This window comes from Pleurodeles waltl, chromosome 2_2 (genome assembly GCF_031143425.1).
Source record: "Pleurodeles waltl isolate 20211129_DDA chromosome 2_2, aPleWal1.hap1.20221129, whole genome shotgun sequence".
Taxonomy (NCBI): Eukaryota; Metazoa; Chordata; class Amphibia; order Caudata; family Salamandridae; genus Pleurodeles; species Pleurodeles waltl.
In genome coordinates this window covers 471,645,943-472,799,375 of record NC_090439.1, presented here as the reverse complement: position 1 = coordinate 472,799,375, position 1,153,433 = coordinate 471,645,943, and the positions used below count along the sequence as shown (strand labels likewise).

General features: G+C 46.0%; 2 protein-coding genes across 3 annotated transcripts; one reads left to right on the top strand and one right to left on the bottom strand.

The window, feature by feature from the left end:
- The first annotated feature begins 172,699 nt into the window (after positions 1 to 172,699).
- On the top strand, positions 172,700 to 401,859 carry EMILIN2 (elastin microfibril interfacer 2). The gene is made up of 8 exons (XM_069219966.1): positions 172,700 to 173,013; positions 175,022 to 175,147; positions 278,810 to 278,982; positions 305,124 to 307,031; positions 342,763 to 343,137; positions 346,048 to 346,113; positions 354,382 to 354,513; positions 398,723 to 401,859. The coding sequence occupies exons 1-8, from the start codon at positions 172,898 to 172,900 to the stop codon at positions 399,058 to 399,060; spliced, it is 3,234 nt and encodes a 1,077-aa protein (XP_069076067.1). The 5' UTR covers positions 172,700 to 172,897; the 3' UTR covers positions 399,061 to 401,859.
- A 103,374-nt stretch (positions 401,860 to 505,233) lies between these two features.
- LPIN2 (lipin 2) lies at positions 505,234 to 1,105,003 on the bottom strand. 2 transcript variants are annotated; one of them, XM_069219965.1, is made up of 20 exons: positions 1,104,789 to 1,105,003; positions 979,841 to 980,041; positions 978,597 to 978,692; positions 936,573 to 936,877; positions 909,841 to 909,948; positions 908,558 to 908,681; positions 859,552 to 859,900; positions 827,857 to 827,956; positions 805,895 to 806,082; positions 762,257 to 762,350; positions 761,867 to 761,936; positions 761,665 to 761,754; positions 757,939 to 758,018; positions 708,315 to 708,462; positions 676,209 to 676,357; positions 631,891 to 631,977; positions 613,627 to 613,779; positions 582,690 to 582,804; positions 552,464 to 552,567; positions 505,234 to 507,482 (listed from the first exon to the last, which is right to left on the bottom strand). In XM_069219965.1, the coding sequence occupies exons 2-20, from the start codon at positions 980,030 to 980,032 to the stop codon at positions 507,338 to 507,340; spliced, it is 2,697 nt and encodes an 898-aa protein (XP_069076066.1). In that variant the 5' UTR covers positions 980,033 to 980,041; positions 1,104,789 to 1,105,003; the 3' UTR covers positions 505,234 to 507,337. The 2 variants fall into 2 exon arrangements, with proteins under 2 accessions (XP_069076066.1, XP_069076065.1); XM_069219964.1 differs by lacking the exon at positions 1,104,789 to 1,105,003 and adding an exon at positions 1,060,595 to 1,060,815.
- Positions 1,105,004 to 1,153,433: the final 48,430 nt, after the last annotated feature.

The following is a 1,153,433-nucleotide window of genomic DNA, read 5'->3' as shown; positions in this document are numbered from 1 at the left end:
TGCGAGCTGCAGATCCACGGGGAAGACTCTTCTGCAACATTGTATCCGGAACTCCTGCCAGCTTTGCCACATTTCCCCAGCTGTGCATCCTAAGAAGACTACAGCTCTTCACCCTGCACGAGAAGAAGAAGGAATGTTCCTTGGGGTGAAGGCATCACTACCTTGTAACTACAGGTACCTGGCTGCATCAACGATTGGCTGCGTGGATCGCCCTTCATCCTGAGTGGCTTGGGTAATGCATCACGGGTGGTGGTCCTGAGAGTTGCCCTTGGCCCTTTCTACTAACTGTCGCACTTTGGTGGTGGTAAGTCCTTTCTACTTCACGCAAGACAGTACCCTAGTGCACTGCATCCTTTGCAGATGCCAAGGCTTGTTGCTTCACCTTCAAGGTGAACTTCAGGCCACGTGTAGCTCCAGCCCCCAGCACTCCCTCCTGCAACTTCTGGACCTCTGAGTAGTCCTCTGGCGATGTGGGAGCAACTTCTGTGGTGCTGCGTCGGCTGCTTCAGCAACTTCTCTGTCCCTTTCCTGTGGGACATCTGTGGGTGCTGCCTTTGCTCCTGTGGGCCTTCTGTGACATGGAGGGTCCCCTGTGGCTCCCTCTCCTGGATAGAGTCCTCCTGGACCTTGCTGGTCCCTGGCAGCACCCCTTCTCCTCCAGCCACAAGTTTGTCTTTACCAAGGCTTGTTGGTGGAATTCCTTCACCAACATCCATCTGCAATCCAGCCCCCAGCGTGGGACACCTTTGCATGCATCAGGAACTCTTCTCCAGCTTTTGTGCTGCAGTGCTGACCTGTCTTCCTTCTTCGTCTACCTCTGGGTGGGTAGTATCTCCTACTCGCCCTGGACTCCACATCCACTTCTGGACTTGGTCCCCTCTTTCCACAGGTGTCCTTCTTTGGTTTTCCACTGCTGGTTCATTTTAGGCTGTTCTGGGTGTCTTCATTTTCTTCTTTTCATCCTTTGGGGTGGTTTGGGGGAAATCCAGTGTTTTACTCCTGCATTCCTGGTCCCTGGGGTGTACTCCAACCTGTGTGGTTTCCTAGTACTCCCTGCTCCCCTCTACATGATTTACTTACCTAGGTGGGGGCCCTGTGTTCGCATTCCACCTTCTTAGTAAATGGTTTGGGCTCCCCCTAGGGCTACTATTGCATATTACTATTTTATACTGTTTTCTAACATTTTTATACCTCTTACTGTTTATTAGTATATATATATATATATATATATATATATATATATATATATATATATATATATATGTATATATGTATATATAGTGTATTTACTTACCTCCTATTGGAGGATTGCCTCTATAGTATTTTCTGATACTGTGTTCCAAAAATAAAGTACCTTTATTTTTGCACAACCATGTGTTTTCTTTCTTGTGTGTCAGTACTGTGTGACTGTAGTGGTATTGCATGAGCTTTGCATGTCTCCTAGATAAGCCTTGGCTACCTTTAGAGAGCCTGGCTTCTAGACACTGCCTAGACTTCATTGAGAGGGTTTACCTGGATGTGGTATAAGGTGTAAGTACCATAGGTACCCACCACACACCAGGCCAGCTTCCTACACTTTACTTAGGAACGAGCAGAATTTCTGCCCATATATGACCACCACTAGGACGTCCCCCTTTGTAAGGTTACATCTGGTGCAGTTAGGATGCTGAGTTCTTGTGAATGTTCCATACTTGTGTTGGAGTATATTAATATCTATACAGATATTTGAAATGGATGACATTCAGGTAGGCAGATATAGCAAGAGACTGCAGAGATGCTTGGGCCTCAACCCACTCGTCATCGTCCAGCTTATCCAAGTCTGAAAAAAATAGTGTTCAAGTGGGGAGTAGTACTTAATTTGTAAATGAATAAGTACTGATGTCCAGACCTCTGATCCGAATCCCTCGGCCAGTACAATTAAATTTCAGTGCTCGTGATACCAAAGCTGTGTAGTCTTCATTTCACCTCTGGCCTCTTTATTCCACTACAGAAGACACTTTCTCCCCTTAATCTCACTCTTGCAGGTCTCTCATTTCTCCCTGTGGTAGGCTAAGGGACAATAACAACACATAGTTCTGGGGTCCAATAGATAAGTGATGTTTATTGAAAAGTATTTTTAAATTGTCTTTGGATTTTCTCTTTGCTCTTCTTGTCTCTCTCTGATGGGCTGATGCTCAGTTCCCTTGCTCTTATGCTTCTTCGTGGTTCTTTCCTTCTCTTAGGTCTCCAGGGAAGCGCATGTGGACAGAAGAAGAAACATACCGGTAAGTGATTAGGTTCACTAGCTGGGTTTTTCTTTTTCTTCCTTATCTATCTGTCCCTTAGTTTCACTCTTCTTACGGCTTTTCTTTTATCTCTTTTGGTCTCTGATCTTTCTGACACTCTGTTTTTTCCTGGTCTCTGTTGTTCTCCTCTTTTCTTTCCCTTCCTGTGCGTGGTTTTCCTTCTTTTCCTCCTGTCTTTCTCTTTTCTCCTTCTACCGTACTTCTGTGGCCCTTTAGTAGGTTGTACTTCCTGCTTTTCTTTGTTTTATCATCTATGTATCTATCACGCTGGGACTGCTTCTATATGCTTTTCACTACAAATGCCCTTTTTCCCTTTCAGTGCTATCTTAAATCAACCAAAACCCAATCCAGTGCTCGCCTCTTGTGTCCCTTATCTTTACCACCCTCTGCCCGCAACCCTCTTGTTTCCCCGTATCACGCCTCCCCTCCTCCCTTCCCTCAATATGGTGGGTCCACGCACCTGGCTATGCCACGCTTCTCCAGAAGCGTGGCAGGATCCTGCATTCGGCCTCCCAGGTACACCGCAGCCTTCCGACCTCCGTCTACTGCTTTGCCTTCCTCTGTTCCCTGGCCGGGGAAAAAACACCCTCCTGGCTCCGTGTTCAGTCGGCCTCGTTTCTCCTCCTTGTTGTCCTCACATTCCGCTTTGCCTCCTTCTCCTTGTTCCTCGACACCGTCCCTCTCCTCGTTGTCTTCCTTCTCTTCCGGCTCTGCTGATGCTGACCCTTTTGTCCCTCCTCCTTCCCGCGTCGTCTCTAGATCTCGTTCCTCATTGGCGCTCATCCCGTGGTGTTCCCGAACACCATAGGCAGCGTCAGTACAAGTCGTCCTTGTGTGTGAGCTGGTTCCGGCCGGCCCCTCACATACACTCCCCCTAGGGAGCGGCTGATAGAGACGCTCGGCTGATGGATATTGGGAAACAAAATCAGCATTCGCCATTTGGGTACCCGGGGAGTGTTGGATCTGAAAGGAGAAAGGCTGAAGTGAGAGGAACCACCGCAGAATACGGGAATTAGTATCCTTGTTTTGAGCGAGCCATGTGAGGGGACCATGATCAGTGACCAGGGTAAAAGTCCTGCCTGCTAGATAGTATCTGAGGGACTCCACTGCCCATTTAATTGCCAAGCCTTCTTTCTCTATTGTTGGATAATGTTTTTCCCGCGGGAGGAGTATCCGACTGATGTAGGCAATGGGGTGCTGGGTCCCATCGCTTTGTGTCTGGGAAAGTACTGCCCCAAGACCCACATCTGAGGCGTCCGTTTGCAATATAAAGGGCTTCTGAAAATCTGGACAATGCAGCACCGGATCCGATGTCAGTGTTGCTTTCAGTTGTCCAGAGCTCTGACGTTCGGACATAGAGGGAGGTGGAAGGGTGTTGGGACATGATTTTGTTAGAAGGTTAGTAAGTGGTTCTGCTAATGTGGAAAATTGTGGAATGAAACGTCTATAATATCCCACCAGTCCTTGGAAGGCTTTTATGTCTTTTTTTGTACGTGGAAAGGATATTTTCATGATGGCCTCTGTTTTCTCTGCTTGTGGTCTGACCTGACCTTTCCCTAAGACATAGCCCAAATATTTGATTCTGTTGTGTCCCAGCCTGCATTTCTCTGGATTTGCCGTTGGATTAGCCGTTCAAAATGCTTGTAAAATATCACCTAAATGTTTCATGTGGTCCTCCCAGGTCATACTGTATATCACAATATCATCAAGGTATGCTGCTGCATATTGATGATATGGACGTAGGATCCTGTCTATGAGTCTCTGAAAAGTGGCTGGTGCCCCATGAACCCAAATGGGAGGACCGTGAATTGATAGAGTCCGGATGGCAGTCTTTTCTTTGTCCTTAATTCTCAACGGTATTTGCCAGTAACCTTTTGTCAGATCTAGGGTGGACATGTACTGGGCTTGGCCTAGTCTATCTAGGAGTTCATCAATACGGGGAATGCAGTACGCATCAAACTGTGTTAGGTCGTTGACCCGTCAGTAATCCACACAAAAACGGGTACTTCCATCGGGTTTGGGAACGAGTACAACAGGGGAACACCAAGGACTAGCTGATGGTTCAATTATGCCAGCCTCTAACATGGACTGGACTTCCTGTTCTATTATTTTCTTTTTGGCTTCCGGGATTCGGTATGGTCGCTGCCGGGATATTTAATCCAGTTTTAAATGAATGGGATGCTGCACTAAGTTTGTTCGACCTGGGATCTTGGAGAAGACGTCTCGGTTCTCCTCTATTAAGTTGGTGAGTTGCCTACGATAGGGTTCTGTGAGTGTGGGGTTTATCTAAGGGGGATGATTCCCATCAAGGGGCTTTGAGGGAAAGGAGGGGTAGGTGATCTCCTCCAATGTGCCCTGTGTGATATACCTGACGGGCTGCTCATACGAGGCTTCCTGCTATTTCTTAAGTAGATTTGTATGGTATATTTGCTCTCTCCCTGACCCTTGTGGTACGGCCAGTTTATAGGTGGTGGGGTTGAGTTGTTTAATAACCTCATACGGTCCCTGCCACCGGGCCAATAGTTTGTTTTCACAACTAGGAAGCAAGACTAACACCTTGTCTCCTACCTTTAAACTACAATGAACACTTTTAGCGTCATATAGTTGTTTTTGTTTCGTCTGGGCATCGCATAGCATGGTGTGGGCCTCTTCCCATACTGTATGGAGATTTTCTCTTAATTTGCGTGTATATGTCAGAAGGTCTTTTACTTCTTCCTCTGTTTCTTCCCATTGTTCAGCCAACATTTCTTGCAGGGTACGGGGTTGTCTGCCGAACAACAACTCGAAAGGGCTGTGCCCAGTGGAGGTCTGAACATGGGTGCGTATGGCGTACAATATTAGAGGTAATTTATTTTCCCAATCTTTTCCCGCATCGGAAATGCTCTTTCGGAGTAGGGATTTAATCATCCTATTGTATCTCTCCACTAAACCATCTGTTTGTGGATGATAAACAGGTGTCCTAATTTGTTTTACACGAAGTGTTCGGCTCACCTCTGTCATTAGTCTAGACATAAATGAAGTCCCTTGGTCGGTGAGTATTTCTTTAGGGAATCCCACCCTGGAAAAGAATTCTATCATTGCTTGTGCAATGGCTTTTGTGTGCATGCTGGGAATGGGGATTGCTTCCAGATAACGGGTGGCATAGTCAACCAATACCAAAATGTATTGTCGTCCTCTTATTGATGGTGTGAGGGGTCCGATAGTATCCATCCCTACTCTGGAAAACGGGGCGTCTATGATAGGGAGGGGTTGGAGAGGGGCTGGTCGGTGTGGAGAGGGGTTAAAGATTTGGCACTTTGGACATTCTGCGCAATGCTTACGTATCTCCCCAAACACTCCAGGCCAATAGAAGCACCGTAGTACTGCTTCCTCCGTTTTCTCCCGTCCTAGGTGACCTTCCCCATTATCTCCGTGAGCAAGGTGTAAGACCTGTTGTCTATGACTAATGGGAATGACTAACTGTAAGTTTTTCCCTCCTGCAGTGGTGGGTCTTCTATATAGTAGGTTATTTTGTAGTATGAACCTGGGACCTACCACATGATCCTCCGGATTCAAGGCTTGCTGCCGTGCATGTTTCAGGGTGGGGTCATCGTGTTGACTCTGCCGGAAGTCCCCCGAAATGGTACAAATGACACTGGCAGCTTCTGTGATGTCAGGTTTTTGGATGTTCTGAGGCTGTGTATATTTTTGCCGCTGTTCCCTTTTTTGCTTCCTACTTAGGATAACTTGGGGTTCTCTACTCTCCTCCTCACCTATTCCAATAGGTACCTCCTCCCACCATGTCTTAAGGATGTGCTCTTATCCTGCTTTTGTTAGGAGGGAGGGAAAATCCTCATAATCAGTCCGAGGATGATGTCCTCGCCCAGATGGGGAAGTACTCCCACCCTTATTGTCTCCTCTTTTCCTCTCCAATTCAGGCGTACGGTCGCCACTGGATAATAACGTTGATCCCCATGCACGCATGCAATTAATACTTGTGCCTGTGGGTCCCCTTGTCCTGGTGATAACAACTTCTGTCTGATTACGCTCTGACCACACCCTGAATCCACTAAAGCTATTCTTTCAATATCGTTGATGAGGACGGTTAGGGTATACGTTGGTCTTTCCCCTCCGGCCCAGAATACCCGCCCTCTTGTTAACCCGATCTCCATGGGTTCTGCCGTATCTTTTTTTAGTGGGCACTGTCTAGCGATATGGCCCCATTCAGAGCAGTGGTAGCACTGAAGTCCTGTGGCCGGATAGCTTGGAGACCCCGTTGCTGCAGGCAGGGAACGCTCAGGACCATGTATCAGCACTGGACGTTGGGTAGTACTTTTTGCTATGGTTGGGCAGACAGGGGAAGTGAGAGGGGGTCTGCTGGAAGTATCCCGGAAGTCTGGGGCCCGGTGATATGCACACGCTAAGTCTACTGCGGTCTGATTAGTCAGTCCTGGGTGTTGTCTGACCCAGTTGCAGGTGGTAGAGGGTAAGGCATCCAAATACTGTTCAAGAACGATTGTGTCAAACATCTCTTCTCTGTTCTTTTCTGTTGGATGTAACCATCTTCCTGCTGCATGCTGAACTCTATAAAATAAGGTGCGAGGGCTCTCTTGATGTTGCCATTTGATTTGGCGGAACCTTGTACAATAGCTTTCGCTATCCAGCCCGACGCGTTTTAAGATAGTTTTCTTTATTTCGCTGTATGGAAGAGTGGCACCGGGGTTGATAGCTTGGTAGGTGGCTTGCAAATGTCCTGTGAGTAAAGGCGCTATATACTGGCCCCACTTTTCCTCCAGACAATTTGCAGTGCTGACTACTCTTTCAAAGTTCGTAAAGAAGGAGTCCGGGTCCTCCTGGTCTTGATACCTCTGTAGAACACTACTCAGTACATTTGGATGGACCTTCGTATGGGCAATCGTATCAGTAAGTTTGCCCAATGCTGTCTTGTGTGCCAGCTGGTTGTTTGCTATTATTGTCGCCTGACTTTTGAGAGCCGTTTGCAAGGCCTCGCATTCTTCCTTGGCCTCCTTCATCTGTTGTTCCCATACGATTTGTAAGTGTTGTTGCCCCTCCGCCGACTGGGTGATCATGTCTGCCATTGTCGGTTTCTCTTCCATATTGGCGTGTTTCTCTAAATCCCACTTCTGACACCACCTATGGTAGGCTAAGGGACAATAACAACACTGAGTTCTGGCGTCCAATAGATAAGTGATGTTTATTGAAAAGTATTTTTAAATTGTCTTTGGATTTTCTCTTTGCTCTTCTTGTCTCTCTCTGATGGGCTGATGCTCAGTTCCCTTGTTCTTATGCTTCTTTGTGGTTCTTTCCTTCTCTTAGGTCTCCCGGGAAGCGCATGTGAACAGAAGAAGAAACATACCGGTAAGTGATTAGGTTCACTAGCTGGGTTTTTCTTCCTTATCTATCTGTCCCTTGGTTTCACTCTTCTTACGGCTTTTCTTTTATCTCTTTTGGTCTCTGATCTTTCTGACACTCTGTTTTTTCCTGGTCTCTGTTGGTCTCCTCTTTTCTTTCCCTTCCTGTCTGTGGTTTTCCTTCTTTTCCTCCTGTCTTTCTCTTTTCTCCTTCTACCGTACTTCTATGGCCCTTTGGTAGGTTGTACTTCCTGCTTTTCTTTGTTTTATTATCTATGTATCTATCACGCTGGAACTGCTTCTATGTGCTTTTCACTACAAATGCCCTTTTTCCCTTTCAGTGCTATCTTAAATCAACCAAAACCCAATCCAGTGCTCGCCTCTTGTGTCCCTTCTCTTTACCACCCTCCGCACGCAACCCTCTTGTTTCCCCGTATCACGCCTCCCCTCCTCCCTTCCCTCAATATGGTGGGTCCACGCACCTGGCTATGCCATTCTTCTCCAGAAGTGTGGCAGGATCCTTACATTCGGCCTCCCAGGGACACCGTGGTCTTCCGACCTCCGTCTGCCGCTTCGCCTTCCTCTGTTCCCTGGCCGGGGAAAAACCACCCTCCTGGCTCCGTGTTCCGTCGGCCTCGTTTCTCCTCCTCCTCGTCTTCACGTTCCTCTTTGTCTCCTTCTCCTCATTCCTCGACACCGTCCTTCTCCTTGTTGTTTTCCGGCTCCGCCAATGCTGACCCTTTTGTCCCTCCTCCTTCCCGCGTTGTCTCTAGATCTCGTTCCTCATTGGCGCTCGTCCAGTGGTGTTCTCGAACACCATAGACAGCGTCAGTACAAGTCGTCCTTGTGTGCGGGCTGGTTCCGGCCGGCCCGACACACTCTTTGTGATGTCTTTGTCTTTCTCTTACTCTGTCTTTCTGTATTGTATGTTTTTCCCTCTCTTGCTATAGGTAATTTTTTAATGCAGAAAAACAAGTACTGGCCCCAAAAATATGTGCTGTGCCCCCCACCGGCAACCACAGGCTCAAATAAAGCACTAGGGAAGATCAAGAATGCTTTTTTTTTATATGAAGCACTGGGGGAAGAGGACACGCAAGATGGTGAGCAGGACACGCTTCTGGTCAGCTCTGTGGCCTTCCCACATAATTCCAATGAATCATGAAAAGAAACGGTGGTTGACCTCCGGGAGACGGATGGGGGTGACTGTACTCACCCCCAGCTCTCTGTTGAACTGCCTCCAGGCTTCAGAGAGGTCCGGAAGGCGGTGATCCTTTGTGCCCTTGCCTCGACTGCGGTGGTGTGTTGGTCAGCCTGCCCGCGTGGTCTGGCCTGGAGGAGTGGTGACGGCAGCCTGTGGTGCCTCTGGCCGGTCAGAGAGGAAGAGTGAGGAGGCTTTCCCCGGCGGGGCCACCACCATCGGGAGCGGAGACAAGTGCTGGTGCAGCTGGGAGCCTTTGCTCACTCCTACAGGTGAGGGGGGCCAGGGCGCAGGTGCAGATGGACAGGGAGACGGCCTGAATGGGGATGCGTTCCCCCCTGCTCCTGCATTGATGAGGGCATTTAGGAAGCAGCGTGTGTGAAGGAGTGGTCAAGGGGTGACACGCCAAAGGACAGGAGCAGCCTGTACTCTGGGCACAACATTAGGCTGGGAGTGCACTGATGCCTGAGGAGAAGAGGCCACCAGGTGCGGAAAAGGTATCTGGTCCTGGGTAAGGCCCCATAGGATTGTACACTGGCTCGACTGGTGATGAGATGGGAGAGTGAGGTTTGGTTGTAGCTCCATCCAGATCCACACACAGAGAACCTTGCTCCCCACTACATGCAATGCTGGTTGATGAGTCCTGGTGGTGGGTGTAGTCAGGCAGTTGGCAGGAAGTGGGTGGGGCACCATCTGCAGTGGAGATTTCCCCCGATAAGAAATGAGGAAAAACAACCATGCCGTTCCCACCTGGTGAAATACATTGGATCTTCATACCCTGGCGACTCCAGTGGCACAGAGGCAAACAAGAAAGGGCAATAGACAGATAGACGGATCCACGGAAACGGACACAGAAGAGCCTTTCTGAGCAGACCTCGTGGAGGCGATTCAGGGCTCCTGCATGGCCTTAGAGGGCAAAATAGAGACTGTGGCCGTAGAGCTGAATCTCCTGCGTACAGACCTGAGAAAGGTATCCGACAAAGTACGTGTCATAGAGGAAACAATTGCAGAACTCCATTCAGAGGTCACCACGCTCAAACAACAGATGGCCACTGTAAACTCCAAGACAGCCAAATTGGAGCTCAGAGCAGAAGATGCGAAGAGGAGGTCATGCAGCACCAGCTTACGCCTGCTGGGCTTTTCTAAGTGCACAGAGGGGACAGTGATGGAACTTTTCATAGAACGCTGGATTAGGGACACGCTTTGACTGTCTGGGTTGTCCTCACTCTTTGGTCATTTGTGCTGCCTCCCCGGCCTAGTGCACCACCAGGGGCTATAGTATCCAGCATCTTCGATTACGGGGTTAGAGACAGCATCCTGCAGGCGGCACTAGAAAACAATACAGCCCAGTATGAGAATCATAAGATTTCCATTTTCCCTGATTATGCACAGAAAGTCCAAGAAAACAGAAAGAACTTCCAGGAGTTCAAGGCTAAATTGCGCACCATGGGGCTCTGGTACATGTTGCCATAATCGTCTAGATTACCGTTGATGTCTGGTGGAAAATCACACTTTTTTGACTCACCAGAAGATGTGTGGGACTGGTTAGAGATGTGGGACAACACCCCATAGGTATAAATGGAGCATGGGATGATCAAATGCACACCGAGGAGTTACAGTCCTTCCTTGTTTTCCCTGACATTTGCAGCAAGTGTATTGAATGTTATGGTGCATGGAGGAGTTTGGGAGAGAGCAGGCGCATTATGAATAGACACTGTAGATGGGCTACCAGGGTGGGCAGACCGAGACGCCTCCCAGGACGGTGTGCACATTTCCATGGCTGACACTGTACATACTCTCACATGAAACGTCAGATGGTTGAGGGACTACACTAAGCGTAACAGAGTATATTCATTCCTTCAACGCCATAAAATCCAAATTGCATGTCTTCAGGAGACACATCTCATGGGGTCAGAGATCCAAAAATTGGCCAAGAAATGAGAAGGTTGACTATACCCTGCATCCTATTCCTCCTATTCCAGGGGAGTGGCGATATGGGTGGTACCCAGAGTTCCATTTGCCTGTACATATAGCGAGGCAGATGTGTACGGTGACTACATGCTTTTACAGGGCACACTAGATGAGAGATGACCATCCTTAATACCTACGGCCCCAATGTGGATGATCGTCAATTTCATTATACAGTGCAGGGCCTGCTAGATGACAGCATAGGCACACCAGTAATAAGAACAGGAGATTTTAATTGTGTCCTTGATGGACATAATGATAGACATCCACCCAGGTTGGACACAAAGCTGTATATGACGGTATTGCTCCATTGGGTGATGCAGGATCTAGGGTTTATAAGTTGTTGGCGCACGCTCCACCCAGTGGTTATACCTCTCACTGGTTGACACATAACACTTTTAGCAGACTCAACAGAATTCTGATGGCAGGACTGGATCCTGAAACCATACAAAAAGTTACACACATGGGGTGATATCTATCTGATCAGGCTCTGGTATCCATGTCCCTGTGCCGGGGCAGAAAACAGACCACCATGGAGCGGGCATGGCGGATGCCACCCGACCTCTTTACAGACACAGTGAATAGGGAAACACTGGGCAGGGAACTTGAACAGTATCTCCAGAGCAATTGGGGCACAACAGGCTCCAGGGCCACAGAGTGAGAAGCACTTAAAACTGTCATGAGAAGGGTATGTATAGGGATGAATTGTGAGGCGCAGAGACAGCTCATGGCTGACATAAAAATGAGCAAACACTAACACGGCTACAAGAGACAGAACCCAGCTCTGCCAAGAGTAGGAACAAGATCATACACACACAATGAAATCTAATGGAGGCATAGGACACCCTAGATAGGCACACACTTCATTCATATTGGCAGCGCCTACATGCAGAAGGCGACAAATCAGGCTGCTTATTGGCATGGCGTTGAAGTGAGAGAGGGACAACTTTATACAAAGATTTGAGACGACAGGGGGAGGTTGGTGACTTGGAGGACCGATATATTATCGGTGTTGGCGGGATACTTTGAGAAACTGAATCAGGCAGACAGGGTGGCCATACGACCTGTGATTAAGAACTTACTGAGGGAACAGACCCTGGACAACAGCTTTGAGGTAGAAGCACACACATTAGATGAGCCCCTGACATTACAAGAACTCAGGTCAAAGTCCTGAAAGGGGGTGGAGAGGGGGGGTTCTTCCCCTCTGAGTGTTACCAGGCATATGCGGCAGTGCTGATGGAGCAATTGCTCGAGGTATTACTAGAGTTGTGCAGATCTGGGATACTGCCACCGACAATGTGTGAGGGAATACTGTGTTTAATGTTGAAACCAGGGAGGACCCCGATGACCCCGCGTCATATAGACCATTAACCATGATTAACACAGATGTCAAAATACTATGTAAAGTATTAGCGGAACTCTTGCAGGAAGTGATTCTAGGTATTGTACAGATCAGTGCAGATTTATGCCCACCCTCAGTACACCCCTAAATCTATGGTGGGTTGCTCATGTAGTTCATGAGACCTCAGAGTCCAAGTGAGAGTTGGCACTAGTGTCAATCGACATTGCGAGGGTGTTCGATACAGTTGGGTGGGACTACCTTCAATTAGGACTGCAGGAGGTGGGAATCGGACCGGGCTTCCTGGGTTGGGTCTGGCTACTTTATATGAAACCAATGGCCTGTGTCAGCGTCGGAGGGGAATGGTCTCGGGCATGGGCTGTCCCCTCTCGCAGCTTCTTTTTGCCTTGGCAATGGAGCCCCTAGCGGTCCTGTTGTGCAGGGAATTGGCACCCTGGGGAATTTGGGTGGGGGACGCTACTCATATAGTCTTCCTGTATGCAGATGATACCCTACTATACCTTTATATGTCTACACAGGTGATGCCCATACTACTGAGAAACTTGGAACAATTCAGGAGGTTGTCGGGGCTGAGGATGAACATTAAAAAAGCGCTAATATACCCACTGGGGAGAATGGCTGCAGTACCACAAAACCAACTGTCAGATCTGGGAGTATGCTGGATTTTAAGAAATCGCTATTACCGAATCGCAAATTTCATACATCCCATTTTGCATTTCTTAAATAGCGATTTCTTAAAATTCGCTATTTAAGAAATGCAAAACAGATCTTTGAGACATCTGGCCTAGTGTCCTGTAATAATCGATTTAAACTGCTCCATTTTAAATTTTTACACTGTACTTATTGTACACCTGCAGGGCTGATACATATAGAGCCCTCTAAATCATTAAATTGGGCCCGTTGTGGGGCAGCTGAGGCTACATTTCTGCATTTGGCGTGGAGCTGTGCCGAGGTGCAAAATTTCTGGGAACATGTAACACCCTGCATAACAGAGATGGTGAGGATTGAGGTACCACTCTTGCCGGATGCATGTCACCTGGGTATGATAAAAAAAAACCTAGAGGTCGAAAACTCTCTTACAAGCTAATGCACCTGGCGCTGCTGCCAGACAAGAGAAGAATCGCTATAGGTTGGATGAGGAGCAGAAATCCGGCTGAGGCACTGTGGGTCAGGGATGTGTTGGAATGGGGGTAGCAGAGGAACAGCACATGTGAATGTCACCTATTGACGAAGAGGTCACAGAGGGGCGATGCTTCACTCCTTTAATATATGGGAGGAGTCAGGATCGGAAACGGATTAGCTCAATCTCAGTGGTGGGCCCGGTAACTGAACATGTATAGCAGGGGGAGTTATCTCAACAAAAGGGTTGTCATGTGAACTGTATGTTGTTGGGGTGTTTTCTGTATGAAACTGACATGAGAGACAATCTCTGATCCACCATGGCATGGCTCAGCCTCGAAGTGGGCATGGGAGTAATTGAGATGCTCCCGCTCCGTGCAATGCACAGACAGTTACGTTTATCACTTTGTATTTGTGAAAATGCATAAATAAAGGTTTTTTTAAAAATAATAAGCGTTAATTAGTGAATGCTTCTCTGCTGCAGCAGTATGTTCCAGAAGATCCAGTTTGTATAATGGTGGATGCTAGGGACCATGGTTTAGGGGCTTTGTTGGCTCCTACGAGACAGCCAGGTGAGCAAACAGTGGCATTTACCTCACATATTCTTTGAGACACAGGAAACAATATTCTGCAATTGAAAATAAGTTTCTGGCTTGCATTTGAGTGGTACAAAAATGTAGGTCTTTTTTGGAGTACAAAGTTCACTCTCAGAATAGATTACAAAGTCATTGCTGTACATTGTAAGTACTACAGGTGGGGTAGCCGGGTTAGAGACAAAAGTTCAATATGTGTCAGGGAACAAATACGAGGGTGAATTGCTTCTCTAAGCTCCCTATGAAGATGATCATACAATTGAGGTTAGCTCAAAAGAGGTGGAATGCTAGGTGGCAGCTGTTGAGCTTGGAGAAGGACGATGCATGACAGAGAGTCAGTGGAGGCAGGAGATGTTGTCCGAGGTAATTATGTAAATGGCCCTAAAGTTTGTGTGGGAAGGAAAAGGCAAAAAAAGAGAATGGGAGATAATCAATAGTCTTTTGCTTATCTGGCGTCTGAATTGTCAAAAGAGGAAGGTATTATTCCAAAGAGTGGAAATTTAATATCTACTGCTGTTTTGAAGCCAAAATGACTTGACCTTGTTCATATTGGGCATCTAGGCGCAATCCTCAATAAAAAGAGACATCAGCAAATTTACAGTGGCCTAAAATGGAGAGAAATTGAGTTGAAAATACAGGGTTGCAATGTTTCCAAAAGGAAGGACAAGGGAATCGTTACCAGTTGCCTGCCAATTGTACTAGTCGTGATACCAGATGGAGTGTGGGAGAAAGTGGCAGTGGATTTTCTGGACATGCAGTCACATTGCAAACATCAAACTCAGATGTCATTAATTGGATTGTGACATTTTATTCTCTTTTTGTCTTAGACTAACACTGTAGTAGATGCAGCATAAGATGATGCATTTTGTTAGTGTGATTTTATTATATAAAGACGTGAAAATAAATTAATTTTTTAATATATTGACTTTGGAATTGTTTTGAAGCATTGGAGGGCTCGTTTGTATCACCCAAACTGAAACGGTCTAGTTGAGAGGGCAAACAGCTTAGCTGGTTGGTGTATAAGGTTGGCAGTTGAGTAGATTCCAGTAGAGGGAGTTATAAGATACATGTTGTGGGTCTCTGCCCTTATGGAGGAGCCGTCCCTGGTAGTTAGGAGGTTCATGCTGTCATACCTCAGAAATTCATGTGGTGTTCAGATAGAGCTGTTAAACTAAGTAGCTAAGCACTAGTCATTGTATTTTGTGCCTTTCGTGGGGCAGCTCCCAGTTAAATAGGTGGAAGGCCTAAGTGTGCCCTCTCAGCACCTGAAATCTAAGGTAGCTCTCCAGATTGTTGTGCACTCCCAGATTTCACGCCAAGGCGAAGGGTGGGCGTTCTTTCACCTATTTGGTGGCCAAAGCCTGGAATGAGTCTCTGCTGTTCCTGCGTCAGATCTCTAATGAATCACAGTTTAGGAAATATGTTAAGCCATAGCTGTGTAGCAAATAAAGATGATGGAAGGTCTGTTTTGGAAGCTGGCTCTGCATATACTATAGCAAAGTGAGATATAATGTGCACGGAGGCCAGGGGTTCCCCAGTGGATTAACAGAGGCTAAAGTAGATAATACTAATGCACTCTTTCGTAGTAGTATGGTCGAGCAGTTAGGCTTATCAGAGGGTAGTGCAAAGCATTTGTTGTGCACACACTGACAATAAAAGAAGCACACACTCAATGGCTTAACTCCAGACCAATGGTTTTTATATAGCAAAAATATATTTTCTTAATTTATTTTTAGAACCACAAGATTCAAGTGGAAGGTCAGTACTTCAATAGATTCATTTTTCACAAATGTATCAACAGTACTTTGTTTGAAATCGATAAATTATACAGTTTTTGAATTATTGGCAATAATCTGTTTTTAAAATGGACAGTGCAATTTTCAGAAACAGTTCCTGGGGGGAAGAAATGTTAGATAATTTTACAGGTAAGTACAACCTTTACAGTTTCAGTCTCTTGGCTTTAGGAAGTCCACCGGTTGGGGTTCAAGTTAACCCCAAACACCCACCACCAGCAACATGGGGCCGGCCGGGTGCAGAGGTCAAAGTTGAGCAATTTTAACGTGGGTTCCTACGGAGACAGGGGGTACTCAGAATCAGGTCGGCCAGCAGGTAAGTACCTGCGACTTGGAGGGCAGACCAGGGGGGATTAGAAGAGGACTGAAGAAGCCACAAGTTGGCACCAAACACACAACCTCAACAGCACTGGGGAGGCTGGCTGCAGGGTGCAAACAGGACGTCGGGATTTCAATGCTGGTCTATGAGGAGACCCCTGGGAGTTACTCAGAGGCTGCAGGGTGTCTCGGGCACACCACCGGTTGGACAGGGAGGCACTAGGGGCTGGGTTCTCCAAGGCCTGGGAGCTGCGGGTGCAGTGTGTCTTTAGGCATCGGATACATTTGTCTGGAGCATCGCGGTCAGGGGGGTCCTCGGGATTCCCTCTACAGGCGTCGTTGTGGTGGGGTGGAGAGGTCAACCCAGGGTGGGCACTTGCTTGTAATCGCCTGGGGACCCTCTCCTGCTGGGTGGACCACCTGGACACGGGCTGTGGGCGTAAGGTGCAGAGGGGTCAAGACTCACGCATCCGTAGTGAGGTGGGACTCTTTGGTTGTAGGCTTTCTTAGACAGAGGCGCTGTCCTTGGGAGTTCTTGGTCCTTTTGGGTGCAGGGCAGTCCTCTGGAGTTGGGCAGAGGTCGCTGGTCCCGCTGGATGTGTTCCTGGTTTTTTGAAGGTTATTTGAAGCCGACAACAGGCCAGAAGGGCTGGGGCCAAAACAGTTGTTGTTTTCCTTCTTCTCTGCTGGGGGTTTCAGCTTAGCAGTCCTTCTTCTTCTTGTTAGGTCACCAGGAATCTGGTGAGTTGGGTTTATGGAAGCACTTAAATACAAGATTTAGAGGCGTTAGATGGGTCAGAGGGCAGTAGTCAATGGCTACTGTCCCTGAGGGTGGCTACACCCTCCTTGTGTCCTCTCCCTATGGGGAGGGGAGCACATTCCTATCCCTACTGGTCCCTGTCATCCAAACCAAGATGGAGGATTCTGCAGCGAGGGGGTCACTTCAGCTCTGGACACCTTAGGGGTGGTCCCAGCTGAAGTTGTCACTCCTCCTTGTGTTTGCTAAGTTTCCTGCCGAACTTGCCACCAAAAGTAGGGCTTTGTCTGGGCGGTGGGCATCACCACTAGCTGGAGTGCCCTGGAGCACTGTAACATGAGGCCTGAGCCTATGAGGCTCACCGCCAGGTGTTACAGTTCCTGCAGGGGGAGGTGTGAAGCACCTCTACCCAGAGCAGGCTTTGTTTCTGGCCTCAAAGAGCACAAAGGCCCTCACACCATGGGGTCAGAAACTCATGTGATAGTGGCAGGCTGGCACAGACTAATCAGTCCTACACTAGAGGATTGGGTAAAATACAGGGGGCATCTCCAAGATGCCCTCTGTGTGCATTTTTTAATAAATTACACACTGGCATTAGTGGGGCTTTATTGTGCTGAGAATTTTGATATCAAACTTCTCAGTATTCAGTGAAGCCATTATGGAACTGTGGAGTTCGTAACGGCAGACTCCCAGACCAGATAATTAATATGGCCACACTGCACTTATAATGTCTAAGAATGGACTTAGACACTGTAGGGGCATATTGCTCATGTGGCTATGCCCTTACCTGTGGTGTAGTGCAACCTGCCTTAGGGCTGTAAGGCGTGTTAGAGGGGTGACTTACTTAAGCCACAGGCAGTGTTTTGTGTGCATGGCACCCTGAGGGGGATGCCCTGTCGACTTTGCCTTTTCTCCCCACCAACACTCAATCTGCAATGGCAATGTGTATGTGTTAGATGAGGGGTCCCTTAGGGTGGCACAACACATGCTGCAGCCCATAGGGACCCTCCCTGGTCACAGGGCCCTTGGTACCACTGGCACCTTTTACAGGGGACTTATCTGTGTGCCAGAGGTGTGCCAATTGTGAAAACAAAGGTACATTTTTAGGAAAAGAACACTGGTGCTGGGGCCTGGTTAGCAGGATCCTGGCACACTCTCAGTCAAGTCAGCATGAATATCAGGCAAAAAGTGGGGAGGTAACTGCAACAAGTGCCAGTTTCCTACAGTCTGTACTTGCCTCTAGCTCCGGAGTGCCTGGTTGAGCAGCTGTGCACTCTAGAAGTTTTATTTTATTATATTCTATTGTATAGTTATGTCTCATGCTCTTTAATGGGTCATAATAAACCTAACTTGATCCCTTACTGTAAATATAGACTCTGCATGGTGACACTGCCCTGTTGACATTTATATACAACATACAAAAGTGGACACAAAATGTCATTATGACACATATGAGTATGTTCATTTATATGTGTGTAATATATAATACAAAATCATATGCCATGAGCATGTGGCACAAATAACAAGTTAAGCTCACCTCCTATGTTTATGGAAGGTCTTTGCAAACACTGGAGTCATCGCCTGGCACAAGAGTACAGAGACACCTGGACAATCAAAGGGTTTATTTCCAACTAATCCTTTATTTTTTCATTAAGCAAATACATAAAACACGTATTGCATGTAGGCCTAATAAAGCAAGATTTTTTTTTTTTTTTAACAATGCAAAAAACTATGGGGGTTATTACAACTTTGGAGGAGGTGTTAATCTGTCCCAAAAGTGACGGATATACCACCAGCCGTATTACGAGTCCATTATATCCTATGGAACTCGGAATACGGCTGGTGGTATATCCGTCACTTTACCGTCACTTTTGGGACGGATTAACACCTCCTCCAAAGTTGTAATAACCCCCTATATCACAGATACCTTTTTATCACCCTCGGAAGGATGAAATACTGCAATGCCATGCTGGAGTTCAAATCAGTGCCCTCTAGGTGAAAGATAATCCCTGCAGAAGGCACATTTACCCATTCGCATAAACATCCGTATCATTTGCAATAAATAGGACTATCTATACACTCTTCTTTAATTAAACCAATTTTAAGGATTTAATATTGTTAGGTTCTTTTTGTTCGCTTTTCATTTATTTTATTTTCCTTCTAACACCTCAAGTTAGGTATTTTATCAAAGCAGGGAAAAAATAAAATTCTACTAAGACATATATTCTAAATGCACGTATTTATTTAGTTTTACTGGGAAGGCAAATTAATTTCCAGATTATTTTAATTATCCCACTGTTTTTCAGTATTAAATTAAATTAAATTACTCTGCAAAAGTCTCACACCTCATTTCATAGATCACACCTCTCCTGCTTTAAAAGCCTATCCCTGTAACTAACGTTACATAATTCCCCATCCTATCTATCTCACCAACCATTCACCTGAAACCATATAGCCCTCAGTAATGGTAACACCTACCTGGTATTAATATAATCTTTCACAAGGTAACTGGAGTAAATGCATGAAATGTTTTTTTCTTGAGAGCACCTGACTAATCCCAATAACCAACATTTAACTAATGGACTAATCTCTAACCTTAGGTTCTGGAGTACTACTAACCATAGAGGCCAGGGTTAGTAAGAGCTATTTAAATACAAACACAATTACCTTTGATAGGGCTCTGTCTTCTGTTCCGTCTGTCACCCTGCTGGCCGTGTGTGCACGAGAAGGTACATGATAGCATCACCTTCTCTCTCCCCTGACTGCACACCAATCTACACAGACAATTGATGTAGCCCCGTTATTCGCTGTTGTCATGCAAATTAGATAATTAGGCAGGGGCTATGGGTCTCCCTGGCACATCTGAAATATTTAAAAATAAAACAAACGCTGTTCCACTTGTGAACGGGCCCTGGGTGGGCAGGGGCATCACCAAGGGGCCTGGCGCACACAACCTCCCCTCTTCAACCGGACCTGGTTTATATCTGTACACGTGACCTTACTGTGGCAGCCATGAGTGTGTCGCTTCTCGCTTGAAGACTCATCTCATCAGCTTCTGCTCTGTGCCTCATGTAGACCCTTATCGCCTCTTAATTACGTTATGCCACATGGACAGTTATCTCAGCGATTAAGATCTCTTTGGTTTGCTCATGTAACCTTGCGGTCCGTGGGGAAAATGAGGCAACCGTGCTGTGTAAGGCGCCTAACCCTAAAAAATGGGCGGGGCGAATTCTTCAGCTTTGTAAAGACCGATATGTTTTAATAGGGGACTCTGAGTATGGGACTCTGAGGCTGTGATGCTGCTTTAAGACGTGACGCCGGGACCGCAGCATCCCTAAGTGACCCGGAAAGTTCAGACTGAGCATGAAAAATAATGAGCCCTTGTAGATTGTTTGTTCCTTGCAGCATTTGATGAATGTTTATTTGGGCCTGTAGTAATTAAGCACAATGCAGAAAGAAACGTCTTACAAACCAGTACGAATTCTTAATGCAGATGGAAGTTCACATTTGACTGGCTGTCGAGTGAGGATATTTTAATATCAATAATTTTTGGGTCTGACGTTAGCAAAGACGTTGTGATTCTTCTAAAATTATATGCGTCACATACTCAAAATGCATGGGTTTCTGTAATACCTGTATAAAAACGGGTCTCCAGTTTACTTATAATCGGCGACTTGTGACCCACCTAGTCACTAATTATAGCGAAATTATGTCAGAGAACTCAATGGTAATGACTTATTACAGTTGATTTTTGACATCATATTGACTGCTGTCAGAGCCAGCAGCCAAGGGGAAAGGCAGATCATGAGGCATAATTAAAGAAACTGTTTAAAGAAAGAAAAACAAAACATTGACTTTTTTATGCACTATTTTTCTAGCTGGGCATTGACAAGAAGAAATCTATTTATGGCAGCATCTTTAGTTTTTGCACTCCTAGGGTAGTTACAGAAAAGTTAGAATTTTTCTGCATGTTTCTACTGTACTTTTTCGACTGTGCTTTTTAAAAAGCAAAACTACTTGCATTACACTTCTAATATCTTTTTTACAGTAAATATCTAACAACCTTTTTGATGTGTTTAATTTTTCATTAGATATTTTATTTGTATTCTTCATATTTGCAAATATGTTCTCTCTTCATATAAAAAGATCTACACACCAAGGATTTAAGTGGTTTGTGGGAAAGGTGATGTTGTGACCATGTATTATACCATGTATTATAAGGAATAAAGTACCCCCTGTCCTTTCCATAACCCTATTTAGGAACTCGGCCTTCGGCCTCTTTCTTCTATATAGACATAGATTTCCTAAGAGACTCGCAATATCCTTATAATGACACAGGGCGTACTTTATCCCATATATAGGAGATTTCATGCAGCTCTTTTCAACTATTGGTTGGTCTTTGAGTCATTCACATTTTCCTTCTACCCAATACAACATACAGCCTAGGTCAGTGGGTCCACCCACTAAGCCATTGGCTGTTTTCACGGTGAGTGGTGGGATTCTGCCCTTTCACAAGCAACACATCTATCCACAAAGTAGTTTACTTCACAAAGTATTTCCCTGCAATGCCAGGGACTACTATGGGAATGTGTGCTTTTTTAGACCAATTTTTTTTTTAATTTAGGCAAAGTTTTTTATAAATTGACGAGGGCCCAGCATCTTCCCCAACAATAAGTTTTGCAAAAACCACGATAAAAACAAAAAAGGATTGACAAAGCCAAAAGGTCAGACCTGTGGCTTTGGCAGTGCTTGTTTTAGGTCTGGTGTTAGCCAAGACCTTTTGATTTTACTAAAGTTGTATAGTTAATATATTTATGGGAGCTATCAAACAGCTATCTTCTTCTGTTAGGCACCTAACTTCAGTCACTGGCTAGCTTCACTGTCAGTGGCCACATTTTGCTCTCTCACAAGGAACAGATTTCCATACAAAGTAGTTCCTTCCCTTCAGTGCCAGGGACTAAAAAGCTAATTTGTGCTTTTTGAGACAAACAAATATTTTTTATTTTAGCAAACATTTTTCTTTATATTTTCAAAGTCTCATTAACCCCTTCAACAATAAAGTTTTACAAAAAACATAACAAAACAAGCATTGACAATAGGATGGAAACCAGTCATGCTTGTTAAATGATGCTTTGTAACACACTAATGCTTCTTCCAAGCTCTTTAAATAGTACACATTATTATGCCTTCATTTGATAGTACGTGATTTTTTAAGGCTGGAAGGTCGAGTTGGCTTTGCTGGGATTCCACCTTGTGATGTTCAGGTCACCAGATTTGTCAGCAGTGTCTAATGTGCTGTTGTTTATGGTGATCTACAGTCAGCACAAACACATTCCTCCATTTGCCGGATTTTTGGAACCCCAGGCAAAATTATATTTTTGTACTCAACTGTTCGTTACTGCTAGCAACACCTTTCTAAGGCTATTTTCTGCAATGTATTGTTCCTTTGTTGATGTTGGTGAGGGCAACAAACAGATTAAAGCCAAAATGGTTATAAAAATATGTTTTTTTTTCTTTGTGCATAGCATTTGTAGACTATTGGCATTTTCAGAGCCTACTGTATGTTACTTAAGAAATCTTTACCTTCAACATCATTTTTTCATGAACGCCGTAGATTTCCCAGACATAGGGCCTTATTTAGAGTTTGGCGGACACTCACTAATATAGCAGATGTCCTATGATGATTTGTAATTTTGTGGAAAGAATATCCACCACATTTGGGAGAGTATTCTGTCAGCGGAGCCCTAAATGAGGCAGCTGCACCTGTTCTCTGCCAGCCTTTCCATGATGGTGAAACCGCCATGAAAAGGCTGGTGGAGAACCAGGTTGTAATCAGCAGGGCGGCACTGAGTTCAGCTGATTCCAACCTGCACCTGCCATCAACCCGTCGGGAACACTGTTCTCGGCAGAGACAGCAGTCGTTTGGCGGTCTGACCACCAAACTCTAAATTTGGCGGTCTGACCACCAAACTCTAAATTTGGCGGTCTGACCACCAAACTCTAAATTTGACAATCGGACCGTCAAACCAGCTGTGGTTATGACCGCCACCAGGAGTCTGGCTGTCTGTTGACCACCAGCCTCCTGATGAGGCCCTAAATCACTGACTGAAGAGGTAGCATTATTGAGTGAAGTTACTGTCTTGAGTTTCTAGTTTACACCATTTCCTTGAGTGAGCCTTTTACTGCCTTGTCTCGCTCTCCTGAGAATAAATCACAAAGGGGTGTACTTGGTAATCTAACACAATTTACATCACAAACATTTAAACAACAACAGTTTTCTAACTCAGCTGAATGACTTGTTCTAGCAATATATCACAAGAACAGTGGTATGTTAAATGAGAGTTCACTATACTAAGATGATTTACGACACTTACATTGCCACAAGAGAGCTGGCTATATTAGCAAACTGTTAGTACTATTTTTGAAAATGACTAAATTATATTGTTTAGACTTCGGTTTTGCGATGCAAATTGTGCTGTAGAGCAACAGTCATAGTATTCATATCTGATCTAGTTTTTTAGGTGTCAGCTACAAAAAAGAATAAATATTTCGAACGTTGTGATTTCAAATATGTGTGTGTGTTAATGTTTGTACTATATCTGATCACAATACGTGATTATTCACTGATTGGTTTTTTATCTCTTAAGTATGTTTAGGCAATAACAAATACTTTGCATCTGACTATTATGTGATTTTTCACTGATTGGTGTTTTTATTTGCATTTTTTAAGTCACTTACAGCTCAGACGAAGTGGTTAGCCCACGAAAAAACACATGCCGACTGTCTACTTTTTATTATGTAAAATGTATTTCATTTCAAGATTGTAATGAATGATATGTGGAATCTCTTCATTGATGAACAGATTTGAAAAATGTTAATACTCTTGGATTTTGGAAAGATTTAAATTACTTTTTGAATGAGAATATAAAGGATGGTGCAATTACATGGACTTTGTAAAAAAAAAAAGGGTAAAAGGTAAGGCACATAATTTTTCATGTGCACGAAATTAAAATACACATATTAAGCATATAAGGCTAGGATGATTATCTGCACCCAGAGATTTGTGGGGGAGAGTGTGCCTCGAGTATCATTCTAATACAAGACTGATTATTTGCCTCTGCACTGCAGCACAACATGAAATCGTATTAGCAATGCGATAAGGCTACATTTCTTGTATGTGGCCCGCTGATTAAATTATTAGCAATGCATAGTAAGTACAGAGCTTTTCCATTTTTGCCATTTACATAAGGCACTGCCGCAGATTTCCGCACAGTGTTGCATTGAACTAATGTTAGTGAATCCTGCTCAAAGAATTGCTGAGGGTAACTACCACTGGCCAAGCCAAGGTCAGTATGATATTGTGAGAGAGATGAACAGAAACCTCATTCCCAGAGGGAGCTGTCAGCTGCAGTAGATAAGTTCATTTGACTGCTCACTTTTCTGTATTGAGGCGTCACACAAGAAATTATTCTCTTCGAGAATTAGGGAAATGTCCTTATTATGACCCTTACATTGCTTTGTATTAGATGTGAACCATCAATATTTGAGAGCACTGATAACTAATCACAGAATGGGGGCATCATCTTCAGGACGTTGTGGCTGTGGCACCCTGAGGAGCAGAGGCTAAGAAAGTAATAATTGGTCAGATCTTGAGTAGGGTATCTGGCGTCATGACTTTACTTTCCTCTTATGATATTCAGTCCTGTCACGTCTATCCCTTTTGGGTTACTTGGTTTTTTAGGGCCTATGTCTTTTCATATATATGGATGCATTTATGCTTTAGGCAGCACAATGTGGGCACATGTGGCTGGGTTGACATTTGGGGGCATATTTATACTCCGTTTGCGCCGTTTGTGCAATGTCTTGGCTACTAATTTTAGAGATGATTAGCGATGTCTTGAATATTTTTGTCCGCTTTTCCCTTCATTTCTTTTTTGTTTGCAATGTGTATTATTTTTTCAAAAGGCATTCAGGTAAGAAGATAATATCACATCACAGTGCCCATGAGGGAGTAAAAGGTAATTGCCTATATGATAGGTTCAGTACATGCATGAAGACCAAGGAATTCCGGGAATCTCTTAAAGTACAAATGATAGGAAGCCTTAATGGTCCATGAAAGCAGCATGGTTGTGTCAGCAAAGCATGTGATGCATGTGATGGGAGTGGTGGTGTGCGTGAGCGGGCAGGCAGCGGTAACAGATAAAGGTTGCTAAAAGATTAGATAGGGAGATGGGGTTCTTCTTCAGGGTAAAGTGTCCCATGGTCATCTCTTAAAATGCGTAGTAACATGTTCTGCTTTACTGCGTAGGCTCGTCTTGTTTCTAGAAGTGCTGCAGCTGGGAACAAATCTATTAGGGTCAGCTTTCTGTGGTTGCTGTGTGACTGTTCTGCCTCTGTGAGTTATCATCCAAAACTCCATTGCTCAACCAATGATGTCTGGGCAATCTGTGGGTGGTTTTGGTAAGAACTTTGATGCAACATAAAGACATATGGTAAAAACACACGGTTGCCTGACAGAAAGACAGCAGACCAACTTTTCATCCATCACTTCAAAGAAGTATCAGTAGAGGGGTCTATTTAGTTTTTCTGGAATTTGGTTGCGACAGCTGGTTTGGTGCTGCAACTACTATCAAGTTCACTCGTGGCATTGAAGGTAGTCCATATATGAGGACCTGTTTGGGGTTGCCCCACAGAGATGCATGATGTATAATCCAAGACACCTGGCACATGTTAAAAAGTACACACTGGTCGGTGGTAGGGAACATGCAGTGTTTTCACTCAACCTTGAGATTCATTTCACTTGGTGTGGTGACAATTTTTATTTGACAGGCTAGAATTTTACGATTTTGCACTAATTGTGTGCCCCTATCAAGGAGAGAATTAGAACAGAAAAGTGATTGCATTGCAACGAGAATTCGAGAGAGACACTAGACATGCAGACCCACTTTTTAACCCCTGTTGCTTGTTTTAGCAATTGAGCCGCTGGCCGCTCCCCTTTGAAAGATGCTGCATCTTTGGTGCATACTTACTGGAGAAACTGTGCATGTAGTCTCACTTTATGTGGCTGACACAGGGTGGTTATAAGAAGCATACTGTATGTCACTCTTCACTTATTAATTCAGCAGAGGAAATTTGCCTCCTTAACTAGATTGGTAATAGAGGGCACTTAAGTATCTGGGGATTTAGATAACACACATTTATCACATTGCACTGGAACTAAATAGGAAGTGCCCTATGGCTTGCCTCTGTAGCTGTAGAACTTTTTGGGTGTCAATGCCATTTTTGCCACTTGGATGGGAAGCACTCATCAAAATGGTGACGGTACAACAATGTATTTATATGCTGAATGGCACGACTTATAGGGTACTGAGAGTTATCTTTTTTGATGCTCTTCTGTCCTTAATGTTATTGCCAGGGATGCTCCCAAGAATCAAGTTAAACACTTGAAAATACATTTTGAAGATGGTAGGCTAGAACTCCCTGTCTTGGAACTATGGGGCATATTTCTACTCCGTCTGCGCCGATTGTGCGTCAAAAATTTTGACGCACAATCAGCGCAAACGTTGCCCCGTATTTAAACTTGGACGCCCGAGCCTGCGGATGACAAAATTCCGCTGTGTGCGTCATTTTTTGGATGCAGCAACCCGCCTTGCGTTAATTATATGCAAGGTAGGCGTTCCTGTCCAAAAAATGGCTTAAACGGACGTGCGTCGTATTTATGCTTTCGGGCAAAAATTACGCACACCCGGGAGGCGGAGCCAGAAAATGACGCACAGCCCTTTGCGTCAAAAATTAACGCCTGGGTCAGGGCAGGCGTTAAAATGGGGCAAACACACCTGTATTTAATCAGATCACACAGAACAAACAGCAGAGCAGCAGAGCAGCAGAGCAGCAACAGGGAGCCATGGAGGTGATTCTAATCCATCGTGCACGCAGACGCAGAGCCCAGCAGCAACAACAGCAGCTACAACAACACCAGCAGGGACCCCAAAGGCAGCGCAGAAGGCAGGAGAGGATATTCCGCCCAAGAACAACCCTTCAGGGCCTCAGGGAACACGACATCATACAGAGGTACCGGTTGAACTGGCAGGCCATTCAGCAGCTGCTGCGAAACATTGAACAGCAGTTGGCCCCACTTTGGTGACACCCCGCACCATCCCAACAGAAACAAAGCTGCTTGCCGTACTTCACATGCTGGCAAGTGGCTCTTTCCAAACAACTGGTGCCCTGGTTGGCGGAAAATCACAACCATCATTCTCTGCCTTTTTTCCCAAAGTAATGGACGCCATCATTCGACTGACACCCGCCACATCTGCTTCCCTAACACACTGCAGAAGCAGCAGTAAACTAAACAGGGGTTCTACCTCATCAGTGGCTTCCCACACGTCCTTGGTGCAATCGACTGCACACATGTACGCCTTGTGCCACCTGCTGCAACTGAACACCTCTACCGCAACAGGAAGCACACACATTCCATCAACGTGCAGGCCATTGTCGATCACCAGGGATTGATCACCAACATCGTGGCTAAATATTCTGGGAGTGTACATGACTCCTTCATCTTCCGTCACTGCACCATCAATGAACACTTCCAGGATGGACGCTATGGCAATGGACTACTTGTTGGTAAGTACAAAAACCTACCTTTATATACACTGCACAGCAACCCTCTAGGACACACAACACATACACCACAACAGCAACATGTCAACAGGAACACACTGAGGTCGTGACTTCACTAACCATGTTTCTTAAGTCACCATTGAACCTGTCACACATCGGAATTTACTGTACAGCCTAATGCGAAGATGTCAATGAATGTGGTTGCCGAAATGTCACCTTGCAAATTGTAAGTGTCCCAATGACCTTTACATTAATACATTGCATAAGTCTAAAGGTATGGGATGTCCAGGGTACTTTGATATGTATGTGTTAACAACACTTTCAAATTTAATTGTGCATGGAACCATCATCTCACCCCCAGTGAAGACACACGGACACCTGTATCACAAGTCACAATGCTAGGGAGGGCACACTGTACTGCAAATCCCAAAACACACTGCTGACAAACGGTTAGCAGACAAACACTCGTTCAGCCAAGGAAACAACACAATGCAGATGGTATAGCCTACAAGCATAGGATGTCACATTAGTACACAAAAGAGTCACAGACAACACAAGACAACTACTGCCATGAAAGGTCTTTTCAATAGTGCCAGCTACATCAACATGATCCCATTCATTTTCTCTTGCAGCTGATCAGGGGTATGGCATCCAGCCATGGATTATGACACCATTTGGCAACCCGAGTACAGCTGCAGAGCGTGCATACAACGAGGCCCATAGGAGGACACGCAGCATTGTCAAGCGGACCTTCGGCATCCTCAAGTCAAGGTTCCGCTGCCTCGACATCACTGGTGGTAGCCTCCTATATTCCCCCGAGATGGTCTGTAGGATCATCCTCACATGTGCAATATTGCACAACATTTGCATCAGAAGAATCATTCCCCTCCTGGACCCAGAGCCACACATGCCTGAAGAGGAGGAAGAGGAGGATGCTGGCCTGCAACAGGAGGGGGAACTACAGAACACAGCTGCTGGTATACGCAGGCAGCAACAGATTATAAATAATTTCTTCTGAATATGATCACCTTCACCACTTTAGTTAACAAATTTAAATAAACACCTATTCTAATCACCATATCATGGTCTGGCTATTCCTTTTTACACACCTTCATCGCTACTTATCAGAATAAGAGTGTTGCCTCATGGAGCATTGCTGAGATACTGAGTAGGACACGGAACATCCCAGAGCTTATGTGATGCCTAACATACAATGGTCACATACACACACACTCTTAATGACATATATCATGTACATATCTCCTTTGAAGGCCAATAGCAGAGGACACCAACTATTTCACACATACATGTTGAAAGCAAGGTCCAACGCAGCATATGGCACACAACTATGACACCATCACTCAATAAGGGGAAAACAAGCCTCATACATGAGGCAGTCAATGTGCTTTGGCATCACTAACAGGAATGTCTGACAAGACCCTTGACAGCAGTTAGTCCAACTGCATCCAATATTTGCAAGGAATATCTGTGACTAGAGTTCCATAGAAGCAGAACATAGACAGCACAAGTGCCACACTTATGACATGCATTGCGCACATGACATTCCATGCACATGTCAGCCCATTTCCTAACTCCTGACACACCCATGCACCTGGTCACAACCCACCTGTCAGAAGAGGTCCCTGGAATACTAAGATGTCTACCCTGATAATACCTCCTCTACACACACAGACCAACATTAGCAATCCAGTGTGCTACACCCTTTCCTAAGGTATGCCATTGTCATATAACATCTGACTGCATGGACGTCAGGTCAATTTATACACTGTCTTCTAGTTTCAAAGCCCTGTTAGCACCTGTAGATTGCTTCCCCTTGTGAAAATGTTTGTTGGCCCTTAGAATGCAAGTCTCACCTACAGGACTGGTGAGAAACAGATGCAGCCCACACCTGTGATCACCTCCATGCACACCACCCATTTCAAAAAGCACTGCCCCTGATGATGCCTGGAACAGCATAGGAGTTGCCATTATGTCAAATACACCGTCAACCACTGATACTAATTAAGCCGTGTAACACAGCCCTTGGGTTCATTTGCCACCTTCAAAAACACAGGACGTACACAGATTGACATGTCAACTATCTAGTTTGTCCTCCAAACAGTCTCAGTCAGACAACTGATTATGTAACTTGTCCAGTAGCTGGCTCCTGAATCACCTTGCATTCTGTCAGCCTGACTGGCAACTGTCTGTGCGTCACACTAAAGTATCCCTGTGTCTACACACTTGCGTTAGCAAACTTGCCATTCATCAGGGGGCATTGGGCATGGGCTTCTTCCATGCATACACAAATACATTGTATAGCATCATCTGCCTTTTAACTGTACCATTTGAGTTACTTCCTCTTGGAAATGCAAAATTCATGGCCCATCCCTTGTCTGGGTTGCATATATGCATGAATGACAAAGTGTGACAGTGTCCCAGGGTCATAGGCAGGGATTGGGTACGGGACTTTCAGCACAACCCACAACCTCTGATAATGTACATGAATAATACACAAATGTCAGAACCATGACAGTTCACACACAGCATCACAGCGTGCACAACATAGTGATGGGCCGTGTGTGGTGAATAGCTGCGAGAATAAACAGCACAGAGGCTATGATGTTCCCAGATGCAGTGGGAATTGCAGAGGCCAACCTGTGTACAAATGTTGTAATGACACCTGCCGGAACATGACAATTGAGACATTATCTCACTCAGCACACCAAGGTTGACCTGTTGACTGTCTCATTACACGTCTTTAGTGACACGGTGGGATCATCCACATGTTGGTTCACATGTCCACATCTACTTTACTCACATTGATCAACAAAGGATACTCAGTAGTTAAAGGAATAGCTGCCACTGACTCATGATGAGTCCTGGTCCGAACTGTGACAAATTACACCCCAAACAATCTACAGGATCATCATTGGACCACACACATGAACAAGACACCTATGTGCAATTGATCACTGGAAATATGTGGACACATGGGGGGACTTCCCCCTCCGAAATACCGCTCCGCGGTCGAAAGACCGCGGAGGGTATTCTAAGTTTTTCCCTGGGCTGGCGGGCGGTCGCCAAAAGACCGCCCGCCAGCCCAGGGAAAAACTCCCTTCCCACGAGGATGCCGGCTCGTAATCGAGCCGGCGGAGTGGGAAGGTGCGACGGGTGCTGTTGCACCCGTCGCGTATTTCACTGTCTGCCAAGCAGACAGTGAAATACTTGTAGGGGCCCTCTTACGGGGGCCCCGCGACCCCCCCTACCGCCATCCGGTTCCCGGCGGGCGGACCGCCGGGAACTGGATGGCGGTAGGGGGGGTCGGAATCCCCTCGGCGGCGCAGCTAGCTGCGCCGCCTTGGAGGATTCAATAGGGCGGCGGGACACTGGCGGGAGACCGCCAGTGTTGCCGGTCTGACCGCGGCTTTACCGCCGCGGTCAGAATGCCCTGCGGGGCACCGCCGACCCTGGCCCCGGCGGTCTAAGACCGCCGGGGTCAGAATGACCCCCATGCTGTCTTGTATGCTGGTCCACCACAGCCACTTGATAGTTGGGCCTTACTTCTATGGCCTCAACTGTGGTGTCATCATACACATGAGATTGACCCTTGTCTGTCTGTGCTAACAACATGGTACCCACTTCCTCAATGCATGTGTATGACTCACTGTGGGATTCATCAACTAGTGCCTAGGAAGCTCTTACCAATACTCTAGGACATAGGATGTAGAAAATGTGGACCTTTGACATGAAGATGCATCTGCCATTCATCTGGTGCATGCTATGTCACATGTGGTGTCTACGTGACCCTAAAACTTAGAAGTATACTTTACGGGTGTTGTTACATGTATGACTAACACATGTCCTTGCTCATTCCAATTTTGACTTGCATCTTAGGGTTGGACACATGGACGTCACATTCATACAACCAAATGTACAATAATGCTTCATGTGATATACACACACACTTGGTCAACCAACAAAGTAGTTGTCAAAGCACACACTTTGAGCCTAAGGCAATTAGGTATTGTACATATGTGCGTCACACTGCTATCCTCTCCTTATGGCAAACATGCACAATTTGTGCCATACATATATGTAGGCCACACTTATGACCATCTATGACGTCAGCCAACTGTAAACATACTGTGAAGGGTGTAGTGGATGATGTTTCGCTGCAGTATGATGTCACACATGTGAACATACACCATCAACACCATACTGTCTTCAATTAGCCAATCTCTGATATGTCCCAAATGTAAAATAACCAAAAAAGAAGTAAAAATGCCAAAAACCAGTTAATGCACTGTAATTTTGACGTCCCTAGCGGTGTGCGTCATTTTTTGTTTACCAAAACTGTATTTGCGTCATTTTTTTTGACGCACAGGAGTGAAATTTAGCCCGCATCCAGATATTTGTACAGTCCATGTATCATTATGTGGATGCGGGTTAATATTCACGTCTGTGCGTAAAAAAAAATGACGCAAATACAGTTTTGGGAAACAAAAAATGACGCATAACGTGAAAAAGGCGGGACTTTTCATACAGGAAGTGATGTAATAGGATATCCTGTTTACAGATCATGTACAGTGGGTGTACTTTCACTTTGCAGTCTATGATCCTTCTAGACTGTGTGGCTGTGTAGAGAGTGTTGTCCAGAGATTTTGTGCTGTATTTGTCCTGTGTGCTATCTGTAAAGTCCTTTTGTGAAATAAATATTGTTTGTGTATACTGTAGTACTGTGTTTTGTCTACATTTATCCATTTATCTTGTGTATTTCTTGTTTGTGGGAGTCTGTTGTGGGTAGTGTTAGTTTGGGGATAGTTGGGCTCTTTTAGTGTTTAGGTTTACTTTTTTTCTGTCTTTTTACCCCTACTTTCACCCATTTCCCCTTTGTATTTCTTTTACCCCTATTCCTTCTCTTCAATTATAAGTATGTCTGGTAGGCCACGTCTTGGCAGGATGGGGGAAGAGGAGTTGGGGGGCTACATCTGGCTGGTGACACATTTCTTGCCACTCATGATCCAGGCAGGGGGTAGGGTCATACAGGGGTACCCGACAGATGCGCGCAGAATCCGGTGGGGAAAGGTGCTGCATCACCTGCAGCGTGTGTATGCCAGCCAGAGGAGTGGCCACCAGCTGAAGCACCGGTGGGCTGACCTCATCACCAGGGAGCAGGATCTCTTGGATCACCTGGGAATCATGATTGGTGGCACTCTTGGTGAGTACGACTATTGTTATTGTGCACGATTAAATGCTTTGTAGTGACATCAGGGGATTAGTGCATTGTCTGCCAGCTAACTTGCTGACTGTGTGTAATGCTGGGGAAATATAAGGGGATCATTGATGCTCTATGGCAAGGATCACAATTGCTAGCTGTCAGGTAGCACGTGCTCAGCAAACTTACAGGTAACTTTACCATGAAGGAAATTTGTGCGGCCTTTTTGTCAGCACAGCTAACAAAATAGGAGCCAATCATGTCTATATAGGGTATTATTGACATAGAAGTACAGATGTACCAACATTTAGGCCAACAATGTTGACGCAATTGCTAGACTGACTTTAGAATCACTACATGATGCTGAAAATGAGTGCTGCCTTCACGTCAAATGATAATAGCAAAGTGGCTCAAACATTGGTCTCCGGTTAGTCTGGTGAGTGTGGAAGGAAAGCGTTCACAGAAGTACTATGAATGTGTGGGATTATTGTGTTTCTTGATCTTTTTGGATACATGTCAGTTAATGATTTGAAAACATCGTGAAAAGGTGTAAGGTGCCCTCAGCTAAAATCTCAAGATGTTTGTTGGAATCGGTTGCGCTAAAATCCAAATATGGATGGCAGTCCAAGTGTATGCACATGGCTTCACATCTCCATGGTTGGTGCAAATCACCATAGCTGGGCCACATCAATTGACTATACTGTAACAACAGGATGGCTTACAGGAGTCTCTGCCCCTCCCTCTGTACATTGGGCCTATGTGCAATAAATGTGTCATGGCCACAAGGCATGTTTGACTGGTAATGCAGTCCTCAAGTAACCAGGCGTTGGATGTTTCTCTTGGATGCACATGATGAGACTATTACACTCCATATTTTTTAGTGCTCACCAATTATGGGCATGTTTGCAACCACATGATAGTTAGGGCCAACGTATGTGTGCAGATATGTGTGTAACTGTCACAGGAGACCCATGCTATGTACAAGTTGGCCGTGAAATATCAGATGCAGTACCATCATGTCTGAATGGCTGCCATGTCCTTATTCAGCCTACACATTGTGAATGATACTGAACTTTTTGCACTGTGCACAGATTTTGAGCACATTTCTTCCTTCCATACCTTACAGGTGGACCGGCACCCTACACTGTGGGAGAGGTGGCAACATTTGAGGACCCCGACCACTCCAGTAAGTGTTGATATGTCTGTTATGTGTTGTGTTTGCTGGTTATGGACTCGTGTGAGTTGGACGCATAGCAAGGTGTGATGCGTTGGGCAAAGTTTTCACTTGTTCCATGAGTGGGAATGCAGTTCTCACATGTTTTGAGTTAGCCAATGCATATCCAATGGTATCATGTAGGGATTGTACGACATCCCTGTAGGCCCCACTGTGAGTACAGGGGATAGTCATGTGTCTGACACTTGTATCACCAAGAGTCGCAATGGAAGTCAGGCCCTAGTTAGTCAGCCTGTCAGACCCACATTCTCTAAGATTGGTGGAGCTAATAGCTTCCCAATAGACATCTGCTCCACTATTTACCTACGTAAGTTTGAAACAGTAGGTAGAAACTCCTAGCAGCATGTACTTCCACCTGTAGTGCATCAAGTCTGTGGAACCTGAGTGTAATGGCCTAGGTGTGCATGCAATTCATGATCATGGGTGTTCTAGCAACTCTGTGTCTGATGTAAGTCAGGCCTCACTGGAAGTATATGTTGTGTACTAAGTTCTGCATTTCCTGACATGTCTGACCTTATGAGTGCTCTAGGGTTTGCTGACTCCAAATTGTAGATAGACCTTACCTGTGGTGTGTCTGTAGAGACAAACATGTGTGGAGTTGCCTATACACTCTTCGGTGTACATGTTGTTGGCAAATTATAGTTGTGTATCCACCGCCCCTCCCCAAACACGGCCAGGGGTTTGTGAATGGGGTACCTAGTATTGATGCTACCAGTATGTTACACATACCTGTTAATAAGTGATGGTTTGGTTGCATAGTAGTGTACACACCCAGGTTTGGCACTTGGTACAATACTGGAAAGTCCAGTTACAACTTGCAGACCATGTGGCTTTAGTTTTGCTTTCCGTGCACTGACATTTGTAGCCCAGCTCTTGGTGGAGGATATGCAGCATGATTCTTAGATGTAAACTGTCAGAACTCAGATAACAAGTCAAGGCCAGTTGTTACCCATCTTGTGGGTTATGGATGTGCTTTGTGTGATGTCACCTTTGTTGTCTGGCCTGCCATATACTTCCTCAGGGACATTCGATGCTCTGTATCGTGATATGAGCTGTTACAAGTACAGTAGATGTAATGTCTGATTAACTTGCTGTGCCGTTTCACACAATGCAGTTACTAATGTGGCATATCTGCATTTGTCTTCACAGCAGCTAACATGACTCCAGACCAGGTCCGTGAATTTCAGCGTCGGGCCATGCGATACCAGCACATCCTGCTGGTGGAGTCGGGGTTCCGGAGGATGGCCCAGCGATATCGCCAGGAACGTGCCTCCGGGGCATGGCGAACCTTCCCACAGGGTGGGCCTACTGTGCCCACCACAGCCACCATAGAAACAACCACCAATCAGAGCCAGGTGGCCCCACCCACAGCTGCCTCTGTTGATTCAACATCTGCTGGACTTCCTGGCTCCAGCATTGCCACTGGTGCAGGACAGCCCACACAGACCTCCTCCACCAGTACCCAGACTGCCACTGCTCCAGCTGTTGACCCTGCAGCCTTCAATAGACTTGAACACAAGATGGACAAAGTGCTGCGCAAGGTGAGCCACCTGAGCCGGGACGTGCTGCTTATTAAATGGCGGGTCAAGGATATAAAGAGGACCCTCCGGAGGGCCAACCTCTAGACAGTTGAATAGATGGACATGATACCCTCCCCTCCCTCCTCTTTCCTTGTTCTTATAGTTAGTGGGCTTAGGGGGCTTAGTGTTAGGTTAGTATAGGCTGTTAGTTTAGTCAGTGTTAGTGGGTGGGGGGAGGGGGTCCTGCTTGTTTCTTTTTTGACTTATTACATGTGTGGGCGGGTGGGTGGTTGGGGGGCTATGTTGGGGTTCTTGTGTGTAAAAAAAAAAAAAACAAAAAAAAAAAAGCTAAACAAATTATAAAAAAATAATTACCAAAAAAATATATATTTGTTTAGGATAGTATAGTATGTGTTTAGGTTAGTATGTGTTGTCCTCAATGTGTCCCGTCTCATAAGGGGAGTGGGGGGTAGATGTTTAGAACGTTTCGTTACATGTGATAAGTAAGTGTAGCTTAGGTTAGTTAGGGACAGTTGTGGGTAATGAGTAGTCAGGGAAGATTAGGGTAGGTAAGATTTTTCCTTCAGTTTCCTCATCTATGGTTAGCTTTTAATAAATAGTTGGTTACCCCTTAATAGTATGTGTGGAATGGTACTTGATCGTGGGTTTGGATTCAGTGTACATCTCTTTTGTACTATAACATCTGTGTCCAATGCTACAAACAAATCCCAACTGAGCTGTACGATTGGCAGCTAACCCAGAGCTACCTTGCAAAGTGTCTACCCTTTGTTGCAACCACCAATCACAGTTAATATGGATCCCAATGTGTTTCTGTTGATAAGTGTGTTTTTTCAAAGTCACTAACAGTGCTTCCAGACTTGATATTGGGGAAACAGTTTTAGGTCTGACTGCAGTGTGATGATCATGCACACCTTTATAAGATGAGTTCTCATTGGCAATCTTGTATTCTTGTCTACATGACCCTCATACATCATTTGTGACACAGTTCGGCCTGATTACCTATTTGTATGTTAACTCAGACACCTTCATTTGTGCATTTTTTTTTTGTATTTACTTAGATTAGTGTGGCATGTTTATTGTGTTATTTCTGCATGTTGACAACATTTTTGCGGGTACTATTTGATGACTTACTTATCCCCTGAGGAAGCATTCTTCTGTCGTACACAGCATAGTGGTGTATGGTTTTTCACTTCATCAGATAATTCCCTCAGGATGGGCAGAGTATGATGCAATCATGGTCACTGTGCAGATTTCTCTAACTACATAATATCTGGACAGTTGTATTGACAAGCTACGTTATTTGACAGTAGGCACATTTCAATTATCTACTGCACAGTTGATATGTCACCTTACCCAGAGACAGATTTGTTGTGTAAGTGCTATTTATTGAAAAGTGCTGTAGTGCTATATGTACATTGTCCATGATTGTGAGTCCATTATAGTGATATCTTCCATTGTGATCCAACACAAGGGTTTACCAAAATGCTTTTGTCATGCTGGGGTTGCTGTTTCAGACAGTGCAGAGGGACAGATTTAGCCAATGAGAAGGAGAGAGACAATCACTGGGCTGGGTGACAAGATATACAGTGGTTAGCAGAACAGTGCTTGAGTACAGTTGTTGTAAGACTGTCATGTTTCAAAACGCAGGACTTTGGTAATAGTTGGCCATGTGGCAGGGACTAGTGCTTCCGGGTACTTTTCCTTGTGAATGTGATCTGTTCCATGTCTTCTTCTTCTGATGTGTGTGTTGCCTGCTTTATCCTTGTTGTTGTTGGTTGTGAAGGGGCAACACACACCTCAGTATTAGAAGACGTGGAGTCAGACATCCCGGTCGCTGCTCCCTCTGAAGGTCTTAAGGGCAGTACTGCTGCAAGGAGGGCATGCTGGTTCTTGAGAATAGCAGCCACATCACGATGGTAGGCAGCCAGGTCGGCCCTGAGGGGTTCAATGTTGCATTCGTGCACGCGTTGACAGGATTGCTGTTGTAGGTGTTGGGTCAACTGTATTACAGCTGTGCTGATTTCCTTCTGGGTTTTCTGCAGTTCCTGCAAGATAGATGTTAGGGCTTGCATAGCTGCTGCCTGATCTGCAAATGACATCATGCACGAACGCACCCCTTCAAGGCTGGCTGCCATATTTTGCATCCCCACCCGCTCCTCCTTGGCCAGATCCTGCTGTACTCCAACTACAGTTCTCTCAAAGCTGGTGCCAGTGTTGTCTGAGTCCTCAGCTGTATTAGAGCTGGCAGGTCTTACAATTGGGGTGGTGGGTGGTTCCTCTGCGATGGCTGCTTGTTCTGTGCTCCTCCTTGTGACAGAAGGTGGGGTCTGGAGGGTTTCAAGGATCTTTTGGATAGTCTCCTGGGGAATGTTTATTGGCTCGTCATCCATGTCATCAGGGAAATCTGGGACAGGCATATCGGCAGGAGATCCATCTTCCTCTGCAATGAAACAGGGTGCAATTAGTGTGTCTGTGTTGTGACCATTTTGATGTGACGTGCCTGCCTTTTGATGAATTCACTTTGTGATCTTGTTTTGTATTAATATCTGCAGTCCTTCAGGTGTTGGTTTATGCCAAATAGAGAATTGCCACCTTCTTGTCCTACTCGACCCTCCGTGTATATCCATTCTCATGGTGAGACCTTTCACTGGCTGTGGGTGTACTGATGGCCCTGGCAGCACACTTAACAATCTGGACCTGCCCCAATCCCTGATCGTTCACATCGACTTAAATGTAATTGACATATCCTATGCATGGCAATGTTATGATCTGATATGGATGTTGACATTGTTAATGGGTCCTGCTGATGTTGGGTAATGTGTGTTACATTGGATTGCCCTGATAGTCGTATCAGTGTCCTTTTTCGTCCTCTGACTGTCCAGGTGTATTTCAGTGACCAGTTACATGTGTCCCCTCCTCAATGCTGTTGTCTGAGCAGTATGACATTTGGGATGTTGCCTTGTTACCAAGGCACAGGATGGACCCTGACATATGCAGCATGGGTGTGTCCTTAGTACTGTGTCGCTCCTATTGTTGTTTACTTTGGCTGATGTTTGTGACAACTATGGGCATTGACATTTGAGTGTACTGGGGCCCTTGTCTTGTTTCAGGGGATTGTTGCAGATGTCATTCTCATCCCCTAATTTAGCTGTGTATGATCCATAGGGAGGTTACTGCCATTGGCTACTTGAGCTGCACACAGATCAGAGGTGGTAGTGGCAACTGTTGTCGCAGTCACATTGCAGTTGTCGGTTTGGGTAGAGGATTGCTAATAGGGCCCTAGTTAATGTAGGAGATATGTTGGCTGACGAGTGCCAGGATGTAATTTTGACGTAGTGGCCTTCCCTCCTGTCGTGGCTTTCCCTTTGCTCCATCGTGTGCATGACAGCATGCCCCCATGGGACTGTTGTTGGTGTAGTGTAATGGTGTGCCCCAGCTTCTGTCTGTGCAGGCCATGCCCCAATGCCATGCCCCTTTACCTATGCCACTCCATGTATATGTTGACTTCCATGCATTTAGTGGTCGGTATCCCCCCGCTTGCAGTTAACATTAGTGCATTTTAAATCCCCATGCGACTTACCCTGCATGTGCGTTGTCTCCTGGTAGTCTGCGCTGTCCTGTCCTTGAATCCCTGTGACGATCTCCTCAGGGATGACGGCTGCGACCATCTCCTCCATGTGGTCCAGGGCCTCCTGGTGTGCTGGACTCCCACCTCCAGTCTGCAGTGCTGCCTTTTTGTTCCTGGCCATCTTTTCCTTGGTCCTGCGTTTGCAGTCATGCCAGCGTTTCTTGCACTCGATGACAGTTCTGCGTACTTCAGTCCCACTGTTAATCTTGTCGACAATTTGTTGCCATATAGCCTCTCTCCTACTGATTGGCAACTTTGATGTGACAAACAGTTGGTGCTGGTGTTCCGTCACCTCTTTAACCAGGATTTCCTGCTCCTCTGCACTGAAGCGACACTTTCTTTTCTTCTTAAAAGTGTCTTGGTTCTTGTGTGGGTCCTCTTGGCTGGTTCCTGGTCTGCTGTCATCTTCCTGGGGTCTGTAGTGGCATCCGGGATCCATTTTGGCTCTCCTCTGGTGAAATGGCTGTGTTTGTTCGCTGGGGTTTTTGACGCTATTACGTCAAAAAAAACGGCGCATATCTGGTTTGCGGTGTTGTAAATCGACCCACAGTCATTTCCGCCGCATTAACGTCGTTTTCCTTTACGACTTGACGCCGCGGTGTGCATCAAAAATAATTACTCCCACCTGTTGTTTCCGCGGCCGTGCGTCAAAGTATAAATATGTCGCCCGCACGGCGCACCAAAATGGCGTTAGCCGGCGGTAATATTTTGGACGCAAAACTGCGCCGGCGCAGTTTTGCATCAAAAAGTATAAATATGGCCCTATATTTTGGGGCGTTGCAATTGCAATGTGTGACAGACTGCATAAATGAGGCTGTGAGTGTAGAGAGGTGTTTGGTAATGGGCACTACAGGTAGAAATTATGTACAGTATTTATGTATGATGGGTAAAGGCCTACATGAAAGAAATTTCTATTTGTTAAGCTGATGTTGTATATGCGAATAAACACTGCTGTAGAGTAGGTGGAGGTGCAACATTCCACGTGGAAGTGCCGCTGGGTAACTTTTCACTGTTCCACGGAGGTAAGCAGGATGCTTTGGTCCCTAGATGGATACAAGGTGGATGTTTGTAAATGGGAAAGGTGTATGCTGAGGAATGGGCCAAACACTTAACTGAAGCCTGAGGAAGATTTGGAGTGTATGCAGACCAGTGTCTGCTTTCTGCTCAAGTGGTTAGGGCACCTACAATGACATGGAGAGCTTTTTCCATACGTACTCCAGAGACCATTGTCTTGGGACTCCTGACGTGTAAACCTCTGGATCGTATTGGGCGGTTGATGATTTTCAAAGCATGGTGTGGAGATTTTTCACGGCCCTTACAGGAAGTGTAAAGTAAGTAGGTCTGTGGTAAGTAGTTATTGTGCATTTTAATGGGAGTATGCCTGCCTAACATTTAGAAAGTTGTTGGTTAATAAACAATTGAAATAACCCAACATAAATCCCTACATTGCATGGACCTGACACCAGCGAACCTACATGGGATTTTCTCAGAGAGACAGGACTCCTGTCAGTTTTGTCAATCGATTCGATGTTATACTCCATGATATGAGTATGTCGAGTTATTGCTGCACACTGGGAAACAGTTGTACAGAATATTAGTCTAGTGGTAAGGACTACAGTTGCAGTGACAGATATGCAACTGTATATTGGGCTTACTTAGTATTGGGATACTAATGATTTGTAAGTGAAAGGTTCAGGACTGTAAGCACTTTCCGTAATGACACAGAGTGAGGTGGCCACCATAGTAATGATTATTCAACCAGCAGACACAACATCTCCGGAAGCAAGAACAGCTCTGACAGAGAGACAGCAATGGATCCAGAAAAGGGCAAATGATTTGAAACAGTTAGCAGTGGAGAGTAAGATTAGACCTCAACATTACCCAACAAGGTCCAGAGGATCCACCTCACTACCAAAATGTTTTTAGTTAGTTATAGTTAATGTTTAAGTTTCAGATGGGGAGGGAAGTGACATACTGCGTTGCTTATCGGCATAAATGCGTCCCTTGTTAAACTGCATGGATACGATTCAGAAAGGTAACTTACTCTTTTTGAGTAATTTACACTTTTTAGTTAGCTTTACCACTTTGCTTCAATACGTTTTTTAAATTTATACTTTTTTAACGCCGCATCTGCGTCATTTTTGTAACGCAAGAGCGGTACAAACTTACAAAATTCAATTATATTTTGTGGTAAAGTGTAGGGAAAATTAGAAAAATTATTTCACATGAAAATAAATAGGGAATATTAATTTATTTCACTCAAAAAAAATGTTTATATTAACTATTATCATAACTTCATTTTATATATTTATATGAAATATAGAACACCATTTTAAAAATGATACAGCACTGTTAACTTTAAAATACATATTTAATTAATGGAATTGTATTAAATGAAATTAATATTATGTTTCTGAAATCTAAATTAAGCAATAAATTCCCACCTAAAGAAAAAAAGGTGCCTTTACTATTCATTAATAATTATTAGGAGTGTTGTATAGATTTAATTAAAATTAAGCTAGTTACATTTTAACAACAATTTTTGTTACATTAATTTTTCAGTTCAAAATGGTGTACTAAAATGTTATTATTGAATAATAAATATGTGTTATTTTATGTATATATTTTATAACACTAAATCACATTTATTTATATTTTAAATATTTTAATTCAATTATATAATATAGGATTTGTTTTACACTTTCCTACCTCCCTTATATTTTATTGGAGGATCTTGCAGTACCACTGGTTGGCCATGTGTGCTGCTGAACTTTCTACTGTTTCTTTTCTTATAGGGAACATATACACAGATTTTGTGAATAGCCAAAAGTAGTAAACTTAAAAAAAATTGTAAATTACTCAAAGTGAAAGATACCTTTGTGAATCAGACCCAAAGTGCCCTCAATTTCAGGAAACTCGCTGAATTTAATTTAATTTCCGTGCAGGAAACAGCTCTTAGGTCCATGCTTTTTATGTCAGCATAGGTTAGAAGACACAACGCTCCCACGCTGCAGTTTGCAAGAACCCCTGTCATTTTTGCTTTAAGTCAACGACTAATATGACATTTTTATTACTCAACGAGTCAAGCACAAATCAGCATTTTGCCTTTCTCACATTAGTTTCTCGCATTTTGCCTTTCTCACATAAAACAACTGTGTGTTCCTGAATTTAGACAGATTGTCCACCCTCATTTGACCAATTTGTGCTCCCTGACAGTCAAAATGGGTTGTTTTTTTAGGCGGCTGTACACAGGGGCGTAGCTTGGTCAGTAAGATTGGGGGGGGGGTGAGTTTCAGATTTCCCAATAATCACGCTGGCGTATAGGGCCTGATTACAACTTTGGAGGAGGTGTTAATCCGTCCCAAATGTGACGGATATACCACCAGCCGTATTACGAGTTCCATAGGATATAATGGACTCGTAATACGGCTGGTGGTATATCCGTCACTTTACCGTCACTTTTGGCACGGATTAACACCTCCTCCAAAGTTGTAATCAGGCCCATAATGCCAAAACACATTATAGGACGGGCGGGTACAGATGAGGGCGATACAGGAGCAATGGAATGGGAGACAAATGCGGATTGGCAGGGCTACTGAGAGAAAACGTAATATTTTGCAAAATTGCCAACATTTTTGAAGACCTTCAAAGCGGAGAAGTTGTGTGTGTGTGTACGTTTTTGTTGCTGCTTATGTAAAGAAATTCTTGTGAAATCTGACATACAGCTCACCATGCCCAACTGAAAGCTCCTGTCCCCAATTTCTTTACAGAAAATACGTGTTTTTTGTTTAGGGGGGGGTTGTAACACCCCAAACCCCCGCAGCTACACTCCTGACTGTACATTGTATGGTCTTGCGACGCCTGTACATTGTATGGTCTAATAGCACCTTCTCACCAAAAGTGTTGTGCTTTCCTTTCCTCCCCACTTCTAAGCCCGGCTCTCTGCGCAGTTCGGACCTGTCAGCCATTTTGCTCTCAACTCACCGCGATATTGTATGTTTTAACCCTCTTTACAGAGCGCACGTGCTGCTCCTTCGATGCCACTTACTCATTACCTGATAAGATCTTAAGGCATAGAGAGAGTATCATTGTTTCTGAGTTGATGACATGACAGTCCCTCTTTCACGTTCAGTTCAAAGGGGAAAATAAAATGCACACCTGAGGAGGTGCCAGAGCGTTGATGTAATCTTCACAAGATCAACCAAGGGTGGTTACTACTTGAGCAGTGGCACTCCGTCCGCTCCCCCAGGCTGTTTTTGTTTTTCCTGGAAGTGAAATGTCAGCACAAGGTAATCTTGTGCCATTCTCTTTGAGGCGCTCTCCTTGCTGTCTCAAGGCCCACCTCGCTCCCTCTTCACGCCCCTACCACTCGTGCAGTATCTCTCTGTAGTGCCATAATTGCTCCTTAATCCCCCCAAGCCCTTCTATTTAGCAATTTCCTATATTTGTGCCTTTTTCTGCGTATCCCTCTTTATAGCCTCTTACGGGCTTCCTCTCGCCTCTATCTCCCTTTCACCAGTCTCCGTATCAGTCTCTTTCAATTTCAATCTCTGTTCTCCTATATCCCATCGCCTTTCTTTTACTTATGCTTAGATGTTTGCTCTCCCTGTTAGAAATGTGTCTTTTACACAGTTCCTCCGTTTGCCTTTCTCTCTCAGTTCATCTCATGTCAAATGAGGATGGATGCTCTTTCTAAGTATACAAATATATAGCTGCTTTAACAATGAAAGGAAACTTCAGTGAGAAATGCAGAATTTTAGTCTTTGAGGCCGATTCCCCAAAAAGCGCCAAAAAACTAGTATTGGCCGCAGTGACAGCTTTCCAGGCACACGCCTGGGAAACTTCTTGTTGTAAGAAAGTACCCTCTTTTTGGCATGTTACCCCCAATTTCTGCCTGATGTCAGTGTGTTTTTGACTGTGTCACTGGGATCCTGCTAGTCAGGACCCCAGTGCTTATGGTTTATGGTCTGCTTGTCAGTGTGTTTCACTGTTTTCTGAATGGTCACTGAAGTCCTGCTAATCAGAACTCCAGTGCCCATGCTCTCTCTGTTTCTAAATTTGTCACTACATACTAGTGATCCAGTATTTCACTCCAAATTGGCATACTGGTCCCCCCTTATAAGTCCCTAGTTTATGATACATAAGTACCCAGGGCATTGGGGTTCCAGGTGATCCTTATGGACTGCAGCATTTCTTTTGCCACCCATAGGGAGCCCAGACAAAGGTTTCTAAAGGACTGCCATTGCAGCTTGTGTGAAATAGTGCATGCACTATTTCACAGCCATTTTCACTGCACCAGGTCACTTATAAGTCACCTATATATCAGGTCTTCCAACCCTGAAGGCTGGGTCCAAAGTATCTGAGTGTGAGGGCACCACTGCACTGGCAGAGGTGTCCCCACATCATCCAGGCCCATTTTCCCAGACTTCGTGAGTGCAGGGACACCATTTTAAATGTGCACTGCACATAGGTCAATACCTATGTACAGCTTCACAATGATAACTCTGAATATGGCCAAGTAAGGTGTCTAACAACTGGGAATTGTACCTCAATACTGATTCCAGTATTGATTGCAAAATCCCATGCACTCTGGGGGTGCCACAGTGGACCCCCAGTACTGCCATACCAGCCTTCTGAGGTTTTCACTGCAGCCCCAGCTGCTGCCACCTCACAGACAGGCTTGTGCCCTCCTGGGGCTTGAGCAGCTCAATCCCAGGAAGGCAGAACAATGCATTTCCTTTAGGAGAGGGTTGTTACACCCTCTCCCTTTGGAAATAGGAGTTACAGGCATGGGAGGGGTATCCTCCCAGAGCCTCTGGAAATTCTTTGAAGGGCACCAGGGGTGGTGCCCAGCGCTCCTCCAGATTGTCCGTGGGTTTTGCCATCTTGGATCCCAAGGTGGTGGGGCACTCTAGGAGCATCTCAGTGGCCAGTGCCAGCAGGTGACGTCAGAGACCCCTCCTGATAGGTGCTTACCTGGTTAGGTGACCAATCCCCCTTTCAGGGCTATTTAGGGTCACTCCTCTAGGTGTTTCTTCAGATTCGAATTGCAAGAGTCCAGCAGGAATCCTCTGCATCCTTTACTTCATCTTCTACTGAGAGATTAACTGCTGACTGCTCCAGTAACTCTACAAAACTGCAACAAAGAAGCTAAGATGACTTCTGCAACATTGTATCTTCAGCTCCTGCCAGCAACTGCAACAGTTTCCAGGTCATGCATTCTCCGAGCAGTGCCTGTCTTCAGCCTGCACCAGAAGAACTGAAGGAATCTCCTGTGAAGTGATGGAGTCACTTCCCCGCTTCAGCAGGCACCTCTCTGCAGCAACAACAGGTGACCTGGGTCCTCTCTCCAGACGACTGGTGTGGATCCAGCAACACGGGTGGTAGGCTAAAGTGACTCCGACAGTCCCAACATCCAACTGTCCAACTTTAGTGGAGGTAAGAGCTTGCCTCCCCACTCAAGACAGTACTCCCGTGCACCGCATGACTTGCAGTTGCCAAGGCTCATGTGCGACCTTCCAAGAAGTTCTTCGTGCACATCACAGCTTAGGCCCCTAGCACTCCATCCTGCGACACACAGCTTCCTGAGTGGTTCTCCGGCGGTGTGGGAATCATTTGGGTTGTGCTGCATGGGCCTTCATTTGTACCTTCTTTGTCCCCGTGCTGTGGGACTCCTGTGTGTGCTGTCTGGTCTTCTGAGGGCTCTCTGAGTTGTTGAGAGCCCACTTTGTCTACCCCTCCTGGGTAGAGGTCACCAAGTCTCTCCTGGTCCCAGGCAGCGCCATTTTCCGTCAGCTGCATGTTTGCGTGAGCCAAGGCTTGTTGGCGGAATCCAGCGACGCAAACCAGACTGCATTCTTCCATCTGGCGTGGGACATCTTCTGCACCAACCAGGAACCCGCATCTATCTTTTTTGGTGCAATACTGACTTTGTCTTCTCACCGGTGGTTCTTCTTTTATACCTTCATCCGGGTTAGCAGGGGCTCCTGTTCTCCCTGGACTCTTCAGTGCTTCTTGGACTTGGTCCCCTTCTTCCACAGGTCATCAGGTCCAGGAATCAATTGTTGGTGTCTTGCAGTCTCTTCTGGTTCTTGCACTGTCTTCTATCACAATTTCTAGTGTGTTTTAGGAAACGTGCTGTGTTTTACTCCTGCTTTTCTGGGCTTTGGTGTGGGGTACTTTACTTAACTTTGGTGTTTTCTTACACTCCCAGCACCCCTCTACACTTACCTAGGTGGGAAACCGACTTTCACATTCCACTATTTTAGTATATGGTTTGTGTTACCCTTAGGCCCATTGCAATCTATTGTGGTTTTCACTGTTTGCACTATTTTCTGACTATTTACTTACCTGTTTTTGGTTGCTAGTGTATATATTGTGTAATTTACTTACTTCCTCGGGGAGGATAGTTGCCAAAGTATTTTTGGCATTGTGTCACTAAAATAAAGTACCCTTTATTTTTGGTAACACTGAGTATTGTCTTTCATGTGTGAGTACTGTGTGACTACAGTGGTATTGCAAGAGCTTTGCATGTCTCCTAGTTTAGCCTTGGCTACTCTGCCTACAGCTACCTCCAGACAGCCTGACTTCTAGACACCGACTACATTTCACTAATAAGGGAGAACTGGACCTGGTATAAGGTGTAAGTACCATAGGTACCCACTCCAAACCAGGCCAGCCTCCTACACTTGTGACATTTTTGAGCAACAAAATGTCCACATTGCGTAAGCAGTTTCCGGTATAATTACCCACTGAAGAATGGAGGTGCCATTGTGCAGATGCATATTTGTTTCCTCGTTCTCAAGTTGGAAAACATTTTTACACATGGAGAAACCATTTCTCCCACAATGTCTACAGATGATCCATTCCCTTTCCATTATTTGAAAGTTTCCTCCAGTCATTGAGCAGTGTAAATCTCAAACCATTTTCAGGGGGGAAAGGGCCTTAGATGAGTTTGTGAATTATTTTTAACAGACATGCTTATGGGTATTCAGAACTCACAAAGCAAACCACGACTTTGACAGTGGGGCCCACATGCACTTATTTATGGGGACCAGCACTAATATTTCCTTATAAGTTCTTATCAGACATTGACCATGAGCAAGAAAAGGAAAAACACATAAAGAGAAAGACAGTAAAACCAGCACAAAAGGAGAAAGCAAGGGCCAGCAAGAGTCAGATAAGGAGGCAGCAGACAATGCCCGGTAGTGGATTAAGAGGCCTGAGGTGATTTCGGTGGTCAGCTCGCCGATTTTTAAATAGCTCCAAGAGCAGAACTTTGGGCACCATCACTCATTCTGTTACAAATTATTTTTCAGAACATTTTTATTGTTTTGGTTCAAAGAAACCTGTAACTGTTACACATAATACACAGTACATACACAAAAAGCATATACTAGAACTATCGCATATCATCCAGCAGTGATATAGTGAATTATTCAGTACATGAAATTAACATATGTAATGTCCTCAATCCAATCCCGGCACTGACCCCCCCCCTCCCAATGAAACCAGAGCCCATGGTGGGGGATGGCGGTGGCTGGGCATGCAACCACATCCTCCAACAAAGTCCACACCCTATACATCCCCCATCCTCAATCCCCATATTTTATCATGTTTGGGTGGGCATACTGTAGCCATGTAAACAGACCTGCCAAGCGCACAGCAATGATCCATGCAAATGCCCCATTCTTTCAGCATGGAGAGATGTTGAGTACTCCAGTTTTTGAAAATATTGTGTTTGGCCAGCATGCATCCTAGACAAATATAAATAGGTTGAGGTACTGTGCTCCCCATCTCCTCCATGATCCCAAGCAGGGCAATTTTAGGTGACAGTGCAGCTAGAGAAGCTAGCACTGAGGCCAATGCTCATTGGATTCACTTCCAGTATGGCTGGATGGCAGAACTTTCCCAAACAACATGGAGAAGGGTTAGGGTGACCAGACGTCCTGGATTTGCCGGGACAGTCCCTGTTTTTCACCAGCTGTCCTGGCAGATTTGGGGAAATTTAGCTCATGTCCCAATTTTTAGAGAGGGTTGGCTGAAAACTGTGGGAGGCAGTGCTTAATTTGTGCTTGTTGTTTCCGGTGCTGAGCACCGGCACTTATTTGTGAGGGCCGGGGCTTATTCTTATGCCTCAAGCATTTGCTGCGAGCAAAAGACATATGGGAAAGACGGAAGAAGTAAAAACTAAAAAGAGTCATAAAGGGAGAAAGTTGAAAGTTGCAGGATGACCTCAAGGGGCAGGGGTGGCCATAAATGGACTGAAGAGACCCGAGATGGCTTCAGGATTACGCTGCCTCAGTATTCAGTGCTGGCAGATTTAATTACAGCAGCCTCGTGTTTAAGAGAACGGCTTTGAGCACCAGCACCTCTTTATTTACAAATTAAGCACTGGTGGGAGGTGTCTTTTTATGTTTTCCAAAGCAGGGATAGTTTAATTAAGCAATTCAATTAACAGGCAGGCTTAAAGAAATGAATTTTATTTATGTCCTTAATGCTTCTTCTGGAATTCAGTGTTGATGAGCGCTTGGTTAAAGCACAATTGCAGTCCTTCTTCCATGTTTGTGAAATGTCCCGGTTTTTGGCTTTAAAATTCTAGCCACACTGAGAAGGGTGCCCCATGAAGGTTGACATCAAGTACAGACAGAGGAAGGGAATTATTTTAATTTGGTAATGCTGGTCAGGGGTGTAACATGTCCTATGGAAATAATGAAGCTGATTAAGCCAAGGGCTGTTGGCTATGGCTCGTTAGCTGGGGGGCATCTTGGCTTCTTGCCACCCGTCAATATCGAGGGGCTGGCATCAATGGTCGTAGGGGAAGCAGTGGGTGCAGGGAGTTCCCCAGTAATGTACAATAAATTTGTTCAGTGTGTTTCTAGCCCAGGGGTTCCAGCATTAATTTGGCCTCTAGAGGACTATATTCTGGGAGGCATGTCAATTGATACTGCATGGGGTCAAGTCATTCTTTAAAAAAAAACATTTTTTATTAACATTTTAAAACAACCATAAGCATGGACATTAAGGCCCATATTTAAGAAAAGTTTGTGCCGCCTTTGCATCATTTTGTTTGTGCAAAAGCAGCGGTAACCTAGCGCCCTATTTATATTTTGGCGCTAGGCCCATCTAGTGACAAAATTTCAGAGTTAGAGTCATTTTTTCAGAGCACCACCCCACCTTGAGTCATTTTGCAACAATGATATGCAAGGTAGGCGTTCCATTCCAAAATGTTACATCAGCCCTCCAGCGCCATATTAACAGCCCAACGCTAAAACGCTAAACCTGTCCCAAAAAATGACACAAAGTCTGATTAGCATCACATTTTAACGCCTGGTCAGACCAGGCATTAAAATGAGGTCCACACACTACTACTTATGGAAACACACTGAACGAGCATTGGCAACCTCCTTGACAACATGGAACTGTTAATGCTCTAGCTTGGCACATGCCGCATACGACATTGACGACAGGTCCCTCCAGCACCACCGCAGCAACCCCAAACACCACCACAGCAGCCACAAAGGCAGTGCAGAAGGCAGGAGAGGATATTTCGCCAGCGCACAACCATCCTTGAACTCAGGTAACAAGATGTCATCAGAACCTACCATCTGGAGCAGGAGTCCATTGTACACCTGCTGCACCACATTGCGCCAGACTTCACTGCAAGGGTGGAAACTCCAACAACTATTCCACCCATGACCAAACTCCTGGCTGTCCTCCATATCCTAAAGTCTGAATCATTACATACAATGGGCGCACAAGTTGCGGGTATCTACCAGACAACCTTCTTGGCCTTCCTACCAAAGGTTCTGGATGCAATCATCCACCTCACACGCCTCCACATCTGCTTCCCCAGCACCCAGCAACTGCAGCAGGAGACCAAGCAAGGTTTCTACCAAATTGCTGGGTTCCCACATATGCTGGAGGCAATGGACTGCACCAATGTCCAACTTGTGCCACTGCTGCAACGGAAAACCTGTAAAGGAACCGCAAACACCCATTCGATAAATGTGCAGGCCATTGAGGACCAACGTGGGCTCTTCACAAACATCCTAGCCAAATATCCCGGTAGCGTCCATGATGCCTACATATTCCGGCATTACACCATCAACTAGCGGTTCCAGGATGGGCAATATGGCAATGGCCTACTGTAGGAAGTTGGCTCTGTATGCACTGTTTCAAAGTAAGGAATAGTATGCACAGAGTCCAAGGGTTCCCCTTAGAGGTAAGATAGTGGCAAAAAGAGATAATTCTAATGCTCTATTTTGTGGTAGTGTGGTCGAGCAGTAGGCTTATCAGAGGGTAGTGTTAAGTATTTTTTGTACACACACAGGCAATAAATGAGGAACACACACTCAGAGACAATTCCAGGCCAATAGGTTTTTGTATAGAAAAATATATTTTCTTAGTTTATTTTAAGAACCACAGGTTCAAGATTTACAAACAATACTTTCAATGAAAGGTACTTCACTTAGGAAGTTTAGGAACTTTGAATTAGCAAAATAGCATATACAGTTTTCACATAAATGACATATAGCTATTTTAAAACTATACACTGCAATTTTTAACAGTTCCTGGGGGAGGTAAGTGTTTCTTAGTTTTTGCAGGTAAGTAATCCACCTACGGGGTTCAAAGTTGGGTCCAAGGTAGCCCACCGTTGGGGGTTTAGGGCAACCCCAAAGTTACCACACCAGCAGCTCAGGGCCGGTCAGGTGCAGAGGTCAAAGTGGTGCCTAAAACGCATAGGCTTCAATGGAAAAGGGGGTGCCCCGGTTCCAGTCTGCCAGCAGGTAAGTACCCGCGTCTTCGGAGGGCAGACCAGGGGGGTTTTGTAGGGCACCGGGGGGGACACAAGTCAGCACAAAAAGTACACCCTCAGTGGCACGGGGCGGCCGGGTGCAGTGTGCAAACAAGCGTCGGGTTCGCAATAGGTTTCAATGGGAGACCAAGGGGTCTCTTCAGCGATGCAGGCAGGCAAGGGGGGGCTCCTCGAGGTAGCCACCACCTGGGCAAGGGAGAGGGCCATCTGGGGGTCGCTCCTGCACTGGAGGTCGGATCCTTCTGGTCCTGGGGGCTGCGGGTGCAGTGTCTTTACCAGGCGTCGGGTCTTTGAAGCAGGCAGTCGCGGTCAGGAGGAGCCTCTGGATTCCTTCTGCAGGCGTCGCTGTGGGGGATCAGGGGGGTCAACTCTGGCTACTCATGGTCTTGCAGTCGTCGGGGAGTCCTCCCTGTAGTGTTTGTGCTCCACAAGTCGAGCCGGGGGCGTCGGGTGCAGAGTGCAAAGTCTCACGCTTCCGGCGGGAAACATGTGTTGTTTCAAAGTTGATTCTTTGTTGCAAAGTTGCAGTCTTTGTGGAACAGAGCCGCTATCCTCTGGAGTTCTTGGTCCTTCTAGATGCAGGGTAGTCCTCTGAGGCTTCAGAGGTCGCTAGACCCTGGGGAACGCGTCGCTGGAGCAGTTTCTTTAGAAGTGGGGATACAGGCTGGTAGAGCTGGGGCCAAAGCAGTTGGTGTCTCCGTCTTCTCTGCAGGTTTTTCAGCTCAGCAGTCCTTCTTCGTCTTAGGTTGCAGGAATCTAGTTTCCTAGGTTCTGGGGAGCCCCTAAGTACTGAATTTAGGGGTGTGTTTAGGTCTGGGAGGGCAGTAGCCAATGGCTACTGTCCCTGAGGGAAGCTACACCCTCTTTGTGCCTCCTCCCTGAGGGGAGGGGGGCACATCCCTATTCCTATTGGGGGAATCCTCCAAAATCAAGATGGAGGATTTCTGAAGGCAGGGTTCACCTCAGCTCAGGACACCTTAGGGGCTGTCCTGACTGGTGGGTGACTCCTCCTTGTTTTTCTCATGATCTCCTCTGGACTTGCCGCCAAAGTGGGGGCTGTGTCCAGGGGGCGGGCATCTCCACTAGCTGGAGTGCCCTGGGGCATTGTAACACGAAGCCTGAGCCTTTGAGGCTCACTGCTAGGTGTTACAGTTCCTGCAGGGGGGAGGTGTGAAGCACCTCCACCCAGAGCAGGCTTTTGTTTCTGTCCTCAGAGAGCACAAAGGCCCTCACCACATGGGGTCAGAAACTCGTCTCTCAGCAGCAGGCTGGCACAGACCAGTCAGTCCTGCACTGAACAATTGGATAAAATACAGGGGGCATCTCTAAGATGCCCTCTGTGTGCATTTTTTAATAAATCCAACACTGGCATCAGTGTGGGTTTATTATTCTGAGAAGTTTGATACCAAACTTCCCAGTATTCAGTGTAGCCTTTATGGAGCTGTGGAGTTCGTTTTTGACCGACTCCCAGACCATATACTCTTATGGCTACCCTGCACTTACAATGTCTAAGGTTTTGCTTAGACACTGTAGGGGTATATTGCTCATGCACCTATGCCCTCACCTGTGGTATAGTGCACCCTGCCTTAGGGCTGTAAGGCCTGCTAGAGGGGTGACTTACCTATTCCACAGGCAGTGTGAGGTTGGCATGGCACCCTGAGGGGAGTGCCATGTCGACTTAGTCATTTTCTCCCCACCAGCACACACAAGCAGGCAAGCAGTGTGTCTGTGCTGAGTGAGGGGTCCCTAGGGTGGCATAAGACATGCTGCCGCACTTAGAGACCTTCCCTGGCATCAGGGCCCTTGGTACCAGGGGTACCAGTTACAAGGGACTTACCTGGGTGCCAGGGTTGTGCCAATAGTGGAGACAATGGTACATTTTAGGTGAAAGAACACTGGTGCTGGGGCCTGGTTAGCAGGGTCCCAGCACACTTCTCAGTCAAGTCAGCATCAGTATCAGGCAAAAAGTGGGGGGTAACTGCAACAGGGAGCCATTTCCTTACACCTACTCATAGGTAAGCCACCATACCAATCAGTACACATACAGCACACCAACCTAGTAGGACAAACAATACATACACCACACTAAACACACATCGACAGGGGAACACAGGTGTACAGACAACAACACATATACCACACTACACAGCATACATTGCACATCACACACACACACACCGATATGTACATAATACAGCCACAACCTGACTGGCACACTACATGAAGGACAGGTGGAGCATACAGAAGCTGGGTCCAAACCACTACACGTGTCCACTGGTTGACAACTAAATATAGACCCCACACACATAACAGCCAACAATAAATAGCTCAGCTATGTGAATGACTTTGGCCATGTCAATGTAAAGAAAGTCACATAAAGGCACAGCTCCACATTGGTCATGTGTCGAAGCCTCTGGCGGCACCAATATCAAATGCCATCCAAGTGTTGCCGTTATCAACTACATAGCACCTAAACATACCAGATGTAGCCGTTGTGTGCACCTTCACCTGTCTGGTGCATTGTGCTGCACACACAGGAATACAACATCACCAGCCATGAAGACCATGGGACAGATTATTGAAAAGTTGTGCAGCGTCTAGTTCAGCGCCACTTTACTTGCGCCCCTTAGCGTCCCCCTAATGCCAACCTGTGTGCACCAGATACAAGAAACAATGCACCATGGTACAGAGTAGGTGTAATACTGGCAAGATAATGGATGTCATAGTAGGACTCTGTAGGAGTATTGAGCACATACCTGACCTTTCACGCACCGTACATAGGGACCCATTCAAAATTATGGTGTGCTCCCTCCTAAAGCCTGCTCTGTGCAAGTATTGAAAATGTCTGTGATAAATCATGTCTAGAAGCCTTGGAGATTCCTCTGCACCAATTCTGCAACTCCTCCAATTGTGTGAATCTCACCCTTGTACACATGATGGCTGGCACAGGCATAATCTGACACAAAGGGTCGCTAAGTGTCGCACTGCATGCGTAGTGCCACATGGTAACATAGAGGCCTGAGTTTGGCATTGTAGGGCTACCATGGCGTCAATACAAAATCACACCATTGTAGTGCTAGGAGGTGGTAGGTTCCACTAACATTAGAACACATCCTCAAATATGGACCACAGAACACATATTTGACAAGGTTGAACTGTCAGTCCAGATTTAATTTGACAATCACCAGGTCCCTGAGCCACAACCTATGATAGTAATGTCCATCACCACACACCAATGCAATCATTCCACAAAACAAGAGCACACACAATACCTGAAGCAAGTCTGAGTCACCAACCAACCTAAAATTAACATCTGCCATGTCACATACGAAACCACAAATATTCATGACCAACACATGTTCTCTCATTCCTTTGCAGCCGACCAAGGTTACGGCATCCAGCCATGGATGATGACTCCTTTTGGCAGCCCGACAACGGTGGAAGAGTGGGCATACAATGAAGGGCACATAAGGACACGAAATGTGGGAGAGAGGATATTTGGGCTCCTGAAGTCAAGGTTCAGGTGCCTGGCCCTTGACAGGTGGAAGCCTTTTGTATGCTCCACCCCTGGTATGGAAGATGATCCTTGTATGTGCAATCTTGCTAATATAGGTAGATGTCCTCAATGAGGAGGAGAATGGTAATGGTGCAGGACAGGTGGAGGGGGGGGACAAAAAAACACTGCAGCTGGAGTGCGCAGGAGGCAACAAATTGTACAGAACTTCTACACCTAGACTCTGTACAACCTTGTAAATATCACCAATAAATCACTTTGCACCGAAATATCCATGGTGTACTCATTCTTCACTACATATACCATTGGAATGTTGCTCATACCTCAGAGCGCAGGAAAGAAACACAATAGTTACAAAGATGGTTGGAACATAGGTGATGTATGAAGGTCTAGCGCATCCATGCCACACATCAGAATCACATAACTCACGCTCATGTGGCTCTCGAAGGCCTAGATCCACACACCAGAAAAACTAAGTGGTGTTAAGTATACATAGAGCAAATTCCTACTCCTTTCCCCACATCATGCCCATGCCAGGCAAGATGTATGCAAGGGGGCATACATACGATAGGGCCTGTTTCCAAATGGTGTAAATGAAAATAAGGGACTAAACTGTATCACATCTCATGTGGTTAGCTGTAACGCCAGCACTGAGCACGTGTGACAAGGAGGAATACCATTGGTATCAATGGACCTTCATGGACTGTTCAGGGTTAGGAACGAAAATTTGAGCCTAACCCTGCACCGTATATCAATGGCATTACGTACCATCACCGCTAATGGCCCCAACCCTGCCACATGGTGTGCTGTGCCTCAAATATAGCACACACATGTTGGGTGTGGAGTGCGCTAAGGGTTGCTAGACAAGTAAAGCCGCAATGGGTGCTGATCCACTCTCCACACAGATGCCCCATAGCCAGGAATTAAAAATAAAATGGGAGAATGCACCACCACACGAATGTGTGGGTGGAATGTAGGCAGAGTCTGTAGCACTTCCTATGTACATTCTAACACACATGTCTCACAATTCTGATGGTTTGACACATGCCTGCAGCTAATCTGGGTTTACATGTGAGGACTGATTTACCGGTGTATGGCCTAGGTAGAAAAGGGTTTGCAATTACCTACAATAGTTGATATGTGTCAGCAAGGTAACCCAGAATAGTCTGTATGATACCATCACACACCACAAATGAAAACACACCTCCCATTGACACTTACATGCCTGACCAAGAGAAAGTCACCTACTGGGACTAAGGCCCTCATTACAACCCTGGCGGTCGGTGATAAAGCGGTGGTACTACCGCCAGCAGGCCGGCGGTAAAAAAAATTGAATTATGACCATGGCGGAAACTGCTAACTCAGACAGCTACTTTAACACCCCGTCTGCCACGGCGGTAGCAACAAACACTGCGGCGGTAACCGCTAACAGCCAGGCGGAAGACAAGGTTCTGCCCACTGCATTATGAGACACCAATCCGCCACTTTTTCCGGGGCGGTACCAACGCCATCAAAAGCACTGCGGAAACAGTACACAGAAGGGAAACAACTCACTTCTGGACACTCAAGGAAGAACCACGACACCATGGAGCCTGAACTGCAGGTGTTCTCCATGCTGGTCTACCTCCTCCTACACCAGGAATCCCAACGCTGGCAATGATGACCACAGTGAGTACTGCCACCTAGCACACATGAGAGGGGGAGGAAAAAGAGAGTGACACACACACGCAACACCCCCACCCCAACACCATACACACAAACTGATGCAACAACATTACATATTCACCCCGAACCCCTCAGGAATAATACGAGGACAAAAGAAAGTGATTAAAGTGATTGTAATAAGATAAAATACTAGAAAATCATGCTTCAAAATCAAAACAGTATTTACATATATACAAATGGAGGGACACTGCCCAGTCCATAATGTCCGTAGGCCACAGGGCCATACCACATAGGCCAAGGCCCCACTTGACTCCTGCCTCAATACAGAGAGAACACTGCTGGGGTATCAGGTCGAACATACACAGGCACCTCAGGGGGAAGGGAAGTGGAGGCACCTCAGCCAGAAGATGGTATAACACCACTGCTCCTGAAGGGGGCTACATGCCCACTGCTTGGTCCTGGGGAATGCAAGGCCACAGTCTCTCAAGTGAGTGTTGGCCCACTGCTTGGTCCTGGGTAGTGCAAAGCCACAGTCTCTCAAGTGGATGGTTTGCCCACTGCTTGTTCCTGGGGAGTGCGAGGCCACAGTCTCTCAAGTGGGTGGTTTGCCCACTGCTTGGTCCTGGGGAGTGCAAAGCCACAGTCTCTCAAGTAGGTGGTTTGCCCACTGCTTGGTCCTGGGGAGTGCAAAGCCACAGTCTCTCAAGTGGGTGGTTTTCCCACTGCTTGGTCCTGGGAGTGCAAGGCCACAGTCTCTCTAGTGGATGGCTTCTCCACTGGTTCTGGAGGGGGCTTTATGCCCAGTTTGCTTGATCCTGGCAAGGAGGGGGTGAGTGGATTCCTTCTTCCACTGGTTTTGGAGGGGGCTAGGGTGAACGGATGCCTTCTTCCCCTGGATCTGGAGGGGGCTTTGTGCCCAGTGTGCTTCATCCTGGCAAGGAGGGGGTGAGTGGATACCTTCTTCCACTGGTTATGGAGGGGGCTTCGTGCCCAGTGTGCTTCATCCTGGCAAGGAGGGGGTGAGCGGATGCCTTCTTCCACTGGTTCTGGAGGGGGCTTTTTGCCCTGTGATGCAGCACATGGGGAGTGCAAGGTCACAGACTCTCACCTGGGTGTCAGATCCACGAGATTTGGTGTGGGCAGGATGCATGACACTCCATGGAGGCAGGGCTACAGTCCATCTGCCGGAGGAGATGGCTGTACAGTGGTGGCAGTGCCAGTGCTGGTGTCGGTGCTGCCAGTGGTGGGGGGAGGCTCCAGCCTTTCCCCTGCAGCCTCGGACAGCTGCCCACTGGGGCTGCTGCTGCCAGTGGTGCTGCTGGCGGTGCCGGTGGCGGTGCTGCTGGCGGTGCTGGTGTTGGTGCTGCCAGTGGTGGGGTAAGGCTCCAGCACTTCCCCTGCTGCCGTGGACGGCTGAAGCGGCATGGTTGGTGGTGGGGGCTCAGACCCTGTCACAGCATCAGGCTTCCTGTCCCTCCTGCCTGCAGGGGCAGGCCCTTTGCCCTTGGCAGCTGGTGGTGCATCCTTGGCAGCTGGTGGTCCCTTCTTGCCCTTGGCAGCTGGTGGTGCATCCTTGGCCTTGGCAGCTGGTGGTCCCTTCTTGTCCTTGCAGCTGGTGGTTGTTCCTTGGCCTTGCCCTTGACAGCTGGTGCAGGCACACTGCCAGTGCTGATGGGTGTTTCCTTGGAGCCGCTCACCCCTGCAGTAGCTGCCAAAACTACAGTGGCCGGGGACTGGGTGCCTGAGGTGCTGGCCTGGGTTCTGACCACCCTGGCCCAAAGTGAAGGACAGGGGGCGAGGGGTAGGGAATAGGTCAGTGGTGGAGAGGAAAAGCTTCTTAGGGACACCGGGGGGAAAGAGGGTGAAGGTTTGGGAGTGGAGGAAGAGGAAGTGGTTGTAGGAGGTGTCTTTCTGCTGTGTTTGGGTGCAGGTGCATCGGCTGGATGCTGTTGTGAGGTGGATGGCTTTTGGGTGTCTGAGTGCTTGTGTACTTAGGAAGGAGGGGGAACAGACACAGTGGGAGAGGACACAGGGGACGTGTGCATGGATGTGGGGGTGGTGACTGCCAGTGAGGGGTGTGTAGTGATAGTCGTAATGGTGATGGAGGTATTGGATGAGGACGTAGTGCATGCAGGTGTGAGTGGAGACGCTACTGGGAGGGAGGTGGACGGCGAGGAGGAGGGGGACACAGTGGAGGCAGTGGGTGTTGGTGTGTCTGTATCTGGATGGTGTTTGTGTGAGTGCCTGTGGGATGATGTGTGGTGCTTGTGTATGCCTGAGCCACTCCTGTGTGTTGTCTTGGGTGCATGCTGGTCTGATTGTGTGCTTGGGATAGGTTGGGGTTCAGGGGAATGGGACTGTGTAGAGGAAGTTGGAGGGGTGAGGCTAGAGACAGAGACAATGGCTGCAATCAGGGAGAAGGCCAGAGCCTGGAATGATCTCTGTTGGGCCGCCACGCCAGAGTGAATGCCCTCCAGGAATGCATTTTTATGTTGCAAATGCCCTGCCAGGCCCTGGATGGCATTAACTATGGTTGACTGCCCAACAGAGATGGATCACAGGAGGTCAATAGCCTCCTCACTCAGGGCAGCAGGGCTAACTGGGGCAGCACCTGAAGTGCCTGGGGCGAAGGAGATGCCCACCCTCCTGGGTGAGCGAGCACGGGAAACTCGCTGAGGGGCTGGCGGGAGGGCAGTGCTGGTACAGGGGGTGGCAGCTGTACATGTACTTGGGCTGGCCACAGAGCTGTCCGCCACCAGCAGGGAGCTTCCATCGGAGGAGGTATCACTGTCAGAACTGTCCCCTCCTGTCTCCGCCGTGGTGCTCCCTTCCCCCTCCGTCCCACTGGTGCCTTCACAGTCGGTGGATTCGGCCTCCAGAGCCATGTGGGATGCAGCTCCCTCTGTCGCCGGTGCCTCTGCTCCCCCGCCAGATGATGGTAATGCACAGAAGGACAGGGTGACAAAACAAAAAGGGGTGGAAGAGACAGAGGATACACTTGATCAATACCAGCAACAACACCACCGTTGGCATACACAACACACAGGGGACAGCCCTACGCACTAGGCGATGCACTAACACTCACAATGCTAGTCACCAGGCCATGGACAGTAATACCTAACGCCAATAGCAGCATACCTGAGACCCACAGACCCCTGCCCAGTAGTAGATGCCCACTAGCATGTTTGAGGGTGGAGTGCATCAGCCCCTGCCCAACATGGAAGCTACCCTGCAATGTCCGACCTGGCCTAGGGGCATCCATAGGCCCACATCCCTGACCCAGAGACCACCCCACCACGCGCAAATTACAGATTTTTAAACTGTACTCACCCCCTTGTGGCTGCTGTGATGCTCTCAAGCGCCTATCCAGCTCCAGATAGGCCACCGCCAGTATGCGGAACATCAGGGGGGTCAGGGTTCAATGGGCACTCCTTCCTCATTGGGAGGCCATCCCCAAGTAGGCCTCCGCCGTCTTCCTTGCCCAGCGTCTCAGGTCCTCCCACCGTTTGCGACAGTGGGTGCTCCGCCTGCAGTAGATCCCCAGGGTCCGCACGTCCTTGGTGATGGCATGTCATATACCCTTTTTTGATGGGCGCTGACCTGCAGGAAAATGAAAATGGGAAAAGGGGTCAGTCATACCGTCTGTCCTGTTACACCCATGGCCCACCATATCCCTCCCATCCCCTTACGCACATACATTGACCACCACACATGCTGCATGCTACCCTGGGCCCCTCCCCCAACCCCCTCTAACACGAGGCCTTCACACACATCACACCATACATTCATGCCTCATGCATCATGCCTACAGTGTAGTCACCTGTTGGTCTGGAGGCCCATTAAGCAATCGGTACTGGGGTAGGACCCCATCCACCAGTTTCTCCAACTTCACAGCAGTGAAGGCAGGGGGCCTTTCCCCAGTGACATGAGCCATGGTCAGTTCCAGACACATGTCACAGCAGCACTTGCAGTGTAGGTCCTCTCCTGTTGATGGTCAGGTAGCAAGTGAGTGAACAGATAGAAATTGGCTGCCACGTCCGCGGCGGTGCGTACCGTCACTGCCGGTGTAAATCACCATTGACCACTGTAACCCATAGGGCCCAATGTTAACCAATGAGGAGTTGCGCGGCGGTACTAGACTGCCTCCTGCAACGGCACACAATGTCAGCGATATTACCTCATTTCCACCTGTCCCTCCACACAGGACAGGCGTCTGCCATTTCAGGGGGGGGTAGGTCATGGCACCTAACTGCGTCAGTGATGGTACACATATTGCCTTTGTCCCCCCGGAGAAATTAACAGGTGTTCCGAAATCGAAAGAGCTTTCACTCTATGAATGTGCAGATAGTGTGCCTTTTGGGCCAGTACATCTCCCATGTGAATGCAAAGTATCCTGGGTCCGTGCATGATGCCTATATCCTGAGGAATAGCAGCATCCCATATGTGATGGCTCAACTCCAAAGGCACCAGTTGTGATTAATAGGTGAGCCCATGGTCCCCACCCAGTTTATGTTGGTATATGGGTGTGGGGTTGGCCCTAAGGGTGAGTGTCTGGCTAAAAGGTATCCCTCGATATTTACAGGTGACTCTGGTTACCCAGACCTCTCAAGGCTACTGACCCCAGTGAGGAATCCCAGAACAAGGGCAGAGAAATGTTACAATGAGGCACATGGGTGGACAAGACGAATTATAGAGCGAACTTTTGGCCTCCTGAAGGCCAGGTTTCGGTGCCTCCATCTAACAGGTGGTTCCCTGTGCTACTCACCCAAGAAGGTGTGCCAGATCATCTTGGCATGTTGCATGTTGCATAACCTTGTCTTGAGACGCCAGGTGCCTTTTCTGCAGGAGGATGAGGCTGGAGATGGGCGTGTGGCAGCGGTGGAGCCTGTGAACAGTGACGAAGAGGAGGCAGAGGATGAGGATGTGGACAACAGGACATATGTCATTCGACAGTATTTCCAGTGACATACAGGTAAGACACTGTAACTTTATCTTCCACTGCAGTTTTGTGTTATAAATTGTCACTGGCAGGCTGCTGTTCCCATACTATGGGCACTTACTGTACCCTTTGACATGTCTATTCACAGATATTTGTGCCCTACTCTGGCTCCTGGTGTATTGACTGGAACACAATACAGGTCATACCTATGTATACATTACTGTACAGTCTACTTGCAATGTCTACAGATTGTAAAAAGAATACACACTTAAATCATTTGACATACTACATACTTGTATTTTTTTAAGTGGTGTTTATTTACTTGCTGAAAATATAATAGGGATGTGCAATGGGCTGAGGTGATGGTGCATTGTGCAAGGGGGCATAGGAAGTGAAGCAATGGCAGTTCAAGGTGGACAGGGTGACAGAGTGGGACACAAGGGTGACATTAAGAAGAGTCTTATTTCCTGGCAGGGGTCTTGGCAATGTTCTCTGGTTTCTGCCTGGATCACAGGGACCATTTGTGGTGTGGTTCTCCTTCTGCAGGGGGAGGGGTGCTAGTGGCCTGTTGTTCCTGTGGTGGGGCTTCCTGTCCACTAGTGTCAGCGGAGGTGGACGGCTTTTCATCGGTGTGGCTAGTGTCAGGGGCATGTTGGTGTGTCACTGCCTCCCTCATGGTGTTGGCCATGTCTGCCAGCACCCCTGCAATTTTGACCAGGGTGGTGTGGATGTCCCTCAGGTCCTCCCTAATCCCAGGTACTGACCCTCCTGCAGCTGCTGGGTCTCCTGCAGCTTGGCCATTATCTGGCCCATCGTCTCCGGGGAATATTGGTGAGTGCCTCGTGGAGGGTCGGTTTCCTGGGCCTGTCGCACAGCAGTCCTCCCAGCTTCCCTGTTGTCCTGTGCCTCTGTCCCCTGAACCGTGTGCCTACTGCCACTGACCCCAGGTCACTGATCGTCCTGTGTTTGTGGGGTTGCCTGGGGTCCCTGTAGTGGTGGACACACTGTTGATTGACGTGTCCTGGGGACAGAGGGATGGGCTCTGTGGAGGTATGGGACTGTGGCTGGGTAAGCGACTCTCCGGAGGTCTCTGATGGGCCAGGTTGGTCATCCAGATCCAGGCGTGCAGAGCTGCTGACATCACTGTGGGCCTCTTCTGTGGGGGGACTGGATGTTGCTGGCACCTCCTCTCCAGTGATGTTGGGTGTGGGACCTGTGGGGATGTAAATGCAGTGTTATTGTTTCTGCATGTGGCATCTTGTGCATGGGTGTGTTGCCCTGTATGGTTGTGAGTGCCCTGTGAGCTTTGCCTTGTGTGAGTAGTTATTTTGTGGGCTAGTTGACTCTCTCTAGTGTGCATGCTTTGGTGATGGGTGTCCATGCAGGTCTGTGAGTGGTGTCCATGTATTGGTGGTGCATGCAGTGCTGGGTACTGGGATGGGTGGGTTGAGATGGTGGGGTGTGTGGGAGGTGGTGGCGTGATGGGAGTGAGGGTGAGGGTGGGGGTATGTGATGGCATGCAGGGAGGGGGGTGAAAGTAGTAAAGATTTGACTTACCAGAGTCCAGTCTTTCTGCTACTCAAGCCATGCCCTCAGGATGCAGTATTGCCAAGACTTGCTCCTCCCATGTTGTTAGTTGTGGGGGAGGAGGTGGGGGTCCACCGCCAGTCCTCTGTCCAGCTATCTGGTGTCTTGCAACCACGGAACGCACCTTCCCCCGTAGGTCGTTCCACCTCTTCCTGATGTCATCCCTTGTTCTGGGGTGCTGTCCCACAGCATTGACCCTGCCCACAATCCTCCACCATAGCTCCATCTTCCTAGCAATTGATGTCTGCTGCACCTGTGATCCGAATAGCTGTGGCTCTACCTGGATGATTTCCTCCACCATGACCCTTAGCTCCTCCTCAGAGAACCTGGGGTGTTGTTGTGGTGCCATGGGTGTAGTGTGAGTGGTGTGTGTGAGGGTGTGTGGGGTGATGTGTTGGGGTGTGTGCTGTGAGGTGAGTGGATGGTGTATGGGTGATGGTGTTCTGTGGCTCTGGTTCTGTGGGGCTCTTGGTGAGTCTCTCTCTCTCTCAGTTGTCAATTTCTTTGAGTCGTAAAGGGATGTGGGTGGTGTGGGTGTGTGTTTTATAGTAGTGTGGGTGTTGTGTGTGTATGAGTGTCAGGTGTGTGTAGTTTGAATTGTCCAATGTGGTGGTGTTTTTTTAGGTTGTGTGTGTTTTGAGTGCTGTGGTATGTACCACCAATGGTTTACTGTGGTTGAATGTCCACCGCGGTGATTCGTGGGTCATAATGCTGTGGGCGTAGTTCTGTTGGCGTAATGGTGTGGGTTTTGGTACGCCAGATTATCCCTGACCTTTGGGATGGCGGACTTGTGTTTGTGTCCGTATAGTGACGGACTGCTACGTGTGGGTCATAATATGGGTAGCGGTATACCGCGGCGGTCGCGGTATGTTGACGGCAGTCGCATGGTAGTAAGCGGGACATACTGCCAATGTCATAACGAGGGCCTAAGGGCCATATGTATGAACACATTTTCCCATAGACATAGAATGGGTAAAAACATTTGATACATCTGGCCCTAAATCTCTAAAAATGTCTGGGTCTCCAACATGCCAATCCAGTTTGGGATGTGCATGTAAGTCTAGCAATGTTCAAACATGTCCTAGACCCATCCTAAATTGTATGGGTGAAGAAGGAGACAGAAGGTATGTTCCATGTGGCAAATCAAAAATTCAGAGCTGAGATGATTTCACACACTAACAAGATATACTCAAGGTGACAGTGACATAGGTTGTGGAATGCAGATGTGAGTGCATCCTCATATACACCAAAGCATGTGGATGAACAGCTGAGGGACTACCACAGATACTTGGAGATAAAACATGGGGAGGTCACTTGGAGACTATACAGGTGCTGTGGCTGGTGTACTATCATGTGTGTGTGTAAGTCATGTAATCTCGCAAAGCCTGGAAATGGAAGAGAATCTATCACGTAGCCAGTAGTAGAAGATGTGTACATCTTCAAATTACACAAGTCACATGTAGCATCCTGTCCATGTATGACCGGACAATGTTGCAGTAGAAGATGTGTACAAAGTGTAAGCAGCCTAAATAATGCCAGCAATGTATGACCAAATCTATTCCAAACAAGATATGCTGTTAATGTTGGAGAAGGTACACACATAGACCAACACTGACTGTGCAACACAACAATGTCACCTTGTGATCACCCAACATATGTTCACACAGGATGTATACGTCAGTACATCACCCATTCATTTTTGCTACCACAACAAAGTTGTAGTTACCCATCGCATATTATTCTGACAGAAGGCAGTGACATATGACATCATCTGTCCTCTGGGTCATAAAACATAAACAAGTTATACTAGAGATACATGCCCTAACCAAGCTGTATATGGAAAATACTAACAATGTATAACCATTTCTGTCAGACCATGCCAAATGATGAGACGTCCTATACGTACAAGCAGCCAGTCCCCTGTACATGATAGGGCAAGCCTGACGTCAAGTACCCCAAAGAAATATAAAATCCCAGGTCATGTGATCATATTTGTGCAGGTGTCTGTCTGCAGGGGACTACGCATTGCTCTGCTGAAGAGCTATCATGATGTGGGTAGATCCCCACCCAACAGCCTATAACTCCCATACAAAGGCTACATTGACTCTTGACACAGTCAGGGGCCTGATGCATGTGCACAGTGGACTGAGCTGAGAGGAGCCCCGTCAACCTGTTTCACAACATGCAACAATGGGTCTGATTGGGCACAAAAGTCCCACAGTAGCAATGATGACTATGGTGTCATAATTGCCTGACAGCAACCCTTCTACACAGTCATAAGCCATTGTATGTGACAGTCATAATAAACATGCTGTGGTCGATTGTATGTACCTAGTTTGTCCCTTGCACACATATGTCTAATTTCTCAGCACACATGTACCACTTAAATGGTACAGGCCTGGTATTGTGTATTGGAGGCTGCACAAAAGTCAACTTACTACTAATGAAAATGCGGACATTGAATAATAGTGGAGCACTCAGAAATTGTGTTTACAAAGCTTAAATATATTACCTTATAGGACCATTTTGGGAAATAAATTTCAAGAAACAGTGATAGATAAGCTAAAAAAATATATCATCAAGCATGTGAAAACACATGGGTATTCAACTTCAAATCAATCATTGATAGCTTCAATATTGTTAAATGTATATGAAAATTCTACAAATTGCATTATAAGATCCAAAAAATACAATAAGAATATGGGATACCGAAAGCAGTTTTTTTTTTCATTTCCAAAACACCCAAAATATAAAAAACTAATGTCCATTCATATGGAGTTCCATTCAAAGATGACACTCCTAACGTCCCCTAGCTGTAGGACATAAATCAATCAATGTAACTCCAGTTCATCTGGATGTATATCCAGTAGTCCAATCTTTGTTCATCTGTCCATAGAGGGTAGTAGACTTCGACCCAAATGATGCTTATAGCCGACACGTGTTTCGTCCCAAAACCGGGACTTTATCAAGGCAAGAAGGATACTGATTATACCTTCAATATTGTGCTTACTATTACTCCAAATTCTACTTTTTTAATATGTCATTCTTTTAGTCCCAAAGTGTCCAAAGCTTGATAAGAGGTCTCCCATATGTATATGACAGCAGATCCAGTTCTAGGTGGAAAGTATTTCCCAAAATGGTCCTATAAGGTACTATATTTAAGCTTTATAAACACAATTTCTGAGTGCTCCACTATTATTCAATGTCCATATTTACTGGTATTTCCAGGTTACACATGGTGGCAACGGATGTGTTATAGTGTTATTGAGCACCACTGAGTTTATATCTTGTTATTTGGATGTGCGGCTAGCCTACAGTCACTGTTGCCAGGTTCTTTTTCTTTGTACTAATGAAAATGCATTTGTATTACATGATCATTGATAGACTTAAATGACCTTCTGATGTGTTCCCACATGTGGAAATATAGATGGCACTGATATGACTACACAGCCACTTAACAATGTCCAGCATATGTCCATGCAGGAAGATAGATTTGTGAGGGTTTCATATCTCATTAACACACCACTGTGGCATTCTTTACACATATGACACAACACATGTCTTTCCACACACACATCACAAACCAACCTTCATTGACACATGTGAGTACACCATCTCCTGCATCATAGATGCATGGGGAACCATATGTTACACATGTAGAATAGCATCATGAACCATGAATGTGGACACACATGCACTCACATTGCCATGGGTTACGTGAAATCGACCCAGCCGTAGTCCATTGCATCCTCAGAGTATGATTTGCAAAGGCTATCACATGCATGACCATGCATTGCACATAACCCATCTTATCTATTCTGTTGTTGTCAAACGTACATTTGGAAATCAGACATGACAATGTGGTAGATCCACAAATATGTGTAATGTTACAAATGTACACTCCTAGTGCACATGTGGAAACATGTATGTGGACAAAGTCTACCAACGCATGCACATATGCAAACGGTATCAGTCATCACATGCATCACTTACACATACAAACATATGGTACCACATTCCGATGTTACTGTTACAATAAGAACACACATGCACACAAAGGTAGCAAACCATACTGACTACATACATGCATACCCCTGTGACAGGGTATATGAATCTGGGTGCACTGTCAGCTTTTCCAACAAAATCCACGCATTCCTGTTATGCATCAAAAATTTTGGCGCAAACGGCAATAGTCCATACAACGCTATTCCTAAAAATGACGTCTAGCCCCTGCATATCAATTGCAAGCCCACAGACCTTGTCAGCCTTCATGGGAAGGAATACCACGCATGACCATCTTCCATCAAATTATTTGACGCAAACGGCAATGCTTCATATTTAGCTAGTCAAAAAAATTATGCCTGGCCCCTACATGTCAATCGCAAGTCCACAGGCCTTGTCAGCCTCAATGGCAAAAAATCAACACATGACCATCATGCATAAAAAAAACGATGCATACCAGTAAACGTGACTCACATGCCCAGGAAGTGATGAAACAGGACTTCCTTGCTGCATACATGGCACAGTGCTTTCACTTTCACTTTACAGTCTTTTTGTCTGCGATAGTGAGCGGGTGTGTGGAGCTGGTGCTTGTCGAGGAGTGGTGGTTTTAGAGGGTTTTGTGTGTGGAGCTGGTGCTGGTCGAGGAGTGGTGGTTTTGGTTAGTTTTGTGCTGTCTTCTTGCTGTTCTGTGCTTTTTGTCTTTTTCCATATTCTTGTGTAGTGTTTTTGTTCCGTACTGTCTTGGGGTACCGTAGTCTGTTGGAGTATTTGGGGTAAGGTGTGGTAGTTATTTATAATTTTTGAGGCTCTTTCGTTTGCAGTTAAGTTAAACTGTAAAATGTCTGGGAAAGGAAGAGCAACTAGGATGAGTGCAGATGAACTGGAAGGGTTCATCTGGCTGGTGAGACATTACTCCCCATGATGTTAACTTTGGGTGGCCGGGTCATACAGGGCTACCCAACAGAGGTAAGAAATCTGCGGTGGGGCAAGGTGCTCCACCACCTACGCAGGATTTATGGAGTTGTGCGCACTGACCACCACATTAAACACCACTGGGCAGACCTCACTGCACGGCAGCAAGATCTACTCGATCAGCCTGGATTCATATTGGTGGACCATTTGGTAAGTACCCCATTTGTATTGCAACATCCTCATTTGCATGTGCATGACAGGCGGACATAAGGTTGACTGCAGCATGTTTAGTCAAGGGTCAGGACAGGATGCGAAGGCAGCGCTTAAGTGGCAATTTCCCCACGCCATATTTACAAAGTGGCACAATGCATGCATAGCACCACTTTCTTAACCCTTGTCAACATTATGCCTGTGCCAGACATAATGTATGCAAGGGGGGCATTCCCCCCTTGGGGGGGTCACAAAATTGGTGCAGGGAAATCTTAAAGATTTCCTTGCAACTTTTTTTGCAGCACTTTTCACGCCTGCTTAAAGCAGGCATTAAAAGGGGGCTTACCATTAAATATAATGGTCTCCTTTATATTCTGAAGGAGTTGCGCCAAGATTTTGGTGCCACTCCACAGAGTACATCAATGGTGTCAAAATAAAATCACGCCATTGCCCCCTACCCTGCTCCATGCTGGGCCGTATTTTGAATAAGCCGCACACATGTTGTATGTAGGGGGTCGCTAAGGGGCACATGGAAAGTGGCACTCCACTAGGTGCAGCACCACTTTTTTTTAGATCTGCCGCTTTGTGTCTTTAGGCAACTGCATTTAAGGGAGCTTAGCTATGCACCGGGTCCGGACTACTTGCACATTACCCTTTGTGTACATTGTGTATCACTTTCACCCATAAAGTGTCAAATAGCAGACACACATGTGCTGATTTTGTACCACAGGCCTGCCCCGTATTACCAAGAGTACGGGGCAGGCCTGCATTTGTGCCAGCACTGGCACATTACTCAGCAGCCTGCGCCAACGCAGGCATACCTGGACCACAGTGCAAGTGTGTCTGTGTTGAGGGGAGTGTCTATGTGCAGGTTGGTATCCCTTCCTGGACATAGATAGTCTACAGTGGCAACAATGGCTGCCCACGTAGTAGTGGCAAAGCATTTGTAATGGTGCAGGTGCAGTTAGGAGTTGTGTCCTATCACCTGCTGCCTTCCTCCAAGGCCAGCAAAGGCATGGTACTAGGAGATGCTCATCGCAGTCCCCGGACGTCTGAACCCACAGTAATTTACCTGGGATAAAAGAGGGGAGGGTTGGATTTGAGCATGAGCGTGGGTTGCCACTGATGTGGCCTGGTGGGGTGGCGGGTGATATCTTTTGGGGTAACTTCTTGTCGGGTGCCCTCAGTGGTTTTAAGGTATCACAATCAATGGGTTGGATTTCAGCAAACATGTACATCTCATCCATCCTTTATTTCCACTTTTTTAGGTGACCCGTGCTGAAGTTACCTCCAGTTAGCTGTCATGGTGTTTGTTAGCGCCGAAGAGCATGGCCAGTCAAGGTACATCCCCCTTCTTTTCCCAGGCAACATTGGTAGTGGAAGCACAAACTGGTACATCCCTAGCTGAAGCTTGGGCGTCCTTCATGGAGACGGCTCAGTCAAGGAGGCTGTGATGGGCAATGGGCATTATGAAAGCCGAAAGTGTGAGATGGTGGCAGTAGACAATAATGTGGGACCAAGAGGTCTTCATTTCCTTCAGTCAGAGCAAGAACCACCAAAAACCAAGAAGACACAGAAAGATGCAGGGCCTGGTGAAGGATGCAATACCAAATAGGCCTCCCAGGTGTCAACCAGGGTTTCGACTGGCACCTACAACAGAAGCCCAAATCCTTTCAGCTGGCATCCTCCCCCTGGAGACACAAGCTACCTACCCCACTCATAGAGGCCAAGAGCCTGAAGAGTCTTAGCAAGATGGGTAAGCTTATGGAAGTGATGATTGGCATCATGATGGAGTTTAAGCATGAAGTAGAGGCCACAAATTGGTATCAGCAGTCCTTCAGGACAGTTATGGTGGGTTTAATCAATACTCAAGTGGAACAGATATGGTATTGTGCAGGTGGCCAGCACAGGCCCCCAGCAACACCTGTCCTGTCAAGTATCCCCTGCCAAGAGGTTTGACCCTACAGGTCAACAAACAACATTACAGCATAGTCAACTCCCTAACCCCTCATCCACCACTACAGCTTTGACCAGCACTCTGTCAGACATACCCAAACAGGCTGAACCCAACCATGACCCCCACTACTTCCCTCCAGCCCTTCTAAGCTTCTAGCCCCAAGCTTCTGTAACGCACACTCTTTGCCTTAAAAGACATGTCTGGCCACAGGAGGGAGTAGTGTCATCTATATCCAGCACCATCATCATAAGGAGCCAGATACCAGTTCACAGTGCTATAATGGGCCAAGCCAGTGCTACACCCCTGATAATCATTACTCTGTTAGTATCAGGCCACTGTTTGTTACCTGGGCAAGTACACTTAGCAGCAAAGGATGGTATATGGAGGAGCAAATCCATTGATATACTCACCCTTCTGATGCATTGCAAAGGCTGCACTGACACAAGGCACATGGGGGAAAGGAGGAAGAGAAGAAGGGGATGCACCAGGCTAGGCCAGACAAAACTATGGAAAACTGGTGGTAAGCCTGTTCCATTTTGTCAGCTGTAATAATGGAAAAATTTCCAGAACGGGGGAAGGCCTTATTCCTATATTCCAGAACAATGCACAATGAGGTCATCAAGATTGTGGGTAGATGTTGGTTCTATTATGATAGGGAGTTCCGTAAAAATTGGCCTCGCATCTGGACATCGGGTGGGACCAGAAGGAGTCCAGTAGTGGATGGAGTACATGGAGAAATTCATTCACTCCCACACCAGAAGGATGTTTACAATAGGTCAGCCCACAGATAGGGTCCCTTCAAATCCCATCAAATCTTCAAACGGCCCTTTCAGGGGCTGCAGCGGGGCAAATAGATATGTTTAAAGTGTCAGTACCTCAACATGCAGACTCTTTATTGCGAGCTCCTGCTCATGGGGAAAAGCGTGCAAGTTTGGCCATAACTGCTCAAAATGTGGTGCCCCTCACCCAGCCTCAGCATGCAAGATAGCACAGAAAAGCCCACACAACTCAGTCAAAAACGTAAAAGGAAGCCGCCAGCCTGCCAGCACCTTGTCTCTACCCTCACATACTTACCCAACATCCTGACACCACTTCTCCCACATCCTTATTGGCAAAAGGCCCTTCACCCATTCAACTTCAGGCTTCAATGGCTAAGGAACTATCCCAAACACAAAAAGCAAGGCTTATTAGCGAAGGGCTTTTGGGAGGGCTTTGACAAATGCATGCTCGTGGATTCTTCTGTCTCGTGTGTCTACTTTGAAGTTTTCAGCACTTTCCTGGATTGGTCCATGTCAAGGGCACACCCAAGGAGTTGGACAACCACTACCTACATTACTTCCTGTCTATAGGCAGGGCAGACACACGGATTGTGAATCAGCACTTCATACATTTCACAAGATAGCTACATAGCTGGTGGTTCCACTTGCCCTGGAAATGACTGACGGCCCTTTCCAGAGGCTGACCTTTTTTTGGAATAGAATTGGGCATAGTTAGCGGTATCTCTAGACTGCCAGAAGAAAACGTGAAGGTGCTATTGACTGACATTTAGTTTGTTTTGGCCACGGAAAAAGCAATGCTATGGGTCATCCAAAGCCTGAAGGGGAATTAAACTTTGTGGCTAAAATCATTCCAGCTGAGAGGGTTTTCGCTAGAAGGCTGGCTTGTGCAACATCGAAGGTCGCCCAAAAACACCATGTAGAGAGGCTGAATAAAGGCTTAAAGGAAAACCTATGAATGTCTGCCTAGTTCAGGGAATAATTCAATGGAACCATAATGTAGATAGTGACATGGATGTCAAGGTAAGAATTGTGCTTATTTACTTATGTTTCTGATAGAAAAGGCTTCGTTGTTATATTAGGGAAGGAATTGCTTGCACAAAAATGGCCCGATCCTTGGTGTAAGAGGAAGGTCACAGCAAATATTAAAGTGTTAGAGCTGTTCCCCATAGTTGCCACATTCCATCTATGGCCCTCGGCAAGAGATGTGTGGGAGTGTTCTGTATGGAGGACAGATGTAAGAAGCCATGGATACTACACTACCACTACTAATTCAACTAGTTTGTATAGGTGTGGACATTGGGGAGGCCAGAGTGCTTTGACGTATGTTGGAATTTATATATAATAAAGTTGCAGGTTTTCTACTTTGGGTAGGTGCAAGTGATGATTTGTGTAAGGAAACTAAGTGGCTCTTAACAAGGCTGGTGGCTTAAGGTGTTGTTTGAATAATATAGAATACTTTCTTGTCTTTCTGTGGTCATGAGTATGCCAATATTGATTGGTGCCAAAACCCATTGACCTTTATGTGGAGGAGTCGATTCATGGAAAATTATAAATTAATAGATTATGAAAAAGATGTTTAAAAACTTATTTTGTGAGACTGTTCCTCACTGAATTTAATTGTTCACGCATGTACTACCTCCTGGTGGATCAGGCTTTGAGACACCATTTGTACCACGGTATCTTGGAAATTGCTTACTGAGAGAACAGAATCATGTATTGTGTGTCTTGTGAAATTAATGTTTGTTAAGTGATGTTTACCTTTTTGTCATAAACATATGTGTATATATTCTATTCCCATCTACAAATGTGTTTACAGTTGTATAAACTAAAATGAAGAAAATAAATTTAATTTAATTTTTGTACAACGCACTAGTTCTTGGTTAAAAAAAATTATATGTGTGGTTTGAATCTGAGCTGGGGAGGGTGGGTGAAGAAAATTGCTCAAAGGAAATAGAGTATTATCACCAGTCGATTAGCACATAGTAGTGGAGTTTTTCCATGGGCTAATGCTCCTTCTCCTACCCTTTATATTTTCCACCTGCTCTTCTTCCACCCCCTCAACCGCTCTAGCACCTAGGTAAGCCACACTCCTGGAGTGTGGAGAGATAATGTGGCTTGCCGGCCGACCCCGTGGTTCTCCTCACTCTGCTCAAGGGCGGTCCACGTCTCTCCTCCTGGTACCAGAAACGCCTTTGGCTGTCTTGGGCTATAGCATTTTTCACCAGTCTCATGGGTGTCCTCCTCCTTCTCTTGGACTGACATTGCATCTTCTGCACTCCTGTAGTCATCTAGGCTGGCGTCCTGTGGTTCTTCTTCACCGCTGGTGATCCAGCTGCTAAAGCTTCCCTCGATCTCCCTAATATCGTTGTACAGGCCTCCTTGAATGAAGATGTCTTGTCCCACTTCAAGCCTCTCAACACGAACAACTAGACTGCTCTTAATATCACGGTCATTAAAGAAAAACTTAATCCCCTGCATTCCTTCCTCGATTGACTTATCCTGAAAAAACAAAAGTGTTTTTTCTGTGGACGAAAGTGTATCAAAAGCGATCCAGCGGTGGTCATGTGGTAAATCATCCGTTGCATCTCCCTCATTCTGGTGACATCCCCATGTTGGGATGGTTTATATTTAATGGTTATTGCAGCCCAGGTCCCGCGGGGTGATGTGGGCAAACCCTTATCTTTGATTACTAGTTTGGTGTTAGAGAAAGATCACAGCAAATATCAGAGTTAGAGCTGTTCCTCATAGTTGAAACATTCCATCTGTGGCCCCACGCGGATAAGAGTGTTCTTTCTGGTCTGACAACATGGAACTGGAAGCAGCAGGTGGCAGAGCAAGTGGGTAAGTGTAATGACTCGGGGCTGGTGAGGAGGGTTTTAACACGTTTATTTTTTCCAGAAATTAGACCGGGAGGGAGACCCCGTAACCGCTGCAGCCTCCTCCTGACTTTGTTCTGTCACACGCGACTACATGGCAAAACGTTGTGTTGCACAGCGCGTGCGACAGAACCATCACGAAACATAACAGTAAGGCAACTTGGGGGAGGCCCCAGAGCTGACAAGGGCCACCTATGTGGCTTGAGGGAGTTATGAGGAGATCCAGAGATTTTTGGTGCAGAAAGCAACCATGGAGGGAGCACAAAGGGGGTACTCCATGCCTACTCTCTGGTAGTCTTTAGTGCTGCACCCCGGGATGAAAGTGGGCAGTTGTAAACTTGAGCAACTGGAGACTTGCTTTTTAATGCTCAACCCCTGCACATGAGTTCTGATTCCTGGGTACTATGGGGTCCAGAGTTTGGGGAAACCCCAAAAAGTATAGCGCCTGATGGTGTGTAGTCCAGGTGCTCGTTGGCTAATCAGATGAGTGGCCGGCATAGGCTGCATATTCGCTGGCTATCCTTGGATCGATGGTAAGTTAGCCCATTACCCTTCTTTGCGTACATATGAAAAAAGTAAACCTGCAGCAAAGTTCTCTCCAATACTAACTAGTGTGGTCTTGTCTTTTTTTCTTATGGTTCTCGCTCTATGGGTATATACATTTCAACTAGGGCAGTATGTGTGGTGGGCTATCTAATATCAGTGCTATATTGGTTTCACCACTTGCCATATCCAAATTTGAGATGAGATCTTTGTGACTAACTGTTGTCATTTTTGAAGACAGCAGCCTAACATGCACAGTGGAGGATGGAGCTGTTCCTTGGAAGCGGTCATAGTTACAAGATTGCAAATCCCCGCTCTGTGAATCATCAGGGAATCTTCAGCTGGGAGAGCGGCAAAGGCTTCCTGTGTTGTAGTGGAGAAGGGAAGTGTTTTGGCTTGAGTGGGGACTCCAGAGGAAGTTGGAGAGCGGTGTCTTATCTAGGGACACCAAGGAGCATAGACAGCGAGGGATAAATGTCTAACGAGAGCACTGATTCAGAAGAGACCTCTGGAGGAGGAGGAGGGAAACATCAGGTGCTTCTGAAGTCCTATCAACAGCAGAGTGGTACAGTGGGGTGCAGGTGATGGCGCATAAACATCTAGTAGGGAAATATAACTTTTTATTATCTTCCACAAAAGAGAAATGGAGTGTCTGAACAGGAGAGGGAAGAACATGGTGACCTGGTCAAGGACCAGAAAGACATTATGGCTCTTCTGAACACTATTTTAACAAAATTAAGTGACCACCAGAGGTGGTAGAGGCCCACCTGGGGACAATGGAGCCTAGGGTGATGAAGGCCAATATGGAGGTGATAACATAGGGTGGAAGCTGGGAGCAAAAAGACTTACAGAACTCTGTGTTCTGTAATGCATACAGCTAGAGAACACACAAAGGGCATCCAATATTCGATTTCTAGGCTTCCTTCAACCAGGAAAGGCTTCAGGTCAGTGCGACTGGTGCGGCAGCACTGGGCGCTGACCTGCGGAGGGAGCTCTGACCTCAGGTGGAGGCTCTGTGTTTAGCAATAATTTAGGATTTAAAAAACCCTGCTATTTAAGAACCCTGCTATAGTGTCCCTTGTGCATCCAGCTCTCTGTCAACAATAAAAATGTCAAGATAACTCTTGTGATAAATGTTCCTATTAGAGAGAGAGAGAGAGAGAGATTGGCGTTTTATCTAGTGGAAGTTTTGACGTGCCATAAAGTAGCATGGGGGGTTAATATGTCTGCTGCAAATAAAGTGTACCATGCAGATCAAGATCTGTAATTTATGTGGATAGCTGAGTGGATTTCTGACTTTGTCACAGAGATTCTTTCGTTACTGGAGTTCATAAGACACAACCATAATAAAGAACAGTGACTGGTGCGAACGGGCTACATGCAAACTGCATAAAATAGGTCAGGCCATTATGGGCCATATGTATGAAAACATTGGCTTGCAAATCGCAAATAGCGATTTTTAAGAAATCGTTATTCCAATTGCAATTGGCCATGTAACAATATTGCGATTCGGAATTAGCGATTTCTTAAAAATCGCTATTTTTGGTTTGTGAGGCCCATTTACCGAAACGCAATTTGCATTTTTTCGCAAATCGTGATTTTTTTGCGATTCGGTAAAAAATAGCAAATTGCGAGAAATTTCTAGAAAGCACACCTGGAGGAGCCTGATGACATCACTAGCAGGAAATGAGTTATCCCGGGCAGTTTCAGGTGCCACACCCAAACCAGCATCCTGAGAGAGAGCAGCCCAGCCACACAGAGCAGCACTCAGAAGGAGCCAGCACACCTGAGCAGGGATGGATGCCCCAGGCCAAGCACAGGAGAAGGGAGAAAGAAAGGGCAAGCTGAAATTCAGCGAGCAGGAGCTTGAGGTGCTAACTGAGGAGGTGGTCAGGAGCCATGACCGCCTTTTTGGAAAAAGCTCACTTCAGGTGCCTGAGAGTGAGAAAAGGAGACTATGGGCGGATATACAATCAAAAATCTGCGCAATTGGAGTGGCACAGCGCTCCATTGAAGAGATCAAGAAGAGGTGATATGACCTGCGGTCCTGTGCGAAGGAGAGGGTGGCAAGGAGACTTGCAGAGGCCAGGGGCACAGGAGGCGGTCCACCCACAGAGGCACCACCATTGGAGGACCTAGTCGAGTCCACACTCCTCCCTGAAGCTGTGCCAGGGGTCACAGAGATCGACACCTCCGGCACACCAAGTACCAGCCAAGGTAAGTGCAATTCTGATTTGTAGCCCCATATGTGTATGCACAAAAGCCCCTTAAGAATTAGCAAGTAATGTTAAACATTGTGAGAAGTAGTCCAGTCCACATCTTAGAAGCAGCACAACAATGCATTATGGGAGTGGCAGTCCACAACCCAGAGCTGAAAGTAGCACATACAATGTATTTAAGTATGGTGACACCAATAGGAACACAACACACACAACACAGTGTAGAGAAGTACCTGTACCTTTATTACCATTGTCTGACCGTAAATGTAACATACATAACTGACATGCTGCATATTGTTGTTGTAGGTGGGCCAGGCCCAGCAGCCATAGAATCAGCACGGGTAGGCGAGACAGACACTCATCTGGCCTCCGATTCCAACACCAGTGGGTCCCTCAACATTGCAACTGTCTGACGCAGGCCCAGGGCACTGCCACTGCCAGAGCTCAGCAACGACTCAGATGAGCAGCAGGCAGGGCCAATTACCCCATCAGCAGCAGGCAGGCGCAGCCAGATGCAGGAGGTCAGGTGTCATCAGACCACAGCACCATGCAGGATGGCGACAGATTCCAGGGCACAGCAGCATGAGGCAGGTGAGGGTCCCTCCTTCTTTGGTGGGCTGGAAGCTGCTACGTTGCAGCAGCAGCGCCTACAAAACAAGAGGATCCTCAAGTTAGAAAATAACTTGTGCAAACATAACCGCAACATGGAGGGCCTGCATCGCCAACTTGACTCCCTCAATAACAACATAGTACAACTGCGTGAGGGACAGGTGCAGGCATCACAGGACGCCAGGGACCTCACAAGTGCTGTCCGTGAACTCTGCCAGGAGCTGCACCATGAGAGGGTGAGCCAGCGCAGACAGTGGCGCAGATTTCGTAACATGTTTGGCAGCTTCTGTTGTTCGTCTAACAGGGTGGCAAATTCAACTGCACTGATTGCCTGTCATGCAGTGGCTGCGTAAGTGGAGGCAGCACACAGCAGCAGGGACATTGTGAATGGACTGGTGTAGATCACCAATGTGATCGAATACATTATGGGACCAAGGTCAGCCACTCCGAGTGAACTTGCACTGGGGGGCACTGAGGACAGTTCCAGCCTCAGCAGTGTAACTGTACCAGCAGTGGACACCAGACAGCGCAGTGCCAGGCACAGCACTGCCACTGAGGCGGACAATAGAGGTGGCATTGATGTAACTGGGCACCCAAGTGGTGTGCGTGGCTGCAAAAAATGACTCTAGCTTCCAGTGGACTTCTGTTTTCACTATGAAGTAATAGTGCATTACTCAGGTCCTTCATTGTTTTGAGTTTCTCACTTAATCTTTTTTTTGTTATTACTCACATGAACATTACCTGACTTAAGGTAATAAATGTATTTCACTACAGGTACAGTTGTCAGTGGATTTGTGTTAATTATACTCACGTCTGAAATGGTTGTGTGTGATGTCGGCACACCTTTGCCTTCCCTCTGCTGCACTGGTCCTGTCTGCGGGATGTAGGGGTGGTATGGGATCATCATCCTCATCAGATTCAGATTCACATATTTCTACAGGTATGCCCTTGGTGGTAGCTATATTGTGCAAGATTGCACAAGTAGCCACTATTCTACATGTTGTCTCCGGGCTGTACTGTAGTGCCCCTCCACTTTTGTGGAGGCACCGGAAGCGACTCTTCAGCAGTCCAAATGTGCGCTCCACCACATTGCGGGTTGCTCTGTGTGCTGCATTGTATCTCCGTTCAGCTGGTGTTGCAGGATTGAGATAGGGCATCATCATGTAGGTGCGCACTGCGTACGCACTGTCTCCTGGGAGGGACAGAGGATATGATGAGTAACTGAGCCATCTGACATCAGCACGCCATCAATGCGCCAGTGTACAGAGGGACAATACCTAGTAGATATCCTTCAACAAACTCCCCAGCTAGCAGTCGTGTGTGAATCCCGCTGTGGCGAAAGATGTACGAATCATGTGTGCTCCCTGGGTACCTGGCCACGAGATCAGTAATGATGTAGGAGGCATTGCATATCACCTGTATATTCATTGAATGTTGGTATTTCCTGTTGCGGTACACATACTCTGTGGCGGATGGCAGACAGATTGCCATATGTGTCCCATCTATGGCACCTAGGACGTGGGGGAACTGTGCTATCTGGTAAAAATCTGTTTTTGTCTGCTGTATTTCCTGTGGGGTGTGGGGGAATCGGATGTACTGGTGTAGTTTGCTCACCATGGCGTTGATAAATGCATTGAAAAAAACAGAGTGTACTCTGTGAGACCCCTCCAGCTGCTGCTATGACCCCTTGATAGCACCCTGAGGCGAGTAGGTGGAGGGAGCATAATACCTGCACATGGGTGGGTATGCTGTGAGTCCTTAGTGTTCTGCGCTGCAGTATGGGTTGTAGCTCAGCTATCAGATCAAGTATCATGGCTGAGTTCAACCTATACCTCTCATATATTTCCTCCTCTGTCAGGTTAAAAAGTGTAATGCGCACTCTGAAAATGCGCTCATGTCTCCTCCTCCCTCTCCTCAAACCTGCTAAGATCCTCATCCTCCTCGCCATGACGTAGAGTGCAGCCATTGTTGAAAAGCGTCTGAGGCATTCTGGGCCTCTTTATGTAGGTTGCACCTGGTTACCACCTGGCTTCAGTTCATGCTATTTTGCATGTGCAAAATGCCATTCTGCGAAAAATCGCAATTTGCGATTTTTTGATGCATCTCTTTGCGACTTGGATTTTGCGAGTCGCAATTTCCTACTGGAAATACTGAATCGCAAATTGCGACTCGCAAAACCAGGTCGCAACGCAAAAATCGCAATTTTTGCGATTTCTTATTTTCGGTCTGCGAATGCCTTTCATGCATTGCAGACCACTTTTTTGCACTTGCAAACAGCCGAATTTTGCGATTCGCACCATTTGCAAATGCAAAAAAGTTTCCTACATCTGGCCCTATGTTTTTTCTGCAGTCTTTCATTATCTATTCCTAATGTTTCTAAAAAGGGTTAGTTTGGGTAGACATATATTATTATTAGTGAAGCCAGCCTTTACCAGTGCTTTAAAACAAATGAAATGGATGTGAGAGTGGGGCTATGGAGAGATAAGGGGCACTTTTTCCCGGTGGTAGTGAGAGACTCTGAGGAGGAGGTCATGGGGTGGGGCACCAAAAATTATTGTAGCACTGTGCACCACCAGCGCTAAAGCCGACGCTGCCTTCAACTGTCCCAAAGAAGTCTGTCCACAGAGTGGATGCAAACATTTGCGGTGAAAAAGTTGTCTCTCACAGGGCCTAAGCTTCAGTAATATAGGGCGAGAGCAGAGGCAAAAAGGGATTCCCTGATTTGCATGGGGCCACAGCCCCATGCAGATGAGGGAACGCCCTCTGACGATAGTGCTGGTGATATATGTGCGCCAGCGCTATTGGTATTACAGAAAGGGCCGCACAAGTCTCTGCGGCCCCCTCTGTAACACCAAAGCGCCTCGGAGGTGCAAAAAGAGGGCACAAACACCTGTTGTGCCCCCAGGGCCTTGTGTAATGCACCCCCTGCTCCATATTTCTCTTAAATTCGCTGCCCCGCCGGCTGCACGAGTTTGCGGCTGCCCTGGGGGCAGCGCATTCAGGCCCATATTTATACTTTTTGACTCAAAACTGCGCTGGCGCAGTTTTGCGTCAAAAATATTACCGCCGGCTAACGCCATTTTGGTGCGCCGTGCGGGCGTCATATTTATACTTTGATGCACGGCGGCGCAAACAACAGGTGGGAGTCATTATTTTTGACGCACACCGCGGCGTCAAGTCGTAAAGGAAAACAACGTTAACGCAGCGGAAATGACTGTGGGTCGATTTACGACACCGCAAACCGGATATGCGCCGATTTTTTTAATGCGATTGCGTAAAAAAAAACAGCGAAAACAGCCATTTCACCAGAGGAGAGCCAAAATGGATCCCTGATGCCACTACAGACTCCAGGAAGATGACAGCAGACCAGGAACTAGCCAGGAGGACCCACACAAGAACCAGGACACTTTTAAGAAGAAAAGAAAGGGTCGCTTTAGTGCGGAGGAGCAGGAAATTCTGGTTAAAGAGGTGACGGAACACCAGCACCAACTGTTTGTCACATCAAAGTTGCCAATCAGTAGGAGAGAGGCCATATGACAACAAATTGTCGACAAGATTAACAGTGTGGCTGAATTCGCAGAACAGTCATCGAGTGCAAGAAACGCTGGCATGACTGCAAGCGAAGGACCAAGGAAAAGATGGCCAGGAACAGGAAGGCAGCACTGCAGACTGAAGGTGGGAGTCCAGCACACCAGGAGGCCCTGGACCACATGGAGGAGATGGTCACAGCCGTCATCCCTGAGGAGATCGTCACAGGGATTCAAGGACAGGACAGCGCAGACTACCAGGAGACAACACACATGCAGGGTAAGTCGCGTGGGGAATTAAAATGCAATAATGTCATCTACAACCGGGGGGGGATACCGACCACTAAATGCATGGAAGTCATCTAATACATGGAGTGGCTTGGGTAAAGGGGCACGGCAGGGGGGCATGGGCCGTTCTGAGAAGACCTGGGGCACACCATTACACAACACCAACAACAGTCCCATGGGGGCATGCTGTCATGCCAACGATGGAGCAAAGGGAAAGCCACGACAGGAGGGAAGGCCACTACGTCAAACTGACATCCTGGCACATGTCAGCCAACATACCCCCTACATCAACTAGGGCCCTATTAGCAATCCTCTAGCCATACCAACAACTGCAATGTAACTGCGACAAAAGTTGCCACTACTACCTCTGCTCTGTGTGCAGCTCAAGTCGCCAATGGCAGTAACCTCCCCATGGATCATACACACCTAAATTAGGGGGTGAGGATGACAACTGCAACAATCCCCAGAAACAAGACAAAGGCCCCAGTACTCTCAAATGTCAATGCCCATAGTTGTCGCAAACATCAGACAATGTAAACAACAATAGGAGCTACACAGAACTAAGGACACACCCATTCTGCATATGTCAGGGTCCATCCTGTGCCTGGGTAACAAGGCAACATCCCAAATGTCATACTGCTCAGACAACAGCATTGAGGAGGGGACACATGTAACTGGTCATTGAAATACACCTGCACAGTCAGAGGAGGAAATAGGACACTGATACGACTATCAGGGCAATCCTATGTAACACACATTCCCCAACATCAGCAGGACACATTAACAATGTCAACATCCATATCGGATCATAACATTGCCATGCATAGGATATGACACATGTCAATTACATTTAAGTGGATGTGAACGATCAGAGATTGGGGCAGGTCCAGATTGTTAAGTGTGCTGCCAGGGCCATCAGTACACCCACAGCCAGTGAAAGGTCTCACCATGAGAATGGATGTACACGGAGGGTTGAGTAGGAAAAGAAGGTGGCAATTCTCTATTTGGCATAAATCAACACCTAGAGGCGATGAGGCTGACAAGTCTGATAACTCAATAACATACATGTGACACACAGGTGGGCCATAGGCCTGGAATAATGCCCATCTGAAGGCCTGGAGAAATTAACACAAAACAAGATCACAAAGTGAATTCACCAAAAGGAAGGCACGTCACATCAAAATTGCCACAACACAGACACACTAATTGTACCCTGTTTCATTGCAGAGGAAGATGGATCTCCTGCTGATATGCCTGTCCCAGATTTCCCTGATGACATGGATGACGAGCCGATAAATATTCCCCAGGAGACCATCCAAAAGGTCCTTGAAACCCTCCAGACCCCACCTTCAGTCACAAGGAGGAGCACAGAACAAGCTCCCATCGCAGAGGAACCACCCACCACCCCAATTGTAAGACCTGCCAGCTCCAATACAGCTGAGGACTCAGACGACACTGGCACCAGCTTTGAGAGAACTGTAGTTGGAGTACAGCAGGAGCTGGCCAAGGAGGTGCGGTGGGGATGCAAAATATGGCAGCCAGCCTTCAGGGGATGCATTTGTGCATGATGTCATCTGCAGATCAGGCAGCAGCTATGCAAGCCCTAACATCTAACTTGCAGGAACTGCAGAAAACCCGGAAGGAAATCTTCACAGCCGTAATACAGTTGACCCAACACCTACAACAGCAATCCTGTCAATGCGTGCATGAATGCAACATTGAACCCCTCAGAGCCGACCTGGCTGTCTACCTTCGTGATGTGGCTGCTATTCTCAAGAATCAGCAGATCCTCCTTGCTGCAGTACTGCCCTTAAGACCTTCACAGGGAGCAGCGACCGGGATGTCTGACTCCACGTCTTCTAACCCTGAGGTGTGTGTTGCCCCTTCACAACCACCGCCACCAAGAACAGAGGAGGCAACACACACATCAGAAGAAGAAGACATGGAACAGGTCACATTCACAAGGAAAATGACCCGGAAGCACTAGTCCCTGCCACATGACCAACATTTACCAAGGTCCTGTGCTTTGTAACTTGCCAGTCTTGCAACAACTGTACTCAAGCACTGTTCTGCAAACCACTGTATATCTCGTCACCCAGCCCAGTGATTGTCTCTCTCCTACTCATTGGCTAAGTCTGTCCCTCTGCACTGTCTGAAACAGCAACCCCAGCATGTCAAAAGCATTTTGGTAAACCCTTGTGTTGGATCACAATGTAAGATGTCACTATAATGGACTCACAATCATGGACAATGTACAGATAGCACTACAGCACTTTTCAATAAATAGCACTTACACAACAAATCTGTCTCTGGGTAATGTGACATATCAACTGTGCAGTAGATAACTGAAGTGTGCCTACTGTCAAATTACGTAGCTTGTCAATACAACTGTCCTGATATGATGTAGTCAGAGAAATCTGCACAGTGCCCATGATTGCATCATACTCTGCCCATCCTGAGGGACAAATCTGATGAAGTGAGAAACCATACACCATCATGCTGTGTTGGACAGAAGAATGTTTCCTCAAGGGATATCTAAGTCATCAAATTGTGGCCGCAAAATGTTGTCACCATGCAATACTAACACATATAACAGTGCACACTAATCTTACCAAACACTACAAAAACTGCATAAATGAAGGTGTCTGAGTTAACATACAAAAAGGTAATCATGCCAAACTGTTTCACAAATGATGTATGAGGGTCATGAAGACAAGAATACAAGATTGCCAATGAGAACTCATCTTATAATGCTGTGCATGATCATCACACTGCAGTCAGACCTAAAACTGTTTCCCCAATATCAAGTCTGGAAGCACTGTTAGTGACTTTGAAAACACACTTATCAACAGAAACACATTGGGATCCATATTAACTGTGATTGGTGGTTGCAACAAAGGGTCAACACTTTGCAAGGTAGCTCTGAGCTAGCTGCCAATCGTACAGCTCAGTTGGGATTTGTTTGTAGCATAGGACACAGATGTTATAGTACCAAATTGATGTACACTGAATCCAAACCCACGATCAAGTACCATTTAACACATACTATTAAGGGTTAACCAAATATTTACTAAATGCTAACCATAGATGAGGAAAATGAAGGAAAATTTTACCTACCCTATTTTTACCCTGACTACTCATTACCCACAACTGTCCCTAACTAACCTAAGCTACACTTACTTATCACATGTAACGAAACGTTCTAAACATCTATCCCCCTCCCCCTTTTGAGACGGGACACCTGGAGGACAACACATACTAACCTAAACACAAACTATACTATCCTACACAAATATATATTTTTTGATATTTTTCTTTTACATTTTTTTTTTAATATATATATATTTTTTGTTTCAACACACAAGAACCCCAACATAGCTCCCCACCCACACACTTAATAAGTAAAAATATAAAGAATGAGGAACCTCCATCCCCCCCACCAACACTAACTAAACTAATAGCCTATACTAACCTAACACTACGCCCCCTATGCCCACTAACTATTAGAACAAGGAAAGAGGAGGGAGGGGAGGGAATCATGTCCATCAAAAAAAGTGTCTAGAGGTTGGCCCTCCGGAGGGTCCTCTTAATGTCCTTGACCCGCCGTTTAATGTGCCGCACGTCCCGGCTCAGGTGGCTCAACTTGCGCAGCACTTTGTCCATCTTATGTTCCATTCTGTTGAAGGCTGCAGGGTCTACAGCTGGAGCAGTGGCAGTCTGGGTACCGGTGGAGGAGGTCTGTGTTTGTGTGGTGCCAGGCCTAGTGGGCTGTCCTGCACCGGTGGCAATGCTGGGGCCAGGAAGTTCAGCAGATGTTGGACCAACAGTGGCAGCTGTGGGTGGGGCCACCTGGCTCTGATTGGTGGTTGTGCTGGTGGTGGCTGTGGTGGGCAAAGTAGGCCCACCCCATGAAAAGGCTCGCCATGCCCCGGAGGCCCGTTCATGGCGATATCGCCGGGCCATCCTCCGGAACCCCGACTCCACCAGCAGGATGTGCTGATACCGCATGGCCCGGCGCTGAAATTCACGGATCTGGTCTGGAGTCATGTTAGCAGCTGTGAAGACAAATGCAGATATTCTACATTAGTAACTGCATTGTGTGAAACGGCACAGCAAGTTAATCAGACATTACATCTACTGTACTTGTAACAGCTCATATCACAATACAGAGCATTGAATGTCCCTGAGGAAGTATATGGCAGGCCAGACTACAAAGGTCACATCACACAAAGCACATCCATAACCTACAAGATGGGTAATAACTGGCTTTGACTTGCAATCTGAGTTCTGCCAGTTATCATCTAAGAATCATGCTGCATATCCTCCGCCAAGACCTGGGCTACAAATATCAGTGTACGGAAAGCAAAACTAAAGCCACATGGTCTGCAAGTTGTAACTGGACTTGCCAGTATAGTACCAAGTGCCAAACCTGAGTGTGTATACTAGTATGCAACCAAACCGTCACTTATTCACATGTATGTGTAACATACTGGTAGCATCAGTACTAGATACCCCATTCACAAACCCATGGCCGTGTTTGAGGGGGGGCGGTGGATACACAACTATAATTTGCCAACAACATGTACACCGAGGAGTGTATAGGAAACTCCACATATGTTTGTCCCTACAGACACACCACAGGTAAGGTCTATCTACAATTAGGAGTCAGCAAACCCTACAGCACTCATAGGGTCAGACATGTCAGGAAATGCAGAACTTAGTACACAACATATACTTCCAGTGAGGCCTGACTTACATCAGACACAGAGTTGCTAGAACACCCATGATCATGAATTGCATGCACACCTAGGCCATTGCACTCAGGTTCCACGGACTTGATGCACTACATGTGGAAGTACATGCTGCTAGGAGGTTCTACCTACTGTTTCAAAATTACGTAGGTAAATAGGGAAGCAGATGTCTATTGGAAAGCTATTAGCTCTACCAATCTTAGAGAATGTGGGTCTGACAGGCTGACTAAATTGGGGCTGACTTCTATTGTGACTCTTGGTGATACAAGTGTCATACACATGAGTATCCCCTGTACTCACAGTGGGGCCTACAGGGATGTCCTACAATCCCTACATGATACCATTGGATACGCATTGGCAAACTCAAAACATGTGAGAACTGCATTCCCACTCATGGAACAAGTGAAAAGCGTGCCCAATGCATCACACCTTGCTATGCGTCCAACTCACACGAGTCCATAACCAGCAAACATAACACATAACAGACATATCAACACTTACTGGAGTGGTCGGGGTCCTCAAATGTCGCCACCTCTCCCACAGTGTAGGGTGCAGGTCCACCTGAAAGGTATGGAAGGAAGAAATGTGCTCAAAATCTGTGCACAGTGCAACAATTTCATAAACATTTACAATGTGTAGGCTTAATTATGAAATGGCAGCCATTCAGACACGATGGTACTGGATCTGATATATCACGGCCAACTTGTACATAGCATGGGTCTCCTGTGACAGTTACACCCATATCTGCACACATACATTGGCCCTAACTATCATGTGGTTGCAAACATGCCCCATAATTGGTGAGCACTAAGAAATATGGAGTGTAATCGTCTCATCATGTGCATCCAAGGGAGACATCCAAAGCCTGGTTACTTGAGGACTGCATTACCAGTCAAACATGTCTTGTGGCCATGACACATTTATTGCACATAGGCCCAATGTACAGAGGGAGGGGCAGGGACTTTTGTAAGCCATCCTGTTGTTACAGTATAGTCAATTGATGTGGCACAGCTATGGTGATTTGCACCAACCATGGAGATGTGAAGCCATGTGCATACACTTGGACTGCCATCCATATTTGGAATGTGGCTCAACTAATTCCAACAAACATCTTCAGATCTTAGCTGAGGGCACCTTACACCTTTTCTCGATGTTTTCAAATCAAGAACTGACATGTACCCAAAAAGATCAAGGAACACAATAATCCCACACATTCATAGTACTTCCGTGAACGCTTTCCTTCCACACTCACCAGACTCTCATGAGACATATGTCTGAGCCACTTTACTATTATCAATTGACGTGAAGGCAGCACTCATTTTCAGCATCATGTAGTGATTCTAAAGTCAGTCTAGCAATTGCGTCAACATAGTTGGCCTAAATGTTGGTACATCTGTACTTCTCTGTCAATAGTACCCTATATAGACATGATTGGCTCCTATTTTGTTAGCTGTTCTGACAAAAAGGCCGCACCAATTTCCTTCATGGAAAAGTAACCTGTAAGTTTGCTGAGCACATGCTACCTGACAGCTAGCAATTGTGATCCTTGCCATAGTGCATCAATGACCCCCTTATATTTCCCCAGCATTACACACAGTCAGCAAGTTAGCTGGCAGACATTGCACTTATCCCCTGATGTCACTACAGAGCATTTAATCATGAACATTAACATAAGTCGTACTCACCAACAGTGCCACCAATCATGATTCCCAGGTGGTCCAAGAGATCCTGCTCCCTGGTGATGAGGTCAGCCCACCGGTGCTTCAGCTGGTGGTCACTCCTCTGGCTGGCATACACACGCTGCAGGTGATGCAGCACCTTTCCCCACCGGATTGCTGCGGGCCTCTGTCGGATACTCCTGTATGACCCTGCCCCCTGCCTGGATCATGAGCAGCAAGAAATGTGTCACCAGCCAGATGAAGCCCCCCAACTCCTTTTCCCCCATCCTGCCAAGACGTGGCCTACCAGACATACTTATAAGTGACGATAAAGAATAGGGGTAAAAGAAATAGAAAGGGGAAAAAGGTGAAAGTAGGGGTACAAAGACAGAAAAAAAGTAAACCTAAATCTAAAATAGCCCAACTATCCCCAAACTAACACTACCCACAACAGACTCCCACAAACAAGAAAAACCCAAGATAAATGGACAAATGTAGACAAAACACAGTACTACAGTATACACAAACAATATTTATTTCACAAATGGACTTTACAGATAACACACAAGACAAAAACAGCACAAAATCTCAGGACAACACTCTCTACACAGCCACACAGTCTAGAAGGATCATGGACTGCAAAGTGAAAGTGAAAGTACACTCACTGTACATGATCTGTAAACGGGATATCCTATTACATCACTTCCTGTATGAAAAGTCCCACCTTTTTCGCGTTATGCATAATTTTTTGTTTATCAAAACTGTATTTGCGTCATTTTTTTTGATGCACAGACGTGAATATTAACCAGCATCCACATAATGATACATGGACTGTACAAATATATGGATGCGGGCTAAATTTCACTCCTGTGCGACAAAAAAAATGACGCAAAAACAGTTTCGGTTGTCAAAAAATGACGCACAACGCTAGGGACGTGCATTAACTGGTTTGGGGCATTTTTACTTGTTTTTTGGTTATTTTACATTTGGGACACATCAGAGATTGGCTAATTGAAGACATTATGGTGTTGATGGTGTATGTTTACATGTGTGACATCATACTGCAGCGGAACATCATCCACTACACCCTTCACAGTATTTTTACAGTTGGCTGACGCATTAGATGGTCATAAGTGTGGCCTACATATATGTGTTGCACAAATTGTGCATGTTTGGCATAAGGAGAGGATAGCAATGTGACGCACATATGTACAATACCTAAATGCCTTTGGCTCAAAGTGTGTGCTTTGACAACTAATGTGTTGGTTGACCAAGTGTGTGTGTATCACATGAAGCATAATTGTACATATGGTTGTATGAATGTGACGTCCATGTGTCCAATCCTTAGATGCAAGTCAAATTAAAAATGAGCAAGGGCATGTGTTAGTCATACATGTAACAACACCCGTAAAGTGTACTTCCAAGTTTTAGGGTCACGTAGACACCACATGTGACATAGCATGCACCAGATGGATGGCAGACGCTTGTTCATGTCAATGGTCCACATTTTCTACATCCTATGTCCTAGAGTATTAGTAAGAGCTTCCTAGGCACTACTTGGAGAATCCCACAGTGAGTCATACACATGCATTGAGGAAGTGGGTACCATGTTGTTTGCACAGACAGACAAGGGTGAATCTCATATGTATGATGACACCACAGTTGAGGCCATAGAAGTGAGCCCCAACTATCAAGTGGCTGTGGTGGACCAGCATAGAAGACAGCACGTGTCCACTTATTTCCAGTGATCAACTGCACATAGGTGTCTTGCATTGTGTGTGGTCCAATGATGATCCTGTTGATTTTTTGGGGTGTAATTTGTCACAGTTCGGTCCAGGACTCATCATGAGTCAGTGGCAGCTATTCCTGTATCTACTGAGTATCCTTGGTTGATCAATCTGAGTAAAGTAGATGTGGACATGTGAATCAACATGTGGATGGTCCCACCCTGTCACTAAAGACGTGTAATGAGACAGTCAACAGGGCAACCTTGGTGTGCTGAGTGAGATAATGTCTCCGGTGTCATGTTCCGGCAGGTGTCATTACAACATTTGTACACAGGTTGGCCTCTGCACTTCCCACTGCATCTGGGAACATCATAGCCTCTGTGCTGATTATTCTCGCAGCTATTCACCACACACGGCTCATCACTATGTTGTGCGCACTGTGATGCTGTGTGTGAACTGTCAGGGTCCTGACATTTGTGTATTATTCATGGACATTATCAGAGGTTGCTGGTTGTGCTGACAGCCCCGTACCCAATCCCTGCCTACGGCCCTGGGACACTATCACAATTTGTCATTCATGCATAAATGCAACCCAGACAAGGGATGGGCCATGAATTCTGCTTTTCCAAGAGGATGTAACTCAAATGTAACAGTTAAAAGGCAGATGATGCTATACAATGTATTTGGGCATGCATGGAAGAAGCCCATGCCCAATGCCCCATGATGAATGGGAGGTTTGCTAACGCAAGTGTGGTACATATGTAGACACAGGGATACTTTAGTGTGACGCACAGACAGTTGCCAGTCAGGCTGACAGAATGCAAGGTGATTCAGGATCCAGTTACTTGACAAGTTACGTAATCAGTTGTCTGACTGAGACTGTTTTGGGGACAAAGTAGACAGTTGACATGTCAAACTGTGTATGTCCTGTGTTTTTGAAGGTGACAAATGAACCCAAGGGCTGTGTTACACGGCTTAATTAGTATCAATGGTTGACGGTGTATTTGACATAATGGCAACTCCTATGCTGTTCCAGGCATCATCAGGGGCAGTGCTTTTTTTAAATGGGTGGTGTGCATGGAGGTGATCATAGGTGTGGGCTGCATCTGTTTCTCACCAGTCCTGTAGGTGAGACTTGCATTCTAAGGGCCAACAGGCATTTTCACAGGGGAATCAATCTACATGTGCTAACAGGGCTTTGAAACTAGAAGACAGTGTATAAATTGACCTGACGTCGTTGCAGTCAGATATTCTATGACAATGGCATACCATAGGAAAGGGTGTAGCACACTGGTTTGCTAATGTTGGTCTGTGTGTGTAGAGGAGGTATTATCAGGGTACACATCTTAGTATTCCAGGGACCTCTTCCGACAGGTGGGTTGTGACCAGGTGCATGGGTGTGTAATGAGTTAGGAAATGGGCAGACATGTACATGGAATGTCATGTGCGCAATGCATGTCATATGTGTGGCACTTGTGCTGTCTATGTTCTGCTTCTATGGAACTCTAGTCACAGATAGTCCTTGCAAATATTGGATGCGGTTGGACTAACTGCTGTCAAGGGTCTGGTCAGGCAGTCCTGTTACTGATGCCAAAGCACATTGACTGCCTCATGTATGAGGCTTGTTTTCCCCTTATTGAGTGATGGTGTCTTAGTTGTGTGCCATATGCTGCGTTGGACCTTGCTTTCAACATGTGTGTGTGAAATAGTTGTGGTCCTCTGCTATTGGCCTTCAAAGGAGATATGTACATGATATATGTCATTAAGAGTGTGTGTGTATGTGACCATTGTATGTTAGGCATCACATTAGCTCTGGGATGTTCCGTGTCCTACTCAGTATCTCAGCAATGCTCCATGAGGCAACACTCTTATTCTGATAAGTAGAGATGAAGGTGTGCAAAAAGGAATAGCCAGACCATGATATGGTGACTAGAATGGGTGTTTATTTGAATTCGTTAACTAAAGTGGTGAAGGTGATCATATTCAGAAGAAATTATTTACAATCTATTGCCGCCTGCGTATACCAGCAGCTGTGTTCTGTAGTTCCCCCTCCTGTTGCAGGCCAGCATCCTCCTCTTCCTCCTCTTCAGGCATGTGTGGCTCTGGTTCCAGGAGGGGAATGTTTCTTTTGATACAAATGTTGTGCAATATTGCACATGTGAGGATGATCCGACAGACCATCTCGGGGGAATATAGGAGGCTACCACCAGTGATGTCGAGGCAGCGGAACCTTGACTTGAGGATGCCGAAGGTCCGCTCGACAATGCTGCGTGTCCTCCTATGGGCGTCGTTGTATGCACGCTCTGCAGCAGTACTTGGGTTGCCAAATGGTGTCATAATCCATGGCTGGATGCCACACCCCTGATCAGCTGCAAGAGAAAATTAATGGGATCATGTTGATGTAGCTGGCACTATTGAAAAGACCTTTCATGGCAGTAGTTGTCTTGTGTTGTCTGTGACTCTTTTGTGTACTAATGTGGCATCCTATGGTTGTAGGCTGTACCATCTGCATTGTGTTGTTTCCTTGGCTGAACGAGTGTTTGTCTGCTAACCGTTTGTCAGCAGTATGTTTTGGGATTTGCAGTACAGTGTGCCCTCCCTAGCATTGTGACTTGTGATACAGGTGTCTGTGTGTCTTCACTGGGGGTGAGATGATAGCTCCATGCACAGTTAAAATTTAAAGTGTTGTTAACACGTTCATATCAAAGTACCCTGGACATCCCATACCTTTAAACTTATGCAATGGATTAATGTAAAGGTCATTGGGACACTTACAATTTGCAAGGTGACATTTAGGCAACCACACTCATTGACGTCTTAACATTAGGCTGTACAGTAATTTCCGATGTGTGACAGGTTCAATGGTGACTTAAGAAACATGGCTAGTGATGTCACGACCTCAGTGTGTTCCTGTTGACATGTTGCTGTTGTGGTGTATGTGTTGTGTGTCCTAGAGGGTTGCTGTGCAGTGTGTATATGAGTAGGCTTTTGTACTTACCAACAAGTAGTCCATTGCCATACCGTCCATCCTGGAAGTGTTCATTGATGGTGCAGTGACAGAAGATGTATGAGTCATGTACACTCCCAGGATATTTAGCCACGATGTTGGTGATCAATCCCTGGTGATCGACTATGGCCTGCACGTTGATGGAATGTGTGTGCTTCCTGTTGCGGTAGAGGTGTTCAGTTGCAGCAGGTGGCACAAGGCGTACATGTGTGTAGTCGATTGCACCAAGGACGTGTGGGAAGCCACTGATGAGGTAGAACCCCTGTTTTGTTTCCTGCTGCTTCTGCAGTGTGTTAGGGAAGCAGATGTGGCGGGGTGTCAGTCGAACGATGGCATCCAGTACTTTGGGCAAAAACGCAGAGAATGATGGTTGTGATATTCCGCCAACCAGGGCACCAGTTGTTTGAAAAGAGCCACTTGCCAGCATATGAAGTACGGCAAGCAGCTTTGTTTCTGTTGGGATGGTGCGGGGTGTCACCAAAGTGGGGGCCAACTGCTGTTCAATGTTGCGCAGCAGCTGCTGAATGGCCTGCCAGTTCAACCGGTACCTCTGTATGATGTCGTGTTCCCTGAGGCCCTGAAGGGTGGTTCTTGGGCGGAATATCCTCTCCTGCCTTCTGCGCTGCCTTTGGGGTCCCTGCTGGTGTTGTTGTAGCTGCTGTTGTTGCTGCTGGGCTCTGCGTCTGCGTTCACGCTGGATTAATATCACCTCCATGGCTCCCTGTTGCTGCTCTGCTGTTTGTTCTGTGTGTTCTGATTAAATACAGGTGTGTTTGCCCCATTTTAACACCTGCCCTGACCCAGGCGTTAATTTTTGCTGCAAATCGGGCTGTGCGTCATTTTCTGGCTCCGCCTCCCGGCCGTGCGCCATTTTTTCCCAAAAGCATAAATACGACACACGGCCGTTTAAGCCATTTTTTGGACTGGAATGCCTACCTTGCATATAATTAACGCAAGACGGGTTGCCGCTTTCCAAAAATGACGCACACGGCGGAATTTTGTCATCCGCGGGCGTCAAAGTTCAAATACGGGGCAACATTTCTGCTGATTGTGCGTCAACATTTTTGACGCAATCGGTGCAGACGGAGTATGAATATGCCCCTCAGTATAGTACAGCACACTCTCCTTGCCCCAGAAGGTAAATTGTTAGACTGATGTGCTCACCATCTGTTTGGATCCTGGTTAAAGTGTAGGTGTGGCATGTCAACAGGTTATTTATGTTTTCTCAGGTGGAGAAGCAACGAAATTTTTTTGAAAATCTTAAATCCCATGTCCAACTGGAATAAATGAACAGATAGCCGTGTGTCTTTTTTCTTTTGTGCCGGTTTGAGTACATGATTTGATCTGCTGAAACCTTATTAGTCACAAAATAGTAGCATTTGGGCTAGAGCGTTGGCTCACAGTGGCTGTCAAACACTGATTTTTTTCTTCTATTTTTCATCCTTATGATAGATTCTTCTCTTGGCTTTCGGTATCCTCCACCCGCCTTTGTCTTTTCACACTCCCTTCCTGTCCCATTGAAACAGGCTATTTATTATCTAACTTGGTTCCTATTACATCAGTTGCTGTCTGACATTCAGCAAACATTTGTTTTATATCCACTTCACTATCTCGTAATCTCCGGAGCGTGGCCCAGTTATCGAAATTCAGTTTTTATTGAACTGTATCTGATTTCCGTTGCATACCGCTATGGTGTCATCACATATATAACAGTTAATTTATTATGTGACTTCAAATCTTCTGAGACAAAAAGCAGCTCTGGCAATTGGTTGTAGTTTAAAAAAATGCTATCTGTTCACAACTTATTGTCGCCCTGCTGATAAGCAGAAACTGAACAATAATGACTTGACAGCTGATGCAAGGGGATAAAGCGATTTTCGAGTGCTGCCCTATAATAAAACTTTTAATTTACGGCATCTCAGCGAGTTGACGTTCAATTTGAGGGGTGAAGAACAGACATTCACCGTCTTTCCATCGATACACCAACTCCCTAAAAAGTTCATGCTGGCCGCAGATTTCATCCAGTGACCGCAGATATGAGAGCAACGTGCGGGCTCACAATGAGCAAGCACCGCATCCAGACCATGGGAACGACCCTGAGTACAGGAGATTCCACGTGTGCACAAATAAATGAGGCCTGTCTTAGGTCATCACCCCCACAGGACAGGTGGGAGAGGAAACAAGGCAGCAAGAGAGTCTGGGAACTCAGATACAGCACAATACCTCCACTCATCCCCTAAAACTATGCGTGGACAGTTCGGCCTCAGAGCAACTGCTGAATCCTCTCACTGGCAAAAGAGGCGGCCAGCAGCGGTCCTTGCGTAACCATCCCGTGCCCCAGTGACCCTTAGCACAGCAAATCTAGAGAATGAACGGGCACTGGACCAACCACACTCAGGCCAGCAACGAACGCGGTCCTAAGCAACTTCACCCTGGGGCCGTCCCTCCCAAGATTTGGAGGGCCTCACCGTCCTTCAAACCATGAGCTCTCTGGGGCTAAGGTCAAGAAAGAACGAGAGTGAAAAATGAATGATCTCACTAAGTCCAGAGTCCTAAATAGAGCACAAAGCGCTCTGTAAAAAAGCTTAACTAGGGGAGTGTTAGAAGCCGTAGAGCAAACCGAAAATAGACAGAGGTGATGGGCTTTAACGCACGTTCTTCCTTAAAAATGGCCTGTTGCAATGTTTAATGTGTCTAGCGCGTTTTCATTGAGTAAGACAATATTGGTAATGTAGCTGATAGGTGGATAGTTTACTGCAAAGTACCTCTCTTTGTGTGAGGAGGTGAATCCGATTCGGGTAGGAACATGAATTGCACCTTTATCGTGATTACAAGTAGCGTAAACATTTTACACATTTTGATCTTGTGTGTGTGTGTGAGTGTGGGGGGGGGGGGGGGGGAATATCCCAAGATTTTGAGTTTTAAATAAAGGAGAAGTGCCGTATTCAGAAGCGTGGAATAGGGAAGTATTAGCATAGCTGGTAACAACTATATCACGTGGTATCAATATTTATCAGATGCGGTAATCGTGGGTTACTTGAAAAGGAGTACGGAGTTGGACTCAATGTGTTATAGGGATCAAGTACTTTACAGCAAGGACCCATACTGTGACTCAGAGAAAGTATTTCACTTGAATGGAATGACCTTGGCTTTAATGTTTTGAGTACATAGAGGAGTATGTAGAGTGTCATCTGACCTAGGCCTTCGTTTAGACTATCGTGGTGAGTCTACAGACAATACGTAGTTGCATTACTTACATTACTGAAGTTGGTAGGTGTAATATTATAACCAGGGCCACTAGAATTATGCAGCAGGGGACCACCAAATTATGCACCAGTGTTGACTTAATTATGTGCAAGAAGAGGCAAATTGTGGATCATAATGTTGTGCATTTTGTAACAGTATTACTACCTTATCTTGTCATGTTTTCTCAAGTTAATACTGTCTAGGCAAAGATTTTGCCACAGTAGTACCAGTTTAACAAACAAATGCAACAACAAGCCACAGAAAGGGGACCAGTCCACACTCGGTGCCTTAGATGTGTCAAAATTGCCACTAGACAAAACACTCATCTCTCTCCAGCAGGTACATTAATCACCAGAGTTATCTTGACACTTTTATTTGTGCCTGAAAGCTACTGGATGTACAAGGAAATTTGCAGTACTTTTAAAATTGCTGCACAAATGAAGTAATAAATATAAAAACACGCAGCAAGAGGCCCTAACTGGAGAAGTGACTTCCTGCCAGCCCAGGCCTACAGACCCCCTGGGAAGTGTCACGGACCCCTGGGGCTCCCTGGACTACAAGTTGGGAATTGCTGCACTAGGTGGTGACATTTGCACACATTATGTGCAGTAAAACCGTATTTCTGTGAAAATGTAATGGACAAATTGAAAATATGTTGTCTGTCATGGCAGCGCACTACCACACTATGCATACTCTACACTACTCCACTCCACTCCGCTCCATCCAATCTACCCATCTACTGCACTACACTCCAATATGCCCCACTACACTCCAATCTACCCATCTACCCCACCCTAAATCTACCCACACCACTTCACCCCACCCAATCTACCCCACACCATTACAACCTACCCCACTTCAGTCTACCCCACTCTAATCAAACCTACCTGCCCATTCCAATTTTCCCAATCCACTTCATTATGAACCAATCTGCCCCATTCTAATATAATCTACCCACTCCACTCTACCCCAATCTACCCCACTCCACTCTACCACACTCCAACCTACTCCATCCACTCCAGTCTACCCCATTCTACTCAATCTAACCAAATCAACCCTACTCCAATCTACTCCATTCCACCTCAATCTACTCCACTCCATTCCACCTCACTCCACTCCATCCAATCTACCCATCTACCGCACTTCACTCTAATCTACCCCATGCCATTCTACCCCACCCCAATTTACCCACGCCACTCCACCCCAAACTACCTCACACCACTCCAATTTACCCTGCTTCAGTCTACCCCACCCTAACCAAACCTACCTGCTCCATTCCAATCTTCTCCAATCCACTTCACTATGAACCAATCTACCCCACTCTACAACAATCTACCCCAATGTAACCCACTCCAATCTACCACGTTCCAACATACTCCATCCACTCCAGTCTACCCCACTCCACTCAATCTAACCAAATCAACCACACTCCAATCTACTCCACCCCAATCTACCCCACACCACTCCAATCTACCCACTATAATCTTCCACATTCTAACACAATCTACCCCACTCCACGCCAATTTACCCCAGTCCACTTCACTATGAGCAAATCTACCCCACTACAATCTGCCCCACTACATTCTACCCCAATCGACCCCACTCCAACCTACTCCATCCACTCCAATCTACCTCACCCCACTCCACTCAACCCATTCAACTCCAGTCCCATATATTCCAGCCCAATCTACTTCAAACCACTCCAATATACCCACTTCAGTAACACAATGTACCCTACTCCACACCAATACCCCTATCCACTCCACTATGATCCAATCTACCTCAATACAATCTACCCAACCCCCACACTTTACCACACTCCACTCCAACCTACTCCACTCCAATCTACTCCACTCAATCTAACCCAATCAACCCCACCACAATCTACTCCATTCCACCCCAATCTACAGCACTCCACTCATATCTACCAATCCACCTAGTCTGCCCCACTCCACTTCAGTTCACTCCAATCTACCCAAAACCACCTCCCTCCAACATACCCCAATCCACCCAATTCCACTCCAATCTACCCAATTCCACTCCAATCTACCAGACTCCACTCTAATTTACCCACTCCACTCTACTCCACTCTACCCCAGTCCAATATACCCGACTCCATTCCAATTCACCCTACTCCACTTCAAACGTAACTGAAATCTATCCACCTCCACTCCACTCTAATCTATCCCACTCCACTTCAATCTACCCCACTCTCCCAAACTACCCCACTACACTCCAATTCACCCCAATCGATCCCACTCCAAACTACCCCATCTAACCCTACTCCATTCCAGTCTGCCCTTCTATAATCCACCCAATCTACCCCACTCCACTGCAATTACCGGACTCTACTCCAGTCTACCCCAGTCTATTCAAATCTACCCCGATTCACCCCACTCCACTCTTCCCCAATCTACCCCATTGCACTCCAGTCTATCCCAATATATCCCATTCCACTCTACCCCACTCTACCCGGATCTACCCTACTCCTATCTACCCCAGTCCAGTCTACCCCACTCTAATCTACTCTCACAAATCTACCCCACTGCATCCCAATCTATAGCACCCCACCCCAATCTACCTACTCCAATCTACCACACTCATCTACCCAACTTCCCCACTCTAATCTACCCCACTCCACCACACCCCACTCCATTATACCCCACTCTACCTCTACCCCACTCTACACCAATTGATCCCCCTCCATTCTACCCCCACTCTACACCAATCTCCCACTCCACTCTACTCCAATCGGTGTTCATGCAGAATATCGGAAACAAAAATATCATGGGACTAAATTTAATGTGAAGAATATCGATCACAAAAATATTGTGACGGTAAGTGTCTATAGATAAGTAAAAATTTACTCTATATAGCTCCACATATATGTACATTGACAGTATATAGCTTCAAAGTAGGTAGATGTGGAGTTAAGAATAGTAAATCTATACTTACCTATTTGCACTTACCTTATTGGTATTTTGTTCCTCAATATATATATATTTTTTAACAATTTTGATCAGCATTATTTGTTTAATACAGTTAATATAGTCTTGTCTCAGCATAATAACTCGGACAGCATTAGGTACTTTTTATCAGTTAAACTTGCAGAGACCACCAGATGACAGTGTGGGATCTCCATTCATGGTTGAGAACATAAAGTAATTAGTGATGGCAGTGATTATTCCAATTCCCTTGTCTCAACATTTGTTGCGTGGGTCACCAGGATAAAGCCAAATCGAGAGTTATCAAATGTTGTAGTAAATGATTTGCTGCTAGCAAATGTTGTCACAGTTGTATTGCATATCAGGCTCGCAGACTAGTTTATCAACCCCTATACAATGTAGAGTGGAGTATATGTAAGCCATATTCTCCTTGCCATCTAGGTGCACTCTAATCCCTGTCACAGGGCTTCTCACAGTGCCTGCAGCTGGCTGAGAACCAAGTAGTGAACCCCTATTTCCCCCCGGAACTAGCTTAACCTGCTCTCTGTTCCTCATAGGACTGCTTCAATATATGTGTGCTGCGTGGGAAGCAAAGGGGACCCCAGTAAACTAGTTCTACCCTCTAATATTGTCAATAGTCACAATGATGACGTGTTGGGACAGGGTTCGTGAGTTGAGTAAGCCAGGAAATCATAGTTCAGCTAGTCCCATTCGCATCTGCAACTGCAATTTCCTGTGTGACATTTGAACCAAGTTGTCGAAGATGCACTCCCCATTCTGTTAATATGGGACATTTCTGTAGTCCCCTATATTCCTCCCTACGCAGGGCCACCTCTTCTGTCTCCCCCCGCAAGTCAGTTTTCCATATTAGATCTGAAGGTGGAGTCGGTGACTTCCAACAGAGTGTTATTAGTCGCTTGGCTAGTTTAAGTGCTCGGTTTACAAATATGTGGGCTACACAGCCTTTGTGTGCCTGGGGTAAAGGTCTAATATGCAGTGAACTACTGAATCCTGATAGGGGGATCCGGTGATCTTGTGGAGTGTGTTACGGGTTCCTGTCCAATATTGTTGCAAGGATGGACAGGCCCACAGCATGTGGAAGAGGTCGGCTTCCTTAGCATGGCAATGGGGTTGGAAAAAAAGAGAGTGTACTCTTTGTGGAGTCAAGTAGGCCCTGTGGAATACTGCAAATTGGATACATTTGAACCGTGCATTGCATGATATATGTGAAGCATGTTCTTACAGAAATCTCCACTCATGCCGTGTAATGGGTGTACCAAGTCTGATTCCCATTTATCCCGGAGAGGTGTTAAAAATACTCGATAACGGGGTACGCTGTGCTTTATACAGCCATTTAAGCAGATGCCTTCCCGACCCCATATCGTAAAGTGCCTGTACTAGAGCATGTGTCTCAGGGTCCTCGCCAGTTGGAGTCCATGCCGGCGTATAACGTGCAGTATACTGGCATGCGTTATAAATCGGGTACCTGGGAGCTGTATCTGTGTTGTAATCTCTTTGTGGGGTGGTAGGTTCCCTACTCAAATACATCCCATAGGGTGGAATAACCATTCTCCTCCCAATGCCTCAGCCGTAGAAAGAATTCCAGATGAGGTGGGAAAACCACTTTAGGGGATATTGGGTGCGTATTGCACCACATTCTTGGTTAGTGTAAGCACCTTGTGCCAGTACCATATCACATTCTGCAACAGCAGTGGCAGTAGCCGACTGTGAGCGGGGTTCCCAGACAAGACCAGCAAATGTAAATCGCCTTTGCCCAATTGTACCAGTGTGTAATTTATTTCCTGCAGGTGAATGCCAACTATCCATTGTGCCAGCCATGGTAGCTGCGCTGCTATACAGTATGTTTGGAAATCGGGCGTGCTCATTCCCCCTTCGTCCGAAGGTAATTGTAGTTTTTGAAGACTTATGCGGCTGCGTCCAGTGGCCCATATTAGTTCTATCAATTATGTGTTTAGTGTTCTAAAGGTCACTTGGGGTATGCAAATTGGGAGGTTCACAAAGAAGTATAGTAACCTGGGGAGCATTACCATCTTGGCTAATGCCAAGCACCCAGCTATAGAGAGGGGCAACAAGGTCCAGAATTTGATCTGTGCTCATAGATACGTCATTACTTTATTCAAAATACCCTCTAGCAGATCAGTGGGAGAGCAATATATTTATATACCCAGGTATTTAAATGTTTGATGAGCCACTGGGATCTCAAGTGTACCCAAGGGAATTGTGTCAGTGGAGAGCACCCCCTCTTGGAATGAACATGCTAGGGATTTTGAATGGTTTACTTTCAGGCCTAAAACAAAGTATAAGCACACGTGATAATGTCAATTGAAATTAAGCATTTTATAAGTAATCAATTCAATATAAGTAATCAATTCAAATGTAATGCAATCCAAAAATTATCAATATTTAAAACAGAAAAATCAACAAGGTACATAGAATCTATATTACAGAAGTCCAATTGCAGGTTGATTGATCAATAGTCCATAATCCAAAATGAAAGTCCTAACATTTCCTCAATTCCAAATAAGGATCCAAAATAAATTCAAGGTTTCCAAACACGATTCAGTCCAATTCAAAACTGTCCACTATTGGTATGTCCGTCCTGTAGTCAACACGTGTTTCATCCGGGGGGTACCCCTGGATTTCATCAGGACCTCCTACAATAATATTATCATAAACACCATTGTAAAAAATGCCACATTTTGATCATACTTCAATTATATATAATGATACTTCAATTATATATAATGATACAAGATGTATGCAATGGAAACCAAATGTGATTACATATTTTGTGAAAATTAAGTACCAATTATCTACTAATAGATCTCAAACATCATCCTGATAAACAAGAAGAGTGTGTGTACAATTAATCAAATTAATAAACATGCAATATCCCGAACCTCAGCACCATATTAGTGATAACTCCACAACAACAACTAAATAGTCTCCTTATAAACCTCAGTGTAAAATAATATCCATTCAGCTAACCCTACCTCGAAGAATAGCTCCAATTGTTTAAGTTAAGGGTTCTTAACTATCGCAAATCTTTGACAAAAACTTCTGTTACTTTCAGGCCTAATATTGCACCAAACTGTTCGAAGGTGTGACTCACTCTCTCTAGCTCCTTCTTCATGTCGCGTACATACTGGAGCATTTCATCCGCATAAAGGGATACTATGTGCATCTGACCCCCTCCAGGTATTCCCCAGTCGCCTCCTTCCTGTCTCAACTTTTGAGCGAGTGGTTCCATTGCCAGTAAGAACTGTAATGGGGATAGCGGGCAGCCCTGCCGTGTTCCCCAGAATATGTGGTATGATGGAGAAATATGTTCACCTGTCTTCCCTCTGGCTGTGGGGTGGGAGTATAATACCTTAACCCATCTAATGTATTCTTCCGGTATATTGTATTTCCTTAGTACCATGTAGAGGTAGTCCCATTCTAAGGAGTCAAACGCCTGCTGCAAATGCAATGAGTAGCAACCCGCCTTAAGGAAGTCAGGCAGTGCCACTTCCATCACCTGATACAGGCAATGGATATTTAGGGAAGTGCTCCTACGTGGTATAAAACAGCATTGGTCAACTGCGATCAGTTGAGGGAGGAGCGATAATAGCCTCTGAGCAAGCACCCTTCTGAGTATTTTGTAATCTGTGGTCAGTATAGAAAGTGGTCCATAAAAGGAAAGCTTGATAGGTGTACGTCCTGGCTTTAATAATGAGGTGACCAGGGTCTGACTCAATGTTTCTGGGAGCCTTCCAAGTTCAAACGCAGTTTCATACATTTTCAGCTGTTTTGGAATGAGCTGTGGGGTGTATGTTGAATGGAATTCGACAGGCAATCCATCTATTCCTGGGGACTTACTGCGCGGCATCTCACTTATGGCCAACTATACCTCCTCCACTGTCTGAGGTCCCAGAGGAAGTCTTCGCAACGATCCCCGGGGAGCCTGGGGGAGGCGGTATATAAGTAACTGTAATACTCTTGAAATGTTCGATTGACCACGAGCTGTGTGGAGCAGTGATGACCTGAGATCAATATTACCCGTAGAACCGGAGTAGGTCCCCTGGGAGGTTGTATTAATTGTGCTAGTAAAGTACCAGCTTTATCCCCCTCTGCGCGTGTTCGATTTATGTATATCCTAGAATCATAGACCCGCACTCTTTCAATTAGCTCTTCATGTTGATTTTTTTGATGCAAGTAAATCAAGTACTCGGTTGGGGTTGTCTATGGCCTCCTGTTCCTGTACCCATCTGGTTCTCTATGTCAGTTAATTCCCGTAGTGTTTGGTTCCTAGTCCCCACTGAGGTCTTAATGGCTACTCCCCTAACAACCACCTTGAATGCCTCCCACTCAACAAGTCCTGTCAAGACTATACCCTCATTCCTTGTGAAATATTCTTCATTGGCAGTGTGTAGCGTGTTGCGAAAGGCCGTATCCTCTAAATGTGTTGGTTGCATGCGCCATGTAGGAACTGGCACAGGGATGCGCCCCCATTGGATTGTCACTTCTAGTGGGTTGTGATCTGAGAAAGTTTTAGCCAATTAAAAAGAGCCAGTGAATCGCTCAGCCATTTGGGTTGGACAAAGGATTCGATCTAATTGGGTAAGTAACCTGTGTGGTGGGGAAAAGAAGGAATATTTCCTCTTCCCCTCATGTTGTGTTCTCCACACATCCATAAGATCCCAATGAGTGGTCCAAGCCGCAAGGGCTTGCACTTGTTTAACTGAGTCAGTGTGAGGTAGGGGCGGTTGATCGGTCCAGTATGATATCTAACACTGAATTAAAGTACCCTCCTATGACCCAGGGAATATGCGACCATTCTGCTAATACTGTTGACAGACGTTGCAGAAACTCATTTTTTTCTGTGTTAGGGCAGTATATTCTCTCCACAACCACCTGATTGCCATCTAAATGCCCCATCGCTAGGGCATAACGACCCAGGGTGCCTATTTTAGTGTTCATTATCTGAAAGGGGACTCCTGCCCGAATCCAGATGGCAGCACCTCTAGCAAAGCCTGAATAAGAGGTAGCCACTACTTGGCTTCTCCACTTAGCCTTAAGCTGGGCAATCTCAGGTTTCTTGCAGGTAAACAATACAAGACTTACAGCAATGCAACTGAGCTAGCACCCTGTGACAATTTTGAGCAGAACCCAATCCCCTTATAATATTATAATGGTGTGGTGTTGATGCCATTGTTCTGATGTTTGTACGGCTGTCTCTGTGTCCCCCCCCCACCCGTCCAACCATCAGGCAGCAGGCTAAGTAACAAGCAATATACCCCAACTTTTAGGTCCAACATAAAACATCTGTTCGACCAAACTTCAACCTGAATTTCAATTAACTTTAGAATATAACCAGTTTTGCCACTGCACGTGGGGTGGCCCTACGGAGGCATGAGCCATATGGTCTCCAGTTGGTCCACAGTGGGTTGTACGGCGATCCTGGTGTCCACTCCGGTGAGTCCATGGCATATGGGAAGCTGGGGCCTTCCCATAACAGCGTGTGGAGATGTGAGCTGCAGAGCCCAGATGGACTGACTACAGCCCAGTGTGAGAGATGCCGGGGCAAGTTAACACGTTTGTTCCTGGGGACCACGCAGTGCAATACATGTTCAATTAGATGATGGTGTCTGCGGTCTGTGCAGTAATGGAGGGAACAAGGCCATAGTGGAGCTCGACTCAGCGTCCGAGAGAGAGGTGGTAGAGTGACAGGAGGGCGTTGGACTAAGTCTGGTCTCTATGCACCTCATCGACTGTAGTGCTGATGCCCTGCCCTCCAGTGTCGCCTGGGGCGAGGGGGCAGTTGTTGTCGCGTCTTTGGGTTGGTGCATGCGCTGTCCAGGTTTCCCGTGGATTCAGGTCCGGGTCGCTCCGTTTCCCGCCCACCGACAAGCCGCAGGATAGTCTCGCTCAAGCCAATCCCATGCTGCTTCTGGAGTCTCAAGAACCTAAGAGCGGCCATTATGTAGTATTTTCAATCTCGCTGGAAATAGGAGAGCATATTTCAAACCCTCTTCATGTAGTTGTTTCTACACAGCCTGGTATGATGCACGTCATCTTTGCACTTCCAGGGTGTAGTCCGGGAACAAGGACAACACTGCATTGTTTATCTTGATACATGATGCCATCCGCAGTAAGTGGTTGCGATCTCGGTAATTCAGGATCTGCGCCACCATGGGGCAGGGTGGAGCCCCCGGAAGTGGTAGACATGAAGGCACACGGTGGACGCTCTCAACAATGAAAATGGACGATAGTCCCTGTGGGGCCACTGCTCATTTAAACTACTCTGAACTGGGTGGAATTGGTGCCCTCCTCACCTTCAGGCATTCATACTATTCTCACATTATTTCACCGCTCACATCCTTCTGCATCTTCTGCACGATTATGTAGTTGTTGGATCTGACATTGTAAGTGAGTCGTAGTGTCGGTGTTCTGAGTGTGCCTGGGGGCGTACCTTATCAGCTAATTTCTTGTGATCATCTTTTAGGATGCCGAGGTCTGCGGCAGTGGTGTCCATGTGATGCTCGATAACAGCTCGCAATTCATGGATTTCTTGAAGGATCAGGTCCAGTGTGTCCGCAGTGGGAGGAAGATTGGTAGAGGGCATGCAGTCCCTTGATCCCATGTATTACACTCCTTTGCCTGTGTCGGGGTGCCCCGAAGTCCAACAGGTCGGGACGGAGCGTGGGCAATCTTAATGCGCCCCATCACATAGGCGAGCAAGACTTACTGGCTTTGCCAATGCTTGTTTATGGGTGCTGGCTGTCAGAGGGTAGCGTTTATAGGTCAGATATAAAGCCAGTCCAGGAATATTTCAAAAGGATTGAAACATTTTAGCATCATTGGTACTAATGTTCTTTAAAGTACAATGTGTATGACTGCTTGTATTGCATTCTGTTCAACGGAACAAATATAACATTCACTAAAAGAAATCTCCTCTTTAAAGCATTGCTCAGTAGTTGCATCTGCAGACTTTGTTAAAGGTGCACAACGCAGGATGATTCTGGGTGCTTATCCCACAATCCAAGCAGGAGTGCGATGTGTCCTGTGCAAGTGGGTGGCACAGCCCGACAAATTTCTCTGAAATCTTGAAAATCTGTAGTAATGTGCAGGAGATGCTTATAGTTTGAGTATGAAGACCACCACCATAATGAGGCGAACTCACTCTGTGATGTGATACAGGACTGCAGATTGAGAGAGTGGATTTCCGTTAGATCTGTGATACTAGTCATCTTGTAGGTTTGGCCATGTTTTTGTTGTCTACGTTTGTGAAACACAGATACTATTCATTCCATTGCTGGTGGCAAATGAAAAGCAAACTATATAAGGAGCTATAATGATTTAGAGAATGAGAACAAAGAGGTGATACAAATCTTAAAAGTAAGAACCTTCTGGGACTGTGTTCGACCTGACACAATGGATGGTAATCCCCCATGCCCTTTGCCTTCACCTCTTCTGTTTTGCTGCATATGTTTCTGTTGGCTTTAGGACTCTGTGAGCTTTACCTCTGTCAACCAGTGCTAAAGTGCTTGTGCTCTCTCCCTAAAATACGTTAAAAGTGACTTGCACCTAATTGGCACATTTAATTTACTTGTATGTCCCTAGTAAAAGATGCTCCAAGTGCACAGGGCTTGTAAATTACATTCTCCTAATGTGCCTGCAGCACTCATTATGCCACCCTTCAAAGTAGCATTTTAAAAATGTCTCCGGCCTGCCATTGGTGCCTGTAGTTCATTTCTAAAATAAACCTTGTGCCAGGACTAAACCTTCCATTTAAATATTTATAAGACACCCCTAGGTTAGACCCTAAAAGCAGCTAGGGCAGGGGTGCATGGTATTTAAAGAGTCGAACATTTGGGGTTAAGTTTTACATGTACTGGCAGTGAAAAACTCCTTAAGCTGTTTTTCACTGTTGTAAGGCCTACGTCTCCTATAGACTAACATGGGTTGCCTTATTTCATTAAATGAGAGTTAGCTTTAGAATGGGAGCAGGTAGAAAAATACTTCTTGGTGTCCTTTAAATTGTAATTAAAATCCTCTCAATTGGTAAAATTGGATTTTAAGTTACAATTATAAAAGTGCCACTTTTAGACAGTTGGTATTTCGGCAAGTAGCCTGGGTCACGTGACTTTGCTTGGTAGGCTGTGTATTGCTGCCAGTTAGTGAGACAAAGGAATCCTAGGTTTGGGCAGGAAGGGCTATCCTGTCATGAAGCCTGGAGGAGGGGGAGCTGTACCCAGCCCCACTTGCACTTTAGTTGGCTTTGCCTGCAGCACATACATAGGAATCTGACACCAGGCCTTCTCTTGCCATTGTCCCCCTAGACAGTTTGGAACCAGGCTCAGAAAGGAAGAAGAAGAAGAGACAAATGAGACATCCCCCACCCGTAGGCTGGTACAGGGGATAAAAGTTGTCCCTCTCAGACCCCAAATTAGATCATTCATGGAGCTGTGGAAAATTCAGAAGAATGACTGTCCTGCTGTCCTGCAGTTAGAAGGACCGTCTTGCTGCTCTGCTCTCTGAGGAAAGAAGACTGGACCTGTTACCAATAACTCAGAACTACCAAGAGGTGTTCCCCTAGTCCTGGACCCTTGGTTGACATTAGAGTGTACTCCTCCTAAAGAAAAGGTGAAAATCCTGAAGATTGGGCTCCTCATGACTGCAAACGGGCACATTCATACCTAGAATAAGTTAAGCAGCTGGTTTGTGCCAAGCTACTAGAGAGTTAAGCAAAGGTTAATTTAGTGACTTTTGTTGTACACCCTGACATGGATTGTGTTTATTATTTGAGTGGATTTCCATCCCTCTCAACTAGTAACCCAATTTCTCACAGACTACATTACGGTTGCACTGTCCCCTTCTGGGGAGTACTCTTAAGTGTCTCCACCAGTGCAGACTGGGACCAGTGATGCAGCCCAGATGCTTGGATTGCACAACACCTGGTGCAGGCGTATTCAAAACCTTTTAGAACAGATTGGTGCCTCTATATGTTTTTCTATAGCATAGTGACTTAGGCTGTGGCTTGAGTACTCCAACAATGATGGCATTGTAAGTAACAGCTTCTTCTCAATTGTGGAAAACCAAAGAATCAACACAAAAAACAGGTCTCTTAGTGACTGCAGTAGCACTTTCAGGACTCCGAGGTTGGAACATCACCTAAGTGAAAATGGTGTCACATAGTCACTCCCTCATCCATCTATACGTTCCTCTTGGTAATTTAGGAACTCTCTGCATAGGTCTGTCTGTTGCATACATGTCACTCTCACGTTAACCGTACATGGTCTGGAAGTAATGAAAGTTTATACTTGTCAGCTCTGATGGATTTGTTCTATGGGAATGGAAGATTGCACTTACCTGCCTCCTGTGAAAAAGTGAATATTTCTTCGCTACTGCAATGCTGTTCCCATTCTGTGAGAAAGCAAAGCTTGCACTTCTGCTGGTGATTCGTACCCATCCTGTGATGGGGAGAGCTAGTGCTGCTGCCCCAGCCGTACTTGTCCTTGAAAGGAGAGAGGTTTCCACTGTTTCTACCAGTTCCATGAAAATGGGCTGTTCCCACTGCTAGTGCCCCGCTCTGTGGAAAAAGACAAGGTATTTATAGAATGCATATACATATACCAGGGACTGCTTCATTGGATGCAATATACCTATAACCCTGGAGAAGGCCCCAGGCCACTTATGGGCAACATTTGAGTGGCAAAGCATGTTGATGAAAAAGAGCAACACGGTCTGTTGCTTGACCCGCTTGTTATTCATTATGTTGTAGGGAGGCATCAGTAAAAATATTTAGGTCACTCACACACAATATCTCATATCTAGAAAACTACACAACAAGTGAACAGTGGTACCGTTGGATGTTTCCTAGTGCTAGATGTATAACCCACTGATGACGCATACCGCTAGGTGGTCATCTATGAGTACATGACTATATGAAACTTGCACATGCGTTGAGGATGTCTCTTCCTGGAGTTATGCAATTCTTTTCTATTTATGGGGGTTATTCTAACTTTGGAGGAGTGTTAATCCGTCCCAAAAGTGACGGTAAAGTGACGGATATACCACCAGCCGTATTACGAGTTCCATAGGATATAATGGACTCGTAATACGGCTGGTGGTAAATCCGTCACTTTTCCGTCACTTTTGGGACGGATTAACACCTCCTCCAAAGTTAGAATAACCCCCTATGTCTGTTAACGGAGAGCGTGCAGCAGTCCTTTGTAGGTAGTTAGCCACCTGCGTTAAACCTGTCCGGTTTATGTGATAGAATACTGTGATGTTCCTCTGCTCCTACCTTCCCTCCTCTGCTTATTTTTTGCGTTAGGGAAGATTGCACTTCTTCTGCTGATCTTGTACCTTTTTTTGTGTTGATAAGCTCTGCATGAAGCTTTCCACTATATTAAGAACCACACACAATTCTGACAGTTCTTATTCAAATGAATGAAGTAAGTGAAAGAGTGAACCCTCACAAAATGTGACCAGAATGTATGTTCTTATGTGTGAAACACATGACATTAGACTAGATAACATTGTGTAATTTTAAAACATAGCTAACAAGTGGCTTCATGTCACATATAACACCCTTGGCCAGTTATACCTTTGTAGCCGACATCACTTCACATGCTCGGGATTTTAACCCATAATGAAGGAGTAAAAAGTAAAACTACAAGCCCCACCATACAAAATTCTGTTGACTAAAAAGCCAGGAATGGCTAATGGTGTTATATGTCGTAGAGCCAATGGCTGATTGGTGAAATGCAAAATAAAACTAAAGTTCCTGACTTTCTGCCTTTGTTTAGGTCTCACCCGCATGCACTTTCGTGAGTAATATTGTTTACTACAAAGGGCTTGTTTACCATTTGTTGTCTTCATTTTCACTCTTATATGCTGTAGGAAAGTACCATCTTGCCTGGCATGTTACCCCCATTTTTACATGTATGCCAGTTTGTTTTTGCCTGTCTCACTGGGATCCTGCTAGCCAGGACCCCAGTGCTCATAGTTTTTGGCCTGAATGTGTATATCTGTGTAGTGACTAACTGTGTCACTGAGGCTCTGCAAATCAGAACCTCAGTGCTTATGCTCTCTCTGCCTTTAAATTTGTCACTATAGGCTAGTGACCACTTTTACTAATTTCAATTGGCAAACTGGAACACCCTTATAATTCCTTTGTATATGGTACCCAGGGTATTGGGGTTCCAGGAGATCCCTATGGGCTGCAGCATTTCTTTTGCTATCCATAGGGAGCTCAGACAAACCTTTACAAAGGACTGCCACTGCAGCCTGAGTGAAATGACGTACATGTTATTTCACAGCCATTTTCACTGCACTTAAGTAACTTATAAGTCACCTATATGTCTAACCTTCACTTGCTGAAGGTTAGGTGCAAAGTTACTAAGGTTGAGGGCACCCTTACACTAGCAAAGGTGCCCCCACATAGTTCAGGGCCATTTCCCCGGACTTTGTGAGTGCGGGGACACCATTACAAGCGTGCACTACATAGAGGTCAATACCTGTATGTAGCTTCACAATGGTAACTCCGAATATGGCCATGTAGCATTTCTAAGATCATGGAATTGTCCCCCCATGCCAAATATGGTATTGGGGTGCCAATTCCATGCATCCCCGGAGCTCCACTGTGGATCCTGGGTACTGCCAAACCAGCTCTCTTGGGTTTTCTCTGCAGCTACCGCTGCTGCCACCCCACAGACAGGGTTCTGCCCTCCTGGGGTCTGGGCAGCCCAGTCCCAGGAAGGCAGAACAAAGAATTTCCTCTGAGAGAGGGTGTTACACCCTCTCCCTTTGGAAATGGGTGTTAAAGGCTGGGGAGGGGTAGCCTCTCCCATCCTCTGGAAATGCTTTGAAGGGCACAGATGGTGCCCTCCTTGCATAAGCCAGTCTACACCGGTTTAGGGAACCCCAAGTCTCTGCTCTGGCGCGAAACTGGACAAAAGAAACAGGAGTGACCACTCCCCTGTCCATCATCACCCCAGGGGTGGTACCCAGAGCTCCTCCAGTGTGTCCCAGACCTCTGCCATCTTGGATCCAGAGGTGTGAGGGCACTCTGGAGGCCTCTGAGTGGCCAGTGCCAGCAGGTGATGTCAGAGACCCCTCCTGATAGGTGCTTACCTGACTAGGTGGCCAATCCTCCTTTGTGGGCTATTTAGTGCCTTTCCAGTGGGCTTTTCCTCAGATAACGACTTACAAGAATTCACCAGAGTTCCTCTGCACCTCTCTCTTCGACTTCTGCCAAGGATCGACCGCTGACTGCTCCAGGACGCCTGCAAAACTGCAATAAAGTAGCAAGAAGACTACCAGCAACATTGTAGCGAATAATCCTGCGGGATTTCTCGACTGTTTCCTGGTGGTGCATGCTTTGGGGGATGCCTGCCTTCATCCTGCACTGGAAGCCACGAAGAAATCTCCTGTGGGTCGACTGAATCTTCTCCCTGCTTCAGCAGGCACCAAACTTCAGCATCACTGGTACTCTGGGACCCCTCTCATCCTGACGAGCGTGGCCCATGGAACACAGGTGGTGGACCCAAGTGACCCAGATGTCCAGTGGTCCAACTGTCCAAACTTGCAGGAGGTAAGTCCTTGCCTCCCCTCTCCAGACAGTAATCCTGTACACAGCATGAACTTCAGGTACAAGGGCTTCTGTGCACATTTCCACAAAATCATGCATGCACAGCCAAGCCTAGGTCCCCAGCACTCTGTCCTACGATGCTCAGCTCCCTGAGTTGATCTCCTGTGTCGTGGGACCCTCTTTTGCAGTGTTGAGATGACTGCCATGTTCAGACTACTTGAACCCATGTTCAAGGACTTCTGCGGGTGCTACCTTCTTGTGTGTGGGCTCTCAATGTTGCTGAGGGCCTCCTCTGTTTCCTCTCCCAAGTGGCGACATCCTGGTCCTTCCTGGGACCGGGCAGCACCCCTTTTCTTTAACAGCAAATCTTGCAGCTAGCAAGGCTTGTTTGCAGTATTTTACCAAGGAAACAACTCTGCATCCTCCAGCACTCTGTGGGATATCTTCTGCATGAAGGAGAAGTTCCTAGCACCTTTTGTTGTTGCAGAATCTTCAGCTTCTTCCATCCGGAGGCAGCCATTTTGCACCTTCATCCGGGGTTTAGTGGGCTCCTGCCCCCCCTCCGGACACTTTTGCGACTTTTGGACTTGGTCCCAATCCTTTGCAGGTCCTCAGGTCCAGGAATCCCTCTTCAGTGCTTTGCAGTCTGTTGTGGTCTCTTGCAAAATCCTCTATCACGATTCTAGTGTGGTTCTGGGGAAATAGTAGTACTTTACTCCTACTTTCCAGGGTCTTGGGGTGGGTTATCCTGGACACCCTTAGTGTTTTCTTACACTCCCCATGACCCTCTACACACTACACTAGCCTAGGGGTCCATTCGTGGTTCGCATTCCACTTTCTTAGTGTATGGTTTGTGTTGCCCCTAGGCCTATTGCATCCTATTGTATTCTACAGTGTTTGCACTACTTTCTGACTGTTTTACTTACCTGATTTTGGTTTGTGCGTATATTTTGTGTATTTTACTTACCTCCTAAGGGAGTATAGCCTCTGAGATATTTTTGGCACATTGTCACTAAAATAAAGTACCTTTATTTTTGGTAACTCTGAGTATTGTCATTCTTATTATATAGTACCTATATGATATAAGTGGTATGGTAGGAGCTTTGCATGTCTCCTAGTTCAACCTAAGCTGCTCTGCTATAGCTACCTCTATCAGCCTAAGCTGCTAGAACACTACTAATCTACTAATAAGGGATAACTGGACCTGGCACAAGGTGTAAGTACCCTTGGTACCCACTATAAACCAGGCCAGCCTCCTACATATGCTGTTTTGTAATTGGCCAGCCAATGACACCCTCGCTTCCACTTCTTTCGTCTGGAGCATGGACCAAATAGTGATTGCTTTATCTTGATTAATGCCCCTCCACTGCTCATGCTGATTGAGGTACTGCTTTCCATTCTTCTTCTCTGTTGTCTGTGTTGCTTCTTCCCTCCTACCCTAACCGACCCATTGTCCGAGATGCTTCTTCCCTCCAACCCCACCCTCCCCATGTCCGTTTTGCCTCTCTCTCACCATCCCATTGTCAGAGTTGCCGCCACATCCACCATAAGAAAAAAAAGATGGTATTGTCATAGGGCTTTTTTAACATCCCCAATACCCCTTCCTTAAGACCCTTCCTCCCGCTGTCCATGCTGCCCAGCAGATGTTGCTCAAGCTATGCAAAATGAGCAGTCCAGTAAAAAGGGCTGCCTTTCATCTTTAACCCACTGGCTTCTTTTTCACCCTAGTTTGAGAAGTGAAACATGTTCCCAAATGGATAAGTGCTGCAATGAATCTAGTGAAAATAGCACACCTTTGTTAGAACAGCAAGAATGCTGCCCGTCCAAACCTACAGGCCTCCTTCCGTCGCGAGCATGCTGCACTCACCCAGCATCCTTGGACCACTTGATGATCAAAGCCTGTTTTCATTCCAGCAACAATTTTCTTATTGACAGCGTTTTCTGTTTTGTGCTATTTTATTGCAATTATTAATCCTATCAAACTAGTACTCGTCTCCTTTGTGATGTTCAAGCATTACATCTACATGGAAAAGTAACTCAGTTTTTCGAGGGAGTTAGACTGTTGGCTGAAAATATTCGGAGGTGATGTTTAGGTGGTGCCATCAATTGACACTGGTGACCCACAGTAGCATTTGTTTTTTTCCTTAAAAGCTTCCGCTTCAGTCACAATTTCTTCTTCCTGTTCACTGGGTGGAATTGTATGTGAATGAATGAAGACTTTTCTATCATAATCAAGCATCATATCAGAAATAAGCATTGACAAAGCCAATAGGTCTCCAGTATACGAGAGCTACTGGCCTTGCCAATGTCTTTTAATCAGGCTTTGGAGCAACGTGTCTGCTGTGCAGCATGGCTAAAGTTATTTAAGAAGTGTTATGATGCTGCCAGCGCGCTGCATCATAGTGCTTTTTATGCAGCCAGGCTGCTGTACAACATGGCTAAAAGACATTGGCAAAGCCATATCTCTCGTAATGGCGAGAGCTATTGGCTTTGTCAATGTGTGTTCTTGTCATCAAGATCAATCAAATAGCTCCGCGGGGGAGGTGGGGAAGAGCAGAGATAGTCTTTCAAATGTCACACCTCACAGCTAATGAGCTAACATTTAAACACCTTCAAAAGCTGCATGCTAAAGAGAAGCTCTTTACCGGAACATTGCGAGCAGCAGCTGAACGTGGCTGAAGAAATCCCGAGAAATGAAAAACTGTGTGGTGGTATCCCTTTTCTGGAGCCCATCCTTTGCCTAAAGGTTGGTGGCCCGTATTTATACTTTTTTTGCGCCACATTTGCGTCGTTTTTTGATGCAAAAACGGCGCAAACTTGCAAAATGCCATTGTATTTTGTAGGTTTGCGCCGTTTTGCGCCAAAAAGCGGCGCAAATGCGGCGCTAAAAAAAGTATAAATACGGGCCGGTGTGTTTTAGGAGGAGTGCCATCCACACCACTGGGATGCTGCCTTGAACAGATACTGAGGGTACTGCACTGAGAGGGCCACCGTGACCAGGACAGTGTGCCCTATTACAGTGGATATGCTTTTCAGAATACAGGTGTGAATTGACACTTGCACTCTCAAGTGTGCAATAGTGAAAGGCAGACTGGCTTTAGGAAGCCATTGGTCCGCCTCTCACTGGAGGTGAGACACAGACTTGCATTTAAAAATGGCATGGTACTGGTACCTCTGCATGCAGGGAACAGCACTTATAGAAGGAAGTGCTTTGTAGAATGGTACACCATATACCCAGGGCCTGTAAATTAAATGCTACTAGTGGGCCTGCAGCACTTATTGTGCGACCCACTTAAGTAGCCCTTTAAAACTTGTCCCAGGACGTCCATTGCAGCCTAAATGCAGTTTTAAACTGCCAGTTCGACTTGGTAATGTAACTCCTTTGCCAAGCCTCAAATTCTCCTTTTATTGGATATATTAACTCTAAAATAGTCTCTAGGTAGCCAAAAGGACATGGTGCATTGTAAATAAAAGGTTGGACTTTTACATTTAAGTTTTACATATTCTGGTAATGAAATACTATTACATTTGTTTTTCACTTCTGTGAGGCCTACCTGCCTTCTTACATTTAATAAGTGCTAACTTTTGATTGGGACCAGGTAAGCATTTCATGTTTGAAATCTATAAAATTGTAATGAAAAATCCTCTTTAATGGTTAAGACAGATTATAAATTACAATTTCGAAAAAGTCACTTTTAGAATGTTGCCATTTTCCTACCCTTAACCTTTTAGTGCCTGAAGACTAAATCACATGACTGGGTGTAACCAGCAGTTAGCCTTTGTGAAATCCTCAGAAACAGACATTCAATAGAGGGATTAGGTGTGCCTGAGCTGGCCAACTGCTAGCAGGATGAGAAGGATGGAGCTAGGCGCAGCCCCACTTGCAATTGAATAGACTGTGGTCTGCTTTCACACAAAGGGCCTGTCACCAATGCATTGTTCCTGCAGCCAGCTTGGAGCCAGAGCAGGGAAGTCTTCAAGCCAGAGCAGGGAAGTTCCAAACACTTCAAAGAGAAACCTCCAGAAGCTTTTCCCTACTCCTCAGTTTAGTATCTAGACCTGCGGTAGGACTCTCAGAGGACTGCTTACTGCTGTAGCCTGCTGTGTACTCCACAAAACTGTTTTGCTGCACCTGGAAGGGCTGCTTTACTGCCTGGAGCCAGCCTTGACCCTTAGAGGCCAGCCATGCTGTTTGAGCCCTGTTTCTTCACTTGAACCTAGGACTACCAGAGTGACTCCAATGGCTAGTTTGCTGGCCTCCTGTTTAGAGCTACAGGGATGTAACAGGGTCCCACCATCGTGAACTCGCACCTAGGACCAGCCTGAGTGAGTCCTAACCCCATAAGTGGTGCCTCTCTAGTCCTGGACCAATTCAGAACCGAGGCAAGACAGGGACCACCCTTCTTGTCTATCTGCCCAAGGTGCATTGCTGGTCGGCCTGACTTCAGGCTGCTCCCGCTATGTTCTTCTCTGCAGCAGCAAGTTCTGTTCATCAGTCTTTCGTTGAAGAGGTATCCGGTCTCCTGGAACTGTCCTCGACTACAGCCTCCTTCCTTGTCCTGCTGAAGATTTTTGACTTCCAAAAAAGTGACAAGTTTGAACGTGGAAATCTTCACCAAAATTTCATCCAGTGGCTCCCTGACGACGACCCTTCCTCGGACTCTGCCTGCAGCCTTGCCCTGCTGAACTTTTACCTTCCCCAAACTTTTACTTCAACATATCTTCCAAGTCTAATGGCAAGTGCTGGCTGGGCCAAATTCACTTCTTGTAGCTGACCCGCACTCCATCGTATTCGGCCATATTTATTTACCTTGATCCATTCTTGTGTGACCAGATACCTGTGGTTGGCGCTTTTGTCTTTAAGGTGCTAGATTTGAATTAAAACGTTTAAAAAAAATCACAACTCCGGTTCTACTGATTGGATATTTTTGATTTTGGTGCCAAATAATGTATTAAACTTTTCTCTATATTTCTAAGTTGGTGTGGGATTTTTTGTGTGTTGTGTTTTCACTTTATTATTGTTTGTATGCTTCATAAATGTTTTACACATTGCCTCTAAGTTAAATGTGACTGCTTTTTGTGCAAGCTACCCAGGGCTAAGCACAGGTTAATTTAGTGCCTTTGTGTGGTTCATCCTGCCAGGTATTGTGGCTGTTGCATGACGTGGGCTCACACCCCAGTCAACCAACAATCCAATTTCTCACACACCTCTATCTGGTGTACAACCAGTGCACCTGCTGATGGCTTCTGTACCTCTGTGCCAGTGTCTGTAATATGGCAATGGCGCAAGGGCAAAGGCCACTTGGGTTTGCGCAGGTGCTACCCATATTTAAAGAAGGGGCAACATTAGCATTTGCAGCCCCTTGTGTAACGCCAAAGTGCCCTGGGGACAACATAATTTGAGGCATATACCAGTTACACCCCGGGACACTATGTATTATACTGCCCTGTTTGTATTTTGGGCCAGGTGAAGCAGAGACAGGTGAGAGTGATGGCCAAGAAAGCAGCTGTAGGAAAATGGCTCCTTGTTGCAGTTACACCCCACTTTTTTGCCTGATATTGATGCTGACTTGACTGAGAAGTGTGCTGGGACCCTGCTAACCAGGCTCCAGCACCAGTGTTCTTTCACTAAAAATGTGCCATTGTTTCCACAATTGCCACACCCCTGGCACACAGATAAGTCCTTTGAAAAAGGTACCAGTGGTACCAAAGGCCTTGTGACCAGGGAGGGTCCCTAAGGGCTGCAGCATGTGTTGTGCCACCCTAAGGGACCCCTCACCTAACACATGCACACTGCCATTGCAAATTGTGTGTGTTGTTGGGGAGAAAAAGACAAAGTCGACATGGCATCCCCCTCAGGATGCCCTGCGCACAAAATACTGCCTGTGGCATAGGTAAGTCACCCCTCTAGCAGGCCTTACAATCCAAAGGCAGGGTGCACTATACCAGGGGTGAGGGCATAGCTGCATGATCAATATGCCCCTGCAGTGTCTAAGTCCATTATTAGACATTGTAAGTACAGTGTGGCCATATTAGGTATATGGTCTGGGAGTTTGTCAAAACGAATTCCACAGCACCATTATGGCTACACTGAATACTGGGAAGTTTGGTATCAAACTTCTCAGAGTAATACACCCACACTGATGCCAGTGCTGGATTTATTAAAAACGTGCACACAGAGGGCATCTTACAGCAGTAATGCATCAATTTTCCATTCCCATCTTGTTGCTGTTTCGTCTATGCCATTTGCATTTGTATGCATATGTAATGCCAATGCTCCTTATTTGCCCAACGTCATTTGCAAATAATTTTCCCAAACATTTTACAATATTATGGGGAGATATTATTTGTAGCTATCAACTGCTTTCATGAGTTTTCAGCCACTTTCAGAGGCTCATTTAGAGGAAGACTGCTGCAGGTCATGCATGAAAAACTTTTTATATCATGTTTTCCCTCCTCTATGTTTCACCAACAGGTATCTTGGGGCCAGCAGAATGAGCTCTTTTTCATGCCACCTTTGTTTACAAACAGAACTCTCTCAGATTCATTCCTGGATTCAATCCATATGTTTCTAAAGTCACTCTGACACAAACTTGGTGCAGGATGCATTCATTCTGACTTTTACATAACAACTGGACTAACACAAATGTACTTGTTGTTGGACAGAAAAGGCCTCTACATGCTAATGGATATGCACTCCTGCCCTAAGTGTACTGATATCTGGATCTCTAATACTGATTTTTGTTGTTATAGGCAAACAGGGATCATATGTGTGCGCAATTACATAAACCTGTCTCACGGATTGCAGTCTTGTTGAACCTGAGGGATGCCTAAATTGCTACCCTCATGGTGGTGAAGGGCTGGTACCTTCACCAGGAGTTAAGCAGAACAATCATGGTGGTGGCAGCATAAGGTGTAGTGATCAGTAGGAGTAAGCAGGTTATTTTTAACTTGTGTCACCAGAGTGAGACCTACAGACTCACTCATTTTAAATTTCCACTGCTATGTGCTTAACTCATCCTTGGCCTACATCGGTTTGTTGTGAAGTGCTAGGTAGCACATGAGTGGTGTATCTGTACTGAGTGTATGTGTGTCTTTGAGTGGTACAATACAGGGATAATGCAGAACTGTGCAGTCTGTGCATGGTTGAAGCATGTATTGGACATATGTGTGGCTTTTGAATGGTGCAGAGAAAGAGGATGTAGTGCTGTGCAGTGAGTACATGGTCAATGTATGTGTTGGATGTATGTGTGCTAATGAGTGGTACAGTACATGAATGATACAGTGCTCTGCTATGCAGTGCATGTAGGCTGTATACATGCACTGGGAGGTTGTGTGCCTGTGGATGGTACAACACATGGAGGGCCTTGGGTTCCATTTTGGGAGACTCATGCCTGCATGGTGAAACATGAGGAGAGGAGGTAGAGAAAACCCCCCAGACATATTTGTGTATTGATGCATTCCTGTGAGCTGTGTATGATGTACACTGGAGAGGGGAGTGCCAGGTTTCCCCTGTAGGCTTCAGAGGGTGCTCTTTGACTCAGTGAAAGGTCATAAGGAAGGAGTCTGGGCACAACTCAGGAAGAAGATATGGCTGATAAGAGAATCATAAGGAGTATGGCTATGGCCCTAGGCTACCATTTTGATACACATATCATTGTGGCTGCCATCCAGGTGTGAACAACTGTGTTGAAGAGCTATCAGCCTTGCAGTCACTCCTGCTATGGCAGCCTGCTTTCAAGAGGAAGAAGAGGCCTGAGGAGTGGGCACTTCAAAAGAAGCAGGCCCCCAGTATAAATGTCGAAGACTCGGACTCTGAGTCAAATTTGATGTCTCAAAATAGACTATGAGAAGGGGAGTTTGAAACTCCAAGCATCCAGATCGGCTGTATGAGAAGGGGGAGATCTGAAAGACTTCTGCCGGTGCACAAGTTTGGAGGGCAAAGCCCGCAAGTCTCCCTGCTGAGTAAGGGGACACGACTCTAGGAATCCAAGACCACCTGCCCTGGAGCCAACATCACCTGCCTGCCATGACGACTGTACTTTTTTAGGTAGAGGAGATTGCTGGAGGGAGCAAAGTCCAGGGGACATCCATTGCTAGGTTTGAGGAAACATCTGCTGCACCGATTGGGTCATTGTCCATTTGCAGGCTGAAGTCATCTTCCCTTGTATGCCGCAGGAGGGCCATTGTGAACTTAGCTGTGTGCATCACTATACGGACTGGGTCAGAGCCTGCGCGTATTATGGATCCGCAACCCCCTATGCCAGGAGGGGATGCCTCATGAAGACTGCCATGCTGTGAGGGCCATAACCTTCCCTTAAGCCTCATTGAGCCATGACTCCATATGTTGGGTGGGCCGTTGCGGGAGACTTCACTGTGCTGGGTGGGCTGCAGCCTGAGCACAGGGAAAGTATTGTGACCCCGTATGCCAGAGGGGGTCACTGGGGGCAACAAGATGTGTGACCTGATCTACAACCCGTGCCGGAGAAGTGAGGCCACAATGGGAGCAGTGGCACCACTACTAAGGTAAGGGACTTCAGGAGCATCCCAAAACCTCCCCACACACACCATGGGAGGGATCAGACACTTATCCTGCAAGAAGGAGCCGCAAACAGCCTCCAGTCACTTCAGTGGCACGACCCACGTAAGGAACTTTGTGCCCACTGAGTGCAGCCTGCCTGGGCCACGTGCAGCTAACTCACCTGAAACAGCTGCTGCAGCTCTAGGCACCCACTGTTGGGGCACGCTCAGGAACTCTAGACACTCCAAGTCCGCAGGTGAGGGTAGGACTGATTTTGGGCCAGTTGGCTCCGGGGGAGCTTGCTCTTAGTTAGCGCTGCATAGCTGGAACATTGTTGACTTTAAAAGAGAGCTGTAGTCAGGGCCACTGAAATTATGCAATTGTGCAGCTGCAGCGATTTTTGCATAGTTAGAGATTTGCTGCATTTGCCACATAATCTATCTGCCACAAAATCTGCAGATTTTAATAAAAAAATCAGTTTCTAGCTAAAATGGTAAAAAAGTTATTAAAAACTGCAGCAACATGTGATGCCACAATGGAAGGCCCTTTGCAAAGCTGGATTGGTCACATTCCTGTTGCTTATTGTTATATTTGGGTGTTAAACTGGTACTAATGAGGTGCAACCAATGCCCAGAGAGTGTTACCAACTCTAAAAATGCTGAAATAATGAAGTAATACTATTACAATATGTTTCGCATTATGCTGCATAATTTGCCCTTTCTTGACAAAATTTACTCAACCCTGAGACATAATTTGGCTTCTCCTGCTGCATAATTTCAGGGGCACTGGTCATTGTGGTCTCTTGACATGTGGACTACTACTGGGGCTTAGCCTGGATGTTGTCTATAGCAAATGGTAATAACTACTACTGCTGGAAGCGAGGAGTCAGTGGGAGAAGGGGAACCACTAGAGCCCTGACCTTAGGGGGACTGTGTAGTTGTTTGTAAATGTTGCATTTTTCCATTGTTTTTGTAGCGTTAGAAATAAAATATCTGTCTTTCTCATAAAAGTGAATATTTTGCTGGACAGCGATTTTGAATTGTGTGCCTAGGTTTGTAGTAGGCTGGCCTGGCTTATAGTGGGTAACTTGTGGTACTTACACCTTGTGCCAGGTCCAGTTATCCCTTATTAGTAGGTTAGTAGTGTTCTAGCAGCTTAGGCTGAACTAGGAGACATGCAAAGCTCCTACTATACCACTTATATCATATAGCACTGTATCATAAGAAACACAATACTCAGAGTTACTAAAAATAAAGGTACTTTATTTAGTGACAATATGCCAAAAGTATCTCAGAGGATATAATCCCTTAGGAGGTAAGTAAAATACACAAAATAGACACACAAACCAAAATCAGGTAAGTAAAACCTGGCGCTTTGGAATGGCGTTAGCCGGCGTTAAAACTTTTGACGCACAACCGCGTTGGCGCAGTTGTGCGTCAAAAAGTATAAATATGGGCCTAAGTGTGTCCAAGATACCTCACCCCAAGACCCTGAAAAGTAGGAGTGAATGTACCCTACTACCCCAGAAAGACAGTAAAGTCGAGATAGGGGATTCTGCAAAGACAACAACTGACTGCAAAGCACTGAAGAGGGATTCCTGGACCTGAGGACCTGCAAAGGAAGGGGACCAAGTCCAAGAGTCACGCAAGTGTCCAGGGGGGGCAGGAGCCCACTAAACCCCGGATTAAGGTGCAAAAGGGCTGCCTCCGGGTGGAAGAAGCCAAAGATTCTGCAACAACGGAAGGTGCCAGAAACTTCTCCTTTGGTCAGAAGATGTCCCACGGTGTGCTTGAGGATGCAGATTTGTTTCCATGCAGAAGAACCGCAAACAACCCTTGCTAGCTGCAAGAGTCGGGGATAAATATAATGGGTGCTGCCAGGGCCCAGGAAGGACCAGGAGGTCGTCCCTTGGAGGAGGAGATAGAGGGGGGCACTCAGCAGCACAGAGAAACCACGCAGAAGCAGGCAGCACCCAGAGAAGCACTTGAACAGGCATTCAAGAAATCTGAGCACAGCTGTCGTCTCAGCACAACAAAAGAGGTCGGAGGTCAACTCAGTGAGTTGGGCAATGCAGGATGGAGTGCTGGGGACCTGGGCTGTGCTGTGCATGAAGGAAGTCTGGCAAAAGTGCACAGACGTCCTAGCAGCTGCAGATCACGCATCACACAGGATTACTGTCTGGCGTGGGGAGGCAAGGACTTACCTCCACCAAATTTGGACAGAAGGACCACTGGACTGTCAGGGTCACTGGGATCCAGCTCCTGTGTTCCAGGGACCACGCTCGTCAAGATGAGAGGGGACCCAGAGGACCAGTGATGCAGAAGTTTGGTGCCTGCGGTAGCAGGGGGGACATTCCGTCGACCCACAGGAGATTTCTTTTTGGCTTCCAGTGCAGGGTGAAGGCAGGCAGCCCTCAGAGCATGCACCACCAGGAAACAATCAAGAAAGTCAGCAGGATTAGGTGTTACAATGTTGCTGGTAGTCTTCTTGCAACTTTTTTGCGGTTTTGCAGGCGTCCTGGAGCAGTCAGTGATCGATCCTTGGCAGAAGTCGAAGAGAGAAGTGCAGAGAAACTCTGGTGAGCTCTTGCATTTGTTATCTGAAGAGAACCCCACAGGAGAGACCCTAAATAGCCCTCAGAGGAGGATTGGCTACCTAACCAGGTAAGAGCCTATCAGGAGGGGTCTCTGACATTACCTGCTGGCACTGGCCACTCAGAGGTCTCCATTGTGCACTCACACCTCTGCATTCAAGATGGCAGAGGTCTGGGACACACTGGAGGAGCTTCTGGGCACCACCCCTGGGGTGGTGATGGACAGGGGAGTGGTCACTCCCCTTTCCTTTGTCCAGTTTTGCACCAGAGCAGGGGCTGGGGATCCCTGAACAGGTGTAGACTGGTTTATGCAAGGAGGGCACCACCTGTGCCCTTCAAAGCATTTCCAGAGGCCAGGAGAGGCTACTCCTCTCAGGCCCTTAACACCTTTTTGCAAAGGGAGAGGGTGTAACACCCTCTCTCAGAGGAAATCCTTTGTTCTGCCTTCCTGGGACTGGGCTGCCCAGGCCCCAGGGGAGAAGAAACCTGTCTGAGGGTTGGCAGCAGTGGTAGCTTCAGAGAAAACCCCAGAGAGCTAGCTTGGCAGTACCCTGGGTCCATGCTGGAGCCCCGGGGATGCATGGGATTGGCACCCCAATACCAGATTTGGCTTGTGGGGACAATTCCATGATCTTAGACATGTTACATGGCCATGTTCACGCGTGTAATGGTGTCCTTGCACTCACAAAGTCTGGGGCAATTGCCCTGAACAATGTGGGGGCACCTTGGCTAGTGCCAGGGTGACCTCACACTAAGTAAATTTGCACCTAACCTTCACGAGATGAGGGTTAGACATATAGGTGACTTATAAGTTACTTAAGTGCAGTGAAAAATGGCTGTGAAATAACGTGGACGTTATTTCACTCAGGCTGCAGTGGCAGTCCTGTGTAAGAATTGGCTGAGCTCCCCATGGGTGGCAAAACAAAATGCTTGCAGCCCATAGGGATCTCCTGGAACCCCAATACCCTGGGTACCTAGGTACCATATACTAGGGAATTATAAAGGTGTTTCAGTGTGCCAATAAGAATTGAAGAAAATAGTCACTAGCCTGCAGTGACAATTTTAAAAGCAGATAGGGCATAAACACTGAGGTTCTGGTTAGCAGAGCCTCAGTGATACAGCTAGGCACCACAGAGGGAACACACATAGGCCACGAACTATGAGCACTGGGGTCCTGGTTAGCAGGGTCCCGGTGACACATATCAAACACACTGACAAATAGGGTTTCCACTATGAGCACTGGGGTACTGGCTAGCAGGATCCTAGTGAGACTGTAAAAATACACTAACATATACTCACAAACAGGCCAAAAGTGGGGGTAACAAGGGTAGAAAGCGGCTACCTTCCTACAAGGTTCACTCCCCTGTATCCGCACCTCCGATGGATCCTTGGAGCATTCAACCACATTACTAATGAGTGTCAAGTACAGAAGGGGTACTTGACTCAGTTGCTCAGACAGAATCCATAGTAGATCAGGCTCTGGAACATCAAAAGTAGATGTCCTCAACTGACAAGGCTGAGCCCAGTAACCCCTGCTTGCAATGTGGTCCACTGAAAGGGTTTCTGACACTTATCCTGATGAGACTTACGGATGTTATTCGCAAAAGAGGGTTGAAATGTGGACACTTGAAAAACAGAACTGATTCCATAAATTTGTTTCTTAGCAACTAGAATATTAGAGTGACTCAGTCTGGTTTCTCAGTTTTTTGAGCATTTTCTGATTGTATATATTTCCACTGTTACATTTGTTGTGCATTGTATTCTAAGCACTATACCCACCTATGTAATAAGTGATTTTCATATCTGGTTTTATGAAAGTATATGACATAGTGAAGGCAAATCTAATTGGAGCAAGACTAGCTTGTTCAAAATGTGGTATTTTTAAACCTTTAAAGGTATGTAATGATTAGGTGATTTGTCAGGATGTACATATTTGGGTTGATTTACTATGTACACACTGAACGTAAGCACTTAGGCCCTCATTGTGAGTTCAGGATTATATATTATGTGATGATTATCAAACCCTCAACGTTTTCCCCTGATAAATTCTGGCAAGTTAAAACTGCTGAAATTTATTGATGGAGAAAAAGCTCAGAAGAAAGTAAAACTTGCAGAAATCAGTGTGTTATTAAGTGATTCTGTATTGTAGCAAATTTACCTTTTATGTACGGTCACTCTAGATTTTTTCACATTTTCCAGACCCTATATTGGCTGGTGTTTCAACTCTGTGCACTTTACTCCTGCTAAACAAAAGTAAAATGCCAGTGCTCAATTTTAAACATGGTTAACGTGGTGTATTCCTGACTGACATATTTAACTTGCCTAGAAGTTCTTAGTATAGGCTATAGGAAATACACTCAGGGCCTGGAAGTTAATTGCTACTTGTCGACTGCAGAACCTATGGTGCAATTCACAGGGTTGGCCTGTAGAACATGGGGGCAGGGCTACCATGGGTAGCTAGGTTACAGAAGGCTAAACACCTGCTGGTAACACTCTCCAAATATCCCTTTTTGAGCTATGGGAAACCCTGTTTATCCTGCTTTTAAATATTAATAAGTCACTCCAAGTACAAGCTGTCATCTACAAGATAGGGCACCTGATATTTAAAAGTGGAACATGTATGAAATTCCAGTTGGCATCTTCCTCAAGTGACTAGCTCTCCCAAAAGCTATTTCTACTCTTCGATCTGTGGCTGGATCCTAGAAAATGTCAAAGCACAGACTATAAACTTTAATCTGTAACTTTTGACAGGGAATGGCTATAATAGTCATTCAAGGACTGATTTCCATATTTAATGAAAGCCCAAATCATTGGGGAAGTTACATTTTAAGTAAATATTTAGGGAAATCAACTTTTGGAAAATTACCTTTCCCTGCCTGAAGTGCCTGAATGCTAATTTACATTACTGTTCTAACAGCTGGACAGCCAGTGCTTGATTTAATGGGGTGTAAAAAGTGTTTCCAGAGCAGAACAATTGATTAGACCTGGTGACAGGATGGACTGGTTGTGAGGCATTTGATCCCTAACAGTTCAGGAAGGAACTTTGAGTGGATTCGGGAACTTCATTACCTTGAAAGGGACAGAGGTTAGGCCTTTTCATTCATAGTTTAGTGTAAGAAAAGTCCTAAAGAAGGAACACCCCTTTGTCCCCAACCCCCACACCAGCCAGGATGGCTCCAAACCCAGTGGAAGAGAAGCTACCCCCATAATTGGTTTGGAGTGGACAGAGGGGAGGAGACTTCTCATTTCACTGCAAACATACTCGATGGATACAAGAGCCCTGTGCAAGAATTTTAGGAGTGAAGGGCACTGTTGCATTGTTTGCAGTAGGGCAACAGTAACTGCTGAAAAAAGTGGGAAGGGTGTCCCCTGGTAACTTTTACCCCACTGTTTAGGAAGGAGTGAGGAGTCACACCCACCCACAGGCTTGTGCCAACCATTGGCACAAATGTGGCACCCCAAAGCACCCTCATCAGAACACTTCCTGGACCTACCGAAGATCAGAAGAGGACTGGACCTACTGTTTGTGACCTGAAAGGAGCCCTAGAGGACTGGACTTGCTGTCGCTTGTACTCAGGACAAAGAAGTGAACTTCAAGGGTCGGTTGGCTGCCACAGGGACACAGCAAACTGCAAGATGCCTTTTCTTCCTGAAGTGACCAGTTGACTAGTGCCAACTTGACCTGCACTGAGCCTTGCTGATGCCCTCTGATGGAGTGAGTCCTGGTCCCTGAGTGTTCTCCCAGATGGCTTGGGAGCCAAAGAACTGACCCAGAGGAACTGCTCCAAAAACCCTGAAATGTAGGGACATGTAAACTTTTTGAACTTCAAAGACTTCCGGAACCATTGGTGGGACCTTGCTACAATGGTTTATGATTGATACAGCTGCTGGCTTGCCCCACTGGAGGATCTTTGAGCTCCACAAAAAAGACTAAGGCCCAAATTTATACTTTTTGCTGCAAAACTGCGCTAACGCTAACCAAAGGGCACATAGGGAGCAAGCTTGACCACTACAATGAGGTTTTGGGCTGGTCCTCCTCCCCAAGAAAACCTGAAAAAAATGGCAGAAACTGTACATTCTACACCACATTTTTTATTATAAATTTAATTTTATTCATTTTTAAAGCATAGTAAATGTTGACCTTACAGAGCACCAGGATACAGCAATCTTTATTGGTGGTCTTCAATGATTCCCTCGCCATTCCCTCTGACAGTGCATCTCATCTCTCCATAGCCCCTCTGTTACATGTATTTCATTTGTTTTATGGCACCTCTCTTACCAACATAGGCTGTTGGAATACTTTAAATCACACACACATGCAGAGGCAATGAATCATACGTGTGTAAATCAGTGTATAGGAAATGTTATATAAGACGAAGGAGACTACAAGGTGTGGGATTCACATGTCATCCATACGGGCAGGCATTTTTTAAGAGTGCTTGGTCTGGGGAAGCACAAACTTAGGATTCAGAAGGTAGCAGAGCGGTTAGTGTTAACTTTACTAATAATTTATTTCTATCCAAACAACCCCTTTTTAACAACATCAGGATAATCAAAGACAGGAAAAAACATAACTTTCTAACCTCTACCAAACAGTTTGCATGCAGCTCTTTGATGGTAGTTCACAGCTCACTGTGCTAGATTATGATTGTAACTTATGAACTGCACAGCAACAAAAGGAGCTCTGTGACAAAAGCAGTATCCCACAGAGCTATGCACATAAAATATCATCTGTGATCTGCATATTACATGTTCATTGCAGCAGGCATAATAACACTCTGCACTACCTTAGATGAGTCAAAACTGTCACTAGACAAACCCCTGATCTCTCTCCAGCAGGTACATTAATCACCAGAGTTATCTTGCCACTTTTATTGTTGCCTGAACCTGTTGGTCATACAAGAACTCTGCAGTGGTTTTAAAACTGTTGCACTGCTACAAAACCGGTCCCCAGTAACAAAAGTAGCCCTCACCCTTCCAGCATCCTGGGGCAATGCACAATGCTCGCTACTGCCAGTCCAGCCTTGACAATATCAATTATGGTGGTCAAGAAGTCCATGGAGTAGGGAAACAAAGGTGGATTAGCACTTCAGAAAACACTCCCAAGATGCCCTCAAACAAATAGGACAGCAATATTGAATTGCAGCAGAATTTCACTTCATCCTGACTTTGTGGCTGAGTGCAATGTCTTTGCTAAACATTTAGTGTAGCAAAATTAAAACTTAAAATATTATCCCATGTGACCTACTAGTGTCTGTCAGACTGAGAATCATTGTTAAGCGCAAGATATTATTCTAACACAACCCAAAAACTACAGTGAATCAGTGCAGTAATGCTACTGTGAAGTGACAATTTACATATGGAGCTCAAATGATCTAAACTGTTTAATAGAATTTTTTAGAAAAATGGTAGAAACCAATTCATACTATGTCTTTTTGTCTTTTTTTTTTAAACGCAATAGTTGCAGGTTTTACTTACAGTTTTGTCAGAGATATGTATTTCAGTGGTCTACTTCAGGTGACATTATTTCATATTTATATATTTTACATTATTAAACTATCACTTTGGATGGTTTTAATTTGCTGACCAATTACAACCCATAAACACCATCCATCGCTGACCCCTCACAACCTCTAAACTCCATCAATCCCTGCCCCCTAAAGCCCCTCAATACATCTAAACTACACTCATCCCTGAAACTTAAAAGGCCTTTCTACACCAACATCTACATCCCTTAAACATTAAATCATTCACTACCCCCAACTCCACCCATTCCTGAACCCTAAAAATCCCCTTCTATGCCTAAACCCACGTATCCCATACCCTTGAAACACCCAAACTCCACCCATCCCTGAGCCCTAAAACAATATCACCGCCTTTCAACACCAGCAATCCATGACCCATAGGAGCTCTTCATCATCCAACACTGCCCATCCATGAACCCTAAAAAATGCTTCCTACATCTAAACTGAACCCAGCTTTGAATCTTGAAAACCCTTCACCATCCTGAACTCCACCTCATCCTGAACCCTAAAAACTCTTCATCACTGTATCTGCTACCCCACTAACCCTCACTAACCCTAAACTCATCCCAACAACGAACCTTAAACCCCTCCTCACCCTTACACTCCACTCATCCCTGAAACCTAAAAACATCTCACACACTTAAACACAACTCATTCGTCAACTCTCAAAACCTATCACAACCCCTACACTTTATCCATCTCTGAACCCTAAATGCCTCTTTCTATCCCCAAACTCCAATTACTGACCCCTAAAAAGCCATTGTCACTTTAAACATTACCTATCTTTGAACCACAAAATCACTAGTAGTTCTAAACTCCACTCAAATATAATTGTGGATTTTTTCTTAATATTATCTTTCCTTTAAAATGTTTCCTTTAATTTTTGATTTTTTTGTACTTCTTCAAAACTCTTTCCTCAAAATTGGTTTTCTATGATTTGGTTCCTCAACTGTGTTTTCACAATTTTCGATTTCCGTTAATTCACACGCACCAATTTGAAAGATGTTGATTAGGGCTGAATGAAGAATCATTGCATGGAATGTAGGAAAGCCAAAAAGATATAAAAAAAATTACCTGACAGAAAGGTATATGTAAAAACATGTTATGCAACATCTACTTAACTCAAAAGGGTATTTAAAGCTTTGCAGTTATGGGTAGCTGACTATTATTTTTACATCTGATGCTAAAAAGGTTTTAACCTGTCTACATAACAAATTCCATCAAAAACGTAAAAGTCCAAGGGGCATATTTATACTCCGTTTGCGCCGATTGTGTGTCAAAATTTTTAAGCTTTGATGCCCGAGCCCGCAGACGACAAAATTCCGCTGTGTGCGTCATTTTTTGGATGCGGCAACCCGCCCTGCGTTAATGATATGCAAGGTAGGCGTTCCCATCCAAAAAATGACTTCAACGGCCGTGCGTCGTATTTATGCTTTCGGGCAAAAATGACACACGGCCGGGAGGCGGAGCGTGAAAATGACGCACAGCCCGATTTGCGTCAAAAATTAACGCCTGGGTCAGGGCAGGCGTTAAAATGGGGCAAACACACCTGTATTTAATCAGAACACACAGAACAAACAGCAGAGCAGCAGAGCAGCAACAGGGAGCCATGGAGGTCATTCTAATCCACCGTGCACGCAGACGCAGAGCCCAGCAGCAGCAACAGCAGCTACAACAACACCAGCAGGGACCCCAAAGGCAGCGCAGAAGGCAGGAGAGGATATTCCGCCCAAGAACAACCCTTCAGGGCCTCAGGGAACACGACATCATACAGAGGTACCGGTTGAACTGGCAGGCCATTCAGCAGCTGCTGCGAAACATTGAACAGCAGTTGGCCCCCACTTTGGTGACACCCGCACCATACCAACAGAAACAAAGCTGCTTGCCGTACTCCACAAGTGGCTCTTTTCAAACAACTGGTGCCATGGTAGGCGGAATATCACAACCATCATTCTCTGCATTTCTGCCCAAAGTACTGGATGCCATCATTCGCCTGACACCCCGCCACATCTGCTTCCCTAACACACTGCAGAAGCAGCAGGAAACTAAACAGGGGTTCTACGCAATCAGTGGCTTCCCACACGTCCTTGGTGCAATCGACTGCACACATGTACGCCTTGTGCCACCTGCTGCAACTGAACACCTCTACCGCAACAGGAAGCACACACATTCCATCAACGTGCAGGCCATAGTCGATCACCAAGGAATGTTCACCAACATCGTGGCTAAATATCCTGGGAGTGTACATGACTCATTCATCTTCCGTCACTGCACCATCAACCAACACTTCCAGGATGGACGGTATGGCAATGGACTACTTGTTGGTAAGTACAAAAACCTACTTATATACACACTGCACAGCAACCCTCTAGAACACAACACTTACACCACAACAGCAACATCTAGACAGGAACACACTGAGGTCCTTACATCACTAGCCATGTTTCTTAAGTCACCATTGAACCTGTCACACATTGGATTTTACTGTACAGCCTAATGTGAAGACATTAATGAGTGTGGTTTCCAAAATGTCACCTTGCAAATTGTAAGTGTCCCAATGACCTTTACATTAATACATTGCATAAGCCTGAAGGTATGGGATGTCCAGGGTACTTTGACATGGACATGTTAACAACAGTTACAATTTAAACTCTATATGGAACTATCAACTCACCCCAAGTGAAGACACAAGGACACCTGTATCACAAGTCACAATGCTAGGGAGGGCACACTGCACTGAAAATCCCAAAACATACTGATGACAAACGGTTAGCAGACAAACACTTGCTCAGCCAAGGAAACAACACAATGCAGATGGTATAGCCGACAAGTATAGGATGTCACATCAGTACACAAAAGAGTCAAAGACAACACAAGACTACTACTGCCATGAAAGGTCTTTTCAATAGTGCCAGCTACATCAACATGATCCCATTCTTTTTCACTTTCAGCTGACCAGGGGTATGGCATCCAGCCATGGATTATGACACCATTTGGCAACCCGAGTACTGCTGCCGAGCGTGCATACAACGAGGCCCATAAGAGGACACGCAGCACTGTCGAGCTGACCTTCGGCATCCTCAAGTCAAGTTTCCGCTGCCTCGACATCACTGGTGGTAGCCTACTATATTCCCTCGAGATGGTCTGTAGGATCATCCTCACATGTGCAATATTGCACAACATTTGTGTCAAAAGGAACATTCCCCTCCTGGAACCAGACCCATACATGCCTGAAGACGAGGAAGAGGAGGATGCTGCCCTGCAACAGGAGGGGGGACAACCAAACACGGCTGCTGGAGTGCGTAGGCGCCAACACATTGTGAACAATATTTTTAAAATATTATCACCATCACCACTTAATGAACTATTGTAAACAAAGACTGATAACAAACACCACATCATGGTCTGGCTATTCATTTCTGCACACCTTTAGCTCTAAATATCAGAAGAAGAGTGTCGCCTCATGGAGCATTAATGAGATAACAATCTGGACACAGAAAAATACACTACAAATGTGATGCCTATCATACAACGGTCACATACACACACAATGTAAATAACTGACATCCTGTACAGTTCACCTTTGAATGGCAATAGCTGAGGACCACACCTATTACACACATACATGTTGGAAACATGGTTCATCGCAGCAGATGGCACACAACTAAAACATCATCACTCAACTAGGGGAAAACAGGCCTCATACATCAGGCAGTTGACATGCTTTTGCTTCAGGAACAGGAATGTATGACCAGACTCTTGGCAGCAGTAATTCCAACTACATACAATCTTTGCAATGACTATCTGTCACTAGAGTTACACATAAGCAGAACATACACAGCACAAGTGCCACACATATGACAAGCATCCAGCACATCACATCCCATCTAGATGTCAGCCCTTTTCTAAAAACCTTACACACCCATGCGCCTGGTCACACCCCACCTGTCTGAAGAGGTCCCTGGAATGCTGATATGTGTACCCTGAGATTCCCTTATCTACACACACACACTCACAAGAGTCATCCAGTGTGATACACCCTTTCCTATGCCTGTCATTGTCATAGTACCATCTCACTGCATGGAAGTCAGCTCAAATAATACACTGGCTTGGAGTTTTTAAGGCCTGGTATCACCTGTAGATTGATTCCCGTGTGAAAGGTACTGTAGGCCATTGTAAAGCAAATATCATCCGACATGACTTGTGAGACACTGATGGAGGCCACACCAGTGATCCCCTCCATGCACACCACCCAAATTTACATGCACCGTCCCTGCTGATGCCTCCTACAGCATAGATGTTGTCATTTGGGCAATTACACCATTAAGCATTGCTACTAATGTTGCCGTGTAACACTTTATCAGGGTTCATGTGTCACCTTCAAAACAACACAGGACATACACAGTGTGACATGTCAACTGTCTACTGCTCCCTCTGACCATTCCTAGTCAGACCACTGATCATGTCATTTGTCAAAGAGCTGGCTCCTGATTGACCCAGCATCCTGTCCTGATTAATTTGCAAGTCAGGAACAGCAAACCCCAGGGTGCTGGGGGCCTAAGTCCCCCTCTGCTGCACCCCAAATAGACATTTTTTACGCACATGTGAAGCACACACATGCATAAGGGGCATGTGTGCCCTACATGTCAATAGTGAAACATATTTTAGCTACATTAACTCGTAATTAGCACATGGTTACCCCGAAAAAAGGTTTAGGCGACAATTGCATTACCGAAATGCCCTTTTTGCTATTTGGAATAGCTTGATACATGTGCTCTGAAATTTGCTAATGAATACATCCTGTTATCTCTTTCATATTTTGAAAGTTGCAATCAGCAATTACCTACCTATGTGCCCAAATATGAGTAATATCCATTCTGGCCAATCATTACTATTGCACTGTGAATACCTTCTATACATCCTATAAGGGACATTTGCTATAGCTAACCCCAAGGTTTATCACTTAGCACCGTTTGGTCGTGCAAAATTCCATTACTCATTTGGACAAATGAAATACATATTTGTCATAATGCGTCATATTTTCACGCATACAGCTTGTGCGTCATAATTTTTGACACACAGAAGTACAAATAATGCAGAGTCAAAAACATTTTTAATAAATAGAAATAATATTTGGCTGCGGCTTAATTTTCACCTCTGGAACTGTAAATTATGCCGCAAACAAATATTATTTACCAATTATTAAAAATATTTTGACTCTGCATTATGTGCACTCCTGTGCGTCAAAAAATATGACGCACAACTGTATGCATGAAAATATGCCGCATGATGTAAAAAACGGCGGCCATGTTATGCAGGATGTGATGTAATAGGATATCCTGTTTACAGAATCTGTACAGTGGGTGTACTTTCACTTTCACTTTGCAGTCTCTGATTATTCTAGACTGTGTGGCTGTGTGCAAAGTGTTGTCCTGTGAATTTGTGCTTTTGTGTCCAGAGTGCCATCTTACTTGTTGTTTTGTCATCAATATTGTGTTGTAGAATACTGTCTGAGTGTGTGTTGTATACATTTGTCCAGTCCAGTGTTGTATTTATTGTCTGTGGGAGTCTGTTGTGGGTACTGTTATATAGGAGATAGTTGGGCTCTTCTATTTGTTAAGTTTTCTTTGTATTTCCTCACTCAAACTTTCCCCATTTCCCCCTTTATTATTATTTTTTTTACTACTACTTTTTCCCCTTTTTCTGTGCCTAAATGTCTGGTAGGCCACGTCTCTCCAGGATGGGTTAGGAGGAATTGGGGGGGGGGTTCATATGGCTGGTTTGCCATTTCCTCCCACTGATGCTGGAGGCTGGGGGCAGGGTGATACAGGGGTATCACACGGAGGCCCGAAAAGTCCGGCGGGGGAAGGTGCGCCATCACTTGGTGCGTCTGTATGGGAGCCAACGGAATGAGCATCAATTGAAGCACCGCTGGGCTGACCTGATGTCCAGGGAGCAAGATCTGCTGGACCACCTGGGAATCATGATTGGTGGCCATGTTGGTGAGTACAGATCATGTAAATGTGCACAATTAAAAGCTGTGTAGTGACATGAGATGATTGGTACCCAATCTGCCAGATAAGTAGCTGACTGTGTGTAATGCTAGGGAAACATACAGGGTAATTGATGCACTATGTGAAGGATGACAAATGCTAGCAGTCAGGCAGCTCATGTTTTCCACACTTACAGGTTGCTTGTAGCAGAATGTAATGTAGTGCCGCCTTTGTGTCAGACAAGCGACACATTAATGACGCAATCAGGACTCTACAGGTCACAATTGCCAGTGAAGTATGGATGTAGTAACATCATACCTACATATGTTGACGCTATAGCTAGACTGACATTGGAAACCCTACATGATGCTGAAAATGAGTGCTGCCGTCACGTCAATTGATGATAGCAATGTGGCCCAGACATATGTCTCATGTGTGTCTGGTTAGTGTGTAGGGAAAGTGTTCACAGAAGTGCCATGCCTGTTCGGGATAAATGTGCTCCTTCACATTTTAATGATACATGCCAGATCTGAACATGAACCATATTTGTAAAGGAGTCAGGTGCCCAGAGCTAACATCTTAGACAGGTATTTTTTGTTACTTGTGCCAAAATCCGATTAGGGATGGCAGTCCAAAGGTATGGACTAGGGTACAAACATCTATGTTTGGTGCCAATCACCGTTGTTTGGACACATCAATTTATGAAACTGTAACAACATTAGGTATTGCCAAAGTACCTGGCCCTCTGTACCATGTACCTAACTGTCATAAATGTGTCATGACCACATAGGCTGTTTGACAGGTCATGCAGTCCTCAAGTAACCAGCTTTTGGATGTCTCTCTTGGATGCACATGATGAGATGATTACACACCTATATTGTTGCTGCACACTAATGGAGGTGCATGTTTGCCACCACATGACAGTCAGGGCCACTGCATGTGTGTAGATGTGTGTGTAACTGTAGCAGGAGACCCATCCTATGTAAATGTTGCCCGGGAATTATTCCATGCAGTATAAGCATGTCTGAAAGTGTTTCATTACTCATGTCAGATTATCACATTGTATTTGTATTTGAAATTGTTTGTCAGTGCACGGATTCTGAGCATATTCTTCCTTCCATGCTTTACAGGTGGACCTGCACCGTACACAGTGGGAGAGGTGGCTCGTTTTGAGGACCCTGACACCTACAGTGAGTGTTGACATGTGTGGTATGTTTTGTGTTTGCTGGTGATGTGTGATGGACTACTGTGTGTTGAACACATTGCAAGGTGTGATGCGCTGCCCAATCATTAGTCTTGTTCCATTAGTGGGATTTCAGTTATCATATTATTTTGAGTTGACCAATGCTTATCCATTTGTCTGATCTTGGGTTTGTAGGCCATTCCTGTAGGGCCCGCTATGGGAACTGGGGTGAGTCATGTGGAATACACTACTTACAATAAGAGTTGCACTGTGACTCGTCTCGGACTGAGTCTGCATGTCAGACTGACATTCTCCCAGATAGCTTAAGCAAATGGCTTGTCTGAAGACTGCTGCTTCCCTATTAACCTATGTACTGAGTACACTGTAGGTAGGATCTTCCGGGAGCATGTACTACCACAAGTTGTACTAGAAGTGTGTTGGACTAGAGTGCAACGGCCTAGGTGTGCATGCTATTCATGATCATGGGTGTTCTTGCTCCTCTGTGTCTGTTGCAAATTATGCCTCACTGGAAGTATGTGATGTAGCCCTAGGTCAGTACATTTTGACATGTGTGGACCTTGGATAGGACAAGGTTTAGCTGACTCCAATTTGTTGATAGCTCTTACTGGTGGTGTGTGTGTGGAGCCAAAAACATGTTGAGCTTTCTATACACTCCTGGGTGTGCATCTATTTTGGGATTGTTTGTTGTTCTTCCCACCCCCCCTCAAACACAGGCATGGGTTTGTGAATAGGGTACCTAGGACTGAAGCAACCAGTATGTTACACATACTTGTGATTATATGAAATATGGTTTTGAACCTAGTGTACACACTCAGTTATGGCACATGAGTACTATACTAGCAAATCCCATTACAAATTGCAGACCTTGAAGTTTGTGATTGTTATCACATACACTGACATATGTAGTCCAGGCAATAGGCGGAGGAGGTGCAGCATGATTGTTAGCTGCAACTGTCAGTACTTTGATGACAAGTTATTGCCAGTTGTTACCCATCATGTAGGTTTTGGATGTGCTATGTGTGAGATGACCTTTGTAGGCAGGCTTTCCATGTACTTCCTCTGAGACTTTCAATGATCTGTATGGTGATATGAGCTGTTACAAGTACAGTAGATGTATTGTCAGATTGACCACTTGTGCTATTCCATACAATGCAGTTCCTATGGTAAATAGTTGCCCTTTGTCTTCACAGCTGCAAACATGACTGCCGCACAGAGGCATGAATTTGAGAGGTGGGCCATGAGGTACCGACACATCCTGCAGGTGCAGTCGGGGTTCCGAAGGATGGCCCGTAAATACCATTCGGATCGGGCCTTCGGAGCATGGTGGGCTTCACCACAGGGTGGCCCAAGGTTGCCCACTACAGCCACCACCACCACAACCAACGGTTTTCCCCAAGTGGCCCCAGCCTCAGCGGGGACAGTTGTCCCTGCCTCTGCAGCACACCCAGGCCCCAGCAGTGTGACAGCTGCAGGACAGTCCAGTGGGCTAGGCTCAACACGCCCACAGAGCACCTCTGCCGGGACCCAAACAGCAGCAGCACCACCAATCGACCCTGCGGCATTCCTGGCTTTGGAACGCAAAATGGACAAAGTTATAAGGAAGGACAGTTGTATTGAAAAGAAACATGATTGTCACACAGGCACATTTGTGTTATCTACTGCACAGTTGACGTGTCAAATTACACAGAGACATATTTGGTGTGCAAGTGCTATTTATTGATAGGTGCTGTAGTGCAATATGTACATTGTCCATGTTTGCTGAGTCCGTTCTAGTGCAATCTTACATGGTGATCCTACAGAAGGGGTGTAGATAATGCTACTGACATGCTGGGGTGATGTTACAGACAGTGCAGAGGGACAGGATTTGCCGATTAGTAGGAGAGAGACATTAACTGGGCATGCTGACAAGTTATACAGTGGTTTGCAGAACAGTCATTGAGTATAGTTGTTGTAAAACTGGCATTTGACAAAACGTAGGACCTTGGTCAAAGTAGGCCATGGTGCAGGAACTAGTGCTTCCGGGTACTCTTCCGTGTGAATGTGATCTGTTCCATGTTTTCTTCTTCTGATGTGTGTGTTGCCTGCTTTGTCCTTGTTGTTGTTGGTTGTGAAGGGGCAACACACACCTCAGTGTTAGAAGACGTGGAGTCAGACATCCCGGTCGCTGATCCCTGTGAAGGTCTTAAGGGCAGTACTGCAGCAAGGAGGGTCTGCTGGTTTTTGAGAATAGCAGCCACATCACAATGGTAGGCAGCCAGGTCGGCCCTGAGAGAGTCATGATTGCACTTGTGCATGCAGTGGAATGTTTGGGGTGCGAGGTGTTGTGGCAACTCCCTTACTGCAGTGGTGAATTCCTTGACAGTTTCTTGTAGTCCTTGCAGTATGGATGTTAGGGCTTGCATAGCTGCTGCCTGATCTGCAGATGACATCATGCACAAGCGCACCCCCTCAAGGCTGGCTGCCATAGTTTGCATCCCCACCCGCACCTCCTTAGCCAGCTCCTGCTGTACTCCAACTACAGTTCTTTCAAAGCTGGTGCCAGTGTCGTCAGAGTCCTCAGCTGTATTGGAGCTGGAAGGTCTTGCAATTGGGGTGGTGGGTGGTTCCTCTGCGCTGGCTGCTTGTTCTGTGCTCCTCCTTGTGACTGAAGGTGGGGTCTGGAGGGTTTCAAGGACCTTTTGGATGGTCTCCTGGGTAATGTTTATGGGCTCGTCATCCATGTCATCAGGGAAATCTGGGACAGGCATATCGGCAGGAGATCCATCTTCCTCTGCAATGAAACAGGGTACAATTAGTGTGTCTGTGTTGTGACAATTTTGACGTGATGTGCCTGCCTTTGGATGAATTCACTTTGTGATCTTGTTTTGTATTGATATCTGCTGTCCTTCAGATGGGCATTCTTCCAGGCCTATGGCCCACCTGTGTGTCACATGTATGTTACTGAGTTATCAGACTTGTCAGCCTCATCGCCTCTAGGTGTTGATTTATGCCAAATAGAGAATTGCCACCTTCTTTTCCTACTCGACCCTCCGTGTATATCCATTCTCATGGTGAGACCTTTCACTGGCTGTGGGTGTTCTGATGGTCCTGGCAGCACACTTGACTCTCAGGACCTGCCCCAATCCCTGAGCGTTCACATTGACTTAATTGTAATTGACATGTAGCATATTCTATGCATGGCAATGTTATGATGTGATATGGATGTTGATATTGTTAATGTGTCCTGCTGATGTTGGATAATGTGTGTTACATTGGATTGCCCTGATAGTCGTATCAGTGTCCTATTTCGTCCTCTGACTGTGCGGGTGTATTTCAGTGACCAGTTCCATGTGTCCCCTCCTCAATGCTGTTGTCTGAGCAGTATGACATTTGTGATGTTGCCTTGTTTGCCAGGCACGGGAAGGACCCTGACATATGCAGCATGGGTGTGTCCTTAGTGGTGTGTCACTCCTATTGTTGTTTACATTGGTTGATGTTTGTGACACCTATGGGCATTGACATTTGCGTGTACTGGGGCCTTTGTCTTGTTTCAGGAGATTGTTGCAGATGTCATCCTCACCCCCTAATTTAGGTATGTATGTTCCATGGGGAGGTTACTGCCATTGGCTACTATAGCTGCACACAGATCAGAGGTGGTAGTGGCAACTGTTGTTGCAGTTACATTGCAGTTGTCGTTTTGGCTAGAGGATTGCTAATAGGGCCCTACTTACTGTAGGAGATATGTTGGCTGACGAGTGAAAGGATGTAAGTTTGACGTAGTGGCCTTCCCTCCTGTCGAGGCTTTCCCTTTGCTCCATTGTTGGCATGACAGCATGCCCCCATGGGACTGTTGTTGGTGTAGTGTAATGTTGTGCCCCAGCTTATGTTTGTGCAGGCCATGCCCCCCTGCAGTACCCCTTTAACCATGCCACTCCATGTATATGATGACTTACATGCAATGTGTAGTAGGTATTTCCACCCCTGCTTACAGTCAACATTATTGTATTTTAATTCCCCATGCGACTTACCATGCATGTGTGTTGTCTCGTGGTAGTCTGCGCTGTCCTGTCCTTGAATCCCTGTGACGATCTCCTCAGGGATGACGGCTGCGACCATCTCCTCCATGTGGTCCAGGGCCTCCTGGTGTGCTGGACTCCCACCTCCAGTCTGCAGTGCTGCCTTCCTGTTCCGGGCCATCTTTTCCTTGGTCCTGCGTTTGCAGTCATGCCAGCGTTTCTTACACTCAGTGACTGTCCTGCATACTTCAGCCACACTGTTAATCTTGTGAACAATTTGTTGCCATATGGCCTCTCTCCTACTGATTGGCAACTTTGAGGTGATAAACAGTTGGTGCTGGTGTTCCGTCACCTCTTTAACCAGGATTTCCTGCTCCTCTGCACTGAAGCGACACTTTCTTTTCTTTCTATAAATGTCCTGGTTCTTGTGTGGGTCCTCCTGGCTGGTTCCTGGTCTGCTGTCATCTTCCTGTGGTCTGTAGTGGCATCTGGGATCCATTTTGGCTCTCCTCTGGTGCACTTGCAGTGTTCGCGGGTATTTTTGACGCTATTGCGTAAAAAAACGGCGCATATCCGGGTTGCGGTGTCGTAAATCGACCCACAGTCATTTCCGCTGTGTTAACGTCATTTTCCTTTACGACTTGACGCCGCGGTGTGCGTCAAAAATAATGACTCCCACCTGTTGATTGCGCCGCCGTGCGTCAAAGTATAAATTTGACGCCCGCATGGCGCTACGAAATGGCGTTAGCCGGCGGTAAATTTTTTGACGCAAAACTGCAGCGGCGCAGTTTTGCGTTAAAAAGTATAAATATGGCCCCTCGTATTTTGGGAATGTTGGCATCTTGTTAGGGAAGGGGCTGCTTTACATCAAAAAAATTGCAGAGCGACTCCTCCATTCAGCTTCCAGTAGGTGGGTTTTCTAGAAGCTAAATTAAGTCAAGAGCCTAAATAACTCAATTTGTGAATTGTATGTGTGTGGCATCTATTTGTCAATCCATTGACATTCCAGTCAAGAATGTGAGCCACAGAGTTTGGTTGTAAGTGGGCCTGTGGAAATATTTTCATTTAAGTCAACTAAAATTTCAGATGATGTGGGAGTGTGGAGGCCACTAAACCTTTCCAGGGAATGGAAGGTCCTCTTTGACAGGCCATATTCTGATGCATATTCTTGCTACTACAACTACGATTATGTTCCTACTAGACGAGGCTGCCAAAGGGCAGTGTTGGAACGGTTTCTTTGAATGCCTTGCGAGGACGGCAAGATTTCCGGGTCATACTCTTATCCTCCCCTTTTTCCTTACCAGTTTCTGTTCTGTGACTCTCGCTTGCCGCTACCAAGGCTCTGATGCAGGTATACTGCACACAATAGACCGACTGCTTTTACATTGCTGAAGATATTCCCTCGATCGTCTCTTAAGTCATATAGAGATATCATAAAGTCTATCTTTTGCATTGCAGCTAATGAACATTGTATCCTCTCCATAGGTTTGTAAAAAACGATAGAAGGCCTCATTTGCATTGCATTCACTCGACAAGATCAAAGTACTGTGCTCTTCAATGCTGAAGAGAAAATGTCAGTTTCGCGTGTCACCTCAAACCCAAACACCAACACAAAAAAAAACTTTTTTCTTTAGGTGCTAATTAAAGAACAAATTGAAATAGGAAATACTTTTGATTCCTAAAGAAGCAGATACATTTATACCTCAAAGATCCTCTGAATTGATATGGTTAAAAAATCAGGGGCTAAAACAAATGTTTTGGACCAGTATCATCATGAGACTTTAAAAAGTGTTTTTCTCCTGCAGGATCCTTTGGTTTTGTGTGCCAACGAGAAATGTTGATGAGGTCACATGTTTTATTGCCAATTAAATAAACTGCATTCCAGACATGGGTATTTGTAACGCTTTTTTTAGATGGCAATGATAGATTTTAATATAGTGGGATAACGTTACGATAAGAATGCTGAATAAAATATAACACGTGACATAAGTCAATAAGTATGTATGCAGTGTGTATTGAAAAATGCCAATAATAATAAATGAAACAGCAATGACAAAACATTATAGCTAATGCTAAAAGATAAATAGGTTGTTTCCATAACACTTGAGATTTCTAGGAAAGGTTTTCCCATTTGAAAGAGTGAATATACAACCACTAAAGAGTTTAGCTATATTCAATCAAAGAGAGAGTCCTAAAATTCTTAGTTTTGCAAATGTCTTTCTATTTTTATTATTCGTTTTTCTACTAAAATGACTCCCTTAATTTGTTAAATAAAGTGAAACACCCTGTACAGACAAGTGAAACAGCGTGATCATTTAGGCCTTCATTCTGCGTGGCCCATATTATTGTTCATTAATACCTAGGAATACCGGATGGCTCTATGTTACTGGACACCACGTTTCCATTCCTCGACTTTACTTTTACATCATTGTTATGAGGTGTTTTGGTCTACTTAGCTCACGTACAATGAACCAAGACTACAACTCCCAGAATGCACTGACATGATAAATCAAAAATCCAGTGCTATAAATGTTGTGTCTGTGATATGGAGTCATCTGGTCACCCTAAGTAATACCTCACCAGGTAGATACAAATACTCCAGGGTACAGAATTTTCTGGGTGTATTATTGATTCACATTCTGAATTCCTCACCTCAGGTTAGGGAAAAATGCAGTAACACTACACATCTTCCCCTGGTTGGGGCTAAAAACTCAGAATATTGTGAATTTAACCCTGCATCAATTTGGCCAGGTTTTACAAGGCTAGAGTTCTGTGATGAAAGAGCGCAACATTTTTGCATTCCTTTTAATCCCAATTTGGGCACAACTCCCATATTTGCATTCAACTCACAATTACCTAAAAGCAATGAGGTCTTTAGAAACGTCCAAGAGCTTAAGATCTAGCCTGAGACAGTGCATGCGATGTCGCATGCGACACATTTTGTTAGTTTGTAGAGGTCTTACAGCCTGCCCATTGCTTACCATCGGTTGGCTTCATTGTCAACCTGATTTTGCTTTTCTTTGGTCAGCGCTTGCTGGCTTCACTTCTCTTTGTGTTTTTGCCAGTTCCCTTGAGCATGATCCAAGTAATGCTTCCTTGCACAGTGTCTTTTCACTGCTCGTGCTTTCAAGGCTACTTGTTAGGGTCAGCCTGCGAGTTCATGCACTAGGACATGTGTCTCACTTGCGGGACTCTTTTGTTTACAACAAAGGGCTTTTAGCCCGCCTGTTGTTTACCATTCATTGGCATCAGTGCCCTTCTTCTTTGCAGCCTTCTAATTAACTTGTACACTGCAAACGTCACATCAGTTCCTTCCGGTGGAACAAGGACCAAACACAGTTTGATTCAACTTAGAGAATCTGTGAACGTCCGCTACTCTCTGCGTGACTGAGGTACTATTTTCTTCTTTTTATTAACTTTTAGTGCCATGCAAACAGAAGGTATGTAACTGGCAAAAACTTGCCCAGCAGGAAAAACAGAATTGTAAAAAATTAGGGCCATATTTTTGGGAAAATTACGGTGCGCGTCGCTGAACCAAATTTGGCAGCGTCGCGCACCGTCCTTTCCATAACGCAGGGATGCGCCGTATTAAATAGAATATGGCGCACCCCTGTGTTGCCTCCTGCGTCGGCGCTAATTTGCCACCGTGCACCAACGCAGCAACCCTTGCACCATTGTACAAGGATTGCTGCGTTGAGCGGGTTTTGTGCAGGAAGGAACACCTTCCTGCACAAAAACTATGTAAAATGGCGATTTGCTCTTTCTATGTGTGCTTCAAAATGCATGTTAAGGGGCAGTATTTTCAGGGAGGTGTTAAACCACAAATAGTGGCTTAACGCCACCTTGTAAATACAATGCAGTGCATAGCGCCACCGGAGCGTCACTAACAGTGCCCCTTATTTTCTATAGTTATCTTTCTTTTATTTTGCCAAGTCTTCTTTTCTCATTTTGCATTCATGTTTTCATTTGTTTTTGCTCATGGGCAGTGTTCTCAAAACATGACAACTATCTTGTTCTAAATATTGTGAAGCAACACTGTTTCTTTCATATGTGTAATTTCTGAAATTATAGTTTAACACATAATTGTGCACTACACCCCAATCTAACCCACTCCAGTCTGCCCCACTCCAATCCATCCCACCTCACCCCACACAAATCGACCCCACTCAATCCAGCCCACCCTATATCAATCCAGCCCATCCCCCTCCTAGCCAAACCACTAAACCCAATCCAATCCACTCCAATCGACCACACTCCAATCCTCCCAACCCACCTCACTTCTATCTGTGCCACTCAAATCTGCTCCACTCAATCCAAAACATTATGTGACACTATAATCTGCCCCACTCCAATCAAAAAGAATCTGCCCCACTTCAGTCCCAAACAATCTGCTGCACTCCAATCCAAAATGCTCTGCCCTACTCCAAACCACCCCACTCCAACCCGCCCACTTCAATCCACCCACTCCTGTCCACCCACTCCAATTCACCACAATCCACGCCACTCCAATCCAATCCACCGTACACCAATCCAGTCCACCCAACCCATCCCAATCTAATCTATCACACTGCAATCCAATACACCTCACCCCAATCCAAACCACCACACTCCACCCCATTCCACCACAGTCCACCCCACTACAATGCAAAACAATCTGCCCCACTCCAATCTGCCCCAGATCAATCAGCTGCAGTCTAATCCAAAACAACCCGCCCCAAACCAACCCAAATCAATCCACCCCACTCCAATCTGCCCAACTCCAATTTTCACCACTCCAATCCAAACCAATGTGTCTCACCCCAATCTGCCCCACTCCAAGCATCCCCACTCCAATCAGCCCCACTCTAATCTGTCCCACTCCAATCCAACATTGCCTACCTCTCTCCAAACCGAAACAGATAACCCACCCCACCCCACCCCAATACAAAACAATCTGTCCCACTCCAATCCAAAGCAATCTGCCCCAGTCCCATCCAAAACAATCTGCCCCCCTCCAATCCAAAACAATCCACCCCACTCAAATCTGTCCCTCTCCAATCTGCCCACCTCCAAACTGCCCTCATCAACCTGCCCTGCTCCAATCAGCCTCATTCCAATGTGCCCCACTCCAATCTTCCACACCCCAACAGGCCCCACTTCAATCCAAAAAATCCACTTTACTCCAATCCGCCCCACTCCAATCCACCCCAGTACAATACGCCCCAGTCCAATCCGCCCCAGTCCAATCTGCCACAATCCAATCCGCCCATGATCCAATTTACCTCACTCCAATCCACACACTCCAATTCACCACAACCCACTGCACTCCAATCCAAAACACACCACACCAATCCAATTCATCCCAATCCAGCCCAGTCCAATCTACCCCACTCCAATCAGCTTCTCTCCAATCCAAAACAATTTGCCCCAGTCCAATCTGCACCACTCCAATCCTGAACAATATGCCCCACTCCAATCTGACCCACTCCAATCCAAAACTATCTACCTCACTCCAAACTACCCCACTCCAATCCAATCAATCCACCCACTCTAATCTGCCCCCACTCCAATCCAAAACAATCAGCCCCACTCCAGTCCGCCCCACTCCAATCAGCCTCACTCCAATCCACCTCACCCTACTCCAATCCACTTCACCCCAATCTAATCCACCCCACACCACTTGAATCAAATCCATCCCCCAATCCAGCCAAATCCAATCTTCCCCACTGCAATCAACCCACCCCACTCCAATCCACCCAATCCAACTCCAATCCACCTCAGTCTAATCCAATCCACCCCAATTAGGTCCACCCACCCCAATCCAATCCACCACACCCCAATCCACCAAATACAATACAATCCACCCCCCTCAATTCAATCCACCTCACTCCAATACAATCCACCCCACTGTGATCCAATCTACTCCACTCCAATCCATCCCACCCCATGCCAATCCAATCCACCCCAGTCCAACCCACCTCACTCCATTCCAGCCCACTCCAGCCCACCCCATTCCAATCCAATCCACCCCACTCAGTCCATTTTACTCCCTCCAACCTACCCCTCCCAATGAAATCCACTCCATTCAAATCGACCCTACTCCAGCCTATCCCTATCCAACCCACCCCAATCCATTCCAAGTCACCTCACCTGCTCAAATCTACCCCATTACAGCCCAACCCACCCCACCCCAATCCAATCAACCCCACTTTAATCCACCCCACTCCAATCCATCCACCCCACTCAGTCCACCCCGCTCCAATCCAGCTCATGCAATCTAATCCAATCCAAACCAAACCAATCCATCTCACTCCAGTCCACCCCACTCCAGTACAATCCACCCCACTCCAATTCAACCCACTCTAATTTAACCCAGTCCCCCAGTCCAGTCCAGTTGACTGCCTCCAGCCCAGTCCAATCCACCCTACTCCACTAGAATTCACCCCAGTCCAATCCACCCCAACCCAGTGCTATCGCTTGAATCCACTCACCCCAAACCAATCCAATCCACCCCACTCCAACTCACCTCACCCCATTTCTATATACCCCACCCGACTCCAATCCAATCCACTCCATCCAGTCCACCCACTCCAATCCACCCTGCTCCACTTATTCCAACCCACTCTACCCAAACGCAATCCACCCCATTCTACTCCAATCCAATCCACCCCAAATACCTCAATCCACTTCACCCTATTCCACACCACTCTACTCTATGCTACTCCAATCTATGCCACTCCACCACATGACACTGCACTCTACAACACTCTTTGCCACTGAATTACCGCACATTACTTCCATCTACTCAACTCTGACACTTTACTCCCCCTACTTCACTCTACCGCACTCTACTCCAACAAATCCAGTCTACGATACTGTACTCCCCCACTTTACTTTAGATCACTCCACACCACCAACATTTAGCTGTGTAGAACAGCAGCCACAATGGTATATAGTATGGCAAAACACATTGCCAAAGCCAATAGCTCCTGTATAAGCAAGATCTAGTGGCTTTGACAATGCTTGTTCCTTCTAGTTAAAGCACTCCATATGAGTCATGTGTGTGTGTAGGCCGTCCTCCTTCGTGTTGTTCCTTGCCCCCTACCTTCTTCCCGTCTTTCTGCTTGTTTGATGCTTTTAACCCCACTCCCACCTTTTCCTGGGTTGTGGCTAGCCCTGTCCCAATCCCTCCTCCTGTGCTCTTGCTTGCACCTTCCCATCCAGACATCAGAAATGCAGGGGTGGCTCCTTCGCAATGGCAAAGGAGCATTGCCCCCTGTCTGAGCAAACAGCAGAAAAATAAAAAGATAGTTCACTATTGTTTTATTTTTCTGCTGCTGGCTCAGCCAGCAGCATGTGAAGAAAGGGGAGGAGCTGGGCCAAGGGAGGGGGAGAGTGCAGGGGGAGGAGGAGACAGTGCACCTTATTGCGCATGTGTGTTTGGCCAGCCGTCTTAGGCCAGTCAAACACACATGCACACTTAGGTTTATTGTATTGAACAGCCGGGCTGCAGAAACTGCACCGGCCCGAGGGTTGTATCTGAGCAGCAGCCCAAGCCGCTCAGACCAATACTGATGCTGCTTTCATGCTAGCTTTAGCATGAAATCAGGGCCAGGATTGCTGGGTAGCCTGTGCTGGTGTCCTAGTGAATGCTGGGACACCACATTGAGGGAAGAGGAGCGATGAGCGAGACTGCAGGAGACGGCAGCGTCCATGAAGGTAAGTTTATTATTATTATTTTTTTATTTATTTTTTACCATCCCTTCCCCTTGAGCTTTGCGTCGGCGCCGCTGCAGAAATGATACGTAGATAATATTTTCAGTTCAACACATTGTAGTTCTTTACAAATGTATGTTATTTCCAACCCCTGAAGGTCTTAGATTTTTGATTCCATATGGTCCTTTTTCTGGTCATTATCAGGTTTCGCAGCCTCTTCGCCTTGGTGCGTCTCCCTCATTGACTTTCATGATTTCTCAAGGGTGATGCTGCCTCTGCCAACAGCACTGAGCGCCTTGCCTGCTCTGTCTTTTCCTCAACAACAAGTACTTTAATTCAAAAGGCATTGAACATATCACGAGAAGAGCTTGGGATATGACACCGCAGTCCAATTAAAAAGTTTCACAATGCAGCCCCTTTTACTCACATCTGGCTTACATTCACTTCATTATCTCTCCATCTTTTCTCAGAAGCCCATTGTAAGCAAGTGTGCTTATTGACAGCCATTCTCAGAGCGAGCCTGTACTACTTGCTGAACTGCATCACGGTTCGCGCTGGATAAAAGAGTGGGTGTGAGATGAAAAAAGTGTGACAGACGTAGTTAAAGGTGTGGCTTAAACATGTAAACTACACTTCTGTGATTCCCATAGTGTGCCACCTCATCGTATTTTGGTTCCTCTCCGAGCTTTCTGTTATTTCATTCAGATATATAACATATACCAGAACATGCATTTAAAACCAGGCAGGATTCTTGGCTTTGTCAGTTGTTGTTAGTGGTTTAAGATAAAGGAGTAACAACAATGATTTTATTGTAAATAATATTAAAACTGTTTCAAATCTGAAATTGTGTGACTGTAAATTAAACATCAATGAGGTCTGTGAATTGCTGGTTTACAGCACGGCTAAAAGACGCTGCAAAACCAATAGCTGTCCTAGACGAGACCTTTTTGTTTTTCCAGTGATTGTTGTCTTTGTGCCTTTTTTGAAGCATCCTGCTTTAACTAATGCTTTTGTAATTGTAATAGGTGCTTCTAAAGCTGCTTTGTCAAAACAATCATTGGCAAAGCCAATAGATCTCCCCTGTGAGGCAGCTATTGGGTTTGGTAATGTGTTTTAGCCTTGTTGTACACCACAATGGCTGCTGTTCAGCATGTCTAAAAGTTAGTGGTGTGGAGTGGGGTACGTATGGTAGATCAGAGTGGGGTAGATTGGGGAAGAGTGGAATGGGGTAGATTGGAGAATAGTGGTGTATATTGGCATAGAGTGAAGTGGGGAAGAATAGAGTGGGGAAGATTGGGGTTGACTGGAGTGGAATAGATTGGAGTGGGGGAGTTGGGTAGATTAGTGTGGTAGATTGAAGTGGGGTAGATTGCATTGGGGTAGATTGGGGTGGAGTAGATTGGATTGGAGGAGGTTGTGGTAGATTGGAGTGGGGTAGTTTGGAGCAGGGTAGATAGGAGTAGGGTAGATCAGGGTAGATTGTGGTAAAGTGGAGTGGGGTGGATTGGGGTACATTGGAGTGGGGAAGACTAGAGTGGAGTTAGGTAGATTTGAGTGGAGTGGGCTAGATTAAGTGGATTATAGTAGGGTTGTAGGAAGCTGGCTCTGTATATACTATATCAAAATGAGGTATAGTGTACACAGACTCCAGGGGTTCCCTAAGGGGTTTGACAGAGTCAATATTAAATGATACTAATGCTCTATTTGTGGTAGTGTGGTCAAGCAGTTAGGCTTGTCAGAGGGTAGTGTTAAGCATTTGTACACACACAAGCAATAGGTGAGAACACACACTCAATCACCTAACTCCAGGCCAATAGGTTTTTATATAGAAAAATATTATTTTGTTAATTTATTTTTAGAACCACAAGATTCAGATTGCATGTAAGTACATTAAATGTAAAGTACTTTGCATAATAATACTTAGAACTTTTAACCAAAACAGTCATGTACACAATTTTTTATAAAATGGCAATAAGCTATTTTAAAAGTGGACACACTGCAATTTCAACAATTCCTGGGGGAGGTAAGTACAGTTTAGTTATCACGGTAAGTAAAGCACTTACAAGTTTAGTCTCCAGGGCATAGGTAGCCAACCATTCGGGGTTCAAGTCAACCTCAAACACCCAGCACCAGCAACACAGGGCCGGTCAGGTACAGAGGTCAAAGAGGAGCCAAAATACCATGGGTGCCTAAGGAGACAGGGGGTGCTCCGGTCCTGGTCTGCTGGCAGGTAAGTACCTGCGTCCTCGGGGGCAGACCAGGGTTGTTTAGTAGAGCACTGGGGCGGCCCCCAATAGGCACACAAAACACACCCTCAGCAGCAGAGGGGCGGCCGGGTGCAGTGGGCAAACAGGGTGTCAGTGTTCAATAGGTTTCAATGGAGGGACCAGGGGGTCACTCTGACTTTGCAGGTAGGGCACAGGGGGGCTTCTCAGGCCAGCCACCAACTGGGCAAGGGTGAGGGCCGCCTGCTGGTCACTGCTGCACCGGTGGTCGGTTTCTCACAGGCCTGGGGGCTGCGGGTGCAGTGCTTCTCGAGGCGTCGGATATCTTCGTCCTAGGCAGTTCCGGTCATGGGGATCCTCGGTATTCGCTTTGCAGGCGGCGTCGTGGGGGTGCAGGGAGGTCTGCCCAGGGTGGGCACATCGTCCGAGTCGCCTGGGGATCCTCTCTGAGTCATTAGTTTCTCTGGACATGGGCCAGGAGCATCAGGTGCAGAGTGGTGGGGACTTACGCTTCTAGAGTGAGGTGGGAGTCCATTTAAAGATGGTTTCTTCTTTCTTGGTTGGACAGGTCCACACGAGTTCTTGATCCTTCTTAGGTGCAGGGCAGTTCTCTGAGTCGGCAGAGGTTGTTGGGCCCGCAGGATGCATTGCTGGTGCAGGTTCTCTGAAGTAGGAGACAGGCCGGTAGGGCTAGGGCCAAAGCAGTTGTTGTCTTCCTTCTTCTTTGCGGGGTTTTTCAGCTAAACAGTCCTTCTTCTTTATAGGTCGTTAGGAATCTAAAGTCTTGGGTTCAGGGTCACCCCTAAATACAAAATTTAGGGGTGTGTTAGGGTTAGAGGGCAGTAGCCAATGGCTACTGTCCCTGAGGGTGGCTACACCCTCCTTGTGCCCACTCCCTCTGGGCAGGGGAGCACATCTCTATCCCTGTTGGTCCTAATCCTCCAAAGCAAGATGGAAGATTTCTCAAGCAGGGGGGGTCACTTCAGCTCTGGTCACCTTAGGGGTGGACCTGGCTGAGGGGGTGAATCCTCCTTGTTTTTCTCATTATCCCTCTGGACTTGCCACCAAAAGTCGGGGCTCGTCCAGGGGGCGGGCAACTCCACTAGCTGGAGTGCCCTGGAGGCATTGTAACACCAGGCCTGAGCCTTTGAGGCTCACCGCCCGGTGTTACAGTTCCTGCAGGGGGAGGTGTGAAGCCACCAACACACACAATCTGCAATGGCAGTGTGCATGTGTTAGGTGAGGGGTCACTTTGGGAGGCACAACACATGCTGCAGCCTTAGGGACCTCCCCTGGTCACAGGGCCCTTGGTATCACTGGTGCCTTTTACAAGGGACTTATATGTGTGCCAGGGGTGTGCCAATTGTGGAAACAATGGTGCATTTTTAGTGAAAGAACACTGGTGCTGGGGCCTGGTTAGCAGGGTCCCAGCACACTCTCAGTCAAGTCAGCATCAATATCAGGCAAAAAGTGGGGAGTAACTGCAACAAGGAGCCATTTTTCTACAAGGGTAGATTGGGATAGTTTGAAGTGGGGTAGATAGAGTGGATTGGGGTAGATTGGAGAAGTGTGGGATAGATTAGGGTAGATTGGGATGAGGTGGGATAGATTGGAGTAGGGTGGAATGGATTACATTGGAGTAGAGTGGGGTAGATTGGGGTATAGTGGGGAAGATTGGAATAGAGTAGATTGGGGTAGATTGGAGTGGGCTAGATTGGAGTAGATTGAATTGGGTAAATTAGAGTGGAGTGGAGTAGATTGGTGTGGAGTGGGGTAGACTCAAGTGGAGTAGTGTAGACTGAAGGGGGTGAGTCAGGGTAGATTGGAGAGGAATGCAGTGGATTGGGGAAGAGTGGAGTACAGTGAACTGTGGTAGACTGTAGTGAAGTGTGCTATATTGTAGTGGGTAAATTGGAGTGGGGTGGAATAGACTAGAGTGAGCGGAGTAGATTAGAGTAGAGTGGGGGAAATAAGGGTGGAGTGGAGTAGGGTAGATTGGAATGGGTGGGGCTAATTGGAGTGGGATAGATTGGAGTGGTGTAGATTGGAGTGGACTAGATTGAGATAGATTGGAATGGTTGGATTGGAAGGGGTAGACTGGAAAAGAGTTGTTTGGGGTGGAGTGAGGTAGAGTAGATTGTAATGGGCCAGATTGGGGTGGAGTGGGTTAGACTGGACTGGAGTGGGATAGATTTGAGTGGCATGTGGAACATTGGAGTGAATTGGAGTGGGATAGATTGGGTAGAGTGGAATGAAGTGTGGTAGATTGGATAGAGTGGAGTAGGGTAGATTGGGTGAATTGGAGTGGGTAGATTGGAGTGGGGTGGAGTGGAATTGGATAGATTGGAGTGGAGTCTAGATTGGGCTACAGTGGGATAGATTGGGGAAGAGTGTGGTGGGGTAGATTGGAGTGGAGTGTAGTTGGGTAGATTAGGTGGATTAGAGTAGGATAGATGGGAACGGAGTAGGGTAGATTGGAGTGAGGTAGTTTGGAGTGGGGTAGATTGGAGTGGAGTGGGTAGATTGCAGCGGGTGGGGTGGAGGGGGGTAGAGTGGAGTGGAATTGGTAGGGGTAGAGTGGAATGGGGAAGATTGGGGTGGGGAAGATTGGGGAGGGGTAGGTTAGAGATGGTAGATTGGAGTGAAGTAGATTGAGGTAGATTATAGTGAAGTGGAGTGGGGTGGGATAGATTGGGGTACATTGGAGTAGAGTGGAGTGGGATAGTTTTGAGTGGGGTAGAGTGAGGTAAGTAGTGTAAAATGAAGGGACAGGTAGTGGAGTGGCATGTTGTATTGTAGAGTGAGTGGCGTAGATTGGGGTGGCGTGGAGCTGAGTGACGTGTTGTAGAGTGCCTTAATGGATGGAGGGGCACAGAGTGGAGTGTGCAGAATGGAGTGGCTTGGCATAAAGTAAAGAGGAGTAGCAAAGAATTGAGTATACATTGTGTGGTAGCACACTGCTATTACAGACAACATATTCTCAATTAAAATGACCATTACATTTGCACCGAAATACGGTTCAACTGCACACAAACAATAATCAGTGCAAATGTCATCACCTAGTGTATTGATGTGTTTTGATCATATTCAAATATTTATTTCCACCACACTTCAGAATCGCAAAACAAATGTACTTTATTTGTACTTAACCCCTTGGGTGCATCGCACCCGAGGATTTATTTTTTTCTTTTTTTATTCCTCGGAAGCTTTTCCGTGTCTGCCCCCACCCACCCCTTTGTGACGTCAGCGCGCTACGAAGCGCGCTGACGTCACTTTGTGGATTTCCTTTCACTTTGGATTTCCTGCTCCGATGGGGAAAACGGCAACAAACGGCCTTCCCCACGTTCGGGAAGGCCTCGTAAGAAAGGGGAGACTCTCCCCTTTCTTACGAGGCCTTCCTGAAAGTGTTTCCTGGCCCCCGATCGCAGCACAGCTGCGATCGGGGGCCAGGAAACACCACTAGACACCAGGGATTTCACTTGGGGGGGTCGCCCCCTCGGAAAACGGGCCAGACCCCCACCCAGGGGCATATTTTTTTTTTTTTAAAAAGGTAGGTGCCCCCAGGGGCAAAATTTATTTATTTTTTTAAAGAAAAAAAAATGAGAAAAAGAAATGGACAGGGGGTCGCCCGTGGGCAGGGCGACCCCCTGTGGGGGCAATTTTTTTTTTTGTTGTTGTAGGGTTTCCCTGGGGGCCAACAACTAAAACAAATATAGATCTATATATATATATGTATATATATATATATAGATATATCTATGTAGGTATATCTATCTACATGGATATATGTATATATATATATATATATATATATATATATATATATGTATATATATATATATATAGATCTATCTATAGATATATCTATGTAGATATATATATATATAGAGAGAGATAGATCTATATATATATATATATATATATATATATATATATATATATATATATATATATATAGATATATATAAATCACTTTTGTCAATACATGTGTGGTTTCCCTGGGGGCTGCAATCGGCCCCCAGGAAAACCAGACCCACATATAAAAGTGATATATATATATACATATATATATTTGCCACCAGTTGTCTTGCAGTTGCAGTTTGCGTCTTCAAAGCAATGCACATACTTCAACTGACGCTTTTCAACTGTAGCTTTTAGGCAGCAATAAAAAAGTCAAGTAAGTATTGTGATTATGTTTCTCCTACAAAAGGGTCAGACTTGTCTAGTGGCAGTTTTAGTGCCATAAAGAAGCGCAGAAGGTTTATATGTCTACTGCAAAGAGCAAATCTGTATTTTATGTAAATAGCTGAGTACATTAGTAAAGTCAGCCATTACCTGCGCTATAATACAAATGAAATGTATGTGCGGGGTGGAGTGCGGCTATGGAGAGATGAAGGGCACTTTTTGCTGGGTGGTAATGAGGGAATCCGAGGAGGAGGGAGTGGGAGCACCAATAATGATTGTGGGACTGGGCGCAGGAGGTGCTAAAGACTGTGACGAATGGTATGTGACAAGGTGTTTTTTTAGTGTCTTGAAAGAACGTGCTGATTGAGAGAAGAAGCGCAGGTAAGGTGGCCTCTACTGTTGCACGTATCTCACACACACCATCGATTTTGTGACTGTCTACGTAGGCTAGTGTTTTAGAGCAACAGTTTAGCCAATAGTAGAGATGGCATCTTGATGGATGACTGCTGCCGTCACTCGGGTTATAGAGGACAGCTCTGACATAGGATCAGAGACTGAAACATCAGATACTGAGACATCATCTGAGGGATAGGACAATGGCGCAGACTCTGGGAGTGATTTTTCAGTCGGAGGAGTCCCATTCGATAACTCCTCTTCCAGTAAATTATGAGGGAGGTGATGAGGACAGTCCTGCTGTCCCTTAACAAGCACAGTCTGTGCAACGGGATAATAGTGGGTTAGCCCAACCCAGAGAGCAGGTGAATGCGGCGGCAAACAGAGAGAGAGAGTGCTCTCTTGGGAGCTCACCAATTTAGTTCAGCCCCAAATTCCACCGCCCAAATCGTATTGTGGAGACATCAAAATTATCTATTGCAAAACAAACTGGTTTTGTAAGGCAGGCGGGGGGGGGGGGTTGCCTACTAAGAAGAAACGGAAAATTTAATTTTTTTGTTCTGGCGAGTGATCCTTTTAAGCCCTATCCTGACATATGGGATGGGTGACCTTTCTTACGTTACTATATAGGACTAAGTAAGTTGACTTTGTTCCTTCGACACATTGTTGATTAGAAATTTTGGAGAAGGTTTTTTCTTTTGTCCTGATGAAGCGTCGCTGGATCCGGCTGGACCACCTAGACGCAAAACATGTAGACTTGTGTTAGCGAGGTACCCTAATTGGTTTTTCCTCCCTTCTTTAAGTGGGAGTAAGTGTACATAATTTATCACGTTACTCCTCATTTTTGTTTTTAATCTTGGTTGCCATCACATTCACTACTGATTAAAATTATGAATTATTTTTGTCGATGGTAAACCAATTTTAATGTTTCATTCTCTCCAACATTGACTCGGTTTCCTAAGATTGGGTAGCCCTGTGATAATTCTTCCACTTTTCATAGTTACTATTTGAGCAAAGTGGTTAAGAGCACCCCTTCGGGGGAGCCCGCCAGGCATTGCAGTACCAGCCTGACGAGGAGCTTTCCCAATGATGATGCCAGTCATCCATTGTGATGCATGAGGGCTTCACTCCTGATTAAATTGATTCACCTGTGTGAACCTTATGTGTGCTTGGAACAGTGTACCTATTTTTGTATTTGTAAGGCAGGCACCTGTGTTTTTGGTCCTGGGTTCGGCGGCCATATAGAGAAACACACTAAACCCAAACATTTCTGGAAACTAGACATTCGGGGGAGTCCACAGAGGTATGACTTGTGTGGATTCCCCAAAGTTTTCTTACCCAGAATACCCTGCAAAGCTGAAATGTTGAATAAAAACTCTATTTTTCTCGCATTTCTGTCACACAAACTACAGGAATATGCTGGGATCCACAAAATTCCTACCACCCAGTGATTCCTCACCTGTCCTGATAAAAACACTACCCCACTTGAGTGCCTACACCTAGTGCCTGCGTCAGGAATGTATCACCCCAGGGTCAACAGCTGCCTCATGTAAGGACCAACATTGACCGTTGTGTGATCTATTCCTGTCGCGGGCACCAGTCCTACCGACACAAGTGAGGTACCATTTTTATCGGGAGACTTGGGGGAACGCTGGGTGGAAGGAAATTTGTGGCTCCTCCTAGATTCCAGAACTTTCTGTCACTGAAATGTGAGGAAAATTTGTTTTTTTAGCCACATTTTGAGGTTTGCAAAGGATTCTGGGTAACAGAGCCTGGTCAGAGCCCCACATGTCACCCCATCTTGGATTCCCCTAGGTCTCTAGTTTTCAAAAATGCACAGGTTTGGTAGGTTTCCCTAGGTGCCGGCTGAGCTAGAGGCCAAAATCTACAGGTAGGCACTTTGCAAAAAACACCTCTGTTTTCTGTGAAAAAATGTGATGTGTCCACGTTGTGTTTTGGGCCACTTCCATTCGTGGGCGCTAGGCTTACCCACGCAAGTGAGGTACCATTTTTATCGGGAGACTTGGGGGAACGCTGGGTGGAAGGAAATTTGGGCTCCTCTCAGATTCCAGAACTTTGTCACCGAAATGTGAGGAAAATGTTTAGCCAAATTTTGAGGTTTGCAAAGGATTCTGGGTAACAGAACCTGGTCAGAACCCCACAACTCACTCCATCTTGGATTCCCCTAGGTCTCTAGTTTTCAAAAATGCACATGTTTGGTAGGTTTCCCTAGGTGCCGGCTGAGCTAGAGGCCAAAATCTACAGGTAGGCACTTTGCAAAAAACACCTCTGTTTTCTGTGAAAAAATGTGATGTGTACACGTTGTGTTTTGGGCCATTTCCATTCGTGGGCGCTAGGCCTACCCACGCACGTGAGGTACCATTTTTATCGGGAGACTTGGGGGAACGCTGGGTGGAAGGAAATTTGTGACTCCTGTCAGATTCCAGAACTTTCTGTCGCCGAAATGTGAGGAAAAGTGTTTTTTTGGCCAAATTTTGAGGTTTGCAAAGGATTCTGGGTAACAGAACCTGGTCAGAGCCCCACAAGTCACCCCATCTTGGATTCCCCTAGGTCTCTAGGTTTCAAAAATGCACATGTTTGGTAGGTTTCCCTAGGTGCCGGCTCAGCTAGAGGCCAAAATCTACAGGTAGGCACTCTGCAAAAAACACCTCTGTTTTCTGTCAAAAAATTGGATGTGTCCACGTTGTGTTTTGGGGCATTTTCTGTCGCGGGCGCTAGGCCTACCCACACAAGTGATGTATCAATTTTATTGGGAGACTTGGGGGAACGCTGGGTGGAAGGAAATTTGTGGCTCATCTCAGATTCCAGAACTTTCTGTCACCGAAATGTGAGGAAAATGTGTTTTTTTAGCCAAATATTGAGGTTTGCAAATTATTCTGGGTAACAGAACCTGGTCAGAGCACCACAAGTCACCTCATCTTGGATTCCCCTAGGTGTCTAGTTTTAAAAAATGCCAAGGTTTGCTAGGTTTCCCTAGGTGCCGGCTGAGCTAGAGGCCAAAATCTACAGCTAGGCACTTTGCAAAAAACACGTCAGATTTCAATGTAAAAATGTGATGTGTCCATGTTGCGTTTCCTGTCGCAAGCATTAGGCCTACCCACGCAAGTGAGGTACCATTTTTATCGGGAGACTTGGGGGAACACAGAATAGCAAAACAAGTGTTATTGCCCCTTGTCTTTCGATACATTTTTTCCTTCCAAATGTAAGACAGTGTGTAAAAAAGACATCTTTTTGAGAAATGTCCTGTAATTCACATGCTAGTATGGGCACCCCGGAATTCAGAGATGTGAAAATAACCACTGCTTCTCAACACCTTATCTTATGCCCATTTTGGAAATACAAAGGTTTGCTTGATACCTATTTTTCACTCTTTATATTTCAGCAAATGAATTGCTGTATACCCGGTATAGACTGAAAACCCATTGCAAGGTGCACCTCATTTATTGGCACTGGGTACCTAGGGATCTTGATGAACCTACAAGCCTGATATATCCTCGCAACCGGAGGAGTCCAGCACACGTAACGGTATATTGCTTTAAAAATTCTGACATTTCAGGAAAAAGTTACAGAGTAAAACGTGGAGAAAAATGGCTGTTTTTCTCAGCTCACTTTCAATATTTTTTTATTTCAGCTGTTATTTTCTGTAGGAAAACCTTGTAGGATCTACACAAATGACCCCTTGCTGAATTCAGAATTTTGTCTACTTTTCAGACATGTTTAGCTTTCCGGGATCCAGCATTGCTTTCACACCCATTTCTGTCACTAACTGGAAGGAGGCTGAAAGCACCAAAAATAGTAAAAATTGGGTATGTCCTAGTAAAATGCCCAAATTGTGTTGAAAAATGTGGTTTTCTGATTCAAGTCTGCCCGTTCCTGAAAGGTGGGAAGATGGTGATTTTAGCACCAGAAAGCCTTTGTTGATGCCATTTTCAGGGAAAAAACCACAAGCCTTCTTCGGCAGCCCTTTTTTCCCATTTTTTTTAAAAAAACGAAATGTTCACTGTATTTTGGCTAATTTCTTGGTCTCGTTCAGGGGAACCCACAAAGTCTGGGTACCTCTAGAATCCCTAGAATGTTGGAAAAAAAGGACGCAAATTTGGCGTGGATAGCTTATGTGGACAAAAAGTTATGAAGGCCTAAGCGCGAACTACCCCAAATAGCCAAAAAAGGGCTCAGCACTGGGGGGGGGGGGGGAGGCCCAGCAGCTAAGAGGTTAATCTGATATTTTCTGAAATATCAGCACAGTTCTTTTTTTACTGCGCTAAAAAAAAAAATCATCCACCTTTCCTCTTACAGGGTTACTCAGCGCATCGTCACATAAATTCTTTTATGTTGAAGACAGAGAAAGAAAAGTAAACGCATAGCCCCCTCAGAGCACAATGCTTGACATGTGACCTCTGTCTTTGAATGCATAGCAAATGTGACAAGATAAGAACAACATTTAAAGGCCTTTTTACAGAAAGTGAGCTCATGGAAGAATACAGTAAACAAGATTTGGGCAACGTGAGAGACGAACTCTAGCTACACAGCCAAATGCAAATAAATCCAGCAAATAGAATGCCAGAAAATGTGAGTTACAAACCACAAAGCCAATAATAAGCAACAGGCGGAATGCATTCCTAGGTCAGCTTTCTGAATGTACAAGGAAACATAGATTCACAGGCAGAAACTCCAATTATGGGGGAAGCTCTAATTTCAATCCTCCCGAAATCCAGGCATCTTCCCGGTGTCCTAATTCAGCCCAGTGTTCAAGGATTGCAAAAAGACCTAGGTAAGGAGCCCTGAGATTTTTCTGGGTAAATAGTATTATTTGTTCAAAAGTGGTTATTTCAGCTACCTGTGTCTGTTTTACTGTGGACTCTCTGTGTTTCAGGCAGCCTGGCCTCTTTTAAAGTGGTGTTTTCTTTTTTATTCGTTTTTGCCGTGACTGTGTGAATTGCCTTGCTAGTTTATGGCACATAAACCCCCCCCCCCCCCCCCTCTTTTTTCTTCTAAGTAAAAAGGCTACATACATCTTGCAGAGTGTATTTTTAGGAGACTGTTTTAATCTGTTTCTGTGATTTAAATTGTTTTTAAAAACTGTCTGCCCCCCTGTTTTTTGCCTTTAAAAAAGCCTGATTTCAGAGTGCGCACCCAGCAGTAGTCCAGTGTGTGTTTTTTAATCAATCTCTCCCTTACCTGGAAAGTAGACTCTGCTAGCTTGGAAGTGTGGATTCAGCCTGCCTGTATCCAAGGAGATTCTGAATAGAGCAGCAGCTGCCTTTCACCCTGCCCACAGGGACTGGACTTCAGGTAACTTGCTCCTTATATAAGTTCCTATTGGATGTTGCATATGTTGTTGTGATAGGTTGTTGGGAGATGGTCTTTCCATTGGTTGCTGGCTCCAGGGCTGGGGTTATGATTGGCGGATAGGGCTGAGAATCTGATTGGCTGTTGGTTCTAGGGCTGAGAATCTGATTGGCTGTTGGTTCTAGGGCTGTGATTGGTGGATAGGGCTGAGATCCTGATTGGCTGTTGGTTCTAGGGCTGTGATTGGTGGATAGGGCTGAGTTTCTGATTGGCTATTGGTTCTAGGGCTGTGATTGGTGGATAGGGCTGAGATTCTGATTGGATGTTGGTTCTAGGGCTGTGATTGGTGGATAGGGCTGAGATTCTGATTGGCTGTTGGTTCTAGGGCTGTGATTGGTGGATAGGGCTGGGATTCTGATTGGTTGCTGGTTTTAGGGCTGGGACTGTGATTGGTGGTCAGGAATAGGGCTATGATTGGTGATTAGGGCTGGGTCTCCCATTAGTTATTTGAATCAGGGCTTGAAATTGGATTGGCCAGGGTTAGGACCAGCTTCTTATTGGCCAGTAGGGCTATTAAAGCCTAGGACTCAGGACGTCTCAGCCCGGGCGTGGAGACAAAGGGCAGAGAGGACAAGGGCAGTTGCCTGTTTGGGCCTGTTCGGGACAGGGCCTAGGGCCAGAAATGCTGCCCAATTCTCAAATGACCAGGAATGGTTTCAGCCCCTACACATCCCTCAACATGCAAACACATATTCTACAAAGACATCCAACTCATTCATCACAAACTGACCACACACAGATTGCATTGTCCCATCAGCCAACACAATACCCTTTATACAACACATATACACATATCCTCCACAACTACAACAGTCAAGCACCTGCATTCTCACAGCAAACACTACTCTGTCCACTCCCACTAACACAACCTGCCATCACCCACACAACACAAAACTACAGTATACATTTCTCTCAGTTTCAGCCTTCCAGATACACACTCTCTGCTCATACTAACCAACAACACTATCCGCTGTTTGCTCCACACAAACCACCTGTCATCATAACAATGCCCAAACCCTGCCTTCAAACACACCATCTACAAACACTCTTCCCCTCTCTTCACCAATTACACACAACCATACAATCCCCACATTTCACTCCACCACACATTACCTCTTCCAGTCATCGCAACTAACACTAACTCCCCTGACAAACATCCATCACCTCTTACACACCTCGTACATTCATCTCCAAAACATATCAACACCCCATGTAACACTCAACTTCCACTCACCAGCACTAACTCACTTACAAATCCCTTACCAAAAACAACTACACCAATATCCCCTCTCACTATTCCACAAAAACAACACAGACCACAAACATCAGCACATCAAATCAACACAAACTTACATTACACTTATCGTCATACCCACTCCCACCCTCAGGACTACACAAAGAATACAAATTCCATCCTATCTCCACCCCTACTTTCTCACTCTTCACAAACACCTACCACAAGCACCCCAACCCAGCAACTTTCATTCACTCACCTCTCCTCCATTGCACAATTTAGAGCCTTACATCATGATCCACATGCTCCTCCACCACCCCTAACCCATACTCCATCCACACTAAACAGACGCAAACAAAATAAACAACATGCCACTCTGAACAACCTTGCATCCCCTTGTCTATTACATAATAAGACTACCCTACAAAAAACAGTACACTCTTCATGTCTCTCTCTGCCACCAAGTCTACCACCCACACACACACACACCCAACAAAATGCCTCCTTAACCTTCTGGAAGAGGAACACTATATTGAAAAGCAAGACTATGGTGAGCCTCACATAGTTATCACAACTAAAAACACTCCTGCTTCAAGCTCATATTATACTACTTACCTTTCTCCTAAACAAAACAACACTACCACTAACACACCTTTTCTAAACTGCCAGCTCATAAATGCTCGATCACTCTCAGAAAACAAGCACCACATCTACGACCTGCTCACAGACACACAACCTGACTTACTATTCATAACTGAATCCTTGTTGGGAGATGACATGGCCCCAGTGTTGCATGAAGCCGTTCCTCCAGGCTATCAAACCATCACCCAAAGCCGTATAGGCAAGAGAGGAGGTGGACTAGCTATTATATTCAAACAGGCATTGAACCTCAATAAAACTGACAACATCTCCATACAAGGATGTGAAGACCTCTTTACCAGATGCCACCCTACTCCAACTTCCTCCTCTAACTTTCTCCTCCTTTACAGACCTCCACCTAACAACTCCACATTCCCAGATGCTTTTCTAGACACAGTCTCAAACCTTATTACACTATACTCCAACCTATGCATTCTTGGGAATCTAAACATTTGGTTTGACAAACCCAATATGCCCCATCCAAAAGCTATCACCACTGGCCTAGTCGCATTGAACCTACATCAAATTGTACACAATCCCACACACATCGCTGGACACATCCTAGATGTCATTTTTGCTAAGCCTGAACTAGTTACTATTCATAGCATCACGCCAATCACTTGGTCAGACCACCATTTGATAACTTTCCGACATACAACTCCACAAATCAACACACCCCACAACTACTTACATACACCTATCGACCATGGAGCAAACTCAATTTGGATGACTTAGAAACACAACTAACAGACAACACAGATCTAGATACAATTAATTCTGTGCCTAAGCTTTATGAGTGGCTACAGGAAGCTTTTGATATCCTATTACCACTCAGAAAAACTAAACACGACAAAAGAAAACCAACCCCTTGGAGAAACACAGAACTTAAAAAGATAAAGCAACAAATGAGAAAGTTGCAACGGACCTGGCTCAGAACAAACAACAGTCAAGACAAACTGCAGCTACACAAACTTATCAGAATATACAAATCATCAATCAAAAAAGCTTTAAAAAAAAAGGTACTACTCAGACGGAATTCAAAATGCTCAATCTACAACCAAGGAATTTTATAAAATTCTCAATGAATTTCGAAAACCTACATGCATGGAAGGAAGTCATCCCACTACTCAAGATTTCACAAACAAATTGGCACTTCACTACACAACCAAGGCAGACACATTGGACTCCTATTTAAAACAGAAGAAAAACATCAGCACCAACCTCTTTCCTAAAATACCCTCTAAGAATAAACCAGCCAACCTCTACAGTCCTTCAAACAAATATCCCAAGGTGAATTTATGGATTTGGTCAAAGCAAGCAGACCTTCCGGTTGCCCTTCTGACCCTTGCCCACCACAAATCTTCAAGAACATTCTTCTATCTACTTCTGCTGCCACACCTGTAAGAAGAATCATCAACAACTCTTTAACTTCAGGAACTTTTCCTGTAGACCTGAAAAAGGCATACATACGACCGTTATTAAAGAAAACAAACCTAGACCCGCAAGACCCCAACAACTACAGACCAATCACAAATGGACCTTTCCTGGGAAAATTGATAGAAAGAGCAGCATTCGCCCAGATGTCACAATTCATTGAAGACAATTCTATACTTTCAGACTTCCAAACTGGATTCCACCCAGGAAGAAGCACTGAATTGGCACTCTTAGCAATCTGGGATGATCTTAAAAACACAGTCGACTGCAATGGAGTTGTTGCACTACTTTTCTTGGACCTCTCGGCTGCCTTTGATATGGTTGACCATGACACCCTAATTCAAAGACTCCACGAAGCCGGCATACAAGGGATTGCTCTCGACTGGATTACTTCCTATCTTCACAAAAGATCTAATATCATCCACTGGCCCCCCTTCTCGTCTGAACCCTACCTCACAAAAAGCAGGGGTCCCCCAAGGATCAATCATCTCACCTTTGCTTTTCAACTTCTACATGATATCTTTACCAGAACTGATCAATGATTTCCATCTCACATGCTACAACTATGCAAATGACACACAAATACTACTTAAATTAGAATGCCCCAAAAACATTGAAAACTTACAAATCTTCAGTTGCCTCAGAGCCGTTGATCAGTGGATGACCTGGAGCCATCTCAAACTAAATACCTCCAAAACAGAAATACTCATATGTGGTGACTGGAAAAATTATGACCCTCTGTGCGTCTAGCCTGACGATCTCGGACCACCTCCTCAATTATCCAAGGAAGTTAAAAACCTAGGAATCACCATGGATTCCAAGTTAACTATGAATGCCCAAGTGGACAAATTAGCACGAACAAGCTTCATCACCTTGAAGACTTTACGACGCATCTTCCCCCACCTCGGATTTCCACACAAGGTGCAAGCTACTATCTCGCTTGTATTATCCAAACTGGATTATGCCAATGGCCTCTACCATGGATCATCTCTATCTATTATGAAAGAACTACAACGTATCCAGAATTCCGCAGCCAGGCTACTATTATATGTAAAGCCGCAAGCCCACATCTCCCCTGCCTTGAGAGCACTACACTGGTTACCCGTTGCCAGAAGATGCACTTTCAAGCTGCTTTGGATCACCCACAAAGCTATACATGGAACAGGACCGCTTTTTATCAGAAACAAAATAACCAAATACATCCAACAAAGAAACCTCCGCTCAAGATTTGCACCCCGCCTTAGAACACCACCATACAGAAAAAGACTATAGGTGGTACATCCTTCTCCGTTTAAGCAGCCAAACTATGGAATTCATTACCCCCAACTATAAGAGCCACAGATAACTTTCTTGTCTTCAGAAAACTACTCAAGAGTTGGCTCTTTCCTTCATAACCACCATATTCAAACAACTATGGACTGCATAGGCCTATGCTGATAAATATTTTTATCTGATTATGTGTATATTTCTAGTTATGTATAGTTCTTTAGAAAATATGTATCGCTACTATGTCATAACAGTAAAATACACACACACTCTTTAAACCTGTTTGACTAAGTATATTTACCCATGGTTCTAATTATGTATTGTATGTGCATATGTGTGTGTATTCATGTGTGTTTGTATGTGTGTGTGTATGTGTGTATGTATATATATATATATATATGTATGTATGTGTATGTATGTATGTGTATATTTTGTTTCTGTGCTTGGCATGTTCGTGGGTCATTGCATGGCTCCTGGGTGGGTTGTTATACTAGATATCTAAGAATTCCTGCTCTCATCTTATCACACTTATCTACCCATCATCATATGTCATGTCTCTATCAAACTATCCTCCATTCCCACTCTGACTCATCCCAAATCCTTTCTACTACTTTCATCTCCTAAATAACTCTGCCTAAGCTCTTCCCTCCGCTTCCACATCTAACTCACCAAACCTCACTCTTCTACCATGACCTCCCACACGACCCTTCTAAATTCTCCCTCATTTATCTCACCCTGCTACTATGCTCTCCCTAACCCTTCCACATACTCTTCCCTCCTCCATCCCCCTTTTACTCATCCCAAGCCTTTGGGTTGAGTAAATGAAGGATATACTCCCAATTAACACTTCTGGATTTCTTTCCTCCTCCACCCCTCCATTACTCCAGTCAATCTAACTAACAAACTCTCATATCCGCGGCTCAAATTAACGCATAATAATACTAAAACTGTACTCATTATTTCCCGATACTAATCCATCACTAATTCTTGTTGGATTTCAGAGTAGCGTGCTACTCACCGAAAAGCACTTCGACGCCTCGTCAGGGGTAGTAAGCGCTATATAAATACTATTACAATACAATACAATGTCCCCAAGATGCCTTCAGCAAACCAGACAGCTCTGCTGACTGGTAGACTTCCACCTAAAAAGACATGGCTGACAGTGATGTCACGTAAAGATATACTGACTCAGCATTTGCATCCTGTGACTTATCAGCCAAGAATGGTGATGAGTGTTTCTTTAGGAATTATATTATAAATAGAAAAGAACTTGCAGCTATTAAAATGTATTTGCCACATACAGACACTAGCTAACAGTAGGAGCTTATCTTACTTGAGTGTGCAATAAACATTTTAAGGTTTTGAAGACAGGGAGAAGATTGAATCAGAAACAAAGTTGGTGGAGTGTATATTTATGAGGTTTTTTTGGTTGCAACTTGTAGGCTTACAGAATGGTAAATCTGATGCATTCTCAAGACCGTATGGCGTGGAAACTCACAGTAATGAAGTCATACCAATTTACTCTCCAGAGGAGATGTTGATGGCTTTGCATTGCTGCGTGTTTAAAAGTGTAAATGAGTGCTGCTTGCAAATTAATCATCAGAAATGTTTCTTAAAAATATTCTGGTCAAAGACAGTAGAAATGACAGTTATTTCATAGTCAGCAGTCATATTTACTGGCTAGGGACCAGCAACAAGGTCACTTAGCATGGTTCTGTGACAGTTACCTAGCAGGGAATGGAGCCATGACAGGGACGCCACAAATGATGAGGGCCGTGCTTGGTGGCCTACATTTACAATCTCACACAGGATTCTGCGTTATTACACACTTTGTATACTTCTTTCCACTGCACACTATTTCTCTTCCAATGTGCTCTGAAAATAGAGCACTACTTTTTCTACTCCTCATCTTATGGTGAATTGAATGGCTACTACAAAGAATGACACTATGACCAAACATACACACTCAAACTTGTATTCATATTTCAATATCCTCACTCTAATAAGTAATGCAGACACCAGAGAAAACATTCAACTGAGGCCCAGCCAAAGGCATACTGAAAGGTTTGAGAAAGGTAAATGCTGTAAATGGCCCTTTTCTGCAGGATCATCCCCAGACTTTTTGCCTTCCTCATCCTCTTTTTCTGACTCTGTTTTTGTAGGCTTTAGGACTCTGTGCAATTAGCCACTGTCATCCACTGCTAAGGTGCTTATGCTCTGTGTCTAAAACATAGTAACATTGGTTTCTCCATGATTGGCATATTTGATTTACTAGTAAGTCCCTAATAAAGTGCAGTATGTGTGCCCAGGGCCTGTAAGTCAAATGATACTAGTAGGCCTGCAGCACTGGTAGTGCAACCCAACATGCCTCAGGCCTGCCATTGCAGAGCCTGCGAGTGCAGTTTAAACTGCCATTTCAACCTGGCAAGTGTTTTTTATATGGCCAGCCCCAAACCTTCCTTTTTATTACATATAAGTCACCCCTAAGGTAGGCCGTAGTTAGCCCCGTAGGCAGGGTGCAATGTATTTAAAAAGTTGGGCATGTACTTTTACGTTTTACTCTTAAATTTGTCTTCCACTAGTGCAAGGGCTATCTCTCCCATGGCTAGTATGGGATTGCCTTAAAACATCTTTTAAGTGTAATTTCCAATTGGGAAAAAATGGGAAAATGGAGTTTGGTGTCTCAGGACTCACAATTTAAAAATACATTTTTTGGTAAAGGTGGTTTTTAAATTGCAGGTCTGAAAATATCACTTTTAGAAAGTTGCCACTTTCTTACTTTAACGATCCTGTGCCTTAGCCTGACTCCAATCCACATCTGGTCTGTGTAAGGTTAGGTGACAGCTACTTTTGTGCATTCCATCGAGACAGCCACAAATACAGGACACTTAACTGCCCTGCATTCTAGCTGCATACTGATGGGTCTTCCTGGGCAGGAAGGGTGGAGGGGCTCTCACTTACACTTCGAAGGGTAGTGGCCTGGCCCCATACAAAGGACTGATAACCCCCATAGACGACCTGGCAGACAGGACTTGGCTTAAAGGGAACTGGGGCACTTTAAAACCACTTTTGAGGTTACCCCTACATCAGGGCGTCCCATTTCCAGCCCTGCTGTTTTGAGTGTTCACAGCTAGGGCACAAGTACGGGGACTCTGTCTGTCCAAAGAAACAACCCACTGGTGGGAACTCTGCAGGAGTGGCCAATTTGGCCTTCGGGGTAAACTGTCCCCAGGGGCAGTTCATAGACCATGCTATGATATCCCTTTGTTGAGAGGTGGGCTCAGAGGGTAAGTTGGTGATCCCTGAGGGTGGGAGTCATTGCTTTCACCAGATGACAGTGAATGGGGTCCCAGTCACTGTTCTGAGGTACAGTGGGGCTAACAATACCATAATGGTTGAAAGGCTAGTTTCCCCAGAGCAGTACAACGGCCAGGTGTGTAAGGTGACACCAGCTCATGGACAGGATTTCTTCTGCCCTATGGTTGTGCTATCCTTAGAATGGGGTGAGGAGATGACCAAGAGGAGTCTCATAGTTAGTTCCCAGATGCTCATAGACAGCCTTTTGGGGAATGAGTTGCCCCCGGTGTCAGGAAAACTGGGCAGGGCGGCTGCCACAAGCACCCTAACAGTTCAGTTTTCTGGGGGAACCACTCCCAAGCGGAGAATACAGGATCCAAGATGGAGGTGCAGGATGAGGGAGAGCCCTCCCCTGTCTCCTGTTCAGTCTCAGGGTACAGACCCAAGGCTGGTTGACCTGTCTCAGGATACCACTCGTGAACTAGTGGGAGGTATAGTGAAAGATGGGTGCTACTGTCCCCACTCTGAAAAGCATCAGAGGTGAGAGAACCCTGGATGGCCTGGGGCTTGACTCTTCACACTGACAGCTGGCAGTGGCCTATGTTGGTTGTTGTCCTTGTGGACAGAGTTTTCCCTGGGTTGACTGTAGGGGTGATTTACAAATATCATATGCAGTGGACCTGGCACGCGGGGATGTATGACTGGTCTTGTTTTCACTTTTTTCTGCACCAAGACATGCAGCCTGCAATGGTAGCACTGTTTGCGTTTGGTGAGAGATCCCTGAGGGTGGCACAATTTGAGCTGCAGCTCTTAGGGACCTTCTTTAGTGCCCCAGGCCCTGGATACCAGGGGTACCATTTACTAGGGACTTACAGAGGGTGCTAAAGGTTGTGCCAATTGGGAGAGTCAACTGTACAATTTAGGGAAAGAGATCTGGCACTGGTGGCCTCGTTAGAAGGAACCCAGTGTACTTTTAGTCTAAATCACATCAGATATCAGGCAAAAAGTGGGTGCCAACCATGGCAAAAAGGGTGCTTTCCTGCAGACACCATATACTTGGAATGCTTCTGGCCTGAGGACATTCTACCAGGAAGAAGGAACGTAGGGCAGTCAGGTGGGACTGCCACTTTGGTGTTTGCTCTGCTGTTTTGGCCTGCTGCCTGCTACTTCATGCCTGGGTGTGAGAGGACTGAACCTAACTCTCTCATCCTTAAATATGAAGTTTCTCCAAGTGCCTGACTGGGCTGGCCTCCTGTTTCTGATGTCTCAGGGATATCAAAGACCTCACCTGCATCTTGCTACCAGCACTTGGTCTCCTCTGCTGTGAGTCCTGCTCTGCCAAGTGGTGCCAAATCCAGTCCTGGGCCCTTGGAGGTGAGTGAAGTGCTGCAACACAAGACCTGACACAACATCACCGGCACATCACTTGCTGCGGCAGAAACGCCTCTTTACCACTGCCTGATCGAAGCCGGAGGCACTGCTCTTGGACCTCGTGATGCAATGACCCCCACTTACAATGCAGCCCCCGCTAGGCTGACTCAGCACCGATGCATCGGAACCAGTATTCAGGGCTCCTGGACCTGGACGCATCACTGACGTTGGCCGATCAGGAAATGACACATCGCCTGCAAGCTCAACACATCCTTGGTTCAACACATCGTCACTGAGCATCAAGGTAACCAATGTACAGTCAACGGGTCTGTGTAACTCATGTGCCCGGCCCACTCTCCATCATGGTCAGACTGAACTTTTGGTTTTGCCTCTGTCTAGCACGACTGTGAGAGGAGGCCTCTTTTTGCATGGTTAGCCCCCACTTTTTGCCTGATGTTGATGTGTTCTAGAAGTTGGTAGTGCCCGGTGCCCCTGCTAAACTGGTTCCCTGGGCCAGAGCTCTTTCTCTAAATCTGTTGTGATGTTTGGCACAATTGGTTACACTCCTAAATACCCCTATATGTCCCTAGTAAATGGGTACCCCAATACCCAGGGCAAGAGATATTAAGAGTAGGCCCCTGGGGCAACGGCACTGATAGTGCCACCCCCAAGGACCCTGCACCCAAACACACCCAGCATTGCCATTGCAGGCTGAGTGTACTGGGGCACTAAAAGGACAAACTCGACATGACACCCTCTCTGTGTGCCCTGTCGACCCTACACTGCATATGTTATGGGTAAGACACCTCTCAGGCAGGCCTTCCAGCCGTAAGGCAGGGTGCAACATACTGTATGTGAGGGCATAGCTGCATGAGCAATATGCCCCCACTGTGTCCTTGCCAAACCTAGGACATGGTGAGTGAACAGAGCAGCCATTTTAAATACATGTACTGGACACTGGTCAAACACGAGTTTCCCAGCTACATGATGGCTACTCTGCACCCTGGATTGTTTGGTATCAAAAATAAATCCAAACTGGTGCCAGTATTGGATGTATCCCTAAATGTACCTAGAGGTCACCTTAGAGGTGCCCCCTGCAAAAGTTAACCCCAACTGGCATAGTTTCTAACTTGTTCCATCTGGTCTGCCACTCCAGACAGCCAATCTACAAACCTGGGGAGAGCCATTGCTCTCCAGTTTGTAAGACAATGCCCTTCCTGGGTAGAGGAGCTAACATCCCCTCCCTCAGGAATGTGCAACACCCTGACGGTGAGCTTCAAAGGGTTACATCTCCTGAAACTCGAGCCCCTAGGCCTGCTGCTAGCAGCAGAGGGCTTCCCCCCTCTTGCAACCCTCCACTTTGGGCGGGACCCAGGGCGGGAAACCAGACAAAGAGTAGGAGGAGTGGCCTCATTGAGCAGGCACCTCCTCTCAGGGCTTGCATGCAAAGTCGACCCTCTGATTCAGTTTTCTCTATCTTGGACTGGAGGAGAACAGCCAATGAGGTTTAGGGAAGTGACGATTTCCACAGGAAGTGGTCACTGTAGTGGGTGTAGCCACCCAAGGGTAAGTGTCCCATTGAACACTACACGGTTCCCCCTAAAACGCCCAATAAATTCAGTATTTAGTGGGCTCCCCTAGACCAAGATTTTTGATTTGTGAAGGATCACCAAGACAAAAGGAAGACCAGCACCTAAGAACCCGCCAGGACGAGAACAGAGAACCTGTTGCACCAGAAGAGGCACCAAGACCCCTGCTTGCTGCACCAGAGTCCCCACAATTGTGACTGCGGAGGAGCTGAACAATGAACCAACCCCATGAAATCCAGGGGTCCTTCAGGCTTCAAGGATCACCCCAGATCTCCCTCCTGAGTGGAGGCACCACTCAAGAAAAGCAAGAAACCTGCAAAGGACCAACAAACCAGTGAGGGTCACTTCACTGAATCGCCAATATCTCTGTGACCGGACGTCACAGCCAGACGCGATGACACACTAATGACCACCGGAAATTCTCCACAACTGTGCCAACTATGGTGGTGCTGCGCCCCCTAGTGGCTGAGATATAGCAATACCCTGGGTACTGGTCAGCTGACATTGGACCAGTGAAAAACCAGCTCCCCCGGAGCAGAAAAAGGATCAGGAGGAAGACCCAGTCAATGGACTTCATGAACATCCTAGACCTCCTTCCTGAGTGCCCCCGATGTCCTGTAAGATACCCTCAAAGAGACTCACCTCCAGCTCCAGTGGACTCTGTTGCGCACAGCATCCAAGACCTCCAAAACGCCCTGCACCTGGCCGCCCTGGGCCTTGCATCGTGGGATCTGCTGTGCGCCCCGGGTTCCCAACCCCTTGTGACCTCAACAGCCCAAGGGGACCCCAAGGCACCATCTTTAAATCTACAAACCAGCTCCTTCTCCAAGTGGCCCCTCCAGGTGGTCCTGTGCGTGTGCCGCCAGAACCGGGAGCTGCCCAAGACTCTCCAGCTGGCACAGTGTGCCCACCGACTGCTGCGACCACCCTGCAAAAGAAGAGACTGGTAACTCAACGTGCGATTTTTAATGCATTTTTTTATGTGACTGCCCATTGATTCCAATGGTGCGTAATTACGCACAGAAAGACTAATTTTATTAAAACTTCAAAAAGTCATAACTTAAAAAGTACTTAACGTATTCTAAAGATTTTGGTCTTAAAAATTATATAAAAGTCTGAAGTATTTTTTGTAAATTCTGGTCTCGAGTTATTCATTGAGTGTGCGTGGTGCATAATTGGATTTGTGAGTACAGTAAATACTTAACACATCTCTTGGATTAGCCTAACTGCTCGACCAGCTACCTCAAAAATTAGAGCATTAGGTGCTCTGATTTTTACCTCTGGAAACCAATGTGTGGTTGCCTGAACCCTCTGCATAGTGTGCTTGGTTTTTCACACTGCATAGAGGGTCAGCCTCCAACAACGACCAATAGCTCCGGGAAGTAGCTATTGTCTTCTAAGTACTGCATTTTGATTTATTTTTTCAAAATCCATAACTTGGCTTATGTACGTTGGCTTTTTTGTCATTTTGGTCTACTTTGACTCAGATAAATATTGGCTTTATTTCTAAACTGGTGTGGGGTTCTTTTGTGGTGTTTTCACTGCATTACTGTGTGTGTGTGTGCGCACGTATAGTTTACACATTGCCTCTTTAGTTTAGCCAGACTGCTCTGTGCCAAGCTACCAGAAGGTGAGCATGGGTAAACTTTTAGTGCGTATCTTCCTTGTCCTGGCTAGGATTGCGGTCCCCTCTTGGACAGGGTACAAACCTCTGCCAACTAGAGACCCAATTTCTAACAGTAATGACTAAAATGTATTCTCATACATAGACATTATTCATATGACTGAAGCAACCGTTTAGGGCAAGGACCTCAACAGCATTTCTACAAACAGCAATACATTTAAGTGGAATAGCCCAGCCCGGCGTGTAGAACAAAGGAACAGAATCCAATAATCCTCCTCTCTAACACTTTTAGAGTAGAAGTGATCTGATGTGAAATCTCACAGCTAAAATGTCCTGGGTAATCGAACGGATGGAATTCAGTGTCTGTGTTGGACACTGATTTCAGTCCAGTATCCTACATCTACCTCAACAAAACTACTTGGTGGATGGAGAGGAGCATCTAATGTTTTCTCCAGTAGACACTAGTTCATTTAGGTAACGTCTAGGATGCAGGGGTATCTAGCTTGAACTCAACTTGTTCGAAGTCGAAGTTGAAGTGACTGAAAGGTCGTCCTTGTCCTGGAAGATGTTAGTCTGCAAGAAAGTTTCAGACTCAACTCGCTTTGTTACCGTTGAACATGTGGACAGGACATTACTATCATTTATATGGCCTCATAGCACGTTGAAGCCTGGACATGCATTTCATAAAGTTCTCATATTTGTCATTGATCGAGCCATTGTAATATGGTTTTGTATTTGGTCATTGACGATTTTCTTTCCAACATTATGTTCAGTAACTGTTTATACCCGTTGTTGGGAACAGTGTGATGTAGCTGATCCTATCAGGGATCTTTGCATTATGGCTGCATCTGCCATATAAATCTGATTTATCTGTAGAGGTGAATGACTATGCGTTGCCAAGACAAGATAATTATTGTGCTGAGGGTCAATGTTTGTCAATTATATGGATTTGTTGCAATGTGTGCGTGCAATGGTTATACTACTGGTTTTTGAGTATGTATGTTGATAGAGGAGTGGGATGTCCTGTTGGGGTGTCAATACGTTTCCAGTTATATGGCATTGGTGCCATGTTGTGTGCAGGAGAGTTCATGTGGGTCTGCCTAACAAGTTCTTGTTGGAGAGGGTGAATTATAGATAAATCTGACCCGCCTCTAAGTGATGCATTTAATAAAATGATGCAGTATTTCTGCTATGCAAGTAGATTTAGTGTCTCTCAGGGAGTGGAAAACGGTGAGGCCAGTTTTTGGGGGCCAAATATCAGGTATTTTGGGGAGTCTTTGGTTATTGAAAAATCTTTCTTCTACTGTCTCCAGCAAACCTAGGTCCCTCCTAATGCATTTCAATGAGAATGTTTGTCCAGATTTCTTAAATCCCTCGTGTTCACAAAACATCCATCAAAAGGTGTTGGGAAGTTGTCCACCCTAGTCGTGCTCGACTCGAAAACACAGAAACCGAACTCCTTGGTCGATTTTTGACTCGCGCTAACTGAAAAAAACGCAAACGTTTTGATAAACGACCCACGCGTCGCGTCAAGTAGACAAAAGAATTACATTTCCCTGAAGGATGTACCTACATTTCCTAAATGAGAAACTTTTGGTTCAAATGTTCATACTGGAGTTAAATGAACGCGGGGGAGAGTTTGCATGGGGCAGAGAAAATATCCGGTTTCCATGAGTCCAATCAGCATGCCACGCTGCTAATCATCCTTTCCCCACCAGAGACCCCCCCAGAAGCCGTAAATCCTGAAACGTACACTGCCCGGGAGACCTGCCTGGAAATTACAACCATACCTCGGCGCGCTTTTTTTCATTACCCCGAATACGTCTTTTGTGCTTCCAAAAGTTTTATGGAGGCACGTTGCACGCCTCCTATGTTAAGCTCAAAAATGAAAAGTGGGAAAAGCAAGAGGAATGTTGAAAAAACGTTAAAAAGACGGAAACTTCCAGAAGTGGCTCTGTTATGTATTGTGCAAATATTGATCCCTGGGAAATAATGCGCCAGTGCGGGGTAGTGGTGTGGTGGGGCTTCGAGGGCTCCGTAGAGGAGAGGTGGTTGTGGGAACGCCTGTCACGGTCGAGGGACCTCCGGAGGCACAGAGGGTGGTACAACCAGAGGGAGGCAGAGCCAAGAGGAGGGACCGTGAGGAGGAGAGGCAGTGTGTAGTCTGGCTGCCTGGACAGGCTGTTCTTTTTCGCCCGCAGCCTTCCCCTCCGCTCAGCATCCTCCCCTCTCCCTGCGGGGTCTGCTTGTGAGGGCGCCGAGAGGGAGTGAGCCCTGAGCTGAGCGGGAGCCAAGATTCCCCAGCGGTGCAGCGCCCGTCCGTCCTGTGAGCGCCCTCCTCACTCATCTCTCCCGAGGCGGCGCCCCTCTGCAGCTGCAGCATGTGTCCCTGGACGCAGGGGGCGCTCTCTCCGCTGCTTCTGCTCGGCAGCTGCCTGCTGTTGCTCTGCGAGGCCACCCCGCACCTGCGCTACCAGCAGCCGGGCCATAAGAACAAGTAAGTGCCCGCTGAGACCCCGGCCGCTCCAGGGGCTTCTGACATAAAGTAATTCTTTACGTGTAACAGGGCCGATAGCCACGTGTATGACGAATGGGGCAAGTCACATTGCGGTCTTCAAACTTTTTAATGCCGCGCCCCCCCAGTTGATAAATAAAAATCATTGGCCCCCCCTCAGAATTTTTCACAATTATTTTATAAACATGGCAATGTTTAAATATGTCTAAACCTATTTAAACATTGCAGTTAAGTACTGTTACCTTCTTAAAACTGCAAGAACATGCTTCTGATTAAAACAAAGGCCTGTTATCTGTATAATATTTATTTTGGCCAGAGTCTGGGGCCCCCCTGGGATCACTTGAGGCCCCCCTAGGGGGGCCCGCCCCCCAGTTTGAAGACCTCTGGAGAGTGTGGCACCCGCACATAACACTTTTATCCATCAATAGTGCAGCAGGAGTAGTGGCCCCGGAGGCTAAGGGTGGGAGGGGCCAACTTGACCAGAATTAGAAACTGTAATGTTTCACTACAAAAGCAGGGGGTGGGGGCCCAACTTCCTTCCTTGTATTATGGATCACTGCACACCCATGGCGGCTACGGGATGCGGGAAACACACCTGAGGGGAGGGTACCCGAGTGTAAGAGAGTTGGTGTAATGTACGGTGTAACGGAACGGGCGCTCGTGTAAAGCGCTCCAGTACCTTGGGGTCGAGTTCGCGCTATATGCAAGTTCTAAAAACGAGAGCTAAAGAGTGTGGATAGATGAGGGTAGGGGCACTTTTTAAGGGAGCGTTGTGCAGGTGAGGCATTGAGGTCAGGGCATGTGTTAACTTGTAATGTACATGCTTTGGGGGGAAATAAAGTTCAATTTCTGGCAGTGCAAAGTAGGGAAACCCACACGCTGCCGTTGAAATAGTGCCATTTTGGGAAATCACCCTTCTCCGCGACAGACTAACGATCACTTGATCCCCCGCCCTCCAGGCACACACATGCCCGTGCCGAGGGCGAGAATAGAACTGGCTTCATTTAAAGACAGGTTTCCTGCTCACACACGTCCACGGCCCACACCTCTAGCGTAAATTGGAGGGGAGGCCTCGCCACCCCCCTTAGGGGTCATCTGTCGTCTTTAGGCAGCCTCGTGCCTCTGGGCAGCTGCGGGCTGATGTCCTGTGTAGGAGTACTTGCCATACCCCATAATACGTACATTATTGGCATGCCACAAGTGCTACAAAGTTAACACTTAAATAAATTAAGCGGTCCATCCTGTCCGACAATGGCCGTTTAAATCTCTATGCTGTATTGAAGCCACTGATTTGTGCAAATTGTCTATTTAGGTGACACGGATTGGGATACTCTTTTCAGATGAACCACACAAGGTGGGGTTTTGGGGGGTGGTTGGGGTGTTTCGGGGTGGTATTTTTTTCAGAAAAGCAGAATTCAGAAAAAAATACAATTGTCTGTGCAGGCGAAGACACTTTAGAAGAGGGGACAGGCTTGTTCAGGAGTATGAGCTGTCTGTGAGTAGGAATCCACCCCGTAGCAATAGGGGGTGCAGACATCCTCCCGATCAACTGCAAAGTGAAAGCAAGGCCTTAGAATGGCAAATGCGTAAATGACCCACTAGCCCGCTCAGATTGTTTCCTGTCCATTGATCAACAAAGACCCTCGCCTGAGGGGTTCCTTGCATCCAATAGCCCAACACCCTACTCTCTCCTCGAGCTTTCCAGGCCATCAGCCGAAATCTAATGTTTTTGAACAACTGCCATGTACATTTAACCACGTGTTCCTTTATCATACAGTCCATCGGCTCAAATAATACCCCTTCCCCCTCTCGTGACTAAATGGCAGCATCAAAGCTTCTGAAAGTTGCCCCGCTTACACTCTGGGATTAAACTACCTGGTGCTGCCCCCTGAAGGCTGCTATTGTCATGCTCCAGAGGGGCAGCTAATGAACTCCATTGTTAGCTGGCACTGACATGCTTTTCCCTCTGCGCCTCTTTTGTTGTGCCTAGGAACTGGTGCGCCCATATCGTGAACAAGAACGTGAGCTGCGTGGTGACGTCGGGGACGGAGAGCTATTTCGAGGCGGAGTACAGGTGTGCTTGGGGCGAGCCGCCCTCCTGCCCCATGATCCAGAGGTTAGTACACGAGCCACCGCCTCAGGACAGGAAAGTTTTCCCCAGCACTGCACAGTGTTTTTTTTTTCTTTTTAGAAAACCAGTATTCTAAAAAGTTATTAATATTATATGTACAACAATTTTATTTTCCTAAGTTACCTTATGCTTTGTGCAATATGCAATTAAGTCTGAAAAAAATGCATGCAATAGAGTCTTCTTTCCTCCAATCTAAAGATCTCTAGTCGCTTCTAGAATCCTTACATTTATATGTAGTTTGCAGTGCTTAATTTGTGCCGGTGGTTTCAGTTGGCGGGCACGGGCGCTGACGTTTGGAAACCCGAATTTGTGTTTCAAATCACTCTGACCCAGAGCACGCGTGAGAGGCAGAAAGGGGGGAGTAAGATACGAAAGCAGCGACTAAGGGAGAGAACGCATGAAAAAGAACCAGCAAAAGTGAGATGACACAGGAAGTGCAGCGCGAAGGTGGAAGAAAGAGGCGTGAGGTAGAAGGAAATTAGGCAGACTTGGTGGGCATCTCCGGTATCTGTTTTATGTATTTATTTATTTTATTTATTTCTGTGTTTGTTTATTTACTTAGTACGCGCTGGTAGTTTACGCATACTTTCAAGACCTCAGCACCTCGCAAAACATAGAGATATCAGTGCAGAATCCTGTCTTTACCGTGTAAGCGGGGAGATGCCCATCACATTTCTTCTTTTCTGTGCAAACAAATTATTACAAATAATCAGAATTACTAACGCAAACTGCAAAAAGGCTGTGTCAGTAAGTACTTCTGAATATTTCGAAACATGTTGTTTTGGATACTCGCACAGTGGCACAGCAACCGCATAGTCACAGTTTTGACAATCTGCAAAGCGCCTACCACAGGTGGAACTTTCTCGGCGCTTAAACTTTAGGGATTGTTATAACCCGACTGGATGGTGTTCACTTTATCAACCTTGCAAGGATGGAAGGTTAACTCGGGCCTCGTACCTGCAACCTACAAAGATCTTTCAGCAGGCGCTCAACCCTCCCAGTTATCCTACCAGCAAACCCCAGCGCCCGATTTACTGGTTCTGAGATAAATATATATATTACAATGCTCTTGTTCCGTATTTCGTGCACTAAGTGAAGACAGCTGAGACTTACTTGTACCACGTAGAGCCCCCCCCCCACCCACACTTTAAGGTCAAACATGTTACCCCCAGCTGTGCAAGGCCAGGAAGTTGGTTACGCAGGCAGTTGGAACAAAACGAGTGAATGGTTTTTGTGAAGCGGGGTGGCCCATTTTTACTTGAAACAGGCAATGCACCCATTAGAGAGCTGTTTTGCCACAATATGTGATACCACATTCGTGGCTCCTGTGCATCAACGAGCCTGATTTTGTTAACTGAGTGTACGATGATTGTGTGGAACTTTGTAAATACATATTTACCAGATGCAGGGCAATGGCCCTACCAATTTCTCGTTTCCTTAAAGTAACATTGTAAAGCCAAGACACGCCAAACATACTTATCTTCAATACGTTTTTTAGGGCTTGCCAGTAGCAGAGCAGAATGGTATAGCACACTTAGCCTACGAAATCTCTTCTAAGCGCTAGCACAGGCAGACCAGTCTACAGAAGACCACACATTAAAAGACTAGGGTAAGCAGGTTAAAACAGGGCAGTTTTTACCAGCATGCAGAACTTTAAGATGTCTTTGGTGTCTCAGAGGTCGACATGAGGGATTGCCATGAATGGGGTAGGGATGCAGGACCATCCGGTGGTATACAGCTACAGACAGCAGCGTCACTATGTACCTGCAGGGAGGCCTTCACCGTGTCTAAGGATTCGCTGTACGTACATCTAAACTCAACATGGCTTCCTTCCTTCATGAGAGTTAGCACAGGCACTCCTCACTAGAGAAAAGCCATTCAGAAGCCCTCTGCAGTCATTAGGCTGGCTGCTTTCTTCACATCTTCTGGTTGAGTTCACCAGCTTATCCTGCAGCGGCCCGAGGACCAATGAATTCCTGTGATCCACCCAGGCATTAACCACCTGCAGGAATCCGGATGGAGACTGTGGCGTAGTAGTTTCAGGTACAGGTAAAGCAAGGTGAGACTTTTGAGGGGTTAGATGGGAATCAAAGATAACCCCAAAATTCCTAACACTATCTGATAAAATTATCTTTTGGCCAAAACGTGGCTGAGTGATGTGGATTACTGTAGGAGTTATGTAGAGAACCGAATTAGCAAGTTAGTTTCCAACCCACTGACATTGGAACTGTGAGTAGTTTGCACTTGTACTTTTTACAAACAGCTTGGCACTTGACACAGTGGTTTGCCCATTTTCCTGTTATTGGGGTATTCACGAGACGTAGGCCCAGCAGTGAACTGAAATTGAGATTAGGACGGACATATTATTAAAGCAGGAGAGCAGTGAGGCCTGGGGGCTCCACATGGAGTGGGTGAGGCTGATCTGAAGAAAGATCCTAACTTTGCTCACAATGCCACGTACTTCAGAGCAGAATTGAACCACCTACCCCAAGGCTGAAGTTGTTCGAACGGAGTGCTGTGGCATTGGTAGTGAGCGCGTCACCCGTTTCATTTCTAGGTCTGGCTTGGTAGCACAGCTGTTAGTCACATCAATCGTAACAAACACTTTACAATATATGTATAGGGGACTTTTGCTCAGCCTAGAGCAATATTACTCTCTCTTCTCATACTATTGGCTATTTCAATATCATTTGACCTCCTATATAGCGCTTACATTGCGATGTATGAGGGACTATATTACATCTCAAAACCACCCTAAGTCATCACACTTTACATTCTCTATCTCATAGATGTAAATACAAACACTTTTTTCCCAATTTAGTAGGCTTTTAAAATGTTTTAGTCTGGACTAAAAATGCAAGTCGGAATTGTTGGCTTTTCCTGTGCTTGTTCCGAAGTTGTATCAGTGTCTTACACAGAGCAAAACATATATTTAATTAACCTGTGTTATGCTTAAGACAAACTAAATTATCTCCTGCTGTTTAATTAACAGTTGTTGTTAATGGCCAGCTCAATAGTACTTGTACGAGCTTATCAGCATCGAAAGGATGAAAATCCTACTTGTTCCAGATGACATTCTATCCAGGGACTTGCCGAATGCAACACTTTTGTTCCTAACAGGACTAGCACTTGATTTATGGTACAAAATCTTATATCAATATGGCTTTTTCACCGATTGTTCCTCGATATGCAGTTATGTGCCCTATCTCCTTATTACTTGCCCGAGCTGCAATTCTATTTTCATATGATTTTTATGGAATGAGATGCCTATTGCGTGGTGAGTGGAATAGCGCCATCACAGGCACCCTTGCACGATGATGCAAGGATGTCTCTGCTACAAGGAGGATTGGTTTTTTGCAGGAAGGGGCACCTTCTTGCACAAAAGCAATCCCCTGCGGCATAGTCCTCTTTCTATGTGTGCTGCAGAATACATCACACATAGAGAGAAGAAGTAACAAGGAGAAATGAAAATATTTCTCCTCGTTAGACCTCATCCGGTAAGGTGTAGCATTTTGGCGCATTCCCAGGCCTATCACGTTTGGGAAATCTGGAAATGCGTGAAAATCCATGGATGTTGGGTGGGAGCACCCACGCAACACACATTGGAACGCCTCCCTGGTTTATGAATCCAGTCAGGGCCACGAAAGGTGGCCTTGCGTGGCATAATAAATTGCATTTTGGGCTTGTGTCACTCTTGCACCGTATTGCATGGAGCAAGAGATAAGCAAAGCCCCTAGATATTACCTCAGTGATTAATATGGATTGCACGTTCATGTGGAGACAGTCAGGGAATGCATGGGGACATTTGTTTTGCAAGTGCTTGATGATTTGGACTATTTCAAAAAGCTTTGTGCTAAATTTAGGCCACCGATCTCCACATCTGTAGCTAAAGGTGTGATGAAGGTGGACTCTAAAGGCCCATGCAACGCCTGTAGAGTCCAGCTGGACTCATTCTAGTCTTTCTGCCAGCCACTCTGCTGAGGGCTGGTCTTACATATGTAACACACACCCACCCAACACAGGCGTCACCAGTCAGGTGACCCTGCCAATAAAAGGGGCCGGGCGCACGTGCCTGAGGCCAGTTCAGTACCACTGTGTCTGCGTCACCTCATTTTACGAGCATGAGGGCCTAGGGCCCCACATTACAACGCCCAGCTCACCCACGTGAGGGGCTGGCTTTAACAAATTCTTTAATTAAGCTGCCACCCTAGGGGTGTTTGCACACTGCTCGTACCTCGTTATACTGCCTCTGCATAGACTATCAGGGGTTTGGCACTATGCAATGCAATGCCATTTGTTGCAGTGTTCATGTCAACTGTCAGCACAAAAATTCCTTTGTGCAACTGTTTGGTCCACATTACGTAATGAAAATACCCAGTCTAAATTTTAGTAATCTGTGCCATTGTTCCTTCATCCAGTGATGACTTCACTACAGAGAGCCCATTTGCAAGCCAGGTTATGCGTAAAGGGATAGGCAAGCGCAGAATAAATTCATAGAGAAATTTTAAGGATTCTTAAGAAGAAAAGCATCTCAGTCCAGAGCCCTTGGTCCCACAGGTAGCTGCCAGAAAGAATGAAGGGGAGGGGATTGGTCTGCTGTTTCAGACACCTATTTGCAGAAAGGCCAAATTGCGACTTTGGCCACTTTCATGTTAAGTGATTTCAGGAAATTTCCTGGAAAGGACTGTGGTTAATTCGAGAGGTGCATGTTCTGGTGTTAGCAAGTCGGAGAGTTTTCTTTCCCTCATTTTTGCTCCCTCAATAATTTAATGTCCCTGTTCTATCCTAAAGGTGGTCCTTTGAGAAGTTCGACTAACACGGTAATACTGCAGGTGTATTGAACAGACGGTTTGAATGAATTGATAAAAAAAATGCTTAATTCTTTAAATGGGCAATAAACTGTGGCATAATATTGGAGAAATGTGTATACAGTTGTATGTTAGATTTTCGATCAACATACATATAGGGCCTCATTATGATTTCGGTAGACGGAAAAGCCAGTCTGCCGAAATCCCGAAGGGTAGGTTTCCACCAGTGTGGCAGCCTCCATACTGGGGCCATTACAAGTTTCCCGCTGGGTCAGTGGGTGGAACCTCAGTTTTTGCCCACTGGCCCAGCAGGAAACGGTCTACAACATTGTCTCCGGCTCGTAATAGAGCTGGCAGCAATGCTGTAGTGCGTAGGGTGCCCCAGCACCCATCACAGTGTTCACTGTCTGCAAAACCAATTGCATGGGCAGTGCAAGGGCCCCCTGTACCCTTTCTTCTCCAGCCTTTTCATGGCGGTGTTACTGCCATGAAATCGCTGGTGGAGAAGGGGGTCGTAATTACCAGGGCAGTGCTGCTTGCGAATTAGGACTGCCACGACCGCCAGACCGCTGGGACGACTAATCCTGGCAGTGCTGGCGCAACCCAGCACAACCGCCATAGTCATAATGTGGCACTTGGACCGCCGCATTGGCGGCGGTCTGACTGCCACCGCGAGTCTGGCAGTCAGTAGAGCGCCAGACTTGTAATGATGCCCATAGTTTGTTACATATTATCTGTTATTAGCACCAATGGGATGATATTTTTGCAAACGATACTGAGCACACAATATTTATGGGAAGGAACATGCAATGAAACACAGAGTAGTTCAGACGACCTGCCTCAGTTTATTTGTAGTCAGTGCAACACCTTAGCAGCCTTCTAGGGCCCAGTCACAGAGACGTAGGTGGGTGTTGGAGTGCATGGTGGTGTGCGCCTAAATATTCAAGTGATCTGCTGCGGCTCCTCCGATTCCCAACATACTTTATCTCAGAATGCCAGAACTTGCACGCACATAAACCTATGGCATTCACAAAGATTGAATCATAAAACCTGTTGTATCTTTCTGTATTGTTATATAATAGTTTTTTCACAAATATCAAAATAAATAAATTATATGTTTTGAAAAACTTTATTTAATCTTAGCTCCTTTTCGTGGAAAGTGATTTTCCACGCTGCCACTTTCCTTCCCTCGCTCCTCTTGTGGCTAATACTGGTACACGTTCCCACACTTTCTGCTTCTCTTAGACTTGAATGATTGTGGTGCATTGGGAATTTTGTGAATACCCCTAAAGCTACAGCTGTGTGGTTGTTCATCTCATTTGCTTTGTCTCGTTGTGGTCATCCTTGGCATTCTACTATATATGTTCAAAAGTACTCACTCAAATCTGCCCACGAATGCGGAAAATGAACAGAAGAAGCAGCAGTAAAATCTCTGCACGCAAAACCAGCTTTGTGAGTCAGCAGTGGTAGTTTTTCCGAGAGCTTCAGTCTTTTTCTATTTAGAGGTCTGACTAATGCATGGAGCATGCTTTGTGAACCCATAATTTCTCTTTATGTAGTTCTGGAACATGATTAGATGATCCAAGTAGTTAGCTCTGAACTGTACAAGCCAGAGGGGTATTAGGATTATACAAAATACACCCCCGCTGGAGAGGATGGGTGGTAAATAGACCAATAAATACATTGCTAGTGTTTGTGAATGCTGTGTGGTCATCATTGGGTTGCCTAGAGCTCGTATCCTCACACTGGCGAATACATGTCGCCGGCCTGAAGATAGATTCTATGTTGAGGAGGACCTCCTTGATCTCAGAAGAGTCTAGTACGTAATCATTGCAAATCAATATCCTGCTCATCTGAGTATCTGAGTGAAGTACATCACATTTGTCTTGGAGCATCATTTTGAGCATCTCAGTGCCTTGATTAGGTTGCACTAACGAAGCAAATGCCAGACACATACCTGTTGGTTGGTGCATTTGACTACTGCTCTGTAAGTTTGTTTCCTGCTGTGGCTTTTGGACTATGCTGTTCCGTTGACTGGTCACTTTACGCGCACAAAATGTTTCTGGACCAAAGAGACCCTCCCCCTTGTGAAGAATCAGAGAGGAATTGGATTGAAAATTAAGGCCGATTTCAGTTGTTGGTCATTTTGAACTTTCTCAACTGCACTCATCTAAAGCCGGGTTTACTTTCTTAGTACCAGAATGTCTGCCTTCTCGAATTCAGCCTTATTGAAAATCTTGACAGTTTAACAAGTAAAACACAAAATGAAATGACCCACGGATATTGGCACGAGCAAAGCCAACGAAAATAGCTGTCAAACAAACTAAAAAAAGATGATGAGAGGCCAGCATAAACAACACTCAATCCAGGCTTCCGAGTCAAACAAACATAAATAAAAGTCAAACAACATGTATTTCCTTTTTCTTCATTCTTTAAAAGTTTTGTTCACATGAGGCGCAGTTATGTAGTGCAACGGTGGTCTCAAAATGTAATTTCTCCATTCAACATCTAGGCCCATATTCATACTTTTTTAGCGCCGCGTTTGCGCCGTTTTTTGACGCAAAATCGGCGCAAACTTACAAAATACAATTGTATTTTGTAATTTTGCGCCGATTTTGCGTCAAAAAACGAGGCAAATGCGGCGCTAAAAAAGGATAAATATGGGCCCTAGTATGTCGTTTTCGGCAAGAGCTGCTGAGAAATGGTGGTGGATAGAATAACTTTTTTGTATTTGCACAAAATATTGACCCTTTGTGCCCTCTTCCAAATTTGGTGTGAATTGGTTCGGTGCTTTTTCTGTGGTTTTGAAAAAAATATAAAAGTACCTGAGTGGTAAAGCTACTGAAGCACGAGGACGCCACGTTTATAAAAGGACGTAAAGTCCGATTGGCTGGAAGCAGCTGAACATTTCGCTCCTCCAGCCATTACGTGATCTTCATTGATGTCTGCAGACAGCTTTGATGTACGCACATTTAATTCCGGAGAAATGTTCCTTAGGTTAAGAGGTGGGAGAGCAGGGTGGGCACGTTAGAAGGCACTCCAGGGTGGAGAGGACTATACCATTATCCAACATAAAAAAATATTCTAAATAGCCACTGAATTGTGCAAGCAATATTCAGATGTTTTCTTTCAAAGCGAATTCACTTTCAGAGGGAGGTAATGTAACTCTTTACTCGCCCACCTTATAACCCTAATGCTCTGCTACCAGTGTGTGCTGTAGACAGGGCCACGCCCTGTCCCGAGGATACATATTGAGGTCAACCATGGAAAAGGCATTCCTGACCTGCTTATAACTTTGTCCCTCTATGACAAATCTCTTTAATGCATTTCAAAACATGCTCATTTAAATTTCATTTTGGAATGGTGAACCCAGATTGGTTAAGAAGGTTGGAAGTTAAAGGGTTTGAAAGTTGCATTTTATGCTGCATTTGCTGAGAAGCTTGAGGGCAACAATTGTCTCTGTGCGGCGCAATGCATGCAGGGCCTGGTCAAAGCCCACGCCTTGTGGACACTGTCTGCTCCACAAAGCCAACACCCCCGTGAAGTGGGTATTAGAGGGCAGGTTGGCTGGTGCCGGGGCAGGGGTTAAGGTCACTCCCTGCACCCACAACCGAAAGGCCACAGACAAGGCAATGCTCTGCGCCCGTCATGAAGTGATTTGTGATGTCACAAGTGTTGTCATCAGTGCAAATTGTGATCCCATCTGTGACTTTATTTCTTGACCACTGTAACTGGCAAACTACAATGTTTTATGTGTGTTGAATCATAACCACGATGTTCCTTAAACTAGAGATATTTTGGTAGATTTGTAAAAAAATGTATAACATGAAATTTTCTGACCTGGTTGAAATTTGTATTTAAAATGTTGGCAGCTTTTCAATGGTTTCTGACCTGAATTGCTGTTTCAAACCATTGATTCGTTTGATACCAAACTGTAGTTTGAAAGGGACACATTAAAAACACTCCTTCCAAATTGCAGTTGGGTATCCATTTCTAATCCCATTTAGCAATTTGCAGTAACCCTTTAGTGAATCACAAAACAGGTTTAGTGAATACCAAAAGTCAATTTTGTGAACGTAAACCCTCTAATTTTTCCAATTGCAGAGTCTGAGACTGCAGAGTTGCCCAGTACATCTGGTCTTTTGTGACTTATTCTCCTATTCACTCCCTCCCTCATTGAGTGGTTGACTTAGTCATTCACTAATTCACATACTCATTCACTTGCTCAATTACTTACTCACAGGCATTCTGTCATGTACAGTGAAGCCGTGGTGGTATTTGTAGCACATTTGCACTTTGATACCCCCCAGATACTTTCCATACTCTAATCGTGCTGTGCAAACTTCCTGGCTCGATAAAGCCCCTGAGTGGTTTTAAGTGAATGGTGAAGCGTGTGTTTCCTTTGTGGCCCATTCCTTTCATGTTCCGGACTCATGATCTCATGTATGGGCCGACAGTGAACAGAGCCACCTGGCAGCACTGCTTCCTGTCCGCCATGGGCAACAGACACAAGATGGAAGGCACAGCTGGCGGTGGCAGAGGGGCTCTGACATGTGTAATCTGTGTCAGCGTGGCTCTGTGGGAAGAAAAGGAGTGTCTGGACAGGAAAAAGTCCGTATATAGCACCAAGAAGTCTGTTCTGTAACTTCCTTTGGTATCTGAAAGACTAAGATTGTGTGCTGCAATCTAGAATTTGATTAATGATACAAAAACGCTAGATCCCTTTTTGAAGTTCTTTACTGTGTCTTGTGGTGTCACCTGACTGCTGCCACAGTGTGGAACTGAATCACACTGAACATCACTTATGCCCTAATGCTGATACAATATACAACAGCGAAGTGCTGTTGCATTTGTGATGCGTTTGTGGGACATCGCAGTCAGTCTTTGTGCATTGTGAGCTGGGTTTGCACCAAAGCAGAGCCAGATGCTTTGCTGTAAAAATACTTTGCTCAGGCACACCCCCACGCATGGGAAAAAAATGGGATTTTTAGTGGATTGACTCTTCAAGCGATTAAAAAGGCTATAAGAATTTGCTAATCTGGGGTTTAGGCGCAGGTAAAGCACGCGCCAAATCTAGGAGTTGTGACCAGAACCTCCCACTGAGAAAAAACAAAAAGTGATGGGCGGATTGCTTGAAATAGTCTCAGTCACTGCTAATTATTCTGGTTCGCAAGCCAGTCCATTGTATTTTGGCCCACCGTGCCACCTCAGACAGGAACCAGCCATATGAAAATAAGCCTTTATCCTGCTGCAGTAGGTATAGTCCAGTCTGAACGGTCAGGTCAGGGCAGGTCCCATCTAAATGGGAACACAAGCCTCCCCAGACCGCTTACGGCCTACTTGTGCCTCTTCAGTAGGGTACACCTGGAGTCCTTTGGCACAGTCAGCACAGGACCCCGGTCTGGGCATACCGGCCGCACTTGCTGCGTCACACAGAGGAAATCTAAAATAATGGACTGGAATGCACCCCTGAGCGATCGCTAGTAGCTGAGATTAATTCAGTCAATCCCTCTATCTAACTTGTTGTTTGTTGCAGACGCTCCCATTGTCAAACAAATGTAAAGTGAAATTACATTCCAGTTTTTACAGCAAAACAAATACAACAGGTGAATATTTGGTGGCATCTTGCATGGTGAGAGCTGAACAATAAATCACAGCTGCTGTGAGAACCTTTCAGAACTATGCAAAAAACAGAGATGGTGGTAGGGGACTGTGCATTTTCAGACATTTAATTGTGCATTTTCAGATATTTCAGTAATTTACCATTCTCAGTATTGATGTTTTGATTACAGAATATTGATGTGTCACTCTTGTCTGTTACGCATGGCACCTACAGAGACCCAGACACAGATGTATAGTCTCCCTCACTGGCGGCCATATTTTTTGTTTCATACCTATGTAAGACTGCCAACACACTGCATCTGTATCCTATAGACCCAGGGTTATTGTCTATGTGGTGCCGTTCTTCTTGCTCCTTCCCCTGTGACCACTGGAATTTTTCATTACAAGTTTTCAGTGTCTCTGGGCCCGAAATTATGGGATTCTCAAACCCTAGACCGGATCATTTTGGCACAGAGTCACCAGATTCAGGGCCTAATGCGTTGCTGCGGGCAGCTGCTGTACCTGACCAGGCTTGCCCTCATGCTTCCCCCAGTTGAAGTAAAAGAAAATCTACTTTCTGGGCTTAATCCATCATTATTTTGCTCACCATGCCACCCCAGTTTGGACCCAGCCATATGCAAATTTGTCTTGACCCTGTTCCTCGTGGGAACAGTCCAGCCCGAACTGCCAAGCCAGGTCTTCCCTGGGTGGGGGTGTTCCTGGGGCTTGAGGAGGGCACCTGTGGATACATTCCATGGTGTTTAACCATGGAAATGGGTCCACAGGTCCCCTAACGCCTGGACCGACCCAGGTGTCAAATAATGGTGCAAAGCAAGCTTTGCACCATTATTTAGCCCCTCCTCCTGGGACCGGTTTCAGGGTATCACCCTTCATCAGCCAGGCTAGCTTGAATCCGGTGGCACAGCGAGCAAGGGACCCATGTCTGGGCATACTCTTCCCACTTAGGGCAACTTTAGCAACACAAAAGGATGACCGACCCAGGTGTCAAATAATGGTGCAAAGCAAGCTTTGCACCATTATTTAGCCCCTCCTCCCATCCGTGTGTCTATTTAGCACGGGAGAATAAATATAGGGCTATGGCATTAGCACCATTTTTTAGATGGGAACGCCTACCTTGCATCTCATTGACCCAAGGTAGGTTCACACATCAAAAAAATGGTGCAAACTCCAATATTTTTACTTACACGGGTCTAAATTCAAAATATAAATATGGAGTTAGTTTTGCACCAAATTTGCATCAAACCATGATGCAAATCCGGTGCAAATGGAATATAATAATGCCCCTAAATGGCTGCATCATTGCTCTTTTAAAAAAAAAAAAATGTTCTGCTCTGCTGCAGAGCATCTTGCAGATGCTAGAAAATATTGCCAAAAAGCATTGACAGAGCAAAGAGAACCCAAAAGCAAGACATATTGGTTTGAGAGTACTACCTCTACCTTTGATCACTCATTTTAATATTCACTCTCGTGTAGAAGTGATGGCCACCTTTTTAAGTAGGCTTTAAACAGACAGTTTTGTTTACTTGGAGACCCATTATTTCAACCCATTAAGTGTTCAAAGGTTGACTACTTTCCCCAACCCTTGCCGCCCTTGAAAGACATTTTCTATTACCTAGTACAGACTGCAGCAATTTTGCACTTATACTTTGTTTTTCACTCACTTTTCACTGTGCCCTGCACAATGTGCACATATTCAAAATATAGCATATGTCAAATTATTAACAATATAACTGTGGTAAAAATAAGCAGATTTGGTCTCAATTGTTACGGTTCTGGATCAAGATTGTTAAACCACTGAAATTCACCAACTATTGTTCGAGACACAAATCATAACTATCATCTCCTCCTTACTTTGCAGATGTCATTTCACACATCATTGATGACATCATATGTTACAGCATTGATTACATCATTTTATGACATCACCGTGAACTTGACTGCTTGAACCTGCTTGTCGCACTGAGTGCTTCCAACCAATCAAATTGTGCAAATAATCCAAAATGTAATCCAAAGTGTAATCCTTTAAATTCTGCCTGGCACCTTTTCTTAAATGCAATATCTCTTACCTACTAGGCAAATTTACACCAAAGCAAAAAGAAGCATGCTTTCTGAGTATGTTCATGATATGTTTGGTGCGAACCTGAATAACGGTCTTCGCTCCATCGCTGTGCAAAATTTCCGATGGGAGATAAAAATTAGAAAAGATACACTTTTTTACTACTCCCCTCTTACATTTTGTTCTCATGGATGGATTTCTGTGAAACATGCCACGGGGAAACGTTGCTGGCTGAGTTCATAGATCACCAAGTTTCATTGAAATCTGTAATCGGGGTCAAAAGCTATGATCAAACCCAAAATGCTTTTTCAATGGAAAATGAGGCTGGACCATAATTACACTGTGGTGATCAGTAAATCATTAAATGTGACACAAAGTCATAATTAAACATTTCAAACAAAACACATTGGATATGGTGACGACGTGTCTTAATTAAAATTACAGATGTCATACCTTTGTTAACTTTAGGGTATACGAAGACCTGTTCATGATAATCGCCTTGATGATTAGCAATCAATCATTTGCTTTCTGGGATTGTAATGGAGTTCCAAGAGAGGGAAACATTAAACATTTCCTGGGGTCATTGGTCGGGGAAGGTAATGCAGTGTCGGTAGTGCAAGCCTCCTATTTAACTGTCAGGGAGACCAGATCCTCGGGGCCTGCGCACGTTCCCAACATGTCCACCACTAGACAGCTCCAAAGCTCCAATGGAAATACCACAGAGCCTGAGAGAGTCCAAGTGGGGGAAAAGGGGATTAGGTAGGGAACAGCTGGGAAGGAGACCTGTAGGAAGCAAGAGGTTAAACAACACAATATCAAGATATAATCACATTGACTTTCAATACACTATGGTTATAAGAGTTCTTATACTGTAATCATGGATAACCTAAGAAATGACTATAACTAGACCTCAAGAAATCTAGGTACCTGGAAAAATCAAGAATGGGTTAATACAATGTTTCATATGAGCTTTTCATGAAATACCACATACTGTCTGGAAAACAAGAACCTTCTTGAATAATGTTTCAGAATAAACATTGCCTTTTTACATGAGGACAAAGCCTATCTGAACATTCCCTGAAAACAACAGGAACTGTACAAGGAACTTAATATGCACAAAGAATGTTGCACTTTGAATTAAGCATTTTCAAAGAAATCCAAAAGCTCGGGATAAATGTGTGCACCTCAACAAACACGGCCCACCGAAGTTTTCAATGTCATGAAATGATCGCGCACACTGCCAATCTAAGAGCCAAGCGTTTTATGCCAGGGTTGAATCGCACACTGTTGCCGATTCAAACAAGAATATGCAAATGCCATGAAATGATCGCGCACACTGTTGCCGATCTGAATGCCAAGGTATACATGAGAAAAATGAATCGCGCACTCTGCTGATTCGAACAAGAATATGCAAAGGCCATGCAATGATCGCGCACACTGTTGCCGATCTGAATGCCATGGTTTACATGAGAGAAATGAATCGCGCACTCTGCCGATTCGAACAAGAATATGCAAATGCCATGAAATGATCACGCACACTGTTGCTGATCTGAATGCCAAGGTTTACATGAGAGAACTGTAGGAGGCTGGACTGGCTTGTAGTGAGTACCAAGGGGTACTTGCACCTTGCACCAGGCCCAGTTATCCCTTATTAGTGTATAGGGTGTCTAGCAGCTTAGGCTGATAGATAATGGTAGCTTAGCAGAGCAGCTTAGGCTGAACTAGGAGACGTGTGAAGCTACTACAGTACCACAAGTGTCACTTGCACAATATCATAAGAAAACACAATACACAGATATACTAAAAATAAAGGTACTTTATTTTTATGACAATATGCCAAAGTATCTTAGAGTGTACCCTCAGTAAGAGGATAGCAAATATACACAAGTTATATGTACACAATACCAAAAATATGCAGTATAGTCTTAGAAAACAGTGCAAACAATGTATAGTTACAATAGGATGCAATGGGGAAACATAGGGATAGGGGCAACACAAACCATATACTCCAAAAGTGGAATGCGAACCACGAATGGACCCCAAACCTATGTGACCTTATAGAGGGCCGCTGGGACTATTAGAAAATAGTGAGAGTTAGAAAAATAACCCTCCCCAAGACCCTGAAAAGTGAGTGCAAAGTGCACTAAAGTTCCCCTAAGGACAAAGAAGTCGTGTTAGAGGAATAATGCAGGAAAGACACAAACCAGCAATGCAACAACTGTGGATTTCCAATCTAGGGTACCTGTGGAACAAGGGGACCAAGTCCAAAAGTCACAAGCAAGTCGGAGATGGGCAAATGCCCAGGAAATGCCAGCTGTGGGTGCAAAGAAGCTTCTACTGGACAGAAGAAGCTGAGGTTTCTGCAGGAACGAAAAGGGCTAGAGACTTCCCCTTTGGTGGACGGATCCCTCTCGCCGTGGAGAGTCGTGCAGAAGTGTTTTCCCGCCGAAAGAATGCCAACAAGCCTTGCTAGCTGCAAATCGTGCGGTTAGCGTTTTTGGATGCTGCTGAGGCCCAGGAGGGACCAGGAGGTCGCAAATTGGACCAGCAGAGAGAGGGGATGCCGAGCAAGACAAGGAGCCCTCTCTGAAGCAGGTAGCACCTGGAGAAGTGCCAGAAACAGGCACTACGAGGATGCGTGAAACGGTGCTCGCCGAAGTTGCACAAAGGAGTCCCACGTCGCCGGAGACCAACTTAGAAAGTCGTGCAATGCAGGTTAGAGTGCCGTGGACCCAGGCTTGGCTGTGCACAAAGGATTTCCGCCGGAAGTGCACAGGGGCCGGAGTAGCTGCAAAGTCGCGGTTCCCAGCAATGCAGCCCAGCGAGGTGAGGCAAGGACTTACCTCCACCAAACTTGGACTGAAGAGTCACTGGACTGTGGGGGTCACTTGGACAGAGTCGCTGGATTCGAGGGACCTCGCTCGTCGTGCTGAGAGGAGACCCAAGGGACCGGTAATGCAGCTTTTTGGTGCCTGCGGTTGCAGGGGGAAGATTCCGTCGACCCACAGGAGATTTCTTCGGAGCTTCTGGTGCAGAGAGGAGGCAGACTACCCCCACAGCATGCACAAGCAGGAAAAGAGTCGAGAAGGCGGCAGGATCAGCGTTACAGAGTTGCAGTAGTCGTCTTTGCTACTATGTTGCAGGTTTGCAGGCTTCCAGCGCGGTCAGCAGTCGATTCCTTATCAGAAGGTGAAGAGAGAGATGCAGAGGAACTCGGCTGAGCTCATGCATTCGTTATCTAAAGTTTCCCCAGAGACAGAGACCCTAAATAGCCAGAAAAGAGGGTTTGGCTACCTAGGAGAGAGGATAGGCTACTAACACCTGAAGGAGCCTATCAGCAGGAGTCTCTGACGTCACCTGGTGGCACTGGCCACTCAGAGCAGTCCAGTGTGCCAGCAGCACCTCTGTTTCCAAGATGGCAGATACCGGTGTAGACTGGCTTATGCAGAATTGGGCACATCTGTGCCCAACAAAGCATTTCCAGAGGCTGGGGGAGGCTACTCCTCCCCTGCCTTCACACCATTTTTCAAAGGGAGAGGGTGTCACACCCTCTCTCAGAGGAAGTTCTTTGTTCTGCCATCCTGGGCCAGGCCTGGCTGGACCCCAGGAGGGCAGATGCCTGTCTGAGGGGTTGGCAGCAGCAGCAGCTGCAGTGAAACCCCAGGAAGGGCAGTTTGGCAGTACCAGGGTCTGTGCTACAGACCACTGGGATCATGGGATTGTGCCAACTATGCCAGGATGGCATAGAGGGGGCAATTCCATGATCATAGACATGTTACATGGCCATATTCGGAGTTACCATTGTGAAGCTACATATAGGTAGTGACCTATATGTAGTGCACGCGTGTAATGGTGTCCCCGCACTCACAAAGTTCAGGGAATTGGCTCTGAACAATGTGGGGGTACCTTGGCTAGTGCCAGGGTGCCCTCACACTAAGTAACTTTGCACCTAACCTTTACCAGGTAAAGGTTAGACATATAGGTGACTTATAAGTTACTTAAGTGCAGTGTAAAATGGCTGTGAAATAACGTGGACGTTATTTCACTCAGGCTGCAGTGGCAGGCCTGTGTAAGAATTGTCAGAGCTCCCTATGGGTGGCAAAAGAAATGCTGCAGCCCATAGGGATCTCCTGGAACCCCAATACCCTGGGTACCTCAGTACCATATACTAGGGAATTATAAGGGTGTTCCAGTAAGCCAATGTAAATTGGTAAAATTGGTCACTAGCCTGTTAGTGACAATTTTAAATAAATGAGAGAGCATAACCACTGAGGTTCTGGTTAGCAGAGCCTCAGTGAGACAGTTAGGCACCACACAGGGAACACATACATATAGGCCACAAACTTATGAGCACTGGGGTCCTGACTAGCAGGGTCCCAGTGACACATAACAAACATACTGAAAACATGGGGTTTTCACTATGAGCACTGGGCCCTGGCTAGCAGGATCCCAGTGAGACAGTGAAAATACCCTGACATACACTCACAAACAGGCCAAAAGTGGGGGTAACAAGGCTAGAAAGAGGCTACTTTCTCACACAACCCCCCCCAAACGAAGGACAATAAGGCTAACCTTGGCCAGTTGAGACTTTATTGTCTAAGTGGTGATAAGTAGAGAGTAGCTCTGCAATAGACTGGTTACTCCCTTTATCATCCACTATATGGTTACTTCCCTGTGGGGATGTAAACCACCCTGTTTGAAGTTTTTTAGCTAAGCAACAATGTGAAGATGTATTTTCAGAGTTTCTATCAGTAAGTTTTAGTTTAAAGCAGTGGGAATTGTCCACTGAACCTATTTGTAGTGATGGAAATGCCAGACAGGGATGCTGTCTCAGAAAAGCCATAGCTGGGCAAAAACTTTGTCCATATGGCTGGAAGAGAGAACAGGGATGCTGTTTCTCTTGAGTTGGAGCAGGGCAGGGATGCTGTCCTATGAGCTCCACACTAGGGCAGGGATGCTGTCCTAAGTGTTGTGAGGCAGTGCAGAGTTTCTGCACTAAAGTTTCTCTGGGAGGGTTGGAGGGATGCTCCATGTTAACAAAAATGGTGCTCTTTTTCTCACCAATGTTAGTTATCCCACAGAGAGGTACTTCTACCTCAGGGAGTCCAGCTTTGCCAGCTGATGATTCCCTTGGAACAGGTGCCACCCCAGGAGAGGTTTCTCCCACCACAGGAATGGTATCCTGAATGGTAGGGTGGTTAGGGGATACTGTGATACCCTTATTACCTGTTGATGGAGAGGGATCCTGAGTTTTCAGGCCTTCTCTCCTTTGCTTTTTCATTTCAGTAGAAATGAGAGGGAACAATTCCTCAGGGATGCCCAGCATGGCTGCATGGGCATAAAACTCTACATCAGCCCAACCTGAGGCCTCTAGGTCATTACCTAAGAGACAGTCTACAGGTAAGCTAGGTGATACCACCACCTGCTTAGGGCCAGTAACTCCACCCCAACTAAACTGAATTATAGCTAAGGGAAGAAACTTAGTGGAGTTATGGACATCAATAATGTTATACTGTTGTCCAATGATGTGTTGATCAGGGTGCACTAGGTTTTCAGTCACCAAAGTGATACTGGCACCTGTGTCCCTGTAGGCCAAGGCCTCAACACCATTTATTGAAACTGTCTGCCTGTACTTATCCATTGTAAGGGGACAAGCAGCCAGTGTGGCAAGGCCAATGCCACTAGGTGTGACAGAAACTGTCTTGGGACTGACTACCCCAGTTTCTATGATGGACCCATAAGTGAACCCAACTACACCCTTTGCTTGACTGTTGCCAGCAGTCCCACCACTAGTACCACTACTGCTAGGGGCACTAGAGCTTGATGTATTAGTGGTGGTAGGCTCAGGGGGTTTACCTGGACAGGACTTATCCCCTGGCCTATGGCCTCTGTTTTTACACACAAAGCACCAAGGCTTTTTAATGTGTGCAGGTTGAGAAGAAGAGGACGAATTAGTTTTATCCCCACCCTCTGAAGAGTGTTTAAGATTTGAAGTGGGATCTTTGGTTTTACCCTTATCCCCATGCTTATCTTGAGATTTTTCACCATCTTTCTTCTTATTGCCATCTTTGTCACCCCCTGTATGAACTTTTCTGTTCACCCTTGTTCTGACCCATTTGTCTGCCTTCTTTCCCAATTCTTGGGGAGAGGTCAGATCAGAGTCTACCAGGTACTGGTGCAACAAATCAGACACACAATTATTAAGTATATGCTCTCTCAGGATTGTGTTATACAGGCTTTCATAATCAGTAACTTTTCTGCCATGTAACCACCCCTCCAAGGCCTTCACTGAATGGTCAATGAAATCAACCCAGTCTTGTGAAGACTCCTTTTTGGTCTCTCTGAACTTTATCCTGTATTGTTCAGTGGTTAAGCCATAACCATCCAGGAGTGCATTCTTAAGAACTGTAAAATTATTGGCATCACTTTCTTTCACAGTAAGGAGCCTATCCCTACCTTTTCCACTAAATGATAGCCATAGGATAGCAGCCCACCGCCTTTGAGGGACATCTTGTACAACACAGGCCCTCTCAAGTGCAGCAAACCACTTGTTAATGTCATCCCCCTCCTTGTAAGGGGGAACTATCTTGTGCAGATTCCTGGAATCATGCTATTTTGCAGGATGACTATGGGGAATACTGCTGCTGCCACCATGGGTTTCTAAACCCAACTTCTGTCTTTCCTTCTCTAATTCTAAAGACTGTCTATCCAAATCCAGCTGTTGCTTTTTGAGCTTCAGTCTGGTTTGTTCCACTCTCAATCTATTGAGTTCCCTTTCTAACAATCTGTCATCAGGGTGGGTGGGAGGGACATTTCTAGATACAGAGGTATGATGGGAATGAACAGAAGGAGACCTGTCCCTTACAGAGGCCACCCTAACAGCTTGGCTAACAGAAACATCACTACCAGTATGGTGAGAATAAATGCTTTTGCTATGATGTGAGACAACACTATTTATATGGTGTGGCTCATCATCATTACCAACTATGGTAGACTGTCTAGTAATGGGCAGGCTAGGATGTTTCTTTCCTGAATCTTTTCCTGGGGGAGTCCCTGGATCTGATTGAGAACCATTAGCTACTTTTTCTACAGATTGGGCACTTATGGCCTTATCCTGTACTCTAAGCATGTTAATTAACAGTTCTAAGGAAGGATTCTTCCCTACACTCAAACCTCTCTCTATGCAAAGATTCCTTGCTCCTTTCCAGCTAAGGTGATCATATGCAAGTTTGGACAGATCAACATTTTGGCCTGTGCCAGACATTTTTAGAGAGAGTTAAAGTGATAGTAAAAGATAAAAAGTTTGTCAGAGCTTTTAGAAAGACAGAGAAAAAAACTTTTAAAACTTTTTAGAACTTTTTAGAAAGTTAGAAGTACTTTTCAGCACTTAGAAAAGAGTGAAAAGAGGAAATGCAAAACTTTTTGGCTATGTGTATATACACTGACCTTGTTTTGTATATTTTTCTCTTATGAAAAGTACAATGACAAGAGTGGTAAGTAGTCTCAAAGCACTTATCCCACTGCTGCACAACCAATGTAGGAGGCTGGACTGGCTTGTAGTGAGTACCAAGGGGTACTTGCACCTTGCACCAGGCCCAGTTATCCCTTATTAGTGTATAGGGTGTCTAGCAGCTTAGGCTGATAGATAATGGTAGCTTAGCAGAGCAGCTTAGGCTGAACTAGGAGACGTGTGAAGCTACTACAGTACCACAAGTGTCACTTGCACAATATCATAAGAAAACACAATACACAGATATACTAAAAATAAAGGTACTTTATTTTTATGACAATATGCCAAAGTATCTTAGAGTGTACCCTCAGTAAGAGGATAGCAAATATACACAAGTTATATGTACACAATACCAAAAATATGCAGTATAGTCTTAGAAAACAGTGCAAACAATGTATAGTTACAATAGGATGCAATGGGGAAACATAGGGATAGGGGCAACACAAACCATATACTCCAAAAGTGGAATGCGAACCACGAATGGACCCCAAACCTATGTGACCTTGTAGAGGGTCGCTGGGACTATTAGAAAATAGTGAGAGTTAGAAAAATAACCCTCCCCAAGACCCTGAAAAGTGAGTGCAAAGTGCACTAAAGTTCCCCTAAGGACAAAGAAGTCGTGTTAGAGGAATAATGCAGGAAAGACACAAACCAGCAATGCAACAACTGTGGATTTCCAATCTAGGGTACCTGTGGAACAAGGGGACCAAGTCCAAAAGTCACAAGCAAGTCGGAGATGGGCAAATGCCCAGGAAATGCCAGCTGCGGGTGCAAAGAAGCTTCTACTGGACAGAAGAAGCTGAGGTTTCTGCAGGAACGAAAAGGGCTAGAGACTTCCCCTTTGGTGGACGGATACCTCTCGCCGTGGAGAGTCGTGCAGAAGTGTTTTCCCGCCGAAAGAATGCCAACAAGCCTTGCTAGCTGCAAATCGTGCGGTTAGCGTTTTTGGATGCTGCTGAGGCCCAGGAGGGACCAGGAGGTCGCAAATTGGACCAGCAGAGAGAGGGGACGCCGAGCAAGACAAGGAGCCCTCTCTGAAGCAGGTAGCACCTGGAGAAGTGCCAGAAACAGGCACTACGAGGATGCGTGAAACGGTGCTCGCCGAAGTTGCACAAAGGAGTCCCACGTCGCCGGAGACCAACTTAGAAAGTCGTGCAATGCAGGTTAGAGTGCCGTGGACCCAGGCTTGGCTGTGCACAAAGGATTTCCGCCGGAAGTGCACAGGGGCCGGAGTAGCTGCAAAGTCGCGGTTCCCAGCAATGCAGCCCAGCGAGGTGAGGCAAGGACTTACCTCCACCAAACTTGGACTGAAGAGTCACTGGACTGTGGGGGTCACTTGGACAGAGTCGCTGGATTCGAGGGACCTCGCTCGTCGTGCTGAGAGGAGACCCAAGGGACCGGTAATGCAGCTTTTTGGTGCCTGCGGTTGCAGGGGGAAGATTCCGTCGACCCACGGGAGATTTCTTCGGAGCTTCTGGTGCAGAGAGGAGGCAGACTACCCCCACAGCATGCACAAGCAGGAAAAGAGTCGAGAAGGCGGCAGGATCAGCGTTACAGAGTTGCAGTAGTCGTCTTTGCTACTATGTTGCAGGTTTGCAGGCTTCCAGCGCGGTCAGCAGTCGATTCCTTATCAGAAGGTGAAGAGAGAGATGCAGAGGAACTCGGCTGAGCTCATGCATTCGTTATCTAAAGTTTCCCCAGAGACAGAGACCCTAAATAGCCAGAAAAGAGGGTTTGGCTACCTAGGAGAGAGGATAGGCTACTAACACCTGAAGGAGCCTATCAGCAGGAGTCTCTGACGTCACCTGGTGGCACTGGCCACTCAGAGCAGTCCAGTGTGCCAGCAGCACCTCTGTTTCCAAGATGGCAGAGGTCTGGAGCACACTGGAGGAGCTCTGGACACCTCCCAGGGGAGGTGCAGGTCAGGGGAGTGGTCACTCCCCTTTCCTTTGTCCAGTTTCGCGCCAGAGCAGGGCTAAGGGGTCCCTGAACCGGTGTAGACTGGCTTATGCAGAATTGGGCACATCTGTGCCCAACAAAGCATTTCCAGAGGCTGGGGGAGGCTACTCCTCCCCTGCCTTCACACAATTTTTCAAAGGGAGAGGGTGTCACACCCTCTCTCAGAGGAAGTTCTTTGTTCTGCCATCCTGGGCCAGGCCTGGCTGGACCCCAGAAGGGCAGATGCCTGTCTGAGGGGTTGGCAGCAGCAGCAGCTGCAGTGAAACCCCAGGAAGGGCAGTTTGGCAGTACCAGGGTCTGTGCTACAGACCACTGGGATCATGGGATTGTGCCAACTATGCCAGGATGGCATAGAGGGGGCAATTCCATGATCATGGACATGTTACATGGCCATATTCGGAGTTACCATTGTGAAGCTACATATAGGTAGTGACCTATATGTAGTGCACGCGTGTAATGGTGTCCCCGCACTCACAAAGTTCAGGGAATTGGCTCTGAACAATGTGGGGGCACCTTGGCTAGTGCCAGGGTGCCCTCACACTAAGTAACTTTGCACCTAACCTTTACCAGGTAAAGGTTAGACATATAGGTGACTTATAAGTTACTTAAGTGCAGTGTAAAATGGCTGTGAAATAACGTGGACGTTATTTCACTCAGGCTGCAGTGGCAGGCCTGTGTAAGAATTGTCAGAGCTCCCTATGGGTGGCAAAAGAAATGCTGCAGCCCATAGGGATCTCCTGGAACCCCAATACCCTGGGTACCTCAGTACTATATACTAGGGAATTATAAGGGTGTTCCAGTAAGCCAATGTAAATTGGTAAAATTGGTCACTAGCCTGTTAGTGACAATTTTAAATAAATGAGAGAGCATAACCACTGAGGTTCTGGTTAGCAGAGCCTCAGTGAGACAGTTAGGCACCACACAGGGAACACATACATATAGGCCACAAACTTATGAGCACTGGGGTCCTGACTAGCAGGGTCCCAGTGACACATAACAAACATACTGAAAACATGGGGTTTTCACTATGAGCACTGGGCCCTGGCTAGCAGGATCCCAGTGAGACAGTGAAAATACCCTGACATACACTCACAAACAGGCCAAAAGTGGGGGTAACAAGGCTAGAAAGAGGCTACTTTCTCACACAACCCCCCCCAAACGAAGGACAATAAGGCTAACCTTGGCCAGTTGAGACTTTATTGTCTAAGTGGTGATAAGTAGAGAGTAGCTCTGCAATAGACTGGTTACTCCCTTTATCATCCACTATATGGTTACTTCCCTGTGGGGATGTAAACCACCCTGTTTGAAGTTTTTTAGCTAAGCAACAATGTGAAGATGTATTTTCAGAGTTTCTATCAGTAAGTTTTAGTTTAAAGCAGTGGGAATTGTCCACTGAACCTATTTGTAGTGATGGAAATGCCAGACAGGGATGCTGTCTCAGAAAAGCCATAGCTGGGCAAAAACTTTGTCCATATGGCTGGAAGAGAGAACAGGGATGCTGTTTCTCTTGAGTTGGAGCAGGGCAGGGATGCTGTCCTATGAGCTCCACACTAGGGCAGGGATGCTGTCCTAAGTGTTGTGAGGCAGTGCAGAGTTTCTGCACTAAAGTTTCTCTGGGAGGGTTGGAGGGATGCTCCATGTTAACTAAAATGGTGCTCTTTTTCTCACCAATGTTAGTTATCCCACAGAGAGGTACTTCTACCTCAGGGAGTCCAGCTTTGCCAGCTGATGATTCCCTTGGAACAGGTGCCACCCCAGGAGAGGTTTCTCCCACCACAGGAATGGTATCCTGAATGGTAGGGTGGTTAGGGGATACTGTGATACCCTTATTACCTGTTGATGGAGAGGGATCCTGAGTTTTCAGGCCTTCTCTCCTTTGCTTTTTCATTTCAGTAGAAATGAGAGGGAACAATTCCTCAGGGATGCCCAGCATGGCTGCATGGGCATAAAACTCTACATCAGCCCAACCTGAGGCCTCTAGGTCATTACCTAAGAGACAGTCTACAGGTAAGCTAGGTGATACCACCACCTGCTTAGGGCCAGTAACTCCACCCCAACTAAACTGAATTATAGCTAAGGGAAGAAACTTAGTGGAGTTATGGACATCAATAATTTTATACTGTTGTCCAATGATGTGTTGATCAGGGTGCACTAGGTTTTCAGTCACCAAAGTGATACTGGCACCTGTGTCCCTGTAGGCCAAGGCCTCAACACCATTTATTGAAACTGTCTGCCTGTACTTATCCATTGTAAGGGGACAAGCAGCCAGTGTGGCAAGGCCAATGCCACTAGGTGTGACAGAAACTGTCTTGGGACTGACTACCCCAGTTTCTATGATGGACCCATAAGTGAACCCAACTACACCCTTTGCTTGACTGTTGCCAGCAGTCCCACCACTAGTACCACTACTGCTAGGGGCACTAGAGCTTGATGTATTAGTGGTGGTAGGCTCAGGGGGTTTACCTGGACAGGACTTATCCCCTGGCCTATGGCCTCTGTTTTTACACACAAAGCACCAAGGCTTTTTAATGTGTGCAGGTTGAGAAGAAGAGGACGAATTAGTTTTATCCCCACCCTCTGAAGAGTGTTTAAGATTTGAAGTGGGATCTTTGGTTTTACCCTTATCCCCATGCTTATCTTGAGATTTTTCACCATCTTTCTTCTTATTGCCATCTTTGTCACCCCCTGTATGAACTTTTCTGTTCACCCTTGTTCTGACCCATTTGTCTGCCTTCTTTCCCAATTCTTGGGGAGAGGTCAGATCAGAGTCTACCAGGTACTGGTGCAACAAATCAGACACACAATTATTAAGTATATGCTCTCTCAGGATTGTGTTATACAGGCTTTCATAATCAGTAACTTTTCTGCCATGTAACCACCCCTCCAAGGCCTTCACTGAATGGTCAATGAAATCAACCCAGTCTTGTGAAGACTCCTTTTTGGTCTCTCTGAACTTTATCCTGTATTGTTCAGTGGTTAAGCCATAACCATCCAGGAGTGCATTCTTAAGAACTGTAAAATTATTGGCATCACTTTCTTTCACAGTAAGGAGCCTATCCCTACCTTTTCCACTAAATGATAGCCATAGGATAGCAGCCCACCGCCTTTGAGGGACATCTTGTACAACACAGGCCCTCTCAAGTGCAGCAAACCACTTGTTAATGTCATCCCCCTCCTTGTAAGGGGGAACTATCTTGTGCAGATTCCTGGAATCATGCTATTTTGCAGGATGACTATGGGGAATACTGCTGCTGCCACCATGGGTTTCTAAACCCAACTTCTGTCTTTCCTTCTCTAATTCTAAAGACTGTCTATCCAAATCCAGCTGTTGCTTTTTGAGCTTCAGTCTGGTTTGTTCCACTCTCAATCTATTGAGTTCCCTTTCTAACAATCTGTCATCAGGGTGGGTGGGAGGGACATTTCTAGATACAGAGGTATGATGGGAATGAACAGAAGGAGACCTGTCCCTTACAGAGGCCACCCTAACAGCTTGGCTAACAGAAACATCACTACCAGTATGGTGAGAATAAATGCTTTTGCTATGATGTGAGACAACACTATTTATATGGTGTGGCTCATCATCATTACCAACTATGGTAGACTGTCTAGTAATGGGCAGGCTAGGATGTTTCTTTCCTGAATCTTTTCCTGGGGGAGTCCCTGGATCTGATTGAGAACCATTAGCTACTTTTTCTACAGATTGGGCACTTATGGCCTTATCCTGTACTCTAAGCATGTTAATTAACAGTTCTAAGGAAGGATTCTTCCCTACACTCAAACCTCTCTCTATGCAAAGATTCCTTGCTCCTTTCCAGCTAAGGTGATCATATGCAAGTTTGGACAGATCAACATTTTGGCCTGTGCCAGACATTTTTAGAGAGAGTTAAAGTGATAGTAAAAGATAAAAAGTTTGTCAGAGCTTTTAGAAAGACAGAGAAAAAAACTTTTAAAACTTTTTAGAACTTTTTAGAAAGTTAGAAGTACTTTTCAGCACTTAGAAAAGAGTGAAAAGAGGAAATGCAAAACTTTTTGGCTATGTGTATATACACTGACCTTGTTTTGTATATTTTTCTCTTATGAAAAGTACAATGACAAGAGTGGTAAGTAGTCTCAAAGCACTTATCCCACTGCTGCACAACCAATGTAGGAGGCTGGACTGGCTTGTAGTGAGTACCAAGGGGTACTTGCACCTTGCACCAGGCCCAGTTATCCCTTATTAGTGTATAGGGTGTCTAGCAGCTTAGGCTGATAGATAATGGTAGCTTAGCAGAGCAGCTTAGGCTGAACTAGGAGACGTGTGAAGCTACTACAGTACCACAAGTGTCACTTGCACAATATCATAAGAAAACACAATACACAGATATACTAAAAATAAAGGTACTTTATTTTTATGACAATATGCCAAAGTATCTTAGAGTGTACCCTCAGTAAGAGGATAGCAAATATACACAAGTTATATGTACACAATACCAAAAATATGCAGTATAGTCTTAGAAAACAGTGCAAACAATGTATAGTTACAATAGGATGCAATGGGGAAACATAGGGATAGGGGCAACACAAACCATATACTCCAAAAGTGGAATGCGAACCACGAATGGACCCCAAACCTATGTGACCTTGTAGAGGGTCGCTGGGACTATTAGAAAATAGTGAGAGTTAGAAAAATAACCCTCCCCAAGACCCTGAAAAGTGAGTGCAAAGTGCACTAAAGTTCCCCTAAGGACAAAGAAGTCGTGTTAGAGGAATAATGCAGGAAAGACACAAACCAGCAATGCAACAACTGTGGATTTCCAATCTAGGGTACCTGTGGAACAAGGGGACCAAGTCCAAAAGTCACAAGCAAGTCGGAGATGGGCAAATGCCCAGGAAATGCCAGCTGCGGGTGCAAAGAAGCTTCTACTGGACAGAAGAAGCTGAGGTTTCTGCAGGAACGAAAAGGGCTAGAGACTTCCCCTTTGGTGGACGGATACCTCTCGCCGTGGAGAGTCGTGCAGAAGTGTTTTCCCGCCGAAAGAATGCCAACAAGCCTTGCTAGCTGCAAATCGTGCGGTTAGCGTTTTTGGATGCTGCTGAGGCCCAGGAGGGACCAGGAGGTCGCAAATTGGACCAGCAGAGAGAGGGGACGCCGAGCAAGACAAGGAGCCCTCTCTGAAGCAGGTAGCACCTGGAGAAGTGCCAGAAACAGGCACTACGAGGATGCGTGAAACTGTGCTCGCCGAAGTTGCACAAAGGAGTCCCACGTCGCCGGAGACCAACTTAGAAAGTCGTGCAATGCAGGTTAGAGTGCCGTGGACCCAGGCTTGGCTGTGCACAAAGGATTTCCGCCGGAAGTGCACAGGGGCCGGAGTAGCTGCAAAGTCGCGGTTCCCAGCAATGCAGCCCAGCGAGGTGAGGCAAGGACTTACCTCCACCAAACTTGGACTGAAGAGTCACTGGACTGTGGGGGTCACTTGGACAGAGTCGCTGGATTCGAGGGACCTCGCTCGTCGTGCTGAGAGGAGACCCAAGGGACCGGTAATGCAGCTTTTTGGTGCCTGCGGTTGCAGGGGGAAGATTCCGTCGACCCACGGGAGATTTCTTCGGAGCTTCTGGTGCAGAGAGGAGGCAGACTACCCCCACAGCATGCACAAGCAGGAAAACAGTTGAGAAGGCGGCAGGATCAGCGTTACAGAGTTGCAGTAGTCGTCTTTGCTACTATGTTGCAGGTTTGCAGGCTTCCAGCGCGGTCAGCAGTCGATTCCTTATCAGAAGGTGAAGAGAGAAATGCAGAGGAACTCGGCTGAGCTCATGCATTCGTTATCTAAAGTTTCCCCAGAGACAGAGACCCTAAATAGCCAGAAAAGAGGGTTTGGCTACCTAGGAGAGAGGATAGGCTACTAACACCTGAAGGAGCCTATCAGCAGGAGTCTCTGACGTCACCTGGTGGCACTGGCCACTCAGAGCAGTCCAGTGTGCCAGCAGCACCTCTGTTTCCAAGATGGCAGAGGTCTGGAGCACACTGGAGGAGCTCTGGACACCTCCCAGGGGAGGTGCAGGTCAGGGGAGTGGTCACTCCCCTTTCCTTTGTCCAGTTTCACGCCAGAGCAGGGCTAAGGGGTCCCTGAACCGGTGTAGACTGGCTTATGCAGAATTGGGCACATCTGTGCCCAACAAAGCATTTCCAGAGGCTGGGGGAGGCTACTCCTCCCCTGCCTTCACACAATTTTTCAAAGGGAGAGGGTGTCACACCCTCTCTCAGAGGAAGTTCTTTGTTCTGCCATCCTGGGCCAGGCCTGGCTGGACCCCAGAAGGGCAGATGCCTGTCTGAGGGGTTGGCAGCAGCAGCAGCTGCAGTGAAACCCCAGGAAGGGCAGTTTGGCAGTACCAGGGTCTGTGCTACAGACCACTGGGATCATGGGATTGTGCCAACTATGCCAGGATGGCATAGAGGGGGCAATTCCATGATCATGGACATGTTACATGGCCATATTCGGAGTTACCATTGTGAAGCTACATATAGGTAGTGACCTATATGTAGTGCACGCGTGTAATGGTGTCCCCGCACTCACAAAGTTCAGGGAATTGGCTCTGAACAATGTGGGGGCACCTTGGCTAGTGCCAGGGTGCCCTCACACTAAGTAACTTTGCACCTAACCTTTACCAGGTAAAGGTTAGACATATAGGTGACTTATAAGTTACTTAAGTGCAGTGTAAAATGGCTGTGAAATAACGTGGACGTTATTTCACTCAGGCTGCAGTGGCAGGCCTGTGTAAGAATTGTCAGAGCTCCCTATGGGTGGCAAAAGAAATGCTGCAGCCCATAGGGATCTCCTGGAACCCCAATACCCTGGGTACCTCAGTACCATATACTAGGGAATTATAAGGGTGTTCCAGTAAGCCAATGTAAATTGGTAAAATTGGTCACTAGCCTGTTAGTGACAATTTTAAATAAATGAGAGAGCATAACCACTGAGGTTCTGGTTAGCAGAGCCTCAGTGAGACAGTTAGGCACCACACAGGGAACACATACATATAGGCCACAAACTTATGAGCACTGGGGTCCTGACTAGCAGGGTCCCAGTGACACATAACAAACATACTGAAAACATGGGGTTTTCACTATGAGCACTGGGCCCTGGCTAGCAGGATCCCAGTGAGACAGTGAAAATACCCTGACATACACTCACAAACAGGCCAAAAGTGGGGGTAACAAGGCTAGAAAGAGGCTACTTTCTCACACAACCCCCCCCAAACGAAGGACAATAAGGCTAACCTTGGCCAGTTGAGACTTTATTGTCTAAGTGGTGATAAGTAGAGAGTAGCTCTGCAATAGACTGGTTACTCCCTTTATCATCCACTATATGGTTACTTCCCTGTGGGGATGTAAACCACCCTGTTTGAAGTTTTTTAGCTAAGCAACAATGTGAAGATGTATTTTCAGAGTTTCTATCAGTAAGTTTTAGTTTAAAGCAGTGGGAATTGTCCACTGAACCTATTTGTAGTGATGGAAATGCCAGACAGGGATGCTGTCTCAGAAAAGCCATAGCTGGGCAAAAACTTTGTCCATATGGCTGGAAGAGAGAACAGGGATGCTGTTTCTCTTGAGTTGGAGCAGGGCAGGGATGCTGTCCTATGAGCTCCACACTAGGGCAGGGATGCTGTCCTAAGTGTTGTGAGGCAGTGCAGAGTTTCTGCACTAAAGTTTCTCTGGGAGGGTTGGAGGGATGCTCCATGTTAACTAAAATGGTGCTCTTTTTCTCACCAATGTTAGTTATCCCACAGAGAGGTACTTCTACCTCAGGGAGTCCAGCTTTGCCAGCTGATGATTCCCTTGGAACAGGTGCCACCCCAGGAGAGGTTTCTCCCACCACAGGAATGGTATCCTGAATGGTAGGGTGGTTAGGGGATACTGTGATACCCTTATTACCTGTTGATGGAGAGGGATCCTGAGTTTTCAGGCCTTCTCTCCTTTGCTTTTTCATTTCAGTAGAAATGAGAGGGAACAATTCCTCAGGGATGCCCAGCATGGCTGCATGGGCATAAAACTCTACATCAGCCCAACCTGAGGCCTCTAGGTCATTACCTAAGAGACAGTCTACAGGTAAGCTAGGTGATACCACCACCTGCTTAGGGCCAGTAACTCCACCCCAACTAAACTGAATTATAGCTAAGGGAAGAAACTTAGTGGAGTTATGGACATCAATAATTTTATACTGTTGTCCAATGATGTGTTGATCAGGGTGCACTAGGTTTTCAGTCACCAAAGTGATACTGGCACCTGTGTCCCTGTAGGCCAAGGCTTCAACACCATTTATTGAAACTGTCTGCCTGTACTTATCCATTGTAAGGGGACAAGCAGCCAGTGTGGCAAGGCCAATGCCACTAGGTGTGACAGAAACTGTCTTGGGACTGACTACCCCAGTTTCTATGATGGACCCATAAGTGAACCCAACTACACCCTTTGCTTGACTGTTGCCAGCAGTCCCACCACTAGTACCACTACTGCTAGGGGCACTAGAGCTTGATGTATTAGTGGTGGTAGGCTCAGGGGGTTTACCTGGACAGGACTTATCCCCTGGCCTATGGCCTCTGTTTTTACACACAAAGCACCAAGGCTTTTTAATGTGTGCAGGTTGAGAAGAAGAGGACGAATTAGTTTTATCCCCACCCTCTGAAGAGTGTTTAAGATTTGAAGTGGGATCTTTGGTTTTACCCTTATCCCCATGCTTATCTTGAGATTTTTCACCATCTTTCTTCTTATTGCCATCTTTGTCACCCTCTGTATGAACTTTTCTGTTCACCCTTGTTCTGACCCATTTGTCTGCCTTCTTTCCCAATTCTTGGGGAGAGGTCAGATCAGAGTCTACCAGGTACTGGTGCAACAAATCAGACACACAATTATTAAGTATATGCTCTCTCAGGATTGTGTTATACAGGCTTTCATAATCAGTAACTTTTCTGCCATGTAACCACCCCTCCAAGGCCTTCACTGAATGGTCAATGAAATCAACCCAGTCTTGTGAAGACTCCTTTTTGGTCTCTCTGAACTTTATCCTGTATTGTTCAGTGGTTAAGCCATAACCATCCAGGAGTGCATTCTTAAGAACTGTAAAATTATTGGCATCACTTTCTTTCACAGTAAGGAGCCTATCCCTACCTTTTCCACTAAATGATAGCCATAGGATAGCAGCCCACCGCCTTTGAGGGACATCTTGTACAACACAGGCCCTCTCAAGTGCAGCAAACCACTTGTTAATGTCATCCCCCTCCTTGTAAGGGGGAACTATCTTGTGCAGATTCCTGGAATCATGCTATTTTGCAGGATGACTATGGGGAATACTGCTGCTGCCACCATGGGTTTCTAAACCCAACTTCTGTCTTTCCTTCTCTAATTCTAAAGACTGTCTATCCAAATCCAGCTGTTGCTTTTTGAGCTTCAGTCTGGTTTGTTCCACTCTCAATCTATTGAGTTCCCTTTCTAACAATCTGTCATCAGGGTGGGTGGGAGGGACATTTCTAGATACAGAGGTATGATGGGAATGAACAGAAGGAGACCTGTCCCTTACAGAGGCCACCCTAACAGCTTGGCTAACAGAAACATCACTACCAGTATGGTGAGAATAAATGCTTTTGCTATGATGTGAGACAACACTATTTATATGGTGTGGCTCATCATCATTACCAACTATGGTAGACTGTCTAGTAATGGGCAGGCTAGGATGTTTCTTTCCTGAATCTTTTCCTGGGGGAGTCCCTGGATCTGATTGAGAACCATTAGCTACTTTTTCTACAGATTGGGCACTTATGGCCTTATCCTGTACTCTAAGCATGTTAATTAACAGTTCTAAGGAAGGATTCTTCCCTACACTCAAACCTCTCTCTATGCAGAGATTCCTTGCTCCTTTCCAGCTAAGGTGATCATATGCAAGTTTGGACAGATCAACATTTTGGCCTGTGCCAGACATTTTTAGAGAGAGTTAAAGTGATAGTAAAAGATAAAAAGTTTGTCAGAGCTTTTAGAAAGACAGAGAAAAAAACTTTTTAAACTTTTTAGAACTTTTTAGAAAGTTAGAAGTACTTTTCAGCACTTAGAAAAGAGTGAAAAGAGGAAATGCAAAACTTTTTGGCTATGTGTATATACACTGACCTTGTTTTGTATATTTTTCTCTTATGAAAAGTACAATGACAAGAGTGGTAAGTAGTCTCAAAGCACTTATCCCACTGCTGCACAACCAATGTAGGAGGCTGGACTGGCTTGTAGTGAGTACCAAGGGGTACTTGCACCTTGCACCAGGCCCAGTTATCCCTTATTAGTGTATAGGGTGTCTAGCAGCTTAGGCTGATAGATAATGGTAGCTTAGCAGAGCAGCTTAGGCTGAACTAGGAGACGTGTGAAGCTACTACAGTACCACAAGTGTCACTTGCACAATATCATAAGAAAACACAATACACAGATATACTAAAAATAAAGGTACTTTATTTTTATGACAATATGCCAAAGTATCTTAGAGTGTACCCTCAGTAAGAGGATAGCAAATATACACAAGTTATATGTACACAATACCAAAAATATGCAGTATAGTCTTAGAAAACAGTGCAAACAATGTATAGTTACAATAGGATGCAATGGGGAAACATAGGGATAGGGGCAACACAAACCATATACTCCAAAAGTGGAATGCGAACCACGAATGGACCCCAAACCTATGTGACCTTGTAGAGGGTCGCTGGGACTATTAGAAAATAGTGAGAGTTAGAAAAATAACCCTCCCCAAGACCCTGAAAAGTGAGTGCAAAGTGCACTAAAGTTCCCCTAAGGACAAAGAAGTCGTGTTAGAGGAATAATGCAGGAAAGACACAAACCAGCAATGCAACAACTGTGGATTTCCAATCTAGGGTACCTGTGGAACAAGGGGACCAAGTCCAAAAGTCACAAGCAAGTCGGAGATGGGCAAATGCCCAGGAAATGCCAGCTGCGGGTGCAAAGAAGCTTCTACTGGACAGAAGAAGCTGAGGTTTCTGCAGGAACGAAAAGGGCTAGAGACTTCCCCTTTGGTGGACGGATCCCTCTCGCCGTGGAGAGTCGTGCAGAAGTGTTTTCCCGCCGAAAGAATGCCAACAAGCCTTGCTAGCTGCAAATCGTGCGGTTAGCGTTTTTGAACGCTGCTGAGGCCCAGGAGGGACCAGGAGGTCGCAAATTGGACCAGCAGAGAGAGGGGACATCGAGCAAGACAAGAAGCCCTCTCTGAAGCAGGTAGCACCCGGAGAAGTGCCAGAAACAGGCACTACGAGGATGCGTGAAACGGTGCTCGCCGAAGTTGCACAAAGGAGTCCCACGTCGCCGGAGACCAACTTAGAAAGTCGTGCAATACAGGTTAGAGTGCTGTGGACCCAGGCTTGGCTGTGTACAAAGGATTTCCGCCGGAAGTGCACAGGGGCCGGAGTAGCTGCAAAGTCGCGGTTCCCAGCAATGCAGCCCAGCGAGGTGACGCAAGGACTTACCTCCACCAAACTTGGACTGAAGAGTCACTGGACTGTGGGGGTCACTTGGACAGAGTCGCTGGATTCGAGGGACCTCGCTCGTCGTGCTGAGAGGAGACCCAAGGGACCGGTAAGGCAGCTTTTTGGTGCCTGCGGTTGCAGGGGGAAGATTCCGTCGACCCACGGGATATTTCTTCGGAGCTTCTGGTGCAGAGAGGAGGCAGATTACCCCCACAGCATGCACAAGCAGGAAAACAGTCGAGAAGGCGGCAGGATCAGCGTTACAGAGTTGCAGTAGTCGTCTTTGCTACTATGTTGCAGGTTTGCAGGCTTCCAGCGCGGTCAGCAGTCGATTCCTTATCAGAAGGTGAAGAGAGAGATGCAGAGGAACTCGGCTGAGCTCATGCATTCGTTATCTAAAGTTTCCCCAGAGACAGAGACCCTAAATAGCCAGAAAAGAGGGTTTGGCTACCTAGGAGAGAGGATAGGCTACTAACACCTGAAGGAGCCTATCAGCAGGAGTCTCTGACGTCACCTGGTGGCACTGGCCACTCAGAGCAGTCCAGTGTGCCAGCAGCACCTCTGTTTCCAAGATGGCAGAGGTCTGGAGCACACTGGAGGAGCTCTGGACACCTCCCAGGGGAGGTGCAGGTCAGGGGAGTGGTCACTCCCCTTTCCTTTGTCCAGTTTCGCGCCAGAGCAGGGCTAAGGGGTCCCTGAACCTGTGTAGACTGGCTTATGCAGAATTGGGCACATCTGTGCCCAACAAAGCATTTCCAGAGGCTGGGGGAGGCTACTCCTCCCCTGCCTTCACACCATTTTCCAAAGGGAGAGGGTGTCACACCCTCTCTCAGAGGAAGTTCTTTGTTCTGCCATCCTGGGCCAGGCCTGGCTGGACCCCAGGAGGGCAGATGCCTGTCTGAGGGGTTGGCAGCAGCAGCAGCTGCAGTGAAACCCCAGGAAGGGCAGTTTGGCAGTACCAGGGTCTGTGCTACAGACCACTGGGATCATGGGATTGTGCCAACTATGCCAGGATGGCATAGAGGGGGCAATTCCATGATCATAGACATGTTACATGGCCATATTCGGAGTTACCATTGTGAAGCTACATATAGGTAGTGACCTATATGTAGTGCACGCGTGTAATGGTGTCCCCGCACTCACAAAGTTCAGGGAATTGGCTCTGAACAATGTGGGGGCACCTTGGCTAGTGCCAGGGTGCCCTCACACTAAGTAACTTTGCACCTAACCTTTACCAGGTAAAGGTTAGACATATAGGTGACTTATAAGTTACTTAAGTGCAGTGTAAAATGGCTGTGAAATAACGTGGACGTTATTTCACTCAGGCTGCAGTGGCAGGCCTGTGTAAGAATTGTCAGAGCTCCCTATGGGTGGCAAAAGAAATGCTGCAGCCCATAGGGATCTCCTGGAACCCCAATACCCTGGGTACCTCAGTACCATATACTAGGGAATTATAAGGGTGTTCCAGTAAGCCAATGTAAATTGGTAAAATTGGTCACTAGCCTGTTAGTGACAATTTTAAATAAATGAGAGAGCATAACCACTGAGGTTCTGGTTAGCAGAGCCTCAGTGAGACAGTTAGGCACCACACAGGGAACACATACATATAGGCCACAAACTTATGAGCACTGGGGTCCTGACTATTCGAATATGAATATGCAAATATCATGAAATGACTCTCACGCACACAGAGAGTTTCACAACTAGGCCCAAAACTCGAATGTCCTTGAGAACAGGGATCGGGGGCCCAGCCCGACCTCCGCCTTATCACCCTGCTCAAGGATCACCAATATAATGAGGGCAGGCCTGGAATATCAAGGTAGGCCTCCGGGACAGGAGCTCAGGAAGTTGCTGCTGCTCTGCACCGGGACCTCTGAATAGTGAGCACGTGGAGCTGGGCTGGCTCCCTTATATAGAGTCAAGCCCAGCCCACAAACCACACCCAGTCATGCTGCAGGGAAAGCTTCTAATAAGTCCTAGAAAGGGACCCCACCCTGACACACTCAGTAAGCCTGCAGTAATATCTTGCAAATGAACAGTTTTTGCAAACATCATTAATAGTGTTCTTCAAGGTTAAACTCTGCAATGCAAAAGGTTAACATACTGCATATAAACACAATGTATGAACTATGCTCTTGCATAAAGACTGGGTGTTTGCATTTTTATCACCCGTAGAGCGCGCACTGTCCTGATGTTGACATTAACCAACAAAAGATTCAGGGTGCAAGAGACAGTACGGGAATAGTACTAGCAGAAAAGGCTGGCTCTGGGGAGTGGGAGTTGGTCACCAAGAGAGCTCCCAACAATAGTAACGTGTTGGTAAATGAGGCAGGATCCCCAGTTTTCCAGGGCTCAGCCTTGTGACCTGCAGATCTAGAAACTACAACCTCTTTCCTTCAAGAACACTGTTAGCACTAGTTCTCTTTAGGCCCCAATGGCGAACAAATGGCATCCCTGCCTTGTCCAGACTCTCCGCCAGCACCTTCCTCTTCCAGACATCACTGCTCTTTCTCAGCATCACCTCCTTCAGCATTCCCTTGTCTTTTTTGCAAAGTCAAATTCAAAGTTTAGGATTGCATTCATAAAGACATTGTTTTTTTAAACTTCTGAGGTTAAGTGCCATTGAGTTAGGTATAAGATCTGTCTTCCTATTGCTTATAAGCAAGATATATTCTAGCTAAATCATTAATTAACAAAGTATCAGTGGGATTTACATGTAACCATATTTAACCATCATTGTTTTCTTTTTACCGCGGTGGGGTACATGCTTTTTGCAATAAACTGAACAGGAGATCTTTCAGGAAAGAAATTGTTATTCTTGACCCAAAAATAACAGTCCGGCTGTTTACTTAGAATATACAACAATGCATACTTTTCTTGTGAAGTAGCCTGGACCTATTGTGAGTTGTTTTTTTTTTCCCCCCAAGGGATTGTATCTAAGGTGGTGTTACTCATTTGAGATCATCTTAGAAAGGGGTTAAAGGTTTCAGAAGGAGACCAATGTAACTGTTTTAAAGCCACTACTACACTACAGTTTTGTAAAATCGGTAGACATTTACTTCATTTCATGTACTTTACATTACTCACACCTGTACCAGTCTTTGCTTGACCCTCTTTCTTGTTGGATGCCTCACTACACCCTGCCATCCTGACTTTGGTTGTCTTCCCTAACCTCGCTCCCTGTTACTTTGTGTTCGGGTTATATCATCTCTTTACCAGATAAGGAACACTCACGAGTACAGGAGAACATTACTGAAAAGATCTTTGTAGAAAAAGCACACGAGATTACTACTAAAAGCAGTCAAATCACACAACGATTTCCCCACTGTGTGAGAACAAACACACGTGGCAACTAGAGCAAGCAGTACGGGAGGCGCCGAGATTTTTTTAGACTTGGGCAAAGTAGGCAGTTGCTCAGGGCCCCACCTTCCAAAGCGCCCCCTGGGAAAATGAACATTCTCTCTACTAGACCCATGTCTATTCTATTTCTCTACATAAATGTCTCTCCTTTTCTACCTACCTTTAACTCTGACCCTGCGTCTCTCTCTAGTGTCATCTTAAGGAATGCTGGCGTCTCGGGCAAGGCCAAGTATTTTTATGGGGCCCTATTAAAGCATAAGGTAATTTGTTTGGCATCATGCGAGCTTGACTTATCAGGGAATGGGTAATACAATTCAAATGTGTTCTGTCCCGGGTCCACCAAATATGTCTTGCCCGATGCCTTCAAAATTCTTAAGATGACAGTGTGTTAGAGGAGCCAAAATATACAAACGATAGGACTTCCTTTCAGATACCTTCCAATGTAATCGTTTCCTTTTGTCACATTTTTTCAGTTTTTTTTAGACGTGTTTCTGGTTGCCTTTTCTGTCACTTTTGGGGAGAGTATTTTTTCCTTCCATACCCCATGCTGAGTTATCTTCTCCTTCTTACTGGATTTTAGACCCAGCAAGAGAGTAACCTCTGTGAATTGAAACAGCCCTATGTTTCTCCAGCAGCAAACCCTGCTTTTGGAATGACTTGTTATTCATTTTATGAAGGAACAACGAAACTGATGGCAGATACAGATGGCCAAGTGTTCATAGGCGGTTTCCGTGTTCCCCTATTTACTATAAAACTGCGGATGTTACGCAGCCTCCCATTTTACCACCTTACCTGTGACTACGAGTCCCCTGTGTCTATACCATGCCTTTTTTCTCGATTCAACTACTGATCTCAAAAACTGAACGCCCACGCTGGCGATTGTTAACTCCTTATGGCATCTTTACTTGCCTTTTTCAAAATCAAACTAGGTGCTTCACACAGGACACACGTTTGTTTACCTTCGAATATTCGGGGCCTGTGATGCACCTCAAGAGATGGGGGAAAGTTCAAGCCTGCACGGGTTAGCTATCTGTTTTCTAAGAGGGAAGATTAAGTACAGAGAAACATATTTCTTTAAGGAGCAAGCTGATAGGTCCAGAGCAAGGCTAATTATATCAGCACATTTGTGTGTTTGTGTACGTGCACCTGCAAGCGATTGCAAGGTGTTTTATAGTGGCAAGGAATGTTTGGTTTGTGTCTTTCAGATGATTCTGTACCCTATTTAAACATTAAATGTGCCACTGTCACTGACGCTGCGTTGTCTCTTGGAAACAAAGTAGCCCTCTGACTTCTTTTTATCTCAACTTTGCATTATTGCTGACTTGCTCTCTACAAGGAGTTGAAAATGGTTTGTGTTACTTGTATGCATTGCTATTGTTTTAAGGCTTTATTTAAAGTTGAAGAAATGTATACTTCGATCGAAAGAGTGTAAGTACGTTATATTCACATTTGTGAGTTACAAGAACTGAAGGTTACAACGTGCTAGAACAGGGGTTTCTTTATAGAGTGCAACAACATTGCAATTCAAGGCAATACCCTTAGAGGGAACTACCATTCGAGGCTGCAAGAGCATGTGCCTTTGCATTCGTCTTGCTTGCGACACACTATTGTATACAAAAAGATCTTGGAGCCAACCCATTGCTCACCATTTGTTGGTTTCAGGTCACACTTATATATCATTGCTGTGGAGCAGGGACCAAGAACAGATTTATTCAAGTTAATCTGTGCCCGTCCGCTGCTTCCAACGCAACCAGCCTGCTGCTCTCTCTATAGCACTTGCACTTTTTTAGGCTGAGCGCACAAGCGCTCTGACGTGTTGTAATCTATCTGTGGGCTTTTAACCACAGCCACTGCATGCCCATCACTATCACTCGTTTGTGGACTTGCCTTTCAAAAATCCTTTATCATATGTAAATGCTTTCCGTTTGTACCTCCTTGGGGCAATTGTGTTACCGCCTTGGCCATCGACCCTGTTGTGTGGATAATTGCACATTTGCCAAAATGTTTGACTGCGAGCAAACTACTTTTTCCTTTTGTGTCTCTCCTTCGATCTCATGCTCATGACCACCGTGACGCTTTGAATTGGTTCGCTTATGTAAACTGTTTTACTTTTCATTTTCAATTTATGTGGCAAGAAAAGTCCAGATAGGAATTTACATCGCCAATAGCTCTAACTGGAGCAAATGCAAGAGCCACTGCATTGCAAATGCTTGTTTCTTGTTATTCTAGCAAATTATTCTTGTACTTCCCCCAGCCCTCCCGCATTGTATTGCTTCACCCTCCCCCCCTTTGTGTTACTTGGCCCTCCCTTCCTCCACCTGCTGTCTGCCTCGGCCTGCCTCAACCCGTCATGACAAAACAAGCATTGTCAAAGCCAGTAGGTCTTGCATATTCAAGGTCTATTGACTTTGTCGATTTGTTTTAGCCATGTTGATCAGCAACGTCACTGCTGTGCAGCATGGCTGAAAGTAGAAAATAAAATCACTATGATGCAGTTAACACCGGCAGCTCAGAGTGCACTTTTTATCTTCACTTTCAGCAATGTTGCAAAGAAGACGCACTGCAACATGACTAACAAAACAATGACAAAGCCAAAAGATCTCTCATAGGCAATACCTATTGGCTTTGCCAATGCTTGTGTTTTTAAAGGTATCCTGATCTGTCCACTTGATCCGTTACGTGTTGAGAGACACGCATGTTGTGGCACAGTTTGCAGCCTGACGATGCTATGCCCTGGTGCTGTGAAGTGCTGTTCAGGAAACTGAGGCCCAGTCTACCTTCAAGTTAAAGAGAAGTTTTGCAACTTTAAGTGTCAGTTCTCTGCATAATAGATGCAAAAATAGCAATTCGCAGGGAATTTAAAACTGTTTTTTATTCATACTACTTATGCGCTTTTTATTGCTGTTAAATTGTAAAACTCTTAAAATCTAGGGCAATGAAAGGCAGCTTGTCCCTCTAGATGCAACAGGCTAGCTCCCTGCGCACATGACTTGCTTTGACAGGCAAACAGTGAGGATAGCAGGAGGGGGTTCAGAATAATACTGCAGCTTCCCAGATAGACTGTGGTGGGATTTTGGACCATCTATGAAGAGTTTGTGGTGGGGGAGGGAGCGGGTCAGCGACATGTCATTTTACCAGCAAAGGTTTTTAGAACACACTTGTTTTACCCAGACATATTTCAATTGTGCATTTCCACTGCGCTTTCTGTGACTTGCAATATTGTAGTAATATATGTGAAGGGCCCAGTTCTGCCACAGCACTCCACAGGCCCTGTGCGTGGCACCTAAACGCGTTTCCTCACTGTGGAAAAGTTTACGTACATTTTATAATTACTTATGTCTAGCCTGTGTCCGCCTGCTCAGAAGTTGGCAGATGTAGAATTTGGGGAGGAAAAAATACTTATTAATGTTGTCTTTTACTTCACTTCTGTCATGGTCCTCTTTAGAGTAATCCCGTGCATCACTGAAAATGAATGACAAAACAGTATGGTTTCCTAAACACATTAATGCCTTCTTTTAATTGGACTTGAAGAGCGCTATATAATTTTAGTCTCGCAGCACTTCGAGGAGGGTGGCATATTGAAATGTCCTGCCTGTATAGTCATGCCTAACTTACACTGTCTCTTTCTGTTCTTATTTTCTTTGGAGTTTAGTTTGCCTCTTTCTTGGGCAATTTGGTGGTATAAGGACAATTGAACTTCACCCTTAATGTGCCTGTACCCAGTGCTTAATTTGTAAATAAAAACGTGCCCAAAGCCTTCCTTTTAAAAATGTGCCTTCTGCACTTCAACGTGTGAACACGAAATACTGAGGCAGCATAATTCTGAAGCCATCTCAGGCTTCTTCAGTCCATTTATAGCCACTCCCTGCCCCTTCAGCTCACTCTTTCAACTTTATGTTTTCGCCCTTTGTGACGTGTTTTCATTTTTCTCTTCCTCTGTCTTTTGGCCTCAGGCAATGCTTGAGGCAGAAAAATAAGTGCCGGACCTCAAAAATAAGTGCCAGTGCTCCGCACCAGAAACAACAAGCACAAATTAAGCACTGCCTGTACCTCTCTGTAAAGATTGTTTCCTTATAAGTCCACTTTCATTTTGTAAGTTTATTTTCTTCAATAAAAGATAAAGAATCACGACACCTTCAGCATAGACACAATCCAACCTCCCTTATCTCCGTCCTCCCAACCGTCTCCCACATTCCATCCTTCACCTCAACATTACCTCATCACATTCCATATTCCAAAGGAAACATGTCCCAAGGAATAATGGAAGTTGAGACCATTACACACCTCCCCCCTTTAATATAACAAAAATGTTGAACTTTGTTTTACATAACTAAACAATCCAACGTTATAAGCATACTAACAATTAACTTTACAAATGCGTCCCACACTCCACGTAGAGCCATTTTCTAGGATCACAACATTTTTCCTAACATCCTGCACAAGTTGCGGAGGAGAATATTTGCTTTCTCCTTTCACAATAATCCCACTCTTTCTTACTGCCACCCAATCTCCCTTCTGTATATGACAACGTTTAGTACACCTTCTTTTGTTATATTGTAAGGCACTTTTCTCCTGGAATTTCTCGACCCTAGATTTTATAGATTCCCTGTCAACCATCACTTTTTGATTGCCTTTTAACCATATTGGACATTCCAATACTCCAGGCTCCCTACCCTTTAATGATACAAAAGGTGACACTCCTGTTGTAGAATGGGGAGTGGTGCGATACGTCCACATCATTTTATTTAATTCTTTTTTCCAAGGAAGTTGGTTGGCCAAGGATAATTGGATGTTATCCATGATCAATCGATTTATTCTTTCCACTAAACCATTGGCTTGTGGATGGAAAAGAGCTACTTTCTCATGCCTGATTCCAACTCTTCGTAAGTAGTCAACCATTTCAGATGATGTAAACTGCACACCATTATCAGACACTATGGACTTAGGAATTCCTTCTTCCAAGAACACCTCTTCAAAGAACTCAATAACCTCCTTAGTTCTCACATGATCCACCAGTTTGGTGATAAACCACTTGGAGTGGTAATCAATTAGCACAAGTATGTACCTATACTTCACACCTAACTTAAACACTGGTCCAATGAAATCCACTGCCAATTTCTCCCAAGGTCCACTTGGAAACTTTATAGGTGCTAGGGGAGCCTGTCTTAGAACCTTGGTCTTATCACTATTGGCACATGCAAAACAATCCTTTACCACTTCTTCAACTTGTCTGTCCATCTCTGGCCACCAAAACGATTGTCTTACCTTTCTCTTCATCATTCCCCTTCTAAGATGTCCCTGATGCGTGATTTCTATAATGTGTTTCCTTATGCCAGCAGGAGGAACAAGCTGATTCCTCCTCTGTAACCTCCCATAACTATACTTAACTGATCTCTGACTTTAAGATATTCAACCAGGTCACCATAATTGTTCACACTGTCATCCCTCCATCCATTTACTACCTTTTCCTTCACAATCCTTAGCACAGGATCAGTTGTCACAGCATCTTCCCATTCCTGAGCCGTTATAGCCAATTCACCCAAAACAGTTCCTATCATATCTTCCATTCCATCCTCTACAAGCTCCCCATCATTCTCGGGTACTCTGGAAAGATAATCTGCCACAACATTCTTACTCCCTTTCACAAATTCCACCACAAAATTATAACTCAACACAGATAATAACCATTTAGAAATCCGTGGCGTAACGCTACCTTCAAGTCCACGTCCTCCCTTAAAAATATACGTTAATGGTTTGTGATCTGTCCTCAATTTAAAGGGTAAGCCCCATAAGTAAAATTTGAAATGGTTAATTCCCCAACAACATGCCAGGGCCTCCCTTTCAATTACAGAATATGAGATCTCAGCACCTTGTAACCTTCTAGATGCAAAACCAATTATACGTTCCTCACCCTCTTTAACCTGTGACAATACAGCTCCAATACCCACATTACTAGCATCAGTGGTTAAAAAAGTCTTGGCATTTACATCGAATATACCCAGAGTGGGAAACCCTCAAGATACAATCTTTCAATTCTTGGAAGGATTTTTTACAACTCTCATCCCACTTGTATGTTACACCTTTTTCATGAGCATTCTTAGTGGTTCAACAATCTCAGTAAATTTTTTCACAAATTTTGAACAATATTCAGCTTGTCCCAGGAATGACCTCAACTCATCTCTTGAACTGGGCTCTGGTGCATGTTCAATTGCCGATACTATGCTCTTTTTGGGCCTGATACCATCTTTACTTATGGTGTGACCCAAATACGTCACCTCCTGTTTCTGAATTTGGCATTTTTCTTTCTTGATTGTTAATCCATTCTCTTTTAACCTCTTCATCACTTCCAGAAACAAAAGATCATGATGAGATTCACTCTCACCCACAATCAGTATGTCATCCTGAAAACATAATATTTGAGTTATGTTACCAAAGATTCGCTCCATCATCCTTTGAAATACAGCGGAAGCAGAGGCAAGCCCAAATGGCATCCTCTTATACCGAAAGGCCCCCAATGGAGTTACAAAGGATGTTAAATGTCGTGAATCTGCATGTAGGTTTATCTGGCGGTACGCAGAAGACATATCTAAAACAGTGAATACACTCCCTTTTATTCTTACTGACAACATTTCAGCAATGTTAGACAATGGTTGCCGGTCGACCCATATGCATCTGTTGAGGTCCCTAAGGTCTATACATAAGCAGATTTTCCCACCCTCCTTCGGTGCTACAACCACCAGAGCTAACCACTCAGAAGATTCTATGGGTTCGATGATATCTTCCCTCAACAGTTTTTCCAATTCTTGCTTCAAAGGTTCCCTCATTAAATTCGGAATATTTCTCACTTTATGCACCACAGGTGTAACGTTCTTCTTCAATATGATTTTATGAGAAAATCCTTTTAGAAAACCTAATTTTCCGGAAAAAACCTCTGGAAACTTATCAATCAAGCTATGTTGCAATGACTCCGATACCACTTCAATGTCCACATCGCTGGTAAGTAATACCGGTTCCTTTGCGTTGGGATTTAAAATTATGCCAAGGTCTCTTTGATGACGCCAACCCATCAGATTTGTTCCATAGTCCGTGATATATACTTTTCCATTAACTGTCCTTCCTTTAAAAGAAATTGACATCCAGCGCATTCCAACAATATCTATTCTCTTTCCCGCATAACCCACAGCTTTTATGTCAGGAACTGATAGGTTTTTATCCGCTGATTCCATCCATTTGGAATCATACACCTCTTTAGATATGAGAGTAAACAAACTCCCGGAATCCACCAGAAGCTTGACCCATACATTGTCTAACAATACCTTTGCATGAGGCTTTTCCAGTACATCTGTACTCTCCTTTCTTACCACTTGAACTGATGTTCCATTACATTCGCCAGGCAACACTTTTTCATTTACAGTCAAAATGATATCTTCCAACGTCTCACACACATCTTGAACTTCCTGTATGGTTTTGTTTCCTGCATTGCTCTTTAACCTACAAACTTTGGCAAAATGTCCCCTCTTACCACATGTACGACAAATTGCATTCCTAGCCGCACATGTTCTACTTGATGCTATGTGCCCAGGTACATCACAACGGTAGCACTTTTTACTCTCCATTCCTGTGCTTTACGTTTCTCCTCAGTATTTGCTTTTATTGTTTCAGAATTCTTAGTCGGCTTGTTCCACTCCACTTTAACCCGTGGATCATCTTTCTTTCTGATCTCTGTTATGATTCCTGGTTCTGTTTCTTTAGGAACCTCCTCCATTTCTTTTAACCACACAGCTGCATGTTCCATCCCTTTAGCAATTCGTATAGCTTCCTCCAAATTCGGGTCTTTTACTAGTAATTTCTCCCTTATCCTTTTATCATATGCACACCTCACTATCTGGTCCCGTATCAGAGAATCTAATAATTGATGAAACTCACAAGACAATGCTAGACCTCTCAAACTTGCTACATACGATGCAATATCTTCATCCTTTTGTTGTACCCTTGAAAAGAATTTATGGCGTTGCAATACAAGATTGGTTTTTGGCGTGAATTTTTCATCGAGCATTTGTACAGACATGTCAAAGATATTAGTAGGTTGTCCATCTCCCATTCCCAGAGATACCTCTGGTAAATTTTCATATATTCTTCTGCCCTCAATGCCAAGATGATGTAACAAGATACCCTGTCGCCTTGGGGGAGCATATCGGTCACTACCTATGGCTAACATATAAGTATTAAAAATCTTCTTCCACTGCTTCCAGGGAATAGGTGGGTCTCCAGGAGTTGCCAGAAACGGTGGTGGTGCAGATATCCCTTGGTCTCCCATTTCTCTACTATTATATATATATTATATATATATATATATATTTTTTTTTTTTTAACTCAAATTTAATTTACACTGTAGTATATATTACTGTAATTACTTATTTACACGTCTTTACGTTTACTTCTTTTCCTTTTCTTTTGTTTCACCACAGCTTAAAATTGTTAACCTTCTTCATTATTCCTTATCATCCAGTCCTTTGTTAGTTTCTTATATTGCAAAATATAGTCCTTCTTCAGTGTCTACAATCTGCTTGCATCCGGTTTTAGAAGTATCGCTTTAATTGCGTTTGCATTGGGAGCTTCGGAAGGTTTCTTTGTAAGGTATTCTTTAAAATCGATATGTTTATTCGTTCATAACACGCGTTTAGTTTAACGCGCTGAATACACTCGACTTGAGCATGGACACGCAACACCTCACTATCTGTGTCTACAATCTGCTTTGTATCCGGTTTAAAAGGATCGCTTTAATTGCGTTCACATTTGGCAGCTTCGGAAGGTTTGTTTACAATCGATTTGTTTAACACGCGCTTAGTGGAACGCGCTGATTTCACTCGTAGACACGCGATGCCTCACTCACAGAAAACCTAGCAGGCAGCGCTCGAGAGATGCATGTGATGAAATACTGTTGATGAATTTAAAACGCTCAGGTTTCCACGCGCTTTAAAACGTTCAAGTTTTCACGCGCCGTAAATACTCCTTAACATTTTCAATTAGTAGTTTCTTAAAAGTCATAAATCATTACATAACTGTTACCTTCGGTTTTCCGTCTACTAAATAAATCCAGGAGTGAAGGTGTCCTCCATGACCTGTCTCCTGCACAGGTCGTCTGCACACTGCAGTCCCTCGTCGCCAATGTAAAGATTGTTTCCTTATAAGTCCACTTTCATTTTGTAAGTTTATTTTCTTCAATAAAAGATAAAGAATCACGACACCTTCAGCATAGATACAATCCAACCTCCCTTATCTCCGTCCTCCCAACCGTCTCCCACATTCCATCCTTGACCTCAACATTACCTCATCACATTCCATATTCCAAAGGAAACATGTCCCAAGGAATAATGGAAGTTGAGACCATTACACTCTCCCTTTTTTAGGTTGAAGAAGCTGGCAGCGCACATGCGCTGCTGTCACTTGACACCCTATTGCATCTAAAAAAAAAAACACCTCAGAAGGGGCTTTTAGCCCACCCATTACTTACCATTCATTGATATCATTATCACTTTTCTTAACTGCCTTCCAAATTGGTAGCGCATCCCCGGCGTAAGTTCCTGCGTCTCTTCTAACCTTTGTGGGTCCCATGGACAAAGTACAAATTCATTTTTCGTAATTAGTGTCTGTCCACTGCTCACGCTGTGATTGAGGTACTGTTGCTTTATTTCTTTTTTTCAATTTCTTGATGGCGCAAACTCGACCCGAAGGTATTGGATCACTTCACATGCGCACAGGTTACATTACACAAGGTTATGTTCAGCAATTGTGCAAGGAGAACTCCTTGTGCGTGCTTTTGTTTCGTCCTTTCCACACCACTCCATTCTACTCCACTCTAACCCACTCAAATCCACTCCACTCCTGCCCATTCCAATCCACTCCACTCTAATCATCTCTAATCTATTCCACTCCGATACACTCCACCCCACTTCAATTGACTCCAGTCCACTCCAATCCACTCTAATCCTACTCAACTCTAATCCACCCCACTCTAATGCACTCTTAGCCAGTCTTATCCATTCTTATCCACTCTAATCCACTCCAATCCACTCTAATCCAATCCACTCCAATCCACTCTACCCCAATCCAATCCACTCCTATCTAATCCACTCCGCTCTAATACACTCCACACCAAACCACCCTAATCCATTCTACACTAATGCACTCTTATCTACTCCAATCCACTTCACTCTAATACACTCTGATTCCACTCCCTCTAATCAACTTCACTCTAATCCACTCCCCTCTAATCCATTCTTATCTACTTCACTTTAATCCTCTCCACTCCAAACCACTCTAATCCAGCCAACCATAGTCCACTCCACTGTGATTCAATCCACTCCACTTTAATCCACTCCAATCCATTCTAATACACTAAATCCACTCTAATATACTCTAATCCACTCTACTTTAATACACTTCCCTTTGATCAATTCTAATACACTCTACTCAACGCCTCTCTAATCCACTCCATGCAAAACCACTTAATTCCTCTCTAATCAATTCCAGTTCTCTCCAAACCACTTTAATCCGCATCAATCCACTCCACTCCATCCAGTCCACTCTAATCCACCCCACTCCCTTCTAAACACTCCACTCCAGTCCTTCTACCAAACTGTAATCCACATCACTTCAATCCACTCCACTCTAATCTACTCTAATTCACTCCACTACAATTCACATACATTCCACTCTAATCCACTTCACTCCACTCCACTTCATTCATTGCTACTCCACTATACCCCACTCTATGGTACTCGACTATAAGCCACTCCACTCTATGACAGTCTATGCCACTTCACTCTCCAACTCAGTACCACTCCACTCTACGCCATTTCACTCTGCTGTGACACACTATACCATAAAACTGCACTCCACTCTACAACACTCCATGCCACTAACTTTTAGCTATGCTGAACAGCTGTCAAACTGGTGTACAGCATGGCTAAAATACGTTACTAAAGCCAACAGCTCTTGCATGGGCACGACCTATTGGCTTTGCCAATGCTCGTTTCTAAAGCTGGGACATTGCTATGTTGTATGCAAGTCTAAAGATGGTAAGATGTTCCTCTTTGAAGGCGCCTTGGCAAAGGCCTCATGCAGTAGGGGCCCTGAGCCGGTCTACGCTGTCCTGGGGGGACATACTTAGAATAAACGAAGCACATGTTGCTTGAGTTACCGCTTGTGTAATAACACATGTTCCTTTCCTCACACGGAGACGCGGTGGTATCGTTTCTGCACATTCCTCAGAATCTGCCCACTGAAGTTGCGCCATCGGCCCACCTCCTGTAAAGATTCCTGCGAATGGGTTTGTTTTGTTGGCTAGTTACACGGTTGCTTTCCAGCGCCCCGTGTCTGCTGATTGCTGCCTGCTGTACCTCTGCGAAACAGCGCTTTCTTGTAGACCCCAGAGTCTAAACGCTATCTGAAAATTGGAGCTTTATTTGAAATTCTGATGGAAAAAGCTCAACTAAGAAGCTCATTGTTAAGAAACATGTCAGGGGAATTGCGTGGGTGTTTGGAAAGGCAATGCGATTTCTTCGTAATGGATTGGGAGTGCCCATTCTCTTTCTACCGAAAAATGCTGAAAAAATGTAAACATGAGACCTACTACTGCCTGTGTATGCAGAAAAAGAGGCCTAAACTCAGTAAAAAAGCATTTTCGCCTTAATGCAAGGCTAACAAGACATCTTCTGTTTGGTGTGATATGTTGTGCCTTAGTAAATTGGAGAGTATTTAACATGCTTTAAAGCATTTTGAATCCTATTTTTGCCAATCATCTATAGGAATATCGTTCCACACTTTCATCCCGACAACCGAAAGCAGTTTATCTCCGTAGGTATTTCTAAAATTCTGTAGGACCATAGTAAGCCCATTGGTGCACATTTGAGACTTCCACTTGGAATATGCCATTCAAATCTAGCTCCTCCCCGTAGTACTGGATAGGTTCTGATATGGTAGACACATGATAGAGCGCTACACTTAATCATTGTGAGCTTCTCCTGTCTTCGCCCTGGCTGCACAATTCTGTTCTCTCTGACGGAATCCCGTTACCATATTGGACGCGCTGATGAACTGGTCACTCCAGTGGTCACGACGAGGACTGTTAATGGCAAATGCTATAGTAGACAACTCCTGCTAATCGAGAATTCCTTTTAACAAACGATATTGATTTTTTTTGGGATATCAAATAGACAGTTACAGTAAAAAATAATCTCACATCAAGCATTATATCATTTTGTTTTCCGTGACAAGGGAGGGCCAACGTGGACCTAACATACACAAGCTGTGTTGGCACACAAAGATGCTAGCATGAATGATATTGCTATGGTGCCCCAAGTCCAATGTAAACACAGTTAGTTTCCGAACCCTATCTGCCCTCGCACTAAATCCCTACAGAACATGCAATATAAAATTCTCCAGATACGGGTGTCTATAATCTATAGCGTAATGACCTGTGATCCGGGGATCTCCTACTCCCAACCACCACTCTTCAGAACACAGACAGTCTATTGTAGAGCCCCGGCTCCAGATGTCTCCAGCCCTTGAGTTTCCTTCAAGTCGTTCAACATAGCAGACCAAGAATGTATATCATCCTCAAGCTTATTGTCTCGGTGAACGAGTCTCATCCATACCTCCTCCACAACTGCCCACTCAGAGATATCTTTCAACCACGCTGTGTATGTGGGAGGCACTGGACTTAACTATGCTATCTCTATGTGTCTTTTCCCCAGTACCAGTCCAAGGAAAACAAATTTCCTACTCAGCATCTTTTTCGGGGTTGGGGAGTAAGCCCAGTAATACCTGGCTGGCCTCCTTGGGTACATCCCATCCCGGGGCTCTAATTAGGTTTAATAGCCCCTCATGACAGTAAGAGGACAGGGACTGGCACCACCACACCATATGAGGGACCGCACCTTGGGCCCACCACACCTTGGGCAACTTGCTGAGCTAGAGTCATATAGACCATGTAGGACCTGGAGTTGAGGTATGTCTGGTTTATAAAGTTGTAATGTATAAGCTTAAGCCTTGCGTTGGACCTAACTGTCTTTACCCGTCATGGATCTTCAACCAGCTCTTAGCTGACAAAGGCTCCCCTATCATGGTCTCCCATTTGGCCTGAACGGGGAGCTCTATCATCCCTAAGAGCCCTTTATAGGTGGGAAACCAATTGATACCCCTGGGCCATAGCAAGCAACGTGACCAACGTACCAGACTGAGGTGGATCATCGGAGAAGGATGGCCACACCTCCCGAGATGTGGTTGAGATTTGTATATATTGGAGGTATTGACCCAAACCCAAAGAGAAGGAATCTGCAGCTTCCTCCCGTGTAATAAATGACCCTCCAGGGTAAAGGTCTTCCATGACCTCACAGCCTCCGTCTCTCCACCTCCTCACCGACATGGAATCGGCAATTCTGGAGAACGGTTGTACCACCCACAAAGGCATATCAGGGCCATAAGGTGTCAAAAAACCCTGCAGACTTGCTCCTTCCCACACACTCACCACCTGCTGAATAATATAGGGAAGGAAGGAAGCTATTTGTGAACCTGACATGAAGAGAACTGGTATTGATTTCTCCCCATGAGTGCCTCATAGAAGGCATTTCTCCCTGTTATGATCTAGGTCAAGCCAGTGGACGGCATGCTGCATGCTGCAGCTGGGCTGCCATAAAATAAAGTTCCAGATGCAGAACCTCAAGTCCCCCCATCTCTACATCCCCCTAAAGTGTTGCAAGTCCAACATGGTGACACCCATTACCCCCAAAGGAGGTCCGCAGTCAAGCCAACGAGAGTGTGAAAATAATAATCATTTTTACAATGGCAATCCTGCCCATAGGGGACGGGGAAATTCCTTTCAAAATCTGATTGATGTCCAGAGGCACTCCACCACTCTGTCCACATTATGGGCCAGATATGTAGGTGGCTGTATGCTTTAGATGGACCCCCAGGGACCGTGTGCATCAGATGGACCCCAAGTAACACACATCAGTCAGCACCCACTGGATACCCAACCTCGGAAGCTCGTCTCCTGGGATCTTCACCAGTGCCTCTATTGGGAAGATTTAGATTTAGTTGGATTTACTTGCAGACCAGATAGTTCACCCAAAATCTGCAAAGCATTAAGTAGACCAGCTGCCTCAAATACACCAGACCACGTGATTGGTGTCTCACAGCGGTATCCCCCACAGGCCCAGCGTCCGGCACAAGGTATTAGCCAGGGGCTCCTTGGAGATGGCAAACAGGAGTGGTGAGAGAGGGCATCCCTGGCGGGTACCCCTACTTAATGGAGAGCGCTCGGAGACCACTCCACCTGAGCATACCCTACTGCACGGTTCTGAATAGAGGAGATGGACCCTCCAATAAATCTGGAGCCCAGGCTCATCTTTCGGAGTACGCTCCATGAATATGACCAGTGTAGAGAATCAAATGCTTGCTGTATATCTAGGAATGCCTAAGCATACTCATCAGTCAGGTGTTGTGAGGCATTATAAACAAGAGCTGAACGTCTCAGGTGGTGAAGGGTGTTGCATTTTGGGATAAAGCTCGATTGATCCTGGTGTATCAAGGTTAGCTAATGAGGAAGCAGAGGTGCTAACAGTACCCCAATGAGAATTTTCATGTCAATATTTAGGAGAAATATCGGCTTATATGCAGAAGCTAGCTCTGGGTTTCTGCCAGGTTTTGGAAGCATCAAACCCAAGGCCGCCACGCCAGTCTTCCAAAAGGTCTGTCCTAACTGTGCACCGGTCTGGCAACCGAGGAGGGCAAGCAGTGAGCACTACCTATTTTTTTTCAATTAGTTTTCCAGAAGAATGATTTTACTCTCCAATTCTCGGTAGACCCCAAAGGACTTCTCTGTTCAGACACCCCTAAGCACGACCTTCATTGCCTCCCAGTCCACAGCCCTGTCACTTGCTGAGCCCCAGTTGTCTGCAAAATAATTTGTCAGTGTATTGACAACCGTTGCCACAAAATGGGGACCCGTCAGCACCTCAGCTCGAAGGCGCCAGAGAGAGATCGCTGGTCACCCAGGCCCAGCCCTGAAGCAGACCAAGACCGGAGAGTGGTTCAAAAGCTATCGGGCCTGGTATGTAATGTCTGAAACTGAAGGTCTCAGCTCAGGAGAAAGGAAACAATACTCTAGGTGAGTAAACATGGCTGACGCGGGGGTAAAGCAGGAGAACAGTCAATGCATTGGATGTTTCTCCCACCAAACATCACCAGAGTGAGGCCACACAGTAAATCCCGAAGGGACTCAGTGAGCAGGGGTTTAGTGTGCTCCTCGGAAGCTTTTTGGGCCGGTTCCCCACTTAAAACATAACTACAATCCTCAGCAAGCTCCATGGCCTCACCCAAATAGGTTGACACCGCTCTAAGGACCTTGAGGAAGAACTATGGAGAATCGATATTGGGGTATACACATTAATAGAGTAAATCTCACGACCATCTAGGGTCCCTTGTAAAATAAGGTAGCATCCCTCAGGGTCAACTATGTGAATCTTATGGTCGAATGGTATTCCCGGGGCCAGTCAGATGCGTACCCCCAAGCATAACCAGAGTAGGAGGTAGCATAGACGTGCCCCCTCCAGCGCCTCCGCAGACTAGGAACGCCATCTCCTCACACATGAGTTTCGTGGAGGAATGCTATGGAGACCCTATATTATTTCAATTAGGCAAAGACTAGTCTATGTTTTTCAGACTGAGCCAACCCTCTTACATTCCGGGTCAGCAATTTTGTCACAGGATACCACAAAGAACACAGGCCCGTTCCCCTCCCAACACCACACATCCTCATACACGGGTCAGCCGGCTCATAAGACACCCTTGCACAGGGTCCAATTGCACAAGAGCAAATCAAACATCGCAAGTGAAACTCCAACCTGAACAACTCCCCCCTCCCCCTGGGCAGTGTCTCCAACCCCGCCCTGTCTAAACATAGGCAAGAGGAGAATCGGCATACACCTTCCCAAACCCCACCTTAGGTTATCATTAGAAAAACAAGATAAAAACAAATCTTCCTTCCTTCTCCTCCACCTAAAACTTGTACTTCGCAAGAGGGTAGATCAACAGAGAAGATGTGAGGCCAAAGCACTCAAATGTCCCCTCTGTGGCTACCGCCTCCTAAGTGGAGGTGCTCTCATCAAACTGTTGGAAAAAAAATTAAAGAAGAAGCAAAAACAATTAACATGTACATCTCTGACAGCCAAATGGCAGGCAGTGTAACATAATTTTAGTTTCTTGTCAAAAACACAAAGAGAGCCCATTAGACCCCCACCAGCGACCTCAATAACAGACTGCTGGCAAGTGGGTGTGGCAGGGTAAACTGCCCCCCCCACCCCACCATAGGAGTACTCCCATATGGTGGGGTGGGGGCAATAACGCCCAGATCCTAGATATGGGTTGAATCTGTTACCTCTGGGATGCCCGGCCCTCCTGGGAGGTATCTTCCAAGTGGGGGGATCACCGCCATGTACTGCAGGGTTTCATTGGAGCAGACTACTATCTTCCCCACTTTCTTACTGTCCTCCAGTCTCCTCCATCGTCCCCGGCGACGACGAGGGCATGCTGACTGGTCGTGCAACGGCAGCCTGGATGAGCCTGCCTGGGACACGTCCCTGGTGGAATTGCAGCCTAGCGAGTCAATTGGGCCAGCCACAGGGCACCCAGAATGAAGTCACCAGGTCTCGGGGGTGGGCCCCGGAAGCCACTCTGTCTTCCAGGCAGGGCCTTCAACCCTTTGATGGAGGCAGGCAGCAGTGTAAGCTAAGGGTCTCCTAGTTCACAAAGGGCACTCACACACAGCCCGGGACGTTAACAACAAGATCAAGGCACAGGCATACCCTAAGGCGGCAAGGAGCAGACCTCAGATCCCCCTGTCAGAGTTCCAGCCTCCCAGGAGCAGTGAAATATAAGAGGCAAGGAATCAGGAGCCCGCTCCAAAAGCATAGCACCAGTGGCCAACAGTAATAGGCGCACTGCAGAGTTAGGCTCCAAGACACCACTGCTCCTATATGTTCTGTTAAAGCACTATACATGTCCCCAGGTGCCATCCAGCAACCAGGGAGTCGTGGCGCGACAGTAGCACGCAGAGGCAGTGTCTCCACAGGGGCAGCACCTCTTCACTGTTCAGGGCGCTCTCATCAAGCCTCCAAGCCACTCACAAAAATTGCTGTATGGGGCCGAGTCTCCGGGACCTCGTCTCACCCTTTCCCCGCATGCACTAGTGCACCCATCAGCTAGGCCACAAACTGCTAAGAGCTGGCTCTGCCCCGCAGCCAGCCAAGCCTGCGGCACCTCCAGATGTCTGCTCTACTGTCTGCCACATGGTCAGTCCGGTGGCCCATTTGCGAGCTCGGCAACGCAGCAAGAACAGCCGCTTACCACCTCCAAGACAATGGTGTGGAGTCCTTCTCCCTCCAAGGCATATGCGGCCAGATGTCGCCAGCCAGTGGCTCCCAGGCCTTGTCCGCGTACTACCTCTAAATGGCCTCATCGCTCCGCAGCGGGCCCTGTGGATGTTTCGTTGCACCCTCACCATGCGATGAGCCGCCTCTGTAAGAGAGAAATTGATGGTTAGTGCACAATATTCACAGGATTAGGAAGACGCCAGCAGAGCACAGTGAGAAGAGTCATTTTGCTTGACCATGCCCCCCAAATAATCGAGAATTTGTATATGGAGTTCAGCGCTTATTTCAGGTGATTGACTCGACAATCTTATGAAACTTATGAAAAGAGGTGAATCATGCTGTCTCATGAACTAATATCGTTGTGGGTTGCCCCCAGCTTGGCCATGGCATTTTGAGACCAAAGAGAGAGTCAAGACGTGATAGTGATGGAAACAGGCAGTTTAGTTGCTGTGAATGTTCAGTACTCAAATGGAAGTGTATAAATATAAAAGTGTTCTTTTGGGAATGATGAGGCATAGGCCTCCAGTGAGTCAACAGTCATTGGGACTAAGCTTGGCCTCAACATAACACATCAATAGTGGGTGTAGCAGGAACATCATGGGCCATTGGGTCACACAAGCCCTTGTGCAGCAGCAGCGTTCCCTCCTCCTTAATGTGGAACTGAAACTAGCATCAGATCTTCTAAACACAGGCTTGCAATCCTTCCAGGATCAGCTCTTTGTCATTTCATCCTTTCACTGTGGAAACAAATGAGCACCATTCGCTGGCTTTGATGAATGTATCTAGGCTTGGCCATGCCATGTTGTGAGTGAAGTGGTGTGTCGACACTGTGCCCTTCAGCGATGTCTAAACGTGGAAATCATTGTGGTTGGTAAATATCTGCTTATGCTTTGGGATAGTGCCGGTAAGTAATCAGAGTATAAAGCTAAATAGGAAAAACTAAGTTTGCTTAAGTGAATTAATAAACTGTAACTTTAGCCATAAAATTCCTCCCTTTCTTCTGAAATTCATACTGCAATCAAATATCAAATTAAAGAAAGACGGCAGGAAAATGTCTAAGAAATAGGTCCACAAACTACACGAAAATGTTGCAAAAATCTGTGTACTTGATTCAGCATGGTGGAAGCCCCGCTGATAATGTTTGTGTTCCAGATGACTAAGTCATGGCACTGACCATAAGAAACTCATTAAGTGCAGGAAAGCTGCTGCTAACGACCCTTGACTGCATTTTTAAATGGAGCCCTTCATAACTCAAGTTTTGCCACGGAAGAGGTTTGAAGGAACTCTAAACAGAGCTAATGAAAAATGGCCCTTCATCAACAGACTAATTGCTGCCTTTACTGCAAATCCTCATTCCTATTATCTCAAATGATCACTCTCTTACCCTCACATCCACACTTCTTTACATTAAATAACGTACTTAGGCCCATATTTATGAACCGCGCTAACGCAGTTCAGCGTCAAAATGTTTACTGCCGGCTAACGCCATACCAAGACGCAGGACGGGCATCATATTTATGCTATGACGCTAGCCGGCGGTAAGGTCCGGCTAGCGTTGTAGAAAAGGATGCTAGCCGGGTGCAGGAGGCTTAGGGGGAACACAGGGTTTAGCGTCAGAGTTTAACTCTAGTACGGGCAGAGGCAAAAAAAATGCCTCTGCCCAGACTAGCGTCATTTTTTTACATTAAAACCCAGTGGACATGACTCGGCCATGCCCAGGGGACTTATGCCCCAGGGCATGGCCACTGGGCACAGTGCCATGTAGGGGGGCCCAAGTTAGGCACCCCATGGCACTTAAATTTTTTTTTTTAAATAATTACCTGGACTTACCTGGGATGGGCCCCCCCCTCCTTAGGTGTCCTCCAGGTGTGGGTGCAGGTGGGTGGGGGTGTCCCTGGGGGAAGGCAAGAGCACTTGTGGGCTGTTTCCATGGTCTCTGACCACGGAAAAAGGCTCACAGTCCCCCAATTCCTGGCCATACCCAGGCGTTAAATAAGGGCAATAAGCAGGCTTAGCGCAATTATTTAAGGCCCGCCTTCTCCCGTGCGTGATTTTTGCACAGGAGGATAAGTAAGGCGCTAGGGCCTTGGAGTCAGTTTTTGCCCGGGAACGCCTACCCTGCATCTCACTGATGCAAGGTCGTTTTTCCTCAGGCAAAAAATTACTTAAACTCCAATATTTTGGTGCTAGACATGTCTAGCGCCAAAATATAAATATGGAGTTATGTTTGCTCCGGATTTGCGTAAAAAAATTACGCAAATCCGGCGCAAACAGAGTATAAATATGCCTTATATTAAGTTAGTCTGTCATGCCGCTCACAGAACTCATGCGGATGTGCAGGGCTGTGCGGTATGTCTGTATTTTCCAATGAGAGCCAAATATGCTGGTTTGTTATTCTTCTGCAGCTGGAGGAGTGTGTGGGTCATTGAACAAGCGGTTGGACTGGTCATCCTTTTAGGGAGCAGTCCCAGAATTAATTGTGTGCCAGTCAAAAGCCTCTTTTTTAGAAAGTCATCTTTGTTGCTCAGGTAGGTGCAAAAGCCTGTACCTCTGCCTCCAGTTCTTACCCGTTGTAGTGGCACAGACTCTTCACATAGAAGGCTTGAATTGGGCTTTTACAGTTAGTTTGACATTGCCAGATCTGGGATTCTGTTCCTGAGTCTTAAGGGGGACCGGCTTCCAATAATATTCTGCCCTGTCCCGTAATTGGTTCTGTGAGTGGCACTTAGGACCCTAAACTTGATTCTTTGCGACACTGCGAGCCAACAGAGTTTGTTCAGTGCCAGATGTGGTTAATCTTTCTCTCTTCTTTTTAAGGCAGATCACAGCTGCCGGATTGTGTATTATCTGTAACTTTGTATCTTAGGGACAATGGTGTGATTTTTCGTTCCTTAATTGAAGCTGATAGAAGCACGGGGTTATTTCGAGTTTGGTTGAACGCCGCATCTGTCATAAAATGGCAGATGCATCTTTCAGCCAAACCTGTAGTTCTCCTGTACCGTTTAGGGATGGGAATACTGATTGGTTTCTGCAAGCGGAAGTCTGCTGGCGGAAACTCATGACCTGAAGTTCTATCCATGACAGGAGCGCCAGCTCATGGTGGCAGGTGGTCTGGTTGTCTTTTCCCAAAGTTTTTCATGAAAATACTAGAAACGGCTAGCATGGTGCACATCATACGTGTCATCAAAGATGTAAGTACAAAGTGATCAACAGGCGCTGCAGGGTGACAAAAGGGTATCTTATTAGACGATTGGCTGTAGCATAGTGTTTGCAATGTTATACAGCAATACTGAAAATAAGGACCTTTAGCATGAAGTAATCACCAAGTCAGAAAAAAGAAAATAACATAGTAACTAATTAAATAAGGCTCAAGAAGTGTAGCTGAGAACTGCATCAATTTCGAACACGTGGCAAAGTGGAGGGTAGCATGGCATATTGGGCAGCAATGTTGGGGGGGTACCAAAGCCGGGCTATCAGCAGGGCATCCAGGCGCACCATTGTCAAAGGCGACTTGCAGAGTGAGGGTCCACATGGTATGAGGGGAGGGAAAGAGGCGCAGATTGAAGTGTGAGTGAGCAACAGTCGGCAGAGTGTGAGACTGCAGCAGGGGAGACAGGGCATAGCCAGTAATTGCAGATGGCGAACGCATGAGTGCCAGGAGATCAAGGGGTCCTATTGTCATCTTCTGTGGCTCCACTGTTTACGCACCAGTCCATCCCGCAGCCCTCTATGGGATGGTTACATAGGAGCCTGGCCATACTCTCAGATGTAGTCCACCTCAGCATGGGATCCGGCCACTATTCGTAGTATGTTATTGTAGTCTTACCTTCATGTCTCTGTATGGAACACCTGTATGTATTCCGCGTCCATTGTTTGTGGTGATCTGGTTCTGGAGCTTTGGAGGCTGTTTTCAGTCTGTTGTTGTTCTTAGAGCCGGACGCTGCGACTTGGTTGTAGGTTTTATCCGAAGAGCCAAATAAATCTTTTCTTCGCATCAGACCAGTTTCCTCTGTTTTCCTCGCTTCCAGTACAGCGCTCCATACTACACTATTGCAGCATAGGAAGCTGGATACACTTCAGATTCAAGGGTATGGATCGCTTAGCAAGCAGGAGAGACAAATTCGAGAATTTGGGTCGAGCCCTGAGAGTCTTTGAGTTTTTGAAGAAACCCAGCATATTGTGTATGGTGAGCATGACGAGAGTTGGCTCAATGATATCAGGGAAGAGCTTCACCATCTTATACCAGAAGCTAGAGAGGTGCGGACAACTCCAAAACATATAGGGCCAGATTTAATGAAAAGTGGTGCTGCACCAAGTTGCAGATTGTGCCTCTCTTTGTGAGACAACGAAAGTAGAAAGCAGTTTCATTTGGTGTCAATAAGTGTTATTACTTCGCACTACTCCAGAAATCTGAGCAAGTCCGGAGTCATCTGCCCTTTCGTGGAATCGTAGCACTACAGGGCGTGTTGGTGAATGTAACTAGCTCAGTAAACCCATAAATATCTGAGTGATCATGGCAAAAACATTCTCTCAATGAGTACAGTCCCTCGTAGCCTGCAAATCCAAATCTCAGCAATGTCATGTCAGTATTCTATCCTTCCGGAATTGGTAAACTGGGGATCATTAAATTGGATAATAACATCTATTATTTGGATTACTAAGACCAAGGTAGAAAAACTTTAGTATGAAGCACATTTATAAAAAAATAATATTTTTTCTTATGCATATTCGCTGAGTAAGTGATTTATTTTTTACGTTATCATTGCATAGTATGAAGCAATATAGCAGTGAGCTTCCAACCTATCCACATTGCAGACTTTTCCAGTAGTAACCTGTTTTAATGGTCAGAAATGTTTATAGCATTTACCTTAAGTGCATGTTTTCTCCTTTTCAACGGAGAGTATTACTGATTTTTTTTCTGTTGCCGAATAGTCTCCATTAAACATCTCTATAGTGCATCACACCTTCTCTCAGCTTCCTTTATGTGAATCGAAACTAAACTCAATCTTTCAGCATGTGTTAAAGTTTGAACCCCATAAATTAGTATTTTTTCTTACCTTTAATTGTTTTTTCAGATTTCTAAAGATGGTTTTATGTTGCGCTGACAAAAGTAAAACTCGGGATTATCAATCTGGTCTAGTAATGTATGCCATAAGAAGTGATACTTTTTATTGAGCAAACTTCTATGGAACTATACGTGTCGTCTTGGTAATATAGATATTACAGGGGGTGAGAAGTCATAATCTCAATAAAAACAGTTGCTGTTTATTTTCTTATTACAAGTATGTTTTCATGCCCGAACGTGGGTGTAACAAGACAGTTGCATCACTAAACATTTGTAATATTCACTGCAAGTGAATAGTGATTCTACTGTGCCGCCTACCCTCCTTGTCACTTTGTTTCAGGCCGCCCTCCTTCACTATCTTAGCTGCACGAGGAGGGAGGCCTGTAAGACAGCACTGGCAGCACTGAAGGCAGTGGAGGCCGGCATTTGCCTGCACACCCCATCTTCCGCTGCTTTCCCTTCTTGTATCAGAAGATAGCCGAAGGAGGTGCTGTAGCCAATATCACACTGCACCCACTCTCACTGTACTATTCTCACATCCTTTTCAAGGTCACGTGCCCTCAATGTAGCTCCACAACACCTGCCAAGGCCACAAGTAAGCCCTTTAATAAAGTAAGGAGGAGAGATTCACTTCAGTGTCTACCAGTTCCTGTGCCACCTTGCACGCAGAGCAAACATATTTGGAAGTGTACTCATTGCTCTGAAGTTGCCCAGTTTCAGGTCCGAGCAACCTCTGCAAAACTGAAATGACAAGAGCCAGTATGCAAAGAAAAAAATCAGGAGTGGATAAATCACTGGCTGCTGACCTGGGACAGCCTTTGAGCTCTCTAGGAGACTTTCTAAAGATGGTTAAAGTCACAGTAAGCAGTTGAACTTGAATCCACTTTGAGAAGAAATAAAGCTCATTCATCTAGGCCTCACACTCCATACTATGATAGTTACCTGTGGTGGGTGACTCTGGGTGTATGCTAAAGGCGTTGCTTTTGAGGCTTTTCGAGGCATTCTTTGTGAGGCCTGTGGTTGAGATTTACAGAGATGTTGGTTCCGGAGTTATTCAGTTTGATGGGGTATTTGGATCTAGTTCTGGATTTGAGGGACATGGTGTTGAGCTAGAAGACTCTAGGATGGTCTAATGGTGTAAGGCAACACGCAGTCCTACAAGCATTGATTCAGATTTCACATGAGTATAGAGTCACCATTTTGAAATATTCGGGTGAAACAAGTTACATCATATTAGATTATACTACAGTGAAGCAACAATTTTTCATCACAGTTTATCAGTCTGACAAGTCAATTATGTGTGGTTTATCAGAGCGAAGCAGGGATTGCACCAAGGTTTACTGTGCAATCTTGACATTCTTACAGCAGTCCAACGTGAACTACTAGCCTATTACCATAACCTTGCTGTAAAGCACAGTCCTGCTTCTGCAGGGCACATAATGGTCCTCCACCCATACGGAGGCTGTTCATTCGGGCAACCATCTTTGTTTCTACTAAAAATAGAAAAGAGGCAAGTTCGCTAAAAAATGGCAAAAACTATTTAAAAAACTGTGCATCTTCCCCACACAAAAACACAGACAAAGTAAATTGCTGTTGAGTTCTTCTGCCTATATTCAATGCTTTGCTATTGTACTTTATTTAAAATATCATTGTAAACAGAATAACAGGAAAACAATTATTCAAAAAGTGAATGATACAGGGAACCTTACGTAGTATAAGAAGAAGAAAGAGAGAGACTTCTAAATTCAAGGGAATCTCTCAGAGGAGGAAGTGACCATTTTTAGGTTGGGCGTGCAAGCGCTTTCTGACCTGTTGTACGTTTTGTGGGCTTTTAACCACGCCCACCTCACGCCCATAACTTTCAGTCGTTTGTGGGCTTGCCTTTCAAAAATCACTTGATGTCCTTGGTAATTGCTTTACTTTTGACCCACCTTGGCCCGATTTATTTACTGCCTTGCAGACTGACCCTTTTACATGGATAATTGCATGACTGCTGATATACTTCAGTGTAGGTGAAGTATTTTTTACTTTTGTCTCACCCCTTAATGCTCCATAGCAGCCATAGCCCGCACAGCACTCACAGATGGAACAGCACCAAAAACACAATCTCCATCGGCAGAATTGGAGCGCTGGTCACATTGTTCACACTGTCACCTAATCAGAGTCATTTCTTTTGACTCTCCCCTTCATGCTCCATAGCTTTCCCCAAAACACTTATGATTGATAAATGCTTTACTAGAAATCCTCAAGTGGCTCTCCAGGCACAGCGGGAGAGCCGATACTACAATATTCACCGCACTTGGAAAAAGTCCCCCTATGATGATTTACAAGCATTATTTTACAAACCATTTTTGCCCATTACTCATCTTGTGATGGTCCTAGGACAATGGGGCCGCCACCAAAAATGTTCAGTTTGACACACTCTTTCTGTTTAGGTCATTTCTGGGTCCCCACACTAGGTTAGTGGGGATCCCAAAATAATAACCCGGCCCACCATTCAGTACCTTTTAATCTCTCATATGGCTGGAACTGATTTTTTTGTACAGCTGGGAATAGTTTGTGTTCTATGGGGCTTAGTATTGCAGTAGGCCTGCTAAGCCTGAAAGTGTGTAAGGCACAATGCTTCTAGGGGCTAAATATATGCACTATATTACTTTGTGCCATTCTATTTTTATGTGGTTATTACCTCTAGGGGATATATCTATGGTTACATGACAATGTTTCTTACAACTTATATATTTAATGTGGTGTCCTTTAGGGGCTGTTCTGAGTATTACAGTCAACATACTACAATATTTGCTGCACTCGGTCATCCCATAATACTTTGCAGGTCATTCTTTTACCATTTTTGCTCCTAACTCAGCCTGTGGTGGTCCAAGGACAATGGGACCACCTTCAAAATGTTCACCACAACCTGCTCTTTCTGTCTATATCACCTCTGGGTCCCCACACTAGGTTAGTGGGTACCGTAAAATAATAACCCCTCCCTCCATTCAGTGTCTTTTTAACCTCTCTCATGACTGGAATGTTTGTTTTACAGCTGAGAGTAGTCTGTGTTTTAAAGGTCTTGTTTGTCATATCTTAGCCCTGAAAATGTGTAATGTATCAGGCTCTATATGAGCTAAATATATGATTACAACTGCAATACTTTCAGTCATTTACTTTTCTTGTGGCTATGTCCTCTAGGGGCTAACTATATGGTAACATGACCATATTAATACAAATGCTATTTTCACTGTGGTGTTCTCTCTGGGCTGTCCTGAGCATTACAGTCTTGTGCCAAAGGTTTATTTCCAATAAGGGTTTTGATTGGGTTTATATGATAATTGTATATGTTTTATTAATCACTCCCTATTGCAATTTTGACCATTATTCAGGCCAACCTAACATCCTTATTACACTATTACTGTTTTAACACTCTTGATAAGTTTGGGTAACCCTTCTAGTTTATTTCTCTTGTTACTCCTCCGTGGATGTCTTATTTTGGGAACTGTGTTAGCCAGCCTGCAACTCTGATGGTGGTGTGGTGAAAGTGGTAGTCTATTGGAATTAGTATGAAAGATTTTAATTTGAATGCTAAATGGCAACATTTTCATTTTTGGCTGCAGACAGAAGAAGGTAAATGGAAGTGCTTTAGTTATATGCTGGGCCACTGGAATTATGTGGCAGGAAAAGACCATATTATGAGGCAGGGTTGACCAATTTATGTGCTAAGAAAAGTCCAGATATGAATTTACAATGCCAGTAGCTCTAACTCAAGCAAGTGTGAGACCCATCACATTGTAAATGTGTGTTTAGTTTACCATTTTTAAAGAGAAAAGCTTAGATAAGGTAGTAGTAAAAGTTATACATCAGCCAAATATGCACAGCAGAAAACCGTAGGCTGATGTTGATTGTTAGCAAGTACTGTTGTTTGTGGGACATAGATGAGTAATTTGCAGTGTGGAACTTATACAACATGCGCAGGACATGTTTCCTTTTTTTTATATTATCCTGTTTTATGGTGTGGACAATTGTAAAAGTTTTTAGTCTAAGCTGTTTTTCTGCAGCAATGTCTCCTTCATTTTCTTAAGAACATGGTCTGTGGTTCTGTGCTCCTTGCACTAGGTTCTATGGAAATCCCTAAGGCTTTAATTATGCAAGCAAAGTCTTGCCTAAATCCTGATTATTGGCCTACTGACAATTCGAATATTTTCTTGTGATTTACCCATGGTGCAGTTTTTACACTACTAATTGGTATTATTCCCGCACAAGAGTTAGTTAGCACTCAAAGGCCCATATTTATACATTTTTTAGCGCCGCATTTGCGTCATTTATTGACGCAAAAGCGGCGCAAACTTACAAAATACGATTGTATTTTGTAAGTTTGTGCCGCTTTTGCGTCAAAAGGCGGCGCAAAAGCGGCGCTAAAAAAGTATAAATATGGGCCAAAATGTCAATTTCCTTCAAGTTTAACTCAAAAACGTTGTCCTCTCAAATTTGATCCTGGATCAATGTTGCCATTTTGTTTCCAAAACAATTGAAAAGGGGTGTGAAAGATCCGCTATTAACATTAAAATACAAATGCTGAAAGCCTTGCCACCTGTATCTCGGGGTACATTCCATTGTTTTGTATTTGCCCTAATACTTTAACATAGTGTTGGCTGCCATCTTAAATTTAATAAATCTTGTTACAGCTTTTAGAAGCTCACATTTTAACAAAAATAATAGCTTGCCAGCAACTTTAAGTATTTAAATTATTAAATAATTTATGAAGCCACTTTTTAAATTCCTTTATGAGGGTGGACCAAGTGAATAAATAAAGCACCTTCAAGAGACGTGAAAGATCCACCATTTGCACATAAACCCACATGTTGACAATTTTATAAAACTACAAGTAGTAACTGTGGAATCCACTAGAATTATAGGAAATTCACAATAGAAACAAATTCTACTTCACAGGCTTCTGTTTTTGAAATGTAACTGGCGGATCTGCTAATGCCCCAAAACATGTTGAAAGGTACATTATGTGTGGTCTTGTCGTCTGTTTCATTTTTTTTTAATTGCAACGTATAAAATACTTCTGCATACAACAGATATTGCTCCACATTAATAAGTAGTCTCCTTGTCACACCTCACCCCTCGTCGCTGTGCAGCTGCCCCACATCAAGGCCCGTATTTATATTTTTGGTGCAAAACTGAGGGAATGCAGTTTTGCACCAAAAAGTATGGCGCCTGCTTGAGTCATTTCTGAGCGCCACCCGGGTGCCAAATTAATGGAATGGCGCAAGCTGGCGCTCAACTTGGGCTAGCATCAACTAAAATGACAATAGCCAGGGGAGGGTGGCGGTAGGGAAGGAGATGGTTGTGCCCCAAAAAATAACGCAAGCCTAGTTAGAGGCAAAAAAATGCCTCTAACCAGACTAGCACCATTTCCTGGTGCACAACCACCAAAAACTTGACTCCTGTCTTAGGAAAGACAGGAGTCATGGCTAGAACAGGGGACAATTGTCCCCTGGGCATGGCCATTGCACCTTGTGCCATGCAGGGGGGCCCAAGTTAGGGCTCGATGGCACTTAAAAAAAATAATACATACTTACCAATACTTACCTTACTTACCCTGGGATGGGGTCCCCAATCCTCTGGTGTCCCTTTGGTGTGGGTGGAGGTGTTCCTAGAGCTTGGGGTGGGCACCTATAGACCTATTCCATGGTGTCTAACCATGGACGTGGGTCCACAGGTCCCCTAACGCCTGGTCTGACCCAGGCGTTAAATAATGGTGCTAAGTAAGCTTAGCACCATTATTTAGCCCCTCATCCCACCGGGACGCCATTTTAGCATGGGGGATAAAGATGGGGTTATGGGGATAGCACAATTTTTTGTATGGGAACGCCTACTTTGCCTCTCATTGACACAAGATAGGTTAATTCATCCAAAAAATGGTGCAAGCTCCTATATTTTGAAGTTAGACATGTCTAACGTCAAAATATAAACATGAAGTTAAGTTTGCTTCGAAATTACGGAAAAAATGACGCAAATGTGGTGCAAAGATAGTTTAAATATTGGCCTAAATGTGTCAGAGTGTTGTTAAAGTCATGTCTAGGAAAGATATCACAGCAGTCAGGGTTTTACTAGAGTGAAGGTGCCACATCTCCGCCAGATTATAAATGTTAATTCAAATAAGACACTCTCTAATACCCAACCAGCCCTGCCATGATGCTCATGAGCTTGATGTTCATGGGGGAAGATCCAGAGCCTATCGTCTCTTGTAATGTGAAGGCTGTTTCTAGAAAAATCTGCCTCACCCAAAGGCAGAGGTTAAAAGTTTATCAAGTGGAAGTGGTTTCCCTTTTTCTTCATTTTGGGTTCATTAGATGAGTCTATGATAATGCCCACCCCATACCTTAGCAGACCTGTTCCAGACTGGTGTTAAGAATAACTCACTGTATCTTCTAATGCAGTACGCAGTTGTGGATGTCCAGCAGGAAGGCTATCTCCTCGTCCCTCCATTCTTTATGTAGACTTCAGGCGCACCCACTCATTCACCTGGTCAATGACACACTTTATCTGCATATTGGCAGCCTGTCTGTACCTATGGAGTAACGCCACCTGCCCTTCACCAAGGAAAGCATGTTTCTATGCTGCTTTCCCTGAGACCTGATAGCTACTGCCACCCAAGGGAATGGACAGGGGCACATGCACAGGACAGAATTCCCTTCATAATTCAATTCTCCTTCCTGACTTAGGCCCCCATTATGAGTCTGGCAGTCCTGGGACTGCCAGACTCACAGTGGTGGGCAGACCGCTGACGTCATGGCGGTCCATCCACCATATTATGAACATGGCAGAGCTGCCATGTTCCAAACCCCGCCATCGCCGGGCTGTCGCTAACCAGCAGCCTGGCGGTCTAGCCGTTTGTAATCCTCCAGTGTGGCGCTGCATGCAGCGCCACCCTGAGGATTATGAGCCCCCTTCCACTAGCCTTTTCTTGGTGGTTTACACCGCCAGGGAAAGGCTGATAGAATGAGTGACTCAGGCACCCCGGGGGTCCGTGCACTCCCTCATGCACAGCCCCATCATGCATTTCATTGCCCAAACTACCGGCAGTGAAACGCACGATGAGTGCTGCTCCACCCGCCGCACCGCCACATTGGCGCCAGCTCCATTAGGTGCCAGCGTCAATGTAAAGGCCAATGTAAAGACCCTGTTTCCCGCTGGGCTGGGGGGGCGGAAACACTGTTTCCGCACGCTGGCCCAGTGGGAAAATCTTAATAGGGCTGGCGGGGACTTCACTGCACTGGCAGTCAAGTGGCGGCAATGAGTTCGGCAGGTGGCAGCCTACCGCCGAACTCATAATGACCTCCTTAGTGCCTGATTTAAAACTTGACAGACAGGTTACTCCGTCACAACATTGACGGGTATCCTATCCACCGAAATCTAAATCCCATAGGCTATAATGGTATTCAGATTTCAGCGGACAGGATAACCACCACTGTTGTGACGGAGTAACCCGCCCGCTGAGTTCTAAATCAGGCCCTTAGTCACAGTGACACCTGTGCTCATATGTTGTGGAAAACATGTTCTTTTTCTCAATATGCCCTACATATTGGGAAATGGAGTGTGAGAATTGTTTTTTATTTTTATATCAATTATGAATGTACAGCCAGTGACGTGCACCTCACTGTCCAAGACGGATTTACTTTTTTCCCCACAGTGCAACAACCAAATTTGTTGCACTGCGTTGCAGAAGAGCGAGAACACAGCTCACAGCCCCAGCTACTAAGATTGGCCTGCTGCTGCTGTCATTCCTTCTGCTTGCAATCTAATTAGGTAGTCTTGCGCAATGCACAGCCTTGCACTATGGTCCAGGGGGGCATGAGCTCTGTCTAGCATTGGGTTTGTACTGGAGGCACACCTTTCCATTGCAAATTCCTATGCACAGACATTTTTAAGAAGGATCCTAGGCTTTGGATGTATGCTGTTCACTTAATCAAACATGCAATGTGTGGTTTGTTTTGAGAAATTAAACCATTTCCCCTTTGTCACGCCTGCTATAAGGACATTTTAGTTTTTGATGCACAGCTTGGTCTGGTTAGCTTAGTAGATTGGGCTTTGAATTAAAACATTTGTGTATGCAAACACATTTTTTATTTTTCGCAGGAATCAAATGCACAACAAGGTTGACTGACCTTTTGACCCAGAAAGATGTGTGGTGAACCATAGACAATTACTTAAGGCCCACACCATTCACTTGGCCACGGAAGAGAAAACTCCAATCAGGAATATAATTCAAAGCTTTATTACAAATGCAAGCTCAAAGTCATGTAGACTATGCGTACAAAAACAAGTTATAAAGATACATAATCACTAAAGATTGCCCAAGGCGATGGAATAAATTCAGGTGTACTAACATTAACAAAACTAAACATTCAAGAGGAATGATAGAGAAAGTTAACAGAAATATCTGAGACACAAAAATCACTTGGTTCTCAGATTGCACAATCATTTAGTCAATTCAAATTCAATCAAGTCAGTGATCATTAGCTGGGCATAGATCAACCCTGTGGCTAACCAAATTAGGGACATACAACTGCGGTGAGTAACACATGCGGACAAAATACAAAAATACAAAAAGGGACAAAAATAGTTTGGAAAAATAGAATAACTCGGGCTACTGGGCACTAACTAATAAAAATAAAAGAAGCATCAGCATTGCACACAATCTCTTACCTAAAAAGGGCATGTCAAAGGGCAAGGGCAAATGGCAGAGAGGAAGATACTTCTCCAAGAGATAGAGCATTCAGGGAATCTTCGCCAGCAAAGCATCTGGTCCGCAAGCATTAGGAGAGTGTTTGTCTCAAGACAGACTGTTTCAGCATCAGCTCTGAATCTGGTTCTAAACAAAGTTTGATCAGTAAACAATATATCAATCCACATGAAATGTTCCAACTGGCTAGCAGGATAAGTTCATATTACGAAAAAGGGGCATCATCCAGTCAAAATCATTAGCAACTTCGGGTTGCAACAGCCCAACATTCTTCCAGGTCTGTAATGAGAACATCTCTTTCCCGGTGACTTCAAACGGTTGTAACAATTTAGTACAAATCAGACCATGTTCCTGCATTACAATACTTTCAAAGACGACTGTACACAGTTCTACGGCTAAACAAGGACTTTGCTTCTTGTGGGAATGAAATCTGCAAGAAGATTTCACATTATGAAAAAACAAATTTAGCACATTTACATGAATGGAAAATGCAAGCTCTGAAAGCCACAGTTATGCTAACACATGAAAATATAAAATGCAAATGATTTAATGCCTGAAAATAAAACACACACAATAAGCAAACCTATAAATTCAGCATTAATAATATTTCATCAGAATAAGTAAAACATTTCATTATAAATTGCAAGAGCTTTGTTATTGCATTGCATTAGTATAACAGAGAAGTGCATGTTCTCATTTCTACCTATATCTTAAAGTTTATGAAACACTCGTTAATCATTAGAAATATAAAATTGTTTCAAATTGCACACTTAGGCCCTCATTATGACCCTCTCAGGCTTCTGACTACCAGGGCACTGTGGCGGTTTCACCGCCAGCCTGCCACATTATGAGTGTGGCGGGTCGCCTCTGCCAACTCACCACATGCCTGCGGTATTTGGAGCCAGCTTTCCACCAGGGTTTCCGCGGAGGTAGCACCGCCAAAAAAAAACCTTTTGGAAAGGTTACCAGTGACAGGAAATTTCTTTCCTGTCACCGGCAGACGACTCCCCCACCCCCTGCAAGCTCAATATCCTCCACCCCTCTCTATACCAGAACCCCTACCCCCCATCAGTACAGCACCCCCAGCCCCCCTTCTAGCACAGCGCCCCCACCCCTTGCATACACGCACACACACACAGACACCCACACGTACACCGCATACACTCATTCACCAACACTGACATACACGCAATCACTCACAAGCATCCATACATGCATACACTCACAAGCATCCATACACATACTCACTTCAACATTCATACATGCACTCACTTCAACATTCATACACACACTCACTTCAAACACACAGTCACACATACATTCACACATGTATAAACACACCAATACACACACATACATTCACACACATTTTTTTTGGGTTGTTATACTAGATATCTATGAATTTCTGCTCTCTTTTTATCACACTTATCTACTCATCACTCTTATGTCATGTCTCTATCAAACTATCCTCCATTCTCACTCGGACTCATCCCAAATCCCTTCGACCACTTTCATCTCCTAAATATCTCTGCCTAAGCTCTTCCCTCCACCTCCACATCTAACTCACCAAACCTCACTCTACCTCTGTGACCTCCCACACAACCTTACTAAATTCTCCTGTATTCATCTCACCCTGCTACTATGCTCTCCCTAACCCTTCCACATCCTCTTTCCCCTCCGCTCCCCTTTTATTCATCTCAAGCCTTTGGATTGAGTAAATGAAGGATAAACTCCCAATTAACACTTCTGGATTTCTTTCCTCCTCCACCCCTCCATTACTCCAGTCAATCTAACTAACAAACTCTCATATCCGCAACTCAAATTAACTCATAATAATACTAAAACTGTACTCCTTATTAAATTATACTAATCCATCACTAATTCTTGTTGGGTACCGGAGTAGCGTGCTACTCATCGAAAAGCGCTTCGACGCCTCGTCAGGGGTAGTAAGCGCTATATAAATACGATTACAATTACAATTACAATTACACAGACAACACCCACTCACACATGCACACACAACACCCCCCCCCCCCGCCATCCCACCTGCCTCCCCTGTCGGACGCCTGACTTACCTTGTCAGGTGAAGAGGTCGTCTGTCAGGGAACAGGAACAGGCGCTTCCACCGCCGGCAGCTCCCCGCCATCAGGACACCACCAGGCCATATTACTGCTTGTAATATGGCTGGTGGAGTCCTTTTGGCAAGGCCGGTGGTGGAACCATCTATGCGCCTCTGACCGCCAGCACGACTACTGAAGGATTTCCACTCAAAATGTGGTGGAAATCCTTCAGTACTCGTGATCTGGTGGGTGGAAGACCCGGTCTTCTGGCTCCTGCGGCTTTGGCGGTCTTGGAAGAAGCCCACCAAAGTCAAAATGAGGGCCTTAGTCTAGAGTCTAATATACATTTTCCGAACGTTTAACTTTCTAGCATGTGATTAAGTGAGAAAGACACCAATGTCAAGTTTGAAATACAGGCAAAGTGCACATTTAAAATGCGTGTCAGTGCAGCTTTCTACGTTCGTTTTTCTCTCTTCTACGTTTGTGACTAAAACTTGTCACAATCTGCTGATTTTAATAGCATGAGGAACAGAGCAAAAATGTATGCTGTATAAGGAGTTTGCAAAGATCCGCCCAAGTAATCCACTGTAACACCTCCTTGATGCATAGTAATGCAAAGCACTTTTTGCACTGAGAAACTGGCACCTATCCAGCTCAAAATACTTCAGCTCTGAAAACTAAATACTAATGCATCACTTGGTAGTAGCACAAAGCCTTAGTAAATCTGGGTCTTGGTGTGAAATCACACGTTGAAAGACCTGAGTGCTGAATTAAGTTTCTGTTGCAACTGACTTGACATTTGCATTTTCACAACCAAGTTATTTCTTGATTTATGGGCTGAGGGTGTTAATGTGGAGATTAGAAGGTCAGCATACGTTCTTTTTAACCCACTGGGAGGTACAACGGGTCATGCAATAGGAATTTCAAAATATGGGATCTGTGACTGAATGTGGTGGGGCTGAGTTGAATCTCAACAGGGAATATAGAAATAATGTGAAATCCTTACCAAGGTAGCCTCTGCAGGAAAAGGTTAGTCATGGAGCTCAGCCAGGAGCGCTGTGCATGAAGTGAGCTGGTCCTGGGAAAATGTTCCTGCGAATGACAGGTGGAAACCTTAAGAGTTAGCTGGCGGCCAATGGAAGCAGGGACAGCAGACTAATCATACGATAGAGTGGCTGCAACAGAATTTGAAATAGTCTACAGTTTTACTAAATTCACAAAGATATAATCATGACTGGTCAATAAAACCCTGTGCAACAGAAAACAGTTATTTTCCTCTTCACATTTCCAATTAACTTTCTAAAACAGTGTTACAGGTGCATACATTCTCCAAGATTTAAACTACATTAATAAAGTAATACAGTGCTATAGTCCCAAAATGGCTCCTGTTCAACTTTGACCTTATGAATGAGAAACTTTATATATGTAGACATTGCCACCGTACCATGGCAGTTGGGTCCATGTTACACGTAGACCTCTGGGGGCACAGTGGGTGCAAGCCCTCACGTGCTATACCCTTGGGACACCAGTGCATTACAGAAGGGGCTGCAGGCACTTGTGCAACCGCTTTGGTAACACTGATAGCACCAGCACACGTATAGCACCAGTGCTATGTAAAGAAGGGGTTCCCTAATTTGCATGGGGGTGTGGTCCCATGCAAATGAGGGAAACGCTTTGCCACTGTGCCATATTGTAGACACAAGCGCAAAGGCAAAGAGGCTCTCATATGGTGCACTGTGTGCCACAAAAAGTGCCACACAGTCAGTCTGCCCTCTGAAGGCAGCCCTCTCAAGGAACCGCCAGACATATCCCTACATACTGGTGCAGTCACTCACCCGCCTGCAGGGGGATCTAAAGCTGGTAGAATTTTGCCTGCACAGAGAAAGACAGAGCAGCTGCCTCAGATAGCCAGTCTGCCTTTCACTAATGCAAGTCCATAGCTGCCCTAGGGGAAGCGCTAATTTGTAAAAGGGCGCACTGTCCCAGTTTGCGCCCGGCGCATCTGCTAAAGGAGCACGCCAGCGCAAACAGGGACAGAGCGCCCTATCTATAAAACAGCTCAATGTATTTTGATTGTTGTTCTTTGAAAGCACTCAAAGACAGAGCACCATAAAACGAGAGTCAATAGTTTTTTTTTACAAAATGAACTATACTAAAATGCAATCTTTTTTTAAACTTAACCGTTTTGGGCATTGAACTAGAAATATCCTCCTCTAACGCTAGATACCTGATTTTGTAAGGTAATGGCTTAGAAGTCCTGCACTCTGATTATTAGCCAGGTTAGACCGTGGGTGTGCCCACGAGCCCTGGCCAAGTGATTAATGGCCACCTAATTGAAAGCTCACATTCGCAGTGCCATTCAGTGGTGTCTTGCATTTTGTTCAAGGAAGTTGACTTAAGATCACAATGCTTTCTACTGCAGCGCACATTTGGATCACAGATCAAATTGGTGTTCATTTTGTAGAAAGAGTAAATGGTCTTCTAAGGTGCCTCTCTTACAGCTAACAGAAAATCAAACGAAGGATGCCTCTATGAAGTCAGCAAACAAGATTCCATGCAGCCTCCGTAGTGCACTTATTAAAATGTCATCTAAGTTTTATGCCTGGTGCTCCGTAAATCCCTCCCAGACATTCCAAGTGAGAGATTGCCCACTGTGAGCCCCAAATCAAATTATGCCTTTATAAGGTCAGCAATAACTACCAGATGTGTCACTTTATCCACTGATTTTACGCAGTGGGATGGCCCCATCAAAACCATTCCTCTAAACATACCCTGGGCTACACACTGAGGCCAGAATTATAAGAACTGTGCTTCAAAAAATTCACTTACTCCGACTAACTCTCAACACAGAGTGCCAGATGCACTAGGACATTTTTGAACAGCTCAAAATGGTTTAATTTCCGCTTGTCAGGAACACAGGGGGATTTGTGACAAGAATCAGTGGTTTTACTGTGTGTAATTCTCTGCCACAAATGCATACAATTACACAGTAGTAAACCCCATTCGAGATTGGGAAGTGGGAGAAACAAAGCATGGCTTGCCGTTCAAGCTTGTGAATGGCCTCAAACGTATGGTGCTGTTGCCCTTCACAACCTTCTTTCTGACCACATCTCAAATTGGAAAAGGTCAGGGTTTTACTCCCGCAAAAATCTGGAGTAACTCTTCCATGAATGGAAGGGGAATTGATCACCTCCAACCTTAGATAGCATGATGGGGAGGAGTTTTCTCCACTGTGAAAATTGTTTTCTCTGTGGATGGATAAAAAGAAAATACAAAAAGTGAAGACTTGCACACTGGGATGTATGTCACCGGTGCTTAATTGTATGTACAATTACACATTGGGGAGTGGGAGTCCAGGGAATACACCACATGTATTACACCTGAAAACGTGTGCTTGCTGCTGGTTTCCATCCGTACTAATAGAGGCATTCGTAAATTGCTGAAAAATGATAGACATACGTTAAAACCGATGCAAATAACAGTATATACTTTTACATTTTGTTGCTAGTCGTGCTCAGCATGTTGTTTCTGAGCACTGCCCTCTTGAGGTTGTTGTGACTGCAGATGAGCGTGCCCAGAATTTACTCCTCCTTGCACCATAATCCGCCTTACAGTTGGAAGCAAAGTTTAGAATGGCACTTTTAGTGACTACAAAGGGTAAAAGGCTTTTGAAGAGGAAAGATTTTTCACTGAATATTGATATAGGCACTCTTACTCAGCTTGGCTATGACTGCAGTTAGAATAGTAAGTTAGCTACTTCATAGTTACAGATACCTTAACGATGGCCTAGGGGCATAACCCAGTCCCCTGTAGCTCCTGTGGTGCAGGGAGGGCTCACCCTTCAGGGAGCCCTGTTCAGTTCCAGTTCTATGAATATCTTTTAGATAGGAGAGTGTCAGGGACCCCTCACCATTCTGCAGTGGTCCCCCATCATTATGCGTTATGCTACTGTGATGGCCATGCTCCAAAGTCGAAGTAATGGTAGAAGAAGCACACCTGGGAAAAGCTGTAAGTTTCTATGCCAAGAATCTGCAAGAAAATTGCATTTTAATAAGTAAATTCTGCATTTCTATTAAGTTTCTTATGTTAAAAGTTGTAATTTTGGCCATCTCATATTTACAGTGTGATACATAGTAGCGGTTGCCGCCAAGCTAAAGTTGTGTGGATGGGGATGGGGGTGGGGGTGGGGGGACGTTAGGGGAATAATAATAATTTTAAAAACTGCTGCTGGCTGTCTCAGTGCTCATCTCCTCCCAGCTGACACTGGGGCACAAAGCCCAGGCTCCCAACCCAAATCCAGATGCTGCTAACATGCAATAGCAAGCATGAGAGAAGTGCCAGGATTAGCCCGAGCGGGCTGGTCTGACGCTCACTCAGGCACAGGGAGCCTGTGCCATTTCTCCACCTGGCTGTGCAACACAGCTGGATTGGAAAAATGTAAGTGCGCATGTCGGTTTGGCCGTCCTAGGATGGCAGGCCAAAACTGACATGCGACCTTACAAGTCCCATCACTCCTCCTCCCTGCTCCGGCTTAAATTCCATGACTCAGTCAGTGGAAAATAAAATTATAATAAAATTGTTTTATTATCATTTTATTTTCCACTGACTGACTCTGAGCGGGGGTGACAGTCGTCTGCTGTTACGGAGGAGCTGCCCCTGGTGAAACAGTGTATAGAAAATCAGCCCCTCACTCCTACTCTCCAGAAGGTTAAAAACCAGAAAGCAGGGGACCTAGGATGTTAACATAATGCAAATTAAAATCACAGTACTCCTCATTATTGGAGCAAGAAACCTTACTCTCAATTATTGTTCGACTGATGTATCATTTAGATAGGGTTCCGAACAATCTAGCCCACTTGGACTAACGCACCCATCTGGCTTCCCACTCGTGCATCATTAGGAGTGTATGGTGAGAAGTGTCAGTGATTTATAATCCTGTTCTTAACCCCTGTGACGCATGAAAGTGCTCGTAACTTGCAGTGTGATAGGTCAGTACCGTACATTGCACTCAACATCTATGCCTCTCCCATGTAAGCCATCCTGGCAGGTCTCTAATGCTTTAGTTTGCACGTTTTGTCATTAATATATTTTAAACTCGTATTGTCTTTTAACCTCTTCATCAGGAATGCATGGTGAGAAGAGACAGTGTCTTACAGCACAGTTTTTAACTCATGTGGCTCATGAAATGTTTGTAAATCGCACCTGAAAAGTTAAGGCAGTACTCCACATGCAGGTGCTTTTCTCATAGAATCCACCCTTGCCGGTCACTCATGTTCCGTTTAGCACATTTTGATATTAATCTTTTTAATTTCTATTTTTTATGTATATTCTTTTTATGTAAGTTAATATCCTAATGTTGTTAGCACCAAGACTAAGAGAATTGTTTTGTAACGGTTTTTAGTAATTATACAATTAAATAAGTTTAAATTTAAATTTAAATTTAAAATTGATATTTTACGACCATTTGCATTCAGTCAAAAGCATTGGACCAGTGTGCATTCCAGGCAAACACTTTGCATGTAGTCACCAAGATCCCAGCAATGGGCGAGTGTCTCATCATTTCTCAGCACTTGCAAAGGTTGTGGCGTGCCGGGCTACCTGAGTGTTGTGTGCAGACCTAGGCCCATATTTATACTTTTTTAGCGCCGCATTTGCGCCGCTTTTTGACGCAAAAGCGACGCAGACTTACAAAATACAATTGTATTTTGTAAGTCTGCGCAGCTTTTGCGTCATAAAATGACGCAAATGCAGGGCAAAAAAAATATAAATATGGGCCCTAGACTATTAGGACTGCGAATAAATATATTTCGGTAAATCACATGCTCACTATTGTCAACATTCAGAACCCTCCATATTGCAGTCTTTACTGTGGGACTTATGGCTCATATGATAATTATGAGATTACTGCAGAGCACAATTTTAATTATTTTAATTATAATTCTAAACATTGTATACTTACCTGCTAAAATATACATCCATGCTTTTACGTCTTTCAGACAAACCGGTTATTGGTTTGCATAAAAGAACATATTTCACAGTTTTAGTAGGTCTGGCATTACTGAAGTTCTCTGTATAATATTCTCACTTATAATACCTTCAGTCAGCCCTTTCCATCCATTGGTCTCTTATTGTATCATTCACATTTTTCTTCCACCTACTACACGAAACAGCAGGGGTCAGCACACATGGCTAACCACAGGTAGTGCCTTTGAAAATAATGGAGGTGGGGAATTGAAATGAAACTCCCTAAGGAAATAATGTTAAAATAAATTACATTCTTTAAAATTGTTTAAAATATAATTAAATATAATTTAATTAAAAAAATAAAATAGTATATATTTATTATTTGAATATAAAATATTTGTATTCCCTATTTTAAATTTAAAAATTAATGTAACACTAAATTATTCGAAAATGTAAGTTCAGATTGCATGCTGTATCAGATAATTGAAGAGAAAATAAAGAAAAACAATAAATGTCAGATGTTGACATGCATAAGGACAGGCTTCTGGAAAGAAACATTTCAATTTTACTAGAGTTTAAGTGTACGTTTTTAGCTGACATACAAGCTTTTGTAGACGATGGTAAGCTGGGGAGAGTGTCAGGGCGGATGACTGATAAAAGTGAAAAAGTTAAAGGGTTGAAAATCACCCAGATAGAAGTAACAAAATAGGAGCTATGATTGCAGTGTAGATAAAAGAGAGGACCCAATACCGGATAGGAATGTTTTCCAATGATTATGAGTTTGGTGGACGAAACCATCCGTCCCCGAAACTTCCCAGGGGAGGTCGCAAGCTTCTCTGAATTTAATCAGGCAAAAAGCGTGTAGATGGGACCGTCTTGCTCATTTTGATTTACAGAACATAGAGAAAACCAGGTGCCTTTGCACAAGAGCTGCACCTGAGTACACCTTTCTGGAGCGGTCAGCGAACTTCTAGGCCCTATTTGCAGATGAATCGATGTACTCCTGGCATTAGCATGCATCTAGACCAGGAAGTTCGAGAGCCAAGCAAACCTCCTTCTTCCAGGCGACAGTGATTCTTGTTAGGACCAGATATGCAGGATGGCACGGCTACCTGCCTCCAAGAGCTGCTACCTGTCATTAGGAGCCGTTAGATAGGCAGGGAAGGAGATCTGCTTTTAGAAGCAGGCGAGACCGGTTGTGAGAAGGTAGACAGGGCGATATGGCAGGCTCCATCGAAGAGCAGATAATTCTGATTGCTAAGAGTACAGGCAGGTACAGAGTCCTGCTGCTGATGACAACAGTCGTTTGAGTTTAGAAGAGGGGAAGCAGGTACTGAAGGCTGCTTCACCCAGCTGGCTATGTGGCCAGGCTAAATCTTGTTTTGCTCCTACACAGCAGAGGGTAAGTGGCCAAACTCAATTGCGGTCGCAGTCATGCGTGGTCCGGGCGTATCCAGTTTCCTGCTCTCAAGGTGTGACTTAAAGACTTTTCTGTGAAGGCAAACGAGTCAGTATCTGCTAGTGAACAGAGCACCAGTCCTGTTCTCATGGACTGAATATGGGCAAATGGTTGTGCTGATGACCTGGGCATTCACATTCATACATGAAAAAACAGCACTGACCACTGTGAATTTAGAGATCTGTAAAAGGTAGTCCACAGGCTGAGCATGTTACATTCCACCACTCATGGTACTCTCCAAGTGGGATCTCACCAGTCTATAGTACAGTATTTCTGCTTGAGGAGGGCTGGGGCCCAGGCCCTCCGGTGACAAGTTCCCACAGCCTTATAAAACGGCATTTTTTTACAAGAAGTTCTCCGTCTGGACCCCTGTGCTTCCCCTTTTATACATTCCACCACTCAGCTGCAAACCTTACATGGATGTCATATTTGTATCTTACTCAAAACTAAACCCAGTAACTTGTGCCATATACCTGAAACATGCAAGAGGAGTGCCTCCCAAAAGCAGCGGAAGCTTGATGCTGATCAGACAGAACTGCTTCTATCCCAAAAGATGCTGCAACTCGAGGGCCGGTCCCCTTCTGTACATAATAAAACCACTTCGCAAGCCAATGTTGTAAATGAGATATTGATGAATCCCAGGTACATAAGAGTCCTGATGGAGGTATAGACATAGGCCTGTGTTTTTTGTGGCCCTCATCCCTGTAGGAGACAAGGATCTATGTTGGTAATGTGGCAGTTTTACTACTCGTTGCTGTTGCTAAGAAACTGAAAGTAAATATCTAAAATCTAAGCGTGAAAAAGCCAGGAAGATCACACCCCCCACTAGTCTATTTTTGGAACCACAGATGATACATACAGTGAAGTAATGCAGAACAGTTGATGGGAAGGAATATATGAATCAGAGAATATGGGGGTTATTGAGACAATACTATCTAGTCCCTCCTAAGTATGTACTGGAAGCTCTAGGAGAGAGACTGAGCACACTGTACCCAGGAAACAGAAGAAACAGATAATGACAGCCTGCACACTGTCCCTTGGATTCGTACCAATAGTACAGCGTATGCGGTTCATCAGATTTAAGTTTAATCAGTAGTTTCTTCTCTTGGAGCAACAAAATAAACATTAAATTGATACCAGATGCGAGACGAACCATTTATGTAAGGCAGCGCCAAAACCACGTTTTTTACATGATGGAAGATGTTTTAGAAAACCTGGCTAATTATAAGACCAGACTCTTCAGATGTGGCTTCGACAACTAGTAGGGCAATGAAATTATGTGAGTGGGATCAAAATCACGTTAATTTCCCACATGATTAAATAATTCCATCTGGCTGCTGTTTGTTAAAATCATCACATGCTTTCTTTTTGATGAGAGAAGAAGTTTTATTCACAATGGGTGGCTCTTGTCTTCCGCTCGTCACAGGAAGTTCCAAGAGAGGCAGAAACATATTCTGCTCCACACAGTTTCCATGCAGTATGCTGAGGAAAAGGAGAGCAGTGTCCTACTTCTGTCCACTCGCTTACTGCATGCGACTTGTGGGCGGGACTAAGAGGTTCAGCCGTGGCTTTTCTAATTGGCAACTCTTACACCCAATGGGCGTTAAAGGCAGGGAATACGAATCTCCATTCCGCAGTCCAATCCCTCGATTTAACTGTCATACTCAAAGCATGGACGGGTGGATTACTTAAAGTAGGGCGGGGTCCAGAGAAGTTTTGGAGAATTGATGGATCGCAAAAGGTGTATGTTAACTTCTAACATCGAGGATAGGTGGCTGTGCAAATAATGCATAATGGGATTTTAGAGTTTGCATTTGACTGCACAGTGATGAAGTTGGTATTATTCTGGATCTTATTGGGATTTGTGGTTACTGGAACATATTAATGCAAAAAAAGATTACCATGGAATTCTGAACATTCAGATAAATAGAAGGGAGTATCACATTCTAGCGTTTGTGAAAGTTTGATGTGTAAATGGAGCTTTTTTCTTAGTCACTCAAGCCCATCATGAGTTAGCTGTTGTCCTTACGCTTTCTTATTGTCTGAAGGATTTATTTATTGCAATTTCGCAGAAGAAAGGGTAAAAAGAGTATGACAACAGTGCAAGGCAAGATAGTACAGTAGAACGTACAAAAACATGTCGTCATAGCAGTTACCAAGTGCAGAGATTCATGAAACTTGTCACAATCAAAGAAACACCAAATGAACAGACAAGCAACACAAGGAGGAACCTCAGCATCAAATCACGGTGCATCGGTTTGCATGATTATTGTATCCTGACAGACTTTTTTTTTAGTACTCACCGCATAATTAACTCTGCCTCACCCAACGACCCCAGGGATCCAGTGTGCGAAGAGCAAGCCTTGTGTATATCGCTTTCACTATAAGGTAGTGAACTGTACCAAATTAGACATTGCTGGACAGATATCTTCAAAATAAGACCACATTTCTTCTGTGGCCCTTAACCATCACGTGAAGCTAGTGTTTGGTTTACCAGTGCTGGGTGAGCCTAGTTAAGAAAAAGGGCCCATTTTTATGTTGCCGGTCAGGTCCACTGACATTTAGGGGGTCATTCCGACCCTGGCGGGCCATGACCGCCAGGGCCGGAGACCACGGAAGCACCGCCAACAGGCTGGCTGTCCTTCCAGGGCCATTCTGACCGCGGCGGTAAAGCCGCGGTCAGAAAAGGGGAACCGGCGGTTTCCCGCCGGTTTTCCCCTGGCCCAGGGAATCCTCCATTCCGACCCCCTTCCCGCAAGCCTGTTTCTGGCGGTTTTCACCGCCAGAAACAGGATGGCGGGAATGGGTGTCGTGGGGCCCCTGGGGGCCCCTGCACTGCCCATGCCACTGGCATGGGCAGTGCAGGGGCCCCCTAACAGGGCCCCATAAAGATTTTCACTGTCTGCTTTGCAGACAGTGAAAATCGCGACGGGTGCCACTGAACCCGTCGCACCCCTGCAACTCCGCCAGCTCCATTCGGAGCCGGCTTCCTCGTTGCAGGGTCTTTCCCGCTGGGCCGGCGGGCGCTCCTTTGGCGGGCGCCCACCGGCCCAGCGGGAAAGCCAGAATGGCCGCCGCAGTCTTTTGACCGCAGTGCGGTCATTCGGCAGTGACCGCATGGCGGGCGGCGACCGCCGCCCACCGCGGTCAGAATGACCGCCTTAATGCATTGACAGGAACCGCCAAAAAGGCAGTTCCTGACAATGCATTGTAACTTTGCCATCATAACTGTACGACAAAGTTATTTTTTATGTTTTTCAAAAACAAAACCACAAAATGGGATTTTATTTTTTTAAATAAAAAATAAGCAATGGCCCCCTCGCCATGAGAGTTATCTCTCTTGGCGAGGGAGGCATTCTCCTTTTTTACTGCCCCTTAACACCAGGGTTTTCCCAGGAGTTTCAGGCAGTGAAAACTAGCCTATATGTCTGCCCACCTAAATTAGATGGATGGACATATAGGTCAACCTCCAAAGGCCAACCCTTCAGGGTTGTAACCACGGTGGAGACTGAGTAGTTACACCATCATTACACCAAATGTCCACACACTTTAAAATGGGGCAGGCGGACAATTATGCTGGTGAAAAAGGTACTCAGTCGCTATTTTGACTGAGTAACCTTTCTGCCAACATATAAATCAGGCCCCAAGGCCGTTAATGAAAGTCTTTAAGATGTTGTTTTCAACCTCTGATGGAGATATCCCGAACTGATGAATGGACTGTAATCAGGCTTTACATTTTACTTCAGATCATCTTTTCAGGAGTTGAGTGCAACAGGATGAAAACTGGTGGATGGGAGTGCTGCATCACCGAGCCTGGAAGGCAGTACCTAAATACCATTATCAAGAATTTGGGGTATGCTTAGTTTTAACATTTTCTTTGAATCTGGGTGACCAAAACTCAGTTCAGATTGAAGTATTCTGGCAGAACTCTTAGGGCCTCGTTTAGTCTCTGGTGGTAATGGTACAATGTGCATGCGTTTTTGTACTAGTTTTAGCATTAGTATCAATTTAGTGCTGAGCACAAATAACGAGCGCTTGCACTTTATGCTTTCTTATACTATCAGCTTGTAGCTGCCGGTAAAAGTGAAAACAAAACAGGAATCCTTTCATAATGCACGTGCTAGTGCTCATTGTTTGACAGACTGCAAACCGGATAAAAAAAACTTGAATGGAGCACAACAGATCTACAGACTGTGGGACAGAATGGTCATAATTAATTTTAGCAGCAGGGCCTACATGATCCTGGTGGTAGTTTATGCTGTACACAGCATTGTCTGATCTTACATTTCCAAATACACTTACATTCTGACCTCATCAATCCATATATCTTCACCCATCTTCATCACAGTTAATGAAAGGCAGGAAACGGCTTAAGACTGGTGCGGGGAGGGGGGGGTTGGTGGATACTGGAAATGTGCCTCAGTTAAACATTTTGTAGGCGGACAGCACCGGGCAAACATCTAGTTCCACGCTGGTTTTAAAGCACATGCATCTCAGTGACCGATGTTCCTTCATGTTGGCGTTGTTGTTTACTCCTCTGGGCAGAGGCGGGTTTCTCCAAACTTTGAGTGTTGCAAATGTAAACTCCCTCAGCTCCCTTCCTTCATTCCTGATCAGTGAGACTAACAGCCATATTCCCCCGCCCTCCCCAACACGGTGCTAAAGTGTACCATAATGATTGCGTGGAAAGCTGTACCACACGGAGCTCAGTTTACTTAGCTGCGGCAAATTCTTTCCAGATACAAGACATGGGGCTGATGAGTCTATGGAGGGACATGCGGGGCCCACCACACCGGCTTTGTTGCTTCCTGACTGCAGAATGTGGGCGGGTAATTGAGCAGGAAAAGACAGTAGCAACAAAATGTATTTCCCAACAACCTTCAATGTGCCTCCGAAAACGTAGGCCTAGAAAGCAAGAGAAAAATTCTGCCATATCTACTAAGTTATGGTGCATTTTTTCTATTCCCACGCTGGTGCACATTTGGAAGCAATACGTCCACGCACCCTTGAGCCTTAGTGCAAGGATGTGTGTGTTCTCGGAAGCATAGATTTTGTGCTATAACGGGCAGCAGCATTGGAGAAAGGAGAAATAAAATTATTTCTTACCATTATGTCTCCCACAAGGAGGCGTGAGATTTGGGTGCAAATTCTTGTGTTGGCAATATTGGTAGAGAAAGATTTGCATTAAAACCCATGAGGGTTGCATGGCAACGCCCATGCAGCACTCATAGAATGCTCTCTTGGCACAAAGTAACACAAAGCAGCACATAGCATAACTTTGAGTTACTTTTAGATACTATCCAATGCAAATCCTGATTTGCATTGGACAGTAAATCCCACCTCTAACATTTTGTACAGGATTTTCATAAGAACACAAACATTGCGTAAAGCGTTTGTAGATCTGGGCCTCATTTTTTACCTTTGTTTTTTACTATGGACCTTTACACTGAAAATAATTTTAAAAATAAAATTCCACACTTTCTGATAGGGGTAGTGATGAACAAAAGTATTTCATTGTATTTGATTCTTGCATACATTGTAATGCTTTCCTTGTAATTCTGCAGTATAATTAAGTGTAAATGTGTGGGTCACTATTACAAAAAATACCACTCTGTCAAGAAAAATGACCAGATTTAGTATTAAGAAGATGACCTACCACTGACATCCAGTTGCTGACACAGATGTGATCCAGCCTATTTCGTTCCATAACATTTCACTGATTTGCAGTTGTGGCCGGCAGGGCTACCACTCGCTGGTAGGTCTCTATCGAACTCACTGCTGACCTAGAAAGCACCACCAAGAAAAAGGCTTGTTTCTGTTATTACTAATACAGACTCTGCTTCCTGTGTAGTTTGGTGGTCAATTACACTGCTGACAGATTCAGGGCAAAGACCCCATGTGAGCAGCCACTAGGGGAGTCTTGCCAACCAACATTCTCCCCGCACTACCATTTGATAATGGGCTGCAGTGGGTGACAGTATTTCACTACCACCATAGGTCCGTCACAGACAATAGAAGTGGTTACGTCACACATCTTATATCTGACTGTAAAATACAGTATTGGCCAAGAGTTTGCACAAAATTACTGGGGAAATTATTGGTGTGTGCAAGTGGTGTGTAGGAAACTGAGCATAGATAGATCTTTTGCTGTTTCCAGAACTCAAAGATATTTTCTGTAAGTTAGATTTGAGTTACGGGGACATGTAGGGGCTGATTTATGAAATGTTTGCACCTCATTTGTGTCAAATTTTAGACTCATAAGTTGTGCAAACTGACAAAATACAATTTTATTTTGTAATTTTGCACCATTTTTGCGTAAAAAAATTACGTAAATGTGACGCAAAACTTTCATAAATCAGGCCCGTAGTCTGGTAGCAGTTTACAATTCTATTGACCACACAATACTTCAGGAATGGCTTGCACCCTGAGCAGGAATCTTCAGACATGCTCTGAAATGGGCCCAAACATTTCTTGCTTACTATAACCAAAGAGTCAGAACTGAAGAAATCAAATCATCCACACATCCTGTCATGAGTAACATTCTTCATTGATCAAGCTTCTCATGTTGTTTTTAGACATTTACATGCGCCCTGTGGCAACCACCTTGAGCAGCATCATGTAAATGTTCAGATGTATATTAATGGTACTTACATTCACTTCTACTTAGAAAAGGATCTGAGAATCCAACTAGCATAACATTGTGTTTGGACTGTCAACTTGATGAAAGAGAGCTTCTGTTGTACGATCAGCACCAAGAAAGAGGTCCTGTGCCTCTCCACAAAATATACTGGGTAAAAGGTATGGCTTGGCTTTGGAAACAAAAAAAAACACATTACATCCCCAAACGAGAACTTTGTCATGATTTGCCCACTAGATCAACCAATGATCCTACAAGTGTTAACCAATGGGGCAAATCTCCGGGTGTGCGTGAACTAAGGCCCTCATTATGAGTCTGGCGGTCCTAGAACTGCCAGACTAGTGGTGGCGGTTGGAGTGCCACCAATGTGGCATTCCGGACTCCACATTATGACTGTGGCGAATGCATCACGGTTGGACTACTGGTACTGCCACTTTTTTGCCAGCCGACGGCCTGGCAGTGCTGATGGTCTTAATTCATCAGGGCAGTGCTACAAGCAGTGCTGCCCTTGGAATTACTAGTTCCCTCTCTGCTTTCAGCTGGTGGAGACAGGGTGCCGGGGGCCCCATGTGGGCCCCTGCACTGCCCAGGCACTTGGCATGGGCAGTGCAGGGGCCCCCATGGACAGCCCCGTCGTGCTTTTCAGTGTCTGCCTAGCAGACAGTGAAAAGTGCAACAAGTGCTGTTCCACCCGACGCACTGCAACATTACGAGCCGGCGTCATTGTTGTGGGCTGTTTCCCACTGGGCCAGCAGACGGTAACTCTGTTTCTGCCTGCTGGCCCAGAGGGGAACTCATAATAGGGGCTGCGTGAGGGCTGCCAATCTCATAATCAGGGCCTAAGACTCTTAACTCCTTAAAGCTAGGCCTAAGAGTGATCCCAACTACAAGTAGTTCAGGAAATCCCTGCACTTTATTGAGATTAACATGGAACAAGGGTAATGCTGAAGAATATCATACATGGTACCTGCTGCGCCTGCTTGCAGGCTAACTTCCCCTCCAAGAAACAACCTGTATCTCATACTTGTTGCTGCACTTATGTTGCTAATAGGGAATTCACAGCTCTATAGAAGACTCCTAATTAAATAAAGTATGGAAGTTTTGAGGAAGACTTAGGTGTTAGGTATCAGGGGATGGGTTTGCACTGGTTGATAGATTTTTTTCATAAAAATGGAGATCTTTACTTTAAAAACGAAGAGAGGAGTGAGGAGCGCATCTTATGTGCAAGGCATAGATATTTGAATGTAGAGAATATATTAATTGGTTGCCATAAGATTGTGGAAATGTGCTGTCACAACATGACAAGAGTGATTAATGTTGCTGTAATGTTTAGTCAACATTTCAGACACTGCTTGTATTCCTCCTAGATTCCATCATGGGAACATTGTAATATTTTGCATTAGTGAATAAGAGAACATTAGCCATCCCAGTGAGGCAAGAGAGGGATTAGAAAGTAGAGCAGTGAGGGGAGAAAGCCTTAGGACATTTTATTCACTAGCACATGTATGCTGGACTAGAATATGGCAGTGATGATGCACTTCAGTTCAGGATGAGACTTTCTTGACTGAACCTGTCTCTTCGGGTCCTCACAGGAGTTGGAAGGCTCCTTTGCCAGAGAGCTAGTGTAACCCTCACAATCACTTCTCCAGCTAACCCAACACACCCCATCCACGGTGAAAGGAAGTATCTATTCTTATATTTGTATACTAATAAATGTGAGAAGTCTGTTTCCATTCCTGACCTGGGAGCCCACATACGTAATACACAAATTAATGATGCGCATAAATCACGTCACCATGCCACAAATGCTACTTGCATCTCTGGTTCTGCCAAAACACAAAATCACTGGTAAGGTCCCATTTGGCGTAAAGTGACTAGTTCTGAAGGGCTGATGCTACTCAACATGGGCACACCAACCCCTTGGCATTATCTATCTTTACGCCATCCACAAGGTTAGTATTTCCAGGGCCACTGGATTTATGTGGTAGGGTTGACAAAATTATTCAACAGGAAAAAGTATGTTATGTGGAGTAATGAAGGACGCTTTATGATAGTATTACTTAATTGTTTTGTCATTTTTACACGTGAAACACTGTCTGGGAATAGGCTTCACCTTATTAGTGCTGGTTTAACACTCAAATATAGCAGAAAGCAACAGAAAGGTGAACAATCAACATTTGTGAAGGGCCTTTCAACTGAGCTGCAACACGTTGCTGCATGTTTAGTAACTTTTGAGCTTTTGGATCGAGAGGCTTTTTTTTTGTTAAAATTTGCAGATTCTGTGGCAGATGATGGATTATGTGACAAATGTGGCAAATCCACAACTGTGCACAAAAAAAGTGCAGCTGCAAAATCGCATAATTTTAGTTGCCGTAACTATATTACATAAATTTACATGTTTAAATAAATAAACTCAGAAATACTGCACAAAACTGGTGGAAAATAAAATTGGCAAGTAATAAAGAAGAATTTATGAGATTTTAAAACTACTACAGCCACACGGCAAAGTACATGTTCATTATTTCCAAAGTCAATGAGACCTAAATGTGGCTCTTAGAACACAAAAGAGAGTGGTGGGAGTCCTACCGCCCCACACATACTCCAAAAGCAAAAATACACATCCATATACCACTGGAAGTGTGGGGTGGTCAGAGATGAGGGTGCAACTGGATTAGTGCATCCTCAGCTAATGGTGCCGATTAAGCGTAGGTTAGTTCTAAGTGGAGGTGTGTGTAGAAAGTAACTATGGAGATGGCTGTGTCTTACAAGAGGGAGTTCCTTTTACAGACTAGGTGGTCTCACACACATAATAGTGTCATGCTTCATCATTTGACCACCTAGCCCCACCCAGTGGCACCCTCATCTCTGACCACCCCACACTTTCAGTGGTATATATACCTAAATGTGGCTCTCCAACAAGAATTGGCTTTTTGAAAAACCCAGTTCTTATTGGAGATGCTGTAGGGTGGCCACCTCACTCCAGGTTAATATTGACACAGACTCCAGTCTTAAACGTTTACCCTACAAATCATTAATTGCATGTGATTTAGTCTAATTGGTTCAAAGAAGCAATATACGACTAAAATACCCAAAATGCATTAAGCTATCATACAAAAGTCCAGAACTGGAAATATTGTCCTTAACCCCTTAGCTGCTGGGCCTTTCCCCCCCCCAGTGCTGAGCCCTTTTTTGGCTATTTGGGGTAGTTTGCGCTTAGGGCTTCATAACTTTTTGTCCACATAAGCTAACCACGCCAAATTTGCGTCCTTTTTTTCCAACATCCTAGGGATTCTAATGGTACCCAGAGTTGGTGGTTTCCCCTGGAGGAGACCAAGAAAAAAGCCAAAATACAGTGAAAATTTAGTTTTTTCCAAAAAAATGGGAAAAAAGGGCTGCCGAAGAAGGCTTGTGGTTTTTTCCCTGAAAATGCCATCAACAAAGGGTTTCTGGTGCTGAAATCACTATCTTCCCACCTTTCAGGAACGGGCAGACTTGAATCAGAAAACCAAATTTTTCAACACAAATTTGGCATTTTACTGGGACATACCCCATTTCTACTATATTTGGTGCTTTCAGCCTCCTTCCAGTTAGTGACAGGAATGGGTGTGAAACCAATGCTGGATCCCGGAATGCTAAACATTTCTGAAAACTAGACAAAATTCTGAATTCAACAAGGGGTCATTTGTGTAGATCCTACAAGGTTTTCCTACAGAAAATAACAGCTGAAATAAAAAAATTATTGAAATTGAGCTGAAACCAACAGCCATTTTTCTTTATGTTTTACTCTGTAACTTTTTCCTGCGATGTCAGATTTCTGAAAGCAATATACCGTTTTGTCTGCTGGACTCTTCTGGTTGCGGGGATATAAAGGGCTTGTAGGTTCATCAAGAACCCTAGGTACCCAGAGCCAATAAATGAGCTGCACCCTGCAGTTGGTTTTCATTCTATACTGGGTATACAGCAATTCATTTGCTCAAATATGAAGAGTGAAAAAGAGGTATCAAGAAAACCTTTGCATTTCCAAAATGGGATCAAGATAAGGTTTTGAGGAGCAGTGGTTATTTGCACATCGCTGAATTCCGAGGTGCCCATACTAGCATGTGAATTGCAGGGCATTTCTCAAATAGACGTCTTTTTTGCACACTCTCTTATATTTGGAAGGAAAAAATGTAGAGAAAGATAAGGGGCAATAACACTTGTTTTGCTATTCTGTGTTCCCCCAAGTCTCCCGATAAAAATGATACCTCACTTGTGTGGGTAGGCCTAGCGCCCGCGACAGGAAACGCCCCAAAGCGCAACGTGGACACATCCAAATTTTTGGAAGAAAACAGAGGTGTTTTTTGAGAAGTGCCTACCTGTAGATTTTGGCCTCTAGCTCAGCCGGCACATAGGGAAACCTACCAAACCTGTGCATTTCTGAAAACTAGAGACCTAGGGGAATCCAAGGAGGGGTGACTTGCGGGGCTCGGACCAGGTTCTGTTACCCAGAATCCTTTGCAAACCTCAAAAAGTGGCTAAAAAAACAAGTTTTCCTCACATTTCGGTGACAGAAAGTTCTGGAATCTGAGAGGAGCCACAAATTTCCTTCCACCTGGCGTTCCCCCAAGTCTCCCGATAAAAATGATACCTCACTTGTGTGGGTAGGCCTAGCGCCCGCGACAGGAAACGCCCCAAAGCGCAACGTGGACACATCCAAATTTTTGGAAGAAAACAGAGGTGTTTTTTGAGAAGTGCCTACCTGTAGATTTTGGCCTCTAGCTCAGCCGGCACCTAGGGAAACCTACCAAACCTGTGCATTTCTGAAAACTAGAGACCTAGGGGAATCCAAGGAGGGGTGACTCGCTGGGCTCGAACCAGGTTCTGTTACCCAGAATCCTTTGCAAACCTCAAAAACTGGCTAAAAAAACAAGTTTTCCTCACATTTCGGTGACAGAAAGTTCTGGAATCTGAGAGGAGCCACAAATTTCCTTCCACACGGCGTTCCCCCAAGTCTCCCGATAAAAATGATACCTCACTTGTGTGGGTAGGCCTAGCGCCCGCGACAGGAAACGCCCCAAAGCGCAACGTGGACACATCCAAATTTTTGGAAGAAAACAGAGGTGTTTTTTGAGAAGTGCCTACCTGTAGATTTTGGCCTCTAGCTCAGCCGGCACCTAGGGAAACCTACCAAACCTGTGCATTTCTGAAAACTAGAGACCTAGGGCAATCCAAGGAGGGGTGACTCGCGGGGCTCGGACCAGGTTCTGTTACCCAGAATCCTTTGCAAACCTCAAAAAGTGGCTAAAAAAACAAGTTTTCCTCACATTTCGGTGACAGAAAGTTCTGGAATCTGAGAGGAGCCACAAATTTCCTTCCACCCGGCGTTCCCCCAAGTCTCCCGATATAAATGATACCTCACTTGTGTGGGTAGGCCTAGCGCCCGCGACAGGAAACGCCCCAAAGCGCAACGTGGACACATCCAAATTTTGGGAAGAAAACAGAGGTGTTTTTTGAGAAGTGCCTACCTGTAGATTTTGGCCTCTAGCTCAGCCGGCACATAAGGAAACCTACCAAACCTGTGCATTTCTGAAAACTAGAGACATAGGGGAATCCAAGGAGGGGTGACTCGCGGGGCTCGGACCAGGTTCTGTTACCCAGAATCCTTTGCAAACCTCAAAAAGTGGCTAAAAAAACAAGTTTTCCTCACATTTCGGTGACAGAAAGTTCTGGAATCTGAGAGGAGCCACAAATTTTCTTCCACCCGGCGTTCCCCCAAGTCTCCCGATAAAAATGATACCTCACTTGTGTGGGTAGGCCTAGCGCCCGCGACAGGAAACGCCCCAAAGCACAACGTGGACACATCCAAATTTTTGGAAGAAAACAGAGGTGTTTTTTGAGAAGTGCCTACCTGTAGATTTTGGCCTCTAGCTCAGCCGGCACCTAGGGAAACCTACCAAACCTGTGCCTTTCTGAAAACTAGAGACCTAGGGGAATCCAAGGAGGGGTGACTCGCGGGGCTCGGACCAGGTTCTGTTACCCAGAATCCTTTGCAAACCTCAAAAAGTGGCTAAAAAAACAAGTTTTCCTCATTTCGGTGACAGAAAGTTCTGGAATCTGAGAGGAGCCACAAATTTCCTTCCACACGGCGTTCCCCCAAGTCTCCCGATAAAAATGATACCTCACTTGTGTGGGTAGGCCTAGCGCCCGCGACAGGAAACGCCCCAAAGCGCAACGTGGACACATCCAAATTTTTGGAAGAAAACAGAGGTGTTTTTTGAGAAGTGCCTACCTGTAGATTTTGGCCTCTAGCTCAGCCGGCACATAGGGAAACCTACCAAACCTGTGCCTTTCTGAAAACTAGAGACCTAGGGGAATCCAAGGAGGGGTGACTCGCGGGGCTCGGACCAGGTTCTGTTACCCAGAATCCTTTGCAAACCTCAAAAAGTGGCTAAAAAAACAAGTTTTCCTCACATTTCGGTGACAGAAAGTTCTGGAATCTGAGAGGAGCCACAAATTTCCTTCCACCCGGCGTTCCCCTAAGTCTCCCGATAAAAATGATACCTCACTTGTGTGGGTAGGCCTAGCGCCCGCGACAGGAAATGCCCCAAAACAGAACGTGGACACATCACATTTTTTCATAGGAAACAGTGCCTACCTGTGGATTTTGGCCTCTAGCTCAGCCGGCACCTGGGGAAACCTAGCAAACCAGCACATTTTTGAAAACTAGAAACCCAGGGGAATCCAAGATGAGGTGACTTGTGGGGCTCGGACCAGGTTCTGTTACCCAGAATCCTTTGCAAACCTCAAAATGTGGCTAAAATACCACGTTTTCCTCACATTTCGGTGACAGAAAGTTCTGGAATCTGAGAGGAGCCACAAATTTCCTTCCACCCAGCGTTCCCCCAAGTCTCCCGATAAATATGATACCTCACTTGTGTGGTTAGGCCTGGTGCCTGCGACAGGAATAGATCACACAACGGTCAATGTTGGTCCTTACGTGAGGCAGCTGTTGACCCTGGGGTGATCCATTCCTGACACAGGCACTAGGTGTAGGCACTCAAGTGGGGTAGTGTTTTTATCAGGACAGGTGAGGAGTCACTGGGTGGTAGGAATGTTGTGGATCCCAGCATATTCCTGTAGTTTGTGTGACAGAAATGCGAGAAAAATAGAGTTTTTTTTCAACATTTCAGCTTTGCAGGGTATTCTGGGTAAGAAAACTTTGGGGAATCCACACAAGTCACACCTCTGTGGACTCCCCCGAATGTCTAGTTTCCAGAAATGTTTGGGTTTAGTGTGTTTCTCTATATGGCTGCCGAATCCAGGACCAAAAACACAGGTGCCTGCCTTACAAAACCAGTTTGTTTTGCCATAGACAATTTTGATGTCTCCACAATATGATTTGGGTGGTGGAATTTGGGGCTGAACTAAATTGGTGAGCTCCCAAGAGAGCACTCTCTCTCTGCTTGCCGCCGCATTCACCTGCTCTCTGGGATGGCCTAACCCACTATTACCCAGTTGCACGAACAGCTTGCGAAGGGACAGCAGGACTGTCCTCATCACCTCCCTCATAATGTACTGGAAGAGGAGTTTTCGAATGGGACTCCTCTGACTGAAAAATCACTCCCAGAGTCTGCGCCATTGTCCTATCCCTCAGATGCTGTCTCAGTATCTGATGTCTGTCTCTGATCCTATGTCAGAGCGGTCCTCTATAACCCGAGTGCAGGCAGCAGTCATCCATCAAGATGCCATCTCTGCTATTGGCTAAACTGTTGCTCTAAAACACTAGCCTACGTAGACAGTCACAAAATCGATGGTGTGTGTGAGATACGTGCAACAGTAGAGGCCACCTTACCTGCGCTTCTTCCCTCAATCAGCACGTACTTTCAAGACACTCAAAAAACACCTTGTCACATACCATTCGTCACAGTCTTTAGCACCTCCTGCGCCCAGTCCAACAATCATTATTGGTGCTCCCACTCCCTCCTCCTCGGATTCCCTCATTACCACCCAGCAAAAGTGCCCTTCATCTCTCCATAGACTTTACTAATGTACTCAGCTATTTACATAAAATACAGATGTGCTCTTTGCAGTAGGCATATAAACCTTCTGCGCTTCTTTATGGCACTAAAACTGCCACTAGACAAGTCGGACCCTTTTCCCCCCAGGGAAACCACACACATATTGACAAAAGTGATGTATATATGACAGCCAACCACCTGAAACTCAACTCAAGCAAAACCGAAATAATCCTCTTTGGCCCTCACCAAAAAAACCTGGGACCCCCCATGGTGGCCCACCACGCTAGGCCCTGCACCCACCCCCGCCAACTACGCACGCAACCTCAGCATCATCCTAGACTCCTCCCTCTCTATGACCCAACAAATCAACGCTCTTACCTCCTCATGCTTCAACAAACTCCGTATACTGAAAAACATTCAAATGGATCCCCACAGAGACCAGAAAAACTGTCACTCACGCACTCATCAGCAGCAGGCTTGATTACAGAAACGCCCTCTACGCCGGCACCACTCTAAAACTCAAGTGCAAAGTACACGCATCCAGAACTCAGCAGCACGACTCATCCTCGACCTCCGCCGACACAAACACATCTCTCCACACCTCAAATCCCTCCACTGGCTCCCCATTGACAAAAGGATCACCTTCAAGATCCTCATCCTCGCACAGAAATCACTCAACAACACAGGCCCTGCCTACCTCAACGAGAGTCACCTTCCACACCCCCACACGAAACGTCCGTTCAGCTGACCTCTCTCTCGCCTCTGTCCCCCGCATCAAACACACCACCACCGGGGGCAGATCCTTCTCCTACATTGCACCCAAAACATGGAACGCACTCACAACCCACATTCGCAAGACCCAAAACCTACTTCTTTTCAGGAAGGGCCTCAAAACCTGGCTTTTTGAACAGTGAACCTCCTAGCCCCTTTCCCTCCCCCCGTCCCCCCCAGCGCCTTGAGACCCTCACAGGTGAGTAGCGCGCTTTATAAATCTCTTTGATACAGATCTACCTATATATATATATATATATATATAAATATATATATATATATATCTACATAGATATATCTATAGATATATCCATGTACCTAGATATATCTATCTACATAGATATATATATATAGATTTATACATATATTTTTTTTTAGTTGTTGTATGGTTTCCTTGGGGGCCAAAATGGCCCCCAGGGAAACCCTACAACATCTAAAAAAAAAATTGCCCCCACAGGGGGTCACCCTGCCCACGGGCGACCCCCTGTCATTTCATTTTTTTTTTTATTTGTTTTTTTTTTTTTTTTTTAAATCCCCTGGGGGGGGGGGCGCAATCGCGCCCCTCCCCCCACCCAGGGGGCACCTACCTTTTTTAAGAAAATTATGCCGGGGGGGGCGGCCCGTTTTCCGGGGGGGGGGGGCGCCCCCCAAAAGTTAAATCCCTGGTGTCTAGTGGGGTTTCCTGGCCCCCGATCGCAGCTGTGCTGCGATCGGGGGCCAGGAAACCGTTTCAGAGGCCTGTGCTGCGATCGGGGGAGCCAGGAAACCTGAAAGTGTTTCCTGGCCCCCGATCGCAGCACAGCTGCGACCGGGGGCCAGGAAACACTTTCAGGAAGGCCTCGTAAGAAAGGGGAGACTCTCCCCTTTCTTACGAGGCCTTCCCGAACGTGTAAAAGGCCGTTTTCCCCATGAAAGCAGGAAGCGGCCGCAAGGCTGCTTCCTGCTTTCATGGGGAAAACACCTTTGCAACGTCAGCGACGTCACAAAGGGGTGGGGGGCGGGGGGAGACACGGTAGCTTCCGTGTCTCCCGGGGGGAGTAAAAAAATTAAAAAAAAATCCTCGGGTGCGACGCACCCGAGGATTTATTAATGCCCTTCCTGGTGTCGGCCACTGGTCGTGACCCGCACCAGGGAGGGTGTGTGGGCGTCGGCCAGTGGCCGACGCCCGCACTTAAGAGGTTAAAGACACAGAGAGAGGTAGTCAATCTATGTGGCTGTCTGGTACATTTTTAGAACTTGTGAAGATTGAAATCAACTTTGAGAGTTTTTAGGTTGTGCCTGGGACTAAGCACATGTGCTGTCACTTGCGACAATCTATTTTTACTAAAACAAATCTCTAAAAAGGGGCTTTTAACCTACCCATTACTTGCCATTGGTTGGCTTTATTGTCAATCTTATTTTTTCCTTTTCAGTGGAGAGCTTTTTAGTGCCTGTCCACTTCACTTCGCTTTTGTGTGTGTTTTTTCTTCCCTGGAGTATGGACCAAGTGCTGACTGATTTCATGATTAGTGTTCTTCTGTGCTGAGAGCTGAATGCACACAACTAGCAGTAACAAAACTTTGTGCCATGTGACTAATTTCCGAAACATACATTTTGGCTGCCTGTTGCTTTACTTATGTGTGATATTGCTCCCCAGTCTCAATTGTCATTAGGAGCCACACTACCTCCCTCTCTCGGACTGTCATGGTGAACACAAAGCCCACTCTGAAACACTTCTCTTGGTGCAAGTTTGTGCACGGACAGCTTAAGTCAACTCCTGAAGTCCAGCTCATGTATGTTCTGTAGGGATCTAATATGAGAGCATTACTTGCCTGGATTCTACTCTACCTGATCTGGTAGGAAACACGGCAAACTGTTAAGCGGAGTTCCACTAATCCATGATCAAGGGTTTCGAAAGATAACCACATTGGGGGTTGGGGTGTGCAAAAGAAGTCATCTATCAGAGGAATTCATCGGACTTACAAATACCCACAGTCTCACCACCATACAAACTAAATTAATAAGTATTACTATACCACCTCATATACTTCCCCAGGTCTGCTCATCCCTATTGGCCTCACAGGCACCTCCTGTTTACATAGCTCATGCTTTAAAACCTCTGACCTCAAAGCACTCATTCAAAAAGATGTGGATCTCCCACTCCCCCAGGGTGTCACCGCTACCCTCCATTTGTTGAGCTCATGGTCTTGCCCTATTCAGCCAGAAATCCCATACCCACCCAAGGGGTGTTAGGCCACAGCCTCCCCCACTGCCGCTTAAACTGATCCCTCCCAACTAAAGTCTTCTCAACAATGTCTCTGTTACCAGAAAGTCTGCTCCAGAGATAATGTTAACGTTCTGCCCTCTTTGCCCTGAGCAGGACCAGCGGGCCTAAAGGGTCTGCCCACCTATCAGGCCCGTACACAGAATTTAGTGCACGAAAGCGCTCTGAAGTCTTAAGCTGTCCTTCATCCCAGCCACTCTGTTCAAAGGTAAGATCACCACAACTGCCAGCCCCATCTCGTCACTACTGGCTGCCTGTGTGTGAAGACTATCCTGTTCCATGGCTAAGAGTTAGCTAAGCTATTGGTGCACATCCCCACAACATTGCAGAGCTCCCAGGGAGTAGGTGGGAGGCCAGGTACATATCATACACCCCCCCACACATCCCAAGGGCGGAGGGTGAGAGAAAGCAGTCTCCCTGCGGCTGAGGAGCCTTTGTCCATGTGTTTATGAGAGAGAAGCAATAACCCAATCGGAGCCTATTCCCTTTGTCAGGCTATCAGGTCTATCAAGAAAAAGGTAATGGTGAGAATAGTGGAAGATAAAGACACACTAACGTGTACATACTTTAAAAAAACGTTGTACCCATTGCAATAAATGCGCAAGGGCATTGGAGCACTGATTTAGCTAAAGCATCTTCGGAAATGTGGCCTATACACACAGTGCTCGCGGTGTCTGTGTTTTAAATGTGCTGCTACTGTCAGCAACTGGGTACCTGCATTTCTCTAATTTGAAAGAGAGAAAACCTGCCCTTCTTAGCACTGCTGCAGTACTTTTCATGGGAAAGTACTAGCTCATTCCAGGCGTGAACAGGTACTCTAGGATAGTGAGTATCTGTACTTCTAGATTTCCACTGGAAGGGAAACACAAATGGTGCAAGTCAGGCTGAGGCAATTTTTGCGCCTCAACCCGATTTGCGCCATTTTTTTACGACGCCCAACCCCCATTGAAATTACTCCTGTCTTAGCAAAGACAGGAGTCATGCCCCCTTGCCCAATGGCCATGCCCAGGGGACTTCTGTCCCCTGGGCATGGTCATTGGGCATAGTGGCATGTAGGGGGGCACAAATCAGGCCCCCCTATGCCACAAAAAAAAAAAAATACTTACCTGAACTTACCTTAATGTCCCTGGGATGGGTCCCTCCAGCCTTGGGTGTCCTCCTGGGGTGGGCAAGGGTGACAGGGGGGGGTCCCTGGGGGCATGGGAGGGCACCTCTGGGCTCCTTCAGAGCCCACAGGTCCCTTAACGCCTGCCCTGACCCAGGGGTTAAAATCCGGCGCTAATGCGGGTTTTTTAGATCCGCCCACTCCCGGCCGTCATTTTTGCCCGGGAGTATAAATACGACGTATATGCGTCGGAGTCATTTTTTAAGACGGGAACGCCTACCTTGCATATCATTAATGCAAGGAAGGTGTTCACGCAAAAAAATGACGCTAACTCCATGAACTTTGGCGCTAGACGCGTCTAACGCCAAAGTATAAATATGGAGTTAGTTTTGCGTCGAATTTGCGTCGAAAAAAACGACGCAAATTCGGCGCAAACGGAGTGTAAATATGCCCCTCTGTCCCATAGCTAAGCGTTGATGACTTACCCTCTGTAGCAGAAGTCGCTTTCAGAACAGATATTAGTAGCCTCACAATTAGCCCTAATACCAATGTGTTCATATAGATGCCTCTTTGAGTGTTTCTGCTATAGCCACAATGCGCATTAGCGAATGGATGAGGCAAAGTTTAGTAATGGTATGGCCCTGATTAAGGGACCTTATTGACTCTGAAATCGGGAACACCGTGACACAAAGACACAGAATACACTTGGGTCACACGCTGGTGCACAGACCTATCGCCCTCACAGGGACCTGATCTAAAATATGACGAGGCAACCCCCCTGTGGAGCACTTACATGCCAATAAGTAACAACCACCAGACAAACTCCAAAGGCGCCAAAAGGCCATGGAACTGGCAAAAGCTGCGATGTGTGTACAGTATGTGAAAATACTAGATGAATGATTGGACTCTTTTGAGACAATCCAAACAGCAAAGTTGCTGGAAGACCTTAAAGGCGCAGTGTGCTTCCCAGGTGCATCCAATGGCGTGCAGGAGTACTGTCTAAATGAGCAGTTGCACACGTCTGAAATATGGAAAATGAATATATATTTTCTTTACCAGGAGAGAGCTTTACTGTCCACATTCCGAGATGGAAGGGGGCGAAAGTGTAAAAGTGAAACATTTGCGCCTGCGGACTCGTCATCACAAGTCAGCGTGCTCCTGTATATCGCTAAGAGATGCACAGTGACGTCATCACGTCCAGCCAGTGATCTGCGTCATCTCTAAATTCTGTGGTGATTCCTGACCACGTGCAAATCTGCATGATCAAGACATCATTCCGGTGAACGTGTGAGGACATGTCATCTAATCATCTAATTTACTTCCCATGATATCAGCTTAGAAGGAAGAGACCTCGGGCCCTATTCAGGTGTTTTCTTACCTTATGTTCCAGCTACACACTAGTGAAATAGTCACCATTTGAATATACATAAACAGCTTCATGAACGTATGAGGATATCGAGAGTTTTGTCCCTCATTTAATGAGAGGGGTGGTTGGGAAACGGATTTTGCACATTGGATTCTGACATTTCTGTCCGACGTTTAGCAATGTTCTTAATGCATGTTTTACTCAGCTAAACGGTTTCCAAAAAGCTACGGCCTGGCACACGCGCCAAACAATTCGGAATGGCTTCGTGGCTGTTCCTTGTAGCCAGACTGTCTCTGAGCACCATGTACGGCTCTCTCTTCCAAACTCTACAGAGTGCACAAGTCAGAGCTTGGCAAACGCCCTCCGTGCTTGGCTGACAGACCCCAAAACCGAATATCCAAACAAACAACTGAGATCATCAAACTGTGTTCTTCTGGCAGCTCCGGAAGAAGCAGGCCGACTTAGCGGTGCAGGGGGGCAGTCCTAGCTCCAAACTCTTGGATTCCCACACCAAAGGCAGCACTACATCATTGGTTTACTTTTATTACGAAAGGAAATGAGATCCTGACCTTCACTGTGGCTTATGACTAATGGCTGAGGGATTCCCTGGGAGAGTGGGCTTTAAGCTCAATTTCTTTAACATGACTGGCTTTTGATTTCATTGAACGGATGGCAGTAGTTGTCTCACATATCTAGTTGTCTTTTCCTAGACGTCAGGCCCTTGACTCTTCCAGCCAGTCTCAGTGACTGACAGAATAATTATCTAAACATTCATTAATGTGTTCATTTATTCACGTGTGGCTGTGCAGTAACACTCCTCCCTCATCTCTTTCCTTCACGTCTGGACAGAGGCTGCTTCTACTGAGGCACATCATTATGAAGGATGTAAACGAGACCATTTGACAAAGCGTTTTCCAGGCATAAATCAGACTTGGGCCTAGAAAATCTCATAATGTGTTGATGCATAATTAGATCCCTCCTTCCTATTTTTTTGTTTTAGATAAAATGGTGTCCAACATTGATATGGCAGTGTACAGATCAGAGACTATGGGGCATATTTATACTCTGTTTGCACCGAATCAGCGTCATGTTTTTTTACTCTAATTCTGTGCAAAACTGACTCCATATTAATACTGTGGCACTAGAACCGTCTAGCGCCAAATTTATGGAGTTAAAGTCATTTTTTAGATGTGGAAACCTACCTTGCCTTAATGAGAAGCAAGGTAGGCGTTTCTGTGCAAAAAATGACTCTATGGCCTTAACGCCATATTTATACTCCAGTGCAAAAATGGTGCACAGTAGGGACGAGGGGTCAAAAAATTATGCAAAGCTTGCTTTGCCCCAGTTTTTAAAGCTTGGGTCAGAGTAGGTGTTAGAGGACAGTGGAGGATTGGAGACCCCATCCCAGGTAAGTATTTTATTTCATTTTTTAAAGTGCCATGGGGGCCCTGTAATGGGCCTCCATACATGGAAAAGGGTGCAATGGCCATGCCCAGGGGACCCTGGTCCCCTGTGCTGGCCATCAGGGTGGTGGACATGACTCCTGTCTTTTCTAAGACAGTAGTCATGTAGTATGGATGGTTTTGCATCTGAAAATGACTCTAGGCAGATTAGAGTCATTTATTTTTATTCTAACCTGCCTAACGTAATGTTTTGGTGCAAAACCCCTTTCTTCCATACCGCTAGCCCCACCCGACTAACATCATTTTTTTTAACACTAGCCTACCCTTTGCTCATGCTTACACCATTCCATAAATATGGTGCCCCGCTGGTGCACAGAAATGGTGCAAGCCAGTGCTAAACTTTTTGGTGCAAAACTGCGTTGATGCAGTTTTGCACCCATGTTTTTTCAGGTTCTGACCTTTGACAGACCGATGGAACCATATGCAAATCAGGTTTGACGCTGCTGTAATTGGAACAGGAATATGAATGCTACCAGGCAATTACCAGTGGTTAGACACATTGACAAAAATTTCTGCCATCACCTTTTGTGTGTTTTATGTGCCACCCTAAGTGGCAGGGGTATGCGATTAGAGCCAAGCTACACCTGACTGATGAGCCCTAATCAGGGTGAAACCGGTCTTGGGGTGTTTGTGTTCCAGTTCAGAGAGGACTGGACTAGCAGTTCGTGCTGGACTGTTCATATCGGAGCAGGGTGAAGACTGATTTTCATATGGCGGGGTTCAAACTGAGGTTGTGCATGAACAATGGTTTTGAATGCTACCCAGGGCAATTGCCAGTGGTTAGACATATTGTAAGCATTTCCCTTATCACATTTTGTTTGCTCTCTCACTCGGTTGTATTTCAATATATTAATTTTGATAATATCAGCCTAAACAAATTGTGCATCCACTAGATCGTCAAGGTAACTAAATAATATAGCCTTATAGTCTACTTCCTAGGGCTATACTGGTTGTTAAAGGCCCTGAACTCAAGTTATAGGCCCAGGAGGCCCTATAACTAGTCTGAGGGCCTTTAACAATGTGGATAGCCCACACAAAACATTCCACTCACTGAGGGTAGACTGTTCTAAATTAAAAAGGGAGGAACACAAAGACAAAGCTTGGAATGTTTGAGCAACAGGCTTATATCAGCCATTATAAGCCCAGATATACTCCATTGCCTTCAATTAAGTTCTCCACATTCCAGTGTTTCAATTCCCCTTCCTGACATCTTTTCTACTTACCTAGCCCTACAACGTGATGTAACAATTAGGTTGATGAACTGGAGCAAGTTTTTGCCATGTGATATATATATAGCATGTGATGAAGTGGTGGTATACTGTTCTCTGCCAGCAACTATCCCTTGTGCCCTGAAAGTTGTCTTTCATGGATAGCTTGAGGATTCCATATAGGATGCAACTTCATGAGCATAGCATATCATTGCATCAATACTAAGAATTTCTACCTGAGTTTTCTGAGTATCTCTTTTTACTAAAATACCCTCCTGATTACATGTATGCAGCTCTCAAGCCTGGTTCACCCTAATTATAGAGCTGAGTTATCCTGGATGCACCACAAACACACAAACCTTATTTTTTTTAAAGTTTTATATAATGTGAACTTGGCTCAAGGGCATTAGCGTGCGTTACATGCGCACCAGATCACTGTCAGTTTTTTTAGGGCAGGAGGATATTAAGGGCCATATTTATACTTTTTGACGCACAACTGCGCCAACGCAGTTGTGCGTCAAAAAATTTAACGCCGGCTAACGCCATTCCAAAGCGCCATGCGGGCGCCTTATTTATGGAATGACGTTAGCCAGCGGAGCTGCCTGGTGTGCGTAAAAAAAAATGACTTACACCAGGCAGCACCGGCGTAGGGGAAAATGGAGTTTGGGCGTCAAAAAATGGGGCAAGTCAGGCTGAGGCAAAATTTTCGCCTCAACCCGATTTGCGCCATTTTTTTTTACTCCCAACCCCCATTTAAATGACTCCTGACTTAGCAAAGACAGGAGTCATGCCCCCTTGCCCAATGGCCATGCCCAAGGGACTTATGTCCCCTGGGCATGGTCATTGGGCATAGTGGCATGTAGGGGGGCACAAATCAGGCCCCCCTATGCCACAATTTTTTTTTAAAAAAAATACTTACCTGAATTTACCTTAAGTTCCCTGGGATGGGTCCCTCCATCCTTGGGCGTCCTCCTGGGGTGGGCAAGGGTGGCAGGGGGTGTCCCTGGGGGCATGGGAGGGCACCTCTGGGCTCCTTCCGAGCCCACAGGTCCCTTAACGCCTGCCCTGACCAGGCGTTAAAAAATTACGCTAAATCGGCTGGATGTCATTTTTTTTGACCGCCCACTCCCGGGCGTCATTTTTGCCCGGGAGTGTAAATACGGTGCACATGCCTCGGAGTCATTTTTTAGATGGGAACGCCTTCCTTGCATATCATTAACGCAAGGAAGGTGTCCATGCTAAAAAATGATGCAAACTCCAAGATCTTTGGCGCTAGACGGGTCTAACGCCAAAGTATAAATATGGAGTTAGTTTTGCGTCGGATTTGCGTAAAAAAAAACGACGCAAATCCGGCGCAAACAGAGTATAAATATGCCCCTAAGTATTGTGCCCGAAACCACAGGATGTTGAGCCGACGTCGGGACTCGAACCAGGTTAGGGAAACTTTGGGCTGAAAGTCTGCAGTAGTACCTAAATAGCTGTACGGATTAAAAAGCTCTCGAGCTTACACTTAAATGTTGGTCGGACAGACAAGAGAAGAGGCTGTCTGCTGCTTTCAGTTCACTAAAGGTCACATTGTGGGTTTCAAAGACCTGTTTGTGGGTTGAGCATTGTGTAAAGCATTTTTCAGTGCCCCATGTTAACAGTTATCATGGGAACATTTTGGCTACAGTGTCTTCCTTGAAGGCTCCCAACAGAGAGAAGAGCTAGTTTTTCTCTCCTCGGAAATGCTAGTGCTGTTAGATGATGTAAATATCTGTACTTTCGTTGGCCTTATTGTCAAAAACAATTGAAGAAGAGCAAACGCCCCAGCGGCAAGTGTGCACTAATATCAGCGTACAAGTTCAGCATCTTTTCATAATTGCACCTCTGTCAGTGCGAGACTTTGGCATTATTGGAGGCTCCCAAAAATGTCATGCCCAGACTGCGCACTACGTTTGACCAATAGGTGTGCGAAATGCGCATGTTTCACGTAAGATGCTCATGAGCTCAATGCACATTTTCACTTTTGCGGTAAGTATAATAAGCAAAGGCAAAATACTCTTTTTTTGGGAGTAAGTTAATTACTATGCAAATACCTCTTTGGGAATCGGGTCAGTTTTCTTGAAAATTCCTGTCCAGCAAACCACATACAGTGCAGAATGTGGCAGTTTCATGATACATAAGGTTATTCTCCAAGTTGCAGCTGATGTACATATTCTAGGCACTGAGTAGTAAGTGAAAGGAGCTATCACCGAGTCCTGCAGTTCGGCATCGATGGCAGCAGTACTTAGTTTGTGCTGTGGTAGGCACCAGCAGTGATTATGGGGGACAAGACTTATTTATCATTATGAGACTTTTACGGAAAGCAAATGAGAAATGTAGAAAAGTAGGGAGGAGGAGAAGAAACATACGAACCCGTGTCAAAGGGAAAAAGCAGAGATGAAATTAGCAAACAAGAGAGAAGCAGCGAGACAGGTAGCTTGAGTGGGGGTGGAAAGATTAGGCAGCATTGTTATTGGGCAATCAGAGAATGCAGTTGCACCCAAACAGGTTCCTTAGAATTATTGTAGGCCCATCTCTTATTTTGCGCAAATTCAGAACTGCTTACCAAAATAGGCCTGAAATAATTCCATATTTTGCACTTCTCTACATGTTATCACCACAGAAAATCCAATGACATTGCTACTCTGGCAAACACTGGTTGAGTGAAGGTTGTTGACAGAGATCATCATCATCATTATTATTATTATTATTTTACGAGCAGTTGTGTTACAAGCATGCCAACATTTTGAACCTCGAAAGAGGAAGTGGAGGACATTTTAGGCCGTAAACAACTCAAATAAATCCATTTTGTGTTTTAAAAAATCAGGAGTCTCCCGCCTGAATTGGGTATATTGGCAAGTATTGTTTTATCCATGCTGCAGATTTCAGCAACCTGGGCTGCCACTGGCCCCTTGTGCAGACAGTAGAGGTATTGTATGTGCAGCTATCAGTGTTAGACACAAACACAGCGTCAGTGGGTTAGGCTCACATGTCATCACCAGGTCATGCCTCAGCCTCACCCCTTATCCACCTCACAATTCCCTATCTCATTTGGACAGTTTCCTTTCCAGTTTTGACAGCGCTGCTGCCCCCACATCCTTAAAGGACCTCTAAGCAGATACCAGCCATGTCCTCCAAGATAAAATCCCTGTTTTGTCTCCATGCAATAAAATGTCAAAGAATTTGTGCTGTGTCAGTGCCACGCCACCCACGTGGTGTTGCTAAATTCAGCGGATTTCATCACAAGTCGCAAACTTAAATTAATTTTTGTTTTTTTCTTTGCAGGTACAGAGTCAGTTTCAGACCCAGGTACAGCATTGGATTTAAGACCGTCACCGAACTGGAGTGGAAGTGCTGTCCTGGTTACAGTGGTGTCGACTGCCGACTAGGCCCAACGGAAGAGAAGAGGACTGTCCTCTTACCAACGCCGGCCCCCAGCAGGGCTAAAGATGTCCCAGGTAACGCAACCTACAGGTTCTGTGACATGTCCATCTCTTTTTCTGTATATGGCTTTTTAATGTGCTAAACATTGCTGAATATGCACTTTGTGTGCGCAGTGATAGATATGTTGAATAGGCAAGGCCATTACTTTGGTGCTGCACTGGTTAAACTGTGTGACAGCGGCCATTTTGTGTGTGAGTTGGCTTCTAAAAGTACAAAAAGGTCACCTTTGTAACAGTTTTTCACAGACTGTTGCAACAAAATGTCTTGGCTATGTTTAAATTCTAACATAACCCTCTATGACACCAAAGCGCCACATAACTACTTCCTGTGCAATATTCTTTGTCATCCTTGAAAGTTGCTGGGCCCATCCAGTCTGTGACAGAGGCTTCTTGAATGGTAATCTTGGAAGAACCGGAGTGAAGCATTTACACTGCGGTTATTGGAGAACCATGGATGTTGACAGTGTTGTTGGTCTGGTGTTATTAGACTTCTCAGCAATATTCGTGTCACAAATTCAGTGTAATGGATCAGCAATTACTGCTCCTTCACGTATTCTCGGTTAAGAGGACGGAATATTTTCAACAGGCAGCACCTGTCTACCTATCACCAGTCACTTTTGGGGCAGGTTTCTGACGGATTCTTCAGATACACATCAACCATCAATAGCTGTGCACGCAAAAATATCTAGAATCTACGTATTTTGAAGACGCAGCTTCTTATTCATAGAAACTATCTCCTGAAAGCCAGGGCGGCCTGATCTGCCAGCCATTGAAAAGGATGGTTAAGAACCTGTGCTCCAAGGGAGGAACAAACATAAGAAGAGTAAGGCAAGCCATTGAAAATGAAGCAAGCAGATGAGAGTGACAATAAAGCCAACCAATGATAAGCAGTGGGCAAGCTTTAAGCCCAGTGTAACTTTAAGAGGCTTACACAAAGCTGCCCGGGAGGGAGAAAGGAAATAAACATTGGGCAGGTTATATGAAATCCTACAGCACTGCATCGCACAGAATGAAATAATTGTGCAGCAACATATTTACTAAGAGTTGTGCGCCATTAATATAATCGACTGCTCTCCCCGAGATGTTCAGCATTATTCCACAGCACAAATGCCAGTGTGCAGTGTTTTGCACTAAATATAAACTCTGGGAATACCTTCCAGTACACATTTCTACTTGCAGACAACCGCTCTGTTGCACATGCAAATAACACACGATATTCCACCTGCCCATTCAGCATTGTTGTGCTCCCTTTTGGCATTATGTGACTCAGAGGCATTTGGCATGGAACTCGTGTCAGTTTTCAGTGCGTAAGTTCCCTTTGCACACACAAGTTGATGACGTTGCCGGTTGTGCCACTTTGCATTGTGATGCACCGCTTAGCGTCGCGCGAATGGAAGCACTAATTCGTACTGAAGCTGGGCCTACATGCTTTTTTTTATTAACATGAATCTCTTCCTCACAGTGTCCATTAACAAAGGAAGCAAAAGCAGATGTAACCTGAGTAAGAATTCTAATAGCAGTAGCCAACCATCCTATGGGGTCACACACCGACAATCACAACTAAGTCGTGGAGAATATTTGTGGGATTCTGAGACATGCGATTGATGTAAAGGCCCGTAGGAGTCATCAACATTGTGCGGCCCCAGCTTTGTGCAAGTGCTTGCTGTTTTTATGCCCAACCACTAATGTTTTTCGAAGCTTTCTAGGGTCCTACAAGTATAAAACCTAGGGAGTGGTGGTCGTAATTTCTCTAGAGGGAATTACTAATGGAGAGAACTCGAGGTACAGGCAATTTAGTGTTTGTTCAGTTGCACTGCATTTAGTTTCTTCAAAATTTATTCAGCTTGTGCTTTATTTCCTAAACCCAACTCCCTGATTTAATCATGGGCAGCTGTGGTAACAGTTCACCTCGCCCTAATTTATAGGGAAGGGCTGACCTGTCAATCATATTTACAAGTACATATGAAGGCGCAGCTCGGACCAGCGAACGCAAGGAGAGAAGCTGCCAGTTGCTGGAAAATAACATCAATAAACTGTAGCAATTGCTGTTTATCTGCCTTTCAATAGATCGAACTAGACGCGGACGGTGTATTGTTGAATGGGACTAAGCAAACTGTGAGCATCTTCCTTTTAAAGGTCGAGCCTTCCATTGCATGCACTTGTGCATGTGTCTCGCTTGCCGGACTGTTGTTTACAGTAAAGGGCTCGGAGCCCGCTTGGTTCTTACCATTTGTTGGCTTGCATGTCACTTTCATTTACAGCCTCGTAATTTGTCACTGCAGGTCTGGCATCATTTCCTTTCCTCTCTGTAGAGCAGGGGCCAAGCATTGATTGATTCAATGTAATCAGTGCCCATCCGCTGCTCCAGACGTGATTGACGTACTGTTATGTTCTTTTTAATATCGAATGCCTTGCAAACAGAAGGCGTGTGACTAGCAAAAACATGCCCAGCAGGACAAACAGAATTGCAAAGTTTTATTTTCTCTAGCTAACTTTCATGTATATTTCGCCAAGTCATCTTTTCTTACTGCACAATGTTCCTTTGTTTTTGCACTTGTGTTTTGTTTTGTTTTTGCTCATGGGTGTTGTTCTCAAAAGATGACAATTGTCTTGTTCGAAATATTACAATGTAACATTGTTTCTTTCTTATGTGTAATTTCTGAAATGATGCCTTAACGCAAATCGTGCAGTGCACCCCAATCCACCCTACTTCAATCCATACCAATCCACCCCACTCAATCCAATCCACGCCACACCAGTCCAAACCACTCACCTCAATCCAATCCACTCCTACCCACCCCACCCCACCCCACCCCACTCCAAACCTCCCAACCCACCACAAACTAATCTGCCACACTCCAGTCTGCCCCACTCCAATCCAAAATAATCTGCCCCACTCCAATCCAAAACAATCTGCCCAATTTGAATCTGCCTCAATCCAGTCTCCCCATTCCAATCCAAAACGATTTGCCACATTCCAGTCTACCCCACACCAATCTGCCCCACTCCAATCCAAAACAATCTACCCCACTACAATCTGCCCCACTCCAATCCAAAACAATCTGCCCCACTGCAATCTGCTCCACTCCAATCAAAAACAATCTGCCCCACTCCAGTCCAAAACAATCTGCCCCATTCCCACCCAAAACAATCTACCCCGCTCCAATCCGGCTCACTCCAGTGTGCTCAACTTCAATCCAAAACAATCTCTCCCAGTCCAATCCAAAACAACCTGCACCACTCCAATCTAAAACAATATGTACCACTCCAATCTGCCCCACTCAGACCCAAAAAATCCGCCCTTCTCTAAAAAGCCCCACTCCAATCCTCCTCACCCTAATCCACTGCACAGCTCCCCACCCCAATTCATCCCACTTCAGTCCACCCCATTCCGATCCACTCCACTCCAATCCATCCCAATCCACCCCACTCTAATCCAATCTACCCCACTCCAATCCAGTCTACCCAACCCACTCCAAACAATTTGCCTCACTTCAAAACAATGTGCCCCACTCAAATCTGCCCACTCCAATCCAAAACAATCTGCCTAGCTCCAATCTACCCCATTCCAATGCAGAGCTCTCAGCCCAACTTCAATATGATCTGCTCCAATCCAAAACAATCTGCCCCACTCAATCTACCCCACTTCAATCCAAAATAATCTGCCCTACTCCGATCCATTTTAATCTGCCCACTTCAATTCAAAACAAAATGCCCCACTCCAATCTGTCCCACTCCAACATGCCCCAATCCAGTCCGTCCCACACCAGTGTGCCCCACTCCAATCCCAAACAGCCGACTTCAGTCAAAAACAATCCAATGTACCCCACTCCTTCCCAATTCACCCCACTCCAATCCACCAAAATCCACCAGTTCCAATCCAAATCACCCCACCCCAATACACCCCACTCCAAAACACCTCACTGAAGTCCACCCCCCTCTACTCACATCCACCCCACTCCAGTCCACCCCACTCCGGTCCAATCCATCCCAGCCCAATCCACCTCATTCCATTCTAACCCACTCTAATCAAACCCAATCCACACCACTCCAATCCAGTCCAACCCAACCCAACCCAAACCACCCCATTCCAATCCAATCCAACCTAATCCACCAACTCAAATCAAATCCACCCACTCCAATCCAATCCAATCCAGCCAACTTCACTCCAACCAAGTCCACTGTAACCCAGTCTACCTCATTCTAATCCACCCCACCAATCCATCCCACTTTATTACAATCCACCTAAATCCAGCCCACTCCAGTCAATCCAGTCCACATCAATCCCCCCTACCCCAGTCCAATCCCCCACACAAAAACACTGTAATCCACCCACCCCACTCCAGTCCAATCTACCCTACTCCAATCAATCTACCCCACTCCAATCAATCCACCCCACACAATCCAATCCACCCCACTCAAATCCAACCCAACCCAATCCACTCCAGTCCAATCCATGCCACTCCAGTCCAACATACCACAATCCACCCCACACCAATCCACCCCTATCTAGCCCACCTCAATCCAATCCACCCAACTCAATCCAATCCACTCACCTAACCCAAATCCACCATCCTCCATCCAACCCACCCCACTCAATCAAATCCACCTCCCTCCCTCCCAATCGACTCCACTCTAGTCTACCCAGTCCAAGACTGATCCACCTTAATCCCATCCACCCAACTCCAATCCACCTCACCCCAATCCAGTCTACCCCACTCAATCCAATTCATCACACACCAATCTAATCCACCCCACTTCAATACAATCCACCCCATTCCAATCCACCCCACTCTAATCTATCCCCCACTGCACCCAACTCAATGCAATACAATCCACCCCCTCAAGTCCACCCACCCCAATCCACCCAATTTCAATCCATCCCACTCAACTCCAATCTACTCCACTGTTCCCAAATCCAATCCACCACACTCCCATCCCAGTTCAGCCCAACACACCCCAGTCCAATCCATTCTGCCTACCCCACTCCAATCCACCCAAGCAAATCGAATCCACCCACCCTCAATGCAATCAACTCCACTCCAGTCCATTTGACTCCAATCCTCCGCACCCCAATTCAACTCACCCCCTCCCAGTTCAGTCTATCCCACTTCAAACCAGTCCATCCACCCACCCCACTCCAGTCCACAGCACTCAATCGAATCCACCCATGCCACTGTAATTTACCACACTCCAATCCACCCCAAATCCATCCCACCCTAATCAAACTTAATCCAATACCCCTACCCATCTCTAAACTCTAAAACACCCTTATCACCCAATACCTTAATCCACACCTAACCCCGAAAAATACTCTTACCAACCAATATCCTTATCCTTACCCTTACCCACCCTTAACCCTAAAAACACCCTTATTACCCAATACCTTCATCAAGCCCCAAACCCTCAAAATATCTGTACCACCCTATACCCCACCCATCCATTAACCCCTACCCAATCATAAAACTACAACCCCTTCATCCCACTCCAATCCAATTCACCACAAACTACTCCAATCCAGTTCAGTCCACCAAACCACACTCCAATCCAATCCACCCTACTCCAGTCCTATCCACTCCACCCCACCCCAGTTCTATCACTTCATTCCATACCACCCAACCCCATCCAATCCAATCTAATCCACCCAGATCGAAACCATCCCACTCCAATCCACCCCGCTCTACCCCAATCTTATCCACCTGACTGTATCCCATTCAACCCCACACAACTCCAATCCAATCCACCTCACTCCACTACCTCAGTCTACTTCAATACACTCCACCCTATTTCACCCCGCTCCCCCACTCCACTCCTCAACACTATCTGCCACTGAACTCTTCTCTCTTCTACTCAGCTCTATGAATCTCTAATGCCCCTTCCTCACTTCACAACACTCCAACAAATCCACTCTCCGACACTCTGCTCCCCCACTCCACTCTATGACACATCGCGCCACTAACCTTTAGCCATGCTGAACAGCAGCTAAACTGGTATATAAATTGGCAAAAACACATTGCCAAAGCTAAGCTAATAGCTCTTGTATAGAGGAGACCTGTTGGCTTTGCCAATGCTTCTTAGGTCTGGCATGATGATCTGTTGGTACCAATTCTTTAAAGTATATAAAGTGGGCTGTGGCTCTGACGGTGAGGAGTATTCTGTTTCACTTTATGTGCTATTGGCTGTTTGATGCATCATTTTACCTCCTTTGAAGTGCTTACATTGCAATGCATAGGAAGCTATTTTACATCTCAAAAGCACACTGCATCATCACACACTAAAATCTTCATTTCATACATACATTCTAAAAAGAAAATAATCCTTTTTTTTCAGTAATAGGTTTTTATTCAGGGATCATGTGGGGGTCAACACATACACATATGTTTACACTCACACACAAACACACAGACACACACACACACACCATACAGTCCAGCTCCATAAAACAAGACAAGCTTTGGAAAAATCAGTAGGTCTGGCTTAATATGGTAGTGCATGAAAAACGTACATGCACAAATTCAGTATGCATGCATTAAAAGAGTAAAGCCAAACCTACTGGCTTTGTTAATACTTCAGAAAAGAGGAAAACATAAGGGTGAAATGGTTAATCTGTGTATCACAAAGAGTGAAGTTTTTCTAATTTTTAAGACTGTGCGATATCCATAGTAATTTCAATCATAATCCTAGAGGGTATGGCCTCTGAAGGTTTTCAGAGGAAACATCCATGTACTCCCATGAGAAAGCATAAGCATGGCTCGGGGATAAAGCACGTCGGGTTAAAAAATGCACATTTTACTTTTATTGACAAGGAAAGTGGAAATGGCGCAAGAAACGGTAAAGGCACAGCACCAAAATGTTTTCCCATCTGGGCTGCACTATGAATCCATGTTCTATTAACCAAGTACAGTCAATGAAATAGCACTTGACTCTCGCACGGAGAAGCAGTTCTGTGCCTCATAAAAGGGAAGCAGGTAGTATACGAGTGCTACTAGCAAGAAATAGATGAGATACAATGCAGTGAAGGACCCTATCCGTAGACCAAGGGCCTGATTTAGATCTTGGCGGATGGAGTACTCCGTCACAAAGGTGGCAGATATCCCGTCCTTCGTATTTTGATCTCCAAAGGATGTAATGGGATCATAATAAAGCGTATTCCCCTCCGCCAAGACCCAAATCGGGCTCCAAGTTCCATTGGGAATGTATATCATATGTCACTGACATCGAAAACAAATGCGGAAGGGGCACAATCGAGTTGACTGAAATGGTTACTAGATCCTCATTTTCTATTTTTTTATCTGCTGAAAAAGCACAGAAGACATAACACTAGGGCACCTCACAGCCAATGGTTCCCATGTCCGATAATCCAAACCACCTTTAGTTGCATGTGCTCACCCTGCGACATACCCAAAAGAACTACACTACAGTAGCCTTTGGACATGGTCTGAAAGTGAACAACTCCAGGTAGTATATTTGTCCTCCTGAATTAGGTTTACGTGGGGTGTAGTCCGTTGTGAACTTCGCATTAGAACTAACCGTGAGTACTCTGAGCTAAGGGCAGTTCCAGGCTGTTCACCACACTCTTAGTGGTGGACTAGTCATTGAATGGGTAGTGCTTATTATAGAAGAACACTTGTTCCTTGCAAAAATAAGCTGCAGTAGGCCTCAGTGAGATAAACCGTCATTGCTGGTATTGATACTCATGAGTTTGAATCTCGACAAGGCAGACTCTGCCATCCCTTCCTCAGAAGTCAGTAACTGAGAATCATAAATTGGGTAATAGCAATATTTCTGGGTTGTACTTTCTGACAGCGTCAGTTTCCCGAGCATGCGTCAAAAGATCGACCTCTGGCAAAGAGCACTTATTTGTTTGGGTATATCCAACACACACCAGCGTGTCACATTTCACCAGTAAAATGGAAGTGCAAGCGAGTTACCAGCACACCTGGGAAGGAGAGCTCTACAAACGCGCTTTACGGGACCCGGGGACGATCATCCAGCGAACATTGTGCCAATTGCTAGCCAGGTGCTTTGTGTCGGAACTGGCAGCAAACGTCTTCCCTGGAGTATTGAAACTCCTTTTAAAAACAGTAAAGGGAGTTCATTTCATAATCGTTGCCAAGAAATGTCACATTTAAAACACTGAGGTCAGCACTGAAAAGGTGCGTGTAAACTCTTTCAAAAATCAAAGCGAAGATTTGCTCTAAGGGAAGGGGGAAACTTGGGCCCGTATTTATGCTTTTTTAGCGCCGCGTTTGCGTCGAAATATGACGCAAATGCGGCGCAAAAAGTATAACTACGGGCCTAAGTGCCAGGGGGACACGAATTGCTGTGCAGCAAGTTGAGGGAAGCTGAGTGCAAGTGTGGTTCACAATATGGTCCTTGCACTACAGTCACAGATATTTGCATTGGAAGAATTCAGGAGATGGCTAGAACATCCGTATGGTTCATTTTAACAAATTGATTTTGCATCCTATTTCCCGAGTATCACAAAGATGCTCTGAGAAGTGCCAGAATTACCACCATTGAAAATTCTGAAATGAGCAATTATTCGGGAGTTTGAAGGTAGTGATTGATGATAATTGTAAAGACATTATTTTACAAATTAAAGCACTTTGTAGAAAAGACCAAGGGATCTACTAATGGTCATAAGAAAGGAACTTTGCATTGTGCAATCAGTTGCACTAGGGCATAGACTCCCTTCAGAAGAGTTTCTAGCAGCATCCATCAATGTCTTCAACGCATACTGAATTAATCAAGGAGAATTGAGCAGATCATCAGATGACCACATTCTTATGTGCCTAACCCAACTAGGTCACTACATAGTTTCCTTGCAACCACACAGTAGATCGTGTAGAGTTTGAGATCGCCAGAATCAACCAGCCGAGGTCTGACCTGGCAGAGTGACCTTGAACTGCACACATATTGTTTGTATTTATGTATCATAGAGTCAATTAGGTACTTAGGGCCAGATGTAGGAAGCCTTTTGCGCATCGTAAACTGCTAAAAATGCAGTTTGCGAGGCGCAAAAGGCTGAACGCGATGCAGATTCACATTTTGCGAGTCGGTACCGACTCGCAAAATGTGATTCCGACTCGCAAATAGGAAGGGGTGTTCCCTTCCTATTTGCGACCGCATCACGATGTAGAGTTGCTTTGTGAATGTGAAAGCAGTCGCAAACCAACTCGCAGTTACCATCCACTTGAAGTGGATGGTAACTCATTCGCAAAAGGGAATGCTCACAAAAATATTTTTTCAGAGCAGGCAGTGGTCCTATGGACCACTGCCTGCTCTGAAAAAAACGAAACAAAAAGGTTTCGGTATTTTTTCTTTTTGCAGCTCGTTTTCCTTTAAGGAAAACGGTCTGCAAAGAGAAAAAAAAAACTGCTTTATTTAAAAGCAGTCACGGACATGGTGGTCTACTGTCTCCAGCAGTGCACCATCCCCGTGAGTGCCTAGACTCGCTATGGGGTCGCAAACTGCGACCCACCTCATAAATATTCATGAGGTGGGTCTTTGCGACCCCATAGCGAGTCGCAGAAGGTGTCTGGGACACCTTTCTGCATACCAGTTTGCGAGTTGCAATTTGCGAGTCGGAAGGACTCGCAATTTGCAAGTCGCAAATTGGTTTGTACCTACATCTGGCCCTTAGAGCCATATTTACAAGTGTCTTGTTCCGCCGATGCGTCACTTTTTTTTTACTCTCCAGCGGTGCAGGCCCATATCTACAAGGCCATGCAAAGTCTCTTTGCGTGGCTGTTCATGGCCTTGTGGATATAAAGCAATGCAACTCAGTGAAAGTTGTTGTGTTGCCTTACTCTGTGACAGGGAGGCATGCCATGGGCGTTGCTGTGGGTATTCCTATGCAACACCCATGGATTTTGACGCATTCCCAGATTTAAAAAGATATATAAACCCTGGAATGCGTCAAAAGCCTATGCCTCCCAAGGGTAGGCATACTGAGGAGAAATAGCTTTATTTCACCTAATTTTTTCTTCTTTCCATGTGTGCTGCATTCTGCAGCACACATAGAAGGAGGAAACCCCTCCATTGGTTGTTTTTGTGCTGGTAGGTGTCCCTTCCTACACAAAAACAATCATTCGTGCAACACAGACACCCTTGCACAGTGGTGCTAGGGTGTCTGTGTTGGTGTATGGCTGCCAATTGTGCTCCAGCGCAGTGGAAGAAGATAGGAATGTGCCGTATCTTATATATATATATGACTCATTCCTGCCTTTTTTTAAAGCAGGGCAGCGCAGCAAGAGCCCTTGCGTCACTACCCTGGGCCAAAATATTGTAAATATGCCCCTTAACGTTTGAATCCTGATAATTGCGCCTGGCGGAAGTGCCGATAGAAATCACTGAAGCTTTTTGACATTACCATAAAATGAAAGGACATATATAGCAGCCTCTTTATTTAATTTTCAAATAAGGGGATCTCATATGCCCTTTTTATTTTACCCATAGACAATTTGAACAATCCTTTATTTTTGATTTGATGACAAGGACACACCATGTGGAGACGGCAGAGTGTACCTCTGCAAAAACATAGGCGGAAATACCAGCAAGAGGTTTAGCAACCACCAAAAAGCGTACAGCGAGGTTCCTTAAGACAAAACATTAAGCCTCACTTTGTCCTTTTGCTATACATAGGTTACACAGAGTTTGTAGGGACACTGTTTTATGATGAAGGTTTACTCGCACCTAAGCAGACTCAATGAGAACGCAGGCTATATGACATAGAGGAGCGTTTGGCATTCTTTTAAAGTACCATTGAAGCGTCAATGGATCATTGTCACTGGGTGATCTTGTATTCCATTTGTCTGTCCAGAAAGGATTAATGCACTGTCATTCCCACAGAAAGTGGATCAGATCTCAATCAGTCTGTTTGAACCGCTAACGTACAGCGTGATGCAATAGGTCTACTCTATGTAGGTGTGCAGGAGTTCTGTACCTGCTGTGGAAAATTGAAAAAAGAGAATTTAAGCCTCGCTCCTCACAGAAGCCTATTATGTGATTCTAATAGTTCTTTGCAGTCATCAGAGGAGTTACCATGTTTTAATATTCCTTGGCAGAAGACCTATCAGTCGCCGTCACTGGGTTAAAGTAAAGTTGACCTACTAACAGCCTACATAAACCGTAGATTGTTTCTGTAAACCCCCCCATTTTCTCTATGTACGTACTGACACTGTACTGTGTATAGGCCCTTTACCCAGGTGACTGCTCATGCAATGTGATGTTTGACAGCACTTCCAGTATTGTATTGGGTTGAAGTTTGTTACCAGTTCATTTAATTTTCGTATGGAGTCAAACATTCATGAGTAATATAGGGTGAACGCCTGCCGTTTTCCCAATTTCCAGTTTGCCTTGGAGCCACCTATTTATATGCCTTCTTTATTCTAGAGAGGGTTGACATGTGTAACCCAAGGTCTACTTTTACTTCAAGTGTTTACTTTAAGTGTTTTATGTACAGTCTTCCAAAACTGAATCATGCAGGGCACAATAGGATTGTCTGTCAAGTGTTGTGGTGGCCAGTTTTTGTATATATTGTGTCTAGGTTACGGTCACAATCTAATATTGTATTCCATGCCTTCCCAAAGCAGTGGTTCCGCTGTTACCCCACTGAAGTATGTTAGCTGAGAAAGGTGGTTGGCATAGTAACAGGTGCCCACATGGGGCATGTGTAAGCCTCCTGCTGTGTTGGGGGCATATCATTTGCTTGGTTTCAATCTAAGTTTTGAGGTTCCCCATATAAAGAATTTAATGGTCGAGTTTATTCTGTTAAGCTGTGGGTTTCTGATCAGGATAGGTAACATCCCACAGACGTAGTTGAATCTCTGGGCGACTACCATTTTGGCTGCTTGAGCTCTCTTCCATAGAGAGAGGTGGAGCTGGGACCATCTCTCATAAATGCCTACATCTTGGTAATTAGTGCAAGGTTTTTATCATCCACTGTGCCTGAGAGGCTTCGGCTAATAAGAGGCCTAGGTAGCACAGACCTTTTCGTACTCCCTTCATCGGGAAGTCCGCTATGGCGGCTCTAGTCATACAAATTGAGATTACCATTGCTTCACTTTTTCCACATTTGTTTTTGAATCCATAGAACTGAGAGGATACGTTTAAAATTCATATCAATGCAGGTAGGATGTTTGTGATTTAGATATTGTTAGAAGGATGTCATCCCCATACAGAAAATACTCTTCCTGTACTACCTGGGAGGGGACCCTAATTAAAATGCCTGATGTTCATAAAGCAGTAGCTAGTAGCTAGGGGGCGTAGGGCAAGATGAAAACGGAACAGGAAGAGGGGTAAACCTTATCTTGAGTTGTTTAATCTGCATAGCCATGATAACACCCCCTTCCGGACCACGACCCAATCTCTTGAACTGAAACTGTGTTAGACTTGCCAGCATTAGGGTGGTCTTCCACAAACATTTTGCCTACCTGCCTCCATCTTTTCTGGATTTCTTCTCTGTTGGCCTTAGGACTCTGTGCGCTTTATCACTGCTGACCAGTGCTAAAGTGCTTGTTCTCACTCCCCTAAACATGGTTTGATTGGCATACCCCTGAATGACATATTTAATTTACTTGTAAGCCCCATGTAGAGAGTTATACCATATACTCAGGGCCTGTAAATTAAATGCCACCAGTGGGCCTGCAGCACTTATTGTGCCACCCGGTTAAATAGAACTTTAAAACATGTCCCAGGACTGCCGTTGCAGCCTGAAGGCAGCATCAACTGCAATGTCAACTTGGCATTTTAAACACCTTGCCAAGCCTTAAACTCCCCCTTTATTACATATAGGTCACCTCAAAGGTAGGGCCTAGGTAGCCCATAGGGCAGGGTGCTCTGTAATTAAAAGGTAGGACATGCACGCTTAAATTCTACATGTCCTAGTAGTGAAAAACTCCCAAATGTATTTTTCATTAATGTGAGGCCTACACTTTCCATAGAATAACATTGGGGTTTCCTTTCCTTATTACATTTAATAAGCTGCAGTTCCTAAACCAGAGGAGGTAGCTATGTCATGTTTTGGTACCTATGCACTTGCAATGATAAACCCTCTTTGAGGGCAAAGTCGAATTCAAATTTATAATTACAAGTTTGAAAATGCCACTTTTACAAAGTTGGCACTCTTCTGTCCTTAGCCCTCTGTGCCTGCAGCCTGCCTTAGGTCACGAGACTGGGTGTAACTGACAGTTGAGACTTTGTGAATTTGACGCAGACAGTCACACAATAGTGGGATTAGCAGAGCCTGAATGGCCCTTTCATTGGCTGGATGGGAGGGGGGTAATGGGGGTGGGAGGCAGAGTTGAGCACAACCCCACTTGCACCTTAATAGGCTGTGTCCCGCCACCACACATTAGGCTTAATGTCCTTGTATTGTCAGTTTAGACAGCTCGGAGCCAGGACAGGGAAGTAGAAACTTCTGGAACTTCAAAGAACCTTTCTGGAAACTTCTCCCACTTTCTAGCAGCAGGGCACCCCTTCTAGGAGCAGGGCACCAGGGTTTAAAATAGGGCTCTTAAACCCACTCTTTTGTCTACTACTGGACCTGTGGAATGACTCTCAGAGGATTGCCTGCTGCTGCGACCTGCTGTGCACTCTACCAGTCTGCTGCTGTACCTAGAAGGATTGCTTTGCTGCCTGGAGCCTAACTTGAATCTTCATACGCCAGCCCTGCTGTTGAGCCCTACATCTTCATCTGCACCTAAGACACCCAGAAGTGACTCCAAGGACTAGCTTGGTGGCCTCCTGTTCAGATAGACAAGGACGTAATAGGTTCCCATAATCTTGAACCTGCACCTGGATCCAGCCTGAGTGAACCCTGAACCCCCAAAAGATCTCTATTTAATCCTGGGCCCTTGGTTGTGGTGTTACAGATGTCCAGATAGGCAATTTCCAAAACTGGGGACAAAAACTGCTTTGAGGATCAGAAGGAGGCCGAGACCAACCTGCTTGCCTATCTACCAGTTGAGCATCACTGATCAGATTGACTTCACAGCTTTTCCCACTACGTTCTTCTCTGCAGCAGAAAATCCCCTTCAGCACTCCTTCACAAAAGGGGTGTCTGACCTTGTGGAACTGTTTCCGCTTCAGCCTTTTGCTTCGTCCCGCTGGGGATATAAAACTTCCATCTCAATGACTACGTCTGAAGGTAAAAATCTTCACTGTGGCTTCGCTCCACGACTATCTGACAACTATGCTTCCTCCTGGGACTCTCCTGCAGCCTTGCCCTGCTGAATGTCTACCTTCTCAAAGACTTTTTCTTCAAAAATGTTTCAAATCTGAAGGTAGGCATTGACCGAATCCAATCCAGTACGTGTATCCGAATGGCATTTCATCATGGTCAGCTTTAACTTTTGACTTTGCCCCGATCTAGCGTGACCAGATGTCCGCGGTTGGCACTTTTTGCTTTTAAGTGCTATTTTGAACCTTAAACTTAAAAAAAATCATAACTCCAGTTCTACTAATTGGATTTTGATGTTGGAGTTTTGGTGTCAAATAATTTTACTCTAGTTTTCTAAATTAGTTTTGGATATTTATTGTGTTGTGTTTTCACGTTATTACTGTTTGTGTGCTGCATAAATACTTTACACATTGTCACTAAGTTAAGCCTGACTGCTTTTTGTGCCAAGCTACCCAGGGTTAAGCACAGGTTAATTTATTGACTTTTTGTGGTTCACACTGCAAGAGATTGTGGATGTTGCTTGACATGGGATCACACCCTAGTCAACCAACAACCCAATTTCTCACATTGGTGTTCACTGCTGTGGATCAGGACTTGTGTGTGTGCAGTGCCGTACTGTAGGAAAGCAGCATCTTTCTGGCATAGTTGCCCCACTTTTTGCCTGGTGTCAGTATGTTTAGACTGTAGTACACTGGGATCCTGCTAACCAGGACCCCAGTATCAGTGCACTCTCCTAAATTTAGTTATATGGTAACGTTTACACCTCACAATTTGTATACTGGTGCACCAATGTAAGTTTCTAGTATATGGTACATAGGAGCTCAGGGCATTGGTACGCCAGGGGTCCCCCACGGGCTGCTGCATGTATTGCACCACCGACGGGGGCCCATGCAAACTGTGACTACAGGCCTGCCATTGCAGCCCATGTGAAATAGTGCATGAACCTTTCACTCCAGATTTAAGGTTTGCCTTATATCATGGTCACTACACTCCGACACTGTAAGTCACCCCTAAGGTAGGCCCTTCAGCCCAAAGTCAGGGTGCATGGTTCTGAGTGTGAGGGCACCGTTCATGAGTAGAGGTGCCCCTTCAAACCTAAGACTCCATTTCCTCGGCTTTGTAAGTCCTGAGAAGCCATCTTAAGGTATGTAGTGGACACTGGTCAACACAAGTTGTCCAGCTACATAATGGTTTCACCGAACATATGCATGTTTGGTATCATACATGTTGGAATCATGCAACTACACCAATTCCAGTGCTGGTTGCATTGTACCATGTACTCTGGTGGTTGTCTAGGGTTTTCCCCCAAACTCTGCCTGTACAGCCTTGCAGGGTATGCATGCCAGCCCATGCTGCTGCCGACCCCAGGCACTGTTCTGCCCTCCTGCTGCTGAGCTTAGCTCAGGCTGTGGAAGGCAGAACAAAGGGTTTCCAGTAGGGTAGAGGTGTGACCACCAATTCTTTAGAAACAGGTGTCTCTGGGCTGGGGTGGGGTGCCTCTTGGCACCACCAGACTGCTTTGAAGGGCACATTTGGCACCCTCCTTGCATAAACCTATTTGCACCAGTGCAGGAATCCCAGGTCCCCGCTCTGGTGTGAAACCACACAAAGGAGAGGGGAGAGACCACCCCCTGTCCAGCTCCTCCACTAGGGAGATGCACAGAGCTCTACCAGGTGGTCACTTGATTCTGCCATTCTGGAAATTAGATGAACAGAGGCCCCTGGAAGCATCTGACTAGTTAATCCTGCTGGGTTACATCCCTGACCCCTCGTGATAGGTGGGTCCCTATAGAAAGTATCCAACCCCCTTCCTGGGTTGCTTAAGGGCTCACCTGAGGGTGGGACCCTAGATTCGTCTGCAAGACTTCAGGAACCATCCAAAGTCTCCTCTGCAAGGCACTTTTGCAACCTGGACACAGGAACCGCTGATGTTCTTCGCTGGAACCAAGAGCAAGACTATAACTAGTAGTAGGGCTCCTACTGCAACTTTGTTGCCAAGTTCTGAAAGACCTTCTGCAACCCCGTAGCATCCTCCAGAGTCACTGGGACTCTGCGTGCACTTAGGAAAGCAAGAAGAGGGAAGGAGTCACTCCCTGCATCTGCAGGCACCTCAGCGACGATGACTGGCTTGTGGCTTTTGCTTTCCCACAGACTCCTCAAGACTCTATAACACAGGTGGTGGTTCTGTGGCTCTCCAGAGGTCTGACCTATCTTCCTTCCAACGGGGAAGTCTGTGGTCCCTTGCGGGAGCTGTTTGGCTGGAACCCCTGTGCACCACGTCTGCCTAACGTTGCCAAGGTTTGTGGGCTCTCCAGTCTGGAGACATCCTAGCTCCAAGAACTCCCAGCCTCAGCACTCTCCAGCTCTAAAAACGACATCCTCTCTGCAACTCCTGGGACATGGGCATTCCTCTTTGCTATGCTGCTGAGGCCTCCCTGTGCCTGCTGCCAGAGGGTCCTGCTGAGGGCTCCATTTATTCCTGCTGGCTTTCCTACATGCTGAGGGTTGGTCCTGATCTACCTGCCAAGTTTGTGTCACCTGGACCTTGCTGGTCTCCACAAATCCTGCAAACTCTGTGCAACTCTTACCTGCGTTTGCCAAGGCTTGTTGGTGGTCCTGCTGACCACTGACCCCTCTGCAATTAGACGGGACAGCTTGTGGATGACTCCTGGAATCTTCCTGCATCATCGGGACTCCAAAGCTGCACTTCTTCATCCACCGTCCAGCAGGAAAGTAACTCCAAGGAAGGTGGGCATTTCCCTCCTGCACTGCCTGGTCACCTCGGGTGGCCTGCACTTTGTCCCCTCTTTCCCTAGGTCTCCTTCTTCAGAAATCCATGCCTGAGTTCCACCGACCTGGTCCACTGGTCACAACAGCAGCTGGACACCCGAGATCCCCATTGACTTCAACGGGAGGATCTGACACAACTTTGCCCATATGCACCTAGGCTCCCGTGTGTAGGTACTCCACTTTTCTTTGTATCCACTTGTTGGGGCACTATGCAACCTCCCTTGTCCCAACGTGTTTTCTTTGGGTCCTCTGGAAAGAGTCCTATACCTCAAAAACTCAAACACCGCCTTCCTCATGTTAGCCCAAAGAAATTGACTCAAGATTACTGCTATGCACACTGGCGCCTGGGGGGAATCCTACCTACTTAACTTTGAGATTGTAGTACTTCCCCAATCCTAAAGGCATTCAGGTGGTAGTGTGGGTTGGGAGGGATTTTTGCATTCCATTTTTTTAGTATATGGTTTGCCCCCTCAAAGGGGCCAATGTTGTTTTATGCCTTTACTTATCGGTTGCTAAGTATAATTTTGTATGTCCATATCTCCGGTTAGCAGATGCACCAAAGATAGTTCTAGAGTGTGTCGCTACAGTAAATATAACACATTTTTCTAACACTGGTGTGGTTCTTTCCTGTGTGTGCATCACTGAATGACCTGTGTGGTATTTGCAACTGCTTTACACCCTCCAGGATAAGCCTTAGCTGCTCTCCACTGCTACCCCTAAGAGAGTTCTGGTTATCTTGAGCCACCTACACTATCACTAAAGGTTGCCTGGAGTCAGTACAGGATGCCTCACATATAGGTGTACAACATGTACTGGGCCAGCCTCCTACAAATACAGTGACTTGTGTTACACAAAAATCCCAAATAAATAATTTAGCATTAGAACTGGCCTATTTTTAAAATATACCCAGTCTCTATTAGCTGCTTTAATTTTTTTCTAAATTTAAGTAGCCCTACCTTCCTCTACTATGGAGATGCAGCTGGTGAATGTTGATAACCTCCCTAAGGGTGAGCTACAAGAGACTGTTCCACGGGGAGCACGGTGAAGACTGATTTGCATATGGCTGGGTCCCAACTGGGGTGACGTGGCGAGTAAAATAATGATGGATTAAACCCAGATCTGTGACTGGGGGTGAGTGTTTGAAATGTTTTAACATCATTTTATTTTGTGGTGTTGCTATGCACGCCCTAAGTGGCTCAGATATACCCAGATAGGGGTACCTTGCTCGCTGCGCCACTGGAGTCAAACTAGCCTGGCTGGTGAGGGGTGATACCCCGAAACCGGTCTCAGGATGATTGTTTCCGGTCCAGGGAGGATCTGGCTTGGCAGTTCGAGCTGGACTGCTTCCATGGGGACCAGAGTCAAGACTGATTTGCATATGGCTGGGTCCCAAATGGGGTGACGTTGCGAGTAAAATAATGATGGATTAAACCCAGATCTGTGACTAAGGGTGAGTGTTTGAAAAGTTTCAACACCCCATCCATCATTCTATTTTGTGGTGTTGCTATCAAAATAGGGCTCTCAGACCCACTCCTCAGTTCACTACTAGACCTGTGGAGGGACTCTCAGAGGTCTGTCTCCTGCTGTGACCTGCTGTTCACTCTACCAGTCTGCTGCTGTACCTGGAAGGACTGCTTTGCTGTGTGATGCCTCCCTTGAAGCCTCATAGGCCAGCCGTGCTGTTCATCCCTGCATCTTTACCTGCACCCAGGACTTCTAGAAGGGACTCCAGGGCTAGTTTGCTAGCCTCCAATTCAGAGCCACAGGGACAGAACAGGCTCCCACCATCTTAAGCCCGTACTTGGACCCACCATGAGTGAGTCCTGCACCTCCACGAGACCTCCATGCACTCCGGGACCCTTAGCTGTGGTGTTAAAGGTGCCTGGCTGGACAATTTCTAAAACTGAGGACTTAGACAAAATTTGGCCAAAAAGTACATTGAGAATCCAGGAGGAGACTTTGACCAACCTGCTTGCCTATCCGCTAGAGGTGCATCCCCGGTCACATTGACTTTGCAGCTTCTCCCACTACGTTCTTCTCAACAAATCACATTCAGCAGTCCTTTGCCAAAGGGGTATCTAACCCGGTGGAACTGTCTTAGGCTAAAGCCTTCTGGTTCGTCCCTCTGGAAATTTTCGACTTCCATCTTGACGACTAAGGCCCATATTTATACTTTTTTAGCGCTGCATGTGCGTCGTTTTTTTACGCAAAATCGGCGCAAACTTACAAAATACAACTGTATTTTGTAAGTTTGCGCTGCTTTTGCGTCAAAAAATGACACAAATGTGGCGCTAAAAAAAAGTATAAATATGGGCCTAACTCTGAAGGTAAAAAGCTTCACCGCTGCTTCACTCCACAGCTATCCGATGATGACGCTCCCTCCTGGGACACTCATGCAGCCTTCCCATGCTAAACTTCTACCTTCTCAGAGACCTTTTCTTCAAAAAAATTCCAAGTCCAAAGGTAGGCACTGAACGGGCTCAACCCACTTCGTTTATCCAAAATGTGCTCCATCACAGTCGGCTTTCATTTTTGACTTTGCCCTGGTTTAGCGTGATCAGTTGTTCACGGTTGGCACTTTTTGCTTTTAAACACTATTTTGAACCTTAAACTTTAAAAAAATCATAACTCTGGTTCTACTAATTGGATTTGATGGTTTGTGGAGTCAAATGATTTATTAAGATTTACCCTATGTATCATTCTTTGTGTGCTGCATAAGTACTTTACACATTGCCTCTGAGTTAATCCTGACTGCTTTTTGTGCCAAGCTACTCAGGATTAACCACAGGTTAATTTAGTGACTCTTTGTGGTTCACCCTGCAAGAGGTTGTGGCTGCTGCTTGACCTAGGCTCACTCCCCAGTCAACCAACAACCCAATTTCTCACAAACCATGACAGGGAATGTTCTTGGTTGCTTCTGTTGTCATATTCATCTGATGAGAGACAGATTTCACAATATCAGCCAGACCTTTGCAGTAATTTGACACAATGTAATCAGTTATTGAAACTAATGCAGCTGAGGTAAGATAAGCAAGACTCATTGCCCTTCTTAAGATCACTTAATGGGGAGATAAACCAGTCTTTCTGTCGAGCGTACTTCTCATCAAAACAGGAGGAAGAGTGTTGGGCCCTTTGAAACTAGTTGAAGCACATGCTTTAGCCAGTTTATTCTTTAGAGTTACATTAACCCTCTCTACTACACCTGAAGATTGTGGACAATAACTACAGTGAAATCTTTCCTGATCTGGAACGCTGTACACATTATTTATTAATAGTTGGTTGGTCAAAATGAGGTATTAACACCCTTAATAACAATCTGACAACTTTAAGGCTATCTGACCTCCAGATGTGACACGCTTTGACACATTTAGAAAACAAGTTGGCAATGACTAAAATGTACTTAATTGCAAACTGGCATTCAACAAAGTCTGTTTGGAGTCTTGTAAACAGGCTTTCTGGTACGCCAATCTTATTTATCGCTGGTCAGGTCATCTCCCCTTGATTTTTTCTTTGGCACACCAAACATCTGACACATATGTCCTCTGTTACATTTCCGAATCTCATATTTTCTCAATATTTCCTACAAATAGGGTCTGATGGTGGGACTGATGGTGGAGGTATTTACCCATTACATGCTAATGCCACATTGAAATTAGAAGGACCTATATATTTTCAGCATTGACATATAAATTCTGATCATTTTTCTTGTAACCCAGTTTTTCTTAACTCCTTTCTCATCATGTGAGGCTTCTTCTTGGAGATCTCTCAACTCACTCAAAGAAGTTTGGACTGATCTCATAAAAAACAATTCACATTTTCTTTATTTTGTGCAGTACTTATTCTTGATTAATCATTCTCATTTTCTTGCACAACTGTCTTATCTTATAATGCACAATACTTTGCCATTTGATCAACATGCTTGATGCCAAGTGCGACTAAATCCTTCCCATCCTTATAGGCAACATACTGGACCACCGCAATTTCCTTTGGCTGTTATTTTGCTTTCAACAAATCCCATAAGAATGTACAGTTTTTATTAGGAACCCAAGAAGATGTCATAAAACCTCTTTGTGACCACAGTTGACTAAGGTAATTGACTACTCCAGAATCATACCAGCTATCTGTATAAATTGTCACACTCAATTTTCTGACAAGCAACACACTCTTGTCAGTGCAACCAATTCTGCCACTCATGCTGAAGTTATGTTATGTTTGGCAGAAAATAAGCTTCCAAAGTCACAGAAATCTAGCATACTGCATAAACAACTCTCAGTGTTCCTTATTGGCCTCTTAAACAACAGCCATCAACAAATAGTGTGAGATCGGCTATTTCCAAAGGAATTTCTCAAATGCTTGGTCTTGATTTGGTACACAACTCAGTAACTTTGATGCAGTCATGTTCTGGATCCTCATAAATGTAATCATTCTAATCAATTTCCCTGTCTTCATAACTTCTGTCTGAAATAGGAAGCAGTGCTGCTGGGTTCAAAGTGTTACATTGCTAAATAGAGATGTTTTTGAGTGCAAGGGTGACTTGCTTATAACGTGTCGTGCAGTGTTCTCATTCTTGTCAATAGAATCTCCACTGAGTGAGGGACACATGCAATTAAAGTATGAACCATCACTATTCCTTCACTTTGTTTAGTGGAAAATTATCCAGCTGCACTGATTTCAAACACTCTGAAAGACTTACAGCTATAGGATCCAATATAGCTGATAGATATGCTGTGGGTCTCATCAAAGCACCATGCGTTTTGGTAAAGATTGATAATGCATTTCCACTCTTTTCGTGACAAAATAAGAAGAAAATTAGATTATACTCTGGCATTCCAAATGCAGGTGCATGACAAACCCTCTCTTCTTGCTCTTTTTCTAAATGCTTCAAAACATTCTTTGTCAAGTGGTACTGGATCTTGTACATCGTTGTGCATCAGCCTACCAAAGGCTTTGCAATCAAGGAAAAGTTTGTAAGCCGCTGATGACAGTAGAAAACAAGTCTTAAGAACATCCAAACCTCCCTATAGGTGGTTGGTGGGCTGTTTTTCAGATCTGCAGAGAAACTTTCCTCACACCTTTTTCAATGTCATGTCCAAGATAAATGACTTACGTTCTCTGTCAGCTAAATAATTTAACAAGGAAATTATACCAAGTTTAAGGTCTGCTTTTGTTTCAGATGCTACTAAGAGATCATCAATATACAGCTCTAAGACGAAGTTGCAAAGCAACCTTAAACTTTCTAGATCTTCATTCAGGATTTAACTAAAGATTGAAGGACTTCCAATGTACCATTTTGGGATCCTACACCACGTGAGAACTTTATTCAAAAACTGTAACTCAAATAAGTATTGCCTCGCCTCATGTAAACGAATAGAGAAGAATATTTGGTATAAGTCAATGAATGTATACCATTCAGCATCTGAAGGAATTTGAAACAAAATCACTGCTGGATTCTGTGCCACAGGACACATGAGTTGACAATGATATTAATTTTGTGCAAATTCTGAAATATGCAACACTTACCACTCACTTTTTTTAAATTTCCATTACAGGAGAGTTACAAGGACTGCCATGTACTTCCTGCAGCATTCCCTGCTCAATCATTTTTTCAGTCACCGGCTTCATTCTTTTATTCAGTCCAATCTCTTTCTATTAAAATTCCATACCTCATCTTTGACAGTATGTCTTAAATCCAGAGGCAGGTATTCTTTTATTGAAGCCAGGAACAACTGAATTCTAGAGTCTTGTGAACACTGAGGCCCATATTTATACTCTTTTAGCACCGCATTTGCGCCGATTTTTGACGCAGAAACAGCGCAAACTTGCAAAGTACAATTGTATTTTGCAAGTTTGCGCCCATTCTGCGCTAAAAAGCGGCACAAATGCGGCGCTAAAAAAGTATAGATATGGGCCTGAATCTTCATCTTGGAGCTCAGATGCAACACCATCTGGTGTACAATGAATCACACAATTAATTTTGCAAAGCAAATCCCTTCCCAGAAGATTCACAGGACTTGAGTCTAACAAAATGAACTGGTGTCTGCTCTCCATCTGACCAATTCAAACTGGGACATCTGTTGTAACCTCATTACAGGTTTGTTTATTACTACACCATACAACTTGGACTTGCTCAATTACCTGCCTGTACTTATTGGCTATGCCCTCAGAAGGTGCATTATTAGGAGCAACTGTAGCAGATTCCTCAGTGAGCCATGCAACCACTGCTTTACACTCAGCCTAGAAATCACTAAAGACTACAATCTCAAATAATGAATTCATATCAAATAATGAATTCATATCAGTCCCTAACACCATGTGATATGTTTGTCAACATATGTACTTCCTTGTGCCACCTTCCAGTTTCCTCTCTCAATTTAACAAAATCTGTAGAAAAAGTATAAAGATCAGCTCTTGTTTATGGCACATGCCCCAGATTACCTCCATGTAGTTCCCTTAACAGGAATTCTAAAACCCTTCCTGTTCTGGCTTCTGAATCACTCACTATACCAACCTTTCCCTAACATTATTTCCCTTCTCTTTCTTTATATATGTGTCCTTTTCTTCCACCTTTCCTAATACTTTTTCAAGTCACTTCAGTCCTTTATTTTTTCAATCATATCCTTAATATGGGCTCCTAAAGTGATTAAACCACTTCTTTAATTTTGGCATGTGTCAAATTAATTTTATAACTTTGTTTTAAATTCTTTATCTTACTGATGTCCACCTTGCACTCATCAACCAATTCCTCTAATTCATGGTGTGCTCCATTTGCACATCTCACTGCTTCTTGATCAAATATTTAATTTCATCAAGATTGTACATTAACGACCTATTTAAATCAATGTCTCAGTAGTATTTAATCAAATTCAATTTTTATATGGCAATGCAGTAGGAAGCTTTTCAACCACCACTGCCTTGGAGGTAAGTCAATTTGCACCTGAGTACACAGCCTGTTGTATTTCTACTAGTACAAGTTTCTATTGGTGCACTTGGTACCACTTCTCCTACAATAGTAGTACTATATCCTTCTATACCCATGTCAGGACCAGGACTAAAACCATTAATCCCTTTTGCTCCGACTATATACAGAGGTGGTCTTGAATTAAAAAAATCAATAAGGAAATTATTATCTGCGTAATTGGTCTACCTCCATTCCTCACTTGCTTTACTTTTGTCATCTGTTTAACTATGGCACTATAGGCTCTTACACTTTCCATCATATCCTCCCTCCAGCATTTCTCTTGTGGATCCCATTTACTCTTTAGCCACTGTCTGAATGCACCCTTCACCTGCCTTGACATTTTCATTTTCTCTTTCACCACTCTGTCCCATTTATTTAGTACCTCAAACTTTGTAGGTTCGGGTATTGGCTTCATGTCTTTCACAGTTTGCCTTATGAAATGCAGCTTTCTAATGTTAAAGGTACCCTCTAACAGGAAATGTAAAGTGTTGTCAAATGCAGAATACATGTATGTGTGTAAAACCCAAAGTCCAACATCATTTCATATGCAGGTATTTTCTGACCCTCAACAGCAGGCACAACAGAAAACGTTTCAATATATTCCCCATCATATTTGCTCAAAACAATCTCAAAATAATCAAACGAACAAGTAAACAACAACCAATCCCAGTGCTACCCTGTCAAAGGTCAACCTATCATAACGCAGGTCTGTCAGCAACCAATGACAACACGTCTTTATGATGATATCTCACCAATACTAGCCCAGCTACCAATCACAGTGCAACTTCTTTGTGAACAGGAAAGCAATTGCAAAACCTTTTTGAATCGATTTTAAACAAAACAAACCCTTTGTCTGCTCATCTTAAATGAAGAATTCAGTAAGTCAAAGTAAAGCAAAAACCTTCAACCAATTGAAATCAAAGTAACAACAAAAACAGCAGTTTTCCTTGTACTGTTTCAATTAACACTAGGCAGATGCCCGTCTAGCAGCAATGTGCCCTGGTGAATGTATTCACTTACATGCAATTAGGAGCATGGTACACTAAACTCATAATCCTGAAAAAGAAACTTTTTAGTTCAGAAACCCCTGTCTTTGTTTATGTAGCGTCTTGCACTACAGACTTCCTTATGCAGACAAGTATTAGAATATCTTGAATTTCCACAAATCCTATAATGAAATCAATCAATAAGCAAATAGATTCAAAAATATAAATAATACATCAACAAAACAATGAGCAACCCACCAATCAAACCCACAATCAACTTCTCATATCCAAACATCTCACATAAAGCATAGCAATCCATATCTCAAAAGCATACTTCTGCACACTCCAAAAATACATACCCATAAATCAATGCACCCTATTCATACTTACACTTCGGACATAGAAATGCACTACAAATGTCTTCTCAAGAAACTCTAGCACTGGAGTCTCAGTTGACGTTCCAGAAAAATCCATTATTCTCTCGGACTGGGCATTAGGGACTAAGAAAACTTTTTGGGGACCTCGTGAAAGAAGGAGAGCTCATTAACTCCTTGGGTGCCATGGACATAACGGTTACGTCCTCGGCTGCACCAAGAACGTAACCGTTACATTCTCGACCCGATACATGAGGGGAGCGATGGCAGGGATGGCAGCCGAAGCGCTTCTGCTGCCACTCTTGACCCTCTTCCCTGTCATCTGATGATGTCAGCGCGCACCGCATGCTGAGGTCATCAGCGGTCACCCCTTCCAATGCGTCCCTGGGAGAAACAGATCAGTTTCTCCTCTGGAAGGGGGGGAGTCAGAGAAGCATCAAAGGAAAGGAAAAGCTTTTCCTTTCCTTCAATGTCTTTCTGAGGGTTCCTGCTGCAGGTACACCATCTAGACAACAGGGATTTTTTTGGGTGAAATCTGACATGAGGGAAGTGGCCCCTTAGGCAAGGGTCGCTCCCCATGGGGGATTATATTTTATACCAGTTCTGCCCTCTTTGGGGGCAGATGAGCCTAACACAATTGATTTTAAGAAAACATGAAACCAATGTCTGGATTTGATATGTGCAAACAGTGGTGCTAATTACCATAATATTTAGTGAGTTTTGGTGTTGCGAGAGCCTAAGGTAGATGCAAAATTGTATAATTGTACACACTTACATCTATATTTTTGAGTTGTTTGTATGTGTTGCACATATATTTAAAAAGACAGCAATTGTGATTCATGTGTTTATCATTTGCTTTGCAGCAGAGGCAAAGAAAGGACCACAGGAATCCAATGAGTCTCAAGTAAAAAAGGTACAGTTTCTGGAGGACGAGTTGTTTAGACTTACTCAAACAGTACTAAATCTACAAACATCACTAGCTGAAGTGAATGAAAACCTCAAGCTCACAGTCCAGGAGGATGTCAGTAAAATATTAGTGCCATGGTTAAACAATCTGCCAAGGACAGAGGGTGCCCTAGGTGGTGAAACAGAAACTATACTTTTCCCTACTCCAAGCGGTAAAGGAAGGGAAGAAGGCTATGAAGACCTCATTTCCGAACTATCTGAGGTCAAAGAGGATTTGAAGATTAAGGATGAAAAACTAGAGGAGCTGTATGAGAAAGTAGTGGGCTATGAACGGCAGCTAAAAGAAATTCAGGAAGCAGCCCAAGTTCCTAAAACAACATTGTCTAGTGTTGTGTCAGCTCACGCATACATTGATAACAAATTTGAGGCCCTCAGAGATGAAATGCTTGATGGCATTGAGAGAAAGATGGCAGATCTGAAAAACTCTTGTGAATATAAAATAACAAATGTCCAACAGCAATGTGAAGACTATGAAGCCAGCGTTTTAGGATTGGTAGAACTCATTCAAGAAAAGGAAAAGGGCATAATTAAGGAAGTTAATGAGCTTCAAACTCAGATTAAATCATCTTCAAATCAGACACAAGTTGGTGATAGTGAATTTAAACAGTGGATGAAGAATTTGGATCAAAAGATTGAAAGAGTCTCAGAGGCTCACAGAGTCTTAAATGTCCGAGTTGACAATGAACTAAGACACATAAGCTCTCAGAAGTTTGAAGACATCTTTACTGAAAGACTGGATGAGCTTGATGCTAAAATCAATGTGACTGAGAAAAATGCTGAAGAGCATTGTTACTACATTGAGGGAAGTCTCAGAGAACATATCGCTAGCGAGGTGGAGACACTGAAATCTCTAATTGATGGAAAATTACAGTCATTTGAAGATAGGCTTGAAACAACTCTATTAGAGGTAGCAAATAACACATCTCCTGAGGGGACGTATGTTGGGCAAGGACTACTGCCACCCAGTGAAGCAGGATCTACAAATCAGCTGACAATGGAGATGAGCCATCTCAAAGACAAAATGGATGCAATTGAAAGACTTTGCCAGGACAAATGTCTAGCGTTGTCCCACAGCAATGATGACTACCAAAGAAATATTGACAGCTTCAATTACAAACAAAGCGTTATGTTACTAAAGGCAGAGGACAATTTTGCAATCTTGAAAAAACTAAATGATACGATGTACAAGAATTTCAACTTTATAGAGGAAAATACAATTGGAATTCAGACTGTGCAGGGAGACTTAGGTCTGCTGCGATTGAATCTAAACAATATTTATGAAGATGTCAGATTGCTGCAGGATGATCTTGTCAGCTGCAAAGAGCAACTCCAGGATGTCAACTCTACTTGTAAAAATGTACAAATGGGCATCTTCCAGAAAGTGGAAGAGATGCAGGAAACTGTTTTAAATCAGACCTCGGTCTCTGATTCCAAAAATCAATGCTGTAACCAACTCAGAGAAAAACTAGAGTTGCTGCACAGTGGAGTTAGTCAAGATCTTGGCAAATGTGAGGAAACTACTGAAAGTATTCAGAAAGAAATCTCCGGGGTCGATACCAGAGTGTCCCATGTGGAGAAGGTTTGTGGAAAGCTTGACACAATTTCTGGCAGCTTGCAGAGGATAAAAGATGGCCTGAACAAACATGTTACCAATTTGTGGACCTGTGTTCATCATATCAATGCAACCATCAGATCTCATTCTACTGACATTCACGGGCTGAAGAATTCGGCACACATATTTGAAAGGCAAATCGTCAAAATCACCACTGACCTACAGGATTTAATAAAAAATCAGCCTGATACACGTAAGTGCATTCTACCCTCTTTTATTTTTTTAAAGTGCTGCAATACATAGCGTAGCTGTAATGACCTTAATGTAAGAGAGAGGATATTATCATATTTCTCGCGTATCAGTACTTAACCTTGATGACCTGCACAGATGTTTACAATAAGTCAAAATATTACTATTATTGCTACAAGTCAGTAGGTGCAGTTGGTATTACAACCATCAACTGTGATGTCACACAGCTCCTTATGCCAATCCCTTTCCAAAGACTGGAGAAAAATCAGTTAAATGGAGCATCAAAGGGGGCAAGAGAAAAATGAATTCACAATATGCTGTATCTCCATTCCTCTTTCTTTCTCTCTTCTTCTGCTCTCTCTCTGCACACTTCCTCCAACTCTCTTTTGCTCTCTATCACTTTCTGTTCCACTCTTCTTTCGTCCCGTCTGTCCTAGAGTGCGGCAGCTGTTGCTCTTGCTTGCTGCAGGGTGCAACTTCTTTCATCTTAGCCTCAGCTACACGGCTGTATATAATGAAAGTTTTTATTTATTTAATTTTATTTGTAAGTTTAAATTGTTTTAAAAAACTAATGAACATCAATAAACTATATCATAACCATCAACAAGTGCATACCAGTATCACAAAAGTCATCACCTTTGGAGTAACAATGGATAGTTAAAAGTCAACTTTTCTTTACTCAGGGCAATGCAAACAAAAAGCATATGTTCCAACTTCTGTTTGGTGCATTTGTATAAACTTCAAAGCCCAACACGAAGAGCTGTACCATACCAAGCCCTATCACTTTAAAAAAAGAAAGATGATCAAATCTAATTCTCATAAGCCTATTACTTTTGCACCAATACTTTGTTAGGATTCGTAGATTTTAACAAAAGGCTCTCTGGAGAAAATCTTTGAGTATATGTCCACATTTGATCAAAGTTTATATACGGCTCTCAAACAAACAGTTTATTGATTCATTTTTGTGATGCTTTTTTAAACACAAATACATTGCCTACGCCTATTCTGTAGACCGATATTGAGTTTAACTGTGTATTGCTCCGAACAGACATTCCCGATGTAGATCACATCCCCAAAGGAAAATGGTCACTGGTGTCATTCAAACAACTCTCCTAGTTTTCAAGAAATGTATTTAGTCACCAACTACCTGTTTTTCGAAATGAACTGAGGAAACAGAATGATGGGCGTGCAGGAAGACTGGTCATTTGATTATATTCGTCAATAATGGCCAATTCTTTTTACATTTACTAGGACATCTCCACCCTCCCTTCATGTATCAATTTTTCTGCATCCATATATTTATCTAATCGAGAAAGACATCTCGCCTTTAAGGGTCTGGTCTGATTAACCAATTTCTTATAATGTCACGTTGTGCAACTATGAACCCACAAAACAAAAGGGATATTTTATGTTTGGCAAGTTTACCTGCCTCTAGATCTCCAGTGTAGCAAACTGCGGTGTCAAGTGGTCAACTAAATCTGTGTTGCCAACACCCCTTATAGCACTTTCTCCACCTCCGTCCCAAAACTATGGGCCTGCTTTAAGGAAAGTGGTGCTGCACCCAGTGCAGCGCCACTTTCCTTGCACCACTTTGAACCCCCCTAACACCACCATGTGTGTGCTGTATCTAAGATACAGCGCACCATGGAGGTAGTTAGGGAAACTAGCGTCAAACCTTTTGACACTAGTTTGGAGCTTTGCAGGACTAGCGTCAAAAAATTCGACACTAATCCTGCAAAGCCCATTGAGGCCCATTGAAAACAATGGTGTTCTTCCTTTTAATGCCTGCTCTGAGCAGGCATTAAAAGTGCCGAAAAAAATGATGCAAAGAAATCTTTTAGAATTCTTTGCGCCATTTTTTCAGCCCCCTAACAGATGAACACCCTGGTGCAGGCATAATGTAGAGCAAAGGGTTAAAAAGTGGCGCAATGCATGCATTGCGCCACTTTGTAAATCTGCACTGCGATTTTGGCCTCATTGGACCACATTAGCGTAAAAAACATGACGTTAATGTGGCGCAAGGAGGCGCTACGGACTCTTACATCAGCCCCTATGTGCCCCTTTGCAGGAGCAGATTGTATTTAGGAACTTGGCCCATATTTATACTTTTTGATGCAAAACTGCGCAAATGCAGTGTTGCGTCAAAATGTTTACTGCCAGCTTGCGCCATATTTATGGAATGGCACAAGCCGGCGGTAAGGATCGGCTAGCATCCAAAGAAAAGACGCGAGCCGGGAGGGCGGGGTGGCGGTAGGGAGAAATGGAGTTAGGGAGCCATAAATGACACTAGGCAGGTTAATGCCAATATATATGGTGTTAACCAGCCTAGCATCATTTCTTGACGCAATAGCACCCAAAAATTACTACTGTCTTAGTAAAGACAGTAGTCATGCCCACCACCCCAATGGCCATGCCCAGGGGACCAGTGTCTCCTGATCATGGCCATTAGACCCACTGGCATGCGGGGGGCCATTTAGGGGCCCTCCAATGGCACAGCCCAAAAAAATTATACTTACCTAAACTTACCCAGGATAGGGTTCCCTGTCCTCTGATGTCCCTCTGGTGTGGGTGGAAGTGTTCCTGGGACTTGGAGTGGGCACCTGTGGGCCCATTCCATGGTGCTTGGCCACTGAAATGTGTCCACAGGTACCTTAACGCCTGGTTTGACCCAGGTGTTAAAAAATGGCGCTAAGCAGGCCTAGCACCATTATTTAGGCCCACCCGTGCGCCATTTTTGCAGTGTGGGATAAATATGGCGCTACGGGCTTAGAGTAATTTTTTGGACGGGAGGACGCACGTTGGGATCACGCATCCAAAAAATTACGTTAACTCCAATATTTTGACGCTAAACAGGTCTAGTAGGGTCAAAATATAAATATGTAGTTAAGTTTGGACCGTTTTTGCATCAAAAAACAATGACACGCAAGCAGCACAAACAGAGTATAAATATGCCCCTTATTCTCTTGTGTCTTGCACTTGAGGCATTCCCCACTAGGGTTGGATTGGCCAGTTAAGGCAATCAGGCGGTGCCTGATGGGCTGGTCTCAAAGGTCAGCATGTGGGCTGTTTTTTGGGCTGCTTATGGCCCTGTTTATGGTCTACTGGGCCGGTTTGTTCTGTAGATTTCCCTGTTATTAACACAAACATTGCAGCAAGCGCAAATCTATGCAGGTTTCCATATCTTGCAAACCACTTAAACAGCGTGTCTTTAGAAGTTCAAAATTGCCCCAATTTGCAAACATGGGCCTCTAATTCATAAATGTAGGACCGTTTTATTTAGGTCCGTGGCCTATTTCCTCTCCCAGTCTGACCTATTCTCCACTAGAGCAAAGTCCCATTTTATGTAGTGTTTGTTTGTCATAATCCACATCACAGTGCCTAATTTGTGCTTGTTGTTTCCAGTGCGGAACACCAGCGCTTATTTTTGTTTGCCCGCACTTATTTTTCTGCCCCAAGCATTTATTGCGAGCAAATGACACATATGGGAAAGACGTAGGAAGAGAAAAATGAAAAAGCGTCACAAAGGGAGAAAGCAGAAAGCTGCAAGAGTGAGCTCAAGGAGCAGGGAGTGGCTGTAAATGAATTGAAGAGGCCCTAGATGGCTTCAGTATTACTCTCTCTTAGTATTTCATGTTCGCAGATTTAATTGCAGCAGCCACGTGTTTAAGAGAGGGCTTTGAGCACCGGCACGTTTTTATTTACAAATTAAGCACGGACACCATATGAGTTATTTGAGTATGACATTACCTCGTATCTTCACCTTCCTGGGTTGGAGTTCGACTTGTCTCAACCTAAGTCTTCAAGCACACGGAGGTGACGCTCCCATCTCTCTTTTAGCTTCTGCAGGCGTTGTGGTCCACTGTTTATGAGGGCCCTGCATGTCTACGATATCGCACCCCCTAGGAATTCAGTTGTGAGGTTGCTAGTCTCTAAAGAGGTTCCCCCAGGCACATCCCATGATTCTGTCCCGTGAGTTGTCTAAGTTGCTCGTACTTGAAGTGTTATGTTTGTTGTAGTTCAACTATCTCTGCTAATTGATTGTAATCCTTGATGTCCTCCAGCTTCAGGATGTTGCCTAATGTAAATATACCAATTAGGCCGGCCCTATTTGCCAAAGCCTGTCATCTTATGACGTTGCCCATTAACTCTTTCACACATAACTGAGTTCTCATGGTCTCCTTGCCCCTCTATCTGAGTGCTGCCTTGGCTTTATGCACTTTTTAATCACCTCTCTAGTGGCCATGGAAAAGTTCCAAGTTGCCCGCAATGATGCAAATATAACGTAAATATGCTTTTCCTTCCATAGCTGCTCTCTCTAGTTGAATCACTTGTTCTGCAGTGGGCACAAACGTCCACTCACTGATTGCCAACATCTGAGAGGCCCAGCAGTTTTTAAGCAAAGCAAAGGTTACAGGAACGTTATAATTAGGCTCACATTTTACACGTACAAAACCATAGAAATTCACATGTTATAGTTAGAGTTATTTCAAGTAACTATAACTCGCTCCCTCAGGTAACTATAACTTGTGCCCGGACGAGGCAGAGTTATCTGATCAATAATTTTACTACAATGACATTACCAATGATGTTATCAAAGAAGTCATGAATGCTGTAATTTGTGGGGTAAATAGCAGTGCATGGCGAGGGCGTGAGTTACAGTTACCTTAGGGCACGACTTATTGTTACTTGAAATAACTATAACATGTGAATTTCTATGGTTTTGCATGTGTAAAATGTGAACCAAACTATAACGTCCCTGTAATCATTGGTTTTTAAAGTGAATTTCTATGTTTTTGTTTAAATTCTATTTCCCTGTAACCTTTGTTTTTTCACTGAATGTCTATGTTTTTTAGCACAAAGTAATTTTCATTACTATACGTTAATCCAATCACCACCGTGCACCACTTTTGGCTGTGCACAGCGGTAGTTGACCCCAGGGCCTGGCCTGCATCCAGGCCCTGTGGCCAACCCATATAACCACCCAACCCCATGCTGTGCATGGCCTTTGCCCATGGGCAGCGGGGATTGGCAGCAGGTCTGCGTAGCTCCCATCCCCTGGCCAATTAAGGCCCTGGGGACCCCATGCTCCAAGGCCCGGTTTTCTAAAGGTTTTTTGGGGGGGCCTGCGGCCCCCCTCCCTAGGCCAATCTTGGCCCAGGTAACCCCATCCCCCATGGCCTGGTCTAAATATTTAATCTTTTTTTGTTTTTGTTGAGGGGGTCCGCACGGCCCCTTTCCCCATGGCGATATCGGCCCCAGGGACCCCATCACACTGGGCCCAGCCTAAATATTCCCCGGGGCCGAATTTGGCCCGTGGGATCCCAAGCCCAGGGCCCTGCCTAAATGTTACATTTTTGGGGGGAAAAAGGGGACCCTGCGGCCCCACTCCACAGGCCGATTTTGGCCCAGGGACCCTTCCCCTGGGGCCTGGCATATTTTTTTTTTTTTTGGGGGGGGGAGGGCGACATCCTGGCCCACCTCCCCAGGGCTGATCTCGGCCCAGGGACCCTATCTCCTGGGGCCAGGCCATGCTATATATGTCCCATAGCAGCTTAACAATATTCACTTTCTAGCCCTCAGAAGAAAGCCTGCAGGATGTAATATGTTTTCATTTTGACAATGTACAGGTAGCGAGCAACACAAGATCATTTTGAGGAAGGCGGTCCACCCCATTATCAATAGCAGTAGTGCTGCCAGGGCTTCACATCCTTCTTGAATTAAAGGAGAGTTGCAGCCAGGATTTGCTTTAAGATTTTCTTTTGTCAGGTAACTTCCATTCTAGGTACATCAACCCATCTAGCTTCACAGGCAGTTGAGGTATTTGCAAATGATTTTCCTACCCAGGGGTATGGCTTAAAGAATGTGGACTTCTACCAGTTTATCCAGTATCCCGAGATTGCTATTCTCAGATATTCTCAGATTGGACACATGCAGAAGTATCTCGTCAGCACACAGTGATAATTTAGTTTCATGCAGGTCTCATCTAACCCAGCCCACCAGTGGTTGTACTGCCAGTGTGAAGAGCAGCAATGAGAGGTGTCACCCTTTCTGGTTCTTTTCCACAGCTAAAAAGACTTTAATACAAAGATAAAAAGTAAACTGCCAAGTGGTAGGAAGGCCACTATGCTAGAATACCAATCCCTATATTTCACCATTTCAGTACTTTTACAAGATGGCTGTTATACTTCTGCACACATGCATGCATGTGTACTTATGTGAGGGACTGTTTTTGCTTTCCGAAAGTGCTAGGCCTAAGTGATTACTGGACCAGACCATACACAACAATTATCACACTTGCCTTTTTACATTGCAGTGTTATGTTTAAAACCAAGAAGGTCATTAATCGCAAGGCTTGAAAAGGCTAGTGACTAGTTGGCTCCGCTAACCATTTTGTTTAGTAATGTAACCAACCTCTCTCTAACCCAGAAAGCATACTTTAGAAATTCAAAAATGGCCACTCTGAATTCATTGCAATTTAGTATCAACAAATAATTCTTCCCTTTCACCATGCAGAACAGCGTTTTATGATGAAGAAATTAACTCTTCTCTCTGGTTGAATGTACTGCTGTTTACAAAATAGTAGGTGTTCTGCTATTGAAGGTGTCATGTTGTGGCAGGGATAATACCCAGCCACCATACTCCATCTCATCTTCAGGTCATCAAAGTCACAAGGTGTTGAATCCAAGCCAGTCTTTATTATGTGTAACTTTGCAATAAGTAGGCCTGATAATACTGTTTAAAATTGTACATTAGTCGTTTGTTAAAAATGTAACATTTGTAACCTAAAATGTTAAATAAAACATTAACCCATAAGGTTGGGGATAGTCACGATACCCTGTAGGTACACCAGATGACATAATTGCTAATATCCTTGCAGATATAGAAAGCACCCTATTGGTTCACAACCCATAGAAAATTTAGCTAGTAGTAGAAATGTTTTGTGCCTCTGTGAAACTTATGAAAAACACTAGGGCCCATATTTATACTTTTTTAGCGCCGCATTTGTGCCGCTTTTTGATGCAAAAATGGCGCAAACTTACAAAATACAATTGTATTTTGCAAGTTTGCGCCGCTTTTGCGTCAAAAAATGACGCAAATGTGGTGCTACAAATGTATAAATATGGGCCTAGATCTCCACCTTACCAACAGAACCTCTTAGACCTTAGACAGAGTTTGGAATGCAAACGCACAGAGTACCAAGAAGTGATGTGCCATGAGGTCAGAACTGCTTTTCTGGCTAAGCAAAAGCAGACATATGGAGCCGGCGACAAAACTCCTGGCGAGGATTGGTAGTAGGGATCGAGAATCTATACACATCAGGGAGATCCAGTTAGAAATGGGGGAGACCATAAGAGGTAGTAGACACATAGCATTACATGGCTGCCTTCTACGAACCGAGAACAGAGGCATCGGATGAAGAGATAAGGGATTTTGTAAGAGACTGCCTGTTGAAAACCCCAAACTGGGAGCACCGTGAATATTTGTTGTCTGACCTTACAGACTCTGAGATCGCTGTAGCACTTGCCCAAATGAAAGCGGGGAAAGCCCCTGGCCCCAGTGGACTACCTGCGGAGCTTTTTTGCACATTGGTTACACAAAGGTGTGTTTCACAAAACTGAAAATGTGTCGGTATGACTGAGGGATGAGGAATGAGGAGTAGGGATGATGGATGAGGAGTATGGATGATGGCTGAGGCATGAGAAGTAGGAATGATGGATGAGAAGTAGGGATGAGAAGCAGGGATGAGAAGTAGGGATGATGGAAGAGAAGTAGGGATGAGAAGCAGGGATGAGGAGTAGGGATGATGGAAGAGAAGCAGGGATGATGGATGAGAAGTAGGTATGATGGATGAGAAGTAGGGATGATGTATGATGGATGAGAAGCAGGGATGATGGATGAGAAGTAGGGATGACAGATGAGAAGTAGGGATGATGTATGATGGATGAGAAGTAGGGATGATGGATGATAGATGAGAAGCAAGGATGAGGGATGAGGAGTAGGGATGATGGATGAGAAGCAGGGATGATGGATGAGAAGTAGGGATGATGGAAGAGAAGCAGGGATGATGGATGAGAAGTACGGGTGATGGATGAGAAGTAGGGATGATGTATGATGGATGAGAAGTTGATGAGAAGTAGGGATGATGGAAGAGAAGTAGGGATAATGGATGAGAAGTAGGGATGATGGATGAGAAGCAGGGATGAGTAGTAGGGATGAGGAGTGAGGAATGAGGATGTCCTACAATGGATGCTGCTGGAGTCTTGCAAGCCGAATCTGAGGACCTAACCCAGAAGAAGACCCTATGAAGCCCAAAGAGGGGGCTTGGTCACCTAACCAGGTAACTACCTATCAGAGGGTGTCTTGACGACACCTGCCTGGCCTGACCACTCAGATGCTCCCAAAGTTCCCTGCCAACCTTGGAATCAAGATGGAAGAACCCAGGATCTCTCTGGAGGAGCTCTGGGCACCATCACAGGGGTGGTGGTGGACAGGGGAGTGGTCACTCCCCTTTCCATTGTCCAGTTTTGGGCCAGAGCAGGGACTGGGAATCCCTGAACCAGTGCAGGCTGGTTTATGCACGGAGGACATCAAATGTGCCATTTAAAGCAAAACCAGTAGCTTGGGGAGGCTACCCCTTCCATGCCAGTCACACCTATTTCCAAAGGGATAAGGTGTTACCTCCTCTCCCAAAGGAAATCCTTTGTTCTGCCTTCCTCGGCTTTATCAGATTAAGCCGCAGGAGGGCAGAAACCTGTCTGAGGGGTGGCAGCAGCTGGGCTGCCCGGGAAAACCCTGTAAGACCAGTAGTAGCAATGCTGGGGGTCCTCTAAGGACCCCCCCAGAGTGCATGGAATCATACTTTCAATACCTGCAACAGTATTGGGGTATGATTGTGACATGTTTAATGCCAAACATGCCCAATTTCGAAGTTACCGTTATGTAGCTATACCTATGTCTGGTATATATATGAAATGACGACCCCACACTCACGGAGTCCAGTAAAATGGAGCTGGAGTTAGTGGGGGCACCTCTGCTAGTGCAGGAATGCCCTCACACACAGGTACTTGCACCCTGCCCTCTGGGCTGAGAGGGCCTACCATAAGGGTGACTTACAGTGACCTGGTGCAGTGACCTGTAGTGAAATCGGCTGGGTGCACCCAATTCACGCACACCTCAATGGCAGGCCTGCAGAACCCTTTGCACGGGCTCCATATGGGTGGCAGAATAACTGCTGCAGCCCACAGGGATCCCCTGGAACCCCAATGCCCTGGGTACCTAGGTACCATATACTAGGGACTTACATGGGGGCACCAGTATGCCAATTGTGGGAAGAAAAGGTTAGTAGCAACCAAATCTAGAGGAGAGAGCATAATCACTGAGGTCCTGGTTAGCAGGATCCCAGTGAACACAGTCAAACACACTGATAACAGGCAGAAAATGGGGGTAACCATGCCAAGAAAGAGGGCACTTTCCTACAGTAAATGACTGGGTATATGCAGAAACAGAAGACCTGGCATTCGGGTTCGGCAGATGGGGATGAACGATCAAAGTTGTATATGTGTTCTGTATGGAGGCAGGTTAAATAATAGAGCGGGTCCAGCAATGTGCGTGGTCCTTACATTCTGGCAGAAACTACTTAAAGATGTGAATTAGGACATGCAAATTACACCCAAGACCCCACTCTGGGAAAGCACACAGATACAAAAGGTGACCGCCTTGCAGGGTTTCCAGGGTTGAGACAAGATAAGCATAACCACTCCGGAAGACGTATGGGATGCCAATGGTGAAGTCCCATTTACCTACCTGCAAGAGGAGTATCAAATGCCTTCTACACAATAACTAAAGTACAGAAAGTTAAGACATGCACTCACACAAAGTATTGCTATTGATGAAGAGACTCAAGAAGAATTCCCCGTTAGAGAACAGACTGCTAGTTGAATGGATTAAATGTGAACTGATCTCTCTGATGTACGGAACACTGATGCGGAATACCCAGGGGGCCCTGACACACCTCAAAGATAGATGGGAGCAAGAAATTGGAGAAATAGATGAAAAGGATAGGTGGGATACCCTGAGCTTTCCAGCTGAGGGGGCAATAAAGGCAGTATAGACTCATTCAGCTAAAATTCTTAAACAGGGCATATTATACTAGATTATTACTACACAAGATTGGGAAAGCGGAAGGTGTTCTATGCATTCAAAACTGCGGAACGGAGGACAAATTTATCCACACATTGATAATGGCACAATCTCAGGGCTACCTCTTCTGGTAAATCTGGGAATGCCTCAACATCCATGGATGTTGCTTGGGAACACCCACACACACCCATGGAACGCCTCCCTGGGACAGCATTAAGGCAAAGCGGTGATTTGCGCTGTGTTGCATTACTTTGGAGTTATCAAGCAACTCAAGGCCATGGAAGGTGGCCTTGCATGGCTTAAAAAATCACAAATCAAGTTGTGCATACACCACATTGTGTGGTGCTAGAGCGACGCAACCCCAGTCATAAATATACCCTCACTTTTCATCTCTTTATTAAATTACACTTTTGGGAGTGGCTTTCACTCTCTAGCACTCTCAGTACGCAAACAACATCAGCGCAACAGCACATCTGTTATGAGGTTTTCAACCCGGCTTGCTTCCCATTCAATCAGCTCGTTCCAGGTCCAGTGGAAAATAATAATCAGCGCGATTAGTATAAGAGGCCTTCAACCCGGTCTTGTTTCGGCCCATATTTCTTAAATAGGTTCCTTCTTTGGAAAGATGTTATCCATATGTCTAGCTCAAATCCAGGGGGCACATGGTGAACCTTTTCAAGCACTATTAATATAATTCCAGGAAGGCTTCAGTTCTGCAAGCGATTAGATTGACCCTAATTATGAGTGCCATGAAGTGATATACACCATTAATTACACCTGATAAAATCCGACATCCTAAATTCTTACTTTATTGGGTGCTGTAAGTATTATCTATTGCAACTTTTTCCCACTGACAGAGACTATCATATGGATTTTAGTGTTTACTGTATGATCCTGTAATTACCAGGCCTTATTCCCATGTTAAATTTCAGAAGATTTGCCCTGCCAAAATGTAACAGGAAGTTGCAACTTTATTTCACCTGGTAAATGCCAGATGTGATAAATTCTGCACAACTCCTCATTCTGACTCAGTTGTAATCATGGCCATAGTATATAATCTTTGAATGCATGTGAATATGCACCTCTGCGCAAAGCCTGTGTTTGCTAACCAAATCATAATCCAGCTACAGAGAAAATGGAAAGGAATTTTCGTATTTTTGTGTAAAGGAAATGACCCAGCTAGCACATTTATATATAGGAACTCATTTTCAAAAGTGGTATATGTCATATATTTTCTGTATAAAATTGTGGCAGAAGCAAAATTTTCAAGGGTGGGATTTATGTGTGACAATATGATGAAAACACAAATAACCTTTATAATGAGAACATTGGAATGTTGGGAGCTCCATTGAAAATAATTGAGTGACAGAGGGTGAACAATAAGTAGTATATCTTCCTCTAATGCAGAGCAGTGTTTGGCTTTCTGCTTCTCATAGCTTAATTTAGTATATTCTACCCCTAGTGGGTGGAAATATAGACCTTCTGCCTTGGCCCATACCAATCATTAACGGCCCTTTGCTGTGCTGTAGGCACTCCAAATTGGGTTTTGACTACAACTTGGGTAAAATGCCTTTAACAACCAGTAAAGCACTCAGCAATCAGCTATTATATTAGGGCAATGGAACGAAAACCGTTCGATTGAAGACAATGGGGCAGAAGTGGGCTTCTAACACTGGTATAGGCCTGCTGGTGTCAACTAATCAGTGTCCTAATCCTCTGCGTCTGAGTCTCCCTCTCCCCTTCCTCTCCATGATATGTGCATCATGCAGGAGAATAAGGAAGGCATCATGTTGGGACAGGAAAATTCCCTGCAAGGTAAAAACGATGTACTCCTGCTAGGAGTGCCCGACTACATGTAAACCTGGCATCCTTGGCCATGGTGTCACAGTAACCTAGTATGTGTGCGGAGCCTCAGGCCTGTCCCTGAAATGTGAAGTCCAGGACCTATCCTCTGACCTAGAGGAGTGCACCATGAGTGCCATCAAATCAGGCAATAGACTACTTTGTCAGTGGGAGCACTGACTTCTGATCCCTCCAATGAAGTTCTGCTGTTGAAACTCAGAACCTTGTAATGACATTCCATGTGTGTAGGAAGTTGGCTCTGTATATACTATCTCAAAGTGAGAGATAGTGTGCACAGAGTCCAAGGGTTCCCCTTAGAGGTTGATAGTGGCAAAATTAGATAATACTAATGCTCTAGTTTGTGGTAGTGTGGTCGAGCAGTAGGCTTATCAGAGAGTAGTTGTAGGAAGTTGGCTCTGTATGCACTATTTCAACGTAAGGAATAGTATGCACAGAGTCCAAGGGTTCCCCTTAGAGGTAAGATAGTGGCAAAAAGAGATAATTCTAATGCTCTATTTTGTGGTAGTGTGGTCGAGCAGTAGGCTTATCAAAGGAGTAGTGTTAAGCATTTATACACAAGCAATAAATGAGGAACACACACTCAAAGACAATTCCAGGCCAATAGGTTTTTGTATAGAAAAATATATTATCTTAGTTTATTTTTAAGAACCACAGGTTCAAATTTTACATGTAATACTTTAAATGAAAGGTATTGCAGGTAAGTACTTTAGGAACTTTGAATAATCGCAATAGCATATATACTTTTCAAATAAATCACATATAGCTATTTTAAGACTAGACAGTGCAATTTTCACAGTTCCTAGGGGGAGTAAGAGTTTGTTAGTTCTTGCAGGTAAGTAAACCACCTACAGGGTTCAAGTTTGGGTCCAAGGTAGCCCACCGTTGGGGGTTCAGAGCAACCCCAAAGTTACCACACCAGCAGCTCAGGGCCGGTCAGGTGCAGAGTTCAAAGTGGTGCCCAAAACGCATAGGCTTCAATGGAGAAGGGGGTGCCCCGGTTCCACTCTGGCAGCAGGTAAGTACCCGCGTCTTCGGAGGGCAGACCAGGGGGGTTTTGTAGGGCACCGGGGGGACACAAGTTAGCACAGAAGGTACACCCTCAGCAGCACGGGGCGGCCGGGTGCAGTGTGTAAACACACGTCGGGTTTCCAAAGTAAATCAATGGGAGACCAAGGGGTCTCTTCAGCGATGCAGGCAGGCAAGGGGGGGGGCTTCTCGGGGTAGCCACCACCTGGGCAAGGGAGAGGGCCTCCTGGGGGTCAGTCCTGCACTGGAGTTCCGATCTTTCAGGTCCTGGGGGCTGCGGGTGCAGAGTCTTTTCCAGGCGTCGGGATCTGGGAGTCAGGCAGTCGCGGTCAGGGGGAGCCTCGGGATTCCCTCTGCAGGCGTCGCTGTGGGGGCTCAGGGGGGGCAACTCTGGCTACTCACGGTCTCGTAGTCGCCGGGGAGTCCTCCCTGAAGTGTTGTTTCTCCACAAGTCGAGCTGGGGGCGAAGGGTGCAGAGTTGCAGGTCTCACGCTTCCGGCGGGAAACGCAGTTGTCTTGAAGTTGCTTCTTTGGAAACAAAGTTGCAGTCTTGGGTGAACAGAGCCGCTGTCCTCGGGAGTTTCTTGGTCCTTCTAGAGCAGGGCAGTCCTCTGAGGATTCAGAGATCGCTGGTCCTGGGGAAAGCGTCGCTGGAGCAGTGTCTTTTTAGAAGTGGGGAGACAGGCCGGTAGAGCTGGGGCCAAAGCAGTTGGTGTCTCTGTCTTCTCTGCAGGGTTTTTCAGCTTAGCAGTCCTCTTCTTCTTAGGTTGCAGGAATCTGAGTTCCTAGGTTCTGGGGAGCCCCTAAATACTGAATTTAGGGGTGTGCTTAGGTCTGGGGGTTAGTAGCCAATGGCTACTAGCCCTGAGGGTGGCTACACCCTCTTTGTGCCTCCTCCCTGTGGGGAGGGGAGCACATCCCTAATCCTATTGGGGGAATCCTCCATCTGCAAGATGGAGGATTTCTAAAAGTCAGAGTCACCTCAGCTCAGGACACCTTGGGGGCTGTCCTGACTGGCCAGTGACTCCTCCTTGTTTTTCTCCTTATCTCTCCTGGACTTGCTGCCAAAAGTGGGGGCTGTGTCCAGGGGGCGGGCATCTCCACTAGCTGGAGTGCCCTGGGGCATTGTAACACGAAGCCTGAGCCTTTGAGGCTCACTGCTAGGTGTTACAATTCCTGCAGGGGGAGGTGTGAAGCACCTCCACCCAGAGCAGGCTTTGTTTCTGTCCTCAGAGAGCACAAAGCCTCTCACCACATGGGGTCAGAAACTCGTCTCTCATCAGCAGGCTGGCACAGACCAGTCAGTCCTGCACTGAACAATTGGGTAAAATACAGGGGGCATCTCTAAGATGCCCTCTGTGTGCATTTTTTTATAAATCCAACACTAGCATCAGTGTGGGTTTATTATTCTGAGAGGTTTGATACCAAACTTTCCAGTATTCAGTGTAGCCATTATGGAGCTGTGGAGTTTGTTTTTGACAGACTCCCATACCATATACTCTTATGGCTACCCTGCACTTACAATGTCTAAGGTTTTGCTTAGACACTGTAGGGGCATAGTGCTCATGCACCTATGCCCTCACCTGTGGTATAGTGCACCCTACCTTAGGGCTGTAAGGCCTGCTAGAGGGGTGACTTACCTATGCCACAGGCAGTGTGAGGTTGGCATGACACCCTGAGGGGAGTGCCATGTCGAATTAGTCACTTTATCCCCACTAGCACACACAAGCTGGCAAGCAGTGTGTCTGTGCTGAGTGAGGTGTCCCCAGGGTGGTATAAGATATGCTGCAGCCCTTAGAGACCTTCCCTGGCATCAGGGCCCTTGGTACCAGTTATAAGTGACTTACCTGGGTGCCAGGGCTGTGCCAATTGTGGAGACAATGATACATTTTAGGTGAAAGAACACTGGTGCTGGGGCCTGGTTAGCAGGGTCCCAGCACACTTCTCAGTCAAGTCAGCATCAGTATCAGGCAAAAAGTGGGGGGTAACTGCAACAGGGAGCCATTTCTTTACACAAGCCCCCCCCCCCCAGCCCACAGGCCAGGAGACTCAGCCAAAGCTGGGAGAGTCTTCCTAGTCTGTCAGGCGAGGAAGAGTAGAGGAAATAGGCTGGTTTGTTGCAGGGCCTACTCTGCCTTACATCCTCCTGTTCAGGTCATTCCCTCGGGGGAACTGACCCACCTCCACAGTGATAGGACCTAGTCTGAATTGCCTCTTGTCTGTGTCTTTAATGTCTCCACCCATTCTCTCTATTTTGGGGTTAGAGGTATCCACCTCTGCTAATCTTATCTTAGCCAGGGTCACCCCTAGCTTACCCAAAGAGGTTACCCAGAGCTGGAGTAACCCCACCATGACCAACAGGGTCAGTGGGCCTAACTTGCTATTTGGCATGGGGTCAGACCACCATGCCAAGGATAGTGCAGCCATAAAGGCTAACACCCAGCAGAGGCCACTGACAGCTGTCAGTGCCCAGAACCACAACTTTAGCTCTTCACCTACAAGGGAAGGGGCTAAGTTACAGGCTTCTTTGGGTTCAGGGTGCCCGTCTGCTGTATTAGAGTGGGGGTTACCACATCTTGTAGCAAACACCCTTCTTCCACTCTTTCTTCTGTTAGCTGAGGAGCCCACTCAGGCTTAACAGTTGCCTGACTAGCCAGGACTTCTTGTGGGTCAGGTTGGACGTTACCAGTGCCACTTGTGGGGTTCTCCCCTACTGCAGCAGAATCTCCTTGGCTTGCTGGAACCTTGGCTAAAGGTTGTCCACCCTTCCTACACTGTTTTCTTTTCTTTTTCTTCTGGGGCCTACTTGCAGTTACTGCAGAGGCAGCACCTCCAGAATCCTTGGGAGAGGACTGGCACTGGACCAGTTCCTCTCTTGGGCTCTGACTAACCTCTGGGTAGTCATTTCCAAGGAGACAATCAAGGGGGAGGTCTGTACTGACTACCACCCTTCTCCAGCTAAAAGTCCCACCCACTTCTATGGGCACAAAAGCCACAGGCCTATCAGTGACCCTGTCTGGGCTAACTCTTACACTGGCAGTCTCACCTGGGATGTACTGGTTTGAGAACACCAGCCTGTCATGCACAATAGTGTGACTGGCACAAGTGTCTCTCAGGGCAGTGGCTGGGATTCCATTCACCAGTAGGTGGTGGAAGTGTCTACTTCCCTCTGGAATCTCCAACTCACCTGTTGGGCCCTTTTTCCAGTTGAAGGATATGAAGACCTCCTCATCTGAGTCATCCCCAATGGCTACACTGGTTACCCCTGGGATTTTGCTAGGGGGTTTGTTTTTGGGACAAGAAGTGTCCTTGGTGTGGTGCCCTGTCTGTCTACAGTTATGGCACCATGCCTTAGTGGCATCCCAGTTCTTACCCTGGTACCCACCTTTGTTTTGGGTTGTGTCTCGGGGCCCACACACCTGGTCTGGTTTTTGGGGGCCTACAGAGGACTCTTTTTCTTTATTTCTAGTGTCACCCACTTTCTCCTGAGGAGGTTTTGTAACCCCTTTCTTTTGGTCACCCCCAGTGGAAGTTTTGGTTACCCTAGTCTTGACCCAGTGGTCTGCCTTCTTTCCCAATTCTTGGGGAGAAATTGGACCTAGGTCTACCAGATACTGGTGCAACTTTTCATTGAAGCAGATACTTAAAATGTGTTCTTTCATAAACAAATTATAAAGCCCAACATAGTCATGCACTTCATTTCCAGTTACCCAACCATCCATTGTTTTCACTGAGTAGTCTACAAAATCAACCCAGGTCTGGCTCGAGGACTTTTGAGCCCCCCTGAACGTAATCCTGTACTCCTCAGTGGAGAATCCAAAGCCCTCAATCAGGGTACCCTTCATGAGGTCATAGGATTCTGCATCTTTTCCAGAGAGTGTGAGGAGTCTATCCCTACACTTTCCAGTGAATATTTCCCAAAGGAGAGCACCCCAGTGAGATCTGTTTACTTTTCTGGTTGCACAAGCCCTCTCAAACGCTGTGAACCATTTGGTGATGTCATCACCATCTTCATATTTAGTTACAATCCCTTTTGGGATTTTCAACATGTCAGGAGAATCTCTGACCCTATTTATGTTGCTGCCACCATGGATGGGACCAAAACCCATCTCTTGTCTTTCCCTTTCTATGGCTAGGAGCTGTCTCTCCAAAGTCAATCTTTTGGCCATTCTGGCTAACAGGAGGTCATCTTCACTGAGGCTATCCTCGGTGATTTCAGAGGTGCTGGCCCCTCCTGTGAGGGAAGCAACATCTCTGACTATCACAGTTGGAATCAGGGATTGAGGGTCCCTGATCTCCCTAGTTAGGACAGGAAGGGGGGAATTCTCCTCCAAGTCACTAACATCATCCTCTAGGGTCTCATCCTCAGAGGGGTTGGCTTTTTCAAACTCTGTCAAAAGCTCCTGGAGCTGTTGTTTGGAGGGTCTTAAGCCAACTGGGATTTTCTTTATTTTGCAGAGAGACCTTAGCTCCCTCATCTTAAAATGGAGGGAAGGTGTGAGGTCGAGTTCCACCACATTCTCTTCTGCACCAGGCATTATGTTTCTAAAATTTGGAATACTTTTTAAGAATCTAAAACTATTTCTAGAACTTAATTCAAACTTTCACAAAACTTTTAAACTCTAAAAGAAATGCTAACAGGGACTAACACAGGGCCCTAGCAGGACTTTTAAAAATGTAGAAAAATAGCTCAAATTGCAAAAATCAGTGTCTAATGACAATTTTTGGAATTTAGTCGTGTGATCAGGTATTGGCTGAGTAGTCCAGCAAATGCAAAGTCTTGTACCCCACCGCTGATCCACCAGTGTAGGAAGTTGGCTCTGTATGCTCTATTTCAAAGTAAGGAATAGTATGCACAGAGTCCAAGGGTTCCCCTTAGAGGTAAGATAGTGGCAAAAAGAGATAATTCTAATGCTCTATTTTGGGGTAGTGTGGTCGAGCAGTAGGTTTATCAGAGGGTAGTGTTAAGCATTTGTTGTACATACACAAGCAATAAATGAGGAACACACACTCAAAGACAATTCCAGGCCAATATGTTTTTGTATAGAAAAATATATTTTCTTAGTTTATTTTTAAGAACCACAGGTTCAAATTTTACATGTAATACTTTAAATGAAAGGTATTGCAGGTAAGTACTTTAGGAACTTTGAATAATCACAATAGCATATATACTTTTCAAATAAATCACATATAGCTATTTTAAAACTAGACAGTGCAATTTTCACAGTTCCTAGGGGGAGTAAGAGTTTGTTAGTTCTTGCAGGTAAGTAAACCACCTACAGGGTTCAAGTTTGGGTCCAAGGTAGCCCACCGTTGGGGGTTCAGAGCAACCCCAAAGTTACCACACCAGCAGCTCAGGGCCGGTCAGGTGCAGAGTTCAAAGTGGTGCCCAAAACGCATAGGCTTCAATGGAGAAGGGGGTGCCCCGGTTCCAGTCTGCCAGCAGGTAAGTACCCGCTTCTTCGGAGGGCAGACCAGGGGGGTTTTGTAGAGCACCGGGGGGGACACAAGTTAGCACAGAAAGTACACCCTCAGCAGCACGGGGGCGGCCGGGTGCAGTGTGCAAACACACGTCGGGTTTCCAATGTAAATCAATGAGAGACCAAGGGGTCTCTTCAGCGATGCAGGCAGGCAAGGGGGGGGGCTCCTCGGGGTAGCCACCACCTGGGCAAGGGAGAAGGCCTCCTGGGGGTCACTCCTGCACTGGAGTTCCGATCTTTCAGGTCCTGGGGGCTGCGGGTGCAGAGTCTTTTCCAGGCGTCGGGATCTGGGAGTCAGGCAGTCGCGGTCAGGGGGAGCCTTGGGATTCCCTCTGCAGGCGTCGCTGTGGGGGCTCAGGGGGGGCAACTCTGGCTACTCACGGTCTCGTAGTCGCCGGGGAGTCCTCCCTGAAGTGTTGTTTCTCCACAAGTCGAGCCGGGGGCGTCGGGTGCAGAGTTGCAAGTCTCACGCTTCCGGCGGGAAACGCAGTTGTCTTGAAGTTGCTTCTTTGGAAACAAAGTTGCAGTCTTGGGTGAACAGAGCCGCTGTCCTCGGGAGTTTCTTGGTCCTTCTAGAGCAGGGCAGTCCTCTGAGGATTCAGAGATCGCTGGTCCTGGGGAAAGCGTCGCTGGAGCAGTGTCTTTTTAGAAGTGGGGAGACAGGCCGGTAGAGCTGGGGCCAAAGCAGTTGGTGTCTCTGTCTTCTCTGCAGGGTTTTTCAGATTAGCAGTCCTCTTCTTCTTAGGTTGCAGGAATCTGAGTTCCTAGGTTCCGGGGAGCCCCTAAATACTGAATTTAGGGGTGTGCTTAGGTCTGGGGGTTAGTAGCCAATGGCTACTAGCCCTGAGGGTGGCTACACCCTCTTTGTGCCTCCTCCCTGTGGGGAGGGGAGCACATCCCTAATCCTATTGGGGGAATCCTCCATCTGCAAGATGGAGGATTTCTAAAAGTCAGAGTCACCTCAGCTCAGGACACCTTAGGGGCTGTCCTGACTGGCCAGTGACTCCTCCTTGTTTTTCTCCTTATCTCTCCTGGACTTGCTGCCAAAAGTGGGGGCTGTGTCCAGGGGGCGGGCATCTCCACTAGCTGGAGTGCCCTGGGGCATTGTAACACGAAGCCTGAGCCTTTGAGGCTCACTGCTAGGTGTTACAATTCCTGCAGGGGGAGGTGTGAAGCACCTCCACCCAGAGCAGGCTTTGTTTCTGTCCTCAGAGAGCACAAAGCCTCTCACCACATGGGGTCAGAAACTCGTCTCTCATCAGCAGGCTGGCACAGACCAGTCAGTCCTGCACTGAACAATTGGGTAAAATACAGGGGGCATCTCTAAGATGCCCTCTGTGTGCATTTTTTAATAAATCCAACACTAGCATCAGTGAGGGGGGCACATCCCTATTCCTATTGGGGGAATCCTCCAAACTCAAGATGGAGGATTTCTAAAGGCAGGGATCACCTCAGGGCACCTTAGGGGCTGTCCTGACTGGTGGGTGACTCCTCCTTGTTTTTCTCATTATCTCCTCCAGCCTTGCCGCCAAAAGTGGGGGCAGTGCCCGGGGGGGGGGGGGGGCGGGCATCTCCACTAGCTGGCACTAGCTGACAAAGGCACTCACCCCATGTGGCCAGAAACTCGTCTAGTTGTGGCAGGCTGGCAGAAACTGGTCTGCCTAGCACTAGAAGTCCGACTGGTATTCAGGGGGGATCTCTAAGATGCCCTCTGGGTGCATTTTACAATAAATCCCACACTGGCATCAGTGTGAATTTATTGTGCTGAGAAGTTTGATACCAAACTTCCCAGATTTCATTGCAGCCATTATGGAATTGTGGAGTTCGTGTTTGACAAACTCCCAGACCATAAACTCGTTATGGCTACCCTACACTTACAATGTCTAAGGTTTTGCTTAGACACTGTAGGGGCATAGTGCTCATGCAACTGTGCCCTCACCTGTAGTATAGTGCACCCTGCCTTAGGGCTGTAAGGCCTGCTATAGGGGTGACTTACCTATGCCACAAGCAGTGAGAGGTGGGCATGGCACCCTGAGGGGAGTGCCATGTCGACTTAGTCATTTTCTCCCCACCAGCAAACACAAGCTGTGAGGCAGTGTGCATGTACTTAGTGGGGGGTCCCCACTGTAGCATAAAACATGCTGCAGCCCTTAGAGACCTTCCCTGGCCACAGGGCCCTTGGTACCAGGAGTACCATTTACAAGGGACTTATCTGTGTGCCAGGGCTGTGCCAATTGTGGGAACAAAGGTACAGTTCAGGGAAAGAACACTGGTGCTGGGGCCTGGCTAGCAGGGTCCCAGCACACTTTCAATCATAACTGGCATCTACAAAAGGCAAAATGTCAGAGGGTTACCATGCCAAGGAAGTAATTTCCTTACAATGTGCATGTCAAGTATGTGTCTATGTGCAAATATGGGTGTTGCGCACATTTGTAGTTGGACTCTCTTTGTTCTATGAGTCTGAGCACAGGGGCAGTAGCATACATTTTGGTTTACCCTGGTGCATGATGGGGTTGAGAAACATTCCCTAGACATTGGAATTATATTGCCTGCATTCCTGTGGCTGATGGGTGGAGGCGAAGACATTGAAATGAGGAGGACGGTGACAGGACTGCCTTTAGAAATTCCATGAGAGCTGTGTTAATAAAAGGCTGCTTACTAGGTCGTCCTGAGCACTATAATTTATTAGATGGTAGGGGTGATTGTTGGTGCTGCGGTTTCTGTTGTTCAAGGGGTGGAGAGGTCCTACCCTTTTGTCTGTCTCTGACTTCTGCTTCAAGAAGGCTGATGACAGTCACGTACAGAGAACTCACGCTTCATTGCACCCATATTTCAGATACGTTTGCTGGGTGTAGCCCCATTGTTATGTGCTTTGAGAACCATCACTTTGCCCAGAGACTTACTAGAGAGCAGCATAAAAATTACAAAAAAAAGGAAACCAACTCAAATGTGTTTAGAAGCCTAGATAGTGAATCCACACCCCATGTATAGAGAATATGTATAAAGTGGGATCCAAACCATATCACTTTGGGAAGAACCCCTTCGGTCATCAAGGACTTGGAACCATAACAGAGTACCCTGAGGACTAATGCATGACCAGGGCTGGTCTCTGCATGACAGCTAGTCTCCCAGAGAGGACATAAACTGAGGTCTGCAACTTGCTGGAAAAGCTGAGAATGTGCTGAAGTGCCTAGGAGCCCACCTGCATGCTCATAGAGGAAAGAAGTGTACCTGACCTTGCAGGAAGAGCCTGTACTGGAGATGAGGGTGTAGGGCACTCAGAAAAAGTTGACTGCTGAGAGGGAAATAACCCAGTCCTGATGCAAAGTCTGCAGGGTTCCTTGATTTCCCATTACAGCTCCCACTGTGGGCTGCTTGCATTAGTATTACCTAAGTTGGGTGGCCCAGTGTTCCTGCCATCACTCCCGGGAGCCTAGTGCTGCTCCAGTCACTTGAGGTGTCCGCTCAAGTGGCCTCCTGGTTTGCATGTGCCAAAGACAAACATCTGCCTGTATCAACTTCCTGTGCCTCGGCTACCAAGGATGAACTCCCACCTGCAGCATCCTCAAGGGTCGCAACTGTCAAAGACAAGCATATGCCACTGGCCTCCAGGGCAGCAACTTCCGAAAAAAGAGCACCCACCTGCATTGGCCTCGAAGGCTGCAATTGTAAAAGACAAGCGACACTTGCATGGAGCCCAAGGCCTGTATCCAGCGAAGACAAACACCAGCATTTATTCTTTAGAAGTCTGCGACCTCAGACAAGCTCACCAACTGCGTGGCTCAGCACCAGTTATATTGAAGGGGGATTGACCGCCATACATATTTGCCCACACAGATGCCAAACAAGAGTGGGAAAATGCTCATCACCCTGGCCAATGCTAGGAACTTCCCAGCCTTGCTTAGCTGGTATCGTGGTACTGTGTTTGCACAAACTGGGACTGTGCCTGAACATGACCAGAGGGAAAATGTTGCTGCTAAAGCTGACCTTTGCTGGCACAGACTTATTGGCCCAAAAGGCAAGTGAACTGCCCTCCATATAGATAATCATAAGTGATCTGCACTTGTACCTATCCTACGCCTGTACCCATTTATTTTCCTGAGTCACATGAAAGAGAAAAGGGGAAGGGAGCAGCCACTATAGATATACCTGCTTTTCATTAGATCCCCTGGGGGTATAAACCATTGCAAATGGACCACCTTTGGAATGTGTAATGCTGTGTGATTAAACTACTTGCTTTTACTTCCAAAGGTAGCACTGGCCTGGACAATACTTGGTTGTACCTGTGTAACAAAGTGTTATTCATTGCAGAAGCCAGCACGAGAATCCAGTAGATTTCCTCCTCCAGCCATGTTGACTGTAGGTACTCCAATTCAAAACTCAGCATTTCTTTCCACAGCCAACATTACAGTTCCAACTCTACGAGTATCTGAATGACATCACTGCCATCCAGGTACTATAGCCTGTTAATTGACTGTTGAGTTATGAGCCCGGGCCCTCTTCCCCCAACACCGTCTTCCTGAGAAGCCTGTGGTTGCTCAACCACTTCACTCTGAGAGTCAAGTTCAGAAAGGGTTGTTCTTGCCCAGTTTGTAGATTCATAATGGAATTTATTTTGGTATTTTAAAGGAAGCTATCTCACCCAGACACTTCAGAATGCTAACCAGGATGGCGGGCGCTGAGTAGGCGGGACGTTGAGTTGAATGGTACGATATTCTGCCATTGGTGAGGCTCTGTCTATGGTTGCCTGGTGGCAAGGAGCGGATGTGAAAGATGTGTTATAGTTCTCCTTCTAAGAAACGTAAACTGGGAGTGTTGTTGTCGTGTGCTGCCACAAAGAGCTTCAGTTGAGGCCAGGGGCACACACGGACCGACCTGTTGTTTTTCTGGTTGTTGATGGGCCTATATGGTGGATAGCTGTTGTTAATGGGTTAATAACCTGCGTCAGAGCGAATGGAGGTTATTTGGGTGGAAAATAGCATCACCGTAATGATAGTATATGCTCCTAAGTGCCCCATGGTCACATGAACTGAGTTAATGACCAAAGTAAAGAATGATCTTGAGTACTGCTACCACAATTTTGGGAAACTGTAGGAAGTGACGAGCACACTACTAGGTAATATAACCCAGTGAGAATCACGCGGCTGTGCTGATGCTGTGTGGACTGAGATGTGACTTATTATAGATGAAAGGAAACTATGTACATTTAATGATTAGGGGCCTGATTTAGATATTGGTGGGCGAGTTACTCTGACACAACGGTGACAGATATCCAGTCCGCCAAGTAATGGGGTTTAGATACTGGCAGACGAGATATCTGTCACCATTGTGACGGAGTTACTCATCCACCAATATCTAAATCAGGCCCTATGTTTCCTGTTGGTAGATACCAGGGGTGTAGCGCAGGCCCCTGCAGTACAGGAGAGCCCCCAACGCATCATGGCAAGGGCCCATTCTGCCAAAGGTCAATGAATATCTGTGAGACATGGGAGACTCAGGGGCCAATATTCACATTCGGCAGGGGGGGCCTCATCATTTTATGTTACGCCACTGAGACATACATTCTATGCGGAGAATAACAGTGCATCAATTCCGCACTACACACTTAGATGAAGGCACACAAAGCTAAAATCACATGAATGTTTTTGCAACGCGTACTGCTGTGGAGCCAGACCTTTCCTAACTCACGTGGATGTTGCAGTCGATCATGCGAGAGATGTTGACATGTGGGGCATTTATAAATAACCTTCCCTGAGGCACTTGATAAAAAACACACCCACTATGGATGCCCGCGTGACATGTCTGTGGCTAAACATTTTACTGTCGCTCATACAATTTGGAGTTACACAACCATATACTTGTCTTGTACAAGGCTTCCCCTATGAATGCTTAAACACAACTTTCACATTAAAATTTATATGTTGTATGACTCTGACAGTGATTCAGGTCTATATTTATCAAGGCGTCACACAGCGCAGGGCTGTAAATAAAGTTTCTGTGCTGCATTCTGTGAAAGAGACAAAGCAGAACAGCTCAAATCTACATAGATGTGCTACTGTTCTGCAGGCTTCCTGCGTTGGTGCACTTTGGGCGGACTGCCAACGCACACACCCTTGCACAATTTGAAGCATAAGTTATGTCCTGGAAGGTGTAAAACCTATGCTTCAAGGTTTTTTCCACTTTGTATGTGTACTGTACAATGACGTACACATGCAAAGTAGGAAGAATGAGCAGAAGTTAAAACAGTAATCCTCATTGAGGCACAGGACTGTGGCATAAACCTCTGTCTGCAGTTCTTTGTGGATAGGGATTTGTGTTAAAACCCACAGGTGGTTGCATGGCAAGGTCCGTGCATCACCCATAGAATGTCCCTTGATGCAAAGTAATGCAAGGCAGCACATTGCAGACCTTTGTGTTACTTTAGGTTACTACCCAATGCAAATCACAATTTGCGTTGAGTAGTAAATTCCCCTTGAACAGTTTAAAGGGTGCAGACACATGGGGCACACAGAGTCAATGACACAACTCAGACACTGCCTCGTAATGGTCAGAGCGAGAAAACGCATGGGCCCTGATTCATACTTTTTGGAGGAAAAGTGCACGAATGCAGTTTTGCACCAACAGTTTAGCACCGGCTTGCACCATTTCTATGCACCAGCCGGGCACCATATAGCCAGTGCAAAGGGTAGGCTAGTGTAAAAAATAATGACGTTAGTCGGGTGGGACTGGCGCTATGGAAGAAGAGGGTTTTGAACTAAAAAATTACGAAAGGCAGGTTAGAGTAAAAAAAAAAAGACTCTAACCTGCCTAGAGTCATTTTCTGATACAAAACCATGCATACCACATGAAAAGACATGAGTCATGCCCACCACCCCAACGGCCAGAACAGGGGACCAGAGTCCCCTGGGCATGGCCATTGCACCCTGTGCCATATATGGGGGCCCATTTCAGGGCCCCCTATGGCACTTTAAAAAATAAAATAAAATACTTACCTGTACTTACCTGGGATGGAGTTCCCCATCCTCTGCTGTCCCTCTGGTGTGGATGGGGGTGTCCCTGAAGCCTGGGGAGGGCACCTGTGGGCTTAATCTATGATTTTCCACCATGGAAATAGGCCCACAGTTCCCTTTACGCCTGCCCTGACCCAGGTGTTAAAAATGGGGCAAAGCAAGCTTTGCACCATTTTATGACCCCTCCCTCCCTCCCGTGCACCATTTTTGCACGGGAGTATAAATATTGCGTTAAGGCCATAGAGTCATTTTTTGCACAGGAATGCCTACCTTGCATCTCATTAAGGCAAGGTAGGCTTCCACATCCAAAAAATGACTTTAACTCCGTAAGTTTGGCACTAAATGGGTCTAGCGCCAAAGTATAAATCTGGAGTTAGTTTTGCACTGAATTAGAGTAAAAAAGAAATGACACTAATTCGGTGTAAACAGAGTATAAATATGCCCCACGGTCTCCAAAAGGACCACATACAAACGATGCGGTGGTTCAGCTGGGCAGTAGTTGCAGGGTTTGCATTAGTAAAGCAATGTAAACCCAGCGCAAAGTATTTGTACATCTGGGCCCATATGTGAACAATGTACTATAGATCAGGTAATTGAAAACACAGGAGAAGCTCAAGCAGCCCCCATTTGTCATGGCATGGAGCAGCAATAGTATGAGTTCTGGGGGGTTCTACACATTGTAGGACTCCAGTAAGGCCCAGTGTCGGATTTCATTTGTAATTCGTCGAGCTTCATTTTCGATTGAAATGAGACCGATCCGGCTGACTTCAAAGCGCCCTGTTTTTTTACGATAAAAGACCATAGCTGGAAATATTGGACGCCAGCCCCATAGCTCCTTGATCGAGGTACCTCAATGTGTACGTTCACATTTGCTTTTGGTTATTTTCTGATTCTGTATTTTTTTTTGCCAGCTCACGTGCAGCTGGTTGTGCAATGAAACACTGTGCCATTCCAGGAAAAGCATGAACAAGTTCCCTTATTTCCAAAGAGTCACTGCAAGCAATGTATGGAGTGGAGAAAACAAGCCGCGCGCCGCACAGGAAACCGGGAACAACGCACAGTTTCCGGGAGGAAATGTCACTTTGAACTAGGGGTTGGATGAACATATGCTGGAGCCTCAAAAATCACAGTATTTTGGCAAAAACTAAACACCTATTGACAAAGCCAATACTTTAGTATTTTTCTTTAGTGGAGATATGTTGGTTCCTTGCTGGCACTGAGTTAGAGCCTGGTTCGGCTTCTGACGAACGGGTACTGCGTCACAGACGAGAAAGATACCCTGTTGACTTCATTACAAATTCCATAGGATACAATGTACTTATAGTACGGCGGGTGGGATCTATGTCACGTTTTTCTGAAGGTGTAACCCCTATGCCAAACTCCAAATGAGGCCCTGAGTGCAGTTTACAAGGTGAGTCAAAATGTTTGTGGCATTACGTCTCAACATTTCATATTTGTGAGAGTCCCCTGATAATGAAATGTTGGTCGAACATACCATTAAAATTAACGGGTAGGATAAACATTTTGTTCCTTACTACAAGTTATCCGCAAAAAGGGTGTGGTATTATAACATGCGACCCCCACCCAATTACATAGAGTGCAGTAAGGCCACATTGCTTGTAATATTGATTTGGATAGAAATGTGATTTTCCAACTAAACTTGTTATTTAGAGGTCACTTCTAATGAGACGCCTATTAAGTATGTGGTAATTTGCTTATGTAGGAATGTAAGTAAGATGAGGTCAGACACTTGAGAGCTATGAATGTTGTGTGAGTACTACCAGATTCTCTTTTAAGAGGGTGTGTTCTGCACAAGCACTAGTGCTGCAGATGTACCTGGGGCTTGTGATGAGCACCCATCTTATCCTTCGCATTCTTGTCTGGAAACCAGCAGCACGGGCATCTTAGCGGGGAGTGGGTGCCGAGTGCCAGGCAGATAGGGGCTCAGGACAGCAAGTCTGCCAAGAGAGCGAGAAAGGATGGAGGACGAAGAAGATGGAAGAAAGAAGAGAGTGAAAGAGAAAGGAGAAAAACAGGAGAGGGTGAGGAAACAGGAGATGGTGAGGAAGAGAGTGGAAGTATGAAAGTCGGAAAAGGGAGAGGAAGAAAAAGTCAAATTAAATGGAAGGTCGTGAGACATCAATACGTACATAATGCATTTGATAGAAAAGTCATACACTAAATAAAGGTTCTTGACCGCTGTGTAAGAGACATAAATCGTGCTCATAATGGAAAGGACTCAAATTGAGGTAGGTGGTGTTTGAGGGGTATTCTAGCAGAATCTAGGCATACGTCAGATTTTAGGTAAAGGTGAATCCGAAAATACTACAAAGAAGATAAAACAATAGGTGTAATGTAACAACAGGAATCTTGGGTAAGGGCTTTAAAAAAGTTTTTTTATTCTATACATCTGTGAAAGGGCAGTGGCATTTAGAGGTGGTAAGAAATTCCAATGTGACTTCAACCAGCCCAATTGTTGGAATTAATCATGCCATCTGACCACCGAGGAAACCACCTCGTGGACCATATGAAAAGCAGATAAAACCTTGGATGGAAAGAAGAGCCCAGGGTTCCACATTCATACGTGGAGCAAGATTTGCGAGTAAGGCTCACGCCAAACTAAAGCAGCTACATTCCTAATCTTCTTAACGATATTGTGGCTACCAAAATGAGAGCCTTGTAAGACAACAAATCCAGAGGCAAGCCGACCAACAGAACAAAAGGGTAATTCTGATGTTCCTCAGCAGTAAAATGCATGCTGGAATGTGGATCTCATGAGGATTCCGCAACATGTCTGTTTCTAGGAGCCTTAATACCAAAGGCTTCAGCACTCTCAGAAGAGGAGTGTGTGGACCCGACAGGACACTACTAATATCTCCTCTGCTGTTATCTGACACGTATGAAACAGAGCTTGATTGTCAAGAAAAATGGAGTAGCTGCAAATAGGGGCCCTGCTAGCCCCGGCTTGTTAATGCATCCTTTGCACCAAACGTGTGTATGAGAAGCTAGGCGTAATGGACCACACCGGTCAAGGGGGACCATGACATGCATATTCCTTTCAGAGTTTAAAAAAAGGTTTGAACAGAATTTGTGCTCTCTTGAGGATTGATTATCAGGTCAGCAGACCACAAAGTATAATAAAGATGACCAGTAGTGAAATTGGTGGGGGTATTTATTTTAAGTAAAGCCACGGTATGCATTTTCTTTCAACTAAGTTGTTAAAGTAACACATTAAAAGTAATTAGAAAATTACATAATTTATCACAAATAAGGACATTTTTCTATTACAGAAAACTTTCTATACTGGCAGTGCTCACTCCTGGAGAGTGGCGTTGGTGGCAGGATCTATTCCAGTCAGCACACAAATCACTCACAATAAGCAGAGTCTTAAATTAGTGTAATTCTTTAAGACAGTGCTTAATTTGAGCCAAGGGGTGCAGGTGGGGCCCACCAGTACTCATTAGTGGTGACGGGTACTTATTTTACCTTAACACCATTTGATCTAGAGCAAGAGAGAGAAAAACACAAAAAGGGGACAGGAGGAGGGAGGAGGGAGAGAAGATCGGAAAACAGGGCCAAAAGGAGAAAGCAGGGTTGAGAAAGAACTTGCAAGAGTGAGATAGAGGGGCAGGCAGAGTCTGGTAGTGAATGAAAGAGCCATGAAGTGGAATCCAGCCTATGCAGCCTTAGTATTGGGCACCTCCAATGTTCTATAGTGCTGACTACAGGCTTCTGAACAAAGTTTTGGGCCCTGGCACTTATTGCTTTACAAATTAAGCACTGAGTAAAGAGACACAACTTTAATTACTTTTAGGAAAACTTTGAGAAGTTCCTATGCTGTTAATTAATCTTCTGAAATATGTGTTGGTTACATATTGATAGACCCTTTGGGTAGTGACACCAAGTCATGACACGGTAAATGTGTAACTTTGCTTTTTGTATGCTTTGCACACAATTGTCAGGGTCTATATGTAGATTGACAAATGCCATCTAACAACCAAGAAAAAGAGTCTGTTTTGCAAGCATTCTTATAACACAGTTCAATGCCAGTTTGTTTCACTATCGTATGAATGCCTCCATACAGCATAGACCACACTTCTCAACCAGTCCTGGTCAGACATGGTCACACAGTCTGGCACTGCTGTTTTCTTGGGGGAAGGAGCAGGAGACTCATGGTACAGGAGAGGGGTGTTTGATGTGTTACACCCCCCAATAAATGTATTCTTTAGCAAATAGTTTTTTACAGCTGCTTTCAGTCTGGGATGGTGAGGTGTCTGTCGGATTTCTCCCTGTATTTTTAACTTGGTTAGCTTGAAAACTATTGTGTTTTAAGTACCCCTGCCAATCAGCACTTCTTTCTCTTACCACCGCCTTTTAAGCCCCCCTTGTGCCCTTCTTCTCAAAACATATTTTAACAAGATAGGCCAGCATGATTGTTGTGAAATCTGAAGCTTACCCGCCCCTCCTTTCTTACTGACCAAGTTACGCCCCTGGTTACAGCAAATTGTGCAATGAACATAGGGAGCAGGCTTGGGTGTATTGCAGGGTTCTCAAGTTACCTGACGAAACAATTATGTGGCAAATTCATGGTGAAGACGCACAGGCCTCCTAAAGTCTTTGCTACTACAAGAAGAAGCAGCTGTACGGGAAATGTGGCTGTAAGCACACAAGCCTAACAGTCATCGGCACCTCATGGAGAATACGCTGTCTGGAAAATGGAGGATGCAGACACATCGGCCACAGAGAGTAGTCAATGACACAACTCAGACACATGCGCATAATGGTCAGAGCGAGAAAATACACAAGCTTCAACAGGACCACATAGAAAGGATGTGGTGGTCCAGCTGGGCAGTAGTTGTAGGCGCCCGGTCTGGCAGACTTCCTCACAGCATGCTACAGAACGGATAACTCTAGCTCCTTCTGAACAGGCCACGTGATTTTCTCGATGGGCAGTGAGCATTCTGGATTCATCAGATGCTACATAGAAGTTCTTCCTGAGTCCTTAGGGTGTGTTCATTATTCTTAGAAGGGAAACGGGCAAAACTCATGTCTGATATGAAAAGCTGTAAGAGGGAAAAGGTGAAAACAAAACATACTTAAGGGTCAGTTTCGGCCTACAGCTGGGTGCAGTTGGTCTAATCCAACAGAACTGTCAAGTTCAAAGTGAGCCTCAATCATTTATGGGGGAGGGGCAATTCATTCCAAGTTCATTAAAAGGTATAAGACTTTTATTGCCATTAAATAATTATTGGTATGCAGTTTGCCACAGCCCCATAGCAACTATCTATACATGAAACTATGCTGGTCTTGTGTATTCTGCCTCAGACAGTCCATGTGAGCAGCACAAAGCACAGGGCTCCAGGGTGGGACCACCATCTCTTCTTCTCTATTATTTGTGTGTAATATGTCTTTGCCTTTTGGTATATTTCTAATTTTTGTTGGTGTTGCTCACGTCGGTGTTGATCTGTTGCAAATAATTTAGCCAGGTCTAGTGAATAACAGAAAGATGTTCCTTCTTCATAGGTCAAGATGAGTACTGGAAGTGAAGTAGTTGCACATGGCTTTATAAAACATTCCAGAGGGAAGTTGCACACAGAGGAGCAGTGGAGGGGAGGGCAGCAATCAGTGACAGGGAGTCAGGAAGTTCTGACTACCACAAACCCTATGAAGTACCCAGTAATACTAGGACCATGAATTCAAAGGGAAAGCGCTAATATTGGTACATCACCTCATATTTGTCCCAGGCACTCTCGAACATGGTACACATACAGTCAAAGTGAATGAGGGGATCCATGTAAGCCCTACTACACAGATTTAGCAGGAAGGGCCAGTAGATAGTCTTTCAGCTGGGCTGCAGGTAAAAAAAGGCATGTTTTCTCTCAGTGCCTATAGAGCACTTCACAACCAAGGACCAGTATACCTCACCTACTGCCTCAGCTTCCACCTTCCCTCCAGGACCCTGCGCTCTGCCTCCCTCTCTCTTGCCCACAACCCCTGCATCCGACACTACAGAAGTGGAGGCCGCTCCTTCTCCTACTTTGCTGCAAAGCCTGTAAGAGCCTCCCCATCCACCTCAGAACAGCACCCTCTCTCCAGGAATTTAGAACGGGGCTCAAGACGTGGCTCTTCGACTGACACACCGAGCAGCCGGACCCAGCGCCTGAATACCCTCACGGGTAATTAGTGAGCTATACAAATCTCTGATTGATTGATTGAGTGCAATCACCTTAGCACAGTAGTTTATAGTGACACATACTAGACATACTAAGAGGAGCACCATTTTGGGTGGATCCCAACACTCAAGTCTAGTACTCTGTTGTTGGGCAAGACTCATGACATTGGTATCTTGCACATTAAAACATCCTGGGTCTGCCAAACATTCAAATATGTAGCAGGTGATCACATGACACTGCACCAGGGATTGCCAACTCTACAGCTGACCACCAGCCTCACATATGGTTTCCCAACCCTAACCTTAGTACTGCATCTTTATTAATTCATTGGCTATATAACTTGGTGTGAAAACAGGCCAAAGAGGAAAAAAGATGTCTTGTGATAAGAGAGTGAAATGTATGTTTGATCTGCTAAAATGGACTGGTCCATAGGGCTTGATATAGAGTTTGGTAAGAGCTAAAAATGCTCTAATTTCTAAAGGGACTCTAAATACAAAGGAAAGTCCACATGCTGAATTTCGTTGGCAGTAGTATTACATATGAGATATTGTTATACTTTCTGGGCATTCGCAAAACATTCCGAGATTGAAATTAGAGCTCACTGCATATTATATTTTTATGCATCCTACAGAAAACGTAAATATTGTTTTCAAAGGGATAGAACCTTCTACAATAAATAGCATGGGGGGAATTCAGCTGGTATATCCAAGTCTGCATTTAGATGTTCCTCCAGAAATTGGAGGACTTTACATTTTCCTGAACTCCAAATCAGGTCCCTAGGATGTTGTTTAGTTTTCAATAAGCACGCCTCTCCTGTCTCATCCACACCTCACTTCTGCACATGTAGGTCCCTTAAGGCAGGACATTTTCACCTGACTTACTTCTGCTGACACATTGAAAGCACATTTGGTTAAAAATAGAATGCCTGGTGGTCAGCCATACAATGGCATCATGGTGACCTACTTGTCATTTTTAGGTAGAGCTTAGCAGTGCGCAAGCGCTGCTTTTCCGACGTATTGTTATCTATTTGGGTTTTTAGCCAATCCCACTTCACGCCCGTTACTAGCACTCGTTCATGGGCTTGTCCTACAAAAATCCTTTGTTATCAATGGTAAATGCTATATGTTTGTCCCATCTTGGGGCGGTTTGGTTACCGCCTTGGACATCGACCTTGTTACATGGCTAATTGCACTTTTGGCGATACGTTTAACTGTAAGCGAACTTCTTTTTCCTTTTGTGTGTATCCTTCACTCTTATGGCATGGTGCTTTGAATCGGCTCGTTTATGTGAAACTGTATTAATTTTCATTTTCAATTTATGTGGTAAGAAAAGTCTGGTTAGGAGTTTACAACACCATCTGGCTCTAACCCGAGCAAATGCAAGACCCATTGCACTGCAAATGTTTTTTTTGCTTTTCAAAGACAAATCATCAAAGTTTGTGAAAGACACAAAATCAAGCTAAAACACAATGCCCAGGGTATCAAAATTCCATCCTAAATGTGGAACATGTTCCAAAACCATACATGACTCAAAGCGCTGAAGTTAGCCCACCAGGAGGGTAATTTAATGACAGAGACAGCTGAGGCTCCACCGCAAAAATAACTGTTACCCCCTTTTTAGCATCTGTCAGATTAATGCCTAACTCTAAATGACTCCCTTAGTCTTCTCTGGCGTTTGAACAATGGATGCAAGCCTGTCTTTTTACACAGTGGGACACATGGTGTGTGGCTGTAAAGTGAGAAATGTACTCCTGTAGTATTACTCTTACCCATGGACATTTCTGACGTTTATGAGACTAACTCACAAAGAATCCCAGGAATACTCCTGCAAACCTACGACAGTCATAGACTTCCAGGACTACCACAAAACATATACAGATGCTTTTACCACTAGGTGAAGAATGACACATTTGTAATGTGCAAATGTAAATTTTTGCACATTTGACTTTTTTTATGGAAAAATGATTTTCTGTGGAGAAACCACCTTTACTTATGCCCTGTTTAAATATGACCGCCTCTGCTCACATTTACCATACTGGAAAAGCACGTAATCATGCATTTTACCGAGCAATCTACCTATAAAGTGTTCTTCAAACCTCTGTGTGGGTTGTTACTTCATTGTGTGGGCCCACCACCACCTGGACCACCTTTGGATGTTGGAATTCTACAATATTGATGTATTTTCAACATTTGTAAGTGCAGTTAGGGACGTAACATTCTGCCGTTCCTGGTTCTACAAAGCAGGAAGCGAAATTTACAGTCATAAAGTGCCGAATCGGGTTCTACTGCATTACTAATAATGATTTGAAATAGTTCAAGTTTATATGAGTTGAGTGCTAGAAACAGTCAAGGCTCAGGTTTCGTTGTATACTCAAATGTGATGAACTGTGAGTTGGCTGGGAGATTTAACTCAAGGCTGGAATAATTCCAGACCATCTGGGGATGCTTAAGGCATATTCTATTGTATTGTAATTGTATTTATATAGTGCTTACTACTGCTGATGAAGAACTTTATGCCGGGTAACAAGCTGCTCCGAAACCCAAGGTTAATCATTATTCCATTGTTGTTGTTAGTTATTAAGGGCATATGTACGAACACTTTTTCCCATAGACACAGAATGGGTAAAAACCTTTGCTACATCTGGCCCTAGGAGTCTAAGGCCCATATTTATACTTTTTTTAGCGCCGCATTCACGTCATTTTTTGACGCAAAAGCGGCGCAAACTTACAAAATGCAATTGTATTTTGTACGTTTGCGCCGCTTTCGCGTCAATAAATGACGCAAATGCGGCACTAAAAAAGTATAAATATGGGCCTAAGTTATTTATCAAAAGGAGGTAAACAGCAGTCATTTCATATCTGCTGTAACCACCTAAAGCCAAAACCGTGAGCAAACATACTTTGACAGATCCAGGGGTGGGCCTGATGTCTATCCCTAGTTCGCAGGTTACAAGAAATGGGGCCTTAATGTGCCAAACTCAAAGGGGCATATTTATACTCTGTTTGCGCCGGAATTGCGTCGTTTTTTTTTACGCAATTCCGACGCAAAACTAACTCCATATTTATACTTTGGCGTTAGATGCGTCTAGCGCCAAAGTCCATGGAGTTAGCGTCATTTTTTAGCGTGGACACCTACTTTGCGTTAATTATATGCAAGGTAGGCGTTCCCGTCAAAAAAATTGACTCCGCGGCATGTGTGCCGTATTTACACTCCCGGGCAAAATTCACGCCCGGGAGTGGGCGGGTAAAAAAAAATGACGTACGGCCGCTTTTGCGCCGTTTTTTAGCGCCTGTAAAAGGCAGGCGTTAAGGGACCTGTGGGCTCGGAAGGAGCCCAGAGGTGCCCTCCCATGCCCCAAGGGACACCCCCTGTCACCCTTGCCCACCCCAGGAGGACACCCAAGGCTGGAGGGACCCATCCCAGGGACATTAAGGTAAGTTCAGGTAAGTGTTTAAAAAAAAAAAAAATTGTGGCATAGGGGGGCCTGATTTGTGCCCCCCTACATGCCACTATGCCCAATGACCATGCCCAGGGGACAGAAGTCCCCTGGGCATGGCCATTGGGCAAGGGGGCATGACTCCTGTCTTTGCTAAGACAGGAGTCATTTCTATGGGGGTTGGGAGTCGGAAAAAATGGCGCAAATCGGGTTGAGGCGAAAAATTTGCCTCAACCTGACTTGCCCCATTTTTTGACGCCCAAGCCCCATATCCCCCTACGCCGGCGCTGCCTGGTGTACGTCGTTTTTTTCCACGCACACCAGGCAGCGCCGGCGGCTAACGCCGGCTAACGTCATTGATTAAATACGGCGCCCGCATAGCGCTTCAGAATGGCGTTAGTCGGCGCTAATTTTTTTGACGCAAAACTGCATTAGCGCAGTTTTGCGTCAAAAAGTATAAATATGGGCCAAAGTGTTCCAAAAAAATACCAATCCAAGTACACACGACAACACGTTGTGAACCCTATACGCAAAACTGCTTTTGAAAAAAACCTGTGAAATTATTTTATTGAATGTTTCTTATTTTCCACCATAAATATCTCTGCAGAAAAAACACCGGAAATGACTCCTCAAATAAGAATCACTCTTCAGCCACCACCAAGAATACCACAGCAGCCAATGCCACCCATGGTACCACAGCAGCCTTTAGAGCCAGTCGTGCCAGAGCAACCAGTGCAGCCAAATGCATCACTGCAACCAAGAATCCCACAGCAGCCGCCAGTTCAACCATCAGGCCCCGAGGTGCCACTGATGCCATCTTTGCCAGGATCAGCACTTCTGCCAGCCTTACCTGGCACAAATGGCATTATCATGGAAACTGGCCAAGCTGGTCCCCCTGGCAAGGTATTACGGTCAGGCCGTGCGAGGGGTGTAGATGGTCAGCAGGATATGCCCAGTGATGAGGGATTTGCAGGAGCACCAGGTGAGCAAATGTAATTCACTTTTTTAACCCCCTGATGAAGCATTTAACCTAGTCTTTGTTAGGTCTGTTTTGTGGGTTAATTCTGGTGAAGAATACAAAGCATCAGGAATATGTATGCCAATGTGTAAAGACAATTTGCCTTGAACTTTGTTAATCAACACCAGCATAGTCCCCAAAGGAAGCATCTGCAGGTGCTTTTGGCGTAATGTCGATGGACTCGTGTTCTTCTAACTGCAGTGTTATCACTATTGGGAGAGAGAAAGAAAACTATAGTAAAGAGGCTGTTAAAAATCCTCCCTAAACCTTACATTTGCTTACACTCTGGTCGTTTGACAAACAACCAAAATGAGACGCTTCGGGAGTGATGATGAATTATTAGTTTGGTCAATATGGGAGGTCACAGATAATTCCAAAAACTAAGGGGTATTCATGAATTTGTGTGCCTTGGCGTTGATGACATGGAAGGTGTTTTAACTATTTCTCAGCATCAGTTGATTTCTTTAAGATGATGTACACGTTTATCTCAAAAGAAAAGAGGAATTAAAAAAAAAACAATAATGAAACTCAAAAACAACATTTCCAAACATTCCATCCAAACCCACGGTCTTTCCTGAAGCCGCAATCGGGGTGATTCTAGCTATCTCTCTACACAAGTGATGGTATTCATTCATTAATTCACAACGCTCGCCATGCTCCTCTGTTGATGACTGCTCATATCATGCTTAAAAGGACTAACATAGAGAATAACCTGCACGTCTGCCCAAGAAACTAAACAACAGGCTACACCAGACCTGTTCACAAAAACAGTGACTGAAGCTCTGCACTGGAGATTTGCACCCATAACTTCTGTACAGTAAATGTATTAATTATTGTGATTTAAAAACTTCCATTGTGTAGATATCCTGACATACTCTTTTTACACCTAATCTTACTTCTGCGGAATGTCAGTAGGGCGGACAGTTCACAGATTTATGGTTAGATGTAAAGTACAATTACGCATTTCCCTTTTTTTCCCTACACGGAAAATATTTTTCCATGTGGAAAAAGGCATATCTTTGAAATGTTCTGTAAATTTGCATATTGAATTCCCTACTTGCATACCCTGAAAATGAGGATAGTTAGGGGCAACATCCTACCATAATTACACACTTACGACAAAATATTTTAGAACTTTAATGAGGAGTTCCTTAGGGATAGGGAAAGCCATTGAAACTGTTAATGAATAGCCATAAGGTCATGATTTATTATGTGTGTTTCCAGAATTTCCATTAGCTACGGCTTCACACACTCAGAGATCATCTCTCCAGTAGCTTAAATTTACAATTGAAGATACCCTGCAGATCTGTTTGTCCCACATCATAAATGGAATTTAAGGCTAGAAAATTACATTTGTTTCTTCAGTGATATGAATTTCGAAATTTTGTTATAAATTCTACTTCTTACAACTACCAGATTGTTCCTCGTTAAAACCAGCCAGATCACACACAGCACGCCCTAAAAGCTTTCCCTTGCCTCCTGGTGGGGTACACAATAAAATTGAATGCTCCATGCTCTGACATCCCTACAGATGTTAGACACTTGGGGCCTGATTATTGAAAAGTTAGCGCTGCCTTAATGTCATTTTTTTACTCAAAAGCGGCACAAACTTACAAAATATAATTATATTTTGTAAGTTTGTGCCGCTTTTCCATCAAAAAATAACGTAAAGACTGCTAACTTTTCATAAATCAAGCCCTTGTTACCTAGTTGGAAGGAGCCTCTAGTCCTATCCTACTGTAACAACCCACCTGGCTCAGTTTGCTTTCACTACAGGGCGGCATGGCCAATGGGAGTTGGCTTTGGCTGGGAAACCGGTCCATAGAACTGCAGTGCCATACTGGGCTCTCTACCGTGACACTGGTCTCAGTGTACAGGGCCTTAGGTTTGGAACCAAGGTAGACCCATTTTTAAGAGCACATTCCTTTAAGAAGCCCCAGTTTGACTCTGTGTATATGCAGATCTTTGGCACCGACCAGCGTCAGTTTGAAATACTGTGCAACGCTGGATGGAGGGGCCCTGCTCAACGCCCTGGTCTTATAAACAGAGTCGAACAAATGTACACCATTGGCCTAGCTGAGTTACACGGAACACGATTTTTTTGTAATGATGCACTGTGAAGGTGCGTCAAGGAAACATGGTGGGTGCTGTGTATTATAAAGACCTTCATCATTTGTTGGGCCTACAGATCTCCATCCATATATGTCTACGCCACTGTTGGCACAGCCCGTGCATGCGTTCAGCTTTGCGTGTAGTCTCTGGCCATGAATGAACAATATCACAAATGGCAGCATGTGTGTCCTTACTGCTTTTCCTGAAACATAAAATCAGAAGGTTTAAAACAGACCAGGTTACAGAACGCCTCTGGAGATCTCTCTATGAACGGTTTCCAATCGCTTAGGCTATTACAATGTCTGGACGTGCTCTGTTTTGTTTTTTTTCAAAAAAAGTTGCCTATTCTTGCAAACGTTTGAAAAATTGACCCTGTCTAATTATGTGGAATCCTCAGAATAATTGACCTTGGCCCTTTCACCCGGCCAAGCGCTTTGAGCGGCTTTGCATTTATTATGCTTACATGCCAGCTGCCCCGTATGGGGTTTTGGGCCTATCAGTGTGTTTTTAGGTTGCCTGCTGCCGTTGCTGCAGGCCACTCATGTGAGCAGCTCTGAAGTAATCCAGATGTTTTTGTTTGTCCTTTCCTGTACAGATAACCACTTTCGCCCAACCCTTCCCTTCTTTACTAGTGCTCCCCTTTCAAAGCTCTGCACTATATCTACCATTATAGACAATCGGTGGCGGAATTATGCAAAGGGCGAGTTCATCTTGGCCCGTGTCGTTCGTGAAACCTGATCCATTTATTTTTCTTTTTTATAGGATATCCTAAGGCATCGCCGTCTACAGAACCGCCATCTGCGGATCCACCATCTGCAGAACCACAAGGTAAAGTTCACCAATCTATCATTGCACAGCATTACCGTTCTTTCCTTCGCTCGTTCTGATCTTGTGCTCAATACTGAGGGAGCATGGCACGTCCCCATTGCTTAATTTGTAAATAAAGTGGTGCCGGTGCTCAAAGCCCTTCTGTTAAACACGAGACTGCTGTAATTAAATCTGCCAGCACTGAATACTGAGGCAGAAGGCATCTCGGGCCTCTTCAATGCATTTACGGCCACCCCTGCCCCTTCAGCTCATCCTGCAACTTTCTGCTTTCTCTCTTTATGACGCTTTTTAGTTTTTCCTTCTTCCGTCTTTCTCATATGTGTCTTTTGCTTGCAGCAAATGCTTGAGGCATGAGAATAAGCCCCGGCCCTCACAAATAAGTGCCAGTGCTCAGCACCGGAAACAACAGACAGAAATTAAGCACGGCACGTCCCTGCCTGCACCAGGAGACCCATGCCTTTCTGTACCCACCATCTTGAATGACTCTCCGCTTTCAGATACAGCCTCATAGCTAGGTTTGCAGTCTAGAACAGTGGTTCTCAACCTTTTGACTTCTGTGGACCTCCACTTTATCATTACTAGAACCTGAGGACCCCCACAGAATCATTATTAGAATCCGGGGAACCCCCACTGAGTCCTTAGGGAAAGCTGGGGACCTAATCTGTTGTTATTATTAGTTAATTTTCAGAGCAGGTGCGGACCCCCTGAGGAAGCTTTGCGGACCCTCAGGGGTCCCCGGACCACAGGTTGGGAACCACTGGTCTAGAATTCCAACACGTACATATATACCTTTGTACAGAACACGCCATGAAGAGTAATATTAACTTGTTTTTACAAAGCGCTTCATACTGCACTGTTCCTAAGGAGTGTGCACACAGATGTTACTGTTACCCAATTTAATTGTACTCAATGGTCTGACCTCAGAAGGACAGAAGGCTGAGATCACCATGACTTGCGACCTGCAGATCACAATAGTTGTCAGCATTGTGGCCAGATTTACAGATTTACAACTTTTGCATCAGGTTTCCGTTATTTTTGTGATGCAGACCCCACGCATAACCCTTTGTGGTATTTACACAGTCACGCAAATGTAAATTTGAGTCGCTTTGCAAAAAAAAATTAAAAAGTGACACAACGCAGCTCTTTGCACTTCCGTGCATTAATTTGCACATGGGATACATACTATGGGTGGTACATGGTTGTTTCCATGCATCCACCTATGGATCTTGATACAAACCCATAGCTACAAAGACTTGTAGACATGGGTTCTCCTGTGCATGTGTGCTGTATTTTGCAGGACACATAGCAGGGGAAATAGCCTCCAAGGATAGTTTTCGTGCAGGAAGATACCCCTTCCTACACAACAACCATCCTCATGATTATGCAGACACCCTTGCACTATGGCACAAGGGTGCCTTCCTTGGCCCTAGGTAGCCAAAGTGCTCCAGCAAAGGGAGGAAGCAGAACTGCACCATTTTTAAAAAACAAAATGCATAATTCTGCTCTCTCGCTTTCACGCAATGCAGCGCAGCAACCTCACTTGCTGCGCTGCTGTGTGTGAAATGTTTGGAAATCTGGAACTGAATGTTTAACTCAGTCACGATCCAGGGCCTGTGCATGCTTTTACATCAGGTAAGAATCTAAGGGGCATACTTATACCCCACTTGCGCCAAATTTGCGTAATTTTTTTTTTTAGGCAAATTTGGTGCAACCCTAACTCCAAATTTATACTTTGGCACTAGACCCATCTAGCGCCAAGGTTTTGGAGTTAAAGTATTTTTTTACTATCGGGAAATTACCTTGTGTCAATGAGATGCAAGGTGGGTGTTCCTGGCCAAAAAAAGATGATATGGCCTTAGCGCCATATCTATCCCAGTGCTAAAAATCAAGCACGGGGGAGATGGGCCTTAAATAATGGCGCTAAGCCTGCTTAGCGCCATTATTTAACGCCCGGCTTAGGGCAGATGTTACAAGACCTGTGGGCCTATTTTCATTGTCAGAGACCATGGAATGGGCCCACAGGTGCCCTTCCCTAGCCACAGGAACACCCACACCAGAGGGACGCCAGAGAATGGGTGGGGGGGACCCCATCCTCTGGCGAGTAAGGTAAGTACAGGTAACTATATTTATTTTTATTAAGAAGTGCCATGGGGGTCCTAACTTGGGCCCCACTACATGGCACTGGGGCCAATGGCCATGCCCAGGGGACATATGTCCCCTGGGCATGGCCATTTGGGCGGTGGGCATGACTCCTGTCTTTACCAAGACCGGAGTCATGTCCATGGGGGTTGTGCGTCAAAGGATGATGCTAGTCTGGTTAGAGGCATTATTTATGCCTCTACCCATACTAGCCTCATCCTTTGACACACAACCTCTATTTACCCCCTAAGCCTCCCCCACCTGGCTAGCGTCCTTTTTTATGACGCAAGCCGGGTCTTACAGTCAGCTACCATCATACCATAAATATGACACCCAGCCGGCATCTTAGGATCGCGCTAGCCGGCGGTATACTTTTTCACGCAAAACTGCGTTAGCGCAGTTTTGTGTGAAAAAGTATAAATCAGAGCCTAATACTACTACCACAGCAGTCACCAGGGGTTAGCCCTAGTTTATCCTTTCTTTTATTTCACAGGGGGAAAGGGGAGTTGGGGGTCTAATAATATTGCGTACACATGGCAGAGTACATGTTGCATCCTTCGGTGTAAATGGGTTGGATGAAGGGTTGGCTGAGGCTACATACACTGGAAATGTTTTAATACCACAAATTGCACCCAGTGGAAAGAAAACTCATCCTTTTACGTGTGGGTGCGGGTTTTAAACAACAGACTCAAACATTTCGGGCCATATTTATACTTTTCGACGCACAACTGCGCCAACGCAGTTGTGTGTCAAAAAATTTAACGCCGGCTAACGCCATTCTGAAGCGCCATGCGGGCGCCGTATTTATTCAATGACGTTAGCCGGCGGAGCTGCCTGGTGTGCGTAAAAAAAAATGACTTACACCAGGCAGCGTCGGCGTAGGGGAATATGGAGCTTGGGCGTAAAAAAATGGGGCAAGTCAGGCTGAGGCAAAATATTCGCCTCAACCCGAATTGCGCCGTTTTTTTTGACTGCCAACCCCCATTGAAATGACTCCTGTCTTAGCAAAGACAGGAGTCATGCCCCCTTGCCCAATGGCCATGCCCAGGGGACTTATGTCCCCTGGGCATGGTCATTGGGCATAGTGGCATGTAGGGGGGCACAAATCAGGCCCCCCAATGCCACAAAAAAATAAAATAAAAAAATACTTACCTGAACTTACCTTAAGTTCCCTGGGATGGGTCCCTCTATCCTTGGGCGTCCTCCTGGGGTGGGCAAGGGTGGCAGGGGGTGTCCCTGGGGGCATGGGAGGGCACCTCTGGGCTCCTTCCGAGCCCACAGGTCCCTTAACGCCTGCCCTGAGCAGGCGTTAAAAAATGACGCAAACGCGGCTGGACGTCATTTTTTTTTACCCGCCCACTCCCGGGCGTCATTTTCGCCCGGGAGTATAAATACGACGCACATGCCTCGGAGTAATTTTTTAGTAGGGAACGCCTACCTTGCATATCATTAACGCAAGGAAGGTGTCCACGCTAAAAAATGACGCAAACTCCATGAAGTTTGACGCTAGACGCGTCTAACGCCAGAGTATAAATATGGAGTTCGTTTTGCGTCGGATTTGCGTAAAAAAAACCAACGCAAATCCGGCACAAACAGAGTATAAATATGGCCCTTCATTTTACAAACATTTTTCCAAACATATTGGCTAAAAAGCCATTATTAAAGGAAGATCTCTAGACCTTGTGAAATATTAAAAGTCCTCAGGGTCCAGTACAGCACCCAAAGGCTGTGGTTTTTAACCTGTGACCTGCGGACCCCTGGGGATCCGGCACACCTACTCAGGGAGTCTGTGACTGTTCAGAAAATTAAATACTATCAGCAGAATAATAAATTACATATACATAAAAAAACAAAAACTGAACGTTTTTAAAAAGCTCAGTAAAGGGGAAGGAATTTAAAATTGGAAACTAAAATTAATTTGGTAATCTAATCTTGATTCACTGGAGCAGTGCAAGTACAGCAAACGGAATCTAGTATAGACAGTTGGCAGCCTCAGTTGAAGCAACACGATGTGTCGACAAAAAGAGAGCATGCTCGAGGAGAAAAAAATAGACAAAGAGATATGCTGGAGTCTAGCCTATCACTGTGCTTTGTAGAAATAAAGTTAAAGTTTGAATAATTCCCACCTTACTTTTGAAATCCAAATTTGAATTTTAATATATTTGCTTGTGAATTAAAGAAAATATTTCATTAATTGCGTATTTGATTGTTCTATACTTGCTTCTCTACTTTTTTGTTGAGGTTCAAATTGTACAAATTGCTTAGGTGGGTCCCATCTTCCAGCAGGGGTGTAGCTATCGTTGGTTTTAGCCTAAAGCTCTGAGATGCTCATTGAGCCACTATAAATGTTATATTTTAATACCTCAAAAGCAGTCAAAGGAAGGGGACATTTTTCTTGTTTGTCCTAGGGCCCATGACATCCTTGCTGTGCTACTGGCTTCAGGTAGTGATTCAGAGGGATACACAGAAATCAATACATTAAGGATGGCTGCCCTAGGGCATTTTATTGTAACATATCTCGGCCTATAAGGCAATTGTGTGTCATTTATGGTCCTTTGTGCCGTGGCCAGTCCAGCGTGGATCAGGCATGTGACATGGTCGTCCTTAGTAAAGCAATGTCTGATGAAGTTATGTGCACAATGGCAGTAAAGATAGAGACCTCCAGGTGGCATTTACCCCATTATAATGCATAGCGATTGTAATTTTTTGGGTAGCGATTTTCTTTTGGAACCAGGTAATATGGTTTAATCCCTGGCTAACAAACAGGGCCAGATTTATCAAGGGCTTGAGTTGCCCTTGCGTCATGTAAGGTGACACAAGGTCAACAGAAGCCCTAAAGTGAGATTTACTATGCCACACAGAGCCACCTTTAATGGCTCTGCGTGGCATAGTAATGAAGTAATGCTAGGCAGCGCAAGTTGCTGCCTTACAATACTGTGCCCTGGAGAGGTGCTCCATGGGTGGAGTGTGGGTGTTACCGCTCATCCACCTGTGGTTTTTGGCGCATCCCCATATATATTAACACTAATAAAACTGGGAATGCATCATGATGGTATGCCTTTCCACGGAGGTGTAACAAGGAGAAATATGTAGCACATTCTGCAGCACACATATAAAGAGTAAACAGCCTCAGAGGTTTGTTTTTGTGCAGAAAGCCGTCTCTTCCTATACAAAAACAATCCTGGCTGTAATGCAGACACCATTGCACCATGGTTCAAGAATGCCTGTGTTGGCGCTTTACAGCCACAAGTGCGCTAGTGCGGAGGGAGAACAAGAATGTACCATATCTCAGTAGATATGACACATTCCTCCTTTCTTTGCTTTTTGAAGCACAGCAAGTTGTATTACTGCATTGCATTGTGTCAAATGTTAGTCAGTCTGCCCCACAGTTTGATATCTCAGTTATTTTATTGCACTATGGGGCATACTTAAGAGCCCCTAGCGCCTCCTTGTGCCATATTAGCATTTTCTCTAATGAGGCCCAATGAGGCCAAAATTGCCGTGCCAGATTTATAAAGTGGAGTAATGCATGCATTGTGACGCTTTGTAACCATTTGTGCCACATTATGTCTGTGCTATGCATAATGTATGCAAGGAGGACGTTCCCCTGTTGGGGGGGGGGCGAAGGGCGAAAAAATGGTGCAAAGAAATCTAAAAGATTTATTTGCACCATTTTTTGCACCATTTTTAATGCCGACACAGAACAGGCGTTAAAAGGAGATACACCATTATTTATAATGGGCCTCAATGTGCTTAGCAGGATTAGCGCCACAATTTTTGACACTAATCGTACAAAGTGCCAAACTAGCATAAAAAATGTGATGCTAGTTCCCTAACTACCGCCATGGTGCTCTGTATCCTTTATATGGCACACATGTGGTGGTGGTGGTTGTGGGGGGTGGGGTACAAGGAACATGGTGCTGCGTTGGATGCAGCTGCACTTTTCTTAAATCTTCCCCTATGTCCTTTATGGGAGTCAGTGCTGTGCCAATGAGGATATTCATTTACATGTGATTTATTTGTTCTACATTCCTTAGAGCAGGTTTCAGTCCTCTACCCATTAACATTTCAGTCATCCACACCACGATAATTTATTGCAATCTGGTCACCAAAAGATAAGCCAGTCCCATGTGCCTTCTGCTTTTTGCACAAAATCTGAAAACAATGTAGATATTTTTTTTTCAGTAGATATAAAGAGCCCGAGCAGTCAAAGTGTTGATTGCAATCACTGGTGAGGCGCTTTCATTCCTAAATTAGTAAAATATTGATGGCCACGCTGAGCCCTTTGAGTACATTTCGGTGCGAAGTTTATATTATTGTAATTTCCATTTCTCATTTCTCTGTGGTGGTGTCCAGGCTCAAGCAAGCGCTTACGAACGTGTACTGTGCAGGTTATAGGTTTTCTTTTTGTCGGGGGTCAGTGATTTTGATTTCCCAAAAACGTTTTTGTGCATATGTTTTTCCTTCCTTTTCGGAGCTAGCTGTAACAAAGTTTTGATAACAAAAATCACTTTCGTTTGCCCTTTATAAGGAATTATAAGAGCGCAAGGCACTCTCCGAGGACATCTTATGCAGGATACATCGTCGAAATGAAAAGCAGATGGGAACGTTATATGAAAGGCTACCCCAGCTGAGCTGAGACCCATTGTGAGATTAGTGTATAAGGCCCGAAGCCAGCTTCTATGATGATTTACAGAATGAATTAATTTTTTAAAAATGCAGAGAACGAGAACTGTCAGAATCTGTTTCCTTCATCAGAAATTTAGCATAGCTCAGCACAAATGTTGAGGCATTTAATGACACCAGTATAGAACAGAACAACCAAGGGAGAGCGTAGGATTGTCAAAAAGTCAATCGCCATAAGTTTTTTTTATCATTCTTTTTGCATAATGGTTTCCTAAATTGTGGTTTCACCATTCAGATGGCTCAAAAAGAAATAGAAGCAACTAACTAAGCCTTATAGACACTGGTCAAAATTGGCTCATTCGCAAAGATTCCGAAAAAAATAATGGAAGTTTGTGCTTAGTAAGTTTTTTCCCTGTGATTCGTGTTAGCTATAGAAACTGTAGAGTTCTACAGGTATGACTTTTGTGTTTCACTTACTGCTGTGAATTGTCTGCAGACGACAGAAGAGTGAATGTGACCGAAATGCATTTGCACATTTAGGGCCTGATGGCAGCCGCCCACGAATATCTTTGCACCTTGAAGGTAACCCCTCTGACAGTAGTTTCCTTGAAGGTGCAGAGATGACCGTTGGGCTGGTGGTGATCTCTAAATTTGACAGACGATACTGCATCATCAGGGTGGCAGAGGTAATGTCCTCTGCCACCCTGACAACAGAGTACAGTCCGTCAATCTTAAAATCAGGTCCTTAATTTCTTTTCTGCATAGTGAACATTGTTATGTATGGGGAAAATCCCGTCTCCCACAGCCTCCTAATATAGGAGTGCATGGATTTTGTGAATTTCACAATTAAGTGTGAAATAGAAAGAAAAACAATTTGGAATGTTTCCACCACCTTTCCGATGGCCACACCTTGACATTTCGTGGGAATACCCATGTTCCCCCGATGCTAACTTAAGATTTACCACAGCAGAACTATTTTATTATCAGAATCAGCTGCCTAGTTGTATCCAAGCTGCTTAAAACCCGAAGTAAACTAAATAAAAAATATAAAAAAGGACAAGCAACATCCACTTCATAACACACAACTCACCCTAGGTCTTTTATCACCGATCCAATCAATAAGCAAAACCACTAGGGCTCCACCTACCAACTAAAGAACTTCCGCTCTTTGGCAGTATGGATTCCAAGCAAAACAGTGGATTAATAACATTTGAGAGGTGCAATATTTCTCAAAACTGCTGTAGTGAAGAATGAAGAGAAAAGGGAAGGTTGAGCCTTCCTTCCATAAAATGGAAGCAAGCTTTTTGAGAAGTTTTTTTTTGCTTGATGAGTGGTGGAGTGTTGTGCTCATAATATAACTGAATTGTAAAATTATTGTTAGTAAGACATTTGCTAGTGATAAGTGTCTCTTCCGCGAGGCCCAAATGCATCTCTTTTCTTGTGATAAACAGGTATACAAAATGCATTAATTTGACATGAACTCTCTTCCTTTTGTTGTTTTAGAAGCTGGGGTTTTTGCATCTCCGGTGTCGTTTTCTGCTGGTCTCACTCAGAAACCTTTCCCTGCTGAGGTGGGAGTTATCCGTTTCAACAAAGTATTAGTGAACGATGGAGATCATTACAGCCCAGATACAGGTAACCTTACCCCTCTGTTACATTACGTAAAGTTCTTTAAAGATGTATAAGGATAACTGCATAGAAGCACTCTACCAAACCATGAATTTGCACTACCAATGCAGTCCTATACAGGGGCATATGTTCTAAAGGAAGTGGCAGCCAGCAATGGAAATATGATAAAACTGAGAATTGGGGCCTTCATGTTTTTCTCAGCTTCTTCATGTTGCCTCTCAAAGTTAGTGATACAGACGAGGTGGCATGCGTAAACGCGTACATAAAATTATGCAGTTATGTTTGAGTGGGAACTTCTAATACCAGCTGAATACACAAGGGCTCAGGGTGGGGGGGTAGTTTACCCCCCAAAAAGTGTGAATCTATGTTTAGACATGCATCTGCTGGTACCTGAACTTTATAACGTTTCTAAATTCCCCAAAATTCGAGGCTTATGTCAAGAAATTTTGGACATTTCCTGGCATACGTCTTTTTGACATATGTAAACGAGTTTTTGTCAAATGTGAAATTTCACACATATTTTTCTTTTCTTATTTTCAAATGTGGCAAATTTGCACGTGAAATGTTCCTATAATCTCAGCCTCTTGCAAATAGGGGTTTCCCAAACTAGTCTTTCTGCATCCTACACCCTGATCATTGAGTTTTTATGTGCCTAGACCTAGAGGGTGTTGTTTCCAATTGCAAATGAATGTGAATACCAACAAATGTGTTCATGACTTCCTAACTCTTTTATAGGAACAAAAATCTCCCCATCCTCATGTGTCGGTTTTGACTGAAACATACACAAATCATTCATAATTTTTGCAGTAGGAAAACACATTTGCACAGACGAAAATTTGCAGATCCCTATTTGTAAATCATTATCTGGATTTTAGGTGTGCGGTAGCCGCTTTTCTTTTTGCACACAATTTACACTTACTAGGGGGAAAGACTTGTGAATCTTAAACCTAGAAAATCAAGGATCAGGAAAAATATAAATAAGGTAGCCATCATGAGGATCAGTTCCCAGCCTCTGCTCACTCTTCTGCATCAGCAAAAGATCGTGGAATACCGTGGAATCTCAATAAGATATTATCACTGCTTTAAGTACTGCTGTGCCACACCAATGTCATATTGTGTGCTATACAAATGGCAATAACAAAATGCAATGTGGTGCACAGCAAAAACTATGTAAAATGAGTATTAGACTTTACACCAAAAACCCACTAAAAACACCTAGGTGTGCTTCACATAAAGGTCGTGTTAGGTGAGGTCCAGAAAGAGTATTTATAGCACAATGTATGCATCTCTATTATAGCATTATTGTCCGCCATAACGGGCTATACTGGCCATTAAAGGACCGCTCCAGCATTAAATCTGGAAAAGGATGGGCAGCTGCTTGTATCAAAAAATAGTTTTGGGATTTGAGAAAAAGGGAAACATTATTGCACTAAATGTTGCAGGAAGCTTTTCAAGTACATTTTCAGTCCTTCTTGCACCTTCTGCAACTCTGGCAGGCAGCCGTAGTCCACATATCTGAAGCCTTTTCTTGCCAGCCTCAATTACTGTAAAATGTGACCAGCTTAACCTAAACCAAAGATTACTTCTGACTTAACCACCAAATAGTGTCCAATATATCTCCTTCTCATTGATTACATCCCCAGGTAGCCTACCTTACAGACTGTATCATTGAATTATCCTGAAATTACAAGTCCCAGTGTCCCCATGGATAAAGATTTAGGCCCTAATTTACGTAAAAGTTGCAAATGCAGCACAGCAAGCAAAGTTTCTGTGCTGTATTGCAAGAAAATGAGAGCGCAGAACTGCGCCATATCTATTAAGATGTGGTGCAATTCTGCTCTCTCCCTGCCCTGGTACGCGTTTTATGTCATGTGTCACCACAGACATTGTTCCACCATAATACAAGAGTGGCTGTGTTGTGGGAGGCATAGGTTTCGTGCTTGAAGGGGTCCGTTCAAGTACAAAAACCATACTTTAAGGCGTTTCCACTTTGTATGTGTATTGTACCAAGCAGCATACATGCAAACTGGGAGAAACAAAGAGAAATAAAAACCTTTCTTCTTGTTACGTTTATCGAGAAGGTGCAGGATTCAGGCACAAATCCCTCTGTATAATTCTTTGGAAGTAGGAATTTGTGTCAAAACTCATGACTGGTTGCACAGAAACACCCATGCATCACCCATGGAATGCCCACTTGACACAAAGGGGCATATTTATTCTCCGTTTGCGCCGAATTTGTGTCGTTTTTTTCAACGCAAATTCGACGCAAAACTAACTCCATATTTATACTTTGGCGTTAGACGCGTCTAGCGCCAAAGTTCATGGAGTTAGCGTCATTTTTTGGCGTGAACACCTTCCTTGCGTTAATGAGATGCAAGGTAGGCGTTCCCGTCTAAAAAAATGACTCCGATGCATATGCGTCGGATTTATACTCACGGGCAAAATTCACGACCGGGAGTGGGCGGGTCAAAAAAAATGACGTACGGCCGCTTTTGCGCCGTTTTTTAGCGCCTGCAAAAGGCAGGCGTTAAGGGACCTGTGGGCTCTGAAGGACGCCCGGGAGTGGGCGGGTCAAAAAAACCCGCATTTGCGCCTCTTTTTAACGCCTGGGTCAGGGCAGGCGTTAAGGGACCTGTGGGCTCAGAATGAGCCCAGAGGTGCCCTCCCCTGCCCCCAGGGACACCCCCTGCCACCCTTGCCCACCCCAGGAGGACACCCAAGGATGGAGGGACCCATCCCAGGGAAGAAAAGGTAAGTTGGGGTAAGTATATATATTTTTTTTTTTGTGGCATAGGGGGGGCCTGATTTGTGCCCCCTTTCATGCCACTATGCCCAATGACCATGCCCAGGGGACATAAGTCCCCTGGGCATGGCCACTGGGCAAGGGGGCATGACTCCTGTCTTTGCTAAGACAGGAGTCATGTTAATGGCGCCTGGGCGCCAAAAAAAAAATGGCGCAAATCGGGTTGAGGCGATTTTTTTGCCTCAGCCTGACTTGCCCCATTTTTGGACGCCCAAACGCCATTTTTCCCTACGCCGGCGCTGCCTGGTGTACGTCGTTTTTTTTGACGCACACCAGGCAGCGCCGGTCGGCTGACGCCGGCTAACGCCATTCAATAAATACGGCGCCCGCATGGCGCTTCAGAATGGCATTAGCCGGCGCAAATTTTTTTGACGCAAAACTGCGTTAGCGCAGTTTTGCGTCAAAAAGTATAAATACGGGCCAAAGTGTCTCAAAGAAGTGCATTGTGCTGCTTTTTTAACTTTGGCTTTCAATCTGCAGCAAATTGTAAATCCCACCACAACTCTTCGCATCTGCTTTACGTTAAAAAACGTAACACAAACTCGGTGCAAAGTATTTGTAAATTTGTGTCTGAATTAACATGATCCAAACAGTAAAAGGAAATAGTAAGGTTTCAGTGTCCTCAAAAACAACTTGGGGCATATTTATGTGTTTGGGGGTTCAGAGCAGTGCAGCAAGTCCTTGTCCTTTCCCCCTGTGCTGACGCCCTTTTGGCTGCCTAGCACCAACACAGACACCCTTGCACCATGGCGCAAGGGAACCTGCATTGCATGCAGGATTATTTTTGTGCAGTAAGGGGGACCTTCATGCACAAAACAATCATGAGAGGCATTTTCCATGCAGCCCACATAGAAAGAGGAGGAAACGAGGAGAAATAAAGATATCACTCCCATTACGCCTTTTCTAGGTAGGCGTAAGATTTTGGTGCATTCTCAAATTTACAAGTCCTTGTAAAGCTGGGAATGTGTCAAATGCATGGGAGTTGCTTGGGAACACCCACTGCAACGCGCATGGGAGGCCTACCCAGGGCAGAATAAGACAAAGCAGCAATTTGCGCTGCATTGCCTTACTCCATATTTTTGAAGTTATTCAAAGCCACGCAAAGTGGCTTTGCGTGGCTTCAGAAATATGACTTAGTGGTTTGTGGTATGCATGTACATGTTGTGTGGTGCAAGCATGGTACAACAACTCATAGATATGCCTCTTCATTCGTAAGCAGTATCCGGGCATCCTTCACAGAGACAAAGGCTAGTTTGAAACTTAAGCTGCAGGTATTCGCTCATTTGGAAAACAAATGTGTTGCACCTCATTCAATGCATTTGAAGGCACTTTCCTGTACAGGCAACAGGTATTGTCTGTGCTTCAGCATTTGGCTGAAAAGCTTACCTGGAGCAGGACAGCACATGCCGTGGAGCAGCAAAACAGCTGGGCCTAGAAACTTCAAACAGACATTTGGTGTAACTTAACGTGCTTTATAAGCTAAGGCTGTGACCTCTGAACCTAAAATTAAGGTTTCAAAACAACTCAGATGCCCTGCAAGAGAGAGGTTTTACTTCTAACAGTTTTCAGCCCAACGATTTTCATTACCTACAGGCAGTAAATCTTGTAAGGCACGTTTTACTCTTTTCATGTTCCCAGATCAGCCCAGGAAAGACTCGTGGCTTCATATTACGTAAAACCTTCACTTGCACATAAAAAAGGGAGATAAATTTTGCGCTATTGTTGCCTGTTGTTTAAGCACCAATGGAGCTAACAGATTTGAACCCTGTCCAAATTATTAAAGTTTTCAATCAAAGATTACGACCATGAAGGCATTACATATTATATACAACATATTTTTTTCCTCACACATTTTATGTGTATGAACAAGGTGTTTTTTTTATTTTAAAAAAAGCACATTCGTTCCATAATTCAGTTAAAAAAGAAATTGGAGAAAACTGATTTTAGTGCAGTTTTTGCTCCTGAAGTAAAAATAAATCGTGCTATCGGAGCTGACTTCAAACATTGTCCATCTTTCACATGCAAACACAGCTAAGTTGTAAGTTCAGCTAACTTATGTTTTTATCTAACCTTGAGGCCCATCTTTATGGGCTTTTGGCGCAGGGCAGCGAGGGCAGCGCAGCAAGTCATCTTGCTGCGCTGCCCTGCATCAAAGTGAAAGGGCAGAATAGCAGCGTATACAGCACATTCCTGTCCTTTGTCACTGCGCTGGCGCAGTTTTTGGTAGCCTTGCGCCAATGCAGGTACCATTGCACCACCGTGAAAGGGTGTCTGCGTTCTAGGCAGGATTGTTATTGTGCAGGAAGGGGGAACCGTCCTGCACAAAAACACTCCGGAGAGGCTTTTTCCTCTTTCTATGTGCGCTGCATTCTGCAGCACACATAAAAAGAGGAACAACGAGGAGAAAGAAAGATATTTCTCCTTGATGCGCCTCGTCTGGGAAGGCATAAGGTTTTGGCGCATCCCCAGATTTATAAGGTCTTGTAAATCTGGGGATTTGTCAAAATCCATGGGTATTACGTGGAAACACCCACCTCAACACCCATGGATCGTCTCCCTTGCACAGAGTAAGGCAACACAGCGATTTGCGCTGTCTTACTCCACATTCGTCCCATTGCGTGTCCTCATAGATATGATTTCAAGGTGTGCACCGCCATTGCTTCACAAAAAGTGATGTATTGGTGGCACAAGGTGCTCATAAATATGCCCCTTAGTGTGGAAAATATCTACAACAGAAACACCTAAATTGTGCGAAGTAGATCTGCTCTTTTTGTTTGAACTAATGTACAAGTTTACAGTTTTCGGCTCATGTGCAGTTGTACCCAAAGTGATTAGTCAACCATAGAACATTTCCCATGAATGCAATAGTTTCAAATCATGTTGCTATATACATATCTACGTTTAAGTTTGTAGATCAAGCCCTCGAAATACATTTAAAGTTGGATGATCAGATATATCTTCATGCAATCTGAAATGGCTGCTTAATTTGTTATAATTCAGTACGTTGGCACTTTCACATTTTCATTGTGTGACACAAACAGTGGGAAAGTACAATGTTCAAACTCTCAACATTATTACAAATGAGCAGCGCTACAAACTCTGACATTTGGCTAGGAAATGGTGTCTGACATTGCTTAAGGGTGCTTAAGAAAATGGAGTATAAGCTGAGGAGAGTTAGAAGCCACCTCAAATAATAATCAAAATCTTTGTTAGGGTGAACCACAAAAGTTACTTAATAAACCTTTGCTTAACCCACTGGTAGCGTGGTACAAAAGCAGTGAGACTTAACTTAGAGGCAATGTGTAAAGCATTTTACGGCAACACAACATATGGCACCAATATTACAATAATCCAATCAGTGGAACTAGAGTTATGACTTTTTAAAGTTTATGTTGAAACTCGTGCCAAAAGGCACAACATGCCAACTGTAAGTATGTGGTCGTGTGGCTCCTGTACAAAGTCAAACGTTGAGGCTGACAGCAAAGGAGCGCAGTCAGGTACGGGACAAGGTGTTGCCCATTAGGAGTTGTACCTTTTGTTCTTGTTGCTGTGTGGTACTTCAATGTGAGGCTCTGTGTCACGCTGCTTCAGGTCCATCAAGTTGCTGATCAGGAGCTGTGAGGTGCTGTGATGTGAAGCTATGCATAGCTTTTCATTTGACCCAGTGAGATGCTGATCAGGAGTTGCCTGGTATTGTGTGATACAAGGCCCTATGTCATCCTGTATGATTCTGTGTGGTATCTGGTGAAGCTGCCTATAAGGAGCTGTGAAGAGCTGCAATGCGAGGCTCTGTCATTCTGCACCATCCTGCATCGGATCCTGTGAAGATGCTGATTAGGAGCTGCGAGGTTCTGCAATGCAAGGTCCTAAGTCTTTCTACTTTGCACTGCGTCTGAGCTGGTAAAATATTCAGTTGAGCAGGGAGAAGACTACTCTGATGACAGCCAAGGTCCAGGACCTTGAGGACAGCACCTGGGAATCAGGACTCACTCCCACAGATGCCGAGCAGACGAAGTCAGGTCTAGTTGGGTATGGTCAGCAGGAAAGCAGGAGAGCTCTCTGGAAGCTTGTTGTGTTCCTGTAGGTCAAAAAGGAGGTGAGCCAACTGATCCTTGGAATCAGTTCTGTGGGCCCGGTTTCAAGTCAAGCAGGTCCAATTTTCATTTTTCAGAAAGTATGGCAGTCCTTCTTCTGAATCTACTCAGGTCCTGGAGTGTTCTCATTTTCAGGCTCTGATGATGTCACATTTATTCCCAGCGTCAGTCTGTGGATGTGGGGGGGACACCCCTTTGTCTGTTCCTAAAACTGGTTCTGGTCAGTTATTCCCTTTCCCTGGCTTTGGCTCAAGTGTGTCTATTGAAACAAAGGGCAGGCAGTCCCAGGTGTGAGCAGCAGCTGCTATTGACACAGGGTGTAAGGAAATGCCTTCCTTGGCATGGTTACCCCCAGACTTTTTGACTTTTGTTTATGCCAGTTATGATTGAAAGTGTGCTGGGACCCTGCTAACCAGGCCCCAGCACCAGTGTTCTTTCCCTAAACTGTACCTTTGTTCCCACAGTTGGCACCGCCCTGGCACACAGATAAGTCCCTTGTAAATGGTACCCCTGGTACCAAGGGCACTGTTGCCAGGGAAGGTCTATAAGGGCTGCAGCATGTCTTATGCCACCCTCACTCACCACATGCACTCTGCCCCACAGCTTGTGTGTGCTGGTGGGGAGAAATGACTAAGTCGACATGGCACTCTCCTCAGAGTGCCATGCCCACCTCTCACTGCCTGTGGCATAGGAAAGTCACCCCTGTAGCAGGCCTTACAGCCCTAAGGCAGGGTGCACTATACCACAGGTGAGGGTATAAGTGCATGAGCACTATGCCCCTACAGTTTCTACACAAAACCTTAGACATTGTAAGTGCAGGGTAGCCATAAAGAGTATATGGTCTGGGAGTTTGTCAAACACGAACTCCACAGTTCCATAAAGGCTACACTGAAATCTGGGAAGTTTGGTATCAAACTTTCTCAGCACAACAAATGCACACTAATGCCAGTGTGGGGTGTATTGTAAAATACACCCAGAGGGCATTTCAGAGATGCCCCCTGAATACCAGTCCGACTCCTAGTGCTAGGCTGACCAGTTTCTGCCAGCCTGCCACAACCAGACGAGTTTATGGCCACATGGGGAGAGTGCCTTTGTCACTCTGGGGCCAGGAACAAAGCCTGTACTGGGTGGAGGTGCTTCTCACCACCCCCTGCAGGAAATGTAACACCTGGCGACAACTGACTTGGCCCCAGCCCTACCGGCCTGTCTCCAGACTCAAAGAACCTGCACAGCGACATATCCGACAGGGACCAGCAACCTCTGAGGACTCAGAGGACTGCCCTGAACCCGAAGGACCATGAAACTCCAGAGAACAGCGGCACTGTTCACAAACTGCGACATTTTTGCAACTTTAAAGCAACTTTGAAAGAACTCTCTCTTCCTGCCGGAAGCATGAGACTTCTCACTCTGCACCCGATGCCCCGGCTCAAGCTCCAGAGAACAAACACCGCAGAGGGGACTCCCAGGCGACTCTGACAATGTGAGTAATCTGAGTCGACCCCCCTGCACCCCCACAGCGATGCCTGCAGAGAGGATCCAGAGGCTCCCCCTGACCGAGACTGCCTGGTAACAAGGAACCCGATGCCTGGAACAAGCACTGCACCCGCAGCCCCCAGGACCAGCAGGCGGCCCTCTTCCTAGCACAGTTGGTGGCTGGCCCGAGAAGCCCCCCTGTACCCTGCCCGCATCGCCTAAGTGACTCCCGGGTCCCTCCATTGCTTTCAATAGCAAACCGGATGCCTAATTTGCACACTGCACCTGGCCGCCCCTGTGCCGCTGAGGGTGTGTTTTGTGTGCCTGTTTGTGTCCACCCCAGTACTCTACAAAACCCTCCTGGTCTGCTCCCCGAGGACACAGGTACTTACCTGCTAGCAGTCTGGAACCAGAGCACCCCTGTTCTCTATAGGCGCATATGTGTTTTGGGCCCTCCTTTGTCCTCTGCACCTGACCAGCCCTGTGTTGCTGATGCGGTGACTTTGGGGTTGCCTTGAACCTCCGAATGTGGGCTGCCTATGCCCAGGAGACTGACTGTGTAAGTGCTTTACTTACCTGCAAAACCTAACCAAACTTACCTCCCCAGGAACTGTTGATTTTTGCATTGTGTCCACTTTTAAAATAGCTTATTGCCATTTTAACCTATACTGGGTGTACTACTGCTTTAATTCAAAGTTCCATACTTACCTGTGTGAAGTACCTTGCATTTTAGGTGCTTACCTCAAATCTTGAATCTTGTGGTTCTAAAATAAATTAAGAAAATATATTTTTCTATTTAAAAACTATTGGCCTGGAGTTAAGTTTTTGAGTGTGTGTTCCTCATTTATTGCCTGTGTGTGTACAACAAATGCTTAACATTACCCTCTGATAAGCCTACTGCTCAACCACACTACCACAAAATAGAGCATTAGAATTATCTAATTTTGCCACTATCGAACCTCTAAGGGGAACCCTTGGACTCGGTGCACACTATCTCTCATTTTGAGATAGTATATACAGAGCCAACTTCCTACATTGGTAGCAGTGGTGGGATCTAAGACTTTGAATTTGCTGGACTACACAGCCAATACCTGATCACATGACTAAATTCCAAAAGTTGTCATTAGAAACAGTTTTTTTGCAATTTGAACTATTTTTCTAAATTTTTAAAAGTCCTACTAGGGCCTTGTGCAAGTCCATGTTAGCATTTCTTTTAGCGTTTAAAAGTTTGTAAAAGTTTGGATTTAAGTTCTAGAAGTAGTTTTTAGATTCTTAAAAAGTAATCCCAACTTTTAGAGTGATAATGTCTAGCACAGATGGTGGTGGAACTCAACCTCACCCCTTACCTGCATCTAGAGATGTCAGAGTTAAGGACTCTCTGTAAGCTAAAAAAGATAAAGGCTGGGTCCAACCCTACCAAAGTAAAGCTCCAGGAGCTTTTGGCAGAGTTCACCCCTCTGAGGATACTCCTTCAGATGGGGAAGTTAGTGAACAGGAGGAAGATCTCCCCCCGCCTGTCCTAACCAGGGAGAACAGGGTTCCTCAAACTCTGACTCCACAAATCATAGTCAGAGAGACCGGTTCTTCCACAGGGGAGACCATTACCTCTGGAAGCATTGAGGGCAGCCTCAATGAAGATGACCTTCTGTTAGCCAGGATGGTCAAAAGGTTGGCTTTGGAGAAGCAGCTCCTAGCCATAGAAAGGGAAAGGCAAAAGATGGGTTTAGCTCCCATCAATGGTAGCAGCAACATAACTAGGGTCAGAGAGAATACTGACATCCTAAAAATCCCCAAAGGGATTGTAACAAAATATGAAGATGGTGATGACAACACCAAATAGTTCACAGCTTTTGAGAGGGCTTGTGCAACCAGAAAAGTAAACAGATCTCACTGGGGTGCTCTCCTTTGGGAAATGTTCACTGGAAAGTGTAGGGGTGGACTCCTCACACTCTCTGGTAAAGATGCAGACTCATATGACCTCATGAAGGCTACCCTGATTGAGGGCTTTGGATTCTCAACTGAGGAGTACAGGGTTAGGTTCAGGGGGGCTTAAAAATCCTCGAGCCAAACCTGGGTTGATTTTGTTGACTTCTCAGTCAAAACACTAGATGGTTGGATAAATGGCAATGGTGTAAATGATTATGATGGGCCGTATAACTTGTTTATGAAAGAACATCTGTCAAGTAATTGTTTCAATGACAAAATGCATCAACATCTGGTAGACTTAGGTCCAATTTCTCCAAAGAAAGGTCCAAAGAAGGCAGACCATTGGGTCAAGACTAGGGTGACCAAGACTTTCACAGGGGGTGACCAAATGAAAGGGGTCACAAAGCCTCTCCAGGGGAGGAGTAGTGAGACATCCAAGGGAAAAAGTAAAGAGACTTCTACAGGGCCCCAAAAACCTGCTCAGGAGGGTGGGCCCGAGCCTCTTCACAATCTTCAAATGGGCCTAAGGGTAAAAACTTTGATCCCAAGAAGGCCTAGTGTTGAATCTGTAGTCAGCATGGACACCAAACTGGAGACAAGGCCTGTCCCAAGAAAAGTTCCACAACAACTACTCCAGTTAGCACTGGAATAGCCAGTCTCCAGGTGGGATCAACAGTGTGCCAATCAGGGTTCACACTAAAGCTACATTAGTCTCTGAGGGTCGGGTGGATTTAGCCACACTTGCTGCCTGGCCGCCTAACATGCAAAAATACAGGCAACAGCTCTTAATCAATGGGAGTAGAGTAGAAGCCCTGAGGGATACAGGTGCCAGTGTCACAATGGTGTCAGACAGACTGGTTTCCCCAGGATAGCACCTAGCTGGACAGACATATCCAGTCACTAATGCTGACAATCAAACAAAAGTCCATCCCATGGCAATGGTAACTTTAGAATGGGGAGGGGTCACTGGCCTGAAACAGGCGGTAGTCTCCTCTGCAATTCCAGTAGAATGTCTGCTAGGGAATGATCTGGAGTCCTCAGCATGGGGTAGAGCTCAAGAGCCATGCTGGGTATCCCTGAATTGGTGTGTCTCAAGACAAGGGCACAAAGCAGGGCTCAAGGTAAAAAAGAAGCGTTGGAGTCTGGAATAATGGCCCAACCTTCCAAGAGAAAAGGAAAGAAGACTGGGGAACCAGCTTCAATCCAGCAAAAGAAACCAAACCTCTCTTCCCAGGAAGATGTTCTATCTCCTGAGGGAACTGAGTCCATGGAGCTGGAGCCTTACCAGGTTGAGCTCTTGGGCCCAGGGGGACCCTCTAGGAAACAGCTGTGCAAGGGGCAAGACACTTGTCCCTCTCTTGAAGGCCTAAGACAGAAAGCAGCTCAGCAAGAAAAAGGAAGTGTCAGTGGAACCCACAGGGTCTATTGGGAAGATGGACTCCTTTACACTGAGGCAAGAGATCCCAAACCTGGTGCCACTAGGAGAGTGGTAGTGCCTCAGGAGTTTAGGGAGTTCATTCTGACCTTAGCCCATGACATTCCCATTGCTGGGCATTTGGGACAAACCAAGACATGGGAGAGATTAGTCAACCATTTCTTCCGACCCAATATGTCCCAGAAGGTAAAGGAGTTTTGCACCTCCTGTGTCACCTGTCAAGTCAGTGGTAAGACAGGTGGCCAACCAAAGGCCCCCCTCATTCCACTTCCAGAGGTGAGGGTCCCCTTTGAGAGAGTGGGAGTGGACATAGTGGGTCCGCTGGAACCTCCCATAGCATCAGGAAACCAATATATCCTGGTAGTAGTGGATCATGCTACCAGGTACCCTGAAGCAATTCCCCTTAGGTCCACAACTGCCCTTGCAGTAGCCAAAGCACTCATTGGTATTTTTACCAGAGTGGGATTTCCTAAGGAGGTGGTTTCTGACAGATGTACCAACTTCACGTCAGCTTACTTAAAGCACATGTGGAATGAGTGTGGGGTGACTAATAAATTCACCACACCATACCATCCACAAACCAGTGGTCTTGTGGAGAGATTTAACAAGACATTGAAGGGCATGATCATGGGGCTTCCTGAAAAACTCTAAAGGAGATGGGATGTCCTCTTGCCATGTCTGCTTTTCACCTACAGAGAGGTGCCACAGAAGGGAGTAAGGTTTTCCCCCTTTGAGCTTGTGTTTGGCCATCCTGTTAGGGGACCACTGGCACTTGTAAAAGAAGGCTGGGAGAGACCTCTCCATGAGCCTAAACAAGATGTGGTGGACTATGTACTAGACCTAAGTTCAAGGATGGTAGAATACATGGATAAGGCAAGCAAAAACATTGAGGCCAGCCAACAACTCCAGAAGATGTGGTATGACCAAAGGGCTGCTATGGTTGAGTTTCAGCCAGGGCATAAAGTCTGGGTTCTGGAGCCTGTGGCTCCCAGGGCACTTCAGGACAGATGGAATGGCCCTTACCCAGTTCTAGAAAAGAAGAGTCAGGTCACCTACCTGGTGGACCTAGGCACTAGCAGGACCTCCAAGAGGGTGATCCATGTTAACCGCCTCAAACTCTTTCATGACAGGGCAGATGTAAACATGTTAATGTTTACAGATGAGGACCAGGAAGCAGAGAGTGAACCTCTCCTTGATTGCCTCTCCACTGACCCTAAAGATGGCTCAGTAGATGGAACGATCTATTCAAGCACCCTCTCTGACCCACAGCAGGCTGACTGCAGGCAAGCCCTCCAGCAGTTTGCTGAGCTCTTTTCTTTGACCCCTGGTCAGACACACCTGTATACCCATGATGTGGACACATGAGACAGTATGCCTGTCAAGAGTAAAATATTCAGACAGTCTGACCAAGTCAAGGAAAGCATCAAAGTGGAAGTCCACAAGATGCTGGAGTTGGGAGTGATTGAGTGCTCCGACAGTCCCTGGGCTAGCCCAGTGGTGTTGGTCCCCAAACCTCACACCAAAGATGGCAAGAAAGAGATGAGGTTTTGTGCGGACTACGGAGGGCTCAACTCTGTCACCAAGACAGATATTCACACCATCCCAAGGGCAGATGAGCTAATAGACAAATTAGGTGCAGCCAAATACTTTAGTACCTTTGACTTGACAGCAGGGTACTGGCAAATAAAAATGGTACCTGGAACAAAAGAGAAAACAGCATTCTCTACACCTGATGGTCACTACCAGTTTACTGTGATGCCCTTTGGTTAACTAATGCCCTGCCACCTTTTAAAGGTTGGTGAATCAAGTCCTTGCTGCCTTGGAGTCCTTTAGTGCAGCTTAACTTGGTGATATTGATGTCTTTAGCTCCAACTGGCAGGATCACCTGGTCCACCTGAAGAAGGTTTTGCAGGCCCTGCAAGCAGCAGGCCTCTCTATCAAGGCATCTAAATGTCAGATAGGGCAGGGTTCTGTGGTTTACTTGGGACACTTTGTAGGTGGAGGCCAAGTTCACCGACCTCAACCCAAGATCTAGACTATTGTGTACTGGGTAGCTCCAAAAACCCAGACTCAAGTCAGGGCATTCCTTGGCTTGACTGGGTACTATAGGAGGTTTGTGAACGGATATGGATCAATAGTGACACCCCTCACAGAACTGACCTCCAAGAAAATGCCCAAGAAAGTGAACTGGACCATGGACTGTCAAAAGGCCTTTGACACCCTGAAGCAAGCTATGTGTACAGCACCAGTTTTGAAAGCTCTGGATTATTCTAAGCAGTTCATTGTGCAGACAGATGCCTCTGAGTATGGGATAGGAGCAGTCCGGTCCCAAACAAATGATGATGGCCTTGACCAGCCTGTTAGTAAGCATTTCTGAATTTAGGAGGGACTGGATAAAGCCCTTAGGCTACCTTTTGAAGCTCATGAAGGGGCTGGAAACAAACCCCCTGGCCATCCTTCTCAGGAAAGAAACATCCTTCTGTAGGAAAGTAGCATCCTTCTAGCTTGGTTAACCCCACTTTTTGCCTGTTTGTCAGTGTGTTTGACTGTGTTCACTGGGATCCTGCTAACCAGGACCCCAGTGACTATGCTCTCTCCTCTAAGTTTGGTTGCTGGTAACTTTTTCAACCCACAATTGGCATACTGGTCCCCCCATTTAAGTCCCTAGTATATGGTACCTAGGTACACATGGCATTGGAGTTCCAGGGGATCCCTATAGGCTTCAGCAGTTATTCTGCCACCCATAGGGAGCCCAAGCAAAGGGTTCTGCAGGTCTGCCATTGCGTCCTGTGTGAAACGGGTGCATGCACCCATTTTTAACTAGATGTCACTACACCAGGGCACTGTAAGTCACCCCTATGGTAGACCCTCTCATTCCAGAGGGCAGGGTGCAGGTACCTGTGTGTAAGGGCACCCCTGCATTAGCAACTCCAGATCCATTTTCTTTACTTCACTTTTTATGAGTGTGGGGATGCCATTTTATGCGTGTACTGGACATAGGTCATTACCTATATCCAGCTACATAATGGTAACTCCGAACCTGGGCATGTTTGGTATCATGTTTGGTATCAAACATGTTGGAATAATACCCCAATACTGTTGTAAGTATTGGAAGTATGATTCCATGCACTCAGGGGGCTCCTTAGAGGACCCCCAGCATTGCTACCACCAGTCTTACAGAGTTTTCTGGGCAGTCCAGCTGCTACCACCCCTCAGACAGGTTTCTGCCCTCCTGCTGCTTGATTTGATCAAGCCCAGGAAGGCAAAACACAGGATTTCCTTTGGGAGAGGGAGGTAACACCCTCTCCCTTTGGAAATAGGCGTGACTGGCTTGGGAAGGGTAGCCTCCCCAAGCCACTGGTTTGCTTTGAAGGGCACATTTGGTGCCCTCTGTGCTTAAACCAGCCCATACCAGTTCAGGGACCCCCAAGTCCCCAAGTCCCTTCTCTCACAATGGACAATGGAAAGGGAAGTGACCTCTCCTCTGTCCATCACCACCCCAGGGGTGGTGCCCAGAGCTCCTCCAGAGAGACCCTGGGTTCTGCCATCTTGTTTCTAAGGTTGTCAGGGAACTCTGGGAACATGTGAGTGGCCAGGCCAGGCAGGTGACGTCAGACCACCCTCCTGATAGGTGCTTACCTGGTTAGGTGACCAATCCCCCTTTCAGGGCTATTTAGTGTCTCTCTCTGGGGTGGGTCCCCAGATTCGGCTTGCAGGATTTCAGCAGGACTCCTATGCAACCTCTGCTTCAACTTCTGGCCAATGGAACCGCGACTGGACCCTCCAGGAACTGACAAACGCTGCTACAACGAAGAACACTCTTCTGTAACTTTGTTTCCACATCTCCTGCCAGCTTTGCAATATTTTCCCAACCATGCATCCTCAGAAGACTGCAGCTATTCAGCCTGCACAAGAAGAAGGAGGAATCTCCTGTGGAGTAAAGGAGTCACTCCCCTACAACAAGCACTGACTGGCTGTGTGGATCCCCTCTCCTGCTGATCTACGTGGATACTGCATCACGGGTTGTGGTCTGGAGAAGTCCTCTTGGTCCTCTCTGCCAGCTGTCCAACTTTGGTGGAGGTAAGCCTTTGCCTTCCCATGCAGAACAGTAACCCCGTGCACCGCTTCTCTTGCAGCTGCCAAGGCATGTTTGCATCCCCTCCAAGGGATCTTTAGGCAACGTATAGCTCTAGCCCCCAGCATTCGATCCTGCAAAGCACAGACTCCTGCATGGTTCTCCTGCGGCGTAGGATCCACTTTTGTAGTGCTGTGTGGGCTCCTTCTGCGACTCTTGTTTCCCCGTCCTATGGGACTCCTGTGGGTGCTGCCTCTGTTCCTGTGGACTCTCTGCAACACTGAGAGTCACCTGCGACTCCCACTCCTGGGTTGAGTCCTCCTGTGCCTTGCTGGTCCCCAGCAGCACCTCTTTTCCACTAACCGCAAGTTTGCCTTTGCCAAGGCTTGTTGGTGGAATTCCAGCACCAACACCCATCTGCAATCTTCCTTACAGCATGGTGCTTCGTCTGCATCTATCAGGAACTCTTTTCTGGCTCCAGGCCTGCAGTACTGACCTGTTCTTCATCACCGTCGACCAACTCATGCATCCACAGCTGGGTGGGTAGTAACTCCGACTCCTCCTGGACTCCATTGTGACTCTTGGATTTGGTCCCCTCTCTCCACAGGTCTTCTTTCTTCAGGGATCCACCACTGATTTTCTTGCAGGTTTCTCTGGGTGTCTTCTTTTTCTTCTTTTCCTCCTTTTGGGTGGTTTGGGGAACATCCAATGTTTACTCCTGCATTCCTGGTCGCAGGGGGTACTGTGTTACTTACCTCTGTGGTTTTCTAGTACTCCCAGCTCCCCTCTACACATTTTACTTACCTAGGTGGGGGATGTAGGAAAGTACCATCTTGCCTGGCATGTTACCCCCCATTTTTTACTTGTATGTATGTTTGTTTTTGCCTGTGTCACTGGGATCCTGCTAGCCAGGACCCCAGTGCTCATAAAGTGTGCCCTGTATGTGTTCCCTGTGTGGTGCCTAACTGTACCACTGAGGCTCTGCTAACCAGAACTTCAGTGTATATGCTCTCTCTGCTTTTAAAATTGTCACGGTAGGCTAGTGACTAATTTTACCAATTCTGATTGGCACACTAGAACACCCTTATAATTCCCTAGTATATGGTACCTAGGTACCCAGGGTATTGGGGTTCCAGGAGATCCCTATAGGCTGCAGCATTTCTTTTGCCACCCATAGGGAGCTCAGACGATTATTACACAGGACTGCCACTGCAGCCTGAGTGAAACAACGTCCACGTTATTTCACAGCCATTTTACACTGCACTTAAGTAACTTATAAGTCACCTATATGTCTAACCCTCACTTAGTGAAGGTTAGGTGCAAAGTTACTAAGTGTGAGGGCACCCTGGCACTAGCCAAGGTGCCCCCACATTGTTCAAGGCAATTTCCCCGAACTTTGTGAGTGCGGGGACACCATTACACACGTGAACTACATATAGGTCAATACCTATGTGTAACTTCACAATGGTAACTCCGAACATGGCCATGTAACATGTCTAAGATCATGGAATTGTCCCCCCAATACCATTCTAGTATAGGGGTGACAATCCAATGCATCCCCGGGGCTCCAGCATGGAACCTGGGTACTGCCAAACTAGCTCTCTGGGGTTTTCTCTGCAGCTACTGATGCTGCCAACCCTCAGACAGGTTTCTGCCCTCCCGGGGTCTGGGCAGCCCAGTCCCAGGAAGGCAGAATAAAGGATTTCCTCTGAGAGAGGGTGTTACACCCTCTCCCTTTGTAAAGAGGTGTTAAGGGCTGGGGAGGAGTAGCCTCCCCCAGCCTCTGGAAATGCTTTGACACACAGATGGTGCCCTCCTTGCATAAGCCAGTCTACACCGGTTCAGGGAGCCCGCAGCCCCTGCTCTGGCGTGAAACTGGACAAAGGAAAGGAGAGTGACCTCTCCCCTGTCCATCACCACCCCAGGGGTGGTGTCCAGAGCTCCTCCAGTGTGTCCCAGATCTCTGCCATCTTGAATGCAGAGGTGTGAGGGCACAATGGAGACCTCTGAGTGGCCAGTGCCAGCAGGTGACATCAGAGACCCCTCCTGATAGGCTGTTACCTGGTTAGGTAGCCAATCCTCCTCTGAGGGCTATTTAGGGTCTCTCCTGTGGGTTTCTCTTCAGATAACGAATGCAAGAGCTCACCAGAGTTCCTCTGCACTTCTCTCTTCGACTTCTGCCAAGGATCGACCGCTGACTGCTCCAGGACGCCTGCAAAACCGCAACAAAGTAGCAAGAAGACTACCAGCAACATTGTAGCGCCTAATCCTGCCGGCTTTCTCAACTGTTTCCTGGTGGTGCATGATCTGAGGACTGTCTGCCTTCACCCTACACTGGAAGCCAAGAAGAAATCTCCAGTGGGCCCATGGAATCTTCCCCTGCTAACGCAGGCACCAAGCTTCTGCATCACCGGTCTTCTGGGTCCCCTCTCATCTTGACGAGAGTGGTCCCTGGAACACAGGAGATAGATCCAAGTAACCCCGACAGTCCAGTGGTCCTTCTGTCCAAATTTGGTGGAGGTAAGTCCTTGCCTCCCCACGCCTGACAGTAATCCTGTGTACTGCGGGATCTGCTGATACTAGGGCTTCTGTGCACTTTTGCAAGACTTCCTTCATGCACAGCATAGCCCAGGTCCCCAGCACTCTGTCCTTCATTGCTCAACTCGCTGAGTTGACCTCCGACTTGGTGGGACCCTCTTTTGTTGTGCTGAGATGACCACCGTGCTCAGATTTTCTGAATGCCTGTTCAGGTGCTTCTGCGGGTGCTGCCTGCTTCTGCATGGGCTCTCTCTATTGCTGAGCGCCCCCTCTGTCTCCTCCTCCAAAGGGCGACCTCTTGGTCCTTCCTGGGCCCTGGCAGCACCTAAAATCTTCAACCGCGACTCTTGCAGCAAGCAAGACTTGTTTGCGGTCTTTCTACATGGAAACAACTCTGCATCCTCCAGCACGCCGTGGGACATCTTCTGGCCAAAGGAGATGTTCCTGGCACCTTCCGTTGTTGTAGAATCTTCAGCTTCTTCCATTCGGAGGCAGCCCTTCTACAACTTCATCTGGGGTTTAGTGGGCTGCTGCCCCCCCCTGGCGTGACTCTTGGATTTGGTCCCCTTCCTTTGCAGGTCCTCAGGTCCAGGAATCCATCTTCAGTGTTTTGCAGTCAGTTGTTGCCTTTGCAGAATCCCCTATCTTGACTTTACTGTCTTTCTGGGGTAGTAGGGTAACCCTACTCCTACTTTTCAGGGTCTTGGGGTGGGGTATCTTGGACACCCTTAGTGTTTTCTTACACTCCCAGCGACACTCTACACACTACACTAGGCCTGGGGTCCATTCGTGGTTCGCATTCCACTCTTGGAGTTTATGGTTTGTGTTGCCCCCAGGCCTATTTTCTCCTATTGCATTCTATTGTGTCCTACAGTATTTGCACTACTTTTCCAAGTGTTTTACTTACCTGATTTTGGTTTGTGTGTATATTTTGTGTATATTACTTACCTCCTAAGGGAGTATATCCTCTGAGATACTTTTAGCATATTGTCACTAAAATAAAGTACCTTTATTTTTAGTAACTCTGAGTATTGTGTTTTCTTATGATATAGTGCTATATAAGTGGTATAGTAGGAGCTTTGCATGTCTCCTAGTTCAGCCTAAGCTGCTCTGCTATAGCTACCTCTATCAGCCTAAGCTGCTAGAACACTACTAATATACTAATAAGGGATAACTGGACCTAGCACAAGGTGTAAGTACCATCATGTACCCACTACAAGCCAGGCCAGCCTCCTACAGGGGTACCTGGGTCGCATTCCATTTTTTTAGTATATGGTTTGTGCTCCCCCTCGGGCAGTGGTCTCCAGACTTTTTAATGCTGTGCCCCCCAGTTGAAAAATAAAAATCGTTGGGCCCCCTTCAGAATTTTTCACAATTATTTTATAAAGATTGCAATGTTTAAATATGCCTAGATCTATTTAAACATTGCAGTTAAGTACTGTTACCTTTTTAAAGATGCTATGCCATGCTTCTGCTTAAAACAAAGGCCTGTTATCTATGTAATGATTCTTTTGGCCAGAGCCTGGCACCCCCCCCCTGGGATCACTTGAGGCCCCTATAGGGGTGCCCGTCCCCCAGTTTGAAAACCCCTGCCTTAGGGGCACTATTGGCTATTGCTACTTGCACCGTTTTCTAACCTTTTCTATGCCTATTTCTGATTGCTAATGTATATATTTAGTGTACTAATTACCTCATAAGGGTGGGCCACTTGCCTAGTATTTTGTGGTGATTTGTTCCAAAAATAAAGTACCTTTATTTTTGTACAACTGAGCGTTTTCTTTCATGTGTGTAAGTACTGTGTGAGTACAGTGGTATTGCATGAGCTTTGCATGTCTCCTAGAAAAGCCTTGGCTGCTCACCCACAGCTACCTCTAGAGAGCCTGGCTTCTAGACACTGCCTGCATTTCACTAAGGGGATGCCTGGACCTGGTATAAAGTGTAAGTACCATAGGTACACACCACACACCACACTCCAGGCCAGGTTCCTACACCTTTCCACATTCAAGGTCATTTTGTACCGTAGCTGGAACGTCACACTGCAGACTATCCATTAACAGTCAAGAGGATTTTAAATTACCATTAAAATTAGTGGAAGAAGTATTTTTCTAGCTGCTCCCCATACTGGATGTATCATTTATTAAAAGTAATAAGGCAAACCAGTGTTGGTGTATGGAAGAGTAGCCTTGCCACAGTGAGAATGACTTTGAGGGTTTTTCAGTGCCAGGCTTTGTAAAACGTTAGTTCACATCCTACCTTTTACATGCTATGCACTCTGCAATATGAACCTTTAGGGCCTATATTAGGGGTGACATAAGAATTAAGAAGGGAGGATTAAGCCTCGCAAAAAGTTTACTTTGCAAGATATTTAAAAAAAAATTTAAAACCATACACACATGCTGAAAAGGCAGGCCTGAGACTGGTTTTATAGTGCTATTTTAGTGGGTGGCACAATGAGTACTGCACCCCACAAGTAGTATGTAATTTACAGGTACATGCAGTACCATATATCAGGGACTTCTGAGTAAATTAAATGTAACAATCAGGGGTTTACCAATTTTATCATGTTTGAAAGAGAAGGCACAAGCACTTTACCACTGGTTAGCAGGAGTATGGTGTGCAGAGTCCTAAAGCCAAAATACAGGTTGAGCAAAAATAGGGTAGTGAGAGCAAATATCTAGCAGAAAACTACACAAAAAGATGGCCATTTCCAACAGGTAAAATTCTACATGTTCATTTGATTAATTTTATCAGAGCCCTCTCATAGCTTGCGTACTATTACCTTGTTTTGATGGGTTTCATATCTCCCAATAAAGATGTCTATTAAATTGGTAAATAGTTTAAGACATGAGCTGTTGTCATTGAACAAGACCTACCAATTCCTAAACTGCTCTGGGAGTGTTGAGGAAGATGCATCTGGTTGTGAAAAAGATGCACAATATTTAAAAAGACCAAATAACATCTTCTAGTGCTGTACAGTATTTTTGATACAGTAATATACCTCTCTCTTGCTGCTGCAACAACACATGGTTTGAATTCCCTGGCTCAGAAAGCTGTTGGAATAGTTAGAAATGCACACCCACATCATAAATAACAGGCATTGGCACATACTATAAGTATGATCAAGGGCATAGCTTCATTGGGGGTGTTTGCGGTGTTAAACCCCCTCAATAAATGGTAAATAGTCTATTCCAGGTGCTTTCAGTCGGGTATGGTGAGGTATGGTGCCTGTCGGATTTCACCAGGAATTTTACCTACAGCTAAAATCACATACACACTCTCTCCCTCTCTGTTTTAAAAGTCTTCAAAAATGTTGGTTATTTTACAAAATATTGTGTTTTCTCTCACTTAGTACTCTTACCAATCCGCATTTGTCTCCCTTTCCAGTGCTCCCTTTAGCATCTCTCTTGCACCCTGCTTGTCGTATACTGTATTTTAACATTATCTGCCATCATGACTTTTGGAAAATCTGAAGCCCATCCCCCCTCCAATCTTACTGATCAAGTTACTCTAAGCACAGGCCTGCACACATACATATTTGTGCTCATCTATGTGCAATCTCATTCTTTGCCTTCTATACCTGTCTCCTATTGTTATTGCCCTAGCGTGCTTAGGACTGTTATCAGTTGAGTTGCATAGTGGAATTGGACATCTCAAGGTCACAGCTGTGGCGATTTATTACTTCATCTAGCAAATGTCTACATATTTGGAATGTATTCATTTTCAATGGTTTCTAACATAAATGCTCCAAAGCAGTTAAATCAAAAAGCACGATGGGGCATGGCCAAGATGGCTCCCGGGTAGGAGCGTTCTCTCGGAGCTCTGCTGTCAGCGATTGTCTGGGAGAGGATCAGGCCACCATTGACACCAAATTGGTCCGAGTCCCTGCTGGTTGGGACATCAGGCGCCAGCAGGCCCCCGCAGATCCACCGAATTGCGGCAACAGACACGGAAGCATTGAAGACACGGCCTGCTTAAGCCACTCAAGATGCTTCTAAGATGGCAGTTGAACAAGCTCGGAGGGCTCTGGCTAGAGAAGTAGAGCGCTGCAGAGGCCATAACACCTGGGTCATGTGCGAAGGCACTGCAGTTGGCTGTGGGAGTGGCTCCCAGCAATCACGCTGCATCGGATAGCTTTAAGGCAGCTGCTGCGGCCTGAAGAGTGGATCGGGTGCTCTTCCTCCCCTCAGTAAAGGTGCCATATCTTGCCGAGTGAGGCACGCGCCAGAGGACTGTGTCAGCCTCTGTGTGTTTGTGGTGAAGGGGACACTAACATGAGGAGTTTTGGTGGCCTAGGAGATGTTGGTGACATGGGCCTGGCTGGAGGAAGTGGACAATGTTGGGCCTGGCGAGCAGGTTGAGCTGCCCGCATGGGGTTGCTGCCCCAGGTGTGGTCTCTGAGACCAGCTAGCGGCTGCCTGAATATCGGGGGGGGGGGGGGGGGGTGTGTGTGTGTGTGTGTGTGTGTGTGTGTGTGTGGTGTGTGGTGTGTGGTGTGTGGTGTGTGGTGTGTGGTGTGTGGTGTGTGGTGTGTGTGTGTGTGTGTGTGTGTGTGTGTGTGTGTGTGTGTGTGTGTGTGTGTGTGTGTGTGTGTCAGTCACTGTCACGCTGGGGTACTGAGGAGCTGTAGGGCCTTGGGTTGCTGACACGGGGTGGGTGAATCACCGAGACACCTTATGGATTCTCTTCTGTGGCCATGGAACTTGAGGCGCAGTGGTGCACCGGGAGGAGACCTGAAAGGGAGGCTGATAGTCCTGGAGGATGCAGCACTTCGGCACCTGCCTAGGGCCTGAAACTGCTCCCCCACCGGCCATCAATGAATCTCCACTTAAGAGATAATGGCCTTGCAACGTCATAAAGGAAGGCTCTCTCAAAGACCTCTTCACCAAACCCAGCAAAGAAACCTCTAAATAATGCCACAGCTGGACGTGCAACTGAGGAAGCATAGGGTTTAGATAGTGATAACAAGATCATTCCCTTATTCCAGGATCTTTCATTGATAACCTTGCAGTGTCGCCAGTCCCTTCATCCGATGACGGATTTTCTCCAGGTGAAAGGGATTTGTTATAAATGGGGTAATTCTTTTCTCCTACAGCTTGTTTGGAATAACAAGACACACAGTATCCGTACACTAGAAGAGGCCCACTCCATGACGGACATCCAGTTACACTTGGGAGACCCTAAACCACAGGAGTTGACCCGGGACCTGACACTAAACAACAAGGAACATCGTGGGAAACCCCATCTATGGGGGAGAAACCACACAAGCCCTCGGAAGTCGAGAGTAAGAAGGAGAGAGCTACACTGATCTGTCGTCTGCAGAATAAGGACAAAGCGTCAGAGGCGAATACAGACAATTAATGTATTTTCATGCTTGCTTATACTAACTACGTACAACTCCTTGGGGTTGCCCATCATGGCAGCCCTGATTGTCTCTTTGCTTACATGGGTTTGCCGAGCCAGGCATAATGTGTGCAAGGGGGGCCTTCCAGAGCTAGGAGGCCCACAAAAATTGGGCAGTGAAATTTAACAGATTTCACTGCTCCATTTTTGTCATCATTTTTGATTCCTGCTAAGAGCAGGCATTAAAATGATGCTCCCATAGAAACCTATGGGCCTCCTTGCACTTTGCTACCCTAGCATCAAATTTTTGATGCTAGTGTAGCAAAGCACGACAATAGCGCCCAAAATGTTGACACCGTTGTGCTAATGACCACCATGGTGCGCAGTATTATTGATAAGGCACAACCATGGTGTTGTTAGGTGCCAGGTGGTGGGGAGGAGGCACAAAGAAAATGGCACATCAGCTCTGATGTGCCACTTTTTCTTACATATGGGCCTTAGTCTTAATGTTAGAGGCCTTAACGCCCCGGTGAAGAGACTGGCACTACTTTCTCTTCCCACGAGAGGCTAAGAGTGACAGTGACATCTGCCTTATACAGGAGACACATTTACTTAGGGCGGATTAGAAACTATTGTGGTCTCGATAGTATGACCGCCAGTACCACTCCGTGGGACCCGGGAGATGAGCTTGGGTGGCAATCCTAGTGGCTACACAATTCCCAGGGAGGGTGATAGGCACACAAACTGAGATATCTGGGAGGCTTCTCTACCTACACATTGGCATACATGGCCATAGGATAACAGTGGTGAATATTTATGGCTCTAATGAACAACAAGAAAGGTTTCTTAAAGATGCAATTGGAAGAATTCTTACTAATTAGACGTCAACATAATTGTAGGAGTCGACTTTAACACTGTCCCTGACTCACAAATGGATAGATCTATTCAGCGACATGGGCAGACGTGCATTCTTTCTGACCTATCAGGGTTGGTTGATCGAGGTAGGCTTGACGGATAACAGGCGCCTGAAACATCCCACAGACAGAAACTATACCTTATTTTCTACAACACATCAAACCTATTCGCGCATAGACGTTTACCTCACATCACCATGTGTCACCAGCACGGCGTCACTGACAGAAATTGGTGTGGCCGCTCTCTCTGATCACTCACCCATCACCTTGAGCCTCATCTTCCCCTCTTTCAGGCCCAGCCCACAATCTTGGCTCCTTGATACTAAGGCCTATATTTATACCTTTTTGTATTTTGTAAGTTTGCGCTGCTTTTGCGTCAAAAAACAACGCAAATGCGGTGCTAAAAAAGTATAAATATGAGCCTAAGCTTCTCACTTACAGTGACATCCTCCCCAAAATTAGGGACATAATAGAATCATACCTGGCCATAAACTACACTCCAACAACTCCTGTTGCACTGCTATGGGACACTCTCAAGGCAGTAGTGCAGGCCAGTTCATAGCCAGTGCCTTAACACAACTAGATGTAATAAGTGCCTATAACTAGAGGGCAAATTGAGGGAACTCGAAGCTTCACATAGACTTACGGGCTCATTAACAACAAGGAGGCACCTCACTATGACCCATAAACAATTGAGCGCTGAACATAGACAGAGCGGAGTATGCCCAATTGCTGACAAAACAAAACTACTACTCTGGGGGAATAAGGCAAGATATCTTCTAGCCCACCGTCTCTGCTCGCAGACAGTGCAACGGAAAGAGGAGGAACTAAGGATGCCTGATGGCACCCTGACTTGTCAGGAAGAGCTGATCCTTTGTGAATTTGAATCATTCTATACTAACCTATATACCGCAGAGGAGCTAGACGTAGGTGCTATAGAGGCATATATGGAGACCGTCTCCCTGACTCAACTCCCCCAGATAGTGAGCACCAGTTTAGATAAAGACATCACCTCTACAGAGGTACTCCAGGCAGTACAGAGCCTCGGGGGTAGAGCGCCGGGACATGACAGTTACAGAGTGGAATTTTCTAAAAATGTCCGGGATGATATTGGCCCCAGCGCTAGCATGGCTATGAAACAATTTCAGCATCTCAGGCTCCCTCACTTCAATGATGCACTGGGCACGATTACTGTTACCCCCAAAGCTGGGAAGGATGCCCAACTTTATTCCTCTTATCGTCCTATTACCCTACTGAATGTCACTGTTAAGATCTTTACAGCTATTCTGGCTAATAGACTAAGGGGCATATTTATACTCTGGTTGCGCCGGAATTGCGTCATTTTTTTTGACGCAAAACTAACTCCATAATTATACTTTGGCGTTAGACCCGTCTAGCGCCAAAGATCTTGGAGTTTGCGTCATTTTTTAGCGTGGACACCTTCCTTGCGTTAATGAGATGCAAGGTAGGCGTTCCCGTCTAAAAAAATGACTCCGAGGCATGTGCGCTGTATTTATACTCCCGGGCAAAAATGACGCCCGGGAGTGGGCGGGTCAAAAAAAATGACGTCCAGCCGCTTTAGCGTCATTTTTTAGCGCCTGGTCAGGGCAGGCGTTAAGGGACCTGTGGGCTCAGAAGGAGCCCAGAGGTGCCCTCCCATGCCCCCAGGGACACCCCCTGCCACCCTTGCCCACCCCAGGAGGACACCCAAGGATGGAGGGACCCATCCCAGGGAACTTAAGGTAAGTTCAGGTAAGTATATATATTTTTTTTGTGGCATAGGGGGGCCTGATTTGTGCCCCCCTACATGCCACTATGCCCAATGGCCATGCCCAGGGGACATAAGTCCCCTGGGCATGGCCATTGGGCAAGGGGGCATGACTCCTGTCTTTGCTAAGACAGGAGTCATGTCAATGGAGGGTGGGAGTCAAAAAAAAATGGCGCAACTCGGGTTGAGGCAGATTTTTTGCCTCAGACCGACTTGCCCCATTTTTTGACGCCCAAGCTCCATTTTCCCCTACGCCGGCGCTGCCTGGTGTAAGTCATTTTTTTTTACGCACACCAGGCAGCTCCGCCGGCTAACGTCATTCCATAAATAAGGCGCCCGCATGGTGCTTTGGAATGGCGTTAGCCGTCGTAAAAAAAAATTACGCACAACTGCGTTGGCGCAGTTGTGCGCCAAAAAGTATAAATACGGCCCTTGGTCCATATATGCAGGGACTGGTGGATCTGGATCAGACCGGGTTTAGCCTGGAGAGAACCTGCAGTGACAACACTTAGCGACTCTGCTATCTGTTAGATAACACCCAACGCTCACAACTGCCTGCTCTTCTCCTCTCTATTGATGCAGAGGAAGCCTTTGACTGTGTGCACTGGCCCTTTCTGCAGGCAGTCTTGACTCAATGTGGCCTGAGCCCTCGGTTCTGTAAGTGGATCCATTGCAGCTACGAAGAACTCAAAGCCATGGTGAGCGTGAATGGCTGTTTGTCCCAACAATTTCCCATTTCAAGGGGCACGCGACAGGGCTTGTACTTGTACTTGTACAGGCCTTGTACTTTTCTCATTCCAGCCACAGATTTCACTCCCGGCCTTTATGAGGAACTAGGGATCTTCGGAGCAGTAGCTGAATTCAAAACCAATTTACATAAATCGTCCACACTAAATCTCACTGTCCCGGGAAAAGGACTGGGCACTGCCTGAAGCCGCCCTCCCATTCACCTGGACCGCGCACAGGGTGAAGAGTCTGGGCCTACAGATACACCCAACACCGACATCCACGGTAGAGTGTAACTACAACGCACTTCTGGAAGAGGCCTGCTCAGACTTGACCAGGTGGAAGACATATGGCCTTTCATGGCTGGGCCGACTAGCAGCGGTCAAGATGACGCGTTTGCCAAAAGTGCTATATGTCATGCAGACCCTACCATTGCAATCTCCTAAGTCTCTGGACAAACTACAAAGTCTCATTTGGGAATTTATTTGGTATGGTAAATAGGCACAAATGGCAAAAATGGAGGGTTGGGGGTCCCACATCTGGTGAGCTACTATCAAGCCGCCCAACTGCGTTATATGGCCTATGCACTGAGAAATGTTGGTGTTTTATAGATCAAGCAGTGGCTGTAGTGCATATCTGGAAAGTACCATGATTGCCAAAGGTGCATCATCCGCCTGGGGTGTACATCTTCCCTATGTTGAGAGCCATGCCAGGAGTCTGGGACAAGGTGCAAATGCAGAAAGGTCCGTCCACCCCGGTGTCTCCAAAGACCCTAATTATTGGGAACCCAGACTTCCCACCTATGCTGCTCGAACCCACCTACCACGCGTGGTAAGAATCCAACTGCAAACCATATGGTGATCTCTAGCTGTGAATTTTCCTCAGCTTCAGAAGAGATATGGCCTCCCTGCCATGGCATACTGGGTGTCCGCCATCGGATGACCTCTTATCCCAGTTTGAGAGATGGTTTTCTTACCCGCACAGCCGACAAATGACTCATTTCCGACATATATGCTTTTTTGGTCACCCCTCCACGTCTAGCTAGAACCCCTACGTGGTGCAGGTGGGAAATAGAATGCGAATGCAGTTTCACAGACAGAGAGTGGCGGGATGTCTTACACCGTGCGCGTGTCTCAGCATGTAACATGAACACTAAAGAAATGTTCCTAATAATAGTCCATTACTGATTCTACATTCCAAAGATGACTGCCAGTTGGAAGACAGGTAGCAATAACGTGTGCTGCCGACAGTGTGGTCTAACAGGCATGCTTACACATCTACTATGGCAGTATCCCAAAATTGAGTCCGGCGCACAGTTTTACAAGATACATATGAAATCTATGATGCAAGCATTCCACAGCTACGATTTATTGGGGCTCCCCAACCTGCAAACACACCATCTCAGATCCACTAAAGGCTGTGCCATCACATTGGCACTGGGTGCGTCCAAACAGCTGTTACTCGGACACAGTTCCAATGCTTGCGGACTGGGTGCATAGATTGTGGGACATTATGTTTGCTCTTCAGGTTAAACCAATTAGATAGTCCCACAACATGCGTAGTCGGGCACAGGTTGTTTCACCCTGTACTACCCCTCCCTGTTTCTACCTTTCCTTACCTGCTGCACAACGTTGAAGCCACACCAGCCACTGGATGTAGGTAGGAAATGGTTCAAATTGAAGAGCAAACACAATGTGTTTTTTTTACTAATTTCCATACCTTTGTTTTTTTTCTGATTGATTTTCATTCCGTTCTGCTCAACATATTCGATTAAGTTGACGATGAGCCGTCGTAGTCCTACTTTAGTTTGACTCAGAAGTACTACATCATCAGCAGCATATAACAGATTGGAAATAAACATGCCACCAACTTTAGGGGAGTGCGCATTCACCTTATTAAGTGTAACGGTCAAATCTGATAGAAAGAGATTAAAAAGATACAGCGCCAGCATGAGCCTGCTCTTACTCTGCCAGTTTTCTCTGGTAGGGTTTGAGCCTGTTTTTATTTTGTACCCTTTACAGAGAGCCCTTCACTGCTTGTGAGAAAGCTTAAGGTAAGGGGTGAAATCGAGTTCCACAACCATATCCTCTGAGGTACTCATTATTTTACTAAAATTGGGACCTTTTTGAGCAGAGACAAAATCCCAACAATTTGTTTGCAGTCCTCACTAAAGTAAGTTTTTACTCCTAAGATACAGGGACCTAACCAGTGCTTTTAAGATTTTGGAAAAATACCACTTTCAAAATATGTAATTTCACTAAAGGCAATTTTTGGATTTACTCATGTAGTCACTTATTGACCAAGTAGTATCAGCAAAGTTGCAGATTCTACTGTTGCCACCAATGTAGAAAGCTAGCTCTATATATGGTGTACTAACAAGAAGTGCACCCTGCAGAGAGTCCATTGGATCCCCAATTGGTTTGCAGAGGCAAAAGTAGATAGGATTAATGCTCTATTTTGCAGTAGTGTGGGTGAGCTGTTAAACTTACCGGAGAGTAGTGTTAAGCATTTGTTGTATCCACAGAGGGAATAAATGAAGCACACACTCGAAGAATAAATCCGAGACAAATTTAGAAAAATAACACTTCTTTTTATATTTATTTTGAACCCAAGAATTTTGTTATACGATAAATAAAAATCAACATAGTGCAATTTCAGAGTTCTTCAATGTTAGCCTATGAAAGGAAAACATATTCAGCAAACAAGCACTTTACGACGACTCATGGGATCAGTCTTGTAGACCTAAGGTGAGTACTGGCAAGGGTCAGAACCACACCAACAGATCACTCCAGGCAGAACTGGCGTGGCCAGTTGCAGAGGTGTAATATGGCATTGGGTGCCCAATGTATTTCAATGGCGATTGGACCCTGTGCATTTAGGCTGCAGTTTCTGGCTGGGAGGTCCAGTCGGGGACAACTAACAGGCAAGTTGCAAACATGGGGTGCTCAGGAACGTAGGTGCACCTTTGGTCGTCTTTACCAGGGCCCAGGGGCAACAGATGCAGGGGTGTCCTTTGGTATTTGGTTTCCTTGTCCAGGAGCACTTGCGGTTGAGGGGTCCTGTAGTCTGAGACTGCAAGCATCATTGTAGAGTCCAAGAAGGGTGAAACAACAGTGAACTCAAGCTCAGGAGAGCTGGGGACGTCATTGACTCCAGGAGTCCACTTCAACTCGGGCTGGTGGCAACAGGTGCACGGGATACTTGAGTCTTTTTTGAAGGCAGGCAGTCCTCCCAGGTTTCTGGAGGTTCAGCTGCAGGATGAGGCGTCTTTTGGTGAAGAGTCCATCGAGGGAAGCAGACGGGCCAGCGGGGTCGGTACCAGGTCAGCTGCTTCTTCTTCTCCTCTTCTGCGGGTGCGTCTCGTCTTTGTCCTTTTCTTCGGAGGATGTCAGAAACTGAGTTCTGGGTTTCAGAGGTGCAACGTAAGTACCCAATTTAGGGGCATTACAGAGAATGCCAGGTGGCAGCCAATGGGTTACCCACCTTTAGGGTGACTACATCCTATCTACTACCACTTCCTTTGGGGTATGGGCTTAACCCTGACCCTAGTGGCCTAATTATTTTCAAACCAAGATGGAGGAAGTTAAACAGTGGTGTCCACTTTAGCTTGTCCACTTTAGGGGTGGGGCTGGCTTGAAGTGGGCACACCTCCTAATCTGCCTAATTTTCCCACCTATCTTGCCACCAAAAGTGTGTTCAGGACAGGAAGAGTTGGTCGTCTCTGCCATTTGGAGAGACCTTAGTCACATTACAAAGGCGGCTAGGCCTTTGAAGCTTCCCTCCCTGGAATGTCCATCCTGTCTGCAGGAGGCAACAACACCCCCGCCCAGTGCAAGCTTTTGTCTCTGGACCACAAGAGCGTTGGCTGTCACCTTAGGGGGTCGGAAATGTGGCTAAGGTGGCTGAATTGGTCAGGACGAGTCAGTTAACACACTAGTAGCTGGTAGGTTTTCAGGAGGCACCTTTAAGTTGCCCTCTAGGTGTATGTGTTGGTTAATCCAACACTGCATCAGTGTGGGTTCACCAATAGGAGATGTTTGATATCAAACATCCCTATCTTCAACGAAGCCATCATGTAGCTGGGGAACTCGTAGTAACCAATGTCCAGCACTATTTAAAATGGCTCCGCTGGTCACTTACTATGTCTGAGAACCAACAAAGACAGCAGGGGCATATCCTCTCATGCACATATGCCCTCACATGTAATGTAATGCACCATGCCTTAGGGCTGTAAGGCCTGCTTGAGGGGTGGCTTACATATATTTTATGCAGTGTTAGGGGCCATAGCAGCCTGTCATGTGCTTGGTGAGGGGTCCCATAGGGTGGCACAATTTGTGCTGCAGCCCCTAGGGAGCCTCTTAAGTACCCAAGGCCCTAGGTACCAGGGGTACGATTTATTAGGGACTTACCAAGGGTACTAATGGTTTTGCCAATTAGGGACACAACTGTGTAGTTTTAGGGGAAAGAGATCTGGAACTGGCGACCTGGTTAGCAGGAGCCCAGTGCACTTTCAGTCAAAATTGCCACAGATACCAGGCAAAAAGTGGGGGCTAACCATGTCAATAAGGGTGCTTTCCTACACTGTGCATTATGCACATGTAACCATCACATGTTATAAAGCTGGAAGGTATTCAGTCTTATAGGCTTGGACTCACTCTATAAGAGATGAAGAAAAGGGTGATTTAAGTATCATCAGCAATGATACCGTTTGAGTGTATAACCTCCATATTGAGGAGATAATGCTCAACATTCTCAAGGGGCCAAATTTACAAAGTTTTGAGCCTAAAATCAATCAATCATAGATGCATGCATAGAAACTGTGTAGGTTCCTAACTCAGGTGAAGGAGGCGAGGTTGTAACTAATTTCTAGTAGAGCCTATATTATGAAATCCTTTACTAATACTAACTTAAGATTTCTGGAAAATATTTGTTTGTTATTTTCTTACTCTCAAATCACTTATGCATGATCAATAAGAAGAATATACAAGACAGTTCTCAAACACAGCAGACAGAATATTACTCAAGTCTAACTTTTAAAGTATATGCACAATTTTCAAATCTTAGGAACTTTACGATAAGGAAGATTTTTATTCTTTAGAATGGATTTGTGAGTTTAATATCTTGTATATCGGTTACAGGCTGGACCTAGGCTTCCATATTAAAAACAAAAGTCCCCAACGAAGACCAGATTGCTTTATTCTTTTTGGGGTTTTAAGCCTTTTCCAAACATCATCTCTTGTTTTGGATAGCTGTTTCTAAGAATATAAAATGTGATGCATTTTCTCACCACTTTGAGTGCAGAGGAAGTTCATTTATTGTACACTTTCACATGATTTGGAACACCAATGATAGTTAAAAGGAATTGAGTGCTACTTATTATTAATCCTCATACACTATCAAGAAATTCCAGTTTTTTTTGCTATCCCACGGAGTTTACAGATCAGCAATAGACAATTAAGAGTTAGTTATAAGCTTGTATTGTAAATATAGCAGTTCCAGCCACATTCTCCTAGTTATTCCTGCAGTGCACAAAGTCAGAAGTATCGACTGATGATGAGGAAAGGCAAAAACAACAACCAGTAGTACAACATATTGCTAATACAAAGGAAGGTACTGTAGTAGTGACACACTGGTAACCGAATGTAAGGTCAGCACCATCTTTAACAGCTGCAATAGAGACACTGTTGTGATACTTATCCTGAAATCTATGCAACCACCTTTTAACCAGTGAAAGTACCCTTGACTGACCATCTGAAAACATTAAATAGGACTAAACAAACTTATATCAAGACCGAAACCCCAACATAATTTGCTATTTTCAGAAGTGGGAAACAGGAGACCAGTACTACACCCAAATGGCTAAACCAGTCTCGAACATGCTGGTGAAGGAACATTCAACAACAAACACCGCAATTAGTTCACACAAGGAAAGTACAATGAATGAAGCAAAGTCAGATTGATCAGGACAAAGAGTGATGCAATCTAGATACAAGAGAATAGATGCAATAGAAAGAAATTGGCACTTCTTAATACCGGCCACTGCTGGGTATAAGCACTCTTGAACTTGCATCAAAACCTCACAGACCTGGAGGAGAGAAGTAGATGGGACAATATCTATTTCATGGGTGTTCCTGATAAAACAAACTGATACCATACAGCTATTGTCCTCATTTATCCCTAAATTGCTGCAGCATGACTTTGTCCCACTACTGGTATTTCACAGATCACACAGGAGCAGGTCTTGTTATACTCAGAGGTTCTATGCCCCCAGGCCAATAATTGTCTGTTTTGTGAGACATCAACAAGTGTTCACTGTCAGATAATAATATCAGCCCTTTGTATACCAGAACCAAAAGATACTCATATCAGCTGACTTCTCACAAGAAACGGCATTGGCACATATGAAATCCTTTACCCTTAGGTTGTACCTCAGAAGATAGGCCATTAGAAGTGGACTGTTGGAATCTATCAGTATGCTGATCACAGTGAATGGTGAGATCAGGGAATATCATTAACCTGATGAACTAGAACAATATTTTGACTCTCTCAACAATAAAGCCATGGGCCACACAACCAGCAAACAAGATTATAAAACCACAACACTTGAGTACATATGTGGCGCCAGGAGAAGACAAGCCAAATGAAAGGATATGCATTAATGTACTTTTATGAAGAAATGCACTAAAAGCGAGAAATGGATAGAAGAACAACACTTCAAGGACAAGGATAAATTGAGATCACCATTGAAATTGTAGCTAAGTACGTAGGTGTAAGGAAATGCCTCCTTGGCATGGTTACCCCCTGACTTTTTGCCTTTTGCTGATGCCAAGTTATGATTGAAAGTGTGCTGGGAGCCTGCTAACCAGGCCCCAGCACCAGTGTTCTTTCCCTAAACTGTACCTTTGCTTCCACAATTGGCACAGCCCTGGCACTCAGATAAGTCCCTTGTAAATAGTACACCTGCTACCAAGGGCCCTGATGCGACCGAAGGTCTCTAAGGGCTGAGCATGTCTTATGCCACCCTGGGGACCCCTCACTCAGCACATGCACTCGGCCTCACAGCTTGTGTGCGCTGGTGGGGAGAAAATGACTAAGTCGACATGGCACTCCCCTCAGAGTGCCAAGCCAACCTCACACTGCCTGTGGCATAGGTAAGTCACCCCTCTAGCAGGCCTTACAGCCCTAAGGCAGAGTGCACTATACCACAGGTGAGGGCATATGTGCATGAGCACTATGCCCCTACAGTATCTAAGCAGAACCTTAGACATTATAAGTGCAGGGTAGCCATAAGAGTATATGGTCTGGGAGTTTGTCAGACATGAACTCCACAGTTCCATAATGGCTACACTGGAATCTGTGAAGCTTGGTATCAAACTTCTCAGCACAATAAATGCACATTGATGCCAGTGTGGAATTTATTGTAAAATGCAACCAGAGGGCATCTTAGAGATGCCCCCTGAATACCAATCCGACTTCTAGTGATAGGCTGACCGGTTTCTGCCAGCCTGCTACAAACAGGCGTGTTCCTGGCCGCATGGGGAGAATGCCTTTGTCACTCTGTGGCCAGGAACAAAGCCTGCACTGGGTGAAGGTGCTTCTCACCTCCCCCTGCAGGAAATGTAACACCTGGCGGTGAGCCTCAAAGGCTCACCCCTTTTGTTACAGCACCACAGGGCATCCCAGCTAGTGGAGATGACCTCCCCTCCTGCCACTGCCCCCACTTTTGGCGGCAAGGCTGGCGGAGATAATTAAGGGAGGAGTCACCCGCCAGTCAGGACAGCCCCTAAGGTGTCCTGAGCTGAGGTGACCCCTGCCTTTAGAGATCCTCCACCTTAAGTTTGGAGGATTCCCCCAATAGGATTAGGGATGTGTGTCCCTCCCCTCAGGGAGGAGGCACAAAGAGGGTGTAGCCACCCTCCAGGACAGTAGCCATTGGCTACTGCCCCCCAGACCTAAACACACCCGTACATTTAGTATTTAGGGGCACCCAAGAACACAGAAAATCAGATTCCTGCAACCTGAAACAAGAAGAAGGACTGCTGACCTGAAAGCCCTGCAGAGACGACGGAAGACCACAACTGCTTTGACCCCAGCCCTACCAGCCTGTCTCCTGACTTGAAAAACTGCAACAGCAACGCATACAACAGGGACCAGCGACCTCTGAAGCCTCAGAGGACTGCCCTGAGCCTAAGTACTAAGGAACTCCCGTGAGCAGTTGCTCTGCTCAACAACAAGGAACAACTTTGCAACTTTCTTGCAACTTCTAAAGACTTCACTCTTCCCACCGGAAGCGTGAGACTTCACCCTCTGCACCCGACGCCCCTGGCTCAAGCTTCAGAGAACCAACACCACAGGGAGGACCCCCAGGTGACTGCGACCTCATGAGTAGCCCGAGACGAACCCCCTGGGCCCTCACAGCGACGCATGCAAAGAGAATCCAGAGACTCACTCTGACCGCGACTGCCTGTAACAAGGAACCCGTTGCCTGGACCAAGCACTGCACCCGCAGCCCCCAGAATCACAAGGAACCGAAACTCAGTGCAGGAGTGACCCCCAGGCGACCCTCTGCCTAGCCCATTTGGTGGCTGGCCTGAGAAGCCCCCCTGTGACCAGCCTGCACCGCTAGAGTGACCCCCGTGACCCTCCATTGAATCCTATACACAACCCGATGCCTGCTTTGCACACTGCACCGGCCACCCCTGTGCCCTGAGGGTGTGTTTTGTGTGCTTACTTGTGTCCCCTCCCAGTGCTCTACAAACCCCCCTGGTCTGCCCTCCGAAGACGCAGGTACTTACCTGTAGGCAGACTGGAACCGGAGCACCCCTCTTCTTCTTAGGCGCCTATGTGTTTTGGGCACTTCTTTGACCTGTGCACCTGACCGGCCCTGACCTGCTGGTGTGGTAACTTTGGGGTTGCCTTGAACCCCCAACTGTGGGCTGCGTATGCCCATGAACTGACACTTGTAAGTGTTTTACTTACCTGACAAACTAAGCATTACTTACCCCCCCCCCCCCCAGGAACTGTTGATTTGTGCAGTGTGTCCACTTTTAAAATAGCTTATTGCCATTTTAACAAAAACTGTATATGTTATTGCTCTAATTCAAAGTTCCTAACTTACCTGCGTGGGGTACCTTGCATTTTATGTATCTACTTCAAATCTTAACCTTGTGGTTCTAAAAATAAATTAAGAAAATATATTTTTCTATACAAAAACTATTGGCCTGGAGTTAAGTCTTTGAGTGTGTGTGCCTCATTTATTGCCTGTGTGTGTACAACAAATGTTTAACACTACCCTCTGATAAGCCTACTGCTCGACCACACTACCACAAAATAGAGCATTAGAATTATCTAATTTTGCCAGTATATTACCTCTAAGGTGAACCATTGGACTCTGTGCACACTATCTCTTACTTTGAGATAGTATATACAGAGCCAACTTCCTACAGTAGGTTCCGATCTAGAGAGCCTGCATTTATTTTATTTACTTTTTCCAATCTCCTGGTATTGTGGTTTTACTTTTATATGTTAAATTTGGTACACTGTACATGATGTGTAGGAATACTAACATCCGTTTATGTCAATGTCTCACATATAAGGTCTAGTTAATCCCCCTACTCCTCAACTGGGACTGTCTTTCCACCTATCAGTTGTGTGTTTGATAGAAGGCAGTCGTCCAGTTATGATACTATATGCATATCTGGGTGCCTTATGGGGCAAGCAGTGATTAAAGATTAAGCTTGCCCAAAAAAACGTGGCCTAGAGCTGGAGTTTGAATGCTGTTTAGATTTATAAGGCAATAGAATATAAATCAATATCTATTAAACTTTGCTTTTGAATAACTGTTCTAGAGCTCATTTTGTTTTTTGTTTTCAAGTTTTTCCCTTTTAAATACTCCTTCCCTTGCACCCAGTGTTGTAATTCCTGCAAGCCCTTTTGTCAGATGTCCTCTCGTACTGAACCTACATGCCTCTTTCCAAAAGAATCTCTGTGGACATTTGACATACTCAAATTCACATTGGACTATCATGCACACAAGAAAAATGATCCCCAGTCTCGTCCATTTCCTTTACCTATAGGTCCTCTTTATGATTTGTGGGGTGGATGAGGGTTAATTAAAGCATGCTCTAAATACGTTACATTGGGAGGTGAATGCTAAATACCAACTATTCTGATTTCTGAAGGTCAGAATGAGCCATAACCCAGAGTATCAAGTTTGTGTGCATAAATTACCGACTGCTTTGCACATTTCTATTATCTATTTTACATCATTTCTCGGAAATAGGGTATTAGTGATGTTTGCTGAATTTAGGGTGAGAGATCGAATCTTGAAAATTTGTGATGGCTTTCATACAAAACCATTTTGATGACGAAAAATGCCTTTTAGTCATTATGGGTTTGCATGCTCCTCTTACTCTACTGCCTGTTCGTCTCCACAGTGGAAAATATAAGACCAGATTTACTAGGCCCTAGATTTACAAAGCGCTAGCGCCACCAGCCCTAGTGGCAGTGATGCTCCGGTGGCACTTTTCACTGCTCCATATTTACAAAGAGGTGTTAAGCCACTTTTTGTGGCTTAACGCCTCCTTGTAAACATGGACCCCTCCAATGCAGCTTTCTGCATCAGAGGGGTGTGCAATGGGTGCTGCTGTGGCCGTTCCACCGCAACATCCATTGCTTTTGATGCTGCCTCAGATTTACAAGAAGGCATAAATCTGAAGCAGCGCCAAAAACTAACAGCACCCAAGGGGTGGCATTAGCATGGCACAATGAGGAGGAACACTTTTATTCCTCTTTGTTTTTTGCATTTTGCAGCACACATAGAAGGAGCAAAAGGCCGTGAATGATTGTTTATGTGCCCCTTCCTGCACATTAACAATCATTCCAAAATGACACTTTAGTACTTCTATGTGTGCTGCAAAATGCAGCACACATAAGTGCCAAATCACCATTGTAGATTGTTTATGAGCAGGAAGGGACATCTTCCTGCACATAAACAATCTATCCCCTAACGGAGCCACCCTTGCACTATGGTGCAAGGGTGCCTGCATTGGCGCAGGCACCTTAATTCAGAGCCGGCGCAGGGGGAAACACTGGGGTGTAAATACCCCATCGCATCCCTGCTTTTCAAAAGTGGCGCGGCGCTGATATTTTTGACGCAGCACTGCACTGCGCCACTTTGTTGGAAATTTGGGCCAATGTATCCTTTTAATTCAGTAGCACAGTATGGGAAATCCTCATGCAAGACTAACAATATTGCTTGCTGTAAAATCTTGGCTCTGCTAAGTGTTTTGCTTAAAAAACGTATGACTACCCTGAGGTTCTTAATTCTTTATCTTAGCTTGTCAGTTCAATGAGCATTTTGTTCTCTGTGGACTTTTACTTTGGTAAGCAAAAGAAAAATAAACATGTTTGAATAAAGCTCTGATATTCAGTTGCATAACATGAACGCAAGAAGCTGAGTCAGTTTACCAAACATGTCACTTGACAAACATGTTTTCTCTAAGTCCCTGCATGGAGGCTTCCTTCCCCAACCCTGCACAATCAGCATCTGTCTCGCATTGCTAAGCATTCCCTTTCCCCTCCTTCAGATCCTCTCTTTGTCCACTTCCAAGGGATTTGAGTAGAGGTTGCTGACGTTCTGCAAAGTAGTGCCTTTGGAAAAGCTTTGCTAATTTGCAATGTTCACTATATTTGTTTGACTTTATCCTCTTCCATTAGGATTACATACCCCAAGACATTTGTTGCAGAGGCATTGCTTTTCTAGGAAAACAGTTGTGGATCACAATGCAATTCATATACATTTAGGTACAGATTAACCAACACGTTTCATCAGGTTAGCATTAATGTTTTTCAAATCAAATCATTAGCATTTATAAAGCGCGCTACTCACCCGTGCGGGTCTCAAGGCGCTAGGGACAAAGGGGGTGGTTATCGCTGCTCGAACAGCCAGGTCTTTAGGAGTCTCCGGAAAGCGGAGTGGTCCTGAGGCTGGTGGGGAGGGAGTTCCAGGTCTTGGCCGCCAGGAAGGAGAAAGATCTCCCACCCGCCGTGGAGCGTCGGATGCGAGGGACGGCGGCGAGTGCGAGGCCAGAGGAGCGGAGGGGGCGGGTGGGGACGTAGAAGTTGAGGCGTCTGTTGAGGTATTCCGGTCCCTTGTCGTGGAGGGCTTTGTGTGCGTGGGTGAGAAGTCGGAAGGTGATCCTTTTGCTGACTGGGAGCCAATGCAGGTGTCTCAGGTGTGCGGAGATGTGGCTGTTGCGGGGTACGTCGAGGATGAGGCAGGCTGAGGCGTTTTGAATGCGTTGCAGGCGATTTTGGAGTTTGGCGGTGGTCCCAGCGTAGAGGGTGTTGCCGTAGTCCAGGCGGCTCGTGACGAGGGCGTGGGTCACGGTTTTTCTGGTGTCGGCGGGGATCCAGCGGAAGATCTTGCGGAGCATGCGGAGGGTGAGGAAGCAGGCGGAGGACACGGCGTTGACTTGCTTGGTCATGGTGAGAAGGGGGTCCAAGATGAAGCCGAGGTTGCGGGCGTGGTCTGCGGGGGTCGGTGCGGTGCCGAGGGCCGTGGGCCACCAGGAGTCGTCCAAGGCGGACGGGGTGTTGCCGAGGATGAGGACTTCAGTTTTTTCAGAGTTCAGCTTTAGGCGGCTGAGCCTCATCCAATCTGCGACGTCCTTCATACCCTCTTGTAGGTTGGTCTTGGCGCTGGCGGGGTCCTTGGTGAGGGAGAGTATAAGTTGGGTGTCGTCGGCGTAGGAGGTGATGATGATGTCGTGCTTGCGTACGATGTTAGCGAGGGGGCTCATGTAGACATTGAAGAGTGTCAGGCTGAGTGATGTGCCTTGAGGTACGCCGCAGATGATCTCAGTGGGTTCTGAGCGAAACGGAGGGAGGTAGACTCTTTGGGAGCGGTTTACGAGGAAGGAGGCGATCCAGGGCCTGGTCTTGGATCCCGGTGGAGCGGAGGCGGGTGATTAGGGTGCGGTGACAGACGGTGTCAAAGGCAGCCGAGAGGTCGAGAAGAATGAGGGCGACTGTTTCACCGTTGTCCATCAGGGTTCTGATGTCGTCTGTGACTGAGATGAGGGCGGTTTCAGTGCTGTGGTTGGTTCGGAATCCGGTCTGTGAGGGGTCGAGCAGGTTGTTGTCTTCCAGAAAGGTGGTCAGCTGTTTGTTGACGGTCTTCTCTATTACTTTGGCTGGGAAAGGCAGAAGGGAGATGGGGCGGAAGTTTTTCAGGTCGCTCGGGTCAGCCGTAGGTTTCTTTAGTAGGGCGTTGACTTCGGCGTGTTTCCAGCATTCGGGGAAGGTAGCAGAAGAAAAAGAAGAGTTGATGACGGTCTGGAGGTGCGGGGCGATGATGTTGTCGGCTTTGTTAAAGATGAAGTGCGGGCAGGGGTCCAAAGGGGCGCCGGAGTGGATAGAGTTCATGATGGATTTGGTTTCTTCCGTGCTGATGTGGGTCCAGTTGTTGAGGGTGATGGTCGGGGATGTGGGTTCGGTTGTGTTAGGTTGGGTCTGGTGTCCGAAGCTGTTGTGGAGGTCGCTGATCTTGCGATGGAAGAAATTGGCGAGGGATTCGCATAGATCCTGTGAGGGCGTGACGGCGTTGGCGCTGGGGTTGGAGAACTCCTTGACGATGCTGAAGAGTTCTCTGCTGTTGTGGCTGTTTTTGTCCAGTCTGTCGGTGAAAAAATTCCTTTTGGCAGTGCGGATCAGGTGGTGGTGTTTGCGGGTAGCGTTCTTGAGGGCGGTCATGTTGTCAGCGGTGCGGTCCTTGCGCCAGGCTTTCTCAAGTGCGCGACAAGTTTTCTTTGATTCTTTGAGGGTGTCAGAGAACCAGAGGGGTTTCTTGGTGTTGTTCTGTCGCTGCGAGCGTTTGAGGGGAGCAAGGTTGTCTGCGCAGTTGGAGATCCAGTTTGTGAGGTTGAGGGCTGCGACATTGGGGTCGGTGGTGAGGGTGGGTTGGTTGGCGGCGAGTGCGGCGAAGAGTTGCTCTTCAGGGATCTTGTTCCACTGTCGGCGAGGGATGGGTTGAGTGCGGAGGTGGCGGGTCTCGCGTTGGAATGTGAAGTGGACGCAGCTGTGGTCGGTCCAATGAAGGGCGGAGGCGTGGCTGAAGAAGACGTGTTTGCTGGCGGAGAAGATAGGGTCGAGTGTGTGTCCGGCGATGTGGGTGGCAGTGTTCACCAGTTGTTTGAGGCCGAGGTTGGCGAGGTTGTCGAGCAGGGTGGTGGTGTTGGGGTCGTTGTTTTGTTCCAGATGGAAGTTGAGGTCGCCTAGGAGGATGTAGTCCGGTGAGGCGAGGGCGTGCGGGGAGATGAAGTCGGCGATGGTGTCGCTGAAAGGGGCGCGAGGTCCGGGAGGACGGTAGATGAGGGATCCTCTGAGGGTGGTCCTCGGGTCGGTGCGAATCTGAAAATGCAGGTGTTCAGCGGCAAGAGGGGAGTCTTCAGTGGAGGTGGTGACGCTGATGGAGTCTTTGAAGACGATGGCGATACCTCCTCCTACTTGGTTGGTGCGGTCTTTCCTGGAGATCTTGTAGCCTTCGGGGATGGCGGTGGCGATGTCTGGAGCAGAGGAGGCGTTCATCCAGGTCTCCGTGATGAAGGCGACGTCCGGTGCTGTGGAGTCTAGGAGGTCCCAGAGTTCAACGGCGTGTTTGTGAACGGAGCGAGCGTTGACTAGGATGCACTTGAGGTGGTTGATGGCGCGTGGGCTTGTGGTCGTAGTTGTTGCGTGGTGGAAGATGCGTTTGCAGGAGTTGCAGGCGAAGGGTCCATGGGTGCGTTTGGGGTGAGCTTGGAAGCAGGTGTTGGAGCGTCCTGGGTTGAGGGCATGGAGGGTGGTGGGGTCATAGCGGATCATCGGGGCTTGGGAGCGCTGGGGACCCAATGCAAAGTGTTGTGGTGGGATGTACAATTCAACAAAAATCACGACTCCCTTTGGATTGTAACTTAAAGTAACGCAAAGTTGTGTAACGTGCTGTCTTCCATCACTTTGCTTTAAGGGGGGCGGCGTTCCGTGATTGGTACATGGGCATTCCAATGCAGCCACTTATGGGTTTTGATGCAAACAACTATCTACAAAGGCTTGCAGACAGGGATGTGCGCCAAAATACTGTGCCTCCTTGAGACAGGCGTAACAAGGAGAAATGTTTTCATTTCTTCTCCTTTTTCCCACTTTGTATGTCAGCTGCATTGCACAGCACACATGCAAAGTGGGGAAATCCTGAGAGCAGTTGTTAGAACTCTGTCAGCAGTTGTAGATACAGGCTACACCAACAATGCTAAATACTGTAAAAATACCTCGCTTATTCAGATGTCAGCAATAGGGTAGAGGGGCAGTCAGAGCGAGTTTGATTAGAATATGTAAATAAAGACAGTGGCGGCCTGCAGTTTTAGGAGGGAGGGGGGCGGGCGGGCGGGAGGGAAGCACACTTATACTCATTCTTTCACACATACACACACATGCACGCACATCCATTAACAAGACTCTTCAACATTCAATCATACACGCACACACCAAACGGTCATTTAAAAAGATCGAACACACTTACCTTCAGCCTCGGAGGTCCCAGGAGGGTTGGGACTGCTGCCTTCCCTCACTGGCTGACCTTAGGTCAGCCAGTGAGGAAAGGCAGCAGTCCCAACTTCGTCAGACAGTGGGATGGGGTCAGTGAGACTGCTGACACCACCCCACTCTGTTACGAGGTGTCACTGATTGACACTCGCCCTGGGCGCTTCAGGGCTTAAACCTGAATCGCCCACGTCGAAGTCAATGGGTGACGCTTCCCTCATCACCCGGGGGAGGGCCTCGAGGCACCTTTGCTGAGCCGAGAAGGTCATGCCCACAGGAGCTGTGACCTCTTCAGCCCAGCAAAGTTCAGCTCAGGCAGCCAGGAGTCTGTGCAAATCACACGTCTGCTCTTGGCTGCCTGACCTGAACATGAAGATGTCTGTCAGGCTGACCTTTGTTCAGCCTGACCGGCACTCTTCATGAGGGGCAAAAGGTGGGGGGTGTGGCCCCTCCACCCTAAAGGTGGGGCCGCGCATGAATAAAAAATAGACTGACCAGCAGTTTGCTTTGCAGGTTTCAACATACAGACAAACAAGGCAGTAACTGTGAAGGCTCTAAAAGTGGTTAGTGGTCAGGTTATGAGTTTTGGTGATCGCCAGTGGACATTTGACAGCAGCGCCAGTATCATGGTTCATCTGGTGCTCCTGGTTGACATGGTTCTGTTACTACGAGTTCGTTTATTGTGACACATAGAAAAATCCTATAACATGCAGGCTTTTAAACAAATGAGGAGCATATGTAGAACAGCGTTATGTTTCTTACGCTTAGAAAAACGAAATACAGCGAAGCGTGTTGTAATGTTTGCTACCAGGGCCCAAGTAACAGAACAGGTGCAATGTCCGGGTTTGGACCCTTACCATGTGCCTGAATATAGAAAATGTGCTGTTCCAAGAGCAGACACATGCACTCTGCTACACTGAAAGCTGTGCATTGGTCAAAAGTGGACCGGCTGGTTGAATCTGCCGCTCTGCCTTACTGCAGGCAGGTCTCTTTTTCAAGGGAGGACAGGTATTCCTCCACAGTTGGAAGCAATATTTGATTGCTGCCACCTGTGGGGATGCCAGAGAAGGGTGGAGGGGGCCTCCAATTGTGCCACTTCATATGTGGTGTTAAATCAGTGCACCTCCCAACAGCTTTCTTGCCTTTGCGCCCACGTCTGTAATCCCGCATGGGCGCAATGCAAAGCGTTCCCTCATTTGGGAAGTCACAGCCCTGTGCACACGAAGGACTGCTGCTTTGTTATCATGTGAGGAGTAAATGATGGCTGGCATGAGCTGTATCACAGAAAAGACCACAAAGGCACGTGCGGCCTCTTCTGTAATAACCAAAATGTTCCACTGGTACAAAAGCCAGGCACAAACGCCCACTGCGTAACTGTGGCCCTTTGTATAATAAGTCCCCTGGTGTTTAGTGTGACAATACTAACATAACCTATTGTTTTTGGGCCTCCAGCTGTTCTTTTGATTTTCAAAGTTTCAGAATGCTACGAAATAGAGATGAGATTTATTTGTCAATCTTGAGTAATCTGGTTCTTCTGTTTCCTCCAGGCATCTTCACCGCTCCCTGTGAAGGTCGCTACCTCATCACGTCAGTCCTTGCTCCCGAAAGAGACCGATATGTTGAAGCGGTCTTGTCGGTCTCCAATGTGAGCATTGCACAGGTGCACACCTCAGGCTATCGGAGAGAGCTGCTTGAATACCACAAGCCGAACTCTGGAAAGCACACATGTGGCGGCCCGGGAAGTTTTCACCTCATCCTTCATCTGAAAGCTGGTGATGAAGTAAACGTTGTCATAACTGGGGGCAAGCTGGCCAACACAGACTCTGACGAGATGTACTCCACATTCAGTGGAGTGCTTCTTTATCCAGCCCCTGCTCACAGATAGCTCACGCTCAACAGAGCAGAAGCACAAGACAATCTGGAGAGAAAAACAAAGTTTAAACTTTAATATATACCACTTATGTACTTCACTTGTGAGGACTGCATGTATATGATCAGCAATGGCCTTTTTTTTTAAAATAGCCAGTGAAGTATAACCCCTCATGTTACCACCAGGACACTGAACTCTTTATAGTTGTTACATAACTTTTACCTTGGCCTCGTCAACCCCTTTCTCGCATTTCTGTTATGGCTCGCCATGAATTTAACATTATTTTTGCTGTAAATCTGAACATACATGTGAAGTTTTAATGTGCACCGAGGACAGTTTGCACAATTCTGGTCATGATCAAATTTGCACCTTTCCTTGTGACTCAGGGGTTCGGTTTCATATACAGTTCTTATATTTAATTATGAATCTCTCATAAAGAGCTAATTAATTGTTTTTTTTTATTTGCTGGACTATGTAAATGTTAGTAAGCCAGCTTCTTGCTTAGATCTTGAACCACTTAGATGAAGTTGGCATGTGTTCCAAAATCCTTTCATCGCTGTCTCTCATTTGCTGTTTAGTTTTTTCCTGCCTCACAATTGACGGTATGTTTTGACACCGACACAGGGTCCTTTCATCCTGAAATCCTCATTAGTTACAGAATACGCCTCTAGTGGTTCAGTGATGCCATTGCAACATGTTATGAGAAGCAACTTAACTAGGTCTGTAGTACCTCACAGCTCCGGTGAGCATCTTCACTGAGCGGATGTAATGTATGTTCAGCTTGGTGAGATAAGGCATAGGGTAGAAGATATAGGGCCTGATTTAGTGTTAGGCAGAGGAGTTACTCCATCACAACGGTGACGGATATCCCATCCGCTGAAATAAAATCCCATTCAATCCTATGGGATTTATATTTGGGGGGGACGGGATATCCTTCATCGTTGTGACGGAATAACCCCTCTGCCAAACTCTAAATCAGGCCCATAGGCTCCTCTCCACTAAAGCAAGGCTTCCAATGTCCTGAAATCTACTCCTGATGGTTAATTCCTAAACTTGGAGTAAACTGCCAACAATTAAGAACTTTTGAAAGAACCCCAGGAATGCTGCAGGGAGACTATGAGAGTTATATGTAAGTGCTTTTTGCAAATCATATACAAAGTACATTTTTACAAATAACTTTGTTTCCCACTACCCAACACTCCCATTAAATATGGGAAAGTAATCTTCCCAGGTGTACATTTGTGTGCATTTTCTGGGTGGAAAAATGCCGGCAGACGATAAACAAATAGCCACCAGCATAAAAGTTTGTTGGTGTTCCTCTTCTCCTACAGGATAGCCACCCTGAAATTACCCCATCGTATCGTTAACATTAAATTTTAAACAATGGCAAATCTGTAAAAAACTGGACTTTTACAATTAAAAAGCTGCACAAATTCTGATTCTGTGAATCAAGATGTGGATTTTCCGCTTGCAAATGATCTCATAGGCGATAATTGTATTTGTGAATCAGTTAACAGAATACAAAAACAAGTTATGTTGCTTTACATGAGCCACTTGCCAGTAACCAGTGTAGTTGCCCAGCCGGGGCTGGACTGGTCATTCTGACCCTCTGACATTTCCCCGGTAGTCTGCAGAGTCAGGAGCTTCCTTCAGAGCAGGATTGGCTGCCATTGTCTAGCTGTGTCCCAAAGGCTCCCTTTCGACAAGGCTTCCTGCAGAATGGGGCTGGTTTAAGCATTTTTGCCAGGGCCGGTTTTGGTTCCCAGTGTGGCCTCGTGACCTACGCACGATCTTGCAGCATTTCAGAGTAACAAATGGGGACTTACACATTTTATGACTCTATTTTAAAAATATTTTTCTTGAGAAAGTGAAAAGTATGCCTGAAAAAAGACTTTGGGGGAGATGTACTAAAATATCACATGTTGCTGCTCTGCCTTGTTTGAGAAGGAGAGAGCAGGACAGTGCCATCTCCACTAAGATCTGGTGCTTCTGCTCGTTGTCTGCACGATGTCTAGCATAGGTTTCACATTGGAGGTGTGCCCTTCCAGTACAAAATACTACGCCTACACTCATTTTAAAACTCCTTCCCCTTTCGTTGTGTGCTGCATTGTACAGCACGCACATGCAAAAGCGGAAAGGTTTGGAGAAATAGAAACATTTCTCCCATTCAACTTCTGCCTCAAACAGGTGTGTTTTTTGGGGTGCAAAGTCCTGTCTACTATTATTAAAAGATAGAGCGTTGTATCAAAACCCATAGGTGGTTGTATGGGAATATCCTGTGACAAAGTGCCACTTTGTGTTACTTTTAGGCACATTTCCTTGTGCACTGCAAGTTTTGTGCTGGTAAGTCCCAAATAAACATTTTGCACTGGTTTGTGTCACATTTTAGGACGCATCTGGCGCAAAATGTTAGTACGTCTTCCCCATAATGTTCACTAGGTGTGATTTTATAACAGAAACATGCAATTGCAGCCTGCGGTCATTCATCTAGGCACATATGTAAACGTTATATGAACTTTGTTTAACTTCTCTAGTCCGAACTGTCCTATGGATGACTAGATGAGAGCAATCCAAAGTGCACGTCAGAGGAGCAGTCTGATTGATAAATGCAATGCAAAGGAGGAACACTTACTTTGTAGACATTCAGGAACATTTGTTGTGTATTTTCTAAGCATCAACAGCACTTCTTAACTCATACCTGAATGACCCGTGTGTCAGTTGTATGTTAAGTGTACCAATTTTCAGATGTGTGGAAAAACATTCTATGAAAAAAAACATGAAAAGAAAAACATTTTTCAGCAAATTTTAAGTTTATACCTGTGCTCGGCTGAGAGTTTTGCGAATCACTTAACCATCCACAAAAGTATGCACATGTCAAGACATTTACTGTACACTGGGGGGCATATTTATGAGCCCCTAGCACCACCTTGCGCCACATTAATGTCATTGTTTTTTTACGTTAATGTGGCCCAACGAGGCCGAAATCCTCACGCTGTATTTACAGGGTGGCGTGATGCATGCATTGCCCAACTCTGTAACCCTTTGCGCTACATCATGCCTGCGCCAGGCATAATGTATTCAAAGGGGGCGTTCCCCCGTTACGGGAGCCGGAAAAATGGCGTTAGGAAATCTATGAGATTTACTTAAGTCATTTTTTATATTGGCGTAAGGAAATCTATGAGATTTACTTAAGCCATTTTTCTTTAAGCACTTTTAATACCTGCTCAAGAGCATTCTTTAGAATGAGGCCCTATGTACTCTGCAGGAGTATCAACAATATTTTGGCACTACTCCTGCAGAGTACATCAATAGCATCATGAAAGTGACGTGATTGCCCCCTGCCCTGAGCCATGGTGTGCCGTATTTTAAATACAGCGCACACATGGTGGTGGTAGGGGGGTGCTAAGGGGTGCAGGGAAAGTGGCACTGCACTGAGTGCAGTGCCACTTTTCATAAATCTGCCCATGGGTGTCTTAATCATCAGCTCAGAGGTTTATGACAACGTTGAAAGTTTTTGTAAATATAAAATCGATTTTAAAATGCACTTCTCTTAATTCAAAATGTGAAGGTTTGTGCTGCTCCAGCACACAGGCAATCTGCCTGGAATTTCATCTTCTAACACTTCGTGCACAGACTCAATTACAGCTCAATATTTTGGAATGGCACCACAAAATTCTGAAAGTAACTTGTGATTTACACATTTTTCCATAACTATTTAGTATTAGGGATTAAAAGGAAAAGCTCCTTGTACTTTCAAAAAGTAGTACCACTTGAAATAAGCCAGTTTCATTTAGAAAAAAGGACACCACTGAAGAACACTCAGTAATAAACATGAGGCCAGATTTACAAGGCCCTATGCCACCTTGTACCACATAAGCGTAATTTTTGTTTACGCTAATGTGGCTCAACGAAGCAAAAATCACCACACCATATTTACAGTGACACAATGCTTGCATTGCGCTACTTTGCGACCCCTTGCACCACATTATGCCTGCGCCAGGCATAATATATGCAAAGGGGGGGGGGGGCGTTCTGGCGTTAGGAGGCCCGCAAAAATGGTGCAGTGACAATCTACAAGGTTTAATTGCACCATTTGTGGCGGCATTTTTAACGCGTGCTCCAAGCAGGTGTAAAAGGGTGCACCAATTGAAGTCAATGGGCCTCCTTGCACTCTGCTGCACTACCGCCACAATAGCATAAAAAATGTTGACGCTATTGGCCTAACGTGCGCCATAGTGTCATGAGGTGGCGGTGGCACTAGAAATCTGTTGCATCAGTACACATGCACCAGATTCTTGTAAATCTGAGTGATGGTATGTTCTTCACCCGCACTACAAACTGCATCATCCTTTTGGGTTAAAATGTATACTGCATTAGGCTCAACAGGGCTCATCAGGTGCTAAATCTTCTTCAGTAAAACTCTTAAATGTTAACCCCAGATTGAATGTACAGTGTCTTAATGGTCTGTTAAATATTTGTGGATTCTCATTTTATCCTGGATCATATTGACATCCAGTGAAGGCATCAGGAAAGTTCACAGACAAAACCTAAAACATTGTAATCACTATTAAAATGCCCAAGTTTGAAAGCTAACATTTGATTTGAGCCATTACCAGGAACAAATATTTTGTGTTAGAGTTCTGGGCTTGCTTTTGTGATAACAAGTCAAAAGGCTGCCATTCACAATATGTACTATCTTTAGACTGGGATGTTTGCATAAGTGTTACTCTTTATATTTTAAGGAAGTACATCCGGTCCGTGGATAGTTCTTTCAAGGGTCCATACAAATGAAAAGGATCTTCCCGCGTCACAGTGAGAGTATTTTAGAATAGTGCATCTCAAGGCCCTCTGTACAGAGAAGGAATGTTTTCACCTCTGTGGTTTCTCAGTTTCACTAGAAGAAACATGTTGGTGGATAGCTTACTGAAGCTAGTTAATGAAACAATGGTGTTTGCCACTTGCATAGAAAAATGTATGCTATGGCGCCTTAAAATCAATGTGTAGAAACTAAAGTCCACACATTACATTTACAAAACATAGTTCTGTCTTACTAGGCAAAGGTCACAAGTAGCTTCCCAAATGATCTCGGCACACAAGTTTACCAGGAGCAAACATGGATAGTCTGCTCCACTCTCAGGCCCAACAGTTCCAGCTGCCTCTACAAGGACCACACTCCTCACAGTACACACGCCCATCCATTCCCTCTCTGAGGAGGAAGGACCTTCTACTCGTGGCAGATATGGCGCACTTAGATGTCACACATTGGCATTGCCTCTTCTTTGTGCAAATACGCAACAGAGCAAAATGACTGCTCCTGTTTAATGAGTTTGTTTTGTATTTTTGACATTATTTTTGAAATCCTCTTTGTTGTAACCCATGCGACTTGTCAGTGATGTTCATCAGAAAGTAAACAATTACCAAGTGTGCCTAAGCTTTAATAGAAGATAAAAACGGAAATGCATTTTTAGCGGTGCAAAAAAAGGGGAACACATTTTTTAATTGCTGCTTAGGTCTGTGCATAGGACTCAAATCGTGCGTTTACTACTTCACGTACCAAGAGGCACAAATGCATTACCAAATCAAACCATACAAATGAAATTCTGACACAACCCACAAACGACTCAATAGACCGAAGGTCTGGACGCATGTCAGGGCTCTTGTCAAATCAAGGGCTGTGCTATCGTTTTCTGTTATTAAATGATTATAGTTCTCGTTTTTTATCATCTTCATAAAGTGCCTTGTGAGCAGACATGTTCAACGCGTGTCTGTTAACACTACTGAAGCTGCGGACCCGGAAGTATTTATTGCGTCTGAATTGGCAGACTTAATAATTAGAAGGGTGTAACTTGCTGTGTCCTTCTCTGCGCCGGTGAACAGCCACATAAAAAACTTTTTCGCCGAAGACGTCAAATCCGATGGATGCTTCTGTAGAACAGTTACAAATCTCTAATCCTAACATGATGTGCAGTGCATCACAAAGTGCCACAGACATTGCAAACGTGTAACAAAGGTTTTATATACGGAACTAATTACAAATGCTTGTCGTTTTAATGTATCAATACGGAGGTAAATTAAATAACTTTTGTACATTTTGGCCTGTGGTGGTGTGTCACGTCATCTCTGCCTGCTAAACTCGGACCAGATGTGAGTGGGCTTGGCGAAGTCAGTACTTCCTGCTGGGACGGGAAGAGCTCGACTGAGACAGGGGCTGGTGTTAAATTTAGATTAGATCCATAACGTGTCAAATCGCAAGAGTCATTATGACCTCATCGCATAGTTTTGGGTTATGCACTGTTAGGGACTCGGTTGCCTGGCAACCAGAACAGGCCTTATAACATGGAACTGCATCCATTCTGAGAACTGAGGTCTTGCTGAGAACATGAACTAGTGCAGAGTCAGCATTTATGGTGGGGGTCTATTTTTTAAATCCCATTGTGTTTTTGCAGAGTATAGCGTAGAAAAAAGATACAGAAAATACTAAAAACTGAAAATGTTTGCAAGTACGCTCTCCATACTTTGCAAATCCCTAATTGTTTCATTAGTGTACACATTTAAGTGCGCTTATTCATTTGCTTCAGAGGTACACTGAAGAACTTACACAATTGTGTGAGAACATACACATGCTCTTCCTCAGGGTAAACTACACAGACAGATTGCACAGTTAGGGCCTCTTTTAGGCACTCTGCAGCACACATAGAAAGAGGGAAACACCTCTTGTGATTGTTTTTGTACAGGAAGGAAAACCTTCCTGCACAAAAACGATCATCTTCGCAACTCAGGCATCCTTGCACTATGGGGCAAGGGTGTCTGCGTTGGCGCTAGACAGCAGCTTGTGCGCCAACATAAGGGGGAGAGGACAGAAATGCACCACATGTTGTAGATATGGCGCGTTACTGCCGTTTCCTGGTGGCACAGGGTGGAGCAGCAAGACACTTGCTGCACCGCCCTGCACCACGGACCTCATAAATGAGGCCCTTAGTTTCATGAAGCAAATGAATATTGCAACTGATGTAAGATTAATGTAGGAATAGGGTAAGAAATAGTGATGGAGTGCCTCACGTTTATGAAGTTATGGTTCACCCTTCATTTTTTGGAGAGTGTTCAATGAGGTTAAACAGGGAAGATTTTATTGTGAGTGCTTAAAAGGTGATTCTTGGTCAGCTAGCCAGATTTAAACTGTACTGGCCCAGAGGGGATCATATAGTATTCCTTTTCTTGAAACGTGCTGGGTCAAAGACAAAAGATGGAAAGAAAAAGATCCTCACTTGTTCGGGCAAATGCGAGTCAGAACGCGGTTCGAAATTTCTATAAAATATGCGGGCGATGTCCAAAATAAAGAAAATATCTTTTCATCAAAACCAATGGGTACTTGTGCAGCCCACCCAAGTAATGTCTCATGATGCAAATGGCACAAAGAAGAGTCAAGTGATATTGGGGCTGAGAAAAGAGCATTTTTCCACAGCAAAATACCTTTTGCACTGGAAAGTAAATGCCCTTCCAAGACCTTGTGTGGCTTTGTGCCAATGCAAAGTCCAGACCTGCCAACTAAATCTAAAACTTCACCATGTAATTGAAAACTCGCACCTGGAAGTCAAGGCCTTCTTGCACCTGGCAGGGAAGGCCTGGCACAACCTACCTCTGCACCTCAGGAACCCACCGTCACCTCGTCAATTCAGAAGAGAACTAAAGAACTGGATGTTTGAATGATCATTCCTCCACGCAGCAGCGTACAGCTTCAGTGCCCCAAGACCCTCACAGGGGATTTGCCGCGTTCTATAAATGTTGGACTGATTGAATGGCTGTGCGAGAAGGGGATGTGGCCTTTGAGGGGGCGGTACGTCATGCCGAGAAGCACATTAAGTGGCACTTGTGTCCCCACCTCGGTTCCCAAACTCCCTCCTCAAAAAAAAAAACAGAATATAATTTGCTGAGGCTTTTTGCCAATGTCCTGGGGTGTTTTCACGCCCATTAATGGATGTCGACAATTCAAAGGCTCTGAAAATGAGCTGAAAACCGTAGTTTCAGCAAATTTTCCCTGCCGATGTGATATCAGCTCCTCACCGGCTGGCCATGTGAAGGGAGTCCATATTGTGTGTCACAAGGTGGCATCATGTGAGTTGGCAGGTTTGAAAGTCTTTGAAATTCTGGACATTGGTCTCAGAGGACAGAGAAAATGGTGGTCATATGTACCATTGGAAGGGTCAGACATACTGTGTTGATAGAGCTCCTTATTTGGATTCAGACTCCAACATCGATATGATCTAAGGAAAGACATGAAAGTAAAATGTGGACAGGGTTGCGATGCTCACCCCCAGGACTGCCCGCTCCGTGCCTATAATACTGTAAAATAAACACTCTAATAACTGAGCATGTAGCATAGTACACAAAGACCTCATATATAACAAATCTCATCCATTGGAGGATGCCTTTGCATATATGTGGATTTCTATAGCATGAACATAGGTGCAAAGCACTGTGGTAGGGTGTACCTACGGAGGTCACAGTGTTTAGGTCTTTGACTAGAAAAACAGCCCAGTCAGGGAGGTGACATCCAACCAACTTATTTTATTCTGTTAGCTGCACAGAAATTCTCCATCTGTATCTCTGTATATGGGTTCTGCGCAGGATGTAGTGCTTTCTTGATCTTCGAGTTCTTTTCCGCTGGTAAAGGTTCCCTTTTCTTCCACCGGGTCTTCTAGTGCTCTCAGGGACCCCGCAACAGAAAAACAGAGGGAGTAGGGAGGAAATACCAAAAAGGGCAGGTAAGTATTCCTTCCTTCCTTCTTTATGCATGAAATGGGAAAGGGGTTTGTGAGGAGTTCTTTACGTGATTCACTCTTTTCCGTGCATAATGTGCTTCCCAGGTAAAACCTTGGTGTAGTAGGGAATTCCCCATGGTTAGTGGGTAGAAAAAGGGATAGACCACACTTCTTTGTCTCCTCAGGTGTGCCCTTGGTCCCCCTCCCTCTTTGTTCCCCAGCCCCTTCTTGCCTCCCCCACCCTCCTTAGCACCGGTGTTATGTGACCGCGCAAGTAGTCCCGCACCTGGACTAGCCACGTCCCTCCTGGGACGCACGGGCCCCTTCACGTCCCCTGTTGCTCTCCACACCTCTCCCTCTGCTCCATGATCCTTCTGTCTCTGTGGGTCCTCTTCTTCTGCCCTTTCGCTCACTTTCTTCTTCCCGTTGTCTCTTTCCTTCTTTCTCCCTCCTGCACGCGACTGTGTCCCTGCCTCCACGCTCCTCCGTCTTTACTTTCTCCTCCCAAGCATCTGCACGCTCCTGGGTGTGTACGGGCGTTATTCCCTTGTTCGTCCTCCTGGGGGACTGGAGGGCTGGCTCGAGGCTCTTCCTCCCAGGTGTGTTCTGCCCCAGTGGTAGCTCCCTGTCACAAGCACAACAGTGCTTTGGAAGCCCTTTAATCAGTGCTTAATTTGTGCTTGTTGTTTCCGGTGCAGAGCACCGGTACTTATTTTGGAGGGCCTGAGCTTAGTTTTCTGCATCAGGCATTTGTAGCGAGCAAAAGACACATATGGGACAGGCGGAGGATGAGAAAAACGAAAAAGTGTTGAAAGGGAGAGAGCAGAAAGGTGCAAGAGTGAGCCGAAGAGGCAGGGAGTGGCTGTGAATGGATTAAAGAGGCACAAGATGGCTTCAGGATTAGGCTGCCTCAGTATTCTGCGTACACCAATTTAATTGCAGCAGCCGCGTGTTTCATAGGAGAGTTTTGGGCACCGGCACGTTTTTGTTTACAAATTAAGCACTGCCTTGCATAGGTGCATCAAGGATAGAAATAGATTTAGACAATTCATCTATAATTGTATTACAATTTCGAACATTTATATGGCAACAGCAATGTTCATCTCACATAGGTAATTCTACATTTCTCTGTTTAAAGACCAACAATTATACCATTCACATTTCTATGTTGGGAAAAATGAATATGCACACACCAATGCCACAAAACCATTAACAGTTTGCCACCCTGAATGTAACTCTCTCAATTGTCTTGCCCTTTTCTGTTCGTAAGAACTCCTGGTGTGATACTCCCAATAGTGTGTATGGTTTATGGGCCTCATTCACAACACTTGTTGCACACCTAATGTCTTTATCTCCTAAAAATGTCAGTAAAGTTTGATTTAGAGAATCTGGGTCTATGAAAATCTGAGGCCATAGATGGAATTTACTACAAGGCAAAATATGGCAGTAAGGTAGCTTTTCACAATTGTAAGTAACCCCCCTAGCGCCTTGAGACCCTCACGGATGAGTAGCGCGCTTTATAAATGTTTTGATTTGATTTGATTAGGTTTTGGGGTGGAACATCGATGTGCCCACGGCACAGTCAGAGGGGTGACAAATGGGACTGTGGGGAACAATAACAAAGTTGTAACTTTGTGGGAATTCACAAACTTCTCCATTGAAGTTTCATACCCAAGTTACACTACTATGCTTTTTGGAAAACATGGCAGGTTCAAGTGTGTAAGTGTGTAATCTAGCCATAATAAAAATCCTAACAACCCCATATTTAAAGGTGGCATTAGGAAAGGGCGACCTGAACTTAGAAATAATTTTCCCAGTAAATAAAAAATGGAAAAAGGTACATGTATTAACAGACGTCTTGACTACTTACACTTGCAGATTTGCGCCTCTGCAGATAACCAATAGAAGCAAGCACAGGGGAGGGGGTGCGACCTGAGGGTAGTCAGTTTCATTTTGTGTAGTTGCGTGTGAATCTCGTAAAAGCCAGACGATTGCACACATTTTACGAGGATACATAGATTTCAGATTATTAATTGCTAATTTACAAATTCACCAGGTTCAAAGGAGGTACATCTGGACTTTTTCTTCCATTAGGGCTTTGGAGAGTTGAAATGCCTAATTTCCACTTCTTTTCCCATCCACCTGATGGAGCCTTCGGAACCGCTTCCATAAATCCTTATGTGATGGGTCTTGTTCTGTCAAAGGGAGAGATGTAAGGAGTTAGCTCTCAACCAAATCAATATTAATTTACAGTGTAACCAATTCAGCGACAAAATAAAGACCCAAATCAGAAATGAAGTTAAGGATTTTATTACAAGTTAACAGTCAAGTTAATATAAACAGATCTCAAAAACATGGTAGATAGATACAGAATGACTACAGGAGAACCAAACCTCCTGAAGACATTTAGGTGAATTAGCATAAGACAAACCATAAGTTCAGCTACAGCAATACAGAAAATTAACAAAAAGATTTGGTGTTCAGAGAAAAATCTTCAATTCTCTCTCCTAAACATGAATAAGATCTAAAGTCATCTTGCTCAGAATCTAAATTATTCAGGGCTTCTAAATGTAAGGAAAATCTCAAAAAGTTGGGGAAAAGTTAGGTAAAAAAGAATAAAGAAAATTATGCTCATGCATGTAGGGAAGGTGTCAGCATTTCAGAAGCTTGGTCAAGAGCCTTCTAGGGAGAGTTAAGTGTTAGCCTAGGCCACACTCAGCAAGCATAGGGATAAGGGAAAAAGTCAGAGGTCTGCCCCTCTTAAAATCTAAAGGAAAGAGAAATGCCCCACAGCCTATGTGAGCGCTACTTAATATCACATGAATCCTTCTAAGCAACATCCTCTGTTTACATCATCAGGGGCTCCATTGTTTTCTCCTGACTCACATTGTAGGTTGCAACATCTATGGGTTCTCCCAGAGTAATCCTGAGAACGATATCGACTGTGATCTTCAAGGCATCGCTGGTAATGAACAACTTACTTACCTTCTGTAACACATTCCCTGTTAGAGACAGGATCTAGCCGCAATTTCTTTACTTTAGAATTTTCCCCAGATGCAAGCCTGGATCGGGGAACCTTCTTCCCATATCATGTCTGCGCGTAAGTAGAGGATGTCGTCCACCGGATGTGATGTCAGAGGAGTCCATATAACCCCCTCAGTGAGGCACCGTCAGTTTTGTCTGTGACTATTTCCCATGCTTAAAAGGTGGAGCCACATATAGAAAGCTCCTATGGAAACAGTGTGCTAAAAGACATCCTTGTGTCAAATAATCACCAAATTCATAATTCAAGGTGTAGATTTCCATGACAAAATGTCAGAGGCGAAAGAGTACTCAGTTTGCAGAACGTGGGAGATGGGAGGGCCGTTAAGGAATCTGTGGCAAGATCCTCCTTCTACCAGATAATGCATTACCAAAGGTAAGTAACTTGTTCATCTGATACAGACAGCGAACCACAGATTCCTTCCTCCAGAAACAGATACCAAAGACATTCCATTCACAGGGGAGGGTCTGCAAACTGATTCCATTGAGAGTCTCTAAGCAGAAGAAAACTGGTGTAGAACAAGAGAAATAGGCTGTGCGCTCATACAAATACATATGATTAATCACATATTCTTTACTAAAAGAACTGTGTAAAGGACCACAGTTAGAAAAAGTCATAAAAAACATTAAAAACATGGAGATAACATCACCCATGACCAAGACCATTAAACGTCCTTCGCTAGAACAAAACCGGTCTAGAATAAGATAAAAAGACCAGACATTCATAATAATTCAGGTGAGGAATAACATATTCTGCAACATATAACTTGTGAAACGAACCACAGGTAAATAAAGTCATAAGACATTAAAAAGCATGGGAGTGAAATTATCCATTATAGAATAACCCATTCTGTGTCAGCAGCCAGCCAACAATATGAATACAAAACTATTCGCACCCTTAATGGGATGTGAACCTATGCATGACCATCCCATAAGAACTGTGGAAAAGACCACAGTAATGGAAGATAAAGGCAATGAAAAGATGATGGAAAAATACTACTCATGACGGAAGTCAATTTTGCCAATTGACCTAATGAAGATAAATGTTTTTGCTCTATATTCAGACCCAAACTGCATGTGCAAAACTCATGGAACACAAAGCAGCAGGCCCTGCCATTGAGAAATACTTCTTTGTCATATAAAGGTATACTGCAACCAGACCTGCTATAAAAACACAGAGATATGTCCATCTTTTGTGGAGAAGGCCTAAAAATTGTCAATTAAAAAAAGAAGTTGAAGTTGAAGACAACAATAGCAACAATTAGCATCTAAGCAGTCTTTTCCCTAGGGAAATTAACTAGCGATGATACAATTACATTTGGGATATTCCTAATCTAGATACTGACATAGGAGGAAAATAAAGAAACACCTATGTAGTGACAAAATAATATGTGTGTGTGTGTGTGTGTGTGTATATATATATATATATATATATATATATATATATATATATACACACATATATATGTATACATATATATATATATATATATATATATATATATACATACACACATATATATGTATACATATATATATATATATATATACATAAATATTAAGAAACTGCTCAGTAATTAGTCAGACAATACTGACATAACAGAATGGTACCTATAGTGGGTATCATACCACTTAGGAAATCAACAGCCCTTAAAACCGTCAGAGTAGTGCAAATTGCTTGAGATACCATCATCAAGCAGTAGTATCATACAGTGGAACAAGAGTAGGGATGAAAAAGACTCAATAGTCTGGCGGAGGCCAAGGTTAGTACAGGACCCTCCTATATGAATAGAGACCCATCTACTGAAGATCTAGAAAAGGTCTTCATACTTAAACCAGAATATCAAAAAGATTCTGTAAGAAAAAGAATCAGACTGATTTTGTATTTTCCCTCTGAGGACAACACTTTCCAAAGTGTGAACACAAACTACAAACAACTAGAGGCAGTCAAATGATGAAAACATTTGTCACCAAGAAGAGCAACAATCTTTTAATAAAGGAATGTCTTATACCACAAGTAGACGTAATGACGCACACATATTGCCCTTATGTACAATGAATATGAACATCTCATAGAAAAGGAGAAGAACCCAGTAAGATGGTAAATTCCTTCTGAAAAGAAGGAAAACTCAAATAATAATGTAGAAACGTCAGAACAACCCTCAAAGAGTGAAGAATATGAATTACTCTATACACACGAGTGAATGGACTCTGCGAAGAGACTATACCTCAATGGAAACACATGATAACCCGACAGAATGCCAGGAAATTGAAAGAATAATGTTCAAAGAACAAGTCGAAAATATACAAATGTCTACACAAAGGTGTAGAATACACACCAAACTCTGATGGCTAGGAAAGTAAACCTTTAAGACCAAAACAAATAAAAGTCCTAAAGTCCACAGAATACTACCTTCTGGTTTACAAATCTAGCAAAAGTAGAATACTTTTTACTAGTGAATATCAAAATTATACAACAAAAGTAGAACACACATGAACAAACAATGCAGACAAAAGCTACCATGTTTGAAAGTACAAAAAGGACTTAGTAGATGGCCTTAGTGAGGCATAATCCCATCATTGGGATATTATTCTATTAATGAATTCTCACCAATTACCACAAAGAAGAACAAGAAACATTTCTTCATAAAATCATGATTAATAAGAGGATTATCTGAAATAACTCTTTTAACAGAAAGAAAATAATATACTGCTACTCCCAGGGAGCTGCCAATAGTAGAAGCTCCCTACAAGGAATACCAAATCTCATAATTGTGGAACATCCTTAACAACGCGTCCTCAAGGACACGGACATTTCCCACACAAGCGTAACCACGCTTGATTGAACAACGAATGGCTGTTTCTGTGCTTTAACCACTCATGTGCTGAACTACGTATATGCATGGTTAAGGCACAGAAAAAACCATGCTGTGCTCGGGAGAGGATGCGGCGGATGCAGTAAGGTAAGTGGGGTTGGGGCAGGGGTAGGGCGGTGAATTAAGGGATTGGGCTATTTCTTTTTTTTTAAGGGCGGGAGTGGGGGTTGGGTATTTTCTTTAAGGGATTAGGGTGGGGGTCAGTTTTTTTTTTTTAGGGGCGGTGATGTGGGATTTGGGTATTTTTTTTATTTAGGGCTTAGGGTGGGAGGACAGGGTTATTTATTTTTAAAAGCATGAGGGAAGGTCTAAGGATGGGTGGGAGGAGGGAGATGAGAAGAGGAAGAAGGATCGGGAGAAGATGTGGTGAGGTAAGTGGAGTTGGGGCAGGGTTGGTGGATAGTTTTTAGCAGTGAGGTGGATTTAGGGCTAAGGTTGGGTGGGGGTGCTGGGGTACTTTAGTTTTTTGGGCAGGGGTAAGGGGGTTGAGGTATTTTCTTTTAGGGCTCATCAGAATAGTTTAGTTTTTAGGGGCGGGAGTAAAGCGATCAGGATAGGTTTTTTTTTAGGGTTTAGGGTGGGGGTTAGGGTAGTTTACTTATTAGAGGGAAGGTTTTAGGGCTCAGGGTGGGTGGGAATGTCAGGGCAGTTTAGATTTTAGGGGTGGGGTTTGGGTATTTGTTTCTTTTAGGGCTCAGGGCGGGTAGGGGTGTTGGAGTAGTTTAGTTTTATGGGGCAGGGTTGGAAGGTCGGGGTATTTTTTTTTTTTAGGTTTCAGGGCGAGTGGGGGGTCAGGGTACTTTAGTTCATAGGAGCAGGGGTAGAGGGCTAGGATAGTATTTTTTTAGGGCTGTGGGTGGGGGGCCAGGGTAGGTTTTAGGGGTGGGGGTAGTTTTGGGCCTCAGGATGGGTGGAGAGGGTTGCATGACAGAACCATGCATGCGTTTCCAGAAGTGCCTTTACTAGGCATGCTTTTACAACACAATTCATTGTAAAGGCATGTGTGGAAATGACGCAGTCGTGGTTCCAAACGCATTAAGGAATGTGTTGTTCCGGCATGGGTGGTTCCATCATACAAACCTCATAATTGTATGTATATAAATGCCCACCAGGCATACAAAAGTCAATGCTCCACTTAGAGTAAGGTACATACCATGAAGGTATCAACTCTTGAGCTCAAGCTCTTCATCAGAGAAAAGGAAACAATATCACTCATATAGCAGGTATCGTTAAGTATCAAAAGCTGTCATTGACAAACTTGAAGTGGAAAGCCACCACTTCTACACCAAGTAATACCAATAACGAAAGTAGCCTTGAAACATTAGGCAGTAAAACCTCTATAGAGTCCCTGGGTGATATATACCCCATTAATCTATCCCTGACAATATAAGGAAAAATAACACCTGCCGAAAGCAGGAACACCCCACCAGGTGCCACCATCAGGTGGAACAGGCATGGAACAGAAAAAGCTTTACCACACTTCCAAAACATGGCTCATCTGTGAGTGTAAGTAAAGACAATTATCCTCCCAACAAGCTTGTAACAGAGGTATTAACTAGGTAAAGAGGAGTGAGGAACCAATCCACTCCTACTGTCACAAAAATGCCTTAAAGCAGAGTCAGCCTGTGCACCAAATAAATTGGCATTACCAAAAGGCATGCAAATGTGGCTTGAACAGCCTCCAAAAATCCAGAGGTGCATAACTATGCATGGCGACGTAGTGAAACTGAAGAGACCATGGCCAGACCCACAGAGTCAGTTGTATCCATACCTCAAGGAATGATCAACTTAGTTGCCTGTTGACCATCTTGAACCTCAAGGGCAATATTGTTCCAGATGTCATCTGAAAATGATGGCAAGATACGTGCCAATGAATCCTATAAGGAATGGGAAAAACGTCCAAGAACACAAGACGTATTAATAGGGTGTAGAGCAGAAAGGGTGGAGGAAAAAATATGCCAGAAAGAAGTGTCAAAACTCCTGGCATCTCTGTAAGATGGGACATGTGCAAATGATTCAATATCGTGGGAGATCAAAGCAGGCTGTACCACCAAACTACGATGAGTAGGATATCGCAGAAGACCTGCTGGATCACGAGGAGCAGGTCTGTGCCTGTAAGATATAGCCCAATTTACAGGGGCCCATGTATCAGCTTAGCCCAAGCCCCCAACAAAATGTCATGTAGGGTTTCACTATAAGGAAGCACTGGCTCAACCCCTGTTTGGCCTTGATGAAGTATGTCAATAATAGGATGAGTAGTCAATTCCACGGAGGGAAGTGTCAGATCCAAAATGACAGCAACCCATCTCAGCATGCCAGCTAGAGAAGGACTTGCCTCTTTAGCAAAGGGGCGGGGAAGGCCCAAGTGTGAGGAAGAGACTAAGCCACTAGCCACACCTAGACCAGCCAGACAGCTGTCCTCTATAGGAGACTGATCAACATGAGAAATGGGAGGTATACATCCCAACTCTTCCACAGCATTAAGGACAAACATAAGGGGATGCGGATGGAGGTTGCCAGGGATAACCGGCATGACTGGCACCATACCCGATGCCGACTGGCACTGAGAAGGTGATTCCTCAAAGTCAATTTAGACTTCAGATGGGGAGAGGGATGCAATGTGGATCAGCACCAACAGCAGGTTTGCCGGAGTCAGCTGATCGGATACCGGCTCTGAAGGTGGAACCCCGAAGGGCAATGCAAAGATGCTGTAACAACTTCATCAACTGAAGCAGAAGGCCTAACTGAAGCTGAGGCTGAACCTGCCGGCGGAGAAACAGTCAAGGCATCTTGCACCTCTTTGGGGCCCAGAGGCGCTCCAGGGGAAGGTCGTGTCCCAAAGATAGCATTAAGGGAAACATAATACCAATAAATTTGCATCAGTGTCGCCCCAGCCCCTGGTAAGGAAGGGAGACACAGGGTAGACTCGGGCCTCAACTCTTCCACTGAGGAGTGGTGAGAGGCCATGTGTGGCAAATTCGGGAACTTCAACCGCTTGCATTGTGACTTACCGTGTGAAGCCAATGATGAATGATCTTCATGAAAATAACGCCTGGAGCAAGCCTGCGAATGGACCTTACTCCAAGAAGAAGACTGAGGTTGACAGGAAGTCTGGGAAGGCTGAGACATCCACACCGCCAGAAGCTTCATGCAACGCTCCCGCAGCACCTTCAGCCGAAGTAGACGACAAGAGTCAACTCTACGGAGTTACAGTGCTCACCCAGGCACAACATACAAATAGTGTGAGGGTCTGTGGCGGACATCGGTCGTCCCCAGGACCCACAGGGTTTAAACCCTGAGGACATATAAGGAAAAAGCACATTGTTTTATTGGCGAAAACGTCAAAGTAGGTGAAACCTGCCTGATAAAGGAACTGACTGTGCATCGGCGAGAGGGTTATATGGACTCCGCTGACGTCACATCCGGTGGACGACCTCGATACAGAGTCGTGGAACACCCTCTTCCGATACGCAGATGTGCTATGGGAAAAAAAATTCCAGGTCAAGACTTGCATCTGGGGAAGATTCTACAGTAAGAAATCTGTATTTAGATGTCTCTAGCAGATATATTTGAACAAGGGATTATCAGCTTATGCTTGGCTTCTCCATGTTCTTCCATCAAGGTCTTTTTCACAAACTCTCTATTACTAACACAATAGTACATCTATTTCCAAACTAACATTTCATGTGAATTCCCCATGCAAAGAAAAGAAACTCAATCGTAAATGGAAAACAGTTTCTCACACTGAAAGAAATACACGCATAGTTATGTCAACTTTAGAGAATTATTCACTAACACACATTTAATGTTGCGTCTCTTGGGTTAATGTTTAACTTCAAATAAAGTAAATGTCAGATACATGACCTGAAATAAAACTCCATGTTACAGTTAGAATAAATGCAATGCATCTGAATACATGAAGATAAATGTGACTGAGAACTACATTCTTGTATAGAACTGCAAAACATTAGTACACACATCTACAATTCCTCTTGTTTCTAAAGTAAATACACTTCATTAATCTAAGGATGGTTTTAAATTAATTTGAAATGACTACATTTCATTTAGTAAGGTTAAGGCACACAAGGCACAATTCTCTGGTTCTACAGTGAATGTACTTACAGTAATAAAGTTAGATCACACTTTTTAATCCATATTTTCATTTGTGTTAACATTAAAGATGCATATTACAACCTTGTACATCATCATGCAAAAGTATCACTTGTAACCACTGTCTGTTCCATTTGTGCTATAATGTAAGCATGAGTCATACATGTGGAACTCTAGAATCATGATATGAAGTTATGTAGCAGCATAAAAGATACTGTACATCCAGTGTGCCTTCTGGTTTAACAATTCTCATAGACCAGGTTTAATGGCAGCCAATATGAATCGAACTGTACTACAAACCAGTAACATAACAAACCAAACTAGGGTCCTTGCCACGGGTCAACCATTAACGTTATTGTGGGTTTTCTGTTTAATCACTTTCAGAGGGCTTAATCTGGTTAACATCTATCTGCGCCAGTGTAGTGGAGCATGTGTGGGGGTGGTCCTGTCGAAGAGGGAGGCTGTGCCCCCTGCCTATACTTAGCACCTGCTGTATGTATGAATTCCCTTATAAATTCAGAAATTCAAATATAGATCTCAGGGCCTGTAGGTCTTAATTGTTAATATCGCTTAAAAGGGTCCCTTTAGGTCTTGTGTGATAGGAGCCGCTGTACTCCTGTCTGTTCCAGTGTCTTCACCCTGGTGCTCCCAGGTGTACAATACATCCGAGCAAAGCCCAGCTAGCGGCCATCTGCGCTCATTCAATACTATAATAACAGCTTCCCAGAATCTATGAATTGCAGGACAGCTCCGTGACATATGACCAAAATCAGCTTCCAGAGATGAACATCTTGGACATTATTAGGGTCCCCCGCCCGCAGTCTGTGTGCTGTTAAATATGCCATGTGCAAATAGTTGAATTGGGTATATCTAAGTCTTGTATTCCTAGAAAACCTACGGGTATATACCAATATTTTTCGCTATCCTGAGTCCAATATATCCCGGCCCAACAATGTCTTCCAGCTCTGGTCTTTAATGGGGGCTTTTGGACTGTGTGCCATAGTGTCTGATATAGCCACTTTACCAAATGTCTAGCCTTCCCTAGAGTCAATAAGCTTTGTAATTCTATGTGTGTTTCCGGTTCTTGGTCATTGCTCAGCCACAAATCTTTAAAGGACTGCATTAGAGCTCGATATGTTAGAAAGTGGCCCAGGGGTAAATCGCACTGTTCTACTAGGTCTCCTAAAGGTAGAAGTGTTTCCTGTTGAAAGCAGTCTCACACCGTCATTAGTCCCACCTCTGTCCATGATGCAAGCTGCTTATGCGTGAAAATGGTTAATGGGTCTCTGTGTGGGACTCCTACCAAAGGCAGTGCCTGTGCACATATGGAAGTCTCCCTCGATTTACCAAGGCACCTCCTCCAGCATCATAAATGCGCCTTCAACAGTATCCATGGTCGGGGAGTTGCTATCAGTTTGTTAAGTAATTTTGACAGGAGAGGCCACTGGTTATTCAACATCCCTGAATGTCCAAGCTCATCTAGGTTATCACCATCCAGCCACCCTGCTACCCATTGCAGCTGTGCCGCCACATAGTATAATTCAAAGTCTGGTACACCCAACCCTCCTTCATCCAGGGGGTTGCAAAGGATCTCCAGAGAGACTCTATTCCATCTCAGATTAAGTCACGTAGTAGTGAGTCTAGTTGTTTAAACCATGCGGCCTGCATCTTAACCGACAAGTTTACAAAATAATACAGTAGTCCGAGTAGCATTATCATTTTAACTAGGGAAATCCTTGCCATTATCGGCAGCTTTGGGGACCTCCAGAGGTGTACAAAGGATCGAAGTGATCTAAGAGTGGCGCCCAAGTTAGCGTGTGTTAGGGAGTGGAATAACCTAATACCCAAGTATTTAAAGGAGACAGGGGTCCATAATCGTTCGTGCAGAACAGTATGTGGCCGTCACATGTCTGCTATTAAAGGGAATAAGTATGTTTTGGTGTTCTTGACATGCAGACCAGAATAGGTGGAAAAGTCACCCAACAAAGACATTGCGTACACCATCTCTCAGGAGCCTTCTTTCAGACAGAGAAACAAATCATCTGCGTAAAGGGATATGTTATGCACTTTACCATCCAGCGTGATCCCCTGCTCTGCACCTCATTGGCGGAATAGCATCGCCAGTGACTCAATAACGAGTGCAAACTGGAGGGTGACAAGGGGCAACCCTGTCTGGTGCCTCTATGTATTTTGTATTGGGTTGAGACCATACTATGTTTCTGCACCCTGGCCATGGGGGATGCGTAGAGAAGCTTGGCCCACCTCACTCATGCCTCACCCAGCCCCATTGGAAGTAGGACAGCAAATAAAAAGTCCCATCGCATAGAGTCAAATGCTTTTTCAAGATCAATAGACATTAGTATCGCATTTAGGTGAAGATCTACTTCCAGATGATACGACATGCTATAGTCTGCTTAAATTAAGGGAGGTATTTCTCGTCGGAATAAACCCATTCTGGTCTGGGTGTATTAAAGTTTGCATATGCGGCGCCAGTCTCATGGCCAGGACCTTACTCAATATTTTGAAGTCCAGGTTGAGCATGGAGAGTTGGCGGAACGCTGAAGCTGCAACCCTGGGTCTACTGATTTGGAGAGCGGTATCACCAGTGTATCTCTAGTAGACTCCGGTGGCTGTCCCAATTTGTGACTCTGCATAGAGTATCTCTAGTTTGGGAGCCAGTGTGGCGGAAAAAATTGTATAGAATTCCGCCGGTAGCCAATTTATGCCAGGCGTTTTCCCATGAGTCATGTCCTTGATAGCTATACAAATCTCTTGTGCTGTCACTGGCCCAGCTAGTCCATTCTGTATGTTAGGGTCCACTGTTCCTAAAGGTATAGGGCTCAGGTAGTCATTCACTGTTGTCTCAACAAGATCTCCAGAGTGGCTACAGAGTTGTTCGTAATACTTTAGGAAAAAATTGTTGCTTTGCCTCGGGGAATACACAAGGAGTCCATCATCACTCAACAGTTGTATAATAGGTTTCCTCCTAGTTGGAGAGGTAATCAACCAGTCTATCAGTCTCCCTGCTCTGCCCTCCTCATCGTGTGTCTTAGCTAAATAGTCTTATAATCTAAGCAACAGAGGCAATCCAGTGCTGTAAAGTAATCTTCTCTAATTTCTTTATTGAGTTCTCGTACTCCCTCTTCTAGCCCTATCTGGTTGTCCAATTTGTGTTGTCTTTCCTCCAGCCTCTTGAGTTCCCCTTCTAGTACTTTCTTGGCCCCCACCTTCTGACCTATGCAGTGACCCCGGATCACCACCTTCACGGCCTCCCATTCGATTGACCTGTTAGTGGCCGATTCCTGGTTCTGGTAAAAAAAAAGTCTGTGAGGGCCTTATTGAAAGACTCTTTAAAGGGGATATCTTTGAGGGGATTAAGACGCCAAAGGGGTATCGCCGGCCTCTCAGGCAGGGCCCAAAGTTTCAGTAATAGAGGGCTATGGTCTGACACAGTGGGTCCCCAGTATTCTGTATGTAGTGCAGAGTGGCCAAGTGTGGACGAGCACAGGAACGTATCTAGTTTAGTGTGCAAATTGTAGACTGGTGAGTAATAAGAATACTTTTGAACCTGATCATGTTGCGCTCTCCAAGCCTCTAAGAAATCTCAATGAGTTTGCCATTTTCTCAATCCCTTAGAGAGTTTATGTGCAGGGGCCCTGATAGCAGAGAGGTAGATCTATCGGACTCTACATTCATTTCACAATTGAAGTCGCCTCCTATGAGTAAACTACCAGCTCCCATGGTAGCTAGGGGGTTAGATAACTCCCTTAAAAACATCACTTGGTCCTGATTTGGGGGAGTAAATAGATCCTAAGATTATCTCTTTAACCAAAAGCCTACCTTTAGCCAGGACCCTCATTAACAATCAGTGTATGCATGTGTTTAAACAGGACGCCTGCCTGTATCCATATAAGTACTCCCCATGAGTAGGCAGAGTAATAGGCATAAATGTGACTGCGCCATCCACAGCACAGTCATTACATTTCACCATGAATGAAATGGATTTCTTGCAACATGACTGTTTACACGCACTGCGTCGTAAGTATCTGTGAATATTATATCTCTTATTGGCCGACCCCATTCCTCTAATATTCCAGGTTATAAATGACAGTATAGGCCTTGGTTCATCCATTCGCGCTATAGGCATGTGTGTGTTGAATATTTATCGACCAACCCTCACATCCTGCCCTCTATATCACTGTCAGATATCAATGACCCCCACAACCAATCAAAACAGTTCCCACTAAATATTCCCCCTCCCAAGGGCAGTCCAGCAAAGGCTGGTCATCCAAACCTTGAAAACAAAAGTATTATTATAAGACCACCACTCCCAGTTTTCTGGAATAGGCAATCTTCTTGAGGGGATCAAAGAGGGATTTCAGTTCAGAGTCTTGCTCCGGCCTCGTACAGCACAAAGTCATTGTCCGGTCTCGCAGGATACATGTACCAGTGGTGCACCCACACGCAGCTGGTGCGACAACAGACACTGTCCCCGTAATTCATGGATGCAGCAACAGCAGCAACTGAATTCCGCTGGGAGAGTTATTCCAGTGCCTCTAATGTCATATCATGTCTTAAGCCGTCTGCGGAGCCACAGCAGGCAGTTCTTCATCCAACAGGAGTGAGGCCACCGAGCTTGACATGTTCAAGCCTGGTTCTGAAGAATTGTCTGTTCGGTGTGTTGATGCCATTTCTGCCACAGTCAATAGCGCAGCCATCCTTTCCCATTCAGTCTGAGAGGGAGAGGGGGCTTTTTCAGGAAGGACCCTTCTGATTTTCCCCCAGTTTTCCTCCTGAGTCTCCATCTAGATTCCCTAGATTTGGTTTTGGGCCGTGGACGGGGTGCTCCCATTCTGTAGGCATCTAGGCAAGTCCAGGCTTCTTTAGGCGTGTTGCAGAAGTGTGTGTTTCCATTTTGAATGACCATAGTTTCGCCAGGAACATCAGCAAATATAACAATTCTTTGTCACGGAGGGCCTTCTTCACTGTTTGATAAGATACTCTTTGGGCCTGCACTTTTGCATTGTAATCTGGAAACACCAACACTTTTCCATTTCCCAGCGCATCAGACCATTGTTGCGTGTCTTACGGAGTATGGCACCCCTTTTTTTCAAATGCATCCGTCGCGCCACCACTGAGCGAGGAGGGCAGTCTGGGGCCAGCGGCCGCACCAGCACCTTGTGAGCTCTCTCTAATACGAAGAAGGAAGTGAGGCAGCCTGGTGCTATCTCTGCTTGGAGCCAGTGATCCAGAAATGCCACTATGTCAGTGCCGTCAGATCCCTCCGGCAGTCCTACCAGACGTATATTGTTACGATGATTGCGGCCTTCTGCATACTCTGCCCTTTGTTCTAGTACTTTCACTCTATCAGCGAGGTTACATACATTACAAGTCAGCGCGGCCTGGTCCGGTTTAATCTCTCCCATCAGGGCTTCTACAGTTATGACCCTCTCAGCCAGTTGATGGTGTTTCGCCTGCAACAGGCCCAGGCACACAGGTACCGCACTGATGTCCTGTTGTAGCATCCGTTTGGTGTCTGCTATGGCGGCAAGTACTTTATCTAGGTGCATGTATATGGAGGTCTCATTAGTGTCCTGGTTCCCTCTCTCCTGCTGCACCAGGGAAGTCTCATCTGGGTCCTGGGTAGCTGTGCTCGTTTTATTCCGTGCTTTGCCCATGATATCCTCCTCAAGGTGTCAGCTCCCTGGAGGTCTAGACCGGTCTCTGTGTTAGTGGGTTGAAGGTTTATCAGGGGACCGGCGGTGGGGTGGGGGAATTGCAACCCACAACCTTGTTAACGGTACATTTGTTTCCGCGCTTGGGTCCAAGTTGTCTGATTGCCCTCCGCAGCCACAGAGGAGGGCCCCCCTGCCTCCAGTAACTTCCCCCAAGCTAGCAAGAGATTATAATATTACACAGGGCGGCCAGTGAGAGTGGCATCCCACAGGATCACAGCCTCTGCATGTGTCACACCTAACAAAGGGTCTACTGTAGGTCGTAAGTTAAGGTCAGGCCTCATGCCAGTCTGACACCCCAGTCATCTCAGCAACCGAGGTCTGATCCCTCTTCCTTACCAGCATGGGCAGTGCAGGGAAACCCATGCACAACCCCAACGCACATTCCACTGTCCGAATTACAGACAGTGGAATGTGCGACAGGTGCTGCTACACCCGCTGCACCAACACATTTCCGCCGGCTCCATCAGGAGCTGGCTGCAATATTAAGGCACTGTTCCCTGCTGGGCTGGTGGGCAGAAACACTGTTTCCACCCGCTGGCCCAGCAGGGAACTCAAAATAGGGTCAGTGGGGTTCAGGCCCCCCCTGTGGCCTGATGGCGGTATTACATTGGCAGGCGGCCTCCATTGCTTGCCAATGTCATAATGAGGGCCTATATCTGAGGGCATAGTTGCCAAACCTGGGACTTAGTGAGTGAACAGGGCAGCCATTTTAAGTACATGTACTGAACATTCATCAAACACGAGTTCCCCAGCTACATGATGGCCACTCTGCACCCTGGGTTGTTTAGTATTAAACAACTCAGAATGTTAAATCCAAACTGGTAGCAGTATTGGATTTATCCCTAAATGTACCCAGGGGTCACCTTAGAGGTGCCTCCTGCGCAAGCTAACCTAACTGGCATAGTTGCTGACTGGTTCCATCCAGCCTGGCAATTCCAGACAGCCAATAGACAAACCTGGGGGAGAGCCCTGGCTCTCTGGTTTGTAAAACAATGCCCTTCTTGGGTGGAGGAGCTAACACCTCCTCCCTCAGGAACGTGCACTCTCCTGGCAGTGAGTTTCAAAGGGCTATCACCCTTGAAACTCAAGCCCCCAGGACTGCTGCTAGCAGCAGATGGCTTTTCCCTTTGTGAACCCCAACTTTTGGCGGGAGCAAATGCAGGAAACCACACAAAGGGTAGGAGGAGGGGTCTCACTGAGCATGCACCACCCCTAGGGGCATGCAGGTGAAATGGACCCGCCATTTCATTTTCTTTCATGTTGGATGGCAGGAAAATAGCCAATGAGGTTTAGGGTAGGTACCCTTCCCACAGGAAGTGGTTGCTGTAGTGGGTGTAGCCACCCAAGGGTAAAAGTGTCCCATTGGACACTACCAGATTCCCCCTAAAATGCCCACTAAATTCAGTAATTAGTGGACTCCCCTAGACCAAGAATTCTGATTCATCAGTAAGAAAAGAAGACAGCACCAAAGAACCCGACACGACGAGATCAGTGGACCTGCTGCACCAGAAGAGACTCCAAGAGCCCTGCTTGCTGCACCAGAATCCTGAAAATTGCCGCTGCGGAGGAGCTGACCACTGAACTGACCTCAAAATACCCTAAGGGCATCCAGGTTTGCAAATACCCCGAGATCTCCCTCCTGAGTGGAGGCACCACTCAAGAAACCAAAGAAACCTACAAGGAACCAGCAAACTGGTGAAGGTCACTTCACCAACTGGATGATATCTCTGCAACCGGAAGTCGCAGCCAGACCTGACAATACACCAATGACAGCGCAGACAAGACCTGCAAGCGTGCCAATTTTGGTGGCACAGTGCCCTCCCATGGCCGAGTTGTGCCAATACCCCAGGTACTGGTCAGTGCACATCGGACACCACTGAAAATAGCTCACCCAGAGCTGTAACTGGACCAGGAGGAAGCCCCAGTCAAGGGACTTCAGTGACACCCTGGACCTCCCACTAGAGCACCCTCGTCATCCTGCAGGGTCCCCGGAAAAAGACTTACCTCCAGCTCCAAAGGGTTCCATTGCACACAGCATCCAAGACCTCCAACTCGCCCTGCATCCAGCCACCCTGAGCTGTGTATCGCGGAACCTGCTGTGTGCCCTGGGTCCCTAACCCCTTGTGACCTCATCAGCCCAGGAGGACCCAAAGGCACCACCTTTAAACATGCAAGCCAGCTCCTTTCCCAAGTGGCCCCTCCAAGCGGCCCTGTGCCTGTGCCAATAGACTTTCTAGCAATGCTCCCACCGGAACTGGGATCCACCCGAGGCTCTCCAGCTGGCACGGTGTGCCCACCAACCTCACCAACCACCCTGCAAAAGAAGAGACTGGTAACTCCTCTGTGTGATTTTATATCCATTTTTCTCAGTGGCCTTCCATTGATTCCTATGGTGCGTAATCACGCACAGAAAGACTAACTTTATTAAAACTTTGAAAAATCATATCTAAAAAAGTATCTAACGTATTTCAACCATTTTGGTCTTAAAAATTATATAAAAGTCAGAAGTATTTTGATAAATTCTGGTCTTGAGTTATTCATTGAGTGTGTGTGGTGCATGATTTGATGTCTGGGTACAACAAATGCTTAGCACATCTCCTGAATTAGCCTAACTGCTCGACCAGCTACCTTAAAAATTGGAGCACTAGGTAGTATAATGTTTACCTCTGGAAACCAATGGGTGGTTGCCTGGATGCCCTGAGAGGGCAAGCCTTCTACATTTGGTGTATCAGCACTGGGATAAAGACTTTGCATTTGCTGATACCACTTTTTCAATTGTGTGAACACATGAATAACTCTCTAAATTGTCTTTAGATAATTTGTTTTTGATTTTCTAATTGACTAACAATTTTTTAAACAAATTTCTAAAGTAACTGTTAGGGCCCTGTTTAGGTCCCTGCAACTTTAAAAATTGTTTTTAAAAGTCTTTGCTTTAGTTGGGTATCCAAAAAGGGGAAATTTAAATTCTAAAAAGGTCCCAACTTTAGTAAGATAAAAATGTCAGAAGTAGAGTCTAGAACACAGCCACTCAACCTGGAACCTTATGAGGCATATAGCTCTGACCAATTATGGAGACTCTGCAAGCTTCACAAGATTCAAACTGGAAAAAGCCCAAAAACTGAGAAACTTGGGTTTCTGGTAGCCCAGTATGAAAGAGATCATCACCCAGCTGATAATGAACATGATACATCTGAGGTGGATGAAGATCCTGTGGATAATGAGGATGAGGGTAGCTTCTCTTCTTTCACAAGCTCTAGAGCACCCACAGGCACAGACCTGGGCATTGCCAGGCTGACCAGAAGACTGGATTTAGAAAGTCAGCTTTTGGAGATAGAGAAACAAGGAAAAGAGTTGGGCTTGGCACCCATCTCTGGTGGCAGCATTCAAGGGTTGAAAGACAAAGCTTTCAGTATCAAACTCCCAAAAGGAGTTGTCCCTCCTTTTACTGAAGGGGATGATTTAGTGAAATGGTTTTCTGCCTTTGAAAGAGCCTGCATTGGGTGGGAAGCTGAGAAAAGGCACTGGGGCACACTTATGTGGGAATTATTCTCAGGAAAGTGCAGGGAGAGGCTTCTGACACTGAATGCAGTAGATTCTAAATCCTATGACCTCATGAAGGGTACCCTGATTGAGGGATTTGGATTTACCACGGAAGAGTACAGGATACATTTCAGGGAGGCTCGAAAATCCCAGAGCCAGACCTGGGTTGACTTTGTGGACTATTCAGTAAAAAATGCTGGGTGGTTGGTTAGGTTATGATGGGCTGTACAATTTATTTGTGAAAAAGCATCTGTTGAGTAACTGTTCCAATGATAGGTTACATCAACATCTGGTAGACCTGGGTCCACTCTCCCCTCAAGAGTTGGGGAGGAAGGCAGGCCACTGGGTCAAGACAAGGGTGACCAAAACTACCACTGGTGGGGAGACCAAAACAAAGAGGCCAAAAAGCCCCCCCCCCCCCCCCCCAAGGGAAGGATGGGAGCCAGGGTAAAAACAACGAGTCTTCTCAAGGCCTCCAAAATCTGCACAGGAGGGTGAGCCCAGAGATTACTCACAGTCCAGGGGTGGATACAAAGGGAAACACTTTGACCCCAGCAAGGCTTTGTGCCAAGATTGTAGAACCAAAGGGCACTAAACTGGAGACCATGTCATTGTCCCCACAGAGGCAACATTAGTCACTAAGGGTGGGGTAGATTTATCCTGTGCTGCCTGGCCAAGTAACATGAAAACATACAGGCAGAACCCTGTTGTTAATAGGGAGAAAACAGAAGTCTTGAGGGATACAGGGGCTAGTATCACTATGGTATCTCAGCACATGGTTCCCTCAACTCAGTTCCTGGAGGGAGGTCTTATCCTGTCACCAGTCCTGACAATGAGACCAAGTTCTACCCTATGGCTATGATAAATTTTGAATGGGGAGGAGTAGCAGGGCAGAAATAAGTGGTTGTGTCCTCATCCATCCCTGTGGATTGTCTGCTTGGAAATGACCTGGAGCATTCCCTGGGCTGAGGTAGAGCTAAAGGCCCATGCAGCAATGCTAGGGATCCATGAGTGGGCATGTGTCAAGACTAGGGTACAGAGCAAACTTCAGAGAGGAAAAGGAGAGCTGGATCCTGAAATAGTAGACCAGCCTTCCAAGAGAAAAGGCAAGAAGACTGGGAAACCAGCTTCAGAACAGATCCCAATACAGGACCCCTTTTCTCAGGAGGAGTAATCACCCACCTTGGAGGGAGCTGAACCTAAAGAGCTTGCGACTTACCACCCAGAGCTCTTAGGGCCAGGGGGGCCCTATAGGGAAGATCTGTGCCAGGGACAAGGAGAGTGTCAATTTCTTGAAGGCCTGACACAGCAAGCTGCTCAGGAAGAGCTAGGAAATGTCAGTGGTACCCACAGGGTCTACTGGGAGGAGGGGCTTCTGTTCACTGAGGCCAGAGACATCACGCCTGGTGCAACCAGGAGGGTGGTAGTGCCACAGAAGTTAAGGGACTTCCTTCTCACTTTAGCCCATGGCATCCCCCCTAGCAGGGCATCTGGACCAGAATAAGACATGGAGTAGGTAGGTTAACCACTTCTATTGGCCAGGTATGTCACAAAACGTGAAGGACTTTTGTCAGTCCTGTCCCTCCTGCCAAGCCAGTGGCAAGGCAGGAGGGCACTTAATGGTCCCATTAATACCACTACTTGTGGCTGGGGTTTCACTTGAAAGGGTAGGGGTTGACATTGTTGCCCCCCCTTGACCCTCCCCCAACAGCATTAGGACATAGGTATGTCTTATTGATAGTGGATTATGCCACTAGGTATCCTGAGGCTATTCTCCGTAAGACAATCACTGCACCTGCAGTTGCAAAATCCCTTCTTTACCAGTGTTGGGTTCCCTAAGGAGGTAGTATTAGACAGGGGGTCAAACTTCATGCCTGCATACTTAAAACACATGTGGAAGGAATGTGGAATGACTTTTAAGTCCACTACGTCATACCATCCACAAACCAATTGGCTGGTAGAAAGGTTCAACCAGATCCTAAAAGGCATGATTGGAGGAATCCCTGAAAAACTCAGAAGGCGATGGGATGTCCTACTTCCTTCCCTGCTGTGTGCCTAAAGAGAAGTGCCAGAAAACGGAATAGGTTTTTCTCCATTTTAACTTTTATTTGGGCACCCTGTTAGGGGACCACTAAGTCTTGTAAGGGAAGGCTGGGAGAGACCTCTCAAAGAGCACAAATAGGATATTGTGGACTATGTGCTTGGCCTACGTTCTAGAATGGCTGATTACATGGAGAAAGCCAGCAAAAAACTTCAGGCCAGCCAAGATCTTCAAAAGCTTTGGCATCATCAAAAAGCTCTCCAGGTTCTTCCACTTAGAAGATGAAGACTCACTAGGGGAAGGGTAGTCTCACCCTCTTTCGTTTGGGGGGGGAGGGTAGTGTGAGAGGAGGAATCTTTTTGCATGATTAGCCCCCCACCTTTTGCCTGATTTTGATGTGTTCTAGAAGTTGTAGTGCCCAGGGCCCCTGCTAACCAGGTTCCCTGGGCCAGAACACTTTCCATAAATCTGTTTTGATGCTTGGCACAATTGGATACACTCTTAGGTATCACTGTAAGTCCCTAGTAAATGGATACCCCAGTACCCAGGGCATGAGATTAGGAGTAGACCCCTGAGGGCAGCAGCACTGATTATGCCACCCTCTAGGGTGCTGCACCCAGATGTGCCATTGGAGGCTGAGTGTATTGGGGCAAACCTAAAAAGACAAACTCAACACGACACACTCCCTGTGTGCCCTGTCCACCCTACACTGCATATGTAATGGGTAAGTCACCCCTCCAGAAGGCACCTACTTCCTCCCCAGATTCCAATACTTAATTTGTAATAAAATAACTGCTAGGTCTCTCATCAGGAGGGCACTAAAGCTTGCTCCACTGCCATGCTGCCAGTGATAGTAACAACACAACTGCTAACCATCACACTCCAACAAGTGTGACAATTTGGACTAACCAGGCCCCCAAAGCTACAAGATTGGCTTGGGTGGCAGGTAATAATAATTTTCAATGTATATTCAATTAATGATGAACTGTTGCGGTGGTCATTTCTAAATTAGCCAGACAGCGTCATCTTGTGGCAGACTGTCACAAGTGCAGGTATTGACAATTAAGCACTGGTGCTTGATACCGGAAACTACTGTAAAAAAAGAAAAAAGGAAAAGTGAGAGAAAATTTATTTTAAGACTCAGGATGTCCTTGACCTAAATAAATGAGAATCCTTCTTGCCATTTAATGTCTTTACCTCCACTCTAACCCACCTGCAATGGCAACGGCAACCAAGCCAGCATTGAACCATCACTTATATCTAAGCAATTTGTGAGCCCATATGCCTGTGGCCATGATTAACCAAGGTGGCTCTATGTCAGGCACTGTGTGTGCAGAAAGCTCCTGTTACCAGACACAGCGCTGAAGTTGTTCCTCTGCAGAAGTGACTAGCTAAGACCTATGTAACTGCTACCTATGTGAGCTAATGTTAGCTACTTTTTTGGGCTGGTTGCATCCTCAAGTTGCAGAGGATGTCGGCAGATTGGCATGATGAATGTACGGATCTCTCAATTGGGACCGATTTATATGAAAAAAAGAGTCTAGTTCACAGAACTAGGAGGTGGGAGGCTGGGTGAGGAATCGATTAGACGGTATCCTTCAGAAATTTTGTTCCTGAACTTATAATCACAGATTCCTCACCTTGTGAATATACACTATAATAGTACCTCCTCAGCTGGTGGGTCTGTAAACAGGCTTATATCAAATGTCCTGCAATACCAAGCAAGCAAAATGCCCCTCTTGACAGACTTGACTATTTGCTAATTCACCCCACTGATTCAGGATGCAATTCATCCAAACTACTGGTTCCAATTATATTCTGTTGCTCTAATCAATAAGAAATTCATATGCAGGTTCCTTAATAACTTTCCTGCTATCTAGGCTCCCTTTTAATTGACGAGTTGTTCCAAATTATTGCAACAGAATCATACAAAGAAGATAAGCTATCAAAATAGAAATCTGAGCTTACTCTAAAACATCTGAACGTATACTTGCAGCATGCAAGGTCACCAGTGGCAGCTACCGCAAATCAAGGGTGGTGGGACTGGTGGGTTGTCGGTGGGAGTATAAAAATGTATTTAGAAAAAAAAAAAACACTTACCTGCTACTGCTGCTCTGTCCCACTGCTGCTCTTGGTCCTGCTGCTCCCTCTCTTCCTGGCAGTCACCACAAACTCCCAATCCAGACGTTGCTCTCATGCTAAAGCAAGCATGAAAGCAGTGCTGGGATTGACTTGAGTGGGCTGGTTTGATGCTCGCTGAGACACTGAGAGCCTGTGCTATTTCTCCAACCCGGTGGAACACAGCTGGGTTGGAGAAAAGTAAGTGCGCATGTCAGTTTGACCGGACTAAGACGGAGCCCACCACTCCTCCCTTTGGCCTGGCTCTGCCCTACCTTCCAAGCTGTCAGAGAGACAGCAACAAATAAAATTATAATAACATTGTTTTATTATCATTTTGTTTGGCATTGCCTGTCTGACAGGGTTACCCCTGGTGGCATGCTTCATCATCGGGTCCACTCTGTCCCACTGTGGAACGAGGCATGCTGCGACCGAAGAATTACGTGGGAGCACTTATTATGCCATCAACTATGATGATATGTGAATAGGAGTGGGGGGGTCATAAAAAGCTAAAGGTACCTGATGATGAAGCGTGCCACCAAGGGGTAACCCTGGTGGGTGAGGGTTTTTCATGGGAAACTAATCAGTTTCCAGGCCCATTTGGAGAGTTACCCTTGTATGTTAGGACATGGCTTCTGTTAGGTTTACATGTACGGTTCTGTAGGAAGATGAGCCATTGCTCTTATTCTTCCTCTCTGCTCCGTCTGAGATCTTGAATATTTTGCTATCTAGACAATTACACAAGGACAAATACCTCATCTGTCTGCACCGATTTCACAAATAATGCTTGCGAAGAAAGTAACCACAGCTCCCAGAAATACAATGTAATTGTACTATTTAACAAAGCAACAGGAATGGCTCATATCAAGTTCAACATTCATTCAAAGAAAGGCAAGCACAGCATTGCAGCCAGCACCTATAATCAAGTATTCTCGGAGATATAATGATAACTGATATGCAAATTAAAGCGCCGCCATAGAAAAAACAAACTCTTTGGAAATTAAGCAAAACAGCGTATCATGCACTAGTTAAAAAATGTGGAGAGACTATTTGAATTAATCTGCTCTGAACTTCCTTACAAAACCCACCCTGGTTCAAACGTAATACGCCACACACGCTAGGCTACACATATCAGTGTCTTTACAAAAATAGAGAAATTAGCAATTGAGCAGAGAAAAGTTATCATTACACTGGACATTAAAACTGCAGAGCAATATGTATCGATTATCAAAATGGAAATTAAATTATCTTACTCTGCAAGACCTGAATGTTGACTCAGCAATTACATCAAGATGATCTTGCATTAGTGGGCGAGTCTTCTGCATATTAAAAACTATCACGCCAAATGATTGTAATAGGAAATAATGGTGGCAACCTATATGTAAGACCCATATGTATTTCAGGTATTTCACAGATATTTTAAAGCACTCAGTGGACTGGCCCACACGCCTGAGGCACAAAGTACTCGCCAGTTAAGGTCTCCAGAAATGGATATATCTCTAATGCATAACACCAAGTGGGCATACCAACCGTGGAAATGTGACAGAAAGGATTTGCTGCTATTCTAGACAGCTATGGGTCCTAAATCTTCTGTTGCTGAACATTTATGCTAATTACCTCATCTCACACTCAAAACACCATTACCAATCATCGTTCTGGCACATAAGAATTCAAGCACCATTGTTCTGTGTTGCTAGATCATATGGCAGCAGGCTTGCAAAAGATGGTGAACATCCCCAATGATTACGCAAAAGAAGACTCAATTAGGAAAGAAAAGTAAGCGTTAACCTTTGGTAAAACAAAATATAATGTGGGCAATTGTGTCCAGGAAATACCACTCTGCTGCCTCACCTTTTCCTACAAGCAGCTCCTTAAAAAGGTCCAGGGCCAATGAACACACAGTACACCTCTAAAACTCTTCAACGTTTGTACAGCCCCAGACAAAATCAATCTGCATACACAGACTTGTCTCAATCAGCGCACAACGAACACAGCTCTCCAAAAGCAATAATAAACCTTTCTTCAAGAATGCCCACCCAGTATCCCACACAAACAGTTCTCCAAGTCACTTTTCATATTTATCCTCACTTCTTTACACGCCAGTTTCCTGAAATGGAATCCGCTAGGAACACACGTGACCATTTAAGTGTGAACCATAAATACAAAAAATAGAAAGTTAGGAGGACCTACCTGGGTGGCGAGTGGGATTGACGAGAGGGTGCGTCTTCACTCAAAAAGCAGCTGAGCACCTTTGTTGTAGCAACTCTGATCGGAGCACAACAGATGGTTGTTTCCAATTATGGCCAAAGAAATTAAAGACACATGCTTTAAAGGCAAGACGATTCTTAAAGGAGCAGTTTTTCAATGGACCTATCTATCAGTCCATGGGAGAGCTGCCTCTTTGCACATGATGAATAAATAAGAACCATGGTGTAAGTATATTGTACTTAGTCCCTGCTCCATGGAACGACCAAAGGAGAAAAAGGAGGGACAAAGAGGCAGGAGTGACCACTAGCAAGCAAGGATTTTTAAAGGACACTGAAAACAAATGAAATGGCTTTAAGACCACAGAGAAGTATACAAAAGTATACAAGAGGACGTAAGTTTGCGCTTGACCTAAAAAGTGGAAGAAAAGCCTTCAAATTAGAAGCAAGGAAATAAGAGTGACTGCAAAACCAACCAATTGGAGAAGTTGTTGGACTCTAAGCCCATGGTAAGTTTTTGGTATAGTCCCATAAAACCTAATTCTCAACCAGATAACTTATGATGTCTGATAGGCGAGACCTAAAAATTTCTATATAATGAATTGTGACTCCCAATGTGGCCAAGTTTTCCTTAAGCACCTCTCTAGCTAAACCTGATGTAGTTCCCATTGACCTTTCTGTTGCCTGTTTGATACTTTGTGCATGGTGGATAAGACTACATTTGTACTGATACCCCAAATCAGCTTCACCGCTTAGGTCCCCTCTGAGCACTACAATTGCGTAGTGTATGAAATGCTACAGTCCCTTCCCGTGTAATTTAGGCTTCTCTAATTCGAGATACCCAACATCTCTAGATGGGACATTTTCCGTAAAAACCTGTTCACTTCTTGAAAGGCCAATCTCCAAGTGTTAGACCTCGTAGCCACCCAGGGTTCTTGGCTCAGAAATCTGTTACTTTTTAAAAGTGAATTAAGAAATTATACACATTATGCATTTTACACTGTGTGATTAGATAAACATCTTACAAAACAAGAGGTGTTAATACTTACTCCCTTCAACAACTGTGTGGGCACACTGTATTTGTCATCTGTGAACCTCAAGCTGCAAACTGATTTTCTGTGATGCTGCATTATCTCATTAGGGCCCACTTCTGGGCCTTTCTTGGAGCATTCACTTTTTCAGAGAACCAGTGTGTAGAATTACCTTTTGAAAACACGCTTTTAGAAACAACACGACCCACTGGCTTGTGCACTCGGACTGCTTTATATATACCTGGCTCATGATGTAAACACCCCTCACTGTTCAGTGGCCTTCTTAAAATATGGGGTAGAATAAAGTTTAGAGCAGTGGTTCTTCACCTGTGGTCCTAGGACCTAGGGGGTCTGCAAGGCCTACAAAGAAGGGGCTAAGACTGTTTTACAAAATTAAATAATATTAACATTAACTGATTAAAATCAACAACGAATATACAAATTAAGAAGCAAATTGAAAATTTGAAACTGTTTTCTATATAATCGATTTTGAATTACAGAAAATATTTCAGTATTTGAGCATTTGTTTGGTGTATACTTGTTTTTGTACGTTGGTGGATTGTTTTAAGGTCCAATTCTTAGAAGTTGCTTAGTTTTGGTGTCCCTAGCTTCCAATATTGACTCAGTGGGTGTCCCTGGATTCCATTAATGATTCAGTGGGGGTCCACAGAAATCAAAGGGTTAAGAACTGCTGGTCTAGAATATTAAAGTTTAACTCCCACTCACTTATCTACACTCCAGTAGAAAAGTAATACAAATTTTCTGTTTATTTTTGCGCAATGCATGTCAGAGTGTTTAATAACTCAATATACTAAAAAAATAAAGAGCTAGCACTTCCAGGTCTTCCCCAAAGCTTGGAGTAATCTGGAATTTCCCAAATGTCCCTCTCGTTTAAGGGTGATGCTTACTAAGTAGTATTGGTAATGCACAAAGTGCCACTGTGCCACTACAACCAAGCAACATCTGACTGAATAGCCCCAATCAAGGTAAAACAGGTCTTGGGTTGCTTGTGTTACGCTTCAAAGAGGGTCAGCTTTGGCAGTTCATGCAGGACCAAGACTGATTTGCATATGGCTGAGTTAAATCTGAAGTGGCATGGTAGGCAAGATAATGATGTGTTTTAATGCTAACCCAGCGACTGGCAGTGGTAGACTTGCTGCAAAAATGTTATTCCTCCCACACCGTTTGCATTTGATGTAATGTTCTAAGTGGCAAGGGTATGGCCAGATGTGGTCCCATGCACACTGTTTTCCTTGAACCAAACTATAGCTGACTGCAAAAAGCCCCAACCGGGCCAAAACTGGTCTTGGGTTATTTTGGTCTTGGCCCTCTTTGTAATGTTTTAGTGATTTGATTAGCGCAGTAACCACCCAATAGTATGTCCAGGCACTTGGGCAGGTTTGTGCCCCCCAAGGCGCGTGTAAGAAGAACCAGGCCTTCAGCTTTTTGCTGATCTCAAGAAGTGAGGAGGATTTGACACGTTGATGGAGGTCGTTCCATGTCTTGGGTGTGATACAGGAGAATGAGTGATCTTCAGTTTTGCTTTTGCAGACGCAGAGAATGAGTGAGTAAGAGGTAGATTGTAGGTCTCTGGTGGGTTGGTGAAGTGTATGCAGCTGTTCAGGTATTCTGGTCCTGTGTTGTGTAGGGCTGTGGATATGTGCATGGAAAGTTTGGATTGGTTGCACTTGTGAATGGCGAGCCATTGAACCTTCCTGAGGTGCGGTGTGATGTGGGTGTGGGGTAGGAGGTCGAGCATAAGTGTTGCAGCGGTGTTCTGGATTCAGTGTAGGAATTGTTTGGAGATTCTGGCGTAGAGAGTGTTGCCTTAGTCCAGACTGCTGGTGATGATTGCTTGCGTGACAATCTGTCTGGTGTTCTGAGGCCACCATTTGAAGATCTTTTGCAGAATGCATAGGATGTAAAAGCTGGAGGTGTACACCACGTTGACCTGAGCTGTCATTCTGAGCTTGTCATCTATAATGATCCCTAGATTTCATGCCTGGTCTGAGGGTGTTGGTGTTGGCCCTAGCTCTAACGGCCACCAGGTGGGTCCTATAAGGAGGACTCGTTGCCAGTTTCTACAGAGTCATCCCAAAACTTTTGCCTTAACCCTCCTGTTTTCTGAACCCTTTTTGTGGGCTTTTTAGAACTCTGTGCACTTTACCACTGCTAACCATCGCTGCAAGTGCTCTCTCCTTTAAACATGGTAAAATTGACCTACACCCAATTGGCATCTTTAATTTAAGTCCCTGGTTAAGTGGCACTAAAGGTGCCCAATGGCAGAAATTAAATGCTACTAGTAGGTCTGCAGCACCGATTGTGTCACCCACTCAACTAGTCCTTTTAAACATGTTTCAGGTCTGTCACTGCGGTCTGAGTGTGCAGATTTAAACTGACATTTTGACTTGGCAACATAAGCCTTTTGCCAGACCTAAACCTTACTTTTTTCTACATATAAGTCACCCCCACGTAGGCCCTAAACAGCTCTAAGGGCAGGGTTCAGTGTATTTAAAAGGTTGGGCATGTACTTTTAACTTTTACATGCCCTGGTAATAAAAAATGCTGGATTTCGGTTATTGCTAAGGCCAGATCGACCTCTCCCATAGGATAACATTGGGCTTCCTTGTTATATTTAGTGAGTGTAGGAAAGTAGCCTCTTTCTAGCATGGTTACCCCCACTTTTTGGTCTGTTTGTCATGGTGTTTGACTGTGTTCACTAGGATCCTGCTAACCAGGACCCCAGTGATTATGCTCTCTCCTTTAAACTTGGTTTCTGAAACCTTTTTCAACCCACATTTGGCATACTGGTACCCCCATGTAAATCCCTAGTATACAGTATATAGGTACCCAGGGCATTGGGGTGCCAGGGGATCCCTATGGGCTGCAGCATATATTATGCCACCCACAGGGAGCTGATGTTAAGTGTTCTGCAGGCCTGCCATTGCAGCCTGCGTGAAAGGGTGCATGCACCCTTTCACTACCAGGACACTGCACCAGGTCATTGTAAGTCACCCCTATGGCATGCCCTTGTAGCCAAGAGGGCAGGGTGCAAGTACCCTTATGTGAGGGCACCCTTGAACTAGCAGCGGTGCCCCCACAAACTCTAGGGCCATTTCCTTGGCTTTGTCAGTGCAGGGAGGCCATTTCATGCGTGTACTGTACATAGGTCACAACCTATGTCCAGCTACATAATAGTAGCTCCGAACCTAGGCATATTTAGGATCAAACATGTCGGAACCATACCCCAATACTGTTGCAAGTATTGGAAGTATGATTCCATGCACTCTGGGGGCTCTTTAGTGGACCCCCTGCATTGCTACCACCAGTCTTTCAGGGTTTTCCAGCCACCCAGCTGCTGCCACCCCTAAGACAGGTTTCGATCCTCCTGCTGCTTGATCTGATCAAGCCCAGGAAGGAAGAACAAAGGATTTCCTTTGGGAGAGGGAGGTAACACCCTCTCCCTTTGGAAATAGGTGTGACTGGCTTGGGAGGGGTAGCCTCTCCAAGCCACTGGTTTGCTTTGAAGGGCACATTTGGTTTCCCTCCATGCATAAACCAGTCCACACCGGTTCAGGAACCCCCCAGTCGCTCCTCTGGTGCAAAACTGGACAATGGAAAGAGGAGTGACCACTCCCCTGTCCATCACCACGCAAGGGGTGGTGCCCAGAGCTCCTCCAGAGGGTCCCTGGGTTCTGCCATCTTGTTTCCAAGGATGGCAAGGAACTCTGGGAGCATCTGAGTGGCCAGGCAGGTGACATCAATGCCCCCTCCTAATAGGTGCTTACCTGGTTAGGTGACCAATGTCCCTTTCAGGGCTATTTAGGGTCTCTCTCTTGAGTGGGTCCTCAGATTTGACGTGCAAGATTCCTGCAGGACTCCTCTGCAACCTCCACTTCAACTTCTGGCCAATGAAACCACGACTGGACCCACCAGGAATTGACAAACGCTGCTACAATGAAGAAGACTCTTCTGCAACTTTGTTCCCACGTGTCCTGCCAGCTTTGCAACATTTCCCCATCCCTGCATCCTCAGAAGATTGCAACTCTTCAGCCTACACAAGAAGAAGAAGGAATCTCCCTTGGAGTGAAGGAGTCACTCCCCTGCAACCGCAGGCACCTCCAAAAGCAACAACCGGCAGTGTGGATCTCCCCTCATCTTGAGCTGCATGGTGGTTGTCTGGAGTAGTCCTCTTGGTCCTCTCTTCCAGCTGTCAAACTTTGGTGGAAGTAAGCCTTTGCGTTCTTCCGCAGGGCAGTAACCCCGTGCACCATGTCTCTTGCAGCTGCCAAGGCTTGTTTGCATCTCCTCCAAGGGATCTTCAGGCAATGTGTAACTCTAGCCCCCAGCACGCCATCCTGGAAAGCACAGCCTCCTGCATGGTTCTCCTGCGGTGTGGGATCCTCTTTTGTAGTGCTGCGTGGGCTTCTTCTGCGGCTGTGTCCCAGCCCTTTGGGATTCCGGTGGGTGCTGCCTCTGCTCCTGTGGACTCACTGCGACGCTGCAAGTCCCCTGTGACTCCCCCTCCTGGGTTGAGTCCTCCTGGGCCTTGCTTGTCCCTAGCAGCACCACTTTTCCACTAACTGCCAGCTTGCCTTTGCCATTGCTTGTTGGTGGAATTACTGCACCAACACCCGTGTGCAATCTTCCTTCCAATGTGGGACAGCAGCTGCATCCATCAGGAACTCTTTTCCGGCTCCAGGGCTGCAGTGCTGACCTGTTCTTTATTACTGTCGACCAACTCCTGCAACTACAGCTGAGTGGGTGGTAGCTCCTACTCCTCCTGGACTCCACTGTGACTCCTGGACTTGGTCCCCTCTCTCCACAGGTCTTCTTTCTTAAAGAATCCACTGCTGGTTTTCTTGCTGTCTTGTCTAGGTGTCTTCTTTTTCTTCGTTTCCTCCTTTATGGGTGGTTTGGGAAACATCCAGTGATTTACTGCTGCAATCCTGGTCTCTGGGGGTACTGTGTTACTTACCTCTGTGTTTTCTAGTACTCCCAGCTTCCCTCTACACATTTTACTTGCCTAGGTGAGGGTACCGTATTCGCATTCCAGTTTGTTTAGTTTATGGTTTGTGTTCCCACTAGGGTCACAATTGGTTACTGCTTTTTGCACTGTTTTCCTATCTCTTCTATGCCTATTTATGATTGCTAGTGTATATATTTAGTGTATTACTTACCTCCTAGTGGTTGGTTACCCTTCTAATATTTTGTGGTGATTTGTTCCCAAAATAAAGTACCTTTATTTTTGTAACAATTAGTGTTTTCTTTCATTGTGTAAATGCTGTGTGACTACAGTGGTATTGCATGTGCTTTGCATGTCTCCTAGATAAGCCTTGGCTGCTCATCCACAGCTACCTCTAGAGAGCCTGACTTCTAGACACTGCCTACACTTCACTAAGCGAGGATACCTGGTATAAGGTGTAAGTACCCTAGGTACCCACGACACACCAGGCCAGATTCCTACAGTGAGTGATAACTTTAAATTGGGAGCAGATAGGAATGTCGGGTTTGGTGTTTAACAAATGTAATTTTTGAGTATATTGTAGTTATCTGCATCATCATCTTCCATGATAATAAGGAGTCTGTCTCTCCCCTTGCCAGTTTAAGTTTATGGATTTGTAAAGCGCATGGCTACCCGGAGGCTTCCCATCGCTAGAGAGGAAAACTAGACTTCAGCAAGGTCTATGCTGTGAACAAAAATGTCTTCAGCTTCTTCCGAAATGGGAATTCCAATTTTTCCTGCCGGAGATCCAGAGGGAGTGAACTCCAGAGATACACAGCTTTAACTAAGAAAGAACTGCAACCCCAAGTTGCAGTCTCAAAACGAGGTATGGTCACCAAAAAGGCAGATGAAGACCTAAGTGCACTCTGAGGTATGTAGGACTTGATATTCTTCCTAAGTAACATGGGACCTTTATTATGGAGGGCTTTGTTTGTCATGCAGAGAGCCTTAAAATTAATACATTGATTAATTGGAAGCCAGTGGAGAGAGGCCAAAGCTGGTATAGCCAACAGTTGTCTGGGTGTGTTCATGAGCAGGTGTGCAGCGGCATTCTGCACAACCTGCAGTCTCTTTAATACATAGCTAGGGGAGCTGAGGAAAAGAGAGTTGCCATAGTCTAGGCGAGACAAGATCAGAGCTTGAATGATAAGCCTTCTGGCAATAAAAGGAAGAATATGAAGAATTTTCCTCAGGGACCTCAGTATGCCAAAACAGGATGCAGCAAGTTTTTTAGATTGACAGTCCATCCTAAGGCACAAATCTAGCCAAAAACCAAAGCTTTTTATATTTTCCTTAGGTGAAGGACATTTTTTAAGGTCTCCGAGGGCCAAAGAAGGAGACTTGAGAAGAGCTGGATTTCAAACTATCATCATTTTAGATTTCTCATTGTTCAATTTAAACTTAGAAAGAGCCATCCATCTAGCAATATCCACAAGGCATAAAGATAGATTGGAATGAGAAGTGTTGCTGGTATTAGAGAGAGATACTACAAGCTGGGTGTCGTCTGCATAAGACACCAAAGAAAGACCATGGGGCTCGACAATTTTAGCTAAAGGAAGCATGTAAACATTAAAAAGAGTGGGACTCAACGAGGAGCCCTGAGGGACCCAACAAGTGAGAGGAAGCGTATTAGAGAAGTACGTTCAATCCAGAACTTGGAAAGTTCTACCTTTAAAGAAAGAGGAGAACCAATTTAACGTAGTGCCCTCAATTCCTACAGCCGAGAGTCTTTGAAGCAATATATCATGATCCACTGTGTCGAAAGCAGCACTGAGATCAAGTAGATTGATGCCAGTAAAAGATAGCCACAGGATAGCAGCCCACTAAACTTAAGGGACCCTCTGAACTTTACAGGCCCTCTCAAGTGCAGCAAACCCCTTGTATATGCCATCCCCCTCCTTGTAAGGGGGAACAACTGTGTGCAGATTTCTGAAATCAAATGTAGGTTCCTAACACTAGAGTTCCTGAAACTGCTGCTGCCACCATGGGGAACTAACCCCAACCCCTGCCTTTCCCTTCCACAGCCAGGGATTCCTGTCAAAGGACAACTGCTGCTGCTGTAGCCTCAGCCTGGCCTCCTCTAACCTCAGCTTCCTGGGTTCCCTATCTAGGGACTGGTCTTCAGGGTTAGAAGTGTGGGATGCTTCTGAAACAGAAGTAACATGGGAATGAGCAGAGGTAGATCTTTCCCTAAAAGTATTTACTCTAGTGACCTGGCCTCTAGGTGTGAAGGGAGCCCTACTTGTATGTGAACCCTTCCCACTACCAGCTACACTAGAAGGTCTATTCAGGGAATGATCTGTGTAAGGACCCTCCCCAGGATTATCAGAATCCTCTTCTGAGCCTACCTGGTTGGAATCTTCCTCCACCTCCCCCTCTATCTGTTCCTGACCAGTGCTAAGCCCCTGGTCATCCTTCAGGAGGAGATTTAAGAGAAATTCCTTATTGGGGTTCTTCCAATCCGTAAACTTCTTTCAGTGCAGAGACTCCTCAAACTTCTTTTAAAGTTAAGGCTTGGATATGTTGTTTTCACAGCTCTAGGGGTAGCCTCTACACCAGACATGTTGACAGAAAGAGTTGAGAAAAAAGAGTAAAAAGTTAGTAACTAGTAGGCCTAACTTTTTAGAGAAAAGAAAAACTTTTCAGAAACTTTTAAAAACGTTTTGAAAGAACTTTTTCGAAAGTAAGGAAAGGCTTCTAGTTACCATTATGTATAGCTCTAAGTATTGGAGCAATCTTTACTTGTGAAAAGCACCAGTAACAAAGTGGTAAAGCAATTGCAAGTACTTATCCCATCGCTGCACCACCAATGTAGGAGGCTGGCCTGGTTTGTAGTGGGTACCTTGGGTACTTAAACCTTATACCAGTTCCAGTTATCCCTTATTAATGAAATGTAGTAGTGTTCTAGCAGCTTAGGCTGATAGAGGTAGCTGTAGCAGAGTAGCTTAGGCTGAACTAGGAGACATGCAAAGCACCTGCAATACTACTATAGTTACACAGTACTTATCCATAACAAAAGACAATACTCAGTGTTGCCAAAAATGATGGTACTTTATTTTAGGCCAAAAATATCTTCGAGGCAATACTCCTTCTGGAGGTAAGTATTATACACGATATATACACTAGAGACCAAAATCAAGTAAGTACACAGTCATAAAATAGTGCAAACAGTAGAAAATGCAATAGAATGCAATAGGCCTAGGAATAACACAAACCATATACAAGAAAGTGGAATGCGAATCACAAATTCCCCCCTTAGGCAAGTGTAGTGTGTAGAGAATCGCTGGGAGTGTAAGAATACACCAAAGGTTAGTAAAATACCCCACCCCAGAGCCAGGAAAGTAGGAGTAAAGTACTACAAGTTTCCTCAGGACAAACTACAAGTCGTGATATAGAATTTTGCAAGAACCAAGGAAGACTGCAATCAATAAATGGTGGATTCCTGGACCTGAAGACCTGTGAAGAGAGGGAACTAAGTCCAGAAGTCGCAGAGGATTCCAGGAAGGACAGGAGCCCCTGCCAACCTAGAAGATGGTGCAAAAGTGAGTTCTCCGGTTGGAAGAAGACTGCAGAAAAGCACCTAAGAAGAAAGCTGCAGGGTCCTGCTGCATGCAGGAGATGTCCCATGTCGCGTTGTTGGATGCAGTGAAGTTTAATCACCGGATGGCGCTGTCTGGACCCAGGAGGGACCTGGGGGCCTCAACTCAGCTTGATGAGGAGGAGTGCCAGGACATGGGGACAAAGGACGTGCAAAATGCGGTTGGTGCAGCACTACAAAGGAAGGTCCCACGCCGCCAGAGAACAACTCAGTGATTTGAGCTTCACAGGATGGAGTGCTGGGTACCTGGGCCAGGCTGTGCACGAAGGATTCTTGCCCATAGTGCATAGAGGCCTCAGGAGGAGAAGATGATGCAATACACAGGGGTACTATTGCAAATGGTGAAGGCAAGCTCTTACCTCCTCCAAATTTGGACAGCTGGACCTTAGGACAGTCTGTGTCGATTGGGTCCCCCATCTGTGTTCCAAGAAGCATGCTCGTCGCCAGGAGAGGAGTCCAAGAGAACCGGTCATCGACTTAGAAGGTGCCTGCTTGAACAGGGGAGTGACTCAGTCACTCCACGGGACATTTCTTCGGCCCTTCTGGTGCAGGGTGACGACAAGGAGTCCCCTGAACGTGCACACCGTGGAAACTGTTGCAGTTGCTGCCTGGAGCTGAAGTTTCAGAGGCTTTCTGAATGCTTTGTTGCAGTTACAGTGGTTCCTGGAGCAGTCTGCGGTTGATCCGAGGTCAGAGGATGAAGCAGGAGTTGCAGAGGATTTCTGGAGGCAACTTGCATGCCAAATCTGAAGAGAAACCCACAGGAGAGACCCTAAATAGCAGTGAGTGGGGGATTGGCAACCTATCCAGGTATGCTATTACGAGAGGTCTTTGACGTATCCTGCTGGCACTGGCCACTCAGAGGCCTCCAGAGTATCCCCACACCTTGAAAAACAAGATGGCTGAGGTCTGGGACACACTGGGGGAGCTCTGGGCACCACCCCTGGGGTGGTGATGGACAGGGAAGTGGTCACTCCCCTTTCACTTGTCCAGTTTCGTGCCAGAGCAGGGGCTGGGGGGGTCCCTGAACTGGTGTAGACTGGTTTATGCCCTTCAAAGCATTCCCAGAGGCTCTGGGAGGCTACCCCTTCCAAGCCTGTAACACCTATTTCCAAATGGAGAGGGTGTAACACCCTCCTGCCAAAGGAAATGCTTTGTTCTGCCTTCCTGGGACTGAGCTGCTCAGACCCCAGGAGGGCAGAACCGTGTCTGTGAGGTGGCAGCAGCTGTAGCTGCAGTGCCAGCCTCAGAGAGCTGGTTTGGCAGTACTGGGGTCCATGGTGGAGCCCCCAGGATGCATGGAATTGGCTCCCCAATACCAGATTTGGAATGAGGGGACAATTCCATGATCTTAGACACCTTACATGGCCCTATTCGGAGTTACCATTTTGAAGCTACATATAGGTATAGACCTATATGTAGTGCACACGTGTAATGGTATCCCCGCACTCGCGAAGTCTGGGTATTTGGCCCTGGAGAGCATGGGAGCACCTTGGCTAGTGCAAGGGTGCCCTCACACTTAGTAACTTTGCACCTAGCCTTCAGTAAATGAAGGTTAGACATATAGGTGACTTATAAGTTACTTAAGTGCAGTGAAAAATGGCTGTGAAATAGTGTGTACACTATTTCACGCAAGCTGCAGTGGCAGTCCTGGGAAAGGTTTGTCCGAGCTCCTTATGGGTGGCAAAAGAAATGCTGCAGCCCATAAGGATCTCCTGGAACCCCAATGCCCTGGGTACCTAGGTACCATATAGTAGGGACTTAGAAGGGGGGTCCAGTGTGCCAATTGGAATTAGTAAATGCAGTCGCTAGCCTATAGTGACAAATTTAAAAGCAGAGAGAGCATAAGCACTGAGGTTCTATTTAGCAGAGCCTCAGTGACACATTTAAGCACTACTGACAACACACACATTAAGCCACAAACTATAAGCACTGGGGTCCTGGTTAGCAGGATCTCAGTGAGACAGGTAAAACACACTGACATATAGAGCTTTATCTATGAGCACTGGGGTCATGGCTAGCAGGATCCCAGTGACACAGTAAAAACACACTTACACACTCAAAAACAGGCCAAAAGTAGGGGTAACCACTCTAGAAAGAGGCTACTTTTTCACATAGGGAAGACTGAAACCCCTGATCTGCTCAGATGAGCTGCGACCACCGTCATCACCTTGATGAACACCTGAGGGGTGCTGGAAAGGCAAAAGGTGAGCACAGTGTGGTGGTGGGCACCAGGACACCCACACTTTGTTGCCCGGGCCCTGGGGATGAAATTGGCCTGGGGATGCGGGTTGTAACACTCTTCCCCCTTTGGACATGGCTGGGCCCCAGTGGGATGGGGTCCCTAGGGCCATAATCGGCCTTGAGAAGTGGGGGTGCATGTGCCCCTTCTACCCTAAAATATGATGTCAGGCCCCGGGGGATGGTGTCCCTGAGGCCAAAAGTGGCTTAATGAGGGCCCCTAATATCCCCTTCTGATCACAAATGAACCCCCTCCCTCCAGGAGATGTAGTCCCCAGGACCCAAGGTGGCCCAGGGGGGAACCCATGGGTTGGCTGCCTTTGGTGGTTTGGCAACAGGGCCTAGTCTCTGGCCAGGTCCTGCGGCCAATCCTCTGCCATGCATGGCCAAAGGCCGTCCGCAGCAGGGTGTAGCCAGCAGAGAATGGCCCCAGGCCAATCCTAGCCATGCATGGCCTTCAACTCGTACTATAAGGTAACTAACTTGTGCCCTCGACATGCACTGCTAATTACCCCACCCATTACACCAGTCATGACATGTTCTATGACATTGTTGATAATATCACTGCAACATTTGCAATAAAATTATCAATGAGAAAACTGTGCATGGAGGGGGAGTAAGTTATAGTTACCATAGGTCACGAGTTATAGTTTCTTAACTAACTGCTAAATAGCTATGGTTTTGTGTGTGTAAATATGAACATTACTATAATGACCCTGTAACCTTTGTTTTTTTAGTGAATAGGAACAAGTTACTTGCCTTTGGTAGCACCTTATCTGGTAGATACATATTCTAGTTGCAGATTCCTTACCCTTTGAAGTCCCCAAGGCTTCTGGATGTAGAGATTTTCTTGAGCAGTACTTCTGCGTGCCGTTAGGTGATGCCGTTCGGCTCCGCATCTGTTGATGGCTTCATCTGCGCTGGATACGACGTTGCGGGTTCTATATAGGCACCATCCTGGTGCACTGACGTCAGATTCTTTTCACGACTTTCCACGGCAGAAGCGCAGCGACAGGAAGAACACTGACCACAGGTGTGTCAAAACTAAGGCCCTGAAAGGGAGTCCATAGTAATCAGTTCACAGAGCCGGAGTGATGGGTTGGTCAGTAAAGAATCTCCAACTGGAATACATCTCTAGCAGATAGGCACTACAGAAGATAAGTAACTTGTTCATCTGATTGAGACTTCTAGTTGCAGATTCCTTATCTTTTGAATAGATACCCCAGCATAACAATCCCCAGAGGTGGGACTGTGAACCAAGATCAGACTAAAAAGTCCTGCAGGACTGAACGGGCAAAGTACCTGTCCCTATGGACCCGACTGTCCAGTCAGTGGTATTTGGTGACCGTGTGCAAGGATGTCCCTTTTGCAGCCTGACAGATATCAAGAACTGGAACTACGCATGCTAACATAGTGGTCCCAGCTTCTTCGGTGCTCAGGGGGCTATCTCAGCCCTATGAGCACCGATTTCAATGGGAGAGGTACCGTTGGAAAGGGTAGAACATTTCATACCTTTCTCTAATGGATCCCCAAGCAGGGATCCACTCCACTACGCCATCAGGGAGGGAGGAGCAGCACATTGGGCAAAGTTTTTTTTAAAAATTTTTTTTTTTTTTTTTTTAAATGGCACAGACTTTCCGTTCCCAAGGTGGCAGATGGGGGCAATAGGTAGGCCCTAATCTGCCTCCCAAGCGGTAGAAAGCCAACTAGCCACCAGAGACTTTGTTTTTATTTAGTAAAGGGTGGGGGCTGTCCAGAATGGGCAAGGTAATGTCTTCACCCTCCCCCAAAAATAGGAATAGTCTTTCTGTCCCCCATGGGGGGCAGATAGGGGTTATTACCCCCAGTCTTCCCCGCAGGTGTGGCAGAAAGCCCATTAGACACCAAGGATTTGTTTTTGTTTTTATGAAAGAGAGGTGGGGGCTGCCCAGAATGGGAAAGGCAATGTCCTCATTCCCAAAAGTAGACAGTCTTTCTGCCCCACAGGGAGGCAGATGGGGGTTATTAGGGGGCGAGGGGCAGAAAGTCCACCAGTGATTCTTTTTTCTATAAGAAAGGTCTACGAGGTGGGGGTTGCCCAGAACAGGCACGGCAATGCCCGAACCCCCTAAAAATACTCAGTGTTTCTACCCTCTTTGGGGGGCAGGTTAGGGGTTATTACACCCAATATGCCCTTGGGGGAGGGGCAGAAAGCCCACTAGGCACCAGGGATTTTTTTTATATAGAAGAGGGGTGGGGGCTGCCCACCATGGACATGCCCCCACCCCACATAAATAAGTACCAAAGTATTTCTAACCCCCAGGGGCAGATAGGGTAATTACCCCCAATCTGCACCCAGGAGAGGAGAAAGCCCACTAGAATCAAGTTTTTTGTTTTTGTTTTACATAAAAAGAGTGGTGGGGTTGTCCACAATGGAAATGGCCATTTCCCCCACCCCAAAATAAATGGGGACACAGTCTTTCCTGCCCCCTTCCCGGGGGGGGGGGCAGATGGAGGTAATTACCCCTGATCAGCCACCCTGGGGGAGGGGGACGCAGCATCCCTCTAGATGTCAGAATATTAAAAAGAGAGGGGTGGGCATGGTAATGCCCCCACCCCAACTGAAGGGGGCAACTGTCTTTTTGCCCCCCACCCCCACAGACTAAAGCATCTCCTCCCAATGGCACACAAGAGGAACCATTACTTTTTAGGGTGTTGATTTTACATATGGGCAGAAGAGCTTGCGCAGCACCCTATATCTTTGCACTTCCGATGGTGAGCGGCTGCACTTTTTGGACTTGGGTACGCTGTCACCTGGAAAAACCTACCAGACACAGACATCTGAGGGAGTCCAGGGTGGTGTGCTTTGTACGCACCCCACATCATTTTCTTACCGACAATGAGCTGCAATCTTCAACTTTGCCTGAAATTGCACTTTTTGCCTATATTTCTGTGATGGAAACTTCCAGAATCTGCAGGAATCCACAAAATTCCTACCACCCAGCATTGCCCCATCTGTACTGATAAAAACTCTGCCCCACTTGTGTGATGCCCAAAGCACTGTCAGCCTAAAAACGCATGAAAAAGAATCTGCCCTTTAGATCCCCTTTGGTTCCCCCTCAACTTCTAGATGTCTCTGGCCCTTCCCTGCCGCTAGCACTTGACACACCTACACAAATGAGGTATCATTTTCAAAGGGAAGCAGAGGGTGCTGGAAGGGGGGAAATTTGTGGCTCCCCTCAGACTCGAGAACATTCCATCACAGAAGTGTGAGGAAAATTAGTGTTTTAGACACATTTTGAGGTCTGCAAGGGATTCTGGGTAACAGAACCCAGTGTGAGCCACACAAGTCACCCCATCCTGGATTCCCCTGGGTGTCTGTTTTCCACAAATGTACAGGTTTGCTAGATTTCCATAGGTGCTGGATGAGCTAAGGAACAAAATCCACAGCTAGGCACATTGCAAAAAAGGGTCAGTTTTCAGTGAAAAAATGTGATGTTTCCAGGTTGTGTTTTGGGCCTTTTCCTGTCACGGCCACTAGGCTTACCCACACAAGTGAGGTACCATTTTTATCGGGAGACTTGGGGGAATGCTGAGTGGAAGGTAGTTTGAGGCTCCCTTCAGATTCCAGAACTTTCCATCACATAAATGTGAGGTAAATGTATTTTTTTAGACAAATGTTGAGGTTTGCAAGGGATTCTGGAACCTTCCATTACAGAAAAGTGAGGTGAATGCATTTTTTAAAAACACATTTTGAGGTTTCAAAGGGATTTTAGTAATAGAGCCCGGTGAAAGCCACACAAGTTACCCCACACTGGATTCCCCTAGGTGTCCAGTTTCCAAAAATGTGTAGGTTAGCTAGGTTTCCCTAGGCACCAGCTGAAGTGAGGCCCAAAAACCACAGCTACCCATTTCACAAAAAACACATTCGTTTTGCATAGAAAAATTTGATCTATCCATGATGCATTTTGAGCCATTTCCTGTCGCAGGAACTAGTCCTACCCACACAAGTGAGGTACCATTTTCATCAGAAGATGTAGGAAAATGCTGGGTGGAAGGAAGTCTGTGGCTGTGTGCAGATTCCAGAACTTTCCATCACAGAAATGAGGAGAATTTGTTTTTTTTAGTCAAAGTTTGAGGCTTGCAAGGGATTCTGGGTAAAAGAATGTGGTAAGAGCCACACAAGTCACCCCATCCTGGAATCACGTAGGTGTTTCAAAAACGTACAGGGTTGCTAGGGTTCCCTAGGTGCTGACTGAGCTAGAGCCCAAAATCCACAGCTAACCGCATTGCAAAAGAATTGTCCCTTTTCAATGGAAAACTATCATGTGTGCACATTGCGTCTTGGGTTGTTTCCCGTCATAGGCACTGGGCCTACCCATGCAAGGGAGGTACCATTTTTGTCAGGAAACTTGGGGGAACACATAATAGCAGAATAAGTGTTATTACCAACTGTCTTTCTCTGCATTTGTGCCTTCCAAATGTAAGACAGTGTGTTAGAAAGAAGTCATTTGAGAAATGCCCTCTAAGTCACATGCTAGCATGGGTAACCACAAATTCAGAGAAGTGCAAATACCCATTGCTTCTAAACTCCCATATCTTGTGCCAATTTCGGAGATACATAGGTTTCCTTGATACATATTTTTCACTCTTTATATTTTACCAAATTAATTGCAGTATACCTGGCACACAATGAAAACCATTTGCAAGGTGCAGCTCATTTATCGACTCTGGGTACCTTGGGTGTTTCGTGAACTTACAAGCTCTATATATCCCCGCAACCAGAAGGGTCCAGCGGATGTAACAGTATACTGCTTTAGAAAATCTGCCTTAGCTGGAAATAGGTATAGATAAAAACCTAGACAGAAATTTTCAACTCAATTTCAATTTTGTTTTATTTGAACTGCTACTTTCTATAGGAAAACCTTTGAGGATCTACGCAAATGAATCCTTGCTGAATTTAGCATTTTGTCTACTTTTCAGAAATGTATAGCTTTCCGGAATCCACCATTGGTTTCATACCCATTTCTATCACGAACAGGAAGGAGGTTGAAAGCAAAAAAAAAAAATAGGAAAAATAGGGTATGTCCCAGTAAAATTCAAAACTGTGTTGAAAATTTTGGTTTTCTGGTTCAAGTCTGCCTGTTCCTGAAAGCTGCGAATATGGTGATTTTGGCACCACAAGCCCTTTGTTGATGCCAATTGCAGGGGAAAAAACATGCTTTCTTCTGCCGCAATTTGTTCCCATTTTTTCCCAAAAACCCAAAATTTTAGCTGTATTTTGGCTAATTTCTTGGTCCCCTCTATGGGAATCCACAAATCATGGGTACCTTTAGAATCCCCAGGATGTTGAAAAAAAAGGAAGCAAATTTGTCATGGCTAGCTTATGTGGACAACATTTTATGGGGGCCTAAGCGCAAAGTACCCCAAATACCCAAAACAAAAAAGGCTTAGGGGTCAGGCTTAGCAGTGAAGGGGTTAAGGAACCTATTTACAACAGGAGACTTAAACAAAGAAGGTTGATCAGGCAACCTCAAAAATGCACAGACAGCAGTTAAGTAACCTTTGAGAGTGTCCATAGCAGAGCCCTGATGGCATAGAGAAAGTATACACAAAAGAACCTCAGAAAGAGGGGAGGAAAGGGGGTCAACAGACTTATCTATGCACCATGCCACAATGTTCATCCAACAACAGACATATAATAGTTTTGGTGGAGGGATGCCTGGCTGCCAAGATAACAATACAGACTTCAGGGGGAAGCTCAAAAGCTGTCAATTGCTGCTGCTCAATCTCCATGCAAGAAGATGGAGACTGGACAGGTTCAGGTGGATTACTTGGGCCAGGTTGTTCTTTATTTCCTTGAGAACCCTGGGCAGAAGTGGTATTGGCAGGAAGGCATACAGAAGGGCCTGAGTTCCACTCAAGACTAAAAGCATCGTCGAGTGATTGCAGCCTTGAAAAATCCAATGTTGCAATACTGCTGACATTGAGTGTTCTCTGATGAGGCAAACAGATCTAAACAAGACTCTCCCCACTGCTGAAAAAGACCTTGTGCCACTTCCGGACGGAGACACCATTTGTGATTGAATAAGCATTGCTGGCTAAGTTTGTCCACTCTGACGTTCAGAGAGCCTGCCAGATGTTGAACCATCAGGAAAATGCCCTAATCTTCCAGCCACATCCAGAGGTGCAGTCTCTCTTGACAAATTGTCCACAACCCCACTCCACCCTGCTTGTTACATTACCACATGGCAGAGGTGTTGTCCATGAATACCTGCACTACCTTCCCTTTGAGACAGGGAAGAAATGCTTTCAATGCCAGTCTGATCGCCCTGAGCTCCAACAGGTTGATGTGGAGTCTGGACTCTGCCGAAGACCAGACTTCTCTGATCTCCGCCTCTCCCATGTGGCCGCCCTATCCCAGGAATGACGCATCTGTCAGTACTGTCAAATGTGGGTGGGGAAGGGAGAGGGATCTGCCTCTGGCCCAATCACAGTTTGTTAGCCACTACTGCAGATCTTGCGCAGTTCCTTTCGAGATGTGGACCATGTCGGAGATATTGTCCATATATGCTGCACCCACTGAAACTTCAGGTCCAACTGCAGAGCCCACATATGCCATCTGGCATGTATCGGCAGCGGGATGCAGAAGGCCGTGAGGCGCTACAACCTCAAAGTCGTTCTTACCGAAATACAGGATAAAGGCTGGAACATCAGTATCAGTCTAAATATCTTGTACTTGCCGTTCTGGGGGATAAGCCCGAAACTGCGCTGTGTCCAGAACAGCTCAGATGAAAGGCAGCATCTGAGAGGGAGTCAGGTGTGACTTCGGCACTTTTATTGTGAACCCCAGAGAATGCAAGAGGTCCACCGTAGGCTGAAGGTGGGACAGCCCGCCTTCAAGAGCTAGTCAGAGATAGGGGGAAGACAGCAAACCCTGATCTGCACAGATGAGGTGCAACCACCACCATCACCTTTGTTGAACACCCGAAAGGGAGCTGGTAAGGCCAGAAAGGAGCATGGTGAACTGAGAGTGCTTGTGGCCCACCATGAACCGCAAGGAATGTCTGTGAGCAGGCAGGATGAATGGGGATATGAAAATAAGCATCCTGCAAGTCCAACGCTATCATCCAGTCTCCAGGGAAGTTAAAACTGTGTCGCAGTGAGCATTTCAAACTTCTCATTCCTGAGAAAGATTGCGGAACCGAAGTTCTAGGATAGGGCAGAGGCTCTTGTCCTTTATGGGCATCAGAAAGTAGTGGGAATAACAACCAGGGCCTACTTCTGGCACAGGGACCCTCTCTATGGCTCCCATGCCCAAGAAAGCAGTAACTTCCTCCTCCAGATCCAGATTAATGCCTGAGGAAATTCAAAAGGTAAGTGTAGGAAAATGCCTCTGAGGGCATGGCTACCACCTAACTTTCTGCCTTTTGTTGATGCTAGTTATGATTGAAAGTGTGCTGGGACCCTGCTAACCAGGCCCCAGCACCAGTGTTCTTTCCCTAAACTGTACCTTGGTCTCCACAACTGGCACAGACATTGTAAGTGCAGGGTAGCCATAAAGAGTATATGATCTGGGAGTTTTGTCAAACACGAACTCCACAGTTCCATAATGGCTACACTGAATACCGGGAAGTTGGTATCAAACTTCTCATCACAATAAATCCACACTGACGCCAGTGTGGAATTTAATGAGAAATGCACACAGAGGGCATCTTAGAGATGCCCCCTGTATACCAGTCCAACTACTAGTGCGAGGCTGGCCAGTTTCTGCCAGCCTGCCACATCCAGACAGGTTTCTGGCTACATGGGGTGAGTGCCTTTGTCACTCTGTGGCCAGGAACAAAGCCTGTACTGGGTGGAGATGCTTCATACCTCCCCCTGCAGGAACTGTAACACCTGGCGGTGAGCCTCAAAGGCTCAAGACTGGTGTTACAGAGCCCCAGGGCACTCCAGCTAGTGGAGATGCCTGCCCCTCCAGACACAGCCCCCACATTTGGTGGCAAGTCCGGAGGAGCTAATGAGAAAAACAAGGAGCAGTCACAGTCAGGACAGCCCTTAAGGTGTCCTGAGCTGAGGTTACCCCTGCCTTAGGAAATCCTCCATCTTGTTTTGGAGGATTCCCCCCAATAGGATTAGGGATGTTCCCCCCTCTCCCCCCCACAGGAAGGAGGCATAAAGAGGGTGTAGCCATCCTGAAGGACAGTAGCCATTGTCTACTGCCCCAAACCTAAACACACCACTAAATTGAGTATTTAGGGGCGACCCTGAACCTAGGAAACCAGATTCCTGATGACCTGAAGCAAGAAGGAGCACTGCTGACCTGAAAGCCCCACAGAGACGACTGAGACAACAATTGACTTGGCCCCAGCCCTACAGGCCTGTCTCCAGACTCAAAGAACCTGCACAGCGACGCATCTTGTGGGACCAGCTACCTCTGAGGACTCAGAAGACTGACCTGCACTCAAAGGACCAAGAAACTCCTGTGGACAGTGGCTCTGTCCAAACAACAACAAAGAAACCATCTTTAAAGGGACTCCAGCCTCACTCCAGAAGCGTGAGTCCCCAACACTCTGCACCAGATGCCCCCGGCTCGTGTCCCGAAGAACCAACATTGCAGAGAGGACCCCCAGGTGACTCCCTGAGACGACCTCCCTGCACCCCCAAAGCGACGCCTGCAGAGAGAATCCAAAGGCTCCCTCTGACCGCGACTGCCCAGTAACAAAAGAACCCGATACCTAGAAGAAGCACTGCACCCGCAGCCCCCAGGCCTGAGAGGAACCAAGTACCAGTGCAGGAGTGACCAGTAGGCAGCCCTCATCCTTGCCCACTCAGTGGCTGGCCCGAGAAGCTCCCCCTGTGCCCTGCCTGCAGTGCCAGAGTGACCCCTGGGTCTCTCCATTGATTTCAATCCAAAACCCGACACCTACTTCACACACTGTACCCGGCCGCCCCTGTGCCACTGAAGGTGTATTTTGTGTTCCTGTTTGTGACCCCCCCCAGTGCTCTACAAACCCCCCCCCCCCTGGTCTGCTCCCCAAGGATGCAGGTACTTACCTGCTAGCAGACTGGAACCGGAGCACCCCTATTCTCCTTAGGCACCTATGGGATTTGGGCCCCACTTTGACCTCTGCACCTGACCGGCCCCGTGTTGCTGGATGTTTGGGGTTGACTTGAACCCCCAATGGTGGGCTGCCTATGACCAGGAGACTGAACTTGGAAGTCTTTTACCTACCTGAAAAACTAACCAATGCTTACCTCTTGCAGGAACTGTTGATTTTTGCAGTGTCCACTTTTAAAATAGCTTATTGCCATTTTTGCCAAAACTGTGTACATTACTGTTTTAATTCAAAGTTCCATAGTTACCTATGCCAAGTACCTTACAATTTATGTACTTACTTGAATTCTGAATCTTGTGGTTCTAAAATAAATTAAGAACATAATATTTTTCATATAAAAACCTATTGGCCTGGAGTTAAGTCTTTGAGTGTGTGTTCTCATTTATTGCCTGTGTGTGTACAACAAATGCTTAACACTACCCTCTGATGAGCCTACTGCTCGACCACACTACCACAAAATAGAGTATTAGTATTATCTAATTTTGCCACTATCAACCTCTAAGGGGAACCCTTGGACACTGTGCACACTATCGCTCACTTTGAGATAGTATATACAGAGACAACTTCCTACAGTAAGGAACCTTTAGAAGTCTCTATCATATATATACATATATATACACACACACACAGATATATATATATATATACACATATGTATATATGATAGAGACTTCTGATTGCTGATTCCTTACTGCAGGTATATGTAATCTCCTGACGGTTGCCAGTAGGTAGTTATATTTAAGTCTGCTTTTCCACAGACTGAGCATTTTTTAGTTTGCTAATAACTTTGGCTTCGTTTGATGAACCATCACAAAACTTTAAAAAAAAAAAAGTTTACCCACCTCAGCTCCTTTCTGGAATGTTTCAGGGTGATCGGTCAAGTGGGACAGGGAAAAAAGGGGTGTCCTAAAACATAAAATCCCCATACATTTTCCATAGACTTCTTTAGACACAGCAACAACAAAAACAGAGTTACAACAAATTCGTCAGGAAGATAGATCTTTGTCCACAGATTGTGCTCTTTGTGATTTGGTGTATATCCATGCATTAGCTTTTGCAAAATTAAGGGTTTAGACTGTGGGACTCGCGAGAGTCCCACACGAGCGCAAATTTAAAAACTGAGGCATGTGATTGGTGAAGAGGCCCATTTTTCCAATTAACCTTCTAGCTCTCATTGGAGCGAGACACTAAGGCCAGACTTGCGAGTGCTCCGAGTGGCTGGCTGTTGGGATGTTAAAATGTAAACGACTATGGTTACTGTTCATTGTGAAAAATTGGAAGGGTTGTGGAAAGGAAGTTAAAAAGCTAAACAAAGAGGCAGCAGGAAGGCATGCTGTCCCCCTTTGTTTAGAGAGGAGGTTTCTAAGAGATAACTACTGTGAAGAAAATAAATGTATATTGTTGTTAACTAACTTTAAAGATCTCTTTTACAATCTCTTGTGACTCTTGCTGGACCGTGAATAGTAAACAGGGATAGATGAGTTCTCAATACACTCCATTAGTAGGAATGCATATTGTGGTGCTTGTTGTTGAGAGAAAGTTTGTAAAAATTAGTACTGTGATGAGTGGCCAATCTATATTTTTTTTTAAATACCATCTCGTGACGGAAAGTACAGCCCTCTTGAGGTCCACGCAGCAGATTGTATGTTTGATTCCCAAGATCGTCTCATGAGAGATGCAAGTTTGTAAACAAAATAATTAATACAATATACATACCATACTGACTTTATTATTAAAGAGCAGCATTCAATAATAACTGACCAGATGAAAACGCTCTATACAACAGATTAGAACATTTGCAACTCTACAATCTCAACATTCTCCTGCAAGCCACCCACGAGAGCAATCACACACCTTAAAAATAGATGTACATAGTGAAAACACAGTTTACAGAATAGAAAAAAACTGATCAGTGTGTATCTGAAATAGAAGTATGATGGTTATGTAAAGATAGATACAAAGACTATGAAAACAAGGCTGGGAATATTTCTGAATATGTTAGCTATAAAACCTAGGTAGTTGAACATTTGCAGCACAAAACATGTTGAAGTAGTTAGTTTCTAAGTATTTATAAATATATTTTTATTTTTAAAACCCCTTCAACTTCACTGAAAAAAAACAAAGATTAAAGTAACATTATAGTTAGGTGTAATAAAATGTTTTTTTAAATTAAAGAAACCTTAGGAAATTCATTGATAAACCCAAAGGTAAAGTAACATTATTAGGTGTGATAAAAATGTGTTTTCAATTAAAACAATCCCTTGAAATTCAATTATGTAATTTGCGATGTCATAAGTGATGACATAAATGATGTCACAAAACATACCATGAGTGATCTCATTTGTCAGGTCATAGGCAGAGCTTCGCAGGGCGCAAGTTATACTTAGTCCTGCTAACTTTAAGTGATACATTTCTGTGTTTTTTAAGTTCAAAAAAAGAAATTCATCTAACTATACCATTACTATCTTAGTTTTTTCAGTGAATATTGAGATATATGCACTGAAAAAAATAAAGGTTGAAGTTACTTTATATTTAGGTATTGATATAAGATGAAAAACTAACATCTAAAAAACAAAATACCAATGAAATGCACAGGTTCTCATTTACTGAGCTAACTATATCTTGCACATCAACCATGTGCTGCCTATGACCACAGATATTTTATTTCATTACTCATGAGATGTTAAACGACATTATTGATGAAATCACTTTTGACGCCAAAGTCACATACAGCATAGAGGTACTGTGTGTACATGTGTGGGTGCATAGCAAGGACATAGTGTGAGTACTGCAGACAAGAATGGTTGTGCATGTTATATGATACACCATTTACCAATTACTAAAGTTGGAGGTGCAAGTAGTACTCCAAGGTAAAGGCTGAGCACACATGATGTGTGTTGCAGAGGTATGTTTCAAAGTAGGGGATTGTTTAAAGCTAAAGCATGTTGCAAAAAATCTGTGAGAAAGCCCAAAGAATCAATTGACCATTAGTGGATATCTGGTATGGGCCCTTGTTATATAGAGTGCAACAGACAGTCTATGTAACAAAGGTGTTTAGAAGGTATGAATGATTGTTTTTAGAACTTTGCTGAAAGTTTTGAGGCACTACAGATTTTTCAACAATGTTGAATGTAGGGGTGTTCCACTGGTGTTGTAAGCATAGCTTCAAGATTGTATGCCATTGTGCCCATCTCAGGGATGTGTATAGTGTATTTTACCAAAGTACTGAAGGTGTATCTTTTCTATGATAAAGGTATACCTCTAAATCTCTTGATTCAGAATTGCAGGTCTTGTGAAGTCTTTAAGAGGGTTATCATGTTAAGATCAATAGAGCATGAATTATTTTTTGGAGGGTGATCAAGGTTTAAATAGGGGGGTTTCCATTTAAAACCTAAAGTGGCATTTTTTTGTTACCAGTAAAATGAGGGTAATATTCACCAAATGTGGGTGACTTGACGGATATGCAGTGTCCTCCATGAAGACAAAGGTTATGTCCATTATCTCATGACTGGTGATAAAAAAAATTGCCCCAGGTGTAGGGTGTTAAACTACATCAAGTCCAAAAAACCCTATTGACTGCTGCCACAATGACTGGATGATGTTATCAAATATGTAATTTAACATGTCAAGAGAATTGTAATATTTGAGGTCTTAAGTAGTCCACTGTGAGGGTGCAAGTCGTAGTTCACTCAGCAAGCTACAGCTTGAGAATTTCAGCTTTTTTTTTTGGTTGTTAGACATTAGTTTTTAATCTCACTTCAACACCTAACTATAACATCACTTTAACCTTTGTTTTTTTCACAGAATTTCTGGATTTCTTGGTCATACTCAAACATAAGCTTAAGTTTAACTTTGTTTGCCAACGTGCAGTCAACACCCCATTGGCCATACATAGCAGGGGGTGGCTGCAGGACCTCACCAGGACCTGCATTCAACCCCTACCAACGCTCATCGACTACAGCACGTTCTTCAGGTGTGCATGCCCAACTAACTTTCTCGTCATTCCTTGGTCATATTTTTGGATGCTGTGGTACCCGCCACACAAGCTTACACGCCACTGGACAATGGCCCCTTGGGGTAGAAGCTTAGACAGCAGCACCCACAGACGTACTGCAGAACCTCTGAGGAGGTAGCACTGAATCATTTGGGAATGCCATGGTTCCTACGTCCCAAATTTGTTTATTATTTTACTCTGTGGGGTGGATCCCTCTGGGAAAGCCACTGCCCGCAATTGCATTGTGGTCAGGGTCTCCTATTCCTGTTTCTTAATGCCCTTTTTCCCCCAAAAAATCAGGAAACAGGGACAGAGTCCTTGACTTCTGTCATAGTAGCTGCAACATTTTGTTCACAGCTGCCAACCAGCCAATCAGTTTACTAATTACAGCAGTGCCAAAACGGCTGACAAGAGAAAAAGCTCCCTCAGCAAATCAGAAGGCCCTCCTTTTGGAATTTTTTGGTATTGAGGGACTGTAGGAGAGCTGGCCAGGTGTGTGGTGGGTACCTAAGGTACTTACACTTTATACCATGTCCAGGTATTCCCTATTACTGTAGTGTAGGCAGTGTCTAGAAGCCATGCTCTTTAAAGGTAGCTGTGGATGAGCAGCCAAGGCCTATCTAGGAGACATGCAAAGCTCCTGCAATACCACTGTAGTCACACAGCACATACACACATGAAAGAAAACACTCAGTGTTACAAAAATAAAAGTACTTTATCTTAGTGACAATACCAAAAAGTACGAGAGAGGCAACCCTCCAAAAGGCGGTAAGTAACACACTAAATATATACACTAGTGATCACCAATAGGCATAGAAAGTGGTAGAAAACAGTGCAACTGCAGTTAGACTATAGTGACCCTAGGGAAAGCCCAAACCATATACTAAAATAATGGAATGCAAACACAGGACCCCCACCTAAGTAAGTGGATTGTGTAGAGAGGAGCTAGGGGTACTAGGAAACCCCAAAGGTAAGTACCACAGTGCTCCCTAGCGATATGAAGAAAAGGAGTAAGTTACTGTATTTTCCTCAAACCACCCAGAAGGAAGAAAATTAAGAAAATGCAACACCCAGACAAAACTGCAAGAAACCAGCAATGGATTTCTGAAGAGGAAGACCTGTGGAAGAAGGGGACCAAGTCCAGAAGTCACAGAAGGGTCCAGGAGGAGTAGGAGCCCTACCCACCCAGCTGTGAATGCAGGAGTTGGTCGACAGTGATGTGGAGAAGGTCAGCACTGCAGCCCTGGAGTCGGTGAACAATTCCTGAGGAATGCAGATGACGTCCCGCGCTGGAAGAATTGCAGTCAGGTGTTGGTGCAGGAATTCCACCAACAAGCCTTGGCACTAGAAAATGTTGCAGTTGGCAAAAAGTGGAGCTGCCGGGGACCAGCAAGGTCCAGGAGGACTCATCCCAGGAGGGAGAGTCACAGGGGACCCTCAGTGACCGAAAGAGCCCACAGGAGCAGAAGCAGCACCCACAGGAGTCCCACAGGATGAGGACATACGAGTCGCAGAAGAGCCCACGCAGCACAACTGGAGAAGGGTCCCACGCCGCAGAGAGCTCTGCATCACAGGAAAGAATGCTGGGGGCTGGAGCTACACGTTGCTTGAAGATCCCTTGGAGGAGATGCAAACAAGTCTTGACAGCTGCAAGAGATGCGGGGCACAGGGATACTGTCCTGCCTGGGAAGGCAAGGGCTTACCCCCACCAAAGTTGGACAGTTGGCAGACAGGACCAACAGAACTACTCCAGACCACCACCCATCTTCTTCATGGACGCAGATTGTCAGTTCCTGGAGGGTCCAGTCGCAGTTCCAGTGTCTAGAAGTTGAAGTAAGTTTGCAGAGGAGTCCTGCTGGAATCTTGCAAGCCGAATCTGAGGACCCACCCAAGAAAGACACCCTAAATAGCCCAGAAAGGGGGATTGGTCACCTAGCCAGGTGATCACCTATCAGGAGGGGGCTCTCATGTCACCTGTCTTATTTGGCCACTCAGATGCTCCCAGAGGTCCCTGCCAACCTTGGGTTCAAGACATCAGAACCATGGGTCCCGCTGGAGGAGCTCTGGGCACCACCCCTGGGGTGGTGATGGACAGGGGAGGGGTCACTCCCATTTCCGTTTTCCAGTTTTGCACCAGAGCAGGGACTAGAGTTCCCTGAACCGGTGTAGACTTGTTTATGCAGAGAGAGCACCAAATGTGCCCTTCAAAGCATACAAGTGGCTTGGGGAGGCTACTCTTCTCAAGCCATGTATACCTATTTTCAAAGGGAGAGGGTGTTACCCCCTTCTCCCAAAGGAAATCCTTTCTTCTGCCTTCCTGAGCTTGAGCTGTTCAAGCAGTAGGAGGGCAGAAACCTGTCTGAGGGGTGGCAGCAACTTGGGCTGCCTGGAAAACCCTAGAAGGCTGGTAGGGTAGGGCCAATGCTGATGGTCCTCGAAGGAGCCCCCAGAGTGCATGGAATCATACTTCCAGTACTGGCAACAGTATTGAGGTATGATTCTGACATGTTTGATACCAAACATGCCCAGGTTCGGAGTCACCAATATGTAGCTGGACATAGGACCTATGTCTGTTACACATATAAAATGGGGTCCCCGCACTCACAAAGTCCATGTAATAGGCACTGGAGATCGTGGGGGCACCTCTGCTAGTGCAGGGGTGCCCTCACACACAGGTACTTACACCCTGTCCTCTGGGCTAGGAGAGCCTGCCATAGGGGTGACTTATAGTGACCTGGTGCAGTGACTTGTAGTGAAAAAGGGTGCATGCACCCTTTTACGCAGGCTGCAATGGCAGGCCTGCAGAACAGTTTGCATGGGCTCCCCATGGGTGGCGTAATACATGTTGCAGCCCATGGGGATCCCCTTGTACCCCAATTCCATGGGTGCCTGTGTACCATACACTAAGGACTAGCATGGGGGCACCAGTATGCCAAATGTGGGGTGCAAATGGTACAAGTTAACAAGTTAGAAGGGAGAAAGCATAATCACTGGGGTCCTGGTCAAACACACTGACAACAGGCAGAAAATGGGGGTAATCTTGCCAAGAAAGAGGGTACTTTCCTACAGAGACCAACCATCCTGACCTATCTAACTTTTTCTAAGCTTTAACCTCCTCCTTACCCAGCACAAACTCCCCTTTAAATGCTAATTTCTCAAAAACAGCAGAATTTATTTATATCAAATCATAAAACGTACTCTAAGGTTCTAACTTTCTATCCAATTAGATGTAATTAATTTCAGCCTTTTTTCCTGCATCGGACAGCAAGTTTCCAATGGGACTTAACATACTAAATTAACATTTGGGTGTAGGAGGCCTCCTGGTGTGTGGTGGGTACCTATGTGTAGGAGGCTGGCCTGGTTTGTAGTGGGTATCTATGGTGTTTACACCTTATACCAGGTCCACTTATCCCTTATTAGTGAAATGTAGGCAGTGTCTAGAAGCCAGGCTGTCTAGAGGTAGCTGTAGGCAGAGCAGCCAAGGCTGAACTAGGAGACATGCAAAGCTCTTGCAATACCACTGTAGTCACACAATACTCACACATAAGAAAAACAATACTTAGTGTTACCAAAAATAAAGGTACTTGATTTTAGTGACACAAGGCCAAAAATATCTTAGAGGCTATACTCCCTCAGGAGGTAAGTATTGTACACAAAATATACAGTAGTAACCAAAATCAGGTAAGTACACAGTCATAAAATAGTGCAAACAGTGAAAACCACCATAGGTTAGAATGGGCCTAGGGGCAACACAAACCATATACTAAAATGGTGGAATGTGAATGTCTGTTTCCCCACAAGGCAAGTGTAGTGTGTAGAGGGGCGCTGAGAGTGTAAGAAAACACCAAAGGTAAGTAAAGTACCCCACTCCAGAGCCCAGGAAAACAGGAGTAAAGTACAGCAAGTTTCCTCAGAACACACTAGGAGTCTTGGTAAAGGATTATGCAAAAACCAAGCAAGACTGCAAGACATCACCAATGGATTCCTGGTCCTGAAGACCTGTGGAGAGAGGAGACCAAGTCCAAGAACAGATGAAGAGTCCAGGAAGAACAGGAGCCTCTGCTAACCCAGATAAAGATGCAAAAGTGGAACATCCGGTTGGAAGAAAGTCAGAAATGCACCAAAGAAGGCAGCTGCGGGTCCCTGCTTGGTGCAAGAGATGTCCCATATCGAGTCGTTGGATGCAGGCTGGTTTTCGTAGTTCGATTCTGCCAACAAGCCTTGGCTCACGCACATGTTGCGGTTGGTGGGGAAAAGCGCAACATGGACTAAGGAGGGACCGGCGGTCTCATCTTGGACTGAAGAGACAATGGGGCTCTCAGCACTTTAGAGAGCCCTCAGAAGACCAGGCAGCACCCAAAGGAGTCCTAGGACATGGGGACGAAGGAGTTGCAAATCCTGGTCGCCGCAGCACTACACAAAGGGATCCCACGCTGCTGGAGAACAACTCAGTGAGCTGAGCGTCGCAGGATTGAGTGCTGGGGACCAGGGCTACACTGTGCATGAAGGATTTTTGGAAGAAGTGCACTGAAGCCCTAGGAGCTGCAAAACACGCAATGCACAGGTTTACTGTCTGGCTCGGGGAGGCAAGCCCTTACCGCCACCAAGTTTGGACAGCTGGACGTTTGGACAGTCAAGATCACTTTGGTCCACCACTTGTGTTTCAGGGATCACTCGTCGACAGGAGTGGAGTCCCAGTGTACCGGTTGTCGCTGCAGAGAGGTGCCTGCTGAAACAGGGAAGTGACTCTGTCACTCCACGGGAGATTCCTTCGGCCCTTCTGGTGCAGGATGAAGACAGGCAGTCCTCAGAGCGTGCACAACCTGGAAACTGTTGCAGTTGCTGGCAGGAGCTGAAGTTACAGGGTTGCAGTAGCCTTCTTGGATACTTTGTTGCAGTTGTAAAGTTCCTGGAGCAGTTCTGCGGTTGATCCAACAATAGAAGGTGAAGCAGAGGTTGCAGGGGAGTCCTGCTGGAGTCTTGCAAAACTGAATCTGAGGAAACACCCAGTGGAGAGACCCTAACTAGCCCTAAGAAGGGGATTGGTCACCTAACCAGGTAAGTACCTATCAGGAGGGGTCTTTGACGTCACCTGCTGGCACTGGCCACTCAGATGCTCCCAGACTTCCCTGACCATCCTGAAAACAAGATGGTAGAACCCAGGGACACTCTGGAGAAGCTCTGGGCACCACCCCTGGGGTGGTGATGGATAGGGGAGTAGTCACTCCCCTTTCCTTTGTCCAGTTTGGCACCAGAGCAGGGACTGGGGGTCCCTGAACTGGTGTAGACTGGATTATGCAAGGAGGACACCGTTTGTGCCCTTTAAAGCTTTCCAGAGGCTCTGGGAGGATACCCCTCCCATGCATGTAACACCTATTTTCAAAGGGAGAGAGTGTAACACCCCTGTCCCAAAGGAAATGCTTTGTTCTGCCTTCCTGGGATTGAGCTGATCAATCCCCAGGAGGGCAGAAACCAGTCTATGAGGTGGCAGCAGCTGGGGCTGCAGTAGAAACCTCAGAGATCTGGTTTGGCAGTACTGGGGGCCCCCCAATACCAGAATCAGATTGGGGTACAATTTCACAATCTTAGACATCTCACAGGGCCATATTCGGGGTTACCATTGTGAAGCTACATATATATATTGACCTATATGTAGTGCACGCTTATAATGGTGTCCCCGTACTCATGAAGTCTGGGAAATTGGTCCTGGACAACGTGGGGATACCTCTGCTAGGGCAGGGGTGCCCTCACACACAGTAACTATGCACCCATGCCTTCAGGAACTGAAGGTTAGACAAATTGACAAATTGGTGATTTATAAGTTACCTGGTGCAGTGAAAATGACTGTGAAATAGTGCTTACACTATTTCACTTAGGCTGCAATGGAAGTCCTGAAGGAGTGTTTGTATGAGCTCCTTATGGGTGGCAAAAGAAATGCTGCAGCCCATAGGGATCTCCTGGAACCCCAATGCCCTGGGTACCTAGGTATCATATACTAGGGACTTATAAGGGGGGTCCAGTGTGCCAATCTGGAGTGGAATATTGAGTCACTACACTATAGTGACAAATTTAGAAAACAGAGCATGAGCACTGGATTTCTAGTTAGCAGAACTCCAGTGACACAGTCAAGCATACTAACAACACAGTAAGACATACTGACACAAAGGCCAAAACTATGAACACTGGGGTCCTGACTAGCAGGATCCCAGTGAGATAGTAAAAACACACTGACAAACAGGCACAAACATACTAAGAAAGATGGTACTTTCCTACACAACCCCCCCAGTCCCCCAAACGAGGGACAATAAGGCTAACCTTGCCCAGATGAGTCTTCATTGTCTAAGTGGAAATATCTGGAGACTCCATCTGCAGTGGAGTGGTTACTCCCAGGTCTATGTTCCACTGTGTGTGTGTATAGGGAAATGGACAACCTCAACAATTTAGGGTTTTCTCCTTTCATCTGTTTTAGCCATAAGAGAGGTTTGTGGTCTGTCTGAACTATGAAGTGAGTTCCAAATAAGTATGGTCTCAGCTTCTTCAGGGCCAAAACCACAGCAAAGGCCTTCCTCTCTATGGCTGACCAATGCTTTTCTATAGGGGTCAACCTCCTACTGATAAAAGCAACAGGTTGATCCTGGCCCTCTGAGTTTAGTAGTGAAAGCACTGCCCTGTCGTGTAGGCTCTCATTATTCTAATAAGACTACTGGATTTTGAGCAACAAGATCGTCCACAGTGTGGGAGACTGAGTCTTACCCACTGTGGGTGACACCTGTCGCCCTAAATCCGGGTTTTGCTCCGGCAGCAGTGCCTCATCTTTACCAGAAGATAGGGATGATTGGGCAGCCGAGCGCATGACATATTAGGCTTCTCAGAGAAGTCGTGGTCACTCAGGTCGCATCCGGTTCTCTCATTCACAATTCGGTCTCATATATAAATGACATTAAGATGCATTATAAGTTTTAATAACTGGTTTAATAAAAACAACTGCATTTTAGATAGCAAAGCATGAGCTGCAATAACCAGGACGACACAACATGACAATATTAAAATGGTGACGAGGAGAGTGAAGCATAAAAATAATGCTATCATATTGTCACTAGGATTTATGAACTATTTCCTATTTAAGTCATAATCTGAGCACAGCATGTTAAGCTCTAATTCTGCCTTTCAGGTTCCCCTGGGAGGACATCAACATTCATACCTGAGCAAAGGCCTGTAGTCTGCGTTAGCATCTGCAGCGAAGCATTCAGCAATCAGCATACAGTGGTGGTTCCCTGGCTGGAATCTCCCTATTAACGTGTAATGGGACTAGGAAGTGTTTTTATAATAACACAGCTGATGTTCTAAGAAAATGTCCCTACCTAAGGATGTGTATTTTCGACGAATGCTGGAGACTAAACTTCTACCACGTTCACCGGCAATGTACCAAACTGTAGCCTTGACTGAAGCACAAAGTGATCAAGAATGTCTTGTTTGAGAACACAGTGTTGGGCTAAGTAAACACAGTTAGATGAAAATAAAACAAGACCGTAAAACTGGTTATTGTAAAAATAACAATGCGAAGCCGAATAAAATATATCTAGGTCAAAGTGCACAGCGGCCTAGTGTGTTAAACTAACGTGCATGGAGCTATAACTAAAATGGCTACCCAACAGCCCCTATCCCCAGTTCAGAAGCATATGTATGGACAATTATTTAAAGTAATTTGGGCTCTTTAGGACAGGTGGAGTACACATAGCCTGCTGAAGCTCCTCAAAAGCTTTCTGACAGCTGGCTGTCCATAATACCTTCTTGGGCATCTTCTTAGAGGTGAGGTCATTAAGAGGGGCAGCAATGGAGCCATGGTTCTTAATGAACCTCCTGTAATACCCAGAGAGTCTAAGAAAGGCTCTGATCTGGACCTGAGTGGTAGGGGGAGCCCAGTCTAAAATAGTCTGGATCTTCCCTTGTAGTGGTTCAATCTGTTCCCCACCAATTAAGTGTCTCAGATAAACCACTTTTCCCTGCTGTATCTGGCGTTTTGAAGCCTTGATAGTGAGGCCTGCCTTTTGCAGGGACTCCAAAACGTTCCACAGGTAGACCAAGTGGAGCTAAATACAGCAATATCATCTAGATATGCTGCCCTAAATGCTTCCAGACCTTAGAGGACTGTGTTCACCAGCCTCTGGAAAGTGGCAGGTGCATTTTGAAGACCAAAGGGCATAATTGTGAATTGATAATGCTCTCCAATGGTTGAAAATTCAGTTTTTGGTTTAACATCCTCTGATAATTTGATCAGCCAATACCCTGCAGTTAAATCAAAGGTGCCTAGATACTTGGCAGATGCCAGTGTATCGATTAGCTCATCTGCCCTGGGTATAGGATAATCTGTTTTTGTGATTGTGTTGAACCCTCTGTAGTCTATACAAAACCTAATTTCCCTTTTTACATTTTGACTATGAGGTTTGGGGACAAGCACCACTGGGCTTGCCCAGGGGGCTGTCTGAGTGCTCAATAACTCTTAGATTCAACATCTTCTGAGCCTCAGATTTAATACAGTCTCCGACACGGTCAGGCTGCCTATAAATCTTACTTTTGACAGGCAAACTGTCTCCAGTATCAATGGTATGCTCACACCAAGAGGTCTGACCAGGTGTAAGTGAAAAGAGTTCAGGAAATTGGCCTAGGAGGTTCTTGCAGTCCTCCTTTTGCTCTGCTGTAAGGCAGTCTGCAAGGACAACCCCTTCCATTGAGCCATCAGCTGCAGTGTTGGAGAAGAGGTCAGGGATAGGGTTACTCTCTTTTTTCTGCCCCTCATCCGTGGCCACGAGTAGGGTCAAATCTGCCATTTCATAGTAGGGTTTAAGGCGGTTGACATGAAGCACCCTGAGGGGACTTCCTGGAGTGCCAAGGTCTACCAAATAGGTGACCACACCCTTCTTTTTCACAATAAGATTTGGTCCACTCCATTTGTCTTGGAGTGCTCTTGGTCCCACAGGTTCCAATACCCACATCTTCTCTCCCGGGTGGTACTCAGTCAGGACAGCCTTCTGGTCATGCCATTGGTTTTGAAGCTCTTGGCTGGCTAGAAGGTTTTTAATGGCCTTTTCCAGGGTGCTCAGCCATTCTTGATCTTAGGCCAAGAACATAATCTACAATGTCTTGTTTAGGGGGCTTCAAGGGATGCTCCCACTCCTCTTTGACAAGAGCAAGTGGACCCCTAACAGGGTGCCCAAAAAGGAGTTCAAAGGGGTTGTAGCACACTCCCTTCTGGGGTACCTCCCTGTAGGCAAAAAAGAGACATGGCTGGACATCCCATCTCCTTCTGAGTTTTTCAGAGAGTCCCATGATCATGCCTATGAGTTTTGTTAAATCTCTCAACCAGTCCATTCATTTGTGGATGATAGGGTGTGGTGAATGCATAGGTTACACCACATTCCTTCCACACTGCTTTTATGTATGCAGACATGAAGTTACTATCCCTGTATGATACTACCTCTTCAGGAAAGCTCACCCTAGAAATTATTCTCAGGAGGGCCTTTGTCACTGCAGGAGCTGTAGGGGTCCTTAAGGGGATGGCTTCTGGATATCTTGTGGCATGGTTCACTACCACCAAGATGAACCTGTTTCCAGAAACAGTTGGAGGGTCAAGGAGGTCAACAATATCGACCCCTACCCTTTCAAAGGGCACCCCAACCACTGGCAGTGGGATTAAGGGGGGGCTTTGGGGTGCCACCAGTTTTGCCACTGGCCTGGCCAGTAACACAAGAGCGAAAACATTCTTTTGAATCCTCTGACATGTGAGGCCAGTTAAAGTGAGGGACAAGTCTGTCCCAAGTCTTACTTTGCCCCAAAGGTCCAGCCAGGGGAATATCATGTGCAAGATTTAGGAGGAATTCCTTATACTGCAAGGGAATGACCAGGTTTTTGGTCCCTTGCCTCAGTATAAAGGAGATTGTTCTCCCAGTAAACTCTATGTGAGTCACTGATATCCCCAGCTTGTTGCTTGTCAGCTTGCTGTCTTAGACCCTCTAGTGTGGGACAGGTCTGCTGTGCCCTACTCAGTTCCTCCCTGGCAGGCCCAGCTGCACCCAAGAGTTCAGCTGTGTCAACCTGAAGCTCCTCTGGTGTAGGTTCTGCACAAGGAGTTGACTTCTCCTCATCAAAAGGGGAATCTTCCGGAGAGGGAGGGATAGTGGACAAGAGTTTGCCCTTTCTACCCTTAGTTTTTGGGAGTATTTTGTCCATGGTTCCATAATCCAAGATTCACTGTCCTCTTTTCTTCTTGGCCTGAGCCCTGGTAAGAGCAAATATGTGCCCTGGAATGCCCAGCATTGCTGCATGGGCCTCCAACTCCACTTCAGCCCAAGCTGAAGTTTCCAAATCATTGTCCAAAGGACACTCTACAGATAGGTCAGTGGATACTACAACTTTTTTAGGACAAGTAAATCCCTCCCCCACCAGTTGAGATTCACAACAGCCATGGGGTGGCTAACAGTGTTGTGATGGGCGTCAGTAACTTGGTACTGATGACCAAGTAGGTGTTGCTCAGGGGCAAACCAGTTTCTCCATCACCCTAGTGACACTGGCACCTGTGTCCCTGTAGGCCTCAACCTGAACACCATTTATTAGGTGTAGTTGATTGTACTTATCCATATTAAGGGGACAAGCAGCTAAGGTGGAAATGTCAATGCCACCATCAGAGACTAAAACAGCCTCTGTGGTCTCCCTAACTAGACCAACCCCCACTACATTACCAAAAGTGAGTCCAGCTACACCCTTTGGCTATTTGTAGGGGTTTTAACACGACCAATGCTATTACTAGGGACATTAGTGGAAGCAGTGGGGGTTGTGGTGGTGGGAGGTTCGGTGTCCCTCTTGGGACAAGTGGGGTCACTTGCCCAATGGCCTTTCATTTTACATAGGTAACATCATGGCTTTTTCAGAAGGTTAGAGGATTTGGGCCCACCACCCCCAGAGGACTTTTGTGGGCCTGAAGAAGACTGACGTTTTAATCTTTGTCCCCTCCCTTGTCATGTGACTTACCATCCTTCTTCTTGTCCTTGTGACCCCCTGTATGAGCTTTTCTGCTCACCCTTGTTCTACCCATTTGTCTGCCTTCTTTCCCAATTCTTGGGGAGAGGTCAGATCTGAGTCCACAAGATACTGGTGTAACAAATCAGACACACAATTGTTAAGAATATGCTCTCTCAAGATCAGATTATATAAGCTTTCATAATCAGACACCTTGCTGCCATGCAACCAACCTTCTAAGGCCTTCACTGAAACATCCATAAAGTCTGTCTAATCTTGTGAAGTCTCTTTTCTGGTTTCTCTGAACTTAATTCTGTATTGCTCAGTGGTTAAGACAAATGCATCCAAGAGTGCAGTCTTCAGCACATTGTAATTATCTGAATCATTTTCTCTGACATTAAGGAGCCTATCTCTCCCCTTGCCAGAGAAGGACAACCACGGAATAGTAGCCGACTGTACCTGAGGGACCCTCAGAACTTTACAAGCCCTTTCAAGTGCAGCAAACCACTTGTAGATGTCATCCCCCTCCTTGTAATGGGTAACAATTGTACGTAAGTTTCTAGAGTCAAATGTGTTTTCTCTGACATTGTAACTTCGAAAACTGCTATTGCTGCTGCCACCATGGAGAACTAACCCCAACCACTGTCTTTCCCTTTCCACAGCTAGGGATTCCTTAACTAAGGCCAAATGTTGCTGTCTCGGTCTGGCCTCCTCCAACCGCAGCTTTCTGAGTTCCCTATCTAGGGTGTTGTTCTCAGGGTTGGGTGTGTGGGACACCTTTGAGACAGAAGTGACACTGGAGTGGGCAGAGGTTGATCTTCCCCTAACTTGTGTAACTCTAATGACCTGCCCCTAGGTGTGAAGGGTGCTCTGCCTGTGTGTTACCCATTCCCACTACCATCTACACTAGGAGGTTTGTTAAGGGAAAGATCTGTGGAAGGACCCTCCCCTGCATTTTCAGGACCCTCTCCTGAATCTACCTGGTTGGAATCCCCCTCAGCCTACCCTTCTGGTTCTACATGACTATCAGAATGCTCCCGATCATCTTGCAAGAGGAGATTTAAGAAGAAATCCTTATTAGGGTTCTTCCCAATCCCTAAGCTTCTTTCTAAACACAATCCCATCAGACTTTTGAAGTTAAGGTTCTCATAAGTTGTCTTGATAACCCTAGGGGTGGCCTCAATAGAACACATAGTGATAGAAAAAGTTGGAGTAAAGTTTAAAGAAGAAAAATAACTACTTTATCTAACTTTTTAAAAGTTTGAGAACTTTTAGAATGCAAGTGAGACAGCTAGGTACACTTGTGTATAGCTCTAAGTATTTGAGAAAACTTTCTTATGGAAAACACTGGTGACAGAGTGATGAGGCAATTGCAAGTACTTATCCCACCGCTGCACCACCAATGTAGGAGGCTGGCCTGGTTTGTAGTGGGTACCTATGGTACTTACACCTTATACCAGGTCCAGTTATCCCTTATTAGTGAAATGTAGGCAGTGTCTAGACGCCAGGCTGTCTAGAGGTAGCTGTAGGCAGAGCAGCCAACGTTGAACTAGGAGACATGCAAAGCTCATGCAATATCACTGTAGTCATACTTAGTACTTACACACATGAAAGAAATCACTCCGTGCTACAAAAAATAGAGGTACTTTATTTTGGTGACACAAATACCAAAAATACCTTAGAGACTATATACTCCCTTAGGAGGTAAGTAATACACCAATAATATACACTATTATGCAGAAATAGGCATAAAAACAGTAGAAAACAGCGCAATTAGTGAAAATCACATTAGTTAGAAATGGGCCTATGGGGAGCGCAAACCATATACTAATTAAGTGGAATGCGAAAGTCGGCCCCCCACCTAGGCAAGTGTAGAGGGGAGCTGGGAGTTCTAGGGAAGGCCAAAGGTAAGTACCACAACCCTCCCCAGCGACCAGGAAAAAAGGAGTAAATCACAGTAAGTTTCCTAGAGCGCACACAGAGAAGTAAAGAAGAATATTGCAAAACCCAGAAGAAGATCTGTGGAAGAAGGGGACCAGATCCAAGAAGCACAGAAGAGTCCAAGAAGGGCAGGAGCCCTTACTATCCTGGATGAAGGTGCAAAAGGTGAACCACCGGTGAAGAAGAAAAGTCAACACTGCACCCAATAAGACGAAGTCGGGTTCCTGGAGGGTGCAAGTGATGTCAAACGCTGGATGGAGGACTGCAGTTGGTTTTGCGTCATCCGATTCCGCCAACATGCCTTGGCTCACACAAAGCTCGTGGATAGTGGAAAATGGCTCTGCCGGGGGCCAGGAAAGACCAGGTGGACAACACAGGAGGGGGAGCCAGAGGGGGCCCTCAGTGACAGAGAGCCCACCGAAGACCAGGCATCACACACAAGAGTCCCACAGGATGGGGACATGAAAGTTGCAGAAGAGGCCCACGCAGCACTACAAGAAAGGCTTCCACACGGCCCGAGAACCACTCTGGGAGCTGTGTGTCGCAGGATAAAGTGCTGGGGGGGCTTGAGCTTCATGATGCACGTAGATCTTGGAGGAAGGATGCCAACAAGCCTTGGCAGCCGCAAAAGACACGGTGCATTGGGGTACTGTCTTGCGTGGAAAGGCAAGGTCTTAACTCCACCAAAGTTGGACAGTTGGAAGAGAGGACCATCAAGACCTTTTCAGTCCACCATCTGTGATGCAGGATCCACGCAGCTCAGCAGGAGAGTGGATCCACGCAGCCGGTCGTCGTCACAGTTGGTGCCTGCAGAAGCAGGGGAGTGACTCCTTCACTCCATGGGAGATTCCTTCTTTCTTCTGATGCAGGCTGAAGACGGGCTGTCCTCAGAGGATGTACAACTAGGGAAATGTTGCAGTTGCTGGAAGGAGCCGGAGATACAATTTTGCAGGTGTCTTGCTTCTTTGTTGCAGCTTATAGGATCCTGAAGAGACCAGATGCATTTTCTTCGGTCAGAAGTCGAAGTGGAGGGTGCAGAAGATTCCTGCTGGAGTCTTGCAATCCGAATATGAGGAATCACCCAAAGGAGAGACCCTAAATAGCCCTGAAAGGAGAGTTAGTCACCTAACCAGGTACGCACCTATCAGAGGATAGCTCTGACCTCACCTGCTGGCACTGGCCACTCAGATGCTCCCAACGTTCCCTGCCAACCTTGGAATCAAGATGGCAGAACCCAGGGACCCTCTGGAAGAGCTCTGAACACCACCCCTGGGGTGGTGATGCAGAGGGGAGTCGTTACTACCTTTCCTTTGTGCAGTTTCACGCCAGAGCAGAGACTGGGGGTCCCTGAACCAGTGTAGCCTGGTTTATGCAAGGAGGGCACCAAATGTGCCCTTCAAAGCATTTCCAGTGGCTTGGATAGGCTACCCCTGCCAAGCCTGTAACACCTATTTCCAAAGAGAGAGGGTATAACACCACTCTCTCAAAGGAAATCCTTTGTTCTGCCTTCATGGGCTTGAGCTTCTCAAGCAACAGGAGGGCAGAAACCTGTCTGGGAGGTGAAAGCAGCTTGGGTTGCCTGGAAACCCTCAGAAGGCTGTAATGACAATACTGGGGGTCCTCTAAGTAACTCCCAAAGTGCATGGGAATAATACAACAAACGCTTTCAAAAGCCTTTGGGTATGATTCCAAACAGGTTTGATACCAAACATGCCTATGTTTTGAGTTAACATTATGTAGCTGGACATAGGTACTGACCTATGTCCAGTACACGCATAAAATGTCATCCCGCACTCACGAAGTCCTGGAAAGTGGGCCTAGAGTTTGGGGGAGCACCTCTGCTAGTGCAAGGGTGCCCTCACACACAGGTACTTTGTACCCTGCCCTCTGGGCTAGAAGGTCTATCATAGGGAAGACTTATAAGTGACCTGGTGTAGTGAAAAATGGCAGTGAAAGGGTGCTTGCACCTTTTCACGCAGTCTGCAATGGCAGTCCTCCAGAAGCCTTTGCAAGGTCTCCCATGGAACCCTAATGCCCTGGGTACTTAGGTACCATATACCAGGGAGTTATAATGGGGTACAAGTGTGCCAATTGTGGGTGAAATTTAAGGGAGAGATTCTAGGGACCTGGTTAGCAGGATCCTAGTAAACACAGTCAAACACACCGACAAACAGGTCAAAAGTGGGGTTAACCAGGCTAGAATGAGGCTACTTTCCTACATTTGGACCCCCTCCATTTTTCAGACCCAGCTTGACGGATCAGAGAGTTTTTTGTTAAATGGCGCCAATGTTATTAGCAAAAAAAAAAAAACTCCTCCTATGGAAAGTTTGGCCTAACTATAACTACACAGTGGCGATGTGTTTTTATGTGTAATATCAGCTTCACTGCCTATTTTCACAAAAACTAGCAATATTATAAAACATTTATCATGTGACTCTTACCACTGCATTTATTTGTTTGAAAATACTTGTATGTTGGGATACATTGGAAGCACAATTCTTCCTGTAAGAAAAAGGATCTATGAACAATGGATATCTCAAATCCTGTTGCTTCGCATTTACACTAAAACATAACGATGACATTTAACAAATTCCCTTTTTTGGAATTCACAGGATTGGAAACACCTCCAAAGGAGTGGACAGGATGAGATTTTTTTATGTCAACTGGAAATCTCAGATATTTTGAAATGCAACAGAAAACAAATGTCTGGCCTCAACATGGATGAGCAACTGGTGGAACACCTAGGATGAACAATCATGACCCTAAAGCCCTATAAAACAGGTTACCTTTAGTAAGTCTCTTTCTTGTAGAGGCTCTAGATTGCTTACCTTTTGAATATTTCCCAGGTGTCAGACTGGATCCAGAAACTTTTCCACAGTACTTCTGCACGCCGGAAGGAGATATCCTGTGATTCTGCACTGACACTGTTCTGCTCTACAAATTATGTGCGAAGGCTACATAGCCACCACTCCTGTAAGCTGTCAGTTGCTTTTGAGAATTTTCGCGCCCCTAGATGCAACAGCCTCAAAAACAAACTCATATGAAAAGTGTACAGATTCCTTGAATTGTGGTCTTATTAATGGAAATAGACTAATCACATAAAGGGGAGTGTAGGAAGCTGACTCTCTATATGGTCCACTAAAAAGAAGTACACTGTGCAGAGTCCAGTGGATCCCCAATTGGTTTGCAGAGCCAAAAGTATATAGGACCAATGCTCTATTCTGTTGTACTGTGGGCAAGCAGTTAGGCTTATCAGAGGGAAGTGCTAAGCATTTGTAGCACTCACAGAGGCAATGAATGAGATACACACCCAAAGAATCAATCAGAGACCAATATAGAAAAATAGCAATTCTTTTTATATAGGTTTGTAGGAAAGTGCCACGGTTGGCATGGTCACCCCCCCCCCCCACACTTTTTCCTAGTGTTGATGCCAACCTTGATTGAAAGTGTGCTGTGATCCTGCTAACCAGGTCCCAGCACCTGTGTGCTTTCCCAAAATCTGGACATTTTTTGTACAATTGACACAACCCAGGCCCACAGTTAAGTCCCTTGTAAAAGGTACCCAGGGTATCAAGGGCCCTGTGGCCAGGGAAGGTCTCCAAGGGCTGCAGCATGTATTATGCCACCCTAGAGGACCCCTCACCAAGCACATGCACACTGCCTATGCAGCCTGTGTGTGCGGGTGGGGAGAAAAAGGCAAAGTCGACATGACACCCCTCTCAGGGTGCCATGCCCCCAAACCACTGCCTGTGGCATAGGTAAGAGACACTCCTCTAGCAGGCCTTACAGTCCTAAGGCAGTGTGCACTATACCACAGGTGAGGGCATAGCTGCATGAGCAATATGCCCCTACCGTGTCTAAGTCCATTCTCTGACATTGTAAGTGCATTGTAGTCATATTGAGTATATGGTCTGGGAGTTTGTCATTACGAACTCCACAGCGCCATAATGGCTTCACTGAATACTGGGACATTTGGTATCAAACTTCTCAGCACAATAAACCCACAATGATGCCAGTGTGGGATTTATTGAAAAATGCACACAGAGGGCATCTTAGAGTTGGCCCCTGCATGTTAGCAAAAGTGCTAGTGTAGGACTGACCGGTCTGCGCCAGCCTGCCACTTACAGACAAGTTTCTGACCACATGAGGTGAGATCCTTTGGGCACTCTGTGGTCAGAAACAAAGCCTATCCTGGGTGGAGGTGATTCACACCTTCCCCCTACAGGAACTGTAATACCTGGCAGTGAGCCTCAAAGGCTCAAGCCCCGGATTACAGTACCCCAGGGCACTGCAGCTAGTGGAGCTGCCCGCCTCCCGGACAAAGCCCCACTTTTGGCGGGAAGTCTGGCGGGAAAATTAGGGAAAACAGGGAGGACTGACTACCCCAGCCAGGACCACTTCTAAGGTGTCCAGAGATGAGGTGACCCCTTCCCTGCAGAGTCCTCCATCTTGGTTTGGAGGACAGGGACCAATAGGATTAGGTTTGCGCCCCCCTCCTCAAAGGGAGAGGGCACAAGGAGGGGGTAGCCACCCTCAGGGACAGTAGCCATTGGCCTCTGACCCATAAAAAACACCCTTAAGTCTAGGATTTAAGAGCCTCCATGAACCCACCTCACCAGATTTCTGGTGACCTAAGAAGAAGGAGGACTGCTAAGCTGAACCCCCAGCAGAGAAGGAAGACAACAACTGATTTGGCCCCAGCCCTACAAGCCTGTCTCGTGCTTCAAAGAACCTGCAAAACGACAGCGACGCATCCAGCTGGACCAGCGACCTCTGCCAAGCTCCAGAGGACTGCCCTGCACCCAAAAGGACCAAGAACTCCCGTGGACAGCAGCCCTGTCCAAGAAGAAACCAACGACTAAGGACTCCCACCTCACTTTGAATGCTTGAGTCCTAATCACCCTGCACCCGATGCCCACAGCCCATGTCCAGGTGGTCCAACTAGCTAGAGAGGATCCCCAGGCAGTTCTGAGCAAGTGGCCACCCTGGGTTGACCTCTCCACCCCTCCATGACGATGCCTGCAGAGGGAATCCCTCTGACCGCAAAAGCTCCGGACGAAGATATCCAACGCTTAAAGACCCACTGCATCTGCAGCCCCCTGGCCTTGCAGACATCTGCTGCAGCAATGTTCAGCAAGCTGCCCTCCTCTCTTTCCAGCCTGTGGTTTGCCCGAGACCACCCACTGGACCTCGTCTGCAGCCTCTGAGTGACCCTCGGGTTCCCCTCATAGAGAATCATTGGAGACCCGACACCTTGTTTGCACCCTGCTGCCCAGGCGCTGCTGATGTGTATGTTTGGTGCCTACTTGTGGCCCCCCAGTGCTCCTCTAAACCCCCCCAGGTCTGCCCTCCGAAGACGCGGGTACTTCCCTGCTTGCAGATCTGAAACCGAGTGCCCCCAGCCACCATGGGAGCACATGTTAATTTTGCTAACACTCTGACCTCTGCACCCAGCCGGCCCTGTTTTGCTGGTGGTTGGTGTTTGGGGTTAACTTGAACCCCAACCTGTGGACTTCCTAACTCCCAGAGACTGGAACTGTAAGTGTTGTACTTACCTGTAAAACAATCTAACGTTTCTTCCCCCCAGGAACTGTTCCTGAAAATTGCAGTGTCCATTTTTAAAACAGATTATTGCCAATATTTCAAAAACTGTATAACTCATCGATTTCAAACAAAGTACCGTTAATACATGTGTGAAATATGAATCAATTGAATACTTACCTGCAACCTGAATCTTGTGGTGCTAAAAATAAACAAAATATATTTTTGCTATATAAAAAACATTGGTCTGGAGTTAAGTCATTAAGTGGGTGCTTCTTCTACTGTCTGTGTGTACACAACAAAGGTTTTGCACTACCCTCTGATAAGCCTAACTGCACGACCACACTACCACAAAAGAGAGCATTGGCATTATCTACGTTATCCTCTGTTAAGCCTCTAGGGAATCCCTGGACTTTGTGCACACTATATCTCATTTTGATATAGTATATACAGACAGCTTCCTACAAGGTTTCAAACCCAAGAACTTTGTCATCAGGTGAGTAGACTTTAGTATAAATACTTTGCAGTTTCAGAAATCAACACAGTGCAATTCTCAGAGTTCTTTAAGGTTAACATATGGAGGAAAACAATGTTCAGCAAACACAGGGTTAACAACAACCTACAAGGCCAATTTCAGGGAGTTAAGTTAAGTACTGTGCACTGATCAGAACCACACCAGCAGGTCACTATAGGCAGCACTGAGGCAGCCGGGTGCAGTATGGTGTCAGATGCCCAATGGTTTCCTATGGGAGTTTGGTCCTCGTGAAGACGGGCTGCAGGCTCTGGTTAGGAAGCCATTCAGGGACAACAAACAGGTATGTGGTCTTTTATGTTGAGGCTGCAGGCATCACCGGGAAGTCCAGCAGGGGTGAAATCAGGGTTGACTCGAGCACAAGGGAACCAGCACGTCATTGACACCAGTGACCCAACTCAGATGGGGGCAACGGGTGCAGTGGTTACTGGAGGTGTCTGCTTTTCTCTCATCCCTGCGGGAGAGGGGCTGAAGGCAACTTGAACGAGTTCAAGATGGGTGAGACCTCACTGGACTCGGACTCTGGACAGCTGAGGAACCTTGCTGGTACCGTTGGCTGACTTCACCTTGGGCGTGGACGTCAGGTGCAGTGGTCACTTCAGGTGTCAGGTTTTTGCTGTTCCGGAGGCTGCAAAGTCCTTTCTTGAGACTTTGTTGCAAACCACTCCTCACGGAAGTCTTGAGTTCTTATGGAAGGTAGGCAGTCCTCTTGGGTTTCCTGGAGGCTCAGCTGCAGGATGAGTCCTCTTTTGGGCATAGTGCATCGAGGTCAGCAGGCAGGCCGGAGGGGCCCTTTCCAAGTCAGCAACTGCTTCTTTTCCTGTTTTGCAAGTAAGACTCTTCTTTTTCCTTTGCTTCTTAGGTCGTCAGGATCTGAATTCTAGGGTTCAGGGGCACCACCTAAATACTCAATTTAGAGGCATTACAGGGAGTGCCAGGCGGTAGCCAATAGGCATTTGGAAATACATGTCCTGCAGGACAAATGCCACCATTGAGTCTCCAGGGTCAAGGGCATACAAGACAAGAGCAAGGGTGGCCATCTTGGATTTCTCTTTCGTGAGGAAGGACTTGAGAGGGCAAGAAAAGGAAGGTGGCCTCAACACTTCTTGGGCATCAGAAAGTAGCAGGAAGAACTACATACCAATTCAGGCCCTGGTACCCATTCGAAAGCCCCTTTGGCCAAAAGGGTTTCCAGTTCGTTCCTCGAAAGGGAAAGATGGTCCCCCATCAGTCACTGGGGAGATGGCGGAAGGTGCAGTGGAAACGAGAGGCATGTAATGCGTATGCCCTGCAAATGATTTGCATGACCCACCTGTCTGGTGAAATAGCTTGGCAGCCCAAGAAGAATCATTGTATCCTACATCCCACTGGGTGGCTGTGCTCTACTTAGGGCATGCTACAATGGATTACCAAGTGGGGCTGCAGTGGGGGAGTTGACTGGGTAGCCTGTTGATCTTGGCTGCGGGGACAGAAGGCACCATGGCCTCAACCACAAAACTGTAGGGTTCCTTGCTGAGGGTCGACAGGCTGGCGGTATGGGACAGTTCAACCAAACCCACGAAAAGAGTGGATGGCGAGGCGGGCAAATAACCCAGAGAGCGTAGAGTAGCTCTGCGCTCTTTAAATTACTCTCAAGCTTGTTCCCAAAAAGGCATGTCCTTGGGGAAGGGCTGGACAACACCAGGGAACCCAGTTAATGGGAGCCATGCATGGTGGCGAACGGAGACACTAGTCCCAATGGCTCGCCGATGGAATAGGTGGTGTCCAGGCTACAACAAATTGCAAACTTGGCTGCTTTACAACTGTCTTGGTTTGGGTGGGCAAGGATGGATCAGAGATCTACAGGTCACCAGGGAGGACTTGAGTCACTGAGTCCCAGAGGGCATGAGAATAGCATCCAAGGGGGATGGAGAGCCAGGCTGTGAGAAAACTCACTTTCTAAATGTCTTCACCCATTTGGGCACCCTATCAGGGGCAGTAGGTGGAAAGGTTTTGGGATTAGATCTCCAAGGTGGGGAGCTACAGGTCAAGAACTTTGGCCACTCTATGCATTAACATGGCGTATGCAGCAGATTCTTCAGTGGCAGGACCAGGGTACGTGAGAAATCCTGTTTCACAGGATTTATCAAGGCCTCTAGCCTCCTGCAAGTCATCATACCAATTGTTGTCTTGATAGCATTGAGCAAACCCATCACTCGCATCATAATCATTGAGTTCACGCTGAAAAGTGAGTGTAGGGTGTATTATCTCCCTTGTGGAGGCAGCACATTAGACAGAAGAAGTGGCACCTCAACTACCATCTGGCGTGGCCTCTCGGATCGACACTGATTTGGAGAGTACTATGGCATCGGTACTGGCTTCAAAGTCCCAGGGACGGTGTAGGTTGTGGGGCCAAAGGCAGGGTCTTGGACCGGAGCTAGATGCATCCTGACTGGCTCAGAGGGTCCAATTGGCGTAGAGGGAGAATCCACTCTATATGGAGGCCTCTTGGCTTCTTGGTGCCCGAATGAGTACCAGAGGGCATCAGCCAGAATCCAAAGAGCTGGAGTATGGCTGCACAGAATTCTTTGATCTGTTGTGGAGTGGCAGACAGACAAGGAAACTCTGGTTGTACAAGAACCAGCTGTGTGATTGGCTCCGAAGATAAGCGACTCCAAGATAGACATTAAGAGCCATGGCACCACCCCCACCCCTGCTCGACCCCAGGCACACCTGATGGGGGATCTGTCAAAGATTTACTTGCAACAGTTCCTGCAGAGCTTAAAATCATTCCTTTTGGGGGGTGACATCCCTTGCACACAGAGACAATTTGGACAAACTATAGAGTTAAGCATCTCTGAGATATGAGAAAGAGCTCCCGATCCGCATCTGGAAGTGCAGAAAGAAAGGAGCTGACATCAGCATGCAGAAGAGGTGCACATATAGACTCTGCACGCAGTTTCAAGAGCAGAGCGGAAAGGTGTCGGTGTGGAGCCGCACTGCACCAGATACTGCGCGTAGAAGTAATGCTCAAAAGTGTCAGCATCTAGTCTGACGCCTGGCGAATAGTCATAAGGAGGGGAATCTGCATCTAAAAAGTCTCTATCAGGAAAAAAATGCCAGTTCAAAAGCATTTCTTCTCAAATAGAATGAAACGGCTATTTATTACTGCTGGCAAGAATTATGAAAATCTCTTTGCAAATAATTGCTGTGAATAGCACCATGACTGATAAATAAATCAAATTAGTATAAGACAACACAGTTATGGTATGACTCATGATATCCTTTAGGGGAGATAGGACTTATTATAGTCCAGATACTATATTTTGTTTGGAGACAAAATCCTCTCTAATGTTATCTAAGGGGATCCTGGGTTAATACCGACTTCAATCCATGATGAATTTGCCCACGGGACTAAGGGCCTGATTACAACTTTGGAGGACGGTGTTAAACCGTCCCAAAAGTGACGGATATACCACCTACCGTATTACGAGTTCCATAGGATATAATGGACTCGTAATACGGTAGGTGGTATATCCGCCACTTTTGGGACGGTTTAACACCGTCCTCCAAAGTTGTAATCAGGCCCTAAATGTCCTGCCCTGGGTCTGTACACATGGTCCTTGTTTACCTGTTTTAATCACTTTCTGTGAGTAATGATTGTTTTCTTTATTTTAAAGCTCTGGGTTCGCTTCAAATAGCCTATTTGTATTTAGAATGTATATGCTCCAAATAATAAATGATACTGTTTATCTACAGTCCTGCTCTCATGTTTAGAAAATCAGCTCAAGTCGTTTATATAGAATCCATAGAACTATGCTGACAATTACAGCATGAGGTGTTTTACTTAGTAATTATAGACTACATTTACAGGATATAGGCGATGATTTATTTATATATTTTTTTAGAAAAGAAACACGTTTACAAAAGTGTAAGGTGCTATCGTAGGATACTCCTGATAGTTGTAATAGTAGAATATTCCCGTCTATGCGCAGGTACTATTCAAAATGTATTTTTTTTCCTGACTGCTAGTTTGTCTGTTGAAAGGAATTTATGCGCATAGTATGGAGAAAGGCTATGTTTGTCGAAATGTCTCCTTATAAAACGTCTGCCACAGTAAACGGTGCAAAAGCACTTATCCTAGGGAGAAACCTGGAACGTTTGTATGCACAATTTATACTACCCAGTCAGCAAATCTTCCATTGAGAATCCTTCCTGATTTGCTAATAATGTTGGTACCATCTGACAACTGCTTAAAATTTGGTAAATGAATGTTTTAGCGCTCAGTATGTCAAATTTCACGCAGACCCATCAAAAGCCGAAATGGGGATCGAAGAAAATGTTATTTTAATCCCTTGAGAATGTTTACTGCCCATTACAGCAAAAACTGCTAAATGCAATTGCCACATACTTGAAAGCAAAACGTTACTCACAACAATTCCTTTTGTTGTTTGCTGCAAATCCGTTTTTATAGTTTTCGATATAACATTACAGGCCTGCTTTAAAGGGTTGAGATATAGAGATACCCTAGCCATTAGTTCAAGGGCACACACAAGTCATGAGCAGTGGGAGTTGTCGGCTTGGGTGGTTGGAAAAAGCTAGGACCTGCGATATAAAAGGAAACAATCCAAAAGAAGACTTAATTCCACATTAGAAAAGTGCAGCTAAAGATACTGCGTCCCATAACGTAACACTTTATAGACAAGAGGCGTACTCAGTATACACTGGAAGAGAAATGGTAAAAATAACGTTTAAACTGAGATCGCAAAAAAAACACAAAAAAAACCTTTCAGTAACAATTTCAGTACCAATCACGTATACCAGAGGAAATCGGAGACAGAAGAAGGTTGGTTTTAACAGGTAAGGGGGAGCACAACATACATCTGAGATTTTGTTTGCTTAGGGAATACATTAATAATTATAAGGGATCTGTAACCAAGGTTCTTCACTACGAGAACAGAAGGCACATGCATCAAGAAAGAGACTGAAGAAACAACACAGGTAAAAAAAAAAAAAAAAAGAGGTTAACGGAAGCGAGAGGTAGATAGTAAATTCTGACATTTGGTGTGCTTAAAACAGAACTATATCAATCCTTTGCAAGGAAGAGTTATGCATCAGAAGCAGGAGAGCAGCTGAAAAGTAGAATGTAAGGAGTAAGAGCAATGAAGAAAGGAGATGAGAACTACATCTTCATGTATTACAAAAGATATGTATTTAGTAAAGTGACGAGCAAGGAAAATTAGAGAAAAATGTAAGCAAGGGGAAGCACAGAGAGGTTTTATAGGGAAAAGAAAGAAATGAAAAATGCTATCAGACAGAAAACGGTTCTTTCACAGATCTGTAATATACACAATGCATTAAGAGAACAAACTCGCTTAATGTTTTGTAACCCAGTAATAGGGACTACCCGGGAGGACGGAGTGGGGAGAGTAAGATGGGACATGCCACTATTCAATAGAACTGACGAGTGAAGTTGGGTGAAAGTGAGTTTGAATTTGTAGTTATCGATCACCGATCTTGAAAGTGTATGAAACTGTTGGTTGAACATTAGTTTTATCATGCTCCCTAGTTAAGGCCAGAAGATGAAGAGAGATAGCAGATAACAGAATGGTAGCATTAAATGTTAAAGTTGTAAACCTGTTTTGATTAATGTACCACCTGTGGATGGCGGCTGCATCCACAAAGTCATTGAATGCCAATTTGCAAGCCAGTCTACAGTGAAACACCATTTGCTATATTTTTTTTTTATATTTTAATCTTTATTTCGGCCAATTTGGCCATAAAAGATGTACACAAAAAACACACATATGAACATGTAAAACCATCAAGGAAAAGTAAACAGGAAACACATCAGATAAAAGACCATACAATTAAAATAAAAACTTAAAGTTAGATAGGAGCCTGCAACTTTAAAATACGGGTACGAATATACCAGACATTGGTAAGGAATTTGGCTAGTGCAAACACAATTGGACCTGAAGAACGAGTTACTTACCTTCGGTAACGACTTTTCTGGTGGATACATTAGCTACCTGTGGATTCCTCACCTGATGAATACTCCCATGGCGCCAGCATTTGACGGAAATCTTCTTACTAGTCTCTGCACGTCGACGAGGACGTCACTCTAGCCCACGCGACGCCGTCTGACGTCATACAGGCAATAAGAAGTCCTCGCCGACGTGCCGATGACAGTACCAACATTTTTTACGTGCATGAGAATAATAATAATAACCCAATGCAATGAAAGAGCAAAGCAACATCTCTTAATATTGTAAATCACACAACATTGCAATAAAATAGCTGTAGATTTAATATAACCTTTTTTTTTTTTTTTTTTTTTAAACAAATAAATATATTTATACATACGAATCATGTATATACCCAATATATATATAGATTTATATATAAATATACACATATATACAAATATCATACATGCAAAATGTATTGCAACTTTGAAGACCAAAAGGAGCACACTCAAGGATTGCTTGGAGAGACCAAAAAGGCAACGGGGAGGCGGGTGGGACCGTGAGGAATCCACAGGTAGCTAATGTATCCACCAGAAAAGTCGTTACCGAAGGTAAGTAACTCGTTCTTCTGATGGATACAACTACCTGTGGATTCCTCACCTGATGAATAGAGTCCCAAAGCAGTACCACGCCCGGCGGTGGGTGCCTAAATGGTCAAACCAAGAAATCCTGCAGCACTGACCGTGCAAAATGACCGTCCCTTCTGACCTCAGAGTCCAAACAGTAATGTTTCACAAAAGTGTGAAGGGACGACCAAGTTGCGGCCTTGCAGATGTCAACCACAGGAACACCCCTGGCCAAGGCCGAAGAGGCCGACTTAGCTCTGGTGGAGTGAGCTCTAATGCCCTCAGGCGGATCCTTCTTTGCCAAAGAGTAACAGATTTTAATGCAAAGAACAACCCACCTGGAGAGTGTTCTCTTGTGGACTGCCTTTCCTCTCCTCTTGCCCACGTATCCGACAAACAGCTGATCCTCCAGCCTGATATCCTTCATTCTGTCGATATAGAAGCTCAACGCCCTTTTTGGGTCCAGGCGATGTAGTCTTTCTTCCTCCTTTGAAGGATGAGGCGGAGGATAAAACGTGGACAAAGTGATTGTCTGAGCCAAATGGAAGGGTGAAACAACCTTCGGAAGGAAAGCAGCCTTGGTCCTCAACACCACCTTATCCCCATAAAACGTTATATAAGGGGGTTTAACCGATAAGGCCTGCAACTCACTCACTCTCCTTGCAGATGTTATAGCTACCAGGAATACTGTTTTAATAACCAAATACCTTAAGGGGCAAGAATGCATAGGCTCAAAAGGGGACCCCATAAGGAAAGTCAGGACCAAGGACAAATCCCATTGAGGCATAACGAATGGTTTTGGAGGATATTGATTCAGAAGACCTTTCAAGAATCTGAGAACAATAGGGGATTTAAATAACAATGGTTGGTCTGGAAGACAAATGAAGGCTGACAAGGCCGACAAATAACCCTTAATGGTAGCTACTGCACAACCTTTCTGCGCTAGAGACAGTGCAAAAGACAAAACATGTGACAGATGAGCATGTAAGGGATCAATCTGTCTCTCTCCACACCACATAACAAATTTAGACCACCTATTAGCGTAGATAGATTTAGTGGAGTGTCGCCTGGCCGCTAAGATAACATCCACTACATCAGGCGGGAGAGAGAAGGAACTCAGGTTGCCCCGTTCAATCTCCAAGCATGTAGGTGCAGACTCTGGAGGTTGGGGTGTAAAACCTGCCCCTGCGACTGCGAGAGGAGGTCTGCCCTGAGAGGGAGACGGAGCGGAGGGCACAGTGAGAGTTGGAGAAGGTCGGAGTACCATACCCTCCTTGGCCAATCCGGAGCTATTAAGATGACTTGGGCCCGGTCTTGGCGAATTTTCCTCAACACTCGAGGAATCAAGGGTATGGGGGGAAACGCGTAAAGCAACTGGTCGCACCAGGTTATCTGAAACGCGTCCCCCAACGCTCCCTGCATCGGATACTGGAGGCTGCAGAATAACGGGCAATGCGCGTTCTCCCGAGTGGCAAACAGATCTATCCGAGGAAACCCCCACATCTGGAAGATTAAACAGACTTGATCTGGATGGAGACGCCACTCGTGGTCTGCCGAGAATTGGCGACTGAGACTGTCCGCACGTACATTCAAGACCCCGGCCAGATGATTTGCCACCAAGCAAATCTGATGGTCCTTTGCCCAGGACCATAGCCGAAGAGCTTCTCTGCAGAGAAGGTACGACCCTACTCCTCCCTGTTTGTTTATGTACCACATCGTGGTAGTATTGTCCGTCAGGACCTGTACCGACTGACCACGAAGGGATGGGAGGAAGGCCTTGAGAGCCAAACGTACAGCCCGTAACTCCAACAGATTGATATGAAACACCTGTTCCTCTGGAGACCAAAGCCCTTTGATCTCCAGATCCCCCAGATGAGCTCCCCATCCTAGGGTGGAGGCATCCGTTATTACCGTGGCCACTGGTGGCGACTGCGCGAACGGCTTCCCCTGTGAAAGATTGTTGCCCGCAATCCACCACTTCAATTCCACAGCAGCATCTCTGGAGATCTTGACAGTACCTTCTAAATCTCCCTTGTGTTGAGACCACTGCCTTCGGAGGCACCACTGAAGAGCCCTCATGTGCCAGCGAGCATGCGTGACCAACAGAATGCAGGAGGCGAACAGACCGAGCAGACGAAGGACCTTGAGGACTGGAACTACCGCTCCATTTCGAAACATTGGAACCAATTCCTGAATATCTTGAATCCGCTGAGGCGGAGGAAAGGCTCGACTCAATGTTGTATCCAGTACTGCCCCTATGAACAGGAGGCGCTGAGAGGGCTCCAGGTGAGATTTGGGCACGTTCACCGAAAAGCCCAGGTCGAACAACAACTGGGTTGTTGACTGCAGATGATGCGACACAAGCTCCGGGGACTTGGCTTTGATCAACCAGTCGTCCAAGTAAGGGAATACTGCTATCCCCTTCCTTCTGAGCTCCGCCGCAACCACTGACATCACCTTTGTGAAGACTCGAGGTGCTGAAGTAAGACCAAACGGGAGGACCGCAAACTGATAGTGCTGCGACCCTACCACAAACCGGAGATACTTCCTGTGCGACTTGAGTATCGGGATATGAAAATAAGCATCCTGCAAGTCGACAGACACCATCCAATCTTCCTTGTTCAACGCCAAAAGCACCTGTGCTAGGGTCAGCATCTTGAACTTTTCCTGTTTGAGGAACCAATTCAAGATCCTCAGATCCAGGATTGGTCTCAACTGACCATCCTTTTTGGGAATCAGGAAGTATCTTGAGTAACAACCTCGACCCTTTTCCTGCTCTGGGACCAACTCTACCGCGCCCTTTGAAAGGAGGACTTGAACCTCCTGTTCTAGCAACAGGAGGTGTTCTTCTGAACAATAAGATGGGCGGGGCGGGATGAGGGGCGGGAACTCCCGAAAGGGAAGGGCGTAGCCTTTTCCCACAATGCCGAGAACCCAAGTGTCCGTTGTGATAGACCTCCACTTGTGGAGAAAACGCTGTAATCTTCCCCCTACAGGAGAGGAGTGAGTGGGAAACGGTGGAAGCCTAAGGCTGCTTCCCCTGCTGCACCCCTCCAGAGGACGAGGAAGAGGCAGAGTGCTGTTGAGAGGCTCCTCTGGTACGGACCCCACCCCTCCCCCTCCCTCTAAATGACCTATAGGGGAGGGAAGAGGCGGGTTGCTGGAACCTCCCCCGAAAGGAAGAGGAATAAGAGCCACGCCCAAATCCCCGAAACCTCCTGAAAATTCTAGAAGAGGCAGAGGAAGAAGGAGCTTGCAGTCCTAACGATTTGGCTGTGGCTCTGCTCTCCTTAAATCGTTCCAAGGCCGAATCTGCCTTGGCTCCAAACAGTCTGTCCCCATCAAACGGGAGGTCCAGCAGGGTCGACTGCACATCCGCAGAGAACCCTGAGTTTCGGAGCCAGGCCTGTCTTCTTGCCACCACAGCCGTGCCCATCGCCCTGGCCACCGAGTCGGTCGTGTCCAGCCCAGACTGGATAATCTGGGTCGCGGCAGCCTGGGCGTCCGAGACCACATCCAAAAGACCCTGGGGAAGCTCCGTGAATGAAGACGAAATATCATCCATCAGCGCATGGATGTACCTCCCCAGAATGCACGTGGCGTTGGTGGCCTTCAACGCCAAACTGCATGACGAAAATATTTTCTTGGACTGCGCATCCAGTTTCTTGGAGTCTCTGTCTCCAGGCACCGTCGGGAAGGAACCAGGCGCTGACTTTGAGGAACAGGAGGCTTGCACCACCAAGCTCTCCGGCGTAGGGTGTCTAGAGAGAAAGCCAGGGTCAGATGGTGCAGCTCGATACCTCCTGGCCACAGCCCTATGAACGGCCGAGGAAGACACCGGCTTCTTCCACACCTCCAACACCGGATCCAGCAAAGCCTCATTAAATGGCAAGAGAGGCTCAGCTGCAGCAGAGGCCGGATGCAATACCTCTGTCAGCAAATTCTGCTTTGCCTCTGCCACCGGCAAAGGCAGGTCCAAAAAGCTCGCTGCCTTCCTCACCACAGCATGAAAGGAAGCAGCCTCCTCCGTATATTCCCCTGGAGATGAAAGGTCCCACTCAGGGGAAGTGTCCAGCCCACTGGCTGTATCCAGACCATGCAGTCCGTCTCCAGAGTCCTCAATCTCTCCCTCCTCTAGGACTCGCTGGTACTCTTGCTCTTCTAAAAGACGGAGAGCACGCCTCCTCGAATGAAGTCTCTCCTCGATACGCGGAGTCGACATGGCCTCCGCCGACGTCGAAGAACGGCGCCGATCTCCAGAAGCATCTGACGCCGCGTCCGGCGCCACAGGCAGCTTCGGCGCCGAGGCAGGAGCCGGAGGACGAGGTCTTGGAGCCGATGGACCAACCGGAGTCACAGGGCAAAATCCTGACTTCGACGGAGGGGCAACCTCCGGGGCCGAAACATCCGAAGCCACCGGAGCGGCCACCGACGCCGGCACCGGCGCCGAGCCCACATTCCCAAAAGGGAGAAAGGGCATAAAGGGTGCCGGCCGAAGAGGCGCAGGATCACCCAACGAAAAGGCCAAGGGCCCCGAAGGACCAGCCGGAGCAGCTCCTGGAGCCATCTGCTGAAAGATGGTATACATCGCATTAAGAAACGCGGTACTATCGGCTCCAGGAGTGGGAAAAGCCGGATACTGGGGTGCCTGGATCGAAGGCGACCCCGACGCCGGCCTCGACGTCTGCGACGCCGGAGAAAACACAAGAGGCTGCACCACCTCAATCACTGACGCCTGACCAGGTGAAGTCGGTGACGCCGGAGAGGGCAACGGCGTCGATGGATGCGGCGTGACCGTGGGGCTGACCTCCCAAGTCCTCCGACGCCGAGCCGAAGGTGACCTCGAATGAGACTCCTTGCTGGAGTGACGTCGTGAGTCTCTACGGCGCCGGGAGTCTCGATGACGCCGGTGAGACCTTGGCGAAGAAGACTTCTTATGATGTTTCTCCTTCTTCTTTGACTTTGCCATGAATAACTTGGCCTCGCGCTCTTTGAGGGCCTTCGGATTCATGTGTTGACATGAATCGCAAGTCGAGACGTCGTGGTCGGAGCTCAAACACCATAGACAGTCGGAGTGAGGATCTGTAACTGACATCTTGCCCCCACACTCTCGACAGGGCTTGAAACCCGACTTCCTCTGAGACATTGTTACCGCAGAGAAGACTACGCAGCAGACAATACACTGTAACCACGAAGGTAACAGTAACTCCCTCGAAGATAACCGTTTCGAATGCACGGAAAAAAGGGAACTGTCATCGGCACGTCGGCGAGGACTTCTTATTGCCTGTATGACGTCAGACGGCGTCGCGTGGGCTAGAGTGACGTCCTCGTCGACGTGCAGAGACTAGTAAGAAGATTTCCGTCAAATGCTGGCGCCATGGGAGTATTCATCAGGTGAGGAATCCACAGGTAGTTGTATCCATCAGAAACATCAGTTTTTAAAATTCTGTACACCGGGAGGTACTCCCTAAAACCAAGGTTTCTAATAAGTGGTAGGAGCCAATATTTTCCTGGCGGCCTTGTAAGTTGGACAAAACAAGACCACATGCAGATCGCTTTCCTCTGCTCCCACACATGTCGGACATAGCTTGGTAGATGGCAGTGTTGACCAGGAGCAGGTGTAAGATCGCAGAGGCAATGTGCCATATCTCCATTTGCTATATTCTATTGCTCCCAGGCTCTTAGCTCAGCAGATTTTGCATACTCCTACTTTTGTTTCCTTCATATTTGCAGAGAACTGTGACCCTAAAGAACAACTTACTTACCTTTGGTAACAAATTATCTGGTAGAGACATATTCTAGTTGCAAATTCCTTATCTTAGAATTTCCCCCAGGCGTCAGACTGGATTGGAGCTTTTTCTTCAAGCAGTACCCTTACATGCCGACAGGTGGTGTTGGTCGACTCGGCATCTGTTGTTGGCGTCGTGATGATGTTGCGTTCGTATATAGGCGCTACCCCTGTGCACTGACATCAGTTTCTTTTCACGACTTTCCACGCCAGAAGCATGGAGCCATGAAGAACACTGATCCTGGTGTGCCAGAATTAGGGATTTAAAAGGGGAGAAGTCCCTGTCCCTAGAAATCAGATCGCAGAGCGGCGAGGTTGGATGGGTCGGTAAGGAATCTGCAATTAGAATTTGTCTCTACCGGAAAATTTGTTACCGGAGGTAGGTAACTTGTTTATCTGATAGAGATTTCTATTTGCGGATTCCTTACTTTAGAATAGATACCCAAGCAATACCATCCCCGAAGGGTCTGCAAACTAAGATCATACTAAAAGAGCTACAGGACCGAACGGACAAAGTAGCCGTCCCTGACTGTCCAGGCAGTAGTGTTTAGTGAAAGTATGCAGACACACCCATGTTGCTGCCTGGCCGATGTCCATGACTAGAACTCTGCGTGATAACGCAGTGGTTGCAGCAGTTGTTCTGGTAGAAGGAGCACGCAAACCCTGAAGGGGTTGCTTCTTAGTCAAAGTATAGCACATTTTGATGCAGAGAACCACCATCTAGAGATGGTCCTATTCTGCACCGCCCATCCTTTCTTCGTACCCACATAACCAACAAAGAGCTGATCGTCCACCAGGAAGTCTTTCGTACAATTGAGGTAGAATGTCAAAGCTCTTTTTGGATCCAGGCGGTGGAGTTTTTCCTCTTCATAAGAAGAATGTGGGGGCACGTAAAAAGTAGGCAAAGTGATGGACTCGCCTACATGAAAGGTGTGACCACTTTAGGTAGGAAAGAGGTCTAGTACGAAGCACCACTTTGTCAGGATGGACAGAGATGAAGGGTGGCTTTGAAGAAAGAGATTGCAACTCATTCAGGTGATGGCTACAAGGAAGGCTGCTTTTAAAGTGAGAAGCTGATAAATAACCCTTCAGGGTACCCAGAGCAGAGTCCTCCTGGGCCAAAAAAAGAACAAACTGAAACAAAACTAAGAAACAGGGGCAGAGAGGGGTGTGAGGGGGATCAATATACTTACTGGTACACTATGCCACAATTTTGTTCTATAGACAGGTGTCTACCGTTTTGGTGGAGGGATGCCTGGCTACCAAGGTAACATTGCAGACTTCGGGTGGAAGGTCAAAAGCTGTCAACTGCCACTGTACAATCTCCATGCAAGAAGGTGGAGGCTGGACGGGTTCAGGTGGAGAACTCTCCCCTGCTGCTCCAACAGAAGATCCTCCCGAAGGAACAGTCTGCTCGGAGGATCGATGGCCATGCTCAGAAGCTCGGGATACCATACTCTTCGTGCCCAGTGCAGAGCCACAAGAATAACTTGGGCACAGTTGTTCTTGATCTTCTTGAGAACTCTGTCCAGAAGCGGTATTGGAAGAAAGGTGTATAGGAGGGCCTGAGTTCCACTCAAGACGGAATGCGTCACCGAGCAAGAGCAGCCTTGGAAACTCCAATGCCCAAAACAGCTGAATTGCACATTCTCTGTGAAGGCAAACCAATCTAACCAAGGCTCTACCCACTGCTGAGAGTCCTTGTGCCACCTCCAGTTGGATACACCATTGGTCATCGACCATGTATTGACAGCTGAGTTTGTCTGCTTTGGTGTTCAGAGAGCCAGCCAGATATTGAACCACCAGGGATATGCCCTGATGTTTCAGCGATGTCCAGAAGAGCAGAGCCTGCTGACAAAGGGTCCACGATCCCACCCTGCCCTCCTTGTTGAAGTGCCACATGGCGGTGGTGTTGTCCATCAACACCTACACCACTTTCCCTTTGAGAGAGGGAAGGAATGTTTTCAATGCAAGCCTGATCGCCCTGAGCTCCAGAAGGTTTACGTGGAGCCCGGATTCAACCAGAGACCTGAGGCCTCCCCCATGTGGCCACCCCATCCTATGAGTGACGCATCTGTCAAAACTGTGAGATCTGGTTGGGGAAGAGACAGCGATCTGCCTTTGACCCAACTGCGGTTCAAAAGCCACCACTGAGCAGTGTCCTCTGAGATTTGAATCATATCGGAGAGATTCCCCTGAATCTGCACCCAATGGAACTTCTGGTCCCACTGCAAGGCCCACATATGCCATCTGACGTGTGACCATCTGACATGTGTGACCATGAGGCCCAGCAGCCCGAATCATTCACACCAAAACTCAAGACAGAGTCTGAAACATCAGTTTTATAGCCTGAATATCCTGAACTCACTGCTCAGGAGGATAAGCCTAAAACTGCACTGTGTCCAGAACAGCACCGGCGAAAGGGAGAGACTGAGTGGGAGTCAGGTGTGACTTTGGCAAGTTTATGGTGAACCCCAGCGAATGCAGGAGTTGCGCCTAGTCTGGAGTTGGGAGACAACAGACTGGGGCATGCTCGCCTTTAACAGCTAGTCATCGAGGTAGGGGAAGACTGAAACCCCTACCAGTGCAGATGAGCTGCGACTACCGCCGTCACTTTTGTGAACACCCAAGGGGTGCTGGTAAGGACAAGGAGGAGCACTGTGAACTGAAAGTGCTCATGGCCTACCACGAACGGCAAGTAACATCTGTGGGCAGGCGGGACAGAAACATGAAAGACGGCATCCTGCAAATCCAACGCTACCATCCAATCTCCAGGGAAGATAGGACCTGAGCCAGAGTGAGCATTTTGAACTTCTCATTCCTGAGGAAGAGTCTGAGGGACCAGAGGTCTAGGATAGCGTGGAGGCCCTTGTCCTTTCTTGGCACCAGGAAGTAGCGGGAGTAACAATCACAATCTACTTCTGGCACAGGGACCCTCTCTATGGCTCCCTTGGCCAAGAGAGCCATAACTTCCTCCATGTGAAGTGGCAAATGATTCTCAGTCATCCGACTGCTGGACTGCTCCCGAAATGCGAGACTTCCTCATTTAAGTGTGGTGCCGTAAGGCCACTGTCAACGCAACCAATTTTCCTAGTGAGTCTGTTGTGTCCAGCCCACAACGAATTGTGAACTTGGCTGCATCCCTAATGTCAGCAACAGGGTGGGAAAGAATGGCCCAGCCTCCTCCAGGACCTTGACAGCACCTGTGAGACTGTATCCCATAAAGTATGGGCATAGCGTCCCAAAAGCCATGCAGCGTTTACAGACCGCAATGCCAGACTGGAGGAAGAGATGTGGGCGTTCCTGCATTTTCTTCCCAAGTTGGTTCAGACTTTTTGATTCCCTGTCCAGGAGTGCAGAAGGGAATGCGCCAGAAGAGGAAGAGGCCTGGATGACCAAACTCTCAGGAATTTAGGGTCGTTAGGCACAAGCCTATGGCGGTGGGCGTCTGTCCTGTTGGCAGGAGCCCCTGAGCTGGGTTTAGGCCATGTCCCCAGAAGAATATCATTGAGGGGTACATTGAAGGGCAAAAGGGGTTACCTAGAAGCACCAGGCTGTAGCACCTCAGTCAGGCAAGGAAGGCAACTTGAGGCCGAGGACCTCAGCCACTCTTCTCACCACCACTGAATATGATGCTCCCTCCTCCGTAGCCACGTTAGGGGGAGAAAGCATGCCAGAGTCAGTGGCGGTGTCTAGACCACTAGCTTCACACAATTCCTAAGCCCAGTCTACATCAGGGTCATCTCGCTGGTATTCCAAAGGGTCAAGCGACCCGCAATACTCTCACCTTACCCGTACACATAGACATGAGGGTCAGAATCCAACCTGGGGAAGGAGATCCCCGCTGAAGTCAGAATCTGTGTCGGGTGACGTCGTTCCGGCTCAGAGTTGGGAATGAATATGGGGTCGATGTCGATCGTGGGCCCGACCGATGTTGGGAGTATTGACTGCTGTACTGGCGCTAGGGAAGGTTGCAATGGCATGACTGGCATCAGCTCGGATCCGGAAACGCATCCTGGGGTGCCCTCTGGAGCCAAGGCTGAAGTCGCCAGTGCGGAACCTGCGGAGGCCCCCTTTGACCCTACTGGGCCCGAAGGCACCACAAGAGGATCGGACTGCCCAAAAATGAGGCGCATGGCCTCATAAAACTCCCTGAGGTGGGCAGGGGTGGGTCCGCCTCCCAGAAACTCGGGGAGGCACGGAGTCAACCAAGACGCAGGCCCGGAGGACGGAGGCCCAGAATGACGATGCTCCTCCCGCGTCGCATCATACAAAATTGTAGAACGTTTGTTCTTCGACTTCTTCTTGTGACCCGAATGTCATGAGGACTTGGTTTGGGATGAGGAAGAGTGGTGATGGCTCTGCGAGCGGTCTCATGGCCTTCCTCTCAAGTGGGACTGGGAGCGAGGCAGAGCTGAGCGCTAGGCTGCCATGAGCTTTACGGACTGCTCCCTCAAAGCTTTTTGGATTCATGGCCCGGCAGTTGGAGCATGACTTCGGGTCGTGGTCGCACTCCAAGCATCACAAGCACACAAGGTGCGGATCCGTCACATTGCTTGAATCTGGTCTTCTGGGACGACATGCTGATGCACCATGTGGTCAAAAAAGTTCAACAAAACGTCAAAAAACGACTGAGGGTAGCTCTTCTCCAGATCTGTGTGTAGGCTAGAGTGGAAAGAAAAGAACTAATGTCACCACGCCGAGGTGGCATCTATATATGACAGCGATGTCATCACGGCAACCATGACGCCAATGACTGATGCGGAGTCAACTGACACCACCATTTCAGCACGCCAGGGTACTGCTCGAAGAAAAATCCCCAGATCCCGTCTGACGTCTGAGGGAAATTCTAAGGTAAAGAATCTACAACTAGAAGTCTCCATCAGACGGACAGTGCAACTGTCCTCTGTGAGGTAATTATAATCTCTGAGGCTGGAAGTGTGTACCCAGCCTGCACAGTCCCATTCAGATGGATTTGCAAGTATGCGTTGCTGGTGACAGGAACCACTCTTGCCTTCTGGACTCAGTGCTGGAGAAGGGGATTAATTTCTCCTCTACAGAGTCATGATAGAAGATGATGCAGTCTGTTCTTTATATATCAAACTGGTCCCAGGACCCAAGCCGGAGTGACAGAGATGAACTGTGTTCAGAAGACAGAAGTGTGAGGGGTAAGACAGTCGGCGATGATTGTTTGGTAGTCAAATTGAACCCATACCCAGTTATACATGGAACTTTGGTACTCACAAAAACAAATGGCAGTACTGCCAGACTGCATGCTGGGATCACCTTAAGACATTTACTGATGAAGTGCATGACTCTGGGTGGGGGAGGCAGATAGAAAGCTGATAGTATGAGAGGAATGTTCTTCATCCCTGCATCTCTATCTGACCAATGACATTAGGGAAAAAGCCCATGAGGAAAGTTAATACACACACCATCTAATACGGCTGATGATTCCTTAGCAGAGTAATGTCCCAGGGCAAATGTTTACCTTGCCATAGAAACCTAGGTAGATCAAACGTAGATTTGTTCAGGGTAAAGAGACTGTCAAATACTCATTCTGGCAGATCGATTGGAAGTAAGTATATTTGTGCTATATGCTTTCGTAGGTAACATTACTTGGACATTTCGTTTTTGACATGCATTCTGAAACTACATCTGGGCACAATCTTAGCCTTACAGTGACTTTAACCTTATAGTGCCCCCATTTTTTTTTTTTAACTGACATTGTCATCCTGTGACTAAATTTAGGACACATCTACCTTGACACTATACCTGGGATATTTTTTCGGGCAGCCATTTCAATGTTGCTGCTAGCAAATAGCTAATCACCCATTGTGTAAGGGACACTGCCATCCTGGCATGATATGTGAACATTTTATATAGACACTAAATATGGGACATATTTCCTTTTGCCACTGTAACTGTAAAGTATTTCACCTAGAACTGTACCTGGGACACAGGTTAGCTTATTTGTCTGACAAAAAAGAACTGAAGTACTGTATTTAGTAAACAAATATATATATAATAATAAAACAAATATGGAAAATGTCCCTTACTCGTGTACATCTTTTTGTGGCATGTAGTGCTGCAGATTCACATGCTGTGCACAGATCGCCATCTAGTGTTGGGCTCGGAGTGTTACAAGTTGTTTTTCTTCGAATATGTCTATTCTCGAGTCACGGGATCGAGTGACTCCTCCTCTCGGTGATAGTGCGCATGGGCATCGACTCCTTTGTTAGATTATTTTCCCGCAGAAGGAAGGAGTGATAGAGTGAAAGAATGTAAATGTACAGCTAAATGTAATAAGTAAATAAGATGTCCATGCAAATATAAATGTATATACATATGTACAAATAAATAATGCATTGACTACAGGCTTCAGGGGAGGACGGAGGGAGCAAGTGAATCTGCAGCACTGCATGCCACGAACAGATGTACACTGGGTAAGTAAAATGTTCCATTCTGTGGCATGTGTAGCTGCAGATACACATGCTGTGCATAGACTGAAAATCAGTCCTTCTCCCAGTAAAGCGGTGGCTAGTCTGTAGAGGTTGAAGTGGTGTGAAATAGTGTTTTTAATACTGCTTGACCAACATTGGCCTGTTGCTTTGATAATACATCCACACAGTAATGTTTTGTGAATGTATGTGGTGTGGACCATGTGGCAGCTTTGCATATATCTGCCATTGGTATGTTTCCTAAAAATGCCATAGAAACACCTTTTTTCCTGGTGGAATGTGCTTTAGGAGTTATCTAATGTTGCCTTTTTGCTTTAATGTAACATGTTTGAATACATCCCACAATGCATCTAGCTAATCCTTGTTTTGAGATAGGATTACCTTTATGTGGTTGTTGGAAAGCAACAAAAAGCGGTTTGCTTTCCTAAAATCTTTTGTTCTGTTAACATAGTACATTAGAGCTATTTTAAGGTCAAGAGTGTGTAGAGCTCTTTCAGCAGTTGAGTCTGGCTGTGGAAAGAAGACTGGCAATTCCACTGATTGGTTAATGTGAAAAGGTGAAACTACTTTTGGCAAAACTTGGATTTGTCCTAAGTACAACTTTACATTTGTGAACTTGGAAAAAAGGTTCCTCCAGAGTGAATGCTTGTATTTCACTCACTCTTCTTAATGAAGTAATTGCTACTAAGAAAGCAACTTTCCATGTGAGAAATTGAATATCACATGAATGCATGGACTCGAATGGTGGTCCCATTCATCTTGTGAGTACAATATTGAGATTCCATACAGGAACTGGTGGAGTTCTGGGTGGAATAATACGTTTTAGTCCTTCTGTAAAGGCTTTTATGACAGGAACTCTGAAGAGAGAAGTATGTTGCATGGTTTGTAAGTATGCTGATATAGCCGTGAGATTAATTTTAATAGAGGAAAAAGCTACATTTGCTTTTTGTAAATAAACCAGGTAACATACAATATCTTGTATTGATGCTTTAAGTGGATCTATATTTTTAGGTTGGCAGTAGTAAACAAACCGTTTCCACTTGTTTGCATAGCATTGTCAAGTTGTTGGTTTGTGTGCTTGTTTTAAAACTTCCATACATTCTAATGGAAGGTGTAAATATCCAAACTTTAAGACCTCAGAAGCCAAATGGCTAAGTTGAGTACACTGGGATGCCTGATTTGACCCTTGTTCTGAGTTAATAGACCTGGTCTGTTTGGAAGTTTGTGATGGGTGTAGGAAGCTGGCTCTGTATATACTATTTCAAAGTAAGAAATAATGTGCACAGAGTCCAAGGGTTCCCCTTAGAGGTAAGATAGTGGCAAAAGTAGATAATTCTAATGCTCTATTTTGTGGTAGTGTGGTCGAGCAGTAGGCTTATCAGAGGGTAGTGTTAAGCATTTGTTGTTCACACACAGGCAATAAATGAGGAACACACACACTCAAAGACTTATTCCAGGCCAATAGGTTTTTATATTGAAATATATATTTTCTTAGTTTATTTTAAGAACCACAGGTTCAAGATTTACATTAAACACTTTAAATGTAAGGTACTTCACTTAGATACTTTAGGAACTTTGAATACAAGCAATATCACATACAGTCTTTGTAAAAATGGCAGTAAGCTATTTTAAAAGTGGGCACTTAGTGCAAAAATCAACAGTTCCTGGGGGAGGTAAGTAAAGGTTAGGTTTGAAGGTAAGTAAAACACTTACAAGTCTCAAAGTTGGGGCATAGGTAGCCCACCATTGCGGGTTCAAGGCAACCCCAAAGTTACCACATCAGCAGCTCTGGGCCGCTCAGTTGCAGAGGTCAAAGAGGTGCCCAAAACACATAGGCTTCAATGGAAAACAGGGGTGCCCCGGTTCCAGTCTGCCAGCAGTTAAGTACCTGCGTCCTCGGGGGACAGACCAGGGGGTTTTGTAGGGCACGGGGGGGGACACAAGAAGGCACAGAAAGTACACCCTCAGCGGCACAGGGGCGGCCGGGTGCAGTGTGCAAACAGGCGTCGGGTTTTAGATTGAAAACAATGGAGGGACCCGGGGGTCACTTCAACGATGCAGGCAGGCACGGGGGGGCTCCTCGGGGTAGCCACCACCTGGGCTAGGCAGATAGTCGCCTGGGGGTCACTCCTGCACTGGAGTTCGGTTCCTTCAGGTCCTGGGGGCTGCGGGTGCAGTGTTGGTTCCAGGCGTCGGGTCCCTTGTTACAGGCAGTCGCCGTCGGGGGGTGCCTCTGGATTCTCTCTGCAGGCGTCGCTGTGGGGGATCAGAGGGGTCGTCTCTGGTTACTCACGGGCTCGCAGTCGCCGGGGAGTCCTCCCTGAGGTGTTTGTTTTCTGCAGGTCGAGCCGGGGGCGTTGGGTGCAGAGTGGGAAGTCTCACGATTCCGGCGGGAAACGTGAAGTCTATAAAGTTGCTTCTTTGTTGCAAAGAAGTTGCAGGTTTTTGAACAGAGCCACTGTTCACAGGAGTTTCTTGGTCCTTGGGTGCAGGGCAGTCCTCTGAGGCTTCAGATGCCGCTGGTCCCTGTTGGATGTGTCGCTGCTGCAGTTTTCTTCGAAGTTGGGAGACAGGCCGGTAGGGCTGGGGCCAAAGCAGTTGTCGTCTCCGTCTTCTCTGCAGGACTTCAGGTCAGCAGTCCTTCTTCTTGTTAAGGTTGCAGGAATCTAGTTTCCTAGGTGCTGGGGTGCCCCTAAATACTGGATTTAGGGGGGTGTTAAGGTCTCGGAGGGCAGTAGCCAATGGCTACTGTCCTTTAGGGTGGCTACACCCTCTTTGTGCCTCTTCCCTGTGGGGAGGGGGGCACATTCCTAATCCTCTTGGGGGAATCTTCCTAACTCAAGATGGAGGATTTCTCAAGGCAGGGGTCACCTCAGCTCAGGACACCTTAGGGGCTGTCCTGACTGGTGGGTGGTGACTCCTTGTTTTTCTCATTATCTCCTCCAGCCTTGCCACCAAAAGTGGGGGGAGTGGCCGGAGGGGCGGGCATCTCCACTAGCTGGGATGTCCTGGGTCGCTGTTACAAAAGGGGTGAGCCTTTAAAGCTCACCGCCAGGTGTTACAGTTCCTGCAGGGGGAGGTGAGAAGCACCTCCACCCAGTACAGGCTCTGTTCCTGGCCACTGAGTGACAAAGGCACTCTCCCCATGTGGCCAGCAACATGTCTGGCATCTCTAATATGCCCTTTGGGTGTATTGTACAATAAATTGTACACTGGCATCAGTGTGCATTTATTGTGCTGAGAAGTTTGAAACCAAACATCCCAGTATTCAGTGTTGCCATTATGGAACTGTGGAGTTCGTGTTTGACAAACTCCCAGACCATATACTCTTTATGGCTACCCTGCACTTACAATGTCTAAGATTTTGCTTAGACACTGTAGGGGCATAGTGCTCATGCACTTATGCCCTCACCTGTGGTATAGTGCACCCTGCCTTAGGGCTGAAAGGCCTGCTAGAGGGGTGACATACCTATCCCACAGGCAGTGTGAGATTGGCATGGCACTCTGACGGGAGTGCCATGTCGACTTAGTCATTTTCTCCCCACTAGCACACACAAGCTGTGAAGCAGTGTGCATGTGCTGAGTGAGGGGTCCCTAGGGTGGCATAAGACATGCTGCATCCCTTAGAGACCTTCCCTGGCATCAGGGCCCTTGGTACCAGTTACAAGGGACGTACCTGAGTGCCAGGGTTGTGCCAATTGTGGAGACAAAAATACAGTTTAGGGAAAGAACACTGGTGCTAGGGCCTGGTTAGCAGGGTCCCAGCACACTTTTAAATCATAACTTAGCATCAGCAAAGGCAAAGCGTCTGGGGGTAACCATGCTAAGGAGGCATTTCCTTACAATGGGGTACTACTGACAGATCCAGAAGTGTTGTGTACCAGTGATGGCACAGGTCTGTTCCTGAAAGATCATGCAACTAACTAATGCTTACCATTTGAGAGCGGCTGGATGTTTCTCTTTTGAGGGCTATTAAAGCAATTAAATTAATTTCATGGAGTGTATATTTAACATCATCCTTTTCAGAGGAGTCTGGATGATTAAGTCACTCATTGAACCAACGGGTAATTTTATTTACTTCAGAGAGATCTAGGCAACTCATGTATATTTCACTGAGAGTTCACGTTATTTTGTTCATGTTTATCCATTTAACTCTGAGGTCAGTTCCTCCAACGACATTTCCTATTATGTAATCAAGGCAATAGCTCTGCGATGTCACTTTCAATGAGGTTTTTAATACTGATGATTTTTAAAACTTGAACATCTGACCTAAGGTGCAGGGTGCTCCAGAAGTCTCGTGTTTTAAAACACAAACTCAGATCCACTTACCGTCATATCAGACAATTGTTAAGTGTTTGGAGCAGTGTCTGCACTTTAACTTTCAGCTAACACCCACGTGTAGATGGAACGAGTGGCAGCAATCACAACACTAAATATTTAACAGCACTAAAGACAAGGAACTAATGAGTCGTATAATAATCTCTGCATTGGCAGAATGAGATCAGGTTACCTACTTGAGGCCTGCCATGTTACACACTGAAATAAGCAAAATGAAAATCATATTTCAAAAACTTCATAGCGTAGATAGACAGTGGCTAACCACGCTGATGATTTTACTCTTCTTAAAGCTACCACAATACACACTTCCATTGTTCAATGCAGTTATAAACAAAAGTCAGAGATAAATTCCAGCCAACATCAGTTCAGACGTCACATTGTGGCCATCTGGAAACAAGCATAAACCGCGTGTGTTAACATACTGGCAACTCATCAGAGAGCCCATTGTGTCCTTAGAAGAAAGGATAGAGACTGTGTAAGTTCAATTTGTTTATTGTGGGACTATCTTGTGCTGAACATTGGTAAACATTGCACACAAGTATGAGCTAACCACCCAAACTGTACAATCTTTACAAAACAAAATATTTTGACATGTATAAAGAGGACTTCATGAAACATGTTTTTTGCCCTTGAGCTAGTCAAAGAATTACGTTTTCAATCTTATTTTTAAAGACAAAACTTAATAAGCTAAACTTAAAGCCGTTTATCCACTTTCACGGATAAGCAAGCAGAATGCAGTTTTTAAAAGGAAAATCCAATAAAATCTACTACTTGGTCTATCGACTCCTGCACTAAATAACAAAAGGTGGCAGTTCCCACGTCTACCTGAAAGAAAACAGAATAGATCGGTTAGACCAATCAAAACCCTCTTTAAAAAATACAGCATGGGAATATTGAACCAACTTCAAACACTGATCTCTCCATTTAAGCAGTGTTTTTTGTGCATGTTCGGAACCGGTGCTACTTTTTGAAGGCAAACAGTGACAATGAGGAAATTAAAAAAAAAACGGCAAGGTGATGACCAATCAATGCTTCTGAAACACCCATTTTACCTTTTTAGACTTAATGAACTGTTAAAATACGATGACTGCACTTCCATGTAAGTAGACAGAACATGTTAAATCATCTGCCCAGAGCCTCACCAAATATAGTCCAATGCACTAAGGAGCAAGCTTTTTAAGTGGAAAAAGTTGATTTTGGTATTAAAGGCTTTCCCAGGGGAAAACGTCTTTGACAATTCAGAAAAATAGTAAAAACATCACAGGCCCCAAACGAGGACCCTGATTTTCAAAAATGTCATAGAAAGGGGAACGCTTCCAAAGTTACACGACGGTTTTGCATATTTCTAGAAAAATCAAACAGCAAACTGCAATGAAAAGGACAATATCGGCGTTCCGTGATAATGCACACACTAAATAGTCTTTACTTCACTTGAAAAGAAATGGGGCAATTGAGTTTAATGCCTAGCTCGGAGTCCTGGAATAACAACGTATTCTTGTTATCAACCTAAACACTCTCAAAGCATTTAGCTTTTACAATTCAAAAGAAATATGTGACTGTATTTCTTCATCAATGTAATGTGCTACAGCGGATGTGTAAGTTACACAGAAATGCCAGTCTTTCACAGAAAGAATCGGTCGACTTGTGCAAACCTGAATTGATTGCGCAGTTATTCAACTTGAACATAGAATCCCCAGCATTTCTTCCAACATACATCCAGGCCATCTTTCCACACACACACTGAACGTCCCCTCACCGATAACACAACACTAACTTGATGCAAGAGAAATCGAAAAGTGTAACTGTTGGGTTAGAGCCACGGTGAGTGACTGCAAAACAGACAGGTGACATCGGCGATCAGAAACGTGCATGGTGGTGAAGTCTGTAATATGTACTTCGTTCCACATTTCTATAATCGGATTGTGAATTTTAGGCAGCAGCCCAGACTGCTTCCTGCACACCTCATCACTCAGCAGGCAGCATGTAGTGAATCATGAGTAAGGAGGCTGCATGCTCAGTCGCACTGGGTCTCGAGGACAGAAAGGGACACTGGGGCTGAACATGGCCTCTCTGTGGCCGGTACTTCCAGCATGCTGGTCTATCTTAGAGAAACTGAAGGCAACATCGCCTTTTGTTAGTTGCAGTGTTGCAACTGACTCGCATGGCTGAGGGAAAAGGCATGTTCGTGAGCTAGGAGTTTTCTATTTAGGTCATTACAGCTTTGGGGTAAGAACACCAAATTAGTGCGTTCTTTCAAAAACATGGATGTACTGTTTGAAATGAACATAAACCACTGTCAATAAAGGTCGTCTGAGCGTGCACAGGTAGCTTAAACCTTTAGTTTAGCTTCAGTTTCATAGCCTCCTGCCAGCTTCGCCATATTTGTTATAAAAAAAAAAACAACAAAAAACTTTAGAGACAATTTGAAATTTGTGATTGAAAATGGAAGTAGCAATCTTGTGGCATTTTTAAATACAATCCTGTGACCCTAAACCATCAAGGAAGTAGCTTTCTCAGACGAGATCTGGTGTCAAAGTTTTATGTGGTTCGATGTATAAGGAAGGGTACAAGGGTTAATAAAAAGACTGCAATGTCACATTCAAAAAGTATAGAAAACGGCAACTCAGTAATAAGGAACGCACGTCCCTCACTAGCTGTTGAGTTTAATAACTGGGTCTAGAAGAGAAACAGCTATGCCAGTGCAGGAACTGGTGAAGATTCTCGAAAGAGGCACGAGCAGCTGTAAAACACAGCACCTACCACACAAGCTGTGGTGAATCCGTGGAAAATCAGAATCGTAAAAGAAGCACGACTGACTGACGGGGGCATTGAGGGACACATCCATAGTCAAGACCGTTAAAGATGACCCAGTGGTTGACCTATCCAGAGAGGGGTCTCTATCCTCGTCTATCTTGGTGAACCAATAATCAGGTCTTCCAAACAGTTTATTTCCAAGACATCATTAACTCTTAGCATACAGCACAAGAAGTGATCAACAGTACCTTAGGCAGCGAGTGGGTGAAGGAAGAAACGCCTCATCGGTGAGGGATGAGAGGGAAGAAGCTAGTCATCAATGGCCCTTTTAAGAGAGCGTTGTCAAGTTGTTTCTTTTAGAGTTTGTACTTGTACAATTTCCGTTTCATGTTAATTGGCCTTTTGATATGCGTTTCTTTTTACGTTGTGTAGTCTAGAGGAACCAGTGTGTAGCGCATTTGTTTTTAAAGCACTTCTAAAATACCACCATACCGAACTGAAGTGAAGGAGGGAAAAGCTGTTACAATGCAGAGGGGTTCTGTTAATCAAGGAAAGGTTATACAATGTTGAGAAGAAAATAGGACAGGGGGCTTTAGATTTTGTAACGTGATGCCCCAGTTCTTATGCTACTGTATGTAACAAATAATCCATGGTTAAAGTTACTTTTGACCTAGTGAGCTGAGATATGGCCATAGGAAGCTAAAAAACAACTATGTTTTGAGAAAAAGACACACACTTAAAAGGATATCCCCATGCCAAGCAAGTAGTCTAGAAGCAGGGTGATGTCCACTTTACAGACATCAAATAACCAAATTTACATGTTAAATAACTAAGTGAGTCAACTGCATAGTTTACAATTTACAGGTTAATTCCACAGTCGAACACATGCTCCATACATTATGCACTTGACCAGTTGTCATATAGTGCAAATTTCACATATCACCCACCATTCAATTTTGAAAAGTGGCAAAATCATAAAATGTTGCTGTACTGGTGTTAGAATGAGTTATATACATTTTAATAACTAGGAGCACAACCCGCAAAGCATTTCGAAGAAAAAGTAGGAAAACCACCCTCCTATGTTTCCTCCTAAACTCAGGGTACATTTCAGAATTTTATGTGTTTTCCAAAAAATACCAGGCAGCACTTCTGGCACTCTTGGACAAGTGTTTTTGTCCCTTTCACCTTCTAATGCACACCATTAAATCTGGGTGTGTTCCCTTCCCATGACCACCAAAACCAAAGCTCTTCACGCCTTTTTCAACAACATTTTTACACGTGTTTTCAAGAAGAGAATGTCCATGCAAAATGCTTGTGAACATCCATAAACGTGTTCATTTGTTGGTGTTCCATGTATTTTGCATGGCAATCCCTCTTTCAGTCTCTAACTTTGAACTTACAATATATATCCACACTCAGTATAGATCTATGGCTGTCATAAGCGCACTTAAAATGATAAAATTCCACATTTCCAGTTCAGTATACTAAGATACTGAATTTACGATCATAAAAGCCTCCGTCTGCACGCATAATGTACACATGGCTGTACAAATGACTCTGACTCAGGCACAAGGATACCAAGAGTGGCATGAAAAATATGTTTCATGATGCAATACAATGGTGCTATTTCCGACTTCGGAATTTAGAAAGATGGGGTATATGCTGCTAATTGGTGAGTCAAACCTGGGAAGGGAGATGTTAAGTTCTGCCAATGGGCTACGAGCTTGGTCAATGCCAAATAAAGCAAGTTCTAACTCAGCTGTCAGCACTTATTTAAGCGGTAGGGCTTCTTTGCAAATTCTGGTTACAAACTATAAAAACAAAAAATAAACAAATAAAAACAAGAACACATTTCATATAAATAAATACGATTTATTTTGTAAAGTATAACTGATGATACTTATTTTAAAGATTTTCAAATAAAAACCTCTGTAAGACAATGAGACCCAAGACACACTCAAACTAAGCTAGGAGAGTAAGAGGCGAAACTTACAACAACTTCAGTTGAAATGACTTTGTTCTTCTATAGAGAATAGCCATACGATCATCTCCTTCATTATCAGCTTGCACACAGTGCCCAATACCCCAACTAGTGCATCACTTGAGAGAACAGAACATCCATTTTGGTGGCTTGGTTATCTTTATCCTGCAGGTGCTGAAAAAGATCCCACAAACAACACAAGCGCTGCCCAACAGAGCTGATGGGAACTGTCATGTTGTCTATTTTATAAATAACTGAGCCATGCCTAGAGTGGGAAAGCAGTGGGAGACAACCTTTCAAGAAACCAAGTACTACAATACTTGGCCACAGTGTACATTCACAGCCACTAAAATGCGAAAAAGCAAATTTAAAACTTGGCAAAACAGGTTTTCCAGAATGAAAACGAAGAGAATCTTTCAGAACATGAAGTTGAAACTAATTTTGCAGTGCACTCGAGATAAGAACTAGGAGTAAGACCCACTGTTAAAGATGGTGTACGAACTATGCTCCCTCATCCTACTCAGGCGGACAAACTAGATAGACTTCATGAAGATAAGACACGAAAGGGATAAACCATGTATAATCTGGAAGAGCAGGCCCAAATGAAGAACGCCTTAAAACAGGGGTGTTCAAAATGGATTAGAGCATGCTGGGTACATGCCAGACATTGACTACAATCCTTGACTAGGTTAATGATATTCCTTTAGATTATTTGCATGTAAATTTATCTATTGTCTGTATTTTGAAAATCTAGCATGGATCTGGCACTAAAGGGCCAAAACTGGAAACTCCTTTGTCCTTTATTTAAGAAATGATATTGACAAATTAATTAAGAATAAATATAGAATCAGTGCTTGGGCCACTGCAAAAAGGCTTGCAGTATAGGATGTTGGAAGAAGGAAACAAAGTAAACACAATAGATGTTTTCATACTATAGATACCACAGGATCCTGTTGTAAACACTTTAAATGTTGCAAAATAATAGAAAACTTATCAGACACTAGAATCCATTAAGCAAACAAGTGAGTGAGCTTGAATGAGATGAATAAAGGTTGTAACAATGATGTCGATCGTTTGTTTAGGTTGACCATTCTAACATAACCTACAAAAATGCACACAAAAGGAAATATTTACCATATTGCCAGTACAGTCAGCAGGTTCACATTTTGATCACACAGGAGGTACATATTCGTTGGCACACTTTTGGCAATTTTTGACAATGCACATCACAAAATGGCTATGGTCAGGGCTAAGGTTTCTTCAAGGTGGTCCTGAAATATTTAATCAGAATTTGATTCCAACCACCCAATGATTATATCACACAAAAGTTGCAATCCCATGTGCATTTCTTGATAATAACGTTTTTGTAAAATTGTTCATGAATTTTTAATTCACATAGCTGGAACCTGAAACGTTAACTTTTTTTTTTTTTGGGTGGGGGCGGGGCGGTAGGGGCTAGAGGAGGATGGTAGTAAAGAAAAAGGTAACGCTCAGAATGAGTCCAGTAATTAATATGAGGTATGTTTGTGGTCACAACTAACCTCTAGTAGTAGAAGTTTTTTCATAATTGGGTATAGAGTAAAAATACCTGATAGTTTATGTTACCTGAGGAAAATTAACTCTTATTCCAAGATAAGTGAAGTTGAGAGCAGATGTACAGCGAGGCAATAGGTATGCTGCATAGATACTGGCAACACTGTTAATACCTTTAAAATAAAAGTAAACCCCAAATAATCTGAAATTGCAACGTAATACATCATCTCTTGCACAACAGTGCTCTCTGAGCAGAAAGGAACAATCTACAAGGCTTTTCTTTTCTGCACTGAAATTAGATGGGTATAGAATGGATGAGGTTTGAGGCATGTAAACAGGCACCGGCCTTTACAAACAAAAAAAAAACACTTATGGTACAGACGAGTTAATATTGATAAAGTTCACATTGGACAATTAGTCCTGGCTAGTGTAGACTGAAATTTAAGTTATTTCATCCAGGTTACAATCAGGAATTGGTTGTCTCCAGAAGCAAAATGTGCTAAACTCTGGGCACTGAAATGCACAGCTCTGTTCTTTAGTGAGCAGTGGAAACAGATGGTCCACAAGTTCACTCAGCCTGCTGTACCTATAAAAGAGACAAAAACAGTGAATTTAACAATACGTGGCACACGGGCACAAGTGAAAATAAATGCATTCCTTAAACGGGTGACTAGAAGTGAGATGCTGCTGTATAATAAAGCACAACAACAGAAAAAGGGAACACATTGAAAATAAAGTTACCAGGGCAAACATGCATAAAAAAAAATCAACCAGTTACATTTAAACCTTGTGTTTTACACGTGAACATCTAGAAAACAATTAACCAACGCGACAAAAACAAAATGCAATTGGATTCTGTTCTCAGTCACACTAGGAACGGAATACGCAATAGACAAAAAGTTTTTTAAACAAGTTCAGGAAAGCTAAAATAAGCAAACCCTTTTTCAATTGTTGTTAAACTAAAGTACAAGTTACTTACTGGTAACAAAATATCTGGTAGACATATTCCAGTTGCAGATTCCTTACCTTAGAAGTTTTCCCCAGGCGTAAGACTGGATTCGGAGATTTTTCTTCAAGCAATACACTTGCGCGTCGGTAGGTGGCCTCTGTTGACTCTGCAGGCGTCATAGTCGCCATGATGACATCAGGAGTAGTACATGGACGCTGCCCTTGCGCAGTGACGTCAGTTTTTTGTTAACGACTTTCCACGGCAGAGCGCAGAGCCGCTAAGAACACTGATATTGGTGCACCAGAGCCAAGGACCTGAAAGGGGAATCCCTGTCCCTAGAAATCAGTGCGCAAGCAGGGAGGATGGGTGGCCAGTAAGGAATCTTAAAACTAGAATATGTCTCTACCAAATATTTTGTTACCGAAGGTAAGTAACTTGTACATCTGATAGAGACGTCTAGTTGCAGATTCCTTACCTTAGAATAAATACCCAAGCAATGCCATGCTCGGTGGTGGGCTGCGAACCAATATCATACTAGAAAGTCCTGCAGGACCGAAAGACCAAAGTAGCCGTCTCGACGGACTGGATTGTCCAGGCAGTAATGCTTAGCAAACGTGTGCAGGGATGCCCACGTAGCTGCCTCTCAGATATCCAGGACAGGAACTCCGCGTGCTAACGCAGTGGAAGCAGCAGTTGCTCTGGTGGAATGAGAATGCAAGCCTTCAGGAGGTTGCTTCTTAGCCAAAGCGTAGAACATTTTGATGCAAAGAAGCACCCATCGAGAGATGGTACGCTTTTGCACCGCCTTCCCTTTTATCACACCCACATAGCCAACGAAGAGTTGATCAACCACCCGGAAATCTTTAGTATGATTGAGATAGAACGCCAACGCTCTTTTTAGGTCCAGACAGTGGAGTCTCTCCAGTCAATCAAAAAAAGATTACACACGGTTCCATATAGAAAAATGGGTTTCTTTCGGATAGAACACTTGGTCCATAGATGAGAACCAGAGCTGTTCGAAGCAAGGGCCCTCACTCACCGTCCGGTGACATGCTTCATCATAGGGCCAGCTCCTCGTCAGGCCGGCGCTGCAATGCCTGACGGGCCCCACAAGGGGGCTCTTTGCCGGAGATCTTTTGTGAAACAAATATAGCCGGTCAAAAAACAGATAAATGAAGGATTGGCAAGTAAAGAGATTAAAGAGATTAATAATGTCTAGAGGTTAATACTGGGTGAGCGTCTTGGCACAGGTTCATCGGCAATGACCGTCTGGACTCCAAATCAGAGTTGATTTTTTAGCCTGGACTCCCCCGATGTGGCCCTACCATTAATTTTTGGAGGGTTTTGATCTATATTTGTGGAAATTCCCACCATCCATAGGATTAGGTACGTTACTAGGTCCTGATGAATCGCAAAAGTTAATTTTCCAGACATTAGCGAGAAACATGTTGACCCATTAGAGTAACACAGGGGACCCTGTGTGCTCCATCTCTTATATGTCATGGCTCTCAAAGAGTATTTTTATGGGGTTTGTGGTCATCATCCCACTAATTCCCCGTTTTCTGGTTTTTAATCTTGTCAGAGGTATAAACACAAGTATTAAAATTATTAGCAGTTACCTCTAGACATTTTTAATCTCTTTACTTGCCAATCCTTCATTTATCTGTTTTTTGCCGGCTATATTTGTTTCACAAAAGATCTCCGGCAAAGAGCCCCCTTGTGGGGCCCGTCAGGCATTGCAGCGCCGGCCTGACGAGGAGCTGGCCCTATGATGAAGCATGTCACCGGACGGTGAGTGAGGGCCCTTGCTTCGAACAGCTCTGGTTCTCATCTATGGACCAAGTGTTCTATCCGAAAGAAACCCATTTTTCTATATGGAACCGTGTGTAATCTTTTTTTGATTGACTGTCTAGTGGGATCTTTACACACGGGACCAGGAGTTAGTCCCTGAATATCCCATTTTCCTGCCCCTCCCTTGTTGTTTTTTCAGTGGAGTCTCTCCTCCTCATGGGAAGGATGTGGGCGTGCGTAGAATGTAGGCAAAGTGATTGACTGGCCTTCATGAAATGGTATAACCACCTTAGGAAGGAAGGAAGCTCTAGTGCGTAGCACTACCTTGTCAGGATGTACCGACAAGTATGGAGGTTTAGAGGAAAGAGCCTGAAGCTCACTCACCCCACAAGCAGAGGTGATAGTGACCAGAAAGACAGTTTTGAAGGTGAGGAGCCGCAAGGGACAATTATGCATTGGCTCAAAGGGGGTACACATCAAATAAGTAAGTACAAGATTAAGGTCCCACTGAGGCATGATAAATGGAGTGGGAGGAAATAAATGGGTGAGCCCTTTTAGGAACCTACTCACAATAGGAGATTTAAAGAGTGAGGGCTGATCAGGTAGCCTAAGAAAGGCGGAAATGGCAGATAAATACCCTTTAAGGGTGCCCAAAGCAGAGCCCTGCTGGGCTAAAGAAAGAATGAACAGAAGAACCTCTGATAGAGGGGCAGAAAGGGGATCAACAGATTTGTTGGTACACCATGCCACAAATGTATTCCAACGACAGGGGTATACAGTTTTAGTCAATGGACGCCTGGCTGCCAAGATAACATTGCAGACTTCGGGTGGAAGGGCAACAGCAGTCAACTGTTGCCGCTCTATCTCCACGCATGAAGGCGGAGGTTGGACAGGTTCGGGTGCAGAACCGTCCCCTGTTGCTGCGACAGACGATCCGCCCGAAGAGGCAGTTGAGTGGAGGATTGATGGACATGCTCAATAGCTCTGGATACCACACTCTTCGAGCCCAGTCCGGAGCCACCAAGATGACTTGGGCCCGGTCGTTCTTTATTTTCTTGAGAACTCTGGGAAGAAGAGGGATAGGCGGAAGGCGTAAAGGATGCCGGAATTCCACTCGAGACGAAAGGCATCTCCAAGCAAGTGCCGCCTTGGTAACTCCAACGCGCAAAACAGCTGACATTGCGCGTTCTCTCCGGAGGCGGACAGATCTAACCAAGGCTCTCCCCATACAGCTGAAAGGGTCCTTGCGCCATCTCCGAGTGGCGACACCACAATGATCTCTTAGGCATTGACGGCTGAGTTCGTCTTCCTTGGCATTCAGTTCACCTGACAGGTGTTGAACCACCAGCGTTATGCCCTGCTGTTCCAGTCATGTCCCGAAATGCAGGGCCACTTGACAAAGGGTCCATGACCCCACTCCGCCCTGCTTGTTGCAGTACCACATGGTGGTGGTGTCCATGAACACCTGCACTAACTTCCTCTTGACAGAGGGAAGAAATGCTTTCAAGGCTAGTCGAATCGCCCAGAGCTCTAACAGGTTGATGTGAACCACGGATTCTGCCGGAGATCAGAGTCCTCTGATCTCTACCTCTCCTAGATGGCTGCCTCATCTCAGAAGAGACGCAGCTGTCACTACTGTGAGGTCTGGGTGGGGAGGGAGAGGAGTCTGCCTCTGACTTAACTGCATTTTGTAATCCACCACTTCAGGCCTTTTGCAGTTCTCTCCAAGATCTGGACCATATCGGATAGATTTCCCTGATGCTGCCCCACTGGAACTTCAGGTCCCACTGCAGAGCCCGCATATGCCATCTGGCATGATTTACCAGAAGGATGCAGGAGGTCATGAGGCCCAGCAGCCTCAGAGTCAGTCTCACCAAAACCCAGGATAGAGGCCGAAACATCAGTATCATAATCTGAATATCCTGAACTCGCTGCTCGGGAGGATAAGCCCGAAACTGCACTGTGTCCAGAACAGCTCCTATGAAAGAGTGTCAGAGAGAGAGTCAGGTGTGACTTGTTCACTATAAATGTACAACCCAGCTAATGCAGAAGATTCACCGTAGTCTGAAGGTGGGAGACAACTGCTTGGGGTGAGCTCGCCTTCAACAACTAGTCGTCGAGGTAGGCGAAGACTGAAACCCCTAACCTGCACAGATGAGCTGCGACCACAGACATCACCTTGGTGAACACCCGAAGGGTGCTGGTAAGACCAAATGGGAGCATAGTGAACTGAAAGTGCTTGGGGCCTACCTTGAACCACAGGTAATGCCTGTGGGCAGGATGGGAATATTAAAATACGCATCGTGTAAGTTCAGCGCATCCAACCAGTCTTCTAGGACTAAGACCTGAGCAACTTGAACTTCTCCTTCCTGAGGAAGACATTTACGGTTCATAGGTCTCAAATAAGGTGAACACGTTTGTTTTTTTGGGTATCAGAAAGTAGTGGGAATAACAACGACTGCCTACTTCTGATATGACTGTAAGGAAGGGTACAGCCCTTCTGAATGATATGCAGTACCCATGCATCCGATGTAACGGACTACCAATGAAGGAGATGATGTTGAATTCTCCCTCCAACTGGGCAAGCATTGTAGGAAGCTGGCCTGGTGTGTGGTAAGCACCTATGGTGTTATCACCTTATCCCAGGTCCAGGTGTCCCCTAATAGTGAGGTGCAGAGGCAGTGTCTAGGAAGCCAGGGCTCTCTACAGGTAGCTGTGGATGAGCAGCCAAGACTTATCTAGGAGACATGCAAAGTTTATTCAATACCACTGTAGTCACACAGCACTTACACACACACATGAAATAACTACACAGTGTTACAAAAATAAAGGTACTTCATTATAGTAACATAAATACCAAAATACTATATAGGCAATACCCCAACTGGAGGTAAGTAAACACACTATTATGTACACATTAGGAGTCAGTGATTAGCATAAAAGCAATAGAAAACAGTGAAAGCAATAGACAATACTGAAGGCCCTGGTGGGGGACCAAACCATATACCAAATAAGCGGAATGCGAATGTCAGGCCCCCACCCAAGGAAGTGGAATTGGTATAGGGAATCTGCGGGATCTAGGAAACCCACAAGGTAAGTACCAGTGTGACCCCCAGTGACCAGGAGAAAAGAGTTAAGTATGTGGTTTTCTCCAAAGCCACAAAAAGGACTTCAGAAGAAGAAAATGAAAACCCAGACAAGACTGCAAGAAACCAAAGGTGGATCCTGGAAGAGGAAGACCTGTAAAGGAAGGGGGTCAAGTCCAGTCGTGGCAGGAGCCACTACCAACTGTCTGTGGATGCAGGACTAGGTCGACAGCGAACTAAGACAGCCAGCAGTGCATTACCGAAGCACCTGAAGAGTTCCTGAAGTGATGCAGTAGCCGTCCCACGCAGGAAGAATGATTGCAGTCAGTTAGTGGTGTGGAAAAACCACCAACAAGTCTTGGCCAAGGCAAATGTCATGGAAGAAGAAACGCGAAGCTGCTGGGGACCAGCAAGATCCAGGACGACTCAACCCACGGAGGGGAGTCCCGGTTGACCCTCAGTAGTGAGGAGATTCACAGGAAGAGGAGGCAGCCCCCACAGGCCACCCTCTGTGAGGCCCACGCAAGCACACTTATAAAGGAGTCCCACATCGCTGGAGAAGCACGCAAAGGGCTGTGCATCACAAGGAAGAGTGCTGGAGGATGGGGGTACACGGAGCCTGAAGATCCCTTGGAGGAGATGCCACCAAGTCTATGTAGCTCCAAGAGATGTGGTGCACGTGGGTACTGTCCTGCATGGAGAGGCAAGGGCTTGTCGTCTCCCAAGTTGGACAGCTGGTAGAGAGGACCAAGGGGACCACTCTAGACCCCCCACCCGTGATGCAGGATCCAGGCAGCTCTGGAAGAGAGGAGATCAATGCAGCCGGTGGTCGTTGTAGTTGGTGCCTGTGGATGCAGGGGAGTGACTCCTTCACTCCAAGGGAGATTTCCTTCTTGCTTCTTGAGCAGACTGAAGACTTGTTGCCCTTAGGGGAAATGTTGCTGGAAGGAGCTGTGTAAACAATGTTGCAAACAGAGTTGTCGCTGTGGATGCAGATTGTCGGTTCCTGGAGGGTCCATTTGCAGTTTCAGTGGCCAGAGTGTGAAGTAAACGATGCAGAGGAATCCTGCTGGAATCTTGCACGTCGAATATGAGGACCCACCCAAAAGGGAGACCCTAAATAGCCCTGGAAGGGGGATTGGTCACCTAGCAGGATGACCACCTATCAGGAGGGGGCTGTGACGTCACCTGCCTGAACAGGCCACTCAGATACTCCCAGAGGCCTCTGCCCACCTTGGATTCAAGATGACAGAATCAAGTGGCTACCTGGAGGAGCTCTGGGCACCACCCCTGGAGTGGCGATGGGTACAGGGGAGTGGTTACTCCCCTTTCCATTATCCAGTTTCGTGCCAGAGAAGGGAATGGAGGCCCCTGGACTGGTGCAGACCTGTTTATGCAAGGAGTGCACCAAATGTGCCCTTAGAAGCATACCAGTGGCTTGGGGAGGCTACTCCTCCCAAACCATGTAACAGCTCTTTCCAAGGGAGCGGGTCAGCAAACAAGCACCTATTGATGACTCACTGGACCAATCTTGTAGACTTGAGGTAAGTACTGGACACGGATCAGGACCACACCAACAGGTCACTCCAGGCAGCACTGGGGCAGCAGGGTGAAGAGAAACAGTACGCACCGGGTGCCCAATGTATTTCAAAGGGGATTGGACTCCATGGATTTAGGCTGCAGTTCAGCTGCAGGATTGAGGAGTCTTTTGGTGCAGAGTCCGCCGAGGAGTGCAGACAGGCTGGCCAGGTTGGTACCTGGTCAGCTGCTCTTCCTCCTTCTCATCTGCAGTTGCATCTCATCTTAGGTCAACAGAATCCAAGTTCTAGGGTTCAGGGGTGCCACCTAAATAATCAATTTAGGGGCATTACAGGGATTGCCATGTGGTAGCCAATGGGCTGACCACCTTTCAGGTGGCTACACCCTTTCTATGACCACTTCCGCTGGGAAGGGGACATAACCCTAACCCTAGTGGGCTAGTTCCTTCCAAACAAAGATGGAGGAACTTAAAAAGTGGTGTCCACTTCAGCTCGTCCACCTCAAGGGTGGACTGGCATGAAGTGGGCACACTTCCAAGTCTGCCTAATTTTCTTGCTTGTTCTGCCAACAAAAGGGGGGTCAGGACAGGGGGGGGTCAGTCATCTCCGCCATCTGGAGAAGCCCGGGTCACATTACCAACACGGCTAGGCCTTTGAAGCTTCCCACCTTGGAATGTCCATTCTGCTTCTGTGAGGTGCTAGCACCCCCGCCCAGTGCAGGCTTTTGGCTCCGGCCCTTGAGAGCGCTGGCTCTCGCCTTGGGGGGCCAGAAATGTGTATAACGTGGCTGAAATGTTCAGGACCAGTCAGTCAACACACTAGTAGGTAGGTAGGTTTTCAAGGGGCACCTTTAAGGTGCCTGCTGTGTGCATTTATCAATAAATTCCTCACTGGAATCAGTGAGGGTTTATTAATCTGAGATGCTTTATACCGAACATCCGTGGGTTCAGAGAAGCCATCATGTAGCTGGGAAAATCGTAGTGACCAGTGTCCAGCACATGTATTTAAAATGGCTTCCCTGTTCACTTACTAGGTCTAAGAATTGAGAAAAACGTAGCAGGGGCATACCTGCTCATGCATATATGCCCTCACATGTGCTCTGATGCACCCTGCTTTAGGGGTGAGTTACACCTGGCACATGTAGGGGTGTGTGACAGGTCATGTTTTCAATTTTACCTGCACGCAGTCTGCAATGGCAGCACTATGTGGGTTTGGTGAGGGGTCCCTGCGGGTGAAAACTGGTGCTGCAGCCCTCGGGGACCTTCTTTAGTATCCTAGGCACCAGGGGTACCACTTACTGGGGACGTACAGAGGGTGCTAAAGAGTGTGCCAATTGTGGGGAACAAGTGTGCAGTTTTGGGAAAGAGCTCTAGCACTGGGGTCCTGGTTAGCACGGATACTTTCAGTCAAAATAACATCAGATACCAGGTAAAAAGTGGGGGCTAATCATGCCAAAAAGGGTGTTTTCCACCACTATGCAGCTAACCTCTGCCATGGCAATTTTCATGCACTTCTGTACAGAGGAAAACAATGTTTAAGAAGTAATCAAAAGATCTGTTTCCAATTTTAGCTCTCTAAAGAACTTTGACCTGCAGCTTCAGCAAAAAATAATGAATCAATATTTGCAAAAGTTGGAATGGAAGAACTTTAGTCAGAAAGCATGCTTTTTGTGGTTTGATGCAAATTAATTCAGAAGTTTTTAAGATATTGACATTTGAAAAAGGAGTTGGGTGGCTTAAAAGGATTAACACTTTTGTATAGCATGTCAACTGAAAAGCCATTTGTTTATTTGCTTATAACTCTTGTATTCTTTGATGATCATTCATGAAATTTAGCATACACCTAGTATGTTTTAAAATTTGTGCAGCTCCATCGAGGGGTGTGGGAAATACTAGTAAAAAAATGCAGGGGATAAAAATCCTTATTTGCCAATAACTTTAGCATTGCATGAATAATATACACAAAAAGTGACAAGCCGTGAAGGGTTCGTTTTCCATTTGTCAAGTTTTGTGACAATCTAGCAAGATCTATATAAATTCAATTTGCTTATAACTTTGATGAAATGAGGCAGGCAGTTCGTAAGTGACACTAAGTGCACGTATTTCAGGCTTTGCTCAGATCAAATTGTAAGTAGAAGAACTGTTATGGCACAGAGTGATGGGCCTGCGCAAACATTTGGCAGTAACGTAACACATTTAGACTACTACTGATATCTTCAAGACCATGCAGATCCTTTGTGGCACCTCCTAAAAAGGAGGGACAGCAAAAATGACCAACTGCTGACACATTTGGCATTGTGGTGAATCTGCATAAAATTTGGCAGAAGCTCACAAGGATTGAATTTCTATTGGTATGTCAAATTTTGTGCTAATCAATCAAGCAGACGAGTAAACATTACAAAAAATAAGCAATAACATTTGCTTATAACGTCAGCACTGTTTGATGAATTTGAATCAGATTTCACAGACAGTTAATAAGTTACATCCAGTACAGGTACTTAAGGTACTGTGCTGATCCAATCAGGACGTGGGGAGAGGTGCAAAACCATTTTAGTTTACTAATACCTTTGACACAGTTCGATGAGTGTGCATGAAATTTGGCTGCGTGTTGGCATCTTTAGACTGATCTTGTTTGTCTCAATTTCATGCTGTTCCAACAAGGGTCAACAGACTGAAATTGCGAGTTTGGTGGTGGTGGGAGTCAAAGAAGTGTTAATTTGCTATTCATTTTGGCACTGTGATGAATTCACATTAATTTTGACATACATCTAACTTTATGTTGGTATTGTCATGTCGGGAGAAGATCTGTCAAGGGCAGGGGCCAAGGTAAACGAGGGACAATAAAAGTTACATTCACTAATTACTTTGGTGCTTTATGATGAATCTACTTGAAATGTGACTGACAGCTGAAAATTAAGTTTATTGAAAGGCCTGGCAGGCATGGCCGGTGGGACGGGACCGGGAGTGCGGCCTAGCCATAGGCCATGGGTTTTACAGGGTGAGTAAACAGAAGGTGAAAGTCTGGTAAATTGTGTACAGTGTGATAAATTATGAAAAGAAGCTATGAAACTCACCAATTCACAATGCATATCAAAACTCGTACTTCCACCACGCTCAGAAGTCCCCTCAGAGGACGGCATGTTAAAAACCCTATCAACAAGGTACAAACTTGTACAGTTGTAATTTATGGTGTGCATTGTGTGTTGCATGCCATAACTGGCAAATTTCGGAGCTTTTTCGATTTTGTATTCACTGAGGCACAATTAACTTTAAACATTGTGTTTTTCAGTAACATTTATCCAAATATACTTACTTTCATAATATTTGAGTAGTCGGTATTTTGACCATGATACTTTAGTAGCTTATATTTAAAACTCAATATTCTGGTAGCGAACCCTCTAACCTAACTGAATATCCAGCAATAATGACTTGCTTGCTGGTTAACAGAAGCACAATTTGCGCATGCAATTTTAGGGCAGCCCTTCGAAGTGTGACATTTTGACAAAACAATGTTGGGGAACGATGAGGATTCATGAAGAATGGGAGGTAGTAAACATAGCAAACAAATCCTATTAAATGAAGGACCCTCTGTTATCCCTCCCTATCCACCCATGATCCCTATCCTCAGATGCCATGCCAAGCGTGAGCAAATATACAGATTTACAGATTCCTAACTTGGGACCTTTTTTAGATGGCAAAACGAGGCCACTCCACACAACGGGGAGGTGGGAGGGCAGTGAGTAATTTTCAGATACCCTGAGGATCCACCACAAAGTGTGTTATTAAAGGTAAGGAAGTGTTTTTTCTAGTGAATATCTCTAGCTACATATTTCTCACCTTAGACAAGTAACCAAAGTAGTACCTCGCCAAAGTGGAGGGTCTTTGGAGTGGGCTCAGACCAAATGCCTTGCAGAATAGAATGGGGGAAATACCCTTACTGTTGTCAAGGCAGCAGTGCTTCATGAACATGTGCAATGATGCCCATGTGTCAGCCTGGCAGATGTCAAGGACAGGCACTATAGGAGGCTGGCCTGGTTTGTAGTGGTTACCTTGGGTACTTACACCTTATACCAGGTCCAGTTATCCCTTATTAGTGAAGTAGTAGTGTTCTAGCAGCTTAGGCTGATAGAGGTAGCTTTAGCATAGCAGCTTAGGCTGAACTTGGAGACATGCAAAGCTCATGCAATACCACTTGTAGTTACACAGTACTTATACACACGTAAAGAAAACACTCAGCGTTACCAAAAATAAAGGTACTTATTTGGGTGACACAGTACCAAAAATATCTTAGGGACAATACTCCTTCTGGATGTAAGTATTATACATAATATATACACTAGACACCAAAATTAGACAAGTAAATAGTCATAGAACAATACAAACAGTAGGAAATCCTATGAAATGCAATGGGAGAAAATATGTCTAGGGGCAACACAAACCATATACTAAAAAAGTGGAATGTGAATCACGAATTCCCCCCTAGACAAGTGTAGTGTGTGCAGAATCACTGGGAGAGTAGGAATACAGTAAAGGTAAGTAAATTACCCCACCCCAGAGCCCAGAAAAGCAGAAGTAAAGTACTGCAAGTTTCCTTAGGACACACTACACCTCATTTTTGGGATTTTGCAGCAGCCAACCAAGTCTGCAAAGAACAACTGCTGGATTTTTGGACCTGAAGACCTGCAAAGGAAGGGGACCAAGGGCCTGATTCTAACTTTGGAGGACGGTGTTAAACCGTCCCAAAAGTGGCGGCTATACCACCTACCATATTACGAGTTCCATAGGATATAATGGACTCGTAATACGGTAGGTGGTATATCCGCCACTTTTGGGACGGTTTAACACCGTCCTCCAAAGTTAGAATCAGGCCCCAAGTCCAGAAGTCGAAAGAAGTTCCAGGAAGGACAGGAGCCCCTGCCAACCCAGAAGAGGGAGCAAAAAAAAGAGTCCCCGGTTAGTAGAAGACTGCAGAAATGCACCCTACGAAGATGCCAGCGGGTTCTTGCGTGATGCAAAATATGTCCCACGGAGCAAAGATTGTTGCAGACAAGATTTTGTGTTCGAAGGCACCAACAAGCCTTGGCTACGACAAAAGTGCATTTTTCATCAAAATGGCGCTGGATGGATCCAGGCGGGACCTGGGGGCCTCAACTCTGTGTGAGGACGAAGAGGGGCTGTCAGCACTTTAGGGAGCCCTCAGGATGCCAGCCAGCACCCCCAGAAGCCACAGGATCCAGGTTCAAAGGAGGTGCAAAACGCAGTTGATGCAGCACAACAAAAGAAGGTCCCACGCCGATGGAGAACAACTCAGCAAGTTGAGCGTTGCAGGGTGGAGTGCTGGGAACCTGGGCCAGGCTGTGCACAAAGGAATTTTACAAAGAGTGCACACAGGCCTCAGGAGGCGAAGAAGACACAAAACACAGGGGTACCGTTGTTATCGGGGAAGGCAAGGTCTTACCTCCTCCAAATTGTGCCAGCAGGACCTCAGGACAGTCTATGTCGATGATGTCTACCCTCTGTGTCCTTAGGAGCACCCTCGTTACCATGAGAGGAGTCCCAGGGTACCGGTCGTCGCCTTGGAAGGTGCCTGCTTGGAGCAGGGGTGTGATTCCGTCACTCCACAGGAGATTTCTTCGATCTTTCTGGTGCAAGATGAAGACAGGGAGTCCCCAGAGCATGCACACCGTGAAAACTGTTGCTGACTTGGAGCTGAGGTTGCTGAAGAAAAGTGTCTCTTGTAGACACTTTGTTGCAATTACAGCGTTTCTTGGAGCAGGCTGTGGTTGATCCAAGGTCAGAAGAGTCTGAAGTTGTTGCAGAGGATTCCTGAAGGAAACATGCAAGCAGAATCTGAAGAGAACCCACAGGAGAGACCCTAAATAGTCCTGAGAGGGGGATAGGCTACCGTATCAGGTATGGACCTACCAGGAGGGGTCTCTGATGTCACCTGCTGGCACTGGCCACTCCGAGCCCTCCAGAGTGCCCCCACACCTCCCAAAGCAAGATGGCTGAAGTCTGGGACACACTGGAGGAGCTCTGGGCACCACCCCTGGGGTGGTGATGGACAGGGGAGTTTTCACTCCCCTTTCCTTTGTCCAGTTTCCTGCCAGAGCAGGGGAGAAAGGGTCCCTGAACCGGTGTAGACTGGTTAATGCAAGGAGGGCACTATCTGTGCCCTTCAAAGCATTTCCAGAGTCTGGGGGAGGCTACCCCTTCCCAGCCTGTAATACCTATTTCCAAAGGGAGAGGGTGTAACACCCTGCTCTCAGAGGAAATGCTTTGTTCTGCCTTCCTGGGACTGGGTTGCCCACACCCCATGAGGGCAGAACTCTGTCTGTGAGGTGGCAGCAGCTGTAGCTGCAGTGCAAGCCTTAGAGAGCTGGTTTGGCAGTACTGGGGGTCCATGGTGGATCCCCCAGGATGCATGGAATTGGCTCCCCAATACCAGATTTGGAATGGGGGATCAATTCCATATTAGGCATGTTACATGGCCATATTCGGAGTACCAATTGTGAAGCTACATTGACCTATATGTAGTGCACAAGTGTAAAGGCGTCCCCGCACTCACAAAGTCCAGGGAAATGGCCCTGAACTTTATGGGGGCACCTTTGCTAGTACAAGGGTGCCCTCACACTCAGTAGCTTTGCACCTAACCTTCAGCAAGTGAAGGTTAGACATATAGGTGATTTATAAGTTACTTAAGTGCAGTGAAAACGGCTGTGAAATAGTGTGTGCACTATTTCATGTAGGCTGAGATGGCAGTCCTGTGTAAGGGTTTGACTGAGCTCCCTATGGGTGGCAAAAGAATTACTACAGCCCATATGGATCTCCTGGAACCCCAATGCCCTGGGTACCTAGGTACCATATACTAGGGACTTATAAGGGGGGTCCAGTATGCCAATCGAAATTGGTAATGTAGTCACTGGCCTACAGTGACAAATTTAAAAGCAGAGAGAGCATAAGCACTGAGGTTCTGATTAGCAGAGCCTCAGTGACACAGTTAGGCACTACACAGGCATACACATTAGGCCACTAACTATGAGCACTGGGGTCCTGGCTAGCAGGATCCCAGTGAGACAAGCAAAACACACTGACATATAGGTTTTTATCTATGAGCACTGGGGTCCTGGCTAGCAGGATCCCAGTGACACAGTAAAAGCACACTGACACACACTCACAAACAGGCCAAAAGTGGGGGTAACCATGCTAGAAAGAGGCTACTTTCTCACAGGCACTCAAAGTGGCAACACGGTGGTAGCAACATTGGCCCTGATGGAATGGGCTATCAGACCTTTGGCAGTTGGAAGCAGATCGAGATGCAGAGGACAATCCACCTCAACAAGGTCCTCTTTTACACAACTTTCCCTTTCTTTGCTTCAGAGATTGATTGATTTGATTTATTAAAGTGCTTTTGGCCCACAATGTAAAAACATAGCTACCTTTCATCCAACTGCTATAAAATAAATAAAAATTTATATTTTGTTAAATACAATAAAACACAATTTGTGACACACAAAAAATAAATATGTATTAAAAAATATTCAGACTTTGCACATTTAATGCTCAAAGAACTATAGTCTTGTAGGCTGCTAAGCATCCTGGAGGTTTGGACAGATATCCCAGCTTTTCCCCAAAAACCGGTTGCTTTTGGCATGTGGTCTACGGGTTCACATAACAGATTAAATATTTGCTCCACTGGATTTTTGAGCTGCTCTTTGCACAGGATCTACAGCTACAGTATAAAGTGTTCCAATAGCCTCCCTTTCGCCAAACAGGCATTTGTTAGAATTCAGGGTTTTTCTTGTATTCTTGGTGGCATTTAGTATCAAGCAGCCACCCCCTACAATGCGAAAAGTCTTCTTTGGTTTGTCAGCGAAACAAGATATTGTTGGGTGTTTTGTGATGGGTCAAACCAACCTGCATTGCCCCAGAGGTGTAAATTTCTTAAGGTGTCTATTTTTTTTAGTGTAGCCTTAGGCTAAAACATTGCTTATGAACAAAGGCATTTATCGTTTTCGAAAACAGTGAATTCATACCGGAAGTCCTAGACAAGCCCAGTCTCTTAGCTTCCTTTTCCCACTGGGCTGCATATGGTGATTTCTTATGCACAGAAAAATGTTCTTTCCAAGCCTGATCAACTAGATTTGAAACTTGCAATCTTTTTGGCCCGTATTTATTGGGGGCCATCTGGCAGCTGGACTCATGGGAGGAGTAACCAATGGCTGATTCAAATACCACAGTGGGATGGTTTCATGGCAGTCTGAGGAGTGATCTCCAGAATTTGCTCTTGCAGAGGCGACAATGTGTGGACTTGTCCAACCCCATAGCTCTGCTCCATATGAGAGTTGGCTTCAAACTTTTGCCTGGAAGACTGTTCATAATGTGGGAAAAGTGATGACTATGTTTATCCACCATCATCAGCATAACGTTTGCAGCCACTTCTGATTTGCCTATAGAGGTTTGTATAAGAGCATCCCACTTTTATGACCTATTGATTGCTACACCTAGATACTTAGAAGAAGCAACTTCCACCAGTCTTACTTAATTTATGAAGAACAATAATTTCTTATCACACTAGGTAATGATGGTCATTATCTTAGTTTTCCCTGTGCTGACTGCTAAGTTATTTGATTTACTATAGTTCTCTATGGCTAGAAGTTGTGCCTGAAGACCTTTGAGGGTTTTTGCTATCAGGATGGAATCATCAGCATAAAGAAAAGCTGGAGTCTTGAAACTGTTTATGATGGAATGCCCAAGCCCAGCAAACGGGATGAAGGCCCACCTCTAGTCCGCCTCCTCTGGGATCTCTTCGGTCGACTGAATTTCTGTTCCTGAGCCCCGTTTCAGTGTGGTGCAGGTCCGTCGAGGGAGGCGGTGGTACAGCTACCCTGTTGCAGGCGATGCTCCTCCATCGCCCACTCACATGCCGCTTCAGGAATTTCTAAGAAGTGTGCTTTACCGGCGTAAAGTACCTTGAGGCAAGCGGGTAAGAGAAGCATGTAGGTGATTTGGAACGTCCTTAGCTTTTGTTTTACTGGCGCATAGGAACAGTGTCTGTATATCCCTGGAGTAGACAGGAAAGAACAGGATTTTTGAGTTCTGATGGCAGAGGTCCCCCTGGCGGTGAGCCTCTTCGAGTATACAGTCTTGCTCCGGAAATTCAAAAAGCAAGCTATTATTGCTCTGGGGGAGGCTTAGCCGTCAGGACACTGGGCGCGTTCTACAGCAAATCACTGGGTCAGTTTGTCCGATGGCATCCATTCCTTCAACCAGGTCTCCAAAAAGTTTATTGCTTGCGCCCCTTCCACCCCTTCAGGAAAGCCCACAAACCTCACGTTATTGCACCTTGACCAATTTTCCGCATCTTCAGCATGTTGTTGAAGTTCACGTGTTCTGGTGAAGAGACAATTGACTTTAGCTTTCAAGTCCATGATCTTATCCTTCACCACAGACACTCTATTGTCCGCTTCCGTCACTCGGACGATAGTACCCCTGAAGGCCTGGCACAGCAGGGACACATCTACCCGTATTTCTTTAATCCTATTCTCTACTGTGGTCGGGGAAGTATGTATTTGTCTGCACGATTTTGTCTGTATCTCCTGTGCTGACAGCCAAGAGCTGCCCTTAAGTGTCCCTGTGAGCTCCCCCGGGCATAGTGAACCTGTCTATTCGTGATTGAGAGGCAGACAGTTTCGGCTGTTTGTCCTTCCCCATTCTGGATCTGCCTCCCTAGCGGTTACTTTATTACAACAAGGACCCCGTCGCTCAGCCACCAGGGTGCCCTGCTCCAGGCCTCGGTACTAGGTTTTTACCATTGCACTGCCTCAGTGGCTTCCTTTTGTTAGCCCGCCACCCCAGTCGCCCTCAGGTTGTGCCTTACGGCAAAGTTCAGGATACAGCAGTTATCTTGGTTAGTAGCGTCTCTGGGCCCACTTGTGCCAACCTGGGCCCTCCTTATAAGAGTCTCCACGGCTCTGCTCAGTCAGTTCACATTCATGCACCTGTTTTAGCAATTGCACATTCCTGTCACCATGCCAGGGCGGCCCTTTGCTGCTTTCGGGTCCCCGCGGGCCTGGACTCAGCCCGCCGCCGCCACTCTGTGTCAGAAACCCTCGGTCTTGCTCCTGCTCTTCTACTTATCTGCACAATCACCACCCTGGATGGATTTTGTAGCGCCCTCCCCCGATTTTGGTATCTGGTCCTCACCTTTTGGCTGCCTCACTCCAGATCACGCTCCTCTCGTCACTGCTCCCCCGTCTGGTTTCACTAGTTACCGGGGGTACCAGCGAGCTGCAGCAGTCTGCGCCCAGGCCCGGCCACCTACGGGCAAATCCGTGTGGACCTTTGCGATATTAGGCCCCTTACCTCTCCGTGTCTTCTCCCGCCGCATCTCCCCGCTTTTTGACTTTCTGCCGGGAATGTTCGCGCCCTGCCTCTGCCTCATGCGGAGAGGCAGGGCTACCGGGGACTCTCTGGCTCATTTTTCACGGAGTTGTGGCTGCGCTCCTCACCAGCAGCGCTACCCCGCGGCCCAACCAGTTCTGTCGTTGTGCGAGGTCACCAGTGAGCCGGGTCAGACATTTGCCGTGTTGAGCTGGGCAGGCTCTCCTAACTCTCACTGGAGCCTGCCTGTGCCACTGGCCGCCGCCATCTTGTGTAGTGCCGCACTGGGCCCTCCCACTGTGGCCTTTTTTGGATGCACAGGCTCCGATTCACTGTCTCCTGATGCCTGTGCTTTTCTAGAGGGAGAGCAGCTCGGATCAGGGCATTTGGTTGTGTTATAGGGCTTCAGTTAGTAGCGGATGATGGAGGGGTGCGGAGCACTCTGAGTGCAACCGCCATCTTGATGCCAAAAGCCACGCCCCCCACAATGATACTATTTAACTAGGAATCAGGGCAGCTAGGTGAAATTGCCACTGTGTTGACAAAGGGGATCATATTGGGGCCTTGAGCCTTTCCTTTATGGAGTTCCTGTTTGGCTTCCTTCAACTTATCTTTCAAGATCACTTTTAACATGATGCTGATTGGCACTCTGATCAAAACTACAGATAATAGCAAGTGGCAGGACCATCTGTGATGTTAAAGATGGTACTGAGGTGGGTTACCCAGGCTCTATCTGTAATGTTCAATTCCAAGACATTTTACTTGCTCCAAGCCCCTCGCTGATCTTCAGCCAGAAGGCCTGGGTGTCCTTTTTCCAGGGAAGGCTTTTCTTGTTTATGCCACTTTCTATTTGCTAAATCAATTTCTTCTTTGTTATGGATTTATAACTTAATCTTGCAGCACTTAATACCTGTCTGGAGGACTCACTCCAAAGCACGATTTGTAGTTCTGATTTGGTTGTCAAACCAGCCCTCTTTGCCAAAGTTTGTTTTACAGACTTAGGCTTGTTAAACATGGAAGTTCGAGACAATAGTCGTTACAGATTTTACTAATGAATCGTAAAGTGGTAGTGTTGCCATATCCACTAAAATCTGCTTTATTGAATTTCTATTCTTCAAAGTTAGATTCTAAGGTAGGGTTCCATCTTATTCTAATTTGAACCGAGGTCCCAGGTGTTATTTAACATGTGGATTATGATTACTTTCCAGTTTCCATCCTCTCTTCCTATTTTCAAACTTGTCAGTCTGTGTTCTTAATCGAGAAATAATCCATTACTGATTGTGCATTACAGGTATTGCATGGAGGTACACTGGAAAGGTAGTTTTCATGGGAATTACATACCTAGATAAGACCTTCCGTAGAATAGAAATAGGCCAGATGTTTGCCTTTGGCATCTATCTTTGGGAATGCGTGTCTTATTGACGGTATGCCATTGGAAGTTTTCAATTCTATTAACAATTCATTGTTGTGTACCTATTAACTCATCTCGCATTTGACATCCCTGCAGGTTAGGGTGTACACTTTAGACTTGCAGGACAAATACAGTAGTGTCTTTATGCCCTTTAAAAGGATTGCCAACTTTTTCAGTCGCGCATAGATATTTGTCATTCTTAAGGATGAATTATCTAGGAGTTGGAAGTTGATGACTTGAAGATTTTCGTGAGTATCATCCCATAATTTGGATGAGATGCATTTGTCAGCTCAGCATGACACCTGCGGTCTGCCGTCGTGTCTTGCTTTCTCCAGCTCTTTTGCACATTTAGAATGATTGATATAAATGGGAAGGATTGAAAGAGATGAATTTCATGTTTCTTGGAGTATTATTACATCATGTGATGTTGGATAGCTGAGAAAGTCACTATCACCCATGTTTTTGAAGATTCATGTCACATTCCATGAGATGATTAAGCAGTTTGGTTCCCATTCGCTGACATCAGGGTCCCGATTACTGAGGCTAGAAACTAGTCAGTCTGAGTCAGCCATGTTTAGTGAGCAAAAATTATATGCAGCTGTAGGCATCACCACCTGCGCTGCGGCATCCTCTTGTGGCCACGTAGTATTGCTGCATTTCCTTGTATCCTCTTAGAAAATGTGGATAGTGTTTTCACCTAGTTCCAATTCCTATTTGTGTCTTCACTTTTGGATACATGGCTAACTTGTTTGGTGCTTATTGTTTCTCCATAAAAGTGGTTTCATGGTAATCAGCATTTTCAAGTCCGGTAGGTGTACGACTGCGGTTTTCCTGCCTTACATTTCGTTCAAGCACAATTCTGGTGGTTGAAAAAGCATTTGCTAATGCCAGGGATCTCCGCAGGTAGTCAATTAGATCTGTGGTACCTGTGCGGACTAAAATGCAACTGCTATCATGACCAGGACATTTTGGAGGTGTTTTACAATCTTTGTAACTTAGAACGACCTCTCTTAAATCATCAAAGCCTCCTCCCTCCTCCTCTCTTGAGTTCCATTAGAAGCTGAATACCTGGCTCTTTGTATAAGCACCTTGGGGACCACAAACCTACACACCTGTCCAAGCACTTGGATACCCTCTCAGGTGCTTAGTGAGCAATCCAAATCAATATAACATAACATGACAAGTCATTCATTTCAACACTATTTTATCGGTTAAATATCTGTACGTTTTATTTCTCAGTGACTTTTTCTTCCTTCCTGGATGCTGGGGCAGGTCACAGATTGCAAAATTCCTTAGTTCCTTATCCAATTTGACATCGCATGGTCTATATTTTCATGCCGCTTATCTTGAAGCACAAACAATTCCTCTGAGACAATGGTGGTCTTGGGGCCTGACCCTTCAGTTTTCCTCACTTGGTCGTTTAGGAGGTATACCTTTCTTTCTACTACATCCGGGAATTGGTTGGTAAAAGAAATTGTTTTTCATTTATTGATCTATCACACTTGGCTCTCTGTTCTTTTACTCACAATTTTGCTTTCTCCATTAATTGTGAACACTTCAGAAACTGTTTTTTGTGTTTTGCAGCAGGCAGGGTGCAGAACTGATATGGATCCTTTTGCATGAACAATATTCACACTTGCTTACTAAGCCAGTTTGTATATTGGATTTCCTTTCTCAGTTCCCTTGTTTCTCCACAAATTTTATTCATCAGTAGCACAATTTCTAGACAGTTGTCCTCGTCTCTGCTAATCCTCTGCCTAATATGATACAAAGTGTCACAGTTAGGTCCTGTAGTCCCGGCCACAGCCATCCGATTCTGTGTCTTTCCCTGCATCAACCTGTCAGGCCAGCTGTGAAGCACCATCAGTCATACACTCTACTTTATGGTCTGTTGGGCTTGTCAGGGGGAGAGAATTACTATCCACTCTCTGTGTATTCTGATGCACGCTGGGATGATGGTGTGGGATATTCAGATGAGAATTCTGATGGCATGAATGATTTAAAAGCTCGGAAGCCTGATCCCCCATAGGCTAGCCATTTCTAAGGATAAATGTGGGAAACCTAGTTTGGATGCTTACCCTGCAGTATAGCTTGCACGTTTTCCCTCCACGTTCAGGTGTAAATTTTCAATTCCATGGCTTCAGGATATACTCTGGTTTAGTATTTCTTTCCAACCAAGATTTGCTGCCATAACTCCATTTGGTGCACTGTTTCGAGTAGATGGCATTTGGTCCCCTTTGAATTTCAAAGTTAGAACCTCTTTTTGGACATTATTGAAAGTTGTGGGGATTTGCTTCTCTACAGCTGGAAAGATTGGCCAGGATTGAGGATTTATTTTGAATGACTCTTTAAGGATGACAGTATATTTCTCTGAGGAATGGTGAACATTTCCCACTAAAGGGGACTCTAGGGAATTTTAAAAATCAGATTTTTTAACTGCTTCTGCACAACTCATTGCCTGATCTCTCCTGCATGCAGTAGCCACAAAGCTACATTTCCCTATTGGAGTCCCATTTACAGTCTTTAGCTTCTTGAATGAGGAGTTGGAGAGCTGGGAGATTCTCCTGAGTCCTCCAACTTCCAGGGCAGAGTATAAACTCTGGTGAGAACCAGACATTTAGTTTCCATTGCTTGCACTTTCCTTTTCCGTTATCCCCTGAGGAGTGTCTCTTTATTTCAACCCTTTCTCGACAGGGATATACCAACTTCGTCTGTGGATCTTGCCTTCTACTCACTTCCTTCTTGTGACATGCTGGCAATGGCCTCGCCGTACACTGGCCTTGTCTGCAGGTGTCCATGTACCTCAGTCTCTACTATGATGACTCTCAGATTGGCGATGGTTGCAGGACAAAACTGAGTAGGCCCGATCGCTATTTGTAGGGCTGTTCTTATGGCCTTTAAAGGGCAACCAGAGGTCCTGATGTCTTCCAACAAACCCATGGAATCCACATTTTGACAGCAACCTGAAATTTGTTTGTCTTTGATGAGAAGATACTGGGGAGACTAAGCCCCACAGTGCTTCACATTATTCACACTCTTCTCATTCGTCTACTCATCCATCTCTTTTGTCGCCTTAGTTGCCTTCTGTCTTTTCTTTGGTTACAGACGTTCTTGATGCAGCTCATGCCCAACCAGTCAGGCTATAAAAGAGGTTGGGGCTAAATGCAAGTCGACAAGAAGCTAATGAAAGCTGTGGTCAGTCATCATCTGATCCTCTTTAGTGCTAACCTGCTAGCTGCCCTGCCACGTAACAAAATCCTTTAGTGAAGTCTGGATGCCAAATAAATAATACATGTAAGAATAAGTGCAGGAAACAGCACATGTACCACGTGCAGGCTACAGCTACATATATACAGCCAAATGTCTAGACACAGATTCAAATCTCTTGAATGCTGCAGACTCCATGAGGGGGCTGCAATAAACGTAATACAGTAATATTACGTTTATTGACCAAGCCACAATTGTGGTGATCCCTAACCCCCGTCACGACACTGTTCGGCATACCGGCCCATCTCACTTCTAAATATCGAGATCAAAGTACTGTCCTCATCCTTGCCTCTAGACTGAAAGAGGCTATGCCCTCTTTGGTGCACCCTGACCAATGCGGCTTTATGCCCACCCGTGGCACTAGGCACTGCATTAGACGGCTACACCTGGCCCTGGCGCATCGCAGGACTCTGTCACGTAACCCCTTGGCGTTGGTTTTACTCGATTTTGAAAAAGCTTTTGACACAGTAGACTGGTCCTACCTTGATCATGTTCTGCAAAGAATCGGACTCGGGCTAAATTCCGTGGCCTGGTGAAATTACTTTACTCTAACCCGACGGCCCAAGTCCAAGTGAACGGAGTAGTCTCGGATCTGTTCCCCATTGGCCGTGGCACTCGACAAGGGTGCCCGCTATCCCCCCTGCTCTTTGCACTAATGATTGAGCCTCTGGCGATATTATTACGAGAAGATCCTTTGATTGAGGGTTGGCCCTGGCCTGCTTGCGCAGAGGACCGGGTGGCGCTTTACGCGGACGATGTCCTGTTATACATCTCCAACCCAGTCACGAGCAGTCCTCGCGTTTTGCATATACTGGACCTCTTCGTGGAGGCTTGAGGGCTGACTCTAAACCCCAGTAAGTCCTTGCTGGTCCCCCTCCACCACTCCTGGGACTGCGTAGATTGGCAACATAACATCCCAGTGAGAAGAAACAGCTTTAAATACTTAGGAATACACGTCTCGCTACTCCCTGAGCTAACCTGGGAACTCAATATTACACCTTTAATCAGGAGAATCAGAACTGACCTCCAACGCTGGAGAACTCTCCCCCTCAACCTCCTAGGTAGAATAGCACTTTATAAGATGATGGTCCTCCCCAGACTTCTTTACCTATTGCAGAATTTCCCGCATCCCATCCCTACGAGATGGTTTAGGGAGATGGACGCGTAAGCACGCCAGTTGATATGGAACGGCACCCGTCCTCGACTGGCACTCAACACCTGCCAGAGAGACGTCTACGATGGGGGATTGGGCATGTCCAATATTTACTATTACCACCCTGCAATGCACCTACACGTGATTAACAACTGGGTGGGGGGGTGGATGGTCGGACCCGGCATACCGGCTAGAACTCCAAACACTGAGTTACACACGGATCTTTGATGCCCTGTATGGGGGCCCGATCTCACGAGACGTCCCAGACGTAACCAAGGTGATCCTAATGGGGTGGCGGGAGGCTCAGAGGGTGTCGGGATGGTGGGGGCGCCTCACCCAACAGACCCCGTTGTGGCATGGGAAACAGTTGGCAGAAGTGGCGGGCCTAGAGGGATTTAAAAAATGGGACAACATTGGCATATCCACACTAGGCGACGTTTGGAGCGGGACACATATGCGATCCTTTGAGGATCTCCAGAAACTATTCTCATTAAACAGGATGCAATTTCAGAAATACCTCCAGCTCCGCCACGCCCTACAATCACACGTACAGACAGGGGACAACATACCGGAGCATAGCCCGATAGAGGCAAAGGCGCTGATGGGGAGTCTGGGCAAAGGAGGCGTTTCCCAGATATATCGCACCTTGGTCGCCAACACAGCCTGCTCCCTGGAGGGGCTCCGTCAAAGGTGGGAGGGATGGGTGGGCCCCATAGAAGAGGTGGATTGGGGCGAGGCACTGATGGCTCCCCGCTCCCTAAAGATGGCCTCCCGCTTACGACTAATACAGACCTACTACCTTCACACAGCATATCTAACTCCCACTGAATTACACAGAGCGGGCCTCCGATCCACAGCTGACTGCCCCCAATGCTCAAATCCCATAGCCGATTTCTTTCACATGGTTTGGACATTCCCGGTCATAGCGACCTATTGGAGGGCGGTTCTGAATGATGTCTCTGATGTCCTGCAAGAAGATATAGAGAGGACACCATTGCCTCCCCTGCTGGGTATTTTGGGAGACTCTGGTCTGAGAAGATCGGACCGGACCTTCCTTGGGGTGGCGTGCCTGGTGGCCAAGAGGGATATAATGGCGAACTGGAAAGCCAGGGGTGCCCCGGCTCTGACTAAGTGGAGGCGTGGGATGGATTGGTGCGTGCTATGGGAAAAACTGGTATATGAGGCTAGAGGTTGTCCGAATAAATATAATAAGATATGGGGGAAGTGGGAAGCCGCAGCAGGTGCCTCTCCCACATCACCGAAAGCCACTACACTACAGAGGGTCGACACGAATCCCCCTCCTCATCCCCCCTAACTGATTAATGTTTAACATTCCAAGGTCAGTCTAACAGGGCTGCGTGCAACTTTCTCTCTTACTTTCTCTTATTTTCTTCTAGAATGTGTCGCTGGAACAAGGGGTTTGACCAATGTTGGGTGCCCGTTGGTGCCATGTTAAATGTTTGTATCCCTATTTTATTTTTCTGCAAAACAGTAAAAAATTATTTATAAAAAAAAAAAAAATCTGTTGGAAAAAAAGGACTCTACCCTGCTGCTGCGATAGAAGGTCCTCCCAAAGGGGCAGATTAATTGGAGGACCAATGCTCATGTTGAGAAGCTCAGGATACCAGATCAGACCAGTCCACAGCCACAAGGATGACTTGGGCCCAGTCGTTCCTGATCTTCTTGAGAACTCTGGGCAGGAGTGGTATGGGCGCACAGGAGTCCTAAGCTCCACTCGAGATGAAAAGCGTCTCTGAGCAAGACCCACCTTGGAAACTTGAGCACGCAAAGCTACTGACATTGCACATTCTCGGCAAAGGCAAACAGATCTAACTAAAGCTCTCCCCACTGCTGAAAGAGACCTTGCGCCATGTCTGAATGGAGATGCCATTTGTGATCCGCTAGGGATCAATGGCTGAGTTTGCCCTCTGGTGTTCAGGGAACCTGCCAGATGTTGAATCCCCAGGGATGGGATATGCCCTGCTGTTCCAGCCATTTCAAGAGATGCATAGGCTCTTGACAAATGGTCCATGATCCCTCCCCGCCCTGTTTGTTGCAGTACCACATGGCAGTATTGTTCTCCGTGAACACCTGCACTAGCCTTCCCTTAATAGAAGGTAGAAAGGCTTTCAATGCCAGTGGGATCGATCAGAACTCTAGCATGTTGATGTGAAGTCGGGATTCAGCCAGAAACCAGGGTCCTATGATCTCCACCTCTCCCAGGTGGCCGTCCCATCCCAGGAGTGACATCTGTCACTACTGCAACATTTTCGTTGGGGAAGGGAGAGGGTGATCCAATCTCAGTTCATTAACCATCACTGCAGGTCATTTGCAGTTCCCTCTGAGATATGGAGGTCAGAGAGATTCCCCAGATGCTGCGCCTACTAGAACCTTAGCTCCCACTGCAGATCCCACATTTGCCATCTGTCATGTGTCACTAAGAGGATTCAGGAGGCCATGAGGGCACAGCAGCCTCAGTCATTCTCAACAAAATCCAGGATAGAGGCTGAAACATCGCTATCATTGCCTGAATATCCTTGACTAAATGCTTGGGAGGATACGCCTGAAACTGCACTATGTCCAGAACATCTCCGTGAAAGGGATCATCCGAGTGGGAGTCAGGTGTGACATCTGCACGTTTATAGTGAACCCCAGCAAATGCAGAAGGTACGCCGTAGTTTTCAGGTGGGAGATGACAACCTAGGGCAAGCCTGCCTTCAACAGCCAGCCGTTGAGATAGGTTAAGACTGGCACCCCTGATCTCCTCAGATGTGCTTCAACCACTGCCATCACCTTGTGAACACTTGAATGGCACTTGTAAGGCCAAAAGGGAGTACAATAAACTGAAAATGCTTGTGGTCTACCATAAACTGCAGGTAACATCTGGCAGGCAGGGTGAGAATATGGAAATAAGTGTCCTGCAAGTCCAATGCCACCATCCAGTCTCCTGGTTCTAGGGCAGACAAGACCTGAGCCAACGTGAGCATCTTGAACTTCTCCATCTTGAGGAAGAGTATGAGGGTTTGCAGATCTAAGATATGCCAAAGACCTTTATTCTTTCTGGTTAGCAGAACATAGTGGGAACAGCAACCACTGCCAACTTTTGCCATCAGAACCCTCTTTATGGCCCACGTGGCCAAGACAGACATGAATTCCTCATGGAGCAAGGACAAATGAGTCTCCATCAGCCTTTTGAGAGATGGAGGCATAGGGGGATGGAAGGATTCGAAGGGGAGGGAGTAGCCCCTCAGAATGATCTGTACGACCCACCTGCCCCCTGTTATGGACTGCCAGTCATGGAGATAATGGTTGATTCTGCCACCAACTGGATGCCCATGATCTTGTAAAACAAGATTAGGAGGGCTTAGGGGCTGCAGGAGGAGGGGGGTGTGTGAGACCTCTAGCTACCTGACCCACGTGGTCAGTATGACCCACACAGTCACCAACGCATAGGCTGGGAAGCCTGCACAGAACAGTGGTTGGTATAGGGTTGGTGCGGTTGAATGCCCATTCTGTGGCCACAAAAGGAGCAAAAGGCAGACTGGGATCACCTGGGGCAGCTGAGAGGCCCAAGGACTTGGCTGTAGCCCACAAGTCCTTAAAGCACTCCAGTGCCGAATCTGCCTTGTCTCCGAAGAGCTGATCAAAGGGCATGTCCATGAGGAAAGCCTGGACATCCCCTGAAAAGGCAAATATCCTTAGCCAGGTGTGGCGTTGAAGCACCACCATCGTGGAAACCGCTCTGCCCAGTGAGTTGGTCGTATCTAAACCACATCTAATGGTGAACTTCGCTAAGTCTCTCCCGTCCTTGACCGCTTGGGCAAGAATGGCCCAGGCCTCCTCCGGGACCTGTAGAAGCACTTGTGCAACCATGTTCAACAAAGTGTGGGAATATCGGCCCAATAAAAATGTAGTGTTCACCAACCGCACTGCCAAGCTTGCGGAAAAAAAACATCTTTCTGAAACTATTCAGCCTCTTGGATTCCTTGCCCGGGGGTGCGGCAGGGAATGCACCATGGGATGTGGAGACTTGGACTACCAAGCTCCCAGGGGGTGGGGTGTTGGGTAAGGAAGTTTGGGTTCCAAGGTTTGGGGCGGTGGTGGCGGGCAATTGTCTTACTCACAGGAACCCCTGTGCTGGGTTTGGAGAAGGTTCCCAGGAGGACATCTGTTATAGCTTCAATGAAAGGGAGTATAGGTTTGGAAGAGAAAGCTCCCTACTGTGGCACTTCCATCAAGATGTTAGTCTTGAATGCCACCAAAGGCAACTCAAGGTCTAGGACCTCAGCCATCTTCTTTAACACCAAAGCATATGTTGCTCCCTCCAACGCGGGCTAAGCCATGTGTGCTTTTTCAAAGCAAGCGTACAATGCTGCTTGAACCATGACTATGGATCTCTGCCTTAACCACACATATGCCTAAACCACGCATATGCATGGTTAAGGCAGATAACACTCTGCGGTCTAGCTGTGCGGATGGGTGGAGAACACCACAACAGGAAGGACCGGTAGAGGTAAGTGGGGCTGGGTTTGGAGGTGGGGTCTTGGGGGTAGTTTTGTGGGGGCGGTTTTAGGGCTCAGGGCAGGTCGGGGGCAGGTGTAGCTTTCTTTTGACAAGGAGCAGTGTTTTGGGGTTCAGCGCGGGGGGGGGTCAGGGTAGTTTTAAGAGGGAAGGGGCAGTTTAGTTTTCAGGGGTGGGAGGCAGTTTTAGGGCTGGGGGCAGGGGGCTGGCGTCAGGGTAGTTTTTAGCAAGGGGCCAGACAGTGTGGAGAGGAATAGGAAGGCTCGGAAAGCTTAGTGGGGCTGGGGCCAGGTTGGTAATTTGTAGGGGTGGGGGTGGTTTTAGGGCTTAGGGCAGGGTCATTGTTTTGACAGGGGGCAGGGTTTTAGGGATGAGAGCAGGGAATTGTGGTAGTTTTAAGGGCTGGGGCTGTGTTTTAGGGATCAGGGCAGCAGGCAAAGAGACAGTTTTCAGGGGTGGAGGTCAGTTTTAGGGCTGAGGTAGGGGGCTGGGATCGCTGTAGTTTTTAGCAAGGGGCAGGATTTTAGGCCTCAGGGCAGGGGGACTGGAAGGCGTAGTTTTAAGGGCGGGGCAGGTCAGTTGTAGGTCTCATGGGGGGGTTGGGATAGTTTTAAGGGCAGGGTGGGTTCAGTTTTAGGGCTTAGGGCAGGGGGTCAGGGCAGTTTTAAGAGCAGGGTCAGTTTTATGGCTCAGGGTGGGGAGGCTGGGGTAGTTTTAAGGGCAGGGTGGGGTCAGTTTTGGGGCTCAGGCCAGGGGGGTGAGGTCGGGGTAATTTTAAGGGTAGGGCAGGGTCAGTTTTAGGGCTCAGGGCGTGGGTGAAGAGGAAGTTTTAAGGGCTGGGGTGGATTGCAGGTCTGGGGGGTATCGGGCGTTAGGGGCAGGATGGGGGAGGGACAGAAAGGTGCAATTTACCATGCATATTCCTTTAACAATCATTATTTTACAACAAAATTAGTTGTAAAGGCGTTTGTTGTAAAGATGCGGTCATTGTTCCGACCACATTGTTTAGACATGCGTGGTTAAGGCATGCATGGTTGTGTTGTACAACCAATTCAGTCCTCTAGCATCACCCAGTTCCTCACATCAGTCCATGCTTTATTGGCCTTCTAACTGGTATGCTAAAGGGTCCAGTGACCCCTCCTATTCTTTCCCAAGGCCTAGCCCTTAAAAAAACGGTTCAGGTGCCGACCTAAGACACATGCGTCCTGTTGGCGCCTGAATCGGCGTTCCATCTCTGTGTTGGATTTGGGAATCCAAATGGAGCGGGTAGTGCCGGAAGCATCAGCTTCAGACAAGTGTCTGGAAAGGCTGCGGTGGCATGACCGGCGCCAGTCGGGTTCCATGGGGGCCCATTTAAGCCAGGGTCAGAGCCGCAGGGCCAGAACTTGATGTTAGCCCCTCTGAGCCCTTGGGGTTCGAAGGCACTCCAGAGGGGTCAGGGGTCCTGGAGCGGTTCCGCTATTGATCCTAGCGATCTCCTAGGAGATGTGCGATGCAGCATCACCTGTCGGGCCACTAGCTGCTTTAGGGACCACTCCCTCAAAACCTTTGGTGCCATGGCCCGCAGCCCGAGCATGACTTGGAGTCATGGTTGCAAGCAATACAAGACCCTTGGTGGGGGGACAGTGCTAGGCATGTATTAATTCCTTCATATTCTCCATGGTGCTGGAACAAAGAAGTACCATAATGCTGCCTAGTGTTTGCTTGCTTTTCTAAGGCTGCTAGTTTATGCTACAGCGGTTTTATAGATACATAGAATGGCCCAAGACTTTCCACGTTTCACAGTTTTACTACACAGAGTGCAGGGGATAAGATGCTACCAGAAATCTGGTACAAACATAATTCCACCTGGGTGATGAACAAGCTACTTGCCTTCAGTAACGCTCTTTCTAGCAAAGACTAGCTAGCGTCAGATTTCTCACCTTTTGAATATTCCCCAGGTCTCATACTGGATCTGGAAACTTTTCTCTGGTACCTCGCTGTGCTATCAAGTGGCACTGTGCGGCTCCCCACGGATGTAGTTCTGCTCCACAAATTATATGCAGACCCATATAGTTGCTTCCCATGTGTGCTGATGTCAATTGCTTTCAAGGCTGTCTGCACACCCATATGCAGAGACCCAAGAGCAAATTGGTTGGTTATCAGTGTACAAATTCCTAGACTTGGAAACTGATTAATGAACACTGTCTAATCACAGAACGGGTAAGATGTGAAGTTCGGTGAGGATCCTACAGCTAGATAGTCTCTACCAGAAACAGTGTTACACCAAAGGGAAATAACTTGTTCTCTGATAGAGACTACTAGCTGCAGATTCCTCAACTTTTGAATAGATACCAAAGCAACACCTACAGGAGGTGGGTCTCTGAATGGACTTAACCCAGAAAGACATGCAGGAGCAAACAAGCTAAATGCCCCTCTTCACAGACCTAGTTGTCTAGACAATAGTTCTTCATGAACATATGGAAGGACACCAATGAAGTAGCCTGGTATATTTCTAGGACAGAAATTGTTTGTGCTAGGGCAGTGGTAACAGCTTTGGCCCTGGTAGAAGGAGCACACAGTCCTTAGAGAGGCTGCTTCTTAGCGCATGCGTAGGAGATCTTAATGCAGTTCACGATCCAGTGGCACTGCCTTTTTTTCCTACCGACAAACCCTATGAAGAGCTGCTTGTCCACCTGGTGCTCTTTGGTACACTGTATGCAGATGCTCAGTGCTCTCTTGAGGTCCAAACCATGGACTCTCACCCCATCTTTAGAGAGGTGAGGCAGAGCACAGAATGCAGGCAGGGTGATGGTTTGATCAACGTAGAATGGCATCAAACTTTAAGTCCACAGAACCAGTTTGTCTGGGAAGAAGGTGGTATATGGTGCGGCTAAAAAAAGGGAGGGGGGAAGGATGGAGCAGACTGAGCGGCCTGTTGACCTTGACTGCGAAACTGCTGGTTATGCAGTGGAGGCTGGACAGGATGGCAGTAAGGGAGTCCCATTGAAGGATGTGCCATCAAGGAGGACTGGACATCAGTTGAGAACCAATTCAATGGCAGCCACACTTGGCAGCAAATGGCAACGGAGTTGACTATTGTCCACCCAGCGTTGTTTAGTGGTATCTACGTCACAAAGAATGGTGAACTTGGCCACATCCTGGCCTTCTTGAATCGCATAAGCGAGGACAGGCCAAAGGTCTTCAGGTACACTAGGGAGGACTTGTGCCACCTAATCGTAAAGGGTGTGGAAGTAACGGACTAACAAGCAGCTGGCATTAACAGATCTGAGGGCCAAGCTAGTGAACAGAAACATGTTTGACAAACATTTCTACCCGATTAGATTCCATGTCTGGGGGAGTAGTAGGAAAGGTGTTGTGATGCAAGCGTTTGCGAGTCATTTGAATCCCTAGGCTGTCAGACAAAGAGTGCTGTGAAAGGAAAGCAGGGTAGTCTAGAGAAGGTCGATGGTACCTGCCAATTTGCTGACTAATTAGGGAGCTGGAGCAAGGTCTGTCCCACACCCCCAAGCAACGTATCACTCAGCACCTCTTTAAATGGAAGAAGGGGCTCAAAAGTTGTTTGCCCTGGAAGGAGTTCTTCTGTCAAGACATTGGTCTTAACCTCCATGGGGGGAAGTTGGAGGTCAAGGAATTCAGTCGCCCTATGCATTACTATGGCTTAGGAAGCAGCTTCCGGAGTAGCAGGCCCAAGGGGTGAGAGGAGACTCGTTTCAAGGGAGGTATTGGAACCATGGGCCTCCTGTAGGTCTTCATCCTTGAAGGGTTGAGTGACCTTATCATTACAGAGTGGAACAGTGTCAGTGCAGAGTTAAACAGTGCCACCTGATGGCGTGCCGAGGTTCTACTGAAAAGTTTCCAGATCCACTCTGACGCCGGTGGAACATTCAAAAGGTAAGGAATCTGTAGCTAGAAGCCTATATCAGAAATGCACATTGCTGTGCTCTCTGGAGCTATTTTATGCCACTGCCCAAAAGTCTTGCTCTTTTGGACAGTGGCGGCTCGCTGGGGTTACCAGGGGAGGGGTGGTGCGCTGGGGAAGGGGGTTAGATGAGAAGAATATTAATAAATTAAAATAAATAATAATTTTAAAAAAGTACCTCTGCTCCACGCCGTTGCTCCTCTGCTGAAGGCACAGGCTCCCAGCCTGCTCTGCAGCCAATCCTGATTCTGCTCAGAGCAGCGTTAGGATTGGCTGGGAGCACCCAGCCAGGGCGCTCCCAGGCAGTCTGGGAACCTGTACCTGCTCTCTCCAGCCCAGCAACACAGTGTCGGGCTGGAGAGAGCACAGCGTGCATGTGTGTTTGGCCGGCCTGATACGGCCGGCCAAACATACATGCGCACTGAAGGGAGTGCTCTGTGCACTCCCCTCACTGGTTTTCACCCACATGGCCCGTCGCTTTCACAACGAAAAGATAATAATCATATGTTATTATCCTTTCATTGTAAAAGGTTTGCAGCTTCTGGTGGTGGTGGTGGGGGGAGGGGGTGATGCTTTTCCACCATAGCGGAGGAGCTGCCACTGGTTTTGGAACAAGAAGTGGCAGTCCTCATTTTTTTTAAATCTGTTTTTATTTAGTTTGAAGAACTGCAAACCAACATAAACATACAGTACAGTGCAGGCTACAGCAAAGCAAGATGTCTCCGTTACATAAGGGTGCCAGGGGGCGCACAAACCAGAGTTCCAGTCAATAGAGACATAACCGCTGCACCAATCTTATCGTTGATCCCACCATCCCGCCCCATATCCTAACGAGACCAGGCGTTAAGTAACATACGCATGTAGGAATATATCGACCCCACATTTGGTCGCCACCTGTTTATGGAGGGGGGCATGTGTCCCCATCCCCCACTATCTCATCAGTACTTACATAGCCTACATCCTCCTCACCAGTGAACTGCTCCAGCAATGCACCCCAAGCTGCCACATCAGCAATTGCACTCTTATCGCTGCGTGCCATGCGCATATGTTGCTCCTCCGCTATCCCCCACTCCAGCAGATCTCGCAGCCAGCGTGGAGTCATAGGAGTCCGCCTACTCATCCAACCAATTGCTACTTTACACTTGGCCAGTATTTCGGTGGGGGGGGGGAGGAGGGGTGGCCCGGCAGGAGCCCACTAAAACCCCAGATGAAGGTGCTAAATGGCTGCCTCCGGGTGGAAGAAGGCGAAGATTCTGCAACAACGGAAGGTGGCAGGAATTTCTCTTTTGCATAGTTGTCTCACGCCGTGCTGGAGGATGCAGAGTTGTTTTCACGCAGAAAGACCGCAAACAAGCCTTGCTAGCTGCAAAGGTCGCGGTTGAAGAAAATGGGTCCTGCCCGGGCCCAGGAAAGACCAGGAGGTCGCCCCTTGAAGGAGGAGACAGAGGGGGTGCTCAGCAGCACAGAGAGCCCACGCAGAAGCACTTGAACAGGGGTTCAAGAAATCTGAGCATGGCGGTCGTCTCAACATTACAAAGGAAGGGGGTCAGTGAGTTGAGCAATGCAGGACGGAGTGCTGGGGACCTGGGCTATGATGTGCATGAAGGATTCCTTGCAAAAGTGCACAGAAGCCCTAGCAGCTTCAGTTCACGCAGTACACAGGATTACTGTCTGGCGTGGGGAGGCAAGGACTTACCTCCACCAAATTTGGACAGAAGGACCCTCTGGACCGTCGGGGGTCACTTGGATCCAGCTCCTGTGTTCCAGGGACCACGCTCGTCAAGATGAGGGGACCCAGAGGACCGGTGATGCAGAAGTTTGGTGCCTGCGTTAGCAGGGGGAAGATTCTGTCGACCCACGGGAGATTTCTTCTTGGCTTCCAGTGCAGGGTGAAGGCAGACAGCCCTCAGAGCATTCACCATCAGGAAACAGTAGAGAAAGCCAGCAGGATTAGGTGCTACAATGTTGCTGGTAGTAGTCTTGCTACTTTGTTGCGGTTTTGCAGGCGTCCTTGAGCAGTCAGCGGTCGATCCTTGGCAGAAGTTGGAGAGAGATGCAGAGGAACTCTGGTGAGCTCTTGCATTTGTTATCTGAAGAGAAACCCACAGGAGAGACCCTAAATAGCCCTCAGAGGAGGATTGGTCACCTAACCAAGTAAGCCCCTAATTAGGAGGGGTCTCTGACATCACCTGCTGGCACTGGCCACTCAGAGGTCTCCGTTGTGCCCTCACACCTCCGCATTCAAGATGGCAGAGATCTGGGACACACTGGAGGAGCACTGGGCACCACCCCTGGGGTGGTGATGGACAGGGGAGTGGTCACTCCCCTTTTCTTTGTCCAGTTTCACGCCAGAGCAGGGACTGTGGGATCCCTGAACCGTTGTAGACTGGTTTATGCAAGGAGGGCACCATCTGTGCCCTTCAAAGCATTCCCAGAGGCCAGGAGAGGCTGCTCCTCCCCAACCCTTAACACCTATTTCCAAAGGGAGAGGGTGTAACACCATCTCTCAGAGGAAATCCTTTGTTCTGCCCTCCTGGGACTGGGCTGCCCAGACCCCAGGAGAGCAGAAGCCTGTTTGTGGGTTGGTTGGCAGCAGCGGTAGTTGCAGTAAAAACCCCACAAAGTTAGTTTGGCAGTACCCGGGGTCCATGCTGGAGCCCCGGGGATGCATGGTATTGGCCCCCCAATACCAGATTTGGCATGAGGGACAATTCCATGATCTTAGACATGTTACATGGCCATATTCAGAGTTACCATTGTGAAGCTGCATATAGGTATTGACCTATATATAGTGCACACGTGTAATGGTGTCCCCGCACTCACAAAGTCTGGGGAAATTGCCCTCAACAATGTGGAGGCACCTTGGCTAGTGCCAGGGTGCCCTCACACTATAGGTGACTTATAAGTTACTTAAGTGCAGTGTAAAATGGCTGTGAAATAACGTGGACGTTATTTCACTCAGGCTGCAGTGGCAGTCCTGTGTAAGAATTGTCTGAGCTCCCATTGGGTGGCGAAAGAAATGCTGCAGCCCATAGGGATCTCCTGGAACCCCAATACCCTGGGTACCTAGGTACCATATACTAGGGAATTACAAGAGTGTTCCAGTGTGTCAATCAGAATTGGTAAAAATGGTCACTAGCCTGCAGTGACAATTTTAAAGACAGAGAGAGCATAATCACTGAGGTTCTGGTTAGAAGAGCCTCAGTGACACAGTTAGGCACCACACAGGGAACACATTCAGGCCACAAACTATGAGCACTGGGGTCCTGGCTAGCAGGATCCCAGTGAGACAGGCAAAAACAAACTGACAGATAAGTTAAAATGGGGCCAACATGCAGGCAAGATGGTACTTTCCTACACTTATCACTCCTGGTTGATCCTCCGCAGTGCTTTATAGAACTGAGTGATCAGGTGCGTCCCCTCGCCCCAATTAATCAATCCATTTAATACCGATGACGCCTTAGGACAATCGGAAAACCGTCCCAGATTTCACGGGCCACGCTTTCAATTTTAGCATATTGCAGAAACTGGCCAGAACCCAACTCAGCCAGATCCTGAGCATCAGAAAATGAAAGAAATTCACCATTAGGGTATAGATCACCAGCCACCTCACAACCTCCCAGCCTCTACAGACATTGTCCTTGCCATATCCCAAAATGGAGACAGATCCCATATCCTTAATTTCCTATCAAAGGGAGCCCTTCTGAGCACCTGCTTCACCACCTGTTCCCAGATCCCAGCAGTAGTCCTTACTAGATATGGTGCAGAGGGATCTGACCTGCCCTGACATCGGGATATGCACCAATGACTGCCCATCACACAAACCAGCCTACAACCTCTATTCCCAGCCTCTGACATCCATTTGGCTGCACACTGTAGATGTGCTGCATAGTAGTAATATCTAAAGTTGGGGCTCGCCAATCCTCCCCCCTCTAGGTCCCCCTGCAGTACGGACAGCGCCACCCTACTCTGCCGACAGGCCCATACTAGGGATATCAGCAGACTATCCAAGTGACGAAAAAGCTGCACATCCAGCGGATGCAAGGCTTTCTGTACCAGAGAGATGCATCTTGGCAAATACACCATCTTTGCTACTGCTGCCTGACTCATAACGGAGAGAGGCAACTTATTCCAGAAGGAAACCGAGCGTTCCAGGCCTGTTACTACTCGCTCAACATTGTGTTTATTATACGCATCCACAGAATTAGTGACCCAGATACCAAAGTACTTAAAGCTCTCAACTTCCCAGCGTAGCCCAACCCCAGGAAGCTCAACCTGTGGAATCCCAATGACAGACACTAATGGGAACAGGAGCGATTTTTTCATGTTAATCTTAAGACCAGAGACAGCCCCAAAAGCCTTCAACCTCTGTAGCATTACCGGCACCGAGAAACGGGGATCCCACACAAATACCAATACATTATCAGCATACATGGAGATTTCATGTGTGGCCCGTCCCACCGGAATCCCCCACTGCACCATCTCCTCACGAAGCCAGATCGCCAGAGGCTCTATCGCTAGAGCAAACAGAAGAGGCGAGAGCACGCATCCCTGTTGTGTACCCCTGCCTACCTCCCAGGTGTTCGATGTCTCTCCCCCCACAGGTACTTGTGCAGTTGGGGCAATATACAGCAGTCGAACCCAAGCACAAAAGCTGGGGCCAAACCCCATGCCCTGCAATACCTCCAATAGATATCCCCACTCTACTGTGTCAAAGGCTTTTTCCAAGTCAAGAGACTCCAGCACCAATTCTGTCTCCATACCTTTGGTCTCATGCAGGACAAGTGTCAAGCGACGCAGATTATAGGACTACGTACCTGGTATGAACCCGCATTGGTCCTCATGTACCAGACTTTGAATCACCGCCCAGAGCCGAGTGGCTAAGATCTTACAGAGTATCTTGACATCACTATTTAACAGTCAACAGGCGATACGAGGCGGGATCCGCGGCATCCCCCGGCTTAAGCAACAAACACACTATACCCTGACGCATGGTGTCTGGTAAGATACCACCCCCCGCACCTCCTCAAAGACTTCCAGAAGCTTCTCCCGTAGTGTGAAGGAAAATGCCTGGTACAGCTCAACAGGAAATCCGTCACTGCTGGGAGATTTAGACTTTGCCATTGCTGTCACTGCCTTTCCCACCTCCTCCACAGTGATCGTAAGTTCAAGAGCGTCCCTACTTTCTGGGTCCAAACTCGGAAGCTGCATCTGCTGCAGAAACTTCCCCACACCTTTCTCCGCCAATAGAGTGTCAGCCCTTGATACCCTCTGGAGGTGGGACGCCAATTCCCATAGAATGTCCGTACGCCCCATGAGCAGTTCACCCTCAGTGTTTCTAACATGCCGCAGAGGTGGAGCCTCTATCTCCCGTTTCAGGATCCACACTAAGAGTTTGCCAGATTTATCGCCTTCTTGATGCAACCGCTGAGTGTTGTTTGACTAAGTGTATCCCAACAGGCATTAACCTCCTTGTGTATCCTGAGCTCCTCCTGCCCAACTGTGCTCGCTTTGGGTGGCTGCTGCTGTACCTCCCCCAATTTCACCTCTAGGTCTGTAAGATCTAGCTGTCTGTGCATCCCACCCACCATGCTTATGCACTCTCCCCAAATGACTGCCTTCATAGCCTCCCACTCCAGGCCCTGAAACTCAGTTGTGTTCCAATTCAAGTCCATATATTGTTTTATGGCTTCACCCACTCTTTCCAGACATCCCTGATCGGTCAATAAATCCCCAGGCATACGCCAACTTCGAGCTGTGCGATTGACCATCTCTCCCCATTGTAATTGCAACCAAACTGGTGCATGATCAGACGGAAACCGACCCATATGAGTAACATCCAGGACATGTGAGCTGTGGAAACCACCCAGCAGAAACCTGTCTAGTCGAGTGTAAGTATCATGTGTTCTGGAGTGACAAGTAAATTCCCTGCCTTCAGAGTGCAGTTCCCTCCAACCATCCCATAGACCCAAGTGTGTCATCACGTCTCTAAGAAATGTTACCATCAGTGGTTTGATTCCCAGCTTCGGTGGAAGGCGATCCAAATCCCCATGTAACACACAATTGTACTCCCCTGCCCAAACCAAAGGCCTATCCACACTATCCCACAAAATCTCAGGTATTCTGGCGTAGAAGGAGGGATCGTCCGTATTAGGAGCATATACATTAAGGATAACAATGGGTAAACCATCTAACATGCCCTCCACCAGAACATAGCGGTCATCCACATCTACCTCACCATATACATGAGTGAAGGGAACCCTGGGGCCACCCACACGGACACCCCCACGTGAATAGGAAGAGAAGGAGGATGAAAACATGAGTCCCCTCCATTTCTTAGCCACTTTATGCACTTCCTCGTCAGTCATGTGTGTGTCTCCTGAAGGCCAGCAATATGAACCTTGAGTCTACGTAGGAATGAGTGCACCCTGTAGCGTTTTGTGTAACTCTTCAAGCCCCTGACATTCCATGTCAGCATGTTAATAGTACGATCCATGGCAATACAATGTGGTTCCTCCACCCGAAGAACACGTCCCTATAAGAAGTTGGCTCTGTATATTCTATCTCAAAGTGAGAGATAGTGTGCACAGAGTCCAAGGGTTCCCCTTAGAGGTTGATAGTGGCAAAATTAGATAATACTAATGCTCTATGTTGTGATAGTGTGGTTGTGCAGTAGGCTTATCAGAGAGTAGTGTTAAGCAATTGTTGTACACACACAGGCAATAAATGAGGAACACACACTCAAAGACTTAACTCCAGGCCAATAGTTTTTATATAGAAAAATATATTTTCTTAATTTATTTTAGAACCACAAGATTCAGGATTTGAGCTAAGTACATAAAATGCAGTGTACTTCACACAGGTAAGTATGGAACTTTGAATTAAAGCAGTAGTACACACAGTATAGGTTAAAATGGCAATAAGCTATTTTAAAGGTGGACACAGTGCAAAAATCAACAGTTCCTGGGGGAGTTAAGTTTGGTTAGGTTTTGCAGGTAAGTAAAGCACTTACACAGTCAGTCTCCTGGGCATAGGCAGCCCACCGTTGCAGGTTCAAGGCAACCCCAAAGTCACTGCACCAGCAACACAGGGCCGGTCAGGTGCAGAGGTCAAAGGAGGGCCCAAAACACATAGGCGCCTAAGGAGAATAGGGGTGCTCCGGTTCTGGTCTGCTGGCAGGTAAGTACCTGCGTCCACGGGGATCAGACCAGGGGAGTTTTGTAGAGCACTTGGGGGGCACAAACAGGCACACAAAACACACCTTCAGCGGCACAGGGGCGGCCGGGTGCAGTGTGCAAAGTAGACATCAGGTTTGCTATAGGAAGCAATGAAGGGATCAGGGGGTCACTTAGGCGATGCAGGCAGGGCACAAGTGGGCTTCTCGGGCCAGCCACTGACTGGGCTAGGAAGAGGGCCGCCTGCTGGTCACTCCTGCACTGGAGGGTAGTTCCTCTCGGTCCTGGGGGCTGAGGGTGCAGTGCTTGGTCCAAGCGTCGGGTTCCTTGTTACCAGGCAGTCGCGGTCAGGGGGAGCCTCTGGATCCTCTCTGCAGGCGTCGCTGTGGAGGTCCAGGGGGGGTCGACTCAGGTTACTCACGTCGTCTCAGTCGCCGGGAGTCCTCTCTGCAGTGAGAAGTCTCATGCTTCCAGCGGGAAGGGAGCGTTCCTTCAAAGTTGTTTTAAAGTTGCAAAACTGTTGCAGTTTGTGAACGGTGCTGCTGTTCTCAGGAGTTTCTTGGTCCTTTTGGTTCAGGGCAGTCCTCAGTGGTCTCTGGTGGATGAATTGCTGTGCAGGTTCTTTGATTCTGGAGCCAGGCCGGTAGGGCTGGGGCCAAGTCAGTTGTCGTCTCCGTCGTCTCTGCAAGGCTTTCAGGTCAGCAGTTCTTCTTGGTGTAGGTTGCAGGATTCTGATTTCCTGGATTCAGGGTCGCCCCTAAATACTGAATTTAGGGGTGTGTTTAGGTCAGGGGGACAGTAGCCAATGGCTACTGTCCTAGAGGGAGGTTACACCCTCTTTGTGCCTCCTCCCAGAGGGGAGGGGGGGGCACATCCCTATTCCTACTGAGGGAATCCTCCAATCTCAAGATGGAGGATTACTAAAGGCAGGAGTCACCTCAGCTCAGGGCACCTTAGGGGCTGTCCTGACTGGTGGGTGGCTCCTCCTTATCCTCTCCTGCCTTGCTGTCAAAAGTGGGGGCAGTGGCCGGAGGGGTGGACATCTCCACTAGATGGGATGCCCTGGGGTGCTGTAACAAAAGGTATGAGCCTTTGAAACTCACCACCAGGTGTTACAGTTCCTGTAGGGGGAGGTGGGAAGCACCTCCACCCAGTACAGGCTTTGTTCCTGGCCACAGAGTGACAAAGGCACTCACCCCAAGTGGCCAGAAACTCATCTGGTTGTGGCAGGCTGGCAGAAACTGGTCAGCCTAGCACTAGTAGTCAAACTGGTATACAGGAGGCATCTCTAAGATGCCCTCTGGGTGTATTTTACAATAATTCCCACACTGGCATAAGTCTGCATTTATTGTGCTGAGAAGTTTGATACCAAACATCCCAGTATTCAGTGTAGCCATTATGGAACTGTGGAGTTCATGTTTGACAAACTCCCAGACCATATATTCTTTATGGCTACCCTGCACTTACGATGTCTAAGGTTTTGCTTAGACACTGTAGGGGCATAGTGCTCATGCACTTATGCCCTCACCTGTGGTATAGTGCACCCTGCCTTCGGGTTGTAAGGCCTGCTAGAGGGGTGACTTACCTATGCCACAGGCAGTGTGATGTGGGCATGTCACTCTGAGGGGAGTGCCATGTCGACTTAGTCTTTTTCTCTCCACCAGCACACACAAGCTGTGAGGCAGTGTGCATGTGCTGAGTGAGGGGTCCTAAGGGTGACATAAGACATGCTGCAGCCCTTAGAGTCCTTCCCTGGCACCAGGGCCCTTCGTACCAGGGGTACCATTTACAAGGGACTTATCTGTGTGCCAGGGCTGTGCGAATTGTGGGAACAAAGGTACAGTTTAGGGAAAGAACACTGGTGCTGGGGCCTGGTTAGCAGGGTCCCAGCACACTTTCAATCATAACTGGCATCAACAAAAGGCAAAAAGTCAGGGGGTAACCATGCCAAGGAGGCAGTTCTTTACAGTTCCCCTGCGTGTTACCCCCCACAATGAGACAAAAGACATATTGCACATCTCACCCCAATACCCACACTGTTGAACAAATTTCAAACATTAACAAACCTACCACAACCCCCACCCCGGAAACACAGTAAAACAACCAAAACAGACTATACTGTAAGTCCTTTTTGAAAATGCTGCCAGGACCACAGCAAAAACACCAACTTACCATATCAAAAGGCCTACCACAGTTGTGGAGTGACAACCCCATCACCCCCCGGCATCAGTTTACAAATGTATCCAGAATCACTCCAGACCTAAGTTCCAGAAGTGCCAGCGGCGCCCCAGAGGACCAGGTACAATCCATTCCACCCACAGGACCCCATCAGGACCGAGGACAGACCGCACCAAAGCAAGGATAACAGTCAGGTCATTCCGGAATCCCCACCCGATCCCAGCTCCTGCTCTAAAGCTGTATCCCCAACCGAATCAGCAGCCACCACTGCCATTGTTACAGCTTGCTGTATCTCCACTCTGACGCGGGTCCGCAAGCCGGCCAGTGCCATGCGATCTCCAGTCCGGGCTTTCTGCTCCAGAAGCCCGACGGGTAATGCCTCCAGATCCCTCAGTCCTTCCCGGGACCACCTTGTCCCATATCTCCAACCATCGCCACACCTCCTCTGGGCGATCGAAAAAGTGTGATCTCCCGCCCGATAGGACCTTTAAACGTGCCGGATACAGGAGCATGTATCTAATGTTCATGGCTCGGAGTTTTGCCTTGACCTCCATTAACCCCTTACGAGAACTCTGCACCTTGTTTGTGTAATCAGGATAGATAGATATCTTGCAGTTCTCATATAATGCCTTATCCGATTCAGATGCAGCATGTAGCACACAGTCCCGGTCCTTATAGTTTAGCAGGCTGGCAATATTAGCTCTAGGCGGTGTAAAGTGCCGAGGAGGCGCAACAAGGGCCCTATGCGCACGCTCCACCACAAAGACTCTAGATAGCCCAGTTGGCTGAAGTACATCTCTGATCCAGTTCTCAACAAAGGATTCCGTGGCAGACCCCTCCGCGCGCTCAGAGAAGCCCAGCAACCTGACATTGTTCCTTCCGCATCCTCTAACCGCACCTCCAACCGTCCGACCGTGAAAGTGGCTTGCACCATTTGTTTTCGCAGCATCCCTACCTCAGTCTGTAGCTCTGCAATGGAACACTCCGCCATCTTAACCTTGTCGGACACCTTCCGGAGAGCCGCCCACAGCAGATTGACCTCCACCACCACCGTCTCTATCTTACCCTCTTAGTGCCACCCAGGAGCCCTGGATGGCCCTAAGCAGTCCAGCGCTCAATGGCTTCTCGGTGTTCAGCAGCATTCCGACAGCATCTCCACTCACCTCCAATCTAGCCACGCGCTGCAGGAGAACCACCGGGGTAGTATACTGTTCCATTGTATTGCATCCGTCCGTTTATGACACCCCATTTCTCTCCACGCCCAGATCCAGAGGGACAGGCAGCCTCCTGTAGAGTCCAGACAACAAAGTATCACAAAAACAGTATCCACTGTTTTCCACTCCTTTAAATACCACTTTCTAACCAGACAGGCAGGTCGAAGGGCTGCAAGCAGCTGAGGATCACCCAGTAAACAGTTACCAACAAGGTCTAAATATGTTCAAAATTGCATAAGAGCGGCAAGAAGAGTGAAGGGGGAAAAAACAGCTCTATTGGAATGTCCAGGGTCCTCCTCTGGACACTCTCGCTTCAGCGCTCTCCAACCAATCACTATGGTTCTGTGGGCCCAAATGAATGACCCAGGATGTCGCCCAGTGACTCCAGGTCCCTCCTATCCCGGGTGTCTGTCCCCACAGGTTAGCGGCCACACAGACCCCCCCCGTATGCAGCAGCACAACAAGCCACCGACCCCCAGGTCACGCCTGGCAGCGGGCCCAGCAAATGAGCTGGGGAGGCCCTCTCTGCCGCCGTCACTCCCAGAAGGCCTCGCTCCTTTCAGTGAGGGTCCGACCGATCCCTCCATTCCCAGCTGAGGTGGCCGCCCACCTCACGGCCCAAACACAGCCCTTCTGCAAGTCAGGGGGGGTGGGACCTCCACTCCATGCCAGACCCCCTGGGTTTACTCAGCCTCCCGTCGGCTGCCTGCCCGACTTCAGCGTGAGCTCCACGGCCCAGCCACCACCTCCAGTGAAGCCCAGCAGGGTCATGCGAATGCCGCTGCGATCTCAGCTCCTATGGATCCAAAAATGGGATCCAGCTACGCCCGGGCCCTCCGAGCGTCCTCTTGATCCAAGAGAGCGGCTCCCACGGTTTTAGGGTGCCCCAGGATTGCTACAGGATTTCGCCTTGGACGGGAGCGCACTAGGAGCGCCTCCCGTCGGCCATGTTCCTTGGCCACGCCCCCGCAGTCCTCATTTTACTCAAGTGCCATAGATATACTGTGCCCTGGTTGAGATGGTAATCTGGTTGATGTTGCAGCTATTGGATGAGGTTTTAACAGGCACATTTGCGACTTGAATTCCAACGGATGAGCTGATTGGCATTTGAGAGAGCACTTACTCCTGTATCCAAGTGTGTTCTGTGATGCTAGGTAGATTCTCCAGCACTGTTTTTCTAAAACACCCCTGTCAGTGTTCTTACTCAATAGGGAAAACACTCCATGTCAACAATCATCTCCATCAAAAATGTCCAACGCTGGAAGGGATAACACAGAAATATTATGGTCCTCTGCAAAGGAAAAGTTGCACCGTTCAGGATCTGTAACTTGGAATTTTGACTCTCAGCTCTGACGAGCATTCACTTGTGCCACATAGTTTGCAGAACAAACGTTTAATTTGAACCTCAACTGATGCTAGCACCACTTGAACTATGATTTGCAGCATGGTTGAAGTAATGTTGTAAATTTCCACTTGTGTAATGATGTTAAGTGTCTTTGATTTAGATGCAGTGAAGTACCAGTAACAAAAGTACTTACTAAATGGATGCTTGATGTTTTGTGGAAAGCATTGTACTCGAGGTTTCAGGCCCATGACACTACCACTATTTGTGCATCAACAATACATACAGAAGCAGATCGCCCAGTGTTTCCAGGCCTGTCACATCAATGTATGGCAAATTAGAAAATGGTGTTTAGTATGGATTTTTTGCCTTATATGACGACCATAGTTGAGTCAATTTGCTAAATGTAATGCTACATGGTCAAGAAAGCGCACGCTGCTCTGCATGAAGTGTGATTGCTTCAGCACACAGTAGTAGAAATGTCAAAACAGGCAGTGTTAAGCTGATAACATAAGCAACCTATTAACACACATCCTTCTCCACAAACTGACATTTCCCCAATGTGGTGGCTACATGTTGAGCAAGCAAAATGCCATCCCCACAGCACTTGAAGTACAAATACAAAAGCCGGTTGTACTGTCTCAGCACAGCAACAGCTCTGAATGGCTCAGCTAGTGCAGAAGGAAAAATATGTTATGATGACTGTGCCATAAGTCACCAATGCCTTATTTCAACCTACATAATGTTTCACAGAATGCCAATACTTTTGTGGTATATCTGAGAGAAATCTGTTTTACTCAAGAGAATCCCTCAGGAACCAGAGCAATACCTATGAATATCATTAATAGGACATCAGAGGCTGTATTATTTTCAGTGCCCAGGGACACAAAGGGCACCTCCACCAATTTCCTGCTTCCCCTGGGCACTATAGTATTACATAATTGACTGCAAAAGCTTGTGCAGCCACTTCTGCAATGCTCTATGTGTGCTGGGGCTTCTTATGGCATGGCCCCATCAAAATGAGGGAAACACTGCTTCTGCACCCATTGCATATTTTGGATGAGGGTGCAGAAGCAAAGAACAGTCATACGTTGCACTAACCATATGCAATAAAAAGGTGGAACAATCTTACTGAGCCCTATGAGGACTGCCTTCTGGAGTTGGGGAAGGGGGTACCACGGATGCCCCCTCATCACCCTCCTCTCTGGCACTCATTCCACCTGCTACAGGGGAATCTCTGTCCTCCTTTGAAGAATAGAAGGGTGCCACATGCTTGAAAGAGCAGCTCCATCTTTAGTGAAAACGTATGTGCTGCCCCCAGGGCAGCTCTAAATTTGCATCTGTACACATCATCTGTAATAGGCTGCACTGTCCCTGTTTTTATCCGGCACACCCTCTTAAAAGTGCACAATGGCGCAAGCAGACAGTGCACCCATTACCGAAGACAGGCCAGATGCTAATACTACATGCACAGCTGTTGAAGCATAAAACACTAACTCACTTAGCTATCTTTATTTGACTGACATTCTTACGTTGGTTTTCAATGACAGTGACTTTTAAAGAAACACGTTAGGCAATGCTAAAGAGCTCCAGAAAGCAGTAACCTTTGTTTTTGTAATTATATTTAAATAGACATACGTTGTCTTGTTCCCCTTCGTCCTCTCTTGAATAAGTTCTCCTTTTGGGTTAACTGTAAATATTCTACAGTCTGGGACGCCAACTTGAATGTAAGCAAAAACATCCTGCAAAAAAACATATAACTTGTGAGAAATAACTGAACACATTATGAAAATAAACCCCAAGACACAATTCAGAAATAAATACTTAATGGTACATATCAGTATTGTTTTGTTAATAACAGTCTCAAACATAAAAAATTAAGGGTACATAATGTAAATGGTTGTGATTTAAGTACATTCATCAATATCTGTTAAAATTCCCAGTCACTGAGCCTAAATGAGTAAAGCGAGATGTTGATAATTTGGGCAGTACTGCTGAATAAAAGGTAACACTAAGACCACCATCATTTTGCTTATTCATACCATGCCCCCTGCATCCTTTCTGGTAAAACACAGAATATGAAAGAAGGAAAGACCAGAATGGAAAGCAAAAAAGAACAAATTACTGATCTTTGGTAACACTCTTTCAGATAGATATTCCATCTACTTGCAGATTCATCAACGTCAGTTTTTTTTCCAGCAATGCTCTTCGCACTCCAGTAGATGGTGCCTATATAGCTCAGAGATGGCGTAATACTGCCCCGGAAGCCACATCGCAGTGACATAAGTGGCACCCCTAAGCACTGACATGTGTTTCTTAATCTTTCTCCTTCCACCCCCCTCAGACTCAGAGCACTTTGAACAAATTGCAGATGACAGTTTTAAACCTTAAGTTAGAACCTCATTATGATGTTCAGAAATACACTCCATAGAACAAGGAGGTGGGAGGGCAGTATAGAACCTGCTGTTAGAGTATTGACCAGAAAGAGAGGTAAGCAACTTGTTCTTCGGATGGATACCTAAAACATCAGATTCCTCATCTTAAGAACAGATACAGCAGATGTAACCTCTGAAGAAAGGTGGTCTAAGGAGTAGGAACGACTGCAAGTGTGCAGGCAACATGTCCGTCTCGTTGGATTGGACTGTGGTGTTTTGTGAATGGATGCACCGATGCCCACTTAGGGTATCCAGAACCGGCAACCCCTACCTGCCCTTGCCAAGACCATCAAAGTGGCTTTGGCCCTGGTGTAATGAGCCCACAACTGTCTAGGGTTTTTTTTTTTTAGCCAGTGCTTCACAGATTTTAACACAGAGGCTTAGCCAACTAGACAGAGTCCTAGTTTGTACTTCAAAGCTTTTCTTGGGGTTTTGGACCCCCCCCAAAAAAAAGTTAAACATCCACATGACCATCTCTTGTATGCTGAACGTACAAATTCAGAAGTCTCTTAGGGTAAAACTGATGTTGGTGGTAGTTTGAAAAATGTCAGCAGGGTAAAAGATTGACCAACATGGATGGGCGATTCCACCTTTGGCATGAAGGAAGCTAGAATTCTCAGCATCAATTTTTCTGGGAAGCAAGTGGTGAAGGGAGGTTACACAGAGAACACTTACAGTTCTGTCACATGACACACAGAAGTGACAGCAACCTTAACTGTCAGTAGCCTTAGCGAGCAACTGCATAGGCTCAAATGTCATGCACATAAGAAATCTCACGACTAGAGTTATATCCCACTAAGGCATCGCTTTGGAAGGAACCTATGTATTTGGCACTTTAGAAATGCATCACAACCAGTGATTTAAAGAAAGGATTGATCAGACAGATGGGCTGGGTAGCTTGTCCGCCTTCTTGATGTACGTTCAGGGCCAAATGATGGCATTGAGACAGGATCTGGTATTGGCACTTGTACGGAAGGAAATGTTGTGGACCCTGGGGCTGGAGTGGAAGTCTGGACCAGTATTAGTACAGGCCTGGGCAACGGGATCTCATTGGACAGTCTGCTTTAGGGCAGGACCTGCCAGTTGAAGCTCAGATGAAAGCCCCTGTCACTCCGTGGAGCCCAGAGGGCGCCAGTAACATCTGGAGGTCGAGGAGTAGGAGTTCTGCTGTCTAGGACTGTGCGGATGTCATGGGTGCCTGCAAGAAGAGCTGTCTCCGTACTGTAGTTTCTGCGGCACAAGGACTCTGAGGTGTCGAGTGGATTGTTGTCCTCGATGAATTAACACAGCTGTGAGTTGATGGCCTTTTCCAGTACTTTGGCCGGATAGGGTGACAGCGAGATGGGCTGGAAAATCTTTAGCTCTGATGGGTCAGCCAAAGGTTTCTTCAGAAGGGGGCGTACCTCGGCATGTTTCCAGTCTTCGGGGAAAGTGGCTGTATTGATGGAGCTGTTCATTGTCTTGTGAAGTTTGAGGCAATGGATGTGCTGGCTCTGATGAAGATGTGGTGGGGGCGGGGGTCTGTGGGTGCTCCGGAATGAGTGTTGATCATGATGCTTTCTGTTTCCTCAGTGGTGAGAGTGGAACAGCTGTGGATGATTTGGGTGGGTTCTGGGGGTGGGTCAGTCGTCGGTTCTGACGCTGGACTGGTTCCCCGGGAGGAAACTGTTGTAAATATCCTTGACATTGCGGTGGAAGAAGGTCTGTAGGAAGTTCGCTCTGTATATACTATCTCAAAGTGAGAGATAGTGTGCATGGAGTCCAAGGGTTTCCCTTAGAGGTTGATAGTGGCAAAAATAGATAATTCTAATCCTCTATTTTGAGGTAGTGTCGTCGAGCAGTAGGCTCATCAGAGGGTAGTGTTAAGCATTTTCTGTACACACACAGGCAATAAAGAAGGAACACACTCAAAGACTTAAGTCCAGGCAAATTGTTTTTATATAGAAAAATATATTTTCTTAATTTATTTTAGAACCACAAGATTCAAGATTTTAAGTAAATACATAAAATGCAATATACTCCACCTAGGTAAGTAAGGAACTTTTAATTGGAGCAGTAATACACACAATATGGGTTAAAATGGCAATAAGCTATTTTAAAAGTGGACACAATGCAAAAATCAACAGTTCAGGGGGAGGTAAGTAAGGTTAAGTTTCTGAGCTAAGTAAAGCAATTACAAGCACTTACAAGTTCAAATTCCTGGGCATAGGCAGCCCATTGTTGGGGGTTCAAGGCAACTGCAAAGTCACTGCTCCAGCAACACAGGGCCGGTCAGGTGCAAAGGTCAAAGGAAGGCCCAAAACACATAGGCATCTATGGAGAACAGGGGTGCTCCAGTTCCAGTCTACTGGTAGTTCAGTACCTGCGTCATCAGGGAACAGAACAGGGAGGTTTTGAAGAGGACTGGGGTGGGCGGGGGACACAAACAGGCACACAAAACACACCCTCAGCTGCGCAGGGGCGGCCAGGTGCAGTGTGCAAAGTTGGCGTCAGGTTTGCTATTCAAAGCAATGGAGGGACCCGGGGGTCACATAGACGATGCAGGCAGGGCACAGGGGGGCTTCTCGGGCCAGCCACTGACTGGGCTAGTCTGATGGTCACTCCTGCACTGGAGCTTGGCTCCTCCCGGTCCTGGGGGCTGCAGGTGCAGTGTTGGGTCCAGGCGTCGGGGTCCTTGTTACCAGGCAGTCGCGGTCAGGGGGAGCCTCTGGATCCTCTCTGCAGGCATCGCTGTGGGGGGTCATCTCAGGTTACTCACGAGGTCGCAGTCGCCTCGGAGTCCACTCTACAGTGTTGGTTCTCTGGAGCTCGAGCCGGGGGCGTCAGGTGCAGAGTGTGAAGTCTTGCGCCTTCAGCGGGGAGAGTGAGTTCTTTAAAAGTTGCTTCAGAGTTGCAAATATGTTGCTGTTGTTGAAAAGTGCTGCTGTTCTCTGGAGTTTCTTGGTCCTTCAGTTCAGGGTAGCCCTCGGAATCTTCAGAGGTCGCTGGTCCCTGTCGGATGCGTCGCTGTGCAGGTTCTTTGAGTCTGGAGACAAATCAGTTGTCGTCTCCGTTGTCTCTGCAGGGCTTTCTGGTCAGCAGTCCTTTGTGTAGGTTGCAGGAATCTCCTTTCCTGGGTTCAGGGTTGCCCCTAAATACTGAATTTATGCGTGTGTTTAGGTCTGGGGGCGCAGTAGCCAATGGCTACTGTCCTAGAGGGTGGCTACATCCTCTTTGTGCCTCCTCCCTGAGGGGAGGGGGGCACATCCCTATCCCTATTGGGGGAATCCTCCAATCTCAGGATGGAGGATTTCTAAAGGCAGGAGTCACCTCAGCTCGGGCACTTAGGGGCTTGTCCTGACTGGTGAGTGGCTCCTCCTTGTTTTTCTCATTATCCTCTCTTGCCTTGCCACCAAAAGTGGGGGCAGTGGCCGGAGTGGCAGGCATCTCCACTAGCAGGGATGCCGTGGGGTGCTGTAACAAAAAGCATGAGCCTTTGAAGCTCACCGCCAGATGCTACAGTTCCTGCAGTGGGAGGTGAGAAGCACCTCCACCCAGTGCAGGCTTTGTTTCTGTCCTCAGGGAGCACAAAGGCTCTCACCCCAGGGGGGCAGAAACTCGCCTCAGTGGCAGGCTGGTACAGACCAGTCAGTCCTGCACTGAAGGATTGGGTAAATTACAGGAGGCCTATTCTAAGATGCCCTATGTGCACATTTTGTAATAAATACAACACTGGCATCAGTGTGGGTTTATTATTCTGAGAAGTTTGATATCAAACTTCCCAGTATTCAGTGTAGCCATTATGGAGCTGTGGAGTTTGTTTTGAAAAACTCCCAGACCATATACTTAATATGGCCACACTGTACTTACAATGTCTAAGAATAGACTTACACACTGTAGGGGCATATTGCTCAGGCAGCTATGCCCTCACCTGTGGTATAGTGCACCCTGCCTTAGGGCTGTAAGGCCTGCTAGAGGGGTGACTTACCTATGCCACAGGCAGTATTTAGTGTGCATGGCATCCTGAGGGGGATGCCATGTCGACTTTGCCGCCTTCTCCCCACAAACACACACAATCTGCAATGGCAGTGTGCATGTGTTAGGTGAGGGGTCCCTTAGGGTGGCACAACACATGCTGCAGTACTTAGAGACCTTCCCTGGTCACAGTGCCCTTGGTACCACTGGTACCTTTTACAAGGGACTTACTTGTGTGCCAGGGATGTGCCAATTGTGGAACAATGGTACAGTTTTAAGTGAAAGAACACTGGTGCTGGGGCCTGGTTAGCAGGGTCCCAGCACACTTCTCTGTCAAGTCAGCATCAGTATCAGGCGAAAAGCAGGAGGTAACTGCAACAGGGAGTCATTTTCCTACAAGGTACATCACTATTGTCAGATCTGGTTTGGAAAGAGAGTGGTGTGCCACTGACCCAAATACGGTTTGTTAACCACCACTGCAGATCTTTTGCTCTTTCCTTTGAGATCTGAACCATGTCGGAGAGATTCCCCTGATGCTGCACCCACTGAAAATTCAGGCCCCACTGTAGAGACCGAATATGCCAGCTGGCATTTGTCATAAGCAGGATGCAGGAGGTCATGAAGTCCAGCAGCCTCAGAGTCAGCGTCACTGAAACCTAGGAGAGAGGATCAAACATCAGGATCATAGCCAGAATATCCTGGACTTGCTGTTCAGGAAGATAAGTTCGAAACTGCACCGCGTCCAGAACAGCTCCAATGAAAGGTGTCCCAGAGGGAGGCAGTTGTGACCTTGGCACTCTGATAGTGAACCCCAGTGAGTGCAGGTGGTCCGCCGTAGTCTGGAGGTGGGAGATCACTGCCTGGGGCGAGCTTGCCTTCAACCGGCAGCTGTCAATACAGAGGAACCCCTGATCTCCACAGATGAGCTGCAACCACGCCATCAACTTGGTGAACATTTGAGGGGTGTTGGTGAGGGCAGATGGAGCATGGTGAATTGAAAGTGCTTGTGGCCTACCGTGAACTATAGTCACATTCTGTGGGCAGGCAAGGCAGGAATATGATAGTATGCGTCCTGCAAGTCCAGTGCTACAAACCAGTCCCCCTAGGTTGAGGGCAGACAGAATTTGAGCAAAGGCCTGCATTCTTTTTTGGGCACCGGACATTAGGAGGAATAACAACCATGGCCTACTTCCGACATCAACACCCTCTCTATGGCTCCCTTGGCCAAGAAAGTTGTCACTTCCTGGTGGAGTAAAGCAAGGTATGGGTGGACAGTTAGTCATGAGGGAGACGGAGTAACCCCTTTGGACAATCTGGAGAACCAAGGGGTCCGATGTTATCGACCTCCAGTGGTGTAGATTATGGTGCATCCTCCCTCCCACGGGTTGCCCATGATGGCGGAGAATTAACTAAAGACAGTTGGAGGCTGTGGCTTCGGGCTCACAGTCACAGGCTCAATGGTGGAGCCAGGCCTCCAGTGACAATGCTCCCTTTTCTCGTCGGATGACTTTCACGGACGCAGTGAAGTTGAAGACCTCTGACCTCTTACTTTTCTTCTTGTGGGACTTACCACAGGACAACTTGGACAAAGATCGATGGCTCCGTGACAGATCCCAGAACCTTCCTCTCAACCGGGATCGAGACTGTTACAGCGTCGCACTTTGAGTGGCAAGGAGCTTGAGAGATCACACCCTCAAGGCCTTAGGGTTCATGGTGCAACAATCGACGCAGGTCTTGGCATTGTTGTCGCGCTCAAGACAAAGGAGGCAGACAAGGTGCAGGTCTGTCACACAGACATTTGCCTGTGACAAGCACTGCAGGGCTTGAAGTCAGACTTCTTTGTGGACATCCTAGCCACATAAGGAGATAAATCTAAAAAAAACACTTTGACAAAAGTCAAAAAAGGGTCAGCGAAAAAAGAAGACAACTGCTGGATTATTGGACCTGAAGACCTGCAAAGGAAGGGGACCAATCCCAGAAGTCAAAAGAAGTTGCAGGAAGGACAGGAGCCCCTGCCAACCCAGAAGAGGGTGCAAAAGAAGAGTTCCCGGTTAGTCGAAGACTGCAGAAATGCACCCTAGGAAGATGCCAGCAGTTTCCTGCGTGATGCAAAAGATTTCCCACGGCGTGAAGATCGTTGCAGATGAGATTTCGTGTTGGAAGGTGCCAACAAGCCTTTTTCATCAAAATGGCGCTAGATGGTTCCAGGAGGGACCTGGGGGCCTCAACTCTGTGTGAGGAGGAAGAGGGGGCTCTCAGCACGTTAGAGAGCCCCCAGGATGCCACCCAGCACCCCCCGAAGCTGCAGGATCCAGGTTCAAAGGAGGTGCAAAACGCGGTTGATGCAGCACACTAAAAGAAGGGCCCACGCTGCCGGAGAACAACTCAGCAAGTTGAGCGTTGCTGGGTGGAGTGCTAGGGACTAAGCCAGGCTGTGCACAAAGGAATTTTGCAAAGAGTGCATTAAGACTTCAGGAGGCAAAAAAGACACAAAACACAGGGGTACCGTTGTTTTCGGGGAAGGCAAGGTCTTACCTCCTCCAAATTGCATCAGAAGGACCTCAGGACAGTCTATGTCGATGATGTCCACCCTCGGTGTCCTTAGGAGCACACTTGTTGCCGTGAGAGGAGTCCCAGAGTACCGGTCGTTGCTTTGGAGGGTGCCTGCTTGGAGCAGGGGAGTGACTCCGTCACTCCACGGGAGATTTCTTCGGTCCTTCTGGTGCAGGATGAAGACAGGGTGTCCCCAAGCAAGTGAAGGTTAGACATATAGCTGACTTATAAGTTACTTAAGTGCAATGAAAATGGCTGTGAAACAGTGTGTGCACTATTTCACGCAGGCTGCAATGGCAGTCCTGTGTAAGGGTTTGTCTGAGCTCCCTATGGGTGGCAAAAGAAATGCTGCAGTCCATATGGATCTCCTGGAACCCCAATGCCCTGGGTACCTAGGTACCATATACTAGGGACTTATAAGGGGGGTCCAGTGTGCCAATTAAAATTGGTAAATTAAGTCACTGGCCTACAGTGACAAATTTAAAAGCAGAGAGAGCATAAGCACTGAGGTTCTGATTAGCAGAGCCTCAGTGACACAGTTAGGCACTACACAGGCATACACATTAGGCCACTAACTATGAACACTGAGGTCCTGGCTAGCAGGATCTCATCGAGACAGGCAAAACATACTGACATATAGGTTTTTACCTATGAGCACTGGGGTCCTGGCTAGCAGCCAAAAGTGGGGGTAACCATGCTAGAAAGAGGCTACCTTCTCACAATAAGGAGACAGCAAATTTAACTTTGGGACTCACTGTTCTTCTAGTTTCTTGTTTGAGAAGCATATGGAGTAGTAAGGCTCTGTCTTAAGATGTCTCTGTTGTTGCTGTTTGCTGGCTAATGTCAGAGTGGATGAGTTGGAGAACTTAGTAGTCGAGAAGAACACTTTTCTATGACCATGGGTATGGAAGAAAGGCAGGTATGAGGGGACAACAGCAAATACAAAGTGATAAAATATGTTATTCTTTCTTTACATCCTTTATGGAGAAGCCTTAAAGCAAACAGCCTTTCTCAGTATCCTGCAAACTTTTCTAAAAGGACTAAAATTGAAACGTCATACTGACTGAACCTTCGTGTAAAGGAATTTGCACTAAGGTAACACTAATACAGTGTGGAGACATGTCGGAAGCCTGACTGCAACTGCAGTAGAGAAGATCAATATCGCTTTATGATGAGTTAGCCCGTGTTAAGCTCTAAACAAACAGGTGCCAGAAAGCATTTTACCCCCATATTTATCAGAGTTCTTTCATAAAAAAAATATCATAATAAACAAACATGGAGTGGTTATCCATGTCCAGTTATCATACTCTGAGTGAAGTGGGCCAAGAAAAGATTATTTGTGTCATTTTAAATTGATCAGATACCTGTTTAAATCCTGCCTTTAGAGCAGTTTATCTTTTCACCATAGAAAGTAAAAAGTTAGTTACCTGCTGTACCAATATTTCTGGTGGATACTCTACCTACATGCTGATTCCTTACCTCTTGAATAATCCCTGTGCACCAGATTGGTAAGGATAACTTTTGTCCATAGGTCTTCCATGGCAGAAGGCAGAACTGAGGCCAGAAGTGACGACACCGATCGTATATAGCAGCCCCAATATTGTGCAGCCAATAGTTTCTCATCCATTTTTTCCATGCCAATGATGCAGCACAATGAGATTGACATTGGGTTAGATATATAGTGCGACAACAACAAAAGAAATTGTGATCTTAGTATTTCTGGCCCATAAGCTTCCATCAAAGGGCAGGTGGGAGGGTTTGGTGAGGAATCTGCAAGTAGAGTATCTACCCTGTAAGAATCTATTTGTAGCATGTAGTGCCATAGATTCATATGCTTAGCATATCCTGCCATCTAGTGATCGGCTTGAACGTTTGGAAGCTGTTTTTCGTCTAAAAAGTATTTCGTGTCAGGAGGTAATGTGGCTCCTCCTTTAGCCTGTATTGCACATGTTCATCAGCTCCTTTGTTAGATTGTTTTTCTGCTTATCAGGTGAGCTTAGGACAGGAGCAGTATAGTGACAGAAACTAAGAGCATGAGAGTAAGGTTAAGATAACGTTAAGTGTTTAAGTAGGGAAGTGAATACACCAGTCAGTAGCTTCTGGGAAGGAGGGTGGGTGGATTTGAATCTACGGCACTACATGCTAAGAATAGATGCTTTCAGGATAAGTTACATATTTAATTTTTAGCATTTGTTGGCCGTAGATACGTATGCTTAGCATAACATGTAAAACAGTGCTCCCCAAAAGCGGTGGTCAGCTAGTGCTTGATCTATATGTTTGAAAAAGTGTTCGCAATACAGCTTGACTCACTCAAGCTTGTTGGTCATTAACACAATAGTGTTTTGTGAATGCATGTGGATTATTCCATGTAGCTGCTTTACATATAACTGCCAATGGTATGTTTCGTAGAAGAGCCATTGAGGCTTTTTTTTGCCTGTGCAATGAGCTCATGAAGTTACAGGTAGTGATCACTTTGCTTTGTGATAGCAAGTTTGAATATATCTTACTATCTGTAAGGAAATGCCTCCTTGGCATGGTTACCTCCTCATTTTTTGCCTTTTGCTGATACCAAGTTATGATTGAAAGTGTGCTGGGACCCTGCTAACCAGGCCTCAGCACCAGTGTTCTTTCCCTAAACTGTACCTTTGCTTCCACAACTGGCACAGCCCTGGCACTCAGATAAGTCCCTTGTAAATGATAACCCTGGTCCCCCTGGTACCAAGGGCCCTGATGCCAGAGAAGGTCTCTAAGGGCTGCAGCATGTCTTATGCCACCCTGGAGACCCCTCACTCAGCACAGACACACTGCTTGCCAGCTTGTGTGTGCTGGTGGGGAGAACATGACTAAGTCGACATGGCACTCCCCTCAGGGTGCCATGCCAACCTCACACTGCCTATGGCATAGATAAGTCACTCCTCTAGCAAGCCTTACAGCCCTAAGGCAGGGTGCACTATACCATAGGCGAGGGCATAGGTGCATGAGCACTATGCCCCTACAGTGTCTAAGCACAACCTTAGACATTGTAAGTGCAGGATAGCCATAAGAGTATATGGTCTGGGAGTCTGTCAAACACGAACTCCACAGCACCATAATGGCTACACTGAAAACTGTGAAGTTTGGTATCAAACTTCTCAGCACAATAAATGCACACTGATGCCAGTGCACATTTTATTGTGAAATACACCCCAGAGGGCATCTTAGAGATGCCCCCTGAAAACATCCCCAACACAAGTGTGGGCTGACTAGTTTTGCCAGCCTGCCACACAACAGACATGTTGCTGGCCACATTGGGAGAGTGCCTTTGTCACTCTGTGGCTAGTAACAAAGCCTGTACTGGGTGGAGATGCTTATCACCTCCTCCTGCAGGAACTGCAACACCTGGCGGTGAGCCTCAAAGGCTCACCCCCTTTGTTACAGCACCCCAGGGCATTCCAGCTAGTGGAGTTGCCCGCCCCCTTCGGCCACGGCCCCACTTTTGGTGGCAAGGCCGGAGGAGATAATGAGAAAAACAAGGAGGAGTCACTGGCCAGTCAGGACAGCCCCTAAGGTGTCCTGAGCTGAGGTGACTCTGACTTTTAGAAATCCTCCATCTTGCAGATGGAGGATTCCCCCAATAGGATTAGGGATGTGCCCCCCTCCCCTCAGGAAGGAGGCACAAAGAGGGTGTAGCCACCCTCAGGACTAGTAGCCAATGGCTACTAACCCCCCAGACCTAAACACACCCCTAAATTGAGTATTTAGGGGCTCCCAGAACACAGCAAGTTAGATTCCTGCAACCTAAGACGAAAAAGGACTGAGCTGAAAAACCTGCAAAGACGGAGACACCAACTGCTTTGGCCCCAGCTCTACCGGCCTGTCTCCCCACTTCTAAAGACACTGCTCCAACGACGCGTTCACAGGGTCCAGCAACCTCTGAAGCGTCAGAGGACTACCCTGCATCTAGAAGGACCATGAACTCCCGAGAACAAAGGCTCTGTTCCACAAAGACTGCAACTTTGCAACAAAGAAGCAACTTTGAAACAACACACGTTTCCTGCCGGAAGCGTGAGACTTTGCACTCTGCACCAGACGCCCCCGGCTCGACTTGTGGAGAACAAACACCACAGGGAGGACTCCCCGGTGACTACGAGACCGTGAGTAGCCAGAGTTGACCCCCCTGAGCCTCCACAGCGACGCCTCCAGAGGGAATCCCGAGGCTCCCCCTGGCCGTGACTGCCTGCTTCAAAGACCCGACGCCTGGTAAAGACACTGCACCCGCAGCCCCCAGGACCTGAAGCATCCGACTTCCTGTGCAGGAGCACCCCAAGGGTGGCCCTCTCCCTTGCCCAGGTGGTGGCTACCCTGAGGAGCCCCCCCCTTGCCTGCATAGCTGAAGAGACCCCTTGGTCTCCCATTGAAACCTATTGCGAACCCGAAGCTTGTTTGCACACTGCACCCGGCCGCCCCGTGCCGCTGAGAGTGTACATTTTGTGCTGACTTGTGTCCCCCCTTGTGCCCTACAAAACCCCCCTGGTCTGCCCTCCGAAGACGCGGGTACTTACCTGCTGGCAGACTGGAACCGGGGCACCCCCTTCTCCACTGAAGCCTATGCGTTTTGGGCACCACTTTGACCTCTGCACCTGACCGGCCCTGTGCAGGTGGTGTGGTAACTTTGGGGTTGCCCTGAACCCCCAACGGTGGGCTACCTTGGACCCAACTTTGAACCCCGTAGGTGGTTTACTTACCTGCAAAACTAACAAACGCTTACCTCCCCCAGGAACTGTTGAAAATTGCACTGTGTCTAGTTTTCAAATAGCTATATGCCATTTGTGTGAAAACTGTATATGTTATTTTGCTAATTCAAAGTTCCTAAAGTTCCTAAGTGAAGTACCTTTCATTTAAAGTATTGTTTGTAAATCTTGAACCTGTGGTTCTTAAAATAAACTAAGAAAAGATATTTTTCTATACAAAAAACTATTGGCCTGGAATTGTCTCTGAGTGTGTGTTTCTCATTTATTGCCTGTGTGTGTACAACAAATGCTTAACACTACCCTCTGATAAGCCTAATGCTCGACCACACTACCACAAAATAGAGCATTAGAATTATCTCTTTTTGCCACTATCTTACCTCGAAGGGGAACCCTTGGACTCTGTGCATGCTATTTCTTACTTTGAAATAGTACATACAGATCCAACTTCCTACACATGCTTTCACATGCTCCTTGCCTTGGATTCTGGAGGGTACAAAATTCCAGGCAATGCAAACTGGAGTGAGTGGTGAAAAGATCCACATGAGGCAAGCCCCATAGATGCTCTCTACTACCTCCAGGTGGAGAAGCCACTTGTGGTTGGCAAGATGATGCAGACTCTTGTCGGTTGCTCTAGTTTTCAGTGAATCCTCTAAATAGGTGGTTCTCAACCTGCTGACCTCTCTGGACCCCCACTTTATCATTACTGGAACCCAGGGACACCCAGGCCCATATTTATACTTTTTTAGCACCGCATTTGCACCGCTTTTTGACACAAAAGCGGCGCAAACTTACAAAATACAATGGTAAGTTTGCACCGCTTTTGCGTCACAAAATGACGCAAATGCAGCGCTAAAATAGTATAAATATGGGCCCCAGTGAATCATTACTGGAATGAGAGGACCCCCCAGCAAAGAGCCATTACTGAAGCTGGAGACCTAATCTGTTAATTTTATTATATTCTGTTAGCAGTCACGGACCCCTAGTGCAACCAGCAGGTTCACTGGGTTACTCAGAACAGATCCTGGGACCTTACTCCCCCTTGTTTGTTGACATACCATATTGCAATTGTCTCTCAAGGTTTGGATTGACCAACCTCAACGGGAAGGGAAAAATTCCTTAAGCACCAGGTGAAAAACTTCAGTTCTAGCAGATTTAAGTGAAACTCTGGAGACCAAAGCCCTCTGATCGCTAGTCCTTCGAGCTAAGCAACCCACCCCAGGGTGGAGGCATCCGTCACTGTGGGGTCGGGTAATCAGATAGGTGGGGAACTAGTGGAAGGGCAGTGTATACCCTTATTCCACAATCTGTAAGACCCAGTGGTCTGAAGGTATGGCCCTATAGACCTCAGGAAAAAGGAAAACTGACTAGCCAAGGTGCCCTCACATGGTTCAGGGCAATTTCCCTGGACTTTGTGAGTGCGTGAACTACATATAGGTCAATATCTATGTGTAGCTTCACAATGGTAACTCCGAACAGGGCCATGTAACATGTCTAAGATCATGGAATTGTCCCCCCAAGCCAAATCTGGTATTGGGGTGCCAATCCCATGCATCCCCGGGGCTCCAGCATGGACCACAGGTACTGCCAAACTAGCTCTCTGGGGTTTGTCTCTGCAGCTACCACTGCTGCTAACCCACAGACAGGTTTCTGCCCCCCTGGGGCCTGGGCATCCCAGTCTCAGGAAGGAAGGACAAAGGATTTCCTCTGAGAGAGGGTGTTACACCCTCTCCCTTTGGAAATAGGTGTTAAGGGGCGTAGCCTCTCCTGGCCTCTGGAAATGCTTTGAAGGGCACAGATGGTGTCCTCCTTGCATAAATCAGTCTACACCGGTTCAGGGATCCCCCAGTCCCTGCTCTGGCGTGAGACTGGACAAAGGAAAGGGGAGTGACCACTCCCCTGTCCATCACCACCCCAGGGGTGGTGCCCAGAGCTCCTCTAGTGTGTCCCAGACCTCTGCCATCTTGAATGCAGAGGTGTGAGGGCACAATGGAGACCTCTGAGTGGCCAGTGCCAGCAGGTGACGTCAGAAACCCCTCCTGATAGGCTTTTACCTGCTTAGCTTGCCAATCCTCCTCTGAGGGCTATTTAGGATCTCTCCTGTGGGTTTCTCGTCAGATAACGAATGCAAAAGCTCACCAGAGTTCCTCTGCACTTCTCTGTCCAAATTCTGCCAAGGATCAACCGCTGACTGCTCCAGGATACCTGTAAAACCGCAACAAAGTAGCAAGAAGACTACCAACTACATTGTAGCGCCTAATCCTGACAGCTTTCTCAACTGTTTCCTGGTGGTGCATGCTCTGAGGGCTGTCTGCCTTCACCCTGCACTGGAAGCCAAGAAGAAATCTCCAGTGGGTCGACAGAATCTTCCCCCTGCTAACACGGGCACCAAACCTCTGCATCACCGGTCCTCTGGGTCCCCTCTCATCTTGACGAGCGTGGTCTCTGGAACACAGGAGCTGGATCCAAGTGACCCCGACAGTCCAGTGGTCCTTCTGTCCAAATTTGGTGGAGGTAAGTCCTTGCCTCCCCACACCAGACAGTAATCCTGTGTTCTGCGTGATCTGCAGCTGCCAGGGCTTCTGTGCACTTTTGCAAGACTTCCTTTATGCATAGCACAGTACAGGTCTCCAGCACTCCATCCTGCATTGCCCAACTCGTTGAGTTGACCTCCGGCTTCGTGGGACCTTCTTTAGTTGTGTTGAGACGACCGCCATGCTCAGATTTCTTGAATACCTGTTCAAGTGCTTCAGTGAGTGCTGTCTGCTTCTGCGTGGGCTCTCTGTGTTGCTGAGAGCCTTCATCCGGGGTTTAGTGGGCTCCTGCCCCCCCCCCCCCCCCCCCAGACACTTGCATGACTCTTGGACTTGGTCCCCTTCCTTTGCAGGTCCTCAGGTCCAGGAGTCCATCTTCAGTGCTTTGCAGTCAGTATGCCTTTGCAGAATCCCCTATCTCGACTTTACTGTCTTTCTGGGGTAGTAGGGTAACTTTACTCCTACTTTTCTTACACTCCTAGCAACCCTCTACAAACTACACTAGGCCTGGGGTCCATTTCTGATTCGCATTCCACTTTTGGAGTATATGGTTTGTGTTGCCCCTAGGCCTATTGTGTCCTATTGCGTCCTATTGTTTTCTACAGTGTTTGCACTACTTTTCTAACTGTTTACTTACCTGATTTTGGTTTGTGTGTATATTTTGTGTATTTTACTTACCTCCTAAGTGAGTATATACCCTCTGAGATACTTTTGGCATATTGTCACTAAAATAAAGTACCTTTATATTTAGTAACTCTGAGTATTGTGGTTCTTATGATACAGTGCAATATGATATAAGGGGTATAGTAGGAGCTTTGCATGTCTCCTAGTTTAGCCTAAGCTGCTCTGCTATAGCTACCTCTATCAGCCTAAGCTGCTAGAACACTACTAATCTACTAATAAGGGATAACTGGACCTGGCACAAGGTGTAGGTACCATAAGGTACCCACTATAAGCCAGGCCAGCCTCCTACAGAGAGTGCCTGCCATATCGCACAGTGTATGTATATAGTGCACTAGTATGCCTGTAGCATTTAGGGACTTTAGTGCCATGCTTCATGTTGCAAAGATCTGCTTGGCCCAAGCCTCGATTTAAAAAAAAAAAAAATGTTTTTATTCGAACATCGCTCATAATACAATTGTAGCACAGAAATGATGCCAAGCATTGAGTGTCAGACAAAGCAATGAGGGTTAACATGCAGACGGACAAGCAAACATACATATCAATTGTTGTGCTTTTACAGCGCATTCTTGTACACACAACAGGATAGATCGTGGCTCAACTGAAAAAAAAACACACGTTCCTTTTACAGTGCAATCTTTTATCAGCGGTCTCTAAAGTCACAGAAGGCCCCCCATATCTTCTTCAAATTTTTAGGACAACCCCTTCTTTGGTATATCACCTGCTCTGCCCCTTGTCACCAGTCTAGGTCAGACTCCCAATCCTGCATCTTGGGGAGGAAGAGTCGTCCTGTACCAATTCCTAGCAATATTGCGTTTGGCCACACCTGCTATTACCACCAGCCAGATACTGCAACTAGGATTTATCCCCAATATCAAAAGAAGGCATTTGTAATCTAAGGGAACCTCATAAGAGAGAACCCTGGCCATATGCCACCTTCTTCCAATATATGGATATTACAGGACATTCCTGTAGGATGCAAAAGAAGGTACCATCCTAGTCGCACCCCCTAAGATATAGTGACAAGTGCTCTCTGTCTATCTTGTAGAGGAGGGTCCTCAAGTAGTAGGACCTGTGTGGTATCCTAAGTTGCACTAGCCGAAGCCGGGAATGGAATGCAATGTCCCTTGGGCTCAGGAGGGCCTCCACCCAGTCTTCATCCCCAATCTTACCCAGGTCCCCACCCAAGGTCTCTCTCAGTATCACCAACAGATCAGTGGAGTTGTTAACCAGTTTTCTATGGATCACGAAATCGCCTTCTCTGGTTTGTGCTTTGTCAAGAGGCGATCTTCAAGAGGGGATGCTTCGGGAAGTTGCTCCTCCTCCACTATATGACAGCGAAGGGCGTGCTGCAATTAATGGTACCTATATTTCGCGGACTCAGCCATTTTAAATTTGTGACGGAGGATCTCAAATTGCACTAGGGCCGGATCTCGCCAGACATTTCCCTAGTGCTCTATACCAATCAGCTCCCACTTCAGAATCCCGGTAAGCCACCCATCAGGTCACTGTCCCACAGTGGTGTCATACTAGACAGTTTACCCCTCCAACCCAAATAATTCATGGCCGCCCTCCATACCCTAACTACTGTCTGAGTATGTCTCGGGAGGGTACACTCCAGCTTCCGCTTCCTCCAGTACAGGACCATCTCATGCCTCCTGCAGCACATGACCTCCCTGTCCACGCGATAGGCTGGTTTCTGGTGGTCTGAGAAAATCCAGTCACTGACCACTACTAGTTGTGATGCACAATTGGTCTTTATTTTGGTCTAGAGCTCGCCCCCTACGTCCGCAGCACCACCTTGCTGTCTCGTGCCCCTGACCCCCGCCCACGCTGCTGCTAGCGTGTTCGAGGCCCTCCTCCACCCGCATGCATCCTCCTGCGCCTCATCCCTGGTGTCTAGTGGGCTCTGGTAAGCTTCGCTAGACCCGTGTGCTCTCTGCCGCTTTTCGCCGTATCTGTAAGTGTTTTCTACTTTTCAGCGCCTTGCCTCCTTGTGCTCTTGCCCCCATTTGTGCCCCTTCTGATTGCTGTACTCCGATTGTATTTTGTACCATTTACCATATTGTGCCTTATTTTTGTCATATTGTGCCTTGTTTAACCTGGTTTTCGCCCCTTAGGCGCTCCCCCTTGCCGCTGCCTCCCTGCGGCCCCGCCCACCTCACGCCCCCATTCGCCGCTCCCTCCCGCCTCCTTTCTTAATGGCTGGCGCTGCGCGTCCGCGCAGCGGGTGCGCCAGAGGCAAGCCCGTCCGCGCCTGGACCGTGCCCAGCGCCACCCCCCCTGGCCCGCACGCCCCCCGCACCACCAGCCTTCGCTACTCAGCCAGCAAACTCCTCGCCCTTAATCCTGGCTCCTCCACAGCCTGCTTCCAGGCCACTCCGAAGCACACCAAAGGATCCTTCTCCTGCCGCACCTGCAACTTCACCTGCAACAGAACAAGGAAGCCTGCAACAACCAACACCAACCACCTCCACTGCATCCTCCTCAACACACGATCCGCACGAAAGCACGCCATTGAGCTCTGGGACCTGCTCGACACCACCACCCCAGACGTAGCCTTCCTGACCGAAACATGGTGGAACGACTCCTCGGCCCCAGACATCGCCATCGCCATCCCTGGGGGCTACAAAATCACCAGAAGAGATTGCACCAACGGAATTGGTGGAGGAATAGCCATCGTCCACAAAGCCACCCTCAAGATCCACACCCACACGGGCGACACCCTCAAGACAGCTGAACACCTTCACTTCCAGATCCACACGGACCCCAACACTACCCTCAGAGGAACTCTCATATACCGACCTCCAGGACCAAGAACCCCCTTCAGTGACACCATTTCCGACCTCGCAAGCACCCACGCCCTCATCTCAACGGACTACATCCTCCTTGGAGACCTCAACTTCCACCTGGAGAACAACAACAACGCCAACACCGCATCACTGACCACCAACCTCTCCAACCTCGGACTCAGACAACTGGTCAACACACCCACCCACATCGCCGGTCACACCCTAGACCCACTCTTCACTGCAAGCAACCACATCTCCTTCAGCCACACCACCGAACTCCACTGGACCGACCACCACTGCGTCCACTTCTCATTTAAGAAAAACACCGAACACCACCGCACCCCACTAACGCTGTGCCGCCGCTGGAGCAAAGTCACCGAGGACCAACTAACCAACACCCTCGCCAAGAACCCACCGACCGACCGACCGACCCGGACTCCGCCGCCATCAACCTCCAACAGTGGATCCTCAACTGCGCCAACACCCTCGCACCACTCAAGAGGCCCACCGTCAACCAAGAAAAGAAAAAAGAAGCCTGGTTCACAGACGAACTGATCACCTCCAAACGCCCCTGCCAGAAACTTAAGAAAAAATGGCGTCTCGAGCGCACACCCGACAGCCTGGCAACCCACAAGGAAGCTACCCGCAAGCACCACCAACTTATTAGACTCGCCAAACGCTCCCACTTCACAGAACGCTTAAACAACAACACACACGACAGCAAGGAACTTCGATACGGTCTGCCACCGCATCCTACTAACTCGTCTCCACGAAGCCGGAATACAAGACAAAGCCCTCAACTGGATCTCCTCATTCCTCTCCGGCAGAATCCAGAGAGTCCGACTCTCACCCTTCCACTCCGAAGCCACCAACCTCATCTGCGGCGTCCCCCAAGGCTCCTTGCTAAGCCCAACACTGTTCAACGTCTACATGGCACCCCTCGCACAACTGGCCCGTCAGCACAACCTCAGCATCCTCTCCTACGCTGACGACACCCAGCTCATCCTCTCCCTCACCAATGACCCACACACCGCCAAAGCCAACCTCCACGAGGGATTGAAATCCATTGCCGAATGGATGAGAAACAGCCGCCTGAAATTAAACTCTGACAAGACGGAAGTCCTCATCCTCGGACGCACCCCCTCGGCCTGGGACGACTCCTGGTGGCCCACCGCACTGGGACCCCCCCCTACTCCAGCCAACCAAGCACGCAACCTCGGCTTCATCCTCGACTCCGCCCTCACCATGTCCAAACAGGTCAACGCAGTCTCCTCCTCCTGCTTCAACACCCTTCGCATGCTCCGTAGAATCTACAAGTGGATCCCGACGGAAACCAGAAAAACAGTGACCCAGGCCCTCGTCAGTAGCAGACTTGACTACGGCAACGCACTCTACACAGGCATCCCAGCAAAAGACATCCAATGACTCCAACGCATCCAGAACGCATCCGCCCGCCTGATCCTCGACATAACCCGCCGATGCCACATCTCCCACCACCTGAAGGACCTCCACTGGCTCCCTGTGGACAAGAGGATCACCTTTAAACTCCTCACCCACGTGCACAAAGCACAGCACAACGCCGGACCCGCCTACCTGAACAGCAGACTCAACTTCTACATCCCCTCCCGCCAGCTCCGCTCTGCCAACCTCTCCCTTGCCATCGTTCCCCGATTCCAACGCAAGATCTCCGGCGGCAGATCTTTCTCCTACCTCGCCGCCAAGACCTGGAACTCCCTCCCGACCCCCCTGCGCCAGACCCAGGACCTCCTCACCTTCAGGAGACTCCTCAAGACCTGGCTCTTCGACCAATAGCAGCTGCCCCCCCCCCCCAGCGCCTTGAAACCCTAACGGGTACATAGCGCCCTTTATAAATTTAATGATTGATTGATTGACTGATTGACAATAATACTTCAAGATATCTGGTACGGTCAGGTCGCTGCCATACACTCCCATCTGTGACTTATTCAGTGCAATGCGCGGGGCCCGCCATTCCAGAGCAGTAGGCAAACTTCATGGGCAACTTTCCTAAAGAACTCTGGGGGAATCTGGAATGGCATATTTTGGAGGACATAGACAAGGCGCAGGAGAGTCAACATTTTTTCTAGCACTGCTCTGTCCATGAGCGGAAAAAGGTAGGGTCCTCCAATGGGTCAGATCTCGTCGGAGCCCATCTAATTGGAGGAACAGATTCTGGTGCAGAAATTCTTGCATGTCTTCAGTGACATATTCCCAGATGCTGGAAGCCTTCTAATGCCACTAGGGCCGTGCAGTCAGCTGGGAGGTGTAGGACCACCAGCCAAGGGAAATACTAGTGTTTTACTCCAATCAATTCGGTATCCAGAGTGGCTCCCAAAAATATCAAATATCTGGAATATCCTATTAACAGAAAGAGATGCGTTCCTCCTATCCTCCAAACGTCCACTCTCCCTGAAATAATGGATCTAGATGAATCCAGGCCGCTAGCAGTTCTAGTGCCACTGCAAATATCATTGGTGTAGGGAGCTGGGTTCTGGATACAGTACTCCCCTACCCCCACTTTCTGCCCAGGTTTTAGATACAACTTTTACTAAAGTGAACTGGTTTCTTGCTAACCAGGTCCCCAGTGCCAGTGTTCCTTCTGCAAAACAAGACACCAAGTCACTTGGTCCGCAAGTGACCAGGCCCTTTGGCACCTCTGTAAGTCACTAGTAAATTGTACCACTAGTACCTAGGGCATGGGTACTGAAGAGGGCCCCTTCAGAGCTGCAGCACAACTTGTGCCACTCTGAGGGACTGAGCAACAAACTTATGCAGACTGCCATTGCAGGCTGCGTGACAAGGTTCTCCCAAACTTGAAAACACAACACAGCACACACTTGTGTGCCATGTCCCCTAAAACACTGCCTGCAATATCTGCAAGACGCCCCTACAGCAGGCCTTCAGCCCTAAGGCAGGGTGCATTATATTACAAGTGAAGGCATATATGCATAAGCAAATATGCCACTACTATGTCTGTTGATTCTTAGACAAAGTGTGCAGGAAAGCCATTTTAAATGCATGTGCTGGACACTGGTTAAAAAAAAAAAGTTCCCCAGCTACACAAAGGCTTCTCTGAACCGAGTGTTTAGTATCAAACATCTCAGATTAATGAACCCTCACTGAATTCAATGATGGATTTAATAATACATGGACACAGATGGCACCATAAAGGTGCCCCCTGAAAACCTGACTGCTAGTGTGTTGACTGACTGGTCTTTAACAGCTCAGCCACCCTAGACACGTTTCTGATCTCTTAAGGTGATAGCCTGCACTCTCGGAGGCCAGGAACAAAGCCTGCTCTGGACATAGGTGACCACACCTCCCCCATGCAGGATGTACATTCCAGGATGGGAAGCTTCAAAGGCCTAGCTGCCTTTGTTATACGACCCATGTTTCTCCAGATGGCGGACATGACCACCCTCCTGTCCTGATTTTGCACCTTGGCAGCTGTTTGTCCCAAACCATGAGGAGCATCTTTGCGCACCAGGCCCAGCCGCCCTAACCACTCTGGATCCAAGCTGGCTTGCCTGGATCCTGAAGAATGGTTTTTCCTCCTTGCTCCAATGTCCCTTGCTACCCAACGCCCCATCTGGGAGATCTCGGACTTGTCCCAAAGTCCCCCTGTGCAGCCTGTTTCTAGGTAGCCCCTCCTTCACTGCAGCACATCCAGCTAGCTATAGCCTCACCAGCACCGTGCTCCGGGTGCGCCTCTAGACGAACTGCTGGTAATGCTTTGGCCCTTGGCCAAATACAACTTCGAAACCTGAAGGTGAACCCCTGAAACCAACTAACTATTTTTATGCATCACGGACTTTTCCTTCCATAGGACTGCATTGCACGTAAAAATGCCCAGGTTTGACCATTCAATTACCTGCGAAATGTTGATATATAAAAAAAAAAACTAATAATAATAAAATAAAATGCAGAACTTACTCTTTACCAAAGTTCGTGGCTTAAAAGAATATATAAAAAGTGTTATTTTTCTAAATTCGTCTCAGATGTATTCTTTGAGTGTGTGTCTCATATGTTGCCTCTGTGAGTACAACAAATGCTTAGCACTGCCCTCTGATAAGCCTAACTGCTTTCCCACATTAACACAAAGGAGTGAGTTAGTATTATCTACTTTTGCCTTGTAAACCAATTGGGGATCCACTGTACTCTCTATATGGTGCTCCATGCCTGCATCCTACAATGGGGGACAGGATGTATGGCCCATCCACAGAACTGGGGCCCAAAGCCTTGCCTCTTGAGTGAAGCAAAGTGGTAAACCCACTGAATGCTGTCAAATGCCATTTTGGCGTCTAGGGCCATCACCACCGCTTGCTCCATCCACGACGGATGTGTCATGTGGAGCATTCCACAGAGTCATTGTAAATTAAGGTGGGTACTTTGATGTGGCATAAAACCGAAATGGTCAGGTATATAGGTGATGCTATGACCTTGCGTAGTCTAGTCGCCAGGACCTTCAACACTGAGCAGGAATATGGGCCTGTGTGTCCACAGTCCACAGTCCGTCGGTGGTTTGCCATTTTTGTGGATGATAATAGTTGCAATCCGCTGGTCTACTGGCAGGCTGCCATCTGATCGTGCTGCAAGAAACAAGTCCAGCATTGGCTTAGCTACTTTATTTGCTACCCCACTTATAGAGCTCAATGGGCAAACTATTTGGCCCAGCAGCCTTCCCTGACTGTATCCCACGGATAGGTTGTACAAGCCCTTCAGCAGTAAGATGTGCCTTCAAGGCCTCCCGTTCTTCCCATGTGAGTGTCTGTAGGGCAATATCCTTTAGGAAATCCTCGCAGTCTTTGTCCGTCATTGTCATTCCAGTATTATAGAGCTGCTCATAGTAGGCAGCAATAGTATCGGCTAATGCAGTACTAGTCGTCTGTATGACCCCCAGCTGCATCCTCGACTGCCAATACCCACGAACGGTCCCTTTCCCTTCTCTCCAACCAGGCTAGTAATTTACCAGCTTTGCCCCCCACATAGTAGAGTTGGCGCTGAATCGCCAGTACACAGTTCTTTGACGTATTTTCTGCCAGTGTATGCAAGTCTGGCTGTCGAAGACGCAATTGGTGACAGCTGCTGCTGTGGCGTCAGCGGATGCTCTGGCCTCCAGTGCTGTGATATCTCACTCTATGGCTTCACAGTCCAATCCTTTTTTCTTTATTTTTACCTCCTGTTAAGGCCTGGACCTGCCCCCGCACCCCCATCTTGTATGCTTGCCACAGGGTGCAGGGTGAATCTACTGTCCCCCGTTTTTTTCAAAGTAGGAGTATGTCCCCTGTCTAAGCTTTTCACTAATATCCTCAACCCAGACATACCATGGGTCTATACTAGGGTGAAGAAGCCAGTTACATAGAGGTCCTGAGAACATGACCCCTACCAGGGAGGGACTTGAAATACCCTAGCATGGTGGGCCACTGCTTGCAAGCTGTTTATTCTTGTGAGTTGCGTATGTAATCAAGGTGTGACAAACTGTCATGCGTGGATGAAAAGTAAGTATATTGCCTCTGAGCTGGGTTGTTTTCCCTTCATAGATCCACAAGGCCCACAACACGTGAGCTCCTCCCATGTACCTGTTACATCCACGAAGCACCCCAGGGGGTCATGCCACGTAGGGGGAGGAATAAGGGGGACTGAGATTTTGAAAATAATGCTCCCCCTGGTGGGTCGGTTGTATATCCTGCATAGACCAGGGGATTATAAACAAATCTATTAAGAGCCTGATAATGGTTCCCCCGGAGCTGCGTTTCGTGGATGAGCATCACATCACTGGCATGTTGACGCAAGTGTTGAAGCACTAGCGTACGTTTGATTTTCCCCCCTGAGATACTGACATTACATGACCATATATTAAGCCTCCTTTGTGCTCGTCGTGTGGATGCTGCAGCCACGGTAAACATTTTCACAGTCTATTTTAGGTTGGACCCCTACAGGCATGTGCCCCTTCTTTTTCTTGTGAGGTGTTCTCCCAGTCCATGTCCCCTTTCCAATGCTAACACCTTAGATGAACAGTTGACACATACTACCAAACTCCCCTTCCCTGCTGCCCTGCAGTGTGAGTTCAAAAGCACCCACCACCCAAACTTGTAGAGTGCCTGTTGCTCCAGTAGTAACAGTAAGTAACGCAAATGGGCTACCACCGCTGTACCGTCAAACATCAGGATTATCAAGCAAACACAGTGTCCCCATTTGCAGAGTTAAAAAGCAGCCTGAACAAATTGGTGCTCTTTATGGCCAATGCTTATCTCACCCCCAGCACCTCCAGGTAACCACCCCTGGTCTACAACCTGGCCTTCCAGTAACAAGTTCTTTACCATAACCTCCCTACATGCATTACTAATACCACAAAAGCCCCATTGGCCAGTCTCCTACATGTCCATGGGCAAGTCTGGAGTTTGTTGTTTCTCTGGGGAGTACAGGCCCCCACTCTTAGGAGTACTTCTAGGGTGTGGAACTCTCAGTTCCCTGGTATCTTTCTGGCTTGCTACTCATCATCCCTCGAGCCACTCCCAGTCCTTCCCTGGGGTAGCGAAATGCCACGTTTTGCCTTCAGTCATCACTAGCAGCCGGGCACAATATCATATACTTTATCTCTTAAGCCCTAAGGGCTTTCTTAACTTCTGCAAAGCTGCACCTCTGTCGTTGCACCTGTAGGGTGCAATCCGGAAAGATTCAAATGATTGTATTCTCCAAGTGGAGAATCACCATATGTGAAGCAGCTGGGATGAACACATCTCCGTCCCTTTAGTTGAAGATCCTAGTGCTTATGGTTCTTGGCAGAAAGCACGAGTCCGGTGGCGGAGAGCATGGGTCCAGTGGCGGAGAGCATGGGTCCGGCGGGCCTGCTCGATAGAAAATAAGTTGAACAGTCTCTTGGGGCAGAGCGTGTTTAGGATTAGGTCTTCCAAAAAGAGATCAGCACCTGGCCCTTCCACCCCCTCTGAGACCCCCACCCTGGGGATATTGTTACACCTTACTCTCCCCTCTTGGTCTTCCAATCTGGCTGTCATAATTGTTTGCTGCTTTGTCAGGGTGCGGACCTGCTCTTCCACTCGTTTCGCTGTAGAATAAAGTCCATTTATTTGTGCTTCCGCCCCCTGTGACTTTTTCAGTAACTTTCCGAAGGTCTGCATGTAGGAGGTTGACAGACTGCGCCAGCATCAAGTTTTGGCTTGATTGTACCCTTAAGTTCCCTTAGGGTTGCCATGATTTAGCGTAGCGAAGGGTCGCTCTCAGGTTGGGTCTCCCGGCCACTTTCTCCACCCCCTGGTGCTTGACCCACCTTGTTGGAGGTAGCCATTGGTTGTGTGTATTTGTCCAGATTATTTGCTTGCACAGGTTGTAGGAAAGTACCATCTTGCCTGGCATGTTACCCCCATTTTTCACTGTATATATATGTTGTTTTAGTTGTATGTGTCACTGGGACCCTGGTAACCCAGGGCCCCAGTGCTCATAAGTGTGCCTGAATGTGTTACCTGTGTAGTGACTAACTGTCTCACTGAGGCTCTGCTAATCAGAACCTCAGTGGTTATGCTCTCTCATTTCTTTCCAAATTGTCACTAACAGGCTAGTGACCATTTTTACCAATTTACATTGGCTTACTGGAACACCCTTATAATTCCCTAGTATATGGTACTGAGGTACCCAGGGTATTGGGGTTCCAGGAGATCCCTATGGGCTGCAGCATTTCTTTTGCCACCCATAGGGAGCTCTGACAATTCTTACACAGGCCTGCCACTGCAGCCTGAGTGAAATAACATCCACGTTATTTCACAGCCATTTTACACTGCACTTAAGTAACTTATAAGTCACCTATATGTCTAACCTTTACCTGGTAAAGGTTAGGTGCAAAGTTACTTAGTGTGAGGGCACCCTGGCACTAGCCAAGGTGCCCCCACATTGTTCAGAGCCAATTCCCTGAACTTTGTGAGTGCGGGGACACCATTACACGCGTGCACTACATATAGGTCACTACCTATATGTAGCTTCACAATGGTAACTCCGAATATGGCCATGTAACATGTCTATGATCATGGAATTGCCCCCTCTATGCCATCCTGGCATAGTTGGCACAATCCCATGATCCCAGTGGTCTGTAGCACAGACCCTGGTACTGCCAAACTGCCCTTCCTGGGGTTTCACTGCAGCTGCTGCCAACCCCTCAGACAGGCATCTGCCCTCCTGGGGTCCAGCCAGGCCTGGCCCAGGATGGCAGAACAAAGAACTTCCTCTGAGAGAGGGTGTGACACCCTCTCCCTTTGGAAAATGGTGTGAAGGCAGGGGAGGAGTAGCCTCCCCCAGCCTCTGGAAATGCTTTCTTGGGCACAGATGTGCCCAATTCTGCATAAGCCAGTCTACACCGGTTCAGGGACCCCTTAGCCCCTGCTCTGGCGCGAAACTGGACAAAGGAAAGGGGAGTGACCACTCCCCTGACCTGCACCTCCCCTGGGAGGTGTCCAGAGCTCCTCCAGTGTGCTCCAGACCTCTGCCATCTTGGAAACAGAGGTGCTGCTGGCACACTGGACTGCTCTGAGTGGCCAGTGCCACCAGGTGACGTCAGAGACTTCTGCTGATAGGCTCCTTCAGGTGTTAGTAGCCTATCCTCTCTCCTAAGTAGCCAAACCCTCTTTTCTGGCTATTTAGGGTCTCTGTCTCTGGGGAAACTTTAGATAACGAATGCATGAGCTCAGCCGAGTTCCTCTGCATCTCTCTCTTCACCTTCTGATAAGGAATCGACCGCTGACCGCGCTGGAAGCCTGCAAACCTGCAACATAGTAGCAAAGACGACTACTGCAACTCTGTAACGCTGATCCTGCCGCCTTCTCGACTGTTTTCCTGCTTGTGCATGCTGTGGGGGTAGTCTGCCTCCTCTCTGCACCAGAAGCTCAGAAGAAATCTCCCGTGGGTCGACGGAATCTTCCCCCTGCAACCGCAGGCACCAAAAAGCTGCATTTCCGGTCCCTTGGGTCTCCTCTCAGCACGACGAGCGAGGTCCCTCGAATCCAGCGACTCTGTCCAAGTGACCCCCACGGTCCAGTGACTCTTCAGTCCAAGTTTGGTGGAGGTAAGTCCTTGCCTCACCTCGCTGGGCTGCATTGCTGGGAACCGCGACTTTGCAGCTACTCCGGCCCCTGTGCACTTCCGGCGGAAATCCTTTGTGCACAGCCAAGCCTGGGTCCACAGCACTCTAACCTGCATTGCACGACTTTCTAAGTTGGTCTCCGGCGACGTGGGACTCCTTTGTGCAACTTCGGCGAGCACCGTTTCACGCATCCTCGTAGTGCCTGTTTCTGGCACTTCTCCGGGTGCTACATGCTTCAGTGAGGGCTCTTAGTCTTGCTCGACGTCCCCTCTCTCTTCAGGTCCAATTTGCGACCTCCTGGTCCCTCCTGGGCCCCAGCAGCGTCCAAAAACGCCAAACGCACGATTTGCAGCTAGCAAGGCTTGTTGGCGTCCTTTCGGCGGGAAAACACTTCTGCACGACTCTCCAAGGCGAGAGGGATCCGTCCACCAAAGAGGAAGTCTCTAGCCCTTTTCGTTCCTGCAGAAACCTCAGCTTCTTCTGTCCAGTAGAAGCTTCTTTGCACCCGCAGCTGGCATTTCCTGGGCATCTGCCCATCTCCGACTTGCTTGTGACTTTTGGACTTGGTCCCCTTGTTCCACAGGTACCCTAGATTGGAAATCCACAGTTGTTGCATTGCTGGTTTGTGTCTTTCCTGCATTATTCCTCTAACACGACTACTTTGTCCTTAGGGGAACTTTAGTGCACTTTGCACTCACTTTTCAGGGTCTTGGGGAGGGTTATTTTTCTAACTCTCACTATTTTCTAATAGTCCCAGCGACCCTCTACAAGGTCACATAGGTTTGGGGTCCATTCGTGGTTCGCATTCCACTTTTGGAGTATATGGTTTGTGTTGCCCCTATCCCTATGTTTCCCCATTGCATCCTATTGTAACTATACATTGTTTGCACTGTTTTCTAAGACTATACTGCATATTTTTGCTATTGTGTATATATATCTTGTGTATATTTCCTATCCTCTCACTGAGGGTACACCCTAAGATACTTTGGCATATTGTCATAAAAATAAAGTACCTTTATTTTTAGTATAACTGTGTATTGTGTTTTCTTATGATATTGTGCATATGACACTAAGTGGTACTGTAGTAGCTTCACACGTCTCCTAGTTCAGCCTAAGCTGCTCTGCTAAGCTACCATTATCTATCAGCCTAAGCTGCTAGACACCCTATACACTAATAAGGGATAACTGGGCCTGGTGCAAGGTGCAAGTACCCCTTGGTACTCACTACAAGCCAGTCCAGCCTCCTACACAGGTTTAAAGCCCCGATTGTGGACCATGGCCCTTGGTGTAGCTGGTATGTCTCGGAAGCCTAACTAGCGTCTCATTACTGCCGGAGAGTCAGGCCTCGGCAGAGTCAATGCAAAGGTGCCAGTCCGCCTTGCACTCGGCACAGCACTGTACTGGGAGAAAGACAGGAGTAGTGTCAGCTGTCAAGTCTTAACACTATATGCTTGCTTGTCTGGGGGGCGGGGGTGCTGGGAAGCCAAGTCGTCCCTTCTCGAATGTCTCATCAGGGACCCAGCTGCCCTCATCCACGAGCCTCTCTCTATGGTATCAATCATTGGGTGCAGGGAAGAGAATATTTGGCAACACACCTTATGGTGATCTTCAGTGTAGGGCCCTTGGTGGCCTAGTCTCACGTGAAGCCCCAGGGGAGCGTTCCCTTATGAATTGTGGGTCTTCAAACCTTCCCCTTACTGGTGGTCACTATTGAACCCCCTCATAGGTCAGCCTGTTTGGTCACCTCGCCCTGCCACCTGCGCCACAGGGGCTCCACACAGTGCCTGGCAGAATCAGACCCCAGGGGTACTACTGATCTATCATCAAGGTGACCCGGGGCTGGCTGTTATTGCTCCTCGCTGCATACCCCAGGCCTGGGCCGGTCATGTCTATGCTGGACAATGTGGGGGGAGGGGGCACTAGGGGGCGATTCCCAGTTCGTTGTCCCTCCACTCTCTATATCCACCAATGGTTGGGGGTGCAGCTCGTTGACTGATGCGTTGTTTGCAGCACTGGTCGGTCACCCAGCAGCCTCCAGGTACATGCCACAGCTCCAGTGTTTTCAGCCATGCCCAGCAGCTCACAGCTGTCTATGGCTGTTGCTCTAGCCCAGGACGCTCCAGGCCTTGTCAGAGATTCCAGGCACCACGGCCGCTTGGCACCTCTAGCCCCTCCGTGCTCTCAGCTTAACCGGCTCCTCTCACTGGAGGGGTAAGGCCCAGCACCCCACGCCACTCCATGACATGCAGTCTTCTCACCAGACCGCCACCCAGCAGGTCACTGTGCACCTCCAGGCTGGTGTCTTGTCATCACAGCCGGGGACAGGAGAAAAGAGGATGAGGCCTGAATAACAAGGATTTCTGGGGAAGGTTGCTCTGGCAAAAATTTAGGGTCACCCCGGGACCAGTCTATACCTCCTGGCAATTGACCTATTAATGGCTGGGGATAAGGATAGCTTTGTCCATGAAGCTAGTACAGGGTCTAAGAGTCTCATAAATTGAAAAAAGTGCCTCCAATGTGTGGTCTGTGGGACTTCTGTGCGAATTTCTGATTTAATTTTTACTGAGGGCAGCATTAGTTCCAGAATGTCTGCAGCCTTTCTAGCTAATGAATGCTTGGAAAATGCTCTTGGGGGAACGGGCCTTACTGGGTCCAAAAGGCCTAGTTCTGGGGATGGGATAACATTCTCAGAACAATTCCTTGTGAGTACCACTGAGTGTTTTTTCTGGTCTCAAGATATATCATCCTCACAGCACCAAAGGCTTCTTTTACATTCATAAGCTCAATTCTTCCAATACTGAAATTATCACAATGGTGAAAACGGTAACAACTGCAAACAATGTGCAGGAACATTTATTTCCTTCGACATTTGTAAATTCCACCCAGATATTAACTTACTTAGATTCAACATATATCTTTAAAAGGCAAAGAATGTGCCACCTTTCTTCACAATTCCAGGCCATCCAAACTGAACTGCTTCCAGCCGAAGATTTATTCAGAAGCTATCAAATGTCAAGGTATTATCTTCACAAGCTGATTTCATGTAACAAGCAGTCAATTTTTCATATCTCTGCATACTTACGTTGGGTCGGTTACCAAAGGCAGCATAAAAAGGTTGGTTGCAGGGAGAAAATAAACTCTTGATGTCATTTAAACATTCAATCTTAAATTTCTCTGGTTTCTTTTCTATTACCTCCCTGAAACAGAAGAAAAGAGTCTTACAGAAGGCGATCTCTAATATAATGTATGTGAAGACATGATAAACAAGCTAGTTACCTTTGGTAATAGTCTTTCTGCTGGATACTCTATTTGACTGCTAATTCCTCATCTAGTGAATATCCCAAGGGGCAAGAATCGATCCGGGAAAACATAAAACAGCACTTGAGTACGCCAGTAGGTGATACCATGCCGTCAGTACAGAGTTCATTCTACTGTAGAAGTGAAGAACAGAGCCACATAAACAAGCCTCCTTTCCACGTTTCAGCCGCTTGACCAGGCCCATAGATGGGAAGCCCATCTACAGATTGGAAAGACCAGTGTGCAGATTGCTAAATTGGGACCTTTTTAAATGAAGAGCGTGTCCATTACACAGAATGGGGAGGATGGAAAAAGCGGTGGGTAATTTGCGATTAGGCAGAATATTCAACAGAAAGAGCACTACCAAAGGTGTGTAACTTGTTCTTTTGATGGATACCTTTTTTATTGAGTTTCATACACAAAACCACAACACAATAATAGAAAAACAAGAACTTTGTATGATGAGACATGATCATAGGCATCATAAGTTACAAAAGACATAGTAGAGATATAGAACATTCACTGGCATGTGGATAATGTGTAAGGGTTGTGCATAATTTGATGATAATGAATTTAGAGGGGCCATATATATGGGAGGATGAAGAGGATATGGGCGAAGAGAAGTAAAGATTATGGGTGTTGTCAGCACTTCTTATCAAACAGACCCATGCCCATTATGTGTGGTCGGAGATGTTTGCATTTTTCTAGTCAGCTAGTATGGTTTTGATCCCTCAGTTAATAACAATTAAGAAGGAAGACATACCATTTGCTGAGTATAGATTGCATGTTTGATGCATATGGTCCTAAAGTCTCCATGAAATGATTAAGAGAATCTTTAGTGTAGAAAATGGTGTCAAATAAGAGTTCAATGTTATTCAGTAGTCTTCAATGGAACAGCAGTGGACAGTAAGCGATGGAGGTCTCCTATTTCATCTGTGCAGTGCCAACATTTGTTGAAGCTCGTTAGTTCCCAGTTTGTGCACTTGTCTGGGGTCCAGAAGCAGCCATAAATGGTCCAGTATTTCCACAGGTAAAGAAGTAGGGAGATCTGATGTAAGTTCAAGTATTTCCAAATGCTCTTCCATTCAGTCTCAGTTGAAAAAGGAACAGGAGTTTTCCCATTTTCCTTGGCTGTGACTATTTTCTGGTGTTGAGCTTTGGTCCATAAATTTGAATATTCTAGAAGCTATGTGATTGTTATATGCCAGGATATTTGGAAAGTTGATGCAGTCTGATGCACAAGTATTCCAATTTTTCCTGAGTGAAACAGAGTTTCAGGAAGTTATATAGGTGAATTTATTGGAGCTAGAATTTCTCACATAGCATGACACAGAATAGTGGATTGTCTGGTGTTCCAAGATCTTTAATGAAAAAATGCCTGCAGAGGCCAATTCTCCCCAAAAGACTGTGTGACCGTCTATTGTTATAAGTCAGATAAAGCATTGTGAGGAGTGCCCAGGAACACTTATAATGTTTGGAAAATATTTATCTAGACTTTTAATGCAGCTATCAGGTTTTAAATGACCAGCAATGAGTGCAGGACTTTAAGCGTTTTAAATAAATTCATTAGGAAAAGGGACTTAACTAAATCTGACTCAATAACAACCCACAGGGGGCAGACGAATCATTGGTCTTTAACCACCATGTTGCTTGTCTCTACAGGAAAGCTGTTTTTTTTTTTTTTTTTTAATTTGGTAGTCCTAATCCACCTTTTGTTTTGTGTTTTTTAGTTTAAGGGGAAACTCTTGCCCATTTGTCTTTCCAAATGAAATAGGATATTGATTTGTTCATGGTTTATGAAAGTTTAAGGAAAGGACTAGCAGGAACATCCCAAGTATAAAGTAGATTACTGACACCACCATTATTTTACTAGTTTTTATCTGACCCCACCACTTGATAAATCTAGGTGACAAGGCCGCTAGAAGCTCTTTACGATTGCTCAATAAGGAAGACTCAATATGTTCTCTAGGGGTATCTAGATTGTTTTCAACTCAGTGCTTAGGTATTTTGGATGACTGGATTGCCATTTAAGGTTTGAGCAGGAGGCCATAAAACATTTAAGGGGAAGAATTCAGTGTTTTCTTGGTTAAGGGAGTATCCTGATACACTAGCCATAATGTTTAATTTCAGGGACGGACAATTCAGCATCTAAAAAGGATTTCAGGATGTCATCTGCTTTGGCTGATAGTTTCTGGGCACCAGAGGGAAAAGGATTTTCCTTCATTATTGGATTATTTCTGTTATCATGGAGTACAGGTTCTATTGTAAGAAAGAATTATAGTGGGGATAAGGGGCATCCTTGTCTGGGGCCTTGAGCTGGATGGAATTGCAGTGATTACTGTCCATTGATCTTAATTCTCATCAAAGGTACAGCAGACATTAAAAAAAAACTACTCGCCCTCTCACTATGGTGGGTAATATTATATCAGGGCGAGCTATTCTGAGGGCCTGTTGGTCATTTCAGGTGAGAGCTCGGGCTGGCAAATAACAGGTCCAATAAAGCGAAAAGCAACGAAGATGCCTTTAAACCTTGTCTTTATCTTTGTCATTTTTGCTGTGCATTCTAAAACAGAGGTCAAATGCCAGCTTATTTTATTTTATTTTTTTACAAATTGCTGCTTACTTTCTCCTTGAAAACGCAGTTTACTTTTCTTTCTCTGATTGCACAGATAGAGGGTTCAGTAGAGTGTTCTGTCTGATTAGGGCGTGTGAAATGAAAGGCTAAAAGATGTCAATTCTTTTTCTAACACATTTAAATAGCTTGTAAATTAACTACACATTTTAAAAATAGCAGTCAGCACATTAGGTTGATATTTCTGAAGTGCAATAGACTCAAAGATTTTAATGGGATCAAAACCCTTTACTTGGTGATACGAAGATTATAAATTTGCTGAAACCTAACTTCCACAAATTACCATTGGTATGCTATGTAGTTTTATCAGTAAAGCTGCATGCCAGTGAGAATGTTTATGGCCATTTCAATGAAAATGTGCTGTCTGTAACTGAATGTGCTACCACATAACGCTTTAACAACATATTTGTTAAAAGTCAGACTTTCTAACCATAAACCGAGAAACATTTCTGTCCTTGCCCTGATGACAATGCTCTAAGTAAATTAGGAGGCAAGACAGCGGACATTGTACTCAATATGTGGGCTAGATTTCAAGTATGCGTGGAGCACAAAAATGTAGTGTTATAAAGCAAACAAACATTTTTTTGTACAGCAGACATACAGAACTCACATATTAGAAGGTGTTCTTGGGTCATAACTAAGAAAAAGCTGTCTGTAAAATAAAATATTTGCCTAGGATCACACTATTTGAGAGCAGTTCAAGCATATTACAGTTAGGTTGAGCAGATTATTCAGGTCACTTGACTTGCAAGTTTGGTAATGTGTAGCCATTATAGCTATAGTTTTAGATACATTATTTTAGCAAACTAGGCCAGTCGCTGTACACTTTAACCAATATTTATTCTAGCTTCAAGCACCATGGCCATCGCAGGAGAAGGGTGGGGTTTGGCTTCTGATGGATACTTCTAACCGCAGATTCATCACCTTGTGAATAGGTGCCAAAGCAGTACCTCTCATGGTGGTGGGCCTGTGAACAGGATCAAAACGTCCTGCAGGACCGAACAGGCAAAATGTGCCCTGATGTCCATGTAGCAGCCTGACCGATATCCATATCCAGGCCAGGTTCTTGGCTCTGGTGGAAAGAATAAATGAAAGTGTAGGTCACATAAGCCTGAGTGCAAGACCTTGCCCTTCTGCCACGGCAGGTCCTGCTGAAGAGGCAGCCTGATCAGATGACAGATGCTCAGGCTTAGAAATTCTGGGTACCACACTCTCCTGGCCAATCCAGAGCCACTAAGATGACTTGGGCTCACCAGTTACTGATCATCTTCAGAACTCTAGGCAGGAGAGGTAGCAGCAGAAAGGCATACAGGAGTTTTGTGCTCCACTCTAGGTGGAATGCATTTCTGAGAGAGAGCCTTCTTGGGAACGCACACACTCAAAAGTGTTGACATTGAGGCGAAGAGATCAAGTTAGGGCTCTTCTCAATGCTAAAAGACGCTCTGCCTAAAAGTTGGGTGTAGCTGTCATTTGTGATCTGGTAGACATCACCTGTTAAGTTTGCCCACCCTTGATAGAATATTTATCCCTCCCCACCTCAAATTACACTGGATGAGCTGGGCGCACTACTTGCCGAAACTACAGTTCGGGCTTTTATACTACCATGTGTGAACAAACGTTTGTAACTCTGGAGGAAATGGCACCACTCAGATAAGGCCTACACATTTAATTGTGCTGCCCACCAATCAATGTCACCATATAGACCACTTTTTCCTGCCGGTGGCAGACTTGCACTGGGCACGAGAGGTATACATCCTGCTCTGTGGCACTTCCGATCATTCTCCCTTAGAGTTGAAGCTAGGCCACATACTACACCGTACACTGGAAATTTGGTGCATCAAAACATGAAAGCCAAATACCGTGTGGGAGTGGCAGAGAGAATAATAATAGAAGCCCATGTGCCAAGCCAGGAGCACAAAGGTACACGGGAAAGCGACTTGCAAAAAGGACATATTATGGAGGTGATGGCAGAGAAGTTCTAAACGCTTACCCATTGAAACTGCCTATTCATTGTGGCTGGCATCACAGAGGCATATTTATTATGGGTACAAATGTGGGAAGCTGCTACTTTGGATTAAAAATTGTGACAGAATAACAAACATTTGCACACCTCCAAAACTTGGTGGGTAGTTATGTGACTTGCACTCTCGCCATAAACGACAACTACAGATTTTTACAGATGGCTGTAAGCAAGAAAGGTGCCTTCTCAGCAAGAACCAAATAGTTATCCATTGATGCTGTTGTAGATCCCCCCCCCCCACTTGTCCATGGAAGAAAGAGGTCCACACCCCTAACTTGCGAAGTGCTGAGATAGCTCTTGAGCTCTATGCAGACAGGCAAGGCTCTGTGCCACCAGTAGAGTTTAAAAAAAATATATAAAACCTTTATTAGAAATGTGTACTGAGGCCTTACAGGCAGGCTTGCTCTAGCGCTCCTTTTTCAGAAACCAAGGAGGTCTGTTTAAGTATGTACCCCTTATGTCCCTATTTTGTAATTTAATGTTGAGGCAGAATTAGCCAAAGTCATCTATACGCTAGCACAAAGGGACCAAAATGGCTTTAAACCAGGCAGAGGCATGAGGCACTACCTTCAGCAGATACAAATGGGTTTAGATAAAATTGAGGACTTTGAGGGACCCTGTGTCCCTATATTGTCAATATAGAGAAGGCACTGGTTTCAGATGACTAGTGATTTCTTTGCAGGTTCTGGGCAAAATGAACTTTGACCTCAAATTTATTAATTGGGTACCTCTACCATATGTACAGCTCTAGACCTAGGTTAAATGTAATGGTCAATGTATCACTCTATATGGTGCACCTAAAAAGTATACTGTGCAGAGTCCAGTGGATCCCCAACTGGTTGACAGAGGCAAAAGTACATAATTCTAATGCTCTCTTTTGTGGTAGTATGAGAAAGCAGTTAGGTTTATCAGAGGGCAGTTCAAAGCATTTGATGTGCTCACAGAGGCAATAAATGAGACACACACTCAAAGAATAAACCTGAGACCAATTTAGAAAAATACCACTTCTTTTTATATAGGTTTTGAAACCACAACTTCGTTAAAGAGTAAGCACTATTTTCAGTATCAATTCTTAGAGGTAAGTAAAATGTTCAAACCTGTGCACCTTTATGCACAATGCAAACCTATGGAAGGAAAAGTGAATAATGCATTAAGCTAAGTCCAGTCGGGTTCAGGGGTTCACCTATTGGGTTTATGGTTGCCTGGGGCCCAAGGTCCAAAGCACTACTGACATTTCGCTGGAAGGTGCCCTGGTTTCACCGGGAGCAGGGTGTTGAGGTTGTAGCTGGGGGCGCTTTAGTGAAGGGGGGCCACCTAGAATCAGGGGGACTTGGGGAAAAGTTGGAGAGCTCCCAAACGGCAGGTTGGGTGGCAAGGGGGCTTGAAGCAAGGGGGTACAGCTGGTTCTTCAGGATCCGGGCCGGGAGGCTCTGATACATAGTGAAAAGGGCGGCTGGGCCTGGTGCACAATGATGCTCCTCACAGTTAGGGGCAACAGCTGGCAGGGGCAAAACCTGGCCAGCTAGGCCACTCACAAAATGGATCTCAATGGTGCAGATGTACCTCGAGAGCTGCTTGGTTCTGGTGCAGTGAAAGTTCTAAATTGACTCTCACTGTTGGTGCAGGGCGTCTGGTATCCCTGGGATGCTGTATGGCTCAGGTTGGTCCTGGGTTCATCACACTCAGTGGGGAGACAGTCCTGGTCCTCCAGAGCACAGATACCTCCTCCTGGTCATGAGTCGGGCCGGGCAGCTACAAGGCGGTGGACTGAACTCTGCTTTTCGGTGCCTGCGAACTGCAGGAAAGTAGCTTCTCTACTCCAAGACAGACTGGAAGAGATTTTCGAGATGGTGGCAGGCTAGCCGAGGCATTGGTGGTTCTCCAGCTTTGCAGGATGACTCACTTTGTTGTGACTGTTGAGAGGTGCGGGCAGGCAGGCTTTTACGCCAGAAAGTCCACAGCTCTTCTGCTGTTCTCGAAAGGCAGTGATTCTTCTTCAGCCTTCTCTTTATCTGTCGAATCTGATTTCTTGGTTCAGGGGTGCCACCTAAATACTCAATTTAGGGGAGTTACAGGGAGTGCCAGGTATCAGCCAATGAGTGGCCTACCTTTAGGGTGACTACACACTCTAAATGCCCACTTCCGCTAGGAAGTAGGCACAACCCTAATCCTGGCATACTAATTCAATCCAAAACCAGATGGAGGAATGTTAAATGGGCTGTCCACATCAGCTGGTCCACTTTAGTGGTGAGTCTGGCATGATGTGGGCACAACTCCTAATCTTAGTAGTTTTCCTGTCTGTCTTCCTGCCAAGAATTGGGGTCAGGGCATGGGGGTGGTTTTCTCCACCATCTGGAGAGACCTGGGCCCCATAACAAAGGCAGCTGGTCCTTTGAAGCTTCCTGCCCTGGAATGTCCATCCTGCCTGGAAGAGGTGATAACACCTCCGCCCACAGCAGACCTTGTGCCCGGTCTCCGAGAGTGTTGGCACTCACCTCAGGAGGTCAGACATCTGTCTAGGGTGGCTGTACTGGTGCAAACCAGTCAGTCAACACACTAGATGTCAGTTTAGGTTTCAGGGGGCATCGCCAAGATGTCTTTTGGGTGTGTGTATTAAATCCATCACTGGATTCAGTGAGAGTTTATTAATATGAGACACCATCCAATCTCCTTCGTTCAACACCAAAAGAACCTGTGACAGGGTCAGCATCGTGAACTTTTCCTGCTTGAGGAACCAATTCAAAATCCTCAGGTCCAAGATTGGACATAACCGACCATCCTTTTCGGGGATCAGGAAGTACCTTGAATAGCAGCCCTGACCCCTCCTGCTCTGGAACCAACTCCACTGCGCCTTTCAACAAAAGGGACATCACCTACTGTTGCAATAACAGAAGATGGTTGCCCGAACAGAAGGAGGGACGGGGAGGGAAGGGAGGAGGAAATTCCCTAAAGGGAAGAGCATACACCTTCTTCACAATGCCGATAACCCAGGAGTCTGATGTTATGGACTCTCACATGGGAAGAAAGTGGGCAAGTCTCCCCCTACCGGAGACGTATGAGCAGGGAGTGGTGGAGGACTAAGGCTGCTTTCCCTGCTGCACCCCTCCTGAGGAAGAGGCAGAGTGGTGCTGGGTTGCTCCCCTAGTTTGTACTTTACCCCTGAAGGTTCTGTAAGGTAGGGTTCCTGCAGGTTGTTGTCCTGCCGCATGGAGCCTGCCACAAATGGAGGTGCCACGACCAAAACCTCTACATTTCCTAAAAGATCTAAAAGTAGAGGAAGTGGCTGCCTGAAGTCCCAACGACCTCGCCGTGGCCCTACTCTCCTTAAAGCGTTCAAGAGCTGAAACGGCTTTTGCCCCAAAAAGTTTATCTCCGTCAAATGGCAGGTCCAGGAGAGTAGTCTGTACATCCGGGGAGAAACCTGATGAGCGCAGCCAAGCCTGCCACCTCGTCGCTATGGATGTACCCATAGCCCCTGCCACTGAATCCGAGGTCTCCAGCCCAGATTGAATCACCTGGGTCGCCGCCGCCTGAGCGTCCGACAATAAGTGCAATACCTCCTGTGGCAACCCAGGGTGACCCTTAGCCTCCTCCATAAGGGCATGAATATAATGCCCCAAAATGCAAGTCGCATTGGTGGATTTTAACGCCATGCTGCAAGAAGAAAAGGTCTTTTTTGCTGCCTGGTACATTTTCTTAGACTCCCTGTCCGCAGGGGCCCCGGGGAACAAACCAGGAGCTGAACAGGAGGAGCACGACGCCTGAGCAACCAAACTCTCCGGAGTTGGATGCTTGGTGAGAAAGTCTGGATCACCTGGGGCCACACGATAGCGTCTCGCTACCGCTCTGTTGATGGCTGCCGAAGTCACTGGCTTCTTCCAGATGTCCTTAATGGGGTCCAAAAGAGCCACATTGAAAGGCAAGAGAGGCTCCGCCATCGCCGACGCTGGATGCAGCACTTCGGTCAGAAGGTTTGTCTTCACCTCCGCAGCAGGAAGAGGAAGGTCTAAAAAGTCTGCAGCCTTCCTCACCACAGCTTGAAATGAAGCAGCCTCCTCTGTATACTCCCCTTGGGAAGCCAGATCCCATTCAGGGGAAGTGTCCAGGCCACATGCTGTATCTAAGCCTTGTAGGTCCCCCGAAGGCTCCAGGATCTCACCTTCCTCTAAATGCTGCCTGCTATACTCCTCTTCTTCCAGGAACCGTAAAGCCAATCTCCTGGATCGAAGTGTGGATTCGAGCCCCGGCGTCGATAAGGCATCGGCTGACGCCGAAGATCTTCGCCAGCGTCGCTCCTCGGATCCATCCAACGCCAGACACTCCAGCGCCACAGGCAACTTCACAGTCGACTGAATCCATGGTGAATCCATCGGCGCCGGAACAGCAGATGTCGTCGGCGTCACAGGTCTTCTAGGCGACGCCAAGGGCATCAGTGCCGAAGCAGCTCCAGAAGGAAGAAAGGGCATAAAGGGTGTCGACTTGTAAGGAGCCGGAGCACCCAAGTTAAAGGCCAAAGGACCTGGCGGACCCACATGCCCTCCACCAGGCACCATGGTGGCAAAGATGTTAAACATTGCATTTAAAAATGCAGCTAGATCCGTACCCGGCGCCGGGAAAGCCAGATAAGTCTGAGGAACCGGCACCGGAGGAGAAGCCGATGATGGACCAGGCATCTTCTGCACCAGAGAAGCTGTCGGCTTCTCATGAGGCTCGACTTCAAACACCGACAGAGGAGACGTCGGAGAAGCCAGAGTCGTCGGAGGTGGAGGTGTGACAGTCGGGCTTATCTCCCACATTGGCCGGTGCCGAGCTGACGGAGATCTGGATCGGGATCGTCCCTGCTCAATCGGCGCTGTGATTCACGCCGCCGCCGAAAGTCCCAGGCGTCGATGAGTCTTCGAGGATCGCAAAGAAGACTCTCTCTGATCACGCCTCTCCTTCCTCTTCTTCGAACGGGCAAGAAACAATTTTTCCTCTCGTTCCTTAAGGGCCTTAGGATTCATGCGTTGGCATGAGCCGCATGACTCGACCTCATGGTCGGAACTAAGGCACCATAAACAATTTTCATGGGGGTCCGTGACCGACTTGTTACAAGATTTAAAACCAGATTTTCTCAGCTGAGACATAGTTACACCAAAGTGAAACTGTAGCTCCCTGGTAGCCTCAAAGAAAAAACCGTTACTCAAAGGCTCGGAAAAAAGGGAACTGACGTCTGCACGTCGACAAGGGCTTCTTATTGCCTGGATGACGTCATACGGCGTCGCGTGGACTCGGGCAATTGTGACGTCATCGTCGACATGCAGAGCTAGAAGAAAAAGTTCAGGCGAAGCTGGCGCGTGGGGGAAGGTTCTTTAGGTGAGGAATCCACAGGTAGGTGTATCCATCAGAAATCCCTAGTTTCAGTGAAGCCATCATGTAGGTATTGACCAGTATCTAGTACACACATCTAAAATGGCTTCCCTGTTCACTTACTACATCTAAGAATCCACAAAGACATAGCAAGGGCATATCTGCTCATGCAGTTATGTCCTCACATGTGATAATGCACCCTGCTTTAGGGCTAGAAGGCCTTCCGTAGGGGTGACTTACAAATATCCCATGCAGTGGCAGGGGACCTGGCACACAGGAAAGTGTGACAGGTCATGTTTTCACTTTTGTTTGCACCCAGACACGCAGCCTGCTTGGGCAGCACAGTGTGTGTTTTAGTGAGCGGTCCCTGAGGGTGGCCCATTTGTGCTGCAGCCTCTTGGGACCCTCTTTAGTACCCCAGGCACTAGGAACCAGGGGTACCATTTACTGGGGACTTACAGAGGGTGCTTAAAGTTTTGCCAATCAAGGAAAACAACTGTACAATTTTGTGAGACAAATCTGGCACTAGGGACCTTTTTAACAGGAATAAAGTTCACTGTCAGTCAAAATCACATCAGACACCAGGCCAAAAATGGGGTCTAACCATGCCAAAAAGGGTGCTTTCCTACAGTCAATGATCACATTTTGTTATGTGCATATGGATTGCTATTGTACGCTAAATGTCCACGGTGCACCGGGGAAAGACTGATAATTTTTGAGGAATGTGGGGTGACTTCTGCCCTGTACGGCAATTTGGAGAAAACTGTTCTGGTGATGTTGTACAAGTTACTTACCTTCAGTAACTACATATCCGATAGAGACCTATTTCAGGTGCAGATTCCTTACCTTTGAATTCCCCCAGGCGTCAGTATGGATCCAGAGATTTTTCTTCGAGCAGTACCTCTGCGTGCCGTCTGGTGGCGTCGGACGACTCCGCAGGCGTATTTGGCATCGTGGTCACCGTGATGACGTCGCAGTTGTATATAGGCACCACCCTGGTGCACTGACGTCAGTTTCTTTTCATGACTTTCCACGCCAGTAGCGCGGAGCCATGAAGAACAGAGTGGTGCGCCAAAACTAGGGCCCTTAAAGGGAAGTTCCTGTCCCTAGAAATCAGTTCGTAGTGCGGGGAGGAGGCAGGGCCTTAAGGAACTAAAATATGTCTCTACCAGATATATTGCTACCGAAGGTAAGTAACTTGTACATCTCATAGAGACTTCTAGTTGCAGTTTCATTACCTTTGAATAGATACTTGAGCAATACTGTTGGAAGCTGTCTCTGTATATACTATATCAAAATGACAGTGTGCACAGAGTCCGGGGGCTCCCTTAGAGGCTTGACAGAGGCAATAATAGATAATACTGATGATGTATTTGTGGTAGTGTGGTCGAGCAGTTAGGCTTATCAGAGGGTAGTGTCAAGCAATAGAAGAAACACACACTTAATGACTTAACTCCAGACCAATAGGATTTTATATAGAAAAATATATTTTTGTTACTTCATTACTAGAACCACAAGACTCCGTTCAGAAGTAAATACTGTTGCAGGTATGTACTTAGCATAGACATCAATGTAACTTTCTTTCACTTTAGTCAAGTAAACAGTTTTTAAGAAAACAGAGAATATCTATTTCAAAAGTTGACACACTGCATTTTCAGAGCAGTTCCTGGGGGAAGAAAATAAAGTACAGTTTTAGAGGTAAGTACACGACTTACAGTTTCAGTCTCCGGGTTATAGGTAGTCCACCGCTGGGGGGTTCAAGTCAACCCCAAACACCCACCACCAGCAACACGGGCCGGCCGGCTGCAGAGGTCAATGTTGAGCAATTTTAATGAAGACAGGGGGTACTCGGAATTTGGTCTGCCAGCAAGTAAGGACCTGGGCCTCAGAGGGCAGACCAGGGGGGATTAGAGGAGCACTGGAGGGGCCCCAAGTAGGCACCAATCCCACACCCTCAGCGGCACTGGGGCGGCTGGGTGCAGGGTGCAAATAGGTTTCCAATTAAACTCTATGAGGGGACCCCGGGGGTCACTCTGGCGCTGCAGGCGAGGTCCGGGAGGGTTTCTTGGGCACACCACTAGTCGGACAGGGAAGAAGGCCACCTGTTGATCATCGCAGCACTGGGTGTCGATTTCTCCAAGGCCTGGGGGCTGCGAGTGCAGTGGGTCCCTTGGCTTCAGTTATCTTCGTCTAGGTCAGTCGCAGTCAGGATTCCCTCTGCAGGTACCCTCGTGGAGGGGTGGAGAGGTCAACCCAGGGTGGACACTTAGTCACCGTCGCCTGGGGATCCTCTCTGGTCGGTTGGGCCACCTGGACTCGGGCTATGGGCGTCTGGTGCAGAGTGGTTAGGAATCACGCTTCTGGAGTGAGGTGGGACTCCTTCAGAAGAGATTTCTTCTTCTGTTCTTGTTTGGACAGGGCAGCTGTCCACAGGGGGTCTTGATCCTCTGTGATGCAGGCATTCCTCTGGAGGTTTTTCAGAGGTCGCTGGACCTGCAGGACATGTCGCTTTTCTTTTCTTCTGCAGGTTCTTAATAAGGAGACAGCCCAGTAGGGCTGGGGCCAAGTCAATTGTTGTCTCCGTTACCTCTCTGCTGGGGATTCCCCTAAGCAGTACTTCTTCTCTTGTGAGGTCATCAAGTATCTGACTAGCTTGGTTCAGGGAGCCCTTAAATACAAGATTTAAAGGTGTTTTAGAGGTCAGAGGGTGGCTACACCCTTACTGTGCTCACTCCCCTTGGGGAGGGAAAGACATTCCTGTCCCTATTGGTCCCTGTTTTCCAAACCAAGATGGAGGATTCTGCAAGGAGGGCAGTTACTTCAGCTACTTCAGCTCTGGACACCTTTGAGGTGGTCCTGGCAGAGGGGGTGACTCCTCCTTGTTTTTCCCAATTATCCCTCTGGACTTCCCGCCAAAAGTTGGGCATCTCCACTAGCTGGAATACCCTGGGGCATGGTACCACGAAGCCTGAGCCTTTGAGGCTCACCGCTAGGTGTTACAGTTTCTGCGGGGGGTGAGGTGTGAAGCACCTCCACCCAGTGCAGGCTTTGTTTCTGGCACCAGAGAGCACAAAGGCTCTCACCCCAAGGGGTCAGAAACTCGTCTCTCAGTGGCAGGCTGGCACAGACCAGTCAGTCCTGCAGTGAAGGATTGGGTAAAATACAGGGGGCATCTCTAAGATGCAATCTGTATGCAATAAATCCAACACTGGCATCAGTGTGTGTTTATTATTCTGAGAAGTTTGATACCAAACGTCCCAGTATTCAGTGTAGCCATTATGGAACTGTGGAGTCTGACAAACTCCCAGACCATATAATTAATATGGCCACACTATACTTGCAATGTCTAAGAATGGACTTAGACTATGTAGGGGCATATTGCTCATACAGCTATGCCCTCACCTGTGGTATCGTGCACCCTAGGGCTTTAAGGCCTGCTAAAGGGGTGACGTACCTATGCCACAGGCAGTATTTTGTGTGCATTCCACCCTGAGGGGGATGCCATGTGGACTTTGCCTTTTTCTCCCCAACAACACACAATCTGTAATGGCAGTGTGCATGTTTTAGGTGAGGGGTCCCTTAGGGTGGCACAACACATGCTGCAGCCCTTAGTGACCTTCCTTGGTCACACGGCTCTTTGTACCCCTGGTACCTTTTACAAGGGACTTATCTGCGAGCCAGGGGTGTACAATTGAGGAAACAATGGTATCTTTTTAGTGAAAGAACACTGATGAGTGAGGTCTTTAAGAAACCTCCCAACAATGGGAGATTTTAATAAAGAAGGTTGATCTGGTAACCTCAAGAAAGCAGAGATAGCAGAGAGATATCCCATAAGGGTGCCCTGGGGGGAGCCATCTTGGGCAAGGGAAAGAATAAGGAGAAAAACCTGAGAGAGAGGAGCAGATAGAGGATCAAAAGATTTGTTGATGTACCATGGCTCAATTGTTTCCAATGTCAGGTGCATACAGTTTTGGTTGAGGGACGCCTGGCTGCAAGATAACGTTACAGACTTTGGGTGGTAGGTCAAAAGACGCCAACTGTCGCTGCTCAATCTCCACGCAAGGAGGCAAAGGGTGGACAGGTTCGAGTGGATGACCCTCCCCTGTTGCTGCGACATAAGATCCTCCCGAAGAGGCAGTCTGATCAGAGGAGCTATGGCCAAGCTCAAGAGCGCTGAATACCAGACTTCGTGCCCAGTCCAAAGCCACCAGGATTACTAGGGCCTGGTCTTGCCTGATTTTCAGTACTCTGGGCAGAAGTGGTATGGGCAGAAAGGCATACAGGAGGCCTGAACTCCACTCATGACGAAAAGTGTCGCCGAGCGAGTGCCGCCTTGGAAACTCCAACGTGCAAAACAGCTGACATTGCGCATTCTCTACGGAGGTGAACAAGTCTAACCAAGGTTCTCCCCACTGAAGGAAGAGACCTTGCGCCACCTCCGGATGGAGACGCCATTCGTGATCGGCCACGCATCGTCAGCTGAACTAGTCTGCCTTGGCGTTCAGGGAGCCTGCCAGATGTTGAACCACCAGGGAAATGCCCCAATGTTCCAACCAGGTCCAGAGGCGAAGAGCCTCTTGACAAAGGTTCCACAATCCCACTACGCCTTGTTTGTTGCAGAACCACATGGCGGTCGTGTTGTCTGTGAACACCTGCACTGCTTTCCCTTTGAGAGAGGGAGGAAATGCTTTTAATGCTAGTCGAATCGCTCAGCGCTCCAGAAGACTCATATGGAGCCTGGTTTCCGCCGGAGACCAGAGACCAGAGACCTATGATCTCCGCCTCTCCCATGTGGCCACCCCATGCCAGGAGTGACGCATCTGTCACTCACTACTGTAAGATCTGGTTGGGGAAAGGAGAGGGATCTGCCTTTGACCCAATCCTGATTTGTTAACCACCACTGCAGGTCTCTCGCAGTTCCTTCCGAGATCTGAAACTTGACAGAGAGATTCCCCCGATGCTGTGCCCACAGTAACTTCAGGTCCCACTGCAGAGCCCACATATGCCATCTGGCCTTTTGAACTAGCAGGATGCAGGAGGCCATGAAGCCAAGCAGCCTCAGTGTCATTCTCACCAAAATCCAGGACAGAGGCTGAAACATCGGTATCATAGCCCGAATATCCTGGACTCGCTTTTTGGGATGATACGCCCGAAACTGCACTGTATCCAGAACAGCTCCAATGAAAGGGAGCCTCAGAGAAGGAGTCAGGTGTGACTTTAGCATGTTGATAGTTAATCCCAGCAAATGCAAAAGGTTTGCTGTAGTCTGGAGGTGGGAGACAACGATCTGTGGCGAGTTTGCCTTCAACAGCCAACCGTTGAAGTAGGGGAAGACTGAAACCCCTAACCGGCGCAGATGAACTGCCACCACTACCATCACTTTCGTGAACACCCGAGGGGCACTGTTAAGGACAAAAGGGAGCACGGTGAACTTAAAGTGCTCGTGACCTACCACGGATCATAGGTAATGTCTGTGTGCCGGCAAGATGGGGATGTGGAAGTATGCGTCTTGCAAGTCTGACGCTACCATCCAGTCTCCTGGGTCCAGGGCAAACAGGACCTGAGCCATTGTCAACATTTTGAACTTCTTCTTGTGGAAGAGATTGAGGGACCAAAGATCTAATATAGGACAAAGACCCTTGTCCTTTTTCGGCACCAGAAAGTAGCAGGAATTACTACCACAACCTACTTCTGACAGAAGGACCCCCTCTATAGCTTCATTGGCCAAAAGGGCTTGGACTTCCTCGTGGAGAAATGCCATATGATCCTCTGATGTGCGATTGCATGAAGGTGGCATGGCTGGAGGAGATGTCTCAAAGGGGAGGGAGTAGCCCCTTAGGACGAGCTGGAGAACCCACCTGTCCGAGGTAATGGATTGCCATTGGGGCAGGTGAACTAACTGGTTCCTTGTGTAGCCGTGGAATAGGAAGGTTTGGAGGCTGAGGAGGGGGCAGGGGTGGACTAGGCAACGTGCTGGCTCCTTTATCCCCGGAGACATGGGATGTCACACAGGGGCTGTACAACATGCGCAGGTCGATGGCCAGGGGGTGAAGGACATGGTTGGGTGCCCATTCCGTAGCCCCGAAAGGGGCGAAAGGCGGACTGATGGGGTCTAGGAGCAGGCGTGGCTCTGGAATCCTTGAAGCACTCGAGCGCAGAGTTCACCTTGTCTCCAAAGAGATGTGTGCCATCCGAGGGCATGTCCATCAGAGATTGCTGGACATCCCCTGAGAAGCTAGATGTTCTCAAGAAGGCATGGCGTCTCAATGCCAACGTCAATGCAACCGATCTGCTCAGAGAGTCAGTCATATCCAGTCCACAACGAATCATGAACTTTGCTGCGTGCCTTCCATCTGTCACGGCTTGGGAAAGGACAGTCCGGGCCTCCTCCGGAACTCTAGGCAGCACCTGCGCGACCGTATCCCAGAGAGTATGGGAATAGCGGCTCAAAAAGCATGTCTGTTAGGATATTAGGCCTAACCTCCACAGAAGGTAGCTCAAGGTCCAAGACCTCAACCGCCTTTCTCACCACCATGGAGTATGTGGCACCCTCCTCAGTAGCCACGGTAGGGGGAGAGAGCATACCAGTGTCAGGGGAGGTGTCTACACCACTGGCACCACCCAAATCCTGTATCCATTCCATTTAGGGGTCAAGCTGGTATTCTAAAGGGTCCAGCATCCCCGCTAAACTCTCCCCGTATCTATACCATAAGCACAAGGATCTGGATCAACCCTTGGCCCAGGAGAGCCCATAGAGAACAGAATCGGCGTTGAGCTACTTCGTTCCGGCTGTGGGTCGTCGGGTATAAAAATAGGATCGACGTTGATTGTGGGCCAACCCGAGGTCAGGAGCGTTGACGTCTGACTCGACGCCGGGGAAGGTTGCTGTGGCACAACTGGTGTTGGGACGGATCCGAGATTGGATCCGGAGGAGCCCTCCGGAGCTGTGGCCGAGGAAGACTACTTCGAACCCTGAGGGGACCCCCATCAACTCACCTGTGCCTGAGGGCACCAAAGGTGGGTTGGACTGCCCAGAAATGAGGTGCATTGCCTCATAAAACTCTGAAATGGGCAGGGGTGGCTCCAGCTCTCGGGAAGTCAGGGAAGTGCAGGGTGGACCAAAATGAAGGCTCCGAGGATGGAGGCATAGAGCGTTGTCGCTCTTCCCGCACTGCATCATATGAACGCTTGTTCTTCCTAGACGACTTTTTCTTATGACCCGAATGTCCCGATGACTTTGAGGATGAAGAGTGGTGGTGACTCTGTGGCAGGTGTCAAGACCCTCCTCTCAAACGAGACCGTGAGCGCCGCAGAGTTGAGTGTAAGGCTGCCATTAGCTTTAGGGACCGCTCCCTCAAAGCTTTCAGGTTTATGGCCCGGCACTCATGAGCACGACTTTGGGTCGTGATATCGCTACAGGCACCAAAGACAGAGTCTTGCGGGACATCCCTCTACGCATCCACGACCTCATCAAAAATAGTTCAACAAAAATGTCATAGTCAAAAAGTGACTGAGGTAGCTCTCTTCGGAACTGCGCGTAGGCTGGTGCGGAAAGAAAAGAACCGACATTAGCGCGCCGGGGTGGCACCTTTATATGACCCCGACATCATCACGGTGACCAAGACACCAACGATGCCCGCAAGAAAAATCTCTGGATCCAGATTGACACCTGGGGGAATTCAAAGGTAAGGAATCTGCAACTAGAAGTCTATATCAGATAAGAGGGGATATTACTCTGACCCCAAAACTCCTGCAAGTTAAAATACAACAAGGACCTTTTAAATATTTGAGTACAGTAGAACCAGTGATCCATTCTGAGTTCAATCTGAACCAGCTACTGATCAGATATTGCAACAATAATGACATAGGGTGTGCCCTTCCTTGCTGAACAAAGTCACCCTTCTTAAAATGCTAGGTCTTCATCACTTTCTATACACAATGAAAAATTGCCCACTGTAAATCCCTGAGAGATTTTTCACTGAAAAGTAAGGCCAGGATGAGATCCTACATATGGTGTGGCAAGGCACAAAAGTGTACACTTACTATTTGATGGTTTTCTCAGGATGGTAGACATGAAGCTATATTATTGAGCTTCTTTTCTGTCTGTGATTAACGTCTGGCTTGTTGGGGGGGATAGAGGAAATCAGCACTGTGAATGGAACTGGAGTCAATTGAGAGTGTTGAATCTTCTAAGTGGGACTAAGTCCCTTGAATAGTTGTCATCGCCCAATAAGGCAGTTCTTGTTGCCTTGAAAGCTGCCCAGCAATGGCTTGCATGGCTTAATTTATCATCAAAATGCCAATATTATGTGCCGCTTGGCTGCTACCAGGCTTTGAGTGCTGTGATTTAATTATATCCCAAGTAAGGGGATATTTAGGATGTTTTTCACCTTAAGCCTTTTGACAAATTCTCTCATGAATGTAATCTGCAAAAAAGCAATTTTTTTAGGTTTCTACATTTACAAAATGCTCTCAATGTGCATGGCATAAACAAATGCACCCACGGAACCACTGTGGGGAAAAGGGGATATAACACATTTTTTGTGCTTGTTATTAAGGCCTCAGATTTAATGGAGCACCCTTGAATACATTGGCAGGAAGTTGTTGTCCCTCACCCCCCCACCAAAAGATCATGGATTATGGTACAAATAACCTGTACAGAATTTGCCATTTCGGCATGCCTGACAGTTCAAAGCCCAAATAGATATTATACACTTCAATGCCTACACAAAAGGAGGAAACTTCCACATAAAAAATACCTGAGATCCAGTGCACATCTATGCAATTTTTATCATATCGTGTAGGCTTGTGCACACATTAATATTTACTGTGTTCATATACAGGCGATACCCCGGTGCTTATGATACTAATCCCGTTTATACCACAGCTGCACTCTTGGTGATAGCACACAAGAAAACATAAGATCAACACACTTGTCCAATAATAGGTGTGGGCTGTTTAGCAGCAGAAAAGAGATATAGCTCTGAAATAGTTAAATAAGAATATAATACTAATTCCCAAGTGGCAGAGGGGGATGCATATATGTGCACAACTAGTACATGGAGTTTATCAAATCCACGGCTGCTCGACCAAGTATGAGAAAATGTTGGGCCCTTGGATTAGGTTCTATTCATGGGATAATAATGAACGAATGCTACTCGAACATGGTGGAGGGAGGGTGTGGATGGACCCGTTCTCTCTTACAATGGGAGACTGATGAGACATCAGATCAATGCACACCAGGGTATATCCAATGTAATCATATGATGGTACTATGTGCAATTGGGGCCAGGCTAGGCTGAATGACTTCAGTAAGAACATTAGTTTTTACCTCCATAGTAGGAGCTGGAGTTCAAGGACTTCAGCAGCTCTTCTAATGACTGGAACAAAGGACATACTTTCCTCTATTGTTGGTCCAAGAGGGAAAACTAACTTAGTTCAAGGGAGGTATTCAATCCACTTGCAACAATATCAATTGTCATTAGCATAGGGTGGGGCAAACTCATCTAATCACCAATCTTTATTGCTACCATTGTCTTCTAACTGTGGTCGGAGTCCGGGACAAAATGTTGGTGCAGTGTCTGCAATCACCTGCACGGTGGAGGAAAGTGCCCTTTTTGACATAGTCTACCCCATGTTTTTGCTCACTGGTACTGAGGTGAGGTGCACTGGCTCCCTGCTAAACAGGTCCCCAGTGCCAGTGCTGTTTCCCTAAAAACAGGTAAACATTTGTATAATTGGCACACTCACCTACCTGTGTAAGTCCCTAAGAAGTGGTACCTAGGGCATGGGAAGGGGAGAGGGTCCTTAACGACTGCAGAACGTACTGTGCCACCCTCGGGGACCCCCCTAAAAACAAATGCACACAGCTGTCATCGCGGTCTGCATGCCCTGGTACAAGCCAGGTGAAAACACAACATTGCCCACCCCTTTTGTGCCATGTCACCAGCTGCATCTAAATATATGCAAGTTACCCCTCCCGCAGGCCTTCGGGCACTAAGGCAGGGTACATTATATTCGATGTGTGGCCCTATCAAAAAAGTTACTTACCTTTGGTAGCGCATTATCTGGTAGAGACATATTCTAGTTGCCGATTCTTTACCTTAGAAATTCCCCCAGGCATCATTCCAGATCCAGAGATTTTTCACGAGCAGTACCCCTGTGCCCCATTAGGTGGCGTCGGTTGACTCCATGTCCATCGTCTGCGTTGTGCGTGGCGGACATTACTTTGAGGATTGTATATAGCCCCCCAAACATGCTGACGTCTGTTTCTTTTCATGACTTTCCATGCCAGAAGCACGGAGCCATGAAGAACACTAACCACTGGTGTGTCAAAAGTTGGGTCCTGAAAGGTAAGTCCCTGTCCCCAGAAACCAGTTCACAGAGCAGGAAGGATGAGTGGGTCGGTAAGGAAGCTGCAGTATAATATGTCTCTACCAGATAAGGCGCTACAGAAGGTAAGTAACTTGTTAATCTGATAGAGACTTCTAGTTGCAGGTTAATTAACTCAGAATAGATACCCAAACAATACCATCCCTGGAGGTGGGTCTGTGAACCAAGATCATACTAGAAGTTTTGCAGGGCTGAACTGGCAAAGTACCGTCCCTTCGGATCTGGTTGTCCAGGCAGTAGTGTTTGGTGAACACATGCAAGGATGCCCACATTGCCGTCTGACAGATGTCCAGCTATCGAACTCTGCGTGCTAACGCAATGGTTGCAGGTGTCACTCTGGTAGAATGAGTGTGCAAACCCTCCAGGGGTTGCTTTTTAGCCAATGCATAGCACACTGTACTGTAGAGAACGACCCATCTGTAGATGGTTCTCTTCTCCACTGCCTGACCTTTCTTTGCACCTAAATAGCCAAAAAAGTGTTGATCATCCACCTGTAACTCTTTGGTATGATCAAGGTAGAACGCCAATGCTCTTTTTGGGTCCAGGCTGTGGAGCCTCTCCTCTTCCTTAGAAGGATATGAGGGTGTGTAAAAAGTTGGCAAGGTAATGGATTGGCCTACATGAAGTGGCGTGACCACTTTTGGCAGAAAAGAAGCCTTTATCAGGATAGATGGAAAGGTGCGGTGGCTTAGGTGATAATGTCTGCAGCTCACTCACCCTAGAGCAGAGGTAATGGCCACAAGGAAGGAGGTTTTTAATGTCAGAAGCCAGAGAGAACAATTGTGGAGAGGCTCAAAAGGAGTACACATTAGGAAGGTCAGAACCAAATTCAAATCCCTTTGGGGTATGATGAATGGGTATGAAGGGAAGAGGGGCAGAGAGCGGGCCAACAAACTTGTCTGATCACCATGCCACAAATTCATTCCAATGACAGGTGTATACCGTTTTGGTGGAGGGACCCTTAGCCGCTAAGATAACATTACAGACTTCGGGTGGAAGGTCAAAAGTTGTCAACTACCGCTGCTCAATCCACGCGCAAGAAGACTGGACAGGTTCGGGTGGAGAACCCTCTCCTCCTTCTGTGATAGAAGATCCTCCCGATGGTGCCACTCTAATTGGAGGATCGATGGCCATGCTCAACAGCTTGGAATACCAGACTCTTCATGCCGAGTCCGTAGCCACAAGGATTACTTGGGCCTGGTCGTTCTTTATCTTCTTGAGAACTCTGTGGTATGGGTGGTGTAGGAAAGTAGCCTCTTTCTAGCATGGTTACCCCAACTTTTACCTGTTTGTCAGTGTATTTGACTGTGGTCACTGAGTTCCTGCTAACCAGGACCCCAGTGATTATGCTCTCTCCCTTTAAACAAGGTTGCTGGAACCTTTTTCACCCCACATTTGGCATACTGGTACCCCCATTTAAGTCCCTAGTATATGGTACCCAGGGTATTTGGGTACCAGGGGATCCCTATGGGCTGCAGCATGTATTATGCCACCCATAGGGAGCCCATGCAAAGTGTTCTGCAGGCCTGCCATTGCAGCCTGCGTGAAAGGGTGCATGCACCCTTTCACTACCAGGCCACTGTACCAGGTCACTGTAAGTCACCTCTATGGCAGGCCTTCAAAGCCCAGAGGGCAGGGTACAAGTACCTGTGTGTAAGGGCACCCCTGCACTAGCAGAGGTGCCCCAGCAAACTCCAGCTCAATTTTCCTGGACTTCAAGAGCGCAGGGACACCATTTTATGCGTGTACTAGACATAGGTCACCACCTATGTCCAGCTACATAATGGTAACTCCGAACCTAGGCAGGTTTGGTATCAAACATGTCGGAATCATACCCCAATAATGTTGCAAGTATTAGAAGTATGATTCCATGCACTGTGGGTGTTCCTTAGTTTACCCCAGCTTTGATAGCACCAGTCTTCCAGGGCTTTTGGGCAGCCCAACCTGCTGCCACTCCTCAGACAGGTTTCTGTCCTCCTGCTGCTTGATCAGATCAAACTCAGGAAGGCAGAACAAAGGATTTCCTTTGGGAGAAGGAGTTAACACTCTCTCCCTTTGGAAATAGGTGTGACTGGCTTGGGAGGGGTAGCCCCCCAAGCCACTGGTATGCTTTGAAGGACACATTTGGTGCCCTCAATGTAAAAACTAGTCCATACTGGTTCCGGGACCCCCAGTCCCTGCTCTGGCTCGAAACTAGACAATGGAAAGGGGAGTCACCACTCCCCTGTCCATCACCACCCCAGGGGTGGTGCTCAGAGCTCCTCCAGAGGGCCCCTGGGTTCTGCCATCTTGAATCCAAGGTTGGCAGGGACCTCTGGGGACATTTAAGTGGCCAGGCCAGGCAGGTGACATCAGACGTGACATTTCCCCAGCTGTGCATCCTCTGAGGGCAGCAAGCCTTCAGTCTGCAAGAGAAGGAAGAAGGAATCTCCCTTGGAGTTACTCCCCCTGCATCAGCAGGCACATATTACAACGACGACCGGCTGCGTGGACTTCCTCTCAGTCTCAGTTGCGTGGATCCTGCATCCCCGGTGGTGGTCTGGAGTAGTCCTCTTGGTCCTCTCTGCAAGCTGTCCAACTTGGTGGAGGTAAGCCCTTTCCTTCCCACGCAGGACAGTACCCCTGTGCACCAAGTCTCTTGCAGCTGCCAAGGCTTGTTTGTATCTCCTCCAAGAGATCTTCAGGCAACGTGTAGCTCCAGCCCCCAGCACTCCTTCCTGTGACACCCAGCCCTCTGCGTGGTTCTCCTGTGGCATGGGATCCTTTTCTGTGGTGCTGCGTGGGCTCCTTCTGCAACTTCTGTGTCCCCATCCTGTGGGACTCCTGTGGGTGCTGCCTCTGCTCCTGCGGGCTCTCTGCGTCGCTGAGGGCCCCCTCGTACTCTACCTCCTAGGTTGAGTCCTCCTGGGCCTTGCTGGTCCCCGGGCAGCACCACTTTTCCACTAACCGCAAATTTGCCTTTGCCAAGACTTGTTGCTGGAATTCCTGCACCAACACCCAACTGCAATCTTATTCCAGCATGGGGCATCTTCTGCAATCCTCAGGAACTCTTCTACGGCTCCAGGGCTGCAATGCTGACCTGTTCTTCATCACCGGAGACCAACTCCTGCAAGCACTGCTGGGTAGGTAGTAGCTCCTACTCCTCCTGGCCTCGACTGACACTTTTGGACTTGGTCCCCTATCTCCACAGGTCTTCCTCTCCAGGAATCCACCGCTTGTTTCTTGCAGTCTTATCTGGGTGTCTCCTTTTCTTCTTTTCCTTCCTTTTGGGTAGTTTGGGGAAATTCCAGTGACTTGCTCCTGCTTTCCTGGTCGCTGGGGAGTACAGTGTTACTTATCTCTGTAGTTCTTTGGTACTCAAAGCTTTCCTCTGCACAGTCCACTTACCTAGGTGGTGGTCCTGTGTCCACATCCCATTTTTTCAGTATATGGTTTGAGCTCCCCATAGGGACATTATAGTCCAACTGGATTTGCACTGATTTCTAACCTTTTCTATGCCTATTATTATTTATTGGTGTATATGATTAGTGTATTACTTACCTCCTATTGGAGGATTGCCCTTTGAGTATTTTGTGCTGTTGTGTGACCAAAAATAAAGTTCCTTTATTTTTGTACAACCGAGTGTTTTCTTTCAAGTGTGCAAGTGCTGTGTGACTACAGTGGTTTTGCATGAGCTTTGCATGTCTCCTAGATAAGCCGTGGCTGCACATCCACAGTTACCTCTAGAGAGCCTGGTTCTAGACACTGCCTACACTTCACTAAGAGGGGATACCTGGACCTGGTGTAGGAAAGTGCCACTGTTGGCATGGTTACCACCTCACTTTTTCCCTAATGTTGATACCAACTTTGAAAGTGGGCTGGGACCCTGCTAACCAAGCACCAGCCCCAGTGTTTCTGCCCTAAAACTGTACCTTTGTTTCCATAATTGGCACAACTCTGGCACACAGTTAAGTCCTTTGTAAAATTTTCCCATGGTTCCAAGGGCCTCAAACATCTTAGCAAAATAAACCCTCACTGATGCCAGTGTTGGAATCATGGAAAAATGCACACAGAGGGCATTTTAGAGGTGCCCCCTGCATGTTAGCCAAACTGCTAGTGTAGGACTGACCGGTCTGTGGCAGCCTGCCACTTCTCTGTGGTCAGAAACAAAGCCTGCCCTGGGTGGATTTATTAAAAAATGCACACAGAGAGCATCTTAGAGATGCCCCCTGTATTTTACCCAATTGTTCAGTGCAGGACTGACTGGTCTGTGCCAGCCTGCTGCTGAGAGACGAGTTTGACCCAATGTGGTGAGGGCCTTTGTGCCCTCTGGGGACAGAAACAAAGCATGCACTGGGTGGAGGTGCTTCTCACCTCCCCCTGCAGGAACTGTAACACCTGGCGGTGAGCCTCAAAGGCTCATGCCTTTTGTTACAACACCCCAGGGCATCCCAGCTAATGGAGATGCCCGCCCCTCTAGACACAGCCCCCACTTTTGGCGTCAAGTTCAGAGGAGATAATGAGAAAAACAAGGAGTCACCCACCAGTCAGGACAGCCCCTAAGGTGCCCTGAGCTGAGGTGACCCCTTCCTTGAGAAATCCTCCATCTTGAGTTTGGAGGATTCCCCCAATAGGATTAGGGATGTGCCCCCCTCCCCTCAGGGGGGAGGCACAAAGAGGGTGTAGCCACACTCCACAACAGTAGCCACTGGCTACTGCCCCCCAGACCTGAACACATCCCTAGATTTAGTATTGAGGGGCACCCCAGAACCCAGGAAATCAGATTCCTGCAATCTGAAATAAGAAGGACTGCTGACCTGAAAGCCCTGCAGAGACGACGGAGACGACAACTGCTTTGGCACCAGCCCTACCGGCCTGTCTCCTGACTCGAAAAACTAACAGTGACTCATCCAATAGGGACCAGCGACCTCTAAAGCCTCAGAGGACTGCCCTGACCTAAGGACCAAGAAACTCCTGTGAGGAGCAGCTCTGCTCAACAACAACAACTTTGCAACTTTCTTGCAACTTCTAAAGACTTCACTCTTCCCGCCGGAGCGTGAGACTTCACCTTCTGCAACCGATGTCCTTGGCTTGAGCTCCAGAGAACCAATACCACAGGCGACTGCGACCCCGTGAGTAGCCCGAGACGACCCCCCTGGGCACCCACAGCGACGTATGCAGAGAGAATACAGAGGCTCCCCCTGACTGCGAATGCCTATAACAAGGAACCCAACGCCTGGACCAAGCACTGCACCTGCAGCCCCCAGGACCAGAAGGAACCGAACCTCAGTGCAGGAGTGACCCCCAGGCGACCTTCTGCCTAGCCCAGTTGGTGGCTGGCCAGAGAATCACCCCTGTGCCCTGCCTGCACCGCTGGAGTGACCTCCGCGAACCTCCACTGAATCCTACACAAAACCAGACACCTGCTTGGCACACAGTGAACCCGGCTCCCCCTGTGACGCTGAGGGTGTGTTTTGTGTGCCTACTTGTGCGTCCCCCAGTGCTCTACAAAACCCCCCTGGTCTGCACTGAAGACGCCGGTACTTACCTGTAGGCAGACTGGAACTGGAGCACCCCTGTTCTTCATGGGCACCTATGTGTTTTGGGGACCTCTTTGACCTCTGCGCCAGACCGGCCCTGAGCTGCTGGTGTGGTAACTTTGGGGTTGCCTTTAACCCCCAACGGTGGGCTGCATATGCCCAGGAACTCAGACTTGTAATGGCCTTACTTACCTGACAAACTAACCATTACTTACCTCACCAAGGAACTGTTGATTTTTGCACTGTGTCCACTTTTAAAATAGCTTATGGCCATTTTAACAAAAACTGTATATGTTATTGCTCTAATTCAAAGTTCCTAACTTACCTGTGTGGAGTACCTTGCATTTTATGTATTTACTTCAAATCTTGAACTTGTGGTTCTAAAAATAAATTATGAAAATATATTTTTCTATATAGAAACTACTGGCCTGGAGTTAAGTCTTTGAGTGTGTGTTCCTCATTTATTGCCTGTGGGTGTACAACAAATGCTTAACACTACCCTCTGATAAGCCTACTGCTCGACCACACTACCACAAAATAGAGCATTCAAATTATCTAATTTTGCCACTATCTTACCTCTAAGGGGGACCCTTGGACTCTGTGTACAATAGCTCTTACTTTGAGATAGTGTATACAGAGCCAACTTCCTACAATAATACATATCCCCACAATCACTGAAATAAACATTACCATGAATGAGAGAAGAAACATTGCATAAGCAATTAATATGCGAAGAAAAAAAATCACTGTAGCATGATAAATGATAATGCATCATCAATGAAAGAAAACAAAGCTATACAATGTGCACAAAACATACTGGGCTGGGGGGAAAAAGAAATTAATAAAATACAACAGCTCACCGTTACCGGAATAAATGTCACAATACCGCTTGTCCTATCGCCACATCACCCTGCGGTTTTTCTTCCAGACAATAATGCCTCGTAAATGTATGCGTTGATTTCAAGGTAGCTGCCCTGCAAATGTCCTGAATGGGTACTTCTGCGAAGAGCACCATGGATACGGCCATTGCACTTGTTGAGTGTGTATGGGTTGTTCTATGCAAAGGTTTCCCTGCCGCTGTATGACAATAGTTAATAGCAGAGGCTATCCATCTTGCAATCCCCTGCTTGGACAACGACTGCCCTTTTCCAGGTGCACTGAATACCACGAGAAGTTGATTTGATTTCCTAAAATACCTAGTTCTATCTAGGTAAAATTTTAAACACCTCTTAATGTCCAATGAATGAAGAGCCTGCTCCGCCAGTGTTGAAGGATTTCGGAAATACGACTTTAGCACCACCAGCTGATTAATGTGGAAATCCGAAGGAACTTTTGGTATAAACTTTAGATTTGTCCGTAAGACTACCCTGTCTTTCTTGAAATGTAAGAAAGGGTCTTGGATAGTAAATGCTTGGATCTCGCTCACTCTTCTGGCTGATGTAAGAGCGAGAAGGAGAGCGACCTTCCAGGATACCAATTTTAAGTCTGCCTTGTGAATCGGTTCGAAAGGAGGTTTCATCAATTTGGACAACATCAGGTTAAGTTGCTACGACGGCGGAGGAGGCCTGACGGGTGGGAAAGATCGAAATAGTCCTTTAAGAAAAAGTTGTATAACCCTTGCGGACCACAAAGGAGGTGCGTTGTCCTTACGTCTATAGTGGGAAATTTCTGCTAAGTGAACTCGAATCGAAGAGTTTGCCAAACCTGATCTGGCCAGATGGAAAAGATAAGGTAGTATTTGCTCCGGCGATGAAGAGAAAGGATGTACCTGAGCCTGTGTACACCACGAGCAAAACCTTTTCCACTTCACACGATAACATGTATTGGTACTGTGAGCTGCAGCTCTGGCGAGGATGACTCTACATTCTGAAGAAATATTCAGGTGCGCAAATTCATGGTGTTCAGGAGCCAGGCTGTCAAGTGAAGTGAAGCTGGATCCAGGTGGAGAATTTGACCCTTTGCTCATTGTATGGAGGGACGACATTACTGGAAGAGGGATGCTGTGGCTCTCAGAGGAGAAGCAGCTCTGTATACCACTACTGTCGAGGCCATGCCGGAGGGATCAGGAGAAGTCTGCAGTGTTCGTTCTTGATCTTTGCCAGTACTCTCGGCATAAGGGGAATGGGAGGAAAAGCGTAAGTATAAATTCCTGACCATGCCATCGAAAACGCATTCCCCCAAGTGCCCCGATAGTGATTCCGACTTGCAAAGAATCAGCATTTTGCATTCTGCGGGGTGGCGAAGAGGTTCAGGTTTGGCTTTCCCTATAGGGAGAAAACTCTATTTAACACTCCTTGATTTATTTCCCACTTGTGGTTGGATGACTCTGACCTGCTCAGAGAGTCCACTATGATGTTCTGAACGCCCGGGACGTGTTCTGCTCGAAGGTTTATTTTGTGACTGATGGACCAGTTCCAAATGCGCTGAAATTCTCTCGATAAGAGGAGAGATCTTGTTCCTCCCTGCTTGTTGACATAATACATAGTTGTAGTGTTTTGTCTGTCCGAATGAGTACTGATGAGCCCCTTATCTTTAGAAGGAAAGCGCGAAGCGCTAGGTGGACTGCCTTCAATTTCGAGGTAACTGATGTAAAAAGACCTCTGATGTGGCTTCTATTTGCCCCTGACTTGTAAGTGCTGAAGGAAGACTCCCCGTCCTTTGAGAGATGCATTGGTAATGATTACCCATGCAGTGGGTTGCAGGAGAGATGATAGTCCCACCGACAAGTGAGAATCCTGAGTCCACCAAGCCAGATATATCAGTGAAACTCTAGTCAACGATGTGGTCAACGACGGTAACAGTGTCGTCGGTGGCGGCCTCGTCGACAGAGGTGAAGCAATGACTACATTGATCATCGACGACGTGACTGAAAATTGACGAGTAAGTTGTTGAGGTAACCATCGTTGAAGCAGTACCAGCTGTAGAGATAGTCGACGTTGGGGCAGTCAACAATGAGGCCGTATACACTCAGTTTGATGCTGCCATCGACGACATGGTTGTCGACGATGCTGCAGTCGACAGTGTCATCGTCAAAGTTTTTCCAGATGGCTTTTTGAAAGTACGCTTTACCACAGGAGGTGGTGTTGGGGGCTCAGAAAAGGCTTTTTTTACTGCGTTCTGAGGAAACAGAACGCTCTTTAGAGTCTCTTTTGGATGATATAGAACTCCTATGAGGAGAACTGGAAGCGCTGTAGGCTTTAGAAGAAACTTGTTTTGTCTTTTTGAAAGCTTTTTTAGGTGGATCCTCAGAATGATGAGCTTGAGGAGATCTGCCCCTTTTGTGGAACTTTCTTGAGGAAGAAGACGACTCCTCACTATCAGAACCAGAAACAGGATTTGATCTGGATTTCAATTTCTGTAGCCAAATCAGTAGCCTGTCGTCACTGTCCTTGAGGGTTTTGTTAGAAAATGTTCTAAATACCTTACAATCCTTGGCTACATGATCAGGATAAAGGCAATAAATGCAGTCCTTGTGTGGATCCTCAAAATTAAGTCTCTTCTTTCCACAGGTTTTGCAGACTCTAAAAAGGCTTTTCTTTTCTTTATCTGACATGTTGAAAATGTAGCTAAAATAGAAGTCCCTTAGGCCAGGGAATAAGTTTGAAGCATTGCCTGTTGAAGAAACTTTCTTTCTCTGGTAGAAAAAGCACTAGAAATAGATCTTTGCGGATTTGACAGAGAAGAGCTCAGTGGAGACTCCCTAGCACAACGTGCAGTAGAAAATTTGAGGGAATGGGGCTTCTCACAGGAGGGTTCTAGAGGGAGGGGAAGCCTGATTGGCTGAGACTTGGGTTTGGTCTTTTTTGTTCAAAGAGACAAGGATGGGCTACTAAGGTGAAAGCCTTTGAGGCTTTTTTCAATTATAGTTGCTTCTACATTGCTATTATGATGTACCGGGGGACTCCAATCTCGACGATGGGAACGATTCAAGCATGTGAATCTATGAAAGTTCCAATACTGGAGTAACTAAGTTACCAAGTTAGAAGGGATAGAACAATCACTGGGGTCCTGGTTAGCAGGATCCCAGTGAACACAGTCAAACACATTGACAACAGACAGAAAATGGGAGTAATTAAGCCAAGAAAGAGGGTACTTTCCTACACCGGTAAACCTGTTAAATTAAATAAAACAAATCATGAATGAAGTCAACTGACCAAGGTCATATTATCAAACTGAATGAACAAATCATGACATGTTAATTGAAGTACAACCCAAGAAGGATAATGTAACTGTAGATGTCGAGCTGCCAAACATCCCTGCTAAAGTAGCTCTACAAGTATTGCTCAAAATTGTGTCTAAGAATATGTCCTAAAATTCTATGAGAAAATTACCAAATGTTCATCTTCCTCCATGTATACTTTAAAAAAAAGGGTTTTTCACAGCGCGGGGTCCACAAATTAGCAAGTACCCTTAAAATGCTCAGTTAAACTTTATGAAGTAATTTCAAAAGACAGAATAGGAATAGTAAAAAAAAAAAAAAAAAAAAAAAAAAAAAAAAAAAATATATATATATATATATATATATATATATATATATATATATATATATATATATATATATAAAATTAAAACCTTTCAGGAAACATGAAATTTGGGGTAAGCGAGAGAACCAAATCATCTGCTAATTTCAAACCATTTCAACATAAGTGTTTTGAGTTAACACATCTGAGGTGGGATGGTGTAGATCAATGATATTACATATTTGTATGTTCTGCTGATCTTTCATTTAAAAAGGACATCAAAATAATGTTTTTTCAGAACAATGTTTCTTTATAAAAAGTTCCCTTTTTCCCGCTTCTGTTGTACGTACCTATGAAAAGCTGAGAAAAGGCTGCTGGGCGACAACATCAGGGGACCACGAGGCAGAATAGTCCCTTTGTCATTAACCCAATGCAAATACCCCCTGGTCATATCTGCCATTCCAATGGCACGAGCAGAGCAGTATAAAAATTTGTACCCATTTCTACAAGAAAAAATAGATAAATTAGTAAATCTAAAAAGAATGTATATGTACTTGAAATGTTTGTCTTGTTCAGGTCACCACCATCATGAATGCCCCACCTCCAGAAATTCCAAATAAGACCATCGAAGTACAAAGTACTTCCTCTAGTATGTACAATAATTTAACCACCTTCTAATAAAATATGTACCTCATAAACAGTACTGGAAATGTTTGTAAGACTACAGTGCAACAAAACCAAAGGTGCATAGGCTGTCTCACCACCCACCCATGCGCCTCAGGTGCCCAGTCTCCTTTTTAGTTCCAAACTGCCCTAACGTCCACGCAACCATTAATCAAGAGATGGTACATTCTGAGTGAGCATTTTTAATTACTGTCATTTAGTGGAGTAGTTCTACAGCACAGACTAGGTAATCTCATCTATTGCTGTGCTGAGGAAGTACAGACAGACAGGTAAAGATGTCTACAGGGTAAAGTGAAAACTTGATAGATTATAACTAAAAAACTACATGGCCTGGGCAAGTAAGAAAACAAAAAATAAAGGAAAAATAAAACAACCTTAAAAAATGTTCCCTACCCTGGAGGGGAAACAAAGCTACTGGGAACAAAGCTGCACTAAAGCAGAGGAAAAGAGATTAGGTATGTGTTGAATAATATAGGTATCTGAAGTCTTACATGCAAGATTTGTTTGAGTGAAAAGGGTCAATATTACGTGATTTCTGCGGCAATGGCAGAAGCCTCCCCTACAAAGTTAATATGATATACATGAGAGAAGTGCTTTACAAACCAGTCTCTTAGTGGAAGGTCCGCAAATAACAACTGGTTGAGAATTGATCATGAGGAGCATGGTGGTTATGATACAAACTCAATTTGGAAGTCTGTCTTATGTATTTTACATTGAGTTTCATCACTGAATGGAAACATATCAAGAAAACTGACTCAGAAAATATATCCGATCACAATCAGCTCAGTCAGGATCACCAGACAACAACTGTTCTGCTTCGTCTAGAGGCTGAATTTAAGAGTGACAGGGAAGAGGAAAACACCTTTATGAACTTTCCCTCTCTTTTTTAAGTAGAAGGTCTCGGTTAGTGATCTGGCACTGCCCATCCATTAAACAAAAAGAAGGTGTTTGGTATTGTGTGGCATAAAAAAAGAAGTCAACTTGTGTGATTACTCATGCTTCAAAGATCCATTCTGATATCTTTATTTAAATATCTTTTTTGTTCACTTAAGTATCTCAACTTACACTGTTTTATAAATCAAACTAGCAGTAGTCTCTGGATGTACAGAGTAAAGATTTCCCCTGGCAACTCAAATTGTCCTTCCCCATTATTGGTTATATTTGTATTATTTGCAAAATACAATTTATATATATGCTTTGTCAAATTCCCAGGGAATTAGAACCACTAAAGCAGTCTGTTTCCTTTACACACAAAGATCGATTTATGAATACTTACCAACAACTACTGACATCAAGCAAGATCTGGCAATGGGGCAGGAGAGTGGGAGTTGGTAGGGGAGCACTGAGGTTCTGTAAAGTCTAATCCTAGTTCTAAACCATTCAGAACAGTGGCAGTTTATTTTCTGTGAAGGCTGAAAAATGTCCATCATGCCTATTACCTAGATAAAAACCCACACTGTGAGACAGTCTTTGCATTCTTACTTGTTACGGCATGATACAATCACCTTAGTTTGTTTGCCTTCACTACTAAATCCCTGTAATACAGTGGCATCAATCGACAACTGCCAATGACACAGACTCAGCAACAAGAGGTACAATTCAGGCAGATATACCTATAAAGTGAGGTTCTCCCTGGTCCTTCAAGTAAAATATTGTGGTGGTGCAGTTCTGGAGGAGTGAAAGAAATGGTTCCAGGAGTAGAACAATCACACAGGTGAATAATAAAGTTAAGACCAACTTTTGTATTTGCAGTGCCTTCAATGAGGCCCAGTGAAGGGAAGAAGGTGAAGTGGGCCTTTGCTATGAGTAGCTTTTCTCTGTGGTAATTAAGACAAGAAAGCTAGTTATGACTAGAAACCCTCCTTTTCTCTGTGGCTTTCTATCCTGATAGTGAAATGATGGGTGCATTTTAATTAGCTTTTTTCTGTACTGAATTCCTTTACTGATTTAGAAAGAGGAGGACTATGAAACAGTTATAAATCAAAGCCAAATAAAGCAACATTTTGTGAGTTCTGAGTAAAGAATAAACCAATCCCCAAAAAACAAACCCTTCCTCCACCCGAATGATAAGGGCAGAATGAGCATAGTACACAACTCGGCAATAGTAAATTATAAAACTGTTACAAAGAAAAAATATTCCAACAGAACATTATAGTGCGTGGAAGTAAACAAAGAACTGCTATGTATTGATTATTGTAGAATCATGATCAGAACAGTTAGAGAGCCCTCAGTCTGGGAGAAGAAAAGCATATGAACTCTAATTTGGAGAAATATTGTATAAGGGGAGACAATATTACACTGAATTTAGTCAATCTGGGCTACATTGTGTGTTAAAGTTTCCAATGCCAGCTGTTGACAATTTATAAAACCAAACCAATATGGATAGGGGATACTTTTTCTACCAGAACAGTGCAATGAGTTATCTAGCTGACCCAGGCAACTTAAAACGATGGCCGTATCATGGGAAGCCATGGCCTAGAGTAGGTCAGATCATAAATCTAGATTGACTGTTGCCAGTTCGAAGGGGTCGGAAACTCTAGGACACCATTACCTTCAATAAAACGTCCTTCCAAAATATATGGATAGCTGATTTGCAGCAGAGACTCCAGGCACTGTTACACACATCTGACTTGGAGAGACAAATGTAGTCAAAGCACATTGGCATCCAGTACCAATGATTTATAATTTTACATTCCAAATCCATGTGAGGAATAGTTTTGTATTACCTAAGGATATCAGACCAGAATGTTGCCCATTCCTTGTCAAGCTCCCTCTCTAGTCCACCTGCCAACATACCTCTTCTAATATTGCCACTTCTTGATTGGCACACCTATCTGCAATGTCTGACAGAAATTGCAAATAAGCCTCAAAAGCCTGAGAAAGCTTTTCAAAACGAGTGAGAAGTCTAACGAGTGCTATGGTGTTGGTTTGATGGCTAGCCCAGTAGCAGGCAGTAATGGAGTCTCTCAGATTCGTATGATAGTGTCCATCTTCTACTGGAAAAAAGCCTGGAAGAGATCTGCTAGTATTCCAGACTCCTCGTTTTACTACTGTTGGAAATTGTTCCTTTTTAAAACTGGGGAGAAATCTGGATTTTGGAGGATAAGGGAGTGGGGAGAAAGGAAATAGTTTAGGCCGTCCCTTCTCAGCTATTTGGTCTCACATCTCTGAAACAGTTTTCACTGGGGTTGACAGACAGGCATTCCACAGATATTAAGGGCTTGATTAAGAGTTCAGGGGACGGTTTTGACCATCCGCCAAACTTCTGACAGGGATGTTGCTGCCATAGTGGCTGCCACCCCACTGGGCCCATTAAAAGTTTCCTGCTACGTCGGTGTGTGGAAACCTGAGTTTTCGCCTGCCGGCCTAGCAAGAAACACCCTACTGCAATGTCTCCGGCTCGTAATCGATCCGGCAGCAGTGGTGTAGGATGCAGGGGGCACCCTCGCAATGTTTACTGTCTGCAGGGAACACTGCAATGGTGCTGGACAAGTGTATGGGCAGTGCAGGGAGCCCACCGGGGCCCACTGCACTGCCAATAATAAGTGCATGGGCAGTGCAGGGGGCCCACTGCACTCGTTCTACGCCAGCCTTTTCATGGCGGTGTTCTGCCATGAAATCGCTGGCGGAGAACAGAGTCGTAATCCCCAGGGCAGCGATTGGTGGATTAGGACCGTTACGACAATGAATCCTGGCGGTCTGACCACAGCACGACCGCCGCGGTCATAATGCAGCGTGCAGACTGACACATTTGGTACCTAAGTCTTCCTCAATCAAGTTAAGTCCCACAGTGAGCGCCTCACTACTTTCAGGTCCATGGAGAGTCATTTTGTCTCACTTTTCCTAACTGTTTACTTTAGAATATGGCAGATGGACTGCTCAACAGCACTGTGAAAAGTCAGGACAAGTCAATCCTCCCCTTTCTCTTTGAGCCATGGGGATTTTCATGATGGCTTGTACCCTTCCCCCTCCCCATATGAAGCTCAACAGAGTCTTTGGCATTGCCTGGACTTACATTGATAGGGGCTCAGAGAGACTAAAAAATGTATACGATATTTTGTAAAATGTTAATTCTGAGAACAATTGTATGTCCAATTCAGGAGGTAAGAGTTTCCATCGCCCTCAGATCCTCATAGCGGTAATTTCAGAGAACAGGCCACTTAAATTCTCTCCAGACCTCTAGCCTGCTAGTTTTATTCTAGCACAGGTACCTATTCGACCAAGAGTCCCACTGGAAAGGGGGGATGGTTTGAAAGCTAATCATTATGTCTAGAGTGACTGTCAAATTCAGGACAACTGATTTTAGCATATAGATTTTTAAACCAGAAACTCTCAAACCAGTCAAGCTTATCCCAACTGTCACTGAAATCTGGTTGACTTTAAGCAAAGACTGATCCAAGCAGCTGCTGGATAAGTGGAGGACACTCCTAGGAAACAGCTGTGTTTTGTCAGAGTCGAAATGAACTGGAAACGTCAGAACAATTCAAGGACACGGCCTTGGTTGAAGTCAAGATGAATTTGGTTCGAAGTCAGACCGGACAATAAGAACAGTGTCCTCTCAGATGTCTATATGGCTGGAACGGGCATGGCTCTTGAAGTCAGCTCTGGAGTCTGAGCTGAACCCAAAATTAGCTTAGGAGGCACAAATGGTAAAGAGTAAGGATTCTCCAGCAGTAATCCAATTGGAAGCCTCTGTGGATTCATGGGTCTCGAAGACGTGTCGGAGGAAGCCAAAAGGGTGCCAAAGATTTGCAACACAGCTAGTTTGAAAGCCTCAGTCTGCTGCGTTGTTGGCAACGGCCGTGGAAATTCAGGGTATATCAGGATCAATTGGGGAACTGGCTCCTTGGCAGGGGACAGGAAATTAGAACAAGGGGTGGGTTGATATTTTTGCAATTTCTCAGGAAGAGAGTGACAAGACTGGGATGAGTCCCATTGCCTTTTTGTGCATCCTCTTCAACTTATCTGACGACAATGAGAGGTCGCAGGAATGGCCTAGAGTGGGAACGGGTCCACGATCTTGATGTAGAGTGGGTATGAGATTTACGCAACTTCTGCGGGTGTTCAGAAACACGCAGCATGGATTTTTCTTACTGGGCCGCCTCCTGATTCAGAAAGGCACACTGCTCACACGACTTGCAGTTGAGGGTCGAACCCAAACACTAGGGATGCACCTCATGGGCATATGTCACAGACATCTATTTGCAACAGTCCCTACAAGATTTGAACCCTGTATTTAGCCTGTAGTTCTAGGAGGGGACACGTTCCTCTGCATGTTGAAAAAGGAGAATTTTAAAACCAGTTAACTAATGAGAAAAGGTTGGGAGCTACCTCTGGATCTGCACAGAAAGGCACAGAAAGAAAGGAACTGTGGTCACCTTGCAGGGGTGGTGCTTACATGCAATCTGCCATAGAAGTGACAGTAGGAACAAGGTTGACGCGGAACCTCACAGCACCACCTATGGTGTGTAGGGGGCTATCTTATAAAAATCTTCCTAAACCAGTCTAGTGCCTCTGGACATTTACAAGGTGAGGAATCGGAGGTGATTAGTATCCATCAGAAAATAGGAAACATATCGAATATTGTGCCCTTTCTTCACACTCAGGCTGCCATAACCACCACAGTAGTTGACAACCTGTCTCGATTCTTTTCACACTCCCAGTCAAGATCTTCATCCTAAATCCCACTCCTCTTCTTCATGAATATTTTCTAAGGAGAAAACATGAGAAAAAAATGCATGGAAACAACTTGCCAGGACAGAGCCAGATTGAGAGGTAAGATCCCTTGAACGCTGTACCGCTGCAGTGCTCTTTGGAGATGGAACTGGATAAGACTAATTGAACCAAGGCTTCGAGCAGGGGCACTGCCAGTACCAGGCTCCTTTGCTGACAATAGGTGGGGCGGGTAGGGGTGCACTCTGTCTAAGGTCCCTCCCCAAGTTTCATGTGTCCCGCCTTTTCTATTCCATTTGGACCACCTTCTGCGCGAAGATTCTCGCCGGTTAACCTCCAACTGGCACAAATACAGACACCAAAGCCCTGTTTAAAGTATGACCTGCAAAGAGCCGGTATCAAAGCCCAAAGCTATCTTGCAGAGGACCAGAAGAGAGAAGAGATGCCCAAAGGATACTGGAGGAGGAAAGGCCTAAGAAAGAGCAGGGTGAAATAATCCCTCATTAATGCTACTTTAACAGAATGCATGACATCATCAGTACCAATTCTGAACCAATTCAGACGTCAGATATTGTCTAGCATGACAGGGATAAGAGTAGCAAAGCAGTCTAAAAGCTGTCACTGCCCACTAAAACACAGCAGTGTATGTGGCTCTGCAAAAAACAAATAAGCTAGACACTTCTCTTGAGACAGAAACTAGTGCCCCATTGGGACGCCCCCCTTCCGCCAGCAACCTTCCCCTTTGCATCCTTCTCCCATATCCACCACCATTGGAGCCACAATAACACCGAGGGCAGTACAATTAACTGGTAGTTCTGTTCACTTACCACCAGTATAAAATATTTGTCATGAGTGAGGTGGGTAAAAATGTAGATGTAGTTGTCCTTGAGATCTAATTCAGTCATGAACTGTTCCCGACGGAGCAGTGGAATGATGGACTGCAGGGTGTCATGCCTTGATTTTTTCTAACATCTCGTCCATTTGGGTAACAAATAATTTTTCCCCATTGAACTGGATGTTAAGAATGTGTTACTGGACCTCAGGTTTAAACCTAGAGATGCAAGATAATGCATGTTGATGTAACAGGATGCTTTTGTTGACACAGTGAGAAGTAATATCAATGTTGTCCAGTGTGCAATGGAAATGCATTGGAAACGGTCTATCCTTTTGCAACAAGTTTCTCATCCCTCTTTCTGTAAGTCTCATGGAAGTCTCCATCTCCTCTCAGTGGTACCAGTCATATCTTGACAGCCACCCATCAAATTGGTGCTTTATCACTGACTGCACCAACCACTACACACTTGCCAGAAGCTTCGAGAGGCTTACTTTTCTTATCTGTAAGAGGACATCCTACACTACAAAAACAGAGGACTTCTTTCTTGCAGTATGAACCATTGAAAAGTCAGAGGGACTTGTCCTTTGATGTAAAAAGGGTCAGCCGGGGAAGGCTTAAACGTCCTCTGCCCAGCTCTGACTGGGTATTTAAAGGTGCTTAAGCACTGGAAGTGGGAAGTGCATGCGGTCTTAGCGAGGATTTCCATCAAAAAGTCATCATCCTGAAGGACCTATATGTCTACTTTATGATGGTGGGCCACCCTCTGAATGGTTGCAAAATATGCAGTGGTATCGGGGGGAGATGGTTTGGCTGGATATGGCTCAAGATCTGCATTATCTGCTGGTTCAAAGTTGTTGTCATCCATGGATAGCCCCTGCAGATTGTTCATACAGGTATGCCTCCTCAAAAGGGCTATCTGAGTGAGAGAAGGAGTAAACTGACCTCTCAAGAGATCCCACAGGTGGTGGTGCATATAACAGAGGTGGAAGAAGTGGTGGCGGAGGAGGTGGTTGTGAGTGAGTGGTGAGAAAGTTTGTGGATAAATCTCAAGTCCTGATCTTTTTGTCTCTAGGTACAGAGGTGCGACAAAAACAAGTTCCTCCTCGAAAATCAATCTGTTTATTCAAAATTCGAGAGGCAAAGGAGAGGGACCGGGAGTTTATGTGGTCCAGTGTACAGTCTCCCAACAATGTAATATACAAAAAGGTACACTGTTCCAAAAGTGCTCAAATAACCTAGGGCACACTGAGGTGTCAGGAGCAAAAACCCTCAAGCATCTCAATGGATGGCTGGCATCATCATTGGGAACTGCTCCTCGCCAGGCCGGCGCTGCAATGCCTGACGGGCTCCCCTAAAAAGGGAAGCACTCAGCCGTACTGTTCTGATAAAAACTAATCAGACAGGAATGCCTATATTAAGGCACCAGCATACGCTCGGAGAGAATAAGGTGTAAGACTAAAATTGGTTATTCATCCCAGAAAAAAGTTACATTCTTTTAATTAATATACTCGGATGAAGACCAAGATTAAAATCAAAGAAGAAAGTAATAAACTGAGTGTTGATGCTCAATTACTTTCAAAGAGCAACGAACTATTGGGGTCTGTAATAATCACAGTACCCTCAGGAAAGGGTCAACATGTTTCGAGTCGTTTGGTCCTCAAGGATCCAGTGACGCTTCATCAGGACCAAAAAAAAAATGCAATTGTTAAGATAATTCTTCTCCAATTAAAAAGGAAAAATGTGACGAAAATTAAATATCTATACCGGTCACTTACAGTTTAAGTCAGACTGGCTTACGTCACTGTCAGGTCGCCCTAGGGGACAGAGAAGTATCAAATCAAAACAAACAGAAAAATATATTCATACAACTCATAATACCTTTTGTGAATATCATGGTGTAATATGTTTTTATCATAAGATTGATCAAGCAGTCTTTGAAGTTAAAAATGGGCTTACCATCCCCTAATCAGGATAGGGCTCCTTGAGAGGCACGTTTCAGGGACTTGGGAACACGTAGCCTATTGGTAGATGTAAGTCATCAAAAAGCACAAGAAAAACACGTGATCCATTTATACAAATAATGTGAGTGGCACCAAGCACTCTGTAATCAGTGCGTAGTATTGTGAAGTAAGATTGGTGTCAAAAATAACCAAGCAATTATGTGCGTTGCAATTGTTAGTACCACTCATTAAAACATTTTTTTTAAATAATCCATCAGATTTTAGTACACGTCACCATAAGTGCCATACAATTAAAGAATCATGCCCACACTCGTGTAACTGGGAAGTATACATTAGAAACGCTGGGTCGTTATGGCTGTTGCTGCAACTAGTATCGAAAGAAATGTCCAAATACTACGATATATGGTGTATCAAAATAATACACCGTGTTTTTCTTGTGCTTTTTGATGACTTACATCTACCAATAGGCTACGTGTTCCCAAGTCCCTGAAACGTGCCTCTCAAGGAGCCCTATCCTGATTAGGGGATGGTAAGCCCATTTTTAACTTCAAAGACTGCTTGATCAATCTTATGATAAAAACATATTACACCATGATATTCACAAAAGGTATTATGAGTTGTATGAATATATTTTTCTGTTTGTTTTGATTTGATACTTCTCTGTCCCCTAGGGCGACCTGACAGTGACGTAAGCCAGTCTGACTTAAACTGTAAGTGACCGGTATAGATATTTAATTTTCGGCACATTTTTCCTTTTTAATTGGAGAAGAATTATCTTAACAATTGCATTTTTTTTTTGGTCCTGATGAAGCGTCACTGGATCCTTGAGGACCAAACGACGCGAAACATGTTGACCCTTTCCTGAGGGTACTGTGATTATTACAGACCCCGATAGTTCGTTGCTCTTTGAAAGTAATTGAGCATCAACACTCAGTTTATTACTTTCTTCTTTGATTTTAATCTTGGTCTTCATCCGAGTATATTAATTAAAAGAATGTAACTTTTTTCCGGGATGAATAACCAATTTTAGTCTTACACCTTATTCTCTCCGAGCGTATGCTGGTGCCTTAATATAGGCATTCCTGTCTGATTAGTTTTTATCAGAACAGTACGGCTGAGTGCTTCCCTTTTTAGGGGAGCCCGTCAGGCGTTGCAGCGCCGGCCTGGCGAGGAGCAGTTCCCAATGATGATGCCAGCCATCCATTGAGATGCTTGAGGGTTTTTGCTTCTGACACCTCAGTGTGCCCTAGGTTATTTGAGCACTTTTGGAACAGTGTACCTTTTTGTATATTACATTGTTGGGAGACTGTACACTGGACCACATAAACTCCCGGTCCCTCTCCTTTGCCTCTAGATTTATGTACAGCTGCCTGCTGTGGGACCTTAGTCTTATTCAATTGCTGCCCTGTTGAAATCCTCAAAATAGATGATTTCCAGGGACTTAGCTATGACGACGAAATGGTGTCTGCAATTTTACAAGCACCATCTATTCTTGATCACGATGGGTCTACTCCATCTGGCAGTCTAAAAACTGAATGGGACAAACTTTCTGCTTTAAAGAAGGAACTAATTAAAACTGTCCTGCATGGCACCATCATGACTGAATACTTACGTGCAAATATTGCACCTAATGGCCTTTTGGTTTCTAATATCCCTCGGATTTTTTACAAGATCTGGCTTTCAGAAAAGACTGGGCACAAATAGCCTGGAAGTGTACTAGGGATTGGCTGATTTTAATCATAAACACTTCCAAGCGCTTAGCGGATATTCTTACTATTCAAATTAACACCATAGAAAATGGATTAAAAACGACTCTCACTTTGACATCCTTCAAAAGCCGTCTTTCTGAAATCAACACTGAACTTAATGAGCATAAGGAGTTTTTAACACAACAAAAGATTACTAAACTCCAAAAGGATATTACAAGATTTAGCAGGGAGAAGGTTTATCCGTATATTAAAGATGATTTTGATTGGGATAACCAATCTCGATCATCGGATGATTCTACCTCTGCTTATAAGAAGAGTCGCAAAATCAGCAGTGGCTCATCATCAGATGGGTGGAGCACCGATGATAATCCACCTCAGCCTTTTTACAATTATCCGCCTTACCCGGTGCAACATCCTATACCTTGGCAAACACCGTTTCCCTTTTTCCAACCTCGCCCTATGATGCCGTATATGCCTTTTTTAGGCCGCGGCCGGGGCAGAAGCAGAGGCAGAAGGAGAGGAAGAGGAAGGCACATCCAGTGGTCCAGAGAGGAACCACAGATGGTCACGAGGAGCCAAGCAAAAAACCCTCCAGTCCGAACTTAGTTGTTAATTTATCAACTAGAATCCTCACAGAAGCAGAAACTAATGTGCTCAACAAGGGCCTGGGATTTGTCCCTACCCCTGAGGAAGACTTCTTCCGCTTACATATTGAAATCTCCCAACTCTTTCGTAAAATTCGTTTACATTTTTTCTTCAAAGACAAACCTACTGAAACATCACTTATGGATTCAGGCCTTAGAAAACCATCTGGGTTCATTCCTCCATTAGCCATGATGCCTAGTGAAGTAGTGACCTTTGAAAAGGCTGTATTATCTGATTTAGAAAAATTATGTCCTAAACACCCATATAATAACACATCTACAAATGAGAAGAGAGCACTACTATCTTTAGCTTCTGATGCTAGCATCACTATTAAACAGGCTGACAAAGGTGGTGCAATAGTGATCATGAACTCCACTGATTACAGACAAGAATGTCTGCGTCTGCTAAGCGACTCTACTTACTATGCCCAGATAAGAAGTGATCCCACTACTAGATTAAAGACACAGATCAGGGTTCTTATTGAAGAAGCCAAGAATAATTTATGGATATCATCAAAAGAGGCTGAATTTTTGGACATACCCCACCCACGGGTTCCATACTTTTACTGCCTACCCAAGATTCATAAGGGTATTACACCACCACCTGGACGCCCTATAGTTTCAGGAATTGGTTCTGTCTTAGAACCTCTTTCAACGTTCTGTGATCACTTCCTACAACCGTTAGTGAGGAACTCTTCCACCTATCTAAAAGACACTAAAGATGTCCTTAATTTAATTGAAACCATAAATGATTTAGGAACGGTACAAGGAATCATCACTTTGGATGTAGAAGCACTTTACACCAACATCCCTCAAGAAGCGACTTTAGCAGTCATTGAATCGGCCCTACTAGAAGAATCCGATTCCTTGACCACTCCGGTCCCCTTCATTATGCACTGTGCTAGACTGGCCTTGACAGAAAACTATTTTCAGTTCGAGGACCAGTTCTATCATCAGATCCGAGGGACATCAATGGGGAGCACCTTTGCCCCAAGTCTTGCCTGTTTATACATGTATGACTTTGAAAAAAAGTTCATCCTTTCCCCTTTGAATGTTTACCAGGACAACATAAAGTTATGGCGTCGCTATATTGATGATATCCTTATCATCTGGCAAGGACCTTTGTCCATGACTGATCATTTTACGACATGGATTAATACACTTGATCCTTTTTGGAAATTTACATCAACTGTTTCTGCCATACAGTTACCTTTTCTAGACTTAATGATTTCAATTGATAATGGTAAACTAACTACTACAGTTTATCATAAACCTACTGATCGGAATTCACTTCTGTTATATGCAAGTCATCACCCTAAAGCTCTACGAGACAATCTTCCGGTGGGACAATTCTTACGACTCAAGCGCAATTGCAGTTCGTCCCTTGAATTTAACAGTCAGGCTGATTCGCTCCAAGAAAAACTCTTGGAACGACATTACCCTTCGAGAATAATTAATCAAGCACGGAAAAGGGCGAAAAATAATAATAGGGCAGCACTATTAATGACTATCGACAAGAATCCTCAGACCAGGATAACGTGTGTTTCCACTTTCACACCCTTATCCAACTCTATTAAGAAATTGATTAACAAACGCTGGCCTATTCTGACTAGTATTGGAAATGATATTCCTAAACCTCTTTTTGCTTTCAAACGTACGCCCAATATCAAGGATATGGTTATACATACCCGCCCACAGCCTAAGCTCGGTATTCAAAAGCAAAAAACATTATGGGACCTACCGCCTGTTACGGGCCACCACCCTTGTGGTAACTGCAATGTCTGTACCCTAACTAAACATCTTACATCCATAGTTTTAAATCCTATAGGGACCTGGCACCTCAATAAACACACTAATTGTAACACTAAGAATTGCATCTACATGATCACATGCCCCTGTGATTTACGTTATATTGGCATGACATCAAGACCAGTAAAAACCCACATTAACGAACACAGGAGTAACATTCGTTGCAATAGAATTACTACTAAACTTAGTGAGCATTTTTTGGAGGCAAAACACACACCTGATGATATGTGGTGGGTAGTTATAGAGGCACCTAAAAACCACCCGTTTGACACTGGTCACCTATTCAGAATAGAACAAAGATGGATTTTTAAACTCGGGACGTATACATATGGTCTGAACGATGACATACCTTGGACTTCACTGACCTGACTTGACTTTGAATTAGGCACTTTGGATGTTCATTATTCAATTTCGATCTTTGACTGAAATATCATTCACATATATTATATTTTGTTAATAATTTTTGATATATAATGTGGTTTTAGTTACCTTGTGAAGACCTCCATAGGAATATTTTCTATCTAGTTCATGAGCAATTACACCCTTATCACGGTACCAAAGGTTGACTCCAGATTTGACATTTATATACCGATGTACACTCTAACAGCTTTTACATCAATTTCATACATTTTTAACTCAGTCACCTTTTAGGTCTGAGGATATGCACCCTTGTGTGAGAAAGTTACACTTCCCCCGCTGTCTACCTCCGATTTAGGAGGAGAGGTGTGTGTTATTATTTGGGCAGGACTTGAGTATGATACACCGGAGATCGGGCTAGGACTGATATTTCTAGTCCTTTTTTAGTTTTTACTTAGGGTTTTGGGAGTCCTTCCTCCCTTTCCATGACTTGAAACGCGCGGAACCTGTGGAAGCAGAGCTGCTTCCGGGTCCGCGGCGGTTTTTTTTTTTTTAAGCTCCGACGGCGCTCGCCTTGCACTTGTGCGAGACGCCGTTTTCGGAGGGTAGGTCCATAGCGATGGACCGGGACTATTAATGTGAGTACGATGACTTTTACTTGCGTGATATTTAGCGCTTTACAGCTCGCTTTTCGAGCTCACAAATGCTTAATGGTGTATTATTTTGATTCACCATATATCGTAGTATTTGGACATTTCTTTCGATACTAGTTGCAGCAACAGCCATAACGACCCAGCGTTTCTAATGTATACTTCCCAGTTACACGAGTGTGGGCATGATTCTTTAATTGTATGGCACTTATGGTGACGTGTACTAAAATCTGATGGATTATTTTTAAAAAATGTTTTAATGATTGGTACTAACAATTGCAACGCACACAATTGCTTGGTTATTTTTGACACCAATCTTACTTCACAATACTACGCACTGATTACAGAGTGCTTGGTGCCACTCACATTATTTGTATAAATGGATCACGTGTTTTTCTTGTGCTTTTTGATGACTTACATCTACCAATAGGCTACGTGTTCCCAAGTCCCTGAAACGTGCCTCTCAAGGAGCCCTATCCTGATTAGGGGATGGTAAGCCCATTTTTAACTTCAAAGACTGCTTGATCAATCTTATGATAAAAACATATTACACCATGATATTCACAAAAGGTATTATGAGTTGTATGAATATATTTTTCTGTTTGTTTTGATTTGATACTTCTCTGTCCCCTAGGGCGACCTGACAGTGACGTAAGCCAGTCTGACTTAAGTGACCGGTATAGATATTTAATTTTCGTCACATTTTTCCTTTTTAATTGGAGAAGAATTATCTTAACAATTGCATTTTTTTTTTGGTCCTGATGAAGCGTCACTGGATCCTTGAGGACCAAACGACGCGAAACATGTTGACCCTTTCCTGAGGGTACTGTGATTATTACAGACCCCGATAGTTCGTTGCTCTTTGAAAGTAATTGAGCATCAACACTCAGTTTATTACTTTCTTCTTTGATTTTAATCTTGGTCTTCATCCGAGTATATTAATTAAAAGAATGTAACTTTTTTCCGGGATGAATAACCAATTTTAGTCTTACACCTTATTCTCTCCGAGCGTATGCTGGTGCCTTAATATAGGCATTCCTGTCTGATTAGTTTTTATCAGAACAGTACGGCTGAGTGCTTCCCTTTTTAGGGGAGCCCGTCAGGCGTTGCAGCGCCGGCCTGGCGAGGAGCAGTTCCCAATGATGATGCCAGCCATCCATTGAGATGCTTGAGGGTTTTTGCTCCTGACACCTCAGTGTGCCCTAGGTTATTTGAGCACTTTTGGAACAGTGTACGTTTTTGTATATTCAAAATTCGAGGCAGTGTGGCCGAAGGTTTCTCAGGGGGCTACTTTTCCAACAGTTTCTCAGTCTCTAGGAAAATAACAGATGCTTGCCTAGCATCAAGTTACTCTACTAGTGTCTCGAGGACAGTTGCCTCAGACTCTTCTGAACCCAGCATCGATTTGGTGCATGGTGAAGGAGGATTAGGAGGTTCTCTTGGTGTTTATTTAGTCTCTAAAGGGGCAGGCGTGGTGACTCCAGGCCTGAGGGTGTCAAGGAGTGTGTGACTCGATGCTCTTGATCAGGAGCTTGCTCAGCTCCAAAGCCTTCGCTTGGTACAGACTTGAGCCCCAGGATGGCAGAGGGCTGAGGTTCAGGCCTATTTTTGATACACTTGTGCTGAATGAAGGACACCTGTAAGAGCTTTGTAAGAGCTGTGCTCTGCCTTGATGGAAGGGCATCACCACATGGCTTGTGATGGGGCAGTACTCGTGGCCCTCAGTGGCTTCAAATGTGGCCCCACTGGTATCGACACCAATGGAGTGTCCACCTGGTCATCTCCCTCTGAAGTGCAAGAATAAGGTCTTGGGTTGGGAGCTGGTTAGCCTCTAGGATGCTGGATTATCTTGCTTCCTCAAAGCCAAGTGGTTACTGCTCACCAAAGTTGTCTGGCATCTTTGAGGATGACTGCAGCTGCATCTACAGGCGGGACTAGCACCTTTCTCTTTGGTACCTCAAAGTTATTTTTTTTTAAAGAGGAAAGGAAATGCAGAAGTCACAGTATGTCTCTTACTGGTCAGGGGCGAGGTAAAGGTTGCAAACTCTGTGCTGGTCAGGCTAGGGATACTTACCACTGCACTGTGGGCAAAACTGGAAAGGTGTATGTTCCATTACCCCGTTCCTGTCTACTTTCTCAGTTGAGCTCCCAGAAATAAAAGAAGACTCAACAGAGTTTGGGGCTAGGGTGTCTTCTACCAAGGTACTGAGGCAATTGATCATGGTTGGTCGATGAAGAGCAGTGTACCTATCAGGAGCAGTGCATGTGGTGATTTCTTTTCAGTTTCCTTATGTTGATGGCCTGGAGGAGCAGAACAGAAAGCCACTAAGAACATGTGGATCTCTAAGCTACTCCTGAAAACAGCTGACCCTTTGGCGTAAAAAAACAATTTAAAGTGAAGGTGGTGCCTAGATACATTGTGAACTAAGGGAGGGGTCATAAAACATACTGGGACTCAATGCGTCTGTGAAGAAAAACAAGTTGGAATGTCAAAGCCCAACACTAAATGCAGGAGTATCCACAGCATGTGCATTTATAGCCACACATGCTACAAAATTTTACTTACGTTTGGAAATGGTCTTTCTGTTGGAGACTCTTAGCTGCAGCTCCCTGACCACAACTACCCATCAGCCCGTTCTGAAGGATGGGCGTTAGCCGAACTTTGAAAGGTTCCAATTATTCTTGTAGTGCACCGCCATGAACTAATAATTATGCTTTGTCTCTGTCTCTAAGGGAAAAATGGACAGGAACCCTACGCCGGGTGCCACAATGGGCACTTTACGGATTCAGCTATGTTACTTTGGTGTTAGTTCTAGCGCAGAAATTGAGCCACCACCCCATACTAGCACAGGACAGCTATCAAAAGATTTCCAAATCCTGTATGTTGACTATGGACATTCAACAGGTGAGGAATCTGCAGTTAGATATCATATCCACCAGAAAGATTGTTACAGAAGGCAAGAAAATCAATTTTGTTGATTTGTTTGGCCTGTTTCTGGAAAGCAACTGGCTTGCGAGAAAATAATATTTTTGCATTGCAATGGAAGTTCTGATACACCACTCGCAAAATGACCTTCCAGAAGGATTTGTAGATAGCTTCTTCATTAATATTAGACAAGACAATATTGGCAAATCCTATTGAAAAGGCTGCTGATGCAGGAATGATGGTTTATGTGGGACAACAGACCTCCATCACTTCATTTACATCTCTATCAGGGACAATGCTTCTCTAGACTGCTGTGTGCTGTCTGTATTTCCCACAATGAGCATTCACATAGTGGGAGCTGTCCCTCATGAAAGCGTTCACTTTGCAATGAATACCACCCATTGTATGCAAGCAGTATACAATCAATGTGTTGTGAAAACAACTGTGTTTACAAGCCATTTAACCACTGGACTTTGCTGGATGAAGGAAGAATGTTAATTTTACACTTTTTTCAATGGCAATTAGTCAATTCATTATGAACTGCAAAGTGTATAATTTTGCAACTTGAGAGGTACCTTTTGTATGTTAGAACCTTAAATTTTACTGACGCAAACTCTACAACTTTGTGTACTGCAGGGTTTGCAAACACAAATTCCTTTCGTACATCAGATCCCTATAATTTAACACTGTAGCGATATTATTTTCATGGGAATTACAATGAATTTGCCACAGCCTGCAGGCATTAAGGGCACAAGGCTTTTTCACCAAAAATCTAATTGACTAAAGTTGCTAGCTCTCCTACCACCTTTGCCGTGGCAACATCATGACACAGGATACAAACAGAGGATAGATGCATTTGATTTAAGCACTGAACACCTCTTGAAGTGTTCAGAAGACCTCAAGTCTTCCTGCTTACACACTCATCTACAATGTTACTTTCAACCAAAAAGACATGGTACTGAAATGAAATTGATTCACTTTCTTAATAAGATTTGCCTTTCCCATTGCTTTCATTTGGGGATGTTAGATAGTGAATTTATTGTACCGACAAACTCTGTGCCTGCTTTGTACTGATTATAACATATACACCTGAATAAACATGCTGTTAAAAGAAGCCTATGAGGTGTAGGACATCTGGACTCCAGCATAAGCCCCGCCACATTATAAAATTAGGAGTGGCACTTATCTCTGGGACGCTACCATTTGACAGGGTGAAATACAGCATACAATTCATTCTTGGTATTTAGAACACACTAGAACTTTAGTAATGTTTAACTTTCAAAGCGATTTAGCAGAAACTAAAATCTCATTTTTTTTAAACTTGAATAATACACAGGATGTAAAAGTGCCACTAGTGTACACATACTCGTTGATAGAATGATAGAGTTTAGCTATTCCCTGGTGTGTCCAATCTTTTCCCAGCTGTGGAAGAATCTGTCCTAGTGCATCAGATCTGAAAGAAAGAAAGAAAGGCATTGTAAGTGTTTAAAAAAAGGAAAGGGAAGAGAGTACAGCGAGTGTCAAACTAGATTTTTCATAAGGTTTGTACTGGTGCAATCAAGAAACCCAAGGTGTAAGCTTCCCTGATAAAGCATTATCCATGTACAAGATTCATTATTAGCAAAGGTGAAGAGAGTACACGTTATAATGAACGATTCACATTTAGGGTCAAGTTATTTTCAAAGAGTTGCACCACCTTCCTTTCCCGCTCCCAGTTTGTGCTCACACATTCTCAAAATGCTATTTTCCTGTATTTGGTGTAGTTTGAATTGTAGGAAAATGTTATTTCAAATACCCATACTTAAAATTAGCATACAAAAAATGTGTATTGACAAAATAATTTATATATTTGACAAGTTTAGGTGCTTTTATTGCACAAAAGCTGATATTTCACAGGCAACAATGAAATGTAGGAAATAATATTTCATGGCTCTGCGTAAAATATGGGTTCATCATCATACCTGCAGACACCCCAACCCATTGCAGAAAATACTAACACTGTCAGGGCCACTAGGATTATGCAGCAAGATTATCTAAATTATATGGTAAAATGATGTCAATTGTGCAACAAATGGTGAATTCACTGCCAAATTCTCTACTAATATGTTTATATAACTGACCTTTTTGTGAAATCTGCAAATTATGTGGAAAATGTAGTAAACCCATAACTATGCAGTAAATACTGTAGCTCAGAAGTGCATTAATCCAGTGGCCATCACCATTATCGCCATTTTATTCATGAAACAAACTATTCGACAGCTCGGGTCAATGAAAATAAATGTGGCTGAATACATTTATGCACATATGAATATGGTATTTCTATAGCACAAACATAGCTAAAAGGCAGGAAGCGCTGAACAGGGTCAAAGATAAGCATAAAGTCAACAAATGATAGGAGAGATAGCTGAACTGTACACAGTTAATGCACTGGTATGTAGTGTTCTTCAAGGATGTGAGTAATAAACTATTTCCTAAACTGGAGTAGTGTTGGGGTATTCCTGGTGGATACTACGTTGTACAAACATCAGGATGCATACATGGAAAAGCACTACTGCCAAGGACTACCGCCTTCTTTTTATCCTTTGTTATTTGTCACACTCCTTAGTTTGCAGTCTGACTGTATCTTGGCTGCGAGTATGCTGAAAACCACCAGGGATGGTGAGCGTGGCTGGAAAATAAGAAAATCAGTTACTTACCTGTAACTCTAGTATTAGCATCTTTCATAGACTTGCATGCTTGAATCATCCCCGAAGTGGGAGTCCCATGATACTATAAAATAGCAGTATAGAGAAACTTTCCATGGAAAACAAAATATTAAAATGCATTCACTTTCACAGCTTATTTGGTCATTAGAAAAGACCTGAAGTCCAGCCATTCAGGGGACAGCACCCTTTAGAACCCCCAGCACAGAAGCTCCAGTCTCTCAGATTTTCCAGCACAAGTGAAATAAATAGCAAGGAGACATAAGGGGCGCCTCTATGGGGAGCAGGATGGGTTGCATGTTCTAGGAAGTTGGCTCTGTATGTGCTACTTCAAAGTAAGGAATAGCATGCACAGAGTCCAAGGGTTCCCCTTAGAGGTAAGATAGTGGCAAAAAGAGATAATACTAATGCTCTATTTTGTGGTAGTGTGGTAGGCTTATCAAAGGAGTAGTGTTAAGCATTTGTTGTACATACACACAGGCAATAAATGAGGAACACACACTCAGAGACAATTCCAGCCAATAGGTTTTTGTATAGAAAAATATATTTTCTTAGTTTATTTTAAGAACCACAGGTTCAAATTCTACATGTAATATCTCATTTGAAAGGTATTGCAGGTAAGTACTTTAGGAACTTTGAATAATCACAATAGAATATATACTTCTTACATAAAACACATATAGCTATTTTAAAAGTGGACACTTTGTGCAATTTTCACAGTTCCTGGGGGAGATAAAGTATTGTTAGTTCTTGCAGGTAAGTAACCCACCTACAGAGTTCAAATTGGGGTCCAAGGTAGCCCAGCGTTGGGGGTTCAGAGCAACCCCAAAGTTACCACACCAGCAGCTCAGGGCCGGTCAGGTGCAGAGGTCAAAGTGGTGCCCAAAACGCATAGGCTTCAATGGAGAAGGGGGTGCCCTGGTTCCAGTCTGCCAGCAGGTAAGTACCCGCGTCTTCGGAGGGCAGACCAGGGGGGTTTTGTAGGGCACCGGGGGGGACACAAGTCAGCACAAAAAAGTACACCCTCAGCAGCGCAGGGGGGCCGAGTGCAGTGTGCAAACACGCGACGGGTTTCCAATGATTTTCAATGAGAGACGAAGGGGTCTCTTCAGCGGTGCAGGCAGGCAAGGGGGGCTCCTCGGGGTAGCCACCACCTGGGCAAGGGAGAGGGCCTCCTGGGGGTCACTCCTGCACTGGAGTTCCGATCCTTCAGGTCCTGGGGGCTGCGGGTGCAGGGTCTTTTCCAGGCGTCGGGATTTCAGAGTCAGGCAGTCGCGGTCAGGGGGAGCCTCGGGATTCCCTCTGCAGGCGTCGCTGTGGGGGTTCAGGGGGGACAACTTTGGTTACTCACAGTCTTGGAGCCGCCGGAGGGTCCTCCCTGTAGCATTGTTTCTTCACCAGTCGAGTCGGGGTCGCCGGGTGCAGTGTTGCAAGTCTCACGCTTCTTGCGGGGATTGCAGGGGTCTTTAAATCTGCTCCTTCTGAAACAAAGTTGCAGTCTTTGTGGAACAGGGCCGCTGTCATCGGGAGTTTCTTGTTCCTTTTGAAGCAGGGCAGTCCTCTGAGGATTCAGAGGTCGCTGGTCCTGGGGAAAGCGTCGCTGGAGCAGGTTTCTTTAGAAGGCAGGAGACAGGCCGGTAGGACTGGGGCCAAAGCAGTTGGTGTCTTCTTTCTTCTTCTGCAGGGGTTTTTCAGCTCAGCAGTCCTCTTCTTGTAGTTGCAGGAATCTAGTTTCCTAGGTTCTGGGAAGCCCTTAAATACTAAATTTAAGGGCGTGTTTTAGGTCTGGGGGGTTAGTAGCCAATGGCTACTAGCCCTGAGGGTGGGTACACCCTCTTTGTGCATCCTCCCAAGGGGAGGGGGTCACATTCCTATCCCTATTGGGGGAATCCTCCATCTGCAAGATGGAGGATTTCTAAAAGTTAGAGTCACTTCAGCTCAGGACACCTTAGGGGCTGTCCTGACTGGCCAGTGACTCCTCCTTGTTATTCTCATTATTTCCTCCGGCCTTGCCGCCAAAAGTGGGGGCCGTGGCCGGAGGGGGCGGGCAACTCCACTAGCTGGAGTGTCCTGCTGTGCTGGAACAAAAGGGGGTGAGCCTTTGAGGCTCACCGCCAGGTGTTACAGCTCCTGCCTGGGGGAGGTGTTAGCATCTCCACCCAGTGCAGTCTTTGTTACTGGCCACAGAGTGACAAAGGCACTCTCCCCATGTGGCCAGCAACATGTCTCGGGGGTGGCAGGCTGCTGGAACCAGTCAGCCTACACAGATAGTCGGATACAGTTTCAGGGGGCACCTCTAAGGTGCCCTCTGGGGTGTAGTTTACAATAAAATGTACACTGGCATCAGTGTGCATTTATTGTGCTGAGAAGTTTGATACCAAACTTCCCAGTTTTCAGTGTAGCCATTATGGTGCTGTGGAGTTCGTGTTTGACAGACTCCCAGACCATATACTCTTATGGCTACCCTGCACTTACAATGTCTAAGGTTTGGCTTAGACACTGTAGGGGCACAGTGCTCATGCACTGGTGCCCTCACCTATGGTATAGTGCACCCTGCCTTAGGGCTGTAAGGCCTGCTAGAGGGGTGACTTACCTACACTGCATAGGCAGTGAGAGGCTGGCATGGCACCCTGAGGGGAGTGCCATGTCGACTTACTCATTTTGTTCTCACTAGCATGCACAAGCTGGCAAGCAGTGTGTCTGTGCTGAGTGAGGGGTCTCCAGGGTGGCATAAGACATGCTGCAGCCCTGAGAGACCTTCCCTGGCATCAGGGCCCTTGGTACCAGGGGTACCAGTTACAAGCGACTTATCTAGATGTCAGGGTGTGCCAATTGTGGATACAAAAGTACAGGTTAGGGAAAGAACACTGGTGCTGGGGCCTGGTTAGCAGGCCTCAGCACACTTTCAATTCAAAACATAGCATCAGCAAAGGCAAAAAGTCAAGGGGTAACCATGCCAAGGAGGCATTTCCTTACACATGTGAATCTATGAAAGATACAAAAACTGGAAAACTGCAGTTACAGGTAAGTATCTCATTTTCTTCTCCTGTATTGGGCCTTTCACAGATTCACATGCTTTAATCAGAACAGCAAGCAGTTTTGCAAAATTTAGATACTGTGATTTCATTATCTTGTGACTGATGGGTTGCAAAAAATAACCCCAATAATAATAATAAACCAAATACACATTTGCAATGTATGAGTCTAGACATGTAATATACCATGAAACATTAGATAATAAAAACAACAGAGGCTCACCTTGTTGAAATAGATGTTGTAACACAGCCTGTCAGACTGCTCCATCGCTGCGGTGTGCCGAATCTAGGCAATAGTGCTGAGTGAAAGTGTGTATGCTCTTCCATGTTGCAGCATGACAAGCCTTTCCACAGGAACACCTGCATGTAAGACTGCCGATGTGGAAAACGCTCATGTGGAGTGTGCCTTTGCCTTGGAAGGAAAAGGTCTGCATGCCCTGGCATAGCAAAATTGTATAGTTGCAGAAATCCATCTTACAATGGTTGCTTTAGTAACGGACGCACCTTGCCGAGACTGTGCATATGCAACAAATAGTTGTTCTGTTTTTCAAAGGTGTTTGGTACGAAGTAGAATTTAAGGAATCTCCTTACGTCCAGAGTATGCAGATATTTCTCAACTGGAGTGGTTGGATTTGGGAAAAAGGTTTGCAGAACGGCAGGTTCTTTGAGATTAAACTGCAAGGGTACCTTTGGAATCAATTTTGGATGAGTTCTTAGTGTAACCGCTTCATCTGTGAATTTAAGAAAGGGTTCTTTGGCTGTGAACGCTTGAATGTCACAAACCCTTTTAGGAGACGTTAATGCCAACAGTGTGGCCATTTTCCAGGCGAGGAATTTTACATCTGCCTGGCAAATTTGTTCAAATGGTGTTATTATTAACTAAGCAAGAACAATGTTTAGATGGCATTCTGATGGAGGCAGTCGGACTGGAGGGCAAACTCGAAAGAGGCCTTTCATGAATTGCTTGGCCATCCTAGTGGAGCAAAGCGAAGGAGCCTGTGAAGAGAGTCTACGTAGGAAAGTGCCACTGTTGGCATGGTTTACCCCCCCACACTTTTTGCCTAGTGTTTGATTGAAAGTGTGCTGGGATCCTGCTGACCAGGCCCCAGCACCAGTGTTATTTTCCAAAATCTGTATCTTTGTTTCCACAATTGGCACACAGTTAGGTCCCTTGCAAAAGGTACCCATGGTACCAAGGGACCTGTGGCCAGGGAAGGTTTTCAAGGGCTGCAGCAAGCATTATGCCACTCTAGGGGACCCCACACCAAGCACATGTACACTGCCTTTGCAGATTGCTTTTTTCTGTCCACCAGCACACACAAAGTAAACATGGCACTCCTCTCAGGGTGCCATGCCAACAAACCACTGTCTGTGGCATAGGTAAAACACCCCTCTAGCAGGCCTTACAACCCTAAGGCAGGGTGCAATATACCACAAGATTCAAGTTACAGGTATGTCCCTTAAAAGTTTCCTATTTCACACAGGAATCAACAGTACTTTGTTTGAAATAAGTAAGTAATACAGTTTTTTGAATTATTGGAGAGAATCTGTTTTAAAAATAGGCAGTACCATTTTCAGAAACAGTTCCTGGGGGGGGAGAAGAAATGTTAGATTGTTTTACAGGTAAGTACAACACTTACAGTTTCTGTCTCCGGGTTTTAGGTAGTCCACTGGTTGGGGGTGCAAGTTAACCCCAAACACTCACTACCCTCAACACAGGACCGGTCGAGTGCAGAGATCAAAGTTGAGCAAATTCAACGTGGGCTCCTATGGAGACAGGGGGTACTCAGAATCAGGCCTGCCTGCAGGTAAGTACCCACGACTCTGAGGGCAGACCAGGGGAGATTGAAGAGCACTGAAGGTGCCGCAAGTGGTCACCAAACACACCCCTTCAGCGGCACAGGGGTGGACGGGTGCAGGGCGCAAACAGGACGTCGGGTTTTCAATACTGGTCTATGAGGCGACCCTGAGGTCACTCAGAGGTCACAGGCGAGCTCAAGGGGGGGAGGGGGAGGAAGGGATGGAATGGGTCTCGGGCACACCACTGGTCGGACAGGGAGGAGGGCCGCCTGCTGAATGCAGAGGCACCAGGGGTCAGGTTCTCTAAGACGTGGGGGCTGCCGGTGCAGTGTGTCTTTAACCTTCGGATATCTTCGTCCGGAGCTCCGGCGTCAGGGGGGTCCTTTGGATTCCCTCTACAAGTGTCATCGTGGAGAGGTCAACCGAGGGTGGGCACTTGCTCGCAATCGCCTGGGGACCCTCTCTTGCTGGGTGGACCATCTGGACACAGGCCATGGGCGTCGGGTGCACAGGGGTCAAGACTAACGCACCTGGAGTTAAGTGGGAGTACTTGGTTGTAGGTTTTATTAGACAGAGCCGCTGTCCTCGAGAGTTCTTAGTTTTTTTGGGTAAAGGGCAGTCCTCTGAGTCGGCAGAGGTAGCTCGTCCCACTAGATGCGTTGCTGGTCTTTTGCAGGTTCTTTGAAGCAGGAGACAAGCCGGTAGGGCTGGGGCCAAAGCAGTTGTGTTCTTCTCGGCTGGGGGTTTCAGCTTAGCAGTCCTCCTTGTTAGGTCGCCAGGAATCTGTGAGCTGGGTTCAGGGAGACACTTAAATTCTAGATTTAGGGGTGTTTTAGGGTTCAGAGGGAAGTAGTCAATGGCTATGGTCCCTGAGCATGGCAACACCCTCTTTGTGCCCACTCCCTTTGGGGGAGGGTGGGGGGGGGCACAAACCTAATCCTATTGGTCCCTGTCCTCCAAACCAAGATAGAGGATTCTGCAGGGAGGGGGTCATACCTCAGCTCTGGACACCTTAGGGGGGGTCCTGGCTGGTCACTCCTCCCTGTTTTCCCTAATTTTCCCGCCGGACTTGCGGCCAAAAGTGGGGCTTTGTCCGGGTTGGAGGGAGGCTTGAGCCTTTGAGGCTCACCGCCAGGTGTTACAGTTCCTGTAGGGGGGAGGTGTGAAGCACCTCCACCCAGGACAGGCTTTGTTTTGGACCACAGAGTGCACAAAGGCACTCACCCCATGTAGTCAGAAACTTGTCTGAAAGTGGGCGGCTGGCACAGACCGGTCAGTCCTACACTAGCAGTTTGGCTAACATACAGGGGGCATCTCTAAGATGCCCTCTGTGTGTATTTTTCAATAAATCCCACATTGGCATCAGTTTAGGTTTATTGTGCTAAGAAGTTTGATACCAAACTTCCCAGTATTCAGAGAAGCCATTAAGGAGCTGTGGAGTTCTTAATGACAAACTCCCAACCATTTACTCAATATGGCTACACTGCACTTACAATGACTAAGAATGGGCTTAGACACTGTAGGGCATATTGGTCATGCAGCTATGCCCTCACCTATGGTATAGTGCAGCCTTCTTTAGGGCTGTAAGGCCTGCTAGAGGGGTGACTTACCTATGCCACAGACAGTGGTTTGTGGGCATGGCACCCTGAGAGGGGTAACTTTAGCAACACAAAAGGATGATGGACGGAGTGCTGAACAATGCAAACACTCACCCCCAGTCACAGATCTGGGTTTAATCCATCGTTCCTTTGCTCACCATGCCACCCCAGTTTGGACAAAGCCACATGCAAATCAGTCTTGACCCTGATCCTCATGGGAACAGTCCAGCCCGAACTGCCAAGCCAGGTCCTCCCTGGACCGGAAACAAGCATCCTGGGACCGGTTTCAGGGTATCACCCTTCATCAGCCAGGCTAGCTTGAATCCAATGGCACAGTGAGCACGGGACCCACGTCTGGGCATACCCTTCCCACTTAGGGCAACTTTAGCAACACAAAAGGACGATGGACGGATTGCTGAGAGGGGTGCCATGTCGATTTTGTCTTTTTCTCCTCACCAGCACACACAAGCTGCAAGGCAGTGTGTATGTGCAGAGTGAGAGGTCCCCTAGGGTGGCATAATACATGCTACAGCCCTTAGAGACCTTCCCTGGCCACAGTGCCCTTGGTATCATGGGTACCTTTTACAAGGGACTTAACTGTGTGCTGGGGTTGTGCCAATTGTGGAAACAAAGGTACAGTTTTTGGGAAAGAACACTGGTGCTGGGGCCTGGTTAGCAGGGTCCCAGCCTACTTTCAATCAAAGTTAACATCAATGCTAGGCACAAAGGGTGGGTGGGGGTGAGGGGTAACCATGCCAACAGTGGCACTTTTCTACACTTATTGATTCAAACAAAGTACTGCTGATTCATGTGTGAAATACAAATCTATTCAAGTACTTACCTGCAACTTGAATCTTATGGTTCTAAAAATAAATTAAGAAAATATATTTTTGCTATATAAAACCATTGGTCTGCAGTTAAGTCATTGAGTGTGTGCTTCTTCTATTGTCTCTGTGTGTACAACAAATGCTTTGCACTACCCTCTGAGAAGCCTAACTGCTCAACTACACTACACAAAAAAGGGCATTAGTATTGTCTACTTTAGCCTGTGTTAAGCCTCTGGGGAACCCCTGGACTCTGTCCACACTATATCTCCTTTTGATATATATACAGAGCCAGCTTCCTACAGTCTATATCTGGATATTGCTGCTAGGTGTACTTTCACAAACGCATGCACCAAACCTGACCGATCTAGGAAAAGGAGATAGGGCAAGAATTAGATTTTTGACACAATGGGCAGAATCTATTCCATTTCGATCTGTAGGATTTGTTAGTTGATTATGCTCTTGCCGTTGCAAGGATATCTTTGCATTCTTGGGGAATATTTACATCGTGGAATTCAGGAGCCATGCATATAATTGAAAAGAGCCTGGATCAGGGTGTAGAACTTAGCCCTAACTCTTCGCCAGTAGAGCTTGTTTCGCTCAAAGAACAACAGGCTTGGTCCCCGTCAGCAAGAGTAGTTCCGTAAATCAGCATTGTCTGGGCAACCTGGGAGCTATTAGGATAAAGCAGCACTTCTGCACCTTCATCTTTTTGAGCACTCTCTGTATCATGGGTGGGGGGAAAATGTACGCAAATATCCCAGACCATCTTATTAAAAAGGCATTCCCCTATGATCCTGGAAGTGGGTGCCGACTGGCGAAGAAGCATTTGTTGTTCTAGTTTGTGGTGAAGAGGTCTAGTTCTAGTTTACCCCAAAAGTGAAAAATGCGTCTGCTACTTCTTGGTTCAGCTCCCATTTGTGGCAACTCTCCAGTGATCTGCTGAGCAGGTCACCAAAGAATTGCTTGTTCCTGCCATGTGCTCAATTTTCAGAGTAATGTTGTGTACGGTCAGCCAGTGCCATAAGTCCTGTGCTTCATGGGAGACAGCCAGTGACCTGTACCTCCTTGCTTGTTTATGTAGTGCATGCTGGTCGTATTGTCCATGTGTACCAGCACTGAAGATCCTTGTATGTGAGGTAAGAAGGCCTGGAGCTAGAAAAATATAGCCTTGAGTTCTAGGCAGTTTATATGCTTGGACCGTTGAGGCAGACCATTTGCCTAGGAGTTGTAAGTCGTGGAGATGACCACCCCAACCTTCCAGAGCGGCATCTGTTGTTATAGTGAAATCTGGTATCAACAGCAGGAACGTGAGATCTTTGGAAATGGGAGTGATGTGAGACCACCTTTCGAAAGTTTGAATCAAGCTAGGGGTTATCTAGAGGACCCCTTGCTCTTGAAGTTTCTCCTGTGAAGGTCTCATTATCAGGTGTGCTACAGGAAAAAGGTTTATGGCAGAAGACATCATTCCTAATAATGACTTGCACTGACGCACTGAAACAGGCTTTCTTCTGGAAATTGTGAGGGCCAGATGAGTTAATTTCTGCAGCCTTCCTGTAAAACAAAGTCATACAATCCTTTGTCACCTTGGCCGCTTGCATAGGTTCTTTTAGCAGCCAGTCGTCCAGGTATGGGAATACATGTTGACTAAGTGTTCTCAGAGCTGCGGCAACTGGGGTCAGGCTTTTGTGAAAAATGCGGGGTGCTGATTAGAAGCCGAAAGGGAGGACTTTGTTTCCCTGTAGCTGGCACCCATTACCAGTTCAGAGGCATCTGCAATGCATGGGAATGTGGAAATATGCATCCTGCAGGTTGAGAGAGATCATGTAATCCCCATGGGTTAGGAGACACAGGATGTCCCTAAGGGTGACCATGCATAATGATTGTTTTTTTAGAAACTTGTTGGGTTTTCCGAGTGTAGGAAAGTACCATCTTGCCGGGCATGTTACCCCCATTTTTCACTGTATATATGTTGTTTTAGTTGTATGTGTCACTGGGACCCTGGTAACCCAGGGCCCCAGTGCTCATAAGTGTGCCTGAATGTGTTACCTGTGTAGTGACTAACTGTCTCACTGAGGCTCTGCTAATCAGAACCTCAGTGGTTATGCTCTCTCATTTCTTTCCAAATTGTCACTAACAGGCTAGTGACCATTTTTACCAATTTACATTGGCTTACTGGAACACCCTTATAATTCCCTAGTATATGGTACTGAGGTACCCAGGGTATTGGGGTTCCAGGAGATCCCTATGGGCTGCAGCATTTCTTTTGCCACCCATAGGGAGCTCTGACAATTCTTACACAGGCCTGCCACTGCAGCCTGAGTGAAATAACGTCCACGTTATTTCACAGCCATTTTACACTGCACTTAAGTAACTTATAAGTCACCTATATGTCTAACCTTTACCTGGTAAAGGTTAGGTGCAAAGTTACTTAGTGTGAGGGCACCCTGGCACTAGCCAACGTGCCCCCACAGTGTTCAGAGCCAATTCCCTGAACTTTGTGAGTGCGGGGACACCATTACACGCGTGCACTACATATAGGTCACTACCTATATGTAGCTTCACAATGGTAACTCCGAATATGGCCATGTAACATGTCTATGATCATGGAATTGCCCCCTCTATGTCATCCTGGCATAGTTGGCACAATCCCATGATCCCAGTGGTCTGTAGCACAGACCCTGGTACTGCCAAACTGCCCTTCCTGGGGTTTCACTGCAGCTGCTGCTGCTGCCAACCCCTCAGACAGGCAGCTGCCCTCCTGGGGTCCAGCCAGGCCTGGCCCAGGATGGCAGAACAAAGAACTTCCTCTGAGAGAGGGTGTGACACCCTCTCCCTTTGGAAAATGGTGTGAAGGCAGGGGAGGAGTAGCCTCCCCCAGCCTCTGGAAATGCTTTGTTGGGCACAGATGTGCCCAATTCTGCATAAGCCAGTCTACACCGGTTCAGGGACCCCTTAGCCCCTGCTCTGGCGCGAAACTGGACAAAGGAAAGGGGAGTGACCACTCCCCTGACCTGCACCTCCCCTGGGAGGTGTCCAGAGCTCCTCCAGTGTGCTCCAGACCGCTGCCATCTTGGAAACAGAGGTGCTGCTGGCACACTGGACTGCTCTGAGTGGCCAGTGCCACCAGGTGACGTCAGAGACTCCTGCTGATAGGCTCCTTCAGGTGTTAGTAGCCTATCCTCTCTCCTAGGTAGCCAAACCCTCTTTTCTGGCTATTTAGGGTCTCTGTCTCTGGGGAAATTTTAGATAACGAATGCAAGAGCTCATCCGAGTTCCTCTGCATCTCCCTCTTCACCTTCTTATAAGGAATCGACTGCTGACCGCGCTGGAAGCCTGCAAACCTGCAACATAGTAGCAAAGACGACTACTGCAACTCTGTAACGCTGATCCTGCCGCCTTCTCGACTGTTTTCCTGCTTGTGCATGCTGTGGGGGTAGTCTGCCTCCTCTCTGCACCAGAAGCTCAGAAGAAATCTCCCGTGGGTCGACGGAATCTTCCCCCTGCAACCGCAGGCACCAAAAAGCTGCATTACCGGTCCCTTGGGTCTCCTCTCAGCACGACGAGCGATGTCCCTCGAATCCAGCGACTCTGTCCAAGTGACCCCCACAGTCCAGTGACTCTTCAGTCCAAGTTTGGTGGAGGTAAGTCCTTGCCTCACCTCGCTGGGCTGCATTGCTGGGAACCGCGACTTTGCAGCTACTCCGGCCCCTGTGCACTTCCGGCGGAAATCCTTTGTGCACAGCCAAGCCTGGGTCCACGGCACTCTAACCTGCATTGCACGACTTTCTAAGTTGGTCTCCGGCGACGTGGGACTCCTTTGTGCAACTTCGGCGAGCACCGTTTCACGCATCCTCGTAGTGCCTGTTTCTGGCACTTCTCCGGGTGCTACCTGCTTCAGTGAGGGCTCTTTGTCTTGCTCGACGTCCCCTCTCTCTTCAGGTCCAATTTGCGACCTCCTGGTCCCTCCTGGGCCCCAGCAGCGTCCAAAAACGCCAAACGCACGATTTGCAGCTAGCAAGGCTTGTTGGCGTTCTTTCGGCGGGAAAACACTTCTGCACGACTCTCCACGGCGAGAGGGATCCGTCCACCAAAGGGGAAGTCTCTAGCCCTTTTCGTTCCTGCAGAAACCTCAGCTTCTTCTGTCCAGTCGAAGCTTCTTTGCACCCGCAGCTGGCATTTCCTGGGCATCTGCCCATCTCCGACTTGCTTGTGACTTTTGGACTTGGTCCCCTTGTTCCACAGGTACCCTAGATTGGAAATCCACAGTTGTTGCATTGCTGGTTTGTGTCTTTCCTGCATTATTCCTCTAACACAACTTCTTTGTCCTTAGGGGAACTTTAGTGCACTTTGCACTCACTTTTCAGGGTCTTGGGGAGGATTATTTTTCTAACTCTCACTATTTTCTAATAGTCCCAGCGACCCTCTACAAGGTCACATAGGTTTGGGGTCCATTCGTGGTTCGCATTCCACTTTTGGAGTATATGGTTTGTGTTGCCCCTATCCCTATGTTTCCCCATTGCATCCTATTGTAACTATACATTGTTTGCACTGTTTTCTAAGACTATACTGCATATTTTTGCTATTGTGTATATATATCTTGTGTATATTTCCTATCCTCTCACTGAGGGTACACTCTAAGATACTTTGGCATATTGTCATAAAAATAAAGTACCTTTATTTTTAGTATAACTGTGTATTGTGTTTTCTTATGATATTGTGCATATGACACTAGGTGGTACTGTAGTAGCTTCACACGTCTCCTAGTTCAGCCTAAGCTGCTCTGCTAAGCTACCATTATCTATCAGCCTAAGCTGCTAGACACCCTATACACTAATAAGGGATAACTGGGCCTGGTGCAAGGTGCAAGTACCCCTTGGTACTCACTACAAGCCAGTCCAGCCTCCTACATTGGTTGTGCAGTGGTGGGATAAGTGCTTGAGACTACTTACCACTCTTGTCATTGTACTTTTCATAAGAGAAAAATATACAAAACAAGGTCAGTGTATATATACATAGCCAAAAAGTTTTGCATTTCCTCTTTTCACTCTTTTCTAAGTGCTGAAAAGTACCTCTAAACTTTCAAAAAGTTCTTAAAAGTTTAAAAAGTTTTTTTCTGTCTTTCCAAAAAAGTTTTGAAAACTTTTTTCTCTTTTTCTATCACTTTAACTCTCTCTAAAAAATGTCTGGCACAGGCCAAAGTGTTGATCTGTCCAAACTTGCATATGACAACCTTAGCTGGAAAAGAGCAAGGAGTCTCTGTATAGAGAGAGGTTTGAGTGTAGGGAAGAATCCTTCCTTGGAACTGTTACTTAACATGCTTAGAGAACAGGATAAGGCCATAGGTGCCCCATCTGTTGAAAAAGTACCTAATAGTTCCCAATCTGATTCAGGGACTCCCCCGGGAAAAGATTCAGGAAAGAAACTTCCTAGCCTGCCCATTACTAGACAATCTAGCATAGATGGTAATGATGATGAGCCACACCAAATAAATAGTGTTGTCTCACATCATAGCAAAAGCATTTATTCTCACCATACTGGTAGTAATGTTTCTGTAAACCAAGCTGTTAGGGTGGCTTCTGTAAGGGACAGGTCTCCTTCTGTTCATTCCCATCATAGCTCTGTTTCTAGAAATGTCCCTCCCACCAACCCTGATGACAGAATGTTAGAGAGGGAACTCAATAAGTTGAGGGTGGAACAAACCAGACTGAAGCTTAAAAAGCAACAGCTGGATTTGGATAGACAATCTTTTGAATTAGAGAAGGAAAGACAGAAGTTGGGTTTAGATACCCATGGTGGCAGCAGCAGTATTCCCCATAGTCATCCTGCAAAAGAGCATGATTCCAGGAATCTGCACAAGATAGTTCCCCCTTATAAGGAGGGGGATGACATTAACAAGTGGTTTGCTGCACATGAGAGGGCCTGTGTTGTACAGGATGTCCCTCAAAGGCAGTGGGCTGCTATCCTATGGCTATCATTTAGTGGAAAAGGTAGGGATAGGCTCCTTACTGTGAAAGAAAATGATGCTAATAATTTCCAAGTTCTTAAGAATGCACTCCTGGATGGTTATGGCTTAACCACTGAACAGTACAGGATAAAGTTCAGAGAGACCAAAAAGGAGTCTTCACAAGACTGGGTTGATTTTATTGACCATTCAGTGAAGGCCTTGGAGGGGTGGTTACATGGCAGTAAAGTTACTGATTATGACAGCCTGTATAACTTGATCCTGAGAGAGCATATTCTTAATAATTGTGTGTCTGATTTGTTGCACCAGTACTTGGTGGACTCTGATCTGACCTCTCCCCAAGAATTGGGAAAGAAGGCAGACAAATGGGTCAGAACAAGAGTGAACAGAAAAGTTCATACAGGGGGTGACAAAGATGGCAACAAAAAGAAGGATGGTAAGTCTTCTGACAAGGGTGGGGACAAATCTAAAAATGAGTCTTCATCAGGCCCACAAAAACACTCTGGTGGGGGTGGTGGGTCCAAATCCTCCTTTAATCAGAACAAGGAAAAGAAACCATGGTGCTATTTATGTAAAATAAAAGGCCATTGGACAACAGATCCCAGTTGTCCAAAGAAAGGCACCACAGCTCCTACCACTACAACCCCTACTGCTACACCTAGTGTCCCTACTAATAGCAGTGGTGGTGGGAGCAAACCTACTAATAGCCAATCCAAGGGAGTAGCTGGGCTCACTTTTGGTAATTTAGTTGGGGTTGGTCTAATTAGGGAGACCACAGAGGCTACTTTAGTCTCTGAAGGGGCTATTGATTTAGCCACTTTGGTTGCTTGCCCCCATAACTTGGAGAAGTACAAGCAACTAACCCTAATAAATGGTGTTGAGGTCCAGGCCTACAGGGACACAGGTGCCAGTGTCACAATGGTGATTGAGAAACTGGTGCACCCTGAACAACACATACTTGGACACCAGTACCAAGTAACCGATGCTCACAACATAACACAAAGCCACCCCATGGCTGTTGTAAATCTCAACTGGGGGGGGGGTAACTGGTCCAAAGAAAGTTGTGGTAGCTTCAGATTTACCTGTAGACTGTCTATTAGGGAATGATTTGGAGACATCAGCTTGGTCAGATGTGGAGTTGGAGGCCCATGCAGCAATGCTGGGCATCCCAGGGCATATTTGTGCTTTGACAAGGGCTCAGGCCAAAAAGCAAAAAGGACAGGGAAGCTTGGATCCTGGAACAATGGACCAAGTGCTCCCTAAAGCTAGGGCTAGTAGAAGCAAACCACTTCCTACTATCCCTCCCTCTACAGTGGATTCTACTTCTGAGGAAGAAGAATTCCCTCCCTGTGCAGAACCTACACCAGAGGAGCTGGAAGCAGACACTGCTGAGCTTTTGGGTGAAGGGGGGCCTGCCAGAGAGGAGCTGAGTGTGGCACAGCAAACCTGTCCCACATTAGAGGGTCTCAGACTGCAAGCTGTCAAACAGGCTAATGGGGATGTCAGTGACTCTCACAGAGTTTACTGGGAGGACAACCTCTTGTACACTGAGCATAGGGATCCTAAACCTGGAGCTGCCAGGAGATTAGTGATTCCTCAGGAGTACAGAAAGTTCCTCCTAACACTGGCACATGACATTCCCTTAGCTGGGCATCTAGGACAAATGAAAACTTGGGACAGGCTTGTTCCCCTGTTTCATTGGCCTAGAATGTCTGAGGACACAAAGGAATTTTGTAAGTCCTGTGAAACCTGTCAAGCCAGTGGCAAGACAGGTGGCACCCCAAAGGCACCCCTTATCCCACTGCCTGTGGTTGGGGTTCCCTTTGAAAGGGTAGGGGTTGACATAGTTGGCCCCCTTGACCCTCCTACTGCTTCAGGCAATAGGTTTATCTTGGTGGTAGTGGACCATGCCACAAGATATCCTGAAGCTATTCCTTTAAGGACCACTACAGCACCTGCAGTGGCAAAGGCCCTCCTGGGAATATTTTCTAGGGTGGGCTTCCCAAAGGAAGTAGTATCAGACAGAGGAAGCAATTTCATGTCTGCATACTTAAAGGCCATGTGGAAGGAGTGTGGTGTAACGTACAAGTTCACAACACCCTATCATCCACAAACAAATGGACTGGTGGAGAGATTTAATAAAACTCTCAAAGGCATGATTATGGGTCTCCCTGAAAAACTCCGCAGGAGATGGGATATCCTTCTACCATGCCTCCTTTTTGCCTACAGGGAGGTACCCCAGAAAGGAGTGGGCTTCAGCCCCTTTGAACTTCTTTTTGGACACCCTGTTAGGGGTCCACTCACACTTGTAAAGGAGGGTTGGGAACAACCTTTAAAAGCTCCTAAGCAGGATATTGTGGACTATGTACTTGGCCTCAGATCAAGGATGGCTGAGTACATGAAAAAGGCCAGTAAAAACCTTCAGGCCAGCCAAGAGCTCCAGAAGCAATGGCATGATCAGAAAGCTGTTTTGGTTCAGTACCAACCAGGGCAGAAAGTGTGGGTCTTGGAGCCTGTGGCCCCAAGAGCACTCCAAGATAAATGGAGTGGACCCTACACAATTGTTGAAAAGAAGGGTGAAGTCACCTACTTGGTTGACTTAGGCACTGCCAGCAGTCCCCTTAGGGTGCTCCATGTCAACCGCCTGAAACCCTACTATGACAGGGCTGATCTCACCCTGCTCATGGCAACTGATGAGGGACAGGAAGAAGACAGTGATCCTCTACCTGATCTCTTCTCTTCCACAGAACAAGATGCTCTTGTGGAAGGTGTAGTTTTGGCTGATTGTCTTACTGCTGAGCAGAAAGACCATTGCATAAATCTCCTAGGACAATTTTCAGAACTCTTCTCTACTGTGCCAGGCACCACTTCTTGGTGTGAGCACACTATAGATACTGGAGACAGTTTACCTGTCAAAAGTAAGATCTATAGGCAGCCTGACCATGTCAGGGACTGCATAAAGCAAGAAGTTCAGAAAATGTTGGAACTAGGAGTGGTTGAGCACTCTGACAGTCCATGGGCTTCTCCTGTGGTACTGGTACCAAAACCCAATTCTAAAGATGGAAAGAAGGAAATGCGGTTTTGTGTAGACTATAGAGGTCTCAACTTGGTAACCAAAACTGATGCTCACCCTATACCCAGGGCAGATGAGCTCATAGATACACTAGCATCTGCCAAGTATCTAAGCACTTTTGATTTGACTGCAGGGTATTGGCAGATCAAATTATCAGAAGATGCTAAACCTAAGACTGCATTTTCTACCATTGGAGGACATTACCAGTTTACTGTAATGCCTTTTGGTTTGAAAAATGCACCTGCCACTTTTCAGAGGTTGGTGAACACAGTCCTGCAAGGGCTGGAAGCTTTCAGTGCAGCATATTTGGACGATATAGCTGTCTTTAGCTCCAGCTGGGATGATCACCTGGTCCACCTATGGAAAGTTTTGGAGGCCCTGCAAAAGGCAGGCCTCACTATCAAGGCTTCAAAGTGCCAGATAGGGCAGGGTAAGGTGGTTTATCTGGGACACCTTGTTGGTGGGGAACAGATTGCACCACTTCAGGGGAAAATCCAAACTATTATTGATTGGGTTCCCCCTACCACTCAGACTCAGGTGAGAGCCTTCCTAGGCCTCACTGGGTATTACAGGAGGTTCATTAAGAACTATGGCTCCATTGCAGCCCCTCTTAATGACCTCACATCCAAGAAAATGCCTAAAAAGGTATTATGGACAGCAAGCTGTCAGAAAGCTTTTGAGGAGCTGAAGCAGGCCATGTGCTCTGCACCTGTCCTGAAAAGCCCTTGTTACTCTAAAAAATTATACGTCCAAACTGATGCATCTGAATTAGGAGTAGGGGCAGTCCTATCACAACTTAATTCTGAGGGCCAGGATCAACCTGTTGCTTTTATTAGTAGAAGGTTGACCCCTAGAGAAAAGCGTTGGTCTGCCATTGAGAGGGAGGCCATTGCTGTGGTCTGGGCTCTGAAGAAGTTGAGGCCATACCTGTTTGGCACTCACTTCATTGTTCAGACAGACCACAAACCTCTACTTTGGCTAAAACAAATGAAAGGTGAAAATCCTAAATTGTTGAGGTGGTCCATATCCCTACAGGGAATGGACTATACAGTGGAACATAGACCTGGGAGTAGCCACTCCAATGCAGATGGACTCTCCAGATATTTCCACTCACTTAGACAATGAAGACTCATCAGGTCATGGCTAGTCTTATTGTCCTTCGCTTGGGGGGGGGGGGGGGGGGGGGGGGGTGTTGTGTAGGAAAGTACCATCTTGCCTGGCATGTTACCCCCATTTTTCACTGTATATATGTTGTTTTAGTTGTATGTGTCACTGGGACCCTGGTAACCCAGGGCCCCAGTGCTCATAAGTGTGCCTGAATGTGTTACCTGTGTAGTGACTAACTGTCTCACTGAGGCTCTGCTAATCAGAACCTCAGTGGTTATGCTCTCTCATTTCTTTCCAAATTGTCACTAACAGGCTAGTGACCATTTTTACCAATTTACATTGGCTTACTGGAACACCCTTATAATTCCTTAGTATATGGTACTGAGGTACCCAGGGTATTGGGGTTCCAGGAGATCCCTATGGGCTGCAGCATTTCTTTTGCCACCCATAGGGAGCTCTGACAATTCTTACACAGGCCTGCCACTGCAGCCTGAGTGAAATAACGTCCACGTTATTTCACAGCCATTTTACACTGCACTTAAGTAACTTATAAGTCACCTATATGTCTAACCTTTACCTGGTAAAGGTTAGGTGCAAAGTTACTTAGTGTGAGGGCACCCTGGCACTAGCCAAGGTGCCCCCACAGTGTTCAGAGCCAATTCCCTGAACTTTGTGAGTGCGGGGACACCATTACACTCGTGCACTACATATAGGTCACTACCTATATGTAGCTTCGCAATGGTAACTCCGAATATGGCCATGTAACATGTCTATGATCATGGAATTGCCCCCTCTATGTCATCCTGGCATAGTTGGCACAATCCCATGATCCCAGTGGTCTGTAGCACAGACCCTGGTACTGCCAAACTGCCCTTCCTGGGGTTTCACTGCAGCTGCTGCTGCTGCCAACCCCTCAGACAGGCAGCTGCCCTCCTGGGGTCCAGCCAGGCCTGGCCCAGGATGGCAGAACAAAGAACTTCCTCTGAGAGAGGGTGTGACACCCTCTCCCTTTGGAAAATGGTGTGAAGGCGGGGGAGGAGTAGCCTCCCCCAGCCTCTGGAAATGCTTTGTTGGGCACAGATGTGCCCAATTCTGCATAAGCCAGTCTACACCGGTTCAGGGACCCCTTAGCCCCTGCTCTGGCACGAAACTGGACAAAGGAAAGGGGAGTGACCACTCCCCTGACCTGCACCTCCCCTGGGAGGTGTCCAGAGCTCCTCCAGTGTGCTCCAGACCGCTGCCATCTTGGAAACAGAGGTGCTGCTGGCACACTGGACTGCTCTGAGTGGCCAGTGCCACCAGGTGACGTCAGAGACTCCTGCTGATAGGCTCCTTCAGGTGTTAGTAGCCTATCCTCTCTCCTAGGTAGCCAAACCCTCTTTTCTGGCTATTTAGGGTCTCTGTCTCTGGGGAAATTTTAGATAACGAATGCAAGAGCTCATCCGAGTTCCTCTGCATCTCCCTCTTCACCTTCTGATAAGGAATCGACTGCTGACCGCGCTGGAAGCCTGCAAACCTGCAACATAGTAGCAAAGACGACTACTGCAACTCTGTAACGCTGATCCTGCTGCCTTCTCGACTGTTTTCCTGCTTGTGCATGCTGTGGGGGTAGTCTGCCTCCTCTCTGCACCAGAAGCTCCGAAGAAATCTCCCGTGGGTCGACGGAATCTTCCCCCTGCAACCGCAGGCACCAAAAAGCTGCATTACCGGTCCCTTGGGTCTCCTCTCAGCACGACGAGCGAGGTCCCTCGAATCCAGCGACTCTGTCCAAGTGACCCCCACAGTCCAGTGACTCTTCAGTCCAAGTTTGGTGGAGGTAAGTCCTTGCCTCACCTCGCTGGGCTGCATTGCTGGGAACCGCGACTTTGCAGCTACTCCGGCCCCTGTGCACTTCCGGCGGAAATACTTTGTGCACAGCCAAGCCTGGGTCCACGGCACTCTAACCTGCATTGCACGACTTTCTAAGTTGGTCTCCGGCGACGTGGGACTCCTTTGTGCAACTTCGGCGAGCACCGTTTCACGCATCCTCGTAGTGCCTGTTTCTGGCACTTCTCCGGGTGCTACCTGCTTCAGTGAGGGCTCTTTGTCTTGCTCGACGTCCCCTCTCTCTTCAGGTCCAATTTGCGACCTCCTGGTCCCTCCTGGGCCACAGCAGCGTCCAAAAACGCCAAACGCACGATTTGCAGCTAGCAAGGCTTGTTGGCGTTCTTTCGGCGGGAAAACACTTCTGCACGACTCTCCACGGCGAGAGGGATCCGTCCACCAAAGGGGAAGTCTCTAGCCCTTTTCGTTCCTGCAGAAACCTCAGCTTCTTCTGTCCAGTCGAAGCTTCTTTGCACCCGCAGCTGGCATTTCCTGGGCATCTGCCCATCTCCGAATTGCTTGTGACTTTTGGACTTGGTCCCCTTGTTCCACAGGTACCCTAGATTGGAAATCCACAGTTGTTGCATTGCTGGTTTGTGTCTTTCCTGCATTATTCCTCTAACACGACTTCTTTGTCCTTAGGGGAACTTTAGTGCACTTTGCACTCACTTTTCAGGGTCTTGGGGAGGGTTATTTTTCTAACTCTCACTATTTTCTAATAGTCCCAGCGACCCTCTACAAGGTCACATAGGTTTGGGGTCCATTCGTGGTTCGCATTCCACTTTTGGAGTATATGGTTTGTGTTGCCCCTATCCCTATGTTTCCCCATTGCATCCTATTGTAACTATACATTGTTTGCACTGTTTTCTAAGACTATACTGCATATTTTTGCTATTGTGTATATATATCTTGTGTATATTTCCTATCCTCTCACTGAGGGTACACTCTAAGATACTTTGGCATATTGTCATAAAAATAAAGTACCTTTATTTTTAGTATAACTGTGTATTGTGTTTTCTTATGATATTGTGCATATGACACTAGGTGGTACTGTAGTAGCTTCACACGTCTCCTAGTTCAGCCTAAGCTGCTCTGCTAAGCTACCATTATCTATCAGCCTAAGCTGCTAGACACCCTATACACTAATAAGGGATAACTGGGCCTGGTGCAAGGTGCAAGTACCCCTTGGTACTCACTACAAGCCAGTCCAGCCTCCTACACCGAGGCCCATAATGGTTCTCCATACTCCTGATTTCTTTCTTACAAGGAAAAAACGAGAATAGAAGCCTGTGCCTTTCTGGTTGAGTGGTACTTTCGCGATCGCTCCTTTGGCGAGCATTATGAGAGTTTCTCTCCACAATAAGTGTAGATGGGGGAGCACCTTTTAGTGGCATAGGGGTCTTGTTATAAATTACAGGGTATGACCACAGGCAACCAGATCTAGTACCCTTTTGTTTGTAGTTATTTCCCGCCATTGATGAAGATGGTTCAAAATATTTGCACTTAGTGGATGTTGTGAAGTGGTGGTAGCTGGCACCCAGTTCAGATGATTGTTTTCGGGCTGCGTCCCTAGACTTGGTAGACTGCTTTCGTCGCCCTGCCTGTTTGGTGTAGGTCACTGATGGCGAGGTCTATATTGGGATTGAAAGGGCTGATGGTAGTGCTGGTAACCTCCTCTGTAGGTAGAAACATCTCCTGCATGCTCCTCGAAAGGGAAATCTATGGAATTGCAGTGTGCCCAAAGATTATGCAGTGTCTATGTCTGTTTTGTTGGCGAGTAGGGCATCGTCAATATGTTTTCCAAACAGTGTCTCACCATTATATCCCATATGTTAGAGGATTTCTGACTGCCTTTCAGGCCTGAAAGATGTTGATCTGAGCCAGCCTTCCTGCCTCAAAAAAGTGGCTCCTGCCAATTGTCGAAAGCCCATAGAGGCGAGATCCATAGCACAGAGGTTGTGTGTTCCCCTTCTTGTAATATTTTGTGTGCTTCCAACTTCTTGTCGTCAGGCACTAGATCCATCAGGGTGCCGATATCTGACCACATTTGTCTATCGTAGCAGCCCAAGATGGCTAAGAAATTGGGTGCATGAACTGTAATGGCAGACATGCTGTAAAAGTGCTTCCCGATGTTGTCTAAGAGCCTGCCCTCTTTTTCAACTGGAGCAGAAATCGGGGTAGAAAGATTTTTTGAGTGCCTTTGTGTTGCTTGCGAGACCACCAAGCTTGCTCTGGGATGTCCTATAAGGCAGGCAGGAGAATCCTCAGAGGCCTTATACTTCTTATCAATACGTGGAATCACTTCCGCCACAGTTGCTGGAGTTCGCATCAGCTTGAGGCCTTCTTCCCAGATCCAATCTATTATTGGGATAGCAAGAATTGACTTCTGTGCTTGTTCCTTGAACTATGAGTATAAAGGAAACACAGTTTCACCGTAATGGGCAGTCAAAACTTGCTGCAGCTCTTTCCATGAAATTGTGGAACTTCCCTGATGTCCTCATAAGGGGAGTCTAAGGGATGAGGTGATGGAGGGGATCGAGTGGGAATGAGTTAATCATCCCATTCTTCCTGAGGTGGATGGGCATCTTGTATCTCATCCTATACTCTGTCATCATCAGATGATGAAGGATCATCCCTTGGTGGCACTGCAATAGAAGAAGCCGGTGTTATTCTTGGCATTACTGGTGGAGGAATAGGCCTTGGTGTCACCAGGCCTGAGGAGTAGAAGGAGGTGGTAGTGGATTCTCTAATGGTTCTGAAAACCGTCTACGTTAGTCCTGCAGCATAGCCTGTAGATCCTGAACTAACGAAACAGGTACTTGCACGTCCTCCTGTGGATGCTCTGTATAAGCATGGTAGAATGGATAACTATGAGTGACTTCTGGAGTATAGTATTGCCCAAAATAATCATCTCCTTCTTTGTCATCCTCTTGATATTTTACTTGCAGAATATTCTAAATCAAGCAAAGTGCTCGGAGAGTATGGTGAAATCTTGCTGGGAGAGGTGTCCTGAGGTTTTAAGAATGTTTTAATTACTTTAACCAAGGTTGACGATGTCGACGAGGGTATACATGCAAATGGTGTGGTCGTTGCCGGCAAAAGTGGTGGCACGGACGATGGTCTCATCGATGATGGACCCGTCAACGACAGTTCCGTTGATGGTAATGGTGATGAGTATGATGGCCTAGTCGACGGTAGAGTCTTCGTCAACGAGAAGATCTTTGTTGACAGTATAGGTGTGTCGACTGCAGTTGTCGTCATAGTTGAGGGTCTCATCGACCACACAGTTGTTACCGTTGTCATCAACAGCATCGTCGGATGGGTAAATTCTCACCGACAGTGTCCATATGTGGATTTTTGAGGTAATCAATGGGTCAGAGGAAACATGTTGTGCAGACTTCGCAGATGGAGTGGAAGGCTCAGATGAGACCGTCTTTGCCACTGTTTGCCACTGTCTCGGAGACCCCTGCTGAAAAATCTTTAGGGTTTTTCTGGCTTCCTCAAAGGTCACTTGGTCGTGGGACCTTGCCTTTTTGTGAGAGTGAGCCGTTCTGCCTTCCTTATCTTTTGTGGCTTGGACTTTTGTAGCCATAAAAGAAGTCTCGCCTCTGCCTTTTACTGTCTTAGAAGAGAAAGTACTGCATATCTTATAATTCTTTGGTTTGTGGTCAGGATAAAGGCAATATAGGGAATCTTTATGTGTATCATCCACATGTAATCTTTTCTTCCCACAAGATCTGCAGGACCGCAAGAGACCTTTTTTTGAAGTATCTGACAACTTGATGCTTTAGAAGCTGAAATAAGGAAAAAAAAAATCGCAGAGCTCAGGGAGACTCCCTTCACACAACATGTGATAGAAAATATGAGAGACTGGAGTTTCTGTGCTGAGGGTTTTAAAGGGTGCGGTCACCTGATTGCCTGGACTTCAGGTCTTTTCTAATGATGCACATAGGCTGTGAAAGTGAATGCACTTTAACATTGTTTTCTATGTCAAATATCTATATACTGCTTATACAACGGGGATGATTCAAGCATGTGAGTCTATGAAAAATCCAATACTCAAGTGAGGGTCCTGGTCGTAACAGTTTACATGTTTAAAGGACGTATTTAGAACAAGAGTAGTAATTAATGCACATTCAGATATTGCTACAATGCAAAGCCAAATCTCATGTTCTTATCACAGTTGAGGCAAGTGGCCCTGAATCATCAGACTCCAAATTTTCACACAATCAGTCTACCGGTCTATGCCAAGATATTATGCTCTGGTTCCACTTAAAAGGGGCCACTCAGTGAATGAAATCACAATACATCTCAAAACCCCAGCTCATATCATCAAAACTACTTTTGAGAACGCCAACTGTTCAACTGCTGTTGATTGTTAGAGATGCAGGACTGGGAGAAAATGTTTCTCTACAATGTATGATACCTTTATATAAAATTTTTAGATCTACTTCTCTCTCTCAGCTTGTAGAGCACTGGCTGCAGACTGAATAATGCTAAACCTGCACTGCTGTCAGCATTGATTTCCACTACTACCAATAATTCCTGCTACTAACAAAGGAACGCATTTCCTTAAGAAATGTCAAACGCTCCATGGTCACGGCAATTTCTTGAACGTGGTCTGGGAATACGCTCATTTAAGAGATGTAGACATGGAGAACGCCACTCAATAGCGAGCCAGGCAAGGAGAGACTCCTTTTTAAAAGCACAGTGATTAAGGTTGAATTGCGAAAGATTAAGTTTTGTGGAATTGACTGTTGTACATCTGCAGGGATCAGGAGGTGGTGAATGACACATAGGTTCTCCACATGTGCTAAAATAACAAAATTGAAAGGGGATTTCCGAGATAGATTGGGCAGTTAAAAGTAATTTAGTGCAACAGATTAAGCTAATTCCGTTTGTATTTCTCGCAGATACTTGGAGACGCCATTTCACTTTTGTCTAATGACTAACACCACAAAGTAAACTCCATATAGACTCCAGAGAACCACAGAACCTTGCATGGATCAGGATAAGTCACTTCAATAGACAGCCTTTCAGGGTTTCCTTATAAGTGACCAGGAAATTTAGATGGTGAATATTCAGAGGGAGGAATTGTTCAAACAATTGGGCAAGCACAGACCTGTCACCATTGGTCTTGCGTCAGATCATTGAAACTGTCAACATAACCTACTCCTCTGACTACATGGTTCAGGACAGCTTTAGAGGCTCAACATTGTCCACAACGTACTGAGGTACCAGACAGTGGTGTTTCTTGAACCTCAAAAATCTTTTTAAAGTAAACTTTGCACTCCAAAGCCAGCTACTAAAGTTCACAAGCTTCAAGCTATAACATCAGGTGATGAAGAGTGCTGTACTAATTGCAGCTGCCAAAATTTGGAGGCAGACAAAACTACACTGCCAATCTCAAGGACCCACAATCAATAGATGCATATCAACTTGAGTGACAAGCAGCACAAAGCAGAATGGATGAATCATAAAGAAACATCTCTGGAAAGCAGCAATTACGTGGGAACGAAGGCTCTGGCCTAGGTTCCAGAGGTCATCCATGTATTTTTACTTGGTTGGCGTAATGAAAGAAGAGGGCACTTATTACATGGAATTATCATTTTCAAATTAGATTACAAAAATACAAAGTACACAGAAAAACCTATGACATTAAACACATTAAAAATATAACAAATTGTAAAATGTATAGTTAAGACAAATCTACAGAAAGGTAGGCAAATACATGAACAATGCACAGTGTCAGTTTAATGAGAAAAGGGGTGGTACTAAGCCATCACAGGGGATGGCCCTACTATTTCTTTTAAGCCAGAAAATAAAGAGAGACTGGGGTAGAAGCAAACAGAGGCATTACATATCCATGGAACACAGAGTCTAAAAGTGGAAGCCAGTCAAAGGGAAAAACTGAAGTACATGGGAATGCTAGGATCTGGGTGCTCAAGCACATAGAAGTCCAGCAAAAAAAAAAAACCCTTGCCTTCTAAGGAAGCTCTCAGGGAAAGAGCTGCAAGATAATGAAATATCATACTTCTTCATGGGGAGTGTATTATATGAAAAACATGCAGTAAGTAAGGAAGGAAAAGGATGCAACTTGTCTTGATTTAAGACCACTGTTTCAAAAGCCAAGGAACGCCACTGGCATGCTGCAATTTTCTGACTGCTTCCAACAGGTGAATGCAGAATACATTTGTAAGATGCAGAGATGCACAAGATAGCAGCCAGGCTCAAAATTTCAATCATTCTTGTTTGCAAATGTGACTGTCATGCCATGATCTAGAGCTCTTCTCTTTGGATGAACACTGTCTTGTAGTGGGGGAGTTCGAGTTCATTTTACAGGAGAATATGCTCAGAAGCAGCCAATGTGGGAGGATGAAAAGTGTTGGAGTAGAGGTATTTATTTTTGGTCCATGTTAATTTGCATTGAAGTGCTATTTATCATTGGTGTGCTATGTATTTTAGTTTTAATATTTTATGCATGAAAAATGATTTTTGTAACTAAACAAACAATTACAGGAAAGACAAGCATTTACAATGCAACAGGTCTCACGTTTGCTCATGTTGGAGCGGATCGCGTTGTAAACTCCTAACCCGACTTTTCACCTATCGGGCAAAAGTGCATTTATGTACATAACTCGAAAAAGTGAAATTAACTATGTAAAGCGCTCGACTTCTGCCAAGCGAGATCGCGCTTGTAAATTAGAGAAAAAGAAGTCCACGAGCCCAATGGAAAACAACGAGCCTTGCATATTTTCTGTACTTGGTCGTTGTGCTCGAGGAGGGCTAGCTACCGGAAAAGGCATGACCTATGCGTGCCTTCGACTAATGAAAGCAAGCAGATTATATTAGGCAAACCCACGAACCAATAAAAATCACTGACGTGAAGTTGACAGGGCTCCGAGCCCTTTTCTAAATACTAAAGTGTCTTGCTGCGATACGCATGCGCATGCAACGCAGGCTCGACCCTAAAAAAAGGGGGACACAACCCAAGGACAGTAGGGCAGTATGCATTGTTAGCAGGACTGCAACACTTTCCAGCATGCCATGAGCCAGTGAGTAAAGCAGTGCAAACAGAAATGGAACAGAACTATACTGGCAGAGAAAGTTCTCCTGCATGACTAAAAAAATTTCTCCAGAGCAAACTGTAGTGTTTCCGACCACCACCTTAGGGCATACAATAATTATGCTTATGAGAGACAGAATATCATGCATGAGAAACCCGTCTAGGCGAGTGGAAGAAGCTCTGGGTGCATGTGGCCATGGCCACACTGGCTTCCACTCTGTATGTCACAGGATCCAAGTAGAACCCATGATGGAGAGTCAGGGAGAGCCCAACAGTTGTTGTAAGTTAGAGGACTCTTTCAAACATTCCAATTGCTTTTGCAGTCGGGCAGACGAAAAAGTTAAGAGAGGGGACAGTGGGTCTCTTTGAAGCTGGGATGCCCCTGTCGTTTTCGGGTCTTTTGTACTCTGAAAGGGCTACCCTGACCAAGTTAACAAGTAGCTGACTGTAACTGCCTGCACTGTTTGTGTCTCTGTAACGGGTTTCTCCTAATAGGACACGCCCAGCTTCAACCCACCTTTCTACTTACACTCTTGACAGAAGAACATGGCTGGACCACTAAGTATGAACATTGCAAAAGTGCAAAACTGCCTATAACTGGTTACAGAACTGAACTGCTGGAATAAACACATTCTGTCTGCAACATAAGTATAAAGGTGGGGCAGACACTTCCAGTCAGGTTGCCAACAATTCTTGACCAGAAGACTGGGGTCCCATGTCAGTGTTGACTGAAACTACTTAGAGGACCAGGGTTGGGATACCAACTGCCAGGTTCAGGACCAGTACCCTGAGTAACTTTGACAGGTCCACCAGGAGGGGCAGCCTGGACTCTAATTCTAGGGAAGAGCTGACCAACTGTTTAAGATAGGTGCTGGAGGTGCCCTTCCACAAGGAAGACTAGGAAAAAGGAAAAACTGTGCTGGAACCTAGGTGAGAGGACTCAATGCTGCCGCTGTGACATTGGGAGAGATCTGCACCTGTGTGTCTTGGGTGTGTCTTGGGTGAAGTTCGAGGTCCCACAAACATTCTCAGCATAAGTGAATGCACTAACACCAGAGCAGGAAGGTGTCGGGGGAACTCCACTTTCACTGCATCAGTGCTGGGAGGTATATTTCAGCTACCCAAGCACTGATTGTTTTTGCAGAAGAATAATTAGAAAATCTCCCTTTTCCAGCGGTATCTCTGCCCAATGGATCCCTGCTTGGGGCTCATCACACTGATTAAGAATATAGGAGTGGGACAGCCCCGCATAAGCATGGCCATGCCCTACCGGAAAAAGGCACAGACAGTCTTTCTGCCTCCTCCAACCCCCAGGCCAGATGGGGCAATTATCCCCAACCTGCACCCCCCACCCTGGAGGCACAACACACTAGACACAAGGGATTTCAAATGGCGTCAAAACAAGCAAAATTATGGGACACCTACCTTGGCATTGGACTGTAACTTCACCCCAGAAAGTGCCCATGAAGGGAGGGAGGAAGGGCAATATGTATTTCTATCCATTCATAACCCCCCCCCCCCCCTCCCCCAGTGGCAGATATGAGGCTTGTCCCATTCGGGGAGTGTAAGGAAATGCCTCCTTGGCATGGTTACCCCCTGACTTTTTGTCTTTGCTGATGCTAAGTTATGATTTAACTGCTAACCAGGCCCCAGAACCAATGTTCTTTCCCCAAACTGTACCTTTGTCTCCCCAATTGGCACAACCCTGGCACTCAGGTAAGTCCCTTGTAACTGGTACCTCTGGTACCAAGGGCCCTGATGCCAGGGAAGGTCTCTAAGGGCTGCAGCATGTCTTATGCCACCCTGGGGACCCCTCACTCAGCACATGCACACTGCCTCACAGCTTGTGTGTGCTGGTGGGGACAAAATGACTAAGTCGACATGGCACTCCCCTCAGAGTGCCATTCCAACCTCACACTGCCTGTGGCATAGGTAAGTCACCCCTCTAGCAGGCCTTACAACCCTAAGGCAGGGTGCACTATACCACAGGTGAGGGCATATGTGCATGAGCACTATGCCCCTACAGTGCCTAAGCAAAACCTTAGGCTATGTAAGTGAAGGGTAGCCATAAGAGTATATGGTCTGGAAGTTTGTCAAACACGAACTCCACAGTTCCATAATGGCTACACTGAAAACTGGGAAGTTTGGTATCAAACTTCTCAGCACAATAAATGCACACTCATGCCAGTGTGTAATTTATTGTAACATACACCTAGAGGACACCTTAGAGGTGCCCCCTGAATACCAGCCCGACTTTCAGTGTAGGCTGACTAGTTTCTGCCAGCCTACCACACACCAGACATGTTGCTGGTCACCTGGGGAGAGTGCCTTTGTCACTCTGGGGCCAGGAACAAAGCCTGTACTGGGTGGAGGTGCTTCTCACCTCCCCCTGTAGGAACTGTAACACCTGGCGGTGAGCCTCAAAGGCTCACCCCTTTTGTTACAGCACCACAGGGCATCCCGGCTAGTGGAGATGCCCGCCCCTCCGGCCACTGCCCCCACTTCTGGCGGCAAGGCTGGAGGAGATCATTAGAAAAACAAGGAGGAGCCACCCACCAGTCAGGACAGCCCCTAAGGTGTCCTGAGCTGAGGTGACTCCTGCTTTTAGAAATCCTCCATCTTGTGAGTGGAGGATTACCCCAATAGGATTAGGGATATGCCCCCCTCCCCACCGGGAGGAGGCACAAATAGGGTGTAGCCACCCTCCAGGACAGTAGCCATTGGATACTGCCCTCCCAGACCTAAACACACCCCTAAATTCAGTATTTAGGGGCTCCCCAGAACCTAGGAAACTAGATTCTTGCAACCTTAACAAGAAGGACTGCTGACCTGAAGCCCTGCAGAGAAGACGGAGACGACAACTGCTTTGGCCCCAGCCCTACCGGCCTGTCTCCCAACTTCGAAGAAAACTGCAACTGGCCCTGTTCATAAACCTGCAACTTATTTGCAACAAAGAAGCAACTTTAAAGACTTCACGTTTCCCACCAGAAGCGTGAGACTTCCCACTCTGCACCTGACGCCCCGGCTCCACCTGCAGAAAACAAACAACTCAGGGAGGACTCCCCAGCGACTGCGAGCCCGTGAGTAACCAGAGACGACCCCCCTGAGCCCCCACAGTGACACCTGCAGAGAGAGTCCAGAGGCTCCCCCTGACAGCGACTGCTTGTAACAAGGGACCCGACGCCTGGACCCAACACTGCACCCGCAGCCCCCAGGACCTGAAGGAACCGACCTCCAGTGCAGGAGCGACCCCCAGGAGACCCTCTGCCTCGCCCAGGTGGTGGCTACCCCGAGGAGCCTCCCCTGTGCCTGCCTGCATCGTTGAAGTGCCCCCCTGGGTCCCTCCATTGTTTTCAATCTAAAACCAGACACCTGTTTGCACAATGCACCTGGCTGCCCCTGTGCCGCTGAGGGTGTACTTTCTGTGCCTGCTTGTGTTCCCCCCAGTGCCCTACGAAACCCCACGGGTCTGCCCCGAGGACGCGGGTACTTACCTGCTGGCAGACTGGAACCGGGGCACCCCTGTACTCCATAGAAGCCTATGTGTTTTGGGCACCTCTTTGACCTCTGCACCTGACCGGCCCTGAGCTGCTGGTGTGGTAACTTTGGGGTTGCCCTGAACCCCCAACAGTGGGCTGCCTATGCCACAACTTTGGGACTTGTCAGTGTTTTACTTCCCTTTAAAACTAACCTTTACTTACCTCCCCCAGGACAGTTGATTTTTGCACTGTGTCCATTTTTTAAATAGCTTATTGCCATTTTTACAAAGATTGTACACAATATTGTGTTCATTCAAAGTTCCTAAAGTATCTAAGTGAAGTACCTTACATTTAAAGTGTTTGATGTAAATCTTGAACCTGTGGTTCTTAAAATAAATTAAGAAAATACATTTTTCAATATAAAAACCTATTGGCCTGGAGTAAGTCTTTGAGTGTGTGTTCCTCATTTATTGCCTGTGCGTGTACAACAAATGCTTAACACTACCCTCTGATAAGCCTATTGCTCGACCACACTACCACAAAACAGAGCATTAGAATTATCTATTTTTGCCACTATCTGACCTCTAAGGGGAACCCTTGGACTCTGTACACATTATTTCCTACTTTGAAATAGTATGTAGGGAGCCAACTTCCTACAGGGAGGTTTCCCTAAATCTGCCCGTGGGGGGGGGGGGTGAGATAGAAAACCCACTATACAACAGGGATTTTGCATTTGAAGCAAGGGGTGCTGGTGTTGTACTCTTACAAATGTCATACCCCTACCCCAAAAGAGACAACCAGTCCCCCTCCCCCGCTCCCCCCCAAAAAAACAAAAAAACCCTGGGGCAGACAGTTCTCCAACTTGCAAACTAGGGTCCATTTGAGTCCCACAGTAGAACTCCCATTGACCCTGGCACTAGGCCTAGACACCGAAGTGGGGCATATTTTTATTGGGAGAAAATGGGGAATGCCAGGTGGTAGGAATTTTGTGGATTCCTCATGATTTCAGAAGTTTCCATCACAGAAAGGCAAGAAAAATGCATGATTTTAGTTAAAGTTTGAGGTTTGTATCATTTTGAGTAAGAAAACAATGTGGGAATTCATGCAAGGCACACCACTGTGGTATACCCTTGGTGTCTAGTTTCCATAAATGCCTGTGGTTGGTAGGCTTCCTTGGGTGACGGCTCCAAATACTGCAGTTACCCCTATCGCTGATATCTCCGTGTTGTTGTTTCAGGCCTTTTCTGTTTCTTGACCCACCCACACAAGTGGGGTGCCGTTGTTACTGGGAGATGTGAGAACTCTGGGTGGTATGAAATTTGTAGACTCCCACAGATTCTGAAACTTTCTTGCTCAGATATATGATTAGGATGTGTGTTTTTAGCCAAAGCCTGAGGTTTTCAGACTTCTGGGTATGAAAACATGGCGAGACCCACATAAGTCACCCCATCTGGGATTTGTTTGTGTCTACTTTAAAAAAACGTATATAACCCCCATTACTTGTGCCCAATTTAAAAATACATAGGTTTCCTTGATACCCATTTTTCACTATACATATTTCACTATATGACTTGGCCTATAATTGGTACACAATGAAAAACCATTGTGCATTGCTCCTCACTTGTTGCCTCTGGGTACTGTGGGTTCTTGGAGAACCTACAAACCCTACATATCCTCACAGCCAGAAGGATCTAGTGAACATAATGGTATATTCCTTTGGTAAAATCGCCACCTGTGACAAAATGTTATAGATGAAAAAGTTGTCACAAATGGCAGTTTTTTCGTACTCATTTTCAGTATTTCTTTCCAAATGTGAAAACTGTAGTAAAAATGTGTTTCTTTTTATTCAGCTCTGCATGTTCCTGAAAGCAGGGAATATGGTGACTTTAGCACAGCAAACCATTCGTTGATGCCACTTAAGGAGGATAAAAAAAAAGCTAGGCAGTTTTATCCGTAGCACTTTTTCATATTGTTCATCAAAAAATCAAACATTACTATATTTTGCTTATATTCTCCATCCTCTCCAGGGGAATCCAGAAACCCTGGGTACTTTTAGTATCCCCAGGATGTTGGAGAAAAAGACACAAATTTGGCATGGATACCTTATGTGGAAGTAAAGCTATGGAGCTCTTAGCTCCAACTGCCCCAAATAGCCAAAAAACGTTTTAGCACTTTGTTTTGGAAGGGAAGGCCTCCCAGCAGTTAAGGAGTTAATATTCATAAGACAGTTGTGTTTTATCCTCCTGCCAATACACATTCTGAATGCAACTGATTAGTACATCACTTGTATTGCAGAACGCACACAAGTATTCACAAACGTCTGTCTGTGTACAATTTGAATGTTCTCGTTTACGTTCAGGGCTTGGCCTTTGAGTCCCCAATCCCTTCTGTTTTTCTGACCGAAACACATGGGTCACACTACAGCTATAGTAGGCTCTAAGAACCCAAATGCCTTAAAGGACTGAGAACTACTTGTATGTGCTGGATGATAACTATGAGCTGTTACTTGTTTTTGTGATCATTATTGCTTTTCTCCAGGGTGATAGCACTAATTGACAATAGCTCTATATAAAACAGATAAGCCCCAGAAACCAAGCATTTGCAAAATAAGTGTTTGAAACAAGATACTATATGCTAGAATTTAACTTAACTTGCTTTTTAGATCTGGGCGGGGTACACTTAACCCCTTAAATTTGAAGGCTTTTCACCCCAGTACGGAGCCCTTTTTTTTAACCTGTTTGGAGTACTTTGCATTTAGGTCTTTATCACAACTGTTCCACATAAGGAATCCTTGCCAAAATCATACCCCCCACTCCCCCCCCCCCCCCCCCCCCACACCCCTCGCCCAACATCATGAGGATTCTACAGCTAGTGGATTCCTCTTGTGGGGACTGAAAAAATAGCCAAAATATTGCTGATTTTCGAGTATTTTTGGGGAACAGGAAAAAAGTGTTCAGCAAAAACGTCTGATTTTTTTTCTAAAAATGACATCAACAAAAGCTTTGCTGTGTTAAAGTCAGCATCTGCCCAGCTTTCAGAAACCAGCAGAGCCGAAATAAAAAACAACTTTCTTTTTTTAACCTAAGTGTTGGCTTTTTTTCAAAGCGGTAGCCAATTTTTCCTACTTTTTGTACTTTGAACCTACTTTGTTTGTGGTGGACACCGGTATGAAACCAATGGGTGATCCCAGAAAGCTTTAGATTTCTGAAAAGTAGACAAAATTCTGAATGAAGCAAGGGGCCATTTCTGTAGGTCCTTAATGGACTTCCCAAATTAACTGTTGAAATAAAAAAAATATTGAAAATTAGTATGGAAAACATTTTGCAACAACATTTTAATCTGTACCTTCTTTACCACGATGGCCGATTTACTAAGCAATACACCATTATGTCCTCCAGACTCTTCTGGTTGCTGATGTATATAGGGTTTGCTGAATGTCCAAGAACTCAAGGTACCCAGAGACAACAACTGAACTGCACCTTATAATGGTTTTTCATTGTGTATCGAGCATAGAACAATTTGTATGCTAAAATATGTGTGGAAAATGGGTATGAAGGAAACATATGTATTTATGAGATGTACAGCAGAAACCGAGTTCAGGAGCAGTGGTTATTCATACATCTCCGAATTCGTGGATACCCATTCTAGCATGCGATTCAGAAGGCATTTTTCAATATGTCTTCTTCAAATGCATTGACTTAGCTTTGGAAGGCAGAAATGCAAAGAAATCAGATTGGTAACAACAAATGTTCTATTATTCTCTGTTCCCACATATCTCCTGACAAAAAATATGGGCCCTCACTTTTTTATGGGGAGACCTATTGCTTTCAACAGGAAAGGACCCAAAATGCACGTATCAAGTTTTTCCACTGAAAACAGACTTTTTATTTTGCCAAGTGGGTAGCTGTGGATTTTGGACCCTAGCTCTGCCGGCACCTAGGGAAAACCATACAAATAGATTCTGAGGGGAATCGGGGATAGGGGGGTTTATTGGGGTCTGGGCTAGAATTGGCAGTGACATGCATGGCTCTCAGGAAGTCTTCTTATCCACACGCCTTTGCAAACATTAAATTCTGACTAGAAGCACACATTTTCCTTTTATTTCTGTGAGGAAAACTGTTGGAATACACAGGGAGCCACACATTTCCTACCCCCACTGTTACCCCTAGTTTCCCAACAAAAATGGTACCTCACTTGTGTGTGTAGGCTTTGGGCCTGTGACAGGAAAGGGACCAAAATGCAACACAGACACCCAACATTTTTCCACTGAAAACTGACCCTTTTTTGGAATGTGGGTAGGTGTGGATTTTGGACCCTTGCTCAGCTGGCACTTAAAAAAAACCTAGTAAACCTGCACATTTTTTAAAACTAGACATCTGCGGGACCCTAGGGCTTGATGACTTGCGTGACTCTCACAAATTCTTTTTTTTTTACCCAGAATCCCTTAAAAACCTCAAGCTTTGACATAAAAAAAAAAGAAAAACATAGTTTTCCTCACATTTCTGTGATGGAAAGTTCTGTAACCTGCAGGGAGTCACATATTTGCTACCACTCCGAGCTCCCACTTTCCCCAGGATAAGACCAGTACCCCACGTGTGTGTATGGGCCAGGAGACGACTCAAAAAGGCCCTAAAAGTGCTACACATTGAGAACTAAGTAAGTGGGGTAGCTGCGATATTTGAGGCTGTGCTGCCATATATGTAAACCTACAAACCACAGATATAATAGTACAGTAATAAAATAATGTTTTTTTCAATTTTTTGGGATGGGGTGTGGCCAATGCCACAGAGCAAAACCCGCAAAATCCCTGGTGTCAGGTGGACTTTCAGAAATGCTTCTGGGGGAGAGCCTGGGGCCAAGGCCCATGCCGGGGGTTGTAGGGTAGGGTAGTTGGCTAGGAAATAGGGGCTCTCCCTGGGAAGTTTGGGGGGGGGGGGGGGGGAGGAGGCAAGGGATAAATTGGGGCGTTTGACCCCATCGGGGGCAGAAAGACTGACTAGCTTCTTGTTATATTGGGTGAATGGCCACATCTAAATGTAGAGAAAAAAACTTCACCTGGTGCCTAGTGGGCTTCAATTGCCTGGCGTCTAGTGGGTTTTCTGGCTTCCTCCACCTGAGGGGAGATTGGGAGTAATCTCCCCCATCTGCCCTCGTTTGGGGGGAGGAGGGGGAGAGAAAGGTTGTCACTGTTGTTTGGGTGGGGGGGGGCATAGCTATACACATAGTGGCAGCCCCCACAGGTATATTTCTTTCAAAACTACACCCTGGTGTCTAGTGGACTTTCTGCTCCCTGGGCGTTCAGGTGGCAGGGGGAAGAAGTGGGGTAATTAGTGCAGTTTGGGGTGGGTGCTGACAGACTCTTGTTAGGGTGGGAGCATGGACATTCTCATGGGTGGCAGTGCCATCCCTATATTTAAAGTAAAAAAAAAAAAATCCTGGTGTCTACGGGGGTATCTGCCCCTCCGCCCTTGGTGGGGGTGGAGATCGGGGGTAATTACACCCATCTGTACCTTCAGGGTGGGGCAAGAGGTGGTCTGCTGTATAGTGGGCTTTCTGCCCCTGGAGGAGGAGAATGGGAGTAATCACTCCCATTTGCCATGCAGGAAGAGCAGAAAGACTGATGCAGTCGTTTTTGGTAGTGATGCAAGGCCAATGCCCATAACGGGCAGCCCTATGTCCTATAATTATTTAATAATGAGAAAGAAAATCGTCCATGAAGTTTTAGTGGGATTTCTGCCCCACTGGAGGGGTCCAGATTGGGGATAATTACCCCCATCTGTCTCCCAGGTGGGGAAGAAAGGCTGATGAGATATGGGGGTGGGTAAGCATAAGCCCTTGCCCAAGGGTCCCTCCCCCAAAATCCTTGGTGTCTAGTGGGTGGACCCGAGCTTGGGTAACGCTCACATATGGCAGTCCCAGGCTGGGATCCACAGGGAGAGATCACTGGAAAAGGGAGGTTCTCCCATTTCCAACGATACCTCTCCCACTCCAATCTGTGTTCAGGGGGCTGAGATATGCCCGAGTACTGATAGAGTGAAAGTGAAAGGAGCCCATTGACGTGTTTTAATCTCATTTTAGTGTAATGATGTCAGTGTGTTGGGGCAGTAGCGTGGGTGTCGGCCATTGTCCGACAGCCACACTAAAGAGGTTAAGGTGGCAGGAAGCACCTTAAAACCCTTGTGTAGGAAGTTGGCTCTGTATATGCTATCTCAAAGTGAGAGATAGGGTGCACAGAGTCCAAGGGTTCCCCTTAGAGGTTTATAGTGGCAAAATTAGATAATACTAATGCTCTATTTTGTGGTAGTGTGGTCGAGAAGTAGGCTTATCAGAGGGTAGTGTTAAGCATTTGTTGTACACACACAGGCAATACATGATTAACACACTTGAAGAGTTAACTTCAGGCCAACAGTTTTTATATAGAGAAATACCTCTTCCTAATTTATTTTAGACCCACAAGATCCAAGATTTGAGGTACGTAACATGTAATGAAAGATACTTCACACAGGTAAGTATAGAACTTTGATTCAAAGCAGTAGTACACAGTTTTAGTTAAAATGGTATAATTGTCGGCACAGTGCAAAACTCAACAGTTGCTGGGGAAGGTAAGTTTGGTTAGGTTTCTCAGGTAAGTAAAGCACTTACACAGTCAGTCTCCTGGGCATAGGCAGCCCACCGTTGGGGGTTCAAGGCAACCCCATAGTCACCGCACCAGCAACACAGGGCCGGTCAGGTGCAGAGGTCAAAGGAGGGCCCAAAACACATAAGTGCCTATGGAGAACAGAGGTGCTACAGTTCCGGTCTGCTGGCAGGTAAGTACCGGAGTCCTCGGGGAGCAGACCAGGGGCATTTTGTAGAGCACTGGGGAGGGGTGAGGACACAAACAGGCACACAGAACACACCCACAGCAGCACAGGGGCGGCCGGGTGTAGTGTGCAAAGAAGGCGTCGGGTTTGTTATAGGAAGCAATGCAGGGACCAGGGGGTCACTTAGGCGATGAAGGCAGGGCACGGGGGCTCCTCGGACCAGCCACTGACTGGGCTAGGAAGAGGGCCGCCTGCTGGTCACTCCTCCACTGGAAGGTGGTTCCTCTCGGTCCTGGGGGCTGCGGGTGCAGTGCTTGGTCCAGGCGTCGGGTTCCTTGTTACCAGGCAGTCGGGGTCAGGGGGAGCGTCTGGATCCTCTCTGCAGGTGTCGCTGTTGGGGTGCAGGGGGGTCGACTCAGGGTACTCACGTCATTGTAGACATCTGAGAGTCCTCTCTGCGGTGTTTGTTCTCTGGAGCTCAAGCCGGAGGCGTCTGGTGCAGAGTGAGAAGTCTCACGCTTCCGGCGGGAAGAGAGAGTTCTTTAAAAGTTGCAAAGTTTTTGCTGTTTTTGAACAGGGGCGCTGCTCTCTGGAGTTTCTTGGTCCTTCGGGTTCAGGGCAGTCCTCTGAGTCCTCAGAGGCCGGTGGTCCCTGTCAGATGTGTCGCTGTGCAGGTTCTTTGAGTCTGGAGACAGGCCGGTAGGGCTGGGGCCAAGTCAGTTGGTGTCTCCGTCATCTCTGCGGGGCTTTTAGGTCAGCAGTCCTTGTTGTAGGTTGCAGGAACTTGATTACCTGGGTTTAGGGTCGCCCCTAAATACTACATCTAGGGGTGTGTTTAGGTCAGCAGGGCAGTAGCGGTGGCTACACCCTCTTTGTGCCTCCTCCCTGAGGGGAGGGGGGCAAATCCCTATTCTTATTGGGGGATTCCTCCAATCTCAAGATGGAGGATTTCTAAAAGGCAGGAGTCACCTCAGCTCAGGGCACCTTAGGGGCTGTCCTGACTGGTGGGTGGCTCTTCCTTGTTTTCCTCATTATCTCCTCCAGCCTTGCCGCCAACAGTGGGGGCAGTGGCCAGAGGGGTGGGCAGCTCCACTAGCTGGGATGCCCTGGGGTGCTGTAACCAAATGCATGAGCCTTTGAGGCTCACTGCCAGGTCTTACAGTTCCTGCAGGGGGAGGTGAGAAGCACATCCACCCAGTACAGGCTTTGTTCCTGGCCACAGTGTGACAAAGGCACTCAGCCCATGTGGCCAGAAACTCATCTGGTTGTGGCAGGCTGATAGAAACTGATCAGCCTAGCACTAGGAGTCGGACTGGTATTCAGGGGGCATCTCTGAGATGCCCTCTGGGTTTGTTTTACAATAAATCCCACACTGGCATCAGAGTACATTTATTGTGCTGAGAAGTTTGATACCAAACTTCCCAGATTTCAGTGTAGCCATTATGGAACTGTGCAGTTCCTAACTGACAGACTCCCAGACCATATACTCTTTATGGCTACCCTGCACTTACAATGCCTATGGTTTTGCTTAGACACTGTAGGGGCATAGTGCTCATGCACTTATGCCCTAACCTGCGGTATAGTGCACCCTGCCTTAGGGCTGTAAGGCCTGCTAGAGGGGTGACTTACCTACACCATAGGCACTGAGGGAAGTGCCATGTTGACTTATTCATTTTCTCCCCAGCAGAACACACAAGCTGTGAGGCAGTGTGCATGTGCTGAGTGAGGGGTCCCCAGGGTGGCATAAAGCATGCTGCATCCCCTAGAGACCTTCCCTGGCCACAGGGCCCTTGGTACCAGGGTTACTATTTACAAGGGACTTATCGGTGTGCCAGGGCTGTGCCAATTGTGGGAAAAAAGGTAGAGTTTAGGGAAAGAACAGTGGTGCTGGGGCCTGGTTAGCAAGGTCCCAGCACACTTTCAATCATAACTGGCATCAACAAAAGGCAAAATTTCAGGGGGTAACCATGACAAGGAAGGGATTTCCTTACACCTTGTGAACGGCTGAGAACGTATGAATGGAGGCCTGCAAGGGACAGTAGACCCTTGCCCTGTGCTTGCCTTACATCCCTTGAAGCTTTATTTTTAAAAAGGATACTTGTGTCCCTTAAAGGGGCAGTTTTAATTATTTTATTTTTTTAAGTGTTTCACAGGAGGGACTCATGTTATGGGGCGGACGGGGCACGCAGTCATCCACTGAATCACCGTCTGCTCCCCTGCAAGGCCACCCAAACAGAGTGTAGTGAGCTGGGTTCCGGTTGCAGTAGCTCCACTTTTTGCCTGGTTTTTAGATTCAACTTTGACTGAAGTGCAGAGGGTTCATGCTAACCAGTGTCCCTTCCCTAAAACAAGACACCTGGTCACTTGATCTCCAAGTGATCAGGCATTTCACCCCTGTAAGTCCCTAGTAAATGGTACCCCTTGTACCTAGGGCATGGGTACCGAAGAGGGACACTCACAGCTGCAGCACAACTTTTGTCATTCTGAGGCACCAACCTTCTGAAGACTGCCATTGCAGGGTGCGCAACAAGGTGCTCCCAAAATTGAAAACACAACATGTCACACAGCATGCGTGGCATGTCCCCTAAACACTGCATGCAATATATGTAAGTCATCCCCTCTAGCAGGCCTTACAGCCCTAAGGCAGGGTGTACTATCTTACATGTGAGGGTGTATCTGCACAAGAAGATATGCCCCTGCTATGTCTTTGTTGATTCTCAAACATATTAAGTGACCAGGGAAGCCATTTTAAACACATGTGCCAGACACTGGTCACGAGTTTCCCAGCTACATGATGGCTCCTCTGAATATAGGGATGTTTAGTATCAAACATCTACAATTAATAAACCCTCACTGATACCAGTGTGATGCTATTAATGATGTTTGACCAATGACTTTGTGTTTCACCACTGTGCATATTAGTTGCTCAAGGTTCACCAGTAGCACATTATATGTTTTGTTCAGCCTAGCCGCCTATTGGCTTTGACAGGGCATTAGCCATTACCTTCTGTATCCAGTTTAGCTGCCTATTGGCTTTGACATTGCATTAGCCATTACATTCTGTATTCTGCCTATTGGCTTTGACATGCTGTATTCAGTTTAGCTGCCTATTGGCTTTGACATGATATTAGACATTACATTTTGTATTCAGCTCAGCTGCCTATTGGCTTTGACATGACATTAGACATTACATTTAATATTTAGGTTGGCTGCCTATTGCCTTTAACGTGGAGTTAGACATTGCAGTTGAGAATCCAAGCTGTTTTTTTCCAAGCTATGTTTTTCCACAAGATGAACCAAGCTGTTTTTCACACACCAGACTAGACCTGATAAGAGAGAGTACATTTGGTGTTTTCCTTTCTGCTCAGGCTTGGTTAGAGGAGAAGTCTAGGAGATCTGGCCAGTCTCCAAAGGCTTGCATAGTTTTCCCGAGTCTGAGAGGAGGGGGCACGCTTTTGTAAGGATGGGTCGGGCTTCAGAGAATTAGATTCTGCCTGACTTCGGACTGGAACTTGGTGCCAGTTGCCAGTCTCCAATGTGGGTAGGTAATCTCTTTCTCGCAGTTGACCAGAGTCATCAACTTGCAGACCCCAGAAAGATGAAGCTGTAAATAGTTTCTCACACGGTGAAGTATTTGTTTTGCTTTGCATTCAATATCTTATCAATATCTTATATATGTAACCTGCTGTGTACATTGCAACTGAGAAGTACTGTGATATATTTTGTTTTCATTGCTGCGATACTTTTACTCATTTGAACGTGTGCTTGAAATCTATTAATTCGTCCCTCAAGAACTTGTGGGTGGGGAGGAATTAACAACAATAAAGGTCTTCTTTGAACTCAGAAGTGCATTCTTGATATGTTCTGTAAGCTCTGATACGAGATAAGAAGGAAAGCAGAACAACCAGGGAGGGATGTATTAATAACTATACCCATAGGGCACCTTAGAGGTGCCCCCTGAAACCCTACCAGCTACTAGTGGGCAGACTGACTGGTCCTGACCAGTTCAGCCACCACAGAGGCGTTTCTGCCCCCCCCCCCCCCCAAGTGAGAGTGAGCACTCTTGTGGGCCAGAGACAAAAGCCTGCATTGGGTTGGAGTGTGATGACCTCACCCAAGCAGGATGAACATTTCAGGGCAGGAAGCTGCAAAGGCATTGCCGCCTCTGTAATGTGACCCAGATGTCTCTAGATGGTGGGGATGACCAACTCCCCTGTCCTCACCCCACTTTTGGCAGCAGCACAGGCGGGAAAATTAGTTACATTAGGAGGTGTGCCCACTTCATGCCAGACCTACCCCTAAGGTGGACGAGCTGAAGTAGACAGTACCTTTTAAATTCCTCCATCTTGTTTGGATGGAATTAGGCCACTGGGGTATAGGGCTGTGCCCACTTCCTAGTGGAAGTTGTCACAGAGAGGGTGTAGTCATCCTAAAGGTGGGCAGCCTATTGGCTACCATCTGGCACTCCATTTAACGTCCCTAAATTGAGTATTTAGAGGGAACCCCTGAACCCTAGAACTCAGATCCTGACAACCTAAAAAGCAAAGGACAACGAAGAGTTGCAACTGCAAAAGAGGAAAAGAAGCAGCTGACTTTGAACCAGCCCCTTCGGCCTGCCTGCTGACTTCAACAGACTCTGCCCAAAAGACAACTCGTCCAGCAGCTGAGCCTCCAAGAAACCCAGGAGGGATGCCTGCCTTCCATAAAGACTGAAGACTCCTGTGAGCAGCAGCTCTGCTATGCAACAAAGTCTCAAGAAAGAACTCTGCCGCCTCCACAACAGCAAAGACCCGACAACTGAAGTGACCTCTGCAGCAGATGGCCACCGCCAGAGGTGAATCGAACCAACGGTTCCAGCAAGGTCCTCCAGCTGTCCAGAGTCTGAGTCCAGTGTGGTCTCACCCATCGTGGACTCCCACAAGTCGCCTGCAGCCCCTGTACGCAGGCCCCCTCTCTTGCAGCCTTGTGGTAAGAGAAAACCCAACACCTCCAGCAACCACTGAACACGTCGCCCCTCATCCCATCTGAGGTAGTCACTGGTGCCAATGACTTCCCCTGGCTCCCATGAGCTTGAGTCCACACCCTGGGTCCCCCCTGCAAGAAAGCCTCCAGCCTCAACACACAGGAACCCCTTGCTGCGAGTGCTCCCAAACGGAGAAACCCGACACCTAAGGACACCCCTGCACCCATTCCCCCTGGGCTGTGGGGAAAAGGACCAAAGGTGCACCTACACCGAGCACCCCAAGTCGGCAACCTATCTGTTTGTTATCCCTGACCGGCTTCCTAGCCAGAGCATGCAGCCTGTCCTCATGCAGATCAAACTCCCATAGGAAACCAATGGGCACCGGATGCCTTATCCTTACTGCACCCGGTCGCTCCAGTGCTGCCCGGAGTGACCTGCTGGGGTGGTTCTGATCAGTGCCCAGTCTTTATCTTAATTCCCTGAGACAGGGCCTCGTAAGTTGTTGTTAACCCTGTGTTTGCTGAACATTGTTTTCCTCCTTAGGTTAACAATGAAGAAATCTGAGAATTGCACTTTTGAATCTGAGAAATATTTAGGCTTGAAAAGCTACTTACCTGATTATGAAGTCTTGGGTTTGAAACATATATAAAAATAAGTGTTATTTTTCCAAGTTAGTCTTGGGTTTATTCTTTGAGTGAGTGTCTCAGATATTGCCTCTGTTGAGTACAACAGATGCTTAGCACTACCCACTGATAAGCCTAACTTCTTGCCCACACTACCAAAAAATATAACATTAGTCCTATAGACATTTGCCTCTGCAAACTAATTGGGGATCCACTGGACTCTCTGCAAGGTGTACTTCTTTTTTAGTGAACCATATAGAGAGACATGTTCCTACAGGGAATGTTCCACTGTGCAAAATCAGTTACTTTCCCAACTTGGGGGTCGGCAAATGCCTAATGGTTTGCGACAGCAATTTCAGTTTCAAAATATTGATACATACATTTGAGAATCAAATTGGAGGGGTGGGTCACTTTCACAACACCAAGTCTTTGAAATTTGAAAAGGACTGCAAAATCCATTTTGCGATTTAGAAAGACTGGTCTCACAAAATGGCTTTTGCCCATTGTACCAAGGTAGTTAGCAGTCGCAAGAACCGGTTATCGTGCAATAGTAGACTTTTAGACAGCAAAATATCTATGTACACCTGGCCCATACAAATTTTATTGCAATGCTGAACGTGAGAAAATACTCTTGAGGTGGATCACGGCCATAGGAGAACCATATTTCTGAATTGTCTTTCATGTTGTTAAATTCATGGAGTGTCATTTAAGATCACCTTCGTAATGACTACTAGACGGGGGTGGGGCGATATGCGGCAACACATAATACTTTGTACCACTCACTTGGTTATTGTTCCATCAATGTCTGAAATAATGACTTTGTCATTCCAGTTCCACAAGTAGATGGTGCCCATGCAACGGCAGGTTCCCTGATACTGGGTGGTAATACTGAATACAACATCATTTGGGCCATCTCTCAATTTTAGTTTTTCCTATAGAGAACAAAAGAAACAAACACATCATACAGGCTCAATTAGAGATGAACTGATCTTGTACAGATGGTTAGTACACTCAAATACTGTTTTATGTTGAATGGTACAAAATATCACAAGAAGCCTTTTTATATTAATGAATATAGCAAGCTGTTTACTTGATAGGTTTACATTTTTGTTTTACAATCCATTCTACAGGCAGAGTACAAGATGAATTCCAAATAAATACTCCACTTTGTCACAGCCAAATGTCAGCACTGTTAATCATCATGAAGATAGGTATTGAATACTGGCTTTTAGAATATGCTGCTTTCGTGTAAGCAATCGCCTTAAATGCAAATGACGCTCCAAGCGAGTGAAGTAGCCAACAGGGAAATAGTGGTTTAAACATCTCTACTAGCTATCTTTCAAACGTTGACAATACTGTGGGAAATAAAAAGTTAAGCTGATGCTTAGAAGACCAGCAGTTCAACTCATTATTGGCTGTCTCTTGGGCCACGTGTAGAATACTTTAATTGTCCTGCAGTGATGGGCTTTAGAGATGGTGGAACAGGTCAAGTAAAAAGCAATTTGTGATGATCAATGTCATCAATTTGGTGCCCTAACACATTAATTTGCTTATATATAAATATATTCATGAAAATCAATGATTAACTTTATGTATGGAGTTCAAAGTTTAATACTACTCTTAACATTTAAAGGGTATCTGGCCAACTTGCTTTTACTTTTATGACCAATATGGTATATGGCCAATTCTCAACCATCCCGTAGACAATAGAAGGACTTGGTGAGCAGGAAAAATAAGCAGCTGCTGAATAACAGTCTAGTCATGATTCTATCAGCAAGAGCTTCCTCAAAGAAGAAAGAATTAAGCTAGTTTGCTGCTGTTACTATGGTTTGGAGGTTGATAATAGAATATCAATGAAGAACTATTCGCTACAGAGATACCCCCGTACCCCTGAAAAGGAAAAATACTTTAGATGCTTCAGATTCGCTGCATGATAATATTGTGAACTTATACCTGCCCCCACTGTAACCGGCGCTTGCTAAAAAGGTGTTAAGAAGCTTGCATGTCTTTTGTGGTTATACCAAATGGTTTTAACATTTCCTGTAGCCAAAGTTCTCCATTAAAGCAAGAAGAGCTCTCCTGGATAATTACCTAAAAACCTCTAATCAAGTTGAAGGCACAGCAAAGTTTTGGGGAGCCCCAATACAATAAACATATTCTTTACATACATCAAATGGAGTAATGTAGACAAAGTTTCTGGGATTACAAATATTACATAATAAAAACATGGAGGTCAATAACAATCGTTGCACCGGTATTTTGGCGCATATGACCTCACTTCTTATTCCATGGACAACAGTTAGCTTATCAGCAAGTTTCATGAGAGACTCGGCTTAACAATAACCAGGACCTGTTGCTAACGCATTTACATAACCAAACACGGACACTAAATCTATCCTTTTACTTATAATAATGAACAGAGTTACAAACTTCTTTTTTGTTGGCAATGCGCAATTCTACTTTTCCTCTGCTTAGGTTTATATATGAAGTACACTGACAGATAATATATGGGACAAGATCCGGTTGCCTTATTTTAGAAGTATATTGCAAGTCAACAAGGAGTTCTGTGACCATATAGGGGGAACAAAGCAGAAAGTCACAAGAATGAGGGTAATGGAGTCCTCCCTCATCTTCCTCACCACAAATGCAAAATGTGTGGGAGAGGTGGAAAGATGTATGCAAATATCCCCGATTAGCTCATCCATAGAATATTGCTGATGGATTGTGGGTGTGAGTACAGAGAAGTGAAGATTGGTATTTTGCGTTTAAGTGCTGTTGGGCTCCCTCACTAGCAAAAGTAGTTGACGTACCTGCTTTGCTGAAGAGGGATCCATATATCTTACACAGCTATGTCGCTGAGGCTTGGACCCCATATTATGATGTCACCCTATTGCTTCTAACTGTAACTGTGTTAGACCTCAAGGGTGCCTGCTTCAACATCCCCAGCAATACAGCCCATCAGTGTTACCTTCGGTTTGTTGCAAGTGATCAACAATAATAGTTTTTGTGGTTACAGCAGTTACAAAAGTCTTAACCAAATGTCCTGCTGTTGTGGCTAACAAACTCAGAAGAAGGGGTGTCCCCATGTCTTTCCTTGTGTATGCTGATTGAGAGCAGCAGCAGGAAGCAATAACTGGCACACACCCAGGCAGCTGGCAATCTTGCATTGTCTAGGGTTTACATGAATGCAAAGATCTTTCATTTACAACCTTTGCAGGTCTTACTGTTCTTAGGATTCATTCTAAATGCTGCCACATGGAAGGCTTACACCAACCAGCAGAGGATGATAGCATACAAACAGCTTCTGCATCTTTTTCAGTCTACTGGTAAATTACCTCTTGTCTGTAATCATTAGTCAGAGACGCCAGCATCATCTTTGTAAGCGGTCCTGTCAGAATAGACTCTGAAGGGTACACTTGGTCCTCATCGGATACTTCTGACACCGCATCAGGGCCAGGTGCGCACTCTTTGAATGGTTAACCTGATGGGCCCACTAACTCTTCTTCAACATCGAAGGACTCCTGCTCCCTATAGATGTCTGAGGTGGCCAACAGCAACACACACTGCACCCTCCAATTTCCCCATGATCTCTCTGTTACATCAGTGTCTTCTTGTACCAGAAGGCCAGACAGAAGCTACAGTTGGGCTCCTGGTGCTTGGGAGAGAGGCAGAGGTTACAGGCCTTATGTGTTTTGTATTAAAACACGTTTCATTAATTTTAACTGATACAGAAGGCCCACCTGGACTCATTCAATTATCACCTTCACATTACATAGGTAAGAGCGACTTTATAAGAAACATGTCATTCAATTCTGTTACATCCACTTTGTTGCATTTGTTACTCCTAGTGTCCACTGGTGATCTTCAATCTCAATTAGCAAACAACACCCCCCTCCCTCCTTTGATTGCATCTACAATGGACCTTAATACTAATATTATCCAAGGCATGTCTCCAACTGACATTATTTTTGGATCTCCACTGCCCGATCATTATCAAAATGCATCCCTGAGGCAAGGGGAGTCAGCCCACCGTGGGCCCAATCAGTACAATACCAGTGTGTCTTTTCACTTCTCCCAGCTGATTCTTCATGTCAATGCAACCTTCTCTGTAGTGGTCACCCCAAGGTCAGCCAACTAGAGCCTTTCAGGCATGTGTTACCTCCAGTGTACTTATCCTTCTCTTTGCCTCTCTAAGTCGCACTTCCCCCTCTATTGCCGCTCACTTTGCCAGCTCATGACGCCACTTCAGCAATCAGGGTCACCCCGCGCATTCCAGTTCCTAGTTATTTCGGGCTTTGCCAATAAGAATGCCAAATCTTGGAACCTACCTTATTTTTCACGGTGTGTGGGAACCAGCTCAGTAGACGGTGCCCTGGTTCACAGGGTATTACCTGAACTAGTATAGTGGCCAGAAGCTCTGTGATCCCCTATCCGTATTGCCGGAACTGCTGACAGCTCCACAGCATATGCAATAGTCCTGTCCCATTCCCCCCACATCTGGGACAACCCTCATCTGCAAACTGGAAATATCTCTGAATATGCTCAGGGGTTAAATAAGCTCTCTGTAATACATAAAAATTAATCAGCTTGAAGCAGCCATTTCGAGACACCTGTGGCATCCTATCTAATATGGTTTTTCTGACCTCCTCTGCAGGTGGCGGCGGTCCTCTCAGAGGGCCCTGTACAGACAAGAGACTACTTTGACACTGCCTGAGGAAAGGGCTATATACCGACAGCTACTGGGGCCAGAGGCTCAACAGTGACATTTCCACAATGTTGTCTTATCGCTGTAACTGCCCTCTATACAAGTAAATGCCCTTGTAGCACATCAACTTCCACTCGTAAGTCCTCAGAGTAGAGTAAATCTCCATCCTTAAAAAGGTCTCCCAGTGTAGAAGCCCCAACCTCCTCCCAATCCGTTAGGCCCCTCCAATCTCCACCGTGAAGGAGAGCTCCCAGTATGGTAATCGGTAGGTCCAGGGAGTATGGGGCCCTGGTATGTACCCTCCTCCAGCAGCTTGCCGAACAATTGCCAATCACCCTGAACTCTGCATTATGATACTCTCAACAGGGTTTGCCGCCATTCTGTCATCGCAGGTACAAATCCAGCCTGCTCCCCAGCCCATGAACAAACCACTGGAGCTGGGCTACCAGACAGTACCCTTCAAAGTCCGGTGCAGTGAATCTCCCCTCCCCCACTGGCAGCGGAAGGGTCTTCCAGAAATCTATACTGGATTTCAGGGCTCCTAGTGCACTCCCTATATTCCAATATAATAGGTCTTTGTAATCATGGTAAATCTTGACCCCATGTAAGAAATATTTCTAGGGACCCACTGCAGGGGGTCTAGATTTTCCGATGGTTCCTGCTCCCCACTCATTGGGAACACTGAGGATTTCTGCCAATTTAACTTTAGGCCAGACATCTGTCTGAACGCATCTAACATGGCCCTGGCTCCTCGGAGCTTGCCCCTAGTATCTCTAGAAATAACAAAAGGGCGTCAGCATATAAGGCTATCCTATGCCAATGCTCCCTCACTCGTAGCCCCGATAATGAGCTCCTCGGCAAGCATGTGTGCCAGTGGCTCCATCGCCAGAGCAAAGAGCAGAGGTGACAAAGGACATCCCTGTTGTGTCTCCCTCTCCACCTTATAGTTCTGTGAGATCACTCTATTTGGACTCGCACTATTGGACCCGTATATAATAACTTGGTCCATGCCAGGAAGAATATATATTCCCACTCCAGGCTATCAAACTCCTTTTCTATATCGACCGCCATTTCCGCTGTCCCTTCACGGTCAGGCGCTCCATGTTCTAGAATCGAGAGCAGGCGTCTAATATTGAGGGCCATGAGATGCCCTGGGATGAACCCAGCCTGATCCGGGTGTATAAGCCAGAGGCATATTATGGAGCAAGCATGAGGCCAGTATTTTACTGAGAATCTTATAATCGACATTCAGCATCGATAGCGGTCGATAGACCCTATAGTCACTGGGGGATTTTCCCAGTTTCAAAAGTGGCACCACTAGTGCTTCCCAGGTAGTATCTGGTAGATATCCTACTGCTTATGCCTCGTTACACAAGGCCTCGAGCCGGGGCACCAGCTGGGCTGCATAGGTTAGGTACCATTCTGCGGGAAATCCATCTGTACCAGGGGTCTTCCCCCGGGCCATGTCCTTTATTGCTGCTTTAATTTCTTGTTGTGTGATAGCATACACAAGTTCCTCTGCCTCTTCACAAGAAAGGCATGGTAGGTCTAAAGATTCTAAATGTTCCCTCACAGCTGTTGCCTCATAGGTGCAGGCACTTTAATACAGTTGTGTGTAATGTTGGAGGAAAGAGTCATTAATCTCGTCCTGCCTAAATTCTCGCCCGCCTCTGTCAGGTTCTACTTCTAGAATTGGAGTCCCTTTCTTAGTGGGGTTTGCCAGACAAGCCTGCAAAGTGCCTACCCTGTCTCTCTCCGCATGAGTGCATGTCATATACCCCCAATCATCAAAGCAGCGAAGTCTCTCTACTTTAGTTGCTACCTCTTCTCACTTATCCAACAGTGGTTGCTGTTGATCGGGACCCTCCTATCTCTGCCGTTCAAGCTGGCGCAACTCGTCCTCAGCAGTTAGCACTTCCCTCAGAAGCGTCCCACTTACACCCATACCCTTTGCTAGGCACTGACCCCTCAGCGTTATCTTGAATGCTTCCTAGTCTGCATGTTTGCTGGTTGCAGTCCCTTCATTTGTTTCGAAATATTGGGCTATGTTCTGCCCTCTTTCTTCTCTAAAGACTAGGTCTTCTAACATTTCAGGTTTAAGTCTCCACGTGGGTATCCTAGGTCTAGTGCCGTGCCAATCACAACTCATAAGGATTGGATTGTGGTCCGAGATCGTGCCGGCTAAATATTCTGTGGTCGTTACTCTACTATGGACATTCGGGGAACATAAGAACTTTTCCAGCCACACGTGTAGGCTATACAGACTTGAAAAATAGGAATAGTCATTTGTGTGGGGATGTTGTTCACCAAGTGTCTATTAGAACCCACTCCTGCTGCCAATTTAGGAAAGTCTGGGCCAATCTCCATGCCGGAGACTCATCAGGGGAAGCGATCAGTCTATCCCTATGTCATCCACACAATTAAAGTCTCCCCCGACCAGTAAAGTCTGTCATATAATGCACCAAGGTCCCTGATAGGTTAGTAATAAAGGGGCCCTGCTCCGTGTTTGGGGCATAAATGTTAATGAGGCCAAGTCCCTCCCCTCTAACCGCCCACCTACCGCTGTATATCTCCCCTCTGAGTCTATCACGTGCGCCATGTGCTGGAAGGGAACCCCTGCTCTTCCCGAGATGAGGACCCCCCTCGCAAATGCAGAGTAGGTTGTATAGTATACCTGGCCTCGCCATCTGTGTTGCAGTGCCTTCCCCTCCCGGGCAGTGAGATAAGTCTCCTGGAGAAATGCTGTATGTATGCCTCTCCTGTTCAAATATGAGAATACTTTACATCTCTTTGACATGGTATACATACCTCTTATAGTCCAGGAAATTATCTTATACCTCATTTACGGGGCCACGTGGTGCACTGACGGTGTAGGTGCCCATAACCTCTGCCTTCTTTCTCTTTTTGTGTGTCCCTGGGACCCCTAGCATTGTAGTATAATTTCGGGTATTGATGCAATCTTTTAAACCCCCAATAATGCAACTTCCCAACTTTCAACAATCTTCCCCCCCCCTCCAGGACAAATCGAGCAAAGCCTCTGTCCAAACCAGGCAATATCTGACAATATAACGTGGACTCTTCCACTTAACTTTCATGCTCGAGCTCCTAATTCAGAGCCCCACCCAGGAGCTTATGACAGGCAAACACGTGCATCTCCCAACTGCGTTCATCGGCTAATTTCTGCAGCAAGCAATTGCAGAGTAGTGTCCTCGAAGCTCCCCTAGCGTGTGATACGGGCTTCGACGGCAGGGCGGTCAGGCATTAAATGATATTGCCTGCGGTTCTAGGAGTAGTTACAGGCCTTGTGTTGATCAGTCCACAGGTATTTTGCATTACAATGTGGGCAGAATCAAAAGAAAGTCGGATTCATCTGCCAACATTCTCCCAAGCAGTGTCCTAGGTAGCTGTGTTGAAACCAGATCGAGAGGTGTATATGGAGCCGATCATGTGCACTGAAGCAAATGTGACTGAAATTTTCCTCTGAAACCAACATACCAAAGCAGGAACCAATGTCACTGCAAGCAAACACTTAATTATCAGAGCCTTAGCTTAACACATCAGAACCAGATGTTGGAAAAGCAACAATGTAATGGTGGAGTCGGTGCTCAATGCGCTTTATGGACTAAGAGAGAAGACACACTACATCCCATGAATCTAAGCTTCTTTAAAGAAAATACACCTGTACTGACCCAACACTAAATGCAGGAGTAAGCAAAGCATGAGCATCTACAACCACACACGCTATGAACAAGTATTTAGCCTGTGATACAGCAAAAAGGAAAAAAAGAAAAGAAAAAAAAAGCACAATTTAAGGAGTAAACAGAAAATACAACAATGAGTATGAAGGGAAATCTACTATTTGTGATATTTACAAGCATAGCCTTATTTTGGGTATCCTAGAAATGCATAAATCTATGCAAACCCCAAAAAAAGGAAATGTATGATTTTGTAGATGTCTGCACAACAGCCTGAATGTGTGTAAATGAAGACAAAAATACTTCTCTACCCTATTACGGATGTGAGCCAATGCAGTCTAAAACGATTAAGCTGTGCATGCAACTATACGTTTAGCAAACGATCTAGTATTCACATGTAGCCATAATTAACTTTTTGCAGGCTATCGTACGATAAGAGCACAGACAGGCAGGTAAAGTTTTCACAATTTTCAACATCGATGATGCCCAAGGTATCCAATGTCTTCAACGGGGCCTACCTGAATCTTTGCAGATCCTGGTAGAATTTGCAGTCCATATAGGTTTCTGCAATGTAAAAGTTATCTCCGTGCCTTGGAGGCCAGCTTATTTTTTGTCAGTGAACATGAGACCCACCCAGTGGTAGCTGGTAACTTTTTAAACTGGTGAGCATAAATGTTGGTGACAAGTTTTAAAGCGCAACACTGACAAAACATGGGTTTGAATGAATTTCTTCCTCTGGGTACATTTTGTACAGCAGGCATAATTGTGAATTTTACAGCAAATTTTAGTAAAGAATTTGGTTAGACAATTCTGAAGGGTTTTCTGATGAAAATTAGCTCTCACCTACCGATAGCTTTTAGAAGTCAGTTGTGAAAGATGTTTTATGTTCTACACCAAAAATGTACAGTGGGATATGTTCCAGACCATTGCTTACCATTGGTTAAATTTCTTGGCAGTTGATTTGCTTCTTATTCACCTATTCCCCTGGAGCATAACTTCTGTTACATCCTTTTCATTGGTTTCCTTGCACGCTTGCACTTCTCACACTTGGGGAAGTATTTTTTCGTTTTCAGTCAGCACTCCATGAAGGTCATGTGCTTTCTTGCTCTCTCCCTCGAGTACTACTTTCTCCTATGCGCTCAGTTTTTCTCCCTACCCCTCCAATCGTACCTCTACAACAAAGCAATAGGTATATAAAAAAGCAGACTTTAAAGGTTGTGTTTGTTTTATCTCCTGCATTCCACGTAATGGATGAAAGCACAGGCACTGGCATACACTGGCTTTTCATGGCACAAGGTGGGGGGGGGCGGTTTGCTGCACTTACTGAGCTGGCACTTGAGGCCAAAGGTGTATTTAACAATATAAATTTGAGATAAACGTTAAGATTTTTAAGCATTTTTTCTTGAGCGTTTTGCTCTTTTCTAAACGTTTTTTTAAACCATACTTTATAAACAAATATTGGCAAAGCCACAACAAAATGGTATTTACATTTGAAAAGCAAGACCTATTGGCTTTGCCAATGGTTATTTTATTTCATACAAGGCAGCAATGGTAAAAACACAAATAGCAATTAAACAACCAGATTGGGAAACAAGTTTCTTTTTTTTAATGTAGTAACCTGATAAGTATGTCCCCAGAAAGCATCTACCTTTTTTGTAAACCAATGAAATTGCCAACTGAATAATCTTTATTCAATAATCACAGTTATTCTTCACAGGAAAGAAATGCTGTCTGTTGGATTCATTACAGCTTCTTCAACTTGATGCAGTCAAATAAAAACAAAAAACAAAGTGTAAATAATAAAACTGACCGAACAAGTCACAATTCATGGAGGCAATTCTAAAACCTGCTGCATGCAAACCACCACAGGTTTACTGTGTGGAAGCTGCTTCTGGATTTAAAAACTCTTTATTTATTCCTTTGATGTATATATAAGAACCTGGATAAGTATTTCACTACATCTTGGCTCACCTCTGCTGGCTGATATGCACCAAGGTTAGTTGATGACTCAGATGTCTGGAAACCAAGCATGCAGGGACTGCCTCAGCCAGAGACTGCAAACATGCTCAGTAGACTGAGACAATTATACAAGGTTCTCTCGCTCTCTGTAACTGACATAGCAGCTTTCAACTCCTGAAATTCGTAGATTGCATACAATGCTGTCAGTTCCACTGTATGCACATGAAATGTGTATACCACCTAACAAAGAAATGGCCACTCACTGAGGGGTTTCAAAATAAAGTCACACAGTGATTGGCCATGTTCTGGTAACCTTCCTGCTTCCACACTGCCTGCCTCACATTGTGAGGGGGCTGCAGGGTTGCACTGACAATGCTGCTCCCACGTTCTTTATTAAAATAAGTAGCATGAAAACAGTGCAGGATTGGCTGGGCAGGTGAACACAGCGCATCATAGGAGGACATGGTTATGTGTCTGCAGGCCTCCTCGTCTCTGACAGCACAGGTTGGAAGAGCTGAACTACATGTTGAGCTGACCATGGCAAAGACTGGTGAGGCCGACATGTGCACTTCACTTTCCGGCACCTGCCAAGCTTGCTGCCAATGATTATGTTTGGCCATGCCCAATTACACTACCAGTGCTGTGATGTTATGTCACTGCACTCCAGCATTGATCCAATTTAATTATGCATGAAATTAAAGGGAAAACTACAAGAAAATGTCTTATGTTATGGCTTATACAGTGGAGAGGCAACACTGTAAAACCCCAGTGCATGAGCCACTATGAGTTACAACTTTAGAGCATTCATGCTAGCAAACTAATCTTTCCATACAGCAGTATTAAGGTGGCACTTTGGGACTACTGTATAATATTTAGAAGATGCCATAGTATTTTCCCTACAACATGTATGAGTTGAGAACAAGCTGGCTGAAGGAAATTTCATTTTTGGTGCATTCAATGTGCTGCAATCTATTCTCATACTGTCTAAAAACGGATCTTCTATAAGATTATTGAGCTGTATTAGTGGTTAGTAGTCATTTTGGAAATTCATAAAGCAAAACACCCCTGCAAGTACTTCCAAAATACACCTGCCATCAGACATCACTGAAAGTTCCAAACAAACCCGTCAGTAATTTCAGTGAGACTGACTCTGAGACTGTTGGGACTCATGGCCTCCTGCATCCTGCTGACGACACATGCCAGATGGCATATGCAGGCTCTGCACTGGGACCCGAAGTTCCAGTGGGCACAGCATCAGATGAAACTGTCCTACATGGTCCAGATCACGCAAACTGCAAAAGATCTGCTGTGGTGGTTAACGAACCGCAGTTGGGTCAGAGGCAGATCTCTGTCCCTTCCCAGACCAGATCTCACAGAAGTGACAGATGTCACTCCTGGGATGGGGTGGCCATCTGGGAGAGGTGTAGATCAAAATACTTATCCAGCAGGATCCGGAACCCTCATCAGTCTGCTGGAGCTCCTACTGGCATTGAAAGCCTTTCTACCTTCCATTAAGTGTATACCAAAGGTATTCCACTGAAAATGGAGGACTTTAAAATAAGACATGCCAGAATTCTCAAAAAATGGCTGCGGACCAAGTAAAAACTGTCTCCTTCCCACCAGAAGCAGCTGCTAGAATTCCTTCTCTAAACTAAATATAAATGGTGAAAGGTGACAGAAAATGCCTGAGACAAATACAGAGAGTAAATGCCACCACAGAAAAGTATCTGAATTGGGTAAGTCTGAGTCTAGCAGAAATAGCCATCCGTATGGGGGCCAGTTTTGCTTCATCTCAATTATTGTCATTCAGGACTCCATGGTAAGCGACTAGCATAGCCACTGGTGTCTTCATAGACAGACTTCAAAGACCATGACTAGCACTAAGAAGAAATGCTTTATTGGGTTCAGGTCACTGTCATCACTAATAATTGTCTTCGATTAAGTATCCATATCAATTTGAGGAGATGGAGCTAGGTCAAACAGAGCGCTACCCATCCCTTTTTGCACTGTTGGAGTATCTGTAAGGCTTTTTTTGAGGGGGCAGGTGCAATTAGTGGTTAATGGCTGTATCCAGTGTGGTACCATTAAACACCGATGTCCTAGGGACATGATACTGGTGCTCTCCAATTTGAGAACTAGGGGTTTGAAACTCTGATTCAGAATTATTAAAAAATAAGACCAAATAACATCAATGACCAGTCAGTGTTTTATTTTAAAAACAGTTAAAGGGCCTTATTGACAGGTAAGTGCAATAGATGTCACCCCTGAAGGACAAGTTACTTAACTTTGTTAAAACCTTATCCGGTAGAGCGTACATCTAGGTGCAGATACCTTACCTGTGATTTCTCTCCAGAAATCAGCCTGGATCCGGAAGACTTTTTTCCAGCAGTGCTGGTGTGCGTCGGTAGGTGCTGTTGATTGGCTTAGTGTCCATCGTTGATGTGATCTGCGCTGGAAATGACTCTGTGGTTCCTATACAGGCACAACCAAGGCGCACTGATGTCCATTTCTTTTTAAGATTTACTCAGCAGAAGCGCAGAGCCATGAAGAACACTTACCACTGGTGTGTCAAAACCAGGGCCCTGAAAGGGAAGTCCCTGCCCCAGAAATCTGTTCACACAGCAGGAAAATAGGTGGGTCGGTAAGGAATCTGCAGCTAGATATAGTCTCTTCCAGATAAGGCATTACTGAAAGTAAGTAACTTGTCCATCTGATAGAGACTTCTAGCTGCAGATTCCTTACCTGAATACATTCCCAAGCAATACCATCACCGGAGGAGGGTCTGCGAACCAATTTCAAACGAGAAAGGCCTGCATGACTGAACAGGCAAAGTGCCCATCCCTATGGACCTGACTGTCCAGGCAGTAGTGTTTGGTAAATGTGTGCAGAGAGGCCCACGCTGTGGGCTGGCAGATGGCCACGAATGGAACTTTGCGTACTAACACAGTGGTCGCAGCTTTAGCTCTGGTGGAAAAAGCCTGCAAACCTTCAGGAGGTTGCTTTTTGGCCAGTGCGTAGCAGATCTTGATGCAGAGCACAACACGAAGAGAGATGACTCGCTTCCGCACCGCGACCTTTCTTTGTACCCACATACCCCACAAAGAGTTTGTCATCCATCCACAACTCATGGGTACAATAAAGCTACAACGCCAACACTCTTTTTGGGTCCAGGTGATGGAGTCCCTCTTCTTCCTTAAAAGGAGGTGCAGGTGCGCAAAATGTACGCAGGGTGACTGACTGGCATACACAAAAAGGCTTGACCACTTCTGGCAGAAGTGAGACCCTTGGGCGAAGCACCACTTTGTCAGGGTATAAAGAGAGTTAGAGCGGCTAAGATGATAAGATCTGTAACTCACTCACTCTGGGTGCAGGTGTAATTGCCCCAAGGAAGGATGTTTTCAACGTGAAAAGACTGATGAGACAATTGTGGAGGGGCTCGAATGGAGCTACCATAAAAAGAAGTCAGAACCAAATTAAGATTCCACTGGGGCATAATGAATGGAGAAGGAGGGAATAGATGAGTAAGACATTTGAGGAACCTATGTACAACAGGAGACGTAAACAAAGATGGTTGATCACAACCTCAAAAAAGCAAAAATGGCAGATAAATAGCCCCTAAGAGTGCCCAAGGCAGAGCCCTGCTGGGCAAGGGAAAGAATAAAAAGTAAAACCTCAGAGGGAGAGAGAGAGGCAGACAGGGGGATTTTTCTCCACACAATAGAACAAATTTCTTCGAATGGCAGGCATAAACCACCTTGGTGGAGGGACATCTGGGTGTCAAGATGGCATTACAGACTTCGGGAGGAAGGTCAAAAGCTGTCAACTGCTGCCACTTAATCTCCAATCAAGAAAGCAGGGAGTGGACAGGTTCAGATGAAGAACCCTCCCTGGCTGCTACAACAGAAAAATCCTCCCGAAGAGTTAGTCTAATCGGAGGATTGATGGATTGAGGATTGAGCTACAAGGATGACTTGGGCTTGGTAGTTATTGATCTTCCTGAGAACTCTGGGCAGGAATGTTGTGGGTGGGAAGGCGTACATGAGGCCTGAGTTTGACTTGAGACTAAAAGTGTCTCAGAGCGAAAGCCACCTTGGAAACTGCAGTGCGCAAAACTGCTGACATTTGTATTTTTGGCAGAGGCAGGCAGATCTAACCAAGTCTCTCCTCACTGCTGAAAGAAACCTTGCACCACCTCTGGATGAAGACACCATTTGTGATCTACTAGGCATCTTCAGTTGAGTTCATTTGCACTGGTGTTCAGAGAGCCCGCCAGATGTTGAACCACCAGGGACCTGCTGTTTCCAACCATGTCCAGACGTGCAAAGCCTCTTGACAAAGGGTTCACAACCCCACTCAACCCTGTTTGTTGCTGTTGCAGTATCACATGGCAGTTGTACTAGTTTCCAGTAGGAGCTCCAGCAGACTGATGAGGGTTCCGGATCCTGCTGGATAAGTCTTTTGATCTACACCTCTCCCAGATGGCCACCCCATCCCAGGAGTGACATCTGTCACTGCTGTGAGATCTGGTCTGGGAAGGGACAGAGATCTGCCTCTGACCCAACTCCGGTTTGTTAACCACCACAGCAGATCTTTTGCAGTTTGCGTGATCTGGACCATGTAGGACAGTTTCCTCTGATGCTGCGCACACTGGAACTTCGGGTCCCAGTGCAGAGCCTGCATATGCCATCTGGCATGTGTCGTCAGCAGGAAGCAGGAGGCCATGAGTCCCAACAGTCTCAGAGTCAGTCTCACTGAAATTCAGGATAGAAGCTGAAACATTGATGATATACTTTACACAGGAGAGAGGGGGCCTCACAGCTAGCAAACTCTAAATTTTATAAGAGTTTCTAAATTACTGGTCTCAATATATACCAATGTAGAAAGGGATCTGCACCCAGGTAGAACAGTGAAACCCTTACATCACATAGATATTTTAGTAGGGTCCTCATCCACTAGTACCACCACTGGCATGCTCCATCATTGGATCCTCAACCACTACACCTAGTGTGAGTGGGTGGGCTCAAGACAGTTTGTAAGCTCTCAAGAAAGTGCAAGTTAAAAAAAACCTTCATGATCCTACTTCTTGTTTATTAAGAAGACGATAATTCATTGTTTTTCTTGACTATGGCAATAGTAGCATTGTCTTCTAACTTCGAAAATGATTTTTCCTCACTGCGCAGAACAGCCTTTGCGCATCTTCCAGTGAGTTCAGCGCTTTTAACCATGTCAATAACTTCTCGTAACGGTGCTTCCCCTCTAGACCAAAGTTTCTCTTGGATATGTGGATTGGCAGTGTGCATTATAATTTGGTCTCTAATGAGTTCGTCATGAAGATTACCAAACTTGCACGACAATGCCAAATTCTTGAGTGCAGCAACGTAATCATCAACAGATTCCTCAAATTGTTGCTTCCTATGATAAAATTTAAATCGGTCAACAGCAACGCACACGGCAGGTCTAAAATACTCCGTAAGATCTTCAAGAGCAGGACTAAAAACATCTCCTTGGTCAGGTGCTCTAATCTTTTTGTTAATACTGTTGTAAATTTTCAGACCCTTTGCACCTAAACAGTGTAAAAGAATTTTATTCTTCTTTTCTGGAGTAAGTTCTTCTTCATCTTCAAAAGTAGAAATGTAATTTACAAAATATTCTCGCCACTCCTCCCATCTTAAAGTAGCTTCTCCATCTTTTGGCAAGAATGGCTCTGGAGCGCTAAGATTCCATGCATTTCCAGAAGCCATGACCAAAAATTATGATGAAACAAACTTTACAATAAATATTTTCTTGGAAAGGAGAAAATATGAACACATCCAGCCAAGTTCGCTAAGCAACTGCAAATCCTGTTTGAAAAAATGATGAAATAACCAAAAAAAAAAAAACATGCGCAGGCCTTGCGCACAAAAACAAGAGACTTGTTTGCTTGACAATGTCAGACAATTCCAAAACGCAAGAAGCGGCGCGTAGACGTTTTCAGTCTGGTTTGCTTGGCACAAAACAACTGATAAAACAAGGTATAAATCCTACCGCTGCAGCAATCACTAAGTCCTGTTGAAAACAGCCGGAAAATATCGAGTCATACAACTTCCTTGAAATCCTGCCTCCAGCTGTGAAGAAATGTGCTTGCTGGACGTGTGGGTTCTTCGTCGGGGTCGCCTACGCTCGTCGCCAATTTTGTTAAGAAGAAAACGTTACGACATTCATGTGAATTACAAGCTTTTATTCGCAACGTTAAAACGACCCTGATAACAGGACATCCGAAGCTCATCTTTCTCTTAACTGTCTTTCTCCTCAACCTCCCTTCGAACTCCCGTTGCCTAGCGATGCTCGAGCCCAGTGTAAACACGCACTGTGCGCGAGCATCGCAACAGGAGACCGCATGGTCATGTGGAGGCTCAGTCAATCAAGCTATCCTCGAACAGGCCTTCTAGTCAGCTCTACCTTGTGCAGGTCCGTTACTCCTTTTGACAAGTGCACTTCAGATTCATAGAATGCAGACCAGTGCTATTACCTTTGTGTTACAGCAAAAATGTGAGTAAGTCAGTTTGGCACACCTAGACTCAGTCTGGAGGATGGGGAGAAATCTTTCAGAGATTCTACACCTGGACTGACAATATGTTCCAACAATGGCATGCAGGTCTCACTGGGGTCAAGATGAAAAAGAAAAGCTAAGGGTCGGCTGACAGTCTGGTCTGCGTTGGTGAAGGCAAAATGCCAGAGCCGCCCGGGGGACAGCAATATTTGAAAATATGTAAGCTCCTGCAATCCTGGAGATGCATGCTGTCCCAGTAGCTGCACAGATTTTGCTGGTTTCTAGGTACACAATTTGAGTAGTTCTGACTGGTCCCGTTATGGTGTTTAGTGGACCTGACCCTCTGTCAGTGTGCCACCCACTTAATAACCCCCTAAAACATGCCCCAGGCCTGCCAGTGCAGCCACTGCATATAGGGCATCCCTAGGGTAGGCCCTAGGCAGCCCATTGGACAGGATGAATTGTAATTAAAAGGTTGGACAAGTACTTTAAGGTTTTACATGTCCTGGTAGTGAAAAACTCCCAAATTAGTTTTTTACCATTGTGAGGCCTACCTGTCCCAGAGGACAACACTGGGTTGCCTTACTACATTTAATAAGCGCTAAGTTTTGATTGGAACCAGATAAGCATTTCATGTTTGGTATCTATGGAATTGTAATTAAAAATCATCTTTAATGGTAATGTTGGATTTTAAATTACAATTTAGAAAATGTCACTTTTTGAATATTGCCATTTTCTGCCATTTGGCGCCTGCAACCTATCCTAGGTCACATGTAGCTGACAGGTAGACATTGTTTATTTCCCCTAGACCACCACACAATAGAAGGATGAGGTGTGATTAGATGTGCCTGGATGGGCCATCAACTGTCAGGACGGGGGGGGGGGGACTGGGCACAGCTCCACTTGCAACTGCTTAGGCTGTGCTCTGCCTTCACACTAAATACTTATCACTCCTGCATTGTTAATGCAGCCAGGCTAGGGGAGTCAGGAACCTTCGAACACTTGCAAGGGAATTCTCTAGAAACTTCTCCTATTTCAAAGAAGGCAACACACATCCAAACAGAAACCTCAGACCCACTCTTTAGTTCACTTTCTGGACCTGCAGAAGAACTCTCAGAGGACTACCTGTTGCTGTGGCCTGCTGTGTACCACAAGACTGCTTTGCTGCACCAAGAAGAACTGCTTTGCTGCCTGGGGCCTGTCTTGAACCCTTAGAGGCCTAATCTGCTATTTGAGCCCTGCTTCTTCACCTGAATCAAGGACTACCAGAGTGACTCCAGTGGCTAGCTTTCTGGCCTACTGTTCAGAGCCACAGGGATATAACAGGCTCCTACCATCTTGAACCCACAACTGGACCCAGCTAAAAATACCCAGATAACCAAATTCCAAAACTTGGGACTTATACAATTTTGGGCTCAAAACTGTTCTGAGAGCCAAAGGTATACTGGTACCCACCTGCTTGTCTATCAGTCCAAGGTGCATCTCCAGTCGGTCTGACTTCATCGCAGCTCTTGCTACGATCTTCTCCACAGCAGCAAATCCTGTTCAGCTGCCCTTTGCCAATCGGGTATCCTGCGCCTGGAACTCTCATCAACTACATCTTCCTGCGTCATCCTGATGGAGATTTTTGACTTCCAAAAAAGTGACTAAGCCCAAACGTAGAAATCTATACCACAACTTAATCCAGCAGCTCCCCGATGATGATGCTCTGTTCTTAGACAGAGCCTGCACTTTTTCTCAAAAATGGCTTCTAAGTCCAAAGGTAATCTCCGACCGAGCCCAAACACCTTCCTGTATCCATCCACCTGCGCTCCATCTGCATTATTTTTAACTTTGACCCCAGTCTGGATGTCCACGGTTGATGCTTTAAATTTTTAGGCGCTAGTCCTTGCTGAAAACATTTTGAAAATCTTAACTCAGGTTTGTCTGATTAGATTTTAGTTGTTTTGGTGTCAGACTTATTAACATTTACTCTATTTTTCCAATTTGGCATGGGGTTTCTCTTGTGCTGTGTTTTCACTTTATTATTGCTTGTGTGCTGCATAAATGCTCAACACAATGCCTCCAAGTTAAGCCCGACTGCTTTTTTGTGCCAACTACCCAGGGTTAAGAACAGGTTAATTTAATCACTTGTGTGGTTCACCCTGTCGGGGACTGAGGCTATTGCTTGAATAAGGATCACACCCCCTTCAACCAACAACTCAATTTCTCACAATGTGTATGGGTCTTAGACTGACGGCTGCACCTGCTGCCAAATGGATGAGCACAACAAAGGGCATAGGGATGAGTTTCACACTACTATTATGTTGTTGTAGAGCGCACTGCTACTCAGATGAGTATCCCTGCACTATTGTTAGGGGAAGAAGGGCGATCATTTGGAAAAAATTCAGGTATAGACAAAAAAAAAAAAAACTGTTACTAAGCAAATCTGGTTAAGCAATAAGATGACAGATGACAGGCCAATTAAAAGAATGCAATGATAAAACCTGAAGGTTATGTCCTGCAATGCAAATGGAATGTTAAATCGATGGAAATATGGGGTGAAGTTAAAGTGCCTTTTATCATTCAATCCCAAAGTTATCTTTTTTCAGGAAACTCATTTGAAAAATAATAATCCTGAAGTATATATTCCACAGCAGTATTCACTAGCTCTATTTGCCTCATATGGGCTGCAGTAAGAGGAGCAGCAATTTATTTAAATAGCAGAGTCGACTTGATTATAAAAGAGGTCATTAGAGATGCTCAAGGGAGATAGCTATGGCTAAAAGTATCATTATCAGGAGCTCAAGTTAATCTGGTTAATTATTACGGGCCGGTTACTGATGAAGTTGAGGCACTAATACAATTACACAATATAGCAATGAGTGCAGTGGGACCCATTATTATTTGAGGAGACTGTAACTATATTTAGGATATTACTGTAGACACCTCAAACAGCACGAACAGACAACTAAAACCTAAAACGATGAGAATCATGAATATAATAAAGGCTGACTTGCAGCTAATAAATCCTTGGAGAGAACAGCATCTGTTAATCACACAATATACTTGCTTTTCACATCCTTATAAAACAGCTTCGCAACTAGACCTTTTTCTGATGTCTCGCAGCTCGCACATGAAGGAACCATGGTTCATATATATATGGAAAATGTCACTTACCCAGTGTACATCTGTTCGTGGCATGTTGCACTGCAGATTCACATGCTGTGCACTGTTCCTGCCATCTAGTGTTGGGCTCGGAGTGTTACAAGTTGTTTTTCTTTGAAGAAGTATTTTCCAGTCACGGGACCGAGGGACTCCTCCCTTTCGGCTCCATTGCACATGGGCGTTGACTCCATCTTAGATTGTTTTCTTTATCTGCCATTTTGCACGTTCTGTCTTGCAGCATTTCTTGGTGTGACCGGTCAGGCACCCACTCAGAGTGCGGTACTGCTTTGGGACTATTCATAAGAAGAGGAATCCACAGGTAGTTGTATCCATCAGAAGAGCAAGTTACTTACCTTCGGTAACGCTTTTTCAGGTGGATACAGTAGCTACCTGTGGATTCCTCACAGTCCCACCCACCTTCCCATTGTCTGTCTGGTCAAACTAAGACGTCTTTTACTAGTTTTGTATATACGTTTTTGGGTATTTTTTTTATATAAATAAATATTATGTTTATATTGTATTTGCATTGCAATATATATATGTTGTTTTCGTGAGGTCATTTTTCACCTGTTCGCCTCAAAGGCACCTAAAAAAGGGTGAAACTGACATCAGCACGCTGACGAGGAACTCTTACTGCCACAATGACGTCAGACTGAGTCGCGTGCGGTGCCGTGCAATTGTGATGTCCTGGTCGACGTGAAGAGCTGGGAGGAACATTTCTGGCGAATGTTGGCGCATTGGGAGAATTCATAAGGTAGCTACTGTATCCACCAGAAAAAGCCTTACCGGAGGTAAGTAACTGGTTCTTTACTCCTAATTAGCAGAGTCGTTCTAGGGGAGGGGGGGAGGGGTTGTCCTGCTCCGCTTTAGTTGATCTTATATCTTCCTATTTGAGTGAACTTATTAGATAAAAAGTAATCAATTGCCTGGATTAAGAAATTCGTATTTGAGGACATTAGCCTATTAGCTACAAAACCACTTTGATCTCTATGTATTAATTATTGTGCTTTCAGGGTGATCCTGGTTGCCCATACCTTAGTTAAGTTTTTATACTCTGCATTAAGAAGACTGATTGGGCAATATGAATCAGACTTCAGCATACATTTCTCTTTTTTTTTTTTTTAGAAAAACTCACTATTATTGATTCTTTAAATGTTGAAGTTGTTTCTTCACCCTCTATTATTGCATTAAAAAAATCAGTTAAAGAAGGAACTGATTCCTCTGAGAACATTTTGTAGAATTCTGTGGGAAAGCCATCGCTACCACATGCTTTTGCCCCTGGCATTTGTTTGAGAGCTTCCTTTATTTCAGCAAACGCTATCTTCTGTGCTATATCTTTTTGATCAGTTAATAACATCCTGAGTAGTGAAATTGACTTATCATACTACTCGATCTGTGAGAGTAAGACTGAATAATTATTTTTGTATATTCTGCTATAATGCTGTATAAATACATCTATAGTCTCATCCTGTGAAACAACTGAATTTGTCTCAGAATCCCAAATTTGATAAATTTTCTGTTTATCCTGCTTTAGATGAGTAGTCAAGGCCCGATATTTGCCTATAATCTTCATAAATCTGTTCCTGATACATCTTTGAGCCATCTTTTTCCTCCAAAATAAAAAAATCTCTTATATTACATCTTGACCGATCGAGATTTCGCTTTGCAGCATCCTGGCCCCCTGCTCTTATACAGGCCTCTGTGGCCTGATATATAGCCAACTGAAGTTTTTTAACATAAAGCTCTCACTACCGATTCCAAGATGCCTTGAATGAAATTATATAACCTTGAGCTGTAGCTCTGAAAGCCTCCCATACTGAAAACAAGGATGAAGTATTTTGATTCTCCGGAAAAAACTCTTACATAAATGTTACTATGTTTATAATCCACTCCTGATTACTTAGTAGATCTATATCTAACTGCCATCTAGGTCTCTCCTTGCCGGCTGCTTCTATCTCTACTGTCATCATAATAGCTGGATGGATATATATATATATATATATATATATATATATATATATATATGGAAAATGTCACTTACCCAGTGTACATCTGTTCGTGGCATTAATCGCTGCAGATGGCATGTGTAGCTGCAGATACACATGCTGTGCATAGACTAGTAAGCAGTTATCTCCCCAAAAGCGGTGGTTCAGCCTGTAGGAGTTGAAGTAGTTTGAAATAATGTTCTTAGTACAGCTTGACCTACTGTGGCTTGTTGTGCAGTTAACACATCTACACAGTAGTGCTTGGTAAATGTATGAGGCGTAGACCATGTTGCTGCCTTACATATTTCGTTCATTGGAATATTTCCTAGAAAGGCCATGGTAGCACCTTTCTTTCTGGTTGAGTGTGCCTTTGGTGTAATAGGCAGCTCTCTCTTTGCTTTAATATAGCAGGTTTGAATGCATTTAACTCCATCTAGCAATGCCTTGTTTTGAGATTGGGTTTCCTGTATGAGGTTTTTGAAAGGCAATAAATAGTTGTTTTGTTTTTCGAATTAGTTTTGTTCTGTCAATGTAGTACAGTAGTACTCTTTTGATGTCTAATGTATGTAGTGCTCTTTCAGCTACAGAATCTGGCTGTGGGAAGAACACTGGTAATTCTACCGCTTGATTCAAGTGAAACGGTGAGATTACCTTTGGTAAAAATTTTGGATTTGTTCGTAGGACTATTTTATTTTTGTGTATTTGAATAAATGGTTCTTGTATGGTAAAAGCTTGAATTTCACTCACTCTTCTGCGCCCATGGCTTTGGCTGTATCAGTGTCTTTCTTGAGTTTCTCAATAGCAGTGTCGACTTCCGGCCCAAACAACTGCTGTTCATTAAATGGAATATTTAGCACGGCTTGTTGAATTTCCGGCTTGAACCCTGAAGTACGCAGCCATGCGTGCCTTCTTATTGTTATTGCAGTGTTTACTGTCCTTGCAGCCGTATCTGCTGCATCCATTGAAGACCGTATCTGATTATTTGAGATACTTTGTCCTTCTTCCACCACTTGTTGCGCCCTTTTTTGGAACTCTTTGGGTAAGTGTTCTATGAAATGCTGCATTTCATCCCAATGAGCTCTATCATAACGTGCCAAAAGTGCCTGTGAATTGGCAATGCGCCATTGGTTTGCTGCTTGTGCTGCAACTCTTTTGCCTGCAGCATCAAATTTGTGACTCTCCTTGTCTGGAGGTGGTGCGTCCCCTGAGGTATGAGTTCGCTCTCTTACGAGCTGCCCCGACAACTACTGAGTCTGGTGTTAATTGCGTTGTAATATAAACTGGATCTGTTGGCGGCGGCTTGTACTTCTTTTCCACCCTTGGAGTTATGGCTCTGCCTTTAACTGGGTCTTGAAAGATTTGTTTTGAATGTTTTAGCATTCCTGGGAGCATAGGTAGGCTTTGGTATTGGCTATGGGTGGAGGATAGGGTGTTAAACAAAAAGTCATCCTCAATTGGTTCGGAATGCAAGGTGACGTTGTGAAAAGCAGCTGCCCTTGCGACCACCTGTGTGTAAGATGTACTGTCTTCAGGTGGTGAAGGCCTTGCAGGGTACGAATCTGGGCTGTTGTCCGATACCGGAGCATCGTAAAGGTCCCATGTATCGGGATCGTCCAGATACATTGTAGTATGAGCTGGGAAGTGCATTAGTGGTGGAGTTGTTACTGGTGATGCGTGCATTGATGGTGGTGGAGACAGTGGTGGAGTTGTTTTCCTTGCCACCTTTGCCTGTGGCTGCTTGTCTTTTTGTTGAAAGGCAAGTTTTCTTTTTATTTTAATTGGGGGAAGAGTGGTTATCTTCCCTGTGTCCTCATGAATGTGAAGCCTTCTCTGTGTATAATCTGGCTCTACAGCTTCAAGTTCCTCTCCGAATCTATGCTTTTGCATTTGGGAGGTTAATCCTTGTTACTCTGTATAGGAACCTGTTTTCGGCTCCGAGGCTGGATGTTTCGGAACCAAAAAAATTTCGGACGTCTTTTTAGGCTCCGAAGAAACCTTTTTTTATTTTCGGCGTGGTGTCTCGGTGCCGAAATTCTTCGGTGCCGCTGTCTCGGTGCCGAATCTTCTCGGAGCCGCTGTCTCGGCTCCGAGGTTGCTGTGTGGCGGTATCTTGACCGGAGTCGGATGACTTCGACACCAGCATGCCCTTTTTTGGTGCCTTGGATCGGTCACCTAATTTTCGGGTTAAGCCATGGCCTGTTGGCGGTGGCGTTCCCTGGGCTTTTGTTGACTTCTCGTGAGTCTTGATTTTCGACGTCTTACTCACGGTTTTCGGCGTTTCTTTGGCGTCGAGCTCTTCAGAGTCCGACTTGTGGATGGAGAAAGCTTCTTCTTCTTCCTCGAAACGCTCTTGTCCTGTCGGCGTGGACGCCATATGCAGTCTTCTGGCTCTTCGGTCTCTTAATGTTTTTCTCGACCGAAACGCTCAACAGGCTTCACAAGTATCCTCCTTGTGCTCGGGAGACAAGCACAAGTTACAGACCAAATGCTGATCCGTATACGGATACTTGTTATGGCATTTTGGGCAGAAGCGGAATGGGGTCCGTTCCATCAGCCTTGAAGTCGCACGTGGCCGGGCCGACATCAGACAAAAGTCTAGTCTTGAAGCTGTTTTATAACGATTTGAAAAGCAAGTATATTGCCTCTATATATATGTTCGATGGCATGTGTAGCTGCAGATACAGAGCCAGCTTCCTACAGTATCCCTACACTAGGGCTCGTTAACCACTAGTCAGAAGAAATTATTTAGAAAGACAGATTGAACAGCCCAGTTTTAAGCCTCTATCTGAAGGAACCTTCATCTTTAGGGGACCTCAGATCAAGAGGAAGAGCATTTCAGCTATAAGCGGCAAGAGCTGAAAAGAAGAGCTGCCCCATTTGTTATTTTTGTTTTTTGGCACAACAGCCAAAAGAGCATCAGAGGAATGCAGAGTTCTCACTGGAAGGTAGTGTACGAGTCTGTTAGCCAGGTAGCTCTAGGGGGTAGCACAAGTACCTTGATGTGAACTCTCTCAAGGATAGGCAATCAGTGAAATTCCTTAAGGTAAAACATGATGGATGATTTGAATCCTATTATTGATCAAGTTAAAGGAGATTTCCAATGCTGATCCCAATTAAACTTGTCACTTTGGGGAAGAATCCACATTATTATAAAAATGAATACAATCCCTACATTTAATCTCTTTGGCATGATTCCTTCACCTGACACCAAAAACTTTTTAAAACAACGTCTTCTACGAGATCTTGTTTTATCTGTGGTGATAGTAAACCTTGTCTTTGTGGTTTAAAATTACATTCTTCATTAAAAGGTGGTCTACGTCTTCCACTTTAGAATATTATCGGATAGTGCAACAGTTCGAAATTTCAACATACCAGACTATCCCATTATGGATTAAACTTGAACAATTCCTTCCTAAAACAAATACTCCACTTGCTATGTTATACTAAAAATCCCTGTGTTACTCTTCTCAGATAGCCTGTGAAAAAGCACATAATATTACTAAATCCTACGTTCGATTGCGCTCTCAAGCCCCACTGAGAAACAATGCTGGTATTAAATTTATGGGGAAATAACTTATTTGGAATATCAAGATTAAGCATAAAATAAATGAAATCTCCAACATGTTTACACAACAAAATACTTTAAAATCCTTTGAAAATCTACAAAAAAAATTTAATTTTCCTAAGTCACTAGTCAACAATTATAATCAATTAAGACATGCAATTAATTCTACTTTGACTGAATCTCAGGAAATAATCCATCACTCACCAATCGCACAATTCATTCATACTTGAGAAAAAAAAGAGAGAGACTTGAGAGAGCATTTGTAACCTGAAATAGCAGCGAGGTCAACTAGTTCTCCAGTATTGGCATCTTTCATAAATTCACATACGATCCACCCTCCTCTCCGGAGAGGTTTACCCTTGTTTCCTCATTTACACCTTTATCACACTTGCGCTAGAAAATCTGAGGAACTCAGCCTCTCTTGGGAAGGTGCTGGAAGTTGCTGTCGGTTGATTGGTTGTGACCTAGGTTTGGTTCTTTTTTTTTTTTAACAAAAGGATATGGATAGGCTATTGCAGTGGCTACAAACACACAGGGGGTTATTCTAACTTTGGAGGAGTGTTAATCCGTCCCAAAAGTGACGGTAAAGTGACGGATATACCACCAGCCGTATTACGAGTTCCATAGGATATAATGGACTCGTAATACGGCTGGTGGTAAATCCGTCACTTTTGGGACGGATTAACACCTCCTCCAAAGTTAGAATAACCCCCACAGTGTGTTGGGTGGTGTAGGGGAGAACAAGTCTTATAGCCCGTTCAATGTACGCTGGTTAAGCGCTTGCCGTAGTGCAAGAGGATGTATGGGTGTGACGGGTGGCTAGACCTAAGAGGGAGTTTCCCTTACGGACTAGGTGGTCTCAAACACAGTGTCATGCTTCATCATATGACCACCTAGCCACACCCAGGTAAGATGAGACTACCTGGGCGGACTCTACCTAGCTGTTAAAAGAACTTCAGAGGAAGTGCTGAGATTTAATCTTGCTGGATAATACAAGGGATCCAGATAAGGGTAGTGAAAGACAAAATTACCTTACAAATCACCTTTTTAGTTAAGAAATTTAATGTAGGTGTTTGTAGATAAAAGTAAAAACTGGGATGGGGACTCCTTTGAGTATGATCCCGGAGGGCTGATTAATATCAATTATGCTCACGTGTGCCTCAGCTGAAGCGTAGATGCTGTGAAACTTCCGGAGGACTCTGCCATATCCCTTTACATTTTCCAGGTAGGCCTATTTTCTTTGAGCTCTTACCTTTCTTAACTAAACATACAACTCTGCTCCTCACCTTTAGGGATCCTTGACCCAGATGAATGCCCCAGACCTTTGTGGCTCTTAGTGTGGGCAGAAACATGTTGGCTCCCATTTTTGAGACCCCTTGAGTCATCATACAACCTAATAGAATTAAAGAGAACACAGGTGAAAACCACCCTCCACGGTGCTGTCCTGATTTGCAGAACAACTTGGCACCGAATGGGCTAACTGTACTGGATGCCGGATAGCCCCTGAAGTAAATAAATTCCTGAAACACTGCTTTTAAACTGTCCCCTGTATTCCTAAAGTACAGTACAATGTCATCCGAGTAAATCTAAACCAAAATATGTCTGGTTGGTGATCGGATGGCATATTGATGATGCTGCCGAAGTTTGGCAGCCAATGGCTCAATCGCGAGGGCAAATAACAGGGGTGACAAAGGGCAACCCTGTCAGGTACCCCCTGATGTTGGCAAATGACACAGAAAACATCCCATTAGTTTGGATTTGTGCAGTAGGTTGGAATGTACGATCCACGCCAAATGGGGGTGGAGGGGGAAGGGGGGAGCCCATTCTCTGGAGCACAACCTTCAGGTAATTCTACTCAAACGAATCAAAAGCCTTTGTGGCTTTTCGAAATACTGCCGCAGCTGAGATATCTCACCAGAAATGTCATAAGGGCTGAGGCGACTTGCCAGAACCTTTGCTAGTATTTTACTGTCATAGTTTATAAGTGCGAAAGGCCTGTACGAGTCACAGATATCTGTTTGCTTGTTAGGTTTAAGCAGGGTGACAATCATGGCCTCTCTCACGGAGGAAGGAAGAGCACAATTTTCTTTTGCTTCATTGTAGATCACTTTCAGCATAGGTATGAGATTACTGATATAAGTTTTATAAAATTCTGCCGGTAAGCCGCCCGCCCAGGGGCTCTACCCAACTGCAATTGCATCACTGCCTCACTTATCTCATCGTCCCCTGTATCAGACGTCAAAAATTCCCTATGCGCATTGCTAATCCACCCCAATGCTACATCCATCCTACCTCTCCTGCCCTTGTTGAGGTTTATAGCTTGCTATAATAGGCCTCGAACACTTGCAATATGTCTGAAGTGTCTCGTACTGGGGGGTCCCGTCTGCATCCTTGAACGCAAAAATAGTATTTGCAGAGTGGGATGTACGCAGCATAGTGGTCAGTGCATGCCCAGGTCTTTCCTCCTCCCCCTATGCACTTGCCCGCACATGTTTGTCTCTATTTAGGCATTCATGCTCTGCAGTTTCTTGGAATTTTTTCAAAGCGGCTCTGATTTATTGAGCTACCCCTAAATCCTCAGGCGCCCTTAGCTGGGGCGCCAGTGATTTTTATGTCTCCTTCCAGTCGTTTAAGTGTGTTCCTAAAGGGTTGTAGGACACCTCTGCTCTTGGCTAGACAAAAGCATCTAATTGTGACTCTGAAGGCCTCCTAGACAGTGCTTACCATGTGCACTCAGTCTCAATTTCCAGGGAAGAAGTCTTGGATTTCTTGCTGCAACTCCTCTCTGAAGGGCGTATTTAGAAGGACCCTCTGGGAAAGTCTCCAGTGTGCGAGAGACATGATGGTCACTTGTGGGCTGAACTTCAGCAAAACCGGGGAATGATCTGAATATGTGCACACCAAATGCATGACAATGTACCCAGGGCCCCAGTGGAAAGTTCCCTCTGCCTTTAGTGGGGTCAATATGCGCCAGGAGTCCACCAGCCCCTGCTCCGACATAATGTCCGGACATGACATGCAACTGGGAAGCTTTTCTTTGTCCAGCTCTGCATTTAGGGTCAGACTGAAGTCTCTCCCCAGAGTATATTTGTAGACCCGATATCAGCCAAGTGGCCACAGAGCCTATCAAAGAACATGGGGTCATCAATATTAGGACCATAACAGTTGACTACAGTGAGGGGGGGGGGGGGGGGTTTGTTCAATTCGGCACCAAATTATGGTATATCGTCCCTGTATGTCATTACAAGTGCCCTGAGGTATGTATGGTGTGCCTTTTCATATCAGTACTGCCATGCCGTGGGATTGAGATGAGTAAGTAGCAAATTGCCTCTAAGAGGCCCACTATGTACATAGTGTGATGCTTGCTGTGTCACTGAAGTGTGTTTCTTGTAATAGTGCCAAATGTACATTGTGTCTGTCTAAGTGGGTGAGGATGTGTCGGATTTTGTGGGGATTTCCCAGGCCTCTCACTTTCCATGTGAGACGATTAATATATAGGTTAGGGGAAATAGTCATCATGCTTCTGTCCCTGTTAGTTGTTGGGGCCCGTTCAGTGGACAGATGGGAGGATATTTTGTCACATAACAAGAGTGTTAATATGGTGTAGCATGCATCAGGAAACAACCAGTAAGATCCCTGTCCCCACTGCCACCTACATTGGCAGCCCTAATCTGCCAGGAATAAGATTCCTCCCAATCCCAAAGAACAAAAGAAAAAAAAAAAAAAACACTGTGAAACACCAAGGTGTTCGACCCTGCAAAGAGATGATGGTCTGATTAAAACTGATCAAATTCAGTTATAGACAACAAAATCAGGGCGATCCTGTGGTGTGGTCACCAAGAGAGTTGTGTGATAATCCTCATCAGTGCGAGGGGGTCCGGGGGTTGCTTGAAGTGCCCCAGACAGATCTGAGAGAGTTTCGTAAGAAACTGTAGACCAGTCAGCCACTGTTGGTGCATGTTCAGTGATAACAATTGATATAAGTGTTCATAGCAACCTTTCAGCCATGTTCCACTGTAAACTCCAGTCATATGTTGTCAGACCAACCAATGCATGATAGGTAATCTCCCAACAAAACTGGATTCGTCCTCGCACAGTAGTTCGCCCTTGTTCAGAGGAGACTAGGGCGTGGAGTGAGATGACGCATGGGCCTTGGGAAGGGCCTGTGAAGCATTTTGTTTCAAATATTCACCTGCTTGTTGTGGAGAGTTGAAAATGTGTTCTTTGCCCTGGTGAGAGATTCGTAGGCAATGTTGGCTTGACAAAGCTTCTGTTTGATAGGGAGAATCTTTGTGCGCACCTCCTGCACTGCAATGGTGAAATCTGGGTAGATGGCCGCTGCGTTGCCCTCAAACTGCAGCTGCCTTTTTTGCTGGGCCAGACGTAGAGTGGCATCCCTGTCTTGATAGTTCATAGGTCTAATGGTTATGGGTCCAAGGGAAGTGGCAGGCAGAGGTTTTGTCAGCGCACAGTAAGCTCTTTCAACTATCTGCATCTTTGCGAAAGAGTCGACTCTGAAGAGAGAGGTCAATAGGTGCTCAACAAACCCTCAATTAGGCCCGCATTCAGGGAACTCCATTATTGGTAGGTTATTTCTATAGGATCTGGCTTCCAAATCCTTGTTTTTTGTGGATATTAGTTTGAGTACTTTTTCCATATTTAGTAGTTGCTCTATCCGTATCGCCTTTGTGTCCTCAACTGTGAAGACTGTATGTTCAGCTGCTGTTGTTCCAGTTCATTAGTGATTGTGTTAATTCTCATGCTCATATTGTCCATTTTGCACTCAACGGGTGTTGGGCTTTGTTGCATGGCTACAAGTAAGGTTTTTACATTGGGTATAGTACCCTCATTCACCATCAATATTTCCTCCAGGGCCTCAGCATCTGACCCGCTCCCCTGAGTGCGGGTCGGTCTGTGGAAGTCGAAAGGCAATTTAGTTTGGCGGTCATCCATCGTTTTTGTGGTGCAGCGTGTTCGTAAACTAAAACCCAGACCGAAGACACCATCAGCAACAGATACAGAGCAGTTGACTGTGTTCTGGATTGCTGTGGGATCGTTCCCAGAGTCCTAGGATCTAGGGGTCCCGCCTCACCTCAGTCAGAGGGGCGCAAGCATACCCAGTCGACAGAGGCGAGATGGTTTGTGTCATGTAAAGCACCCCCATTCTAAGAGGTGCAGGCCCAGAGGCTCTTGCTGCTATGACAATCCCAGCTACTTGGCCAAAGATCAAGTCTGAGCACGAATGTTCATCCTTGACGACGTGTGGTTAGGCGAGAAGGACACAATCGATGGTTCACAAAAGGGTGCTTGTTTCTGGTTATACTACTTTTATATTCTGAGCTTTGAGCTGGGTCCAGGATCGTCTGCCAAATGCACGCAATGTAGAAGGCAATGACCGGTTGGTACTACTAGGGGTAAACCGCTGTGTGGAGGAAAAACAATATTGGGGGGAGGGGGTGTCTCCAACCCCTCTGTGCCCATCAGTCTTTCCATATCCAGACTATATTCCCCCAATGCCAAGGCCTCATTCAGTGTGTGCCTCGAAGCTCTAATGTCTCCGCCATGTGAGCCCAAACGGCTGAAGAAGGTGCGTCCGACCACTCTCGTAGGGCCACAACAAATGGCCTTGAGGCCCCAGACAAAAGGGTGCAAAGCATGGCTCCTTTCCAGCTTGCCAGGGCTGGGTGCACACACAGGCCACCAAGCTATCACACAAGCAGAGATGTCTCGATGCGCCCGGCCTGAAAGCCGTCGCAGAAGGTATGCATTAATGGGGGCAGAGGCTATTAATATTTTTTTACGGCGGAGAATGTTGTGGCGGCCGCGCTCACCTCCCTTGACTATGTCAATGCCGGGCTGCAGGTCTCAGGCGCTGCCTGCACTCTGTGTCCGCCATCTCCCTCCTTCATAGCCTCTGTGGCCCCAAGCTGCAGCCCACTCCTCCACCATGTCCACAGCCTGTCACAAAAGATCCATCGTCCGCAGGGCCCTAGATATTCTGCGTGGACGCAGCAAAGGGGTCTCAGGCTGTTGTGTCAGATGCTCGCTCCGGTCCTTCACAGGTCGTGCCAACAGGCCCAGCAGAGGGGTTGGCGTCCGGGCCCCACCTCTTTTGTTTGTTCTGTTGTCAGGTCCTCCGTACCCAGCAAACTTAACGGCTGGACCGACGGTCATCTCACAATGTGCTCTTTCTCTGGGACAGGGCATGCTGTGTTGTTTAAGGCTGTAGGGCCAGGATTAGGCTGGATTTAGGCCCCGGACCACAGGAGCCTCACGTTTGTGCGGCCATCTTGCTTGTCACTTCCGTTGTGCCCCCGTGGAATACTATTGTAAAGAACAGAAGTAGTCTCCTCAGTAGTGCTATTAGCCCAGCTATGATGAGGTTAAGGATGGGGTGGGTCAAGTATTACACTTCACATACAGTAGTTTGACAATTAAAAATGATCGGGTCCACAATGTGACCAGATAGATGAGTGGGTTGATTGACACACTGCTTCAAATTCCATGCAGGCATGTTGTCGCAAAGGAGACACACAAAAGGACAAACCATCACTGGATGAAGGGAATAAACTGGAAATCTTTCTCTTCCACCTAGTACACCAGTTTTAGAAAGGGTGGTACAAGGATGTCTGCTCAGTATGAAAGGACACAAATCCTGCATGTACACGATGCACATTCATCATGTCAGAGCATCCCTGAAGAAGGTGAAGGACCCATTTAAAGGGAATGGGTGGGCAGTTACATGGAGTATCCCAACAGGGGTACAAGGGATATTTTTTTGTCCCATTATTATAATCACAGTGTGACCCTTCAGGACTGTATCCAGCTTCATCGTCCGAAAGATGTTGAGGATGCCTGTGAGTGAGGGTGTGAGTAGGTGCTGAAATTGGGAGTATGTATCTTTGAGGTCATGAGTGGAGACAATAGTACCTAGTTTGAACTCCTGCAGAAAACGACATTAAGTTTGAAAGGGAGATTTTGTTTTAAAATATAGGCGAAGGATTGAAAATTATGAAATGCAACCTAATTACATGTTGACTTTACTTTAATGATATTACAGAATGACAGCAAATACAATTCACTTAAGCAGGCTATTTTGTATGATAATGTTTTCTACTTAGTCTTGCCAGTACAGTCTATTCTCACTGTAATCATAGACCTATACATGAAAAAGGACCCTTCTCAAAACACAATCAAATCCACCTAGAAAATTATTCATGGAATGCTCTGCCATTAGCAGAAAATTGCATCCATGTAGCAAAACGTTTGCAGATGAGCTTCATGACATCACAAAACCCACTCACTATTTTGTCAGATGACAGTCTAAGTGTTTTTTTGTAGGTAGTCGTGCCTCCATGGATCGGATGGTCTACTCGAGAGGGTTCACTAGCAATTGTTTCTTTTATTTCATGTGACATCTCATCGTCACTTGATGAATCATTGGCTGGCGGTCTGTGGGGAAAAAGAAGACATCTAGTCAGCAGGTCATTCATGCCATTGGTTTGTATTTTGCTTACACCCTTTGCTGCTGTAATCTATTAAGCACATATTAAAAGACTTGATCCTTCTTGAAAAGCTACACAGCACATAATATAATTATTGAATTGAGGGAAAAGTTACTTGAATACTACTCAAAATGCTATTTAATCCACATTGATGACTTGTAATATTTGGATAGCTAAATCAATATTATTTAGATGAATTTAAATGTAATTCTGAAAACAATATCTTTATCAGTTGGGACTGGAATGTCTAATGTTATTCCAACTTTTTTCCTGCAATTCTGTTTCATGATCTCAATTTCTGTCCAAAAATGTTATACTAATGCAGGGTCATAATTACACCCTTTTTAACAGAACATTGCATTTAAGTCCGGAAAAAGCCATATTACATTCATATTACAAGGCCATTGCATAATGCACATTATTGAGGGACAAGTGTGCACAGTTCTTTGTCTTGATTCACTTTTTTTTTTTTTTTTAAATGTTTTTATTGGTTTTTGACACTACTGTTGATATATAATGAAAATGTCACTTACCCAGTGTACATCTGTTCGTGGCATCAGTCGCAGTAGATTCGCATGTTCTGCAATAGCTCGCCATCTGGTGTTGGGCCGGAGTGTTACAAGTTGTTTTTCTTCGAAGAAGTCTTTCGAGTCACGGGACCGAGTGACTCCTCCTTTTGTCTCCATTGCGCATGGGCGTCGACTCCATCTTCGATTGTTTTTCCCCGCAGAGGGTGAGGTAGGAGTTGAATTGTAGTAATAGTGCCCATGCAATGGAGTGACTAAGTATGCACCTATTTAAGGTTGAGATGATACATATATAAATAATTGAAGGTAACTTCCAAACTGCTACAGGCTCCCGGGGAGGCGGGTGGGCACATGCGAATCTACTGCGACTGATGCCACGAACAGATGTACACTGGGTAAGTGACATTTTCAGTTCGATGGCATCTGTCGCTGTAGATACGCATGTTCTGCATAGACTAGTAAGCAGTTATTTCCCCAAAAGCGGTGGATCAGCCTGTAGGAGTGGAAGTAGTCTGAAATAATGTTCTTAATACGGCTTGACCTACTGTGGCTTGTTGTGCGGATAACACGTCTACACAGTAGTGCTTGGTGAATGTGTGAGGCGTAGACCATGTGGCTGCCTTACATATTTCTTGCATTGGGATGTTTCCTAGAAAGGCCATGGTAGCACCTTTCTTTCTGGTTGAGTGTGCCCTTGGTGTAATGGGCAGCTGTCGTTTAGCTTTAAGGTAGCAGATTTGGATGCATTTAACTATCCATCTGGCTATACCTTGTTTTGAAATTGGGTTTCCTGCATGAGGTTTTTGAAATGCAATAAAGAGTTGTTTAGTCTTTCTGATGTTTTTTGTTCTGTCAATGTAATACATCAATGCTCTTTTGACATCTAATGTATGTAGTGCCCTTTCAGCTACGGTATCTGGCTGTGGAAAGAACACTGGAAGTTCCACTGTTTGATTTAGATGGAACGGTGAAATAACCTTTGGCAAAAATTTAGGATTGGTCCTTAGGACGACTTTATTTTTGTGTAGTTGTATAAAAGGTTCCTGTATTGTAAACGCCTGAATCTCGCTTACTCTTCTTAGGGAAGTAATGGCGATGAGAAATGCCACCTTCCAGGTTAGGAACTGTATGTCGCAGGAGTGCATGGGTTCAAAAGGTGGACCCATAAGTCTAGTTAGGACAACATTTAGGTTCCATGAAGGAACAGGTGGTGTTCTTGGTGGTATAATTCTCCTAAGGCCCTCCATGAATGCTTTAATGACTGGTATCTTATATAGGGAAGTTGAATAGGTAGTCTGCAGGTATGCAGATATTGCTGCAAGGTGTATTTTAATGGAAGAGAAAGCTAGGTTAGATTTTTGTAAGTGAAGCAAGTAACCCACTACATGTTCTGGAGTTGTGTGTAATGGTTGTATTTGATTAATATGGCAGTAGCAAACAAACCTCTTCCATTTACTTGCATAGCAGTGCCTGGTGGATGGCCTTCTGGCTTGTTTTATGACTTCCATACATTCTTGGGTAAGTTGTAAGTGCCCGAATTCTAGGATTTCAGGAGCCAGATTGCTAGATTCAGCGATGCTGGATCTGGGTGTCTGATCTTTTGGTTGTGCTGTGTCAACAGATCTGGCCTGTTGGGCAATTTGATGCAGGGTACCACTGATAGGTCTAGCAGCGTTGTGTACCAGGGTTGCCTTGCCCAAGTTGGTGCTATCAATATGAGTTTGAGTTTGCTTTGACTGAGTTTGTTTACCAGGTAAGGAAGGAGAGGGAGAGGAGGAAAAGCGTAAGCAAATATCCCTGACCAGTTCATCCATAGGGCATTGCCTTGGGATTGTTTGTGTGGGTATCTGGATGCGAAGTTTTGGCATTTTGCGTTCTCCCTTGTCGCAAACAAGTCTATATGAGGTGTTCCCCAGAGTTTGAAATAAGTGTTCAGAATTTGGGGGTGAATTTCCCATTCGTGGACCTGTTGGTGATCTCGAGAGAGATTGTCTGCGAGTTGATTTTGGATCCCTGGTATAAACTGTGCTATTAGGCGAATTTGGTTGTGAATTGCCCAATGCCAAATCTTTTGTGCTAGCAGGCTTAACTGCGTGGAGTGCGTCCCCCCCTGCTTGTTTAGATAATACATTGTTGTCATGTTGTCTGTTTTGACGAGAATGTATTTGTGAACTATTATTGGTTGGAAAGCTTTTAGTGCTTGAAAAACTGCTAGAAGTTCTAGGTGATTGATATGCAGTTTTGTTTGATGTACGTTCCATTGTCCTTGTATGCTGTGTTGATCGAGGTGTGCTCCCCACCCTGTCATGGAAGCATCTGTTATTACGTATTGTGGCACTGGGTCTTGGAAAGGCCGCCCCTTGTTTAAATTTATGTTGTTCCACCACAGAAGCGAGAGGTAAGTTTGGCGGTCTATTAACACCAGATCTAGAAGGTGACCCTGTGCTTGAGACCACTGTGATGCTAGGCATTGTTGTAAGGGCCTCATGTGCAGTTTTGCGTTTGGGACAATGGCTATGCATGAAGACATCATGCCTAGGAGTTGTAATACCATCTTTGCCTGTATCTTTTGTGTTGGATACATGCGTTGTATGATGGTGTTGAAATTTAGAATTCTTTGTGGACTTGGAGTGGCTACTCCCTTTGATGTGTCTATTATGGCTCCTAGGTATTGTTGTACCTTGCGCGGCAGAATGTTGGATTTTGTAAAGTTGACGGTGAACCCGAGTTTGAAGAGGGTTTGTATGATCTGATTTGTGTGATTTGAGCACTGTATGAACAAATGGGCCTTGATTAGCCAGTCGTCCAAATATGGGAACACATGTATTTGCTGCCTTCTTATGTGTGCAGCGACTACCGCTAGACATTTGGTAAAGACTCTTGGTGCGGTTGTTAATCCGAAAGGCAGTACCTTGAATTGGTAATGTATTCCTTTGAATACAAACCTTAGGTATTTCCTGTGCGATGGGTGTATTGGTATATGGAAATAAGCATCCTTGAGGTCTAAAGTTGCCATGTAGTCGTGTAGTTTTAGCAATGGCAATACTTCTTGTAGTGTGACCATGTGGAAGTGGTCTGATTTGATGAAAGTGTTCACTACTCTGAGGTCTAGGATTGGTCTCAGTGTTTTGTCCTTCTTTGGTATCAGAAAGTACAGTGAGTAACCTCCTGTGTTTATTTGTGTGTTTGGCACTAATTCGATTGCATTCTTTTGCAATAGTGCCTGCACTTCTATCTCCAGGAGATTGGAATGGTGTGTTGTTAAATTTTGTGCTTTTGGTGGTATGTTTGGAGGGAATTGTAGAAATTCTATGCAATAACCATGTTGGATAATTGCTAGAACCCAAGTGTCTGTAGTGATTTCCTCCCATGCTTTGTAATAATGACCTATTCTTCCCCCCACTGGTGTTGTGTGGAGGGGGTGAGTGACATGTGAGTCACTGTTTAGTAGTAGGGGTTTTGGGGCTTTGAAATCTTCCTCTATTTCTAGGGAATTGCCCTCCTCTATATTGTCCCCGAAAACCTCCTCTATACTGTCCCTGGTAACTGGACGGTGTGGCTTGTGAGGTGCTGGCTTGTGTGCTTTGACCCCGAAACCCCCCTCGAAAGGGCGTTTTACGGAATGTGCTGTAATTCCCTCTGCTCTGCGGGGAGTAGAGTGCGCCCATGGCTTTGGCAGTGTCCGTATCTTTTTTGAGTTTCTCAATCGCTGTGTCCACTTCTGGACCGAACAGTTCTTTTTCATTAAAAGGCATATTGAGAACTGCTTGTTGAATCTCTGGTTTAAATCCAGACGTTCGGAGCCATGCATGCCTTCTGATAGTTACAGATGTATTAATTGTCCGTGCAGCTGTATCTGCAGCGTCCATGGAGGAGCGGATCTGGTTGTTGGAAATGGTCTGTCCCTCCTCAACCACTTGTTTTGCCCTATTTTGTAAGTCCTTGGGCAGATGTTCAATGAGATGTTGCATCTCGTCCCAGTGGGCTCTGTCATAGCGCGCAAGTAGTGCCTGGGAGTTCGCGATGCGCCACTGGTTTGCAGCTTGTGCTGCGACTCTTTTACCAGCTGCATCGAACTTGCGGCTTTCTTTATCTGGGGGTGGTGCATCTCCAGATGTGTGAGAGTTGGCCCTTTTCCTAGCTGCTCCTACAACGACAGAGTCTGGTGGCAGCTGTGTAGTGATGAAAACCGGGTCTGTAGGAGGCGCCTTATACTTTTTTTCCACCCTTGGTGTGATTGCCCTACTTTTGACCGGCTCCTTAAAGATGTCTTTTGCGTGCCGGAGCATACCAGGGAGCATAGGCAGGCTTTGGTATGAGCTGTGGGTGGAGGAGAGTGTGTTGAATAAGAAATCATCCTCGACCTGTTCTGAGTGGAGGCTTACGTTGTGAAATTGTGCTGCTCTAGCCACCACTTGAGAATACGCGGTGCTGTCTTCTGGTGGAGATGGCTTTGTAGGGTATGCCTCCGGACTGTTATCTGACACTGGGGCGTCGTATAGGTCCCATGCGTCCTGATCTTGGTCACCCTGGCTCATGGTGGTGTGAGCTGGGGAGTGTGATGGAGTTTGTGCTGGTGAGACGTTAATCACGGGCGGAGGAGAGGGTGGTGGGGTAACTCTTTTCACCACTTTTGGTTGTGGTGTCTGTGCAGTCTGGAACTCCAACCTTCTCTTTCTCCTAATGGGGGGAAGGGTGCTTATTTTTCCTGTCCCCTGCTGTATGAAGATACGCTTTTGCGTATGGTCCACATCAGTTGCTTGTAGCTCTTCCTCAAACCTATGCTTCTGCATTTGGGAGGTTAGCGAGTGCTCTTCTGTATAAGAGCCTGAAGCTGGGTCGCTTGCAGTTTGTTTCGGCATCGAAACCCTGTCTGCGTGTTTTTTCGGCTCCGAGGTGACTTTTTTCTTTTTCGGGGCCGAAACCTCTCGGCGTCGATCTGTTTCGGTGCCGCTGTCTCGGCGTCGAGCCGTGTCCACACCGGCATCTCGGTGTCGAGGCTTGTCTCCAGCACTTTCTCGGTCCCGAGAAGCCTGCGTGCCGGTGTCTCGACCGGAGTCGGACGATCTCGGCACTGTTTGGGCCTTTTTCGGTGCCGACGGTCGGTCACCGAATTTATGGGTCGAGCCATGGCCTGGTGGCAGTGGCGTCCCCTGGGCCTTGTAAATGTTCCTCTGAGTGGATTTCGACGTCTTACTCACGGTTTGTGTATCGTCGAATCCTTCGGAGTCTGAGTCTTGGATCGAGAAGGTACCTTCCTCTTCCTGTTCCTCGAACTCCCGTTGGGCTGTCGGTGCGGACGCCATCTGAAGTCTTCTGGCTCGACGGTCTCGGAGTGTTTTTCGGGACCAGAACGCACGACAGGCCTCGCAGGTGTCTTCGCTGTGCTCAGGTGACAGGCACAGGTTGCAGACCAAGTGTTGGTCTGTGTAGGGGTATTTATTGTGGCATTTGGGGCAGAAACGGAACGGGGTCCGTTCCATCGGCGTTCTTCAGCACGCGGTCGGGCCGACCAGGCCCCGACGGAGGATCGAAAAACTACCCCGAAGGGCACAGGAGCTCTTCGATCTTCGATGCGGTGTGGAATCTAAGTACGCCAATCCCGAACGCAACAATACCGACGAAAATCTTCCGAAATTAGCTAATTTTCCGTTCCGAAACTCGGAGCGACAGGAACACGTCCGAACCCGATGGCGGAAAAAAAAAACAATCGAAGATGGAGTCGACGCCCATGCGCAATGGAGACAAAAGGAGGAGTCACTCGGTCCCGTGACTCGAAAGACTTCTTCGAAGAAAAACAACTTGTAACACTCCGGCCCAACACCAGATGGCGAGCTATTGCAGAACATGCGTATCTACAGCGACAGATGCCATCGAACATAGTGTTTCACACATTTTCATTATCAATTTCTACTGAACAAGTCTTACACTTCTACATTTTCTTTTATAATTTGTTCAATAAAATATAATTTCAATTCATTCTACAATCAATTCAAGCTTGTGTGTTATATTTTAGTACACGTATTTTGGCATCCAGTTGGTGTGCCACATTTCTGTTCTCTGGGTTGTTTTCAAATGTTGTTTGACAGATTCATCACTGCAGTTTGTGCTGCCACGTTCACACGTAGTTTATCTTTGCCCAAACAATAAAAAGTAGTAAAATCAACAACTAAGTACAAGACGAGAGGAGTGCGCAGGGACGAGAAGAGTGCACGGAGATGAGAGGAGTGCGCGGAGATGAGAGGAGTGGGCGGAGACGAGAGGAGTGCTTCCGGAGCTGCAGAACAGACGCGGGCAGCAGAAAAAAAGGTTGCGGCGAGGATGCGCCTCTATTGTGGAGGACGCTCACGACCAGCTGGCAGAGAAGACAGGGCAAGAAGGCAGTGGGAGGACGCTGCGGCAGAGGAACACTTAACCCAACATGAGCAGTAGTAGTTGAAACGGACAGACAGAAGGGCGGTAGGGACAATAGGAAGTGATCAGGTTGGGGGGGGGGAAAACAGAGGAGGTTTGTGATCCACGACTCACGTGGCCCCTAAACCAGCCCTCAAACAGGCCTAGATTGATTGGAGCGGACCAGGAATTGAGCCCCGGTTGCCTTTGCCTCCTTCTTTGTTCCCAGGTGGTGGCAGATTGGTGGGGGGTCACGCATGGCATAGGGTGGTGGAAGAAGTCAATCCTGTACAGCTTACACTACCTCTTCTGCATATTTCTAGCCTTGCTTTTGCCTCCACTTCTGCTATACCCTCCTGCTGCACACGCCCATGTACCACTCCAGTACCAAGATTTCATCCCTAGCACATTGGTGCTTGGCAACCCGCGGATTTAGCATAGAAGGGGCATCAAGAGAAGGGATAAGTCAAAACAGTCAATCTGATGATATAAGGTTATATAAGAGTGTAAACTGCCACAAGATGATCAGAAGACGGCGTTCACAGGTCAGCTGGTTGGCCTGAATAACGACGACTTGTGATGCAAGGACAGACAGAGCGCACTGCAAGACCCCTGGCATTACTAGACCGGCGTGGTGTGCACAGCTGTGGTGTTAGAGCCAGGGCCTTAGGGTAGAGGCAGAGATGCGCTGAAGTGGCTGGGCTAGGTCCCGGTGCAGCTTGCACCACTTCGTGTGCTCCCCGGTCACCTCGACCCATGTGATATGTGGTGGACAAGGCGGCAACTTCCTGCGAGTTTCAGCACAATTGTTGATACAACGTAATAATGGCATAACAAAGGTATACAGTTGTTGGATATTAGCAATATTATAATAATCATGGTTGGAAAACTGTGCACGGCGCTATAGAAAATGACCCTGACATGCAGAAGAACTTTCAGTGCAAGGCAGGTGGCCCTGAGGTGCTCGAAAGAGTGTTGAACAGACTGATAAGAATACATCCCAAAGCAAAAGCACTTGGGTTGAAGGAGCCTAGGCTTATGACGGGCTGCAGATGTTCCTCTTGGTGTCAAGCTTATAGGGCCTGATCCTTCCTCCCCTGTAATTCTATCGGGTGGTAACAATCCCAGTGGCAGTGACACTGAGGCCATGGTGAATCTGGCCACCCACAGACCTCCAATGGGGCTGATAACTAGCTTCTACCAGAAGGTAGACAACGTGTCTTGCCAGCAGCAGACTGCTGAGCAAATAGGGCAAGCTGAGCCAACAGGACCGGAGGCGCTAGTAGTAATGCAAGGCTAGGCACCTGAGAAAAGGTGCAGGAGAGAATCCTGCAGCGAAGAACCCTGCAATGGCAGTACAAAGGAAGTCAACGGGATGAGGACTACTGAAGACGCTGAGATAGCTCTATCTGGTCTTTCAAGGCTAGTATCCACGCAATAGCAAACTTGCTACACCTAGGAATAAACAAAGCACGATGAGCTACTTGAAGGAGGAGAGTGAGCCCATGGCTCTGTCCCAGAGTAGGGAGGAGCATAAGGTTCTGCTCCATAGTTGCTCCAGCAGAGACCTAATGGTGCCAAGTGATCACTTGGGAGACGTCAAGCATCTGGGAAATGTCAACCAAAATTGGAAAAGTAGCTACTTTAATGAATGTTCTCCCATGTTTCTTGACTATATACTCCCTGATGTACTGTATAGTCCAGTAGCTACCAAGATTAAGGCAAGTGAAAGAAAGATTGGATCCTGCAAACTGCCCGATGCCTTTCTAACATCAGATGCAGATCCCGAGGCCTGGAGGGAGGCTGCAATCGGTACTTATTTAGTTAACAACAGAATTGCCTCCAGTGGAGGGCTCTACTTGGATGGTTCCATATTTTAGAGTATTCCTGGTAGCCAGTACTCGAGGGTTAACGCTATGCCTGCAGAGCCCCCACAAGGTTTTATAACTTCTGAGGCCATGACTGCATTAAATAATGTGTTAGCATCGATCCTTGCTCTATTGGAGAAATTTCTTGGGGGAACAGACCATATTGAGACATTACTATGATCTTACAGGCTCTAGTCCCTGGAGGTAGGACAGATGAATGGAACCGAGATACACTTCTCCAGTTCCATCGGCATGACGGCCTTAGCCGTACTAAACTAAATCTCCAATAGCTAAAAGGAACACTGTACAAACGCAAACTTCAGATTCGAATCCTGAATAGCCTAATACAACCTGATGTGATTATGGTCAACCCTTGCGATGATGGCAACTTTGGCTGTGGAGAGGGTGAGGGGGCTAGCATAGTAGAGAGGGCTATTCTGCCCACAGAGGATCACCGGGCTGGTCACCCCGAAAAACCCACTGCTACTACTAAATACAAGCAGCCTCTGGTCGACACCATGGAACTCGAAGTAAGAACTCAGGGCTGGCGGGATAAAGCCTCAGACAAAGTAGGTAGCGAGACACCTAAGGGTACTAAGAAAAAGGAAAAGGTTGCAAAAATATGGAAGGGGACAGCAACATTTCCAGTCTACTCCTTGAAATGGCTTTTCTCCAACGCTAAGAGCCGAGAAGACAGTGGCGTAGACCCAGACACTACCTATAATGTCATGCTAGATGCGGAGAGCACAGTTGTCAGCAATCCAACCATTTCACTGTTGGATAAAGACACATGGCAGAACAGAAGCAGCGGGGTTAAAAAAGGGACTTCCGGAACAGGTGAGGAGGGGCCAGTCAAATGGAAGAAGTAGACTGCCTAGAACATCCTCCAAGGACCACTCATAACAACAGCAGGCAAATTAGGATCCCCAATTATGGCGAGAAGAAAACTGGGAATAACTGCGAGGACTGGTAACGGCTGGCAGCTGTATTGGCCGGCAACGCAGGAGCCACTCCTAGAGTGAGATTTGACTGAGCAGAGACGCAACACCCTTGTTATTTTGTTACCCCCTCTACACATATTGTTTGTACACCCACCTCACACAATAACTCAAAGGGGGGTTGTGCACAAGCATTGTCATGGAATACAGCAGGCCTCGCTAGCAAAATGGAAGATAAGGATTGGCTAGAATTTGTTAGTACATATGGCATTTGTTGCTTCCAAGAAACCCGGGCTCTAGGTGCAATCTAAGCGAATGAGTTTCTGGGGGTTGATACACTGGCCGCCCGTTCTAGGAAGGGGCGGTCATCTGGTGGCCTTTCAATATGGGTTTCGTGCAAACCAAATTGCAAAGCAGAGCAAGTAGACTCGCTACCTATGTCGCTTTTTGCTAACATCCTGCATGTGCAACATAGGTCTGGGGAGGGCTTGGACGGGGCAGAGAGGGATAGACATCTTGAACGTATACATCCCACCAGGATGATCACCGGAGGACCAGAAACTCTGGAAAGACTGTTCCACATATATTGGAAATGCTAAACAGGCTGCAATAGATGAAAAATTAGCAAGGGATAATAAAGGAGGCAGAAATTTGTTGCTGATTTGTGGAGATTTCAACACCCCAAGCTGCAATGACATCGATAATAGTGGAATCGCAATGGAAGATCACAGTTTAGGGATTCCTGAGTCCGATATATGCTGCTTCAAGTCTTCAAATATCCAAGACCCCAAGTGGATTACGGAAACTCCTCACGTGCTTTGAGGAATTTTGTTCCTTGCGGGGACTTGAAATCAATGTCTCCAAAACCAAATTAATGACGCTCAATATCCACAGATCCTTCAGAGGGAAGTTTATCCTCGAGGGTACCCCACTTGAAAAGGTGGGTACATTTAGTTACCTGGGCCTAATGTTAACAATTTTTTTTTATTGGAAATCACATATTGCAAAGCAGGCACTAAAACTAAAGCAAACAACAGGGGTTTTAATAAAGGATTTTAATCTCTTGCACACCAAACCAATATGCCCTGCACTCCAGATATATGAAGCTAATGCTGTGAGCTTGACTCTTTACGGAGCTGAACTATGGGGCTATGCCAAAGCCCAAGAAATAACAATCTCTGAAAATAATTTCCTAAGAAATCCCGTGTCCCTCCTGCCAAGCACTCCACTGTTCCCCCTTTTTAAGGACCTGGGCATGAAAGGTATTGGCCACAAAGTCCACCTACGTCCCCTCTTGTACTAGTGGCGTCTTTGGACAACCCCAGAGCTTGCTTCATTTACTGTTGCCCTGCAGGTCATTTTAGAAACTGACCGTTCTCATAGTATCCCCTGGCTCAGATACATCAAGGGGTTACTTTATTCACTTGGGCTTAGAGAACTCCGGGACTCTCCAACTACTGGCTCCTTTCCATCAAACATTGACCTAAAAAAAAGTGTACTGGCAAATGGTAGCCTCTGAAGATCAGGGCGTTGCACTTCACTCCACACTATCATGTGAATCTGCCAACCTAAAAGAGACGTGCAAATACGAGGCCTTCTGGGACATAATCACGGTGCCTAGAGAAAGGAAATTGTACTTCCAGTTCCGTACAGACACTTTGCCACTAAGATCACTTACTACTTAGCTCCTTAGCACCTATTGAAAACTTCCCTTATGTTTTGTTTGTCTGCCCTGCATACGCTGCCTCTCGTAGGAAATGGTTGGCTCCGGCTTGTAGACTGCTGGTAGTCCGCATGTCTGAGATAGCCTTTCGAATTCTAAGATCAGACACTCGCTCGATGTTAGTGATTGCTGTTGCCAAGTTCCTTGGGGTTAGTTTGATTGTTAGAGGAAAACGTTTATCTGTATAATGGTTTTAGTAAGAATATATCAATTCACTCTGGGAGTGCACTATTATTTTTATTTAGTTATACGTACTCTACATGTTTTATATAACCTTGTGTATTTATTTATTGCTACGTGCTTTTAGGGCCGCTGTGGCCGAAAAGGATCTCTCGACTGACAAATGATCATCTTCGCTTTGCTAATGGGCGACCATGTTGGATGGTGCTGCCAAGGCAACCTTCAACAATGGAAACTGCTCTTCGGTCACTGACTACGTAATTATTAATGTTGAAGCATGGAAGACCATCCTTGATATGGCCATGATCAGTAGGGTAGAAAGTGACCATAACTCACTTATCTTCATCATGAGTATGAGTGTCTTGGGGATAGATAACGAGATAGGAAGGGCCCAGGGTACTATGAGGGCAAGATCGCCCTATCAAATTGTAGAAGGAGAACAAGGTGGGATGATGAGAAGTACCTGCGAGAACTCCCGCAACTTGATCATATAGTGGCAAATATGGACAATCTATTTTAGACGACCCGACTAGCGACAGCTCCTCGATCTTAACCACATATGATACTATGGTAAGGGGAGTGGAGGGCCATGTGGACCAAGCCTGCAGAAACCAGGCTAGCTGGCAAAAATAGAGGGGGCAGACTGGGGATAAAGATTGGTTTGATGAGGAATGTGTGAGGGCAAAGAGATCTGTCTCCTTTGCCTTAATATGGCACCATAACAGCCGTACCAATGAAGAGGAATTAAGAGAGTGTGGAAGAGGATATAAGTGCCTATTGGCTGCTAAGAAATTGCTGTACCAAAATACCAACGGGCAGAACTAGGGGAGGTCTCAGCTGAGAACAACTCAAAGAAATTCTGGGACTTGGTAGCCAGAGTAGGGTAGGGAAGGGAACTGTGAATGCTGTAGAAACTTTTATAGATCCAGTTGTCTTGGTCCATCACTTTAGTACCCTTTTGCAGTACTGGTCTGGCTGGTCCCTCGGATTCCAATGCAATGCAAAATGGCCTACCCACCTGCCTCAACCCAATAGAAATACTAATTCCGGAAGTATTCAGAGCACTGGGAGCTATGAAAAAGTATAAGGCTCCTGGCCGCGATTTGGTGCCCATTGACCTTTATTGTAAGGCACCCTGTTATCTAGGAAGACTCCTTACTAAGGTGTTCAACGCATCCCTTGGGGGGGAATGTAGTACCTCTGTCCTGGCGCTCTGCTATTAATGGTCCGATCTACAAGAAGGGCGATCGAGGCCATCCTGCTAATTATCGTCCAATCTCCCTTCTTGATGGAGCCGGGAAGGTGTTAGGGAAAGAATTGCTTAACCGGCTGCATCAGTTGGTAGATGTCCAGGACATTATGATAGAAGTGCAAGCTGGATTTCGATCTCGAGTGGGGACAATTGATCAGGTTATCTGCCTCTACACAATCGCATATAAATTCACAGTAATCAGGAGGTCTTCACTATATTTTGTCTTTATAGACCTAAAAGCTACCTTTGATTCAGTAGATAGGGGGAAACTCTGGAGGTCACTGCTGGATATAGTGGTGGATGCTTCTCTAGTGAAAGCTAACGCAGCGCTGCACTCAGCCAACACGGCCAGGTGAGGTACGGGATGGTTGGGGAGTGCACTGACGCCTTTTTGGGTACAAAAAGGTGTATGGCGGGCTGTGTTTTGGCACCTCTGCTCTTCAGCCTTTTCCTGAATGATGTGGCCCATTACCTCCTAGAAGTACAGTTAGATGTCCCTGTTGTAGCTGGCAGGAGGATCCCAATATTACTACTTGCAGATGATGCAGTGCTTATGGCACGTACAGAAAACGCAGCCCATGGATTACTTGGTTGTTTTGTAAAATACTGTGAGAAAAAAAATCACTGATTATTAATTGTACCAAGACCATATGTATGACTGTGCGGCCATCCCCAAACCTTAGGTGGAAATTAGCAATTAATGATGTACCAATCAAAGTCATTAAGCATTTTGATTACCAGGGCGGGTGGTTCTCGAATAGTCTAAATTGGGACAACCATGTGCGAAAGGCAGCTTTAGTGTTAAGGCAAGAAGCGGGAACAATACTGAAGTTCAAGTGCAAGGCTGGAGCCAGAAGTATTAGTACCATCCTGAAAATATATGCTCAAAAGGCAGTGGCGGCAGCACTTTATGGCAGCACTAGGGCCAGTGTTATACTGGGCAAGGTTGGTGCACAATCCCAAGGCAGTAGTATATTTGGAAACCCTTGAAGAGGTCACCGCGAGTGGTGGATGCGGGGGGGATAATCAAGCAGGGCTCATGTCAAAAAGACTTTAGAAAAACTTCATCTAGAGGATCTGTGGGCTGACCCCAGTAGGATTGCGTAGGACACTGTGGGACAGTGTAGGAAAATGGCTCCTTGTTGCAGTTACCTCCCCACTTTTTGCCTGATATTGATGCTGACTTGACAGACTGTGCTGGGACCCTGCTAACCAGGCCCAAGCACCAGTGTTCTTTCACTAAAAAGGTACCATTGTTTCCACAATTGGCACACCCCTGGCACACAGATAAGTCCCTCGTAAAAGGTACCAGTGGTACCAAGGGCCCTGTGGCCAGGGAATGTCCCTAAGGGCTGCAGCATGTGTTGTGCCACCCTAAGGGACCCCTGACCTAACACATGCACACTGCCATTGCAGATTGTGTGTGTTGGTTCGGAGAGAAAGGCAAAGTCGACATGGCATCCCCCTCAGGATGCCATGCACACAAAACACTGCCTGTGGCATAGGTAAGTCACCCCTCTAGCAGGCCTTACAGCCCTAAGGCAGGGTGCACTATACCACAGGTGAGGGCATAGCTGCATGAACAATATGCCCCTACAGTGTCTAAATCCATTCTTAGACATTGTAAGTACAGTGTGGCCATTTTAAGTATATTGTCTGGGAGTTTGTCAAAACGAACTCCAAAGTTCCATAATGCCTACACTGAATATTGGAGGTTTGGTACCAAACTTCTCAGAATAATAAATCCACAGTGATGCCAGTGTTGGATTTATTAAAAATGCACTCAGAGGGCATCTTCGAGATGCCCCCTGTATTTTACCCAATCCGTCAATGCAGGACTGACTGGTCTGTGCCAGCCTGCCACTGAGAGACAAGTTTCTGACCCCATGTGGTGAGAGCCTTTGTGCTCTCTGGGGCCAGAAACAAAGCCTGCACTGGTTGGAGGTGCTTCACACCTCCCCCCTGCAGGAACTGTAACACACAGCAGTGAGCCTCAAAGGCTCAGGCTTCGTGTTACAATGCCCCAGGGCACTCCAGCTAGTGGAGATGCCCGCCCCCAAGACACAGCCCCCACTTTTGGCAGCAAGTCTGGGGAGATCATGGAAAAAACAAAGAGTCACCACCCCCTCAGCCAGGTCCACCCCTAAGGCGACCAGAGCTGAAGTGACCCCCTCCTTGGAAAATCCTTCATCTTGTTTTGGAGGATGTAGCCCAATAGGGATAGGGATGTGCTCCCCTCCCCAAAGGGATGGAGGGAGCACAAGGAGGGTGTAGCCATCCTCAAGGACAGTAGCCACTGGCTACTGCCCTGTGACCCTAACACACCCTTAAATTCAGTATTTAGGTGCGACCCTGAACCCAGAATTTCAGATTCCTGACGACCTAACAAGAAGAAGGACTGCTGACCTGAAAGCCCTGCAGAGAAGAAGAAAGACGACAACTGCTTTGGCCCCAGCTCTACCGGCCTGTCTCCTGATTCAAAGAACCTGCAACAGCACGCATCCTGTGGGCCCAGCGACCTCTGCCAACTCAGAGGACTGCCCTACAACTCCAAAGGACCAAGAACCTCCTGTGGACAGCGGCCATGTCTAAAACAACAAGAGGAAACCATCTTTAAAGAGACTCTCACCTCACTCCAGAAGCGTGAGTCCCCACCACTCTGCACCCAATGCCCTTGGCCCGTGTCCAGAGAAACCAACCCAACAGAGAGGACCCCCAGGCGACTCCAACTACGTGTCCACCCTGAGCCGACCTCTCTGCACCCCCACGACAATGCTTGCAGAGGGAATCCTGAGGACCCCCCTGACCACAACTGCCCGGTAAGAAGAAACTCGACAACTGGAAGAAGCACTGCACCCACAGCCCCCAGGCCTCTGAAGAACCAACCACTGGTGCAGCAGTGACCAGCAGGTGGTCCTCACCCTTGCCCAGTCGGTGGCTATCCCGAGAAGCCCCCCTGTGCCCTGCCTGCAACGTATGAGTGACCCCCTGGTCTCTCCATTGATTCCTATATGAAACCATAAGCTTTGTTTGCCCACCGACCGGCCGCCCCTGTGCCACTGAGGGTGTATTATGTGCACTTACTTGGGACATGCCAAACTGTGTAAATTACTGCTTTGATTCAAAGTTCTATCTTTACCTATGCAAAGTACATTACATTTAATGTACTTACATGCGATTTGAATCTTGTGGTTCTAAAATAAATTAAGAAAATAATATTTTTCTATTTAACAACCTATTGGCCTGGAGTTGTCATTAAGTGTGTGTTCTCATTTATTGCCTGTGTGTGTACAACAAATGCTTAACACCACCCTCTGATAAGCCTAACTGCTTGACCACACTACCACAAATAGACATTAGTATTACCTATTATTGCCACTGTCAAGCCTCTTGGGGAACCCCTGGACTCTGTGCACACTATCTCTCACTTTGAGATAGTACATACAAAGCCAACTTCCTACAGTCAGGTAAAAGATCGTACCAAGAACTCAATAAGATAAGGGTCTGTCAGGAATGTAAGTCCGATTCTATTGTAAGTTACTACTGTTACGACGTCTATAATCCTGCCCTTCCAAACTATTTGGATCTGTTGTATCATGAACTGAAGCGGCCCCTGTATATAAAATATAGGTTGGGCGTGGAGCCACTAAGATGCTATCTGGTCGATACCCGCAGGTTAGCGGCTGGTATGGAGTACTGTGACTGTAGGCCTGGGAAAGTAGACAATGTTGCCCACTTTACCCTGACTTGTAGGAAATTCGACGCAGTTCGGAGTCGGTGGCTCTACCCCTTAATTTAATCTAGCGGGACTAATTGTACAGAAACTGCACTTGCATTTAGTATAAGGCCAAGTAGTATTAGTGCACATAACTTGGTCACCTCGTAAATTTGGGCTGTATGGCCCTCTTTGAGGGAGTTACCAGCCAAGCTAGGGTTGACTGAATTATAAGATCTTGCCAGGTTCAGCACTGAAGCCCATATGAGATTAAACTATTACCCTCCCTGTATAGATGGGGTGGGTCCCATATTTATACCACGCCCTGGCAAAATCGTTAAATGCTTAAATATTCCCTCTTGGTATTTACTATCATGCCTACTGTTTAGTGAGTGACGGCTCAGCAGTAGTTGGCCTGGGTGGGGGGTTGTTCTCCTGTAGTTATAAATGATGGTATTATATTTGTACAAAAATGTACAAGGTGGTCCTTAGGATCAGTGAACTATGAGAAGATGTTTTATCGCTATTTTGCTTTTATTAATGACTATTTGTTTTATATGCAAATTAAGGCCCTCATTATGAACGTGGCGGTGTGGGCCGCCATGCCGGCGGTGGTGGGAAATCCCTCCAACCGGCATGGCGGCCCACACCGCCACATAATGAAGCCATGGAGGGCCACCATAGGCACCCCTCGCCCACCGTCAGGCTGCCTCCATAAGGCAGCCTGGCAGTGGATGGCATCATTATCCGACTGGGCAGCGCTGCTGCCACTTGGATAATGATCCCTTTGCCAGGGAAAGACTGGCTGAAGGGGTGCACCAGGGCGCCCCTGGGGCCCCCTTCACTGTCCATGCACTTGGCATGGGCTGTGCCCCATTGCACAGGTCTGCGCAACAGGTACAGCAGCACCCGCCGCACAGAGACATTGATGGTGGCTCCATGTGGAGCCGCCGGCAATGTCCCGGCCCAGAGGAATGTACCTTATACGGCCGGTTGACTTCCGGGGGACCTGGTGGTCACTGGAGAGACCGCCAGTGTAAACCGCTGTGTTCATAATGAGGGCCTAAGTCTCTTATTGTTTTCCTTATCTCTTTTTTTACTATTATATGCATGTAGCTGAAACAATTATTAATAAACAACTAAGTGAAATAAAAATGTAAACAAAATGTAAAACCCCCTGAGAACCACTTGTTTCACATACATGGACCCTTCCTTAAGCGAGTGAAAGAAAAGACCAGAAAGATACTACAAATATTGTTTTCTCCCTCACGTTAGTAACCTCTTGGTCAATCAGAAATATCTAGTCATGCACTTATCAGATATCAAGAGTACCTAACCTATAAACAAATAGATCAGGTCTAAGAAAAGCAAGAAGAAGAACCTCAAACAGTCAGCTATGTCAAGATGTGCATCTAAAGGATGCCATCTAGTTGGAAACAAAGGGGGGTCCAAAATGCATTCTCCCCATATAATTTTCCATAAAATATTGAACAGCAGCACAGAAAAAAAATGCCTGAAATGAATTACAGCAAACTTGACAGAAAGCTATATCTTTACCCAGAAATAACATTTTTTTATGATTTGGTGTGTATCTGTTTGGTAGTTTTTGAGAAATTAGGCTTCAAAATGTGTGTATATTTCAGAAGAGGAATTACTTAAAAAGAAAAAAAGACCAACAAGGCAGGCTTCTACCCTTTTCAATTTGAACCCCCGTCTGGGTGGGCTAGAGCCCGGGGGGTGGCACAACATTTATTTTTCTTTGAATAGGAGGCAGGAATGCGCCACCCTCCCAAGCCTTTTGAAGGCCCTGGGAACCCTATCCCACAGGGACAATTACATTTTTCGGGGAGGAGGCACGAAGCCCCCACCTTGAGCCATAGAATGGCCCCAGGTACCCTACCCATCTGGGGCCGATCACTTATTTGACAATAGACTGCGTGCCCTCCCCTGCCGGAGCCATACATTGCCCCAGGAGTACCATCCCCCAGGAAACTGTAGATTGCACCCACCCCGCAGGAGCAGAAAGAAAAGCTGCTCCCATCTAAACAAGAGCCGAACACTAGATTTCTTCTGCCCAACAGGGGCAAAAGAAAGGCTGCTTCCTACGGGGTCGAAACAAAGTAGTAGATCCTACTTCCACTGGCACACAGGATGGGTGCTGTCAAGTGAGCCAGCAGAGCTATGGGCTTTCCCCCTACAGCCCCCAACAGCCAGCAGAGTTGTGGGTACCCAGGGCAGGAACAGAATACCCATATTTACTATTCACTGCTTCTATGCAAGGAGAACCCAATAAGGTTGTGCAAGGGCTTATTATTGATATTTTGTGCCCCCCCCCCCCCCCCCCCCAGCAACATTATTATTATTTTTAAATTGCGTTAAGTCTCCTGGACTATTGAACACATGATCCCAGAAGAGCTTACCATTATTTTTAAAGCTGAAGCTATTATGCTCTTTAGAAATCCCCAGAGGTTGGTCCTATGGCTGCATTTCATAGCCAAAGAAACCTTTTTAAAAAATTAATCTTAAAGACATGTTTATGACAATCACTATTATTAAACATTGCAATGTGTAGTTATCAAATTGATTATACTTATTGTTGACTTTTTGACAAAGTCAATAGGTCTGTGTTATATATATTGATGTGCTAACCTCCTGATAAAGTCAATATGCATGCTTTTATATTCTGGTGTCCCAACCTTCTGACAAAGGCAGCACATCTGTCTTACCTAAAATTATACTCTTTTATATTGTTATTTAAATGTTGAACCTCAATAAAAAAATGTTTAAAGAGATGTTATAACCTAGGTCTCTTAATATCTTAGTTTTATTAAAAAATAAATAAAAACAAAACACAGAAATTCAGTGGAAAAAAAAAAATCAAAGGTTTAAGCAAGTTTAAAGTTAGGCGAGATGTAAAAATTTTTACTCTAAAATCCACTGATAGTGACCAGTTAGAGTCAACGGAAATAATTATAACTCACACCCTCACCATGCACTGCTAATGACCTCACATACTGTAGCACTCATGACATGTTCTTACGACATCATTGGTAACATAACTGACATCTGAAATTACCATTTATGAAAACACTAAGCATGGCTGGGGCGTGTGTTACAGTTATTTCAGTTACCTGTAAGTGATGAATTTCAGTGGTACTTAGAGGTTAAATCGTTACTTTTCAACTAACCTTAATGTCATTTTAACCTTTGATTTTTTCAATGAATAAAAATAAATGTATATTACACATACACACACACACACACATCTAAATATATATTACAACTCGCGTTGTAATGTTATGGAAGTGGGAGCAAGTCACTCCTGCACACCAAGCTCATACATATGGGTATATACATTCCAAAATGCATACTTTACGCATCAGTTGCAAAAGAACATTGGTAAAAGGCCAAACAGTCAGTGGTTTGGCAAGCCAAGACGGCTGATGAATAAACACCAAGCTCCGCTGCTGCAGCCCATCATCCAACGGTAGTACTGTGCCAACTGTTCAATTCTTGCTCCCACCTGCACGGCATAGTACTAAGACTGAGCTCCTGGACTGAAAAGCAAACAGCAGGCAAGGAAGCCTAGGTTGGAACAGGGTGAAGTGGTGACCTGACCAAGGGAGAAAGGACCAGTTGGTCCTTCCTGTGGGTCTAAGCTGTGCTACTTCACTCTGCGAGGGTGCTTGGCTGACCGATGAGACTGCTTCTTCAAGGGGAGGGTGAGTTGCTCAGGGACCCTGACTATCAGTGGCATAATGAAACTTGAGGGGAACCCCCTGTAAAGAACATGGATGCGCCCCCTCCGGACTCACGCAGGAGCTCTTAGGCAAGTATACTGTGCTGAGGGGGCCCCCTGGAGCTTGTGCCCTCCACACCATAGGGGCTGCAGGGGCCTTTTGCTACGCCACTGCTGACTTTGGTGAAATGAGGCAGTGCGTAGACTGGGGAGGGCTGAAACCTCTGGTCCTTTCTGGTGGCCTGGGCCATCCAGCAATCTGTTGAGTGAGGGGGTGAATTGGCCACGGGTATCGCCGCAGGTCTTGCAGTGCTAGGTTGGCCTCTCCGGGGGATTGTCTCAAGACTAAAGGCCCAAGTGCGCGCCTTTAGTGCATTCATCTCACATTGGGGGCAGAGCTGAGAGAGGGCCCAGCCAAGTCGCATGCCATTGCCTCCTAGCTGATCTTCCCTTAAAAGCCAGACTAATGTACCATATGCACTGAAGTCCCCACAGGGCCTCCCGCTACTGTGAACTGGACTCTGCTACTGTTGCCCAGTGATTCGTCCTGGGGTGCCACAGATGATGCTCTGCTGAACTAGGCCATTGTGAGGAGAGGACCCTGCTGCGACGAGACCCGCATGGGCCTAGACAGGCATTCCTAACCCTAACAGTGCAGACTCTGCGTCCAAGCTTCATGACCTGAGTTGACCGGGATTATATAGGGCTGAGACAAGCATCAGGGGCAGGGAGACCATTGGCTTAAAACAGTTGTGGACTGTATTCTGCTGTGTTATGGGGGTTGATAGCTCTGCAGTTCTGCTGCAACGCCACTGGTGCGCTGGCCTATCCAGACTGGAAGAAACTGCTTGTGCTGCAGCGCAGGCTGGCCCCCAGCTCAGAGGTGGTCTTCGTAGCAAGCAAGTCCACACAACCATTTTACAAATCCCGCACTATCTTCATCTTCTAGCTACTGTCAGCCTTCCTCGCTAGCTAGTCATTAGGTAATTGCTGATGGGTTCTACTAATCAACAACTGAGAGGCCCAAAGCAGGCTGGGCCCGCACATTCATCAGCGGATGTACTTGGATTTTTGTCCGCCACAAGCACAATGGGCAAACCGGACTCCATCCTGGAGACAACAGAATAATTGTATGTTTACTTTGAGGCCAAAATCGATGTTCTAACAACAGATGTAGCTCCGTGACAACCACAAAAAGCTTGCTCATTGTGTGTCACAGAAGGAAAACTCTCTGCAAGAGATGCAGTCTAAAACAGATAACATAAAAAACAAGCCTTGGCCCTGACAGACCTAGTGTGTCTCCAGGGGTTAAGAGCCGAGGACACAGAGGGTCAGACTTGCAGGAGTAACCTTCAGATTGTGGGCCTGACAGAAGGGGCAGATCTGGTGTCATATCTGGAAGAGTGGATAAAACCCTTAATGCCAGTGCAGGCACTAACCCCCTTCTCAACCGAGAGGGCTCAGATTCCCTGGATGCCGACCCCCTTTGAGATTTGGACCTAGGCCACTTCTGGCAAAGCTTCTGCATTACAGGGACGCACTCCTCCAGGAGGATTGGAGAGCAACACGAGTGAAGATTGACAACCATCAAATTATGCTGTTTCCTGATTATACCCATGCTGTCCAATGCCAGCAGAGCAGACCACCTTCCCCAGAATCAAGCGCAAACTGAAAGAGCTTGTACTATTCACTTTTATATCTGGCAAAATTGTGAGTCACAGCCCAGAACAATAAAAATGTATTTGAAGATCCATCAGCAGTCTGGGACTGAGCAGATTAATTCACATTAGCAGAGCCTGGGTTGCCGATGGCTCTCACTTGGTCATCCCAGGAATGCAGCCACAAAGTAACTCATTACAGCCCAAGCCCTGGGAGCATTGGGATGCAGTCCCTACAGACAGCCACTCAGAAGAGAGCCAGCGCTCAACTCTAAAATTGTAACAGAATTCTGTATATACTCCAGGACTTCAGACTCCGATCACAAAGTATCTTCCAGTGATGTGGAGTCCAATTCTTTCCAGTTGTCTATGACGGCCCTGGGGGCCTGCCAGATATCACACCCTAAATGCCAGTCACACTGCTTTGACTCTTTATTGTTGATGCCAGTGTGCAACAGTCCCTCCTTCCCGCTTCCCTGCTGCAACTACCGAGGGGCAACGCTCACTCTCACTGCAATGGCTTGATGCTTTAGACAAGCACACCTTGCAATCATTTGCTCCCACATAAATCCTGGCTTTGATTTGTATGTATTGGCTTCCTCACACAATCAGGTGCTCATTATTATGCTTGGGCTTACTGGGGCTATGCACAGCGTTACAGCATTAGCGACATACCGCTGCATTGGAAGGTTCTCCCACTAGGTCTTCCGGTTTGAGTGGAGTGTTGTGTGCGCTCTGCCATTCACAGTTTTGTTTTCATAGTTCTTTAGGAAGGGACGGACATTCAAACATTCCCTACAGGTAAAAAGGCTTCTGCTATGGGACCTTGAGGCTCTTACAGCTTGGTGTTGCTGTTGCAGTCCACTAGACACTCAATAGATAGCTATTGGCAGTGCTAGATTTTCCACAGAATATGACATGGTAACATGGAACATAAGAGGCATGCGCACAGTTAGCAAGTGCTACACTTTTTACTCTTATATGAAGCACAGAGAAACAAACATAGCTTTGTTACAAGAGACCAGCTTCATGAATCAGGAAGCCTCCTGGCTGCAGAGGAGATACGAGGGTCAGGTCTACTCTGCGGATACTCTGCCTACACTAGGGGATCACTAACTTAGATCACAGCGAGCATTCTGTTTCAGCAACTAGCCTTTACAACAATAATGACGGCACACATGACTGCACATGCCGAATGAGGGTTCCTTTTGTTCTTGGTTGCATATATGCTACAAACGATGAACACACCTCTTTCTAGGCTACGCTGCCATTGCAGATTGCTGAATGGGATACTAGGGGACGATTGTAATTGCGCTGAAGACAACTCTCCACAGGTCATTCCCTCCCCTTCCACAAAAATCCAATGCTCACACACTAAAACCCTTTAGTGCTAGATGAAAGACTGTTGTCTTCTTGACATATGACAGCACTGCAACCCTGACTCAATGGTTTATTCCTATTTTCCTCCCATAGGCTACGATTTTCTTTCTGTTTTGCTATAGTCGCCCTAAGTGAGAAGGGTACGGTAACACGTGGGTCCTGTGCTCACTGACATTGGATTCAAGCTGGTCTGGCTGATGAGGAGTGATACCCCGAAACCGGTCCCAGAATGCTTCTTTGCGGTCCAGGGAGGACCTGGCCTGGCAGTGTTGGCTGGACTGTTCCCACAAGCAACAAGATGAAGACTGATTTGCATATGGCTGGGTCTAAACCGGGCTGGTGTGATGAGCATAAAATGGATTTAACAAAATCTGCGACTACGGGGGAATGTTGGACAATGTTCAGCAGTCTGTCCCTCATTTTGTTTGTGTTACATGTGGGTCTGGACAGAATATTATTATTCTCCATGTTAGGTCCCCTGGATAATAATGCAGACTACATCGGCTGCACTATTTCTAATCACAATCCCATGCATGTGAAACTCGGGTCAGGTCGACCGCACGGACCTGTATTTACCTGGCACAGGCAACTGGAAATATAAGAGGATTTGACTTTCTGCACCTCGCTTTGAACCAGGACTACTGATTTCTGCATCTACTAGGGAAGTGGAAGAGGAGGCATTCAAGTTACGGTTAGAGGGTAATGCATTGGTATGGTGGTGGGTGCACAGCAAGAGCTCAAGAAACAATTCTTAACTGTTGTAAATTCCCTTATTTCTCTAGAATGCAAACAACAAGTCCATGGCACTCCCAACTGCCCTTTAGTATAGGAGCACACTTGCCATGCTGAACTTCTGGAATGGCTGCGCTGAGTTATCCTCAAGGCATATCTGGCATGCATGCATACTGAGCCAGACAAAACAGGTGCTCTTCTGGCCTGGCTGGTTCGGGAGGACCAGGCTCACCATCCAATCACTTTGATAAGACCAGGACCAAGCATGCTACGTAACATGTAATTCACAATGCCCTAATTTACCCATTACAAAGCACTACACTACACTACTTGCTCAACCCCACAACATCCTAGGCTGCTTCTGCTTACCTGGATGCTATTTCCTTTCCACAAATCAACCCAAACCATCGTCGGGATCTGGATGTACCCATCACTGCAGTAGAAATTAAATAAACTATTAATACTTATGCTGATATCCTTGGCCAAGGCTGAAAGCCCTGTGTGGTGCTGCACTCACTGAAGGAATTCTTACTTCCTCCCTACTGGAGGTCTTATCCTAAATACTGAAAATGGGTAGGGACAACAAAGATCTAGCCTCATTTCGACCACTAGCAATCCTGAATGCTGATTATAACATTTTAAGTAGGATTATGGCATTATTATGATTATGCTTTAGCTCCTACCCCAATTAGTACACTATAACCAAAAAACTTTAGCCTTCAGGGACCAGTACGTCCATGAACATATGCAGTCATTTCATATTATGGAGTTTGCCCTGCACTTTTTCCCTAAGATTGGCATGCCTTACGCTAGACTTGGAGAAGACATTTGACTCTCTTGATTGGACTTCTCTTTCTATTCTCCTTTGCTGCTTGGGTCTGGGTAAGCAACTAATGCATCCAAGTCAATTGTTTCATACACATCCTTCGGTGTACGTGCATGTCGGTCACCACAAACTGACCTCATCTTAGTGCACAAGGGTACTCAACAGGGCTTTCGCACTCCTTTTTTCCATAATGATGGAGTCTATAGCTATATGGCTGCAAGGCGGGGGGGCAAGATTGGGTATTGGCCTGGGAGAAAGCATACATGTGGTCTTTCTGCATGTAGAAAACATATTACTGTATCTTCAGGACATCACTGAGGGCTGTTGACCCACAGAGTTCACTCTCTGCAGATTGTATGTGGTATCTGGTTTGTGTGTCAACTGGCAGGAGTCCTGCCTTTTCTCCCGTAATCTTTCAGCCCCAGAGGTAAAGCTGACCAAGGACAGGCTGCTTTGTGTTGTTGGGGGTATGAGCATTCCATTCTGATCAACCTTAGCTTAATGGGAATTTTATGCATGCAGGAACTTCCCCCTCAGGTGACAGACAGCATTTTGGAATACCCTACTACCATTTTCCGTCAGGAGCAGAATTGCCCTGTCGAAAATGATCATGCTTCCCTTCTTACCTTTACTACTTCAATAATCTACTACTCCATTTACCTGCAGAAATTTTCCGCCAACTTGATAACCAGCTAGGTGAATTGATTTGGAATAAAGGCCGGTTACAGGCAGCACTTGTGGAAATATGACACCCGACTGATAAGGGCAGTCTGTGCACCCTAACCTTGAACACTATTACCCTGCCTCAAGGTTCCAGTGGCTTTGTCAGTAGCTGACAGGTAAATGTTTAGATGATACTGCCGCTTCAGGCGAGCTGTAGACTATGAAGGATAAGCTTAGATGTATCCTCCCAGTGGATTGCCTTTGTTGATCCTCTCCCTGCCTTTTAGAGGATGGTTACTTATCGTAGAGCTTTTTGTTTCACAGCGAGGGTTCTCCCTTATGCACCTGCTATTCCATTACAGAGCCTGCTGTACATTGGTAATTAGCATGCCCTGGCTGCTCCTCCACAATGGCGCACACTTGGTCTTGAGACCCTGGGTCATCTCGTGGAGGATGGTCAGCTGCTCTCTTGAGAATCTCACTGAGCTTTATGGGGTCTCCCAGGGCACTTTCTTACCTACAACAAGTTGACACACATGCTTCGCCAAAATTGGCAGATAGTGGCAGACAAATCGCCAATACATTACGTACTACAGTCACTTTATACCATGGACAACAGGCCACTTCTTATTAGATCTATTGCTAAAACATTGCTCTCACATATTCAACTCACCTGGAGTATTGAATGTGAAATAAGAAGAGGAGTGCAACAGAGAGGCAGGATGCTGCATTGGCCAGCGCTCTCACTCATCAATTTGTGGTGTCTAGAAATGCCTGGCTAAAAGTTATAGAATTCTATATCCTACACTGGGCTTACATGACCCCTGAGAAGAATAACAAATTATTTCCGGGTGCTAACTCCTCCTGTCCCCAATTCTGAGTGGTAAGTGCTGGTCTACAGCACATGTTCCGGTCATGCTTAGAGCTCATGAACTTTTTGATTGAGGTCACCAATCACCAACAAAAAGTATCCGGGTATGAAAACTTGTGCAAATTGGAGGTTTGTGCCTTAAGATTTACGTGCATCCTGGAAAGCAGAAGGCTTTTTCCATTATCCTTGACCTGGTGATTGTGCTTGTGATCCGATCAGTTACACGCCTGCAGAAGGTCACATTACTCCTTTCTAATTCTACATGGGGACAGGGCTCCTGCGGCTTACCATGAGGCGGAGAGCACCCTGCTCCGTAAGAAGGGCCAGGGTCTCCATAAATACTCAGTGTCGCTGAGCTGGGACAAGCTTTGCTACCCGAAATCTTCTGCCCTCAAAATTATTATACTCTCCCACCATATTTCCAACTGTGGGATCCTCCTCCTGGGTAACATGGGTGCTTGAAACCGCTTTCACCCTGCAGTGATTTGTCGCAATATAGCTCGGACTCTTGGAGTGCCATCCCGCTGGTCTAACTTTTTTCACTTACCCAGGGTCTAAAGGCCACTGCAATAGTTGCTGATTTACCTACCATCTCTGGCTGAATTGTATGCAGCACTTGCAACGCTTATACTTACCCCAAATGGCACCGCCTTTATACTTCATAATGTTATCATCCGCCTTGTCGTCACCTCCTGCGCTTACATAATTTTCTATTACACAACTGCATCTGATGATCTCCATCCAAGTACCAAAATTATTCTGCAGTTTTTCTTTGTTCCCTTCAAGATGCTCCAATGGCACGCAGTGCTAAATATTAATCACAACACGACTCACTTGTCCCCACTGTTTCTAGTATACCCTTTTCTCTGCCTCCTAATATTGCAACCTGCATGTGAATACACACTATATTGTAATGCACAGTTCTGAAAAGTTCAATAGACATATATTACAAAAAATGCCAAACAGTCAGAACTAGTGCAATGCGTGGTTTACAGATCAAATCCTGTACATTTGTGAGGCAACCACATGGTTTCCAATACATGAAACAACATATTTGGTTTATATAATAAATGTCTGACATGAGTACTTGTCACCCAGAGGTGAGACAATCTTCAACTTGTCGGGTTTTGAGATGTTACAATGCTTTTTACTAGGAACAAATGGGCACATTTCTATCTTTACTAATTTAATATAAAATAGTTATTCATAGAAATGCTATTTCAAACAATTCTTAAGTCAGAGGCCAAATGCTACAATAAATTGTCAAACATTGCCTTCCTACTCTTTTATTCCACTCTTCTCATCAATGGCATTATAATGCAAGGTATTTTTCTCTAACCTCCACTGGGAAGAAATAGGGTGCATTATATGGTGTGTTTCTGCAACCTCACAGTGTAATACTTTACCAACCTCTTTAGGATCAGTAGGCTTCATTTGTGAAATGTTTAGCTCAACCCTAGGAAGCTGTGGCTCTGAGTAGTCAGGCTTACATAAACGAACAAATGTTTAACTAGCACCAATCAACTGAAGAAATGCACAAGACACCCAAGAAATCCAGCACCAATTTTAAAAAATAGCCTGTATTTTTTGAAGTCACAATGAAAAAGATCCACCAGAGGGTTCCAGAGATACAGAGTTTGCAAAGGTATAGTAAATACCTATTTTTTCACTAAACCACAAACAAGCATTGGCAATCTCAGCAAATGAGACACTTAGAATCTTTTCAAGAAAAACCTGGATAAATATCAATGCATGCAGGTACTTTTAGTTACTTTAGGTGATTAACTCTGGTAGGGAGCCAGATAAGGGTACCAGAAAAGGCCTTAGAAACGGTTACCTCTGCAGGAGAAGAGGACTTCAGTCTGTTCCAGGCACTTTTATCTTCTTGCTACAGGTTTCTATGGAAGCAGTCCTGATAGAAGGGATACAGGATGCTGAAGATCTTCAAGGATGCTGTGGATGCCATGCAGTCGACGAAGGCCTTTCAGCAGCTACTTCTCGGTCCACGAATGGGTGAGGCGGTCCTAGCTACAGAGGTCGACATCCCTCGAAGTCCTCTAGGTCCTGGTAGAAATCTAGCCACAGCTGGATTACCAATCAGCCGTATTGCAGTTAAAGCTTTATCCTTTTCTGGGTGATAACTCGTCTTCTGGACAACTAAGCTACATTATGACAACTCTACCTGATCCAGCAGACTCTGGTGGAGCGTTCAGCGTTGGGTCCTGGTTTCTAGTACTGCACAAAGGAGAGTGGCAGCAATGCAAATAGCTGGGCTACCAACTTGCCTTACCCGGCTTCTTCATCTGTTGTGGACCTGTGTTCTGAACAGGTGGTCAGCCTGTCAGGTGCTAGCCGGCGCCTACAGGGCCGATCGGGAGATTGTAGTCATTAGGGACTACACCTCCCATGAAGCCCAGCGCGGTAGAGATCGCGTAAGAGTCAGCACACCCCGGAAAGGGTGTGCGTTATTCTGTGCTAATGAGACAGGTCGGAGCCTCAACGAGGTCGGAGCGGACGGCGTTCCCAAGGGGGAAATCATCGGCGGCCGGAAAAGAGGAATGAGATTCATCAGGGCCCCCTCCTGGAAACTGACATTTTACCGGCAGAAGGAGTTCCTAGCTGCTCCTCCGTTCAAGATCCAAGTACTAAGGAGGTGGTAAGCGGCAAGCTGTGCTACTTGCCGGAGGCTATCGCCTTTCTTTATTTCTGCATTCCTTATGGCCAGGTTGTGAGTGACTGTCATATACTGGAGCACTTTACCTTTTGATATACCATAATAAAGGAACGGCGATCTTATGAGACATAGGCCCTCATTCTGACCTTGGCGGGCGGCGGAGGCCGCCCGCCAAAGTCCCGCCGTCAGGTTACCGTTCCGCGGTCGAAAGACCGCGGCGGTAATTCTGACTTTCCCGCTGGGCTGGCGGGCGGTCGCCTTCAGACCGCCAGCCAGCCCAGCGGGAAAGAGGCTTCCACGATGAAGCCGGCTCGGAATCGAGCCGGCGGAGTGGAAGCTGTGCGACGGGTGCAGTTGCACCCGTCGCGTATTTCACTGTCTGCGCAGCAGACAGTGAAATACATGTAGGGGCCCTCTTACGGGGGCCCCTGCAATGCCCATGCCAGTGGCATGGGCACTGCAGGGGCCCCCAGGGGCCCCGCGACCCCCCCTACCGCCATCCGGATCTCGGCGGTCCGACCGCCGGGATCTGGATGGCGGTAGGGGGGGTCGGAATCCCCGCGGCGGTGCAGCAAGCTGCGCCGCCGCGGAGGATTCAATGGGGCCGCGGTACACTGGCGGGACCCCGCCAGTGGTGCCGGTCCGACCGCGGCTTTACCGCCGCGGTCGGAATCCCCATTGGAGCACCGCCGGCCTGTCGGCGGTGCTCCCGCGGTCCTCCGCCCTGGCGGTCAAAGACCGCCAGGGTCAGAATGACCACCATAATCTTTTGGCTTTTTTTGGCAGCAATTCAGAATGAGATTTACTGTTTGCAGGATTCCAAACAGCCGGGACAAATGATTCTTGTCAATATTCAAGGAGATATGAACGAGTTACTTCTTCAAATATACGTGACATTAACAAAAGGCTCAGTGTGTTAGCTGAATCATAGGAAGAAGTGCAAAATAGATTTTCTTCACCTTATTCTTTCTCCTCATGTTTGTTTCTTTATACGTACTGTAGTATTGTTTAGGAGGAGGGGCGGTGAGACCCTTAAGTGATTATTAGTGGCCGTAGTTGGCTTGGGGCATCCATTGGTGATACTGATGGAACATAGTCAGGCTTTGGACTAGTTCTGCCCTTATGAGTTATGGGCAGGCCAGGTCGTTTTGGTTTTAGTGAGACCTTATGAGAATAGACAGACAATGTGATAATTAACACTGTGTATTTTTCTTTACAGTTATCCCGTCCCTGCTGATCCTTCCCCTTCCTTCCCTTGCCTGATTACTCCAATGCACTGTGGTTTTTTATCGGTGACTTGGTGGTGTCAGGAGGTGGACCTTGTTTGCATCACACCGAGTCTGAGGAGTACCTACACCGTGACAGAATAACGCACCCACAAATAATACTCCTCCTGCTCGGTGTAATGCAAAGATGGCATCTATGGATGATGTATTACAGGCGTTAGTGGTAGTGCAGCAAGAGTTGGCAAATTCTAGGGTGGAGGCAGCGGCCCTAAAGGACAAAGTAGAAAGGCTTACTAGGAATCCCTTCGATGCCTCAGCATCTACACCGCAGGTAACCGTGAACGTCTCCCCTCCAATCCCTTTGGCCAGTCCGGAACGGTTTTCAGGGGACCCCAGGAAAGTTCAGGCTTTTTTAACGCAGTTGTCTCTTCAATTCTCTTGTAGACCGGCGTCTTTTCCCTCTAACCTTTCCAGGGTAATGTTCGCTATTTCTTATCTCTCGGAGATGCAGCTAACTGGGCAGTGCCGTTAGTTAGAAACGATGACCCCTTATTATCGGATTGGAATGCCTTTCGGTCGGCCTTTGAGAAGGTGTTTGATCACAGAACAACCACCTTTAGTGCTGATAGAGAATTGCTGGAGCTGAGACAGGGGAGGTCTGACCTGGTTACTTATCTTACGACCTTCAATAGACTGGTGGCGGAATCAGAGTGGCCAGAGGAGAAGAGAATGTCTCTCTATTATCAAGGATTAAGAGACGACATGAAGGATATCCTAGCCCAAATAGATCCACAGCCTTCCACGTGTACTGAACTTGTGAATCTTACCTTGAGATTGAATCATCGGCTAGCAGAGAGAAGAGGAGAGCGTAGAGCGGGTGATAGGCGGCCGGGCATTCCAGAAAGGGAGGGGCGACCAGTTCCTAATTCCCATGATTTATGCGGGGAACCTATGGAAGTGGGAGCCGTTAGGGCACCTCTGTCAAGGGCCGAAAAAGAGAGTAGGAGGGTACAGGGGCTGTGCATGTATTGCGGCCGGAAGGGTCATTATGTGAGAGAGTGTCCCCAAAAACCAAGAAAAAGGTTCTCCTACTCCCCCACTCAAAAGGCCGCGGTGACGTCAGGGAAGATATCAGAGAAAGAGGATTTGCCCTTTATAGAACCCCTATCGGGGTTCCGGTTGACTTCTTTAACCCTCTTGCCACAAGAAGAAAAGGCGTCACACCTTTTGTTATCCGTAGAGCTGGTATCCCAAGATCGAACCCATCCTGTGTGGGCAATGATAGACTCAGGAGCCACGGGAAATTTCATAGATGAAGGGGTGGTTAAGAGACTGGGACTTCCGAGAATTCCAAGAAAGAACCCCGAAATAGTGTTGGCAGTTGACGGTACACCACTGAAGTCTGGACCCCTTACTGAACAAACTGAGGATGTGGGGTTGGTTTTCAATGGAGTATCTCCGGCACGCAGAGAAATGATCAGGCTAGATATAATAGAGGCTCCTCAGTATGAAATAATTTTGGGAATGCCCTGGCTAAGAAAAAGCAATCCTGTTATCGATTGGCAAACCAAGACGGTTAGTTTTCAGTCCTTGAGGAGTGAGAAAGTCTGTTTCTTATATGATAACCCCCCCGCGTTAGCGTTGGCTCAAGGGTTACAGTTGGCCACAGTGGTGGAGAAAGCTGTGATATTGCCCTCTGTTTACGCCAAGTTCAAGGATTTGTTCGACGAAGGTCAGGCGGAGACATTGCCACCCCATCGTATATACGATTGCAAGATAGATCTGATTCCGGGAGCACTCCTTCCTTCTTGTAGGGTATATGCTCTATCAGACCCAGAAACCAAACATTTGCGAAGATATCTGGACCGCTTCCTGGAAATCGGGTTCATTAGACCATCTTGTTCTCCGGCAGCTTCTCCACTCTTTTTCATAGCTAAAGCGAATAAAGAGTTGAGAACCTGCATCGATTATCGAATGCTGAACAAGAACACGATAAGGAATAGATACCCTCTTCCCCTCATTCCTGTGTTATTGGAACAGGTGAAAGAGGCAACTATCTATACAAGGTTGGATCTGAAGGGGGCTTACCATCTGGTCAGAATCCGTGAAGGGGATGAGTGGAAGACGGCGTTCAAGACCCGTTATGGCCTGTTTGAATACTTGGTAATGCCGTTCGGGTTGTGTAACGCCCCGGCGGCTTTCCAGTACTTTCTGAACGATGTTCTCAAAGAATACGTAGACCACTTTGTGATCGTTTATATAGATGACATATTGGTGTATTCTACCTCCCTAGAGCGGCACATGGAACATGTTTCCCTAGTACTCCAAGCATTGCAACAGCACCATCTTTATTGCAAACTGAGCAAATGCGAGTTCCATGTACAGAAGGTTGAGTTCTTGGGGGTGGATTTAAGCCCGGAAGGGTTCTGCATGTCGACAAGAAAAATACAGGCGGTTCAAGAGTGGCCAGTGCCCACTAGTGTGAGAGACGTGCAATGCTTCCTGGGGTTTTCCAATTACTACAGAAGATTCATCTGTCATTTTTCCCACATTGTGTCACCTATAACAAGGTTGCTAAGAAAGGGTGTGTCTTTTGTTTGGTCAGAGGAGGCAGAGGAGGCCTTCTGCTTCTTAAAACAGGCCTTCTGCTCAGCGCCTATACTTCAGCATCCACAGCCAGAAGTACCTTTTATAGTCGAAGCAGATGCCTCGGATATAGCCATTGGGGCTGTGTTATCCCAAAGAAACAAGACCTCGGGACAGCTTCATCCGGTTGCGTTTTTATCTAAGAAGCTATCTGCTGCGGAACTCAACTATACGGTGGCAGAAAAAGAACTACTAGCCATCAAAAAGGCATTTCAGGAATGGAGACACTATCTCTGGGGGGCCCAACACCCGGTCACGGTGTATACTGATCACCGAAACTTGCAGTATAAGGAGGCTAGACAGCTTACCCAGCGGCAAATGAGGTGGATGCTGTTCTTTTCAGAATATGAGTTTGTAGTAACCTTCCGTCCTGGGGTCGACAATCGCAAGGCAGATTCACTGTCTAGACAAAGGGACGCGAGGAACATCGCTTCAAGACCTGATGAAGCAATCATCCAACCGGAAAAAGTGCTTTGTGCCCTTCATATCTCTCACTTCCTAGAAAAGGTCTCTAAGCATAAGTCTGCTGCTCAGTGGAAGGAGTGGGCCGAAGTAAGTCAGGACCGTACCCTTAAGCATGGAATACCGTTGCAAGGTAATCGTTTGTATTTACCAACACATGAACTTCGAATGCAAGCCTTCAATTGGTGTCATGATGCGGTAACAGCTGGTCATCCGGGGTACACCAAAACTGCGCAAATAGTTCAACGACATTTCAGGTGGAAAGGTTGGGCTAAGGACGTTGCGACATGGGTGGCTCGGTGTGAGATATGTGCTCGATCCAAGGGAGAAAACGCGAAGAGCCAGGGCAAGCTGATGCCTTTGCCCACTCCGGAAAAACCATGGCAAACCATCAGCGTGGATTTTGTGGTAGGATTGCCAATGGATCAGGGGTACAATGCTATCATGGTGGTAATCGATAGTCTTACCAAGATGGGTCACTTTCTCCCTTGTAGAAATCTACCTACAGCAAGTCAGACCGCCCATCTAATTCTGTCTCAAGTGGTGCGGTTACATGGTTTACCAAGAACCATTATTTCAGACAGAGGCCCCCAGTTCATTGCTAGGTTTTGGCGCATGTGGTGCAAGGTTCTGCGCATTGAATCCGCCCTATCCACCAGTTTCCACCCACAAACCGATGGCCAGACGGAGCGCCTCAACCAAACCCTGAAGAAATATCTGAGGTGCTATGCAAAGGACGCCCAGGAATCGTGGGTGTCATTGCTATGGCTGGCCGAACTATCGTACAACAATGCTTGGCATAGCTCGATAAGGGAGTCTCCTTTCCGTGCTAACACAGGATTCCACGCGGAGATGTTGCCCATAATCATACCTCGGGATGTCACGGATCAACCTACTGTCCATGCTATGGTTAAGAACCTACAATCCATGCAAAAAAAAATACGACTTAATTTGGATAAAGCCAAGGAACAGTATAAGAAATGGGGTGATGTACATCGGCGTGAGGGGCCGGTGTATCAGCCAGGGGATCGAGTGTGGCTTTCCACCAAGTATATACGCTTTAAGATGCGTAGCATCTTTCATCCTCGTTACATTGGTCCTTATGAGGTGGTACGCAAGATAAACCCTGTGGCTTACCGTCTCAACTTACCTGCTTCCTTAAGAATCCATCCGGTGTTTCATTGCAGCCTTTTGAAGCCAGCTCTGTCAGCGACCAGGCGGGCGGTGCCTCCGGTGGTTAGAGACGGGCAGCTGGAGTATGAGGTGCGCAAAGTGTTGGATTCCAAACTACGGGGGGGTAAGTTATGGTACTTGGTTTCGTGGAAGGGGTATGAGGCCGAGGAGGATTCATGGGAGCCGGAAGGCAATGTCCATGCCCCTAGGGCGGTGCAACGGTTTCATGCTTGTCATCCCACTAAACCTGGCCCTAGGAGGCGCTTTGGAGGTGGGCGTACTGTCAGGTGCTAGCCGGCGCCTACAGGGCCGATCGGGAGATTGTAGTCATTAGGGACTACACCTCCCATGAAGCCCAGCGCGGTAGAGATCACGTAAGAGTCAGCACACCCCGGAAAGGGTGTGCGTTATTCTGTGCTAATGAGACAGGTCGGAGCCTCAACGAGGTCGGAGCGGACGGCGTTCCCAAGGGGGAAATCATCGGTGGCCGGAAAAGAGGAATGAGATTCATCAGGGCCCCCTCCTGGAAACTGACATTTTACCGGCAGAAGGAGTTCCTAGCTGCTCCTCCGTTCAAGATCCAAGTACTAAGGAGGTGGTAAGCGGCAAGCTGTGCTACTTGCCGGAGGCTATCGCCTTTCTTTATTTCTGCATTCCTTATGGCCAGGTTGTGAGTGACTGTCATATACTGGAGCACTTTACCTTTTGATATACCATAATAAAGGAACGGCGATCTTATGAGACATAATCTTTTGGCTTTTTTTGGCAGCAATTCAGAATGAGATTTACTGTTTGCAGGATTCCAAACAGCCGGGACAAATGATTCTTGTCAATATTCAAGGAGATATGAACGAGTTACTTCTTCAAATATACGTGACATTAACAAAAGGCTCAGTGTGTTAGCTGAATCATAGGAAGAAGTGCAAAATAGATTTTCTTCACCTTATTCTTTCTCCTCATGTTTGTTTCTTTATACGTACTGTAGTATTGTTTAGGAGGAGGGGCGGTGAGACCCTTAAGTAATTATTAGTGGCCGTAGTTGGCTTGGGGCATCCATTGGTGATACTGATAGTCAGGCTTTGGACTAGTTCTGCCCTTATGAGTTATGGGCAGGCCAGGTCGTTTTGGTTTTAGTGAGACCTTATGAGAATAGACAGACAATGTGATAATTAACACTGTGTATTTTTCTTTACAGTTATCCCGTCCCTGCTGATCCTTCCCCTTCCTTCCCTCGCCTGATTACTCCAATGCACTGTGGTTTTTTATCGGTGACTTGGTGGTGTCAGGAGGTGGACCTTGTTTGCATCACACCGAGTCTGAGGAGTACCTACACCGTGACACAGCCAGCTGACTCTTGGGAGTCTTTTACTTCTCCTGGGCTCAGGAAACAACTTCTCTATGAGCAGGACACAATAGGCAAAGTCCCTTCTCCTCTGCTAGCCACCAAGTTGAACAGTTGCAGTCCATGTCGGTGCTGTCTCTCTTTGCAGAGTCCTTGGTGCAGCATGGCAGTCCTTCTTTGGTCCATTTCTCCAGTCTAACGAGATCTGAGTTCTGGGTGCCATTTTTATGCTCAGAAAATGCCCTCAGGGTGGACGCAGTCAGGAGCCAATAGGCTACTATGTTCTCTCCCTCCTGAAGACCACTTTGTGTGAAGTGCGACATCTCTATCCTAGGATGCACTCTTCCAAAACGGCAAAAACCCTCTCTTGGAATCCAAAGCACCCTAGTCCAATCCAGAAATGTGGCTACCAAGGAGGTTACATGCCACAAGAGAAATGGTTAGGCAGCTGGTTCCTCCTCTCCACATACAAAATAGGGTAGGCCCTCTCCCACGTATGCCGCATTTGCCCTTCAAAAGTTGCTTCTCCTTTAAAGTTCGCCTTTTGGGCCAACACCCATGTGGCTTCCTTCTCCAGTGACAGGCCTAGAATTGTTATCTTCCCTAGGAGTCATTAACACATCTCTACAGGAGGGCAAAAGGTTGTCTGTGAGGACAGTCTTTGTGTGCAACCGTAAGTAGGCACTGAAAAATGTTGGCAAAAAAAGAAGCAACTTTTAAAGTTACACTTTTCCCACCAGTGACATTAAATTCGATCTAACCATTAAATCAGATTTAAATCACTGATTATTTTGATACCTTACAGTGCCAGCTTTCAAAGTTCCATTCAGACACTAGCATGGCTTAGATGTCAGACTGTAACTCTGTATTTGCCAATGGTGCTACTAGCTTTTACACAGTAGAAATGGCTCAACATGCATTATTATATATGTATCTATATGAAAAAAGGAAGGATTGGGCTTTGCCAAAAACCTTAAGTGGCAAAAGTCGAGTTTAGCTGATTAAAACTGCCCTTCCAGTCTGGAGCGATAGACTGGGATCCATGTTTACCTTTTCCCCCTTAGAATGGCACAACAGGTGTCTCGAACTTACAGGCCCTGGATACCCCTGGTACCATATGCTAGGGACTTACAAGTAAGTTAGGCAATGCCGATTTGGTATAAGCCAATAAAACAAACACCATTTTAAGGGTCAAAGCACATGCACTAAGTCTTGATTAGCAAGGCTCAGGGAATTTCAGGGTCCTTCCACCAGTACCTAATAGTCAAAATGGGGACAAGAGGTGGGGTAAACCTGACAAAAAGCCTGTTTCCTTACACCTGCACACACTGGTGATGGTATCTTGCAGTTACAAAGAATTAGGGAAGATAATTGATAGTTATGCCATGGATGGTAATATCACTGCAGGCTACAGCAAATCTGAGAGGTGTGCAAATAGCAGAAGGAATCTGAATTTTAGCAGAGATCAAACACCTATGATACAGCATACAAAGTACAACTGCAAGCAGAGAGAATCGCAGGTATCAGCTGGGCTCAATCTGGACAATGGTTTCTTCTAATGTTGCAAGTTGGCTGAAGAAGGGAGATCCGGAGTCAAATTGTTTTATTTTTACAAGATGCTTGGCCTACTGGTCAACAGATGCCCTTGTTGCTCAAGGTAGAAGACATATTGAAACTTGGCAGTAAGAAATAATGTTGAAGGCAACTACTCAGGAGAGATAGTATGTTTTCACTGTATTTGATGCATGATGTTACTAACTCCTGGCACGTGTGGTTAACCTGAAAATGTAGTCAGAAATGGTATCATCCAGATCATATAATAATAGTAGCCAATATATAATGTCAAGGAAATAGATAATTACCAATAAAGGCTTTGAATTAAAGGTCGGAAGACAATCAGTGCTTAATTTGTGCTTGTTGTCTCCGGTGCTAAGCACCGGCACTTATTTTTGAGGGCCGGAGCTTATTCTTCTGCCTCAAGCATTTGCTGGGAGCAGAAGACACATATGGGAGAGACAGAGGAAGAGAAAAAACGTAAAAGCGTCACAAAGGGAGAAAGTAGAAAGATGCATGAGTGAGCTGGAGTGGCCTTAAATGGATTGAAGAGGCCCAAGATGGCTTCAGTATTACGCCACCTCCGTATTCCGTGCTCACACATTTAATTGCAGCAGATGCGTGTTTAAGAGGAGGGCTTTGGGCACCGGCACGTTTTTATTTACAAATTAAGCCCTGAAGACAATTATTAATTCAGTTGAATGGGCTCCACAAACACTAATCGGTGTGCAACACGCACAATCATGAGGCAACAGTACAGAATTATCAGAAAACGTACTTGCACAGATATTTAAATGGCCACTAAAGTTATTTAATCAGAAGCCAAATACACGGTTCTACATTTTCCTGGTGTGTTAATTGGGAAGCTCCTGGCAGATATTATTTGGTGACTCAGCTACCCTTAAAGAAAAATCATAATTCTGTGTTTTAGTTTTTTCCTCACAATGAAGACCCAGCATAATCCTAGATGCATCCTCTAATAAAAAGGTGGGTAGTTGGGTCAGTAAAATGTACCTGACCATTTTGTTGGAGTGAATTTTGGGGTTGGGTGGGGGTTTGCCAAAATTTACTCAATCACTAAAATGATCGTTATTTAAATAAAATTGTTAAAGAACATAGTTTAACAATGAGAAGTATGGGAAAGTAATAAAGGACTCCACTGATGGTGTACATTAGGTTGAGAAAGAGCAGAGGTACGTACCACCCTGGTTTGATGCATGCTAGGTGTCTCAATAGTTTATTAGGAAGGCAACTAAAAGAGCTTGGGAACTTAAAAGATAGGACTATGGATGACTATGCAGTCAAAACAATCAAACTGAAGAGAATACGAAAACAAAAAGTTATTTATGAGCAATTACTATCATAGAATTCTAGCATTTGTTATATGTGATAGATGTTACAATATCGCTAATTAATCCACAGGAATTGTGGGGCCAGTACATGTATCTCCTCCTATTGGTCAAGTAAGGGCATACAGAACATATTACGAACTCTACAGATAATCATGAAAAATGTGTTGTTGGGTACAAAAGGAGGATGTAAGTTTCCATTTGGGAAAGATGGAATCAATCAAAACCTCCAGCTTGGAAGAAGTTATCTCAATCTTTATTAGTTTTGGTATCATTTTTTTAGGAATGTTTTTTGACACAGAGAAATAATCTGGTATAATTTGATTTAATGTAATAAAGCCAGTTGGGGTGAACAAGGGTACTACAAATTGATAGCCCTCCCTACGGTAAAAGGATAATATTTGCAAAAGTCCTGTCGGGCTTTTGCTAACAAAATATATTAATTGAATGAGCAAGCAGTATTTTCAAAACAATTAGGCCCTCATTATGACGCTGACGGTCTCATGACAGCCCGGCTCGCAGTGGCAGTCGGACCCTCAACAATGCGGCAGTCCGAGCGCTATATTATGACCACGGCGGTTGTGCTGTGGTTGGACCGCCAGCACCACCAGGATTAGTCATCCCGGCTGTCATGGATGTCCTAATCGGCCAGGACAGTGCTGCCAGGGGATTACGACTTGGTTCTCCACCAGCGATTTCATGGCGGTAATGCCGTCATAAAAAGGCTGGCAGAGAATGGGTGCAGGGGGGTCTAGAGTTTCCACTTAGGAAGAACAACTCACTCTCTCCTGCTGCCACATTCCACTTTGCAAGAAACAGTTTAGACTGAAGTCTAAATGCCTTCTTTCACTCATGCACTAATGAAAGAGCTAGAAGGTGGTTAACTATCCTGAACTTCGTTTATAGTGACTGCACCTGGATCTGTTCAACAGTCTGAAGGAGTTATCCTGGCTTATAATCAAGCTAACAATAGGTATGAAGGAACTAGAGGTCACATCACAATTTCACATTTGAGATGAATCATCACTCACTGGCCAACCCCACAACACTACAGAATCACACACTTAAAGCAGGGTGGCATTCCCTGACATACTACAGTAGTCATAGAAACCTATAAGATCTAAATAAGCATTAAAATGGCAAAACCATGGATAGTCGAACCTATCAAAATTTGACATAACATGTTCTAGCACTAAGTGAAAAGATGTTAAACTGAGGTCTCTGTCCAAACGCTGCACCAATACGTGATTAGATTCAGACTGCCCTCATTTTTCACCCTAAGGGACCTTTCTCTATAATGTCCCAGTGACAACTGGAACCACTTTTTCACCAAGTTGCACAGAGAACAAGAGCTAAGTTAACCCAGATGGGAACCAATCCTTGATTCCACGGACAGCACCTATCACAGCTGTGATTTTTTTTTTTTTTAACTAAAAACATATCTGTACACAGATATTAATCAATCTCGCACTTCCTGCTGCAAAACAACAAAGGCTCCATCTAGGATCCAACAGTGAGTTCACAATTATTCCTGTGACTGTCACATACCTTTTTCAACTGTGGTATGGATTTTGGACCCATGTACCACTGCTACCTGACTGATGGTTCCACACATTTACTGATTATTTGGTAAGGCAAACTTCCTTCTGTTAATCAAGTAACGCTGAAATGTTCTCAACTCCTGCACTATACCTACAACCCATCAGGTATTGTAATATTAGTTGTTCCTGATCTTTACCTATTCCCTCCAAGAGTCGTTGCATTCACATGATAAGTGGTGCAGCCATGCACAGTCTTGTTTTCTCTCTTCTGGGCTGTCTAATCTCTTTCGGGTCCAGATTATTAGTGAAGCTTTCTGCACGACCTACTGTTACCAAGACTTCAAAATTCACCACGTATAGGCCGTGGGTTAGCCCAGAAGAGTATTTATTTTTCGCTTTATGCTACTGGCTGCTTGTTTTACCATTCAACCCCATATGGAGGCCTGTATTACAAAACAAAAGGGACTATATATGTCAAAAGTAAACAGTCATCACGCAGTACATTCTTTAGCTCACAGGTGTACTGTAGTCCGAAAGCAATCTTTGTTTTCGTTTTGCATTTTCACTTTTGCAGGTTTAAAAAAAATATATTTTGGTTAGCTAGGACTCAAAATGAAAGCCGGAACTACTGCCTTTGCCAATGTTTGGTTATCTTTTTGTTTTGCATATCACTGCAGCAGGTTTAAAAAAAATATTTTACTTAGTCAGAACTCAAAATGCAAGCAGGAACTATTGGCTTTGCCACTGCTTGGTTATCTTGCAGAGTTACCCTCTAAAAAATGTTACAATACTCTCTAGGCGCATGGTCCACAAGGATATTTTAGATAATTTAAGGACTTATTTTCAGATGGCTAAATCTCATACGATAACTCTCAAAACTCACTTGACTTTCCTGTCACCTTGCTACAGTATCTGGGAATCATACAGTAAGCGAATAGGTTAATAAAAGCCACATATTTATAACGATACATTTTTGTCGTACCATCTGTTTCTGCTATAAGTGCAAATGGGTTGTACTACATTGCCTTCTAGTGGTCAAATTAGGAATCGTCGACTAAAATGTTTTGAAAAACAATAACAGCAACCAAGACGAGATCGCTTCTGCAATCCATCATTGCTTCATCTTTATATTATTTTTAGTCCAAGCCAGGCTTCGATTGCTTTTTTAACAAACTAAATCTTAGATTTAAGGCTATACCGTGTGAGTAACCTCTTGTTTAATGAGTGAATTGGTGACCGCTTGGACTACCTGTGCTTCTTTTGTGGTTGAGTCCAGAAAGCAAAGCTTTGTACGCATGTGCAATAAGAACAAAGTAGCTGCGCTACAGGTCTCCTGGGTCCTGCAGACACCAATCTATCAATACTGAGTATCTACGAAGGAAGTTACAAATTCATTGCTTTTGGTCAGCTGAACTTGTGAGATTACTTTCTAGAGGAATGTCAACCATGATATAACAATTAAAAGCACAAATGAACTCCGAGGTTACACATAAAAGTGAGAGGTTTACAGTGACCACACTCACTATAAAAAGAATTGATAAGCACTATTTTGATTAGTGTTTAAAAACTGAGAGCTCAAAGTTTTCAAAACTTTCGGAGCATGCAGTTAATAGAACAACTGCCAGTCCATGATGTATGTTTGTGTGCGCGTCCAAAAAATAATGGCAAGAAGGTGGTGATAAGAAGAGCACCACAGTGAGGGGAAAGATGTTAACTGGCAAGAGAGCTGATGCAGGGTGAAGAGAACACAGTGAGGATACCATGAGCCAAACCGTTACACCAGTGTGCAGCAGTAAATAGGTATGTTTCCATTTGTTTTCCAGAAATAAGATATTGTTGCCCGAGGTCATTCATTAATGGGTCTCAGGATTGGGTCAGACCCAGAAAAAGATTGGGTAGCAGCCAGCTGGGAGGTAAAGTTCCTTGTTTCAGTCTAAATGGTTTTTATACCACAGATTGTTCATGCCTCTGGATTTTTGTTTTAGGGAAGTGGTAGGTCAGAGTGTAATTAAGAACTTTACGCGTCAACGCCCAACTTGAATATAATTCTTTTGGCGTGCTTAACAGGGCTGATCTGATCAAATATTTTCTCTCTTGACAGGAGTCTGGCAGTGGAATTCATCACAGCTTAGAGAGGTGACGGGAAAGTTTCTGGTAGATGAATTACTATGATACTGATTTAACTTATGTTGAAATCACAAGTTTAGACAACTAAGGAAGTCATTTGGTTTCAGAAAATGACTAGCTCTTTTATTAATTGGACTTTTAGGCTTTAGAGTGTAGTCACCAGATTCCTCCATCGGGATTCTCAGTCACCGTACAAGAGTTAAACCACGTGAGGGCTAAAATAGATGAATAGACGACGTTACAAATAATAAGGTCAGTGCCATAGGAAGGACTCCACATCCTAACCAGTTGTTAATAGTGGTTTCACTGAGGTTATATCGAAAGTGAATATGATCAATAATTGAGCTCATTTAAGGACCTCTTCCACTCGTAACTTACCCTCTCCCATAAACCTTAAAACACTCCTTGCCTTACCTTCCACTAATACATTGACGTACAGTTTGCTTCCCCTGTCTGACGTCCATCTCTGTTTACTTATCTAGGGGCCTTCCTCCAGCTCTTTGCTTTTTCTAGAGACACATTCCTACACTAGGAACAGGGATTGCTCCCCAGCACTATTGCCGATGTGTTCTATTTATGAATTGTTCAATACTTTGGTTTTATGCAGTCATTTGAGCTATGGAGCAGGTTTTATTTTAGAACCTCATACAGCTACTCTGTCCTACAGCTGAGCAGAAGCAAAGGTTGCGGCTGTGAGTGCAAAGCAACATAACAGTTGATTATGAAACAATCCTAACTAGTATATCTGCCTAGGCTGCTCATAGTAGACCCAGGCTTGTTTAAAGTCTGGGACCCTTTCCACTGCACAGGCCGTTCTTAGGTACAGCGCGGTGTGATGATCACCAGAGCTCACGTATCACTCTCATCTTGCACTCCGCACCTTGCGATCTCCGGTGTCACCTTTGAGTGTTAGCTAAGTACACTGTGAGGACACAACTGACACAGCACTTACCCACTTCTCCCCACAGCTCACTGAAACGACAAAGTACAACAGGGTTCCCTGTGCACTGCATCGTGTTACGCAGGGAACTCCTAAGCAGACACAGTTTGACGGGAAACAGGTGCTCACGGGAAAATCATAAATATGAGATTGTATTACAGCCATAGCCAAGGTGTGTGAGAGAGAAGGCAATGAGTCGCCAGAGACACAGCATGAACAATGATATAAGGCACACTACCTCCCGTCCCTCCCTCGCCTTCCTTTCCCAACCAATGAGGCTCCTTGCCTCCCCCTAGACCCCTCCGATCCCCTCTGAAAAGCCCCCCCCACTCCCACCACCACCTGTTCTTTTTGTCTAGCCCGCTAGACTTACCTTCTCTTCCTCCTCCACGGCAGGGCCTGGGAGGCCTCATGTTGACTCTCGGCAGGCACGGTGCTCCTCCCGGTGGGGCCCCGGCGGTCGCATCTGCCTGTTGGTCGACGGCGCTACCTTGAGGGACACTTCTTCCAGGTCGGCTAACGGAGTCGGCTGACTCTCTGGTGGCTGGGGCTGCACTTACGGGGCTTCGCCTTGCGTGTGCTGGGCTGCTTCTCCGGTCGTGGGGATCTTCCTGGATGCGGTAGGGCAGGCATTTCTGCCAGCGTTTATCTTCTTTTTGGTTTAATTACTGCACTGTTTCCATTTGCAGCTGTAAAAAGGGGGAGAGGGGAGTTTCTCCTTTATTTTACTGGCTGCTGTTGGCGTCTTGTGTGCATTTTGTATTTGGATCATGTGAAGGCCGGGTCTTTCCAAACAGCGCAGGATTGTCTCTTCTTCTTCAGAGGGAGAGGATGTTGAGGTTCCCCTTAAAACTCCTGGTGGGCTGGGAGGAAGTTCAGGACATGATTGAGGTGGCTGTGTCTAAAGCCCTTCAGGCTGGGGCTCCTAGGCCTGGACATTCTTATGTCTCCCGCCCTTCGGGGGTGGCGGAGGGGTCCTCTTCCTCTGATGACGCCCCTCCTCATCTTCTGGTGGGAAGTAGGTCTCCAGGGAGGAGATGTGGGATGTTCTGACCCATGTACGGGACAATTTGGGGTTTCCTGTTCTTCAGCCTTCTGGGACTGATTTCCACTTGTTCCCTCAGTATAAGACGCCTTCACGGTTTGCCATGCCTTTCCAGGGCCCGATTAAGGATATGGTTTTCCGTGAGTGGAAGGATGTGGACAAGTCTCAAGTTCCTTGCTTTCTTCAGAAGTTGTACTTGCTGGAGGGGGGAGGAGGTGTTACCCCCTTCCGTTAAACTGGATTCCATTTGAGCTACTTTGATTGGCAAGATGGCGGTGAATCCTGAGGACTGCGTTCCTGCTGATGCCACGGACAGGAAGGTGGATTTGGGTCTGAAGAGGGCCTTTGCAGCAGAGAATTTAGCCCAGAGCTGGTATTTTCTCTGCATATTCTGCCCAATCCTTGGTGCAGGATTTTGACAAACTTGCGGTGGCTGTGCAGGAGGGTTCTGAATGTTCGGAGATTCTTGCGGTTTTGGAACAGCAGGCCAGGTTGCTGGCTGACATGTCGTCCAATGTGGTCCGCGCTTCGGATCTGGCTTCTGGGGCTTTGATTGGGGCTCGACGGTCCCTCTGGTTGAGGATGTGGAAGGCGGATCCAGGGGAGAAGTCTGCTCTCCCGCGGCTTCCTTTTGAAGGTCGCAATTTGTTTGGGAATCAGTTGCCTTCCATGCTTTCGAAAGCTTTTAAGGAGAGGAAGCACGCCTTGCCTTACAAAGGTGGTTCTTCGTCTGGCAAGGTTTGGCGGAAGCATTCTCGCTTTTCTCCCAAGTTTGATTCCAAATCTTTTTCTTACAGGAAATGTCGTTTTCAACCCTGTTCTTCTCCTAAGAAATCTGGTCCTTCTGTTCGGAGTGGCCTCATGAAGGGTTCCTGACAATCACTGTGGGCCTGGAAGTTGGCTGGTTGGGGGTCGTCTGAGACACTTTCTTCACGTTTGGCAGGGGGATGTCACCGATCGCTGGGTGCTGGACATTGTGGACAATGGCTACGCCATAGACTTCGAAGTGGTTCCTCCAGATACGGGTGTTCGTCCTACACCCCTGCCTGCGAACAGTGCCCAAAGGGGGGCATTGATGGAGGGTGTCCTGGACTTACTAGTGAAAGGGGCCATCTCTCGAGTTCCTGTGGGGGAAAGGGGACAGGGTGCATATTCCGTCTTGTTCCTGGTTCTGAAGGTGGTGTTTTTTTTTGTCCAATACTAAATCTCAAGTGCGTGAATTCCTGAATAAAGACTGTGCATTTCCGGATGCTGTCCATTCAGACAATTTTTCCTCTGATCAGTCTGGGGGATTTCCTGGGGTCTCTGGATCTGCAGGATACTTACCTGTATGTTCCTGTAGCCCTGTCTTCTCAGAGGTTCCTCCGCTTTGCAGTAGGCCGGGACCATTTTCATTTTTGTTTTCTGCCATTTGGCCTCAAATCCTCTCCCCGAATTTTCACCAAGGTGCTGGCTCCTCTGGTAGCTCTTCTGCATTCCGAGTGTGTGTCTGTCCATCCGTATTTGGACAATATTCTGATTCGGGCTCCCAGCCGGGTTCTGCTGATGAGTCATGTGGCACAGGTGCTGTTGGTCCTGCAAGGTCACGAGTTTTTGGTCAACTGGGGGAAGTCAGATTTGGCTCCTTCCCAGGATCTGTTTTTTCTTGGGGCCCACTTTGTCTCTCCAAGGCTTGGTGACTGTGTCAGAGGAGCGGTTGTTATGCCTCCAGTCGCAGGTGTTGTCGATCTTGTTGCAGAGTGCTCCCAGAGTCCTTCGGTGGTTGCGTCTGCAGGGACATTTGACGTCGGTGGTTTTTCTGATGCCTTGGACCCGGTTTAATCTTCTTTGCCTGATGAACTGGTTTCTCGCTCCTTGGTCTCCGGCTCCACGCTCTCTTCGGGCGAGGATTCCTGTGTCGGGTTTTGTTCGCAGGGAGTTGGGTTGGTGGCTGGTGCCTGCTCATCTTCGGTTGGGGGTGCCTTTGTCTCCATCACGGCCGGTTGTAGTGACGATCGATGCCAGTCTCTCCAGATGGGGCGCGTGGCTGGGGTCGGAACAAGTCCAGGGGTTTTGGTCACCTCAGGAGTCGAGCCGCTCCTCGAATTGGAGGGAGTTGAAAGTGGTTCTTCTGGCTTTGGTCCATTTTCAGGGGTCCCTGAAGGGCTTGGATGTTCTTCTCCGGATAGACAACATGGTGGCCAAATCATACGTGAACAGACAGGGTGGGACCAGTTCTCGGTCTCTGTTTCGGATTGCGAGGGACATTTTAATTTGGGCTCAAGAGTGGGTTCTGTCTTTTTGGGCCACCTACATTCACTGGGTGGTCAATGTTCAGGCGGATCTGTTAAGCCGGGTCATTCCTTCGTCTCATCTTTTTTCCCTCCGATTATCTCTGTTCCATCGTCTGGTTCGCATGTGGGGTCTTCGGTGTTGGATTTGTTTGCCTCCCCAGAGAATGCGAAAGTGAGGTGCTTTTGTTCCTGGTTTCGTTGCCCTCAGACTTGGGTGGGATGTCGTGTCCTTGGCCTTCCAGTTGCTCTGTGCTTTTCTGGTGAGGGTGCTTCTTCTGAAGGCCAGGGTTCTCTATCGCTCTGCATTGGCCACGGGCGAATTGGTTTCTTTTGCTTCGGTTGATGGCCTCCAGTCACATGTGGGCTCTCCCTCTCTGTCCCTCGCCTCTGGCGTTTCCTTGCCTCCCTCTGGGGTTGTTGCGGCGGTTGAACTTGATGGCTTGGAGGTTGAACGGAGGGGGTTCACGGGCTTGGGGGTTCCGGTCCCTTTGACTTCGACTTTGCTGGCTTCCTGGCGTCGTTCCACGTTACTATCCTATGGTCGGCAGTGGAAAGTATTTTCTGCCTGATGTTTGCGTCATCTGTTGATCCTACAGAGGCATCTCTGTTTGAGGTGATGCAGTTTTTGCATGATGGGGCCCAGTTGGGTTTGTCTGTGGCTTCTCTGTGGGTGCAGTGGGCTGCGATTCAGGCCTTTTGGGGTCCGTGGCGTAATCTGTCTGATGAGGATCATTTGATCCCCAGATTTTTCCAGGGCCTTCTTAACTTGTTTCCTCGTCCAGTGCGGTCCTTTCCTTCCTGGGATCTTTCATTGGTGTTGGAGGTCTTGACTGTTGACTGGTCCTCCCTTTGAGCCTCTGGAGTCCTGTGATTTGCGTCATCTGATGTTGAAATCTTTTTTTCTGGTGGCCATCACTTTGGCCTGACGTTTGGGGGAGTTGGGGGCTTTGGACTGTTCCTTTCCTTTTTGTAAGATTTTTCCTCATCGGATTGTTCTTGTCCCTGTTCCCTTGTTTGTTCCCAAAGTGAATTCTGCTTTCCATACTCGGCAGGAGGTTATCCCGCCTGCCTTCTGTCCCGACCCTTCCTCGGCTGAGGAGAGGTTCTGTTGCATTCTTTGGATGTGTGTAGGGCATTGTTGGAATACCTGCGGGTGGTTACTCCTTTCTGGAAAGGGGATTCATTGTTTGTTAATTTTGGTCCAGCTCGGAAGGGGGTGAAACCGTCCACTGCTTCTTTAAGTCTTTGAATCCGCTCTCTGGTTTTGTTGGCTTATTCTTTGAAAGGGCTGTGCCGCCACCGGGGATCCAGGAACATTCGACCAAGGGTATGGCTTCTACGGTGGCTGAGTTACAGGGCGCTTCTGTGGTGGAAATTTGCAGGGCGGCTACTTGGGCCTCTCCTACTTTTGTTCGTCATTACAGACTGGGGGACTTGGGGGGGGGGGGGGGTTGGAGTCAGTGTTGGGTCACCGTGTGTTGTCCTCTGATGCAATAGGGGTTTCCTTTCTGGTGTCCTGTTGTGTTGTGATTAAATTTGTTGCAACTCAGTGTCCGTCTCCTTTGTTTCTCTTGCTACAAATCATTGGTTGGGAAAGGAAGGCGAGGGAGGGACGGGAGGTAATGCGTCCATTACTTACCGGTAATGGCATTACTCCTAGTCCTACTCCCACACCTTCCTTTCTGTTCCCTCCAGCCCTCCCGGTACGTAACGCCTGAGTTGCTGTTTTTGGCTTGTTTCTGTACAGGAGGTGGTGGGGGTGGGGAGGACTTTTCAAAGGGGAAGGGAAGGGTCTAGATGGAGGCAAGGAGCCTCATTGGTTGGGAAAGGAAGGCAAGGGAGTAGGACTAGGAGTAATGCCATTACCGGTAAGTAATGGACACATTACTCCGCAGTGGGTTTTTGTTTTTAGAGGTTGAAAGTATTTAACCAGAATGCAGGGCGTTACATCAGTGCAGTCACATAACATACTGTTACATAGGTCCTGTGAGATTTGGCCCACATGGGCAATCTGTGAGTTGTCACCAGTATTTTCTGAATTTAGGACTCACTACGGTTAACATAAAATATTAACTTTGCCCGACTTCATAAATGTGTGACTGTAGATCTATTAGGAGAATTATTACGATTGTTGTTGGGCCACTTTCATTTTGATTGGCATTGCATAAATATAAGGCGGTAACACACAGAGCAACACACACAAAAGCTATGCTGCTCGGCTCACCACTGACAGTCTCCAGGCTACTATGGTCCCGTGTACAGTTTACATGCGGCTGTTTTTTTTTTTTAATGCAGGAGCCTCTCCTTACTGTCGGAGCAAAACTCTTTGCAACTTGTCAGTCTATCTCTCCGCTACTCCCAAATTTAAAGAGTGAGAATAGGCGACTGCAGCCTCACCGGAGTGCCATTCTTCACAGTCTGAGAACCCATTTGTCTTTTATTCGATTTAAGCATTTCTTCAAAATCTGGCTCTTTGTCCAGGTTTTTGAATGTGTATGTCTCTTTTAATCCAATCCCTTTTTAGTGGTACCCAGCGCCACGAAGGCTTAATCATATGATTGCTTAAAAAAACAATATTAACAAAACCATTAGCTTGTGGGTCATACCTGTCAGGGGATTCTTCTTCCATTATGGCTAACTCTTCACTCGTTGGCCCAGCAACAGATTTACCGTCCTTCGTCTCTGGCTGTAAAACGGCACAAACAGATCAGCAACAAAAACTGTGTTTTGGGGATTATCCAAAAGCAGAATACTTTACTTTCCTGTTTTATTCCGAATCTAAGGTAATTATAGAATTGTAAGTACCACAAATACATATTTTAGATTCAATCAAACAGGCTAAAGGAACATTTGGTATGCTGTAGTAACTTTTATGTTTTTAGCTCCAAATTTCATCAATTCATTTTGCAGCACTATTGCTACTCAACGGTACAGAACAAGAAAAGGTGCCAAAATATGAATGCCTGTACTTCTTGTCCATGCTGCTACCAGCAACGCTACTTAGGTATTAGGTAACTGGGTGGTCTGAAAACTGTTTCCGTAACTATTCATGAGATAACATGACCGATCTGTAGTATACATGTCCTGTTGCAGTTACCTGGAGACAAATGACCTTCTTTCTATTCCACCCTAGCTACACACTCCACTAAGCTCAGTTCAAAAACCAGTCAATAATTAGGAAGGGTGACTAACGAGGGAATGTAGGACGGAGCTGTTTTCTGTTGGCAGCATATGCCCAGGACTGCCCGGGGTCTCCATTATAGTACATGCATAAAACCCCTTCATCGGACACTCTCCTGCTCGAAACAAATGTAACAGACTCTAATGGAAAACCAGATAAAGAAATCAAGGAATACTGCAGTGGAGAATCACACTTCAGGCAAGAACTGCGAAAGGTATGTTTCATTCCCAAAATCAATAACCAAGGTACAAGTGGAATTTAGTACATACAGGTGAGTTACACGTGCACTTAAAAGGCACATATTTATTTAATTGCTAGGTAAAGATCTGCCTTGTCACGTTCAACCATTTTGCTGTGTTATCAAGTGGTTCAAGAGTTGGAATCCTTCCAGAAAGTGTGGAAAGAGATGCCAGTCAGTGGCCGGAGAAGCTGTGATGCCGATCTCAAGAAGGAGGGCTACAAGGGATGCAGGCTCAGCCTACAGTGGCCAGCTCTTTTCTTGAAGAGGGGCTGGCTTCAGTGATATCCATGTAAGGTTACTTGAGGCACCGTGCATGGCAGCTCCTTCCACGCAGTGTATTTTTATAAAATGTTAGGCTTTCTTTCCGTGGAGTAATTAAGAAAACAATGTGCTGTTCCTAAGCAGTGTCAGGGTCTAGGCTAATTGTGTAACCTAACCCATCTCGGGCCGGGGCCATGCAGTACGGGTAGGCGATGGAGGTCCTACTCACAAAACGGAACAAAAAGCAATGAAAGGCCGAAGTTCACATGAGTTCCAAAGGATCCCGATTCGAGTAGAGATTGGACCAGATCCTAGGGAATCAACCACACTGCTTAGGTATAAAATCAACCCAGTTTGCTCACTATTTATGATGATATAAGCATTGGGATCACTATGTGGAAACAGAATAGGGTCAATCTAACTGCAGATTAAGTAATTTGTTCTGAAGAATGGCCAAACATTGTTTTAGATGCACCAGGCAAGAAACATGTCGATCGTTTAGATGAATACAAGGGTACATTATTTCCCTTTATATTTCCACCTCTTTTCATTTTAAAATTTGATAGGGACTCTTCACATAAAGTTGTTTTAAGGGATCCATAGTTAATTTTAGTATTGTCTGATTTGACTAATTTACATTTCTAGTCATTCCTAGGTGTCTGAGGGGGATTCCTACTCCCACACGGCTAATTCGAGAAAAGATCTACAACAAGGAGTTCCTTTTCAGGAGCCTGTTGGGCACTGCAGCAGAGAAAGTCTGGTCTCTTGTTTGGGGCAATGTAAGGTCTGACATCAGTGCCTGTTCCTTCAGCTAAGTAAAAGGCTCTGGTTTTAAAGAGGTGGAGGTAGTCTGAATTCTTATCTCCCAAAATGACACCAGGTGTGTTGCATAACCAAGAATCACTCCTAAATGCAATGGCTTGAAATGAAATATTCCATCCATCACCTTGTTGTTGCATTTGACGCCCTGATTGTGTCAGGTAAGCCCAGTTGTGAGACTGAGGCTCACTCTGCACTAGGAACTAAGCAATACCCAGCTGAAGAAATGAGAACAAGGGTGAAAACCAGTCCTAGGTTGCTTGAGGAGGATCTGGCCGTTACTACGAGGAACAGGGTAAAGACTGATTTGCATATGGCTGGGTCCATATTGAGGTGGGATGGTGAGCAAAAAACGATGGCTTGTGATGCGACCCAAGGGACTGCCAGTGGCTAAGAATTATGAAAGTATTCCATCCATCACCTTGTTTTTTTTGTCTTTCTTTCTGAACCTTCTGCTTTAGGGGCAGAAGGTTTTCAGTTAGATGATCCTCCTTCTGGAAAACCTTGGTCTCAAAACCAAAAGGACATTTCCAACTTCTACACTATTCTAAAACATCTCAAACCTTGACCCTTCACAAAATCATGAAATTGATGCTTTTACTGACTCTTCCCCCTTTCCAATACCCAATCGATCTTCTCCCCAGCCTCCTCCTTTGTAATGTGTCTCAAGAATTTAGCTATATATTAGACTATTACAGATATTAAAAATAGAAAACGAATACATAAAGAGGGGTTCAGGCACCTAGCGGAATACACTGCAGTAGCCTTTTTAACAGCAAACATGATCATCAGTGGGACCCATTTTATTTACATAAGACGTATGATAAACTCAGCCAACATTTCCAAAGACACACACTTTGCGACAATACAATTCCAGTCTTCTCAAAACTATCAGGTAACAGTGGCAGCACTTCCCTTTTGTCTTCAACAGGTTGCAGACTGGATGTCAGCTAACTCCTTGAAACATAACGCGGGAAAGACCGAATTACTATTTGTTGGTAAATCTCTTACTTCATGGAGTACACATCTTTGGTCAGCTTCACTGGGCACCCCCCTTCTCCCAGCCGTGGCAGTAAAGAGTCTGGGAGTATAGCTGGATCAGAAGTTGTCCATGAGGGCACAGATCACTAAAGAAGCCACCACTTGTTTTGGCATTTGAAACAGCTAGGTAAAATTCTTTATTATTTTCCTCTGACAGCCCAGCGCACTGTTGTCCAGGCCTTGATTTTATCAAGGATGGACTATGGAAATGTCCTCTACCTCGGTGTGGCAAACACGTTGTTAAATCATTTGCAAATAGTTCAGAATGCCGCAGCTCGTCTCTTGCATCGCCATGTTCAGTTCTCTAGCCACTCTACTGAATTTCCTACACTGGCTGCCTGTGGAAAAACAAGTGCATTTTAAATGCTTTGTGCTTTATGTTTAAATGCCTCCACAATACTGCCACCCCGTACTTGTGTTCGGGAATAACCTATGTGCCCCGACGTACTCTGTGATCTAGCCAACTGAGATTAGCTGTTGTGCCCAGAGTGAAGAGGGCTTGTCACGGGGGATGCTCCTTTCGAATCCTCGGACCTATATTATGGAACAACCTTCTGCTACATTTGAAAGAATGTAAAACATTTCTGGAATCCTGAGAGGTTGCTAAAAATGTGGTTGTTACCAATGTTATAATCTGGGTTATTGATCATGGATGTCCGTCCGGCTGGGTGAGCGCTGGGAAACCCTATGGGTAGTTATGCACTTTATAAATTATAGAATCAATCAATCAAAAACAACCAGGGTGTTTCAAGTAAGTAGTGGGTAGAAGGGGTGGGGATTTTCCTTTACCTGTTTAGCCATGCTGTCTCTCTTGCGCCAGAACCACCATCTCCCAGACTTCTTTGGCATTTTCTCTTTCACCCAGGACTCAATAGTGCTCTACAAAAAACAAAACAATTGTCTAAACAAACTGCACTAATAGTAGCTGACACAAAGTTTTTATTCTGCAATTCAGCCTTTAGAACGAAGAACTTATAATATTTACATTTACCTTAGGTAAACTTTTCTGGAATACTTGTAAACTGAGGATCATGGGTGCAGCCAAAGCCCAGTTGTAGTACCTGTGCAAACAGATATACTCTCAGTATGGTCATGTTAAATCACCAAGCACAACACTGCATTTAGGAGTCCAGTCAAATAGTGCATATAAAGAATTAAAAAAATAGTTAAGTACTGTTGGAGACTAAAACACATCAATATATTGTGAACAACTACATCGTTCACTATTTCCTAAACAACAAAAAAGGTGAAGATTTACTAAAGGACTACTTTGTCTACCAGTGGATATACCAAACATCAAACTTGACATTCTAAAGTTGTCTAAGAATCTTTCACTTAATCCAAGCATTAAGCGCAGAAACAATAGAATATACTTTATTACCTGTTGTAAATTCTGACTACCAGATTAGGATTATCTATGATTCCAGGGTTTTCAGCAAAATCATGATAAGTTATGATATGTTCTTTGAATTTTTCTAAAAAGGAATAGAAAAAACACAAATGTTTAACAGTCAGTGTCTGTGATCGACCTACACTGCAATTCACTAGAATCAACTTAACCAAAGCTTAACTTTATTTAATATACTACACAATTCTGCGAGAATTGGCTACACATGGTAGCCTTTCAATTTCTTTCTAATGAAAAAAAACTTTTGTAGAAATAAAGTAGAAGTCTGCAGCACCAACTTGTCAGGGAAAATATGGTGAACAGGGGTTGCGCTGAGAGCGAGAGAGTAAGGACCAAGTTAAGTTCCAACTGGGGCATAATGTAAGGCACCATCCTTTTTTAGAAAGAGCTTCACAACTGGGGATTCAAATTTTGTTGTTCATGCAAAAGTAGAAATGCTCACAAATAACCTTTAATGGTGTCCACTGCAAAGCCTTGATGGCCCATAGATTGTACGAACAACAAAATATCGGATGACTTGGTCTGTTGAGGGTCCACTCCATCTTTCCCGCACCAGGCCACAAACTTCGCTTAACTACCCAAAAACAAAGATTTCATAGATAGTAGAAGGGTGCCTAGAGGCAAGAATAACCTCAGCTACTTTAGCAGGTAAACAGAAACCATTGCAGGTTGTGGAGATTAGGGTGGATTATGCATGTTACTGAGGCAGGAGGCCCTCCTGCAGAGGTACACTTATTAGATGGCAAATAGTCAGGATCAACTGTATGGGGTATCACACTTTCCTACGCTTTCGTAGTCCAGTGTAGAGCTATTAAGAGGATATGAGCCCAATCTTTTCTGATCGTCTTCAGAACTTGGGGCAGAAGAGGCAGTGGTGAGAAGGGGTACAAGGGTCCTGAGCACCAATGCAAATGGATTGTGTCTCCTAGTGGAAACTCCAATGCCCAGTAATCCTGACAATTAGCATTATTGAGGGTAGCAAAAAGATCTACCCAAAACATGCCCTACTGGGTGAAGATGCCTTGTGTCCTCTGGATGAAGGCACCATTCATAGCCCACCAGCTGAACATCTGCTTAGCTCATCTGCCCTGGCACTCAGTGAACCTGCCAAATTATATTCTGTGATGGCGGTCCCCTTTAGGGACAATCATTTCCAAATGTGATAGGAGGAATTCTTGTAAATAGTCTAACCACTGACAGTCACTCGGGGTAGCATTCCAACCTGTAATTCTTCTCCCACTATGCCACTCTAGACATAGGCTCATATTATGCAAATCAGTATTCTACAGTGCCTCCTGACATTGGGGCTCCACACCACCTTCCGTGTTGCAGTACCAAATGGCAGTGGTGCTGTTGTCAAGGTTTGAACTGGTCTAACCTATATGGACGGGAGGGAGGCCTTCAGAACCAACCAATGGTCAGGGGATCTAGGAAGATCATATGGAACTTTCGTTCCTCTGGAGACAAAAGGCTCTTTGATCACCACTCAACCGCAATGGCCGCCCCAAAGGAAGGACGATGAATTTGTCACCAATGTGTGCTCTGTGCGAGACAAAGAGAATGATGTGCTGTGAAGAAGGCTGGTGTCCACCTGCCTCTACTTAAGGTCCAGTGTTTTCTAATCTGATATGCAGATGCTGTCCAAAGACAACTCCAATGATGAGCCCACTGAAGGTGGAGGTTCCACTATAAGGCTTGCATTTGTCAGCGGGCATGTGAAAGCACTAGGATGTACAAGGTCAAGAGTTCAATAAGCCTCAGTACCACCATCAATGGAACCCCAAAGTGAGCCCAAACATCGAGATCGGACCCAGGAAGTTCTGAACTGTCTATATGGGTGAAAAAAACCTTGAACGCTAATAAGTCTAGCATTGGGCCTATGAAAGGAATTCTTTCTCTGCACGGCTCGCTGATGGAAAACTCCAGATATGACAGAAGTGTTACCATTGTACAGAGTTGGCTCCCATCTGATTGTGGTGAGTTGACCTTAAACAGTCAATCACTGAGGTGATGGAATACATGTATTCCTGATCTTGGAATATGGTATGCAACCACTACCATCACATTTGTAAACACTCATGGGGAGAGGTGAAGTCAAACAGTAGAACGGCAAACTGGAAATGCTCTGACCCCAGCACAAACTAAAGGCAGTGTCTGTGTGATAGTAGGACAGGTACAGGAAACTACATATACTGAAAGTCCAAGCACACCATGCTACAAGTTCAAAGACACCATCCAATTAAACTGGATCTATGGTGAAAAAGACCTGTACCAAAGACTTGTATTGGTCCTTCTGCAGGAAGAAGTTCAGAGGGCAAAGATCTAAAATCAGCCAGAGTCCTCCATCTTTTTAGGGTACAGAGAAATAGCAGGAGTAACACCACTCACCTTTCTCCACCTTAGGGACCCTCTATGGTCCCTTTAGCCAAAAGTGACAGAACTGCCAGGAGCAGGTTGGCGGCATGATCTGCTTTCGTTTGAAGTTGGATGTAAGAGGGGGATATAAATAGTCATGGAGTAACCTCTCTGAATAATCTGGAATAACAAATTACCTGATGTAATATGCCCCAGCCAGGTAGGAAAAGGGAATGGTTACTTACAATATAACCATCTGTTTGTGGCATGTAGTACTGTAGATTCACATGCTGTGCGTACTACTACCATATAGTGTTGGGCCCGGATGTATGCAAGTTGTTTTTCTTAAAAAAAGTATTTCGCATCACAAGGTACTTTGATGATCATCTTGGTGAAAATGTGCATGGTCATTCACTGCATTGTTTGTTTTCCTGCACGGTGGGTGAGGATGGAATGTGAAGCAAAGTGATATACAGAGAGATGTCCATGCATAAGACTTAAAAGAGATAGTAAGAGATACTGCAATGACCAGAGGCATCTGAGGTAGGAGGGTGGGCACATGTGAATCTACAGCACTAAATGACTAACAGATGCTTACAGGGTAAAAAACATTTTCTGCTTGAGGTATTTGTTGTTGTTTGGTACACAGACTGTACAGACTGTAAAGCAGTTCTCCCAAAAAGGGGTGGCTAGCCTGCGGGTGTGACAGAAGATTGAAAGTGTACAGAGAAATACCTGAACCACATTAGCTTGTTCATGGGCTAGCACAGCCACACAGTAGTGTTTTGTGAACGTGTGCGGTATGGACCAGGTAGCTGATTTGCATATATGAGGAATGTTCCCCAGGAAGGCCATACAGGCTCCTTTCTTCCGAGGAGAGTTTGCCCTAGGAGGAGTGGGTAGAGTCCTTTTGGTTGTTGCACAGCATTTTTGGATGCATTTAACTATCTATTTGGCAATACCTGACTTGGATAGAGCTTCTTTGTGAGGGTTGGACAAAGCAACAAAACGTTTTTGTGTCTTCCTAAAGGGTCCTGGTTCTATCAACAGAGTATATGAGGTCTTGTTTTACGTCCAAAGTATGGACAGCCCGTCCACAACTGAACCAGTCTGTGGTTAAAAAAATAAACAAAATAAAGAGGAAAGTCAATGGACTGAATAAAGTGGAAATAAGACTACTTTAGGGAGGAATTTAGGACTGGTGCGGAGGACAATCCTATCACTATGTACTTGGAAGAAAGGTTCTTCCATGGTTAATGCCCGAAGCTCACGGACACGCCTGAGGTAGGTGTTAGGAACCATAAATGTCACATTCTAAGCGAGGAACTGAAGGGGGTAAGAGTGCAGGGGGGCTCAAATGGAGGGCCCATGAGCCATGTGAGTATAATGTTGAGATTCCCTGAGGGTGTCTGTGGGACCTAGGCAGAAATTATCCTCTTGAGACCCTTCATGAAAACTTTAATGACTGGCATACCGAAGACAGAGATGTGTTGTCTATTTTGACGGTAGGCAGTCACGGCAGAGATAAAGGCTAAATCAGAAACCTGAAAGTGGAGTAAGTATCAGATAATGTTCTGCACTGTGACAGTAAAAGGATCAATATCTTTTGAGTGACAGTAGAACAAATATTTTCCACTTGGCCGCATAGCAGGCACGGGTGGCAGAGCTGTGCACTTCCTTGAGAGTAGCCATGTATTCAGTTGGAAGATGAAGATACCCAAATTCTATGACCTGAGGAGCCAGATTGCAAGGCTGAGGGATAAGGGTCCATGATTTCTCCAAGGTTCTGTGTGAAAAAGTCCAGCTTGTTAGGGAGCTTTTCGTGCCGAACCACAGAGAATTTGAGCAGAGTTGTGAACCAGGGCTGGGAGGCCCATCTGGGTGACACCATGAAGGGAGTGAGAAATGTCTGCTGAAGCCGCTAAACCACAAATTGAAGGGGAAGAGGTAGAAAAGAGTAGGCAAATATCCCTGACAAGTTCGTCCATAGCGAAGAAGGCGAAGTTTGGGCATTCAGTGTTTTATCCTGTTGTAAACAGGTCTACCTCTTATATGTGCAAGTCGTTATCCATCCCCAGAAGGTACTCTGCCAGCAAATGAATTTTGTGGTGGAGCGCCCAGCCCCAAATGCTCTAGGATATCTGAGACAGTTGTGGAGAGTGTGACTCTCCCTGTTTCTTAACCTATTGGGTGCCCTGGACGAAAAGGTTATGTCCTGGGCAGCACTGCTCTGCTGCCCAGGACGTAACAGTTACGTCCAAGTAGGGGCCCTTGGGGGAAGCGCCAGTGCTCCCTCCTGGGGGCCTCGCACCCCCCTCCCCTGGGCAGGGATGGAGGGGGGTGGCATCTGATGATGTCAGAGCGCGATTGCGTGCTGACCTTGTCAGAGGCCTGCCCCTCCAGCGTGGATCGGAAGAGAAATGTAAAAGCATTTCTCCTCCGATCACGTGGAGGGGACGAGAGAGGCATCAAAGGAAAGAAAAGGCCTTTACTTTCCTCTGTGTCTCTCTCTGCACTTCTGCTGACCGATCCAGATTTATTTAATTGAATAAGGGGAGCGGCCCCTTGGGCAAAGGTCGCTCCCCAGGAGGGCTATTTATTTTTAGGATATTTCTGCCCCCCCACCGGAGGCAGATCGGTCTATTACACCAGGGATAGTTTTTTTTTTTCTTTTGTTTTTTTTTTAATATGTGGGGAGTGACCCTTCAGGCAAGGGTCGCTCCCCAGGGGGCAAAATGACTTTTAGGCCATTTCTGTCCCCCTTGGGGGCAGATCGGCCTATTTTTATTTGGACAATCTGCCCCCAAGGGGGGCAAAAATCACTAGACACCAGGGATTTTTATTATATATATATATATTATATATGGAAAATGTCACTTACCCAGTGTACATCTGTTCGTGGCATGAGACGCTGCAGATTCACATGCTGTGCATTATCCTGCCATCTAGTGTTGGGCTCGGAGTGTTACAAGTTGTTTTTCTTCTAAGAAGTCTTTTCGAGTCACGAGACCAAGGGACTCCTCCCTTTCGGCTCCATTGCGCATGGGAGTCGACTCCATCTTAGATTGTTTTCCCCGCAGAGGGTGAGGTAGGAGTTGTGAATATACTAGATGTGCCCGTGCAATGGAGTAGGTATGTACATAATGTGTATTAAAATAATATTTATTTACAAATTTAAAATTTTCATTCAACTAAGAACGGCTACAGGCTCCCGGGGAGGTGGGAGGGCGCATGTGAATCTGCAGCGTCTCATGCCACGAACAGATGTACACTGGGTAAGTGACATTTTCAGTTCGGTGGCATGTGTAGCTGCAGATACACATGCTGTGCATAGACTAATAAGCAGTAACTCCCCAAAAAGCGGTGGCTTAGCCTGTAGGAGTTGAAGTTGTCTGAAATAATGTTCTTAATACAGCCTGTCCTACTGTGGATTGTTGTATTGCTAACACATCTACACAGTAATGCTTAGTGAATGTATGAGGCGTAGACCAGGTGGCTGCCTTACAAATTTCTGTCATAGGTATATTCCCCAGAAAAGCCACTGTGGCGCCTTTTTTCCTAGTGGGATGCGCTCTTGGTGTAATAGGTAGAGCTCTTTTTGCTTTAATATAACAAGTTTGAATACATTTAACTATCCATCTGACAATGCCTTGTTTGGATATAGGATTACCTGCATGAGGTTTTTGGAAGACTACGAACAATTGTTTTGTTTTACGAAATTGTTTTGTTCAGTCAATGTAATACATTAGTGCTCTCTTTATGTCTAATGCATGTAAGGCTCTTTCAGCTACTGAGTCTGGTTGTGGAAAGAAGACTGGGAGTTCCACTGTTTGGTCTAGGTGGAATGGCAATATGACCTTTGATAGGAACTTGGGATTTATACGGAGAACCACTTTATGTTTATGTATTTGTATAAAGGGTTCTTCATAGTAAATGCTTGTATTTCACTTACTCTTCTAAGTGATGTGATAGCTATTAGAAAGGCTACTTTCCAAGTTAAGTATTGCATTTCACAAGAGTGCATGGGTTCGAATTGTGGTCCCATGAGTCGTGTTAATACAATATTAAGGTTCCACGAAGGTACTGGTGGTGTTCTTGGGGGTATGATTCTTTTTAGTCCCTCCATAAATGCTTTGATGACTGGGATTCTAAAAAGCGATGTATGTGTAATCTGCAGATAGGCAGATATTGCTGTGAGATGTATTTTAATTGAAGAGAATGCTAGCTTAGACTTTTGTAAGTGTAATAAGTAGCTTACAATGTCCTTTGCGGAAGCATGTAGTGGTTGAATCTGATTAGTGTGGCAGTAGTAAACAAATCTTTTCCATTTGTTTGCGTAACAATGTCTTGTAGTAGGTTTTCTAGCTTGTTTAATGACCTCCATACATTCTTGTGTAAGGTTTAAGTGCCCAAATTCTAAGACTTCAGGAGCCAGATTGCTAGATTGAGCGATGCTGGATTCGGGTGTCTGATTTGTTGTTTGTGTTGAGTTAACAGATCTGGCCTGTTTGGTAATTTAGTGTGCGGTACCACTGATAAGTCCAGCAGTGTTGTGTACCACGGTTGGCGAGCCCAGGTTGGTGCTATGAGTATTAGTTTGAGTCTGTTTTGACTTAGTTTGTTTACCAGGGGAAAAGCGTGAGCAAATATCCCTGACCAACTGATCCATAACGCATTGCCCTTGGATTGAGGGTGTGGGTACCTGGACGCGACGTTTCGTCATTTTGCGTTTTCTTTTGTTGCAAATAGATCTATTTTTGGTGTTCCCCAGCGTAGGAAGTGATCCTGTAGGATCTGGGGCTGTATTTCCCATTCGTGTGTTTGCTGGTGATCTCGACTGAGATTGTCGGCTAACTGGGTTCTGAATGCCTGGGATGTATTGTGCTATTAGGCGAATGTGATTGTGAATTGCCCAATGCCAAATTTTTTGTGCTAAGAGACACAGTTGTGACGAGTGTGTCCCTCCTTGTTTGTTGAGATAATACATTGTTGTCATGTTGTCGGTTTTGACAAGAATGTGTTTGTGGGCTATTCGTGGTTGAAATGTTTTTAATGCTAGAAACACTGGCAGCAGTTCCAAATGATTTATGTGGAATTGTTTTTGTTGATTGTCCCATTGACCCTGTATGCTGTGCTTGTTGAGGTGTGCTCCCCACCCCATCATGGAAGCATCTGTTGTTATCACATCTTGAGGCACTGGGTCTTTGAATGGCCGCCCTTGGTTTAAATTTATAGGGTTCCACCATTGAAGCGAGGAATGTGTCTGGCGGTCTATCAACACTAGATCTTGAAGTTGACCCTGTGCTTGTGTCCATTGTTTTGCTAGGCACTGTTTTAAGGGCCGCATGTGTAATCTTGCGTTTGGGACAATGGCTATGCATGAAGACATCATGCCTAGAAGTTTCATTACAAACCTTACTGGGTAGTGTTGGTTTGACTGTATGCTTGATGTTATATTCTGGAACGCTTGGACCCTTTGTGGACTTGGAGTGGCAATCGCTTTTTGTGTGTGGAGTGTTTTCCTCCCAAGTATTGTTGTATTTGGGATGGCTGCAGATGTGATTTCTCGTCATTTATAGAGAACCCTAGTTTGTGTAGAGTTTCTACAACGTATTGCGTGTGAATAAGACACTGTTTTTGAGTGTTGGTTTTTATTAGCCAGTCGTCTAAGTATGGGAATACGTGCATGTGCTGTCTCCTTATGTGAGCGGCTGCTGCTGCAAGGCATTTTGTGAATACCCTTGGGGCTGTTGTTATCCCGAAACGGTAACACTTTGAATTGATAGTGTACGCCATGTATCACAAACCTTAAGTATTTTCTGTGGGAAGGATGGATGGGTATGTGAAAGTACGCTTCCTTGAGATCCAATGTTGACATGTAGTCCTCCTTTTTTAGTAAGGGAACCACGTCTTGAAGTGTTACCATGTGGAAGTGGTCTGACTTGATGAACAGATTCAGTGTTCTGAGGTCTAAGATAGGTCTTAATGTTTTGTCCTTCTTTGGAATTAGGAAATATAGTGAGTAGGCGCCTGTTCCTTTCTGATGGTTGGGTACTAACTCGATTGCTTGTTTTTGTAATAGTGCTTGGACCTCTATTTGTAATAGGTCTAAGTGTTGTTTGGATATATTGTGTGCCCTTGGGGGCACATCTGGCGGGAAATTTGTGAATTCTATGCAATAACCATGTTGGATAATGGCTAGGACCCATGCGTCCGTGGTAATGTGTGTCCAGTTCTGATAGTATGCGGTAAGTCTCCCCCCCACTGGTGTTAAGTGTTGGGGTTTTGTGACATTGGAGTCACTGTTTGGTTTGGCTTGTTTTTGGTGTCTGGAACTTTCCCCTTCCTCTTGGGAATTGCCCTCCTCGATATGAGCCACGAAACCCTCCCCTCTGGTATTGTGCCCGATAGGTGGGTCTGGTTTGCGAGGTAGAAGGCTCTGGTGTTTGCATTCGAAACCCACCTCTAAATTGTGGCTTTCTAAATGTGCCTCTGCCCTGTGGGGAGTAGAGCGCGCCCATGGCCTTGGCCGTGTCCGTGTCTTTCTTTAATTTTTCAATTGCTGTGTCCACTTCCGGCACAAACAATTGTTCTTGGTTAAAAGGCATGTTTAACACTGCTTGTTGGATTTCCGGATTGAATCCAGAGCTTCTTAACCATGCATGCCTGCGAATGGTTACCACAGTGCTGACCGTTCGTGCTGCGTTGTCTGCAGAGTCTAATGCGGATCTTATTTGGTTGTTGGATATTGCTTGTCCTTCTTCCACAACCTGCTGGGCACATTTCTGGTGTTCTTTGGGCAAGTATTGTATAATGTGTTGCATCTCGTCCCAGTTTGCCCTATCGTAGCGAGCAAGTAGGGCTTGTGAATTAGCAATCCGCCATTGATTGGCTGCTTGTGCTGCCACTCGTTTGCCCGCTGCATCACACTTCCTACTCTCTTTGTCAGGCGGTGGAGCGTCTCCTGACGATTGAGAGTTTGCCCTCTTTCTTGCTGCTCCTACAACCACCGAGTCTGGTATAAGTTGCTGTGTTATAAACACAGGGTCCGTTGGGGGAGGCTTGTACTTCTTCTCCACCCTAGACGTAATAGCTCTTCCTTTAACTGGCTCCTGGAATACCTGTTTTGCATGTTTGAGCATGACCGGGAGCATTGGCAGAATCTGGTAGGAAGTTTGGGTGGATGCCAAGGTGTTGAACAGGAAATCATCCTCTATTGGCTCTGAATGCATTGCTACATTGTGGAACGTAGCTGCCCTTGATAGTACCTGCAGTACTGTCCTCTGGAGGTGACGGCCTTGTTGGGTAGCAATCTGGGCTGTTGTCTGATACTGGTGCATCATATAAGTCCCATGCATCAGGATCATCCTGTGTCATCCCTGTATGCGTAGGTGACTGCATTGGAGGTGTTCTTACTGGGGACAGCTGTGGTGAGTGTAGTGGGGAAGGTTGTGGAGAAAACCTTGGTGGTGGGGTTTTATCTCTGGCCACCTTCGCCTTCATTTCTGATTCACGAAATGCCAGTTTTCTTTTGGTTTTAATTGGAGGAAGAGTTTGTATTTTTCCAGTCTCTTTCTGGATATGCAACCTCCTTTGCGTATGGTCTGGTTCCATCATACTTATTTCTTGCTAAAATCTGTGTTTTTCATGCATTTGGCTGGAAAGTCCTTGCTCTTCTGTGTAAGAGCTTCTTTTCAGCTCCGAAGCCGCTTTTTTCGGTACCAATGCTTCCGAGAAAAATATTTTCGGTTCCGACGTTACTTTTCTCATTTTGGGTGTGTCGAACTCTCGGTGTCGAGATCGTTCGGTGCCGGAATCTCGACCAGAGTCTGATGTCTTTAGCAAATCTTTGGCCTTTTTCGGTGCCGATGTTTGGTCACCTTCTTTTCGATGGGTTAAGCCATGGCCTGCTGGCGGTGGCGTCCCCTTGGGCTTAACGATCTTTGTGTGAGTTTTGGACGGGGCAGTTTTACTCAGTTTTCTGCATCGTCGTGGGTCGCTCACTTTCGGATTCGTCAGAGTCCGTCCCCTGGATGGAAATTCTTTCCTCCTCCTCGACGTCGAGTTGTTCTCTCAGTGTCAACGCCATTTGTAGTCTTCTTGCTCTTCGATCACGTAGTGTCTTTTTTGATCGAAACGCTCAACAGGCCTCACAAGTATCCTCCCTGTGTTATGGTGATAAACACAGATTGCAGACCAGGTGTTGGTCTGTATAAGGATACTTCGAGTGGCACTTCGGACAGAAGCGGAAGGGGGTCCTGTCCATTAGTCTTCGTCGATGGATGCAGTCGGGCCGACCAGGCCTGCTGAAGAGCGGAAGCCCCGAAGGGGCGCCGGAGCGCTTCTGCTATCGGTGACGATACGCTAACACTAAACCGGTACTGAGCGAGAATAATACCGTCAAATTTTCGATATGTAGCTAACTTTCCCGATTCGAAATACGGAGCGAAGAGGAACACGTCCGAACCCGATTGCGGAAAGAAAACTATCTAAGATGGAGTCGACGCCCATGCGCAATGGAGCCAAAAGGGAGGAGTCACTCGATCTTGTGACTCGAAAATACTTCTTCGAAGAAGAACAACTTGTAACACTCCGAGCCCAACACTAGATGGCAGGATAATGCACAGCATGTGTGGATAATGCACAGCATGTGTATCTGCAGCTACACATGCCACCGAACATATATATATATATATATATATATATATATATATATATATATATATATATATATATATAAATAAAACTGAATGAGGGGAGCAGCCCCTTGGGAAAGGGCTGTTCCCCGGGGGGCAAATATTTTTAGTCCTTTTCCCCTAGGCACCAGGGATATATATATATTTTTTGTTTACTTTATTTTTTTATATATGGGGAGCGACCCCTTAGGCAAGGGTTGCTCCCCTGGGGGACAAATTGTATTAAGGCCATTTCTGCACACCTTGGGGGCAGATCAGCCTATTTCTATTAGGCCAATCTGACCCGGGGAGGGGTGGCAGAAACCACTTAGGCACCAAGGATTAGTGTGTGTTTAAGTGTGTGTTTTGTTTGGGGGGCAGCCCCTTGGGGCAAGGGTTGCTCCACATGGGGGCACATTACTGTTGGCCTTATCTGCCCCCCTTTGGGGCAGATCGGCTTATTTTTGGAAGGCCCATCTGCCCCCCAGCGATCAGGGAAGATTTGTTTTTTTCAAAATAAGAGGGTGGGGGTAAGGCCATACCCCCACCCCCAAATAAATGGGGCCAAAGTTTTCGGGAGGGGGGGGAGAGCAGAAAGTCTTCTAGATGTCAGGGAATAAAAAAAATATATATATGGTGGTGGCTACCAACCAGTATGGGCTTTGTTATGCCCCCACCCCAACTGAAGGGGGTAATAGTCTTCCAGCTTTCCCCCACACACTAAAACATTTTATCCCATGGCAAGCAAGAGGATATTTGATTATTTTGGGTTTTGGTTTTACATTTTGGCCATGAGAGCTTGGCTAACTCTCAAAATCGTCCCACTTGGAATGGTGAGGGCTGCACTTTTTGGACTTTGGGACGCTGCCATGTACAAAAATCCACAAGACCTTAACACATCTGAAAACTAAAAGTCTGGGTGAGTCCTTGGTGGTGTGCTTCACATGCACCCCACACCATTTTCTTACCCACAATGCCCTGCAAACCTCCAACTTTGCTGGAAATCACACATTTTTTCCACATTTTTGTGATGGAACCTTCCAGAATCTGCAGGAATCCACAAAGTTCTCATCTATACCGATAAAAAATTCTGCCCCACTTGTCAGCCTGAAAATGTTTTTTTCAAACTGCCCTTTTGGACCCGCTTTGGTTCCCTCTCAATTTCAACATGTCTTTGGCTCTTCCTTGTCACAGGCACTTGGCCCACCTACACAAGTGAGGTATCGTTTTTACTGGTAGACTGAGGGGAACGTTGGGTGGTAGGAAATTTGTCCCGGTGAGGTTATCCCACACAGAAATGTGGGAAAAATGATTATTCAGCTAAATTTGAGGTTTTCTGAGGATTCTGAGTAAGAAACACTGTTGGGATCCACACAAGTCACACCTCTCTGGACTCCCTCGGGTGTCTAGTTTTAAGAAATGTCTGGCTTTGGTAGGTTACCCTGTATGGCTGCTGAGCCCAGGACCAAAAACGCAGGTGCCCCCCCACCCAACCCTCCCGAAAAAAAACCAGGTAGTTTTGTATTTGATAAATTTGATGTGTCCAGATAGTGTTCTGGGGCATTTCCTTTTGCAAGCACTATGCCTACCCACACAAGTGAGATACCATTTTTATCGGGAGACTTGGGGGAACGCTGGGTGGAAGGAAATTATTGGCTCCTCTCGGATTCCAGGACTTTCTGTCACCAAAATGTGAGGAAAAAGTGTTTCTTAGGCCAAACTTTGAGGTTTGCAAAGGATTCTAGGTAACAGAACCTGGTCAGAGCCCCAAGTCACCCCATCCTGGATTCCCCTAGCTTTAAAAAATGCACAGGTTTGGTAGGTTTCCCTAGGTGCCGGCTGAGCTGGAGGCCAAAATCCACACTAGGCACTTTGCAAAAAACATGTCAGATTTCAATGTAAAAATGTGATTTGTCATTGTTGCATTTCCTGTCCGAGCATTAGGCCTACCCACACAAGTGAGGTACCGTTTTTATCGGGATATTAGGAGACTTGGGGGAACACATAATAGCAAAACAAGTGTTACTGCCCCTTGTCTTTCTCTACATTTTTTCCTTCAAAATGTAAGACGGTGTGTAAAAAAAGACATCTATTTGAGAAATGCCCTGTGATTCACATGCTAGTATGGGCACCCCAGAATTTAGAGATGTGCAAATAACCACTGCTTCTCAAAACCTTATCTTGTGCCCATTTTGGAAATATAAAGGTTTTCTTGATAACTATTTTATATTCCAGCAAATGAATTGCTGTATACCTGGTATAGAATGAAAACCCACTGCAAGGTGCAGCTCATTTATTGGCTCTAGATACCAAGGGTTCTTGATGAACCTACAAGCCCTATACATCCCCGCAACCAGAAGAGTCCAGCAGACGTAACGGTATTTTGCTTTATTAAATCTGACATCGCAGGGAAAAGTTACAGAGTAAAACGTGGAGAAAAATGGCGGTTTTTGTCACCTCAATTTCAATATTTTTTTATTTCAGCTGTTATTTTCTGTAGGAAAACCTTGTAGGATCTACACAAAGTACCCCTTGCTGAATTCAGAATTATGTCTACTTTTCAGAAACGTTTAGCTTTCTGGGATCCAACATTGGTTTCACACCCCTTTCTGTCACTAACTGGAAGGAGGCTGAAAGCACAAAAAATAGTAAAAATGCTGTATGTCCCAGTAAAATGCCAAAATTGTGTTGAAAAATGTGGTTTTCTGATTCAAGTTGCCTGTTCCTGGAAGCTTGGAAGATGGTGATTTTAGCACCGCAAACCCTTTGTTGATTCCATTTTCAGGGATAAAAAAAAAAATACAAACCTTCTTCTTCAGCCCTTTTCCCCATTTAAAAAAAAAATAAATAAAGAAATTTCGCTGTATTTTGCCTAATTTCTTGGTCTCCTTCAGGGGAACCCACAAACTCTGGGTACCTCTAGAATCCCTAAGATGTTGATAAAAAGTGACGCAAATATAGCGTGGGTAGCTTATGTGGACAAAAAGTTATGAGTGCCTAAGCGCGAACTGCCCCAAATAGCCCAAAAAAGGCCTGCCACCTGAGGTGGAAAAGGCCTGGCAGCGAAAGGGGTTAAGGTAGTATATGGCTGTCATACTGTCCGTCTGGACAAGAACAACCCTGCTATCAGGTGAGGTAGGAAAGCCTTCAGTGCTACGTGAACAACCAGAAGTTCCAGGTAGTTGATGTGGAGGCCCTGCTGTCTGGGTTCCCACTATCCATTCACAGTACGATCTCATAAGTGTGCGCCACAACCCGTAAGGGAAGCATCTGTTGTAACAATCCTCTGAGGAACTGGATTGCGGAAACGGTACTCCTACAACAGTTTGCTGGTGTTCCACCGCTGCAAAGAGTGACAAGTGCGGCAGCCGATCAATACTAGATCATCCCAATCACTCTTTTCCTGAGATCACTGTTGCTCCAAGCATTCCTGCAATGGACGAATGTGGAACCTGGCATGTGGAACTATGGCAGTGCCGGAGGCCATCATGCAAATGACTGACCTGACTGAGTTGATTTGGTTGGACAAGAGGGAGAAGTGCCTGAAAGGACTGAATCCTCGCAAAGTCTGGAAAGATTATGCTTACCTCCGAATTGAGAATAGCCCCTAGGAAGTGTTGGATCTGTAGGGGATGGAGGTGGCATATTGTGGCGCTGATGGTAAAACCTAACAAATTAAGGTCTATTGTGACCTGTGTGGATTCACGGTACTGCTGGCAGGTGGAATTTTTGACCAGCCAGTCACCCAGAGATGGGAAAAATGTGGACGTCATGTCTGCGCAGGTGTGCAGCTTCCACAGCGAGGCACTTGGTGAATACCTGAGACGCAATAGTAACCCCAAAGGGGAGCACTTGCAATTCATAATGTTTTCCACTGACCACAAACCTCAGATATCAGCAATGGGCCAGATGTACTGGCATGTGAAAAAAGGCTTCGTTCAGATTGAGTGCAACCAGGAAGTCACCTTGCTGGAGAAGCGGAATAACATCCTCAAGGTTGACCATATGGAATTGCTCTGACAGGATGCATTCATTTAGGGTCCCGAGGTCAAGAATGGGTCTGAGGGACCCACCTCTTCTGGGTATTAGGATACTCCTGTGCCTTGCTGATGGCAGGGGATGGGTTCTATAAGTCCATTGAGGAGGAGCGCTTTCATCCCTCTCTCGGAGTAGCCTGTGGTGTTCTGGTGAGAGTGTGTGTTTGTGAGGTGGAATGGTGGGAAGCAAGGAAGTGAGCTCCAGACAATAAGCATGATGGACAATATCCAACACGCACTGGTCTGAGGTGACGGTTTGCCATGTGGGAAAGAAGTCTTGTAGAAGCCCCCTAGGACCAGCGTTATGTGGTTGGGTGGGGGAGAATAGGCAAGTCAGTGTTTGGTGGTGTTTGTAGCTCCTTTAGGGGAGCTGTCTTTGTCTTTTCCTCTAGAGTTGTTGCTCCGGTAGGACCCTCTAAAACCCCCTGGGAGAGGATTGTTAGCCCTGGGTGCGCTGGTAGGACATGGAGGCTTCGGGGAATGTGGTCCTTGAGCCTCCAACATAAGGTGTGTGGCAAATTGAGCCAGGAGAGCAGTTGTTTGAAGTACGCTCATTGTTTTGGCTGTCTTTGGAACATTGGTGGTATTTTCTAAAGTATTATCCGCTTATGGACCGATGAGATGCGGACTATCAAAAGGTGTGATCAATAGGTTCTGCTGAACTTCTGAGTTACAGATATGGAGCCAGGAGTGTCTGTGTAACAGGACAATGGAATTCCAACACTACCCTCTTCCCCACCTCCCTCCTTCATCTTGCCCAAGTGTGCACAATCATATCTTTCCAGGATGCCAATAGAATTAGCTATACGCCACTGGTTGGCTGATTGCGTAGCCACCCTTTTCCCTGCTGCATCTATGTATTTACTTTCCTCTGGTGGCAAGCAGTGGCCCTCATAACCTGTGCAACAGCCAATACAGCACATCTGAGGCTCAGGAAGACACAGTGGTGATAAAGGTTGTGCATACCATCAAGGACAATACAACTTTCTCCTTGCTTGCCACAATTGTGGTCAAGCTGTTTTGGTGTCTCCTGCCATGGTCATGCTCAGTCAGTAGCAGGAAGAAGTATCAGATGTTCGAGGTGTATGTGGCTGTAGATACACATGTTGTGCATACTCCTGCCCTCTAGTGTTGGGTCAGGATTTATGCAAGTTGTTTTTTTTCAAAGAAGTCTTTCGAGTCACAAGGCATTATGACTCCTTCTCTTGGTGCTAATGCACATGGTCATCGACTGCATTATTAGATTATTTCCCTTCCGCCATCGAGTTCAGACGTGTGTTCTTCTGCTTCTGGGTCAACATTATAGTGGTGCTCTTTTCACTTCACAGGGTTACCATCCCTGTCACTATTGTACTTCGATTGCGTCTCCTTAACTTTCCATCTTGGGTCAATGTTTGATTAGTTCACTCGAAAGGGGTCCAGGTTGACCGCAGCCCCTCCTTGGCCTCATCCTTCAGAGCCTTCTCTGGCCTTTCTCTGTCTCTCCACCATGCCCTGACAGTGATGGACCAGATACTGTAGGAAGCTGGCTCTTTATATAATGGACCAGAATGAGGTACACTGTGCAAAGAGGCCAGACAATCCCAGATGTATCACAGAGTCACAAATGACATCCCAAATGCTCTTTTTTGTGGTAGTGTGGTCAACCAGTTAGGCGTATGGGAGGGTACTGCTGCGCATGTAAGGCACATACTGGTACAATAAGTGGACACACGCTTAATAAAGAAATCCAACACCAATTTTTTAAAATAACTTGTACTTTTTTAAAAATAAATTTATATACCAAAATCACCAGACTCAGGTGAGTACTTTTCGAGTTAGGAATTTGTAGAGTTTTTAAAAGTTGACAGTATATTCTTCAGATGTGTCAATGTTATTCTATGGAGAAACACTGCATACAGGTAGTATACAGCAAATTATGGGACCAATCTCCTTGTAAGTATGGGAAAAAGTCCAAGGCCACACCAGCAGATCACCAAAGGCGGAACTGGGGCGGCCCGGTGGAGGGGTGCAGTTTGCCGTCAGGTGCCCTGTGCAAGTCTATGGGAATCGGTCTGGTCACAAAGATGCTGCAGGGGTGGGCGGAAAGGTGAGTCCAGGGGAAACCACAAGGGAGCTCAACCCTTGAGGTCATCGGCATGTAAGGACACCGTTGGTCGACTCCATGTCGGGCTATGAGGCACGGATGCAGTGTTGTCTTCTGGTGTCAGGTCTGGTGCTGGAGTTCCTTGCAATTGCAGGGGGGCCTGCAGAAACAGTCAGGGTGCTCTGGGAGTCCAGTCTGACCAAGCCAACAAGTGGCTTCAGGTCTCACAAGGCTGGGAGATGTGGGGAAACCCTTGCTCCGCTTATCCTTGGGGCGGACGGGTGCAGGGGCGTCTTGAGGAGTCGGGTCTTTGTCAACGGATGAATTAGATATGTCCTGTACTTTCTTACTACATGCGATAATCAGTAATCATATATTTATGGCCATTGTATGTTAATTGGATTGTTTTTATCATGTTTAGATTTTATTTTGAATCACATACGTGGTATAAACATGAAACGCCGACATGGCGACCGCGGGGTTGCCAAAGGCGGTTTAACGCCGAAACGCGAACCGCTATGTGCCATTATTATTAATAAAATCGTTTGACAGTGCTGCTGGAGTGCCGTTCACTTTCTTGGAGAGTTTGAAGGCGAGTGACGATTTGAGACGCGGTGGTGCGCGTCATTTTCAGCACCCCTGGCGTTCTGGTGCAGTTGAGCACACCGGACTGAGTGGGAATATATATATTAAATATATATATATGGAAAATGTCACTTACCCAGTGTACATCTGTTTGTGGCATGTTCCGCTGCAGATTCACATGCTGTGCATTATTCTGCCATCTAGTGTTGGGCTCGCAGTGTTACAAGTTGTTTTCCTTCGAAGAAGTGTTTTCGAGTCAAGAGATCGAGGGACTCCTCCTCTTCGGTTCCATTGCACATGGGCATCGACTCCATTGTTAGATTGTTTTCCGGCAGAGGGTAAGGAAGGAGTGATAGAGTATATAGGTAAAAGGTAAGAGATGTCCATGTAGATGCAAATATACTGTATATATTCATGTGTACAAATGTTTGTAACTAAACAAATACATACTCCAGAGGAAGTGGGAGGGTGCACAAACCGATGTACAGTGGGTAAGTGACATTTTCCATTCAATGGCATGTGTAGCTGCAGATACACATGCTGTGCAAAGACTACAAAGCAGTTTGTCCTCCCAAAAAAATAGTGGTGGTTAGCCTGTAGGAATTGAACTTGTTTGAAATAATGTTCTGAGTACAGCTTGGCCTACTGTGGCTTGTTGCCATGATAAAACGTCTACACAGTAGTGTTTAGTAAATGTATGTGATATTGACCAAGTGGCTGCTTTACATATTTCAGCCATTGGTATATTCCCTAAAAAAGCCATTGTAGCACCTTTTTTCCTTGTAGAATGTGCTTTAGGAGTAACTAAAAGTTGTCTTTTGGCTTCAATGTAGCATGTTTGGATGCATCTTACAATCCATCTTGCGAAAGCTTGTTTTCATATGGGATTGCCTGTATGTGGTTTTTGGAAGGCTACAAAGAGTTGTTTAGTCTCTCTAAATGGCTTAGTTCTGTCTATATAGTACATTAACGCTCTTTTGATTTCTAATGTATGTAGAGCTCTTTCTGCCACAGAATCTGGCTGTGGGAAAAAGACTGTCAGTTCCACTGTTTGATTTATATGAAATGGTGATACAACCTTTGGAAGAAATTTTGGGTTTGTTCTTATTACAACTTTCTGATTGTGTACTTGGAAGAACGGTTCTTCAAGAGTAAAGGCTTGTATTTCACTTACTCTTCTTAAAGAAGTAATTGCCACTAGGAAGGCAACCTTCCATGTTAAGAATTGCATTTGGCAGGAGTATATGGGCTCAAATGGTGGTCCCATAAGGCGCGTAAGCACGATATTTAAATTCCAATAAGGGACTGGTGGTGTCCTGGGTGGAATGATGCGTTTTAAACCTTCCATGAAAGCTTTGATGACAGGAACTCTAAATAAGGAGCTGTGCTGTATATTTTGTAAATATGCTTAAATTGCAGTAAGATTAATTTTTATTGAAGAGAATGCTAAATTTGATTTTTGTAAATGAAGTAAATAGCATACAATGTCTTGTGTTGATGCTTTAAGAGGGTCAATATGTTTAGATTGGCAGTAATATATAAATCTGTTCCATTTGTTTGCATAGCACTGTCTAGTAGTGGGTTTTCTTGCTTGTTTAATAACTGCCATACATTCTGATGGGAGTTGTAAGTATCCAAACTCTATGACTTCATGAGCCAAATTGCTAGATTGAGTGATTTGGGTGCCTGATTTGGCCTCTGTTTTGTGTCAACAGATCTGGTCTGACTGGGAGTTTGGAGTGTGGTAATACTGACAGGTCTAGTAATGTTGTGTACCACGGTTGACGTGCCCATGTTGGTGCTATGAGTATCATGTTGAGTGAAGTTTGTCGCAACTTGTAGACTAGAAAAGGAAGGAGTGGGAGAGGGGGGAAAGCGTAAGCAAATATCCCTGACCAATTGATCCATAGAACACTGCCCTTGGATAGGGGATGTGGGTGTCTGGATGCGAAGTTTTGGCATTTTGTGTTGTCGCTTGTGGCGAACAGATCTATGTTTGGCGTTCCCCATTGCTGAAAGTATTTTTTAAGTATTTGAGGATGAATCTCCCATTCGTGTGTTTGTTGGTGATTTCTGCGGAGGATATCCGCTAATTGATTGTCTGTCCCTGGAATGTATTGTGCTAACAGGTGAATTTCGTTGTGGATTGCCCATTTCCAAATTTTCTGGGCAAGAAGGGGCGTTGGGATGAATGTGTCCCTCCCTGTTTAATTAGGTAATACATGGTTGTCATGTTGTCTGTTTTGATAAGGACAGCCTTCTGTGTGAGAAGAGGTTGAAAAGCTTTGAGTGCTAGGAAGACAGCTAACAACTCTAAGTGATTTATATGTAGCTGTTTGTGTTTGGCATCCCATTGACCTTGAATGTTGTGATTGTTTAGGTGAGCTCCCCATCCAATCATTGATGCAAATGTTGTAATTATGGTCTGAGGCACAGGGTCTTAAAATGGCCGCCTTTGCTTAGATTTGTGGAATTCCACCACTGAAGGGACATGCATGTTTGGCGGTCTATCAACACTAGATCTTGAAGTTGACCGTGTGCCTGTGACCACTGTTGTGCAAGGCACTGTTGTAAGGGCCGCATGTTTAGGCTTGATGCCACCATCACTAAAATCTTCATGACAAATCTCACAGTGTATCGTTGATTTGTTTGTATTTGTGTGATTACATTTTGGAATGATTGCATCCTTTGTGTATTCGGACATTCTAGCGCTTGCTGAGTATTTAGTATTGCACCCAAATACTGTTGTATTTGTGCCTATTGTAGATGTGATATTTGGTAGTTTATTGAGAACCCTAGTGTGTGCAAGGTTTGTATTACATAATGCGTATGATTTTAGCATTGCGTATTACTGTTTGATTTTATTAGCCAATCGTCTAGATATGGAAAGACATGTATTTGTTGTCTTCTTAGGTAGGCTGCGACTACCGCTAGGCACTTTGTGAATACCCTTGGAGCAGTTGTTATTTCGAAGGGCAACACTTTGAACTGATAGTGCTTTCCTTGAATGACAAACCTGAGATATTTTCTGTGTGCAGGATGGATGGGTATATGAAAATACGCATCTCTGAGGTCTAATGCTGTCATGAAATCGTGTTTTTGGAGTAGTGGGATAATATCCTGTAGCGTTACCATGTGAAAATGTTCTGACAGGTTGTAAAGATTGAAGTTCCTGAGATCTAATATTGGCCTGAGAGTGCCATCTCTTTGGGAATTAGGAAATATAAGTGAGTAAACTCCTGTCCCTATTTGAGATTGTGGTACCAATTCTATTGCTTGTTTGAGTAGTAGAGATTGGACTTCTTGTAACAGACTGATGTGTTCTGTGGATAGTCTGTGTGACCTTGGTGGTATATTTGGGGGAGTGTGTATCAATTCTAGGCAATAGCCATTGAGGATAATTGATAACACCCAGTTGTCTGTGGTAATGTTTTGCCAATTTGTGTAGAACTGTTGTAGTCTCCCCCCCCACAGGAGAGGTGTGGCGTGGAAGGGAATGAGAAAAGTCACTATTTAGGGTGGTGTGGAGGTTGCTTAGAGGTTTGAAATTTCCCTCTATTTCTGGGGTACTGCCCTCTATATGTGCCCCTAAAACCACCTTGTTGGTATTGTGGTTGGTTTCACCTGTAATGTGGATGCCTCTGTTGTCTGTGGTCTGAACCCACCTCGAAACTGAGGTTTACGAAAGGATCCCCTGTATGGTGTCGAATATAGTGCGCCCATTGCTTTTGCTGTGTCTGAATCATTTCTTAATTTTTCTATGGCTGTGTCAACTTGTGGCCCAAAAAGATGCTTTTTATCGAATGGCATATTTAACACAGCCTGGTGTATTTCTGGTTTCAAACCAGAAGATCTGAGCCATGCCAGCCTGCGTATTGTGACTGCAGTATTGACACTTCTAGCAGTGGTGTCTGCTGCATCTAGGGCAGATCGAATTTGATTGCCCTTCTTCCACTACTTGTTGTGCCCTCTTTTGGTGTTCTTTGGGAAGATGTTGGATTATGTCTTGCATCTCGTCCCAATGGGCTCTGTCATAGCGAGCTAACAGTGCTTGTGAGTTGGCTATCCTCAACTGATTTGCTGCCTGGGATGCAACTCGTTTCCCTGCAGCATCAAATTTCCTGCTCTCCTTATCAGGTGGGGGCGCATCTACTGATGACTGATTGTTTGCTCTTTTTCTGGCAGCGCTATCGACCACTGAATCTGGAGGTAACTGATGGGTGATGTAATCAGGATGAGAGGGTGGAGGTTTATATTTTTTCTCTACTCTAGGTATTATTATACATGCCGTAACAGGTTCACTAAATATCTTATTTGCGTGTTTTAACATGCCTGGGAACATGGAAAGGCATATACTGTATATTTAGAGTGTGTTGAGGATGGTGTGTTGTAGGAGGCTGACCTGGCTTATAGTGGGTACCTGATGGTACTTACACCTTGTGCCAGGTCCAGTTATCCCTTATTAGTAGTGTTCTAGCAGCTTACGCTGATAGAGGTAGCTATAGCAGAGAAGCTTAGGCTGAACTAGGAGACATGCAAAGCTCCTGATATACCACTTATATCATATAGCACTATATCATAAGAATCACAGTACTCAGAGTTACTAAAATGAAAATGTCACTTACCCAGTGTACATCTGTTCGAGGCATCAGTCGCTGAGATTCACATGTTCTGCAATAGCTCGCCATCTGGTGTTGGGTCGGAGTGTTACAAGTTGTTTTTCTTCGAAGAAGTGTTTTCGAGTCACGGGACCGAGTGACTCCTCCTTCTGTGCTCATTGCGCATGGGCGTCGACTCCATCTTCGATTGTTTTCCCCACAGAGGGTGAGGTAGGAGTTGTACTATAGTAATAGTGCCCGCGCAATGAGATGTGTAAGTATGTACCTATTAAAGGTTTAAATAATATATATACAAATGTACAAAATTGAAGGTAACTTCTGAACTGCTACAGGCTCCCGGGGAGGTGGGTGGGCACATGTGAATCTCAGCGACTGATGCCACGAACAGATGTACACTGGGTAAGTGACATTTTCAGTTCGATGGCATCTGTCGCTGTAGATACACATGTTCTGCATAGACTAGTAAGCAGTTATTTCCCCATAAGCGGTGGTTTAGCCTGTAGGAGTAGAAGTTGTCTGAAATAGAGTTCTTAATACAGCTTGACCTACTGTAGCTTGTTGTGCGGATAGCACATCTATACAGTAGTGTTTGGTGAATGTGTGAGGCGTAGACCATGTGGCTGCCTTACATATTTCATGCATTGGGATGTTTCCTAAAAAGGCCATTGAAGCACCTTTTTTCCTTGTTGAATGTGCCCTGGGAGTAATGGGCAGTTGTCTTTTTGCTTTAAGGTAGCAGATTTGGATGCATTTAACTATCCATCTGGCTATACCTTGTTTTGATATTGGGTTACCTGCATGAGGTTTTTGGAATGCAATAAATAGCTGTTTAGTCTTTCTGATGTTCTTTGTTCTGTCAATGTAGTACATTAATGCTCTTTTGACATCTAATGTATGTAGTGCTCTTTCAGCCACAGAATCTGGCTGTGGGAAAAAAACTGGTAGTTCTACCGTTTGATTTAGATGGAACGGTGAAATAACTTTTGGTAAAAATTTTGGATTAGGTCGTAGGACGACCTTATTTTTATGTATTTGTATAAAAGGTTCTTGTGTTGTGAACGCTTGAATTTCACTTACTCTTCTTAGAGATGTAATGGCGATGAGAAAGGCAACTTTCCAGGTTAGGAATTGTATTCCGCAAGAGTGCATGGGTTCGAAAGGTGGGCCCATGAGTCTTGTTAGGACCACGTTTAGGTTCCATGAAGGAACAGGTGGTGTTCTTGGTGGTATAATTCTTTTAAGACCTTCTATGAATGCTTTGATGACTGGTATCCTATACAAGGAAGTTGAATAGGTAGTCTGCAGGTATGCAGATATTGCTGCAAGGTGTATTTTAATAGAAGAGAAGGCTAGCTTTGCTTTTTGTAAATGGAGCAAGTAATTTACTATATGTTTTGGAGTTGCGTCTAGTGGTTGTATCTGATTATGATGGCAGTAACAAACAAATCTTTTCCACTTACTTGCGTAGCAGTGTCGAGTGGATGGCCTTCTGGCCTGCTTTATGACTTCCATACACTCTTGGCTAAGTTGTAAGTGTCCGAATTCTAGGACTTCAGGAGCCAGATTGCTAGATTCAGCGATGCTGGATCTGGGTGTCTGATCTGTTGGTTGTGTTGCGTTAACAGATCTGGTTTGTTGGGCAGTTTGATGTGGGGTACTACAGAAAGATCTAGCAGTGTTGTGTACCAGGGTTGTCTTGCCCACGTTGGTGCTATTAAAATGAGTTTGAGTTTGTTTTGACTCAATTTGTTTACTAGATAAGGAAGGAGAGGGAGAGGAGGAAAAGCGTAAGCAAATATTCCTGACCAGTTCATCCATAGGGCATTGCCTTGGGATTGCTTGTGTGGGTATCTGGACGCGAAGTTTTGGCATTTTGCGTTCTCTTTTGTTGCAAATAAGTCTATTTGAGGTGTTCCCCAGAGTGTGAAGTAGGTGTTCAGAATTTGTGGGTGGATTTCCCATTCGTGGACTTGCTGGTGATCTCGAGAGAGATTGTCTGCCAGTTGATTCTGGATCCCTGGAATAAACTGTGCTATTAGGCGAATTTGATGGTGGATTGCCCACTTCCATATGTTTTGAGCTAATAAGCTTAACTGCGTTGAATGTGTTCCTCCTTGTTTGTTTAGATAATACATCGTTGTCATGTTGTCTGTTTTGACAAGGATGTATTTGTGGGTTATGATTGGTTGGAAAGCTTTTAGTGCTTGAAAAACTGCTAATAATTCTAGATGATTTATATGCAGTTTTGTTTGATGTATGTTCCATTGTCCTCTTATGTTGTGTTGATTGAGATGTGCTCCCCACCCTGTCATGGAAGCATCTGTTATTACGTACTGTGGCACTGGGTCTTGGAAAGGCCGCCCTTTGTTTAAATTTATACTGTTCCACCATAGAAGCGAGAGGTAAGTTTGGCGGTCTATTAACACCAGATCTAGAAGGTGACCCTGTGCTTGAGACCACTGTGAGGCTAGGCACTGTTGTAAGGGCCTCATGTGCAGTCTTGCGTTTGGGACAATGGCTATGCATGAGGACATCATGCCTAGGAGCTGTAGTATTGTTCTTGCTTGTATTGTTTGATTGGGAGACGTGTGTTGAATGACTTTGTTGAAATTGTGAATTCTTTGTGGAGTTGGCGTTGCTACTCCTTTTGTCGTGTCTATTATGGCTCCTAGATATTGCTGTACTTTGCTTGGCTGAATGTTGGATTTTGCAAAGTTGACGGTGAACCCTAGTTTGTAGAGGGTTTGTATGACTTGATTTGTGTGGTTTGAGCATTGTGTGAGCGAACTGGTTTTGATTAGCCAGTCGTCTAGATACGGGAATACATGTATTTGCTGCCTTCTGATGTGTGCAGCGACTACTGCTAGGCATTTTGTGAATACTCTGGGAGCGGTTGTTAAACCAAAAGGCAATACTTTGAATTGGTAATGTATTCCTTTGAATACAAACCTTAGATATTTTCTGTGTGATTGATGTATTGGTATATGGAAATATGCGTCTTTGAGGTCTAGGGTTGTCATGTAGTTGTGTTTTTTGAGCAATGGTAACACTTCTTGTAGTGTGACCATGTGAAAATGGTCTGATTTGATGAATGTGTTTACTACTCTGAGGTCTAAAATTGGTCTCAGTGTTTTGTCCTTTTTTGGTATCAAGAAGTACAGAGAATAAACTCCTGTGTTTATTTGTGTGCTTGGTACTAATTATATTGCATTTTTTTGCAGTAGTGCTTGAACTTCTATCTCTAGAAGCTGTGAATGGTGTTTTGATACATTTTGTGATTTTGGTGGTATGTCTGGAGGGAATTGCAGGAATTCTATGCAATAACCATGTTGGATAATTGCTAGGACCCATGTGTCTGTAGTTATTTCCTCCCATGCTTCGTAATATTGACCTATCCTTCCCCCCACTGGTGTTGTGTGGGGGGGATGAGTGACGTGCGAGTCACTGCTTGTTGGTAGTGGTTTTGGGGCTTTGAAATCTTCCTCTATTTCTAGGGAATTGCCCTCCTCTATACTGGCCCCGAAAGCCTCCCCTGTACTGTCCCTGGTAGGTGGACGGTGCGGACTGTGAGGTACTAGCTTGTGTGGCCTGACCCCGAAACCCTCCTCTAAAAGGTGTTTTGCGGAAGGTGGTATAAGATCCTCTGCTCTGCGGGGAGTAGAGTGCGCCCATGGCCTTGGCAGTGTCAGTGTCCTTTTTGAGCTTTTCTATGGCTGTGTCGACCTCCGGACCGAACAGAAGTTTTTCGTTTACTGGCATGTTAAGTACTGCCTGTTGAATTTCTGGCTTGAATCCAGACGTTCTGAGCCATGCGTGCCTACGGATGGTAACCAACGTATTAATGGTCCTTGCGGCTGTGTCTGCTGCATCCATAGAGGAGCGTATTTGATTGTTGGAAATGTTTTGACCCTCCTCAACAACCTGTTTTGCTCTTTTTTGTAGATCTTTTGGGAGATGTTCAATGAGATGCTGCATCTCATCCCAGTGGGCTCTGTCGTATCGCGCTAGCAGCGCTTGTGAGTTTGCGATGCGCCACTGGTTTGCTGCTTGGACAGCGACCCTCTTCCCGGCTGCATCGAACTTTCTGCTTTCTTTATCTGGGGGAGGTGCATCCCCAGAAGTGTGTGAATTTGCCCGTTTTCTGGCAGCCCCTACCACCACAGAATCTGGTGGCAGCTGAGAGGTGATGAATACAGGGTCCGTAGGAGGCGCCTTATACTTTTTGTCCACTCTAGGCGTTACTGCCCTACTTTTAACTGGCTCCTTGAAGATCTCCTTTGCATGGCGTAGCATGCCTGGGAGCATAGGCAGGCTTTGGTAGGAGCTGTGGGTGGAGGAGAGGGTGTTAAATAAAAAGTCATCCTCTACTTGTTCAGAGTGTAGTTCCACATTATGGAACTGTGCTGCTCTAGCCACCACTTGTGAATAGGCTGTGCTGTCCTCAGGTGGTGATGGCCTAGTTGGGTATGTGTCTGGGCTGTTATCAGACACTGGTGCATCGTACAAGTCCCACGCGTCTTGATCTTGGTCATCGTGGCTCAAGGCGGTGTGAGCTGGCGAATGTGACGGGGTGTAAGTTGGCGAAGCCGGAGTTACAGGTGGAGGCGAGGGAGGAGGTGTTACCTTCTTTGCTGTTTGTTGCTGAGGAGCCTCTAGTGCTATAAACTGAAGTGTTCTCTTTCTTTTGACAGGTGGAAGGGTACTGATCTTCCCTGTCCCCTGCTGAATAAAGATACGCTTTTGCGTGTGATCCACTTCAGTGGATTGCAGTTCCTGTTCGAATCTGTGTTTTTTCATTTGTGAAGACATAGAATGTTCTTCAGTATAGGAGCCTGAAACTGGGTCTGTTGGTGCTTTTTTCGGCTCCGAAAACCCTGTTGTTTGTCTTTTCGGCTCCGAGGTAACCTTCCTCTTCTTTTGTGCCGAAAAATCTTGGCCTCTATGGTCTTCGGCACCACTGTCTCGGCGTCGATCCGTGTCGACACCGAACTCTCGGTGTCGATGCTTCTCTTTAGCACTCTCTCGGTCCCGAGGAGGCTGCGTGCCGGTGTCTCGACCGGAGTCGGACGATCTCGACACTGAATGGGCCTTTTTCGGTGCCGATTGTTGGTCACCGGTAATTTGGGTTGAGCCATGGCCGGTTGGCAGTGGCGTCCCCTGGGCCTTTTTGCCTTTTTTAAGTTCTGATCTCGACGTCTTACTCACAGTTTTTGTATTGTCGAGTTCGTCGGAGTCTGAATCCTGGATGGAAAAGGATTCCTCCTGTTCCTCTTCTGTCTCGAACTGTCGATGCTCCTTTGGCGTGGATGCCATCTGCAGTCTTCTCGCTCGACGGTCGCGCAGAGTTTTTCGGGACCGGAACGCCCGACAGGCCTCACAGGATTCTTCGCTGTGCTCGGGTGACAGGCACAGGTTACAGACCGAGTGTTGGTCCGTATAAGGATATTTGTTGTGGCATTCAGGGCAGAACCGAAACGGGGTCCGTTCCATCGGCGTTGTTCTCCACACGGTCGGGCCGACTAGGCCCCAACGGTGTGCCGAAATCTACCCCGAAGGGCACCGAAGCGCGTCGATGTTCAATGCGTCGTTGTATGTGTTTATCTCGAACCGGATCGCAACGATACCGTCGAAAATCTTCCGTTTTCAGCTATCTTTCCGTTCCGAAACTCGGAGCGACAGGAACAGGTCCGAACCCGATGGCGGAAAGAAAACAATCGAAGATGGAGTCGACGCCCATGCGCAATGAGCACAGAAGGAGGAGTCACTCGGTCCCGTGACTCGAAAACACTTCTTCGAAGAAAAACAACTTGTAACACTCCGACCCAACACCAGATGGCGAGCTATTGCAGAACATGTGTATCTACAGCGACAGATGCCATCGAACATAAAGGTACTTTATTTTAGTGACAAAGTGCCAAAAATATCTCAGAGGATATACTCCCTTAGGAGGTAAGTAAAATACACAAAATATACCCACAAACCAAAATCAGGTAAGTAAACAGTTAGAAAAATTGTGCAAACACTGTAGAACACAATATGATACAATAGGCCTAGGTGCAACACAAACCATATACTCAAAGTGGAATGCGAACCATGAATGGACACCTAGGCTACTGTAGTGTGAACAGGGTAGCTGGGAGTATAAGAAAACACTAAGGGTATCCAAGATACCCTACCTAAGACCCTGAAAATTAGGAGTAAAGTGATAGTACTTCCACAGAAACACACTAAACTCGTGATAGAGGATTCTGCAAAGACCACAACAAACTGCAAAGCACTGAAGATGGATTCCTAGACCTGAGGACCTGCAAAGGAAGGGGACAAAGTCCAAGAGTCGTGAAAGTGTCCGGGGGCGCAGGAGCCCACTAAACCCCGGATAAAGGTGCAAAAGGGCTGCCTCCGGGTGGAAGAAGCTGAAGATTCTGCAACAATGAAAGGTGTTAGGAACTTCTCCTTTGTGCAGAAGATGTCCCACAGAGTGCTGGAGGATGCAGCGTTGTTTCTTTGGAGAATGACCGCAACCAAGCCTTGCTAGCTGAAAAGGTTGCAGTTGAAGAAAAAGAGTGCTGCCAAGGCCCAGGAAGGACCAGGAGGTAGCCACTTGGAAGAGGAGACAGAGGGAGCCCTAAGCGACACATAGAGCCCATGCACAAGAAGGAAGCACCCCGCAGAAGTACTTGAACACGGGTTCAAGAAAAATGAGCACAGCGGTCGTCTCAACACCACAAAAGAGGGTCCTACGAAGCCGGTGGTCAACTCAGTGAGTTGAGGAATGCAGGATGGAGTGCTGGGGACCTGGGCTAGGCTGTGCACTAAGGATTCCATGCAAAAGTGCACAGAAGCCCTAGCAGCTGCAGCTCACGTGGTGCACAGGATTACTGTCTGGAGAGGGGGGGGCAAGGACTTGCCTCCTACAAATTTGGACAGTTGGACCACTGGACTGTTGGGGTCACTTGGGTCCACCACATGTGTCCCAGGGGCCAAGCTCGGCAGGATGAGAGGGTCCTAGAGTACCGGTGACGCTGAAGTTTGGTGCCTGCTGGAGCAGGGGGAAGATTCCGTCGACCCACAGGAGAGTTTTTTTTGGCTTCCATTGCAGGGTGAAGGCAGACAGCCCCCAGAGCATGCACCACCAGGAAACAGTTGAGAAAGCCGGCAGGATTAGGCGCTACAATGTCGCTGGTAGTCTTCCTGCTACTTTGTTGCAGTTTTGCAGGCATCCTGGAGCAGTCAGCGGTCAGTCCTTGGCAGAAGTCAAAGAGGGAGATGCAGAGGAACTCTGGTGAATTCTTGCAAGTCGTTATCTGAGGAAAAGCCCACATGAGAGACCCTAAATAGCCCTCAGAGGAGGATTGGCCACCTAGTGAGGTAAGCACCTATCAGGAGGGGTCTCTGATGTCACCTGCTGGCACTGGCCACTCAGAGGCCTCCATTGTGCCCTCACACCTCTGGATTCAAGATGGCAGAGGTCTGGGACACACTGGAGGAGCTCTGGGCACCACCCCTGCAGTGGTGATGGACAGGGGAGTGGTCACTCCCCTTTCCTTTGTCCAGTTTCGCGCCAGAGCAGGTACTGGGGGTTCCCTGAACCGGTGTAGACTGGCTTATGTAAGGAGGGCACCATCTGTGCCCTTCAAAGCATTTCCAGAGGCTGGGGAGGCTACTCCTCCCCAGCCCTTAACAACTATTTCCAAAGGGAGAGGGTACAACACCCTCTCTTAGAGGAAATTCTTTGTTCTGCTTTCCTGGGACTGGGCTGCCCAGATCCAAGGAGGGCAGAACCCTGTCTGTGGGTTGGCAGCAGAGGTAGCTGCAGAGAAAACACCAGAGAGCTGGGTTGGCAGTACCTGCGGTCCATAGTGGAGCCACATGTATGCATGGGATTGGCACCCCAATACACGGAGCTCTTTGTTGCCTCTGATGTTTTGGGAGGAGTGGCCTTTTTTGGTGCCGAACTTGTAAGTTGGTCACTGGTAGTCTTTTTTCGGGCCGAGCCATGGCCTTCAGGCAGTGGCGTACCCAAGGCCTTATGTTTTTGCTTTTGTGAGGGTACCGGGGCAGGAGTACTCACATGTTGTCCTGCTGTGACCGGTCTGTCTTCTTCTGATTCCGGTTCGGATTCGGAATCTCGAACCGAGACCGCTGTTTGCATCATTTCTTCCTCCTCCACGTCGAGATGTTCACTGCTTCTCAACGCCATTTCGAGGCTTCGTGCCCTCCTGTCTCGAAGAGTCTTTTTCGATCGGAAGGCTCGACCGGCCTCACAATTTTCTTCCTGATGTTCCAGGGAAAGGCAAAGATTGCAAACCAGATGCTGGTCTGTATACGGGTATTTCGCGTGGCACCAAGGTACAAAACCGGAGTGGAGTTCGATCCATGAGGCTTCCACGCGGTCGGCCCGAATAGGTCTGAGTTGGGCACGCGTGCCCCGAAGGGCGAGTAAAGTTGTTTTCTCCGACGGTACTGCTGTGTCGATGAAGGTATAAACCTGATCGATACAATACCGACGAAAAGAGAGTTTTTCAAAGCTTTCCAAATTAAAATCTTGGAGCGAGAGGAAACACGTCCGAACCCGACAGCGGAAAGAAACATTTTTAACAATGGAGTCGATACCCATGCTCAATGGAACCGAAGAGGAGCAGTCACTATTTCGTGACTCGAAAACTCCAAAACACTTCTTCGAAGAAAAACAACTTGTTACACTCCGAGCCCAACACTAGATGGCAGAATTCCGGGGAGGAGGAAGCCATGTGAATCTAAAACACTACATGCTACGAACAGATGTCTACTGGTAAGTAACATTTTCTGTTCAATGCCATGTGTAGCTGTAGATACATATGCTGTGTATAGACTGCAAAGCAGTCCCTCCAAAGAGGGGTGGGCTAGTGTGAGGGGTTGGAATTGTCTGAAAAAGTGTTTTAAGTACAGCTTGTCCAACTTTTGCCTGTTGTCTGGCAAAGACGTCTACACAATAATGTTTCGTAAACGTGTGTGGTGTAAACCATGTTGCTGCCTTACAAATGTCTGCTATAGGTATGTTACGTAAAAAGGCCACAGATGCACCTTTTTTCCTAGTGGAATGTGCTCTAGGTGGTACAGGTAATTGTCGCTTAGCTTTAGTATAGCAAGTTTGAATGCATTTGACTATCCATCTTGCTATAGTTGTTTTTGATATAGGATCACCTTTATGTGGTAATGAGAAAGCCACCAAAAGTTGGTTTGTTTTCCTAAAAGCTTTTGTTCTGTCTATATAATAAATAAGAGTTATTTTAACATCTAGAGTCTGTAGAGCTATTTTTGCCACTGATTCTGGTTTTGGGAAGAAAACTGGCAATTCTATTGTTTGATTAAAATGAAATTGTGAAATGACGTTTGGAAGAATTTTTGGATTTGTTCTAAATACAATCTTTTCTTTCTTTTAAGAGCGGTGATAGCAATTAAAAAGGCTACTTTCCATGAAAGAAATTGTAGGGGGCAGGAGTGAAATGACTCAAATGGTGGAGCCATGAGTCTTGTGAATACGTTTAGATTTCAAGATGGACCTGGAGGAATCCTTGGTGGAATTATTCTTTATTCCTTCCATAAATGCTTTGATAATTGGAATTCTAAACAACAACATATGTTGTCTATTTTGCATATCTGCAGCTATGGGGCTAAATGTAAACGAATAAATGTGTAGTCTAAATTTGTCTTTTGTAAATGTAATACATATTGTACAATTTCCTGTCCGGTTGGTTGAAGAGGGTTAATGTTTTTTGTTTGAGAGTAACCAACAAAACGTTTCCATTTTGCTGCATAGCACTGTCTAGTAGTAGGTGTTTGCATGCTTGTTTAAGAATAACAATACATTTCTGTGGTAAATGTAACTATCCAAATTCTAGAGAGCCATATCGCTGGGTTGAGTAATTTGGGATCTGTCCCTGTTTTTGTATCAGAAGATCTGGTCTGTTGGGAATCGTTTGACGAGGAACAACTGAGAGTTCCTTAAGTGTTGTGTACCACGACTGACGTGCCCATGTAGGGGCCACTAAGATCATACTGAGGGAAGATTGTCTAGGAATGGTAAGAGTGGGAGAGGGGGAAAAGCATAAGCAAATATCTCTGACCAACTCATCCACACAGCATTGCCCTTGAACTGAGGCTGTGGGTACCCGGAGGCGAAGTTTTGGCATTTTTTGTTTTGATTAGTTGCGAACAGATTTATTTGAGGTGTTCCCCATTTTGTGAAGTATTGTTGAAGGACTGGTGGGTGCAGTTCCCACTCGTGTGTTTATTGATGCATCCTGCTTAGCAGGTCTAAGTGGTTGTCTATCCCCAGGAGATATTGTGCCACTATGTGAATATGATGACGAATCGCCCATTTCCACAGTGTTTGTGATAGTTGGGACAGGTGTTGAGATTGTGTGTGTCCCTGTTTTTGAAGATAGTACATGGCAGTAATGTTGTCTGTACATATCAACACTGTTTTGTGGTGCAATTGTGAAAGGAATGTTTTCATTGCCAAGAATATTGCTTGCAGTTCAAGGTAATTGATATGAAGAGACCAGTGAGTATTGTCCCATATTCCCTGCACTGTTAGGTTGAGGAGATGAGCTCCCCAACCGGTGTTTGAGGCATCTGTTGTGAGAGTAATCTGAGGCACAGGGTCCATAATGGGCTGTGCCTTCATAAGGTTTGTGGTATTCCACCAATGTAGAGAGATAAGTTTGGCGGTCCAACAACACGAGATCTTCCATTTGACCCTGTGCCTGTGACCACTGACAAGAGAGACTGTTGAAGAGGATGCATATGAAGTCTGGGATGAGGCACTATGGCAAAACAAGACCCCATCATTCCCAACAGTTCACAACAGTTCTTGCTGTACATTTTTGGTTCTGTTTTAAAGTTGCAATTAATGTCTGAAAAGCTTGGACTCTATTTTATTCGGAAAAGGCTATTCCGAATTGTGTATTGAGGATAGCTCCTAGATATGGTTGTGTTTGAAGAGGTTGCAGATGAGATTTGACGTAGTTTGTGGTGAATTCTAGAGAGTGTAAGAGAAAAATTGTTATTTGAGTATCTTTTTGACACTCTGGGAATAAATTGGCTTTGATGAGCCAATCATCCAAATAAGGGAGCATGAATTTGTTTTCTTCTGAGATGTGCTGCAACCACTGTGAGACATTTTGAGAATACTCTGGGAATACTCAAGGAGTTGAATTGTTAATGTTTTCCTGCTACTACAAATCTTAGGTAATTGCAGTGTGCAGGATGAATGGAAATGTGAAAATAAGCGCCCTTTAGATCTAAGGCTGTCATGAAGTCTCCTAGTTTTAACAGAGGAATAACATCCTAAAAAGTGACCATATAAAAATGTTCCGATAGGATGTAGTGGTTTAAGGGTCTGAGATCTAATATTGATCTGAGAGACCCATCTTTTTGGGGGATTAGAAAATACAGGGAGTAAGCTCCTGTTCCTTGGTATTGCAATGGTACAGGTTCTATAGCTCCTTTTAGAAGAAGGGAATGTACTTCTTCTCCGAGCAGAGTGAGATGATCTTGTGAGAGTCTGTGGGTATGAGGGGGGATATTTGGTGGAGTGAAAATGATCTCTAGACAATAACCATTTTGGATAATTTGACGTACCCATTGATCTGTGGTAATCTGAGTCCATTGGGAGTAAACAAGTTGTAACCTTCTCCCTACAGGAGTGGTGTGTTTTAGTATTGTTTCTGGTAAGTCAATATTTAGTGACGGATGAGGAACCTTTAGATGTAGATGTTTTTCTTCTTTCTTTATTATTGTTTCTTCTACATGATTCTCTAAAGCAACCTCTGGTGTATTGAGAGGTGGGTTTAGTTTGATTTGTGGACTGTTCTTAAACAATTACCTAAAACCTCTGCTAAACCCTGCACAATGAAAATTACTCAGGTGTGTGCTGGCTTGTAAGCCTCCCATAGCTCTGGCAGTTTGAATGTCCTTATTTAACTTTTCAAGTGGTGTATCCACTTGCGGACCACATAAGTGCTTCTTATCAAAGGGCATATTTAAAACTGCCTGCTGTACTTCCGGTTTAAAACCTGAACATCTGAGCCATGCATGTCGCCTTATGATGACACTTGTATTAATACTGCGTGCTGCTGTATCAGCAGCATAAAGTGCACATCGAATGGAGTTACTGGAGATTGTTTGTCCCTCACTTACAATCTCTACCCCTCTTTTACAATTTTCTTCTGGTAGATATAGTAGAAGTTCCTACTTAGCATCCCAGTGAGGTCTGTCATATCTGGAAAGTGAAGCCTGAGCATTAGCGATTTGCCAATGATTGGCTGCTTGAGTTGCCACTCTTTTGCACGCAGCATCTAATTTTTTACTTTCCTTATTAGGAGGGTGTGTGTCTCCTGTTGACTGGCTATTAGCTCTTTTTCGTGCAGTAGATGCCACAATAGAGACTGGAGGAATTTGTGCTTTTATATATAAAGGATCGTTGGGTGCAGCTTTGTACTTTTTAATCAACTCTAGGAGTGATAATACTTGCTCTAACAGGCTCTTTAAATATTCTGCATGTCTGATCATTCCTGGAAGCATTGGAAGGAACTGACTTTTCTTATGGGCTGCGCCAAGGGTGTCAAATAAAAAATCGTCTATTGGATCAGTGTACATATTTGCATTGTGGTATGCTGCTTCCCTTGTTATAACCTGTTGGTATGATGTGGAATCCTCAGATGGTGAAGGTCTAGCTGGCTAAAGAGCTCGATCATTTGACGTAATAGGATCCGTAACATACTCATCCCATGGGTCCTGTTCATCTAATGCATCCCCTATATCCTGAGACCCACTAGGTGGTGAATTAGGTGGTGTGAACCCTAAATGAGGGGGAGATGTGGATGGAGTATGTTGTGGAGAAGTAGGTAAAAGTGGAGATGTACGAGTATGAAAAAAAAGTATTTTCTTTGGTAGTCATCTTTGGAGGTGCACAGGAATCAAGACTTCTTTCAAAAGTTAATTATTTCCTCTTTATAGGTGGCAGAGGTGATGTTATAATCTGTCCTGTTCCTTGCAGGATTTGAAATCGGCGCTGCCTAGCATCCATAACTTCAAAAATTGGGTCCACCTGTGATGTAGGGGATGTTACTGACTGTCCAGAGTCACAAAGTCTTTTGGTGTTTTTTCGATTCCGAAGGTTTTTTCCGAATGGAAAATTTTTGGTGCCAAAATGATAGCTGCCTGTTGTCTCTTTTTCGATGCTGATGTGGTCGGCACCAAAGCACCATGTCGTTTTTGTTTTGCCAGTGCCGAAATGGAGGTACTGGAGGTCGATGCCAAAGATTTCTCTTTGGCTTTTTTCGGTGCTAAGCTGGTATGCGGGGCATCCGAATAAGTTTCTCGGCTAAGACCATGGCTGGAAGGCAGTGACCGACCTGCGATCTCTTTTGTGGTTGTTTTGTCCGATGGGAAAGGGGGCTTTTTACTTACAGTTGACTCTCTATGTCCGACAACACATCAGATTCTGATTTCTGAACGGAGAAGCCCTCCTCTTGTTCCAAATCGTCTTGCGTGTGCTCGTCTCTGAAAATGTCCGGTGTATCCTCTGGCTGTGAAGATGCCATTTCCATTCGAAGAGCCCTTCAGTCTCTAAGCGTCTAATTCGACTGAAAAGAATGGCACACTTCGCAGGTATGGTCGTTGTAGTCTGGTGAAAGACACATATTACACACCTGGTGTGTGGAGACTTTGAATGGTATTGAGGGCAAAATCAAAATGGAGTATGTTCCATCAGGGCTGCATTGTTCGATACCAAATGGAAGGGGTAGGCCCAAGGAGGGCCTTTCAGTCCCAAAAAAGCTTGAGAAAAATTTGATTGTAGAAAAAGGAACGGAGATTTGAATATTAAGGAATACGCGTTCGTAAACAATACCAACTACGATAGAAAGAACTCTGTTTTAGACTGGAGCCGAGAACTCAGACCATGAGGACCATACATCCGAACCCGACGGCGGAGAAAAACAATCTAACAAAGGACTCGATGCCCATGCACAGTATTACCGAGAGGAGGAGTCACTCGGTCCCATGACTCGAAAACTTTCTTCAAACAAAAACAAGTTGTACTTCTCTGAACCCAACACTAGATGGTGAGCGTATGCACAGCATGTGTATCTACAGCTACACATGCCATTGAACATCTGCATTTCTGGTGGTCCTGATCCTCACAGTTCTTCCTTGGGTGCCTGGGGATGCAGTGGAGCACCTCGTCTACTCCAAGGGAGTTCTTCTTGATTTGCGAAGCACTGGCAGCTCTCCCAGTTTTTTGGAGGCAGCAGCGGCAGGACAGGTCAGCTGCTCTTCGAGGTTCGGGTGTAGCAGGCAGGTTTGGCAGTGTTGGTGGAAAGTGAGTCGTGGTCCTCGGTTCTCGGGTTCAGGAGGCTTCTTATCCACTCCTTCTTTTGTGTCCAGCGAAGATCTGTTTTTACCTGGTATCAGGGTGTCACCTAAATACTCAATTTAGGGGGCATGAAGGGGAGTGAAGGGTAGTAGCCAATAGGTTACTTTCCCTCAGGGTGACTACACTCCCCAAGTGACCACTTCCTGTGGGGAGTGGGCATCACCCTGTCCAGAGTTCCACCACACGCAAGATGGTAGAATTTCCAAGATTGTGTCCACTTCTGGCTGGTTGCTCTAAGAGTGTGTCCAGCCTGGATGGGCGACACACCTGCTGCATAGCTAATTTTACCCCGCACCCAGGTGACAGATGGGCCCCAGGGTAGGGGGAGTCGGCATTCTCGGAGGAAAGCCATACCAAAGGTGGTGGGCTTCTTTAAAGCTCCCTGCCTTGGGATGTGGATTTGTGGGACATTGTGTTGGGAGGGGTGTGTTAACAACCCGGCAAGATCAGGCTTTGTTTCTGACCTCCAGAGAGCAGGGGCTCTTACCCTTGGAGGTCAGATGTTCGTCTGCTGGTGGCAAACTGGCTAGAACTGGTCAGTTTGCTCACCAGCAGTTAGTAGGTTTTCAGGGGACACCTATAAGATGCCCTCTGGGTGCCTGTATTAATAAATCCATCACTTGAATCAGTGAGGGTTTATTATTAGTTTCAGTGAAGTCATCCTGTAGCTGGGGAACTCGTATTGACCAGTGTCCAGCATGTGTATTCAAAATAGCTTCCCTGTTCACTTACTATGTCTAAGAATCGACAAAGACATAGGAGGGGCATATCTTCTCTTGCAGATATGAACACATGTAATATAATAGACCCTGTCTTAGGGCTGTAGGGTTGTCTTACAAATATTACACACAGTATTTAGGGAGAATGTATACAGACTGTGTGCCATGTTGTGTTTTCAATTTTAGGAAGCACCTTATCACACAGTCTGCAATGGCAGTCTGCATGAGTTTGGTGCTGCGTCCCTTACAGTGACATAAGTTGTACTGCAGCTCTTAGGGTCCCTCTTTATTACCCATGCCCTAGGTACCAGGGGTACCATTTACAAAGGACTTACAGAGGTGCTAAATGGCCTGGCCACTTAGGGATCAAGTGACCACGTGTCTTGATTTGGAAAAGGAACACTGGAACTGGGGCCCTGGTTAGAAGGACCCCAGTGCACTTCAGTCAAAGTTGCATCAAAAAACAGGCAAAAGGTGTAGGGGGGATGGGGTACTGCAACCAGAACCCAGCTTCCTACAGATGAAATTTCGCTATTGTCCTCACTACAATGCGAAATATCATGGGACTGATAGCCATCAGATCTGCAATCCATGCCTCTCGGCCGAACACCAAGAGGCTGCCTGCAAAACCTGCTGCCCCAAGAAGACTCTTCACACTTGTCAACTCGGGATGTTGTGTAGGGGCGGCAATGAACCCCCGGATCTCCTCAATCTCTAATACATAGAGGTGAACATCATCTACAACCACCGGATGCAGATGAAGGTGCTTTATTCCCAGAAGAAAGCTCTGGCTCTAAGCCTGGAGATTGAGGATCTTCCGTCAGCCTGTGAGTATAGCCACCTGGAAACCCTTCCCCACCCGACACCACTCCTAACACGAGCAACCTCCTGCTAAAGGGCACTCAGCCACTCTGGAGCACCAGACCAGGCTTTTGGAATTCTCCTGCATTCCAGCCATGGACGGCATCAACAAACCACTTCGGACGCTCCACCCAGCTTAACCCAGGCACCACTGCTGCAGGGTGACCCATGGGACTTCTATGATGCAGACCCACAAGGGAGCACAGACCTTATTTTTCACTGCCTGCACCTCCCCTCTGGACGATTCCACATCATATTAGGAACTCACTGGTAGGGCTGCCTTCTGCCATAAGGTGGAACTTCACACAGGGCCCCTAGAGGAGGACTTACTCTTTGAAACCCTCTCCTCCACTCACTGCTCCACTCAGTACCTCCCCATGCTCAAGGGCATACTGCGTCACACTCCTAACATTTTCAAACACCACGTCTAAGCTAGGATCATAAAGTCTAGGGTGGATAAGCAAATTAAAGCCTCCCCTACTGACCCCATAGATATTCGTGGTCAGCTCCCACCCAACTCTCTGGTGGAGAAGAGTATCTTCTGAGCTGTGGAAATGATGAGGCAGAAAGGTCAACAGGAGGGAGATGAGAGTATCATCACAAAGATGGATTAAGGGGTGGGCGAAGCAAGGAGAAGGCAACACACAGGGTAAAGAGGGTGGAGTGGGTGGGTGAAAAGAGGAGCAGCCATGAGTGGAAATTGGAAGGTATGGGAAAGCGTGACAATGAGCAGACAGGGAAGTCAAGGAGTGCCCACTGATTTTATAAACCACCTTCAGGCCTCTGGTATCAACAGAGATTGAACAAGTAGACTGAAGAGGAACATCCAATCTCTATTTATTTAACGGCTTGATGACAAACTAGTGTGGAGATTCGAGTAAATATTATAGAGAAGGTCAAAATCTCAGCATTGATCTTAACTGTAATAGCCTACAATGAAACCCTCAACTCTTCTATCACTGAAGGCTGCGATGAAGCTATTCACCTGGGGAATAAAACCTAGCGTTGCCCAGACAGTTATTGATTTCAAAGAGGCAAGCAGTTAAAATACGGCTACTAGCTACCCAAGAGAGGATCGATGAGGAGTGAGATAGAAAGAACGGAGAGGGAGAGGGCAAAGAGGTGGAAGCAATTGAAGTTAGAGAGAAGGGGAAGAATTTTGAGGGAGGGAGCATGGAGTAAAAACAAGCATAGGTCTCGCGTTTTCTTGAGTTAGAGCTATTGGCATTGTAAATTCAGAACTGGACTTTTCTTGACACATACATTGGTCAACTCTGTAGGAAAGTAACCTCTTTTTGACATGGTTTGCCTCAGGTTTTGCCGGCTACAAGTATGCTTAGACTGTTTTCACTGGGATACTGCTAACCAGGACCCCAGTGATTGTGCTCTCTCCCTCTAAATTTGGTTGCCCAGGACTTTACACACGCCAAAATTGGAATATTGGTGCCCCTTTGTAAGTCCCTAGTATATGGTGCTTAGGTACCCAGGGCATTGGAGCCCCAAGGGTTCCCCATGGTCTGAAGCCTATATTGTGCCACCGATGGGAGCCCAAGCAAAATGTGTCTGATGGCCTGCCATTGTAGCCTGCGTGAAAAGGTGCTTGTACCCTCTCACCACATATCACTGCACCAAGTCACTGTAAGTCATCCCTATGGTAGGCCCTCCAAGCCCAGAAGGCAGGGTGCAGGTCCCTGTGTGTGAGGGCACCCCTGAATGAGCAGAGATGCCCGTACAAACTCCAGTTCCATTGCACTTCGTAAGTGCGGGAAGCCATTTTACCTGTGTCTGGACGTTCAGCTACATAATGTTAACTCCAAACCCGGGCATGGTTTGTATCAAACATGTCAGAATCATACCCCAATACTGTTGTCAGTATTCGTTGTATGAGTCCATGCACTTAGAGGACCTCCAGCATTGCTCCTACAAGGGTGATCTGGGCAGCCCGTGCTGTTGCCCCGCTCAGACAGGTTTCTGCCCTCCTGCTGCTTGACTAGCTTAGGCAGGGGAAGGCAGACAAACGATTTCCTGTAGGAGAGGGAGGTAACACCCTCTCCCTTGGAAATATGTGTTACAAGGCTTGGGATGGATAGCCTCCCCAAGCCACTGGTTTGCACTGAAGGGCACATTTGGTGCCCTCTATGCATAAACCGGTTTGCACTGGTCAAGGGGACCCCAGGCCCTGCTCCGGTGCAAAAGTGGACAAAGGAAAGTGGAGTGACCACTCCCCTGTCTATCACCACCCCAAGAGTGGTGCCCAGAGCTCCTCCAGGTGGACACTTGATTCTGACATCTGGAATCCAAGATGTGCAGAGGCCCCTGGGAGCATCTGAGTGGACAGGTCAGGCAAATGACGTCACAGCCCCCTCCTGATAGGTGGTCTCCTTGCTAGGTCATCAATCCCCCTTCCTGGGCTATTTAGGGCCTCCCTCTTGGGTGGGTTCTCAGAATCGACGTGTAAGACTCCACCAGAACTCCTCTGCATTGTTTACTTCTTCTTCTGGCCACTGGAACCGCAACTGGACTCTTCAGGAACCAACAACCTGCAACTCCAGTCACAACTCTGCTTTACAGCATTGTTTCTCCGGCTCCTTCCAGCAACTGCAACATTTCCATGACTGTGCATCCTCGGAAGTCGACAAGACTCCAGCCTGCACCAAGCAGTAAGAAGGAATCTCCCTTGGAGTGAAGGAGTCACTCCCCTGCATCTGTAGGCATCAACTGCATTTACAACCGGCAGCGTGGATCTGCTCTCCTCTGGAACTGCTTGGATCCTGCATTACAATTTTAAAAAGGTTCTGTAAATGTGAAGGAACTTGAAATGGGAGGTATCCTAAGATTAATTCGTGAGATGAGTGCAAGTGCATCAAACAAAATACAGTATGGGCAATAAGTGGATGCAAGTAATTATAAAAATACACATTTTGTTTTTTTTATATTTGTTTGTGAGTTAAGTAAAACATTTCATCATTTGTTTATTTGTTTTATGAATGCTTATCTCTGTATTTTTGTGTAATGTTTTGCACATTTCAAATCATCAAAAATGCGTAGGCCGGTATCCCCAGCTTCCAGTGTGGTGGGGGTCCCCTGGTTCCAGTAATGATTTAGTGGGTGTCCTAAGAATCAAATCTTAAGAACCACTGGTCTAGTACATGTAAAACTAGATTAGACAAACATTTAAATTCCTGCCTGTAGTGGGTCTGTCGTTCCAACAATGGAGAAAGGGAGTGGACTGGTGTGCAGGGCATGAAAAGCTGGTGTATGAAGCGAGGGGCTGCCTGAGGAAACATGGGAAGGTATGGGGGCCGTGGTTGGGAACACTGGGGTAGGTGGGGGCGATGTCCCTTGCTCCAAGATAAAGGTCTGCAAAGATGTCCAGTTATCATGATATTTCCCTGATGATGGTCAAGAAACTATGGAAGCGGAATTCGTTGTATATTTTGTGGCAAATGTCCTGCATTTACTCTGTTAAAACAATAAAAGTTGTTTATAAAAATAAAAAAAACTGCCTGTAATGTTTAAAAACCCACTCTACACAGTCTGGACTTCTCTTCCTTCCCATCTTAAACACAAAAACTGTTCTCCATAATATTGTTCACATGAAAGTCAGAATAGATCAGTGAAAATCCCTGAATCGCAGCCAGCGCAGGAGCACTCCCTGAAGCCGCCTAATTAAGTTGCACCTTAATTACACCTACTTAACACTCCAGATGAGCATTTAATGCATCAATAAATTATTTCAAGAAGGCATTGCCCTTCTAGATTTCCTACCAGAACTTCCAAATCCTAAACTGCAAACAAAAATCAATTCACATTCATAGATACTGCCCCACTTTTAGTCCATGGGCAGCCTGCCTGTCATCTACAGAAGTATGGACATCAGTGTAGGCTCACCTTGAACCGCATGGCTTCCACCAATCGGTCCCCTAAGATTTCACACTCATGTTGCGATGTAGTCCAGCCAAGCGTGTGTGCTGGCCAGCACACATTATAGAGCTACTATTTGCACTCTTGGTAGTCTCTCATCCAACAATCATGAGTTCTTTTGTGGACCATATGAAGACCACATCAGAAGGTTTCAAATGTCATACGTTGGTTACAGTTGTTGCCAATCGAAAAAGCCAAGGTTGAATTATATAACTTCTGCTCTTCAGGAATAATGTAAATCATTCTTGACATTTATAAAAGCACCCACTTGACATGGACATAGGTTACAGGTAGCAGCTCCTATCCAAGGCTTGACATCTGGTATGATACTCATAATTTAAGCTGGGTCCATAGAGTTCTGGCTACTTTTTGTACCATCCAGTCTTTCCCTTCACCCTAGCTGTTGATAGCAAGTAAGACTCCGTAGAGGGCTGAGAATGAAGCAAGAGGTCAAAGTTGTTGCAGACAGTTAAAGGGTATGCCATGTCACCTCTAATTCTTCAAACTCAAACATGAGTCTACATAGGTTACCAACATTTGTTTTTCACTGTCCTGTGGTCTCACAATCCTTTGACAGGGTACATTTATGCCAAAGGGCAGTGTGAATCTGGCACACCATTAACTGATGAACGCTCAATAACTCAAAAAGTTTTCCTTGTCCATGACCAACACAGCAACAAACAAACCACCCTAGAATTTGGGCCCATTATTTAGATCACACTGAAATCGGTGAGAAAGGACAATAGATTTATGTAGAAACCTCAGCAAGGAACCACAAATAACAGAAACAAACACCTCGAGTTAAACAAAATCTCAGGCTGTGCTGGAATGCTCAGGTCTGGTCAAAAACCCTAGGAAATCAACAAGAGAACAGGAAAAGCACTGAAATGGTCACCATCATAAGCCAACTTCCATTTAAGACACTCACAATGGAATTAAGTCTTTTACAGAGCTTATCAAACTTCACTAGATATTAACACAAAGCTGGATTCTTCAGCTACCAACAGTTAACAGTCATGCAGTCAATGACTACAGACTGGAGATAGCTTTCCTTCCTGGAGTACACATATAGCATCAATCCTCATTCATAAACTCTGTAGATAAAATTATTTCTCCCATTCCATCGTCTAATGCTACAAGTCCCTGAGGAATCTATTACCTTTATACCTTACACAACAATGTAAATGCACACCATCGCTTGGATATCAGTCTAAAGGTTATTTGTTTTCCAGTTAAAGCTTTATACATAGCAAGAATCATGCCTTCATTAATTCATTGTAAATATGAATATCTAAATAAATAAAAAAATCTCTGATAGTATTGCATACCTTTTGAGATTTCTCCATTTTCACTGAGACCACCGCAGAGAGAAAGGGTGACATCAGGCAAATCCATGGCTGAGTCAGACAGACACTCAGTGCCACTGTCAGCAGCATTACTTCCCACAGACTGTGGCGACTGAGAACCAGAGAAGGTATCAGACTCTGTCCACTGCACAGAACCAGGATCAGATTCACTGTGGATGAGACACACAGGATGTGTTAGACAGGTAGTGAATCTATTTATGATAACCAAAAGGGTGTGAATAAAAGTAGTGCGATTCCCAGTTTTTCCTTTATGCAATTTAAATGTTATCTTTTTTAATGTCTTCATAGAATAACTGCATTCCAATTAAGGCCTCTCTATGGATCCATACTTGAAAATTGAATGCCAACCTGCGCACTATAGAGAGGGAAGAAATAGGCACATTACTCAATGATCAAAAGGGGTTTCAAAGCTTTATCAAATCAAGTACCAAGTTTAGAATTAATTTTCTTGCAAGATGACGGAGTGCTAAGAGAAAACAGGCTACAGCTTTGCAAAAATTAAGACACTGCAATAAGACAGTCAGTACCCTAATTTAAAAAAAAAAGAGGCTTAGCTGTCTTCTCTAACTTAAGCTAATAACATAATACTTGAAATCATCCATATCAACATCTAGCTCATGAAAATTAGCTAGGCACACAAAAATGTTATGCCTGGGTTCCAATGAATAACTTGGCATCAAACACAAAACAGGGAGGTAATGCAGAATATCACTTTATGGTGCACAAAAGAGAATAATGATCAGAAGCAAAAATGGCTAATACCTTTGAACTGAATCACATTTAGTATAACAAAATGTGTGCTACCAGCTTCATCTGCTCAAGAAAGGTTTCCTGCAAATATTGACAGAACTAGGTGATCTAGAACTCGTTACTTAAAATCTGGATTCCACAGGCCAAAGACATGCAAGTATTTTTAATCTTAACAAATGGAACAAGCATTGGCAATGCCAAGAGGTCGGGCTTCAAAGGAATGTTGTATGGTAATGTAAAGCACTACCAGTAAATAGCAAGGGAAGGGACATTTATTTTGGTGGAAGCCAAAAACTGCAGAATAATATTGGTGTAGCTTAAAAGGTCAGGAGGCAGATATGCTGTCAAGCCAGAACTAAACATCAATGTAGGTTAATGAGTGTCGTTCTCAAATCTGTGCTATCATCAGAAAAAACACCATACATTATCTAGTTATCTAAGACACATTAATGGTGTCATATGTGTGCCCCTGAAAATTCAAGCCCAGTCAGCTCGATAAATAAACAAAATTACCATAATTGTGTGGAGGGCAAGCACTGTTTTTCTGAAAGAACACAAACGCTGCCCAATCAAAACACATACTCCTGACTCGCAACAGATGGGCGGAGCCACAGCCCCTTTCTAGTGATGCTCACATAATTGTCTGGCAGCAGTTGTGCTGTCAAGCAAGACCATAATGAGGATTTGCAGTGCAATTGGTCTCATATTTGTGATAGCTAGAGCTCATCTCCTGGCATTGTAAATTACAATGCCTTTTACCTATGTGTTTTGGTCAGGAGTGTAGTGGATGTATGAACAGACACAGCTGCAGCACTGCCTAGAAAATTTAGGATGGAGAAGTTACCGACGGGACTAGAGAAGCAGCTGCAGCACTGTATAGAGGACCTAAAATAATGAATAACGGACGGGACCAGAGAAACAGCTAGCAGCACATCCTAGAGAACTAAGATTGAGGAATTACCACTGGTAACAGAGCAACAACTGCAGCACTGTCTAGAGGACTTAGAATGAGGAACTACCACTGGGACCTAAGAAGCAGGTGCAGCATTGTCTACAGGACTAAGAATGAGGAATTAACACTAGGACCAGAGGAGCTGCTAGCAGCACTGTCTTGGGGACTAAGAATGAGAAATTTTCACTGGGAACAGAGACACGGCTGTAGCACTGCATAGAGGATTTTGAATGGAGGAGTTACTGACGGCACCAGAGAAGTAGCTGCAGCACTGTCTAGATGGATAAGAATGTTAAATTACCACTCGCACCAGAGAAGCAGTTAGTAGCACTGCCTAGAGGTCTCTGAATGAGGAATTACCAAACAGGACCAGAGAAGCAGATTGCAGCATTGTCTAGAGGATTTAGAATTAGGAATTACTAACAAGACCAGAGAAGAAGCAAGCAGCACTGTCTAGAGGAATAAGAATGAGGATTTACCACTGGGACCACTGCCTAAAGGACTAGGAATGAGGAACTACCACGTGAACAGAGACACAGCTGCAGAACTGCCTAGAGAACTTAGAATGTGCGAGTTACTGACGGGATCAAAGAAGCAGTTAGCACACTGTCTGGCGGAATTAGACTGAGGAATATCGAAGGCACCAGGGAAGCAACTAGCAGCACTGTCTAGAGGACTTAGAATGAGGAATAACGGAAGGGACCAGCGAAGCAGCTAGCAGCACTTCCTAGAGGACTAAGAATAAGGAGTTATGACTGGGACCAGAAAAGCACCTGCAGCACTGTCCAGAGGACTTAGAAAGAGGAATTACCATTAGGACCAGAGAAGCCGGTGCAACATTGCCTACAGAACTAAGAATGACAAATTATCACTGGGACCAGCGAAGCAGGCAGCAGCTCCGTCTAGAGCAGTGGTTCCTAACCTTTTGACTTCTGTGGACCCCCACCTTATCAATACTGGAACCCAGGGACCCCCCCCACTGAATCATTATTGGAATCCAGGGACCGCCCAGTGGGTCATTACTGAAAGATGGGGACCTAACCTGTTAATATTTAATTTTCTAAGCAGCCACAGCCTCCCTAAGGAGGCTTTTCAGATCCCCAGGAGACCCCGGACCACAAGTTTGGAATCTCTGGCCTAGAGGACTTTAGAATGAGAAATTACCGACGGGACCAGAGGAGTTGCCACTGGGACCAGAGAAGCAACTGCAGCACTGTCTGGAGGATAGAGAATGAGGAATTACCACTAGGGTCACAGAAGCAGCTGCAGCATTCTCTACAGGACCAAGAATTAGGAATTACCACAGGGACCAGAGAAGCAGCTGCAGCACTGTCTAGAGGACTTAGAATGAGGAATTACCAACGGGACAAGAGAAGCAGCAAGTAGGATTAAGAATGAGGACTTAGCACTGGGACAAAAGAATCAACTGCAGCACTGTTTAGAGAACATTAGAATGAGGAAGACTGAAAGTGGATGAGTGTGTGTCTGCTGGAAGGCCAAAAACACGCACACAGACACAATTATTTCTAAACAGCAGTGGAGAAAAAAGTGTCTTGGGAAAAATAAATTAAATATACCCAAGCAGTGGCACAAGAACAAACAACCTGAAACCTTCAGTGCCTTTCCAAACACCTTGTAATGTGAACACATTGCTATGCACAACCAAATGAACACCAAGGCGGCAGTGTCCAGACAGGAGGAGGGAGGAAAGGCCATCACATACTAACAGGAGGAAGCGTGAATATGCATTTCACTCAGTGAAATTGCCTCGGAAGGAACTAAACACACAAAAGAGGGAAATTAAGAAAAATGCACAAATAAAAAGGAAGGATTTAAGACATGCACATCAAAGAACGAATGGCAATAGTGGGTGTGGTTAAAGTCCATAGACAGAATACTGCATGTCTTGCCGACAGCGCATGAGCGCTGCGTAGGCTCGATCGAAAAAGGAAAGTGAAAGGGAAAAAAAAAAAGAGAAAAAGGAAGTAAAGATGTAGACAATAATAAAATTCCACAAAGGATAAAGGGGACAACTGAGGTACAAATGAGAAGTCTTAAAAATGTATTTAAGATTGAAAATAATAAAACAGATGGGCTAAAATAACTGGTGATACAGTTTATTAGTACAAACTAGACAAAAAAGATACAACCCTATTGTATGACTGGCAATAACGGCAGACTGGCCTTTAGGAAAACAGGAAGACTCCCCCAGATGCGCATGCCTCCCAAGGGTCTTCCAATGGCAGATGAGGTCACATTCCAGGATCCACTCTCAGAAGGTATTAGGAATTCGGAAAAGCCTGGCCTTTCCATTCAAAAACAGCTAAGGTTGGAACTGAGTTACTCTTATGTTAGGCTCGCCTCTCAAAAGGCTGATAGAGTTTGGAAGAGTGTCACGACAAAAGAGTGTTGGGATACACGGTAAGGCAGGCAAGAGTCATTTGGGTACCAACTCTGCTCTGAAATGGCAGCAGGACTGAGGCTTACCCTGTGGTCTGCACTGGTGTGCCTGATCAGCACTGCTGTAGTAGAGGTACGGGGCTCCAATGCAAGCCCTCTGCCGCCAGATGTGAAGTGAAGGACAACCACACATGGCCTGCAGCAGGTCCCTCATGCTTCTGGTCTTCAGTGTTACTGCACCTGTTACACCAGTGATGGCTACAGCTCTGCCAGTGAGGACAGGACAGAGACTGTGTTTGATCGCTGCCTGTGAAATCCTGGTAGACCCGTGGCAGAGTTTGCTACATAGCTTGCTTGTATTTTATGCCACACAGGGCTGAAGCAGATTCAGATGCACAGTACAAGCGAAGACTTCACATAACCTGTCAACCTTTGAGAGCCACAAGCTGCTATAATCCTTTCAATTCACTTATGGGCTGGATCTGTCACAACAAAATGTGACTATTCCTGCGGCAAAAGTTCAGCGGCCCCTAATATCTATCCATAGTTGAGACAAATATGTTTAACGTAAATGGCGTGCCAACCCTCCTTACTGTAGATGAAAAATAGAAGTGCAGCTAGTTAGATAGCTCAGAAGGTTTATAGCCTAGCTCAGACACGTTTTCAAACTAAAGGCTACCGGTTCGGTTAACAGAAAAGCAGACTCATCCCTTTCCTCTTTTCAAGGCAAACAGAATATCATTTACCCAGGTTAACAATTAGACACATCGTTTGAGCAATCCAACAGGCCACAAGCGTGGAATCAGTTCTGAGCGAGCAAGAATAATAATCAAAATAAATGCACCCTCCCCCCACCTTTCAAAACACAGTTGTGAGGTTCAATTATCAAGAGAGAGCATTCTTTGCATTAAATCTGTTTTTTTTGTTGTTTTTTTTGCTGTGGAAATTATTTCCTACGCTCCCCAGCTTCATTATACAAATGCATTCTTATGATTATTATGCATCCTTCTAAGTCTTGACCCTCCTTGCAGCCTTCTAGGCTTTGGTCGAGCAGAATTTGACTTGGAGACTACTGTGGCTTGTTTAGTTCTTACAACAAGCAGAAGCTAGGAATGGTCAACTGGAGAAGAAAGCAGAGCAGTGATTTTAGGGGAGGAGTGTGAACCTGGAATGGATGTGGTCGACAGATGCATGCAAGGTCAAAGAGCAGTGGCATTTACAGAGGCATACTTGGTTCAGGTAGTTCGCCAACAGCAGAGCTGTGGCCAATAAGTGGGTGGTGGTGGGGCGGGCAAGCAGTGTTGTGGGAGGAGTGAGGGGGACAACGCAGGGAGAGTAAGTGACGTGAAAAACTGTGGAGCCATCTGATAACCATGCGTTGCGAAGGCCGACTAGGAGGAACTGTGGACCTGTTGGGATGGACAATGCAAAGGAACAATAAGTGATATCACCTGGGCATGAACCAAGAACCCAAAGGCGGGAGGAATCAGAACCAATGCACCAATAAAATCTAGCATTTCAGAATGGCACAACAAAGAACAAATGGCAATCGATTGGTATGCCAAAAGCCCACAGAGGAAATACAACAGGTCTTGCAGACAACGCATGCACGGTGCCTGCCTAGGCTCAACCTAAAAATGGGCGGCCAGGTTATCTAAGAAAGAAAGGCAGTAATGGATTTGTTCTTTATCCCAATGAAATCAAGTATGGTTATGCTAGCCTAGGGCCCAAGCCACTTCGCAGGCTGATCGATCACTGCAACTCAAGATAATATGCAAATTTATCTTAACTGCAGTTCACTGTTAGTGTGGCCCGGATTTGCCTCACGATACTCGTTCAGACACATTCATTATCAATACTACCGAGGGAGAAGGACAAAAAAGGTAAACTCGTGCTTCAATACTTCACTAAAATGAGAAATGCTCAACTTTTAAGTAACAGTTTGGACTCGACTGCCTTGTACTGTCTGGTAAGCCTTAAAGGTGAATGTCCGTGGGATGGCTATTACTAAACGCTACAGAGTGCTGAAGGTTATTTGGACACAGCTCCAGAAGAGGGAAGAACTACTCACTTCTTTTAATAAACTACACTCGCTGACATAAGCTGGGCAAATTCAATACATTATTGCTAAAACACAGGGACTGGATTGAGACACGTGAAATTCCTTTGTAAATATGAGCAGGTCCATGGTTAGGGGAGGGAGAGAGCACCTGTCGGACCCTAACACAATTACTGAAATCCAGTAAGCCCTGTCTCCAACTGTGACATCCTTCTGCTTCGTACTATGCCAAACTATATACCTCCCACTGCTCTACCCAGTCCAAAATTTATAGTGGCATTTCTAGGTGAAATGGCTCTGGCCTGACTAGATGCTTGGATAAGTGAACTTGCTTGCTCCTATTAACAGCAATTCAATTCTTAAGGCAATAGTTTTCTGTAGGGGGGGGTGGAGCCCCACCAAGATTTATACTTCATACAAGGATACTTTTGCTACTCCCCATCTCTTAAATGTCTATAATGAAGCACATAATTTATCATACCTGCTTTCTTACTCCGGGGAAGCAATTATTAGTGTTTTCCTTAAGCCAGGTAAAGATGACATGACATGCCAATTTCTTCACCCCTTGTCACTGTTAAATATGCATAATAAGATTTAGGAAACAATGACTGCTCTTAGATTGACCTCTTACATGGACAGGTTGGGTATTGCTGAACAATGAAAACTGATACCAGGGCAGGCCATGCTCCATAATTTGTGTACAATTTTTGCTATGCTGAAGCAACTTTATCTGGAGGTCGAAGCCATCTCAACTTTTTTTGGATGCTCAGACAGCCTTCGATCCCCTGAAGTCACCACTCCTAAGAGCTGTTTTGGAGCAAAAGGGGTTCATAGCTTACCCCTGCTGATGGTGGAGGGTGTGGGGGGGAATCATTATGTGTGGAAGATATTCTTGACTCCTTATTTATTGGGCAAAACATAGCTATTTCCCCTCACCTCATGCACTGATAAGCCAGTGACCCAGTAGCCACTGAAATTATGTCCCTCTCCTCTGTTAAATATCTGGGGACAATGGCTTGTCAGGACCAAGAGGGTTTGAACTGTCATAACTATGGCCCGGTAATAGATAAATAACTTATAGACAAACGGATCAGGCTACTGTCTCAAAAGCAGGGCAGATTGCAAACATACAAATGATAGTATGACGCAAACTCCTATACCAGTTGATAAACATACCAGTCCCCTTTCATGCTAGTTTTTGGTTTCCCTTCAGGCTCTTCTTACTGGACTAGTAAACAGGCCCACGTTTGTTGGGAGGTACTTATTCTGGCATGGGTGAAGAGAGGTTTCTGCTTGCCCAATTTCAATGGAGACCACTGTGTTGCCCGACCCTTTTTGGTATGTTTTGGCACGCTCCAGACTGGATTCTACCTCATTTAGTAACAGAGGGAGGCCAAGAAAAATGGGTCACTACAAACTATACTACCTATCAAACTGCATTTGCTGTCCACAAATATTCATACTGTGCAATGCAATTACTTGGCATGGTGGTGGTTGGCCAAGGGTGCTGGACTAAATTTCTTGCATTACATGTCTTGCTCTTAACCCAGAGCCCATTGATTCCATCCAGACATGAACAAGTAGTATCATTCTCTCTTTTTAAGATGGGATATAATAGAAATAGGTCCTCTATTCTGAGACAGCCAATTCATGACCCTGAAGGTTTATAAATCAAGGGCTGTTACTAACCCCTCAGATGCCTTCGTTGTGAGAAAGTGGACTATTAGTTGGTGTGGATGGTAGTCCATCACAAGTAATAATGACACCTTTCTTGCTAGATCCAGCAAAATTTTCAATGATTTAAACCTGATTCTAGCTCTTGAAAGCTATAGCACAGAGGAGACAGGCTTATCTTAAGAAAATGTGCAAAATATTTAGGATTACAAACACAGTTAAGTCGAAAATGCAACTCAACAAAAATCCAACCCTTATTTATCAAAATAGAGAATATTCTAAGAATAATAAATTCCGCTAACATAACAAGAATGCAATAAGGGGAAGTGGACTTTTCAAATTTTGAATAAAAATAGAGCAGAACAGTGCAAAGCACTAACCGGAGGCAACTTGTTGTGCTAGACCAGGACAGGTAAGTTTTGATGGAGTGCAGATCAGATACAAGCAGCAGGTTGGCCTCGGTCAAAAAGTATCCTATGGACTTAAACATATTTTGATAAGGTAGATTTCTCAGCAGAGCAAGGCCTTAGGCTGGATTTGAAGATGGGCTTGGTGATGATGGACAGGCAAAGAGCAAGCTCTCTCTTGGTGGAGCTTGTCAACGAAGGTGGAAAAAGCTTGAAGTATGGGTGAGGGAAGGGTTGACTTTGATCGGAGGCAGCTTGGCATCGGGCCTCATTAAGAATTTTATCTTCTGAATTACTCTTTTCTGGAAGTTGGATTTTCTCAATGGGGCAAGAATGCCGTCTGGAGCCGAAGAGGGTTCAACGTAGTCAGATGCTGCTTAGCATTGTGCCCACTGAAATGGAATTGCAGTTGAAGAGAAAAATGTAGTGGGAGCTAGCTCAGGCCCATCGATGATACATTCTCAGTGAATCAGCTTGGCAGGTTAGTCCCAGTCTTCTGTAAGTACTCCACGCAAAAAGTCTTGAAAATGTTTCTAAGCCTTTGGACACACACTAACATTAGGCAAGAATTCCAGGACATCAAGAACAAGACTCAATCAATCAATCACAAAATTTATAAAGCGCGCTACTCACCCGTTAGGGTCTCAAGGCGCTGGGGAGGGGGGGGAGCTACTGGTCGAATAGCCATGTTTTGAGGCGTTTCCTGAAAGTCATGAGGTCTTGGGTCTGGTGTAGGTGGAGCGGTAGAGAGTTCCAGGTCTTGGCAGCGAGGTGAGAGAAGGATTTTCCTCCGGCAGTGGTGCGGCGAATGCGGGGGGCGAGGGTGAGGCTGGCAGAGTGGAGCTGGCGGACGGGAGTGTGGAAGGTGAGTGTAATTGAGGCAGGCCGGGCCTGTGTTGTGGAGGGCTTTGTGTGCATGGGTGAGTAGTTTGAAGGTAATCCTCTTCGATATGGGTAGCCAGTGTAGGTCTCTGAGGTAGGCAGAGATGTGGTCGCGGCGTGGGATGTCAAGGATGAGTCGGGCGGAGGCGTTTTGGATACGTTGCATTTTCGTTTGTAGTTTGGCCGGGGTTTCCTGCATAGAGTGCGTTGTCGTAGTCCAGTCGGCTGCTGACCAGTGCGTGGGTGACAGTCTTTCTGGTTTAGATGGGACTCCACTTGAAAATCTTGCGGAGCATGCGAAGGGTGTTGTAGCAGGAAGAGGAGACTGCGTTGACCTGCTGAGTCATGCTGAGTCCAAGATGATTCCCAGGTTTCGTACTTGGGTGGTGGGTGTGGGTGTGTTTCCTAGGGAGGTAGGCCACCAGGAATCGTTCCAAGCGGAGGGGTTGCTGCCAAAGATTTAACTTGAGGCGGCTGATTCCATCCAGTTGGTGATGGCGTGTAGGCCATTGCGCAGGTTGTTTCTTGCTGTTGTGGGGTCTTTCGTGAGGGAGATGATTAGCTGGGTGTCGTCTGCATAGGATACTATGTTGATGGGGTGGGGTCTTGCGATGTTGGCGAGAGGAGCCATGTTAACGTTGAAGAGTGTTGGGCTGAGGGAGGATCCCTGGGGGATTGTTTTGGAGGACTTGGCGTTGTGGAGGCGTGTTCGAAGGGTGTGGTGACAAACGGTGTCTAAGGCTGCCGAGAGGTCCAGGAGGATGAGCGCTGCAGTTTCGCCTTTGTCGAGCATGGCCCTGATGTCATCTGTAGCAGCAATGAGTGAGGCCTCAGTGCTGTGGTTCTTGCGAAACCCGGATTGGGAGGTATTGAGCGCTTTGCCGTCTTCCAGGAAGCGGGATAGTTGGCTGTTCACGATTTTCTCAATGACCTTCGCTGGGAAGGGGAGGAGGGACATGGGCCGGTAGTTTTTGGGGTCATCTGGGTCCGCTTTGGGTTTCTTCAACAGGCATTGACGTCTGCGTGTTTCCAACTCTCCGGGAAGGGGGCTGTCTCGAAGGAGCTGTTGATGATGGCGCGGAGATGGGGGGCGATGATGTCGCTGGCTTTGTTGAAGATCTGGTGTGGACAGGGGTCCAAAGGGGAGCCGGAGTGGATGGAGGCCATGGTGTTGATGGTGTCTTCATTGTTGACATGGGTCCAGGCGCATAGAGGGTTAACGTTGCTTGGTGCGGTGGGTTTGTGGCTGTCTGTGGTTGGCTGGTGGGTCTGGGGTTTGAAGCTGTAGTGGATGTCTTCGATCTTCCGACGGAAGTAAGTGGCGAGGGAGGTGCAGAGCTCCTGTGACGGCGGGGGGTCGTAGGAGCAGGGCCTGGGGTTGGAGAGTTCTCTGATGATGCCGAAGAGCTCTCTGCTGTTGTGAGCGTTGGTGTCTATGCAGCTTTTGGAGTAGGTTCTTTTGGTGGTGCGGATCAGCTGGTGATGCGTGCGGATGGCAGTCTCGAGGGCGATGTGTTTGGATTTGGTAGGTACAAGGCGCCAGATCTTCTCCATTTTTCAGCATTCCCGTTGGGACGCCTGTAGGTCGGGGTGAGCCAGCTGGCCTTGGATCTGTGGTGGATGTCTGAGGGTTGTTTGAGTGGCACGAGGGTGTTGGCGCAGTTGTCTATCCATTGATGCAGGTTGGTGGCGGCTGAGTTGGGGTCCCAGGTCCTAGGAGGAGGTGTCTGGGCGAGGGTGGAGATCAGCTGTTCTGTCGAAATTCTCTTACAATAGGGGCGGGGGGTTGAGTGGTGAGGTTGTGAGTGACCGGCTTCTGAAAGAAGAAATGGATGCAGCGATGGTCGGTCCAGTGGAGTTCGGTGGTGTGGCTGAAGGAGACGTGGTTGCTGGCTGAGAAGATGGGGTCGAGTGTGTGTCCTGCGGTGTGGGTGCGCGACGTGACAAGTTGCTTGAGGCCGAGGTTGTCGAGTAGGTTGGTGGTGTTGATATCGTTGTTTTCTAGGTGGAAGTTCAGGTCGCCGAGGAGGATGTTGTCAGTTGAGGTGAGGGCTTGGGCACTGATGATGTCTGCGATGTCGTCGCAGAAGTGAGGTCAGGGGCCCGGCGGTCTGTAGACCAGTGTTCCTCTGAGGGTAGTGTTGGCGTGGATTTTGAAATGGAGGTGCTCGGCGGAGTTGATGGTGTCATGGGAGCTGGTGGAGACTCTGATGGTGCGTTTTGTAGACGATGGCGATTCCTCCTCCTGGTTTGTTGGTGCGGTCTCTTCTAGTGATCAAGTGGACTTGAGGCTCAGGACTCATTCCAACAGAAAACCACATGCAGGGACCAGGGCAGGTCCAGTAGAAACCGGTCAGCTGGGCTCTTCAAGAAAGTTGGCTTCTTGCAGCTTTTGTCCTTGCACCTTAACAGGAGGTCAGCCAACTGACACTTGGACTCTGCTTATTTGTTCTGGGTACAAAAAAAGGAACATGTCCAGTCCTTAGGGTTCTATTCACAGGTCTCAGCTGCAAGTGCAGTCCTGTATTCCACAGGTCTAGCAGTGTTCTGAAAATGGTTCCCGAGGGTGCCACATTTATGCCTGGCACTAACCACTGGGAAGGGAGGACGTCTGGCCCCTCCTTGGCTAGCATGGGAAAAGTTCACAGGGGTAACCCTAACCAATTTTGCAGCAGTTCCTGTTTGCCCTGCAATCTTGCAGTGCTTCTTTCAACCTAAAAGCAATAGGTCAAAATGTTTCTCCTTTGAGCAGACCTTGTGAGGACACAAGAAATTTGTCCAGCGAAATGACAACCCGTGGTCTGTCAAAGCTGGCTCTTGGACGGCTCCTCTCTCACTGGGATTGATGCCTGGATGTCAAGGGGGTCAATAGAGGTGGCAGGCCCAGGTGTTAGCTACATCTACCTGTGACATGGCAGAACCCTTTGAAGTCAATTAAATTCCTGGCCACTGCCTAAATAGTCATTCTGTCAGATAAACAGGTCACCTTTCCACACTCGAGCCCTTTGAGTCAGTTCTAGGAGCCAGTTCAAACCTCATTACAGTGCTATTCAGCTCCTGGGTGGCAGTTCGAAGCTCATGCATATGGGGCTTCTACAGGCTTTTGGCAGATTTAAAGTGACTTTTTAAAAGAACCTTTTGTAAAATATTTTTATGAATCCAATTTAGCAACTTAATTGGGTTTGTAATAATAAAAAAAAAAAGTCTGAGAATTAAGTTTATATCTGGTTCCTGGGTGGAGATTACTTTATTAACTTTCATAACCTATTCCAGTGCTTTCTTATGGAACAGCCAAACCTGCTGCAGTGAAAATAACTTGTATGCACTGTCACTGTAAGGACATGTTTAACATAAAATATGAACAAGTCCTGCTTTTAAATAGCATATACCAAGTCTTTAACACATTTAAGGCCTGCTTGAGTGTGACTTATTAGTATTTAAAGCGTGGATTTAGGCTTGTCATTGACGGGATGAATTTGCAGTTCAAACCCCCGCAGCCATGTTGCTGCCACTTGCATTTCCACTTAAGTGGTGTTATAACACATGATGCATTCTACTTCTGACATTTATCTTACAAGCACTGGGTACACTAGGCACCATGTAGTAGAGACATATGTAAGGTAGATATGCCAGTTAGGACTAGTGCAACATGATTTTAGTAGTCAGAGCACATGCACCAGAGCCAGGTTAGCAGTCATAGTACGCAGACTCAGAAAACCAGAAGCACTAGCTCAAAAAAGTGGGGTGATCAAACAAAAAGAGGCATATTTATACATTTATCTATTTCCAGCAGGCTGTAAAGGGAGTATACTTATGTATCTCTTCAATCCTCAAGCTAATGTTTATTTTTTTACTGTAATAGCTAATGGGTCTCTAAATTATATAAATCGTGCAATGAGATAATAGCTGCTTCTAATCTGTTTGCTAAATACCACTGGGAAATAGATTTAGGGCATGAAGTAGAGGGGGGAAGGTCTGAGCAATATTGCTGTTCTCAGGTTAGATTGAACTCACTAAACGGCAGGCATGTAGGCATAATCTTTTCCATTTTAAATTCCTCCAGCTCTGATGAATATATGTATTGCCTCAGTATCAGATGCATGTCAGTGCTGTGCCTTTAGGAATGCTGGATTCTTTAATCTGGTTTGGCAATTGTTCCCTGTAGGAAGCTGGCCTGGTTTGTAGGGGGTACCAAATGTACTTACACCTTATATCAGGTCCAGTTATCCCTTATTAGTTAAATGTAGTCAGTGTCTAGAAGCCAGACAGTCTAGGGGTAGCTGTAGCTGAGCAGCCAAGGCTGAACTAGGAGACATGCAAAGATTTTGCAATACCACTGTAATCACACAGTACTCACACACATACAGGAAAATACTGTGTTACAAAAATAAAAGTACTTTATTTTGGTGACACAAATGCAAAAAATACCTTAGGGACTATACTCCCTTAGGAGGTAAGTACTAGCCACACTAAATATACACTAATATCCCAAAACAGGTAAGTACGCAGTCAGAAAATAGTGCAAATAGTGAAAATCACAATAGGTTGCCATGGGCCTGGGGGAACACAAACCATATACTAAAATAGTGGAATGAGAAAGTTGGTTTCCCACCTAGGCAAGTGTGGTGTGTAAGAAAACACCAAAATGTACCAGAACCCACCCCAGAGCCCAGGAAAACAGGAGTAAATCACAGTAAGTTTCCTGAAACACACAAGAAGTCATGATAGAAGATTATGCAAGAACCAAAACAGACACCAACGATGGATTCCAGGACCTTAAGACCTGTGGAAAAAGGGGACCAAGTCCAAGAAGCACTGAAGAGTCCAGGGAGAACAGGAGCCCCTGCTAACCTGGATGAAGGCTCAAAAGAACCTCCATGGTGAGAAGACAAAGTCAGTAAGGCACCCAAGAAGACAGATGAGGTTTCCTGGTTGGTGCAGAAGATGTCCCACGCCGGATGGATGATTGCAGTCTGGTTTGCGTCGCTGGATTCCGCCAACAAGCCTGGGCACAGGCAAAACTTGCGGTTAGCAGAAGATAGCGCTGCCCGGGACCAGGGGGGACCTGGTGGCCTCTACCCAGGAAAGGGAGACAGAGGGGGCTCTCAGAAACTCAGAGAGCCCTCAGAAGACCAGGCAGCGCGCACATGAGTCCCAGAGCACAGGGACAAAGAATGTGCAAATGGATCCCACGCCGCTGGGGAACTACTCAGGAAGCTGTACGTCGCAGGATGGAGTGCTGGGGGCCTAAGCTGTGCTGTGCATGAAGAACGTCTTGGAAGGTCGCACACAAGCCTTGGCAACTGAAAGTCACGCGGTGCAGAGGGTACTGTCTCGCATGGGGAAGCAAGCTCTTACCTCCACAAAAGTTGGGCAGCTGGACCTTGGGACTGTCGGCGTCACTGTAGTCCACCACCTGTGTTGCTGGATTCACACTCATTGTCTGGAGAAGGGACCCACGCCGCCGGTGGTCACTGCAGAGAGGTGCCTGCTGAAGCAGGGAAGTGACTCCGTAACTCCACTGGAGATTCATTCCATTCTTCTGGTGCAGGCTGAAGATAAGCAGTCATCGGAGGATGCACGACCTTGAAACAGTTTCAGTTGCTGGCAGGAGCTGAAGTTACAATGCTGCAGAAGTCGTCTTTCCTTCTTTGTTGCAGTTTATAGAGTTCCTGGAGGGCTCAGTTGCAGGTCCGCCGGTAGAAGATGAAGTAAAGGATGCTGCGGATTCCTGCTGGAGTTTTACAATCCGCATCTGAAGAAACACCCGGAGGAGAGACCCTAAATAGCCCTGAAAGGCTTACCTAACCAGGTAAGCACCTATCAGGTGAGGGCTCTAATGTCACCTGATGGCACTGGCCACTCAGATGCTCCCAGACTGCCCCACCACCTTGGAATCCAAGATGACAAAACCCAGGGACACTCTGGAGGAACTCTGGGCACCACCACAGGGGTGGTGATTTCCTTTGTCCATTTCACACCAGAGCAGGGACTAGGGGTCCCTGAACTGGTGTAGGCTGGATTATGCAAGTAGGCCACTATCTGTGCCCTTGAAAGCATTTCCAAAGGCTCTGGGAGGATACCCCTCCCATGCCTGTAACACCTATTTCCAAAGGGAGAGGGTGTAACACATCTCTCCTAAAGGAAATGCATTGTTCTGCCTTCTTGGGTTTGAGCTGCTCAAACAACAGGAGGGCAGAAACCTGTCTGTGAGGTGGCAGCAGCAGCAGGGGCTGCCTGGAAAACCTCAGAAGGCTGGTATGGCAGTACTGTGGGTCCACTGTGGAGCCCCCAGAGTGCATGGGATTGTACAACCAATACTGGAATCAGTATTGTGGTACAATTCCCAGTTGTTAGACACCTTACATGGCCATATTCGGGGTTACCACTGTGAAGCTGGACACAGGTATTGACCTATGTCCAGGCCACGCGTAAAATGGTGTCCCCGCACTCACAAAGGCCGGGAAAATGGTCCTGGACGACGTGGGGGAACCTCTGCTAGTGCAGGGGTGCCCTCACACACAGGTAATTTGCACCCAGCCTTCAGGGTTTGAAAGGCCTGACATACAGGTGACTTATAAGTGACCTGGTGCAGTGTAAATGGCTGTGAAATGGTGCATACACCATTTCACACAGGCTGCAATGGCAGTCCTGCAGAAGCCGTTGCATGATGTAGGAAAATGAATCCCTGTTGCAGTTACCCCCCACTTTTTGCTTGATATTGATGCTGACTTGACTAAGAAGTGTGCTGGCACCCTGATAACCAGGCCCCAGCACCAGAGTTCGTTCACTAAAAATGTAGTATTGTTTCCACAATTGGCACACAGATAAGTCCCTTGTAAAAGGTACCAGTGGTACCAAGGGCCGTGTGACCAGGGAAGGTCCCTAAGGGCTGCAGCATGTGTTGTGCCACCCTAAGGGACCCCTCACCTAACACATGCACACTGCCATTGTATATTGTGTGTGTTGGTGGGGAGAAAAAGGCAAAGTCGAAATGGCATCCCCCTTAGGATGCCATGCACACAAAATACTGCCTGTGGCATAGGTAAGTCACCCCTCTAGCAGGCCTTAAAGCCCTATGGCAGGGTGCACTATTCCACAGGTGAGGGCATAGCTGCATGAGCACTATGCCCCTACAGTGTCTCAGTCTATTCATAGACATTGTAAGTACAGTGTGGCAATATTAAGTATATGGTTTGGGAGTTTGTCAAAACAAACTCCAAAGTTCCATAATGGCTACACTGAACACTGGGAAGTTTGGTATCAAACTTCTCAGATTAATAAACCCACACTGATGCCAGTGCTGGATTTCTTAAACAAATGCACACAGAGGGCATCTTAGAGATACCCCCTGTATTTTACCCAATGCTTCAGTGCAGGACTGACTGGTCTGTGCCAGCCTGCCACTGAGACGAGTTTCTGACCTCCTGGGGTGAGAGCCTTTGTGATCTCTTGGGCCAGAAACAAAGCCTGCACTGGGTGGAGGTGCTTCACACCCCCCCCTGCAGGAACTGTAACACCTAGCAGTGAGCCTCCAAGGCTCAGGCTTCGTGTCACAATGCCCCAGGGCACTCCAGCTAGAGGAGATGCCTGCCCCTCCGGACATAGCCCCACCTTTTGGCAGCAAGTCTGGAGGAGAGCATGAGAAAAACAAGGAGTCACCCACCAGTCAGGAAAGCCCCTATGGTGTCCTGAGCTGGGGTGACCCCTACCTTAATAAATCCTCCATCTTGTTTTTGTAGGATTCCCCCAATAGGAATAGGGAGGAGGCACAAAGAGGGTGTAGCCACCCTCCAGAGCAGTAGCCATTAGGTAGTGCCCCCCAGACCTAAGCACACCCCTAAATTGAGTATTTAGGGGTGACCCTGAACCCAGGAAATCAGATTCCTGCAACCTGAAGAAAGAAGGACTGCTGACCTGAAAGTCCCACAGAGATGACGGAGACAACAACTGACTTGGCCCCGGCCCTACTGGCTTGTCTCCAGACTCAAAGAACCTGCACAGCGACATATCCAGTGGGACCAGCATCCTCTGAGGACTCAGAGAACTGACCTGCACCTAAAGGACCAAGAACCTCCTAGCAGCTCTGTCCAGAAAAAACAGCAAAGAAAGCAACTTTAAAGAGACTCCCAACTTCCCACCAGAACCGTGTCTTCCCACTCTGCACCTGACGCCCCTGGCTCGAGTTCAGGACAACCAACACCGCAGAGACGACTCCCAGGTGACTCCAATGACGTGGACACCCTGAGTCGACCTCCCTAGACCCCCTATGTCGCCTTTAGAGGGGATCCAGAGGCTCCCCCTGACCGCGACTGCCTGGTAACAAAGGAACCAGACGCCTGGACCAAGCACTGCGGCCGCAGCCCCCAGGACCGAGAGGAACCACTTACCAGTGCAGGAGTGACCACCAGGCGGCCCTCATCCTAGCCCAGTCAGTGGTTGGCCCAAAAAGCCCCCCTGTACCCTGCCTGCATTGCCAGAGTGACCCCCGGGTCCCTCCATTGCTTTCAACGCATATCCTGGCACCTACTTCACACACTGCACCCGGCTGCCCCTGAGCCGCTGATGATGTATTTTGTGTGCCTGTCTGTGACCCCCCAGTGCTCTACAAAATCCCCCTGGTCTGCTCCCCGAGGACGCAGGTGCTTGAGCACCCCTGTTCTCCATAGGCGCTATGTTATTTGGACCTTCATTTGACCTCTGCACCTGAATGTCCCTGTGTTGCTGGTGCGGTGGCTTTGGGGTTGCCTTGAACCCCCAACGGTGGACTGCCTATGCCCAGGAGATTGAATATGTAAGTGCTTTACTTACCTCAGAAACTAACTATTACTTACCTCTCCCAGGAACTGTTGATATTTGCACTGTGCCCACTTTCAAAATAGCTTATTGCCATTTTTGCCCAAACTGTGTATACTACTCTTTTAATTCAAAGTTCCATACTTATCTGTGTGAAGTACCCGTACAAATTATGTACCTAAATTCTGAATCTTGTGGTCCTAAAATAAATTAAGAAAATAATATTTTTCTTATAAAAACCTATTGGCCTGGAGTTAAGTCTTTGAGTGTGTGTTCTCACTTATTGCCTGTGTGTGTACAACAAATGCTTAACACTACCCTCTGATAAGCCTACTGCTCGACCACACTAGCACAAAATAGAGCATTAGTATTATCTAATTTTGCCACTATCAACCTCCAAGGGGAACCCTTGGACTCTGTGCATACTATCTCTCACTTTGAGATAGTATATACAGAGCCATCTTCTTAAACATGAGCTCCCTATGGGTGACAAAAGTAATACTGCAGCCCATAGGGATCCCCTGGAACCCCAATGCCCTGGGTACCTATGTGCCATACACTAGGGACTTACAAGGGGGCACCAGTATGCCAATTTGGAGTGAAATACTGGGTTATCTGTACATAGAGACACATTTGGGAACAGAAAGAACATCAGCACTGGTATCCTGGTTAGCAGGACTCCAGTGACACAGTCAAGCATACTGACAAAAACAGTGAAACATACTGACAAGTAGGCCACAAACCATAAGCACTGGGGTCCTGGCTAGCAGGATCCCAGTGACACAGTCAAACACATTGACTAATAGGCCTCAAATGGGGGGGGAACTATGCTAGAAAGAGGCTGCTTTCTCACATCCGCATTTCCTTCTTTTGGAAAAAGGTGTATGATATAGAAGACTCTGTTGGTTGTCCACTTACAATGACCCCTATGACTGCCTTATTTGGTTATATAGCTGATGTTAGACTTTCAGTTAGACACCTCACATCCCTTCTGCAACTGCTGGCGAAGTGCGTGTCAGCGTGGCTTGGTCAAAGAGGACCCTGTCTAAGACCAGTGGCTGGGTGAGCGATGCAGCACAGTGTAATGAATTAGCAGAATGTTTTTCCTTACTACAGCCAGCGAACAGCAGGCCTATGGATATTATGGGTCCCTTACAAGACTACATGGCCAGACAAGTTCAAGCTTCTGAATAGCTTGCAAAATTTTGGTTTGTGGGGCAGTAGTTGTCTGTGAAGGGTGTTACTAGTCAGATGCCAGCTGCATTGTATGTAAGCACTTCTCTACTCATATGCATTCAAAACGTCTTCTTGTTTATATGGTAACACCTTCTATTCTCATTGCTGTAAATAATATATTATCCTAGTTGATGATGATTATGTTAAAATGTCAATGTATACGTCACAGTACGAGCATTACCTTCGTACCCCACCTGACCCTTTTTCTCTAGTGTGAGCTCTGCAAATATACTTGCATATGCTAGCTCAATAATTCCCTCGACTGCTTACAGGTGCCTGTAAAACTGACTGTTTGAAAAACTTGGGAAAAAATGCATTAAAAAAGAAAAAAGGGTTTAACTGTTGTTCTGTGAGAGCAGACTGGACTAATATTACCAGGTAGTAGTGAAAAACAAGCTAATGTTGTGCTAGTGTGGGGGGGATACAGGTAGATGACTAAGGGGCAGGGAAGGGTTTTCCTCCCTAGAAGTGCCTACTAGGTGAACGTTTCTGGTTATCTTTTAGGAGAGCCAAAGTACACTGTTAGAGGCCTCTGTCGAAATTTTGCCTTCGGGCCCTATACTTTTAGAAGTTACCACTGCTAACAGAAATCTTTTAGAGAGCCAGCATTCTCACAAACCAATCTGTTATTGTAACTCCCTTATAAAAATAATAAATGTCTGCCACAAAACGTGCGTCGTTTCCAGAGTAAATAATGTTTGATGCAGTCTTCTATTCAGGACAGCAACTCTGTGTAGTAGGTAATGCCAGATGTACATCCTGTTCAGCAGATCCTTATGTTAAACAAGGTGCACTCTGATTGAACTTACACATCCCTGAACACAGAGGAAAACAAAAACAATGCAGGCCGGAAAGGTCTACAAGAGTAGGATGGCACAACTTTGCTAGCCATGGGAGGATTTTAGTCCTTAAATATTGACTTCTCTGTAGCGATCACCAACATTTTTCCTTGTATTGTTTTTTTAGAATTGGAAAGATGTAATCAATCAGAGACTTATTGAATTAAAGACACCAAATCCCATAGCTTTGTCAGTGTTCTGAAATTTCTTCTTTTTACCCACTTGCTTCTCATATGGAGCTCTGCAAATTGACCTCTGTCGTCTCCCCATTAGGAGAGGTCCAGAAGTAAGCCAACACCTAAAAAATGTAAACTACTGGCAGAACTAGACATGATTGGTCTACATTAACGTGGCAAGTTACCTATTCTAAAAGCTGTCCTGTGCTTAAGCCTTACAAAACATTCACTTCAAACACAAACATAGGGATGAAAGAAAAGCTGTGAAAACCATGAATTAAGCTGCTGTTCAAATTGAAAAGCTTATGTATAAAAACAAGCAGTAAAATCCACCTTTTAGAAACCAACTAAGATATCTATGGGAAATCTTGAGCCTCAGGGAGGAAAAAAAAAAAAAGGGTCAGGGAGAACCAGCTTGTGATCTCTAATCTTGAGTTTAGACAGAAACAAAGACATACAAATCACTAAAGTATTTGACTTCAATGTCACAGTTGGTAGAACAATGCTTGAAAAAGCAACCCCAGCATTAACAGGTGAAAAGAAAATATTAACCATGGCTGCATTTCATGGAGTGTGAAAACATCTACTGAAGACTGAATTGAGAAATAAGTATAAACAAAGTATTTTTGGTTTGTGTTACTCATTCTCAAATTTGCATATATCCTTGTGGTATGGTGCAAAATGCTTCGAGCGCAGAGTCCAAGCAAGGCTAGTAAGTGAGAGGGGCATGTTCTCATGTTTGGTCAATGTTACAACAGTGGCTCCAGATCAGCCTGTGGAGTGCTCATTGCAACATCCCTGACTCATACTGAAAGGAATAGGGGTGTTATCACTTTTGAGGGCTCTTTTGGGAAATTACCCAACCTCTTTTTTGAGGTTTGACCTCATATGTGGGGTAAGAAGCCTCAGTCAGAAAACCAGCAACATCAGGGGCAACCACAGAGTCAAAAGTGCAAAGCAGGTTTTTAACCTAAATGGAATCGGATATTATTTTAAGACCATTATCTGCCAATACCCAACACTAACTCCAATCCAAAATTATACAGGTCCCAAGCGTTTGTGTAACATTGCTCCTCTAATGATTGCAGCTAATTGATAAAACATTTTTCTGTAACACACCACTATGTGAGAGAGGCTTAGATAAATCAGTGAATTCATGTAATACCAGTACTCTTATTTCGCTTGGATGATCTCTAATCTGCATAAATGGACATTTGATAATATCCAGTGCTGCTCACAAAACATTAGAAGAGAGAAAGCAGCAGTTTAATACACACTTGGTGAGGGCAAGAAGTTGCAGCAATTAAAAAGCTAAAGACAAGAACGACAACCACAGTGTTTAGCAAGGTTTTCCTTGTGTTTAAGGATAGAATCATCTCCATACATTTCAGGGCTCTATATAGTGCGAACATTTCACCATTTTTGGTATTTTGTGGCATATAACGATTCCGAATGATAACTATAGCTACATTCGGATTACACCATGGCAAATGGTATGGACTATCTTAACTAATACTACTTTGAGTTTGGCCAAGGTTGTGACTATATTATGGCCAAGTTATCACTAGCATTGGGTGAAGAGAGGAACTTTGGATAGTATCGGACACCAGACGGCTGCACCTGCGCACTGCATGAATCTATCAATCCCATGCAATCCACTGATAATTCCGAAATTAACTCTATAATACAATTATGTCTGAAAATCAAGGGACTGTGATGGTGTAACTGTACATGAATGCAGTTTTAAATTACCTTTTTGGAAAATAGAGAGCAGCAACATTAGGCTCCAAAACCTGTAGATCATCCAAATAAATGTCATCAGGTCCCTGGTGCTGGCTTCTCTTTCGTACACCTGTGTGGGTAATCATAATGAGTAACTTGCTTTAAAAAAAACTAAAAACATATCACCAAACAGTTGCATTTCAAATAGTTTTAGATTAGGCCAAACAGAGAAGCATATTACTCATTAAGATGGCCATTGGCAATTTCAATAGATCTGACTTATTTATACAAGTGTCTTTTACATCTGATGCGTTAACGCACTCAACAAGTCACCATACGCGCAACTCCATCACTCATCTTTGCACTTATGCATGCATGCATCCATCTGCTAGCTCATTCTTACATGCACCCTTTGATACACGTGCAATAACGCACACCCAAACAACATATGCAAGAAAAATTAAAAGACTACATGTAGAAAAAAGAAAACATGCTACCGTCTTAATCCAGTGGCTTTACGCTTGTATTAATGAAACTAAACATTGCAGCAGATGTCGGTATTTAAAACATATTAGACACAGTCTATTGCATTTTCAAAGTTCCAGAATAGCTGCCACATTTAAGATCAACTTGCTGGCCATCGTGGAATGGTAGAACAATACACTATATCCAATATTATTCCATACTCTGATTCTGGTTTAGAGGAAGTGGCCACGTGGGATGTGGTGCACTGCAGCAAAAATGAGAAGCCAGCAACTATCCATTAGAAGTTACTGGAGAGTAGTGGTATCCTCTTACGATTAAAAGTAAAAATACAATAAGACAAAAGAAAGCATAATTACAAAGGGACAAAACTAAATGACTGGCCAACCAGCCCTTACAGAAGGGCACTCAAAACTGCGATATTCACAAAGTAAAGTAGCTAATGACCAACGTGGAATTAACCATTACTCCCTGTAATATGGTGGGATGGATAAAAGTAGAGTGCAAATGACACTCAGACCGACCAGTGGCAGAACACTCACGAAAGGGTGTGTGTGTGTGTGGTGTGTGTGTGTGGTGTGTGTGGTGTGTGTGTGTGGGTGGGTGTGAGTGTGGGTGTGTGTGTGGGTGTGTGTGTGTGTGGGTGTGGGTGTGTGTGTATATATGGAAAATGTCACTTACCCAGTGTACATCTGTTCGTGGCATGAGACGCTGCAGATTCACATGCTGTTCATATCCCGCCATCTAGTGTTGGGCTCGGAGTGTTACAAGTTGTTTTTCTTAGAAGAAGTCTTTTCGAGTCATGAGATCGAGGGACTCCTCCCATTTCGGCTCCATTGCGCATGGGCCTCGACTCCATCTTAGATTGTTTTCCCCGCAGAGGGTGAGGTGGGAGTTGTGTATATAGTAATAATGCCCCTGCAATGGAGTGAGTATGTTCACATAATGTGACTAAATGTATGAGTTTAACTTTGATCAACTTACACCGGCTACAGGCTCCCGGGGAGGTGGGAGGGTGCATGTGAATCTGCAGCGTCTCATGCCACGAAAAGATGTACACTGGGTAAGTGACATTTTCCGTTCGATGGCATGTGTAGCTGCAGATACACATGCTGTGCATAGACTAGTAAGCAGTTATCTCCCCAAAAGCGGTGGTTTAGCCTGTAGGAGTTGAAGTTGTTTGAAATAAAGTTCTTAGTACTGCTTGTCCTACTGTGGCTTGTTGTGTTGTTAACACATCCAAGCAGTAATGTTTAGTGAATGTATGAGGCGTAGACCATGTGGCTGCTTTACAGATTTCTGTCATTGGTATATTTCCTAGAAAGGCCATTGTGGCACCTTTCTTTCTAGTGGAGTGTGCCTTTGGTGTAATAGGTAGTTCTCTTTTAGCTTTAGCATAACAGGTTTGAATACATTTCACTATCCATCTGGCAAAGCCTTGTTTGGATATTGGATTTCCTGTATGAGGTTTTTGGTAAGCTACAAACAATTGTTTTGTTTTGCGAAACTGTTTGGTTCTATCAATGTAGTACATTAGAGCTCTTTTAATGTCTAATGTATGTAATGCTCTTTCAGCTACAGAGTCTGGTTGTGGAAAAAACACTGGGAGTTCCACAGTTTGGTTTAAGTGGAACGGTGATATAACTTTTGGCAAAAATTTGGGATTTGTACGTAGAACCACTTTATGTTTATGTATTTGTATAAATGGTTCCTGTATGGTAAAGGCTTGTATTTCACTTACTCTTCTGAGTGATGTGATAGCTATTAGGAAGGCTACTTTCCAAGTTAAGTATTGCATTTCACAAGAGTGCATGGGTTCGAATGGTGGACCCATGAGTCTTGTTAATACAATACTGAGGTTCCACGAAGAGACTGGTGGTGTTCTCAGTGGAATGATCCTTTTTAGGCCCTCCATAAAAGCTTTTATGACTGGGATCCTAAGTAGTGAAGTTGAATGTGTAATTTGCAGATAAGCTGAAATTGCTGTGAGATGTATTTTAATGGATGAAAAAGCTAACTTAGATTTTTGTAAGTGTAGTAAGTAGCTTACAATGTGTGTAGCGGACGCGTGTAATGGTTGAATTTGATTATTATGACAGTAATAAACAAATCTTTTCCACTTATTTGCATAGCAGTGTCTAGTGGTAGGTTTCCTAGCTTGTCTTATGACCTCCATACATTCTTGTGTGAGGTCCAAGTGTCTGAATTCTAGGATTTCAGGAGCCAAATTGCTAGATTCAGCGATGCTGGATTTGGATGTCTGATCTGTTGTTTGTGTTGTGTTAACAGATCTGGTCTGTTTGGTAGTTTGACATGAGGTACTACTGAGAGGTCTAGTAGTGTTGTGTACCAAGGTTGTCTTGCCCATGTCGGTGCTATTAGTATGAGTTTGAGTTTGTTTTGACTCAATTTGTTTACTAGATATGGAAGGAGTGGGAGAGGGGGAGGGGGAAAAGCGTAAGCAAATATCCCTGACCAGCTCATCCATAACGCATTGCCCTGAGACTGATCTTGTGGGTACATGGATGCAAGGTTTTGGCATTTTGAGTTTTCCTTTGTTGCAAATAGATCTATTTGTGGTGTTCCCCACATTTGGAAGTAAGTGTTTAGTATTTGGGGGAGAATCTCCCATTCGTGGATCTGTTGGTGATCCTGAGAGAGATTGTCTGCTAACTGGTTCTGAATTCCTGGAATAAATTGTGCTATTAGGCGAATGTGGTTGTGAATCGCCCAATGCCATATTTTCTGTGTTAGGAGACAGAACTGTGTCGAGTGTGTGCCTCCCTGTTTGTTTAAGTAATACATTGTTGTCATGTTGTCTGTTTTGACAAGAATGTGTTTGTGGCTTATTATGGGTTGAAATGCTTTGAGCGCTAGAAATACCGCTAACAGTTCTAAGTGATTTATGTGAAACTGTTTTTGCTGTATGTCCCATTGTCCTTGGATGCTGTGTTGATTGAGGTGTGCTCCCCACCCTATCATGGAGGCATCTGTTGTTATTACATATTGTGGCACTGGGTCTTGGAAAGGCCGCCCTTGGTTTAAATTTATACTGTTCCACCATTGAAGCGAGATGTATGTTTGGCGGTCTATCAACACCAGATCTAGAAGCTGACCCTGTGCTTGTGACCATTGTGATGCTAGGCACTGTTGTAAGGGCCGCATGTGCAACCTTGCGTTTGGGACAATGGCTATGCATGAAGACATCATGCCTAGTAGTTTCATCACCAGTTTGACTTGTATCTTTTGATTTGGATACATGGTCTGTATTACATTGTGAACTCTTTGTGGACTTGGAGTGGCAATCCCTTTTGCTGTGTTGATTGTTGCTCCTAAGTATTGCTGTGTTTGACACGGCAGAAGGTGTGACTTTGTGTAGTTGATTGAGAAACCTAGTTTGTGGAGGATTTCTATGACATATTTTGTGAACACCGTCTTAGCGTGTTGGTTTTGATTAACCAATCGTCTAGGTACGGGAACACATGTATTTGCTGCCTTCTGATATGTGCAGCTACTACTGCTAGGCATTTTGTAAAAACTCTTGGTGCAGTTGTTATTCCGAATGGCAACACTTTGAATTGGTAAGGTATCCCTTGGAATACAAACCTTAGGTACTTTCTGTGTGAAGGATGTATTGGTATATGGAAATATGCATCCTTTAGGTCTAGTGTTGTCATGTAGTCTTGTTGTTTGAGTAGTGGGATTACGTCTTGTAATGTAACCATGTGAAAGTGATCTGATTTGATGTAGGTATTTAATGTTCTGAGATCTAGTATAGGTCTCAGACTCTTGTCTTTTTTGGGTATCAGAAAGTACAGGGAGTAAACTCCAGTGTTTATTTGTTGTTTTGGTACTAACTCTATTGCTTCTTTCTGTAGCAATGCCTGAACTTCTAGTCCTAGAAGATCTATATGTTGTTTTGACATATTGTGTGTTTTCGGTGGGATGTTTGGAGGGAATTTGAGAAATTCTATGCAATAACCATGCTGGATAATTGCTAAGACCCAAGTGTCTGTTGTTATTTCCTCCCAATGTTTGTAAAACGTGGTTAGTCTCCCCCCCACAGGTGTTATGTGTTGGGGATTTGGTGACCTTGAAGTCACTGCTTGTTTGGAGGAGTTTTGGGACTTTGGAACTTTCCTCTATTCCTTTGAAATTGTCCCCCTCTATATTGTCCCCGAAAACCTCCCCGCTGATACTGGCTCTGGTAAGTGGGCTTTGTTTGTGAGGTTGTGGCTTCTGTGGTTTGCCCTCGAAACCCCCCTCAAAATTGTGTCTTTCGAAATGTGCCTCTGCTCTGTGGGGAGTAGAGTGCGCCCATGGCTTTGGCCGTGTCAGTGTCTTTCTTAAGTTTTTCGATCGCAGTGTCCACCTCCGGCCCGAACAACTGCTGTCCGTTGAATGGCATATTCAGCACAGCTTGCTGTATCTCTGGTTTAAATCCTGATGTATGCAGCCATGCATGTCTCCTTATTGTTACTGCTGTGTTGACAGTTCTAGCAGCTGTGTCTGCAGCATCCATTGCTGACCGTATCTGATTATTGGAGATACTCTGTCCTTCTTCTACTACTTGCTGCGCTCTTTTTTGGAACTCCTTGGGTAAATGTTCAATAAGGTGTTGCATCTCATCCCAATGGGCCCTATCATATCTGGCTAGCAAAGCTTGCGAATTTGCAATACGCCACTGGTTTGCTGCCTGTGCCGCCACCCTTTTGCCTGCAGCATCGAATTTTCGACTTTCTTTATCTGGAGGTGGTGCATCTCCTGAAGTATGAGAGTTGGCTCTTTTGCGCGCTGCTCCCACTACAACAGAGTCTGGTGTTAGCTGTTGTGTAATGTACACTGGGTCTGTTGGTGGCGGTTTATATTTTTTATCTACTCTTGGAGTAATGGCTCTCCCTTTAACAGGCTCCTCAAACACTTAATTGGAGTGTTTTAGCATTCCGGGTAGCATAGGAAGACTCTGATATTGGCTGTGTGTGGACGACAGTGTATTAAAAAGAAAGTCGTCTTCAATGGGCTCTGAATGAAGGCTGACATTATGAAATGCCGCTGCTCTTGACACCACCTGTGCGTAGCCTGTACTATCCTCTGGTGGCGATGGTTTAGCTGGATAGCATTCTGGACTATTATCTGACACTGGTGCATCATAAAGGTCCCATGCATCAGGGTCATCTTGACTCATTCCTGTATGAGTTGGGGATTGCATCATTGGTGGAGTGGCTACCGGTGATGGTTGCGGAGAGTGATGTGGGGATGGTGGCGGTGTTACTTGTTTAGCCACCTTTGCGTGTGGCTGTTTGTCCTTGTCTTGGAAGGCAAGCTTGCGTTTCATTTTGACTGAAGGAAGAGTGCTGATCTTCCCTGTATCTTTTTGAATAAAGAGCAGTCTTTGTGTGTGATCTGGCTCTATTATCTGTAATTCCTGTCCAAATCTATGTGTCTTCATTTGTGTGGACAGTCCTTGTTCCTCAGTGTAGGAACTTGTTTTCGGTTCAGAGGCCGGATATTTCGGTACCGAAACCTTTTCGGCTGCTTTTTTCGGCTCAGACAAAACCTTCTTTACTTACGGCGTCGTGCTCTCTTGGTGCCGACCCGTTTCGGTGCCGCTGTCTCGGTGCCGAATCTTCTCTGAGCCACTATCTCAGGCCCGAGATTGCTGTGTGCCGGTATCTCGACCGGAGTCGGATGACTTCGACACCAGCTCGCTCTTTTTCGGTGCAGATGAACGGTCACCTATTTTTCGGGTTAAGCCATGGCCTGTTGGCGGTGGCGTCCCCTGGGCTTTTGACCTTTTCTCGTGAGTTCTTGGTTTCGACGTCTTACTCACGGTTTTCGGCGTTTCCTCGGGATCAATCTCCTCAGAGTCCGATTCCTGGGTGGAGAATGTTTCTTCCTCCTCCTCGAAACGCTCTTGTCCTGTCGGCGCCGACGCCATTTGCAGTCTTCTTGCTCTTCGGTCCCTGAGTGTCTTCCTGGACCGAAACGCTCGACAGGCCTCACAAGTATCCTCCTTGTGTTCTGGTGACAAACACAAGTTACAGACCAGATGTTGATCTGTATATGGATACTTGTTATGGCATTTTGGACAGAAGCGGAATGGGGTCTGTTCCATCAGCCTTGAAGAGACACGTGGCCGGGCCGACCAGGCCCCGACGGGGATGGAAAAAAACCCTGAAGGGCCACCGGAGCTTTTCTTAATTCGGTTTCGATCTGTTGTAACTAACCCGATACCGAACGCAAACAATATCGACGATTTTTCCGAGATTCTAACTAACTTTCCGACCCGAAACACGGAGCGAAAAGGAACACGTCCGAACCCGATGGCGGAAAAAAAACAATCTAAGATGGAGTCGACGCCCATGCGCAATGGAGTCGAAATGGGAGGAGTCCCTCGGTCTCGTGACTCGAAAAAAGACTTCTTCGAAGAAAAACAACTTGTAACACTCCGAGCCCAACACCAGATGGCGGGATGTGCACAGCATGTGTATCTGCAGCTACACATGCCATCGAACATATATATATATATATATATATATATATATATATATAATGTCACTTACCCAGTGTACATCTGTTCGTGGCATGAGACGCTGCAGATTCACATGCTGTGCATTATCCTGCCATCTAGTGTTGGGCTCGGAGTGTTACAAGTTGTTTTTCTTCGAAGAAGTCTTTTCGAGTCACGAGACCGAGGGACTCCACCCTTTCGGCTCCATTGCGCATGGGCGTCGACTCCATCTTAGATTGTTTTTCCCGCAGAGGGTGAGGTAGGAGTTGTGTATATAGTAAAGGTGCCCATGCAATGGAGTAAGTATGTATGTACATAATGTGTATAAAAGTGATATATATTTACAAATGTACAAGTTTCATCAACCTATAATGTACAATTCATCAACTTATAACGGCTACAGGCTCCCGGGGAGGCGGCAGGGCGCATGTGAATCTGCAGCGTCTCATGCCACGAACAGATGTACACTGGGTAAGTGACATTTTCCGTTCGATGGCATGTGTAGCTGCAGATACACATGCTGTGCACAGACTAGTAAGCAGTTATCTCCCCAAAAGCGGTGGCTTAGCCTGTAGGAGTTGAAGTTGTCTGAAATAATGTTCGTTATACAGCTTGTCCTACTGTGGCTTGCTGTGTTAACACATCTACACAGTAATGTTTTGTGAATGTATGAGGCGTAGACCATGTGACTGCCTTACAGATTTCTGTCATAGGTATATTTCCTAGAAAGGCCATTGTGGCACCTTTCTTCCTAGTGGAGTGCGCCTTCGGCGTAATAGGTAGATCTCTTTTTGCTTTAATATAGCAGGTCTGAATACATTTCACTATCCATCTGGCAATGCCTTGTTTGGATATTGGATTTCCTGCATGAGGTTTTTGGAAGGCTACAAACAATTGTTTAGCGAAATTGTTTTGTTTTATCAATATAGTACATTAGTGCTCTTTTAATGTCTAACGTATGTAAGGCTCTTTCAGCTACTGAGTCTGGTTGTGGAAAAAAGAATGGGAGTTCCACTGTTTGGTTTAGGTGGAATGGTGATATGACCTTTGGTAAGAATTTGGGATTTGTACGGAGCACCACTTTATGTTTATGTATTTGTATAAAGGGTTCTTCTATAGTAAATGCTTGTATTTCACTCACTCTTCTAAGAGATGTGATAGCTATTAGGAAGGCTACTTTCCAGGTTAAAAATTGTATCTCAAGAATGCATGGGTTAAAATGGTGGACCCATGAGTCGTGTTAATACAATATTGAGGTTCCACGAGGGAACTGGTGGTGTTCTCGGGGGTATGATTCTTTTTAAACCCTCCATAAATGTTTTGATTACTGGGATTCTAAAGAGTGATGTTGAATATGTAATCTGCAGATAGGCAGATATTGCTGTGAGATGTATTTTAATGGAAGAAAAAGCTAGTTTAGATTTTTGTAAGTGTAGTAAGTAGCTTACAATGTTTTTTGCGGAAGCATGTAGCGGTTGAATTTGATTATTAAGGCAGTAAGAAAATGAGTTACTTACCTGTAACTGCAGTTCTCCAGTATTGGTATCTTTCATAGATTCACATGCTTGAATCATCCCCGTCGTCGAGGTGGGAGCCTCACGGTAAACTTTAATATATATATAGCAGTAAATCAGTAAAAGTAAAACCAGTAGGCCCTAGTAGGCCTCATAGGGTATTTTACAGTCTATCCACTTTGTTTTGTGAAAAACCCAAACTTCAGTATCAACCAATCAGGATTCAGCCCCTCCCAAACACTCCCAACAGAGGCTGAATTCCCTCAGATTTTCTAGTAGGAGTGTGAAGTTTAATATCTGTATAATAGGGGAGCCTCTGAGGGGAGGAGGGTGGTTCGCATGTGAATCTATGAAAGATACCAATACTGGAGAACTGCAGTTACAGGTAAGTAATGAAAATGTCACTTACCCAGTGTACATCTGTTTGTGGCATCAGTCGCTGAAGATTCACATGTTGTGCATAGCCCGCCATCTGGTGTTGGGTCAGAGTGTTACAAGTTGTTTTTCTTCGAAGAAGTCTTTCGAGTCACGGGACCGAGGGACTCCTCCTCTTTGTCTCCATTGCGCATGGGCATCGACTCCATCTTCGATTGTTTTCCCCGCAGAGGGTGAGGTAGGAGTTGTTTGTTAGTAATAGTGCCCATGCAATGGAGGGAATAAGTATGTACCTATTTAAGATTTAATATATTTACAAATGTACAAAGTTGAAGCTAACTTCCAAACGGCTACAGGCTCCCGGGGAGGTGGGTGGGCACATGTGAATCTTCAGCGACTGATGCAACGAACAGATGTACACTGGGTAAGTGACATTTTCAGTTCGATGGCATCTGTCGCTGTAGATACACATGTTGTGCATAGACTAGTACGCAGTTATCTCCCCAAAAGCGGTGGCTCAGCCTGTAGGAGTGGAAGTAGTCTGAAATAAGGTTTTTAGTACGGCTTGACCTACTGTGGCTTGTTGTGCGGATAGCACGTCTACACAGTAGTGCTTGGTAAATGTGTGAGGCGTAGACCATGTGGCTGCCTTACATATTTCGTGCATTGGAATATTCCCAAGGAAGGCCATGGTAGCGCCTTTCTTTCTGGTTGAGTGTGCCCTTGGTGTAATGGGCAGTTGTCTTTTTGCTTTAAGGTAGCAGATTTGGATGCACTTAACTATCCATCTGGCTATACCGTGTTTCGATATTGGGTTTCCTGTGTGAGGTTTTTGAAATGCAATAAACAGTTGTTTAGTTTTTCTGATGTTGTTAGTTCTGTCGATGTAGTACATTAGTGCTCTTTTGACGTCTAATGTATGTAGTGCCCTTTAAGCTATGGAATCTGGCTGTGGGAAGAACACTGGTAGCTCTACCGTTTGATTTAGGTGGAACGGTGAAATAACCTTTGGCAAAAATTTAGGATTGGTCCTTAGGACTACTTTATTTTTGTGTAGTTGGATAAAAGGTTCTTGTATTGTAAACGCCTGAATTTCACTTACTCTTCTTAGAGATGTGATGGCGAGGAGAAATGCAACTTTCCAGGTTAGGAATTGTATTTCGTAAGAATGCATAGGTTCAAAGGGTGGACCCATGAGTCTTGTTAAGACGATGTTGAGGTTCCATGAAGGAACAGGTGGTGTCCTTGGTGGTATAATTCTTTTGAGGCCTTCCATAAACGCTTTAATGACAGGTATCCTAAATAGTGAAGTTGAATGGGTAATCTGCAGGTATGCAGATATTGCTGCGAGGTGTATTTTAATGGAAGAGAAGGCCAGGTTCGATTTTTGTAAGTGTAGTAAGTAACCCACTACATCCTTTGGAGATGCGTGTAATGGTTGAATTTTATTATGATGGCAGTAGCAAACAAACCTTTTCCATTTGCTTGCATAGCAGTGTCTAGTGGATGGTCTTCTAGCTTGCTTTATGACTTCCATACATTCTTGTGTGAGGTTTAAGTGTCCGAATTCTAGGATTTCAGGAGCCAGATTGCTAGATTCAGCGATGCTGGGTTTGGATGCCTGATCTGTTGCTTGTGTTGTGTTAACAGATCTGGCCTGTTGGGCAACTTGACGTGGGGTACTACTGATAGGGCTAGCAGTGTTGTGTACCATAGTTGCTTTGCCCATGTTGGTGCTATCAGTATGAGTTTGAGTTTGTTTTGACTCAATTTGTTTACTAGATATGGAAGGAGAGGGAGAGGGGGAAAAGCGTACGCAAATATCCCTGACCAGTTCATCCATAGGGCATTGCCTTGAGACTGCCTGTGTGGGTATCTGGATGCGAAGTTTTGGCATTTTGCGTTCTCCTTTGTTGCAAATAAGTCTATTTGAGGTGTTCCCCAACGTTTGAAGTAAGTGTTTAGAATTTGGGGGGGAATTTCCCACTCGTGGACCTGTTGGTGATCTCGAGAGAGATTGTCTGCAAGTTGATTCTGGATCCCTGGAATAAACTGTGCTATTAGGCGAATGTGGTTGTGAATTGCCCATTGCCATATTTTTTGTGCCAGAAGGCACAGCTGTGTCGAGTGTGTCCCCCCCTGTTTGTTTAGATAATACATTGTTGTCATGTTGTCCGTTTTGACAAGAATGTATTTGTGAGTTATGATTGGTTGAAATGCTTTTAATGCTTGGAAAACTGCTAGTAGTTCGAGGTGATTTATATGCAGCTTTCTTTGATGTACGTCCCATTGTCCTTGTATGCTGTGTTGATTGAGGTGTGCTCCCCACCCTGTCATGGAAGCATCTGTTGTTATCACGTATTGTGGCACTGGGTCTTGGAAAGGCCGCCCTTTGTTTAAATTTATATTGTTCCACCATAGAAGCGAGAGGTATGTTAGGCGGTCTATCAACACCAGATCTAGAAGCTGACCCTGTGCTTGTGACCATTGTGATGCTAGGCACTGTTGTAAGGGCCGCATGTGCAACCTTGCGTTTGGGACAATGGCTATGCATGAGGACATCATGCCTAGGAGTTGTAATATCATCTTCGCCTGTATTCTTTGTGTTGGATACATGCGTTGTATAATCGTTTGGAAATTTTGAACCCTTTGTGGACTTGGAGTGGCTATTCCTCTTGTTGTGTCTATTGTCGCTCCTAGGTATTGTTGTACCTTGCACGACAGAATGTGTGATTTCGCATAGTTGATGGTGAAACCGAGTTTGTAGAGGGTTTGTATGACCTGATCTGTGTGGTGTGAGCACCTTGTCAGTGAGTCGGTCTTGATTAGCCAGTCGTCTAGATACGGGAATACGTGTATTTGCTGCCTTCTGATGTGTGCAGCCACTACTGCTAGGCATTTTGTGAAGACTCTTGGTGCAGTTGTTAAACCGAACGGCAATACTTTGAATTGGTAATGTATTCCTTTGAATACGAACCTTAGGTATTTTCTGTGCGACGGATGTATTGGTATGTGGAAATACGCGTCTTTGAGATCTAAGGTTGTCATGTAATCTTGCTGCTTTAGCAATGGTAACACTTCCTGTAGCGTGACCATGTGAAAGTGTTCTGATTTGATGAATGTATTTAGTGTTCTGAGGTCTAGGATTGGTCTCAGTGTTTTGTCCTTCTTTGGTATTAGAAAGTACAGTGAGTAAACCCCTGTATTTGTTTGTGTATCTGGTACCAGTTCTATTGCGTTCTTTTGCAGTAATGCCTGAACTTCTATTTCTAGGAGGTCCGAATGTTGTTTTGATATATTCTGTGTTTTTGGTGGTATGTTTGGAGGGATTTGTAGAAATTCTATGCAATAACCATGTTGGATAATTGCTAAGACCCAAGTGTCTGTTGTTATTTTCTCCCACGCTTGGTAATACCGACTTATTCTTCCCCCCACTGGTGTGGTGTGGAGGGGATGAGTGACGTGTGAGTCACTGTTTGGTTGTAGGTGTTTTGGGGCTTTGAAATTTTCCCCTGCTTCTAGGGAATTGTCCTCCTCTGTTCTGGCCCCGAAAGCCTCCCCTTTGGTACTGTCCCTGGTAGGTGGACGGTGTTGAATGTGAGGTACTGGCTTGTGTGGCTTGACCCCGAAACCCCCCTGTAAAGGTTGACTTGCGGAAGGTGTTGAAAGTGCCTCTGCTCTGCGGGGAGTAGAGCGCACCCATGGCTTTTGCAGTGTCAGTGTCCTTTTTTAGCTTCTCAATTGCCGTGTCCACTTCAGGTCCGAACAATTGTTGCTCATTGAATGGCATATTGAGCACCGCCTGCTGTATCTCTGGTTTAAAACCAGATGTTCGTAGCCACGCGTGCCTTCGTATGGTTACTGCCGTGTTAATTGTTCTTGCTGCTGTGTCCGCTGCGTCCATAGAGGAGCGTATCTGGTTATTGGAGATGTTTTGGCCCTCCTCAACCACTTGTTTCGCCCTCTTTTGCAGTTCTGTGGGTAGATGCTCAATGAGGTGTTGCATCTCGTCCCAGTGGGCTCTGTCATATCGCGCTAGGAGCGCTTGAGAGTTAGCGATGCGACACTGGTTTGCAACCTGTACTGCGACCCTTTTACCGGCTGCATCGAACTTGCGGCTCTCCTTATCTGGGGGTGGTGCATCGCCCGATGTGTGAGAGTTTGCTCTCTTGCGAGCTGCCCCTACCACAACCGAATCTGGTGGCAGTTGTGAGGTGATGAAAGCTGGGTCTGTGGGAGGTGCTTTATATTTCTTTTCCACCCTCGGTGTTATTGCCCTACTTTTGACAGGCTCTTTGAATATGTCCTTTGCGTGCCTTAGCATTCCTGGGAGCATAGGCAGGCTTTGGTAGGTGCTATGTGTGGAAGAGAGGGTGTTGAAGAGGAAGTCATCCTCGACAGGCTCCGAGTGTAGAGACACGTTGTGGAACTCTGCTGCTCTAGCCACCACTTGTGAATATGCTATGCTGTCTTCTGGTGGTGAGGGCTTTGTAGGATACGCCTCTGGACTGTTGTCCGACACTGGGGCGTCGTATAAGTCCCAAGCATCTTGGTCCTGGTCACCCTGGCTTAAGGTGGTGTGAGCCGGTGAATGTGACGGAGTCTGTGCCGGTGAAATGTGAGCTACAGGTGGAGGAGAGGGTGGCGGAGTTACCTTCTTCACCAGTTTTGTTTGTGGTGCTTGTTCTTGTTGGAATTCAAGTCTCCTCTTCCTCCTAATAGGGGGAAGGGTGCTTATTTTCCCTGTTCCACTCTGTATAAAAATCCGTTTTTGAGTGTGGTCCACCTCGGTGGATTGTAATTCCTCCTCGAATCTATGCTTTCGCATTTGAGAGGACAGAGATTGTTCCTCTGAATAGGAACCAGTAGTTGGCTCGGTTGCGGGTCGTTTTGGCACCGAAACTATGTCCACGCTCTTTTTCGGCTCCGAGGCGACTTTTCTCTTTTTTGGAGTCGAACCCTCTCGGCGTCGATCCTCCTCGGTGCCGCTGTCTCTGCGTCGAGCAGCTTCGGCTCCGCCATCTCGGCGTCGATCTTTGCCGGCAGCACTATCTCGGTCCTGAGATGGCTGGGTGCCTGTGTCTCGACCCGAGTTGGACGATCTCGGCACTATTTCGGCCTTCTTCGGTGCCGATGGTCGGTCACCGATTTTATGTGTTGAGCCATGGCCTGATGGCATAGGCGTCCCCTGGGCCTTGTCAGTTTTCTTATGTGCTATCTTCGACGTCTTACTCACTGTTTCATGGTCGTCGAATTCGTCCGAGTCCGATTCATGGATCGAGAAGGCTTCTACTTCTTCTTGTTCCTCGAATTCTCGGTGTCCTGTCGGCGTGGACGCCATTTGCAGTCTTCTGGCTCGGCGGTCACGGAGCGTTTTTCGGGACCGGAACGCACGACAGGCCTCACAAGTTTCTTCCCTGTGCTCGGGCGACAGGCACAGGTTACAGACCGAATGTTGGTCTGTATATGGGTATTTGTTGTGGCATTTAGGACAGAATCGGAACGGGGTCCGTTCCATCAGTGTCGATGTCACACGCGGTCGGGCCGACCAGGCCCCGACGGGGGATCGAAAACTACCCCGAAGGGCAACGTAGATGTTATCGTATTGATTCGATGTCGATGCTATCTAATCCGATCCCGAACGCAACAATACCGACGTAATTTTCCGATTTTAAGCTAACTTTCCGTTCCGAAACCCGGAGCGAAAGGAACACGTCGAACCCGATGGCGGAAAGAAAACAATCGAAGATGGAGTCGACGCCCATGCGCAATGGAGACAAAGAGGAGGAGTCCCTCGGTCCCGTGACTCGAAAGACTTCTTCGAAGAAAAACAACTTGTAACACTCCGACCCAACACCAGATGGCGGGCTATGCACAACATGTGTATCTACAGAGACAGATGCCATCGAACATAATTTTCTTCTCCAGTATTGGATCTTTCATAGATTCACATGCTTGAATCAGAATAACGAGCAGTCTTCCTAATTAGTGAAATTCATTGACTGCAATTTTGTCTGAATTTTATAAGTGATGCGAGTCACTTTAGTTCAGCTTTAAAATGCACGTAAAGATCTATATATCAAAACATACATACATACATATATATATATATATATATATATATATATATATATATCCATAAACGTCAGAATAGAAGAGCAATAAAAGCTATGTGGCCGAAATTCCTGACACAATTTGTTTTGTTATTATTATGAAGTGTACTACTAGTTAACGCAGTATAACAACATGAACAATCGGAAGCACAAAATTAGATTAAAAAACACACAGTAGCTAGTAATAAGACTAATAACCAATAACAAACATACCTCGAGTGTGGTGGTGGGATGTGCTCACCTTAACGAAATAGATGCCTCAGCACTGCCTGTCCCACTGCTGTATCGACGTTGTTAGTTTCCTCGAGACAGTAATGCCTCGTAAATGTGTGCTGGCTGGACCATGTTGCTGCTCTACAGATGCTATGTAGTGGTACACCTGCAAAGAGTGCAGCTGAAGTGGCTACCGATCTTGTAGAGTGGGCTCTCACCTTGGTGTGGAGCGGTTTTCCTGCTTTTGAATGGCAGAATTGAATTGCCAGGCCAATCCATCTTGCTATAGTCTGTTTGGGCACCGCATGTCCCTTTCTTGTGCCGCCAAATGCTACAAATAATTGATCAGATTGGCGGATGGCTTGAGTTTGCTGTAGATAAAACTTTAAACATCTTTTAATATCGAGAGAATGTAACGTCTTCTCTGCTATTGTTTGCGGATTTGGAAAGAAGGTTTTTAAGATGACTGGTTCATTCAAGTGAAACGTTGAAGGAACTTTCGGGATGAATTTAGGATTTGTTCGCAGGATGACACCTGAGTTAGTGAATTGGAGAAAAGGCTGTTTGATAGTGAAAGCCTGAATGTCGCTGACTCTTTTTGCTGAAGTAAGAGCTAACAGTAACGCTGTTTTCCATTAAATGAATTTTAAGTCAGCCTTGTGGATCGGCTCAAAAGGAGCTTTCATGAGCTGCATCAGGACAACATTTAGGGACCATAATGGTGGAGGCTTTCTAACTGGCGGGAAAGTCCGAAAAAGACCCTTCATGAATTGTTTGACAATTCTTGTTGAACACAATGAGATTCTGTCTGGAGATCTGCGGTATCTGGAGATTGCAGCCAGATGTACTCGAATGGAAGAATATGCAAGTCCTGATTGTGCCAAGAGCAGGAGATATGGAAGTATCTGTTCCGGAGTAGAGGACAAAGGATGTATATCCTCTGCTGCACACCATATACAAAAACGCTTCCACTTCAGCTTATAGGTTTTGTTAGTGGTGTCTGCTCTAGCTTTTGCCAAGATGTCTCTACACTCCTGGGAAATGTTGAGATTCAAGTATTCATTGTATTCAGGAGCCAAGCCGACAAATGAAGAGACAACGGATCCGGGTGTCTGACTTGTCCCTGGTGCATTGTTAAAAGAGTCGGACTCTGTCTGAGTCGTAGATGTGGTCGTTCGGAGAGCATGAGGAGCTCTGTATACCAGACTTGTCTGGGCCATATGGGAGCTATGAGGAGAAGGCGACACCCCTCCACCTTCAGTTTGTTGATGACTCTCGGAATGAGCGGGATCGGAGGAAAAGTGTAGGCATAAACTCCGGACCATCTCATCGAAAACGCATTCCCCATGAATCTTTTTGGGGAAGCCAACTTGCGTAGTACTGGCATTTCTTGTTCTCGAGAGTGGCAAATAGATCTAGGTTCGGTTTGCCCCATAACCGAAAAAGACTGTAGAGAGTTTTTTGGTCTAGTTCCCATTCGTGATAAGGAATCACTGTCCTGCTCAGGGTGTCTGCTAGAACATTGGTTTGTCCTGCCACATGCTCCGCTTTGAGTAAAATATTGTGCTTGATGGCCCATGTCCAAATTTGCTGTGCTAGCTGCGAGAGTTGTAGCTGCCTCCTTGCTTGTTTAGATAAAACATGCTGGTTGTGTTGTCTGTCCTGATTAAGACGCTTGAATTTTTTATTTTTGGCAAGAAAGCTTTTAGCGCTAAGTGTATCGCCTTGAGTTCTAGATAATTGATGTGGAGCTGAGTGTCTTTCACATTCCAGATTCCGCTGATTTGCAGGTCCTGGCAATGTGCCCCCCATCCTTCGAGAGAGGCATCCGTTGTTACTATGTAACTTGGTGTTTGAAGAAGAAACGAGAGTCCGTTTGACAAATTGTTCAGAGTCGACCACCACCTCATGGTGTTCTTCATTTGAGGCGTTATGCGAATCTTGTCTTCGAAGGAACCGTTGACCTGGGTCCATTGTACATCTAATTGCTCTTGCAGGGGTCGCATATGGAGCCTGCAATCTGGGACTAGCGGAATGCATGATGATATCATCCCGAGCAATGACTTGTAGATGCGGACTGAAACGAACTTTTTTCTGGAGAGGCTGTGTGCCAAGGAGGTTAATTTTTGTTTCCTCTCGTGAGATGGGTACGCTTTGCTGCGGAGTGTGTCTAGAATTGCTCCCAAGAAACTTAATACCTGTTTGGGGTAGAGCTGAGATTTCTGGTAGTTGATTACAAACCCCAGGCTGTGCAACAATTGAAGGCAATAGGAGATATGACTTGTCACTTGCACTTCTGAGGGTGCCTTTATAAGCCAGTCGTCCAGGTAAGGTTAAACCTGGATACCTGATTGACGGAGATGTACTGCTACCGGAGCCAACATTTTTGTGAAGATTCTGGGGGCTGATTTGAGACCGAATGGGAGAACCCGGAATTGGAGGTGCATACTTCCCACTCTGAACCTTAGGAATTTGCGATGGTAGCGATATATGGGGATATAAAAATAAGCATCCTGGAGGTCTAGGGATGCCATCTGATCCCCAGTATTTAAACAGACGCAGGACATCTTGCAGTGTTACCATCCTGAACGACTGTTTCTTTAGAAACTTGTTTAGTGCTCTCAAGTCCAGGATGGGACGGCAGTCTCCTGAGGGTTTCTTTACAAGGAAAAAACGGGAGTAGAATCCTGTGGTCTTTTGAGATAAAGGTACTGGTTCTACTGCTCCTTTTCTCAACATTACTCTTACTTCCCTGAGGAGTTGGTTCAATCTCGGAGGCGGTGGGCCCGATGGAGGAACAATTGGTGGTGTTTGTGTGAATTCCAGAGTATGACCTCTGGCCACTACATCGAGTACCCATCTGTCCGATGTTATAGTCTTCCACATGGGGAAATAGGAAGTGATGCGACCTCCGACCCTCAATGTTGGTTGGAGGGGAAGCGCTGAGATGATCGGCGGGTCATTGCTTTCTGCCTGTATCTCTTCCTCGGGCAGCACCTCTTCCTCTAGCCGGATGTTTGTAAGCCGCGGCCGGTGGTAATCTATAATGCTGCTGTTGCTGCTGGTACTGATGTCGTGATCCTGTGGAGGAAGACTGATATTGTGATCTGTATTGTTGGTATCCACCTCGAAAGGAGTAATTACCTCTACCCCTTGCTCCACGAAAGGGTTGTTTTTTATATTGCAGGGTACCAAGGGATTTTGCCGTATCGGTATCTGTCTTGATGGCCTGCAACATGTCGTCGACATGTTTACCAAAGAGACTCTCTCCATCGAAAGGCATGTCGAGAACACGACTCTGAACTTCTGGTCTGAATGAAGTAGCTTTAAGCCATCCTTGTCTGCGCAGGACTGCTGCGCCAGCTAATTGTCTAAAGCCAGTGAGAGAAATGTCTATTGCGCTGTCTATAATCTCAGCGGAGACCCTTTCTCCCTCTTGCAAGACCTTCTTTGCTTCCACCTTGACGTCTCCTGGCAATAAATCTAAAAAGGCAGACATGTCTGCCCACATCTGACGATCGTATCTTCCCAGAATGGCAAGGGAATCAGCCGCCTTAACTGTGACTGCAGCAACAGAGGAGAATTTTTTACTGATATTGTCCAATCTCCTTCCTTCCTTGTCTGGGGGAGACACAATAGGTGTGGAGGGGTTTTTGGAACGCCGCTGAGCCGCCTGTGATATAACAGAGTCAGGTTTCGGCTGTGAGACTAGACAGGCCGGAGAATCCTCTGGGGCCTTGTACTTCTTCTCTAGTCTTGGCATTTGAGAAGGCACTGTTGCCGGGTTTTTCATTGCCTTCAAACCCTCCTGCCATAAGAAATCTACAATGGGTATGGCTCTTACAGATCTCTTTGAAGGTTCTTTAAATTCGTATAAAAAACATTCGGTTTCATGAGAAACAATTGCTAGCCCAAAACGTTTCGCCGCCCTCTCTATTAAATTATGGAAACCTCCTATGTCCTCTGGAGGAGAATCTACTGGACCTGCTGGCGGTGGAGATGGTGTGGGGACGAGATAATCATCCCATTCACTAGCCGCTGAATCTCTTAACTCACCCTCTTCTCTTTCGTCGTCTGACGAGGGGCAAGCTTCTTGAGTTTGGCTAGTTATCGGTATACTAGCCTGCGGCGTTTCTGAAAAATTAGAGGTGTGAGTCTGACGAGGTGTCTGGTAGCTCTCCGGTCTAGGTGGCGTGGACTGAGTTGATGGTGGAAATCTTTTATAGTAGTCCTTCAACATGTACTGTAGATCTGCTACCAGTGTGCTAGGCATAGCGAGGGGCGATGGTTGTTCTGCCTGTGGATAAGATGTTGAGGCGTAACTAGGCTGGTAATGCTGATCCTCCTCTTCATCAAACTCTTGGCATTTGACATTGAGTTGGGACGGGCTACTAGCTGCCCCAAACATTCCATCGTTCTGAGAGTATGCATCATCGTCCTCAAAAAGATGTTGTGGTGGATATGGCAACACTTTACTTGGCGAGGTATGCATTGGCAGAATATCGGATGCCTTGTTACCCATATCAATAAGTGAAAGGGGTAAGAATCTGGTAGAGTCGTCCTGATGGTATGAGGAATGGTGTGGCGAAGTGTCCAAGTAGGTGGATGCCTTGTACACCGTTAGTTGTGTTGACGATATAATCGTCGACGGTTCCCTCGTCGACGGTTCCCTCGTCGACGGTTCTCTCATTGATGGCGTCTTTGCCAACGGGTCTTGTATCGACAAATCCTTCGTCGATGGCCCCTTCGTCGACGGGCCCTTTGTAGACGACGGTCGTTTCGCCGAAGTATCTTCTATTGGTGCCGTCGTCGGCAGTGCCTTTTTAAACCTCATTGAGAGGTGCTTCGTAGATGGGAGTGCCCTGGTAGATTGGTGAACGCAGGAGGCCTCCGCTGTCGACGATGTGGTTGCCGACGAAGCTTTCTTAAAAAAATTTGCCGTAATTATCGTCGACGATGATGATAACGGCGACGACGTCATAATCATTGGTGCGACCGGTGTTGTAAACGTCGACGATACTGTAGTCACTGTTGTCGTCGACGGTTGCTTTTTCACCGAAAAGAGTTGTTCTGGCTCTTTCTGTGGTGACAGAGACAGAGATGGCTTTTTTGAGGTGCTTTTTCAGTGCAAAGGCGTCGTAGGCTCTGAATGAACCTTTTTTGGCACATGTTTAAATGTATCTGAACGGGAAACATCCTTTTTCACTTCAGTAGAGACTTGCTTTGTCTTTTTGGGCACCTTCCTAGGTGGTTCATCAGACTCTACTTCTCTCACCTGTTCTTTTATGAGGGCGAGAAGTATGTGATGACGGTTCGCTGTCATCTGAGGAAGGATGTTCCATGGCTTTTTGTTTTTGCAGCCATAAGAGAAGTCTACCCTCACGGTCTTTAAGGGTTTTTTGACTAAAGGTGCGACAGATTTTGCAGTCTCTCACCTTGTGGTCTGGATGGAGGCAGTAGATACACTTCTTGTGAGGGTCATCAACATGCAGTCTCTTCTTCCCACAATTGTCACAGTCTCTGAACAGACCCTTCTTTGTCTTTTCAGACATAGTGAAGCTGTGGCTAGTTTCCTGAGAGAAAAAACAATCTTCAGTCAGAAATAAGGAAAAAAACTGAGCAGAGCTCAGGGAGACTCCCTTCACATGACGTGCGGTAGAAAATCTGAGGGAATTCAGCCTCTGTTGGGAGTGTTTGGGAGGGGCTGAATCCTGATTGGTTGATACTGAAGTTTGGGTCTTTTCACAAAACAAAGTGGATAGACTGTAAAATACCCTATGAGGTCTACTAGGGCCTACTGGTTTTACTTTTACTGATTTACTGCTATATATATATATATTTAAGTTTACCGTGAGGCTCCCACCTCGACGACGGGGATGATTCAAGCATGTGAATCTATGAAAGATCCAATACTGGAGAATAAACAAATCTTTTCCATTTGTTTGCGTAACAATGTCTTGTAGTAGGTTTTCTAGCTTGTTTAATGACCTCCATACATTCTTGTGTGAGGTTTAAATGTCCGAATTCTAAGACTTCGGGAGCCAGATTGCTATATTGAGCGATGCTGGATTCGGGTGTCTGATTTGTTGTTTGTGTTGAGTTAACAGATCTGATCTGTTTGGTAGTTTGATATGAGGTACTACTGATAGGTCTAGTAGTGTTGTGTACCACGGTTGGCGAGCCCAGGTTGGTGCTATTAGTATTAGTTTGAGTTTGTTTTGACTCAATTTGTTTACCAGATACGGAAGGAGTGGGAGAGGGGGAAAAGCGTAAGCAAATATCACTGACCAGCTCATTCATTACGCATTGCCCTTGGAGTGTGGGTGTGGATACCTGGACGCAAAGTTTTGGCATTTTGCGTTTTCTTTTGTTGCGAATAGGTCTATTTCTGGAATTTCCCAGCGTAGAAAGTAAGTTTTTAGTATCTGGGGATGAATTTCCCATTTGTGTGTTTGTTGGTGATCTTGACTGAGATTGTCGGCTAACTGGTTTTGAATCCCTGGGATATACTGTGCTACTAGGCGAATGTGATTGTGAATCGCCCAATGCCAAATTTTCTGTGCTAAGAGACACAGTTGTGATGAGTGTGTCCCTCCCTGTCTGTTTAGGTAATACATTGTCATGTTGTCTGTTTTGGCAAGAATGTGTTTGTGGGCTATTAACGGTTGAAATGCTTTCAATGCTAGAAACACTGCTAACAGATCTAGATGATTTATATGAAGTTGCCTTTGTTGAGCGTCCCATTGTCCCTGTATACTGTGCTGGTTGAGGTGTGCTCCCCACCCTATCATGGAAGCATCTGTTGTGATCACGTATTGAGGCACAGGGTCTTGGAATGGCCGCCCTTGGTTTAAATTTATAGGATTCCACCATCGAAGCGAAGAGTGTGTTTGGCGGTCTATTATCACTAGATCTTGAAGTTGACCCTGTGCTTGTGTCCATTGTGTTGCTAGGCACTGTTGTAAGGGCTGCATGTGTAGTCTTGCTTTTGGGACAATGGCTATGCATGAAGACATCATGCCTAGAAGTTTCATTACAAACCTCACTTGATAGTGTTGGTTTGGGTGCATGTTTAGTATTACATTTTGGAAGGATTGTACCCTTTGTGGACTTGGAGTGGCAATCCCTTTTTGTGTGTTGATTGTTGCTCCTAAGTATTTTTGTATTTGACACGGTTGTAGATGTGATTTTTGGTAGTTTATAGAGAACCCTAGTTTGTGAAGGGTTTCTATGACGTATCTTGTGTGTAGAAGACACTGTTGCTGAGTGCTGGTTTTTATTAACCAATCGTCTAAGTAAGGGAATACGTGCATGTGCTGTCTCCTGATATGAGCAGCTACTACTGCAAGTCATTTTGTGAATACTCTTGGTGCTGTTATCCTGAACGGTAACACTTTGAATTGGTAATGCACGCCTTGGATTACAAACCTCTAGTATTTCCTGTGGGAAAGATGTATGGGTATGTGGAAGTAAGCATCCTTGAGATCTAATGTTGACATGTAGTCCTGTTGTTTGAGCAAGGGAATCACGTCTTGAAGTGTCACCATGTGAAAATGATCTGATTTGATGTAAAGATTTAGTGTTCTGAGGTCTAATATGGGTCTCAGTGTTTTGTCCTGTTTTTTCTTTAGCCACCTTTGCTTTTGGCTGCATTTCCACCTCATGGAATGCGAGCTTCAGCTTCATCTTAATTGGAGGAAGAGTTCTGATTTTCCCAGTGTCTTTTTGTATATGGAGCCTCCTCTGGGTGTGGTCTGGCTCTCCCATGCCCAGTTCTTGTTCAAAACTGTGGCCTTGTAGTTGTGAGGAAAGGCCCTGTTTGTCTGTATAGGAGCTGTGTTTTGGCTCCGAGGTTGCTTGTTTCGGCACCAAAACCTTTTCGGCAGTCTTTTTCGGCTCCGAAGAAACCTTTTTGCTTTTCGGGGTGCCGTTCTCTCAGTGGCGAGTCTGGTCGGAGCCGGTATCTCGACAGGAGTCGGATGTCTTCGGCTGCTGGGAGGCCTTTTTCGGTGCCAATGTTTGGTCACCTTGATTTCGGGTAAAGCCATGGCCTGTTGGCGGTGGCGTCCCCTGGGCCTTCATGATTCTCGACATCGTAAGATACTTACTACATTTGCAAAAGTCAAAGCTAGCTTTTTCTTCCATTAAGATACATCTTACTGCAATTTCAGCTTACCTGCAAATTACGCACTCAACTTCACTATTTAGGATACCAGTCATAAAAGCGTTTATGGAAGGCCTAAAGAGAATTATACCACCAAGAACACCACCAGTTCCTTCATGGAACCTCACCATTGTCTTAACACGACTCATGGGTCCACCTTTTGAGCCCATGCACTCTTGTGAAATGCAATACTTAACATGGAAAGTTGCATTTTTAATTGCCATCACATCTCTAAGAAGAGTAAGTGAGATTCAAGCATTTACCATACAAGAACCATTTATTCAAATACACAAGCATAAAGTAGTTCTACGGACAAATCCAAAATTTTTACCAAAAGTCATATCACCGTTCCACTTGAATCAAACAGTAGAATTACCAAAAAGAGCGTTAATGTACTACATTGACAGAACAAAACAAATTTGGAAAACAAAACAATTATTTGTTGCTTTCCAAAAACATCATGCAGGAAATCCAATTTCCAAACAAGGCATTGCTAGATGGATAGTTAAATGCATTCAAACTTGCTATCTCAAAGCAAAAAAAGAACTGCCTATTACACCAAAGGCACACTCGACTAGAAAGAAAGGTGCTACCATGGCCTTTCTAGGAAATATTCCAATGACTGAAATATGTAAGGCAGACACATGGTCTACGCCTCATACGTTTACCAAACACTACTGCGTGGATTTGTTAACAGCACAACATGCCACAGTAGGCCAAGCAGTGTTACGAACTTTGTTTCAAACAACTTCAACTCCTACAGGGTGAACCACCGCTTTTGGGGAGATAACTGCTTACTAGTCTATGCAAAGCAGGTGTATCTGCAGCTACACATGCCATCGAACGGAAAATGTCACTTACCCAGTGTACATCTGTTCGTGGCATGAGTCGCTGCAGATTCACATGCGCCCACCCGCCTGTCCGGGAGCCTGTAGCCGTTTCGAAGTTGATCTTGAACATTTGCAAATTTGTAAATATAACACTTTAAACTACATTATGTAAATACATATTCACTCCATTGCATGGGCACTATTACTATAATACACAACTCCTACCTCACCCTCTGCGGGGAAAACAATCTAAGATGGAGTCGACGCCCATGCGCAATGGAGCCGAAAGGGGAGGAGTCGCTCGATCTCGTGACTCGAAAAGACTTCTTCGAAGAAAAACAATTTGTAACACTCCGAGCCCAACACTAGACGGCGGGATGTGCAAAGCATGTGTATCTGCAGCTAAACATGCCATCGAACATATATATATATATATGGAAAATGTTACTTACCCACATATCGATTCCGACATCTAGTGTTGGGCTCGGAGTGTTACAAGTTGTTTTTCTTCAAAGAAGCCTTTTCGGAGTCACAGGATCGAGTGACGACTCCTCTCAGTTCCATTGCGCATGGGCATCGATTCCATTGTTAGATTGTTTTCTTTCTGCCGTCGGGTTCGGATGTGTTTCCTCTCTCTCCGAGATTTCGATTCGGAAAACATTAGAAAACCTTCCCTTTCATCGGTATTGTCTCGCTCGCTTTCTCCATCTAGCATCGAACCAGTAGTACCATCGGAAAATCACTTTGTTCACCCTTCGCGGCACGAGCACCAAACCCTGGCCTATTCGGGCCAACCACGTGGAGAGCCTGATGGGTCAGACTCCATTCCGATTCTGCCGTCGGTGCAACGCTAAGTACCCATACACAGACCAGCATTTGGTTTGCAACCTGTGCCTTTCTCCAGACCATCAGGAGGAAAATTGTGAGGCCTGTCGATCGTTCCGATCAAAAAAAGACTCAGAGATCGAAGAGCAAGAAGGTTGGAAATGGCGTCGAAGAGCAGTGAACATCTCAATGTCACCGAAGAAGAGCAGGCACAAACAGTCTCTATCCGAGACACGGACTCCGAGCAGGAATCCGAAGACGACAGACCCATCACAGCTGGCCAGCATGTGAGTACATCTGCCCCTGCACCCCCACAAAAGAAACATCTTAACGCCTTGGGTACACCACTGCTGGAAGTCCATGGCTTGGACAGAAAAAAGACTGTCGGCGACAGACCTCCGGGTTCGGCACTGAAAAAGGCCAATGGGCACAAGAGCTTCTTTAAACAAAAATACCAAACGCAAGGATGGCCAACGTCCCTTGCTGGCCACCCTCTCTGAATGCATAGTCCTTTCTGCAAAGGTTCGCATATTGCAACCTGCCTAATTTATAGTAATTAGGCAGGTTGTTTTGAAACCCCCTGGAAACGCACAATTTGTGGTACAACCTATTAGTATATAGGTCACATCGCAAAATTCATACCTATTAGCAAACTACTTAGTTTTTACTGAACATCCTGGTTTGCAAATGAGTCTTTCTACATAATGGCAATTATCATTGTAAAAATCTGAAAAACAACAAGATATTTGCAGAAAGAGCAGGAATGTCCTTAGTGAACAAAATACACACAGCCACTTGACATACCTATAGTTAGGAGGACCATCTAGTGACCGTTATGAAGCGTGCATTTACTATTCTAACTCCATATGCACTTTGATAGTAGGGAAGGTCAAAAGGAGGACTGAGGCAAATCGCAAAAATCTCTCTCTCTCTCGCTTTCTTTCTCTCTCTCTTTTTTTTTTTCAATGCCAGGGAATTTCGTTTAGCTATGACTGGCTCTTATCCTGCTTTGTGTCTGTATTTTGCAGGAGCCATGGAGACACTGCATGTGGGGCAAATTCAATAAAACATCATGGCTTAAACTAAAGTAGCTTAAAGTGCACTCTGGCTTCTAGCTGAAGCCAATGGAGTTCACTCAGAATGGGATTAATCTGGAGAAGGTGACAGCCGTAATTTTGATGCATGCTTATAAAGTCAGAATATGCTATTAAGATTATAGCTCAGTTTCTTGCACTAGGTGAGCCTGGTAAGGGGATATTTCAAAATCTAGGGACAACTTCTCTAAATTCAGGTTTACAGAGATGTTTTAATGAACAAGTTCTTTATCTTTGGGAATGCCTTATATGGTAGAGACTATCTAGACGCAGATTCCTTAACCCTTAAAATATTCTCAGGTGTCAGACTGGATTAAAATATTTTTGAGTAGTACCCATGAGCTCCACTAGGTGTCAAAGTTCAGCTCGGAGTCAGCCATGCTGGGAAGGACATGCACGGTGCCTATATATTTGTCACCCTAGCGAGCTGACATCCGTTTCTTTTCACAACTTTCCATGCAAGCAGCCTGGAGCCACGAGGAACACTGACAAAGTGGTGCACATTTCTAAGGACCATAGAAGGGTGCCCCGCACACTGATCAGCTTGCAGAGCGGGGAAAATGGGAGGGTCAGTAAGGAATCTGCAGGTAGATGGAGCCTCTACCAGATAACATATTACTGAAGATAAGTAACTTGTTTATCTGATAGAAACTTCTAGAAGAAGATTACTCACCTGTGAATAGAAACCTAAGCAATGCCTCCCAGGAGGTGGGTCTGCGAAACAAATTTAGACCACAAGGTCCTGTGGGACTGAACAAATAATGTTTTCATCACAATGAAACTGACTGTCCAGGCAGTAGTGTTTAGTAAATGTGTGCAGAGATGCCCAAGTAGCTGCCTGATAGATGTCCAAGACAGGGACTGCACAAGCTAATGCAATGAACATGCAAGTCCTCATGGGGTTGCTTTTTGACCGATGTGTAGCAGATCTTTATGCAGAGCACTATAGATTGTGAGATGGTTGTTTCTTCATTGCCTTACACTTTTTAGCTCCACCATACCCCATGAAGAGTTGATCGTCCACCTGTAACTCCGTGGTATGATCAAGGTAGAACAAAAATGCTCATTTTGGTCCAGGCGGTGCAGTCCCTCCACCTCTTTAGAAGGGTGAGGCAGAGCAAAAAAAGGTAGGCAAGGTGACATTTTAACCTACATGAAAAGGTGTCACTATCTTCCAAAGGGAGGAGGCACGTGTTCAAAGAACCAGCTTATCTGGGCAATAGGTGGTATAAGGATGGTGCACACATAGTGCCTGCAGTTCACTGACCCTCATGGCCAGTGTTATGGATACTAAGATAGTTGCCCTGATGGTTAGCAACCGGAGTGGTCAGTTGTGTAGCACCTAACAAAGGCACGCACATCAGAACCAGGTTTAAGTCCTCCTGGGGCATGATCAATGGCCTGGAATGAAACGTATGTTGGAGACCTTTGAGAAACCTAGTCACAAGAGGTGACCTGAACAAAGATGGTTGGTCCGGCAACTGTAAAAATGGATGATAAATAGCCCTTAACAGTGCCTAGAGCAGAGCCCTGCTGGGCCAAAGATAGAACAAATAGTAAAACTTGAGAGAGGAATGCAGAGAGGGTCGATTTTCCCAGATGCACACTATGAAACAAATCTGTCCCAGAGGCAGGTGTATACTGTCTTTGTGGAGGGATGCTTGGCTGCCAGGATAACAACTCAGACTTTGGGAGGAAGGTCGAAAGCTTTCAACTGTTGCCTCTCAATCTCCACGCATGAAGGTAGAGGGTGCGCAAGGTTGGTGCAGGACCCTCTCCTGTTTCTGTGACAGAAGATCACAGAAGATCCACCTCACAGGAGGACCGATGCTCATGCTCAATAGCTCAGGGTACCAGGCTCTCTGTGCTCAATCCAGAGGCACAAGAATACTTGAGCCAGGTTGTTCATCTTCTTGAGAACTTTGGGCAGGAGTGGTATCAGCAGCAAGGGGTACAGAGGCCAGAACTCCACTCAATACCAAAAGCATCTCGAAGTGAGAGCTGCCTTGGAACCTCCAGTGCACGAAGGTACCAACACTGCGTGTTGTCAGTGGTCTGGAACAATCTAACCAAGATTGTCCACACTCTTGAAAGAAACCTTGCATCACCTGGATGGAGATGCCATTCGTAATCCGCTAGGCATCGATGGCTGAGTTTGAACAGCCCTGACGTTCCAGTCCTAGACAGAGATGCAGGGCCTCCTAACAATGGATTCACAAACCCAACCCGCCCCTGTTTATTGCAGGACCACATGGGGGATGTGTTGCCTGTGAACAACTGCACTAGCCTGTCCCTGATACAGAAAGAAAGACCTTTAATGCCAAACAGATTTAACACAATTAAACCAAATCTTTGGCAGAGAATGGACTACCTGAGGCGGATTTGTGACGCAGGAGGTTTGGTCACAACCGCTTAGACTGGAACTTTTTAAGACGTCACAAGGAATCCCAGAAGGAAAAAACATGTTGTACATTGGATATTTTAATTGTGTGCATGTATGTCTATGTTATGTATTTGTATGTATAATATTATATGTTGTTGGTGGGGTGAAGCAGTGAAAAACGTTTTTGGCATTGTTCTAGAAACGTAATCAATTGAAGTAATAAATACAATTCCAGTGACAATTAAGCATGTCACTGGACATTCAAAAATAATGTAATTTATCCTCTTCTTTCATTGTTTCGTTGTTTAAGAATAGCCCAGGATCCGGGAGTTATATGGGCACAACCTTACATATTATCTGTATTATTTAATGCCAAACAAATCACCTGAAGCTCCATAGGTTAGCCCGGTCTCCCCCAGAGACCAGAGCCCTCTGATCTCCATCTATCCCAGATGTCCAGCCCAGCCCAGTAGTGAAGCATCTGTCTCTAAAGTCAACTGTGGCTGGGGAAGGGAGAAGGGTCTGCTGCTGGCTTAATCATTGTTTTTCAGGCACCAATGCAAGTCTTGTGCAGTACTCTATGAGATCTGGACCATTTGGGAGAGATTTCCCTGATGTTGTGTCCACCACTACAGAGTCCAAATATGCCAACGGGTATGTGTAACCAGAAAGGTGCTGCAGGCCATTAGGCGCAGCAGCCTCAGTCAGTCCCACCAAAATCCAGGAGAGAGTATGAAGCATTTATATAATACCATGAATATCCTTGAAACTGCATGGTGCCCAGAATGGCCCCAATGAAAGGAAGCATCTGAGAGGGAGTCAGGTGAGACTTCAGAACATTTATAGTGAACCCCAGTGAATGTACGAGGTCTGCCGTAGTTTGGAGGTTGGAGATGACTGCCTGGGGCAAGCCTGCCTTCAACAGCAAATTGTCAAGGTAGGGAGAAACTGGAACCCCTGACCGCAATAGATATGATGAAAACACTGCCTTCACTTTCGTGAACACCTGTGGGGCGCTAGTGAAGCCGAAAGAGAGCATGACAAACTAGAAGTGCTCTTGGCCCACTCTGAACCGAAGGCAGCACCTGGGGATGTGGAAGTACAATTCCAGCAAGTCCAGCAATTACCATCCGATCTACATGGTCCAGGGCAGACTGGACTTGAGCTAATGTGAGCGTACTCAACTTCTCCTTTTTCAGGAATAAGTTGAGAAGGTGCAGGTCTAGGATAGGAAGAAGTCCCTATTTGACACCAGAAAGCAGTGGGAATAGCAACCATGATCTACTTCTGATGCCGGCACCCTCTTGATGGCTCCCTTTCCCAAGAGAGCCAACACTATCTGATGGAATAAGGAGAAATGGTCCTCCATCAGCCAGACGTAAGTTGGTGGCATAAAAGGAGGGTGTCCAGAAAGGGGGCGAAGTAGCCCCCTTTGGCCCATCTTCAAAACCCACGCGTCAGATGTTATCAACTGCCAGTAGTGAGGGTGATGGCGTACTCTGCCTCCAATGGACGCCCATGTTGATATAAGGACACATTAAAGGGGTTTGGAGGCTGCAGTTGCTGGGAAAAGGAGAATTAAAATCCAGCTGTGTAGATTATCTACCCGGTGGAGTGGTAGGGAGCACACCATGGTTTACTTTGGAAGTGGAAGCTTCAACCACCAATCTCTCCGGAGTGGGGTGCTTGGTGAGGAAACTGGGGACCCCCAGGAGCGGGACAATGGCAGCAGGCAGTTGTCCTGTGCACAGGAGCCACTGAGCAGGGCTTGGACCTGGCTCCAAGGAGAACATCAGTAAGGGCTTCATTAAATGGGAGCAAGGATTCGGAGAGGGGAACTCCTGGATGAAGCACCTCTGTCAAGACGCTGCAACTCATGGTCCAAGACTTCAGCCGCCCTTCGCACCACCATTGCAAATGAGGCACCCTCCTCCAGTTCCACGGTAGTGGGAGAGACCAAGCTAGTGTCTGGAGAGGTGCCTAAGGCACTGGCATTTGCCAGCTCCTCATACCAGTTGCCCTCTGTGTCAACCAGGGGATGCTGTGATCCATAAGAGTCATCAGACCCCCTCCCATATGTCTCCCTTTCCAGGCCTGTCAAATGAAGGCACTGGCTTCTTCTGAGAAGGCATGGTCCCAGTCGGTGTTATACGACACTCACCTGGCTCTGGGTCAGAGCAGGATTGATGAAGAGGATCCCACCGTCGTGGGGCAGCACCAGAAGCATCAGTTTTGGAGCAGGCGCTAAGGAAAGTTGCAGCCGCTGGCAGCGCCGCTCTGCATCCAGCACTGGAGCCAAACGACCGACTGGTGCTGAGGGCAAACCCGTTGGCAGGAATCCAGTAGGGGACCCCTTCCAAACCCATGGAGCTCAAAGGCCCTCCAAAGGGGATGGGCCATCCAAATATGACGTGTATGGCCTCAGAGAAGCATTTAGTTGGGCGGGTGTCACTGTAGCTCTTTGAAAGTCAGGAATGCTCAGAGCAGATCCTGGTACCGGCTCCGCTTTGGAACGAGACCTGGAGTGCCAATGCTCCCGCGCCTCGGACGAGGATTTGGACAGGCGCAGCAAAGACTAAGATCTCTTGGAATTCTTTTGTTGGGACTTACCTGACAAATTGGATTGAGTTGATGACCATCAGGTGCAGATCTGCGAGCGGTCCGGGGACCGGACAGCTTGAGGGAACACTCCCTCAGCACCGTCTGGTGCATGGCCCGGCAGTCCTTGGAGTCGTGGTCACTCTTCAAGCACCACAGACAACCCAAGTATGGGTCTGTCACAAACATCTGCTTTTGGCAAGTACTATATGGACTAAAACCCATAGGTATTTTAGGGGATATGTCTATCGCACTAGGAGAAGAAATTCTCCAAAATTTTTTGACAAAAAGTAAAAAAAATTACTGAGGGGTATATCTTCATAGGTCAGCGCTAACTGGTGTGGAAAGAAAAGAACTGCTGTCAACGCAGTGGGGTGACACCTTTGTAGGAACTGCGCAGTTCACTTCAGGTGGGAATGATAGACATATTATCCAAACAGCACCCTCAACTGGTGAGCAGGGGTACTGCTCGAAAAGTTCTCGATTCAGGGTGATGCATGAGGAATATTCTAAGACAAGGAATCTGCAGTTAGAAGTCTCTGTCAGGTCACAATATTTCATTTAGAATTCCTGATTTTGTTTTGAAACTCTTAGAGGAAAACTGTGCTGCATAATAAATTACCTTTCTTTTTTGAAGGAGAGTCCATTTTAGATGCTGGTTTCAGTTCAGATGAAGCATCCTGTTCCAAAATATCAGCTAACTGGTGACAAACTTCAGTTGGTGAAATGGGTGAATCTCCCAGGCTTTCCAATTTGGGTTCCACTGTTTCAGAAGCTGAGTCCGTTGTGTCTACCGGTGAAAAAGTGACACGAGGTCTTGGCTCTGGCTTTAATACAGTACAGACTGAATTCTCCATGGCAATGTTTTCCTCTGCCATGGCTTCTGAGCTAAGGATGACCCTGAAGTGAGTATTCTCTGATGGGGTTATGGTGGCTGTTTTCGGATGTTCGAGTCTTTCCTTCTTGCAGACCTAAAAAGATCATAAGCAAACTTGTATTAACAATCTTTTTCATGCCCCAAACTCCAATTCCTTTCATGACAGCAAACATTAAGGCTCAATTTTTAAAAATTCCAAAGTCATTTCTGTAACAGATGATGAATTCTTGAGTAAGTCAGTTGTAAACTTGCATTTGCTATTCACAGTTCTCAAAGCAAATATTGTGTGTGTGAACAAAGGTGAAAGAAAACAGTGTTGGCAGTCAAAACAGGGATCCATTGTAGGGGACATAGTGCTATCGCTTTGCGTTTAAAAGTTTACCAAATACAACATGCCACAGCACTCCAGTTGCTTCTAAAGTAGTTCATCAATTCTTAGGATGATGTTATTTCAACATACAGTAAGAACAGCATGGGCATAGCTCTTCTGTTGATGATACATACAATAACAGTCTTAACCTTAACTAAAATAACAACCCTTAAATAACAGCCTTTCTTAGTGAAATCCTAGTTCCTCGAGCTTCGATTGTGTTGTCTGTTTGGTGTCACTCAGAGTTCCTGGGTGAAAAGCATCCCCCTAATTCATACTTCTAATTCTATATGTTTTCAAATAATCCTAATCAGAACTAAATCAGAATTTCCTCCTTTTGCCACTCAACACCACTTTATTAAAGAAAAGCAAATAGACTGACCTAGGAAGCTATCACTAGTTAGATCATGTTTTATACATAGCCTCTCCAATTTCAATCTTGTTGCAACTGAGATTTCACTGTGTCATAATTCTTTTAACACATTCAACAGCTACTGATTTATATTTAGAGTTGGAGATTTCAATCCTCTACCGCTTGAGGCAGACTCAATACCTTCCTAAAGACTTTGCCTAGAATATATTTTATTGCATAAACAAAGCTCTTGGATGGCAGCTAAGATCTTAGTTATACTCCCTTGGATCTCCAATTTAAAAGTCAGTTTAAAATCACACACTACTGATAGAGTCTGTCTGTCCAGCTTGCTATTCTCTAGATGCAAAGAGAAAACTTTAGTACCTGAGTTTTTTTGCAGGGCTACTGCTTTTTTGCAGGGCTACTGCGGTGAGATCCAGAAAGGCTAAATTGTCAGTATAAATGAGACAAGCAAACTGCCAACAGTAGGTGGCTTCTTACTCCTTGTAGGGAGTTAGATAGACAAAAAAAATAAAAAAATAAACTGTAAAAGAGGAAGGCAAGAGCCTTGTTTTCATTCACTGCTGATTATGATGCCAACAGTTCCTTTGCCCTCCTGCCCTAACAAGACATGCTCAGCTATCTGCACGAAGACAAAAGGACTAAAGAAAACCTTCTGGGATACCCATTCCAACTATGCTTCCTTCATAACAATCTATGGCCTACCAGGCTGAAAGCAAATTTCCATGTACAAAGCAGACACTAATGCTTCCTATTCTGGCAGATCTGCAGAAAACGTATCCCAGTGCAAAGAGATGATGTGGCAGATTACTCTGGTCTAAATCCAGCCTGCTCAATAGATAATGTTTGATTACTGCTGGCACAATCTCCAAGACAAGTGAGTATTTTAGACAACACGTCTATTAAAAAGATTCATCCGCAGGTAGCCAGATCATCTTTTTGCCCTTTTCAAAAAAAGATTAGTTTAATTAGTTAATCTTCGCAACTTGACTATCATACCCAAGGGTATTAGAGTTTGAAAGTACGGGCTGAAAAAGTCAGCCCAGAGCTTACGGTCTCTTTTTATAGACTTAATTTGAAATTCTGCCTGAGCCTACCATTTTGCTTGTCTTAAGACTTTTTATGAAACCAACTATTTCATGAGGCTCTGGGCTCAACCCTCGATCTTTAAAATGCAATACAATGTTTGGAGGGATATCAACATGTAAGTTACCAAAATGGAAAATGTTACTTACCTAGTAGACATCTGTTTGTGGCATGTAGTGCTGTAGATTCACATGCACCCTCCCTCCTCCCCGGAGATGGGACTTGAGAAAGTTGATAGTGAATCCCAGAGTGTGAGGAGATCCACTTTGAGTTGAGTGTGACACAGACAGTGTTGTAACGAGCTGGCTTTGATTAGCCAGTCATCCACGTAAGGGAAGATTTTAATGTGTTGACGTCAGATATGCGGCAACTACTGCTAGATATTTTGTAAAGACCCTGGGAGTGGCTGTGACTTCAAAAGGTAAGATCTTGAACTAGTAATGCTTCCCCGCAATTACAAATCTGAGATACATGTGGTGAGCTGGATGAACGAAAACATGGACGTTAGCATCCTTTAGATCTAAAGCGGTCATAAAGTCGCTTCGCTGTAACAGTGGGATGACATCTTGGAGAGTCACCATATGGAAATGCTGTGAGAGAAGATAGAGATTTAGTGGTCTGTGATCTAGAATTGGCCTGAGTGACTAGCCTTTCTTTGGAATAAGGAAGTATAGGGAGTATATTCCGGACCCTTGCTGTGCCAGCACAGAAGTGGACTTTCTGAAGCAGTCAGCCACAAGGCCTCCAAAAGTCCATCATTCTCCAAGACTACGTGTCACATTTGCTCTCAGACTCTTTTTTCATAACTGATTTTTCTTTTTATTAATTACATTCAATTGTTTGCAAGGCAGCACATGTTTGGCCATGCCTGGGTAATTCAGTTCTGATATTTGCTGTCTAACCTTCCTAATCAAATAATATTTTCCAGACATTTGTCATCAATTCCCAGTAAGCTAATCAACACACTTCCACTGCCCAGAATGCCTACCTGGGAGCTAAAAAGAGATTTTGTAGGATTATAAAACTCATACAATGAAAACAAAATGAATATACTAACAATTCACATAAGTGCAGTTCCCACACATCTTCCTTTGCTATAAGCCAGAAAACGTAGGGATGAAGATGATTTCTATGCAGTGCCCTAATCTTTACAATATCACTCATTATCGCCTAAAGAGTAAAGAGGATTCTTTGGTATTTACACTTCTGAGGTCCACCAGCTGGCTTTTGCCCTTGAAAATCTACTCCCTCACTATTCACCTGCTCTTGCCTGGATGGGTAACCTGTTCTGAAGTAGGGCCACCGCCGCATTCTGACAGAATAGAAGTCTGTAAAAGCATGGGGGGTGCCCATAAGGATGTGACAAACTTTAAAATCCTGCAGAACCTTTGCCGATAATTAATAGGAAATAAAGTTTGCAGACCAGTTAGGTATTTGCGAATACTACGCAAGCATGCTCTAGGGAAAACAAAATCTGAAACCCTGCAATTAGTCAAATTGTATTTTGCTAAGGAAGAGTTTTGAAGACATATCTTGATTTAGAGGACAATTTATCTCCACGAAAATCTTAGAAATACTGGCAGTATAGTATGCTCTTGTGTTTTTGTATCTTTTGAAGGAAGACAAAGTGTATAATTTCTGACAGATAACCACTTGAGAGACAAATTAGTACATTTCTGCTCCAAATCCAAATTAGAGGTACTCCCAGATGTGGATTTTTGCAAAAAGGTGTTTTTAATTTTACTTGTAGTACCTGTAGGCCTCAGGTTTGCATTAAATAAACCACTTTATGCCTATCACTGGAAAAAGGACTTCCAAGATACATTAACATATCAATACCACATTTAATCATTTTGTGAACATAAATGGTACCTTCCAAGTTCATGTTGCCTTCACTGTACATTCAAGTATGGATACTACAACTATTACTACAAGTACCATTACAACTACTACATCCAATGTTCATAGGGGAGGACGGCAACAGTGGAGGGGTAGAGAATTACACTATTTCAAGGCCAAGTAGAACATCCGACCACACTGGCTTGTTTAACTGTCGAAACCTGGGCAAGGCACTGCTGGGAGAATTGCAGACACCTCGTAGGACACTATAGAAGGAACAGGCAGCAAAGACAGACTGGGCCACTGCCCATCAGAGCTTTGTAGACAAAGCAGAGAACCTTAAAATGGATAGGTCTGTCCACAGGAAGTCAGCGAAAGTCCCCAAGGTGGGTTGAGATATGGATGCATTAGGACAAATGCCCCAAAAGGAAAACTGCCATTTTCTGGATGATCTGAAGATGCTCAACAAGGCATTTATTTACTCCCAGGTATAAAAGATTTCCATATTCTAAACAAGATATAACAACAGCCTGAATAACAGTTGGCTGGGTCTCAGCAGGCAAAGACAAGAAATTTCCTCAAATATCGGAGAAGACCAAAACAATAGGTTGTCACCGTACTAATCTGCTGATTAAACTTAAGGTGGTTATCCAGTCAAATGCGCAGATTTTTCACTGTGGGAGTCGGTACCTGGAACTGGACCTAGCTCGGTCGGTCACTATTGCGGCCCCTAGCGAGTGGGCTGATTTTCTACTACCATAATTTCCTTTTTACAGCCATTCAAATATACACAAATAATGACCATCCATATGGCAACTGAGGGCAGTGCTTAAATTTAGATGAGGCCTTGTTCTCACCAGCCATCAATCGGATGATAACCAGTGTATTGTCCAGAAATTACGTAGAAGCCAAAAGCTTCCACACTGTCTGCTAAAGGGCACATTTAGACATTGAAAAGTGTAGGTTTCACAGACTAACCCTGCAGCACCCCATACTGTATTTGCCTCACTGATACGTGGAAGCTTTAGATAATACCTGAAAAGAGCCATTGCTCTGAAACGAGCCAAACCAATTTAGAGCTAGGCCAGAGACACCACACTCTTCCAGTCTCACCTGAATAGTGGCTGGTGAGACACTGTCTCAAATGCCGCACTAAGGTCCAGTAAGATCAAAGACACTGTCAGCGGCGGCCGGTAATTTTCGGAGAGAGGGGGGCGGGCAGCACACACACACACACATTCATCCATTCACAACATTCATCAACATTCAAACATACACACATGCAACAAACATTAATTTAAAAAACACACACTTACCTTTAGCCTCGGAGGTCCCAGGAGGGCTGGGACTGCTGCCTTCCCTCACTGGCTGACCTAAAGGCAGCAGCCCCAACTTCGTTACAGAGTGGGATGGGGTCAGTGAGACTGCTGACCCCACCCCACTCTGTGACAAGGTGTCACTGATTGACACTTGCCCTGGGCGCTTCAGGGCGTAAACCCGAAGCGCCGGGTCGAAGTCAATGGGTGATGCTTCCCCTCATTACAGAGGGGAAGGGCCTCGAGGCACTTTTGCTGAGCTGAGGAGGTTACGCACATAGGAGCTGTGACCTCTTCAGCCGAGCGAAGTTCAGCTCAGGCAGCCAGGAGTCTGGCAAACTGCGCATGTCTCGCTCCTGGCTTCCTGAGCTGAACACGGAGTGTCTGTCAGGCTGACCTTTGCTCAGCCTGACAGGCACTCTTCATGAGGGGCAAAAGGTGAGGGGGAGTGGCCCCTCCATCCTAAAGGACAGGCCGCAGCTGGACACTGTGTCTCCAGCATCAAGAATGGCTAATTTCTTCTGTCACCATCAAAAGCTCAGTCTCCATGCTATGGCACAGGCAAAAGCCTTACTGGGAGTGCTGAAAAAGAAGGTGTTACTCGAGATAGTTAAAAAATTGGAAGTAGTGATATAAGGCTGTAATTCTCGAGTTTGGATTTATCTAGCAAATGTTTCTTCAATAAAGTAAGAACCATTGCATACTTCCAGGCCTGCAGGACTGTCTCTGTAGTGATCAATGAGTTCATTACCTCAAAAAAAGGAGGAAACAAAACAGAACTGGCCCACTTTAAAAACCATACAGGAGCCGGGTCCAGAGGGAGAGCCCAATTTCACTGAAGAAACCAAAGCAAATTATTTACATTTGTTAAGAAGCATACACTTTAACAGAGAGTCTCTCCCTGCCGGCTACTGCTCACTTATATATGTTCCACAGCATTACCAGCTAAATTACCTGTAAAAGATGCATTAATATCAGATTTTTGTTTTTTAAAGAAATCCGCAAGGTCATTGCATTTCTTTTCCAAGAGAGAAGGATCAGGAGAAAGGTGCACTGGATCCATCAAAGATTTTACAATTATACCTCATTGCTGGACTGATGGGAATTATTGATTTTCTCAGCATATTACACAACTCTAGGCTGGCATAATAGATTTATGATACTCTTTAATAGTCTTTTTAAAGCTCTGTTTAGCACCCTCAACATAAGATCTGCCCTAAATATGTTCCAAGGACTTACAATTTGTCTTCATCTGTAATAAGTTTCAAACACTAGAAGCATCAAGCATGAGAGCTGGCAGTGCTTGCTAAGACTTGCTTTTATACAGTTAGATATAAAAATGAAAGTGACTGACTTCACTTTTACATATTAGCTGGGACTGTATTTTGACAGCACTTTGGTGCTTTACAGAATTTGCACAAGACTGCAAACGATATAATGTATGTCGGTGCAATAGCCAGATGGCCAATATTCCATCGGTCTGGAGAACTCTTATCAAATTCTGAGGTGAGGGAAATGGGCAAAGTCTGAACAACGCAGTTTAGTTTAGAGGAACTTGAACTCTTCTAGAGTGCTAAATGCATTATTTGAAATTATCCAGACATTCAGCATTTCAAGAATGGTATACAGTTGGTTTGTTTTCTGCTCTTTGAAAAGCTTCTCACGTAATCACATAAGATGACTAAATGAGCAGACAAGAAGGACCTAGTTGAGGAGTCACCCTGAAAGTGATATAAATGAAGCAAAATGTGAAGGAAAAATGCCTAACCTTAGAACTGCTTGATTTGGCCAACAATGGTATCTCAAACAAAACTGGCCTCTCCCACACAACCTTGCTTTAAAGTAGAAATTTTGAAAGGATCAACTTTCCATTTGAGAAGCACTGAACTGGTTAACTGCATCTTCATCTCAAATAGGAAATGAGGATTTGTATTTTCATATCAACTTCTGATTTTAAACCTCAAAGTACTCTACAACACAACAGCAAGAAATAATGCCTGGAGAGCATGCAAAGTCTCACAACTGAGGCAATCTGTCTGCAAATTGTTTTCCTCATGTGCAGACGTCTGGAAGACTCTGTCCCGAACACCACTTCCTCCATCAAGAACAAGATGATCCACTCCCCCTTCTGTGATCTCAGCCCTTTTAAAACTACTAAAGAAAGGAACAAATATAGAAGAGGCAAGGACAGGCTGTTTCTGCTATTGCCCTTGTCTTTGGAATGTCCATACCACAGATATTAACAATACATCATGCGTCATGCAGCAGAGGAACAAAGTGAAACCCCATTGTCGTAGCTTCTCCCATCTTTACACACTGTGGTATTGAAGGGCGAGATCTGTGCAATCCTTACTGGCTTCCCTGACCACTTTAAAAATATTTAGTTGGAATCCACGTAGTACTGGGCCTGTACACACTTTGTAAGCCTCCAGGAGCTTCTATATCTATGTTGCTGCAAAGTCAGATGTTTTCGTGACCTTCCCCCTCCATAAAGACAATGCCCATTTGCTGCTTTACTATCACGAAGTGGTTAAATTATATAGCGTGTTCAGCAAATTAACAAAATAATTAGTTCTTATCTAGGATTATTAAATAATATGACAATTTAAAGTAGGTCTCAAAAGCAATTACAAATACCATTCTGAACTTTGTGACAGCAAAGAAAATTCATAGATGCATCATTACTTTCATATAGAGTCAAGAAACATTTTGATTTTAGAAAGGCCAAAGAAAATCTCAAATAGATGGACAGCAAGAAAAGGATGGTTACTTGTAGTTCATGTTATGAATCACAGAAATCTTGACAAATCATAAACACTGAATAACTCTGCAGTCCCTGCGTGTACCCAGTACCATTTCTTAACAAATATATAATCCATTTTAAACTCCTATATGGTGTCATTGTTCATCAGGTCATAATGGCCAATCAAAGGGTCCATTTCTTTTTCTGAGTGAATAAACCAAACGGAATACTGATTTGAATATGCGTTTTAGCACTATTGTTCAGAAAGGTGAACATGTATGAAGAAACAGAAAAAAAAAATGTAGCCTGAAAGGGTCGTATTATGAAAGAGCTGATCAAGGTTACTTCAATGACCCATGGGGCTTCTCTACCCACAGTGCGCTCTACTGGCTTGCCTCAGGGAGCGCACTTTTTTCCCCAAATGGAAAATAAACCAAGATGGCAACACATTATTTGCGCTCGAATGCCCAACTGAAGAGTCGGGAAGGAGGGTGACTTGTTTATGTCTTCAATGATGATACCTATGATGTGGAACAAGGATTACAAGCAAATAATCTTTTCTTCTGCATCGTAGGATATTCATTGATTGTCATGAACACTGAACAGGATAGCAAGCTTAAACATGCCGCAAAACGCGGTTGTTGGGCAGTAGAAAAGAAATGGTCTTATCTCAAAAGATTTTTTAATGTCTCGTGGCCCAGTTTAGTATCCGCTTTGGCACCAGAGTCTAAACAATAGTCTTTAGTGAATGCACTTCCAGATAGCTGCCTCACAAGTCAACCACAGGCACACGTCCAAGCCACACTGTAGTAGTTGCTTTGCCTCTGGCTGAGTGCACTCTAAGCCGGCCTGGTGATGATTTATTGGCTAACGGATAATATAGCACGATGCAAGACACTATCCATCTAGCTAAAGATCGCAAAATCTTATATTAATGGTCCATAATTAGTAAACAGTTGGGACATTCTCTCAAATCTTTGGTCTTGTCCTGATAGAATGGTAATGCCCTTCTAACATCTAAATAGTGTAAAGCGCTTTCAGGAGGCGTTGAAGGATTGCAGGAAAAAGATTGGAGAGTAAATCAATATGAAAATCAGAAACCATGTTAGGGAGAAAGGAGGTATGTGTTCTCATCACTACTGTGCAGCAGAAAACAGAGTATGGTACTGCAATCAATACTGTTTGCAACTCAATCTCCCAGCTTAAGTAATAGCTATTAAGAATGCTGTTTTCCAAAATAAATGCTGCAACGTATATTTATATATTGTTCAATGGTGAACCCATTCATTTAGAGAGTACTGTATTCAAATCGCAGGGTGGAGAGGGATGTCGGACTGCAGGGTAGATGTGTTTCAGTTCTTCAACAAAATCCTTCACAATTTCTATCTTGAAGAAAGAGTAGCGGGCTGGAGATTTTCTGCAAACAGTGATGGCTGCCAGATGTTCTTTATTTAATGTAAACTGCAACTCAGATTGAGCTAATTATAGTAGACAAGGAACAATTGTCTTATTGACAAGATAACTGTGTCCTTTTTGTTGGCACCAAATACAGAAACTTTTCCACTTAAAAGAATACCATGCTCTAATAGACTAATACTTAGCTCCGCTTAAGATTTTATATAAGACAGTGTTAAATTTAGATGACCATACTATCCGATCTCAGGAGCCATGCAGGCAAATTTAAGATAGAAGAGTCGGGTGTTGAAATTGTCCCTGTAGTCTTGTCAATAGATCCAGTCGGTATGGCAACCTTTTGAGCAGTCTTAAAGACATCTGTAACAAGTCCTGGTGCCACCACTGTCTGGACTAATCTGGAGCTACTAAAATCATCATCTTCGCTGCTAATCTGAGGAGTTTGAAGATCACCTTTGGTATTAATGGAATTGGCGGAAACTCGTGGAGTAATGGCCTCCACCAAAAGGCCGTTCCCTAGTGATCATTTTTCTAGGTAACTGGATTTGAAGTATCTGAATTTTTGTGTTTTCTCTTGGTGCAAAGAAAGGTAAAGGAGTACACCATTCACAAACAATCTGTTTTAGAACCCTGTCATGCAAAATCTTTTTGTGATACTCTTCATAATACCTGCTGCGAAATCAGCCGGTACAGTCATCTTTCCTTGAATGTGAATTGCTGACCAATTCAGATCAATTGAGCTTATTATGACAGTGGTCTCAATCTGGTGCCTCCTTGTCGATTTATGTAATGCATGGTGGGGGTGTTGTCTGTCTGAATAGTAGATGACTGACTTAGGTGCAAAAGAAAAGCTTTGAGAGCTAGATGGACAGCTTGGAGCTCCAGATAATTTATGTGGTAGGATTTTTCTTTTTTTCCAACCACTGTCCATGAACTGCTAAATGTTGAAGGTGAACTCTCCCGCGCGTTACGAAAACATCTGTTCGTATTATTTGCGTCAGTAGTTGTTGAAATGGGATTCCAATCAGTAAATTTCTTCTTTGGCACCACCCTGCCAGCATCAACAGCATTCGGACAACTTTGCCTTTGAAACTGTTTCTCCTCTAAACACTGTTGGAGTGTTCTTATTTGCAGTCTTACATAGGGAAAATATTAATGCAGGAGGCCAGTCAACTCAAAAGGGAGGCAATCATTCTCACAGGTGAATGATGAGCTGGTTTGAGTACATGGTATTTGTCCTAGATAGCAGTAACTCTCTCCTTCAAAAAACACGTTTGCTTTTATGGTGTCCAGTGTTACTCCAAGATATGACAGATTTTGAACTGGTATGGATATCGACTTTTTGTTTATTGATTTGCAGATCTAATCTATATAGTAATAGCCCTGTCGTTAAATTCATTTGGAATTTACTTGAACTGTTCAGTTGGCCAAGTTAATGGGTAGACAAATATTCCAATTATTCTTAGATAAGCTGCTATTATTGCCATGCACTTTGAAAACGTATATAGTGCTATCTTCAGGCCAAAGGAAACCATAGGAATTTTCTGTGTGCATGTGCAATAGGGATGTGGAAATATGCATCGTGTAAGTCTATCACACACATTCCTTCCCCTTGTATCAGCTGTGGGTAAATTTAATGAAGGGCTAGCATCCAAAATTTGTATTTCTTATATGAGTTTCTGTACCAGAAATCCAGTATAGGTCTAAATTTCTTACTCAAACCTTTTTCATTTATGAAGAAATATCTGGAGTAATTCCCTAAATCTTTTTGGATAAGTAGGTACTTCTCTATTGCTCTTTTTCTGAGCAAAATAGAGGTTTCTTTCCTGAGAATTGATAGCTGGTGTTTCGCCTTTGGTTCTGGTGCAATGGGCGGAGGAATGGATTTGAAATGTATATAATATCAGCAATCTATACTACTGAGCACCCATCTGTCGTTTCGGATTAAAATCCACTCTGCCATCTTCCAAGATACGGCTCCCCCCACTGGATTAAGAAACAGAGGAGGAGGTTATTAGAACGTGTGTGCCTTGTACCTGATGAATGTCTTCCAATAGACGATAGTGATTTTGCGTAAGTTGTTCTTTGTCTAGATAATAAATGCTAATAAAACTATATTTGAATTTTGAGGATACTGTTGTTGTTGCTGTTGTTGGTCATCTGCTAATGACAGGTTTGAATCCTCCTTTGGTAGAATCTGCGGTCCCCGATGTATATGGAGATCTGAAGAATGTATTTTTCTCCTCTAGGTCTACTGCTTTTAAAGTCTCTGATTCACTTTTCATCTGCATTTCTTACTCTGCGTGCTGACCAAAAAGTGATTGTCCTGAAAACTAAAGGTTCAGAATTTTCAAAAGAGCCTTAGGCTTCAGTGTAGCGAGACATAGCCATGAAGATCTCCTTTCTGAAATTCCCTGGCAAAATCTACGGGCTGCTAAGTCTGTGGAGTCTACAGCTACACTTATTTTCTGATTAGCTACTAGAGAGTTCTCTTGTAATATTTCCAACTTTGTAGGAAAGAGCCTCTTTATTTATGGTCACCCTCTACTTTTTGCCCCCAGTGCTAATGTGTATGACACTGTTAGTGCACGAGAAGCCAGTTATCCAGGCCTCAGTGCCTGTGCTCTCTCCCTAAAGTGCAGGCATATAAGCACGAGCTTCTATGTCTCTATAGCGTCCTTTCCATTAAGGCACACTATAAGTGCAGGCCAGTCCACTGGATAACATAGGACTTAAGCCCCGGTTGACTAGGGCTACTAGCTCCATTATGAAACCACCTAGATATGTCAAGTTTGGTATCTAACAATTTGCCTTCTCTCCCCTAACATGACTCTCGTGTTGAGGGACAGCTGGCATGCACCCAGGGGACACACTAGAGGTTGCCCACCTGTTTGCCACCTTACTTTGTGCTCTGGCCATGCAGCCTGCACTTTTCCCCACACCTGCTGTCGCCAAGACCGAGTTCTGCCCTGCCAGGCAGCCTGGACACTCCCGTAGGTCAGAACAGAGGGCTGAGGCGTGCAGGAGGGCATACCTTCCGCTCCCCCAGCCTGGCTAGTGAACAGAGCCATCAGAGTGATGAGCTTCAAAGGCTGCACAGTCCCCGAAAGCCATAAATGCTGTCCTCCAGCGAGGAAACAGCTCTCCCCCCCTACCCCAGGCACATTTGCTCTTGGACAGACGGAAAATTAGGTATGCAGGTCTGTGCACATCCCCCCATAGGCTGACCACATCTCTGGGATAAGCAGCCAGATCTGTGCACAAAATCTTACTTTCTGCCATCTTAAAAGTAGCAGAATAGAGGGTTCTGGGTAGCTAAAGGTGGCCTGTCCCACCGGATATGGTCACCTTAGGAGAAGATTAGCTGTAGTAGATAGTTGCCTATTGGTCACTAGTCTCCACACCCCTAACTCTCTTAAATCCTGGATTTAAGGGACATCCCTGGCACCAGAACTCAGATCTGATTGACCAACTTCAAAGAAGGACCAGAAGAAGCTCTGTATCATCGACAACCGGACTCTGCTCACTGCTTCAAAGCAAAAGAGGGAAACTCTGTCACTAAAGTAACCGACTAGGAACTGCGTGATCGACCTTCGTCCTTGACAAACTCATCACTCCCGACCAGAGGGATACCTGTGGAAGCCAGAAGCACCTTCAGACTCTCTTGGACTAGTGGCACTAGCACCTGCAAACTGTAGGTAAAAAGGACTGCTAAATCCTCAGTTTCACTGGGCATCGGGCCCGCCCTGAGATCGCCTAAAGCAGAGTGGTCTAGTGCCTTCTGGGAGTTGTAGTCCAGCCTGACTCCAAGTTTCAGGCCGCTACCTCACTCAGTAACTTCCAAAAGGATTCCGGCACCTTTACCACGGCTAAGGCTTGTTGGTTGCCAGCCCACTAACTCACTCCTTCACTCACTGCTGCAGATGCAGGGCACAGCCTGCAACCTGCATCAAACATTTGCAACCCATCCCCAGCTGAGATTTTGCATCTCCTTTTCATCGTCTTGCCAGTGTTAAAATCAGCACCAGTGCAACACCCAAGTGATCGTATGTCTCATTCAGGACCACAGACAGCCAGGGCAACCTGCATCCGGATGTCATGGAGTAGGTAAAACTGATCGGACTTGTCCCTTGTGATCTAGTCCAAGGGACTGCAGTAGCTTATCCTTCCCCTGACCCCCAACCCCCAAGGGTTACATGCAACTCATCCTTAAATGCATTTTTGCAACATAAGACATTTGACTTCAATGCAATGTTTAAATGCCATTCTTGCAGCAATTTTCTATTGCTTCTAAAATCAATATCTCTAGTTCTGAACCTATACTCTTCGTTTTGGTGTCTAAATTTATTTAAAAATAAGCTTTATTTTTATAAGTTGGTGTTGGATTTCTTTCCAGTCATGACAATTACTTATTGTCCATGTTTGTGCAGTGAAATGAAATGCTTAACATATGCTCCTCTAAGTAAAGCCTGACTGCTCTTTGCCACACTACAAGGACAGAGCTAAGAATTTACTAGTGTGAATCCAAGGACCATCTCACATGGTAAGGACTAACCCCCACACCACATAATGAACGAGTTACTTACCTTCGGTAACGACTTTTCTGGTGGATACATTAGCTACCTGTGGATTCCTCACCTCATGAATACTCCCATGGCGCCAGCATTCTACGGAAATCTTCTTACTAGTCTCTGCACGTCGACGAGGACGTCACTGTCTCGCACGCGACGCCGTCTGACGTCATACAGGCAATAAGAGGTCCTCGACGACGTGCGGACGTCAGTACCAATCATTTTTTTTTTTTACGTGCATGAGAACAACCAGGCAATGCAATGAAAGAACAAAGCAACATCCATTATATTGTAAAAATACACCACATTGTATGAATAACTGTAAATCTTTTTATGTACATATATATATATATATATATATATATATATATATATATATATATATATAAAACTCTCTCTTTTAAAATATATACACACACCAAGTATATACATAAAGATATATACACATATACCTATATATATATAAATATATTATATATATACATCTATTGCACCCTCAAAGACCAAGAGGAGCACACTCAAGGATTACTTGGCAAGACCATAAAGGCAACGGGGAGGCGGGTGGGACCGTGAGGAATCCACAGGTAGCTAATGTATCCACCAGAAAAGTCGTTACCGAAGGTAAGTAACTCGTTCTTCTGATGGATACAACTACCTGTGGATTCCTCACCTCATGAATAGAGTCCCAAAGCAGTACCACGCCCGGCGGTGGGTGCCTAAATGGTCAAACCAAGAAATCCTGCAGCACTGACCGTGCAAAATGGCCGTCCCTTCTAACCTCAGAATCTAAACAGTAATGTTTTGCAAAAGTGTGAAGGGACGACCAAGTTGCGGCCTTGCAGATGTCGACCACAGGAACACCTCTGGCTAAGGCCGAAGTGGCCGACTTAGCTCTGGTGGAATGAGCTCTAATGCCCTCAGGAGGATCCTTCTTTGCCAAAGAGTAACATATTTTAATGCAAAGAACAACCCACCTGGATAGTGTTCTCTTGTGGACTGCCTTTCCTCTCCTCTTGCCCACGTATCCAATAAACAGCTGATCCTCCAGCCTGAAATCCTTTGTTCTATCGATAAAGAAGCTCAATGCTCTCTTTGGGTCCAGACGGTGCAGTCTTTCTTCCTCTTTGGAAGGATGAGGCGGAGGATAGAACGTGGACAAAGTAATTGCCTGAGCCAAATGGAAGGGTGAAACAACCTTCGGGAGGAAAGCAGCCTTGGTCCTCAACACCACCTTATCCCCATAAAAAGTTGTATAAGGGGGTTTTACTGATAAGGCCTGCAACTCACTCACTCTCCTTGCTGATGTTATAGCTATCAGGAAGACTGTTTTTAAAACCAAATACCTCAAGGGGCAAGAATGCATAGGTTCAAAAGGGGACCCCCATAAGGAAAGTCAGGACTAAGGACAAATCCCATTGCGGCATAACGAATGGCTTTGGAGGATATTGATTTAGAAGACCTTTCAAGAATCTGATAACAATAGGGGATTTAAATAAAGATGGTTGGTCTGGAAGACATATGAAGGCTGACAAGGCCGATAAATAACCTTTAATGGTAGCCACTGCACAACCTTTCTGCGCCAGAGATAGAGCAAAAGACAAAACGTCCGATAGATGAGCATGCAAAGGATCAATCTGCCTCTCTCCACACCACGCAACAAATTTAGACCACCTATTAGCGTAGATAGATTTAGTGGAGTGTCGCCTGGCCGCTAATATAACATCCACTACCTCAGGCGGGAGAGAGAAGGAACTCAGGTTGCCCCGTTCAATCTCCAGGCATGTAGGTGCAGACTCTGGAGGTTGGGGTGTAGAACCTGCCCCTGCGACTGTGAGAGGAGGTCTGCCCTGAAAGGGAGACGGAGCGGCGGGCACGTTGAGAGTTGGAGAAGGTCGGAGTACCACACCCTCCTTGGCCAATCCGGAGCTATTAAGATTACTAGAGCCCGGTCTTGGCGAATCTTCCTCAATACTCGAGGAATCAAGGGTATGGGAGGAAACGCGTAAAGCAACTGGCCGCACCAGGTCATTTGAAACGCGTCCCCCAACGCTTCCTGCATCGGATACTGAAGGCTGCAGAACAACGGACAATGCGCGTTCTCTCGAGTGGCGAACAGATCTACCCGAGGAAACCCCCACTTCTGGAAGATTAAACGGACTTGATCTGGATGGAGACGCCACTCGTGGTCTGCCGAGAAGTGGCGACTGAGACTGTCCGCACGCACGTTCAAGACTCCGGCCAGATGGTTTGCTATCAAGCAAATCCGATGGTGCTTTGCCCAGGACCATAGTCGAAGAGCTTCTCTGCAGAGAAGGTACGACCCCACTCCTCCCTGCTTGTTTATGTACCACATCGTGGTAGTATTGTCCGTTAGGACCTGTATCGACTGACCACGAAGGGAAGGGAGGAAGGCCTTGAGAGCCAGACGTACAGCCCGTAACTCTAACAGATTGATGTGAAAAATCTGTTCCTCTGGAGACCAAAGACCTTTGATCTCCAGATCCCCCAGATGAGCTCCCCACCCTAGAGTGGAAGCATCCGTTATGACTGTGGCCACTGGTGGCGACTGCTGGAACGGCTTTCCTTGTGAAAGATTGTTGCTTGCAATCCACCACTTCAAATCCACAGCAGCATCTCTGGAGATCTTGACAGTACCCTCTAGATCCCCACTGTGTTGAGACCACTGCCTTCGGAGGCACCACTGAAGAGCCCTCATGTGCCAGCGAGCATGCGTGACCAACAGAATGCAGGAGGCAAAAAGACCGAGCAGACGAAGGACCTTGAGGACTGGAACTACCGCTCCATTTCGAAACATTGGAACCAAATCCTGAATATCTTGAATCCGCTGAGGCGGAGGAAAGGCCCGACCCAATGTTGTATCCAGTACTGCCCCTATGAACAGGAGGCGCTGAGAGGGCTCCAGGTGAGATTTGGGCTCGTTCACCGAAAAGCCCAGGTCGAACAACAACTGGGTTGTTGACTGCAGATGACGCAACACAAGCTCCGGGGACTTGGCTTTGATCAACCAATCGTCCAAGTAAGGGAATACTGCTATCCCCTTCCTTCTGAGCTCTGCCGCAACCACCGACATCACCTTCGTGAAGACTCGAGGTGCTGAAGTAAGACCAAACGGAAGGACCGCAAACTGGTAGTGTTGCGATCCCACCACAAACCGGAGATACTTCCTGTGTGACTTGAGTATCGGGATATGAAAGTAAGCATCCTGCAAGTCGACAGACACCATCCAGTCTTCCATGTTCAACGCCAAAAGCACCTGTGCTAGGGTCAGCATCTTGAACTTTTCCTGCTTGAGGAACCAATTCAAGATCCTCAGGTCCAGAATTGGTCTCAAACGACCATCCTTCTTGGGAATCAGGAAATACCTTGAGTAAACTCCTTGACCCCTTTCCTGCTCCGGGACCAACTCCACCGCGCCCTTTAAAAGGAGGACTTCTACCTCCTGTTCTAGCAACAGGAGGTGTTCTTGTGAACAATACGAAGGGCGGGGCGGGATGAGGGGCGGAAACTCCCGAAAGGGAAGGGTGTAGCCTTTTCCCACAACACTGAGAACCCAAGTGTCCGACGTAACAGTCTCCCATTTGGTGAGAAAATGCTGTAATCTTCCCCCTACAGGAGAGGAGTGAGTGGGAAATGGTGGAAGCCTAAGGCTGCTTCCCCTGCTGCACCCCGCCAGAGGATGAGGAAGAGGCAGAGTGCTGCTGAGAGGCTTCCCTGGTGCGGACCCTACCCCTCCCCCTAAAAGATCTATAGGGGTGGGAAGAGGCAGGTTGCTGATATCTTCCCCGAAAGGAAGAGGAGGAAGAGCCACGCCCAAATCCACGAAACCTCCTGAAGAATCTGGAAGAGGCCGTGGAAGAAGGAGCTTGGAGTCCCAACGACTTAGCCGTGGCCCTGCTCTCCTTAAAACGTTCCAAGGCCGAATCAGCCTTAGCCCCAAACAGTTTGTCCCCATCAAACGGGAGATCCAACAATGTGGACTGTACATCTGCCGAAAAGCCCGAGTTACGGAGCCAGGCCTGTCTCCTTTCCACCACAGTTGTGCCCATTGCTCTGGCTACCGAGTCGGTGGTATCCAGTCCCGTCTGGATAATTTGGGTCGCAGCAGCCTGGGCATCAGAGACAAGATCCAAAAGACCCTGGGGAAGCTCTGTAAACGAAGAGGAGATGTCATCCATCAGAGCATGAATATACCTCCCCAGGATACAGGTCGCATTAGTGGCCTTTAACGCCAGACTGCAGGACGAAAAAATCTTCTTCGACTGCGCCTCTAGCTTTTTTGAGTCTCTGTCCCCAGGCACCATCGGGAAAGAACCAGGCGCTGACTTGGACGAACAGGAGGCCTGCACTACCAAGCTCTCCGGCGTAGGGTGCCTAGATAGGAAACCAGGATCAGTTGGAGCCATCCGATACCTCCTGGCCACGGCTCTGTGAACTGCTGGGGAAGATGCCGGCCTCTTCCACACCTCTAAAACCGGATCCAGCAGAGCGTCATTAAAAGGTAACAGAGGCTCCGCCGCGGCTGAGGCCGGATGCAACACCTCCGTCAAAAGGTTTTGTTTTGCCTCCACCACCGGCAAAGGCAGGTCCAAAAAACTAGCTGCCTTCCGTACCACTGTATGAAAAGAAGCAGCTTCCTCAGTATATTCCCCCGGGGACGAAAGGTCCCACTCAGGGGAAGTGTCCAGCCCACTGGCCGACTCCAGTCCACGCAGCCCATCACCCGAGTCCTCTAGCTCTCCTTCCTCTAGGGCTCGTTGGTACTCCTGCTCTTCTAGTACCCGGAGAGCACGCCTCCTTGAATGCAGTCGTTGCTCAATCCGCGGAGTCGACAATGCCTCCGCCGAAGTCGGAGATCGGCGCCGATCTTCCGAAGCCACCGACGCCGCATCCGGCGCCACGGGTAACTTCGGCGCCGACTGAAGAGCAGCTGAAACAGATGGACCCACCGGAGTCACAGGCCGAAATCTCGACGTCGACGGGATGGAAATCCCTGGGGCCAATCCCTCCGAAGCCACCGGAGCGGCCACCAGCGCCGACACTGGCGCCGAGCCCACGTTCCCAAACGGGAGAAAGGGCATAAAGGGTGCCGGCCGAAGAGGCGCAGGATCACCCAAAGAAAAGGCCAAAGGCCCAGCCGGAGCACCCCCTGGAGCCATCTGTTGGAAGATGGCATACATCGCATTCAAGAATGCGGAACTATCGGCTCCAGGGGTGGGAAAAGCCGGATACTGGGGTGCCTGTCTCGGAGGCGACCCCGACTCCGGCCTCGGCGTCTGCGCCGGAGAAAACACTTGAGGCTCCAATACCTCAATCACCGACGCCTGTCCAGGCGAAGTTAGTGACGCCGGAGAGGGCAACGGCGTCGAAGGATGCGGCGTCACCGTGGGGCTGACCTCCCATGTCTTTCGGCGCCGATCCGGAGACCTGGAACGAGCCTCCCTTGAATGACGCCGAGATTCTCTACGGCGCCGGGAGTCTCGATGACGCCGATGTTTTGGAGAAGACTTCTTGTGATGCTTCTCCTTTGACTTGGCCATAAACAGCTTCGCCTCACGTTCTTTAAGGGCCTTCGGATTCATGTGCTGACATGAATCACAAGTCGAGACGTCGTGGTCGGAGCTCAAACACCAAAGGCAATCGGAATGAGGATCCGTCACCGACATCTTGCCTCCACACTCACGACAAGGCTTAAATCCAGACTTTCTCTGCGACATTATTTCCACAGAGAAAGAGTACGCAGCAAGATATACACTGTAACCGCAAGAGTAACAGTTGCTCCCTCGAAGATAACCGTTTCGAATGCACGGAAAAAAGGGAACTGACGTCCGCACGTCGTCGAGGACCTCTTATTGCCTGTATGACGTCAGACGGCGTCGCGTGCGAGACAGTGACGTCCTCGTCGACGTGCAGAGACTAGTAAGAAGATTTCCGTAGAATGCTGGCGCCATGGGAGTATTCATGAGGTGAGGAATCCACAGGTAGTTGTATCCATCAGAAACTCTACTTTTCTACACATATAATCTTTTTGACAGTGGTTTTGAAGATCTTCTATTAAGGATTGCATTCCTTTGCATAGCTCTTTGATAGCCATCCAGAAAGAGTGACACTAGAGTTTTTAATTTGGGATGCAGCTATTACACATACTTTCCTACCAACATTGTCTAGAAATGTGCTTTCATGCTCTGGAGGAGTGTAGGAGGCTGGACTGGCTTGTAGCGAGTACCAAGGGGTACTTGCACCTTGCACCAGGCCCAGTTATCCCTTATTAGTGTATAGGGTGTCTAGCAGCTTAGGCTGATAGATAATGGTAGCTTAGCAGAGCAGCTTAGGCTGAACTAGGTGACGAGTGAAGCTCCTACAGTACCACTAGTGTCATATGCACAATATCATAAGAAAACACAATACACAGATATACTAAAAATAAAGGTACTTTATTTTTATGACAATATGCCAAAAGTATCTCAGTGAGTACCCTCAGTATGAGGATAGCAAATATACACAAGATATATGTACACAATACCAAAATATGCAGTAATAGTATTAGAAAACAGTGCAAACAATGTATAGTTACAATAGGATGCAATGGAGACACATAGGGATAGGGGCAACACAAACCATATACTCCAAAAGTGGAATGCGAACCACGAATGGACCCCAAACCTATGTGACCTTGTAGAGGGTCGCTGGGACTATTAGAAAATAGTAAGGGTTAGAAAAATAGCCCACCCCAAGACCATGAAAAGTGAGGGCAAAGTGCACTAAAGTTCCCCAAAGGACATAGAAGTCGTGATAGGGGAATTCTGCAGGAAAGACACAAACCAGCAATGCAACAACGATGGATTTCCAGTCGAGGGTACCTGTGGAACAAGGGGACCAAGTCCAAAAGTCACAAGCAAGTCGGAGATGGGCAGATGCCCAGGAAATGCCAGCTGTGGGTGCAAAGAAGCTGCTACTGGACAGTAGAAGCTTAGGTTTCTGCAGGAACGACAAGGGCTAGAGACTTCCCCTTTGGAGGACGGATCCCTCACGCCGTGGAGAGTCGTGCAGAAGTGTTTTCCCGCCGAAAGACCGCCAACAAGCCTTGCTAGCTGCAAATCGTGCGGTTAGTGTTTTTGGATGCTGCTGTGGCCCAGGAGGGACCAGGATGTCGCCAATTGCGTCAGGGGACAGAGGGGGCGTCGAGCAAGACAAGGAGCCCTCTCAGCAGCAGGCAGCACCCGCAGAAGTGCCAGAAACAGGCACTACGAGGATGCGTGAAACGGTGCTCACCCGAAGTCGCACAAAGGAGTCCCACGTCGCCGGAGGACAACTTAGGAGGTCGTGCAATGCAGGTTAGAGTGCCGTGGACCCAGGCTGGACTGTGCACAAAGGATTTCCGCCGGAAGTGCACGGAGGCCGGAGTAGCTGCAAAAGTCGCGGTTCCCAGCAAATCAGTCTGGCGTGGGGAGGCAAGGACTTACCTCCACCAAACTTGGACTGAAGAGTCACTGGACTGTGGGAGTCACTTGGACAGAGTTGCTGGATTCAAGGGACCTCGCTCGTCGTGCTGAGAGGAGACCCAGGGTACCGGTGATGCAGTTCTTTGGTGCCTGCGGTTGCAGGGGGACGATTCCGTCGACCCATGGGAGATTTCTTCGGAGCTTCTAGTGCAGAGAGGAGGCAGACTACCCCCACAGCATGCACCACCAGGAAAACAGTCGAGAAGGCGGCAGGATCAGCGTTACAGAGTTGCAGTAGTCGTCTTCACTACTTTGTTGCAGTTTTGCAGGCTTCCAGCGCGGTCAGCAGTCGATTCCTTGGCAGAAGGTGAAGAGAGAGATGCAGAGGAACTCGGATGAGCTCTTGCATTCGTTATCTAAGGAATCCCAAGAGACAGAGACCCTAAATAGCCAGAAAAGAGGGTTTGGCTACCTAGGAGAGATGATAGGCTCCTTCAGGTGTTGCTAGCCTATCAGAAGGAGTCTCTGACGTCACCTGGTGGCACTGGCCACTCAGAGCAGTCCAGTGTGCGAGCAGCACCTCTGTTTCCAAGATGGCAGAGGTTTGGAGCACACTGGAGGAGCTCTGGGCACCTCCCAGGGGAGGTACAGGTCAGGGGAGTGGTCACTCCCCTTTCCTTTGTCCAGTTTCGCGCCAGAGCAGGGCTAAGGGGTCCCTGAACCAGTGTAGACTGGCTTATGCAGAAATGGGCACCATGTGTGCCCATGAAAGCATTTCCAGAGGCTGGGGGAGGCTACTCCTCCCCTGCCTTCACACCATTTTCCAAAGGGAAAGGGTGTAACACCCTCTCTCAGAGGAAGTCCTTTGTTCTGCCATCCTGGGCCAGGCCTGGCTGGACCCCAGGAGGGCAGAAGCCTGTCTGAGGGGTTGGAAGCTGCAGTGAAACCCCGGGAAAGGCAGTTTGGCAGTACCAGGGTCTGTGCTACAGACCACTGGGATCATGGGATTGTGCCCATGATCAAAATAGAGGTTTCTTTCCTGAGAATTGATAGCTGGTGTTTCGCCTTTGGTTCTGGTGCAATGGGCGGAGGAATGGATTTGAAATGTATATAATATCAGCAATCTATACTACTGAGCACCCATCTGTCGTTTCGGATTAAAATCCACTCTGCCATCTTCCAAGATACGGCTCCCCCCACTGGATTAAGAAACAGAGGAGGAGGTTATTAGAACGTGTGTGCCTTGTACCTGATGAATGTCTTCCAATAGACGATAGTGATTTTGCGTAAGTTGTTCTTTGTCTAGATAATAAATGCTAATAAAACTATATTTGAATTTTGAGGATACTGTTGTTGTTGCTGTTGTTGGTCATCTGCTAATGACAGGTTTGAATCCTCCTTTGGTAGAATCTGCGGTCCCCGATGTATATGGAGATCTGAAGAATTTATTTTTCTCCTCTAGGTCTACTGCTTTTAAAGTCTCTGATTCACTTTTCATCTGCATTTCTTACTCTGCGTGCTGACCAAAAAGTGATTGTCCTGAAAACTAAAGGTTCAGAATTTTCAAAAGAGCCTTAGGCTTCAGTGTAGCGAGACATAGCCATGAAGATCTCCTTTCTGAAATTCCCTGGCAAAATCTACGGGCTGCTAAGTCTGTGGAGTCTACAGCTACACTTATTTTCTGATTAGCTACTAGAGAGTTCTCTTGTAATATTTCCAACTTTGTAGGAAAGAGCCTCTTTATTTATGGTCACCCTCTACTTTTTGCCCCCAGTGCTGATGTGTATGACACTGTTAGTGCACGAGAAGCCAGTTATCCAGGCCTCAGTGCCTGTGCTCTCTCCCTAAAGTGCAGGCATATAAGCACGAGCTTCTATGTCTCTATAGCGTCCTTTCCATTAAGGCACACTATAAGTGCAGGCCAGTCCACTGGATAACATAGGACTTAAGCCCCGGTTGACTAGGGCTACTAGCTCCATTATGAAACCACCTAGATATGTCAAGTTTGGTATCTAACAATTTGCCTTCTCTCCCCTAACATGACTCTCGTGTTGAGGGACAGCTGGCATGCACCCAGGGGACACACTAGAGGTTGCCCACCTGTTTGCCACCTTACTTTGTGCTCTGGCCATGCAGCCTGCACTTTTCCCCACACCTGCTGTCGCCAAGACCGAGTTCTGCCCTGCCAGGCAGCCTGGACACTCCCGTAGGTCAGAACAGAGGGCTGAGGCGTGCAGGAGGGCATACCTTCCGCTCCCCCAGCCTGGCTAGTGAACAGAGCCATCAGAGTGATGAGCTTCAAAGGCTGCACAGTCCCCGAAAGCCATAAATGCTGTCCTCCAGCGAGGAAACAGCTCTCCCCCCCTACCCCAAGCACATTTGCTCTTGGACAGACGGAAAATTAGGTATGCAGGTCTGTGCACATCCCCCCATAGGCTGACCACATCTCTGGGATAAGCAGCCAGATCTGTGCACAAAATCTTACTTTCTGCCATCTTAAAAGTAGCAGAATAGAGGGTTCTGGGTAGCTAAAGGTGGCCTGTCCCACCGGATATGGTCACCTTAGGAGAAGATTAGCTGTAGTAGATAGTTGCCTATTGGTCACTAGTCTCCACACCCCTAACTCTCTTAAATCCTGGATTTAAGGGACATCCCTGGCACCAGAACTCAGATCTGATTGACCAACTTCAAAGAAGGACCAGAAGAAGCTCTGTATCATCGACAACCGGACTCTGCTCACTGCTTCAAAGCAAAAGAGGGAAACTCTGTCACTAAAGTAACCGACTAGGAACTGCGTGATCGACCTTCGTCCTTGACAAACTCATCACTCCCGACCAGAGGGATACCTGTGGAAGCCAGAAGCACCTTCAGACTCTCTTGGACTAGTGGCACTAGCACCTGCAAACTGTAGGTAAAAAGGACTGCTAAATCCTCAGTTTCACTGGGCATCGGGCCCGCCCTGAGATCGCCTAAAGCAGAGTGGTCTAGTGCCTTCTGGGAGTTGTAGTCCAGCCTGACTCCAAGTTTCAGGCCGCTACCTCACTCAGTAACTTCCAAAAGGATTCCGGCACCTTTACCACGGCTAAGGCTTGTTGGTTGCCAGCCCACTAACTCACTCCTTCACTCACTGCTGCAGATGCAGGGCACAGCCTGCAACCTGCATCAAACATTTGCAACCCATCCCCAGCTGAGATTTTGCATCTCCTTTTCATCGTCTTGCCAGTGTTAAAATCAGCACCAGTGCAACACCCAAGTGATCGTCTGTCTCATTCAGGACCACAGACAGCCAGGGCAACCTGCATCCGGATGTCATGGAGTAGGTAAAACTGATCGGACTTGTCCCTTGTGATCTAGTCCAAGGGACTGCAGTAGCTTATCCTTCCCCTGACCCCCAACCCCCAAGGGTTACATGCAACTCATCCTTAAATGCATTTTTGCAACATAAGACATTTGACTTCAATGCAATGTTTAAATGCCATTCTTGCAGCAATTTTCTATTGCTTCTAAAATCAATATCTCTAGTTCTGAACCTATACTCTTCGTTTTGGTGTCTAAATGTATTTAAAAATAAGCTTTATTTTTATAAGTTGGTGTTGGATTTCTTTCCAGTCATGACAATTACTTATTGTCCATGTTTGTGCAGTGAAATGAAATGCTTAACATATGCTCCTCTAAGTAAAGCCTGACTGCTCTTTGCCACACTACAAGGACAGAGCTAAGAATTTACTAGTGTGAATCCAAGGACCATCTCACATGGTAAGGACTAACCCCCACACCACATAATGAACGAGTTACTTACCTTCGGTAACGACTTTTCTGGTGGATACATTAGCTACCTGTGGATTCCTCACCTCATGAATACTCCAATGGCGCCAGCATTCTACGGAAATCTTCTTACTAGTCTCTGCACGTCGACGAGGACGTCACTGTCTCGCACGCGACGCCGTCTGACGTCATACAGGCAATAAGAGGTCCTCGACGACGTGCGGACGTCAGTACCAATCATTTTTTTTTTTACGTGCATGAGAACAACCAGGCAATGCAATGAAAGAACAAAGCAACATCCATTATATTGTAAAAATACACCACATTGTATGAATAACTGTAAATCTTTTTATGTACATATATATATATATATATATATAAAACTCTCTCTTTTAAAATATATACACACACCAAGTATATACATAAAGATATATACACATATACCTATATATATATAAATATATTATATATATACATCTATTGCACCCTCAAAGACCAAGAGGAGCACACTCAAGGATTACTTGGCAAGACCATAAAGGCAACGGGGAGGCGGGTGGGACCGTGAGGAATCCACAGGTAGCTAATGTATCCACTAGAAAAGTCGTTACCGAAGGTAAGTAACTCGTTCTTCTGATGGATACAACTACCTGTGGATTCCTCACCTCATGAATAGAGTCCCAAAGCAGTACCACGCCCGGCGGTGGGTGCCTAAATGGTCAAACCAAGAAATCCTGCAGCACTGACCGTGCAAAATGGCCGTCCCTTCTAACCTCAGAATCTAAACAGTAATGTTTTGCAAAAGTGTGAAGGGACGACCAAGTTGCGGCCTTGCAGATGTCGACCACAGGAACACCTCTGGCTAAGGCCGAAGTGGCCGACTTAGCTCTGGTGGAATGAGCTCTAATGCCCTCAGGAGGATCCTTCTTTGCCAAAGAGTAACATATTTTAATGCAAAGAACAACCCACCTGGATAGTGTTCTCTTGTGGACTGCCTTTCCTCTCCTCTTGCCCACGTATCCAATAAACAGCTGATCCTCCAGCCTGAAATCCTTTGTTCTATCGATAAAGAAGCTCAACGCTCTCTTTGGGTCCAGACGGTGCAGTCTTTCTTCCTCTTTGGAAGGATGAGGCGGAGGATAGAACGTGGACAAAGTAATTGCCTGAGCCAAATGGAAGGGTGAAACAACCTTCGGGAGGAAAGCAGCCTTGGTCCTCAACACCACCTTATCCCCATAAAAAGTTGTATAAGGGGGTTTTACTGATAAGGCCTGCAACTCACTCACTCTCCTTGCTGATGTTATAGCTATCAGGAAGACTGTTTTTAAAACCAAATACCTCAAGGGGCAAGAATGCATAGGTTCAAAAGGGGACCCCATAAGGAAAGTCAGGACTAAGGACAAATCCCATTGCGGCATAACGAATGGCTTTGGAGGATATTGATTTAGAAGACCTTTCAAGAATCTGATAACAATAGGGGATTTAAATAAAGATGGTTGGTCTGGAAGACATATGAAGGCTGACAAGGCCGATAAATAACCTTTAATGGTAGCCACTGCACAACCTTTCTGCGCCAGAGATAGAGCAAAAGACAAAACGTCCGATAGATGAGCATGCAAAGGATCAATCTGCCTCTCTCCACACCACGCAACAAATTTAGACCACCTATTAGCGTAGATAGATTTAGTGGAGTGTCGCCTGGCCGCTAATATAACATCCACTACCTCAGGCGGGAGAGAGAAGGAACTCAGGTTGCCCCGTTCAATCTCCAGGCATGTAGGTGCAGACTCTGGAGGTTGGGGTGTAGAACCTGCCCCTGCGACTGTGAGAGGAGGTCTGCCCTGAAAGGGAGACGGAGCGGCGGGCACGTTGAGAGTTGGAGAAGGTCGGAGTACCACACCCTCCTTGGCCAATCCGGAGCTATTAAGATTACTAGAGCCCGGTCTTGGCGAATCTTCCTCAATACTCGAGGAATCAAGGGTATGGGAGGAAACGCGTAAAGCAACTGGCCGCACCAGGTCATTTGAAACGCGTCCCCCAACGCTTCCTGCATCGGATACTGAAGGCTGCAGAACAACGGACAATGCGCGTTCTCTCGAGTGGCGAACAGATCTACCCGAGGAAACCCCCACTTCTGGAAGATTAAACAGACTTGATCTGGATGGAGACGCCACTCGTGGTCTGCCGAGAAGTGGCGACTGAGACTGTCCGCACGCACGTTCAAGACTCCGGCCAGATGGTTTGCTATCAAGCAAATCCGATGGTCCTTTGCCCAGGACCATAGTCGAAGAGCTTCTCTGCAGAGAAGGTACGACCCCACTCCTCCCTGCTTGTTTATGTACCACATCGTGGTAGTATTGTCCGTTAGGACCTGTATCGACTGACCACGAAGGGAAGGGAGGAAGGCCTTGAGAGCCAGACGTACAGCCCGTAACTCTAACAGATTGATGTGAAAAATCTGTTCCTCTGGAGACCAAAGACCTTTGATCTCCAGATCCCCCAGATGAGCTCCCCACCCTAGAGTGGAAGCATCCGTTATGACTGTGGCCACTGGTGGCGACTGCTGGAACGGCTTTCCTTGTGAAAGATTGTTGCTTGCAATCCACCACTTCAAATCCACAGCAGCATCTCTGGAGATCTTGACAGTACCCTCTAGATCCCCACTGTGTTGAGACCACTGCCTTCGGAGGCACCACTGAAGAGCCCTCATGTGCCAGCGAGCATGCGTGACCAACAGAATACAGGAGGCAAAAAGACCGAGCAGACGAAGGACCTTGAGGACTGGAACTACCGCTCCATTTCGAAACATTGGAACCAAATCCTGAATATCTTGAATCCGCTGAGGCGGAGGAAAGGCCCGACCCAATGTTGTATCCAGTACTGCCCCTATGAACAGGAGGCGCTGAGAGGGCTCCAGGTGAGATTTGGGCTCGTTCACCGAAAAGCCCAGGTCGAACAACAACTGGGTTGTTGACTGCAGATGACGCAACACAAGCTCCGGGGACTTGGCTTTGATCAACCAATCGTCCAAGTAAGGGAATACTGCTATCCCCTTCCTTCTGAGCTCTGCCGCAACCACCGACATCACCTTCGTGAAGACTCGAGGTGCTGAAGTAAGACCAAACGGAAGGACCGCAAACTGGTAGTGTTGCGATCCCACCACAAACCGGAGATACTTCCTGTGTGACTTGAGTATCGGGATATGAAAGTAAGCATCCTGCAAGTCGACAGACACCATCCAGTCTTCCATGTTCAACGCCAAAAGCACCTGTGCTAGGGTCAGCATCTTGAACTTTTCCTGCTTGAGGAACCAATTCAAGATCCTCAGGTCCAGAATTGGTCTCAAACGACCATCCTTCTTGGGAATCAGGAAATACCTTGAGTAAACTCCTTGACCCCTTTCCTGCTCCGGGACCAACTCCACCGCGCCCTTTAAAAGGAGGACTTCTACCTCCTGTTCTAGCAACAGGAGGTGTTCTTGTGAACAATACGAAGGGCGGGCGGGATGAGGGGCGGAAACTCCCGAAAGGGAAGGGTGTAGCCTTTTCCCACAACACTGAGAACCCAAGTGTCCGACGTAACAGTCTCCCATTTGGTGAGAAAATGCTGTAATCTTCCCCCTACAGGAGAGGAGTGAGTGGGAAATGGTGGAAGCCTAAGGCTGCTTCCCCTGCTGCACCCCGCCAGAGGATGAGGAAGAGGCAGAGTGCTGCTGAGAGGCTCCCCTGGTGCGGACCCTACCCCTCCCCCTAAAAGATCTATAGGGGTGGGAAGAGGCAGGTTGCTGATATCTTCCCCGAAAGGAAGAGGAGGAAGAGCCACGCCCAAATCCACGAAACCTCCTGAAGAATCTGGAAGAGGCCGTGGAAGAAGGAGCTTGGAGTCCCAACGACTTAGCCGTGGCCCTGCTCTCCTTAAAACGTTCCAAGGCCGAATCAGCCTTAGCCCCAAACAGTTTGTCCCCATCAAACGGGAGATCCAACAATGTGGACTGTACATCTGCCGAAAAGCCCGAGTTACGGAGCCAGGCCTGTCTCCTTTCCACCACAGTTGTGCCCATTGCTCTGGCTACCGAGTCGGTGGTATCCAGTCCCGTCTGGATAATTTGGGTCGCAGCAGCCTGGGCATCAGAGACAAGATCCAAAAGACCCTGGGGAAGCTCTGTAAACGAAGAGGAGATGTCATCCATCAGAGCATGAATATACCTCCCCAGGATACAGGTCGCATTAGTGGCCTTTAACGCCAGACTGCAGGACGAAAAAATCTTCTTCGACTGCGCCTCTAGCTTTTTTGAGTCTCTGTCCCCAGGCACCATCGGGAAAGAACCAGGCGCTGACTTGGACGAACAGGAGGCCTGCACTACCAAGCTCTCCGGCGTAGGGTGCCTAGATAGGAAACCAGGATCAGTTGGAGCCGTCCGATACCTCCTGGCCACGGCTCTGTGAACTGCTGGGGAAGATGCCGGCCTCTTCCACACCTCTAAAACCGGATCCAGCAGAGCGTCATTAAAAGGTAACAGAGGCTCCGCCGCGGCTGAGGCCGGATGCAACACCTCCGTCAAAAGGTTTTGTTTTGCCTCCACCACCGGCAAAGGCAGGTCCAAAAAACTAGCTGCCTTCCGTACCACTGTATGAAAAGAAGCAGCTTCCTCAGTATATTCCCCCGGGGACGAAAGGTCCCACTCAGGGGAAGTGTCCAGCCCACTGGCCGACTCCAGTCCACGCAGCCCATCACCCGAGTCCTCTAGCTCTCCTTCCTCTAGGGCTCGTTGGTACTCCTGCTCTTCTAGTACCCGGAGAGCACGCCTCCTTGAATGCAGTCGTTGCTCAATCCGCGGAGTCGACAATGCCTCCGCCGAAGTCGGAGATCGGCGCCGATCTTCCGAAGCCACCGACGCCGCATCCGGCGCCACGGGTAACTTCGGCGCCGACTGAAGAGCAGCTGAAACAGATGGACCCACCGGAGTCACAGGCCGAAATCTCGACGTCGACGGGATGGAAATCCCTGGGGCCAATCCCTCCGAAGCCACCGGAGCGGCCACCGGCGCCGACACTGGCGCCGAGCCCACGTTCCCAAACGGGAGAAAGGGCATAAAGGGTGCCGGCCGAAGAGGCGCAGGATCACCCAAAGAAAAGGCCAAAGGCCCAGCCGGAGCACCCCCTGGAGCCATCTGTTGGAAGATGGCATACATCGCATTCAAGAATGCGGAACTATCGGCTCCAGGGGTGGGAAAAGCCGGATACTGGGGTGCCTGTCTCGGAGGCGACCCCGACTCCGGCCTCGGCGTCTGCGCCGGAGAAAACACTTGAGGCTCCAATACCTCAATCACCGACGCCTGTCCAGGCGAAGTTAGTGACGCCGGAGAGGGCAACGGCGTCGAAGGATGCGGCGTCACCGTGGGGCTGACCTCCCATGTCTTTCGGCGCCGATCCGGAGACCTGGAACGAGCCTCCCTTGAATGACGCCGAGATTCTCTACGGCGCCGGGAGTCTCGATGACGCCGATGTTTTGGAGAAGACTTCTTGTGATGCTTCTCCTTTGACTTGGCCATAAACAGCTTCGCCTCACGTTCTTTAAGGGCCTTCGGATTCATGTGCTGACATGAATCACAAGTCGAGACGTCGTGGTCGGAGCTCAAACACCAAAGGCAATCGGAATGAGGATCCGTCACCGACATCTTGCCTCCACACTCACGACAAGGCTTAAATCCAGACTTTCTCTGCGACATTATTTCCACAGAGAAAGAGTACGCAGCAAGATATACACTGTAACCGCAAGAGTAACAGTTGCTCCCTCGAAGATAACCGTTTCGAATGCACGGAAAAAAGGGAACTGACGTCCGCACGTCGTCGAGGACCTCTTATTGCCTGTATGACGTCAGACGGCGTCGCGTGCGAGACAGTGACGTCCTCGTCGACGTGCAGAGACTAGTAAGAAGATTTCCGTAGAATGCTGGCGCCATGGGAGTATTCATGAGGTGAGGAATCCACAGGTAGTTGTATCCATCAGAAACTCTACTTTTCTACACATATAATCTTTTTGACAGTGGTTTTGAAGATCTTCTATGAAGGATTGCATTCCTTTGCATAGCTCTTTGATAGCCATCCAGAAAGAGTGACACTAGAGTTTTTAATTTGGGATGCAGCTATTACACATACTTTCCTACCAACATTGTCTAGAAATGTGCTTTCATGCTCTGGAGGAGTGTAGGAGGCTGGACTGGCTTGTAGCGAGTACCAAGGGGTACTTGCACCTTGCACCAGGCCCAGTTATCCCTTATTAGTGTATAGGGTGTCTAGCAGCTTAGGCTGATAGATAATGGTAGCTTAGCAGAGCAGCTTAGGCTGAACTAGGAGACGAGTGAAGCTCCTACAGTACCACTAGTGTCATATGCACAATATCATAAGAAAACACAATACACAGATATACTAAAAATAAAGGTACTTTATTTTTATGACAATATGCCAAAAGTATCTCAGTGAGTACTCTCAGTATGAGGATAGCAAATATACACAAGATATATGTACACAATACCAAAATATGCAGTAATAGTATTAGAAAACAGTGCAAACAATGTATAGTTACAATAGGATGCAATGGAGACACATAGGGATAGGGGCAACACAAACCATATACTCCAAAAGTGGAATGCGAACCACGAATGGACCCCAAACCTATGTGACCTTGTAGAGGGTCGCTGGGACTATTAGAAAATAGTAAGGGTTAGAAAAATAGCCCACCCCAAGACCCTGAAAAGTGAGGGCAAAGTGCACTAAAGTTCCCCAAAGGACATAGAAGTCGTGATAGGGGAATTCTGCAGGAAAGACACAAACCAGCAATGCAACAACGATGGATTTCCAGTCGAGGGTACCTGTGGAACAAGGGGACCAAGTCCAAAAGTCACAAGCAAGTCGGAGATGGGCAGATGCCCAGGAAATGCCAGCTGTGGGTGCAAAGAAGCTGCTACTGGACAGTAGAAGCTTAGGTTTCTGCAGGAACGACAAGGGCTAGAGACTTCCCCTTTGGAGGACGGATCCCTCACGCCGTGGAGAGTCGTGCAGAAGTGTTTTCCCGCCGAAAGACCGCCAACAAGCCTTGCTAGCTGCAAATCGTGCGGTTAGTGTTTTTGGATGCTGCTGTGGCCCAGGAGGGACCAGGATGTCGCCAATTGCGTCAGGGGACAGAGGGGGCGTCGAGCAAGACAAGGAGCCCTCCCAGCAGCAGGCAGCACCCGCAGAAGTGCCAGAAACAGGCACTACGAGGATGCGTGAAACGGTGCTCACCCGAAGTCGCACAAAGGAGTCCCACGTCGCCGGAGGACAACTTAGGAGGTCGTGCAATGCAGGTTAGAGTGCCGTGGACCCAGGCTGGACTGTGCACAAAGGATTTCCGCCGGAAGTGCACGGAGGCCGGAGTAGCTGCAAAAGTCGCGGTTCCCAGCAAATCAGTCTGGCGTGGGGAGGCAAGGACTTACCTCCACCAAACTTGGACTGAAGAGTCACTGGACTGTGGGAGTCACTTGGACAGAGTTGCTGGATTCAAGGGACCTCGCTCGTCGTGCTGAGAGGAGACCCAGGGTACCGGTGATGCAGTTCTTTGGTGCCTGCGGTTGCAGGGGGACGATTCCGTCGACCCATGGGAGATTTCTTCGGAGCTTCTAGTGCAGAGAGGAGGCAGACTACCCCCACAGCATGCACCACCAGGAAAACAGTCGAGAAGGCGGCAGGATCAGCGTTACAGAGTTGCAGTAGTCGTCTTCACTACTTTGTTGCAGTTTTGCAGGCTTCCAGCGCGGTCAGCAGTCGATTCCTTGGCAGAAGGTGAAGAGAGAGATGCAGAGGAACTCGGATGAGCTCTTGCATTCGTTATCTAAGGAATCCCAAGAGACAGAGACCCTAAATAGCCAGAAAAGAGGGTTTGGCTACCTAGGAGAGATGATAGGCTCCTTCAGGTGTTGCTAGCCTATCAGAAGGAGTCTCTGACGTCACCTGGTGGCACTGGCCACTCAGAGCAGTCCAGTGTGCGAGCAGCACCTCTGTTTCCAAGATGGCAGAGGTTTGGAGCACACTGGAGGAGCTCTGGGCACCTCCCAGGGGAGGTACAGGTCAGGGGAGTGGTCACTCCCCTTTCCTTTGTCCAGTTTCGCGCCAGAGCAGGGCTAAGGGGTCCCTGAACCAGTGTAGACTGGCTTATGCAGAAATGGGCACCATGTGTGCCCATGAAAGCATTTCCAGAGGCTGGGGGAGGCTACTCCTCCCCTGCCTTCACACCATTTTCCAAAGGGAAAGGGTGTAACACCCTCTCTCAGAGGAAGTCCTTTGTTCTGCCATCCTGGGCCAGGCCTGGCTGGACCCCAGGAGGGCAGAAGCCTGTCTGAGGGGTTGGCAGCTGCAGTGAAACCCCGGGAAAGGCAGTTTGGCAGTACCAGGGTCTGTGCTACAGACCACTGGGATCATGGGATTGTGCCAACTATGCCAGGATGGCATAGAGGGGGCAATTCCATGATCATAGACATGTTACATGGCCATATTCGGAGTTACCATTGTGAAGCTACATATAGGTAGTGACCTATATGTAGTGAACGCATGTAATGGTGTCCCCACACTCACAAAGTCCGGGGAATTGGCCCTGAACAATGTGGGGGCACCTTGGCTAGTGCCAGGGTGCCCTCACACTAAGTAACTTAGCACCCAACCTTTACCAGGTAAAGGTTAGACATATAGGTGACTTATAAGTTACTTAAGTGCAGTGTAAAACGGCTGTGAAATAACGTGGACGTTATTTCACTCAGGCTGCAGTGGCAGGCCTGTGTAAGAATTGTCAGAGCTCCCTATGGGTGGCAAAAGAAATGCTGCAGCCCATAGGGATCTCCTGGAACCCCAATACCCTGGGTACCTCAGTACCATATACTAGGGAATTATAAGGGTGTTCCAGTAAGCCAATGTAAATTGGTAAAATTGGTCACTAGCCTGTTAGTGACAATTTGAAAGAAATGAGAGAGCATAACCACTGAGGTTCTGGTTAGCAGAGCCTCAGTGAGACAGTTAGTCATAACACAGGTGACCCATTCAGGCACACTTATGAGCACTGGGGCCCTGGCTGGCAGGGTCCCAGTGACACATACAACTAAAACAACATATATACAGTGAAAAATGGGGGTAACATGCCAGGCAAGATGGTACTTTCCTACAAGGAGTTGTTGTCTCTGGTGCTGATGCAGGTCTTTTCTTGACTGATGTCACTGTGACAACGTCCGGTTTAGACTCTGATGTTACAAACTCCAGATCTTAATGCATTTTGTGCCAGAAACCCTTTCAGAGGGCCACAGGGCATGCAGGTGCTAACAGACCCAACCATGGTGATTGAGGCATTTTACTCCTGATGTCTTGAGGTCTGATCTACTATGGGTCCTGAGAAACTAGGCCAAGTACCCCTTCTGCACTTGACTCAGTGGTGGCTGTGGTCGAGCAGTCAAGTCCCTCGACTGATAACTCAAAGCTCACACAGTTTGAACAAATTCATGTCCAGACAAATTCTTATTTTTCTAAGAAAAAGTATTTTTTTTCCCTCATTCTACTTATGCAAAAAAGTATGACATTCAAAAGCAACAACACTTCCTTTTGAGATCAGGGCTTCAGTAGATATCTAGCTAACCCCTGTCCCACCCTCCTTTGTGTAACATGTTTGGGATTAGTCCTCATTCACTGGTGGCCGCATCATCAGGGAATGCAAACTACTAAGCCATATTCAAGAGTTCTCCCTTTGACTCTTTAGAAGTTTAGTCAAAACTGTCTATGGCTCCACAGCACCATCAGCAGACAGTCCCCTGGGGCTCAACTGTCCCGATTCATGTCTTAACTGCTCCTGCAGCACGGAAGAGTTCAGCAATGTAGAGGGTGCTTTCAACATGCACAGCAAGTCCTGCTCAGATTGGAGACGTCGCGCTGGTCATGGCCCACGAAGGAGCATCTGGCAACGCAGGCTATCCCCCCTGAGCGGCGGTGCCGGAAATCTTTCAGATGTCAGCACAGCTTCTTGCTTGCAAAGACATAGTAAGCTGACTTTGCTCAATGAGTTAAAATTCTTTCTTCAGCTCCCGACTGAAGGCAGCACAGATGCAACGTCATCCACGGATTCTCCAGCGGTCCCTGTGGTGAGTCAGGAAACGTTCTCTCGCACTGCAAGTCCATCATGCGAGTCGTAGCCTCAGTCCCTCCTTTGGGCAGTGGTCTGAATCCTTTGGCAACGTTGATACTAGCAACCCTCCCTCCCCAGACATACACGGTTGCTGCGGTACACGGCAATACGGGCACACAGCTCTTCCAACCGCAGCACCCCGGCCCAGAAGGCCACAAGTATCGCCACTCATTGAAATAGTACTTTACAGATGGACCCTCACTATGGTTCAGTCTATGGCAGCCCTCACCTGGCATACAGGGGTTGACAAAAACAAGCCTATACATGGGCAACAGCCCGATCGGTGCACAGACTAATCCTCACAGTTAGCACAGGGAGTACTCATGGAAGAACTCCACACAGGACCTTACTCCCTCCAAAGCTCTCCTCTTCCTCACAGGGCACAGAGGTCTTGACAAGCAGGCAGGAGCTGGTGCTTCAGGCTAGGTGGTCTTGGTTTCCCTGGAGGATTTCGCCTCACCCAACAGAGAGACTCATAGGCTGTGGTCCCAAGTCCTGGTCATAGGCAGAAGTCTTGTAGGACTTCCCCTTCTAACAAAGCCCATCTGGCTATTTGGCAGATGACAAATCTTTGGGGACTCAACCTCCCCTTCTAATAATCCCTTTTCAGACACCAAATGTGATTTAGGGTCTGGGTCTTTTAAGTTTTATATCTGGGTTCTGTTTCTTTTGAAGTAGGCACTTCTCCTTTTCATCTCCCTTCATGAAAGAGGTCTGCAACAGCAGCCATGACTCTGAAGCAGATTGTCCACAATACATGGGAGTGACCAGAGTTCACACCTGGATGTCAGCCACAGTGATATGTGCAGCTAAAGGTTAATCCCAGATCCCCAGCCCTACTCTTAATGATTCTCTTTTCAGCCCCATTTTCCTTCCTGAGATGTGTCCAGGCCCTTCTCTGTGATCTATCGCTGAATTAAAGAGCAGCCTTTTACTTTTCCCTCCAGTGTGTCCCCACCCAACTCACAGGAATGCAGCAATGCACAAATCTGTCTGGGGGAATTTCTCCCCTCCTCATGTCTTTACCAGGCAGGAGTGGGCTTCCCAAAATGGAACCCAGGGTCCTCCATACAATGTACCATGGGGGGGCATATTTACTAAGTGTACATTTATAACAATCTTTCTGTTCAGCACTAATTCCTCTATGTATTGTACCCTCACATTTACACATGCATTCTGCACACTATCTCTGCGCAATGTTCAGTACTGAAGCTTTCCTATATTCAACCAGTGTTTGCTTATTTCATACGACGCACACTGCCAGCATGCACATTGTACTTTGAGCGCACTGCACAACACTTCACCCTTCATGTATTGTACGCCACACAAGCACACATACACTCAGCACGTGCTTTATCCACACAAGACCTTTACTGCACTACATCTTTCATGTAATGTACTCCTTTCAGGCATACATACACTCAGTACATGTACTAACCACACATGCACTACACAATGCTGTTTCATACATGTACTGTACCCTTCCCAGGCACACATACAACAAACAGTCACTAGTCCTGTGCTGCACAGCACTCCATAACTACCTGGTGTAGGCCTAGGGTGAGTTAAGCACACAGCAGAAGAACGTTTCAAAAGGTGAGTGCACCTGTAGGCATCACTCCAGTGACACAGGGTAAAAAGGTCCTGTTCACTACTAATGATCACCACATAGTATGCTGCCACCACATCACTTGTGCTGCTTAACTCCTGGTGAAGGCAGAACCCCTCCCTTTCAAACAAGACCACCATCCATAAGACAAGCCTATGTTATGGCGCACCTGCATGACCTGTGTTTGGCCATGACAAAAAACAAATCTGCACTAGGGATCTAGACAACAGTGTTGTTCAGGACTCTGAGCAGGGGTACAGGTCTCTTACAATGCAGAGGACTTTTCCTTCCAAACAACTTTTTAATTATCCTCTGAGTTGCAGCTTTAACTGTATCGGGGTCAAGAACAGCTTGTTAACGGTCCTAGGTAATCCTGGAACCAATGGCAGTAGAGGTTTAGGATATGCTTTATTTTGCAAAATTTCCAAAATAACCAAAACTATTGGTTGTGGAGCTTCTAGATGGGTATTTAGTTTAGAGGTTCCTCTGACAAAGACTTCTTCTGAGTGTATGATGTCCTCAGCCAGAGACTCTCTAGTGGGAGAAGCCACAGGTGAAATTGCAGATATTTCTGAGGCATTAACTTGTGTGTATACATTCAACATGTCTGTGCTGGTGCATCTGTAATTATCTAAATTCTTGTTTTATGGGGGCTCACCTGCCTCCCTTTTCTTCATATGTGTACACCCTAACAGACACGGTTTTGAAACTGTCCAGCATGGCCATTTCTGATTGTGAAACATCTTCTTAAGTGTTGACGCCTTGTCAGTGGCAGTCCGCGCTAAATAAAGTATTTGTGGTGACTGCTCGCACTCACTCTAGTGGAGTATTGTAGGAAGTTGGCTCTGTATATACTATCTCAAAGTGAGAGATAGTGTGCACAAAGTCCAAGGGTTCCCCTTAGAAGTTGATAGTGGCAAAATTAGACCATACCAATGCTCTATTTTGTGGTAGTGTGGTCCAGCAGTAGGCTCATCAGAGGGTAGTGTTAAGCATTTGTTGTACACACACACACACACACACACACACACAGGCAATAAATGAGGAACACACACTCAAAGACTTAACTCCAGGGCAATAGGTTTTTGTATATAAAAATGTATTTTCTTAATTTATTTTTAGAACCACAAGATTCAAATTTGAGGTAAGTACAGAAAATGCAAGGTACTTCACACGGGTAAGTATAGAACTTTGATTTAAAATAGTAGTACACACAGTTTTGGTTAAAATGGCAATAAGCTATTTTAAACGTGGACACTGCAGAAATCAACAGTTCCTGGGGGAGATAAGTTTGGTTAGTTTTTCAGGTAAATAAAGCACTTACACAGTCAGTCTCCTGGGCATAGGCATCCCACAGTTGGGGGTTCAAGGCAACCCCAAAGTCACCGCACCAGCAACACAGGGCCGGTCCGGTGCAGAGGTCAAAGGATGGCCCAAAACATAGGCGCCTATGAAGAACAGGGGTGCTCTGGTTCCAGTTTGCTAGCAGGTAAGTACCTGCGTCCTCGGGGAGCAGACCAGGGGTATTTTGTAGAGCGCTGGGGGGGGGGGGGGGGGGGGGGGGAGGACACACACAAGCACACAAAACGCACCCTCAGAGGCACAGGGGCGGCTGGGTGCAGTGTGCAAAGTAGGCATCGAGTTTGCTATTGAAAGCAATGGAGGGACCCGGGAGTCACTCTGGCGATGCAGGCACGGCACAGGGGGGCTTCTCAGGCCAGCCACTGACTAGGTTAGGATGAGGGCCGCCTTCTCGTCACTCCTGCACTGGTAGGTGGTTCCTCTCGGTCCTGGGGGCTGCGGGTGCAGTGCTTGGTCCAGGCGTCGGGTTCCTTTGTTACCAGGCAGTCATGGTCAGGGGGAGCCTCTGGATTCTCTAGGCAGGCGTCGCTTTGGGGGTGCAGAGAGGTCGACTAAGGGAGTCCACGTCATTGGAGTTGTCTGTGAGTCCTTTCTGCGGTGTTGGTTGTCCTGGACTCAAGCCGGGGGCGTCGGGTGCAGTTTGAGAAGACTCACTCTTCTGGCGGGAAGTGAGTGTCTCTTCAAAGTTGTTTCTTTGTTGCTGTTTCTGAACAGTGCCGCTGTTCTCTGGAGTTTTTTGGTCCTTCAGGTGCAAGTCAGTCCTCTGAGTCCTCAAAGGTCACTTGTTTTGCTGGATGTGTCACTGTGCAGGTTCTTTGAGTCTGGAGACAGGCTGGTAGGGCTGGTGCCAAGTCAGTTGTCGTCTCCGTCATCTCCACGAGGCTTTCAGGTCAGCAGTCCTTGTTGTTGTTGTAGATTGCAGGAATCGGATTTCCTGGGATCAGGGTCACCCCTAAATACTGAATTTAGGGGTGTATTTAGGTCTGGTGGGCAGTAGCCAATGGCTACTGTCCTTGAGGGTTGCTATACCCTCCTTGTGCCTCCTCCATGAGTGGAGGGGGGTACATCCCTATTCCTATTGGGGGGAATCCTCCAAAACCAAGATGGAGGATTTCTAAAGGAAGGGGTCACCTCAGCTCAGGGCACCATAGGGACTGTCCTGACTGGTAGGTGACTCCTCCTTGTTTTTCTATTTATCTCCTCTGGACTTGCCGCCAAAAGTGCGGGCTGTGTCTGGGGGGCAGGCATCTCCACTAGCTGGAGTACCCTGGGGCATTGTAACACGAAGCCTGAGCCTTTGAGGCTCACTGCTAGGTGTTACAGTTCCTGCAGGGGGAGGTGTGAAGCACCTCCACCCAGCGTAGGCTTTGTTTCTGGCCTCAGAGAGCACAAAGGCTCTCACCCCATGGGGTCAGAAACTTGTCTCAGTGGCAGCTGGCACAGACAATTCAGTCCTGCACTGAAGGATTGGGTAAAATACAGGGGGCATCTCTAAAATGCCTCGTTTGTGCATTTTGTAATACATCCAGCACTGACATCAGTGTGGGTTTATTATTCTGAGAAGTTTGATACCAAACTTCCCAGTGTTCAATGTAGCCATCATGGAACTATGCAGTTTGTTCTTGACAAACTCCCAGACCATATACTTAATATGGCCACACTGTACTTACAATGTCTAAGAATAGTCTTAGACACTGTAGGGGCATAGTGCTCATGCAGCTATGCCCTCACCCGTGGTATAGTGCACCCTGCCTTAGGGCTTTAAGGCCTGCTACAGGGGTGACTTACCTATGCCACAGGCAGTATTTTGGGGGCATGGTATCTTGAGGGGGATGCCATGTCAGCTTTGCCTTTTTCTTCCCACCAACACGCACAATCTGCAATGGCAGTGTGCATGTGTTAGGTGAGGGGTCCCTTAGGGTGGCACAACACAAGCTGCAGCCCTTAGGGACTGTCCCTGGTCACAGGGCCCCTGGTACCACTGGTACCGTTTACACGGGATTTATCTGTGTGCCAGGGATGTGCCAATTGTGGAACAATGATACATTTTTAAGTGAAAGAACAATGGTGTTGGGGCCTGGTTAGCAGGGTCTCAGCACACTTCTCAGTCAAGTCAGCATCAATATCAGGCAAAAAGTGTGGAGTAACTGTAACCGGGAGCCATTTTCCTACAAGTATACTGCCGAAAACACATGCTTGCATGCATATAATCCGTATATATCAAGACTGAAATCTGTCTCACATCTGTGACCACCACAAACTTCCTCTGCAGTGTACCAGACTTCAAATAAACCCTAATGATCTGCCTTTGTTTCCATGAAAGAGACTAGCTAATGATTAGCAGGTCACGTGGACTTCAGAAAGAAGGCCAGGGTTGTGGGGACACAGTGTGAATGCATTAAATATATTTGATAATAAAAGAAATGGGGAGGGAGGCAGGTTAAATTTCGGAAACACAAACCTGCTCACCAGATTTAAGCCAACTTAACTACATAACATAACTACGAAAGAGATTTCTCAATAGGCGGAGTTCTAGCCAACATCTTGCCTTCCAGTGATTCAGAGGGACCCGATTATGGCAGTCATGCTGTCACTTTGCAAGCACAGTCTCAGCAGCAGCGACCGCAGCAGGGTAGACCAACCCAGAGAGCAGGCATGTGCAGCTGCAAGCACAGACAGAGTGGTCTTTGGCAGCCTCCCAATTTAGTGCATCCACAAAATCCTCCTTTCATTGGTGACGCTGGATGCAAAGTCGATACAGCCAATTTTTTGCTGACTACCTCCATTTCTTTTTAGATGTTGACTTCCTTGACCAAACTGGGCAGCAAACACATTTGAGAACCAAACAATTTCTGAGGGAGCGTGGAGGTACTCTGCCTCATTCTTTGGCACCCCAGGGAAAACCCACTTCACTTGAGGTGATGAAGACATTTTTGGGCCTTGCGCTCAAAATGGGGTTAGTGCACAAACCAAGCTTGCTGTCCAAGTGGTCTACTCGCATGGACTGTCTAACACCCACCTTTGCACCATGCACGGGCAGAGATTTGTTTTGCAATGTATGCTGCAATTCAATGATAATTCTTCAGCACTGCTCCAGGACCACCTAGGCCAAGTCAGGTTGTTCAAAATGTGGCCAAACATGGAACATTTGTCTGCCAGATTTCCAGAAATGTATACTCCTGAAAGAATATAGCCATTGAGTTGTCCTTGATCCTCTACAAAGGGTGGCTGCTGTTCCGGCAGAAAATTGCGAGCAAAAAGGCTTGCTATATCATCAAGTTATACACGCTGGGTGAGCGCTCTACTGGCTAGGTATATAACTTGAGAGTGTATGCAGGGAAGAACTCCACTCACAAGAATGACTGTATGGGAACTTATCCAGGCTCTCCTTCACAAAGATATATAATCTTTAGGAGGACAGCTGTGCAGTGAGCTCTACAAATCTGGCACTGGGGCATGCAGTACAGTTTGATATCACAGCAAAGGAGTCCCACAGGAGCTTGTTCGTAAGAAGCTCCAAATATCCCAGAACGCTGCAATGATTTCCAATGAACTGCTTGCAATCAAGTTCTCTGATAGGCGTGATGTAAACGGGCTCACTACATTTTCATGAGAGCACTTCCCTCCTCACGACTTGGGGTCAGATGGTCAAAGTTCACAGCCCACCTGTTTACCTGTTTGCCACAAGTACATGGGTGGAGTGGATAAGAATGACTAGGTTCTTCAGCCATACAATGTAAGTTGTAAAACTGGCATTTGGTATAAGACCCTGTTTACCCACCTAATCCAGACGGCAACATACAAACAGTACAACTCTGTTTGGCAATAACGTAAAGTCTTGACTTGCTTTTGAAGTGCTTTTTGGGGAACTTACACAGTCTTCCCCAGCACGTTTGCTTAAGTGACTACTTTTAAATTGATACAGTGCAACAAATGCCCATAGGCGCCACGGTGCTATAGTTACAGCAATCCGCACAATCCAGCGGTAAATCAAACAGATAGGAGGCCAAGAAGAGAACAGCCTGTATCAATCAATCAAATCAACATGTCACAATCTTCTGTTAACTGCTACAGATACCTGGGAGGACGTTAAGAGGTCGCAGGAAAAAGTGTCAGAGAAAGAACAGCAAGATTGGGTTAGAGCAGGTTGTGTCAAATGAGATGAAAATGGTACTTGGGTTTGAAGTGATGGAAGAGTTGTGATGCCTGATAGTTTGTTACCACCCATGCCTAGACATTACCATGGTTCGCCGCATGTTTCAAAGGTAGATATGCTCACTCAGTTCGAGACATGGCAGTCTCGGACACCCCCAACTTGCATGCACAAACTTTAAGGTATTAAATTTAGCAGAGTGAGTGCGCTGAAGGGGCATGAAAGACATATTTTTTTGAGTTTTGTGTAGCCAGCGATGGTAGGCATTAGTGAAGGTTCACTTTGCAAGCATACAGGACATTAAAGGGAACAGAGACATTAACTGGTAAAGAAAGCTTAGGGTAGGTGTGCTTTCACAGTGATATATTCACATAGGTAGAAGCAGATAGTCAAGGTAGTACAGATGCCATTGCCATCAATTCATCTTCACCAATGGACTCGACCCCTTCAGTGCCACACTCAACCAGGTACAGAATTACTTGATTGCTCAACTATGCAGACGACTCAAAACCATACAGACTACAGGAGGGAGCCTCCCCTCTCAAACACCCATCATAAACACACCATGCACCTTAGAACTGCTTCACTGGTTCCGTATCCAAATCTCTTTTGAAACTTCTGACACACACACAAACATTCAAAGCCTAACAGATCCCTGGCTGAGAATGCCTCAAAACGGTCTCAGATTTCAGAAATGTTCCTGAATACCTTTGCTCATCCGGACTTATGAACTCTCACACATCCAAAGCATACGCAGCACCAATACAGGGAGAAGTGATTTCTCCTAATGTGCTCCGAAACGGCAGAACGACCTACTCCTTCACATCTACGACTAACATCTCTAAAACTACTGCATTTCTGCAGGAAACTGAACACTTGCCTCTTCCACTAGGTGAATTAGTGGATCAGACGTGATTGCTCTTGGGTCAGCGTCAGGATACCCGTCTGAGTGATATTGCTTTTTACAAACACTATACATTACGGAGATTATGGGGGACGTGCCCTGCTTGCCATGTTCATTCTCTGTCGCAACATAGATGTCCAGTTTGCCGTCTGACAAGTGCATTACAATCACAGCGCTGCACGTAATGGTGGATAGACATATGCCACGTTCTCACTGCCTACCCTGTAGGTAAAATATTTCTTTGTAGTTTAGGATGTGTTGTTTAGGGAACTTAGGCAGTCTTCAAAAGCGTGTCTGAATTTGTTTCAAAGGTAGATATGCTCACTCAGTTTGAGGACTGTAGGCCTTGTATGGAAGTTTTGCACACTCACAACTTGCATCCACAAACTGGAAGGAGTTGGATTTAGCACAGTGAGTGTGCTAAAAGCATATGAAAGACAGGCCTTCCTGAGCCCCATGTGGCGGTCACAGGAACTATTAATAAAAGTTTACAAGGCGAGTGTTCAGAATGTCAATGGAGGCAGATATGTGAGAGGTAGTAAAAACTAGGTCAACCTTTCCATTCATTTGTGAAGGTTATAGAGGAACAAACTGTCAACACGTCTGGATATATGTGTTTACAGAGGTGTGTTTGTTGTGTGTATGTATGTGCGTTGTTTGATGACTAGTTGAGAGATTGTTAAAAATGGAGATTATGTTAGGAGGCATGTGAATTTGATGGGCCCTTGAATGGTGGTGGTATGCTGATGTGAGTGCATTAATCTGTTGGATTCGCGCCGTGGCTCGCAGTATTAAAAGTCTTGTCTGTGGAGTGTGAATGGCGTGATATTGACCACTAAGCAGTTGGTGCCTTGATGTGGCTTTATGGCTAACCTTCAGTAGCCTTGGTTTCAATATTCAGGTAATGTGATAAGCATTTGTTCTTTAAAACTAGCATTTCTGAAGGTGCCAATACCAATCAGTGTAAGTGATGGATTAACTTTAAAAAACATACTGCCAGATGTATATCTGCGGGGGTAAGGACACTGTTGGAAAGGCAACAGTTTTCTTACTGCCAAGATAATGGTCTGCCCATCTGATTTATATGTGGACGGACCCCTGGTATAAACATGGTGAAGATTACTACACATCTGGCATGGTTATGGCATGACTGAGTAAGGGCCTTCTGAAGATGATACCTATGTCCGCCCACCTAGTTTAGATGGACAGTTTTTACTGCCTGTCACTACCTAAACCCTGGAGGTATGGGGGAGCTAAAACTGTCTAATGCCCCGCTCACCACGAGCGATAACTCCCAAGGCGAGGGGGGCATTTTTATTCCAAAAAATATATCAAGCTTCGGGATTTTGTTTTTGAAAATTAAAAAAATGGTCGGCCCTGCGCATCAAATGTAAAAAAGCATTAACAAGAACTGCTGTGAAGGTGGCTCTTGACAACGTTTTTTTGAATGACTGGCAGCTTGCTGGTCACTCCTAAATTTGGTGGGCAGAGTTGTCTCAGCATGGGGGATGTCAAATCCTCCTCTAGGCCGATGAAGTCTTCTCAGTCTGCCAAAATGCAAATATGGCCCTTAGTAGGAGCTCCTTTTTTCTTTTTTGCAAACTAAACACACGGAGGTGTCAGGGGGTGGTGTAACTTGCTTTGATTCTGTTCACTTTCCCATAATGTCCTACAAAACATGAAAGCGCCTACATGGATAAAATTACTAATTTATTTACATTTTGTGTTAGTAAATCTGTTGAGATAAAAAATTAAGAACCAACCAGGGTGCCAATGTCTCTACATACAAAATGAACCCAATTTTTGTGAATGGCCCCGGCGGCCACAACTGGAAAAATTACAACAACGCAACATGGCCAGGTCACATTTTTCCAGTAAAACCACCCTGTTTTCACAGTCTGGGTAGATGTGGATTTTGGGGCTTGTCTGTGCTCCCACCCAGGAAAAACAACAAAATCATCACATTTCTGAAAATAACTCAACCAGGAGTCCAGGAGTGAACGACTTGTGTGCTTCTCACTAGTTAATTTTCCCCATAAGCCCTTGCCAAAGGCAAACTTTGGTAAGAAACACATTTTCCTCACATTTCTGTGACGAAAAATTCTGAAATCTGCAGAGAGCCAATAATCTCCTACTACCCTGCGTTCACACAAGTCTCCCAATAAGAACAGATCCCCACCTGTGTGAGCAGGCCAGGGGACAACATATATTGCCCAAAAGCACTAGGTTGAGAAGTAAGCAATAGCGGTAGCTGCTTTATTTGGGGCCGTACTGTGGCACCGCCCATGCAAACCTACAAACCACAGATATCTAAACTACACAACCAGGGGATTCCAGGGTGGCAGGTCCTGTATGGATCCCACAAGGTTTTCTTACCAACAATGCTCTGCAGATCTCAAACTTAGCCTGAAATCACACATTTTCCTTACATTTATTTAATGTAAACTTTCAGAATCCACAAAATTCCTATTACCCAGTGTTACCACACTTTTGCCAATAAAAGTGCTGGCCCGCTAGTGTGGCTAGGCCTAGTGCCCGCAACAGGGGCAGATCAATCCAAGGTCAATTAGAGTGTCCTGTTTTTAGTCAAAGTCTGAGGTTTGCAACGTCTTCTGAGTAAAGTTATCTTGCAAGAGCCACGCAGGTCACACACCCCAGGACTCTTCTGGTTGCCTAGTTTCCAAAATTGTTCATGTTTGCTAGGTTTCCATAGGCTCTGGCTGAGTAAGGGCCCTAAATACACAGCTACCTACACTGCAAAAAAATGATGCATTTCCAGTGTAAAAATGTTGTGTCTATGTTGCGTTTTGTGTCCATTCCTGTCAAAAGCACTAGGCCTATCCACACAAGAGAGGTAGCATTTTAATCCAGAGATTTGGAGGATTACTTGGTGGTAGAATATTTGTGGCTTCCTGCAGATTACAGAAGTTTTTCTCAGAGAAATGGGAAGTACATGTGTGTTTTAGTCGATCTTTGAGGTTGCAAAGGCTTCTGGGTAAAATTAGATGGGGAGGTCCACACAAGTGACACCCCACCCCACCCCGATTTGCTCTAGGTATCTAGTTTTGAAAAACGTATAGGTCTGCTGGGTTTCCCTACGTGGCGGCTGACCTAGTTCCCAAAATCCACAGCACCCTTTTTGCACAAAAAAGGGTGGGTTCTCTGTGGAAAAATGTGATTGGTCCATGTTGCGTTTTGGGACATTTCCTGTTCCAGGAACTAGCCCTACACAGACAAGTGAGGTACCATTGTTATCAGGGGACATGGGGGAATGCTAGGTGGTAAGAAGTTTGTGCCTCCCCAAAGTGGCCAGAACTTTCCATTAGAGAAATGTGAGGAAAATGTGTTTTTTAGTCAAAGTTTGACGTTTGTATGGGATTCCGAGTGAACAAATCTAGTGGAAGCCATACATGCCACTCTACCCTGGATTATTTTAGATGTCTAGTTTTAAAAAATGTACAGGTTTGCTTCACACACACACACACATTCTTTCGAGAGACTTGGGGGAATGCTAGGTAGAAGGATGTGTGAGCTCATCGCAGATTCTGGAACTTTTCATCACAGAAATGCAAGGAAAATGTGCCAAAGTTTGAGGTTTGCATGGAATTCTGGGTAAAAGAAAATCTGGCAGGAGCCATAGGAGTCCACTGAGCAAGAGCCCAAAATCCACAGCTACCCTTTGTGCAAAACAAAGGTATTTTTTCAGTGGAAAAAAAAGGTGATGGGTCCATGGTGCATTTTGAGCAGTTTCCAGACATGGAAGGTAGGCCTACACACACAATTGAGGTACCATTTTTATGGGAAGAAATGTAAGTACATAGAATAGTAGAACACTTGATACTACCAATTAGATTTTACTGCTTTGTGCCTTCCAAATGTAACCCAGTCTGTAAGAAAGAAGACATTTGGAAAAATACCTTCTGAATAGCATGCTAGTATGGATAGCCACAAATTCAGAGATGTACAAATAACCATAGATCCTAAACTCCACATCTTGGGTCTATTTCAGAAATACAGTTTTCTTGATACCCATTTTTCATTCTATCTATATTTTACTTTATGAATTAGTCTATACTCGATACACAATGAAATACTATTGTACAGCACAATTCAGTTCTGGCTCTGGGTACCTTGGGTTCTTGGAAAACCTATAAACCCTATACATGCCAACAAACAGAATGGTCTGGCGGACATAAGAGTATACTGCTTTTGTAAATCAGCCATTGTGACAAGAAGTTACAGATGAAAATGTTACAAATGGCTTTTTCCTACTCATTTTCAATATTACTTTATTTCAACAGTTACTTTCTTTAGGAAAACTTTGAGGGATCTATACAAGTGACCCCTTGCTGAATTCAGTATTGTCTATTTTACTTATTCATTTATTTATTTTTTAGAAATCTATAGCTTTCCTGGATCGCCCATGGTTTTCACACTAACTTCCACTACAAATTAGAAGTAGGTTGAAAGCACAAAAAAAATAGGAAAAATGTCCTAACTCTTTGAGAAACGCCATAACTGTGGTTAAAAGTTAGGTTTTTCGATTCAGCTTTGCATGTTCATGAAAGCTGGGAAAATGGTGGCTTTAGCACAGCAAACCGTTCGTTGATGTCACTTTTAGGGAAAATCAGACTTTTATCCAAATAACTTTTCCCTAGTCTTCCCAAACAGCTCACAATTTAGCAATAGTTTGCCTATTTGCGCAAATTTGCTGTGTATACCTTATGTGGACCAAACGTTATGGAGGCCTAAGCGCGAACTACCCCCACTAGCCAAAAGAGGGCTCTGCACAGGAAGGGAAAAGTTCAAGGGTACGTTTATATACCATACTGCATATCTCAGAGTTTCACAGAGTGGTGTCCTGGAAAGCATACGACACAAGCCTTGTGAAGGCCTCAAACTGCTTTTTTTATGTCGCATGAAGGGCACTTTCGAAAAAGTGCGGGCAGTTTGAATGAAAATTTCCTCAGGAAAATGGAAAATTCAATGTCACTCGACAGAACAGGTGTAAAGACGTCGAACAAAAGATGGAAAAACTGTAAAATATCAAGTTGTAAGGAAAAACTAAGGTTTAACACATCAATGTGGTCCAAAGGCCTTGCTCATGTGCCGATAAAAATAACTTAGCTGTCTGAGGAAAAATGCCATATGGGTGCTTAGTAGGTAGAGAAGCCTCAAGGATCCTTAAAGGGTCACTACCCTTTTTTTCAGCTATATTATAATATAAGCCTATCAGGCAGCATTTTCTTTTTCTATTTCTTCATGTATTTTCACGTCTCTGAGCAATAATGCTGCAATGCAGGTTTAAATTGTATTTCGAGTTATTGCAGTCTCTCAGAAAAAGAAACTGCACCTTAGCTAGGTCATTACAGGGTGTTTTTTCACCACTAAACATAATACAGTGACAACCTATTGAACTTTCAAATGGATTACATAATTATTAAGAAGTGATCCGGGGTCGGTGCAGATAGTCATAAACACTGTATAATTTTGTGCTATCAGTAAACATTATATGATACACAACTGATCTTCACAAATTCAATTATAAACAAAGATACAATTCTCCATTTGATGCATGCACAAAGAGGCTCACCTTGGTTGATTCTGGAAATCCTCCCCACGTCCATTCCATGTGGGACTCTGCTCTCAGCATGCTCTCACTAGGCTTCACTTCTAGTTCAGAATCGCTCTTTGGGCCACCTGTCTCAGAAAAAGCACTGCCAAAGCAAACAGAAAAAAAAAATGTCTGTGGTTTGTAAGCAGCAGCACCAAAGTATTGCTACCACTAAATACACAGGTAGATATCATTACCTTTCAACTGCTCTAACCCCTGAGGTACTATGGCCAATTTGAACAAGAACATGACAGCATGAGTAAACAAATGAAGGCCTCACTACCAACATGTAACTTATCATAATAAATCATACAAACACTGTAAAATGCATGGGTTCTACTTGAAATGTCCCATATGGAAACAAAAGCACAAATTAAATTATTCTTAGTATGATCTTTCGTGAGGCAAACTGTCTGGTTTGCTCAAGAGTTAGAGATTCTAACTAAAGAAGAGCAGATGCCAACAGTACTTTCTCTGCCTGGAAAGGATTCCTTAACATTAGACTCGAAAGACTGTAGTGTTACCCATGGGCAAGAAACACAAATGGACATTAAAAAGGTTATCTTCCTAAATCTCCTCATTACGGTCATCACTGCTAGCCACATATTCGTCCAGATCTAGCTGTAAAATGGTGCTATATCCCATGCTGCAAAACGCCCTGGGGACAGGTTCAGAGTCTTGAAGGTTTATCTCCTGTCCATAGCAAGTAGGGTAGCCTAGGTGGAGAAAGCAGCTGCGGAGTCAACTGAGAGAAGAGTTCTTTGAAGAGCGCTATAATGATCCCACTTAATTTATTGTGAGTTTTTCTCGCACATGCACTCAGCTAATTTTACTATGCATTTCTTTTTTTTTGTTTTTTTTTACAAATTAGCTGCTCCTCTTAGAAAAATAGGTATCTTTATAGTTTTGATTCTGAACCTAAACATGAGCTTGAGTTCCCTCCTCAGACGTGATAAACCAAAGCTCTTGCATCCTATCTTCATTGTCTTCCTGAATCCCTATGCCTGTCCATGCTTCACACTCCAAGCATCTCCACACATTGATTACAATCCTACTAAGAGGGCTGAAGTGTGTTCCTTAGATTTGAGTTATTATCATAGATTAAGGTCTACTTGTAGCCAAATCATAATTATGCTTTTATAACAGTCTTTTTTTTTTTTTTTACTATACGTCTCCGTATGAATGTATATTTGCTACACCATACGCCAAAAGCAATATTTCACCTGTTAAAGAAAACGCAACTAACAGCCTCTAAACCATACCTGTCAAGGGGAGACCAGTCCCCATCAGATAAAGCACAATGCTCCATGGACTGATAGTGAAACGACTCCATGTACTCCTCTTCTAAAAGGGATGAATGCAAGGGCCCCCTGGACAATAAACACATTAAAAGAAAACTTAAAACCTGTATTCAATAACATTACTTTAAGACATGCTTTGAGAAAATGAACTAGTTAGCACAAAGTGAGAGAACAGAAGATGAATGCCATTTCCAAGTTTATTGACAGGTCAGATGGCCTTTTGTTTTTCCCCATGTAATGTTTTCTTCTAACGTACAAAAATACAATGTTGTATGGTATTCTTAAACTGCAATTCAACAAAACAGTCTACTGCATTTAACTACTCGGCTGGGAACTAAAGTGTGGCATAACATTTGTTCATGTAAAACCATTTCTACTCTCCTTTGCTACTGGGTGCACTGAAAAGGAAAAAGTGAAAGACTATGCAGACACTGAACTGATCTGCATATTAAATTAACAATTGTAGAACGACTACTGAAAGTGAAGTCCTCCATTCAAACAGATGTCTTTGTGCTGTCAGTACTATCACATAACATTATTTTTAACATGCAAGACAAAGAAATGACAGATTTATGAGGTAAGATGTATAGAAACTGGACTGAGACAAATCTGATGCTTTTCTACACATTTTGACATATAAGGTTCTGCAGACCTTTTGAAAAAATGTTGTCACAATGTAGTATATGTCTTACGAATACTGCAGAAATATGAATACAGAATAAATACTTGTTTAAGAGGCTTTTTGTTCTTTCTCTATAATGTCATTATGGTCCAAAGTGCCATTTGTGATTTATGCGACTGACTCACCTTACAAATGACAATGCACATTCTCTCTTCTGTTCCTTTTATAAGAAATATAGTTCACAAAACATTAGATCCGTTTTTGTAGTGATGGACTGTTCACTCCTCATCACAGCACTACAGAAATTCGAAGTTCATGCTGTTAGTTATGGAATACATTATGTGAGGCAGTATCAAATAGGTAACCTATTTCGGTCTTTATATATATATATGTATATATATGGAAAATGTCACTTACCCAGTGTACATCTGTTCGTGGCATTAGTCGCTGCAGATTCACATGCTGTGCACATCCCGCCATCTGGTGTTGGGCTCGGAGTGTTACAAGTTGTTTTTCTTCGAAGAAGTCTTTTCGAGTCACGAGATCGAGGGACTCCTCCCATTTCGGCTCCATTGCTTATGGGCGTCGACTCCATCTTAGATTGTTTTCCCCGCAGAGGGTGAGGTAGGAGTTGTATATGCTAGTAATAGTGCCCATGCAATGGAGTGAATACGTATGTACATAATGTAGTTTAAAGTAATATATTTACAAATATACAGATGTTCAAGATCAACTTCTAAACGGCTACAGGCTCCAGGGGAGGCGGGTGGGTGCATGTGAATCTGCAGCGACTAATGCCACGAACAGATGTACACTGGGTAAGTGACATTTTCCGTTCGATGGCATGTGTAGCTGCAGATACACATGCTGTGCATAGACTAGTAAGTAGTAATCTCCCCAAAAGCGGTGGTTCAGCCTGTAGGAGTTGAAGTTGTTTGAAACAATGTTCGTAGTACTGCTTGGCCTACTGTGGCTTGTTGTGTCGTTAGCACATCTACACAGTAGTGTTTGGTAAATGTATGAGGCGTAGACCATGTAGCTGCCTTACATATTTTGGTCATTGGAATATTTCCTAGAAAGGCCATGGTAGCACCTTTCTTTCTAGTTGAGTGTGCCTTTGGTGTAATAGGCAGTTCTGTTTTTGCTTTAAGATAACAGGTTTGAATGCACTTAACTATCCTTCTAGCAATGCCTTGTTTAGAAATTGGATTTCCTGTATGAGGTTTTTGGAAAGCAATAAATAATTGTTTTGTTTTGCGAATTAGTTTTGTTCTGTCAATGTAGTACATTAACGCTCTTTTGATGTCTAATGTATGTAGTGCTCTTTCAGCTACAGAGTCTGGCTGTGGGAAGAACACTGGTAATTCTACTGTTTGATTTAAGTGGAACGGTGATATGACTTTTGGTAAAAATTTAAGATTTGTCCGTAGAACTACTTTATGCTTGTGTATTTGAATAAATGGTTCTTGTATGGTAAATGCTTGAATCTCACTTACTCTTCTTAAAGATGTGATGGCAATTAAAAATGCAACTTTCCATGTTAAGTATTGCATTTCACAAGAGTGCATGGGCTCAAAAGGTGGACCCATGAGTCGTGTTAAGACAATGTTGAGGTTCCATGAAGGAACTTGTGGTGTTCTTGGTGGTATAATTCTCTTTAGACCTTCCATAAATGCTTTTATGACTGGTATCCTAAATAGAGAAGTTGAGTGTGTAATTTGCAGGTAAGCTGAAATTGCTGTAAGATGTATTTTAATGGAAGAAAAAGCTAGCTTTGATTTTTGCAAATGTAGTAAGTATCCTACGATGTCTTTGGCAGATGCGTGTAAGGGTTGAATTTGATTATTATGTTAGTAATTAACAAATCTTTTCCACTTATTTGCATAGCAATGTCTAGTGGTAGGTTTCCTAGCTTGTTTTATGACCTCCATACATTCATGTGTAAGGTCTAAGTGTCCGAACTCTAGGACTTCAGGAGCCAGATTGCTAGATTCAGCGATGCTGGATTTGGGTGTCTGATCTGTTGTTTGTGTTGCGTTAACAGATCTGGTATGTGTGGTAGTTTGACATGAGGCACTACTGAGAGGTCTAGTAGTGTTGTGTACCACGGTTGTCTTGCCCATGTTGGCGCTATTAGTATGAGTTTGAGTTTGTTTTGACTCAACTTGTTTACTAGATATGGAAGGAGTGGGAGAGGGGGAAAAGCGTAAGCAAATATCCTGACCAACTCATCCATAACGCATTGCCCTGAGACTGATCTTGTGGGTACCTGGATGCGAAGTTTTGGCATTTTGCGTTTTCCTTTGTTGCAAATAGATCTATTTGTGGTGTTCCCCAACTCTGGAAGTAAGTATTCAGTATTTGGGGGTGAATCTCCCATTCGTGGATCTGTTGGTGATCCCGAGAGAGATTGTCTGCTAACTGATTCTGAATTCCTGGAATAAATTGTGCTATTAGGTGAATGTGGTTGTGAATCGCCCAATGCCATATTCTCTGTGCCAGGAGACACAACTGTGTTGAGTGTGTCCCTCCCTGTTTGTTTAGGTAATACATTGTTGTCATGTTGTCTGTTTTGACAAGAATGTGTTTGTGGCTTATTATGGGTTGAAATGCTTTCAGCGCTAGAAATACAGCCAATAGTTCTAAGTGATTTATGTGAAACTGTTTTTGGTGAGTGTTCCACTGTCCTTGGATGCTGTATTGATTGAGGTGTGCTCCCCACCCTATCATGGAGGCATCTGTCGTTATTACATATTGTGGCACTGGGTCTTGGAAAGGCCGCCCTTGGTTTAAATTTATACTGTTCCACCATTGAAGCGAGGTGTATGTTTGGCGGTCTACCAACACCAGATCTAGAAGTTGACACTGTGCCTGTGACCACTGTGATGCTAGGCACTGTTGTAAGGGTCGCATGTGCAATCTTGCGTTTGGGACAATGGCTATGCATGAGGACATCATGCCTAGGAGTTTCATCACCCTCTTGACTTGTATTTTTTGTTTTGGATACATGGCCTGTATTACATTGTGAAATGCCTGAACCCTTTGTGGACTTGGAGTGGCAATCCCTTTTGCTGTGTTGATTGTCGCCCCTAAGTATTGCTGTGTTTGACATGGCAGAAGGTGTGACTGTGTAGTTGATTGAGAAACCTAGTTTGTGGAGGGTTTCTATGACATACTTTGTGTGTTGTGAACACCTTTTTAGCGTGTTGGTTTTGATTAACCAATCGTCTAGGTACGGGAATACATGTATGTGCTGCCTTCTGATATGTGCAGCTACTACTGCCAGGCACTTTGTAAAAACTCTTGGCACAGTTGTTATTCCGAATGGCAACACCTTGAATTGGTAATGTATCCCTTGGAATACAAACCTTAAGTACTTTCTGTGTGACGGATGTATCGGTATATGGAAATATGCATCCTTTAGGTCTAGTGTTGTCATGTAGTCTTGCTGTTTGAGTAGTGGGATTACGTCTTGTAATGTCACCATGTGAAAGTGATCTGATTTGATGTAGGTATTTAATGTTCGGAGATCTAATATAGGTCTCAGACTCTTGTCTTTTTTGGGTATGAGAAAGTACAGAGAGTAAACTCCTGTTCCTTTCTGGTGTTTTGGTACTAATTCTATTGCTTCTTTTAATAGCAATGCTTGAACTTCTAGTCCTAGAAGATCTATATGTTGTTTTGACATATTGTGTGTTTTTCAGTGGGACGTTTGGAGGGAATTTGAGAAATTCTATGCAATAACCATGCTGGATAATTGCCAGTACCCAAGTGTCTGTTGTTATCTCCTCCCAATGTTTGTAAAATTGTCTTAGTCTCCCCCCCACAGGTGTTATGTGTTGGGGATGTGTGACTTGGAAGTCACTGCTTGTTTTGAGGGGTTTTGGGGCTTTGGAACTTCCCTCTATTTTTTTTGTAATTGTCCCCCTCTATATTGCCCCCGAAAACTTCCCCGCTGATATTGGCTTTGATAAGTGGGCCTTGCTTGTGAGGTTGTGGCCTCTGTAGGTTGACCTCGAAACCCTCCCCTAAATTGTGTTTTGCGAAATGTGCCTCTGCTTTGTGGGGAGTAGAGTGCGCCCATGGCTTTTGCGGTATCAGTATCTTTTTTGAGTTTTTCAATAGCAGTGTCGACTTCCGGCCCAAACAACTGCTGTTCATTAAATGGCATATTCAGCACGGCTTGTTGTATTTCCGGCTTGAATCCTGACGTACGCAACCATGCGTGTCTCCTTATTGTTATTGCAGTATTTACTGTCCTTGCAGCCGTATCTGCTGTGTCCATTGATGACCATATCTGATTATTGGAGATACTTTGTCCTTCTTCTACCACTTGTGCCCTTTTCTGGAACTCTCTGGGTAAATGTTCTATGAAATGCTGCATTTCGTCCCAATGAGCTCTATCGTATCTTGCCAAAAGTGCTTGTGAATTGGCAATACGCCATTGGTTTGCTGCTTGTGCTGCAACTCTTTTACCCGCAGCATCGAATTTGCGAGACTCCTTGTCTGGAGGTGGTGCATCTCCCGAGGTATGAGAGTTTGCTCTCTTGCGAGCTGCCCCAACAACAACAGAATCTGGTGTTAATTGCTGCGTAATATAAACAGGGTCTGTTGGTGGTGGCTTGTACTTCTTTTCCACCCTTGGAGTTATGGCTCTGCCTTTTACAGGATCCTGAAATATTTGTTTGGAATGTTTTAGCATTCCCGGGAGCATAGGTAAGCTTTGGTATTGGCTATGAGTGGAGGAGAGTGTATTAAACAAAAAGTCATCCTCAATTCGTTCTGAATGCAAGGTGACGTTATGAAACGCAGCTGCCCTTGAGACCACCTGCGTGTAGGATGTACTGTCTTCAGGTGGCGATGGCCTCGCAGGGTAACAGTCTGGGCTGTTATCTGATACAGGAGCATCATAAAGGTCCCATGCATCAGGATCATCTTGACTCATTGCAGTATGAGTCGGGGATTGCATCAGTGGTTGAGTGGCTACCGGTGATGTGTGCATTGATGGTGGTGGAGTTGTTTGTCTTGCCACCTTTGCCTGTGGCTGCTTGTCCTTTTCTTGAAAGGCAAGTCTTCTTTTCATCTTAATTGGGGGAAGAGTGCTTATCTTCCCTGTGTCTTTTTGAATGTGGAGCCTTCTTTGAGTGTAGTCTGGCTCAACAGATTCAAGGTCCTCTCCGAACTTATGTCCTTGCATCTGGGAGGACAATCCCTGTTCCTCTGTGTAGGAACCTGTTTTCGGTTCCGAGGCTGGATGTTTCGGAATCGAAATCTTTTCGGTCGCCTTTTTGGGCTCCGAGGAAACCTTCTCTATTTTCGGCGTCGTGGTGTCTCTGTGCCGAACCATTTCGGTGCCACTGTCTCAGTGCCGAATCTGTTCGGAGCCGCTGTCTCGGGCCCGAGATTGCTGTGTGGCGGTATCTCGACCGGAGTCGGATGACTTCGCCACATGCATGCCCTTTTTCGGTGCCGATGATTGGTCACCTATTTTTCGGGTTAAGCCATGGCCTGTTGGCGGTGGCATCCCCTGGGCTTTTGTTGTCTTCTCGTGAGTTTTATGTTTCGACGTCTTACTCACGGTTTTCGGCGTTTCTTCGGGATCGAGCTCGTCCGAGTCCGATTCATGGATGGAGAAGGTTTCTTCTTCCTCCTCGAAACGCCCTTGTCCTGTCGGCGCCGACGCCATCTGCAGTCTTCTCGCTCTTCGGTCTCTTAATGTCTTCCTCGACCGAAACGCTCGACAGGCTTCACAGGTATCCTCCTTGTGCTCTGGAGACAGACACAAGTTACAGACCAGATGCTGATCGGTATATGGATACTTGTTATGACATTTTGGGCAGAATCGGAATGGGGTCCGTTCCATCAGCCTTGAAGAGACACGTGGCCGGGCCGACCAGGCCCCGACGGGGGGAAATCGAAAAAACCCCAAAGGGCCACCGGAGCTCTTCAAAAGTCGGTGTCGATCTGTTGTAACTAACCCGATACCGAACGCAAACAATACCGACGATTTTTCCGAGATTCTAACTAACTTTCCGAACCGAAACACGGAGCGAAAAGGAACACGTCCGAACCCGATGGCGGAAAAAAAACAATCTAAGATGGAGTCGACGCCCATGCGCAATGGAGCCGAAATGGCAGGAGTCCCTCGATCTCATGACTCGAAAAGACTTCTTCGAAGAAAAACAACTTGTAACACTCCGAGCCCAACACCAGATGGCGGGATGTGCACAGCATGTGTATCTGCAGCTACACATGCCATCGAACATATATATATATATATAGCGAGCGATGGATAGATAGATAGATAGATAGATAGATAGATAGATAGATAGATAGATAGATAGATAGATAGATAGATAGATAGATAGATAGATAGATAGATAAAACTTAAACTTGCCTAATGGTATACTTTACCCTATGGGAAACTTCATGTACTAAACAATTACTCCACAATGAAAAAGTTATTTTTCACCGGGGTTAGAATTTAATCACACCTTCCTAATTTTATCTGCAATCATGTAAACCTGCCTGTACATCAAACTACACGCTTACTGATTTTTTTAGTCTCTGATACAAAGGGTAAAGTAACGAAAACAAATACAATTGTATACAACACATTACACAACTTGAACATGACACATGCTCCCACAAGTACATAAGTCCACAAAACGCATAAGAACTCATTGTGTGATTAAATTCTATTTCCTGTGAAAATTTACTAGTCTCATGGTCCACCTTCGGGGGATGGGACATGGGGGATGGGACAATCAATTTTCTTAGCGTTAGATGGTTGTGTAGCATGATCAGGCATCTTGCAGAATGATGGCAAAGCCTCACAGGAATGTACAGTGGAATTTTCTGGGGAAATGCGCTGAGGGTCAAGGCTTGAACAGCCCAAACTCTAATGGGAATTTAGAGGGATGTAAGGATAATCTCAAAGTGATACAGGGTAAGTGACAAACACGAGGAAATACGAGTGACCCAGAAAATGAAATACATCAGGCCAGTTGATTGAGAGAGGAGTAGGGAATCACGCAAAATTGTTTGCCTCATGAGGCAATTGGTGGATGCAATAAACTGATCTTACCTTGGACAGGAGTAGAATTACACAGTTTAGATTCTAGGAATCGAGAAACGCCTTTGCCTTAGTGATGACAAAGTTGGAGGATGAGAGTGGTGGGTTTAGAGGAGAGATTTCATGGGCATACGGAGGATTTTGTTTGGCGTTTTGTTAACAACTCTTTACATGTTTTCCTAAACATAACAAGATACAAGAGAAAGGAACAATTTTCGTTATGAGGGGCAGATGCCCCATGTATATCGGAAAACAACATTAAGACCATAATAGGGAAAAGAAGCACTAGAGCAAAAATCATTTCCTGTTGTTCAGTGTAGGAAAGTACCATCTTGCCTGGCATGTTACCCCCATATTTCACTGTATATATATGTTGTTTTAGTCTATGTGTCCCTGGGACCCTGCCAGGCAGGGCCCCAGTGCTCATGAGTATGTGCCCTGTATGTGTTCCCTGTGTGATGCCTAACTGTCTCACTAAGGCTCTGCTAACCAGAACCTCAGTGGTTATGCTCTCTCTGCTTTCCAAATTTGTCACTAACAGGCTAGTGACTAAATTTACCAATTCACATTGGCATACTGGTACACCCATATAATTCCCTAGTATATGGTACTGAGGTACCCAGGGTATTGGGGTTCCAGGAGATCCCTATGGGCTGAGCATTGCTTTTGCCACCCATAGGGAGCTCTGACAATTCTTACACAGGCCTGCCACTGCAGCCTGCGTGAAATAACGTCCACGTTATTTCACAGCCATTTACCACTGCACTTAAGTAACTTATAAGTCACCTATATGTCTAACCTTCACTTGGTGAAGGTTGGGTGCAAAGTTACTTAGTGTGTGGGCACCCTGGCACTAGCCAAGGTGCCCCCACATCGTTCAGGGCAAATTCCCCGGACTTTGTGAGTGCGGGGACACCATTACACGTGTGCAATGCACATAGGTCACTACTTATGTACAGCGTCACAATGGTGACTCCGAACATGGCCATGTAACATGTCTAAGATCATGGAATTGACACCCCAATGCCATTCTGGCATTGGGGGGACAATTCCATGATCCCCCGGGTCTCTAGCATAGTACCCGGGTACTGCCAAACTGCCTTTCCGGGGTCTCCACTGCAGCTGCTGCCAACCCCTCAGACAGGTTTCTGCCCTCCTGGGGTCCAGGCAGCCCTAGCCCAGGAAGGCAGAACAAAGGATTTCCTCTGAGAGATGGTGTAACACCCTCTCCCTTTGGAAATCGGTGTGAGGGCTGGGGAGGAGGAGTAGCCTCCCCCAGCCTCTGGAAATGCTTTGATGGGCACAGATGGTGCCTATCTCTGCATAAGCCAGTCTACACCGGTTTAGGGATCCCCCAGCCCTGCTCTGGCGCGAAACTGGACAAAGGAAAGGGGAGTGACCACTCCCCTGACCTGCACGTCCCAGGGGATGTGCCCAGAGCTCCTCCAGTGTGTCCCAGACCTCTGCCATCTTGGAAACAGAGGTGTTTGTGGCACACTGGACTGCTCTGAGTGGCCAGTGCCAGCAGGTGACGTCAGAGGCTCCTGCTGATAGGCTCTTACCTCTCTTGGTAGCCAATCCTCCTTCCTTGGTAGCCAAACCTCCTTTTCTGGCTATTTAGGGTCTCTGCTTTGGGAAATCCTTTAGATAACGAATGCAAGAGCTCACCAGAGTTCCTCTGCATCTCCCTCTTCACCTTCTACCAAGGATCGACCGCTGACTGCTCAGGACGCCTGCAAAACCGCAACAAAGTAGCAAGACGACTACTAGCAACCTTGTATCGCTTCATCCTGCCGGCTTTCTCGACTGTTTCCAGGTGGTGCATGCTCTGGGGGTAGCCTGCCTCCTCTCTGCAGCAGGAGCTCTGAAGAGATCTCCTGTGGGTCGACGGAATCTTCCCCCTGCAACCGCAGGCACCAAAAGACTGCATTACTGGTCCACTGGGTCCCCTCAGCACGACGGGCGTGGTCCCTGGAACTCAGCAATTCTGTCCAAGTGACTCCCACAGTCCAGTGACTCTTCAGTCCAAGTTTGGTGGAGGTAAGTCCTTGCCTCCCCACGCTAGACTGCATTGCTGGGTACCCCGTGATTTGCAGCTGCTCCGGCTCCTGTGCACTCTTCCAGGATTTCCTTCGTGCACAGCCAAGCCTGGGTCCCCGACACTCCTTCCTGCAGTGCACAACCTTCTGAGTTGTCCTCCGGCGTCGTGGGACTCCCTTTTGTGACTACGGGTGGACTCCGGTTCACTTTTGTTCTAAGTGCCTGTTCAGGTACTTCTGCGGGTGCTGCCTCCTTCTTTGAGGGCTCCCTGAGATGCTGGGTGCCCCCTCTGTCTCCTCCAAGTGGCGACATCCTGGCCCCTCCTGGGCCACAGCAGCACCCAAAAACCTCTACTGCAACCCTTGCAGCTAGCAAGTTTTGTTTGTGGTCTTTCTGCGTGGGAACACCTCTGCAAGCTTAATTGTGACGTGGGACATCCGTCTTCCAAAGGAGAAGTCCCTAGCTCTCTTCTTTCTTGCATAACTCCAAGCTTCTTCCAACCGATGGCAGCTTCCTTGAACCCTCAGCTGGCATTTCCTGGGCTCCTGCCCACTCTCGACAATGTCGCGACTATTGGACTTGGTCCCCTTCTCTTACAGGTACTCCACTGTTGTTGCATTGCTTGTGTTTGTTCCTCCTGCAGAAACCCCCTATCACGACTTCTGTGCTCTCTGGGGGTAGTAGGTGCACTTTACAGCTACCTTTCAGGGTCTTGGGGTGGGCTATTTTTCTAACCCTCACTGTTTTCTTACAGTCCCAGTGACCCTGTACAAGCTCACATAGGTTTGGGGTCCATTTGTGGTTCGCATTTCACTTTTGGAGTATATGGTTTGTGTTGCCCCTATACCCATGTGCTCCTATCGCAATCTACTGTAATTTTACACTGCTTGCATTACTTTTCTTGCTATTACCTGCATAATTTTGGTTTGTGTACATATATCTTGTATATATATCTTATCCTCATACTGAGGGTACTCACTGAGATACTTTTGGCATATTGTCATAAAAATAAAGTGCCTTTATTTTTAGTACTTCTGTGTATTGTGTTTTTTTAATATTGTGCATTTGACACTAGTGGTATAGTAGGAGCTTTACATGTCTCCTAGTTCAGCCTAAGCTGCTTTGCCATAGCTACCTTCTATCAGCCTAAGCTGCTAGAAACACCTCTTCTACACTAATAAGGGATAACTGGACCTGGCACAAGGTTTAAGTACCTCTGGTACCCACTACAAGCCAGGCCAGCCTCCTACATTCGGTACCTAGTTGACTTCAATACAGTATCAACTAGAGCAGTACAGTTTATGGACGATCCTAATGAGGGTCAAGTGCAAGAGGTTGCGAGAGGGAAAGTTATGAGGTCAGTACCAGGAAGTGTGGTCAGTCGGTGGCAAGAGTGCAAAGGTGAGTTGACTTTGTTAAAGGTAGCAGTCACTGAAGGATTACTTTAAGGCCACAGGAAAAAAGAAAGGTATGTGCGATGTCTTCTTCCAAAAAAAAACAGAAGACCATCTGGAAAAGGTAAGTCTTTATTCAGGCACCTCAGCCTCTCGCCAACTGCCAGTTTTCTCCTCCCATTACCCCCAACTTTCTTTTCCTTACCTCATCACATTCTCATGACATAACATTCTAAAATAGGAACTAAAACTTCCCTTTTAACACAATATGCCACAGTATTCTTGGGCTCTCACGTATTCAGACAGTGAGTGAAATTTGAAGTTTTTCCAGTGGCTGCACCAGTTATACAGCATCAAAAAAGGGTGTACTTTGTGAAATCTAAAGGATCGATTATGGGTGGCACTTGAATCAGCGCATACAGAATTGAGGGCGGAAATGACTCACCATCAATTGCAGACATTTATGAGCAGAGAAACAACACCAGAATGAACAGACTAAGATACTGTGAGCGGAAAGGCGGATCAGCGCAAGATGTGTTGTATGGAAAATGTCACTTGCCCAGTGTACATCTGTTTGTGGCATGAGACGCTGCATATTCACATGCTGTGCATTATCCTGCCATCTAGTGTTGGGCTCGGAGTGTTACAAGTTGTTTTTCTTCGAAGAAGTATTTTCGAGTCACGAGACCGAGGGACTCCTCCCTTTTGGCTCCATTGCGCATGGGCGTCGACTCCATCTTAGATTGCTTTCCCCGCAGAGGGTGAGGTAGGAGTTGTGTATATAGTAAAAGTGCCCATGCAATGGAGTGAGTATGTATGTACATAATGTGTATAAAAAATATATTTACAAACTTACAAATGTACAAGTTTTATCAACTTATGACGGCTACAGGCTGCCGGGGAGGCGGGAGGGCGCATGTGAATCTGCAGCGTCTCATGCCACGAACAGATGTACTCTGGGTAAGTGACATTTTCCGTTCGATGGCATGTGTAGCTGCAGATACACATGCTGTGCATAGACTAGTAAGCAGTTATCTCCCCAAAAGCGGTGGCTTAGCCTATAGGAGTTGAAGTTGTTTGAAATAATGTTCGTAATACAGCCTGTCCTACTGTGGCTTGTTGTGTCGTTAACACATCAACACAGTAATGTTTTGTGAATGTATGAGGCGTAGACCATGTGGCTGCCTTACATATTTCTGTCATAGGTATATTTCCTAGAAAGGCCTAGTGGAGTGCGCCTTTGGCGGAACAGGTAGATCTCTTTTTGCTTTAATATAGCATGTCTGAATACATTTCACTATCCATCTGGCAATGCCTTGTTTGGATATTGGATTTCCTGCATGAGGCTTTTGGAAGGCTACAAACAATTGCTTTGTTTTGCAAAACTGTTTTGTTCTATCAATATAATACATTAGTGCTCTTTTAATGTTTAACGTATGTAAGGCTCTTTCAGCTACTGAGTCTGGTTGTGGAAAAAAGACTGGGAGTTCCACTGTTTGGTTTAGGTGGAACGGTGATATAACTTTTGGTAAGAACTTGGGATTTGTACGGAGAACCACTTTATGTTTGTGTATTTGTATAAAGGGTTATTGTATAGTAAATGCTTGTATTTCACTTACTCTTCTAAGAGATGTGATAGCTATTAGGAAGGCTACTTTCCAGGTTAAGTATTGCATCTCACAAGAGTGCATGGGTTCAAATGGTGGACCCATGAGTCGTGTTAATACAATATTGAGGTTCCACGAGGGAACTGGTGGTATTCTTGGGGGTATGATTCTTTTTAAACCCTCCATAAATGCTTTGATGACTGGGATTCTAAAGAGTGATGTTGAATGTGTAATCTTCAGATAGGCAGATATTGCTGTGAGATGTATTTTAATGGAAGAAAAAGCTAGATTAGATTTTTGTAAGTGTAATAAGTAGCTTACTATGTTTTTTGCGGAAGCATGTAGTGGTTGAATTTGATTATTATATCAGTAATAGACAAATCTTTTCCATTTATTTGCGTAACAATGTCTTGTAGTTGGTTTTCTAGCTTGTTTAATAACCTCCATACATTCTTGTGTAAGGTCTAAATACCCAAATTCTAAAACTTCAGGTGCCAGATTGCTAGATTGAGCGATGCTGGATTCGGGTGTCTGATCTGATGTTTGTGTTGAGTTAACAGATCTGGTCTGTTTGGTAGTTTGATATGAGGTACTACTGACAGGTCTAGTAATGTTGTATACCATGGCTGGCGAGCCCAGGTTGGTGCTATTAGTATTAGTTTGAGTTTGTTTTGACTCAATTTGTTTACCAGATACGGAAGGAGTGGGAGAAGGGGAAAAGCGTAAGCAAATATCCCTGACCAACTCATCCATAACGCATTGCCCTTGGAGTGAGGGTGTGGATACCTGGACGCGAAGTTTTGGCATTTTGCGTTTTCTTATTAGGTCTATTTGTGGTGTTCCTCAGCTTCGAAAGTAAGTTTGTAGTATCTGGGGATGAATTTCCCATTTGTGTGTTTGTTGGTGATCTCGACTGAGATTGTCGGCTAACTGGTTTTGAATTCCTGGGATGTACTGTGCTATTAGGCGAATGTGATTGTGAATCGCCCAATGCCAAATCTTTTGTGCTAAGATACACAGTTGTGATGAGTGTGTCCCTCCCTGTTTGTTTAGGTAATACATTGTTGTCATGTTGTCTGTTTTGACAAGAATGTGTTTGTGGGCTATTAGCGGTTGAAATGCTTTCAATGCTAGAAATACCGCTAACAGCTCTAAATGGTTTATATGCAATAGCCTTTGTTGAACGTCCCATGGTCCCTGTATGCTGTGCTGGTTGAGGGGTGCTCCCCACCCTATCATGGAAGCATCTGTTGTGATCACGTATTGAGGCACTGGGTCTTGGAATGGCCGCCCTTGGTTTAAATTTATAGGATTCCACCATTGAAGCGAGGACTGTGTTTGGCGGTCTATCAACACTAGATCTTGAAGTTGACCCTGTGCTTGTGTCCTTTGAGTTGTTAGGCACTGTTGTAAGGGCCGCATGTGTAGCCTTGCATTTGGGACAATGGCTATGCATGAAGACATCATGCCTAGGAGTTTCATTACAAACCTCAATTGATAGTGTTGGTTTGGGTGTATGTTTAGTATTATATTTTGGAAGGCTTGTACTCTTTGTGGACTTGTAGTGGCAATCCCTTTTTGTGTGTTGATTGTTGCTCCTAGGTATTGTTGTATTTGACACAGATGTAGATGTGATTTTTGGTAGTTTATAGAGAACCCTAACTTGTGAAGGGTTTCTATGATGTAGTCTGTGTGTAGAAGACACTGTTGCTGAGTGCTGGTTTTTATTAACCAATCGTCCACGTAAGGGAATACATGCATGTGCTGTCTTCTGATGCGAGCAGCTACTACTGCAAGACATTTTGTGAATACCCTTGGGGCTGTTGTGATGCCGAATGGTAGCACTTTGAATTGGTAATGCACGACTTGGATTACGAACCTCAAGTATTTCCTGTGGGAAGGATGTATGTATATGTGGAAATAAGCATCTTTGAGATCTAATGTTGACATGTAGTCCTGTTGTTTGAGCAAGGGAATCACGTCTTGAAGTGTTACCATGTGAAAATGATCTGATTTGATGTAATGATTTAGTGTTCTGAGGTCTAATATGGGTCTCAGTGTTTTGTCCTTTTTCGGAATTAGGAAATACAGGGAGTAAACTCCTGTTCCTTTTTGATGGTTGGGTACTAGTTCTATTGCTTCCTTTTGTAACAATGCTTGGACTTCTAGTTGTAACAGATCTAAGGGGGTTATTCTAACTTTGGAGGAGGTGTTAATCCGTCCCAAAAGTGACGGAAAATTGACGGATTTACCACCAGCCGTATTACGAGTCCATTATATCCTATGGAACTCGTAATACGGCTGGTGGTATATCCATCACTTTACCGTCACTTTTGGGACGGATTAACACTCCTCCAAAGTTAGAATAACCCCCTAAGTGTTGTTTGGACATGCTGTGTGCTCTTGGAGGCACATCTGGTGGCAAATGTAGGAATTCTATGCAATAACCATGTTGGATAATGGCTAGGACCCACGGGTCCGTAGTTATGTGTTCAAAGTTTTGGTAATAATCTGTGAGCCTCCCCCCCCCCCCCCCCACTGGTGTTGTGTGTTTGTGACATTGGAGTCACTGTTTAGTTTGTGGGGTTTTTGGGCTTTGGAATTTCCCTCTTGTTTTAGGGAACTGTCCACCCCTATATTGTCCCTGAAAACCTCCTGTGTGGGTCTAACTTGTGAGGTGGAGGGCTCTGTGCTCTGGGCCCGAAACCCCCCTCTAAAGTGCGGCTTCCTAAAAGTGCCTCTGCTCTGTGGGGAGTAGAGTGTGCCCATGGCTTTTGCCGTATCAGTGTCTTTCTTCAGTTTGTCTTTCGCTGTATCCACCTCCGGCCCAAACAATTGTTGTCAGTTGAAAGGCATATTCAGCACAGCCTGCTGGATATCTGGCTTAAATCCGGAGGTGCGTAGCCACGCGTGTCTCCTAATGGTTACCGCCATGTTTACTGTCCTGGCCGCTGTGTCTGCTGAGTCCATAGCCGACCTTATTTGGTTGTTGGAGATAGTTTGGCCCTCCTCGACAACCTGTTCAGCAAGTTTCTGGAACTCTGTTCGAAGGTGTTGAATGAAATGCTGCATTTCGTCCCAATGTGCCCTGTTGTATCTGGCCAGTAGAGCTTGCGAATTGGCAATTCGCCATTGATTGGCTGCCTGTGCTGCCACCCTTTTGCCTGCTGCATCGAATTTCCGACTTTCTTTGTCGGGTGGTGGTGCGTCTCCAGAAGTTTGTGAGTTTGCCCTCTTCCGGGCTGCTCCTACTACCACCGAATCAGGAGTTAAGTGTTGTGTAATGTACACAGGGTCTGTAGGGGGAGGTTCATATTTTCTCTCCACCCTAGGTGTAATGGCTCTGCTCTTGACAAGGTCTTGAAACACCTGTTTGGCGTGTTTTAACATGCCTGGTAACATTGGTAAACTTTGGTATTGGCTGTGCGTAGATGACAGGGTATTGAACAAGAAGTCATCTTCTATGGGCTCTGCATGCAATGCTACGTTGTGAAAAGTAGCTGCCCTGGAAACCACCTGCATGTAAGCAGTACTGTCCTCCAGTGGTGATGGCCTTGCCGGGTAGCAATCCGGACTATTATCTGAGAACGGTGCATCATACAAATCCCATGCATCCGGGTCATCTTGGCTCATCCCTGTGTGCGTTGGTGACTGCATCATTGGGGGTGTTGCTACTGGGGACAGATGTGGCGAGTGCGGTGGCGATGGCTGTGGAGAAAACTGTGTTGGTGTTTTTTCTTTAGCCACTTTTGCTTTTGGCTTCATTTCCGCCTCTTGGAATGCGAGCTTCCGCTTCATTTTAATTGGAGGAAGAGTTCTGATTTTCCCCGTGTCTTTTTGTATATGGAGCCTCCTCTGGGTATGGTCTGGCTCTCCCATGCCCAGTTCTTGTTCAAACCTGTGGCCTTGTAATTGTGAGGAAAGGCCCTGTTCGTCTGTATAGGAGCTGTGTTTCGGCTCCGAGGCTGCATGTTTCGGTACCGAAACCTTTTCGGTAGTCCTTTTCGGTTCTGAGGAAACCTTTTTGGCCTTCGGGGTGCCAATTTCTCGTGTCGAGTCTGGTCGGAGCAGGTATCTAGGTGCCGAATCTGTTCGGAGCCGGTATCTCGACCGGACTCGGATGTCTTCGGCTGCTGGGAGGCCTTTTTCGGTGCCGATGTTTGGTCACCGTGTTTTCGGGTACAGCCATGGCCTGTTGGCGGTGGCGTCCCCTGGGCCTTCATGATTTTTGAGTGAGTTTTTGCCGGGCTGGTTTACTCACGGTTTGTTGCCTCGTCGGCTGCTCACTCTCAGACTCGTCAGAGTCCGAATCTGGAATGGAGAAAGTCTCCTCTTCTTTGACGTCGGGTGTCCTGCCGGTGTCGACGCCATTTGAAGTCTTCGAGCTTGACGATCACGCAGGGTCTTCTTGGATCGAAATGCCCGACAGGCCTTGCACGTATCCTCTTTGTCTTTGGGGGACAAACACAGATTACAGACCAAGTGTTGGTCTGTATAACGATACTTAGCGTGGAAGTTGGGGCAGAAGCGGAAGGGGGTTCGTTCCATGAGCCTTGAAGATGGACGCGGTCGGGCCGACCAGGCCCCGCTGCGGAGTGGAAGCCCCGAAGGGCTGCCGGAGCTCTTCTTTCTTCAGTGTCGATGTGCTAGCACTAACCTGGTACCGAGCGCAAACAATACCGTCAAATTTTCCGATTGATAACTATCTTTTCCGAACCGAAACACTGAGCGAAGAGGAACACGTCCGAACCCGATGGCGGAAAGAAAACAATCTAAGATGGAGTTGACACCCATGCGCAATGGAGCCAAAAGGGAGGAGTCCCTCGGTCTTGTGACTCGAAAAGACTTCTTCGAAGAAAAACAACTTGTAACACTCCGAGCACAACACTAGATGGCAGGATAATGCACAGCATGTGTATCTGCAGCTACACATGCCATCAAACATATATATGTACATCATGAAAGGTCCGCAGATCAGGTCAAATATTTGGACCCTGATCTTGTGAATCACTTGCGGACTGGTGTGTCGCCATCAGTGGTGAAGAATACAGATTTTGGTAGTACCAGTAAAATCACCAGCAATTTACATCTGGAATGTGATAGTTTGGGTAGACCAGGCATGTTGTGTGCCTTACCTTAATGTGCTGAGCAGTGCATAGGTTAATTGCTGCCAGACGATACAGTAGTCCAGATCTCTCCAGTAGCAATCTGGCCTAGGATAATAACACTGGACATGTTTTAGATCAGATTGCCAAAAGCTTAATGAGGAAGTACTGGATCAGAACTGGAACAATTGCTCTGCCCAAGTGAGCAGATGTATGAGCCGCTGGGCAAAGAAACATCTCCAGCTGAGGTGAGTGCAGCAGCCACTCCTCAATTCAGTGCCCTAGTGGTCCCCAACCCTTGTGGTCCGGGGACCACTGGGGGGCTTCGAAGCCTACCCAGGGGGTCTGTGACTGCTTAGAAAATGAAATAATATTCACAGATTAATAAAGGGTTATACATTTAAAAAAAAAAGAAAAATGTAAATCTTAACATTTTTTAAATGTTCTATAAATGTGAAGGAATTTAAAATTGGAGGCTAAAATGTAAGACAGTGTCCTCATTTTGATTTTTGGAAGCAAGTGCATCAAACAGAATGGATGAATAGTGGCCTAATTTGAATTAGGGCCCAACCTTTCCATTACAATGTTGCTTTTTTATATTTGTGAAAAAAATAAATTTTATTAAATATTTTGTGTATTTGTTTAAAAAAATGCTTGTGTCTGTGTTTTTTGTGTATTGTTTTGGGGTTCAAATCACCAAAATTCTTAGGCTGGGGTCGCCTGCTTTAAGTAATGACTCAATGGGGCTCCCGGATTCCAATAGTGATTCGATGGGGGTCCTTTGGGTCCAGTAATGATTAAGTGGGTGTCCACAGGAGTCAAAAGGTTGATAACCATTGCCTTACATGTTTCCCTTGGAGTGTTAGGACAAGGGCTTTAATGCAATATGTGGAACGCAGGAGATCACAACAAAATCAACTCTTTAGTCAAACCCCTGAGAAATTTACGAAGGAGCTAGTTTGAGGAGTGCAGAGCAAGGAGAGAGCAACAAAAAAAAATGGAGTGCTCATAGAAAATGTAAGTTCCCTGACATTAGCTGTGGAAGGACACAAGTCATCCAATAAAAAGAGGGTAAAGAAGCTATGCGTCAGGGCAGGGAGAAACACAAGTAAAGAAAGGAAACTACTGATCAAGAAGTAAGCAAACAAGTGACAAGAAAACCAACCTATAATAAGCAATCTCCTGTGTGGTGTGAAAATCATGCATGGTTTCATTTGAGAATGGATCTTCCACCAGGACGCCGTACAGTCCAAAGTCCACTCCCTTTTAAGCACACCACATTATTATGCATAGTCAGATCGGGGAGTCCGGCAGGGTCCTGGATGCTGCCTGAGTTCACAGGCAAACACCTACACAAAATAGACGTTGCTGGCATCGTCATTTGTACTGAGCATCCAATACATATTTTTCTGCAACAAGTTAAAGGACTAGGGTGCCCGTCAGTGAATAGTTGATTTACATTTTGAATGCTTTTGGATACATTTTGCCCAGTGTATTGGTTCTGATGCTTATCCATACGTAGGCACCGGTGAGTGGTTAGGGGCCAATCCCTACTTATTTGTGCCCAAGCTTTCAATTTGTCAGTGTGTCATCAAAGTTGCTTGGGGGCATTGCAGTGGAAAAGAATAGTCATATCTCCCCTTGTATCACATACATGTCCAGTTCAAACGACACCAGGAAGGAAGACTAGCCTCCTTGGTTAGGGAGAAAACAAGCCAACTGTGAGAAACCAGCAGTAAATGTGAATGTGGGGGAGTCACAGACCGCCTGAAGTGGGTTGAGTGCAATTTGTTGCGCTTGCACTGAGGAAAAAAGCCATGCAAAGGATTTAATGAGTGACACAAACTTCTATAGGATGTTCTTGTAAATCAACGAGGGCAGCAAGCCAAGTACATAATTGAACTTTGGTGTTACATTCATTTAAACTACTTGCACCCTGCCCCACAAAGACTTAGAGTCTCCTAGTTAATCATGTCATTGAGAGTTTTGTCAATCGAAGAGTTCAAGTTCGATTGTACCATCTTGCCTAGGACCATGCTTAGGAGTATGTCCCAGTATTTTAGGTTCCCCAGATGCCACCACACCTTATGTCCACCAAGACAGGGTCTTGTTATAAGCTTGGACATGGGAAGCGTTTCACACTAGTACCAACTGATCTCATAGCCAGAGAAGGCAGAAAAAGGTGCAGCTGGGGATGCCTAAACTTATCATCAGATATCATCTGCATTAAGACAGGACTTCTCTAAGCCAAAACAGGTGGGTATATCCAATATGTGGTCTGAGAGTAGAATCAGCACTGAAAGCGGTTGTGGCACTAATGGAAAAGAGCAATGGCGATAGCAGGCATCCCTGGCTTGTTCCTTTGCTGTTTAGGAAATGGGAGTGAAAAGAAACCCCCACAATTTACCAATGCCCCTAACTTTTGATACAACCACCTGACTCTTTTGATACAAAACCCTGGCCCAAACCCACCATTTCTATGCCCTAAAAAAAAACGATTAAACATGATTAAAGGGTTTCTCCACTTCCAACAAGGCTGCAGCACTCTGCCTGGATAGTCACAGGTTTACCTTTGTTTCCCGGGAGAGACCATGGAGGGGGTGATCATTGATAAGTAAGGTCATTCATAAAGGACTTAGTTTCCCAGTAGTTCATTACCGATCAGCACTATCAGGTTTTTCTAGATCCCCATCGCCACAATCAGCATCTATTTCCTAATGTAAGATGGAAAATAAAATTAAATAGACTGTGTGAGGTCTTACTTTTTCATGTTTAATGGCTTGGGGTGCACTAGGTCACTCACAGTTATGCAGCACTGTGCCAGGGAGAAAGTCAAGAAAGGCTCAAGTGCATTGCACTATCTTCGCCACCTGAGGCAGGAAGTAAGTGCTCAGCTCCAACATTCTGGTGCGGCTGGGGTTGCTGTAAATCACAGGTCTCTGGGCGTTGAACCAGGTGGCAATGAGAGGGAATTGGAACTTCAACTTAGCACAATAGAGGGCCAGTACAGAGTCCGTGCCACTGGAGGAACTACAGGAGAGCTCCATAATAAAGCAGCTTGAACGGCCATTTTCTGTCGAGCTGAAGCTGGCGCACAGTGTCATTGTTTGTCACAAGTGCTGTCCCTCATTCTTAACCACCACTCAGCCTGGGCCTTACTAGCTGTCGGGGACATGGAGGAGGCTGCTTTTGGGGTATCCTGCTGACACTTGGGGACTTAATTCCCCCGTCCACCCATGCTCCAGGAGACGCGTTTGATGACGGTGCTGACAGGGGACCCGGCTGCCCTTCCGCCACGCTTATAAGCGTTTGTGCAATACTACAGCGGAGGACATTGAGGAGGCTGCTTTTGGGGTATACTCCCCCAACAGACCCTGATGACACTTGGGGAATCCATCCCCATCCACACAATAGGAGACATGTTTGCGGCTTGTTGCTGCCAAGGGGCGGGGCTGCCCTTCAAACGTGCAAATAAGCATTTGTGCAATCCTGCAGTGCGGGACTTTGAGGAGACTGCTTTTGGGGTATCCTGCCCCAACAGACCCTGCTGACACTTGGGGACTCCATCCCGCATCCACTCATTCACTGGGAGGTGCGTTTGCTGCACAGAAAATATAGCCATCAATGAGTCCTTGATCCTTTACAAATGCTTTTCAGACTGTACATTGTCAGCAAAAGAGTTCACTATGGCATCAAGTTGGGCATACTGTGTGAGAGCTCTACTGGTTTTGCATACAGCTTGAGTGTGTATACAGGGAAGGACTCAATAAAATCCTGTAAGGTGCCTTCCCACGCTAGGAGTCACATGAACAAATGTATAGGTGCCAGGGCAACTGAGCCTTCTTTGTCAGCCAAAATGTAAAAATGGCCCTTAATAACAACTCAATTTTTTAATTTGTTTTTTGCAACACGGGAAGCTGTGGATTTTGGACCCCAGTTCAGCGAGCACCCTGGCAAACCTGCACATTTTTAAAAAACAGACAACCAGGGGAGCCAGGAGTAATGACTTTCAAGGCTCTCACCAGTTAATTTCACCCAGAAGCCCTTGCTAACGTCCCTTTGGAAAGAAACTCACATTTTCCTATTTTCCTCACATTTCTGTGACGGAAAGATCTGGAATCTGGGGGAATCCAGAGGTTTTCTCCCACCATGAGTACCCACGTCTCCCGATAAGAATGGTACCCCACTTGTGGCGGTGGGACAAGAGAAAACAACACATAGGTCCCTAAATCGCTAAGTTAAGAGATAAGCAATAGGTGTAGGTGCTGTATTCGGGCTGTGCTGTGGTACCACCCATGTAAGCCTACAAACCATAGACATTTTTTTTAAACTAGACTACCAAGGGAGTCCATAGGTGCCAGCTGAGCTAAGGTCCAAAGTCTACAGATAACCGCCTTGTAAAAAAAAAAAAGAGTCAGTTTTGAGTGGAGAAATGTGATCCATTCATGTTGCGTTTTGGGCAGTTTACTGTCATGGGCACTAGGCCTACCCACTCAAGTGAGGTACCATTTATATTGGCAGTCTTATGGGAACACACAATAATAGTACAACATTTGTTATTACCAATTGGTTTTTGCTGTATTTGTTCCTTTCAAAGGTAAGCCAGTGTGTAAGAAAGAAGACATTTTGAAAAAAAAAAAAATTAAAAAAAACTCTAAATCATACGTTAGTATGGGTACCCACAAATTCAGGGATGTACAAATAACCTCTGCTCCTAAACACCATACAACTGTGCCCATTTCAGAAATACATAATGTTCTTGGACTGTTTTTTCCTACTCATTTTCAGTATTTCTTTATTTTAATAGTTATTTCCTATCTACACATATAACCCCTTACTGAATTCAGAATTTTGTCTAGTTTTCAGAAATCTATAACTTTATTGGGTACACCCATGGGTTTCACAATGGTTTCCACCACCTGGAAGTAGGTTGAGAGAAAAGTAGGCTAACTCTTTGAAAAATACCAAAACTGTGGTACAAATTTTTTATTCAGCTCTGCATGTTCATGAAAGCTGGGAAGATGGTGGCTTTAGCGCAGCAAACCGTTGGTTGATACCATTTTTAGAGACACTTATCCTGAGCACATTTTCCAATCTTTCTAAAAAAATAAAAAAAATTGTGTTATATTTTTACTATTTTCTCAGTCCCCTCCAGGGGAATCCACAGAGCCCAGGTACCTTTAGAATCCTCAGGATGTTGGGAAAAAAAGGATGCATAACTGGTGTGGATACCTTATGTGGAAATCAAGTTATGAAGCCCTAAGTGCCAGCTACCCCAAACAGCCAATAAGGGGCTCGGGCAGGGGGGTGCGGGAGGAGTTAAGGAGCTTAATGTAACAAGGCCTTATGTGAACTGAACATCCAAGGAACAAAGTAGGCTTAGGATGCTGATGGCAGCCCCAATGTAAATCTTGTATCACTGTCTCTTCAAACTCAAGGACCTCAGAGAATCATAGAAATGCAAATGTAGTCCTAGATAGAAGATGGCCACCTGCAGCTCTAAAAGCCTAACCTTAGTGGTTTGGGAAATCAACAGAAAAGCCTGCAAATCTAAGATTATCTAGTAATCACTGTGTTGTGGGACACATGCTAAGACCAATTCACCAGGTAGACCTGCCAGAAAATTCTGATAGAGCTTCTTTAGCTGTGTGACTAGGGGATAGATCAGAGAGCACTGAGTGTGACAGGTGTATATATCAGCACAGAATAGGATACCATTCTATACAATGCCAAAGACAAAAATGCCAAACTAAGAACCACTGAGTTATGTTACAGAGAGGGAAACTAGGCGAGTCACTGTGCAGTCTTTGCAAACCTGGCATATAATTTCCACAGAGAAACAGCTGCAGATACAGAGTGATACCATAATTTTAAGTGGCAGTGCTCATCTTTAAGACAATTAGCAACAGTATTGCAAATGGGTAGGGAACACCAAGACCAAACAAAGAAGTGGATACCCCAGGACCTGTGGAAAACAAACAAGAACGTCTTTTGCAATAATTTTGACTACAGGCATCTCAATGGCAACTAAGAGTCAATGCAGTCATGTGCAGCACCATGCATTTAGGGTGTATTCTTAATACATTTTCCCCATGCTGATTCAATGTCATGTTTCGTGATGCCAATTCAGGTGATCCTCTATGTTTGGCTTTTTACAAAATACTATACACAGAGTGCACAGCTACATTAAGCTGCCAAAACTGCGTACATAAGCAAAAAAACTCTGAAAAATGGGTCTTCCAACGGTGTGGTCCAGTACCAAAGAAGGAGCATTAGGTATAGTATAGGGCAAGACCTGTTTCCTCTTGAACCACATTCAAAGTGCTCTTTAAACTTCATCCAACATTCTCTACTTAGGACCTCCAAGGTGTATTACCCTTTCAAACACCAGTGAGTCTCTGCCACAAAAACAGCCTGAGTATCACTGCCTTAAACACCCTACTGCTCTTTCTCCCAAGTGAGTCTGTGTGCATCTCTTCTTCTGAATCCCATTCACACACCCACATTCAAGTCCTTTAACAGATATTCCTTTAATTTTATCACAATTTTTGATCCCCTATTAATTGTAAATGATGTATCACATTTTAACACAGTTACTTTTGTCGTGCCCTCATGCAGGCCTACTTAAATAGATTTGATGTAAAAACTATAACATTAGCCTGGAATCACCAATTTATTGGCACAAAGTACAAAGTATTTCAAATATTTAATAAACATAAAAGTTGAATCCTATCTGGAGAACGAAAGTCTCTTAATTTCAAAGGAATGATTTCTACTCAATCTTGCGTTCAATGTGCCATTATGAATAGGTTTGACTTCTTACTTGTGTTCTGCTATTTATTTGAGGTTAACCTCCTGGATACTGAAATTTACATTATCTGTTAACTTACATGTAACTGCTCGATTACAACTGTAGGGACCAGTAAGTACAAGTCTGAAGTGCTGCAGTTGTCAGCTCAAAGATGTTCAACACATAAGTTTTCTAAGCAATCTGCACTATCTAGCTCTGAGACAGGTGTTTTAAGGCGGCAGGGAGGCCACAAGAACTGCACTTTCATATGATTGTATAGTTACCAAGTAACATGTAATTATGGAGGTGGTTAAGTAATCTAGATGCACATTAAGCAATAAGGAAAATGTATCACCCATCATCACTGCCTTAGTAAAAAATAAAATATCCTGGATGTCAAGTTAGTTGTGGGGAATCAATGCAATCCACTGCAAAGGACTGAAGTAAACTTTGATTAAATCTTTCATGCATTTTTATCTGATGATATGCTGAAATATAGCGTCTGTGTTGGGCTGTGTTTACAATAGCACATTTGTTCTGTTTTTGCCCAAAGGGACACATTATGTCCTTTGTTTGGGGATTCTTGGTAGCAAGAGCTAAAATGTTTTGATAAACAAGTAGCTCCTAAGTATAGTAGTATTGTGGAATCATACTGCTAAATCCTGCAGGATGTTGGATCTTTGTGGTAATTTTTGTTCAGGGTGGATAAGGGACAGTCGGGTAGGGCCATCTGCCTCCCATTCCATTTCACAGTAAGGTCTGGAATATGGCAGCTAATCTTTCTGGAGATCAAAAGATTACTGTGTTTGTTAGAATAATTGCAGTATTGAAAAGAGGCTCCCTTTAATTATACATTACTCAGGTTTGTACGTATTCATGAGCTCTGAAATGGCTCATTCACATGGGATCTAAGCATTTTGTTTAACAAACATCACCTTGTAATCAATTAAGGTTGCTATGAAAAACATCCAGTGGCAAATATTGATTCTTATATTCCTTTGGATAATAGTAACACAGATTCAATGATACCACAGATTCCAGGAGCTGTTTGAAGCATTTTGAATTAGAGCTGTAATGTGTCTATGAGGGTTGTGGCGTGCACCACTATTCCCAAAGTAATCCCTGATGGCTAGTGACCCCCTACAAAGTAGCATGAACCTGTTCAAATGTTCTGAAATGACAATAGAAGAGGGATAATTATTGCAGGAAATGGACTGCAAAAACATCTGCACCAGTACCCTGTCATTCTAGGTTGCATCAGATAAGAATATTTGTTATTGACATCACTGGTTATTTGTGGGATACTTGGGGATTGAGGAGACCACCTCAGTACACAATCTTCAATCATCCTGCACCCATACTCACTATGTACAGCATGCTTCCCACTGGTCCCTAGCACGTTTTCTGCTTTTTGAAATACTTATGACACATACGTATTAACTGAAAAAGCCAGCATACAATTTGACCCAGAGAAAACTCCTGGTACTTGCACAGTGGATTTCAAACACCTTTTTTGGCAGACATTGATTTCCTCTTTGGGGAATTCCAATGCTTTAGACACTTAGACCATAACTTAATATGTTTTAATGCATGATCAGGCAAACAAAAAATATTATGGGGACGAGACTTGCAATCACCGATTATTTAGGACTGTTGCTGAGGCCAAGCCCGGTTGACCAAAAAGCAGGGCAAAGTGTGTTTTAAAAAATGTTTTACTGGAGGAGAACCCAGCCAATCAAATTCCTCTAATACTAACCAGAATTCACTAGAATCTTTGATAAAGCATTATTGAAGTGGAATAGAAGAACTTTCTAGAAGCATATAGAGCTCTCTTCTCTAGTGAGGCAGATATACAAAGTACGTAGACTGTAGGAACCTGGAATGTTGTGGATTTGTTATGCGGATGCCGGACTCCCAAGTAGGCAAAAGCGAATACCCATAAGAAGTACTCTTTTCCATTTATAAAAAAAAAAAAAAAAAAACAAACATACAGAATTGAACTTCAAAGGGCAGATTTTTGGCATTATATCACGAGGTTCTATTCACTAGTTTTGAATTACCTTATTGCCTGCACTTCCTTTTCATCATCAGAGCTGTTTTCCATGTCAACGAGTTCATCACTCACAGAAGGAGGGGCTTGCGGCTCTTCTCTCTTGCTCTCATGCTTGTACTTTTTCCTTCTACGTTTTTTCTTCTTCACAGATCCTAATGTAATGTTGACTTCATTATCGACAGCACGAGGAATTTCAAAGCCTGGACCCTTTCTTTCCTCCATTCCAGACTTCAGGCTATGGGAGTCCCTGTCCTTAAAAAACAGTTCATCCGTGGTGATGGGAGAAGTAGCCAGATAGGCTGGGACTCGTTCCTGAAACCACAAAGGATACATGTGTCATTATGTCACTCAATACATGCAAATGTTGGCTCAGTGTGTGGACTGCTTTCTAGAAGCTGAACTCTACAATAGGCTCACAGAAAAAATAGAGGATGTTTTCAGGACTGATTCAAGCACATTAACGCTGAGAAGTGATTCATCATCTTTCCTGAATGTAAAACTGGGGAGAACTTTGTCAGGTCTGTATTACAAAAGCACATAATGAGCCTACCAACCATTTTATTACATTTGAGACTTCAGAGGGGTGTTTTTAATTACCAATGTAAAACTAACATGATTAACTATTATTAGGGTCAATGTGTTTCTAGCGACACCTTACTTTATGTTTTGTTTCCTTTAAAACCTAGTGAATGGTGAACTTGATTTTTCAGCCAAGAAGGGCTTTATCTCATAATGAATTTTAACCAACATGACACAAAGAAATCTTGTTGTTCATCTTCCTTAGCCAACTCCTTAAGGATAAAGAACACAAGTGCAATATAGTAAAAACACACATGCAGAGAATATAAGCTATCCTTATTTGAAAGCACATATCATTTTCTCTGAACAGGGACAAACAAAACAGGGGCCATCTGTGATTTCGCTTGTGTTATGTTGAAAGAGGTGGGGTGTCACCATATAAAATGGAGAAAGGCTAATCCACTGAACAAAGAGAAAAAACCTTCTGCCCTGTTACGGTAAATAGAGATATGTGTCTCAAAGTGAGCACTCACCTCATGTACATAAGGGCAGCAATGAGGAAGGCATGGACTTCGAGTAATGAAGATTTCTGGTAGGTAATATGAACATTAATGGTAAACTTAGTAGGTAACTCTTGCGGCTGCAACACCTCAGCCAACCCCTCAGTCTACACTTCAAAGGTAACAACTTTAAACCTGAACCCTATCCTACATATTCTTGCTAACAGCTATTCAAGATCTGCATTGTATTTATGTACTAGAATGTGGCAAAAATGTATGTACCTTTATCTTCTGGAAGGTACACTGTAAGGGGAGCACAATCTTAACCAATATAACTACTCCTGCAGACTTTGATGATGGAGGTGTGAGGAGTTGTGTCAGATAGTCTTAGTGTTTTAGTCAACTTTGGCCCTAGGTCTTCAAATGTGTCTCCTGCAGGAAGATAATATCTAGATTTTGTATTCACAAATATTGCTCCAACCTCTGGTGTTTGAAGATTTAAGGCTGCTCACCTTTTGTGCAATTAACCTAATTCCAATGCTAATCTAACTTCTCTCTATCTAGAATTTGGCAGCTACTTGTTATGTGCCTGCCAGGATATAACCCCAACTTTTGCTCTTCCCTCACCCATAACCACAAATCCATATACACAACTAACCAACTTTCATTGTACCCAACAATAAAGAAGTAAATTAACCAGTAGCTAGTGTTCGTACACAACACTAGTTCTGTGGCTCCTTCCTGCAACAGCTTGGTTGCAGCGTGCCCACCTTTTGTCTTCATAGAAATGGAATCTAATTGTCACATCCTGGCATCATTTCAAGATATAATCTAACAATAGTGTCTACATAGGTGCTCGTCACTTCTCCGACACTACTGTAGTAGAAGTTCTTGTGCGGACTTCCTGTTAAAGCTGCCCTCTCTGCATTAAATTCTTCTATGGTCATACCAGTCTACATCATTGTCAATCTTGTGTATTGGAATCTATCCCACACATCCAAAACCAGACTCCCCACCCGCTTCACCCTCGCATTGGATTACTTCTGTAAGCTGCTTTTTGTTATAGATTTCTCAGATACACAGTGATTGTTTCATTTGATCTCTTCTCTGTTTTAGCTGCTATAGTGAAGTTCACTCTTCCATTCCTCTGTTCAGGGTCACTTCACCTAACTATTTTTAGTCTGCATTATGTCATCTTAATACAGGTGCTCCAACATGAGATCCGCTGTGGCGGAGGAAAGGCCCGATTCAATGTCGTGTCCAGTACTGCCCCTATGAACAGGAGGTGTTGAGAGGGCTCTAGGTGAGATTTGGGCACATTTATTGAAAAACCCAGACTGAACAACAACTGGGTTGCCAGCTGCAGATGATGCAACACAAGCCCCGGAGACTCAGCTTTGATCAACCAATCGTCCAGGTAAGGGAATACTACTATCCCTTTCCTCCTGAGGTCTGCTACAACAACCGCCATCACCTTTGTGAAGACCCAAGGTGCGGAAGTAAGACCAAAAGGAAGGACCGCAAACTGGTAGTGCTGCGATCCTACCACAAACCGGAGATACTTCCTGTGTGACCTGAGAATGGGAATGTGGAAATATGTATCCTGCAAGTCGACCAACACCATCCAATCCTCCTTGTTCAACGCCATAAGCACCTGTGCTAGAGTCAGCATTTTGAATTTCTCCTGTTTGAGGAACCAATTCAAAATCCTCAGGGCCAAGATAGGTCTCAGACGACCATCCTTTTTGGGAATCAGAAAGTACCTGGAATAGCACCCCTGACCCCTCTCCTGCTCTGGAACCAACTCCACTGCGCCCTTCAGCAATAGGGACAGAACCTCCTGTTCTAGCAACAGGAGATGATCTTCTGCACAAAAGGAAGGACAAGGAAGGAAGGGAAGGGGAATCTCCCGAAAGGGAAGAGCATAGCCTTTTCTCACCACACTGATGACCCAGGAATCTGATGTTATGGACTCCCACATGGGAAGAAAAAGAGAAAGCCTCCCCCCTACCGGAGAGACATGTGAGACGATGACGAGAGGACTAGGGCTGCTTTCCTTGTGGCAACCCACCAGAGGAAGAGGAAGGGTGCTGCTGCTGCTGGGTGGCCCCTCTAGTGCGGACCCTACCCAGCCCCCTAAATGATCAATAAGGGAGGCTCGAAGACTGCTGTCCTGGCTGCTGTGATCTCCCACGAAAGGAAGCTCCTCTTCCAAAAACTCGCAGCCATCTAAATGATCGAAATGGGGTGGAAGCAGCCTGCAGACCAAATGACCTAGCAGTGGCCCTACATTCCCTAAAGCGCTCTAGCGCAGAGTCCGCTTTAGAGCCAAACAGTTTTGCCCCATCAAAAGGCAAATCAAACAACGTGGCCTGAACGTCCGAAGAATATCCAGAAGTGCGCAACCACGCATGGCGCCTGGTGGCAACAGAGGTCCCCATGGCTCTTGCAACAGAGTCTGTGGTATCCAGACCTGACTGAATGACTTGCGTAGCCGCTGCCTGGGTATCAGAGAGTAGGCCATGCAAGTCCTGGGGCATGTCTGGTAGAACTGTCTTTGCCGCGTCCATTATAGCTTGTATGTACCTGCCAAGAATACAGGTAGCATTGGCAGATTTTAACGCCATGCTAAACGGCGAAAACACTTTCTTGGCTGACTGTTCCATGCGCTTGGATTCTCGGTCAGATGGAACTCCCGGGAAAGAACCAGGGGCAGACCTCGAAGAACAGGATGCCTGCACGACCAGACTCTCTGGAGAAGGATATTTAGACAAAAACTCAGGGTCCCCCGGTGCAGACCTATAACGTCTGGCCACAGACCTACTGACAGCCGAAGAGGTGACAGGCTTCTTCCACACCTCTTCTATTGGTTCCATAAGAGCCTCATTAAATGGCAAAAGAGGATCCGCCATGGCTGTAGCAGGGTGCAGAACTTCCATCAACAGGTTGGTTTTAACCTGAGCTGTAGGTAAGGGAAGTTCCAAAAAAAGTCGCAGCCTTCCTAATGACTGAGTGAAAGGTGTCCGCCTCCTCCGTATACTCCCCTGGGGAGGCCAGATCCCATTCTGGGGAAGTATCAAGCCCACTCGCTGTATGCACTCCTGGGAACTCACTCTGGGGATCAGCAATCTCCCCCTCCCCAAGGAATAGTTGCCAGTATTCCCTTTCCTCTAGCAACTGGAGGGCCTTCCACCTGGATCTCAACTTGGCCTCCAGCCCCGGCGTCGACATGGATTTTAACGACGTCGGTGAATGGCGCAGAGAAGGCGTCATGACAGGATCTCCGGATCCTCCCGATGCCGCAGATGGATCCACCGGTGCCATGGACAAAGGCCCTGCATCCGACGACGCCATCTGGCCTCGAGGCTCCATCTCCTCCGACAATAGCGTTGAAGGTCTCTCCCTCGACGACGACGGTTGTGCCGCCGGCATAGGCACCTGGTTAGAGTCTCCTGCGGGACAGAACGGCATAAACGGCGTCGGCCTGTACGGAGCCGGAACACCGAGATTGAATGCCAGGGACATCCTCGCCGAAGTGCAGAGCTAGAGAGAAGTTTCCGTTTAATGCTACGCATGGGGGAGAATTCATTAGGTGAGGAATCCACAGGTAGTTGTATCCATCAGAAAAAGTGTTACCGAAGGCTAGTAACTTGTTCTTATGATGGATACAACTACCTATGGATTCCTCACCTTATGAATAGAATCCCAATGCAGTCCCGCACTTGGAGGTGGGTGCCTGGCCGGTCACACCAAGAAATCCTGCAACACAGAACGTGAGAAATGGCCGTCCCTCCTTGTTATGCCATTAAGTATGTTTGACCACTGACTTTGTGTTTCACCACTGCGCATATTAGTTGTTCCGTGTTCACCAGTAGCACATTACATTTTGTATTCGGTTTAGCTGCCTATTGGGTTTAACGTGGCATTAGACATTACATTCTGTATTCAGGTTAGCTGCCTATTGACTTTATCGTGGCATTAGACATTGAACTTGAGACACTGCAGATAAGCTGTGTTTTTCCACATGGTAAACTAAGCTTATGTTTTGCTCTCACCGAACCCTAGCATGATAAGGCAACGCATATTTTGAGTTTTTTCCCCTCTACTCAGCCTTGAGAAAAGGCAGGCCTCGAGGACGTGAAGATGTGAAGGACCAGGTCTGGGTGGAGACACCACTTGTGATCGGCCGAGAAATGCCAACTGAGACTGTCCGCATGTTGGTTGAGAACCCTAGCCAGATGGTTTGCTACAAAGCAAATCTGATGATCTGGAGCCCAGGACCAGAGCCGCAGAGCATCTCTGCTGAGAAGATACGACCCTACTCCCCATTTGTTGATGTACCACATCGCAGTAGTGTTGCCCGTCAAGACTTGTACTGACTGACCGCGAATGGACGGGAGGAGGGCCTTGAGAGCCAGACGTACTGCCCGCAGTTCTAACAGATGAGGTGAAACATCTGTTCTACTGGAGACCAATGGCATTTGATCTCCAGGTCCCCCAGATAAGCGCCCTACCCTAGAGTGGAAGCATCCGCTGTAGGAGGCTGGCCTGGCTTGTAGTGGGTACCAGAGGTACTTACACCTTGTGCCAGGTCCAGTTATCCCTTATTAGTGTAGAAGAGGTGTTTGTAGCAGCTTAGGCTGATAGAAGGTAGCTATGGCAAAGCAGCTTAGACTGAACTAGGAGACATGTAAAGCTCCTACTATACCACAGGTGTCATATGCACAATATCATAAGAAAACACAATACACAGAAGTACTAAAAATAAAGGTACTTTATTTTTATGACAATATGCCAAAAGTATCTCGGTGAGTACCTTCAGTATGAGGATAAGATATATACACAAGATATATGTACACAAACCAAAATTATGCAGGTAATAGCAAAAGGAAGTAATGCAAGCAATGTAAAGTTACAGTAGATTGCAATAGGAGCACATAGGTATAGAGGCAACACAAACCATATACTCCAAAAGTGGAATGCAAACCTCGAATGGACCCCAAACCTATGTGAGCTTGTAGAGGTTCGCTGGGACTGTAAGAAAACAGTGAGGGTTAGAAGAATAGCCCACCCCAAGACCCTGAAATGTAGGTGTAAAGTGCACCTACTACCCCGAGAGAGCACAGAAGTCGTGATAGGGGGATTCTGCAGGAAGAACAAACACCAGCAATGCAACAACAGTGGATTTCCGGACCTGAGTACCTGTAAGACAAGGGGACCAAGTCCAGTAGTCGCGACAGTGTGGAGAGTGGGCAGGAGCCCAGGAAATGCCAGCTGAGGGTGCAAGGAAGCTGCCACCTGTTGGAAGAAGCTTGGAGTTCTGCAAGAAAGAAGAGGACTAGGAACTTCCCCTTTGGAGGATAGATGTCCCACGTCGCGATGAAGCTTGCAGAGGTGTTCCCACGCAGAAAGACTGCAACCAAGCCTTGCTAGCTGCAAGGGTCGCGGTAGAGGTTTTTGGGTGCTGATGTGGCCCAGGAGGGACCAGGATGTCGCCACTTGGATGAGGAGACAGAGGGGGTGCCCAGCAAGTCAGGGAGCCCTCACAGAAGCAGGCAGCACCCGCAGAAGTACCTGAACAGGCACTTGGTAGAAGAGTGAACCGGAGTCCACGCGAAGTCACAAAAGGGAGTCCCACGATGCCGGAGGACAACTCAGAAGGTTGTGCACTGCAGGTTAGAGTGTCGGGGACCCAGGCTTGGCTGTGCACAAAGGAAATCCTGGAAGAGTGCACAAGAGCCGGAGCAGCTGCAAATCACGCGGTACCCAGCAATGCAGTCTAGCGTGGGGAGGCAAGGACTTACCTCCACCAAACTTGGACTGAAGAGTCACTGGACTGTGGGAGTCACTTGGACAGAGTTGCTGAGTTCCAGAGACCACGTTCGTCGTGCTGAGAGGGGACCCAGAGGACCAGTGATGCAGTCTTTTGGTGCCTGCGGTTGCAGGGGGAAGATTCCGTCGACCCACAGGAGATTTCTTCAGAGTTCCTGCTGCAGAGAGGAGGCAGGCTACCCCCAGAGCATGCACCACCTGGAAACAGTCGAGAAAGCCGGCAGGATGAAGCCATACAAGGTTGCTAGTAGTCGTCTTGCTACTTTGTTGCCATTTTGCAGGCGTCCTGAGCAGTCAGCGGTCGATCCTTCGGCAGAAGGTGAAAAGGGAGATGCAGAGGAACTCTGATGAGCTCTTGCATTCGTTATCTGGTGCGATCCCCAAAGCAGAGACCCTAAATAGCCAGAAAAGGAGGTTTGGCTACCTAGGAAGGAGGATTGGCTACCAAGAGAGGTAAGAGCCTATCAGAAGGAGCCTCTGACGTCACCTGCTGGCACTGGCCACTCAAAGCAGTCCAGTGTGCCACAAACACCTCTGTTTCCAAGATGGCAGAGGTCTGGGACACACTGGAGGAGCTCTGGGCACCTCCACTGGGAGGTGCAGGTCAGGGGAGTGGTCACTCCCCTTTCCTTTGTCCAGTTTCGCGCCAGAGCAGGGCTGGGGGATCCCTGAACCGGTGTAGACTGGCTTATGCAGAGATGGCACCATCTGTGCCCATCAAAGCATTTCCAGAGGCTGGGGGAGGCTACTCCTCCCCAGCACTCACACCTATTTCCAAAGGGAGAGGGTGTTACACCCTCTCTCAGAGGAAGTCCTTTGTTCTGCCTTCCAGGGGCCAGGACTGCCTGGACCCCAGGGGGGCAGAACCCTGTCTCAGGGGTTGGCAGCAGCTGCAGTGCAGACCCTGAAAAGGCAGTTTGGCAGTACCCAGGTTCTGTGCTAGAGATCCGGGGGATCATAGAATTGTCACCCCAATGCCAGAATGGCATTGGGGTGACAATTCGATGATCTTAGACATGTCACATGGCCATGTTCGGAGTTACCATTGTGACGCTGTACATAGGTAGTGACCTATGTACAGTGCACACGTGTAATGGTGTCCCCGCACTCACAAAGTCCGGGGAATTTGCCCTGAACGATGTGGGGGTACCTTGGCTAGTGCCAGGGTGCCCACACACTAAGCAACTTTGCACCCAACCTTCACCAGGTGAAGGTTAGACATATAGGCGACTTATAAGTTACTGAAGTGCAGTGGTAAATGGCTGTGAAATAACGTGGACGTTATTTCACGCAGGCTGCAGTGGCAGTCCTGCGTAAGAATTGTCAGAGCTCCCTATGGGTGGCAAAGAAATGCTGCAGCCCATAGGGATCTCCTGGAACCCCAATACCCTGGGTATCTCAGTACCATATACTAGGGAATTATATGGGTGTACCAGTATGCCAATGTGAATTGGTAAATTTAGTCACTAGCCTGTTAGTGATAAATTTGGAAAGCAAAGAGAGCATAACCACTGAGGTTCTGGTTAGCAGAGCCTCAGTGAGACAGTTAGGCATCACACAGGGAACACATATAGGCCACAAACTTATGAGCACTGGGGTCCTGGCTAGCAGGGTCCCAGTGAAACAAACATACTGACAACATAGGGTTTCCACTATGAGCACTGGGCCCTGGCTACCAGGATCCCAGTGAGACAGTGAAAACACCCTGACATATACTCACAAACAGACCAAAAGTGGGGGCAGCAAGGCTAGAAAGAGGCTACTTTCTCACATCCGCCATGACCGTTGCAACCGGAGTTGGGAGGCAAAACAACCTTCCTTAAGAAAGGTTGCCGTCCACAGCCGACCATTGTAGATCCACTGCAGCGTCTCTGGATATAGTAATCGACTCCTCCAGATCCCCTTTGTGTTGAAACCACTGCTTGTGGAGACACCACTAGAGAGCCCTCATGTGCCAACGTGCATGAGTGACCAACAGAATGGAAGAAGGGAACAGACGAGAAGATGTAGGACCTTGAGGATAGGCCTGATCCAATGTTGTATCCAGTACTGCCCCTATGAACAGGAGGTGCTGAGGGGGCTCCAGGTGAGACTTGGGCACGTTTACCGTAAAGCCCAGGTGGAACAACAACTGTGTTGTCATTTGCAGGTGATGCAGCACAAGCTCTGGGGACTTGGCTTTTATCAGCCAATCGTCCAGGTAAGGGAATACAGATACTCCCTTCTTTCGGAGGTCTGCTGCAACCAACGCCATCATCTTCGTGAAGACTTGAGGTGCGGAAGTAAGACCAAAAGGAAGGAACGCAAACTGGAAGTGTTGTGACCCTACCACAAACCAGAGATACTTCCTGTGTGTCTTCAGAATGGGGATATGAAAATAAGCATCCTGCAAGTCGACAGACACCATCCAATGTCCCTTGTTCAACGCCAGAAGCACCTGTGCCAGAGCCAGCTTTCTGAATTTCTTCTGTTTGAGGAACCAATTCAAAATCTTAAGGTCCAGGATAGGTTTCAATTGACCATCCTTCTTGGGAATCAGGAAATATCTTGAAAAGCATACCTGACTCCTTTACTGCTCTGGAACCAACCCCATTGCACCTTTTGATAAAAGAACTTGAACCTCCTGCTGCAGCAACAGGAGATGATCTTCTGGACAAAACAAATGACGGGGAGGGTTAGGAGGGTGGACACTCCCAAAAAGGAAGGGCATAACCTTTCCCCACAATACTTAGTACCCAACAGTCCGATGTGATTAACTCCCACTCGTGGAGAAAATTAAATATCCTGCCCCCTACGGGAGAAGCCGGACTTAAGATGGATGGAGAACTAGAGCTGCTTTCCTTGCTGTGTTCCCCCAGAGGAAGAGGATAAGGCAGGGTGCTCCTCGTGTCCTAACCCTCCCCCGCCCTCTAAAAGATCTATAGAGGGGGCTGGCAGGCTGTTGAGTGCTCGACTGAGGCCTTCCACGATAAGCGGATCCACGGCCAAACCCCCTAAATCTCTGAAAGGATCTGAAGAGTAGAGGCAGAAGCCTGAAGCCCCAAAGATCTCGCAGTGTCCCTGCTGTCTTTGAAACGTTCTAAAGCAGAGTCCGCCTTGGACCCAAACAACTTTTCGCCATCAAACGGGAGGTCCAAAAATCCAGGTTCCCCAGGAACAACCCTGTACCTCCTTGCTACAGTCCTGGACACCACTGGAGACTTAACAGGCTTTCTCCAAATGTCCAAAATAGGCTCAGTCTCTTACTGAAAGGGTGCATGGGCTCCGCAGAAGTGAAGGAAGGATGCAATACCTCTGTCAAAATATTTGTCTTTACTTCCGAAGATGGCAATGGAAGCTCCACAAATTCCCCAGCCTTCCTTATGACAGCGTGATAGGATGCTGCCTCCTCTGTAAATTCACTTGGAGATGAAAGATCCCACTCAGGGGAGGTATCCAGTCCACTAGCTGAGTCCAGACCCGGAAACTCTCCCAAAGGATCAGAAATCTCTCCTTCCTCTAATAGCTGTTGTTGGTATTCTTGCTCTTCCAAGACCCTCAATGCTCTCCTCCTCGATCCCAGTCTGGCCTCTAATCTCAGCGTCCGAGTTAGCTGACTTCGACGGCTTCAAGACAGATGGACGTGGCATAGGAGATGATGGAGATACACTACATCCCGACCAGGGCCCATCAGGCACCGGTATTGGTGCCATCTGCATCATTTGGGGCAAAGTCATCGGGCCCGAACCAGCACCCTGAGCCTGACAGAAAGGCACAAATGGAGCTGACTTGTGTAGAGCCGGCAAACCCAAGGAGAACGCTAATGGACCCGTGGGACCAGCCGGTGCACCAGTAGGGGTCATAGCCTTATTAAAAATGCTAAACATAGCATTTAGAAAAGCAGCCACATCCGCTCCAGGAGTCGGGAAGGCAGGAAATCTCTGGCTTGCAGTGCTTGGGTCAGATCCGAAACCTGTGCCACCGGCTCCAGAACCAACACAGGTGAAAAGTGAGTTGGCGGACTCGACCACCTTGATCAGCCATGGTGCCAGAGAAGCCTGAGGACTCTGAGGTTGGGGAGTAACAGTCGGAATGACCTCCCACGCCATCTTGAAGAGGACTGACATCGAGACCGATCTTTAGAAGAACGGCGTCAAGAATTGTGCTGGCGCCACTTCTTGTGTGATTGCGACGACTTATGAGATGAAGAGCCCCTTGTCTTGGACCTCCGATGACTCTTGTGTCCTCTCTTCGTTTTTGCTAAGAAAAGCTTAGCCTCTCTTTTTTTTTCTAATGCCTTTGGATTCATCCTCTGGCAAGACACGCACCCTTCCAAGTCGTGGTCCAAACTCAGACATCACAAACAATCTTCATGAGGGTCCGTGACTGACATACGACCCCCGCACTCACGACAAGGCTTAAAAACTGATTTCTTAGGTGGGGACACTGTAACAAGTACAATAAGACACCTTCAAAACAGTAGCTGTTCGAGAGCTAGGAAAAAAACTTTAGTATTGAAGGCACAGAAAAAAGGGAACCGACGTCAGCACAATGACGAGGACCTCTTATTGCCACGCTGACGTCAGATGGAGTCGCATGTGGAGCCGTGCAAATGTGACATCCTCGTCTACATGAATAGCTGTAAAGAACATTTCCATCGAATGCTGGTGCATTGGAAAATTCATAAGGTGAGGAATCCACAGGTAGTTGCATCCATCAGAATCCAAGTTACTGAAGTCATCATTACATTTGTGTCTCTGTTTGAACTGCAGTGCTTGTAGGAAGAACCATCTGGAGCATACTGTTTTATCAATGAGGGCAGACACCACAGAATGCTACACTTGTTGCTTAATTAACGTAGTCTCAGCTATGTCCTGGTATATTTCACTTCCCTTGAAAAGGATCTATGCATGTTTTTAGTATTTGCTCCTTCAAAAGGACTGACCGCATCACATCAATATCTTGTGGGCAATCTGTTGCCTTAGTAGATTTTTTTAAGCTTCATTAAAGAGGCTTCAGTTCACAGAACTATTCTGAAGACAGTTTTAGTACAGCTAATTATGTCCTTTTCTGTTTCTTCTTTTAGGCTTTTAATCTTGATATTATCCCATCTCTTTCTAGTCCCTGGATTGTCACATTTTTCAGGCTTACCTGCACTTGCCACTATCTGACTTTCTCTGACAAGAATTTTAAGGTCTGCTCAGCAGATTCTAGACTGGACTCCAGATCATCATTCAGTAATATGTAGCAACTCATTGTGCAGCAATAAAATTGTATCTTTCTTTAGGAAATATCAGGCTGTGATATGCCCTTGGAGGAATCCTCTCCCACTCCTTACGGAACTAATTAAATCAGCGATGAAGAAGAGCATTTCTTTAAGCACAGATCTCTCTAGGTCCTGCCAAGGAATCTGGATGGGACTGAGTTCTGAACTTGACAAACAAAACTTCTGATTCTTTTCTTTTTCAACCATTCAAACATGGATTTATCTATGTGCTCTGGATCATTGTTCTGTTGCATAGTGAAAGTTTGGCTATGTTTTACCTACTGGAAAGATGATCCCATGAAATGTCTATGGAATGGGTTGGCAGAGGGGGCGTGGCCAAGGTCTCGGAGATGGCGCACGCCTAAATTCCGAGCTCCGGAGGGGCCGGTGAATAATTGAGCGAAAAAGCGCCTCTGCCGGGCCGACCGAAGTCCGGACTGAGGGCTAGACTCACAGGAGGGGGCTAGGCGAGAGAGTGCCCCTCTGGTGACGGCGAAGTGAGCCCGGTGCCGAAATCGGCCTCCTGGACGGCTCGGGGGACGAGAGGCCTGGGCGCACGACTGCATCCGCGGCCTCGCGCTGGGCTGTGGCCGGGCCCGCCGGAGAGGGAAGGAGGCGACGGGACGTGAAGGTGCGGGGCCCTGGGCTTGGCCTTATCAGACGGTGAGAGAGCAGGGGGCGGCCGTGCCCGCGGGAGAAGTCGCGCCCAGTCGGGGCGTTGCAGGACGGAGTGGCTGAACGCGGGCGGCCCAGGGAGCAGACGGGCGCCGACCCGGGCGAGAGACTGCGGCCCCTACAGCGGCCCTTGAGGGTGTCGGGTGGCGGAGCTGACCGGCCGGCGTGCCCAGAAGCGGGCGGCTCCAGCGGAAGACGGCGGCACCATCCCGCGGTAGGAGCGGGCAATGCGAGGCGCGAGGGGGGATAGTATGGAGTCCCCTCCTCATAGCGGCACAGGTGCTGGAGGGGCCTGAGAGCCCATGAGCTCCCGCACCGGAACGGGTGCGGCGGGGCAGCGCCCCGGGAGGCGAGCGGCCCCGGGTGGACTCGGAGACCTGCTCGAGGCGGTGATTGAGACCCGGGTAGGGCTGCAGGCCGGGGCTGTGATCAAGCGTCTGGTCATTGGACCCCAGGGGACAACGGAGGAGTTCTCCTCCATCGCGATGGTGCAGCCGAAGAGCGCCCAGCGGCGAAGAGTTATCGGGAGGCTGTAAGAGGGGACCAGTGCAGCGAAAGGCCGGAGTGATAAGGGAACACATGGAGAGGTCACTGGAACGGAGACGGAACCCGGGGCCCTGACATTCCCTATGGCGGCGTAACGTGCAGTAAAATCGGTCCCTTGAGGACTGCTGTGGACATTGACGAGCCTGCGTGGGACTGGTAGGCTGTTTGGGGCAAAAGTTGAAAAAGAACGATCTGGACCCGCACCAACGTGGGGCCCCTGGGGGGCTGATCTGATCCCTGGGACGGGGGGACCCATTTGTCTGGACTGCAATAGGGGAGCAAAGGCGCGGGCACCCAACGGAGAGACTCAGAAACAGTGGACCCTGAAGGGTACGGGGACCCGGCTGAGGAAAAGCCTGGGGCAAGGCAGCGGCTCATGGAGGGGAGGGAGTGACGTCTTGGAGAAGATAGACAAACACCGCCGAGGCTGCTGTCAGGGGTCCCTGGGGCGGGGCCTGCGGCCGCGCTGATGCCCTCCAAGGCTCGCCCCAAGGCCAGAAATATTGAGTCCAAGGCTCAGGCCGAGTGCGAAGAGTCGGGCGCGCAGGACCACACACAGGTCAAGGTCCAGGACACGCTAGATAAAATTCTTGGAGCGATAGAGGATACCAAAACAACGCTGCAGCGAGAGATCAGCCAGGTTGCGGTTGAGGTGAGCTTGCTGAGAGCGGAACACCACAAATTGGTAGATAGAGTCAAAGAAACAGAAACTGCCCTGGCGGACATAGCACCGAAGCAGGAAAACCTGACAGCTGAAGTGTCCTCCCTGGTTGACAGAGTGACGCGCCTCGAAAGGAGAGTTGAAGACGCAGAGGGGAGGAACAGAAGGAATAACGTACGTGTGGTGGGTCTCCCGGAGGGGACCGAGGGTACGAACATGGTTGAATTTTTGGAGAAGTGGTTCGGTGAGACGGTGGCTCCGGGGCGCCTGACCCCCTTCTACACGTTGGAGCGGGCGCATCGGGTACCGGCGAGGCCGCTGGCCCCGGGCAGGCCCCCCCGGGCCGTGATAGCTAAACTGTTACATTATAGTGACAGGGACACCCTCCTGCAGAGGGCCAGGGAATCGGGCCCTTTTAAAGTCGGAAACGGGGACGTGACATTATTCCCGGATTACACTCTGGAGGTACAAAACAAGCGAGCTTCGTTTCTGGCAGTCAAGAGAGCCCTAAGGGAGGAGGGAATCCAATATTCGCTACTCTACCCAGCCAGATTGAGAGTGATTCTGGAAGGGAAGACATCGTTCCTTCAGTCACCTGAGGAAGCCTGGGAATGGCTAGAGTCACACAGCTCCCGGGCAGGAGGGTCCACAGGAAGGGTCGCGCTTGGGAACGGGGCGCGCCGAGCGCTGAAGGGAAGGAAGCCCAGAAACCGCAGACGTATGGTACCTACCCAAACACAGAAAGAGAAAGGAAGGAAGGAGGCATTGGAGGCAGCGGCACGCATGAGCGGAGAGGCGTCACCCCAGGAAGAATCCGGGAACGAGTCTGACGACACGATGGTTTCATCTGCAGGTGAAGCGGATCATTCAACCCGAGCCCCGAAAGTAACCCCGCAAACAGCTGACGAACTTGGCTAGCCTGGACGCACGGAAGGCCCTGGAGACAGGGCGCGTATTGGGATCGACCGGCCCCTCCGGGCAAGGCCACCCCCCCAGACCAGTACTCTGCCGTTTGACAATAATGGCGGGTACTGCTAATCAGAGACTGAACAAGTTGCACTGTTGCACAATTTGCTGGGCGACCTACAAGTTCGGAGGCGCCCTGGGGACTGGGAGTTGGGTCATACAGTTAAAAGTTAATAAGGCAATGTGGGAATTGGAATTGGAATGTGACAAAGTTATAGATAAAGGGAGAGGAGGCTCCGAGGCTTGGGAGGGCCGGGACAGAGCCACCAAACCGAAAATGGGCAATGGCAGATTACAATCTCATGACCTGGAATGTTAGAGGGATGGGCACTCCGGCTAAAAGGCACAAGATACTCTCCTATCTTAAGAGAAGGGGTGTACAGGTGGCTCTATTGCAGGAAACTCACCTGGCGCCTGGAGAGGGAGAGAAGTTGAGACGTAGGTGGAGGGGGCAGGTATTCGCAACGAAATACTCTGCCTACGCTAGAGGTGTATTGGTATGGATCAGGGCGGGGGTCCCCTTCACGACGATCTCTTCCAATATTGACAAGGAGGGTAGATTTGTGATACTGGAGGGGAGGCTGCATGGTGTACCGATAGTCTTGAGTTGCATCTATGCCCCTAACCAAGACCAGGTAGCCTTCATGTCAGGGTTATCGAGTCACCTTACACGCCAATGCACCGGAGAGCTATTAGTAGGTGGGGATTTTAATGCGGTGCTAGACACTGAACTGGACAGGTCTACCCCTCCTATACAGGGGGCTGCGGCAATAAAAACAGCCAAAAGGGTAGGGGAGTGGTTGGACGGGTGGGGGCTATCGGATGTCTGGCGAGTGCATCACCCAACTGACAGAGATTATTCTTATTACTCGGGTCTTCACCAGGTACATACAAGAATCGATAGAGTAGTATGCACTGCAGGCCTGTTAATTAACATGACACGCTCGGAATACTTGGCCCGCACCTTGTCTGACCACAATCCCTTGTTAATAACGATGAGGGTGCCGGAGGACAGACCCCCCCGTACCGTCTTGGAGGGTGTCCCCCTCAACACTTGAGGACCAGTCGTACAGAGAAGCCTTACGCTGTCATTTGACAGAATACATCGAGACAAACAACGGGTCCACCCCCACTAGGGCCCTGGAATGGGAGGCACTTAAGGTGGTGACGAGGGGCTTTTGCTCGGGGCAGTCGTCGGGGGTTAGACGTACACTTGAAAGGGAGCTAAATGCTCTGGAGAAAGACATACACGAAGGGGAGTTGGGACAGGGGAGAACTGCGCAGGAGAAGGAGGATTACAGTCGAGCCCGCAGGGAACACTCCCGCATTGAAGAGCAGCTTAGATGCCATGATAGACAAAAGTACACAGCATCCCTGCAGGCGGAGGAGGGTAGATCGGGGAGAATGTTGGCGTGGTTGGTCCGCTCCGGGGGGCAGGGTGAGCCTATCACATGTGTACTAGATGGGGAGGGTTCACGCAAGCTCAGCCCGGCCCAAATAAACAATGCATTCAGGGTATATTATATGCAGTTGTACGTGAAACCCAGTGATCTGCGGACAGAGTCCTTCGACGAGTACCTACAGCAAATCCCGCTACCAACTCTGAACGCAGTGGATAAAGAGGCCCTGGGGGGCCCAGTGTCAGTGGAGGAAGTAAACGAAGCCATAGCACAGCTAGCGCCAGGGAAGACTCCGGGAACAGACGGGCTCCCCATGGACTTTTACAAAAAATATAGGTCACTGCTGGCTCCCCAACTGACTGAGATGTACGCGGAGGCACGGCGACAGGGTGAACTGCCACAAACGTTGCGGGAGGCTGTGGTGGTCCCTCTCCCCAAAACTAAAGACAGGGAAGCACGGGTGACGGAGTTTAGGCCTTTATCAATGCTAAACAGTGATTTCAAAATTCTTAGCAAGATCATGGCTGCTCGATTGCTGCCCCATATGACCAAGCTAGTGCATACTGATCAGAATGGCTTTATTCCTGCCCGAAGCACCTCGTTGAATTTAAGACGGGTTTTCTCGGTGCTGCATATGCCCAGGGCTTTGAGACCGCCAGCTGGGGTTTTGTTGGCGGTGGACTTCGAGAAGGCCTTCGACTCAATCAGGTGGGATTACTTAAGGAAGGTGATGCTCAAAATGGGACTAGGGGAGGAATGGGTGAAGTGGGTGGACCTACTGTACGCTTCCCCCCTGGCTAGAGTTAAGACCGGAAAGTCGATCTCCAGTGCATACCCAATATACCGCGGAACTAGGCAGGGCTGCCCCCTATCACCTATGTTGTTTGCCCTGGCAATTGAGCCCCTGGCGGCACAGTTGCGGCGAGAAGGAGTGGGCAAGGGAATTATCTGGGGTCCGGCTGAGCATATCGTTTCTCTATATGCCGACGATATACTCCTTTACCTGAGGGACGGGGCGGGAGGTGTCGGGTGGGCGCTGGGGATTCGGGAGTCTATCTGGACTCAGACTTAACAGGAGAAAAACATTTGTATTCCCTGTTCTGGCAGGCTGCGCTCGTCCGGACTCGTGCCCTGCGGACGTAAACTGGGCCCCGCAGACTTTTAAATATTTGGGCATACAAATATTTCACGAACTGAGCGATCTTAGGGACGGCAATCTCGGCAGGACACTTAGATCCCTGCGCACCTCGGTGGAGTTCTGGAGGTCATTGAAACTATCAATAATGGCCAGAGTGGCGCTCTCCAAAATGGTCATGCTGCCACGCCTACTCTATTACTTTGCGAACCTGCCAGTGCAGGTCCCTCCTACATGGTTCCGAGAGTTAAATGCACTGCTTAGAGAGTTGATATGGGATGTGGGTCGCAGGAGAACGGCGCTAACAACCGTCTGTAGACCGGCGCGTCTGGGGGGACTGGGTGCCCCTGACTTCGAGGCGTATTATTTGGCATCTCAGCTCCAGTGGGTGGCCGGCTGGATGGCGGGCAGGGGACAGCTAGACCTGGCAACAGCGCAAGGAATAACAGACACAGCTCGTATAGCGGCAAATATGGCGGGTAGGAAGGTCGCCCTCATAGGTGACAGCATAATGTGTAACGTGGCGTTGAAATGCTGGAAGCGTTGCGTGAAAAGGACCGGGGTCGGGCCGCCATACTCTCCCGCTTTACCACTGGAGGTAGTCGCCCTAGAACTACGGGGGCGTGAGCGAGGGGGGCTAGGATTGGGGCCATGGGTGGGAGCGGGGCTGGGGGCAGTGGGGGAACTATTCAAGGAGGGGTTGCTGAAGAGCTTCGATGACTTAGTAGTAGGAGGGGTACCGCAAGGTCAATTCCTATTCTTCAGGAAGCTGATGCACACCCTAAAAGAGCACTGGAGTACAATTAATGCAGAACCCACAACCCATGGGGTGCTGCACCTCTTGTTGACGGCAGGAGAGGAACCTCACATGATCACAAAAATATACCGTGCCCAAATAGAGTCAGCTGTGGACCCCCTGCACTCCCTAAGAGAACAATGGGAGAAGACAGCCGGGCGAGACCTGTCCGAGTCGGAATGGGCCAGGGCTCTAGCTTATCCTAGAACGATCTCACGCAACACGAGGCTCAGATATATTCAATACAATTACTTACACAGAACTTACCTCACCCCACATCGGTTGCACCGCATATATGGGGGGGCTCCCAAGGTATGCCCCAGATGTGAGGGCGGGGAAGCTGACTTTGACCACATGATGTGGGTATGCCCGAGAATCCAGGTGGGTTGGTTTGAGATGATGGCTACCCTCACGAAGTTATTCGGCTTGGAGCTCCGGCCAACCCCTGATTTGTGCCTACTGGGTCTTCGAACCGGGATTAGGTGGGGCAAGGTTGGGAATCGTTTCCTTGACCTGTCTCTGGCTCTATTTAAAAGACTGATCACGAAGGGATGGAAGTCCCCAACCCACCCATCACTAACAGAATGGAGGAACGATGTCACAAGGTGGTCCAGGGCAGAGCTTCAGGTCCTTAGGGCTGAGGAGGCGAGGGGGGTCCTTCAGACCCCAATCGCGGCGGAGTGGGAAAACCTAGTGTCTAACTGGGAAGACTTAACAAAGAGTCCGATGGAGCCTGAGGGAGTGGGATGAGCTAATGGACACGGTCAGAAGATCCCAACATAGGGGAAGTTCACTGTAACTAAGACTGAATGACTACTAAGAATCAGTTTGATCCGGATGCGGTATGAGTGTGAGGGGGAGAGCGGGATGGTATAATAAAAAGGATAAGGGAGGGTAATGACGGAACGCAGGGCAATAAAACACGACAAGCAATACCCGGGCAAGCTATCTCCCTTTTTAGTAATTCAGCAATTAAACAGTTCCTCCCACATAGGCCTAAAAGTTCATATACAGTTTGAAGTTGAGTTAAGTCTGTTAACAGGTCACAGAATACAACAGTAACGTAGGATAATGAAAATGTGAATGCCATTATAAAGTTTCAATTGGGCGAAGAAATAACTGTTGATAAGTTAAGTAAATGCATGGTAAAGGCTAACCAAATGCGTAACGTACTGCATGGACCGCAAAGCCCGGAAATGGTATAATTAGCAGAAATGTATAATCACGACAATACGTTACTGTAAGAAGAATTACACTTGTAAAAACAGCAAGTAGTTGAGAACAATAAAAACAAATTAAAAAAAAAAAAAGAATGGGTTGTCAGAAAGAGAAATTCATAATGGACTTATTGACAGTGAGGAGTCTACCCAATTCATCACCCCTCTACAACCACACTTAACTGTTAGAGGCTACTTTGGTTAAACTATAGGCCTGATTCACAAAGATAAACTCATACTTTTGTGCAAGATTACACTTACTGTAGGAAACTACATGTGTAAATTTACTGCTAGTTAAATTACTAGTAGCAAAATTACACTCCTAGTTTGTGCATTCCAAAACAGTAGTAAAGTTACTGCAGCAAGTATAAACTTACACAAAAGAGTAAGTTTACCTTTGTGAATCATGTCAGTGCGGACCTGATTCACAAAGATAAACTTACACTTTAGGGGTTGAGTGGTGCCCACTTAGGCTTTATAGTTCGTAGGTCAACCAAATTCCTTCTGTATGTCTTTAGCAATTGGATACGTTTGGCCACACATGGGGGTCATTGAGCCAGCAGACATTTACTTTTATTGATACACAAGCAACTTTCTGCTGCATGGCACTAGAACAGAGGTCTTCAAACTTTTTGATGCCGGGACCCCCTCTTAAAAATTTTTAGGTGTAATTTCTAGAACCTGGTACTCCTCATCATCAACAATAATAAACGTCCCCATTTCCCACAGCAAATCATTTTTACGATGAGGAAATAATATTAAACAGTGTTTAGCAAACCAAAGGTCAGTGAGTGTGGGGGCGTGGTCAAGAGTGTGGCAAAAAACAAAGGTACTAATTTATGAGGATTTGGCATAGGAGAGTGCCACAAGTCTTCTTGCTACACTGCCCCACGCCAATACAAAAGGGCAGGAATGCACCGTATTTATGAAATACAGTGCATTTCTGTCCTTTCCCCCGCGCTGGCGCACAATTGTTGCCTAGCGCCAATATAGGCAGGATTGTATTTGTGCAGGAAGGGGCATCTTCCGGCACAAAAACAATCCAGAGAGGCATTGTACTTCTTTCTATATGTGCGTCAGAGAGCAACACACATGGAAAGAGGAAAAAACAAGGAGAAATGAAAACATTTCTCCTCATTATGCCTGCTCTGGGGAGGTGTAATGTTTTGGCACTGCTCCAGTTTACGTGATTTTGTAAATCTGGGGCAGCGTTAAAATCCATGCGTGTTGCATGGGAACACCCACCACTACTCCCATGGAACGCCTCTTCGACGCAAAGTAAGGCAATGCAGCTGTTTTGCCTTTCTCCATATCTACAACGCCATTCAAAGCCACTCAGGAAGGCTTTGCGTCACCTCATAGGTATGACTGAGAGGCTTGTGCCACTGGAGCATCAAAAAAAAGTGATGCTCCAGCAGCGCAAGCCTCCATAAATAAACTAAAAATATTCTCTACATTTTTTTTTTAGGTCTTTCACGGTCAGGTAGCTACATATAAAATAAAAGCCAGCTTAAATGAAAAATAAATAAAAAAAAGTTGTTACTCATTGGTAAATGCACTGTAGTACATTATGAAACCTCTATTAGTTAATGCACTGCAGAGGTCTGCGTGTAACCAGAGAGCGACAGAACTAAATCTTGGTTAGTGAAATTGAGAATAGTGACTTGTGTATTTTTAGTGCCATGAGGTCACAGCCTGTGACAGAAAGCACTGTGAATATGTGAGGCATTATTTTATATTTGCATTACACACAGTATAAGATAGGCCACTACAAAAAGGAAAAAGATAAAACAGTGGTTCCAAAATGTAGATTTAAGTAATACCAGAGCATATGCAATACCTTTTTTTTTTAATAGCTGTCCCTTCAACACCTCCAGGTGAAGTAAGCACTGTGGAAATACAATTACAATTAAGAGCACCCACTTCACAGCGCAGTTGTTAACTCTTTGCACTACCCTCAAAAAGAATAAATATTTGTGGTCCCAAAGCTTTGAGTGATTCAATCATTTTAAGCTGCTCCCAAGCACCCTTTACATTTGCAGATGAGCTCGTAGAGCACATTTGCATTTCATTCAGGAAGCAGATGCCCTGGGCAGGCCACCTTAGCTGTCTGTGCAGCTTTCACAGCACTGGAGACTCAAAGTTCAGCTGAGGATTTTTGAGGATTGCTGGGGGAATGCAGGACCCCCTTTCCAGGACTCCACGGCCCCCCTGGGGGTCACGACCCCCAGATTGAAGACCTCTGCACTAGAAGTATGGTAGTCTGTGGTAGGATTGCGACCATTCACACATCATCCATGTAGTGGTCTTTCTGATATATACATGCCTATTTTTCACACGCACCTACAATCTAATATGCAAAGTTTGGGCATTTTGGGTTTTCTATGGTTGCGAAGAGATCCATTTCTGGTGTTCCCCAGAGACAAAAGATTTGGTAAAGTACTTGTGGGTGAATTTCCCATATGTGGATTTGTTGCTGCATCCTGCTTAATAGGTCCTCTAACTGATTGTCCCTTCTGCCAGTAATGGAATGTGAATCACCATCTTCCAAATTGTCTGAGCTAGAAGGGACAATTGACATGAGTGTGCCGCCCCCATGTTTCAGCAGATAATACATTGTTGTCATATTGATATTGTCTGTATGGACTAACACTACTTGTGAGAGATTTGTGTCAGGAATGTTTTGAGTGCTAGGACGACTGCTAGAAAAACCAAATAGTTGATGTGATAAGTCTATTGAATGGGATCCCATTTCCCTTGTATGTTAAGGTTGTTGAGGTGGGCTCCCGAGCCCATCTGTGATGCATTTGTTGTGAGAATTATCTAAGGCACATGGTCCTGAAAGGGCCACCCTTTTGAGAGGTTGGTGTGATTCCACCATTGCAGAGAGCACTAAGTCTGGCAGTTCAGCAACACTAGATCCTGAAGGTGGCTCGGTGATTGAGACCACTGATGAGACAGGCACTGCTATAGTGTGTAGTCTTGCATGGGGAAGATGGCAATGCAGGAGGCCATCATCCCAATAGTTGCATCACTAGTTTTACAGTGAAAGTATGATTCTCCTGTAACTGAAGCAGGAGATTTTGAAAAGCCTGCATCCTTACTGGATTTGGATATGCCAATGCTGAATGAGTATTGAGAAGTGCTCCTAGATAAGGCTGTATTTGTGAAGAATGGAGATGGGATTTGTGATAGTTTATTATAAGTCCCGCATTGTGTAGAAGATTTACTGTGTCTTGAGTATGCTGCTGGCATTTGTTTTTAATGGAACTGGCTTTTGTGAGCCAATCACCCAAGTCAGGGAAAATGTGAATGTGATGCCTTCTGAGAAATGCAGCTACTACAGCTCAGCTAAGTAGTTTGTGAATACCCTTGGGGCTGGTATCTCGAATGGCAGTATTTTGAATTGATAATGTTTTCCCGCAATGACAAATATCAGGTATTTGCGAATGTGCTGGATGTATGGGAGTGTGAAAATAAGTATCTTTGAGATCTAATGCTGCCATGTAATCTCATTGTTGTAATAAAGGAATAACATCTTGCAGAGTGACCATATGGAAATGCTCTGAAAGCATGTTTAGGTTGAGATGCCTGAGATCAAGAATTGGTCTTAAAGACCTGCCTTTCTTTGGTATGAGGAAATATAGTGAATATACTCCTACCCCTTGCTATTATAGTAAATGAGGAGGTATATTTGGCGGAATGGAGAGGAGTTCTAGACAGTAACCATGTTGGATAATTGATAGAACCCACAGGTCTGTGCTGATACTGTCCCATTGTGGATAAAAATGTGCCAGTCTTCCTCCCACAGGAGATGTATGTGCTCTGGGGCTCCGTAAGAAGTCACAGTTTTGTATTAGAGGGAGATCCTCTAGAAGCAGATGCTTTGCCTCTCCCTCTATCATTTGTGCCTCTATAAGATCCTCTAAAGGAACCTCTGTTATAGAAATGTGTTCCTTGTCTTTGTTGCGAGGTAAAAGGTCTGTGGTTGATGTTTTAAAACCACCCCTAAATTGTGGCCTACGAAAATTACCCCTGCTGGTTGTAGTTAGAGTCCTTTTTCAATTTTTTATATAGTGGTATCTATCTCTGGGCCAAAATAAATGCTCCATGTTAACTGGCATGTTCAAGACTGCTTGTTGTATCTCTGGTTTAAATCTTAAACCCCTTAATCATGCATGCCTTCTTATAAGAACGCTAGTGTTCACACCACATGCTGCTGTGTCATCAGCATCAATGGCATATCTGATGGAATTATTGGTGATGGCTTGTCCTTCTGCAACTATTTCTGGTCCTCTTTTTTTTGTACTCCACTGGAAGATGTTGCAATAACACCTACTTCTCATCCCAGGAGTGCTTGAGAATTTGCAATTCTCCAATGATTTGCAGCTTTAGCAGCTCCTCTTTTGCCTGTTGAACCCAGTTTTTTGATCTCCTTCTCTGGAGTAGGAGCATTACCTGTGAACTGACTGTTAGCCCTCTTTCTTGCTGCACTTACCACTAAAGAGTCTGGTGGTGTTGCATTTTTATGAAAGTTGGATCTGAGGGTGCAGCTTTATATTTCTGGTCTCCCCTTGGTGTGATTATTCTTGCCCTAACAGGTTCTTTCAATTTGTTATTGGCACGTCTGAGCATGCTTGGCAGCATGGGTAGAAATTGAGACTGTGTGTGTGTTGGGTAATGAATCAAAGAGAAAATCCTCTTGGATTGGATCTGTATGCATTTGCACATTATGAACGCTGCTGCTCGTGCAACATCTTGGTTGTATGCAGTTGTATCCTCAGAGGGAGAAGGCCTTGCTGGATAGGAGGTCAGGATCATTAGGGAGATTGGGATCTGAATTGTAAAGGTCCCATGGATCCACATCTTGTGGAACATCACTTAGAACATCTCCATGAGGTAATAATGATGATGCTTGTGGGGAAATTGTGGGTGAATAAAGGATGTAGGTGATTGTGGTGGAATCGAGGGAAGTGCAGGAGAATGAGGTGGTGAAGGCAAAGGTTTTTGTGGAGCCTTGTCTTTTTCTTTGGAGACCTTTTCAGGGGGAGGCACAGTGTCCAATGTTTCTTGAAATGTAAGTCTCCTTTTGATTGAACAGGAGGAGAAGTTAGGATTCTTCCTGTTCCTTTTTATATGTGAATTTTGCACTGTCTAGCATCCATCACCTCGAGCATATGCTCTACAGAAGATGTCCCCTCAGAAGAAATTGTAGAATCTCTGCCCACTATAGTTTTCAGCTCCAAACTATTTTTTTCAAACTGAAAATGTTGGCTCCAAAGTAGAGGGTACTAGTTTTGTCGGCTCCAAAATGGTCGTCCCAATTTTCGACTCGATCCTGAAACAGATTGGAATGTGGACACCTGTCTGGTCGGTGCAGAAGGCATTTTGGTCTTTGTTAATTTCTGTGCTGAACCGGAGGGTGGGGCATCTGAACGTATATTTTGGATCCTACCATGGCCCGAGGATTGACGACCAATTTAGAAGTCTTTTTAAAAGTCTTTACTTGTTGCGAAGTTGTTGATGTACTCAAGTACTGCACCAATGGGATGGATTGACTCTCGATGTCCAACGAGTCTTGAATCAAAAGGGCTGCCCGGTGTCTAACTTTTTCCTGCACATGCTCTCCTTCGAAGATGTTGGGTGTGTCATCTATTGTTTTCAACACCATTTCTAAGTGACGCGCACTTCGGTCCCGGAGGGTCTTCTTGGATCGAAAAGACCTACAGGCGTTGCAGGTGGTCTCTACGTTCCTGGGGACAGAACAAATTACACACCAGTGTTGATCCGTGTATGGAAACTTGGGAGTGACACGGAGGGCAGAAAACAAACAGAGTACATTCCATTAGCCTATCATTTTCCGACTTCAGTTGTCGAAGTAGGCCCAAGAAGGGCATGGACTCCCCTGAGGCTGTTAAATTGACCCAGATAATAAAATTAGGATTGACTAGTAAAAGTATGGAATACGTGATCGATAACTATACCACCATTGACAGAAAGATGGAATTTAAAGTTTGAAAGATACCGAACCAAGATTCACCGGAGCAAGAGAAAACACGCCCGAACCAGACAGCGGAGAGAAAAAATCTAACAAAGCATACGTATCTACAGCTACACATGCCATCAAACACATAAAAAAAATTGTTTCAACAGTAGCACTGAAGGGACTATTTGTATGTTTATTGTGTACACTGTACACAAGCAAAATATCACACATAGGGGAGCCAAAGGATAAAGTGGGCTGACCCACTGCAACTGGCTGTATGAAGTGGTGTGTGGAAGCAAAGCATGAATGACAACTTAAAAGAATAAAAAGTCCCTACATGTATTTCTATGATATGTTATTTATTAAAAAATAACACACACACAGCCGCCTGATGGAACAGCCAATGATGTTTCAAAGGTTACACCTAAAAATATTACACAGTAATCAAACACTAACAGTACTATTAAACATTAAATATTTGTTTGTGAAACAATCCAGGTCTCCTAATAAAGACTTTCATAGAGGTCTGTAGATCACAGATGTAGCTTTGGGATTTCTTTGCAATGTCAAGGAGAACCTTGTGGTGAACATGTTTGATACAGATTCCAGGAGAGACTGGTAACCATCTTGAACTTCCTTCAATTGTAAATTCTCTTTCTCACATTAAAATAAAGAGTTTGGAATTGGCTTTGTAACCCTTCCCAGAAAGATGAGCAGCTAACTTTTCTCTAAGACTGTCACAGATTGCATTTCACATAGGCATATTTGTCTCCACCAGCCTGAAAGCACCAAATTAAATGACAAAGTTTCTTCTTTTTAGAACACATGGCAGCACTTCCTCATCTGCACTTATTTAGCACCAGATTCGAATTACATTCCCAACTGAAACAAAACACTAAAGGCGCACTTCTTCAAAAAGCTTCTGCACATTGGCTGATTTGTTTTTTTAATCAATAATGACCAAGTGAAATGTGTGTGTTTTATTTGTCACACACCATTACATTTATTTACTGTTAGGAATCTGAAAGGTCTAGATAAATGTGAGAAATATATTAACAAGTAAAAGCATAGAATCTCTTGGGTGTAATTTCCTTCTTGCATTGCTCTATGAAACAAATGTACCAAGCCCTGATAGTTCATAGAACTACATTTATCCCTATCACACATTTTAAAAAGATTACATAAAGGCTAACTCAGCAGAAATAGGGTTGCAAATAAAGAGATGATTTTGATTCAACAGACCATTGCTTTAAAAAGCATGAAGTAGTAAACTTAAAAGTCTGGTATATGACAAAGAACGCTCTGGTCATACTGACTGGACTCGTTACCAAGGTAGGAAGAACAGCAGCTCACTAATAATAAAGGCATGGAGGGAAAAAAACATTTGCAATGCAATAGGTCTTGCATTTGCTTGAGTTAGAGCTACTGGCATTGTAAATTGATAACTGGACTTTTCTTGCCACATAAATTAATCAGCCTTGCCTCATAATTTCGTCTTTTCCTGCCACATAATTCCAATGGCCCTGCATATAACTAAAGCACTTCAATTTATCTACTTCCTCTATCTGCAGCAAAAAAATAAAATGTTGCCATTTAGCATCTTAATTTAAGTCTGCCATGCTAATTCCAACAGAATACCACTTTCACCACCCCACCATCAGAATTGCTGGCTGGCTAACATAATTCCCCCAAAAAAGACAAGGCAATCACAGAGTAGAAATAAACTAGAAGGGTCACCCAAACATATCAAGTATGGTCAGACAGTCATAGTGTAATAAGGATGTTAAATTGGCCTGAATTATGGCCATAATTGTAATAAGGATAGATTATTAAAACATATCCAATTATCATGTAAACCTTTATCAGAAATCAACTTTTGGCATTAGACTGTTATGCTCACAACAGCCACTACAGTGCACCATTACAAAAACATAATTTGTAAGAAACACTGTCATGTAACCATATTGTTAGCCCCTAGAGGGGAGAACCCCATAAAAAAACAGGAGAAAGTCATGCAGTGCAACCAGAGGTCATTTTAGGGCTAGCAGGCCTACTGCAATGGTATTACCAACAATGCCTTTAAAACAAAACTTCTCCCTGCTGTAAAACAAAAGCTGTAGCCATGAGAAAGTTTAAAAGGCACTGAATGGTAGGATGTTGTGGTCCCCACTAACCTATTGTGGGGACCCAGAGATGATGAAGACACAAAGAGCGTATTCTAGGACCACCACGGACTAAGTTATGAGCAAAACTGTTACAAAAGTAATGTCCTGCAAAACATTATGGGGTGGGTTTTAATGCCGTGAATATTATAGTATGTAGACTGCAAGGCTCAGAACAGTCCCTAGAGGACATAATAAAAAGAGCACTTGGAAGAAATATGGTCATGTAACCATACAGTCAGCCATTAAAGATCATAACCACATGAAAAAGTAATGAGAGAAAGTAATGAAGTGTAACCATATATTTAGCATCTAGAGGGCATAGTGCATTGTACATTTGTAAGGCTAGCAGGACTACTGCAATGATATTACAAATTCAGCCCATGAAACCTAACTTCTCTCAGCTGTAAAACAAAAGTTCCAGTCATGAGAAAGCTTAAAAAGATAATGAATGGTGGTAGAGGGTATTATTTTGGAGTCCTCACTAACAGTGTGGGGACCAAGAGATGATTTAGACAGAAAGAACACATTGTGGTCAATGTTTTGAAGGCAGTCCAATTGTCCTAGGACCACCACGGGCTGAGTTATGAGCAAAAATGTTTTGTAAAAGTTATGCCCTGCAAAGCATTATGGGACAGGTTTCTGTGCCATGAATATATGTTAATATGTTGCTATGACTGTAATGCTTAGAACAGCCCCTAGAGGACATCACAATGAAAATAGCATTTGTAAGAAACATGGTCATGTAACTATATAATTAGCCCCTAGAGGGCATAACCACACAAAAAGAAAATGGCAATAAATAATTCAGTGTAACCATATATTTAGCCCCTGGAGGACATAGTGCATTACATATATTTAGGGGTAGCATGTCTTCAACAATGATATTACAAACAAGGCCCTTAAAACACAAGCAACTCCCAACTGTAAAACAAAAGTTCCAGCCACGACAGAGTTTAAACAAACAATGAATGATGATAGGGTTTATTATTTTGGGGTCTCCACTAACCTAGTGCAGGGACTCAAAGAAGTAGACAGAAAGAGCACGTTGTTGTGAATGTTTTGGTGGTGGTCCCATTATCCTAAAACTACCACAGGCTGAGTTATGAGCAAAAATGTTTTGTAAAAGTAATGCCCTACAAAGCATTATGGATTGCGTTTTCCCAAGTGCAGTTAATACTGTAGTATTGTCTCTCCCGCTGGGCCGCAAGAGCTGCTTTCAGTTTGAGGATTTCTGTTTTATGTAAAGCATTCACCAATTTCAAGTGTTTTAACCCCTAGGGTGCCTTGGACGAGGTGATCTCGTCCAAGGCACCGGTTCCCGGATGCCTTGGACGAGATCACCTCGTCCTGCACCCGGGAACTGGGGGGAGCGCTCCCCCCCCTCCCCCTGTGCTCAAGGCAGGGATGGAAGGGAAAGCCCTTCCCTTCCACCCCCCCACCACTCCTATGACGTCAGCGTGCGATCGCGCGCTGATTTGTCACAGGGCCTCCTCCCATCTTCCAGGGCGATCAGAAGAGAAATGCTTTGCATTTCTCTTCCGATCACGTGGGGGAGGCCGAGAGAGGCTTCAAAGGGAAGGAAAGTTATTTCCTTCCCTTTGAAGTCTCTCTCTGCGTTTTGACAGCCGGATTAAAAGCATTTGTGTGTTTCTGTATTTTTGGAGGTGGGGAGCGACCCCTTAGGCAAGGGTCGCTTCGCTCCCCTAGGGGGGCAAATTATATTTAGGCCATTTCTGCCCCCCTTGGGGGCAGATTGGCCTATTTTTGAGGCCAATCTGCTCCAAGGGGGACAGAAACCACTAGACACCAGGGAGTTTTTTCTTTTTACGTGAATTTCACGCAAAGGGGAGCGACCCCTTAGGTAAGGGTCATTTCCCTGGGGGGCAAGTTTATTTTAGGGCAGATCAGCCTATTTTGATTAGGCCGATCTGCCCCCCTTAGGCACCGGGGATTTTTTTTTTTTTTTTTACAGATGGGGAGCGACCCCTTGGACAAGGGTCGCTCCCCTGGAGGGGAAAATTGTATTTAGGCCATTTCTGCCCCCTTGGGGGCAGATCGGCTGATTTTAGGTCAATGTGCCCCCAACGGAGCAGAAACCACTAGGCACCGGGGATTATTTTTTTTGCGTCGTCACGCAAGGGGAGCGACCCCGTAGGCAAGGGTAGCTCCCGGGGGAGGGTTGGGTGGGTGAGGGGGGCCAAATTTATTTTAGGCCATTTCTGCCCCCCCCGGGGGCAGAAACCTCTAGGCGCCAGGGCAAATTTTTTTTTTTTTTTTTGTTTGTTTGATTTTTTAGAGATGGTGAGCGACCCATTAGACAGGGGTCGCTCCCCTGGGGGGGGGCAAATTGTATTTAGACCATTTCTGCCCCCCTTGGGGACAGATCGGCCGATTTTAGGTAAATCTGCCCCCAAGGGGCAGAAACCACTAGGCACCGGGGATTCTTTTTTTTGCGCCAATGTCATGCAAGGGCCCCGTAGGCAAGGGTCGCTCCCAGGGAAGGGGTATGGGGGCAAATTTTAGGCCATTTCTGCCCCCCTGGGGCCGGCTGAGCTAGAGGCCAAAATCCACAGGTAGGCACTTTGCAAAAAACACCTCTGTTTTCTGTCAAAAATTGTGATGTGTCCACGTTGTGTTTTGGGGCATTTCCTATCGCGGGCGCTAGGCCTACCCACACAAGTGAGGTATCATTTTTATCGGGAGACTTGGGGGAACGCTGGGTGGAAGGAAATTTGTGGCTCCTCTCAGATTCCAGAACTTTAGGTCACCGAAATGTGAGGAAAACGTGTTTTTTTTTAAGCCAAATTTTGAGGTTTGCAAAGGATTCTGGGTAACAGAACCTGGTCAGAGCCCCACAAGTCACCCCATCTTGGATTCCCCTAGGTCTCTAGTTTAAAAAAATGCACAGGTTTGTTAGGTTTCCCTAGGTGCCGGCTGAGCTAGAGGCCAAAATCTACAGGTAGGCACTTTGCAAAAAACACCTCTGTTTTCAGTCAAAAAATTTGATGTGTCCACGTTGTGTTTTGGGGCATTTCCTGTCGCGGGCGCAAGGCCTACCCACACAAGTGAGGTACCATTTTTATCGGGAGACTTGGGGGAACATAGAATAGCTAAACAACTGTTATTGCCCCTTGTCTTTCTCTACATTTTTTCCTTCCAAATAAAAGAGTGTGTGTAAAAAAAGACATCTATTTGAGAAATGCCCTGTAATTCACATGCTAGTAGGGTCACCCCGTAATTCAGAGATGTGCAAATAACCACTGCTCCTCAACACCTTATCTTGTGCCCATTTTGGAAATACAAAGGTTTTCTTGATAGCTATTTTTCACTCTTTATATTTCAGCAAATGAATTGCTGTATATCCGGTATAGAATGAAAACGCACTGCAGGGTGCAGCTCATTTATTGGCTCTGGGTAACTAGGGTTCTTGATGAACCTACAGGCCCTATATATCCCGCAACCAGAAGAGTCCAGCAGACGTAACGGTATATTGCTTTAAAAAATCTGACATTGCAGGAAAAAGTTACAGAGTAAAATGTAGAGAAAAAATGCTATTTTTTTCGCCTCAATTTCAATATTTTTCTTTTTCAGTTATTTTCTGTAGGAAACCCTTGTAGGATCTACACAAATTACCCCTTTCTGAATTCAGAATTTTGTCTACTTTTCCGAAATGTTTAGGTTTCTGGGATCCAGCATTGGTTTCACGCCCATTTCTGTACTGACTGGAAGGAGGCTGAAAGCACGAAAAAAATCGTAAAAATGGGCTATGTCCCAGTAAAATGCCAAATTTGTGTTGAAAAATTGGGTTTTCTGATTCAAGTCTGCCTGTTCCTGAAAGCTGGGAAGCAGGTGATTTTAGCACCGCAAACCCTTTGTTGATGCCATTTTCAGGGAAAAAACCACAAGCCTTCTGCAGCCACTTTTTCCCATTATTTTTTAAAAAAACGAACTGTATTTTGGCTAATTTCTTGGCATCCTTCAGGGGAACCCACAAAGTCTGGGTACCTCTAGAATCCCTAGGATGTTGGAAAAAAGGACGCAAATTTGGCTTGGCTAGCTTATGTGGACAAAAAGTTATGAGGGCCTAAGCGCGAACTGCCCCAAATAGCCAAAAAAAGGCCTGGCACAGGAGGGGGAAAAGGCCTGGCAGCGAAGGGGTGGGGAAGAGCCACAAGAAATGAATCTGTCAGGTGTCTGTGAACAATGTGACCAGCACTTCAATACCATCGATCATGTTCACACTTCTGTGCTTGTTTGCACTGTGAGCGCTGTGGCCACCGTGCAGCACGAAGGGGGGAGACAAAAGAAATAGCTTGTCCAGGCTGCAGTATTTTGACAGTCGTGCAATAATCCATGTAACAGGGGCAGTCTGCAAGGCATGACAAAAACAGCCTCAATGTGGGACAAACGGAAAGCATTTAATCAAGTGATTTTTGAACTGCAAGCTCATGAATGAGTGAAAGTGATGAGCATAGCATGGACGTGGTTTAAAGCCCACAGTACTTACAATAGGTCAAGGTGCTTGCACGCTCGACCTAAAAACAGATGCATAGGAAATAAAAGGCGAAAGTAGAGCAAACCAGAAGTCACAATTGCTGGTATAATTTCAGGAGTTGGCTCAAACTACTTGCATATGGCTGCATGTGAAACAAAATACTATAAAGCAGGTTTGAAAAACTTACAAGTAGAAACTTTGTAGCTAAGGTGGAATACAATTATGTAGGTCAAAAAGTTGAATTTGTGGTGACTACACCTGTGAATTGTACAAATATATTAATCCTTAATCTATCCTATTTCTCCTTTAAACCATGTCTCTGCCATTTTATGGGGGAGATATTCAGTACCACCTGCCTTGATATCTTTCCTCTCCAAGTCCTTTTTCTTACCTATACCCCTTACAACGTCCTTTACTCTAACCTGCCCTTAACCAGTACTTCAACCTTAAACTTAACACCTTCCCACACACCATTCCTTACTCTAACCTAACCCCTAAAGTCAACCTATTCTTAACCCAATCTCTTAAATCATCTCTAAATCTTACCCCCATCCTACTCAACAATAGGATTGCATGGCCTATTGTCGAAAATGGCAGACGCATGATCTCGGAGGTCCGGGGTCTAACCATCATCATTAATCTGCCTGCAATAAGGGAATATGACTGCGGAAAAACACCCGACTCATTGCTACTGTGACAAAGATAAATGACAGAATGCAGGGAGTCCTGCTAACTCTGACGGCGGCACTGAGAATCTGACTGGGCCTGTTTGTCTCCAAGGCGGACCGTGCAGAGAGGTGAAACAGAAGAGAAGCATGGAGTGTGTGGAGCTACAAGCGCTGCTCTGCCCCGCAGAAATACAGAGCCACCTAACGGAGACCTCGAGCTGGTCTCATTTCCACCCAGAGGCCCACGTGGCAGTGACTGCAACGGCCGCACACTCCTGCCTGGAGTGGAGTCACTGCTAATGACCAAGGCCTGCCGAATCCAGCTGGCAATTTATGTGCCTCAACTGCAACACAAACAGTGGGGTATGTTGCAGCAGCACCTACAGGTGACCTGGCGAGTAAAGATGGAGACGCTGACAAGGTTGGTGGTGAGAGAGGCACTGTGAGGCGAGTGAGAAGGAGTACGCGGGGCGGCGCAGCTGGGGATCAGCCCGTGAGCCGGGAACAAATATCGGCCCAAAATGAACAGCCCAGAACAGTGAGCCCCAGAGGTGACACAAATAACACAGCACTGGCCCACATGCAAATAAATACATGCTGACTATTTGGACATAAGAGCTCCATCGGGTTAAACACAGGCCTATGAATCACAGAGACTATGTAAGCTGGCGGCCATAACGCTTTGCGGCCTAGGCCATGTGTTTCATGTTTAGAGTTTGGGCAGTCTGAATACAGTGGGAAACGAAGGAGTGGGGGATAATTAGGATGGATTACTTACTGCATATCTGACCCTTATCACCCCTCCAGTCAAACGTCAAATACAAGTACTGCCACACAGCGAGAAAGCCATTTCCACCCCCAGAATCACCCTGCATCGACTTCCAAAGCCTGCAGAAGAGATCTGAAGGAACTCCGTATGGTTCGTGGTACTGACCAGAGGCCACTAACTCCGTCACAATTGCATGGTCTAGATTATCGGAGGAGCACTGGCAACTGGAACCATACTTGGTGAACAGTGAGTCTGCAAAATCGAATTCCCACCACCATTTGTGGCACTAAGGGGAAACATTACGACCTAAAAGAACATGCCCAACTTCGACCCACACTCTCTGAAAGCACCCCAGTGTTGCTGTCTGAGGACTGCATCCCACCCAGGAATATGGACCTCCCAGCAGACAAGCTGAATGTGATCCTAAAGGAAATCCATGAATCCAGAGTAACAGTGGAACAGAGCCTGGAGACCATTGCTTCTGACCTCAGTCTACTCAAGGATGACTATAACAAATTAGCAGATAGGGTGTACACGAACGAGTCTGCCACCGCCAACCTTACACTCTGGCAAACTGAAAGCACATCAGCAATCGACCTACTCCAGCGTCAAGTAGACATATTGCAGGAACAAGCAGACGATGCAAAGGGTAGGACGCAGTAAAATAACTTTTGGATTATTGGGTTATCGGAAGGAACTGAGGGGCAGAACAACACACAATATATCGAGTACTGGCTGAAAATGATGGCACCAACTGACCTATCGGCCTTATTCACGGTTGAAAGAGATCACGTGTCCCTGCAAAAAAGCCACAACCTGGAAGGCCATTGTGCTCAATTGTGGCCCAGATCCTAAATTACAGGGACCGAGATTCCCTCCTTCGGAGTGCAGAGGCAGCGCCTATCATGATTGGTAATGCTCATGTGTCTCCATATTTCCTGACTATATGCTCTCAGTCCAGCGTTGACGGGCCTCCTTTCAGGCGACCAAGCAATGACTCCGTACAACGGGCCTTCCCAATACACTATCATTACGGCTTGGCTGCTGGTGGTGTATATGCACAAATGTCATTTATTTGACACACCTGACGTAATATGGGACTGGCTGAAGCAGCACTTTCCACACTCACATAGACCGGGAATGTCTCAGCCGTCGCTGCCTAAAAAGCAGCAACCACGGAGGAAAGGGCGTTGAAGCCCGGAATAACAAACTCGAGGGTGAGCAGCTCCAACCCCTCAACAGGTCTTGGAGGGACGGAGAGAGGCCCTCAGATCGGGAACTTCCTTCTGGGGGACCATGTTCACCACCCACCCCCCACACTGCCTCCTATTTGGATGGTGCCTCCAGCTCAGACTATGAGGCCAGCATTGCACTGTTTCCCTTCCATTACCCCACAGACAGCAAACGATCTCCAACATTGAGGCCCTTCCAAATACGTACAATGTGGTAGATGTGATTGGATTCTGGGAGAGGCAGGAGGAGATCGCGGTCCTATTGCTATTATCAGGATTGACATGTTGACAGTGGACGGTCCTGAGGTGAACCCCAACTAACACTCTGGGAACTTATTCTCCATAAGAGAGTGCTTATGAGTAATGACTCCAACACCTGATGCACCTTATCAATACACAGTGGCCCTTTATTGAATAGCATGTATGGAGGGCGGCAGTCTACTTTGTGAATATTGTTTACCCCTGATAAGGATATGATTTGAATTATCTCAATGGTGGGCCTGGGCCTGCCTGTAATTCCGCTCCAATAGAATGGTTTCCTTTACAAAGTAGTGCTCTACGTGAAAGGGCCTAGTACCTCACAGGCGATTGCACAAAATGTTTTGTTTGTTGTGTGTTTTTCTTTTCAGGTTTGGTCAAGCGAGCTTCAATTGACGAACCTAGTATTGAGATTTGTTATGACCTTTATTTACTTGATTGTGACGTCTCTCAGATTGACGTATATGCCTTGAGATGTCCTTTGTAGGAACATACATGACACATTATTCATTACTGGTCTGAATGTCAATTTCGGTGATATGTCATTATAATATACTTACCTGGAATATGTGCATGGGATTAGCTCACTGACATCGTCATAAGGCACATGTGGTATGTTTGCAAGAAACACACATAACCAACCACGAGGCCCAAAAACTACATGAGAAGTGGAGGGGGCAATTATTTCATACTCTGCTTTCGCACAAGGGGCAGCAATATGGATCCGCTCAGGGGTCCCCTTAGCTGCCCAAGACAAAAAAATAGACACAAATGGTAGGTAGGTGCTGCTTTAGGGTGCACTGGATGGGATGCCTGTGGTGATGGGATGTATATACATCCCGATTACAGAGCAAGATGTATTCCTCACACACCTGTCCACTACTCCAGCAGAGTGGGCACAATATCCCTGGATCCTAGGAGGGGAATTTAACTTCTTTCTTGATACTCACCTGGACCGTTCGTACCTGCCCCGTTACCGGTTACTAGCTCAAACAGACAAGCAAAGGCATTACCGAATTGGGTGCATTGTTGGAAGTTATCAGATGGGTGGCGTAGTCGCAATGAGGGTATGCGCGAATATTCATTTTAGTCTCCTCCGCAAATGTTACATGCCCGCCTCAGTCGCATTTTATGAACCACTCCTCTCCAAACCCACATAACACGTGACTTATTTTGGGAAAACTCTATCGGATCATAATCCACTAGAGGGATCACTATCCTGGGGCGGGTACCTACCCCAGTACCTACTTGGCAATTACAGCCACAGCTCCTAGAGGACTTTACAGAAAACCCTAATACGGCATCTTCCCAGTTAATAGAGTGGGAAGCCTTTAAGGTGGTAAATAGAGGGACAATAATGAGCGCAGTGGTGGAAGCCCACCAGACAGTTCTCCAAGATCTCACCACAGTGGAAAAGAGTCTTGGACCTCTGAAAGGCCAGAATTGAATACACAGAGCACCTAGAACACCTACGTGTTATGGACCATAGCGCATGTTTGCAAAGAACACACAGCGAGGCAGATAAATCTGGCACACTCCTGGCTCAAAAAAATCTAGGCGACGCCTTCTCCCACTCCTGTCCTTCACATAATCACTCCCCAGCAGATCAGCGTAGACACACAACATGATATTAACTCTGTGTTTGTTAATATTATGAGAACTTGTACACGGCCACTCCACGGGCGGGTACTGTAGAGATCTTGCAGGGTTTGTCCCTGCCTCTCTTACTTACAAATGACAAAGTGATGCTCCCGGCCCCACTCACAGCAGACAAAATCCGAGAGGCAATAAAAGACATGGTGCAAAATAGGACCCCGGAAACAGATGGTCTCCCTGTTGAATGTTTTGCTACTTACAGTACACAGCTGGTTCCACAGTTGGAGAACCTGAACAAAGCCTCTTTAAGGGAAGGAATATTGCCCCCAACAACTAGACAAGCCTTGGGGACTTTGATACTGGAACCGGGCAAGCCCCCAGCTGATATGTCCTAATACAGACCTCTATCTCTATTACACACAGAGTATAAAATTCTAGGTAAGGTCTTAGCACGCCGACTCCACCCACTATTGACTAAAATAATTCACACCGATCAGTGTGGATTTCTTCCTGGTCATAACACTTCCCTTAACATCAGAAGATTATATCAAATAATGGACTGCGCTTGTGACTTATATACGAGAGCTGGCTGTATCTCCTTAGACCTTTGCCAGGCTTTTGACTCCCTAGGGTGGGACTACATGCTTGCCACGCTTTATAGATTTGGAGTCCCCATATATTACGTCTTTTGGGTCTACCTATTATACACCTCTCCTACAGCAAGAGCACATACTGGAGCATATCTCTCAGATCCCTATCATATCTCCTGTGGCACCCGACAGGGGTGCCCACTATCCCCCTTCTATTTGTCACTGCCTTACAGTCACAGACACAGTGTATTAGGCAGGGAGCAGAGGACTGGGGGATATCAGTAGGGCCAGTGATACATTAAATATTTTAAGCTGATCAAATTGTACTATACACAAAAGATCTCCATCAGAATCTTACTGGGACAGCCCAGGTTTTCTCCAACTTAGGAGTCCCTGACAGGCCTCAAATTAACAGTGCTAAATCATACGTTTTCTCATTTAAGGACAACGCAATGGCAGAGATACGGTCTTTTGGAGAAAAGGGAAAGACCTCTGGCGCCTACTACTTTCCGATATTTGGGAATCCAGATGTACAGAACACCATCGGACTTGCTGGATGAGAACCTGCAAAGAGCGATAAACTTCCTTATGTCCCAGATTTGTTTCTGTATCACGCTTCCGCTCTCTGTGGTGGGCCAGCTAGCACTTGCCAAGATGGTGATGCTACAGCATATTCTTTATTACTTTGTAAACTTGCCGGTATTGGTCCCAGCCCGCTATTATAAGATACTAAACACACTTCTTATAGACCTAGTGTGGGGTACTGGCAGGCGACTGGTAAGCTTAGTCAAACTACAGCTCGAGGAGGAAGGAGAGCCCCAGATTTCAAAGCCTTCTGTAACGTGGGGCAAGTGCAGTGGCTTTCCTAATGGTTGGCTGGGTGGAACCTGCAGGAAATCTGCTACTTGCAGGCTTTATTAGACAGAGGTAGGTACACTGCCTGATTTGCCCAGGATCCCCCACCCCTCGTACAGCTCCTGCCTTGCTCCACATAGCTCACACATATTGGAAGCCGGCTGTGAGATGCACAGTCTTGACGATACCATATGCTCTGAAAATACGTGTGGTGGGAATCCCTATGACTGCTGAGTACTTTTGAGCGCTCGACTGAGCGCCTGGGAACAAGGCGGAGTGACGACAATAGGAGCGCAGCATTATTTAGAGATAGCATACTAATATCAGGCGGTACTGGCACCAGAGGGCACAGAACATCCAACACATGTTTGTGCAAACGATGTACAATATGGAACACGGTAGATACCTGATACATTGGCTTTACCAAAGTCTTCAGGAACACTTGCAGATATCCCTAACACCCCTGCAAAATAAATGGGAAGACGATCTAGGACGAGAACTTAGAGGAAAGGAATAGGCTTTCCTGATAGTATGTCCCAGAGCAATATCCGGTAATTCTAGGTTCACATTTGAACAGTACTCTAAAGAACGAAGCTCACACCAAATAGGCTCCATGCAATGTACCCAGCAGTCTCCTCAGAGTTCCCCAGGTGCACTACTGAGGACGCAGCATTAATACATATGCTCTGGTGCTGCCCCGTTTTTCCACTTATTGGCCTTAGATTCAAAACGCAGAACTGACCGAAAGAGAGACATGGTATGCATTTGAATCCTGCATATTAGGGCTGTTTACCCACCCTAAGAGTACGAAAGCGATGGCACAGTTGTCGGACTTGACTTTGTTACTGGCCAAATGCCTATTGACGAGGACGTGGAAATCTGCAACTGTGCCTTCCATACTACAATGTCGGGAGGAGGTGAAGAGGTGAGGTTTGGCTGAAAATATGGCTCTCCGCAGAGAGGAGTACAGGGGCCTGTGGAAAAAAAGTTTTGCTCTGGACTGGGGTGCTATATTGGAGTCCTTCAAAGCACTGAATATTATTGACAGAGATACTGATTCCTTATAGGGTAGGGGACCCAGGATGCACGGACTCCACAGTAAATCTCTAGTGCCGACACTATCACACCAGTATGAAAGGACAGACATGGACCCATGGGGATGTGCAAATCACCGGGTTACACAATACTGCCATATTCTTAATGCACCACGCCACTCAGAGACATTAATGATTCTCCAGTGTACCACTAGGTCATCCACGTGTTCGGCCAAGAACGTATTTAAAGGGAGATGTCCAAGTTGAGGGGGAAGGTATGGGTGTTAATTGTGGGATAAGACAGACAAATTCCTTGGAAACACAGTGAATCTGATCACTACAACCTAAATGCAATGTCTCCCGGTACAGCAGTAGCAAGATGGCTTCGCTACCACACTAGGACATGGCCAATGTTTTATACCTAAGGATCCACTTACGCATCTGAAATGTCTGTATGGAAATGTTACTATACGTTTGTTTTTTTTTTAAAATGAGAGGTTGGTGTAAGATATGTAAACCGTCTTCAAGGTCTCTAAAAAGCACTAGTTATGTGCAAGAACGAAATCAGAGGGATTTTAATACATTTTCCTTTTCTAAGGAGAGGTTGGGCCCTATGATACAAACAAGGGATCCACCAGATGGTTGGCAACGGCAATTTTCCACAGCCACTTTTCACTGAATATTTTACTTCTCAGGGCATGTGAAGCAGTACCGGAGAATGCATCTGTGCACTGGAAAAAAGTGCCTCAAAGCTAATTCTGGTCTATATGGGGAGCCAGCGAAGTCTTTTCAAACCTGCTAATACAATTCCTTTTATTTAGCCTTAATGTAAGCAACTGTATTGTGAAGATTCTATTATTTACATATCTATTTTTCGGCAGTCTAGATACAAGTCACTGATGCAATCCAGCCTAGAATTAAATCCAGCAGAAACAGTATTTTCTAGTGATAGTTTGCAGATTTGGAATACTTTATCTCGGATAGTGTGGTTATTTTGTGCATTGTGGGAATATTTTCGCCCATGAATCACTAGCTGACATACTGCGAACTATGCACACAGCGTTAACTTTGATACGTACATGGATATGGGATCCTGATACCTCTCCTTAGAGACTGTATGCATATTATCAAACCCTTATAAACTTATGTGCGAAAGAAAAGTATTTAGATTTTTTTGGGTATTAACCATTTTGCAGAGTGAGAACAGAAGAAAGAAGGGCAACTGTCACTTTAACTACTGGGCAAAGCTTACCATGCTTCCCCTACAGAACCCTGAATGAGCCTTCGAGCTTCACAATTAAAAGCATCAGCATTTTGTGATATTGACCATCTAGGAGTGTGGTGTACGCAGAGGGACATTTGTTCCTCACTTTTGGTATATACACTTTTAAATCGTAAAACGAAAAGGATAAAAGCCCTCGGACTTGGAGATGCAAAACAAGCTTTTTTTTGTTTTTGCAAATCTTTAAAAAAAAAAAAAATGAGTAACTTCACAGGGCCGGATGAGGTGAATAACAATTGCAAGTCTGCAACTAAAATATGCATGAGATGGTAGAGGCAACTCCTCACTTAAAATGTAATAGTTTTGCTACAAGAAAAAAATAGACCATAGCAGTAATGTGTACTTCACAGTAACTCTCTGCATCCATCCAGCATGTGCTCGCTGGATAACGTAAAGGGTAACAAGATGAGAGTTACGGATTCAGATTATCCCTTTAATGAGGGTACTAGTAGTTGGTAAATAAGACATACTGAAGAACTACTGGACGGAGGTAAACACCCCTGTGGAACAGGTAGAGGGAATTTGAGACTCACTGAAAAGTATTACAGTCATAGCTGAAAGATTATATACGGTCTTTCACCCTGGGTAACACTTATGTGAAGTACGCAATAACATGTACCAGTGGGTGGGAGTCAAGTGCAACTAGATAACCTCATAACAGCTCTCCTTCCTTAATTCAAAGTAATAATGCATTAGACTTTTTCCGTACATCATAAACTCCATAATTTCTTCGATCACTGTGATCCTCCGATACATTGGTGGATACATCTGTTGATTCATATTTAGAAGGTTAGTGAGTTGGTCAGGGGAGCTTGACCAAACGCTCAAAGAACAAGCATTTGCCTGATCCCTGCACCTGTTTGACCTGTGTCCTGATATGAAGTGCTTAAGACCCGCTGGGATGCATAATGCAAATAACTGAACACATACACAATGCAGTTTATTCAGCCAATAGTGCAAAATAACTTACTAGCATTAAGGCCATACAATTATACAGTGAGAATCAGTAAATACCTTAACAAATACCTATTTTAAAAAAAACGAGAGAGAGAAACAAGGCCAATGTAGGCAGATAGTGATATCTGCACAGCCTAAAAATAGCAATAATTATGATAAGGTTTCCAGGGCCCCTGGCAAAAGTTTTAAACAAGCACTAGAAACGACAATACGTCTGGTTTGCAATGTGAGTCCTCACTAACACTTAAAAAAAAGAAAACAAAAAAAATATTACTTACAGTGTTAAATGCATCTGTGAGAGGAATAATTTAACGTATGATAATTCAGTGAGCGTTTGTAAATTAAGAAGCGGAATAATACATCAGACAATCATTAGCATGTGATGGGAGAGAATTACCCCGCTGGGTGGAGCGAATGTCAACACTACGTAGATTTTAAAGAACTAATACCAACAGGTAGCAGACAACTGTGCTGTCAAGCCAAAACTAAAAAAGGCAAGGACATGCTCAGCAGAAAACCAAACAAATGACGAATGGGATAAACCTGGCATACCAGTGAGGAATGCTGAATCCTGTAAGAGAAGCCAAGCACTGCTGATAAAAATCAAAAGCAAAGCAACACTGAACTCCAGGGCTGAGACACATTTACTTACATTTTCCTCTTCTGTTTCCTGTACAAAAAAAGCCTCTCCGTTGTCGCCCAGCTTCATATGCAAATCCACCGGGTCTCCATTAATCTCTATATCAATCTAAAGTGAAAACAAAGCATAAACGGTTGCAGAAGCAATTCTAAAAACAAAGAAACACACATTGTACGTTATTGCTAACAACTAAGCACATACAAATTAATCGTGACAGTTGTTTCTGCAGCGCCCTCTGTAAGGAGGTAGAACTGCAAACCCCACCTATGGTTTTGATTTGAACAGTATTTGTTTAATGTGCCTGGCCGGGCAGACATTACCCAAATCTATAAAACCCATGGACCAGATTAAGAAATCGCACGCTACCAGCGTTAAATCAAACCCATGGACCAGATTAAGGAGTAATCACAACCCAAGCAGTTTAACATGCCTTTTTCCACTTCTTGGTGGAACTCTGCAGAATCTAGAAGATTTTTTGGGTCAAATTCTGAGAGTTTCACCCACCGGTAGTCTCAATATACCAGAATTTAATTCCACAGTAAAATCAGGATTAAGGATTTCAAAGTCCAATATAACCTCCAACTCCAGAAGAAATCAGGATTGTTTTTAATTCACTCGAAAAAGCATGAAAACAATAATGGAGTGGCCTTGGAATTGTCTTCCCCATAAAAATATTACACAAGGTCGGTGATAAAGAAATGAATGGAGAATCTCAGAGTCCCAAAGCAGATGATCATGTTACAGAAATCACGGAGACTCTGCTAAAATGCTACTTGGAAGATAATGGAGTTTAATGTACAGAGGTCTTGTGCTACTCTCCACTGTTGTGGGAAACGTGTCAGTTCTCAATCCCACATTGCAGGAGGGCTATTGTCTTCAAAAATCATCACTATGCAAGTATACTAATCAATGCATAAAGACGGCCAATTATTTTAATAAACATTTTCCAGCAAACACAAAATGGCTAACGCCAGACACTGAAAATATTTTAACATGGTGTAGTATAGCTATAAAACCCTGCCTTTGTGTGAAATGCGCCAACACTACCTAATAATCTTAGACTAAAGAAGTGAACACAAAATTATGTGGTGTGTACTATTTATCCAATAAAAAGTGATTGCTAATCTTGTTTATAAGTTTTTTAAAAATAGTTCATGAAAAGTGAATAGCCTGCAATGAATAGTGAGTTTATGCGCTGAAGGTGTCAAATTCACAAGAAAATCAACATTCCCTCAAATGAAGTTTGCTGCTCTCACCACTTTTTCCTTTGATCGCAAAACACCAAGTTTTCCAAAGCGGACGTGGAATGGGGAGCACTGAAAAGTACCATCTTGCTGCCGAACAACAATGACGTCAATGCACCCCGAAAGCGTTGCCTGGTTGATTCCTTTGTACAACTCCTTTACGGTGACCAGGACTTGACCTGCAAGCTGCCCTACGTAGTTCATGGTTTGCGTCTAAAAAAGAAAACAAAAAAAGTAAGCAACTGGAGTCTACATGCATTTAATTTAAGTTTGCAATTGTGGACAAATTAAAACGTCTCATACTCCTGCAAAAAAAAAAAAAAACATTATTTTATATATATATACATCCCCCCCCCCCCCGATTGTCCTCTATGAAAGCACACTCCCAACAGGTTGTGGATTAGGGAATATGGCAAAGACGGCAACTTAAGATGAATTCTTTTGACATTTTCACTACTCCTGGCCTTATATTTTCATTAATCTCTGGACACGTGTTTCTGGGTTCATCCCTTCATCAGCAGAGAAAGTAGTCTGTAGTGTTTCACCTCAGTAGGTGCAGCCAGTGGTGAAACCGTTCCAGACATCGCCTCCCTTGTTCAAAGACCAAGTGCATGGCTGCTCAGCTGGTAAATATAGGGCCGGGAATAAAAAGGCTTTCCAGGTATGAAGATAGGAGTTTGTAGGATCGAGCCTGAGAAAGCTTGTGAGCTACTTTTGTTTTCAGTAAAGGGCTTGTATCCCGCCCATTTCTTACCATTTGTTGGGTTCTGTTTCATTGTTCTTAGTTTGCTCCTAACTGGTCAACGTTGGCCAAACTTCCATTAATCTTCTGGAGCAGGAACCAACTACAAATTGATCAAATTTAATATGCACACTTCCGCTGCTCCTCGCGTGACAGAGGTACTATTTTTCCTACAACACCCCACACGCCCACTCCCCTTTTCTACTTAATCAGGAATTCCCGCGCCAATCCTCCCATTCACTTCCATCATTTTGTTTAACCCTAAACACCACCCACTTATCACTTTTTTTTTTAAGCCTATTGAAGAGAGTGAGCTGCTGTGCTACGTAGTTTTTTTTTTTTTTGTTTGTTTTTGTGGTCAACACAGGCTGCGCCATAGCCTTTTTTTTTTTACTTTAACCAATTTTGCTTGCTATTATATCGTGGGAACTCCGCCCTAGGGACACTGGAGGCTTTACATCTAGCAGCAATTACATTGCATAAGGTCACATATATTTGTAAGGATTTGCGCACAAACACAGGATGCTGAGCGACATCGGACTCATGGACTCAAACTTAATCATAGCAGGAATAGGCCCCAATGGAGTACTTTATTTTCACTGACTGGCACATTGCACACAGTCACCTTCATTTTTTTAACGTATTTTTTTTTTTTTTTTTAAATTAAAGGATGTGCGCAGCGTCACATGTTGTTGGGCTGATGCCCAGACTTGAACCTGGATCTCCAGTTTCAAAGTTGGCAGGCCACGTCATAAAGCCACATCCTTTGCCCTCCACTTCTCTCCTCTCCCCCCATTCTTCATCTGGTCTTCTGCTTCTCCTCACTCTCCTGTTTCTTGAACCCCACTCAGACCCTCTTTCTAGCTTATACTGCATTTGTGACCCTGACTGCTTCTTTTGTGCTCCTTTAACATACTTTGGAACAGACTGTGGTAAAGCTGATCAAAATGCTGTAGTACATTTGTTTACTTGTTCGTCCTCAGAGACCGGTCTGTCTTTGAAGTTGCAATTAAATTAACGTGTAATGCAGCGCTGGTGCAGAGAGTACCATCAATGTACAATGGTGCAGGAGATGCACAGTTGTGTTAACTGTATTCTGTAAAAAGCCGAGACCTCCAGTTTGAAGTGATTGTGTGGTCTACTGCTGCACTGAGATTTCCTTCGGTTACTTATGAGAGAGCTTCCCAGAGCAAGTACTAGCTGCCTGCGGTTCCACACTTTATAAATCTGTTACCTTACAGCACTGTGATTCTGCTGATGAAGGGCTTTAACCGAATCTCTGAAGAAACAGGTTTTATTAGTTGAAGTGCAGTCACCCCTGTTGGCTTCACTTCATGAAGAGATTCCTGCTTAGATAATCTGTGGAAACAGACACCTGGTGTGGTATTATTTAGGTACATTAATGCTGCCCAGTTTGCTGGTACAAGTACCTTCTCTCACTTAAAAGTGACTTACTCTCTATACAAGTATTTTGTCATTTAATGCCAAGTATCCAGTCTTGTGACAGGAGCATGTGGGTAGACACAAATCAACTTCTCCACTCTACTCTACTCTACTCCAATCCACGCCAGTCAAATCCAATACAATCCACCCCACGCCAATCGACTCCAATCCACCCTACGCCAATCCAATCCACCCCACGCAACTCCAATCCAAACCAATCCAATTCATCCCACACCACTCCAATCCGATCCAATAGAATACAACCCACGCACTCTAATCCAATGCACCTACGCCAATCCACTCCAATCCAATACAATCCACCCCACTCCAATCCAATACAATCCACCCCACCCCAATACAATACAATACAATCCACCCCGACCCAATACAATTCAATCCACTCCACTCCACCCCAATACAATTCAATCCACCCCACTGCAATACAATATAATCCAATCCACTCCACTACAATACAATACTATCCACTCCACTACAATGCAATACACCCCACTCTAATCCAATCCACTCCACCCCAATCCAATCCACCCCAATCCAATCCACATATCCAATCACTCCCCTCTATTCCAATCCACCCCACTCAACCCCACCAACTCCAAATACAATGTACCCCACTCTAACCACAATCCACCCAATTCCGTCCACTCCATGACTCGGCACTCTAAAACACTCTCTGCAACTAAACCCCTGAACTCTATTCCCCTCTACTCAACTCCCCCAACAACACTCTACTCCAACAAATCCACTCTACGACACTCCCCTTCCCCACTCCATTATACAACACTAAGCTGCCCCACTCCACTCTACGACACTCCATACCATTAGCTTTTAGCCATGTAGAGCAGCACCAACATTGGTGTACAACATGGTAAAAACACACTGCCAAAGCCAAAAGTTCTTGTGTAGGCAAGATCTACTGGCTTTTCAAAGGCTTGTTTTTTATGTCAGCAACAGCAGCTGATGTTTACTAATTCACGCCTCTCAGCACAGAACATACCCGCACAGTTCTGTGGTGGACAAAAATAAACCTAATTAGGAAGGAGTGCGCTCAGGGAACACTAACTTCATGTCAACTTAAAGGTATTAGTGGCAGAGTTGGCGAGACACTACACAATGGCATCCTTGAGAGAATCATGGGTTCCATTTCCCTTTACTAGCCCATATAATAAGTAACACTGCTTTTATTGAGCGGTTCCAGTCTTCCAGGGAGGTATGTATTTGGCCTCCTGGCTTCAACCATTGTAGTTATGAAAGTTTGCTTACTCATAAAATAGGAATGAAGGACGCTGGACTGAAACACACCTTTATGAATTTCTAAATGTTTTTGCATCGCTTTGATTGCTTAGTCAGTGAAAGTAGCATTTAGGACATGTCAAGATTCTAATTTTACATGAATTTACTCCCAATGAAAAGTGTGTATTTAATTTTATGGTACACATTTGCGAAAATGTGATTTTGCTCTAATAAGATAGACCTGCCAGTATCCAGAGTAAAACTCTGTACACAGGCTTTTATGTCTACCTTGAAACGGCAAAATACTTAGTTGTATTAGACTTTATGCTTTTATGTAGGGCAGCATCCGATTGAAGTAGCTTTTAGTCCTGCAAGAAGCTGCTTAAGCAATCACATTTTCTCAAGGAGCTCCTCGTTTCACTATCACTCCCGATAAGTAGGTCATATCTGTTTCTAAGAACCAAGAATTTTCCTGTCAGGCAGGAAAACAGCAGCAAGTGCCGTTTTATTGCCCCTCACCTGGACTGCTGCAAGGTCATGTACGGCAGGGGCACTGATAAGACGGCGTGCCCTTTGTCAAGCAAATCAGTGCTAAGTAAATAAGAATTGGCAGCAAGGAGCAGCCTGCAATGCTAAGATATTTACAGCAGAAAACACAAAATCTGCACAGCTCCTTTTACCTATGCTTTAATAAGCCACATCTACGTCAACATAAAATCCATACAACTATTGCAGCAATGGCAATCTTATTGTTCCACGGTAAAAGGCAGAAATAACATGGGAAAATCTCTTCACTTCTGATGCACACACCTTCATTTCTGATGCATACAAGTTGAACCGAACGCTCAAACTATTCAAGTACAGTCCCTCATCTTGAATGTCTTTTTCCCTGCTTTATGTTCAATCTTCTCTTGCAAGTTTTATTCAATTCGCTGCTTTGTCTTGAAGTGTCCCGCAATTTTTCCCATGCATCCAAAACTTCCCCTCCACCACAGCATGTCCAATTCTGCACTCCACCTATCCTGTTCTCCTAACCACACAATCCACTCCACCACACTGTGTGCCCGATCACCTCCCCTTTTCATTAAATGGCAAATTCTCCATAATTCCCTACAAGTTTTCACGTTTACAGATCTTTGTTTAGCAGTCCCTCTTCTGGTGCTCGCAACACCGTGAGGAGGTCAGGTCTCACTCTGAGATGGGTAGCATGTCACTGTGGTGAAGCGCCGATGCCTTGTCTTCAGTTGTGGCAGCACAGGGTTCTCCAGATGTACAAGGAGGCTTCAGCTATTAAACTAATGTATCCAATTCGAATGCTTTCACTGGGCAGCAGCTAGGATGGTAGTATTAACTCATGCTTAAATGCTTTATTATTATGATGACATATCTGTACTCTGAAACACATTGTAGTTGAGGTGTATTAATGTAGCATGCATGCTATTGTACCAAACCCATTTTTAGGGCGAGCACGAAAGCACTCTGGCCTCTTGTAATCTATCTGTGGGCTTTTAACCACGCTCACCGCATGCCCATTCACTATGACTCATTCATGAGCTTTCTTTCAAAAATCCTTTATCATCATTGGTAAATGCTTTACGTTTGTCCCTCCTTTAGTGGTTTTGTTACCACCTTGGACACCGACCCTGTTACATGGATAATTGCACGATTGCCGATATGTTTGACTGAGCAAAAGTATTTTTCCTTTTGTGTCTCTCCTTCACGCTCATGGCGGCTGTGGCACTTTGAATTAGCTCACCTACGTCAACTGTTTTACTTTTCATTTCCAATTCATGTGCCAAGAAAAGTCCAGTTAGGAATTTATAATGATGTAGGAAGTTGGCTCTGTATATTCTATTTCAAAGTAAGAAATAGTGTGCACAGAGTCCAAGGGTTCCCTTAGAGGTAAGATAGTGGCAAAATTAGATAATTCTAATGCTCTATTATAGCCTTAGAACCCGCCGTAGCGGGCTCTACCGGCTATTAAAGGCCCGCTCCCGCGTTAAATGCCCAAGCCGAAGGCCAGTAAAAGCCTGCAGCACTCCATTGTTTTCAATGGAGCTACCAACATTCCAATGTTCTAATTTGTGGTAGTGTGGTTGAGCAGTAGGCTTATCAGAGGGTAGTGTTAAGCATTTGTTGTACACACACAGGCAATAAATGAGGAACACACACTCAAATACTTAACTCCAGGCCAACAGATTTTATATAGGAAAATATATTTTCTTAGTTTATTTTAAGAACCACAGGTTCAAGATTTACAGTAAACACTTTAAATGTAAGGTTCTTCACTTAGATACTTTAGGAACTTTTAATGAAAGCAATATCATATACAGTCTTTGTAAAAATGGCAATAAGCTATTTTCAAAGTGGACACAGTGCAAACATCAACAGTTCCTGGGGGGAGGTAAGTAAAGGTTAGATTAGGAGGTAAGTTAAACACTTACAAGACTCAAGTCTGGGGCATAGGCAGCCCACCGTTGGGGGTTCAAGGCAACCCCAAAGTTACCACACCAGCGGCTCAGGGCTGATCAGGTGACGAGATCAAAGAGGTGCCCAAAACACATAGGCGCCTATGGGGGGGGGGGGGACAAGTAGGCACAGAAAAAACACCCTCAGCGGCACAGGGGTGGCCAGGTGCAGTGTGCAAAGCAGTCGTCGGGTTTCGGGTAGGAAACAATGGAGGGACCCGGGGGTCACTAGCGGTGCAGGCAGGCACGGGGGGCTTCTCGGGACAGCCATCACCTGGGCTAGGCTGAGGGTCGCCTGGGGGTCACTCCTGCGCTGAGGTTCGGTTCCTTGAGGTCCTGGGGGCTGCGGGTGCAGTGTTGGTTCCAGGTGTCGGGTTCCTTGTTACAGGCAGTCGCGGTCAGGGGGAGCCTTTGGATTCTCTCTGCAGGCATCGCTGTGGGGGCTCAGGAGGGTCGTCTCTGGTTACTCACGGGCTCACAGTCGCTGGCGAGTCCTCCCTGAGGTGTTGGTTCTCTGAATCTCGAGCTGGGGGCGTATGGTGCAGAGTGAGAAGTGTCACGCTTCCGGCGGTGCAGTAGCTGGTTTTGAACAGGGCCGCTGTTCACTGGAGTTTTTTGGGTCCTTTAGTCCAAGGCAGTCCTCTGAGGCTTCAGAGGTCGCTGGTCCCTGTCGGATGCGTCGCTGGTTGCAGGTTTTCAAAGTTGAAGACAGGCCGGTAGGGCTGGGGCCAAAGCAGTTGTCGTCTTCCTCCTTCTCTGCAGGCTTGTAGGTCAGCAGTCCTTCTTATTTCTTCAGGTTGCAGGAATCTGATTTCCTGGGATCTGGGGTGCCCCTAAATACTGAATTTAGTGGTGTGTTTAGGTCTGGGAGGGCAGTGGCCAATGGCTACTGTCCTTGAGGGGGCTTCACCCCCTTTGTGCCTCCTCCCTGTGGGGAAAGGGGGGGGGGGGGGAAAGAGACACAGCCCTAGTCCTATTGGGGGAATTCTCCAAACTCAAGATGTAGGATTTCTCAAGGCAGGGGTCACCTCAGCTCAGGACACCTTAGGGGTTGTCCTGACTGGTGGGCGACTCCTCCTTGTTTTTCTCATTATCTCCTCCAGCCTTGCCGCCAAAAGTGGGGGCAGTGGCCGGAGGGGTGGGCATCTCCACTAGCTGGATAGCCCTGGGGCGCAGTAACAAAAGTTGTGAGCCTTTGAGGCTCACTGCCAGGTGTTACAATTCCTGCAGGAGGAGGTGAGAAGCACCTCCACCCAGTACAGGCTTTGTTCCTGGCCACAGAGTGACAAAGGCACTCTCCCCATGTGGCCAGCAACATGTCTGGTGTGTGGCAGGCTGGCAGAAACTGGTCAGCCTACACTAGAAGTCAGATTGGTATTCAGGGGGCATCTCTAAGATGCCCTCTGGGTGTATTTTTACAATAAATTGCACACTGGCATCAGTGTGCATTTATTGAGCTGAGAAGTTTGATACAAAACTTCCCAGTTTTCAATGCAGCCATTATGGAACTGTGGAGTTCGTGTTTGACAAACTCAAAGACCATATACTCTTATGGCTACCCTACACTTACAATGTCTAAGGTTTTGCTTAGACACTGTAGGGGCATAGTGATCATGCACATATGCCCTCACCTGTGGTATAGTGCACCCTGCCTTAGGGCTGTAAGCCCTGCAAGAGGGGTGACATACCTATGCCACAGGCAGTGTGAGGTTGGCATGGCACTCTGGGGGGAGTGCCATGTCGACTTAGTCATTTTGTCCCCACCAGCACAAACACGCTGTGAGGCAGTGTGCATGTGCTGAGTGAGGGGTCCCTAGGGTGGCATAAGACATGCTGCAGCCCTTAGGGACCTTCCCTGGCATCAGGGCCCTTGGTACCAGGGGTACCAGTTACAAGGGACTTACCTGAGTGCCAGGGTTGTGCCAATTGTGGAGACAAAGGTACAGTTTAGGGAAAGAACACTTGTGCTGGGTTCTGGTTAGCAGGGTCCGGCACACTTTCAATCAAAACTTAGCATCAGCAAAGGCAAAAAGTTAGGGGGTAACCATGCCAAGGAGGCATTTCCTTACAAATGCTAATAGCTCTAACTTGAGCAAACGTGAGACCCATTGCATTGCAAATGCTTGTATTTTGTTTGCTGTTTCATATAGCACAAACTCGAGCCGGGGGTACTGGAGCGCTTTACATGAGCACCAGTTATGTTACACAAGGACACATTCATTTTTTGGTGGGCATAGGAAGATTAAGTGATTTGCCAAAATCACAGGATGTTGAGCCCACGCCAAGACTCAAAACTGGTTCCCCAGCTCCAAAGTCGGCAGCTCTGGCCACTACGCCACATCCTCTCCCATTTACCATAAACGTTAGTAAACTCAGTAGGGATAATTATTATGAAAGGCCCTTGAAGTAATCCAAAACTCTGGTATAACCCTAATCTTCTAGCAAAAGGATTCATATATATATATATATATATATATATATATATATATATATACTTATATATATATGAAAAATGTCACTTACCCAGTGTACATCTGTTCATGGCATGAGACGCTGCAGATTCACATGCTGTGCATATCCCGCCATCTAGTGTTGGACTCTGAGTGTTACAAGTTGTTTTTCTTCGAAGAAGTCTTTTCGAGTCACGAGATCGAGGGACTCCTCCCATTTCGGCTCCATTACGCATGGGCCTCGACTCCATGTTAGATTGTTTTCCCCGCAGAGGGTGAGGTAGGAGTTGTGTATATAGTAATAGTGCCCATGCAATGTAGTAAGTATGTATGTACAAAATGTGTCTAAAAGTGATATATATATATTTACAAATTTACAAATGTACAAGTTTATTTTTATCAACTTATAACGGCTACAGGCTCCCGGGGAGGTGAGAGGGCGCATGTGAGTCTGCAGCGTCTCATGCCACGAACAGATGTACACTGGGTAAGTGACATTTTCCGTTCGATGGCATGTGTAGCTGCAGATACACATGCTGTGCATAGACTAGTAAGCAGTTATCTCCCCAAAAGCGGTGGTCTAGCCTGTAGGAGTTGAAGTTGTTTGAAATAATGTTCGTAATACTGCCTGTCCTACTGTGGCTTGTTGTGTTGTTAACACATCCACACAGTAATGTTTAGTGAATGTAGGAGGCGTAGACCATGTGGCTGCCTTACAGATTTCTGTTATTGGTATATTTCCTAGAAAGGCCATGGTGGTGCCTTTCTTTCTAGTGGAGTGTGCCTTTGGTGTAGTAGGCAGTTCTCTCTTTGCTTTAACATAACAGGTTTGAATAAACTTAACTATCCATCTGGCAATGCCTTGTTTGGATATTGGATTTCCTGCATGAGGTTTTTGAAAAGCTACAAACAATTGTTTTGCAAAATTATTTGGTTCTATCAATGTAATACATTAGTGCTCTTTTTATGTCTAATGTATGTAATGCTCTTTCAGCTACAGAGTCTGGTTGTGGAAAACAAATACTGGGAGTTCCACTGTTTGATTCAAGTGGAACAGTGATATAACCTTTGGTAAAAATTTGGGGTTTGTGCGTAGAACCACTTTGTTTGTGTATTTGTATAAAGGGTTCCTGTATGGTAAAGGCTTGTATTTCACTTACTCTCCTAAGAGATGTGATAGCTATTAGAAAGGCTACTTTCCATGTTAAGTATTGCATCTCACAAGAGTGCATGGGTTCAAATGGTGGACCCATGAGTCGTGTTAATACAATATTGAGGTTCCACGAAGGAACTGGTGGTGGTCTTGGGGGAATGATCCTTTTTAGACCCTCCATAAATGCTTTTATGACTGGGATTCTAAATAATGAGGTTGAATGTGTAGTTTGCAGATAGGCAGAAATTGCTGTGAGATGTATTTTAATGGATGAAAAAGCTAACTTAGACTTTTGCATGTGTAGTAAGTAGCTTACATTGTTTGTCGTGGACGCGTGTAATGGCTGAATTTGATTATGACAGTAATAAACAAATCGTTTCCATTTATTTGCGTAGCAATGTCTTGTAGTAGGTTTCCTCGCCTGTTTGATGACCTCCATACATTCTTGTGTAAGGTCTAGATGTCCAAATTCTAAGACTTCAGGAGCCAGATTGCTAGATTGAGCGATGCTGGATTCGGGTGTCTGATCTGTTGTTTGTGTTGAGTTAACAGATCTGGTTTGTTTGGTAGCTTGATATGAGGCACTACTGACAAGTCTAGTAGTGTTGTATACCATGGTTGGCGTGCCCAAGTTGGAGCTACTAGTATTAGTTTGAGTTTGTTTTGACTCAGTTTGTTTACTAGATACGGAAGGAGTGGGAGAGGGGGAAAAGCGTAAGCAAATATCCCTGACCAACTCATCAATAACGCATTGCCCTTGGAGTGACGGTGTGGGTACCTGGATGCGAAGTTATGGCATTTTGCGTTTTCTTTTGTTGCAAATAGGTCTATTTGTGGTGTTCCCCAGTTTTGGAAGTAGGTTTGTAGTATCTGGGGATAAATTTCCCATTCGTGGATCTGTTGGTGATCTCGACTGAGATTGTCGGCTAACTGGTTCTGAATTCCTGGTATGTATTGCACTATTAGGCGAATGTGATTGTGAATCGCCCAATGCCAAATCCTTTGTGCTAAGAGACACAACTGTGATGAGTGTGTCCCTCCCTGTTTGTTTAGGTAATACATTGTTGTCATGTTGTCTGTTTTGACAAGAATGTGTTTGTGGGCTATTAGTGGTTGAAATGCTTTTAGTGCTAGAAACACTGCTAGTAGTTCTAGTTGATTTATATGAAGTTGTTTTTGCTGAGTGTCCCATTGTCCCTGGATGCTGTGTTGGTTGAGGTGTGCTCCCCACCCTACCATGCAAGCATCTGTTGTGATCACGTATTGAGGCACTGGGTCTTGGAAGGGCCGCCCTTGGTTTAAATTTATAGGATTCCACCATTGAAGTGAGGTGTGTGTTTGTTGGTCTATCAACACTAGATCCTGAAGTCGACCCTGTGCTTGTGTCCATTGTGTCGCTAGGCACTGTTGTAAGGGCCGCATATGTAATCTTGCGTTTGGGACAATGGCTATGCATGAAGACATCATGCCTAGAAGTTTCATCACTAATTTTACTTGATATTGTTGGTTTGGGTGCATGCTTTGTATTACGTTTTGGAATGCTTGTGCCCTTTGTGGACTTGTAGTGGCAATCCCTTTTTTTGTATTGATTGTCACTCCTAAGTATTGTTGTATTTGACACGGTTGCAAGTGTGATTTTACGTAGTTTATTGAGAACCCTAGTTTGTGAAGGGTTTCTATGACGTATTTTCTGTGTTGAAAACATTGTTTCTGAGTGTTGGTTTTTATTAACCAATCGTCTAGATACGGGAATACGTGTATGTGCTGCCTTCTGATATGTGCTGCTACTACTGCAAGGCATTTTGTAAATACCCTTGGTGCTGTTGTTATCCAGAATGGTAACACTTTGAATTGGTAATGTACTCCTTGGATTACAAACCTTAGGTATTTCCTGTGTGAAGGATGTATGGGTATATGGAAGTACGCATCCTCAAGATCTAATGTTGACATGTAGTCTTGTTGTTTGAGCAAGGGGATTACGTCTTGAAGTGTTACCATGTGAAAGTGATCTGATTTGATGTAAAGATTTAGTGTTCTGAGATCTAAGATGGGTCTCAGAGTTTTGTCCTATTTGGGTATTATAAAATACAGGGAATAAACCCCTGTTCCTTTTTGATGGTTGGGTACCAGTTCTATTGCGTCTTTTTGTAACAACGCTTGGACTTCTAGTTGTAATAGGTCCAAGTGTTGTTTGGACATGTTGTGTGTTCTTGGAGGCACATTTGGTGGTAATTGTAGGAATTCTATGCAATAACCATGTTGGATAATGGCTAGGACCCACGAGTCTGTAGTTATTTCCTCCCAATTTTGGTAATAATCTGTGAGTCTCCCCCCCACTTATGTGTTGGGGATTTGTGACGCTGAAGTCACGGTTTAGTTTGTGGGGTTTTTGGGCTTTGGAATTTCCCTCTGGTTTTAGGGAACTGTCCACCTCTATATTGTCCCCGAAAGCCTCCTCTTTGATACTGGCCCTGGTATGTCGGTCTGGCTTGTGAGGTTGAGGGTTCTGTGCTTTGGCCTCAAAACTCCCCTTTAAAATGTGGCTTCCTGCATGTGCCTCTGCTCTGTGGTGAGTAGAGCGTGCCCATGGCTTTGGCCGTGTCAGTGTCCTTTTTTAGCTTTTCTATAGCTGTATCCACCTCCGGCCCAAACAACTGTTGTCCATTAAAAGGCATATTAAGCACAGCCTGTTGGATCTCTGGCTTAAATCCGGGGGTGCGGAGCCATGCGTGTCTCCGAATAGTGACTGCTGTGTTCACAGTTCTGGCTGCTGTGTCCGCTGTGTCCATTGCTGATCCTATCTGGTGGTTGGAGATACTTTGGCCCTCCTCCACCACTTGCTGTGCACGCTTTTGAAACTCCTTGGGAAGATGTTCAATAAAATGCTGCATTTCATCCCAATGAGCCCTGTCATATCTTGCCAATAAAGCTTGTGAATTGGCGATGCGCCATTGATTGGCTGCTTGTGCTGCAACTCTTTTCCCCGCTGCATCAAACTTTCGACTTTCTTTGTCGGGTGGTGGTGCATCCCCAGAAGTCTGTGAGTTTGCCCTTTTGTGTGCTGCGCCTACTACCACTGAGTCAGGTGTTTGTTGCTGCGTGATGTACACGGAGTCCATGGGGGGGGGGGGCTTGTACTTTTTTTCCACTCTAGGTGTAATAGCTCTGCATTTGACGGGGTCTTGAAACACTTGTTTTGCGTGTTTTAAACATCCCTGGTAACATCGGCAGACTCTGGTACTGGCTGTGTGTTGACAACAAAGTATTAAATAAAAAGTCATCCTCGATAGGTTCAGCATGCAGTGCTACATTGTGAAAAGTAGCTGCTCTGGACACCACCTGCATGTAAGCAGTACTATCTTCAGGTGGTGACGGTCTTGCCGGGTAGCAATCTGGACTATTGTCAGATACTGGTGCATCGTAGAGATCCCATGCATCTGGGTCATCCTGGGACATCCCTGTGTGCGTTGGAGATTGCATCATAGGGGGTGTTGCAATTGGTGACAGCTGTGGCGAATGCAGTGGCGATGGTTGTGGTGAAAAACATGGTGGAGTTTTTTCTTTTGCCACCTTTGCCTTAGGCTGTTTCTCTGTTTCTTGGAAAGCAAGTTTCCTTTTCATTTTAATAGGGGGAAGAGTTCTTATTTTCCCTGTGTCTTTTTTAATATGGAGCCTTCTTTGTGTATAATCTGGCTCTTCCAGCTCCAATTCTTGTCCAAATCTATGGCCTTGAAGTTGGGATGACAGGCCTTGTTCCTCAGAATAGGAGCTCTGTTTCGGCTCTGATGCTGGATGTTTCGTCACCGAAACTTTTTCCGCAGTCTTTTTCGGCTCCGAAGCCACCTTTTTCGGTTTCGGGGTGCCGATCTCTTGGTGCCGACTTTGCTCGGAGCCGGTATCTCGGTGTAGAGTCTGGTCGGAGCCAGTATCTCGGTGCCGAGTATACTCTGTGCCGGTATCTCGACCGGAGTCGGATGTCTTCAACACGTGTGTGCCCTTTTTCGGTGCCGATGGTTGGTCACCGTGTTTACGGGTTAAGCCATGGCCTGCAGGCGGTGGCGTCCCCTGGGCTTTCATTATCTTGGTGTGAGTTTTAGCCGGGGCAGTTTTACTCACGTTTTTTGCCAGCTGCTCACTTTCGGCATCGTCCGAGTCCGAATCCGGAATGGAGTAAGTCTCCTCCTCTTCGACGTCGTGTTGTACTGACGGCGTCGACGCCATTTGAAGCCTTCGAGCTCTCCGGTCCCGTAGTGTCTTTTTCGACTGAAATGCCTGGCAGGCCTCGCAGGTATCCTCGTTGTGCTCGGGGGACAAACACAAATTACAGACCAAATGCTTGTCTGTGTAAGGATACTTATTGTGGCATTCAGGGCAGAAGCGGAATGGGGTCCGTTCCATTAGCCTTGAAGACGCACGCGGTCGAGCCGACCAGGCCTTGCCGGGGAATGGAAGCCCCGAAGGGCTACCGGAGCTCTTCTTTTATTCAGTGTCTATCTGCTATAACTAACCCGATACCGAACGCAAACAATACCATTGAGTTTTCCAAGATTTAACTAACTTTCCGAACCGAAACACGGAGCGAAGAGGAACACGTCCGAACCCGATGGCGGAAAGAAAACAATCTAAGATGGAGTCGACGCCCATGCGCAATGGAGCCGAAATGGGAGGAGTCCCTCGATCTCGTGACTCGAAAAGACTTCTTCGAAGAAAAACAACTTGTAACACTCCGAGCCCAACACTAGATGGCGGGATATGCATAGCATTTGTATCTGCAGCTACACATGCCATCGAACATATATATATACGAACATACCACATACATATACATGGAAAATGTCACTTAAACAGTGCGTACATCTGTTTGTGGCATGTAGTGCTGCAGATTCACATGCTATGCATATCCATTCCGACATCTAGTGTTGGGCTCGGAGTGTTACAATTTGTTTTTCTTTGAAGGCGTCTTTTCGGAGTCGCAGGTTCAAGTGGCTCCTCCTCTCGGTTCCATTGCGCATGGGCGTCAACTCCATTGTTAGATTGTTTTCTTTCCGCCGGCGGGTTCAGACGTGTTTCCTCTCGCTCCAAGATTTCGATTCGGAAAACTTTAGAAAACCTTCCCTTTTGTCGGTATTATATATATTTATATGCAGAGCTGGGAGGCTTGGGTGGGTGTAAGGAATGTGCAGCTAGATAAAAGTCTCTACCAGATAATTTGTTACCGAAGGAAAGTAACTTGTTCATCTGATAGAGAGACTTCTAGCTGCAGATTCCTTACCTTGGAATAGATACTCAAGCTATAATTCCTGATGGTGGGTCTTGAGGATATATTTCATACCAGGAAGTCCTGCAGGACCGAGCGGGCAAAATGCCCCTCTCTCCTCACCTAGCTATCCAGGCAGTAGTGTCTCACAAACGTGTGCAAGGAAGCCCACGTTGCCGCTTGGCAGATGTCAAGTAGCGGCACCCCACGAGCTAACGCAGTGGTAGCAGCTTTTCCTCTGGTAGAGTGAGTCCTTAAACCCACCGGAGACTGCTTCTTGGCCAAAGCGTAGCAAATCTTTATACAGAGTTGAACCCAGCGCAAAATGGACAGTTTCTGTACTGCCTGACCCTTCTTTGCACCAATGTATTCAACAAAGAGTTGGTCGTCCACCCAAAACTTTTTTGTACGGTCAAGGTAAAATGATAAAGCTCTTTTTGGGTCCAGCCGATGGAGATGATCCTCTTTCTTAGAGGGATGCGGTGGCGCAAAGAAGGTAGGCAGGGTGATATTTTGACCCAGATGGAAAGGGGTCACCACCTTAGGGAGGAAAGAGGCGCGAGTTCTGAGGACTACTTTATCAGGATATATTGTGAGATATTGCAGTTTTTATGATTAAGCCTGCAGCTCACTCACTCTCCTGGCAGATGTAATTGTCACCAAAAAGGCTGTTTTGATAGTGAGCAGCCGGAGAGGACAGTTATGTAAAGGCTCAAAAGGAGCACACATTAGGAAAGTAAGAACAAGATTAAGATACCACTGGGGCATGACAAAAGGCATAGGTGGAAACATGTGCACAAGCCCTTTTAAAAATCTTTGTACGATGGAAGACTTAAACAAAGATGGTTGATCGGGCAAGCATAGAAAAGCCAATAAGGTAGCAAGATAGCCCTTGAGAGTCCCTAAGGAGGATCCCTGTTGGGCGAGAGATAGAATAAAACATAAGGACATTAGATAGAGAAGAAGAAAGAGGATCAATAGACCTCTCTGTACAATATGAAACAAAACGTTTCCACCGGCAGGCGTAAATCGACTTAGTAGAGGGACGCCTGGCTGCCAGAATGACATCACAGACTTAGGAAGGGAGGTCATAAACCATCAACTGTCACTGCTCAACCTCTATGCAGGAAGCCGCAAGGTTGACAGGTTCATGTGAAGGACCTTCTCCTGCTGTTGCGACAGAAGATCCACCCGAAGAGACAAACTAATTGGAGGACTGATGCTCATTTTGAGAAGCTCTGGATATCAGACTCTACGTGCCCAATCCGGAGCCAATAGGATTACTTCGGCCGAGTCATTCTTGATTTTCTTGAGAACTCTGGGCAGAAGTGGTATGGGCGGAAAGGCGTACAGGAGGTCTGAACTCCACTCGCAACTAAAAGAGTCGCCTAGCGATAGCCCCCTTGGAAACTCCAACGCGCAAAACTGCTGACATGGTGTGTTCTCTGCAGATGTGAACAGATCTAACCAAGGCTCTCCCCACTGATGAAAGAGTCCTTGTGCCACCTCCGAATGGAGATACTATCCGTGATCCGCTAAGCATCAACAGCTGAGCTCATCCGCCCTGGCGTCCAGAGAACCTGCCAGGTGTTGAAACACCAGGCTTATGCCCTGCTGTTCCAGCCATGTCCAGAGACGTAGAGCATCTTGACAAAGGGTCCACGACCCCACACCACCCTGCTTGTTGCAGCACCACATTACGGTAGTGTTGTCCGTGAACACCTGCACTACCTTCCCTTTCACAACAGGAAGAAATGCCTTTAATGCTAGTCGGATCGCCCGAAGTTCCAACAAATTAAAATGGAGCCCGGATTCCGCCGGAGACAAGAGACCCCTGATCTCCACTTCTCCCAGATGGCCGCCCCATCCCATAAGTGACAAATCTGTCACTACTGTGAGATCTCGTTGGGGAAGGGAGAGGAGTCTGCCTTTGACCCAATCGCAGTTCACTAACCACCACTGCAGATCCTTTGCAGTCCCCTCCGAGATCTGAACCACATCGGTAAGATTTCCCTAATGCTGTGCCCACTGGAGCTTCAGGTCCCACTGCGGAGCCCTCATATGCCATCTGACATGCTTGACCAATAGGATGCAGGAAGCCAGGAGTCCCAGCAGCCTCAGAGTCTGTCTCACCGGAATCCAGGATAGAGGCCGAAACATCGGTATTATAACCTGAATATCCTGGACTCGCTGCTCGGGAGGATAGGCCCGATACTGCACTGTGTCCAGAACAGCTCCGATGAAAGTGAGCTTCTGAGAGGGAGTCAGGTGTGACTTCGGCACATTGATAGCAAACCCCAGCGAATGCAGGTTTGCCATCGTCTGGAGGTGGGTGACGAGAGCCTGGGGCGTCGAAGCCTTCAATAGTCAATCGTCGAGGTAAGGGAAGTCTGAAATCACTGACCTGCGCAGATGAGCTGCTACCGCCGCCAACACCTTTGTGAACACCTGAGGGGCACTGGTGAGACCGAAAGGGAGCACGGTAAACTGAAAGTGCTCGTGGCCCACCTTGAACCGCAAGTAGCGCCTGTGGGCAGGCGGGATGGGGATATGCAAATACGCATCCTGCAAGTCCAACGCTACCATCCAGTCTTCTTGGTCTAAGGCAGACAAGACCTGAGCAAGAGTGAGCATCCTGAGTTTCTCCTTCGTGAGGAAGAGATTGATGTCCCTTAAATCCAAGATAGGGCGAAGACCCTTGTTCTTTTTAGGTATCAGAAAGTAGTGGGAATAACAACCACTGCTTACTTCTGACATTGGAACCCTTTCTATAGCTCCCTAGGCCAAGAGAGCCATAACTTCCTCGCAGAGCAAAATCAAATGGTCCTCCATCAGCCGTTCTTTTGTCGAAGGAATAGAGGAAGGAAAAGACTGGAAGGGGAGGGAATAGCCCTTCCGTCTGATCTGCAAGACCCATTTGTCCGTTGTGATGGGATGCCAGTGAGGGAGATGAAATTGAATCCTCCCTCCAACTGGACGGACATGGTTCTGCAGAACCACACTAGGAGGGCTTGAGTGCAGTGGAGGGGGGGGTCGTGTGGTGGCCGACCGCTGGCCAGACCCTCTGGGTCTGACGGTTCCACAACCACGTCCTCTCACAGGATGGTGTGAAGCCTGAGGACGGTAGCTGAGTTGTGGCTGGCATGGTACTGCGCCCCTTCCGAAGCCTCGAAAGAGGCGGAAGACAGACTCCTGTGAGAGGCCCAAGGATCTGTTCTTGCTCCAGGTCGTACTCTAAAGGGTCTTCGGACCCCTCCCACTCCTCTCTCGTGCCTGGCTGTTCAGAATAAGACTCAGGCAATGATCTGGGCCTAATTGGCACCGGAGTCTGTGTAGCACGACGTCGCTCCAGATCATCCGGAATGAGGGTGGGGCTACCACCGGTGGGCACCATTGTTGGAGGAAGCGTCGACATCGGACCCGGTGCCGGAGGCGGCCGACTGTGAGGGACTCGCACCGGTCTGGATCGGATCCTGGGGTCCCCAATGGCACTGAGGCCGAAGTCACCGACGTCGAACCCGATGGGGCCCCTGCTAACCCCGCGGGCCCGAAGACCCACCCGAGGGTGCAGCCTGCTCAAAAACAACGCACATGGCCTTGTAAAATTCCTTTATTTGAGCGGGGTCACTCCGGTCCCTGGAAAAGGGGGAAGACGCAGAGTCTACCCCGGCGACAGCTCCGCTGAACCGCGCTCCGAACGTAGACGTTCCCTAGACGCCTCATCGGCCAACAGGCATGGTAAAGTCGAAGTCCGCTTGGACGACGACTACTTCTTCTTGTGCCTCTTACCTGAGTGATCGGATGACGTCGAATGCGAGGAAGAGGACCTGGAGCTCCGGGAGAGATGCAGCGACGACCTTCTACTGCGGGACCGTGACCACCTCGGAGTCGTGCCGACCGAAGACGGCTGTCAGGCCACAAGAAGTTTGAGGGATCTCTCCCTCAAGGCCTTCGGAGCCATGGCCCGACAGTCAGAACACGAAGTGGAGTTGTGATCCTTCTCTAAACAGCAGACACACACTCGGTGTGGATCCATTACCGACATGGTGCGATGACATGCACCACTTTGTTTGAAGCATGTCTAGACTAGAAAGACTGGATTCAAACCATCAAGATCGAAAAACCTCGACAAATGGGTAGCTCTTTCCAGATCTGCACTTAACCGGCACAGAAAGAAAAGAACTGATGTACATGTGCCAAGGTGGCGTCTATACAGACAACCGTGATGTCACAGACTGCTCCAACGACGCTGATGACGCCACGTGGAGCCGGACGATGCACACTGATATGAACAAAGCCACCCGACGGCGCTCGCAGTGTACTGCTCAGCAGAAAAGTTCCAGATTCAAAACTGATGCCAGGGAATTCTAAGGTAAGGAATTTGCAGCTAGAAGTCTATCAGATATTGGAATGTAGTATCCAGTGCATTTAACGCAGGAACTTGGCTATGGTAGTACTAAACTGTCTCCGACTAGATGTTTTTAGTTTGACCAAGCAGCCTTTATAAACACCAGCATACTTGTTATAAATCTACATACAAACAGCGTCTGTGAAAAATCCAAAACATCTTTAAAGCAAAAAGTACCATCAGAATCTGCGCCATCTCAGAGTATATGCCTTAAAAATGATTTTATACTAACATATCAGGCCTGACACTTTCTTTGTTCCCTGACTGAGATAGAGATATAACTCAGCCGTTACTGTACAATATGTCCCTTTTGCCACTAGTGCGCAAACATTTCCGGCAAAGCCCACTAATTTCTTGAATCAAAGCGAGGGATGGAAATATAATTAAAAGCTGGGTCTCAGCTTCTATAATGAGTGGTGTTATTAACAAGCGGAACTGAGGATCTTTAGCAAACAAATGATAATATGGCGAGTACAACAAGGATACAAGAACGGATGATAGTCGTGTTGTCACTGTAAGTGTAGGTCTCAGTATACAAGTAAACCTCAAACTAACTGATTAACTGATCTACTAAATGTATAACTGTATTATTACAAATATTCCATAGTCAATTTAGCATGTAAATATTTGAAAATCTTAACTGCTCAAAACTGCTTCTTTACCTCAGTCAAATTATTAAAGATTAATCATGTTTCAACGGGGTTGTCACACAGTGGTCAGCCCACAGCAAATTGGGACTTCATGATCAAGACAAAACATTAACAATTTGAGCACGCAAAGCCCAGTGCCAAAGATCTACATGAACAATAAGAGGAGTGAACTGTAAACATAACTGCTGGCGACGTGGAGGCTGACTTCCACGTGACCCATAGAAGAACTGCAATTATAAGGACCAAGGCATGGGTAACATTGGTTGTTTTCAGGTCCCGACTCTAGGCGGCGCAACCGAGACATGCTTTAACTATTTTGTGGGTTAAAGGCCTGCCCATCGCTTCCCATTTGCTGACAATATCGTCGCTCCATTTAGCATTTTCCTTATTTGTCAATGGCATGTTATCGTCGCTCCATTTAGCATTTTCCTTATTTCTCAATGGCATGTATACGTCGTGCCCCCGAGAACACCGGTGCTACTGTTTGCATACGCAGCAGCCATTTTGCAAGCTTTGTTTCTGGACTATTTTTTTTTTAGTTTTCAATGCCAAACCATGTGTTAAAGCCAAAAATCGCAGTAGAGCAGAGACCTTCAGAAAAGCCGAAAACTCCCAAGTAAATCTTAAACATGTTTAACTTCTCACAAGCGGAGGCACATTCGGCGTCAATAATCTTCTTCGAGTTATTTTATTCTGCGGGCATATGGAGCAGAGAGTGGCTCGCAGGACTAGTTCATGTCAGTAGAGCTCATGCTGGATGCTTGTATTAGATTTCTATTGCCCGGGCGGAGGCGACAGACTCAAGGGCTAGCATAAAACAAAGGCGCAAACATTTCTTGCACAGCTGGGATTGGGGCTGTGTAAGGTTAGACATCTCTACTGCGAGTGCCCTGGGCTGCTGTATTATTTTGAGCACTGGATAAAATTCTGTGCCTCGAGGATTGGATTTAGCAGGTATGCCAAACAGCACCAAGCACAAGTTCTCCCCCAGTAAAAGGACATAACTTGTGGATTTTTAAACTTTCCGCACCAAAATTCTGCATGTTTGGCTATTTACTGTGTAATTTTCACTCGTTTCAATTTCTGTGTGTCTTAATTGCTGAAATACAATGGAGGCAAAACTCCAAGGTGCATATTTCTTGTAACTGCAATGTCTACAAACACGGGCTTACGCCAGATTTGCAAAGTAACAATGTAATCGTGATCAAGGCTTGAAGGCTGATAAATCAGAAATAACGCATACAAACATAGAATAAACAAGCATTTGCAATGCACTAGGGTCTCGCATTTGTCGGAGTTACAGCTGTTCACAGTTGTAAACTCCCAACCGGATTTTTCTTGCATTAAAAGAAAAAAACAGCACGATTGGGCTGCTACAGTTCACACGTAAAAATACCTATCGCCAAAAGTGCAATTATGAACGTAACTGGCAAAAGTGCAATTAACTGTGTAACAAGGTCGATAGTATGCGAAGCGCTTGACTTCGGCCCAGCGAGATCGCGCTGCGAAAATAGAGACAAAGTAGTCCACAATCCCAGCGAGCCTCGCATGTTTTCTGTACTTGGTCGCTGACCTCGAGGAGGGCTAACCACCGGAAAAGGCATGAAGTATGCGTGCCTTCCACTAATCAAAAGAAGCGGATTCTAACAGGCAAGCCAACTTGCCAATGAAAGACACTGACGTGATGTCGACAGGGCTCCGAGCCCTTTTCTAATACCTAAAGCGTCTCGCGAGCGCATGCGACGCAGGCTCGACCCTAAAAACGCTGTCATATTCCAGAGACTTTTTACATGTTTTTTTCTTTTAATAAAAAGAACATGCGGGCGACTACGGTATACAATGATTAAATATGTATTCCACGTTAATCAAAAAACACAAAGGAACATTCAAGATTTACAAGTTCAAGAATAATACACAAGTATCAAGTTTTATAACAAAGTGTTATTTAATCTACTATTAAAATAACTTTCTCAATGCCACTGCAGTGACCTGTAGTTCATAAGCCTGAATCATGGCAGGGCCCTCTTGTCCTTACATCCTTCAGAGGCCGGTAAATTAAGAATCATGAAATTGGATAATGCTATTATCCTTTACTCACAGCACTTAGAAGTACCCGAAGTGAGGCACAAAGAGCTGTAGTGTCATGCTGCCTGATAATGCAATACTGGTCAAACTGGAACTTTTCATTACACCACATTGAAAACCAACACATATAAACAATTAACAAAACAAATAATAAAACCAAGAATGCTTTCAGACGTCTGTACATTGTGGTCAGCGATGAAAGTATGGTGACAAGTGCTAAAAAGCAATTTCACAAACAAGAGCATGTGTCACTCATGAGCCAGCCCCCTGTGAGGTCTGTCTCAGCACATCCTCAAGGGACTCATCCAACATGATTGGATCAGCTCACTGTCAACAGGTGTTCCTGGGGCCATTATGCGCTTCTTCTTTGGGAAACCACCTGTTGGTGACGTTATGGACGCACAAGTCGGTTCCAGACTTGAGGACCCTATGGGGGCTGAGCATGGACAATGTTATCAATAAGGTTTTTATGACTTGCCTACCAGCTGGCTTTTAGATAGCTGTATGTGAACGTCTCTAGTGAACCAAGCGAATCGCTTACCACTGGTTTGACTCTTTTTAGGGTCTAGCGCGCAAGTGCTCTAGCCTGCTGTAATCTGTGTGGGCTTTTAACCACGCCCACTGCACGCCCATCAGTTTTGTTGGTTCGTGAGCTTGCCTTTTAAAAATCGCTTGATTTTATTTGTGGAAGGCATGAGTACATCATGCTTATTCCGGTGTTAAACCCTCCTACAGCACACCAGCCTACTACTGAAAACAAACAAGGCTCCATGTTTTCAGCATGGTTTCTGGACTACTGTTTTCTTTTTATTTCCTACGCAGCACGATCTCGCTGCACATTTGCTGATATGTTTGACTGCAAGCGAACTTCTATTTCATTTTGTGTGCTCCTTCACGCTCATGGCGTTGCACTTTAAATCGGCTTCCTAATGTAAAACTGCATTACTTTTCATTTTCATTTTATGTGGCAATAAAAGTCCGGTTAGGATTTTACAAAGCTAATAGCTCTAAGTTGAGCACATGCGAGACCGATTGCATTGCAAATGCTTGTTTTAAATTTTCATTCTCATTTTTGCTTTCTTGTTTCGCCCTCCCGTTCAACACTCCCATCGTCCTCCTGTTCACCACCTCATTGTCAAAGGCAATAGATTGCCCATTGCGAGTCCTACTGGCTTTGCCAATGCTTGTTTTCAATCGGATTAAGTAAATCACAAAGATTGTAAAAGGGTGGAGTGAAGACAACATGTTGTGCATGTGGTTCATACCAATGTTTACAACGCAAGGGATGGTCAAGTCAATCCAAATGGCACTGCTTCGCAAAATAACCATATTCTCTATGGCTTTACTAAGTTTCTAAAACTCAGCTAAGGGGCCATTTTCTTCGGCATAAGACATTTAGAAGGAAAAACGATTATCACGTCAAATGGGAGATCTTTAGCAGGCGAACTTTTCTGAAATATGACTGGACGAGAAACTTGGTATCCTGTAGAGAAAGTCAAAGCATTCATCAAGCAGTCGTGGATTGCAGGTGTCTCAGAACAAACCAGATTTCTTATTGATACAGCCTACCATGATTTGTAGTGTGAAAACTGGGAAGAGGAAGATGAAGTAAATGATCAATAATATTCAGAATGAAATTTCAAATGTCATTATTTATTTAAAACAATGCTACACGTAATAAAGGTGTGGCTAGATTAAACTTCTGGCCGTAATGTAGGCGGTTTTGTAATGATTTGATAATGGAGGGCAATGGACTGGGTTGGCAGACTACCGGGGATACATTCTCATTGACTGCTACATGTTTTAAACACTTGCACATCACGCAGTGCTTTCACGAGGCTGGATTAAGATTTTGACATTAATCCTCAGCACTGAAAAAGGGAGAAATAAGGAATGTCAGCATGTGGCCTCAGGCGTGTGGACAGCGAGGTACATTTCATGGAGAAGCACACCTAGGAAACACTAATTTCTAATTAAGAGAACTTGGAATAGGACAGTTTGAGCATATTTAGATAACATGCCAAGAACTTTCACGAACAACTTACTTTCTACTGCATACGCCAATTAATCTACAGCTGTTGATTGCAGGTCTCCTGACGCCCTCCTTCCTATTGGCCAAGTGATGCTTCTCGGACGTCTTAGTGGATGTGACCTGTCAACTTCTGACGGTGTGGAGCTAATATTAGGATGGTAGATCTAAACACCTGATGTAAGGAAATGCCTATATGGCATGGTTACCCCCTGACTTTTTGCCTTTGCTGATGCCAAGTTATGATTTGAAAGTGTGCTGAGGCCTGCTAACCAGGCCCCAGCACCAGTGTTCTTTCCCTAACCTGTACCTTTGTCTCCACAATTGGCACACCCTGGCATCCAGGTAAGTCCCTTGTAACTGGTACCCCTGGTACCGAGGGCCCTGATGCCAGGAAAGGTCTCTAAGGGCTGCAGCATGTCTTATGCCAACATGGGGACCCCTCACTCAGCACAGCACACTGCTTGCCAGCTTGTGTGCGCTGGTGGGGAGAAAATAACTAAGTTGACATGGCACTCCCCTCAGGGTGCCATGCCAACCTCGCACTACCCATGGCATAGATAAGTCACCCCTCTAGCAGGCCTTACATCCCTAAGGCAGGGTGCACAATACCATAGGTGAGGGCATACGTGCATGAGCACTATGCCCCTACAATGTCTAAGCAAAACCTTAGACATTATAAGTGCAGGGTAGCCGTAAGAGTATATGGTGTGGGAGTCTGTCATACACGAACTCCACAGCACCATAATGGCTACACTGAAAACTGGGAAGTTTGGTATCAAACTTCTAAGCACAATAAATGCACACTGATGCCAGTGTACATTTTATTGTGAAATACACCCCAGAGGGCACCTTAGCGATGCCCCCTGAAAACATACCAGACTTCTATTGTGGGCTGACTAGTTTTGCCAGCCTGCCACACACCAGACATGTTGCTGGCCACATGGGGAGAGTGCCTTTGTCACTCTGTGGCTAGTAACAAAGCATGTACTGGGTGGAGGTGCTTCTCACCTCCCCCTGCAGGAGCTGTAACACCTGGCGGGGAGCCTCAAAGGCTCACCCCCTTTGTTACAGCGCCACAGGGCATTCCAGCTAGTGGAGATGCCCGCCCACTCCGGCCACGGCCCCACTTTTGGCGGCAAGGCCAGAGGAGATAATGAGAAAAACAAGGAGGAGTCACTGGCCAGTCAGGACAACCCCTAAGGTGCCCTGAGCTGAGGTGACTCTGACTTTTAGAAATCCTCCATCTTGCAGATGGAGGATTCCCCCAATAGGATTAGGGATGTGCCCCGCTGCCCTCAGGGAGGAGGCACAAAGAGGGTGTAGCCATCCTCAGGGCTAGTAGCCATTGGCTACTAACCCCCAGACCTAAACACACCCCTAAATTGAGTATTTAGGGGCCCCCAGAACCTAGGAAAAGAGATTCCTGCAACCTAAGACGAAGATTCCTGCTGACCTGAAGCCCTGCAGAGAAGACTGAGACACCAACTGCTTTGGCCCCAGCCCTACCGGCCTGTCTCCCTACTTCAAGGGAAACTGCAACAGCGACGCGCTCCCCAGGGTCCAGCGACCTCTGAACCATCAGAGGACTACCCTGCATCTAAAAGGACCAAGAACTCCAGAGGACAGCGGCCCTGTTCCAAAGAAACTACAACTTGCAACAAAGAAACAACTTTTAAAGGACTGCACGTTTCCCGCCGTAAGCGTGAGACTTTCCACTCTGAACCCGACGCCCCCGGCTCAACCTGCGGAGAAACAACACTACAGGGAGGACTCCCCGGCGACTGCGAGTCCGTGAGTAGCCAGAGTTGACCCCCCTGAGCCCCCACAGCGACGCCTGCAGAGGGAATCCAGAGGCTCCCCCTGACCACGACTGCCTTCTTCAAAGAACCCGACACCTGGGAAACACACTGCACCTGCAGTCCCCAGGACCTGAAGGATCCGACCTCCAGTGCAGGAGCGACCCCCAGGTGGCCCTCTCCATTGCCCAGGTGGTGGCTACCCCGAGGAGCCCCCCGTTGCCTGCCTGCTTCGCTGAAGAGACCCTTGGGTCTCCCATTAAAACCTATTGCAAACCCAACACCTGTTTGCACTCTGCACCCGGCCGCCCCTGTGCCGCTGAGGGTGTACTTTTTGTGCTGACTGGTGTCCCCCCCGGTGCCCTACAAAACCCCCCTGGTCTGCCCTCCGAAGTTACGGGTACTTACCTGCTGGAAGACTGGAACCGGGGCACCCCCTTCTCCATTGAAGCCTATGCGTTTTGGGCACCACTTTGACCTCTGCACCTGACCGGCCCGAGCTGCTGGTGTGGTAACTTTGAGGTTGCCCTGAACCCCCAACGGTGGGCTACCTTGGACCAAACTTTGAACCCTGTAAGTGTTTTACTTACCTGAAAAACTAACAAATACTTACCTCCCCCAGGAACTGTCGAATTTTGCACTGTGTCCAATTTTAAAATAGCTTATTGCCATTTTTGCCAAAACTGTACATGCGATCGTGATGATTCTAAGTTCCTAAGATACCTGAGTGGAATACCTTTCATTTAAAGTATTGTTTGTAAATCTTGAACCTGTGGTTCTTAAAATAAACTAAGAAAATATATTTTTCTATATAAAAACCTATTGGCCTGGAATTGTCTTTGAGTGTGCGTTCCTCATTTATTGCCTGTGTGTGTACAACAAATGCTTAACACTACCCTCTGATAAGCCTACTGCTCGACCACACTACCACAAAATAGAGCATTAGAATTCTCTTTTTGCCACTATCTTACCTCTAAGAGGAACCCTTGGACTCTGTGCATGCTATTTCTTACTTTGAAATAGTGCATACAGAGCCAACTTCCTACACCCGATTTCAGGGCTTGCCATCAATTGTCACTCTCTGAGACTGAGCCTAGTTCACTTTAATAACAAGAAGAATCTATCAAAACAAAATTTTTATACACCAACATATTCCCTTCCTTTTCATCACTAGGATGAAAAGATGTTTGCCCTTCTAAACTCGTGTTCTGGATGGATTTCGGAACCTCATCAATATACAACCGGTTTTCTTACGGGTTGACCAACAACATCACACCACAGTATGCACAGTGGAGGAACGTCTGACTGAAGCGAGCACCTCTCCCTTTTTGTCATTCTTCTTTCGCTTACATTTTTAACACACTCTTACCATGTCTTATTCACTGTGGTGGACACCTTCTCTCCTTGCTTCTCTTTAGAGCTCCACTTGTGCTCACGGTCACTATTCATATTTGAAGTATGTGGTGAAGTTGCATGTCTGGTTTGTCCTGCACATAAGGAAGGGAGTGGTGTGATAACATGATGTGTCCATGTATGTGCTGAGTGGGCTTGCTGTAGAATGATGATGCATGGTATGTTGGTTCCTGGGTGCTGTGTGAACCCTGGGAACTGATTACAGTTGGAGAGAGAATGGATGCAAAACTGGAACTATCAGGCAGTGGCCCAAGGAACTAACATGAAATAGAATGGCTTCAAACTCGTGTGATGACCCTCCTCTACAACTACGTTGTGGTGAAGAGTTATTAAAAAAAAAAAACGCGTGTGCTAATGCAACAGGACATTGGTGGTAGTGGGAAGATCATCCTTGCAGAGGAGAAGGAATGTGAAGAGATGGAAAGAGACCCTGTGATCAGGGAGCGAAAGATTGGGGGCATCCACAATCAAATCCACTGGCAAAAGGTGTCAGCATGGCTGGTGATCAGGAGGAGCCTCATGGGGAGGAATGGCAAGGACCAAGAGGAAAAGCCAAGAAGCCAGCTGAGTGAAGTTAAAACCAGTAGTGATGTTGTTCACTGAAGAGGCCAAAAGACAAGGGGGGTTATTCTAACTTTGGAGGAGTGTTAATCCGTCCCAAAAGTGACGGTAAAGTGACGGATATACCACCAGCCGTATTACGAGTTCCATAGGATATAATGGACTCGTAATACGGCTGGTGGTAAATCCGTCACTTTTCCGTCACTTTTGGGACGGATTAACACCTCCTCCAAAGTTAGAATAACCCCCAAGGTCTTTAATCTGAGACAAAAAGAAGAAGCTGCATTTGTGTGACATGGTCAGCAGTTAACAGAAGTAATAAGCTTCTTCATGAAAGGAAAACATACAAACTGAACATGAAAAAACACAGCACTGGTGACTTCATTTTTAGCTGAGGTTTTTTGGGGACTAAAAGGTAGGCTTTCCTTAGCGTTCAAGCTCTACCCTATAGATGAGCAGTAAATGTTGTTTAAATTCAAACTCTGCACACTCACATGCTAAGCCAGGTGCAGCAGAACTGCTTTTCATAATGCTATCTGGTGCACTACTGAGACTATACGAGGGGCGCAGCAGGACCAACCGTATTTGTCTAAGTCACTTACAGCATTTAATTGAAGACAGTGGAAAGAAACATGTGCCTACACAATCTACAATTTTAAGGCACCCACTGCTGAGTTACAACGGAGATGGAGGGAACTTGCTATCATGTGCAACACCAGTTAGTAGCAGCCTTTCCACTTCAGTGCGAGGGGGTTGATGAGAGGGGACGTATCAATGGTCGTGGAGTGTAGGGAGGGACTCCACTTAGTAAATATTCATGACAAATAGAGGGAGGACTATGGAAAAACAGGACTAGCGTTATATGCCACCATGTGATCTAAATAATGTTTCAATTGTACTCCTGTGTGTACCTCTTAGTTAAGTACAGTTTGCTGAATGTAATTTCAGTATTAGAAACAGAGATTGAAATATGTTAATAAATTAACATGCAAGTACATCGATATGTATGCTAAAGGAAAGGCAAGTTTGTTTTTTTAATATTAAGGGGAAGGCAACTATTTTTTAATGTTATGTTTTGGGTTTACACACTTGTTTAGCTTTACAGTTTCTGAGCATTTACAGTTTTGAGAAGTGTAGGAAAATGGCTCCCTGTTACAGTTACCCCCCACTTTTTGCTTGATATTGATGCTGTCTTGTCTGAAAAGTGTGCTGGGGCCCTGCTAACCAGGCCCCAGCACCAGTGTTCTTTCACTTAAAATGTACCATTGTTTCCACAACTGGCACACCAATAAGTTCCTTGTAAAAGGTACCAGTGGTACCAAGGGCCCATGATCAAGGAAGGTCCTTAAGGGCTGCAACCATGTGTTGTGCCACCATTAGGGACCCCTCACCTAACACATGCACACTTCCATAGCAGATTGCGTGTGTTGGTGGGGAGAAAAAGGCAAAGTCGACATTGCATTCCCCTCAGGATGCCATGCCCACAAAATACTGCCTGTGGCATAGGTAAGTCACCCCTCTAGCAGGCCTTACAGCCCTAAGGCAGGGTGCACTATACCACAGGTCAGGGCATAGCTGCATGAGCAATATGCCCCTAGAGTGTCTAAGTCTATTCTTAGACATTGTAAGTACAGTATGGCCATACTAAGTATATGGTCTGGGAGTTTGTCAAAAAAGAACGCCACAGCTCTATAATGGCTACACTGAATACTGGGAAGTTTGGTATCAAACTTCTGAGAACAATAAACCCACACTGATGCCAGTGTTGGATTTATTTAAAAAATGCACACAGAGGGCATCTTAGAGATGCCCCCTGTATTTTACCCAATCCTTCAGTGCAGGACTGACTGGTCTGTGCCAGCCTGCTGCTGAGAGATGAATTTCTGACCCCCTGGGGTAAGGGCCTTTGTGCCCTCTGAGGCCAGAAACAAAGCCTGCTCTGGTTGGAGGTGCTTCACATCTCTCCCCTACAGGAACTGTAACACCTAGCAGTGAGCCTCAAAGGCTCAGGCTTCGTGTTACAATGCCCCAGAGCACTCCAGCTAGTGGAGATGCCCGCCCCCTGGACACAGCCCCCAATTTTGGCGGAAAGTCCAGGGGAGATAATGAGAAAAACAAGGAGGAGTCACCCACCAGTCAGGACAGCCCCTAAGGTGTCCTGAGCTGAGGTGACCCCTGCTTTTAGAAATCCTCCATCTTGATTTTGGAGGATTCCCCCAATAGGAATAGGGATGTGCCCCCCTCCCCACAGGGAGGAGGCACAAGGAGGGTGTAGCCACCCTCAAGGACAGTAGCCATTGGCTACTGCCCCCAGACCTAAACACACTCCTAAATTGAGGAACCCAGGAAATCAGAGTCCTGCCACCTGAACCAAAGACGAAGGACTGCTGACCTACAAGCCTGCAGAGACGACAGAAGACGACAACTGCTTTGGCCCCAGCCCTACCGGCCTGTCTCCTGACTCGAAAACCTGCAACCAGTGACCTCTGAAGCCTCAGAGGACTGCCCTGACCCCCAGGACCAAGAAACTCCTGTGAGCAGCGGCTCTGCTCAACAACCTGCAACAAACTTGCAACTTTTCTTCAACTTCAAAGACCTCATTCCTCCCGCCAGAAGCGTGGGACTTCACACACTGCACCCGACGCCCCCGGCTCGAGATCCAGAGAACCAACACCACAGGAAGGACTCCCCGGTGACTGCGACCCCGTGAGTAGCCCAAGACGACCCTTCTGGACCCCCCACTGCGACGCCTGTAGAGAGAATCCAGAGGATCCCCCTGACCGTGACTGCCTGTAACAAGGGACCGGATGCCTGGACCAAACACTGCACCCGCAGCCCCCAGGACCTGAAGGAACCGAACCTCAGTGCAGGAATGACCCCCAGGCGACCCTCTGCCTAGCCCAGGTGGTGGCTGGCCCGAGAAGCACCCCCCTGTGCCTGCCTGCATCGCTAGAGGGACCCCTGGGTCCCTCCATTGAAACCTATTCAAAACCAGACGCCTGCTTTGCACACTGCACCCGGCCGCCCCTGTGCCGCTGAGGGTGTGTTTTGTGTGCCTACTTGTGTCTCCCCGTGCTCTACAAAACCCCCCTGGTCTGCCCCCCTGAGGACTCGGGTACTTACCTGCTGGCAGACTGGAACCGGAGCACCCCTGTTCTCCATAGGCACCTATGTGTTTTGGGCACCTCTTTGACCTCTGCACCTGACCGGCCCTGAGCTGCTGGTGTGGTAACTTTGGGGTTGCCTTGAACCCCCAACGGTGGGCTGCCTATGCCCAGGAACTGAGACTTGTAAGTGTCTTACTTACCTCACAATCTAACCAATACTTATCTCCCCCAGGAACTGTTGGTTTTTGCACTGTGTCTACTTTTAAAATAGCTTATTGCCAGTTTAACAAAAACGGTATATGTTATTGTTCTAATTCAAAGTTCCTAACTTACCTGTGTGGAGTACCTTGCATTTTATTTATTTACTTCAAATCTTGAACTTGTGGTTCTAAAAATAAATTAAGAAAATATATTTTTCTATATAAAAACTATTGGCTTGGAGTAAAGTCTTTGAGTGTGTGTTCCTCATTTATTGCCTGTGTGTGTGTACAACAAATGCTTAACACTACCCTCTGATAAGCCTACTGCTCGACCACACTACCACAAAATAGAGCATTAGAATTATCTAATTTTGCCACTATCAACCTCTAAGGGGAATCCTTGGACTCTGTGCACACTATCTCTCACTTTGAGATAGTATATGCAGAGCAAACTTCCTACAAGAAATGTACCCTGTATTCAAGCCTTTATTCAGTCTTAGTGCCCAGATGCTCCTGTGGTGAACATGTATTGATAATATATGTGTTCTTATTTTCCTCGCAGCTTTATAAACTGGGCACCTTAAAAAAGAAAAAGACTCCAATCTTCAACTCCTACTACACACAGCAAACAACTGTTAGGTCACACAGAGTATTTCTTTGCCACAGTGTCAGCCCTTGCCATGACAATCTTCTCTAATGTGGACTTGTGAGGAAGTTCAAGTACAGTTATGGGATAGGATTTGAATGGCCGGAAGCTCTGCAAGGAATGATAACCATGTTTCCAACCGTTTCAGAGCTTTGTACCCACTTTTTTCCCTTTGCGTGCACATAGGGGAATAAAAAGGGTTTATAAACAAAGCTGACACATTCGGTGAAAATTATACCTAGAATGGTTAAATTACAGGGATGACCAAGGTAGGTTCAGGAGGGCCGACTCAACGTTATGTTTTTAGAATATCCACAAAAGATACATTTTTGCAAGTCATTAATTTAAACTGAGCTCCTTCAGATAGTTGGCATTTTGGTTAAAAAAAATAGCATGGATCCCAATCTCCTGAACCTGGTACGGATACCCATTTTTAGCGAATTATTGTTAAAATGTAATACAAATAGACGAACAAGCAGTCTAGTAAAGACTGGGAGAGTTCACTAGAAACTCGGTGGAATGCACTGATTAATTAAAAAGCAAAGACAGTGTAAAGAACACAAAGAAAGATAATCATAATGATTATCAGGAACAAAGCAATCTAAATGAAAAATGCAAACAACCAAAACGCCGAAAGGAAGCAACACAGGTGGAACGTTCAAGTGTAACGAGGCCAGGGCTGGAAGGACTTAAACGCACTTCAAGTGCCCAGCAGCTAAATAGTGCCAATGTGTCAAAACGCCCCTTCCTTATCAGGAAAAATATAGTCAAGGTTGAAAAACACCGCCTGGGCCATAATCGGGAATATGTCTCAACAGGTAAAACTTTGAGGATAGATAACTCGAGGGTGCAAAAAAATGAGCAGGTGTTAAAAAACATACACAAAGTCGGCTGCTACGTGCAATTTTAGGTTTCGGAAGCAATCAAATAAAAGGACATAAAATGCAGCGTGGAAATCTAAACTGCAGTTTTAAGCACTCTTCGTTTGCATTTTGTAACACATCTAAGCCTAAGTGTAGACTAAAAAAGCTTCCGAAAGAATGCATGTTGTTTCCCAAGCTACACTTGCCTGTTTATGTGTCTTACGTACATCACTTCCAGACTTTTAATCCCTGGTCTGGCGGAATGCCCAATACAGGCGTCCTGGAATGGCACGTGGGGCATCAGAGAGCTACTGCTCTTTTACAGATGCCCTTTAAGCAGTGCCACGCGTCCAGGCCAACTAGTGCGAGTCCTTCCACTTTTGCTTGGCAAAAACATTATCTGTCAGCTCCAGGCTCCTTAGAAGCAAATTTGTTTATCACTTCGACCAGAGGCGACCGAAGTTCCTCCCATGGAAGCCAGCGCTAAATATTTTTTTCATACCTCGCTAAACATTTTATATTTTTGGGGGTTGAGGTTTTTCTCGCCAGTGCAGCTCAAGAACCACAGAAACATCCTTCAAAACAAGCACTGATAGAGAAAACAGGCTCCCTAATATTGTACTGAATATAGGTTATTGTGGGAAGTATGGAGTTTTCCCGTGGTTTATCCGTGTCTCTGTAAGTAAAGGTTAGGGAGCTGTGTCTCTAGTAACAAATATATTGGCCCTTTTTCACTGATTGGGAAATCCTGAAAATAATGGCCATGGAACAGAACCTTGATAAATCAGTGAAGAGGTGCCAGGAAATTAAATTCCCTTCGAAGCCAGAGTATATACAGATGACAACAGAAACAGAGATCCGCTGTGCCATAAAAGAGACCCGCTTCTTCACACAGAAAGACCTATTAGATCAGGAAAAAAAACAAATCGATTACACCAGCCGCGAAGGCCCTGATACGCCAGGGAAGAAGGCCCTAGTGGCTCATGCTTTTAAGAATATCATCTAACTAAACTCTGATAAAACCAAGCCCAAGTTTGCTTGAGTAGAAGGTAAAACTGTTGTTTAGGAATATGGGTAGATTACAAAGTGTTTCTGACACATTTTGGAGAGGGCACATGGACAAAACGGGGGCATGATCATATTGGGAGTATTACTTTTATGTTTGTGACACGAAGCACTGGAGGTTTGACTCTTCATTATAATCAAGGTGTGGGAAACTGGCACCTTGTTGCAGTACCCCTTCCCCCCCCCCACACACACACACACTTTTTGCCTGGCTTCTGAATACAACTTGGACTGAAGTGCACTGGGATCCAGCTATCTAGGGTCCCAGTGCCAGTGTTCTTTCTTTAAAACATTGTAAAAGCAATTGGATATACCTATAGCTACCACCATAAATCCCTAGTAAAAGGTACTTAGGTACCCAGGGCATGGGGAACTAAGGGTAAGCCCCTGAGGGCAGCAGCACCGATTGTGCCACTCTCTAGGGCCATGCATCCAGATGCACCCAGCACTGCCACAGCAGGTTGAGTGTTCTAACACACACACTTTGGCACACTACCTGTGTGCCCTGTCCACCATAAACTGCATTTACTATGGGTAAGACACCCCTCTAGCAGCCCTTACAGCCCTAAGGCAGGGTGCTCCATATTATATGTGAGGGCATAGTTGCATGAACAATATGCCCCCACTGTGTCCCTGCCAAACCTGGAACATAGTGAGTGAACAGAGCAGCCATTTTAATATATGTTCTGGACACTGATCAACACGAGTTTCCCAGCTACATAATGGCTACTCTGAACCGTGGGTTGTTTGGTATCAAACAACTCGGAATGATAAATCCAAACTGGAACCAGTACTGGTTTAAGTATAAAATGTACCCAGGGGTCACTTCAGGGGTGCCTCTGCAAAAGCTAACTATCATGGCATGGTTGCTGACTGGTTCTAGTCAGCCTGCCACATCCAGTCAATTCACAAACCTTGGGGGGGGGAGCCCTGTCTCTGTGGTTTGTAAAATAATGCCCTTCCTGGGTGAAGGAGCTAACACCCACTCCCTCAGGAATATGCACTGCCCTGGCAATGAGCTTCAAAGGGTTAACATCCTTAAAAAGCGATCCCCAGGCCTGCTGCTAGCAACAGATGTCCTCCTCCTTTGCAAGCCCCCACTTTTGGTGGGAGCAAAGGCAGGAAACCACAAAAAGGGTAGGGGGTGGCCTCATCTAGCGTGCACCACCCCTAAGGGGTTGCTGCAAAGTGGACCCTTACATTAATTTTCCTTCATGTTGGATGGCAGGAAAATAGCCAATGAGGTTTAGGGTATAGTGTCCCTTCCCACATGAAGTGGTCACTGTAGTGGGTGTAGCCACCCAAGGGTAAGTGTCCTATTGGACACTACCAGGTTCCCCCTAAAACGCCCATTAAATTCAGTATGTAGTGGGCTCCCCTAGACCAAGAAACTAGACTCACCAGGAAGAAAAGAAGACCGCACCAAAGAGCCTGACAGGACGAGACGAGAGGACTTGCTGCACCAGAAGAGGCTCCAAGACCCCTGCTTGCTGCACAAGAGTCCCAACCATTGCCGCTGCGGAGGAGTGGACCACTGGACCGACCTCAAAAGACCCAGAGGACCTCCAGGCTTCGCAAAAAGACTGTGATCTCCCTTCTAAGTGGAGGCATCACTCAATAAACCAAAGAAACCTGCAAAGAACCAGCAAACCAGTGAGGGTCACTTCACCGACCGGATGATATCTCTGCAACCAGAAGTCGCAGCCAGACCTGATGACACACCAACGACAGACCGAACGAGACCTATAAGTGCCAACTTTGGTGGCGCAGCGCCCTCTCATGGCCGAGTTGCACCAATACCCCAGGTACTGGACAGTGCACATCGAAGAACAGCAAAAACAGCTCACCCAGAGTTGCAACTGGATCAGGAGGAAGCCCCAGTCGAGGGACTTCAGAAACACTCCGGACTTCCCACCAGTGTGCAGCACCCTCGTCGTCCTGCAATGCCCCGGGAAGAAGATTTACCTCCCGCTCCAAAGGGCTCCATTGCACGCAGCCTCCAAGACCTCCAACTCGCCCTGCATTCGGCAACCCTGCATCGTGGAACCTGCTGTGTGTAACGGTTCCCTAACCTCTTGCAACCTCAACAGCCCAAAGGGACCCAAAGGCACCACCTTTAAACCTGCAAACTATCTCATTTTCCAGGTGGCCCCTCCAAGTGGCCATGTGCCTGTGCCAAGAGACTTTTCAGCACTGCTCCCGCCGGAACTGGGAGCTGCCCGAGACTCTCCAGCTGGCACGGTGTGCCCACCAACCTCATAGACCGTCCTGCAAAAGAAGAGACTGGTAACTCACCTGTGTGATTTTATATGCATTTTTATAGGTGGCCTTCAATTGATTCCTATGGTGAGAAATTACGCACAGAAAGACTAACTTTATTAAAACTTTGAAAAATCATAACACAAAAAGTACTTAACGTATCTTAACTATTTTGGTCTTAAAAATTATATAAAACTTGAATTATATAAAACTGAAGTACTTGTATAAATTCTGGTCTCAAGTTACTCATTGAGTGCGTGTGGTGTATGACTGACTTTGTCAAGTCATAGAATAGGACCACCCAAGCCCTTAGGTCATCTTCCAATTTTTCATCCTTGTGAACATGTTTCATTCAAATTTCCTCAGCAGTTTCCCATTCGGGGGCATCCCTGAGCCAATCCAGATACCTAGGGGGCTCCGTTCTCAGCCATTTTATAGCTATTTGGTGTTTTACCAACAGCAAGCAGGGTAGGACAAACTTTCTACTAGGTTTTTTATTGGAGGGGAAGGGAAATTCGTCCAAATAACTCTTGTCACACCTCTAGCTGTTTGGTCCAACCAGCAGCTCTGGTCATGTTGTTTCAACATTGTCTGCCAATTAAAGGATAGAGCCATACAAGATGATACTATATGCATAAAGTCTGCTGCTAGGCTGCCGCAGCAGGGGCAACTATCCGACCAGTCAGTGTATAAAGTATGCAATGTTTTTGGGGAGAGATATGTTTAGCGCACAGAATTATACTGTGTAGGAAAGTGCCACTGTTGACATGGTTACCCCCCCCCCACACACACACACACACACTTTGTGCCTAGTGTTGATGCCAACTTTCATTGAAAGTGTGCTGGGACCCTGCTAACCAGGCCCCAGCATTAGTGTTCTTTCCCCAAAACTGTACCTTTGTTTCCACAATTGGCACAACCCTTGCACATAGTTAAGTCCCTTGTAAAAGGTACACAATGGTACCAAGGGCCCTGTGGTCAGGGAAGGTCTCTAAGGGCTGCAGCATGTATTAAGGCACCTTAGGCGACCCCTCGCTCATCAGCACATACACACTGCCGCCTTACAGCTTGGGGGGCTGGTGGGCAGAAAAAGGTAAAGTTGACATGGCACCCCTCTCAGGGTGCCATGCCCACAAACCACTGCCTATGGCATAGGTAAGTCACCCCTCTTGCAGGCCTTACAGCCCTAAGGCAGGGTGTACTATACCACAGGTGAGGGCATAGCTGCATGAGCAATATGCCCCTACACAGCCTAAGTCCATTCATAGACATTGTCAGTGCAGTGTAGCCATATTGAGTATATGGTCTGGGAGTTTGTCATTACTAACTGCACAGCACCATAATGGATTCACTGAATACTGGGAAGTTTGGTGTCAAACCTCTCAGTACAATAAACCCACACTGATGCCAGTGTGGGATTTATTGAAAAATGCACACAGAGGGCATCTTAGAGATGCCCTTTGTATGTCAGCCAAACTGCTAGTGTAGGACTGACCGGTCTGTGCCAGTCTGCCACTTTCAGACAAGTTTCTGACCACATGGGGTGATGCCTTTGTGCACTCTGTGGCCAGAAAATACCTGTCCTGGGTGGACAGGCTTTGTTGCCCTACAGGAGCTGTAACGCCTGGCGGTGAGCCTTAAAGGCTCCAGCCTCAGGTTACAGTGCTCCAGGGCACTCCAGCCAGTGGAGATGCCTGCCTCCCCAGACAAAGCCCCACTATTGGCAGCAAGTACAATGGGAAAATTAGGGAAAACAGGGAGGAGGGACCATCCCAGCCAGGACCACCCCCTTAAGGTGTCCAGAGCTGAGGAATCCCCCTCCCTGCAGAATCCTCCATCTTGGTTTGGAGGACAGGTACCAATAGGGATAGGATTGTGCACCCCTCTCCAAAGGGAGTGGACCCAAGGAGGCTGTAAAGTATTAGATCCCATTCCTGTGTCTGAGTTAGTAAACAAACCTCAAGAGGTGAATGAGTAAGCTTCCTGCTATGACATGCAGAATATTTCTGCAGTTAGTTAAATGTTAGTACAAATGTCAAGTGGAGGATATATTTAATATTCAGTAAGCAATAAGTAAAGAGTAACTATCTGAGGTTTCAAGCTTTTGGAAGCCTATCTACTGTACTGCTAATTAAACATTCACCACCTTTGTGCCCAATTTTAGTGGCTGCTGAATTAAATACTTTAGAGATAGAAAGCAGAGAGATAACCCACCGACAACGTGAGAACATGAACATTTGTCATCTTATTAATGACACACAAAGCAATGGAGCGAGAACATGGAGCTTCATAGAGTAGGGGAAAAGAAGCACCTATCTGCATAGGCACTGACAAGCTTTACAAAATGAGCAAACACAATTTGGAGATGGCGGTTTCCACTACAATCAAGAAGCATTGTCTTAGCAGATTCTTCTCAAGTTAGCAACAAGCATTGGCAAAGTCAATAGATCTTATATATACAAGTGGTACTGGATTTGCCAATGTGTTTTAGCCATGTTGTACATCAGCATGGCTGCTGTTCAGCAAGGCTAAAAGTTAGTAGCGTGGAGGAGAGTAGGGCAGAGTGTTGTACAGTGGAGTGGCATAGAGCAGAGTACAGGAGAGTGGCAGAGTGGACTGGTGTAGAGAGCACTGTTGTAGTATGTTGCAGAGTATAGTGGCTTAGAGTACAGTGGTGTAGAGAGGCATAGAGTGCACTGGCACAGAGTGGGGTGGTGCAGAGTAAAGCGGCATACAATAGTGTAGAGTACAGTATAGTGTCAGTCTAGTGGCGTAGAGTGGAGTGTTGCACACGCAGTGGCGTAGAGTTGAGTGATGAAGAGTAGAGTGGCGTAGGGTGCAGCAGCATAGAATTCAGCCACATATAATGCAAAGTCATATAATGGATCGAAGTAGATTACAATGTTACATAGTAGAGTGCAATGGTGTGAAGTGCAACACTGCAGACTAGAGTGGTGCAGTTCAAAGCAGATTGGCATACAGTACAGTGACGTAGAGTAGGTTGGTGCACAGTATAGTATTGTAGAGAGCAGTGGTGCAGAGCAGAGTGCTGTACAGTGCAATGGAGTAGACTGAAGTGATGCAGAGTAGAGTGGCATAGACTACAGTGGTGCAGAGTGCAACGGCATAGAATTCAGCGGCATACAATGCACAATCGTAGAATGCAATGGCATAGACTAGAGTGCCGCATAGTAGAGTGCACTGGCATAAAGTGCAGTGGTGCAAATTGGAGTGCTGTAGTGTTTTAAAGTGCAGGGTGGAGTGGGGCAGAGTAGAGTGGCGTAGAGTACAGAGGCGTAGAATGGGGTGGTGCACAGTAGAGTAGCACAGAGTGCAGTGGCGTTGGGTGGTGCAGGGTAGACTATAGTGCTTTAAAGGGGAGTGTTGTGCAGTGCCGTAGAGTGGAATGACGCACTGTACAGTACTACAGAGTTCAGTGTTGCAGAGTAAAGTGTCAAAGCGCAGTGGCATAGGCACCATTGGCATAGAGTAAAGTGGTGTAGACTGGCGCAGTGTCGTGGTGTGGAGTACAGTGTTGTAGCACAGAGTGCAGTGGCATTGTGTACAGTGGTGTGGTGTGGTATAGAGTAGAGTGGTGCACAGTAGAGTGCTGCAAAGTGGAGTGACATAGATTGGAGTGCTGCAGAATGCAGTGGCATAGAGTGCAGAGTAGACTGACAGAGTCCAGGGGTAGAGTGTGCAGTGTTGCAGTGTAGAGTATCATGGAGTGGCGCAGAGTGCACTGTCGTAGATTACAGTGGTGCAGAGTAGGGTGCAGTGACAGAGTGAAGTGGCACAGAGTGGAGTGCAATCCACAGTGTAGATTATTTCAGAGCAGGGTGAAGTGACGTAGAGTTGAGTTGTGCAGAGCAGAGTGCAGTGGAGTGGACTGCAGTTGCACAGAGGACAGTGGTGCACATTAGACTGAAGTGACCTACAGTGGACTGGAGTAGAGTGCAGGGGCATACAGTGGAGCGGTAATGAGTAAAATACATTGGCGTAGAGTGTATTGGCATGGTGTAGAGTGTAGTGCTGCAGCATGGCATTGATTGGAGCTGTGCAAAGTATACTGGAGTGATGTAAAGTGCAAAGGTGGAGAGTAGAGTGGTGCAGAGCAGAGTGGCATAGAATGCACTGGCATAGAGTTCAGTGGTGAAGAGTAGAGAGGCATAGAGTGAAGTGGCATACAGTGGAGTGGTGCACAGTGGTGCAGAGTGCAGTGGTGTGGTGTAAAGTGGAGTGGTGAAGAAGATAGTGCATTGGCACTGCTATTCTGGATAAAGCATTTTCAGTCGAAATGACCATTGCATTTGCACATGCACACAGTTTTACTAATAAAACTATACAATGTGTGGAAATGGCATCGCCTAGTGCACTGATTTATTTTTATCATGTTTAAGTATTTGTTTCGAATGGCTTTAGAATTAACAAAACAATGTGCTTCATTTGTGCTTCCTAATTCTGATACGTTCTGAAACACTTGCACAGTTCATTTAAATGTTGTGTTGTGTGCTAGAAAAAACTGTTTCCTTCTCCTAGTATCAAGCAAGACTGCCACATAAAACCTCACTTTAAAAACAGAGAAAGAAAAGTAAACACCAAGCAAGCTCTCAGCAGACAGAGCCTGACATCTGACCTCTGTCTTAGAGTGCACAGCAAAAAATATAAGATTTACAGGTTTGTTTACAGAAAGGAGCACTCCTGGAAGAATACAAGTAGAGGCAGCATGAAAAGGCTTTGCTCGTTAGGAGGGACCGCCTAAAACAAATGAAGCCAGCAGATAGAAAGTCAGAAAATGTGAGTCAAACCACAAAGCCAATGGTAAGCAACAGTCGGAATGCATTCCCAGGCAATCTTTCTGAACGTCCCCAAGATGGCTTTAGCAAACCAGTAGGCTTTGACCTAAAATGGGGCTGTGAGAACTTTCAGAGGGCAAGCAGTTTCCCTTCTGGTATTCGATTAATGTCATCACTCTGGAAGAAACACTTATGGGTCAGAAAAGCATACACATGCAAATTGTAGGCACTACTTGCATGAAAAAAACTACAGCCCTAAAAGCCATGGGCAGCCAACAAGCTGTTTATATTACTGCCCACAATATGAATGCAATGAAGATAATGTAATAACACGTGCTAGAGAAGAAAATAAAAGGACGTAGCACTTTGTCAAGATAAACTGTGTACAGCAAGTTGTGACAGGGTTAGCACTAATTTCAGTCCTCACAGAATACCTGCGTATTTGTTGTCAACATTATTTATTCATGCAACAGTCTAAGCTTACGTTTGAAAACACTTGGCAGAAAACCTGAGGACTTTGCCAAGATTGCTGGGGATGACATTTAACAGTAACCTTATCACTAGAAGGATCAGGGAGCGCACATACAGACCTCGCATAAAACAATCCAATATATGGTTTCCACCAAACAGAGGAATCTCACAGACAAGATGCAAATGTCCTTGCTTTTGCCTGCATCATTTCTACCACTATGCCCAAGGTTCCAAGGGTCTTGAAAAATGGCTTGATAGTGAAGAAGGATGTGCTACAAATGAGGCTGTGGCAAAATGATCCTTGCGGACTCCAGACATCACAAATATGCTGGTGGTATGTGCACACTCAGATATTGCCACCTTTGAAACTTCATATGTATTGACAATCTACTAATCTGTGGCAACTATGAAATATGCTGATATTATACAATAAAGAAAGCAAATGTGATAGAAAATGTAATATTCTGACAAATAAATTACATTTGTTTGTAGAAAGAAGTATAATTTTACAATTTTTAACACCTGAAACTGCTAACTGAAAATCAATTTAAGTGGAAGGTTAACTCACCCCTCCCAAACAAAGAACACAATTCTACCAGTTCAAAGTTCTTTTCTTATCTTTGCACTTCACATGAGACAGGTGGTCACAACGGCTGGCACAAGGTTATTATGCCCATTGATAATACTGTTTTGCACTTCAAGAAGACATGTTTGTTTGAACATGGCTTTAGTAGAACAGATGTTTATCACTCCCTTTAACCTCTTAAAGTGTGAGTGTGCTTGAAAAACATGGCTGACAGGTTCACCAATTCCCACCCTGTTAACCCTTTCACAGCTTAGCCTTTTCCTCCTCCTGTGCTAAGCCTTTTTTGGGCTATTTGGGGTAGTTCGTGCTTAGGCCTCCATAACCTTTTGTTCACAAGCTATCCACGCTGTAGGAAACTGGCTCTGTATATACTACCTCAAAGTGAGAGATAAGGGTTCCCCTTAGAGGTCGATAGTGGCCAAATTACATAATACTAATGCTCTATTTGTGGTAGTGTGGTCGAGCAGTAGGCTTATCAGAGGGTAGTGTTACGCATTTGTCGTACACACACGGGCAATAAATGAGAACACACAAAGACTTCACTCCAGGCCAATAGGTTTTTATATAGAAAAATATTATTTTCTTAATTTATTTTTAGAATCACAAGATTCAAAATTCAAGTAAGTACATAAATTGTAAGGTACTTGGCATAGGTAAAAATGTAACTTTGAATTAAAACAGTAATGTACACAGTTTTGGTAAAAATGGCAATATGCTGTTTCAAAAGTGGACCAGTCCTGGGAGAGGTAAGTAAAGGTTAGTTTGTCAGGTAAGTAAAGCACTTACAAGTTCAGTCTCCGGGGCATAGGCAGTCCACCGTTGGGAGTTCAAGTCAACCCTAAACACCCAGCACCAGCAACACAGGGCCGGTCAGGTGGAGAGGTCAAAGTAGGGCACAAATTTCATAGGCGCCTTTGGAGACCAGGGGTGCTCCGGTTCTAGTCTGCTACCAGGTCCTCAGGGAGCAGAGCAGAGGGGGGTTTGTAGAGCACTAGGGGAGGGGGGGGTCACAAACAGGCACACAAAATACACCCTGAGCGACACAGGAGCGGCCGGGTGCAGTGTGCAAAGTAGGTGTCAGGTTGAAATCAATGGAGAGACCTGGGGGTCACTCTGGCGATGCAGGCAGGGCACAGGGGGAGCTTCTCGGGCGAGCCACCGACTGGGCAACGATGAAGGTCTCCTGCTGGTCACTCCTGTACCGGTAGTTGGTTTCTCTCAGGCCTGGGGGCTGCGGATGCAGTGCTTCTCCCAGGCGCCGAGTTCTTTGTTACCAGACCGTTGCGGTCACAGGGAGCCTCTGGATTCTCTCTGCAGGCATCGCTGTGGGGGTGCAGGGAGGTCATCTAAGGGTGTCCACATCGTTGGAATCGCCTGGGGGTCCTGTCTGCAGTGGTGGTTCTTCTGGACACGAGCCGGAGGCGTCGGGTGCCGAGTGTTGGGGACTCACGCTTCCGGAGTGAGGCTGGAGTCCCTTTAAAGATGGTTGTTTCTTTGTTGGTTGGACCGAGCCGCTGTCCTTTGAAGGTTCTTGGTCCTTTAGGTGCAGGTCAGTCCTATGAGTCATCAGAGGTCGCTGGTCTCGCTGGATGCGTCGCTGTGCAGGTTCTCTGAGTCTGGAGATAGGCCGGTAGGGCTGGGGCCAAGTCAGTTGTTGTCTCCATCGTCTCTGCGGGGCTTTCAGGTCAGTAGTCCTTCTTGTTGCAGGTCGTCAGGAATCTGTTTTCCTGGGTTCATGGTCACCCCTAAATATTCAATTTAGGGGTGTGTTTAGGTCTGGGGGGCATTAGCCAATGGCTACTGTCCTTGAGGGTGACTACACCCTCTTTGTGCCTCCTCCCTGTGGGGAGGGGGGGCACATCCCTAATCCTATTGGGGGATCCTCCAAAGCAAGATGGAGGATTTCCTAAGGCAGGGGTCACCTCAGCTCAGGACACTTTAGGGGCGGTCCTGGGTGGAGAGTGACTCCTTGTTTTTCTCATTATCTCCTCCGGACTTGCCACCAAAAGTGGGAGCTGTGCCTGGGGGCGGGCATCTCCACTAGCTGGAGTGCCCTGGGGCGCTGTAACACGAGGCTTGAGCCTTACAGGCTCACCGCCAGGTGTTACAGTTCCTGCAGGGGGAGATGTGAAGCACCTCTACCCAGTACAGGCTTTGTTCCTGGCCACAGAGTGCACAAAGGCACTCACCCCATGTGGCCAGAAACCTGTCTGGATGTGGCAGCCTGGCAGAAACTAGTCGGCCTAGCACTAGTAGTTGGGCTGGTACACAGGGGGCATCTCTAAGATGCCCTCTGTGTGCATTTCTCCATGAGTGTGGATTTATTGTGCTGAGAAGTTTGATACCAAACTTCCCAGTATTCAGTGTAGCCATTATGGAACTGTGGATTTCGTGTTTGGCTCACTCCCAGACCATATACTCTTTATGGCTACCCTGCACTTAAGAATTGGCTTAGACAAAGTAGGGCCATAGTGCTCATGCAGATATGCCCTCACCTGTGGTATCTTGACACCCTGCCTTAGGGCTGTAAGGCCTGCTAGAGGGGTGACTTACCTATGCCACAGGCAGTGGGTTGTGGGCATGGCACTCTGAGGGGAGTGCCATGTCGACTTAGTCTTTTTCTCCCCACCAGCACACACAAGCTGTGAGGCAGTGTGCATGTACTGAGTAAGGGGTCCCCACGGTGGCATAATACATGCTGCAGCCTTTAGAGACCTTCCCTGGCCACAGGGCCCTTGGTAACAGGGCTACCATTTACAAAGGACTTATCTGTGTGCCAGGGCTGTGCCAACTGTGGAGACAAAGGTACAGTATAGGAAAAGAACACTGGTGCTGGGGCCTGGTTAGCTGGGTCCCAGCACTCTTTCAATCACAACTAGCATCAACAAAAGGCAAAAAGTTAGGGGGTAACCATGCCAACAGTGGCATTTTCTTACACACGCCAAATAAAGCTACAATTTGTTTTTTGGGGGGAAAATGGGGGAAAACGTACTGCAGAAGAAAGCATCAGATTTTTTTCCCCTGTAAACAGCAAAGGGTTTGAGATTCTAAAATAATTATCTAACCGGTTTTCAGGAACAGGAAGACTTGCATGAAAATCCAATTTGTTTTTAAACACAGTTTTGCCATTTTACTGGGACATAGCCCATTTTTAGGTCAAGCATAGGCAGCATGCATGCATGGTCTGGAAGACCTGTTGTACTGAATAAAGGATTTTGCTCCTGCCTGCTGCTTACTAAAAGTTGACTGCAGTATCGCTCTTCTTTGCTGCCTCCCAACATGTTCACAAAGACGATATCTCACTTCCGTTCTTGGCAGAGGAGCACCAGCGAAGTAGTTTCCATACGCTTTCAATTGTTTATCTGTAGTTTATGGGAACTCTTTTTTTAATTGCTTCCTGCCTAGGCTCATGTGTGCTCTCAGCAGAGTGGCTCCTCCTGCTTTTAGAATTAACATGTATCGTTCCAATTTTACTATATGTGCTGCCGAAGCGAGCAGGACTTAGAATGATAGCATGCTGTTATAAAAAGGCTGAATATCAGATGATTTTAAAGTTAGAGTGCTTTTTGAATATCAAAAATTGCAAATATCAAAAATTGTAGTTGATACACTTCTCCTATGCCACTTCACAAAGTAGTTTCTTTGCATCAGAAAGAAAAAAATGCTGAAGAATAAAATTGGCATTTCAGTTTATGAAAATCTCAGAGGTCATGGATATGCAAATCAAGTCAATGACATCATTTTTGGCACTGGATGCTCTTTGCTACATGCAAAGCACGTACATTTGATAGAGATGGGACTAGCTCTAGCGGAAGTGTTAGTGAAATAATGGGCATCTTGTAAATGGATCTGTTTGGACTCAGCCCGAACGTAACAAAAACAACTAGAACTATTTTATCGGGTTGACAATATTGCAGGAATTCTGGCTGCAGAGAGCGGTTCTGCTTGTGGACAGCTTTAAACTTTTATAGCCAAGGGAAAAACATTTGTTATCAAGGTAAGAAAAAAGGGAAGCAAAAGCGAAACAGTCAGACACATGTTTTATAAGTAGATTAAGGTTTCATTTCTCGTGGGGGAGGTTTACTGGATTTGCCATTTGTATGTGTACATTTGATATGCTTATTTAAGCAAATTTAAGGAAATTGTTTCAATAAACGGGTTTTCTGTTCCGATTTCTTACCACTCACGTATTGTGTGTGTGTGTATATATATATATATATATATATATATATATATATATATATATATATATGTACACATGCCATCGAACACATATATATATATATATATATATATATATATACACACATATACATATAATTATTTTTTTAACAGTATGAACACTTTTTTTGTGGTGTGTTAATACCGCATTTGAACAGACGCTCTGTAACCATTTACCACCATTTTTTACTGATGGGAATCTGTGCAAAACTTGCAATGAGAAAGAAGGCCATGCAGTGGTACCGAGGTGGTGGCATTTGTGACGGGCAGCAGGTTAGGTGTCAGGGAGTCCTGACCTGACCGGATTGTGTCCTAGAGGGGAGCAATTCTGCTTCAGTGCATCGCCGTTCACCAGAAAGCTATTTAGGCAGCAGAAAGCAGCCGTAAGAGACACTTAAAAGAAATTGCATTTGGCTTTACAATATTTTCACACCCTTTCATTTTCTACATTTCAGTACCATGCTAGTGGCAGCTACGGGACTGACTTGCTTTTTAGACTACAGCACACCATTGCTGATGCCACTGATATGAATCCAGTGCATGTGAGCAAATTGGCATTGCTGCAGAACGCCCAAAATGCAAGAGAAGACGGGGCTGTACATGTGTCATGTGTGCATTAGAATGTTTATGCTTCTACTGCTTGCACTACCTCTCTTCTGAATGACTGACCACAAGTAGTCCCTTTTCTAACTCTGTGTGCCACACGTGCTGAACTGTCATTAATCTCAAGTGTCAATGAGTGATAGCGTTTAAAGAGTTGTTACAATAAGGTGGCAGAAGTTATGAAAAGAGACAACAGACTTAACAGAAGATGCACAGCCGAGTTCTCTAACCCAGGGTTTGTAGGAAGGGTGGACTCCTTACATACTGTCCCAGAGGCAGCATGAATGTATACTCTGGTTCAGAGATATGAGCGCATACAGTATGGAGGTATTACGCGCATTTACCTCCAGCTCCCTGAATTTCTGGGGCCATGGCATACTGTCTTGCCCTTTCTATAAGGGCTGCATGCCAGAGGAATGTTTTCTCTCTCTTTCCGCACAGGGATTGTCATACAGAAGGTTGTGCCCTATGCAAAGTTGTAGGGTATATGATCTTCGCATGAGTTGGAAAAGATGTTCTGGGTCTGCCCTGTTGGCTGGCCTGCTTCACAACTTTACCTCAGCGCACTAAAAACATGCAAATTCTCTGGAGGAGCTCCATGATTAGGGCACATGGCAATAAAGGATATACAGTACAAGTTAGGAGGAACACTTAAAGTGTACCACTCCCCCTTCACTGCTCCCTACTGCCTCTTTCATGCTACACCATGTGTGACTCTGTTTCAAGACTTCTTTCTTTCACTTCCGATGGAAATGCAGCCATCTCTGTGTAAATTCCAACTCGTTCTTCATAACTGGTGTCTTGTTTTCCAAAGAGTGGGTGTGTGTGTTATTTGTGATCTGCTTTCTTGTTAAATATATGCAGAACCAGGAGACCATGTGCAGGGCATGCAGAACACTATATGCGGTCGCAGGAAATGGTAGTTCTGCAGAGGTGAGAAGGTGCATGGTTTCTTTTAATATAAATACTTTTGTTAGTGTCACATGGGCTCAAGGTGGGTAGCCCTGTACCATAAATCACAACAGAAAGGAACAAAAACCTATTGGTAAGCACTTTTAATGCATAAAAACAACAACAAATAAAAAAAGTGTTTCATAAATCCTGAAATTTCAAGGCCCACAATTTGGTTATTTTGTTATTTTTGTACATTTTGGGGCAGTGAAAGTGGTATTCTTTTTTTATTTTTTTAACACCGTTTTTATTGAATTTGGAAACATAAATCAACAAAAACAATGCAGTGCAGGGCGTATCAATGCAAGATATTACAGAATCTATTTGATCACATTCCTATAGAACGAAGCAAGCACAGCATCTGAAACAAGAATCTATGGCATCTACTGCAGCAGGAATTACCCTCCACCCTCCCACCCAAGGAGGATCCAATAAAACCAGGCCGTATATTTCTCACGCATCGCATAATTACAACCTGAACACAGCTGGCTGTCACTTCTCTAATCAACACAAGGTTCACTTTATGAATCATCATCATCATCCGTGCTCCCCTCTGTACTTATCTCTTCTACACCAGTGAACCGTTCCAATAATGTCCCCAATGCAATCACATCCGTTAGTGCCCCCTCCTCTCTACGTGTCATCCGCATGTATTGTTCTTCAGACGCTCCCCATTCCATTGAGTCTCAGATCCAGCAAGGGATGGAGGAGCTCTGATCGCTCATCCAACCAATGGCCACCCTACGCTTGGCCAGCACCAAGGCCAATTGTGCAAGTTTATATGGGATATTCCTGTACCGTGGCCTCCTCACCACCCCTGAAAGACATGTCACAGAAGTTACTTCTAACCCCAGCCCGGTTACCTCCTCCACTCTCCCAACTACCTCCCGCCAGTATCTGTGCACCGTCCTAAAGGACCAAGTCAAGTATTTAACACGCCACATCTGGCACACCGCGCCCCTCTTGCTGGGTCAATTTTATTAAGACGATCAGGTGTGCACAAAGTTGAAGTGTAATAGTTTGAATCTGTTGTTGCAGGACTCCTTACGCACCAGCGGCCGCGCCATTGCCCAGTCCACATCCTCCATAGGATTCCCCCAGTTCACGCTCCCATGCCCTACGCAGAACACTCACAGCACCCGGTTGATCCTCCCGGAGAGCCTTATGAAACAGAGTGATCAAATGGGTCCCCTCACCCCAATTCAGCAACCCACTCAACACCGTCGATGCCCAGGGGGCTACCAGGAAACCACACCAAATCTCCTTAGCCACACTGTCCATTTTGGCATATTGCAAAAACTGACCTGGGCCCAATACGAACGTGTCTCGTGCATCCGGGAATAAGATAAACTCTCCATTTGGGTATAAGTCCCCTGCCACTACACATCCTCCCAACCGCCATCCTTCCATTGACATTAAGTCGTCCATATCCCTAAAGGGAGCTAAGTCCCAGATCTTTAATTCCCTATCAAACGGTGCACGTCGAAGAACTTTCTTGAAAGCCTGCTCCCATATCCAGGGAGAAGTCTTGACCAGATATGGAACCTCTCATTCAGACCGGACGCTCGACATCAGTAGATGCACCAGTACCTTTCCACCCAGCATTCCTACAAACAGTCTCCTCTCCCAGTTGTCCGACGCGGTCATCCATTTTGCCGCATGTTGTAAGTGTGCCACATAATAATAATATCTAATGTTAGGAATAGCCAATCCTCCCTCTTCCATATCCCTCTGCAGCGTCGACAATGTCAAACTACTACACTGACCAGCCCACACCAGCGAGATCAACAAGCTGTCTAGGCGATTAAAAAGCCAAGTGGTTAGTGGAAACAGGGAGTTCTGAACCAAGTAAAGACACAGTGGCAGGAACACCATTTTGGCCACAGCTGCCCTCCCCATCACCGAAAGAGGTAGTCCGTTCCAAAACAACCACTCGTTCCACATTATACTTTTCATGCGCTGCCACAGCATGAGTTACTAAAAATACCTAAATATCGAAAGCTTTCAAGCTCCCACCGAAGCCCCACCCCCTGTAATTGCTCCCAGGGGGCACCACAGAGAGAACCCAAGGGGAACAGAAGTGACTTCTTCCTATTCACCTGAAGACCAGACACAGCCCCAAATGCCTCCAATAGCTGCAACAACACCGGCACCGAAACACTGGGCTCACAAAGATATACCAACGCATCATCCGCATATAGGGAGACAATGTGGGTGGTCTGCCCCATCTGTATACCCCAAGGCTCCAGTTCCTCTCGGAGCCAGATTGCCAGTGGCTCCACCACCACCAAAGCAAAAAGGAGCGGTGAAAGCGGACAACCCTGCATAGTTCCCCTGATAATCGCTCAGGATTCTGAGCGCACCCCCCAACCACGGCAAACATGCGCAGGGGGAGCAGTGATTAGCAACTTCACCTACACACAAAATTGTGGGCCAAACCCGATACCTCGCAACACCGCCAAAAGTTAGCCTCATTCCACCATGTCAAAGGCCTTCCTCGGATCCAATGACACTAGTGCCAGTTCCTCCTCCTCAGTTTCATGCAGCATATGTGCCAGACAACGTATGTTATAAGTCGTGCTACAACCTGGAATAAAACCACATTGATCATCATCATCATGCACCAAGCACCGGATCACTCCTCGAAGCAGAGTGGCCAATATCTTGCAAAGGATCTTCAATACACTATTCAGCATAGTAAGTGGGCGATAGGAGGAGGGATCACCCGGATCCCCTCCAGATTTAAGCATCAGACAATGCCTTGATGCCTGGTTTCCGGCAATATGCCCCGCTGTCGCACCTCCTCAAACACCGACAACAATTTCTCATGCAGGAAAAGGAGAAACACTTGATATAGCTCAATCAGGAACCCATCTCCCCGACAACCTAGATTTCGTCATTGCTTCCACCACCTCATTCACTTCCTCTACAGTTATTGAAGCCTCAAGAGTGTCTCTACACTCCGGCTCCAATCGCGGGAGCCGCACGAGCTGCAAAAATCCCCCCCAACTCCTCATCTGAGGCAAAAGCCCCAGCCCTCAACACTCGCTGCAGATGCTTGACCAATACCTGAAGGATATCCTTGAGCTTGGTAATCGTCTCCCGTTTGACATTCCGGAAATGCAGGATGGGAGGATTCTCCACTTCATGTTTTAAGATCCATGCCAATCTACCAGATTTATCCCCCTCATGTGCAAGCGCTGTCTATATGCTCTGTTACCTTACTTAGTGTGTCCCAACAGTTGTTCACCATCTTGTACAGCCGTAGTTGCTCCCTCTCAACCTCTCGTGTTGTTGGTGTCTGTACTGCAAAACCGCCAATTTGTCCTCCCACTCAATGAGTTCTTCCTCCATTTGTTTACGTACCCCACAAGCTGTACCTATGCAGACCCCTCTCCCTACAGCCTTCAGTGCCTTCCATTCCGTGCCCCTAGAATCCGTAGTGGACCAATTCAGGTCAATGTTCATTAATGGCGACCGCCACCTTATCACGACACACAGCATCTGTCAAAAAACCCGCAGGCATACGCCAACTACGCGTTAACCCAGTGCTATCAGCTCCCCACTGCAACTGCATCAACACCGGTTCATGATCGGAGACAAACCTGCCCAGATGTCTAATTTCCAGAATATGTGAGGAGTTCAGTACCCCCAAGAGGAACAAATCCAGCCGAATGTACGTGTTATGCATCTTAGAATGACAGGTATACTCCCTGCCCTCCGGGTGTAGTTCCCTCCATGCATCCCATAGCCCTAAATTGCGCATTACCTCCGCAAGAGACCTCGTCATCAGGGGCTTAGTCCCCAATCTAGGCAGGAGACGATCCTTATCCCCATCCAATATACAATTGTAATCGCCGGTTCATATGATTGGCACGTCCACCCCATCCCCCATAATCTCGGGCATACTATCATAAAAGAAGTGATCATCTACGTTGGGTGCATAAATGTTCAGAATAATGAGGGGCGCCCCATCCAAGTTGCCCTGAACAAGTACATATCTCCCCTCAACATCAACTTCACTGTATACAAGGGTGAACAGCACCCAAGGGGTAACCCATATTGTCACCCCTGTAGCATAACAGAAGGATGAGGAGAACATTTGCCCCGCCATTGGTTGGTCAACTTTTGAGTTTCCTCCTCAGTCATATGGGTTTCATGGAGACAAGCTATATGAGCCTTATGCCACTTCAAAATGGAATACACCCTGTACAGTGTAGTGTAATTCTTCAGCCCCCTGACGTTCCATGTCAGTATGTTAATCCTTCGACCCATGACAAGACTTCATTGCCTTCCACCCCCACTGGCCCTCCAGCCCTTACCTCCCTCCCTGGGGGAGAAAGCAGGAAGAGTGCCCGTTGCACCTCTTGCATACAGACATGCACTGCTGTTGTAAACTGCAAACATTTGCAAACCTGACCAACCGGATAACCCAACTCCCCATTACCCACCCCGGATGAACAGTATAACACACACATCAAACCATACTGTAGATCCATATTCTGTGAATGCTGCCAGGACAACAGCCTAAGCCCCAACTCCCCAGCTACGAGTTCCTACCACAACTGTTGAGTAACCACCCTCATCCCGATAGCAATATTCTTACGGTGAATACCTACCAACAGGAATCAGTACACATTTTTTGTGTCCCCCCCCCTTTATACAACCCACTTGCAAATTAAAAGCCAAGTAGTACCCCCTCAAACACCAGATTTACATCACCATACCCACCAAGGCGCCACCCGCAGAACCACAGGCCCCCCATCAGTCAAGCATGGTAACGGCCTTCAGCACGAGGAATAGTCAAGTGTCTGCGGGGAACCTCTCTACTCCCAGATCCAACGGCACCACCAATACATCAGTCAGTCCAGGGGTTACCACCGCCATTGTCCCATCTTGTTGAATCTCAACTCTATTAACGGTATCAATGTTCATCACCCATTCCGCAGTGCCCTCCATCTGTCTCTTTCCTGAGTTCTCCAGTCCGAACTGACCGCACCTGAGGCACGATGGACCGTCAAGCACGATAGTCCTCTCAAACCTGCCAGGAGCAACTTTGTCCCACATTTCCAGCCATCGCCATACCCCATCCGGCCGTTCAAAAAAGTGGGATTTTCCCCGGGATAGCACCTTCAGACGTGCCGGATATAGCAACATGTACCTGATGTTCATGGCTCGGAGCTTGGCTGTCACCTCCATAAACCCCTTCCTAGAGGTCTGAAGCTTGTTTGTGTAGTCAGGGTAGATGAAGATTTTACCGTTCTCAAAAGACCGCCCTGTCAGATTCACGGGCTGCCCGCAGGATACAGTCTCTGTCTTTATAGTTTAACAGTCAGGCAATAATAGTCCTCGGAGGCACCCCAGGTCGGAGAGGTGCTACCAGGGCCCTAAGAGCTCGCTCCACCACAAACGCCCTGGATAACCAACCGGATGCAACACGTCCTTAATCCAGTTCTCCATGAAGCCTTCCTCCGTAGCCCCTTCTGTGCGCTCCGGGAACCCCATCAAGCGGATGTTGTTCCAGCGTGACCTGCCCTCTGCATCCTCCAATCTTGCTTCCAGCCTTCTGACCGTTAAATAGACCTGCACCATCTGTTTACGCAGAGCGCCCACCTCCGTTTGCAGCTCCACAATGGAACCCTCCGCTACCGTGACCTTCTCAGAATCCTTTCTGAGGTCCACTCGTAGGAAATTAACCTCCACCATCACTGTTTCTATCTTCCGCTCAAGGTCCACCCTTGAGCCCTGTTTAACCCCAAGAAGTTCAACTTGCGAGGGCTCCTCAGCAGATACCGGCGTGCTCAAGGCATCCTCAGACCCCCAAAATCGAGTCTGGCGCTGTGGGAGATGCACCGGCGTGCTGTATTGTTCCATGGTATTCCCTTACGATGCCACCGTCTGCCGATGCCGCCCCATCTCGCAGCCGGCTAGAGGCCACTCAGTATCAGCACCATAAATAACCCGGAGGAAGAGCAAAAGTATCTGGACGGCGCAACACAACTCGGGTAGGAAAGAGTTGTTGCTTAACTTGACTCCAAGCCCAGCCACACGGCACCGTTATTTCGCGCAGGAAGCTCCAGGCGCACTCAATCTGCGCACCCTGGAGAGTCCTATGCAGTGAGTATAAAACTACTCCACTCGTTAGGCCCACAACCAGCACATGGACTCCCTGCCAGCAGCCAGAACCCCGCATGAGAGCCTGCAGCCTTCCCAATCCTGGGTGCACCTCAGTCTATTCAGCTGCTTCGGGCAGTTCCTCTTCTGCCCCCTCTCAGCTGCTCCACTGCCCACTTCCTGGTCCCCGCTCCTCACAGTCTCCGCAGGCCGGCCTCCAGACCAGCACGGGCCATCCACTGGCTCCCGATCGTATGGGCCGGATTCCTGCTCTGGCCTCAAATGTAGTGGCTGGGGTCACCCAATCCGCAGGGCTGTGCAAACCAATGGGCTGGTAGGCCCGCAACTCCGCCACGGGGGGCCGTCCGCCCACCCGCACATGCCAACTCCACCACGGCAAGCCCGACGGGAATGCTACGCCTCTGCCTCCTCCTTGTGTGGCCCAAGCGTACTCCACGCAGTGCTCGCGGCCCCAAATCCTTCTATCTGGAATGCCAAAAAGGGCGTGCGTGGTGCCGATAAGGTCGGGGCACCGTCCCCTGCCGAAGGGGAGAGCCTGTAATCGCAGGCACCCCAGGATCAGGCCGGGATAGCGGGAGCTCACCGAGATAGTGTCCGCTGGCCATCTTGCTTAGCCACGCCTCCCAAAGTGATATTCTATTCTAATCAGCCTAGCAGATTTAAATTAGGATGCTAAATGGCAATATCTGCATTTTTTGCTGAAGATAGAGGAAGAAGGTAAATGGAAGTGCTTTAGTTATTTGCAGGGCCACTGGAATTATGTGGCAGAGAGGACCAAATTATGAGGCAGGGGCGGCCAATTTATGTGGCAAGAAAAGTCCAGTTATGCATTTACCATGACAATAGCTCTGTCGCAAATGCGAGACTTACTGCATTGCAAATGCTTGTGCCTATTTTTTGTGCTTTCAACCTCCTTCCAGTTAGTGATAGAAATGGGTGTGAAACCAATGGTGGATCCCGGAAAGCTATACATTTCTGAAAAGTAGACAAATTCTGAATTCAGCAAGGGGTCATTTATGTAGATCCTTCAAAGTTTTTCTATAGAAGCTAACAGTTGAAATAAAACAATATTGAAATAGAGTTGAGAAAACACAGCTTTTTGTGTCTCTGTTTTCATCTGTAACTTCTTCTAAGTATGGCAGATTTTTAAAAGCAATATACTGTTGCGTCCGCTGGATCTTTCTGGTTGTGGGGATATATAGGGTTTGTAAGTTCACCAAGAGTCCTATGTTCACAGAGCCAATAACTGAGCAGCACTTTGCAATGGTTTTTCATTGATTTCCAGGCATACAGTAATTCATTTGCAAAAACAGCAAGTGTCAGAAGTAGGAATCAAGGAAACCTATATATTTCCAAAATGGGCAAAAGATATGGAGTTTAGAAGCAGTGGTTATTTGCACATCTCTGAATTTTGGGGAACCCATACTAGCATGTGAATTACAGGGCATTTATCAAAATGATGTCTTTCTTACACACGGTCTTACATTTGGAAGGTGCAAATGCAGACATAGACAATTGTTAATAACACGTGTTCTGGTATTCCGTGTTCCCCCAAATCTCCTGATAAAAATGGTACCTCACTTGTGTGGGTAGGCCTAGCGCCCATGACAGGAAAAGCCCCAAAATGCAACGTGGAGACATCACATTTTTTCACTGAAAACAGACTTGTTTTTTGCAAAGTGCTTAGCTGTGGATTTTGGGCGCTAGCTAGTTTTTTTGAAAACTAGACACATAGGAGAATCCAGAATGGGGTAACTTGTAGGGCTCCCACCAGTTTCTGTCACCCAGAAACCTTTGCAAACCTCAGAATTTGTCTGACAAAATACATTTCCTCACATTTCTGTGATGCAAAGTTCTGGAATCTGAGGGAGCGCTACAAACATCCTTCCACCCAACATTCCCCCAAGTCGCCTGGTAAAAATGCTACCTCACTTGTGTGGGTAGGCCTAGTGTCTGCGACAGAAAACGCCCCAAAACGCAATGTAGACATCAAATTTTTCCACTGAAAACTTGTTTTTTGGGAAAGTGCCTACCTGTGGATTTTGGGCTCTAGCTCAGCCAGCACCTAGGGAAACATTGCAAACCTGTAAATTTTTTTAAATCTAGACACCCAGGGGAATCCAGGATGTGATGACTTGTGGGGCTCTTGCCAGGTGCTGTCACCCAGAATCCTTTGCAAACCTCAAAATGTGTCTAAAATAAAAAACAAATTTTCTCACATTTCTGTGATGGAAAAGTTCTCAAAACTGTGGGAAAGTCACAAAATTCCTTCCACCTGGCATTCCCTCAAGTCTCCCGATAAAAAAGGTAACCCACTTGTGTGGGTAGACCTAGTGCCTGTGACAGGAAACTGCTCAAAACACAACATATACGCAGCACATTTTTCCACTGAAAATTTGTCCTTCTTTTTTCAATGTGGGTAGCTCTAGATTTTGGAACCTACCTCAGCCGGTACCTAGGGAAACCTAGCCAACCTTTACGTTTAAAAACTAGACACCAAGGGGAATCCAGGACGGTGTGACTTGCATGGATCCCATTAGGTTTTCTTACCCACAATGCCCTGTAAACCTCACTTTTCCTGAAATCACAGATTTTCCCTAAAATTCTATGATCGAAACTTCTGGAATCTGCAGGAATCCACAAAATTCGCACCACACAGCTTTGTCTCACCTGTGCCAATAAAAACGCTGCCCACCTGTTTGGCTAAGTCTAGTGCCACAACAGGAAAAAATCAAACCAAGGACAATGGGAATGCTTGCGTGGAAACACCTATTGACCTCCACTGGATCAGTTCTTGTCACCGATAATAGGCCCAGCCACACAAATGGAGGAGAGTTTTTAATCGGCACAGGTGGGGCAATGCTGGGTGGTAGGAATTGTGTGGATTCCTGAAGATTCCTGGAAGGTTCCATTGCAGAAATGTAGGGAAAATTCTTGACTTCAGGCAAAGTTGGAAATTTGCAGGGCATTGTGGGTAAGAAAATGGTGTGGGGTGCATTTGAAGCACACCACCCTGGACTTCTCCAGATGCCTACTTTTCACAAGTCTGGTAGTTTTTTAAAGGTAACAGTCAACCCAAGCCCAAAAAGTGCAGCCTCTCATCATTGCAAGTGGGACAACATTGGGAGTTAGCCAAGCTCTGCTGGCCCATATATGAAATCAACACCTCAAATCTCCTTTTCCTTGTCATTTACATGAGATGCATTAGTCGGCATGGTGGACAGAAAGACAGTGCCCATTTTGGGGGGTGGGGGACATTGCATGCCCATTCTAGGCAGCCCTACCCCTAATAGTCCCTAGTGCCTAGTAGGTTTTCTGACCCTCCCCTCCCCCAGGGGGCAGATCAGGAGCTACTGCCCCCATTTGCCCCAAAGGGGGGCAGAAAGACTGTGCTCTAGTAGGGTTTATTCTCTCCCCACACTAATTAAGAAAAATTCCTGGTCTCCTAGTGGGCTTTCTTCCTCCCCGGGGGGCAGATCGACTGCACCCACTTTTTTTGGGTGGGGCATTGACAAGCTCATCATGGCCAGCGACAACCCCTAAACAAAGAAAAAACAAAACAATCCCTGGTGTGCTAGTGGGCTTTCTGCCCCGAGGGGGCAAACATATCGTGGCTATTGCCCCCATCTGCCCCTAGGGGGGCAGAATGACTGACTATGCCCAAAATTGTGTAAGGGAGCAAAAACCCTTGCCCAAGGGGCCGGTCCCCCCAGCCCCCGGTGCCTAGTGGGTGGATCCCTACTTGGGGATTGCCCACCTTGGGTGATCCCCAAACAGGGATCCCCTTGGGTATCATTAGAAAGGGGAGATTCGCCTCTATCCAACGGTACCCCTCCCGCCTACCTTGGTGCTTAGAGGGCTGAGTAAGTGAAATGAGTCAATCGGCTCATTTCACTTTCAGTTTCATTAAGCACGCCGTGCAAGGTGGTAGTCATTTCAATGAAAAACCAAAACATCCTCAGGAGGTGGGGAGCTTTTCCTCATCTCCAGAGGCTGTTTTTGGAGAAAGGAAATCCCTCTGGTGCCCGCACCACAATGATGTCCTTCTGGTATGCAGAGGACGGCCGGGGGCCATCCTCAGCAGACAGGCACCATGACTGAGGATGGCCCTTGTCCATTCTTAGCACAGAAAGAGTTAAATACCTTCCATACAAGTTGTTTACATGTTTGCAAACAGAAAAAAGAAATCTAAAATGTTTTGCTGTCAATTTAATAAGTAACAAAAGTAGACATATTTTCTTAGTTTTTGGCTGAGCGTATGTCTGTCTACACGTGAATATCGAGTTGTGCAGTTCAGATCATTTGTAGGTCAAGTTCTCCTTCAATCTTCCATCACAATCTAGTGCTGCTAAATGTTGCCACATGGCCTGTTTCTTCATGAAATGAGACAAGATGTATAAGGGAATTGCTTTCAACATATTTAGAAATCTTTACATGCCTCTGTCTCACTTAGACTCTCCCTCTGCTCTCCTGGAGGACTCTTTCAGGCCATTAGATTACGAGCAGAGAGGCTGGCTCCAATCATGCCCGCCTCTTTATAGGGACATCTAGCACTGGAATAGTTGGTTTTCTGCTGAACTCAAGCAAAAAGACAGAAAATTAGACTAACTGAGCAGTAGTGGACGTAAGAGTATATTACGGATAGGGAACTACAGTTTGGAAGTGCACTGATGTACTATAAATCTTGGCTTTATATAGCTTATATAGCTATTATTAAATTCATCTCCTTGGAACTGAACTCCACTTTTTTCTTTTTTTTTTCCTCAAGACATGTTTAAGAAAGTCAGTGAGCTATCAAATCCCCTCAACTTCAAGACACCAGAAACCGGCATTCCCCTTCCATACAACATAAGCTGGTCTGACTGTTTTCCCTCCAAAACTGTCAATACCTTTTAGGAGTTGAAGAGCCAGCCAGCGGATGTTCTTAACCATGCCAAAGAACTGAAACCCAAACCTCTTACACTGCTACTGAGAACTACTTTGGAGATCCCTCTGATTTGTCTAAGTAGTTAAAACACTACATTATCATACCTTAAACCGGAGTCGCCAAACAATCCATGAGCAGTAACCATCTTCAAACGTCTCCTTTCAGCTTTAGGAGATCCACTCCGAGCAGTCATTAACGCACAGCTTAGGGCAGGAGACAACTATTAAATTTAAAAAGGGAGGGGAACTGAACTCAAGGAAGTTTTCTCAGACTTCCTTCAAAGAAACCAGCTCTTCTTTAATGCCACCTCAAAAAGAAGCTTTTACAGATAGCCCTGATGTGATGGTATAACATGGCCTATCCTTGGTCAAGACACAAATGTTTGAGTCACAGGAACATGTACGCACTGCAGCACAGAAGGAACATGAAACTAAAAGTAGAGTGTGGGAGAGAGATTGTGTTGGGTGAATTGTACTCCAACAGATACTGTGTAGCAGTTGAATAGCTGGGGTGATGATTACAGACCAGAGGATCCTGTCACGAGTGACTTGAACAGGAGATGTTGAAGACTATCTAGATTGATTGTTTGTCCGAATAATGAAAGTTAACCATTCTGTGATGACTTCAAAAACACCCAAGCATGTCGAGAAGGTTTATAGTAGCATTTAGAGGATAATAACTTGGAAAGCTGTAAATAGATCAAGGAGTACTAAAAGCACGGGGTCTCTCTCTTGTCATTAATCACGCTGCACTGTCCACAGTGACCAAGCAACACTGCAAACAACTGGAGCAGAATTGGAGAACCAGGAAATAAGAAGCGGAAAACGACACCTTCGACGCTGCCAAGAGGAGGAACCACTATCTCATCTGAGAAACCAAGACGAAGACCCTATTTGGACAAATAAACACCAGCTCCAACAGCAGCAAAGAAATCTTCACAACCGTCAAAGACTACACAACCCACACAGATTTCACTAGAACCAGCAACCCATCACAAGATCTGGGCAACAACCTCTCAAACTTCTTCTGCAGCAAAATTGCAAGCATATTTAGAAACTTACCCTAGCAACTGGACCCCCTGGCCATCTCCAGAAGTTTCCCGTGGTGAAGGAAGTCAACACAGTCACAATATAGGACACCATTAGCACAGAAGAACCCACAACAATTATGCAGACCCTTCACTCCTATCCTCAACACCTCCATTAGTAAAGCCACCTTCCCAGGACCATGGAAACACGCAGACAACAATGCCCTCCTAAGGAACGCTTGGCTGACCCAACCACACTTGCCAATTACCGGCCAATATCCCTACTTCCCTATCCAGCCGAAGTCCTGGAAAAAGTTATCAACAAGTGCTTCTCCGAACACCAGTTTCTTGACACGATACAAACAGGATTCAAACCTTACCACAGTATGGAAAAACACACTTATTTGCAGCAAGAGATAACATCCAGATGACTCTTCATGGGGGAAAGTGTAGGCCTTATCCTTTGGGATTTACCAGCAGCCTTCAACACCAACTCCCACCCAATCCTTTTCCAACCAGTCCACAAAGCAGGCATCCAGGGACAAGTTCTAGAATGTGGGAACAGTGCCTCACCTTGTGGCCCACAGCCCTTGGACCAACACCCTGTTTGCAAGCAAGAAATCCTGGAATCATCAGACGACAAACTGGACTCCAACAGACATAACCGCCTAAATCAACAGAGTGGTCTCGGCCTGCTTCAACACACTAAGGATGCTGAATAAAATTTTCAAGGGGCTACCAGACAACAACAGGAAAATGATCACCCAAGCCTTCATCACTGACGGACTAGCCCATGAAATTACCCTGTACGTGGGGATTGCCAACACAAGAGGACTGCACACCAACCAAAACACAGCAGCCATGTCATAGGGAACTCCACTGGCCCCAGAAAAGCAATTGTACATGCTATAAACCCCTCACCTACACCTAAAAAGCATTCCACAATACTGGCCCTGGCTAACTGAATATCCACATCCACTTCCACCATCCTTCCAGACAACTCTGCTCCCCCGCACTCTCACTAGTGAACACTGCATGCCTACACAAAAACAGAGCAGGGGGCTGCACCTTGTCATACATGGTGCCTTAAGCCTGGGACAACCTTCCAAGCACTTCAGAACATGCTCCTCTTTTCTTGAATTTCACACATGGATTTTTGAGTAAGACCGCTGGCTGGCCTCCCAAACCTGCTACAAAACCCCTGGAGACTTTCATGGGTGATTAGCGAGGTATAAAAACACAGTTAACATAAAAGAAGATTGAACCTCCCAGTGCTTAATTTGTACACACAAAATAAATGCAAGGGTCAGTTTTAAGGTTGAGCTTAGCAGCGCGCAAGTGCTGCTCTTCGACCTGTTGTAATCTACTCTGTGGACTTCGACCACGTCCATCACTATGATCCGTGCCTTCCTGCCTTTTAAAATTCCCTTTATTTTGTAGGTAAATGCTTTACATTTGTCCCGCCTAGAGGCTGCTTTGTTATGCCTTGCTAACTTACCCCCTTACATGGATTATCGCACGATCAGCCAGATATTTTAGTGTGGCACACTATTTTTAGGTCGCTTTGCCCTTTTTTAGGGTCGAGCCTGCGTTGCATGCGCTTGCGTTTTGCTAAGCGAGACGCTTTAGTTACTAAAAATGGCTCGGAGCCCCGTCCACGTCAAGTCATTGGTTCATGGGCTTGCCTGTTAGAATCTGCTTGATTTCATTAGTGGAAGGCATGCATACGTCATGCCTTTTTCGGTGGATAGCCCTCCTCGAGCGCATCGCCCAAGTACAGAAAACATGCGAGGCTCGCTGTTTTCCGTCCGGCCCGTGGACTCCTTTTTCTCTCTTTTCCCAGCGCGATCTCGCTTGGCAGAAGTTGAGCGCTTTCCATAATATCAACCCTGTGACACAGTTAATTGCACTTTTCCGGTTAGTACATAAATGCACTTTTGCCGATAGGTTTCATTACCAGTGAAAAGTCGGGTTAGGAGTTTACAACGCTGTCACCTCTAACACGAGCAAACGCGAGACCCGTTGCATTGCAAATGCTTGTTAAGTATTGTGGGCTTTTAACCCCACTGATATCACGCCCATCACTTTCACTCATGGGCTTGTCTTTCAAAAAAATCACTTTATGTCATTGGTAAATGCTTGTCCCGCCTTGAGACTTTTTTTGTCACGCTTTGCAGACTGCACCGGTTTCATGGATTATTGCACGAGTGCGGATATACTTCAGCGTGGGCGAACTATTTCTTTTGTCTTTCTCCTTCATGCTGCATGGCAGCCATGGCGCTCACAGCTCGAAAAGGTGAAACATCATGAACTCGATTGGCGGTACTGGAGCTCTGGTCACATTTTTCACAGTTACCTAATCAGAGTCAATTCTTGCGGCTCTCCCCTTAAAACACTTGAACCTGGTGAATGCTTTACATAAAAAAGAAATCCTCAAAGTGAAAGAAGCTCTCCAGGCACAGCAGGAGAGCTGTTACTACAATATTAACTGCACTCAGGAAAACTCGGCCTATAATGCTTTGTAGGGCATTACTTTTACAAAACATTTTTGCTTATAACTCAGCCTGTGGTGTCTTAGGACAATGGGACCAAAACGTCCACGACAACGTGCTCTTTCTGTCTACACCATCTTTGGGACCACACACAAAGCTAGTGGGGACCGCAAAATAATAACCCCTCCAACCATTCAGTGTCTATTTAGGTACTAGCATGGCTGGAACTTTTGTTTACCAGCTGGGAGTGGCTTGTGTTTTAAGGGCCTTGTTAATACTACCATTGTTATAGGCCTACTACCCCTGAATATCCGTAATGCACTATGCCCTGTAGAGGCTGAATATATGGTTACACTGCATTATTTATTGCCATTTTCTTTTTGTGTAGTTATGCCTTCTAGGGACTAGCTATATAGTTACATGACCATGTGTCTTACAAATGCTATTTTCAGTGTGCTGTCCTCTAGGGGCTGTTTGAAGCATTACAGTCAAATCAACTTATTAAAATATTCGTGGCACGTAAACTTGACCCGTAATGTTTTGCAGGACATCACTTTTATAAAACATTTTTGCTCATAACTCAGCCTGTGGTGGTCCTAGGACAATGGGACCACCTTCAAAACATTTACCACAATGTGCTCTTTCTGTCTACACAAACGCTGGGTCCCCATACGGTTAGTGGGGACTCCAAAATAATAACCCCTATCACCAATCATTATCTTTTTAAGCGTTCTCATGGCTGGAATTTTTGTATTACAGCTGAGAGAAGCTATGTTTTATGGGCTTTGTATGTAATATCATCGCAATAGTCCTGCTGGCCTTAAAAATGTGTAATGCACTATACCTTCTAGGGGCTAAATATATGGTTACACTGCATTACTTGCTCTCATTCTTTTTTCATGTTGTTATGCTCTCCAAGGGCTGACTGTATGGTTACATGACCATGTTTCTTTCAAATGCAATTTTTATTGTGGTGTTCTCGAGGGGCTGTTCTGAGCATACTATAACATTCGCGGCACGAAAACCCGCCCCATAATACTTTGCAGGGCATTACTTTTACAATACATTTTTGTTCATAACTCAGCCAGAGGTGATCCTAGGACAATGGGGTCATCTTCAAAATGGTCTGTCTACATCATCTCTGGACCGTCACTCTAAATTAGTGGGGACCCCAAATTAATAACTCCTCCCACAATTCGGTGTCTTTTAAGCTTTCTCATGGCTACAACCTTTATTTACAGCTGGGGGAAATTTTGGTTTAAAGGCTGTGTTTGTAATATCAATGGAGTAGAACAGCTAGCCCTAAAATTGTCCTCTAGGGACTAAGTATATGGTTACACTGCATTACTTTCTCATGTTTTCCATGGGGTTACCCCTGTAGGGGCAAACAATATGGTTAACATGACCATGTGTCTTACAAATTATATTTTTGTTATGTGTCCTCTAAGGGGTGTTTTGAGCATTAAAGTCGAATGCCAAAAGTTTATTTCTGATAAAGGTTTATATTCTAAGTATATGTTTCAATAATCTATCCTTATTACAATTGTTACCATAATTCAGGTCAACTTAACATCCTTATTACACTATGACTGTTTGAACACTCTTGATATGTTTGGGTGACCCTTCTAGTTTATTTCTCCTCTGTGGTTGTCTTGAGTCATTTTTTGGGGAATTGTGTTAGTCAGCCAGCAACTCTGATGGTGGGGTGGTGAAAGTGGTATTCTATTAGAATTAGCAAGGCAGATTTAAATTAAGATGCTAAATGGCAACGTGTTAATTTTTTGCTGCAGATAGAGGAAGAAGGTAAATGGAAGTTCTTTAGTTATATGCAGGGCCACTGGAATTATATGGCAGGAAAAGATGAAATTAAGAGGCAGGGTTGACCAATTTACGTGGCAAGAAGAACAAGTTACTTACCTTCGGTAACGCTTTTTCTGGTGGATACACTAGTTACCTGTGGATTCCTCACCTTATGAGTTCAATCAATGAGCCAGCATTCAACGGAAATTTTTCTTCCCAGCTCTCCACGTCGACGAGGATGTCACAATTGCCCGACTCCCACGCGACTCCGTCTGACGTCATTTTGGCAATAAGAAGTCCTCGCCGGCGTGCTGACATCAGTTTTTACGTGCCTTTGAGGCGAACAGGTGATCACCGACATGACATACTCAACATAAATACATCAATCAAATATAATACACAATATTTATTCAAATATAAACAGTAAAAACATTAATTAATATATATATATATATATATATATATATATATATATATATACACACACACACACACACACACACACACACACACACATATATTCACCCAAAGAAAACTTGGTATGACCAGACAGGAATCCACAGGTAGCTAGTGTATCCACCAGAAAAAGCATTACCGAAGGTAAATAACTTGTTCTCCTGATTAATACAACTACTTGTGGATTCCTCACCTTATGAATAGAGTCCCAAAGCAGTACCGCACTCTCAGGTGGGTGCCCGAGTGGTCACTCCAAGAAATCTTGCAGCACCGACCGTGCAAAATGGCCATCCCTCCTAACTTCCAAGTCCAAGCAATAATGCTTAGTGAAAGTGTGGCGGGAAGCCCAAGTTGCGGCCTTACAAATGTCAGCCACTGGAACACCTCTATCCAAGGCTGAAGTGGCAGACTTAGCTCTGGTGGAATGGACCCTAATTCCAACAGGAGGATCCTTCTTTGCCAAAGAATAACAGATTTTAATACAAAGAATGACCCACCTGGACAGTGTTCCCTTATGGACGGCCTTGCCTTTCCTCTTCCTCACATAGCCAATGAAGAGCTAATCGTCCACTCGAAATTCTCTTGTCCTTTCAATAAAAAAGCTCAAAGTTCTCCTTGGTTCCAGCCGATGCAGTCTCTCCTCCTCTTTCAATGGATGGGGAGGAGGGTAAAAGGACAAGAGTGTGATGGATTGCCCCATATGAAAGGGAGTAACTACCTTTGGTAGGAAAACCACCCTGGTTCTCAGTACCACCTTGTCTGCATGAAAAGATGTAAAAGGGGGTTTAACACGAAGAGCCTGAAGCTCACTCACACGTCTAGCAGACGTGATGGCTGTGAGGAAAACTGTCTTCAAAACCAAAAGCCTTAACAGGCAAGAATGCAAAGGTTCAAACGGTGAACCCATCAGAAAAGTGAGAACCAAATTCAAATCCCACTGAGGTATAACAAAAGAAGTGGGAGGAAACCTATTGGTTAGTCCTTTTAAGAACCTTACAACTATAGGGGACTTAAACAAGGAAGGTTGATCAGGAAGACACCGAAAGGCCGACAGTGCTGATAAATAGCCCTTGACAGTCGCAACTGCACAACCCTTCTGCGCCAAGGACAATGCAAGCAATAACACATCTGACAAATGGGCTCGTAAGGGATCAATTTGCTTCTCTCCACACCAATCAACAAATTTCACCCATCTGTCAGCATAGATAGTCTTGCTGGAGTGTCGCCTGGCCGATAAAATAACGTCCACCACTTCTGGCGGGAGAGAAAAGGAACTGAGATTGCCCCGTTCAATCTCCAGGCATGAAGGTGCAGTCTCTGGAGGTGGGGGTGTAAAACCTGCCCCTGCGACTGCGAGAGTAGGTCTGCCCTGTGAGGGAGACGGAGCGGAGGGTACAGTGAGAGTTGGAGAAGGTCTGTGTACCACACCCTTCTCGGCCAATCTGGAGCTATTAGGACGACTTGGGCCCGGTTTAGGCAAATCTTCCTCAAACCCGAGGAATCAAGGGTATGGGGGGGAAACGCTTAAAGCAACTGGCCGTTCCAGGACATCTGAAACCCGCCCCCCCAACGCTCCTTGCACCGGATACTGGAGGCTGCAGAACGACGGGCAGTACGCGTTCTCCCGAGTGGCAAATAGGTCTACCTGAGGAAACCCCCACATCTGGAAGATGTAATGGATCAGGTCTGGATGGAGCCGCCACTCGTGATCAGTGAGAAATGCAGACAGACTGTCCGCACGCACATTCAGAACGCCGGCCAGATGGTTTGCTACTAAGCAAATCCGATGGTCCTGAGCCCAGGACCAGAGCCACAGAGCCTCTCTGCAGAGAAGGTACAACCCTACTCCTCACTGCTTATTTATATCCTACATTGCGGTAGTGTTGTCCGTCAGGACTTGGACCGACTGACCGCAAAGGGAGGGGAGGAAGGCCTTGAGAGCCAGACGTATCGCAAGCAATTCTAACAGATTGATGTGAAACATCTGTTCCACTGGAGACTAATGACCCTTGATCTTCAGGTCCCCAGATGAGCTCCCCACCCTAGAGTGGAGGCATCCGTTATAACCGTGGCCACTGGAGGTGGTGGTGAAAACGGCCTTCCTTGGGAAAGGTTGCGACCACAGCCCACCAATGTAAGTCCGCTGCAGTGTCTGTGGAGATAGTTATCAACTCCTGGAGATCCCCTTTGTGGTGAAACTACTGCCATTGGAGGCACCACTGAAGAGCCCTCACGTGTCAGTGTGCATGAGTGACCAACAGAAGGCATGAAGCGAGCAGACGAAGGACCTTGAGGATTGGAACGACAGCTCCACTTTGAAACATTGGAATCAAGGCCTGAATGTCCTGAATCCGCTGAGGACAGGCCCTATTCAATGTTGTATCCAGTACTGCCCCTATGAACAGGAGGCGTTGAGAGGGCTCCAGGTGAGATTTGGGCACGGTTACCGAAAATCCCAGATCAAGCAACAACTGTGTTGTCATCCGCAGGTGACGCAGCACGAGCTCTGGAGACTTGGCTTTGATCAACCACTCGTCCAGGTAAGGGAATACTGCTATTCCCTTCCTCCTGAGACTTGCTGCAACCACCGCCATCACCTTCGTTAAGACTCGAGGTGCGGAAGTAAGACCAAACGGAAGGACCTCTAACTGGTAGTGTTGCGACCCCACCACAAACCGGAGATACTTCCTGTGCGACTTCAGAATAGGGATATGAAAGTAAGCATCCTGCAAGTCGACAGACACCATTTAATCCTCTTTGTTCAGCGCGAGGAGCACCTGTGCTAGAGTCAGCATTTTGAATTGAACCAATTCAAAACCCTCAGGTCCAGGATAGGCCTCAAACGACCATCCTTCTTGGGGATCAGGAAATATCTTGAATAACAACCCTGACCCCTTTCCTGCTCTGGAACCAACTCCACTGCACCTTTTGATGAAAGGACTAGAACTTCCTGCTGTAACAACAGGAGATGATCTTCTGTGCAAAACGATGGGCGGGGAGGGATGAGAGTGGGAAACTCCCAAAAAGGAAGGGCATAACCTTTCCCCACAATATTGAGAACCCAGGAGTCCGATGTGATTAACTCCCACCAGCAGAGAAAATGAAATAACCTTCCCCCTACAGGAGAAACATGAGACGTAATGGGTGGAGAACTAAGGCTGCTTTCCTTGCTGCATGCCCCCAGAGGAGGAAGAAGAGGCGGGATGCTGCTGGGTGGCCCCTCTTGTTCTAACTCTATCCCACCCTCTATAGGATCTATAGGGCAGACTTGAGGGTTGTTGACCTGCTGGTTGGGGTCTCCCACGAAAGGAAGCTCCTCATCCGAACCCCCTAAACCTCCTAAAGGATCTGAATGGGGTGGCAGTGGAAGCCTGTAGGCCCAAGGACTTGGCAGTAGCCCTACTCTCCTTAAAGCGCTCTAATGCAGAGTCAGCTTTAGCCCCAAACAATTTGTCTCCATCAAAGGGCAGGTCCAAGAGGGTCATCAGGACATCCGTCGAGAACCCAGAAGACCTCAACCATGCATGTCTTCTGGTGACAATGGAAGTGCCCATCGCTCTGGCCACAGAGTCTATAGTGTCCAGACCCGACTGTATAACTTGCGTAGCAGCAGCCTGACCATCCGACAACAGTCCCTGCATCTCCAAAGGCAGATCTGGTAGCACAGCCTTGGCAGCATCCATCAGAGCATGTATGTATCTGCCCAAAACACAGGTCGCATTGGAGGATTTGAGGGCCATGCTACATGAAGAAAGGGTCTTTTTGGCAGCATCGAATGAATATGGGGCGACGTCATCGGCACCATTGGTCTCGCAGGCTAAGTCACCGGCGTTGAAGGTCTTCTGGGCGACACCAACGGTATCGGCACCGGCCTGACACCCTCCGCAGGGCAAAAGGGCATAAATGGCGCCAGTCTATATGGAGCCGGAGCGCCTACTGAAAAGGCCAAAGTACCAGTGGGACCAACCGGTGCACCACCAGGGGCCATAGAGTTGAACATGGCATTTAAAAATGCGGCTGAATCCGCACCTGGAGCCGGGCAGGCAGGATACCCCTGTCCCTCCTGTAGCAACGGCGTCAGATCCGGAACGTCCGATTGCACTCCAGGCGAGAAGCAGGGACTTTCCTGAGGCCCAACCACCTCGAAGACTGAAGGCGCCGGAAAAGCTTGAGGACTCTGAGGTGATGGAGTTGCCGTCGGACTAACCTCCCACGTCACACAACACCAACTGGATGGAGACCTTGATCGGGACCGACCTCTATCCGAACGACGCCAGGAATCATGTCGATGCAGTTTCTTGTGCGACCTCGAGGATTTTCCAGAAGACGACCTCTGATTACTCCTATGCTTCTCCTTCTTCTTCGCCTTGGCCAAAAAGAGTTTGGCCTCCCACTCCTTGAGCGTCTTCGGGTTCATTCTCTGGCATGAACCACACTCCTCCACCTCGTGCTCAGAACCCAAGCACCACAGGTCATTGTGTGGGTCCATCACCAACATGCGCCCCCCGCACTCCCGTCAAGGCTTGAATCCGGATTTCCGAGGAGGAGACATTGTAACCTACAATTAAACACCTTTGACAACAGTAACTCCCAAGAACTAGGAAAAACCTGTTATGCTTCGAAGGCACGGAAAATGGTGTAAGGAAATGCCTCCTTGGCATGGTTACCCCCCTGACTTTTTGCCTTTGCTGATGTCAAGTTATGATTTGAAAGTGTGCTGAGGCCTGCTAACCAGGCCCCAACACCAGTGTTCTTTCCCTAAAACTGTACCTTTGTCTCCACAATTGGCACACCCTGGCATCCAGGTAAGTCCCTTGTAACTAGTACCCCTGGTACCAAGGGCCCTGATGCCAGGGAAGGTCTCTAAGGGCTGCAGCATGTCTTATGCCACCCTGGGGACCCCTCACTCAGCACAGACACACTGCTTGCCAGCTTGTGTGTGCTGGTGGGGAGAAAATGACTAAGTCGACATGGCACTCCCCTCAGAGTGCCATGCCAACCTCACACTGCCTATGGCATAGATAAGTCACCCCTCTAGCAGGCCTTACAGCCCTAAGGCATGGTGCACTATACCACAGGTGAGGGCATAGGTGCATGAGCACTATGCCCCTGCAGTGTCTAAACAAAACTTTAGACATTGTAAGTGCAGGGTAGCCATAAGAGTATATGGTCTGGGAGTCTGTCATACACGAACTCCACAGCACCATAATGGCTACACTGAAAACTGGGAAGTTTGGTATCAAACTTCTCAGCACAATAAATGCACACTGATGCCAGTGTACATTTTATTGTGAAATACACCCCAGAGGGCATCTTAGAGATGCCCCCTGAAAACATATCCGACTTCCAGTGTGGGCTGAGTAGTTTTGCCAGCCTGCCACAAACCAGATATGTTGCTGGCCACATGGGGAGAGTGCCTTTTATCACTCTGTGGCTAGTAACAAAGCCTGTACTGGGTGGAGGTGCTTCTCACCTGTAACAGGAACTGTAACACCTGGAACTGTAACACCTGGCGGTGAGCCTCAAAGGCTCATCCCCTTTGTTACGGCACCCCAGGGCACTCCAGCTAGTGGAGCTGCCCGCCCCCTCCGGCCACGGCCCCACTTTTGGCGGCAAGGCCGGAGGAGATAATGAGAAAAACAAGGAGGAGTCACTGGCCAGTCAGGACAACCCCTAAGGTGTCCTGAGCGGAGGTGACTCTGACTTTTAGAAATCCTCCATCTTGCAGATGGAGGATTCCCCCAACAGGATTAGGGATGTGCTGCCCTCCCCTCAGGGAGGAGGCACAAAGAGGGTGTAGCCACCCTCCGGGCTTGTAGCCATTGGCTACTAACCTCCCAGACCTAAACACACCCCTGAATTGAGTATTTAGGGACACCCAGAACCAAGCAAGATAGATTCCTGCAACCTGAAGACGAAGAAGGACTGCTGACCTGAAGCCCTGCAGAGAAGATGGAGACACCAACTGCTTTGGCCCCAGCCCTACCGGCCTGTCTCTCCACTTCAAGAAAAACTGCAACAGCGACGCGTCCCCCAGGGTCCAGCGACCTCTGAAGCCTCAGAGGACTACCCTGCATCTAAAAGGACCAAGAACTCCCGAGGACAGCGGCCCTGTTCCACAAAGACTGCAACTGTGCAACAAAGAAGCAACTTTTAAAGACCACACGTTTCCCGCCGGAAGTGTGAGACTTTCCACTCTGCACCAGACGCCCCCGGCTCGACCTGCGGAAAACCAACACTACAGGGAGGACTCCCCGGTGACTGCGAGCCCGTGAGTAGCCAGAGTTGACCCCCCTAAACCCAGACAACGACGCCTGCTGAGGGAATCCAGAGGCTCCCCCTGACCACGACTGCCTGCTTCAAAGAACCCGACGCCTGGGAAACACACTGCACCCGCAGCCCCCATGACCTGAAGGATCCGACCTCCAGTGCAGGAGCGACCCCCAGGTGGCCCTCTCACTTGCCCCGGTGGTGGCTACCCCGAGGAGCCCCTCCCCTTGCCTGCCTGCATCGCTAAAGAGACCCCTGGGTCTCCCATTGAAACCTATTGCAAACCAGACACCTGTTTGCACACTGCACCCGGCCGCCCCCGTGCTGCGGAGGGTGTACTTTCTGTGCTGACTTGCGTCCCCCCCGGTGCCCTACAAAACCCCCCTGGTCTGCCCTCCGAAGTCGCGGGTACTTACCTGCTGGCAGACTGGAACCGGGGCACCCCTATTTCCATTGAAGCCTAAGCGTTTTGGGCACCACTTTGACCTCTGCACCTGACCGGCCCTGAGCTGCTGGTGTGGTAACTTTGGGGTTGCCCTCAACCCCCAACGGTGGGCTACCTTGGACCCAACTTTGAACCCTGTAAGTGCTTTACTTACCTGTGCACCTAACAAATACTTACCTCTCCCAGGAACTGATGAATTTTGCACTGTGTCCAATTTTAAAATAGCTTATTGTCATTTTTGCCAAAACTGTACATGCTATTGTGATAATTCAAAGTTCCTAAGATACCAGAGTGGAATACCTTTCATTTAAAGTATTGTTTGTAAATCTTGAACCTGTGGTTCTTAGAATAAATTAAGAAAATATATTTTTCTATATAAAAACCTATTGGCCTGGAGTTAAGTCTTTGAGTGTGTGTTCCTCATTTATTGCCTGTGTGTGTACAAATAATGCTTAACACTATCCTCTGATAAGCCTACTGCTAGACCACACTACCACTAAATAGAGCATTAGAATTATCTCTTTTTGCTACTATCTTACCTCTAAGGGGAACCCTTGGACTCTGTGCATGCTATTTCTTACTTTGAAATAGTACATACAGAGCCAACTTCCTACAAATGGGAACTGACGTCAGCACGCCGGTGAGGATTTCTTATTGCCACGATGACGTCAGATGGAGTCGCGTGGGAGTCGGGCAACTGTGACGTCCTCGTCGACGTGGAGAGCTGGGAAGAAACATTTCCGTTGAATGCTGGTGCATTGGGAGAATTCATAAGGTGAAGAATCCACAGGTAGTTGTATCCATCAGGAAAGTCTAGTTATGAATTCACAATGCCAATAGCTCTAACTCAAGCAAATAAAGAACATATTGCATTGGAAATATTTGTTTTCTTTTGCTTCACTGCTTCACGCTGCGTGGTCGTATGTTGTTTCTTCCTCTTCCTGGTTTTGGACATGTCGCTGTTTCTTTGTGTTGTTTGCACACAAAGGCTGCAAGCTGGGGGGGCTTCTTTTTAATGTAATACATTTTTTTAAAAGGCTCATATAGTGCTAACAATCAGACGAGCACTGAAGTTTCATATAGCGCGAACTTGATCAGAGGAGCGCTTTACATGAGGACCACTTAAAAGGTTTAGCAGTTGAAAAACATAATAACTGGAGCATTTACAACAGAAATAAACAAAGAGGTCCTCGAGGCCATATAGGAAAGAACCATCTTTCTAGCAGTTACGCCCACTTTTTGTCTGATGTCTGTGTGTTTAGACTGTAGTTCATCACTGGGATCCTGCTAACCAAGACCCCAGTGGCTGTGCTCACTTCTCAATACGGTTGCTTGGTCATTGTTTACACCCACTATTGGCATACTGGTACACTCAGGTAAGTCTGTGGTATATGGTACCTTAGGTACCCATGGCACTGGAACACCAGGGGCCGCCCATGGGCTGCAGCATGTATTGTGCCACCCAGGGGAGCCCATGCAATCTGTCAGCATGGCCTGCAATTGTAGCCTGCGTAGAATGGTGCATTCACCCTTTCACCAGAGATATAAGGCTTGCCTTATATCCTGGACACTGCTCTTAGACACTGTAAGTCACCCCTCTGGTAGACCCGTCAGCCCAAGGATAGGATGCATATCCCTGAGTGTAAGAGTACCCTTGAATGAGCAGGGTATCCCTACAAACCCCATACTCCATTCCCTAGGATTTGTAAGTGCAGGGAAGCCATCATAAGGTATGTAGTGGACACTGGTCAACACGAGTGGTCCAACTAAATAACAGCTTCTCCAAACCTAGGCAAGCTTGGTATCAAACATGTTGGAATCGTGAAACAACACAGATTCCAGTGCTAGTTGCATGATCCCCTGTGTTCTGGGGATTCCTTAGAGGATTCCACAGTTCTGCGTGTGCAGCCTTATGGGGTCTGGCAGCCAACCCCAGGCACTGTTCTGCCCTCCTGCTGGTGAGCCTGGCTCAGGCAGAGGAAGGCTGAACAAAGAATTTCCAGCAAGGGAGCGGTGTGACCAGCTCCCCCTGTGTATCGGGTGTCTAAGGGCTGGGGTGGGGTGGCCTCTGAGCACCACCATACTGCTTTGAAGGGAACATTTGGTGCCCTCCTTGTATAATCCAGTTTTCACCAGTTCTCCCTTGGAGCGAAGGTGTCACTCCCCTGCATGCACAGGCACCTCAAGACAACACCAACCAGCTGGTGGGGTCTGCTGTCCCACAGACATCGAAAGGCTCTGCATCACAGGTGGTGGGTCTGTGGCCTCCTCTAAGTCCTGCTTGTCTTCTGCCGAACTTGGGAGACTGTGGGCCTCTGCTCCTGCTACTGAACTGGAATCCCTTTGCACCACGACTGTTGCTCTTACCAAGGCCTGTTGACTCTTCCTCCAGGAGATTTTCAGGTGCCAAGAAGCCCCTGCCTCCATCACTCTGCAACTCAAAGATCAACCACTGTCCTGTAACTCCTGCAATGTGGGACTTCTGTTTTGTTGTGCTGTTGAGGCCTCCTGTAACAGGTTATGTAATAATGGAGGCTTGCAGGGGTAATGTATGGGTTTGATAAGGTTTCTTTATTTCTTTCTTTTCACACTTTGCTTTCTTTCTGGTCTATCTTGTTATTCTGTGAACTATTGACTGGAGATCTCCTGGGTTCTTGGCTTTATTCTTCTATCTCTCTCTTCAGGTGGGCATCTCGGAGTGCAGCAGATGAGGATTTATGGGAGAAGAAGAAAAGAAGAAGCTGTTTTAGAAGGTACATTTATCGTCTATTTGTTACTTCTTTTTACCTGTCCTCTTTTCCTTTCTCTCGCTCTCTCTCTTCTTTCTCCTGTTTCTCCTGTCTCCATGCTCACTTTCCTGGTAGATTTAGAATTATTTTTCTTAATCTTCTTGCTAGTCTGACATCTTTCTTCTCTGTTTCTTGCTCTGGGTTATTTTCTACATTCCTTTCTCTCTCTGTGGTCTGATATTGTTTCTGCCTTCTTGTCCGCTGCCTTGGTTTCTTAGTAACGAAAACGTGCTCCCCTTCCCGTGCTTTTCTTACTTTCTTTGATCTAAGAGTGCGACTTCCGTATCAATGTGCTCCCGGTGCTTAAAATTGTGTCATAACCCTTTGCGATTCTTTTCTCCCCCCCACCCCTTTCTCTCTTTAACCCTCCTCCCCGTTCCCCTTGGAAAAACTCTGTACCTGCACTGGCCACGTCCTTCCCAGAATGTGGATTTTCTCCCTCCACAATCTTATGGATCTTCCATGCAGCCGCCCTCCTCCGATTTTCCTTCTTCTAGAGTCTCCGAGGTTTCGTCCTGCGATCGCCTTCCTCCACACGTTGCCGTCCCTCCGTCTTCTTCCGATTCGCTCTTCCAGTTCTCAGTCTGCTTCGTACCTCTGTCCTCTTCTTCTCCTGCCGATCTCCATTCGCCATCACCTATGGGGCTTACAACCCCATCATTTCCACGTTTCCTGGCGGCTTCCACCCCACCTCTTCCGTCCCAGTGTCTTTGCTCTGTAAAGTGCCTCCGGCGCCGAACCCGACACTATCACACCACCTTTTGACTCCTTGTGTGCATCGCCTGTGGGTCAGTCATGGGGCTCCATCGACTTCTGCTGGCCTTCCTGCGTGCTGAGGGCCCGCCCTCACTCCCCCTCCGGGGTAGGTCTCCTGGTCCTTGTGGGTCCCCAAAACTCTCCAAATACATCTTCAGCTCCTGCTTAGGATTTACTTGTGCTTGTTGGTGACCTGGCTGGTCATTGACCCTCCTGCAATCCGGCGACTGTCAGCTCATAGGTGACTCATAGGATATTCTGCACCTCCTGAACCCCGCAGCTGGATTTCTTCCTCCACAGACTTGCAGGAACTTCACCTCTAGGAGGGTTGGCATTGCCACCTGGGCACCTTTGAGGGTGCTGGACTCTGTCCCCTTTCTTTTCGGGTCCTCCATATCTGGAATCTGTCCCCAGGTTTCACCGGCCTGGTCCACAGGTCATGACAGCAGCTGGACAATCAGAGGCTTCCACTGATTTCAGAAAGAGCCCTTCCTCCCCTTTGCATCCAGGTCCTCTGGTGTAAGTACTCCTGTCTTCTTGGTATCCTCCGGCAGGGGCACCCTCCAACATTCCTCTTGACTGCTAGTTTCCTCGGGTGCACTAGGAAGGGCCCTGAAACACACGAACTCCAAACACTACTTCCCTTGTTAGTCTATGGAATGACTGGGTGGGTAACCACTCTGCACCTGGTCGCTGGGGACACTAACCGTACTTGCATTTTGTGTTTTCATCTACCCCTAAGCTAACTACCACACTTACCTTGGTTGGGTTCACTATTTCGCATTCCACTTGATTAGTATATGGTTTGCCCCCTCTATAGGGTCCAGTATATTTTATGCTATTTCTGCTTGTTATTCTGTGTAGCTATTGTGTGTAGATATCTCCAAAGGGAGCTATAACAATGCTAGTCAAGTACTTAATGCTGTAATAAGTAATTCTTTATTTTTGAAACACTTGTGTGGTTCTTTCTTATGAGTGAGTTACTGTCCTACTACAGTGGTATTGCAAGTGCTTCACATACCTCCTGTATAAGCTTTCAGCTGCTCGTCTCTCAGCTACCCCTAAAGAGCGTTTGCTATCTGGACACCTATTCACTATCACCAAGGGTTGCCTGGACTCAGCATATGGTGCCACACCATAGGTGTACACAAAAAACAGAACCAGCCTCCCACAATCCGCTCTCCCGGCACAGCGGGAGAGCCGATACTACAATAGTCACTGCACTCTGGAAACTCGCTCCATAATGCTTTGTGGGGGCATTTCTTTTTCAAAATTGTTTTGCCTATAACTCACCGTGTGGTGGTCCAAGACAATGGGACCACTGCCAAACCAGCCAGCACGATGCACTCTATGTAGGTCATCTCTGGGTCTCACCCTACGTTGGGGGGAAGGAGGGGAGATCCCAAAACAGTAACCTCTCCAGCCATTTAGTGTCTTTTTAAGCTCTCTCATGGCTGGAACCTTTGTTTTACAGCTAGGAGTAGTTTGTGTTTTAAGGGCCTTATTTGTATAGTAGTGCTGAAGGCCTCCTAGACCTAAAAATGTGTAAGGCACTACACCATCCAGGGGCTACATGTATAGTTACACTGCAGTATTTCCTGCCATTCAGTTTTCATGTTGGTATGCCTTCTAGGGGATGATTGTATGGTTACATGACCATATTTCTTACAAATGTCAATTTTATAGTGATGCCCTCCGGGGGATGTTCTGAGCATTATAGTCAAGATAGTACAATATTTGCTGCACTCTTTTTGTGGGGAATTCCTTTGACAAAACATTTTCCCCATAACTTACTGCACGACCTGCTCTTTCTGTCTAGGTCATCTGAGTCCCTACACTAGGTTGTGGGAAGGGGGCAAAATAATAATCTAAAAAAGTAATAAATGGCAATAGTTTCATTTTTTGCTGCAGATAAATGAATGGAAGTTGTAGGAAAATGGCTCCCTGTTACAGTTAACTCCCCCACTTTTTGCCTGATATTGATGCTGACTTGACTGAGAAGTGTGCTTGGACCCTGCTAACCAGGCCCCAGCACAGTGTTCTTTCACTTAAAATGTACCCTTGTTTCCCGAATTGGCACACCCCTGGCACACAGATAAGTCCCTTGTAAAAGATACCAGTGGTACCAAGAGCCCTGTGACCAGGGAAGGTCTCTAAGGGCTGCAAGCATGTGTTGTGCCACCCTTAGGGACCCCTCACCTAACACATGCACACTGCCATTGCAGATTGTGTGTGCTGGTGGGGAGAAAAGGGCAAAGTCGACATGGCATCCCCCTCAGGATGTCATGCACACAAAATCCTGCCTGTGGCATAGGTAAGTCACCCCTCTAGCAGGCCTCAAAGCCCTAAGGCAGGGTGCACTATACCACAGGTGAGGGCACAGCTGCATGAGCAATATGCCCCTACAGTGTCTAAGTCTATTCTTAGACATTGTAGGTACTGTGTGGCCAGATTAAGTATATGGTCTGGGAGTTTGTCAAAAACGAACTCTACAGCTACATAATGGCTACACTGAATACTGGGAAGTTTGGTGTCAAACTTCTCAGAATAATAAACCCATACTGATGCCAGTGTTGGGTTTATTTAAAAAAAAGCACACAGAGGGCATCTTAGAGATGCCCCCTGTATTTTACCCAATCCTTCAGTGCAGGACTGACTGGTCTGTGCCTGCCTGCTGCTGAGAGACGAGTTTCTGACCCCCTGTGGTGAGGGCCTTTGTGCCCTCTGAGGCCAGAAACAAAGCCTGCTCTAGGTGGAGGTGCTTCACACCTCCCCCCTGCAGGAAATGTAACACCTAGCAGTGAGCCTCAAAGGCTCAGGCTTCGAGTTACAATGCCCGAGGGCACTCCAGCTAGTGGAGATGCCTGCCCCCTGGACACAACCCCAATTTTGGCGGCATGTCCAGGGGAGATAATGAGAAAAACAAGGAGGAGTCACCAACCAGTCAGGAAAGCCCCTAAGGTGTCCTGAGCTGAGGTGACCCCTGCCTTTAGAAAGCCTCCATCTTGATTCTGGAGGATTCCCCCAATAGAAATAGGGATGTGCCCTCCTCCCCTCAGGGAGGAGGCACAAAGAGGGTGTAGCCACCCTCCAGGACAGTAGCCATTGGCTACTGCCCCCCTGACCTAAACACACCTCTAAATTGAGTATTTAGGGGAGACCCTGAACCCAGGAAATCAGATTCCTGCAACCTGAAACAAGAAGGACTGCTGACCTACAAGCCTGCAGAGGAGGCGGACGACGACAACCGCTTTGGCCCAGCCCTACCGGCCGGTCTCCAACTTCGGAAACCTGCACCAACAACGCATCCGACATGGACCACCGACCTCTGAAGCCTCAGAGGACCGCCCTGGACTAAAGGACCAAGAAACTCCAGTGAGCAGCGGCCCTGCTCAAAACCAGCAACTTTTAAAGACTGCCCGTTTCCCGCCGGAAGCGTGAGACTTCAACACTGCACCCGACGCCCCCGGCTCGAGATCCAGAGAACAAACACCACAGGGAGGACTCCCCGGCGACTGCGAGCCCGTGAGTAGCCAGAGACGACCCCCTCTAAACCCCCCACACTGATGCATGCAGAGAGAATCCAGAGGCTCCCCCTGACCTCGACTGCCTGTAACAAGGGACCCAACGCCTGGAACCAACACTGCACCCGCAGCCCCCAGGACCTAAAGGAACTGAACTTCAGCGCAGGAGTGACCCCCAGGCGACCCTCTGCCAAGCCCAGGTGGTGGCTGTCCCGAGAAGCCCCCCTCGTGCCTGCCTGCACCGCTAGAGTGACCCCCGGGTCCCTCCATTGTTTTCTACCTGAAACCAGACGCCTGCTTTGCACACTGCACCCGGCCGCCCCTGAGCCGCTGAGGGTGTGTTTTGTGTGCCTACTTGTGTCCCCCCCCAGTACTCTACAAAACCCCCCTGGTCTGCCCCCAGAGGACACAGGTACTTACTTGCTGGCAGGCTGGAACCGGAGCACCCCTGTTCTCTATGAGCGCCTATGTGTTTTGGGCACCTCTTTGACCTCTGCACCTGACCGGCCCTGAGCTCCTGGTGTGGTAACTTTGGGGTTGCCTTGAACCCCCAACGGTGGGCTGCCTATGCTCCAGGACTGAGACTTGTAAGGGTTTTACCTACCTCCTAAACTAACCTTTACTTACCTCCCCCAGGAACTGTTGATTTTTGCACTGTGTCCACTTTGAAAATAGCTTATTGCCATTTTTACAAAGACTGTATATGACATTGCTTTTTATTCAAAGTGCCTAAAGTATCTAAGTGAAGTACCTTACATTTAAAGTGTTTGCTGTAAATCTTGAACCTGTGGTTCCTAAAATAAACTAAGAAAATATATTTTTCAATATAAAAACCTATTGGCCTGGAGTAAGTCTTTGAGTGTGTGTTCCTCATTTATTGCCTGTGTGTGTACAACAAATGCTTAACACTACCCTCTGATTAGCCTACTGCTCGACCACACTACCACAAAATAGAGCATTATAATTATCTAATTTTGCCACTATCTTACCTCTAAGGGGAACCCTTGGACTCTGTGTACACTATTTCTTACTTTGAAATAGTATATACAGAGCCAACTTCCTACAGAAGTGCTTTAGTTATATGCAGGGCCACTCGAATTACGTGGCAGAGAGGTTTAAATTATGCAGTAGGGTTGACCAATTTATGTGGCAAGAAAAGTCCAGTTATGCATTTATAACGCCAATAGCTCTAACTCAAGCGAATGCGGGACCTTTTGCATTGCACATGCTTGTTTACTTTGGTACTAGCCACCAGGACCTTCAATTGCCAGGGCTGCCTCATAATGATTCTACCTCATGACTTTCTCCAACAACCCTATATTTCCTATCCTTTTTGCTCACTCTTTTGTTATTTTTTCCTCTCTTCTTTCTCCATTTGTCAATGTTTATGTAGCTTTCTTTTTTGGCTTGTTTCGCTCTTTTCTCCCTTGTCTTTCTGCTCTGTGTCAGAGTGTCATGATGAACAAGCACTGAAAAAGCCAATAGCCGTGTGTTTAAAGTGCTTAAGAATACAGTTAGAGTGAAACAATGAGGAAGAAGGCAGCAAGAGTGGACAAAGTAAATCCTCATCCAGTTCAACGCAAGGACTGCATTTGTGGAAGGATACATCAAAATAGCCAATAGTATTTTATAAGAAATGAATAGTTCATTGGGTTGAGTCAATATGTGAATATCAAAGTCTCAAGCCAATAGCTGAAAGAAGCTTGTCGAAGAAGATGGTTCAAGAGGTAAACTGAAAGGCCAAGCCATGTATATTGTGAGCAAGTAGTCACTTTCAAATCTGTGCAGTCACAACTCAAACTTACAAATAACCTTGGTCCCCAAAAATGAATGCCAGTGACCACCAAGTGAAGCCGCTGACATCAATTAAGTATTGGAAAGTCCAACAAGCATGCTAAATTCAAGTATGCACAGACACAATGTATTTTAAATGGTATTTAGGTGAAGCTATCTCGGCTGTATCAACCCTAGCTTGAGGTATTTCGGTACTCTTCCTATATATGTGCCACATTCATACACTGAGCAACATCAAGTAGCGAAGCAAGGGTGAAAAGGCCCAGCTCAAAGAAATTAACGTGTCAAATTGAACTCTAAAAAACCGTGGGTGGTGTTTGTTCGAGCCAAAGCCGGCGATCCAGAATCATTGCTGAAATAAAGCACAAATATCTGTACTGTTAAAACGTCTACCCTTTCAAGGTGACCATTGAGTGGCGTAAAATCCGATGCATCGCCAGTCTGTATCATGCAATGTTATGTTAAAGTCAAGGTTCTTGCTGTTTAGCGGATCCATGGTTCTATGGCATGGTTCAGTACACCTAAAATGCCTCTCAGTCTCTCCTTTTGATCAAGCAAACTGTCTTGATTCATAAAAACAACATCTTCGTATTTAATCTGTTTCAGTATAGTTACATTTTGAAAACTACTGCCTAAATGTGCTGCTACTACCCAATGCAGAATGCATCTTGTACATAAATTTCTTTCCTTGCTGAACAGTCTCCGAACGATTAATAGATTAGCAGAAAAATGTTAAAAGTAAAAACGGAACAAGACAATACTGGTGTTGCATTGTATAACATAACTGCAATATTAAATAAACCTCACTACGAAACCAGGTGAGGCGACCTTGCAATGGTCTGAACGCCACAAGATTTCCGAAGAGGGCTCTTACCAGGAGACCCGATGATCCAAGGCTGAAGGATGCTCCAGCATTTTCATTAAAAAAATCGTAAAAGCCGTCGTCTTTATCGCCGTTGTCCAGATGGAACATCTCGTTGGGCAGCACAGAACCCCTGAACACCGCTGCACGTTTACATGCTATAGTGCGCGCTGCACAACTGCAGCACCGGCGGACACACCAAAGACTGAAGAGACCCTTGTGAAGCACCACCCTTCTCAGATGAACTTTCGGTGGCTGCCGTCTTTTGCGGTTTCCTTGCAAAGGAAACGGCGGTGTCAGAGCGACAACACATCACTATCAGCTCTAATTTCGCGAATAAGATGCAGTCGGAAGATGACAGCCCACTCCCTGCCCAAGAGGAACCTGAACAACCTCTGCCAGGTCCATGAACTCGGTCACATGGCCTGTTTACCGCCGTGTAGTTAATCATTTCACTAACTTCTCTCTGCACCTTTTTTTTTTTTTTTAACCAAGACAATAAAGGCAACCAGTAGCAAAAAATAGTCCTCTCTTGAGGACCTTGCACTTTATGTACAAGAAATCGAAACTGAAGGTGTGAAGCAATTATAATTGACGTCGACAGCAAATCCACTCATCAAAAGTAATACAGATATGTTTAAGTATGTGGACTGAGCTTCTGGGTGAGGTGAGAAAATGTGTCAATTAAAATAAATAAGGGCAAGAAAACAAATCTTAGCCTGCTTTACAGGACAGAAGACGACAGTATCAAACCCTGCAGAATAAACAAGAATCAAAAATGATTAAAAGGTAACTTTTTTTTTGTATCTTGCTTAGTTAGTTCCCGATTTCAGAGTGGTAACCATAAAAAACCTTGAGACGGAGACTCTGCCTTAGCGATCTTGATAGTATTCTTAGCTGTTCCGGAACAGCTCCCCTACAATGGAAAACAAATCTCAAGATATTAAAAGCTATCATAGCAGTAGACCAAAACTTGTTTTAAAGTGTGTTGGGAATAGCAATTGGATATGCCCCACCACCCCCCCAAAAAAAAAAACAACAGACAACAAATGGTGGGCATTGGGGAACAACGGAGAGTGTAGATGGGGAAAAAAAGGCACACAGACAACGAAGGGTGGGCAGGTAGGAAGATAAGCATTTGCAATGCAACGGGTCTCACGTTTGCTCATGTTAGAGCGGATAGCGTTGTAAATTCCTAACCCGACTTTTCACCTATCGGGCAAAAGTGCATTTATATACGTAATTCGAAAAAGTGCAATTAACTATGTAAAGCGCTCGACTTCTGCCAAGCGAGATCGCGCTCGTAAATTAGAGAAAAAGAAGTCCACGAGCCCGATGGAAAACAGCGAGCCTCGCATGTTTTCTGTACTTGGTCGCTGCACTCGAGGAGGGCTAGCCACCGGAAAAGGCATGACGTATGCGTGCCTTCGACTAACGAAAGCAAGCAGATTTTATTAGGCAAGCCCACGAACCAATAAAAAACACTGACGTGACATTGACAGGGCTCCGAGCCCTTTTCTGAACACTAAAGAGTCTCGCTGCGATACGCATGCGCGAGCTCGACCCTAAAAAAGCACACAGACAATGGAGGGTGGGCGTGTGGGGAAAAAACAGAGACGACGTGGGAAAAGTGTACACAGACAACGGATTAAAAAAGCAGACAGGCAAAGGAGAGTAAGAAAAAACACAGACAAAGAATTAAAATAAACAGATAACAGACGGTGGGCAGACGGGTAAGGCACACAGACAACAGAGGGCAGGTGGTAAAACCACACAGACAGATTAATGCACACAGACAACGGAGGGTGGGAGGCTGTCTAAAAAATGCACTCAAAGGAGCTTGGGCAGGCTGGGAAAAAAAAAAAAACATACAGACAGCAGAGGGTGGGTGTAAGGAAATGCCTCCTTGGCATGGTTACCCCCCGACTTTTTGCCTTTGCTGATGCCAAGTTATGATTTGAAAGTGTGCTGAGGCCCGCTAACCAGGCCCCAGCACCAGTGTTCTTTCCCTAACCTGTACCTTTGTTTCCACAATTGGCACACCCTGGCATCCAGGTAAGTCCCTTGTACCTGGTACCAAGGGCCCTGATGCCAGGGAAGGTCTCTAAGGGTTGCAGCATGTCTTATGCCATCCTGAAGACCCCTCACTCAGCACAGACACACTGCTTGCCAGCTTGTGTGTGCTGGTGGGGAGAAAATGACTAAGTCGACATGGCACTCCCTCAGGGTGCCATGCCAACCTCACACTGCCTATAGGTATAGATAAGTCACCCCTCTAGCAGGCCTTACAGCCCTAAGGCAGGGTGCACTATACCATAGGTGAGGGCACAAGTGCATGAGTTCTATGCCCCTACAGTGTCTAAGCAAAACCTTAGACATTGTAAGTGCAGGGTAGCCATAAGAGTATATGCTCTGGGAGTCTGTCATGCACAAACTCCACAGCACCATAATGGCTACACTGAAAACTGTGAAGTTTGGTATCAAACTTCTCAGCACGATAAATGCACACTGATGCCAGTGTACATTTTATTGTAAAATACACCCCAGAGGGCATCTTAGAGATGACCCCTGAAACCATACCGACTTCCAGTGTGGGCTGACTAGTTTTAGCAGCCTGCCACACACCAGACATGTTGCTGGCCACATGGGGAGAGTGCCTTTGTCACTCTGTGGCTAGTAACAAAGCCTGTACTGGGTGGCGGTACTTCTCACCTCCCCCTGCAGGAACTGTAACACCTGGCGGTGAGCCTCAAAGGCTCACCCCCTTTGTTACAGCACCCCAGGGCACTCCAGCTAGTGGAGTTGCCCGCCCCCTCCAGCCACGGCCCCACTTTTGGCGGCAAGGCCGGAGGAGATAATGAGAAAAACAAGGAGGAGTCACTGGCCAGTCAGGACAGCCCCTAAGGTGTCCTGAGCTGAGGTGACTAACTTTTAGAAATCCTCCATCTTGCAGATGGAGGATTCCCCCAATAGGATTAGGGATGTGCCCCCCTCCCCTCAGGGAGGAGGCACAAAGAGGAGGAGGAGGCCCTGAGGGTAGCCACCCTCAGGGCTAGGAGCCATTGGCTACTAACCCCCCCAGACGTAAACACACCCCTAAATCGAGTATTTAGGGGCTCCCAGAACACAGCAAGATAGATTCCTGCAACCTAAGACGAAGAAGGACTGCTGACCTGAAAAACCTGCAGAGAAGACGGAGAAACCCACTGCTTTGGCCCCAGCTCTACCAGCCCGTCTCCCCACTTCAGAAGAACTGCTCCAGCGACGCGTTCCAGTGTCCAGCAACCTCTGAAGCCTCAGAGGACTACCCTGCATCTAAAAGGACCAAGAACTCCTGAGGACAGCGGCTCGGCTCCAAGGAAGAAGCATCTTTGCAACAAAGAAGCAACTTTTAAAGAACACACGTTTCCTGCCGGAAGCGTGAGACTTTGCACTCTGCACCTGACAGCCCCGGCTCGACTTGTGGAGAAACAACACTACAGGGAGGACTCCCCGGCGACTGCGAGCCCGTGAGTAGCCAGAGTTGACCCCCCTGAGCTCCCACAGCGACGCCTGCAGAGGGAATCCAGAGGCTCCCCCTGACTGCGACTGCCTACTTCTAAGAACCCGACGCCTGGTTAGGACACTGCACCCGCAGCCCTCAGGACCTGAAGGATCCGACCTCCAGTGCAGGAGCGACCCCCAGGTGGCCCTCTCCCTTGCCCAGGTGGTGGGTACCCCGAGGAGCCCCCCCCTTGCCTGCATCGCTGAAGAGACCTCTAGGTCTCCCATTGAACTACATTGCAAACCCAACGCCTGTTTGCACACTGCACCCGGCCGCACCCGGCCACCCCGGCGCCGCTGAGGGTGTACTTTTTGTACTGACTTGTGTCCCCCCCCGGTGCCATACAAAAAACCCCTGGTCTGCCCTCCGAAGACGCAGGTACTTAACCTGCTGGCAGACTGGAACCGGGCACCCCCTTCTCCACTGAAGCCTATGCGTTTTGGGCACCACTTTGACCTCTGCACCCGACTGGCCCCGAGCTGCTCGTGTGGTAACTTTGGGGTTGCTCTAAACGCCCAACGGTGGGCTACCTTGGACCCAACTTTGAACCCTGTAGGTGGTTTACCTCCCCCAGGAACTGTTGAAAAGTGTCCAGTTTTAAAATAGCTCATTGCCATTTGTGTGAAAACTATATATGCTATTTTGCTAATTCAAGGTTCCTGAAGTTCCTAAGTGAAATACCTTTCATTTAAAGTATTGTTTGTAAATCTTGAACCTGTGATTCTTAAAATAAACTAAGAAAATATATTTTTCTATACAAAAACCTATTGGCCTGGAATTGTCTTTGAGTGTGTGTTCCTCATTTATTGCCTGTGTGTGTACAACAAATGCTTAACACTACCCTCTGATAAGCCTACTGCTCGACCACACTACCACAAAATAGAGCATTAGAATTATCTCTTTTTGCCACTATCTTACCTCTAAGGGGAACCCTTGGACTCTGTGCATGCTATTTCTTACTTTGAAATCGTACATACAGAGCCAACTTCCTACAGTGGGTAGGTGTGAAAAAAGCCCCTCGGTCTGCAGAGGGTCAGTGGGGAAAAAAGCACACTAACCACAGAGGGCGGACGGGTGGTGAAAAAAGCACATGGATCTCAGAGAGCAGGCAGGTGGGGAAAAGGCACAAGGACCGGAGAGAGCAGGCGTGTAGAGAAAAAGCACCTGAACCACAGAGGACGGGCAGGTGGGGAAAATGCACACAGACTGCAGAGGGAGGGGAGGGGGAAGCACATAGACAGAGTGTGGGCGGGTGGAAAAAAAGCACACCAACAATGGAGGGTGGGTGGGCAGGTGTAGAAAGGCACAGGGACCGCAGAGGGCGGGCAGGTGAGGAAAAGCACAGGGACCGCAGAAGGTGGGACAGTGGGGGAAAAGCACATAGAAAACAGAGGGTGGGTGGGTAAAGCACACAAACAGAGGGTGGGTAAAAGCACATGGACAAAGGAGACTGGCTAAAAGCACACAGAAAATGGAAAGTGGGTAAAAAAAACATGGACAACGAAAGGAGGACGGGTGGCTAAAAGCACACAGACAACAGGGTAGGCGGGTGGTTAAAAGCACACGGACAATGGAGGGTGGGGGCCTTAGAGGGCGGGCAGGTGTTGAATAGCACATGGGTGGGGAAAAGCACAAGGACCCCGGATGGCGCAAGGGGGGGGGGAAGCAACACATGGACAACAGAGGACGTGTGGGCGGGGAAAAGCACAGGGACTAAAGAGGGCCGGTGGGTGAGGAAAAGGTCATGGACTGTGTAGGGAGGACAGGTGGGGAAAAGTACATGGACCGTGGAATGCAGGTGGGGAAAAGGCACCTGGAGAGCGGAGGGCAGGCAGGGAAAAAGCACAGGAACCGCGGCGGGTGGGCAAAAGCTCAGGGACCATGGAGAATGGGCAGGCGGGCAAAAGCACAGGGACGGCAGAGGGCGTGCAGCTGGGGAAAAGCACAGGGACGGCAGAGGGCGTGCAGCTGGGGAAAAGCACAGGGACGGCAGAGGGCGTGCTGCTGGGGAAAAGCACAGGGACGGCAGAGGGCGTGCTGCTGGGGAAAAGCACAGGGACGGCAGAGGGCGTGCTGCTGGGGAAAAGCACAGGGACGGCAGAGGGCGTGCTGCTGGGGAAAAGCACAGGGACGGCAGAGGGCGTGCTGCTGGGGAAAAGCACAGGGACGGCAGAGGGCGTGCTGCTGGGGAAAAGCACAGGGACGGCAGAGGGCGTGCTGCTGGGGAAAAGCACAGGGACGGCAGAGGGCGTGCTGCTGGGGAAAAGCACAGGGACGGCAGAGGGCGTGCTGCTGGGGAAAAGCACAGGGACGGCAGAGGGCGGGCGGATGGAGAAAAGCACAGGGACGGCAGAGGGCGGGCGGATGGAGAAAAGCACAGGGACGGCAGAGGGCGGGCGGATGGAGAAAAGCACAGGGACGGCAGAGGGCGGGCGGGAGGCGGGGAAAAGCACAGGGACAGCAGAGGGAGGACGGGAGGCGGGGAAAAGCACAGGGACAGCAGAGGGAGGGCGGGAGGCGGGGAAAAGCACAGGGACAGCAGAGGGAGGGCGGGAGGCGGGGAAAAGCACAGGGACAGCAGAGGGAGGGCAGGAGGCGGGGAAAAGCACAGGGACAGCAGAGGGAGGGCGGAAGGCGGGGAAAAGCACAGGGACAGCAGAGGGAGGGCAGGAGGCGGGGAAAAGCACAGGGACAGCAGAAGGCGGGCGGGGAAAAGTACGAGGGTGGGTAGAAAAAGCACCTGGACCACAAAGGGTAGGTAGGTGGGGAAAAGCACCAGGACCGCAAAGGGCAGGAGGCTTTGATCAAAGCACCGGGACCGCAAAGGGATTGTGGGTGGGGAAAAGCACTGTGACGGCGAAGGGCGGGCAGGTTTGATCAAAGCACCGTGACGGCGAAGGGCGGGCAGGTTTGATCAAAGCACCGTGACGGCGAAGGGCGGGCAGGTTTGATCAAAGCACCGTGACGGCGAAGGGCGGGCAGGTTTGATCAAAGCACCGTGACGGCGAAGGGCGGGCAGGTTTGATCAAAGCACCGTGACGGCGAAGGGCGGGCAGGTTTGGTCAAAGCACCGGGACCGCGAAGGGCGGGCGGGTGTGCCAAAGTACCAAGGCTGCAGACGGGTGGGTAAAAGAACCGGGACAGCAGAGGGCAAGCGGGTGAGGAAAAGCAAAGGGACCGCGGAGGGGCGGGTGGGTGGGGAAAAGCAAAGGGACCGCGGAGGGGCGGGTGGGTGGGGAAAAGCAAAGGGACCGCGGAGGGGCGGGTGGGTGGGCAAAGGGACCGCGGAGGGGCGGGTGGGTGGGCAAAGGGACCGCGGAGGGGCGGGTGGGTGGTTAAAAGCAAAGGGACCGCGGAGGGGCGGGTGGGTGGGCAAAAGCAAAGGGACCGCGGAGGGGCGGGTGGGTGGGCAAAAGCAAAGGGACCGCGGAGGGGCGGGTGGGTGGGCAAAAGCAAAGGGACCGCGGAGGGGCAGGTGGGTGGTCAACAGCAAAGGGGCCGCGGAGGGGCGGGTGGGTGGGTGGTCAAAAGCAAAGGGGCCGCGGAGGGGCGGGCGGGTGGGTGGTCAAAAGCAAAGGGGCCGCGGAGGGGCGGGCGGGTGGGTGGTCAAAAGCAAAGGGGCCGCGGAGGGGCGGGCGGGTGGGTGGTCAAAAGCAAAGGGGCCGCGGAGGGGCGGGCGGGTGGGTGGTCAAAAGCAAAGGGGCCGCGGTGGGGCGGGCGGGTGGGTGGTCAAAAGCAAAGGGGCCGCGGTGGGGCGGGTGGGTGGGCAAGAGCAAAGGTGCAGCGGAGGGGCGGGTGGGTGGGGAAAAGCAAAGGGGCCGCGGAGGGGGCGGGTGGGTGGGGAAAAGCAAAGGGGCCGCGGAGGGGGCGGGTGGGTGGGCAAAAGCAAAGGGGCCGCGGAGGGGGCGGGTGGGTGGGCAAAAGCAAAGGGGCCGCGGAGGGGGCGGGTGGGTGGGCAAAAGCAAAGGGGCCGCGGAGGGGGCGGGTGGGTGGGCAAAAGCAAAGGGGCCGCGGAGGGGGCGGGTTGGTGGACAAAAGCAAAGGGGCCGCGGAGGGGGCGGGTGGGTGGGCAAAAGCAAAGGGGCCGCGGAGGGGGCGGGTGGGTGGGCAAAAGCAAAGGGGCCGCGGAGGGGCGGGTGGGTGGGGAAAAGCAAAGGGACCGCGGAGGGGCGGGTGGGTGAGCAAAGGGACCGCGGAGGGGCGGATGGGTGGGCAAAGGGACCGCGGAGGGGCAGGTGGGTGGTCAAAAGCAAAGGGACCGCGGAGGGGCAGGTGGGTGGGCAAAAGCAAAGGGACCGCGGAGGGGCGGGTGGGTGGGCAAAAGCAAAGGGACCGCGGAGGGGCGGGTGGGTGGGTGGTCAACAGCAAAGGGGCCGCGGAGGGGCGGGTGGGTGGGTGGTCAAAAGCAAAGGGGCCGCGGAGGGGCGGGCGGGTGGGTGGTCAAAAGCAAAGGGGCCGCGGAGGGGCGGGCGGGTGGGTGGTCAAAAGCAAAGGGGCCGCGGAGGGGCGGGCGGGTGGGTGGTCAAAAGCAAAGGGGCCGCGGAGGGGCGGGCGGGTGGGTGGTCAAAAGCAAAGGGGCCGCGGAGGGGCGGGCGGGTGGGTGGTCAAAAGCAAAGGGGCCGCGGAGGGGCGGGCGGGTGGGTGGTCAAAAGCAAAGGGGCCGCGGAGGGGCGGGCGGGTGGGTGGTCAAAAGCAAAGGGGCCGCGGTGGGGCGGGTGGGTGGTCAAAAGCAAAGGGGCCGCGGTGGGGCGGGTGGGTGGGCAAGAGCAAAGGTGCAGCGGAGGGGCGGGTGGGTGGGGAAAAGCAAAGGGGCCGCGGAGGGGGCGGGTGGGTGGGGAAAAGCAAAGGGGCCGCGGAGGGGGCGGGTGGGTGGGCAAAAGCAAAGGGGCCGCGGAGGGGGCGGGTGGGTGGGCAAAAGCAAAGGGGCCGCGGAGGGGGCGGGTGGGTGGGCAAAAGCAAAGGGGCCGCGGAGGGGGCGGGTGGGTGGGCAAAAGCAAAGGGGCCGCGGAGGGGGCGGGTGGGTGGGCAAAAGCAAAGGGGCCGCGGAGGGGGCGGGTGGGTGGGCAAAAGCAAAGGGGCCGCGAAGGGGGCGGGTGGGTGGGCAAAAGCAAAGGGGCCGCGGAGGGGGCGGGTGGGTGGGCAAAAGCAAAGGGGCCGCGGAGGGGGCGGGTGGGTGGGCAAAAGCAAAGGGGCCGCGGAGGGGGTGGGTGGGCAAAAGCAAAGGGGCCGCGGGGGGTGGGCAAAAGCAATGGGTCCGCAGAGGGGCGGGGAGGTGGGGAAAAGCAAAGGGTCCGCGGTGGGGCGGGGGGGTGGGGAAAAGCAAAGGGTCCGCGGTGGGGCTGGGGGGGTGGGGAAAAGCAAAGGGTCCGCGGTGGGGCGGGGAAAAGCAAAGGGTCCGCAGTGGGGTGGGGGGGTGGGGAAAAGCAATGGGTCCGCGGAGGGGTGGGGGGGGGGGAAGCAATGGGGCCGCGGAGGGGCTGGGGGGTGGGGAAAAGCAATGGGGCCGCGGAGGGGCAGGGGGTGGGGAAAAGCAATGGGGCCGCGGACGGAAAAAGCAAAGGGGCTGCGGAGGGGCGGGTGGGTGGGGAAAAGCAAAGGGGCCGCGGAGGGGCGGTGGGTGGGGAAAAGCAAAGGGGCCGCGGAGGGGCGGGTGGGTGGGGAAAAGCAAAGGGGCCGCGGAGGGGCGGGTGGGTGGGGAAAAGCAAAGGGGCCGCGGAGGGGCGGGTGGGTGGGGAAAAGCAAAGGGGCCGCGGAGGGGCGGGTGGGTGGGGAAAAGCAAAGGGGCCGCGGAGGGGCGGGTGGGTGGGGAAAAGCAAAGGGGCCGCGGAGGGGCGGGTGGGTGGGGAAAAGCAAAGGGGCCGCGGAGGGGCGGGTGGGTGGGGAAAAGCAAAGGGGCCGCGGAGGGGCGGGTGGGCAATTGGGGAAAAGCAAAGCAAAGGGACGGCAGAGGGGCGGGCGGGATGGTGGGGTAAAGCACAGGGACGGCAGAGGGGCGGTGGGCGGATGGGGAAAAGCACAGGGACGTCAGAGGGGCGGGCGGGCGGCTGGGGAAAAGCACAGGGACGTCAGAGGGGCGGGCGGGCGGCTGGGGAAAAGCACAGGGACGTCAGAGGGGCAGGCAGGCGGATGGGGAAAAGCACAGGGACGTCAGAGGGGCAGGCGGGCAGATGGGGAAAAGCACAGGGACGGCAGCGGGGCTGGCGGTTGGTGAAAAGCACAGGGACGACAGAGGGGCGGACGGGGAAAAGCACAGGGACGACAGAGGGCGGGTGGGGGAATGCACTGGGATCGCGAAGGGCGGGCGGCTGGGACAATACACTGTCCGTGAAGGTTGGGTGGGTGGGAACAAAGCACTGGGACCGAGAAGGGTGGGTGGGTGGTTGGGAACAAAGCACTGGGACCGAGAAGGGCGGGTGGGAACAAAGCACTGGGACCGAGAAGGGCGGGTGGGAACAAAGCACTGGGACCGAGAAGGGCGGGTGGGTGGGTGGGAACAAAGCACTGGGACCGAGGCGGGAGGGTGGGTGGGAACAAAGCACTGGGACCGAGAAGGGCGGGTGGGTGGGTGGGTGGGAACAAAGCACTGGGACCGAGAAGGGCGGGTGGGTGGGTGGGAACAAAGCACTGGGACCGAGAAGGGCGGGTTGGTGGGTGGGAACAAAGCACTGGGACCGAGAAGGGCGAGTGGGTGGGTGGGTGGGAACAAAGCACTGGGACCGAGAAGGGTGGGTGGGTGGGTGGGTGGGAACAAAGCACTGGGACCGAGAAGGGCGGGTGGGTGGGAACAAAGCACTGGGACCGAGAAGGGCGGGTGGGGCAAAGCAATGGGACCGAGAAGGGCGGGTGGGGCAAAGCACTCGGAACGCGAAGGGCGGGCGGGTGGGTCAAAGCACTCGGAACGCGAAGGGCGGGCGGGTGGGGCAAAGCACTGGGAACGCGAAGGGCGGGCGGGTGGGGCAAAGCACTGGGAACGCGAAGGGCGGGCGGGTGGGGCAAAGCAATGGTACTGCGAAGGGCGGGCGGGTGGGGCAAAGCACTGGTACTGCGAAGGGCGGGCGGGTGGGTGGGGCAAAGTACCTGGACCGCGAAGGGTGGGCGGCCGGGGCAAAGTACCTGGACCGCGAAGGGTGGCCGGGCAGGTGGGGAAAAGTACTTGGACCGCGAAGGGTGGGCGGGCGGGTGGTCAAAAGAACAGGGACTATGGAGGGCTGGCGTGTGGGGAAAAGCCCAGGGACTGCAGAAAGCGGCCTAGTGGGGAAAAGCACAGGGACTGCGGAGGGCAGGTGGGAGGAAAAGCAGAGGATCCGCAGATGGCGGGTGGGTGGGTAAAAGCACAGGTACCACAGAGGTGGGGGGATGGGGAAAAGCACAGGGACAACAGAGGTGGGAGGGGCAGGGAAAAGTACATTGACCACACTAGGGATACAGAGAGCAGGCGGGTGGGGAAAAATCACAGGCACCATAGAGGGGTCGGTGGGGAAATACAAAGTCGCCGCAAAGGACGGGCGGATGTGGAAAAGAAGAGGGTGCCACAGCAGGCAGATGGGGAAAAGCAGAGGGGTCACAGCAAGCAGATGGGGAAAAGCAGAGGGGCCACAGCAGGCAGGTGATTATAAGCAGAGGGGCGGGCCATAGAGGGCGGGCGGAAGTTGAATAGGGGAAAAGCACAGGGACTGCACAGGGCAGGCGGGTGGTGAAAAGCACAGGGACCGCAGAGGGTGGGCGGGTGAGGAAAAGCACAGGGACCGCAACGGAGGGTGGGAGCAGTACTCCCGCAAAGGAGGGTGGGAGCAGCACTCACACAACAGAGGGTGGTAGAAGCACATGAAAGTTGGACACATGGTAGAAGCACACTGTGGGTGGGCGGGTGTTGGCAGCATACGGAGGGTGGGCGTGTGGGAGCAGTGGCATATTGGGATGGTGGGTGGTAAAAGCGGCAGGGAACAGCAGCACACAGAGGGTGGGTGGATGCTAACAGTACACAGAGGGTGGGTGGATGAGAACAGCACGAGCAGCAGACGGTGGGCAGGTGAAAACAGCACCAGGGTTGCAGATGGTGGGAACACCACATGAGAGCAGGGGTGCGCAGGTGGGAAAACCACATGGGATAGCTGGGTAGGCAGCTGGTAGACATATGGGACAGTGTTAGCACACAGGACAACGAAGGGGGGGTGGGAACGGGACAGCGAGTGGGCAGGTGGAAATGGCACAGGGGACAGCAGAGGGTGGACAGTTGGGAACGGGACAACGGAGGGTGGGAACGACACATGAAACAGCGGGGCGAGCAGGCAGCTTAGAGCACACGGGCAGTAGATAACAGCACATGGGCAGCAGAGGGTGGGTGGTTACAGTACACAGGCAACGTTAACAGTACACAAGACAATGGAGAGTGGATGGGAATGGCACATGGGACAATGGAGGGTGGGAACGGCACATGCAACAATGGATTGGGAGCAGCACAGGACAATGGAGGGTGGGTGGGTGTTAACAGGACAATGTTAAAGGCACACAGGATACTGGAGAGTGGGTGGGAATGACATGGGGGGGACAATTGAGGGTGGGAGGGAACGACAATGGACAAAGGAGGGTGGGCAGATGTTTGCGGCACAATGGGGGCGAGTGTAGCACACAAGACAACCACTGTTGGGGGGGTATTAGCAAGACAAGGGACAACAGGGGTGGGAGTGGGACACAGGACAACGGGGTTGGGAGCAGGGCACAGGACAACGGGGGCAGGGGGAGTCGGAGTGTGACAACAGGGGAAGGGTTGGGGGCGAGGCAACAGGAGTGGGACACGGGACAACGGGGGTTAGGAGCTGAACATGGGACAATGGGATTGTCGCACACAGACAACTGGGTGGGGGGTGGAAGCGGCACATGGGGCAGTAGGAGCGGCACATGGGACAACAGGGGTGGGAGAGGCACACTGGACAAGAGGGGTGGGGGCTGTTAGCAGCACACTGGCAATGGGGGGTGGGAGCGGCTCACCCAGGGGTTGGGGGGCATGGAGCTGGACACCGGGGGGGGTGGAGCTGTGGGAGCAGGACAAGGTGTGGCAGGGAGACAACGATTGTGGGAATGTGGGAGGGTGACAACGGGGGTTGGGAGGGCAAGGGTAGGAGGGGGTATTGGGGTGGGAGGGTGTCAGTGGAGGTTGGAGCGGCACACTAGACAAAAGGAGGTAGGGGGTGGGAGGGGCACACGGGACAACAGAGGGTGGGACTGCTGTCCAGTGGGGTGGGACCAGGACAATGAGGGGGAGGGGAACAATTGACAACAGGGGTTGGGGTGGTTAGCAGCACACAGGACAACAGGGAGTGGAAGCAGCACACAGGACTATAGGAATGGGAGCAGCACACAGGACTATAGGAATGGGAGCAGCACACAGGACTACAGGGGTTGAGTGGTTACATAGAGGCACAGGACTACAGGGAGTGGGAAAGGCACACTTGACTACGGGGGTAGAAGAGGCACACAGGACAATAGGGGGTGGAGGTGGTAACGGCACACAGGACAACAGGGGGTGGGGGTTGGTAGCGGCACACAGGACTATGGGGGGATGGGGGTGTGAGCAGCACACTGGACTATGATGGTGGAGGGGTGGAAGCGGCACACTGGACTACAGGCGGATGGGGTGAGAGCAGCACATGGGCAACAGGGGGTCGGGGTGGGAGTCGTACACAGGACATCGGGGTTGGAGTGGGACAACAGGTTGTAGGAGGGGGACAATGGGACAACAGAGGGTGAGGTGTGGTTAGCAGCACATGGGACAACAGGGGTGGAAGCCGAACACAGGACAACAGGAGATGGCGGGGTGGGAGCCGCAAATGCGAAAACAGGCGTTGGGGGTGTGAACAGGACAAGGGGGATAGGAGCGGCACACAGGAGCGGGGACAACAGTGGGTTGAGAGCAGCACACTGGACCACAGGGGGTCTGGGTGGGAGTGGCACATGGGACGGTGGGGGTGGGAATGAGACAACTGGACAACAGGGGGTGGGGGTGGTTAGCAGCACACGGGACAACAGGAGGTTGTGGGTGAGCAGCACACGGGACAACAGGAGGTGGTGGGTGAGCAGCACACGGGACAACAGGAGGTGGTGGGTGAGCAGCACATGGAACAACAGAGGGTGGGGGTTGGAGCAGCACAAAGGACAACCGGAGGATGGGAGTGGCACACAGGACAACCGGGGGTGGTGGGAGCGGCACACAGGACAACCGGGGGTGGTGGGAGCGGCACACAGGACAACCGGGGGTGGTGGGAGCGGCACACAGGACAACCGGGGGTGGTGGGAGCGGCACACAGGACAACCGGGGGTGGTGGGAGCGGCACACAGGACAACTGTAGGGTGGGAGCAGCACACAGGACAACCAGGGGGTGGGAGCAGCACATAGGGCAACCTAGTGGCACACAGGACAATGGGGTGTGGGTGTTGGGAGCAGCACATTGGACAACGGGATTGCTGCACAACAGGGGGTGGTGGGGTTGGAGGGGTACAATGGGGGGTGGGAGGAGCACAAGAGTGGGGGTGGGAGCGGCACACCAGACATCAGATTGCAGCGCACAGAACGATTGGGAGTGGGTGGGTGGGAGCAGCACACGGAACAAAAGACTGTGGCACACGGGACAACAGAGGGTGGGCAGGTGGGAGCGGCACACAGGACAACGGGATTGCGGCACAATGGGAGGGGCACAATAGCGGGGTTAAGGGTACACAACGGGGTGGGAGGAGCACAATAGGGGGATGGGAACGGCACACAGGACAACAGATTGCGACATATGGGACAAAAGCAGGTGGGTGGGAGTGGCAAATGGGACAACAGACAGTGGGCGGGTGTAAGCGGCACACGAGACAACAGATGCAGCACACGGGACAACAGAGGGTGGGGCACAAAGGACAACAGAGGGTGGGTAGGTGGGAGCAGCACACAGGACAACAGAGGGTGGGTGGGTTGGAGTGGCACACAGGACAAGAGACTAGGGCACAGCGCACAGGATAGAGGGTGGGTACGGCACACAGGATAATGGAGGGTGGGATGCAGCATACTAGACAACAGAGGGTGGGAACAGCACGTGGCAAAGGAGGATGGGCAGGTTTTCACAGCACAAGGGCAACAGAGGGTGGCAAAAACCACAAGGCCAACCGATTGTAGGCAATTGGCTCAAAGCACAGAGACAGCAGAGGGTGGGCTAGTGACTAAAAATGACCCAGACAACAGAGGGTGGGCAGGTGACTAAAAGCACCCGGGCAATGAAGGATGGGCAGGTGTTTGAAAGCACGCAGACAATGGAGGGTGGGTAAAGGCACAAGGACAATGGAGGGTGAGTGAACGCACACAAAGAATGGAGGTTGGGCGGCTGGTAAAAGTACACATGCAACAGTTAAAGCACATGGACAATGGTTGTGGGAGGGAAAAGTAGAGGGACAACGTGGTGGGTGGGTGTCAAAAGCAGGCAGACAATGGATAAAAGCACATGGACAACAGAGGGCTGGCAGGTGAGAAAAGTACATGGACAAAGGGAGGGCGGGTGAGAAAAGCACATGAACAGATAAAGGATACAGAAAATGGAGGGTAGGTGAGTGATGAAGCACATGGACATTGGGGGCGGAAGGTATGGGGAAGCACATGGGCAATGGAGGGCAGGCAAGGTTGGGAAAGCACGCAGACTACGAAGCAGATGAGGAACCGAGAGGACAACAGAAGGAAGCAAGAACTGCCACTGAGGTATGGAGGACAAGGGCAGAAACACACATAGCTCCAGAAGCAGTGGTAGGATACAAGTAATGTGTCTATGATCCAGGGGAGGGACAAGCACCAGAAGAGGAAGGAAAGCCCATGGAAGCGGACGATTAAAAAGCAAGCAAATGAGTGACAATTAGCCTTACCGATAGTAATCAATAGACCGGCTCTAAGCCCACTAACAGCTCACAATATGTCTTGCAACAGACAGCTTTTGAGCTGCATTAGGAATGACATAATGAAGCATGCCCAGCACAGTGCCTGGCTACACCTGCTGATGCAAGATGCTAACTCACTTTACTGAGAAGGTCTGCATTTTCTGAATTATGCTACTACTCTATGCATTTTTCCACATAGCCAGGAAGTAACTCAAGTACTTTGAAACCCATGAAAACATTTACTCATCATTTTCATGTGCATTGTTTTCTCTCAAGCTGTTAAAGAAAAAAAAAAAAAAAAAAAAATTATTTTGTGCACGGTTTCGCCCTTCCTTCCACAGGCATAACTTTAAACAACCTCTGTAAAGCTCAGAGGCATATTAAAGCATCCAGAAACATTTGTCAGATGTCTAAACGCACCGGCTGTCGAAACTCGTGTTTCTGGATGAAAGGCTGTTACAGAAACAAATGAACAATGTACTGAATAATGCCCCCAATAGCATCACAGAGGAGTTATTCAGTACAAGCTTTCAGATTAAGCAGACTGGGGCAGGTCCTCACCTCAAAAGGGATCAGGAGTGGCCTTTACTGAATTTGCAAGGCAGGGAAAGAGGGGAGCTACTGCCGACCATAGTCTGAGCCAAGTTTAAGCTCGGACTTTGGTTTGTGCCAATTCTAAAAATGAAAGAATGTTTTCAGAGTTAAGTTTTTCAACCACTGTTCATCTTTCAGGCAAAGTGTCTGTGGGATTTTACATTTTTCTGTGACCTGATTAAGTGCTGATTAATACATTCTGGGGTGCAGAGCAGTGGCGGCTGGTGACATTTGAAAGTGGTGGGGCGTAAACATTGAGTATGACTTATGTAGTGAGTGAAGTGAGCAGGCTTAATGGACAAATGTGGGATCCAAGGTGAATCCTCCACCCAAGAACAAAATTGAAAAAAGATTGACAAAGTGTGCATTTGAAAGCAAATTAATTTACTGAGAAAGCAAGGTTTATAAAGCAGTGGGAACGTATGGTCTTGAAATACTAAACACATTAAAAACTGCCCTATATCTCACTGCATTAATACATTCAATAGTTTTTTTTAATGTGTAAATTGTACAGCGCAACAACTTCAGGCCCTTTAAAGTGTGTGCTTGCCCGGTGTCTTGCACTGCATGCAGCAAAATCTTTGAAGAAGATGCTCTAACCAGGCATCAGGAAGTACCCACAGCTGCTGGCTGCAATCAATCATACAGAAATATGTGCAGACAGATCTTTAAGTAAGATGAAAAAAAGTGGGGGCTCTCCATAAGGGAACATGTAAAATACATTTCCGTGATTCCCATGGTATGCCACCTGGCCTTTATTCTGGTTTCTGTCTGAGATATTATTGCATCGAGAAATAACACAATAACCGATATACACCTAAAACCTGTCAGTACTATTGGCTTTGTCAATGTTGATAGCTGTTTAAGATCAGTGAGAAACAACAATGATTACCTATAAATAATTAACACTGGAAATTTTTAAAATCTGAAATTGTGAGACTGAAATAAATATTATTGAGGCCTATATAAGCAGTATGGCCCTAAGTTACTTCTGCTTTACATTAGATATGTATGTCCTTTTTCTCTACACATCTCACTCATCTGCATATTTTCAACCTCCTTTCTTTCCTCTTCAGCACCCTCTTTCCCCTCTCCCCTGAATGAACTCCCTTGCATCTCCCTCATTTTACCACCCCAAACATACACTGCACTCATTCACATGTAAGCACTTTATTTCATGTTACTTTTGCCTTATAAATATTTTGACCTCTATGCACCCCTTTGCACACATTTAGACTGAATTTCATTTCCAACTAGAATGCATGCCCATTGTTCTGTGTGCTCTGCAGAGAGACCAAACCACTGTCAGGCACTTTGTTTTGCCTTCAGCCTCAGCACTAGCGCTCTCAATCAAAGCCCCTCAAACATCTGGCACGAGTCAAAGTATGCACTATGCAAGAGTAATACAATGCACAGAAACACAGCATGATGAAACAGCTAACTCTCTTGCGGAATGCAACATTAAGTAAAACATGTGAAGTAAGAGGAACTAAATGGCCGACACATTTTAACATTCACTGTTGGCATATCAATCCATGTTTGTGGCATTAATATTAAGGGCATGAAGATAGGGCCAATTTTAACGCCATAAAGCAGAGAACTGCCTTTACTGTAATCACATATTTCTCCCCATGCAGTTGACTCAGATATTTGGATCAATTTTGCAAGGGAACAAGAACCCTGCTTGTCTTTCGGAACAGTTTCACGATGAACAAATACTGCAGCTCCACTTCCAAAGGAGCCAGCAATCTGCAGCCAAGGCCTGGGGTGTTACATGGGGGAGGATAGCGTGACAAGGGTTCTCAGGACAATAAAAAAAACAAGACAACGCACTGAATCACACATGTTTGCATCCAACTCCTATTGCCTGACGAATGGGGAAAGAGTGGGATCTATGCCAGTGAATGACAGATGGCTGCCCTCGCGCAGGGATGAAGTCTCCAACGCCCAAAATCATGACGCTAAATGCATCACTGGCCTATAGTACATACTTTTGCTCCATGGTGGCAGCCACTAGTGATATTGCCAATGATAAATGTAAGAAAGTGCCCTCTTTCTTGGCATGGTTACCGCCATTTTCTGCCTCTTGTCAGTGTGTTTGACTGTGTTTACTGGGATCCTGCTAACCAGGACCCCAGTGATTATGCTCTCTCCTCTAAATTTGGTTGCCAGTAACCTTTTCTCCCCACAATTGGCATACTGGTCCTCCCATGTAAGTCGCTAGTATATGGTACTTAGGTACCCAGCGCCTTAGGGTTCCAGGGCATCCCTATGGGCGGCAGTAGTTATTCTGCCACCCATAGGGAGCCTATGCAAAGGGTTCTACAGGCCTGCCATTGCAGTCTGCGTGAATGGTGTGCACGCACCCGGTTTCAATGCAGGTGACTGTAAGTCACCCCTATGGTAGGCTCTCTCAGCCCAGAGGGCAGGGTGCAGATGCCTGTGTGTGAGGGCACCACAGCACTAGCAGAGGCGCCCCCACGAACTCCAGCCCCTCTTTACTGGACTTAGTGAGTGCGGGGATGCCATTTTATATGTGTACCGGAAATAGGTCATCACCTATGTTCAGCTACATAATGGTAATTCGGAACCTGGGCATGTTTGGTATCAAACATGTCGGAATCATACCCCAATACTGTTGCAAGTATTGGAAGTATGATTCCATGCACTCTGGGGGCGCCTTAGAGGACTACTAGCAGTCTTACAGGGTTTTCAAGGCAGCTCACCTGCTGCCACCCCTCAGATTAAGCAGCAGGAGGGCACAAACCAGCTTGTCAAGCCCAGGAAGGCAGAACAAAGGATTTCCTATGGGAGAAGGTGGTACCACCCTTTCGATTTGGAAATAGGCATGACTGGCTTGGGAGGGGTAGCCTCTCCAAGCCACTGGTTTGCTTTGAAGGGCAAATTTGGTGCCTTCCATGCATAAACCAGTCCACACTGGTTCAGGGACCCCCAGTCCCTGCTCTCGCGTGAAACTGGCCAATAGAAAGGGGGAGTGACCAGTCCCCTGTCCATCACCACCCCAGGGGTGGTGCCCAGAGCTCCTCCAGAGGGTCTCTAGATTCTGCCATTTAGGATTCCACGTTTGGCAGGGAACTCTGGGAGCATCTGAGTAGCCAGGCAGGTGATGGCAAAGGCACCCTCTGATAGGTAGTTAACTGGCTAGGAGACTGTAAGGAAATGCCTCGTTGGCATGGTTATCCCCTGACTTTTTGCCTTTGCTGATGCCAAGTTATGATTTGAAAGTATGCTGAGGCCTACTAACCAGGCCCCAGCACCAGTGTTCTTTCCCTAAAACTGTACCTTTGTCTCCACAATTGGCACACCCTGGCATCCAGGTAAGTCCCTTGTAACTGGTACCTCTGGTACCAAGGGCCCTGATGCCAGGGAAGGTCTCTAAGGGCTGCAGCATGTCTTATGCCACCCTGGGGACCCCTCACTCAGCAGGTGCACTATACCATAGGTGAGGACATAGGTGCATGAGCACTATGCCCCTACAGTGTCTAACCAAAACCTTAGACATTGTAAGTCAGGGGTAATGGCAGGGTAGCCATAAGAGTATATGGTCTGGGAGTCTGTCAAACACGAACTCCACAGCACCATAATGGCTACTCTGAAAACTGGGAAGTTTGGTATCAAACTTCTCAGCAAAATAAATGCACACTGATGCCAGTGTACATATTATTGTGAAATACACCCCAGAAGGCATCTTAGAGATGCCCCCTGAAAACATACCAGACTTCCAGTGTGGGAGGACTAGTTTTGCCAGCCTGCCACACACCAGACATGTTGCTGGCCACATGGGGAGAGTGCCTTTGTCACTCTGTGGCCAGGAACAAAGCGTGTACTGGGTGGAGGTGCTTCTCACCTCCCCCTGCAGGAACTGTAACACCTGGCGGTGAGCCTCAAAGGCTCACCCCCTTTGTTACAGCGCCACAGGGCATCCCAGCTAGTAGCGATGCCCTCCCCCTCCGGCCACAGCCCCACTTTTGGCGGCAAGGCCGGAGGAGATAATGAGAAAAACAAGGAGGAGTCACTGGCCAGTCAGGACAACCCCTAAGGTGTCCTGACCTGAGGTGACTGACTTTTAGAAATCCTCCATCTTGCAGATGGAGGATTCCCCCAATAGGATTAGGGATGTGCCCCCCTCCCCTCAGGGAGGAGGTACAAAGAGGGTGTAGCCACCCTCAGGGCTAGTAGCCATTGGCTACTAACCCCCCAGACCGAAACACACCCCTAAATTTAGTATTTAGGGGCCCCCAGAACCTATGAAAACAGATTCCTGCAACCTGAAGACAAAGGACTGCTGACCTGAAGCCCTGCAGAGAAGATAGAGACACCAACTGCTTTGGCCCCAGCCCTACCGGCCTGTCTCCCCACTTTGAGAAAAACTGCAACAGCAACGCATCCCCCTGGGTCCAGCGACCTCTGAAGCCTCAGAGGACTACCCTGCATCTACAAGGACCAAGAACTCCTGAGGACAGCGGCTCTGTTCCAAAGAAGCTACAACTTGCAACAAAGAAACAACTTTTAAAGGACTGCACGTTTCCCGCCGGAAGCGCAAGACTTTCCACTCTGCATCCGACTCCCCCGGCTCGACCTGCGGAGAAACACTACAGGGAGGACTCCCCGGCGACTACGAGCCTGTGAGTAGCCAGAGTTGACCCCCCTGAGCCCCCACAGCGACGCCTGCAGAGGGAATCCAGAGCCTCCCCCTGACCGCGACTGCCTGCTTCCAAGAACCCGACGCCTGGTAAAGACACTGCACCCGCAGCCCCCAGGACCTGAAGGATCCGACCTCCAGTGCAGAAGCGACCCCCAGGTGGCCCTCTCCCTTGCCCAGGTGGTGGCTACCCCGAAGAGCCCTCCCCCTTGTCTGCCTGCGTCGCTGAAGAGACCCCTGGGTCTCCCATTGAAACCTATTGCGAACCCGACGTCTGTTTGCACACTGCACCTGGCCGCCCCAGGGCCGCTGAGGGTGTACTTTCTGTGCTGACTTGTGTTCCCCTCCCCCCCCCCCCCCCGGTGCCCTACAAAAACCCCCTGGTCTGCCCTCCGAAGTCGCTGGTACTTACCTGCTGGCAGACTGGAACTGGGGCAACCCCTTCTCCATTGAAGCCTATGTGTTTTGGGCACCACTTTGACCTGTGCACCTGACCGGCCCTGAGCTGCTGGTGTGGTAACTTTGGGGTTGCCCTGAACCCCCAATAGTGGGCTACCTTGGACCCAACTTTGAACCCTGTAGGTGTTTTACTTACCTGCAAAACTAAGCAAAAACTTACCTCCCCAGGAACTGTTGAAAATTGCACTGTCTAGTTTTAAAATAGCTTATTGCCATTTTTGCTAAAACTGTACATGATATTGTGTTGATTCAAAGTTCCTAAGATACCTGAGTGAAATACCTTTCATTTGAAGTATTACTTGTAAATCTTGAACCTGTGGTTCTTAAAATAAACTAAGAAAATATATTTTTCTATATAAAACCTATTGGCCTGGAATTGTCTTCGAGTGTGTGTTCCTCATTTATTGCTTGTGTGTGTTCAACAAATGCTTAACACTACCCTCTGATAAGCCTACTGCTCGACCACACTACCACAAAATAGAGCATTAGAATCATCTCTTTTTGCCACTATCTTACCTCTAAGGGGAACTCTTGGACTCTGTGCATGCTATTTCTTACTTTGAAATAGTACATACAGAGCCAACTTCCTGCAGAGACCAAGCCCCCTCTTTGGGCTATATAGAGTCTTCCTCTGGGATGGGTCCTCAGATTCGGCCTGCAAGATTCCAGCAGGACTCCTCTGCAACCTCTGCTTTGACTTCTGGCCTCTTGAATCGTGACTGGACCCTCCAGGAACCTACAAGCTGCAGATCCACGAGGAAGACTCTTCTGAAACATTGTATACAGAATTCCTGCCAGCTTCGCAACATTTTCCTGGATGTGCATCCACAGAAGACTGCAACTCTTCAGCCTACACAAGAAGAAGAAGGAATCTCCCTTGGGGTGAAGGCATCACTCCCCTGTAACCAAACGTACCTAGCTGCAATGACGACCGGCTGCGTGGATCTCCCCTCATTCTGAGTGGCGTGGGTCCTGCATCACGGGTGGTAGTCCGGAGAGTCTCCCTTGGTCCTCTCTACCACCTGTCACATTTTGATGGTGGTAAGTCCTTTCCACTCCACACAAGACAGCACCCCTGTGCACTGTGTCCTTTGCAGCCGCCAAGGCTTGTTTGCTTCACCTCCAAGCAGAAATTCAGGCAATGTGTAGCTCCAGCCCCCAGCACTCCCTCCTGCAACTCCTGGGGCTCTGCGTGGTCCTACAGCGAACTTCTGTGGTGCTGCGTGGGCTGCATCAGCTACTTCTGTGTCCCTGTTCTGTGGGATACCCGTGGGTGCCGCCTCTGCAACACGGAGGGTCCCCTGTGACTCCCACTCCTGGGTCGAGTCCTCCTGGACCTTGCTGCTTCCCGTCAGCGCCACTTTTCCTTTAACCACAAATTTGCCTTTGCCAAGGCTTTTTAGTGGAAATCCTTCACTGACACCCACATGCACTCCAGCTTCCAGCATGGAACATCTTTTGCACGCATCAGGAACTCTTCTCCATCTTCAGTGCTAACCTGTCTTCCTTCTTCGTTGACCAACTCCAAAAGTAGTATCTCCTACTCCCCCTTGACTCCATAGACACTTCTGGACTTGGTCCCCTCTCTCCATAGGTCTCCATCTTCAGTAATCCATTGCTGATTTCTTGCAGGCTGTTCTGGGTGTCTTCTTTTGGGGTGGTTTGTGGTAATCCAGTGTTTTACTCCTGCATTCCTGGTCGCTACTGCAGTGTGTGTCTGTGTGTGTCTGTGTGTCTGTGTGTCCGTCCCCTATTGGAGGGTTGTCTCTCTAGTATTTTCTGATACTGTGTTCCAAAAATAAAGTACCTTTATTTTTGTATAACCAAGTGTTTTCTTTCTTGTGTGTAAGTACTGTGTGACTGTAGTGGTATTGGATGAGCTTTGCATGTCTCCTAGATAAGCCTTGGCTGCTCATCCACAGCTACCTCTAGACAGCCTGGCTTCTAGACATTGCCCACATACACTTCACTGAGAGGGGATAACTGGTATAAGGTGTAAGTACCATAGGTACCCCACCACAAACACTTCACTGAGAGGGGATAACTGGTATAAGGTGTAAGTACCATAGGTACCCCCACCACACACACTTCACTGATAGGGGATAACTGGTATAAGGTGTAAGTACCATAGGTACTCCACCACACACACCAGGCCAGCTTCCTATAACAAATGCTTTTAAAATGCACAAGCACTAACAAAGAGAATAGTGGCCGTAAGCCATATTAAATGTATAGAAAACACTGTTTGTTCAGTCACACAAAGCCCATCTTGAGAGTATAGCAAACAATGAGGCGTTGTTTTCCATCATACGACGAGGCGGTCATCTTGAAAATAATATACAAATGCTTTGTATGCTTTCAAGATGATCTCCACATTGGGTTGTCACACGGTCATCAATACCAATTGAGTTGCCCGCCCAGCATTAATAAAATGAGTGGAGTTCGCTTTCCCAGTGCTTGTTTTAGTGGCCATTACCTATGCGGGAAGGTTCAGGTCTTCCTTGCTGACAGACATCACTCAATCTGCCATGGGGCCAAAGCAGCCTTTGAGACTAATTCTCAAAGGTAATTTCACTGTTCCAACATTTTTTGTATTCTTTCTATACCTCAAATTTCTAATGTAGAAATGTGCAATGCAAACAAAATGTCGGTAAGATCTTCCACTTGCACATGCAAGAGCCCTCTCAGAAAATCCTGCAATCTTTTTGTTGCTATTGGCTACTATTGCGGGAGGTTGCTATCAAAAAGTCTGTTTCCAGACCAGCTGTGGGAGGTACAGCATTACACTAAGATTCTGCTAAGGAGACTGGTACCTGAGGCATTAAGAACAGCTCTACCATATACAAAGCAGCCTATATTGAAGTGATCAGAAATAAGATTTGAAAGGCTACCATTTGGACATCATTGCATATTTCCACCGAGCACTATAGAGTGGCTATTGACACGAGGACTAGTGCAATCTTTAAAAAGCCTTCCCACAGCATATTTCTGTTGATCTATTCTCAGCTCACAAAATCTGAGATTTTATGCAGCTTCAAGAAAGGATTTTAAAGAGTGGCAACCTATACACATCATATGGTGAAAAAGCTAATTAGTCGTGGATGTGGAGTCCAATCTTTTTTTTTCCCCCCCGCATATTACCTCTAAAGCCCGCTGACAGATAATCTTAAAATATATTAACATATATATATATATATATATATATATATATATATATATATATATATATATATATATATATATATATACACACACACACACATATACACACACATATACACACATGTATTACAACTATATATAACTTAATTTGCAACAGTTTCAAATATTCTAAAGATTCATCGAGTTAAACTACATATTCCAGTTGGTTCAGAACACACTGCTTCAAGCGAGAAACCTGGGTTGGATCAGAGTTCAGTCTCATCTCCCCTTCTTTTCCTATTGACCCTCATAAAAGTAGCCCGGCCTCTGGCAATGAGGTGCAAGAAAAAGTGAATTGTACATAAGATGCTCAGCAATTGTTCCAGTACAACACAAAAGGGCTTTTGAGATACTGCCCTGGCACAGCTGGCAAAAGAATACCATCTGGGGTGCACGTGTCTCAAGGTCTGTGAGTGTGTTGCTACTAGGCCAGTACCATCGTAGAACCGTAAAAAACACGAGTTATCTACATCCACGTCTCATGCGTGCTCAATTTTTGCCTTTCACCCCAATTTCACGAAACTTGGTACAGAATAAGGAAACGTGTATATTACAGTTTAGCGACCGAGAAGGGGAAGTAATTCTTCACGCAAAATAGAGGGTTGCTGCGTCTTCAGTGTTGCGACACATGGTGCACTGAACAAAGCAGGGTGGGTGGCGATGGCCTAACAACCATACACAGCCCAGGCAGAAGGGAAAACGAAACCCATCAGTCACATGCAAAGTGCCAGGAGTTTGGTTCAAAACATTTCTTGGCCATTAAACAACGCTGAACGGTACTTTAAAGCTCGTCGTGACTCGTTCGACACAATGGGCTTTCCGAGAAGTAAAACAGAAACTAAGTTTAGTCAACGCAGGGAACGAGACAGCAAACCACAAAGATCAAAAAAACGAACCCAGCCTTTCCGCTGAGCTAAGGAGATGCAAGAAAAAAAAAAAAAAAAGAAAAAAAAAAAACACACAGGATGCGATGCGTTGGGCTAACAAAGACACACACAAGACTCGAAGGGGAGGGATTCAGAATGCCACACGTTTCGGAATTCAACCAGCTAAGTGCCTGTCTCCAATATTCAAAACCGAAGAGTTCGGTAAAAAAAGAAGATGGCATAGAATGTTTAACTTTGATTTACTTTACAGTAAATTCCATATTGTTTCTTCGTAGATATTTCATTTCGTCTGCGTTTTCCTTTAAGGTTTCAAAATCACACTTCATATTGCTCCTGCTATCATCCATCATTCGATTTACGGCGATTTGCTCCCTCTTACAGGGTAGATTTGAAGCGAGTTCGCGCCATCACAATAAACAACTTAAAAATGACTTTTCCATTGCCTTACTCACTGTGTGGGAAACGTTTTTATAGGCATCGCCGCTTGCATGTGCTAATCTGCAGCCCCGTAGGATAGTAAATAAAGCCAGCTGAATGAGACACGATGAATGGCCAGTGAGGCTCTACAGCTGTCCAGGTGGCAGTGAAAAGAGAGGCTCTAAGCTGCCCACGCCCCCTCCCCAACAGGCAAACATGGCCAGGTTATAGAGGTCAGACAGGCCCATTACGCAGCGGACCTTGAGATGCACACGATGTTTTTTTTGTTTTTGTTTTTTCTTTATTAAATAACACGGTCCTTTGTTTACTCCGCGTGCTTTCAACAAAAATGATCCTTGTGACGCAGATAACCACATAACTCGGAGGTTGGTGCCAAATGCCATGGCGCTCAAAATGAATACGCTGTTTACGTTTAGGTTGGGCTCTTCCACAATGCCACCCCCTCAGCAAACAAACCTAGGCACGTATTCAACACAAAACGTCCACACACTGGGAATCTACTGGCAGCACCGTGCCTGCCCACTTCTCCACTGCACCCTTAGAATGAGTAAAACAATGACTGGTAGAGTTAACGCACAATACAAGAGGATTCGCTAGAATCACAAGCTGCCCACATCTTTGAAAAAGTAACGTTGGTCCAACCTCGTAACACTAAATAATTGTCGGGAAGAGAGCATCCACTTTGCTTTTAAAACTCTCGCTTTCTGAATAATGTCTACTTTCTTTAAAAGATCTGTTTCAATATTTAAAATAAAAACAAAAAACATGGTAGCACGTAACCAACAGGAGCTTTCATGCTCAGTAAAATTTAAAATCTTTGAAACTCAAGTGGTTACTGGAAAACCTCACACACAATCAGCAATTTATAGTTATGAACAGGTACAACAAAATCGATTAAAAAATTGGAAGATGAACACCAAGGCTTGAATATGTATGTGTGTGTAGCGAGACTCCCAGAAAGCGTACAGTATAGTGCTCTCTAAATGTCAGTACGATAAACGTGAGCATATAGCTACTACTTCCCGTTGCCTTTCAGGCAGACTCCCGGCAGCTGCACTGCATCTAAAAATAAAACCACAAGAAAAGGAGAGCACCATCCAGACACAACTGCAAGAATAAGCTGCGACTCCGGAAAACGCAAGAGCAGTTGAGCAACCTTCAGGCCCAAGGAGCAGGGATGTAAACAAAGATGCCGCTGACAGGGAAGGGTCCGCCATCTTCCCAGTAAGCCAGGGAAACAGCTACGGCAGCTCCAATGTTCTAGCCTCGGTATAATCTCGAATGGTACAACACTAGGACGGCATTTTCTCTAAGCTTATAGCCACTTGGTTGGTGGGCTTTTTCGCCATCAGTTTGAAAAAAAACGACCAGAGTCCAATAGATAGTACCCCAAGGCGGATTTGCGCCCAGCTCTCTATAATTTAGACTACACTAAGCAAATGAAATAGATGTATTGACTACTGTCACTTACAAGCAAACGTGTATTTACCCTGTGCTCTACATCTCAAATGATACCTGTAATGCCTGGCTAATGTTCACTACGAGCTGCTTACATGCTCCCTTTTACTTGGTGGACTTTCACTTCTGATAGCTTTTGCATTTGGTTGAACTAGGTGGCCAGCCACCTCTGGTATCCTTTACCATTCCTTCCTCACCTGCTGGCCTTACACCACCAATAGGTTCGCAGTAATTCCTCACACACACAGTCCACACTCACCTGGTGGTCCTCCACTGACTGAGGCTTTCAAATTTGTCAGAAGTACCAGATGGACATAAACTTAAGGTAACCATGGAAATTAAGTTAGCCATGCTATATTAAATCTCAGACACATGACCGACATGATTGAGTTGTCTGGGCATTATTAGCATCATGGTGTTATGTTGCAATGTTTTCATACTGTGGAAATGTGCCTGTGCCACAGTTTGGAGTTTAGAAGACAGGTTGGTCTAAAAACACGTGTTTGCAGATAGACTTGTGACCTTCAAACTCAATTCATGTTTGTACATTCATAACCCAGTTTAACTTGTTCCGTCAAATCATGAAACATCTGTGTCTACTAATCTAGTGTGCGTTTCTTATTAGGAAGGCCTTGACATTTACTGCCGGTGTGCATGAGTATGTAGAGAGGAGGAATGGGCCTATGTCAAAGTTCTTTGTCGCCAAGATCTGGTGTGGCAGTTTCACTTTGTTTTATTCTTACAGGAACTCTCACTTATGCTGTACAATTCTGAGCTTGAGTGCATGTTTATCATCATGATCTGGTCCGAGAGGTCCCAACGGTGCTTTTAATAGTCTGGCTCACTCAGGATCCTTTCCAGCCGCATCTGCAGATGGCGTCGAGGGTGGCTTGACGTTTGAACTTCTATACAACCATCCCTGACAAATAACACACTGGACTGGCCGTTAGCTATTCGGATTAGTAGAACACAATGTAATGAGTATTAGGACAGTGCCTATACCAAGAAAGATATTCTATGCTGCACATTTACGATAAACAACAGCAGAAGGCATAATCCGATGTGTGCAGCTGTATTTCTGGGAATTGCTGGTACACTTGTGTTCCTACAGCCATTGCTGAAACAGTGTTATGTAGTCCACTGTTTAACATATTGCATGTATCTGCCTCGGTGTCAGTTTGAGGTCTTAATCATGTGTTCCAAACTCTGCTCAGGAAGGATACAAGGAACAGAAGAGCCTTACTGGCTCACTGTTTCTAACTGATACATTTAACTGCACAGTTCATAGTTGGGGAGGATGAGCTGGACTGGGAAAAAAAAAAAAAAGAGTTGGACAGGGAACTGCCCAACTTGTGAAACCACATGGATATCATTAGCAAGAGGCACTCTTCAAGATGCCATGGGGTTATTCCAAGTACTGTCAAATCACGTGGAAGTATGGTCTAGGCTGTCTGCTCACTAGACCATGGTCTAGGCAGGCCCCATGTGAGTAGCGAAAATTCTCTAAGACCCAAGTCCAATATGCCTGTGCCATGGCCTAAAGCTCAATAGGAGAGAATTAAAAATGCAATCTATGAAAAAATTTAATCAGTGGACTCTGGTTTTTAGCAGAAGATTTAGAATGTGGGAAGAAAATACCTCAGGTGCATTACAGTAAAAAGCTTTTCTCTTTTATTCAATATGCAAAAAACAAAATCAACAGATATGTTAAGATAAGCGGGCAAGCTCCATGGGGCCCCCAGAGCTCATCTGTTGTAAGAACAGTCACTTTTCCACTGAATATGCAACTGGATACTCAAACCACCTCCATGCACCAGTCCTATATTTAACATTGGAGCCCTCGATTAGTTGTGATTAACACAGTTAAACTCTATGGTTCCTTCGTATACCACATGGGACTTGAGCACTGGCTGTAGCTTGTTGAGGGCTACGTTACTACCACAAGTGAACAAGAGTCGCCAAGAAATAAACAACCTTTCTTTTCAATTAACAAATGAGGCACAGGTCCCGAGGAAGTAGATCCAAACCTTCCAAAACACAGTTCAATTCTTGCTCATACTTCTTACCTGCTGTGGCTTCATGGTTAATTAAATTGGATCTTCAATATGTGTCTCTCCGTAAATAAACAGCCAGTGCCTCTGAGGAATAAGCTGAAGATCTGACCATGGCAGCTACAGCCAATTAAGAGTATCTTCAACGGGAAGATGCTACCAAGTGGTCCCTGGGAGTTTCCTCGTTCAATGTCAGTCGCACTGGGGTGAGGAATGTTATTAGGGTTCAAGTGTGCAGTGCCTTCTAGTTGTTTTCAAGTTTCAAACATTTTAATCCAATTATTTTCATTATCAACAATACCCTTCTAAGCTTTGCAGCTAGATAACTTCCAACTACTTAAGAATCTGTCAGCTGACTGTGCAGCTCAAATAAGAAAAGCGGTGTTGGAGGCTGCACATTCTGGTTGGCTGTAGCAATGCCTCAGCCGGGCAAAATCTTGCCACTTCCATAAGGGGTGGATGATTAAACTCGCTATATAATCTGCACTAATCTTTGGGTAGCTTGGCACAGAGCAGTCAGGTTTATCACAGAGGCAATGTGTAAAGAAAAGGCACAGCACTTCCCTACCACAACCACGCTGAGCGGCATAAATGAGACTTCACGCACTGTGTAGGTACATAAAAATTGTTTTCAACACACACATTGTCAACACAGCATGAGTATCATGGAAATCTTGGCGTGCTAAATCACATTTCGCAAGTAGAGGTCACAATATTCGGCCCTACTGTATGTAAAAACAACAGTATGTACAAATGAGAAAACAATACTTGCCCTCCCCGCACCATCATGAGGTGCCAAACATTGACAGCAAAAGACCCACCCTAGAGTTTACCAACTCTGATGTAACACTTAAAGTCAGGGTGCACCCCGGTTCCCAACACTAGCAGCATTAAGTACATACAAGGGTTTTAACACTTCCACATAGCACTGTGGCCTGGGCCGCACTAGTTAATTGTAATGTCGTCTTCAGTAATACCCTGGTAGAAGAACGTGATCAGCAGCACCATGGTGCTGCCCTTGCATTCACCCGCACTCACTCCTGCACACCCACTCCACACCACCGGTGGTACCACAGTTATCAGTGAGCTCGTACACACACACACACACTCGTACACACACTCTCCCAGCCCCCCAATGCAGTGCTCGGATATCCAGCTAGTGGATGTCACTGTGTTTTCAGGTACTCTGAGCCCCAAACTGCCCTCCACCCAACAGGCTGCTTCAGCTATCCCGCCCCACCACAAGCCATAGAGTGAGTCAACCTTCCCCCTGGAAACTAGGCTGCTTGCAGCTCTAGTCAAAATATGCAGGATCCCAGGGGAAACAAAATGGGACGGGAGGGAGGAAAGACAACAGCTGTTAGCAAGGAGACGGTTAGTTTCCCAGTAGGACGTTCACTCAGAGGTCAGCAACACACACGAGGAGAGTCACGGGGACCGCCTGTTCGCCACCACGGCGCCCAACCCTGCCAGTCAGCGTTACATAATAGTTACCAATATTGGCACCTCCAGACCATGGGTGCACTTTCAGGGCATGTTGACTTGAGTTGCACTCGACAATTCCAGTTGCACACAACAAGTTACTGGGTACGCATCCCCTTTACAAAGAGGCGCCGCGTGGAGTGCACAAAGACTTGTGATGGTTACGCTCCCATGTGAAAAGTGCTCAGTGCTGGACCTCTACAAAAGTGAGACGTCAGGGTCCCGGTGACCTGAATTGCCCCGACCATATGATCAGTTCAAAGTCAATTCCCAGTGTCACCTCCTCAGGAGGCGGCACTAGTCTGGTGCTTGATGACTTGAACAGCATCAGACACTTCTGGACGCTCCCACGAAGAACATAAATCCTGCACCTCTCTGGAATGAGACACAACGTCTAGCACTCGAGGACTTGAGTCGGTTCAGATCATCTGCTCACACAAGGAACTTTGTTTCTGTACCTCCCTGGAACAAGACAACGTCTGGTGTGTGATGACTTTAATCGCACCAGACTTCCGGTCACACACTTTGACGCAAATTCAGCCGTACCATCTGAAGCAGTGTATAGCATAACTTCGGTTGCACCCCCACCTCTGAGGGTCACAACCTATGAATAGGGCACAGCACGCAATGCGCTTGCAGCTGAGGGTCACACGAGAGAAATGTGACTCAACAACAGCGAGCCACGTGGGGTCCAGCAACGGGTGATCCCACTCACACCACAAGACATCTTGGCGTGCAGTGGTCCCCATGATCAAGGGCCACTCACCTAAAGTGCAGGCCGTACTTGCAGGCTCTGCACCAGGTAATTCCAGTCTCCAGACAATACTTAGTCCACACTCATGTCCCATGCCCCTGCTGCCCCGGTGGAGTCCAGCATACACTGTAGGTGCAAATGAGGGCACTGCTCTTCAGATGGTACCAGCAGACAAGGTAAACCCCTCACAGGAGGTCTTTGATGTCCCTCAGCAGAGAACAGGAAGCAGTCAACCTGCCCTTGGACAGCACACCTCAGGGTACGACACAGCAGCAGGCAGTCTGCTCAGACAGGATAGAATACAGGAAGGGTGTGCAGATCCCTTCATTGGACAGCTATCCCCTTGTGCACAAAAGATTCCTCTGGCACTGTACTCCACACAGTCCAGCAGCACCGGTCCCGCGTCACCGTAGATGCAACTCTGCCTTGCTGAAGGATAGTACCCTTAGTTATACTAAAGCGTGCCTGTGAAGTTAGGGGAGGTTTAAATGGTTCTCCTTTGAACCACAGATGTCTCCCCTAAATTTGCTCCCCATCCACCCAGTGGATGTGGAATGTAGATCTTTATTTTTTAGTGGGGCCATGCTGTGGATCCAAGAGGCCAAGTGTCAGAAACCTCACCATCCAATCGATCTATCCCAGGCTCCAAACGGCAAGGGTCTGTTGTTCGGGATACCCACATTTTATAACTGTCGCTTCGGGAATGTACAGATGTGCTCTTCCCCTGCACCAAGTGGAATGAAGCTGAATTTACAGGATATACATAGCATTTTAGAATCTAGAAATGCCTACTCCCTAGAATTGGCATTTCTAGGGCATTAATAATAAAACCACCTCTACCATTAGAGGGGGTCTGTCACTGTGAATCCAAGGACACTAAACATCATGAGGCTGCTCCTCTGCAATCCACTATTGCAGCCAAACCCAGTAAGACTCTTTGCTCCCATGTTACCTTATGGGCAGAGCAGCTCTCATGGGCAGTGCCAACATGCATAGGTGTTTCGCACCCACTGGGCATATGTACCCTGACGCACATACAAGCCTGTAGAGGTAGTCTGGACACTTAATTAACAGCCACCACAAAGGGGGGGGGGGGGGGGGGGGGGGGGGGGAAGAGCACCTATACTGGACTGTGCGATCAGACGCAGACACTATTTTCGAATGCCGCTGTGCACACCCTGGAACCTGATGCGAGAACCAATATCTATACTGAAAACCATCCGTGTGCCAATAGGCCCATACGGGCTAGCGCCAGACTCACGATAGGTAGGACGCCTTAGTGCAGGTAGGCACCTAGAGGCCAGCTATGCCAGACTCATATATATATATATATATATATATATATATATATATATAAATATATATAAAAAATAATAACCACAATCGTGTAGGTGGGCACACCCTGGCTTTTTGGGCCAGGATCCATGCCTCCAAAGGTCCTCTGGCACAAGTGCACACCCCTGGGCCTGCCATGACTGGTCCAGCCCACATTGGTTAGCACTACCTCTTATCCAGGAGAGGACAGGCGTGCGCACCTACATGGGACAAGTGCCCATGGCCCAAAGGCCACTACTAGGGGACCGTCCCATCCCAAGGGGACGGCAGACCCTCCTAGGTAGGAGACAGTGGGGGTCTTCCCTACCAGAGCAGAGTACTCTTCGTATACTTGCCCTGCACCTACCACCATTCCATCTTCAGGGCCCTCCAGGGGAGAAGTAAGGCTGGCTCAGTGTTGGCCTCTGCATAGGGGCTGCCACACTGCACGCAGATGGACTAGCGCCCCCTGGCAGCCCATCCTATTGGGTCTAAGACATGGCTGACAGGTCTTCTAGTGGGTGGCACATGCAGTGCAACGCCCTCCCCCGCCCCAGCAGCCAGGACCGTACCTGCCACAGGTATGTGGGGTACCTTTTTTTACAGGGTGCTTCTGGGTACAGCACCTGAACCATGCCCATACCTGCTTCTTCCTAACATAGGTAGGAAAGGTGCATGCACTTTCCCACTGCCATACAGTGGAGAGATGCCCAGAGTCTCAGGGTCATACACAGGGAGTCAGCAAAAACTGGGAGGAAAAGAAGCAAAAAAGTTTTAGGGAAATTCCCCAAGAAGTGCCATGTCCAACAAGTGGTCATTTATATTAAACAATAATAGAGATCGAAAAACGTCTGAAAACTAGAGAAAACGCATTAAAACCTACCTGCCTCCAGAGATGAAATCCGAGGAACACTTATTAACAAACACTAAACAACAAAAGCAGAACATGCTACCATGACACTCCCAAACATCTAAAGAACAGAGTGAAATAGCTCAGGGACACAAGCAAGAGATAACCTGAGTAACCAGGATGACAAAGCAATCTAAAAATCAGGAGGAGAAAATCGAGAAAAGGGACGTTTCAGAAGAGTTGGAGACATGCGATACAGCATAGCCATTCGACAACAGCACAGAACGAAATGACAAGAAAAGTTAAATGTCTCCATTTTGATCTCCATTTATTCTAGGCCCCCAACCTTACAGTGGGTTCATAAACGCTGCCACGGACGGCATCTTAACTTCACTTCTGAAATGAGCGTTAATACAAGTCAATGGATTTAATCAGATACACACATCAATATATATATTTTTTTTAAATGCCGTTAAAATCTCAAACACATCGGTTGGTCTGTTTTTGCAGGTATCTAGACAACAAAATAAAAAGATGGAAAGCAAGGAAGTTGAATTAAATTAATTAATTCAGTCATTCTACTCTGGAGGAAAACGCGTTTATAAAATGCAAACAAAAAGCTCTGTTCGGCCGAGATCAAGATTATAACAGTACCTTATTGGCCAAATGTGAGAAATTCTGCATCTACACGTCAGTAGCATTTAAGTGCTACTGGACCAGCAGCGCCTGCTCCCTTTGAGGGAGAGGCTGTAGCGAGTGGCTTATATCTGTTTTTCTTAGGTCGCATCCACCACAGCTGATCCAAAGTTACCCTATACACTTCCCCACAACCTCCTCTCAAAGAAAACTGTTGCGAGTGTGAAAGGTTACATGCTGATGACCAAAGTGTGTTTCACCTGCTCTAGGGCTATTTTAATGAGGAGCATGAACGTGTGGACCCTGGGATATACAGGGAGTGCAGAATTATTAGGCAAGTTGTATTTTTGAGGATTAATTTTATTATTGAACAACAACCATGTTCTCAATGAACCCAAAAAACTCATTAATATCAAAACTGAATATTTTTGGAAGTAGTTTTTAGTTTGTTTTTAGTTTTAGCTATGTTAGGGGGATATCTGTGTGTGCAGGTGACTATCACTGTGCATAATTATTAGGCAACTTAACAAACAAAAATATATACCCATTTCAATTATTTATCATTACCAGTGAAACCAATATAACATCTCAACATTCACAAATATACATTTCTGACATTCAAAAACAAAACAAAAACAAATCAGTGACCAATATAGCCACCTTTCTTTGCAAGGACACTCAAAAGCCTGCCATCCATGGATTCTGTCAGTGTTTTGATCTGTTCACCATCAACATTGCGTGCAGCAGCAACCACAGCCTCCCAGACACTGTTCAGAGAGGTGTACTGTTTTCCCTCCTTGTAAATCTCACATTTGATGATGGACCACAGGTTCTCAATGGGGTTCAGATCAGGTGAACAAGGAGGCCATGTCATTAGATTTCCTTCTTTTATACCCTTTCTTGCCAGCCACGCTGTGGAGTACTTGGACGCGTGTGATGGAGCAATGTCCTGCATGAAAATCATGTTTTTCTTGAAGGATGCAGACTTCTTCCTGTACCACTGCTTGAAGAAGGTGTCTTCCAGGAACTGGCAGTAGGACTGGGAGTTGAGCTTGACTCCATCCTCAACCCGAAAAGGCCCCACAAGCTCATCTTTGATGATACCAGCCCAAACCAGTACTCCACCTCCACCTTGCTGGCGTCTGAGTCGGACTGGAGCTCTCTGCCCTTTACCAATCCAGCCACGGGCCCATCCATCTGGCCCATCAAGACTCACTCTCATTTCATCAGTCCATAAAACCTTAGAAAAATCAGTCTTGAGATATTTCTTGGCCCAGTCTTGACGTTTCAGCTTGTGTGTCTTGTTCAGTGGTGGTCGTCTTTCAGCCTTTCTTACCTTGGCCATGTCTCTGAGTATTGCACACCTTGTGCTTTTGGGCACTCCAGTGATGTTGCAGCTCTGAAATATGGCCAAACTGGTGGCAAGTGGCATCGTGGCAGCTGCACGCATGACTTTTCTCAGTTCATGGGCAGTTATTTTGCGCCTTGGTTTTTCCACACGCTTCTTGCGACCCTGTTGACTATTTTGAATGAAACGCTTGATTGTTCGATGATCACGCTTCAGAAGCTTTGCAATTTTAAGAGTGCTGCATCCCTCTGCAAGATATCTCACTATTTTTGACTTTTCTGAGCCTGTGAAGTCCTTCTTTTGACCCATTTTGCCAAAGGAAAGGAAGTTGCCTAATAATTATGCACACCTGATATAGGGTGTTGATGTCATTAGACCACACCCCTTCTCATTACAGAGATGCACATCACCTAATATGCTTAATTGGTAGTAGGCTTTCGAGCCTATACAGCTTGGAGTAAAACAACATGCATAAAGAGGATGATGTGGTCAAAATACTAATGTGCCTAATAATTCTGCACTCCCTGTAATGCTGCAAACGCTCCATGATAGGAATGCTTTGGATCATGCAGGAAATTGAATTCTGTGCATATGTGGATGAGGGAGCATCCCTTCAACCCTGACCTGTCCTATACCGGTTAAAGAATGTCCCATCATGGACTCCAGGGTTCCTTCCCCTCTGGTTACAATGTGAGGGCAGGTTTCTGGAAACATGTTAGCACCATGGTCCAGAACACTGGGGTCCCTGCACGTCAAAGAGGTGAGGGCACAAAGTACTGTGGTAAAAAGGTATACATTTACAGCAGAAGGGTGAGCATTAGATAGACAGTTGCTAAATTAGTCCATTCAATCTTCTCTTTTGCAAAGGGAACACAGATTATTAAGAGAAGGCACAAAGGGTTGAGTACTGGTAATATGGCATGGAGGGGTAGTCAGAAGTAACTAGATCAGCTGGAGGTTGTTTAGAAGCCTATTTACTGTGGTTCCAAGCATGAAGGAAATGTTGCTGTAGAACAGGAATGGAGCGAATGTAGACCAGGGGGAAAAAACATATTTTTAAAAGTAGTTTGAGAAATGTCTGTAGAATGCTCATACCAAGGGCCGTTGACGTGATTGTGCTGCTGCAATGGTTTTCACGTAATTATGGATTTGCCAAATAATCCATCTGATGCATAACCTGCAGACCTTAACAAAAAAAACTGTTTCTAGCTCAAACGTTACAAAAAAGATGGTGAGTCGGGTTCCTGAGCACCAGAAGACTTTTTGCAAGGGTTTACTGGGCATCTTTCAGTTGCATGTTTCTGTATTTGGGTGCTAAATTGGTATCAACAAAGTGAACTATTTTCTCAGACACTTTTGCCAGCTGTAATAGAAATAGTGTCACAAAATGAGCGGCATTATGCTGCATAGTTTGCGTTTTCTTGCCACATCATTTATTCAACCCTGCAATGTAACTTGGTCTTCTTCTGCCACATAATTACGGAGGCCCTGGTCATACCTCAAAGTTGGAGGAGGGTGGTGGTGAATAGCAATTGAGGCAGAAGTCCTCAGCAACCCCGAAACAGTCAGTCAGTGATACATACGTTTCTGTTTAGGAATAGAGAGGAGGGGAGTTGGGGACAGCTTAGAGGAAGTTCATTTTTAAATTGTGAGTTGTGCTGGTATACCACATATAAGGCCCCAGTGGGTGATGCAGATTATTTTATAGTAGCAATCGAACTAAATGCCAGAATGGTTCAATGACATACATGCATTGAGTGGCTGGATGGATATGCCTTGCTCTTTGCTTATTCTCTGCTCTTTCCATTAATAGAAAATAGGCTACTCCTACTAACTAGAAATTAAATCACCTACGTTAGATCCATATTACTACAGCTTGAACTTTTTCCCTGATCATGCAGGCTCCAGAACATTTTATTATTCCAAATCTTTAGGACCAGGAAAGTTAATAGTGGACAGATGAACAATAGATAATGTAAGTATTCATTCTACAACTATTGAACGTTCTGCTATAGTTTTGAGCTAATGGAACTAGAATATCTCAAAGAACTTTGTGGTGCATGCCAGGCGCTCGTGTCTGGTGCAGAAACAGCTGAGGCTGGAACACAGAATGGCTTCCATGACACGATTCAGGATGGTGCGAGAAGAGTCTGCCTTGACGTACCTATGCATACTAGTAAACTAATTAGCTTTTCAGAGGACATGAGTGAATAAGACATTTCATTTCTGTTGTAAAAAAATGCATACTTGTATTTTCCCTCATTAAATCACTCATATTTCCTTAAATAGCTTCAAAGCATGAAGCCTACACACTTCTTCGGTGACCTGTCCATGTTTTTAGAAGGGTAGGAATTTGGATCAATTCTTTTTTTACTCTTGAGAAGAAATGGAGCAAGCTGGTGAAATGGGGTTCAAAGATGGTGGGACTCTCTCTAAAAATGTAAGGGAAAAAGAGTTTGGCAAGCACTTAAAAGTATGTTATCACCCATTTATGAACGGCATTTGCTGAATATAGCAGCCAAATATCTGTGCTTTGCAACAAGAGAGACCAGCTGATTTGGTTAACCCGCTTTCTCCATTATGTATTTATAAAGAGATGAGATTACCATTTTAGCAAACATGGCGCTTGTTTACTTAAACATCAGGTATATTGCTGCTGGCACTAGAACTGCTCATGGGTAGAACAGCTGAGCTGAACTTCACAAAGTATCTTGGGCCATATGTACGAAAGCTTTTTCCCATAGACACATAATGGGTAAAATCCTTTCGTACATATGGCCCCTTGTACGTCGCGAATAAGCTCCCTGAAACGATGAAGACCTGCATGCTGTTCAACGCTAAACTGATATTAATAGTTATCTGAAAATCAGATGTTTGACATTTTTGCAGTTATGGATATGCATACCCTTTAGGAGGACTACAGATGCAGGTGTGTGCTGCATAACTAAAATAAATCGAGCTATTTCTGTGCATTTATCTAGAAAAAGAGAAGATCATACAAGGGGACAGTTTTTCCCCAGTCTATCAAAATTAGCCACAAATGCCTACATACTCTAGATCAGTGGTTCCCAACTTGTAATCCGGGGACCCCTAGGTGTCCGCAATGCCTTTTCCGGGGGTTCGTGACTGTAGGAAAGTACCATCTTGCCTGGCATGTTACCCCCATTTGTACTTGTGTATCACTTTGTTTTTGCCTGTCTTACTGGGATCCTGCTAGCCAGGACCCCAGGGCTCATAGTTGTGGCCTGAATGTGTGTTCCCTGTGTAGTGCCTAACTGTGTCACTGAGGCTCTGCTAATCAGAACCTCAGTGCTTATGCTCTCTCTGCTTTTAAAATTGTCACTGCAGACTAGTGACCATTTTTACCAATTCTAATTGGCACACTGGAACACCCTTATAATTCCCTAGTATATGGTACCCAGGGTATTAGGGGTTCCAGGAGATCCCTGTGGGCTGCAGCATTTCTTTTGCCACCCATAGGGTAGCTCAGACAATTCTTACACAGCACTGCCGCTGCAGCCTGAGAGAAATTACGTCCACATTATTTCACAGCCATTTTACACTGAACTTAAGTAACTTATAAGTCACCTATATGTCTAACCATCACTTGCTGAAGGTTAGGTGCAAAGTTACTAAGTTTGAGGGCACCCTGGCACTAGCCAAGGTGCCCCCACATAGTTCAGGGCAATTTCTCCGGACTTTGTGAGTGTGGGGACACCATTACACGTGTGCACTACATATAGGCCAATACCTATATGTAGCTTCACAATGGTAACTCTGAATATGGCCATGTAACATGTCGAAGATCACGGAATTGTTCCCCCATGCCAAATATGATATTGGGGTGCCAATCCCATGCATCCCCCGGGCTCCAGCGTGGACCCCGGGTAGTGCCAAACTAGCTCTCTGGGGTTTTCTCTGCAGCTACCGCTGCTGCCAACCCACAGACAGGCTTCTGCCCTCCTGAGGTCTGGGCAGCCCAGGCCCAGGCAGGCAGAACAAAGGATTTCCTCTGAGAGAGGGTTTTACACCCTCTCCCTTTGGAAATAGGTGTTAAGGGCTGGGGAGGAGTAGCCTCCCCCAGTCTCTGGAAATGCTTTGAAGAGCACAGATGGTGACCACTCCCTTGGAGTGGCCAATGCCAGCAGGTGACATCAGAGACCCCTCCTGATAGGTGCTTACCTGACTAGGTGGCCAATCCTCCGCTGAGGGCTATTTAGGGTCTCTCCTGTGGGCTTCTCGTCAGATAATGAATGCAGGAACTCACCAGAGTTCCTCTGCATCTCCCTCTTCGACTTCTGCCAAGGATCGACCACTGACTGCTCCAGGACACCTGCAAAACTGCAAGAAAGTAGCAAGAAGACTACCAGCGACATTGTAGCGCCTAATCCTGCCGGCTTTCTCCAGTTTCCTGGTGGTGCATGCTCTGGGGGCTGTCTGCCTTCACCTTGCACTGGAAGCCAAGAAGAAATCTCCTGTGGGTCGACGGAATCTTGCCCCTGCTAACGCAGGCACCAAACTTCTGCATCACCGGTCCTCTGGGTCCCCTCTCATCGTGACGAGCGTTGTCCCTGGAACACAGGAGTTGGATCCAAGTGAATCCGACAGTCCAGTGGTCCATCTGTCCAAATTTGGTGGAGGTAAGTCCTTGCATCCCAATGCCAGACAGTAGTCCTGTGTACTGCGTGAACTGCAGCTGCTAGGGCTTCTGTGCACTTTTGCAAGGAATCCTTCATGCACAGCACAGCCCAGGTCCCCAGCACTCCGTCATGCATTGCTCAACTCGCTGAGTTGAGCGCCGGCTTCGTGGGACCCTCCTTTGTAGTGTTGAGACGACCTCCATGCTCCGTTTTCCTGAACAGGTGTTCAAGTACTTCTGTGGGTGCTGCCTGTTTCTGCGTGGGCTCTCTGTGTTGCTGAGCACCCCCTCTTCCAAGTGGCAGCGACCTGGTCCTTCCTGGGTCCGGGCAGCACCCTTTTTCTTCAACTGCGACCCTTGCAGCTAGCAAGGCTTGTTTGCAATCTTTCTGCATGGAAACAATTTTGCATCCTCCAGCACACCATGAGACATCTTATGTGGAAAGGAGAAGTTCCTGACATCTTCCGTTGTTGCAGAATCTTCAGCTTCTTCCACCCGGAGGCAGCCATTTTGCACCTTCATCCGGGGTTTAGTAGGCTCCTGCCCGCCCCCCCCCCCCCCGGACACTTTTGTGATTCTTGGACTTGGTCCCCTTCCTTTACAGGTCGTCAGGTCCAGGAATCCGTCTTCAGTGCTTTGCAGTCAGTTGTGGTCTTTGCAGAATCTCCTATCAAGACTTTAGTGTGTTTCTGGGGAAGTAGGGTAACTTTACTCCTACTTTTCAGGGTCTTGGGGTGGGGTATCTTGGACACCCTTAGTGTTTTCTTACACTCCCAGCGACCCTCTACACACTATACTAGGCCTGGGGTCCCTAAGTGGTTCGCATTCCACTTTTAGAGTATATGGTTTGTGTTGCCCCTGGGCCTATTGCATCCTATTGTGTTCTACAGTGTTTGCACTACTTTTCTAACTGTTTACTTACCTGATTTTGATTTGTGTGTATATTTTGTGTATTTTACTTACCTCCTAAGGGAGTATATCCTCTGAGATATGTTTGGCACATTGTCACTAAAATAAAGTACCTTTATTTTTAGTAACTCTGAGTATTGTGATTCTTATGATATAGTGCTAAATGATATAAGTGGTATAGAAGGAGTTTTGCATGCCGCCTAGTTCAGCCTAAGCTACTCTGCTATAGCTACCTCTATCAGCCTAAGCTGCTACAACACTACTAATCTACTAATAAGGGATAACTGGACCTGGCACAAGGTGTAATTACCATAAGATACCCACTATAAGTCAGGCCAGCCTCCTACAGTGACTTCTTAGAAAATTAATTAATCTTAATGGAGTGCATATAAAGTGGCTAAATGTAAGATTGAAAAATTTATAACGTACTGTAAATGTCAAGGGATTTGAAATAGAAAGTCTCAAAATTAAATTAGTATCCTCAGATTGATCTGTGGGATAGCAGTGCAGCTGCATCAAACAGAATATAGTATGGACGATGGGTGGCTTGAACTGAATTAAGAAAAGCTCTAACCTTCCTTTTTAGGGTTGCGTATGCGTATCGCAGCGAGACTCTTTAGTGTTCAGAAAAGGGCTCGGAGCCCTGTCAACGTCACGTCAGTGTTTTTTATTGGTTCGTGGGCTTGCCTAATAAAATCTGCTTGCTTTCATTAGTCGAAGGCACGCATACGTCATGCCTTTTCCGGTGGCTAGCCCTACTCGAGCGCAGCGACCAAGTACAGAAAACATGCGAAGCTCGCTGTTTTCCATCGGGCTCGTGCACTTCTTTTTCTCTAATTTACGAGTGCGATCTCGCTTGGCAGAAGTCGAGCGCTTTACATAGTTAATTGCACTTTTTCGGGTTACGTATATAATTGCACTTTTGCCCGATAGGTGAAAAGTCAGGTTAGGAGTTTACAACGCTATCCGCTCTAACATGAGCAAACGCGAGACCCGTTGCATTGCAAATGCTTGTTTAAATTTTGTTTGCAAATTAAATAAAATGTGTTAGTATGTTTCTGATGGAATGGTTGTTTCTTTGTGTTTGTGTATTGTTTTGCAGTTCAAATCATTGACAATGCTTAGGCCTGGGTCCCTGGCTACCAGTAATGACTTATTTGGGGTGGGAGGTGCCAGGATTCCAATAATGATTTAGTGGTGGTTCCTGTAATAAAGTGGGGGTCCCCAGAAGTCAAAAGGTTGGGAACCACAGCTCTAGATAAATCAGTTGCTGCTCTAAATGCCAGCATGTGGATGGTTAAATGTTCATAAAAGCATGTGCTAATTAAAAAAGTAAGGGAATGAGAATAACAGAATCAAAATAGTCTGAAGTAATGCCATTTTCCAGACATCCATTCATTCAACATAGCTTACAGTGCAAAAATGCAGCCTTTTCCTGAAGGGGTGGTTATTCCAGTCAAAAACAGCCTTTCAGCGGTAACAGACTGGCTTTTGTTGAAGAGCGGGGCCTCCAGTTACTTGTGTGTGCGATATTTGCTTGTAACGCGCCGACTAATCCTTTTCAAACCACCTGCATAAATGGTTGGCAGGCAGTGGCAAAGGAGGGTTTGTAGCCAAACCACATTCGAATGTGCCTTCTTAACTCAGTGTTTCAGGTACCCAAATGAGATGTTAAAGCCGTGTGCATCGCCCGTCTCGGCAAATACACTACCCGAAATTCAGGTGCCTGTTTCTTTGAAACCTTTATATAATGCTGCGTACACCACCTAGTGGCTCCATCGTGCTGGAGAATAAACAAAGTTGGGCTAATACCTATGCAAGAGGAGCGGGGGACCAAGAATTCACGACCCTATAAAAACATGTTTTAGCGTATCTGCACACACAGAAGAGGTGTTTTGGTGAGGTAATCAGGATGCCAAGTTGCAGGCTACAAATCCCACGTTACAATATTTCATACCACGCTGAATTGTATTACGAAGTGATGTAGATGTCAAGGCGTAATGTCGAGGTAAAGGATGCACTGTTAAGTAACCTCATTAAGTGACACCTGCCACCGGTTTGGCGCATAACATGCTTTGGTAACTGGTGAGACTTCCTTTGATCTCCGGAATCGGATTACTAGCAGCACACAGATCAACTAAACAAGATGGTTAGACCTCATTCGCTAAAAGAGGAGTGATAAGAGAGGGCGGGAAGGGATGATTTCAGCATCTCCACAGAAATGAAACTTCCTACACACACGACACGACATTATGGACGGGGCTGGTAGTAATGGAGTGGGACACTCTAGAATTATTGTGGTTTCTTTTTTCACACGGTGCAAGTCTGGGCAGGCTTCGAGGCGCTCGACGGCGCTAACGTTTTGGGCAAATTTAGTATTCCCCTAGGTTATTTTTTTTTATTTCCTGTTTCTTTCTCTCCGTTCATCAAGTTAAACTCGTGGGGCAGGAGGGGTGGGTGTCTGTTAACGGACCATGGACATTTGTTCAACAAGTACCCAAAAATCACATTTTATAAAACAAAAAACTAGTACCGGACTTTCTTCTGCTGCTCCCTATAAAGTGTTCGGGGTACATCTCACAGGGGCCTACCCAGTCTACAACCTACCCGCTTTCAAAGTATAGTTAACACCACCGAGAGGGGGCCGTGCGGACCTTGGGTTGTGGGATACAGTGCGCCCCCGGTAGCTGCTTCAGAGAGAAAAGAGGGTGCAGGTGATCTGGAAAACTTGCTATTATAGAGGCTAAAAACACGTCTTGCTAATAGGAATTGATGTAATTGTCACCTTTTTAGGTTACCATCGCGACTTGCTCAATAAACTGTGCCCAAGGTCTGGAGCAAAGGCCCGCTAGGTGAGTCAATGGGCACTATAAATAGGAGGTCTGAAGCGGAGGTAGAGGAGTTCTACCCCACCTTCTACTTAAGGTCGCAGTAGGTCCAATGGGCGGCAGCAGATCAGTACCTCACATGTGGCTGGTGCACACTTCGGACGTACAGTGGTCTGAAGGCAGGACGCAAAGGGCTGCAGGGACACGCACCAGGCTGCCCGTTGTCTCGTACCCGAACCCACATCACACTCACCGTTGAGCTGAGCTGGTCTTCACTCAGCTGACTTCTCCGGCAGTCCCCAGGCTGGCTGCGCAGGTGCCGCCAGACGCGCACGTTTCTCCGCTGCCATCAACAGGCCCCGGGATCCCAGCCCCCAGGGGAGGTGCTGCCGGGAGCTCCACTCTTGCCCCGCACCAGCTCCAGCACCTCCAGCCGCTGCTGCCGCCGGCCTCTGACGTCAGCGGAGTGCTCCACCCCCCAGAGCTCGTGCACGGAGTCGCTGCGCGCGCCTCGCTGTCTTGGTTGGGAATGTTATTATCCCCAAGCGACAACGGACTATCGCGGGCGCTGGCAGTTGGAGAGAGGACGCGAAAGGGACCTCAGAGCGGTCCGGAGGAAAGATAACCGGTATCATGACCGAGACACGAGTACTTCTCCCACTAGTCTCTGCCACTGTAGTTTAAATGAAATTTAATTGGATACTCGGAGATACGGTAAATGGAAGAGCAGTGTTTTTGAAGCCCACATTATTTACTGAGTAGGCCTTCAACCGCAAGTGGTTTCAAAAAGTTCCTCTAGAAATATAGCAAAGCGTTGGTAAGGTGGGCAACTTAGAGGGTATTGGGGCATTAATAAGGCACAGGGATTGTACCAAACGAATAGAAAATAAGTGTTTAAACTTTTGTGTTAAGTGTGCTGAAGCAGATATGTAAATTAAAATTATTAAAGAGTGTTTATGCATTTTGAATAATGATAATGAAATGCAGAGAAAAGTAATGTAGAAAATTAATGTGCACGTTTGAAAATGTGCCCACCAAGAGTGGCTACCAATTTACATGAGTTATACTAAAATGATAAAAAATGCGTGAAAATATTGGAAATGCGTAATAAAAATGTAGCAATATGTCATATTGAGCTTTATAACATATGTTTTGCATTATATTATAGAGTTAACTTAGCCGAAGTTGTGGCCTAGTTTTGCCATGCCTCATGCAGAAGCTGAATAATCATGCAATGTAGAGAAGCTGATGTGTTGAACTGACCCTGAACCACTTGTGTTAATAAAATTTGCTTAGCTAGAATATTCTGCAATGAACCGACAGACAGGAGATGAGGAATCCAATTTGTATCAAACCCCTTGTAAAGCAGACAAGATGTACTTTCCCAGGCCTCGAACAATAGAGACACTGAGTGTAGAAGAAGATGCAGCATTTTCGATACCTGATGAGCCGGATGATGAGGACATCATACAAATCCACACCCTGAGAACAGCGAAATATTAGAATTAATGGAGTATATATGTTCGAGGTTAGGCGTGGACGTTTGAAGAGATTCGAGATACTGTCATTGGGCTCATGCTCTTGAGAGCCTGATGCGATGCTGATTGAGTGATGACCTGAAGACGAAGACTGACTTTGTTGCTGATCCATACCGTGGATAGGTAGGTATGACAATGTGACTGATTTACTTTTTATGCCTTTTCTTTCTGTGTACCAACTGCACTGTTTTTATTGTTTTTCTTCTAGATAGATGTTGTTCTAAATTTATGTACTAAACTGTTTTCGCATGAAGACCCACATGCCAATGCTAATCTGGGTTAGGTAAGGTTTCTATTCTGAGACATTGACATATACAGTGACAATGATTGGTGGACTAATTTGCTGAACTCTGCTATTCATGTTAACACATTCCTCTTTATTGGCTTATGTTGAGTCATTAGAATGCATGTTTTCTCAAGTACTTATTAGATTATGTTATCGGTGGTCACTAATGAATTAATCTTGAGTGAATTGAATAAAGTTTGAATTAACCTTATGACTTAGCATTGTAACAAATAGGGAAATAAAATTGATAAAACTTATAATTGAGTTGTGGTTATTCATGAGATGTTGACATTATTCACTGATGATTAATGTTTTGCATTCAGATTATTGATTCAAGTATTGATTATTGATGGTCATCGATTACTATATAGGTAGGATACTCCATGCGAATCAAAAGGTTCATCAACCTATACGCGTCCCCTTGTAAGTTTACTTACTAAGGACCAGGCACGCTAACAGTTCTTGGTAGCAGCTTAATGGTTACTTTCCTTGGAGAACTAGTTATGTGGTAACCGATGGTTATGGTGGTAATTTAAATTAGGGTTAGTTATTCATTTTATGAGGTTTGAATTTTGTTTTCTGAAATGGCAATTGTAGCAAAGATGATGTCCCCTTAAGCCTAGAAATGACTTTCCCAGATCCTTCAGCCCGCTAGTAAAATTGGGTATGTCCTTGGCGTCTTTGTGATAGAGTGAAAGTGGTAGGTTGCGCTTGCAAAGGCTTATGCAGACCACAGGTGAATTGTGATGTATATGAGGAAAGTAGGGAGTCTGCGTACTCCATTTGAGGTTTAGTAGGAGTGTGCGTACTCCGCAGTATGAGAGTAGGGAAGTTGTCGAACTTCATATGTGTGTAGCGCTTTGTGCTAAAAAATTGTCCATGTGGTTCTTAGTGATGTACAGACCCTGCGTGGTCTAAGACTCCGGAGTATATTGACAAGTGTACGTTTGTTTTTGGTTATTGTTTTTTGGTTAGTGCCCGCAATATTTTTGCATTAGTTTTGTGTGAGTTGAAGATTAGGAGGACGAGCCGCAAGACTTTGTCAGCCGCAGTGTAAGAGTGTGACGTCAGAGTGAGCTGCGCTAGGATAGGTTGGTTAGTGAGAAGAGTCGCGAGCGGATTGGCAGCCGTCCGTAAGAGGCAATTGGTTGAGAAAGCTAGTGAAGGGAATCTTGGGAGTAAAAGTCATTTCCTTATTGAATCGAATAAATACAACAGAGAAAGCTTACATTTTTCAAAGCGTTTACGAGTGCCATGAAGGGCGATACATACATTAAGCTGACAGTGGGGGAGACAGCCCCACCGTAAATTTCTCCGGCATTTATTGTGATGGAGGAGCGAGGTGTTGCGTGTGTCTTTGGTTAAAGCAGTGGTGCAAATTGACAGAGAAACAGGGAGCTTTAGCGTTTCCAGAGCATGGAACGTTTAATTTGAGAATTTTGGATCAGTTGCGAGTGACATTATATGAGACAAAGCCACTTCGAGACCAGCACAGTTTGAGGCATTAGCGCTTTGGGAGCTCATAGCAAGACAACAGCAAGGAATGACATTCCAGAGGAGAATAAGGAAGGTAGAGAAGTCTTTAGCAGAGGCAAGTTGGGATTGGGAACAGAAGAAGTGGAGAATGGCGACATTGCAAAGTGTTAAGTTGTTTCCTGCTATTACAGAGGAAAATGAGTCAGAAGAGAAAGAGGATACTAGCAAGAGTGATAAGAGTTTGTCAGGGGGTAAGAAGAAGAGAAAGACTTATGTCGAAGAAGAAGATTCAGATGTTGAGGATCTCATTACTCAGGTGCTGTGAGACCGACCTCCACATATGCGATGCATGAGGGGGTCCAAGTACTAGTTCTACTCCAACTGCCCCAGCTCAAGTGTCAGGGACAGTGGGACCAGTACAAAAAAATAATGGGCAGGTACAAGGGGTAATGCAGAGTACTCCTAATGCAGTGACTACTTTGGTAGTTCGAGCGCAGATGCACCCACCACTAATACAGAGAATTTATCCAGAGGTACCTATTCTTGAGACAGCTTTGAACTTAGTGGTACCTATGGACTAAGTGGTTCAGAGGCCAATGTTAGTTCAGACTGAACCGACTCCAATGTTGTTGCCTCAGGCACAGCCACAGGGTTTGCCAAAGTTCACACCAATGACAGGGACACAGTCAGATGTGACACCAGTAATGAACCAGAGTATGGGAGTAGCCCTTCCAAAAAATGCAGGTGTCAGAGCGGCAATATCGTTGCCAATTACTGTTGGCCCAGCTGTACCATTGTTTGCACAGAATAAGCCGATTGCAGGAAAACAGGGTGAAATGTCACAAAGCCTCGTGAGGAGGGGGGTGAGAGAGCATGTGCAGGAGGTTTCATCTATGGGGCAGACCTTTGATGGATCCAGGCCATTAATGGACCTTAGTCCATTTGTTGCGCTTTCATATGCCGTAAATGGCCTGAGTGTAAGTCAGAGCTTGAAGCTTTTGACACCGCAAACTCCAGGTACAGTGGTACAACAGCCCTTGCCGAACGCAAGTGACATTTCATTACAGGAATTAACAGCACAGCAGTTAAATGAGTGGTTAGACAGTCTGAATTCCCCTAGAAATACATCCAAGGTTGAAGAGCAGATTAATCGTGTAAGACTAGCTACCAAAATAACCAAATTAGTTAGAGGGTCAATGGGAGTGAATAGGTTAGAATCCTATACAGAAGAAGAGCTGAGACTCTTTTGTCAGAGAATTATGAGAGAAGTGGGTAAGATACACCAGAAATTGGCAGATCTGGCAGATAAACATAACATAGAAATTGAGAAAAAAAAGCATTTGAAACAAAGCTACAGGTTAGATTTTAAGGCAAAAGACTTTGAACACATGAGGTCAGCTGGAATGAAAGCGCATCTCAAAGAATTATTGCAGAGTGCTCAGATCAGAGGAGCATTAGAGAAGTGCGAAGGCAGATGGGCAAAGAGGAAGGATAAACGGAAACAAGAATCACAAGTAGGGTCTGAAAGTGTTCAGAAAGAAAAAGAACCAGTAAAAATTTTACCAATCAGGGAAATTTCAGGAGGGCAATTCGTTCATGTTCCCTGGCAAAGGAGCGATATTCTGTCATTCACAAATGATTATCCAAAACTGAGAGAGAAACCGGTTGAGTGGTATCAGCAGACAGATAGATTTGTAAAGATTTCAAAATGTCTGTGGGAAGACTTGAATACTCTGTTGGAGATAGTAGTGCAATCTGATTTCTGGGTTGAGTGCAAAAGAGAAAGGGACAGAGTTACAGGTGCACAATCACCTGAAGTGATGAAACATTATTATAAGGAGATTGAGGCCCTCATTCTGACCTTGGCGGGCGGCGGAGGCCGCCCGCCAAAGTCCCGCCGTCAGATTACCGTTCCGCGGTCGAAAGACCGCGGCGGTAATTCTGACTTTCCCGCTGGGCTGGCGGGCGGTCGCCTTCAGACCGCCCGCCAGCCCAGCGGGAAAGAGGCTTCCACGATGAAGCCGGCTCGGAATCGAGCCGGCGGAGTGGAAGCTGTGCGACGGGTGCAGTTGCACCCGTCGCGTATTTCACTGTCTGCGCAGCAGACAGTGAAATACATGTAGGGGCCCTCTTACGGGGGCCCCTGCAATGCCCATGCCAGTGGCATGGGCACTGCAGGGGCCCCCAGGGGCCCCGCGACCCCCCCTACCGCCATCCGGATCCGCTGGGATCTGGATGGCGGTAGGGGGGGTCGGAATCCCCGAGGCGGTGCAGCAAGCTGCGCCGCCGCGGAGGATTCAATGGGGCGGCGGTACACTGGCGGGACCCCGCCAGTGGTGCCGGTCCGACCGCGGCTTTACCGCCGCGGTCGGAATACCCATTGGAGCACCGCCGGCCTGTCGGCGGTGCTCCCGCGGTCCTCCGCCCTGGCGGTCAAAGACCGCCAGGGTCAGAATGACCACCTGAGTTCCTAAAGACGAGAATCTCGCCTAAAAATATTGATTGGCGGAGATTTGACAGAAGAGTGCAGGAAGTAAAGGAGTCGATACATACATACTATGACAGATTGTTGAAGGCGTTCAAGGAGTACAGTGGTAAGGAATCGATTGAGCCAAAAGACATGTTGCACTTTGTGTTCAGGTTCGTGGATGGATTGAGACCTGTAATAGGTCAGATGATTAAGAGTCATTTGATGTGTTGGCAAGCAAAACCGATTGATGAGGTATTGCAGTATGCGAAATACTGTCGTGATGAGATTGAGTTCAAGCAGAAAAAGTTGAAGGAGAAGGCGATGGTGATGGTGATGCAAATCAAGGCAGCTCAAAATGGAGTGCAGGGAGCTTTAGTGCAACAGATACTGCAGCAGCAGGGAACTGTTATGTTCCAACCTCAGATGAGAGGTAGGTGTTGTGGAATCAGTATGAATCGTGGTCTAGATTTGAGTATGTAAGTGGTTCAAAAGGATGTGCAAGGGATGAAAAAGATGTTACTGTGTCATCTTTGCGAAAACGTGGGACACTGGATGCTGGAGTGTCTGATGATGGTTCAGGATGGTGTTGTTCAGCAAAGTGGAGATGTCAATAAATTTCAAACTGGGAAAGTCCCTAGAATGAGAGGACTTAATCAGAATTTTCAGAATAACATGAATCAAGTGCAGAATTTTCAACCCATGCAGCAGATGCAAATGCCACATGCACAAATGACACATTTTGCAACCAATGCAGCAGCACCTAGACAGTGTAAGGAAATGCCTTCCTTGGCATGGTTACCCACTGACGTTTTGCCTTTTGTTGATGCCAGTTTTGATTGAAAGTGTACTGGGACCCTGCTAACCAGGCCAGAGTACCAGTGGTCTTTCCCTAAACTGTACCTTTGTTCCCACAATTGGCACAGGCCTGGCACACAGAGTCTTGTAAATGGTACCCCTGGTACCAAGGGCCCTGTTGCCAGGGAAGGTCCCTAAGGGCTGCAGCACGTCTTATGCCACCCTGGAGTCCCCTCACTCAGCACATGCACACTGCCTCACAGCTTGTGTGTGCTGGTGGGGAGAAAATGACTAAGTCAACATGGCACTCCCCTCAGGCTGCCATGCCCACCTCTTACTGCCTGTAGCATAGGTAAGTCACCCCTTTAGCAGGCCTTACAGCCCTAAGGCAGGGTGCACTATACCACAGGTGGGGGCATATGTGCATGAGCACTATGCCCCTACAGTGTCTAAGCAAAACCTTAGACATAGTAAGTGCAGGGTAGCCATAAAGAGTATATGGTCTGGGAGTTTGTCAGACACAGACTCCACAGTTCCATAATGGCTACACTGAAATCTGCGAAGTTTGGTATCAAACTTTTCAGCACAATAAATGCACACTAATGCCAGTGTGGGATTTATTGTAAAATACACCCAGAGGGCATCTTAGAGATGCCCCCTGAATACCAGTCCGACTCCTAGTGCTAGGCTGACCAGTTTCTGCCAGCCTGCCACAACCAGACAAGCTTCTGGCCACATGGGGTGAGTGCCTTATTCACTCTGTGGCTCATGCCTTTTGTTACAGCACCCCAGGGCATCCCAGCTAGTAGAGATGCCTATCCCTCCGGCCACTGACCCCACATCTGGCAGCAAGGCTGGAGGAGATAATGAGGAAAACAAGGAGGAGCCACCCACCAGTCAGGACAGCCCCTAAGGTGCCCTGAGCTGAGGTGACTCCTGCCTTTAGAAATCCTCCATCTTGAGATTGGAGGATTCCCCCAATAAGAATAGGGATGTGCCTCCTTCTCCTCAGGGAGGAGGCACAAAGAGGGTGCAGCCACCCTTCAGGACAGTAGCCATCGGCTACTGCCCCCAGACATAAAACACCCCCTAAATTTAGTATTTAGGGGTGACCCTGAACCCAAGAAATCAGATTCCTGCAACCTGAAACAAGAAGAATGACTGCTGACCTGAAAGCCCTGCAGAGACGACGAAGACGACAACTGACTTGGCCCCAGCCATACTGGCCTGTCATCAGACTCAAAGGACCTGCACAGCGATGCATCCGTCAGGGACCAGTGACCTCTGAGGACTCAGAGGACTGTCCTGGACCCAAAGGACCAAGAAACTCCTGAGAACAGTGGCACTATTCAAAAACAGCAACAACTTTGCAACTTTTTAGCAACTTCTAAATAACTCTTTCTTCCCGCCAGAAGCGTAAGACTTCTCATTCTGCACCCGATTCCCCTGGCTCGAGCTCCAGAGAACTAGCACTGCAGACAGGACTCCCAGGCGACTCCAACGACGTGAGTAACCTGAGTCGACCCCACTGCTTCCCCACAGTGACGCCTGCAGAGAGGATCCAGCGGCTCCCCCTGACAGCGACTGCCTGGTAACAAGGAATCCAACGCCTGGACCAAGCACAGCACCCGCAGCCCCCAGGACCGAGAGGAACCACCTTCCAGTGCAGGAGTGACCAGCAGGCAGCCTTCTTCCTAGCCTAGTCGGTGGCTGGCAGGAGAAGCCCCCCTGTGCCCTGCCTGCGTCCCTCCATTGCTTTCAATAGCAAACCCGACACCTACTTTGCACACTGCACCTAGCCGCCCCTGTGCCCCTGAGAATGTGTTTTGTGTGCCTGTTTGTGTCCCCTCACCCCCACCCCAGTGCTCTACAAAACCCCCCTGGTCTGCTCCCTGAGGACGCAGGTACTTACCTGCTAGCAGACTGGAACCGGAGCATCCCTGTTCTTCATAGGCCCCTATGTGTTTTGGGCCCTCCTTTGACCTCTGCACCTGACCGGCCCTGTGTTGCTGGTGCGGTGACTTTGGGGTTGCCTTGAACCCCAACGGTGGGCTGCCTCGGCCCAGGAGACTGACTGTGTAGTGCTTTACTTACCTGAGAAACTTAACCAAACTTACCTTTCCCAGGAACTGTTGATTTTTGCAGTGTCCACTTTTAAAATAGTTTATTGCCATTTTAACTAAAACTGTGTGTACTACTGCTTTGAATCAAAGTTCCATACTTACCTGTGTGAAGTACCTTGCATTTTATGTACCTACCTCAAATCTTAAATCTTGTGGTTCTAAAACAAATAAAGAAATATATTTTTCTATATAAAAACTATTGGCCTGGAGTTAAGTCTTTGAGTACGTGTTCCTCATTTATTGCCTGTGTGTGTAGAACAAATGCTTAACACTGCCCTATGATAAGCCTACTGCTCGAACACACTACCACAAAATAGAGCATTAGTGTTAGCTAATTTTGCCACTATCAACCTCTGAGGGGAACCCTTGGACTCTGTGCACACTATCTCTCACTTTGAGATAGTATATACAGAGCCAACTTCCTACAGACAGCAAATGCAGATACCTCAAGCCCCGATGGAACAGCAGGAGATGATGCTTACTCAGCAGGTCACAGGTCAGAGACAAGACAGAAGTAGTGACACAGTGCACCAATTCCCATTACATAGTGAGAATGGAATAAATGACGAATGGATGTGTGAAAGTTCAGATGAGGAGCCATGTATGCTTGCAGCGTCTGTAGAGGTAGATCAGAGAGGACCTTCCTTTTGTGAAAGGAAAGGTGATGGGTCATGGGGCCTAATTTCTAGTGGACACAGGAGCTACGCACTCCACAGTAAGAAGTGCAGAAGTTCCAAACTTACTTCTTTCAGGCAGAACAGTGCAGGTTGGGGCAGGTTGTAGGGGTAGCGAACAGACAATTGATAAATCCGATCAAAGATCCAGTACAGGTTGAGATTGTCAACTTCCAGGGACTGCATAAGTTTGTAGTCTGTGACTCAAGTCCAGTATCTCTACTGGGAAGGGACTTGTTATGCAAGACCAGATGTTCGGTTAGTTGTTCAACTAATGGAATAGAGGTTCAGACGAATAGTGATGATGAGGAAGAACAAGCTCCTGAAACTTAGAATGAAGAGGACCCGTTGATTGAGTTTTTCCCGATGTTTACTGTGAAAGAATTGCATGCAGACTTGCAGGGAACAGTGCAGGAGAACGTGTGGGACCTGACAGGTACAGAGGTGGGTTTGATCAAAGGAGTAGAGCCGATTAAGATCACTTTGAAGCCAAATGTAGTGCTTCCGCAGCTTCCACAGTATAACATGGCACAGGATGTTCTGATGAAAGTGGCGAAGATAATTGGAGATTTTCTGAAACAAGTGGATTTGAATGAAGTGTTGAGCAGTCCATGTAATTCACCGATAATGGCCCTGAAAAAGCCTTGTGGGAAAGTACGAATTGTACAAGACTTGCGAAAAATGAATGACCTGGTGGTCAAGTGTTGTCCTGTAGTGCCAAACCAGCAGTAATATTGTTTCAGATTCCATGCGATGCTGAGTGGTTCACTGTGGTTGATTTGTCACAAGCTTTCTTTTCTGTGCCTCTCCAGAGGATAGTCAGGTTCTTTTTAGTTTCAAATTCCTAGACAGAGTCTACAGCTGGTGCAGGCTTCCTCAAGGGTATACGGAGTCACCGTCTCTGTTCAAACAGATTTTGAAAAAAAATCTAGAGTCATTGGAAATACCATACCAATTGAATCTGGTGCAGTACATAGACGACTTACTGATTGCATCCAAAACAAGGGACGAGTGTAAGTGCGACTTGATTGCCCTGTTGAATCATTTCGGAAAATTCGGACATAAAGTGTCACTTTTGAAATTGCAGTACTGTCAGAAGTCTGTGAAATATCTGGAACACCACATTGAGAAAGGGTAAGGAGAATTTCCAGAGAAAGGATTACAATGATACTGCAGAGAAGTCCCCCGACTTCACAGAGAGATGTCCGAATGTTTCTGGGAATGGTAGGTTATTGCCGTCAGTGGATTCTGCATATTGCTGAGATAGCCAAACCATTGCAGCAGCTGACACATAAGGAAGCCACAGATCCCAGTACATTAGACCAGGATCAGATGAAGGCGTTCACTGAGTTGAGAGAGAGTTTGTGCAGAGCTCCAGCGTTGGGAATGCCTGATTACACAAAGCCATTTATATTGTTTTTTTATGAACGTGATGCTTGTTCTTTGTCTGTCTTGACACAGGTCCATGGAGGTACTTATCGCCCAGTAGCCTATTTTTCAGCTACCTTGGACCCAGTCGCAGCAGTCTTACCAGGTTGTTTGCGTGCGGTTGCCGCAGTTGGTCAAAGGCTATCACAGTGTGAGGGAGAGGTGATGAGATACCCTTTGACGGTAATGGTCCCTCACTTTGTTGAGATCTTACTGACATTGCCAAAAACACAGTATTTGGCTGGTGCCATTCTGACAAGGTAGGAGACGAGCATTCTAGGTGCTCCAAATGTAACATTGAAAAGATGTACAATGCTGAACCCAGCAACACTGCTTCCAAGTGATACTGTTGAAATGGAAAAGGAGGAAGACATTGAGCATGATTGTCTTGAGGTAACTTGATTGTACACAAATCCCACACCAGATATCAGAGATACACGATTGGAAGAAAATGACCAAATTGTCTTTGTCGATGGCTCATGTCTCAGAGATGGTACAGGAACACTGAGAGCAGGATATGCTGTGTGCATGATTACAGGTACATTAGAAGCTTCTTGGCTTCGAGGAGTGTATTCTGCATAAGTAGCAGAATTGGTAGCTCTTAGTAGAGCGTGCCATGTATCTGCTAGACTGGGAGTCACTATCTATACAGATAGCCAATATGGATTTGGAATTGTTCATGATTTTGGTCAGTTGTGGTCGCAAAGAGGTTTCCTGACCTCTACTGGTTCACCAGTAAGAAATGGCGACAGAATAAAGGAATTGCTCTATGCAATACAGTTACCTGAAGAAATTGCCGTGGTGAAATGCAGTGCACATCAAAAGACACAGGACTACATCTCTCTAGGAAATGGATATGCGGATCAAGTCGCAAGGTTTTGCGCATTGAACTGTATATCGTTCAAAGATAAGTGAGAACTGACGTCATAAGAAGACAATACAAGTTTTGCATTGAAAGTGGTTGATACTTTGGAAGAGTTAAAAACATTGCAAAATAATGCTGACAAGGAAGAGAAACGACTTTGGTCAAAACTGAAATGTGTCCAAAAAGTTGATGAAATTTGGGTTTCTGAGGAGGGTCAAATGGATCTGCCAAATAGTTTATTGTCGCAAATGGCCAGATATTACCACAGACAGGCACACATTGGGAGGGATGCCATGGTTCGTTTGTTCAAGATTGACTGGTTCATTCCAAAATTTAGGCAGGCAGCAGAGGCAGTATGTCATCGCTGTGTAATCTGTCAGCAGCTAAACGTGGGAAAAGGGACAGTGGTGAATTTGAGCCACATTGCAAGAGCAGGAGGTCCATTCAGCAGAATGCAATTGGATTTCATTTAGATGCCTGTGTGTGGAGGTTTGAAGTACGTGTTGGTGATTGTGTGCATTTATAGTCACTGGATTGAAGCATACCCCACAAGAAGGAATGACAGTCTCACAGTAGCAAAGTTGTTGCTTAGGGAGTTGATACCACATTTCAGGTTTCTGATCTCTTTAGAATCAGATAGGGGAACTCACTTCAACAATGAGGTGATTAAACTCTTATGTGCAGCACTAAACATTGAGAAGAAGTTGCATTGTAGTCACCGCCCTGAAGCATCAAGACTAGTGGAACAGATGAATGGTGCTTTGGAATCAAAAATTGGCAAGATGTGTGTAGCTACGAATCTGAAATGGCCAGATGCATTGCCTTTGGTATTGATGTCAATGAGAAATACACCTGACAGGAAGACAGGGCTGTCGCCTCACGAGATTCTCATGGGCAGAACAATGAGATTACCAGCAGTTCCAGCCAGTGCACTTGTAAATATTACAGATGATATGGTGTTGGACTACTGCAAGGGTCTGGCTGATGTGGTTTGCTCTTTCTCTCAGCAGGTGCAGGCCACCACCCTGCCACCCATTCACAGTCCAGGGCACAATCTGAGAGCCGGAGACTGGGTCGTTGTTCGAAAACATGTGCGCAAGACTTGTTTAGAGCCACGCTGGAGAGGGCCTTACCAGGAGGTCCTAACAACATCGACAGCTGTGAAGTGTGCAGGACTCCCAAACTGGATAGACGCAAGTCATACAAAAGAAAGTGGCATGTCCACAGGATCATGAAGAAGTGTTGTTGAGAGCACCAACAACAGCGAAACAGGTTGCTGCACCTGAACCAGAAAAAGGACCAAGAGAGCCTGTAATTGAACAAGAGCTTGTGGAAGATGGTTCTATTACCCCTGTAAGAGACAAAGGAGAAGAATTACAGGAGGGTGTGGAAGAATCAATCTCAACGGATACAGCAGGAGAACTTAGCACAGCAGAGGTTCTCCCTGGAGCAGACGGTGTTGAGAAGCAAACAGAGCAAGTGCCAGACCAAGAGGGGGAAATAGTTGAGACAGATCAAAGTCAAGGTGAACCGACTCCTCCTGAGCCCGTTGCAGGTCCATCAAGAGACAACACCATAGAGAAAGAGAAGAAGAGTCCCATCCTGAGAAGAATACTGACAGAAGGTCTGAGAAAGGGAGCTAATTGGCCTGAGTCGCAAGTAGGAAAAAGAAAAGAATTGATCATAAATGAAACAATAGAGGAAGAGGTAGATACTACGAGAAAAGAAGAATTGAGTGAAGGAGAAATAAGTGGTGATTGAAAGGTTGAAAAGAAAGAGAATAGCAAGTCGGTTTTACGCAGGTCCTGAATGGGCATATGCATCTACTAATGACTGGCAACACAAGTTTATGTCATTTTGCTTTGATAGCGAGGTTCCGAGTCAGTACTTTGATGTAACCTGAAGGTGAACAAGAAGCTGAATTGTTGAACCAATCTGAAATACCTTAAAGAAACTATTGAAAATAAACCGAAAGAGACATAGATAACCTGATTTGACATAAAACCGGATGTGACAAGCTGCTAATCGATTATGACAAAGGAAAAGGGTTCCTGGATGTGAAACTGAACTGTAAGAGAATAATTTTTCCCTTATTTTTGATTTTTACTGCAATAAATATATATATATATATATATATGAGTTTTTTCTACTTTCTGATTCTTTACAGATCATGGCTGAGTTAAATAATGAAGTTAGGAATGCTAGGTGCTGTACATATATGAGCATTGGATTGGCGATTATGTGTGGGATTTTGTTTATAGTAGTGATTGTGGGAATGTCTGTTATTGATACGAAAGGAGCCAATCGTGCATTTGTTCCTGAAACTACTACATTAACAGCTTAGAAAGGTTTAAGTTAGATGAGAAGTATTTGCATGAATATACTAATGCTCAAGGAGAGCTTTCTTCTAACGTTTTCTATTGTTTGTTGAATGAGTATTTTGAAACAGTGGATGCCAGGGATTGTCTTGTGTGTACGCAAATTCCTTCGTCAGTAGAAGAAGGGGTTACGTACCACAGCTTACCAATAACATATGCACTAAGTTGTAGCGTGCTACTAACAAGGTTCTATAATCAAGACTATATACAGTATTTTTACTGTAATTACGATGTAGTGTTTTCATTTGTTCCTATTATTAGGTATCTGAGTAGAGTAGCTAAGGACCATGATATAATATTAGTTAGAGGATTCTTTGAGCCTTTGGAACCGCATATGCGCATAGAAATAATCTTACATGCTTGCTTACACCTTTATAAAAGAGCTTCATAGGGCATACTGATGACAGGAGAAAGGCATTAAAAGAAAAATTAGAAAAAGGCTTAGAGAAAAGGACTTGTATGATCATTATGCTTACACTGCAATTAAAATGCAAGGGAAACTAGAATTAGATGCATTACACGTAGGGAAGATTTGTATATATGGGCCCAAATCACGCCCTGACACTTTATTTGTGGGAACAAGTGAATGTAGGCATGTGTTTTTGTTTCAGAGTAAATGAACTTTTATGTTGAATGGTCAGGACCCTGCGATTCCTGGTATCTATTATATTTGAGGACTTAATGCTTATTACCGTCTTCCAAGAGGATGGTATGAGACATGTTATTTGGGGATAGTTTTCCCAAAGATTTATCAGATAGATGTCTTAAAGAAGTTTCTGACATTGACTGAATTACATCATAAGCGACAAAGGAGTGAAACCTCTTCTGCTATTGTGGGAGATATATTTGGTGCGGTGATTCCTTCACTGGGAGTCATCCTGATTAGATCAAGATACGAAGGTTGTCTACTATTGTGGATAACATGCTGACAAAGTTTACAGGCGCAATACTCCTGATAGATACAGAATTAGCTGCGGATAGAGCTATGACGCTTCAGAATCGCCTTGCTTTAGACATCCTTCTAGTGAAGGACGGTGGAGTCTGTGAAATGATTAACTCTAGGCATTGTTGTTCGTATATCCCTAAGAATAGTAAGGAGATAAGAGATTAACTTAATAACCTGATTAACTCAGTAAGGATTTAAAAGAATTGAAGGAACCAGGTGTTTGGGAAAAGGTTGGAAAATGATTTGCTTCAGTGGAAAATTGGCTTAGTAACATTTGGAATGGGATATTATTAAAAATCATACAGGGAATATTAATTGTGATTGCTTGCATATTAGGATTATGGGGTTTATGTGAATTGTGTCAAAAGATTAAATTGAAAAGGGCTAAAAATAATCAGAGGAGGGAAGAACGAAATGGAAAAATTTATAGGGAAGATTTGAGAAGGAGACAAAATACTGAGGAAAGTGAATTATGAAAATAATGATGGTAAAAGTAATGTTATGACATATTTAGTCATCAAAGAAGGGATTGCTGAAGCAGATATGTTAATTAAAATTATTAATGAGTGTTTATGCATTTGAATAATGATAGTAACATGTAGAGAAAAGTAATGTAGAAAATGAATGTGCACGTTTGAAAATGTGCCCACGAAGAGTGGCTACCAACTTACATGAGTTATACTAGAATGATTAAAAATGCGTGAAATATTGAAAATGCGTAATAAAAATTTAGTAGTATGTCATAATGAGCTACATAACGTATGTCTTCCATTATATTGTAGAGTTAACTTAGCCAAAGGTGTTGCCCAGTTTTGCCAGGCCTCATGCAGAAGCTGAATAATCATGCAATGTAGAGAAGCTGATGTGTTGAACTGACCCTGAACCACTTGTGTTAATAAAATTTGGTTAGCTAGAATATTCTGCAATGAAGTGACAGACAGGAGATGAGGGAATCAAATTAGTATCAAACCCATTGTAAAGCAGACGAGATGTACTTTCTCAGGCCTCGAACAATAGAGACACTGACTGATGCAACATTTTATATACCTGATGAGCCGGATGATGAGGACATCATACAGTGAACCATTCGACACCCTGAGAACAGCGAAATATTAGAATTCATAGATTTGTAAAATAAAAGTCATTGGCTAGTGTAGGAAGTTGGCTCTGTATGTACTATTTCAAAGTAAGAAATATCATGCACAGAGTCCAAGGGTTCCCCTTAGAGGTAAGATAGTGGCAAAAAGAGATAATTCTAATGCTCTATTTTGTGGTAGTGTGGTCGAGCAGTAAGCTTATCAGAGAGTAGTGTTAAGCATTTGTTGTACACACACAGGCAATAAATGAGGAACACACACTCAAAGACAATTCCAGGCCAATAGGTTTTTATATAGAAAATATATTTTCTTAGTTTATTTTAAGAACCACAGATTCAAGATTTACAAACAATACTTTAAATGAAATGTATTTCACTTAGGAACTTTAGGAACTTTGAATTAGCAAAATAGCATATACAGTTTTCACACAAATTGCAATAAGCAATTTTAAAACTGGACACAGTGCAATTTTCAACAGTTCCTGGGGGAGGTAAGTGTTTGTTAGTTTTGCAGGTAAGTAAACCACCTACAGGGTTCAAAGTTGGGTCCAAGGTAGCCCACCATTGGGGGTTCAGGGCAACCCCAAAGTTACAACACCAGCAGCTCAGGGCCGGTCAAGTGCAGAGGTCAAAGTGGTGCCCAAAACACATAGGCTTCAATGGAGAAGGGGGTGCCCCGGTTCCAGTCTGCCAGCAGGTAAGTACCCGCGTCTTCGGAGGGCAGACCAGGGGGGTTTTGTAGGGCACCGGGAGGGACACAAGTCAGCACAAAAAGTACACCCTCAGCGGCACAGGGGCGGCCGGGTGCAGTGTGCAAACAGGCGTCGGGTTTGCAATGTAGTTTAATGGGAGACCTAGGGGTCTCTTCAGCGATGCAGGCAGGCAAGGGGGGGCTCCTCGGGGTAGCCACCACCTGGGCAAGGGAGAGGGCCACCTGGGGGTCGCTCCTGCACTGGGGGTCGGATCTTTCAGGTCTTGGGGGCTTACCAGGCGTCGGGTCTTTGAAGCAGGCAGCCGCGGTCAGGGGGAGCCTCTGGATTCCCTCTGCAGGCGTCGCTGTGGGGGCTCACGGGGGTCAACTCTGGCTACTTACGGGCTCGCAGTTGCCGGGGAGTCCTCCCTGAAGTGGTGGTTCTCCTCAAGTCGAGCCGGGGGTGTCGGGTGCAGAGTGCAAAGTCTCACGCTTCCGGCGGGAAACGTGTATTCTTTCAAAGTTGCTTCTTTGTTGCAAAGATGTTTCTTTTTTGGAGCAGAGCCGCTGTCCTCTGGAGTTCTTGTTCCTTTTAGATGCAGGGTAGTCCTCTGAGGCTTCAGAGGTCGCGGGACCCTGTGGAACGCACCGCTGTTGCAGTTTTCTTGAAGTGGGTGGACAGGCCGGTAGAGCTGGGGCCAAAGCAGTTGGTGTCTCCATCTTCTCTGCAGGTTTTTCAGCTCAGCAGTCCTTCTTCATCTTAGGTTGCAGGAATCTCGTTACCTAGGTTCTGGGAGCCCCTAAATACTCGATTTAGGGGTATGTTTAGGTCTGGGGGGTTAGTAGCCAATGGCTACTAGCCCTGAGGGTGGCTACACCCTCTTTGTGCCTCCTCCCTGAGGGGAGGGGGGCACATCCCTAATCCTATTGGGGGAATCCTCCATGTGCAAGATGGAGGATTTCTAAAAGTCAGAGTCACCTCAGCTCAGGACACCTTAGGGGCTGTCCTGACTGGCCAGTGACTCCTTTTTTTTCTCATTATCTCCTCCGGCCTTGCCGCCAAAAGTGGGTCCGTGGCCGGAGTGGGCGGGCAACTCCACTAGCTGGAGTGCCCTGGGGTGCTGTAACAAAGGGGGTGAGCCTTTGAGGCTCACTGCCAGGTGTTACAGTGCCTGCAGGGGGAGGTGAGAAGCACCTCCACCCAGTACAGGCTTTGTTACTAGCCACAGAGTGACAAAGGCACTCTCCCCATGTGGCCAGCACCATGTCTGGGGTGTGGCAGGCTGCTAAAACTAGTCAGCCCACACTAGAAGTCGGGTATGGTTTCAGGGGGCATCTCTAAGATGCCCTCTGGGGTGTATTTCACAATAAAATGTACACTGGCATCAGTGTGCATTTATTGTGCTGAGAAGCTTGATACCTAACTTCCCAGTTTTTAGTGTAGCCATTATGGTGCTGTGGAGTTCGTGCATGACAGACTCCCAGACCATATACTCTTATGGCTACCCTGCACTTACAATGTCTAAGGTGTTGCTTAGACACTGTAGGGGCATAGTGCTCATGCACTTATGCCCTCACCTATGGTATAATGCACCCTGCCTTAGGGCTGTAAGGCCTACTAGAGGGGTGACTTATCTATGCCATAGACAGTGTGAGGTTGACATGGCACCCTGAGGGGAGTGCCATGTCGACTTAGTCATTTTCTCCTCACCAGCACACACAAGCTGGCAAGCAGTGTGTCTGTGCTGAGTAAGGGGTCCCCAGGGTGGCATAAGATATGCTGCAGCCCTTGGAGACCTTCCCTGGCATCAGGGCCTTTGGTACCAGGGGTACCAGTTACAAGGGGCTTACCTGGATGCAAGGGTGTGCCAATTGTGGAAACAAAAGTACAGTTTAGGGAAAGAACACTGGTGCTGGGGCCTGGTTAGCAGGCCTCAGCACACTTTCAAATCATAACTTGGCATCAGCAAAGGCAAAAAGTCAGGGGGTAACCATGCCAAGGAGGTCTTTCCTTACAGCTAGCGTCATGTAGGGTGATTCATTTACCAATTAGGAATTAGGCGGTGGACTGGGTAGCTTTAATATAATGTCGTGACAAAGGGGAAAAACTTCAAAACCGTTGGAGAGAATAAATGTTCGAGATTAGGCATGGACGTTCGAAGAGATTCGAGATTCTGTCATTGGGCTCATGCTCTTGAGAGCCTGATGCGATGCTGATTGATTGATGACCTGAAGACAAAGACAGACTTTGTTGCTGATCCATACTGTGGATAGGTAGCTATGACAATGTGACTGATTGACTTTTTGTGCCTTTTCTTTCTAGGTACCAACTGCGCTGTTTTTATAATTTTTCTTCTAGTTAGATGTTTTTCTAAATTCACGTTCTAAACTGTTTTTGCATGAAGTACCACATGCCAATACTAATCTGAGTTATGTAGGGTTCCTATTCTGAGACATTGACATATACGGTGCCAGTGATTGATGGACTAATTTGCTGAACTCTGCTATTCATGTTAACACATTCCTCTTTATTTGCTTATGTTGAGTCATTAGAACACATGTTTTCTCAAGTACTGATTAGATTATGTTATTGGTGGTCACTAATGAATTAATCTTGAGTGAATTGAATAAAGTTTGAATTCACCTTATGATTTAGCATTGTAACAAATAGGGAAATAAAATTGATAAAACTGAGTTGTGGTTATTCATGAGATGTTGACATTATTCACTGATGATTAATGTTTTTCTTACTGATTATTGATTTGTCTATTGTTTCTTGATGGTCATCGATTACTACAAAGCTATGATACTCCATGCGAATAAAAAGGTTCATCGACCTATACGCCTCCCCTTGTAAGTTTACTTACTAAGGACCAGGCGTGCTAACAAGTACAAACATCAAAGAATGCAGACTATCTTGTAGGACATAAAGCCATGTGGGGGGTGAAATCAGTGTGCGTGACGTGATTAGGAAAGGCTATAAGCCTAAATATTTTAATATCCTGTATCTGTTAAACATAAAATACTGCGTGCCACAGAATGCAAGCTAGTCGCAAGGGGACTTTGGCCGGTTGTATGGCATAGTTGGAAGACATCAGGGCATGCCTATTACACAAAATATAGTTTCCCCTTCAGATCGTTTTTACAGTCCTGCAGAAATGATAAACTGCATGTATTTTATTTTTAGATCCTTCTCTTGAAACTTCAAATGTGTCTGTTGACCTGGGGATATGTTAGTTTGGAGTTTCATAAGACATTACTTATAATCTGGGCCACTTTGATTGGTAGTACAGAAACGAAAAAACATGGCAATGCAAGTTCTGAAATGAAGAGTGTGCAGCCAGATTGTTGGGTTGTGGAGTTCTGATATTCCCTCTGATTGCTCATGTGAAATGTCAAATCCTGTATGAGAAGTTCATTTTTTGAGTAGTTTTCAGAATCAAAAGAAAAGAAACTTCTGATCAGAGTTGAAGGGTGGGTATGTTATACCGTTTTTGATCCTGAACTCCAAAGGATCTTCCACCTATCTATAGTTTCTTAGTTTTTAGAAGGACTATTGCTGAACCGAATAGGCCAAGTCTGATCACACAGTCCTAATCGTGAATGATGGCTTGCCAATTTCAGAAGGCATTGAGGACGTTTTCCCCAGCTTGGCAAGCTCCTATAGTGGTTTGAGTTTTATGATAGAACGTCAAAGGGAGCCAATGGAGAGTTTTCAGAGCCTGTTTAATATGGTCCCATTTAATTAGTGGAGACACTTTCTGGATGTCTGATTTTACACTGTTTGTAGGTTTGCTCTGAGTATTGATTTGGAGGACATTATACACTACATTACAGTATTGTAGATGGGCCATAGGAAAAATAGTAGGTGGGAGCGTTGCTGGAAGGCAGCTGCTGCCTGACTTTGTAACGGTTCTATATGTAGAGAACAGCACACAGAAATGATTTGAAAGAGTCAACCTATATCAGAGCCCTACTGTTCCTGACTTGCCTTGTCTGCTGCTGCCTGAACCTAGCAACAAAATATGAACAGAGTGCAAGAGATTCCACTGGGACAGAGCCGTGTCGAAAGAGCGGAGGACAGACATTGGAGAAAAGAACTTGCTCTACAAGTGTTGAGTCAGGCGCGAAGGCATGAGAAGCAAGCATGTTGTTATGTTCTAATTCATTGAGTTCTCGTGAGCACTCACGAGATATAGCATTGCATGAGAATTCTGTGTGTGGGGAGCGGCATTCCAGGGAGAGCGGTTGGTGGTCCTGTAATGCCGGGTGCTGAGGGACATGTAGATTTCTCTTTACAACAAAAATAAAGGTAGCGACTAATCCTACCTCCATTTCTTTCGTGCTACGCCACAAAATACATTGGTGACGAGTAGGGCAAGAACCCGTGTTCGTCACATGTCCCTCATCTTCGCGATTATGTTTAATAATGGATCTCGGCTGCCGGGCCGGTTGCCTACTTCTACCAAGCCATTTCTTAGCGACTCAAGAGGCGGTCAGGCGTACCCCTGCTGTCATCGGAGGCTTGCACTTTCTTCTGTGAGGAGCCTTAAAGGGGAAGGCTCCTCACATTGGTTTGTCTTTCTGATTTAAAGGTTTTTTACGACGGATCGTCAATACCTTCAAGACCAGGTGTCGTCGAGGACATTCTCTTTTGCTGTAAGGAGTTTTAAAGAGGCAGGCTCCTCACGTTGGTACGTTTAATTAAAGGGTTTTGACGTAGGATCATCATTACCTTTAAGATTTCGTGGACTTCAGAAGGTGGAAGGAGTTGGCTGGAGGTTCGGCAATTTCATTTTTAATAGGCTACTGTTTGAACACATTTCATGCTTTTTGGTGCAGTTGATCAAAGGAGCAGGTTTGATCGGCATATGACTAAAATTGGATGTTGGTGGAACATGTTTACACGGTGACACGCACACCTGAATCTATGCGCATGGACACACCATTTTGAATACTTTTTAGCATTTAATTTTTATTGTTCACTGTTATGTTTTTTTCCTTTTCGTAATCAACCATTGTTTGCATTGCCCTGGGTTAGAGTGGGGAGGGTGTCAGTAAAAAAGTGGCGCATTCGACTGTAATGGTTGAGACCAGTGTAGATACAAGTGGAAAGGTGGAGACCCAGTTTGTGAGGTAATAATGGGGGACAATTGTATTAAGGTCACTGTTGACTCTGGGGCACCTATTACCATTCTTTCGGTTAAACTATTTGTTGAGAGGTGTCAAGGTTTTAATTTGTATCCTCCTGAAATCCACACAATAGCTGTCGGGCCAAGAGATCGAGTTGTGTGGGTATTTAATGGAGAATTTATTTTACAAGAATAGGTCCATTCACACCAAGGTCTATATAGTGAAACATAGATATAACATCTTGGGGTGGAAAGATCAGGGTAAATTTGGTATGGTCCTCAAACCTGGAACTGCACATCCAATCTATTTGATTATTGAACTGGAAGAAGATTGTAATTGATTGGAAGATGCTTTGTCTAAACACCGGGGTGTGTTTGAGGACAAGTTGGGAATGGTTAAAGGGTTTGAACACAAAATCATTCTTAAGCCGAATGCTGTCCCAGTTATACATTGAGTTTGTAATGTCCCGTTATGTATTAGAGACTTAAGGATCATTTGTCACAGTTGTGTGTGGATGGGGTGATTGAGCCAATTTAATCTTCACAATGGATTTCTCCCATAGTGGTGGCATTTAAGAAATCAGGGGATTTGAGACTTTGTGTTGACTTCAGATCATTAAATAGGAACATCCAAGTTGATTGTTTTCCCTTACCTAAGATCCAGGACATGTTGGCCCAACTTGGTGGTTCGAAGATTTTTTCGATATTGGATCTGAGGGCTGCATATCATCAGGTTGAACTTAGTCCGGAATCTAGAGACATTACGGCGTTTAACACGCCGTTTGGAGCTTTCTGTTTCCTGAGGATGCCGTTTGGACTGGCATCAGTGGCTTCTGTGTTTCAAAAGTTGATATATCAATTATTTGGGGAAGAGAAATTAATGTTGATGTACCAAGATTATATATTGATAAGCTCAGAATCTATCCAGTCTCACCCGTGTAAACTAGACAGAATTCTGAGTATTCTTGAGGACCATGGGATGACAGTTTCCAAACAAAAATGTAAATTTTATGTAGAAAGAAGTGGAGTATTTAGGTCACAGGATAAGTGAGCACGGCATCAGACCCAAAAATGATCTTTTGATAGCGAATGAAAAATGTGCGCCACCGAAGGATAAGGATCAATTAAGGTCCTTTTTGGGTTTGTTTGAATATTTTTCCAGGTTTGTGCAGAAATTTCCTTTGCAGTGTGAACCTTTACATAAATTGTTGCGAAAAATCTGAAATTGTAATGGGAACAGGAACAGTTGGATGCATTCATAGTTTTGAAGAAGCTCATTGTGGATGCACCAGCTATACAACCTTTTAATGAGGAAGCCTTGTCATTGGTGACTCTGGATGCAAGTAATTGTGGAATTGGAGCTGTTCTTACACAACTGCATAAAGGACGTGACTACTGTGGCTTTTGCTTCACATAGACTGACTGCATCTGAGGACAACTACAGTACATTTGAAAAAGAAGCTTTGGCTTGTGTATGGGGTGTTCATCACTTTTCACTTATTTGTGGGGCAGAGAATTTGTGGTGGTCACCGATCATAAACCTTTGATGTACATGTGGAATGAAAAAAGGGATGGGTGATGCGAGTCCCTGGTTGATTTGAATATTATCAAAAAATGCATGTTTTTAATTTTAAGATGAAACACATTCAAGGAGGACAGAATTGCAGGGCTGACTTCCTTTCAAGGTGCCCCATAACTGAAAATGTTGATTCGGCAAGCGTGTGGGAAGAAGACAAGAGGTTGTGATTGGTATGGTGAATGGTTTGGTGGTTTTGGAGAGTGTTATTGTGAAGGAGAGCTGGGAGAACAAGGTGGAAAATGATCATACATTAAAAATTCTCAAAAGCTACATAAAGAATGGTTGGCCTAGGGAAGGTCAAGTAATGGAAGAAGTGAGATCATTCTTCAAAGTCAAGGAGGAGTTAAGTATGGAGGGTAATTTATTAATGAGAGGGACCAAATGAATCCCTCCTGTTGAGCTGAGAAGTAGTTTGGTCAAGTTGGCTCACAAGGGTCATGTGGGTATTGAAATTACTAGGAGGAAACTACTCTTGTATTATTGGTGGTCTGGGATGGATGCAAATGTGGAGGTTTTAGTGGACAGTTGTAGTGTGTATTCGCTTGCTGAGAAGTCCATTAGTGGCCGTGGGAGTAGATTGGTATGGATTTCATTGGTCCTATTGGGGGAGTGAATGAGGGGAGGAGATTTGTTATGCTTGTGGTAGATTACCATTCTAAATGGGTGTTGTATACATTTTTGAGAGAACCTAACACAGCAGATGTGCTAAAATTCCTGAGGAAACTATCAGAAGGGGTTCCAGCGTTTGTAGTTACAGACAACAGTGTGCATTTCGTGTCACATAGCATGAGGGAATTTCTGGATAAGTTGGGGATTAAGCATTTAACAACAGCGTTCTATAGACCTCAGGGCAATGGCATGGTGGAAAGGGTTAACCCTATGTTCAAAGAGACTATACAGATGGCCATGGAAGCTGGAGAATCCGTTCAGGAAGCAATTGGAGAGAGAATTTGGTGCTATCATAACACTCCACATTCTACGACTGGTGTGAGTCCCTTCGCGTTGTTGAGAGGCAGACACTCGTTTAATGAGTTATCTCCTAAGTGGGTGATTGAGAAATCTGACCCAGATAAGAGTATTCCTAATGTGGAATCAATCAGGGACAAGGTGGTGGAGTCACAGGCTAAGGCTAAATGCAGGTATGATGATCTGAAGAAAGTGAGGGAGGTTGATTTTGAAATTGGGGATCGAGTAAAAGTAAGAAGACCCTATAAGGCTAAAGGTTCTAAATACTTTCCGGCTACTAAAGTGGTTCAGGTTTCGAGGTACTCTGTAAGGTTGAGGGGGGCAAGGGGTGGAGTAAGAGGAAAGTAGCCAAGGTTGATAAAGTAGTTGATGCTCAAAGAATCCAGTTGGGGGACAAGGTCTCTGGTGAAGTCTCGGGAGGACTGATGAGTGAAGTTTGCATTGGGGATGGAACATTTCGGATGGAAGAACGGAATGTTGGAATTTGTGGTGTAGGTCTAGGAGAGACATGGTTGGTGAGTAAGACGGTTGCTGAGGAGCTTGAGGAGAGTTCGGTTTTGGTTCAGGTGTGTGATAATGAGGAGGTGACAGAAGAAGCAAACATCATGGTGGTTAGTGAAAATTCTATTTGCGGTTGTAAGGAAATGGGGGAAAAGGTTCAGGGTGAGTTTCAAAAATCCAGACGGGTGATCAACAAACCAAGATGTCTGGAGGATTATGTTTTGGTTTAGTTTTATATTTTTGGGGTCAAATTTGTTGTTTGTTATTTAAGGGGGGGGAGATGTGTTATGTTCTAATTAATTGAGTTCTCGTGAGCACTCACAAGCTATGGCGCTGCACGAGAACTCTGTGTGGAATGTTAGGGTTTGTGTGGGGAGCGGCATTCCAGGGAGAGGTGGTTGGTGGTCCTGGGATGCCGGTCGCTGAGGGACACGTAGATTCGCATTTACAAGAAAAATAAAAGTAGTGACTAATCCTACCTCTGCATGATACGTCTTTCTATTGTGCTACACCACAACACATGTGCAGCTGCCAGGAGTGTGCAGTAAAGAACCATTGGCTTTCTCAAAACACAGGACCGGTCCACCCATAAGGGAAGAACTTCAGTCTCCTACAGAAAAGCCAGTAAGCAGTAGGTCAGGTGAAACTAACACCTATGACAGACCCACGGCCCTATACTCCTTGGGCTTCCCTAGAAGAACTAATGTCATCTCTCTTCCACTTCAAAGCAGCAGAGGAACCGAGCAGCATGAGGACTCAAGGAACTGCAGAGACACAATGTTGCTATAAAACAGAAGCCAGGCACACTCTCCATTTACGAAGTGCATCTAGATGAACTACTGCATAGCCACATTGAAAACAACTCTTGGCAATTGTCGGTATTGCATATGCAGTACTTTGTTGATATCAGTCAGTTAAACAGATTAGCATTGTAAAGGAAAAACAGACATTTGGTATTGCTCATAGTAGTCTAACACATTTAATGCAAAGTAACCAGCAAGCATAAAAAATAAGTGCAAAATGCCACATCAACAGACTAGGGCTTTGTCCCCAGGGCAGTTGGAACATGACATGCTGAAATCCATACATTTCAATGCTACATTTGTAAAAAAAATTCAAAATAAATGAATGGAAGCATGCACACATGATGAACGGGAACTACAGGAAGAGGTACATGAGCAGGAGCTAGCCTCTTCTTGTGGGAAGAAAACAAGAAGACTTTTCATGTTAGATGCAATTTTCTCAGAACAGCTGACTTCACTAATTTCTGTAGTTATTGGTTATTTTGTAACAACCTCTGAATGAGGCTACTTTTACTAGGATAGCCAAGCTAAAATATGGACTGTACAACACAGGGTAGCCAAATGGCAGTACATTTAAAATATGTGAAAATATGTAATAATGCCAAGACTTTAACAGGCCTTAACCCCTTCGGTGCAAGCGGTGGCTAGTGATTAAGGCCTGCACAATTACTCCAATTTATCTGTCGACCATTGGCCAAAACTGGGAAGGTTTTAAAAAGACCCTCTCATGCTCACACCAGATGGATTTCTTTTTTACATTTTCAGCTCGTGCTGCTAGGGAAAAGCTTCCCCAGCAGCCTGAGGCTTTATGTTTTTTTGTTTTGGTAATGACAATCTGCTCGCATGCTTCCCCACTTATATGGCTGGGCCTAGTACCTGCCACAGGAATGAATCAAACCAAGGCCAATGAGAATCCCAGTGGGGCAGTCAGGCTAGGTGGGAGAACGCTGGGTGGTAGGAATTTTGTGGATCCATACGATTTCAAAAGTTTGAATTGCAGAAATGCAAGGAAAGGCATGGAAAATGTATGAGTGTAGGAAAAGGTTTGCAGGGCATTATGGTTAAGAAAACATACTGGCACCTATGCGAAGCACACCACTCTGGAATCCCCTGGGTGTCTAGTTTTAAAAAACTGTCTGTGGTTTGTAGGTTTCCATGGGTGGCAGCAGAGCCTGACACCAAATACCACAGATAAACCTATTGCTGTTCTCTCCATGTAGTATTTCAGAGCAATTTGTGTTGCAGTGTTATGGCCCACCTACACAATTAGGGTACCATTTTTATTGGGAGAAGTGTGGGAACCCAGGGTGGTAGGAAATTTGTAGCTTTCAGAACTTACCCACACATAATTTTACGCAAATGTGTTTTTAGCAAACGTTTGAGGTTTGCAGGGCATTGTGGGCAAGCAAAGAGGTGGGATCCACGAGAGGCACACCATCCTGGACTCCGCCCAGATGTCTACTTTTGCAAAGTATCAGGGTTTGATAGGTTTCGCCAGGTACTAGTTAAACTAGGGACCAAAATACATAGCTTCCCAAACTGCGCACAAAGGGTTGGTTTTCAGTGGAAAAATTTAACCCCTTCGCTGCCAGGCCTTTTCCCCCTCCTGTGCCAGGCCTTTTTTTGCCTGTTTGGAGCAGTTCGCGCTTAGGCCCTCATAACTTTTTGTCCACATAAGCTAACCAAGCCAAATTTGCGTCCTTTTTTTCCAACATCCTAGGGATTCTAGAGGTACCCAGACTTTGTGGGTTCCCCTGAAGGAGGCCAAGAAATTAGCCAAAATACAGTGAAAATTTAGTTTTTTTCAAAAAAAATTGAAAAAGTGGCTGCAGAAGAAGGCTTGTGGTTTTTCCCCTGAAAATGGCATCAACAAAGGGTTTGCGTTGCTAAACTCAGCAGCTTCCCAGCTTTCAGGAACAGGCAGACTTGAATCAGAAAACCGAAGTTTTCAACACAATTTTGGCATTTTACTGGGACATACCCCATTTTTGCAATTTTTTGTGCTTTCAGCCTCCTTCCAGTCAGTGACAGAAATGGGCATGAAACCAATGCTGGATCCCAGACACCTAAACATTTCTGAAAAGTAGACAAAATGCTGAATTCAGCAAGGGGTCATTTGTGTAGATCCTACAAGGGTTTCCTACAGAAAACAGCAACTGAAAAAGAAAAATATTGAAATTGAGGTGAAAAAAACATCAATTTTTCTCTACGTTTTACTCTGTAACTTTTCCCTGCAATGTCAGATTATCGAAAGCAATATACCATTACGTCTGCTGCACTCCTCTGGTTGCGGGGATATATAGGGCTTGTAGGTTCATCAAGAACCCGAGGAACCCAGAGCCAATAAATGAGCTGCACCCTGCAGTGCGTTTTCATTCTATACCAGGTATACAGCAATTCATTTGCTGAAATATAAAGAGTAAAAAATTGCTATCAAGAAAACCTTTGTATTTCCAAAAAGGGCACAAGATAAGGTGTTGAGGAGCAGTGGTTATTTGCACATCTCTGAATTCCGGGGTGACCATACTAGCATGTGAATTACAGGGCATTTCTCAAATAGATGGCTTTTTTACACACTCTCCTATATTTGGAAGGAAAAAATATAGAGAAAGACAAGGGAGAATAACACTTGTTTTGCTAATCTATGTTCCCCCAAGTCTCCCGATAAAAATGATACCTCACTTGTGTGGGTAGGCCTAGCGCCCGTGACAGGAAACGCCCAAAAACGCAACGTGGACACATCCCATTTTTTTGAAAGAAAACAGAGGTGTTTTTTGCAAAGTGCCTACCTGTAGATTTTGGCCTCTAGCTCAGCCGGCACCTAGGGAAACCTACCAAACCTGTGCATTTCTGAAAACTAGAGACCTAGGGGAATCCAAGGAGGGGTGACTTACGGGGCTCGGTCCAGGTTCTGTTACCTAGAATCCTTTGCAAACCTCAAAATTTGGCTAAACAAACACATGTTCCTCACATTTCTGTGGCAGAAAGTTCTGGAATCTGAGAGGAGCTACAAATTTCCTTCCACCCAGCGTTCCCCCAAGTCTCCCGATAAAAATGATACCTCACTTGTTTAGGTAGGCCTAGTGCCCGCGACAGGAAACGCCCCAAAGCGCAACGTGGACACATCCAAATTTTTGAAAGAAAACTGAGGTGTTTTTTGCAAAGTGCCTACCTGTAGATTTTGGCCTCTAGCTCAGCCGGCACCTCGGGAAACCTACCAAACCTGTGCATTTCTGAAAACTAGAGAGCTAAGGGAATCCAAGGAGGGGTGACTTGCGGGGCTCGGACCAGGTTCTGTTACCCAGAATCCTTTGCAAACCTCAAAATTTGGCTAAAAAAACACATGTTCCTCACATTTCTGTAGCAGAAAGTTCTGGAATCTGACAGGAGCCACAAATTTCATTCCACCCAACGTTCCCCCAAGTCTCCCGATAAAAATGATACCTCACTTGTGTGGGTAGGCCTAGCTCCCGCGACAGGAAACGCCCCAAAGCGCAACGTGGACACATCCAAATTTTTGAAAGAAAACAGAGGTGTTTTTTGCGAAGTGCTTACCTATAGATTTTGGCCTCTAGCTCAGCCGGCACCTAGGGAAACCTACCAAACCTGTGCATTTCTGAAAACTAGAGACCTAGGGGAATCCAAGGAGGGGTGACTTGCGGGGCTCGGACCAGGTTCTGTTACCCAGAATCCTTTGCAAACCTCAAAATTTGTCTAAAAAAACACATGTTCCTCACATTTCTGTGGCAGAAAGTTCTGGAATCTGAGAGGAGCCACAAATTTCCTTCCACCCAGCGTTCCCCCAAGTCTCCCGATAAAAATGATACCTCACTTCTGTGGGTAGGCCTAGCGCCCGCGACAGGAAACGTCCCAAAGCGCACCGTGGATACATCCAAATTTTGGAAAGAAAACAGAGGTGTTTTTTGCGAAGTGCCTACCTGTAGATTTTGGCCTCTAGCTCACCCGGCACCTAGGGAAACCTACCAAACCTGTGCATTTCTGAAAACTAGAGACCTAGGGGAATCCAAGGAGGGGTGACTTACGGGGCTCGGTCCAGGTTCTGTTACCCAGAATCCTTTGCAAACCTCAAAATTTGGCTAAATAAACACATGTTCCTCACATTTCTGTAGCAGAAAGTTCTGGAATCTGACAGGAGCCACAAATTTCCTTCCACCCAGCGTTCCCCCAAGTCTCCCGATAAAAATGATACCTCACTTGTGTGGGTAGGCCTAGCTCCCGCGACAGGAAACGCCCCAAAGCGCAACGTGGACACATCCAAATTTTTGAAAGAAAACAGAGGTGTTTTTTGCGAAGTGCTTACCTATAGATTTTGGCCTCTAGCTCAGCCGGCACCTAGGGAAACCTACCAAACCTGTGCATTTCTGAAAACTAGAGACCTAGGGGAATCCAAGGAGGGGTGACTTGCGGGGCTCGGACCAGGTTCTGTTACCCAGAATCCTTTGCAAACCTCAAAATTTGTCTAAAAAAACACATGTTCCTCACATTTCTGTGGCAGAAAGTTCTGGAATCTGAGAGGAGCCACAAATTTCCTTCCACCCAGCGTTCCCCCAAGTCTCCCGATAAAAATGATACCTCACTTCTGTGGGTAGGCCTAGCGCCCGCGACAGGAAACGTCCCAAAGCGCACCGTGGATACATCCAAATTTTGGAAAGAAAACAGAGGTGTTTTTTGCGAAGTGCCTACCTGTAGATTTTGGCCTCTAGCTCACCCGGCACCTAGGGAAACCTACCAAACCTGTGCATTTCTGAAAACTAGAGACCTAGGGGAATCCAAGGAGGGGTGACTTACGGGGCTCGGTCCAGGTTCTGTTACCCAGAATCCTTTGCAAACCTCAAAATTTGGCTAAAAAAACACATGTTCCTCACATTTCTGTGGCAGAAAGTTCTGGAATCTGAGAGGAGCCACAAATTTCCTTCCACCCAGCGTTCCCCCAAGTCTCCCGATAAAAATGATACCTCACTTGTTTAGGTAGGCCTAGTGCCCGCGACAGGAAACGCCCCAAAGCGCAACGTGGACACATCCAAATTTTTGAAAGAAAACAGAGGTGTTTTTTGCGAAGTGCTTACCTATAGATTTTGGCCTCTAGCTCAGCCGGCACCTAGGGAAACCTACCAAACCTGTGCATTTCTGAAAACTAGAGACCTAGGGGAATCCAAGGAGGGGTGACTTGCGGGGCTCGGACCAGGTTCTGTTACCCAGAATCCTTTGCAAACCTCAAAATTTGGCTAAAAAAACACATGTTCCTCACATTTCTGTGGCAGAAAGTTCTGGAATCTGAGAGGAGCCACAAATTTCCTTCCACCCAGCGTTCCCCCAAGTCTCCCGATAAAAATGATACCTCACTTCTGTGGGTAGGCCTAGCGCCCGCGACAGGAAACGTCCCAAAGCGCACCGTGGATACATCCAAATTTTGGAAAGAAAACAGAGGTGTTTTTTGCGAAGTGCCTACCTGTAGATTTTGGCCTCTAGCTCACCCGGCACCTAGGGAAACCTACCAAACCTGTGCATTTCTGAAAACTAGAGACCTAGGGGAATCCAAGGAGGGGTGACTTACGGGGCTCGGTCCAGGTTCTGTTACCCAGAATCCTTTGCAAACCTCAAAATTTGGCTAAATAAACACATGTTCCTCACATTTCTGTAGCAGAAAGTTCTGGAATCTGACAGGAGCCACAAATTTCCTTCCACCCAGCGTTCCCCCAAGTCTCCCGATAAAAATGATACCTCACTTGTGTGGGTAGGCCTAGCTCCCGCGACAGGAAACGCCCCAAAGCGCAACGTGGACACATCCAAATTTTTGAAAGAAAACAGAGGTGTTTTTTGCGAAGTGCTTACCTATAGATTTTGGCCTCTAGCTCAGCCGGCACCTAGGGAAACCTACCAAACCTGTGCATTTCTGAAAACTAGAGACCTAGGGGAATCCAAGGAGGGGTGACTTGCGGGGCTCGGACCAGGTTCTGTTACCCAGAATCCTTTGCAAACCTCAAAATTTGTCTAAAAAAACACATGTTCCTCACATTTCTGTGGCAGAAAGTTCTGGAATCTGAGAGGAGCCACAAATTTCCTTCCACCCAGCGTTCCCCCAAGTCTCCCGATAAAAATGATACCTCACTTCTGTGGGTAGGCCTAGCGCCCGCGACAGGAAACGTCCCAAAGCGCACCGTGGATACATCCAAATTTTGGAAAGAAAACAGAGGTGTTTTTTGCGAAGTGCCTACCTGTAGATTTTGGCCTCTAGCTCACCCGGCACCTAGGGAAACCTACCAAACCTGTGCATTTCTGAAAACTAGAGACCTAGGGGAATCCAAGGAGGGGTGACTTACGGGGCTCGGTCCAGGTTCTGTTACCCAGAATCCTTTGCAAACCTCAAAATTTGGCTAAAAAAACACATGTTCCTCACATTTCTGTGGCAGAAAGTTCTGGAATCTGAGAGGAGCCACAAATTTCCTTCCACCCAGCGTTCCCCCAAGTCTCCCGATAAAAATGATACCTCACTTGTTTAGGTAGGCCTAGTGCCCGCGACAGGAAACGCCCCAAAGCGCAACGTGGACACATCCAAATTTTTGAAAGAAAACAGAGGTGTTTTTTGCAAAGTGCCTACCTGTAGATTTTGGCCTCTAGCTCAGCCGGCACCTAGGGAAACCTACCAAACCTGTGCATTTCTGAAAACTAGAGAGCTAAGGGAATCCAAGGAGGGGTGACTTGCGGGGCTCGGACCAGGTTCTGTTACCCAGAATCCTTTGCAAACCTCAAAATTTGGCTAAAAAAACACATGTTCCTCACATTTCTGTGGCAGAAAGTTCTGGAATCTGAGAGGAGCCACAAATTTCCTTCCACCCAGCGTTCCCCCAAGTCTCCCGATAAAAATGATACCTCACTTGTGTGAGTAGGCCTAGCGCCCGCGACAGGAAACGTCCCAAAGCGCAACGTGGACACATCCAAATTTTTGAAAGAAAACAGAGGTGTTTTTTGCGAAGTGCCTACCTGTAGATTTTGGCCTCTAGCTCAGCCTGCACCTAGGGAAACCTACCAAACCTGTGCATTTCTGAAAACTAGAGACCTAGGGGAATCCAAGTAGGGGTGACTTGCGGGGTTCGGACCAGGTTCTGTTACCCAGAATCCTTTGCAAACCTCAAAATTTGGCTAAAAAAACACATGTTCCTCACATTTCTGTGGCAGAAAGTTCTGGAATCTGAGAGGAGCCACACATTTCCTTACACCCAGCGTTCCCCCAAGTCTCCCGATAAAAATGATACCTCACTTGTGTGGGTAGGCCTAGCGCCCGCGACAGGAAACGTCCCAAAGCGCAACGTGGACACATCCAAATTTTTGAAAGAAAACAGAGGTGTTTTTTGCGAAGTGCCTACCTGTAGATTTTGGCCTCTAGCTCAGCCGGCACCTAGGGAAACCTACCAAACCTGTGCATTTCTGAAAACTAGAGACCTAGGGGAATCCAAGTAGGGGTGACTTGCGTTGTTCAGACCAGGTTCTGTTACCCAGAATCCTTTGCAAACCTCAAAATTTGGCTAAAAAAAACACATGTTCCTCACATTTCTGTGGCAGAAAGTTCTGGAATCTGAGAGGAGCCACAAATTTCCTTCCACCCAGCGTTCCCCCAAGTCTCCCGATAAAAATGATACCTCACTTGTGTGGGTAGGCATAGCGCCCGCGACAGGAAACGCCCCAAAGCGCAACGTGGACACATCCACATTTTTGAAAGAAAACAGAGGTGTTTTTTGCGAAGTGCCTACCTGTAGATTTTGGCCTCTAGCTCCGCCGGCACCTCGGTAAACCTACCAAACCTGTGCATTTCTGAAAACTAGAGACCTAGGGGAATCCAAGGAGGGGTGACTTGCGGGGCTCGGACCAGGTTCTGTTACTCAGAATCCTTTGCAAACCTCAAAATTTGGCTAAAAAAACACATGTTCCTCACATTTCTGTGGCAGAAAGTTCTGGAATCTGAGAGGAGCCACAAATTTCCTTACACCCAGCGTTCCCCCAAGTCTCCCGATAAAAATGATACCTCACTTGTGTGGGTAGGCCTAGCGCCCGCGACAGGAAACGCCCCAAAGCGCAACGTGGACACATCCAAATTTTTGAAAGAAAACAGAGGTGTTTTTTGCGAAGTGCCTACCTGTAGATTTTGGCCTCTAGCTCCGCCGGCACCTCGGGAAACCTACCAAACCTGTGCATTTCTGAAAACTAGAGACCTAGGGGAATCCAAGGAGTGTGACTTACAGGGCTCGGTCCAGGTTCTGTTACCCAGAATCCTTTGCAAACCTCAAAATTTGGCTAAAAAAACACATGTTCCTCACATTTCTGTGGCAGAAAGTTCTGGAATCTGAGAGGAGCCAAAAATGTCCTTCCACCCAGCGTTCCCCCAAGTCTCCCGATAAAAATGATACCTCACTTGAGTGGGTAGGCCTAGTGCCCGCGACAGGAAACGCCCCAAAGCGCAACGTGGACACATCCAAATGTTTGAAAGAAAACAGAGGTGTTTTTTGCGAAGTGCCTACCTGTAGATTTTGGGCTCTAGCTCAGCCGGCACCTAGGGAAACCTACCAAACTTGTGCATTTCTGAAAACTAGAGACCTAGGGGAATCCAAGGAGGGGTGACTTGCGGGGCTCGGACCAGGTTCTGTTACCCAGAATCCTTTGCAAACCTCAAAATTTGTCTAAAAAAACACATGTTCCTCACATTTCTGTGGCAGAAAGTTCTGGAATCTGAGGGGAGCCACAAATTTCCTTACACCCAGCGTTCCCCCAAATCTCCCGATAAAAATGATACCTCACTTGTGTGGGTAGGCCTAGCGCCCGCGACAGGAAACGCCCCAAAGCGCAACGTGGACACATCCAAATTTTTTAAAGAAAACAGAGGTGTATTTTTGCGAAGTGCCTACCTGTAGATTTTGGCCTGTAGCTCAGCCGGCACCTAGGAAAAACCTACCAAACCTGTGAATTTCTGAAAACTAGAGACCTAGGGGAATCCAAGGAGGGGTGACTTGCAGGGCTCGGGCCAGGTTCTGTTACCCAGAATCCTTTGCAAACCTCCAAATTTGGCTAAAAAAACACATGTTCCTCACATTTCTGTGGCAGAAAGTTCTGGAATCTGAGAGGATCCACAAATTTCCTTCCACCCAGCGTTCCCCCAAATCTCCCAATAAAAATGATACCTCACTTGTGTGGGTAGGCCTAGCGCCCGCGACAGGAAACGCCCCAAAGCGCAACGTGGACACATCAAAACTTTTGAAAGAAAACAGAGGTGTTTTTTGCGAAGTGCCTACCTGTAGATTTTGGCCTCTAGCTCAGCCGGCACCTAGGGAAACCTACCAAACCTGTGCATTTCTGAAAACTAGAGACCTAGGGGAATCCAAGGAGGGGTGACTTACGGGGCTCGGACCAGGTTCTGTTACCCAGAATCCTTTGCAAACCTCAAAATTTGGCTAAAAAAACACATGTTCCTCACATTTCTGTGGCAGAAAGTTCTGGAATCTGAGAGGAGCCACAAATTTCCTTCCACCCAGCGTTCCCCCAAGTCTCCCGATAAAAATGATACCTCACTTGTGTGGGTAGGCCTAGCGCCCGCGACAGGAAACGCCCCAAAGCGCAACGTGGACACATCCACATTTTTGAAAGAAAACAGAGGTGTTTTTTGCGAAGTGCCTACCTGTAGATTTTGGCCTCTAGCTCTGCCGGCACCTCGGTAAACCTACCAAACCTGTGCATTTCTGAAAACTAGAGACCTAGGGGAATCCAAGGAGGGGTGACTTGCGGGGCTCGGACCAGGTTCTGTTACTCAGAATCCTTTGCAAACCTCAAAATTTGGCTAAAAAAACACATGTTCCTCACATTTCTGTGGCAGAAAGTTCTGGAATCTGAGAGGAGCCACAAATTTCCTTACACCCAGCGTTCCCCCAAGTCTCCCGATAAAAATGATACCTCACTTGTGTGGGTAGGCCTAGCGCCCGCGACAGGAAACGCCCCAAAGCGCAACGTGGACACATCCAAATTTTTGAAAGAAAACAGAGGTGTTTTTTGCGAAGTGCCTACCTGTAGATTTTGGCCTCTAGCTCCGCCGGCACCTCGGGAAACCTACCAAACCTGTGCATTTCTGAAAACTAGAGACCTAGGGGAATCCAAGGAGGGGTGACTTGCGGGGCTCGGACCAGGTTCTGTTACCCAGAATCCTTTGCAAACCTCAAAATTTGGCTAAAAAAACACATGTTCCTCACATTTCTGTGGCAGAAAGTTCTGGAATCTGAGAGGATCCACAAATTTCCTTCCACCCAGCGTTCCCCCAAATCTCCCAATAAAAAAGATACCTCACTTGTGTGGGTAGGCCTAGCGCCCGCGACAGGAAACGCCCCAAAGCGCAACGTGGACACATCAACATTTTTGAAAGAAAACAGAGGTGTTTTTTGCGAAGTGCCTACCTGTAGATTTTGGCCTCTAGCTCAGCCGGCACCTAGGGAATCCTACCAAACCTGTGCATTTCTGAAAACTAGAGACCTAGGGGAATCCAAGGAGGGGTGACTTGCGGGGCTCGGACCAGGTTCTGTTACCCAGAATCCTTTGCAAACCTCAAAATTTGGCTAAAAAAACACATGTTCCTCACATTTCTGTGGCAGAAAGTTCTGGAATCTGAGAGGATCCACAAATTTCCTTCCACCCAGCGTTCCCCCAAATCTCCCAATAAAAATGATACCTCACTTGTGTGGGTAGGCCTAGCGCCCGCGACAGGAAACGCCCCAAAGCGCAACGTGGACACATCCAAATTTTTGAAAGAAAACAGAGGTGTTTTTTGCAAAGTGCCTACCTGTAGATTTTGGCCTCTAGCTCAGCCGGCACCTAGGGAAACCTACCAAACCTGTGCATTTCTGAAAACTAGAGAGCTAAGGGAATCCAAGGAGGGGTGACTTGCGGGGCTCGGACCAGGTTCTGTTACCCAGAATCCTTTGCAAACCTCAAAATTTGGCTAAAAAAACACATGTTCCTCACATTTCTGTGGCAGAAAGTTCTGGAATCTGAGAGGAGCCACAAATTTCCTTCCACCCAGCGTTCCCCCAAGTCTCCCGATAAAAATGATACCTCACTTGTGTGAGTAGGCCTAGCGCCCGCGACAGGAAACGTCCCAAAGTGCAACGTGGACACATCCAAATTTTTGAAAGAAAACAGAGGTGTTTTTTGCGAAGTGCCCACCTGTAGATTTTGGCCTCTAGCTCAGCCGGCACCTAGGGAAACCTACCAAACCTGTGCATTTCTGAAAACTAGAGACCTAGGGGAATCCAAGGAGGGGTGACTTGCGGGGTTCGGACCAGGTTATGTTACCCAGAATCCTTTGCAAACCTCAAAATCTGGCTAAAAAAACACATGTTCCTCACATTTCTGTGGCAGAAAGTTCTGGAATCTGAGAGGAGCCACAAATTTCCTTCCACCCAGCGTTCCCCCAAGTCTCCCGATAAAAATGATACCTCACTTGTGTGGGTAGGCCTAGCGCCCGCGACAGGAAACGCCCCAAAGCGCAACGTGGACACATCAACATTTTTGAAAGAAAACAGAGGTGTTTTTTGCGAAGTGCCTACCTGTAGATTTTGGCCTCTAGCTCAGCCGGCACCTAGGGAAACCTACCAAACCCGTGCATTTCTGAAAACTAGATACCTAGGGGAATCCAAGGAGGGGTGACTTTGCGGGGCTCGGGCCAGGTTCTGTTACCCAGAATCCTTTGCAAACCTCAAAATTTGGCTAAAAAAACACATGTTCCTCACATTTCTGTGGCAGAAAGTTCTGGAATCTGAGAGGAGCCACATATTTCCTTACACCCAGCGTTCCCCCAAGTCTCCCGATAAAAATGATACCTCACTTGTGTGGGTAGGCCTAGCGCCCGCGACAGGAAACGTCCCAAAGCGCAACGTGGACACATCCAAATTTTTGAAAGAAAACAGAGGTGTTTTTTGCGAAGTGCCTACCTGTAGATTTTGGCCTCTAGCTCAGCCGGCACCTAGGGAAACCTACCAAACCTGTGCATTTCTGAAAGCTAGAGACCTAGGGGAATCCAAGGAGGGGTGACTTACGGGGCTCGGTCCAGGTTATGTTACCCAGAATCCTTTGCAAACCTCAAAATCTGGCTAAAAAAACACATGTTCCTCACATTTCTGTGGCAGAAAGTTCTGGAATCTGAGAGGAGCCACAAATTTCCTTCCACCCAGCGTTCCCCCAAGTCTCCCGATAAAAATGATACCTCACTTGTGTGGGTAGGCCTAGCGCCCGCGACAGGAAACGCCCCAAAGCGCAACGTGGACACATCCAAATTTTTGAAAGAAAACAGAGGTGTTTTTTGCGAAGTGCCTACCTGTAGATTTTGGCCTCTAGCTCAGCCGGCACCTAGGGAAACCTACCAAACCTGTGCATTTCTGAAAACTAGAGACCTAGGGGAATCCAAGGAGGGGTGACTTACGGGGCTCGGTCCAGGTTCTGTTACCCAGAATCCTTTGCAAACCTCAAAATTTGGCTAAAAAAACACATGTTCCTCACATTTCTGTGGCAGAAAGTTCTGGAATCTGAGAGGAGCCACAAATTTCCTTCCACCCAGCGTTCCCCCAAGTCTCCCGATAAAAATGATACCTCACTTGTTTAGGTAGGCCTAGTGCCCGCGACAGGAAACGCCCCAAAGCGCAACGTGGACACATCCAAATTTTTGAAAGAAAACAGAGGTGTTTTTTGCAAAGTGCCTACCTGTAGATTTTGGCCTCTAGCTCAGCCGGCACCTAGGGAAACCTACCAAACCTGTGCATTTCTGAAAACTAGAGAGCTAAGGGAATCCAAGGAGGGGTGACTTGCGGGGCTCGGACCAGGTTCTGTTACCCAGAATCCTTTGCAAACCTCAAAATTTGGCTAAAAAAACACATGTTCCTCACATTTCTGTGGCAGAAAGTTCTGGAATCTGAGAGGAGCCACAAATTTCCTTCCACCCAGCGTTCCCCCAAGTCTCCCGATAAAAATGATACCTCACTTGTGTGAGTAGGCCTAGCACCCGCGACAGGAAACGTCCCAAAGTGCAACGTGGACACATCCAAATTTTTGAAAGAAAACAGAGGTGTTTTTTGCGAAGTGCCTACCTGTAGATTTTGGCCTCTAGCTCAGCCTGCACCTAGGGAAACCTACCAAACCTGTGCATTTCTGAAAACTAGAGACCTAGGGGAATCCAAGTAGGGGTGACTTGCGGGGTTCGGACCAGGTTCTGTTACCCAGAATCCTTTGCAAACCTCAAAATCTGGCTAAAAAAACACATGTTCCTCACATTTCTGTGGCAGAAAGTTCTGGAATCTGAGAGGAGCCACAAATTTCCTTCCACCCAGCGTTCCCCCAAGTCTCCCGATAAAAATGATACCTCACTTGTGTGGGTAGGCCTAGCGCCCGCGACAGGAAACGCCCCAAAGCGCAACGTGGACACATCAAAACTTTTGAAAGAAAACAGAGGTGTTTTTTGCGAAGTGCCTACCTGTAGATTTTGGCCTCTAGCTCAGCCGGCACCTAGGGAAACCTACCAAACCTGTGCATTTCTGAAAACTAGAGACCTAGGGGAATCCAAGGAGGGGTGACTTACGGGGCTCGGACCAGGTTCTGTTACCCAGAATCCTTTGCAAACCTCAAAATTTGGCTAAAAAAACACATGTTCCTCACATTTCTGTGGCAGAAAGTTCTGGAATCTGAGAGGAGCCACAAATTTCCTTCCACCCAGCGTTCCCCCAAGTCTCCCGATAAAAATGATACCTCACTTGTGTGGGTAGGCCTAGCGCCCGCGACAGGAAACGCCCCAAAGCGCAACGTGGACACATCCACATTTTTGAAAGAAAACAGAGGTGTTTTTTGCGAAGTGCCTACCTGTAGATTTTGGCCTCTAGCTCTGCCGGCACCTCGGTAAACCTACCAAACCTGTGCATTTCTGAAAACTAGAGACCTAGGGGAATCCAAGGAGGGGTGACTTGCGGGGCTCGGACCAGGTTCTGTTACTCAGAATCCTTTGCAAACCTCAAAATTTGGCTAAAAAAACACATGTTCCTCACATTTCTGTGGCAGAAAGTTCTGGAATCTGAGAGGAGCCACAAATTTCCTTACACCCAGCGTTCCCCCAAGTCTCCCGATAAAAATGATACCTCACTTGTGTGGGTAGGCCTAGCGCCCGCGACAGGAAACGCCCCAAAGCGCAACGTGGACACATCCAAATTTTTGAAAGAAAACAGAGGTGTTTTTTGCGAAGTGCCTACCTGTAGATTTTGGCCTCTAGCTCCGCCGGCACCTCGGGAAACCTACCAAACCTGTGCATTTCTGAAAACTAGAGACCTAGGGGAATCCAAGGAGGGGTGACTTGCGGGGCTCGGACCAGGTTCTGTTACCCAGAATCCTTTGCAAACCTCAAAATTTGGCTAAAAAAACACATGTTCCTCACATTTCTGTGGCAGAAAGTTCTGGAATCTGAGAGGATCCACAAATTTCCTTCCACCCAGCGTTCCCCCAAATCTCCCAATAAAAAAGATACCTCACTTGTGTGGGTAGGCCTAGCGCCCGCGACAGGAAACGCCCCAAAGCGCAACGTGGACACATCAACATTTTTGAAAGAAAACAGAGGTGTTTTTTGCGAAGTGCCTACCTGTAGATTTTGGCCTCTAGCTCAGCCGGCACCTAGGGAATCCTACCAAACCTGTGCATTTCTGAAAACTAGAGACCTAGGGGAATCCAAGGAGGGGTGACTTGCGGGGCTCGGACCAGGTTCTGTTACCCAGAATCCTTTGCAAACCTCAAAATTTGGCTAAAAAAACACATGTTCCTCACATTTCTGTGGCAGAAAGTTCTGGAATCTGAGAGGATCCACAAATTTCCTTCCACCCAGCGTTCCCCCAAATCTCCCAATAAAAATGATACCTCACTTGTGTGGGTAGGCCTAGCGCCCGCGACAGGAAACGCCCCAAAGCGCAACGTGGACACATCCAAATTTTTGAAAGAAAACAGAGGTGTTTTTTGCAAAGTGCCTACCTGTAGATTTTGGCCTCTAGCTCAGCCGGCACCTAGGGAAACCTACCAAACCTGTGCATTTCTGAAAACTAGAGAGCTAAGGGAATCCAAGGAGGGGTGACTTGCGGGGCTCGGACCAGGTTCTGTTACCCAGAATCCTTTGCAAACCTCAAAATTTGGCTAAAAAAACACATGTTCCTCACATTTCTGTGGCAGAAAGTTCTGGAATCTGAGAGGAGCCACAAATTTCCTTCCACCCAGCGTTCCCCCAAGTCTCCCGATAAAAATGATACCTCACTTGTGTGAGTAGGCCTAGCGCCCGCGACAGGAAACGTCCCAAAGTGCAACGTGGACACATCCAAATTTTTGAAAGAAAACAGAGGTGTTTTTTGCGAAGTGCCCACCTGTAGATTTTGGCCTCTAGCTCAGCCGGCACCTAGGGAAACCTACCAAACCTGTGCATTTCTGAAAACTAGAGACCTAGGGGAATCCAAGGAGGGGTGACTTGCGGGGTTCGGACCAGGTTATGTTACCCAGAATCCTTTGCAAACCTCAAAATCTGGCTAAAAAAACACATGTTCCTCACATTTCTGTGGCAGAAAGTTCTGGAATCTGAGAGGAGCCACAAATTTCCTTCCACCCAGCGTTCCCCCAAGTCTCCCGATAAAAATGATACCTCACTTGTGTGGGTAGGCCTAGCGCCCGCGACAGGAAACGCCCCAAAGCGCAACGTGGACACATCAACATTTTTGAAAGAAAACAGAGGTGTTTTTTGCGAAGTGCCTACCTGTAGATTTTGGCCTCTAGCTCAGCCGGCACCTAGGGAAACCTACCAAACCCGTGCATTTCTGAAAACTAGATACCTAGGGGAATCCAAGGAGGGGTGACTTTGCGGGGCTCGGGCCAGGTTCTGTTACCCAGAATCCTTTGCAAACCTCAAAATTTGGCTAAAAAAACACATGTTCCTCACATTTCTGTGGCAGAAAGTTCTGGAATCTGAGAGGAGCCACACATTTCCTTACACCCAGCGTTCCCCCAAGTCTCCCGATAAAAATGATACCTCACTTGTGTGGGTAGGCCTAGCGCCCGCGACAGGAAACGTCCCAAAGCGCAACGTGGACACATCCAAATTTTTGAAAGAAAACAGAGGTGTTTTTTGCGAAGTGCCTACCTGTAGATTTTGGCCTCTAGCTCAGCCGGCACCTAGGGAAACCTACCAAACCTGTGCATTTCTGAAAGCTAGAGACCTAGGGGAATCCAAGGAGGGGTGACTTACGGGGCTCGGTCCAGGTTATGTTACCCAGAATCCTTTGCAAACCTCAAAATCTGGCTAAAAAAACACATGTTCCTCACATTTCTGTGGCAGAAAGTTCTGGAATCTGAGAGGAGCCACAAATTTCCTTCCACCCAGCGTTCCCCCAAGTCTCCCGATAAAAATGATACCTCACTTGTGTGGGTAGGCCTAGCGCCCGCGACAGGAAACGCCCCAAAGCGCAACGTGGACACATCCAAATTTTTGAAAGAAAACAGAGGTGTTTTTTGCGAAGTGCCTACCTGTAGATTTTGGCCTCTAGCTCAGCCGGCACCTAGGGAAACCTACCAAACCTGTGCATTTCTGAAAACTAGAGACCTAGGGGAATCCAAGGAGGGGTGACTTACGGGGCTCGGTCCAGGTTCTGTTACCCAGAATCCTTTGCAAACCTCAAAATTTGGCTAAAAAAACACATGTTCCTCACATTTCTGTGGCAGAAAGTTCTGGAATCTGAGAGGAGCCACAAATTTCCTTCCACCCAGCGTTCCCCCAAGTCTCCCGATAAAAATGATACCTCACTTGTTTAGGTAGGCCTAGTGCCCGCGACAGGAAACGCCCCAAAGCGCAACGTGGACACATCCAAATTTTTGAAAGAAAACAGAGGTGTTTTTTGCAAAGTGCCTACCTGTAGATTTTGGCCTCTAGCTCAGCCGGCACCTAGGGAAACCTACCAAACCTGTGCATTTCTGAAAACTAGAGAGCTAAGGGAATCCAAGGAGGGGTGACTTGCGGGGCTCGGACCAGGTTCTGTTACCCAGAATCCTTTGCAAACCTCAAAATTTGGCTAAAAAAACACATGTTCCTCACATTTCTGTGGCAGAAAGTTCTGGAATCTGAGAGGAGCCACAAATTTCCTTCCACCCAGCGTTCCCCCAAGTCTCCCGATAAAAATGATACCTCACTTGTGTGAGTAGGCCTAGCACCCGCGACAGGAAACGTCCCAAAGTGCAACGTGGACACATCCAAATTTTTGAAAGAAAACAGAGGTGTTTTTTGCGAAGTGCCTACCTGTAGATTTTGGCCTCTAGCTCAGCCTGCACCTAGGGAAACTTACCAAACCTGTGCATTTCTGAAAACTAGAGACCTAGGGGAATCCAAGTAGGGGTGACTTGCGGGGTTCGGACCAGGTTCTGTTACCCAGAATCCTTTGCAAACCTCAAAATCTGGCTAAAAAAACACATGTTCCTCACATTTCTGTGGCAGAAAGTTCTGGAATCTGAGAGGAGCCACAAATTTCCTTCCACCCAGCGTTCCCCCAAGTCTCCCGATAAAAATGATACCTCACTTGTGTGGGTAGGCCTAGCGCCCGCGACAGGAAACGCCCCAAAGCGCAACGTGGACACATCCAAATTTTTGAAAGAAAACAGAGGTGTTTTTTCCGAAGTGCCTACCTGTAGATTTTGGCCTCTAGCTCCGCCGGCACCTCGGGAAACCTACCAAACCTGTGCATTTCTGAAAACTAGAGACCTAGGGGAATCCAAGGAGGGGTGACTTGCGGGGCTCGGACCAGGTTCTGTTACCCAGAATCCTTTGCAAACCTCAAAATTTGGCTTAAAAAACACATGTTCCTCACATTTCTGTGGCAGAAAGTTCTGGAATCTGAGAGGATCCACAAATTTCCTTCCACCCAGCGTTCCCCCAAATCTCCCAATAAAAAAGATACCTCACTTGTGTGGGTAGGCCTAGCGCCCGCGACAGGAAACGCCCCAAAGCGCAACGTGGACACATCAACATTTTTGAAAGAAAACAGAGGTGTTTTTTGCGAAGTGCCTACCTGTAGATTTTGGCCTCTAGCTCAGCCGGCACCTAGGGAAACCTACCAAACCTGTGCATTTCTGAAAACTAGAGACCTAGGGGAATCCAAGGAGGGGTGACTTACGGGGCTCGGACCAGGTTCTGTTACCCAGAATCCTTTGCAAACCTCAAAATTTGGCTAAAAAAACACATGTTCCTCACATTTCTGTGGCAGAAAGTTCTGGAATCTGAGAGGAGCCACAAATTTCCTTCCACCCAGCGTTCCCCCAAGTCTCCCGATAAAAATGATACCTCACTTGTGTGGGTAGGCCTAGCGCCCGCGACAGGAAACGCCCCAAAGCGCAACGTGGACACATCCAAATTTTTTAAAGAAAACAGAGGTGTTTTTTGCGAAGTGCCTACCTGTAGATTTTGGCCTGTAGCTCAGCCGGCACCTAGGAAAAACCTACCAAACCTGTGCATTTCTGAAAACTAGAGACCTAGGGGAATCCAAGGAGGGGTGACTTGCGGGGCTCGGGCCAGGTTCTGTTACCCAGAATCCTTTGCAAACCTCAAAATTTGGCTAAAAAAACACATGTTCCTCACATTTCTGTGGCAGAAAGTTCTGGAATCTGAGAGGATCCACAAATTTCCTTCCACCCAGCGTTCCCCCAAATCTCCCAATAAAAATGATACCTCACTTGTGTGGGTAGGCCTAACGCCCGCGACAGGAAACGCCCCAAAGCGCAACGTGGACACATCAAAAGTTTTGAAAGAAAACAGAGGTGTTTTTTGCGAAGTGCCTACCTGTAGATTTTGGCCTCTAGCTCAGCCGGCACCTAGGGAAACCTACCAAACCTGTGCATTTCTGAAAACTAGAGACCTAGGGGAATCCAAGGAGGGGTGACTTACGGGGCTCGGACCAGGTTCTGTTACCCAGAATCCTTTGCAAACCTCAAAATTTGGCTAAAAAAACACATGTTCCTCACATTTCTGTGGCAGAAAGTTCTGGAATCTGAGAGGAGCCACAAATTTCCTTCCACCCAGCGTTCCCCCAAGTCTCCCGATAAAAATGATACCTCACTTGAGTGGGTAGGCCTAGTGCCCGCGACAGGAAACGCCCCAAAGCGCAACGTGGACACATCCGAATTTTTGAAAGAAAACAGAGGTGTTTTTTGCGAAGTGCCTACCTGTAGATTTTGGGCTCTAGCTCAGCCGGCACCTAGGGAAACCTACCAAACTTGTGCATTTCTGAAAACTAGAGAGCTAGGGGAATCCAAGGAGGGGTGACTTGCGGGGCTCGGACCAGGTTCTGTTACCCAGAATCCTTTGCAAACCTCAAAATTTGTCTAAAAAAACACATGTTCCTCACATTTCTGTGGCAGAAAGTTCTGGAATCTGAGAGGAGCCAAAAATTTCCTTCCACCCAGCGTTCCCCCAAGTCTCCCGAAAAAAATGATACCTCACTTGAGTGGGTAGGCCTAGTGCCCGCGACAGGAAACGCCCCAAAGCGCAACGTGGACACATCCAAATGTTTGAAAGAAAACAGAGGTGTTTTTTGCGAAGTGCCTACCTGTAGATTTTGGGCTCTAGCTCAGCCGGCACCTAGGGAAACCTACCAAACTTGTGCATTTCTGAAAACTAGAGACCTAGGGGAATCCAAGGAGGGGTGACTTGCGGGGCTCGGACCAGGTTCTGTTACCCAGAATCCTTTGCAAACCTCAAAATTTGGCTAAAAAAACACATGTTCCTCACATTTCTGTGGCAGAAAGTTCTGGAATCTGAGAGGATCCACAAATTTCCTTCCACCCAGCGTTCCCCCAAATCTCCCAATAAAAATGATACCTCACTTGTGTGGGTAGGCCTAGCGCCCGCGACAGGAAACGCCCCAAAGCGCAACGTGGACACATCCAAATTTTTGAAAGAAAACAGAGGTGTTTTTTGCAAAGTGCCTACCTGTAGATTTTGGCCTCTAGCTCAGCCGGCACCTAGGGAAACCTACCAAACCTGTGCATTTCTGAAAACTAGAGAGCTAAGGGAATCCAAGGAGGGGTGACTTGCGGGGCTCGGACCAGGTTCTGTTACCCAGAATCCTTTGCAAACCTCAAAATTTGGATAAAAAAACACATGTTCCTCACATTTCTGTGGCAGAAAGTTCTGGAATCTGAGAGGAGCCACAAATTTCCTTCCACCCAGCGTTCCCCCAAGTCTCCCGATAAAAATGATACCTCACTTGTGTGAGTAGGCCTAGCGCCCGCGACAGGAAACGTCCCAAAGTGCAACGTGGACACATCCAAATTTTTGAAAGAAAACAGAGGTGTTTTTTGCGAAGTGCCTACCTGTAGATTTTGGCCTCTAGCTCAGCCTGCACCTAGGGAAACCTACCAAACCTGTGCATTTCTGAAAACTAGAGACCTAGGGGAATCCAAGTAGGGGTGACTTGCGGGGTTCGGACCAGGTTCTGTTACCCAGAATCCTTTGCAAACCTCAAAATTTGGCTAAAAAAACACATGTTCCTCACATTTCTGTGGCAGAAAGTTCTGGAATCTGAGAGGAGCCACACATTTCCTTACACCCAGCGTTCCCCCAAGTCTCCCGATAAAAATGATACCTCACTTGTGTGGGTAGGCCTAGCGCCCGCGACAGGAAACGCCCCAAAGCGCAACGTGGACACATCCAAATTTTTGAAAGAAAACAGAGGTGTTTTTTGCGAAGTGCCTACCTGTAGATTTTGGCCTCTAGCTCCGCCGGCACCTCGGGAAACCTACCAAACCTGTGCATTTCTGAAAACTAGAGACCTAGGGGAATCCAAGGAGGGGTGACCTGCGGGGCTCGGACCAGGTTCTGTTACCCAGAATCCTTTGCAAACCTCAAAATTTGGCTAAAAAAACACATGTTCCTCACATTTCTGTGGCAGAAAGTTCTGGAATCTGAGAGGAGCCACAAATTTCCTTCCACCCAGCGTTCCCCCAAGTCTCCCGATAAAAATGATACCTCACTTGTGTGGGTAGGCCTAGCGCCCGCGACAGGAAACGCCCCAAAGCGCAACGTGGACACATCCAAATTTTTGAAAGAAAACAGAGGTGTTTTTTGCGAAGTGCCTACCTGTAGATTTTGGCCTCTAGCTCCGCCGGCACCTCGGGAAACCTACCAAACCTGTGCATTTCTGAAAACTAGAGACCTAGGGGAATCCAAGGAGGGGTGACTTGCGGGGCTCGGACCAGGTTCTGTTACCCAGAATCCTTTGCAAACCTCAAAATTTGGCTAAAAAAACACATGTTCCTCACATTTCTGTGGCAGAAAGTTCTGGAATCTGAGAGGAGCCACAAATTTCCTTCCACCCAGCGTTCCCCCAAGTCTCCCGATAAAAATGATACCTCACTTGTGTGGGTAGGCCTAGCGCCCGCGACAGGAAACGCCCCAAAGCGCAACGTGGACACATCAACATTTTTGAAAGAAAACAGAGGTGTTTTTTGCGAAGTGCCTACCTGTAGATTTTGGCCTCTAGCTCAGCCGGCACCTAGGGAAACCTACCAAACCCGTGCATTTCTGAAAACTAGATACCTAGGGGAATCCAAGGAGGGGTGACTTTGCGGGGCTCGGGCCAGGTTCTGTTACCCAGAATCCTTTGCAAACCTCAAAATTTGGCTAAAAAAACACATGTTCCTCACATTTCTGTGGCAGAAAGTTCTGGAATCTGAGAGGAGCCACACATTTCCTTACACCCAGCGTTCCCCCAAGTCTCCCGATAAAAATGATACCTCACTTGTGTGGGTAGGCCTAGCGCCCGCGACAGGAAACGTCCCAAAGCGCAACGTGGACACATCCAAATTTTTGAAAGAAAACAGAGGTGTTTTTTGCGAAGTGCCTACCTGTAGATTTTGGCCTCTAGCTCAGCCGGCACCTAGGGAAACCTACCAAACCTGTGCATTTCTGAAAGCTAGAGACCTAGGGGAATCCAAGGAGGGGTGACTTACGGGGCTCGGTCCAGGTTATGTTACCCAGAATCCTTTGCAAACCTCAAAATCTGGCTAAAAAAACACATGTTCCTCACATTTCTGTGGCAGAAAGTTCTGGAATCTGAGAGGAGCCACAAATTTCCTTCCACCCAGCGTTCCCCCAAGTCTCCCGATAAAAATGATACCTCACTTGTGTGGGTAGGCCTAGCGCCCGCGACAGGAAACGCCCCAAAGCGCAACGTGGACACATCCAAATTTTTGAAAGAAAACAGAGGTGTTTTTTGCGAAGTGCCTACCTGTAGATTTTGGCCTCTAGCTCAGCCGGCACCTAGGGAAACCTACCAAACCTGTGCATTTCTGAAAACTAGAGACCTAGGGGAATCCAAGGAGGGGTGACTTACGGGGCTCGGTCCAGGTTCTGTTACCCAGAATCCTTTGCAAACCTCAAAATTTGGCTAAAAAAACACATGTTCCTCACATTTCTGTGGCAGAAAGTTCTGGAATCTGAGAGGAGCCACAAATTTCCTTCCACCCAGCGTTCCCCCAAGTCTCCCGATAAAAATGATACCTCACTTGTTTAGGTAGGCCTAGTGCCCGCGACAGGAAACGCCCCAAAGCGCAACGTGGACACATCCAAATTTTTGAAAGAAAACAGAGGTGTTTTTTGCAAAGTGCCTACCTGTAGATTTTGGCCTCTAGCTCAGCCGGCACCTAGGGAAACCTACCAAACCTGTGCATTTCTGAAAACTAGAGAGCTAAGGGAATCCAAGGAGGGGTGACTTGCGGGGCTCGGACCAGGTTCTGTTACCCAGAATCCTTTGCAAACCTCAAAATTTGGCTAAAAAAACACATGTTCCTCACATTTCTGTGGCAGAAAGTTCTGGAATCTGAGAGGAGCCACAAATTTCCTTCCACCCAGCGTTCCCCCAAGTCTCCCGATAAAAATGATACCTCACTTGTGTGAGTAGGCCTAGCACCCGCGACAGGAAACGTCCCAAAGTGCAACGTGGACACATCCAAATTTTTGAAAGAAAACAGAGGTGTTTTTTGCGAAGTGCCTACCTGTAGATTTTGGCCTCTAGCTCAGCCTGCACCTAGGGAAACCTACCAAACCTGTGC

Coding starts and splice junctions, on each gene's coding strand:
- EMILIN2 (XM_069219966.1), top strand. CDS start 172,898: ATGTGTCCCTGGACGCAGGGGGCGCTCTCTCCGCTGCTTCTGCTCGGC. Junction 343,138..346,047: donor GGGATTTGCAGGAGCACCAG/GTGAGCAAATGT, acceptor TCTTTTTTATAG/GATATCCTAAGGCATCGCCG. Junction 346,114..354,381: donor ACCATCTGCAGAACCACAAG/GTAAAGTTCACC, acceptor TTGTTGTTTTAG/AAGCTGGGGTTTTTGCATCT.
- LPIN2 (XM_069219964.1), bottom strand. CDS start 1,060,693: ATGTTCCATCTGGACAACGGCGATAAAGACGACGGCTTTTACGATTTT. Junction 827,957..859,551: donor CTCTCCTTCAAAAAAGAAAG/GTAATTTATTAT, acceptor TTACCCACACAG/GTGTACGAAAGAGAAGCCAG. Junction 582,805..613,626: donor CTTTTCTCAGCTTTTCATAG/GTACGTACAACA, acceptor CTTCTGTTTCAG/GGAGGTAATAGAAAAGAAAC.